The sequence below is a fragment of the Anomalospiza imberbis genome, chromosome 32 (assembly GCF_031753505.1).
Source record: "Anomalospiza imberbis isolate Cuckoo-Finch-1a 21T00152 chromosome 32, ASM3175350v1, whole genome shotgun sequence".
Taxonomy (NCBI): Eukaryota; Metazoa; Chordata; class Aves; order Passeriformes; family Viduidae; genus Anomalospiza; species Anomalospiza imberbis.
This window is the reverse complement of record NC_089712.1, coordinates 157,735-1,299,972: the sequence shown is the minus strand read 5'-3', so window position 1 is coordinate 1,299,972 and position 1,142,238 is coordinate 157,735. Positions and strand designations below refer to the sequence as shown.

Below are 1,142,238 nucleotides of genomic sequence, written 5' to 3'. Positions count from 1 at the left end.
GGAGGTCATTCTTCCCCTGTACTTGGCACTCGTGTACTTGGCATTCTTCCCCTGTATTGGCAACGTACCTCGAGTGCTGTGTCCAGTTCTGGGCTCCCCAATTTAGGAGGGACATGGAGGGGCTGGAGTGTGTCCAGAGAAGGGCATCAAGGCTGGTGAGGGCTTGGAACACAAGTCCTGTGAGGAACGACTGAGGGAGCTGGAGTTGTTTCGCTTGGAGAAGACTCAGAGGTGACCTTATCACTCGACAGCTTCCTGAAAGGTGGTTGCAGTCAGGTGGGGGTCGGTCTCTCTCTCCTCACAGCAACTGACAGAACCGGAGGACAGTGTCTTAAGCTGCACCAAGGGAAATTTAGGTTGGATATTAAGAATAAAGTTTTTAATGGAAAGGGTGATAAAGTACTGGAATTGTCTGTCCAGGGTGGTGGTGGAGTCGCCAGCATGGGATGTGTTTAAAAAAGACTGGATGTGATACTCAGTGCCATGGTTTAGCTGAGGTGGTGTTAGGGCATGGGTTGGACTTATGATCTTGAAGGTCTCTTCCAACCCAGTAATTCTGTGATTCAGTGATTCTGTGACATCACAGAGCAGGCTGTGACATCACAGCATGCCTGTATGACATCACAGAGCAAGCTGTGAGGTCAAAGAGTGTGCTGTGACATTATAGAGTGGCTGTGTTCCATCACTGAAGGTGTTGTGACATCACAGGGTGGGTCTGTGAGCCCACAGAGGTGCTGTGTGACATGCTAAGTGAGTTCTGCCATCACAGAGCAGGCTGTAACATCACAGAGGAGGTTGTGATGCCACAAAGACAGCTGTGACATTACAGGCTCGCAGTGTGACATCACAGAATGGGCTGTGAGGCCACAGAGGAGACTCTGTCATCATAGAAAAGGGCTCTGTGACATCACAGAGCAGCTGTGTGATGTCACAGAGAAGGCTGAGACAATACAGAGTGGGTTGTGACATCACAGAGCTGACTGAGAAATCACAGAGCAGGCTGTGACATCACAGCGAGGCTGCATAACATCACAAAGGTAGAGCTGTGACACCATAGAGCTGGCTGTGACATCACAGGCTGGGCTGTGACATCTCAGGGCCGATTTTGTGACATCACAGAGCATACTGGGACCTCAAAGAGCAGGCTGTGACATCGCAGGGCACCAGTATGAAATCAGAGGTGGCCTGCTACATCTCAGAGTGGGCTGTGTGCATTACAGGGGCTGTGTGACACCACAGGGGTTCTGTGACATCACAGGGGCTGTGTGAGGTCACTGAGGAGGTCACTCCACCCCAGCCCCCCCTCCCAGTTCCCCCAGAGAAGTCCAACGCTGCTCGTGCACAACGGGGTCCCCTGTCCCCCGGTTCCCCTGCCCCTGGCGCCGCAGCCTCCCCCAGAGGATGTTTGTCATGGTTTGACACTGGCGCAATGCCAGCGCCTCCATGAAAATGTACCTTTTTAAATAATTGCTGTGAGATGTGATCAGGAACAGAGCAGAGCAGGCCCAAACTTAGAAAGAACTTTCTTTCCCAAAGGAAAGAACTTTATTAAACTACTACTACTATAAAAACTACAAACACTAAATCCTGGATGAAGATTTTCCAAAACACCCCTCCTCCTCCCACCTAATTTCTAAACAAACTCAACAGTGAGACACTACCCAGGATCCTGATCAAGTTGCCACCCTTCAGATATCCAAATACTCAATCTTTCAAAGGAGACGGGAGTCTCTCTTGTGCCACAGACTCCCCAGGAAACACAATTGCCACCCTTGTGTTTCCATGTCACACATGGCAACCGCCCGGAGAAAATCTGCCATGGTGACACTCTCCTTTCCATGTCACAGTGCTCTCACCACCGTGCATGGACAGACTGCTCATAGGGCTCCTTTAAGGATGCTTTGCCGTGGACCAAAAGAGACAACAGTTCAGTTTCTCATTTTGGGACTACAGTCCCCCCCATTTTCCCCTGGGGCTGAGGGTCCAAGAACAGAGGTCTTCTTCTCCTCTTCTTCTTCCTTGAAGATAGAGGGCTTCTCCACACCTTCTCCAGCTCTCCTCTGTTCTCTCTACTCCTCTGCTGGTAATCACTGAAACAGGTCTCCTGGCACACCAACGCACCACCCTAAGTGCAGCTTCTGTCAGGAGAATTTGGTTCAGTCTATGGCTAACAAGAGAAGTCCAGCCACAAGCCACTCCATCATCTCCTTCCAACTCGAGAATTTCTTCTTCCATCATCTCGGATCCCAGACTGTCTCTCTTCTACTTCAAATCAAGGAGGAGTAATATTTTACAAAGCCTTCATTTCTCAGGAAAGGGTTAAAAGTTCAGACTCCCTGGACGGCCAAAATCTCTTCCCAGCAGCCAATTCCCAAGGCCAAGGCTGGGCACCTTCCCCCCCCTCCTTCTCCTCCGTGCCGGCAAAGTTACAGGTGCCATCCGGACTCTCTGTCTCTTCCCTCTGGGTGGGGGGGAATGACAAAGACATCTCCACTTCTCTCCACCCTTCTGTCCACAGGAGCTGGCTCAGTTCCAGTCCTTCTACCCCTCAGCTCACCTCGACCAGGCCTCATGGCTTCCCCTCCCCCACCCAGCCCCATGACTGGGCTGGGGAGATCTGTACAGCACCTTGACCGGAACCAAAGAGAGCGAGCTCTTGGGAGTTCCTCCTTTAACACCCTGTGTTCTCAGAGGCGTATCCCTATCTTCAGTGGTCACTTCAGGTGCCAATATCCAAACTTGACCACTGATTGGTTTGACTCAACTTCTTGAAAAAATCACTTCCATGTCAAACCACGACAATGTTCCACGAGATCGACCCCAGAGCCTGACACAGGGATGGGGGCCGGGGCCATGGAGGATGGGACAGGGGGACAGGGTCCCCCTGGCAGCGTCGCCGTGTCCCCCAGGGCCAGAGCCTGGGCCAGGGCTCCTTCACCCTTTTACCAACAAGGGCTTGAGAGCGCTGAAAAAATCCCCAGCGAGGGATCAGCAAAAACCAGATTTAATATTAAGCGACAGCACCACGAAGATCCTTGGCAAGAGTCACTCTGCTCCTGACTGGACACTGCAGGCACACCAAGGAAACAAAGCTACAAAAAAACCAAACAAAATCCAGGCAATCAAACCAGAAATGAGCTGAGAACTGGGGCTTTCATTGCTATGGAAAAGAACTGTCCTTCTCGTCCAGGTGCTCATGGCCAGAACTGGGATTTCACCTCCAACCCTGCCTGTTGTGACAGACTGGAGGAGATTGTTGGCTGGAAACATTTCATGTGTGGGGAGGAAGGGGCAGGTCCAGCCTTGCCCTGCCCTGGAACCCCAGCCCTGCCCAGCCCTGGAACCCCAATCCCCCCAGAGCCTCTATCCCAGCCCAGCAGTGTCTGCCAGTCCCTGGCACAGCACAGGCAATGCTCCACAGCCACCTCTGGAGCCCCCAGCCCAGCTCCTGAGTGAACAAATGACCCCAAGTCCCACCTGGGGGAAGGGCTCAGGAACACCAAGGGGTATTTAAGGCTGACCACAAGGCAAGCACACATCTTGACCCTACCTCCCCTTGGAATTTCTGTCTGAACACTGCTGGAATCCAGAAGCTGGTAGCTCTGTGGGTGCTTCTCTAAATCTTATTTTTCTCTTTCTGTGTCTACTTCTATTTCTGTCATCTTACAAATTTTGATTAACTTAAAATTGAACAGGCTTAGAGTTTGTGAATGAATGGGCCAAGTTAATGCTTTGAGAAGCATTTTTTGTTGATTGAATGTTGTATAAGACATTTTGCCAAAGTTTCTCTGATTTTTTTAAGTTCCCCAAAAATGCTGTTTTGTTCTTTTGAGCTCCTGAGAATCTCTTGTTGATATTTCTCCAGTGCATCCAACTCAGAGGACACAAACAATTGTAATTCTTTTTAAATGTCTCCTTGAGAGAGTTGTTTGGGGGATGGGAGTCAGGGCTTGTGTGTCCTGTTTGGCACAGCCCAGGCAGGGCTTTCACAGCCCCATTCCACACTCCATTTCCCAGCTGGAGCCGCTGGTGCCTCTGAGTTCTGCTGCCCCAGCCCCAGGGACGCTCTCCTTGTCTGCCCATTCCCCCACGGTCTCTGGGCAGGGATGGCCTCAGTGGGGGCTGCTGACATCCTCAGCAACTTGGAGGCTGCTGCTGAATTTTACTGCTCCAGAGGCTTCTTCAGCCTTCAGCTCTTCAGGAATTCAGTGTCCCAGAGCTCATTAACATTCAGAACAGATTAACAAGCCAAGCCTCTGGGAATTGTTTGATTTAAGTTTTCAAATATTTTGTGGGTGATTCAACAGATCTCAGTAGTATATTGAAAGTGAATGTATTTTAATTACAAAGACAGTGAGAAACCATTATTCAGATCCTGTTTAGGTTTTTTTTTTTCTGTTAATACATTGATATGTGCACTCTCCAATTGACACTGAATCCAAGTACCTCCTCATGCAGTTGGAACAGATATGAAAATCAAGACCCTTCATGGCTGACAATCAATCAGACTCTGTCCCTACCCCCACCCCACCATTTCCCCCATCCAAGCCCTGGCACTCAGAGCAGCCTTGTGCAAATCTGAGCTCCCTCCAGCCCAGGCTGCACCTGCAGGTCTCAGCTCCTTGGCTCCAACTCCCACCTGCTTTCCCTGGAGAAGGAGCTGCCTGAGACACAGAGGGATGTTCATTTCTTGTCAGCCAACAAACCCAAGGGAAGGCACAGCTCCACCAAATGCAAAAGTCATTCCACTGCTGTATATTAAATCCACTTTGCACAGCAGACAGTCTCAGAGCAATGGAAAACACCTTCTGTGCCCAGCACAGATCCCAAGGCCCCCCAACCCCTCCCTGCCCCGATTCTGCCCAGATTTGCTCTTTGCACACACGAGTCACAGGCTGAAGTCAGGAGCTCCCTCCATGCGCCGAGGGGGGAAAAGAGGGAAAGTGGATGAAGAGCTCTCCTGTGCAGAGCCAAGGTCCAAGTGCCCTTGCAGTGGGAACCACAACTCATCAGGTTTGTGTCCTTTGGGCTCAGGGATGGTGACACTCAGAGGCACAGAAAGGTTTCTGGCCAACAAACACAAGTTGAACATTTGAACAGTTTAATAACCATCACAGCTCTTCCCTCAGCTCTCTGTGATGTCCCAGCAGCATCTGACATGTCCCCCATCCCCAAGGGATTTCCATACAGGAACAGTTTTAGACAGAGACACAAAAAAAAGGTAATTTTGTGATAGATATAAATGTAAGTAAGGTGTTGACTAATGTGATATTTATTGGAACTTCAGAAAGATTTGGCAACTCCCTGAACCTCAAAGCAGGAAGCCAGCCAGTTGAGAGCCCCTTGAATTACCAGAGAGCACCGAGATGAGGAAATTTGGGAGCAGCAGAAAGTACATAGATGCAGCTGGTCTAGTGAAGAGATGTCATTAGACAAGGCCATTTCAACAGGAGAGCTGGAAACACCTGAAGGAAGAGGGAGATGATATAATAGGAGAATATAGGTGACTCAAGTAGATGGGTAGATAGATATTTCTCCTCATTCTGCCATCAGTACACATCCAGGACATTCCTGTTCCTAGAAGGAAAACATTGGTGTTTCTTTAAAGTTCTCAAGTGACCCAGATAATAAAATGTCCTTGTATAATATCAAATGTACAAGTATTAAAACCTATACCCCCTTTGAGGAAGACATCGGCTGTGTGCCCTCGAACAGGCAGTGCCACTTGTGCCCTGAGGTGCCGAGCTGGGATTGGATCTCTCAGAGAGGAGCTGAGGGAGAGCAGAGCACCTTGCAAGCTGCAGGTCCCTGCCAGCCCTGCAGGGCTCCTGTGCCATCAACATCTGCTCTGCTCCAGCCTGAAACAGGGCCCAGCATGGTGCCGGGACCGTCAGAGAGCTGAGGTGTGTGCTGGAATTCAATGCCCTCCCCATGGCGCAGCAGCCCTGCATTTCCCTGCTCCAGCCTTGGTCTCCAGCACAGCCATGGAGGCTCTTTGGGCTCCTGAGTGTTCCTGCTGTGTCCATGCCCCCAAGGGCACAGAGCAGCCTCCTCTCTCGGGCACTTGCCTGTTTTCCATGCCTTGCACAGGCGCTGGCCCTGCCCCACAAGGCCTGGGCTGAGTCCTGCCCTGCACGCTCAGCCAGGCTGGGATGGACACTGATGGTTTCTGTGCCAGGCTCTCTGAGCCCAGCCCAGCTCCCTGCAAGCTCTGCCAGCTGCCCTGAGCTCTGTGCAGCACCCAGGGCCTCTCCCCAGCACAGCCCAGCCGGCTCTGGCCCCACAGCTCTGCTCAGCCCAGGCTGCTCTGGCCACTGGCCCCACGGCCTCAGCCCCTGGCCAGGGCACAGCAGCAGCTGCAGCTCAGCCAGGACTCAGCCCCAGCCATGGGGGAAGGGGCTTGGCCAAGGCCAAAGGAGGCTCCCTGGGTGCCCTGCTCCCCTCGGGCTGAGGTGCTGAGAGCTCTGCAGCCCCTGCTGCCATCCCATCTGCCCAGGCCAGCACAAGAGCCCGGCCTTGGGGCCCTCCAGAGCTGCTCCTGCTCCAGGCCCAGGGCCCATCCCAGAGCTGGGGCAGCCACAAAGCTGTGCCCATTGCTGGTCATTGCTGCTCTGATGGGGATGGATCCTCAGCCACTTGGAGGCTGCTGATGAATTTTACTTCTCCACAGGGCTCTTCTTTCTTGAGCTCTTCAGTTCAGGAATTCAGTGAGAAAAGCTCATAAACATTTGTTCAAAACGCCCAAGACAAGAAAAGCCCTTGGGAATAATTGAAGTTTTCAATTCTTCTGTGATGAATTAGACAGGTTTCAGTAGTGTATTTAAAGTGAATGTACTGTTTTGAAAACTTTGCAGAGAGAACTATTTTGTCCTGTTTTCTTTTCCAGTTTTTCCTGTTTATAGATTGATATCAGCAATGTCCAGTTGATATTGACCCCCAGCACCTCCTAATGCAGTCTGAATAGATGTGAAAATCAAGACCCTTCATGGCTGACAATCAATAACACTTTGTCCCCAACCCCTCCCCACCATTTCCCTCATCCAGCCCCTGGCACTCAGAGCAGCTGAGGAATGGAGTCACACCCAGGGGTGTCCCCAGGGCTCAGGATGGGGGCCAGGTCAGTGAAATCTCTTGATTGCTGATCTGGATGAGGCCATCGAGGGCACCCTCAGTCAGTTCCCAGGTGAGCCCAAGCTGGGTGGGAGTGTGGCTGTGCTGGAGGGCAGGAAGCTCTGCAGAGGGATCTGGACAGGCTGGAGCCATGGGCCCAGGACAACTGGATGAGGTTCACCAAGGCCAAGGGCTGGGTCCTGCCCTGGGCTCACGACCACCCCAAATCCCTGGCTGTGCCCTGCCCCTGATCCCCACAGCCTGTCCTGTTTCCTTCATCCCTGCATTGCCAGGGACTTTCTGGGACAAGGGAGCTCTGCTCTGGGGATGGAGGGAGGTCCAAGTGCCACCACTGGAGTGGGAACCACAACTCATCAGGTTTGTGTCCTTTGGGGGTCAGGACCTGGTGAGACTCAGAGGCGCAGAAAGTTTCTCTTCATGGCCAACAGACTACGATTGAACAGGACACAATTTAATAACAACCACACTCTTCCCTGAGCTATGTGCAACATCCCAGCAGCATCTGATGAGTCCAGCATCCATAAGTGATTCCCATACTAGAACTGATTTTAGACAACCATGGTTCCGTGATAGAAATAAACACAATTAATTTCTTGTATCAGGATGATTGTCCTGCAGTGGGGGCAAAACAGCTCAAACAATTCCTGATTTGCAAAGCTGTCAGTGGTGGATGGCGAAGAGATGCCACAGAGCCCTTTTCTATGATGGCAGAGTCTTCTCTGTGGCCTCACAGCCTGTTCTGTGATGTCACACTGCCAGCCTCTAATGTCACAGCCGACTTTGTGACATCACAACCTCCTCTATGATGTCACAGCCTGCTCTGTGATGTCACAGCCTGCTCTGTGATGGCAGAACTCACTTAGCATGTCACACAGCACCTCTGTGGGCTCACAGACCCACCCTGTGATGTCACAACACCTTCAGTGATGGAACACAGCCACCCTATAATGTCACAGCACACTCTTTGACCTCACAGCTTGCTCTGCTCTGTGATGTCATACAGGCATGCTCTGATGTCACAGCCTGCTCTGTGATGTCACTTAATAAACCTGGGATGTCACAGCCTACTATATGATGTCAACACCTGGTCTGTGGTGTCACACAATCACAGAATTGCTGGGTTGGAAGAGACCTTCAAGATCATCAAGTCCAGCCCATGCCCTAACACCACCTCAGCTAAACCATGGCACTGAGTGCCACATCCAGTCTTTTTTTAAACACATCCCATGATGGTGACTCCACCACATCCCTGGACAGACAATTCCAGGAATTTATCACCCTTTCCATTAAAAACTTTTTTCCTAATATCCAACCTAAATTTCCCTTGGTGCAGCTTAAGACACTGTCCTCTGGTCCCGTCAGTTGTTGTTAGGAGAGAGACCGACCCCCACCTGACTGCAACCACCTTTCAGGGAGTGTGGAGAGTGATAAGGTCACCTCTGAGTCTTCTCCAGGATAAACAATTCCAGCTCCCTCAGTCATTTCTCACAGGACTTGTGTTCCAGGCCCCTCACCAGCCTTGTTGTCCTTCTCTGGACACGCTCCAGCCTGTCCATGTCCTTCCCAAATTGGGGAGCCCAGAACTGGACACAGCACTCGAGGAAAGGTGCCAGTACAGGGGAAGAATGCCAAGTACACCAGTGCCAAGTACAGGGGAAGAATGACCTCCCTGCTCCTGCTGGCCACACCATTCCTGATCCAGTCCAGGAGCCATTGGCCTTCTTGGCCACCTGGGCACCCTGCTGGCTCATGTCCACCCTGCTGTCGACCAGTGCCCCCAGGTCCCTTTCTGCCTGGGCACCGTCCAGCCACGCTGTCCCCAGCCTAGAGCATTGCAGGGGGTTATTGTGGCCAAAATGCAGGACTTGGCACATGGATTTATTAAATTTAAACTTATTGAACTCTGCCATCTATCCAGCTGTTCCAGGTGTCCCTGCAGAGCCCTCCTACCTTCCAACAGATGGACACACGCTCCCAGCTTAGTGTCAACTGCAGATTTACTAATGAAAGCCTCAATCCCCTCATCCATGTCGTCAATAAAAATATTGAACAGAGCTGGCCCAGCACAGAGCCCCGAGGGACAGCACTGGTGACTGTCCCCAGCTCGATGCAGCACCGCTCACCACCACTCTCTGGGCCAGCCATCCAGCCAGTTCTGAACCCAGCACAGAGTGCTCCTGGCCCAGCTGTGGGCTGCAGCTTTTCCAGGAGTGTGCTGTGGGAGACAGTGTCAAAGGCCTTGCTGGAGTCCAAATAGACACATCCACAGCCTTTCCTGCATCCACCAGGAAGGTCACCTGGTCATAAAAGGAGACCAGGTTGGTCAGACACGACCTGCCCCTGCTAAACCCCTGCTGGCTGGGTCTGACACCCTGGCCATCTGTCACGATCCGCTTGTGCGGGGTGTCGCGATGGTTCTTTTCACCAATCTCAAAAGTGCAATAAGGCAAACAACAAGGGACTATCAGTTAATCACAACAAATGCACCTTTATTAAGGGCCAAAACAGTAAATGCAATAGTGGGGATCAGAAAGGAGATAAAAGGATAGAGAGAGAGAGAGAGAGAAAAGAGGGGGATGGGAATAGCTACCAACACAGGCGAGATCCTCACAGTTATAGTCCACAGAGGAAAGACGGGGGAACATGTAGGACAATGAGAGTCTATTGTGATTGCTGTGGGGGAACAGGTGAGTCCACTGAAACCACCAAGGCAGGACGAACACAATGAAGAATAAATCCATTGGAATGACTGAAGAAGAACAGGTCGTGTCATTAGTGGTTTCCCCACTCCCTGTGGTAGGGGTCTCAGTCTCAGTCCTTAGGAAGAGAGTTTTCCATCTCCATCCATCTGTCACAGTGGTAACGGGGCAGATGCGAGGTCTTCAGTGAGGGACCACTAGGGACACCCCAAAAGTTCATTCGGCTTCAGGAGGAGAGTGGGCAAATATGCAGTAGGCCATTCCTTGCTGGGTTCATGCCAGGTCCTTGCCAACTCCTTGCCGAGTCCTTGCCAGGCCTTGTTTGGAACAGCTAACGTAACGGTGCAGCAGCTGCACCTGCACTGCCGCTCTCTCCAAGCCGGAACTGCAGTGAGGGAAGGGGTTTCTCCTCATGGCAATTGGTAGGCAAATGTGGGGGCTTCAGACGGCCTCTTACACCTTCCCCGAGCTGTCTGCAGAGGAATCCACACCAGCCCAGGCTGGGTTGGTCAGTGGCCGGTCAGTTCCATTGGCTGGACGTAGGCTCGGGACACTTCCCTTGGAGCCTCTTCAGGGAGGGCACTCTGGAACTGTCATGGCTGGGGTGTCACAGACAGGGGAACGCTGGGGCTGTCAGTGTTGGGTTGTCACAGACAGGGAAACGCTGGGGCTGTCACCACTGGGGTGTCACAGACAGGGGAACGCTGGGGCTGTCACTGCTGGGGTGTCACAGACAGGGGAACGCTGGGGCTGTCAGTGTTGGGGTGTCACAGACAGGGGAACAGGGGAACGCTGGGGCTGTCAGTGTTGGGGTGTCACAGACAGGGGAACGCTGGGGCTGTCACTGCTGGGGTGTCACAGACAGGGGAACGCTGGGGCTGTCAGTGTTGGGGTGTCACAGACAGGGGAACGCTGGGGCTGTCAGTGTTGGGGTGTCACAGACAGGGGAACGCTGGGGCTGTCAGTGTTGGGGTGTCACAGACAGGGGAACGCTGGGGCTGTCACCACTGGGGTGTCACAGGCAGGAGAGCGCTGGGGTCTGTCTGCAATATGATAGGACATTCTGCTTCTCAAGAAATAAAGAGGGGATGGACCCAGACAATAAAAGAAAAAAGGGTTGGTTATAGGATGTATCAAGAAATACCACAGGAAGGGTAAAATAAAGGTACAAAATCTAAAAAAAAAAAATTAAGAGTTCTTAAGAGCACCAAATAAGTAGAGTATGGAATAGTTACATGGGTTCAAGGGAAAATTCACAGGTAGCTAAAAATAAAAATGTAAAGTTTTTAAGAGAAAAGCAGGAATTAATGTATTTATATAAAATACGTATTGTTATGTGTATTTTAGATAATTCGTGCTTGTGAGAAATAGATGTATGAAATATGTTATATTGGTAAGAAATATTCTGTAAGTTTTTTTAAGCACCCCAGCCGGGGGCGGGAAGGTTGCTTCACAGTATTTCAAAACCGCAGCTGGCAGCAGGGAGAAAAGGACCTAATTTGCAAACGAATGGATATGGCGGATGAGGAACACATGATAAGTACCTGAGAGTGAGATAACCAGAACCATCAGGGAGATACATCTGAATACCGAACTCCAGGAACACATCGGACGGGTTCTGTTCAACTTGCCACAGTGAAGGAACTCCACATGAATAGGTGCAGCCCAGAAAAAAAGAAATGGACTTTGCCTCAGGCAAGAAAAACCGTATGAAAATCGCTCGGACAGAACAGTCGGGGTGAACATAGGGGACCCTATGCTGCAGTGGTCAAGCCTGTGTCTCACCCAGCGCTGATCCCGGGCTCGGCACTGACCTTTTTTGATAGTGGCTTTTCGTTGTTATTCTCTAAATTTATATTTGGACAATTTAATCAATTTTCTTTAATTAATAAATTGGATCATTCATTTATGACACCCCTGAATCCCCCATTTCCGGACATCAGGGCCCCCTGCTCCCCTTTTCCCCGCCATCCCATGGCTCCCAGCCTCCAGACTTCCCCTGGGCTTGGCCCTGGGACACCCTGGAACGCCTTGGACCCCAACTGCTGCCTGTGCCAGCCCCCAGCCCGACCTTTGTGCAAAACCAGAGACCCCCTGAACTCCCCCTTCCCGGACACCCCGGGTGTCCCCTTCCTGGTTCCCCCTTTTTGGGAAACTCTGGACTCCCCTTTCCTGGGCTTAAGGACCCCCTGGAACTCCCTTCTACCTCTCCACATCCCTGCCCCCCATTTCTGTGACCCTGAGACCCCCCTGCCCCCCCATTCCTGAGAACTGACACACCCTTTTATCCCTTTGCCCGGCACTGAGACCCCCCTGCACCCCCTTATCCGGCACCAACACAACCTGTTCCCGGCCCCCCACCTCTCCCAGCCCCCAGCCCCACCCTTTACCCTGACCAGTGACCCCTGGGCCCCAATTCCTGCCTTTCCCAGCACCCAGCCCCTCCTTTCCTCACACTCAGGAGCCCTGGCACCCCCTTTCCTGGGCACAGGATTCCCTGGACACCCCATCCCAGCTCTCCCAGTCCCTGCACCCCTTTCCTTGGCTCTGAGCCTCTGAACCTCCTTCCCAGCTCTGCCAGCCAGGACATTGGGATAGCCAGAGCCGGGATATTGAGATAGCCAGAGCCGGGATATTGGGATAGCAAGAGCCAGGATATTGGGATAGCCAGAGCCGGGACACTGGGACAGCCAGAGCCAGGATATTGAGATAGCCAGAGCTGGGATATTGGGACAGCCAGAGCCGGGACACTGGGACAGCCAGAGCTGAGATATTGGGATAGCCAGAGCCAGGATATTGGGACAGCCAGAGCCGGGACATTGGGATAGGCAGAGTTGGGATATTGGGATAGCCAGAGCTGGGACATTGGGATAGCCAGAGCTGGGATATGGGGATAGCCAGAGCTGGGACATTGGGATAGCCAGAGCCAGGATACTGGGATAGACAGAGCTGGGATATTGGTATAGCCAGAGCTGGGATATTGGGATAGCCAGATCCGGCTCAAAGACAGGAACCTTGCAAAACCTTGGCCAAATGTCCCTTTGCTGTGCTGAGAAGAGTAAAAAAAAACCTTCACATTTACCCTGATGCACAGCTCATGAGGGATCCCTGCACACCTTAGGAGAGGCCAGAAATATCCCTGTGTGCCTCGTGAGGGATCCCTGCACACCTCAGCAGAGACCCCAAAATGGGGCAAGCACATTTCTCTCTCTCTCAGGATTTTTATGAAGGTGCACAGAGAAAAGTGAAAGAGAAAACAATTTCTATTTCTTCTCCTTGTTTTTCTCATGTGGAATGTGTTTGGAGAATTGTTTACCTAGAACGAATGCCTGGTTGGATCACGGTGGATTGTTTGGGCCTGATGGCCAATCGGATCCACCTGTGTCTGGACTCTGGAGAACAGGGTCACGAGTTGTGAGGGAGTGAGATATGATAGAGAGAGTAGCATGTAGTTTTTAGTATCCTCTTTTATATAGTATATTAATGTATCATAGCATAATTATAATAAAGAAATCATTCAGCCTTCTGAACTAAGTCAGACATCATCATTCTTCCCATTGGGTTCGCCGACATCTACAACACATGCCCTAGAGGAAGTTATCCCAGGGAGGCTGGGACTAGATGATCTTTAAGGTCCCTTCCAATCCAGGCCATTCTATGACTCTGTATCCTGTCGTCCTTGGAACCACTGTGGAACTGTTCGCTGCCTTGCAGCAAGTCTTTAAGCCTCTGTCCAAAAATTAAGAAATCTTTGTTGCAAATATTTGACTGCTGAGCTTTAAAGTGTTGACCATAGAGATCTGGGTACAGCTCTTTGGATACAGGCACAGCTGTTCAGGGAGAAAAAGGCAAGCTGAATGTGTGCTCCCTGGTGATGGGGAAGCAGGGGTAGTTTTAGCCTGCAGCTCGAATGACAGCTCTGAAGACCCACAGAGCATACATTAATTCCTTCTGTTCCCTCTGTCTCCCTTCCCAAGGTGGATGCCCAGCTGCAGGTTGTACGTAAGCTGGAGGAGAAGGAACACTTACTGCAGAGCAGCATTGGAACGGGAGAGAAGGAGCTGGGTCTGCGAACACAGGCCCTGGAGATGAGCAAACGCAAGGTGAGTGATGCCTTCGTTTCCTCTTGGGTTGTGAGGTGGAGCTGCTGCCTTGTGGGAGGCATGGAAGGCTCTGAGCTCTCACTGGGATTAGAGAACCTGGTATTCCCTGCTTTTGGATGAGTATATCAGAAGGCTGAGGAGTCCTGGAGAGAATTATGATTAAAGTACTGGAGACTGATGTTTTCCTTTGATAAGGAGAAGCAGGTCATATGTTTTTCTGTGTAACCTGTGGTGAAGAGAGAGACAGCAGCCAGATGAACTGGGGTCAAAGCTTTTGTAGCAAAGATGGGATAAGCAAAAGGAAATACAGCTGGGGAATGTGAACACTTTCAACAAATGCCTAAGACGAGTAAAGTAACCAGTGTTACCAGTAAAATAAGTCTAAGTTTATAGCTGATGCTGCCTTTGTTGTTAAGTTTTAGTAGAAATGCAGAAATTACATTAAAACAGGCAGAAAGGAAAGCAGGAATATCCCTGTGAAGAGGAGCTGGGGAGAATTCAGCAGTGACCTGTGTTGAATAGGACAACTTGTGGTATTAAGGGCACTTGGTTATAAAGTCAGAAGAGAACTGGTGAAGAGAGATTGTTAGAAATAGGTATCGTGCAGTTCTGTCTAGTACAGTGATAGAACTGCCTCTGAACACTTTAATAGAGAAGACACGGAAGCTGGAAGGCTGAAAATAGGTTAAGAAGAGAATTGGATGATCATTGGTGTTTTTGTAAGAGATATGCCTTGCAGTGTGCCAAGGTTTGGCTCTGCCCAAAGGAATCTTGAAGCTAAATGATTAGAACTTGTTGATAATAAGGTAAGAACAAGGGACTAGAGACCACCAGAGCTGTTCTTCTGTGCTTGGTCCTTATATACTGGTTTTCTTTCTCAGGCCATGGATGCAGCCCAGCTTGCAGATGATCTGAAGGCCCAGCTAGAGCTGGCTCAGAAGAAGTTACATGATTTTCAGGAGGAGATTGTGGAAAACACAGCAACTAGAGAGAAGGAGTTGTTCAACCTCAAAAGGGCTGAGGTATATACCCTATGCACAATCCTTCAAGATCTGTCTGCTTTAGTGTCCTTCTCCTTGTACACTGAGCTTGCAGAGGGTTTCAGCTGAACTGCTCTTGGTATCCAGTTTCACTTTGACTTTGGCTTCATCGGGTCTTGGCTCTTTCAGATTTTGTCCTCTGATAACTGACAATACTTGTGGCATCAGATGATCATGTTGTCTCTTGGATTATAGGGGATGAAATTAGGGCTGGCATGACTTAGCCAGGTGCACGTTCTCTTTGGTCCCTGAAGAAGCTGACAGAGAATGTACTGCTCCTTCGCTTGGTCTCCTGTTTTTCTGCAGGAAGATATTTCTAGGTTGCGCAGGAAGCTGGAGACCACAAAGAAGCCTGACATGGTTCCCAGCTGTGATGAGATCCTGATGGAGGAAATCAAGGATTACAAGGTGAGTGTCTGTGTCCGTCAGCTTCCCTTTTTACTTTAGTCAGAAGGTGTGTAGGCACACTTTCAGTGTCTGACATCTCTCGTCTGTACTCTGGCACTGGAGAAACCACCTTGTCCTTCTGAGGGATGGAAGCACCTACATGTTGAGACATCTCTGAGCACTGCAGCTGGGCTGCAGGGCCCCTCACAGCTCTGTGTGTGTGTCTGTGCGTCTGTGTGTGTGTCTGTGAGTGTGTGTCTGTGTGTGTGTGTGTGTGTGTGTGTGTGTGTCTGTGTGTGTGTCTGTGTCTGTATCTGTGTCTGTGTGTCTGTGTGTGTGTGTGTCTGTGTGTCTGTGTGTCTGTGTGTCTGTGTCTGTGTGTGTGTTTCTGTGATGCAGGCCTGCCTGACGTGCCTGTGCTGCAACATGCGCAAGAAAGATGCGGTGCTCACCAGGTGCTTCCACGTCTTTTGCTTCGAGTGCGTGAAGACGTGCTACGACACGCGGCAGCGCAAGTGCCCCAAGTGCAACGCGGCCTTCGGGGCCAACAACTCCCACAGGATCTACATCGGCTGAGGCCCTCTCAGAGCCCCTGCTGGTGCTGAGCCAGCCTCCTTCCCTCCCTCTCAGCTTCTGCTGCCTGAGCTGCAGTGTCTTCTGGGAGGAGCCTTCAGGGTCTCCAAAGAAATACACTCTGGATCTTGCTTCCTTTCTTGGCCCTGTCCCTTTGGTCATGCCCTCAGTTTTTGTGTGCTCTTTGTGCCTGAGAGGAAGTTTCCCATCCCTTGCTTTCACACTGCCAAGGCGGGAACGTGCAGCTGAAGTGCTGCCTTGGTGGGATGGAAGCTGAGCTGCAGCAGAGATTAGTGAGAGCTTTATTTGAGGGCTCTGCTTTGGATGCTAATTGAGTCCCATCAAGGAATGGCACTGCTCCTGGGAGGGAAGTGTTTCCCAATTAACAGGCCCAATAGAGACCAAGGAAATTAATCTGTAGACTCAGTGGAGCAATTCCTTAGGTACCTGTGCACCTTCCTGAGTCAGGGCAAGAACCCTTGAGGGCTGGTGCACTAGGAAACCCTACCCCAAACAAGCACGTCTGAATATCCACCAGAGGAGAAAGGAGAGATCTTGGAGACCCTTAGAAAACAGCATTCCACTGACAAGCCCTGGTTGATGTGCTCACCTTCCCCTAGGCTGAAGCATTGCTGCCATTGTCCTTCTCAGAAAAGGGCTTTTAGTGGTTCCTTGGCTGCAGCTTTACCACAAAGATTGACCTGGTTATGTACAAATTCTTCTTAAAGCTGTTCTTTGGTTTATTTTTCTGGTTCTCCTGCCTCTGGTACTGTCTGCTCTCCCGTCCTTTGTCCAGTTCTTGGAAACATTTCTCACAAGCTTTAAACTTCTACAGTAGAGACACTTGATCTCTTCCTTCCTCTCCTTTCAAAATATGCTCAGCTAGAACAACTTTTGACCCTTTGGCTGTATCCCCAGTAGCTTATTCCTGACACAACAGGAGGGCCAGGACGCTGCATTATTTCTGCAGCCATTTTGTCATGGCTGCTGGGAATTTTGGCAGGGATGTGGTGTGGCTTAGAGTCTCGGTGCTCCCTGTGCTTGGAGGGTTTGAAGCCTGTTCCTAAAATCAAAACGGGAACTTGTTGATTTGTGACATTTCTTCCTGGGATGTAGTGTTTAAGTAAACTTAATTTGCCTGGAAGGTGCACCTCTCAGAGGTTTGTCTCATGGGTGTCCCTTCCCTGAAGCATGGAATCTCCTGCCTTCCTCCATCCCCTCCCTGCAGGAAATACCAGATACAAAGTAAAAGGAGTTCATCGCAGGCTCTTACACTATTCATTATCTTGGGGAAAACATTCAGAATATATGAGTAAAGCCTTGTAAATGATGAGGAATCCTGAGAAGTGAGAAGGAGCACTGCATCCTGCCTTTCCAAGGGGAACCTGGGCTGCTGAGAGTTCCTGCCATGGTGTAAGAGCTGTTAGAAGGAATGAGAGTAGAACCCGCTCCCCTTTCCCTGGAAATTGCTCCCGGGGTTACAGGTTCTGGCAGCAAGTTGGCTAAGGAAAGATGTGGTAATGCTGCTGGTAGATTTTGGGGTACAGATGCTTCTTCATGGCACCAGGACCTGGCTCATGAATAAACTGTCTGCATCTTCAAACACCTTGGCTAGAGCAGCAGGAGTTCCTTTCACAGCTGTGAACAGCAGCCTGAACTTTGCAGCCCCAGCAGAGCTGCAAAGCCCCTCTGTCCGTCCCCAGTCACTCTTGTATCACCTTTCTACTGAAATGAGCTTTGTGTGAACTCTGCCCAGGTTGGCATCCCTCTGCTCCTGGCAGGAAATGGATACTTCAAACAAGTTGTATTAGTTCCACGGAGGAGTTTGGGAAACGAAACTCCTGTTCTCCCTTAGCAAGAAAAAAGTCTTGGTTTTGTTTTAAAACAAAAGCTTATTTCAAGCTCACTTTGGAAGTGACTGAGTTTCTCTCGGTGGACATAATTTTAACACTTAGAAACAATGAAAATTTTGGGTTTGTTCTAAAGTAACAGCTTATTTCAAGCTCATTTCTGAAATAACTGAGTTTCTCTGTGCTTTTAATTAAACCACCGAGAAACAGAATGTATGGAAATAATTAACATTTATCAGGACTAGTAAGTATTGGGGTAAAAAGAGTAAAGCGGTGACAGTATTCTTTATGAAAACATTCTCTAAATTCAGTGTCTTAGACAAGAAAGAATAAACCTCATCTCCAGTCTCCCGTGCACCTGCTGTCACAGCAGATCCTCCCCTCTGCCACAGTCTGCAGGCACTGATGTGCCTGTGCCACTCCCCTTCCCACAGAAACCCACAGCAATCTCTTGTCCCCAGGGGATCAGGCTGGAGCAGTGGCTGAAGGAGAAAATAGTATGTCTTTGTTGGGCAGCAGTAAGTTGAGTCTTTTGGGAAAAGGCACAGTTGGTGATGCACTAATTCAGAGCAATCCGTATTTTGCATTTGACATGGAGAAACTCCTCAGACAGCCACCAGAAATAATACTTGCTTAATAGTAGTTATTAGGTGGTTGACAGTTTTCCATTTATATTTTTGCTTTTAGATGAAGTCTGATTTGTTGAAGGATTTGGTGTTTGGAGCTTTGAAGCAAAGCATTTTTGTTTAAGATATGATTAACATTTAATTTTTTTTTATAATATGTTTCTGGGCTCGTGTGTAGAGATAAGAACATAAAAGCCTTGATAAAAATACTTACGAAATTGGCCTGAAATACTTCTTTCCTAGTGTTTTGATGATAGGAGCAATATTCATGTGTTCTAAACAACTCACGTTGGAGGTTGTGAGGTACCAGATGCTACACAAAGAAAAAGTTCTTTCTAGAAAACTGATCATCTGAAGGGTGGAGGCAGGGGAAGGGAAGGCAACGAAAGTGACCTCAGTGCCTTGCCCATCAAGTTTGTCAGGAATGTGGGGACATCCCAGATCTATTATACCTACCAAGGTGCAGGCCTGTGGATCCCACTTCTTTGTTTTACATCCTAATTTCTCTTCCCCGTGTTCCTGCACTGGAAGGAGCAGACACACAAAATCAGAGAACAAGCCCTGAGCAGGGAACAAAGAGCAGCTCTTGAGGCTAATTCGTCTGGGTCTCACTGTGACCAGCTTTTGGTGCTGATGCAGAGCTTTTCATACACAAGGGCTTTTCAAAGGTTGGAGATGCCAATAGGTAGAATGTCTTCCTCAATGCGCCTGCAGCCTTTGAACTGCACCTGACAAGAACAGCCCAGGAACGGCCCCGCCCAGTGCGGCTGGGCGCGCGCGGGCCCGAGCGCAGCGCCCCCCTCAGGCCGCGCGCCGCCGGCGCAGCCGCGGCCGTTGCGCCGGGGCCGTTGTGGCGACAGCCGGCGAGCGGCGCCATGGCGGAGCTGCCGCTGCCCGCCGGGCTCAGAGCCAGCGCCTTCCCCGCCAAGCTGTGGCGCCTGGCGAACAGCCCCCGCGTCCGCTCCGTGCGCTGGGACAGCCGGGACCGGGGGCTGCTCATCCACCGCTCCCTCTTCGAGCGGGAGCTGCTCAGCCCGGGCGACGCCCGGGGCCCAGCCCCGCACACCTTCAGGGCCACGCAGTTCCGCAGCTTCGTGCGCCAGCTCTACCGCTACGGCTTCCGCAGGGTGCCGGGCCGGGTTGGCTCAGCTGCGCTGGGCGATGCCGGGGCTTGGCTCCACTACGGCAACCCCTGCTTTCGCCGCGACCGCCCCGACCTCCTGCTCCGCATCAGGCGCCGGAGCGCGGCCAACAGGCAGCGGCCGGCGGCGGGGCGGGAGGGCCGCAGGCGCCCGCCCCGCGGCTCCCAGCAGCTCCCCGGGGCGCGGCCGCTGCCGCACGGGCGGGACGGGCGCAGTCGCTTCCAGCCGCTCTCCAGGGAGCGGCCGCCGCTGCCGCCCGGGCGCCCGCCCAGCGGCTTCCTGCTGCTGCACAGAGAGCGGACGCTGCCGGACGGGCGGGAGCTGCGCAGCCCCCGGCCTGGCCGCTTCCAGCCGCCCCCCGGGCAGCGGCCGCTGCTCGCCCGGCGCCCGCCCTGCGGCTTCCACCTGCTGCACAGGGACCGGCCGGTGCCGGCCTGGCGGGAGGGACCGAGCCACTTCCAGGAGCTCTATGGGGAGCGGCCGCCGCCCGCCGAGCGGGAGCTGCTACGGATCCCGCCCTGCGGCTTCTTCGGTTTCTACGGGGAGCCGCTGCTGCCGCTCGGGCGGGAGGGGCCTCGCAGCTGCTTCCAGCAGCTCTACGGGGGGCAGCTGCCTCCGATCGACCGGGAGGTGCTCAGGATCCAGCCCTGCAGCTTCCAGCAGCTCCACAGGGAGCAGCAGCCCCCAGCCTACGACCCGCGAGGTAGGAAAAGAGTTGTAGCCTTGCTTTTCCCCAAAAGGTCATGAAAAGTGACTGTTTGAAGTATTTTTCCACAAGGCTCTGTCCTTCTCGGCCCAAAATTCTCAAGCTTATTTAGAAGGGGCACCTAGAAAGGCAAAAGATTCTCTGCCTGGTTTTCCTGCCTGCTTCCTGTGATGGTTGATCCAAGGCAGCAACAGAAATCAGTGTCCCAGAGCCACATTGTGGAGTGTGACCAATGTCTTTGGATTCTTGCAGCCACCTCGGGCACTTCAGCCCCCAGCGCTCCACCTGGCAGTGCAGGTTGTGCAGCATCGACGGCCTCTGGCTCAGCCTGGAATGCACCTGGCGAAGAGCAATTGCCACCAGTGGATCTTGGCTTGGCCGTCGAGCAAATGATCCGGGAGATCAGGAGATCCCTGCCTGAAAGGTCTCCCTCTGCTCAGGTAACCCATTGGAGGGGAATGGAAGAGGCTGGGCTGAGAGCTTTTGAACGCTGTTACATGGAGAAGGAGAGTAACCGTATCCTTGATGCGATTCCAGCAAAATACTGAATGATCTTTAGTTTTCTTTTTTTTCTATTGTTCTTTCAAGGGCAATATGAATGTTGCCCCTGAGTCTTCAGGAGGGGAGCCTGTGAACCGGGCTGCAGCAGAGGAAACTTCATCTGGCACCGAGAGCTGCGAGAACAGTTCCCCAGAGCCCGAGGAGCCTGGTAAGGACAGAGCCCCCGTTGGTTTAGAAAGGTGTGAGATGGCTGCTCTGAGCCTGCCTCTGGCAGGAAGGGAGACGAGAAGAGTTGAGTTCTTGTCTGCAGGGTTGGTGCTTCCTGGTGCCTTTAGTTCAAAGGCACATGCACAACCTGCCCGAGCTCTGCCCTCCACGCTTCGCCAGAGGCTTGGGCACTGAGTCCTCTGCTGTGGCAAGAGAGCAGGGAATAAACCTGACCTTGTGGGAGTTGTGCCACCAAGCTGGGTGTCCCAGTCTGGTTGATACCTCAGCCCCCAGCAGCCTTCAGCCATTTCAGTGAGGGCTGTGGTCTCTCTGTCACTGGGACTGTCTGTGTTTCAAGCTCTCGTGGGTGCCATTTGCACTGTGGGTGCTGCGACTTTATTAGGATACTTAAATACAAAGTTCTGTTTTGAAAACTTGGAAGGATCCCTGTTCTTTATAGAGCAGGCTTCAAATTGCCAAGTGAGAGTCTGCCTTTCAGGCCGTCTTTTAATGTCCCTGATAGAAGGACAATTGGTGCTCAAGGGGCGCTTGAACAAGGGCCAGTATTGTCTCAGTGTTCCCTTTGCTTCCCAGATCCCGTGTGATCAACTTGTCCAGGAGGGCTGCCCTGTGCGCCAGGAAGAGACAGAGAGCCTGTGACCATTGGGCAGGTAGAATTCCTCTGTCTCTAGTTATATTTATAGATGTGTATAGCTATATTTATTGATATATGTTGTTGTCTTTATAGATTTATGTAGTTATATTTATCCATCTACATAGAAAGAGATTCGTCTAGTTAATTTATTTTTAGTTTTAGGTGTATATATTTATATTTTTCGATGTGCAGTTATAGTTGTAGATGTCCATAGTTTCATTTATACATGTCATGGTTACATTTACATATATATAGTTATATTTGTAGATAGGCATATTTGTATTGATATATGGGGGTTTAGTTACCTAGATTAATATCTGTATAGGTGTAGGCCTCTTTTTAACCTCTTCCCTTGCTCTGCTTCCTCCCTCAACTCTTGCTTTTCCCCCGTGCCCCCTGTGTCCCCTCTCCCTGTGCTGGGTCGGAGCTGGCGGCCGGGCCGGGCGGAGCAGCAGTTCCAGCCCCGGGTGTCCCTGGAGCGGTGGGAGCTGCCGGTGGCCCCAGGCACTGTCCCCTGAGGAGCTGCTGAAGGACGGTGAGACTGAGGGGGCTGAGGGGGCGGTGACGCTGAAGGGACGGTGACCCTGAGGTGCTGCTGGGGCTGAGGGCTGTGGGGCAGCTGAGGGCGATGGTGGCACTGAGGTGACAGGGAAGTGGCACAGGCCGAGGGGTGGCGGGTCTAGGGGGACGGGATGGGTCAGAAGGGACTGAGGGGCTGAGAGGACTGTGAGGGGCTGAAGAAACTGAAGGGGGCTGGGGGTTTGCCGAGAGCATGGCGGGGCTGAGGGGATGGAGGGGGCTGGCAGGGAGCACAGAGGGCTCCGGGACTGCAGCTCTGCCAGGCCTTGGAACCAGTTGCAGAGCCTCCGCTTTTGCCACAGCTGCAGTGGAGACCTTGAGGACAGCCGGAGACTGACGGGAGCCAGCAGGGAGAAGCTGAAGGCCAGCAGCAAGAGCAGGGAACGGGGACCTGCTGCTGCCACGCTGGAGAGAGCCCGGGTGAGGCCCCAGGGCCGGGGAGGCAGGGTGGGGCTGAGGGTGGCGTGGGCTGTGGCCGTGGGCACTGCCCGGCGGGGCAGCAGCGGGCCCTGCCCGTGCTGGGGCTGCTCAGCGCAGCTGCCCCGGCCGGCACAGGGGCTGTCCTTGGGCAAGGCAGCTGTGCCGGCAGGGCCCGGGAGCTGTGCCGGCTGTGCCGGGCTGCCGGGGCTGCGGGACAGTCCCGCCGCGGCTGCGATCACCACAGCCTGGCCCGCTCGGCTGCTTTTTCTTTCTAACCCTCCTGGGGAGGCTCTGAGATCTTCCCTTCCCTGATGGAAGTGCAGCTGCTGCCAAGGAAAACGTCCCCATACTGACTCAGTGCTCCCTTTGCTTCCCGGCTGTGCCATCTGCCGTCCCTGTCCAGGAGAGCTGCTCTGCACGGGAGGAAGAGCCCGAGGGAGAGGCTTTGAAGATGGGGCAGCAGCCAGAGCAGGGAACGGGTTTTATAAGTTAAAGTAAATAATTAGTCTGATCCTTTAGGGATTGATAAAAAGAATTTTATTGATTACAGCAAGCAATGACAAGCAAACAGCGCTGGGTGCAGCCGGGGAGTCAGTGCTCCGCCAAGGCTCACACCGCTTCCCTTTTCCCACGGTCCTTTATTCTCCCCCTTCTTCCGCGTGCCTTGTGGCTTTTCCAGGAGTACTCTGCGCGTGCGCCTCCAGTTGCTAGGGGGTCACCACCTGCTCTCTGGTGGTTGTCTGGATGAAGGCTCTCCTCCTCTTCCTCACTGGGGGTTTATGACCCTGTAACAATCTTTCCATAGATGGTTACACACCTCCCGACCCTAGTTGTACAATCAACTTAAGGAGTCAGCATATCCTCGTGTTTCCTGTTATTCACAAAAAACCTCTTCCTTTGCCTGAGTTCCTGTTTAATGATGAACAAAGAGACTTCTCTTATCTATTACAAGGGGTCTGGAACACAAGTCCTGTGAGGAATGACTGAGGGAGCTGGAGTTGTTTATCCTGGAGGAGACTCAGAGGTGACCTTATCACTCTCCACCACTCCCTGAAAGGTGGTTGCAGTCAGGTGGGGGTCGGTCTCTCTCCTCACAGCAACTGACAGGACCAGAGGACAGTGGCTTAAGCTGCACCAAGGGAAATTTAGGTTGGATATTAGGAAAAAAGTTTTTTATGGAAAGGGTGATAAATTACTGGAACTGTCTGTCCAGGAAGGTGGTGGAGTCACCACCATGGGATGTGTTTAAAAAAAGACTGGATGTGGTACTCAGTGCCATGGTTTAGCTGAGGTGGTGTTAGGGCATGGGTTGGACTTGATGACCTAAAAGGTCTCTTCCAACCCAGCAATTCTGTGATTCTGTGATTTTGTCATAGACCAGGTTGTGACATCATATAGTTGGCTGTGACATCACTGGTTTATTGTGTGACATCACAGAGCAGGCTGTGACATCAGAGCATTCCTGTATGACATCACAGAGCAGAGCAAGCTGTGAGGTCAAAGAGTGTGCCGTGACATTATAGGGTGGCTGTGTTCCATCACTGAAGGTGTTGTGACATCACAGGGTGGGTCTGTGAGCCCACAGAGGTGCTGTGTGACATGATAAGTGAGTTCTGCCATCACAGAGCAGGCTGTGACAACACAGAGCAGGCTGTGACATCACTGAGGAGGTTGTGATGTCACAAAGTCGGCTGTGACATTACAGGCTGGTTGTGTGACATCACAGAATGGGCTATGAGGCCGCAGAGAAGACTCTGCCATCATAGGAAAGGGCTCTGTGACATCACAGAGCAGTTGTGTGATGTCACAGAGAAGGCTGAGACAATACAGAGTGGGTTGTGCCATCACAGAGCTGACTGAGAAATCACAGAGCAGGCTGTGACATCACAGCGAGGCTGCATAACATCACAAAGGTAGAGCTGTGCCATCATAGAGCTGGCTGTGACATCACAGGCTGGGCTGTGACATCTCAGGGCAGATTTTGTGACATCACAGAGCAGACTGGGACCTCAAAGAGCAGGCTGTGACATCACAGTGCAGCTGTGTGACATCACAGGGGTGTGTGACATCACCGGGGCTGTGTGAGGTCACTGGGGAGGTCACTCCACCCCAGCCCCCCTCACAGTTCCCCCAGAGAAGTCCAACGCTGCTCGTGCACTGCGGGGTCCCCTGTCCCCCCGGGTCTCCCCGCCCCCGGCGCCGCAGCCTCCCCCAGAGGATGTTCCATGAGATCGACCCCAGAGCCTGACACGGGGACAGGGGCCGGGGCTGTGGGGGGTGGGACAGGGGGACAGGGACCCCCCGGCAGTGTCCCTGTGTCCCCCAGGGCCAGAGCCTGGGCCAGGGCTCCTTCACCCTGTTACCAACGAGGGCTTGAGAGCGCTGAAAAAATCCCCAGCAAGGGATCAGCAAAACCAGATTTAATATTAAGCAACAGCACCACAAAGTTCCTTGGCAAGAGTCACTCTGCTCCTGACTGGACACTTCAGGGACACCAAGAAAACAAAGCAACAACAAAACCAAACAAAATCCAGGCAATCAAATCAGAAATTAACTGAGAACTGTCTGTGTGTGTGTGTGTGTGTGTGTGTGTGTGTGAGACAAAAGGGCAGTGAGGGCAAGGTGTGAAAAATGCATATTTTATGATTGGCTTTTGTCACAAATATTAAAACAAATATTATATGTGCAGTGATAGAAAGTTATGCTGTATTAATTCTCTTAAGTAGTGTGTTAAATGTAGTTCTAGGTTATAACACAATGTTAAAATAGAAACTCTGCAATGTCAGATATTTTTACTAGCTCAAGAAAAGGGATAAGATAATCAAGAAACTTCGCACAGAAATAAGAGCGACAAGACACATAAAGAGTTACTGCCTCCTTATCAGAAAAGACAAACATTCTTCCACCTTCTCTCCATCTTTATGGAACCACTAGGATTAAGGGGAAGAAGTTGACAACAACCAGAAAAATTCTTAATTTGCAAGGAATTTATGCATCATGTATGAGATATATGAATATGCAACAGGCTGTTGCTGTTAAGGGTAATTCCTTTGTTCACAAGGCATGTTTTTGGCAGCTTAGTGCCCAAAAACATCCGGACATCCATAATTCTTTACTTTTTATTGTCTTGTAATTGTCCTAATCCTCGTCCAAATTTTTATTACTCTAATTTTATTGCTATTTTTATAACAATTTTATTACTAATAAACTTTTAAAACTAAAAAAAAACCCAAGGGATTGGCTTTTTTCACACTATGAAGCCACCCCCCCACTTAACACCCAGCCTCCTGCTTCTCAAAACCTACCTTTACCCCCTCCAATGATCCCTGCCCCTTCTCTATCTCCTCAGGGAATCTCCATGCCATTTTTACCCCCTCCAACAACCCCACTCCCCCATATATATCCACCCCTTGGTGCTTTTTCCCCGTTGCCTCCTACCCCCACTAACATACAACTTGCTTCACCTGTAAGTCAGAATACAACACCTTTCCCTGAGAAAAAACCTCTGGATATATCCTCCAACCTAACAACTGAGCCCTCCCAAAGTGATAACAAAGAATTAGTGAGCCAGTCAAGTAAGCCTTCAGATGCTGGCCCTTACTGTAATACCAGATCAAAAAGTGGTGTAAGGCCAGAGGTAAATCCTGACAGGCTGCTTCCCCTGAGGGAAGTTCCACTAGGTGTGGGGGTAGGAGGAATAGGTGTTATAAATGCACCCCTGACAGCTTCTGAAGCAAGAATATATAAGAAAGAGCTAGTTGGTTTAATAGAAGATCCAACTGGCACCGCACAGCAAACAGATCAGTTCCTGGGTCCCAATACACACACCTGGGAAGAGCTGCATCCTATTAGGAACATCCTCTTCTCCCCAGAGGAGATTCACCATCTAACCCACTGGTTTGAGGCCTTCCCCACGAGAAGGGAGACAGCCCAAACTGTGACAAAAGTTCTCTTAGAAGAAATTATTCCGAGATATGGGCTAGTAAATTTTATTGATTCAGACCGTGGCCCCCACTCTACATCCAGTGTTCTGCAACAAGTCCTCGGGGCCCTGGGAATGAAGTGGGAGTTACACACCCCTTGGCACCCTCAGAGTTCTGCGAGGGTCGAGAGGGTAAATCAAACCTTAAAGAATATTTTAACAAAATTGGTCTTAGAAACCCAATGGAATTGGGTCAAATGTTTACCACTAGCCCTATGATGAATAAGAACGAGACCCAGAACAGATCTAGGGGGTCTCTCCTTGTGAAATGTTGTTTGGGCTGCCTTTCTTGCTTACCCCATACAGTACTGGGGAACATCAAGAGGGGGGGATGGCATGCAAAAATATATAGAAACAGTAACAACAACCCTGGAAGAACCAAAGAAAAAGGGCTACCTTCCCCAAACTTCCCCACTGGACTGTAAAATACATGGTACTAACCCAGGAGACTGGGTGTTGATGAAATCATGGAAAAACCCTCCACTAACTGCTCGCTTTGAAGGCCCCTTCCAGGCACTGCTTGCAGCAAACACCACAGTGAGAACAAAGGAGCAGGGCTGGACTCATGCAAGTCGAGTGAAGGGTCCAGTACAACCCCCAGCTGAGGCAAGCGAATGGACTATAGCCAGCAGAGACGATAAAGACTTGAAACTGGTCCTGAGGAAAGCACCAAAAGAAGTGCAACCCTGAACACAACCCTGCCACAGGAAACCTCTACATTGTTATCCGTATATCCTTAAAGTTTGCTAATGTTTGTTATAGCTATAGGATAAATTTAAGTTTTGTTTAGCTAAGAATTGACAATCAGAATAACATCTCAGTTTCCAGTACTGCTCCATAGAGCACTCCCCTTGCAACCCTCATTGGGACCAAATTGAGGGAAGGGAGTTGGTGAGATAAGGGTCATGGCAGAATGTCTCCAGAAGGAGGGAAAACCAGAAGTGGGAGGCAAGACTGGATCAGGAACTACCTCTGGGAAAGACTCTCAGGGCACCGAGAAAAGCCCTGTGGATCGAGAGGTGAGGAGGCCAGCCCGTACCAGACTCCCACTGGTAGCAATGCTGCTACTCATCCACTTCGGAGGAAGTGGAGGAAACACTTGTGAGAAGAGTTACTATCCCTTGTGTAGAGGAGATACAGTAAGTGCATTCATCAGAGTGCACACCAACATGAATCCCAAATGTATCGACCACTCCCAGTTAACAACCTGTAAAGAGGATAATGAAATATATTGGCTGGCTAAAACTATTGCAAACCCAAGTCAGAGGATCTCAGGAGAGTGCCCCATGAAAGAAAGATGGGTATGTTTTGAACAAGAAAGTAAAACCAACTTAGAGGATACATTCAAGGAGAAAGAAGTGCAATTGAAAGGACAAAGGGATAGGGAGGGACAAATAAATGGTAAGAATCTTTTTATCGATATGGTGGAAAATATTACAAAAGAATTTAATTTGACTGATTGTTGGGTGTGCAAGGGGACACACTTAAAATTTGTCCATAGGATGGTAACAGTTTGGGTCCCCTAGACATTTTAAAATGGATTACATGAAAAAAAAGTATGGTAGTACCCAAAAGAAGGGAAGGAGAGTGTAAGATAAAGTCCACAATAATAGGGGAAGTGTGTTTATCAAGAAAAGGGAAAATGTATACTATAGAAGCAGGAGAAACACCATGTGAAAGATATCTAGCAGCAAATGATACACACACACCAGGTGGATCCCAGAAACCCCCCATTCATATTGGTTAATAGAAAAAACTGAAAGTAGATGTCTATACAGAGAAAAACTGTTTGAATGCTTAGGCGATTATATTAACCCATTCTGGGAAATAGAAACCCTATCCAAATATTGGAAACATACAACAAATCAAGATTCTAATTTCTGGGATGCACCTAAAAGTTCTTTTTGGATCTGTGGTAACTCTGATCTCTTGAGCCAGCAGCAACCACAAACATGATCAGTAATTTACCAAATTCGATTGGCAGTGGACTACCTCCTCGCAGAGGAAGGAGTGATCTGTGGGAAATTTAACATTTCAGAATGCTGCCTAGAGATCGATGACCACAGTCATGTAATTAAAAACATTACTCAAAATATTAGGAAACTAACCTATGCTGGAACGCAAAAATGGACCCCCTTTTTGGAGACCCCGACTGGTGGGACAACTTGTTCGCCTGGAACGGTAAATGGTGGAAGAAATTGGTCTTCTTTGTAGTGTGTGCACTAGTAAGTGTAATATTTCTACCATGTGCAATTCCATGTCTAGTCCTGATAGTACCCAGCATTGGCCAAGGCAGCATCATGCTGCAAGGTAACGTAGAAGGGAAAAATGGCAAAAAAGTAATGCTAATAAAAGAACAGAGTGATCAGAATGCCAGAGATACACTTGAACAATATGAGAAACTGAGAAAATTAGAAATTGGACTTTAAAAGGTTGATGCAGGCTAGAAGACTGATCAAATCGTTAGAGGGGGAATTGTTAAACTAGGTTAGAAACTATTGTAAAATAGTTGATCGCTGTTGAGCGTGTACTGTTGGTTTGGTTATGGTAAAAGGGGTTTGAAGGGTAGTTAGAAGAAATACGGTACTCCACGTACCGTATTACACCTAAGTAAAGTGCAGCCCCCCAAGGGAAAGGAGCCAGCCTGGACTGAACTGCCATGGGCAAATCGAGCGCCTTAAATCTTCATGCAAATGAGGGATCCAAAAAGAAACCGATCCAAAGGGACAAAAAACAGGATAAAAAGGGGGCTTCTGACCCACGGAACCTGTGCTGCTCCACCTGGAACGTCGGGGACGTCGCTGCTCAGAAGACCCAGCGCCGGCGCTGCAGCATCCTTGAGGGGAGCGCTCCTGCTCAGCCCGCGGGCCTCCATGCTCTAGGCCTTTCTTTTTTTATTACATTAAATGCTGAAATCACTTTTCGTACCGGGAATGTTTCTAACAAGTATGCTTGTGTTAAAGTGCCTGCTTGGATGGCAGTGAACACAGGATGAGGACGCCTGTACAGATCTGCCAACGATCAGCACTCACCGTCTGAAGGCAGTGAGGGCCAGGGCCAAAACTGAAGATGATGATAAAAAAGGACTAAAACCACAACCAAGGAATACACATGCTCTAAAAGGGTGGAACCGAGGAGGGGGAGCCACTCTAAACAGTTCTTGGAATATGTAAACTAGTTTGGGAAAAAGTTTACTATGCATAAGGGTCTATGAATATGCAACAGGCTGATGGAATGGAAAAGGTATTTAACGGGAATCTCCAGAGATAAGTGTGCTCCTGGATCAGTGCCAAGATGCACACGGCCGTAACAACCTTTGCTCTATGGTCCTTGTCTCCTATCGTCCTGTATTAAAATGTTTAAATTTTCACAGGAGAGTGAGCGTGTTTTTCACAGCCCGAGCAGAGAGCTCTGCCCGGGGGCTCCCGGGAAAGGCGGCGGCGCTCGGCAGCGGCCCCAGCCCGCGGGAATTCCCCCGCACCGGGACAAAATCCTGCCCCGAAGGAGGCACTTGGAACGCCCGCCTGCGGCTCTCCCTGCCCCAAAGATCCCGGCAGCGGCCCCGCTGTCGCAGCTGCGGCTCTGGAGCAGGGAGGCTCCGCGGGACCCCCGGGCTGTGCCCCCTCCCAGGCCGTGCCCGCCCCGGTGCTGATGTTCCGCCCGGGCTCTCTCGCTGCTCCCGGCTCCCGCAGTCCCGCCGTGACCGGGCACCGACCGCCTGGCGCCGCAGGGCCCCGAGCCCCTGCCCAGCAAAGGGTCGGTGTCCATCGCCGGCCCTTGCCGGGGGCTCCGGCCATTGCCCGGCCCCGGCACAACCTGCAGCTCCCAGCGCAGCTCCCCCGAGCCGGGCACTGCGGCTTCCGAACGAGGCAGAATATTCAGCTCCCGGAATCTCTGTTAGCTCTGCTGACATGTGCAAAACCAGCTGCTGCTGAGGCAATCCCAGCTCCGACTGAAGCCTTCCCACCCAAAATGCTGCCTTCGGTTCGGACACACCATTAAGAATCCAAGAGCAAACTGAAAGCTGATTAGAGAATCTTGGAAAATCACATCCGAGAACATTTTGTGATAAAATCACAAATGTTAACAGAAGCTGAGAAAGTCAACAATGTTAGAAAACAAGCTTCCAGCACTGGGACTAGAAGAGCTCAGGCAATCCATTTGAATGGAATGAGCCCTCTCTTTCTGACATGGGAGCAATGCCATGGAATTTCCCAAACCAGGGAAAAGGGGAGCCCTGGCAGCAGCGGCTTCACACGCAGCAATGACACAGAACAGGGCAGGGCAAGAGGCTGACAAAATTCTAACTTCTACTTGCAATGAAGAACCTGTTTCTACTATAGCCACTATTAATATAGAGTCAAAAAGACTAAAAATGCTAGTAATAACAACTGTACCATTAATAGCAAAAATAGAGATCACTGAAATAATAATGGTAATAAAAACCCTACCATACTTATACGAGGTTTGCATGGCCAGGTTTTGGTAAGGGAGGGGCTCTAGTAGCACCTTCTGTGAGAGCAGCTGCTCCTCGATGTCCCACAGAGTCAATTCCAGCCGGCTCCAGGATGGACCGGCCACCAGCCAAGGCTGGGCCAGTTAGAAATGGTGGTAACGCCTTTGGGATAAGAGATTTAAGAAAAAGAAAATGATTGATCGTTTTATTGTAACTGTGAGCAGGGAAGAGCAGGGTGAGAACATGTGAGAGTGTGAAAAATGCATATTATATGGCTCTACGCAGATATTTACTATATGTATTATGCTAGGTTGGAAAGTTATGTTGTATTAACATTTTAATAATATAGTAAATGTAGTTTTGTAAGCTTTAGTAGTTAAAATATAAATTATGTGTGTATTCTTTTAATTAGCTCAAGAAAAGGAGAAGATAATAATAAAAAAAAATTATTTGCACAGAGATAACAATTACAGAAACCCATAAATTTCCCAGAGGAGAGGAGTTTATGGTTTTCCTTATCAACAGAAATGAACGTTTTCAAGCTGGACTTAGACTGGAAGGCGCCTGGGGATTATAGAAAATTTTTGACACGTACCAGATGGATTTCTTGTTTTAAATAAAATATATCCATATTCATAAAGTGTTTTGTATATGCAACAGATTACCCTTCTTAAGGAGTAAATTTTCTTTTAACGGGGGTCCCCTTTTCCTGGCTCACTTTTGTCTAGAAAGAGGTACCCAGCCCGGGCTGTAACTCTTTGCTGTTATTGTCTCATTAATTGTCCTAACTCTAATTGTGTAACCTTTATTACTACACTTGTATTATTTTTATAAATATTTTATTTTTATTAAACTTTTCTAAATTTTTGAAACAAGTGATTGGCGTTTATAACAGAGAGGAACAGCTCTGCACACCCCAGGGCAGGGCAGAAGGGGCAGGAGCTGCTCCAGGTGCTGGAGCTGATTGCCCTGAGATTCCCTGGTGCAGTCCCTGGTGAGGCAGCTGGGCCCCTGCAGCCCATGGAGGGCACGGAGAGCAGAGATGCACCTGCAGCGCCTGGAGGAGCCTGTGCCGGAGCAGGGGGATGCCTGAGCGGAGCTGTGACCCCACGAGAAACCTGTGCTGGAGCAGGGACCTGGCAGGGACCTGCAAACCCCTGGAGAGAGGAGCCCACGCTGGAGCAGGGTCCTGCTAGGACCTGTGAGCCCATGGAAGAGCGAGCCACGCTGCAGCAGTTTGTGAAGAACTGCTGTCCCTGAGATGAACTCACCTTGGAGAAGTTCATGGAGAAGTGTCTCGGGGAGGGACCCCAGCACAGCAGGGGAACGACTCCTCTCCCCGAGCAGCAGGAGAAACTAGAGGTGATGACCTGACCAGAACCCCCATTCCCTGTCTCCCTGCACCCACTGGGGGAGGAGGTAGAGCTGGGAAGGAGGGAGGGATGGGCAGAAGGGGTTTTTAAAGCTTTATTTTACTTCTCACTATCCTGCCCTGATCTGGATAGCAATAAATTCCACTAATATCTCTAATTTCAAAAATGTTTTGCCCATGATGGCATTTGCTGAGTGATCTGCCCCAGTCCTTAACTCAACCCATGAAGCCTTCCTTCTGTTTTCTCTCTCCTGGCCATCTCTGGAGGGGAGTGAGAGAGCAGCTTTGGTGGGTGCCTGGCATCCAGCCAGGGTGAAGAGACAACACTTCCTTTCCTTCATTCTTTCTTTCTTTCCAGAGGTCACCGTGCAGAGGTTGAGTGGGGCTTTGATGGAGGGAGTGAAGGTGGTGGGGAGTGGTGGGGACAGGAGCCACAGGGACATGGGACAGGCATCAGAGGGGCCCGGGCAGCTGGCAGGGGGCAAGGCCTGTCCCCCTGGCCCAGCAGCAGCCCCGTGCCCTGCCCAAGGCGCTCCCAGCAGGGGCTGGGCCCCAGAGGCAGGGGGAGAGCCCAGTCCCGGGGGCGGCGTTTCTGCCCCGACCCCCGTCCAGCCCAGCCTGCCCCGTGTGCGCAGTGACCGCTGGCACGGGCTGCACTGGACACTGTGACCTGCTGGGGACACGGAGAGCTGCCCCGCTGTGACACTGCCCTTGGCACTTCACAGGCACCAAACAGACCCCAGCCAGCACCGCCCCTGGTCATGTCCCAAACACCGGAGAGCATCACAGCCAGCCCCGCTCCTGGTGGTGTCCCAGGCACCAGAGCACATCCCAGCCCCGCTCCTGGTGATGTCCCAGGCACCAGAGCACATCCCAGCCCCGCTTCTGGTGGTGTCCCAGGCACCAGAGCACATCCCAGCCCCGCTCCTGGTGATGTCCCAGGCCCTACGAGTGTTCCAGGTGTGGGAAGAGCTCCTCACACAGCCCAGCCTTGACCCAACACCAACAGAGGCACCACCAAGGGCAGCCCTGCGAGTGCCCCCAGTGTGGGAAGAGCTCCATGCGCTGCTCCAGCTCCATCCCCCACGGGAGGATCCGTGCTGGATGATCCCCAGTGAGCCCCGGTGGGCAGAGCCCCGGTGATCCGCGGTGCCGCTGATCCGTGTTGGGAAGACACCTGGCTGGGGGCTCCACATCCTCCTGGCTCCCCTTGGCCTGGATTTTCTTTTCATTTCTCTTTGCCCTTTCAAAACCCTCAAAAGCAGGTAAAAATAAAGATGTTGAGCTAAGACAAGGATGGGGACATGGGGGTCTTGCAGGGAATGTGGGGGATGCTGGGTTTGAGGGACCGGAGGGTTCCTGGGAGGGCCCTGGGGGTTGCTCAGGGCTTTGGGGACACCAGGCTGAGCGGCTCCGGTTGCACTGGGAGACCCTGGTGGAGGTTCTGGGGAAGCTGGTCAAGGACCCCCCGTCCCTGTCCCCATTCCTGGTCCCATTCCCAGTCCTATTCCTGGCCTCTGCCCCCATTCCCGGTCCCATTCCCAGTCCCTGTCCCCAGTCCTGGTTCCTGTCCCCATTCCCAGTCCCATTCCCAGTCCCTCTCCCCATTCCCTGTCCCATTCCCAGTCCCTGTCCCCATTCCCGGTCCCTGTCCCCATTCCTATTCCCTGTCCCCATTCCCATTCCCTGTCCCCATTCCCATTCCCGGTCCCCATTCCCATTCCCGGTCCCCATTCCCATTCCCTGTCCCCATTCCCATTCCCTGTCCCCATTCCTGGTCCCTGTCCCCATTCCCATTCCCTGTCCCCATTCCCGGTCCCTGTCCCCATTCCTATTCCCTGTCCCCATTCCCATTCCCTGTCCCCATTCCCATTCCCGGTCCCCATTCCCATTCCCTGTCCCCATTCCCATTCCCTGTCCCCATTCCCATTCCCTGTCCCCATTCCCGGTCCCTGTCCCCATTCCCGGTCCCTGTCCCCATTCCCATTCCCTGTCCCCATTCCCGGTTCCGGTCCCCATTCCCGGTCCCTGTCCCCATTCCCATTCCCTGTCCCCATTCCCGGTCCCTGTCCCCATTCCCATTCCCGGTCCCCATTCCCGGTCCCTGTCCCCATTCCCATTCCCCGTCCCCATTCCCATTCCCTGTCCCCATTCCCGGTCCCTGTCCCCATTCCCATTCCCTGTCCCCATTCCCGGTCCCTGTCCCCATTCCCGGTCCCTGTCCCCATTCCCATTCCCGGTCCCCATTCCCGGTCCCTGTCCCCATTCCCATTCCCCGTCCCCATTCCCATTCCCTGTCCCCATTCCCGGTCCCTGTCCCCATTCCCATTCCCTGTCCCCATTCCCGGTCCCTGTCCCCATTCCCGGTCCCTGTCCCCATTCCCATTCCCTGTCCCCATTCCCGGTCCCTGTCCCCTCTCACCGACGCCGCCGCCATCGCTCCAGCCCCCCCGGCCCTCACGTGACCGAGCAAACCCCGCGCTGCTCCCGCCGTATTTGCATAGCCCCGCCCCTTGGCCTGGCCCCGCCCCCGCCGGCTGCAGCCGCGTCCGGGCGCTGTTTGCTCCCAGTTCCCTCCCAGTGCTCCCAGTGAGGCGGTACTGGGAGGGAGAGCGCTCCCAGCTCCTTCCCGGTGCTCTCACCATCCTTCCCAGTGCTCCCAGTGAGGCGGTACTGGGAGGGAGAGCGCTCCCAGCTCCTTCCCGGTGCTCTCACCATCCTTCCCAGTGCTCCCAGTAGCGCTCCCAGTGCCGGGCGGGGCGGGGCCGCTTTGGAATCCCCCCAGGGCAGAGCGCGGCTGCTTTTGGGTGTCGGCACCGCCCGAGCCGGGCTGGGAGCGGAGGAGGAGCGGGAGGGAGAAGAGGGAGAGAGGAGGAGGAAAAGGAAAGGGGAAAAGAGGAGCGGGAGGAAAAGAAGGACCAGGAGAAAGAGGAGCGGGAGGAGGGACAGCGGAGGAGCGGGAGGAGGAGCAGCCCCAACCCCACGCGGTTCCCCCGCTCGGGCCGCGGCTCCTGCGGCTCCGCCGGCATCGCCCCCCCAGAACCGCAGGGGAGCGGGGAGGGGGAGCTCGCCCCAAATCCATCGCGGGGTCTCCGGCAGGGTTGTTTGGCAGGGCAGGGGATGTTTGGGTCTTGCAGGACCCCAAAGCTTAGCCGGAAATGGCCCTGCAGGGACCTTGGGGGGTGCCACGTGGCGATCACCCGGTACCGGCAGGCAGAGGAGGGATATCAGATATGAGAAGGTCGGAGACCGCCCAGCCCCGAGCACCCTCAGCGCTGAGAGGGACACAGAGCCCCTGGTCCCCAGCCCTGCACAAGCATTCCCTGAGGCCAGAGGGATGGAGACCCCCCGAGCATCCCCCAGGGTGAAGGGACAGAGACCCCGAGCATCCCCTGGGCTGAGAGGGACAGAGACTGCCCCGAGCACCCCTGGCACAGGGTGAGAGGGAGGGAGACCCCACAGGCATTCCCTGGGGTGAGAACAATGGAGACCCCCTGGAGAATGGCCTGGGGTGACAGGGACAGGGACACCCCCTGGGGAATGGCCTGGGGTGACAGGGACAAGGACAACCCCCCCAAGCCCCTCCCAAGCATCACCCAGGGCGAGAGGCACAGAGACCTCTCGAGCATCCCCTGGGGACCGGACAAAAAAAACTTGAAATTTTTTAGTTTTTAAACAGATATAAGTAATCAAACTTAACTCTGCATAAAATACTTGACGGATATTTGATTTTCCCACAAGTCACTTGTGATGGAAACGCAAACAAATCCCAAACATGAATAAACTGACAATAGAAGCAATTCTGTGGCAATTCCAAGTTTCATCGGTTCCTGCACAGCTCCCGCTCAGCTGCTGGCAGGTTCTGATAAAAGAAAAGTGAAAATTTGTCCCAATACAGATTTTTCAAAGGAAGGCAAAGCTATGTGCAGCTATCACAAAGGAGACAGGGACGAAGAAAATAATGATTCTCACATTTGGCAAAGCCCCCAAGCCTGTGAATTCGGGAGTTATTTGGGAATTTAGACACTTGAGCTGGGCTTCTGGTAGGACTTTAACAGCCTTGTGTTCCTCACCTTGTGGTGAATGATCCTTGTCAGTCTCGCTGGTATCATTTGGTCCCTTTCCTGCAGTGATTTTAACAAACTTTTCTAGGAAGGACAACAAAATATTTTCTTTACACTGGCCAACCACAACAGCCATTTTCCTCATAAATTCTCCCAGAAGTCGCTCAGAGGAAGCTGCATTGAAGTTTCCAAGAGTTCCTCCAGAAAGAGCCAGAACCTCCTGAGAGGAGGGAACCATGCTGTTGTCAAAGGCACTTAAGGTCAGACAACAATGCCCTGAACTCACTGCGCCAAAATAATGTCTCAGTCTGGTTAATAAAATTGTTAGAGAGATGCCTCTGCCCCAATGAAGGTGCTAACGAGACCAAATCCCAAGTGGATTTTATTGAACAGTAAATGTGAGGTAGAGGGAGAGATGGAAAGAAAGAGAAAAGGGGGGAGAGCAAGGGAGTGACCGGGACAGAGACCTCCCCTGAGGTGGGGCAAGTGTGACATTGTCCCCTGTGTGTGTGGCCTTCCCAGGGTGGGGGTTTTACACCTGAGCCAGTTTGGGAAAGGGGGGTGGTGTTCACCCCCCACCCCGAGCAGGGATTGCCTCACTGTTTCAGGGTGCAATGTAAGATGTGACCCAAAGTATGTTTTCAGTCACCATCTTCATAAACTGTGATAAACAGGTGGGGCAGTGTTCTTTATCTCTTCCATGGCTCAGCCCTGATAACGCCCTCCAGGGGCTATCTTCTGTTAATGGGCCATTGAGTGCCACTGCAGGACTGATAAAATTACATCATCCCATTGTGGGATGCTCTGCCCAGGGGGAGGAACCAAGCATTCCTACCTGGATATAATCTCACCCTTGCAACACCAGGACCACCTTGCCTACTGGATTCCCAGAGGACAAGAGCTCCATTACCACCACTGGACCTTCAGAGGAAGACCAGACCCTTCTACAGGATCACTGCTTTGACAGAATCACGATCATCACTCCAACAGGGCTGGAGCCTCCATTTCATCAGACGGGTACCACCACTCTGACCAACGGGGTGTCAGGTTATATCCTGACTCTGTCAGATTAAGCCAGTGTTTCTGTATCATTGCCTTGAGCTCAATTTTCTTATTCAATTGTCATTCTGGCTTAGACTGTCCCCCTGGATTGCCTTCAAACCAGTACAAAACTCAGTGTGCTCATACCTTGTTTTCCTCCCAAAACAGAATTTCCCATCCGCAGACGTTCGTGAAATGGAGGTGAAGGCTGTGAGGAAGAGGAAGATGCCCTGGGACACCCAGGCAGGTGAGGAGGAAGTCACTGCCCCTTTCCCCCTCTCTCCTGCTCCACCTCCCAGCCCAGCACGGCCCCCGGCTTCAGGACAGCCCCACTGCCGACCCCGTCCTGCTGGGGATGCACTGGGGGGATCTCCTTCCCCTTCCCTCTGGCACAGGGGCAAATCTCATAGTCTCCTTGTCCTTCCTCCCTCAGACAAGGAGCTGAGGATGGAGACCAGGAAGGACAAATCCCTGCGGCAGAACCTCCCTGAAAAGGCCGTTTTGAGCAGCTCCACAGCATTGGAATCCAACAAGGAGGAAAAGCCCTGGAGATCCCACAGGAGGAGGAGCTGCAAACCCAACCCAGGGTGCTCTGAGGAGGAAAGACCCACCCTGTGCCAGGAAGGTGGACAGAGGTTCAGCCAGATCTTGGAGCTGGTGGTCCATGAGCAGGTTCACCATGGGGAGAAGCCCTACAAGTGCTTGGAGTGTGGGAAGAGCTTCAGGCAGAGCTCTGACCTGATCCGCCACCAGATGATCCACACCGGGGAATGGGCCTACGAGTGTGGGGAGTGTGGGAAGGGCTTCAGCTGCAGCTCTGCCCTCGTCATCCACCAACGCATCCACACGGGGGAGAGGCCCTACGAGTGTCCCCAGTGTCAGAAGAGGTTTCAGACCAGCTCCAATCTCCTCCTGCACCAGCGGATTCACACAGAGGAGAGGCCCTTCCGCTGCCCTGACTGTGGGAAGGGCTTCAAGCAAAACTCCACCCTTGTCACCCACCGGCGCATCCACACCGGGGAGAGGCCCTACAAGTGTCCCCAGTGTGGGAAGAGCTTCACCCAGAGCTCTCACTTGACCCAACACCAACGGAGGCACCAGTAAGGGAAGCTCTGTGAGTGCCCAGACTGCAGGAAGAGCTTCGTACCCTGCTCCAACTCCATCCCCCATGGGAGGACTCACTTTGGTCAGAGCCCTGGTGATCCACATTCCCTGTGATCCCTGCTGAGAAGACACCTGGCTGGTGGTCTTCATGTCCTCCTGGATCCCCATAGGCACCTGGATGAACACAGAGGCAGGAACATCCACCAGGACTCTGATCTAAACTGGAAATTCATTGGGAGAAAGTGATTTCTTGACTTTACACCCCAAAAAATCTCACCCACTCTGTTCAGTTATTTACTTTGGTGGCATCAAGCAGCGCTGCATGATCTTCTAGGTCTTTTCAATTTAAATAATTTCTTTCTTCACCATGTCTAAACAACCAAAACTGGGGTGAAAATAAAGAAATTAGGCAAAGAGATCTAAAGCTGCACCATTTACCAGGATTTGGGGGTGAATTTTGGGTTGGTTCAATAGAATATTTGGGAAGATTTGGGTTTTCTGAAGCTATCAAAGGCAGGGCACATGTCCACAATTGTCGGCGAACCCAATGGGAAGAATGATGATGTCTGACTTATTTCAGAAGGCTGAATGATTTCTTTATTATAATTATGCTATGATACATTAATATACTATATAAAAGAGGATACTAAAAACTACATGCTACTCTCTCTAACCATCATATCTCACTCCCTCACAACTCGTGACCCTGTTCTCCAGAGTCCAGACACAGGTGGATCCGATTGGCCATCAGGCCCAAACAATCCACTGTGATCCAACCAGGCATTCGCTCTAGGTAAACAATCTCCAAACACATTCCACAAGAGAAAAACAAGGAGCAGAAATAGAAATTGTTTTCTCTTTCACTTCTCTCTGTGCACCTTTATAAAAATCCTGAGAGAGAGAGAAATGTGCTTGCCACATATCACCGTTTTAGTATAAATTAAAAAAATTTAAAAATAAAAAACTGCATCTGCAAGTCTTCTGCAGGACCCTGCAAAAGAGAGCAAACACATCTCAAGAGGCCCCCTTATCAATCTGCTAGCTATCAATCAAAAGCCAAATCACATACTGATGTGGAATGTTCAGAGATCCTTTACCTGCAAACCATCTATCAAATCTCTAAAACAAAGCTTACAATACAAAAACCCAAACAACAAGGAAAAGAATGCTCAAAGTTCAAAGTCCAAACAGCTGATTCTCAGGAGAAGGTGTCCATTGTCTGGTAACGTTTATCTTGACATCCTCAAAAGTCCTTCTCATTGGTGAAACAGAGAACTGCTGAATCCTGAAACAAAACAACTGAAGAAAGTCCAAATAACCATTAAAAAACCCATAAAGAAAAACCAAATGCGACATCATATAATTATCAAACACCAAAACACTGAATGTCATCCCAGAGACTTCAACAACCGATAAAACCAACTCTGGGCTGATCATCAACCATGCAAACATACCTTTCTTGTGCAAAAACCCATCACCAAATAAAAAAGAAAAAAACCTGAAAAATCTCTGAAATGCCATGGCCAAAACTCTTAAATCGACCACTTTTTCCTTGTTCTCTTGTCAACCACCTCTATTTAATTAATCTTAAATCTAACTTCAATGATACAGTTTGGTTTTTTTTTGTTTTTTTTTTTTTGTTTGTTTGTTTGTTTGTTTTTCCCCGAACTCTTGGGATCAGAAGAATGCCCAGCAAGTAGCAGGCTTTAAGACCCTGCGCAGGTGGCGGCCCCGGTCCATGCGGGCGGAGCCAAGATCCCAAACCCGGCCGTGGGGGGCGCGGGGCCCTCCGGCCGGGGGGCTGGACCAATCGGCCCCAGCCCGGCCGGCGAGGCGGGATCTTCATCTTCACAGCCCGCCCCCACCACGCGGCCAGCATCACGGAAACTCCTCCAGCATTTCGTTCATCCCGCACCTCAAACGAGAGCAGGACACAAGAACTGCCCCAGGGCTCAGCAGAGAAGGTGCTTTCCCCAGAGAAATGCTGATTCTCAGGACTTGCGGCACGGCTGGGCCGGCACGCAGCTCCCTGACCCCTGGCAGCACCCCCACGCTCTCCGGGCACAAGACCAGCGGCAGCATTCCCAGAACTCATCCCCCCCGCCCCCCAAACGGGAGCGGGAGGGACGAGGGGCCTCGAGCTCCCGCGGGAATCCCCCACCCAAGCAAGAATTGGACCAAGAAAAACTCTGTTCCCCAGAAAGGCACTAAACTTCATAACCTCCACTTTCGCGGCAGCTGCAAGGAGCTGCCGAGGAGCGCCAGCACCAGGGAACAGGCCGGGAGGGGACCCCGGGCTGATTGGAGGCGGCGGGGTCCGCTCCAGCGCGGCCCCCGGCTGCTGCTGCTCGCTGCTGCTGCTGGTGGCAGCGCCTGGGGACCCGGCGAAAGCCGCGGGAGGCGGCGGGGCAGCCGGGACCGGCGGGGCCGGCGCGGGCGTCAGAGCTGATGTGGGCGGCGGAGCTGACGCGGGGAGGTCCTCGGCCTCGGCTGCCGATGGCTCAATCGCCGGCTGCGGCGCCGGGAGGCTGGCTTCCAGCGCGGGAGGACCGGCTGCCGGTGCGGAGAGCGCGGCCGCCGCCGCGGCAGCGATGACGGGCGGTGCCGGAGGCGCGGCCGCCGACTCCGAGGCAGGGGCGGGCGCGGCGAGCGGGGCCGGCGCGGGAGCCGGCGGGGGAGCCGGCGCGGGCGGTGTCTCCGCCCCTGCCGAAGTGGCTTCAGGCGGGCTCTCAGCGGCGGGTGTGTCTCCCTGCTCCGAATGGGCAGGAGGAGGAGGAGGCACGGCTGCGGGCGGGCGGAGCGGCGAGGGAGGCGGTGTCTCCGCGTCCGCCGGGGTCGGGAGCGGGCCCACACGCTCCGAGGGGAGGAGGGGGGGCTCACACGCTGCAGGAACAGGAGGTGGAGGAGGCGGTGAAAAAACCTCCCTCTGAGCAGAAGCAGAAGAAAACTTCTGAGCCACGGACAAAGGCTCTGCCCCTCTCCTTTCGCGGGGGGGCACCTGCCGCAAAGACTGGACTATCGAAAAAGGGGTCCATTTCTGGACTGTCTGAAGAAGCTCGAAATAAACTCTCATGTATCGAAACGCTCGGAGATCTCGCATGACGCTTTGCCTCATGAGGAAATACAGGGATCTCCAAGCTTCTGGATTCAGGGAAAAACCCAGATCCCCGAAAAAAACACGAGTGTCTGCATATTCAAGAAACTCCAATAAATCATCCTCAGGGATATGAATTCCATAGACCTTAGCCAAATCTCTCCAGACGGCAAATATACGGCCATGTACACAATACAGACCAGTGTCTATATCTTCAGACATTTCTTCCCAAAGTTAAAGTCCACCCCAGGTCAGGGCAGTATTATAATCAAAAATCAGTACCTTTTCAAAGGCAGGCAGAGGCGTCCGGTTACGGCAACTGCTCGGGGCTGCACCTGGTCCTATAGAGAGGGCTCCCACGGCGTCTTACTTCCCCTATCCCTCGCAGGGACGTCGGGCATGCCTTTTCAAGAGGGCTCACCTCCTTTCCCGTGTAAAATCACGGTTGTGGACCGATCCAGGTCCTGATTCTTCATTCAACGTTCGGGGTCACCACTTGTTGTAGATGTCGGCGAACCCAATGGGAAGAATGATGATGTCTGACTTATTTCAGAAGGCTGAATGATTTCTTTATTATAATTATGCTATGATACATTAATATACTATATAAAAGAGGATACTAAAAACTACATGCTACTCTCTCTAACCATCATATCTCACTCTCCCCACAACTCGTGACCCTGTTCTCCAGAGTCCAGACACAGGTGGATCCGATTGGCCATCAGGCCCAAACAATCCACTGTGATCCAACCAGGCATTCGCTCTAGGTAAACAATCTCCAAACACATTCCACAAGAGAAAAACAAGGAGCAGAAATAGAAAATGTTTTCTCTTTCACTTCTCTCTGTGCACCTTTATAAAAATCCTGAGAGAGAGAGAAATGTGCTTGCCACAATGGACATCTGAAAAGAGGGACAGTTCTTTCCCTTAGCAAGGAAAGCACAGAGCCCCAGTGGTCCAGGAGTTGATGAGAGGCAGCCCTTAACATTCCAAGATCAGCCAGACCTGTCAGGTGGCCCCTGGGAGGCCAAGCCAGCCAGACCTGTTCCATGTTCCCTCGGTTCCATGAGGCCCCATAGTGTCCCAAAGTTCCCTTGCTTCCATGAAGCTCTGAGGAGTCACAATGCCCCCTTGGTGACACGAGGCCCTGAAGGCTCCTAATGGTCTCCATGGTTCCATCAGGCCCCACAGAGTCATAATGGTCTCTGGGTCCATGAAGCCCCACTGTGTCACCATTGCCCCTTGGTTCCATGGGCTCCAGTGGTGCCACAATAATCCCCTTGCTTCCATGAGGTCCCCACAGTGTCACAGTGATCTCCATGGGAAGGAAAGAACCGAACCCCAGTGTGGCAGGGGCAGCCACCAGAGGCCAAGGCCAGCCAGACTTGACGGCACTGGCAGATTTTGGCTGGGAGCAACCCTTGGATATACAGAATTTTAGAGGTGGAATCCCAATTTCAGAAATGGACACCTGGGGGAGGAGTACCATTCTTTTCCATAGGAAGGAAAGCATGGAACACTGGTGTTTCAAGGGCAGATGGCCACCAGAGGCCTAAGGCAGCCAGACCTCTCTGTCCTGGTAGCTTTTTTCTGAAAGCAACCCTTGGTTATAGAGAATTTGGGATCTGGAACCCCAATTTCAGCCATTTCTGCATAGATAAGAAGGACGGTTCTTTTCCGTAGGAAGGAAAGCACAGAGCCCAAGTGTTTCAAAGGTAGAAGAGGAGAGACGTGGTTCCTGGGCGGCCAAGCCAGCAAGACCTGCTTTTCCTCACAGATTTTGTCATGGAATGAATCCTTGGATATACAGAATTATACAGAATTTGGGAGGAGGAATCTCAATTTGGACCATGAACACCTTGAGAAGAAGGGTGGTTCTTTTTCATTGGAAGGAAAGCACCGAGCCCCAGGGTTTTGGGTGAGAGGCATCTGCAGGAGGCCAAGGGCAGCCACACCTTTCTGTCCTGGGAGCTTTCACTGGGGAGCAATCCTTGGATGTACAGAGTTTTGGAAGTGGAATCCCAATTTTGGCCATGGCCCATGGAGGAGAAGGACAGTTCTCTCCCATAGGAAGGAAAGCCCAGAGTCCAGTGCTTCAGGGCAGGTAAGAAGCAGCCCTCGACATGCCAAGGTCAGCTGGACCTCTCAGGTGGTCCCCTGGAGGCCCAGCCAGCCAGACCTGTTCCATGTTCCCTTGGTTTCGTGGGACTCCACAGTGTCACAATGGTCTCCTTGGTTCCATGAGGTCCTGGAGTGTCACAATGTTCCCCTTGCTTCTGCAGTGTCACAATGGCCCTGTGCTTCCATGGGGCCTTGCAATGTCACAATGGCTTCGTGGTTCCACAAAGCCCTGATGTGTCACAATGGCTCCTGGGCTCCATGCGCCCTCGCTGTGTCACAACGACTCCTCTGTGACACTGCGGGCTGCACAAGGTCACCATGGACCCTTGGTTCCTTGGGGCCCCCGTGTTCACAATGGTCTCCTTGATTCCATGAGTCAGCACAGTGTCACAATGGCCCCTTGGTTCCATGAGGCTCCATTGTGCCACTATGGTGTCCTTGGGGCCTGCATTGTCACACCTGACCCATGGCTCCATGAGATTCCGTAGCATCACCACGGTGTCCTTGGACCCACATTGTCACAACTGACCCATGGTTCCATGAGGTTCCCCAGTGTCACCATGGTGTCCTTGGACTTGCGTTGTTACAACTGACCCATGGCTCCATGAGGTTCTGTAGTGTCACCGTGGTCACTGTCAGAGGCTGGATGAGATCGATGTCCCAGGATGCCTTGGAATGCCCGTGTGGGACCAGGAGCAGGTCAGGCCTTGGTTTGTGGTGGGACAGAGCCCCGCCCCCAGCCCTGGACTGGCACAGCTGTCAATCACACAGCAGGCAGGGCTACCCCAGATCTGATTGGCCCAGCTGTCAATCAATCACACAGCAGGAAGGGCTACCCCAGCTCTGATTGGCCCAGCTGTAAATCAATCACACAGCAGGCAGGGCTAACCCAGATGTGATTGGCCCAGCTGTCAATCAATCACACACCCACAGCTGGTGCCTTCCCTGGCTCTGATTGGACAAGCAACTGGCAGTCCCACCCCAGGGGCGGGCCCATGAAGGCCCAGGGGTTTAAAAGCCGGAGCACGAGGCCGGCCCATGGTCTGGATCCTGCCGTCTCCTGGGGTTCCTCTGTTAATGATGCTGGAACCTGAGCAGGTGGTGCCTCTGTGTGTGTCTTTCTACAGATCTTCTGTCTTTCTGTTGTTCTCTATTTCTTCTTCTTCTAATCCTGCTTACCTGGAACATTTTTGGGTAACTTATCATCGTAAGGGTTAAAGGTTTTTAGGTAAAGTGGGCTAAGTTAACAAAGTAATGCTATGGTAAGAGTTTTTTGCTGAAGTGGATGTTGTATGAAACCCTTTGCTCAAGTTCCTTGATTGTCTATATTTTGTCAGTAAAATTTTGTGTCATTTTGATCCCTTAGCTCCATTGGTTAGAGCATGGTGCTGGTATCACTGAGGTTGTGGGTTCGATCCCTGTGTGGGCCATTCACTAAAGAGCTGGGTCCCTTCCTACCATGAAAACTCTTTCATCTGGCCATGGTGAGAATATCTGGTTGGTGTTTCTCCTGTGCACCAAACTCAAGTAAAGAAACCTTTGGTGACCCCCAGCATTTCAGTGTTCTGGGGTGTTACAGCCCTGCAGGCTCACAATGGCCTCTTGTTTCCATGAGGCCCCACAGTGTCACACTGGCCCCTTGGTTCCATGGGCCCCAACAGTGCCACAGTGATCCCCTTGGTTCCACAACTTCCCACAGTGTCACACTGGCCCCCTGGTTCCATGAGGATCTGGAGTGTCACACAGGTTTGTGACATTTGTCTTTGCTGCCCCTCAAATCCCACTGTTGAGAGCTGGCATGAAAAGTGCTGCATGCACAGCGGAGAGTCCTGGAAGGTGCTGGCAAGAGCGTCCTGCGGGAACAGGGCTCTGGGCTCTGGGCTCTGGCTGGAACAGCCTGGTTTTGCTGCAGTGACCACAGGCAGGAGTTGAGGCAGGTGAAGAGGCAGCAGGCAGCTTGTGTTTGTAGAGGGCCTGGGGCTGCCCCTCTGAACCTCCACCTGGAAACGCACTTGGGAGAATATGAGCTACAGCTGGAGTGCCTGTCCTGAAAGGACCTGAAGTCATTCAGCCTTGCCAGCTTTTCTTAAGAGTGTGTTGGTGTTCCCCAAGACAGCTACACATTTGGGGAAATGCCTTTGGAGGAAAGGGGCTTGCTTCTCAAGGAAAGTGCTTCCCAGGGAGCTCCCAGTAATGTAGGTGCAAGGGTCCCCCTTTGGCTCTCTGTGGTCCTTTCACTGCCTGAGGCCCGTTGCACTTGGCAGAGGGGCAGGGCAAGGGAGAAGGCTGTGAAGAGCAGGTTTGGCATCCACCTGGACCTGTGGAGACCAACCCAAGCACCTGCAGCAGGGTGTGTTCCCCCCTTTGGACAGAGGCGTGAGCAGGAGCGTCTCTGTCCAGCCATGAGCCCCAGAGCTCTCTCTGAGAGCTGTGAATTAAAAGGCCTTTATACACACACTTTTCACCTCTTCCCTGTCTGCTGTGTTTCAACTCTTGGCAATGTGCATGTGGCTCTTGCTTGGTGGAAGCTGCTGTGGCCCAGGGCCAGCACAGAGTTGGGCTGGGTGGGCCAGGCAGCGTGGAGAGTCTTGGCTGATCTTGGTGTGTCCCTGGCCTCAGAAAAGGCTGGGAAGTTTTGCCTCCCAAGGTGTCCTGCTCATTGGCTCTCCCTGTGCACCCTGGAGAGGACAAGGTAGGCATTTCTGGCAGCTGGGCATCAGCAGGCCTTAAAATGGGGGTGTGTTGTGGAGCGAGCCCAGCTGAGATACCCCGAGAGGAGCCCAGTGCTCCTCGCTCCCCTGTGCTGACACGTGAGTGTTTGTCTGGTTTCGGGATGGCCCTGGCTGTGTGAGGGGTGCTACGTGGACACGAGACAGCCGGTCCTGTCCCGCTGGGTCCCAGCAGTGCCTCACAGCAGTCCTGCATCCACGTCAGGATGCCGGCCAAGAGAGGTCCTGGAAGCTGAGGCAGCTGATTTTAAGCTTGTGCAGGTGCCTACAGGCCAAGGCCAACGGTGTTCCCTCAGGATACAGCAGTCCTGAGGGGTCTCCCTCATTCAAAGAAATCGGCAGACAAATGCATTGTCAGCCAAAAGCCCTTTTATTGACCTGGCAGGAGGGCAAGGGTCTGCACCCACTGAAATGTTTCTCCACCATGTATAAATTTCAGTGGGTTGATGTAGGAGTTGTATCAAAAATCACCATCCATCTTTACACTGCTGAGGTGATTCCATAGGCAGGCGGTTGGAAATGCATTGTGTCAGATTCCCATACTTGAAGCTGATGTCCAGGCCCTGGCCAGGAGCGGTCTCGATGCCCCAAAGCAGCACAAAGTCTTCCTCAGGGCTTCCCTGCACAGGGCTGATTCCACACTTGCCCTTAGTTCTTCTGGTAGACTGTGTCTAAAGCTTTTTGTCAGGTCACTCTCATGTCAAGTTAGGCCACCAGGTTTTTGTTATGCTAACCAGTGCTAAGTACTTAGGCATGTCTGTGCTAATTACTTGTTTACTCATGTGAATTGCTTGTGCTTACTCATGTCAAACCAAGGCCTTGTTCCATCCCCAAAGGTGCCTGAGGCCACCCGCTCCTTGTGGCACCAGTTGCTTTCCTGTGGAATGTTCTACCTCCCTGAGGGTAAAGAGGGAGCTGCAGAAAGAGCTTGCCAGGCTGCTCTCCATCCTTTCCCAGCACTCCTGGTGAAGTGGAGAAGTCCGAGCTGAGCGCAAAGGTGCAAATGGAACAGCCGTGCACAGGAAGGTTCGGTGGGAAGGATGATCCAGGATCCATAGGCCTGGCAGCCTGAGCGTGCTCCAGGGGAAGGCCTTGGAGCAGATCCTCCTGAGTGCCATCCCACGGCACCTGCAGGGAACCAGGGCGTCTGCTGGAGGGTGGGAAAGCTCTGCGGAGGGACAGGGACAGCTGGGGCTCCTGGCGGGGTGTTGAGGGCTTCTGTGCGGGAGTTTGGGGGGCTTGGTGCTGGTGGGGTGTTGGAGAAGGAGTTGTCTGGAAGGTGAGAGGTCTAGGCTGGAATTTGAGTCAGTTTGAAGGCAGCATCTGTGCTTTGGCACAGCTTTGGTTAGGGAGGGCAGAAAGAATATCTGTGACTTTTCCTCTTCATGGTCCTGATTGTCCTGCAGGGAACAAGAGGGGAGAGCTGTACTTTACTGGCCACTCAGATCTCTGTACCAGGGGGAGGATTAGCCCTTTTGCCATCTACTCAATTCTGTGAGCTCCTTTTCTACCACTGAGTGGACTTTGATTTCTTGAGAGCTTTTATTTCTTTAGAGAATTAGGATATTATCATCGGTTCATAGAAAACCAAAGAATGGCCCTTGTTTTTTCCCTTTTTTTGTGTAGTGTTATGTTCTGTAAAGTGGCCCTCAGTGGATGAGGTTAAGGCAAATGAGTTGCTGCTTTGAGATGGGAAGCAAAATTCCAACTCTTCACCTCCTCAGGCCATCCCAATTAATTTGGGAAGTTTGCAACTTTTTGGAACTACTTGAGTCGAGCAATGGGAAGTAAAGCTTTCCTGAACTGAGGATTCTTACTTGCCAGATTCTTCTGTGCCTTCGCCGCTAAGGTGTTTTTGTGCTGAAGGCAATAACTTCAATGAGAAAATAATTTCAGCACAGAGTAAGAGCTTCTGACAGAGAACAAGTGTTGCCAGCAGTTGCTCCAGGTGCTCCTGCCAACAGCCCCTGCAGGCAGGAGCGCAGCCCCCAATGCACGTGGGCTTTGGCTCCCTCTGGCACAGGAGCCCCCCACGGGCACAGGTCTCTGGGGCAGGAGACGGGCACCGGTGCTGCCAGGGCTCGGGGGGTGGCAGGTCTGCTTGGGCAGGGACCCTGCCACACCTGCTGATGTCAGCGCTCCCTGGGCCCCAGGGGTCAGAGCAGCATTCGTGCCCTGGCCCACACGTTCCTTGTCTGTGTCACACCCACGGGTTTAGGATGGCCACCAGCCGGGACGTGTCCCAAGGAGGCCGTGCCAGCTTCTGTGAAGGCCCCGTGCCCTTCCCAGCACGGCTGCATTGGCAGCCCTGGGGGCTCCTTCTGCTGTCCTGAGCCTGCAGAGCAGGGCAGCGTTTGCTGATGGTTTCAGCCATTCCCAAAGATCCTGTCAGGCTGTCTTAGACACTTGGGGTGAGGGATTCCTTCCAACCTGAGCCAAGTTGGGTGGGCTGGGGGCGGCCCCAGGGCAGGGAGCAGTGTGTGCAGGGGCCCTTTGTGACACGGTGCAGCACGGTCCCCGTGGCATGGAACGGGACAGCGTGTCCAAGGGCCCTTTGTGACACAGGGTGACATAGGAGCTGGCGGTGACAAGACCACGCCACAGTGCTCGGAGCACGCGACGGGACAGGACGGGACAGAGCGGTGCCGTGAGGAGCCCCCGCACAGCGCACTCGTTCGTGTCTGACCCGGAGCTTTTCCGAGGCGTTATTCCTGCAGCTGACCTTGAGGCCTGACCACAGTACTTGGTGACCCGTGGCCTTCCCGAGGCTGCTCTCCTGCAGGTGTGTCCTCGAGGGCAGACTGTGGGACTTGGTGCCCTGGAGGCATCTCCCATCCCTGCCACCCGTGCCCGCAAGGCCAGACCACAATCGTCGACAGGAGTCTCCTGTCCTTGTGGCAGGAGCCCTCGAGACCAGAGTGCGGGACTTGCTTTCCTGTCACCTTCCTGAGGCTTCTCTCTTGAAGGTGCCTTCCAGGCATGACTGCAGGCCTTGCTGACTCGGAGCTTTTCCAAGGCATCTCTCCTGCAAGTTGTCACAAATCCGATCACTGAAATGGAGCAGAGACCCACGAGAGTGCCCAAGCTGGCCTGGGTGGAGGAGAGGAAGAAGGCCCTGGAGCTGGCCCAGCACAGGAGACTGAAGAGGTGGTGCAGTTCAAGCCGCAGCAGGAGAGTGAGTGGCAGAGCTGGGCTGCTGGGCTGGTGGCTGCAGCCAGCTTGGCCACATCCCATCCCATGGCATCCCATGGCATCCCATGGCATCCCATGGCATCCCATGGCATCCCATGGCATCCCATCCCATCCCATCCCATCCCATCCCATCCCATCCCATCCCATCCCATCCCATCCCATCCCATCCCATCCCATCTCATCCCATCCCATCCCCTGGGCACTTGCCCATGGACAGGACGGAATAGGGGCCAGGGCAGACACCCCACAGTGCCCGTGCTCTATCCCCTGAGGCATCCCAGGGCTGTCCCTGCCTGGGGAGCGCAGGGCTGGGCTGTGTTCTCCGGCCTCTCCCGCAGCCCCTCAGCTCAGGCTGCGCTCGCTCTTTGCCAGGTGCATCCGTGCAGCACACACAAGGGCAGGATCCCGCCCATGGCCTCTTCCAAAGAACAGTGCAGGTACCTGCAGCCATCCCCAGCTGGGCTGGGCCTGCTGTCACCGCTCAGCCGAGCACCGCGCTTGGAGCATCCCTGGCTTCCTGCCTTTCTCCTACAGCTGGTTTGCAAATTCATCAAGAGGATTCGGGAGGAAGAGAGCAGCACCATGGGCACAGGGCTCAGAGCATATTCACACATCTTCAAAACCAAGACCTGTGCTGCCCTGCTGGATATGCTCGTAGGGGAGGGGTTTTGCAATCCAAAGCAAGTAAGCAGCCTGTGGCCAGGATTTCATCCTCCCAGGAATTGCTTGGCCTCCCATTCCATGCCTAATGGTCACTGGAAGCCTTTGAGGCCATGGCAGTGTGGTGGCAAGGAAAACACTTCTCTGGGGAAGCTGGGGACATTCCTCCCTCTGGCAGCTTTCCAAGTCTCCCCCTGCCTTCTCCAGGTGCCTGCCATGGTGAGGTACATCCACCAATGGCTCATGGCCAGTCAGTTTGCTGAGCACAGGCTGAACAGGGCCCTGCTGGATCTCACCAACGAACAGCCTGCTTATGTAGTAATGTGTCCTGGTTTGGGGCAAATTTGGGAGAAAACCTCCAGAAGGAGCCCCCAGAAAGCAAACCCCCACGGGCCCTCCCCACCTGGTTCGGGAAGAATTTCCTCAGAGAGTAGTGGAAACAACCTGTTTATTGAGCAGGCAAAGCACTCCCCAGCACAAAAAATGAACAACACCAGATGACAAAAACTCTTTCACCACACTGAAGAGGTGACAAATTCAGAAAGTCTCTGCTGGGAGTGGTTGCCCAGTTCTCGGTCTCCGGCACTGGGGATGGCTGCTGCAGGTCACAAAATGCTGGCTCTTGGTGTTTCTTGGTGTTTCCCAGGTCCCAGTCCTGAGCAGGTTCAAATGGTATTCAGGAAAGGTAAAGGAAAAAAAAACAGTCCAGGGAAGAAATTGGATTGCCTAGCTAAACTAACTAATAAGCAAAAGCAAGGGCAAAAGCAAAAAGCAGGAGCAAGAGCAAAGTGAAAGCAAGCAAGCCAGCAAGCAAGCAAGAAAGCGAGCAAGCCCTAGCCTCTCTTCTAGACACAAACTGTGAGGGAAGGTGAGCTGGCTGATAACAAGACAAAACAAACCTTCACTTTTCGGAGCCAGTCCCGAAAGCACAGAACATAACATCAAGCATAAACAGAACACACAATTGGGGATGCAAGCACCATAATGTCACCCTAGGACATTCCACCCCTTATCTCCGAATCGTCAACATAACAACCAAACGTCATGTAAAAACTTCATCAAGTAAAAACTTCCATCTTTCACTTACTCAGACACATTTCCTTCCATCTCACTTGCTCAAACCTTTGACACACATTTCCTTCTATATCTCTTGCTCAAACCTTCAGCATTCACACATTTCCATCTGTCTCACGTCTGTCTGGTTTAATGTAAAGACAGTGGCAGTAACATCCAGCAAACAGTGATATTTGCATATGAGGCTCGCCCCACAATCAGATCTCCCTGAGGTACACATTGTGTTGTTCCATATTTCTGCATTATTCACCGTGTACAACCTGGTCCCTGAGCAAAGACAGTGCCACCAATGGGTTTGTCTGTACTCGCGGCAGAATTGATCCACACTGTCTTCCCTAACAAACCTCTGATATGTGCCACTGGGACTTTATCTCCGTCTGCTATATTCAGGGACTCAGACTGGGCAGGACCTGCTCCATTGGTGGAACCTCGGGTGTTAACTAACCAGGTGGCCTTTGCTAAATGCTGCTCCCAGTTTTTGAAAGATCCCCCACCCAATGCTTTCAAGGTGGTTTTTAACAGTCCATTGTACCTCTCCACTTTGCCTGCAGCTGGTGCATGGTAGGGGATATGGTGCACCCACTCAATGCCATGTTCCCTAGCCCAGGTGTTGATAAGGCTGTTCTTCAAATGAGTCCCGTTGTCAGACTCAATCCTCTCAGGGGTACCATGCCTGCTCAGGATTTACTTTTCAAGGCCCAGGATGGTGCTCCGGGCAGTGGCGTGAGGCACAGGGGAAGTCTCCAACCATCCCGTGGTGGCTTCTACCATTGTGAGCACGTAGTGCTGGCCTTGGTGTGTCTGGGGCAGTGTGATGTAGTCAATCTGCCAGGCCCCCCCATACCTGTACTTGGACCACTGCCCACCATACCACAGGGGCTTCACTCACTTGGCCTGCTTGATCTCAGCACACATCTCACAGTCATTGATAACCTGAGAAATACTGTCCATGGTTAAATCCACCCCTTGGTCTTGTGCCCACTTGTGGGTGGCATCTCTGCCCTGATGGCCTGAGGCATCATGGGCCCATCGAGCTAGGAACAACTTCACCTTATGTTGCCAATCCAAGTCTATCTTTGACACCTCTATCACTGCAGCCTGACCTACCTGCTGATTGTTTCGGTGTTCCTCATTAGCCCGACTCTTGGGGACATGGGCATCTACATGACAGACTTTCACAGACACATTTTCTACCCAAGAGGCAATGTCTTTCCACTCATCAGTAGCCCAGACTCGTTTTCCTCTATGCTGCCAGTTGGCCTTTTTCCACCTTTCCAGCCAGCCCCACAGAGCATTGGCTACCATCCAAGAATCCATATAAAGGTCGAGCTTTGGTCACTTCTCTCTCTCAGCAATGTCCAGGGTCAGCTGAAAAGCCTTGACTTCAGCAAGTTGACTTGATCCACCTTCTCCTTCAGTAGCTTGTGCTACGTGTTGTGTGGGGCTCCATACGGCTGCTTTCCACTTCCAGTTCATCCCTACGATGCCACAGGAACTGTCAGTGAAAACAGAGTATTGAGTTTCCTCTGCTGGTAGTTGGTTGCATGGTGCACCTTCTTTAGCCCTTGTCACTTGTTCCTGCTGCTCTCCGTCAGTGAGACCAAAGTTCTCACCAGCAGCCAGTTTGTAATTATCTCCAAAATCCCAGGGCGATTCAGGTTTCCAATCCGGGTGTGCTGCATGATGAGAGTAATCCATCTGCTCCATGATGCAGCAGTGTCATGGAGGGCAGTGGGAACCTTTCCTTTAAACATCCACCCCAGTGCTGTCAGTCTGGGTGCCAGGAGGAGTTGTGCTTGTGTGGCAATCACCTCGGAGGCAGCTTGAACTCCTTCATAGGCAGCCAAGATTTCCTTCTCTGTGGGAGTGCAGTTGGCTTCAGACCCTCTGTAATTTCAGCTGCAGAATCCCAGTGGTCGGCCTCGAGTCTCCCCAGGCACCTTCTGCCAAAGGCTCCAGGACAAGCCATTGTTCCCAGCTGCAGAGTAGAGCACATTCTTCATCTCTGGTCCCATCCTGACTGGGCCAAGGGCTACTGCCTGAGCAATCTCCTGCTTGATCTGGGCGAAAGTTTGTTGCTGCTCAGGGCCCCCGAGGAAATGGTTCTTCTTGCAGGTGACCAGGTAGGGAGGGCTCACAATCTGGCTGTACTCGGGAATGTGCATTCTCCAAAAACCTATGGCACCTAGGAAAGCTCGTGTTTCCTTCTTGCTGGTTGGTGGAGACATCCCAGTGATCCTTTTGGAGACCTCAGTGGGAATCTGACACAATCCGTCTTGCAACTTTACCCCCAGGAACTGGATCTCTCAGGCAAGTCCCTTGACTTTGCTCCTCTTCATGGCAAAGGTGGCTTCCAGCAGAATCTGGATGATCCTCTCTCCTTTCTCAAATACTTCCATTGCCGTGTTCCCCCACACAATGATGCCATTGAGGTACTGCAGGTGTTCTGGAGCTTCACCCTTTTCCAGTGCAGCCTGGATCAGTCCATGGCAGATGGTGGGGCTGTGCTTCCACCCCTGGGGCAGTTAGTTCCAGGTGTAACACACACCCTTCCAGGTGAAAGCAAACTGAGACCTGTATTCTGCTGCCAGAGGAATGGAGAAAAACATGTTAGCAATGTCAGCAGTGGCGTACCACTTTGCTGCCTTGGACTCCAGCTCGTACTGAAGTTCCAGCATGTCCGGCACAGCAGCGTTCAGCAGTGGAGTCACTTCATTCAAGGCACGATAGTCCACAGTCAATCTCCACTGAGACTTGTGCACAGGCCAGATGGGACTGTTGAAGGGTGAGTGGGTTTTGCTGACCATCCCTTGGCTCTCCACCTAACGGATCATTCTGTGGATGGGGATCACAGCACCTCGATCCATCCGATACTGCCGGCGATGCACTGTCGAGGTGGCAATTGGTACTTTTTGCTCTTCCACCCTCAGGAGTCCTACTGCAGATGGGTGCTCTGATAGTCCAGGCAAGGTGTTCAATTGCCGAATGTCCTCTGCCTCTATAGCAGCTATGCCAAAAGCCCACCTGAGTCCCTTTGGTTCTTTGTAATAGCCGTTCTGGAGGAAGTCTATGCCCAGAATACCCAGGGCCTCTGGGCCGGTCACAATAGGATGTTTCTGTCACTCCTTCCCAGTCAGGCTCACCTCAGCTCCCAACAGGGCCAATTGCTGTGATCCCCCCGTCACCCCAGCAATGGAAACAGGTTCTGCCCCCACATGTCCCGATGGTATCAGGGTACACTGCGCACCAGTGTCAACTAAGGCGTCGCATTTTTGTGGCTCTGATATGCCAGGCCATCGGATCCACACTGTCCAGAAGATCCAGTTTTCCTGTGCCTCTTCCTGGCTAGAGGCTCTAACCCTGGTTATTATTTCTTTCCTGGGCATACATGGTCGAGGTATCTTCAAGGGGATCTGACAGATCATACCCAGCTGCTCGGTCATGGGAGGCTGAGACTATCTTCACTTTAGTGGAACTCACTCGGTTAGTGTCCTAGAGTGACATTATGGTGCTTGTATCCCCAGTCGTGTGTTCTGTTTATGTTTGATGTTATGTTCTGTGCCTTCAGGACTGACTCTGAAAGTGAAGGTTTGTTTTGTCTTGTTATCAGCTGGCTCAACTCCCCACCATGGTCTGTGTCTAGGCAAGGCTGGCTTGCTTGCTTGCTTGCTGGCTTGCTTCCTTTGCTTTGCTCTCGCTCCTGCTTTTTGCTTTTGCTTATTAGTTTAGCTAGGCAATCCAATTTTTACCCTGGACTGTTTTTTTTTCCTTTCCCTTTCCTGAATACCATCCCAACCTGCTCCGGACTGGAACCTGGGAAACACCAAGAAACACTGAGAGCCAGCATTTTGTGACCTGCAGCAGCCATCCCCAGCACTGGAGACTGAGAACTGGGCGACCACTCCCAGAGAGACTTTCTGAATTTGTCATCTCTTCAGAACGGTGAAAGAGTTTTGTCATTTGGTGTTGTTTTTTTGAATTGGGGAGTGTTTTGCTTGTTAAATAAACAGGGTTTTTTTTCCACTTCTCTCCCAGGAAATTCTTCCTGAACCAGGTGGGGGAGGGGCTGTGGGGGAATTTACTTTCTGGGGGCTCCTTCCAGAGGTCTTCTCCCAAATTTGCTCTAAACTAGGACAAATATTTTGGCACCCAACTTGTGGCTTGAGAGAGTGGAAAAAACCCTGTTCTAATCATATTTTGGTTGCAATTACTCTGGGCTGGTATAGAGCAGTTACTGGCTATGTTTTTTGAAATCATGATGTCTCTTGGGGTGCAGGCCTGCATGTGTTTCTGGTCCCTAGGGTTTTTTGAGGTCTTAATACCTCTATGGTCCCTAGGTTTATTTTCTTACCCCGAAATAGCTCTGGTATTGTCCCTAATACGTAGTTTTTGCAGTAGAGGGGCACTGACCAGAATATCCATTGGGCTGGGCTTGGTTGTAATGGCTTGCAGGAGGTTTATAAAGGTGCTGGAGTCTGTTCCAGGAATGTTTGGTTCATGGTTATGGTTGTGCACCCAGTTTGTTAGAGGAGAAGCAGGAGATGAGGCTTTTCAGCCTTTGCTTTCCTTCTTCTCCTCTGAATCTGTTACATCCCTATTGGAGAATGTTCAGTTTCCCCTGAATGTTAAAGAGACCATCTTTCTGGTATTTAATTTGGTAAGCTTTCTCTATACAGTCTGCAGCTTCTCTAGAATGAGGGCTGAGATTTCTAGAAGGGCTGATGAGACCCCTGACCCAGGAGTAGACCCAGGTGTGGGAAATCCTGAGTGGTGTGGGAAATGGGCCAAATCTTAAAGGAGTTTTCTGACCCTATACTCTGGGACTTTCCATGTGAACAAATTCAGAACCCAGCTGAGGTGGCAAAGTACCTGAAAGAGAAGTGCCATGATACCCCTAAGGAGAAGAAGATCATTGCAGTGAGCTGGGCCCTGGCATATGCTTATCGCACTCTGCTAGGTCCTGTAGGGCAGCAGACAGAGGAAGGGGGGCAGGGAGATAAATCAGCTGCGATCCCAGTCACTCAGGCTGCAGCCAACAGCCCAGGCTCGAGGCCAGCAGCTAAACCAGACTGTAAGCCTCAATCAGTGGCTGTTGCTACCAGCACGAGAAATGGAAAGTGCACAGACAAGACCGATCGACCAGCGGATGACAATGATGATTATGATGTAGGAGAAGGACCCTCAATGCCTCCTGACATAAAATCTGGAGTCAAAGAAACTGGTACATGATCAGAGGCCAATATTGAGTCCTTTTCCCTAAAGAACCTCCGTGGCCTAAGAAAGGATTACACTCGACAACCTGATGAGTCTATAATTAGTTGGTTGGTCCATCTTTGGGATGCTGCAGGAGAAGCTACAATTCTGGACGGCACTGAAGCGAGGCATTTGGGATCCCTGTCACATGATCCTGTCATCGACCAAGGAATGATGAAGGGGGCTAACCCTCACAGCCTCTGGGCACGGCTCCTGGAAAGTGTAGCACAAAGATACCTGTGTGCAGATGATCTTCATATGCAGCAGACCCAGTGGAAGAGTATAGAACAAGGGATCCAACGCCTGAGAGAAATGGCAGTGGCAGAGATTATCTTCTCAGATGACATAACAACTAGGAATCCAGACATGGTACCATGTACATCTGTGACGTGGCAAAAACTTGTACGGCTGGGGCCACATGAATACGCTTCTGCTTTAGCAATAATGAAGTGGGATGAGAAGGATGAGACCATGCTCAATATGGTAAAGAAGCTCCGGGCATATGCAGATGCTGTGCATGGCCCAACAGACGCCAGAATTGCAGCAGTGGAAACACGTCTGCAGAAATTAGAAGACAAGATAGAGGAGAATCACAAGAAACTCAGGGAGGAGATTAAAGAGGAGCTTCTCCAAATCTCGGTAGTACAAATTAGAGGCCCTGGTATCCAACGCAGACGTTCCCCAGATGGGGAGAGAAGGTACACCCCACGAGCTGAGCTGTGGTTCTTCCTGAGTGATTGCGGAGAAAACATGAGGAGATGGGACAGAAAATCTACTGCTGCTCTGGTACAATGGGTGCGTGAATTGAAGGAAGGCAAGACTCAGAGAGGAAGTTCCACCAAAAGGAAAGCAGCTCCAGTTGCCCATAGCCAAGCTGCCAGGTATGATGATGATGATGATGATGATGTCCGATCCCCTTGAAGGAAGCTCTAAGACATATGCCCAGGGAAAGAACGATAACCAAGCTTAGAGGGGCCCTGCCTCTAGCCAGGTAGAGGCGAGGGAAAACTGTGTTTTCTGGACTGTGTGGATTCGTTGGCCTGGCACATCAGAACCACAAGACTAGAAGGCTTTGGTCGATACTGGTGCACAATGCACATTAGTCCCATTGAGACACGTGGGGGCAGAACCTGTCTCCATCGCTGGCGTGACAGGGGGATCACAAGACTTTACCGTGGTGGAAGCAGCGGTGAGCCTGACTGGAAATGAGTGGAAAAAACACCCTATTGGGACTGGCCCAGAGGCCCCATGCATTTTGGGCATAGATTACCTCCAAAGGTGGTATTTTAAAGACCCAAAAGGACTGAGGTGGGCATTTGGGATAGCAGCTGCAGTGACAGAGGGCGTCCAGCAATTGAACACCTTGCCTGGACTGTCCAAGAATCCAACTACAGTAGGACTTCTGAAGGGAGAAGAGCAAAGGTACCAATTGCCACTTCAACAGTGCATCGCTGACAGTACAGAACAACTCGAGATGCTGTGGTTCCCATCCATAAGATGATTTGAGAGCTGGAGAGCCAAGAAGTGGTCAGCAAAACCCACTCACCCTTCAACAGCCCCATTTGGCCTGTGCGTTAATCTGAAGGAGAATGGAGATTGACAGTGGACTACCATGCATTAAATGAAGTGACTCCACCACTGAGCGCTGCTGTGCCGGACATGCTGGAACTCCAGTACGAGCTGGAGTCCAAGGCAGCAAAGTGGTACGCCACTGCTGACATTGCAAACACGTTTTTCTCCATTCCTCTGGCAGCAGAATACAGGCCTCAGTTTGCTTTCACCTGGAGGGGCGTGCAGTACACCTGGAACTGACTGCCCCAGGGTTGGAAGCACAGTCCTATCATCTGCCATGGACTGATCCAGACTGCACTGGAAAAGGGTGAAGCTCCAGAACACCTGCAGTACCTCAATGGCATCACTGTGTGGGGGAACACAGCAGCAGAAGTGTTTGAGAAAGGAGAGAAAATCATCCAAATACTCCTGGAAACTGGCTTCGCCATCAAGAAGAGTAAGGTAATGGACCTGCTTGAGAGATCCAGTTCTTGGGAGTGAAGTGGGAAGATGGACAGTGTCAGATTCCTACGGATGTCATCAACAAGATCACAGCTATGTCCCTACCAACCAATAAGAAGGAAACACAAGTTTTCTTAGGCACCATAGGCTTTTGGAGAATGCACATTCCTGAGTACAGTCAGATCATGAGCCCTCTTTACATGGTCACCCGCAAGATGAACGAGTTTCATTGGGGCTGTGAGCAGCAACAAGCTTTTGCCGAGATTAAGCAGAAAATTGCTCATGCAGTAGCCCTTGGCCAGGTCAGGACAGGACCAGAGGTGAAGAGCATGCTCTACTCTGCAGCTGGGAATGATGGTCTGTCCTGGAGCCTTTGGCAGAAGGTGCCTGATGAGACTCGAGGCCGACCATTAGGATTTTGGAGTCGGAGCTACAGAGGGTCTGAAGCCAACTACACCCCTCCAGAGAATGAAATCTTGGCTGCCTATGAAGGAGTCCAAGCCGCCTCAGAGGTGATTGGTACAGAAGCACAACTCCTCCTGCACCCCGACTACCGGTGCTGGGGTGGATGTTCAGAGGAAAGGTTCCCTCCACCCACCATGCCACCAGTGCTACATGGAGCAAGTGGATTGCTCTCATCACGCAGCATGCCCATATTGGTAAGCTGAATCACCCTGGGATTTTGGAAGCAATTACAAATTGGCCCCAAGGTGAAAGTTTTGGTGTCACAGATGAAGAACAAGAACCAGTGACATGGGCTGAAGAAGCTCCACCATACAACCAACTGCCAGCAGAGGAAACACGCTACGCTCTTTTCACTGATGGTTCCTGTCACATTGTAGGGATGAATTGGAAGTGGAAAGCATCTCTATGGAGCCCCACATGATGGGTCGCAGAGGCCACTGAAAGAGAGGGTGGATCAAGTCAACTTGCTGAACTCAAAGCCGTTCAACTGGCCCTAGACATTGCAGAAACGGGAAGTGGCCAAAGCTCGACCTTTATATGGACTCATGGATGGTAGCCAATGCTCTGTGGGGCTGGCTGGAGAGATGGAAAGCGGCTAACTGGCAGCATAGAGGAAAACCAATTTGGGCTGCTGAAGAATGGAAAGACATTGCTACCTGGGTAGAGAAACTACCTGTGAAGGTTCGCCACATAGATGCCCATGTCCCCAAAAGTAGAGCTAATGAAGAGCAGCAAAACAATCAGCAGGTAGATCAGGCTGCAAAGATAGGGGTGTCAAAGATAGACCTGGATTGGGAACACAAGGGAGAGTTGCTCCTAGCACAATGGGCCCATGATGCCTCAGGCCATCAGGGCAGAGATGCCACTTTTAATTTGGCACAAGACCGAGGGGTGGCTCTAACCATGGACAGTATTTCTCAGGTTATCCATGACTGTGAGACATGTGCTGCCATCAAGCAGGCCAAGCGAGTGAAGCCCCTGTGGCATGGTGGGCCACAGTCCAAGTACAGGTATGGGGAGGCCTGGCAGATTGACTACAGCACACTGCCCCAGGCACGCCAAGGTAAGCGCTACGTGCTCACAATGGCAGAAGCCACCACGGGATGGTTGGAGACCTCCCCTGTGTCTCATGCTACAGCCTGTAACATCATCCTGGGCCTTGAAAAGCAGGTCCTTTGGAGGCATGGTACCCCTGAGAGGATTGAGTCTGATAACGGGACTCATTTGAAGAACAGCCTTATCAACACCTGGGCTAGGGAACATGGCATTGAGTGGGTGCACCATATCCCCTACCATGCACCAGCTGCAGGCAAAGTGGAGAGGTACAATGGACTGTTAAAAACCACCTTGAAAGCATTGGGTGGGGGATCTTTCAAAAACTGGGAGCAGCATTTAGCAAAGGCCACCTGGTAAGTTAACACCCGAGGTTCCACCAGTGGAGCAGGTCCTGCCCAGTCTGAGTCCCTGAATATAGCAGATGGAGATAAAGTCCCAGTGGCACATATCAGAGGTTTGTTATGGAAGACAGTGTGGATCGACTCTGCCTCGAGTACAGACAAACCATTTGTGGGATTGTCTTTGCTCAGGGACCAGGTTGTACACAGTGAATAATGCAGAGAGTTGGAAGAACACGATGTGTACCTCAGGGAGATCTGATTGTGGGGTGAGTCTCATATACAAATATCACTGTTTGCTGGATGTTACTGCCACTGTCTGTACATTAAACCACACAGACTTGAGACAGAAGGAAATGTGTAAGTGTTGAAGGTCTGAGTAAGTGACATGGAAAGATGCGTAAGTGAAAGATGGAAGTTTTAACTTGATGAAGTTTTTACATCATGTTTGGTAGTTATGTTGATGATTTGGAGATAAGGTGTGGTATGTCCTAGGGTGACGTTTTGGTGCTTGCATCCCCAATCGTGTGTTCTGTTTCTGCCTGATGTTATGTTTTGTGCCTTCAGGACTGACTCTGAAAGTGAAGGTTTGTTTTGTCTTGTTATCAGCCAGCTCACCTCCCCGCAATGTCTGTGTCTAGGAGAGGCTAGGTTTCCTTACTTGCTTGCTGGCTTGCTTGCTTTCGCGTTGCCCTTGCTTTTGCTTTTGCTTATTAGTTAGTCGGGGTTTTTTTTTTTTTTTTTTTTTGTATTGGGGAGTGTTTTGCTTGTTGAAAAAACAGGGTTTTTTTCCACTTCTCCCCAAGGAAATTCTTCCCAAACCAGGAAGGGGAGGGGCTGTGGGGGGGTTTGTTTCTGGGGGCTCCTCCTGGAGTGTTTCTCCCAAAATTGCCCTAAACTAGGACACCTTGGCATGTCAAGGGCTGCTTCTCACCTGCCCTGAAGCACTGGGGCTTGTGGCTTTCCTTCCTGTGGGAGAGAACTGTCCTTCTCCTCCAGGAACCCAGGGCCAAAAACGGGATTCCTTCTCCAAATTTCCTTATATGCAAAGATTGTTCCCAGATGAAATCTGCCAGGAAAGACAGGTCTGGCTGCCTTGGCCACCCAGGGGCCACCTCTCATCTGCCTTTGAGACACTGGGACCATGTACTTTTCTTTCTTATGGGAAAAAAACATCCATCTCGACCAGGCACCCATGGCCAAAATGGGGCATCTGCCTCCAGAATTCCCTATATCCAAGGATAGCTCCCAGACAAAAGCTGCCAGGGGAGACAAGTCCGGCTGGCCTTGGCTTCCTGAGGGCTGGCACTCATGTGCCTCTGAAACACTGGGGCTCTGTGCTTTCCTTGCTAATGAAAAGAACTCATCTTCCTGTCCAGGCGCCACGGCCAAAATTGAGATTCCACTTCCAAAATGCCCTGTGTCCAAGGATAGCCCCTAGAGGAAAGGTGCCAGGACAGACAGGTCTGGCTGGCTTGGCCTAAGGGTGGCCACCTTTCATCTTCTTCCAGAACACTTGGATTTTGTGCTTTTCTTTCCTATAGGAAAAAACCATCCATCCTGACCAGGCACCCATGGCCAAAATTAGGATTCCACCTCCAAAACTCCGTACATCCAAGGATTGCTCCCCAGTGAAAGCAGCCAGGACTTAAAGGTCTGGATGCCCTTGGCCTCTAGGGAGCTGCTTCTCACCTGCCTTGAAACACTGGGGCTTGATGCTTTCCTTCCTGTGGAAAAAAGCCGTCCTTCTTCTCATGGTGTCCATGGTCAAAATTGAGATTCCTCCTCCCAGATTCCATATATCCAACGATCCTTTCATGATAAAAGCTGCCAAGACAAGCAGGTCTGGCCGGCTTGGCCTCCCAGGAGCCACCTCTCTCCTCTTCTGCCTTTGAAACACTTGGGCTCTGTTCTTTCCTTCCTACGGAAAAGAACCGTCCTTCTTATCTATGCAGAAATGGCCAAAATTGGGGTTCCACCTCCAAAATTCCCTATACCCAAGGGTTGCTTTCAGAAAAAGCTACCAGTACAGAGAGGTCTGGCTGCCTTAGTCCTCTGGTGGCCATCTACCCTTCAAACACCGGTGTTCCATGCTTTCCTTCCTATGGAAAAGAACTGTCCTCCACTCGCAGGTGTCCATGTCTGAAACTGGGATTCCACCTCTAACATTCTGTATATCCAAGGGTTGCTTCCAGCCAAAATCTGCCAGTACCGTCAAGTCTGGCTGGCCTTGGCCTCTGGTGGCTGCCCCTGCCACACTGGGGCTCGGTTCTTTCCTTCCCATGGAGATCATTGTGACACTGTGGGGACCTCATGGAACCAAGGGGATCATTGTGGCACCACTGGAGCCCATGGAACCAAGGGGCCATGGTGACACAGCGGGGCTTCATGGACCCAGAGACCATTATGACTCTGTGGGGCCTGATGGAACCATGGAGGCCATTCTGACCCTTCAGGGACTCGTGTCACTAAGGGGGCATTGTGACACCTCAGGGTCTCATGGAAGCAAGGGACCATTGGGACACTGTGGGGCCTCATGGAACCGAGGGAACATGGAACAGGTCTGGCTGGCTTGGCCTCCCAGGGCCACCTGACAGGTCTGGCTGATGTTGGAATGTTAAGGGCTGCCTCTCATCAGCTCCTGGAGCACTGGGGCTCTGTGCTTTCCTTGCCATGGAAAAGGACTGTCCCTCTTTTCAGATGCCCATTGCCAAAATTGGTATCCTCCCTAAAAAATATCCTCTATGCAAAGGTATCTCTCAGAAAAACCTGCGAACTCTGGCTGGCCTTGGCCTCCAGGGGTCACCTCTCATCTGCCCCTGAAACAGAGGGTTCTGTTCCTTCCTTCCTATGGATAAAATACAGCCTTCTTGCCAAAGACCATGGCAAAAATTAGACTTTGGCCTCCCAAATTCCGTATATCCAAGGATTGTGCCCAGACAAAAGTAGCCAGGACAGACAGGTCAGGCTGGCCCTGATCTCTGGTGATTTTCTTAGATTATGAGCTGAATGTTTTCACTTGAAAACATCCTGGAGAGGGCCCGGAGATCTTGCAAGCTGGGGTTTTGGGGCCTTGGGCACATGACCACTACATATGGACAAAGAAGCTCTGTGCTCTGTGCTGTTGTGGTGGTTTTGCATCATGGAAGTGATGTTCTGAGAGAAGCTGCTAGCAGTTTCCTTGGTGTCCGACAAAAAAAAACAATAAGTAATTAGCTTTGAGAGCTGACAATCTGTTAAACCACTAAGGAAACTGCACACGCCTCTGTGAAGACACAAGTTAAAGATGGAGAAGCCTGGCTGGGTCTGTTTCCCTTCTGGCCAGCAAAGAGGTGACCAGGCCGGCCCAGCCCCGTCTCAGCCAGGCCAGGCCGGGCGGCTCCTGCCGTGGGGCTGGGCCCCTTCCCAGGGAGCCGCCAGGCCCCATCGGCTGCCGGGCAGGGCAGGGGAGGCCGCGGGGCCGAGGCCGGGCCGGGCCGTGGCTGCGGTTGCTGACATCTGGCCGCTACCGAGCCCTGCCCCGCCGCCAGCCCGGGCCCAGCCAGGATCCGCCGGGCCCCAGGAGCAGCCCCGGGCCGGGCCGGCTCGGCCAAGGTTCTGCCGCCCTTGGGGTTCGCCCGCAACCAGCGGGCAGGGGAGGAGAAGCCATGGGCCCCGGCCGTGCTGCTGCTGTGCTCTGGCCTGGCTGCTGAGATCCTGGCCCTGCCCCAGCGCGGCCCAGCCTGACACAGCCCCAGCGCAGCCGCTGCAGAAACCTCCATGGTAAAACAGCTCCGGCCGCAAGTACCGAGCCCAGCCGGGGTCACGGAACCATCTGCAGGCCCCGGCTGAGATATTGACTCTTCCAGTGCTTCCATCCTCCCTCGAGTGAGAGAAAAGGACAAAGTGCAGGCACACAGAGGGGCAACATGAAGACACCGAGGTCAGTGAAGAGGAAGTTGAGTCCCAGATGGGAGGGATGAGGAGATGCCTTGATCTTGGGGCTGAAATCCTCTGGTAACGCTATGGAGAAGGATGTAATTGATACATCAGACTCTCTTTTTCCCTATAACACATTGAAAAGAATTGGCAGATGACTTGTTCAGCAAAGGCCTCCATGCTAATGTAAGGAAATGTTGAAGTAGCTGTGATCCCATGAGAAGTTTGAACAATGAAAGACAGCAGAGTGATGAGAACCTATGCCCCCAGGGAGAGACGAAGACCTCTGTTTCCAGAGATGAAGATGATTTCAGAAATAAGTGAAGAGAACCTTTGCTCTTAAACAGCTCATCTGTAAACTAATACCTCATAAGTTGGCATGGCCCATAAACACAGCTGTGGGAAAAGCTGTGAAAAATGGGAGGGACTTCACCATTGCAGGCAGCTGCTTTTCATGGAAATGAAAAGCCATGAGATAACTGTTTTCTTGTGGAGAAGTCCACATAACATTTACAACAGGAACTTCTCTCCCTAAGTGAACTGAAGAAAGACTATTCTAGAGGTGGAAAGCTGACTGAAAATTTTAGGTTTTGTCTCTTTACATTGTCAGGTTGTATGGAGAGAGGAAGTGTTCGGAAAGTTTTGTTCTGATTCTTATTACTCTTTATTCTACTTACTATAAATAAACTTTTCTTTATACCCTTTTAAAGTTTTGAGCCCACTTTGCCTTTCTCCTAATCTTATCTCAGAGCAAGAAATTAGTAAGTATATTCTAGTGAGTGCCCTGGTAATTAGCCAACACTGAACCCACCACAGTAATTAACACATTTGCCAAGAAATCTCAAATTGGAGAAGCAAAGCCAATACAAAATCTTCCTGATGAACTGCCTCAGACAAGAGGGAAATCAAGGCACAGCCATGGTTTCTCAGGATTTGTTTGTTCCTCATGAGCCCCGTGGTGCATTTGGAGCTGAGCCCTTGAACCTCAGGGCCCGAGAGGAGATTGCACAAAACTTTCCAGGAGCCAAAGTCAGAAGAAAACCCCAAAGTGTCTCAAAGCATAAATGGGACCACTGAGGTCCATCCCCAACACAGGCTCCTCATGGACTCCTTGGAGGAGAGAACAGGAGGCCAGGATGGCACAAAAACTTCATGGCTGGAGCTGTGCCAGGAGGCCCCAGTGCCTCAGGACAAGGTGTCTCCTGACAGCCCTTGGTGGCACAGACCCTGCTGTGCCCCAGGGCACCAAGACTTGGCTTCTCTTTGTCCCCACCTGTCATCGGTGCCTCCAGTTCTCTGCTCTGCCTGGGGCCTGGGGACACTTTCTCAGTCGTGTCCCTCAGTGGGACCCATTGTCAGGGTCCGCAAATGCATGCAGGGTCCCTGATAGGTTCTTTTTGGAGATCTCAAAGCACAAAAGACACAGCAGGGGACACAACACTTTGCTTAAACAAAAATGCACTTTTATTTAGTGCCAACAACTGCGATAGTGGGAGAGAAATAAAGAGATAGAGTGAAAGATAGAGAAAGAGGGGAAGGGGATTATAGCTACCAGTCTGAAGAGACGAGGCCCTCGGAGCTTGACGAGATGCTCATAGGCTGTCTTCTCCAGGTGGGGTCCGGACAAAGTCCTCAAAACTCCTTCAGTCTTTTATAGGGTTCCTCAAAGCGGGTGGCATCTGGCCAAAGCGGCGCTACACGGTGGGTGTGGACTCGTTGTTTTGGGAACCAGTTGTAACCGTCGCGTCGGTGCAGGACCAAGAGTACAGGACCAAAGGTACAGGACGAACTGATTAGGGCTCAGTCCACCATGACCAGTCCATTGTTCTCGCACTGAGTTCCCATGGCATCGCATACCAGTCCTTAAGGCTTGGCAGACTTTCCACCTCAGCCAGGCTAGAGCTACTTTCAGGGTCTGGGGTCTCAGTCCTTGGAGACAGTCGTGAGGCATACATGAGGGATTTTCAGACAGACCCTGACAACTGTCTGCATCTTCAAACACCTTGGCTACAGCAGCAGGAGTTCCTTTCACAGCTGTGAACAGCAGCCTGAACTTTGCAGCCCCAGCAGAGCTGCAAAGCCCCTCTGTCCGTCCCCAGTCACTCTTGTATCACCTTTCTACTGAAATGAGCTTTGGGTGAACTCTGCCCAGGTTGGCATCCCTCTGCTCCTGGCAGGAAATGGATACTTCAAACAATTTGTATTAGTTCCACGGAGGAGTTTGGGAAACTCCTGTTCTCCCTTAGCAAGAAAAAAGTCTTGGTTTTGTTTTAAAACAAAAGCTTATTTCAAGCTCACTTTGGAAGTGACTGAGTTTCTCTCGGTGGACATCATTTTAACACTTAGAAACAATGAAAATGTTGGGTTTGTTCTAAAGTAACAGCTTATTTCAAGCTCATTTCTGAAAGAACTGAGTTTCTCTGTGCTTTTAATTAAACCACCGAGAAACAGAATGTATGGAAGTAATTAACATTTATCAGGACCAGTAAGTATTGGGGTAAAAAGAGTAAAGCGTTGACAGTATTCTTTATGAAAACATTCTCTAAATTCAGTGTCTTAGACAAGAAAGAAAAAACCTCATCTCCAGTCTCCCGTGCACCTGCTGTCACAGCAGATCCTCCCCTCTGCCACAGTCTGCAGGCACTGATGTGCCTGTTCCACTCCCCTTCCCACAGAAACCCACAGCAATCTCTTGTCCCCAGGGGATCAGGCTGGAGCAGTGGCTGAAGGAGAAAATAGTATGTCTTTGTTGGGCAGCAGTAAGTTGAGTCTTTTGGGAAAAGGCACAGTTGGTGATGCACTAATTCAGAGCAATCCGTATTTTGCATTTGACATGGGAGAAACTCCTCAGACAGCCACCAGAAATAATACTTGCTTAATAGTAGTTATTAGGTGGTTGACAGTTTTCCATTTATATTTTTGCTTTTAGATGAAGTCTGATTTGTTGAAGGATTTGGTGTTTGGAGCTTTGAAGCAAAACATTTTTGTTTAAGATATGATAGACATTTTACATTTTTTTTTATAACATGTTTCTGGGCTCCTGTGTAGAGATAAGAACATAAAAGCCTTGATAAAAATACTTACGAAATTGGCCTGAAATACTTCTTTCCTAGTGTTTTGATGATAGGAGCAATATTCACGTGTTCTAAACAACTCACGTTGGAGGTTGTGAGGTACCAGATGCTACACAAAGAAAAAGCTCTTTCTAGAAAACTGATTATCTGAAGGGGGGAGGCAGGGGAAGGGAAGGCAACGAAAGTGACCTCAGTGCCTTGCCCATCAAGTTTGTCAGGAATGTGGGGCCATCCCAGATCTATTATACCTACCAAGGTGCAGGCCTGTGGATCCCACTTCTTTGTTTTACATCCTAATTTCTCTTCCCTGTGTTCCTGCACTGGAAGGAGCAGACACACAAAATCAGAGAACAAGCCCTGAGCAGGGAACAAAGAGCAGCTCTTGAGGCTAATTCGTCTGGGTCTCACTGCGATCAGCTTTTGGTGCTGATGCAGAGCTTTTCATACACAAGGGCTTTTCAAAGGTTGGAGATGCAAATAGGTAGAATGTCTTCCTCAATGCGCCTGCAGCCTTTGAACTGCCCCTGACAAGAACAGCCCAGGAACGGCCCCGCCCAGTGCGGCTGGGCGCGCGCGGGCCCGAGCGCAGCGCCCCCCTCAGGCCGCGCGCCGCCGGCGCAGCCGCGGCCGTTGCGCCGGGGCCGTTGTGGCGACAGCCGGCGAGCGGCGCCATGGCGGAGCTGCCGCTGCCCGCCGGGCTCAGAGCCAGCGCCTTCCCCGCCAAGCTGTGGCGCCTGGCGAACAGCCCCCGCGTCCGCTCCGTGCGCTGGGACAGCCGGGCCCGGGGGCTGCTCATCCACCGCTCCCTCTTCGAGCGGGAGCTGCTCAGCCCGGGCGACGCCCGGGGCCCGGCCCCGCACACCTTCAGGGCCACGCAGTTCCGCAGCTTCGTGCGCCAGCTCTACCGCTACGGCTTCCGCAGGGTGCCGGGCCGGGTTGGCTCAGCTGCGCCGGGCGATGCCGGGGCTTGGCTCCACTACGGCAACCCCTGCTTTCGCCGCGACCGCCCCGACCTCCTGCTCCGCATCAGGCGCCGGAGCGCGGCCAACAGGCAGCGGCCGGCGGCGGGGCGGGAGGGCCGCAGGCGCCCGCCCCGCGGCTCCCAGCAGCTCCCCGGGGCGCGGCCGCTGCCGCACGGGCGGGACGGGCGCAGTCGCTTCCAGCCGCTCTCCAGGGAGCGGCCGCCGCTGCCGCCCGGGCGCCCGCCCAGCGGCTTCCTGCTGCTGCACAGGGAGCGGACGCTGCCGGACGGGCGGGAGCTGCGCAGCCCCCGGCCTGGCCGCTTCCAGCCGCCCCCCGGGCAGCGGCCGCTGCTCGCCCGGCGCCCGCCCTGCGGCTTCCACCTGCTGCACAGGGACCGGCCGGTGCCGGCCCGGCGGGAGGGACCGAGCCGCTTCCAGGAGCTCTATGGGGAGCGGCCGCCCCCCGCCGAGCGAGAGCTGCTACGGATCCCGCCCTGCGGCTTCTTCGGTTTCTACGGGGAGCCGCTGCTGCCGCTCGGGCGGGAGGGGCCTCGCAGCTGCTTCCAGCAGCTCTACGGGGGGCAGCTGCCTCCGATCGACCGGGAGGTGCTCAGGATCCAGCCCTGCAGCTTCCAGCAGCTCCACAGGGAGCAGCAGCCCCCAGCCTACGACCCGCGAGGTAGGAAAAGAGTTGTAGCCTTGCTTTTCCCCAAAAGGTCATGAAAAGTGACTGTTTGAAGTATTTTTCCACAAGGCTCTGTCCTTCTCGGCCCAAAATTCTCAAGCTTATTTAGAAGGGGCACCTAGAAAGGCAAAAGATTCTCTGCCTGGTTTTCCTGCCTGCTTCCTGTGATGGTTGATCCAAGGCAGCAACAGAGATCAGTGTCCCAGAGCCACATTGTGGAGTGTGACCAATGTCTTTGGATTCTTGCAGCCACCTCGGGCACTTCAGCCCCCAGCGCTCCACCTGGCAGTGCAGGTTGTGCAGCATCGACGGCCTCCGGCTCAGCCTGGAATGCACCTGGTGAAGAGCAATTGCCGCCAGTGGATCTTGGCTTTGCCGTCGAGCAAATGATCCGGGAGATCAGGAGATCCCTGCCTGAAAGGTCTCCCTCTGCTCAGGTAACCCATTGGAGGGGAATGGAAGAGGCTGGGCTGAGAGCTTTTGAACGCTGTTACATGGAGAAGGAGAGTAACCGTATCCTTGATGTGATTCCAGCAAAATACTGAATCATCTTTAGTTTTCTTTTTTTCTATTGTTCTTTCAAGGGCAATATGAATGTTGCCCCTGAGTCTTCAGGAGGGGAGCCTGTGAACGGGGCTGCAGCAGAGGAAACTTCATCTGGCACCGAGAGCTGCGAGAACAGTTCCCCAGAGCCCGAGGAGCCTGGTAAGGACAGAGCCCCCGTTGGTTTAGAGAGGTGTGAGACGGCTGCTCTGAGCCTGCCTCTGGCAGGAAGGGAGACGAGAAGAGTTGAGTTCTTGTCTGCAGGGTTGGTGCTTCCTGGTGCCTTTAGTTCAAAGGCACATGCACAACCTGCCCGAGCCCTGCCCTCCAGGCTTCGCCAGAGGCTTGGGCACTGAGTCCTCTGCTGTGGCAAGAGAGCAGGGAATAAACCTGACCTTGTGGGAGTTGTGCCACCAAGCTGGGTGTCCCAGTCTGGTTGATACCTCAGCCCCCAGCAGCCTTCAGCCATTTCAGTGAGGACTGTGGTCTCTCTGTCACTGGGACTGTCTGTGTTTCAAGCTCTCGTGGGTGCCATTTGCACTGTGGGTGCTGAGACTTTATTAGGATACTTAAATACTTTACACAGTTCCGTTTTGACAACTTGGAAGGATCCCTGTTCTTTATAGAGCAGGCTTCAAATTGCCAAGTGAGAGTCTGCCTTTCAGGCCATCTTTTAATGTCCCTGATAGAAGGACAATTGGTGCTCAAGGGGCGCTTGAACAAGGGCCAGTATTGTCTCAGTGTTCCCTTTGCTTCCCAGATCCCATGTGATCAACGTGTCCAGGAGGGCTGCCCTGTGCGCCAGGAAGAGACAGAGGGAGAGCCTGTGACCACTGGGCAGGTAGAATTCCTCTGTCTCTAGTTATATTTATAGATGTGTATAGTTATATTTATTGATATATGTAGTTGTATTTGTAGGTTTATGTAGTTATATTTATCTATCTACATAGACAGAGATTTGTCTAGTTAATTTATTTTTAGTTTTAGGTGTATATATTTATATTTTTAGATGTGCAGTTATAGTTGTAGATGTCCATAGTTGCCTTTATACATGCATATATTTACATTTACATATATATAGTTTTATTTGTAGATAGGCATATTTGTATTGATATATGGGGGTTTAGTTACATAGATTGATATCTGTATAGGTGTAGGCCTCTTTTTAACCTCTTCCCCTGCTCTTCTTCCTCCCTCACCTCTTGCTTTTCCCCCGTGCCCCCTGTGTCCCCTCTCCCTGTGCTGGGTCCGAGCTGGCGGCCGGGCCGGGCGGAGCAGCAGTTCCAGCCCCGGGTGTCCCTGGAGCGGTGGGAGCTGCCGGTGGCCCCAGGCACTGTCCCCTGAGGAGCTGCTGAAGGACGGTGAGACTGAGGGGGCTGAGGGGGCGGTGACGCTGAAGGGACGGTGACCCTGAGGTGCTGCTGGGGCTGAGGGCTGTGGGGCAGCCGAGGGCGATGGTGGCACTGAGGTGACAGGGAAGTGGCACAGGCCGAGGGGTGGCGGGTCTAGGGGGACGGGATGGGTCAGAAGGGACTGAGGGGCTGAGAGGACTGTGAGGGGCTGAAGAAACTGAAGGGGGCTGGGGGTTTGCCGAGAGCATGGCGGGGCTGAGGGGATGGAGGGGGCCGGCAGGGAGCACAGAGGGCTCCGGGACTGCAGCTCTGCCAGGCCTTGGAACCAGTTGCAGAGCCTCCGCTTTTGCCACAGCTGCAGTGGAGACCTTGAGGACAGCCGGAGACTGACGGGAGCCAGCAGGGAGAAGCTGAAGGCCAGCAGCAAGAGCAGGGAACGGGGACCTGCTGCTGCCACGCTGGAGAGAGCCCGGGTGAGGCCCCAGGGCCGGGGAGGCAGGGTGGGGCTGAGGGTGGCGTGGGCTGTGGCCGTGGGCACTGCCCGGCGGGGCAGCAGCGGGCCCTGCCCGTGCTGGGGCTGCTCAGCGCAGCTGCCCCGGCCGGCACAGGGGCTGTCCTTGGGCAAGGCAGCTGTGCCAGCAGGGCCCGGGAGCTGTGCCGGCTGTGCCGGGCTGCCGGGGCTGCGGGACAGTCCCGCCGCGGCTGCGCTCACCACAGCCTGGCCCGCTCGGCTGCTTTTTCTTTCTAACCCTCCTGGGGAGGCTCTGAGATCTTCCCTTCCCTGATGGAAGTGCAGCTGCTGCCAAGGAAAACGTCCCCATACTGACTCAGTGCTCCCTTTGCTTCCCAGCTGTGCCATCTGCCGTCCCTGTCCAGGAGAGCTGCTCTGCACGGGAGGAAGAGCCCGAGGGAGAGGCTTTGAAGATGGGGCAGCTGGGATCCCTCTGCTTGCTGTTCTGTTTAAAGTTATGTTGCAGTTGTGTTTGTATTGATGCAGTTGGATGGGTATTTACCTTAGTACAGTGATATTTGTATATTTATAGACTGGATTGGTTTATATATCTAATCTATTGATATATATATATGTATGTATGTCTGTTGTATGTAGCATGTGATGTTTATATTTACATCTGTAGACTGTTGTATGTGCATTTATATATATGTGCATGTACATATGTATTTAATTTTATTTTAAGATGTATGGAGGGCATTGTTGTATAAGTCTATTGATTGAATTCTTAGTGTAGGGCTATTTAGAGAGGGTATGCATATTTCTGTATTTCTATATGGGCTCTACACTTGTAGAAATTTGTAATAAATTAAGTTGTTAAATGTAATTGATCTTTGTGTATAGTGAGTTGCTGTAGAGGTTGGCAATAAATTAAGTTTTATTAACTGAAGTTGGTATTTGTATATTTTTACCTAGACTGGTTGTAATAATCTAATAAATTCCTGGTTTTAACCTAAATTGAGATTTGTATAGTTCTGTATTGTCAGTGTGGGTGTAGCAATTTGTAATAAATGACATTTTCCAATGGATGAAACGGATTCTCGTGTGTTTGTTGATCAGCAGTGCGGCTGTAGCAATCTGCAGGAAATGCCATTTGTCAACTGCAGTGGGTGTTTTGTGATTTGTGCCACCCAAAGCCAGGAGCAGATGTAAATGCAGGAGGATTTTGGCCATGAAAATCTCCAGCCATGCCCAGCACATGCCCCACTTGCACTCAGGCTGGGCAAGGGAAGGGCAGATTTGGGATGGCAGCAGAGCCACACGTTGGCTCAGAACTCGCTGCAAAGGCCTGCTGAGGAGACTCCGGGACTCCACTGGGAGTAGAACTCCGAGCAGGAGCCACCCTGGCAGCAGAAATCATTCACCATGAAAAAAAGAGAGCAAATGTGGCAAAGCAGATGTGGGGATGCTCTGTGAGTCTGATAAAATGCTCTCAATCACTGCTGCCTAGGCATGTCTCCTGCAAAAATATTCTGTTAAAAACTGAACACCTCCCATGAAAGATAGATTGTGCTTTCCCCTTTCACTTACCTTGCTGTGTGAGTGGAGACACTCTGTCCTTCTCACTGAGAATTTGTGCCCCTCAGCACCTGACATTAACTCAAAGATTATGTACTACCACTTGGCACCATAAAGGAAAAGAGCCCTGCCCTCGTGACAGTGTTTGCAAACTCTTCCCTCCTCCTGTCCCCACATGTCCCAAACGGAACCATCCCCTTGCTGTCCAAACTGTGCCTGGGGTGACTGAGGGCTCCAGGAGCTCAGGAGGGTGCAAGAGCACTGCAGGTGGAAGCATTTGCAAAGCTTCCTGAGCATCAGTAAACTCTGGCTTTGCCAGGCTTCCCCTGGAATGTTGTCCTACTCAAGAATGACCTTGGAGGACACTGTGCCTCCAGCTCACTCAAGTAAAGTTTGTTTTCTTCAAGGCTTGAATAGAGGAAAATGAAAATTGTGATTGCTAGAGTGAAATTTGGGGTTTGGTGCAGCTGGGTTTGCTCCATTCTTTATTGTGGAAAGCAGGGTAAAAGCTTTACATTCCCAGCAGAAGCTGACTACCAGCCCACACAGACCTGAATGAGGCTGAGGTGTGCTTGCTGCACGCTGGTCCAAGGGAAAAGCTGGACCCAAGTCCCCTTTTATTGCAGATGGAGCCTGTCTATACTGTTGTCTCCAGGGCTGTCTGTGGTAAGACACGGCAATCCAGCCGGGAGCTGTGGCTATGAGAGTTCCAACAGCAACCTGCTTCTCCAGAGTGAGGGACGAGGTCAGCCCGAAAGCCTGAAAGGTGTTCTGGGTACTGGAGGAGGCCAGGCTGTCCTTGTGCAGGGATGGCCTTCAAGGGGGACCTCACACCTTGTGCTGCTGACAGAGGGCAGCTGGTGGCCTTCCACAAAATGCTTCTTTTGTCCAGCTCTTTGAAATGTCCAGCCAGCAACAATTCCTGCTGCTCACACCAGCCCCTTTCCACACCAGGAGGATTTTTTTTTGTGTAAGCAGCCTGAGAGCTCAGTGGCAGGAGAATAAAATACTCAGCTGAGTGTTATCAACTCTCTGCCAGAAGCTGCATCCTCAGCCCCTTATCTCTTCAGTTGTCTCAGACATGGAGGAAGCAGCAGGAAATCACTGATCCTGGAAGGGAAAGCAGAAGGAGGAGTGTTGCCTTGATTTCTCAGGATTTTCTAAAGCCTTCTGAGTTTACATTCTTGTAGAGAATTTTCTCAGGCAACTTGCTGTAAACAACCTCTTGTTTTGCATTCCTTCATAGAGGCAGAGAAATTTGATAGACTGGTAGTTTGTCCAGTGTCGTTGGAGAGGTGGCACATTCACCCTCCAATCCACTGGCACCTTTTGAAAACTAGAAATGATTGGAGTCAGAAGAAATAAATTAGTCTCTTCATTGTGACCAAAGCTGAGTGCAACATTTTTCCTTGTGTCCTCGGGTGACAGAGGAGAGGCAGTGGCTGCTCCCTGGGGCCTTGGGAGCAGTGAGAGCCATCCAAAATAGGATCTCTGATGGGCTGTGGAGATAAGAGTGACCAGCCAGCAATGCTCTGTGTGAGACTGGAGCCATCTGTGAATGTGAGCATGGAAAGCTGACCTTGCAAAACAGAGAAAAAGGGGTCCTTGGGTTATTTGCCACAGCTTGGAGGGGCTCTGAGTCACCTGCTCCAGTGGAAGGCGTCCCTGCCCGTGGCAGACGGGGCTGGATCTAGAGGGTCTTTAAGGTCCCTTCCAACTCAAGCCCCTCTGTGAGTCTGAATTACAAACCCACGATGACAAAGAGAACTCAGCAAACCTGGGTCCCGCTACATTATTGGAGGCTGCCGTAGTCACTTGTGTCACCTGGAGACTGGTTTGTATCTGGAGGAATTTTCATGGTCCCACAGTATTTAGGTGTGACAATCCTGGTTTAGGACCCCAAAAGATGCCAGAAGAGATTATTTGCAAGCAGAGAATTGGTTAAGCTGCCTGTGAACCTGATGGGAGAAGTGTACTCATGTTATTGCAGTGTTTTTGCTGTACAGGTAATATTTAGTTTCCATTTGGAATCTGCAATGTTCTTGCACAATGCTTGTATATGCATAAATACTGGCTGTAAATCCTAATTCCATCTTCACGCAAGGATGTGTAATCCATCAGGAATATCTAACACAGAGCCATATTAGCTTTGGCCTTGATGGTACGGGTTGCTTAAAGTGTGTGATGGGTAATGGAAGCTCTAACAAATATCCCTCTTGTTAATTTGTGTTGGGGAAGATGAAAGAGGAAAACCTTATAAATATGATTGCCTGGCAAAAGATTTGGAAAATCCAGACATTGAGATGAGAACTAGATTTGAAATAACAAACCTTGACTACTGAATAACTAGAAAACAATAGTATAGCCAGGTTGAAAGCAATCCCCCCTTCTGATTAAACAATGCCCTTTACCTGCAGATAGGTCCAAAGGTCAAATGGAATGCTCTGTCTCACCCCCAATGTATGGTTCATCCCACACCTGTGATCCTCCCCTGAAGCATCAGGTATCTGGGACCCCATTGGCCCAAGTCCTGTTCCAGCCCACCTTGCAGCCCCCTGATAAGGTGTGCCCAAGGGACTGGACGCTCTCTTGGACCTTCCCCTGGGACCCTCACCTGGAACCCTCGCTCCCTCTCTTTCCCTCTCCCTCTCTCCCTGGGCCTGCCACGAGTTGCTCCTGGCAACTCCAAACAGGGCCTTTCATCCCTTTTAATAAACCACATCTTCTAAGACCTGACTTCAGAGATCTCTCATCCATCCAAACCGTCCTGGAGACCCACGCTCGCTACAAATTTGGGTCAGTCCTTTATCAACCCTGTTGCATAGAAATCACTGTTTTAATCCCTGTGTTAGCTTTCACCATCCCCTTTCTCTTCTGAAAAATGGCTCAGAATGCTTCTGTTTGCTTCTGTATTGCTCCATTATGTTGACATGTAAGTTTTGCTGTATTTGCCTACAGAAGCCGTGCAGCATGGAGGGAGATGCTGTCTTGGAACCACATCCAATTGACCACAATTGCTTGAAAAAGAGACTTACCATCACTGTCACGAGCATGTGCAGGAGGTGCTCTGGCTACTTGGTGTCCAATTCGACCCCAAAAAGATTCTATCCCGAGAAAGTAATTTTCAGTCTAAAAAATGTTTTCATTTTAAGAAACAAGGAACTGCTCAACACTGAAATGGTTGTAGTTGCAAGGAAAGGCTGTTACAAATATTGGTTTATAACATAAAGGAAGGAAAAATCTTTGCTTTAAAAAAAAAAAAAAAAACAAAGAAAGATATATGAAATAGTAACATAAAAAAACCCCAAAAAACAGCCATAAACCAAACATGCACCCATCCACCACCATCACTCCCCAAAACAAAAAGAATTCAACCAACCAAGCTACCAAACCCAAACTAAAACCAAATATATCCAAGGAAATAGGGACTAATAGAAAAAAAAATTACTGTAGTAATGTTAAGCCCTGTGCTAGCTTTCACCATCCCCTTTCTCTTCTGAAAAAAGTCTCAGAAAACATTTCTCTTAGCGCTAGTTTTCATGTTCCCTTATTAATGCTTTTTCTCTTCAAGCCAGGTCTCCTAAGCTCTCAGAGATAAGCATTATACCCTTGGTAGCTCAGCTACCTCAGGTGGCATAAAGAAGCAGGATGGCTTCTGTGACAGTGTTGGAAACAAAAAGTTTTAATAAAAGGCAAAATAAAAAAGCTCTTTACCGAGAAAACCCGAGCCAGGGCAAGAGGTTCTTGCTCCTGCTAAAACACTTCACAAAAGCGATGAACTCTTTTGTTCTCTTATTTTTCTAGGGAATTGCTTAGGTGGGACTTTTTGGCTCCTGTCCAATTAGCTATCCTTAAGTTTGAGGTGAAGTCCCCAAGGTCCTATGAGGTGTCTTTTAACCAAACTGAGGAGAGAACCTTCTGGGCTTTTTTCCTTTTTGAGGAGACATGGGGTAACTTGTTTACTCTGTCAACAGGGGGCACATTCCTACGCCTGATGTTTATATTTAAGTGTTGTTTGCCTACAGAAGCCGTGCAGCATGAAGGGAGACGCTGGCTGGGGACCCACATCCCAGTGACTGCAATTGCTTGAAAAGCAGACTTACCCTCAGGAGCAGGAAGAGGAGCTGGAGCAGGAGGTGTACCATCAGTTTTGGGTTCAAAGTGAGCTTGCAAAGATTCTTTTTGGAGAAAGTAACTTTTAAAAAGTAAGGAAATGCAGAATACTGGAATGGTTATGGTTGCAAGGAAAGGCTATTACAAAATGTTAATGGTTTCTAATAGAAAGAATGGGAAAAGACTTTGTTTAAAAAAAAGAAAAGTAAAAGAAAGAAAAGAAAGAAAAAAACAAACCCCTTCCATTTCCCCCTGCCACGTGGCAGGTGATAGCCAGTTACCCCAAGGTCCTGGCCATGCTCCTCCTGGCTGCTGCAAAAATTACCCCTGTCCTGGCCGGATCCAGGACACAGGATCTGCCCTGCGGGTCCTGGCTCTTTCTCTGGGTGAGAGACCCCCATGGCATCTGCCCCGGCAAAAGGGACTTTGGGACAACCGATCACTTATTGACATTCCCCCCTCTGCCCTGCACATACTGAACTGGCAGGAAGGTGACCCACATGTCACTCTAGGCACACTCTAGGCAGCAAGGACAAAGAAAGTTTTTGAGGGGCCTGGGTCTTAAGGTCTTTTGTTCCAGGAGTACCACCTGTTACTTTCAACTTCTGCTCAGGGATAACCAGTGACCTCCTTTTTGCTCTACACCAGACAAAACCATGTGTGGCACATAAACTGTCCCTTTTTTTCCCCATTTATTTTCAAGTACATTCTCTCAGTAAGGACCATGGTGGCTCCTGCTCTGAGGTGCATTTGCCATCCCTCTAATACATTGTTTTGATGTTTTTTGAGAAATAGGCTCAAAATGCCACAGGGTTACTTCCTTCATTCCTTCATTCTTGGAGCTAAATATGGAGTTCCTGTGCAAGGCAAAGGCACTCACGTATGAGCAGTGCAAAGGGGTCAGTCAAATCTGGTAACTGCAGAGCAGGGGTTGTCACCAATAACCTTTAAAAGATATAGAAAGGCTGTTGGACATTCTGGAGTCCAGTGTAACACCTCCATGGATTCCTCTAATGATTCCTACACAGGCTTTTCCAATAGTTCATAACTGGGGATCCATAATCAACACCATCCAGTCATTCCCAAAAAGGGACACAAGTGTGGGCTCTGGTGTTTGACAAATTGCTGCCTCCCTTTCTTTCCCCAAACTGCACTGTCCTTGTGAGTGGGACAGCCAGGAAATCAGACATGGGTAGGTATAGACATGGTCTTGAAAACAAATACAAGATGTCATTGAAAATGCGCTTTGGATGGTAATATTCAACACATTCTCAACTGCATGCTCTTATTCCCTCTCCCTGTAATGACTGGACAACACTTATTTTTGGTGCCAGCTGGCTTAAATCAGGAATAATCTTGGGTAGGGGGAAAATGACAATAAAACCATCTTAAACTGAGTATAAAATGTTTATCCGCATGTGTCAGTAACTCCAACGGCCAGCTGCAGTCAGCACAATTATCAGCCTGTAATTGTGCTCAGGGCCAGCGTGGGCCTTTCCAGGTCAGCTCCACCTGCACAGCACATGGGGGCCTGGGCTTGCTGCTGGCTTGTTTCCTTTTAGGAGACTGGGATGAGGAAAGGCTGGGGGGTTTTGTCAAAGAGATAATATTTGAGTGACCGTGTATGTGCTGGAAGCCTCACAGACTGACTGGCCCACGACAGGATCACCCAGTGCTGGGGCGGGGGGGCTGCACCTTGCTGCCCTGGTTAGGGGTGTTAAGCTGCTCCTTTGCCTCAGAGAGGGCCAAGTGCAGCACTTTTGTGCAGAAACACTTCATTAGCCCTGGTTTGCAAAGCTACTGCAGCAACTGGTGTGGCCAGAGCACCCCTTTCTGCACTTGGAAATGAGCTGAGTCGGTCATGGGACAAGGCAGGGCATTCCCCTGTGTGCCCATTGTGAATTCACTGTGCCCCGACTGTGTTGCGTCCCGCTCCTCAGTGACATCCCGCCCAGCCTGGAACATGGAACTCCCCGTTTCCAAGGACACGTGGCCATTGTCACCAGCACACAGCAGGACCGGTCAGACCCTTCAGCGGCTGCATCGAGAGCGGAGGTGTTGGAGCGATAGCGAGTGTTGTTCCAGCTTGGTTGGTTCTAGCACACGCTGTTCAAGAGGCCAATCCACACACTGAGTGGAGGTAATTATTTACAGTTCTGTGCAGAAAGGTGGGGGGCTCAGGGACAAATTCACAAAGCCAGCACCACAAGAACCAGAGTGTCTTTGTATTTCTACATTTTGGCAAAGAAAGGAATTAGTGTTCACTGACTGCAAGTTCACTAGTTGTCTTCATAATTAATATTCTGTCTGCTGTTGTGTAATGATCCTCTCACTTCTCATGCTCAATAGTCTGCATGCTCAGACTCTCCCTTCTTCTTAGTGAGAGGCTTCTTGAGTGGATAGCCATGGTCTGCCCCAGCTGGAATGGCCTTTTTCCTCACAGGAGGTGATTCAGCACAGTTTCTGCATTGGCTTTATCAGTTTGTTCCTTTCCTTGGGGATTCTGCCAAATGTCCCTGTGCCCATAAATTCTCCATTCTTTGTGTCCACCATCAGTGGTACATCCTTCTTCCCAAGCCTTGCTAACCTCCCCTGTGTCTGAGGAAACTGAAGCCTGTCAAGCCCTGCACCTCCACAAGGCAATTCAGCCAAGAAGCACCCTGCCTTTCAAAGGCCTGGCCATCACTTAGAGCTTGTTGGCTACTTCTTGTTTCATGGGAATAATCTCCCTCCTTGCTGATGAGTCTTGAAAGCCACAAAGGAGAAACATCAGAGAACACATTTTCCTAACGAATATTTTGCATTTTGCAGATTTTTCAGCAGGATCAGTGGCTGTGTGGGAGCCAGAGCACCCGAGGCAGAGCGGGATGGCGGAGCTGTGGGCCTGGGCACGATCCAGAGCGTTCTGCAGGGCCTCAACCCGCACTGCGTCCCGCAGGGCCCCCAAGAGCACTGCGATGCCCATCAGGGTGACCCAGGGGTCCCAGGACCAACAGGTGAGGGGCAGCTGTCGGGCTCTGCGGGTTGCCAGCCGGTGGGGGCTTGGCCATGGTGTTGGTGTCAGGTGCTGCTGACCCCGTGGGACCTGTCGGGCAGGGCTGGGGCCCCCCTGGTGCTCCAAGGGCCCCTTTGAGGCAGCTGCCCCGGTGGAAACGACTCACAGGGATGACACGGAGGAGGTGCCAGTGGAAGTGGGAAGTTCTCTGATGGAAGGGGTTCTCAGGGATGCCATTGAGGAGGTGCCAGTGAAAGTCAGATGTTCTCCATGCTGGGACACTCAGGAAATTCATGCTCTGGGCATGGCTCTTGGTCAAAATGCATAGATTTCTCATTGTTCTGTGTTTGCCCTGCACTCACCGAACATGTCAGGAGAAAGGAAATGCTCTAACAGTATTTTTTACTATTAGGAGTAGCCATTTCTTTATTCTCAGCTGTGATGCATAGTGGATAGCTCCAGCTACATGCACACCATTATCAAAGCTTTTCCAAACAAAGAAATTTTAGCATTTTTAGCAGCCAAAGACATGAATCTTCATTGGTTCTAAATTACATCAGTTCTTCAATTACGTAATATTCTATCTTCTGTATTGATGTCTCTCTTCACATGGTAATTAGTGCACATCTTTCAGTCCATTTATCATAGCTTTTCAGATTTTTGCTAAGGCAATTTTGCCTACGGAATGAAGCAGTTGGATGGCAGTAGTTGTTTTCATTAAAAAATGTACTTAGGCTGATGAACATTTTAACCTCCAGCAGAATGCAATACATTCTGTACTAAATGATGAGATCAGCCAAGCAACCCAAATTTTGTAATATCTGATTAACCTAGGATAAACTGCTTCCATTTCACACCTGCAAAGAATTGCATCTAGAGCTGAGGACAAGAGAAAGGGATCTCATGCCTGTTGAGAGTTGAAATTCACCTTATGCAGGTGAAATTCTTCTTGGAGCTGACTCCAGGATGTGCTTCCTTAATACCAAATAAATCCCAGCATCAGGTCGTGTCCAAAATTCTTACATTTTTGTCAACCACTCTCACCTGGATTGTTAGCTGAACACTGGCCAGTTCAGTTGTACTCAGGCACTTGATTTCAAGGGAAGCCTGTGCCTATAAATTCCAGCAATTGGGAAAGGATGACTTGCTACTTGAACGCTAGGCTGCATTAGAGGCTAAGGGAGGGTTGCTCTCTCAGGGCAGTTTTGTAGCCAGCTGCTTGCAGAGGGAGAACTCTGTCAAAGCAGCCCTTTTTAGTGATGTGACAGCAAGCCTTCTCAAATACAGCTCTTGTTTAAAGTGAAGGGCCTAGTTAATCAGCAGTGATGGAGAGTAGGCTGAAGTTTTTACAGAAAATATCTTTTTCCTTTTAGCCAAATGCCAGCGAGGCATTGCACAATGGAAGTGCGCAGAATGTCCAATTGAATAACCCACTTGGAGGTAAATGTGAAAGGTTGCCTTTCACATTTTGCTCAATATCTGTAAGACTTTCAACTTGGTAATTCATTTTTGCAGCATATTCTCGGGACAGGGGATCTCTTGTGTTCAGAGATCTTGGCTGGAGGTGGTATGCCCTCAGGTCAAGCTTGCAGTCTCTTGTCACTGCATGTAGCCACTGGTTTGTTTTCCCCTGAGAAAGCCTGCCAGTCCTTCCTTGTTCCCATACTGCTTGATGGGATGCAATTTGGAGCATTGAGGTCAAGGTTTGGACCACTCCATGCACCTAAATTCACTGCCTTGGTAGCTAAGCTTTTGGTTTTGGAGTATCTAGGCACTGTCGTTATCCTTTAAATTTAATTGGGAAATTGAAAGAAAATGACCTGAGGAAGTTGCATAGAGAATTTCACAAGGTCAGCATGGGAAACTTCGCTTGATTTAATTTTTTGTCTTGGTTGTTGATAAGCGTGTGTTGCCACAACACTGTGTTGGGTTCTTTTCAAGGAAATGGAAAGGAAGATACTGATGTCATCTTCCCCACGGATTCCATCATTTCCCACAAAGCACAACGTGCTTGGGTGATGTCATTTGTTATTAATCTGTTCTCAGTGCTGTTTCCCCAAGGAGCCTGGCTCCAGGCAGACTTGAGGTGCACATTCCCCGTACAGGCACTCAGTGGTGCTGCCTGCAGCAGTGACCTGAGCCAGGTACAGCCAGCTGCCCGGAGAAAAGCAGGCTCTCACCTGGCTGTGGCTGCAGTCACCTGCCTGCAGGGACTTCCCTGCCACTGCAAGTGCAGCTCTTGCTCTGCCTTAGCCTAGTGCAGAGCATTTTAAAGTAGCATCATGGTGGCTTTCCAGAGAGACAAAGCTAAACTTCAGATTTCTCCCTGGGGACGTTCTGTTTCACATGTGGATGATGATTTGTGTGATTCTTGGTGGTGGTCTACACAGATCCTAAGGGAATATTTAACATTCAGTAACTGGGGTGTGAGGACTGGCAGTAGTGAGACAATTGTGGAACTTGGTGCCGCTTTGGCTTTAGGCTGGCACAGAGAAACTCAGGTGAGACAGGTCTGGTTGATGGTAGGGTACAGGGTGCCTTTGCAACCTGCTCCATGCAGTACCAGTTAGGGACTGGGCTTTGTCACAGAATCAGAGAATCAGAATCAGAGTTGGAAGGGATCCACAAGGATATGCAAGTGCAGCTCTGTCCCCAAGAATCCCCAAGAAAGGTCAGTCTCCGTGTGTGTGATGGCAGGGACAAAGCTCCCGGATTTCTCACCAATACGCATGAAGTCTCCACCAGCCACTAAGCAGGAGTTCCTGGTTTCAAAACAGCGCCTGCTGCGTCATATCCCCTCCCTTGACCTGCTGGCCACGCTTCACCTGATGCAGCCCAGGACACGGTTGCCTTTCTGGGCTGCCAGCACGCGTTGCCAGCTCATGCCCAGCCTCTCATCCACCAGCACCCCCAAGTCCTTCCCACCTTCATCCCAGCCGCCCCATCCCAGCGCAGCATCCCTGCCCAGCAGGGACAGGCCATGTCCCAACCCCAAAGATGCAGCACTTTGCACTTGGCCTTGTTGAATCTGATGAGGTTCCCAGGGCCCTACTTGCCAAGGTTCTCCATGTCGCTCTGGATGGCATCCCAGGCCTCTGGAGTTGTCAAACTTGCCAAAGGTGCATTTAATCCCACTGTCCATATCATTCTTGACATAGCTCAGTGCTTGAGCTTACAAAGAGGAGAAATCAAATGAAAACCACCATGCATATAAAGAGTTTTTCATAAATACCTCCCCTCCAGTATCACTCCTTTACATGGCATTTTTAATGACTGTTCCTTCCTAATGCTTTACTGTCTGGATTCGTAGTGATCTATAAATTCTGAACAAATAGAGTTTCAACAGTCTTGGTACATCCTTTTGCGTCAACTACCTTGCTTCCTCCCACTCCCCATTTGACGATTTGTTTTCTGTTTTTTCTTTACTGAAGTGAAAATACCAGAGCTCAGGAGAGCCCCACACAGCTCTCCAGATTTTGTGCCCGAGAGAAAGAGAACGATGCCCACGAACCCTGCAAAATTCTTCCGGAGACCTTTCAGTACTGTTTCTCAACGACCCATCAGAGACAGGGTGATTCATTTATTGGCTCTGAAGAATTACAAAAAGTCAAAGCTACTTGCCTGCTTAGAGAGAGTGGGAGTTGTGGAAAAGGACAAGGATTCCCTTGGAAAGATCCTTCAGGAGGTGAGATCCTGGAGCTGCTGCCTGCAATGCTAACTCTTAGCAGTCTTACTTCAGGTTTCAATTAGAATCTAATGAGAGGCTTAGGAAATGCTCCTTGTTTACATTTTCCCATCAATTTTACCCAGTTTCCACGCAACTGCAAGTCCATGTGAAAAAAAGAAAGACATCCTCAAAACTTGTTATTGTTTTTCTAGAATAGCTGGCAGTGATAAATTCTTTGTAATGTTGTTGCTTCTCATGCCTTATTTGAACCCTCCCTCTTTTCCTTGCACTGTTAAACTGCTTGATGAAGTAACTTCACAGGGTGAAACTCTCAACTGGGTGAAACACTTAGCTGAGGTCCTTAAAATACCCTGGGACAAGTTTCAGAGGAGAGAATTTTGGTAGCTGCACAGGGCAGTATTTCATTTGAACGGACTTGGTGGCCTCTCAATGGTATTTGCTTCTACTGGGGTCTGTGGGGGTTGCCTTCCAGGGAAGGGTGTTCCAGGCAAATCCTACATGAGAAAGGTGGTGGCCCAACTTTGAGCACAGAGTTTCTTTGCTCTTGTGTGGATTGAGTCTTCAACTTCCTTGGCATCTATTATTTCTCATAATTTTCCAGTTGTCCTTTTAGTGCCTCTGGTATTTCTTTATTACAGCCATTCATCCAATTCACATTGACTGAAGGATGCAGTGGCTGTTTCCTTCCTTGTTCAATAGTCCCCGTCAGTGTAGGCTGTTGCTGAATTATGCAAGCATTAACGTATCAAGTAGCAATATTTCCTTTTTAGCTAGGAAAAAAGCGATGGTAAGATTTCAAAGCTCAGCTCCTTAGAGGGCAAGGGATGAAAGAAAATTCTCCTTTCTGTTTCTTCTTGTTAATGTTTAAGGAGATTTTGAAGGAGTAGTTTCTTGTTTGCAGTGTGAACTGCCTCAAGATACTGGTTTGCATTCTGAAAGGGCTTTGTGAACAGCACTACATCCTGAAAATGGTTATTCACATTTTTCTTAACTTCATGGGGAGGTGGTGTTATTTTTTGCTATACATGAAAAACCAGTAGGGAGAACTTGCTGAGCTCTTATACTCACAGCCTTCCTTCTCTTCCAACACCGCCTTAGTTCTGCTTTTAAGAAGTGAATTCCTGATTCTGGGTATCTTTGTTACTTTTAAGCTGTTGAAGTGTAGCTCTAGGTAGGTTATCTCCTGTAAGAGTTCCATAGGAAGCTGTAGTTTCCTCTGAGCAGACACTTGAGAAAGAAAAGCAGTTCTGTTTGCAGAGACAAATGCCAGCATCCTGTGGTGCTTCATGGGATGATGAAAACATGCCCCGTTACAGGTCCAGGCTGTGCTCTGCCATGGCAATGTAGCTGGGTGAAACAAGAGGGCAGCAGGTGTCCTCTTGAGGGTGGAAAAATATGGACTTGCTCATGGAGATGATGTTCTCCAGGTCCTACTCAAAAGAAAAGGAAAAACCTGGCCTCTCCATGTATTTCAAATGGTGAAGACTGAGAGTTCTGGCATAGTGTACCTTGATTCTCAAAGCTGCGTTAAAGACCAAAAAACCTGGATCCCTGGTGCAGGGAGAGGTTTTCATAGCGTCCATTTCCTCCATGCTTGCAGCACTTTGGCATTTACTTACATCCAAATTTCTACAGCCCAAATGGACCACACCTGTTTAATCTTGTTGCCTCTTACATGACAGCTGCTTTGTTCTTCACATCAAACAAAAGTCCTGGAAAACTGGTGCATGATTTTCTTTTCAGCTTTGCTTTAGCTTTGCACTACCAGTTTTACATCTGTAGTCTGCCTTTAGGTGTAGTGAATATTGACGTTTTAAATGTCTGCCCGTAGGTAGTCAGCCTGGATGCAAATGAGAATTCTTTCAGTCTGAAGGAACATTTCTTCAAAGACATTCAGGTTGATTGGCCTGGCTACAGTGAAAAAGATAGAAAGACATTGGAGGTGACCCTTTTTCAGTAAGTTCAGTCAGGACAACAGCCATTTCAAAAAAACCCTCTGGGAAATGAAGGTCTGTTTTCGCTGTGAGGAAAGAGCGATGACTGCTGATATTTTTGCCTTGTAACCTGAAATGTTGGACCATCCTTACAGAAAAACAGCTCCATCTCCAAATGCCACCAGCACCAGCCAGTCACCGTCTCTGGGACCTTCTGAAAGAAATACTCCACCAAGAACAGCTCAGGTATTTTGTGAATTTTTAAACATTCTCTACCCTAGATGATGTTTTATCCCACTTGCTCTTGGTGTCCAAGCTGTGATAGGAAGCAGTAGTGTTGTCTTTATATCATATAAACCCGAAGTGTGTACTTCTAATGGGATTCCTGTATACTTTTCAGGATGCTTACAATGTCAAAGCCTGCCACAAGCTTGCACACATGACTTGTTTCTTATGGTGCGTAGGAAACTCTGCTAAGGACAAGGTGTGGACATGTTTTTGGTACCTAGCTGTGTCTGTGCAGGGTTCTTGATGATAAGGCAGCTCTAGTACCTAAATCATGCACGGTAATGCCAGTGCTACTGTTTGAAGAGAAATCTTAGGGAAGTCTAGCATAAGGACAAATTCCAGTACTGAGGCATTTGTAGGAAACTTGTTTTTCTGTCCTAAGCAGCATTTAGGCTCCCATTTTGATTCAGGCTATCCCATGTGTGAGGAGGGGACTCTGAATCATCAGGGAATACCTTGGACTTGTCAGGCTTAAAATCAAGAGTTGGCCAGTACAAGAGGGCAAGGAAAAAGGTTTGAAAGAATCTTGGAAAACGCTGCATGAAAGGTATATTTTCTATGCCTTAAAAGAATTCTCTTTAAACAGGAGGGAGGACACAGCTCTGGTTTTCCCTAGCTCTTTTCCCAGTCAGAGCAGGAAATGCTGCAGTGCCCAGCATCCTCTTATGTCCTACCTCCATGCCCACAGCATTTCTGTCAGCAGTTTCTGCAGCTCTGTCGTATCACAATGGAATCCTTGATTTCTTCATGTGACAATGGCTTCCTGGCACCATATTGCCTTACTTGTGTGTTTGATCATCTTCCATCAGGTTACAATGGCCTCCTTGGAATGAAAAGCTCCACTGTTTCACAGTGGCTCCTTGAATCTATGTGGTTCAGTTAGGCACCACTGGAATCCTTGCTTTCTTCATGTCACAATGCCTCATTGGCTCCCTGTAGCCTTACCTGTTGATTCAGTCATCTTCCATCATGTCACAACGGTCTCCTTGGTCTCAAAAACCTCCATTGTGTCACAGTGGCCCCTTGTTTCCATGCGGTTCCCTGATGTCTCAATGGAAACCTTGCGTTCTTCATGTCACAATGGCTCCTTGGCTCCATGCGGCCTTACCTGTTGGTTTAATCATCTTCCATCATGTCACAATGGTCTCCTTGGTCTGAAAAAGTTCCACTGTGTCACAGTGGCCCCTTGGTTCCATGTCGTTCTGTTAGGCCACAATGGAAACCTTGCTTTCTTCATGTCACAATGCCTCCTTGGCTCCATGCGGCCTTACCTGTTGGTTCAATCATCTTTCATCATGTCACAATGGTCTCCTTGGTTTCAAAAACCTCCACTGTGTCACAGTGGCCCCTTGGTTCCATGTGGTTCAGTTAGGCACCACTGAAATCCTTGCTTTCTTCATGTCACAATGCCACCTTGGCTCCATGTGGCCTTACCTGTGAGTTCAATTATCTTCCATCATGTCACAATCATCTCTTTGGTTTGAAAAACTCTACAGTGTCACCATGGCTCCTTCATTCCATATGGCATTAAATGTTGGTTCAAACATGTCCCATCACGTCACAATTGTCTCCTTAGTCTGAAAAAGCTCCACTGTGACAAAGTGGCCCCCTGTTCTATGCGGTTTCTCGTATCACAAAGCAATCATTGATTTCTTTGTGACAAAATGGCTCCTCGGCGCCATTTTGCCTTACCTGTGAGTTTGATCATCTTCCATCATGTCACAATGGCCTCCTTGGCCTGAAAGAGCTCCACTCTTTCACAGTGCCTCCTTGGTTCCATGTGGTAGTGTTAGGCACCACTGGAATCCTTGCTTTCTTCATGTCACAATGCCTCCGCGGCTCCATTTGGCCTTACCTGTTGGTTGAATCATCTTTCATCATGTCACAATCGTCTCCTTGGTTTGAAAAAGCTCCACTGTGTCACAGTGGCCCCTTGGTTCCATGCGCTTCTGTCGTGTCACAATATTAACCTTGCTTTCTTCATGTCACAATGCCTCCTTGGCTCCATGTGGCCTTATCTCTGAGTTCAATCATCTTCCATCATGTCACAATAATTCCTTGGTCTGAAAAAGCTCCACTGTGAAACAATGGATCCTTGGCTCCAGGTATCCTATCTCATGGGTTCAATCATCTTCCATCATGTCACAAAGGCTTCCTTGGTTTATCACCATGGCCCCTTGCTTCCATTCAGTTCTGTATTCCACAATGAAATCCTTGCTTTCTTCATGTCACAATGCCTCCTTGGCTCCATTTGGCCTTACCTGTGAGTTCAGTCATCTTCCATCATTTCACAATAATCTCCTTGGTTTGAGAAAGCTCCAGAGTGTCACCATGGCTCCTTGATTCCATGTGGCATTGCCTGTTGGTTCAATCACCTTCCACTATGTCACAATGGTCTCCTTGGTTTCCAAAAGCTCCATTGTGTCACAGTGGCCCCTTAGTTCCATGCGGTTCTCTCATGTCACAATGGAAATCTTGCTTTCTTCGTGTTACAATGCCTCCTTGGCTCCATGTGGCCTTACCTGTTGGTTTCAGCATCTTCCATCATATCACAATGGTCTCCTTGGTTTGAGAAAGCACCACTGCGTAACAGTGGCCCCTTAGTTCCATGCGGTTCTGCTGTGTCACGATGGAATCCTTGCTTTCTTCGTGTCACAATGGCTCCCTGGCTGCATACGGCCTTACCTGTTGGTTTAATCATCTTCCATCATGTCACAATAAGTCCCTGGTCTGAAAAACCTCCACTGTGTCACAATAGATCCTTGGGTCCCTGTGTCCTTTTTCATGGGTTCAATCATCTTCCATCATGTCACAAAGGATTCCTCCGTTTATCGCCGTGGCCCCTTGCTTCCATGCAGTTCTGTATTCCAAAATGGAATCCTTAGATTCTTCGTGTCACAATGGCTCCTGGACACCATATGGCCTTTCCTGTGAGTTTGAGCATCTTCCATCATGTCATAATAACTCCTTGGTCTGAAAAAGCTCCACAGTGTCACAGTGGCCCCTTTGGTTCCATGCGCCATGCGGTTCTGTCGTGTCACATAGGAGTTCTTGCATTCTTCGTGTCAAAACGACTCCTTGGCTGCATGTGGCCTTACCTGTAAATTCAATAATCTTCCATCATGTCCCAATTGACTCCTTGGTCTGAAAAACCTCCACTGTGTCACAGTGGCTCCTTGGTTCCATGTGGTTCTGTTAGGCCACAATGGAATCCTTGCTTTTTTCATGTCACAATGCCTCCTTGGCTCCATGTGGCCTGTACCTCTGGCTTCAAACATCTTCCATCACGTCACCATAATCTCCTTTGCTTGAAAAGCTCTACAGCGTCATTAGGGCTCCTTAACTCCATGGGGCCTTACCTGTTGGTTCAATATTCTTCCATCATGTCACAATGGACTCCTTGGTCTGAAAAAGTTCCACTGTGTCACAGTGGCCGGCCCCTTGGTTCCATGTGGTTCAGTTAGGCCACAATGGAATCCTTGCTTTCTTCATGTCACAATGCCTCCTGGTCTCCATGTGGCCTTACCTCTGAGTTCTATCATCTGCCATCATGTCTTAATAGTCTCCTTGGATTGCAAAGCTCTTCAGTGTCACCCTGGCTCCTCATTTTAATGTGGCCTTATTTGTGAGTTCAATCATCTTCCATCATGTCACAATGGTCTCCTGAGTTCTAAAAAACTCCACTGTGTCACAGTGGCTCCTTGGTTCCATGTGGTTCAGTCAGGCCACAGTGGAATCCTTGCCTTCGTCGTTTCACAATGCCTCCTTGGCTCCATGTGGCCTTACCTGTTGGTTTAATCTTCTTCCATCATGTCACAATGGTCTCCTTGGTCTGAAAAAGCTCCAATGTGTCACAGTGGCCTCTTGGTTCCATGCGCAATGTGGTTCTGTTGTGTCACAATGGAGTCTTTGCTTTCTTCATATCAAAACGACTCCTTGGCTTCATGTGGCCTTACCTGTTTTTTCAATCATCTTCCATCATGTCATAATCGTCTCCTGAATTTGAAAAAAATCCACTGTTTCACAGTGGCTCTTTGGTTCCATGTGGTTCTGCTTGGCCACAGTGGAATCCTTGCTTTCTTCATGTCACAATGCCTCCTTGGCTCCATTTGGCCTTACCTCTGAGTTCAATCATCTTCCATCATGTCACAATAATCTCCTTGGTTTGAGAAAGCTACAGAGTGTCACCATGGCGCCATGATTCCATGTGGCCTTACCTGATTGAACCATGATTGGTTCAATCATCTTCCACCATGTCACAATGGTCTCCTTGGTTTCCAAAAGCTCCATTGTGTCACAGTGGCCCCTTGGTTCCATGCAGTTCTGTCATGTCGCAGTGTTAACCGTGCTTTCTACATGTCAAAATGTCCCTTGGCTCCATGTGGCCTTACCTGTGAGTTTGCTCATCTTCCATCATGTCACAATGGTCTCCTTGGCCTTAAAAAGCTCCACTGTGTCACCGTGACCCCTTGGTTCGATGTGGTTCTATCAGGCACCACTGGAATCCTTGCTTTCTTCATGTCACAATGCCTCCTGGTCTCCATGTGGCCTTACCTCTGAGTTCTATCATCTGCCATCATGTCTTAATAGTCTCCTTGGATTGCAAAGCTCTTCAGTGTCACCCTGGCTCCTCATTTTAATGTGGCCTTACCTGTGAGTTCAATCATCTTCCATCATGTGACAATGGTCTCCTGAGTTCTAAAAACCTCCACTGTGTCACAGTGGCTCCTTGGTTCCATGTGGTTCAGTCAGGCCACAGTGGAATCCTTGCCTTTGCCGTGTCACAATGCCTCCTTGGCTCCATGTGGCCTTACCTGTTGGTTTAATCTTTTTCCATCATGTCACAATGGTCTCCTTGGTCTGAAAAAGCTCCAATGTGTCACAGTGGCCTCTTGGTTCCATGCGCCATGTGGTTCTGTTGTGTCACAATGGAGTCCTTGCTTTCTTCATATCAAAATGACTCCTTAGCTGCATGTGGCCTTACCTGTGAGTTCAATCATCTTCCATCATGTCGCAATGGTCTCCTTGGTCTGAAAAATCTCCACTGTGTCACAGTGGCTCCTTGGTTCCATGTGGTTCTGTTAGGCCACAGTGGAATCCTTGCTTTCTTCATGTCACAATGCCTCCTTGGCTCCATTTGGCCTTACCTCTGAGTTCAATCATCTTCCATCATGTCACAATAATCTCCTTGGTTTGAGAAAGCTACAGATTGTCACCATGGCGCCATGATTCCATGTGGCCTTACCTGTTGGTTCAATCATCTTCCACCATGTCACAATGGTCTCCTTGGTTTCCAAAAGCTCCATTGTGGCACAGTGGCCCCTTGGTTCCATGCAGTTCTGTCATGTCGCAGTGTTAACCGTGCTTTCTTCATGTCAAAATGTCCCTTGGCTCCATGTGGCCTTACCGGTTTTTTTCAGCATGTTCCATCATGTCACAATGACTCCTTGGTCTCCAAAAGCTCCACTGTGTAACTGTGGCCCCTTGGTTCCATGCGCCATGCGGCTCTGTCGTGTCACAATGGAATCCTTGCTTTCCTTGTTGGAAAACAGCTGGTTGGCTTCAAGTGGCCTTACCTGTGTGTTCAATCACTTCCATCATGTCACAATCATCTCCTGAGTTTGAAAAAACCCCACTGTGTTACAGTGGCTCCTTGGTTCCATGTGGTTCCGTCAGGCCACAGTGGAATCCTTGCCTTCGTCATGTCACAATGCCTCCTTGGCTCCATGGGGCCTTACCTGTTGGTTTAATCTTCTTCCATCATGTCACAATGGACTCCTTGGTCTGAAAAAGTTCCACTGTGTCACAGTGGCCGGCCCCTTGGTTCCATGTGGTTCAGTTAGGCCACAATGGAATCCTTGCTTTCTTCATGTCACAATGTCTCCTTGTCTCCATGTGGCCTCTGAGTTCTATCATCTGCCATCATGTCTTAATAGTCTCCTTGGATTGCAAAGCTCTTCAGTGTCACCCTGGCTCCTCATTTTAATGTGGCCGTATTTGTGAGTTCAATCATCTTCCATCATGTGACAATGGTCTCCTGAGTTCTAAAAAACTCCACTGTGTCACAGTGGCTCCTTGGTTCCATGTGGTTCAGTCAGGCCACAGTGGAATCCTTGCCTTCGTCATGTCACAATGCCTCCTTGGCTCCATGTGGCCTTACCTGTTGGTTTAATCTTCTTCCATCATGTCACAATGGTCTCCTTGGTCTGAAAAAGCTCCAATGTGTCACAGTAGCCTCTTGGTTCCATGCGCCATGTGGTGCTGTTGTGTCACAATGGAGTCTTTGCTTTCTTCATACCAAAACGACTCCTTGGCTTCATGTGGCCTTACCTGTTTGTTCTATCATCTTCCATCATGTCGCAATGGTCTCCTGAGTTTGAAAAAAATCCACTGTTTCACAGTGGCCTCTTGTTTCCATGTGTTTCTGCTAGGCCACAGTGGAATCCTTGCTTTCTTCATGTCACAATGCCTCCTTGGCTCCATTTGGCCTTACCTCTGAGTTCAATCATCTTCCATCATGTCACAATAATCTCCTTGGTTTGAGAAAGCTACAGAGTGTCACCATGGCGCCATGATTCCATGTGGCCTTACCTGTTGGTTCAATCATCTTCCACCATGTCACAATGGTCTCCTTGGTTTCCAAAAGCTCCATTGTGTCACAGTGGTCCCTTGGTTCCATGCAGTTCTGTCATGTCGCAATGTTAACTGTGCTTTCTTCGTGTCACAATGCCTCCTTGTCTCCATGTGGCCTTACCTCTGAGTTCTATCATCTGCTATCATGTCTTAATAGTCTCCTTGGATTGTAAAACTCTTCAGTGTCACCCTGGCTCCTCATTTTAATGTGGCCTTATTTGTGAGTTCAATCATCTTCCATCATGTCACAATGGTCTCCTGAGTTCTAAAAAACTCCACTGTGTCACAGTGGCTCCTTGGTTCCATGTGGTTCAGTCAGGCCACCGTGGAATCCTTGCCTTCGCCGTGTCACAATGCCTCCTTGGCTCCATGTGGCCTTACCTGTTGGTTTAATCTTCTTCCATCATGTCACAATGGTCTCCTTGGTCTGAAAAAGCTCCAATCTGTCACAGTAGCCTCTTGGTTCCATGCGCCATGTGGTTCTGTTGTGTCACAATGGAGTCCTTGCTTTCTTCATATCAAAACGACTCCTTGACTGCATGTGGCCTTACCTGTCAGTTCAATCATCTTCCATCATGTCGCAATGGTCTCCTTGGTCTGAAAAACCTCCACTGTGTCACAGTGGCTCCTTGGTTCCATGTGGTTCAGTTGGGCCACAGTGGAATCCTTGCTTTCTTCATGTCACAATCCCTCCTTGGCTCCATGTGGCCTTACCTCTGAGTTCAGTCATCTTCCATCATGTCACAATAATCTCCTTGGTTTGAGAAAGCTACAGAGTGTCACCATGGCGCCATGATTCCATGTGGCCTTACCTGTTGGTTCAATCATCTTCCACCATGTCACAATGGTCTCCTTGGTTTCCAAAAGCTCCATTGTGTCACAGTGGCCCCTTGGTTCCATGCAGTTCTGTCATGTCGCAGTGTTAACCATGCTTTCTTCATGTCACAATGGGCCTTGGCCTTGCCTGTTGGTTTCAGCATCTTCCATCATGTCACAATGACTCCTTGGTCTCAAAAAGCTCCACTGTGTAACTGTGGCCCCTTGGTTCCATGCGCCATGCGGCTCTGTCGTGTCACAATGGAATCCTTGCTTTCTTTGTGCGAAAACGGCTGCTTGGCTTCAAGTGGCCTTACCTGTGTGTTCAATCACTTCCATCATGTCACAATCATCTCCTGAGTTTGAAAACACCCCACTGTGTCACAGTGGCTCCTTGGTTCCATATGTTTCAGTCAGGCCACAGTGGAATCCTTGCCTTCGTCATGTCACAATGCCTCCTTGGCTCCATGAGGCCTTACCTGTTGGTTTAATCATCTTCCATCATGTCACAATGGACTCCTTGGTCTGAAAAAGTTCCACTGTGTCACAGTGGCCGGCCCCTTGGTTCCATGTGGTTCAGTTAGGCCACAATGGAATCCTTGCTTTCTTCATGTCACAATGCCTCCTTGTCTCCATGTGGCCTTACCTCTGAGTTCAATCATCTGCCATCATGTCATAATAGTCTCCTTGGATTGAAAAAGCTCTGCAGAGTGTCACCATGGCTCCTCCGTTCCATGTGGTCTTACCTGGACGTGTAATAATCTTCTGTCATGTCACAGTGGTCTCCTTGGTCTGAAAAAGCTCCACTGTGTCACAGTGGCCCATGGGTTGCATGTGGTTCTTTAAGGCCACAGTGGAATCCTTGCCTTCGTCATGTCACAATGCCTCCTTGGCTCCATGTGGCCTTACCTGTTGGTTTATTCTTCTTCCATCATGTCATAATGGTGTCTTTGGTCTGAAAAAGCTCCAATGTGTCACAGTAGCCTCTTGGTTCCATGCGCCATGTGGTTCTGTTGTGTCACAATGCAGTCCTTGCTTTCTTTGTGTGTAAAGGGCAGCTTGGTTTAAGGGGCCTTATCTGTGTGTTCAATCATTCCATCATGTCACAATCAACTCCTGAGTTTGAAAAAACCTCCACTGTGTCACAGTGGCTCCTTGGTTCCATGTGGTTCTGTTAGGCAGCAGTGGAATCCTTGCTTTCTTCATGTCACAATCCCTCCTTGGCTCCATTTGGCCTTACCTCTGAGTTCAATCATCTTCCATCATGTCACAATAATCTCCTTGGTTTGAGAAAGCTACAGATTGTCACCATGGCGCCATGATTCCATGTGGCCTTACCTGTTGGTTCAATCATCTTCCACCATGTCACAATGGTCTCCTTGGTTTCCAAAAGCTCCATTGTGTCACAGTGGCCCCTTGGTTCCATGCAGTTCTGTCATGTCGCAATGTTAACCGTGCTTTCTTCATGTCACAATGGGCCTTGGCCTTGCCTGTTGGTTTCAGCATCTTCCATCATGTCACAATGACTCCTTGGTCTCAAAAAGCTCCACTGTGTAACTGTGGCCCCTTGGTTCCATGCGCCATGCGGCTCTGTCGTGTCACAATGGAATCCTTGCTTTCTTTGTGTGAAAACGGCTGCTTGGCTTCAAGTGGCCTTACCTGTGTGTTCAATCACTTCCATCATGTCACAATCATCTCCTGAGTTTGAAAAAACCCCACTGTGTCACAGTGGCTCCTTGGTTTCATGTGGTTCAGTCAGGCCACAGTGGAATCCTTGCCTTCGTCATGTCACAATGCCTCCTTGGCTCCATGAGGCCTTACCTGTTGGTTTAATCATCTTCCATCATGTCACAATGGACTCCTTGGTCTGAAAAAGTTCCACTGTGTCACAGTGGCCGGCCCCTTGGTTCCATGTGGTTCAGTTAGGCCACAATGGAATCCTTGCTTTCTTCATGTCACAATGCCTCCTTGTCTCCATGTAGCCTTACCTCTGAGTTCAATCATCTGCCATCATGTCATAATACTCTCCTTGGATTGAAAAAGCTCTGCAGAGTGTCACCATGGCTCCTCCGTTCCATGTGGTCTTACCTGGACGTGTAATAATCTTCTGTCATGTCACAGTGGTCTCCTTGGTCTGAAAAAGCTCCACTGTGTCACAGTGGCCCATGGGTTGCATGTGGTTCTTTAAGGCCACAGTGGAATCCTTGCGTTCGTCATGTCACAATGCCTCCTTGGCTCCATGTGGCCTTACCTGTTGGTTTAATCATCTTCCATCATGTCATAACGGTGTTTTTGGTCTGAAAAAGCTCCAATGTGTCACAGTAGCCTCTTGGTTCCATGCGCTATGTGGTTCTGTTGTGTCACAATGCAGTCCTTGCTTTCTTCGTTTCAAAACGACTCCTTGGCTGCATGTGGCCATACCTGTGAGTTCAATCACTTCCATCATGTCACAATGGTCTCCTTGGTCTGAAAAACCTCCACTGTGTCACAGTGGCTCCTTGGTTCCATGTGGTTCTGTTAGGCAGCAGTGGAATCCTTGCTTTCTTCATGTCACAATCCCTCCTTGGCTCCATTTGGCCTTACCTCTGAGTTCAATCATCTTCCATCATGTCACAATAATCTCCTTGGTTTGAGAAAGCTACAGATTGTCACCATGGCGCCATGATTCCATGTGGCCTTACCTGTTGGTTCAATCATCTTCCACCATGTCACAATGGTCTCCTTGGTTTCCAAAAGCTCCATTGTGGCACAGTGGCCCCTTGGTTCCATGCAGTTCTGTCATGTCGCAATGTTAACTGTGCTTTCTTCATGTCACAATGGAGTCCTTGTCTCCATGTGGCCTTACCTCTGAGTTCTATCATCTGCCATCATGTCACAATGGTCTCCTGAGCTCTAAAAAACTCCACTGTGTCACAGTGGCTCCTTGGTTCCATGTGGTTCAGTCAGGCCACAGTGGAATCCTTGCCTTCGACGTGTCACAATGCCTCCTGGGCTCCATGTGGCCTTACCTGTTGGTTCAATCATCTTCCACCATGTCACAATGGTCTCCTTGGTCTGAAAAAGCTCCAATGTGTCACAGTGGCCCCTTGGTTCCACGCGCCATGCCGTTCTGTTGTGTTACTATAGAGTCCTTGCTTTCTTATATCAAAACGACTCCTTGACTGCATGTGGCCTTACCTGTCAGTTCAATCATCTTCCATCATGTCGCAATGGTCTCCTTGGTCTGAAAAACCTCCACTGTGTCACAGTGGCTCCTTGGTTCCATGTGGTTCAGTTGGGCCACAGTGGAAATCCTTGCTTTCTTCATGCCACAATGCCTCCTTGGCTCCATTTGGCCTTACCTCTGAGTTCAATCATCTTCCATCATGTCACAATAATCTCCTTGGTTTGAGAAAGCTACAGAGTGTCACCATGGCGCCATGATTCCATGTGGCCTTACCTGTTGGTTCAATCATCTTCCACCATGTCACAATGGTCTCCTTGGTTTCCAAAAGCTCCATTGTGGCACAGTGGCCCCTTGGTTCCATGCAGTTCTGTCATGTCGCAGTGTTAACCGTGCTTTCTTCATGTCACAATGGCCCTTGGCTCCATGTGGCCTTGCCTGTTGGTTTGAGCATCTTCCATCATGTCACAATGACTCCTTGGTCTCCAAAAGCTCCACTGTGTAACTGTGGCCCCTTGGTTCCATGCGCCCTGCGGATCTCTCGTGTCACAATGGAATCCTTGCTTTCTTTGTGTGAAAACGGCTGCTTGGCTTCAAGTGGCCTTACCTGTGTGTTCAATCACTTCCATCATGTCACAATCATCTCCTGAGTTTGAAAAACCTCCACTGTGTCACAGTGGCTCCTTGGTTCCATGTGGTTCAGTCAGTCCACAGTGGAATCCTTGCCTTCGTCATATCACAATGCCTCCTGGGCTCCATGTGGCCTTACCTGTTGGTTTAATCTTCTTCCATCATGTCACAATGACTCCTTGGTCTGAAAAAGCTCCAATGTGTCACAGTGGCCTCTTGGTTCCACGCGCCATGCCGTTCTGTTGTGTTACTATAGAGTCCTTGCTTTCTTATATCAAAACGACTCCTTGACTGCATGTGGCCTTACCTGTCAGTTCAATCATCTTCCATCATGTCGCAATGGTCTCCTTGGTCTGAAAAACCTCCACTGTGTCACAGTGGCTCCTTGGTTCCATGTGGTTCAGTTGGGCCACAGTGGAAATCCTTGCTTTCTTCATGCCACAATGCCTCCTTGGCTCCATTTGGCCTTACCTCTGAGTTCAATCATCTTCCATTATGTCACAATAATCTCCTTGGTTTGAGAAAGCTACAGAGTGTCACCATGGCGCCATGATTCCATGTGGCCTTACCTGTTGGTTCAATCATCTTCCACCATGTCACAATGGTCTCCTTGGTTTCCAAAAGCTCCATTGTGGCACAGTGGCCCCTTGGTTCCATGCAGTTCTGTCATGTCGCAGTGTTAACCGTGCTTTCTTCATGTCACAATGGCCCTTGGCTCCATGTGGCCTTGCCTGTTGGTTTGAGCATCTTCCATCATGTCACAATGACTCCTTGGTCTCCAAAAGCTCCACTGTGTAACTGTGGCCACTTGGTTCCATGCGCCCTGCGGATCTGTCGTGTCACAATGGAATCCTTGCTTTCTTTGTGTGAGAACGGCTGCTTGGCTTCAAGTGGCCATACCTGTGTGTTCAATCCCATCCATCAGGTCACAATCTTCTCCTGAGTTTGAAAAAACCCCACTGTGTCACAGTGGCTCCTTGGTTTCATGAGGTTCACTTAGGCCGCAATGGAATCCTTGCTTTCGTCATGTCACAATGCCTCCTTGGCTCCATGTGGCCTTACCTGTTGGTTTAATCTTCTTCCATCATGTCACAATGGTCTCCTTGGTCTGAAAAAGCTCCAATATGTCACAGTGGCCCCTTGGTTCCATGCGCCATGCGGATCTGTCGTGTCACAATGGAATCCTTGCTTTCTTTGTGTGAAAACGGCTGCTTGGCTTCAAGTGGCCTCACCTGTGTGTTCAATCACTTCCATCGTGTCACAATCATCTCCTGAGTTTGAAAAAACCCCACTGTGTCACAGTGGCTCCTTGGTTTCATGAGGTTCACTTAGGCCGCAATGGAATCCTTGCTTTCGTCATGTCACAATGCCTCCTTGGCTCCATGAGGCCTTTACATCTGCGTTCAAATATCTTCCATCACGCCACCATAGACTCCTTGGCTTGAAGAAGCTCTACAGTGTCACCAGGGCTTCTTCATTCCATGGGGCCTTACCTGTTGGTTTAATCATCTTCCATTACGTCACAATGACTCCTTGGTCTGAAAAACGTCCAGTGTGTCACAGTGGCCCCTTGGTTCCACACGCCATGCGGTTCTGTTATGTCGCAATGGAGTCCTTGCTTTCTTTGTGTGAAAACGGCTGCTTGGCTCCATGTGGCCTTACCTGTGAGTTTGCTCATCTTCCATCATGTCACAATGGTCTCCTTGGCCTTAAAGAGCTCCACTGTGTCACCGTGACTCCTTGGTTCGATGTGGTTCTATTAGGCACCACTGGAATCCTTGCTTTCTTCATGTCACAATGCCTCCTTGTCTCCATATGGCCTTACCTCTGAGTTCAATCATCTGCCATCATGTCATGATAGTCTCCTTGGATTGCAAAGCTCTACAGTGTCACCCTGGCTCCTCATTTTAATGTGGCCTTACCTGTGAGTTCAATCATATTCCATCATGTCACAATTGTCTCCTGAGTTCTAAAAAACCCACTGTGTCACAGTGGCTCCTTGGTTCCATGTGATTCAGTCAGGGCACCGTGGAATCCTTGCCTTCGTCATGTCACAATGCCTCCTTGGCTCCATGTGGCCTTACCTGTGAGTTCAATCATCTTCCATCATGTCACAATAATCTCCTTGGTTCGAGAAAGCTACAGAGTGTCACCATGGCGCCATGATTCCATGTGGCCTTACCTGTTGGTTCAATCATCTTCCACCATGTCACAATGGTCTCCTTGGTTTCCAAAAGCTCCATTGTGTCACAGTGGCCCCTTGGTTCCATGCAGTTCTGTCATGTCGCAGTGTTAACTGTGCTTTCTTCATGTCACAATGGCCCTTGGCTCCATGTGGCCTTGCCTGTTGGTTTGAGCATCTTCCATCATGTCACAATGACTCCTTGGTCTCCAAAAGCTCCACTGTGTAACTGTGGCCACTTGGTTCCATGCGCCCTGCGGATCTGTCGTGTCACAATGGAATCCTTGCTTTCTTTGTGTGAGAACGGCTGCTTGGCTTCAAGTGGCCTTACCTGTGTGTTCAATCCCATCCATCAGGTCACAATCTTCTCCTGAGTTTGAAAAAACCCCACTGTGTCACAGTGGCTCCTTGGTTTCATGAGGTTCACTTAGGCCGCAATGGAATCCTTGCTTTCGTCATGTCACAATGCCTCCTTGGCTCCATGTGGCCTTACCTCTTGGTTTAATCTTCTTCCATCATGTCACAATGGTCTCCTTGGTCTGAAAAAGCTCCAATATGTCACAGTGACCTCTACGTTCCTCGCGCCATGCGGTTCTGCTGTGTCACAATGGAGTCCTTGCTTTCTTCATTACAAAACGACTCCTTGACCGCATGTGGCCTTACCTGTGAGTTCAATCATCTTCCATCATGTCGCAATGGTCTCCTTGGTCTGAAAAACCTCCACTGTGTCACAGTGGCTCCTTGGTTCCATGTGGTTCTGCTAGGCCACAGTGGAATCCTTGCTTTCTTCATGTCACAATGCCTCCTTGGCTCCATTTGGCCTTACCTGTGAGTTCAGTCATCTTCCATCATGTCACGATAATCTCCTTGGTTTGAGAAAGCTACAGAGTGTCACCATGGCGCCATGATTCCATGTGGCCTTACCTGTTGGTTCAATCATCTTCCACCATGTCACAATGGTCTCCTTGGTTTCCAAAAGCTCCATTGTGTCACAGTGGCCCCTTGGTTCCATGCAGTTCGGTCATGTCGCAATGTTAACTGTGCTTTCTTCATGTCACAATGGCCCTTGGCTCCATGTGGCCTTGCCTGTTGGTTTGAGCATCTTCCATCATGTCACAATGACTCCTTGGTCTCAAAAAGCTCCAATATGTCACAGTGGCCCCTTGGTTCCATGTGCCATGCGGCTCTGTCATGTCACAATGGAATCCTTGCTTTCTTTGTGTGAAAACGGCTGCTTGGCTTCAAGTGGCCTTACCTGTGTGTTCAATCACTTCCATCGTGTCACAATCATCTCCTGAGTTTGAAAAAACCCCCACTGTGTCACAGTGGCTCCAAGGTTCCATGTGTTTCAGTCAGTCCACAGTGGAATCCTTGCCTTCGTCGTGTCACAATGCCTCCTGGGCTCCATGAGGCCTTTACATCTGGCTTGAAAAAGCTCTACAGTGTCACCAGGGCTTCTTCATTCCATGGGGCCTTACCTGTTGGTTTAATCATCTTCCATCACGTCACAATGACTCCTTGGCCTGAAAAACGTCCACTGTGTCACAGTGGTCTCTTGGCTCCATGCGCCATGCAGTTCTGTTATGTCGCAATGGAGTCCTTGCTTTCTTTGTGTGAAAACGGCTGCTTGGCTCCATGTGGCCTTACCTGTGAGTTTGCTCATCTTCCATCATGTCACAATGGTCTCCTTGGTCTGAAAAAGCTCCACTGTGTCACCGTGACCCCTTGGTTCGATGTGGTTATATCCGGCACCACTGGAATCCTTGCTTTCTTCATGTCACAATGCCTCCTTGTCTCCATGCGGCCATACCTCTGAGTTCAATCATCTGCCATCATGTCATAATAGTCTCCTTGGATTGCAAATCTCTACAGTGTCACCCTGGCTCCTCATTTTAATGTGGCCTTACCTGTGAGTTCAATCATCTTCCATCATGTCGCAATGGTCTCCTTGGTCTGAAAAACCTCCACTGTGTCACAGTGGCTCCTTGGTTCCATGTGGTTCTGTTAGGCCACAGTGGAATCCTTGCTTTCTTCATGTCACAATGCCTCCTTGGCTCCATGTGGCCTTACCTGTGAGTTCAATCATCTTCCATCATGTCACAATAATCTCCTTGGTTTGAGAAAGCTACAGAGTGTCACCATGGCGCCATGATTCCATGTGGCCTTACCTGTTGGTTCAATCATCTTCCACCATGTCACCATTTTGGTTTCCAAAAGCTCCATTTGTTCACAGTGGCCCCTTGGTTCCATGCAGTTCTGTCATGTCGCAGTGTTAACCGTGCTTTCTTCATGTCACAATGGCCCTTGGCTCCATGTGGCCTTGCCTGTTGGTTTGAGCATCTTCCATCATGTCACAATGACTCCTTGGTCTCAAAAAGCTCCACTGTGTAACTGTGGCCCCTTGGTTCCATGCGCCATGCGGATCTGTCATGTCACAATGGAATCCTTGCTTTCTTTGTGTGAGAACGGCTGCTTGGCTTCAAGTGGCCATACCTGTGTGTTCAATCACTTCCATCAGGTCACAATCATCTCCTGAGTTTGAAAAAACCCCACTGTGTCACAGTGGCTCCTTGGTTTCATGAGGTTCACTTAGGCCGCAATGGAATCCTTGCTTTCGTCATGTCACAATGCCTCCTTGGCTCCATGAGGCCTTTACATCTGCGTTCAACTATCTTCCATCACGCCACCATAGTCTCCTTGGCTTGAAAAAGCTCTACAGTGTCACCAGGGCTTCTTCATTCCATGGGGCCTTACCTGTTGGTTTAATCATCTTCCATCACGTCACAATGACTCCTTGGCCTGAAAAACGTCCACTGTGTCACAGTGGTCTCTTGGCTCCATGCGCCATGCGGTTCTGTTATGTCGCAATGGAGTCCTTGCTTTCTTTGTGTGAAAACGGCTGCTTGGCTCCATGTGGCCTTACCTGTGAGTTTGCTCATCTTCCATCATGTCACAATGGTCTCCTTGGCCTTAAAAAGCTCCACTGTGTCACCGTGACTCCTTGGTTCGATGTGGTTCTATCAGGCACCCCTGAAATCCTTGCTTTCTTCATGTCAAAATGCCTCCTTGTCTCCATGCGGCCTTACCTCTGAGTTCAATCATCTGCCATCATGTCATAATAGTCTCCTTGGATTGCAAAGCTCTACAGTGTCACCCTGGCTCCTCATTTTAATGTGGCCTTACCTGTGAGTTCAATCATCTTCCATCATGTCACAATTGTCTCCTTTGTCTGAAAAACCTCCACTGTGTCACAGTGGCTCCTTCGTTCCATTTGGTTCTCTTAGGCCACCGTGGAATCCTTGCTTTCTTCATGTCACAGTGCCTCCTTGGCTCCATGTGGCCTTACCTCTGAGTTGAATCATCTTCCTTCATGTCACAATAATCTGCTTGGTTTGAGAAAGCTACAGAGTGTCACCATGGCGCCATGATTCCATGTGGCCTTACCTGTTGGTTCAATCATCTTCCACCATGTCACAATGGTCTCCTTGGTTTCCAAAAGCTCCATTGTGGCACAGTGGCCCCTTGGTTCCATGCAGTTCTGTCATGTCGCAGTGTTAACCGTGCTTTCTTCATGTCACAATGGCCCTTGGCTCCATGTGGCCTTGCCTGTGGGTTTGAGCATCTTCCATCATGTCACAATGACTCCTTGGTCTCAAAAAGCTCCACTGTGTAACTGTGGCCCCTTGGTTCCATGCGCCATGCGGATCTGTCATGTCACAATGGAATCCTTGCTTTCTTTGTGTGAGAACGGCTGCTTGGCTTCAAGTGGCCATACCTGTGTGTTCAATCACTTCCATCAGGTCACAATCATCTCCTGAGTTTGAAAAAACCCCACTGTGTCACAGTGGCTCCTTGGTTTCATGAGGTTCACTTAGGCCGCAATGGAATCCTTGCTTTCGTCATGTCACAATGCCTCCTTGGCTCCATGAGGCCTTTACATCTGCGTTCAACTATCTTCCATCACGCCACCATAGTCTCCTTGGCTTGAAAAAGCTCTACAGTGTCACCAGGGCTTCTTCATTCCATGGGGCCTTACCTGTTGGTTTAATCATCTTCCATCACGTCACAATGACTCCTTGGCCTGAAAAACGTCCAGTGTGTCACAGTGGCCCGCTTGGTTCCACACGCCATGCGGTTCTGTTATGTCGCAATGGAGTCCTTGCTTTCTTTGTGTGAAAACAGCTGCTTGGCTCCATGTGGCCTTACCTGTGAGTTTGCTCATCTTCCATTATGTCACAATGGTCTCCTTGGCCTTAAAAAGCTCCACTGTGTCACAGTGACTCCTTGGTTCGATGTGGTTCTATTAGGCACCACTGGAATCCTTGCTTTCTTCATGTCACAATGCCTCCTTGTCTCCATATGGCCTTACCTCTGAGTTCAATCATCTGCCATCATGTCATAATAGTCTCCTTGGATTGCAAAGCTCTAAAGTGTCACCCTGGCTCCTCATTTTAATGTGGCCTTACCTGTGAGTTCAATCATCTTCCATCATGTCGCAATCGTCTCCTTTGTCTGACAAAACCTCCACTGTGTCACAGTGGCTCCTTGGTTCCATGTGGTTCACATAGGCCACAGTGGAATCCTTGCTTTCTTCATGTCACAGTGCCTCCTTGGCTCCATGTGGCCTTACCTGTGAGTTGAATCATCTTCCATCATGTCACAATTGTCTCCTGAGTTCTAAAAAACCCACTGTGTCACAGTGGCTCCTTGGTTCCATGTGATTCAGTCAGGCCACTGTTGAATCCTTGCCTTTGTCATGTCACAATGCTTCCTTGGCTCCCTGAGGCTTTACCTGTTGGTTTAATCTTCTTCCATCATGTCACAATGGTCTCCTTGGTCTGAAAAAGCTCCACTGTGTCACAGTGGCCTCTTGGTTCCATGCGCCATGTGGTCCTGTTGTGTCACAATGCAGTCCTTGCTTTCTTCGTTTCAAAACGACTCCTTGGCTGCATGTGACCATACCTGTGAGTTCAATCATCTTCCATCATGTCACAATGGTCTCCTTGGTCTGAAAAACCTCCACTGTGTCACAGTGGCTCCTTGGTTCCATGTGATTCAGTGAGGCCACCGTGGAATCCTTGCCTTCGTCATGTCACAATAGCTCCTGGGCTCCATGTGGCCTTACCTGTTGTTTTAATCTTCTTCCATCATGTCACAATGGTCTCCTTGGTCTGAAAAAGCTCCAATATGTCACAGTGGCCTTTTGGTTCCACGCGCCATGTGGTTCTGTTGTGTCACAATGGAGTCCTTGCTTTCTTCATATCAAAACGACTCCTTGGCTGCATGTGGCCTTACCTGTCAGTTCAATCATCTTCCATCATGTCGCAATGGTCTCCTTGGTCTGAAAAACCTCCACTGTGTCACAGTGGCTCCTTGGTTCCATGTGGTTCAGTTGGACCAGAGTGGAATCCTTGCTTTCTTCATGCCACAATGCCACCTTGGCTCCATTTGACCTTACCTGTGAGTTCAATCATCTTCCATCATGTCACAATAATCTCCTTGGTTTGAGAAAGCTACAGAGTGTCACCATGGCGCCATGATTCCATGTGGCCTTACCTGTTGGTTCAATCATCTTCCACCATGTCACAATGGTCTCCTTGGTTTCCAAAAGCTCCATTGTGGCACAGTGGCCCCTTGGTTCCATGCAGTTCGGTCATGTCGCAGTGTTAACCGTGCTTTCTTCATGTCACAATGCCTCCTGGGCTCCATGTGGCCTTGCCTGTTGGTTTGAGCATCTTCCATCATGTCACAATGACTCCTTGGTCTCAAAAAGCTCCACTGTGTAACTGTGGCCCCTTGGTTCCATGCGCCATGCGGATCTGTCATGTCACAATGGAATCCTTGCTTTCTTTGTGTGAGAACGGCTGCTTGGCTTCAAGTGGCCTTACCTGTGTGTTCAATCCCATCCATCAGGGCACAATCATCTCCTGAGTTTGAAAAAACCCCACTGTGTCACAGTGGCTCCTTGGTTTCATGAGGTTCACTTAGGCCGCAATGGAATCCTTGCTTTCGTCATGTCACAATGCCTCCTTGGCTCCATGAGGCCTTTACAGCTGCATTCAACTATCTTCCATCACGCCACCATAGTCTCCTTGGCTTGAAAAAGCTCTACAGTGTCACCAGGGCTTCTTCATTCCATGGGGCCTTACCTGTTGGTTTAATCATCTTCCATCACGTCACAATGACTCCTTGGTCTGAAAAACGTCCAGTGTGTCACAGTGGCCCCTTGGTTCCACACGCCATGCGGTTCTGTTATGTCGCAATGGAGTCCTTGCTTTCTTTGTGTGAAAACGGCTGCTTGGCTCCATGTGGCCTTACCTGTGAGTTTGCTCATCTTCCATCATGTCACAATGGTCTCCTTGGCCTTAAAAAGCTCCACTGTGTCACCGTGGCTCCTTGGTTCCATGTGGTTCTATTAGGCACCACTGGAATCCTTGCTTTCTTCATGTCACAATGCCTCCTTGTCTCCATGCGGCCTTACCTCTGAGTTCAATCATCTGCCACCAGGTCATAATAGTCTCCTTGGATTGCAAAGCTCTACAGTGTCACCCTGGCTCCTCATTTTAATGTGGCCTTACCTGTGAGTTCAATCATCTTCCATCATGTCGCAATCGTCTCCTTTGTCTGAAAAACCTCCACTGTGTCACAGTGGCTCCTTCGTTCCATTTGGTGCTCATAGGCCACAGTGGAATCCTTGCTTTCTTCATGTCACAGTGCCTCCTTGGCTCCATGTGACCATACCTGTGAGTTCAATCATCTTCCATCATGTCACAATGGTCTCCTTGGTCTGAAAAACCTCCACTGTGTCACAGTGGCTCCTTGGTTCATGTGATTCAGTCAGGCCACAGTGGAATCCTTGCCTTCGTCATGTCACAATGCCTCCTTGGCTCCATGTGGCCTTACCTGTTGGTTTAATCTTCTTCCATCATGTCACAATGGTCTCCTTGGTCTGAAAAAGCTCCACTGTGTCACAGTGGCCTCTTGGTTCCACACGCCATGTGGTTCTGTTGTGTCACAATGGAGTCCTTGCTTTCTTCATATCAAAACGACTCCTTGGCTGCATGTGGCCTTACCTGTCAGTTCAATCATCTTCCATCATGTCGCAATGGTCTCCTTGGTCTGAAAAACCTCCACTGTGTCACAGTGGCTCCTTGGTTCCATGTGGTTCAGTTGGACCACAGTGGAATCCTTGCTTTCTTCATGCCACAATGCCACCTTGGCTCCATTTGGCCTTACCTCTGAGTTCAATCATCTTCCATCATGTCACAATAATCTCCTTGGTTTGAGAAAGCTACAGAGTGTCACCATGGCGCCATGATTCCATGTGGCCTTACCTGTTGGTTCAATCATCTTCCACCATGTCACAATGGTCTCCTTGGTTTCCAAAAGCTCCATTGTGGCACAGTGGCCCCTTGGTTCCATGCAGTTCGGTCATGTCGCAGTGTTAACCGTGCTTTCTTCATGTCATAATGGCCCTTGGCTACATGTGGCCTTGCCTGTTGGTTTGAGCATCTTCCATCATGTCACAATGACTCCTTGGTCTCAAAAAGCTCCACTGTGTAACTGTGGCCCCTTGGTTCCATGCGCCCTGCGGATCTGTCGTGTCACAATGGAGTCATTGCTTTCTTTGTGTGAGAACGGCTGCTGGGCTTCAAGTGGCCATACCTGTGTGTTCAATCACCTTCCATCATGTCACAATGACTCCTTGGTCTGAAAAACGTCCAGTGTGTCACAGTGGCCCCTTGGTTCCATGCCCCATGCGGTTCTGTTATGTCGCAATGGAGTCTTTGCTTTCTTTGTGTGAAAACGGCTGCTTGGCTCCATGTGGCCTTACCTGTGAGTTTGCTCATCTTCCATCATGTCACAATGGTCTCCTTGGCCTTAAAAAGCTCCACTGTGTCACCGTGACTCCTTGGTTCGATGTGGTTCTATCAGGCACCCCTGGAATCCTTGCTTTCTTCATGTCACAATGCCTCCTTGTCTCCATGTGGCCTTACCTCTGAGTTCAATCATCTGCCATCATGTCATAATAGTCTCCTTGGATTGCAAAGCTCTACAGTGTCACCCTGGCTCCTCATTTTAATGCTGCCTTACCTGTGAGTTCAATCATCTTCCATCATGTCGCAATGGTCTCCTTTGTCTGAAAAACCTCCACTGTGTCACAGTGACTCCTTGGTTCCATGTGGTTCAGGTAGGCCACAATGGAATCCTTGCTTTCTTCATGTCACAATGCCTCCTTGGCTCCATGTGGCCTTACCTCTGAGTTCAATCATCTTCCATCATGTCACAATAATCTGCTTGGTTTGAGAAAGCTACAGAGTGTCACCATGGCGCCATGATTCCATGTGGCCTTACCTGTTGGTTCAATCATCTTCCACCATGACACAATGGTCTTCTTGGTTTCCAAAAGCACCACTGTGTCACAGTGGCCCCTTGGTTCCATGCGGTTCTGTTGTGTCACAATGGAATCCTTGCTTTCTTCATGTCACAATGGCCCTTGGCTCCATGTGGCTTTGCCTGTTGGTTTCAGCATCTTCCATCATGTCACAATGACTCCTTGGTCTCAAAAAGCTCCACTGTGTAACTGTGGCCCCTTGGTTCCATGCGCCATGCGGATCTGTCGTGTCACAATGGAGTCATTGCTTTCTTTGTGTGAGAACGGCTGCTTGGCTTCAAGTGGCCATACCTGTGTGTTCAATCACCTTCCATCATGTCACAATGACTCCTTCGTCTGAAAAACGTCCACTGTGTCACAGTGGCCCCTTGGTTCGGCGCGCCTTGCGGTTTTGTTATGTCGCAATGGAGTCCTTTCTTATTTCGTGTCAAAAGGACTCCTTGGCTCCAAGTGACCTTACTTATGAGTTCAATCATCTTCCATCATGTCACAATAATCTCCTTGGTTGAGAAAGCTGCAGAGTATCACCATAGCTCCTTGATTCCATGTGGCCTTATCTGTAGGTTGAATCATCTTCCCTCATGTCACAATGGTCTCCTTGGTTTCAAAAAGCACCACTGTGTCACAGTGGCCCCTTAGTTCCATGCGGTTCTGTTGTGTCACAATGGAATCCTTGCTTTCTTCATGTCACAATGGCTCCCTGGCTGCATACGGCCTTACCTGTTGGTTTAATCATCTTCCATCGTGTTACAATAAGTCCCTGGCCTGAAAAACCTCCACTATGTTACAATTGATCCTTGGATCCATGTGTCCCTTTTTCAAGGGTTCAATCATCTTCCATCATGTCACAAAGGGTTCCTCGGTTAATCGCCATGGCTCCTTGCTTCCCGGTAGTTCTGTATTCCAAAATGGAATCCTTACATTCTTCGTGTCACAATGGATCCACGAAGCCATATGGCCTTTCCTGAGAGTTTGAGCATCTTCCATCATGTCACAATAACTCCTTGGTCTGAAAAACCTCCACTGTGCCACAGTGGCCCCTTGGTTCCATGTGCCATACGGTTCCGTCGTGTCACATGAGAGTCCTTGGCTCCATGTGGCCTTACCTGTTGGTTTAATCATCTTCCATCATGACACAATGGTCTCCTTGGTCTGAAAAAACCTCCACTGAAACACAGTGGCCCATTGGTTCCATGCGCCATGCGGTCCTGTTGTGTCACAATGGATTCCATGCTTTCTTCATGTTAAAAGGACTCCTTGGCTGCATGTGGCCTCACCTCGGAGTTCAACTATCTTCCATCACGTCACCATAATCTCCTTGGCTTGAAAAAGCACTACAGTGTCACCAGGGCTCCTTCATTCCATCAAGCCTTACCTGTGAGTTCAATAATCTTCCATCATTTCACAATGGTCTCCTTGGTCTGAAAAACCTCCAGTGTGTCACAGTGGCTCCTTGGTTCCATGTGGTTCAGTTGGGCAACAGTGGAATCCTTGCTTTCTTCATGTCACAATGCCTCCTTGGCTCCATTTGGCCTTATCTCTGAGTTCAATCATCTTCCATCATGTCACAATAATCTCCTTGGTTTGAGAAAGCTACAGAGTGTCACCATGGCGCCATGATTCCATGTGGCCTTGCCTGTAGCTTCAATCATCTTCCACCATGTCACAATGGTCTCCTTGGTTTCCAAAAGCTCCATTGTGTCACAGTGGCCCCTTGGTTCCATGCAGTTCTGTCATGTCGCAGTGTTAACCGTGCTTTCTTCATGTCACAATGCCTTCTTGGCTCCATTTGGCTTTACCTGTTTGTTTGAGCATCTTCCATCATGTCACAATGACTCCTTGGTCTCAAAGAGCTCCACTGTGTAACTGTGGCCCCTTGGTTCCATGCGCGATGCGGATCTGTCATGTCACAATGGAATCCTTGCTTTCTTTGTGTGAAAACAGCTGCTTGGCTTCAAGTGGCCTTACCTGTGTGTTCAATCACTTCCATCATGTCACAATCATCTCCTGAGTTTGAAAAAACCCCACTGTGTCACAGTGGTTCCTTGGTTCCATGTGGTTCAGTCAGGCCACAGTGGAATCCTTGCCTTCGTCATGTCACAATGCCTCCTGGGCTCCATGGGGCCTTACCTGTTGGTTTAATCATCTTCCATCATGTCACAATGGACTCCTTGGCCTTAAAAAGTTCCACTGTTACACAGTGGCCGGCCCCTTGGTTCCATGTGGTTCAGTTACGCCACAATGGAATCCTTGCTTTCTTCATGTCACAATGCCTCCTTGTCTCCATGTGGCCTTACCTCTGAGTACAATCATCTGCCATCATGTCATAATAGTCTGCTTGGATTGAAAAAGCTCTGCAGAGTGTCACCATGGCTCCTCCGTTCCATGTGGTCTTACCTGGACGTGTAATAATCTTCTGTCATTTCACAGTGGTCTCCTTGGTCTGAAAAAGCTCCACTGTGTAACAGTGGCCCATGGGTTCCATGTGGTTCTTTAAGGGCACAGTGGAATCCTTGCCTTCGTCATGTCACAATGCCTCCTTGGCTCCATGTGGCCTTACCTGTTGGTCTATTCTTCTTCCATCATGTCATAATGGTGTCCTTGGTCTGAAAAAGCTCCAATGTGTCACAGTGGCCTCTTGGTTCCATGCGCCATGTGGTTCTGGTGTGTCACAATGCAGTCCTTGCTCTCTTTGTTTCAAAACAACTCCTTGGCTGCATGTGGCCATACCTGTGAGTTCTATCATCTTCCATCATGTCACAATGGTCTCCTTGGTCTGAAAAACCTCCACTGTGTCACAGTGGCTCCTTGGTTCCATGTGGTTCTGTTAGGCCGCAGTGGAATCCTTGCTTTCTTCATGCCACAATGCCTCCTTGGCTCCATTTGGCCTTACCTCTGAGTTCAATCATCTTCCATCATGTCACAATAATCTCCTTGGTTTGAGAAAGCTACAGAGTGTCACCATGGCGCCATGATTCCATGTGGCCTTACCTGTTGGTTCAATCATCTTCCACCATGTCACAATGGTCTCCTTGGTTTCCAAAAGCTCCATTGTGTCACAGTGGCCCCTTGGTTCCATGCAGTTCTGTCATGTCGCAATGTTAACTGTGCTTTCTTCATGTCACAATGCCTCCTTGTCTCCATGTGGCCTTACCTCTGAGTTCTATCATCTGCCATCATGTCATAATAGTCTCCTTGGATTGCAAAGCTCCACAGTGTCACCCTGGCTCCTCATTTTAATGTGGTCTTACCTGTGAGTTCAATCATTTTCCATCATGTCACAATCATCTCCTGAGTTTGAAAAAACCCCACTGTGTCACAGTGGCTCCTTGGTTTCATGAGGTTCACTTAGGCTGCAATGGAATCCTTGCTTTCGTCATGTCACAATGCCTCCTTGGCTCCATGAGGCCTTTACATCTGCATTCAACTATCTTCCATCACGCCACCATAGTCTCCTTGGCTTGAAGAAGCTCTACAGTGTCACCAGGGCTTCTTCATTCCATGGGGCCTTACCTGTTGGTTTAATCATCTTCCATCACGTCACAATGATTCCTTGGTCTGAAAAACGTCCAGTGTGTCACAGTGGCCCCTTGGTTCCACACGCCATGCGGTTCTGTTATGTCGCAATGGAGTCCTTGCTTTCTTTGTGTGAAAACGGCTGCTTGGCTCCATGTGGCCTTACCTGTGAGTTTGCTCATCTTCCATCATGTCACAATGGTCTCCTTGGCCTTAAAAAGCTCCACTGTGTCACAGTGACTCCTTGGCTCGATGTGGTTCTATCAGGCACCACTGGAATCCTTGCTTTCTTCATGTCACAATGCCTCCTTGTCTCCATGCGGCCTTGCCTCTGAGTTCAATCATCTGCCATCATGTCATAATAGTCTCCTTGAATTGCAAACCTCTATAGTGTCACCCTGGCTCCTCATTTTAATGTGGCCTTACCTGTGAGTTCAATCATCTTCCATCATGTCACAATTGTTTCCTGATTTTAAAAAAACCTCCACTGTGTCACAGTGGCTCCTTGGTTCCATGTGTTTCAGCCAGACCACCGTGGAATCCTTGCCTTCGCCATGTCACACTGCCTCCTTGGCTCCATGTGGCCTTACCTGCTGGTTTAATCTTCTTCCATCATGTCACAATGGTCTCCTTGGTCTGAAAAAGCTCCACTGTGTAACTGTGGCCCCTTGGTTCCATGTGCCAAGCGGATCTGTCGTGTCACAATGGAATCCTTGCTTTCTTTGTGTGAAAACGGCTGCTTGGCTTCAAGTGGCCTTACCTGGGTGTTCAATCACTTCCATCATGTCACAATCATCTCCTGAGTTTGAAAAAACCCCACTGTGTCACAGTGGCTCCTTGGTTCCATGTGGTTCAGTCAGGCCACAGTGGAATCCTTGCCTTCGTCATGTCACAATGCCTCCTTGGCTCCATGTGGCCTTACCTGTTGGTTTAATCTTCTTCCATCATGTCACAATGGTCTCCTTGGTCTGAAAAAGCTCCAATGTGTCACAGTGGCCTCTTGGTTCCACGCGCCATGCGTTTCTGTTGTGTCACAATGGAGTCCTTGCTTTCTTCATATCAAAACGACTCCTTGACTGCATGTGGCCTTACCTGTCAGTTCAATCATCTTCCATCATGTCGCAATGGTCTCCTTGGTCTGAAAAACCTCCACTGTGTCACAGTGGCTCCTTGGTTCCATGTGGTTCTGTTAGGCCACAGTGGAATCCTTGCTTTCTTCATGTCACAGTGCCTCCTTGGCTCCATGTGGCCTTACCTCTGAGTTCAATCATCTTCCATCATGTCACAATAATCTCGTTGGTTTGAGAAAGCTACAGAGTGTCACCATGGCGCCATGATTCCATGTGGCCTTACCTGTAGCTTCAATCATCTTCCACCATGTCACAATGGTCTCCTTGGTTTCCAAAAGCTCCATTGTGTCACAGTGGCCCCTTGGTTCCATGCAGTTCGGTCATGTCGCAGTGTTAACCGTGCTTTCTTCATGTCACAGTGGCCCTTGGCTCCATGTGGCCTTGCCTGTTGGTTTCAGCATCTTCCATCATGTCACAATGACTCTTTGGTCTCAAAAAGCTCCACTGAGTAACTGTGGCCCCTTGGTTCCATGCGCCATGCGGATCTGTCGTGTCACAATGGAATCCTTGCTTTCTTTGTGTGAAAACAGCTGCTTGGCTTCAAGTGGCCTTACCTGTGTGTTCCATCACATCCATCATGTCACAATCATCTCCTGAGTTTGAAAAAACCCCACTGTGTCACAGTGGCTCCTTGGTTCCATGTGGTTCAGTCAGTCCACAGTGGAATCCTTGCCTTCGTCATATCACAATGCCTCCTTGGCTCCATGTGGCCTTACCTGTAGGTTTAATCTTCTTCCATCATGTCACAATGGTCTCCTTGGTCTGAAAAAGCTCCAATGTGTCACAGTAGCCTCTTGGTTCCATGTGCCATGTGGTTCTGTTGTGTCACAATGGAGTCCTTGCTTTCTTCATATCAAAACGACTCCTTGACTGCATGTGGCCTTACCTGTCAGTTCAATCATCTTCCATCATGTCGCTATGGTCTCCTTGGTCTGAAAAACCTCCACTGTGTCACAGTGGCTCCTTGGTTCCTTGTGGTTCTGTTAGGCCTCAGTGGAATCCTTGCTTTCCTCATGTCACAATGCCTCCTTGGCTCCATTTGGCCTTATCTCTGAGTTCAATCATCTTCCATCATGTCACAGTAATCTCGTTGGTTTGAGAAAGCTACAGAGTGTCACCATGGCGCCATGATTCCATGTGGCCTTACCTGTAGCTTCAATCATCTTCCACCATGTCACCATTTTGGTTTCCAAAAGCTCCATTTGTTCACAGTGGCCCCTTGGTTCCATGCAGTTCGGTCATGTCGCAGTGTTAACCGTGCTTTCTTCATGTCACAATGGCCCTTGGCTCCATGTGGCCTTGCCTGTTGGTTTGAGCATCTTCCATCATGTCACAATGACTCCTTGGTCTCAAAAAGCTCCACTGTGTAACTGTGGCCCCTTGGTTCCATGCGCCCTGCGGATCTGTTGTGTCACGATGAAATCCTTGCTTTCTTAGTGTGAAAACGGCTGCATGGCTTCAAGTGGTGTTACCTGTGTGTTCAATCATTCCATCATGTCACAATCATCTCCTGAGTTTGAAAAAACCCCACTGTGTCACAGTGGCTCCTAGGATCCATGTGTTTCAGTCAGGCCACAGTGGAATCCTTGCCTTCGTCATGTCACAATGCCTCCTGGGCTCCATGTGGCCTTACCTGCTGGTTTAATCTTCTTCCATCATGTCACAATGGTCTCTTTGGTCTGAAAAATCTCCAATGTGTCACAGTGGCCTCTTGGTTCCATGCGCCATGTGGTTCTGTTGTGTCACAATGGAGTCCTTGCTTTCTTCATATCAAAATGAATCCTTGACTGCATGTGGCCTTTCCTCTCAGTTCAATCATCTTCCATCATGTTGCAATGGTCTCCTTGGTCTGAAAAACCTCCACTGTGTCACAGTGACTCATGGCTCCATGTGTTTCAGTCAGGCCACAGTGGAATCCTTGCTTACTTCATGTCACAATGCCTCCTTGGCTCCACTTGGCCTTAACCCTGAGTTTGCTCATCTTCCATCATGTCACAGTAATCTCCTTGGTTTGAGAAAGCTACAGAGTGTCACCATGGCGCCATGATTCCATGTGGCCTTACCTGTAGGTTCAATCATCTTCCACCATGTCACAATGGTCTCCTTGGTTTCCAAAAGCTCCATTGTGTCACAGTGGCCCCTTGGTTCCATGCAGTTCGGTCATGTCGCAGTGTTAACCGTGCTTTCTTCATGTCACAGTGGCCCTTGCTTCCATGTGGCCTTGCCTGTTGGTTTGAGCATCTTCCATCATGTCACAATGACTCCTTGGTCTCAAAAAGCTCCACTGTGTAACTGTGGCCCCTTGGTTCCATGCGCCCTGCGGATCTGTCGTGTCACAATGGAATACTTGCTTTCTTTGTGTGAAAAGTGCTCCTTGGTTTAAGTGGCCTAACCTCTGTGTTCAATCACATCCATCATGTCACAATCATCTCCTGAGTTTGAAAAAACCCCACTGTGTCACAGTGGCTCCTTGGTTCCATGTGGTTCAGTCAGTCCACAGTGGAATCCTTGCCTTCGTCATATCACAATGCCTCCTTGGCTCCATGTGGCCTTACCTGTTGGTTTAATCTTCTTCCATCATGTCACAATGGTCTCCTTGGTCTGAAAAAGCTCCAATGTGTCACAGTAGCCTCTTGGTTCCATGTGCCATGTGGTTCTGTTGTGTCACAATGGAGTCCTTGCTTTCTTCATATCAAAACGACTCCTTGACTGCATGTGGCCTTACCTGTCAGTTCAATCATCTTCCATCATGTCGCTATGGTCTCCTTGGTCTGAAAAACCTCCACTGTGTCACAGTGGCTCCTTGGTTCCTTGTGGTTCTCTTAGGCCTCAGTGGAATCCTTGCTTACTTCATGTCACAATGCCTCCTTGGCTCCCTTTGGCCTTATCTCTGAGTTCAATCATCTTCCATCATGTCACAGTAATCTCCTTGGTTTGAGAAAGCTACAGAGTGTCACCATGGCGCCATGATTCCATGTGGCCTTACCTGTAGCTTCAATCATCTTCCACCATGTCACAATGGTCTCCTTGGTTTCCAAAAGCTCCATTGTGTCACAGTGGCCCCTTGGTTCCATGCAGTTCGGTCATGTCGCAGTGTTAAGCGTGCTTTCTACATGTCAAAATGTCCCTTGGCTCCATGTGGCCTTACCTGTTGGTTTCAGAATCTTCCATCATGTCACAATGACTCCTTGGTCTCAAAAAGCTCCACTGTGTAACTGTGGCCCCTTGGTTCCATGCGCCATGCGGATCTGTCGTATCACAATGGAATCCTTGCTTTCTTTGTGTGAGAACGGCTGCTTGGCTACAAGTGGCCTTGCCTGTGTGTTCCATCACATCCATCATGTCACAATCATCTCCTGAGTTTGAAAAAACCCCACTGTGTCACAGTGGCTCGTTCGTTCCATGACATCCATCATGTCACAATCATCTCCTGAGTTTGAAAAAACCCCACTGTGTCACAGTGTCACTGTGTCACAGTGGCTCGTTCGTTCCATGACATCCATCATGTCACAATCATCTCCTGAGTTTGAAAAAACCCCACTGTGTCACAGTGGCTCCTTTGTTCCATGTGGTTCAGTCAGTCCACAGTGCAATCCTTGCTTACTTCATGTCACAATGCCTCCTTGGCTCCATTTGGCCTTACCTGTGAGTTCAATCATGTTCCATCATGTCACAGTAATCTCCTTGGTTTGAGAAAGCTACAGAGTGTAACCATGGCACCATGATTCCATGTGGCCTTACCTGTAGCTTCAATCATCTTCCACCATGTCACAATGGTCTCCTTGGTCTGAAAAAGCTCCATTGTGTCACAGTGGCCCCTTGGTTCCATGCAGTTCGGTCATGTCGCAGTGTTAAGCGTGCTTTCTACATGTCAAAATGTCCCTTGGCTCCATGTGGCCTTACCTGTTGGTTTCAGAATCTTCCATCATGTCACAATGACTCCTTGGTCTCAAAAAGCTCCACTGTGTAACTGTGGCCCCTTGGTTCCATGCGCCCTGCTGATCTGTTGTGTCACAATGAAATCCTTGCTTTCTTTGTGTGAGAACGGCTGCTTGGCTACAAGTGGCCTTGCCTGTGTGTTCCATCGCATCCATCATGTCACAATCATCTCCTGAGTTTGAAAAAACCCCACTGTGTCACAGTGGCTCGTTTGTTCCATGACATCCATCATGTCACAATCATCTCCTGAGTTTGAAAAACCCCACTGTGTCACAGTGGCTCCTTCGTTCCATGTGGTTCTCATAGGCCACAGTGGAATCCTTGCTTACTTCATGTCACAATGCCTCCTTGGCTCCATTTGGCCTTACCTGTGAGTTCAATCATCTTCCATCATGTCACAGTAATCTCCTTGGTTTGAGAAAGCTACAGAGTGTCACCATGGCGCCATGATTCCATGTGGCCTTACCTGTAGGTTCAATCACCTTCCACCATGTCACAATGGTCTCCTTGGTTTCCAAAAGCTCCATTTGTTCACAGTGGCCCCTTGGTTCCATGCAGTTCGGTCATATCGCAATGTTAAGCGTGCTTTCTACATGTCAAAATGTCCCTTGGCTCCATGTGGCCTTACCTGTTGGTTTCAGCATCTTCCATCATGTCACAATGACTCCTTGGTCTCAAAAAGCTCCACTGTGTAACTGTGGCCCCTTGGTTCCATGCGCCCTGCGGATCTGTTGTGTCACAATGAAATCCTTGCTTTCTTAGTGTGAAAACGGCTGCTTGGCTTCAAGTGGTGTTACCTGTGTGTTCAATCATTCCATCATGTCACAATCATCTCCTGAGTTTGAAAAAACCCCACTGTGTCACAGTGGCTCCTAGGTTCCATGTGTTTCAGTCAGGCCACAGTGGAATCCTTGCCTTCGTCATGTCACAATGCCTCCTGGGCTCCATGTGGCCTTACCTGCTGATTTAATCTTCTTCCATCATGTCACAATGGTCTCTTTGGTCTGAAAAATCTCCAATGTGTCACAGTGCCCTCTTGGTTCCATGCAGTTCGGTCATGTCGCAGTGTTAACCGCGCTTTCTTCATGTCACAGTGGCCCTTGGCTCCATGTGGCCTTGCCTGTTGGTTTGAGCATCTTCCATCATGTCACAATGACTCCTTGGTCTCAAAAAGCTCCACTGTGTAACTGTGGCCCCTTGGTTCCATGCGCCATGCGGATCTGTCGTATCACAATGGAATCCTTGCTTTCTTAGTGTGAAAACGGCTGCTTGGCTTCAAGCGGTGTTACCTGTGTGTTCAATCATTCCATCATGTCACAATCATCTCCTGAGTTTGAAAAAACCCCACTGTGTCACAGTGGCTCCTTGGTTCCATGTGGTTCAGTCAGTCCACAGTGGAATCCTTGCCTTCGTCATATCACAATGCCTCCTGGGCTCCATGTGGCCTTACCTGTTGGTTTAATCTTCTTCCATCACGTCACAATGACTCCTTGGTCTGAAAAACGTCCACTGTGTCACAGTGGCCCCTTGGTTCCATGCGCCATGCGGTTCTGTTATGTCGCAATGGAGTCCTTGCTTTCTTTGTATGAAAACGGCTGCTTGGCTCCATGTGGCCTTACCTGTGAGTTTGCTCATCTTCCATCATGTCACAATGGTCTCCTTGGCCTTAAAAACCTCCACTGTGTCACAGTGACTCCTTGGTTCGATGTGGTTCTATCAGGCACCACTGGAATCCTTGCTTTCTTCATGTCACAATGCCTCCTTGTCTCCATGTGGCCTTACCTCTGAGTTCAATCATCTGCCATCATGTCATAACAGTCTCCTTGGATTGCAAAGCTCTACAGTGTCACCCTGGCTCCTCATTTTAATGTGGCCTTACCTGTGAGTTCAATCATCTTCCATCATGTCACAATCATCTCCTGAGTTGGAAAAACCTCCACTGTGTCACAGTGGCTCCATGGTTCCATGTGTTTCAGTCAGGCCACAGTGGAATCCTTGCTTTCTTCATTTCACAGTGCCTCCTTGGCTCCATGTGGCCTTGCCTGTTGGTTTCAGCATCTTCCATCATGTCACAATGACTCCTTGGTCTCAAAAAGCTCCACTGTGTAACTGTGGCCCCTTGGTTCCATGCGCCATGCGGATCTGTCGTGTCACAATGGAATCCTTGCTTTCTTAGTGTGAAAACGGCTGCTTGTCTTCAAGCGGTGTTACCTGTGTGTTCAATCATTCCATCATGTCACAATCATCTCCTGAGTTTGAAAAAACCCCACTGTGTCACAGTGGCTCCTTGGTTCCATGTGTTTAAGTCAGTCCACAGTGGAATCCTTGCCTTCGTCATATCACAATGCCTCCTGGGCTCCATGTGGCCTTACCTGTTGGTTTAATCTTCTTCCATCACGTCACAATGACTCCTTGGTCTGAAAAACGTCCACTGTGTCACAGTGGCCCCTTGGTTCCATGCGCCTTGCGGTTCTGTTATGTCGCAATGGGTCCTTGCTTTCTTTGTATGAAAACGGCTGCTTGGCTCCATGTGGCCTTACCTGTGAGTTTGCTCATCTTCCATCATGTCACAATGGTCTCCTTGGCCTTAAAAACCTCCACTGTGTCACAGTGACTCCTTGGTTCGATGTGGTTCTATCAGGCACCACTGGAATCCTTGCTTTCTTCATGTCACAATGCCTCCTTGTCTCCATGTGGCCTTACCTCTGAGTTCAATCATCTGCCATCATGTCATAACAGTCTCCTTGGATTGCAAAGCTCTACAGTGTCACCCTGGCTCCTCATTTTAATGTGGCCTTACCTGTGAGTTCAATCATCTTCCATCAAGTCACAATCATCTCCTGAGTTGGAAAAACCTCCACTGTGTCACAGTGGCTCCATGGTTCCATGTGTTTCAGTCAGGCCACAGTGGAATCCTTGCTTTCTTCATTTCACAGTGCCTCCTTGGCTCCATGTGGCCTTGCCTGTTGGTTTCAGCATCTTCCATCATGTCACAATGACTCCTTGGTCTCAAAAAGCTCCACTGTGTAACTGTGGCCCCTTGGTTCCATGCGCCATGCGGATCTGTCGTGTCACAATGGAATCCTTGCTTTCTTTGTGTGAAAACGGCTGCTTGGCTTCAAGTGGCCTTACCTGTGTGTTCAATCACATCCATCATGTCACAATCATCTCCTGAGTTTGAAAAAACCCCACGTTGTCACAGTGGCTCCTTGGTTCCATGTGTTTAAGTCAGTCAACAGTGGAATCCTTGCCTTCGTCATATCACAATGACTCCTTGGCTCCCTTTGGCCTTACCTGTGAGTTCAATCATCTTCCATCATGTCACAGTAATCTCCTTGGTTTGAGAAAGCTACAGAGTGTCACCATGGTGCCATGATTCCATGTGGCCTTACCTGTAGCTTCAATCATCTTCCACCATGTCACAATGGTCTCCTTGGTTTCCAAAAGCTCCATTGTGTCACAGTGGCCCCTTGGTTCCATGCAGTTCGGTCATGTCGCAGTGTTAACCGTGCTTTCTACATGTCAAAATGTCCCTTGGCTCCATGTGGCCTTACCTGTTGGTTTCAGAATCTTCCATCATGTCACAATGACTCCTTGGTCTCAAAAAGCTCCACTGTGTAACTGTGGCCCCTTGGTTCCATGCGCCATGCGGATCTGTCGTGTCACAATGGAATCCTTGCTTTCTTTGTGAGAGAACGGCTGCTTGGCTTCAAGTGAACATACCTGTGTGTTCCATCACATCCATCATGTCACAATCATCTCCTGAGTTTGAAAAAACCCCACTGTGTCAAAGTGGCTCGTTCGTTCCATGACATCCATCATGTCACAATCATCTCCTGAGTTTGAAAAAACCCCACTGTGTCACAGTGTCACTGTGTCACAGTGGCTCGTTCGTTCCATGACATCCATCATGTCACAATCATCTCCTGAGTTTGAAATAACCCCACTGTGTCACAGTGGCTCCTTGGTTCCATGTGTTTAAGTCAGTCCACAGTGGAATCCTTGCCTTCGTCATATCACAATGCCTCCTGGGCTCCATGTGGCCTTACCTGTTGGTTTAATCTTCTTCCATCACGTCACAATGACTCCTTGGTCTGAAAAACGTCCACTGTGTCACAGTGGCCCCTTGGTTCCATGCGCCATGCGGTTCTGTTATGTCGCAATGGAGTCCTTGCTTTCTTTGTATGAAAACGGCTGCTTGGCTCCATGTGGCCTTACCTGTGAGTTTGCTCATCTTCCATCATGTCACAATGGTCTCCTTGGCCTTAAAAACCTCCACTGTGTCACAGTGACTCCTTGGTTCGATGTGGTTCTATCAGGCACCACTGGAATCCTTGCTTTCTTCATGTCACAATGCCTCCTTGTCTCCATGTGGCCTTACCTCTGAGTTCAATCATCTGCCATCATGTCATAACAGTCTCCTTGGATTGCAAAGCTCTACAGTGTCACCCTGGCTCCTCATTTTAATGTGGCCTTACCTGTGAGTTCAATCATCTTCCATCATGTCACAATCATCTCCTGAGTTGGAAAAACCTCCACTGTGTCACAGTGGCTCCATGGTTCCATGTGTTTCAGTCAGGCCACAGTGGAATCCTTGCTTTCTTCATTTCACAGTGCCTCCTTGGCTCCATGTGGCCTTGCCTGTTGGTTTTCAGCATCTTCCATCATGTCACAATGACTCCTTGGTCTCAAAAAGCTCCACTGTGTAACTGTGGCCCCTTGGTTCCATGCGCCATGCGGATCTGTCGTGTCACAATGGAATCCTTGCTTTCTTTGTGTGAAAACGGCTGCTTGGCTTCAAGTGGCCTTACCTGTGTGTTCAATCACATCCATCATGTCACAATCATCTCCTGAGTTTGAAAAAACCCCACGTTGTCACAGTGGCTCTTTGGTTCCATGTGTTTAAGTCAGTCAACAGTGGAATCCTTGCTTACTTCATGTCACAATGCCTCCTTGGCTCCCTTTGGCCTTACCTGTGAGTTCAATCATCTTCCATCATGTCACAGTAATCTCCTTGGTTTGAGAAAGCTACAGAGTGTAACCATGGCACCATGATTCCATGTGGCCTTACCTGTAGCTTCAATCATCTTCCACCATGTCACAATGGTCTCCTTGGTTTCCAAAAGCTCCATTGTGTCACAGTGGCCCCTTGGTTCCATGCAGTTCGGTCATGTCGCAGTGTTAACCGTGCTTTCTACATGTCAAAATGTCCCTTGGCTCCATGTGGCCTTACCTGTTGGTTTCAGAATCTTCCATCATGTCACAATGACTCCTTGGTCTCAAAAGCTCCACTGTGTAACTGTGGCCCCTTGGTTCCATGCGCCATGCGGATCTGTCGTGTCACAATGGAATCCTTGCTTTCTTTGTGTGAGAACGGCTGCTTGGCTACAAGTGGCCTTGCCTGTGTGTTCCATCACATCCATCATGTCACAATCATCTCCTGAGTTTGAAAAAACCCCACTGTGTCACAGTGGCTCGTTCGTTCCATGACATCCATCATGTCACAATCATCTCCTGAGTTTGAAAAAACCCCACTGTGTCACAGTGTCACTGTGTCACAGTGGCTCGTTCGTTCCATGACATCCATCATGTCACAATCATCTCCTGAGTTTGAAAAAACCCCACGTTGTCACAGTGGCTTCTTCGTTCGATGTGGTTCTCTTAGGCACAGTGGAATCCTTGCTTACTTCATGTCACAATGCCTCCTTGGCTCCATTTGGCTTTACCTGTGAGTTCAATCATCTTCCATCATGTCACAGTAATCTCCTTGGTTTGAGAAAGCTACAGAGTGTAACCATGGCACCATGATTCCATGTGGCCTTACCTGTAGCTTCAATCATCTTCCACCATGTCACAATGGTCTCCTTGGTTTCCAAAAGCTCCATTGTGTCACAGTGGCCCCTTGGTTTCCATGCAGTTCGGTCATGTCGCAGTGTTAAGCGTGCTTTCTACATGTCAAAATGTCCCTTGGCTCCATGTGGCCTTACCTGTTGGTTTCAGAATCTTCATCATGTCACAATGACTCCTTGGTCTCAAAAAGCTCCACTGTGTAACTGTGGCCCCTTGGTTCCATGCGCCCTGCTGATCTGTTGTGTCACAATGAAATCCTTGCTTTCTTTGTGTGAGAACGGCTGCTTGGCTACAAGTGCCTTGCCTGTGTGTTCCATCACATCCATCATGTCACAATCATCTCCTGAGTTTGAAAAAACCCCACTGTGTCACAGTGGCTCATTTGTTCCATGACATCCATCATGTCACAATCATCTCCTGAGTTTGAAAAAACCCCACTGTGTCACAGTGTCACTGTGTCACAGTGGCTCGTTCGTTCCATGACATCCATCATGTCACAATCATCTCCTGAGTTTGAAAAAACCCCACTGTGTCACAGTGGCTCCTTCGTTCCATGTGGTTCTCTTAGGCACAGTGGAATCCTTGCTTACTTCATGTCACAATGCCTCTTGGCTCCATTTGGCCTTAACCTGAGTTTGCTCATCTTCCATCATGTCACAGTAATCTCCTTGGTTTGAGAAAGCTACAGAGTGTCACCATGGCGCCATGATTCCATGTGGCCTTACCTGTAGCTTCAATCATCTTCCACCATGTCACAATGGTCTCCTTGGTTTCCAAAAGCTCCATTGTGTCACAGTGGCCCCTTGGTTCCATGCAGTTCGGTCATGTCGCAGTGTTAACCGTGCTTTCTACATGTCAAAATGTCCCTTGGCTCCATGTGGCCTTACCTGTTGGTTTCAGCATCTTCCATCATGTCACAATGACTCCTTGGTCTCAAAAAGCTCCACTGTGTAACTGTGGCCCCTTGGTTCCATGCGCCATGCAGATCTGTCGTGTCACAATGGAATACTTGCTTTCTTTGTGTGAAAATGCTCCTTGGTTTAAGTGGCCTAACCTCTGTGTTCAATCACATCCATCATGTCACAATCATCTCCTGAGTTTGAAAAAACCCCACTGTGTCACAGTGGCTCCTGGTTCCATGTGTTTAAGTCAGTCCACAGTGGAATCCTTGCCTTCGTCATATCACAATGCCTCCTTGGCTCCATGTGGCCTTACCTGTTGGTTTAATCTTCTTCCATCATGTCACAATGGTCTCCCTGGTCTGAAAAAGCTCCAATGTGTCACAGTAGCCTCTTGGTTCCATGCGCCATGTGGTTCTGTTGTGTCACAATGGAGTCCTTGCTTTCTTCATATCAAAACGACTCCTTGACTGCATGTGGCCTTACCTGTCAGTTCAATCATCTTCCATCATGTCGCAATGGTCTCCTTGGTCTGAAAAACCTCCACTGTGTCACAGTGGCTCCTTGGTTCCTTGTGGTTCTGTTAGGCCACAGTGGAATCCTTGCTTACTTCATGTCACAATGCCTCCTTGGCTCCAAGTGACCTTACTTGTGAGTTCAATCATCTTCCATCATGTCACAGTAATCTCCTTGGTTTGAGAAGCTACAGAGTGTAACCATGGCACCATGATTCCATGTGGCCTTACCTGTAGGTTCAATCACCTTCCACCATGTCACAATGGTCTCCTGGTTTCCAAAAGCTCCATTGTGTCACAGTGGCCCCTTGGTTCCATGCAGTTCGGTCATGTCGCAGTGTTAACCGTGCTTTCTACATGTCAAAATGTCCCTTGGCTCCATGTGGCCTTGCCTGTTGGTTTCAGCATCTTCCATCATGTCACAATGACTCCTTGGTCTCAAAAAGCTCCACTGTGTAACTGTGGCCCCTTGGTTCCATGCGCCATGCGGATCTGTCGTGTCACAATGGAATCCTTGCTTTCTTAGTGTGAAAACGGCTGCTTGGCTTCAAGCGGTGTTACCTGTGTGTTCAATCATTCCATCATGTCACAATCATCTCCTGAGTTTGAAAAAACCCCACTGTGTCACAGTGGCTCCTTGGTTCCATGTGGTTCAGTCAGTCCACAGTGGAATCCTTGCCTTCGTCATATCACAATGCCTCCTGGGCTCCATGTGGCCTTACCTGTTGGTTTAATCTTCTTCCATCACGTCACAATGACTCCTTGGTCTGAAAAACGTCCACTGTGTCACAGTGGCCCCTTGGTTCCATGCGCCATGCGGTTCTGTTATGTCGCAATGGAGTCCTTGCTTTCTTTGTATGAAAACGGCTGCTTGGCTCCATGTGGCCTTACCTGTGAGTTTGCTCATCTTCCATCATGTCACAATGGTCTCCTTGGCCTTAAAAACCTCCACTGTGTCACCGTGACTCCTTGGTTCGATGTGGTTCTATCAGGCACCACTGGAATCCTTGCTTTCTTCATGTCACAATGCCTCCTTGTCTCCATGTGGCCTTACCTCTGCGTTCAATCATCTGCCATCATGTCATAACAGTCTCCTTGGATTGCAAAGCTCTACAGTGTCACCCTGGCTCCTCATTTTAATGTGGCCTTACCTGTGAGTTCAATCATCTTCCATCATGTCACAATCATCTCCTGAGTTGGAAAAACCTCCACTGTGTCACAGTGGCTCCATGGTTCCATGTGTTTCAGTCAGGCCACAGTGGAATCCTTGCTTTCTTCATTTCACAGTGCCTCCTTGGCTCCATGTGGCCTTGCCTGTTGGTTCAGCATCTTCCATCATGTCACAATGACTCCTTGGTCTCAAAAAGTTCCACTGTGTAACTGTGGCCCCTTGGTTCCATGCGCCATGCGGATCTGTCGTGTCACAATGGAATCCTTGCTTTCTTAGTGTGAAAACGGCTGCTTGGCTTCAAGCGGTGTTACCTGTGTGTTCAATCATTCCATCATGTCACAATCATCTCCTGAGTTGAAAAAACCCCACTGTGTCACAGTGGCTCCTTGGTTCCATGTGTTTAAGTCAGTCCACAGTGGAATCCTTGCCTTCGTCATATCACAATGCCTCCTGGGCTCCATGTGGCCTTACCTGTTGGTTTAATCTTCTTCCATCATGTCACAATGGTCTCCCTGGTCTGAAAAACGTCCACTGTGTCACAGTGGCCCCTTGGTTCCATGCGCCTTGCGGTTCTGTTATGTCGCAATGGGTCCTTGCTTTCTTTGTATGAAAACGGCTGCTTGGCTCCATGTGGCCTTACCTGTGAGTTTGCTCATCTTCCATCATGTCACAATGGTCTCCTTGGCCTTAAAAAGCTCCACTGTGTCACAGTGACTCCTTGGTTCGATGTGGTTCTATCAGGCACCACTGGAATCCTTGCTTTCTTCATGTCACAATGCCTCCTTGTCTCCATGTGGCCTTACCTCTGAGTTCAATCATCTGCAATCATGTCATAACAGTCTCCTTGGATTGCAAAGCTCTACAGTGTCACCCTGGCTCCTCATTTTAATGTGGCCTTACCTGTGAGTTCAATCATCTTCCATCATGCCACAATCATCTCCTGAGTTGGAAAAACCTCCACTGTGTCACAGTGGCTCCATGGTTCCATGTGTTTCAGTCAGGCCACAGTGGAATCCTTGCTTTCTTCATTTCACAGTGCCTCCTTGGCTCCATGTGGCCTTGCCTGTTGGTTTCAGCATCTTCCATCATGTCACAATGACTCCTTGGTCTCAAAAAGCTCCACTGTGTAACTGTGGCCCCTTGGTTCCATGCGCCATGCGGATCTGTCGTGTCACAATGGAATCCTTGCTTTCTTTGTGTGAAAACGGCTGCTTGGCTTCAAGTGGCCTTACCTGTGTGTTCAATCACATCCATCATGTCACAATCATCTCCTGAGTTTGAAAAAACCCCACGTTGTCACAGTGGCTCTTTGGTTCCATGTGATTAAGTCAGTCAACAGTGGAATCCTTGCCTTCGTCATATCACAATGCCTCCTTGGCTCCCTTTGGCCTTACCTGTGAGTTCAATCATCTTCCATCATGTCACAGTAATCTCCTTGGTTTGAGAAAGCTACAGAGTGTAACCATGGCACCATGATTCCATGTGGCCTTACCTGTAGCTTCAATCATCTTCCACCATGTCACAATGGTCTCCTTGGTTTCCAAAAGCTCCATTGTGTCATAGTGGCCCCTTGGTTCCATGCAGTTCGGTCATGTCGCAGTGTTAACCGTGCTTTCTACATGTCAAAATGTCCCTTGGCTCCATGTGGCCTTACCTGTTGGTTTCAGAATCTTCCATCATGTCACAATGACTCCTTGGTCTCAAAAAGCTCCACTGTGTAACTGTGGCCCCTTGGTTCCATGCGCCATGCGGATCTGTCGTGTCACAATGGAATCCTTGCTTTCTTTGTGAGAGAACGGCTGCTTGGCTTCAAGTGGCCATACCTGTGTGTTCCATCACATCCATCATGTCACAATCATCTCCTGAGTTTGAAAAAACCCCACTGTGTCAAAGTGGCTCGTTCGTTCCATGACATCCATCATGTCACAATCATCTCCTGAGTTTGAAAAAACCCCACTGTGTCACAGTGTCACTGTGTCACAGTGGCTCGTTCGTTCCATGACATCCATCATGTCACAATCATCTCCTGAGTTTGAAATAACCCCACTGTGTCACAGTGGCTCCTTGGTTCCATGTGTTTAAGTCAGTCCACAGTGGAATCCTTGCCTTCGTCATATCACAATGCCTCCTGGGCTCCATGTGGCCCTTACCTGTTGGTTTAATCTTCTTCCATCACGTCACAATGACTCCTTGGTCTGAAAAACGTCCACTGTGTCACAGTGGCCCCTTGGTTCCATGCGCCATGCGGTTCTGTTATGTCGCAATGGAGTCCTTGCTTTCTTTGTATGAAAACGGCTGCTTGGCTCCATGTGGCCTTACCTGTGAGTTTGCTCATCTTCCATCATGTCACAATGGTCTCCTTGGCCTTAAAAACCTCCACTGTGTCACAGTGACTCCTTGGTTCGATGTGGTTCTATCAGGCACCACTGGAATCCTTGCTTTCTTCATGTCACAATGCCTCCTTGTCTCCATGTGGCCTTACCTCTGAGTTCAATCATCTGCCATCATGTCATAACAGTCTCCTTGGATTGCAAAGCTCTACAGTGTCACCCTGGCTCCTCATTTTAATGTGGCCTTACCTGTGAGTTCAATCATCTTCCATCATGTCACAATCATCTCCTGAGTTTGAAAAAACCCCACTGTGTCACAGTGGCTCCTTGGTTCCATGTGTTTAAGTCAGTCCACAGTGGAATCCTTGCCTTCGTCATATCACAATGCCTCCTTGGCTCCATGTGGCCTTACCTGTTGGTTTAATCTTCTTCCATCATGTCACAATGGTCTCCCTGGTCTGAAAAAGCTCCAATGTGTCACAGTAGCCTCTTGGTTCCATGCGCCATGTGGTTCTGTTGTGTCACAATGGAGTCCTTGCTTTCTTCATATCAAAACGACTCCTTGACTGCATGTGGCCTTACCTGTCAGTTCAATCATCTTCCATCATGTCGCAATGGTCTCCTTGGTCTGAAAAACCTCCACTGTGTCACAGTGGCTCCTTGGTTCCTTGTGGTTCTGTTAGGCCACAGTGGAATCCTTGCTTACTTCATGTCACAATGCCTCCTTGGCTCCATTTGGCCTTATCTCTGAGTTCAATCATCTTCCATCATGTCACAGTAATCTCCTTGGTTTGAGAAAGCTACAGAGTGTAACCATGGCACCATGATTCCATGTGGCCTTACCTGTAGGTTCAATCACCTTCCACCATGTCACAATGGTCTCCTTGGTTTCCAAAAGCTCCATTGTGTCACAGTGGCCCCTTGGTTCCATGCAGTTCGGTCATGTCGCAGTGTTAAGCGTGCTTTCTACATGTCAAAATGTCCCTTGGCTCCATGTGGCCTTACCTGTTGGTTTCAGAATCTTCCATCATGTCACAATGACTCCTTGGTCTCAAAAAGCTCCACTGTGTAACTGTGGCCCCTTGGTTCCATGCGCCCTGCTGATCTGTTGTGTCACAATGAAATCCTTGCTTTCTTTGTGTGAGAACGGCTGCTTGGCTACAAGTGGCCTTGCCTGTGTGTTCCATCACATCCATCATGTCACAATCATCTCCTGAGTTTGAAAAACCCCACTGTGTCACAGTGGCTCATTTGTTCCATGACATCCATCATGTCACAATCATCTCCTGAGTTTGAAAAAACCCCACTGTGTCACAGTGTCACTGTGTCACAGTGGCTCGTTCGTTCCATGACATCCATCATGTCACAATCATCTCCTGAGTTTGAAAAAACCCCACTGTGTCACAGTGGCTCCTTCGTTCCATGTGGTTCTCTTAGGCCACAGTGGAATCCTTGCTTACTTCATGTCACAATGCCTCCTTGGCTCCATTTGGCCTTAACCCTGAGTTTGCTCATCTTCCATCATGTCACAGTAATCTCCTTGGTTTGAGAAAGCTACAGAGTGTCACCATGGCGCCATGATTCCATGTGGCCTTACCTGTAGCTTCAATCATCTTCCACCATGTCACAATGGTCTCCTTGGTTTCCAAAAGCTCCATTTGTTCACAGTGGCCCCTTGGTTCCATGCAGTTCGGTCATGTCGCAGTGTTAACCGTGCTTTCTACATGTCAAAATGTCCCTTGGCTCCATGTGGCCTTACCTGTTGGTTTGAGCATCTTCCATCATGTCACAATGACTCCTTGGTCTCAAAAAGCTCCACTGTGTAACTGTGGCCCCTTGGTTCCATGCGCCATGCAGATCTGTCGTGTCACAATGGAATACTTGCTTTCTTTGTGTGAAAACGGCTGCTTGGCTTCAAGTGGCCTAACCTCTGTGTTCAATCACATCCATCATGTCACAATCATCTCCTGAGTTTGAAAAAACCCCACTGTGTCACAGTGGCTCCTTGGTTCCATGTGTTTAAGTCAGTCCACAGTGGAATCTTTGCCTTCGTCATATCACAATGCCTCCTTGGCTCCATGTGGCCTTACCTGTTGGTTTAATCTTCTTCCATCATGTCACAATGGTCTCCCTGGTCTGAAAAAGCTCCAATGTGTCACAGTAGCCTCTTGGTTCCATGCGCCATGTGGTTCTGTTGTGTCACAATGGAGTCCTTGCTTTCTTCATATCAAAACGACTCCTTGACTGCATGTGGCCTTACCTGTCAGTTCAATCATCTTCCATCATGTCGCAATGGTCTCCTTGGTCTGAAAAACCTCCACTGTGTCACAGTGGCTCCTTGGTTCCTTGTGGTTCTGGTAGGCCACAGTGGAATCCTTGCTTACTTCATGTCACAATGCCTCCTTGGCTCCATTTGGCCTTATCTCTGAGTTCAATCATCTTCCATCATGTCACAGTAATCTCCTTGGTTTGAGAAAGCTACAGAGTGTAACCATGGCACCATGATTCCATGTGGCCTTACCTGTAGGTTCAATCACCTTCCACCATGTCACAATGGTCTCCTTGGTTTCCAAAAGCTCCATTGTGTCACAGTGGCCCCTTGGTTCCATGCAGTTCTGTCATGTCGCAGTGTTAACTGTGCTTTCTACATGTCAGAATGTCCCTTGGCTCCATGTGGCCTTGCCTGTTGGTTTCAGCATCTTCCATCATGTCACAATGACTCCTTGGTCTCAAAAAGCTCCACTGTGTAACTGTGGCCCCTTGGTTCCATGCGCCATGCGGATCTGTCGTGTCACAATGGAATCCTTGCTTTCTTTGTGAGAGAACGGCTGCTTGGCTTCAAGTGGCCATACCTGTGTGTTCCATCACATCCATCATGTCACAATCATCTCCTGAGTTTGAAAAAACCCCACTGTGTCACAGTGGCTCCTTGGTTCCATGTGTTTAAGTCAGTCCACAGTGGAATCCTTGCCTTCGTCATATCACAATGCCTCCTGGGCTCCATGTGGCCTTACCTGTTGGTTTAATCTTCTTCCATCACGTCACAATGACTCCTTGGTCTGAAAAACGTCCACTGTGTCACAGTGGCCCCTTGGTTCCATGCAGTTCGGTCATGTCGCAATGTTAAGCGTGCTTTCTACATGTCAAAATGTCCCTTGCTTCCATGTGGCCTTGCCTGTTGGTTTGAGCATCTTCCATCATGTCACAATGACTCCTTGGTCTCAAAAAGCTCCACTGTGTAACTGTGGCCCCTTGGTTCCATGCGCCCTGCGGATCTGTCGTGTCACAATGGAATACTTGCTTTCTTTGTGTGAAAAGTGCTCCTTGGTTTAAGTGGCCTTACCTGTGTGTTCAATCACATCCATCATGTCACAATCATCTCCTGAGTTTGAAAAAACCCCACTGTGTCACAGTGGCTCCTTGGTTCCATGTGGTTCAGTCAGTCCACAGTGGAATCCTTGCCTTCGTCATATCACAATGCCTCCTTGGCTCCATGTGGCCTTACCTGTTGGTTTAATCTTCTTCCATCATGTCACAATGGTCTCCCTGGTCTGAAAAAGCTCCAATGTGTCACAGTAGCCTCTTGGTTCCATGCGCCATGTGGTTCTGTTGTGTCACAATGGAGTCCTTGCTTTCTTCATATCAAAACGACTCCTTGACTGCATGTGGCCTTACCTGTCAGTTCAATCATCTTCCATCATGTCGCAATGGTCTCCTTGGTCTGAAAAACCTCCACTGTGTCACAGTGGCTCCTTGGTTCCTTGTGGTTCTGTTAGGCCACAGTGGAATCCTTGCTTACTTCATGTCACAATGCCTCCTTGGCTCCAAGTGACCTTACTTGTGAGTTCAATCATCTTCCATCATGTCACAGTAATCTCCTTGGTTTGAGAAAGCTACAGAGTGTAACCATGGCACCATGATTCCATGTGGCCTTACCTGTAGCTTCAATCACCTTCCACCATGTCACAATGGTCTCCTTGGTTTCCAAAAGCTCCATTGTGTCACAGTGGCCCCTTGGTTCCATGCAGTTCGGTCATGTCGCAGTGTTAACTGTGCTTTCTACATGTCAGAATGTCCCTTGGCTCCATGTGGCCTTGCCTGTTGGTTTCAGCATCTTCCATCATGTCACAATGACTCCTTGGTCTCAAAAAGCTCCACTGTGTAACTTTGGCCCCTTGGTTCCATGCGCCATGCGGATCTGTCGTGTCACAATGGAATCCTTGCTTTCTTTGTGAGAGAACGGCTGCTTGGCTTCAAGTGGCCATACCTGTGTGTTCCATGACATCCATCATGTCACAATCATCTCCTGAGTTTGAAAAAACCCCACTGTGTCACAGTGGCTCCTTGGTTCCATGTGTTTAAGTCAGTCCACAGTGGAATCCTTGCCTTCGTCATATCACAATGCCTCCTGGGCTCCATGTGGCCTTACCTGTTGGTTTAATCTTCTTCCATCACGTCAAAATGACTCCTTGGTCTGAAAAACATCCACTGTGTCACAGTGGCCCCTTGGTTCCATGCAGTTCGGTCATGTCGCAATGTTAAGCGTGCTTTCTACATGTCAAAATGTCCCTTGCTTCCATGTGGCCTTGCCTGTTGGTTTGAGCATCTTCCATCATGTCACAATGACTCCTTGGTCTCAAAAAGCTCCACTGTGTAACTGTGGCCCCTTGGTTCCATGCGCCCTGCGGATCTGTCGTGTCACAATGGAATACTTGCTTTCTTTGTGTGAAAAGTGCTCCTTGGTTTAAGTGGCCTTACCTGTGTGTTCAATCACATCCATCATGTCACAATCATCTCCTGAGTTTGAAAAAACCCCACTGTGTCACAGTGGCTCCTTGGTTCCATGTGGTTCAGTCAGTCCACAGTGGAATCCTTGCCTTCGTCATATCACAATGCCTCCTTGGCTCCATGTGGCCTTACCTGTTGGTTTAATCTTCTTCCATCATGTCACAATGGTCTCCCTGGTCTGAAAAAGCTCCAATGTGTCACAGTGGCCTCTTGGTTCCATGCGCCATGTGGTTCTGTTGTGTCACAATGGAGTCCTTGCTTTCTTCATATCAAAACGACTCCTTGACTGCATGTGGCCTTACCTGTCAGTTCAATCATCTTCCATCATGTCGCAATGGTCTCCTTGGTCTGAAAAACCTCCACTGTGTCACAGTGGCTCCTTGGTTCCTTGTGGTTCTGTTAGGCCACAGTGGAATCCTTGCTTACTTCATGTCACAATGCCTCCTTGGCTCCAAGTGACCTTACTTGTGAGTTCAATCATCTTCCATCATGTCACAGTAATCTCCTTGGTTTGAGAAAGCTACAGAGTGTAACCATGGCACCATGATTCCATGTGGCCTTACCTGTAGCTTCAATCACCTTCCACCATGTCACAATGGTCTCCTTGGTTTCCAAAAGCTCCATTGTGTCACAGTGGCCCCTTGGTTCCATGCAGTTCGGTCATGTCGCAGTGTTAACCGTGCTTTCTACATGTCAAAATGTCCCTTGGCTCCATGTGGCCTTACCTGTTGGTTTCAGCATCTTCCATCATGTCACAATGACTCCTTGGTCTCAAAAAGCTCCACTGTGTAACTGTGGCCCCTTGGTTCCATGCGCCCTGCGGATCTGTCGTGTCACAATGGGATCCTTGCTTTCTTTGTGTGAAAACGGCTGCTTGGCTTCAAGTGGCCTTACCTGTGTGTTCCATGACATCCATCATGTCACAATCATCTCCTGAGTTTGAAAAAACCCCACTGTGTCACAGTGGCTCCTTGGTTCCATGTGGTTCAGTCAGTCCACAGTGGAATCCTTGCCTTCGTCATATCACAATGCCTCCTGGGCTCCATGTGGCCTTACCTGTTGGTTTAATCTTCTTCCATCACGTCACAATGACTCCTTGGTCTGAAAAACGTCCACTGTGTCACAGTGGCCCCTTGGTTCCATGCGCCATGCGGTTCTGTTATGTCGCAATGGAGTCCTTGCTTTCTTTGTATGAAAACGGCTGCTTGGCTCCATGTGGCCTTACCTGTGAGTTTGCTCATCTTCCATCATGTCACAATGGTCTCCTTGGCCTTAAAAACCTCCACTGTGTCACAGTGACTCCTTGGTTCGATGTGGTTCTATCAGGCACCACTGGAATCCTTGCTTTCTTCATGTCACAATGCCTCCTTGTCTCCATGTGGCCTTACCTCTGAGTTCAATCATCTGCCATCATGTCATAACAGTCTCCTTGGATTGCAAAGCTCTACAGTGTCACCCTGGCTCCTCATTTTAATGTGGCCTTACCTGTGAGTTCAATCATCTTCCATCATGTCACAATCATCTCCTGAGTCGGAAAAACCTCCACTGTGTCACAGTGGCTCCATGGTTCCATGTGTTTCAGTCAAGCCACAGTGGAATCCTTGCTTTCTTCATTTCACAGTGCCTCCTTGGCTCCATGTGGCCTTGCCTGTTGGTTTGAGCATCTTCCATCATGTCACAATGACTCCTTGGTCTCAAAAAGCTCCACTGTGTAACTGTGGCCCCTTGGTTCCATGCGCCATGCGGATCTGTCGTGTCACAATGGAATCCTTGCTTTCTTTGTGTGAAAACGGCTGCTTGGCTTCAAGTGGCCTTACCTGTGTGTTCAATCACATCCATCATGTCACAATCATCTCCTGAGTTTGAAAAAACCCCACGTTGTCACAGTGGCTCCTTGGTTCCATGTGTTTAAGTCAGTCAACAGTGGAATCCTTGCCTTCGTCATATCACAATGACTCCTTGGCTCCCTTTGGCCTTACCTGTGAGTTCAATCATCTTCCATCATGTCACAGTAATCTCCTTGGTTTGAGAAAGCTACAGAGTGTCACCATGGTGCCATGATTCCATGTGGCCTTACCTGTAGCTTCAATCATCTTCCACCATGTCACAATGGTCTCCTTGGTTTCCAAAAGCTCCATTGTGTCACAGTGGCCCCTTGGTTCCATGCAGTTCGGTCATGTCGCAGTGTTAACCGTGCTTTCTACATGTCAAAATGTCCCTTGGCTCCATGTGGCCTTACCTGTTGGTTTCAGCATCTTCCATCATGTCACAATGACTCCTTGGTCTCAAAAAGCTCCACTGTGTAACTGTGGCCCCTTGGTTCCATGCGCCATGTGGATCTGTCGTGTCACAATGGAATCCTTGCTTTCTTTGTGAGAGAACGGCTGCTTGGCTTCAAGTGAACATACCTGTGTGTTCCATCACATCCATCATGTCACAATCATCTCCTGAGTGTGAAAAAACCCCACTGTGTCACAGTGGCTCATTTGTTCCATGACATCCATCATGTCACAATCATCTCCTGAGTTTGAAAAAACCCCACTGTGTCACAGTGTCACTGTGTCACAGTGGCTCGTTCGTTCCATGACATCCATCATGTCACAATCATCTCCTGAGTTTGAAAAAACCCCACTGTGTCACAGTGGCTCCTTCGTTCCATGTGGTTCTCTTAGGCCACAGTGGAATCCTTGCTTACTTCATGTCACAATGTCTCCTTGGCTCCATTTGGCCTTAACCCTGAGTTTGCTCATCTTCCATCATGTCACAATAATCTCCTTGGTTTGAGAAAGCTACAGAGTGTCACCATGGCGCCATGATTCCATGTGGCCTTACCTGTAGCTTCAATCATCTTCCACCATGTCACAATGGTCTCCTTGGTTTCCAAAAGCTCCATTGTGGCACAGTGGCCCCTTGGTTCCATGCAGTTCGGTCATGTCGCAGTGTTAACCGTGCTTTCTACATGTCAAAATGTCCCTTGGCTCCATGGGGCCTTACCTGTTGGTTTGAGCATCTTCCATCATGTCACAATGACTCCTTGGTCTCAAAAAGCTCCACTGTGTAACTGTGGCCCCTTGGTTCCATGCGCCATGCAGATCTGTCGTGTCACAATGGAATACTTGCTTTCTTTGTGTGAATAGTGCTCCTTGGTTTAAGTGGCCTAACCTCTGTGTTCAATCACATCCATCATGTCACAATCATCTCCTGAGTTTGAAAAAACCCCACTGTGTCACAGTGGCTCCTTGGTTCCATGTGTTTAAGTCAGTCCACAGTGGAATCCTTGCCTTCGTCATATCACAATGCCTCCTTGGCTCCATGTGGCCTTACCTGTTGGTTTAATCTTCTTCCATCATGTCACAATGGTCTCCTTGTTCTGAAAAAGCTCCAATGTGTCACAGTAGCCTCTTGGTCCCATGCGCCATGTGGTTCTGTTGTGTCACAATGGAGTCCTTGCTTTCTTCATATCAAAACGACTCCTTGACTGCATGTGGCCTTACCTGTCAGTTCAATCATCTTCCATCATGTCGCAATGGTCTCCTTGGTCTGAAAAACCTCCACTGTGTCACAGTGGCTCCTTGGTTCCTTGTGGTTCTGTTAGGCCACAGTGGAATCCTTGCTTACTTCATGTCACAATGCCTCCTTGGCTCCAAGTGACCTTACTTGTGAGTTCAATCATCTTCCATCATGTCACAGTAATCTCCTTGGTTTGAGAAAGCTACAGAGTGTAACCATGGCACCATGATTCCATGTGGCCTTACCTGTAGGTTCAATCACCTTCCACCATGTCACAATGGTCTCCTTGGTTTCCAAAAGCTCCATTGTGTCACAGTGGCCCCTTGGTTCCATGCAGTTCGGTCATGTCGCAGTGTTAACCGTGCTTTCTACATGTCAAAATGTCCCTTGGCTCCATGTGGCCTTGCCTGTTGGTTTCAGCATCTTCCATCATGTCACAATGACTCCTTGGTCTCAAAAAGCTCCACTGTGTAACTGTGGCCCCTTGGTTCCATGCGCCATGCGGATCTGTCGTGTCACAATGGAATCCTTGCTTTCTTTGTGAGAGAACGGCTGCTTGGCTTCAAGTGGCCATACCTGTGTGTTCCATCACATCCATCATGTCACAATCATCTCCTGAGTTTGAAAAAACCCCACGTTGTCACAGTGGCTCCTTGGTTCCATGTGTTTAAGTCAGTCCACAGTGGAATCCTTGCCTTCGTCATATCACAATGCCTCCTTGGCTCCCTTTGGCCTTACCTGTGAGTTCAATCATCTTCCATCATGTCACAGTAATCTCCTTGGTTTGAGAAAGCTACAGAGTGTAACCATGGCACCATGATTCCATCTGGCCTTACCTGGAGCTTCAATCATCTTCCACCATGTCACAATGGTCTCCTTGGTTTCCAAAAGCTCCATTGTGTCACAGTGGCCCCTTGGTTCCATGCAGTTCGGTCATGTCGCAATGTTAAGCGTGCTTTCTACATGTCAAAATGTCCCTTGGCTCCATGGGGCCTTGCCTGTTGGTTTGAGCATCTTCCATCATGTCACAATGACTCCTTGGTCTCAAAAAGCTCCACTGTGTAACTGTGGCCCCTTGGTTCCATGCGCCCTGCGGATCTGTCGTGTCACAATGGGATCCTTGCTTTCTTAGTGTGAAAACGGCTGCTTGGCTTCAAGCGGTGTTACCTGTGTGTTCAAGCATTCCATCATGTCACAATCATCTCCTGAGTTTGAAAAAACCCCACTGTGTCACAGTGGCTCCTTGGTTCCATGTGTTTAAGTCAGTCCACAGTGGAATCCTTGCCTTCGTCATATCACAATGCCTCCTGGGCTCCATGTGGCCTTACCTGTTGGTTTAATCGTCTTCCATCACGTCACAATGACTCCTTGGTCTGAAAAACGTCCACTGTGTCACAGTGGCCCCTTGGTTCCATGCGCCATGCGGTTCTGTTATGTCGCAATGGAGTCCTTGCTTTCTTTGTATGAAAACGGCTGCTTGGCTCCATGTGGCCTTACCTGTGAGTTTGCTCATCTTCCATCATGTCACAATGGTCTCCTTGGCCTTAAAAACCTCCACTGTGTCACAGTGACTCCTTGGTTCGATGTGGTTCTATCAGGCACCACTGGAATCCTTGCTTTCTTCATGTCACAATGCCTCCTTGTCTCCATGTGGCCTTACCTCTGAGTTCAATCATCTGCCATCATGTCATAATAGTCTCCTTGGATTGCAAAGCTCTACAGTGTCACCCTGGCTCCTCATTTTAATGTGGCCTTACCTGTGAGTTCAATCATCTTCCATCATGTCACAATCATCTCCTGAGTTGGAAAAACCTCCACTGTGTCACAGTGGCTCCATGGTTCCATGTGTTTCAGTCAGGCCACAGTGGAATCCTTGCTTTCTTCATTTCACAGTGCCTCCTTGGCTCCATGTGGCCTTACCTGTGAGTTCAATCATCTTCCATCATGTCACAATAATCTCCTTGGTTTGAGAAAGCTACAGAGTGTCACCATGGCGCCATGATTCCATGTGGCCTCACCTGTTGGTTCAATCACCTTCCACCATGTCACAATGGTCTCCTTGGTTTCCAAAAGCTCCATTGTGTCACAGTGGCCCCTTGGTTCCATGCAGTTCGGTCATGTCGCAGTGTTAACCGTGCTTTCTTCATGTCACTATTGCCCGTGGCTCCATGTGGCCTTGCCTGTTGGTTTGAGCATCTTCCATCATGTCACAATGACTCCTTGGTCTCCAAAAGCTCCACTGTGTAACTGTGGCCCCTTGGTTCCATGCGCCATGAGGATCTGTCGTGTCACAATGGAATCCTTGCTTTCTTTGTGTGAAAACGGCTGCTTGGCTTCAAGTGGCCTTACCTGTGTGTTCAATCACATCCATCATGTCACAATCATCTCCTGAGTTTGAAAAAACCCCACTGTGTCACAGTGGCTCCTTGGTTCCATGTGTTTAAGTCAGTCCACAGTGGAATCCTTGCCTTCGTCATATCACAATGCCTCCTTGGCTCCCTTTGGCTTTACCTGTGAGTTCAATCATCTTCCATCATGTCACAGTAATCTCCTTGGTTTGAGAAAGCTACAGAGTGTAACCATGGCACCATGATTCCATGTGGCCTTACCTGTAGCTTCAATCATCTTCCACCATGTCACAATGGTCTCCTTGGTTTCCAAAAGCTCCATTGTGTCACAGTGGCCCCTTGGTTCCATGCAGTTCGGTCATGTCGCAGTGTTAACCGTGCTTTCTACATGTCAAAATGTCCCTTGGCTCCATGTGGCCTTACCTGTTGGTTTCAGAATCTTCCATCATGTCACAATGACTCCTTGGTCTCAAAAAGCTCCACTGTGTAACTGTGGCCCCTTGGTTCCATGCGCCATGCAGATCTGTTGTGTCACAATGGAATCCCTGCTCTCTTTGTGTTAAAACAGCTGCTTGGCTTCAAGTGGCCTTACCTGTGTGTTCCATCACTTCCATCATGTCACAATCATCTCCTGAGTTTGAAAAAACCCCACTGTGTCACAGTGGCTCGTTCGTTCCATGACATCCATCATGTCACAATCATCTCCTGAGTTTGAAAAAACCCCACTGTGTCACAGTGTCACTGTGTCACAGTGGCTCGTTCGTTCCATGACATCCATCATGTCACAATCATCTCCTGAGTTTGAAAAAACCCCACTGTGTCACAGTGGCTCCTTGGTTCCATGTGTTTAAGTCAGTCCACAGTGGAATCCTTGCCTTCGTCATATCACAATGCCTCCTTGGCTCCCTTTGGCTTTACCTGTGAGTTCAATCATCTTCCATCATGTCACAGTAATCTCCTTGGTTTGAGAAAGCTACAGAGTGTAACCATGGCACCATGATTCCATGTGGCCTTACCTGTAGCTTCAATCATCTTCCACCATGTCACAATGGTCTCCTTGGTTTCCAAAAGCTCCATTGTGTCACAGTGGCCCCTTGGTTCCATGCAGTTCGGTCATGTCGCAGTGTTAACCGTGCTTTCTACATGTCAAAATGTCCCTTGGCTCCATGTGGCCTTACCTGTTGGTTTCAGAATCTTCCATCATGTCACAATGACTCCTTGGTCTCAAAAAGCTCCACTGTGTAACTGTGGCCCCTTGGTTCCATGCGCCATGCAGATCTGTTGTGTCACAATGGAATCCCTGCTCTCTTTGTGTTAAAACAGCTGCTTGGCTTCAAGTGGCCTTACCTGTGTGTTCCATCACTTCCATCATGTCACAATCATCTCCTGAGTTTGAAAAAACCCCACTGTGTCACAGTGGCTCGTTCGTTCCATGACATCCATCATGTCACAATCATCTCCTGAGTTTGAAAAAACCCCACTGTGTCACAGTGTCACTGTGTCACAGTGGCTCGTTCGTTCCATGACATCCATCATGTCACAATCATCTCCTGAGTTTGAAAAAACCCCACTGTGTCACAGTGGCTCCTTCGTTCCATGTGGTTCTCTTAGGCCACAGTGGAATCCTTGCTTACTTCATGTCACAATGCCTCCTTGGCTCCATTTGGCCTTAACCCTGAGTTTGCTCATCTTCCATCATGTCACAGTAATCTCCTTGGTTTGAGAAAGCTACAGAGTGTCACCATGGCGCCATGATTCCATGTGGCCTTACCTGTTGGTTCAATCACCTTCCACCATGTCACAATGGTCTCCTTGGTTTCCAAAAGCTCCATTGTGTCACAGTGGCCCCTTGGTTCCATGCAGTTCGGTCATGTCGCAATGTTAAGCGTGCTTTCTACATGTCAAAATGTCCCTTGGCTCCATGGGGCCTTACCTGTTGGTTTCAGCATCTTCCATCATGTCACAATGACTCCTTGGTCTCAAAAAGCTCCACTGTGTAACTGTGGCCCCTTGGTTCCATGCGCCCTGCGGATCTGTCGTGTCACAATGGAATACTTGCTTTCTTTGTGTGAAAAGTGCTCCTTGGTTTAAGTGGCCTAACCTCTGTGTTCAATCACATCCATCATGTCACAATCATCTCCTGAGTTTGAAAAAACCCCACTGTGTCACAGTGGCTCCTTGGTTCCATGTGGTTCAGTCAGTCCACAGTGGAATCCTTGCCTTCGTCATATCACAATGCCTCCTTGGCTCCATGTGGCCTTACCTGTTGGTTTAATCTTCTTCCATCATGTCACAATGGTCTCCTTGGTCTGAAAAAGCTCCAATGTGTCACAGTAGCCTCTTGGTTCCATGCGCCATGTGGTTCTGTTGTGTCACAATGGAGTCCTTGCTTTCTTCATATCAAAACGACTCCTTGACTGCATGTGGCCTTACCTGTCAGTTCAATCATCTTCCATCATGTCGCTATGGTCTCCTTGGACTGAAAAACCTCCACTGTGTCACAGTGGCTCCTTGGTTCCTTGTGGTTCTGTTAGGCCTCATTGGAATCCTTGCTTACTTCATGTCACAATGCCTCCTTGGCTCCATTTGGCCTTATCTCTGAGTTCAATCATCTTCCATCATGTCAAAGTAATCTCCTTGGTTTGAGAAAGCTACAGAGTGTAACCATGGCACCATGATTCCATGTGGCCTTACCTGTAGCTTCAATCATCTTCCACCATGTCACAATGGTCTCCTTGGTTTCCAAAAGCTCCATTGTGTCACAGTGGCCCCTTGGTTCCATGCAGTTCGGTCATGTCGCAGTGTTAACCGTGCTTTCTACATGTCAAAATGTCCCTTGGCTCCATGGGGCCTTGCCTGTTGGTTTGAGCATCTTCCATCATGTCACAATGACTCCTTGGTCTCAAAAAGCTCCACTGTGTAACTGTGGCCCCTTGGTTCCATGCGCCCTGCGGATCTGTCGTGTCACAATGGAATCCTTGCTTTCTTAGTGTGAAAATGGCTGCTTGGCTTCAAGCGGTGTTACCTGTGTGTTCAATCATTCCATCATGTCACAATCATCTCCTGAGTTTGAAAAAACCCCACTGTGTCACAGTGGCTCCTTGGTTCCATGTGTTTAAGTCAGTCCACAGTGGAATCCTTGCCTTCGTCATATCACAATGCCTCCTGGGCTCCATGTGGCCTTACCTGTTGGTTTAATCTTCTTCCATCATGTCACAATGGTCTTCCTGGTCTGAAAAAGCTCCAATGTGTCACAGTGGCCCCTTGGTTCCATGCGCCATGCGGTTCTGTTATGTCGCAATGGAGTCCTTGCTTTCTTTGTATGAAAACGGCTGCTTGGCTCCATGTGGCCCTACCTGTGAGTTTGCTCATCTTCCATCATGTCACAATGGTCTCCTTGGCCTTAAAAACCTCCACTGTGTCACAGTGACTCCTTGGTTCGATGTGGTTCTATCAGGCACCACTGGAATCCTTGCTTTCTTCATGTCACAATGCCTCCTTGTCTCCATGTGGCCTTACCTCTGAGTTCAATCATCTGCCATCATGTCATAATAGTCTCCTTGGATTGCAAAGCTCTACAGTGTCACCCTGGCTCCTCATTTTAATGTGGCCTTACCTGTGAGTTCAATCATCTTCCATCATGTCACAATCATCTCCTGAGTTGGAAAAACCTCCACTGTGTCACAGTGGCTCCATGGTTCCATGTGTTTCAGTCAGGCCATAGTGGAATCCTTGCTTTCTTCATTTCACAGTGCCTCCTTGGCTCCATGTGGCCTTACCTGTGAGTTCAATCATCTTCCATCATGTCACAATAATCTCCTTGGTTTGAGAAAGCTACAGAGTGTCACCATGGTGCCATGATTCCATGTGGCCTTACCTGTTGGTTCAATCATCTTCCACCATGTCACAATGGTCTCCTTGGTTTCCAAAAGCTCCATTGTGTCACAGTGGCCCCTTGGTTCCATGCAGTTCGGTCATGTCGCAGTGTTAACCGTGCTTTCTTCATGTCACAATTGCCCGTGGCTCCATGTGGCCTTGCCTGTTGGTTTGAGCATCTTCCATCATGTCACAATGACTCCTTGGTCTCAAAAAGCTCCACTGTGTAACTGTGGCCCCTTGGTTCCATGCGCCATGCGGATCTGTCGTGTCACAATGGAATCCTTGCTTTCTTTGTGTGAAAACGGCTGCTTGGCTTCAAGTGGCCTTACCTGTGTGTTCAATCACATCCATCATGTCACAATCATCTCCTGAGTTTGAAAAAACCCCACGTTGTCACAGTGGCTCCTTGGTTCCATGTGTTTAAGTCAGTCAACAGTGGAATCTTTGCCTTCGTCATATCACAATGCCTCCTTGGCTCCCTTTGGCCTTACCTGTGAGTTCAATCATCTTCCATCATGTCACAGTAATCTCCTTGGTTTGAGAAAGCTACAGAGTGTAACCATGGCACCATGATTCCATGTGGCCTTACCTGTAGCTTCAATCATCTTCCACCATGTCACAATGGTCTCCTTGGTTTCCAAAAGCTCCATTGTGTCACAGTGGCCCCTTGGTTCCATGCAGTTCGGTCATGTCGCAGTGTTAACCGTGCTTTCTACATGTCAAAATGTCCCTTGGCTCCATGTGGCCTTACCTGTTGGTTTCAGAATCTTCCATCATGTCACAATGACTCCTTGGTCTCAAAAAGCTCCACTGTGTAACTGTGGCCCCTTGGTTCCATGCGCCATGCGGATCTGTTGTGTCACAATGGAATCCTTGCTTTCTTTGTGTGAGAACGGCTGCTTGGCTACAAGTGGCCTTGCCTGTGTGTTCCATCACATCCATCATGTCACAATCATCTCCTGAGTTTGAAAAAACCCCACTGTGTCACAGTGGCTCGTTCGTTCCATGACATCCATCATGTCACAGTCATCTCCTGAGTTTGAAAAAACCCCACTGTGTCACAGTGTCACTGTGTCACAGTGGCTCGTTCGTTCCATGACATCCATCATGTCACAATCATCTCCTGAGTTTGAAAAAACCCCACTGTGTCACAGTGGCTCCTTCGTTCCATGTGGTTCTCTTAGGCCACAGTGGAATCCTTGCTTACTTCATGTCACAATGCCTCCTTGGCTCCATTTGGCCTTACCTGTGAGTTCAATCATCTTCCATCATGTCACAGTAATCTCCTTGGTTTGAGAAAGCTACAGAGTGTAACCATGGCACCATGATTCCATGTGGCCTTACCTGTAGCTTCAATCATCTTCCACCATGTCACAATGGTCTCCTTGGTTTCCAAAAGCTCCATTGTGTCACAGTGGCCCCTTGGTTCCATGCAGTTCGGTCATGTCGCAGTGTTAACCGTGCTTTCTACATGTCAAAATGTCCCTTGGCTCCATGTGGCCTTACCTGTTGTTTTCAGAATCTTCCATCATGTCACAATGACTCCTTGGTCTCAAAAAGCTCCACTGTGTAACTGTGGCCCCTTGGTTCCATGCGCCCTGCTGATCTGTCGTGTCACAATGAAATCCTTGCTTTCTTTGTGTGAGAACGGCTGCTTGGCTACAAGCGGCCTTGCCTGTGTGTTCCATCACATCCATCATGTCACAATCATCTCCTGAGTTTGAAAAAACCCCACTGTGTCACAGTGTCACTGTGTCACAGTGGCTCGTTCGTTCCATGACATCCATCATGTCACAATCATCTCCTGAGTTTGAAAAAACCCCACTGTGTCACAGTGGCTCCTTCGTTCCATGTGGTTCTCTTAGGCCACAGTGGAATTCTTGCTTACTTCATGTCACAATGCCTCCTTGGCTCCATTTGGCCTTAACCCTGAGTTTGCTCATCTTCCATCATGTCACAGTAATCTCCTTGGTTTGAGAAAGCTACAGAGTGTCACCATGGCGCCATGATTCCATGTGGCCTTACCTGTAGCTTCAATCATCTTCCACCATGTCACAATGGTCTCCTTGGTTTCCAAAAGCTCCATTGTGTCACAGTGGCCCCTTGGTTCCATGCAGTTCGGTCATGTCGCAATGTTAAGCGTGCTTTCTACATGTCAAAATGTCCCTTGGCTCCATGGGGCCTTACCTGTTGGTTTCAGCATCTTCCATCATGTCACAATGACTCCTTGGTCTCAAAAAGCTCCACTGTGTAACTGTGGCCCCTTGGTTCCATGCGCCCTGCGGATCTGTTGTGTCACAATGAAATCCTTGCTTTCTTAGTGTGAAAACGGCTGCTTGGCTTCAAGTGGTGTTACCTGTGTGTTCAATCATTCCATCATGTCACAATCATCTCCTGAGTTTGAAAAAACCCCACTGTGTCACAGTGGCTCCTAGGTTCCATGTGTTTCAGTCAGGCCACAGTGGAATCCTTGCCTTCGTCATGTCAAAATGCCTCCTGGGCTCCATGTGGCCTTACCTGCTGGTTTAATCTTCTTCCATCATGTCACAATGGTCTCTTTGGTCTGAAAAATCTCCAATGTGTCACAGTGGCCTCTTGGTTCCATGCGCCATGTGGTTCTGTTGTGTCACAATGGAGTCCTTGCTTTCTTCATATCAAAATGAATCCTTGACTGCATGTGGCCTTTCCTCTCAGTTCAATCATCTTCCATCATGTTGCAATGGTCTCCTTGGTCTGAAAAACCTCCACTGTGTCACAGTGACTCATGGCTCCATGTGTTTCAGTCAGGCCACAGTGGAATCCTGGCTTTCTTCATGCCACAATCCCTCCTTGGCTCCATTTGGCCTTACCTGTGAGTTCAATCATCTTCCATCATGTCACAATAATCTCCTTGGTTTGAGAAAGCTACAGAGGGTCACCATGGCGCCATGATTCCTTGTGGCCTTACTTGTTGGTTCAATCATCTTCCACCATGTCACAATGGTCTCCTTGGTTTCCAAAAGCTCCATTGTGTCACAGTGGCCCCTTGGTTCCATGCAGTTCGGTCATGTCGCAGTGTTAACCGTGCTTTCTTCATGTCACAGTGGCCCTTGCTTCTATGTGGCCTTGCCTGTTGGTTTGAGCATCTTCCATCATGTCACAATGACTCCTTGGTCTCAAAAAGCTCCACTGTGTAACTGTGGCCCCTTGGTTCCATGCGCCCTGCGGATCTGTCGTGTCACAATGGAATACTTGCTTTCTATGTGTGAAAAGTGCTCCTTGGTTTAAGTGGCCTAACCTCTGTGTTCAATCACATCCATCATGTCACAATCATCTCCTGAGTTTGAAAAAACCCCACTGTGTCACAGTGGCTCCTTGGTTCCATGTGGTTCAGTCAGTCCACAGTGGAATCCTTGCCTTCGTCATATCACAATGCCTCCTTGGCTCCATGTGGCCTTACCTGTTGGTTTAATCTTCTTCCATCATGTCACAATGGTCTCCTGGGTCTGAAAAAGCTCCAATGTGTCACAGTAGCCTCTTGGTTCCATGCGCCATGTGGTTCTGTTGTGTCACAATGGAGTCCTTGCTTTCTTCATATCAAAACGACTCCTTGACTGCATGTGGCCTTACCTGTCAGTTCAATCATCTTCCATCATGTCGCAATGGTCTCCTTGGTCTGAAAAACCTCCACTGTGTCACAGTGGCTCCTTGGTTCCTTGTGGTTCTGTTAGGCCACAGTGGAATCCTTGCTTTCTTCATGTCACAATCCGTCCTTGGCTCCATTTGGCCTTATCTCTGAGTTCAATCATCTTCCATCATGTCACAGTAATCTCCTTGGTTTGAGAAAGCTACAGAGTGTCACCATGGCACCATGATTCCATGTGGCCTTACCTGTAGGTTCAATCACCTTCCACCATGTCACAATGGTCTCCTTGGTTTCCAAAAGCTCCATTGTGTCACAGTGGCCCCTTGGTTCCATGCAGTTCGGTCATGTCGCAGTGTTAACCGTGCTTTCTACATGTCAAAATGTCCCTTGGCTCCATGTGGCCTTGCCTGTTGGTTTCAGCATCTTCCATCATGTCACAATGACTCCTTGGTCTCAAAAAGCTCCACTGTGTAACTGTGGCCCCTTGGTTCCATGCGCCCTGCGGATCTGTCGTGTCACAATGGAATCCTTGCTTTCTTTGTGAGAGAACGGCTGCTTGGCTTCAAGTGAACATACCTGTGTGTTCCATCACATCCATCATGTCACAATCATCTCCTGAGTTTGAAAAAACCCCACTGTGTCACAGTGGCTCCTTGGTTCCATGTGTTTAAGTCAGTCCACAGTGGAATCCTTGCCTTCGTCATATCACAATGCCTCCTGGGCTCCATGTGGCCTTACCTGTTGGTTTAATCGTCTTCCATCACGTCACAATGACTCCTTGGTCTGAAAAACGTCCACTGTGTCACAGTGGCCCCTTGGTTCCATGCGCCATGCGGTTCTGTTATGTCGCAATGGAGTCCTTGCTTTCTTTGTATGAAAACGGCTGCTTGGCTCCATGTGGCCTTACCTGTGAGTTTGCTCATCTTCCATCATGTCACAATGGTCTCCTTGGCCTTAAAAACCTCCACTGTGTCACAGTGACTCCTTGGTTCGATGTGGTTCTATCAGACACCACTGGAATCCTTGGTTTCTTCATGTCACAATGCCTCCTTGTCTCCATGTGGCCTTACCTCTGAGTTCAATCATCTGCCATCATGTCATAATAGTCTCCTTGGATTGCAAAGCTCTACAGTGTCACCCTGGCTCCTCATTTTAATGTGGCCTTACCTGTGAGTTCAATCATCTTCCATCATGTCACAATCATCTCCTGAGTTGGAAAAACCTCCACTGTGTCACAGTGGCTCCATGGTTCCATGTGTTTCAGTCAGGCCACAGTGGAATCCTTGCTTTCTTCATTTCACAGTGCCTCCTTGGCTCCATGTGGCCTTACCTGTGAGTTCAATCATCTTCCATCATGTCACAATAATCTCCTTGGTTTGAGAAAGCTACAGAGTGTCACCATGGCGCCATGATTCCATGTGGCCTTACCTGTTGGTTCAATCATCTTCCACCATGTCACAATGGTCTCCTTGGTTTCCAAAAGCTCCATTGTGTCACAGTGGCCCCTTGGTTCCATGCAGTTCGGTCATGTCGCAGTGTTAACCGTGCTTTCTTCATGTCACAATTGCCCGTGGCTCCATGTGGCCTTGCCTGTTGGTTTCAGCATCTTCCATCATGTCACAATGACTCCTTGGTCTCAAAAAGCTCCACTGTGTAACTGTGGCCCCTTGGTTCCATGCGCCATGCGGATCTGTCGTGTCACAATGGAATCCTTGCTTTCTTTGTGAGAGAACGGCTGCTTGGCTTCAAGTGGCCATACCTGTGTGTTCCATCACATCCATCATGTCACAATCATCTCCTGAGTTTGAAAAAACCCCACTGTGTCACAGTGGCTCCTTGGTTCCATGTGTTTAAGTCAGTCCACAGTGGAATCCTTGCCTTCGTCATATCACAATGCCTCCTGGGCTCCATGTGGCCTTACCTGTTGGTTTAATCTTCTTCCATCACGTCACAATGACTCCTTGGTCTGAAAAACGTCCACTGTGTCACAGTGGCCCCTTGGTTCCATGCGCCATGCGGTTCTGTTATGTCGCAATGGAGTCCTTGCTTTCTTTGTATGAAAACGGCTGCTTGGCTCCATGTGGCCTTACCTGTGAGTTTGCTCATCTTCCATCATGTCACAATGGTCTCCTTGGCCTTAAAAACCTCCACTGTGTCACAGTGACTCCTTGGTTCGATGTGGTTCTATCAGGCACCACTGGAATCCTTGCTTTCTTCATGTCACAATGCCTCCTTGTCTCCATGTGGCCTTACCTCTGAGTTCAATCATCTGCCATCATGTCATAATAGTCTCCTTGGATTGCAAAGCTCTACAGTGTCACCCTGGCTCCTCATTTTAATGTGGCCTTACCTGTGAGTTCAATCATCTTCCATCATGTCACAATCATCTCCTGAGTTGGAAAAACCTCCACTGTGTCACAGTGGCTCCATGGTTCCATGTGTTTCAGTCAGGCCACAGTGGAATCCTTGCTTTCTTCATTTCACAGTGCCTCCTTGGCTCCATGTGGCCTTACCTGTGAGTTCAATCATCATCCATCATGTCACAATAATCTCCTTGGTTTGAGAAAGCTACAGAGTGTCACCATGGCGCCATGATTCCATGTGGCCTTACCTGTTGGTTCAATCATCTTCCACCATGTCACAATGGTCTCCTTGGTTTCCAAAAGCTCCATTGTGTCACAGTGGCCCCTTGGTTCCATGCAGTTCGGTCATGTCGCAGTGTTAACCGTGCTTTCTTCATGTCACAATTGCCCTTGGCTCCATGTGGCCTTGCCTGTTGGTTTGAGCATCTTCCATCATGTCACAATGACTCCTTGGTCTCCAAAAGCTCCACTGTGTAACTGTGGCCCCTTGGTTCCATGCGCCCTGCGGATCTGTCGTGTCACAATGGAATCCTTGCTTTCTTTGTGTGAAAACGGCTGCTTGGCTTCAAGTGGCCTTACCTGTGTGTTCAATCACATCCATCATGTCACAATCATCTCCTGAGTTTGAAAAAACCCCACTGTGTCACAGTGGCTCCTTGGTTCCATGTGTTTAAGTCAGTCCACAGTGGAATCCTGGCCTTCGTCATATCACAATGCCTCCTTGGCTCCATGTGGCCTTACCTGTGAGTTCAATCATCTTCCATCATGTCACAGTAATCTCCTTGGTTTGAGAAAGCTACAGAGTGTAACCATGGCACCATGATTCCATGTGGCCTTACCTGTAGCTTCAATCATCTTCCACCATGTCACAATGGTCTCCTTGGTTTCCAAAAGCTCCATTGTGTCACAGTGGCCCCTTGGTTCCATGCAGTTCGGTCATGTCGCAATGTTAACCGTGCTTTCTACATGTCAAAATGTCCCTTGGCTCCATGTGGCCTTACCTGTTGGTTTCAGAATCTTCCATCATGTCACAATGACTCCTTGGTCTCAAAAAGCTCCACTGTGTAACTGTGGCCCCTTGGTTCCATACGCCATGCGGATCTGTCGTGTCACAATGAAATCCTTGCTTTCTTAGTGTGAAAACGGCTGCTTGGCTTCAAGTGGTGTTACCTGTGTGTTCAATCATTCCATCATGTCACAATCATCTCCTGAGTTTGAAAAAACCCCACTGTGTCACAGTGGCTCGTTCGTTCCATGACATCCATCATGTCACAATCATCTCCTGAGTTTGAAAAAACCCCACTGTGTCACAGTGTCACTGTGTCACAGTGGCTCGTTCGTTCCATGACATCCATCATGTCACAATCATCTCCTGAGTTTGAAAAAACCCCACTGTGTCACAGTGGCTCCTTCGTTCCATGTGGTTCTCTTAGGCCACAGTGGAATCCTTGCTTACTTCATGTCACAATGCCTCCTTGGCTCCATTTGGCCTTACCTGTGAGTTCAATCATCTTCCATCATGTCACAGTAATCTCCTTGGTTTGAGAAAGCTACAGAGTGTCACCATGGCACCATGATTCCATGTGGCCTTACCTGTAGGTTCAATCATCTTCCACCATGTCACAATGGTCTCCTTGGTTTCCAAAAGCGCCATTTGTTCACAGTGGCCCCTTGGTTCCATGCAGTTCTGTCATGTCGCAGTGTTAACCGTGCTTTCTACATGTCAAAATGTCCCTTGACTCCATGGGGCCTTACCTGTTGGTTTCAGAATCTTCCATCATGTCACAATGACTCCTTGGTCTCAAAAAGCTCCACTGTGTAACTGTGGCCCCTTGGTTCCATGCGCCCTGCGGATCTGTTGTGTCACAATGAAATCCTTGCTTTCTTAGTGTGAAAACGGCTGCTTGGCTTCAAGTGGTGTTACCTGTGTGTTCAATCACATCCATCATGTCACAATCATCTCCTGAGTTTGAAAAAACCCCACTGTGTCACAGTGGCTCCTAGGTTCCATGTGTTTCAGTCAGGCCACAGTGGAATCCTTGCCTTTGTCATGTCACAATGCCTCCTGGGCTCCATGTGGCCTTACCTGCTGGTTTAATCTTCTTCCATCATGTCACAATGGTCTCTTTGGTCTGAAAAATCTCCAATGTGTCACAGTGGCCTCTTGGTTCCATGCGCCATGTGGTTCTGTTGTGTCACAATGGAGTCCTTGCTTTCTTCATATCAAAATGAATCCTTGACTGCATGTGGCCTTTCCTCTCAGTTCAATCATCTTCCATCATGTTGCAATGGTCTCCTTGGTCTGAAAAACCTCCACTGTGTCACAGTGACTCATGGCTTCATGTGTTTCAGTCAGGCCACAGTGGAATCCTGGCTTTCTTCATGCCACAATCCCTCCTTGGCTCCATTTGGCCTTACCTGTGAGTTCAATCATCTTCCATCATGTCACAATAATCTCCTTGGTTTGAGAAAGCTACAGAGTGTCACCATGGCGCCATGATTCCATGTGGCCTTACCTGTAGGTTCAATCATCTTCCACCATGTCACAATGGTCTCCTTGGTTTCCAAAAGCTCCATTGTTTCACAGTGGCCCCTTGGTTCCATGCAGTTCGGTCATGTCGCAATGTTAAGCGTGCTTTCTACATGTCAAAATGTCCCTTGGCTCCATGGGGCCTTACCTGTTGGTTTCAGAATCTTCCATCATGTCACAATGACTCCTTGGTCTCAAAAAGCTCCACTGTGTAACTGTGGCCCCTTGGTTCCATGCGCCCTGCGGATCTGTTGTGTCACAATGGAATCCTTGCTTTCTTTGTGTGAAATTGCTCCTTGGTTTAAGTGGCCTAACCTCTGTGTTCAATCACATCCATCATGTCACAATCATCTCCTGAGTTTGAAAAAACCCCACTGTGTCACAGTGGCTCCTTGGTTCCATGTGTTTAAGTCAGTCCACAGTGGAATCCTTGCCTTCGTCATATCACAATGCCTCCTTGGCTCCATGTGGCCTTACCTGTTGGTTTAATCTTCTTCCATCATGTCACAATGGCCTCCTTGGTCTAAAAAAGCTCCAATGTGTCACAGTAGCCTCTTGGTTCCATGCGCCATGTGCTTCTGTTGTGTCACAATGGAGTCCTTGCTTTCTTCATATCAAAACGACTCCTTGACTGCATGTGGCCTTACCTGTCAGTTCAATCATCTTCCATCATGTCGCAATGGTCTCCTTGGCCTGAAAAACCTCCACTGTGTCACAGTGGCTCCTTGGTTCCATGTCTTTAAGTCAGTCCACAGTGGAATCCTTGCCTTCGTCATATCACAATGCCTCCTTGGCTCCATTTGGCCTTACCTGTGAGTTCAATCATCTTCCATCATGTCACAGTAATCTCCTTGGTTTGAGAAAGCTACAGAGTGTAACCATGGCACCATGATTCCATGTGGCCTTACCTGTAGCTTCAATCATCTTCCACCATGTCACAATGGTCTGCTTGGTTTCCAAAAGCTCCATTGTGTCACAGTGGCCCCTTGGTTCCATGCAGTTCGGTCATGTCGCAGTGTTAACCGTGCTTTCTACATGTCAAAATGTCCCTTGGCTCCATGGGGGCTTACCTGTTGGTTTCAGAATCTTCCATCATGTCACAATGACTCCTTGGTCTCAAAAAGCTCCACTGTGTAACTGTGGCCCCTTGGTTCCATGCGCCATGCGGATCTGTTGTGTCACAATGGAATACTTGCTTTCTTTGTGTGTAAAGTGCTCCTTGGTTTAAGTGGCCTAACCTCTGTGTTCAATCACATCCATCATGTCACAATCATCTCCTGAGTTTGAAAAAACCCCACTGTGTCACAGTGGCTCCTTGGTTCCATGTGTTTAAGTCAGTCCACAGTGGAATCCTTGCCTTCGTCATATCACAATGCCTCCCTGGTTCCATGTGGCCTTACCTGCTGGTTTAATCTTCTTCCATCATGTCACAATGGTCTCCTTGGTCTGAAAAAGCTCCAATGTGTCACAGTAGCCTCTTGGTTCCATGCGCCATGTGGTTCTGTTGTGTCACAATGGAGTCCTTGCTTTCTTCATATCAAAACGACTCCTTGACTGCATGTGGCCTTACCTGTCAGTTCAATCATCTTCCATCATGTCGAAATGGTCTCCTTGGTCTGAAAAACCTCCACTGTGTCACAGTAGCTCCTTGGTTCCTTGTGGTTCTGTTGTGCCACAGTGGAATCCTTGCTTACTTCATGTCACAATGCCTCCTTGGCTCCATTTGGCCTTATCTCTGAGTTCAATCATCTTCCATCATGTCACAGTAATCTCCTTGGTTTGAGAAAGCTACAGAGTGTAACCATGGCACCATGATTCCATGTGGCCTTACCTGTAGCTTCAATCATCTTCCACCATGTCACAATGGTCTCCTTGGTTTCCAAAAGCTCCATTGTGTCACAGTGGCCCCTTGGTTCCATGCAGTTCGGTCATGTCGCAGTGTTAACCGTGCTTTCTACATGTCAAAATGTCCCTTGGCTCCATGTGGCCTTACCTGTTGGTTTCAAAATCTTCCATCATGTCACAATGACTCCTTGGTCTCAAAAAGCTCCACTGTGTAACTGTGGCCCCTTGGTTCCATGCGCCATGCGGATCTGTCGTGTCACAATGGAATACTTGCTTTCTATGTGTGAAAAGTGCTCCTTGGTTTAAGTGGCCTAACCTCTGTGTTCAATCACATCCATCATGTCACAATCATCTCCTGAGTTTGAAAAAACCCCACTGTGTCACAGTGGCTCCTTGGTTCCATGTGTTTAAGTCAGTCCACAGTGGAATCCTTGCCTTCGTCATATCACAATGCCTCCTGGGCTCCATGTGGCCTTACCTGTTGGTTTAATCGTCTTCCATCACGTCACAATGACTCCTTGGTCTGAAAAACGTCCACTGTGTCACAGTGGCCCCTTGGTTCCATGCGCCATGCGGTTCTGTTATGTCGCAATGGAGTCCTTGCTTTCTTTGTATGAAAACGGCTGCTTGGCTCCATGTGGCCTTACCTGTGAATTTGCTCATCTTCCATCATGTCACAATGGTCCCCTTGGCCTTAAAAACCTCCACTGTGTCACAGTGACTCCTTGGTTCGATGTGGTTCTATCAGGCACCACTGGAATCCTTGCTTTCTTCATGTCACAATGCCTCCTTGTCTCCATGTGGCCTTACCTCTGAGTTCAATCATCTGCCATCATGTCATAACAGTCTCCTTGGATTGCAAAGCTCTACAGTGTCACCCTGGCTCCTCATTTTAATGTGGCCTTACCTGTGAGTTCAATCATCTTCCATCATGTCACAATCATCTCCTGAGTTGGAAAAACCTCCACTGTGTCACAGTGGCTCCATGGTTCCATGTGTTTCAGTCAGGCCACAGTGGAATCCTTGCTTTCTTCATTTCACAGTGCCTCCTTGGCTCCATGTGGCCTTACCTGTGAGTTCAATCATCTTCCATCATGTCACAATAATCTCCTGAGTTTGAAAAAACCCCACTGTGTCACAGTGGCTCCATGGTTCCATGTGTTTAAGTCAGTCCACAGTGGAATCCTTGCCTTCGTCATATCACAATGCCTCCTTGGCTCCCTTTGGCCTTACCTGTGAGTTCAATCATCTTCCATCATGTCACAGTAATCTCCTTGGTTTGAGAAAGCTACAGAGTGTAACCATGGCACCATGATTCCATGTGGCCTTACCTGTAGCTTCAATCATCTTCCACCATGTCACAATGGTCTCCTTGGTCTGAAAAACCTCCACTGTGTCACAGTGGCCCCTTGGTTCCATGCAGTTCGGTCATGTCGCAGTGTTAACCGTGCTTTCTACATGTCAAAATGTCCCTTGGCTCCATGTGGCCTTACCTGTTGGTTTCAGAATCTTCCATCATGTCACAATGACTCCTTGGTCTCAAAAAGCTCCACTGTGTAACTGTGGCCCCTTGGTTCCATGCGCCCTGCTGATCTGTCGTGTCACAATGGAATCCTTGCTTTCTTTGTGTGAGAACGGCTGCTTGGCTACAAGTGGCCTTGCCTGTGTGTTCCATCACATCCATCATGTCACAATCATCTCCTGAGTTTGAAAAAACCCCACTGTGTCACAGTGTCACTGTGTCACAGTGGCTCGTTCGTTCCATGACATCCATCATGTCACAATCATCTCCTGAGTTTGAAAAAACCCCACTGTGTCACAGTGGCTCCTTCGTTCCATGTGGTTCTCTTAGGCCACAGTGGAATCCTTGCTTACTTCATGTCACAATGCCTCCTTGGCTCCATTTGGCCTTAACCCTGAGTTTGCTCATCTTCCATCATGTCACAGTAATCTCCTTGGTTTGAGAAAGCTACAGAGTGTCACCATGGCGCCATGATTCCATGTGGCCTTACCTGTAGCTTCAATCATCTTCCACCATGTCACAATGGTCTCCTTGGTTTCCAAAAGCTCCATTGTGTCACAGTGGCCCCTTGGTTCCATGCAGTTCGGTCATGTCGCAATGTTAAGCGTGCTTTCTACATGTCAAAATGTCCCTTGGCTCCATGGGGCCTTACCTGTTGGTTTCAGCATCTTCCATCATGTCACAATGACTCCTTGGTCTCAAAAAGCTCCACTGTGTAACTGTGGCCCCTTGGTTCCATGCGCCCTGCGGATCTGTCGTGTCACAATGGAATACTTGCTTTCTTTGTGTGAAAAGTGCTCCTTGGTTTAAGTGGCCTAACCTCTGTGTTCAATCACATCCATCATGTCACAATCATCTCCTGAGTTTGAAAAAACCCCACTGTGTCACAGTGGCTCCTAGGTTCCATGTGTTTCAGTCAGGCCACAGTGGAATCCTTGCCTTCGTCATATCACAATGCCTCCTTGGCTCCATGTGGCCTTACCTGTAGGTTTAATCTTCTTCCATCATGTCACAATGGTCTCCTTGGTCTGAAAAAGCTCCAATGTGTCACAGTAGCCTCTTGGTTCCATGCGCCATGTGGTTCTGTTGTGTCACAATGGAGTCCTTGCTTTCTTCATATCAAAACGACTCCTTGACTGCATGTGGCCTTACCTGTCAGTTCAATCATCTTCCATCATGTCGCTATGGTCTCCTTGGACTGAAAAACCTCCACTGTGTCACAGTGGCTCCTTGGTTCCTTGTGGTTCTGTTAGGCCTCATTGGAATCCTTGCTTACTTCATGTCACAATGCCTCCTTGGCTCCATTTGGCCTTATCTCTGAGTTCAATCATCTTCCATCATGTCACAGTAATCTCCTTGGTTTGAGAAAGCTACAGAGTGTAACCATGGCACCATGATTCCATGTGGCCTTACCTGTAGCTTCAATCATCTTCCACCATGTCACAATGGTCTCCTTGGTTTCCAAAAGCTCCATTGTGTCACATGGCCCCTTGGTTCCATGCAGTTCTGTCATGTCGCAGTGTTAACTGTGCTTTCTACATGTCAAAATGTCCCTTGGCTCCATGTGGCCTTGCCTGTTGGTTTCAGCATCTTCCATCATGTCACAATGACTCCTTGGTCTCAAAAAGCTCCACTGTGTAACTGTGGCCCCTTGGTTCCATGCGCCCTGCGGATCTGTCGTGTCACAATGGAATCCTTGCTTTCTTAGTGTGAAAATGGCTGCTTGGCTTCAAGCGGTGTTACCTGTGTGTTCAATCATTCCATCATGTCACAATCATCTCCTGAGTTTGAAAAAACCCCACTGTGTCACAGTGGCTCCTTGGTTCCATGTGTTTAAGTCAGTCCACAGTGGAATCCTTGCCTTCGTCATATCACAATGCCTCCTGGGCTCCATGTGGCCTTACCTGTTGGTTTAATCTTCTTCCATCATGTCACAATGGTCTCCCTGGTCTGAAAAAGCTCCAATGTGTCACAGTGGCCCCTTGGTTCCATGCGCCATGCGGTTCTGTTATGTCGCAATGGAGTCCTTGCTTTCTTTGTATGAAAACGGCTGCTTGGCTCCATGTGGCCCTACCTGTGAGTTTGCTCATCTTCCATCATGTCACAATGGTCTCCTTGGCCTTAAAAACCTCCACTGTGTCACAGTGACTCCTTGGTTCGATGTGGTTCTATCAGGCACCACTGGAATCCTTGCTTTCTTCATGTCACAATGCCTCCTTGTCTCCATGTGGCCTTACCTCTGAGTTCAATCATCTGCCATCATGTCATAATAGTCTCCTTGGATTGCAAAGCTCTACAGTGTCACCCTGGCTCCTCATTTTAATGTGGCCTTACCTGTGAGTTCAATCATCTTCCATCATGTCACAATAATCTCCTTGGTTTGAGAAAGCTACAGAGTGTCACCATGGTGCCATGATTCCATGTGGCCTTACCTGTTGGTTCAATCATCTTCCACCATGTCACAATGGTCTCCTTGGTTTCCAAAAGCTCCATTGTGTCACAGTGGCCCCTTGGTTCCATGCAGTTCGGTCATGTCGCAGTGTTAACCGTGCTTTCTTCATGTCACAATTGCCCGTGGCTCCATGTGGCCTTGCCTGTTGGTTTCAGAATCTTCCATCATGTCACAATGACTCCTTGGTCTCAAAAAGCTCCACTGTGTAACTGTGGCCCCTTGGTTCCATGCGCCATGCGGATCTGTCGTGTCACAATGGAATCCTTGCTTTCTTTGTGTGAAAACGGCTGCTTGGCTTCAAGTGGCCTTACCTGTGTGTTCAATCACATCCATCATGTCACAATCATCTCCTGAGTTTGAAAAAACCCCACGTTGTCACAGTGGCTCCTTGGTTCCATGTGTTTAAGTCAGTCAACAGTGGAATCTTTGCCTTCGTCATATCACAATGCCTCCTTGGCTCCCTTTGGCCTTACCTGTGAGTTCAATCATCTTCCATCATGTCACAGTAATCTCCTTGGTTTGAGAAAGCTACAGAGTGTAACCATGGCACCATGATTCCATGTGGCCTTACCTGTAGCTTCAATCATCTTCCACCATGTCACAATGGTCTCCTTGGTTTCCAAAAGCTCCATTGTGTCACAGTGGCCCCTTGGTTCCATGCAGTTCGGTCATGTCGCAGTGTTAACCGTGCTTTCTACATGTCAAAATGTCCCTTGGCTCCATGTGGCCTTACCTGTTGGTTTCAGAATCTTCCATCATGTCACAATGACTCCTTGGTCTCAAAAAGCTCCACTGTGTAACTGTGGCCCCTTGGTTCCATGCGCCATGCGGATCTGTCGTGTCACAATGGAATCCTTGCTTTCTTTGTGTGAGAACGGCTCCTTGGCTACAAGTGGCCTTGCCTGTGTGTTCCATCACATCCATCATGTCACAATCATCTCCTGAGTTTGAAAAAACCCCACTGTGTCACAGTGGCTCGTTCGTTCCATGACATCCATCATGTCACAGTCATCTCCTGAGTTTGAAAAAACCCCACTGTGTCACAGTGTCACTGTGTCACAGTGGCTCGTTCGTTCCATGACATCCATCATGTCACAATCATCTCCTGAGTTTGAAAAAACCCCACTGTGTCACAGTGGCTCCTTCGTTCCATGTGGTTCTCTTAGGCCACAGTGGAATCCTTGCTTACTTCATGTCACAATCCCTACTTGGCTCCATTTGGCCTTACCTGTGAGTTCAATCATCTTCCATCATGTCACAGTAATCTCCTTGGTTTGAGAAAGCTACAGAGTGTAACCATGGCACCATGATTCCATGTGGCCTTACCTGTAGGTTCAATCACCTTCCACCATGTCACAATGGTCTCCTTGGTTTCCAAAAGCTCCATTGTGTCACAGTGGCCCCTTGGTTCCATGCAGTTCGGTCATGTCGCAGTGTTAACCGTGCTTTCTACATGTCAAAATGTCCCTTGGCTCCATGTGGCCTTACCTGTTGTTTTCAGAATCTTCCATCATGTCACAATGACTCCTTGGTCTCAAAAAGCTCCACTGTGTAACTGTGGCCCCTTGGTTCCATGCGCCCTGCTGATCTGTCGTGTCACAATGAAATCCTTGCTTTCTTTGTGTGAGAACGGCTGCTTGGCTACAAGTGGCCTTGCCTGTGTGTTCCATCACATCCATCATGTCACAATCATCTCCTGAGTTTGAAAAAACCCCACTGTGTCACAGTGTCACTGTGTCACAGTGGCTCGTTCGTTCCATGACATCCATCATGTCACAATCATCTCCTGAGTTTGAAAAAACCCCACTGTGTCACAGTGGCTCCTTCGTTCCATGTGGTTCTCTTAGGCCACAGTGGAATCCTTGCTTACTTCATGTCACAATGCCTCCTTGGCTCCATTTGGCCTTAACCCTGAGTTTGCTCATCTTCCATCATGTCACAGTAATCTCCTTGGTTTGAGAAAGCTACAGAGTGTCACCATGGCGCCATGATTCCATGTGGCCTTACCTGTAGCTTCAATCATCTTCCACCATGTCACAATGGTCTCCTTGGTTTCCAAAAGCTCCATTTGTTCACAGTGGCCCCTTGGTTCCATGCAGTTCGGTCATGTCGCAGTGTTAACCGTGCTTTCTACATGTCAAAATGTCCCTTGGCTCCATGGGGCCTTACCTGTTGGTTTGAGCATCTTCCATCATGTCACAATGACTCCTTGGTCTCAAAAAGCTCCACTGTGTAACTGTGGCCCCTTGGTTCCATGCGCCATGCAGATCTGTCGTGTCACAATGGAATACTTGCTTTCTTTGTGTGAAAAGTGCTCCTTGGTTTAAGTGGCCTAACCTCTGTGTTCAATCACATCCATCATGTCACAATCATCTCCTGAGTTTGAAAAAACCCCACTGTGTCACAGTGGCTCCTAGGTTCCATGTGTTTCAGTCAGGCCACAGTGGAATCCTTGCCTTCGTCATGTCAAAATGCCTCCTGGGCTCCATGTGGCCTTACCTGCTGGTTTAATCTTCTTCCATCATGTCACAATGACTCCTTGGTCTGAAAAATCTCCAATGTGTCACAGTGGCCTCTTGGTTCCATGCGCCATGTGGTTCTGTTGTGTCACAATGGAGTCCTTGCTTTCTTCATATCAAAATGAATCCTTGACTGCATGTGGCCTTTCCTCTCAGTTCAATCATCTTCCATCATGTTGCAATGGTCTCCTTGGTCTGAAAAACCTCCACTGGGTCACAGTGACTCATGGCTTCATGTGTTTCAGTCAGGCCACAGTGGAATCCTGGCTTTCTTCATGCCACAATCCCTCCTTGGCTCCATTTGGCCTTACCTGTGAGTTCAATCATCTTCCATCATGTCACAATAATCTCCTTGGTTTGAGAAAGCTACAGAGTGTCACCATGGCGCCATGATTCCATGTGGCCTTACCTGTAGGTTCAATCATCTTCCACCATGTCACAATGGTCTCCTTGGTTTCCAAAAGCTCCATTGTGTCACAGTGGCCCCTTGGTTCCATGCAGTTCGGTCATGTCGCAGTGTTAACCGTGCTTTCTTCATGTCACAGTGGCCCTTGCTTCCATGTGGCCTTGCCTGTTGGTTTGAGCATCTTCCATCATGTCACAATGACTCCTTGGTCTCAAAAAGCTCCACTGTGTAACTGTGGCCCCTTGGTTCCATGCGCCCTGCGGATCTGTCGTGTCACAATGGAATACTTGCTTTCTATGTGTGAAAAGTGCTCCTTGGTTTAAGTGGCCTAACCTCTGTGTTCAATCACATCCATCATGTCACAATCATCTCCTGAGTTTGAAAAAACCCCACTGTGTCACAGTGGCTCCTTGGTTCCATGTGTTTAAGTCAGTCCACAGTGGAATCCTTGCCTTCGTCATATCACAATGCCTCCTTGGCTCCATGTGGCCTTACCTGTTGGTTTAATCTTCTTCCATCATGTCACAATGGTCTCCTGGGTCTGAAAAAGCTCCAATGTGTCACAGTAGCCTCTTGGTTCCATGCGCCATGTGGTTCTGTTGTGTCACAATGGAGTCCTTGCTTTCTTCATATCAAAACGACTCCTTGACTGCATGTGGCCTTACCTGTCAGTTCAATCATCTTCCATCATGTCGCAATGGTCTCCTTGGTCTGAAAAACCTCCACTGTGTCACAGTGGCTCCTTGGTTCCTTGTGGTTCTGTTAGGCCACAGTGGAATCCTTGCTTACTTCATGTCACAATGCCTCCTTGGCTCCATTTGGCCTTACCTGTGAGTTCAATCATCTTCCATCATGTCACAGTAATCTCCTTGGTTTGAGAAAGCTACAGAGTGTAACCATGGCACCATGATTCCATGTGGCCTTACCTGTAGGTTCAATCACCTTCCACCATGTCACAATGGTCTCCTTGGTTTCCAAAAGCTCCATTGTGTCACAGTGGCCCCTTGGTTCCATGCAGTTCGGTCATGTCGCAGTGTTAACCGTGCTTTCTACATGTCAAAATGTCCCTTGGCTCCATGTGGCCTTACCTGTTGTTTTCAGAATCTTCCATCATGTCACAATGACTCCTTGGTCTCAAAAAGCTCCACTGTGTAACTGTGGCCCCTTGGTTCCATGCGCCCTGCTGATCTGTCGTGTCACAATGAAATCCTTGCTTTCTTTGTGTGAGAACGGCTGCTTGGCTACAAGTGGCCTTGCCTGTGTGTTCCATCACATCCATCATGTCACAATCATCTCCTGAGTTTGAAAAAACCCCACTGTGTCACAGTGTCACTGTGTCACAGTGGCTCGTTCGTTCCATGACATCCATCATGTCACAATCATCTCCTGAGTTTGAAAAAACCCCACTGTGTCACAGTGGCTCCTTCGTTCCATGTGGTTCTCTTAGGCCACAGTGGAATCCTTGCTTACTTCATGTCACAATGCCTCCTTGGCTCCATTTGGCCTTAACCCTGAGTTTGCTCATCTTCCATCATGTCACAGTAATCTCCTTGGTTTGAGAAAGCTACAGAGTGTCACCATGGCGCCATGATTCCATGTGGCCTTACCTGTAGCTTCAATCATCTTCCACCATGTCACAATGGTCTCCTTGGTTTCCAAAAGCTCCATTTGTTCACAGTGGCCCCTTGGTTCCATGCAGTTCGGTCATGTCGCAGTGTTAACCGTGCTTTCTACATGTCAAAATGTCCCTTGGCTCCATGGGGCCTTACCTGTTGGTTTGAGCATCTTCCATCATGTCACAATGACTCCTTGGTCTCAAAAAGCTCCACTGTGTAACTGTGGCCCCTTGGTTCCATGCGCCATGCAGATCTGTCGTGTCACAATGGAATACTTGCTTTCTTTGTGTGAAAAGTGCTCCTTGGTTTAAGTGGCCTAACCTCTGTGTTCAATCACATCCATCATGTCACAATCATCTCCTGAGTTTGAAAAAACCCCACTGTGTCACAGTGGCTCCTAGGTTCCATGTGTTTCAGTCAGGCCACAGTGGAATCCTTGCCTTCGTCATGTCAAAATGCCTCCTGGGCTCCATGTGGCCTTACCTGCTGGTTTAATCTTCTTCCATCATGTCACAATGGTCTCTTTGGTCTGAAAAATCTCCAATGTGTCACAGTGGCCTCTTGGTTCCATGCGCCATGTGGTTCTGTTGTGTCACAATGGAGTCCTTGCTTTCTTCATATCAAAATGAATCCTTGACTGCATGTGGCCTTTCCTCTCAGTTCAATCATCTTCCATCATGTTGCAATGGTCTCCTTGGTCTGAAAAACCTCCACTGGGTCACAGTGACTCATGGCTTCATGTGTTTCAGTCAGGCCACAGTGGAATCCTGGCTTTCTTCATGCCACAATCCCTCCTTGGCTCCATTTGGCCTTACCTGTGAGTTCAATCATCTTCCATCATGTCACAATAATCTCCTTGGTTTGAGAAAGCTACAGAGGGTCACCATGGCGCCATGATTCCTTGTGGCCTTACTTGTTGGTTCAATCATCTTCCACCATGTCACAATGGTCTCCTTGGTTTCCAAAAGCTCCATTGTGTCACAGTGGCCCCTTGGTTCCATGCAGTTCGGTCATGTCGCAGTGTTAACCGTGCTTTCTTCATGTCACAGTGGCCCTTGCTTCCATGTGGCCTTGCCTGTTGGTTTGAGCATCTTCCATCATGTCACAATGACTCCTTGGTCTCAAAAAGCTCCACTGTGTAACTGTGGCCCCTTGGTTCCATGCGCCCTGCGGATCTGTCGTGTCACAATGGAATACTTGCTTTCTATGTGTGAAAAGTGCTCCTTGGTTTAAGTGGCCTAACCTCTGTGTTCAATCACATCCATCATGTCACAATCATCTCCTGAGTTTGAAAAAACCCCACTGTGTCACAGTGGCTCCTTGGTTCCATGTGTTTAAGTCAGTCCACAGTGGAATCCTTGCCTTCGTCATATCACAATGCCTCCTTGGCTCCATGTGGCCTTACCTGTTGGTTTAATCTTCTTCCATCATGTCACAATGGTCTCCTGGGTCTGAAAAAGCTCCAATGTGTCACAGTAGCCTCTTGGTTCCATGCGCCATGTGGTTCTGTTGTGTCACAATGGAGTCCTTGCTTTCTTCATATCAAAACGACTCCTTGACTGCATGTGGCCTTACCTGTCAGTTCAATCATCTTCCATCATGTCGCAATGGTCTCCTTGGTCTGAAAAACCTCCACTGTGTCACAGTGGCTCCTTGGTTCCTTGTGGTTCTGTTAGGCCACAGTGGAATCCTTGCTTTCTTCATGTCACAATCCGTCCTTGGCTCCATTTGGCCTTATCTCTGAGTTCAATCATCTTCCATCATGTCACAGTAATCTCCTTGGTTTGAGAAAGCTACAGAGTGTCACCATGGCACCATGATTCCATGTGGCCTTACCTGTAGGTTCAATCACCTTCCACCATGTCACAATGGTCTCCTTGGTTTCCAAAAGCTCCATTGTGTCACAGTGGCCCCTTGGTTCCATGCAGTTCGGTCATGTCGCAGTGTTAACCGTGCTTTCTACATGTCAAAATGTCCCTTGGCTCCATGTGGCCTTGCCTGTTGGTTTCAGCATCTTCCATCATGTCACAATGACTCCTTGGTCTCAAAAAGCTCCACTGTGTAACTGTGGCCCCTTGGTTCCATGCGCCCTGCGGATCTGTCGTGTCACAATGGAATCCTTGCTTTCTTTGTGTGAAAAGTGCTCCTTAGTTTAAGTGGCCTAACCTCTGTGTTCAATCACATCCATCATGTCACAATCATCTCCTGAGTTTGAAAAAACCCCACTGTGTCACAGTGGCTCCTTGGTTCCATGTGTTTAAGTCAGTCCACAGTGGAATCCTTGCCTTCGTCATATCACAATGCCTCCTTGGCTCCATGTGGCCTTACCTGTTGGTTTAATCTTCTTCCATCATGTCACAATGGTCTCCTTGGTCTGAAAAAGCTCCAATGTGTCACAGTAGCCTCTTGGTTCCATGCGCCATGTGGTTCTGTTGTGTCACAATGGAGTCCTTGCTTTCTTCATATCAAAACGACTCCTTGACTGCATGTGGCCTTACCTGTCAGTTCAATCATCTTCCATCATGTCGCAATGGTCTCCTTGGTCTGAAAAACCTCCACTGTGTCACAGTGGCTCCTTGGTTCCTTGTGGTTCTGTTAGGCCACAGTGGAATCCTTGCTTACTTCATGTCACAATGCCTCCTTGGCTCCATTTGGCCTTATCTCTGAGTTCAATCATCTTCCATCATGTCACAGTAATCTCCTTGGTTTGAGAAAGCTACAGAGTGTAACCATGGCACCATGATTCCATGTGGCCTTACCTGTAGGTTCAATCACCTTCCACCATGTCACAATGGTCTCCTTGGTTTCCAAAAGCTCCATTGTGTCACAGTGGCGCCTTGGTTCCATGCAGTTCGGTCATGTCGCAGTGTTAACCGTGCTTTCTACATGTCAAAATGTCCCTTGGCTCCATGTGGCCTTGCCTGTTGGTATCAGCATCTTCCATCATGTCACAATGACTCCTTGGTCTCTAAAAGCTCCACTGTGTAACTGTGGCCCCTTGGTTCCATGCGCCATGCGGATCTGTCGTGTCACAATGGAATCCTTGCTTTCTTTGTGAGAGAACGGCTGCTTGGCTTCAAGTGAACATACCTGTGTGTTCCATCACATCCATCATGTCACAATCATCTCCTGAGTTTGAAAAAACCCCACTGTGTCACAGTGGCTCCTTGGTTCCATGTGTTTAAGTCAGTCCACAGTGGAATCCTTGCCTTCGTCATATCACAATGCCTCCTGGGCTCCATGTGGCCTTACCTGTTGGTTTAATCTTCTTCCATCACGTCACAATGACTCCTTGGTCTGAAAAACGTCCACTGTGTCACAGTGGCCCCTTGGTTCCATGCGCCATGCGGTTCTGTTATGTCGCAATGGAGTCCTTGCTTTCTTTGTATGAAAACGGCTGCTTGGCTCCATGTGGCCTTACCTGTGAGTTTGCTCATCTTCCATCATGTCACAATGGTCTCCTTGGCCTTAAAAACCTCCACTGTGTCACAGTGACTCCTTGGTTCGATGTGGTTCTATCAGGCACCACTGGAATCCTTGGTTTCTTCATGTCACAATGCCTCCTTGTCTCCATGTGGCCTTACCTCTGAGTTCAATCATCTGCCATCATGTCATAATAGTCTCCTTGGATTGCAAAGCTCTACAGTGTCACCCTGGCTCCTCATTTTAATGTGGCCTTACCTGTGAGTTCAATCATCTTCCATCATGTCACAATCATCTCCTGAGTTGGAAAAACCTCCACTGTGTCACAGTGGCTCCATGGTTCCATGTGTTTCAGTCAGGCCACAGTGGAATCCTTGCTTTCTTCATTTCACAGTGCCTCCTTGGCTCCATGTGGCCTTACCTGTGAGTTCAATCATCTTCCATCATGTCACAATAATCTCCTTGGTTTGAGAAAGCTACAGAGTGTCACCATGGCGCCATGATTCCATGTGGCCTTACCTGTTGGTTCAATCATCTTCCACCATGTCACAATGGTCTCCTTGGTTTCCAAAAGCTCCATTGTGTCACAGTGGCCCCTTGGTTCCATGCAGTTCGGTCATGTCGCAGTGTTAACCGTGCTTTCTTCATGTCACAATTGCCCGTGGCTCCATGTGGCCTTGCCTGTTGGTTTCAGCATCTTCCATCATGTCACAATGACTCCTTGGTCTCAAAAAGCTCCACTGTGTAACTGTGGCCCCTTGGTTCCATGCGCCATGCGGATCTGTCGTGTCACAATGGAATCCTTGCTTTCTTTGTGAGAGAACGGCTGCTTGGCTTCAAGTGGCCATACCTGTGTGTTCCATCACATCCATCATGTCACAATCATCTCCTGAGTTTGAAAAAACCCCACTGTGTCACAGTGGCTCCTTGGTTCCATGTGTTTAAGTCAGTCCACAGTGGAATCCTTGCCTTCGTCATATCACAATGCCTCCTGGGCTCCATGTGGCCTTACCTGTTGGTTTAATCTTCTTCCATCACGTCACAATGACTCCTTGGTCTGAAAAACGTCCACTGTGTCACAGTGGCCCCTTGGTTCCATGCGCCATGCGGTTCTGTTATGTCGCAAAGGAGTCCTTGCTTTCTTTGTATGAAAACGGCTGCTTGGCTCCATGTGGCCTTACCTGTGAGTTTGCTCATCTTCCATCATGTCACAATGGTCTCCTTGGCCTTAAAAACCTCCACTGTGTCACAGTGACTCCTTGGTTCGATGTGGTTCTATCAGGCACCACTGGAATCCTTGGTTTCTTCATGTCACAATGCCTCCTTGTCTCCATGTGGCCTTACCTCTGAGTTCAATCATCTGCCATCATGTCATGATAGTCTCCTTGGATTGCAAAGCTCTACAGTGTCACCCTGGCTCCTCATTTTAATGTGGCCTTACCTGTGAGTTCAATCATCTTCCATCATGTCACAATCATCTCCTGAGTTGGAAAAACCTCCACTGTGTCACAGTGGCTCCATGGTTCCATGTGTTTCAGTCAGGCCACAGTGGAATCCTTGCTTTCTTCATTTCACAGTGCCTCCTTGGCTCCATGTGGCCTTACCTGTGAGTTCAATCATCTTCCATCATGTCACAATAATCTCCTTGGTTTGAGAAAGCTACAGAGTGTCACCATGGCGCCATGATTCCATGTGGCCTTACCTGTTGGTTCAATCATCTTCCACCATGTCACAATGGTCTCCTTGGTTTCCAAAAGCTCCATTGTGTCACAGTGGCCCCTTGGTTCCATGCAGTTCGGTCATGTCGCAGTGTTAACCGTGCTTTCTTCATGTCACAATTGCCCGTGGCTCCATGTGGCCTTGCCTGTTGGTTTCAGCATCTTCCATCATGTCACAATGACTCCTTGGTCTCAAAAAGCTCCACTGTGTAACTGTGGCCCCTTGGTTCCATGCGCCATGCGGATCTGTCGTGTCACAATGGAATCCTTGCTTTCTTTGTATGAAAACGGCTGCTTGGCTTCAAGTGGCCTTACCTGTGTGTTCAATCACATCCATCATGTCACAATCATCTCCTGAGTTTGAAAAAACCCCACTGTGTCACAGTGGCTCCTTGGTTCCATGTGTTTAAGTCAGTCAACAGTGGAATCCTTGCCTTCGTCATATCACAATGCCTCCTTGGCTCCCTTTGGCCTTACCTGTGAGTTCAATCATCTTCCATCATGTCACAATAATCTCCTTGGTTTGAGAAAGCTACAGAGTGTAACCATGGCACCATGATTCCATGTGGCCTTACCTGTAGCTTCAATCATCTTCCACCATGTCACAATGGTCTCCTTGGTCTGAAAAACCTCCACTGTGTCACAGTGGCCCCTTGGTTCCATGCAGTTCGGTCATGTCGCAGTGTTAACCGTGCTTTCTACATGTCAAAATGTCCCTTGGCTCCATGTGGCCTTACCTGTTGGTTTCAGAATCTTCCATCATGTCACAATGACTCCTTGGTCTCAAAAAGCTCCACTGTGTAACTGTGGCCCCTTGGTTCCATGCGCCATGCGGATCTGTCGTGTCACAATGGAATCCTTGCTTTCTTTGTGTGAGAACGGCTGCTTGGCTACAAGTGGCCTTGCCTGTGTGTTCCATCACATCCATCATGTCACAATCATCTCCTGAGTTTGAAAAAACCCCACTGTGTCACAGTGGCTCGTTCGTTCCATGACATCCATCATGTCACAATCATCTCCTGAGTTTGAAAAAACCCCACTGTGTCACAGTGTCACTGTGTCACAGTGGCTCGTTCGTTCCATGACATCCATCATGTCACAATCATCTCCTGAGTTTGAAAAAACCCCACTGTGTCACAGTGGCTCCTTCGTTCCATGTGGTTCTCTTAGGCCACAGTGGAATCCTTGCTTACTTCATGTCACAATCCCTACTTGGCTCCATTTGGCCTTAACCCTGAGTTTGCTCATCTTCCATCATGTCACAGTAATCTCCTTGGTTTGAGAAAGCTACAGAGTGTCACAATGGCGCCATGATTCCATGTGGCCTTACCTGTAGCTTCAATCATCTTCCACCATGTCACAATGGTCTCCTTGGTTTCCAAAAGCTCCATTGTGTCACAGTGGCCCCTTGGTTCCATGCAGTTCGGTCATGTCGCAATGTTAAGCGTGCTTTCTACATGTCAAAATGTCCCTTGGCTCCATGTCGCCTTACCTGTTGGTTTCAGCATCTTCCATCATGTCACAATGACTCCTTGGTCTCAAAAAGCTCCACTGTGTAACTGTGGCCCCTTGGTTCCATGCGCCCTGCGGATCTGTTGTGTCACAATGAAATCCTTGCTTTCTTAGTGTGAAAACGGCAGCTTGGCTTCAAGTGGTGTTACCTGTGTGTTCAATCATTCCATCATGTCACAATCATCTCCTGAGTTTGAAAAAACCCCACTGTGTCACAGTGGCTCCTAGGTTCCATGTGTTTCAGTCAGGCCACAGTGGAATCCTTGCCTTCGTCATGTCACAATGCCTCCTGGGCTCCATGTGGCCTTACCTGCTGGTTTAATCTTCTTCCATCATGTCACAATGGTCTCTTTGGTCTGAAAAATCTCCAATGTGTCACAGTGGCCTCTTGGTTCCATGCGCCATGTGGTTCTGTTGTGTCACAATGGAGTCCTTGCTTTCTTCATATCAAAACGACTCCTTGACTGCATGTGGCCTTTCCTCTCAGTTCAATCATCTTCCATCATGTTGCAATGGTCTCCTTGGTCTGAAAAACCTCCACTGTGTCACAGTGACTCATGGCTCCATGTGTTTCAGTCAGTCCACAGTGGAATCCTGGCTTTCTTCATGCCACAATCCCTCCTTGGCTCCATTTGGCCTTACCTGTGAGTTCAATCATCTTCCATCATGTCACAATAATCTCCTTGGTTTGAGAAAGCTACAGAGTGTCACCATGGCGCCATGATTCCTTGTGGCCTTACTTGTTGGTTCAATCATCTTCCACCATGTCACAATGGTCTGCTTGGTTTCCAAAAGCTCCATTGTGTCACAGTGGCCCCTTGGTTCCATGCAGTTCGGTCATGTCGCAGTGTTAACCGTGCTTTCTTCATGTCACAGTGGCCCTTGCTTCCATGTGGCCTTGCCTGTTGGTTTGAGCATCTTCCATCATGTCACAATGACTCCTTGGTCTCCAAAAGCTCCACTGTGTAACTGTGGCCCCTTGGTTCCATGCGCCCTGCGGATCTGTCGTGTCACAATGGAATACTTGCTTTCTATGTGTGAAAAGTGCTCCTTGGTTTAAGTGGCCTAACCTCTGTGTTCAATCACATCCATCATGTCACAATCATCTCCTGAGTTTGAAAAAACCCCACTGTGTCACAGTGGCTCCTTGGTTCCATGTGTTTAAGTCAGTCCACAGTGGAATCCTTGCCTTCGTCATATCACAATGCCTCCTTGGCTCCATGTGGCCTTACCTGTTGGTTTAATCTTCTTCCATCATGTCACAATGGTCTCCTTGGTCTGAAAAAGCTCCAATGTGTCACAGTAGCCTCTTGGTTCCATGCGCCATGTGGTTCTGTTGTGTCACAATGGAGTCCTTGCTTTCTTCATATCAAAACGACTCCTTGACTGCATGTGGCCTTACCTGTCAGTTCAATCATCTTCCATCATGTTGCAATGGTCTCCTTGGTCTGAAAAACCTCCACTGTGTCACAGTGGCTCCTTGGTTCCTTGTGGTTCTGTTAGGCCACAGTGGAATCCTTGCTTTCTTCATGTCACAATGCCTCCTTGGCTCCATTTGGCCTTATCTCTGAGTTCAATCATCTTCCATCATGTCACAGTAATCTCCTTGGTTTGAGAAAGCTACAGAGTGTAACCATGGCACCATGATTCCATGTGGCCTTACCTGTAGGTTCAATCACCTTCCACCATGTCATAATGGTCTCCTTGGTTTCCAAAAGCTCCATTGTGTCACAGTGGCCCCTTGGTTCCATGCAGTTCGGTCATGTCGCAGTGTTAACCGTGCTTTCTACATGTCAAAATGTCCCTTGGCTCCATGTGGCCTTGCCTGTTGGTTTCAGCATCTTCCATCATGTCACAATGACTCCTTGGTCTCAAAAAGCTCCACTGTGTAACTGTGGCCCCTTGGTTCCATGCGCCATGCGGATCTGTCGTGTCACAATGGAATCCTTGCTTTCTTTGTGTGAGAACGGCTGCTTGGCTTCAAGTGGCCATACCTGTGTGTTCCATCACATCCATCATGTCACAATCATCTCCTGAGTTTGAAAAAACCCCACTGTGTCACAGTGGCTCGTTCGTTCCATGACATCCATCATGTCACAATCATCTCCTGAGTTTGAAAAAACCCCACTGTGTCACAGTGTCACTGTGTCACAGTGGCTCGTTCGTTCCATGACATCCATCATGTCACAATCATCTCCTGAGTTTGAAAAAACCCCACTGTGTCACAGTGGCTCCTTCGTTCCATGTGGTTCTCTTAGGCCACAGTGGAATCCTTGCTTACTTCATGTCACAATGCCTCCTTGGCTCCATTTGGCCTTACCTGTGAGTTCAATCATCTTCCATCATGTCACAGTAATCTCCTTGGTTTGAGAAAGCTACAGAGTGTCACCATGGCGCCATGATTCCATGTGGCCTTACCTGTAGGTTCAATCATCTTCCACCATGTCACAATGGTCTCCTTGGTTTCCAAAAGCTCCATTTGTTCACAGTGGCCCCTTGGTTCCATGCAGTTCGGTCATGTCGCAATGTTAAGCGTGCTTTCTACATGTCAAAATGTCCCTTGGCTCCATGGGGCCTTACCTGTTGGTTTCAGAATCTTCCATCATGTCACAATGACTCCTTGGTCTCAAAAAGCTCCACTGTGTAACTGTGGCCCCTTGGTTCCATGCGCCCTGCGGATCTGTTGTGTCACAATGAAATACTTGCTTTCTTAGTGTGAAAACGGCAGCTTGGCTTCAAGTGGTGTTACCTGTGTGTTCAATCATTCCATCATGTCACAATCATCTCCTGAGTTTGAAAAAACCCCACTGTGTCACAGTGGCTCCTAGGTTCCATGTGTTTCAGTCAGGCCACAGTGGAATCCTTGCCTTCGTCATATCACAATGCCTCCTGGGCTCCATGTGGCCTTACCTGTTGGTTTAATCTTCTTCCATCATGTCACAATGGTCTCTTTGGTCTGAAAAATCTCCAATGTGTCACAGTGGCCTCTTGGTTCCATGCGCCATGTGGTTCTGTTGTGTCACAATGGAGTCCTTGCTTTCTTCATATCAAAATGAATCCTTGACTGCATGTGGCCTTTCCTCTCAGTTCAATCATCTTCCATCATGTTGCAATGGTCTCCTTGGTCTGAAAAACCTCCACTGTGTCACAGTGACTCATGGCTCCATGTGTTTCAGTCAGGCCACAGTGGAATCCTGGCTTTCTTCATGCCACAATCCCTCCTTGGCTCCATTTGGCCTTACCTGTGAGTTCAATCATCTTCCATCATGTCACAGTAATCTCCTTGGTTTGAGAAAGCTACAGAGTGTCACCATGGCGCCATGATTCCATGTGGCCTTACCTGTAGGTTCAATCATCTTCCACCATGTCACAATGGTCTCCTTGGTTTCCAAAAGCTCCATTTGTTCACAGTGGCCCCTTGGTTCCATGCAGTTCGGTCATGTCGCAATGTTAACCGTGCTTTCTACATGTCAAAATGTCCCTTGGCTCCATGGGGGCTTACCTGTTGGTTTCAGAATCTTCCATCATGTCACAATGACTCCTTGGTCTCAAAAAGCTCCACTGTGTAACTGTGGCCCCTTGGTTCCATGCGCCCTGCGGATCTGTTGTGTCACAATGGAATACTTGCTTTCTTTGTGTGAAAAGTGCTCCTTGGTTTAAGTGGCCTAACCTCTGTGTTCAATCACATCCATCATGTCACAATCATCTCCTGAGTTTGAAAAAACCCCACTGTGTCACAGTGGCTCCTTGGTTCCATGTGGTTCAGTCAGTCCACAGTGGAATCCTTGCCTTCGTCATATCACAATGCCTCCTTGGCTCCATGTGGCCTTACCTGTAGGTTTAATCTTCTTCCATCATGTCACAATGGTCTCCTTGGTCTGAAAAAGCTCCAATGTGTCACAGTAGCCTCTTGGTTCCATGCGCCATGTGGTTCTGTTGTGTCACAATGGAGTCCTTGCTTTCTTCATATCAAAACGACTCCTTGACTGCATGTGGCCTTACCTGTCAGTTCAATCATCTTCCATCATGTCGCAATGGTCTCCTTGGTCTGAAAAACCTCCACTGTGTCACAGTAGCTCCTTGGTTCCTTGTGGTTCTGTTGTGCCACAGTGGAATCCTTGCTTACTTCATGTCACAATGCCTCCTTGGCTCCATTTGGCCTTATCTCTGAGTTCAATCATCTTCCATCATGTCACAGTAATCTCCTTGGTTTGAGAAAGCTACAGAGTGTAACCATGGCACCATGATTCCATGTGGCCTTACCTGTAGCTTCAATCATCTTCCACCATGTCACAATGGTTTCCTTGGTTTCCAAAAGCTCCATTTGTTCACAGTGGCCCCTTAGTTCCATGCAGTTCGGTCATGTCGCAGTGTTAACCGTGCTTTCTACATGTCAAAATGTCCCTTGGCTCCATGTGGCCTTACCTGTTGGTTTCAGAATCTTCCATCATGTCACAATGACTCCTTGGTCTCAAAAAGCTCCACTGTGTAACTGTGGCCCCTTGGTTCCATGCGCCATGCGGATCTGTCATGTCACAATGGAATCCTTGCTTTCTTTGTGTGAGAACGGCTGCTTGGCTACAAGTGGCCTTGCCTGTGTGTTCCATCACATCCATCATGTCACAATCATCTCCTGAGTTTGAAAAAACCCCACTGTGTCACAGTGGCTCATTCGTTCCATGACATCCATCATGTCACAATCATCTCCTGAGTTTGAAAAAACCCCACTGTGTCACAGTGTCACTGTGTCACAGTGGCTCGTTCGTTCCATGACATCCATCATGTCACAATCATCTCCTGAGTTTGAAAAAACCCCACTGTGTCACAGTGGCTCCTTCGTTCCATGTGGTTCTCTTAGGCCACAGTGGAATCCTTGCTTACTTCATGTCACAATGCCTCCTTGGCTCCATTTGGCCTTACCTGTGAGTTCAATCATCTTCCATCATGTCACAGTAATCTCCTTGGTTTGAGAAAGCTACAGAGTGTCACCATGGCGCCATGATTCCATGTGGCCTTACCTGTAGCTTCAATCATCTTCCACCATGTCACAATGGTCTCCTTGGTTTCCAAAAGCTCCATTGTGTCACAGTGGCCCCTTGGTTCCATGCAGTTCGGTCATGTCGCAATGTTAAGCGTGCTTTCTACATGTCAAAATGTCCCTTGGCTCCATGGGGCCTTACCTGTTGGTTTCAGAATCTTCCATCATGTCACAATGACTCCTTGGTCTCAAAAAGCTCCACTGTGTAACTGTGGCCCCTTGGTTCCATGTGCCCTGCGGATCTGTTGTGTCACAATGAAATCCTTGCTTTCTTAGTGTGAAAACGGCTGCTTGGCTTCAAGTGGTGTTACCTGTGTGTTCAATCATTCCATCATGTCACAATCATCTCCTGAGTTTGAAAAAACCCCACTGTGTCACAGTGGCTCCTAGGTTCCATGTGTTTCAGTCAGGCCACAGTGGAATCCTTGCCTTCGTCATGTCACAATGCCTCCTGGGCTCCATGTGGCCTTACCTGCTGGTTTAATCTTCTTCCATCATGTCACAATGGTCTCTTTGGTCTGAAAAATCTCCAATGTGTCACAGTGGCCTCTTGGTTCCATGCGCCATGTGGTTCTGTTGTGTCACAATGGAGTCCTTGCTTTCTTCATATCAAAATGAATCCTTGACTGCATGTGGCCTTTCCTCTCAGTTCAATCATCTTCCATCATGTTGCAATGGTCTCCTTGGTCTGAAAAACCTCCACTGTGTCACAGTGACTCATGGCTCCATGTGTTTCAGTCAGTCCACAGTGGAATCCTGGCTTTCTTCATGCCACAATCCCTCCTTGGCTCCATTTGGCCTTACCTGTGAGTTCAATCATCTTCCATCATGTCACAATAATCTCCTTGGTTTGAGAAAGCTACAGAGTGTCACCATGGCGCCATGATTCCATGTGGCCTTACCTGTAGGTTCAATCATCTTCCACCATGTCACAATGGTCTCCTTGGTTTCCAAAAGCTCCATTGTGTCACAGTGGCCCCTTGGTTCCATGCAGTTCGGTCATGTCGCAATGTTAAGCATGCTTTCTACATGTCAAAATGTCCCTTGGCTCCATGGGGCCTTACCTGTTGGTTTCAGAATCTTCCATCATGTCACAATGACTCCTTGGTCTCAAAAAGCTCCACTGTGTAACTGTGGCCCCTTGGTTCCATGCGCCCTGCGGATCTGTTGTGTCACAATGGAATACTTGCTTTCTTTGTGTGAAAAGTGCTCCTTGGTTTAAGTGGCCTAACCTCTGTGTTCAATCACATCCATCATGTCACAATCATCTCCTGAGTTTGAAAAAACCCCACTGTGTCACAGTGGCTCCTTGGTTCCATGTGGTTCAGTCAGTCCACAGTGGAATCCTTGCCTTCGTCATATCACAATGCCTCCTTGGCTCCATGTGGCCTTACCTGTAGGTTTAATCTTCTTCCATCATGTCACAATGGTCTCCTTGGTCTGAAAAAGCTCCAATGTGTCACAGTAGCCTCTTGGTTCCATGCGCCATGTGGTTCTGTTGTGTCACAATGGAGTCCTTGCTTTCTTCATATCAAAACGACTCCTTGACTGCATGTGGCCTTACCTGTCAGTTCAATCATCTTCCATCATGTCGCAATGGTCTCCTTGGTCTGAAAAACCTCCACTGTGTCACAGTAGCTCCTTGGTTCCTTGTGGTTCTGTTGTGCCACAGTGGAATCCTTGCTTACTTCATGTCACAATGCCTCCTTGGCTCCATTTGGCCTTATCTCTGAGTTCAATCATCTTCCATCATGTCACAGTAATCTCCTTGGTTTGAGAAAGCTACAGAGTGTAACCATGGCACCATGATTCCATGTGGCCTTACCTGTAGCTTCAATCATCTTCCACCATGTCACAATGGTCTCCTTGGTTTCCAAAAGCTCCATTGTGTCACAGTGGCCCCTTGGTTCCATGCAGTTCGGTCATGTCGCAGTGTTAACCGTGCTTTCTACATGTCAAAATGTCCCTTGGCTCCATGGGGGCTTACCTGTTGGTTTCAGAATCTTCCATCATGTCACAATGACTCCTTGGTCTCAAAAAGCTCCACTGTATAACTGTGGCCCCTTGGTTCCATGCGCCATGCGGATCTGTCGTGTCACAATGGAATCCTTGCTTTCTTTGTGTGAAAACGGCTGCTTGGCTACAAGTGGCCTTGCCTGTGTGTTCCATCACATCCATCATGTCACAATCATCTCCTGAGTTTGAAAAAACCCCACTGTGTCACAGTGGCTCCTAGGTTCCATGTGTTTTAGTCAGGCCACAGTGGAATCCTTGCCTTCGTCATGTCACAATGCCTCCTGGGCTCCATGTGGCCTTACCTGCTGGTTTAATCTTCTTCCATCATGTCACAATGGTCTCTTTGGTCTGAAAAAGCTCCAATGTGTCACAGTGGCCTCTTGGTTCCATGCGCCATGTGGTTCTGTTGTGTCACAATGGAGTCCTTGCTTTCTTCATATCAAAATGAATCCTTGACTGCATGTGGCCTTTCCTGTCAGTTCAATCATCTTCCATCACGTCGCAATGGTCTCCTTGGTCTGAAAAACCTCCACTGTGTCACAGTGGCTCCTTGGTTCCTTGTGGTTCTGGTAGGCCACAGTGGAATCCTTGCTTACTTCATGTCACAATGCCTCCTTGGCTCCATTTGGCCTTATCTCTGAGTTCAATCATCTTCCATCATGTCACAGTAATCTCCTTGGTTTGAGAAAGCTACAGAGTGTCACCATGGCACCATGATTCCATGTGGCCTTACCTGTTGGTTCAATCATCTTCCACAATGTCACAATGGTCTCCTTGGTTTCCAAAAGCTCCATTGTGTCACAGTGGCCCCTTGGTTCCATGCAGTTCGGTCATGTCGCAGTGTTAACCGCGCTTTCTTCATGTCACAGTGGCCCTTGCTTCCATGTGGCCTTGCCTGTTGGTTTCAGAATCTTCCATCATGTCACAATGACTCCTTGGTCTCAAAAAGCTCCACTGTGTAACTGTGGCCCCTTGGTTCCATGCGCCATGCGGATCTGACGTGTCACAATGGAATCCTTGCTTTCTTTGTGTGAAGAGTGCTCCTTGGTTTAAGTGGCCTAACCTCTGTGTTCAATCACATCCATCATGTCACAATCATCTCCTGAGTTTGAAAAAACCCCACTGTGTCACAGTGGCTCCTTGGTTCCATGTGTTTAAGTCAGTCCACAGTGGAATCCTTGCCTTCGTCATATCACAATGCCTCCTGGGCTCCATGTGGCCTTACCTGTTGGTTTAATCGTCTTCCATCACGTCACAATGACTCCTTGGTCTGAAAAACGTCCACTGTGTCACAGTGGCCCCTTGGTTCCATGCGCCATGCGGTTCTGTTATGTCGCAATGGAGTCCTTGCTTTCTTTGTATGAAAACAGCTGCTTGGCTCCATGTGGCCCTACCTGTGAGTTTGCTCATCTTCCATCATGTCACAATGGTCTCCTTGGCCTTAAAAACCTCCACTGTGTCACAGTGACTCCTTGGTTCGATGTGGTTCTATCAGGCACCACTGGAATCCTTGCTTTCTTCATGTCACAATGCCTCCTTGTCTCCATGTGGCCTTACCTCTGAGTTCAATCATCTGCCATCATGTCATAATAGTCTCCTTGGATTGCAAAGCTCTACAGTGTCACCCTGGCTCCTCATTTTAATGTGGCCTTACCTGTGAGTTCAATCATCTTCCATCATGTCACAATCATCTCCTGAGTTGGAAAAACCTCCACTGTGTCACAGTGGCTCCATGGTTCCATGTGTTTCCGTCAGGCCACAGTGGAATCCTTGCTTTCTTCATTTCACAGTGCCTCCTTGGCTCCATGTGGCCTTACCTGTGAGTTCAATCATCTTCCATCATGTCACAATAATCTCCTTTGTTTGAGAAAGCTACAGAGTGTCACCATGGCGCCATGATTCCATGTGGCCTTACCTGTAGGTTCAATCATCTTCCACCATGTCACAATGGTCTCCTTGGTTTCCAAAAGCTCCATTGTGGCACAGTGGCCCCTTGGTTCCATGCAGTTCTGTCATGTCGCAGTGTTAACCGTGCTTTCTTCATGTCACAATGGCCCTTGGCTCCATGTGGCCTTGCCTGTTTGTTTCAGAATCTTCCATCATGTCACAATGACTCCTTGGTCTCAAAAAGCTCCACTGTGTAACTGTGGCCCCTTGGTTCCATGCGCCATGCGGATCTGTCGTGTCACAATGGAATCCTTGCTTTCTTTGTGTGAAAACGGTTGCTTGGCTTCAAGTGGCCTTACCTGTGTGTTCAATCACATCCATCATGTCAAGATCATCTCCTGAGTTTGAAAAAACCCCACGTTGTCACAGTGGCTCCTTGGTTCCATGTGTTTAAGTCAGTCCACAGTGGAATCCTTGCCTTCGTCATGTCACAATGCCTCCTGGGCTCCATGTGGCCTTACCTGTTGGTTTAATCTTCTTCCATCATGTCACAATGGTCTCTTTGGTCTGAAAAATCTCCAATGTGTCACAGTGGCCTCTTGGTTCCATGCGCCATGTGGTTCTGTTGTGTCACAATGGAGTCCTTGCTTTCTTCATATAAAAACGACTCCTTGACTGCATGTGGCCTTACCTGTCAGTTCAATCATCTTCCATCATGTCGCAATGGTCTCCTTGGTCTGAAAAACCTCCACTGTGTCACAGTAGCTCCTTGGTTCCTTGTGGTTCTGTTGTGCCACAGTGGAATCCTTGCTTTCTTCATGTCACAATGCCTCCTTGTCTCCATGTGGCCTTACCTCTGAGTTCAATCATCTGCCATCATGTCATAATAGTCTCCTTGGATTGCAAAGCTCTACAGTGTCACCCTGGCTCCTCATTTTAATGCTGCCTTACCTGTGAGTTCAATCATCTTCCATCATGTTGCAATCATCTCCTGAGTTGGAAAAACCTCCACTGTGTCACAGTGGCTCCATGGTTCCATGTGTTTCAGTCAGGCCACAGTGGAATCCTTGCTTTCTTCATTTCACAGTGCCTCCTTGGCTCCATGTGGCCTTACCTGTGAGTTCAATCATCTTCCATCATGTCACAATAATCTCCTTGGTTTGAGAAAGCTACAGAGTGTCACCATGGCACCATGATTCCATATGGCCTTACCTGTTGGTTCAATCATCTTCCACCATGTCACAATGGTCTCCTTGGTTTCCAAAAGCTCCATTGTGTCACAGTGGCCCCTTGGTTCCATGCAGTTCGGTCATGTCGCAATGTTAACCGTGCTTTCTACATGTCAAAATGTCCCTTGGCTCCATGGGGGCTTACCTGTTGGTTTCAGAATCTTCCATCATGTCACAATGACTCCTTGGTCTCAAAAAGCTCCACTGTGTAACTGTGGCCCCTTGGTTCCATGCGCCCTGCGGATCTGTTGTGTCACAATGGAATACTTGCTTTCTTTGTGTGAAAAGTGCTCCTTGGTTTAAGTGGCCTAACCTCTGTGTTCAATCACATCCATCATGTCACAATCATCTCCTGAGTTTGAAAAAACCCCACTGTGTCACAGTGGCTCCTTGGTTCCATGTGGTTCAGTCAGTCCACAGTGGAATCCTTGCCTTCGTCATATCACAATGCCTCCTTGGCTCCATGTGGCCTTACCTGTAGGTTTAATCTTCTTCCATCATGTCACAATGGTCTCCTTGGTCTGAAAAAGCTCCAATGTGTCACAGTAGCCTCTTGGTTCCATGCGCCATGTGGTTCTGTTGTGTCACAATGGAGTCCTTGCTTTCTTCATATCAAAACGACTCCTTGACTGCATGTGGCCTTACCTGTCAGTTCAATCATCTTCCATCATGTCGCAATGGTCTCCTTGGTCTGAAAAACCTCCACTGTGTCACAGTAGCTCCTTGGTTCCTTGTGGTTCTGTTGTGCCACAGTGGAATCCTTGCTTACTTCATGTCACAATGCCTCCTTGGCTCCATTTGGCCTTATCTCTGAGTTCAATCATCTTCCATGATGTCACAGTAATCTCCTTGGTTTGAGAAAGCTACAGAGTGTAACCATGGCACCATGATTCCATGTGGCCTTACCTGTAGCTTCAATCATCTTCCACCATGTCACAATGGTTTCCTTGGTTTCCAAAAGCTCCATTTGTTCACAGTGGCCCCTTAGTTCCATGCAGTTCGGTCATGTCGCAGTGTTAACCGTGCTTTCTACATGTCAAAATGTCCCTTGGCTCCATGTGGCCTTACCTGTTGGTTTCAGAATCTTCCATCATGTCACAATGACTCCTTGGTCTCAAAAAGCTCCACTGTGTAACTGTGGCCCCTTGGTTCCATGCGCCATGCGGATCTGTCGTGTCACAATGGAATCCTTGCTTTCTTTGTGTGAAAACGGCTGCTTGGCTACAAGTGGCCTTGCCTGTGTGTTCCATCACATCCATCATGTCACAATCATCTCCTGAGTTTGAAAAAACCCCACTGTGTCACAGTGGCTCCTTGGTTCCATGTGGTTCAGTCAGTCCACAGTGGAATCCTTGCCTTCGTCATATCACAATGCCTCCTTGGCTCCATGTGGCCTTACCTGTAGGTTTAATCTTCTTCCATCATGTCACAATGGTCTCCTTGGTCTGAAAAAGCTCCAATGTGTCACAGTAGCCTCTTGGTTCCATGCGCCATGTGGTTCTGTTGTGTCACAATGGAGTCCTTGCTTTCTTCATATCAAAACGACTCCTTGACTGCATGTGGCCTTACCTGTCAGTTCAATCATCTTCCATCATGTCGCAATGGTCTCCTTGGTCTGAAAAACCTCCACTGTGTCACAGTAGCTCCTTGGTTCCTTGTGGTTCTGTTGTGCCACAGTGGAATCCTTGCTTACTTCATGTCACAATGCCTCCTTGGCTCCATTTGGCCTTATCTCTGAGTTCAATCATCTTCCATCATGTCACAGTAATCTCCTTGGTTTGAGAAAGCTACAGAGTGTAACCATGGCACCATGATTCCATGTGGCCTTACCTGTAGCTTCAATCATCTTCCACCATGTCACAATGGTTTCCTTGGTTTCCAAAAGCTCCATTTGTTCACAGTGGCCCCTTAGTTCCATGCAGTTCGGTCATGTCGCAGTGTTAACCGTGCTTTCTACATGTCAAAATGTCCCTTGGCTCCATGGGGGCTTACCTGTTGGTTTCAGAATCTTCCATCATGTCACAATGACTCCTTGGTCTCAAAAAGCTCCACTGTGTAACTGTGGCCCCTTGGTTCCATGCGCCCTGCGGATCTGTCGTGTCACAATGGAATCCTTGCTTTCTTTGTGTGAAAAGTGCTCCTTGGTTTAAGTGGCCTAACCTCTGTGTTCAATCACATCCATCATGTCACAATCATCTCCTGAGTTTGAAAAAACCCCACTGTGTCACAGTGGCTCCTTGGTTCCATGTGTTTAAGTCAGTCCACAGTGGAATCCTTGCCTTCGTCATATCACAATGCCTCCTGGGCTCCATGTGGCCTTACCTGTTGGTTTAATCGTCTTCCATCACGTCACAATGACTCCTTGGTCTGAAAAACGTCCACTGTGTCACAGTGGCCCCTTGGTTCCATGCGCCATGCGGTTCTGTTATGTCGCAATGGAGTCCTTGCTTTCTTTGTATGAAAACGGCTGCTTGGCTCCATGTGGCCCTACCTGTGAGTTTGCTCATCTTCCATCATGTCACAATGGTCTCCTTGGCCTTAAAAACCTCCACTGTGTCACAGTGACTCCTTGGTTCGATGTGGTTCTATCAGGCACCACTGGAATCCTTGCTTTCTTCATGTCACAATGCCTCCTTGTCTCCATGTGGCCTTACCTCTGAGTTCAATCATCTGCCATCATGTCATAATAGTCTCCTTGGATTGCAAAGCTCTACAGTGTCACCCTGGCTCCTCATTTTAATGTGGCCTTACCTGTGAGTTCAATCATCTTCCATCATGTCACAATCATCTCCTGAGTTGGAAAAACCTCCACTGTGTCACAGTGGCTCCATGGTTCCATGTGTTTCCGTCAGGCCACAGTGGAATCCTTGCTTTCTTCATTTTACAGTGCCTCCTTGGCTCCATGTGGCCTTACCTGTGAGTTCAATCATCTTCCATCATGTCACAATAATCTCCTTGGTTTGAGAAAGCTACAGAGTGTCACCATGGCGCCATGATTCCATGTGGCCTTACCTGTTGGTTCAATCATCTTCCACCATGTCACAATGGTCTCCTTGGTTTCCAAAAGCTCCATTGTGGCACAGTGGCCCCTTGGTTCCATGCAGTTCTGTCATGTCGCAGTGTTAACCGTGCTTTCTTCATGTCACAATGGCCCTTGGCTCCATGTGGCCTTGCCTGTTGGTTTCAGAATCTTCCATCATGTCACAATGACTCCTTGGTCTCAAAAAGCTCCACTGTGTAACTGTGGCCCCTTGGTTCCATGCGCCATGCGGATCTGTCGTGTCACAATGGAATCCTTGCTTTCTTTGTGTGAAAACGGTTGCTTGGCTTCAAGTGGCCTTACCTGTGTGTTCAATCACATCCATCATGTCAAGATCATCTCCTGAGTTTGAAAAAACCCCACGTTGTCACAGTGGCTCCTTGGTTCCATGTGTTTAAGTCAGTCCACAGTGGAATCCTTGCCTTCGTCATGTCACAATGCCTCCTGGGCTCCATGTGGCCTTACCTGTTGGTTTAATCTTCTTCCATCATGTCACAATGGTCTCTTTGGTCTGAAAAATCTCCAATGTGTCACAGTGGCCTCTTGGTTCCATGCGCCATGTGGTTCTGTTGTGTCACAATGGAGTCCTTGCTTTCTTCATATCAAAACGACTCCTTGACTGCATGTGGCCTTACCTGTCAGTTCAATCATCTTCCATCATGTCGCAATGGTCTCCTTGGTCTGAAAAACCTCCACTGTGTCACAGTGGCTCCTTGGTTCCTTGTGGTTCTGTTGTGCCACAGTGGAATCCTTGCTTACTTCATGTCACAATGCCTCCTTGTCTCCATGTGGCCTTACCTCTGAGTTTAATCATCTGCCATCATGTCATAATAGTCTCCTTGGATTGCAAAGCTCTACAGTGTCACCCTGGCTCCTCATTTTAATGCTGCCTTACCTGTGAGTTCAATCATCTTCCATCATGTTGCAATCATCTCCTGAGTTGGAAAAACCTCCACTGTGTCACAGTGGCTCCATGGTTCCATGTGTTTCAGTCAGGCCACAGTGGAATCCTTGCTTTCTTCATTTCACAGTGCCTCCTTGGCTCCATGTGGCCTTACCTGTGAGTTCAATCATCTTCCATCATGTCACAATAATCTCCTTGGTTTGAGAAAGCTACAGAGTGTAACCATGGCACCATGATTCCATGTGGCCTTACCTGTAGCTTCAATCATCTTCCACCATGTCACAATGGTCTCCTTGGTCTGAAAAACCTCCACTGTGTCACAGTGGCCCCTTGGTTCCATGCAGTTCGGTCATGTCGCAGTGTTAACCGTGCTTTCTACATGTCAAAATGTCCCTTGGCTCCATGTGGCCTTACCTGTTGGTTTCAGAATCTTCCATCATGTCACAATGACTCCTTGGTCTCAAAAAGCTCCACTGTGTAACTGTGGCCCCTTGGTTCCATGCGCCATGCGGATCTGTCGTGTCACAATGGAATCCTTGCTTTCTTTGTGTGAGAACGGCTGCTTGGCTACAAGTGGCCTTGCCTGTGTGTTCCATCACATCCATCATGTCACAATCATCTCCTGAGTTTGAAAAAACCCCACTGTGTCACAGTGGCTCGTTCGTTCCATGACATCCATCATGTCACAATCATCTCCTGAGTTTGAAAAAACCCCACTGTGTCACAGTGTCACTGTGTCACAGTGGCTCGTTCGTTCCATGACATCCATCATGTCACAATCATCTCCTGAGTTTGAAAAAACCCCACTGTGTCACAGTGGCTCCTTCGTTCCATGTGGTTCTCTTAGGCCACAGTGGAATCCTTGCTTACTTCATGTCACAATCCCTACTTGGCTCCATTTGGCCTTAACCCTGAGTTTGCTCATCTTCCATCATGTCACAGTAATCTCCTTGGTTTGAGAAAGCTACAGAGTGTCACAATGGCGCCATGATTCCATGTGGCCTTACCTGTAGCTTCAATCATCTTCCACCATGTCACAATGGTCTCCTTGGTTTCCAAAAGCTCCATTGTGTCACAGTGGCCCCTTGGTTCCATGCAGTTCGGTCATGTCGCAATGTTAAGCGTGCTTTCTACATGTCAAAATGTCCCTTGGCTCCATGTCGCCTTACCTGTTGGTTTCAGCATCTTCCATCATGTCACAATGACTCCTTGGTCTCAAAAAGCTCCACTGTGTAACTGTGGCCCCTTGGTTCCATGCGCCCTGCGGATCTGTTGTGTCACAATGAAATCCTTGCTTTCTTAGTGTGAAAACGGCAGCTTGGCTTCAAGTGGTGTTACCTGTGTGTTCAATCATTCCATCATGTCACAATCATCTCCTGAGTTTGAAAAAACCCCACTGTGTCACAGTGGCTCCTAGGTTCCATGTGTTTCAGTCAGGCCACAGTGGAATCCTTGCCTTCGTCATGTCACAATGCCTCCTGGGCTCCATGTGGCCTTACCTGCTGGTTTAATCTTCTTCCATCATGTCACAATGGTCTCTTTGGTCTGAAAAATCTCCAATGTGTCACAGTGGCCTCTTGGTTCCATGCGCCATGTGGTTCTGTTGTGTCACAATGGAGTCCTTGCTTTCTTCATATCAAAACGACTCCTTGACTGCATGTGGCCTTTCCTCTCAGTTCAATCATCTTCCATCATGTTGCAATGGTCTCCTTGGTCTGAAAAACCTCCACTGTGTCACAGTGACTCATGGCTCCATGTGTTTCAGTCAGTCCACAGTGGAATCCTGGCTTTCTTCATGCCACAATCCCTCCTTGGCTCCATTTGGCCTTACCTGTGAGTTCAATCATCTTCCATCATGTCACAATAATCTCCTTGGTTTGAGAAAGCTACAGAGTGTCACCATGGCGCCATGATTCCTTGTGGCCTTACTTGTTGGTTCAATCATCTTCCACCATGTCACAATGGTCTGCTTGGTTTCCAAAAGCTCCATTGTGTCACAGTGGCCCCTTGGTTCCATGCAGTTCGGTCATGTCGCAGTGTTAACCGTGCTTTCTTCATGTCACAGTGGCCCTTGCTTCCATGTGGCCTTGCCTGTTGGTTTGAGCATCTTCCATCATGTCACAATGACTCCTTGGTCTCCAAAAGCTCCACTGTGTAACTGTGGCCCCTTGGTTCCATGCGCCCTGCGGATCTGTCGTGTCACAATGGAATACTTGCTTTCTATGTGTGAAAAGTGCTCCTTGGTTTAAGTGGCCTAACCTCTGTGTTCAATCACATCCATCATGTCACAATCATCTCCTGAGTTTGAAAAAACCCCACTGTGTCACAGTGGCTCCTTGGTTCCATGTGTTTAAGTCAGTCCACAGTGGAATCCTTGCCTTCGTCATATCACAATGCCTCCTTGGCTCCATGTGGCCTTACCTGTTGGTTTAATCTTCTTCCATCATGTCACAATGGTCTCCTTGGTCTGAAAAAGCTCCAATGTGTCACAGTAGCCTCTTGGTTCCATGCGCCATGTGGTTCTGTTGTGTCACAATGGAGTCCTTGCTTTCTTCATATCAAAACGACTCCTTGACTGCATGTGGCCTTACCTGTCAGTTCAATCATCTTCCATCATGTTGCAATGGTCTCCTTGGTCTGAAAAACCTCCACTGTGTCACAGTGGCTCCTTGGTTCCTTGTGGTTCTGTTAGGCCACAGTGGAATCCTTGCTTTCTTCATGTCACAATGCCTCCTTGGCTCCATTTGGCCTTATCTCTGAGTTCAATCATCTTCCATCATGTCACAGTAATCTCCTTGGTTTGAGAAAGCTACAGAGTGTAACCATGGCACCATGATTCCATGTGGCCTTACCTGTAGGTTCAATCACCTTCCACCATGTCATAATGGTCTCCTTGGTTTCCAAAAGCTCCATTGTGTCACAGTGGCCCCTTGGTTCCATGCAGTTCGGTCATGTCGCAGTGTTAACCGTGCTTTCTACATGTCAAAATGTCCCTTGGCTCCATGTGGCCTTGCCTGTTGGTTTCAGCATCTTCCATCATGTCACAATGACTCCTTGGTCTCAAAAAGCTCCACTGTGTAACTGTGGCCCCTTGGTTCCATGCGCCATGCGGATCTGTCGTGTCACAATGGAATCCTTGCTTTCTTTGTGTGAGAACGGCTGCTTGGCTTCAAGTGGCCATACCTGTGTGTTCCATCACATCCATCATGTCACAATCATCTCCTGAGTTTGAAAAAACCCCACTGTGTCACAGTGGCTCGTTCGTTCCATGACATCCATCATGTCACAATCATCTCCTGAGTTTGAAAAAACCCCACTGTGTCACAGTGTCACTGTGTCACAGTGGCTCGTTCGTTCCATGACATCCATCATGTCACAATCATCTCCTGAGTTTGAAAAAACCCCACTGTGTCACAGTGGCTCCTTCGTTCCATGTGGTTCTCTTAGGCCACAGTGGAATCCTTGCTTACTTCATGTCACAATGCCTCCTTGGCTCCATTTGGCCTTACCTGTGAGTTCAATCATCTTCCATCATGTCACAGTAATCTCCTTGGTTTGAGAAAGCTACAGAGTGTCACCATGGCGCCATGATTCCATGTGGCCTTACCTGTAGGTTCAATCATCTTCCACCATGTCACAATGGTCTCCTTGGTTTCCAAAAGCTCCATTTGTTCACAGTGGCCCCTTGGTTCCATGCAGTTCGGTCATGTCGCAATGTTAAGCGTGCTTTCTACATGTCAAAATGTCCCTTGGCTCCATGGGGCCTTACCTGTTGGTTTCAGAATCTTCCATCATGTCACAATGACTCCTTGGTCTCAAAAAGCTCCACTGTGTAACTGTGGCCCCTTGGTTCCATGCGCCCTGCGGATCTGTTGTGTCACAATGAAATACTTGCTTTCTTAGTGTGAAAACGGCAGCTTGGCTTCAAGTGGTGTTACCTGTGTGTTCAATCATTCCATCATGTCACAATCATCTCCTGAGTTTGAAAAAACCCCACTGTGTCACAGTGGCTCCTAGGTTCCATGTGTTTCAGTCAGGCCACAGTGGAATCCTTGCCTTCGTCATATCACAATGCCTCCTGGGCTCCATGTGGCCTTACCTGTTGGTTTAATCTTCTTCCATCATGTCACAATGGTCTCTTTGGTCTGAAAAATCTCCAATGTGTCACAGTGGCCTCTTGGTTCCATGCGCCATGTGGTTCTGTTGTGTCACAATGGAGTCCTTGCTTTCTTCATATCAAAATGAATCCTTGACTGCATGTGGCCTTTCCTCTCAGTTCAATCATCTTCCATCATGTTGCAATGGTCTCCTTGGTCTGAAAAACCTCCACTGTGTCACAGTGACTCATGGCTCCATGTGTTTCAGTCAGGCCACAGTGGAATCCTGGCTTTCTTCATGCCACAATCCCTCCTTGGCTCCATTTGGCCTTACCTGTGAGTTCAATCATCTTCCATCATGTCACAGTAATCTCCTTGGTTTGAGAAAGCTACAGAGTGTCACCATGGCGCCATGATTCCATGTGGCCTTACCTGTAGGTTCAATCATCTTCCACCATGTCACAATGGTCTCCTTGGTTTCCAAAAGCTCCATTTGTTCACAGTGGCCCCTTGGTTCCATGCAGTTCGGTCATGTCGCAATGTTAAGCGTGCTTTCTACATGTCAAAATGTCCCTTGGCTCCATGGGGGCTTACCTGTTGGTTTCAGAATCTTCCATCATGTCACAATGACTCCTTGGTCTCAAAAAGCTCCACTGTGTAACTGTGGCCCCTTGGTTCCATGCGCCCTGCGGATCTGTTGTGTCACAATGGAATACTTGCTTTCTTTGTGTGAAAAGTGCTCCTTGGTTTAAGTGGCCTAACCTCTGTGTTCAATCACATCCATCATGTCACAATCATCTCCTGAGTTTGAAAAAACCCCACTGTGTCACAGTGGCTCCTTGGTTCCATGTGGTTCAGTCAGTCCACAGTGGAATCCTTGCCTTCGTCATATCACAATGCCTCCTTGGCTCCATGTGGCCTTACCTGTAGGTTTAATCTTCTTCCATCATGTCACAATGGTCTCCTTGGTCTGAAAAAGCTCCAATGTGTCACAGTAGCCTCTTGGTTCCATGCGCCATGTGGTTCTGTTGTGTCACAATGGAGTCCTTGCTTTCTTCATATCAAAACGACTCCTTGACTGCATGTGGCCTTACCTGTCAGTTCAATCATCTTCCATCATGTCGCAATGGTCTCCTTGGTCTGAAAAACCTCCACTGTGTCACAGTAGCTCCTTGGTTCCTTGTGGTTCTGTTGTGCCACAGTGGAATCCTTGCTTACTTCATGTCACAATGCCTCCTTGGCTCCATTTGGCCTTATCTCTGAGTTCAATCATCTTCCATCATGTCACAGTAATCTCCTTGGTTTGAGAAAGCTACAGAGTGTAACCATGGCACCATGATTCCATGTGGCCTTACCTGTAGCTTCAATCATCTTCCACCATGTCACAATGGTTTCCTTGGTTTCCAAAAGCTCCATTTGTTCACAGTGGCCCCTTAGTTCCATGCAGTTCGGTCATGTCGCAGTGTTAACCGTGCTTTCTACATGTCAAAATGTCCCTTGGCTCCATGTGGCCTTACCTGTTGGTTTCAGAATCTTCCATCATGTCACAATGACTCCTTGGTCTCAAAAAGCTCCACTGTGTAACTGTGGCCCCTTGGTTCCATGCGCCATGCGGATCTGTCATGTCACAATGGAATCCTTGCTTTCTTTGTGTGAGAACGGCTGCTTGGCTACAAGTGGCCTTGCCTGTGTGTTCCATCACATCCATCATGTCACAATCATCTCCTGAGTTTGAAAAAACCCCACTGTGTCACAGTGGCTCATTCGTTCCATGACATCCATCATGTCACAATCATCTCCTGAGTTTGAAAAAACCCCACTGTGTCACAGTGTCACTGTGTCACAGTGGCTCGTTCGTTCCATGACATCCATCATGTCACAATCATCTCCTGAGTTTGAAAAAACCCCACTGTGTCACAGTGGCTCCTTCGTTCCATGTGGTTCTCTTAGGCCACAGTGGAATCCTTGCTTACTTCATGTCACAATGCCTCCTTGGCTCCATTTGGCCTTACCTGTGAGTTCAATCATCTTCCATCATGTCACAGTAATCTCCTTGGTTTGAGAAAGCTACAGAGTGTCACCATGGCGCCATGATTCCATGTGGCCTTACCTGTAGCTTCAATCATCTTCCACCATGTCACAATGGTCTCCTTGGTTTCCAAAAGCTCCATTGTGTCACAGTGGCCCCTTGGTTCCATGCAGTTCGGTCATGTCGCAATGTTAAGCGTGCTTTCTACATGTCAAAATGTCCCTTGGCTCCATGGGGCCTTACCTGTTGGTTTCAGAATCTTCCATCATGTCACAATGACTCCTTGGTCTCAAAAAGCTCCACTGTGTAACTGTGGCCCCTTGGTTCCATGTGCCCTGCGGATCTGTTGTGTCACAATGAAATCCTTGCTTTCTTAGTGTGAAAACGGCTGCTTGGCTTCAAGTGGTGTTACCTGTGTGTTCAATCATTCCATCATGTCACAATCATCTCCTGAGTTTGAAAAAACCCCACTGTGTCACAGTGGCTCCTAGGTTCCATGTGTTTCAGTCAGGCCACAGTGGAATCCTTGCCTTCGTCATGTCACAATGCCTCCTGGGCTCCATGTGGCCTTACCTGCTGGTTTAATCTTCTTCCATCATGTCACAATGGTCTCTTTGGTCTGAAAAATCTCCAATGTGTCACAGTGGCCTCTTGGTTCCATGCGCCATGTGGTTCTGTTGTGTCACAATGGAGTCCTTGCTTTCTTCATATCAAAATGAATCCTTGACTGCATGTGGCCTTTCCTCTCAGTTCAATCATCTTCCATCATGTTGCAATGGTCTCCTTGGTCTGAAAAACCTCCACTGTGTCACAGTGACTCATGGCTCCATGTGTTTCAGTCAGTCCACAGTGGAATCCTGGCTTTCTTCATGCCACAATCCCTCCTTGGCTCCATTTGGCCTTACCTGTGAGTTCAATCATCTTCCATCATGTCACAATAATCTCCTTGGTTTGAGAAAGCTACAGAGTGTCACCATGGCGCCATGATTCCATGTGGCCTTACCTGTAGGTTCAATCATCTTCCACCATGTCACAATGGTCTCCTTGGTTTCCAAAAGCTCCATTGTGTCACAGTGGCCCCTTGGTTCCATGCAGTTCGGTCATGTCGCAATGTTAAGCATGCTTTCTACATGTCAAAATGTCCCTTGGCTCCATGGGGCCTTACCTGTTGGTTTCAGAATCTTCCATCATGTCACAATGACTCCTTGGTCTCAAAAAGCTCCACTGTGTAACTGTGGCCCCTTGGTTCCATGCGCCCTGCGGATCTGTTGTGTCACAATGGAATACTTGCTTTCTTTGTGTGAAAAGTGCTCCTTGGTTTAAGTGGCCTAACCTCTGTGTTCAATCACATCCATCATGTCACAATCATCTCCTGAGTTTGAAAAAACCCCACTGTGTCACAGTGGCTCCTTGGTTCCATGTGGTTCAGTCAGTCCACAGTGGAATCCTTGCCTTCGTCATATCACAATGCCTCCTTGGCTCCATGTGGCCTTACCTGTAGGTTTAATCTTCTTCCATCATGTCACAATGGTCTCCTTGGTCTGAAAAAGCTCCAATGTGTCACAGTAGCCTCTTGGTTCCATGCGCCATGTGGTTCTGTTGTGTCACAATGGAGTCCTTGCTTTCTTCATATCAAAACGACTCCTTGACTGCATGTGGCCTTACCTGTCAGTTCAATCATCTTCCATCATGTCGCAATGGTCTCCTTGGTCTGAAAAACCTCCACTGTGTCACAGTAGCTCCTTGGTTCCTTGTGGTTCTGTTGTGCCACAGTGGAATCCTTGCTTACTTCATGTCACAATGCCTCCTTGGCTCCATTTGGCCTTATCTCTGAGTTCAATCATCTTCCATCATGTCACAGTAATCTCCTTGGTTTGAGAAAGCTACAGAGTGTAACCATGGCACCATGATTCCATGTGGCCTTACCTGTAGCTTCAATCATCTTCCACCATGTCACAATGGTCTCCTTGGTTTCCAAAAGCTCCATTGTGTCACAGTGGCCCCTTGGTTCCATGCAGTTCGGTCATGTCGCAGTGTTAACCGTGCTTTCTACATGTCAAAATGTCCCTTGGCTCCATGGGGGCTTACCTGTTGGTTTCAGAATCTTCCATCATGTCACAATGACTCCTTGGTCTCAAAAAGCTCCACTGTATAACTGTGGCCCCTTGGTTCCATGCGCCATGCGGATCTGTCGTGTCACAATGGAATCCTTGCTTTCTTTGTGTGAAAACGGCTGCTTGGCTACAAGTGGCCTTGCCTGTGTGTTCCATCACATCCATCATGTCACAATCATCTCCTGAGTTTGAAAAAACCCCACTGTGTCACAGTGGCTCCTAGGTTCCATGTGTTTTAGTCAGGCCACAGTGGAATCCTTGCCTTCGTCATGTCACAATGCCTCCTGGGCTCCATGTGGCCTTACCTGCTGGTTTAATCTTCTTCCATCATGTCACAATGGTCTCTTTGGTCTGAAAAAGCTCCAATGTGTCACAGTGGCCTCTTGGTTCCATGCGCCATGTGGTTCTGTTGTGTCACAATGGAGTCCTTGCTTTCTTCATATCAAAATGAATCCTTGACTGCATGTGGCCTTTCCTGTCAGTTCAATCATCTTCCATCACGTCGCAATGGTCTCCTTGGTCTGAAAAACCTCCACTGTGTCACAGTGGCTCCTTGGTTCCTTGTGGTTCTGGTAGGCCACAGTGGAATCCTTGCTTACTTCATGTCACAATGCCTCCTTGGCTCCATTTGGCCTTATCTCTGAGTTCAATCATCTTCCATCATGTCACAGTAATCTCCTTGGTTTGAGAAAGCTACAGAGTGTCACCATGGCACCATGATTCCATGTGGCCTTACCTGTTGGTTCAATCATCTTCCACAATGTCACAATGGTCTCCTTGGTTTCCAAAAGCTCCATTGTGTCACAGTGGCCCCTTGGTTCCATGCAGTTCGGTCATGTCGCAGTGTTAACCGCGCTTTCTTCATGTCACAGTGGCCCTTGCTTCCATGTGGCCTTGCCTGTTGGTTTCAGAATCTTCCATCATGTCACAATGACTCCTTGGTCTCAAAAAGCTCCACTGTGTAACTGTGGCCCCTTGGTTCCATGCGCCATGCGGATCTGACGTGTCACAATGGAATCCTTGCTTTCTTTGTGTGAAGAGTGCTCCTTGGTTTAAGTGGCCTAACCTCTGTGTTCAATCACATCCATCATGTCACAATCATCTCCTGAGTTTGAAAAAACCCCACTGTGTCACAGTGGCTCCTTGGTTCCATGTGTTTAAGTCAGTCCACAGTGGAATCCTTGCCTTCGTCATATCACAATGCCTCCTGGGCTCCATGTGGCCTTACCTGTTGGTTTAATCGTCTTCCATCACGTCACAATGACTCCTTGGTCTGAAAAACGTCCACTGTGTCACAGTGGCCCCTTGGTTCCATGCGCCATGCGGTTCTGTTATGTCGCAATGGAGTCCTTGCTTTCTTTGTATGAAAACAGCTGCTTGGCTCCATGTGGCCCTACCTGTGAGTTTGCTCATCTTCCATCATGTCACAATGGTCTCCTTGGCCTTAAAAACCTCCACTGTGTCACAGTGACTCCTTGGTTCGATGTGGTTCTATCAGGCACCACTGGAATCCTTGCTTTCTTCATGTCACAATGCCTCCTTGTCTCCATGTGGCCTTACCTCTGAGTTCAATCATCTGCCATCATGTCATAATAGTCTCCTTGGATTGCAAAGCTCTACAGTGTCACCCTGGCTCCTCATTTTAATGTGGCCTTACCTGTGAGTTCAATCATCTTCCATCATGTCACAATCATCTCCTGAGTTGGAAAAACCTCCACTGTGTCACAGTGGCTCCATGGTTCCATGTGTTTCCGTCAGGCCACAGTGGAATCCTTGCTTTCTTCATTTCACAGTGCCTCCTTGGCTCCATGTGGCCTTACCTGTGAGTTCAATCATCTTCCATCATGTCACAATAATCTCCTTTGTTTGAGAAAGCTACAGAGTGTCACCATGGCGCCATGATTCCATGTGGCCTTACCTGTAGGTTCAATCATCTTCCACCATGTCACAATGGTCTCCTTGGTTTCCAAAAGCTCCATTGTGGCACAGTGGCCCCTTGGTTCCATGCAGTTCTGTCATGTCGCAGTGTTAACCGTGCTTTCTTCATGTCACAATGGCCCTTGGCTCCATGTGGCCTTGCCTGTTTGTTTCAGAATCTTCCATCATGTCACAATGACTCCTTGGTCTCAAAAAGCTCCACTGTGTAACTGTGGCCCCTTGGTTCCATGCGCCATGCGGATCTGTCGTGTCACAATGGAATCCTTGCTTTCTTTGTGTGAAAACGGTTGCTTGGCTTCAAGTGGCCTTACCTGTGTGTTCAATCACATCCATCATGTCAAGATCATCTCCTGAGTTTGAAAAAACCCCACGTTGTCACAGTGGCTCCTTGGTTCCATGTGTTTAAGTCAGTCCACAGTGGAATCCTTGCCTTCGTCATGTCACAATGCCTCCTGGGCTCCATGTGGCCTTACCTGTTGGTTTAATCTTCTTCCATCATGTCACAATGGTCTCTTTGGTCTGAAAAATCTCCAATGTGTCACAGTGGCCTCTTGGTTCCATGCGCCATGTGGTTCTGTTGTGTCACAATGGAGTCCTTGCTTTCTTCATATAAAAACGACTCCTTGACTGCATGTGGCCTTACCTGTCAGTTCAATCATCTTCCATCATGTCGCAATGGTCTCCTTGGTCTGAAAAACCTCCACTGTGTCACAGTAGCTCCTTGGTTCCTTGTGGTTCTGTTGTGCCACAGTGGAATCCTTGCTTTCTTCATGTCACAATGCCTCCTTGTCTCCATGTGGCCTTACCTCTGAGTTCAATCATCTGCCATCATGTCATAATAGTCTCCTTGGATTGCAAAGCTCTACAGTGTCACCCTGGCTCCTCATTTTAATGCTGCCTTACCTGTGAGTTCAATCATCTTCCATCATGTTGCAATCATCTCCTGAGTTGGAAAAACCTCCACTGTGTCACAGTGGCTCCATGGTTCCATGTGTTTCAGTCAGGCCACAGTGGAATCCTTGCTTTCTTCATTTCACAGTGCCTCCTTGGCTCCATGTGGCCTTACCTGTGAGTTCAATCATCTTCCATCATGTCACAATAATCTCCTTGGTTTGAGAAAGCTACAGAGTGTCACCATGGCACCATGATTCCATATGGCCTTACCTGTTGGTTCAATCATCTTCCACCATGTCACAATGGTCTCCTTGGTTTCCAAAAGCTCCATTGTGTCACAGTGGCCCCTTGGTTCCATGCAGTTCGGTCATGTCGCAATGTTAACCGTGCTTTCTACATGTCAAAATGTCCCTTGGCTCCATGGGGGCTTACCTGTTGGTTTCAGAATCTTCCATCATGTCACAATGACTCCTTGGTCTCAAAAAGCTCCACTGTGTAACTGTGGCCCCTTGGTTCCATGCGCCCTGCGGATCTGTTGTGTCACAATGGAATACTTGCTTTCTTTGTGTGAAAAGTGCTCCTTGGTTTAAGTGGCCTAACCTCTGTGTTCAATCACATCCATCATGTCACAATCATCTCCTGAGTTTGAAAAAACCCCACTGTGTCACAGTGGCTCCTTGGTTCCATGTGGTTCAGTCAGTCCACAGTGGAATCCTTGCCTTCGTCATATCACAATGCCTCCTTGGCTCCATGTGGCCTTACCTGTAGGTTTAATCTTCTTCCATCATGTCACAATGGTCTCCTTGGTCTGAAAAAGCTCCAATGTGTCACAGTAGCCTCTTGGTTCCATGCGCCATGTGGTTCTGTTGTGTCACAATGGAGTCCTTGCTTTCTTCATATCAAAACGACTCCTTGACTGCATGTGGCCTTACCTGTCAGTTCAATCATCTTCCATCATGTCGCAATGGTCTCCTTGGTCTGAAAAACCTCCACTGTGTCACAGTAGCTCCTTGGTTCCTTGTGGTTCTGTTGTGCCACAGTGGAATCCTTGCTTACTTCATGTCACAATGCCTCCTTGGCTCCATTTGGCCTTATCTCTGAGTTCAATCATCTTCCATGATGTCACAGTAATCTCCTTGGTTTGAGAAAGCTACAGAGTGTAACCATGGCACCATGATTCCATGTGGCCTTACCTGTAGCTTCAATCATCTTCCACCATGTCACAATGGTTTCCTTGGTTTCCAAAAGCTCCATTTGTTCACAGTGGCCCCTTAGTTCCATGCAGTTCGGTCATGTCGCAGTGTTAACCGTGCTTTCTACATGTCAAAATGTCCCTTGGCTCCATGTGGCCTTACCTGTTGGTTTCAGAATCTTCCATCATGTCACAATGACTCCTTGGTCTCAAAAAGCTCCACTGTGTAACTGTGGCCCCTTGGTTCCATGCGCCATGCGGATCTGTCGTGTCACAATGGAATCCTTGCTTTCTTTGTGTGAAAACGGCTGCTTGGCTACAAGTGGCCTTGCCTGTGTGTTCCATCACATCCATCATGTCACAATCATCTCCTGAGTTTGAAAAAACCCCACTGTGTCACAGTGGCTCCTTGGTTCCATGTGGTTCAGTCAGTCCACAGTGGAATCCTTGCCTTCGTCATATCACAATGCCTCCTTGGCTCCATGTGGCCTTACCTGTAGGTTTAATCTTCTTCCATCATGTCACAATGGTCTCCTTGGTCTGAAAAAGCTCCAATGTGTCACAGTAGCCTCTTGGTTCCATGCGCCATGTGGTTCTGTTGTGTCACAATGGAGTCCTTGCTTTCTTCATATCAAAACGACTCCTTGACTGCATGTGGCCTTACCTGTCAGTTCAATCATCTTCCATCATGTCGCAATGGTCTCCTTGGTCTGAAAAACCTCCACTGTGTCACAGTAGCTCCTTGGTTCCTTGTGGTTCTGTTGTGCCACAGTGGAATCCTTGCTTACTTCATGTCACAATGCCTCCTTGGCTCCATTTGGCCTTATCTCTGAGTTCAATCATCTTCCATCATGTCACAGTAATCTCCTTGGTTTGAGAAAGCTACAGAGTGTAACCATGGCACCATGATTCCATGTGGCCTTACCTGTAGCTTCAATCATCTTCCACCATGTCACAATGGTTTCCTTGGTTTCCAAAAGCTCCATTTGTTCACAGTGGCCCCTTAGTTCCATGCAGTTCGGTCATGTCGCAGTGTTAACCGTGCTTTCTACATGTCAAAATGTCCCTTGGCTCCATGGGGGCTTACCTGTTGGTTTCAGAATCTTCCATCATGTCACAATGACTCCTTGGTCTCAAAAAGCTCCACTGTGTAACTGTGGCCCCTTGGTTCCATGCGCCCTGCGGATCTGTCGTGTCACAATGGAATCCTTGCTTTCTTTGTGTGAAAAGTGCTCCTTGGTTTAAGTGGCCTAACCTCTGTGTTCAATCACATCCATCATGTCACAATCATCTCCTGAGTTTGAAAAAACCCCACTGTGTCACAGTGGCTCCTTGGTTCCATGTGTTTAAGTCAGTCCACAGTGGAATCCTTGCCTTCGTCATATCACAATGCCTCCTGGGCTCCATGTGGCCTTACCTGTTGGTTTAATCGTCTTCCATCACGTCACAATGACTCCTTGGTCTGAAAAACGTCCACTGTGTCACAGTGGCCCCTTGGTTCCATGCGCCATGCGGTTCTGTTATGTCGCAATGGAGTCCTTGCTTTCTTTGTATGAAAACGGCTGCTTGGCTCCATGTGGCCCTACCTGTGAGTTTGCTCATCTTCCATCATGTCACAATGGTCTCCTTGGCCTTAAAAACCTCCACTGTGTCACAGTGACTCCTTGGTTCGATGTGGTTCTATCAGGCACCACTGGAATCCTTGCTTTCTTCATGTCACAATGCCTCCTTGTCTCCATGTGGCCTTACCTCTGAGTTCAATCATCTGCCATCATGTCATAATAGTCTCCTTGGATTGCAAAGCTCTACAGTGTCACCCTGGCTCCTCATTTTAATGTGGCCTTACCTGTGAGTTCAATCATCTTCCATCATGTCACAATCATCTCCTGAGTTGGAAAAACCTCCACTGTGTCACAGTGGCTCCATGGTTCCATGTGTTTCCGTCAGGCCACAGTGGAATCCTTGCTTTCTTCATTTTACAGTGCCTCCTTGGCTCCATGTGGCCTTACCTGTGAGTTCAATCATCTTCCATCATGTCACAATAATCTCCTTGGTTTGAGAAAGCTACAGAGTGTCACCATGGCGCCATGATTCCATGTGGCCTTACCTGTTGGTTCAATCATCTTCCACCATGTCACAATGGTCTCCTTGGTTTCCAAAAGCTCCATTGTGGCACAGTGGCCCCTTGGTTCCATGCAGTTCTGTCATGTCGCAGTGTTAACCGTGCTTTCTTCATGTCACAATGGCCCTTGGCTCCATGTGGCCTTGCCTGTTGGTTTCAGAATCTTCCATCATGTCACAATGACTCCTTGGTCTCAAAAAGCTCCACTGTGTAACTGTGGCCCCTTGGTTCCATGCGCCATGCGGATCTGTCGTGTCACAATGGAATCCTTGCTTTCTTTGTGTGAAAACGGTTGCTTGGCTTCAAGTGGCCTTACCTGTGTGTTCAATCACATCCATCATGTCAAGATCATCTCCTGAGTTTGAAAAAACCCCACGTTGTCACAGTGGCTCCTTGGTTCCATGTGTTTAAGTCAGTCCACAGTGGAATCCTTGCCTTCGTCATGTCACAATGCCTCCTGGGCTCCATGTGGCCTTACCTGTTGGTTTAATCTTCTTCCATCATGTCACAATGGTCTCTTTGGTCTGAAAAATCTCCAATGTGTCACAGTGGCCTCTTGGTTCCATGCGCCATGTGGTTCTGTTGTGTCACAATGGAGTCCTTGCTTTCTTCATATCAAAACGACTCCTTGACTGCATGTGGCCTTACCTGTCAGTTCAATCATCTTCCATCATGTCGCAATGGTCTCCTTGGTCTGAAAAACCTCCACTGTGTCACAGTGGCTCCTTGGTTCCTTGTGGTTCTGTTGTGCCACAGTGGAATCCTTGCTTACTTCATGTCACAATGCCTCCTTGTCTCCATGTGGCCTTACCTCTGAGTTTAATCATCTGCCATCATGTCATAATAGTCTCCTTGGATTGCAAAGCTCTACAGTGTCACCCTGGCTCCTCATTTTAATGCTGCCTTACCTGTGAGTTCAATCATCTTCCATCATGTTGCAATCATCTCCTGAGTTGGAAAAACCTCCACTGTGTCACAGTGGCTCCATGGTTCCATGTGTTTCAGTCAGGCCACAGTGGAATCCTTGCTTTCTTCATTTCACAGTGCCTCCTTGGCTCCATGTGGCCTTACCTGTGAGTTCAATCATCTTCCATCATGTCACAATAATCTCCTTGGTTTGAGAAAGCTACAGAGTGTCACCATGGCGCCATGATTCCATGTGGCCTTACCTGTTGGTTCAATCATCTTCCACCATGTCACAATGGTCTCCTTGGTTTCCAAAAGCTCCATTGTGTCACAGTGGCCCCTTGGTTCCATGCAGTTCGGTCATGTCGCAATGTTAACCGTGCTTTCTACATGTCAAAATGTCCCTTGGCTCCATGGGGGCTTACCTGTTGGTTTCAGAATCTTCCATCATGTCACAATGACTCCTTGGTCTCAAAAAGCTCCACTGTGTAACTGTGGCCCCTTGGTTCCATGCGCCCTGCGGATCTGTTGTGTCACAATGGAATACTTGCTTTCTTTGTGTGAAAAGTGCTCCTTGGTTTAAGTGGCCTAACCTCTGTGTTCAATCACATCCATCATGTCACAATCATCTCCTGAGTTTGAAAAAACCCCACTGTGTCACAGTGGCTCCTTGGTTCCATGTGGTTCAGTCAGTCCACAGTGGAATCCTTGCCTTCGTCATATCACAATGCCTCCTTGGCTCCATGTGGCCTTACCTGTAGGTTTAATCTTCTTCCATCATGTCACAATGGTCTCCTTGGTCTGAAAAAGCTCCAATGTGTCACAGTAGCCTCTTGGTTCCATGCGCCATGTGGTTCTGTTGTGTCACAATGGAGTCCTTGCTTTCTTCATATCAAAACGACTCCTTGACTGCATGTGGCCTTACCTGTCAGTTCAATCATCTTCCATCATGTCGCAATGGTCTCCTTGGTCTGAAAAACCTCCACTGTGTCACAGTAGCTCCTTGGTTCCTTGTGGTTCTGTTGTGCCACAGTGGAATCCTTGCTTACTTCATGTCACAATGCCTCCTTGGCTCCATTTGGCCTTATCTCTGAGTTCAATCATCTTCCATCATGTCACAGTAATCTCCTTGGTTTGAGAAAGCTACAGAGTGTAACCATGGCACCATGATTCCATGTGGCCTTACCTGTTGGTTCAATCATCTTCCACCATGTCACAATGGTCTCCTTGGTTTCCAAAAGCTCCATTGTGTCACAGTGGCCCCTTGGTTCCATGCAGTTCGGTCATGTCGCAGTGTTAACCGCGCTTTCTTCATGTCACAGTGGCCCTTGCTTCCATGTGGCCTTGCCTGTTGGTTTCAGAATCTTCCATCATGTCACAATGACTCCTTGGTCTCAAAAAGCTCCACTGTGTAACTGTGGCCCCTTGGTTCCATGCGCCATGCGGATCTGTCGTGTCACAATGGAATCCTTGCTTTCTTTGTGTGAAAACGGCTGCTTGGCTACAAGTGGCCTTGCCTGTGTGTTCCATCACATCCATCATGTCACAATCATCTCCTCAGTTTGAAAAAACCCCACTGTGTCACAGTGGCTCGTTCGTTCCATGACATCCATCATGTCACAATCATCTCCTGAGTTTGAAAAAACCCCACTGTGTCACAGTGTCACTGTGTCACAGTGGCTCGTTCGTTCCATGACATCCATCATGTCACAATCATCTCCTGAGTTTGAAAAAACCCCACTGTGTCACATTGGCTCCTTCGTTCCATGTGGTTCTCTTAGGCCACAGTGGAATCCTTGCTTACTTCATGTCACAATGCCTCCTTGGCTCCATTTGGCCTTACCTGTGAGTTCAATCATCTTCCATCATGTCACAGTAATCTCCTTGGTTTGAGAAAGCTACAGAGTGTCACCATGGCGCCATGATTCCATGTGGCCTTACCTGTAGGTTCAATCATCTTCCACCATGTCACAATGGTCTCCTTGGTTTCCAAAAGCTCCATTTGTTCACAGTGGCCCCTTGGTTCCATGCAGTTCGGTCATGTCGCAATGTTAAGCGTGCTTTCTACATGTCAAAATGTCCCTTGGCTCCATGGGGGCTTACCTGTTGGTTTCAGAATCTTCCATCATGTCACAATGACTCCTTGGTCTCAAAAAGCTCCACTGTGTAACTGTGGCCCCTTGGTTCCATGCGCCCTGCGGATCTGTTGTGTCACAATGGAATACTTGCTTTCTTTGTGTGAAAAGTGCTCCTTGGTTTAAGTGGCCTAACCTCTGTGTTCAATCACATCCATCATGTCACAATCATCTCCTGAGTTTGAAAAAACCCCACTGTGTCACAGTGGCTCCTTGGTTCCATGTGGTTCAGTCAGTCCACAGTGGAATCCTTGCCTTTGTCATATCACAATGCCTCCTTGGCTCCATGTGGCCTTACCTGTAGGTTTAATCTTCTTCCATCATGTCACAATGGTCTCCTTGGTCTGAAAAAGCTCCAATGTGTCACAGTAGCCTCTTGGTTCCATGCGCCATGTGGTTCTGTTGTGTCACAATGGAGTCCTTGCTTTCTTCATATCAAAACGACTCCTTGACTGCATGTGGCCTTACCTGTCAGTTCAATCATCTTCCATCATGTCGCAATGGTCTCCTTGGTCTGAAAAACCTCCACTGTGTCACAGTAGCTCCTTGGTTCCTTGTGGTTCTGTTGTGCCACAGTGGAATCCTTGCTTACTTCATGTCACAATGCCTCCTTGGCTCCATTTGGCCTTATCTCTGAGTTCAATCATCTTCCATCATGTCACAGTAATCTCCTTGGTTTGAGAAAGCTACAGAGTGTAACCATGGCACCATGATTCCATGTGGCCTTACCTGTAGCTTCAATCATCTTCCACCATGTCACAATGGTTTCCTTGGTTTCCAAAAGCTCCATTTGTTCACAGTGGCCCCTTAGTTCCATGCAGTTCGGTCATGTCGCAGTGTTAACCGTGCTTTCTACATGTCAAAATGTCCCTTGGCTCCATGTGGCCTTACCTGTTGGTTTCAGAATCTTCCATCATGTCACAATGACTCCTTGGTCTCAAAAAGCTCCACTGTGTAACTGTGGCCCCTTGGTTCCATGCGCCATGCGGATCTGTCGTGTCACAATGGAATCCTTGCTTTCTTTGTGTGAAAAGTGCTCCTTGGTTTAAGTGGCCTAACCTCTGTGTTCAATCACATCCATCATGTCACAATCATCTCCTGAGTTTGAAAAAACCCCACTGTGTCACAGTGGCTCCTTGGTTCCATGTGTTTAAGTCAGTCCACAGTGGAATCCTTGCCTTCGTCATATCACAATGCCTCCTGGGCTCCATGTGGCCTTACCTGTTGGTTTAATCGTCTTCCATCACGTCACAATGACTCCTTGGTCTGAAAAACGTCCACTGTGTCACAGTGGCCCCTTGGTTCCATGCGCCATGCGGTTCTGTTATGTCGCAATGGAGTCCTTGCTTTCTTTGTATGAAAACGGCTGCTTGGCTCCATGTGGCCCTACCTGTGAGTTTGCTCATCTTCCATCATGTCACAATGGTCTCCTTGGCCTTAAAAACCTCCACTGTGTCACAGTGACTCCTTGGTTCGATGTGGTTCTATCAGGCACCACTGGAATCCTTGCTTTCTTCATGTCACAATGCCTCCTTGTCTCCATGTGGCCTTACCTCTGAGTTCAATCATCTGCCATCATGTCATAATAGTCTCCTTGGATTGCAAAGCTCTACAGTGTCACCCTGGCTCCTCATTTTAATGTGGCCTTACCTGTGAGTTCAATCATCTTCCATCATGTCACAATCATCTCCTGAGTTGGAAAAACCTCCACTGTGTCACAGTGGCTCCATGGTTCCATGTGTTTCCGTCAGGCCACAGTGGAATCCTTGCTTTCTTCATTTCACAGTGCCTCCTTGGCTCCATGTGGCCTTACCTGTGAGTTCAATCATCTTCCATCATGTCACAATAATCTCCTTGGTTTGAGAAAGCTACAGAGTGTCACCATGGCGCCATGATTCCATGTGGCCTTACCTGTTGGTTCAATCATCTTCCACCATGTCACAATGGTCTCCTTGGTTTCCAAAAGCTCCATTGTGGCACAGTGGCCCCTTGGTTCCATGCAGTTCTGTCATGTCGCAGTGTTAACCGTGCTTTCTTCATGTCACAATGGCCCTTGGCTCCATGTGGCCTTGCCTGTTGGTTTCAGAATCTTCCATCATGTCACAATGACTCCTTGGTCTCAAAAAGCTCCACTGTGTAACTGTGGCCCCTTGGTTCCATGCGCCATGCGGATCTGTCGTGTCACAATGGAATCCTTGCTTTCTTTGTGTGAAAACGGTTGCTTGGCTTCAAGTGGCCTTACCTGTGTGTTCAATCACATCCATCATGTCAAGATCATCTCCTGAGTTTGAAAAAACCCCACGTTGTCACAGTGGCTCCTTGGTTCCATGTGTTTAAGTCAGTCCACAGTGGAATCCTTGCCTTCGTCATGTCACAATGCCTCCTGGGCTCCATGTGGCCTTACCTGTTGGTTTAATCTTCTTCCATCATGTCACAATGGTCTCTTTGGTCTGAAAAATCTCCAATGTGTCACAGTGGCCTCTTGGTTCCATGCGCCATGTGGTTCTGTTGTGTCACAATGGAGTCCTTGCTTTCTTCATATCAAAACGACTCCTTGACTGCATGTGGCCTTACCTGTCAGTTCAATCATCTTCCATCATGTCGCAATGGTCTCCTTGGTCTGAAAAACCTCCACTGTGTCACAGTGGCTCCTTGGTTCCTTGTGGTTCTGTTGTGCCACAGTGGAATCCTTGCTTTCTTCATGTCACAATGCCTCCTTGTCTCCATGTGGCCTTACCTCTGAGTTCAATCATCTGCCATCATGTCATAATAGTCTCCTTGGATTGCAAAGCTCTACAGTGTCACCCTGGCTCCTCATTTTAATGCTGCCTTACCTGTGAGTTCAATCATCTTCCATCATGTTGCAATCATCTCCTGAGTTGGAAAAACCTCCACTGTGTCACAGTGGCTCCATGGTTCCATGTGTTTCAGTCAGGCCACAGTGGAATCCTTGCTTTCTTCATTTCACAGTGCCTCCTTGGCTCCATGTGGCCTTACCTGTGAGTTCAATCATCTTCCATCATGTCACAATAATCTCCTTGGTTTGAGAAAGCTACAGAGTGTCACCATGGCACCATGATTCCATATGGCCTTACCTGTTGGTTCAATCATCTTCCACCATGTCACAATGGTCTCCTTGGTTTCCAAAAGCTCCATTGTGTCACAGTGGCCCCTTGGTTCCATGCAGTTCGGTCATGTCGCAGTGTTAACCGTGCTTTCTACATGTCAAAATGTCCCTTGGCTCCATGGGGCCTTACCTGTTGGTTTCAGAATCTTCCATCATGTCACAATGACTCCTTGGTCTCAAAAAGCTCCACTGTGTAACTGTGGCCCCTTGGTTCCATGCGCCCTGCGGATCTGTTGTGTCACAATGGAATACTTGCTTTCTTTGTGTGAAAAGTGCTCCTTGGTTTAAGTGGCCTAACCTCTGTGTTCAATCACATCCATCATGTCACAATCATCTCCTGAGTTTGAAAAAACCCCACTGTGTCACAGTGGCTCCTTGGTTCCATGTGGTTCAGTCAGTCCACAGTGGAATCCTTGCCTTCGTCATATCACAATGCCTCCTTGGCTCCATTTGGCCTTACCTGTAGGTTTAATCTTCTTCCATCATGTCACAATGGTCTCCTTGGTCTGAAAAAGCTCCAATGTGTCACAGTAGCCTCTTGGTTCCATGCGCCATGTGGTTCTGTTGTGTCACAATGGAGTCCTTGCTTTCTTCATATCAAAACGACTCCTTGACTGCATGTGGCCTTACCTGTCAGTTCAATCATCTTCCATCATGTCGCAATGGTCTCCTTGGTCTGAAAAACCTCCACTGTGTCACAGTAGCTCCTTGGTTCCTTGTGGTTCTGTTGTGCCACAGTGGAATCCTTGCTTACTTCATGTCACAATGCCTCCTTGGCTCCATTTGGCCTTATCTCTGAGTTCAATCATCTTCCATCATGTCACAGTAATCTCCTTGGTTTGAGAAAGCTACAGAGTGTAACCATGGCACCATGATTCCATGTGGCCTTACCTGTTGGTTCAATCATCTTCCACAATGTCACAATGGTCTCCTTGGTTTCCAAAAGCTCCATTGTGTCACAGTGGCCCCTTGGTTCCATGCAGTTCGGTCATGTCGCAGTGTTAACCGCGCTTTCTTCATGTCACAGTGGCCCTTGCTTCCATGTGGCCTTGCCTGTTGGTTTCAGAATCTTCCATCATGTCACAATGACTCCTTGGTCTCAAAAAGCTCCACTGTGTAACTGTGGCCCCTTGGTTCCATGCGCCATGCGGATCTGACGTGTCACAATGGAATCCTTGCTTTCTTTGTGTGAAAAGTGCTCCTTGGTTTAAGTGGCCTAACCTCTGTGTTCAATCACATCCATCATGTCACAATCATCTCCTGAGTTTGAAAAAACCCCACTGTGTCACAGTGGCTCCTTGGTTCCATGTGTTTAAGTCAGTCCACAGTGGAATCCTTGCCTTCGTCATATCACAATGCCTCCTGGGCTCCATGTGGCCTTACCTGTTGGTTTAATCGTCTTCCATCACGTCACAATGACTCCTTGGTCTGAAAAACGTCCACTGTGTCACAGTGGCCCCTTGGTTCCATGCGCCATGCGGTTCTGTTATGTCGCAATGGAGTCCTTGCTTTCTTTGTATGAAAACGGCTGCTTGGCTCCATGTGGCCCTACCTGTGAGTTTGCTCATCTTCCATCATGTCACAATGGTCTCCTTGGCCTTAAAAACCTCCACTGTGTCACAGTGACTCCTTGGTTCGATGTGGTTCTATCAGGCACCACTGGAATCCTTGCTTTCTTCATGTCACAATGCCTCCTTGTCTCCATGTGGCCTTACCTCTGAGTTCAATCATCTGCCATCATGTCATAATAGTCTCCTTGGATTGCAAAGCTCTACAGTGTCACCCTGGCTCCTCATTTTAATGTGGCCTTACCTGTGAGTTCAATCATCTTCCATCATGTCACAATCATCTCCTGAGTTGGAAAAACCTCCACTGTGTCACAGTGGCTCCATGGTTCCATGTGTTTCCGTCAGGCCACAGTGGAATCCTTGCTTTCTTCATTTCACAGTGCCTCCTTGGCTCCATGTGGCCTTACCTGTGAGTTCAATCATCTTCCATCATGTCACAATAATCTCCTTGGTTTGAGAAAGCTACAGAGTGTCACCATGGCGCCATGATTCCATGTGGCCTTACCTGTTGGTTCAATCATCTTCCACCATGTCACAATGGTCTCCTTGGTTTCCAAAAGCTCCATTGTGGCACAGTGGCCCCTTGGTTCCATGCAGTTCTGTCATGTCGCAGTGTTAACCGTGCTTTCTTCATGTCACAATGGCCCTTGGCTCCATGTGGCCTTGCCTGTTGGTTTCAGAATCTTCCATCATGTCACAATGACTCCTTGGTCTCAAAAAGCTCCACTGTGTAACTGTGGCCCCTTGGTTCCATGCGCCATGCGGATCTGTCGTGTCACAATGGAATCCTTGCTTTCTTTGTGTGAAAACGGTTGCTTGGCTTCAAGTGGCCTTACCTGTGTGTTCAATCACATCCATCATGTCAAGATCATCTCCTGAGTTTGAAAAAACCCCACTGTGTCACAGTGGCTCCTTGGTTCCATGTGTTTAAGTCAGTCCACAGTGGAATCCTTGCCTTCGTCATGTCACAATGCCTCCTGGGCTCCATGTGGCCTTACCTGTTGGTTTAATCTTCTTCCATCATGTCACAATGGTCTCTTTGGTCTGAAAAATCTCCAATGTGTCACAGTGGCCTCTTGGTTCCATGCGCCATGTGGTTCTGTTGTGTCACAATGGAGTCCTTGCTTTCTTCATATCAAAACGACTCCTTGACTGCATGTGGCCTTACCTGTCAGTTCAATCATCTTCCATCATGTCGCAATGGTCTCCTTGGTCTGAAAAACCTCCACTGTGTCACAGTAGCTCCTTGGTTCCTTGTGGTTCTGTTGTGCCACAGTGGAATCCTTGCTTTCTTCATGTCACAATGCCTCCTTGTCTCCATGTGGCCTTACCTCTGAGTTCAATCATCTGCCATCATGTCATAATAGTCTCCTTGGATTGCAAAGCTCTACAGTGTCACCCTGGCTCCTCATTTTAATGCTGCCTTACCTGTGAGTTCAATCATCTTCCATCATGTTGCAATCATCTCCTGAGTTGGAAAAACCTCCACTGTGTCACAGTGGCTCCATGGTTCCATGTGTTTCAGTCAGGCCACAGTGGAATCCTTGCTTTCTTCATTTCACAGTGCCTCCTTGGCTCCATGTGGCCTTACCTGTGAGTTCAATCATCTTCCATCATGTCACAATAATCTCCTTGGTTTGAGAAAGCTACAGAGTGTCACCATGGCGCCATGATTCCATGTGGCCTTACCTGTTGGTTCAATCATCTTCCACCATGTCACAATGGTCTCCTTGGTTTCCAAAAGCTCCATTGTGGCACAGTGGCCCCTTGGTTCCATGCAGTTCGGTCATGTCGCAGTGTTAACCGTGCTTTCTACATGTCAAAATGTCCCTTGGCTCCATGGGGGCTTACCTGTTGGTTTCAGAATCTTCCATCATGTCACAATGACTCCTTGGTCTCAAAAAGCTCCACTGTGTAACTGTGGCCCCTTGGTTCCATGCGCCCTGCGGATCTGTTGTGTCACAATGGAATACTTGCTTTCTTTGTGTGAAAAGTGCTCCTTGGTTTAAGTGGCCTAACCTCTGTGTTCAATCACATCCATCATGTCACAATCATCTCCTGAGTTTGAAAAAACCCCACTGTGTCACAGTGGCTCCTTGGTTCCATGTGGTTCAGTCAGTCCACAGTGGAATCCTTGCCTTCGTCATATCACAATGCCTCCTTGGCTCCATGTGGCCTTACCTGTAGGTTTAATCTTCTTCCATCATGTCACAATGGTCTCCTTGGTCTGAAAAAGCTCCAATGTGTCACAGTAGCCTCTTGGTTCCATGCGCCATGTGGTTCTGTTGTGTCACAATGGAGTCCTTGCTTTCTTCATATCAAAACGACTCCTTGACTGCATGTGGCCTTACCTGTCAGTTCAATCATCTTCCATCATGTCGCAATGGTCTCCTTGGTCTGAAAAACCTCCACTGTGTCACAGTAGCTCCTTGGTTCCTTGTGGTTCTGTTGTGCCACAGTGGAATCCTTGCTTACTTCATGTCACAATGCCTCCTTGGCTCCATTTGGCCTTATCTCTGAGTTCAATCATCTTCCATCATGTCACAGTAATCTCCTTGGTTTGAGAAAGCTACAGAGTGTAACCATGGCACCATGATTCCATGTGGCCTTACCTGTTGGTTCAATCATCTTCCACCATGTCACAATGGTCTCCTTGGTTTCCAAAAGCTCCATTGTGTCACAGTGGCCCCTTGGTTCCATGCAGTTCGGTCATGTCGCAGTGTTAACCGCGCTTTCTTCATGTCACAGTGGCCCTTGCTTCCATGTGGCCTTGCCTGTTGGTTTCAGAATCTTCCATCATGTCACAATGACTCCTTGGTCTCAAAAAGCTCCACTGTGTAACTGTGGCCCCTTGGTTCCATGCGCCATGCGGATCTGTCGTGTCACAATGGAATCCTTGCTTTCTTTGTGTGAAAACGGCTGCTTGGCTACAAGTGGCCTTGCCTGTGTGTTCCATCACATCCATCATGTCACAATCATCTCCTCAGTTTGAAAAAACCCCACTGTGTCACAGTGGCTCGTTCGTTCCATGACATCCATCATGTCACAATCATCTCCTGAGTTTGAAAAAACCCCACTGTGTCACAGTGTCACTGTGTCACAGTGGCTCGTTCGTTCCATGACATCCATCATGTCACAATCATCTCCTGAGTTTGAAAAAACCCCACTGTGTCACAGTGGCTCCTTCGTTCCATGTGGTTCTCTTAGGCCACAGTGGAATCCTTGCTTACTTCATGTCACAATGCCTCCTTGGCTCCATTTGGCCTTACCTGTGAGTTCAATCATCTTCCATCATGTCACAGTAATCTCCTTGGTTTGAGAAAGCTACAGAGTGTCACCATGGCGCCATGATTCCATGTGGCCTTACCTGTAGGTTCAATCATCTTCCACCATGTCACAATGGTCTCCTTGGTTTCCAAAAGCTCCATTTGTTCACAGTGGCCCCTTGGTTCCATGCAGTTCGGTCATGTCGCAATGTTAAGCGTGCTTTCTACATGTCAAAATGTCCCTTGGCTCCATGGGGGCTTACCTGTTGGTTTCAGAATCTTCCATCATGTCACAATGACTCCTTGGTCTCAAAAAGCTCCACTGTGTAACTGTGGCCCCTTGGTTCCATGCGCCCTGCGGATCTGTTGTGTCACAATGGAATACTTGCTTTCTTTGTGTGAAAAGTGCTCCTTGGTTTAAGTGGCCTAACCTCTGTGTTCAATCACATCCATCATGTCACAATCATCTCCTGAGTTTGAAAAAACCCCACTGTGTCACAGTGGCTCCTTGGTTCCATGTGGTTCAGTCAGTCCACAGTGGAATCCTTGCCTTTGTCATATCACAATGCCTCCTTGGCTCCATGTGGCCTTACCTGTAGGTTTAATCTTCTTCCATCATGTCACAATGGTCTCCTTGGTCTGAAAAAGCTCCAATGTGTCACAGTAGCCTCTTGGTTCCATGCGCCATGTGGTTCTGTTGTGTCACAATGGAGTCCTTGCTTTCTTCATATCAAAACGACTCCTTGACTGCATGTGGCCTTACCTGTCAGTTCAATCATCTTCCATCATGTCGCAATGGTCTCCTTGGTCTGAAAAACCTCCACTGTGTCACAGTAGCTCCTTGGTTCCTTGTGGTTCTGTTGTGCCACAGTGGAATCCTTGCTTACTTCATGTCACAATGCCTCCTTGGCTCCATTTGGCCTTATCTCTGAGTTCAATCATCTTCCATCATGTCACAGTAATCTCCTTGGTTTGAGAAAGCTACAGAGTGTAACCATGGCACCATGATTCCATGTGGCCTTACCTGTAGCTTCAATCATCTTCCACCATGTCACAATGGTTTCCTTGGTTTCCAAAAGCTCCATTTGTTCACAGTGGCCCCTTAGTTCCATGCAGTTCGGTCATGTCGCAGTGTTAACCGTGCTTTCTACATGTCAAAATGTCCCTTGGCTCCATGGGGGCTTACCTGTTGGTTTCAGAATCTTCCATCATGTCACAATGACTCCTTGGTCTCAAAAAGCTCCACTGTGTAACTGTGGCCCCTTGGTTCCATGCGCCATGCGGATCTGTCGTGTCACAATGGAATCCTTGCTTTCTTTGTGTGAAAAGTGCTCCTTGGTTTAAGTGGCCTAACCTCTGTGTTCAATCACATCCATCATGTCACAATCATCTCCTGAGTTTGAAAAAACCCCACTGTGTCACAGTGGCTCCTTGGTTCCATGTGTTTAAGTCAGTCCACAGTGGAATCCTTGCCTTCGTCATATCACAATGCCTCCTGGGCTCCATGTGGCCTTACCTGTTGGTTTAATCGTCTTCCATCACGTCACAATGACTCCTTGGTCTGAAAAACGTCCACTGTGTCACAGTGGCCCCTTGGTTCCATGCGCCATGCGGTTCTGTTATGTCGCAATGGAGTCCTTGCTTTCTTTGTATGAAAACGGCTGCTTGGCTCCATGTGGCCCTACCTGTGAGTTTGCTCATCTTCCATCATGTCACAATGGTCTCCTTGGCCTTAAAAACCTCCACTGTGTCACAGTGACTCCTTGGTTCGATGTGGTTCTATCAGGCACCACTGGAATCCTTGCTTTCTTCATGTCACAATGCCTCCTTGTCTCCATGTGGCCTTACCTCTGAGTTCAATCATCTGCCATCATGTCATAATAGTCTCCTTGGATTGCAAAGCTCTACAGTGTCACCCTGGCTCCTCATTTTAATGTGGCCTTACCTGTGAGTTCAATCATCTTCCATCATGTCACAATCATCTCCTGAGTTGGAAAAACCTCCACTGTGTCACAGTGGCTCCATGGTTCCATGTGTTTCCGTCAGGCCACAGTGGAATCCTTGCTTTCTTCATTTCACAGTGCCTCCTTGGCTCCATGTGGCCTTACCTGTGAGTTCAATCATCTTCCATCATGTCACAATAATCTCCTTGGTTTGAGAAAGCTACAGAGTGTCACCATGGCGCCATGATTCCATGTGGCCTTACCTGTTGGTTCAATCATCTTCCACCATGTCACAATGGTCTCCTTGGTTTCCAAAAGCTCCATTGTGGCACAGTGGCCCCTTGGTTCCATGCAGTTCTGTCATGTCGCAGTGTTAACCGTGCTTTCTTCATGTCACAATGGCCCTTGGCTCCATGTGGCCTTGCCTGTTGGTTTCAGAATCTTCCATCATGTCACAATGACTCCTTGGTCTCAAAAAGCTCCACTGTGTAACTGTGGCCCCTTGGTTCCATGCGCCATGCGGATCTGTCGTGTCACAATGGAATCCTTGCTTTCTTTGTGTGAAAACGGTTGCTTGGCTTCAAGTGGCCTTACCTGTGTGTTCAATCACATCCATCATGTCAAGATCATCTCCTGAGTTTGAAAAAACCCCACGTTGTCACAGTGGCTCCTTGGTTCCATGTGTTTAAGTCAGTCCACAGTGGAATCCTTGCCTTCGTCATGTCACAATGCCTCCTGGGCTCCATGTGGCCTTACCTGTTGGTTTAATCTTCTTCCATCATGTCACAATGGTCTCTTTGGTCTGAAAAATCTCCAATGTGTCACAGTGGCCTCTTGGTTCCATGCGCCATGTGGTTCTGTTGTGTCACAATGGAGTCCTTGCTTTCTTCATATCAAAACGACTCCTTGACTGCATGTGGCCTTACCTGTCAGTTCAATCATCTTCCATCATGTCGCAATGGTCTCCTTGGTCTGAAAAACCTCCACTGTGTCACAGTGGCTCCTTGGTTCCTTGTGGTTCTGTTGTGCCACAGTGGAATCCTTGCTTTCTTCATGTCACAATGCCTCCTTGTCTCCATGTGGCCTTACCTCTGAGTTCAATCATCTGCCATCATGTCATAATAGTCTCCTTGGATTGCAAAGCTCTACAGTGTCACCCTGGCTCCTCATTTTAATGCTGCCTTACCTGTGAGTTCAATCATCTTCCATCATGTTGCAATCATCTCCTGAGTTGGAAAAACCTCCACTGTGTCACAGTGGCTCCATGGTTCCATGTGTTTCAGTCAGGCCACAGTGGAATCCTTGCTTTCTTCATTTCACAGTGCCTCCTTGGCTCCATGTGGCCTTACCTGTGAGTTCAATCATCTTCCATCATGTCACAATAATCTCCTTGGTTTGAGAAAGCTACAGAGTGTCACCATGGCACCATGATTCCATATGGCCTTACCTGTTGGTTCAATCATCTTCCACCATGTCACAATGGTCTCCTTGGTTTCCAAAAGCTCCATTGTGTCACAGTGGCCCCTTGGTTCCATGCAGTTCGGTCATGTCGCAGTGTTAACCGTGCTTTCTACATGTCAAAATGTCCCTTGGCTCCATGGGGCCTTACCTGTTGGTTTCAGAATCTTCCATCATGTCACAATGACTCCTTGGTCTCAAAAAGCTCCACTGTGTAACTGTGGCCCCTTGGTTCCATGCGCCCTGCGGATCTGTTGTGTCACAATGGAATACTTGCTTTCTTTGTGTGAAAAGTGCTCCTTGGTTTAAGTGGCCTAACCTCTGTGTTCAATCACATCCATCATGTCACAATCATCTCCTGAGTTTGAAAAAACCCCACTGTGTCACAGTGGCTCCTTGGTTCCATGTGGTTCAGTCAGTCCACAGTGGAATCCTTGCCTTCGTCATATCACAATGCCTCCTTGGCTCCATTTGGCCTTACCTGTAGGTTTAATCTTCTTCCATCATGTCACAATGGTCTCCTTGGTCTGAAAAAGCTCCAATGTGTCACAGTAGCCTCTTGGTTCCATGCGCCATGTGGTTCTGTTGTGTCACAATGGAGTCCTTGCTTTCTTCATATCAAAACGACTCCTTGACTGCATGTGGCCTTACCTGTCAGTTCAATCATCTTCCATCATGTCGCAATGGTCTCCTTGGTCTGAAAAACCTCCACTGTGTCACAGTAGCTCCTTGGTTCCTTGTGGTTCTGTTGTGCCACAGTGGAATCCTTGCTTACTTCATGTCACAATGCCTCCTTGGCTCCATTTGGCCTTATCTCTGAGTTCAATCATCTTCCATCATGTCACAGTAATCTCCTTGGTTTGAGAAAGCTACAGAGTGTAACCATGGCACCATGATTCCATGTGGCCTTACCTGTTGGTTCAATCATCTTCCACAATGTCACAATGGTCTCCTTGGTTTCCAAAAGCTCCATTGTGTCACAGTGGCCCCTTGGTTCCATGCAGTTCGGTCATGTCGCAGTGTTAACCGCGCTTTCTTCATGTCACAGTGGCCCTTGCTTCCATGTGGCCTTGCCTGTTGGTTTCAGAATCTTCCATCATGTCACAATGACTCCTTGGTCTCAAAAAGCTCCACTGTGTAACTGTGGCCCCTTGGTTCCATGCGCCATGCGGATCTGACGTGTCACAATGGAATCCTTGCTTTCTTTGTGTGAAAAGTGCTCCTTGGTTTAAGTGGCCTAACCTCTGTGTTCAATCACATCCATCATGTCACAATCATCTCCTGAGTTTGAAAAAACCCCACGTTGTCACAGTGGCTCCTTGGTTCCATGTGTTTAAGTCAGTCCACAGTGGAATCCTTGCCTTCGTCATATCACAATGCCTCCTGGGCTCCATGTGGCCTTACCTGTTGGTTTAATCGTCTTCCATCACGTCACAATGACTCCTTGGTCTGAAAAACGTCCACTGTGTCACAGTGGCCCCTTGGTTCCATGCGCCATGCGGTTCTGTTATGTCGCAATGGAGTCCTTGCTTTCTTTGTATGAAAACGGCTGCTTGGCTCCATGTGGCCCTACCTGTGAGTTTGCTCATCTTCCATCATGTCACAATGGTCTCCTTGGCCTTAAAAACCTCCACTGTGTCACAGTGACTCCTTGGTTCGATGTGGTTCTATCAGGCACCACTGGAATCCTTGCTTTCTTCATGTCACAATGCCTCCTTGTCTCCATGTGGCCTTACCTCTGAGTTCAATCATCTGCCATCATGTCATAATAGTCTCCTTGGATTGCAAAGCTCTACAGTGTCACCCTGGCTCCTCATTTTAATGTGGCCTTACCTGTGAGTTCAATCATCTTCCATCATGTCACAATCATCTCCTGAGTTGGAAAAACCTCCACTGTGTCACAGTGGCTCCATGGTTCCATGTGTTTCCGTCAGGCCACAGTGGAATCCTTGCTTTCTTCATTTCACAGTGCCTCCTTGGCTCCATGTGGCCTTACCTGTGAGTTCAATCATCTTCCATCATGTCACAATAATCTCCTTGGTTTGAGAAAGCTACAGAGTGTCACCATGGCGCCATGATTCCATGTGGCCTTACCTGTTGGTTCAATCATCTTCCACCATGTCACAATGGTCTCCTTGGTTTCCAAAAGCTCCATTGTGGCACAGTGGCCCCTTGGTTCCATGCAGTTCTGTCATGTCGCAGTGTTAACCGTGCTTTCTTCATGTCACAATGGCCCTTGGCTCCATGTGGCCTTGCCTGTTGGTTTCAGAATCTTCCATCATGTCACAATGACTCCTTGGTCTCAAAAAGCTCCACTGTGTAACTGTGGCCCCTTGGTTCCATGCGCCATGCGGATCTGTCGTGTCACAATGGAATCCTTGCTTTCTTTGTGTGAAAACGGTTGCTTGGCTTCAAGTGGCCTTACCTGTGTGTTCAATCACATCCATCATGTCAAGATCATCTCCTGAGTTTGAAAAAACCCCACGTTGTCACAGTGGCTCCTTGGTTCCATGTGTTTAAGTCAGTCCACAGTGGAATCCTTGCCTTCGTCATGTCACAATGCCTCCTGGGCTCCATGTGGCCTTACCTGTTGGTTTAATCTTCTTCCATCATGTCACAATGGTCTCTTTGGTCTGAAAAATCTCCAATGTGTCACAGTGGCCTCTTGGTTCCATGCGCCATGTGGTTCTGTTGTGTCACAATGGAGTCCTTGCTTTCTTCATATCAAAACGACTCCTTGACTGCATGTGGCCTTACCTGTCAGTTCAATCATCTTCCATCATGTCGCAATGGTCTCCTTGGTCTGAAAAACCTCCACTGTGTCACAGTGGCTCCTTGGTTCCTTGTGGTTCTGTTGTGCCACAGTGGAATCCTTGCTTTCTTCATGTCACAATGCCTCCTTGTCTCCATGTGGCCTTACCTCTGAGTTCAATCATCTGCCATCATGTCATAATAGTCTCCTTGGATTGCAAAGCTCTACAGTGTCACCCTGGCTCCTCATTTTAATGCTGCCTTACCTGTGAGTTCAATCATCTTCCATCATGTTGCAATCATCTCCTGAGTTGGAAAAACCTCCACTGTGTCACAGTGGCTCCATGGTTCCATGTGTTTCAGTCAGGCCACAGTGGAATCCTTGCTTTCTTCATTTCACAGTGCCTCCTTGGCTCCATGTGGCCTTACCTGTGAGTTCAATCATCTTCCATCATGTCACAATAATCTCCTTGGTTTGAGAAAGCTACAGAGTGTCACCATGGCACCATGATTCCATATGGCCTTACCTGTTGGTTCAATCATCTTCCACCATGTCACAATGGTCTCCTTGGTTTCCAAAAGCTCCATTGTGTCACAGTGGCCCCTTGGTTCCATGCAGTTCGGTCATGTCGCAGTGTTAACCGTGCTTTCTACATGTCAAAATGTCCCTTGGCTCCATGGGGGCTTACCTGTTGGTTTCAGAATCTTCCATCATGTCACAATGACTCCTTGGTCTCAAAAAGCTCCACTGTGTAACTGTGGCCCCTTGGTTCCATGCGCCCTGCGGATCTGTTGTGTCACAATGGAATACTTGCTTTCTTTGTGTGAAAAGTGCTCCTTGGTTTAAGTGGCCTAACCTCTGTGTTCAATCACATCCATCATGTCACAATCATCTCCTGAGTTTGAAAAAACCCCACTGTGTCACAGTGGCTCCTTGGTTCCATGTGGTTCAGTCAGTCCACAGTGGAATCCTTGCCTTCGTCATATCACAATGCCTCCTTGGCTCCATGTGGCCTTACCTGTAGGTTTAATCTTCTTCCATCATGTCACAATGGTCTCCTTGGTCTGAAAAAGCTCCAATGTGTCACAGTAGCCTCTTGGTTCCATGCGCCATGTGGTTCTGTTGTGTCACAATGGAGTCCTTGCTTTCTTCATATCAAAACGACTCCTTGACTGCATGTGGCCTTACCTGTCAGTTCAATCATCTTCCATCATGTCGCAATGGTCTCCTTGGTCTGAAAAACCTCCACTGTGTCACAGTAGCTCCTTGGTTCCTTGTGGTTCTGTTGTGCCACAGTGGAATCCTTGCTTACTTCATGTCACAATGCCTCCTTGGCTCCATTTGGCCTTATCTCTGAGTTCAATCATCTTCCATCATGTCACAGTAATCTCCTTGGTTTGAGAAAGCTACAGAGTGTAACCATGGCACCATGATTCCATGTGGCCTTACCTGTAGCTTCAATCATCTTCCACCATGTCACAATGGTCTCCTTGGTTTCCAAAAGCTCCATTGTGTCACAGTGGCCCCTTGGTTCCATGCAGTTCGGTCATGTCGCAGTGTTAACCGTGCTTTCTACATGTCAAAATGTCCCTTGGCTCCATGTGGCCTTACCTGTTGGTTTCAGAATCTTCCATCATGTCACAATGACTCCTTGGTCTCAAAAAGCTCCACTGTGTAACTGTGGCCCCTTGGTTCCATGCGCCATGCGGATCTGTCGTGTCACAATGGAATCCTTGCTTTCTTTGTGTGAGAACGGCTGCTTGGCTACAAGTGGCCTTGCCTGTGTGTTCAATCACATCCATCATGTCACAATCATCTCCTGAGTTTGAAAAAACCCCACTGTGTCACAGTGGCTCGTTCGTTCCATGACATCCATCATGTCACAATCATCTCCTGAGTTTGAAAAAACCCCACTGTGTCACAGTGTCACTGTGTCACAGTGGCTCGTTCGTTCCATGACATCCATCATGTCACAATCATCTCCTGAGTTTGAAAAAACCCCACTGTGTCACAGTGGCCCCTTCGTTCCATGTGGTTCTCTTAGGCCACAGTGGAATCCTTGCTTACTTCATGTCACAATGCCTCCTTGGCTCCATTTGGCCTTACCTGTGAGTTCAATCATCTTCCATCATGTCACAGTAATCTCCTTGGTTTGAGAAAGCTAGAGAGTGTCACCATGGCGCCATGATTCCATGTGGCCTTACCTGTAGCTTCAATCATCTTCCACCATGTCACAATGGTCTCCTTGGTTTCCAAAAGCTCCATTGTGTCACAGTGGCCCCTTGGTTCCATGCAGTTCGGTCATGTCGCAATGTTAAGCGTGCTTTCTACATGTCAAAATGTCCCTTGGCTCCATGGGGCCTTACCTGTTGGTTTCAGAATCTTCCATCATGTCACAATGACTCCTTGGTCTCAAAAAGCTCCACTGTGTAACTGTGGCCCCTTGGTTCCATGTGCCCTGCGGATCTGTTGTGTCACAATGAAATCCTTGCTTTCTTAGTGTGAAAACGGCTGCTTGGCTTCAAGTGGTGTTACCTGTGTGTTCAATCATTCCATCATGTCACAATCATCTCCTGAGTTTGAAAAAACCCCACTGTGTCACAGTGGCTCCTAGGTTCCATGTGTTTCAGTCAGGCCACAGTGGAATCCTTGCCTTCGTCATGTCACAATGCCTCCTGGGCTCCATGTGGCCTTACCTGCTGGTTTAATCTTCTTCCATCATGTCACAATGGTCTCTTTGGTCTGAAAAATCTCCAATGTGTCACAGTGGCCTCTTGGTTCCATGCGCCATGTGGTTCTGTTGTGTCACAATGGAGTCCTTGCTTTCTTCATATCAAAATGAATCCTTGACTGCATGTGGCCTTTCCTCTCAGTTCAATCATCTTCCATCATGTTGCAATGGTCTCCTTGGTCTGAAAAACCTCCACTGTGTCACAGTGACTCATGGCTCCATGTGTTTCAGTCAGGCCACAGTGGAATCCTGGCTTTCTTCATGCCACAATCCCTCCTTGGCTCCATTTGGCCTTACCTGTGAGTTCAATCATCTTCCATCATGTCACAATAATCTCCTTGGTTTGAGAAAGCTACAGAGTGTCACCATGGCGCCATGATTCCATGTGGCCTTACCTGTAGCTTCAATCATCTTCCACCATGTCACAATGGTCTCCTTGGTTTCCAAAAGCTCCATTGTGTCACAGTGGCCCCTTGGTTCCATGCAGTTCGGTCATGTCGCAATGTTAAGCGTGCTTTCTACATGTCAAAATGTCCCTTGGCTCCATGGGGCCTTACCTGTTGGTTTCAGAATCTTCCATCATGTCACAATGACTCCTTGGTCTCAAAAAGCTCCACTGTGTAACTGTGGCCCCTTGGTTCCATGCGCCCTGCGGATCTGTTGTGTCACAATGGAATACTTGCTTTCTTTGTGTGAAAAGTGCTCCTTGGTTTAAGTGGCCTAACCTCTGTGTTCAATCACATCCATCATGTCACAATCATCTCCTGAGTTTGAAAAAACCCCACTGTGTCACAGTGGCTCCTAGGTTCCATGTGGTTCAGTCAGTCCACAGTGGAATCCTTGCCTTCGTCATATCACAATGCCTCCTTGGCTCCATGTGGCCTTACCTGTAGGTTTAATCTTCTTCCATCATGTCACAATGGTCTCCTTGGTCTGAAAAAGCTCCAATGTGTCACAGTAGCCTCTTGGCTCCATGCGCCATGTGGTTCTGTTGTGTCACAATGGAGTCCTTGCTTTCTTCATATCAAAACGACTCCTTGACTGCATGTGGCCTTACCTGTCAGTTCAATCATCTTCCATCATGTCGCAATGGTCTCCTTGGTCTGAAAAACCTCCACTGTGTCACAGTAGCTCCTTGGTTCCTTGTGGTTCTGTTGTGCCACAGTGGAATCCTTGCTTACTTCATGTCACAATGCCTCCTTGGCTCCATTTGGCCTTATCTCTGAGTTCAATCATCTTCCATCATGTCACAGTAATCTCCTTGGTTTGAGAAAGCTACAGAGTGTAACCATGGCACCATGATTCCATGTGGCCTTACCTGTAGCTTCAATCATCTTCCACCATGTCACAATGGTCTCCTTGGTTTCCAAAAGCTCCATTGTGTCACAGTGGCCCCTTGGTTCCATGCAGTTCCGTCATGTCGCAGTGTTAACCGTGCTTTCTACATGTCAAAATGTCCCTTGGCTCCATGTGGCCTTACCTGTTGGTTTCAGAATCTTCCATCATGTCACAATGACTCCTTGGTCTCAAAAAGCTCCACTGTGTAACTGTGGCCCCTTGGTTCCATGCGCCATGCGGATCTGTCGTGTCACAATGGAATCCTTGCTTTCTTTGTGTGAGAACGGCTGCTTGGCTACAAGTGGCCTTGCCTGTGTGTTCCATCACATCCATCATGTCACAATCATCTCCTGAGTTTGAAAAAACCCCACTGTGTCACAGTGGCTCGTTCGTTCCATGACATCCATCATGTCACAATCATCTCCTGAGTTTGAAAAAACCCCACTGTGTCACAGTGTCACTGTGTCACAGTGGCTCGTTCGTTCCATGACATCCATCATGTCACAATCATCTCCTGAGTTTGAAAAAACCCCACTGTGTCACAGTGGCCCCTTCGTTCCATGTGGTTCTCTTAGGCCACAGTGGAATCCTTGCTTACTTCATGTCACAATGCCTCCTTGGCTCCATTTGGCCTTACCTGTGAGTTCAATCATCTTCCATCATGTCACAGTAATCTCCTTGGTTTGAGAAAGCTACAGAGTGTCACCATGGCGCCATGATTCCATGTGGCCTTACCTGTAGGTTCAATCATCTTCCACCATGTCACAATGGTCTCCTTGGTTTCCAAAAGCTCCATTGTGTCACAGTGGCCCCTTGGTTCCATGCAGTTCGGTCATGTCGCAATGTTAAGCGTGCTTTCTACATGTCAAAATGTCCCTTGGCTCCATGGGGCCTTACCTGTTGGTTTCAGAATCTTCCATCATGTCACAATGACTCCTTGGTCTCAAAAAGCTCCACTGTGTAACTGTGGCCCCTTGGTTCCATGTGCCCTGCGGATCTGTTGTGTCACAATGAAATCCTTGCTTTCTTAGTGTGAAAACGGCTGCTTGGCTTCAAGTGGTGTTACCTGTGTGTTCAATCATTCCATCATGTCACAATCATCTCCTGAGTTTGAAAAAACCCCACTGTGTCACAGTGGCTCCTAGGTTCCATGTGTTTCAGTCAGGCCACAGTGGAATCCTTGCCTTCGTCATGTCACAATGCCTCCTGGGCTCCATGTGGCCTTACCTGCTGGTTTAATCTTCTTCCATCATGTCACAATGGTCTCTTTGGTCTGAAAAATCTCCAATGTGTCACAGTGGCCTCTTGGTTCCATGCGCCATGTGGTTCTGTTGTGTCACAATGGAGTCCTTGCTTTCTTCATATCAAAATGAATCCTTGACTGCATGTGGCCTTTCCTCTCAGTTCAATCATCTTCCATCATGTTGCAATGGTCTCCTTGGTCTGAAAAACCTCCACTGTGTCACAGTGACTCATGGCTCCATGTGTTTCAGTCAGGCCACAGTGGAATCCTGGCTTTCTTCATGCCACAATCCCTCCTTGGCTCCATTTGGCCTTACCTGTGAGTTCAATCATCTTCCATCATGTCACAATAATCTCCTTGGTTTGAGAAAGCTACAGAGTGTCACCATGGCGCCATGATTCCATGTGGCCTTACCTGTAGGTTCAATCATCTTCCACCATGTCACAATGGTCTCCTTGGTTTCCAAAAGGTCCATTGTGTCACAGTGGCCCCTTGGTTCCATGCAGTTCGGTCATGTCGCAATGTTAAGCGTGCTTTCTACATGTCAAAATGTCCCTTGGCTCCATGGGGCCTTACCTGTTGGTTTCAGAATCTTCCATCATGTCACAATGACTCCTTGGTCTCAAAAAGCTCCACTGTGTAACTGTGGCCCCTTGGTTCCATGCGCCCTGCGGATCTGTTGTGTCACAATGGAATACTTGCTTTCTTTGTGTGAAAAGTGCTCCTTGGTTTAAGTGGCCTAACCTCTGTGTTCAATCACATCCATCATGTCACAATCATCTCCTGAGTTTGAAAAAACCCCACTGTGTCACAGTGGCTCCTTGGTTCCATGTGGTTCAGTCAGTCCACAGTGGAATCCTTGCCTTCGTCATATCACAATGCCTCCTTGGCTCCATGTGGCCTTACCTGTAGGTTTAATCTTCTTCCATCATGTCACAATGGTCTCCTTGGTCTGAAAAAGCTCCAATGTGTCACAGTAGCCTCTTGGTTCCATGCGCCATGTGGTTCTGTTGTGTCACAATGGAGTCCTTGCTTTCTTCATATCAAATCGACTCCTTGACTGCATGTGGCCTTACCTGTCAGTTCAATCATCTTCCATCATGTCGCAATGGTCTCCTTGGTCTGAAAAACCTCCACTGTGTCACAGTAGCTCCTTGGTTCCTTGTGGTTCTGTTGTGCCACAGTGGAATCCTTGCTTACTTCATGTCACAATGCCTCCTTGGCTCCATTTGGCCTTATCTCTGAGTTCAATCATCTTCCATCATGTCACAGTAATCTCCTTGGTTTGAGAAAGCTACAGAGTGTAACCATGGCACCATGATTCCATGTGGCCTTACCTGTAGCTTCAATCATCTTCCACCATGTCACAATGGTCTCCTTGGTTTCCAAAAGCTCCATTGTGTCACAGTGGCCCCTTGGTTCCATGCAGTTCGGTCATGTCGCAGTGTTAACCGTGCTTTCTACATGTCAAAATGTCCCTTGGCTCCATGTGGCCTTACCTGTTGGTTTCAGAATCTTCCATCATGTCACAATGACTCCTTGGTCTCAAAAAGCTCCACTGTGTAACTGTGGCCCCTTGGTTCCATGCGCCATGCGGATCTGTCGTGTCACAATGGAATCCTTGCTTTCTTTGTGTGAAAACGGCTGCTTGGCTACAAGTGGCCTTGCCTGTGTGTTCCATCACATCCATCATGTCACAATCATCTCCTGAGTTTGAAAAAACCCCACTGTGTCACAGTGGCTCCTAGGTTCCATGTGTTTCAGTCAGGCCACAGAGGAATCCTTGCCTTCGTCATGTCACAATGCCTCCTTGGCTCCATGTGGCCTTACCTGCTGGTTTAATCTTCTTCCATCATGTCACAATGGTCTCTTTGGTCTGAAAAAGCTCCAATGTGTCACAGTGGCCTCTTGGTTCCATGCGCCATGTGGTTCTGTTGTGTCACAATGGAGTCCTTGCTTTCTTCATATCAAAATGACTCCTTGACTGCATGTGGCCTTTCCTGTCAGTTCAATCATCTTCCATCACGTTGCAATGGTCTCCTTGGTCTGAAAAACCTCCACTGTGTCACAGTGGCTCCTTGGTTCCTTGTGGTTCTGGTAGGCCACAGTGGAATCCTTGCTTACTTCATGTCACAATGCCTCCTTGGCTCCATTTGGCCTTATCTCTGAGTTCAATCATCTTCCATCATGTCACAGTAATCTCCTTGGTTTGAGAAAGCTACAGAGTGTAACCATGGCACCATGATTCCATGTGGCCTTACCTGTAGCTTCAATCATCTTCCACCATGTCACAATGGTCTCCTTGGTTTCCAAAAGCTCCATTGTGTCACAGTGGCCCCTTGGTTCCATGCAGTTCGGTCATGTCGCAGTGTTAACCGCGCTTTCTTCATGTCACAGTGGCCCTTGCTTCCATGTGGCCTTGCCTGTTGGTTTCAGAATCTTCCATCATGTCACAATGACTCCTTGGTCTCAAAAAGCTCCACTGTGTAACTGTGGCCCCTTGGTTCCATGCGCCATGCGGATCTGACGTGTCACAATGGAATCCTTGCTTTCTTTGTGTGAAGAGTGCTCCTTGGTTTAAGTGGCCTAACCTCTGTGTTCAATCACATCCATCATGTCACAATCATCTCCTGAGTTTGAAAAAACCCCACTGTGTCACAGTGGCTCCTTGGTTCCATGTGTTTAAGTCAGTCCACAGTGGAATCCTTGCCTTCGTCATATCACAATGCCTCCTGGGCTCCATGTGGCCTTACCTGTTGGTTTAATCGTCTTCCATCACGTCACAATGACTCCTTGGTCTGAAAAACGTCCACTGTGTCACAGTGGCCCCTTGGTTCCATGCGCCATGCGGTTCTGTTATGTCGCAATGGAGTCCTTGCTTTCTTTGTATGAAAACGGCTGCTTGGCTCCATGTGGCCCTACCTGTGAGTTTGCTCATCTTCCATCATGTCACAATGGTCTCCTTGGCCTTAAAAACCTCCACTGTGTCACAGTGACTCCTTGGTTCGATGTGGTTCTATCAGGCACCACTGGAATCCTTGCTTTCTTCATGTCACAGTGCCTCCTTGTCTCCATGTGGCCTTACCTCTGAGTTCAATCATCTGCCATCATGTCATAATAGTCTCCTTGGATTGCAAAGCTCTACAGTGTCACCCTGGCTCCTCATTTTAATGTGGCCTTACCTGTGAGTTCAATCATCTTCCATCATGTCACAATCATCTCCTGAGTTGGAAAAACCTCCACTGTGTCACAGTGGCTCCATGGTTCCATGTGTTTCCGTCAGGCCACAGTGGAATCCTTGCTTTCTTCATTTCACAGTGCCTCCTTGGCTCCATGTGGCCTTACCTGTGAGTTCAATCATCTTCCATCATGTCACAATAATCTCCTTGGTTTGAGAAAGCTACAGAGTGTCACCATGGCGCCATGATTCCATGTGGCCTTACCTGTTGGTTCAATCATCTTCCACCATGTCACAATGGTCTCCTTGGTTTCCAAAAGCTCCATTGTGGCACAGTGGCCCCTTGGTTCCATGCAGTTCTGTCATGTCGCAGTGTTAACCGTGCTTTCTTCATGTCACAATGGCCCTTGGCTCCATGTGGCCTTGCCTGTTGGTTTCAGAATCTTCCATCATGTCACAATGACTCCTTGGTCTCAAAAAGCTCCACTGTGTAACTGTGGCCCCTTGGTTCCATGCGCCCTGCGGATCTGTCGTGTCACAATGGAATCCTTGCTTTCTTTGTGTGAAAACGGCTGCTTGGCTTCAAGTGGCCTTACCTGTGTGTTCAATCACATCCATCATGTCACAATCATCTCCTGAGTTTGAAAAAACCCCACGTTGTCACAGTGGCTCCTTGGTTCCATGTGTTTAAGTCAGTCCACAGTGGAATCCTTGCCTTCGTCATGTCACAATGCCTCCTGGGCTCCATGTGGCCTTACCTGTTGGTTTATTCTTCTTCCATCATGTCACAATGGTCTCTTTGGTCTGAAAAAGCTCCAATGTGTCACAGTGGCCTCTTGGTTCCATGCGCCATGTGGTTCTGTTGTGTCACAATGGAGTCCTTGCTTTCTTCATATCAAAACGACTCCTTGACTGCATGTGGCCTTACCTGTCAGTTCAATCATCTTCCATCATGTCGCAATGGTCTCCTTGGTCTGAAAAACCTCCACTGTGTCACAGTAGCTCCTTGGTTCCTTGTGGTTCTGTTGTGCCACAGTGGAATCCTTGCTTTCTTCATGTCACAATGCCTCCTTGTCTCCATGTGGCCTTACCTCTGAGTTCAATCATCTGCCATCATGTCATAATAGTCTCCTTGGATTGCAAAGCTCTACAGTGTCACCCTGGCTCCTCATTTTAATGCTGCCTTACCTGTGAGTTCAATCATCTTCCATCATGTCACAATCATCTCCTGAGTTGGAAAAACCTCCACTGTGTCACAGTGGCTCCATGGTTCCATGTGTTTCAGTCAGGCCACAGTGGAATCCTTGCTTTCTTCATTTCACAGTGCCTCCTTGGCTCCATGTGGCCTTACCTGTGAGTTCAATCATCTTCCATCATGTCACAATAATCTCCTTGGTTTGAGAAAGCTACAGAGTGTCACCATGGCGCCATGATTCCATGTGGCCTTACCTGTTGGTTCAATCATCTTCCACCATGTCACAATGGTCTCCTTGGTTTCCAAAAGCTCCATTGTGTCACAGTGGCCCCTTGGTTCCATGCAGTTCGGTAATGTCGCAGTGTTAACCGTGCTTTCTTCATGTCACAATGGCCCTTGGCTCCATGTGGCCTTGCCTGTTGGTTTCAGCATCTTCCATCATGTCACAATGACTCCTTGGTCGCAAAAAGCTCCACTGTGTAACTGTGGCCCCTTGGTTCCATGCGCCCTGCGGATCTGTCGTGTCACAATGGAATCCTTGCTTTCTTTGTGTGAAAACGGCTGCTTGGCTTCAAGTGGCCTTACCTGTGTGTTCAATCACATCCATCATGTCACAATCATCTCCTGAGTTTGAAAAAACCCCACGTTGTCACAGTGGCTCCTTGGTTCCATGTGTTTAAGTCAGTCCACAGTGGAATCCTTGCCTTCGTCATATCACAATGCCTCCTGGGCTCCATGTGGCCTTACCTGCTGGTTTAATCTTCTTCCATCATGTCACAATGGTCTCCTTGGGCTGAAAAAGCTCCAATGTGTCACAGTGGCCTCTTGGTTCCATGCGCCATGTGGTTCTGTTGTGTCACAATGGAGTCCTTGCTTTCTTCATATCAAAATGACTCCTTGACTGCATGTGGCCTTTCCTGTCAGTTCAATCATCTTCCATCATGTTGCAATGGTCTCCTTGGTCTGAAAAACCTCCACTGTGTCACAGTGACTCATGGCTCCATGTGTTTCAGTCAGGCCACAGTGGAATCCTGGCTTTCTTCATGCCACAATCCCTCCTTGGCTCCATTTGGCCTGACCTGTGAGTTCAATCATCTTCCATCATGTCACAGTAATCTCCTTAGTTTTAGAAAGCTACAGAGTGTCACCATGGCACCATGATTCCTTGTGGCCTTACTTGTAGGTTCAATCATCTTCCACCATGTCACAATGGTCTCCTTGGTTTCCAAAAGCTCCATTGTGTCACAGTGGCCCCTTGGTTCCATGCAGTTCGGTCATGTCGCAGTGTTAACCGTGCTTTCTACATGTCAAAATGTCCCTTGGCTCCATGTGGCCTTACCTGTTGGTTTCAGAATCTTCCATCATGTCACAATGACTCCTTGGTCTCAAAAAGCTCCACTGTGTAACTGTGGCCCCTTGGTTCCATGCGCCATGCGGATCTGTCGTGTCACAATTGAATCCTTGCTTTCTTTGTGTGAAAACGGCTGCTTGGCTTCAAGTGGCCTTGCCAGTGTGTTCCATCACATCCATCACGTCACAATCATCTCCTGAGTTTGAAAAAACCCTACTGTGTCACGGTGGCTCCTTGGCTCCATGTGGTTCAGTCAGGCCACAGTGGAATCCTTGCTTTCTTCATTTCACAGTGCCTCCTTGGCTCCATGTGGCCTTACCTGTGAGTTCAATCATCTTCCATCATGTCACAATAATCTCCTTGGTTTGAGAAAGCTACAGAGTGTCACCATGGCGCCATGATTCCATGTGGCCTTACCTGTTGGTTCAATCATCTTCCACCATGTCACAATGGTCTCCTTGGTTTCCAAAAGCTCCATTGTGGCACAGTGGCCCCTTGGTTCCATGCAGTTCTGTCATGTCGCAGTGTTAACCGTGCTTTCTTCATGTCACAATGGCCCTTGGCTCCATGTGGCCTTGCCTGTTGGTTTCAGAATCTTCCATCATGTCACAATGACTCCTTGGTCTCAAAAAGCTCCACTGTGTAACTGTGGCCCCTTGGTTCCATGCGCCATGCGGATCTGTCGTGTCACAATGGAATCCTTGCTTTCTTTGTGTGAAAACGGCTGCTTGGCTTCAAGTGGCCTTACCTGTGTGTTCAATCACATCCATCATGTCACAATCATCTCCTGAGTTTGAAAAAACCCCACGTTGTCACAGTGGCTCCTTGGTTCCATGTGTTTAAGTCAGTCCACAGTGGAATCCTTGCCTTCGTCATGTCACAATGCCTCCTGGGCTCCATGTGGCCTTACCTGTTGGTTTAATCTTCTTCCATCATGTCACAATGGTCTCTTTGGTCTGAAAAAGCTCCAATGTGTCACAGTGGCCTCTTGGTTCCATGCGCCATGTGGTTCTGTTGTGTCACAATGGAGTCCTTGCTTTCTTCATATCAAAACGACTCCTTGACTGCATGTGGCCTTTCCTGTCAGTTCAATCATCTTCCATCATGTCGCAATGGTCTCCTTGGTCTGAAAAACCTCCACTGTGTCACAGTAGCTCCTTGGTTCCTTGTGGTTCTGTTGTGCCACAGTGGAATCCTTGCTTTCTTCATGTCACAATGCCTCCTTGTCTCCATGTGGCCTTACCTCTGAGTTCAATCATCTGCCATCATGTCATAATAGTCTCCTTGGATTGCAAAGCTCTACAGTGTCACCCTGGCTCCTCATTTTAATGCTGCCTTACCTGTGAGTTCAATCATCTTCCATCATGTCACAATCATCTCCTGAGTTGGAAAAACCTCCACTGTGTCACAGTGGCTCCATGGTTCCATGCGTTTCAGTCAGGCCACAGTGGAATCCTTGCTTTCTTCATTTCACAGTGCCTCCTTGGCTCCATGTGGCCTTACCTGTGAGTTCAATCATCTTCCATCATGTCACAATAATCTCCTTGGTTTGAGAAAGCTACAGAGTGTCACCATGGCGCCATGATTCCATGTGGCCTTACCTGTTGGTTCAATCATCTTCCACCATGTCACAATGGTCTCCTTGGTTTCCAAAAGCTCCATTGTGGCACAGTGGCCCCTTGGTTCCATGCAGTTCTGTCATGTCGCAGTGTTAACCGTGCTTTCTTCATGTCACAATGGCCCTTGGCTCCATGTGGCCTTGCCTGTTGGTTTCAGCATCTTCCATCATGTCACAATGACTCCTTGGTCTCAAAAAGCTCCACTGTGTAACTGTGGCCCCTTGGTTCCATGCGCCATGCGGATCTGTCGTGTCACAATGGAATCCTTGCTTTCTTTGTGTGAAAACGGCTGCTTGGCTTCAAGTGGCCTTACCTGTGTGTTCAATCACATCCATCATGTCACAATCACCTCCTGAGTTTGAAAAAACCCCACGTTGTCACAGTGGCTCCTTGGTTCCAGGTGTTTATGTCAGTCCACAGTGGAATCCTTGCCTTCGTCATATCACAATGCCTCCTTGGCTCCCTTTGGCCTTACCTGTGAGTTCAATCATCTTCCATCATGTCACAGTAATCTCCTTAGTTTTAGAAAGCTACAGAGTGTCACCATGGCACCATGATTCCATATGGCCTTACCTGTTGGTTCAATCATCTTCCACCATGTCACAATGGTCTCCTTGGTTTCCAAAAGCTCCATTGTGTCACAGTGGCCCCTTGGTTCCATGCAGTTCGGTCATGTCGCAATGTTAACCGTGCTTTCTACATGTCAAAATGTCCCTTGGCTCCATGTGGCCTTACCTGTTGGTTTCAGAATCTTCCATCATGTCACAATGACTCCTTGGTCTCAAAAAGCTCCACTGTGTAACTGTGGCCCCTTGGTTCCATGCGCCATGCGGATCTGTCGTGTCACAATTGAATCCTTGCTTTCTTTGTGTGAGAACGGCTGCTTGGCTTCAAGTGGCCATACCTGTGTGTTCAATTACCTTCCATCATGTCACAATGACTCCTTCGCCTGAAAAACGTCCACTGTGTCACAGTGGCCCCTTGGTTCGGCGCGCCTTGCGGTTCTGTTATGTCGCAATGCAGTCCTTTCTTATTTCGTGTCAAAAGGACTCCTTGGCTCCAAGTGACCTTACTTGTGAGTTTGATCATCTTCCATCATGTCACAATAATCTCCTTGGTTTGAGAAAGCTCCAGAGTATCACCATAGCTCCTTGAATCCATGTGGCCTTACCTGTAGGTTGAATCATCTTCCATCATGTCACAATGGTCTCCTTGGTTTCAAAAAGCACCACTGTGTCACAGTGGCCCCTTAGTTCCATGCGGTTCTGTTGTGTCACAATGGAATCCTTGCTTACTTCATGTCACAATGCCTCCTTGGCTCCATTTGGCCTTACCTCTGAGTTCAATCATCTTCCATCATGTCACAATAATCTCCTTGGTTTGAGAAAGCTACAGAGTGTCACCATGGCGCCATGATTCCATGTGGCCTTACCTGTTGGTTCAATCATCTTCCACCATGTCACAATGGTCTCCTTGGTTTCAAAAGGCACCACTGTGTCACTGTGACCCATGGGTTCCATGTGGTTCTGTTGTGTCACAATGGCAACCTTGCTTTCTTCATGTCACAATGGCTCCTTGGCTCCATGCAGTCTTACGTGTTAGTATAATCATCTTCCTTCATGTCACAATGATTCCTTTGTCTGAAAAAGCTCCACTGTGTAACAGTGGCTCCTTAGTTCCAGCGATTCTGTTGTTTTATAATGGAATCCTTGCTTTCTTTGTGTCATAATGGCTCCTTGGCTGCATGCGGCCTTACCAGGTGGTTTAATCATCTTCCATCATGTCACAATCGGCTCCTTTGCTTGAAAAAGCTCCACTGTGTCACAGTGGCTCTTTGACTCCACGTGGCCTTACCTTTGGGTTCAATCATCTTCCATCATGTCAAAATGGTCTCTATGGTTTCAAAAAGCTCAATAGTGCACAGGTTTCCCATTGATCCATGCGGTTCTGTCGTATCACACTGGAATCCTTGATTTCTTTGTGTCACACTGGATCCTTGGCACCATATGGCCTTTCCTGTGAGTTTGATCATCTTGCATCATGTCACAATGGTCTTCTTGGCCTGAAAAAGCTCAAATGTATCACTGTGGCCCATTGGTTCCATGTGGTTCAGTCAGGCCACCGTGGAATCCTTGCTTTCTTCATTTCACAATGGCTCCATGGCTCCATGTGGTATTACCTGTTGGTTTAATCATCTTCCATCATGTCACAATAATTCCTTGGTCTGAAAAAGCTCCACTGTGTCATAGTGGCCCTTTGTTTCCCTGTGCCATGTGGTTCTGTCGTGTCACAATGGAGTCTAATGCTTTCTTCGTGTCAAAACGACTCCTCGGCTCCATGTGGCCTTACCTCTACCTTCAGTCATCCTCCATCATGTCACAATACTCTATTTGGTTTGAAAAAGCTCCTCTGTGTCGCAATGCCTCCTTTGTTCCATGTGGCCTTACCTCTGCGTTCAATCATCTTCCATCATGTCACAATAATCTCCTTGGTCAGAAAAAGCTCTACAGTGTCACCATGTCTCCTTCATTCCATGTGGCCTTACGCATGGGTTCATTCATCTTCCATCATGTTACAATGGTCTCCTTGGTTTCAAAAAGCTCCACTGTGCCACAGTGGCCCCTTAGTTCCATGTGGTCTTGTTGTGTCACAACGGAAACCTTGCTTTCTTCATGTCACATGGCGTCCTTGGCTCCATGCGGCCTTACCTGTTGGTTCAATCATCTTCCATCATGTGTCGTGGTTTGACATGGAAGTGATTTTTTCAGGAAGTTGGTCAAACCAATCAGTGGTCAAGTTTGGATATTGGCACCTGAAGTGGCCACTGAAGATATGGATAGGCCTCTGAGAACACAGGGTGTTAAAGGAGGAACTCCCAAGAGCTCGCTCTCTTTGGTTCCTGTCAGGGTGCAGTGCAGATCTCCCCAGCCCAGCCATGGGGCTGGGTGGCGGAGGGGAAGCCATGAGGCCTGGTCGAGGTGAGCTGAGGGGTAGAAGGACTGGAACCGAGCCAGCTCCTGTGGACGGAAGGGTGGAGAGAAGTGGAGATGTCTTTGTCATTCCACCCTAGAGGGAAGAGACAGAGAGTCCGGACGGCACCTGTAACTTTGCCGTCGCGGAGGAGAAGGGGGGTGGGGGGGAAGGCGCCCAGCTTTGGCCTTGGGAATCGGCTGCTGGGCAGAGATTTCGACCGTCCAGAGAGTCTGAACTTTTAACCCTTTCCTGAGAAATGAAAGCTTTGTAAAATATTACTCCTCCTTGATTTGAAGTAGAAGAGAGACAGTCTGGGATCCAAGATGATGGAAGAGGAAATTTTTGAGTTGGAAGGAGATGATGGAGTGGCTTGTGGCTGGACTTTTCTTGTTAGCCATAGACTGAACCAAATTCTCCTGAGAGAGGCTGTACTTAGTGGGGTGCGTTGGTAGGCCAAGAGACCTGTTTCAGTGACTACCAACAGAAGAATGGAGAGAAGAGAGGAAAGTTGAAGAGGGTGTGGAGAGGCCCTCAGTCTTCAGAGAAGAAGAAGAGAAGATCTCTGTTCTTGCACCCTCTTCCACAGGGGAAAATGGTGGGGGGGGACTGTAGTCCCGAGATGAGAAACTGAACTGTTATTTTTCTTGGTCCTTGGCAAAGCGTCCTTAAAGGAGACCTATGAGCAGTCTGTCCATGCACGGTGGTGAGAGTGCTGTGACATGGAAAGGAGAGTGTCACCATGGCAGCTGTTCTCCGGGCGGTTGCCATGTGTGACATGGAAACACAGGGGTGGCAATTGTGTTTCCTGGGGGGTCTGTGGCACAGGAGAGACTCGGATCTCCCTTGATAGACTGAGTATTGATTATCTGAAGGGTGGCAACTTGGTCAGGATCCTGGGTGGTGTCTCATCGTGGGTTTGTTTGGAAATTAGGTGGGAGGAGGAGGGGTGTTCAGGGAGGCCTTCATCCAGGATTTAATGTTTGTAGTTTTCAAAGTAGTAGTAGTTTAATAAAGTTTTCTACCTTGTTATCAAGTTTGGGCCTGCTCTGCTCTGTTCCTGATCATATCTCACAGCAATTATTTAGGAAGGTGTAATTTCATGGGGGGCGCTGGAATTTTCCCAGTGTCAAAAGATGACAGGTGCTTTTTCAGACCAAGGAGACCATTGTGACATGATGGAAGATGATTGAACCCACAGGTAAGGCCACATGGAATCAAGGAGCCATTGTGACACTGTGGAGCTTTTTCAAACCAAGGAGTCCATGGTGACATAATGGAAGATTATTGCACCCACATGTAAGGCCGCACAGATACAAGAAGCCATTGTGACAGGAAGAAAGCAAGGATGCCATTGTGGAATATAGAACTGCATGGAAGGAAGGGGCCACGGCGATAAACCGAGGAACCCTTTGTGACATGATGGAAGATGATTGAACCTACAGGTAAGGCCACATGGAACGGAGGAGCCATGGTGACACTGTAGAGCTTTTTCAATCCAAGGAGACTATTATGACATGATGGAAGATGATTGAATTCGGAGGTCAGGCCACATGAAGCCAAGGAGGCATTGTGACATGAAGAAAGCAAGGATTCCATTGTGGCCTAACAGAACCACGTGGAACTAAGGAGATACTGTGACACAGTGGAGCTTTTTCAGAATAAGAAGACGATTGTGGCATGATGGAAGATGAATGAACGAATGTGTAAGGCCACATGGAGCTGAGGATCCATTGCAACACAGTAGAGTTTTTTTAAAACAAGGAGATAATTTTGAGATGATTGAAGATGGCCATACCAAAGGATAAGGCCAACATAAGCCAAGGAACAAGCGTGAAATGAAGAAAGCAGGGATTCCATTGTGGCGTAAATAAACCTCACGGAACCAAGGGGCCACTTTGACACAGAGGAGCTTTTTCAAACTCAGGACACCATTGTGGCATGATGGAAGATGATTGAACTCAGGAGAAAGGACACATGAAGCAAAGGATCCATTGTGACAGAGTAGAGCTTTTTCATAGCAAGGAGTTATTGTGACATGGTGGAAAATGATTGAACGCAGAGGTAGGACGGCATGGAGCTAAGGAGCCATTGCGACACAGTGGAGCTTTTGGAAACCAAGGGGACCATTGTGACATGATGGAATGGGATTAAACCAACAGGTAAGGCCACATGGAGCGAAGGAGCCATGGTGACACTGTAGAGCTTTTGCAATCCAAAGAGATTATTATGACATGAGGGAAGATGATTGAACTCTGAGGTAAGGCCACATGGAGACAAGGAGGCATTGTGACAGGAAGAAAGCAAGGATTCCATTGTGGAATAAAGAACTACATGGAACCAAGGGGCCACGGCAATAAACCATGGGACCCTCTGTGACATGATGGAAGATGATTGAACCCAAGAGAAAGGACACATGGAGCCAAGGTTCCATTGTGACACAGTGGAGAGTTTTCAGACCAAAGAGACCATTGAGACATGATGGAAGATGATTAAACCTACAAGTAAGGCCACATGAAATGGAGGAGCCATGGTGGCACTGTAGAACTTTGCAATCCAAGGAGACTATTATGACATGATGGAAGATGATTGAACTCAGAGGTAAGGCCACATGGAGCCAAGAAGGCATTGTGAAATGAAGAAAGCAAGGATTCCAGTGGTGCCTAACAGAACCACATGGAGCCACTGTGACACAGTGGAGGTTTTTCAGACCAAGGAGTCCATTGTGACATGATGGCAGATGATTGAACTCACAGGTAAGGCCACATGGAGCCAAGGAGGCATTGTGACATGAAGAAAGCAAGGACTCCATTGTGACACAACAGAACCGCATGACGCATGGAACCAAGGGGCCACTGTGACACAGTGGAGCTTTTTCAGACCAAGGAGTTATTATGACATGATGGAAGATGATTGAACTCACAGGTAAGGCCACATGGAGCCAAGGAGGCAATTTGACATGAAGAAAGCAAAAATTCCACTGTGGCCTAACAGAACCACATGGAACCAAGGAGCCACTGTGACACAGTGGAGGTTTTCAGACCAAGGAGACCACTGTGACATGATGGAAAATGATCAAACTCACAGGTGAGACCATATGGTGCCAAGGAGGCATTGTGACACGAAGAATGTAAGGATGCCATTGTGATACGACCGAACCGCATGGAACCAATGGTCTACCTGTGCACTCTGTTATTTTTCCAGACCAATGAGACCATTGTGTCATGGTGGAAGATGATTGAGCAACAGGTAAGGCCACATTGAGCGAAGGAGCCACTGGGACACAGTGGAGCTTTTTCAGACCAAGGAGTTATTGTGACATGATGGGAGATGACTCAACTCAGAGGAAAGGCTGCATGGAGCCAAGGAGGCATTGTGACATGAAGAAAGCAAGGATTCCATTGTGGGCTAACTGAACCACATGGAACCAAGGAGCCACGGTGGACTAAGGAGACCATTGTGACATTATGGAAGATGACTGAACTCACAGATAAGGCCACATGCAGTCAAGGAGTCGTTTTGATATGAAGAAAGCAAGGACTCCATTGTGACACGACAGAACCTCATGGTGCATGGAGCCAAGGGGCCACAGTGACATGGTGGAAAATGATTGAACGCAGAGATACGACCGCACAGAGCTAAGGAGCCAATGTGACATAGTGGAGCATTTTCAGACCAAGGAGTTAATGTGACACGATGGAAGATGATTAAACCAACAGGTACGGACACATGGAACGGAGGAGCCATGGTGACACTGTAGAGCTTTTTCAATGCAAGGAGACTATTATGACATGATGGCAGAAGATTGAACTCCGAGGTAAGGCCAAATGGAGCCAAGGAGGCATTGAGACATGAAGAACGCAAGGATTCCATTGTGACATGAGAGAACTGCATGGAACCAAGGGGCTGCTGTGACACAGTGGAGGTTTTTCAGACCAAGGTGACCATTGTGACATGATGGAAGATTATTGAACCAACAGGTAAGGTCCCATGGATTTAGGAGTCCTGATGATATTGTAGAGCGTTTTCAAGACAAGGAGACAATGGTGACGTGATGGAAGATGATTGAACTCCGAGGCAAGGCCACATGGAGCCAAGGAGGCATTGTGACATGACGAAAGCAAGGATTCCATTGTGGCCTAACAGAACCACATGGAACCAAGGAGCCACAGGGACACAGTGGAGCTTTTTCAGACCAAGGAGACCATTGTGACATGATGGAAGATGATCAAACTCACAGGTAAGGACATATGGTTCCAAGAAGCCATTGTGACACGACAAAACCTAGGTTTCCCTTGTGACATGAGAGAACCGCATGGAACTAAAGGGCCACTGTGACACAGTGGTGCTTTTGGAAACCAAGGAGACCATTGTGACATGGTGGAAGATGATTGAAACAACATGTAAGGCCACATGGAATCATGGAGCCATGGTGACACTCTGTAGCTTTCTCAAACCAAGGAGATTATTGTGACATGATGGAAGATGATTGAACCCAGAGGTAAGGCCACATGGAGCGAGGGAGGCATTGTGACATGAAGAAAGTCAGGATTCCACAGTGGCCTGACTGAACCACATGGAACCAAGGAGCCACTGTGACACAGTGGAGGTTTTTCAGACCAAGGAGTCCATTGTGACGTGATGGAAGATGATTGAACACAGAAGTGAGGCCACATGGAGCCAAGGATTCGTTTTGACATGAAGAAAGCAAGGACTCCATTGTGACACAACAGAACCGCATGACGCATGGAACCAAGGGGCCACTGTGACACAGTGGAGCTTTTTCAGACCAAGGAGTTATTGTGACATGATGGAAGATGACTGAACACACAGGTAAAGCCACATGGATCCAAAGAGTCATTGTGACATGACGAACGCAAGGATTCCGTTGTGGCATAAATGAACCACATGGAACCAAGGAGCCACTGTGGACCAAGGAGACCATTGCGACATGATGGAAGATGATTGAACTCACAGATAAGGCCACATGGAGCCAAGGAGTCGTTTTGACATGAAGAATGCAAGGACTCCATTGTGACACGACAGAACCTCATGGTGCATGGAACCAAGGGGCCACGGTGACACAGTGGAGCTTTTTCAGACAAAGGAGTTATTGTGACATGATGGAATAAATGAACTGACAGGTAAGGCTACATGGAGCCAAGGAGCCATTTTGACATGAAGCAAGCAAGGATTCCATTTTGACATTAGGGAACTGCATGGAATCAAGGCCCATTGTGACACAGTGGAGCTTTTTCAAACCAAGGAGACCCTTGTGACATGATGGAAGATGAATGAACCAACAGGTGAGGCCACAGGGAATGAAGGGGCTATGGTGACACTGTGGAGCTTTTTCAAACCAAGGAGATTATTGCGACATGATGGAAGATGATTGAACCCAGAGGCAAGGCCACATGGAGCCAAGGATGCATTGTGACATGAAGAAAGCAAGGATTTCAGTGATGCCTAACAGAACCACATGGAGCCAAGCATCCATTGTGACACAGTGGAGCTTTTTCAGACCAGGGACTTATTGTGACATGATGGAAGATGATTGAACCAACAGGTAAGGCCGCATGGAACCAAGAGGCCACTGTGACACAGTGGAGATTTTGAAGCCAAGGAGGCCATTGTGATATGATGGAAATGAATGAACCCATGCGTAAGGCCACATGGAGCCGGGGAGGCGTTGTGACATGAAGAAAGCAAGGATTCCAGTGGTGTCTAACATTACCACATGGAACCAAGGAGCCACTGTGAAACAGTGGAGCTTTTTCAGACAAAGGAGGCCATTGTGACATGATGGAAGATGATCAAACTCACAGGTAAGGCAATATGGTGCCATGGAGACATTCTGAAACGATGGAAGCAATGATGCCATAGTGATATGACAGAACCGCATGGAACTACAGGGCCACTGTGACAGAGTGGTGCTTTTTCAGGCCAAGGAGACCATTGTGACATGGTGGAAGATGATTGAACCAACAGGTATGGTCACATGGAGCCAAGGAGGCATTGTGACACGAAGAAACCAAGGTTTCCATTGTGGCCTAACAGAACCACATTGAAACAAGGGGCCACTGTGACACATTGGAACTTTTTCATACAAAGGAGACCATTGTGACATGATGGAAGATGATCAAACTCACAGGCAAGGCCATATGGTGCCCAGGATCCATTGTGACATGAAGAAAGCAAGGATTCCTAACAGAACCACATGGAACCAAGGGGCCATTGTGACACAGTGGAGCTTTTTCAGACCAAGGAGTCCATTGTGACATGATGGAAGGTGATCAAACTCACAGGTAAGGGCATATGGTCCCAAGGAGCCATTGTGACACGAAGAAAGCGAGGATGCCATTGTGATACGACAGAACTGCATGGAACCAATGGGCCACCTGTGCACCGTGGTGCTTCTTCAGACCAAGGAGTTCGTTGTGACATGATGTAAGTTGATAGAACTCACTGGAAAGGCCACATAGAGTCAAGGAGCCACTGTGACACTGTGGTGCTTTTTGAAACCAAGGAGATAATTGGGACATGATGGAAGATTATTGCACCCACATGTAAGGCCGCACGGATCAAAGAAGCCATTGTGACACGAAGAAACCAAGGATTCCAATGTGGAATACAGAACTGCATGGAAGGAAGGGGCCGCGTCGATAAACAGAGGAACCCTTTGTGACATGATGGAAGATGATTGAACCCATGAGAAAAGACACATGGAGCCATGGATCCATTGCGACACAGTGCAGCTTTTTCAGACCAAGTAGTTATTGTGACATGATGGAAGATGATTAAACCAACAGGTAAGGCCGCATGGAGCCAAGGAGCCATTGTGATATGAGGAAAGGAAGGTTTCCCTTGTGACACAACAGAACCGCATGGAACTAAGGGGCCACTGCTCCAATACAAGGTTGCAGCAATTTCCAGTGTTTTATACCACACACACACGCACACACAATTCTCCCTCCCCTCCTGCCCTGCAAATATGATTGGGGGATGCAGCACCACTGCTGCAGCTGAGCCTGTGCAACTGCACTGCAGGGAGGGAGGGCCCGTCCGGGCCCAACTCTCCTCGGTGTTCATCTCAGCACTTCTCCCCACCTGGCCCATGTCCTCCTTTAGCTTTCTATCTCCCTAGTTCACATTTACTATTAAATAATGTCTGTGCTATTGACTCTGGCATATGGTCTTTCTTGCCCCTTAATTCATGCAGAGGCTTCTCTTAATCATCAAATCTTTACTCCATCATTATCCACACTGGAGTTAGGAAAAGCTGCACATTTATACCTTCATTGAGATCCAAGGGTCACTAGTGCTTCAGCCTCCCAAATTCTCTTCACATCTTTTTTGACATGGTAGTCTTCAGCACACGAGTGCTGTCATTGTAGAACTCAGAAATTTGTGTCTTTCTTGAACCTAAAGGGTGCAGGGGAAATGGAGCCGACATTTGGAGACAGGCAGGAAGTAGAATGGGATGTCAAAGCCAGCACCCAGGAAGAAGAGTGGCCACCAGGTGCTGGCTGGAGGTAACTGAGCTACTGCTCAGTCCTCTGCTTCTTGCTCATCACAGGACTGGTCAAGCCAGAAGCCCAAGGCCGTTTCTACAACAATAACAAAACAATTCATTAATCTCTGACTCGGATCAGGTTTTGCTCCCGTTCTAAAAAAGCAGGATTTGTGAACTGGCAAAGGTTGAAAACACATGTTTTTTAAATAAAAATAGCTGTCAAACATGGAAGACATCCAGGTAAATATCGGCTCTATTGCATTCCTAGTTTCTCATCTTAGCACATAGCAAGTCCTTGTCCAAGTCTACTGCTGAAAGGTTTTGGGAGGTAGACACTCCCTTCAGCAGCTCCAGCAAAGCCTCCCCCAAAGGGGAGGTCCAGTAAGTTTTATCTAGGTCCCAATTTCTGCTTGCACACACCAGGAAAAGACTCAGCTTTTGCTGTCAAACACCCACATGATTTACTGAAGAGGCACCTGGCTGTTTTAGAGTCTCATGTGTTAAAAATGAGATTAGCGCTTCACTATTAGAACCCAGGAGTACAGGGTGTGATGGTTGGTTGTGAATGCTCATCAAGATTAACAAAGACAGCAGTCACACGTCAAGAAACTCTTGTGCTTCTAGGTACAGTTGTCTTAAATCCAGCAAGAGTACAGGTTGTGATGGTTGGTTGTGATGGTTGATTGTGAATTCTCATCAGGATGAACAAAGACAGCAGCCACATGTCAAGAAACTCTTGTGCTTTTAGGTGCAGTTGTCTTAAATGCAGCAGGCTACCTGCTGTGCAGACTCAAAAGCTGTTGGCTAACAAGCCCTTAAATTTGTACAAGAGAGTTTCACAAGAGGTCACCAACAAGCCCTCACTGTTGCTCAGTGCCCTTCAATCATCTTTCAGCTCCTCCCAAGGACCTTCTCAAAGCTGCTGACTCACAAGCCACAACACATAGCCACAAGCTCCCCACACCCTCAGCAAACTTCCCAACTGAGGATGGAGTAGAACAGGACAGCCGTGTGTGCCCTGGCAGAGTGAGGGAGGAGAGAAATAGAGGCAGAGGAAGGACTGAGGGAATATCACCATTCTGCAGATCCTGTGTTGGTGCAGCCACGTGGATAGTGCAGAGCTGGAGTCAGCAATGAGAGTGACAGAGAGACAGGGACAAGAGAGCGAGAGGGCCCCATCTGCCCCGCCCTGGTGCAGCCTCTTATGGACAGGAGATTTTTCCTGCAGAGCCAGCCCTTTGAGGCCTTCTCCAGGGAATGGGTTGAGGGTGGGGACTGAGCTCAAGTCTTCACGCAGAGCAGAAATTTGGCTCAGGACAGTGCTGCTCCACCCCTGCAGGATCCTCTCATCACAGCCTTCCTGTCACAGCACTCAGAAAGTCTGAGGCAAAACACACTTAGACCTGGTCCTGCACATTCACACCACAGCTTTTATACCACCAGCAAGTCTGCTGAAACTTAATACAGAGTACAGAATGTTAAAAATGCACAAAATACCTGAGCAGGTCTTGCTGGAGCATCTCTCTCAGAAGGCCCAGGAGATGTTGCTTGGCTGCTGCTGGTGGGGTTCTGAGATGGAGATGTTTTTCTGTAAGGATGGTCCGATACTTCAAGTTACAAGGCCGAAATATCAACTGCCATAGTTCTTTCCTTGCAGACCTTCAGTGCCAGGACTCAAGGAAGCAGCATGAGGCTGAGTTGAGGGAGCTTTAGGCAGGATATCAGGAAAACATTTGTGCCCCAGAGGGTGCTTGAGCAGTGCAACAGGCTCCCCAGGCCAGTGGCCACTGCAGCAAGGCTTCAGGAAGTGTTTGGACAGCACTCTTGGGCACCTGGTGTGATTCTTGTGGTGTCCTGTGCAGGGCCAGGGTCCTGGCAGGTCCCTGCTATCTCAGCATATTCTAAGAACCTAGGCTTCATTTCCCAGGGCTTTCTTCTGAAAAGGCTCTTTTCCTTCCCCAGAAGACTGAACTTACCTAGGAAGTATTAACTTCAAATTCGCTTGATCGATTTTACTGTAGCCAGGCCAATCGGTCTGAAGGGCTTGAAACAGATGTTCCTTCAGACTGAAGGAATTATCCTTTCCATTCAGGTCTGCAACCTACAGGCAGACATTTCAGAGAACAAATGTTCATTACACCTCTATGCAAACTACAGAAATCTAAATGGGCTACTTCAGTTGGGATGGCAAAACATGGCTCTCATTATGTTGTGAATGTCTTCAGGGTGAAAAAATCCCTGCCACTGCCCTGGGCAAACACAGCAACAAACTTCACAGGTTCAGGGAATCAGTTCCTTAAAGCCACTGTAGGATCAACTGAAAGTGTATCCATGTTGAATTTGAGTCCTTTGACTAGGTTCCAAAATGCTTTTCCCTAGCTAAAGAGGAAATATTCCTATTTGATATATTAATGCTTGCATTATTCAGCACAAGCCTATGTGGATGGGGAATATTTAGAAAGGAAGGAAGGATCTACTGCATCTTTCAATGGGTGTGCATTGTATGAAAGCCTATAAGAAGGAAATCCTAGTGGAACTTAACTCAAAGGAGTATTGGAAAAGTCTCTAATTTAAACAGGTGAGGAAGCAGTAAAATGATGAACAGCAGAATAGCATGATGGAAGAGGTGCTGGCACAAGCTCCACGATCTCACCTCCTGAAGGATTTTGCCAAGGGAATCCTTGTCCTTTTGCCTGACTCCATCTCTCTGCAGCCGAGCAAGTAACTCTGGCTCCTTGTAATCCCTCAGAGCGAGTAAATGAATCACCTGTCCCTGTAGGGTCGGCCGTAAACAGCAGCGCAACCACTCCAGTCGATGTCTGCAAGTCTCACAGGCATCATCCTCTTCTTCTCAGGCACAGGACCTGAATTGCTTTGTTGGGCTCCTCTGACCTCTGCTTTTCCTCCTAAAGTGAGGGAAAACCAGAAACAAATAGTTCAAATTGGAGGTTTGGAGAAGGCAAGGAAGTTGATTCAAAAGCATGTACCAAGACTTTTGAGCCTCTATTTGTTCGGCATTTACAGATCTCCAAGAATCCAAACAGTAAAGCATTAAAAAGAAACCGTCATTAAAAGCTGGTAAAGGAGTGATACTGGATGGGAAGTTTTTATTAAAAATTATTTTTATGCATGATGCTTTTATATGATTTCCCCAGTTTGTAAGCTCAAGCATTGAGCTATGTCTAGAATGACACGGACAGTGGGATTAAGTGCACCCTCAGCAGGTTTGCCAAACCCAGAGGCATGGGATGCCATCCGGAAGGACCAGGAAGTGGGGCCCTTGCAACCTCATCAGATTCAACAAGGCCAAGTGCAAAGTGCTGCATCTTTGGGGTTGGGGCATTCCCTGGCACCAAGACAGGCTTGGAGATGAAGGTGGGGAGGACTTGGAGGTGCCGGTGGAGGGGAGGTTAGATATGTCTAAAAAACCATACAGATATCCAGTAAAAAATGAAATGGAAGCATATCTAAAAGTGGTCCATCACTTTAATACCCTTTGCACTTGGACCGTGTGACTCCTTTTCTGCTTGGGTCCTGCACTCTCTGCTCATCTCTTTGGCTTTGCTCATGGCAAGCGAATTCCAAAGGATGGAGTTTTTTCACTCTGTCTAACTCTGTTTTCTCACCTTTGGAGTTGGGAGTCTTCCCCTGCACCCTGACAGGCACTGGGATTCCCGAGGGAGTCTGAATTTTATCTTTCTCTTGTAGCTCATGGGTGGAGGTGGAAATGGAGCTGACACTTGGCGACAGGTTCAAAGGTGAGCAGGATGTGGAAGGCAGGTCCAAGGAAGAAGGAGAGTGGCCACCAGCTGCTGGCTGGATATGACTGGGCTCTTGGTCAATCCTCTGCTTCTTGGTCATCACAGGATTGATAAAGGCAGAAGCCAGAGGCTGTTTCTGCAAAGATGATCCCAATTAGTTTTGCTCTGAAAAAGCAGCATTTCTGACCTGGCAATGGTTGAACACACACCTTTCTTACCTAAACCGGCCTGTCATACAAGGAGGTGCTGCAGCTAAATATGTTCGCTATTTCATTCCTACTTTCTCACCTGAGTATTCAGCGAGTCCTCCTCCAAATCTGTAGCTAAATGGTTCTGGGAGAAAGACATTTCCTTCAGCACCTCTATCAAAGGCTTCCCCAAAATGAGGAGCTCAGGTTGGCTTTATCTTGCTCCCTATTTCTGCTTAGACACACCAGGAACACACTCAACTCTTGCTGTCACATACCCACACGATTCACTAAAGCAGCCCCAAGAAGCCGCCGGTGCGGTGCTGATCACAGCGTGTCCAGTGCAGAGATGATAACAACAACAGAGAGAAGCCCCAGCCTGGCTGCAGGTCTCACTCCTGCTGCTCTCCAGAGGAAACCCTGGGTCACAGCCTCTCCCCTACCAAGCACACGCTGCTCCCACCCGTGCACATCAGCAGCTCAGAGCAGGACTGCCAGACACGGCTCTGTGCCAGCCTGCTGACAGAAATGCTGTGGGCATGGAGGTAGGACATAAGAGGATGCTGGGCACTGCAGCATTTCCTGCTCGGGCTGGGAAAAGAGCTAGGGAAAACCAGAGCTGTGTCCTCCCTCCTGTTTAAAGAGAATTCTTTTAAGGCATAGAAAATATACCTTTCATGCAGCGTTTTCCAAGATTCTTTCAAACCTTTTTCCTTGCCCTCTTGTACTGGCCATCTCTTGATTTTAAGCCTGACAAGTCCAAGGTATTCCCTGATGATTCAGAGTCCCCTCCTCACACATGGGATAGCCTGAATCAAAATGGGAGCCTAAATGCTGCTTAGGACAGAAAAACAAGTTTCCTACAAATGCTTCAGTACTGGAATTTGTCCTTATGCTAGACTTCCCTGAGATTTCTCTTCAAACAGTAGCACTGGCATCACCGTGCATGATTTAGGTACTAGAGCTGCCATATCGTCAAGAACCCTGCACAGACACAGCTAGGTACCAAAAACATGTCCACACCTTGTCCTTAGCAGAGTTTCCTATGCACCATAAGAAACAAGTCATGTGTGCAAGCTTGTGGCAGGCTTTGACATTGTAAGCATCTTGAAAAGTATACAGGAATCCCATTAGACGTACACACTTCGGGTTTATATGATATAAAGACAACACTACTGCTTCATATCACAGCTTGGACCCCAAGAGCAAGTGGGATAAAACATCATCTAGGGTAAAGAATGTTTAAAAATTCACAAAATACCCGAGCTGTTCTTGGTGGAGTATTTCTTTCAGAAGATCCCAGAGACGGTGACTGGCTGGTGCTGGTGGCATTTGGAGATGGAGCTGTTTTTCTGTAAGGATGGTCCAACATTTCAGGTTACAAGGCAAAAATATCAGCAGTCATCGCTCTTTCCTCACAGCGAAAACAGATCTTCATTTCCCAGAGGGTTTTTTTGAAATGGCTGTTGTCCTGACTGAACTTACTGAAAAAGGGTCACCTCCAATGTCTTTCTATCTCTTTCACTGTAGCCAGGCCAATCAACCTGAATGTCTTTGAAGAAATGTTCCTTCAGACTGAAAGAATTCTCATTTGTATCCAGGCTGGCTACCTACGGTCAGACATTCAAAACGTCAATATTCACTACACCTAAAGGCAGACTACAGATGTAAAACTGGTAGTGCAAAGCTAAAGCAAAGCTGAAAAGAAAATCATGCACCAGTTTTCCAGGACTTTTGTTTGATGTGAAGAAGAAAGCAGCTGTCATGTAAGAGGCAACAAGATTAAACAGGTGTGGTCCATTTGGGCTGTAGAAATTTGGATGTAAGTAAATGCCAAAGTGCTGCAAGCATGGAGGAAATGGACGCTATGAAAACCTCTCCCTGCACCAGAGATCCAGGTTTTTTGGTCTTTAACACAGCTTTGAGAATCAAGGTACACTATGCCAGAACTCTCAGTCTTCACCATTTGAAATACATGGAGAGGCCAGGTTTTTCCTTTCTGTTTTCCTTTTCTTTTGAGTAGGACCTGGAGAACATCATCTCCATGAGCAAGTCCATATTTTTCCACCCTCAGGAGGACACCTGCTGCCCTCTTGTTTCACCCAGCTACATTGCCATGGCAGAGCACAGCCTGGACCTGTAACAGGGCATGTTTTCATCATCCCATGAAGCACCACAGGATGCTGGCATTTGTCTCTGCAAACAGAACTGCTTTTCTTTCTCAAGTGTCTGCTCAGAGGAAACTACAGCTTCCTATGGAACTCTTACAGGAGATAACCTACCTAGAGCTACACTTCAACAGCTTAAAAGTAACAAAGATACCCAGAATCAGGAATTCACTTCTTAAAAGCAGAACTAAGGCGGTGTTGGAAGAGAAGGAAGGCTGTGAGTATAAGAGCTCAGCAAGTTCTCCCTACTGGTTTTTCATGTATAGCAAAAAATAACACCACCTCCCCATGAAGTTAAGAAAAATGTGAATAACCATTTTCAGGATGTAGTGCTGTTCACAAAGCCCTTTCAGAATGCAAACCAGTATCTTGAGGCAGTTCACACTGCAAACAAGAAACTACTCCTTCAAAATCTCCTTAAACATTAACAAGAAGAAACAGAAAGGAGAATTTTCTTTCATCCCTTGCCCTCTAAGGAGCTGAGCTTTGAAATCTTACCATCGCTTTTTTCCTAGCTAAAAAGGAAATATTGCTACTTGATACATTAATGCTTGCATAATTCAGCAACAGCCTACACTGACGGGGACTATTGAACAAGGAAGGAAACAGCCACTGCATCCTTCAGTCAATGTGAATCGGATGAATGGCTGTAATAAAGAAATACCAGTGGCACTAAAAGGACAACTGGAAAATTATGAGAAATAATAGATGCCAAGGAAGTTGAAGACTCAATCCACACAAGAGCAAAGAAACTCTGTGCTCAAAGTTGGGCCACCACCTTTCTCATGTAGGATTTGCCTGGAACACCCTTCCCTGGAAGGCAACCCCCACAGACCCAAGTAGAAGCAAATACCATTGAGAGGCCACCAAGTCCGTTCAAATGAAATACTGCCCTGTGCAGCTACCAAAATTCTCTCCTCTGAAACTTGTCCCAGGGTATTTTAAGGACCTCAGCTAAGTGTTTCACCCACTTGAGAGTTTCACCCTGTGAAGTTACTTCATCAAGCAGTTCAACAGTGCAAGGAAAAGAGGGAGGGTTCAAATAAGGCATGAGAAGCAACAACATTACAAAGAATTTATCACTGCCAGCTATTCTAGAAAAACAACAAGTTTTGAGGATTTCTTTCTTTTTGTAACATGGACTTGCAGTTGCGTGGAAACTGGGTAAAATTGATGGGAAAATGCAAACAAGGAGCATTTCCTGAGCCTCTCATTAGATTCTAATTGAAACCTGAAGTAAGACTGCTAAGAGTTAGCATTGCAGGCAGCAGCTCCAGGATCTCACCTCCTGAAGGATCTTTCCAAGGGATTCCTTGTCCTTTTCCACAACTCCCTCTCTCTCTAAGCAGGCAAGTAGCTTTGACTTCTTGTAATTCTTCAGAGCCAGTAAATGAATCACCCTGTCTCTGATGGGTCGTTGAGAAACAGTACTGAAAGGTCTCTGGAAGAATTTTGCAGGGTTCGTGGGCATCGTTCTCTTTCTCTCGGGCACAAGATCTGGAGAGCTGTGTGGGGCTCTCCTGAGCTCTGGTATTTTCACTTCAGTTAAAAAAAAACAGAAAACAAATTGTCAAATGGGGAGTGGGAGGAAGCAAGGTAGTTGACGCAAAAGGATGTACCAAGACTGTTGAAACTCTATTTGTTCAGAATTTATAGATCACTACGAATCCAGACAGTAAAGCATTAGGAAGGAACAGTCATTAAAAATGCCATGTAAAGGAGTGATACTGGAGGGGAGGTATTTATGAAAAACTCTTTATATGCATGGTGGTTTTCATTTGATTTCTCCTCTTTGTAAGCTCAAGCACTGAGCTATGTCAAGAATGATATGGACAGTGGGATTAAATGCACCTTTGGCAAGTTTGACAACTCCAGAGGCCTGGGATGCCATCCAGAGCGACATGGAGAACCTTGGCAAGTAGGGCCCTGGGAACCTCATCAGATTCAACAAGGCCAAGTGCAAAGTGCTGCATCTTTGGGGTTGGGACATGGCCTGTCCCTGCTGGGCAGGGATGCTGCGCTGGGATGGGGGCGGCTGGGATGAAGGTGGGGAGGACTTGGGGGTGCTGGTGGATGAGAGGCTGGGCAAGAGCTGGCAACGCGTGCTGGCAGCCCAGAAAGGCAACCGTGTCCTGGGCTGCATCAGGTGAAGCGTGGCCAGCAGGTCAAGGGAGGGGATATGACGCAGCAGGCGCTGTTTTGAAACCAGGAACTCCTGCTTAGTGGCTGGTGGAGACTTCATGCGTATTGGTGAGAAATCCGGGAGCTTTGTCCCTGCCATCACACACAACGGAGACTGACCTTTCTTGGGGATTCTTGGGGACAGAGCTGCACTTGCATATCCTTGTGGATCCCTTCCAACTCTGATTCTGATTCTCTGATTCTGTGACAAAGCCCAGTCCCTAACTGGTACTGCATGGAGCAGGTTGCAAAGGCACCCTGTACCCTACCATCAACCAGACCTGTCTCACCTGAGTTTCTCTGTGCCAGCCTAAAGCCAAAGCGGCACCAAGTTCCACAATTGTCTCACTACTGCCAGTCCTCACACCCCAGTTACTGAATGTTAAATATTCCCTTAGGATCTGTGTAGACCACCACCAAGAATCACACAAATCATCATCCACATGTGAAACAGAACGTCCCCAGGGAGAAATCTGAAGTTTAGCTTTGTCTCTCTGGAAAGCCACCATGATGCTAGTTTAAAATGCTCTGCACGAGGCTAAGGCAGAGCAAGAGCTGCACTTGCAGTGGCAGGGAAGTCCCTGCAGGCAGGTGACTGCAGCCACAGCCAGGTGAGAGCCTGCTTTTCTCCGGGCAGCTGGCTGTACCTGGCTCAGGTCACTGCTGCAGGCAGCACCACTGAGTGCCTGTACGGGGAATGTGCACCTCAAGTCTGCCTGGAGCCAGGCTCCTTGGGGAAACAGCACTGAGAACAGATTAATAACAAATGACATCACCCAAGCACGTTGTGCTTTGTGGGAAATGATGGAATCCGTGGGGAAGATGACATCAGTATCTTCCTTTCCATTTCCTTGAAAAGAACCCAACACAGTGTTGTGGCAATACACGCTTATTAACAACCAAGACAAAAAAAATTAAATCAAGCAAAGTTTCCCATGCTGACCTTGTGAAATTCTCTATGCAACTTCCTCAGGTCATTTTCTTTCAATTTCCCAATTAAATTTAAAGGATAACGACAGTGCCTAGATACCCCAAAACCAAAAGCTTAGCTACCAAGTGCATGGAGTGGTCCAAACCTTGACCTCAATGCTCCAAATTGCATCCCATCAAGCAGTATGGGAACAAGGAAGGACTGGCAGGCTTTCTCAGGGGAAAACAAACCAGTGGCTACATGCAGTGACAAGAGACTGCAAGCTTGACCTGAGGGCATACCACCTCCAGCCAAGATCTCTGAACACAAGAGATCCCCTGTCCCGAGAATATGCTGCAAAAATGAATTACCAAGTTGAAAGTCTTACAGATATTGAGCAAAATGTGAAAGGCAACCTTTCACATTTACCTCCAAGTGGGTTATTCAATTGGACATTCTGCGCACTTCCATTGTGCAATGCCTCGCTGGCATTTGGCTAAAAGGAAAAAGATATTTTCTGTAAAAACTTCAGCCTACTCTCCATCACTGCTGATTAACTAGGCCCTTCACTTTAAACAAGAGCTGTATTTGAGAAGGCTTGCTGTCACATCACTAAAAAGGGCTGCTTTGACACAGTTCTCCCTCTGCAAGCAGCCGGCTACAAAACTGCCCTGAGAGAGCAACCCTCCCTTAGCCTCTAATGCAGCCAAGCGTTCAAGTAGCAAGTCATCCTTTCCCAGTTGCTGGAATTTATAGGCACAGGCTTCCCTTGAAATCAAGTGCCTGAGTAACACTGAACTGGCCAGTGTTCAGCTAACAATCCAGGTGAGAGTGGTTGACAAAAATGTAAGAATTTTGGACATGACCTGATGCTGGGATTTATTTGGTACTAAGGAAGCACATCCTGGAGTCAGCTCCAAGAAGAATTTCACCTGCATAAGGTGAATTTCGACTCTCAACAGGCATGAGAGCCCTTTCTCTTGTCCTCAGCTCTAGATGCAATTCTTTGCAGGTGTCAAATGGAAGCAGTTTATCCTAGGTTAATCAGATATTACAAAATTTGGGTTGCTTGGCTGATCTCATCATTTAGTAAATAATGTATTGCATTCTGCTGGAGGTTAAAATGTTCATCAGCCTAAGTACATTTTTTAATGAAAACAACTACTGCCATCCAACTGCTTCATTCCGTAGGCAAAATTGCCTTAGAAAAAATCTGAAAAGCTATGATAAATGGACTGAAAGATGTGCACTAATTACCATGTGAAGGGAGACATCAATACCGAAGATAGAATATTACTTAATTGAAGAACTGATGTAATTTAGAACCAATGAAGATTCATGGCTTTGGCTGCTAAAAATGCTAAAATTTCTTTGTTTGGAAAAGCTTTGAAAATGGTGTGCATGTAGCTGGAGCTCTCCACTATGCATCACAGCTGAGAACAAAGAAATGGCTACTCCTAGTACTAAAAAGTATTGTTAGAGCGTTTCCTTTCTCCTGATATGTTCGGTGAGTGCAGGGCAAAGACAGAACAATGAGAAATCTATGCATTTTGACCAAGAGCCATGCCCAGAGCATGAATTTCCTGAGTGTCCCAGCATGGAGAACGGCTGACTTTCACTGGCACCTCCTCAATGGCATCCCTGAGAACCACTTCCATCAGAGAACTTCCCACTTCCGCTGGCACCTCCTCCGTGTCATCCCTGTGAGTCGTTTCCACCGGGGCAGCTGCCTCAAAGGGGCCCTTGGAGCACCAGGGGGGCCCCAGCCCTGCCCGACAGGTCCCGCGGGGTCAGCAGCACCTGACACCAACACCACGGCCAAGCCCCCACCCGCTGGCAACCCGCAGAGCCCGACAGCTGCCCCTCACCTGTTGGTCCTGGGACCCCTGGGTCACCCTGACGGGCATCGCAGTGCTCTTGGGGGCCCTGCGGGACGCAGTGCGGGTTGGGGCCCTGCAGAACGCTCTGGATCGTGCCCAGGCCCACAGCTCCGCCATCCCGCTCTGCCTCGGGTGCTCTGGCTCCCACACAGCCACTGATCCTGCTGAAAAATCTGCAAAATGCAAAATATTTGTTAGGAAAATGTGTTCTCTGATGTTTCTCCTTTGTGGCTTTCAAGACTCATCAGCAAGGAGGGAGATTATTCCCATGAAACAAGAAGTAGCCAACAAGCTCTAAGTGATGGCCAGGCCTTTGAAAGGCAGGGTGCTTCTTGGCTGAATTGCCTTGTGGAGGTGTAGGGCTTGACAGGCTTCAGTTTCCTCAGACACAGGGGAGGTTAGCAAGGCTTGGGAAGAAGGGTGTACCACTGATGGTGGACACAAAGAATGGAGAATTTATGGGCACAAGGACATTTGGCAGAATGCCCAAGGAAAGGAACAAACTGATAAAGCCAATGCAGAAACTGTGCTGAATCACCTCCTGTGAGGAAAAAGGCCATTCCAGCTGGGGCAGACCACGGCTATCCACTCAAGAAGCCTCTCACTAAGAAGAAGGGAGAGTCTGAGCATGCAGACTATTGAGCATGAGAAGTGAGAGGATCATTACACAACAGCAGACAGAATATTAATTATGAAGACAACTAGTGAACTTGCAGTCAGTGAACACTAATTCCTTTCTTTGCCAAAATGTAGAAATACAAAGACACTCTGGTTCTTGTGGTGCTGGCTTTGTGAATTTGTCCCTGAGCCCCCCACCTTTCTGCACAGAACTGTAAATAATTACCTCCACTCAGTGTGTGGATTGGCCTCTTGAACAGCGTGTGCTAGAACCAACCAAGCTGGAACAACACTCGCTATCGCTCCAACACCTCCGCTCTCGACGCAGCCGCTGAAGGGTCTGACCGGTCCTGCTGTGTGCTGGTGACAATGGCCACGTGTCCTTGGAAACGGGGAGTTCCATGTTCCAGGCTGGGCGGGATGTCACTGAGGAGCGGGACGCAACACAGTCGGGGCACAGTGAATTCACAATGGGCACACAGGGGAATGCCCTGCCTTGTCCCATGACCGACTCAGCTCATTTCCAAGTGCAGAAAGGGGTGCTCTGGCCACACCAGTTGCTGCAGTAGCTTTGCAAACCAGGGCTAATGAAGTGTTTCTGCACAAAAGTGCTGCACTTGGCCCTCTCTGAGGCAAAGGAGCAGCTTAACACCCCTAACCAGGGCAGCAAGGTGCAGCCCCCCCGCCCCAGCACTGGGTGATCCTGTCGTGGGCCAGTCAGTCTGTGAGGCTTCCAGCACATACACGGTCACTCAAATATTATCTCTTTGACAAAACCCCCCAGCCTTTCCTCATCCCAGTCTCCTAAAAGGAAACAAGCCAGCAGCAAGCCCAGGCCCCCATGTGCTGTGCAGGTGGAGCTGACCTGGAAAGGCCCACGCTGGCCCTGAGCACAATTACAGGCTGATAATTGTGCTGACTGCAGCTGGCCGTTGGAGTTACTGACACATGCAGATAAACATTTTATACTCAGTTTAAGATGGTTTTATTGTCATTTTCCCCCTACCCAAGATTATTCCTGATTTAAGCCAGCTGGCACCAAAAATAAGTGTTGTCCAGTCATTACAGGGAGAGGGAATAAGAGCATGCAGTTGAGAATGTGTTGAATATTACCATCCAAAGCGCATTTTCAATGACATCTTGTATTTGTTTTCAAGACCATGTCTATACCTACCCATGTCTGATTTCCTGGCTGTCCCACTCACAAGGACAGTGCAGTTTGGGGAAAGAAAGGGAGGCAGCAATTTGTCAAACACCAGAGCCCACACTTGTGTCCCTTTTTGGGAATGACTGGATGGTGTTGATTATGGATCCCCAGTTATGAACTATTGGAAAAGCCTGTGTAGGAATCATTAGAGGAATCCATGGAGGTGTTACACTGGACTCCAGAATGTCCAACAGCCTTTCTATATCTTTTAAAGGTTATTGGTGACAACCCCTGCTCTGCAGTTACCAGATTTGACTGACCCCTTTGCACTGCTCATACGGGAGTGCCTTTGCCTTGCACAGGAACTCCATATTTAGCTCCAAGAATGAAGGAATGAAGGAAGTAACCCTGTGGCATTTTGAGCCTATTTCTCAAAAAACATCAAAACAATGTATTAGAGGGATGGCAAATGCACCTCAGAGCAGGAGCCACCATGGTCCTTACTGAGAGAATGTACTTGAAAATAAATGGGGAAAAAAAGGGACAGTTTATGTGCCACACATGGTTTTGTCTGGTGTAGAGCAAAAAGGAGGTCACTGGTTATCCCTGAGCAGAAGCTGAAAGTAACAGGTGGTACTCCTGGAACAAAAGACCTTGAGACCCAGGCCCCTCAAAAACTTTCTTTGTCCTTGCTGCCTAGAGTGTGCCTAGAGTGACATGTGGGTCACCTTCCTGCCAGTTCAGTATGTGCAGGGCAGAGGGGGGAATGTCAATAAGCGATCGGTTGTCCCAAAGTCCCTTTTGCCGGGGCAGATGCCATGGGGGTCTCTCACCCAGAGAAAGAGCCAGGACCCGCAGGGCAGATCCTGTGTCCTGGATCCGGCCAGGACAGGGGTAATTTTTGCAGCAGCCAGGAGGAGCATGGCCAGGACCTTGGGGTAACTGGCTATCACCTGCCACGTGGCAGGGGGAAATGGAAGGGGTTTGTTTTTTTCTTTCTTTTCTTTCTTTTACTTTTCTTTTTTTTAAACAAAGTCTTTTCCCATTCTTTCTATTAGAAACCATTAACATTTTGTAATAGCCTTTCCTTGCAACCATAACCATTCCAGTATTCTGCATTTCCTTACTTTTTAAAAGTTACTTTCTCCAAAAAGAATCTTTGCAAGCTCACTTTGAACCCAAAACTGATGGTACACCTCCTGCTCCAGCTCCTCTTCCTGCTCCTGAGGGTAAGTCTGCTTTTCAAGCAATTGCAGTCACTGGGATGTGGGTCCCCAGCCAGCGTCTCCCTTCATGCTGCACGGCTTCTGTAGGCAAACAACACTTAAATATAAACATCAGGCGTAGGAATGTGCCCCCTGTTGACAGAGTAAACAAGTTACCCCATGTCTCCTCAAAAAGGAAAAAAGCCCAGAAGGTTCTCTCCTCAGTTTGGTTAAAAGACACCTCATAGGACCTTGGGGACTTCACCTCAAACTTAAGGATAGCTAATTGGACAGGAGCCAAAAAGTCCCACCTAAGCAATTCCCTAGAAAAAGAAGAGAACAAAAGAGTTCATCGCTTTTGTGAAGTGTTTTAGCAGGAGCAAGAACCTCTTGCCCTGGCTCGGGTTTTCTCGGTAAAGAGCTTTTTTATTTTGCCTTTTATTAAAACTTTTTGTTTCCAACACTGTCACAGGAACCATTCTGCTTCTTTATGCCACCTGAGGTAGCTGAGCTACCAAGGGTATAATGCTTATCTCTGAGAGCTTAGGAGACCTGGCTTGAAGAGAAAAAGCATTAATAAGGGAACATGAAAACTAGCGCTAAGAGAAACGTTTTCTGAGACTTTTTTCAGAAGAGAAAGGGGATGGTGAAAGCTAGCACAGGGCTTAAAATTACTACAGTAATTTTTTTTTTCTATTAGTCCCTATTTCCTTGGATATATTTGGTTTTAGTTTGGGTTTGGTAGCTTGGTTGGTTGAATTCTTTTTGTTTTGGGGAGTGATGGTGGTGGATGGGTGCATGTTTGGTTTATGGCTGTTTTTTGGGTTTTTTTTATGTTACTATTTCATATATCTTTCTTTGGTTTTTTTTTTTTTTTTTAAAGCAAAGATTTTTCCTTCCTTTATGTTATAAACCAATATTTGTAACAGCCTTTCCTTGCAACTACAACCATTTCAGTGTTGAGCAGTTCCTTGTTTCTTAAAATGAAAACATTTTTTAGACTGAAAATTACTTTCTCAGGATAGAATCTTTTTGGGGTTGAATTGGACACCAAGTAGCCAGAGCACCTCCTGCACATGCTCGTGACAGTGATGGTAAGTCTCTTTTTCAAGCAATTGTGGTCAATTGGATGTGGTTCCAAGACAGCATCTCCCTCCATGCTGCACGGCTTCTGTAGGCAAATACAGCAAAACTTACATGTCAACATAATGGAGCAATACAGAAGCAAACAGAAGCATTCTGAGCCATTTTTCAGAAGAGAAAGGGGATGGTGAAAGCTAACACAGGGATTAAAACAGTGATTTCTATGCAACAGGGTTGATAAAGGACTGACCCAAATTTGTAGCGAGCGTGGGTCTCCAGGACGGTTTGGATGGATGAGAGATCTCTGAAGTCAGGTCTTAGAAGATGTGGTTTATTAAAAGGGATGAAAGGCCCTGTTTGGAGTTGCCAGGCGCAACTCGTGGCAGGCCCAGGGAGAGAGGGAGAGGGAAAGAGAGGGAACGAGGGTTCCAGGTGAGGGTCCCAGGGGAAGGTCCAAGAGAGCGTCCAGTCCCTTGGGCACACCTTATCAGGGGGCTGCAAGGTGGGCTGGAACAGGACTTGGGCCAATGGGGTCCCAGATCTCTGATACTTCAGGGGAGGGTCACAGGTGTGGGATGAACCATACATTGGGGGTGAGACAGAGCATTCCATTTGACCTTTGGACCTATCTGCAGGTAAAGCGCATTGTTTAATCAGAAGGGGGGATTGCTTTCAACCTGGCTATACTATTGTTTTCTAGTTATTCAGTAGTCAAGGTTTGTTATTTCAAATCTAGTTCTCATCTCAATGTCTGGATTTTCCAAATCTTTTGCCAGGCAATCATATTTATAAGGTTTTCCTCTTTCATCTTCCCCAACACAAATTAACAAGAGGGATAATTGTTAGAGCTACCATTACTCATCACACACTTTAAGCAACCCGTACCATCAAGGCCAAAGCTAATATGGCTCTGTGTTAGATATTCCTGATGGATTACACATCCTTGCGTGAAGATGGAATTAGGATTTACAGCCAGTATTTATGCATATACAAGCATTGTGCAAGAACATTGCAGATTCCAAATGGAAACTAAATATTACCTGTACAGCAAAAACACTGCAATAACATGAGTACACTTCTCCCATCAGGTTCACAGGCAGCTTAACCAATTCTCTGCTTGCAAATAATCTCTTCTGGCATCTTTTGGGGTCCTAAACCAGGATTGTCACACCTAAATACTGTGGGACCATGAAAATTCCTCCAGATACAAACCAGTCTCCAGGTGACACAAGTGACTACAGCAGCCTCCAATAATGTAGCGGGACCCAGGTTTGCTGAGTTCTCTTTGTCATCGTGGGTTTGTAATTCAGACTCACAGAGGGGCTTGAGTTGGAAGGGACCTTAAAGACCCTCTAGATCCAGCCCCGTCTGCCACGGGCAGGGACGCCTTCCACTGGAGCAGGTGACTCAGAGCCCCTCCAAGCTGTGGCAAATAACCCAAGGACCCCTTTTTCTCTGTTTTGCAAGGTCAGCTTTCCATGCTCACATTCACAGATGGCTCCAGTCTCACACAGAGCATTGCTGGCTGGTCACTCTTATCTCCACAGCCCATCAGAGATCCTATTTTGGATGGCTCTCACTGCTCCCAAGGCCCCAGGGAGCAGCCACTGCCTCTCCTCTGTCACCCGAGGACACAAGGAAAAACGTTGCACTCAGCTTTGGTCACAATGAAGAGACTAATTTATTTCTTCTGACTCCAATCATTTCTAGTTTTCAAAAGGTGCCAGTGGATTGGAGGGTGAATGTGCCACCTCTCCAACGACACTGGACAAACTACCAGTCTATCAAATTTCTCTGCCTCTATGAAGGAATGCAAAACAAGAGGTTGTTTACAGCAAGTTGCCTGAGAAAATTCTCTACAAGAATGTAAACTCAGAAGGCTTTAGAAAATCCTGAGAAATCAAGGCAACACTCCTCCTTCTGCTTTCCCTTCCAGGATCAGTGATTTCCTGCTGCTTCCTCCATGTCTGAGACAACTGAAGAGATAAGGGGCTGAGGTTGCAGCTTCTGGCAGAGAGTTGATAACACTCAGCTGAGTATTTTATTCTCCTGCCACTGAGCTCTCAGGCTGCTTACACAAAAAAAAAATCCTCCTGGTGTGGAAAGGGGCTGGTGTGAGCAGCAGGAATTGTTGCTGGCTGGAACATTTCAAAGAGCTGGACAAAAGAAGCATTTTGTGGAAGGCCACCAGCTGCCCTCTGTCAGCAGCACAAGGTGTGAGGTCCCCCTTGAAGGCCATCCCTGCACAAGGACAGCCTGGCCTCCTCCAGTACCCAGAACACCTTTCAGGCTTTCGGGCTGACCTCGTCCCTCACTCTAGAGAAGCAGGTTGCTGTTGGAACTCTCATAGCCACAGCTACCGGCTGGATTGCCGTGTCTTACCACAGACAGCCCTGGAGACAACAGTATAGACAGGCTCCATCTGCAATAAAAGGGGACTTGGGTCCAGCTTTTCCCTTGGACCAGCGTGCAGCAAGCACACCTCAGCCTCATTCAGGTCTGTGTGGGCTGGTAGTCAGCTTCTGCTGGGAATGTAAAGCTTTTACCCTACTTTCCACAATAAAGAATGGAGCAAACCCAGCTGCACCAAACCCCAAATTTCACTCTAGCAATCACAATTTTCATTTTCCTCTATTCAAGCCTTGAAGAAAACAAACTTTACTTGAGTGAGCTGGAGGCACAGTGTCCTCCAAGGTCATTCTTGAGTAGGACAACATTCCAGGGGAAGCCTGGCAAAGCCAGAGTTTACTGATGCTCAGGAAGCTTTGCAAATGCTTCCACCTGCAGTGCTCTTGCACCCTCCTGAGCTCCTGGAGCCCTCAGTCACCCCAGGCACAGTTTGGACAGCAAGGGGATGGTTCCGTTTGGGACATGTGGGGACAGGAGGAGGGAAGACTTTGCAAACACTGTCACGAGGGCAGGGCTCTTTTCCTTTATGGTGCCAAGTGGTAGCACATAATCTTTGAGTAAATGTCAGGTGCTGAGGGGCACAAATTCTCAGTGAGAAGGACAGAGTGTCTCCACTCACACAGCAAGGTAAGTGAAGGGGAAAGCGCAATCTATCTTTCATGGGAGGTGTTCAGTTTTTAACAAAATATTTTTGCAGGAGACGTGCCTAGGCAGCGGTGATTGAGAGCATTTTATCAGACTCACAGAGCATCCCCACATCTGCTTTGCCACATTTGCTCTCTTTTTTTCATGGTGAATGATTTCTGCTGCCAGGGTGGCTCCTGCTCGGAGTTCTACTCCCAGTGGAGTCCCAGAGTCTCCTCAGCAGGCCTTTGCAGCGAGTTCTGAGCCAACGTGTGGCTCTGCTGCCATCCCAAACCTGCCCTTCCCTTGCCCAGCCTGAGTGCAAGTGGGGCATGTGCTGGGCATGGCTGGAGATTTTCATGGCCAAAATCCTCCTGCATTTACATCTGCTCCTGGCTTTGGGTGGCACAAATCACAAAACACCCACTGCAGTTGACAAATGGCATTTCCTGCAGATTGCTACAGCCGCACTGCTGATCGACAAACACACAAGAATCCATTTCATCCATTGGAAAATGTCATTTATTACAAATTGCTACACCCACACTGACAATACAGAACTATACAAATCTCAATTTAGGTTAAAACCGGGAATTTATTAGATTATTACAACCAGTCTAGGTAAAAATATACAAATACCAACTTCAGTTAATAAAACTTAATTTATTGCCAACCTCTACAGCAACTCACTATACACAAAGATCAATTACAATTTAACAACTTAATTTATTACATATTTCTACAAGTGTACAGCCCATATAGAAATACAGAAATACGCATACCCTCTCTAAATAGCCCTACACTAAGAATTCAATCAATAGACTTATACAACAATGCCCTCCATACATCTTAAAATAAAATTAAATACATATGTACATGCACATATACATAAATGCACATACAAGTATAACAGTCTACAGATGTAAATATAAACATCACATGCTACACACAACACACATACATACATATATATATATCAATAGATATAGAAACCAAACCCTTCTATAAATATACAAATATCACTGTTCTAAGGTAAATACCCATCCAACTGCATCAATACAAACATCACTGCAACATAACTTTAAACAGAACAGCAAGCAGAGGGATCCCAGCTGCCCCATCTTCAAAGCCTCTCCCTCGGGCTCTTCCTCCCGTGCAGAGCAGCTCTCCTGGACAGGGACGGCAGATGGCACAGCTGGGAAGCAAAGGGAGCACTGAGTCAGTATGGGGACGTTTTCCTTGGCAGCAGCTGCACTTCCATCAGGGAAGGGAAGATCTCAGAGCCTCCCCAGGAGGGTTAGAAAGAAAAAGCAGCCGAGCGGGCCAGGCTGTGGTGAGCGCAGCCGCGGCGGGACTGTCCCGCAGCCCCGGCAGCCCGGCACAGCCGGCACAGCTCCCGGGCCCTGCCGGCACAGCTGCCTTGCCCAAGGACAGCCCCTGTGCCGGCCGGGGCAGCTGCGCTGAGCAGCCCCAGCACGGGCAGGGCCCGCTGCTGCCCCGCCGGGCAGTGCCCACGGCCACAGCCCACGCCACCCTCAGCCCCACCCTGCCTCCCCGGCCCTGGGGCCTCACCCGGGCTCTCTCCAGCGTGGCAGCAGCAGGTCCCCGTTCCCTGCTCTTGCTGCTGGCCTTCAGCTTCTCCCTGCTGGCTCCCGTCAGTCTCCGGCTGTCCTCAAGGTCTCCCCTGCAGCTGTGGCAAAAGCGGAGGCTCTGCAACTGGTTCCAAGGCCTGGCAGAGCTGCAGTCCCGGAGCCCTCTGTGCTCCCTGCCGGCCCCCTCCATCCCCTCAGCCCCGCCATGCTCTCGGCAAACCCCCAGCCCCCTTCAGTTTCTTCAGCCCCTCACAGTCCTCTCAGCCCCTCAGTCCCTTCTGACCCATCCCGTCCCCCTAGACCCGCCACCCCTCGGCCTGTGCCACTTCCCTGTCACCTCAGTGCCACCATCGCCCTCGGCTGCCCCACAGCCCTCAGCCCCAGCAGCACCTCAGGGTCACCGTCCCTTCAGCGTCACCGCCCCCTCAGCCCCCTCAGTCTCACCGTCCTTCAGCAGCTCCTCAGGGGACAGTGCCTGGGGCCACCAGCAGCTCCCACCGCTCCAGGGACACCCGGGGCTGGAACTGCTGCTCCGCCCGGCCCGGCCGCCAGCTCCGACCCAGCACAGGGAGAGGGGACACAGGGGGCACGGGGGAAAAGCAAGAGGTGAGGGAGGAAGCAGAGCAGGAGAAGAGGTTAAAAAGAGGCCTACACCTATACAGATGTATAAAAAGAGGCCTACACCTATATGCATGTATAAATGTAACTACGGACATCTACAACTATAACTGCACATCTAAAAATGTAAATATATACACCTAAAACTAAAAATAAATTAACTAGACAGATCTCTGTCTATGTAGATAGATAAATGTAACTACATAAATCTATAAAGACAACAACATATATCAATAAATAGAACTATACACATCTATAAATATAACTAGAGACAGAGGAATTCTACCTGCCCAATGGTCACAGGCTCTCCCTCTGTCTCTTCCTGGCACACAGGGCAGCCCTCCTGGACACGTTGATTACACGGGATCTGGGAAGCAAAGGGAACACTGAGACAATACTGGCCCTTGTTCAAGCGCCCCTTGAGCACCAATTGTCCTTCTATCAGGGACATTAAAAGATGGCCTGAAAGGCAGACTCTCACTTGGCAATTTCAAGCCTGCTCTATAAAGAACAGGGATCCTTCCAAGTTGTCAAAACGGAAGTGTGTAAAGTATTTAAGTATTCTAATAAAGTCTCAGCACCCACAGTGCAAATGGCACCCACGAGAGCTTGAAACACAGACAGTCCCAGTGACAGAGAGACCACAGTCCTCACTGAAATGGCTGAAGGCTGCTGGGGGCTGAGGTATGAACCAGACTGGGACACCCAGCTTGGTGGCACAACTCCCACAAGGTCAGGTTTATTCCCTGCTCTCTTGCCACAGCAGAGGACTCAGTGCCCAAGCCTCTGGCGAAGCGTGGAGGGCAGGGCTCGGGCAGGTTGTGCATGTGCCTTGGAACTAAAGGCACCAGGAAGCACCAACCCTGCAGACAAGAACTCAACTCTTCTCGTCTCCCTTCCTGCCAGAGGCAGGCTCAAAGCAGCCGTCTCACACCTCTCTAAACCAACGGGGGCTCTGTCCTTACCAGGCTCCTCGGGCTCTGGGGAACTGTTCTCGCAGCTCTCGGTGCCAGATGAAGTTTCCTCTGCTGCAGCCCGGTTCACAGGCTCCCCTCCTGAAGACTCAGGGGCAACATTCTTATTGCCCTTGAAAGAACAACAGAAAAAAAAGAAAACTAAAGAACATTCAGTATTTTGCTGGAATCACATCAAGGATACAGTTACTCTCCTTCTCCATGTAACAGCGTTCAAAAGCTTTCAGCCCAGCCTCTTCCATTCCCCTCCAATGGGTTACCTGAGCAGAGGGAGACCTTTCAGGCAGGGATCTCCTGATCTCCCGGATCATTTGCTCGACGGCCAAGCCAAGATCCACTGGTGGCAATTGCTCTTCACCAGGTGCATTCAAGGCTGAGCCAGAGGCCGTCGATGCTGCACAACCTGCACTGCCAGGTGGAGCGCTGGGGGCTGAAGTGCCCGAGGTGGCTGCAAGAATCCAAAGACATTGGTCACACTCCACAATGTGGCTCTGAGACACTGATCTCTGTTGCTGCCTTGGATCAACCATCACAGGAAGCAGGCAGGAAAACCAGGCAGAGAATCTTTTGCCTTTCTAGGTGCCCCTTCTAAATAAGCTTGAGAATTTTGGGCCGAGAAGGACAGAGCCTTGTGGAAAAATACTTCAAACAGTCACTTTTCATGACCTTTTGGGGAAAAGCAAGGCTACAACTCTTTTCCTACCTCGCGGGTCGTAGGCTGGGGGCTGCTGCTCCCTGTGGAGCTGCTGGAAGCTGCAGGGCTGGATCCTGAGCACCTCCCGGTCGATCGGAGGCAGCTGCCCCCCGTAGAGCTGCTGGAAGCAGCTGCGAGGCCCCTCCCGCCCGAGCGGCAGCAGCGGCTCCCCGTAGAAACCGAAGAAGCCGCAGGGCGGGATCCGTAGCAGCTCTCGCTCGGCGGGGGGCGGCCGCTCCCCATAGAGCTCCTGGAAGCGGCTCGGTCCCTCCCGCCGGGCCGGCACCGGCCGGTCCCTGTGCAGCAGGTGGAAGCCGCAGGGCGGGCGCCGGGCGAGCAGCGGCCGCTGCCCGGGGGGCGGCTGGAAGCGGCCAGGCCGGGGGCTGCGCAGCTCCCGCCCGTCCGGCAGCGTCCGCTCTCTGTGCAGCAGCAGGAAGCCGCTGGGCGGGCGCCCGGGCGGCAGCGGCGGCCGCTCCCTGGAGAGCGGCTGGAAGCGACTGCGCCCGTCCCGCCCGTGCGGCAGCGGCCGCGCCCCGGGGAGCTGCTGGGAGCCGCGGGGCGGGCGCCTGCGGCCCTCCCGCCCCGCCGCCGGCCGCTGCCTGTTGGCCGCGCTCCGGCGCCTGATGCGGAGCAGGAGGTCGGGGCGGGTCGCGGCGAAAGCAGGGGTTGCCGTAGTGGAGCCAAGCCCCGGCATCGCCCGGCGCAGCTGAGCCAACCCGGCCCGGCACCCTGCGGAAGCCGTAGCGGTAGAGCTGGCGCACGAAGCTGCGGAACTGCGTGGCCCTGAAGGTGTGCGGGGCCGGGCCCCGGGCGTCGCCCGGGCTGAGCAGCTCCCGCTCGAAGAGGGAGCGGTGGATGAGCAGCCCCCGGGCCCGGCTGTCCCAGCGCACGGAGCGGACGCGGGGGCTGTTCGCCAGGCGCCACAGCTTGGCGGGGAAGGCGCTGGCTCTGAGCCCGGCGGGCAGCGGCAGCTCCGCCATGGCGCCGCTCGCCGGCTGTCGCCACAACGGCCCCGGCGCAACGGCCGCGGCTGCGCCGGCGGCGCGCGGCCTGAGGGGGGCGCTGCGCTCGGGCCCGCGCGCGCCCAGCCGCACTGGGCGGGGCCGTTCCTGGGCTGTTCTTGTCAGGTGCAGTTCAAAGGCTGCAGGCGCATTGAGGAAGACATTCTACCTATTTGCATCTCCAACCTTTGAAAAGCCCTTGTGTATGAAAAGCTCTGCATCAGCGCCAAAAGCTGATCGCAGTGAGACCCAGACGAATTAGCCTCAAGAGCTGCTCTTTGTTCCCTGCTCAGGGCTTGTTCTCTGATTTTGTGTGTCTGCTCCTTCCAGTGCAGGAACACAGGGAAGAGAAATTAGGATGTAAAACAAAGAAGTGGGATCCACAGGCCTGCACCTTGGTAGGTATAATAGATCTGGGATGTCCCCACATTCCTGACAAACTTGATGGGCAAGGCACTGAGGTCACTTTCGTTGCCTTCCCTTCCCCTGCCTCCCCCCTTCAGATAATCAGTTTTCTAGAAAGAGCTTTTTCTTTGTGTAGCATCTGGTACCTCACAACCTCCAACGTGACTTGTTTAGAACACGTGAATATTGCTCCTATCATCAAAACACTAGGAAAGAAGTATTTCAGGCCAATTTTGTAAGTATTTTTATCAAGGCTTTTATGTTCTTATCTCTACACAGGAGCCCAGAAACATGTTATAAAAAAAAAATTAAAATATTAGTCATATCTTAAACAAAAATGTTTTGCTTCAAAGCTCCAAACACCAAATCCTTCAACAAAACAGACCTCATCTAAAAGCAAAAATATAAATGGAAAACTGTCAACCACCTAATAACTACTATTAAGCAAGTATTATTTCTGGTGGCTGTCTGAGGAGTTTCTCCCATGTCAAATGCAAAATACGGATTGCTCTGAATTAGTGCATCACCAACTGTGCCTTTTCCCAAAAGACTCAACTTACTGCTGCCCAACAAAGACATGCTATTTTCTCCTTCAGCCACTGCTCCAGCCTGATCCCCTGGGGACAAGAGATTGCTGTGGGTTTCTGTGGGAAGGGGAGTGGCACAGGCACATCAGTGCCTGCAGACTGTGGCAGAGGGGAGGATCTGCTGTGACAGCAGGTGCACCGGAGACTGGAGATGAGGTTTTTTCTTTCTTGTCTAAGACACTGAATTTAGAGAATGTTTTCATAAAGAATACTGTCAACGCTTTACTCTTTTTACCCCAATACTTACTAGTCCTGATAAATGTTAATTACTTCCATACATTCTGTTTCTCGGTGGTTTAATTAAAAGCACAGAGAAACTCAGTTCTTTCAGAAATGAGCTTGAAATAAGCTGTTACTTTAGAACAAACCCAACATTTTCATTGTTTCTAAGTGTTAAAATTATGTCCACCGAGAGAAACTCAGTCACTTCCAAAGTGAGCTTGAAATAAGCTTTTGTTTTAAAACAAAACCAAGACTTTTTTCTTGCTAAGGGAGAACAGGAGTTTCCCAAACTCCTCCGTGGAACTAATACAAATTGTTTGAAGTATCCATTTCCTGCCAGGAGCAGAGGGATGCCAACCTGGGCAGAGTTCACACAAAGCTTATTTCAGTAGAAAGGTGATACAAGAGTGACTGGGGACGGACAGAGGGGCTTTGCAGCTCTGCTGGGGCTGCAAAGTTCAGGCTGCTGTTAACAGCTGTGAAAGGAACTCCTGCTGCTGTAGCCAAGGTGTTTGAAGATGCAGACAGTTGTCAGGGTCTGTCCGAAAATCCCTCATGTTTGCCTCACGACTGTCTCCAAGGACTGAGACCCTAGTCCCTGAAAGTAGCTCTAGCCTGGCTGAGGTGGAAAGTCTGCCAAGCCTTAAGGACTGGTATGCGATGCCAGGGGAACTCAGTGCGAGAACAATGGACTGGTCATGGTGGACTGAGCCCTAATCAGTTCGTCCTGTACCCTCGGTCCTGTACCCTTGGTCCCGCACCGACGCGACGGTTGCGACTGGTTCCGAAAACAACGAGTCCACACCCACCGTGTAGCCAGGAGAGCTGCCGCTTTGGCCAGATGCCACCCGCTTTGAGGAACCCTATAAAAGACTGAAGGAGTTTTGATGACTTTGTCCGGACCCCACCTGGAGAAGACAGCCTATGAGCATCTCGTCAAGCTCCGAGGGCCTCGTCTCTTCAGACTGGTAGCTATAATCCCCTTCCCCTCTTTCTCTATCTTTCACTCTATCTCTTTATTTCTCTCCCACTATCGCAGTTGTTGGCACTAAATAAAAGTGCATTTTTGTTTAAGCAAAGTGTTGTGTCCCCTGCTGTGTCTTTTGTGCTTTGAGATCTCCAAAAAGAACCTATCAGGGACCCTGCATGCATTTGCGGACCCTGACAATGGGTCCCACTGAGGGACACGACTGAGAAAGTGTCCCCAGGCCCCAGGCAGAGCAGAGAACTGGAGGCACTGATGACAGGTGGGGACAAAGAGAAGCCAAGTCTTGGTGCCCTGGGGCACAGCAGGGTCTGTGCCACCAAGGGCTGTCAGGAGACACCTTGTCCTGAGGCACTGGGGCCTCCTGGAAAAGCTCCAGCCATGAAGTTTTTGTGCCATCCTGGCCTCCTGTTCTCTCCTCCAAGGAGTCCATGAGGAGCCTGTGTTGGGGATGGACCTCAGTGGTCCCATTTATGCTTTGAGACACTTTGGGGTTTTCTTCTGACTTTGGCTCCTGGAAAGTTTTGTGCAATCTCCTCTCGGGCCCTGAGGTTCAAGGGCTCAGCTCCAAATGCACCACGGGGCTCATGAGGAACAAACAAATCCTGAGAAACCATCCCTGTGCCTTGATTTCCCTCTTGTCTGAGGCAGTTCATCAGGAAGATTTTGTATTGGCTTTGCTTCTCCAATTTGAGATTTCTCGGCAAATGTGTTAATTACTGTGGTGGGTTCAGTGTTGGCTAATTACCAGGGCACTCACTAGAATATACTTACTAATTTCTTGCTCTGAGATAAGATTAGGAGAAAGGCAAAGTGGGCTCAAAACTTTAAAAGGGTATAAAGAAAAGTTTATTTATAGTAAGTAGAATAAAGAGTAAGAAGAATCAGAACAAAACTTTCCGAACACTTCCTCTCTCCATACAACCTGACAATGTAAAGAGACAAAACCTAAAATTTTCAGTCAGCTTTCCACCTCTAGAATAGTCTTTCTTCAGTTCACTTAGGGAGAGAAGTTCCTGTTGTAAATGTTATGTGGACTTCTCCACAAGAAAACAGTTATCTCATGGCTTTTCATTTCCATGAAAAGCAGCTGCCTGCAATGGTGAAGTCCCTCCCATTTTTCACAGCTTTTCCCACAGCTGTGTTTATGGGCCATGCCAACTTATGAGGTATTAGTTTACAGATGAGCTGTTTAAGAGCAAAGGTTCTCTTCACTTATTTCTGAAATCATCTTCATCTCTGGAAACAGAGGTCTTCTTCTCTCCCTGGGGGCATAGGTTCTCATCACTCTGCTGTCTTTCATTGTTCAAACTTCTCATGGGATCACAGCTACTTCAACATTTCCTTACATTAGCATGGAGGCCTTTGCTGAACAAGTCATCTGCCAATTCTTTTCAATGTGTTATAGGGAAAAAGAGAGTCTGATGTATCAATTACATCCTTCTCCATAGCGTTACCAGAGGATTTCAGCCCCAAGATCAAGGCATCTCTTCATCCCTCCCATCTGGGACTCAACATCCTCTTCACTGACCTCGGTGTCTTCATGTTGCTCCTGTGTGTGCCTGCACTTTGTCCTTTTCTCTCACTCGAGGGAGGATGGAAGCACTGGAAGAGTCAATATCTCAGCCGGGGCCTGCAGATGGTTCCGTGACCCCGGCCGGGCTCGGTACTTGCGGCCGGAGCTGTTTTACCATGGAGGTTTCTGCAGCGGCTGCGCTGGGGCTGTGTCAGGCTGGGCCGCGCTGGGGCAGGGCCAGGATCTCAGCAGCCAGGCCAGAGCACAGCAGCAGCACGGCTGGGGCCCATGGCTTCTCCTCCCCCTGCCCGCTGGTTGCGGGCGAACCCCAAGGGCGGCAGAACCTTGGCCAAGCCGGCCCGGGGCTGCTCCTGGGGCCCGGCGGATCCTGGCTGGGCCCGGGCTGGCGGCGGGGCAGGGTCGGTAGCGGCCAGATGTCAGCAACCGCAGCCACGGCCCGGCCCGGCCTCGGCCCCGCGGCCTCCCCTGCCCTGCCCGGCAGCCGATGGGGCCTGGCGGCTCCCTGGGAAGGGGCCCGGCCCCACGGCAGGAGCCGCCCGGCCTGGCCTGGCTGAGACGGGGGCTGTGCCGGCCTGGTCACCTCTTTGCTGGCCAGAAGGGAAACAGACCCAGCCAGGCTTCTCCATCTTTAACTTGTGTCTTCACAGAGGCGTGTGCAGTTTCCTTAGTGGTTTAACAGATTGTCAGCTCTCAAAGCTAATTACTGATTGTTTTTTTTTTGTCAGACACAGAGGAAACTGCTAGCAGCTTCTCTTAGATCATCACTTCTGTGATGCAAAACCAGCACAACAGCACAGAGCACAGAGCTCCTTTGTCCATATGTAGTGGTCATGTGCCTGAGGCCCCAAAACCCCACCTTGAGAGATCTCTGGGCCCTCTCCAAGTTGTTTTCAAATGAAAACATTCAGCTCACAGCCTAAGAAAATCACCAGAGGACAGGGCCAGCCCGACATGTCTGTCCTGGCTACTTTTGTCTGGGAGCGATCCTTGGATATATGGAATTTGGGAGGGCAAATTCTAGTTTTTGCCATGGTCCTTGGCAAGAAGGCTGTATTTTTTTCCACAGGAAGGAAGGAACAGATCCCTCTGTTTCAGGGGCAGATGAGAGGTGACCACCAGAGGCAAAATCCAGCCAGAGCTGGCAGGTTTTTTTCTGAGAGATAACTTTGCAGGGAGGAAATTTTTAAGGGAGCTTACCAGTTTTAGCAATGGGCATCTGAAAAGAGGGACAGTTCTTTCCCATAGCAAGGAAAGCACAGAGCCCCAGTGCTCCAGGAGCTGATGAGAGACAGCCCTTGGCATTCTAACATTAGCCAGAGCTGTCAGGTGGCCCCTGGGAGGCCAAGCCAGCCAGACGTGTTCCATGTTCCCTCGGTTCCATGAGGCCCCACTGTGTCCCAATGGTCCCTTGCTTCCATGAGGCCCTGAGGTGTCACAATGCCCCCTTGGTGACACGAGGCCCTGAAGGGTCCTAATGGCCTCCATGGTTCCGACAGGCCCCACAGAGTCATAATGGTCTCTGGGTCCATGAAGCCCCGCTGTGTCACCATGGCCCCTTGGTTCCATGGGCTCCAGTGGTGCCACAATGATCCCCTTGCTTCCATGAGGTCCCCACCGTGTCACAGTGATCTCCATGGGAAGGAAAGAACCGAGCCCCAGTGTGGCAGGGGCAGCCACCAGAGGCCAAGGCCAGCCAGAATGGATGGTACTGGCAGATTTTGGCTGGGAACAACCTTTGGATATAGGGAATTTTAGAAGTGGAATCCCAATTTCAGACATGGACACCCGGAGGAGAAGCATAATTTTTTTCCATACGGAGAAAAGCACAGAACACCGGTGATTCAGGGGCAGATGAAAGGTGGCCACCAGAGGCCTACGCCAGCCAGACCTCTTTGTCCTGGTAGCTTTTGTCTGAAAGCAACCCTTGGATATAGGGAATTTGGGAGCTGGAACCCCAATTTCAGCCATTTCTGCATAGATAAGAAGGACGGTTCTTTTCCATAAGAAGGAAAGCACAGAGCCCAAGTGTTTCAAAGGCAGAAGAGGAGAGAGGTGGCTCCTGGGAGGCCAAGCCAGCCAGACTTGGTGGTACTGGCAGATTTTGTCATGGAGGGTTCCTTGGATATATGGAATTTGGGAGGAGGAATCTCCATTTTGACCATGGACACCTTGAGAAGAAGGACGGTTCTTTTCCATAGGAAGGAAAGCATCAAACCCCAGTATTTAGAGGCAGGTGAGAGGCAGCTCCCAAGAGGCCAAGGACACCCAGACCTGTCTGTCCTGGGAGCTTTCACTTGAGAGCAATGCTTGGATGTACGGAGTTTTGGAGGTGGGATCCTAATTTTGGCCATGGGCGCCTGGTCAGGATGGATGTTTTTTTCCTATAGGAAAGAAAAGCACAAAATCCAAGTGTTCTGGAAGAAGATGAGAGGTGGCCACCCTTAGGCCAAGCCAGCCAGACTTGTCTGTCCTGGCACCTTTCCTCTAGGGGCTATCCTTGGACACAGGGCATTTTGGAAGTGGAATCTTGATTTTGGCTGTGGGCGCCTGGACAGGAAGAAGAGTTCTTTTCATTAGCAAGGAAAGCACAGAGCCCCAGTGTTTCAGAGGCACATGAGTGCCAGTCCTCAGGAAGCCAAGGCCAGCCAGACTTGCCTCCCCTGGCAGCTTTTGTCTGGGAGCTATCTTTGGATATAGGGAATTCTGGAGGCAGATGCCCCATTTTGGCCATGGGTGCCTGGTCGAGATGGATGTTTTTTTCCCATAAGAAAGAAAAGCACATGGTCCCAGTGTCTCAAAGGCAGATGAGAGGTGGCCCCTGGGTGGCCAGGGCAGCCAGACCTGTTTCTCCTGGCAGATTTTATCTGGGAACAATCTTTGCATATAAGGAAATTTGGAGGAGTAATCCTGGTTTTGGCCCAAGGTCACTGGAGGAGAAGGCCAGTTCTCTCCCATAGGAAGGAAAGCCCAGAGCCCCAGTGCTTCAGGGCAGGTGAGAAGCAGCCATCGACATGCCAAGGTCTGCTGGACCTCTCAGGTGGTCCCCTGGAGGCCCAGCCAGCCAGACCTGTTCCATGTTCCCTTGGTTTCGTGTGACCCCACAGTGTCACATTGGTCTCCTTGGTTCCATGAGGCCCTGGAGTGTCACAGTGTTCCCCTTGCTTCTGCAGTGTCACAATGGCCCTGTGCTTCCATGGGGCCTTGCAATGTCACAATGGCTTCGTGGTTCCACAAAGCCCTGATGTGTCACAATGGCTCCTGGGCTCCATGCGCCCTCGCTGTGTCACAACGGCTCCTCTGTGACACTGCGGGCTCCACAAGGTCACCATGGACCCTTGGTTCCTTGGGGCCCCCGTGTTCACAATGGTCTCCTTGATTCCATGGGGCAGCACAGTGTCACAACTGACCCATGGCTCCATGAGGTTCTGTAGTGTCACCGTGGTCACTGTCAGAGGCTGGATGAGATCGATGTCCCGAGACACCTTGGGATGCTCGGAATGCCCGTGTGGGGCCAGGAGCGGGTCAGGCCTTGGTTTGTGGTGGGACAGAGCCCCACCCCCAGCCCTGGCCTGGCACAGCTGTCAATCACATGGAAGGGGCGGTGTTAACCCAGCTCTGATTGGCTGAGCTGTCAATCAATCACACAGCAGGGGCAGTGCTACCCCAGCTCTGATTGGCCCAGCTGTCAGTCAATCACACACCAGCAGCTGGTGCCTAACCTGGCTCTGATTGGACAAGCAACTGGCAGTCCCACCCCAGGGGCGGGCCCATGAAGGCCCAGGGGTTTAAAAGCCGGAGCACGAGGCCAGCCCATGGTCTGGATCCTGCCTTCTCCTGGGGTTCCTCTGTTAATGATGCTGGAACCTGAGCAGTTTGTATCTATGTGTGTGTCTTTCTACAGATCTTCTGTCTTTCTGTTGTTCTCTATTTCTTCTTCTTCTAATCCTGCTTACCTGGAACATTTTTGGGTAACTTATCATCTTAAGGGTTAAAGGTTTTTAGGTAAAGTGGGCTAAGTTAACAAAGTAATGCTATGGTAAGAGTTTTTTGCTGCAGTGGATGTTGTATGAAACCCTTTGCTCAAGTTCCTTGATTGTCTATATTTTGTCAGTAAAATTTTGTTATTTTGATCTCTTAGCTCTGTTGGTTAGAGCATGGTGCTGGTATCACTGAGGCTGTGGGTTCAATCCCTGTGTGGGCCATTCACTAAAGAGCTGGGTCCCTTCCTACCAAGAAAACTCTTTCATCTGGCCATGGTGAGAATATCTGGTTGGTGTTTCTCCTGTGCACCAAACTCAAGTAAAGAAACCTTTGGTGACCCCCAGCATTTCAGTGTTCTGGGGTGTTACAGCCCTGCAGGCTCACAATGGCCTCTTGTTTCCATGAGGCCCCACAGTGTCACGCTGGCCCCTTGGTTCCATGGGCCCCAACAGTGCCACAGTGATCCCCTTGGTTCCACAACTTCCCACAGTGTCACACTGGCCCCCTGGTTCCATGAGGATCTGGAGTGTCACACAGGTTTGTGACATTTGTCCTTGCTGCCCCTCAAATCCCACTGTTGAGAGCTGGCATGAAAAGTGCTGCATGCACAGCGGAGAGTCCTGGAAGGTGTTGGCAAGAGCATCCTGCGGGAACAGGGCTCTGGCTGGAACAGCCTGGTTTTGCTGCAGTGACCGCAGGCAGGAGTTGAGGCAGGTGAAGAGGCAGCGGGCAGCTTGTGTTTGTAGAGGGCCTGGGGCTGCCCCTCTGAACCTCCACCTGGAAACGCACTTGGGAGAATATGAGCTACAGCTGGAATGCCTGTCCTGAAAGGACCTGAAGCCATTCAGCCTTGCCAGCTTTTCTTGAGAGTGTGTTGATGTTCCCCAGGACAGCTACACATTTGGGGAAATGCCTTTGGAGGAAAGCGGCTTGCTTCTCAAGGAAAGTGCTTCCCAGGGAGCTCCCAGCGAGGCAGGTGCAAGTGTCCTCCTTTGGCTCTCTGTGGTCCTTTCACTGCCTGAGGCCCGTTGCACTTGGCAGAGGGGCAGGGCAAGGGAGAAGGCTGTGAAGAGCAGGTTTGGCATCCGCCTGGACCTGCAGAGACCAACCCAAGCACCTGCAGCAGGGTGTGTTCCCCGCTTTGGACGGAGGCGTGAGCAGGAGCATCTCTGTCCAGCCGTGAGCCCCAGAGCTCTCTCTGAGAGCTGTGAATCAAAAGGCCTTTACACACACACTTTTCACCTCTTCCCTGTCTGCTGTGTTTCAACTCTTGGCAATGTGCATGTGGCTCTTGCTTGGTGGAAGCTGCTGTGGCCCAGGGCCAGCACAGAGTTGGGCTGGGTGGGCCAGGCAGCGTGGAGAGTCTTGGCTGATCTTGGTGTGTCCCTGGCCTCAGAAAAGGCTGGGAAGGTTTGCCTCCCAAGGCATCCTGCTCATTGGCTCTCCCTGTGCACCCTGGAGAGAACAAGGTAGGCATTTCTGGCAGCTGGGCATCAGCAGGCCTGAAAGTGGGGGTGTGTTGTGGAGCGAGCCCAGCTGAGATACCCTGAGAGGAGCCCAGTGCTCCTTGCTCCCCTGTGCTGACACGTGAGTGTTTGTCTGGTTTCGGGATGGCCCTGGCTGTGTGAGGGGTGCTACGTGGACACGAGACAGCCGGTCCTGTCCCGCTGGGTCCCAGCAGTGCCTCACAGCTGTCCTGCATCCACGTCAGGATGCTGGCCAAGAGAGGTCCTGGAAGCTGAGGCAGGATTTTAAGCTTGCGCAGGTGCCTACAGGTCAAGGCCAACGGTGTTCCCTCAGGATACAGCAGTCCTGAGGGGTCTCCCTCATTCAAACAAATCAGCTCACAAATGCATTGTCAGCCAAAAGCCCTTTTATTGACCTGGCAGGAGGGCAGGGGTCTGCACCCACTGAAATGTTTCTTCACCATGTATAAATTTCAGTGGGTTGATGTAGGAGTTGTATCAAAAACACCATCCATCTTTACACTGCTGAGGTGATTCCATAGGCAGGCGGTTAGAAATACATTGTGTCAGATTCCCATACTTGAAGCTGATGTCCAGGCCCTGGCCAGGAGCGGTCTCGATGCCCCAAAGCAGCACAAAGTCTTCCTCAGGGCTTCCCTGCACAGGGCTGATTCCACACTTGCCCTTAGTTCTTCTGGTAGACTGTGTCTAAAGCTTTTTGTCAGGTCACTCTCATGTCAAGTTAGGCCACCAGGTTTTTGTTATGCTAACTGCTGCTAAGTACTTAGGCATGTCTGTGCTAATTACTTGTTTACTCATGTGAATTGCTTGTGCTCACTTATGTCAAACCAAGGCCTTGTTCCATCCCCAAAGGTGCCTGAGGCCACCCGCTCCTTGTGGCACCAGTTGCTTTCCTGTGGAATGTTCTACCTCCCCAGGGTAAAGAGGGAGCTGCAGAAAGAGCTTGCCAGGCTGCTCTCCATCCTTTCCCAGCACTCCTGGTGAAGTGGAGAAGTCCGAGCTGAGCGCAAAGGTGCAAATGGAACAGCCGTGCACAGGAAGGCTCGGTGGGAAGGATGATCCAGGATCCATAGGCCTGGCAGCCTGAGCGTGCTCCAGGGGAAGGCCTTGGAGCAGATCCTCCTGAGTGCCATCCCACGGCACCTGCAGGGAACCAGGGCGTCTGCTGGAGGGTGGGAAAGCTGGGACAGGGCAGCAGGCTGGGCTCCACTGGGATCAGCAGCAGCTGGAAATATCTCTGGGCATCTCCATTTTCTGCTGCTGCTCAGAAGAAACAATGAAGTGTGTTGAGAAGTTCTGGCTTCTCTTTCTCCTGGTGGATTTTTTCATTTGATTTGACATTCCAGAGGCAATTTCTGTGATGGCCTCTGTCAGTTGATTCAGCGGCAGCAGCAACAGGGCTGTGTTTGAGCACTGCAGAAGTGGCCTGTGCAGCTTTAATTCTCTGTGACTTAGTGCTCAGGGACTTGAGAGCATTTCAAGCTAATCATGATGCCTGTGACAAAAAGTCTGAGTTTCCTGTCACAAAAGCACTCTGGGTAGCACTGACAAAAAAAACAGAGAGCCAGACCAACCCTTGGTATCCCTCCATTTCCAGCTGCACAGGGAAAGGTAGAAGAATTCAGAGATGCTGACAATGAAACTGAAGTCTTCAAAAAGGCCACTTTATTGTTCAAGCACGTTGGAAGTTTGATCACCCTGAAACAGAGGAAGCTGAAATGAGCAAAGGGCTCCTGTGTGGGACCCGCAGGTCTGACTGCACTGGGGCACAGCGAGCCCTGTTTTCCCTATGGGCTCCCCAGTGTTCAGGCTGAGAACAGTGTCAAAGATGAGGCAGCAGCACAAACCGGACCTCAGTGAAAAAAGGCTGAGCAAAGTTCAGCCAACAAGGAGAAGTATTTTTGGGGGGATTCCTAATAAAAAAACATAGGAATGACACGGAAATCTTTCCCGTCTTGTCAATATCTTCTTTCAATAGTCCATGATTCCCAGAGTGAAGAAACGTCCAACAGCAGCTCCATCAGCCACTTCCTCCTGCTGGCACTGGCAGACACGCGGCAGCTGCAGCTCCTGCACTTCTGCCTCTTCCTGGGCATCTCCCTGGCTGCCCTCCTGGGCAACGGCCTCATCATCAGCGCCATAGCCTGCAGCCACCACCTGCACACGCCCATGTTCTTCTTCCTGCTCAACCTGACCCTCAGCGACCTGGGCTCCATCTGCACCACTGTCCCCAAAGCCATGCACAATTCCCTCTGGGACACCAGCACCATCTCCTACACAGGATGTGCTGCACAGGTTTTTTTTTTTGTCTTTTTCATGGGAGCAGAGCTTTCCCTCCTGACCATCATGTGCTACGACCGCTACGTGTCCATCTGCAAACCCCTGCACTACGGGACCCTCCTGGGCAGCAGAGCTTGTGCCCACATGGCAGCAGCTGCCTGGGCCAGTGCCTTTCTCAATGCACTGCTGCACACAGCCAATACATTTTCCCTGCCCCTGTGCCATGGCTATGTCCTGGGCCAGTTCTTCCGTGAAATCCCCCAGATCCTCAAGATCACACTGCAAACTCAGAGAAGCTGGGCTTATTGTACTAAGTGCTCTTCTATATTTAGGCTGTTTTGTGTTCATGGTTTTCTCCTATGTGCAGATCGTCAGGGCCATGCTGAGGACCCCCTCTGAGCAGGGACGGCACAAAGCCTTTTCCACCTGCCTCCCTCACCTGGCCGTGGTCTCCTTGTTCCTCAGCACTGCAGCATTTGCTCATCTGAAGCCCCCCTCCATGTCCTCCCCATCCCTGGATCTGTCACTGTCAGTTCTGTTCTCAGTGGTGCCTCCAGCCCTGAATCCCCTCATCTACAGCCTGAGGAACCAGGAGCTCAAGGCTGCAGTGTGGACACTGATAGACTGGATGGTTTCGGGAACATTAAACTGCTGGCCAATTTCTGCAAAACACTTCTAATAAATGTCGTCTTTGATACTTCTTGTTGTTTTCCTTTTGTAGGTTCTTTGTTTTATATATTAATGTTGTCCACAAAGAAACGTCAAGAGCCCCTGTTTGCATTGCACACAGCAGGCGGGAGCACCCCCATGCTGCTGCTGTGGGGACATGAACCTGAGGGAGCACAAATGCCATCAGCCCCTGGGGCCAGGAAAGGCTGGGGGATGCCAGGGAAACCACTCAGCTTTGTCCTGGCCTCTGCAGTCAGCCAGAAAGTTTGTTCCCATCAGCTGGGAGTTTCCTGTCCCACTGCAGACGCTGTTGCTCAGAGCCAGGGCTGCCTGGCAGCCACCCCCAAACTGCCCGGAGCATTTCCTTGGCTTCACCTTTGCTTTCTTTAATCTTCCTCCTACAAATTTATTTCTCTTCCTCACCCCTCTTCCTCCCCTGTGCACAGCCCATCCCTGTTTGCCCTTTACTCTCTGGCCCCACTCCCCATTCCAGTTCCTGACTTGGCACCATGGGAACAGCCCTTGGGGAGCAGGATCATCCCACAAGTGCTGCAGGAATTGTCTGCAGGCTCCTGCAGTGCCTCGTGCTGCTCCCTTGCCAGAGGCAGCCCAGGCCAGGGGGGCACATCTGGGCTGCTGTGTCTGGCTGTGGGGCTCCCTGTTCTGGGCAGTGAGGAGGGGCTGCAGAGGCTCTGCAGGACTGACAGGATGGGCTTTGGGGCTGTGAGGAGGAGCTGAGGGACTTGGGCTGCTGGAGCTTCTGAAGAGGAGGCCCAGGGCCCCCCCTGCAACTGCTCCAAGGGTGGTTTCAGAGAATCCCAGAATCAGCCAGGCTGGAAAAGACCTTGGAGATCATCAAGTCCAGCCTGTGCCCTGACACCGCCTTGTGTCCCCTGAGCCTCCTCTTCTCCAGGATCAACAACCCCAGCTCCCTCAGTCGCTCCTCACAGGACTTGTGCTCCAGACCCCTCACCAGCCTTGTTGCCCTTCTCCGGACATGCTCCAGCCCCTCCAGGTCCTTCCTAAATTAGGGGGCCCAGAACTGGACACAGCACTCGAGGTGCTGCCCAACCAGTGCTGAGCACAGGGGAAGAATCACTGCCCTGCTCCTGCTGGCCACACCATTCCTGATCCAGGCCAGGAGCCATGGGCCTTCTTGGCCACCTGGGCACACTGCTGGCTCATGTCCAGCCTGCTGTCCATCAGTCCCTGCAGGTCCCTTTCTGCCTGGCTGCTGTCCAGCCACTCTGTCCCCAGCCTGTAGCTCTGCAGGGGTTGTTGTGGCCAAAGTGCAGGACCCGGCACTTGGACTTGTTAAACCTCACCTTGTTGGATTTGGGCCCTGGATCCAGCCTGTCCAGGTCCCTGTGCAGAGCCCTCCTGCCTTCCAGCAGATCAACACCCCCAGACAACTTGGTGTCACCATGGTTCCATGAGGCCCCGGAGTGTCCCAATGATCTCCATGATTCTGTGAGGCCTCCCAGTGTCACAATGTCACTCTGGTGTCACAAAGTTCCTTGGATCCTTGGGCCCTGCAGTGTCAAAATGGCACCGTGGTGCCCCAGGGCCCTGCAGTGTCACAATGGATCCTTGGTTCCATGAGGTCTGGCAGGGCAGCAATGCTCTCCTTGGTTCCCGCTGTCTCCCACACCTCCCACTGTCAGGCTATAGAAGGACACCTGGCTGATGAAGGGGAGTGGGAGTGGGTACCTACTCGAGGAGGTAATAATAAAAATCCCTCCCAACCCCCTCTCCCAAGCCAGGGGCCACTTCAGAGTCAGTATGATCCCCTGGATCTGGAGAGTCAGCCAGATGGTTTAGAAGAAATCTATCTGCCCAGTGAGCCTCCCAATCATGATTCATCTGTGAGACAGATCAGCACCTCTAACATCAAAAAGGAAAGAAGGGTAATCGTGGTGGGTGACTCCCTCCTGAGGGGAACAGAGGGCCCCATATGTCGACCAGTCCCGCCCCACAGAGAGGTCTGCTGCCTCCCTGGGGCCCGGGTACGGGATATCACTGACACACTGCCTGGGCTGATTCAGCCCTCTGATTATTACCCACTGCTGATACCCTGGGCTGGCAGTGATGAGATTTGAAAGAGGAGTGTCAGAGCAATTAAAAGGGACTTTAGGGCATTGGGTCAGGTGGTTAATAGGACAGGGGCACAGACAGTCTTTTCCTCAGTCCCTTTGGAGTCTGAGAAAAACGCTGAAAGCAATAGGAGAGCTCACATTATCAACGAGTGGCTCAAGGGTTGGTGTCATTGGCCAAATTTGGGATTCTTTAATCATGGGGCAACTTTTACAGCACCTGGCCTGCTTGGACCAGACAGGCTCCATCTTTCTGTGAAGAGCAGAAGAATTTTAGCTCATGAACTGGCAGAACTTGTTGAGAGGGCTTTAAACTAGGTCAGAAGGGGGAGGGAGATGTAGCTGGGTTGTCTGGAAGCAGGCTCGTGGGTGGTAAGCCTGAGTTAGGGGTGAAATCAGCAGCCCAGCTGAGGTGCATGTACACCAATGCACACAGCATGGGTGACAAACAAGAAGAGCTGGAGGCCATGGTGCAGCTCCAGAGCTATGATGTAATTGCCATCACAGAAACAGGGTGGGACAACTCACATGGCTGGAGCGCTGCACTGGATGGCTGCAAGACAGGAAAGGGAGAAGAGGTGGAGGGGTGGCCCTTTACATTAGGGAGGCTTTTGATGCTACAAATGTTGAAACTCATGATGATGGAGTTGAATGTCTATGGGTGAGACTTAGGGGGAAGGCCAACAAGGCTGACATCCTACTGGGAGTCTGTTATCGTCCACCCAGCTGGGAAGAGGTGGACAACTCATTCTATAAGCAGCTAGAGAATGTTTCTGGATCATCAGCCCTTGTTCTTGTAGGTGACTTCAACCTGCTGGACATCTGCTGGGAACTCAATACAGCTGAAAAAAGGCAGACCAGGAAATTTTTAGAGATTGTGGAGGACAATTTTTTGTCGTAGCTGGTGAGTGAGCCCACCAGGAGAGGGACTATGTTGGATCTGCTGTTTTCAAATAGAGAAGGGCTGGTGGGAGATGTACTGGTTGGAGGTCACTTGGGGCACAGTGATCATGAAATTATAGAATTCTCAATATTTTGGTGAAGTCAGGAGGAACACTAATAAGACTCTTACATTGGACTTCTGGAGGGCAGACTTTGGCCTATTTAGGAGACTTTTTCAGAGAGTTCCTTGGGAAGCAGCCCTTAAAAACAAAGAAGTTCAGGAAAGGTGGGCAAGCTTCAAAACAGATATCTCAAGGGCTCAGGAACACACTGTCCCCGTGTGCCGAAAGATGAGTCGATGAGAGAAACATCTAGTCTGGATGAGCAATGAGGTTTTGAAGGAACTTATAAATAAAAAGAGGATGTATCATCTTTGGAAGGAGGGGCAGGTCTCTCCAGAAGTATTTAAGGGTCTTGCTAGGGTATATAGGAAAGAAATTATAGAAGCCAAAGCTCCGTTTGAACTTAAAATGGCAGCTTTTGTAAAGAATAATAAAAAATGCTTTTACAAATATATCAATGGTAAAAGGAAAGGTAAGACCGACCTTTGTTCTTTATTAGATGTGGAAGGGAATTTAATAACTGCAGATGAGGAGAAGGCAGAGGTGCTTAACGCCATTTTTTGCCTCAGTTTTTAGTGAGAAGATGATTTGCCTTCGGGACAACTGTCCTCCTGGGCTGGTTGATGGTGCCAGGGAGCAGAGTGGACCACTGTTATCCAGGAGGAGGCAGTCAGAGAACTGCTGAGCTGCTTGGATGTTCATAAATCCATGGGACCAGATGGGATCCACCCCAGGCTGATGAGGGAGCTGGCAGATGAGCTTGCCAAGCCGCTCTCATAAGGTCATGGAACAGTTCACACTGAGTGTCATCACACAGCACTTGCAGGATGGCCAGGGTGTCAGACCCAGCCAGCAGGGGTTTAGGAGGGCTAGGTTGTGTTTGAGCAACCTGGTCTCCTTCTATGACCAGGTGACCCTCCAGGTGGATGCAGGAAAGGCTGTGGATGTGTCTATTTGGAATCCAGCCAATCCTTTGGCACTGTCTCCCACAGTACACTCCTGGAAAAGCTGCAGCCCACGGCTGGGCCAGGAGCACTCTGTGGTGGGTTGAGAACTGGCTGGATGGCCGGCCCAGAGAGTGGTGGTGAGCAGTGCTGCATCCACCTGGGGACAGTCACCAGTGGTGTCCCTCAGGGCTCTGTGCTGGGCCAGCTCTGTTCTATATTTTTATTGACCACATGGATAAGGGGATTGAGGGTTTCATTAGTAAATCTGCAGATGACACTGAGCTGGGAGCGTGTGTCCATCTGTTGGAAGGTAGGAGGGCTCTGCAGGGTCACCTGGAACAGCTGGATAGATGTCAGAGTTCAATAAGATGAAGTTTAATAAATCCATGTGCCCAGTCCTGCATTTTGGCCACAATAACCCCCTGCAATGCTCTAGGCTGTGGACGGCGTGGCTGGACAGTGCCCAGGCAGAAAGGGACCTGGGGGCACTGGTCGACAGCAGGGTGGACATGAGCCAGCAGGGTGCCCAGGTGGCCAAGAAGGCCAATGGCTCCTGGCCTGGACCAGGTATGGTGTGGCCGGCAGGAGCAGGGAGGTCATTCTCCCCCTGTACTTGGCACTGGTGTGCTTGGCATTCCTCCCCTGTACTGGCACCATTCCTCGAGTGCTGTGTCCAGTTCTGGGCTCCCCAACTTAGGAAGGACATGGAGGGGCTGGAGCGTGTCCAGAGAAGGACAACAAGGCTGGTGAGGGGTCTGGAACACAAGTCCTGTGAGGAACGACTGAGGAAGCTGGGGATGTTTCGCTTGGAGAAGACTCAGGGGTGACCTTATCACTCGACAGCTTCCTGAAAGGTGGTTGCAGTCAGGTGGGGGTCGGTCTCTCTCCTCACAACAACTGACAGAACCAGGGGACAGTGTCTTAAGCAGGACCAAGGGAAATTTAGGTTGGATATTAGGAAAAAAGTTTTTTATGGAAAGAGTGATAAAGTACTGGAATTGTCTGTCCAGGGAGGTGGCGGAGTCACCATCATGGGATGTGTTTAAAAAAAGACTGGATGTGGCACTCAGTGCCATGGTTTAGCTGAGGTGGTGTTAGGGCATGGGTTGGACTTGATGATCTCAAAGGTCTCTTCCAACCCAGCAATTCTGTGATTCTGTTATTGTGTGACATCACAGACCAGGTTGTGACATCATATAGTTGGCTGTGACATCACTGGTTTATTATGTGACATCACAGAGCAGGCTGTGACATCACAGGATGCCTGTATGACATCACAGAGCAGAGCAAGCTGTGAGGTCAAAGAGTGTGATGTGACATTATAGGGTGGCTGTGTTCCATCACTGAAGGTGTTGTGACATCACAGGGTGGGTCTGTGAGCCCACAGAGGTGCTGTGTGACATGTTAAGTGAGTTCTGCTATCACAGAGCAGGCTGTGACATCACAGAGCAGGCTGTGACACCACAGAGGAGGTTGTGATGTCACAAAGTCAGCTGTGACATCACAGGCTGGCTGTGTGACATCACAGAATGGGCTGTGAGGTAACAGAGACGACTCTGCCATCATAGAAAAGGGCTCTGTGACATCACAGAGCAGCTGTGTGATGTCACAGAGAAGGCCTAGACAATACAGAGTGGGTTGTGACATCACAGAGCTGACTGTGAAATCACAGAGCAGGCTGTGACATCACAGCGAGGCTGCATAACATCACAAAGGTGGCTGTGACATCATAGAGCTGGCTGTGACATCACAGGGTGTCTGTGACATCACAGGCTGGGCTGTGACATCACAGGGCAGATTTTGTGTCATCACAGAGCAGACTGGGACCTCAAAGAGCAGGCTGTGACCTCACAGGACACCTGTATGAAATCACAGGAGGCCTGTTACATCTCAGAGTGGGCTGTGTGACATCACAGAGTCTGTGTGACATCACAGGGGCTGTGTGAGGTCACTGGGGAGGTCACTCCACCCCAGCTCCCCCTCCCAGTTCCCCCAGAGAAGTCCAACTCTGCTCGTGCACAGCGGGGTCCCCTGTCCCCCCGGGTCCCCCTGCCCCCGGCGCCGCAGCCTCCCCCAGAGGATGTTCCACGAGATCGACCCCAGAGCCTGACACGGGGACGGGGGCTGGGGCTGTGGGGGGTGGGACAGGGGGACAGGGACCCCCCGGCAGCGTCCCCGTGTCCCCCAGGGCCAGAGCCTGGGCCAGGGCTCCTTCACCCTGTTACCAACGAGGGCTTGAGAGCGCTGAAAAAATCCCCAGCAAGGGATCAGCAAAAACCAGATTTAATATTAAGCGACAGCACCACGAAGTTCCTTGGCAAGAGTCACTCTGCTCCTGACTGGACACTTCAGGCACACCAAGGAAACAAAGAAACAACAAAACCAAACAAACTCTCGGCAATCAAATGAGAAATGAGCTGAGACCTGGGGCTTTCATTGCTATGGAAAAGAACTCTCCTTCTCATCCAGGTGCTCATGGCCAGAACTGGGATTTCACCTCCAACACTGCCTGTTGTGACAGACTGGAGGAGATTGTTGGCTGGAAACATTTCATGTGTGGGGAGGAAGGGGCAGGTCCAGCCTTGCCCTGCCCTGGAACCCCAGCCCTGCCCTGCCCTGGAACCCCAATCCCCCCAGAGCCTCTATCCCAGCCCAGCCGTGTCTGCCAGTCCCTGGCACAGCACAGGCAATGCTCCACAGCCACCTCTGGAGCCCCCAGCCCAGCTCCTGAGTGACCAAATGACCCCAGGTCCCACCTGGGGGAAGGGCCCAGGAACACCAAGGGGTATTTATGGCTGAGCACAAGGCAAGCACACATCTTGACCCTACCTCCTCTTGGAATTTCCATCTGAACCAATGCTGGAATCCAGGAGTTGGTAGCTGAGTTTGTGCTTCTCTGCATCTTATTTGTCTTTCTCTTTCTGTGTCTAGTTCTTCTATTTTTGTCCCCTTGCAAATTTTGATTAACCTAAAATTGAAAAGGCTTAGAGTTTGTGAATTTGAATGGGCCAAGTGAATGCATTGAAAAGTGTATTTTGTTCATTGAATGTCACGCTAAACCTTTTGCCGAAGTTTCTCTGATCTTCTAAAGTTCCCAATAAAGGCTGTTTTATTGTTTTGAGCTCCGGAGAATCTCTTGTTGGTATTTCTCCAGTGCATCCAACTCAGAGGACACAAACAATTGCAATTCCTCTTACATGTCTCCTTGAGAGAGTTGTTTGGGGGATGGGAGTCAGGGCTTGTGTGTTCTGCTTGGCACAGCCCAGGCAGGGCTTTCACAGCCCCATTCCACACTCCATTTCCCAGCTGGAGCTGCTGGTGCCTCTGAGTTCTGCTGCCCCAGCCCCAGGGACGCTCTCCTTGTCTGCCCATTCCCCCACGGTCTCTGGGCAGGGATGGCCTCAGTGGGGGCTGCTGACATCCTCAGCAACTTGGAGCGCCCTGGAGCCACCTCCGGCCATGGACGGCGGCCAGCGGCGGGGAATGCCCCGGGGTGAGGAGGGAGGACACCAGCAGAGCATCCCCATGAGCCAACGACGAAGACAGTGCCAGGATCAGGCAGAAGGAGCATGGACCCCCACCGGAACATCCTCCAAAGGTAAGGTGTTTTCCAAAGTAAAATTGGCAAAAAATCTTATTAAATTCTGTGGCTGATCTTTGCTGTTCCCACGGGTCGCTCGCCACCCACACAAATCACAAAGTTCCCCCTCAAAAGTGGGACTGGGAGCACACAGACCCTTCCCCATAGTCTAGGGACCCCCAGAAGGCCCCTCCCTATGGACTGGCAACCCCAGAAATGGGGCTAGGACCTCCAGAGAAACCTCCCCATTACCCTAAAACCCCCCAAAATGGTGCTGGTACCCCCAGAGACCCATCCTCATGGGACTGGAACCACCACAGACCCATCTCCATGAACCTACAACCCCCAGAAATGGGAGAGGGACCCCCAGAGACCCCTCCCTATGGGCCTGGGATCCCCAGAATGGGGCTGGGACTCCCCCCATGTGAGACCCGCCCACTCCCCGCCTTGGGGTGGCGGCGTCAGAGCCCCGGGAGCGCCCCGGAGCCACCTCTGGCCACGGACAGCGGCGAGGAATGCCCTGGGGAGAGGGGGGAGGATCCCGCCAGAGCATCCCATGGGGCAGTGAGCACCGAGAGCGGCAGAGCATCGCCCTGGAGCGAGGACGATGGAACCGGGAGGACCAGGGGAACCAGCGGAGCATCCCCGGGGCTGAGGAAGGAGAACACTGACACAGCATCCCCCCAGGGTAACGAGCATTTAGGGATTTTAGGGATTGTAGAGTGTAGTTTAGTATGTCACATGGGTGAGAAGTTTGGGATTTACAATTTTTAGCATATTGTAGATGGGTACAGGAGCTGTCACATCTTCAGCAGAGGAGGACACACCTTCACCAGGAGCTGTCACAGCTTCACCAGGTGTTGGGGAATGGCTGCAGGAACAGGGTCATGGATTGACGGAACAATTGTTCCAGCAATCCTCTGTTTGAGACCCCAGACCTGAGCTCTGTGCCTGGGAGGAGCTCTGGCCTGGGAACAGCATTGTGTCTGGGTCTGGGAAACAGCACTGTGCCTAGCCTAGGAACAGTACACTGTGCATGTACAGATAGCAAAAAAGCAGCATATCCTTGAGATATGAGTTGTACAAGGATAAGACGCGCCGTCTGGGGAAGAGCTGCCGGCTTGCAAGGTACAAAGGCTGCACTTAAGGGTCAGATTATGGAAAGCGAAGTAGCTCTTCAATTACTTACAGAAACGTGATTTAGCTGACATAGATTTAGATAAAGATCCGCCAGCTTTGTACACCTATGGTCGGGCTCAAGGCTTATTTAAAGCCTCGGAGGATCTCTTTGATGAGAAAGAGTGGCATGAATTAGAGAATATTCTTTAGTTTAAGGTGATTGATGATGATAAGGCTGCCCGAAAGCTAATGAGGTCGTGGTGATCAGTCATAAATTGTTTGCAGATGTATCAAGCAGAAAAGAAAGTTTCTGCTGTTGCTACTGCCACTTTAGAAGGGGTTAAACCAGGAATGCATTCTTTAGAGGTTGATTACAATCCTATTCCTCCAGTAAGAAATATTATTGAAATTAAGAGCAGATCGAGTGATAAGCAACCTACTGCTCCCCCTGCTTTTAATCCTGCCTTTAATGCTGCTCAGTCAGCCACAGATCCCCTCCCCGGGAATGAACAATCAGTAATAAATGGTGAAAGACTTCCACAGGCTAAAAGAAAGCAGCTGCAGGATGAAACTGTTCAGAACAGCCACAAAAGAGTTTTAGTGACATCCGCTAGTAATCCTTTTAAGCAAGAACATCCTAAAAATTTACCAGGAATACACAGAATGAATTGGTTGAGTATCCAAAAAGAAGCAATAAGTAATAAAGATTATGACGTGTTCTACTATTTCTGACATAGATTGCCAAGCTTTTCCTGTTGCTTATACACCGAATGAAGGAGGGGGAGAAACAACCAATTATCATCCTGTGGATTGGAAATTGCTTTCACAATGGAGAGCCACAGTTAATGACTGTGGGCTACACGGGGAACCTGCAAAGCAAATGCTTAATTCCATATGGGGCTCAGGTTTACTTCTTCCAAAAGATATTAAAAGTATCATAAGAATAATTATGACACAGTCTCAGTTAATGCTGTGGCAAGCCCACTAGCATAAATTATGTAATCATTTTGCAAAGACTCCACAACAGCAGAATGACCCCTTATTTGGGATAACTGTTGAACAATTAATAAGTGTTGGGCAATTCACTACAATTGAAATGCAGGCACAAGTAGGGGCTAAAGTATGAAAAGCTACCATACCATTAACTAGAGAAGCAATCTCCAAGGTTAGGACAAAACCAGTATCTCCTTCTTCTATGTCTATTAAGCAAGGCAGAAATGAGCTTTTTACTTCCTTTGTGGATTGGGTGACCGAAGCTATCAATTTGGCTAATGTACAAGACTTCATGAAGAGAACCCTATTACGACAGGGTGTTTTAGAAAATTGTAATACCTCTACTAGAAGTATTCTTAACACAATGAGCATTGATGCAACAGTGGAGGAAATGCTAGAAAGAATGTCGAGGGTTCCTGCAGGTCCTCAGGCAATGTTAGTAGAAGCACTCAAGGATGTAGGGGAAGATTTGGTGCAAGCCCAAACACACGCCTTTGCTGCCCTGACTCCATTACAACCGACAAATAAGTTTAAACAACAACCTCGTATAAAGTGTTACCGGTGTGGGAAAATGGGACACTTTTGTTGCAACTGCAGAGAAAAGACAGTGTGGTGTAACAAATGTTCTGTGAACTCCCATTCCACTCAAGTTTGTAGGCGATCAAGAAACGCAACACGGAGCGCGAAGGGCCGCGGCGCAAAGATCCCAATGGCGGCTCCCGTGTGTAATGCTCCAGACAACTGCAGCCAGCCAGCTCTCTCCAGCCAGCCACCAGAGGGAGCCTCAGCCTGGACCTGGCAACCACAATAAACATTACCCTGATTGATCAAAAGCCTGTAAAAATCCCTGCTGGGGTCAAGGGACCGGTAATGCACAAAGATAAACCTTGTGGTGCTCTTCTTTTAGGTCGATCATCTGCTGGTTTGAAGGGTCTTTTTGTGTTACCTGGTGTTATTGATGCTGATTTTACGGGTGAAATTCTTATTGTTGCTATGACATTTTATCCTCCTTTGTTTATTTCTAAGGGCAGTAAAATCGCTCAGCTAGTGCCTACATTACAGTTGACAGAAGCTGCCTCGACCACCATACAGCAACAAAGGGTGTCGGCAGGATTTGGACCTACAGGAGGTATGGCACTTCTTTGTCTTCCCATGGAGGAGCGGCCCAAAGCTCCTGTTATTTTGGAGAATGGTCATCAAAAGCTGCAGCTAATGGCACTCCTCGATACTGGAGCAGACATCACTGTCATCAGCAAGGACTGTTGGCCTACCTCTTGGTCACTTTCCCCTATGATTTCTGGGGTTGAGGGGGTAGGGTTCTGCTTCAGTTTGCCGCAGTAAGGACAAAATTAGTTTATTACTGGATGGTCGCACTTGTGTGCAGTTTGTTACTGTTATGCCATTACCACCTAAAGTTGAAGCATTAATTGGCAGAGATATCCTTATACAATTAGGAGCTCGCCTGGTGACAAAAGATCGTTTTTAGTAGCGGTCACTACTTGGGCTTTCCCGATCCACCTAACCTGGAAATCTGATGATCCAGCATGGATCGAGCAGTGGCCGCTAAAAAGAGAAAGCCTGCAACAAGCACATGTTCTAGTTAATGAACAATTGAATCAGAGGCATATTAAACCTTCTACTAGTCCGTGGAACACTCCAATATTTGTAATCAAAAAGAAATCTGGTAAATTTTGTTTGCTTCATGATTTACGTGCAGTCAATGCTCAAATGGAGGCAATGGGGGCACTACAGCCAGGCCTCCCAAATCCAGCCATGTTACCTGAGGGCTGGAACCTCCTTATCATTGATTTAAAGGACTGTTTCTTTACAATTAGCATCCATCCAAATGATACTAAATCATTTGCACTTACATTACCTTCCCTGAATTGTGAGGCACCTGCAAGTCGGTATGAATGGGTGACCCTTCCTCAAGGAATGCGCAACAGTCCTACACTGTGTCAATTTTTTATGGATGCTGCCTTACTGCCCATTCGAACTGCTTGTCCTGATATGATGATATACCATTACATGGATGATATTTTGTTTGCACAGGAAGCTCCATTTACTGCTCAGCAAGAGGCCTTTATTTTCACAGAACTACATAATCACAATTTATGTGTTGCCCCAGAGAAAATTCAATGTTCTGCACCCTGGAAATATTTGGGCTGGGTAATTTCTGATATGCACATTCAACCACAAAAGGTTGCCCTGCAACTCGATTTGCACACTCTGCATGATATGCAGCGATTTATGGGTGACATTCAGTGGCTCCGTCCAGTTGTTGGTATTTCAAATGACGAACTTGATGAATTAAGACCATTGCTAAAAGGTACAGATCCCACTGCACCTATTCAATTGATTGATAGGCAGCGTGCAGTTGTGGCAAATATTGCTGATACTGTGGCCCAAAGAGCTGTTGATCGTAGAAATCCTGACTTACCTATAGACATTACTATTCTGTCTCATCCAAAACACCTTATGGGTGCTCTCACTCAGCAGTTAAAAGGTAAAAGAGGAAAACAGCAGGATACAAAGGCGTTAGAATGGGTGTTTGGACCTTTACAGCCTAGCAATTCTATTCAACCACGCGTGGAGGCACTTGCACTCTTGATTCGAAAAGGCCGGAAACGCGTGGTACAGATTACAAGGGAAGAGCCACAAAGAATTTTTGTTCCGATAAAACAGGCTGATTTAAACTGGTTTTTGCAACATTCTCCTGAATTACAAGCTAGCATTTTAGACTCTAATGCTGAAATTCAATTGTTACCATTGTCTTCACCTATTTTACGTTGGGTGTCCCCACAAAATTGGCTATTACAGCCAAAATATTGGGAAACACCATTGATTAATGCTGTTACTGTGTTTACAGATGCAGGTCGCAAATCTCGAAAAGCTGCCCTTACCTGGAATGAACAGGGGCAATGGAATCATGTCATAATAAAAGGACAAGAATCAGATACTCTACAGACATTGGAACTTTCAGCAATTGTGTGTGCATTTTGTCGATGGATGCATGATCCTATAAATGTTGTGTCTGATTCTTTGTATGCAGTTGGGGTAACGCAGCGTATTGAGGATGCTCTGTTATGAGAAGTGCAAAATCAGCGCTTGAATGCACTTTTCGCACAGTTGCAGTCTGCAATACGACAAAGATCTGCTCCATATGCTATTTTTCACATCAGGAGTCATAAGTGGGTGGAAGGATTAGGGGAAGGTAATGCTCATGCTGATAGACTGGTGTCAATAACCGTGCCTATGGACAATTTCACAAAAGCACGCAATGCCCATGCCTCGTTTCATCCAAATGCAAAAGGGCTACAGCGTTGCTTTGATATTACAATGGAAGAAGCCCGAGGAATTGTCAGAGCATGTCCAGACTGCAGTCATCACAATGGACCGGGTCTCAGCCTGGGGGTAAATCCTCGAGGTTTAGGCCCTAATGAATTGTGGCAAATGGATGTGACTCATCTAGCTGAATTTGGGCGTTTACGTTATGTCGATGTAGTTATTGACACTTACAGTCATTTCATTTGGGCTTCTCCACAAGCTAGAGAAAAAGCAGTTCATGTCATCCAACATTTAACACTGTGTTTTGCTATTTTAGGGGTACCTGGAGTTATCAAAACAGATAATGGACCTGCATATGTAGGGAAGAAAGTTAATCGCTTTTTGCAATTATGGGGTGTTAAGCATGTTACAGGTATACCACACTCTCCCACAGGTCAAGCCATTGTAGAAAGGGCAAATCAAACTTTAAAACAATACCTTGCAAAATTTAAAACAATTACTGATCCACAGGAGAGATTGGCAAAAGTGTTGTTCAATTTAAATCATCTTTGTATATTTGGAGTTCATGATATGCCCCCTGCATTTGTACATGGGACACTTGCAAAACAAAATGGTGCAGAAAAATCAATAACTGTAATGTATAGACATCCTGCTACAGGGATTTAGTCAGAACCAGCACCTGTAAATTACATGGGTAGAGGTCCTATATGTGTATCCACACCTACAGGTCCCTTGTGGGTTCCTAGCAAGTGGACATGTCCAGCTACAACACGGCCACCTCCAGCACCTCCACAGCCACCGCTGACACCTCCGCCGATGAACGAAGGCTCCACTGATGATGACTACGGCTTGAGCCTATTTGTCAGGAACTAAATGATGTTTTAAAGACTAATGTTCTTTGGACTAAGCATAACCTAGAAGGAGGACACTATTTCTAGACAGAATGATACCTTTGATTTTGCTACTGTTAATTTTGTTATATGCTGATGCTTGGGTTCCTACACAACCAAAACCAAATATGGGTCACTTTGGCTAATTTGACAAACCAGAGTACTATCTGTCTGTCTTTATCTTCACCTGGAAATCCATTTTCTACCTGTCTAGTAGGAGTACCTGTCGAAAATTGGCCTTGCCGTCAGAAGATATCAACCTGTAAGGTAACACAGCCTCAATATAATGTGGATAACTGGGATTCTTGGGTTCCTTACCTTTCTCTTGCTCCTCTTGGGCCACAGGAGTTAGAGCTTTTGGGATCAGTGAAGGCTGATGCATGCATTATTTTTAATTGGACTAGTGTACAGCAACAGAATCTCAACAGCAGGTATTCGATTTCAGCAAATTCCAGCCTTCCAATATATAGAAATTCCTCTTATTGCTGTAATTACACTTCAGCACATGTCTTAGTTTCCTCTACATCTCCACTGCAGCTACCTACTGGGTATTTCCTCATTTGTGGAGATCGTGCTTGGTCTGGTATTCCTTCTAGACTTAAAGGAGGTCCCTGTACTATTGGATGACTGTCTTTATTGACACCAAATATGTCTATGATATTAAAAGTATCCCGACATCATAGACAAACAAGGTTGACCCATGCATTTCAGAGTGATTGTAGAGATGATATAAAGTTTTGGTCCCCAGGAGCAATTGTAACTGCAGCTATTTTTGTTCCTGGCGCTGCAGCAGCAAAGGCACAAGCTACACTGAACAGATTAGGTTGCTGGCTTGCCAAACAGACTAATGCTACATCTGCTGCATTGTCTAATCTTTAGCTGCATGTTGACTCTGTTAGGCACGCTACTTTACAAAATCGTGCTGCTATTGATTTTTTACTATTGGCCCAGGGACATGGTTGTGAAGATTTTGAAGGTATGTGTTGCATGAATTTGTCTGATCATTCAAAGTCAATACATAAGCAAATCAGTGAATTGCATAGGCTTACTACTCAGTTACAACAAGCAGATGGATTTGGATTAGATGACTGGCTAAAATCCTTGGGCCTGGGACCATGGTTTCATTCTATCATTCAATATTTGATTATGCTTGTTTTAGTGATTTTGCTGTTTGTATGTTTATTGCCATGTATTTGTGCGTGCTTGCAGAGAGTCATGCATCAAATTGCTTCATCAGTTACCAATCAAACAATGCTTGTACAAAAGAAAAACGGGGGAATTGTTGAGGAATGGTTGCAGGAACAGGGTCATGGATCGATGGAACAGTTATTCCATCAATCCTCTGTTTGAGACCCCAGATCTGAGCTCTGTGCCCGGGAGGAGCTCTGGCCTGGGAAACTGGCCTGGGAAACAGCACTGGCCTGTGAACAGTACACTGTGCAAGTACAGATAGCAAAAGGCAGAATATCCTTGAGATATGAGTTGTACAAGAACAGGATGTAAAACAAGATGGACTTAGCAAAGTAAAAAGCTAGCAGATGAAAAACTTAGCTACAGCTGAAACCACACGTAGAAGAACATAAAACAATGCACCTTTATGAATTGACCAGTGAGAGCTTGTTGCTGATGTGACTCGCAAAAGACTATATAAACTGACTGGATCTTTGAATAAACTGGAGCTTGCTTATCAATCATATTGGTTGTGTGCTTGTCTTCCCTCACCGCCTGCGGCAACAGTGGCCTGATGCTGGCTCTCGGCCCAGGAGTCCCCGTGGCTCCAGCAGCAAGAGTGGCTGAGGGGTTCCTGCCTGCTCTGGGGCATTGCTGCAGGGGCCACTGCTGTCAGAGCCCCCTCTCTGCTGCTGACAGCTCTGCTCCTGGGGACACTGCTCTGCCCCAGCCCAGCAACAGCAGCAGTGCCCAGTGCCAGGAGTGCTGTCAGTGGGACCCCCTGTGCACAGCGACCCCCAGCCTCGGGCTGGCCGTGCCAGCACCCCCAGGGACCTCCAGCCCCGGGAACCCAGAACAAGTGGAAACCACAACTGTGCAAACGTTGCCTGCGCCCAAAGGAATTGCAAAGAGAAGTGAGATTTTAAACAGTATATTTTTTCCAAAAATCGGCAAAACCTAGGATTCACAGAACATGTTTCATTGTAACAATCCTTTTAACCACAACCATCTACAGAACATGTTTCCATGGGAGCCTATAGAGTAACAATCTACAAAGCATATTTACATGGGTGCCTACAGCCTAACAAGCTTCCAAACATATTTACAGAAAACCTCTAAGCTTCAGAACATATTTACAGAGGGGTCATATCTGTGGCCACCATCTCCATCAGTCCTGGCAGAAAGGATGCAGCAGAGCTGGACTCTGCTGCCAGCAGTGGCCCAGGTGGGCTGGCAGCTGGGCCCCAGAGGCTGGGACAGGGCTGGCAGGGCTGGCATGGCCCCCGGCAAGCGCAGGGCAGGCCGGGGGTGGTGCTTGTGCCACCATAATCCAAGGCTCACTCCGGGCACCGTGTCCCTGAGCGGGGCCATCCAGCCCAGCCCCAGCCTGGCGTCAGGGGACACACTCTGCCTGTGGGCTGGGCATGGGAAGCATCTGCCTCTCTTGCTCCTGGGGCTCCATCTTCATCCAAGTGTGGCAAGCACATTAATCTCTCTCTCAGGATTTTTATAAAGGTGCACAGAGAGAAGTGAAAGAGAAAAGAATTTCTATTTCTGCTCCTTGTTTTTTCCTTGTGGAATGTGTTTGGAGAATTGTTTACCTGGAGCGAATGCCTGGTTGGATCACTGTGGATTGTTTGGGCTTGATGGGCAATCAGATCCACCTGTGTCTGGACTCTGGCGAACAGGGCCACGAGTTGGGAGTGAGTTAGATATGATAGTTAGAGAAAGTAGCATGTAGTTTTTAGTATTTTCTTTTATATAGTATATTAATGTATCATAGCATAATTATAATAAAGAAATTATTCAGCCTTGTGAACTAAGTCAGACATCATCATTCTTCCCATTGGGTTCGCCGACATCAACAACAGCTGATTCCTCACATTTACATTTAAAAAGTGACATTTTGTTGTGATCTGGCCAGACTGTGCCAGTTTTGTTTCCCCAGTGGGCAGGGTCAGCACCAAAGACACAGACACCAACTGAAGGACTCAGTGTCATTGACTGTAGCTCAAAGCAGCAAAGAATCACAAAATGAGCAGCTCAGCAATGCACCCAGCCAGCAGCACCAAAGATTGCAGCAGTGATTAAGAAAGATCCAGCAGCAGTTACCCTCAGGCTTTACCATGCCCCAGATCCACACAGCAGCTGGGGAAGCTGTCACAGCCAAGGGCTGCAGAGCCACTCCTGGACACTGGGAATTCCTGCAGGTGCCTCCAGCCACAGGTGGGGCTCCAGCCTCGCTGGGAGAGGGCCCAGCTCTGACAGTGCTGAATGAACAAACTGACAGCGCTGCTGGTGCGGGAACATCTGGTTTCATCCTCCTCCTGGGTTCCTCCCAAAGCCTGGCCAGGGCCCAAGAGGAACCAAGGGAGGTGACTTTGACCATTCAGCCCCAGACAAGGCCAGATGTCAGATTTCATGGCCTTGTCTGGCTTCTAAACACAGAAAGGTCAATCCATGTTTCACTAATGAGTGGATACATCTATCACAGCGCTAATGACCATGCATATTTCATTAGTGAGCAGATACAAAGATAACCTTTGGTTGGAAGGTTCATCCAGAGGCCACCTTTGGCTCAGGGCCTCACTCAGGGCTGTTGTCCAGGCCTTGGCACTTCAGGGACGTGGTTTAGTGCTGGGCGCGACACTGCTGGGTGACCGGCTGGACTGGATGTGCTCAGAGGTCTTTTCCAACAGAAAGGATTCTGTGATTCCATGATTCCATCTGCTGCATTCAGCCAGGTCCATGTTAGCAGCATTCATTTGCTCAGAAAGTCTCCTCAGGCCCAGCTCTTGAGGCCTGAGGCTTCAGCTCCTTCAGCTCCTGGTGCTCAGCTGCTCGTGCTGAACAGGACGACTCGGGGAGAAGAACACAGTCCATCCAATTCCTTCTGGGACACGGAGAGGGGAGGCTGTGGAAACAGGAGCAGTGTTTGGTGTGGCCTCCTCTCTGCCCTGCACGCCTTTCAGCACTTTGAACCAGCCAAGAGCTTTCTCCAAGAGTGCAATGGAGCAGCTGTTCCTGCTGCCGGGTCTGACTCTCTCCAGTCTCTGACCTTGCCTGCTTTTGTCCCTCTTGCTGTGCCCTCTGCTCCCCCAGGGCTCGGTGGCTGCTGCCCAGGACTGTGGGACTGGCACAGATCCAGGGGTCGAGACCCTCCTTTCTCTGCCCTTGGAGCTGCCTGGGCACAGCAGCCTTTTCCATCTGGAAGCTCCCCATGGACAGGGAGTCCCCAGCTCCGTTCCTTGCACAAGCTCCAGGAGCCCAGGGCTGCCATCTCAAGTCCCTGCTGGCCCTGGGGGCTCCCAGGTGGGCACAAGTGGGGCAGCAGAGCCAGCAGGGAGCCTGCGAGTCTCTTCCAGCCCTGTCTGCTCAGAGTTTGGGCCTTGGAGCCTCAGGTGGCCAAAGGCAGCTGCTGCTGGTCCCTCTGTGTGCCCCCGTGTCCAGCAGTGCTGCTCCATCCGTCTGTGCCCAGCCACGGGGAAAAGCCTCAGCCCTGCAGGGCCAGGAGCTGCCGGGCTCTGCCTGAGCAGCTCAGCCAGAGGGAAGGGAGCTGCTCCCCACGGGAACCAGGAGCCAAGGGCTGGAGCACCTCGTTCTGGGGCAGAGCCCAAATTCTGTGAGGGAGTAACAGAGTTATTCACGTGCACTGGTGTGTCAGCACTGCAGGTGCTGTGCCTGCAAACACATGGCTCGAGATGTGCAAAAGAATTCTGCAACTCTTGGCTGGAGCAGGATGTCAGCAGTGCTGAACTCCAGCTTAGTCCAAAGCAAACACTTGACACCTCTGTTCATATCTGCTAGATTTTTTACATCGGGATATCCAGAGAAAAGCAAACAGAGGAGTAAATATTTTCATTGTTTATGAGAAATGCTTCTCATTTTGCTGAACATCTCTTTTTCAGGATGTGTTATCTTCTTAAAGAAAAAGGAAAAGAAAAATGAGAAAAATATGAAAAACAAGAAAAAAATTTGTAGTGAAAATCTTCTGTAACTTTGGATTAAGAGGTAACTGATCTTTTTAAAAGGAGAACTCATTTACTTTGTGCATGTTCTGATGGTCTGGATCCATCTTACGGACTGACCTCAGCATCCTTTTTTTAAAGACTGGGTTTTGTTTCCAATATTAAGATTTTTTTTTTAAATTGGAGTTGAAGCAATAGGAGGATGAGAGATGGATTGTGCACGACTGTGTCTTGAGGCCAAAAAAAATTGCAATTTGAAACCTGGACCTAAAGTATTGAAAATGAAACTTACAAATCCCAGTGCATTGTGTGACAGCAGCTTTTCCTATAGGATGTACAGCATCACAAAGACTTCACCAGTGGGGTTGGGAGGGCTTGGAGCTTTGTCCTGTGCCACCCTGGGATGTCATGAACCAGGACTTCACCTGCCACCAGCCCAGGTCACCCTCTGCCACCGCAGCTCCTTGGGCCTTGTGTCCCCAGAGCAGACACAAAGTGTTTCTGCTGCTCGCCCTTTGCACAAACCCACAGAGAGCTGGGATTTTTCCAAGGCTCGTGTCTCCATTGGGCCATATTCCCAAAGAACCAGCAGCACATCCTGATGAATACAGTGAGTTACGTGGATGGTTGTCAGCTCCACTTCCTGCCTAGAAATCCTGAAATTGCTTCTAAATGCTGCTCCTTCAGCTCCTGGACACCTTCTCACACAAAGATGGGAAAAAATCCCCTGGCCACCGGCTAAAAGGTAAGTTATGCCAAAGTTAGAGCCCTGGGGGAAATCTCTGTCCCTCCCTGACGTTTTAATGTATCTGTACATGGGGGTGTGCATGGATGCGTTTTGTATACAAAGGAAGGAGCGTGCAAGCAACGGGACTGACACTTTCAGGGCCCATGCTATTCCATACCCATGGGCACAGAGACATTATGGAAACCCTGGCACAGACAGGGCCTTCTGTCCATGGGTACAGAGACATCCAAGAGCCCCTGGCACACACAGAGCCTTCTGTCCATGGATACAGAGACATCCAAGAGCCCCTGGCACACACAGAGCCTTCTGTCCATGGGTACAGAGACATCCAAGAGCCCCTGGCACACACAGAGACTTCTGTCCATGGGTACAGAGACATCCAAGAGCCCCTGGCACACACAGAGCCTTCTGTCCATGGGTACAGAGACATCCAAGAGCCCCTGGCACACACAGGCCTGGCACACACAGGCCTGGCAGCACAGGTGGCTTTCCCCACAGGCTGCAGGAGATGAGAACACAACATTTGCCAACACTGACTGCAAGCCACAGCTCTGGGTGCTCCCCGTGAACCTCAGCTCTGGGACCACTGTCTGTCCCAAGCTTCAGGGGCTGCAGTGGGAGCCTGGCTGGGCTCTGCCCTGGGGCCATCCTGCAGGGACAGCTGCAAACAGGGAGCATTCCCTTGCCACAAACAGCCAAGCCAGGGCTGCAGGGCAGCTGCTCCAGCCTGGACTGCACTGCTGAGTGCTGTGCTCTGGGGCTGGGGCTCCCCGCACAGGGGACTGGACTGGTGTGCCAGAGGAGACAGAGAAGCTGCAGCTTCACCCTAACTGAGGTGGGTGTGGGGGCAGGGACGAGTGGGGAGGCTCAAGGGGATTCACAGAGCTCATCCTGCTGCAAGGACAAGGAAAAGGGAGTGGGAACTCAGCAGTGAGGAGAGCTGAGGGCTGGAGAGCAGCTCTGAATGACACTAAAATCCCACTGGACCTCTGAGACATTGCTGCTCCTCAGCCCGTGACAGGATGAGTCCCTAAGCCTGGGGCTCAGCCTTCCTCGTGGTGAGGGGCACCAAGGAAGGCAACAGTGTGATGGAGACTGCCATGGGCTGGGAACTCACTGGGGGACAAGAGGAAGCAGTTGGGAAGTAAAAGGCAGGTGGGGGACAGAACTGTTCAGAGAAGGGTTGAGATACAGCTTGAGCAAGCTGCAAAATGTCATTTGGGATCATCCCAGATTGATTTCATTTCAGAAGCTATTGAAAAAGTTTATTTTGGGGTGGTGTCATGTTTTCCCTGGGAGGCGTACACTCTGCAACCTTGAGCTGTGTTGCTGAAATGCTCCAGCAGGTCTGTGCTGCAGGTCACCCCATTTCTTCTTTGGCTGATTGCGGCCCGGTGCTGAGCTCCAGCAGAGCCCTGGCAGAGCCCAGAGCAGCCTCAGCACCCGCAGAGCCCGGCTGCAAGGAGAGAAACCAGAAAGCGCCCGTCAGCTGAAGGCTCCTGTCCCCTTGTCCCAGCCGCCCGCGGTGCCCAGGCCATGCTGGCCGTGCCCAGAGCTGTGCCCAGACTGCCCATCCCTGCTGCCTTTGGGAGCAGAGCAGGAGGGCAGGACATGTGCCCAGCCTGCAGCCAGCCACGGCACATCCAGCCCTCAGCAGCTGCCCAGAGCAGGATGCTCCTGTGCTCGCTGCCATCTCCCCAAAGCTCTGATCCCACCATGCCAAGCAGACGGGACCCACCTGACGCCATCCCCCGCTGGAAGAAAAGCTGGTCCCAAACGATGTCCTCAGCCTTCTCCAAGGGCACGGCCCATCCACGCCACAGCTGCTCCCAAGCACTTCCTGATCCAGACTGGACCCCACCTGGAACGCTTCCTCTAGAAAAACACACAACAAATTACTGAAAATAGATTACAGACAAAAAGGGGAACAAGAAAAAAGGTCAAAAATCATATTACTGTCAGGGACTTGAGGAAGGCCCAACCCCTGCATGCCAGGGAAAAACCCACCCACAGGTAAGGGAAGCCCAGGCTTTCTCCCTTCCCCCCTGCACTGCCCCCCAAAATAACGGTGACCCCAAAGCAAACAGGGGCAGTGGAGCAGCCCAAGCCCTTCCTTGCCTGCAGAGCAAAGCAGCCCCTGCACAGGTTCTGGAGTCCCACCTCTGCTCCCACCATGGGGGTTTGTTTGTGTCGGGCTGGCTGCCCCAGCCCCAGCCCGGGGCACGGTGGGTGCTGGGGCTGTTGGCAGGGCTAGGAGCCCACTCCCATTTCATCACCACCCCAGCCCATCCCCCAGCCCTGCCAAAAGCAGCCTGGCAGCCGACTGAAGGATCAGCTGCATCCGCCCCAGCAAAGGGGGAACCTTTGGTTCCTGGCCAGGCTGTGCAATGCCCAAATCTGGGAGCATCCCCCTGCGTGTGGACTCACCTGCAAATTCCCTGTGGAGCCTGGCTTTGGAGAAGGTGCCAGAATCGAAGTCCATCATCCTCAGCTGCCGGTGGCCAGGTGGAGGAAGAGGTTGTCATCCTTGATGTCATCCTTGCTGTCCCCAGCAGCAGCAGCCCCACCTGGTACAGCTCCTCCAGGGGCTCCTTCTCCTTCCCTGGGGGTGAGCCCAGGCTGTCTGGGTTCTGTCCAGGGCCCCAGCTGTCAGGGAACCATGACAAGCAAAACCAGCTCAGATGGCAGCCACCAGTGCTGGGCAGAGCAGCTCAGCTCCAGCACAAGGGCTGCATGTTCCCATCTGATGACCCCTGGGCAGTGACACAGGCAGGACAAAATGTCTGGGTTCCTTTGCTTCTGATTGCCAAGGCATGTGTGGAGCTGCAACTTACCAGGGCCTTGCATCAAAGTGTGCCTGTGGCTCTCTCCCTTCTTCTAGGGCAGATGAATATCCTGCAGCCAGGGATCACATAACAGCTCTTCTAACGAGGGCCTGTCCGAGTGCAGCATGGATAAACACCGCCTGATCACATCTTGGCACTCTGGGCAGAGAAACCAGAACCCGCCGGTCAGCTGGAGAAGGCTCCTGTTGGCTTTGCCCCACTATTCCCATGCCCAGGCCATGCTGGATGTGCTCAGAGCTGGGCCTAAACTCCCCCATCAATTCCCTGTTTTGGAGGAGAGCAGGAGAGCGGGACATGTGCCACCTTCTCAGCAGCTGCCAGAGCAGGATGCTCACGAGCTGCTGCTGTCTCCCAGCACTGGCATTGCCCCCGTGGCCAGAGATGAGGATCCACCTTGACAGAGCCGTTGTGGCAGTGAGAGCTGATGGTCCCAGCTGATGTTCTGGCTCCTCCTGAAAGGGTGCTCCCCGCAGACCATCTGGTGCAGCAGGATGCCCAGGGACCAGATGGTAGCTGGCTTGCCGTAGTAAAATCGAAAGTGGGTCCATTCTGGGGGCCTGTATGACCGTGTTCCTGTGGAATACAGATGGGGTTCATCAGGGGGATGCTGCTGCTCCCAGAGCCTGGCCCCAGCATCCCTGGGCGTGTGGGGGCTGCCCCAGTGGCACACGGGGTGACCGCTGCCCTCTCGCCAGCACCTGGGACTTGTGTACAGACTCGGGGTTGGAAAAGAAGCCACTGGGGTTGGAAGAGGGCAGCAGAAGTCCTGGCAAGGCCCAACCATGAGGAGGAAAAACCCACCCAGTGCTTGGGAAAACCATGCCTTCATCCTCCCTGCCTGCACTGCCCAAAAACATCATGAATCCAAAACAAACCAGGTGAGTGGAGCAGTCCAAGCCCTTTCGCACCTGCACACCAAACCAGCTGGGACACAGGTTCCGGCCCCCCTCTCTGCTACCCCCACCCACCCGTGTTTTTGTTGGGCTGACTGCCCCAGCCCCAGCCCCAGTCTTGGGCAGAGTGGTGGGCAAAGGCTGCCAGCAGGGCTGGAAGCTGGCTCCCCACCCAGCCCTGCTCAAATGCAACTCAGCTGAAATCTCAGTGCCATGAAGGGCAGCAAAAGGAGAATCCCCGCTGCCACACCCATCTTGGGCTGTGAGATATTGGGCCATGAGATGCCAGGACCGAGAGCACACCCCTGCGTGGGCTCACCTGCAAAGCGAGTGTAGGCTGTGTCTTGCAGGTAGGTGCCACAGCCAAAGTCGATCAATTTGGCCTGCCCAGTGGCCAGGTCAACCAGGATGTTCCCTGGTTTGATGTCCCTGTGCAGGACTCCACAGCTGGTGCAGTGCTGCACGGCCTCCAGCACCTGGCGGAACAGATCCCGCGCCACCTCCTCGGACAGGAACCCCCGTGCCCGAATGAAATGGTGCAGGTCCTGAGAGTGCTCTGGGCGTTCCAGCACGATCAAGATGTCGTTGGGGAGCTCAAGCCACTCCAGCAGCTGGACAACACCGGGGAAGCCAGTGGAGACCTTCTCCAGCAGCACGATCTCCAGGGGTGCGCTGGTGCCGTCGGGCTGCGGGAGGAGCACGATGCCATCAGTGGGGCTGATGCCATGCCGGGGGTCAGGAACTCCTCACCCAGCCCGGGATGCCCTTCGCCCTGCGCTGGCCCCACGCCCGCTCTCCCTCGAGGTGTCCTGGTGGCTCCCACCCTGCCGGGCCTCGGCTCATCCCCGCCCGGCACGGCCCGGCTTCTGCCGCTGGCCCCGCTCACTCACCAGCTCGCCCCAGTGCCGGACGCGGTTCCTTGGCACCCTTTTGATGGCCACCTGCAAGCCAAGAGCAGCAGCAGGCTGAGCTCACCACCCACCCTGCGCAGCCCCAGCTCCATCGCCATCCTCCTCCCCCTTCTCCTCCTCCCCCTCCTCCTCCGCCCCCTCCTCCTCCTCTTCCCCCCCCCTCCCGTCCTCCTCCCCCTCCCTCTACTCCTCCTCCTCCCGTTCTCCTCCTCCTCCTCCTCCTCTGCCCGCCGCCAGCCCCGCCGCTCACCGGGGCGCCGTCGGAGAGCCGCGTTGCCGCGAAGACGCTGCCGAAGCCGCCGCTGCCCAGCAGCGAACCCAGCCGGTACCGCTCCTCCAGGCCCTGCTGCGCCTTCCCTGCGGGCGGGACGCGGCTGTCAGCGCTCGGCCCGGGGCCAGGAGCGGCCCCCGAGCGCCCCCCGACCGCCCCGGGCCGGCCCTCCCCAGGCGTTCGCTCCCGGCAACGGGACAGCGGCGGCTCGGGGGCGGCGGCCGCGCCGCCGAGCGGCGGAGCTCGGGCCGGGGAAGCCGCAGCGGAGGCGGCGGCAGCGGCAGCGGCCGCGCCGCGTGTGTCCTCCGCGGGGCCCGGGAGGAGCCGGGGCCGGGGCCAGGCTCGGGCCAGGCGGAGCCAGAGCGAGGCGATGCCGCCCCAGCCCCAGGCAGCGATGCCCGCCCAGAAGCGCCACCGCCAGCACGGCCAGAGCCGGGCGGAGGCGAGACCCCGGCGGGACGGCCGGGGGCGGGGATGGGGCAGCCCCGCCCGGAGCCGGGGGCGGGCCGGGGGCATGGCCCGGCCGGGAATGGGGAGAGAGAGAGACTGGGAGAGGAGGGGACAGCGGGAAAGGGAGAGCGGGAGACGGTGCAGGACAGCGGGAGAGGGAGAGGAGAATCAAGAGGGAGTCTCTGCTTTGGCTGCTGCTGCTGCTGCTGCTGCTGCCGCCGCTGCTGCTGCTGCTGCAACTGAAGCTCCGGGGCCGTTTGTCCCCGTGTCCGTTTGTCCGTTGCCCGCTCACCCCCACGCCCAGCCCCCCACTCCCCTGGGAAAGCCCCTGAGCCTGTCCAAACACGGGAACTTTGCCCTGTTCAGCCCAGACCCAGAGTCTGGACTCCTGCATGGGGGCAGAGGTATCTCCTCAGTCGCTGCTGTGTATTGTCCCCGCTGAGGATCAAACCCTATCGGGGCACATTCCCTGGCTGGAGGATTCCCTGGTCCTGGTCCTGCACTTATGGCTCCAGTGTTGCTTTCCAGCAAAAACTGGAAGGCAAACTGTGTAGCTCATCGTACTTTAGAGTGTCTAAAACTCGCTAAGTCACTGATCTTAGAGGTGAGATGCATTTGGAATTAATGGGATGGAGAAGTAGTGCAAGATGGAAAAAGGGAGCAGAGAAATAAATAGAGGAAAACATCTTGGACTGTTTCTTTCAATTTTCATTTCACTTGTGGAAAGCTGTTTCAGTTTTCCAGGAATCTTTTCCACAGTCCTGTTTGCTCTTCTCAAGAACCTTTCCTGGAGAACCACGTTGAGCTCTGGTCACAAGATGTGCCACCAACTGCAGCTTCTCTTGGCTTTCCACAGCGGGTGTGCAGCAGGACTCTTGCAGCAGAGCAGGACAAAGGTTTGGAGAACTTGACAGCTTGTCCTTTCTCTTCCTGGAGAGCTGGGGAGTTGTGCCATTGGTGAGGTTTTCATTGTGACTGTTCCAGCCTTGGGAAACAGGAGGTGGAACCAGGACTTGTTAGGGAATACAAGCCTGACTGAATGCAGAGAAGGAATCTCCAGAGCCCGCAGCCAGAAATGGAGAGTTGTGTGATAATCATTCCCACATCTCCATGGACACCTGGAAAGTGATCTAGAACATGAAAATGGGACAGAGGGGGTTTGTTTCTGTGTTCAGTTTGGGTGATTCTACATCTCCAGTGCTGGTATAAATCAAGAGCACAGTCAGTTCATGATAAACATCAGAACAGGCTGGACCTCTGAGAGTAGGTGATGGAAAGAATTTGAAAAGGAGAAATGCAGGGAATGACTTGGTGGACTTTGTCTGGAAGAAGGGTAATTTGTTCTAATTATTTCTAGTCCATTGCTTCTGCTTTTGTCCTTCTTACAAGGCCATTTGCATCCCAGATTCCTCATGAAATGAGATCCCTGAGCTTCTGGAACTGCCTGAAAGATGCCCTGTTCTTGCAGGGACACTCAGGCTGAAACAGGAAGCAATTTTGAAGCAATTGTATTAAACAAAAACCAGTTCTTAAGCAGAGATTGATGTCACTGCCCCCGACCAACCACCATGGGCAAATCTCTGGCTCAGCCTGGAGCAGTGACCTTGAGGGGGTGTCCGCACTGCAGGGAGGAATCTCCACAGCCTCCAAGAAGGGAAATGTCAGGAGACACTGCCATTAAAATTTGGGACGGGGCTTTTCTAGTCTGAAGTGCTGCCCTGTCAGTCAGATGTGCCCAGGCTGGGCCAGCTCAGCAGCTCTGCAGGAGCTCTCAGTGGTGTCACTTGGTTGTTCCTTTCTCTGGGGATTTTTCCAGCCCTGCCACAGCTTCAGCTCCCTCTGAGGATGTGGAACTTTGGGATGGAGGAGTCAGGCTGGTTTGAGCATTATTCACCCCAACAGCAGCATGACCCCCTTCCTTCATTTCCCACTGGGGCTTTGCAAACAGGGCCTTGCGGGAGTGGTTTGAGCCCATTGCAGGCAGAGCCTCCTGCTCCAGCAGGAACTGCCTTTCCTGTGCCAGGAGCAGGGCAGGTCCCGCTGGAGGAAAAGCCCCAGGCCAGCCCCAGCACATGGGCAGAGTGCGGTGCTGGGAGCTGTGCCAGGGAGAGCCTGAGGCACCAAAGGCGCCTTGGCAGCAGCAGCTGCTTGCAGGGCATGGCCAGAAGCCTCCCTTGGCAAGCCGGCCTGGTGGCCAGCACTGCAGAGCTGCTGCCTCAGGGCTCAATTCTGGCTGGGCTCTGCCCCAGCCCACAGAGTGTGACCTCAGCCCTGACTCTGCCACGGCCCTTGTGCCTGAGCCCTGCAAAGCCCAAAGGTCACCTGTGCCCCCCTGGCTGTGCCAGCCCCTGGGGCAGGGGGAGGAAAGGCAGAGGAGGGGCTGGGTTTGGCTGTGGGATGTGGGGTCCAGCAGAGACCATGAGGAGTCAAGGCAGTGGATGGAGTGCACTGAGCAGCCCCTTCTGCCCATGCAGTCCTGGAATGGTTTGGATGGGAAGAGCTCTGCAGTGCTCATCTCATCCAAACCCCGCCATGAGCAGGGACATCTTTCACCAGATCAGGTTGTTCAGAGCTCTGTCCCAGCTGGACTTGAATGTTTCTAGGAGTGGGGCACTGACCACCTCCCTGGGAACCTGTCCTGGTGTATCACCACCCTCATCATCAAAAATTTCCTCCTTATCTGTTCTTATCTGAACCTCCCTTCCTTTAGTTTAAAACCACCCCCCTTTGTCCCGTTGTGACAGGCCCTACTAAAACCTTTGTCCACCCTTGTATTTCCAATGAGCTGGGTTTCCATGGCAACTGCCAGGACAGGTGACCCAGGTGTCACCCCCAGTGAGGGCTGCCATGGAAACAGTGCCCAGCACTGCCCCTTTCTGTCTGGCTGACCTGGCCTTTGGCCCTGGCCCTGGCGTTTGCTGCTGGTTCCGCGGCGCCTGACCGGCCAGCGCGGCACAGGGCAGGTGGCCATGGCACAAGCCCCCAGCAAGGGATCCCCTCTGGCTCTGGGCAGTGACAGCAGCCCTGAGCAAGGGGCCAGGGCAGGTTTCCATGGCGAGCAACCATCACAACGGCTGCAGGAGCAGAGTGACTCTTGCCAAGGAACTTTGCCTTGCTGTCACTTAATATTAAATCTGGCTTTTGCTGATCCCTTGTTGGGGATTTTTTCAGCGCTCTCAAGCCCTCGTTGGTAACAGGGTGAAGGAGCCCTGGCCCAGGCTCTGGCCCTCGGGGACACGGGGACGCTGCCGAGGGGTCCCTGTCCCCCTGTCCCAACCCCACAGCCCCAGCTCTCATCCCCGTGTCAGGCTCTGGGGTCGATCTCGTGGAACATCCTCTGGGGGAGGCTGCGGCGCCGGGGGCGGGGGTACCCGGGGGGACAGGGGACCCCGCTGTGCACGAGCAGCGTTGGACTTCTCTGGGGGAACTGGGAGGGGGGGCTGGGGTGGAGTGACCTCCCCAGTGACCTCACACAGCCCCTGTGATGTCACACAGCCCACTGTGAGTTGTAACAGGCCACCTGTGATTTCATACAGGTGTCCTGTGAGGTCACAGCCGGCACTTTGAGGTCCCAGTCTGCTCTGTGATGTCACAAAATCTGCCCTGTGATGTCACAGCCCAGCCTGTGATGACATAGACACCCTGGGATGTCACAGTCAGCTCTATGATGGCACAGCCACCTTTGTGATGTTATGCAGCCTCGCTGTGATGTCACAGCCTGCTCTGTGATTTCTCAGTCAGCTCTGTGATGTCACAACCCACTCTGTATTGTCTCAGCCTTCTCTGTGACATCACACAGCTGCTCTGTGATGTCACAGAGCCCTTTTCTATGATGGCAGAGTCTTCTCTGTGGCCACACAGCCCGTTCTGTGATGTCACAAAGCCAGCCTGTAATGTCACAGCCGACTTTGTGACATCACAACCTCCTCTGTGATGTCACAGCCTGCTCTGTGATGTCACAGCCTGCTCGGTGATGTCACATAATAAACCAGGGATGTCCCAGCCAACTGTATGATGTCACAACCTGTTCTGTGATGTCACACAATCACAGAATCACAGAATTGCTGGGTTGGAAGAGACCTTCAAGGTCATCAAGTCCAACCCATGCCCTAACACCACCTCAGCTAAACCATGGCACTGAGTGCCACATCCAGTCTTTTTTTAAACACATCCCATGGTGGTGACTCCACCACATCCCTGGACAGACAGTTCCAGTACTTCATCACCCTTTCCATAAAAAACTTTTTTCCTAATTTCCAACCTAAATTTCCCTTGGTGCAGCTTAAGACACTGTCCTCTGGTCCTGTCAGTTGCTGTGAGGAGAAAGACCGACCCCCACCTGACTGCAACCACCTTTCAGGGAGTGTGGAGAGTGATAAGGTCACCTCTGAGTCTTCTCCAGGATAAACAACTCCAGCTCCCTCAGTCATTCCTCACAGGACTTGTGTTCGAGAACCCTTGCAATAGATAAGAGAAGTCTCTTTGTTCATCATTAATCAGGCAAAGGAAGAGGTTTTTTGTGAATAACAGGAAACCCGAGGATATGCTGACTCCTTAAGTTGATTGTACAACTAGGGTCGGGAGGTGTGTAACCATCTATGGAAAGATTGTTACAGGGTCATAAACCCCCAGTGAGGAAGAGGAGGAGAGCCTTCATCCAGACGACCACCAGAGAGCAGGTGGTGACCCCCTAGCAACTGGAGGCGCACGCACAGAGTACTCCTGGAAAAGCCACAAACGCGGAAGAAGGGGGAGAATAAAGGACCGTGGGAAAAGGGAAGCGGTGTGAGCCTTGGCGGAGCACTGACTCCCCGGCTGCACCCAGCGCTGTTTGCTTGTCATTGCTTGCTGTAATCAATAAAATTCTTTTTATCAATCCCTAAAGGATCAGACTAATTATTTACTTTAACTTAGAACACCCGTTCCCTGCTCTGGCTGCTGCCCCATCTTCAAAGCCTCTCCCTCGGGCTCTTCCTCCCGTGCAGAGCAGCTCTCCTGGACAGGGACGGCAGATGGCACAGCTGGGAAGCAAAGGGAGCACTGAGTCACTATGGGGACGTTTTCCTTGGCAGCAGCTGCACTTCCATCAGGGAAGGGAAGATCTCAGAGCCTCCCCAGGAGGGTTAGAAAGAAAAAGCAGCCGAGCGGGCCAGGCTGTGGTGAGCGCAGCCGCGGCGGGACTGTCCCGCAGCCCCGGCAGCCCGGCACAGCCGGCACAGCTCCCGGGCCCTGCCGGCACAGCTGCCTTGCCCAAGGACAGCCCCTGTGCCGGCCGGGGCAGCTGCGCTGAGCAGCCCCAGCACGGGCAGGGCCCGCTGCTGCCCCGCCGGGCAGTGCCCACGGCCACAGCCCACGCCACCCTCAGCCCCACCCTGCCTCCCCGGCCCTGGGGCCTCACCCGGGCTCTCTCCAGCGTGGCAGCAGCAGGTCCCCGTTCCCTGCTCTTGCTGCTGGCCTTCAGCTTCTCCCTGCTGGCTCCCGTCAGTCTCCGGCTGTCCTCAAGGTCTTCACTGCAGCTGTGGCAAAAGCGGAGGCTCTGCAACTGGTTCCAAGGCCTGGCAGAGCTGCAGTCCCGGAGCCCTCTGTGCTCCCTGCTGGCCCCCTCCATCCCCTCAGCCCCGCCATGCTCTCGGCAAAGCCCCAGCCCCCTTCAGTTTCTTCAGCCCCTCACAGTCCTCTCAGCCCCTCAGTCCCTTCTGACCCATCCCGTCCCCCTAGACCCGCCACCCCTCGGCCTGTGCCACTTCCCTGTCACCTCAGTGCCACCATCGCCCTCGGCTGCCCCACAGCCCTCAGCCCCAGCAGCACCTCAGGGTCACCGTCCCTTCAGCGTCACCGCCCCCTCAGCCCCCTCAGTCTCACCGTCCTTCAGCAGCTCCTCAGGGGACAGTGCCTGGGGCCACCGGCAGCTCCCACTGCTCCAGGGACACCCGGGGCTGGAACTGCTGCTCCGCCCGGCCCGGCCGCCAGCTCGGACCCAGCACAGGGAGAGGGGACACAGGGGGCACGGGGGAAAAGCAAGAGGTGAGGGAGGAAGCAGAGCAGGGGAAGAGGTTAAAAAGGGGCCTACACCTATACAGATATCAATCTATGTAACTAAACCCCAATATATTAATATAAATATGCCTATCTACAAATATAACTATATATATGTAAATGTAACTATACACATGTATAAATGCAACTATGGACATCTACAGCTATAACTGCACATCGAAAAATATAAATATATACACCTTAAACTAAAAATAAATTAACTAGACAAATCTCTGTCTATGTAGATAGATAAATGTAACTACATAAATCTATAAATACAACTACATATATCAATAAATAGAACTATACACATCTATAAATATAACTAGAGACAGAGGAATTCTACCTGCCCAATGGTCACAGGCTCTCCCTCTGTCTCTTCCTGGCGCACAGGGCAGCCCTCCTGGACAAGTTGATCACATGGGATCTGGGAAGCAAAGGGAACACTGAGACAATACTGGCCCTTGTGCAAGCGCCCCTTGAGCACCAATTGTCCTTCTATCAGGGACATTAAAAGACGGCCTGGAAGGCAGACTCTCACTTGGCAATTTGAAGCCTGCTATATAAAGATCAGGGATCCTTCCAAGTTTTCAAAACGGAACTGTGTAAAGTATTTAAGTATTCTAACAAAGTCTCAGCACCCACAGTGCAAATGGCACCCACGAGAGCTTGAAACACAGACAGTCCCAGTGACAGAGAGACCACAGTCCTCACTGAAATGGCTGAAGGCTGCTGGGGGCTGAGGTATGAACCAGACTGGGACACCCAGCTTGGTGGCACAACTCCCACAAGGTCAGGTTTATTCCCTGCTCTCTTGCCACAGCAGAGGACTCAGTGCCCAAGCCTCTGGCGAAGCGTGGAGGGCAGAGCTCGGGCAGGTTGTGCATGTGCCTTTGAACTAAAGGCACCAGGAAGCACCAACCCTGCAGACAAGAACTCAACTCTTCTCGTCTACCTTCCTGCCCGAGGCAGGCTCAGAGCAGCCGTCTCACACCTCTCTAAACCAACGGGGGCTCTGTCCTTACCAGGCTCCTCGGGCTCTGGGGAACTGTTCTCGCAGCTCTCAGTGCCAGATGAAGTTTCCTCTGCTGCAGCCCGGTTCACAGGCTCCCCTCCTGAAGACTCAGGGGCAACATTCATATTGCCCTTGAAAGAACAATAGAAAAAAAGAAAACTAAAGATCATTCAGTATTTTGCTGGAATCGCCTCAAGGATACGGTTGCTCTCCTTCTCCATGTAACAGCGTTCAAAAGCTTTCAGCCCAGCCTCTTCCATTCCCCTCCAGTGGGTTACCTGAGCAGAGGGAGAGCTTTCAGGCAGGGATCTCCTGATCTCCTGGATCATTTGCTCGACGGCAAAGCCAAGATCTCCTGGTGGCAATTGCTCTTCACCAGGTGCATTCCAGGCTGAGCCGGAGGCCGTCGATGCTGCACAACCTGCACTGCCAGGTGGAGCGCTGGGGGCTGAAGTGCCCAAGGTGGCTGCAAGAATCCAAACACATTGGTCACACTCCACAATGTGGCTCTGGGACACAGATCTCTGTTGCTGCCTTGGATCAACCATCACAGGAAGCAGGCAGGAAAACCAGGCAGAGAATCTTTTGCCTTTCTAGGTGCCCCTTCTAAATAAGCTTGAGAATTTTGGGCCGAGAATGATAGAGCCTTGTGGAAAAATACTTCAAACAGACACTTTTCAGGACCTTTTGGAAAAGCAAGGCTACAACTCTTTTACTACCTCGCAGGTCGTGGGCTGGGGGCTGCTGCTCCCTGTGGAGCTGCTGGAAGCCGCAGGGCTGGATCCTGAGCACCTCCCGGTCGATCGGAGGCAGCTGCCCCCCGTAGAGCTGCTGGAAGCGGCTGCGAGGCCCCTCCCGCCCGAGCGGCAGCAGCGGCTCCCCGCAGAAACCGAAGAAGCCGCAGGGCGGGATCCGTAGCAGCTCTCGCTCGGCGGGCGGCGGCCGCTCCCCATAGAGCTCCTGGAAGCGGCTCGGCCCCTCCCGCCGGGCCGGCACCGGCCGGTCCCTGTGCAGCAGGTGGAAGCCGCAGGGAGGGCGCCGGGCGAGCAGCGGCCGCTGCCCGGGGGGCGGCTGGAAGCGGCCAGGCCGGGGGCTGCGCAGCTCCCGCCCGTCCGGCAGCGTCCGCTCCCTGTGCAGCAGCAGGAAGCCGCTGGGCGGACGCCCGGGCGGCAGCGGCGGCCGCTCCCTGGAGAGCGGCTGGAAGCGACTGCGCCCGTCCCGCCCGTGCGGCAGCGGCCGCGCCCCGGGGAGCTGCTGGGAGCCGCGGGGCGGGCGCCTGCGGCCCTCCCGCCCCGCCGCCGGCCGCTGCCTGTTGGCCGCGCTCCGGCGCCTGATGCGGAGCAGGAGGTCGGGGCGGTCGCGGCGAAAGCAGGGGTTGCTGTAGTGGAGCCAAGCCCCGGCATCGCCCGGCGCAGCTGAGCCAACCCGGCCCGGCACCCTGCGGAAGCCGTAGCGGTAGAGCTGGCGCACGAAGCTGCGGAACTGCGTGGCCCTGAAGGTGTGCGGGGCCGGGCCCTGGGCGTCGCCCGGGCTGAGCAGCTCCCGCTCGAAGAGGGAGCGGTGGATGAGCAGCCCCCGGGCCCGGCTGTCCCAGCGCACGGAGCGGACGCGGGGGCTGTTCGCCAGGCGCCACAGCTTGGCGGGGAAGGCGCTGGCTCTGAGCCCGGCGGGCAGCGGCAGCTCCGCCATGGCGCCGCTCGCCGGCTGTCGCCACAACGGCCCCGGCGCAACGGCCGCGTGGGGATACCATAGGGACAGAGCCAACGCGGGGATTTGGAGCCTGGGGGTGCTGGCACCAAAGTCCTGCTCTTGAGAGGGGTGCAGGGACACAGGGGCTGTCAGAGGACAATGAGAGACAGGGGACATGAGGCCATAATGGGCCAAGCAAGATCCTGCCCAGCATGGCAGCAAAGACATTTCCTCCCCGTGGCCTTGGCACTCCAGGGCACCCCAAAAAGGGCCGAGGAGTCCTGTGTGTAACCAGGAGGGATGACTGACATCACTGTGGGTCCCAGCATTCCCCAGTCCCTTGCTGGCCATTCAGTGCACACTGGGGCCGCTGGGCATGTGTGGAACATGGGGATGGGGTGCACAAAATTAAAGGGGGACCCCAAAGTGGAAGGAGTGGAAGCCAAAATCGCTGGGTGGAGACCCCCAAAACGGAGGTGTGAAATCCCAAAATGGAGGGAGGAACCCACAAAATTGGGGCAACGCCCCAAAAACCCACATGAAGCTGTTCTCTCCCTTCATTGTTTACCAGCAAGAGTTCCATCTGAAACATGGGGTTAGAAGTAGAAGATATTAATCATAGAAATTAGAAGGTATTGAATATTGAATATAGGCATATAAAATAATGGATATTGCTTAGGGCCACATCCTTAGGTTACGTGAGAATATACCGTATCCTGGCCTATGGGAAAGGAAGAGACTACGTGCAGAGCAGCAAGGAGAGACCTGATAAGGAGAAGGAATGTATATGGAAAACAGGATACAGGGTGTAAAGACAACTGAAAAATGAGGCCCCTTATGTTCTGGAAACAGATGGATCCTGGCCCCTGGCTTGGACCGTGGCCAAGGAATCAATGGGCATGTGCAAAGCAGTGGGGTCGAAAAGTCAGCCTGAAGAAGACCATTCTTTACTTCATCCCTTTTACGACCCCCGAAGCCTGGGACGACCACCAGAGACAGCTGCGCAGGCGCAGAGGACCGACAAGCTGATTAGCATACAGAGCGGAGAGGGAGGGGAGCCAGGAAATGACCCATGGGGAAACTTAATGCATATGTAACACTCCAGGGGATAAAAGAACACGTGTGTAAGCAAGGGGTATGCAAGTATTTGGGAAATGTCCCACATGCGTCCGGCCGAATAAACATACCTACTTTAAAACTCACTCTGTCTCTGAGTTTTAGGGTCTGGCTCCGCGTGTCACATCTACCAACTCTAATTTCAGCAAATAATTCCAAGTGTTTTAGCTGAAACTCATTCCGAGCAAACTTTGTAGAAGTGATCACAGAATCACAGAATGTTCTGTGTTGGAAGGGATCCACCGAGTCCAATTCTGAAGAAAATGGCTTGCTGGCGGGGTCAGCACCAAAGACACCCACCCCAGCTTAAGGAAGAAGTGTCATTGACTGTAGGGCAAAGCAGCACAGAAGTACAAAAGGATAAGCTAAGCAATGCACCTGATTATTACTAGAAAAGATTGCCTGTAGGGATTCAGAAAGAGACATCACCAGTTACCCTAATACTTGACCATTGTCCCGACACACACGTCAGCTGGGGATGCCCTGTCACACCAAGGGATTGGAGAAGCACTCCCAGTAACTGGGAATTCCTATGTGGTTCGCCCACCCTCAGGCGAGGCCGCCAACTTTGCCGCGAGAGGGCCCAGATTTTATACTGTTGAATAAACAAGCTACCACAACTTCTAGTGCGGGAACATCTGGTTTCATCCTCCTCTTGTCCAGGGCTCAGGGAGGAGCTAAGGGAGTTTGCTTTGAGCCTACACCTTCAAACAAAGCCAGATAGAGATGTGATAAATGAATATGATTTGTGCCAATAATTGTAACTATATCGATATTTTAGAAAATATTTGTTAAAAAGTAATAGGGGAAAGTGATATGTAATTAGCATCACAAAACAGCTGTTTGCAGATGTTCATAAGATCCAGGATGGAGTATTGAGATATTTTCGCACAAAAGGCCTTGGGAAGGACAAAGCTGGGAAAAACTCCAAGAGTGGAATTGACATTGAGACGAATGAAAGTCCAGGCATCTTCTTCTTAGGCAAGATTGGCCTTGAAGACAATTAAGCTGTCCATATGGCCCTGGGCGCAAGGCTGGTGCCCCACAGGACAGGGGTGCCACCCACGGTGGGGCACAAGGGGAAGGCTGAGGAAGCAGAGCGCAGAGACTGTGTGGGGGAAATAACAACAATTTATTTATTTTTCTAAAAATAAGGAGTTGAAGAGCCTTGCTAGTTCTACTGCTGGGGTGGGGAGAGTTTGAGGCCTTTCTCTTTAGGGACCGCCGGGGCCACCCAGGCAAGCAGTGCCTGCCTTGGGTGGGACCAGAGGGTCTGAGGCTGGTGCTTTGGACAGATGGATCAGAGGGACCTGCCTCATCCTGGGGCTGGTCCTGCTCTGGGGACACCGGCACAACTGGGGGATGGCTTTGACCCCTGCTGGGGGTGGCCTCCGTTGTGGCAGCTTCCTCTTCTTCCTCTGTGGGCACTTGAGGGCTGCTGGGTAGAGTCCAAGAGCTGGGTCTGGGGCTGTTAGGGCTGGAGGAGTTGGGGTTGTTTGGGCTCGAGAAGCTGGGGGAACTGTGGCTGTTGGGTCTGGAGAGGCTGGGGGAGCTGGAGAAGATGGAACTGGAGCTGCTGGAGCAGCTGCTGGCTGCTGGGCTGTCATCCTCATCTGCGGCAGCGTGGGAGTGCAGCAGACTCTGGGCCCCTGAGCTGCAGTGTCTCACAATGATGTCGATGGTGCTCTGGACCAGTGGCACTGTGTGTTCCTCCAGGAAGCCCTGCAGACTCTGGATCATGTCCTCCTGGTCTGCCCCACGCACACAGAGAACATACAGGATGGCACTCTGTGCTCCTTGCCATCCACCACTGCTCCCTTTGGATGGCCTCCATCCTCTGGTTCAGCCAAGTCCGCACAGAGTCCAGAAGTTCCCGTCGTCGACAGAAAAGTCCTGCCCAGACCTTGGGCAGGACAACGCCGACAGCTCTGGCTGGTGTCTCCTGAGGAGAAGAGGGATGGGCCGGCACAGGGCCATGGGGGCTGATCTCGTCCTGGCCGCCGGGAGCTCGCTCTGATGAGCTCGTGGCTGCTGGCAGCTGCTCAGGGGCTGTGATGACAATCTCTAGAGAGTCACCGGCATCATCAGAAAACCTGACAGTCTCTATTGCTCCTCTGCACAGTGAGCATGATGGATTTGTCTGTGCCCACCGCAGGATGCAGCTCCGGCAGAACTGGTGGTCACAGGGCAGAGTAGAAGCCACGTCATCCCAGGTGTCCTGGCAGATGGCACAGTTGCCATCTGTCTCTGTGGCCATATTTGGCTGCTGCAGCACGTTGGGGAGGGCTGAGGATCAGGAGCTGCTCTCTGTTGCCGGTGTCACACCCTGCAGGAGAGGGGAGGAAGGAGAAGGACACCCTCCCACCTCCCTAAAGCCCTGCCTTTTTCTCCCTGTGCTTCCTGTCTTTCTCCTTATCTTCTGCTTGGAATTTTCAGAGGATTTATTCTTATTTTCTCTTGATCAGTGCTAAAATGCATGTTTCTCTTCCAAGTTTCAGTTTGTTTAGTGATCCTGTCGAGCCTTTTCTCAGAAGCCTTTTTAATGAAATTTAGAGTCAATTTCAGCAATTTTGGTGATTCCCTGTGTGATTTACACAAGTCTCCTGTTAATTAGGGCACCACTTAGGAAGGTACAAAGAGAAAAAGGATGTTTCTGTATGTCAGTTCAGTAGTGGAATATTCATGGATAGAGAGAGTGATTAGCTGAATTTTACACGTACTCCTAACCTGAAAGTGCAACAGCTAACTTGGGGAGCAATTAGAGCCAGATCTCTTCTTCTACCAGCCGGAATTCAAATGTAAAGGAAATACAGCAGGGTGAGAATGTTAGTGCTCAGCTCCTAAAGTGCCTTGTTAAGGTGTTGTTAGAGTAATGGAGATAAAAATCTGGGTTCCCATTCCTAATTGTCAGTTTCATTGACTCTGAAAACAGCAGAGATGTGCACATCACACTTATCAATCCATTTGGGGGTGTTTTAGGTTTGTAATGTAATAGCTTTTTAGATCTCTAGACAATGCTTCCAGGAGTCTAAATGACTGAATGACTTTCTCCTTTTCTCCTCAGTCTTTGCATTCCTGTGCACCAGAGATCTTCAGTGAATGAGTTCCACTCTACTCCAAGCTGAATCTCTCAGCTGTGTTTACAGTGGTTGTCTGTGGGTCTCTTCTGCACCGCGCAATTTTAAAATCTTCATTCCTTTCAATCTCTGTTTTCCCGCTCTCTGTGTTATCACACTTGTTCAGCAAGTTTTCTTTCCAAGAATACTAATCACAATATCCCAAAGGAATAAAAAATGGTTGGCCAGAATTGGGATTTCACCTCCAACACTGCCTGTTGTGACAGACAGGAGGAGATTGTTGGCTGGAAACATTTCATGTGTGGGGAGGAAGGGGCTGGACCAGCCTTGCCCTGCCCTGGAACCCCAATCCCCCCAGAGCCTCTATCCCAGCCCAGCAGTGTCTGCCAGTCCCTGGCACAGCACAGGCAATGCTCCACAGCCACCTCTGGAGCCCCCAGCCCAGCTCCTGAGTGACCAAATGACCCCAAGTCCCACCTGGGGGAAGGGCCCAGGAACACCAAGGGGTATTTAAGGCTGAGCACAAGGCAAGCACACATCTTGACCCCACCTCCTCTTGGAATTTCTATCTGAACACTGCTGGAATCCAGGAGTTGGTAGCTCTGTGTGTGCTTCTCTGTATATTTTTTGTCTTTCTCACTTTCTGTGTCTCTTTCTTCTATTTCAGTCCTCGTGCAAATGTTGATTAACTTAAAATTGAATGAGCTAATAGTCTGTGAAGTTGAATGGGCCAAGGTAATGCTTTGGGAAGTGTTTTTGTTGATTGAATGTCACGCTAATCCTTTTACCAAAGTTTCTCTGGTTTTCTAAAATTCCCAGTAAAGGCTGTTTTGTTGTTTTGAGCTCATGAGAATCTCTTGTTGGTATTTCTCCAGTGCATCCAACTCAGAGGACACAAACAATTGTAATTCCTCTTAAATGTCTCCTTGAGAGAGTTGTTTGGGGGATGGGAGTCAGGGCTTGTGTGTCCTGCTTGGCACAGCCCAGGCAGGGCTTTCACAGCCCCATTCCACACTCCATTTCCCAGCTGGAGCCGCTGGTGCCTCTGAGTTCTGCTGCCCCAGCCCCAGGGACGCTCTCCTTGTCTGCCCATTCCCCCACGGTCTCTGGGCAGGGATGGCCTCAGTGGGGGCTGCTGACATCCTCAGCACCTTGGAGCGCCCTGGAGCCACCTCCGGCCATGGACGGCGGCCAGCGGCCGGGAATGCCCCGGGGTGAGGAGGGAGGACACCAGCAGAGCATCCCCCCGGGGCAACGACGAAGACAGTGCCGGGATCAGGCGGAAGGAGCACGGACCCCCACCGGAGCATCCTCCAAAGGTAAGGTGTTTTCCAAAGTAAAATTGGCAAAAAATCTTATTAAATTCTGTGGCTGATCTTTGCTGTCCCCACGAGTCGCTCACCACCCACACGAATCATAAAGTTCCCCCTCAAATGTGGGACTGGGAGCACACAGACCCTTCCCCATAGTCTAGGGACCCCCAGAAGACCCCTCCCTATGGACTGGCCACCCCAGAAATGGGGCTAGGACCTCCAGAGAAACCTCCCCATTACCCTAAAACCCCCCAGAATGGTGCTGGTACCCCCAGAGACCCATCCCCATGGGACTGGAACCACCACAGACCCATCTCCATGAACCTACAACCCCCAGAAATGGGACAGGGACCCCCAGAGACCCCTCCCTATGGGCCTGGGATCCCCAGAATGGGGCTGGGACTCCCCCCATGTGAGCCACGCCCACTCCCCGCCTTGCCCCTCCGCCAGCGTCAATCCAACCAATCAGCGCCTGGAACAATCAGTGCAGGAACGCCTTCTGCATCATCCAATCAGATCGCACTCTTATTCTGGCCCCACCCCTTCATTGTGACATCACAAGCGGCCTTGACACTCAGCCCCTCACCACTATGACATCACTGCACTCCCATTGGCTGTCGGCGGGAGGGCGGGGCTTGCCCGGACTATAAAAGGCGTGTGCTGGCACACAGGGCTCAGTGCGGGCCCGGCGATGGGAGCGGCGGCGTTGGCGGCGTCAGAGCCCTGGGAGCGCCCCGGAGCCACCTCTGGCAACGGACGGCGGTGAGGAATGCCCTGGGGAGAGGGGGGAGGACCCCGCCAGAGCATCCCATGGGACAGTGAGCACCGAGAGCGGCGGGGCATCGCCCTGGAACGAGGACGATGGAACTGGGAGGACCAGGGCAACCAGCGGAGCATCCCTGGGGCTCAGGAAGGAGAATACCAACATAGCATCCCCCGGGGGCAACGGGCATTTAGGGATTTTAGGGATTGTAGAGAGTAGTTTAGTATGTCACATGGATGAGAAGTTTAGGTTTTACAATTTTTAGCATATTGTAGATTGTTATAAACGCCAATCACTTGGTTTTTAAAATTTTAAAAGTTTAATAATAATAAAATGGTTATAAAAATAGTAATACAATTAGAGTAATGAAAATTTAGAGTTAGGACAATTACAAGACAATAAAAAGCAAAGAATTACAGACGTCCGGATGCTCTCGGGCACTTACGCCCGATAAGCATGCCTTGTGAACAAAGGAATAATCTTTAAAAGCAGTAGCCTGTTGCATATTCATACATCTCATACATGATGCATAAATTCCTTGCAAATTAAGAACTTTTCTGGTTTTTGTCAACTTCTTCCCCTTAATCCTGGTGGTTCCATAAAGCCGGAGAGAAGGTGGAAGTATGTTTGTCTTTTCCGATAAGGAGGCAGTAATTCTTTATGGGCCCCCATCATTGTCATCTCTGTGTGAAGAGTTTCTTCATTATCTCATCTCTTGCTTGAGCTAGTAAAAAAAACCCCCACATATATAGCCTCTATTTTAACTACAAAACTACATTTACCATACTATTAAAATGTTAATACAGCACTTCTAATGAATATAACATAATACATATAGTATTCAATTTAATATTTGCGAAAAGCCAATCATAAAATATGCATTTTTCACAGATGGGTACAGGAGCTGTCACATCTTCAGCAGAGGAGGACACACCTTCAGCAGGAGCTGTCACAGCTTCACCAGGTGTTGGGGAATGGCTGCAGGAACAGGGTCATGGATCGATGGAACAATTGTTCCAGCAATCCTCTGTTTGAGACCCCAGACCTGAGCTCTGTGCCCGGGAGGAGCTCTGGCCTGGGAAACTGGCCTGGGAACAGCATTGTGTCTGGGTCTGGGAAACAGCACTGTGCCTAGCCTAGGAACAGTACACTGTGCATGTACAGATAGCAAAAAAGCAGCATATCCTTGAGATATGAGTTGTACAAGAACAGGATGTAAAACAAGATGTACCTAGCAAAGTAAAATATATCAAGCTAGCAGATGAAACACTTAGCTGCAGCTGAAACCGCACGTAGGAGAGCATGTAACAATGAACCTTTATGAATTAACCAATGAGAGCTTGTTGCTAACATTGCTTGTGAAAGACTGTATAAACTGACAGGATCTTTGAATAAATCAGAGCTTGCTTATCAATCATATTGATTGTGTGCTTGTCTTCCCTCACTGCCCACGGCAAATCTTGGCACCCAGAACAGGGACCCTTGCAACCCTCAGGGGTCCCGGTGCCTCTCTGACTAAGGCGGTGAGCCCGGAGCAGCGCTGAATATGCAGTGTTCAGAGGGCTGGAAGTCTACTCGATGCTGGCATAAGGAGTCCTCTCGAGCCTGGGTCAGTGCAAGACTTGCCATCTGGGGAGTCAGGACAAGACTCGCCATCCGGGGAAGAGCTGCCGGCTTGCAAGGTACAAAGGCTGCACTTAAGGGTCAGATTATGGAAAGCAAAGTAGCTCTTCAATTACTTACAGAAACGTGATTTAGCTGACATAGATTTAGATAAAGATCCGCCAGCTTTGTACACCTATGGTCGGGCTCAAGGCTTATTTAAAGCCTCAGGGGATCTCTCTGATGAGAAAGAGTGGCGTGGATTAGAGAACATTCTTTAGTTTAAGGTGATTGATGATGATAAGGCTGCCCGAGAGCTAATGAGGTCGTGGCGCTCAGTCATAAATTGTTTGCAGAAGTATCAAGCAGAAAAGAAAGTTGCTGCTGTTGCTACTGCCACTTTAGAAGGGGTTAAACCAGGAATGCATTCTTTAGAGGTTGATTACAATCCTAGTCCTCCAGTAAGAAATATTATTGAAATTAAGAGCAGATCGAGTGATAAGCAACCTACTGCTCCCCCTGCTTTTAATCCTGCCTTTAATGCTGCTCAGTCAGACACAGATCCCCTCCCCGGGAATGAACAATCAGTAATAAATAGTGAAAGACTTCCACAGGCTAAAAGAAAGCAGCTGCAGGATGAAACTGTTCAGAACAGCCACAAAAGAGTTTTAGTGACATCTGCTAGTAATCCTTTTAAGCAAGAACATCCTAAAATTTTACCAGGAATACACAGAATGAATTGGTTGAGTATCCAAAAAGAAGCAATAAGTAATAAAGATTATGACTTGTTCTACTATTACTGACATAGATTGCCAAGCTTTTCCTGTTGCTTATACACCAAATGCAGGAGGGGGAGAAACAACCAATTATCATCCTGTGGATTGGAAATTGCTTTCACAATTGAGAGCCGCAGTTAATGACTGTGGGCTACATGGGGAACCTGCAAAGCAAATGCTTAATTCCATATGGGGCTCAGGTTTACTTCTTCCAAAAGATATTAAAAGTATCATAAGAATAATTATGACACAGTCTCAGTTAAGACTGTGGCAAGCCCACTAGCATAAATTATGTAATCATTTTGCAAAGACTCCACGACAGCAGAATGAGCCCTTATTTGGGATAACTGTTGAACAATTAATAAGTGTTGGGCAATTCACTACAACTGAAATGCAGGCACAAGTAGGGGCTAAAGTATGAAAAGCTACCATACCATTAACTAGAGAAGCAATCTCCATGGTTAGGACAAAACCAGTATCTCCTTCTTCTATGTCTATTAAGCAAGGCAGAAATGAGCTTTTTATTCCTTTGTGGATTGGGTGACCGAAGCTATCAATTTAGCTGATGTACAGGACTTCATGAAGAGAACCCTATTACGACAGTGTGTTTTAGAAAATTGTAATACCTCTACTAGAAGTATTCTTAACACAATGAGCATTGATGCAACAGTGGAGGAAATGCTCTGTGTGCTCCCCGTGAACCTCAGCTCTGGGACCACTGTCTGCCCCAGGCTTCAGGGGCTGCAGTGGGAGCCCGGCTGGGCTCTGCCCTGGGGCCATCCTGCAGGGACAGCTGCAAACAGGGAGCATTCCCTTGCCACAAAGAGCCAAGCCAGGGCTGCAGGGCAGCTGCTCCAGCCCGGACTGCACTGCTGAGTGCTGTGCTCTGGGGCTCGGGCTCCCCGCACAGGGGACTGGACTGGTGTGCCACAGGAGACTGGGAAGCTGCAGCTTCAGCCTAACTGAGGTGGGTGCGTGGGCTGGGAAGAGTGGGGAGGCTCAAGGGGATTCACAGAGCTCATCCTGCTGCAAGGACAAGAAAAATGGGAGTGGGAACTCAGCAGTGAGGAGAGCTGAGGGCTGGAGAGCAGCTCTGAATGACACTAAAATCCCACTGCACCTCTGAGACATTGCTGCTCCTCAGCCAGTGACAGGATGAGTCCCTAAGCCTGGGGCTCAGCCTTCCTCGTGGTGAGGGGCACCAAGGAAGGCAACAGTGTGATGGAGACTGCCATGGGCTGGGAACTCACTGGGGGAAAAGAGGGAGCAGTTGGGAAGTAAAAGGCAGGTGGAGGAGAGAACTGTTCAGAGAAAGACTGAGCTACAGCTTGAGCAGGCTGCAAAATGTCATCTGGGATCATCCCAGATTGATTTCATTTCAGAAGCTATTGAAAAAGTTTATTTTGGGGTGGTGTCATGTTTTCCCTGGGAGGTGTACACTCTGCACACTTGAGCTGTGTTGCTGAAATGCTCAAGCAGGTCTGTGCTGCAGGTCACCCCATTTCTTCTTTGGCTGATTGTGGCCCAGTGCTGAGCTCCAGCAGAGCCCTGGCAGAGCCCAGAGCAGCCTCAGCACCCGCAGAGCCCGGCTGCAAGGAGAGAAACCAGAAAGCGCCCGTCAGCTGAAGGCTCCTGTCCCCTTGTCCCAGCCGCCCGCGGTGCCCAGGCCATGCTGGCCGTGCCCAGAGCTGTGCCCAGAGCTGTCCATCCCTGCTGCCTTTGGGAGCAGAGCAGGAGGGCAGGACATGTGCCCAGCCTGCAGCCGGCCACGGCACATCCAGCCCTCAGCAGCTGCCCAGAGCAGGATGCTCCTGTGCTCGCTGCCATCTCCCCAAAGCTCTGATCCCACCATGCCAAGCAGACGGGACCCACCTGATGCCATCCCCCGCTGGAAGAAAAGCTGGTCCCAAACGATGTCCTCAGCCTTCTCCAAGGGCACGGCCCATCCATGCCACAGCTGCTCCCAAGCACTTCCCCAACCAGACTGGACCCCACCTGGAACGCTTCCTCTAGAAAAACACACAACAACTTATTGAAAATAGATTACAGACAAAAAGGGGAATAAGAAAAAAGGTCAAAAATCATATTACTGTCAGGGACTTGAGGAAGGCCCAACCCCTGCATGCCAGGGAAAAACCCACCCACAGGTAAGGGAAGCCCAGGCTTTATCCCTTCCCCCCTGCACTGCCCCCCAAAATAATGGTGATCCCAAAGCAAACAGGGGCAGTGGAGCAGCCCAAGCCCTTCCTTGCCTGCAAAGCAAAGCAGCCCCTGCACAGGTTCTGGAGTCCCACTTCTGCTCCCACCATGGGGGTTTGTTTGTGTCGGGCTGGCTGCCCCAGCTCCAGCCCCAGCCCGGGGCACGGTGGGTGCTGGGGCTGTTGGCAGGGCCAGGAGCCCACTCCCATTTCATCACCACCCCAGCCCATCCCCCAGCCCTGCCAAAAGCAGCCTGGCAGCCGACTGAAGGATCAGCTGCATCTGCCCCAGCAAAGGGGGAACCTTTGGTTCCTGGCCAGGCTGTGCAATGCCCAAATCTGGGAGCATCCCCCTGCGTGTGGACTCACCTGCAAATTCCCTGTGGAGCCTGGCTTTGGAGAAGGTGCCAGAATCGAAGTCCATCATCCTCAGCTGCCGGTGGCCAGGTGGAGGAAGAGGTTGTCATCCTTGATGTCATCCTCGCTGTCCCCAGAAGCAGCAGCCCCACACGGTACAGCTCCTCCAGGGGCTCCTTCTCCTTCCCTGGGGGTGAGCCCAGGTTGTCAGGGTTCTGCCCAGGGCCCAGAGCTGTCAGGGAACCATGACAAGCAAAACCAGCTCAGATGGTGGCCACCAGTGCTGGGCAGAGCAGCTCAGCTCCAGCACAAGGGCTGCGTGTCCCCATCTGATGACCCCTGGGCAGTGACACAGGCAGGACAAAATGTCTGGGTTCCTTTGCTTCTCATTGCCAAGGCATGTGTGGAGCTGCAACTTACCAGGGCCTTGCATCAAAGTGTGCCTGTGGCTCTCTCCCTTCTTCTAGGGCCGATCAATATCCTGCAGCCAGGGATCACATAACAGCTCTTCTAACGAGGGCCTGTCCGAGTGCAGCATGGATAAACACCGCCTGATCAGGTCTTGGCACTCTGGGCAGAGAAACCAGAACCGGCCGGTCAGCTGGAGAAGGCTCCTGTTGGCTTTGCCCCACTATTCCCGTGTCCAGGCCATGCTGGATGTGCTCAGAGCTGGGCCTAAACTCCCCCATCAATTCCCTGTTTTGGAGGAGAGCAGGAGAGCAGGACATATGCCACCTCCTCAGCAGCTGCCAGAGCGGGATGCTCACGAGCTGCTGCTGTCTCCCAGCACTGGCATTGCCCCCGTGGCCAGAGATGAGGATCCACCTTGAGAGAGCCGTCCTGGCAGCGAGAGCTGATGGTCCCAGCTGATGTTCTGGCTCCTCCTGAAAGGGTGCTCCCCGCAGACCATCTGGTGCAGCAGGATGCCCAGGGACCAGATGGTAGCTGGCTTGCCGTAGTAAAATCGAAAGTGGGTCCATTCTGGGGGCCTGTATGACGGTGTTCCTGTGGAATACAGATGGGGTTCATCAGGGGGATGCTGCTGCTCCCAGAGCCTGGCCCCAGCATCCCTGGGCATGTGGGGGCTGCCCCAGTGGCACACGGGGTGACCGCCGCCCTCTCGCCAGCACCTGGGACTTGTGTACAGACTCGGGGTTGGAAAAGAAGCCACTGGGGTTGGAAGAGGGCAGCAGAAGTCCTGGCAAGGCCCGACCATGAGGAGGAAAAACCCACCCAGTGCTTGGGAAAACCATGCCTTCATCCTCCCTGCCTGCACTGCCCAAGAACATCATGAATCCAAAACAAACCAGGTGAGTGGAGCAGTCCAAGCCCTTTGTCACCTGCACACCAAACTGGCTGGGACACAGGTTCCGGCCTCCCTCTCTGCTACCCCCACCCACCCGTGTTTTTGTTGGGCTGACTGCCCCAGCCCCAGCCCCAGTCTTGGGCAGAGTGGTGGGCAAAGGCTGCCAGCAGGGCTGGAAGCTGGCTCCCCACCCAGCCCTGCTCAAATGCAACTCAGCTGAAATCTCAGTGCCATGAAGGGCAGCAAAAGGGAGAATCCCCGCTGCCACAGCCAGCTTGGGCTGGGAGATGTTGGGCCATGAGATGCCAGGACCGAGAGCACACCCCTGCGTGGGCTCACCTGCAAAGCGAGTGTAGGCTGTGTCTTGCAGGTAGGTGCCACAGCCAAAGTCAATCAATTTGGCCTGCCCGGTGGCCAGGTCAACCAGGATGTTCCCTGGTTTGATGTCCCTGTGCAGGACCCCACAGCTGGTGCAGTGCTGCACGGCCTCCAGCACCTGGCGGAACAGATCCCGCGCCACCTCCTCGGACAGGAACCCCCGTGCCCGAATGAAATGGTGCAGGTCCTGAGAGTGCTCTGGGCGTTCCAGCATGATCAAGATGTCGTTGGGGAGCTCAAGCCACTCCAGCAGCTGGACTACACCGGGGAAGCCAGTGGAGACCTTATCCAGCAGCACGATCTCCAGGGGTGCGCTGGTGCCGTCGGGCTGCGGGAGGAGCACGATGCTGTCAGTGGGGCTGATGCCGTGCCGGGGGTCATGAACTCCTCACCCAGCCCGGGATGCCCTTCGCCCTGCGCTGGCCCCACGCCCGCTCTCCCTCGTGGCGTCCTGGTGGCTCCCACCCTGCCGGGCCTCGGCTCATTCCCGCCTAGCACGGCCCGGCTTCTGCCGCTGGCCCCGCTCACTCACCAGCTCGCCCCAGTGCCGGACGCGGTTCCTTGGCACCCTTTTGATGGCCACCTGCAAGCCAAGAGCAGCAGCGGGCTGAGCTCACCACCCACCCTGCCCAGCCCCAGCTCCATCGCCATCCTCCTCCCCCTTCTCCTCCTCCCCCTCCCTCTACTCCTCCTCCTCCTGCGCCCGCCGCCGGCCCCGCCGCTCACCGGGGCGCCGTCCGAGAGCCGCGTGGCCGCGAAGACGCTGCCGAAGCCGCCGCTGCCCAGCAGCGAACCCAGCCGGTACCGCTCCTCCAGGCCCTGCTGCGCCTTCCCTGCGGGCGGGACGCGGCTGTCAGCGCTCGGCCCGGGGCCAGGAGTGGCCCCCGAGAGCCCCCCGACCGCCCCGGGCTGGCCCTCCCCAGGCGTTCGCTCCCGGCAACGGGACAGCGGCGGCTCGGGGGCGGCGGCCGCGCTGCCGAGCGGCGGAGCTCGGGCCGGGGAAGCCGCAGCGGAGGCGGCGGCAGCGGCCGTGCCGCGTGTGTCCTCCGCGGGGCCCGGGAGGAGCCGGGGCCGGGGCCAGGCTCGGGCCAGGCGGAGCCAGAGCGAGGCGATGCCGCCCCAGCCCCAGGCACCGATGCCCGCCCAGAAGCGCCACCGCCAGCACGGCCAGAGCCGGGCGGAGGCGAGACCCCGGCGGGACGGCCGGGGGCGGGGATGGGGCAGCCCCGCCCGGAGCCGGGGGCGGGCTGGGGGCATGGCCCGGCCGGGAATGGGGAGAGAGAGAGACTGGGAGAGGAGGGGACAGCGGGAAAGGGAGAGCGGGAGACGGTACGGGACAGCGAGGGAAGGAGAGGAGAATCAAGAGGGAGTCTCTGCTTTGGCTGCTGCTGCTGCTGCCGCTGCTGCCGCCGCTGCTGCTGCTGCTGCAACTGAAGCTCCGGGGCCGTTTGTCCCCGTGTCCGTTTTTCCGTTGCCCGCTCACCCCCACGCCCAACCCCCCGCTCCCTGGGGGCAGCCCCTGAGCCTGTCCAAACACGGGAACTTTGCCGTGTTCAGCCCAGACCCAGAGTCTGGACTCCTGCACGGGGGCAGAGGTATCTCCTTGGTCGCTGCCGTGCATTGTCCCCGCTGAGGATCAAACCCTGTCGGGGCACATTTCCTGGCTGAAGGATTCCCTGGTCCTGGCCCTGCACTTATGGCTCCAGCGTTGCTTTCCAGTGAATACTGGAAGGCAAACTGTTTAGGTCATGGTACTTTAGTGTCTAGAACTCGCTAAGTCACTGATCTTAGAGGTGAGATGCATTTGGAATTAATGGGATGGAGAAGTAGTGCAAGATGGAAAAAGGCAGCAGAGAAATAAATAGAGGAAAACATCTTGGACTGTTTCTTTCAATTTTCATTTCACTTCTGGAAAGCTGTTTCAGTTTTCCAGGAATCTTCTCCACAGTCCTGTTTGCTCTTCTCAAGAACCTTTCCTGGAGAACCAGGTTGAGCTCCTGTCACAAGATGTGCCACCACCTGCAGCTTCTCTTGGCTTTCCACAGTGGGTGTGCAGCAGGAGTCTTGCAGCAGAGCAGGACCAAGGTTTGGAGAACTTGACAGCTTGTCCTTTCTTTTCCTGGTGAGCTGGGGAGTTGTGCCATTGGTGAGGTTTTCATTGTGACTGTTCCAGCCTTGGGAAACAGGAGGTGGAACCAGGACTTGTTAGGGAATACAAGCCTGACTGAATGCAGAGAAGGAATCTCCAGAGCCCGCAGCCAGAAATGGAGAGTTGTGTGATAATCATTCCCACATCTCCATGGACACCTGGAAAGTGATCTAGAACATGAAAATGGGACAGAGGGAGTTTGTTTCTGTGTTCAGTTTGGGTGATTCTACATCTCCAGTGCTGGTATAAATCAAGAGCACAGTCAGTTCATGATAAGCACCAGAACAGGCTGGACCTCTGAGAGTAGGTGATGGAAAGAATTTGAAAAGGAGAAATGCAGGGAATGACTTGGTGGACTTTGTCTGGAAGAAGGGTATTTTTTTTTAATTATTTCTAGTCCATTGCTTCTGCTTTTGTCCTTCTTACAAGGCCATTTGCATCCCAGATTCCTCATGAAATGAGATCCCTGAGCTTCTGGAAGTGCCTGAAAGATGCCCAGTTCTTGCAGGGACACTCAGGCTGAAACAGGAAGCAATTTTGAAGCAATTGCATTAAACAAAAACCAGTTCTTAAGCAGAGATTGATGTCACTGCCCCCGACCAACCACCATGGGCAAATCTCTGGCTCAGCCTGGAGCAGTGACCTTGAGGGGGTGTCCCCACTGCAGGGAGGAATCTCCACAGCCCCCAAGAAGGGAAATGCCAGGAGACGCTGCCATTAAAATTTGGATGGGGCTTTTCTAGTCTGAAGTGCTGCCCTGTCAGTCAGATGTGCCCAGGCTGGGCCAGCTCAGCAGCTCTGCAGGAGCTCTCAGTGGTGTCACTTGGTTGTTCCTTTCTCTGGGGATTTTTCCAGCCCTGCCACAGCTTCAGCTCCCTCTGAGGATGTGGAACTTTGGGATGGAGGAGTCAGGCTGGTTTCAGCATTATTCACCCCAACAGCAGCGTGACCCCCCTCCTTCATTTCCCACTGGGGCTTTGCAAACAGGGCCTTGCAGGAGTGGTTTGAGCCCATTGCAGGCAGAGCCTCCTGCTCCAGCAGGAACTGCCTTTCCTGTGCCAGGAGCAGGGCAGGTCCTGCTGCAGGAAAAGCCCCAGGCCAGCCCCAGCACAGGGAAGGCCTCGGGCACAAGGGCAGAATGCCGTGCTGGGAGCTGTGCCAGGGAGAGCCTGAGGCACCAAAGGCGCCTTGGCAGCAGCAGCTGCTTGCAGGGCATGGCCAGAAGCCTCCCTTGGCAAGCCGGCCTGGTGGCCAGCACTGCAGAGCTGCTGCCTCAGGGCTCATTTCTGGCTGGGCTCTACCCCAGCCCACAGAGTGTGACCTCAGCCCTGACTCTGCCACGGCCCTTGTGCCTGAGCCCTGCAAAGCCCAAAGGTCACCTGTGCCCCCCTGGCTGTGCCAGCCCCTGGGGCAGGGGGAGGAAAGGCAGAGAAGGGGCTGGGTTTGGCTGTGGGATGTGGGGTCCAGCAGAGACCATGAGGAGTCAAGGCAGTGGATGGAGTGCACTGAGCAGCCCCTTCTGCCCATGCAGTCCTGGAATGGTTTGGATGGGAAGAGCTCTGCAGTGCTCATCTCATCCAAACCCCGCCATGAGCAGGGACATCTTTCACCGGATCAGGTTGTTCAGAGCCCTGTCCCAGCTGGACTTGAATGTTTCCAGGGACGGGGCACTGACCACCTCCCTGGGAACCTGTCCTGGTGTATCACCACCCTCATCATCAAACATTTCCTCCTTATCTGTTCTTATCTGAACCTCCCTTCCTTTAGTTTAAAACCACCCCCCTTTGTCCCGTTGTGACAGGCCCTACTAAAACCTTTGTCCACCCTTGTATTCCCAATGAGCCGGGTTTCCATGGCAACTGCCAGGACAGGTGACCCAGGTGTCACCCCCAGTGAGGGCTGCCATGGAAACAGTGCCCAGCACTGTCCCTTTCTGTCTGGCTGACCTGGCCTTTGGCCCTGGCCCTGGCGTTTGCTGCTGGTTCCGCGGCGCCTGACCGGCCAGCGCGGCACAGGGCAGGTGGCCATGGCACAAGCCCCCAGCAAGGGATCCCCTCTGGCTCTGGGCAGTGACAGCAGCCCTGAGCAAGGGGCCAGGGCAGGTTTCCATCGCGACCAACCATCACAACGGCTCCAGGAGCAGAGTGACTCTTGCCAAGGAACTTTGCCTTGCTGTCACTTAATATTAAATCTGGTTTTTGCTGATCCCTTGCTGGGGATTTTTTCAGCGCTCTCAAGCCCTCGTTGGTAACAAGGTGAAGGAGCCCTGGCCCAGGCTCTGGCCCTGGGGGACACGGGGATGCTGCCGGTGGGTTCCTGTCCCCCTGTCCCACCCCCAACAGCCCCGGCCCCCGTCCCCGTGTCAGGCTCTGGGGTCGATCTCGTGGAACATCCTCTGGGGGAGGCTGCGGCGCGGGGGGCGGGAGGACCTGGGGGGACAGGGGACCCCGCTGTGCACGAGCAGTGTTGGACTTCTCTGGGGGAACTGGGAGGGGGGGCTGGGGTGGAGTGACCTCCCCAGTGACCTCACACAGCCCCTGTGACGTCACACAGCCCCTGTGATGTCACACACACCCCTGTGATGTCACACAGCCCAGTCTGAGATGTAACAGGCCACCTGTGATTTCATACAGGTGTCCTGTGATGTCACAGCCTGCTCTTTGAGGTCCCAGTCTGCTCTGTGATGTCACAAAATCTGCCCTGTGATGTCACAGCCCAGCCTGTGATGCCACAGACACCCTGTGATGTCACAGCCAGCTCTATGATGTCACAGCCACCTTTGTGATGTTATGCAGCCTCGCTGTGATGTCACAGCCTGCTCTGTGATTTCTCAGTCAGCTCTGTGATGTCACAACCCACTCTGTATTGTCTCAGCCTTCTCTGTGCCATCACACAGCTGCTCTGTGATGTCACAGAGCCCTTTCCTATGATGGCAGTCTTCTCTGTGGCCTCACAGCCCGTTCTGTGATGTCACACAGCCAGCCTGTAATGTCACAGCCGACTTTGTGACATCACAACCTCCTCTGTGATGTCACAGCCTGCTCTGTGATGGCAGAACTCACTTAACTTGTCACACAGCACCTCTGTGGGCTCACAGACCCACCCTGTGATGTCACAACACCTTCAGTGATGGAACACAGCCACCCTATAATGTCACAGCACACTCTTTGACCTCACAGCTTGCTCTGCTCTCTGATGTCATACAGGCATGCTCTGATGTCACAGCCTGCTCTGTGATGTCACATAATAAACCAGGGATGTCACAGCCAACTATATGATGTCACAACCTGTTCTGTGATGTCACACAATCACACACTCACAGGATTGCTGGGTTGGGAGAGACCTTCGAGATCATCGAGTCCAACCCATGCCCTAACCCCACCTCAGCTAAACCATGGCACTGAGTGCCACATCCAGTCTTTTTTTAAACACATCCCAGGATGGTGACTCCACCACCTCCCTGGACAGACAGTTCCAGCACTTTATCACCCTTTCCATAAGATACTTTTTTCCTAATATCCAACCTAAATTTCCCTTGGTGCAGCTTAAGACACTGTCCTCTGGTCCTGTCAGTTGTTGTGAGGAGAGAGACTGACCCCCACCTGACTGCAACCACCTTTCAGGGAGTGTAGAGAGTGATAAGGTCACCTCTGAGTCTTCTCCAGGATAAACAACTCCAGCTCCCTCAGTCATTCCTCACAGGACTTGTGTTCCAGACCCCTTGTAATAGATAAGAGAAGTCTCTTTGTTCATCATTAAACAGGAACTCAGACAAAGGAAGAGGTTTTTTTGAATAACAGGAAACCCGAGGATACGCTGACTCCTTAAGTTGATGGTACAACTAGGGTCGGGAGGTGTGTAACCATCTATGGAAAGATTGTTACAGGGTCATAAACCCCCAGCGAGGAAGAGGAGGAGAGCCTTCATCCAGATGACCACCAGAGAGCAGGCGGCGACCCCCTAGCAACTGGAGGCGCACGCGCAGAGTACTCCCGGAAAAGCCACACTCGCGGACGAAGGGGGAGAATAAAGGACCGTGGGAAAAGGGAAGCGGTGTGAGCCTTGACGGAGCACTGACTCCCCGGCTGCACCCAGCGCTGTTTGCTTGTCATTGCTTGCTGTAATCAATAAAATTCTTTTTATCAATCCCTAAAGGATCAGACAAATTATTTACTTTAACTTATAACACCCGCTCCCTGCTCTTGCTGCTGCCCCATCTTCAAAGCCTCTCCCTCGGGCTCTTCCTCCCGTGCAGAGCAGCTCTCCTGGACAGGGACGGCAGATGGCACAGCTGGGAAGCAAAGGGAGCACGGAGTCAGTATGGGGACGTTTTCCTTGGCAGCAGCTGCACTTCCATCAGGGAAGGGAAGATCTCAGAGCCTCCCCAGGAGGGTTAGAAAGAAAAAGCAGCCGAGCGGGCCAGGCTGTGGTGAGCGCAGCCGCGGCGGGACTGTCCCGCAGCCCCGGCAGCCCGGCACAGCCGGCACAGCTCCCAGGCCCTGCCGGCACAGCTGCCTTGCCCAAGGACAGCCCCTGTGCCGGCCGGGGCAGCTGCGCTGAGCAGCCCCGGCACGGGCAGGGCCCGCTGCTGCCCCGCCGGGCAGTGCCCACGGCCACAGCCCACGCCACCCTCAGCCCCACCCTGCCTCCCCGGCCCTGGGGCCTCACCCGGGCTCTCTCCAGCGTGGCAGCAGCAGGTCCCCGTTCCCTGCTCTTGCTGCTGGCCTTCAGCTTCTCCCTGCTGGCTCCCGTCAGTCTCCGGCTGTCCTCAAGGTCTTCACTGCAGCTGTGGCAAAAGCGGAGGCTCTGGAACTGGTTCCAAGGCCTGGCAGAGCTGCAGTCCCGGAGCCCTCTGTGCTCCCTGCTGGCCCCCTCCATCCCCTCAGCCCCGCCATGCTCTCGGCAAAGCCCCAGCCCCCTTCAGTTTCTTCAGCCCCTCACAGTCCTCTCAGCCCCTCAGTCCCTTCTGACCCATCCTGTCCCCCTAGACCCGCCACCCCTCGGCCTGTGCCACTTCCCTGTCACCTCAGTGCCACCATCGCCCTCGGCTGCCCCACAGCCCTCAGCCCCAGCAGCACCTCAGGGTCACCGTCCCTTCAGCGTCACCGCCCCCTCAGCCCCCTCAGTCTCACCGTCCTTCAGCAGCTCCTCAGGGGACAGTGCCTGGGGCCACCGGCAGCTCCCACTGCTCCAGGGACACCCGGGGCTGGAACTGCTGCTCCGCCCGGCCCGGCCGCCAGCTCGGACCCAGCACAGGGAGAGGGGACACAGGGGGCACGGGGGAAAAGCAAGAGGTGAGGGAGGAAGCAGAGCAGGGGAAGAGGTTAAAAAGGGGCCTACACCTATACAGATATCAATCTATGTAACTAAACCCCAATATATTAATATAAATATGCCTCTCTACAAATATAACTATATATATGTAAATGTAACTATACACATGTATAAATGCAACTATGGACATCTACAACTATAACTGCACATCGAAAAATATAAATATATACACCTTAAACTAAAAATAAATTAACTAGACAAATCTCTGTCTATGTAGATAGATAAATGTAACTACATAAATCTATAAATACAACTACATATACCAATAAATGTAGCTATACACATCTAGAAATATAACTAGAGACAGAGGAATTCTACCTGCCCAATGGTCACAGGCTCTCCCTCTGTCTCTTCCTGGCACACAGGGCAGCCCTCCTGGACAAGTTGATCACACGGGATCTGGGAAGCAAAGGGAACACTGAGACAATACTGGCCCTTGTGCAAGCGCCCCTTGAGCACCAATTGTCCTTCTATCAGGGACATTAAAAGACGGCCTGGAAGGCAGACTCTCACTTGGCAATTTGAAGCCTGCTATATAAAGATCAGGGATCCTTCCAAGTTTTCAAAACGGAACTGTGTAAAGTATTTAAGTATTCTAACAAAGTCTCAGCACCCACAGTGCAAATGGCACCCACGAGAGCTTGAAACACAGACAGTCCCAGTGACAGAGAGACCACAGTCCTCACTGAAATGGCTGAAGGCTGCTGGGGGCTGAGGTATGAACCAGACTGGGACACCCAGCTTGGTGGCACAACTCCCACAAGGTCAGGTTTATTCCCTGCTCTCTTGCCACAGCAGAGGACTCAGTGCCCAAGCCTCTGGCGAAGCGTGGAGGGCAGAGCTCGGGCAGGTTGTGCATGTGCCTTTGAACTAAAGGCACCAGGAAGCACCAACCCTGCAGACAAGAACTCAACTCTTCTCGTCTCCCTTCCTGCCAGAGGCAGGCTCAGAGCAGCCGCCTCACACCTCTCTAAACCAACGGGGGCTCTGTCCTTACCAGGCTCCTCGGGCTCTGGGGAACTGTTCTCGCAGCTCTCGGTGCCAGATGAAGTCTCCTCTGCTGCAGCCCGGTTCACAGGCTCCCCTCCTGAAGACTCAGGGGCAACATTCATATTGCCCTTGAAAGAACAATAGAAAAAAAGAAAACTAAAGATCATTCAGTATTTTGCTGGAATCGCATCAAGGATACGGTTGCTCTCCTTCTCCATGTAACAGCGTTCAAAAGCTTTCAGCCCAGCCTCTTCCATTCCCCTCCAGTGGGTTACCTGAGCAGAGGGAGACCTTTCAGGCAGGGATCTCCTGATCTCCCGGATCATTTGCTCGACGGCAAAGCCAAGATCTCCTGGTGGCAATTGCTCTTCACCAGGTGCATTCCAGGCTGAGCCGGAGGCCGTCGATGCTGCACAACCTGCACTGCCAGGTGGAGCGCTGGGGGCTGAAGTGCCCAAGGTGGCTGCAAGAATCCAAACACATTGGTCACACTCCACAACGTGGCTCTGGGACACAGATCTCTGTTGCTGCCTTGGATCAACCATCACAGGAAGCAGGCAGGAAAACCAGGCAGAGAATCTTTTGCCTTTCTAGGTGCCCCTTCTAAATAAGCTTGAGAATTTTGGGCCGAGAATGATAGAGCCTTGTGGAAAAATACTTCAAACAGACACTTTTCAGGACCTTTTGGAAAAGCAAGGCTACAACTCTTTTACTACCTCGCAGGTCGTGGGCTGGGGGCTGCTGCTCCCTGTGGAGCTGCTGGAAGCCGCAGGGCTGGATCCTGAGCACCTCCCGGTCGATCGGAGGCAGCTGCCCCCCGTAGAGCTGCTGGAAGCGGCTGCGAGGCCCCTCCCGCCCGAGCGGCAGCAGCGGCTCCCCGTAGAAACCGAAGAAGCCGCAGGGCGGGATGCGCAGCAGCTCCCGCTCGGCGGGCGGCGGCCGCTCCCCATAGAGCTCCTGGAAGCGGCTCGGCCCCTCCCGCCGGGCCGGCACCGGCCGCTCCCTGTGCAGCAGGTGGAAGCCGCAGGGCGGGCGCCGGGCAAGCAGCGGCCGCTGCCCGGGGGGCGGCTGGAAGCGGCCAGGCCGGGGGCTGCGCAGCTCCCGCCCGTCCGGCAGCGTCCGCTCCCTGTGCAGCAGCAGGAAGCCGCTGGGCGGACGCCCGGGCGGCAGCGGCGGCCGCTCCCTGGAGAGCGGCTGGAAGCGGCTGCGCCCGTCCCGCCCGTGCGGCAGCGGCCGCGCCCCGGGGAGCTGCTGGGAGCCGCGGGGTGGGCGCCTGCGGCCCTCCCGCCCCGCCGCCGGCCGCTGCCTGTTGGCTGCGCTCCGGCGCCTGATGCGGAGCAGGAGGTCGGGGCGGTCGCGGCGAAAGCAGGGGTTGCTGTAGTGGAGCCAAGCCCCGGCATCGCCCGGCGCAGCTGAGCCAACCCGGCCCGGCACCCTGCGGAAGCCGTAGCGGTAGAGCTGGCGCACGAAGCTGCGGAACTGCGTGGCCCTGAAGGTGTGCGGGGCCGGGCCCCGGGCGTCGCCCGGGCTGAGCAGCTCCCGCTCGAAGAGGGAGCGGTGGATGAGCAGCCCCCGGGCCCGGCTGTCCCAGCGCACGGAGCGGACGCGGGGGCTGTTCGCCAGGCGCCACAGCTTGGCGGGGAAGGCGCTGGCTCTGAGCCCGGCGGGCAGCGGCAGCTCCGCCATGGCGCCGCTCGCCGGCTGTCGCCACAACGGCCCCGGCGCAACGGCCGCGTGGGGATACCATAGGGACAGAGCCAACGCGGGGATTTGGAGCCTGGGGGTGCTGGCACCAAAGTCCTGCTCTTGAGAGGGGTGCAGGGACACAGGGGCTGTCAGAGGACAATGAGAGACAGGGGACATGAGTCCACAATGGGCCAAGCAAGATCCTGCCCAGCGTGGCAGCAAAGACATTTCCTCCCCGTGGCCTTGGCACTCCAGGGCACCCCAAAAAGGGCCGAGGAGTCCTATGTGTAACCAGGAGGGATGACTGACATCACTGTGGGTCCCAGCATTCCCCAGTCCCTTGCTGGCCGTTCAGTGCACACTGGGGCCGCTGGGCATGTGTGGAACATGGGGATGGGGTGCACAAAATTAAAGGGGGACCCCAAAGTGGAAGGAGTGGAAGCCAAAATCGCTGGGTGGAGACCCCCAAAACGGAGGTGTGAAATCCCAAAATGGAGGGAGGAGCCCACAAAATTGGGGCAACGCCCCAAAAACCCACATGAAGCTGTTCTCTCCCTCCATTGTTTACCAGCAAGAGTTCCATCTACCAACTCTAATTTCAGCAAATAATTCCAAGTGTTTTAGCTGAAACTCATTCTGAGCAAACTTTGTAGAAGTGATCATAGACTCACAGAATGTTCTGTGTTGGAAGGGATCCACCGAGTCCAATTCTGAAGGGAATGGCTTGCTGGCAGGGTCAGCACCAAAGACACCCGCACCAGCTTAAGGAAGAAGTGTCATTGACTGTAGGGCAAAGCAGCACAGAAGTACAAAAGGATAAGCTAAGCAATGCACCTGATTATTACTAGAAAAGATTGCCTGTAGGGATTCAGAAAGATACATCACCAGTTACCCTCATACTTGACCATTGTCCCGACACACACGTCAGCTGGGGATGCCCTGTCACACCAAGGGATTGGAGAAGCACTCCCAGTAACTGGGAATTCCTATGTGGTTCGCCCACCCTCAGGCGAGGCCGCCAACTTTGCGCCAAGTGAGAGGGCCCAGATTTTATACTGTTGAATAAACAAGCTACCACAACTTCTAGTGCGGGAACATCTGGTTTCATCCTCCTCTTGGCCAGGGCTCAGGGAGGAGCTAAGGGAGTTTGCTTTGAGCCTACACCTTCAAACAAAGCCACATAGAGATGTGATAAATGAATATGATTTGTGCCAATAATTGTAACTATATCGATATTTTAGAAAATATTTGTTAAAAAGTAATAGGGGAAAGTGATATGTAATTAGCATCACAAAACAGCTGTTTGCAGATGTTCATAAGATCCAGGATGGAGTATTCAGATATTTTAGCACAAACGGCCTTGGGAAGGACAAAGCTGGGAAAAACTCCAAGAGTGGAATTGACATTGAGACGAATGAAAGTCCAGGCAACTTCTTCTTAGGTAAGAATGGCCTTGAAGACAATTAAGCTGCCCATATGGCCCTGGGCGCAAGGCTGGTGCCCCACAGGACATGGGTGCCACCCACGGTGGGGCACAAGGGGAAGGCTGAGGAAGCAGAGCCCAGAGACTCTGTGGGAGAAATAACAACAATTTATTTTTCTAAAAAGAAGGAGTTGAAGAGCCTTGCTAGTTCTACTGGCAGGGGGGCCTCTTGCAGGGGTGGGGAGAGTTCGAAGCCTTTCTTTTTAGGGACCTCCGGGGCCACCCAGGCAAGCAGTGCCTGCCTTGGGCAGGACCAGAGGGTCTGAGGCTGGTGCTCTGGACAGATGGATCAGAGGGACCTGCCTCATCCTGGGGCTGGTCCTGCTCTGGGGACACCGGCACAACTGGGGGATGGCTTTGACCCCTGCTGGGGGGGGGTCTCCGTTGTGGCAGCTTCCTCTTCTTCCTCTGTGGGGACTTGAGGGCTGCTGGGTAGAGTCCAAGAGCTGGGTCTGGGGCTTTTAGGGCTGGAGGAGTTGGGGTTGTTTGGGCAGGAGAAGCTGGGGGAACTGTGGCTGTTGGGTCTGGAGAGGCTGGGGGAGCTGGAGAAGATGGAACTGGAGCTGCTGGAGCAGCTGCTGGCTGCTGGGCTGTCATCCTCATCTGCAGCAGCGTGGGAGTGCAGCAGACTCTGGGCCCCTGAGCTGCAGTGTCTCACAGTGATGTCGATGGTGCCCTGGACCAGTGGCACTGTGTGTTCCTCCAGGAAGCCCTGCAGACTCTGGATCATGTCCTCCTGGTCTGGCCCACACACACAGAGAACATACAGGATGGCACTCTGTGCTCCTTGCCATCCACCACTGCTCCCTTTGGATGGCCTCCATCCTCTGGTTCAGCCAAGTCCGCACAGGGTCCAGAAGTTCCCGTCGTCGACGGAAAAGTCCTGCCCAGACCTTGGGCAGGACACCGCTGACAGCTCTGGCTGGTGTCTCCTGAGGAGAAGAGGGATGGGCTGGCACAGGGCCATGGGGGCTGATCTCGTCCTGGCCGCCAGGAGCTCGCTCTGATGAGCTCGTGGCTGCTGGCAGCTGCTCAGGGACTGTGATGACAATCTCTAGAGAGTCACCGGCATCATCAGAAAACCTGACAGTCTCTATTGCTCCTCTGCACAGTGGGCATGATGGATTTGTCTGTGCCCACCGCAGGATGCAGCCCCAGCAGAACTGGTGGCCACAGGGCAGAGTAGAAGCCACGTCATCCCAGGTGTCCTGGCAGATGGCACAGTTGCCATCTGTCTCTGTGGCCATATTTGGCTGCTGCAGCACGTTGGGGAGGGCTGAGGATCAGGAGCTGCTCTCTGTTGCCGGTGTCACAGCCTGCAGGAGAGGGGAGGAAGGAGAAGGGACACCCTCCCACCTCCCTCAAGCCCTGTCACCTGCCCACGTCTGACCAGGGGACGTTTCCTGTCAGTGCTGCAGGTACGCTCTGCCCCAGCCAGGCAGGGCTGGGGAAACCCTGCTGGTTGCTCTGGGACTGGCACTGGGACCTGCCATGAACAGGCACCACTCAGCACCAGAGAAACCTGGCTTGACCCTCCACACCTCGCAGTCAGGCTCGGTAGGAGTTCAGGCCAGAGCCAGACTGGCACCGGCTCTGCCCACATCTGTATTTAAGCAGCGAGGGGGGACATGTCACAATCCTGCGCTCGCTGATGTCACCCTCCATCAGGAGGCCATGTCCACGCCAGTGCATGTTGATAGGAGAAAGAGGAAAACTTCTGCACTTCCATATTGCTCTGCCTTGGCCACCTGTGTCATGTGTCCATGGCCGTGTCTCATCCCTGCTCCTGACACCTTGCCAAGGTTTTCTGTGAGGAGCGGAGTGGTGGGAGCTGCCAGCATGAACGGCCTGTGGCTGGATGATGTCTCCTTCTGTCACTGCCTTTCCGTGGCAGTGCTGGGATTTGGAGAACCTGGGTGCTGGTGGCCAGCCCGGGGTGAGAGTGTCCCCCACCCCGTGGGACAGGGTTGTGTCCCTGCTTCAGGGAGAAGCAGGAAGGAATGTTTTGCTCCAGCCCCATCCACTCCCGCCGGCACTTGCCCACAGTGCCGGGTCCCTCTCCACTTCCCAAGTTTCTGTGTTTCTGGAGTTCAGTGCCTTTGTGCTCCTTTCCAGAGCCTCAGGATGGACCTGGAGTTGCTGTCCCAGCAGAGTGGGGTACAAGGGCCAGAGGAACCCTGTCGTGACTCTGGAGAGCCCAGGACCCATCACCGCGTGGGCCATGCTGTGCCATCATCCCTTCCTGCCTCTGGCTATTGTCATCCCTGAGAGTCATCAGCCCAAGCAGTTCTTTCTTCACTTGGAACTAACTGCTCCTGGTTTGAGGCTTGGCTGGTGTGAGGCAAGGATGCTGTGTGCAACCACCATGTGGCTCTGCCTCAGGGTGCAGAGATGTCTCTTCAAACCTGTGCAAATGGAGGATGTCCATTGCCATACTTTGGTGCCTAAAAATACACATGGAAAAAGACGGAAGTTTGTTCATCAGGACTTCTTTGTGTTGTTATGGGGAGGGTGTTTCTCCTTGCTTGAGAAAGTGCCTCTTAAAATATGCAGTTATATTCAATTTCATTTGGAATTGGACTTTTAACGGTCTAAATGTGCAGGCAGCAGCTGGAATTTCAGAGTACCAAAATATTCCCTTTTTCCTGGGGTAACTAATGCACCCCAGGAGGTGCATTTCATGCTTTAAGAGGAGTCTTGGCCAAGGTGCTGGTTTGATCTTGAGTTCCTTGCACATCTGTGGCCCAGAATATCCCCCCATTAACTTGCTACCATGATCCCATTTCATTTCTTTGTCTTTCCTGTCCCATGGGCCCTGAAATGATGAAATGACAGAAAGGGTGGGGATGGAAGGGACCTTTAGAGATCATCTAGTCCAAGCCCCCCGCTATTCTCGGGACCACTCTTCACTAAACCTTGCTCCTCAGACCCTCATCCAACCTGACCCTGAACACTCCCAATGAGGGCACATCCACAACAGCCATGGGCATCCTGTTCCTGGCTTTCCCTCGAGTAGAGGGGCAGAACTCCCTCCCTTGACCTGGTGGACATCCCTCTTTAGACACAGCCACAGAGGGCTTTCAGGGCTGCAAGAACACAGCTCATAGCCAATGTTTCCTTCTCAAGGATCTCCCAGTCCTTCCCCACAGGGCTGCTCTCAATCCATGCATCACCCCTGCTGTTCTGCTAAGTTCTGGAATATGCCTTTCTAAAGAGGAGGCATTTCACACACTGGGAAAAAAGTTGTAGGTCTAAGGAAAGGAGGCTGAGCCAAGGGGTGGCATTGAAATACAGGTGGGGTAGACATTCCTCTTTGATGAGAGGAATGGTTTGCAGGTTTGGGGTGCAAAATGTAACATTTGGGGAAGGAGAAAAAGGCACAGAAATTCAGGCTTTCAGCAGCTGAGAGGTGGCAGTATTAGAACACACAGCAGCTGGTGAAAGCCATCTCTCTCCTTCAGGTTCTCGCTGGGTGGGAAGGTGCTGGGAGTTGTGGTGGCTGCACTCACCCTTTGCTGGGAGGATGATCTGTACCAGGGGAGAGCAGAAAGCTGCCATGGTGAGCAGAACATGCGCAGAGCATTACAGTTCAGAGAATGATACTGACCCTGAAGTGCAAAAAGCTTGAAAGCATCTCATTCTGTGCAGCACTGTTGTACAAATTTTCTCTTCTAGAACATGCCCCTTTTCGTATTCTGCAGATGAATTATCTGTTTTTATTGAATACATGGGGGTTTTTTCTTAAGGTTTTTGGGAGAACTCTCAAGTTTATTTTTATTTGCAATTTGCATCCAGCATTTATACAGGTTTTTAAGTTGTTCTTTTGTAAATACTTGGGGAACAAATATCCAACCATTTTTTATTCCTTTGGGATATTGTGATTAGTATTCTTGGAAAGAAAACTTGCTGAACAACTGTGATAACACAGAGAGCAGGAAAACAGAGATATAAAGGAATGAAGATTGTAAAATTGCGCTGTGCGGAAGAGACCCACAGACAACCACTGTAAACACAGCTGAGAGATTCAGCCTGGAGTAGAGTGGAACTCATTCACTGAAGATCTCTGGTGCACAGGAATGCAAAGACTGAGGAGAAAAGGAGAAAGTCATCCAGTCATTTAGACTCCTGGAAGCATTGTCTAGAGATCTAAAAAGCTATTACATTACAAACCTAAAACATCCCCAAATGGATTGATAAGTGTGATGTGCACATCTCTGCTGTTTTCAGAGTCAATGAAAGTGACAATTAGGAATGGGAACCCAGATGTTTATCTCCATTACTCTAACAACACCTTAACAAGGCACTTTAGGAGCTGAGCACTAACATTCTCACCCTGCTGTATTTCCTTTACATTTGAATACAGGCTGGTAGAAGAAGAGATCTGGCTCTAATTGCTCCCCAAGTCAGCTGTTGCACTTTCAGGTTAGGAGTATGTGTAAAATTCAGCTAATCACTCTCTCTATCCATGAATATTCCACTACTGAACTGACATACAGAAACATCCTTTTTCTCTTTGTACCTTCCTAAGTGGTGCCCTAATTAACAGGAGATTTGTGTAACTCACACAGGGAATCACCAAAATTGCTGAAATTGACTCTCAATTTCATTAAAAAGGCTTCTGAGTAAAGGCTTGGCAGGATCACTAAACAAACTGAAACTTGGAAGAGAAACATGCATTTTAGCACTGATCAAGAGAAAATAAGAATAAATCCTATCAAAACTGCAAGTAGGAGATAAGGAGAAAGACAGGAAGCACAGGGAGAAAAAGGCCCTGTCAGATGACCTGTGGAAGGTAACTTTGTGCCCCAGCACTGTTGAGGACGTTCCCTGCCATTGGTGCAAGCAGCTGGAGACATAAATACTGATGGATTTGGGGGTCACAATCTTGGTAGTGCAGTGTCACCGTAGAGCAGGACGGGAACGAAAATTACTCCAAATCAAAGGCAAAGAGAATGAACTCTGATTTATTTCAGAGTTCATATTTCAGAGTGCATATTTCAAATGCACCACTCTATTTTATAGAGAACATCGTGTGGACTAATTTCATTGGTCCTAGAGTAAAAACATCTCACACCACTGGTGTGCAGTGAATGACGCACGGTGGCAGAACCTATCTATAAACAATGTGAACAACAAGAGAGATTAGAGAATTATTTACATTCTCTCCCAACTGTCTCCCAGGCTCTCGCCTGGTTAGAAAACCTTCTCTTTTTCTCTCTGACTGAACTGAGAATATCCACAGAGGACATGGTTTGGGACCAGCTTTTCTTCCAGCGGGGGATGGCGTCAGGTGGGTCCCGTCTGCTTGGCATGGTGGGATCAGAGCTTTGGGGAGATGGCAGCGAGCACAGGAGCATCCTGCTCTGGGCAGCTGCTGAGGGCTGGATGTGCCGTGGCCGGCTGCAGGCTGGGCGCATGTCCTGCCCTCCTGCTCTGCTCCCAAAGGCAGCAGGGATGGGCAGCTCTGGGCACAGCTCTGGGCACGGCCAGCATGGCCTGGGCACCGCGGGCGGCTGGGACAAGGGGACAGGAGCCTTCAGCTGACGGGTGCTTTCTGGTTTCTCTCCTTGCAGCCGGGCTCTGCGGGTGCTGAGGCTGCTCTGGGCTCTGCCAGGGCTCTGCTGGAGCTCAGCACCGGGCCGCAATCAGCCAAAGAAGAAATGGGGTGACCTGCAGCACAGACCTGCTGGAGCATTTCAGCAACACAGCTCAAGTGTGCAGTGTACACCTCCCAGGGAAAACATGACACCACCCCAAAATAAACTTGTTCAATAGCTTCTGAAATGAAATCAATCTGGGATGACCCCAAATGGCATTTTGCAGCTTGCTCAAGCTGTAGCTCAGCCCTTCTCTGAACAGTTCTGTCCCCCACCTGCCTTGTACTTCCCAACTGCTCCCTCTTTTCCCCCAGTGAGTTCCCAGCCCATGGCAGTCTCCATCACACTGTTGCCTTCCTTGGTGCCCCTCACCACGAGGAAGGCTGAGCCCCAGGCTTAGGGACTCATCCTGTCACTGGCTGAGGAGCAGCAATGTCTCAGAGGTCCAGTGGGATTTTAGTGTCATTCAGAGCTGCTCTCCAGCCCTCAGCTCTCCTCACTGCTGAGTTCCCACTCCCTTTTCCTCGTCCTTGCAGCAGGATGAGCTCTGTGAGTCCCCTTGAGCCTCCCCACTCTTCCCAGCCCACGCACCCACCTCAGTTAGGCTGAAGCTGCAGCTTCTCTGTCTCCTCTGGCACACCAGTCCAGTCCCCTGTGCGGGGAGCCCCAGCCCCAGAGCACAGCACTCAGCAGTGCACTCCAGGCTGGAGCAGCTCCCTCCCAGCCCCAGCCCAGGGACCCCTCCAGCCCCGGGGCTTGGGGCACTGTCAGCACCCGCTGCTGCAGCCACCGCTTCTGCTGGCCCTGACAGCAACACCCCAACTGGGGCTGATCCCGAGGGAGCAGCAGCAGGGCCTGGATCTGATCCCTGACTCTGGGGCAGGCCTGGACAAATGACCCCCCAGCAGCAGCAGCACGTGGAGCTGACTTTCCGCACAGCCCCTGCCACTCTTCCCTCCCGTGTGCAGCGGTGTCACAGCAGCCTGAGGCACCTGGGAGCCCCCAGGGCCAGCAGGGACTTGAGATGGCAGCCCTGGGCTCCTGGAGGTTGTGCAAGGAACAGAGCTGGGGACTCCCTGTCCATGGGGAGCTTCCAGATGGAAAAGGCTGCTATGCCCAGGCAGCTCCAAGGGCACAGAAAGGAGGGTCTCGACCCCTGGATCCGTGCCAGCCCCACAGTCCTGGGCAGCAGCCACCGAGCCCTGGGGGAGCAGAGGGCACAGCAAGAGGGACAAAAGCAGGCAAGGTCAGAGACTGGAGAGAGCCAGACCCGGCAGCAGGAGCAGCTGCTCCATTGCACTCTTGGAGAAAGCTCTTGGCTGGTTCAAAGCGCTGAAAGGCGTGCAGGGCAGAGAGGAGGCCACACCAAACACTGCTCCTGTTTCCACAGCCTCCCCTCTCCGTGTCCCAGAAGGAATTGGATGGACTGTGTTCTTCTCCCCGAGTCGTCCGGTTCAGCACGAGCAGCTGAGCACCAGGAGCTGAAGGAGCTGAAGCCTCAGGCCACAAGAGCTGGGCCTGAGGAGACTTTGTGAGCAAATGAATGCTGCTAACATGGACCTGGCTGAATGCAGCAGATGGAATCATGGAATCACAGAATCCTTTCTGTTGGAAAAGACCTCTGAGCTCATCCAGTCCAGCCGGTCACCCAGCAGTGTCGCGCCTAGCACTAAACCACGTCCCTGAAGTGCCAAGGCCTGGACAACAGCCCTGAGTGAGGCCCTGAGCCAAAGGTGGCCTCTGGATGAACCTTCCAACCAAAGGTTATCTTTGTCTCTGCTCACTAATGAAATATGCATGGTCATTAGCGCTGTGATAGATGTATCCACTCATTAGTGAAACATGGATTGACCTTTCTGTGTTTAGAAGCCAGACAAGGCCATGAAATCTGACATCTGGCCTTGTCTGGGGCTGAATGGTCAAAGTCACCTCCCTTGGTTCCTCTTGGGCCCTGGCCAGGCTTTGGGAGGAACCCAGGAGGAGGATGAAACCAGATGTTCCCGCACCAGCAGCGCTGTCAGTTTGTTCATTCAGCACTGTCAGAGCTGGGCCCTCTCCCAGCGAGGCTGGAGCCTCACCTGTGGCTGGAGGCACCTGCAGGAATTCCCAGTGTCCAGGAGTGGCTCTGCAGCCCTTGGCTGTGACAGCTTCCCCAGCTGCTGTGTGGATCTGGGGCATGGTAAAGCCTGAGGGTAACTGCTGCTGGATCTTTCTTAATCACTGCTGCAATCTCTGGTGCTGATGGCTGGGTGCATTGCTGAGCTGCTCCTTTTGTGATTCTTTGCTGCTTTGAGCTACAGTCAATGACATTGAGTCCTTCAGTTGGTGTCTGTGTCTTTGGTGCTGACCCTGCCCACTGGTGAGACAAAACTGGCACAGCCTGGCCAGATCACAACAAAATGTCACTTTTTAAATGTAAATGTGAGGAATCAGTCCCATCAGAAATTCCCAGATGGGAAGCCCTTCCCTGGAGTTCCCTGGCTCTGGAGTGGGCTGAGGTCAGAGCACCCTGTGAGCAGTGGGGCACTCTGTTAAAAGAGGCTGAACCCCTGGATGTCTTCAAATGCATCCAAAAATTGCATGTGGAAGAAGGAAAAGAATTGTGGGTTTGGGAATATGTGGGTGAAGTTTGTAAATGGCACATTGGAAACAGCACCAACAGAAGGAAGAATTGCTTTTGGAATGCTCCCACATGGAGGGACAGAGGAAGGTTAAAACTTGAGCTCAGGTTCATTTGTGCAAGTGAAATATAATATTATTATTATTATTATCATCATTAATAACAGTTATATAAAAATAGAACATGATTATACATTTTTTTTCAGATAGAATTAAAAATTGATAATGTGAAATAAGGCTGACAATGCTAATATGTCACCTTTGGCTGCTCACTGTGACACTGAATACCCTACAGAAAAGGACTGGCCAAGACCCAAATGTCACAATAGAACTTTGTGAATTGTGTATAATGAATAAAGGAGGAAGGGATGTTGTGGAAACCCAGGACACCGGGAGGATTTCTCTGTCTGCTCTGGGGTGTCCTGACCCCCAGGGGAGCACTGACTTTGACCCTCATTCATGGAGAAAACTTCCAAAGCCTCAAGGTAAACTAGAAACCACAAAAGTGTGAAATAGATTGTAGAGAGGAGTTTAGTATGTCACATGGGTAAGAAATTTAAGCTTTAAGATTTTTATTACATTATAGATGAATTCAAGATTGTTATAAATGAATGCTCCAATTTATTAATTAAAGAAAATTTATTAAATTGTCCAAATATAAATTTAGAGAATAACAACGAAAAGCCACTATCAAAAAAGGTCAGTGCCGAGCCCGGGATCATCGCTGGGTGAGACACAGGTTTGACCACTACAGCATAGGGTCCCCTATGTTCACCCCGACTGTTCTGTCCAAGTGATTTATATATGGTTTTTCTTGCCTGAGGCAAAGTCGCTTTCTTCTTTTCTGGGCTGCACCTATTCATGTGGAGTTCCTTCACTGTGGCAAGTTGAACAGAACCCGTCCGATCGATCGTGCTCCTGGAGTTCGGTATTCAGATGTATCTCCCTGATGGTTCTGGTTATCTCACTCTCAACTACTTACAGCGTGTTTCTCGTTGGGCGTTCCAAACATGTACATGTCACTTAGGGCGTGTAAGTGGTGCCATTGTGTTCAGCTGGATAAGATATACAGAAGTTTATTACATACAACAACTTGCAGAGTAAAATCTCGGACACTTTGTTATATATGGGATTTGACGCAGAAAAAGGGAATTAGAGAAAGGGAATTAGCTCATAAAATGAGAAAAAGATGAGAATGGAGATGCGTGAGGGAAAGAGAATGAAGAGAGAAACAAAAAGATTAGCATATAGAATAGCATGGTAGGTTAGTGAACAAATTTTGGAATAGCAACAGCAAACCGTTTTACCAGCTCAAATGTGCAGCTACCAATAAAACAAAAGCAACCAGCAAAGCAGTTCAGTAATGTTTTACTTTCTAAATGTCCAGAGGGATTCAGCAAATCGGTACAAACATTCTGAAATACCTTGGCTAATGCTGGAGAATAGGAGGGGAACAGAAGCCCCGTGTTTTAAAAATTCTGCACTGGGGCATTGAGCAGTCACTGTGGTGGTGAGATGGTTTCTCCTTGAAGCTGATGAGGGACAAAGCAAACCTCCAGCCAGCCACCCTGCTGAGAGCTTGGCAGTAAAGAGCCTGCAGCCAAGTAGGTGCTTTTCATCAGAAGAATCCAAAATAGTGTGCCAATATCCAAACCTGACCACTGATTGGTTTGACCCAACTTCCTGAAAAAATTCATTTCCATGTCAAACCACGACAAATATGTAAAATGTAACATAAGATACCTGAAAAATGATGAATGCCAAAGGATCTGAGTATTAGATCTTTCCTCAAAGAGAATCCTTTTTGCTAACATCTACATGCCAGGAGCTGCAGTGTAGCACCAGGGAGACAAAGGAACCCACCAGTGCTGAAAAGCACCCATCTCTGAGCCGGCCACATCCATTCGTTTGCAAATTAGGCCCTTTTCTCCCTGCTGCCAGCTGCGGTTTTGAAATACTGTGAAGCAACCTTCCCGTCCTTGGTGGGGTGCTTAAAAAAACTTACAGAATATTTCTTACCAATATAACGTATTTCATACATCTATTTCTCACAAGCACGAATTATCTAAAATACACATAACAATTCCATGACTCCATCTGCTGCATTCAGCCAGGTCCATGTTAGCAGCATTCATTTGCTCAGAAAGTCTCCTCAGGCCCAGCTCTTGAGGCCTGAGGCTTCAGCTCCTTCAGCTCCTGGTGCTCAGCTGCTCGTGCTGAACTGGATGACTCGGAGAGAAGAACACAGTCCATCCAATTCTTTCTGGGACACGGAGAGGGGAGGCTGTGGAAACAGGAGCAGTGTTTGGGGTGGCCTCCTCTCTGCCCCGCACGCCTTTCAGCGCTTTGAACCAGCCAAGAGCTTTCTCCAAGAGTGCAATGGAGCAGCTGCTCCTGCTGCCGGGTCTGGCTCTCTCCAGTCTCTGACCTTGCCTGCTTTTGTCCCTCTTGCTGTGCCCTCTGCTCCCCCAGGGCTCGGTGGCTGCTGCCCAGGACTGTGGGACTGGCACAGATCCAGGGGTCGAGACCCTCCTTTCTGTGCCCTTGGAGCTGCCTGGGCACAGCAGCCTTTTCCACCTGGAAGCTCCCCATGGACAGGGAGTCCCCAGCTCTGTTCCTTGCACAACCTCCAGGAGCCCAGGGCTGCCATCTCAAGTCCCTGCTGGCCCTGGGGGCTCCCAGGTGGGCACAAGTGGGGCAGCAGAGCCAGCAGGGAGCCTGCGAGTCTCTTCCAGCCCTGTCTGCTCAGAGTTTGGGCCTTGGAGCCTCAGGTGGCCAAAGGCAGCTGCTGCTGGTCCCTCTGTGTGCCCGTGGCCAGCAGTGCTGCTCCATCCGTCTGTGCCCAGCCACGGGGAAAAGCCTCAGCCCTGCAGGGCCAGGAGCTGCCGGGCTCTGCCTGAGCAGCTCAGCCAGAGGGAAGGGAGCTGCTCCCCACGGGAACCAGGAGCCAAGGGCTGGAGCACCTCGTTCTGGGGCAGAGCCCAAATTCTGTGAGGGAGTAACAGAGTTATTCACGTGCACTGGTGTGTCAGCTCTGCAGGTGCTGTGCCTGCAAACACATGGCTCGAGATGTGCAAAAGAATTCTGCAACTCTTGGCTGGAGCAGGATGTCAGCAGTGCTGAACTCCAGCTTAGTCCAAAGCAAACACTTGACACCTCTTCTCATATCTGCTAGATTTTTTACCTCAGGGTATCCAGAGAAAAGTAAATGGAGGAGTAAATATTTTCATTGTTTATCAGAAATGTATCTCATTTTGCTGAACATTTCTTTTTCAGGATGTGTTGTCTTCTTAAAAAAAGAAAGGAAAAGAAAAATGAGAAAAATATGAAAAACAAGAAACAAATATGTAGTGAAAATATTCTGTAACTTTGGATTAAGAGGTAACTGATCTTTTTAAAAGGAGAACTCATTTACTTTGTGCATGTTCTGATGGCCTGGATCCATCTTACGGACTGACATCAGCATCATTTTTAAAGACTTTGGGTTTTGTTCCCTATATTAAGATTTTTTTTTAATTGGAATTGAAGCAATAGGAGGATGAGAGATGGATTGTGCACGACTGTGTCTTGAGTGCAAAAATATTGCAGTTTGAAACTTGGACCTAAAGTATTGAAAATGAAACTTACCAATCCCAGTGCATTGTGTGACAGCAGCTTTTCCTATAGGATGTGCAGCATCACAAAGACTTCATCAGTGGGGTTGGGAGTGCTTGGAGCTTTGTCCTGTGCCACTCTGGGATGTCATGAACCAGGACTTCACCTGCCACCAGCCCAGGTCACCCTCTGCATCCGCAGCTCCTTGGGCCTTGTGTCCCCAGAGCAGACACAAAGTGTTTCTGCTGCTCCCCCTTTGCACAAACACACAGAGAGCTGGGATTTTTCCAAGGCTCGTGTCTCCATTGGTCCATATTCCCAAAGAACCAGCAGCACATCCTGATGAATACGGCGAGTTACGTGGATGGTTGTTAGCTCCACTTCCTGCCTAGAAATCCTGAAACTGCTTCTAAATGCTGCTCCTTCAGCTCCTGGACACCTTCTCACACAGAGCTGGGAAAAAAAATCCCCTGGCTGCCAGATTACAAGGTGAGTTATGCCCAAGTTAGAGCTCTGGGGGAAATCTCTGTCCCTCCCTGACGTTTTAATGTATCTGTACATGGGGGTGTGCATGGATGTGTCTTGTATAGAAAGGAAGGAGCGTGCAAGCAACAGGACTGACACTTTCTATGTCCATGTTATTCCATACTGTCAGGGTCCGCAAGTGCACGCAGGGTCCCTGATAGGTTCTTTTTGGAGATCTCAAAGCACAAAAGACACAGCAGGGGACACAACACTTTGCTTAAACAAAAATGCACTTTTATTTAGTGCCAACAACTGCGATAGTGGGAGAGGAAATAAAGAGATAGAGTGAAAGATAGAGAAAGAGGGGAAGGGGATTATAGCTACCAGTCTGAAGAGACGAGGCCCTCGGAGCTTGACGAGATGCTCATAGGCTGTCTTCTCCAGGTGGGGTCCGGACAAAGTCCTCAAAACTCCTTCAGTCTTTTATAGGGTTCCTCAAAGCGGGTGGCATCTGGCCAAAGCAGCAGCTCTCCTGGCTACACGGTGGGTGTGGACTCGTTGTTTTGGGAACCAGTTGTAACCATCGCATCAGTGCAGGACCAAGGGTACAGGACCGAAGGTACAGGACGAACTGATTAGGGCTCAGTCCACCATGACCAGTCCATTGTTCTCGCACTGAGTTCCCATGGCATTGCATACCAGTCCTTAAGGCTTGGCAGACTTTCCACCTCAGCCAGGCTAGAGCTACTTTCAGGGTCTAGGGTCTCAGTCCTTGGAGACAGTCGTGAGGCAAACATGAGGGATTTTCGGACAGACCCTGACAACTGTCTGCATCTTCAAACACCTTGGCTAGAGCAGCAGGAGTTCCTTTTACAGCTGTGAACTGCAGCCTGAACTTTGCAGCCCCAGCAGAGCTGCAAAGCCCCTCTGTCCGTCCCCAATCACTCTTGTATCACCTTTCTACTGAAATGAGCTTTGTGTGAACTCTGCCCAGGTTGGCATCCCTCTGCTCCTGGCAGGAAATGGATACTTCAAACAATTTGTATTAGTTCCACGGAGGAGTTTGGGAAACTCCTGTTCTCCCTTAGCAAGAAAAAAGTCTTGGTTTTGTTTTAAAACAAAAGCTTATTTCAAGCTCACTTTGGAAGTGACTGAGTTTCTCTCGGTGGACATAATTTTAACACTTAGAAACAATGAAAATTTTGGGTCTGTTCTAAAGTAACAGCTTATTTCAAGCTCATTTCTGAAAGAACTGAGTTTCTCTGTGCTTTTAATGAAACCACCGAGAAACAGAATGTATGGAAACAATTAAAATTTATCAGGACTAGTAAGTATTGGGGTAAAAAGAGTAAAGCGGTGACAGTATTCTTTATGAAAACATTCTCTAAATTCAGTGTCTTAGACAAGAAAGAAAAAACCTCTTCGCCAGTCTCCCGTGCACCTGCTGTCACAGCAGATCCTCCCCTCTGCCACAGTCTGCAGGCACTGATGTGCCTGTGCCACTCCCCTTCCCACAGAAACCCACAGCAATCTCTTGTCCCCAGGGGATCAGGCTGGAGCAGTGGCTGAAGGAGAAAATAGCATGTCTTTGTTGGGCAGCAGTAAGTTGAGTCTTTTGGGAAAAGGCACAGTTGGTGATGCACTAATTCAGAGCAATCCGTATTTTGCATTTGACATGGGAGAAACTCCTCAGACAGCCACCAGAAATAATACTTGCTTAATAGTAGTTATTAGGTGGTTGACAGTTTTCCATTTATATTTTTGCTTTTAGATGAGGTCTGATTTGTTGAAGGATTTGGTGTTTGGAGCTTTGAAGCAAAACATTTTTGTTTAAGACATGATTAACATTTTACATTTTTTTTTATAATATGTTTCTGGGCTCATGTGTAGAGATAAGAACATAAAAGCCTTGATAAAAATACTTACAAAATTGGCCTGAAATACTTCTTTCCTAGTGTTTTGATGAAAAGAGCAATATTCACGTGTTCTAAACAAGTAATGTTGGAGGTTGTGAGGCACCAGATGCTACACAAAGAAAAACCTCTTTCTAGAAAACTGATTATCTGAAGGGGGGAGGCAGGGGAAGGGAAGGCAACAAAAGTGACCTCAGTGCCTTGCCCATCAAGTTTGTCAGGAATGTGGGGCCATCCCGGATCTATTATACCTACCAAGGTGCAGGCCTGTGGATCCCACTTCTTTGTTTTACATCCTAATTTCTCTTCCCCGTGTTCCTGCACTGGAAGGAGCAGACACACAAAATCAGAGAACAAGCCCTGAGCAGGGAACAAAGAGCAGCTCTTGAGGCTAATTCGTCTGGGTCTCACTGCGATCAGCTTTTGGTGCTGATGCAGAGCTTTTCATACACAAGGGCTTTTCAAAGGTTGGAGATGCAAATAGGTAGAATGTCTTCCTCAATGCGCCTGCAGCCTTTGAACTGCACCTGACAAGAACAGCCCAGGAACGGCCCCGCCCAGTGCGGCTGGGCGCGCGCGGGCCCGAGCGCAGCGCCCCCCTCAGGCCGCGCGCCGCCGGCGCAGCCGCGGCCGTTGCGCCGGGGCCGTTGTGGCGACAGCCGGCGAGCGGCGCCATGGCGGAGCTGCCGCTGCCCGCCGGGCTCAGAGCCAGCGCCTTCCCCGCCAAGCTGTGGCGCCTGGCGAACAGCCCCCGCGTCCGCTCCGTGCGCTGGGACAGCCGGGCCCGGGGGCTGCTCATCCACCGCTCCCTCTTCGAGCGGGAGCTGCTCAGCCCGGGCGACGCCCGGGGCCCGGCCCCGCACACCTTCAGGGCCACGCAGTTCCGCAGCTTCGTGCGCCAGCTCTACCGCTACGGCTTCCGCAGGGTGCCGGGCCGGGTTGGCTCAGCTGCGCCGGGCGATGCCGGGGCTTGGCTCCACTACGGCAACCCCTGCTTTCGCCGCGACCGCCCCGACCTCCTGCTCCGCATCAGGCGCCGGAGCGCGGCCAACAGGCAGCGGCCGGCGGCGGGGCGGGAGGGCCGCAGGCGCCCGCCCCGCGGCTCCCAGCAGCTCCCCGGGGCGCGGCCGCTGCCGCACGGGCGGGACGGGCGCAGCCGCTTCCAGCCGCTCTCCAGGGAGCGGCCGCCGCTGCCGCCCGGGCGCCCGCCCAGCGGCTTCCTGCTGCTGCACAGGGAGCGGACGCTGCCGGACGGGCGGGAGCTGCGCAGCCCCCGGCCTGGCCGCTTCCAGCCGCCCCCCGGGCAGCGGCCGCTGCTCGCCCGGCGCCCGCCCTGCGGCTTCCACCTGCTGCACAGGGAGCGGCCGGTGCCGGCCCGGCGGGAGGGGCCGAGCCGCTTCCAGGAGCTCTATGGGGAGCGGCCGCCGCCCGCCGAGCGGGAGCTGCTACGGATCCCGCCCTGCGGCTTCTTCGGGTTCTACGGGGAGCCGCTGCTGCCGCTCGGGCGGGAGGGGCCTCGCAGCTGCTTCCAGCAGCTCTACGGGGGGCAGCTGCCTGCGATCGACCGGGAGGTGCTCAGGATCCAGCCCTGCAGCTTCCAGCAGCTCCACAGGGAGCAGCAGCCCCCAGCCTACGACCCGCGAGGTAGGAAAAGAGTTGTAGCCTTGCTTTTCCCCAAAAGGTCCTGAAAAGGGACTGTTTGAAGTATTTTTCCACAAGGCTCTGTCCTTCTCGGCCCAAAATTCTCAAGCTTATTTAGAAGGGGCACCTAGAAAGGCAAAAGATTCTCTGCCTGGTTTTCCTGCCTGCTTCCTGTGATGGTTGATCCAAGGCAGCAACAGAGATCTGTGTCCCAGAGCCACACTGTGGAGTGTGACCAATGTCTTTGGATTCTTGCAGCCACCTCGGGCACTTCAGCCCCCAGCGCTCCACCTGGCAGTGCAGGTTGTGCAGCATCGACGGCCTCCGGCTCAGCCTGGAATGCACCTGGTGAAGAGCAATTGCCACCAGTGGATCTTGGCTTTGCCGTAGAGCAAATGATCCGGGAGATCAGGAGATCCCTGCCTGAAAGGTCTCCCTCTGCTCAGGTAACCCATTGGAGGGGAATGGAAGAGGCTGGGCTGAGAGCTTTTGAACGCTGTTACATGGAGAAGGAGAGTAACTGTATCCTTGATGTGATTCCAGCAAAATACTGAATGATCTTTAGTTTTCTTTTTTTTCTATTATTCTTTCAAGGGCAATATGAATGTTGCCCCTGAGTCTTCAGGAGGGGAGCCTGTTAACGGGGCTGCAGCAGAGGAAACTTCATCTGGCACCGAGAGCTGCGAGAACAGTTCCCCAGAGCCCGAGGAGCCTGGTAAGGACAGAGCCCCCGTTGGTTTAGAGAGGTGTGAGACGGCTGCTCTGAGCCTGCCTCTGGCAGGAAGGGAGACGAGAAGAGTTGAGCTCTTGTCTGCAGGGTTGGTGCTTCCTGGTGCCTTTAGTTCAAAGGCACATGCACAACCTGCCCGAGCCCTGCCCTCCACGCTTCGCCAGAGGCTTGGGCACTGAGTCCTCTGCTGTGGCAAGAGAGCAGGGAATAAACCTGACCTTGTGGGAGTTGTGCCACCAAGCTGGGTGTCCCAGTCTGGTTCATACCTCAGCCCCCAGCAGCCTTCAGCCATTTCGGTGAGGACTGTGGTCTCTCTGTCACTGGGACTGTCTGTGTTTCAAGCTCTCGTGGGTGCCATTTGCACTGTGGGTGCTGAGACTTTATTAGAATACTGAAATACTTTACACAGTTCCGTTTTGAAAACTTGGAAGGATCCCTGTTCTTTATAGAGCAGGCTTCAAATTGCCAAGTGAGAGTCTGCCTTTCAGGCCATCTTTTAATGTCCCTGATAGAAGGACAATTGGTGCTCAAGGGACACTTGCACAAGGGCCAGGATTGTCTCAGTGTTCCCTTTGCTTCCCAGATCCCGTGTGATCAACTTGTCCAGGAGGGCTGCCCTGTGTGCCAGGAAGAGACAGAGGGAGAGCCTGTGACCATTGGGCAGGTAGAATTCCTCTGTCTCTAGTTATATTTATAGATGTGTATAGTTATATTTATTGATATATGTAGTTGTATTTATAGATTTATGTAGTTATATGTATCTATCTACATAGATATTTGTCTAGTTAATTTATTTTTAGTTTTAGGTGTATATATTTATATTTTTAGATATGCAGTTATAGTTGTAGATATATATAGTTGCATTTATACATGCGTATAGTTACATTTACATATATATAGTTCTATTTGTAGATAGGCATATTTATATTGATATATGGGGGTTTAGTTACCTAGATTGTTATCTGTATAGGTGTAGGCCCCTTTTTAACCTCTTCCCCTGCTCTGCTTCCTCCCTCACCTCTTGCTTTTCCCCCGTGCCCCCTGTGTCCCCTCTCCCTGTGCTGGGTCCGAGCTGGTGGCCGGGCCGGGCGGAGCAGCAGTTCCAGCCCCGGGTGTCCCTGGAGCGGTGGGAGCTGCCGGTGGCCCCAGGCACTGTCCCCTGAGGAGCTGCTGAAGGACGGTGAGACTGAGGGGGCTGAGGGGGCGGTGACGCTGAAGGGACGGTGACCCTGAGGTGCTGCTGGGGCTGAGGGCTGTGGGGCAGCCGAGGGCGATGGTGGCACTGAGGTGACAGGGAATTGGCACAGGCCGAGGGGTGGCGGGTCTAGGGGGACAGGATGGGTCAGAAGGGACTGAGGGGCTGAGAGGACTGTGAGGGGCTGAAGAAACTGAAGGGGGCTGGGGGTTTGCCGAGAGCATGGCGGGGCTGAGGGGATGGAGGGGGCCGGCAGGGAGCACAGAGGGCTCCGGGACTGCAGCTCTGCCAGGCCTTGGAACCAGTTGCAGAGCCTCCGCTTTTGCCACAGCTGCAGTGGAGACCTTGAGGACAGCCGGAGAGTGACGGGAGCCAGCAGGGAGAAGCAGAAGGCCAGCAGCAAGAGCAGGGAACGGGGACCTGCTGCTGCCACGCTGGAGAGAGCCCGGGTGAGGCCCCAGGGCCGGGGAGGCAGGGTGGGGCTGAGGGTGGCGTGGGCTGTGGCCGTGGGCACTGCCCGGCGGGGCAGCAGCGGGCCCTGCCCGTGCCGGGGCTGCTCAGCGCAGCTGCCCCGGCCGGCACAGGGGCTGTCCTTGGGCAAGGCAGCTGTGCCGGCAGGGCCCGGGAGCTGTGCCGGCTGTGCCGGGCTGCCGGGGCTGCGGGACAGTCCCGCCGCGGCTGCGCTCACCACAGCCTGGCCCGCTCGGCTGCTTTTTCTTTCTAACCCTCCTGGGGAGGCTCTGAGATCTTCCCTTCCCTGATGGAAGTGCAGCTGCTGCCAAGGAAAACGTCCCCATACTGACTCAGTGCTCCCTTTGCTTCCCAGCTGTGCCATCTGCCGTCCCTGTCCAGGAGAGCTGCTCTGCACGGGAGGAAGAGCCCGAGGGAGAGGCTTTGAAGATGGGGCAGCAGCAAGAGCAGGGAACGGGTTTTATAAGTTAAAGTAAATAATTTGTCTGATCCTTTAGGGATTGATAAAAGGAATTTTATTGATTACAGCAAGCAATGACAAGCAAACAGCGCTGGGTGCAGCCGGGGAGTCAGTGCTCCGCCAAGGCTCACGCCGCTTCCCTTTTCCCACGGTCCTTTATTCTCCCCCTTCTTCCGCGTGCCTTGTGGCTTTTCCAGGAGTACTCTGCGCGTGCGCCTCCAGTTGCTAGGGGGTCACCACCTGCTCTCTGGTGGTCGTCTGGATGAAGGCTCTCCTCCTCTTCCTCACTGGGGGTTTATGACCCTGTAACAATCTTTCCATAGATGGTTACACACCTCCCGACCCTCGTACAATCAACTTAAGGAGTCAGCATATCCTCGGGTTTCCTGTTATTCACAAAAAACCTCTTCCTTTGCCTGAGTTCCTGTTTAATGATGAACAAAGAGACTTCTCTTATCTATTACAAGGGGTCTGGAACACAAGTCCTGTGAGGAATGCCTGAGGGAGCTGGAGTTGTTTATCCTGGAGAAGACTCAGAGATGACCTTATCACTCTCTACACTCCCTGAAAGGTGGTTGCAGTCAGGTGGGGGTCGGTCTCTTTCCTCACAGCAACTGACAGGACCAGAGGACACAGTCTTAAGCTGCACCAAGGGAAATTTAGGTTGGATATTAGGAAAAAAGTTTTTGATGGAAAGGGTGATAAATTCCTGGAATTGTCTGTCCAGGGATGTGGTGGAGTCACCACCATGGGATGTGTTTAAAAAAAGACTGGATGTGGCACTCAGTGCCATGGTTTAGCTGAGGTGGTGTTAGGGTGGTGTTAGGGCATGGGTTGGACTTAAAGGTCTCTTCCAACCCAGCAATTCTGTGATTCTGTGACATCACAGACCAGGTTGTGACATCATATAGTTGGATGTGACATCCCTGGTTTATTGTGTGACATCACAGAGCAGGCTGTGACATCAGAGTATGCCTGTATGACATCACAGAGCAGAGCAAGCTGTGAGGTCAAAGAGTGTGCTGTGACATTATAGGGTGGCTGTGTTCCATCACTGAAGGTGTTGTGACATCACAGGGTGGGTCTGTGAGCCCACAGAGGTGCTGTGTGACATGTTAAGTGAGTTCTGCCATCACAGAGCAGGCTGTGACATCACAGAGGAGGTTGTGATGCCACAAAGAATGCTGTGAAATTACAGGCTGGCTGTGTGACATCACAGAATGGGCTGTGAGGCCACAGAGAAGACTCTGCCATCATAGGAAAGGGCTCTGTGACATCACAGAGCAGTTGTGTGATGTCACAGAGAAGGCTGACACAATACAGAGTGGGTTGTGCCATCACAGAGCTGACTGAGAAATCACAGAGCAGGCTGTGACATCAGAGCGAGGCTGCATAACATCACAAAGGTAGAGCTGTGCCATCATAGAGCTGGCTGTGACATCACAGGCTGGGCTGTGACATCTCAGGGCAGATTTTGTGACATCACAGAGCATACTGGGACCTCAAAGAGCAGGCTGTGACATCACAGTGCAGCTGTGTGACATCACAGGGCTGTGTGACATCACCGGGGCTGTGTGAGGTCACTGGGGAGGTCACTCCACCCCAGCCCCCCCTCACAGTTCCCCCAGAGAAGTCCAACGCTGCTCGTGCACAGCGGGGTCCCCTGTCCCCCCGGGTCCCCCCGCCCCCGGCGCCGCAGCCTCCCCCAGAGGATGTTCCACGAGATCGACCCCAGAGCCTGACACGGGGACGGGGGCTGGGGCTGTGGGGGGTGGGACAGGGGGACAGGGACCCCCCGGCAGCATCCCTGTGTCCCCCAGGGCCAGAGCCTGGGCCAGGGCTCCTTCACCCTGTTACCAACGAGGGCTTGAGAGCGCTGAAAAAATCCCCAGCAAGGGATCAGCAAAAACCAGATTTAATATTAAGTGACAGCACCACAAAGTTCCTTGGCAAGAGTCACTCTGCTCCTGACTGGACACTTCAGGCACACCAAGAAAACAAAGCAACAACAAAACCAAACAAAATCCAGGCAATCAAATCAGAAATTAACCGAGAACTGTCTGTGTGTGTGTGTGTGTGTGTGTGTGTGTGTGTGTGTGTGTGTGTGTGTGTGACAAAAGGGCAGTGAGGGCAAGGTGTGAAAAATGCATATTTTATGATTGGCTTTTGTCACAAATATTAAAACAAATATTATATGTGCAGTGATAGAAAGTTATGCTGTATTAATTCTCTTAAGTAGTGTGTTAAATGTAGTTCCAGGTTATAACACAATGTTAAAATAGAAACTCTGCAATGTCAGATATTTTTACTAGCTCAAGAAAAGGGATAAGATAATAAAAAAACTTCGCACAGAAATTAGAGCGACAAGACACATAAAGAGTTACTGCCTCCTTATCAGAAAAGACAAACATTCTTCCACCTTCTCTCCATCTTTATGGAACCACTAGGATTAAGGGGAAGAAGTTCACAACAACCAGAAAAATTCTTAATTTGCAAGGAATTTATGCATCATGTATGAGATATATGAATATGCAACAGGCTGTTGCTGTTAAAGGTAATTCCTTTGTTCACAAGGCATGTTTTTGGCAGCTTAGTGCCCAAAAACATCCCGACATCCATAATTCTTTACTTTTTATTGTCTTGTAATTGTCCTAATCCTCATTGTCCAAATTTTTATTACTCTAATTTTATTGCTATTTTTATAACTATTTTATTACTAATAAACTTTTAAAACTAAAAAAACCCCAAGAGATTGGCTTTTTTCACACTATGAAGCCACCCCCCCACTTAACACCCAGACTCCTGCTTCTCAAAACCTACCTTTACCCCCTCCAATGATCCCTGCCCCTTCTCTATCTCCTCAGGGAATCTCCATGCCATTTTTACCCCCTCCAACAACCCCACTCCCCCATATATATCCACCCCTTGGTGCTTTTTCCCCATTGCCTCCTACCCCCACTAACATACAACTTGCTTCACCTGTAAGTCAGAATACAACACCTTTCCCTGAGAAAAAACCTCTGGATATATCCTCCAACCTAACAACTGAGCCCTCCCAACGTGATAACAAAGAATTAGTGAGCCAGTCAAATAAGCCTTCAGATGCTGGCCCTTACTGTAATACCAGATCAAAAAGTGGTGTAAGGCCAGAGGTAAATCCTGACAGGCTGCTTCCCCTGAGGGAAGTTCCACTAGGTGTGGGGTAGGAGGAATAGGTGTTATAAATGCACCCCTGACAGCTTCTGAAGCAAGAATATATAAGAAAGAGCTAGTTGGTTTAATAGAAGATCCAACTGGCACCGCACAGCAAATAGATCAGTTCCTGGGTCCCAATAGACACACCTGGGAAGAGCTGCATCCTATTAGGAACATCCTCTTCTCCCCAGAGGAGATTCACCATCTAACCCACTGGTTTGAGGCATTCCCCACGAGAAGGGAGACAGCACAAACTGTGACAAAAGTTCTCTTAGAAGAAATTATTCCGAGATACGGGCTAGTAAATTTTATTGATTCAGACCGTGGCCCCCACTCTACATCCAGTGTTCTGCAACAAGTCCTCGGGGCCCTGGGAATGAAGTGGGAGTTACACACCCCTTGGCACCCTCAGAGTTCTGGGAGGGTCGAGAGGGTAAATCAAACCTTAAAGAATATTTTAACAAAATTGGTCTTAGAAACCCAATGGAATTGGGTCAAATGTTTACCACTAGCCCTATGACGAATAAGAACGAGACCCAGAACAGATCTAGGGGTCTCTCCTTGTGAAATGTTGTTTGGGCTGCCTTTCTTGCTTACCCCATACAGTACTGGGGAACATCAAGAGGGGGGGATGGCCATGCAAAAATATATAGAAACACTAACAACAACCCTGGAAGAACTAAAGAAAAACGGCTACCTTCCTCAAACTTCCCCACTGGACTGTAAAATACATGGTACTAACCCAGGAGACTGGGTGTTGATGAAATCATGGAAAAACCCTCCACTAACTGCTCGCTTTGAAGGCCCCTTCCAGGCACTGCTTGCAGCAAACACCACAGTGAGAACAAAGGAGCAGGGCTGGACTCATGCAAGTCGAGTGAAGGGTCCAGTACAACCCCCAGCTGAGGCAAGCGAATGGACTATAGCCAGCAGAGACGATAAAGACTTGAAACTGGTCCTGAGGAAAGCACCAAAAGAAGTGCAACCCTGAACACAACCCCCCCACAGGAAACCTCTACATTGTTATCTGTATATCCTTAAAGTTTGCTAATGTTTGTTATAGTTATAGGATAAATTTAAGTTTTGTTTAGCTAAGAATTGACAATCAGAATAACATCTCAGTTTCCAGTACTGCTCCATAGAGCACTCCCCTTGCAACCCTCATTGGGACCAAATTGAGGGAAGGGAGTTGGTAAGATAAGGGTCAGGGCAGAATGTCTCCAGAAGGAGGGAAAACCAGAGGTGGGAGGCAAGACTGGATCAGGAACTACCTCTGGGAAAGACTCTCAGGGCACTGAGAAAAGCCCTGTGGATCGAGAGGTGAGGAGGCCAGCCCGTACCAGACTCCCACTGGTAGCAATGCTGCTACTCATCCACTTCGGAGGAAGTGGAGGAAACACTTGTGAGAAGTGTTACTATCCCTTGTGTAGAGGAGATACAGTAAGTGCATTCATCAGAGTGCACACCAACATGAATCCCAAATGTATCGACCACTCCCAGTTAACAACCTGTAAAGAGGATAATGAAATATATTGGCTGGCTAAAACTATTGCAAACCCAAGTCAGAGGATCTCAGGAGAGTGCCCCATGAAAGAAAGATGGGTATGTTTTGAACAAGAAAGTAAAACCAACTTAGAGGATACATTCAAGGAGAAAGAAGAGCAATTGAAAGGACAAAGGGATAGGGAGGGACAAATAAATGGTAAGAATCTTTTTATCTATATGGTGGAAAAGATTACAAAACAATTTAATTTGACTGATTGTTGGGTGTGCAAGGGGACACACTTAAAATTTGTCCATGGGATGGTATCAGTTTGGGTCCCCTAAACATTTTTAAATGGATTACATGAAAAAAAAGTATGGTAGTACCCAAAAGAAGGGAAGGAGAGTGGAAGCTCAAATCCACAATAATAGGGGAAGAGTGTTTATCAAGGAAAGGGAAAATGTATACTATAGAAGCAGGAGAAACACCATGTGATAGATATCTAGCAGCAAATGACACACACACCCCAGGTGGATCCCAGAAACCCCCCATTCATATTGGTCAATAGAAAAAACTGAAAGTAGATGTGTATACAGAGAAAAACTGTTTGAATGCTTAGGAGATTATATTAACCCATTCTGGGCAATAGAAACCCTATCCAAATATTGGAAACATACAACAAATCAAGATTCTAATTTCTGGGATGCACCTAAAAGTTTTTTTTTAGGTCTGTGGTAACACGGCATATGTGAAGTTACCGGGAGGGTGGACCAGGAGTTGCACAATTGGAGCAGTAAAACCATCCTTTTTCTTACTGCTTAAGGATGTGAAATCAAACTTGGGAGTCCCAGTATATGATGATCTGGCCAGAAAGAAAAGGAGTTTATTTGGCGGAACCCAAAATTGGAAGAATGAAAGTTGGACCCCACAAAAGATTATCGATACTTATGGGCCAGCTACCATGGCCCAAGGTGGATCCTGGGGGTACAGAAGCCCAGTATACATGCTCAATCGAATCATCCGTTTACAAGCAGTACTTGAAATAATGTCCAATCAAACAACTCTGACCATTGATCTCTTGAGCCAGCAGCAACCACAAACATGATCACTAATTTACCAAATTCGATTGGCAGTGGACTACCTCCTCGCAGAGGAAGGAGGGATCTGTGGGAAATTTAACATTTCAGAATGCTGCCTAGAGATCGATGACCACAGTCATGTAATTAAAAACATTACTCAAATTATTAGGAAACTAACCTATGCTGGAACGCAAAAATGGACCCCCTTTTTGGAGACCCCGATTGGTGGGACAACTTGTTCACCTGGAACGGTAAATGGTGGAAGAAATTGGTCTTCTTTGTAGTGCGTGCACTAGTAAGTGTAATATTTCTACCATGTGCAATTCCATGTCTAGTCCTGATAGTACCCAGCATTGGCCAAGGCAGCATCATGCTGGAAGGTAACGTAGAAGGGAAAATGACAAAAAAATAACTCTAATAAAAGAACAGAGTGATCAGAATGCCAGAGATATGCTTGAACAGTATGAGAAACTGAGAAAATTAGAAATTGGACTTTAAAAGGTTGATGCAGGCTAGAAGACTGATCAAATCGGTAGAGGGGGAATTGTTAAAATAGGTCAGAAACTATTGTAAAATAGTTGATCGCTGTTGAGCGTGTACTGTTGGTTTGGTTATGGTAAAAGGGGTTTGAAGGGTAGTTAGAAGAAATACGGTACTCCACGTACCGTATTACACCTAAGTAAAGTGCAGCCCCCCCCAAGGGAAAGGAGCCAGCCTGGACTGAACTGCCACGGGCCAATCGAGCGCCTTAAACCTTCATGCAAATGAGGGATCCAAAAAGAAACCGATCCAAAGGGACAAAAAACAGGATAAAAAGGGGGCTTCTGACCCACGGAACCTGTGCTGCTCCACCTGGAACGTCGGGGACGTCGCTGCTCAGAAGACCCAGCGCCGGCGCTGCAGCATCCTTGAGGGGAGCGCTCCTGCTCAGCCCGCGGGCCTCCATGCTTTAGGCCTTTCTTTTTTTATTACATTAAGTGCTGAAATCACTTTTCGTACTGGGAATGTTTCTAACAAGTATGCTTGTGTTAAAGTGCCTGCTTGGATTGCAATGAACACAGGATGAGGACACCTGTACAGATCTGCCAACGATCAGCACTCACCGTCTGAAGGCAGTGAGGGCCGGGGCCAAAACTGAAGATGATGATAAAAAAGGACTAAAACCACAACCAAGGAATACGCATGCTCTAAAAGGGTGGAACCGAGGAGGGGGAGCCACTCTAAACAGTTCTTGGAATATGTAAACTAGTTTGGAAAAAAAGTTTACTATGCATAAGGGTCTATGAATATGCAACAGGCTGATGGGAGGGAAAAGGTATTTAATGGGAATCTCCAGAGATAAGTGTGCTCCTGGTTCAGTGCCAAGATGCACCCGGCCGTAACAACCTTTGCTCTAAGGTCCTTGTCTCCTATCGTCCTGTATTAAAATGTTTAAATTTTCACAGGAGAGTGAGCGTGTTTTTCACAGCCCCGAGCAGAGAGCTCTGCCCGGGGGCTCCCGGGAAAGGCGGCGGCGCTCGGCAGCGGCCCCAGCCCGCGGGAATTCCCCCGCACCGGGACAAAATCCTGCCCCGAAGGAGGCACTTGGAACGCCCGCCTGCGGCTCTCCCTGCCCCAAAGATCCCGGCAGCGGCCCCGCTGTCGCAGCTGCGGCTCTGGAGCAGGGAGGCTCCGCGGGACCCCCGGGCTGTGCCCCCTCCCAGGCCGTGCCCGCCCCGGTGCTGATGTTCCGCCCGGGCTCTCTCGCTGCTCCCGGCTCCCGCAGTCCCGCCGTGACCGGGCACCGACCGCCCGGCGCCGCAGGGCCCCGAGCCCCTGCCCAGCAAAGGGTCGGTGTCCATCGCCGGCCCTTGCCGGGGGCTCCGGCCATTGCCCGGCCCCGGCACAACCTGCAGCTCCCAGCGCAGCTCCCCCGAGCCGGGCACTGCGGCTTCCGAACGAGGCAGAATATTCAGCTCACGGAAACTCTGTTAGCTCTGCTGACATGTGCAAAACCAGCTGCTGCTGAGGCAATCCCAGCTCCGACTGAAGCCTTCCCACCCAAAACGCTGCCTTCGGTTCAGACACACCATTAAGAATCCAAGAGCAAACTGAAAGCTGATTAGAGAATCTTGGAAAATCACATCCGAGAACATTTTGTGATAAAATCACAAATGTTAACAGAAGCTGAGAAAGTCAACAATGTTAGAAAACAAGCTTCCAACACTGGGACTAGAAGAGCTCAGGCAATCCATTTGAATGGAATGAGCCCTCTCTTTCTGACATGGGAGCAATGCCATGGAATTTCCCAAACCAGGGAAATGGGGAGCCCTGGCAGCAGCGGCTTCACACGCAGCAATGACACAGAACAGGGCAGGGCAAGAGGCTGACAAAATTCTAACTTCTACTTGCAATGAAGAACCTGTTTCTACTATAGCCACTATTAATATAGAGTCAAAAAGACTAAAAATACTAGTAATACCAACTGTACCATTATTAGCAAAAATAGAGATCATTGAAATCATAATGGTAATAAAAACCCTACCATACTTATACGAGGTTTGCATGGCCAGGTTTTGGGAAGGGAGGGGCTCTAGGAGCACCTTCTGTGAGAGCAGCTGCTCCTCCATGTCCCACAGAGTCAATTCCAGCCCACTCCAGGATGGACCGGCCACCAGCCAAGGCTGGGCCAGTTAGAAATGGTGGTAACGCCTTTGGGATAAGAGATTTGAGAAAACAAAAACTGGTGATCGTTTTATTGTAACTGTGAGCAGGGAAGAGCCAGTGAGAACATGTGAGAGGAACAGCTCTGCACACCCCAGGGCAGGGCAGAAGGGGCAGGAGCTGCTCCAGGTGCTGGAGCTGATTGCCCTGAGATTCCCTGGTGCAGTCCCTGGTGAGGCAGCTGGGCCCCTGCAGCCCATGGAGGGCACGGAGAGCAGAGATGCACCTGCAGCGCCTGGAGGAGCCCGTGCCGGAGCAGGGGGATGCCTGAGCAGAGCTGTGACACCACGAGAAACCTGTGCTGGAGCAGGGACCTGGCAGGGACCTGCAAACCCCTGGAGAGAGGAGCCCACGCTGGAGCAGGGTCCTGCTAGGACCTGTGAGCCCATGGAGGAGCGAGCCACGCTGCAGCAGTTTGTGAAGAACTGCTGTCCCTGAGATGAACTCACCTTGGAGAAGTTCATGGAGAAGTGTCTCAGGGAGGGACCCCAGCACAGCAGGGGAACGACTCCTCTCCCCGAGCAGCAGGAGAAACTAGAGGTGATGACCTGACCAGAACCCCCATTCCCTGTCTCCCTGCACCCACTGGGGGAGGAGGTAGAGCTGGGAAGGAGGGAGGGATGGGCAGAAGGGGTTTTTAAAGCTTTATTGTATTTCTCACTATCCTGCCCTGATCTGGATAGCAATAAATTCCACTAATATCTCTAATTTCAAAAATGTTTTGCCCATGATGGCATTTGCTGAGTGATCTGCCCCAGTCCTTAACTCAACCCATGAAGCCTTCCTTCTGTTTTCTCTCTCCTGGCCATCTCTGGAGGGGAGTGAGAGAGCAGCTTTGGTGGGTGCCTGGCATCTAGCCAGGGTGAAGAGACAACACTTCCTTTCCTTCATTCTTTCTTTCTTTCCAGAGGTCACCGTGCAGAGGTTGAGTGGGGCTTTGATGGAGGGAGTGAAGGTGGTGGGGAGTGGTGGGGACAGGAGCCACAGGGACATGGGACAGGCATCAGAGGGGCCCGGGCAGCTGGCAGGGGGCAAGGCCTGTCCCCCTGGCCCAGCAGCAGCCCCGTGCCCTGCCCAAGGCGCTCCCAGCAGGGGCTGGGCCCCAGAGGCAGGGGGAGAGCCCAGTCCCGGGGGCGGCGTTTCTGCCCCGACCCCCGTCCAGCCCAGCCTGCCCCGTGTGCGCAGTGACCGCTGGCACGGGCTGCACTGGACACTGTGACCTGCTGGGGACACTGAGAGCTGCCCCGCTGGGACACTGCCCTTGGCACTTCACAGGCACCAAACAGACCCCAGCCAGCACCGCCCCTGGTCATGTCCCAGGCACCGGAGAGCATCACAGCCAGCCCGCTCCTGGTGGTGTCCCAGGCACCAGAGCACATCCCAGCCCCGCTCCTGGTCATGTCCCAGGCCCTACGAGTGTTCCAGGTGTGGGAAGAGCTCCTCACACAGCCCAGCCTTGACCCAACACCAACAGAGGCACCCCCAAGGGCAGCCCTGCGAGTGCCCCCAGTGTGGGAAGAGCTCTGTGCGCTGCTCCAGCTCCATCCCCCACGGGAGGATCCGTGCTGGATGATCCCCAGTGAGCCCCGGTGGGCAGAGCCCCGGTGATCCGTGGTGCCGCTGATCTGTGTTGGGAAGACACCTGGCTGGGGGCTCCACATCCTCCTGGCTCCCCTTGGCCTGGATTTTTCTTTTCATTTCTCTTTGCCCTTTCAAAACCCTCAAAAGCAGGTAAAAATAAAGACGTTGAGCTAAGACAAGGATGGGGACATGGGGGTCTTGCAGGGAATGTGGGGGATGCTGGGTTCGAGGGACCGGAGGGTTCCTGGGAGGGCCTTGGGGGTTGCTCAGGGCTTTGGGGACACCAGGCTGAGCGGCTCCGGTTGCACTGGGAGACCCTGGTGGAGGTTCTGGGGAAGCTGGTCAAGGACCCCCTGTCCCTGCCCCATTCCTGGTCCCATTCCCAGTCCCTGTCCCCATTCCCGGTCCCTGTCCCCATTCCCATTCCCTGTCCCCGTTCCCATTCCCTGTCCCCATTCCCGGTCCCTGTCCCCATTCCCGGTCCCTGTCCCCATTCCCATTCCCTATCCCCATTCCCGGTCCCTGTCCCCATTCCCATTCCCTGTCCCCATTCCCGGTCCCTGTCCCCATTCCCATTCCCTGTCCCCGTTCCCATTCCCTGTCCCCATTCCCATTCCCTGTCCCCATTCCCGGTCCCTGTCCCCATTCCCATTCCCTGTCCCCATTCCCATTCCCTGTCCCCATTCCCGGTCCCTGTCCCCTCTCACCGACGCCGCCGCCATCGCTCCAGCCCCCCCGGCCCTCACGTGACCGAGCAAACCCCGCGCTGCTCCCGCCGTATTTGCATAGCCCCGCCCCTTGGCCTGGCCCCGCCCCCGCCGGCTGCAGCCGCGTCCGGGCGCTGTTTGCTCCCAGTTCCCTCCCAGTGCTCCCAGTGAGGCGGTACTGGGAGGGAGAGCGCTCCCAGCTCCTTCCCGGTGCTCTCACCATCGTTCCCAGTGCTCCCAGTGAGGCGGTACTGGGAGGGAGAGCGCTCCCAGCTCCTTCCCGGTGCTTTCACCATCGTTCCCAGTGCTCCCAGTAAGGCGGTACTGGGAGGGAGAGCGCTCCCAGCTCCTTCCCGGTGCTCTCACCATCGTTCCCAGTGCTCCCAGTAAGAGCGGTACTGGGAGGGAGAGCGCTCCCAGCTCCTTCGCGGTGCTCTCACCATCGTTCCCAGTGCTCCCAGTAAGAGCGGTACTGGGAGGGAGAGCGCTCCCAGCTCCTTCCCGGTGCTCTCACCATCGTTCCCAGTGCTCCCAGTAAGAGCGGTACTGGGAGGGAGAGCGCTCCCAGCTCCTTCCCGGTGCTCTCACCATCGTTCCCAGTGCTCCCAGTAGCGCTCCCAGTGCCGGGCGGGGCGGGGCCGCTTTGGAACCCCCCCAGGGCAGAGCGCGGCTGCTTTTGGGTGTCGGCACCGCCCGAGCCGGGCTGGGAGCGGAGGAGGAGCGGGAGGGAGAAGAGGGAGAGAGGAGGAGGAAAAGGAAAGGGGAAAAGAGGAGCGGGAGCAAAAGAAGGACCAGGAGGAAGAGGAGCGGGAGGAAGGACAGCGGAGGAGCGGGAGGAGGAGCAGCCCCAGCCCCAACCCCACGCGGTTCCCCCGCTCGGGCCGCGGCTCCTGCGGCTCCGCCGGCATCGCCCCCCCAGAACCGCAGGGGAGCGGGGAGGGGGAGCTCGCAACAAATCCATCGGGGGGTCTCCGGCAGGGTTGTTTGGCAGGGCAGGGGATGTTTGGGTCTTGCAGGACCCCAAAGCAGAGCCGGAAATGGCCCTGCAGGGACCTTGGGGGGTGCCACGTGGCGATCACCCGGTACCGGCAGGCAGAGGAGGGATATCAGATATGAGAAGGTCGGAGACCGCCCAGCCCCGAGCACCCTCAGCGCTGAGAGGGACACAGAGCCCCTGGTCCCCAGCCCTGCACAAGCATTCCCTGAGGCCAGAGGGATGGAGACCCCCCGAGCACCCCCAGGGTGAAGGGACAGAGACCCCGAGCATCCCCTGGGCTGAGAGGGACAGCCTCTCACCCCCCCGAGCACCCCCTGGCACAGGGTGAGAGGGAGGGAGGGAGGGAGGGAGGGAGACCCCCCAGGCATTCCCTGGGATGAGAACAATGGAGACCCCCTGGAGAATGGCCTGGGGTGACAGGGACAGGGACAACCCCCCCAAGCCCCTCCCAAGCATCACCCAGGGTGAGAGGCACAGAGATCCCTCGAGCATCCCCTCGGACCGGACAAAAAAAAAAACTTGAGTTTTTTGAGTTTTTAAACAGATATAAGAAATCAAACTTAACTGCATAAAATACTTGACAGATATTTGATTTTCCCACAAGTCACTTGTGATGGAAACACAAACAAATCCCAAACATGAATAAACTGACAATAGAAGCAATTCTGTGGCAATTCCAAATTTCATCGGTTCCTGCACAGCTCCAGCTCAGCTGCTGGCAGGTTCTGATAAAAGAAAAGTGAAAATTTGTCCCAATACAGATTTTTAAAAGGAAGGCAAATCTATGTGCAGCTTTCACAAAGGAGACAGGGACGAAGAAAATAATGATTCTCACATTTGGCAAAGCCTCCAAGCCTGTGAATTCGGGAGTTATTTGGGAATTTAGACACTTGAGCTGGGCTTTTGGTAGGACTTTCATAGCCTTGTGTTCCTCACCTTGTGGTGAATGATCCTTGTCAGTCTTGCTGGTATCATTTGCTTCCTTTCCTGCAGTGATTTTAACAAACTTTTCTAGGGAGGACAACAAAATATTTTCTTTACACTGGCCACCCATAACAGCCATTTTCCTCATAAATTCTCCCAAAAGTCGCTCAGAGGAAGCTGCATCCAAGTTTCCAAGAGCTCCTCCAGAAAGAGCCCAAACCTCCTGAGAGGAGGGAGCCATGCTGTTGTCAAAGGCACTTGGGGTCAGACAACAATGCCCTGAACTCACTGCGCCAAAATAATGTCTCAGTCTGGTTAATAAAATTGTTAGAGAGATGCCTCTGCCCCAATTAAGGTGCTAACGAGACCAAATCCCAAGTGGATTTTATTGAAGAGTAAATGTGAGGCAGAGAGAGAGATGGAAAGAAAGAGAAAAGGGGGGAGAGCATGGGAGTGACAGGGACAGAGACCTCTCCTGGGGCAGGGCAAGTGTGACATTGTCCCCTGTGTGCGGGGCCTTCCCAGGGTAGGGGTTTTACACCTGAGCCAGTTTGGGAAAGAGGGGTGGTGTTCACCCCCCCACCCCGAGCAGGGATTGCCTCACTGTTTCAGGGTGCAATGTAAGATGTAACCCAAAGTATGTTTTCAGTCACCATCTTCATAAACTGTGATAAACAGGTGGGGCAGTGTTCTTTATCTCTTCCATGGCTCAGCCCTGATAACGCCCTCCTGGGGCTGTCTTCTGTTAATGGGCCATTGAGTGCCACTGCAGGACTGATAAAATTACATCATCCCATTGTGGGATGCTCCGCCCAGGGGGAGGAACCAAGCATTCCTACCTGGATATAATCTCAGCCTTCCAACGCCAGGACCACCTTGCCTACTGGATTCCCAGAGGACAAGAGCTCCATTACCACCACTGGACCTTCAGAGGAAGACCAGACCCTTCTACAGGATCACTGCTTTGACAGAATCACGATCATCACTCCAACAGGGCTGGAGCCTCCATTTCATCAGACGGGTACCACCACTCTGACCAACGGGGTGTCAGGTTATATCCTGACTCTGTCAGATTAAGCCAGTGTTTCTGTATCATTGCCTTGAGCTCAATTTTCTTATTCAATTGTCATTCTGGCTTAGACTGTCCCCCTGGATTGCCTTCAAACCAGTACAAAACTCAGTGTGCTCATACCTTGTTTTCCTCCCAAAACAGAATTTCCCATCCGCAGACGTTCGTGAAATGGAGGTGAAGGCTGTGAGGAAGAGGAAAGAACCCTGGGACACCCAGGCAGGTGAGGAGGAAGTCACTGCCCCTTTCCCCCTCTCTCCTGCTCCACCTCCCAGCCCAGCACGGCCCCCGGCTGCAGGACAGCCCCACTGCCGACCCTGTCCTGCTGGGGATGCACTGGGGGGATCTCCTTCCCCTTCCCTCTGGCACAGGGGCAAATCTCATCGTCTCCTTGTCCTTCTTCCCTCAGACAAGGAGCTGAGGATGGAGGCCAGGAAGGACAAATCCCTGCAGCAGAACCTCGTGGAAAAGGCCGTTTTGAGCAGCTCCACAGCACTGGAATCCAACAAGGAGGAAAAGCCCTGGAGATCCCACAGGAGGAGGAGCTGCAAACCCAGCCCAGGGTGCTCTGAGGAGGAAAGACCCACCCTGTGCCAGGAAGGTGGACAGAGCTTCAGCCAGAGCTCAGAGCTGGTGGTGCATGAGCAGGTTCATGATGGGGAGAAGCCCTACAAGTGCTTGGAGTGTGGGAAGAGCTTCAGGAGGAGTTTCAACCTGATCTGCCACCAGATGATCCACACCGGGGAATGGGCCTATGAGTGTGGGGAGTGTGGGAAGGGCTTCAGCTGCAGCTCTGCCCTCGTCATCCACCAACGCATCCACACAGGGGAGAGGTCCTAGGAGTGTCCCCAGTGTCAGAAGAGGTTTCAGACCAGCTCCAATCTCCTCCTGCACCAGCGGATTCACACAGAGGAGAGGCCCTTCCGCTGCCCTGACTGCGGGAAGGGCTTCAAGCAAAACTCCACCCTTGTCACCCACCGGCACATCCACACTGGGGAGAGGCCCTACAAGTGTCCCCAGTGTAGGAAGAGCTTCACCCAGAGCTCTCACTTGAACCAACACCAACGGAGGCACCAGTAAGGGAAGCTCTGTGAGTGCCCGGACTGCAGGAAGAGCTTCATGCCCTGCTCCAACTCCATCCCCCATGGGAGGACCCACATTCCCTGTGATCCCTGCTGAGAAGACACCTGGCTGGTGGTCTCCATGTCCTCCTGGATCCCCATAGGCACCTGGATGAACACAGAGGCAGGAACATCCATCAGGACTCTGATCTAAACTGGAAATTCATTGGGAGAAAGTGATTTCTTGACTTTACACCCCAAAAAATCTCACCCACTCTGTCCAGTTATTTACTCTGGTGGCATCAAGCAGCGCTGCATGATCTTCTAGGTCTTTTCAATTTAAATAATTTCTTTCTTCACCATGTCTAAACAACCAAAACTTGGGTGAAAATAAAGAAATTAGGCAAAGAGATCTAAAGCTGCACCATTTACCAGGATTTGGGGGTGAATTTGGGGTTGGTTCAATACAATATTTGGGAAGATTTGGGTGTTCTGAAGCTATCAAAGGCAGGGCACATGTCCACAATTGTCGGCGAACCCAATGGGAAGAATGATGATGTCTGACTTAGTTCAGAAGGCTGAATGATTTCTTTATTATAATTATGCTATGATACATTAATATACTATATAAAAGAGGATACTAAAAACTACATGCTACTCTCTCTAACTATCCTTTCTAACTCCCAACTCGTGACCCTGTTCTCCAGAGTCCAGACACAGGTGGATCCGATTGGCCATCAGGCCCAAACAATCCACTGTGATCCAACCAGGCATTCACTCTAGGTAAACAATCTCCAAACACATTCCACAAGAGAAAAACAAGGAGCAGAAATAGAAATTGTTTTCTCTTTCACTTCTCTCTGTGCACCTTTATAAAAATCCTGAGAGAGAGAGAAGTGTGCTTGCCACAGGGATGGACACTGATGGTTTCTGTGCCAGGCTCTCTGAGCCCAGCCCAGCTCCCTGCAAGCTCTGCCAGCTGCCCTGAGCTCTGTGCAGCACCCAGGGCCTCTCCCCAGCACAGCCCAGCCGGCTCTGGCCCCACAGCTCTGCTCAGCCCAGGCTGCTCTGGCCACTGGCCCCATGGCCTCAGCCCCTGGCCAGGGCACAGCAGCAGCTGCAGCTCAGCCAGGACTCAGCCCCAGCCATGGGGGAAGGGGCTTGGCCAAGGCCAAAGGAGGCTCCCTGGGTGCCCTGCTCCCCTCGGGCTGAGGTGCTGAGAGCTCTGCAGCCCCTGCTGCCATCCCATCTGCCCAGGCCAGCACAAGAGCCCGGCCTTGGGGCCCTCCAGAGCTGCTCCTGCTCCAGGCCCAGGGCCCGTCCCAGAGCTGGGGCAGCCACAAAGCTGTCTTAGGGTGACGTTATGGTGCTTGTATCCCCAGTCATGTGTTCTGTTTATGCCTGATATTATGTTCTGCACCATCAGGACTGACTCTGAAAATGAAGGATTTTTTTGTCTTTTTATCAGCTGGCTCAACTCCCCCCATGGTCTGTGTATAGGAGAGGTTTGGCTTGCTTGCTTGCTTGCTTGCTTTTCGCTTTTCTTTTACTTTTGCTTATTAGTTAGTTTAGCTAGGCTAGGCAGTCCAATTTTTACCCTGGACTGTTTTTTTTCCTCCTTCCCTTTCCCCATTCTGAATATCATCTGAACCTACTCCAGACCAGGACCTGGGAAACACCAAGAGACACCGAGAGCCTCCCCTTTGTGACCTGCAGCAGCCATCCCCTGCGCCAGAGACCGAGAACTGGGCGACCACTCCCAGAGAGACTTTCTGAATTTGTCACCTCTTCAGAACGGTGAAAGAGTTTTGTCATCTGGTGTTGTTTTTGTACTGGGGAGAGTTTGCTTGTTAAATAAACAGGTTTTTTTCCACTACTCTCCGAGGGAGTTCTTCCCGAACCAGGTGGGGAAGGGGCCGTGAAGGTTTGCTTTCTGGGGGCTCCTTCCGGAGGTCTTCTCCCAAATTTGCCCTAATCTAGGACAATCTAATCTGTGCCCATTTCTGTTCATTGCTTCTCTGATGGGGATGGAGCCTCAGCCACTTGGAGGTTGCTAATGAATTTTACTACTCCACAGGCCTCTTCTTTCTTGAGCTCTTCAGTTCAGGAATTCAGTGAGAAAGGCTCATAAAGATTTGTTTAAAAGTTCCAAATAAAAAAAGCCCATGGGAATAATTGACGTTTTCAATTCTTCTGTCATGAATTAGACAGATTTCAGTAGTGTATTTAAAGTGAATATACTGTTTCGAAAACTATGCAGAGAGAACTCTTTTGTCCTGTTTTCTTTTCCAGTTTATCCTGTTTAGAGATGGATATCAGCAATGTCCAATTGATACTGACCCCCAGCGCCTCCTAATGCAGTCTGAATAGATGTGAAAATCCAGACCCTTCACGTCTGGCAATCAATAACACTTTGTCCCCAACCCCTCCCCACCTTTTCCCTCATCCAACCCCTGGCACTCAGAGCAGCTGAGGAATGGAGTCACACCCAGGGATGTCCCCAGGGCTCAGGATGGGGGCCAGGTCAGTGAAATCTCTTGATTGCTGATCTGGACGAGGCCATCGAGGGCACCCTCAGTCAGTTCCCAGGTGAGCCCAAGCTGGGTGGGAGTGTGGCTGTGCTGGAGGGCAGGAAGCTCTGCAGAGGGATCTGGACAGGCTGGAGCCATGGGCCCAGGACAATTGGATGAGGTTCACCAAGGCCAAGGGCCGGGTCCTGCCCTGGGCTCACAACCACCCCAAATCCCTGGCTGTGCCCTGCCCCTGATCCCCACAGCCTGTCCTGTTTCCTTCAACCCTGCATTGCCAGGGACTTTCTGGGACAAGGGAGCTCTGCTCAGGGGATGGAGGGAGGTCCAAGCACCACCACTGGAGTGGGAACCACAACTCATCAGGTTTGTGTCCTTTGGGGGCCAGGAACTGGTGAGACTCAGAGGCACAGAAAGTTTCTCTTCATGGCCAACAGACCATGGTTGAACAGGACACAATTTAATAACAATCACACTCTTCCCTGAGCTATGTGCAACGTCCCAGCAGTGTTGGATGAGTCCAGCATCCACAAGTGATTTCCATACTAAAACTGATTTTAGACAAACGTCGTTCTGTGGTAGATATAAACCGAATTAAGTTCTTCTATCTGGTTGGTCATCCTGCAGTGGTGGCAAAACAGCTCAAATACTTCCTGATTTACAAAGCTGTCAGTGGTGGATGGAGAAGGGAGGTCAGGCTGCTTTTGGCTTCTGTCTCCCACCAGGCCCCTGGCGAAGAGCCTGGCTCTGTGTTCTCTTTCCTGTCCTCGCTGGCACTGCCAGGCTGGGATGAGGAGCCCCTCAGCCTTCCCAGCTCCCTCAGCTTCTGCTCACAGCCCGAGGGCTCCAGCCCCACCTTGGAGGCCCTTCCCTAACCCTGCTCCAGCTGCCAGACATCTTTCCTGCCCTGAGGAACCTAACCCAGGCCACAGGGGACCTGGATAATCCATGTCCTTGATGTCCTGGTCACACAGCCCTGGCCCCTTTTCCCCATGTCAGGCTCTGGGGTGGATCCTGTGGAACATCCTTTGGTGGAGGCTGTGGCTCCAGGTGGACCGGGGGGATACCAGGGGACAGGGACCCTGCTGGGCATGAACAGCATTGGACTTGTTGGGAGAAACTGTGAGGGGGAGCTGGGGCGGAGTGACCAACCCAGTGACCTCACACAGCCCTCCTGGGATGTCACACAGCCCCTCTGTGATGCCACAGACTGCTCTGGAATGTCACAGCCCATTCTCTAATGTCACACAGCTGGTCTCTGATGTCACAGCCAACTCTGTGATGTCATAATCCTCTCTGTGATGTCAGACCTCTGTCCTGTGATGTCACAGCTGGCTCTGTGATGTCACAGAGGCAATCTATGATGCCATAGCTTCTCAATGACCTCACATAACCCACTCTGTGATGTCATAGCCCACTCTGTGACCTCATGTTACCAGATGATAAATTGTCTCCACCAGGTGAGCTGACACCTGGAGCTTGTTCTCCAAAACCCCAGGCCTATGGAAACCACACAATGCCCATTGTGTCAGAAGGGGAACTGGAAGTTCACCAGCCTCAGTGTCCTGCCAGCTCAGCCAGGCCCACTGGAACATTGGGGTCCACGACCACCAGGGACCACCAGAGAGACCCCCAGGACAGAAGAGAGCATGGGTAAAGGGGAGGGGAAATATGTTAATGATTTTGGGGAAATGATTATCAGACGTGCGTTTAGTCCAGGACAATCAGTGAATATGTGTGCAAAATACAGAATATGAACAGTAACTTTCCTGTACTCAGCATGCTCGGCTTTGGGAGGAGCTATCCCCCGTGCACCCGGCTGAATAAAGAATGCTGCTTCTTAATGCTGCATTGGTGTGAAGGAGTTTTCTGTTTTGCCGAATTTTTGGTAACACTCCCACGCCCAAGGAAAGCTCTGTCTCCTGCTGCTCACAAACAGAGAAGGGCTGGTGGCAGATGTGGGGGTCGTTGGCTGCCTGGGGCACAGTGACCATGAAATAATCAAGTTTTCAATGTTCAGTGAAAGAAGGAGGGGCAGCAACAAAACTTCCATACTGGAATTAGGAAGGGCAGACTTTGGCCTATTTAGGATGGAGATTTGGGAAGTACTGAATCAGGTACTGATTTTTTAATGGGAAACAGCCCTTAAAAACAAAGTGGTCCAGGGAGGATGGACACATTTCAAGAAAGTAATCTTAAGGGGGAAGGAGCAGCCTGTGCCAGTGTGGCCAAAGATGAGCTGGTGAGGAAAATGACTGCCCTGACTGCCCTTGGAGCTTTTGTGGGAACTTAAGGGAAAAAAGAGGGTGTATTAACTTTGGACAGAAGGTCAGGCAACTTAGCAAGTGTTTTGGGATGTTGCTAGGTCATGGAGAAAGAAAAGCTGAGAGGTGAAATCTCAATTAGAGCTTTCATAGAGCTGGCCACTTCTGTGAAAAAAAGTTAGAGAATGTTTCTATAAATAAATTAATAGCAAAAGGTGGGATAAGGAGAACCCCTATTCTTTATTGGATGCCATGGACATAATAGTAACTTAAGATAAGGAAAAGTCTAAGCTACTTAACACTTTGTCTCAATTTTTAATATTAGGACAGGTTGTCCTCAGGACAAGTGTTCTCCTGAGCTGTTAGATGGGCACAGGGATCCATCCTAGGGGCAAGAGGGAGCTGGTGGATGAGCTCCCCAAGTTGCTCTCCATCATTTACCATCAGTCCTGGCTCACCAGGGAGGTCCCAGAGCACTGGAGGTGCCAGTGTGAGCCCATCCCCAAGAAGGGCTGAGAGGAGGATCTGGGGAACTCCAGGCCTGTCAGCCTGACCTCGGTGCTAGGCAAGGTTCTGGAACAGATCACCCTGAGTGCCATCACAGGGCACCCACAGGATGGCCGAGGGGTCAGAGCCAGACAGCGTGGATTTCAATGTCTTCATGGATGGTCTGGATGAGGGGTCTGAGTCCAGCATCAGGAAATTTGCAGATGACACCAAGCTGGGTGTGAGTGTTGATCTGCTGGAAGGCAGGAGGGCTCTGCACAGGGCCCTGGACAGGCTGGATCCAGGGGCCAAATCCAGCAAGGTGAGGTTTAACAAGTCCAAGTGCCAGGTCCTGCACCTTGGCCACAACAACCCCTGCAGCGCTACAGGCTGGGGACAGAGTGGCTGGACAGCAGCCAGGCAGAAAGGGACCTGCAGGGACTGATGGACAGCAGGCTGGACATGAGCCAGCAGTGTGCCCAGGTGACCAAGAAGGCCAATGGCTCCTGGCCTGGATCAGGAATGGTGTGGCCAGCAGGACCAGGGCAGTGATTCTTCCCCTGTGCCCAGCAGTGGTTGAGCAGCACCTCCAGTGCTGTAACCTGGTCTGGGTCCCCCAGTTTAGGAAGGACATGGAGGGGCTGGAGCGTGTCCAGAGAAGGGCAACAAGGCTGGTGAGAGGTCAGGAGCACAAGTCCTGTGAGGAGCGGCTGAGGGAGCTGGGGTTGTTGATCCTGGAGAAGAGGAGGCTCAGGGGACACAAGGCAGTGTCAGGGCACAGGTTGGACTTGATGATCTCCAAGGTCTTTTCCAGCCTTGCTGATTCTGGGATTCTATGAAACCACCCTTGGAGCAGTTGCAGGAGGAGCCCTGGGCCTCCTCTTCAGAAGCTCCAGCAGCCCAGGTCCCTCAGCTTCTCCTCACAGCCCCACAGCCCATCCTGTCAGTCCTGCAGAGCCTCTGCAGCCCCTCCTCACTGCCCAGAACAGGCAGCCCCACAGCCAGACACAGCAGCCCAGATGTGCCCCCCTGGCCTGGGCTGCCTCTGGCAAGGGAGCAGCACGAGGCACCGCAGGAGCCTGCAGACAATTCCTGCAGCACTTGTGGGATGATCCTGCTCCCCAAGGGACGTTCCCATGGTGCCAAGTCAGGAACTGGAATGGGGGAGTGGGGCCAGACAGGAAAGGGCAAACAGGGATGGGCTGTTTGCAGGGGAGGGAACAGGGTTGGGCAGCAGGAAATTTGTAGGAGGAAGAGTAAAGAAAGCAAAGGTGAAGCCAAGGAACTGCTCAGGGCAGTCTGGGGGTGGCTGCCAGGCAGCCCTGGCTCTGAGCAACAGCGTCTGCAGTGGGACAGGAAACTCCCAGCTGATGGGAACAAACTTTCTGGCTGGCTGCAGAGGCCAGGACAAAGCTGAGTGGTTTCCCTGGCGTCCCCCAGCCCTTCCTGGCCCCAGGGGCCGATGGCATTTGTGCTCCCTCAGGTTCCTGTCCCCACAGCAGCAGCATGGGGGTGCTCCCGCCTGCTGTGTGCAATGCAAACAGGGGCTCCTGAGCCAGCGCTGCCGTGGCTGTGCCTGCAAGGATGCGGCACCTGTGTGAGCTGGGGGAGAGGCCAGGGCTGCAGAGGGGGGATGTTGTTGGCAGCTCCATGAGGACGCTCTGGGACGCTGCCCTGGGCTGTCCAGCGCACTGGGGATGGATCAGCCCCTGCTCTGCTGCTCCTTCCCGTCTCCCCCAGGGCCCTTGCAGAGCACCAGCCATGCTGTTTGCCCCCAGCCTGCCCACGGCCAGCCTGGGGCTGCTCACGGGGGTTTTCTGTGCTGAGCACTGGCCTGGCCGTGTTCTTGAGAGAGCCTGGGCAAGGAGCCTGGAGCCCCCAGGCCCTGGCCTGAGGCGTCAGCGCTGCCCCAGCAGTGCCCATGGGCTGTCCCTGCTGCAGCCCCGGCACTGCCACCCCCAGGACTGTGCCCGGCCCCGAGAGCACTCAGGCCCTGCAGCAACACCAGGGCCACCAGGGCAGCGGGGCAGGGCCACGGGAGCAGCACTGGCAACACCAAGTGCTGCTGCTGCTGGGCACAGCTGCTGTGCCAGCACTGATCTGCCCCAGCTCTGCACACAGACATTGCTGCTGCAGCTCCAGAGAAGGCAACAAAAGGGCATCTCTGCAGAAAACTCTGCTGGGAGATCCTTGAGTTCCTTTAAATCCACCAAGAGAGCAGCTCCTCATTGACACAGTCTGTGGCCACAGGGAAGGTGGAGAGAAACAAAATGAGAAATGGCACAAACAATGACATTTCCTTGTGGACAATATTTAAAAAACAAAACAAAGAAAGAACCTCCAAAACTAAACCAACAAGAAGTATCAAATATGAGTTTTATTACAAGTGAGTTGCAGAAATTGGCCAGCAGTTTAATGTTCCTCAATCCATCCAGCCATCAGTGTCCACACTGCAGCCTTGAGCTCCTAGTTCCTCAGGCTGTAGATGAGGGGGTTCAGGGCTGGAGGCAGCACCGAGTACAGAACTGACAGTGACAGATCCAGGGATGGGGACAAGATGGAGGGGGGCTTCAGGTGAGCAAACACTGCAGTGCTGAGGAACAGGGAGACCATGACCAGGTGAGGGAGGCAGGTGGAAAAGGCTTTGTGCCGTCCCTGCTCAGAGGGGATCCTCAGCACGGCCCTGAAGATCTGCACATAGGAGAAAACCATGAACACAAAACAACCGAATGCTAAGGAGGTAGTGAAAACAGAAAGTCCAAGTTTCCTGAGATAGGATTTGGAGCAAGAGAGCTTGAGGATCTGTGGGATTTCACAGAAGAACTGGCCCAGGGCATTGCCATGGCACAGGGGCAGGGAAAATGTATTGGCTGTGTGCAGCAGAGCATTGAGAAAGGCACTGGCCCAGGCAGCTGCTGCCATGTGGGCACAAGCTCTGCTGCCCAGGAGGGTCCCGTAGTGCAGGGGTTTGCAGATGGACACGTAGCGGTCATAGCACATGATGGTCAGGAAATAAAACTCTGCTGACATGAAAAAGGCAAAAAAAAAGAGCTGTGCAGCACATCCTGACTAGGAGATGGTGGTGGTGTCCCAGAGGGAATTGTGCATGGCTTTGGGGACAGTGGTGCAGATGGAGCCCAGGTCGCTGAGGGCCAGGTTGAGCAGGAAGAAGAACATGGGCGTGTGCAGGTGGTGGTCGCAGGCTACGGCGCTAATGATGAGGCCGTTGCCCAGGAGGGCAGCCAGGGAGATGCCCAGGAAGAGGCAGAAGTGCAGGAGCTGCAGCTGCCGCGTGTCTGCCAGTGCCAGCAGGAGGAAGTGGCTGATGGAGCTGCTGTTGGACATGGGCTGTGGCCGCACATGGGGACCTGTTCATGGAGAAAGGACAGTGACAAGTCAGGAGATGCTGCTTGGAGCCAAACCTGGGCCATTCCCTGCAGACTGTCCTGCTGGGACTCACCTACCCTTGTTCCTGCTCTGTGAAAACCTTCACCCAGGTCCCTGCCTGAGCTCCAGTTGTGCTGGCTGAGTGTGCCAGGAGCAGCCAGGGTTGTGCATGGGAGCTCTCGAGGAGACATCCCTGCCCCGCTGCCTTGGGTTTGTGGCCCTGTGGCAGAGGGACAAGGCCGGATATTCAGGATTTGTCAGGGGAATCACTCCTAATGCAGAAAGGGTTGGTAGTATCTGCACTCCCAGGTCTACAGGACAAGGATAGCAAGGAAGAGATGTAGGGAATGTTTTTCCTACCCACACATCATTCCTGGCTCTCTGAGGTCAGAAATCCCCAGCATTCCTACTGCCCTCAGAGTTTGCCACTGAGAGATGTGAGCAGCAAGGGATTCCCTGTGGCTGAGGGCAGGTGAGGGGCTGGATGGGCTTGTTCCCCCAGCACTGCTCTGTTCAGCCCCCTCTGCTTCCCTGAGCATCTCCCTGGGCCTGGACATTCCCTCCTGAGAGGTGCCTTGTCCCTGCCAGCGCTCACAGAGCCCATCCCACCCTGGGTGCCCTCAGCCCGGCCGTACAGAAACCTGCCTGTGTGCAGGGCCCTGGCTGGGGCAGGGTCTGTGTGCAGCTGGGCGAGGGCAGCTCAGGAGAGCCCTGCTGGGCCCTGCAAAGGTGATGCTGCTGCTGTCCAGGGCTGAGGAGTGGCTGGAGGCCCTTTGGGAGGCTGCCAGCAGAGAGACTGACCACCCAAAGTCACAGTTCTGGAGTCTCTGTAAATGTTCAAAAATTCCTTTGATGATCCTGTGTGTCCCTTTCAACTCAGAATGTTCTCTGAATATCTGATTACAATTCCTGCTCTGCTTCTCTCATCCCCCAGTGGTCTATAACCAAAAGAGAAAAAAAAACCTTGCAACAGTGGTAGACCAGTAAAGTAAAAAACAGACCTTTATTGGAAGCTTCCACGTGTCCCAGTGGGGATGGGGCACACCCAGCCCTTGATTTCAACAATTTATTAAGTTTAATTAATCAGGATATTAAACAGGAACATCCAGTAGGAGATTCAGTTGCCCAAAATACACACCCCTGGCTCAACCCATTGGATTAGGTCCAAGGAATTCTTTGTTCCAGTTTTTGTTATCACTGCTCACATTCAAAAACCAAGCGCTGGGCTGCAGGACCCTGCTCTGCAGGACAGCCCTGGGCACCCCTGGCTGCTCTGCACAAGAGATGATCAGAGAATGTACTCACAGGGTCTGTGGGCATTGGGATGTTCCAGCTGTAGGAGATCACTCCAGGAGCTGCAGCTGCATTGTCCTGCAGCCAGAGGTTCCTGTGCCAAGGGCTGCCAGGGATTCTGCTCCAGGCACTTCTCAGCACCTTCCCAGCCCTGACTGATGGAAGCTCTCTGTGCCTCTGTGCTGTGCCTGAGCTGGCTGCAGGCAGTGCCCCAGCCCTGCTGGGCTGGGAGAAGAGCTGCTCATCCAGAGAAATGTGCTTTTGAAGCTCTCCTTGGTTACCAGGATCACCCTCTGTGCCAGGAGCCCGGCCCAGCTCAGCAGCACAGACACAGCACAAGGACTTTAATGACCCTCTGGGGCTTTGTGCTCAGGCCCTGAACATCAGGCCCTGAGAGGGAGCTGCAGAAACCTCTCCAGATCTCCAAGTCAGAATCCATCTCCAAAGTTCCTTTGACTTTTAATGGGTCCCACTGAGGGACACGACTGAGAAAGTGTCCCCAGGCCCCAGGCAGAGCAGAGAACTGGAGGCACTGATGACAGGTGGGGACAAAGAGAAGCCAAGTCCGGGTGCCCTGGGGCACAGCAGGGTCTGTGCCACCAAGGGCTGTCAGGAGACACCTTGTCCTGAGGCACTGGGGCCTCCTGGCACAGCCCCAGCCAGGCTGGGCACTGTCAGCCCCTTGTCCTGCCCTCACATCCCCCCCTAGCCCACATCCCAGTGGCCTCAAGGATCTGCTGGAAGGATTCTCTGGGGAGCCTTGCTCAGGAATGGCCCTGGGGGCTCCTTCATGCTCCCAGGGACTGCAGGTTTTTCAAAGCACTTTGGCTTTGGCTTTTGCCTTGGAGTCTCTGAGAGCTTTGTGCAATCCTGGCCTCCAATTATCTGCTGTAATTAGTCCCTGGAGAGGCTTTGTCAGGAACAACACTCAGTGGGGCTCATTAATGCTTCAAGGTACTTCAGTTCTTTTAAGGTACTTGGTGTTTCCCTTTTGATCCATACTCTGTGAGAGGTTTGTGCAATCATGGCCCCAATTATCTGCTTTAACGAGTCCCTTGAGAGCTTCGTGCTGACACTCAGTGGGGCTCATTGATGCTTTGAGATACTCAAGGAGTTTAAGGTACTTTGGGTTTTCCTTTCCACGCTGAGAGGTTTTTGTGCCATTTTGAGTCTCTGAGAGGTTTTTGTGCAATCCTGGCCTCCAATTCTCTCCACCAAGGACTGCCTGAGGAGCCGGTGTTGGGCATGGACCTCAGGCAGTCCCATTTATGGTTTGTGACTCCAACAACTTTGGGGTTTTCTTCTGGCTTTGACTCCTGGAAAGGTTTGTGCCATCTCTTCTCAGGGCCTGAGGTTCCAGGGCTCAGCTCCAAATGCACCACGGGGCTCATTAGGACAAAGCAAGTCCTGAAAAACCATGGCTCTGCCTTGATTTCCCTCTGCTTTAGTGCATTTCATTAGGAAGGTTTCCTACTGCAGTTATAAAGAAATATTTCAAAGAGTTTATAGGAAATATGTATTCCTATTTTAAAGGGGGTATTTTCCTACTGTTTTTATTACACAAGATTTGATTGCAGTATTCACTGATACTGACCCAGGGACTCTCCTGAGTTTGTCTGCCCAGGTCAGAGAAGCTGTGCCTTGAGCTCTGACCCAGTGTGGACAACCTTGCTCCACAATCCCCAGCTTCATCTGGTCTCTCCTCACTCACCTGGGATCTGCTTTGCCCAGAGAACTTGTCAGAACCCAGAATGTCCCTTGGACACTCTTGCATGTTCCAGGCCCAGGTCAAAAGCATTTGAGACCCTGGAATGCAGCCACAGACCCCTGTGGCTTTGGACCTGATCCATGGAACAATTTACCAACCTTGCAGGAAGAACAAGAAATCACAAAAGTTTAGATAGTATAGTAGAAGTAGTCAGAAATTGAAAGGAAGATTTTTTGAGTGCTGTACAGGGGGGTTTTAGGCCTTGTACAGAGGGGTCTGAGTTTTGTACATGGGGGACAGAAGTTATAAGATGGAGGGACTTGGGTGTGTCCTGTCCTTTTTCCTTCTTCTTCCTAACCTCCATGCTCTTGGTGATGTTGGCACTCACAGATTGGTTTACAGTAGAAAGTCACTGTTCAATATAGGTGATGGGCATTGGGGAAAAACCATAAACATTTAACACGTAATATGTGATATAAAAGAAGGCACCAGCTCCCTGGGCGTCAAAGTGTGCCCTTGCCTGACTGCTGAACGGAACGCAGCAGCTCAGGGAGAAATCTTTTAGGTAACATACAATAAACTACCTTGAGAACTGACGACTGAAGACTACTGAGCCTTTCTTTGGAGGCACGGGTTGGAGGAGAGACTTTTCCACCTTTCTGGGCCATCCCAATCAGGGAGTGAGACCCATCAAGAGCTGGCTGCAATCAGCCCAAGAGAGATTTTCCTTCTTTTATTTCTGAAGCACTCTAAAGTCCTGAGTTTCTCTGTTGAATTCAGACACCCTTCTCAAGTGTGTGCCAAGCCCAAGGTGCTTCCAAGGCCACTGCAGACCTGCCCTGAGCCAGCTGTGAGGGTGGATCATCATTCCAACTTGCACTGGGCCATTGCAAGGGGCTCTTGGCACGGACACTGCACTGACCCCACTGCTGGGTTTGGGTGCCATGGCATCCCTCATCAGTTCAGGTTTCCTTGGGAACCACCCCAAGGAGCCATTTCTGCAGCCAGGTTCCATGGCCACTTGCCTGCAGAGCTGTTGCTGCCCTCGGCTGCCATGGCAGCCCTCAGGACAAAGCGGTGCCGGGGCTGTTCCAGGTCCAATTGCAGGGACACTCGTTGGTGCCGCCAGGTGCCATGGCAATGGCCACGGGGACCGTTACTTAGTTTGGTGCCACGGCAACCGAGGCCTGGAGCCGTTGTGATGGTTGGTGCCATGGAAACCTGCCCTGGCCCCTTGCTCAGGGCTGCTGTCACTGCCCAGAGCCAGAGGGGATCCCTTGCTGGGGGCTTGTGCCATGGCCACCTGCCCTGTGCCGCGCTGGCCGGTCAGGCGCCGCGGAACCAGCAGCAAACGCCAGGGCCAGGGCCAAAGGCCAGGTCAGCCCGACAGAAAGGGGCAGTGCTGGGCACTGTTTCCATGGCAGCCCTCACTGGGGGTGACACCTGGGTCACCTGTCCTGGCAGTTGCCATGGAAACCCGGCTCATTGGGAATACAAGGGTGGACAAAGGTTTTAGTAGGGCCTGTCACAACGGGACAAAGGGGGGCGGTTTTAAACTAAAGGAAGGGAGGTTCAGATAAGAACAGATAAGGAGGAAATTTTTGATGATGAGGGTGGTGATACACCAGGACAGGTTCCCAGGGAGGTGGTCAGTGCCCCGTCCCTGGAAACATTCAAGCCAGCTGGGACAGGGCTCTGAACAACCTGATCTGGTGAAAGATGTCCCTGCTCATGGCGGAGTTTGGATGAGATGAGCACTGCAGAGCTCTTCCCATCCAAACCATTCCAGGACTGCAGGGGCAGAAGGGGCTGCTCAGTGCACTCCATCCACTGCCTCGACTCCTCATGGTCTCTGCTGGACCCCACATCCCACAGCCAAACCCAGCCCCTTCTCTGCCTTTCCTCCCCCTGCCCCAGCGGCTGGCACAGCCAGGGGGGCACAGGTGACCTTTGGGCTTTGCAGGGCTCAGGCACAAGGGCCGTGGCAGAGTCAGGGCTGAGGTCACACTCTGTGGGCTGGGGCCGAGCCCAGCCAGAAATGAGCCCTGAGGCAGCAGCTCTGCAGTGCTGGCCACCAGGCCGGCTTGCCAAGGGAGGCTTCTGGCCATGCCCTGCAAGCAGCTGCTGCTGCCAAGGCGCCTTTGGTGCCTCAGGCTCTCCCTGGCACAGCTCCCAGCACGGCACTCTGCCCTTGTGCCCGAGGCCTTCCCTGTGCTGGGGCTGGCCTGGGGCTTTTCCTGCAGCGGGACCTGCCCTGCTCCTGGCACAGGAAAGGCAGTTCCTGCTGGAGCAGGAGGCTCTGCCTGCAATGGGCTCAAACCACTCCCGCAAGGCCCTGTTTGCAAAGCCCCAGTGGGAAATGAAGGAGGGGGGTCATGCTGCTGTTGGGGTGAATAATGCTGAAACCAGCCTGACTCCTCCATCCCAAAGTTCCACATCCTCAGAGGGAGCTGAAGCTGTGGCACGGCTGGAAAAATCCCCAGAGAAAGGAACAACCAAGTGACACCACTGAGAGCTCCTGCAGAGCTGCTGAGCTGGCCCAGCCTGGGCACATCTGACTGACAGGGCAGCACTTCAGACTAGAAAAGCCCCATCCCAAATTTTAATGGCAGTGTCTCCTGACATTTCTCTTCTAGGAGGCCGTGGAGATTCCTCCCTGCAGTGGGGACACCCCCTCAAGGTCACTGCTCCAGGCTGAGCCAGAGATTTGCCCATGGTGGTTGGTTGGGGGGAGTGACATCAATCTCTGCTTAAGAACTGGTTTTTGTTTAAAACAATTGCTTCAAAATTGCTTCCTGCTTCAGCCTGAGTGTCCCTGAAAGAACAGGGCATCTTTCAGGCACTTCCAGAAGCTCAGGGATCTCATTTCATGAGGAATCTGGGATGCAAATGGCCTTGTAAGAAGGACAAAAGCAGAAGCAATGGACTAGAAATAATTAGAAAAAATTACCCTTCTTCCAGAAAAAGTCCACCAAGTCATTCCCTGCATTTCTCCTTTTCAAATTCTTTTCGTCACCTACTCTCAGAGGTCCAGCCTATTCTGGTGCTTATCTTGAACTGACTGTGCTCTTGATTTATATCAGCACAGGAGATGTAGAATCACCCAAACTGAACACAGAAACAAACTCCCTCTGTCCCATTTTCATGTTCTAGATCACTTTCCAGGTGTCCATTGAGATGTGGGAATGATTATCACACAACTCTCCATTTCTGGCTGCAGGCTCTGGAGATTCCTTCTCTGAATTCAGTCAGGCCTGTATTCCCTAACAAGTCCTGGTTCCATCTCCTGTTTCCCAAGGCTGGAACAGTCACAATGAAAACCTCACCAATGGCACAACTCCCCAGCTCACCAGAAAAAGAAAGGACAAGCTGTCAAGTTCTCCAAACCTTTGTCCTGCTCTGCTGCAAGAGTCCTGCTGCACACCTGCTGTGGAAAGCCAAGAGAAGCTGCAGGTGGTGGCACATCTTGTGACAGGAGCTCAACCTGGTTCTCCAGGAAAGGTTCTTGAGAAGAGCAGACAGGACTGTGGAGAAGATTCCTGGAAAACTGAAACAGCTTTCCAGAAGTGAAATGAAAATTGAAAGAAACAGTCCAAGATGTTTTCCTCTATTTATTTCTCTGCTCCCCTTTTCCATCTTGCACTACTTCTCCATCCCATTAATTCCAAATGCATCTCACCTCTAAGATCAGTGACTTAGCGAGTTTTAGACACTCTAAACTACCATGAGCTACACAGTTTGCCTTCCAGTTTTTGCTGGAAAGCAACACTGGAGCCATAAGTGCAGGACCAGGACCAGGGAATCCTTCAGCCAGGAAATGTGCCCCGATAGGGTTTGATCCTCAGCGGGGACAATGTACAGCAGTGACCGAGGAGATACCTCTGCCTCCGTGCAGGAGTCCAGACTCTGGGTCTGGGCTGAATACGGCAAAGTTCCCGTGTTTGGACAGGCTCAGGGGCTGCCCCCGGGGAGCGGGGGGCTGGGCGTGGGGGTGAGCGGGCAACGGACAAACGGACACGGGGACAAACGGCCCCGGAGCTTCAGTTGCAGCAGCGGCAGCAGCGGCGGCAGCAGCAGCAGCAGCGGCAGCAGTGATTTTGTCGACTTCCGATTCTTACTCCTCTCCCTCTCCTTCTCCCGCTGTCCCTCTCCTTCTCCCGCTCTCCCGCTGTCCCGCACCGTCTCCCGCTCTCCCTTTCCCGCTGTCCCCTCCTCTCCCAGTCTCTCTCTCCCCATTCCCGGCCGGGCCATGCCCCCGGCCCGCCCCCGGCTCCGGGCGGGGCTGCCCCATCCCCGCCCCCGGCCGTCCCGCCGGGGTCTCGCCTCCGCCCGGCTCTGGCCGTGCTGGCGGTGGCGCTTCTGGGCGGACATCGGTGCCTGCGCCTGGGGCGGCATCGCCTCGCTCTGGCTCCGCCTGGCCCGAGCCTGGCCCCGGCGCCGGCTCCTCCCGGGCCCCGCGGAGGACACACGCGGCGCGGCCGCTGCCGCCGCCTCCGCTGCGGCTTCCCCGGCCCGAGCTCCGCCGCTCGGCAGCGCGGCCGCCGCCCCCGAGCCGCCGCTGTCCCGTTGCCGGGAGCGAACGCCTGGGGAGGGCCGGCCCGGGGCGGTCGGGGGGCGCTCGGGGGCCGCTCCTGGCCCCGGGCCGAGCGCTGACAGCCGCGTCCCGCCCGCAGGGAAGGCGCCGGAGGCCCTGCAGGAGCGGTACCGGCTGGGTTCGCTGCTGGGCAGCGGCGGCTTCGGCAGCGTCTTCGCGGCCACGCGGCTCTCGGACGGCGCCCCGGTGAGCGGCGGGGCCGGCGGAGGAGGAGGAGGGAGAGGAGGGGGAGGAGGAGGGATAGAAGGAAAAGGAGAAGGGAGAGGTGGAGAGGGGGGAGGAGGAGGAGGAGGAGGAGGAGGATGGGGCTGGAGCTGGGGCTGGGGCTGAGGCTGGGCATGGCGGGCGGCGAGCTCAGCCCGCTGCTGCTCTTGGCTTGCAGGTGGCCATCAAAAGGGTGCCAAGGAACCGCGTCCGGCACTGGGGCGAGCTGGTGAGTGAGCGGGGCCAGCGGCAGAAGCCGGGCCGTGCCGGGCGGGGATGAGCCGAGGCCCAGCAGGGTGGGAGCCACCAGGACGCCTCGAGGGAGAGCGGGCGTGGGGCCAGCGCAGGGCACAGAGCATCCCGTGCTGGGTGAGGGGTTCCCGACCCCTGGCACGGCATCAGCCCCACTGACGGAATTGCGTTCCTCCTGCAGCCCAACGGCACCAGCGCACCCCTGGAGATCGTGCTGCTGGACAAGGTGTCCACTGGCTTCCCCGGTGTCGTCCAGCTGCTGGAGTGGCTTGAGCTCCCCAAATACATCTTGATCGTGCTGGAACGCCCGAAGCGGTCTCAGGACCTGCATCATTTCATTCGGGCACGGGGGTTCCTGTCCGAGGAGGTGGCACGGGATCTGTTCCGCCAGGTGCTGGAGGCCGTGCAGCACTGCACCAGCTGTGGGGTCCTGCACAGGGACATCAAACCAGGGAACATCCTGGTGGACCTGGCCACCGGGCAGGCCAAATTGATTGACTTTGGCTGTGGCACCTACCTGCAAGACACAGCCTACACTCGCTTTGCAGGTGAGCCCACGCAGGGGTGTGCTCTCGGTCCTGGCATCTCATGGCCCAACATCTCACAGCCCAAGCTGGGTGTGGCAGCAGGGATTCTCCCTTTTGCTGCCCTTCATGGCACTGAGATTTCAGCTGAGTTGCGATTGAGCAGGGCTGGGTGGGGAGCCAGCTTCAAGCCCTGCTGGCAGCCTTTGCTTACCACTCTGGGCAGGACTGAGGCTGGGTCTGGGGCAGCCAGCCCAACAAAAACACGGGTGGGTGGGGGTAGCAGAGAGGGGGGCCGTAACCTGTATCCCAGCCGGTTTGGTGTGCAGGTGAGAAAGGGCTTGGACTGCTCCACTCACCTGGTTTGTTTTGGATTCATGATGTTTTTGGGGCAGTGCAGGCAGGGAGAATGAAGGCATGGTTTTCCCAAGCACTGGGTGGGTTTTTCCTCCTCATGGTCGGGCCTTGCCAGGACTTCTGCTGCCCTCTTCCAACCCCAGTGGCTACTTTTCCAACCCCGAGTCTGTACACAAGTCCCAGGTGCTGGCGAGAGGGCAGCGGGTCACCCCGTGTGCCACTGGGGCAGCCCCCACACGCCCAGGGATGCTGGGGCCAGGCTCTGGGAGCAGCAGCATCCCCCTGATGAACCCCATCTGTATTCCACAGGAACACCGTCATACAGCCCCCCGGAATGGATCCACTTTGGATTTTACTACGGCAAGCCAGCTACCATCTGGTCCCTGGGCATCCTGCTGCACCAGATGGTCTGCGGGGAGCACCCTTTCAGGAGGAGCCAGAACATCAGCTGGGACCATCAGCTCTCGCTGCCAGGACGGCTCTCTCAAGGTGGATCCTCATCTCTGGCCACGGGGGCAATGGCAGTGCTGGGAGACAGCAGCAGCTCGTGAGCATCCCGCTCTGGCAGCTGCTGAGGAGGTGGCACATGTCCTGCTCTCCTGCTCTCCTCCAAAACAGGGAATTGATGGGGAAGTTTAGGCCCAGCTCTGAGCACATCCAGCATGGCCTGGACACGGGAATAGTGGGGCAAAGCCAACAGGAGCCTTCTCCAGCTGACCGGCGGGTTCTGGTTTCTCTGCCCAGAGTGCCAAGATGTGATCAGGCGGTGTTTATCCATGCTGCACTTGGACAGGCCCTCGTTAGAAGAGCTGTTCTGTGATCCCTGGCTGCAGGATATTGATCGGCCCTAGAAGAAGGGAGAGAGCCACAGGCACACTTTGATGCAAGGCCCTGGTAAGTTGCAGCTCCACACATGCCTTGGCAATCAGAAGCAAAGGAACCCAGACATTTTGTCCTGCCTGTGTCACTGCCCAGGGGTCATCAGATGGGAACATGCAGCCCTTGTGCTGGAGCTGAGCTGCTCTGCCCAGCACTGGTGGCCACCATCTGAGCTGGTTTTGCTTGTCCTGGTTCCCTGACAGCTCTGGGCCCTGGGCAGAACCCTGACAGCCTGGGCTCACCCCCAGGGAAGGAGAAGGAGCCCCTGGAGGAGCTGTACCAGGTGGGGCTGCTGCTGCTGGGGACAGCGAGAACGACATCAATGATGACAACCTCTTCCTCCACCTGGCCACCGGCAGCTGAGGATGATGGACTTCGATTCTGGCACCTTCTCCAAAGCCAGGCTCCACAGGGAATTTGCAGGTGAGTCCACACGCAGGGGGATGCTCCCAGATTTGGGCATTGCACAGCCTGGCCAGGAACCAAAGGTTCCCCCTTTTGCTGGGGTGGATGCAGCTGATCCTTCAGTCGGCTGCCAGGCTGCTTTTGGCAGGGCTGGGGGATGGGCTGGGGTGGTGATGAAATGGGAGTGGGCTCCTGGCCCTGCCAACAGCCCCCAGCACCCACCCTGCCCCGGGCTGGGGCTGGGGCAGCCAGCCCGACACAAACAAACCCCCATGGTGGGAGCAGAGGTGGGACTCCAGAACCTGTGCAGGGGCTGCTTTGCTTTGCAGGTAAGGAAGGGCTTGGGCTGCTCCATTGCCCCTGTTTGCTTTGGGATCACCGTTATTTTGGGGGGCAGTGCAGGGGGGAAGGGAGAAAACCTGGGCTTCCCTCACCTGTGGGTGGGTTTTTCCCTGGCATGCAGAGGTTGGGCCTTCCTCAAGTCCCTGACAGTAATATGATTTTTGACCTTTTTTCTTGTTCCCCTTTTTGTCTGTAATCTATTTTCAAAATTTTCTTGTGTGTTTTTCTAGAGGAAGTGTTCCAGGTGGGGTCCAGTCTGGATGGGGAAATGCTTGGGAGAAGCTGTGGCGTGGATGGGCCGTGCCCTTGGAGAAGGCTGAGGACATCGTTTGGGACCAGCTTTTCTTCCAGCGGGGGATGGCGTCAGGTGGGTCCCGTCTGCTTGGCATGGTGGGATCAGAGCTTTGGGGAGATGGCAGCGAGCACAGGAGCATCCTGCTCTGGGCAGCTGCTGAGGGCTGGATGTGCCGTGGCTGGCTGCAGGCTGGGCACATGTCCTGCCCTCCTGCTCTGCTCCCAAAGGCAGCAGGGATGGGCAGCTCTGGGCACAGCTCTGGGCACGGCCAGCATGGCCTGGGCACCGCGGGCGGCTGGGACAAGGGGACAGGAGCCTTCAGCTGACGGGCGCTTTCTGGTTTCTCTCCTTGCAGCCGGGCTCTGCGGGTGCTGAGGCTGCTCTGGGCTCTGCCAGGGCTCTGCTGGAGCTCAGCACCGGGCCGCAATCAGCCAAAGAAGAAATGGGGTGACCTGCAGCACAGACCTGCTGGAGCATTTCAGCAACACGGCTCAAGTGTGTGGAGTGTACACCTCCCAGGGAAAACATGACACCACCCAAAATAAACTTGTTCAATAGCTTCTGAAATGAAATCAATCTGGGATGACCCCAAATGACATTTTGCAGCTTGCTCAAGCTGTAGCTCAGCCCTTCTCTGAACAGTTCTGTCCCCCACCTGCCTTGTACTTCCCAACTGCTCCCTCTTTTCCCCCAGTGAGTTCCCAGCCCATGGCAGTCTCCATCACACTGTTGCCTTCCTTGGTGCCCCTCACCACGAGGAAGGCTGAGCCCCAGGCTTAGGGACTCATCCTGTCACGGGCTGAGGAGCAGCAATGTCTCAGAGGTCCAGTGGGATTTTAGTGTCATTCAGAGCTGCTCTCCAGCCCTCAGCTCTCCTCACTGCTGAGTTCCCACTCCCTTTTCCTCGTCCTTGCAGCAGGATGAGCTCTGTGAATCCCCTTGAGCCTCCCCACTCTTCCCAGCCCACGCACCCACCTCAGTTAGGCTGAAGCTGCAGCTTCTCTGTCTCCTGTGGCACACCAGTCCAGTCCCCTGTGCGGGGAGCCCCAGCCCCAGAGCACAGCACTCAGCAGTGCAGTCCGGGCTGGAGCAGCTGCCCTGCAGCCCTGGCTTGGCTGTTTGTGGCAAGGGAATGCTCCCTGTTTGCAGCTGTCCCTGCAGGATGGCCCCAGGGCAGAGCCCAGCCAGGCTCCCACTGCAGCCCCTGAAGCTTGGGGCAGACAGTGGTCCCAGAGCTGAGGTTCACGGGGAGCACCCAGAGCTGTGGCTTGCAGTCAGTGTTGGCAAATGTTGTGTTCTCATCTCCTGCAGCCTGTGGGGAAAGCCACCTGTGCTGCCAGGCCTGTGTGTGCCAGGCCTGTGTGTGTCAGGGGCTCTTGGATGTCTCTGTACCCATGGACAGAAGGCTCTGTGTGTGCGAGGGGCTCTTGGATGTCTCTGTACCCATGGACAGAAGGCTCTGTGTGTGCCAGGGGCTCTTGGATGTCTCTGTACCCATGGACAGAAGGCTCTGTGTGTGCCAGGGGCTCTTGGATGTCTCTGTACCCATGGACAGAAGGCTCTGTGTGTGCCAGGGGCTCTTGGATGTCTCTGTACCCATGGACAGAAGGCTCTGTGTGTGCCAGGGGCTCTTGGATGTCTCTGTACCCATGGACAGAAGGCTCTGTGTGTGCCAGGGGCTCTTGGATGTCTCTGTACCCATGGACAGAAGGCTCTGTGTGTGCCAGGGGCTCTTGGATGTCTCTGTACCCATGGACAGAAGGCTCTGTCTGTGCCAGGGTTTCCATAATGTCTCTGTGCCCATGGATATGGAATAGCATGGACACTGAAAGTGTCAGTCCTGTTGCTTGCACGCTCCTTCCTTTGTTTACAAGACACATCCATGCACACCGCCATGTACAGATACATTAAAACGTCAGGGAGGGACAGAGATTTCCCACAGAGCTCTAACTTGGGCATAACTCACCTTTTAGCCAGTGGCCAGGAGGTTTTTTTTTCGCATCTCTGTGTGAGAAGGTGTCCAGGAGCTGAAGGAGCGGCATTTAGAAGCAATTTCAGGATTTCTAGGCAGGAAGTGGAGCTGACAACCATCCACGTAACTCGCCGTATTCATCAGGATGTGCTGCTGGTTCTTTGGGAATATGGCCCAATGGAGACACGAGCCTTGGAAAAATCCCAGCTCTCTGTGGATTTGTGCAAAGGGGGAGCAGCAGAAACACTTTGTGTCTGCTTTGGGGACACAAGGCCCAAGGAGCTGCGGTGGCAGAGGGTGACCTGGGCTGGTGGCAGGTGAAGTCCTGGTTCATGACATCCCAGAGTGGCACAGGACAAAGCTCCAAGCCCTCCCAACCCCACTGATGAAGTCTTTGTGATGCTGCACATCCTATAGGAAAAGCTGCTGTCACACAATGCACTGGGATTTGTAAGTTTCATTTTCAATACTTTAGGTCCAGGTTTCAAATTGCATTTTTTTTTGGCCTCAAAACACAGTCGTGCACAATCCATCTCTCATCCTCCTATTGCTTCAACTCCAATTAAAAAAAAAATCTTAATATTGGAAACAAAACCTAGTCTTTAAAAAAGCATGCTGAGGTCAGTCCGTAAGGTGGATCCAGACCATCAGAACATGCACAAAGCAAATGAGTTCTCCCTTTAAAAAGATCAGTTACCTCTTAATCCAAAGTTCAAGAAGATTTCACTACACATTTGTTTCTTGTTTTTCATATTTTTCTCATTTTTCTTTTCCTTTTTCTTTAAGAAGATAACACATCCTGAAAAGAGATGTTCAGCAAAATGAGAAACATTTCTCATAAACAATGAAAATATTTACTCCTCCGTTTGCTTTTCTCTGGATACCCCGATGTAAAAAATCTAGCAGATATGAGCAGTGGTGTCAAGTGTTTGCTTTGGACTAAGCTGGAGTTCAGCACTGCTGACATCCTGCTCCAGCCAAGAGTTGCAGAATTCTTTTGCACATCTCGAGCCATGTGTTTGCAGGCACAGCACCTGCAGAGCTGACACACCAGTGCACGTGAATAACTCTGTTACTCCCTCACAGAATTTGGGCTCTGCCCCAGAACGAGGTGCTCCAGCCCTTGGCTCCTGGTTCCCGTGGGGGAGCAGCTCCCTTCCCTCTGGCTGAGCTGCTCAGGCAGAGCCCGGCAGCTCCTGGCCCTGCAGGGCTGAGGCTTTTCCCCGTGGCTGGGCACAGACGGATGGAGCAGCACTGCTGGACACGGGGGCACACAGAGGGACCAGCAGCAGCTGCCTTTGGCCACCTGAGGCTCCAAGGCCCAAACTCTGAGCAGACAGGGCTGGAAGAGACTCGCAGGCTCCCTGCTGGCTCTGCTGCCCCACTTGTGCCCACCTGGGAGCCCCCAGGGCCAGCAGGGACTTGAGATGGCAGCCCTGGACTCCTGGAGCTTGTGCAAGGAACGGAGCTGGGGGACTCCCTGTCCATGGAGAGCTTCCAGATGGAAAAGGCTGCTGTGCCCAGGCAGCTCCAAGGGCAGAGAAAGGAGGGTCTCGACCCCTGGATCCGTGCCAGTCCCACAGTCCTGGGCAGCAGCCACCGAGCCCTGGGGAGCAGAGGGCACAGCAAGAGGGACAAAAGCAGGCAAGGTCAGAGACTGGAGAGAGCCAGACCCGGCAGCAGGAACAGCTGCTCCATTGCACTCTTGGAGAAAGCTCTTGGCTGGGTTCAAAGCGCTGAAAGGCGTGCAGGGCAGAGAGGGAGGCCACACCAAACACTGCTCCTGTTTCCACAGCCTCCCCTCTCCGTGTCCCAGAAGGAATTGGATGGACTGTGTTCTTCTCCCCGAGTCGTCCGGTTCAGCACGAGCAGCTGAGCACCAGGAGCTGAAGGAGCTGAAGCCTCAGGCCACAAGAGCTGGGCCTGAGGAGACTTTGTGAGCAAATGAATGCTGCTAACATGGACCTGGCTGAATGCAGCAGATGGAATCATGGAATCACAGAATCCTTTCTGTTGGAAAAGACCTCTGAGCACATCCAGTCCATCCGGTCACCCAGCAGTGTCGAGCCCAGCACTAAACCACGTCCCTGAAGTGCCAAGGCCTGGACAACAGCCCTGAGTGAGGCCCTGAGCCAAAGGTGGCCTCTGGATGAACCTTCCAACCAAAGGTTATCTTTGTATCTGCTCACTAATGAAATATGCATGGTCATTAGCGCTGTGATAGACGTATCCACTCATTAGTGAAACATGGATTGACCTTTCTGTGTTAGAAGCCAGACAAGGCCATGAAATCTGACATCTGGCCTTGTCTGGGGCTGAATGGTCAAAGTCACCTCCCTTGGTTCCTCTTGGGCCCTGGCCAGGCTTTGGAGGAACCCAGGAGGAGGATGAAACCAGATGTTCCCACACCAGCAGCGCTGTCAGTTTGTTCATTCAGCACTGTCAGAGCTGGGTCCTCTCCCAGCGAGGCTGGAGCCTCACCTGTGGCTGGAGGCACCTGCAGGAATTCCCAGTGTCCAGGAGTGGCTCTGCAGCCCTTGGCTGTGACAGCTTCCCCAGCTGTTGTGTGGATCTGGGGCATGGTAAAGCCTGAGGGTAACTGCTGCTGGATCTTTCTTAATCACTGCTGCAATCTTTGGTGCTGATGGCTGGGTGCATTGCCGAGCTGCTCCTTTTGGGATTCTTTGCTGCTTTGAGCTACAGTCAATGACACTGAGTCCTTCAGTTGGTGTCTGTGTCTTTGGTGCTGACCCTGCCCACTGGTGAAACAAAACTGGCACAGTCTGGCCAGATCACAACAAAATGTCACTTTTTAAATGTAAATGTGAGGAATCAGTCCCATCAGCAATTCCCAGATGGGAAGCCCTTCCCTGGAGTTCCCTGGCTCTGGAGTGGGCTGAGGTCAGAGCACCCTGTGAGCAGTGGGGCACTCTGTTAAAAGAGGCTGAACCCCTGGATGTCTTCAAATGCATCCAAAAATTGCACGTGGAAGAAGGAAAAGAATTGTGGGTTTGGGAATATGTGGGTGAAGTTTGTAAATGGCACATTGGAAACAGCACCAACAGAAGGAAGAATTGCTTTTGGAATGCTCCCACATGGAGGGACAGAGGAAGGTTAAAACTTGAGCTCAGGTTCATTTGTGCAATTGAAATATAATATTATTATTATTATCATCATTAATAGCAGTTATATAAAAATAGAACATGATTATACATTTTTTTCAGATAGAATTAAAAATTGATAATGTGAAATAAGGCTGACAATGCTAATATGTCACCTTTGGCTGCTCACTGTGACACTGAATACCCTACAGAAAAGGACTGGCCAAGACCCAAATGTCACAATAGAACTTTGTGAATTGTGTATAATGAATAAAGGAGGAAGGGATGTTGTGGAAACCCAGGACACCGGGAGGATTTCTCTGTCTGCTCTGGGGTGTCCTGACCCCCAGGGGAGCACTGACTTTGACTCTCATTCATGGAGAAAACTTCCAAAGCCTCAAGGTAAACTAGAAACCACAAAAGTGTGAAATAGATTATAGAGATTGTAGAGAGGAGTTTAGTATGTCACATGGGTAAGAAATTTAAGCTTTAGGATTTTTAGTATGTTATAGATGGATTCAAGATTGTTATAAATGAATGCTCCAATTTATTAATTAAAGAAAATTTATTAAATTGTCCAAATATAAATTTAGAGAATAACAACGAAAAGCCACTATCAAAAAAAGGTCAGTGCCGAGCCCGGGATCGGCGCTGGGTGAGACACAGGTTTGACCACTACAGCATAGGGTCCCCTATGTTCACCCCGACTGTTCTGTCCAAGTGATTTATAGATGGTTTTTCTTGCCTGAGGCAAAGTCTCTTTCTTCTTTTCTGAGCTGCACCTATTCATGTGGAGTTCCTTCACTGTGGCAAGTTGAACAGAACCCGTCCGATTGATCGTGCTCCTGGAGTTCGGTATTCAGATGTATCTCCCTGATGGTTCTGGTTATCTCACTCTCAACTACTTACAGCGTGTTTCTCGTTGGGCGTTCCAAACATGTACATGTCACTTAGGGCGTGTAAGTGGTGCCATTGTGTTCAGCTGGATAAGATATACAGAAGTTTATTACATACAACAACTTGCAGAGTAAAATCTCGGACACTTTGTTATATATGGGATTTGACGGAGAAAAAGGGAATTAGAGAAAGGGAATTAGCTCATAAAATGAGAAAAAGACGAGAATGGAGATGCGTGAGGCAAAGAGAATGAAGAGAGAAACAAAAAGATTAGCATATAGAATAGCATGGTAGGTTAGTGAACAAATTTTGGAATAGCAACAGCAAACCGTTTTACCAGCTCAAATGTGCAGCTACCAATAAAACAAAAGCAGCCAGCAAAGCAGTTCAGTAATGTTTTACTTTCTAAATGTCCAGAGGGATTCAGCAAATCAGTACAAACATTCTGAAATACCTTGGCTAATGCTGGAGAATAGGAGGGGAACAGAAGCCCCGTGTTTTAAAAATTCTGCACTGGGACATTGAGCAGTCACTGTGGTGGTGAGATGGTTTCTCCTTGAAGCTGATGAGGGACAAAGCAAACCTCCAGCCAGCCACCCTGCTGAGAGCTTGGCAGTAAAGAGCCTGCAGCCAAGTAGGTGCTTTTCATCAGAAGAATTCAAAATAGTGTGCCAATATCCAAACCTGACCACTGATTGGTTTGACCCAACTTCCTGAAAAAGTTCATTTCCATGTCAAACCACGACAGATATGTAAAATGTAACATAAGATACTTGAAAAATGATGAATGCCAAAGGATCTGAGTATTAGATCTTTCCTCAAAGAGAATCCTTTTTGCTAACATCTACATGCAAGGAGCTGCAGTGTAGCACCAGGGAGAAAAAGGAACCCACCAGTGCTGAAAAGCACCCATCTCAGAGCCGGCCACGTCCATTCGTTTGCAAATTAGGTCCTCTTCTCCCTGCGGCCAGCTGCGGGTTTGAAATACTGTGAAGCAACCTTCCCGTCCTTGGTGGGGTGCTTAAAAAAACTTACAGAATATTTCTTACCAATATAACATATTTCATAAATCTATTTCTCACAAGCACGAATTATCTAAAATACACATAACAATTCCATGAGTCTATCTGCTGCATTCAGCCAGGTCCATGTTAGCAGCATTCATTTGCTCACAAAGTCTCCTCAGGCCCAGCTCTTGTGGCCTGAGGCTTCAGCTCCTTCAGCTCCTGGTGCTCAGCTGCTCGTGCTGAACCGGACGACTCGGGGAGAAGAACGCAGTCCATCCAATTCCTTCTGGGACACGGAGAGGGGAGGCTGTGGAAACAGGAGCAGTGTTTGCTGTGGCCTCCTCTCTGCCCTGCACGCCTTTCAGCGCTTTGAACCAGCCAGGAGCTTTCTCCAAGAGTGCAATGGAGCAGCTGTTCCTGCTGCCGGGTCTGGCTCTCTCCAGTCTCTGACCTTGCCTGCTTTTGTCCCTCTTGCTGTGCCCTCTGCTCCCCCAGGGCTCGGTGGCTGCTGCCCAGGACTGTGGGACTGGCACGGATCCAGGGGACGAGACCCTCCTTTCTCTGCCCTTGGAGCTGCCTGGGCACAGCAGCCTTTTCCATCTGGAAGCTCCCCATGGACAGGGAGTCCCCAGCTCTGCTCCTTGCACAACCTCCAGGAGCCCAGGGCTGCCATCTCAAGTCCCTGCTGGCCCTGGGGGCTCCCAGGTGGGCACAAGTGGGGCAGCAGAGCCAGCAGGGAGCCTGCGAGTCTCTTCCAGCTCTGTCTGCTCAGAGTTTGGGCCTTGGAGCCTCAGGTGGCCAAAGGCAGCTGCTGCTGGTCCCTCTGTGTGCCCGTGTTTAGCAGTGCTGCTCCATCCGTCTGTGCCCAGCAACGGGGAAAAGCCTCAGCCCTGCAGGGCCAGGAGCTGCCGGGCTCTGCCTGAGCAGCTCAGCCAGAGGGAAGGGAGCTGCTCCCCACGGGAACCAGGAGCCAAGGGCTGGAGCACCTCGTTCTGGGGCAGAGCCCAAATACTGTGAGGGAGTAACAGAGTTATTCACGTGCACTGGTGTGTCAGCTCTGCAGGTGCTGTGCCTGCAAACACATGGCTCGAGATGTGCAAAAGAATTCTGCAGCTCTTGGCTGGAGCAGGATGTCAGCAGTGCTGAACTCCAGCTTAGTCCAAAGCAAACACTTGACACCTCTGCTCATATCTGCTAGATTTTTTACATCGGGGTATCCAGAGAAAAGTAAACAGAGGAGTAAATATTTTCATTGTTTATCAGAAATGTATCTCATTTTGCTGTACATTTCTTTTTCAGAATGTGTTATCTTCTTAAAAAAAGAAAGGAAAAGAAAAATGAGAAAAATATGAAAAACAAGAAACAAATGTGTAGTGAAAATATTCTGTAACTTTGGATTAAGAAGTAACTGATCTTTTTAAAGGGAGAACTCATTTACTTTGTGCATGTTCTGATGGCCTGGATCCATCTTACGGACTGACCTCAGCATCCTTTTTTAAAGACTTTGGGTTTTGTTTCCAATATTAGGATTTTTTTTTAATTGGAGTTGAAGCAATAGGAGGATGAGAGATGGATTGTTCACGATTGTGTCTTGAGTGCAAAAATATTGCAGTTTGAAACTTGGACCTAAAGTATTGAAAATGAAACTTACAAATCCCAGTGCATTGTGTGACAGCAGCTTTTCCTATAGGATGTGCAGCATCACAAAGACTTCATCAGTGGGGTTGGGAGTGCTTGGAGCTTTGTCCTGTGCCACTCTGGGATGTCATGAACCAGGACTTCACCTGCCACCAGCCCAGGTCACCCTCTGCCATCGCAGCTCCTTGGGCTTTGTGTCCCCAGAGCAGACACAAAGTGTTTCTGCTGCTCCCCCTTTGCACAAATCCACAGAGCGCTGGGATTTTTCCAAGGCTCGTGTCTCCATTGGGCCATATTCCCAAAGAACCAGCAGCACATCCTGATGAATACGGCGAGTTATGTGGTCAGCTCCACTTCCTGCCTAGAAATCCTGAAATTGCTTCTAAATGCTGCTCCTTCAGCTCCAGGACACCTTCTCACACAGAGCTGGGAAAAAAATCCCCTGGCCACCGGCTAAAAGGTGAGTTATGCCCAAGTTAGAGCCCTGGGGGAAATCTCTGTCCCTCCCAGATGTTTTAATGTATCTGTACTTTGGGGTGTGCATGGATGCGTCTTGTATACAAAGGAAGGAGCGTGCAAGCAACAGGACTGACACTTTCAGGGCCCATGCTATTCCATACCCATGGGCACAGAGACATTATGGAAACCCTGGCACACTCAGAGCCTTCTGTCCATGGGTACAGAGACATCCAAGAGCACCTGGCACACACAGAGCCTTCTGTCCATGGGTACAGAGACATCCAAGAGCCCCTGGCACACACAGAGCCTTCTGTCCATGGGTACAGAGACATCCAAGAGCCCCTGGCACACACAGAGCCTTCTGTCCATGGGTACAGAGACATCCAAGAGCCCCTGACACACACAGGCCTGGCACACACAGGCCTTGCAGCACAGATTGCTTTCCCCACAGGCTGCAGGAGATGAGAACACAACACTTGCCAACACTGACTGCAAGCCACAGCTCTGGGTGCTCCCTGTGAACCTCGGTTCTGGGACCACTGTCTGCCCCAAGCTTCAGGGGCTGCAGTGGGAGCCTGGCTGGGCTCTGCCCTGGGGCCATCCTGCAGGGACAGCTGCAAACAGTGAGCATTCCCTTGCCACAAAGAGCCAAGCCAGGGCTGCAGGGCAGCTGCTCCAGCCCGGACTGCACTGCTGAGTGCTGTGCTCTGGGGCTGGGGCTCCCCGCACAGGGGACTGGACTGGTGTGCCACAGGAGACAGAGAAGCTGCAGCTTCAGCCTAACTGAGGTGGGTGCGTGGGCTGGGAAGAGTGGGGAGGCTCAAGGGGATTCACAGAGCTCATCCTGCTGCAAGGACGAGGACAAGGGAGTGGGAACTCAGCAGTGAGGAGAGCTGAGGGCTGGAGAGCAGCTCTGAATGACACTAAAATCCCACTGGACCTCTGAGACATTGCTGCTCCTCAGCCAGTGACAGGATGAGTCCCTAAGCCTGGGGCTCAGCCTTCCTTGTGGTGAGGGGCATCAAGGAAGGCAACAGTGTGATGGAGACTGCCATGGGCTGGGAACTCACTGGGGGAAAAGAGGGAGCAGTTGGGAAGTACAAGGCAGGTGGGGGAGAGAACAGTTCAGAGAAGGGCCGAGATACAGCTTGAGCAAGCTGCAAAATGTCATTTGGGATCATCCCAGACTGATTTCATTTCAGAAGCTATTGAACAAGTTTATTTTGGGGTGGTGTCATGTTTTCCCTGGGAGGCGTACACTCTGCAACCTTGAGCTGTGTTGCTGAAATGCTCAAGCAGGTCTGTGCTGCAGGTCACCCCATTTCTTCTTTGGCTGATTGCAGCCCGGTGCTGAGCTCCAGCAGAGCCCTGGCAGAGCCCAGAGCAGCCTCAGCACCTGCAGAGCCCGGCTGCAAGGAGAGAAACCAGAAAGCGCCCGTCAGCTGAAGGCTCCTGTCCCCTTGTCCCAGCCGCCCGCGGTGCCCAGGCCATGCTGGCCGTGCCCAGAGCTGTGCCCAGAGCTGCCCATCCCTGCTGCCTGTGGGAGCAGAGCAGGAGGGCAGGACATGTGCCCAGCCTGCAGCCAGCCACGGCACATCCAGCCCTCAGCAGCTGCCCAGAGCAGGATGCTCCTGTGCTCACTGCCATCTCCCCAAAGCTCTGATCCCACCATGCCAAGCAGACGGGACCCACCTGGCGCCATCCCCCGCTGGAAGAAAAGCTGGTCCCAAACCATGTCCTCAGCCTTCTCCAAGGGCACGGCCCATCCACGCTCACAGCTGCCCCCAAGCACTTCCTGATCCAGACTGGATCCCAGCTAGAATGGTTCCTCTAGAAAAACACACAACAAATTATTGAAAATAGATTACAGAGGGGAACAAGAAAAAAGGTCAAAAATCATATTACTGTCAGGGACTTGAGGAAGGCCCAACCCCTGCATGCCAGGGAAAAACCCACCCACAGGTGAGGGAAGCCCAGGCTTTCTCCCTTCCCCCCTGCACTGCCCCCCAAAATAACGGTGATCCCAAAGCAAACAGGGGCAGTGGAGCAGCCCAAGCCCTTCCTTGCCAGCAGAGCAAAGCAGCCCCTGCACAGGTTCTGGAGTCCCACCTCTGCTCCCACCATGGGGGTTTGTTTGTGTCGGGCTGGCTGCCCCAGCCCCAGCCCCAGCCCGGGGCACGGTGGGTGCTGGGGGCTGTTGGCAGGGCCAGGAGCCCACTCCCATTTCATCACCGCCCCAGCCCATCCCCCAGCCCTGCCAAAAGCAGCCTGGCAGCCGACTGAAGGATCAGCTGCATCCACCCCAGCAAAGGGGGAACCTTTGGTTCCTGGCCAGGCTGTGCAATGCCCAAATCTGGGAGCATTCCCCTGTGTGTAGACTCACCTGCAAATTTCCTGTGGAGCCTGGCTTTGGAGAAGGTGCCAGAATCAAAGTCCATCATCCTCAGCTGCCGGTGGCCAGGTGGAGGAAGAGGTTGTCATCCTTGATGTCGTCCTTGCTGTCCCCAGCAGCAGCAGCCCCACCTGGTACAGCTTCTCCAGGGGCTCCTTCTCCTTCCCTGGGGGTGAGCCCAGGCTGTCTGGGTTCTGCCCAGGGCCCAGAGCTGTCAGGCAACCAGGACAAGCAAAACCAGCTCAGATGGCGGCCACCAGTGCTGGGCAGAGCAGCTCAGCTCCAGCACAAGGGCTGCGTGTCCCCATCTGATGACCCCTGGGCAGTGACACACGCAGGACAAAATGTTTGGGTTCCTTTGCTTCTGATTGCCAAGGCATGTGTGGAGCTGCAACTTACCAGGGCCTTGCATCAAAGTGTGCCTGTGGCTCTCTCCCTTTTTCTAGGGCCGATCAATATCCTGCAGCCAGGGATCACAGAACAGCTCTTCTAACAAGGGCCTGTCCGAGTGCAGCATGGATAAACACCGCCTGATCACATCTTGGCACTCTGGGCAGAGAAACCAGAACCCGCCGGTCAGCTGGAGAAGGCTCCTGTTGGCTTTGCCCCACTATTCCCGTGCCCAGGCCATGCTGGATGTGCTCAGAGCTGGGCCTAAACTTCCCCATCAATTCCCTGTTTTGGAGGAGAGCAGGAGAGCAGGACATGTGCCACCTCCTCAGCAGCTGCCAGAGCAGGATGCTCACGAGCTGCTGCTGTCTCCCAGCACTGGCATTGCCCCCGTGGCCAGAGATGAGGATCCACCTTGAGAGAGCCGTCCTGGCAGCGAGAGCTGATGGTCCCAGCTGATGTTCTGGCTCCTCCTGAAAGGGTGCTCCCCACAGACCATCTGGTGTAGCAGGATGCCCAGGGACCAGATGGTAGCTGGCTTGCCATAGTAAAATCCAAAGTGGATCCATTCCGGGGGGCTGTATGACGGTGTTCCTGTGGAATACAGATGGGGTTCATCAGGGGGATGCTGCTGCTCCCAGAGCCTGGCCCCAGCATCCCTGGGCGTGTGGGGGCTGCCCCAGTGGCACACGGGATGACCGCTGCCCTCTCGCCAGCACCTGGGACTTGTGTACAGACTCGGGGTTGGAAAAGAAGCCACTGGGGTTGGAAGAGGGCAGCAGAAGTCCTGGCAAGGCCCGACCATGAGGAGGAAAAACCCACCCAGTGCTTGGGAAAACCATGCCTTCATCCTCCCTGCCTGCACTGCCCAAAAAACATCATGAATCCAAAACAAACCAGGTGAGTGGAGCAGTCCAAGCCCTTTGTCACCTGCACACCAAACTGGCTGGGACACAGGTTACGGCCCCCCTCTCTGCTACCCCCACCCACCCATGTTTTTGTTGGGCTGGCTGCCCCAGACCCAGCCCCAGTCCTGCCCAGAGTGGTGGGCAAAGGCTGCCAGCAGGGCTGGAAGCTGGCTCCCCACCCAGCCCTGCTCAAATGCAACTCAGCTGAAATCTCAGTGCCATGAAGGGCAGCAAAAGGGAGAATCCCCGCTGCCACAGCCAGCTTGGGCTGTGAGATGTTGGGCCATGAGATGCCAGGACCGAGAGCACACCCCTGCGTGGGCTCACCTGCAAAGCGAGTGTAGGCTGTGTCTTGCAGGTAGGTGCCACAGCCAAAGTCAATCAATTTGGCCTGCCCGGTGGCCAGGTCAACCAGGATGTTCTGTGGTTTGATGTCCCTGTGCAGGACCCCACAGCTGGTGCAGTGCTGCACGGCCTCCAGCACCTGGCGGAACAGATCCCGTGCCACCTCCTCGGACAGGAACCCCCGTGCCCGAATGAAATGATGCAGGTCCTGAGACCGCTTCGGGCGTTCCAGCACGATCAAGATGTATTTGGGGAGCTCAAGCCACTCCAGCAGCTGGATGACACCGGGGAATCCAGTGGAGACCTTATCCAGCAGCACGATCTCCAGGGGTGCGCTAGTGCCGTCGGGCTGCAGGAGGAGCACGATGCCGTCAGTGGGGCTGATGCCATGCCGGGGGTCAGGAACCCCTCACCCAGCCCGGGATGCTCTGTGCCCTGCGCTGGCCCCACGCCCGCTCTCCCTCGAGGCGTCCTGGTGGCTCCCACCCTGCCGGGCCTCAGCTCATCCCCGCCCGGCACGGCCCGGCTTCTGCCGCTGGCCCCGCTCACTCACCAGCTCGCCCCAGTGCCGGACGCGGTTCCTTGGCACCCTTTTGATGGCCACCTGCAAGCCAAGAGCAGCAGCGGGCTGAGCTCGCCGCCCGCCATGCCCAGCCCCAGCCCCAGCCCCAGCTCCAGCCCCATCCTCCTCCTCCTCCTCCTCCTGCTCCTCCCCCCTCTCCCCCTCTCCCTTCTCCTTCTATCCCTCCTCCTCCCCCTCCTCCTCCCGTTCCCCTCCTCCTCCTCCTCCGCCCGCCGCCGGCCCCGCCGCTCACCGGGGCGCCGTCCGAGAGCCGCGTGGCCGCGAAGACGCTGCCGAAGCCGCCGCTGCCCAGCAGCGAACCCAGCCGGTACCGCTCCTTCAGGCCCTGCTGCGCCTTCCCTGCGGGCGGGACGCGGCTGTCAGCGCTCGGCCCGGGGCCAGGAGCGGCCCCCGAGCGCCCCCCGACCGCCCCGGGCCGGCCCTCCCCAGGCGTTCGCTCCTGGCAACGGGACAGCGGCGGCTCGGGGGCGGCGGCCGCGCTGCCGAGCGGCGGAGCTCGGGCCGGGGAAGCCGCAGCGGAGGCGGCGGCAGCGGCCGCGCCGCGTGTGTCCTCCGCGGGGCCCGGGAGGAGCCGGGGCCGGGGCCAGGCTCGGGCCAGGCGGAGCCAGAGCGAGGCGATGCCGCCCCAGGCGCAGGCACCGATGTCCGCCCAGAAGCGCCACCGCCAGCACGGCCAGAGCCGGGCGGAGGCGAGACCCCGGCGGGACGGCCGGGGGCGGGGATGGGGCAGCCCCGCCCGGAGCCGGGGGCGGGCCGGGGGCATGGCCCGGCCGGGAATGGGGAGAGGAGAGAGACTGGGAGAGGAGGGGACAGCGGGAGAGGGAGAGCGTAAGGCGGTGCGGGACAGTGGGAAAGTGAGAGGAGAATCAAGAGGGAATCAATAAAATCACTGCTTTCGCTGCTTTGGCTGCCGCTGCTGCTGCTGCTGCTGCCGCTGCAACTGAAGCTCCGGGGCCGTTTGTCCCCGTGTCCGTTTGTCCGTTGCCCACTCACCCCCACGCCCAGCCCCCCGCTCCCCGGGGGCAGCCCCTGAGCCTGTCCAAACACGGGAACTTTGCCGTGTTCAGCCCAGACCCAGAGTCTGGACTCCTGCACAGCGGCATAGAAATCCTCTTGGTCGCTGCTGTGCATTGTCCCTGCTGAGGGTCAAACACTATCGTAGCACATTCCCTCAATGTAGAATTTGTACCTGACCTAAGCACTGCACTTAGTCTCCAGCACTGCTTTCCAAGAAAACCAGGGGAAGGCAAACTGTGTGTAGCTCATGGTATTTTACAGTGTCTCAAACTTGCCATGTCATGGATCTTAGAGGTGAGATCCAGGTGGATTAATGGGATGGAGAAGCAGTGCAAGATGGAAAAGGGGAGCATAAAAATAAACAGAGGAAAACATCTTGGATTGTTTCTTTCCATTTTCATTTCATTTCCTCAAAGATCATCCAGTTTTCCCAGAATCTTCTCCACAGTCCTGTTTGCTCTTTCCAAGAACCTTTCCTGGAGAACGAGGTGCAGCTCCTGTCACAACATGTGCCACCAGCTGCAGCTTCTCTTGGCTTTCCACACCATGAGTGCAGCATGACTTTTACAGCAAAGCAGGACAAATATTTGAAAAACTTGACAGCTTGTTCTTTCTTTTCCTTGTGGGCTGGGCAGTTGTGCCATTGGCAAGGTTTTCATTGTTACTCTTCTGCCCTAAGAATCCATGACGGGCTACTGGGAATTATGAGGGAATGCAAGCCTGAGTGAATGCAGAGAAAAAAATCTGCAGAGCCTGCAGCCAGAAATGGAGAGCTGTGGGATAATCATTGCAACATCCCCATGGGCATCTTGAAAGTGATCTAGAAGATGAAAATGGGCTGACAGAGGGAGTTTGTTTCTGTGTTCAGTTTAGATGCTTCTACATCTCATGCACTGATATAATTCAAGAGTTCAATCAGTTCATGACAAGCACCAGAACAAGCTGGACCTCTCAGGAGATGACTGAAAGAATCTGAAAAGGAGCAATGCAGGCAATGACGTGGTGATCTTTGTCTGTAAGAATGGTCATTTTTTCCTAATAATTTTAAGTCCATTCCCTCCGCTTTTGTCCTTCCTAATAAGTCTATTTTAATCCCAGATTCCCCATGAAATGGGAACCCGGAGCTTGTGGAAGTGCCTGAAAAATGCCCTGCTTCTCTGCAGGGACACTGAGGCTGAAACAGGAGCTGGAGCCCTCTCTGGGGAAGCCTCCTCCGAGCTGGAATGTGTGCCGTTCTGGGAGAGGAGCAGGAGGGGGAGAACGCTGGGCACTGTGAGGCAGGAGCAGGAGGTTTGGGCCGCAGGACATTCCGTCTGCGCCGCTGCCCCGCAATGGGTGGCCGTGCCCGGGGCTCTGGGCCTGGCTCCGTGTGTGCTGAGCTCCCAACACTGCGGGAGCTCCCCAGGCTGGGCTCAGGTTCCCGCTGGGACTGGGCAGCAGGCTGGGCTCCACTGGGATCAGCAGCAGCTGGGAATATCTCTGGGCATCTCCATTTTCTGCTGCTGCTAGGAAGAAACAATGAAGTGTGTCGAGAAGTTCTGGCTTCTCTTTCTCCTGGTGGAATTTTTCATTGTATTTGACACTCCAGAGGCAATTTCTGTGATGGCCTCTGTCAGTTGATTCTATTTCAGCAGCAGCAGCAGCAGCAACAGGGCTGTGTTTGAGCACTGCAGATGTGGCCTGTGTGGCTTTAATTCTCCGTGACTTAGTGCTCAGGGACTTGAGAGCATTTCAAGATCTGCTAATCATGATGCCTGTGACACAAAGTCTGAGTTTCCTGTCACAAAAGCACTCTGGGTAGCACTGACAAAATTGCTGGCCAGCTTCTGCAAATCATTTGTAAGAAGTCATCTTTGATTGTTCCTGTTGGTTTGGTTGTGGGGTTTTTCCCCTGTGTTTTAGTTTTTTAAGATTGTCCACAAAGGCCATTCCTTGTGCCATTTCTCATTTTGTTTCTCTCTACCTTTGCTGTGGCCCAAGATGGTGTCAATGAGGAGCTGTGCTCTCAGTGGCTATAAATGAACTAAAGGATCTCCCAGGAAAGTTTTCACCAGAAATCCTCCTTTTCTTCCCTCCTCTGGAGCTGCAGCAGCAATGTCTGTGTGCAGAGCTGGGGGAAGATCAGGGCTGGCACAGCAGCCCTGCTCCTGCTGGCCACACCATTCCTGATCCAGGCCAGGAGCCATTGGTCTTCTTGGCCACCTGGGCACACTGCTGGCTCATGTCCAGCCTGCTGTCCATCAGTCCCTGCAGGTCCCTTTCTGCCTGGCTGCTGTCCAGCCACTCTGTCCCCAGCCTGTAGTGCTGCAGGGGTTGTTGTGGCCAAGGGGCAGGACCTGGCACATGGACTTGTTAAACCTCACCTTGTTGGATTTGGGCCCTGGATCCAGCCTGTCCAGGTCCCTCTGCAGAGCCCTCCTATCCTCCAGCACATTCACACCCACACCCACCTTGGTGTCATCTGCAAATTTGCTGATGCTGGACTCAGTCCACTCATGCAGATCATCCATGCAGATATTGAAATCCACACTGGCTGGCTCTGACCCCTCGGCCATCCTGTGGGTGCCCTGTGATGGCACTCAGGGTGATCTGTTCCAGAACCTTGCCTAGCACCGAGGTCAGGCTGACAGGCCTGGAGTTCCCCAGATCCTCCTTCCAGCCCTTCTTGGGGATGGGCTCACACTGGCACCTCCAGTGCTCTGGGACCTCCCTGGTGAGCCAGGACTGATGGTAAATGATAGAGAGCAACTTGGGGAGCTCATCCACCAGCTCCCTCATGCCCCTAGGATGGATCCCATCTGATCCCATACACCTGTGAGCATCTGAGTGGCCCAGAAGGTACCCAGCTGCTTCCTCCCGGATTACAGGGGCCTGTTCTGCTCCCTGTGCCCATCTACCAGCCCAGGAGAACTCTTCTCCTGAGGACAACCTGTCCTAATATTGTAAATTGATACAAACAAGGTGTTAAGTAGCTTGCCCTTTTCCTTATCTTTAGTTCCTGTATGCTCCACTGCATCCAAAGAGTAGAGGTTCTCCTTCCCACTCCATTTGCTATAAATTTTTTTATAAAAACATGTTTTATTATTTTTACAGAAGCTGCCAGGTTGAGTTCTAATTGAGCTTTCACCTCTCAGCTTCTCTTTCTGAATGACCTAAGAACATCTTTAAACACTTTCTGAGTTGCCACTTCTTTTTTCCCCTGAGTTCCCACAAAAGCTCCATGGGCAGCCAGGGCAGTCATTTTCCTCACCAGCGCATCTTTGGCCACACTGGCACAGGCTGCTCCTTCCCCCTTAAGATTACTTTCTGGAAATGTGTCCATCCTCCCTGGACCCCTTTGTTTTTAATGTTTTCCATTAAAAATCAGTACCTGATTCGGTACTCCCCAAATCAGCATCCTAAATAGGCCAAAGTTTGCCCTTCCTAATTCCAGTGTGGCAGTTTTGTTGCTGCCCCTCCTTCTTTCGCAGATCATTGAAAACTTGATTATTTCATGGTCACTGTGCCCCAGGCAGCCTCCGACCCCCACATCTGCCACCAGCCCTTCTCTGTGAGCAGCAGGAGACAGAGCTTTCCTTGGGAGTGGAGTGTTGCCAAAAATTCGGTAAAACAGAAAACTCCTTCACACTAATGCAGCATTAAGAAGCAGCATTCTTTATTCAGCCAGGTGCACGGGGGATAGCTCCCCCCAAAGCCGAGCATGCTGAGTACAGGAAAGTTTCTGTTCATATTCTGTATTTTGCACACATGTTCACTGATTGTCCTGGACTAAACACACATCTGATAATCATTTCCCCAGAATCATTAATATATTTCCCCTCCCCTTTACCCATGCTCTCTTCTGTCCTGGGGCTCTCTCTGGTGGTCCCTGGTGGTCGTGGACCCCAATGTTCCCATGGGCCTGGCTGAGCTGGCAGGACACTGAGGCTGGTGAACTTCCAGTTCCCCTTCTGACACAATGGGCATTGTGTGGTTTCCATAGGCCTGGGGTTTTGGAGAACAAGCTCCAGGTGTCAGCTCACCTGGTGGAGACAATTTATCATCTGGTAACATGAGGTCACAGAGTGGGCTATGACATCACAGAGTGGGTTATGTGAGGTCATCAAGCAGCTCCAGCATCATAGATTGCCTCTGTGACATCACAGAGCCAGCTGTGACATCACAGGACAGAGGTCTGAAATCACAGAGCAGATTATGACATCACAGAGTTGGCTGTGACATCAGAGACCAGCTGTGTGACATTAGAGAATGGGCTGTGACATCTCAGAGCAGTCTGTGGCATCACAGAGGGGCTGTGTGACATCCCAGGAGGGCTGTGTGAGGTCACTGGGTTGGTCACTCTGCCCCAGCTCCCCCTCACAGTTTCTCCCAACAAGTCCAATGCTGTTCATGCCCAGCGGGGTCCCTGTCCCCTGGTACCCTTCCTGTCCACCTGGAGCCACAGCCCCCACCAAAGGATGTTCCACAGGATCCACCCCAGAGCCTGACATGGGGAAAAGGGGCCAGGGCTGTGTGACCAGGACATCAAGGACGTGGATTATCCAGGTCCCTGTGGCCTGGGTTGGGTTCCCCAGGGCAGGAGAGATGTCTGGCAGCTGGAGCAGGGTTAGGGAAGGGCCTCCAAGGTGGGGCTGGAGCACTGGGCTGTGAGCAGAGGCTGAGGGAGCTGGGAAGACTTAGGGGCTCCTCATCCCAGCCTGGCAGTGCCAGCGAGGACAGGAAGGAGAACACAGAGCCTGTCTCCCACCAGGCTCTTCGCCAGGGGCCTGGTGGGAGACAAAAGCCAAAAGCAGCCTGACCTCCCTTCTCCATCCACCACTGACAGCTTTGTAAATCAGGAAGTATTTGAGCTGTTTTGCCACCACTGCAGGATGACCAACCGGATAGAAGAACTTAATTCGGTTTATATCTACCACAGAACGACGTTTGTCTAAAATCAGTTTTAGTATGGAAATCACTTGTGGATGCTGGACTCATCCAACACTGCTGGGACGTTGCACATAGCTCAGGGAAGAGTGTGATTGTTATTAAATTGTGTCCTGTTCAACTGTGGTCTGTTGGCCATGAAGAGAAACTTTCTGTGCCTCTGAGTCTCACCAGTTCCTGACCCCCAAAGGACACAAACCTGATGAGTTGTGGTTCCCACTCCAGTGGTGGTGCTTGGACCTCCCTCCATCCCCTGAGCAGAGCTCCCTTGTCCCAGAAAGTCCCTGGCAATGCAGGGTTGAAGGAAACAGGACAGGCTGTGGGGATCAGGGGCAGGGCACGGCCAGGGATTTGGGGTGGTTGTGAGCCCAGGGCAGGACCCGGCCCTTGGCCTTAGTGAACCTCATCCAATTGTCCTGGGCCCATGGCTCCAGCCTGTCCAGATCCCTCTGCAGAGCTTCCTGCCCTCCAGCACAGCCACACTCCCACCCAGCTTGGGCTCACCTGGGAACTGACTGAGGGTGCCCTCGATGGCCTCATCCAGATCAGCAATCAAGAGATTTCACTGACCTGGCCCCAGTCCTGAGCCCTGGGGACACCCCTGGGTGTGACTCCACTCCTCAGCTGCTCTGAGTGCCAGGGGTTGGATGAGGGAAATGGTGGGGAGGGGTTGGGGACAAAGTGTTATTGATTGTCAGCCATGGAGGGTCTTGATTTACACATTAATTCAGACTGCATTAGGAGGTGCTGGGGGTCAATATCAATTGGACATTGGTGATATCCATCTCTAAACAGGAAAAACTGGAAAAGAAAACAGGACAAAACAGTTCTCTCTGCATAGTTTGCAAAACAGTATATTCACTTTAAATACACTACTGAAATCTGTCTAATTCATCACAGAAGAATTGAAAACTTCAATTATTCCCAAGGGCTTTTCTTGTTTGGAAGTTTTAAACAAATCTTTATGAGCCTTTCTCACTGAATTCCTGAACTGAAGAGCTCAAGAAAGAAGAAGCCTGTGGAGTAGTAAAATTCATCAGCAACCTCCAAGTGGCTGAGGCTCCATCCCCATCAGAGAAGCAATGAACAGAAATGGGCACAGATTAGATTGTCCTAGATTAGGGCAAATTTGGGAGAAGACCTCCGGAAGGAGCCCCCAGAAAGCAAACCTTCACGGCCCCTTCCCCACCTGGTTCGGGAAGAACTCCCTGGGAGAGTAGTGGAAAAAAACCTGTTTATTTAACAAGCAAAACACTCCCCAGTACAAAAACAACACCAGATGACAAAACTCTTTCACCGTTCTGAAGAGGTGACAAATTCAGAAAGTCTCTCCTGGGGGTGGTTGCCCAGTTCTCGGTCTCTGGCGCAGGGGATGGCTGCTGCAGGTCACAAAGTGCAGGCTCTCGGTGTCTCTTGGTGTTTCCCAGGTCCCGGTCCGGAGCAGGTTCAGATGATATTCAGAATGGGGAAAGGGAAGGAGGAAAAAAAACAGTCCAGGGTAAAAATTGGACTGCCTAGCCTAGCTAAACTAACTAATAAGCAAAAGCAAAAGAAAAGCGAAAAGCAAGCAAGCAAGCAAGCAAGCCAAACCTCTCCTTGACACAGACCATGGCAGGAGGTGAGCCAGCTGATAAAAAGACAAAACAATCCTTCATTTTCAGAGTCAGTCCTGATGGTGCAGAACATAATATCAAACATAAACAGAACACATGACTGGGGATACAAGCACCATAACGTCACCCTAAGACAGCTTTGTGGCTGCCCCAGCTCTGGGATGGGCCCTGGGTCTGGAGCAGGAGCAGCTCTGGAGGGCCCCAAGGCCGGGCTCTTGTGCTGGCCTGGGCAGATGGGATGGCAGCAGGGGCTGCAGAGCTCTCAGCACCTCAGCCCGAGGGGAGCAGGGCACCCAGGGAGCCTCCTTTGGCCTTGGCCAAGCCCCTTCCCCCATGGCTGGGGCTGAGTCCTGGCTGAGCTGCAGCTGCTGCTGTGCCCTGGCCAGGGGCTGAGGCCGTGGGGCCAGTGGCCAGAGCAGCCTGGGCTGAGCAGAGCTGTGGGGCCAGAGCCGGCTGGGCTGTGCTGGGGAGAGGCCCTGGGTGCTGCACAGAGCTCAGGGCAGCTGGCAGAGCTTGCAGGGAGCTGGGCTGGGCTCAGAGAGCCTGGCACAGAAACCATCAGTGTCCATCCCTGTGGCAAGCACATTTCTCTCTCTCTCAGGATTTTTATAAAGGTGCACAGAGAGAAGTGAAAGAGAAAACATTTTCTATTTCTGCTCCTTGTTTTTCTCTTGTGGAATGTGTTTGGAGATTGTTTACCTAGAGCGAATGCCTGGTTGGATCACAGTGGATTGTTTGGGCCTGATGGCCAATCGGATCCACCTGTGTCTGGACTCTGGAGAACAGGGTCACGAGTTGTGGGGAGAGTGAGATATGATAGAGAGAGTAGCATGTAGTTTTTAGTATCCTCTTTTATATAGTATATTAATATATCATAGCATAATTATAATAAAGAAATCATTCAGCCTTCTGAACTAAGTCAGACATCATCATTCTTCCCATTGGGTTCGCCGACATCTACAACAAGTGGTGACCCCGAACGTTGAATGAAGAACCAGGACCTGGATCGGTCCACAACTGTGATTTTACACGGGAAAGGAGGTGAACCCTCTTGAAAAGGCATGTCCGACGTCCCTGCGAGGGATAGGGGAAGTAAGACGCCGTGGGAACCCTCTCTACAGGACCTGGTGCAGCCCCGAGCAGTTGCCGTAACCGGACGCCTCTGCCTGCCTTTGAAAAGGTACTGATTTTTGATTATAATACTGCCCTGACCTGGGGTGGACTTTAACTTTGGGAAGAAATGTCTGAAGATATAGACACTGGTCTGTATTGTGTACATGGCCGTATATTTGCCGTCTGGAGAGATTTGGCTAAGGTCTATGGAATTTATATCCCTGAGGATGATTTATTGGAGTTTCTTGAATATGCAGACAGTCGTGTTTTTTCGGGGATCTGGGTTTTTCCCTGAATCCAGAAGCTTGGAGATCCCTGTATTTCCTCATCAGGCAAAGCGTCATGCGAGATCTCCAAGCGTTTCAATACATGAGAGTTTATTTCGAGCTTCTTCAGATAGTCCAGAAATGGACCCCTTTTTCGATAGTCCAGTCTTTGCGGCAGGTGCCCCCCCGCGAAAGGAGGGGGGCAGAGCCTTTGTCCGTGGCTCAGAAGTTTTCTTCTGCTTCTGCTCAGAGGGAGGTTTTTTCACCGCCTCCTCCACCTCCTGTTCCTGCAGCGTGTGAGCCCCCGCTCCTCCCCTCGGAGGGGGCGGGCCCGCTCCCGACCCCGGCGGACGCGGAGACACCGCCTCCCTCGCCGCTCCGCCCGCCCGCAGCCGTGCCCCCTCCTCCTCCTGCCCATTCGGAGCTGGGAGACACACCCGCCGCTGAGAGCCCGCCTGAAGCCACTTCGGCAGGGGCGGAGACACCGCCCGCGCCGGCTCCCCCGCCGGCTCCCCCGCCGGCCCCGCTCGCCGCGCCCGCCCCTGCCTCGGAGTCGGCGGCCGCGCCTCCGGCACCGCCCGTCATCGCTCCCGCGGCGGCGGCCGCGCTCCCCGCACCGGCAGCCGGTCCTCCCGCGCTGGAAGCCAGCCCCCCGGCGCCGCAGCCGGCGATTGAGCCATCGGCAGCCGAGGCCGAGGACCTCCCCGCGTCAGCTCCGCCGCCCACATCAGCTCTGACGCCCGCGCCGGCCCCGCCGGTCCCGGCTGCCCCGCCGCCTCCCGCGGCTTTCGCCGGGTCCCCAGGCGCTGCCACCAGCAGCAGCAGCGAGCAGCAGCAGCCTGGGGCCGCGCTGGAGCGGACCCCGCCGCCTCCAATCAGCCCGGGGTCCCCTCCCGGCCTGTTCCCTGGTGCTGGCGCTCCTCGGCAGCTCCTTGCAGCTGCCGCGAAAGTGGAGGTTATGAAGTTTAGTGCCTTTCTGGGGAACAGAGTTTTTCTTGGTCCAATTCTTGCTTGGGTGGGGGATTCCCGCGGGAGCTCGAGGCCCCTCGTCCCTCCCGCTCCCGTTTGGGGGGCGGGGGGGATGAGTTCTGGGAATGCTGCCGCTGGTCTTGTGCCCGGAGAGCGTGGGGGTGCTGCCAGGGGTCAGGGAGCTGCGTGCCGGCCCAGCCGTGCCGCAAGTCCTGAGAATCAGCATTTCTCTGGGGAAAGCACCTTCTCTGCTGAGCCCTGGGGCAGTTCTTGTGTCCTGCTCTCGTTTGAGGTGCGGGATGAACAAAATGCTGGAGGAGTTGCCGTGATGCTGGCCGCGTGGTGGGGGCGGGCTGTGAAGATGAAGATCCTGCCTCGCCGGCCGGGCTGGGGCCGATTGGTCCAGCCCCCCGGCCGGAGGGCCCCGCGCCCCCCACGGCCGGGTTTGGGATCTTGGCTCCGCCCGCATGGACCGGGGCCGCCAGCTGCGCAGGGTCTTAAAGCCTGCTACTTGCTGGGCATTCTTCTGATCCCAAGAGTAAAAAAAAAAAAAAAAAAAAAAAAAAAAAATCCAGTATCATTGAAGTTAGATTTAAGATTAATTAAATAGAGGTGGTTGACAAGAGAACAAGGAAAAAGTGGTCGATTTAAGAGTTTTGGCCATGGCATTTCAGAGATTTTTCAGGTTTTTTTCTTTTTTATTTGGTGATGGGTTTTTGCACAAGAAAGGTATGTTTGCATGGTTGATGATCAGCCCAGAGTTGGTTTTATCGGTTGTTGAAGTCTCTGGGATGACATTCAGTGTTTTGGTGTTTGATAATTATATGATGTCGCATTTGGTTTTTCTTTATGGGTTTTTTAATGGTTATTTGGACTTTCTTCAGTTGTTTTGTTTCAGGATTCAGCAGTTCTCTGTTTCACCAATGAGAAGGACTTTTGAGGATGTCAAGATAAACGTTACCAGACAATGGACACCTTCTCCTGAGAATCAGCTGTTTGGACTTTGAATTTTGAGCATTATTTTCCTTGTTGTTTGGGTTTTTGTATTGTAAGCTTTGTTTTAGAGATTTGATAGATGGATTGCAGGTAAAGGATCTCTGAACATTCCACATCAGTATGTGATTTGGCTTTTGATTGATAGCTAGCAGATTGATAAGGGGGCCTCTTGAGATGTGTTTGCTCTCTTTTGCAGGGTCCTGCAGAAGACTTGCAGATGCAGTTTTTTATTTTTAATTTTTTTTTTAATTTATACTACAACGGTGATATGTGGCAAGCACATTTCTCTCTCTCTCAGAATTTTTATAAAGGTGCACAGAGAGAAGTGAAAGAGAAAACAATTTCTATTTCTGCTCCTTGTTTTTCTCTTGTGGAATGTGTTTGGAGATTGTTTACCTAGAGCGAATGCCTGGTTGGATCACAGTGGATTGTTTGGGCCTGATGGCCAATCGGATCCACCTGTGTCTGGACTCTGGAGAACAGGGTCACGAGTTGTGAGGGAGTGAGATATGATGGTTAGAGAGAGTAGCATGTAGTTTTTAGTATCCTCTTTTATATAGTATATTAATGTATCATAGCATAATTATAATAAAGAAATCATTCAGCCTTCTGAAATAAGTCAGACATCATCATTCTTCCCATTGGGTTCGCCGACAATTGTGGACATGTGCCCTGCCTTTGATAGCTTCAGAACACCCAAATCTTCCCAAATATTCTATTGAACCAACCCAAAATTCACCCCCAAATCCTGGTAAATGGTGCAGCTTTAGATCTCTTTGCCTAATTTCTTTATTTTCACCCCAGTTTTTGTTGTTTAGACATGGTGAAGAAAGAAATTATTTAAATTGAAAAGACCTAGAAGATCATGCAGCGCTGCTTGATGCCACCAAAGTAAATAACTGAACAGAGTGGGTGAGATTTTTTGGGGTGTAATGTCAAGAAATCACTTTCTCCCAATGAATTTCCAGTTTAGATCAGAGTCCTGGTGGATGTTCCTGCCTCTGTGTTCATCCAGGTGCCTATGGGGATCCAGGAGGACATGAAGACCACCAGCCAGGTGTCTTCTCAGCAGGGATCACAGGGAATGTGGGTCACCAGGGCTCTGACCAAAGTGAGTCCTCCCATGGGGGATGGAGTTGGAGCAGGGCACGAAGCTCTTCCTGCAGTCCGGGCACTCACAGAGCTTCCCTTACTGGTGCCTCCGTTGGTGTTGGGTCAAGTGAGAGCTCTGGGTGAAGCTCTTCCCACACTGGGGACACTTGTAGGGCCTCTCCCCGGTGTGGATGCGCCGGTGGGTGACAAGGGTGGAGTTTTGCTTGAAGCCCTTCCCACAGTCAGGGCAGCGGAAGGGCCTCTCCTCTGTGTGAATCTGCTGGTGCAGGAGGAGATTGGAGCTGGTCTGAAACCTCTTCTGACACTGGGGACACTCGTAGGGCCTCTCCCCCGTGTGGATGCGTTGGTGGATGGCGAGGGCAGAGCTGCAGCTGAAGCCCTTCCCACACTCCCCACACTCGTAGGCCCATTCCCCAGAGTGAATCATCTGGTGGCAGATCAGGTCAGAGCTCTGCCTGAAGCTCTTCCCACACTCCAAGCACTTGTAGGGCTTCTACCCATGGTGAACCTGCTCATGGACCACCAGCTCCAAGATCTGGCTGAACCTCTGTCCACCTTCCTGGCACAGGGTGGGTCTTTCCTCCTCAGAGCACCCTGGGCTGGGTTTGCAGCTCCTCCTCGTGGGGGATCTCCAGGGCTTTTCCTCCTTGTTGGATTCCAATGCTGTGGAGCTGCTCAAAACGGCCTTTTCAGGGAGGTTCTGCCGCAGGGATTTGTCCTTCCTGGTCTCCATCCTCAGCTCCTTGTCTGAGGGAGGAAGGACAAGGAGACTATGAGATTTGCCCCTGTGCCAGAGGGAAGGGGAAGGAGATCCCCCCAGTGCATCCCCAGCAGGACGGGGTCGGCAGTGGGGCTGTCCTGAAGCCGGGGGCCGTGCTGGGCTGGGAGGTGGAGCAGGAGAGAGGGGGAAAGGGGCAGTGACTTCCTCCTCACCTGCCTGGGTGTCCCAGGGCATCTTCCTCTTCCTCACAGCCTTCACCTCCATTTCACGAACGTCTGCGGATGGGAAATTCTGTTTTGGGAGGAAAACAAGGTATGAGCACAATGAGTTTTGTACTGGTTTGAAGGCAATCCAGGGGGACAGTCTAAGCCAGAATGACAATTGAATAAGAAAATTGAGCTCAAGGCAATGATACAGAAACACTGACTTAATCTGACAGAGTCAGGATATAACCTGACACCCCGTTGGTCAGAGTGGTGGTACCCGTCTGATGAAATGGAGGCTCCAGCCCTGTTGGAGTGATGATCGTGATTCTGTCAAAGCAGTGATCCTGTAGAAGAGTCTGGTCTTCCTCTGAAGGTCCAGTGGTGGTAATGGAGCTCTTGTCCTCTGGGAATCCAGTAGGCAAGGTGGTCCTGGTGTTGCAAGGGTGAGATTATATCCAGGTAGGAATGCTTGGTTCCTCCCCCTGGGCAGAGCATCCCACAATGGGATGATGTAATTTTATCAGTCCTGCAGTGGCACTCAATGGCCCATTAACAGAAGACAGCCCCTGGAGGGCGTTATCAGGGCTGAGCCATGGAAGAGATAAAGAACACTGCCCCACCTGTTTATCACAGTTTATGAAGATGGTGACTGAAAACATACTTCGGGTTACATCTTACATTGCACCCTGAAACAGTGAGGCAATCCCTGCTCGGGGTGGGGGGGTGAACACCACCCCCCTTTCCCAAACTGGCTCAGGTGTAAAACCCCCACCCTGGGAAGGCCACACACACAGGGGACAATGTCACACTTGCCCCACCTCAGGGGAGGTCTCTGTCCCTGTCACTCCCTTGCTCTCCCCCCTTTTCTCTTTCTTTCCATCTCTCTCTCGACCTCACATTTACTGTTCAATAACATCCACTTGGGATTTGGTCTCGTTAGCACCTTAATTGGGGCAGAGGCATCTCTCTAACAATTTTATTAACCAGATTGAGACATTATTTTGGCACAGTGAGTTCAGGGCACTGTTGTCTGACCCCAAGTGCCTTTGACAACAGCATGGCTCCCTCCTCTCAGGAGGTTCTGGCTCTTTCTGGAGGAACTCTTGGAAACTTCAATGCAGCTTCCTCTGAGCGACTTCTGGGAGAATTTATGAGGACAATGGCTGTTGTGGTTGGCCAGTGTAAAGAAAATATTTTGTTGTCCTTCCTAGAAAAGTTTGTTAAAATGACTGGAGGAAAGGGACCAAATGATACCAGCGAGACTGACAAGGATCATTCACCACAAGGTGAGGAACACAAGGCTACTAAAGTCCTACCAGAAGCCCAGCTCAAGTGTCTAAATTCCCAAATAACTCCCGAATTCACAGGCTTGGGGGCTTTGCCAAATGTGAGAATCATTATTTTCTTCGTCCCTGTCTCCTTTGTGATAGCTGCACATAGCTTTGCCTTCCTTTTAATAATCTGTATTGGGACAAATTTTCACTTTTCTTTTATCAGAACCTGCCAGCAGCTGAGCGGGAGCTGTGCAGGAACCGATGAAACTTGGAATTGCCACAGAATTGCTTCTATTGTCAGTTTATTCATGTTTGGGATTTGTTTGCCTTTCCATCACAAGTGACTTGTGGGAAAATCAAATATCCGTCAAGTATTTTATGCAGAGTTAAGTTTGATTACTTATATCTGTTTAAAAACTAAAAAATTTCAAGTTTTTTTTTGTCCGGTCCCCAGGGGATGCTCGAGAGGTCTCTGTGCCTCTCGCCCTGGGTGATGCTTGGGAGGGGCTTGGGGGGGTTGTCCTTGTCCCTGTCACCCCAGGCCATTCCCCAGGGGGTGTCCCTGTCCCTGTCACCCCAGGCCATTCTCCAGGGGGTCTCCATCGTTCTCACCCCAGGGAATGCCTGGGGGGTCTCCCACCCTCTCACCCTGTGCCAGGGGGTGCTCGGGGCAGTCTCTGTCCCTCTCAGCCCAGGGGATGCTCGGGGTCTCTGTCCCTTCACCCTGGGGGATGCTCGGGGGGTCTCCATCCCTCTGGCCTCAGGGAATGCTTGTGCAGGGCTGGGGACCAGGGGCTCTGTGTCCCTCTCAGCGCTGAGGGTGCTCGGGGCTGGGCGGTCTCCGACCTTCTCATATCTGATATCCCTCCTCTGCCTGCCGGTACCGGGTGATCGCCACGTGGCACCCCCCAAGGTCCCTGCAGGGGCATTTCCGGCTCTGCTTTGGGGTCCTGCAAGACCCAAACATCCCCTGCCCTGCCAAACAACCCTGCCGGAGACCCCCCGATGGATTTGGGGCGAGCTCCCCCTCCCCGTTCCCCTGCGGTTCTGGGGGGGCGATGCCGGCGGAGCCGCAGGAGCCGCGGCCCGAGCGGGGGAACCGCGTGGGGTTGGGGCTGGGGCTGCTCCTCCTCCCGCTCCTCCGCTGTCCCTCCTCCCGCTCCTCTTCCTCCTGGTCCTTCTTTTCCTCCCGCTCCTCTTTTTCCCTTTCCTTTTCTCCCTCCTCTCTCCCTCTTCTCCCTCCCGCTCCTCCTCCGCTCCCAGCCCGGCTCGGGCGGTGCCGACACCCAAAAGCAGCCGCGCTCTGCCCTGGGGGGGTTCCAAAGCGGCCCCGCCCCGCCCGGCACTGGGAGCGCTACTGGGAGCACTGGGAACGATGGTGAGAGCACCGGGAAGGAGCTGGGAGCGCTCTCCCTCCCAGTACCGCCTTACTGGGAGCACTGGGAACAGTGGTGAGAGCACCGGGAAGGAGCTGGGAGCGCTCTCCCTCCCAGTACCGCCTCACTGGGAGCACTGGGAGGGAACTGGGAGCAAACAGCGCCCGGACGCGGCTGCAGCCGGCGGGGGCGGGGCCAGGCCAAGGGGCGGGGCTATGCAAATACGGCGGGAGCAGCGCGGGGTTTGCTCGGTCACGTGAGGGCCGGGGGGGCTGGAGCGATGGCGGCGGCGTCGGTGAGAGGGGACAGGGACCGGGAATGGGGACAGGGAATGGGAATGGGGACAGGGAATGGGAATGGGGACAGGGACCGGGAATGGGGATAGGGACCGGGAATGGGGATAGGGACCGGGAATGGGGACAGGGAATGGGAACGGGGACCGGGAATGGGAATTGGGACAGGGACGGGGAATGGGGACAGGAAATGAGAACGGGGACAGGGACCAGGACTGGGGACGGGGACTGGGACTGGGACCAGGAATGGGGACAGAGACCAGGAATAGGACTGGGAATGGGAACAGGGACCGGGAATGGGGACCGGAACCGGGAATGGGGACAGGGAATGGGAATGGGGACAGGGACCGGGAATGGGGACAGGGACCGGGAATGGGGACAGGGAATGGGAATGGGGACAGGGAATGGGAACGGGGACAGGGACCGGGAACGGGGACAGGGACCGGGAATGGGGACAGGGAATGGGAACGGGGACCGGGAATGGGAATTGGGACAGGGACGGGGAATGGGGACAGGAAATGAGAATGGGGACAGGGACCAGGACTGGGGACGGGGACTGGGACTGGGACCAGGAATGGGGACAGAGACCAGGAATAGGACTGGGAATGGGAACAGGGACCGGGAATGGGGACCGGAACCGGGAATGGGGACAGGGAATGGGAATGGGGACAGGGACCGGGAATGGGGACAGGGAATGGGAATGGGGACAGGGACCGGGAATGGGGACAGGGACAGGGAATGGGGACAGGGAATGGGAATGGGGACAGGGACCGGGAATGGGGACAGGGAATGGGAATGGGGACAGGGACCGGGAATGGGGACAGGGACCGGGAATGGGGACAGGGAATGGGAATGGGGACAGGGAATAGGAATGGGGACAGGGACCGGGAATGGGGACAGGGACTGGGAATGGGACAGGGAATGGGGAGAGGGACTGGGAATGGGACTGAGAATGGGGACAGGAACCAGGACTGGGGACAGGGACTGGGAATGGGACCGGGAATGGGGGCAGAGGCCAGGAATAGGACTGGGAATGGGACCAGGAATGGGGACAGGGACGGGGGGTCCTTGACCAGCTTCCCCAGAACCTCCACCAGGGTCTCCCAGTGCAACCGGAGCCGCTCAGCCTGGTGTCCCCAAAGCCCTGAGCAACCCCCAGGGCCCTCCCAGGAACCCTCCGGTCCCTCGAACCCAGCATCCCCCACATTCCCTGCAAGACCCCCGTGTCCCCATCCTTGTCTTAGCTCAACGTCTTTATTTTTACCTGCTTTTGAGGGTTTTGAAAGGGCAAAGAGAAATGAAAAGAAAAATCCAGGCCAAGGGGAGCCAGGAGGATGTGGAGCCCCCAGCCAGGTGTCTTCCCAACACGGATCAGCGGCACCACGGATCACCGGGGCTCTGCCCACCGGGGCTCACTGGGGATCATCCAGCACGGATCCTCCTGTGGGGGATGGAGCTGGAGCAGCACACGGAGCTCTTCCCACACTGGGGGCACTCGCAGGGCTGCCCTTGGTGGTGCCTCTGTTGGTGTTGGGTCAAGGCTGGGCTGTGTGAGGAGCTCTTCCCACACCTGGAACACTCGTAGGGCCTGGGACATCACCAGGAGCGGGGCTGGGATGTGCTCTGGTGCCTGGGACATCACCAGGAGCGGGGCTGGGATGTGCTCTGGTGCCTGGGACATCACCAGGAGCGGGGCTGGGATGTGCTCTGGTGCCTGGAACACCACCAGGAGAGGGGCTGGGATGTGCTCTGGTGCCTGGGACACCACTAGGAGCGGGGCTGGCTGTGATCCTCTCCGGTGTTAGGGACATGACAAGGGGTGGTGCTGGCTGGGGTCTGTTTGTGCCTGTGAAGTGCCAAGGGCAGTGTCACAGCGGGGCAGCTCTCAGTGTCCCCTGCAGGTCACAGTGTCCAGTGCAGCCCGTGCCAGCGGTCACTGCGCACACGGGGCAGGCTGGGCTGGACGGGGGTCGGGGCAGAAACGCCGCCCCCGGGACTGGGCTCTTCCCCTGCCTCTGGGGCCCAGCCCCTGCTGGGAGCGCCTTGGGCAGGGCACGGGGCTGCTGCTGGGCCAGGGGGAGAGGCTTTGCCCCCTGCCAGCTGCCCGGGCCCCTCTGATGCCTGTCCCACATCCCTGTGGCTCCTGTCCCCACCACTCCCCACCACCTTCACTCCCTCCATCAAAGCCCCACTCAACCTCTGCACGGTGACCTCTGGAAAGAAAGAAAGAATGAAGGAAAGGAAGTGTTGTCTCTTCACCCTGGCTGGATGCCAGGCACCCACCAAAGCTGCTCTCTCACTCCCCTCCAGAGATGGCCAGGAGAGAGAAAACAGAAGGAAGGCTTCATGGGTTGAGTTAAGGACTGGGGCAGATCACTCAGCAAATGCCATCAGGGGCAAAACATTTTCGAAATCAGAGATAATAGTGGAACTTAGTGCTATCCAGATCAGGGCAGGATAGTGAGAAGTACAATAAAGCTTTAAAAACCCCTTCTGCCCATCCCTCCCTCCTTCCCAGCTCTACCTCCTCCCCCAGTGGGTGCAGGGAGACAGGGAATGGGGGTTCTGGTCAGGTCATCACCTCTAGTTTCTCCTGCTGCTCGGGGAGAGGAGTCGTTCCCCTGCTGTGCTGGGGTCCCTCCCTGAGACACTTCTCCATGAACTTCTCCAAGGTGAGTTCATCTCAGGGACAGCAGTTCTTCACAGACTGCTGCAGCGTGGCTCGCTCTTCCATGGGCTCACAAGTCCTAGCAGGACCCTGCTCCAGCGTGGGCTCCTCTCTCCAGGGGTTTGCAGGTCCCTGCCCAGTCCCTGCTCCAGCACAGGTTTCTCGTGGGGTCACAGCTCCGCTCAGGCATCCCCCTGCTCCGGCACGGGCTCCTCCAGGCGCTGCAGGTGCATCTCTGCTCTCCGTGCCCTCCATGGGCTGCAGGGGCCCAGCTGCCTCACCAGGGACTGCACCAGGGAATCTCAGGGCAATCAGCTCCAGCACCTGGAGCAGCTCCTGCCCCTCCTCCTGCCCTGCCCTGGGGTGTGCAGAGCTGTTCCTGTCACATGTTCTCACCCTGCTCTTCCCTGCTCACAGTTACATCTACATGATGACCCATGTTCTTTTTCTTAAATCTCTTATCCCAAAGGCGTTACCACCATTTCTAACTGGCCCAGCCTTGGCTGGGGGCCGGTCCATCCTGGAGTGGGCTGGAATTGACTCTGTGGGACATGGAGGAGCAGCTGCTCTCACAGAAGGTGCTCCTAGAGCCCCTCCCTTCCCAAAACCTGGCCATGCAAACCTCGTATAAGTATGGTAGGGTTTTTATTACCATTATGATTTCAATGATCTCTATTTTTGCTAATAATGGTACAGTTGGTATTACTAGTATTTTTAGTCTTTTTGACTCTATATTAATAGTGGCTAGAGTAGAAACAGGTTCTTCATTGCAAGTAGAAGTTAGAATTTTGTCAGCCTCTTGCCCTGCCCTGTTCTGTGTCATTGCTGCGTGTGAAGCCGCTGCTGCCAGGGCTCCCCATTTCCCTGGTTTGGGAAATTCCATGGCATTGCTCCCATGTCAGAAAGAGAGGGCTCATTCCATTCAAATGGATTGCCTGAGCTCTTCTAGTCCCAGTGTTGGAAGCTTGTTTTCTAACATTGTTGACTTTCTCAGCTTCTGTTAACATTTGTGATTTTATCACAAAATGTTCTCGGATGTGATTTTCCAAGATTCTCTAATCAGCTTTCAGTTTGCTCTTGGATTTCTTAATGGTGTGTCCGAACCGAAGGCAGCATTTTGGGTGGGAAGGCTTCAGTCGGAGCTGGGATTGCCTCAGCAGCAGCTGGTTTTGCACATGTCAGCAGAGCTAACAGAGATTCCGTGAGCTGAATATTCTGCCTCGTTCGGAAGCCGCAGTGCCCGGCTCGGGGGAGCTGCGCTGGGAGCTGCAGGTTGTGCTGGGGCCGGGCAGTGGCCGGAGCCCCCGGCAAGGGCCGGCGATGGACACCGACCCTTTGCTGGGCAGGGGCTCGGGGCCCTGCGGCGCCGGGCGGTCGGTGCCCGGTCACGGCGGGACTGCGGGAGCCGGGAGCAGCGAGAGAGCCCGGGCGGAACATCAGCACCGGGGCGGGCACGGCCTGGGAGGGGGCACAGCCCGGGGGTCCCGCGGAGCCTCCCTGCTCCAGAGCCGCAGCTGCGACAGCGGGGCCGCTGCCGGGATCTTTGGGGCAGGGAGAGCCGCAGGCGGGCGTTCCAAGTGCCTCCTTCGGGGCAGGATTTTGTCCCGGTGCGGGGGAATTCCCGCGGGCTGGGGCCGCTGCCGAGCGCCGCCGCCTTTCCCGGGAGCCCCCGGGCAGAGCTCTCTGCTCGGGCTGTGAAAAACACGCTCACTCTCCTGTGAAAATTTAAACATTTTAATACAGGACGATAGGAGACAAGGACCTTAGAGCAAAGGTTGTTACGGCCGGGTGCATCTTGGCACTGAACCAGGAGCACACTTATCTCCGGAGATGCCCATTAAATACCTTTTCCCTCCCATCAGCCTGTTGCATATTCATAGACCCTTATGCATAGTAAACTTTTTTCCCAAACTAGTTTACATATTCCAAGAACTGTTCAGAGTGGCTCCCCCTCCTCGGTTCCACCCTTTTAGAGCATGCGTATTCCTTGGTTGTGGTTTTAGTCCTTTTTTATCATCATCTTCAGTTCTGGCCCCGGCCCTCACTGCCTTCAGACGGTGAGTGCTGATCGTTGGCAGATCTGTACAGGCGTCCTCATCCTGTGTTCATTGCCATCCAAGCAGGCACTTTAACACGAGCATACTTGTTAGAAACATTCCCGGTACGAAAAGTGATTTCAGCATTTAATGTAATAAAAAAAGAAAGGCCTAAAGCATGGAGGCCCGCGGGCTGAGCAGGAGCGCTCCCCTCAAGGATGCTGCAGCGCCGGCGCTGGGTCTTCTGAGCAGCGACGTCCCCGACGTTCCAGGTGGAGCAGCACAGGTTCCGTGGGTCAGAAGCCCCCTTTTTATCCTGTTTTTTGTCCCTTTGGATCGGTTTCTTTTTGGATCCCTCATTTGCATGAGGGTTTAAGGCGCTCGATTGGCCCGTGGCAGTTCAGTCCAGGCTGGCTCCTTTCCCTTGGGGGGCTGCACTTTACTTAGGTGTAATACGGTACGTGGAGTACCGTATTTCTTCTAACTACCCTTCAAACCCCTTTTACCATAACCAAACCAACAGTACACGCTCAACAGCGATCAACTATTTTACAATAGTTTCTAACCTAGTTTAACAATTCCCCCTCTAACGATTTGATCCGTCTTCTAGCCTGCATCAACCTTTTAAAGTCCAATTTCTAATTTTCTCAGTTTCTCATACTGTTCAAGCATATCTCTGGCATTCTGATCACTCTGTTCTTTTATTAGTGTTACTTTTTTGCCATTTTTCCCTTCTACGTTACCTTGCAGCATGATGCTGCCTTGGCCAATGCTGGGTACTATCAGGACTAGACATGGAATTGCACATGGTAGAAATATTACACTTACTATTGCACACACTACAAAGAAGACCAATTTCTTCCACCATTTACCATTCCAGGTGAACAAGTTGTCCCACCAATCGGGGTCTCCAAAAAGGGGGTCCATTTTTGCGTTCCAGCATAGGTTAGTTTCCTAATATTTTGAGTAATGTTTTTAATTACATGACTGTGGTCATCGATCTCTAGGCAGCATTCTGAAATGTTAAATTTCCCTCAGATCCCTCCTTCCTCTGCGAGGAGGTAGTCCACTGCCAATCGAATTTGGTAAATTACTGATCATGTTTGTGGTTGCTGCTGGCTCAAGAGAGCAATGGTCAGAGTTGTTTGATTGGACATTATTTCAAGTACTGCTTGTAAACGGATGATTCGATTGAGCATGTATACTGGGCTTCTGTACCCCCAGGATCCACCCTGGGCCCAGGTAGCCGGCTCATAAGTATCGATAATCTTTTGTGGGGTCCAACTTTCATTGTTCCAGTTTTGGGTTCTGCCAAGTAAACTCCTTTTCTTTCTGGCCAGATCATCATATACTGGGACTCCCAAGTTTGATTTCACATCCTTAAGCAGTAAGAAAAAGGATGGTTTTACTGCTCCAATTGCGCAACTCCCGGTCCACCCTCCCGGTAACTTCACATATGCCGTGTTACCACAGATCCAAAAAAAACTTTTAGGTGCATCCCAGAAATTAGAATCTTGATTTGTTGTATGTTTCCAATATTTGGATAGGGTTTCTATTGCCCAGAATGGGTTAATATAATCTCCTAAGCATTCAAACAGTTTTTCACTGTATACACATCTACTTTCAGTTTTTTCTATTGACCAATATGAATGGGGGGTTTCTGGGATCCACCTGGTGTGTGTGTGTCATTTGCTGCTAGATATCTTTCACATGGTGTTTCTCCTGCTTCTATAGTATACATTTTCCCTTTTCTTGATAAACACTCTTCCCCTATTATTGTGGATTTTAGCTTCCACTCTCCTTCCCTTCTTTTGAGTACTACCATACTTTTTTTTCATGTAATCCATTTTAAAATGTCTAGGGGACCCAAACTGATACCATCCTATGGACAAATTTTAAGTGTGTCCCCTTGCACACCCAACAATCAGTCAACTTAAATTCTTTTGTAATCTTTTCCACCATATTGATAAAAAGATTCTTACCATTTATTTGTCCCTCCCTATCCCTTTGTCCTTTCAATTGCACTTCTTTCTCCTTGAATGTATCCTCTAAGTTGGTTTTACTTTCTTGTTCAAAACATACCCATCTTTCTTTCATGGAGCACTCTCCTGATATCCTCTGACTTGGGTTTGCAATAGTTTTAGCCAGCCAATATATTTCATTATCCTCTTTACAGGTTGTTAACTGGGAGTGGTCGATACATTTGGGATTCATGTTGGTGTGCACTCTGATGAATGCACTTACTGTATCTCCTCTACACAAGGGATAGTAACACTTCTCACAAGTGTTTCCTCCACTTCCTCCAAAGTGGATGAGTAGCAGCATTGCTACCAGTGGGAGTCTGGTACGGGCTGGCCTCCTCACCTCTCGATCCACAGGGCTTTTCTCGGTGCCCTGAGAGTCTTTTCCAGAGGTAGTTCCTGATCCAGTCTTGCCTCCCACCTCTGGTTTTCCCTCCTTCTGGAGACATTCTGCCATGACCCTTATCTCACCAACTCCCTTCCCTCAATTTGGTCCCAATGAGGGTTGCAAGGGGAGTGCTCTATGGAGCAGTACTGGAAACTGAGATGTTATTCTGATTGTCAATTCTTAGCTAAACAAAACTTAAATTTATCCTATAACAAACATTAGCAAAATTTAAGGATATACGGATAACAATGTAGAGGTTTCCTGTGGGGGGGTTGTGTTCAGGGCTGCACTTCTTTTGGTGCTTTCCTCAGGACCAGTTTCAAGTCTTTATCGTCTCTGCTGGCTATAGTCCATTCGCTTGCCTCAGCTGGGGGTTGTACTGGACCCTTCACTCGACTTGCATGAGTCCAGCCCTGCTCCTTTGTTCTCACTGTGGTGTTTGCTGCAAGCAGTGCCTGGAAGGGGCCTTCAAAGTGAGCAGTTAGTGGAGGGTTTTTCCATGATTTCATCAACACCCAGTCTCCTGGGTTAGTACCATGTATTTTACAGTCCAGTGGGGAAGTTTGGGGAAGGTAGCCCTTTTTCCTTAGTTCTTCCAGGGTTGTTGTTAGTGTTTCTATATATTTTTGCATGGCCATCCCCCCCTCTTGATGTTCCCCAGTACTGTATGGGGTAAGCAAGAAAGGCAGCCCAAACAACATTTCACAAGGAGAGACCCCTAGATCTGTTCTGGGTCTCGTTCTTATTCGTCATAGGGCTAGTGGTAAACATTTGACCCAATTCCATTGGGTTTCTAAGACCAATTTTGTTAAAATATTCTTTAAGGTTTGATTTACCCTCTCGACCCTCCCAGAACTCTGAGGGTGCCAAGGGGTGTGTAACTCCCACTTCATTCCCAGGGCCCCGAGGACTTGTTGCAGAACACTGGATGTAGAGTGGGGGCCACGGTCTGAATCAATAAAATTTACTAGCCCCTATCTCGGAATAATTTCTTCTAAGAGAACTTTTGTCACAGTTTGGGCTGTCTCCCTTCTCGTGGGGAATGCCTCAAACCAGTGGGTTAGATGGTGAATCTCCTCTGGGGAGAAGAGGATGTTCCTAATAGGATGCAGCTCTTCCCAGGTGTGTGTATTGGGACCCAAGAACTGATCTGTTTGCTGTGTGGTGCCAGTTGGATCTTCTATTAAACCAACTAGCTCTTTCTTATATATTCTTGCTTCAGAAGCTTTCAGGGGTGCATTTATAACACCTATTCCTCCTACCCCACACCTAGTGGAACTTCCCTCAGGGGAAGCAGCCTGTCAGGATTTACCTCTGTCCTTACACCACTTTTTGATCTGGTATTACAGTAAGGGCCAGCATCTGAAGGCTTATTTGACTGGCTCACTAATTCTTTGTTATCATGTTGGGAGGGCTCAGTTGTTAGGTTGGAGGATATATCCAGAGGTTTTTTCTCAGGGAAAGGTGTTGTATTCTGACTTACAGGTGAAGCAAGTTGTATGTTAGTGGGGGTAGGAGGCAACGGGGAAAAAGCACCAAGGGGTGGATATATATGGGGGAGTGGGGTTGTTGGAGGGGGTAAAAATGGCATGGAGATTCCCCGAGGAGATAGAGAACAGGCAGGGATCATTGGAGGGGGTAAAGGTAGGTTTTGAGAAGCAGGAGGCTGGGTGTTAAGTGGGGGGGTGGCTTCATAGTGTGAAAAAAGGCAATCCCTTGGGGTTTTTTTTTAGTTTTAAAAGTTTATTAGTAATAAAATTGTTTTAAAAATAGCAATAAAATTAGAGTAATAAAAATTTGGACAATGAGGATTAGGACAATTACAAGACAATAAAAAGTAAAGAATTATGGATGTCTGGATGTTTTTGGGCACTAAGCTGCCAAAAACATGCCTTGTGAACAAAGGAATTACCCTTAACAGCAACAGCCTGTTGCATATTCATACATCTCATACATGATGCATAAATTCCTTGCAAATTAAGAATTTTTCTGGTTGTTGTGAACTTCTTCCCCTTAATCCTAGTGGTTCCATAAAGATGGAGAGAAGGTGGAAGAATGTTTGTCTTTTCTGATAAGGAGGCAGTAACTCTTTATGTGTCTTGTCGCTCTTATTTCTGTGCGAAGTTTCTTGATTATCTTATCCCTTTTCTTGAGCTAGTAAAAATATCTGACATTGCAGAGTTTCTATTTTAACATTGTGTTATAACCTAGAACTACATTTAACACACTACTTAAGAGAATTAATACAGCATAACTTTCTATCACTGCACATATAATATTTGTTTTAATATTTGTGACAAAAGCCAATCATAAAATATGCATTTTTCACACCTTGCCCTCACTGCCCTTTTGTCACACACACACACACACACAGAGACAGTTCTCGGTTAATTTCTGATTTGATTGCCTGGATTTTGTTTGGTTTTGTTGTTGCTTTCTTTTCTTGGTGTGCCTGAAGTGTCCAGTCAGGAGCAGAGTGACTCTTGCCAAGGAACTTTGTGGTGCTGTTGCTTAATATTAAATCTGGTTTTTGCTGATCCCTTGCTGGGGATTTTTTCAGCGCTCTCAAGCCCTTGTTGGTAACAGGGTGAAGGAGCCCTGGCCCAGGTTCTGGTCCTGGGGGACACAGGGACGCTGCCGGGGGGTCCCTGTCCCCCTGTCCCACCCCCCCAACAGCCCCAGCCCCCGTCCCCGTGTCAGGCTCTGGGGTCGATCTCATGGAACATCCTCTGGGGGAGGCTGCGGCGCCGGGGGCGGGGGGACCCGGGGGGACAGGGGACCCCGCTGTGCACGAGCAGCGTTGGACTTCTCTGGGGGAACTGTGAGGGGGGGCTGGGGTGGAGTGACCTTCCCAGTGACCTCACACAGCCCCTGTGATGTCACACACCCCTGTGATGTCACACAGCTGCACTGTGATGTCACAGCCTGCTCTTTGAGGTCCCAGTCTGCTCTGTGATGTCACAAAATCTGCCCTGTGATGTCACAGCCCAGCCTGTGAGGTCACAGACACCCTGTGATGTCACAGCCAGCTCTATTATGTCACAGCTACCTTTGTGATGTTATGCAGCCTCGCTGTGATGTCACAGCCTGCTCTGTGATTTCTGAGTCAGCTCTGTGATTTCACAACCCACTCTGTATTGTCTCAGCCTTCTCTGTGACATCACACAGCTGCTCTGTGATGTCACAGAGCCCTTTCCTATGACGGCAGAGTCTTCTCTGCGGACTCACAGCCCATTCTGTGATGTCACACAACCAGCCTGTATTGTCACAGCCGACTTTGTGACATCACAACCTCCTCTGTGACGTCACAACCTCCTCTGTGATGTCACAGCCTGCTCTGTGATGGCACAGCCTGCTCTGTGATGGCAGAACTCACTTATCATGTCACACAGCACCTCTGTGGGCTCACAGACCCACCCTGTGATGTCACAACACCTTCAACGATGGAACACAGCCACCCTATAATGTCACAGCACACTCTTTGACCTCACAGCTCGCTCTGCTCTGTGATGTCATACAGGCATGCTCTGATGTCACAGCCTGCTCTGGGATGTCACATAATAAACCAGTGATGTCACAGCCAACTATATGATGTCACAACCTGGTCTGTGACAAAATCACAGAATCACAGAATTGCTGGGTTGGAAGAGACCTTTTAGGCCATCAAGTCCAGCCCATGCCCTAACACCACCTCAGCTAAACCATGGCACTGAGTGCCACATCCAGTCTTTTTTTAAACACATCCCATGATGGTGACTCCACCACCTCCCTGGACAGACAGTTCCAGTACTTTATCACCCTTTCCATAAAAAACTTTGTTCCTAATATCCAACCTAAATTTCCCTTGGTGCAGCTTAAGACTGTGTCCTCTGGTTCTGTCAGTTGCTGTGAGGAGAGAGACCGACCCCCACCTGACTGCAACCACCATTCAGGGAGTGTGGAGAGTGATAAGGTCACCTCTGAGTCTTCTCCAGGATAAACAACTCCAGCTCCCTCAGGCATTCCTCACAGGACTTGTGTTCCAGATCCCTTGTAATAGATAAGAGAAGTCTCTTTGTTCATCATTAAACAGGAACTCAGGCAAAGGAAGAGGTTTTTTGTGAATAACAGGAAACCCGAGGATATACTGACTCCTTAAGTTGATTGTACAACTAGGGTTGGGAGGTGTGTAACCATCTATGGAAAGATTGTTAGAGGGTCATAAACCCCCAGTGAGGAAGAGGAGGAGAGCCTTCATCCAGACAACCACCAGAGAGCAGGTGGTGACCCCCTAGCAACTGGAGGCGCACGCGCAGAGTACTCCCGGAAAAGCCACAAACGCGGAAGAAGGGGGAGAATAAAGGACCGTGGGAAAAGGGAAGCGGTGTGAGCCTTGGCGGAGCACTGACTCCCCGGCTGCACCCAGCGCTGTTTGCTTGTCATTGCTTGCTGTAATCAATAAAATTCCTTTTATCAATCCCTAAAGGATCAGACAAATTATTTACTTTAACTTATAACACCCGTTCCCTGCTCTTGCTGCTGCCCCATCTTCAAAGCCTCTTCCTCGGGCTCTTCCTCCCGTGCAGAGCAGCTCTCCTGGACAGGGACGGCAGATGGCACAGCTGGGAAGCAAAGGGAACACTGAGTCAGTATGGGGACGTTTTCCTTGGCAGCAGCTGCACTTCCATCAGGGAAGGGAAGATCTCAGAGCCTCCCCAGGAGGGTTAGAAAGAAAAAGCAGCCGAGCGGGCCAGGCTGTGGTGAGCGCAGCCGCGGCGGGACTGTCCCGCAGCCCCGGCAGCCCGGCACAGCCGGCACAGCTCCCGGGCCCTGCCAGGCACAGCTGCCTTGCCCAAGGACAGCCCCTGTGCCGGCCGGGGCAGCTGCACTGAGCAGCCCCAGCACGGGCAGGGCCGGCTGCTGCCCCGCCGGGCAGTGCCCACGGCCACAGCCCACGCCACCCTCAGCCCCACCCTGCCTCCCTGGCCCTGGGGCCTCACCCGGGCTCTCTCCAGCGTGGCAGCAGCAGGTCCCCGTTCCCTGCTCTTGCTGCTGGCCTTCTGCTTCTCCCTGCTGGCTCCCGTCAGTCTCCAGCTGTCCTCAAGGTCTCCACTGCAGCTGTGGCAAAAGCGGAGGCTCTGCAATAGGTTCCAAGGCCTGGCAGAGCTGCAGTCCCGGAGCCCTCTGTGCTCCCTGCCGGCCCCCTCCATCCCCTCAGCCCCGCCATGCTCTCGGCAAACCCCCAGCCCCCTTCAGTTTCTTCAGCCCCTCACAGTCCTCTCAGCCCCTCAGTCCCTTCTGACCCATCCCGTCCCCCTAGACCCGCCACCCCTCGGCCTGTGCCACTTCCCTGTCACCTCAGTGCCACCATCGCCCTCGGCTGCCCCACAGCCCTCAGCCCCAGCAGCACCTCAGGGTCACCGTCCCTTCAGCGTCACCGCCCCCTCAGCCCCCTCAGTCTCACCGTCCTTCAGCAGCTCCTCAGGGGACAGTGCCTGGGGCCACCGGCAGCTCCCACCGCTCAAGGGACACCCGGGGCTGGAACTGCTGCTCTGCCCGGCCCGGCCGCCAGCTCGGACCCAGCACAGGGAGAGGGGACACAGGGGGCACGGGGGAAAAGCAAGAGGTGAGGGAGGAAGCAGAGCAGGAGAAGAGGTTAAAAAGAGGCCTACACCTATACAGATGTATAAAAAGAGGCCTACACCTATATGCATGTATAAATGTAACTACGGATATCTACAACTATAACTGCACATCTAAAAATGTAAATATATACACCTAAAACTAAAAATAAATTAACTAGACAAATCTCTGTCTATGTAGATAGATAAATGTAACTACATAAATCTATAAAGACAACTACATATATCAATAAATAGAACTATACACATCTATAAATATAACTAGAGACAGAGGAATTCTACCTGCCCAATGGTCACAGGCTCTCTGTCTCTTCCTGGCGCACAGGGCAGCCCTCCTGGACAAGTTGATCACACGGGATCTGGGAAGCAAAGGGAACACTGAGACAATACTGGCCCTTGTGCAAGCGCCCCTTGAGCACCAATTGTCCTTCTATCAGGGACATTAAAAGATGGCCTGAAAGGCAGACTCTCACTTGGCAATTTCAAGCCTGCTCTATAAAGAACAGGGATCCTTCCAAGTTGTCAAAACGGAACTGTGTAAAGTATTTCAGTATTCTAATAAAGTCTCAGCACCCACAGTGCAAATGGCACCCACGAGAGCTTGAAACACAGACAGTCCCAGTGACAGAGAGACCACAGTCCTCACTGAAATGGCTGAAGGCTGCTGGGGGCTGAGGTATGAACCAGACTGGGACACCCAGCTTGGTGGCACAACTCCCACAAGGTCAGGTTTATTCCCTGCTCTCTTGCCACAGCAGAGGACTCAGTGCCCAAGCCTCTGGCGAAGCGTGGAGGGCAGGGCTCGGGCAGGTTGTGCATGTGCCTTTGAACTAAAGGCACCAGGAAGCACCAACCCTGCAGACAAGAACTCAACTCTTCTCGTCTCCCTTCCTGCCAGAGGCAGGCTCAGAGCAGCCGTCTCACACCTCTCTAAACCAACGGGGGCTCTGTCCTTACCAGGCTCCTCGGGCTCTGGGGAACTGTTCTCGCAGCTCTCGGTGCCAGATGAAGTTTCCTCTGCTGCAGCCCGGTTCACAGGCTCCCCTCCTGAAGACTCAGGGGCAACATTCATATTGCCCTTGAAAGAACAATAGAAAAAAAAGAAAACTAAAGATCATTCAGTATTTTGCTGGAATCACATCAAGGATACAGTTACTCTCCTTCTCCATGTAACAGCGTTCAAAATCTTTCAGCCCAGCCTCTTCCATTCCCCTCCAATGGGTTACCTGAGCAGAGGGAGACCTTTCAGGCAGGGATCTCCTGATCTCCCGGATCATTTGCTCGACGGCCAAGCCAAGATCCGCTGGTGGCAACTGCTCTTCACCAGGTGCATTCCAGGCTGAGCCGGAGGCCGTCGATGCTGCACAACCTGCACTGCCAGGTGGAGCGCTGGGGGCTGAAGTGCCCGAGGTGGCTGCAAGAATCCAAAGACATTGGTCACACTCTACAACGTGGCTCTGGGACACTGATCTCTGTTGCTGCCTTGGATCAACCATCACAGGAAGCAGGCAGGAAAACCAGGCAGAGAATCTTTTGCCTTTCTAGGTGCCCCTTCTAAATAAGCTTGAGAATTTTGGGCCGAGAAGGACAGAGCCTTGTGGAAAAATACTTCAAACAGTCACTTTTCAGGACCTTTTGGGGAAAAGCAAGGCTACAACTCTTTTCCTACCTCGCGGGTCGTAGGCTGGGGGCTGCTGCTCCCTGTAGAGCTGCTGGAAGCTGCAGGGCTGGATCCTGAGCACCTCCCGGTCGATCGGAGGCAGCTGCCCTCCGTAGAGCTGCTGGAAGCAGCTGCGAGGCCCCTCCCGCCCGAGCGGCAGCAGCGGCTCCCCGTAGAAACCGAAGAAGCCGCAGGGCGGGATCCGTAGCAGCTCCCGCTCGGCGGGCGGCGGCCGCTCCCCATAGAGCTCCTGGAAGCGGCTCGGCCCCTCCCGCCGGGCCGGCACCGGCCGGTCCCTGTGCAGCAGGTGGAAGCCGCAGGGCGGGCGCCGGGCGAGCAGCGGCCGCTGCCCGGGGGGCGGCTGGAAGCGGCCAGGCCGGGGGCTGCGCAGCTCCCGCCCGTCCGGCAGCGTCCGCTCCCTGTGCAGCAGCAGGAAGCCGCTGGGCGGGCGCCCGGGCGGCAGCGGCGGCCGCTCCCTGGAGAGCGGCTGGAAGCGACTGCGCCCGTCCCGCCCGTGCGGCAGCGGCCGCGCCCCGGGCAGCTGCTGGGAGCCGCGGGGCGGGCGCCTGCGGCCCTCCCGCCCCGCCGCCGGCCGCTGCCTGTTGGCCGCGCTCCGGCGCCTGATGCGGAGCAGGAGGTCGGGGCGGTCGCGGCGAAAGCAGGGGTTGCTGTAGTGGAGCCAAGCCCCGGCATCGCCCGGCGCAGCTGAGCCAACCCGGCCCGGCACCCTGCGGAAGCCGTAGCGGTAGAGCTGGCGCACGAAGCTGCGGAACTGCGTGGCCCTGAAGGTGTGCGGAGCCGGGCCCCGGGCGTCGCCCGGGCTGAGCAGCTCCCGCTCGAAGAGGGAGCGGTGGATGAGCAGCCCCCGGGCCCGGCTGTCCCAGCGCACGGAGCGGACGCGGGGGCTGTTCGCCAGGCGCCACAGCTTGGCGGGGAAGGCGCTGGCTCTGAGCCCGGCGGGCAGCGGCAGCTCCGCCATGGCGCCGCTCGCCGGCTGTCGCCACAACGGCCCCGGCGCAACGGCCGCGGCTGCGCCGGCGGCGCGCGGCCTGAGGGGGGCGCTGCGCTCGGGCCCGCGCGCGCCCAGCCGCACTGGGCGGGGCCGTTCCTGGGCTGTTCTTGTCAGGTGCAGTTCAAAGGCTGCAGGCGCATTGAGGAAGACATTCTACCTATTTGCATCTCCAACCTTTGAAAAGCCCTTGTGTATGAAAAGCTCTGCATCAGCACCAAAAGCTGATCGCAGTGAGACCCAGACGAATTAGCCTCAAGAGCTGCTCTTTGTTCCCTGCTCAGGGCTTGTTCTCTGATTTTGTGTGTCTGCTCCTTCCAGTGCAGGAACACGGGGAAGAGAAATTAGGATGTAAAACAAAGAAGTGGGATCCACAGGCCTGCACCTTGGTAGGTATAATAGATCTTGGATGGCCCCACATTCCTGACAAACTTGATGGGCAAGGCACTGAGGTCACTTTCGTTGCCTTCCCTTCCCCTGCCTCCCCCCTTCAGATGATCAGTTTTCTAGAAAGAGCTTTTTCTTTGTGTAGCATCTGGTGCCTCACAACCTCCAACATGACTTGTTTAGAACACGTGAATATTGCTCCTATCATCAAAACACTAGGAAAGAAGTATTTCAGGCCAATTTTGTAAGTATTTTTGTCAAGGCTTTTATGTCCTTATCTCTACACACGAGCCCAGAAACATATTATAAAAAAAATGTAAAATGTTAGTCATATCTTAAACAAAAATGCTTTGCTTCAAAGCTCCCAACACCAAATCCTTCAACAAATCAGACCTCATCTAAAAGCAAAAATATAAATGGAAAACTGTCAACCACCTAATAACTACTATTAAGCAAGTATTATTTCTGGTGGCTGTCTGAGGAGTTTCTCCCATGTCAAATGCAAAATACGGATTGCGCTGAATTAGTGCATCACCAACTGTGCCTTTTCCCAAAAGACTCAACTTACTGCTGCCCAACAAAGACATGCTATTTTCTCCTTCAGCCACTGCTCCAGTCTGATCCCCTGGGAACAAGAGATTGCTGTGGGTTTCTGTGGGAAGGGGAGTGGCACAGGCACATCAGTGCCTGCAGACTGTGGCAGAGGGGAGGATCTGCTGTGACAGCAGGTGCACCGGAGACTGGAGAAGAGGTTTTTTCTTTCTTGTCTAAGACACTGAATTTAGAGAATGTTTTCATAAAGAATACTGTCACCGCTTTACTTTTTTTACCCTAATACTTACTAGTCCTGATAAATGTTAATTATTTCCATACATTCTGTTTCTCGGTGGTTTAATTAAAAGCACAGAGACACTCAATTATTTCAGAAATGAGCTTGAAATAAGCTGTTACTTTAGAACAAACCCAAAATGTTCATTGTTTCTAAGTGTTAAAATTATGTCCACCGAGAGAAACTCAGTCACTTCCAAAGTGAGCTTGAAATAAGCTTTTGTTTTAAAACAAAACCAAGACTTTTTTCTTGCTAAGGGAGAACAGGAGTTTCCCAAACTCCTCCGTGGAACTAATACAAATTGTTTGAAGTATCCATTTTCTGCCAGGAGCAGAGGGATGCCAACCTGGGCAGAGTTCACACAAAGCTCATTTCAGTAGAAAGGTGATACAAGAGCGACTGGGGACGGACAGAGGGGCTTTGCAGCTCTGCTGGGGCTGCAAAGTTCAGGCTGCTGTTCACAGCTGTGAAAGGAACTCCTGCTGCTGTAGCCAAGGTGTTTGAAGATGCAGACAGTTGTCAGGGTCTGTCTGAAAATCCCTCATGTTTGCCTCACGACTGTCTCCAAGGACTGAGACCCTAGACCCTGAAAGTAGCTCTAGCCTGGCTGAGGTGGAAAGTCTGCCAAGCCTTAAGGACTGGTATGCGATGCCATGGGAACTCAGTGCGAGAACAATGGACTGGTCATGGTGGACTGAGCCCTAATCAGTTCGTCCTGTACCTTCGGTCCTGTACTCTTGGTCCTGCACTGATGCGACGGTTACAACTGGTTCCCAAAACAACGAGTCCACACCCACCGTGTAGCCAGGAGAGCTGCCGCTTTGGCCAGATGCCACCCGCTTTGAGGAACCCTATAAAAGACTGAAGGAGTTTTGAGGACTTTGTCCGGACCCCACCTGGAGAAGACAGCCTATGAGCATCTCGTCAAGCTCCGAGGGCCTCGTCTCTTCAGACTGGTAGCTATAATCCCCTTCCCCTCTTTCTCTATCTTTCACTCTATCTCTTTATTTCTCTCCCACTATCGCAGTTGTTGGCACTAAATAAAAGTGCATTTTTGTTTAAGCAAAGTGTTGTGTCCCCTGCTGTGTCTTTTGTGCTTTGAGAGCTCCAAAAAGAACCTATCAGGGACCCTGCGTGCACTTGCGGACCCTGACAGTATGGAATAACATGGACATAGAAAGTGTCAGTCCTGTTGCTTGCACGCTCCTTCCTTTGTATACAAGACACATCCATGCACACCCCCATGTACAGATACATTAAAACGTCAGGGAGGGACAGAGATTTCCCCCAGAGCTCTAACTTTGGCATAACTCACCTTGTAATCTGGCAGCCAGGGGATTTTTTTTCCCAGCTCTGTGTGAGAAGGTGTCCAGGAGCTGAAGGAGCAGCATTTAGAAGCAGTTTCAGGATTTCTAGGCAGGAAGTGGAGCTGACAACCATCCACGTAACTCGCCGTATTCATCAGGATGTGTTGCTGGTTCTTTGGGAATATGGCCCAGTGGAGACACGAGCCTTGGAAAAATCCCAGCTCTCTGTGGGTTTGTGCAAAGGGGGAGCAGCAGAAACACTTTGTGTCTGCTTTGGGGACACAAGGCCCAAGGAGCTGCGGTGGCAGAGGGTGACCTGGGCTGGTGGCAGGCGAAGTCCTGGTTCATGACATCCCAGAGTGGCACAGGACAAAGCTCCAAGCACTCCCAACCCCACTGATGAAGTCTTTGTGATGCTGCACATCCTATAGGAAAAGCTGCTGTCACACAATGCACTGGGATTTGTAAGTTTCATTTTCAATACTTCAGGTCCAAGTTTCAAACTGCAATATTTTTGCACTCAAGACACAGTCGTGCACAATCCATCTCTCATCCTCCTATTGCTTCAACTCCAATTAAAAAAAAAATCCTAATATTCGAAACAAAACCCAAAGTCTTTAAAAAAAGGATGCTGAGGTCAGTCCGTAAGATGGATCCAGGCCATCAGAACATGCACAAAGTAAATGAGTTCTCCTTTTAAAAAGATCAGTTACCTCTTAATCCAAAGTTACAGAATATTTTCACTACACATTTGTTTCTTGTTTTTCATATTTTTCTCATTTTTCTTTTCCTTTCTTTTTTTAAGAAGATAACACATCCTGAAAAAGAAATGTACAGCAAAATGAGAAACGTTTCTGATAAACAATGAAAATATTTACTCCTCCGTTTACTTTTCTCTGGATACCCTGAGGTAAAAAATCTAGCAGATATGAGCAGAGGTGTCAAGTGTTTGCTTTGGACTAAGCTGGAGTTCAGCACTGCTGACATCCTGCTCCAGCCCAGAGTTGCAGAATTCTTTTGCACACCTCGAGCCATGTGTTTGCAGGCACAGCACCTGCAGAGCTGACACACCAGTGCACGTGAATAACTCTGTTACTCCTTCACAGAATTTGGGCTCTGCCCCAGAACGAGGTGCTCCAGCCCTTGGCTCCTGGTTCCCGTGGGAAGCAGCTCCCTTCCCTCTGGCTGAGCTGCTCAGGCAGAGCCCGGCAGCTCCTGGCCCTGCAGGGCTGAGGCTTTTCCCCGTGGCTGGGCACAGACGGATGGAGCAGCACTGCTGGACACGGGCACACAGAGGGACCAGCAGCAGCTGCCTTTGGCCACCTGAGGCTCCAAGGCCCAAACTCTGAGCAGACAGGGCTGGAAGAGACTCGCAGGCTCCCTGCTGGCTCTGCTGCCCCACTTGTGCCCACCTGGGAGCCCCCAGGGCCAGCAGGGACTTGAGATGGCAGCCCTGGGCTCCTGGAGGTTGTGCAAAGAACGGAGCTGGGGCCTCCCTGTCCATGGGGAGCTTCCAGGTGGAAAAGGCTGCTGTGCCCAGGTAGCTTCATGGGCAGAGAAAGGAGGGTTTCGACCCCTGGATCCGTGCCAGTCCCACAGTCCTGGGCAGCAGCCACCGAGCCCTGGGGGAGCAGACGGCACAGCAAGAGGGACAAAAGCAGGCAAGGTCAGAGACTGGAGAGAGCCAGACCCGGCAGCAGGAACAGCTGCTCCATTGCACTCTTGGAGAAAGCTCTTGGCTGGTTCAAAGCGCTGAAAGGCGTGCAGGGCAGAGAGGAGGCCACACCAAACACTGCTCCTGTTTCCACAGCCTCCCCTCTCCGAGTCCCAGAAGGAATTGGATGGACTGTGTTCTTCTCCCCGAGTCGTCTGGTTCAGCACGAGCAGCTGAGCACCAGGAGCTGAAGGAGCTGAAGCCTCAGGCCTCAAGAGCTGGGCCTGAGGAGACTTTCTGAGCAAATGAATGCTGCTAACATGGACCTGGCTGAATGCAGCAGATGGAATCATGGAATTGTTATCTGTATTTTAGATAATTTGTGCTTGTGAGAAATAGATGTATGAAATACGTTATATTGGTAAGAAATATTCTGTAAGTTTTTTTAAGCACCCCACCAAGGACAGGAAGGTTGCTTCACAGTATTTCAAACCCGAAGCTGGCAGCAGGGAGAAAAGGACCTAATTTGCAAACGAATGGACATGGCCAGCTTGGAGATGGGTGCTTTTCAGCACTGGTGAGTTCCTTTGTCTCCCTGGTGCTACACTGCAGCTCCTGGCATGTAGATGTTAGCAAAAAGGATTCTCTTTGAGGAAAGATCTAATACTCAGATCCTTTGGCATTCATCATTTTTCAAGTGTCTTATGTTACATTTTACATATTTGTCGTGGTTTGATATGGAAATGAACTTTTTCAGGAAGTTGGGTCAAACCAATCAGTGGTCAGGTTTGGATATTGGCACACTATTTTGAATTCTTCTGATGAAAAGCACCCACTTGGCTGCAGGCTCTTTACTGCCAAGCTCTCAGCAGGGTGGCTGGCTGGAGGTTTGCTTTGTCCCTCATCAGCTTCAAGGAGAAACCATCTCACCACCACAGTGACTGCTCAATGTCCCAGTGCAGAATTTTTAAAACACGGGGCTTCTGTTCCCCTCCTGTTCTCCAGCATTAGCCAAGGTATTTCAGAATGTTTGTACTGATTTGCTGAATCCCTCTGGACATTTAGAAAGTAAAACATTACTGAACTGCTTTGCTGGCTGCTTTTGTTTTATTGGTAGCTGCACATTTGAGCTGGTAAAACGGTTTGCTGTTGCTATTCCAAAATTTGTTCACTAACTTACCTTGCTATTCTATATGCTAATCTTTTTGTTTCTCTCATCATTCTCTTTCCCTCACGCATCTCCATTCTCGTCTTTTTCTCATTTTATGAGCTAATTCCCTTTCTCTAATTCCCTTTTTCTGCGTCAAATCCCATATATAACAAAGTGTCCGAGATTTTACTCTGCAAGTTGTTGTATGTAATAAACTTCTGTATATCTTATCCAGCTGAACACAATGGCACCACTTACACGCCCTAAGTGACATGTACAGGTTTGGAACGCCCAACGAGAAACACGCTGTAAGTAGTTGAGAGTGAGATAACCAGAACCATCAGGGAGATACATCTGAATACCGAACTCCAGGAGCACGAGATCGATCGGATGGGTTCTGTTCAACTTGCCACAGTGAAGGAACTCCACATGAATAGGTGCAGCCCAGAAAAGAAGAAAGCGACTTTGCCTCAGGCAAGAAAAACCATATATAAATCACTTGGACAGAACAGTCGGGGTGAACATAGGGGACCCTATGCTGTAGTGGTCAAACCTGTGTCTCACCCAGCGCCGATCCCGGGCTCGGCACTGATCTTTTTTGATAGTGGCTTTTCGTTGTTATTCTCTAAATTTATATTTGGACAATTTAATAAATTTTCTTTAATTAATAAATTGGAGCATTCATTTATAACAATCTTGAATCCATCTATAACATACTAAAAATCCTAAAGCTTAAATTTCTTACCCATGTGACATACTAAACTCCTCTCTACAATCTCTACAATCTATTTCACACTTTTGTGGTTTCTAGTTTACCTTGAGGCTTTGGAAGTTTTCTCCATGAATGAGGGTCAAACTCAGTGCTTCCCTGGGGGTCAGGACACCCCAGAGCAGACAGAGAAATCCTCCCGGTGTCCTGGGTTTCCACATCATCCCTTCCTCCTTTATTCATTATACACAATTCACAAAGTTCTATTGTGACATTTGGGTCTTGGCCAGTCCTTTTCTGTAGGGTATTCAGTGTCACAGTGAGCAGCCAAAGGTGACATATTAGCATTGTCAGCCTTATTTCACATTATCAATTTTTAATTCTATCTGAAAAAAAATGTATAATCATGATCTATTTTTATATAACTGTTATTAATGATGATAATAATAATATTATATTTCACTTGCACAAATGAACCTGAGCTCAAGTTTTAACCTTCCTCTGTCCCTCCATGTGGGAGCATTCCAAAAGCAATTCTTCCTTCTGTTGGTGCTGTTTCCAATGTGCCATTTACAAACTTCACCCACATATTCCCAAACCCACAATTCTTTTCCTTCTTCCACATGCAATTTTTGGATGCATTTGAAGACATCCAGGGGTTCAGCCTCTTTTAACAGAGTGCCCCACTGCTCACAGGGTGCTCTGACCTCAGCCCACTCCAGAGCCAGGGAACTCCAGGGAAGGGCTTCCCATCTGGGAATTTCTGATGGGACTGATTCCTCACATTAACATTTAAAAAGTGACATTTTGTTGTGATCTGGCCAGACAGTGCCAGTTTTGTTTCACCAGTGGGCAGGGTCAGCACCAAAGACACAGACACCAACTGAAGGACTCAGTGTCATTGACTGTAGCTCAAAGCAGCAAAGAATCACAAAAGGAGCAGCTCAGCAATGCACCCAGCCATCAGCACCAGAGATTGCAGCAGTGATTAAGAAAGATCCAGCAGCAGTTACCCTCAGGCTTTACCATGCCCCAGATCCACACAGCAGCTGGGGAAGCTGTCACAGCCAAGGGCTGCAGAGCCACTCCTGGACACTGGGAATTCCTGCAGGTGCCTCCAGCCACAGGTGGGGCTCCAGCCTCGCTGGGAGAGGACCCAGCTCTGACAGTGCTGAATGAACAAACTGACAGCGCTGCTGGTGCGGGAACATCTGGTTTCATCCTCCTCCTGGGTTCCTCCCAAAGCCTGGCCAGGGCCCAAGAGGAACCAAGGGAGGTGACTTTGACCATTCAGCCCCAGACAAGGCCAGATGTCAGATTTCATGGCCTTGTCTGGCTTCTAAACACACAAAGGTCAATCCATGTTTCACTAATGAGTGGATACATCTATCACAGTGCTAATGACCATGCATATTTCATTAGTGAGCAGATACAAAGATAACCTTTGGTTGGAAGGTTCATCCAGAGGGCACCTTTGGCTCAGGGCCTCACTCAGGGCTGTTGTCCAGGCCTTGGCACTTCAGGGACGTGGTTTAGTGCTGGGCTCGACACTGCTGGGTGACCGGCTGGACTGGATGAGCTCAGAGGTCTTTTCCAACAGAAAGGATTCTGTGATTCCATGATTCCATCTGCTGCATTCAGCCAGGTCCATGTTAGCAGCATTCATTTGCTCAGAAAGTCTCCTCAGGCCCAGCTCTTGAGGCCTGAGGCTTCAGCTCCTTCAGCTCCTGGTGCTCAGCTGCTCGTGCTGAACCAGACGACTCGGGGAGAAGAACGCAGTCCATCCAATTCCTTCTGGGACACGGAGAGGGGAGGCTGTGGAAACAGGAGCAGTGTTTGGTGTGGCCTCCTCTCTGCCCTGCACGCCTTTCAGCGCTTTGAACCAGCCAAGAGCTTTCTCCAAGAGTGCAATGGAGCAGCTGTTCCTGCTGCCGGGTCTGGCTCTCTCCAGTCTCTGACCTTGCCTGCTTTTGTCCCTCTTGCTGTGCCCTCTGCTCCCCCAGGGCTCGGTGGCTGCTGCCCAGGACTGTGGGACTGGCACGGATCCAGGGGACGAGACCCTCCTTTCTCTGCCCTTGGAGCTGCCTGGGCACAGCAGCCTTTTCCACCTGGAAGCTCCCCATGGACAGGGAGTCCCCAGCTCCGCTCCTTGCACAAGCTCCAGGAGCCCAGGGCTGCCATCTCAAGTCCCTGCTGGCCCTGGGGGCTCCCAGGTGGGCACAAGTGGGGCAGCAGAGCCAGCAGGGAGCCTGTGAGTCTCTTCCAGCCCTGTCTGCTCAGAGTTTGGGCCTTGGAGCCTCAGGTGGCCAAAGGCAGCTGCTGCTGGTCCCTCTGTGTGCCCCCGTGTCCAGCAGTGCTGTTCCATCCGTCTGTGCCCAGCCACGGGGAAAAGCCTCAGCCCTGCAGGGCCAGGAGCTGCCGGGCTCTGCCTGAGCAGCTCAGCCAGAGGGAAGGGAGCTGCTCCCCACGGGAACCAGGAGCCAAGGGCTGGAGCACCTCGTTCTGGGGCAGAGCCCAAATTCTGTGAAGGAGTAACAGAGTTATTCACGTGCACTGGTGTGTCAGCTCTGCAGGTGCTGTGCCTGCAAACACATGGCTCGAGGTGTGCAAAAGAATTCTGCAACTCTGGGCTGGAGCAGGATGTCAGCAGTGCTGAACTCCAGCTTAGTCCAAAGCAAACACTTGACACCTCTGCTCATATCTGCTAGATTTTTTACCTCAGGGTATCCAGAGAAAAGTAAACGGAGGAGTAAATATTTTCATTGTTTATCAGAAACGTTTCTCATTTTGCTGTACATTTCTTTTTCAGGATGTGTTATCTTCTTAAAAAAAGAAAGGAAAAGAAAAATGAGAAAAATATGAAAAACAAGAAACAAATGTGTAGTGAAAATATTCTGTAACTTTGGATTAAGAGGTAACTGATCTTTTTAAAAGGAGAACTCATTTACTTTGTGCATGTTCTGATGGCCTGGATCCATCTTACGGACTGACCTCAGCATCCTTTTTTTAAAGACTTTGGGTTTTGTTTCGAATATTAGGATTTTTTTTTTAATTGGAGTTGAAGCAATAGGAGGATGAGAGATGGATTGTGCACGACTGTGTCTTGAGTGCAAAAATATTGCAGTTTGAAACTTGGACCTGAAGTATTGAAAATGAAACTTACAAATCCCAGTGCATTGTGTGACAGCAGCTTTTCCTATAGGATGTGCAGCATCACAAAGACTTCATCAGTGGGGTTGGGAGTGCTTGGAGCTTTGTCCTGTGCCACTCTGGGATGTCATGAACCAGGACTTCGCCTGCCACCAGCCCAGGTCACCCTCTGCCACCGCAGCTCCTTGGGCCTTTTGTCCCCAAAGCAGACACAAAGTGTTTCTGCTGCTCCCCCTTTGCACAAACCCACAGAGAGCTGGGATTTTTCCAAGGCTCGTGTCTCCACTGGGCCATATTCCCAAAGAACCAGCAACACATCCTGATGAATACGGCGAGTTACGTGGATGGTTGTCAGCTCCACTTCCTGCCTAGAAATCCTGAAACTGCTTCTAAATGCTGCTCCTTCAGCTCCTGGACACCTTCTCACACAGAGCTGGGAAAAAAAATCCCCTGGCTGCCAGATTACAAGGTGAGTTATGCCAAAGTTAGAGCTCTGGGGGAAATCTCTGTCCCTCCCTGACGTTTTAATGTATCTGTACATGGGGGTGTGCATGGATGTGTCTTGTATACAAAGGAAGGAGCGTGCAAGCAACAGGACTGACACTTTCTATGTCCATGTTATTCCATACTGTCAGGGTCCGCAAGTGCACGCAGGGTCCCTGATAGGTTCTTTTTGGAGCTCTCAAAGCACAAAAGACACAGCAGGGGACACAACACTTTGCTTAAACAAAAATGCACTTTTATTTAGTGCCAACAACTGCGATAGTGGGAGAGAAATAAAGAGATAGAGTGAAAGATAGAGAAAGAGGGGAAGGGGATTATAGCTACCAGTCTGAAGAGACGAGGCCCTCGGAGCTTGACGAGATGCTCATAGGCTGTCTTCTCCAGGTGGGGTCCGGACAAAGTCCTCAAAACTCCTTCAGTCTTTTATAGGGTTCCTCAAAGCGGGTGGCATCTGGCCAAAGCGGCAGCTCTCCTGGCTACACGGTGGGTGTGGACTCGTTGTTTTGGGAACCAGTTGTAACCGTCGCATCAGTGCAGGACCAAGAGTACAGGACCGAAGGTACAGGACGAACTGATTAGGGCTCAGTCCACCATGACCAGTCCATTGTTCTCGCACTGAGTTCCCATGGCATCGCATACCAGTCCTTAAGGCTTGGCAGACTTTCCACCTCAGCCAGGCTAGAGCTACTTTCAGGGTCTAGGGTCTCAGTCCTTGGAGACAGTCGTGAGGCAAACATGAGGGATTTTCAGACAGACCCTGACAACTGTCTGCATCTTCAAACACCTTGGCTACAGCAGCAGGAGTTCCTTTCACAGCTGTGAACAGCAGCCTGAACTTTGCAGCCCCAGCAGAGCTGCAAAGCCCCTCTGTCCGTCCCCAGTCGCTCTTGTATCACCTTTCTACTGAAATGAGCTTTGTGTGAACTCTGCCCAGGTTGGCATCCCTCTGCTCCTGGCAGGAAATGGATACTTCAAACAATTTGTATTAGTTCCACGGAGGAGTTTGGGAAACTCCTGTTCTCCCTTAGCAAGAAAAAAGTCTTGGTTTTGTTTTAAAACAAAAGCTTATTTCAAGCTCACTTTGGAAGTGACTGAGTTTCTCTCGGTGGACATAATTTTAACACTTAGAAACAATGAACATTTTGGGTTTGTTCTAAAGTAGCAGCTTATTTCAAGCTCATTTCTGAAAGAACTGAGTTTCTCTGTGCTTTTAATTAAACCACCGAGAAACAGAATGTATGGAAATAATTAACATTTATCAGGACTAGTAAGTATTGGGGTAAAAAGAGTAAAGCGGTGACAGTATTCTTTATGAAAACATTCTCTAAATTCAGTGTCTTAGACAAGAAAGAAAAATCCTCTTCTCCAGTCTCCGGTGCACCTGCTGTCACAGCAGATCCTCCCCTCTGCCACAGTCTGCAGGCACTGATGTGCCTGTGCCACTCCCCTTCCCACAGAAACCCACAGCAATCTCTTGTTCCCAGGGGATCAGGCTGGAGCAGTGGCTGAAGGTGAAAATAGCATGTCTTTGTTGGGCAGCAGTAAGTTGAGTCTTTTGGGAAAAGGCACAGTTGGTGATGCACTAATTCAGCGCAATCCGTATTTTGCATTTGACATGGGAGAAACTCCTCAGACAGCCACCAGAAATAATACTTGCTTAATAGTAGTTATTAGGTGGTTGACAGTTTTCCATTTATATTTTTGCTTTTAGATGAGGTCTGATTTGTTGAAGGATTTGGTGTTGGGAGCTTTGAAGCAAAGCATTTTTGTTTAAGATATGACTAACATTTTACATTTTTTTTATAATATGTTTCTGGGCTCGTGTGTAGAGATAAGGACATAAAAGCCTTGACAAAAATACTTACAAAATTGGCCTGAAATACTTCTTTCCTAGTGTTTTGATGATAGGAGCAATATTCACGTGTTCTAAACAAGTCATGTTGGAGGTTGTGAGGCACCAGATGCTACACAAAGAAAAAGCTCTTTCTAGAAAACTGATCATCTGAAGGGGGGAGGCAGGGGAAGGGAAGGCAACGAAAGTGACCTCAGTGCCTTGCCCATCAAGTTTGTCAGGAATGTGGGGCCATCCAAGATCTATTATACCTACCAAGGTGCAGGCCTGTGGATCCCACTTCTTTGTTTTACATCCTAATTTCTCTTCCCCGTGTTCCTGCACTGGAAGGAGCAGACACACAAAATCAGAGAACAAGCCCTGAGCAGGGAACAAAGAGCAGCTCTTGAGGCTAATTCGTCTGGGTCTCACTGCGATCAGCTTTTGGTGCTGATGCAGAGCTTTTCATACACAAGGGCTTTTCAAAGGTTGGAGATGCAAATAGGTAGAATGTCTTCCTCAATGCGCCTGCAGCCTTTGAACTGCCCCTGACAAGAACAGCCCAGGAACGGCCCCGCCCAGTGCGGCTGGGCGCGCGCGGGCCCGAGCGCAGCGCCCCCCTCAGGCCGCGCGCCGCCGGCGCAGCCGCGGCCGTTGCGCCGGGGCCGTTGTGGCGACAGCCAGCGAGCGGCGCCATGGCGGAGCTGCCGCTGCCCGCCGGGCTCAGAGCCAGCGCCTTCCCCGCCAAGCTGTGGCGCCTGGCGAACAGCCCCCGCGTCCGCTCCGTGCGCTGGGACAGCCGGGCCCGGGGGCTGCTCATCCACCGCTCCCTCTTCGAGCGGGAGCTGCTCAGCCCGGGCGACGCCCGGGGCCCGGCCCCGCACACCTTCAGGGCCACGCAGTTCCGCAGCTTCGTGCGCCAGCTCTACCGCTACGGCTTCCGCAGGGTGCCGGGCCGGGTTGGCTCAGCTGCGCCGGGCGATGCCGGGGCTTGGCTCCACTACGGCAACCCCTGCTTTCGCCGCGACCGCCCCGACCTCCTGCTCCGCATCAGGCGCCGGAGCGCGGCCAACAGGCAGCGGCCGGCGGCGGGGCGGGAGGGCCGCAGGCGCCCGCCCCGCGGCTCCCAGCAGCTCCCCGGGGCGCGGCCGCTGCCGCACGGGCGGGACGGGCGCAGCCGCTTCCAGCCGCTCTCCAGGGAGCGGCCGCCGCTGCCGCCCGGGCGCCCGCCCAGCGGCTTCCTGCTGCTGCACAGGGAGCGGACGCTGCCGGACGGGCGGGAGCTGCGCAGCCCCCGGCCTGGCCGCTTCCAGCCGCCCCCCGGGCAGCGGCCGCTTCTCGCCCGGCGCCCGCCCTGCGGCTTCCACCTGCTGCACAGGGACCGGCCGGTGCCGGCCCGGCGGGAGGGGCCGAGCCGCTTCCAGGAGCTCTATGGGGAGCGGCCGCCGCCCGCCGAGCGGGAGCTGCTACGGATCCCGCCCTGCGGCTTCTTCGGTTTCTACGGGGAGCCGCTGCTGCCGCTCGGGCGGGAGGGGCCTCGCAGCCGCTTCCAGCAGCTCTACGGGGGGCAGCTGCCTGCGATCGACCGGGAGGTGCTCAGGATCCAGCCCTGCAGCTTCCAGCAGCTCCACAGGGAGCAGCAGCCCCCAGCCTACGACCCGCGAGGTAGGAAAAGAGTTGTAGCCTTGCTTTTCCCCAAAAGGTCCTGAAAAGGGACTGTTTGAAGTATTTTTCCACAAGGCTCTGTCCTTCTCGGCCCAAAATTCTCAAGCTTATTTAGAAGGGGCACCTAGAAAGGCAAAAGATTCTCTGCCTGGTTTTCCTGCCTGCTTCCTGTGATGGTTGATCCAAGGCAGCAACAGAGATCTGTGTCCCAGAGCCACACTGTGGAGTGTGACCAATGTCTTTGGATTCTTGCAGCCACCTCGGGCACTTCAGCCCCCAGCGCTCCACCTGGCAGTGCAGGTTGTGCAGCATCGACGGCCTCCGGCTCAGCCTGGAATGCACCTGGTGAAGAGCAATTGCCACCAGTGGATCTTGGCTTTGCCGTAGAGCAAATGATCCGGGAGATCAGGAGATCCCTGCCTGAAAGGTCTCCCTCTGCTCAGGTAACCCATTGGAGGGGAATGGAAGAGGCTGGGCTGAGAGCTTTTGAACGCTGTTACATGGAGAAGGAGAGTAACTGTATCCTTGATGTGATTCCAGCAAAATACTGAATGATCTTTAGTTTTCTTTTTTTTCTATTATTCTTTCAAGGGCAATATGAATGTTGCCCCTGAGTCTTCAGGAGGGGAGCCTGTTAACGGGGCTGCAGCAGAGGAAACTTCATCTGGCACCGAGAGCTGCGAGAACAGTTCCCCAGAGCCCGAGGAGCCTGGTAAGGACAGAGCCCCCGTTGGTTTAGAGAGGTGTGAGACGGCTGCTCTGAGCCTGCCTCTGGCAGGAAGGGAGACGAGAAGAGTTGAGTTCTTGTCTGCAGGGTTGGTGCTTCCTGGTGCCTTTAGTTCAAAGGCACATGCACAACCTGCCCGAGCCCTGCCCTCCACGCTTCGCCAGAGGCTTGGGCACTGAGTCCTCTGCTGTGGCAAGAGAGCAGGGAATAAACCTGACCTTGTGGGAGTTGTGCCACCAAGCTGGGTGTCCCAGTCTGGTTCATACCTCAGCCCCCAGCAGCCTTCAGCCATTTCAGTGAGGACTGTGGTCTCTCTGTCACTGGGACTGTCTGTGTTTCAAGCTCTCGTGGGTGCCATTTGCACTGTGGGTGCTGAGACTTTATTAGAATACTGAAATACTTTACACAGTTCCGTTTTGAAAACTTGGAAGGATCCCTGTTCTTTATAGAGCAGGCTTCAAATTGCCAAGTGAGAGTCTGCCTTTCAGGCCATCTTTTAATGTCCCTGATAGAAGGACAATTGGTGCTCAAGGGACACTTGCACAAGGGCCAGGATTGTCTCAGTGTTCCCTTTGCTTCCCAGATCCCGTGTGATCAACTTGTCCAGGAGGGCTGCCCTGTGTGCCAGGAAGAGACAGAGGGAGAGCCTGTGACCATTGGGCAGGTAGAATTCCTCTGTCTCTAGTTATATTTATAGATGTGTATAGTTCTATTTATTGATATATGTAGTTGTCTTTATAGATTTATGTAGTTACATTTATCTATCTACATAGACAGAGATTTGTCTAGTTAATTTATTTTTAGTTTTAGGTGTATATATTTACATTTTTAGATGTGCAGTTATAGTTGTAGATGTCCGTAGTTACATTTATACATGCATATAGGTGTAGGCCTCTTTTTATACATCTGTATAGGTGTAGGCCTCTTTTTAACCTCTTCTCCTGCTCTGCTTCCTCCCTCACCTCTTGCTTTTCCCCCGTGCCCCCTGTGTCCCCTCTCCCTGTGCTGGGTCCGAGCTGGCGGCCGGGCCGGGCGGAGCAGCAGTTCCAGCCCCGGGTGTCCCTGGAGCAGTGGGAGCTGCCGGTGGCCCCAGGCAGTGTCCCCTGAGGAGCTGCTGAAGGACGGTGAGACTGAGGGGGCTGAGGGGGCGGTGACGCTGAAGGGACGGTGACCCTGAGGTGCTGCTGGGGCTGAGGGCTGTGGGGCAGCCGAGGGCGATGGTGGCACTGAGGTGACAGGGAAGTGGCACAGGCCGAGGGGTGGCGGGTCTAGGGGGACGGGATGGGTCAGAAGGGACTGAGGGGCTGAGAGGACTGTGAGGGGCTGAAGAAACTGAAGGGGGCTGGGGGTTTGCCGAGAGCATGGCGGGGCTGAGGGGATGGAGGGGGCCGGCAGGGAGCACAGAGGGCTCCGGGACTGCAGCTCTGCCAGGCCTTGGAACCTATTGCAGAGCCTCCGCTTTTGCCACAGCTGCAGTGGAGACCTTGAGGACAGCCGGAGACTGACGGGAGCCAGCAGGGAGAAGCTGAAGGCCAGCAGCAAGAGCAGGGAATGGGGACCTGCTGCTGCCACGCTGGAGAGAGCCCGGGTGAGGCCCCAGGGCCAGGGAGGCAGGGTGGAGCTGAGGGTGGCGTGGGCTGTGGCCGTGGGCACTGCCCGGCGGGGCAGCAGCCAGCCCTGCCCGTGCTGGGGCTGCTCAGCGCAGCTGCCCCGGCCGGCACAGGGGCTGTCCTTGGGCAAGGCAGCTGTGCCGACAGGGCCTGGGAGCTGTGCTGGCTGTGCCGGGCTGCCGGGGCTGCGGGACAGTCCCGCCGCGGCTGCGCTCACCACAGCCTGGCCCGCTCGGCTGCTTTTTCTTTCTAACCCTCCTGGGGAGGCTCTGAGATCTTCCCTTCCCTGATGGAAGTGCAGCTGCTGCCAAGGAAAACGTCCCCATACTGACTCAGTGCTCCCTTTGCTTCCCAGCTGTGCCATCTGCCGTCCCTGTCCAGGAGAGCTGCTCTGCACGGGAGGAAGAGCCCGAGGGAGAGGCTTTGAAGATGGGGCAGCAGCAAGAGCAGGGAACGGGTGTTATAAGTTAAAGTAAATAATTTGTCTGATCCTTTAGGGATTGATAAAAGGAATTTTATTGATTACAGCAAGCAATGACAAGCAAACAGCGCTGGGTGCAGCCAGGGAGTCAGTGCTCCGCCAAGGCTCACACCGCTTCCCTTTTCCCACGGTCCTTTATTCTCCCCCTTCTTCCGCGTTTGTGGCTTTTCCGGGAGTACTCTGCGCGTGCGCCTCCAGTTGCTAGGGAGTCGCCGTCTGCTCTCTGGTGGTCGTCTGGATGAAGGCTCTCCTCCTCTTCCTCACTGGGGGTTTATGACCCTGTAACAATCTTTCCATAGATGGTTACACACCTCCCAACCCTAGTTGTACAATCAACTTAAGGAGTGAGCATATCCTCGGGTTTCCTGTTATTCACAAAAAACCTCTTCCTTTGCCTGAGTTCCTGTTTAATGATGAACAAAGAGACTTCTCTTATCTATTACAAGGGGTCTGGAACACAAGTCCTGTGAGGAATGCCTGAGGGAGCTGGAGTTGTTTATCCTGGAGAAGACTCAGAGGTGACCTTATCACTCTCCACACTCCCTGAATGGTGGTTGCAGTCAGGTGGGGGTCGGTCTCTCTCCTCACAGCAACTGACAGAACCAGGGGACACAGTCTTAAGCTGCACCAAGGGAAATTTAGGTTGGATATTAGGAAAAAAGTTTTTGATGGAAAGGGTGATAAATTCCTGGAATTGTCTGTCCAGGGATGTGGTGGAGTCACCACCATGGGATGTGTTTGAAAAAAGACTGGATGTGGCACTCAGTGCCATGGTTTAGCTGAGGTGGTGTTAGGGCATGGGCTGGACTTGATGACCTAAAAGGTCTCTTCCAACCCAACAATTCTGTGATTCTGTGATTTTGTCACAGACCAGGTTGTGACATCATATAGTTGGCTGTGACATCACTGGTTTATTGTGTGACATCACAGAGCAGGCTGTGACATCAGAGCATGCCTGTATGACATCACAGAGCAGAGCGAGCTGTGAGGTCAAAGAGTGTGCTGTGACATTATAGGGTGGCTGTGTTCCATCACTGAAGGTGTTGTGACATCACAGGGTGGGTCTGTGAGCCCACAGAGGTGCTGTGTGACATGTTAAGTGAGTTCTGCCATCACAGAGCAGGCTGTGCCATCACAGAGCAGGCTGTGACATCACAGAGGAGGTTGTGATGTCACAAAGTCGGCTGTGACAATACAGGCTGGTTGTGTGACATCACAGAATGGGCTGTGAGTCCGCAGAGAAGACTCTGCCGTCATAGGAAAGGGCTCTGTGACATCACAGAGCAGCTGTGTGATGTCACAGAGAAGGCTGAGACAATACAGAGTGGGTTGTGAAATCACAGAGCTGACTCAGAAATCACAGAGCAGGCTGTGACATCACAGCGAGGCTGCATAACATCACAAAGGTAGAGCTGTGCCATCATAGAGCTGGCTGTGACATCACAGGCTGGGCTGTGACATCTCAGGGCAGATTTTGTGACATCACAGAGCATACTGGGACCTCAAAGAGCAGGCTGTGACATCACAGTGCAGCTGTGTGACATCACAGGGGTGTGTGTGACGTCACAGGGGCTGTGTGAGGTCACTGGGGAGGTCACTCCACCCCGGCCCCCCCTCCCAGTTCCCCCAGAGAAGTCCATCGCTGCTCGTGCACAGCGGGGTCCCCTGTCCCCCCGGGTCCCCCCGCCCCCGGCGCCGCAGCCTCCCCCAGAGGATGTTCCACGAGATCGACCCCAGAGCCTGACACGGGGACGGGGGCTGGGGCTGTTGGGGGGGTGGGACAGGGGGACAGGGACCCCCCGGCAGCGTCCCTGTGTCCCCCAGGACCAGAACCTGGGCCAGGGCTCCTTCACCCTGTTACCAACAAGGGCTTGAGAGCGCTGAAAAAATCCCCAGCAAGGGATCAGCAAAAACCAGATTTAATATTAAGCAACAGCACCACAAAGTTCCTTGGCAAGAGTCACTCTGCTCCTGACTGGACACTTCAGGCACACCAAGAAAAGAAAGCAACAACAAAACCAAACAAAATCCAGGCAATCAAATCAGAAATTAACCGAGAACTGTCTCTGTGTGTGTGTGTGTGTGTGACAAAAGGGCAGTGAGGGCAAGGTGTGAAAAATGCATATTTTATGATTGGCTTTTGTCACAAATATTAAAACAAATATGTGCAGTGATAGAAAGTTATGCTGTATTAATTCTCTTAAGTAGTGTGTTAAATGTAGTTCTAGGTTATAACACAATGTTAAAATAGAAACTCTGCAATGTCAGATATTTTTACTAGCTCAAGAAAAGGCATAAGATAATCAAGAAACTTCGCACAGAAATAAGAGCGACAAGACACATAAAGAGTTACTGCCTCCTTATCAGAAAAGACAAACATTCTTCCACCTTCTCTCCATCTTTATGGAACCACTAGGATTAAGGGGAAGAAGTTCACAACAACCAGAAAAATTCTTAATTTGCAAGGAATTTATGCATCATGTATGAGATATATGAATATGCAACAGGCTGTTGCTGTTAAGGGTAATTCCTTTGTTCACAAGGCATGTTTTTGGCAGCTTAGTGCCCAAAAACATCCGGACATCCATAATTCTTTACTTTTTATTGTCTTGTAATTGTCCTAATCCTCATTGTCCAAATTTTTATTACTCTAATTTTATTGCTATTTTTAAAACAATTTTATTACTAATAAACTTTTAAAACTAAAAAAAAACCCCAAGGGATTGCCTTTTTTCACACTATGAAGCCACCCCCCCACTTAACACCCAGCCTCCTACTTCTCAAAACCTACCTTTACCCCCTCCAATGATCCCTGCCCGTTCTCTATCTCCTCAGGGAATCTCCATGCAATTTTTACCCCCTCCAACAACCCCACTCCCCCATATATATCCACCCCTTGGTGCTTTTTCCCCGTTGCCTCCTACCCCCACTAACATACAACTTGCTTCACTTGTAAGTCAGAATACAACACCTTTCCCTGAGAAAAAACCTCTGGATATATCCTCCAACCTAACAACTGAGCCCTCCCAACGTGATAACAAAGAATTAGTGAGCCAGTCAAGTAAGCCTTCAGATGCTGCCCCTTACTGTAATACCAGATCAAAAAGTGGTGTAAGGCCAGAGGTAAATCCTGACAGGCTGCTTCCCCTGAGGGAAGTTCCACTAGGTGTGGGGTAGGAGGAATAGGTGTTATAAATGCACCCCTGACAGCTTCTGAAGCAAGAATATATAAGAAAGAGCTAGTTGGTTTAATAGAAGATCCAACTGGCACCACACAGCAAACAGATCAGTTCTTGGGTCCCAATACACACACCTGGGAAGAGCTGCATCCTATTAGGAACATCCTCTTCTCCCCAGAGGAGATTCACCATCTAACCCACTGGTTTGAGGCATTCCCCACGAGAAGGGAGACAGCCCAAACTGTGACAAAAGTTCTCTTAGAAGAAATTATTCCGAGATAGGGGCTAGTAAATTTTATTGATTCAGACCGTGGCCCCCACTCTACATCCAGTGTTCTGCAACAAGTCCTCGGGGCCCTGGGAATGAAGTGGGAGTTACACACCCCTTGGCACCCTCAGAGTTCTGGGAGGGTTGAGAGGGTAAATCAAACCTTAAAGAATATTTTAACAAAATTGGTCTTAGAAACCCAATGGAATTGGGTCAAATGTTTACCACTAGCCCTATGACGAATAAGAACGAGACCCAGAACAGATCTAGGGGTCTCTCCTTGTGAAATGTTGTTTGGGCTGCCTTTCTTGCTTACCCCATACAGGACTGGGGAACATCAAGAGTGGAGGATGACCATGCAAAAATATATAGAAACAGTAACAACAACCCTGGAAGAACTAAGGAAAAAGGGCTACCTTCCCCAAACTTCCCCACTGGACTGTAAAATACATGGTACTAACCCAGGAGACTGGGTGTTGATGAAATCATGGAAAAACCCTCCACTAACTGCTCGCTTTGAAGGCCCCTTCCAGGCACTGCTTGCAGCAAACACCACAGTGAGAACAAAGGAGCAGGGCTGGACTCATGCAAGTCGAGTGAAGGGTCCAGTACAACCCCCAGCTGAGGCAAGCGAATGGACTATAGCCAGCAGAGACGATAAAGACTTGAAACTGGTCCTGAGGAAAGCACCAAAAGAAGTGCAGCCCTGAACACAACCCCCCTACAGGAAATCTCTACATTGTTATCCGTATATCCTTAAATTTTGCTAATGTTTGTTATAGTTATAGGATAAATTTAAGTTTTGTTTAGCTAAGAATTGACAATCAGAATAACATCTCAGTTTCCAGTACTGCTCCATAGAGCACTCCCCTTGCAACCCTCATTGGGACCAAATTGAGGGAAGGGAGTTGGTAAGATAAGGGTCATGGCAGAATGTCTCCAGAAGGAGGGAAAACCAGAGGTGGGAGGCAAGACTGGATCAGGAACTACCTCTGGGAAAGACTCTCAGAGCACCGAGAAAAGCCCTGTGGATCGAGAGGTGAGGAGGCCAGCCCGTACCAGACTCCCACTGGTAGCAATGCTGCTACTCATCCACTTTGGAGGAAGTGGAGGAAACACTTGTGAGAAGTGTTACTATCCCTTGTGTAGAGGAGATACAGTAAGTGCATTCATCAGAGTGCACACCAACATGAATCCCAAATGTATCGACCACTCCCAGTTAACAACCTGTAAAGAGGATAATGAAATATATTGGCTGGCTAAAACTATTGCAAACCCAAGTCAGAGGATCTCAGGAGAGTGCTCCATGAAAGAAAGATGGGTATGTTTTGAACAAGAAAGTAAAACCAGCTTAGAGGATACATTCAAGGAGAAAGAAGTGCAATTGAAAGGACAAAGGGATAAGGAGGGACAAATAAATGGTAAGAATCTTTTTATCGATATGGTGGAAAAGATTACAAAAGAATTTAAGTTGACTGATTGTTGGGTGTGCAAGGGGACACACTAAAAATTTGTCCATAGGATGGTATCAGTTTGGGTCCCCTAGACATTTTAAAATGGATTACATGAAAAAAAAGTATGGTAGTACCCAAAAGAAGGGAAGGAGAGTGGAAGCTAAAATCCACAATAATAGGGGAAGAGTGTTTATCAAGAAAAGGGAAAAGGTATACTATAGAAGCAGGAGAAACACCATGTGAAAGATATCTAGCAGCAAATGACACACACACCCCAGGTGGATCCCAGAAACCCCCCATTCATATTGGTCAATAGAAAAAACTGAAAGTAGATGTGTATACAGAGAAAAACTGTTTGAATGCTTAGGAGATTATATTAACCCATTCTGGGCAATAGAAACCCTATCCAAATATTGGAAACATACAACAAATCAAGATTCTAATTTCTGGGATGCACCTAAAAGTTTTTTTTAGGTCTGTGGTAACACGGCATATGTGAAATTACCGGGAGGGTGGACCGGGAGCTGCACAATTGGAGCAGTAAAACCATCCTTTTTCTTACTGCTTAAGGATGTGAAATCACACTTGGGAGTCCCAGTATATGATGATCTGGCCAGAAAGAAAAGGAGTTTATTTGGCGGAACCCAAAATTGGAACAATGAAATTTGGACCCCACAAAAGATTATCGATACTTATGAGCCGGCTACCTGGGCCCAAGGTGGATCCTGGGGGTACAGAAGCCCAGTATACATGCTCAATCGAATCATCTGTTTACAAGCAGAACTTGAAATAATGTCCAATCAAACAACTCTGACCATTGATCTCTTGAGCCAGCAGCAACCACAAACATGATCAGTAATTTACCAAATTCGATTGGCAGTGGACTACCTCCTCGCAGAGGAAGGAGGGATCTGTGGGAAATTTAACATTTCAGAATGCTGCCTAGAGATCGATGACCACAGTCATGTAATTAAAAACATTACTCAAAATATTAGGAAACTAACCTATGCTGGAATGCAAAAATGGACCCCCTTTTTGGAGACCCCAATTGGTGGGACAACTTGTTCACCTGGAACGGTAAATGGTGGAAGAAATTGGTCTTCTTTGTAGTGTGTGCCCTAGTAAGTGTAATATTTCTACCATGTGCAATTCCATGTCTAGTCCTGATAGTACCCAGCATTGGCCAAGGCAGCATCATGCTGCAAGGTAACGTAGAAGGGAAAAATGGCAAAAAAGTAACGCTAATAAAAGAACAGAGTGATCAGAATGCCAGAGATATGCTTGAACAGTATGAGAAACTGAGAAAATTAGAAATTGGAATTTAAAAGGTTGATGCAGGCTAGAAGACGGATCAAATAGTTAGAGGGGGAATTGTTAAACTAGGTCAGAAACTATTGTAAAATAGTTGATCGCTGTTGAGCGTGTACTGTTGGTTTGGTTATGGTAAAAGGGGTTTGAAGGGTAGTTAGAAGAAATACGGTACTCCACGTACCGTATTACACCTAAGTAAAGTGCAGCCCCCCCAAGGGAAAGGAGCCAGCCTGGACTGAACTGCCGCGGGCCAATCGAGCGCCTTAAACCCTCATGCAAATGAGGGATCCAAAAAGAAACCGATCCAAAGGGACAAAAAACAGGATAAAAAGGGGGTTTCTGACCCACGGAACCTGTGCTGCTCCACCTGGAACGTCGGGGACGTCGCTGCTCAGAAGACCCAGCGCCGGCGCTGCAGCATCCTTGAGGGGAGCGCTCCTGCTCAGCCCGTGGGCCTCCATGCTTTAGGCCTTTCTTTTTTTATTACATTAAATGCTGAAATCACTTTTCGTACCGGGAATGTTTCTAACAAGTATGCTTGTGTTAAAATGCCTGCTTGGATGGTAATGAACACAGGATGAGGACACCTGTACAGATCTGCCAACGATCAGCACTCACCGTCTGAAGGCAGTGAGGGCCGGGGCCAAAACTGAAGATGATGATAAAAAAGGACTAAAACCACAACCAAGGAATACACATGCTCTAAAAGGGTGGAACCGAGGAGGGGGAGCCACTCTAAACAGTTCTTGGAATATGTAAACTAGTTTGGGAAAAGAGTTTACTATGCATAAGGGTCTATGAATATGCAACAGGCTGATGGAATGGAAAAGGTATTTAATGGGCATCTCCGGAGATAAGTGTGCTCCTGGTTCAGTGCCAAGATGCACCCGGCCGTAACAACCTTTGCTCTATGGTCCTTGTCTCCTATCGTCCTGTATTAAAATGTTTAAATTTTCACAGGAGAGTGAGCGTGTTTTTCACTGCCCGAGCAGAGAGCTCTGCCCGGGGGCTCCCGGGAAAGGCGGCGGCGCTCGGCAGCGGCCCCAGCCCGCGGGAATTCCCCCGCACCGGGACAAAATCCTGCCCCGAAGGAGGCACTTGGAACGCCCGCCTGCGGCTCTCCCTGCCCCAAAGATCCCGGCAGCGGCCCCGCTGTCGCAGCTGCGGCTCTGGAGCAGGGAGGCTCCGCGGGACCCCCGGGCTGTGCCCCCTCCCAGGCCGTGCCCGCCCCGGTGCTGATGTTCCGCCCGGGCTCTCTCGCTGCTCCCGGCTCCCGCAGTCCCGCCGTGACCGGGCACCGACCGCCCGGCGCCGCAGGGCCCCGAGCCCCTGCCCAGCAAAGGGTCGGTGTCCATCGCCGGCCCTTGCCGGGGGCTCCGGCCATTGCCCGGCCCCGGCACAACCTGCAGCTCCCAGCGCAGCTCCCCCGAGCCGGGCACTGCGGCTTCCGAACGAGGCAGAATATTCAGCTCCCGGAATCTCTGTTAGCTCTGCTGACATGTGCAAAACCAGCTGCTGCTGAGGCAATCCCAGCTCCAACTGAAGCCTTCCCACCCAAAATGCTGCCTTCGGTTCGGACACACCATTAAGAATCCAAGAGCAAACTGAAAGCTGATTAGAGAATCTTGGAAAATCACATCCGAGAACATTTTGTTATAAAATCACAAATGTTAACAGAAGCTGAGAAAGTCAACAATGTTAGAAAACAAGCTTCCAACACTGGGACTAGAAGAGCTCAGGCAATCCATTTGAATGGAATGAGCCCTCTCTTTCTGACATGGGAGCAATGCCATGGAATTTCCCAAACCAGGGAAATGGGGAGCCCTGGCAGCAGCGGCTTCACATGCAGCAATGACACAGAACAGGGCAGGGCAAGAGGCTGACGAAATTCTAACTTCTACTTGCAATGAAGAACCTGTTTCTACTATAGCCACTATTGAGTCAAAAAGACTAAAAATGCTAGTAATAACAACTGTACCATTAATAGCAAAAATAGGGATAATTGAAATCATAATGGTAATAAAAACCCTACCATACTTATACGAGGTTTGCATGGCCAGGTTTTGGTAAGGGAGGGGCTCTAGGAGCACCTTCTGTGAGAGCAGCTGCTCCTCCATGTCCCACAGAGTCAATTCCAGCCCACTCCAGGATGGACCGGCCACCAGCCAAGGCTGGGCCAGTTAAAAATGGTGGTAACGCCTTTGGGATAAGAGATTTGAGAAAACAAAAACTGGTGATCGTGTAGCTGTAACTGTGAGCAGGGAAGAGCCGGTGAGAACATGTGAGAGGAACAGCTCTGCACACCCCAGGGCAGGGCAGAAGGGGCAGGAGCTGCTCCAGGTGCTGGAGCTGATTGCCCTGAGATTCCCTGGTGCAGTCCCTGGTGAGGCAGCTGGGCCCCTGCAGCCCATGGAGGGCACGGAGAGCAGAGATGCACCTGCAGCGCCTGGAGGAGCCCGTGCCGGAGCAGGGGGATGCCTGAGTGGAGCTGTGACCCCACGAGAAACCTGTGCTGGAGCAGGGAGCTGGCAGGGACCTGCAAACCCCTGGAGAGAGGAGCCCACGCTGGAGCAGGGTCCTGCTAGGACCTGTGAGCCCATGGAAGAGCGAGCCACGCTGCAGCAGTCTGTGAAGAACTGCTGTCCCTGAGATGAACTCACCTTGGAGAAGTTCATGGAGAAGTGTCTCAGGGAGGGACCCCAGCACAGCAGAGGAACGACTCCTCTCCCCGAGCAGCAGGAGAAACAAGAGGTGATGACCTGACCAGAACCCCCATTCCCTGTCTCCCTGCACCCACTGGGGGAGGAGGTAGAGCTGGGAAGGAGGGAGGGATGGGCAGAAGGGGTTTTTAAAGCTTTATTGTACTTCTCACTATCCTGCCCTGATCTGGATAGCACTAAGTTCCACTAATATCTCTGATTTCGAAAATGTTTTGCCCCTGATGGCATTTGCTGAGTGATCTGCCCCAGTCCTTAACTCAACCCATGAAGCCTTCCTTCTGTTTTCTCTCTCCTGGCCATCTCTGGAGGGGAGTGAGAGAGCAGCTTTGGTGGGTGCCTGGCATCCAGCCAGGGTGAAGAGACAACACTTCCTTTCCTTCATTCTTTCTTTCTTTCCAGAGGTCACCGTGCAGAGGTTGAGTGGGGCTTTGATGGAGGGAGTGAAGGTGGTGGGGAGTGGTGGGGACAGGAGCCACAGGGACGTGGGACAGGCATCAGAGGGGCCCGGGCAGCTGGCAGGGGGCAAGGCCTGTCCCCCTGGCCCAGCAGCAGCCCCGTGCCCTGCCCAAGGCGCTCCCAGCAGGGGCTGGGCCCCAGAGGCAGAGGGAGAGCCCAGTCCCGGGGGCGGCGTTTCTGCCCCGACCCCCGTCCAGCCCAGCCTGCCCCGTGTGCGCAGTGACCGCTGGCACGGGCTGCACTGGACACTGTGACCTGCTGGGGACACTGAGAGCTGCCCCGCTGGGACACTGCCCTTGGCACTTCACAGGCACCAAACAGACCCCAGCCAGCACCGCCCCTTGTCATGTCCCAGGCACCGGAGAGCATCACAGCCAGCCCCGCTCCTGGTGGTGTCCCAGGCACCAGAGCACATCCCAGCCCCGCTCCTGGCGATGTCCCAGGCACCAGAGCACATCCCAGCCCCGCTCCTGGTGATGTACCAGGCACCAGAGCACATCCCAGCCTCGCTCCTGGTGATGTCCCAGGCCCTACGAGTGTCCCAGGTGTGGGAAGAGCTCCTCACACAGCCCAGCCTTGACCCAACACCAACAGAGGCACCACCAAGGGCAGCCCTGCGAGTGCCCCCAGTGTGGAAGAGCTCCATGTGCTGCTCCAGCTCCATCTCCCACAGGAGGATCCGTGCTGGATGATCCCCAGTGAGCCCCGGTGGGCAGAACCCCGGTGATCCGTGGTGCCGCTGATCCGTGTTGGGAAGACACCTGCCTGGGGGCTCCACATCCTCCTGGCTCCCCTTGGCCTGGATTTTCTTTTCATTTCTCTTTGCCCTTTTAAAACCCTCAAAAGCAGGTAAAAATAAAGACGTTGAGCTAAGACAAGGATGGGGACATGGGGGTCTTGCAGGGAATGTGGGGGATGCTGGGTTTGAGGGACCGGAGGGTTCCTGGGAGGGCCCTGGGGGTTGCTCAGGGCTTTGGGGACACCAGGCTGAGCAGCTCCGGTTGCACTGGGTGACCCTGGTGGAGGTTCTGGGGAAGCTGGTCAAGGACCCCCTGTCCCTGTCCTCATTCCTGGTCCCATTCCCAGTCCTATTCCTGGATTTTTCCCCCCTTCCCGGTCCCATTCCCAGTCCCTGTCCCCAGTCCTGGTTCCTGTCCCCATTCCTGGTACCATTCCCAGTCCTATTCCTGGTCTCTGCCCCCCTTCCCGGTCCCATTCCCAGTCCCTGTCCCCAGTCCTGGTTCCTGTCCCCATTCCCAGTCCCATTCCCAGTCCTATTCCTGGTCTCTGTCCCCATTCCCGGTCTGATTCCCAATCCCTGTCCCCACTTTGTGTCCCCATTCCCAGTCCCTTTCCCCATTCCCTTTGCTCATTCCCATTCCCTGTCCCCATTCCCAGTCCCTGTCTCCATTCTCTGCCCCCATTCCCAGTCCTATTCCTGTTCTCTGTCCCCATTCCTGATCCCATTCCCAGTCCCCGTCCCCAGTCCTGGTCCCTGTCCCCATTCCCATTCCCTGTCCCCATTCCCATTCCCTGTCCCCATTCCCGTTCCCTGTCCCCATCCCCATTCCCTGTCCCCATTCCCGGTCCCTGTCCCCATTCCCATTCCCTGTCCCCATTCCCATTCCCTGTCCCCATTCCCGGTCCCTGTCCCCATTCCCATTCCCTGTCCCCATTCCCGTTCCCTGTCCCCATCCCCATTCCCTGTCCCCATTCCCGGTCCCTGTCCCCATTCCCGGTCCCTGTCCCCATTCCCATTCCCTGTCCCCATTCCCATTCCCTGTCCCCATTCCCGGTCCCCTGTGGGGAATGTGGGATGACCTTCAGCCAGAGCTCCAGCCTGATCTGCCACCAGAGGATGCACACCAGGGAACGGCCCTATGAGTGTGGGGAATGTGGGAAGAGCTTCAGCCAGAAGTCCCACTTGATCAGCCACCAGAAGATCCACACTGGAGAAAGGCCATACAAATGTGGGGAATGTGGGAAGGGGTTCAGCCAGTGGTCCCAACTGATCATCCACCAAATGATCCACACTGGGGAGAGGCCCTACGAATGTCCCAACTGTCAGGAGAGCTTTCAGACCAGATCCATTCTTCTCAAGCACCAGTGGATTCACACGGGGGAGAGGCCCTTCCGCTGCCCCGACTGCAGGAAGGGCTTCAAGCAAAACTCCACCCTTGTCACCCACTGGCGCATCCACACCGGGGAGAGGCCCTACAAGTGTCCCCAGTGTGGGAAGAGCTTCTTCAGCAGCTCTCACTTGGCCAGACACCAACGGAGGCACCAGTAAGGGAAGCCCTGCGAGTGCCTCGACTGCAGGAAGAGCTTCGTGCAGTGCTCCAGCTCCATCCCCCATGGGAGAACCCATGTTGGGAAGAGCCCTGGTGATCCACGTTCCCTGTGATCCATGCTGGAAAGACATATGTCCCTTTTACTGCCCCTGCCAATGACATGATGTGGGATCAAAGAACATGAGGGTCTGGCCATGGCCCTGTCATTACATTCACTCCCACCTCAGGTCATTGCCAGGGGCAGGAAAGGGACTCTCTCTCTCTCTCTCCGAGGAGAAGGGTGTCCTTTCCAGGGAGGCGGAAATACATGGCCAGGAAGAGCCAGTCAGTGGTGTTGGAGTTTTCCCTGTAAATAGTTTTTCTTATCACTTCTGTTATGAGTATTATTTCTGTTCCTGTTTGTTCCTTAGTTCGCTGCTGTTCCCAGTAAATTGTTCTTAACCCAGCCCAGGATCTTTGCCTTTTGTGCTTTCGATGGGAGGCGGGAGGGCAGGGAGCGGCAGCATGGTTTTAGCGGGAGCAGGAAATTGGGGAATCCCATTCCTGAACCCCGGCCCTTGGAAACCGAGCACCCGAACTGGTCCCCACCCTGATGGCCACGGCAACAGCCTTGGGAGTGGATCCCTGGCTGGGGCTGTGGGAACCTCTTCACTCTGGTGCCCAGGGACAGGAGTGGAGGGAGTGGCTGCAGCTGAGACGGGGCAGGCTTGGGTTGGATCTCAGGAAAAGGTTTTTCCCCAGAGGCTGGTGTCCATGGCAAACACCCCTGACATGGGGTCTCCACGGAACTGCCAAGGGACTGGCCATAGCATCAGAGGGCTGGTGATGGTTGCCATGGAAACTGACCATAGCAACAGGGGGCTGGTGATGGTTGCCATGGAAACTGACCATAGCAACAGGGGCTGGTGATGGTTGCCATGGAAACTGACCACAGCAACAGAGGTTCCTGGTGATGTTTGCCTGCTAAGGATCAGATTTGTCACAGGCCCTCAGAGGGGTTCCATGGGGAATTTCCAAGAGTCTCCAGGCTGTTCAAGAGCTGGAATGTCACAGGCAGAGGCAGGGGCTCCATGGAGACCTCCCAGGGGTTTCTGGGGATGGTAAAGAGCTGTGTGGTCAGAGGCAGTCACAGCCATTCCATAGTGACATCACAGGGGACCTTGGGCTGCAAAGGCACCGATCTGTCACAGGCACTCACGGGGGCTCCACAGTGACATCCCAGGAGTCCCCAGGCTGACAAAGAGCCGGGATGTCATGGGAACTCACAGGGGTTCCTGTCATGGGCAGAGTGGGAGCTTCAGGCAAAAGCTTTATTTCCTTTCTGGAGAAATTCCTGCTGAGTCATGAGGTGGAGAAATGACACCCAACAGCCACCATGGATCCTCAAATCCCTGCAGGACCCCTAGACTTCTAGAATTCCTTCTAATAGAAGAGACTGGCAGTGGCTGGATCCCATCCCGACCCTGCAGATTGGACAGGTGGAATTGAACCTTAATGCAATTTGTCCCAAAAGATTAATGATGTAATACCAGATAAATCTGTATAAATACAGCTATGATTGATGCTGATCATTATTAGATAAAATGGTCTATTTACAACACAGAATAAAATTTAAAATATAGTTATTTACTCCTCAATATAGAAGCTATACCAATTATAGACTATTCTGCTCTAGGAAGCAATTTTGACGTCACCGGGGCCTTGCTGGAGTGGTTTGAGCCCATTGCAGGCAAAGCCTCCTGCTCCAGCAGGAACTGCCTTTCCTGTGCCAGGAGCAGGGCAGGTACCGCTGCAGGAAAAGCCCCAGGACAGCCCCAGCACAGGGAAGGCCTCGGGAACAAGGGCAGAGTGCCGTGCTGGGAGCTGTGCCAGGGAGAGCCTGAGGCACCAAAGGCGCCTTGGCAGCAGCAGCTGCTTGCAGGGCATGGCCAGAAGCCTCCCTTGGCAAGCCGGCCTGGTGGCCAGCACTGCGGTGTCACTGTTGAGTAAGAAATGTCACAGGCTCATCAGAAGGCTGATTGGCATAATGTGCCATATGTTTGGAACTGCTCCTTTTTATATGCTGTTCAGATCCAGGTAGATAAAATCCCAGGGGCACATATCAGAGGTTTGTTAGGGAAGACAGTGTGGATCAACTCTGCCTCGAGTACAGACAAACCCATTTGTGGGATTGTCTTTGCTCAGGGACCAGGTTGTACACAGTGAATAATGCAGAAATATGGAAGAACTCGATGTGTACCTCAGGGAGATCTGATTGTGAGGTGAGACTCATATGCAAATATCACTGTTTGTTGGATGTTACTGCCCCTGTCTTTACATTAAACCACGCAGACATGAGACAGAAGGAAATGTGTAAGTGTCGAAGGTTTGAGCAAGTGATTAAGAAGGAAATGTGTGTCAAAGGTTTGAGCAAGTGAGATGGAAGGAAATGTGTCTGAGTAAGTGAAAGATGGAAGTTTTTACCTGATGAAGTTTTTACTTGATGTTTGGTAGCATGTTGACGATATGGAGATAAGGGGTGGAATGTCCTAAGGTGACATTATGGTGCTTGCATCCCCAATTGTGTGTTCTGTTTATGCTTGATGTTATGTTCTGTGCCTTCAGGACTGGCTCCGAAAAGTGAAGGTTTGTTTTGTCTTGTTATCAGCCGGCTCACCTCTCCCCAAAGTCTGTGTCTAGGAGAGGCTAGGGCTTGCTGGCTTTCTTGCTTGCTTGCTGGCTTGCTTGCTTTCACTTTGCTCTTGCTCCTGCTTTTTGCTTTTGCCCTTGCTTTTGCTTATTAGTTAGTTTAGCTAGGCAATCCAATTTTTTCCCTGGACTGTTTTTTTTTCTTTCCCTTTCCTGAATACCATTTGAACCTGCTCAGGACTGGGACCTGGGAAACACCAAGACACACCGAGAGCCAGCATTTTGTGACCTGCAGCAGCCACCCCCAGCACCGGAGACCAATAACAGGGCAACCACTCCCAGCAGAGACTTTCTGAATTTGTCACCTCTTTAGACCGTAGAAAGACTTTTTGTCATCTGGTGTTGTTCATTTTTTGTGCTGGGGAGTGCTTTGCCTGCTCAATAAACAGGTTGTTTCCACTACTCTCTGAGGAAATTCTTCCCGAGCCAGGTGAGCAAGGGGCTGTGGGGGTTTGCTTTCTGGGGGCTCCTTCTGGAGGTTTTCTCCCAAATTTGCCCAAAACCAGGACACATTACTACATAAGCAGGCTGTTCGTTGGTGAGATCCAGCAGGGCCCTGTTCAGCCTGTGCTCAGCAAACTGACTGGCCATGAGCCACTGGTGGATGTACCTCACCATGGCAGGCACCTGGAGAAGGCAGGGGAGACTTGGAAAGCTGCCAGAGGGAGGAATGTCCCCAGCTTCCCCAGAGAAGTGCTTCCCTTCCCACCACACTGCCATGGCCTCAAAGGCTTCCAGTGACCAGCAGGCATGGCTTGGGAGGCCAAGAAGTTCCTGGGAGGATCAATCCCTGGCCACAGGCTGCTTACTTGCTTTGGATTGCAAATCCCCTCCTCTACGAGCATATCCAGCAGGACAGCACAGGTCTCCTGTGCAGGGCCAGCTCCAGCGCCTTCTTCCTCTTCCTCCACCCAGGCCAGCTGGGGCACTCTCGTGGGTCTCTGCTCCATGTCAGTGACTGGATTTGTGGCTACTTGCAGGAGAGATGCCTCGGAAAAGCTCCGAGTCAGCAAGGCCTGCAGTCGTGCTTGGAAGGCACCTTCAAGAGAGAAGCCTCAGGAAGGCTACAGGACAGCAAGTCCTGCACTCTGGTCTCGAGGGCTCCTGCCACAAGGACAGGAGACTCCTGTCAAGGATTGTGGTCTGGCCTCGAGGGCACCGATGGCAGGGATGGGAGATGCCTCTGGGGCACAGAGTCCCACGGTCTGCCCTCGAGGACACCTGCAGAAGAGAAGCCTCCGGAAGGCCACAGGTCACCAAGTCCTGTGGTCTGGCCTCGAGGTCAGCTGCAGGAATAACGCCTCAGAAAAGCTCCGGGTCAGACATGAACGAGTGCGCTGTGCGGGGGCTCCTCACGGCACCGCTCTGTCCCGTCCTGTCCCATCACGTGCTCCGAGCACTGTGGCGTGGTCTTGTCACCGCCAGCTCCTATGTCACCTCGTGTCACAAAGGGCCCCTGCACACACTGCCCCCTGCCCTGGGCCTGCCCCCAGCCCACCCAAAGTGGCTCAGGTTGGAAGGAATCCCTCACCCCAAGTGTCTAAGACAGCCCAACAGGATCTTTAGGAACGGCTCAAACCATCAGCAAATGCTGCCCTGCTCTGCGGGCTCAGGGCAGCAGAAGGAGCCCCCAGGGCTGCCGACGCAGCCACGGCAGGAAGGGCACGGGGCCTTCCACAGAAACTGGCACGGCCGCCTCAGGACACGTCCCACATGGTGGCCATCCTAAACCCGTGGGTGTGACACAGACAAGGAACGTGTGGGCCAGGGCAGGAATGCTGCTCTGACCCCTGGGGCCCGGGGAGCGCTGACATCAGCAGGTGTGGCAGAGTCCCTGCCCAAGCAGACCTGCCACCCCCCGAGCCCTGGCAGCACCGGTGCCCGTCTCCTGCCCCAGAGACCTGTGCCCGTGGGGGGCTCCTGTGCCAGAGGGAGCCAAAGCCCACGTGCATTGGGGGCTGCACTCCTGCCTGCAGGGGCTGTTGGCAGGAGCACCTGGAGCAACTGCTGGCAACACTTGGTCTCTGTCAGAAGCTCTTACTCCATTATGAAATTATTTTCTCATTGAAATTATTGCCTTCAGCACAAAAACACCTTAGTGGCGAAGGCACAGAAGAATCTGGCAAGTAAGAATCCTCAATTCAGGAAAGCTTTACTTCCCATTCCTCAACTCAAGTAGTTCCAAAAAGTTGCAAACTTCCGAAATTAATTGGGGTAGCCTGAGGAGGTGAAGATTTGGAATTTTGCTTCCCATCTCAAAGCAGCAACTCATTTGCCTTAACCTCATGCACTGAGAGTCACTTTACAGAACATAGCACTACACAGAGGAAGGGAAAAAACAAGGACCATTCTTTGGTTTTCTATGAACGGATGATAATATCCTAATTCTCTAAAGATATAAAAGCTCTCAAGAAATCAAAGTCCACTCAATGTTACAAAAGTATCCCAAAGAAATGAGTAGATGGCAAAAGGGCTAATCCTCCCCCTGGTACAGATATCTGAGTGGCCAGTAAAGTACAGCTCTCCCCTCTTGTTCCCTGCAGGAGAATCAGGACCATGAGGAGGAAAAGTCAAAGATATTCCTTGTGGCCTCCGTAACCAAAGCTGTGCCAAAGCACAGATGCTGCCTTCAAACTGACTCAAATTCCAGCCTAGACCTCTCACCTTCCAGACAACTCCTTCTCCAGCATCCCACCAGCACCAAGCCCCCCAAACTCCCACACAGAAGCCCTCAACATCCCGCCAGGAGCCCCAGCTGTCCCCGTCCCTCCGCAGAGCTTTCCCCCCCTCCAGCAGACGCCCTGGTTCCCTGCAGGTGCTGTGGGATGGCACTCAGGAGGATCTGCTCCAAGGCCTTCCCCTGGAGCACGCTCAGGCTGCCAGGCCTATGGATCCTGGATCATCCTTCCCACCGAGCCTTCCTGTGCACGGCTGTTCCATTTGCACCTTTGCACTCAGCTCGGACTTCTCCACTTCACCAGGAGTGCTGGGAAAGGATGGAGAGCAGCCTGGCAAGCTCTTTCTGCAGCTCCCTCTTTACCCTTGGGGAGGTAGAACATTCCACAGGAAAGCAACTGGTGCCACAAGGAGCGGGTGGCCTCAGGCACCTTTGGGGATGGAACAAGGCCTTGGTTTGACATAAGTAAGCACAAGCAATTCACATGAGTAAACAAATAATTAGCACAGACATACCTAAGTACTTAGCACCAGTTAGCATAACAAAAACCTGATGGCCTAACTTGACATGAGAGTGACCTGACAAAAAGCTTTAGACACAGTCTACCAGAAAAACTAAGGGCAAGTGTGGAATCAGCCCTGTGCAGGGAAGCCCTGAGGAAGACTTTGTGCTGCTTTGGGGCATGGAGACCGCTCCTGGCCAGGGCCTGGACATCAGCTTCAAGTATGGGAATCTGACACAATGTATTTCCAACCGCCTGCCTATGGAATCACCTCAGCAGTGTGAAGATGGATGGTGATTTTGATACAACTCCTACATCAACCCACTGAAATTTGTATGTGGCAGAGAAACACTTTAGTGAGGTGCAGACTCCTGCCCTCCCGCCAGGTCAATGAAAGGGCTTTTGGCTGACAATGCATTTGTCTGCTGATTTGTTTGAATGAGGGAGACCCCTCAGGACTGCTGTATCCTGAGGGAACACCGTTGGCCTTGGCCTGTAGGCACCTGCACAAGCTTAAAATCAGCTGCCTCAGCTTCCAGGACCTCTCTTGGCCAGCATCCTGACGTGGATGGAGGATTGCTGTGAGGCACTGCTGGGACCCAGCGGGACAGGACGGGCTGTCTTGTGTCCACGTAGCACCCCTCACACAGCCAGGGCCATCCCGAAACCAGACAAACACTCACGTGTCAGCACAGGGGAGCAAGGAGCACTGGGCTCCTCTCAGGGTATCTCAGCTGGGCTCGCTCCACAACACACCCCCATTTTAAGGCCTGCTGATGCCCAGCTGCCAGAAATGCCTACCTTGTTCTCTCCAGGGTGCACAGGGAGAGCCAATGAGCAGGACGCCTTGGGAGGCAAACCTTCCCAGCCTTTTCTGAGGCCAGGGACACACCAAGATCAGCCAAGACTCTCCACGCTGCCTGGCCCACCCAGCCCAGCTCTGTGCTGGCCCTGGGCCACAGCAGCTTCCACCAAGTAAGAGCCACATGCACATTGCCAACAGTTGAAACACGGCAGACAGGGAAGAGGTGAAAAGTGTGTGTGTAAAGGCCTTTTAATTCACAGCTCTCAGAGAGAGCTCTGGGGCTCACAGCTGGACAGAGACGCTCCTGCTCACGCCTCTGTCCAAAGGGGGGAACACACCCTGCTGCAGGTGCTTGGGTTGGTCTCCACAGGTCCAGGCGGATGCCAAACCTGCTCTTCACAGCCTTCTCCCTTGCCCTGCCCCTCTGCCAAGTGCAACGGGCCTCAGGCAGTGAAAGGACCACAGAGAGCCAAAGGAGGACCCTTGCACCTGCCTCGCTGGGCGCTCCCTGGGAAGCACTTTCCTTGAGAAGCAAGCCCCTTTCCTCCAAAGGCATTTCCCCAAATGTGTAGCTGTCCTGGGGAACATCAACACACTCTCAAGAAAAGCTGGCAAGGCTGAATGACTTCAGGTCCTTTCTGGACAGGCATTCCAGCTGTAGCTCATATTCCCCCAAGTGTGTTTCCAGGTGGAGGTTCAGAGGGGCAGCCCCAGGCCCTCTACAAACACAAGCTGCCCACTGCCTCTTCACCTGCCTCAACTCCTGCCTGCGGTCACTGCAGCAAAACCAGGCTGTTCCAGCCAGACCACAGAGCCCTGTTCCTGCAGGATGCTCTTGCCAGCACCTTCCAGGACTCTCCGCTGTGCATGCAGCACTTTTCATGCCAGCTCTCAACAGTGGGATTTGAGGGGCAGCAAGGACAAATGTCACAAACCTGTGTGACACTCCAGATCCTCATGGAACCAGGGGGCCAGTGTGACACTGTGGGAAGTTGTGGAACCAAGGGGATCACTGTGGCACTGTTGGGGCCCATGGAACCAAGGGGCCAGTGTGACACTGTGGGGCCTCATGGAAACAAGAGGCCATTGTGAGCCTGCAGGGCTGTAACACCCCAGAACACTGAAATGCTGGGGGTGAACAAAGGTTCCTTTATTCGAGTTTGTTGTACAGGAGAAACACCAACCAGATATTCTCACCATGGCCAGATTAAAGAGTTTTCTTGGTAGGAAGGGACCCAGCTTTTTAGTGAATGGCCCACACAGAGATGGAACCCACAACCTCAGTGATACCAGCACCATGCTCTAACCAATCGAGCTAAGAGATCAAAATAACAAAATTTTACTGACAAAATATAGAAAGTCAAGGAACTTGAGCAAAGGGTTTCATACAACATCCACTTCAGCATAAAACTCTTACCATAGCATTACTTTGTTAACTTAGCCCACTTTACCTAAAAACCTTTAACCCTTACGATGATAAGTTGTAAGAGCCCGTCTGAAGCCCCTTGTTCTCCATTCTGCCTTCCGATTGCCACGAGAAAGAATCCCTTCCCCCGCTGCAGTTCCGGCTGAGAACAGGACACAGTGCAGGTGGAACCACTGAACCATCATGCTAGCTGTTCCAAACAAGGCCTGACAAGAACTTGGCAAGGAGTTGGCAAGGAGTTGGCAAGGACCTGACATGGACCCAGCTCGGGACAGCCTGATGCGCGGCCTGCTTCTAATCTCCGTTCTTAAGCCGAATGAACTTTTGGGGTGACTCCCGTGGTCCTTCATTGAAGACCCCTCATCTGCCTCGTTACCACTGGGACAAATAAAGAACGAGAACCCTCCTCCCAAGGACTGAGACCGAGACCCCTACTATAGGGAGGAGGGGAATTTGGTGGTCTGACCACTAATGACATGACCTGTTTCCCTTCAGTAATTTCAATAGACTTATTCTTCATTGTATTCGTTTTGCTTTGGTGGTTCCTGTGGACTCACCTGTTCCCCCCGTGGCAATTACAATGGACTTTCATTGTTACACTTGTTCCCCCCTCTTTCCTCTGTGGACTATAACTGGAACCCCGAGTCGACCAGAGCTTCGGAGACTCCCCCGACACGACAGACGGATCCCCATCGTCCGGACCACTGAGGATCTCACCTGTGTTGGTAGCTATTCCCATACCCCTCTCATCTCTCTCCCTCTCTATTCTTTTATCTCCTTTCTGATCCCCACTATCGCATATACTGTTTTGGCCCCTAATAAAGGTGCATTTGTTGTGATTAACTGATAGTCACTTGTTGTTTGCCTTTTTGTACTTTTGGGATCGGTGAAAAGAACCATCACGACACCCCGCAATAAGCGGATCGTGACATTAAATTGGCGTCACGGACAGGATTTCTGTCTAGACAGGAGGGTTGCAGATGAAAAAGCACCCATACTGTCTTTGGAAATTCACATAAGATCCCTTAGTGCAAAAGGTGGGACACTGTTGTTTTGTTGTTGTTGTTTTATTATTGTTGTTGTGTGTATCTGTTCTGGGAAGGAAGGGACAACTTGAAGAAACTAAGCAGAGCCTCCCAGGCAGATTATTGTCCTTTCACCCACCCAGGGAAGCGAAGGGCGACACAGCGAGGGCTGTGTGGTTTGTGGAACTTAAGTTGTACCTCCCTGTTGTGGTTTTGGTCCCTTCACAAAATGAGCGATAACCTTAATGATAAAGCTAAAGTTGGGCTTTATGCTCTACTAGCTAAACACAATGCCAAACCTTCTCCAGGAGGAGAGGAATGGGCACAAAATAATTGGTTTAATTTGGATAATGTGGTTGATAGAGTGTGTTCTTTACAACATGATACAAAGTTCAAACTGGGCAAGAATAAAACCATCTTATGCTCAGTTTTGGGAGCCTGTCTTACGGCAGCCGTAGAAACTCGCTCACAACGAAGAAGTGAGCAAGAAATAATAATAGACTCCCTTCAAAACTTAGTAGAAATTTTACAAAAACAGTTACATGAAGCAAGAAATGCGACTTATGCATTGCAAGCTGTCTTAACAGAAGAACATGTTAAATCACACAAATCACACAATGCTGATTCCCCTACAGAAACAGAGGAGAAGGAAACTCCTCACATTAGACAGATTTACCCCCAAAAGGAACTTGAAGCAGCAAATAATTGTGGGGAACATTGCTGCCATCACTTGAGACCCCTAATTAAAACGGAGTATAACTATCTCAGTGATGATGACCTCGAACCTCACATCACAACCAGACACATACAATCCACTGCCACTGAGTTAGCTAAGCTTAAAAAGGAATACGGACGCCTCCCAAAAAAATCAGAAACAGAGTATGTTTTACGGGTGTCCCTCACTGGTGGTGATCAAATTAAATTAACTGAACAAGAAGCCAGTGGGTATTGGGGACACGGTGTCTTCCTAACAACGGGAGACAAACGTGACACATGGTCCCTGACACAGCGTGCGGCTTTTTGGGCTGGGGGAACGAGCCCCTTAGAAAGGGGAGATCCCATAGCTATAATTAGTACCCCTGACCAACTCTTAGAAAGTGTGCATAAAGCCGCTTGCCTGCAAATGATTCATGAGAAGAAGTTAATTCCTGGTTTTGAATCCCCAATGCAATTACCTGTGAAGCCCGAAATAATGACCCCTTTAATTCGTGGGCTTCCAGAAACACTTAAACCTACTGCCATTACCTTACAAAAAACTATCATGACACTAAGCCCTGTGGAAAGACTGGACAGATTCCTGGGTAATCCCACTGATTGCACTGGATCCACTGATCCCAACTTCACCCCATCCCCTTCATCCTTACAAGCCGCAGCTTCAAAATGCATCTCGCCTGCCAGTAAAATAACGAATGTGAAACAATACCCTCTACCTTCTGGTGCCAGAGAAGGTATCAAACCAGTTATACAGGATTTGCGAGACCAGGGAGTAATAATTAACACTCATTCTGCTTTCAACTCGCCTGTCTGGCCAGTGCGTAAATCCAATGGGAAATGGAGGCTAACAGTTGATTTCCGCAGGCTTAATGCCAACACAGACCCTCTCACAGCAGCGGTCCCGAATTTAGCCGAGTTGATAATATCTATTCAAGAAAAAGCTCATCCTATTATGGCAACTATAGATGTCAAAGACATGTTTTTTATGATACCTATACAGCCAGAAGATAGGGACCGTTTCGCTTTTACGTGGGAAGGACAGCAATACACTTTCACTAGGCTTCCCCAAGGATACAAGCATTCCCCCACTCTAGCCCATCATGCACTAGCTAAAGAAATAGAAAAGATACCCAAACCTGATGATGTGGCTGTTTACCAATACATTGATGACCTTTTAGTGGGAGGGGATGAAATTGAAGCAGTAGGAGAGACTCAACAGAGAATAATCTCTCATTTAGAGAGTCTCGATTTACAGATTCCCCCGGAAAAAATTCAAAGGCCCTCCCAAGAAGTAAAGTTCTTGGGAATTTGGTGGAAAGGGGGCATGACATGTATTCCACCAGACACCTTGACTTCTTTAGATCAGATTAAAATGCCTCACACTAGAAAGGATCTCCAACAGGCTCTGGGACTATTAGTGTTTTGGAGAAAACACATTCCAGATTTCTCGATAATTGCTAGGCCCCTTTATGACTTGCTGAGGAAAGGGGTAAAATGGGATTGGACTCCTTCTCAGGAAGAAGCATTGCAATTACTGATTTTTGAGGCAACAGCTCATCAAGCATTGGGTCCCATCCATCCTACAGATCCCTTTCAGGTAGAATGGGGATTCGCTGCCTCAGGGCTGTCAGTACACATATGGCAGAGGGGACCTGAGGGTCCAACAAGGCCTGTGGGCTTCTATTCTCGTGGTTTCAGAGATGCTGAGAAAAGATACACTACCTGGGAAAAGGGGCTGTTTGTGGTTAGTTTGGCTCTCATTGAAGTGGAAAAAATAGCACATCAACAACCCATTGTGCTAAGGGGCCCCTTCAAGGTTATTAAGACAGTCACTAGTGGAACCCCCCCTCCTGACGGGGTGGCTCAGAGGGCCTCAGTTAGGAAGTGGTATGCTCAGGCTGAACATTACTGTAACTTTTTCTCAATGACAGAAGGAGATGTAAAAACTTTAGCAATCCAAGAAACTGAGAGCTTGGATAGCAGCCATGACAAACCTGCCTCTGTAATCAAAGTAGCCCCTCCTTTCTCCCCTGAACAATCAGCAAGTTGTTGGTTCACTGACACCTCTGCTAAACGAGAGGGGAAGGTGTGGAGATACAGGGCAGCAGCCCCCCACATTTCCTCTGGTGAACTAATTATTACTGAGGAAGAAGGCAGTGCTCAGGCTGGGGAGCTGACAGCTGTTTGGAGTGTTTTCCAACGTAAGGTACAGAATACCTCTCTTGTCTGTAACTACACTGATTCCTATGCTGTGTACCAGATGATCCTAACAATCCAGCACATTACCCTGGCCAACCTGTTCTGGTGGACCTCCCTTACTATAGGGCTAGTACCACTTGTGCTAAAACCCTTTCTGAATAAACATGCCTGGACAGCCTCTGATGCTCTAGGAAAAGAGCACTGGATAAACACACGCTGGATAATTCCATCATTCTAACCTTTTCTGCCTTAAAGTGGCAGGATTCTGTTGTGTTTACTTTTACAGAAGAACTCCGAGGGACATGAAGACCACCTAATCCATGATAAAACTGGTGATACTTTTCTGCATCCTACCACTACCCTATGGCCAGAAACCAGCTGAGTGGCCATGGTCTGAAATAATTGTGGTAGCATGCCGAAAAGGTGAAAGGATCTCTTTAAGCACAAAAAGGTTTGTACGCACCCAAGCGTACAGGGTTATTGGCACAATTTTACATTAACACAGACTGCAGAAGTAGTTTGCTTATGGGAAAAAAAAAAAACACTGAAGGGCTTTCTTTTAAGTTCATAATAAATGCTGTAGCTCAATCCACTACGGTTCATACCACCACCACCACCACCACTCGAGCCCAACCACCAGTTATGCTTACCCCGAAAATTTTTGAAGTTGGGCCATATATAATCAGGAAAACCGGCCAACAACAGATATTATTTAATCCAGCATGGTCTCTCAAACAAGTTAAATTGCTGATGCAAAATAATGTCTCAGAAATACAACCAGCTTGTTCACCCTTTTTGCAAACCTCTTTTCAGGGCTGGACAACCTGGTTGCGACAGTGGAACCCTCCAAAAAACCGAGCGCCAAGAGACATAACTGGTGTTGTGGGAACGGGACTGGGAATCCTAAATAGTATGATAGCAAATTGATAATTGATGCACTTAATGCCACACAAAGCAATGTTTCCTTAGCTCTTAGCTGTATCCAGGCTCAATTATGGATGCAGTCAGTTGCTGCCTCAATTATAAGAGAAGGTGAAGAAGGCACTTTTCCTACTGAAATTAGGAAAATAGTCTGGGACAGTGCCACTGATTTTGAAAGGGATTTCCAATCCTGGTGGAATTTAGTGAATTTCACTTATAACCCCATCACAAACATAGCCACAGCATTTGTGTTGACCATAAGTGATGCCTCAGTACATTTGATATTCCCTATCATTGCACTAGAATTGAATCATGATGGAGCCACTTTCTATCCTTCTGAACATAGAGAATGGGCCCGTCAAATCGATAATAAATGGCAAACTGTCAATTTAGAGTCCTGTACTATCCGAGAACAACTAGGGTTTATCTGTGAAGGTAATGCAATTGTAGCTCAAGATATTTGTCTGGACACAGAACAAAATATCTGTCACTTTGATATTCATCCTAATGAGACTTCTGAAACAGTCCTTGTATATACAGGCAATGGGTGTGCCTGTTTCAGAACTGCTTGTGATACTGTACTTATAGAAAGTATAATAGTGGATACTAAAAATCATTCAAATTTTTGTGCTTGCAACTTTACTAAGATTGCAGGATGTGATTTTTCTTTTGTAGCTCCAGTTACTTCACATGAACTTTTAGAATCCAATCTCACGTTGATTCACAAGCTACTGCCTACTCCCATTGGGATGAACCTTACTCTGGTAAAACAATTATTACTTCATCAAGACCTAATAGAGATCCTGGGAAAAATCAAGGAGAGTGGACAGAAAACTCTGGTAGCGGTTCATCATAATGTGCAAGAAATGCATCGTGTTGTAGAAAGGGTGAAAAGTGATGCTGAACACAGGTGGTGGGATACCCTTTTCGGGTGGTCGCCTACCGCCACCGGTGTCCTAAACAAATTGTGTCATCCCATTGTTGTTCTTTTGATTTTAGTTATGATTGGTTTTGTTTTATCAGTAATCTTGCTTATTGTGAATTGGAGAATGATGAAGCGGTTAACAAAATTGACATCTATAATTAATGCACACCACCTGGCCGACATCCTCTACACTATAGATGTTCCCAGGACTGTAGACACAAGGAGATTATAAGTTAGAAGATATGTTTTACATAATTTTCTCCTATGATTTATTCTAATCACTGTTTTAAATTATTTGATTATAAAATTGTACTGAGTAATATCAATAATATACTGGTTTACTATTTGATCAATTTATTGTTTAATTGAATAATACTGATTAATATCTAAACACTTTATTGTTTGACTATTACTGATTTAATTAATACTTATTGAATTTTGCTTATTATTTAATTATAATTTGCTTATTAATATGTTTTAGTTTTCCTGTTTTCTCTTTCCTTTTCTTTTTCTCTTCTCTTTTCCCTGGGATGTGCTACCAACACTTGACGAGTCCTGAAGACTCCACAACGACCCCATGGAATCCTGCTGAAGATCTTTCAAGGGCAATCGTCAGTCACGGGGTGGTGTAAGAGCCCGTCTGAAGCCCCTTGTTCTCCATTCTGCCTTCCGATTGCCACGAGAAAGAATCCCTTCCCCCGCTGCAGTTCCGGCTGAGAACAGGACACAGTGCAGGTGGAACCACTGAACCATCATGCTAGCTGTTCCAAACAAGGCCTGACAAGAACTTGGCAAGGAGTTGGCAAGGACTTGGCAAAGACCTGACATGGACCCAGCTCGGGACAGCCTGATGCGCGGCCTGCTTCTAATCTCCGTTCTTAAGCCGAATGAACTTTTGGAGTGACTCCCGTGGTCCTTCATTGAAGACCCCTTATCTGCCTCGTTACCACTGGGACAAATAAAGAACGAGAACCCTCCTCCCAAGGACTGAGACTGAGACCTCTACTATAGGGAGGAGGGGAATTTGGTGGTCTGACCACTAATGACATGACCTGTCTCCCTTCAGTAATTTCAATGGACTTATTCTTCATTGTATTCATCTTGCTTTGGTGTTTCTGTGGACTCACCTGTTCCCTCGTGGCGATTACAATGGACTTTCATTGTTACACTTGTTCCCCCCTCTTTCCTCTGTGGACTATAACTGGAACCCCGAGTCGACCAGAGCTTCGGAGACTCCCCCGACACGACAGACGGATCCCCATCGTCCGGACCACTGAGGATCTCACCTGTGTTGGTAGCTATTCCCATACCCCTCTCATCTCTCTCCCTCTCTATTCTTTTATCTCCTTTCTGATCCCCACTATCGCATATACTGTTTTGGCCCCTAATAAAGGTGCATTTGTTGTGATTAACTGATAGTCACTTGTTGTTTGCCTTTTTGTACTTTTGGGATCGGTGAAAAGAACCATCACGACACCCCGCAATAAGCGGATCGTGACACAGGCCAGTCAGCCTGACCTCAGTACGTGGTAAGGTCATGGAACAGTTCACACTGAGTGCCATCACACAGCACTTCCAGGATGGCCAGGGTGTCAGACCCAGCCAGCAGGGGTTTAGGAGGGCGAGGTCGTGTTTGACCAACCTGGTCTCCTTCTATGACCAGGTGACCCTCCTGGTGGATGCAGGACAGGCTGTGGATGTGTCTATTTGGACTCCAGCAAGGCCTTTGGCACTGTCTCCCACAGCACACTCCTGGAAAAGCTGCAGCCCACGGCTGGGACAGGAGCACTCTGTGCTGGGTTCAGAACTGGCTGGATGGCCGGCCCAGAGAGTGGTGGTGAGCGGTGCTGCATCCAGCTGGGGACAGTCACCAGTGCTGTCCCTCAGGGCTCTGTGCTGGGCCAGCTCTGTTCAATATTTTTATTGACCACATGGATGAGGGGATTGAGCTTTTCATTAGTAAATCTGCAGATGACACTAAACTTGGAGCATGTGTCCATCTGTTGGAAGGTAGGAGGGCTCTGCAGGAACACCTGGAACAGCTGGATAGATGGATGATTCCAGTAAGATGAAGTTTAATCAGTCCTAGTGCCAAGTCCTGCATTTTGGCCACAATAACCCCCTGCACAGCTCTAGGCTGGGGGCGGTGTGGCTGGACAGTGCCCAGGCAGAAAGGGACCTGGGGGCACTGGTCGACAGCAGGTTGGACATGAGCCAGCAGTGTGCCCAGGTGGCCAAGAAGGCCAATGGCTCCTGGCCTGGATCAGGAATGGTGTGGCCAGCAGGAGCAGGGAGAACATTCTTCCCCTGTACTTGGCACTGGTGTACTTGGCATTCTTCCCCTGTACTGGCACCATTCCTCGAGTGCTCTGTCTAGTTCTGGGCTCCCCAATTTTGGAAGGACATGGAGGGGCTGGAGCGTGTCCAGAGAAGGGCAACAAGGCTGGTGAGGGGTCTGGAACACAAGTGCTGTGAGGAACGACTGAGGGAGCTGGGGTTGTTCCGCTTGGAGAAGACTCAGGGGTGACCTTATCACTCTCCACACTCCCTGAAAGGTGGTTGCAGTCAGGTGGGGGTCGGTCTCTCGCTCCTCACAGCAACTGACAGGACCAGAGGACAGTGTCTTCAGCTGCACCAAGGGAAATTTAGGTTTTATATTAGGAAAAAAGTTTTTTATGGAAAGGGTGATAAAGTACTGGAATTGTCTGTCCAGGGAGGTGGTGGACTCACTATCATGGGATGTGTTTAAAAAAGACTGGATGTGGTACTCAGTGCCATGGTTTAGCTGAGGTGGTGTTAGGGCATGGGTTGGACTCGATGATCTTGAAGGTCTCTTCCAACCCAGCAATTCTGTGATTCTGTGATTGTGTGACATCACAGACCAGGTTGTGACATCATATAGTTGGCTGTGACATCACTGGTTTATTATGTGACATCACAGAGCAGGCTGTGACATCAGAGCATGCCTGTATGACATCACAGAGCAGAGCAAGCTGTGAGGTCAAAGAGTGTGCTGTGACATTATAGGGTGGCTGTGTTCCATCACTGAAGGTGTTGTGACATCACAGGGTGGGTCTGTGTGACCACAGAGGTGCTGTGTGACATGATAAGTGAGTTCTGCCATCACAGAGCAGGCTGTGACATCACAGGGCAGGCTGTGACATGATAGAGGAGGTTGTGATGTCACAAAGTCGGCTGTGACATTACAGGCTGGCTGTGTGACATCTCAGAATGGGCTGTGAGGTCACAGAGAAGACTCTGCCATTGTAGAAAAGGGCTCGGTGACATCACACAGCAGCTGTGTGATGTCACAGAGAAGGCTGAGACAATACAGAGTGGGTTGTGACATCACAGAGCTGGCTGTGACATCACAGCGAGGCTGCATGACATCACAAAGGTGGCTGTGACATCATAGAGCTGGCTGTGACATCACAGGGTGTCTGTGACATCACATGCTGGGCTGTGACATCACAGGGAAGATTTTGTGACATCACAGAGCAGACTGGGACCTCAAAGAGCAGGCTGTGACCTCACAAGATATCTCTATGAAATCACAGGTGGCCTGATACATCTCAGAGTGGGCTGTGACATGACAGGGGCTGTGTGACATCACAGGGGCTGTGTGACATCACAGGGGCTGTGTGAGGTCACTGGGGAGGTCACTCCACCCCAGCCCCCCCTCCCAGTTCCCCCAGAGAAGTCCAACGCTGCTCGTGCACAGAGGGGTCCCCTGTCCCCCCGGGTCCCCCCGCCCCCGGTGCCGCAGTCTCCCCCAGAGGATGTTCCACGAGATCGACCCCAGAGCCTGACACGGGGACGGGGGCTGGGGCTGTGGGGGGTGGGACAGGGGGACAGGGACCCCCTGGCAGCGTCCCCGTGTCCCCCAGGGCCAGAGCCTGGGCCAGGGCTTCTTCACCCTGTTACCAACAAGGGCTTGAGAGCGCTGAAAAAATCCCCAGCAAGGGATCAGCAAAAACCAGATTTAATATTGAGCAACAGCACCACAAAGTTCCTTGGCAAGAGTCACTCTGCTCCTGACTGGACACTGCAGGCACAGAAAAGGAAACAAAGCAACAACAAAACCCAACAAAATCCAGGCAATCAAACCAGAATTGAGATAAGAATTTGGGCTTTCCTTCCTATGGAAAAAAACTGTCCTTCTTGTCCAGATGGCCATGGCCAGAATTGGGATTTCACCTCCAAACACTGCCTGTTGTAACAGCCTGGAGGAGATTGTTGGCTGGAAACATTTCCTGTGTGGGGAGGAAGGGGCAGGTCCAGCCTTGCCCTGCCCTGGAACCCCAGCCCTGCCCTGCCCTGGAACCCCAATCCCCCCAGAGCCTCTATCCCAGCCCAGCAGTGTCTGCCAGTCCCTGGCACAGCACAGGCAATGCTCCACAGCCACCTCTGGAGCCCCCAGCCCAGCTCCTGAGTGACCAAATGACCCCAAGTCCCACCTGGGGAAGGGCCCAGGAACACCAAGGGGTATTTATGGCTGACCACAAGCCAAGCACACATCTTGACCCTACCTCCCCTTGGAATTTCTACCTGAACCCCGCTGGAATCCAGGAGTTGGTAGCTGTCTGTGTGTGTTCTTCTCTAAATCTTATTTTTATCTCTGTCTACTTCTATTTCTGTCCTCTTGCAAATACTGGTTAACTTAAAATTGAACAGGCTTAGAGTTTGTGAAGTCGAATGGGCCAAGTTAATGCTTTGAGAAGTGTTTTTGTTGATTAAATGTTATATTAAACCTTTTGCCAAAGTTTCTCTGGTTTTCTAAAGTTCCCAGTAAAGGCTGTTTTGTTGTTTGGAGCTCCTGAGAATCTCTTGTTGGTATTTCTCCAGTGCATCCAACTCAGAGGACACAAACAATTGCAATTCCTCTTAAATGTCTCCTTGAGAGAGTTGTTTGAGGGTTGGGGGTCAGGGCTTGTGTGTGCTGCTTGGCACAGCCCAGGCAGGGCTTTCACAGCCACATTCCACACTCCATTTCCCAGCTGGAGCCGCTGGTGCCTCTGAGTTCTGCTGCCCCAGCCCCAGGGACGCTCTCCTTGTCTGCCCATTCCCCCACGGTCTCTGGGCAGGGATGGCCTCAGTGGGGGCTGCTGACATCCTCAGCAACTTGGAGGCTGCTGCTGAATTTTACTGCTCCAGAGGCTTCTTCAGCCTTCAGCTCTTCAGTTCAGCAATTCAGTGTCCCAGAGCTCATTAACATTCAAAACACCTTAACAAGCCAAGCATCTGGGAATAATGTAAGTGTTCAAATCATTTGTGGTTAATTATCCCAATTACAGAAGCCTCTTCAAAGTGATTACACTAGATTTAAAAAGACAGTGAGAAAAGATTTTTCAGGTCCTGTTTAGGTTTTTTTTCCCTGTATTACATTAATAAGTGCACTCTCCAATTGACACTGAATCCAAGTACCTCCTCATGCAGTTGGAATAGATATGAAAATCAAGACCCTTCATGGCTGACAATCAATCAGACTCTGTCCCTACCCCCAACCCACCATTTCCCCCATCCAAGCCCTGGCACTCAGAGCAGCCTTGTGCAAATCTGAGCTCCCTCCAGCCCAGGCTGCACCTGCAGGTTTCAGCTCCTTGGCTCCAACTCCCACCTGCTTTCCCTGGAGAAGGAGCTTCTTGAGACACAGAGGGATGTTCATTTCTTGTCAGCCAACAAAGCCAAGGGAAGGCACAGCTCCAGCAAATGCAAAAGTCATTCCTCTGCTGGATATTAACTCCACTTTGCACAGCAGACAGTCTCAGAGCAATGGAAAACACCTTCTGTGCCCAGCAAGGTCCCCCCAAACCCTCCCTGCCCTGATTCTGCCCAGATTTGCTCTGTGCACACAGGAGTCACAGGCTGAAGTCAGGAGCTCCCTCCATGCCAAGAGGGAGGAAAAGAGGGAAAGTGGATGAAGAGCTCTCCTGTGCAGAGCCAAGGTCCAAGTGCCCCTGCAGTGGGAACCACAACTCATCAGGTTTGTGTCCTTTGGGTTCCGGGATGGTGACACTCAGAGGCACAGAAAGGTTTCCTGCCAACAAACACAAGTTGAACATTTGAAGAGTTTAATAACCATCACAGCTCTTCCCTCAGCTCTCTGTGATGTCCCAGCAGCATCTGACATGTCCCCCATCCCCAAGGGAATTTCTGTACAGGAACAGTTTTAGACAAAGACATAAGAAAAGGCAATTCTATTATAGATTTAAAAATAGTAAGATGTAATTAATATTTATTTGAACTTCAAAAAGATTGGGCCACTCTCTGATGTGCAAAGCGTGGAACCAGTCAACTGAGAGACATTTGAATGACCCGAAAGCATCTGGAGGGGGAAATCTGGGTGCAACGGGAAGTACATAGATCCACCTGGTCTAGTGCAGAGATGTCCTTAGACATGGCCATTTCAACAGGAGAACTGGAAACACCTGAAGGAAGAGGGAGAGGAAAGAATAAACAGAATATTGGTGACTCAAGGAGATGGGAAGATCAGTATTTCTTCTCCTTCTCCATCATTACATCAGAAAATTGCTGTTTCTTAAAAGTACTCAAGTGACGCAGATAATAAAAATGTCCTTGCATATCATGAAATGTACAAGTATTAAAACCTGTGCCGCTTTCCAGGCAGACATCAGCTGTGTGCCCATGGACAGGCAGTGCCACTTGTGCCCTGAGGTGCCGAGCTGGGATTGGATCTCTCAGAGAGGAGCTGAGGGAGAGCAGAGCACCTTGCAAGCTGCAGGTCCCTGCCAGCCCTGCAGGGCTCCTGTGCCATCAACATCTGCTCTGCTCCAGCCTGAAACAGGGCCCAGCATGGTGCCGGGACCATCAGAGAGCTGAGGTGTGTGCTGGAATTCAATGCCCTCCCCATGGCGCAGCAGCCCTGCATTTCCCTGCTCCAGCCTTGGTCTCCAGCACAGCCATGGAGGCTCTTTGGGCTCCTGAGTGTTCCTGCTGTGTCCATGCCCCCAAGGGCACAGAGCAGCCTCCTCTCTCGGGCACTTGCCTGTTTTCCATGCCTTGCACAGGCGCTGGCCCTGCCCCACAAGGCCTGGGCTGAGTCCTGCCCTGCACGCTCAGCCAGGCTGGGATGGACACTGATGGTTTCTGTGCCAGGCTCTCTGAGCCCAGCCCAGCTCCCTGCAAGCTCTGCCAGCTGCCCTGAGCTCTGTGCAGCACCCAGGGCCTCTCCCCAGCACAGCCCAGCCGGCTCTGGCCCCACAGCTCTGCTCAGCCCAGGCTGCTCTGGCCACTGGCCCCACGGCCTCAGCCCCTGGCCAGGGCACAGCAGCAGCTGCAGCTCAGCCAGGACTCAGCCCCAGCCATGGGGGAAGGGGCTTGGCCAAGGCCAAAGGAGGCTCCCTGGGTGCCCTGCTCCCCTCGGGCTGAGGTGCTGAGAGCTCTGCAGCCCCTGCTGCCATCCCATCTGCCCAGGCCAGCACAAGAGCCCGGCCTTGGGGCCCTCCAGAGCTGCTCCTGCTCCAGGCCCAGGGCCCATCCCAGAGCTGGGGCAGCCACAAAGCTGTGCCCATTGCTGGTCATTGCTGCTCTAATGGGGATGGATCCTCAGCCCCTTGGAGGTTGCTGATGAATTTTCCTCCTCCAGAGGCCTCTTCTTTCTTGAGCTCTTCAGTTCAGGAATTCAGTGTGAAAAGCTCATAAACACTTGTTCAAAATGCCTGAACAAGAACAGCCCCTGGGATTAATTGAAGTTTTCAACTCTTCTGTGGCTAATTAGATAGATTTCTTAAGTGTATTCAAAGTGAATATTTAGTATATTGAAAACAATGCAGGGAATTGTTTTGTCCTCTTAAGTTTTGTTTTCCTGTTTATAGATTGGTATCAGCAATCCCCAATTGATATTGACCCCCTGCACCTTCTAATGCAGTCTGAACAGATATGAAAATTAAGACCTTTCATGTCTGACAATCAATAACACTTTGTCCCCACCCCCTCCACACCATTTCCTTTATCCAACCCCTGGAACACCTATGGATCAGGAATGGTGTGGGCCAGCAGGAGCTGAGCACTGGTTGGGCAGCACCTCGAGTGCTGTGTCCAGTTCTGGGACCCCCAATTTAGGGAGGACCTGGAGGGGCTGGAGCGTGTCCAGAGAAGGGCAACAAGGCTGGTGAGGGGTCTGGAGCACAAGTCCTGTGAGGAGCAGCTGAGGGAGCTGGGGTTGTTGATCCTGGAGAAGAGGAGGCTCAGGGGAGACCTCATCACTCTCTACAACTCCCTGACAGGAGGGTGCAGCCAGCTGGGGGTCGGGCTCTTTTCCCAGGGAACAGAGACAGGACAAGAGGACACAGCCTTCAGCCCCACCAGGGGAACTTTAGGCTGGACATTAGGAAATATTCTTCACACAAAGCGTGATTGGGCATTGGAATGGGCTGCCCAGGGAGGTGGTTGTGTCACCGTCCCTGGAAGTGTTTCAGGAAAGACTGGATGTGGCGCTCAGTGCCATGGTCTGGGTGACAAGGCGGTGCTGGGTCCCAGGTTGGACTTGATGCTCTCCAAGGTCTTTTCCAGCCTGGTTGATTCTCTGATGCTTGTGACACTGCAGGGCCCTGGGGAAGCAAGGGGCCATTGTGACACTGAGGGGCCTTGTGGCACTAAGAGGACCATGGTGACACTGTGTGTGACATGGCACCACAGAGCCAAGGGGCCATTGTGACTTTGTGGGGCTGAATGGAAGCAAGGAGTGCATTGTGACAGTCTGGGTCCTGGTGGAACCACAGAGGCCACTGTGACACTGTGGGGCCTTGTGGAACCAAGGGGCCATTGTGACACTGCGGAACCAAGGAGACCCTTGGGAGAACCTGGGGACAGTGGAATCAAGGGGCCATTGCTCCATTGCAAAGACTCTGGGAACTGAGGGAACAATTGTGACACTGTGGTGGCCCATGGAACCAAGGGTCCCTGGTGACACTGCAGGATCTTGTGTCGCCAGGGCTCCATTGTGACACGGCAGCACCAAGGAATTCATTGTGGCTCTCTGAGGCCTCGTGGAACCAAGAGGCCACAGTGACCCTGCAGGGCCTTGTGGAACCATGCAGAGCTCTGTGACAGAGCAGGACCTCGTGTCATGATGGGGCCACTGTGACACTGCAGGGTCCCATGGAACCAAGGGGCCATTGCTGCTCCTCAGGGACTCGTGGAATGAAGGAAACACGTTTGACACCGTGGTGGTCCTTGGGACCAAGAGGCCATTGTGACACTGTTGTACAAAGGAGAGCATTGCTGCCCTGCCAGACCTCATGGAACCAAGGATTCCATTGTGACACTGCAAGGCCTTGGGACCAAGGATCCATTGTGACACTGCAGGGCCTTGGGGACCAAGGGCCATTGTGACACTGCAGGGCCTTAAGGGACCAAGGATCCATTGCTGCCCTGCCAGACCTCATGGAACCAAGGATCCATTGTGACACTGCAGGGCCTTGGGGACCAAGGATCCATTGGGACACTGCAGGGCCTTGGGACCAAGGATCCATTGTGACACTGTAGGGCACAAGGACCCAAGGGACTTGGTGACACCAAGGGGTCCCATGGAACCAAAGGGACATTGTGACACTAGGAGGCCTAAAGGAATCATGGAGACCATTGGGTCACTCTGGGGCCTCATGGAACTGTGGTGACACCAAGTTGCCTGGGAGTGCAGATCAGCTGGAAGGCTTTGCACAGGGACCTGGACAGGCTGGATACAGGGCCCAAATCAAACAAGGTGAGGTTTAACAAGTCCAAGTGCCAGGTCCTGCACTCTGGTCACAACAACCCCTGCAGTGCTACAGGCTGGGGACTGAGTGGCTGGACAGCAGCCAGGCAGAAAGGGACCTGCAGGGACTGATGGACAGCAGTGGCACAAACAATGACATTTATTTGTAGACAATATTGAAAAAGTAAAACAAAGAAAAAGAACCTCCAAAATGAAACCAACAAGAAGTTTCAGAGATTACTTTTATTACAAGTAATTTGCAGAAACTGGCCAGCAGTTTAATGTTTCTGAAAGCATCCAGTCATCAGTGTCCACACTGCAGCCTTGAGCTCCTGGTTCCTCAGGCTGTAGATGAGGGGGTTCAGGGCTGGAGGCACCACCGAGTACAGAACTGACAGGGCCAGATCCAGGGATGGGGAGGACATGGAGGGGGGCTTCAGGTAGGCAAATGCTGCAGTGCTGAGGAACAGAGAGACCACGGCCAGGTGAGGGAGGCAGGTGGAAAAGGCTTTGTGCCGTCCCTGCTCAGAGGGGATCCTCAGCACGGCCCTGAAGATCTGCACATAGGAGAAAACAATGAACACAAAACAGCCAAGTCCTAAACAGCCACTAACTGCAAGAAGCCCAAGTTCCCTGAGGTAGGATTTGGAGCAGGAGAGCTTGAGGATCTGTGGGATTTCACAGAAGAACTGGCCCAGGGCATTGCCATGGCACAGGGGCAGGGAAAATGTATTGGCTGTGTGCAGCAGAGCATTGAGAAAGGCACTGGCCCAGGCAGCTGCTGCCATGTGGGCACAAGCTCTGCTGCCCAGGAGGGTCCCATAGTGCAGGGGTTTGCAGATGGACACGTAGCGGTCGTAGCACATGATGGTCAGGAGGGAAAGCTCTGCTGACATGAAAAAGACAAAAAAAAAGAGCTGTGCAGCACATCCTGTGTAGGAGATGGTGCTGGTGCCCCAGAGGGAATTGTGCATGGCTTTGGTCACAGTGGTGCAGATGGAGCCCAGGTCGCTGAGGGCCAGGTTGAGCAGGAAGAAGAACATGGGCGTGTGCAGGTGGTGGCCGCAGGCTACGGCGCTGATGATGAGGCCGTTGCCCAGGAGGGCAGCCAGGGAGATGCCCAGGAAGAGGCAGAAGTGCAGGAGCTGCAGCTGCCGCGTGTCTGCCAGTGCCAGCAGGAGGAAGTGGCTGATGGAGCTGCTGTTGGACATTGGCTGTGGCTGCACATGGGGACCTGTTCAGGCAGAAAGGACAGAGAAGTCAGGAGAGGCTGCTTGGAGCCAAACCTGGGCCATTTCCGGTAGACTGTCCTGCTGGAACTCACACACCCTTGTTCCTGATCTGGGAAAACCTTCACCCAGGTCCCTGCCTGAGCTCCAGTTGTGCTGGCTGTGTGTGCCAGGAGCAGCCACGGCTGTGCGTGGGAGCTCTTGCGGAGCCATTCCTGCTCCACTGCCCTGGGTTTGTGGCCATGTGGCAGAGCGACAAGGCTGGATATTCAAGATTTTTCAGGCCAATCACTCCTACTGCAGAAAGGGTTGGTAGCATCTGCAGTCACACTTCTAAAGGAATTTCACTCTATTTCTTAAGGAAATAGGTAGCATGAGTTGATTTTTGGAATTGTTTTCCTACCCACACATCATTCCTGGCTCTCTGAGGTCAGAAATCACCAGCATTCCTGCTGCACTCAGAGTTTGCCACTGAGACATGTGAGAACCATGTGGCTGAGGGAAGGTGAGGGGCTGGATGGGCTTGTTCCCAACTGCCCTGGCTTTGCACCTTTGGCTGCAATCAGAGCACAATCACACTCCTGGGTCACCCTGGGATAAACCAGACCCTGCTCAGAGCAGAGGGATCCCTGAATGTCTCACCCTCTCCAAAGGTCTCTCGGCAAGCTCTCAGCACCCCCTTGTGCCAAGGACACTCACGGCTCCCTTGGCCAGCCCAGCAGCATTTCCTCAGCTGTGGCAGCTCTGCACTTCCCCGTGGGACATTCAGGGAACTCCCAGAGGCTCTGGCACAGCTCTGCACCCAGGAGGGCAGCTCAGAGCTGGGAAGGGCACAGCAAGGAGATCCCCGGCTGTGCCCATGATGGGATCTCAGGGAGGGGCTCAGCTCATTCCCCTTTCCCATGGACTGCTTTGCCCACAGCCCCACAGGTCCCAGGGAAGCTTGGACACCCCATTCCCATGGACAGCCCTGCCTGGCAGGAATGCCAAGGGCAGTGCCTGACTCAGCTGCTGCAAATGCCAGAGCCTCCCTGAGAGCACCAGAAAACACTGACAATATCAGGGGAGTGCAGAAACAGGAGAAGATGTTGTGGTGCTGTGCCTGAGAGGGCAGGGCAGAGACAGCCGGGCACTCAGGACAGTGTTCCCGTGCCCAGCTGTGCCCGGCACCTCCCACACACCAACAGTGCCCTCCTGCCCCAGCACTGCTCTGTTCAGCCCCCTCTGCTTCCCTGCGCATCTCCCTGGGACTGGACATTCCCTCCTGAGAGGTGCCTTGTCCCTGCCAGCGCTCACAGAGCCCATCCCACCCTGGGTGCCCTCGGCCCGGCCCTACAGAAACCTGCCTGTGTGCAGGGCCCTGGCTGGGGCAGCGTCTGTGTGCAGCTGGGCGAGGGCAGCTCAGGAGAGCCCTGCTGGGCCCTGCAAAGGTGATGCTGCTGCTGTCCAGGGCTGAGGAGTGGCTGAAGGCCCTTTGGGAGGCTGCCAGCAGAGAGACTGACCACCCAAAGTCACAGTTCTGGAGTCTCTGTAAATGTTCACACATTCCTTTGATGATCCTGTGTGTCCCTTTCAACTCAGAATGTTCTGTGATTCTGGGATCACAATTCCTGTTCTGCTTCTCTCATCCCCCTGTTTTCTATAATCAAAAGAGGAAAAAAAAAAAAAACCAAAAACCTTGCAACAAAGTTAGAACAGTAAAGTAAAAACAGTGTTAGACCAGTAAAGTAAAAAACAGACCTTTATTGGAAGCTTCCAGGTGTCCCAGTGGGGATGGGTCATACCTGGCCCCTGATTTCAACAATTTATTATGGTTGATTAATTAGGATATTTAACAGGAACATCCAGTAGGAGATTCAGTTGCCCCAGTAACAACCCCTTGCTCAACCCATTGGAGTAGGTCCAAGGGTTTTTTTTTGCACGTTTTTGTTATGACTGCTTAAATTCTGCTCAAAAACAAAAATATTCTTCTTGTGGGTCCTCTTCCTGATCATAAGACTATATAGTATTTCAGGAATGTATTTAGACAGGTAATTTTTCTAAAATCTAAGAGAAAGGTTAGGAAATGTACTAGAGTTAATTAAGGATTATAGTTATAAAAGTACATAACAGTAGTTTAATAGAGTTAATTAAGAGTTATATAGAGTTAAGTAAGGATTATATTTTTATAACTATATAATAGTAATTTACAGAGCGACAAATATATGAAAAATGAATAAAAAGCAGAAATCTTTTTGTCATCACCGCAACTTTCCCATCCTTCTGCAAGCAGGAAATGGAAAACACTCTCAGGAAAGCTCCTGAGCTTTACAGCAATCCCAGGTTTACCTCCTCTAGGAAGTGTCCTCCGGAGCTGTGCCCAGGCTGGTCTGGAGCTGGGAGCAGCCCTGCCCCAGCCAGCAGCTCTCAGCAGCAGCACCTGCCCTGCTCAGGGTAGCTCCTTCCCCCCACAGCTTCTCTCCAGCGCTGGGAGCAGCTCCCCGGGCCGGCTGAGAGCTGTCCCTGGCAGGCAGCAGAGTCCCTGGCCCAGCACAGCGCCCTGGGCTGCAGGACCCTGCTCTGCAGAACAGCCCTGGGCACCCCTGGCTGCTCTGCACAAGAGATGATCAGAGAATGTACTCACAGGGTCTGTGGGCATTGGGATGTTCCAGCTGTAGGAGATCACTCCAGGAGCTGCAGCTGCATTGTCCTGCAGCCAGAGGTTCCTGTGCCAAGGGCTGCCAGTGATTGTGCCCCAGGCACTTCTCAGCACCTTCCCAGCCCTGACTGATGGAAGCTCTCTGTACCTCTGTGCTGTGCCCAGGCTGGCTGCCGGCAGTGCCCCAGCCCTGCTGGGCTGGGAGAAGAGCTGCTCATCCAGAGAAATGTGCTTTTGAAGCTCTCCTTGGTTGCCAGGATCACCCTCTGGGCCAGGAGCCCGGCCCAGCTCAGCAGCACAGACACAGCACAAGGACTTTAATGACCCTCTGGGGCTTTGTGCTCAGGCCCTGGACATCAGGCCCTGAGAGGGAGCTGCAGAAACCTCTCCAGAGCTCCAAGTCAGAATCCATCTCCAAAGTTCCTTTGACTTTTAATGGGTCCCACTGAGGGACACGACTGAGAAAGTGTCCCCAGGCCCCAGGCAGAGCAGAGAACTGGAGGCACTGATGACAGGTGGGGACAAAGAGAAGCCAAGTCTTGGTGCCCTGGGGCACAGCAGGGTCTGTGCCACCAAGGGCTGTCAGGAGACACCTTGTCCTGAGGCACTGGGGCCTCCTGGCACAGCCCCAGCCAGGCTGGGCACTGTCAGCCCCTTGTCCTGCCCTCACATCCCCCCCTAGCCCACATCCCAGTGGCCTCAGGGATCTGCTGGAAGGAGTCCCTGGGGAGCCTTGCTCAGGAATGGCCCTGGGGGCTCCTTCATGCTCCCAGGGACTGCAGGTTTTTCAAAGCACTTTGGCTTTGGCTTTTGCCTTGGAGTCTCTGAGAGCTTTGTGCAATCATGGCCTCCAATTATCTGCTGTAATTAGTCCCTGGAGAGGCTTTGTCAGGAACAACACTCAGTGGGGCTCATGAATGCTTCAAGGTACTTCAGTTCTTTTAAGGTACTTGGTGTTTCCCTTTTGATCCAGACTCTGAGAGAGGTTTGTGCAATCATGGCCCCAATTATCTGCTTTAACGAGTCCCTTGAGAGCTTTGTGCTGACACTCAGTGGGGCTTATGAATGCTTTGAGATACTCAAGTTTTGTAAATTACTTTGGATTTTCCTTTCCATACTGAGAGGTTTTTGTGCTCTTTTGAGTCTCTGAGAGGTTTTTGTGCCATCCTGGCCTCCAGTTCTCTCCTCCAAGGAGCCCATGAGGAGCCTGCTTTGGGGATGGACCTCAGTGGGTCCCATTTATGCTTTGAGACACTTTGGGCTTTTCTTCTGACTTTGACTCCTGGAAAGGTTTGTGCCATCTCCTCTCGTGCCCTGAAGTTCCAGGGCTCAGCTCCAAATGCACCACGGGGCTCATGAGGATCAAACAAAGGCTGACAAACCATGGCTGTGCCTTGATTTCCCTCTTGTCTGTGGCAGTTCATCAGGAAGATTTTGTATTGGCTTTGCTTTGCCAATTTGAGATTTCTCAGCCAATGTGTTAATTAGTGTGGTGGGTTCAGTGTTGGCTAATTACCAGGGCATTCACTAGAATATACTTACTAATTTCTTGCTCTGAGATAAGATTAGGAGAAATGCAATATGGGCTCAAAATTTTAAAAGGGTATAAAGAAAAGTTTATTAATTTAACTGAAATAAAGAGTAATAAGAATCAGAACAAAACTTTCAGAACACTTCCTCTCTCCATACAACCTGACAATGTAAAGAGACAAAACCTAAAATTTTCAGTCAGCTTTCCACCTCTAGAATAGTCTTTCTTCAGTTCACTTAGGGAGAGAAGTTCCTCTTGTAAATGTTATGGAGACTTCTCCACAAAACAAACAGTTATCTCATGGCTTTTCATTTCCATGAATAGCAGCTGCCTGCAATGGTGAAGTCCCTCCCTTTCTTTCACAGCATTTCCCACAGCTGTGTTTATGGGCCATGTCAACTTATGAGGTATTAGTTTACAGATGAGCTGTTTAAGAGCAAAGGTTCTCTTCATTTATTTCTGAAATCATCTTCATCTCTGGAAACAGAGGTCTTCTTCTCTCCCTGGGGGCATAGGTTCTCATCACTCTGCTGTCTTTCATTGTTCAAACTTCTCATGGGATCACAGCTACTTCAACATTTCCTTACATTACCATGGAGGCCTTTGCTGAACAAATCATCTCCCCACACTTTTCAATGCGTTATTAGGAAAAACAGAGTCTGATGTATCAATTACATCCTTCTCCATAGCTTTACCAGAGGATTTCAGCCCCAAGATCAAGGCATCTCCTCATCCCTCCCACCTGGGCCTCAACTTCCTCTTCACTGACCTCGGTGTCTTCATGTTGCTCCTGTGTATGCCTGCACTTTGTCCTTTTCTCTCACTGGAGGGAGGATGGAAGCACTGGAAGAGTCAATATCTCAGCCGGGGCCTGCAGATGGTTCCGTGACCCCGGCCGGGCTCGGTACTTGCGGCCGGAGCTGTTTTACCATGGAGGTTCCTGCAGCGGCTGCGCTGGGGCTGTGTCAGGCTGGGCCGCGCTGGGGCAGGGCCAGGATCTCAGCAGCCAGGCCAGAGCACAGCAGCAGCACAGCCGGGGCCCATGGCTTCTCCTCCCCTGCCCGCTGGTTGCGGGGGAACCCCAAGGGCGGCAGAACCTTGGCCGAGCCGGCCCGGCCCGGGGCTGCTCCTGGGGCCCGGCGGATCCTGGCTGGGCCTGGGCTGGCGGCGGGGCAGGGCTCGGTAGCGGCCAGATGTCAGCAACCGCAGCCACGGCCCGGCCCGGCCTCGGCCCCACGGCCTCCCCTGCCCTGCCCGGCAGCCGATGGGGCCTGGCGGCTCCCTGGGAAGGGGCCCGGCCCCACGGCAGGAGCCGCCCGGCCTGGCCTGGCTGAGACGGGGCTGGGCCGGCCTGGTCACCTCTTTGCTGGCCAGAAGGGAAACAGACCCAGCCAGGCTTTCTCATCTTTAACTTGTGTCTTCACAGAGGCGTGTGCAGTTTCCTTAGTGGTTTAACAGATTGTCAGCTCTCAAAGCTAATTACTGATTGTTTTTTTGTCAGACACAGAGGAAACTGCTAGCAGCTTCTCTTAGATCATCACTTCTATGATGCAAAACCACCACAACAGCACAGAGCACAGAGCTTCTTTGTCTGTATGTAGTGGTCATGTGCCTGAGGCCCCAAAACCCCGCCTTGAGAGACCTCCGGGCCCTCTCCAAGGTGTTTTCAAATGAAAACATTCAGCTCACAGCCTAAGAAAATCACCAGAGGACAGGGCCAGCCTGACCTGTCTGTCCTGGCTACTATTGTCTGGGAGCGATCCTTGGATATATGGAATTTGGGAGGCCAAATTCTAGTTTTTGCCATGGTCCTTGGCAAGAAGGCTGTATTTTTTTCCACAGGAAGGAAGGAACAGAGCCCTCTGTTTCAGGGGCAGATGAGAGGTGACCACCAGAGGCAAAATCCAGCCAGAGCTGGCATGTTTTGCTCTGACAGATAACTTTGCAGGGAGGAAATTTTTTAGGGAGCTTACCAGTTTTAGCAATGGGCATCTGAAAAGAGGGACAGTTCTTTCCCATAGCAAGGAAAGCACAGAGCCCCAGTGCTCCAGGAGCTGATGAGAGGCAGCCCTTGGCATTCCAACATCAGCCTGACCTGTCAGGTGGCCCCTGGGAGGCCAAGCCAGCCAGACCTGTTCCATGTTCCCTCGGTTCCATGAGGCCCCACAGTGTCCCAATGGTCCCTTGCTTCCATGAGGCCCTGAGGTGTCACAATGCCCCCTTGGTGACACGAGGCCCTGAAGGGTCCTAATGGCCTCCATGGTTCCATCAGGCCCCACAGAGTCATAATGGTCTCTGGGTCCATGAAGCCCCGCTGTGTCACCATGGCCCCTTGGTTCCATGGGCTCCAGTGGTGCCACAATGATCCCCTTGCTTCCATGAGGTCCCCACCGTGTCACAGTGATCTCCATGGGAAGGAAAGAACTGAGCCCCAGTGTGGCAGGGGCAGCCACCAGAGGCCAAGGCCAGCCAGACTTGACGGTACTGGCAGATTTTGGCTGGGAACAACCTTTGGATATAGGGAATTTTAGAAGTGGAATCCCAATTTCAGACATGGACACCCGGAGGAGAAGCATAATTCTTTTCCATACGAAGAAAAGCACAGAACACCGGTGATTCAGGGGCAGATGAAAGATGGCCACCAGAGGCTTAGGCCAGCCAGACCTCTTTGTCCTGGTAGCTTTATTCTGAAAGCGACCCTTGGATATAGGGAATTCGGGAGCTGGAACCCCAGTTTTGGCCATTTCTCATAGATAAGAAGGACAGTTCTTTTCCATAAGAAGGAAAGCACAGAGGCCAAGTGTTTCAAAGGCAGAAGAGGAGAGAGGTGGCTCCTGGGAGGCCAAGCCAGCCAGACTTGGCGGTACTGGCAGCTTTTGTCATGGAGGGATCCTTGGATATTTGGAATTTGGGAGGAGGAATCTCCATTTGGACCATGGACACCTTGAGAAGAAGGACAGTTCTTTTCCATAGGAAGGAAAGCATCAAACCCCAGTATTTCGAGGCAGGTGAGAGGCAGCTCCCAAGAGGCCAAGGACACCCAGACCTGTCTGTCCTGGGAGCTTTCACTTGGGAGCAATCCTTGGATGTACAGAGTTTTGGAGGTGGGATCCTAATTTTGGCCATGGGCGCCTGGTCAGGATGGATGGTTTTTTCCTATAGGAAAGAAAAGCACAAAATGCAAGTGTTCTGGAAGAAGATGAGAGGTGGCCACCCTTAGGCCAAGCCTGTCTCTCCTGGCACCTTTTGTCTAGGGGCTATCCTTGGACACAGGGCATTTTGGAAGTGGAATCTCAGTTTTGGCCGTGGGCGCCTGGACAGGAAGATGAGTTCTTTTCATTAGCAAGGAAAGCACAGAGCCCCAGTGTTTCAGAGGCACATGAGTGCCAGCCCTCAGGAAGCCAAGGCCAGCCAGACTTGTCTCCCCTGGCAGCTTTTGTCTGGGAGCTATCCTTGGATATAGGGAATTCTGGAGGCAGATGCCCCATTTTGGCCATGGGTGCCTGGTCGAGATGGATGTTTTTTTCCCATAAGAAAGAAAAGCACATGGTCCCAGTGTTTCAAAGGCAGATGAGAGGTGGCCCCTGGGTGGCCAGGGCAGCCAGATCTGTTTCTCCTGGCAGATTTTATCTGGGAACAATCTTTGCATATAAGGAAATTTGGAGGAGGAATCCCAGTTTTGGCCCAAGGTCACTGGAGGAGAAGGCCAGTTCTCTCCCATAGGAAGGAAAGCCCAGAGCCCCAGTGCTTCAGGGGCAGATGAGAAGCAGCCATCGACATGCCAAGGTCAGCTGGACCTGTCAGGTGGTCCCCTGGAGGCCCAGCCAGCCAGACCTGTTCCATGTTCCCTTGGTTTCGTGTGACCCCACAGTGTCACAATGGTCTGCTTGGTTCCATGAGGCCCTGGAGTGTCACAATGTTCCCCTTGCTTCTGCAGTGTCACAATGCCCCTGTGCTTCCACGGGGCCTTGCAATGTCACAATGGCTTCGTGGTTCCACAAAGCCCTGATGTGTCACAATGGCTCCGGGGCTCCATTCGCCCTCGCTGTGTCACAACGGCTCCTCTGTGACACTGCGGGCTCCACAAGGTCACCATGGACCCTTGGTTCCTTGGGGCCCCTTGTGTTCACAATGGTCTCCTTGATTCCATGGGGCAGCACAGTGTCACAACTGACCCATGGCTCCATGAGGTTCTGTAGTGTCACCGTGGTCACTGTCAGAGGCTGGATGAGATCGATGTCCCCAGACACCTTGGGATGCTCGGAATGCCCGTGTGGGACCAGGAGCGGGTCAGGCCTTGGTTTGTGGTGGGACAGAGCCCCGCCCCCAGCCCTGGCCTGGCACAGCTGTCAATCACATGGAAGGGGCGGTGTTAACCCAGCTCTGATTGGCTGAGCTGTCAGTCAATCACACAGCAGGCAGGGCTAACCCAGCTCTGATTGGCCCAGTTGTCAGTCAATCACACACCAGCAGCTGTGCCTAACCTGACTCTGATTGGGCAAGCAACTGGCAGTCCCACCCCAGGGGCGGGCCCATGAAGGCCCAGGGGTTTAAAAGCCGGAGCACGAGGCCAGCCCATGGTCTGGATCCTGCCTTCTCCTGGGGTTCCTCTGTTAATGATGCTGGAACCTGAGCAGTTGGTGTCTGTGTGTGTGTCTTTCTACAGATCTTCTGTCTTTCTGTTGTTCTCTATTTCTTCTTCTTCTAATCCTGCTTACCTGGAACATTTTTGGGTAACTTATCATCGTAAGGGTTAAAGGTTTTTAGGTAAAGTGGGCTAAGTTAACAAAGTTAATGCTATGGTAAGAGTTTTATGCTGCAGTGGATGTTGTATGAAACCCTTTGCTCAAGTTCCTTGATTGTCTATATTTTGCCAGTAAAATTTTGTGTAATTTTGATCTCTTAGCTCCATTGGTTAGAGCATGGTGCTGGTATCACCGAGGCTGGGGGTTCAATCCCTGTGTGGGCCATTCACTTCAGAGCTGGGTCCCTTCCTACCAAGAATATTCCTTGCATCTGGCCATGGTGAGAATATCTGGTTGGTGTTTCTCCTGTACAACAAACTCGAATAAAGGAACCTTTGGTGACCCCCAGCATTTCAGTGTTCTGGGGTGTTACAGCCCTGCAGGCTCATGATGGCCTCTTGTTTCCATGAGGCCCCACAGTGTCACACCGGCCCCTTGGTTCCATGAGGATCTGGAGTGTCACACAGGTTTGTGACATTTGTCCTTGCTGCCCCTCACATCCCTCTGCCCCACAAACAGCCCCGAGCCAGCCGTGAGGGACAGGCCCTGCTGTGCCAGGCTGGGCTCAGGGCTTGGCCTTTCTGCTTCCTGCAGCCAAGCCAGGCCTTGCTCAGCATCGCAGTTCCCTGCTCAGAGCCTTGGGCTCCCTGCAATCCTGGCCTCAAGGATCTGCTCTCTGCACTCCCTGGGGAGCCTCTGGCACTCCCTGCCCTCGCTGGGGCCCAGGGATGCTCCCAGGGACTTGGAGTTTTGCTTCTGCCTCCTTGAGCAGCTTCTTCATCCTTCTCCCAGTGCCTGAAGGTCCTGGACCCAGCCCCAAATCCACCATGGGGCTGATGAAAATACAGAAATCCCTCAGGAGCTCTTTGTCTTCCTTCCATGGTCTTCAAGGCTCCAGGGCTTGTGCAGTGACTGGAGTCGGTTTGGAGTTCTGTGCAGGAGTGTGAAATACAAAGTTGTGTTTTGTGTCAGGTAAATAAAGGCAGCCTGTGCAGTTATGGTTATGAAATGTATGGAACACGGCCATGGGACAGTTATAAAGATGAGTTCTAATACACAACCCAGGAAAGCATGGAAGAAGGCTTTTGAACCAATCTTTTATTTGCAAATAACAATTACAAGTCTTAAACTGTTTTTTAATAAGAGTATTTGAATTCTAACTTTAGAATGTTGCTTTTGAGAAGAACTTTTTACTTGTAATTAAGTCTTAAGCTGTTTTGCAATAAGAACCTTTGAATTACAACTTTGGAATGTTGCTTAGCATTAAGGATGTTAAACTGTAGCTTTGGAATATATAAAGGATTTAAACAGAAAGGGAAGTGACCCTATCCCAAGCTCCTGGAAAAGGAAGATGGACATCAAGGTTACTGATTAATGATTTCGAAAGGGGAAGCTGGACATCACTACCATAGATTAATGATCCTAGAAAATAGAAGCTGGACCCCACCTCAGGAAGATGGACCCCACCATGTGGGACACACATCCCGGGATATTGAAACCTGGAATAGATCACAACAGAGTACAGAAATTGGAAAGGAACCAGACATCACCATCACAGATTTACGATCCTAAAGTACAGAATTGTGATGACAAAAGGTAGAAATAGAAACTGCTGAAAGCTCACGTCAAAATGGGAAATAGAAGCTGCTGGGGAAAGCTGATGAATATGCATGAACATGATCAATAAACACCAGCAAGCCCAACAACCGGTGCGCAGTTGGAGGGGAAAACCCCCACCACTGCACCCAGCGCTGTCTCTGCTCATGCGTTACCATATTAATTAATAAATTTAATTGCTGCTTGATGTATTGGCTGAGTCAAGCTTCTCATTTCTAACAGAATGGAGAAGAATGAGCCCCTTTTGGGCTGACCCTGTTTGGACAACCTGCTCCTCACCTCCAGCGTCACCATGTCTGACACCGCCCACCTGGGACTGACACGCCAAAATACCCAAAAATGCTCGTGTGATTTATTCTCTTATTTCTATTCTGTAACACATTATTTTGTGTTAACAACTGTGAAAAACACCAATCACTTGGGTTTTAAAATTTAAAAAGTTTAATAATAATTAAATGTTTATAATAATAATAATAAAATTAGAGCAATAAAAATTTAGAGTTAGGGCAATTACAAGACAACAAAAAGCAAAGACTTACGGACGTCCGGATGCTCTCGGGCACTTAAGCCCGATAAGAATTTTTGTGAACAAAGGAGTAACCTTAAAAACCATACACTGTGGCATATTCATACATACTTCATGGTTATGCATACATTCTATTTAAAACAAGCAACTCTGTTATTTTTCAACAGCTACCTTTAATCCCCAGGGCATCTTTGAGTCTGAGCAAGGCCTGAAGAAATCAGCTTCTTCTGATGAGAAAACCATAAATTCCTCTTTTCTGGCAGATTTAGGTGTTCTGTGACTGTTAGCTCGAAGCCAGTGTCTCATTCCTTTAAAAAACCCCCACATACAGAGTTTCTGTTTTAACTACTAAAGCTTCATTTTAGCTACAAAACTACATTTACTGTACTATTAAAATGTTAATACAGCACAACTAATCAATATAACACAATACATATAGTAACTATCTGCATAGAGCCATATAATATCCATTTTTCACATATTTAATTATTTCTAGATGTATTAAATTTATTTCTAATAATAGCATTGGGTTTTCTTACCTAGTTTTAATATTTACATTAAAAACCTATACGTTTTTAGTAGCCAAGAAAACGAATGTTCTTTGTATCTCAGTAACACAGTTCCCTTCATTAATGAATTAAGATGTATTGGCTATTTATTTCTTCTTGTTTATGGCAATTAGCAATATTTCCAGTATTTTGTCATCTTTTTTATCATCTTTTTCTCACACAGGGTTGAGGAGGGGCCACTTTGGGATCCTTGGAGACATTTCTGGGGCACATTTGGGGCAGTTCTGTGCCTGGGGAGGGAATGCAGAGAGAACTTGAGGGTCTGGAGGACACTTGGGGGAGCCGGGTGGGCACTTGGAGGGGCACTTAGGGGTTCTGAGGGACAGCTCGGGGTCCGGGGGAGCCCTTGGGGGTGCAGGGGGGCCCTTGGAGGTCAGGGAGGGGAATTTGGGGCCCCGCGGGGCCCGGGCGGGCACTTGGGGGGCTCCAGCGGGGCTCTCCGGGGCGCGGGGGGTGATGGGAGTTGTAGGCGCGGGTAGAATACGGTTGAACGGGGCCGCGGAGCATCACGGGAGTTCTAGGCGCAGCTGCGATGGGGCGCGGGGCATGACGGGAGATGAAGTCACGGCTGCAATCGTGCGGGACGTGCGCCGCGGAGCATGATGGGAGCTGTAGTCCCGGCAGTGGCCGGGACGCGGCGTTTGGGGTCCGGGAAGGCCCTTGGGGGACACTTTTGCGTCCGAGCCGCGACTTGAGGCCCTCGGAGCGAACGTAAACGGTTCGGGAGAACTTGGGGGGAGCTCGGGGAGCTCTACCCGGGCTCCTTAGGGCGCGGGGTGCGGCAGGCGGTTTAGGCGCGTGACTGTGTTCTGAGGGGCTCTGGGGCCGCAGGGGATGAGAGGAGATGAATTGCCAGCAGTGGCGGTGCCGGGCATCCGTGGGGTCGGGAGCGCTCCGGGGATCCGGGGGCGCCTTTGGGGGGTCCCGAATGGGCGCTGAGGGGCACTTGGGGATCCTGGAGGGTCTGGGGGACACTTACGGGACAGATGGGGGCGGGTACCGAGGGGGTTCTGTGGAGCGCGGGCCATGACGGGCGTTGTAGTCCCGGCTCCAATGCGGCTGAATCGGGCCGCGGGGCATGACGGGAGTTGTAGGCACTAGCGGAAGTATGGTGCCGACTCCAGGCACCGCCCTAAGGCCACAATCCCTGTCGCTGATTGGCTGCGGGCGGTGATGGGCGGGAGCCCCGGCAAATGGGAGGCGGGAACAGCCCATCCAACCCCTCCAGTCCAGCCCAGTGCGACCCCAGTACAGCCCAGTACAACCCCAGTGCTCCTCCAGTCCCTCCCAGTCCAGCCCAGTGCATCCCCAGTACAGCCCAGTACAACCCCAGTGCTCCTCCAGTCCCTCCCAGTACACCCCAGGCCCTTCCAGTACACCTGAGTTCATTCCCAGTCCCTCCCAGTTTCCCCCAGTGTCTTCCATAGTCAGCTCCAGTGTCCCCCAGTCTTCCCCACAGTGTTCCCAGTGTCCCCTGTTTGTCCCAGTATCCCCCAGTATCACTCCCAGTATGTCCCAGTATGTTTCGGTGTGTACCCCCACAGTCCATCCCAGTCCACCCAGATTCCCCTCAGCATTCCTCGTCTTCCCAGGCTGTCCCAGTCCTTCCCAGGGTCACTCCCAGTATGTCCCAGTGTCTCCCAGAGCGTTCCCAGTGTCCCCCAGTATGTCCCAGTCCTCCCCAGTGTTTCCAAGGACAGTTTAATGTCTCAGGGTTGCCGTGGCAGCCAAACCCAGCAGTGGGGTCGGTGCAGTGTCCATGGCCACGGCCCCTTGCAGTAGCCCAGTGCAGCTTGGGCTGATGATCCACCCTCACAGCTGGCCCAGGGCAGGTCTGCAGTGGTTTTGGTGGCACCTTGGGCTGGCACACCCCTGAGGAGTGTGTCTGTTTTCATGGGGAAACTCGGGAGTTTTAGATTGCTTCAAAAATAGACAAAGGGAAAGCCCCTCTTAGGCTGGGTGCAGCCAGCTCTGCAAGCACAGCAGGTCCCAGGTGAGAGAGGACAGACAGGATGGGCTTGGGCAATGTGGAGCAAGGCTGTCCACACTGGGCCAGAGCTCAAGGCACAGCTGCTCTGAGCAGGCCAGAGCTCCTGAGGGGAGAGCCTGGGTCAGTATCAATCACAGAATGCTGCAATCGCCTCTGCTCTAAAGAGAAATGTAATAAAATACACCCTTTGAAAGAGGACAGTGTATTTCTTACAAGCTCTTTGAAATCTTTCTCCATAACTGCACTAGGAAAACTTTAATGGCCCTCTCAGGGCTTTGGTGCTGTTTACATCAGACTCCGTCCCTGAGAGTGTCTTCAAAAAACTTCTCAAGAACTCAAATTTAAACACCAAAGTTTCTTGAAGTTTTAATGGGTCCCACTGAGGGACACGACTGAGAAAGTGTCCCCAGGTTCCAGTTAGAGCAGAACCCTGGAGGCACTGATGACAGGTGGGGACAAACAAGGCAAAGGTGTCTCTGGTGCTGAGCAAACCTGGATGTGTCTCAGGAATGCAAAGGGCCAAGGCTGAGCCCCAGCCCCTGGCAAGGCAGATCCTGTCCCTCCCTCCTTGCTCAGGGCTCTTCCCGGGATGGGTACTGCCATGTGGGGATGTGCCATGCCAAGGGCAGGACCATGGGGCGGCCCCTGCCAGGCTGCTGAGCAGGGACAAGGAGGCCATGAGGCCCCAGGGCTGCAAGGGTCACTTGTCCCCTCGTGGCCTCAGGCCCAGGGCCAGCAGCCATGGCCAAAGGGCTGCACAGGTTGGCTCTGTCAGGGCCTTGCAGCTGCTGCACATCCCTGTGCCCTCTGCAGCCCAGGCTGTCCTGCGGTGTCCCTGCCCTGGCCTCTGTCCCTGCAGGCTGTCATCATCCCCCGGCTGCCCCACCTCGCTGGCCCCTTCCTTTGCTGACAGCTCTGCCTCCTGCCTGCCCCTGCCTGGCCACACAAAGCCTTGGCCTTGGTACCCAAAGGGTTCATTCCATTTTTACCGTGCCTGTGAACTTCCAGCACAGGAACAAGGCATGCAGGGGCTGCTTTCCCAGCAAGGATGGCTGGAAGAGAAGGAGAAGACATCTGGCTCAAGGGTGCAGTGATAGAGAAAACAAGGACTGAATCTGGGAACTCGGGGTGGGATTTATGGAAATGGGTAAATTGTAATTGGCATTTAGCGACTGTATATGAGCAACACACTGGTAGAATTACATGTCCACGTCAGGTTAGGAGTTAATCCCATGTTAGACCTCAGGCCTGAATAAACGATACCCTCTGAAATAGCAAATGAGTGTTAAGGAGCCTCATTCTGATATTTCAGAGATTTGGTGGCAGCGGGGCCTCACAGAACCAAGGAGTCAGCTGTGACACAGCAAGGCCTCGTGGAGCCATGGGTCCATGGTGACACTGTGAATCCAAGGAGACCATTGTGACTGAGGAACCTCATGGAACCAAGAGTCCGTTGTTCAGCTGTGGGGTCCTGTGGAACCAAGGGGAGCACAGTGACATTGCGGGGCCTCATGGAACAATGGAGACTCTTCTGACACTTTGGACCCACTGGAACCAAGGGGCCATTAGAGCATGGCAGGGCCTCGTGGAATCAAGGGCACTACAGTGAACACTGTGGGTGTCCATGGGATGAAGGGGCCATTCTGACCCCGTGGAACCAAGGATGCCACTGTGACACTATGGGGCATCATGGAACCACAGGTCCACTGTGACACAGCAGGGCCTCATGGAACCTTGGAGGCCATTTTGACACTTTGAGGCCTTGTGACACCAAGGAGGCATTGTGGCACTCCAGAGCCCTGTGCAGCCAAGGCGACCATAGTGACTCTGTGGGGCTCAGTGAAACCAATGGTCTGTTGTGACACTGCAAGGCCTTATGGCATCATGGAGACCATTGTGACACTACAGGCCCCATGGATCCAAGGGGCCATTGTGACACTACAGGCCCCATGGATCCAAGGAGCCATTGTGACACTGCAGGCCCCATGGATCCAAGGAGCCATTGTGACACTACAGGCCCCATGGATCCAAGGAGCCATTGTGACACTACAGGCCCCATGGATCCAAGGAGCCATTGTGACACTACAGGCCCCATGGATCCAAGGGGCCATTGTGAAACTACAGGCCCCATGCATCCAAGGAGCCATTGTGACACTACAGGCCCCATGGATCCAAGGGGCCATTGTGACACTACAGACCCCATGGATCCAAGGGGTCATTGTGACACTACAGGCCCCATGGATCCAAGGGGCCATTGTGACACTATGGAGTCTTGGCAGGCCAAGGGGCACTTGTCACACTGTGTGGCACCATGGAACCAAGGGGTCCATTGTGACACTTCAGGGCCCCATGGAACTAAGGATCCATGGAACAGTGCAGGACTCCATGGAACCAAAGGTCCACTGTGACACTGCGGGTCCTCATGGAAGCCTGGAGGCCATTGTAACACTTTGAGGCCTCGTTGAATCAAGGGGCTCTGCAGGGCCTCATGGAACCAAGGAGACCCTTCTGACACTGGGAGTCCCCATGGAACAAAGGGACCATTGTGATACTGTGGCACCAAGGAGACCCCTGTGACACTGCAAGGCCTCATGGAAGCAAGGGCTTGGCCTCCCAGGGGCTACCTGACAGGTCCAGCTGATCTTGGAATGTTGAGAGCTGCCTCTCATCAGTCCCTGGAGAACTGGAGCTCTGTGCTTTCCTTCCTATGGAAAAGAACCATCCGTCTTTCCAGGTGCCCACAGCCAAAACTGATACTCCTCCTGAAAAATTCCCTATATGCAAGGGTTCTCCCAGACAAAAGCTGGCAGGACAGACACCTCTGGTTGGCCTGGTCCTCTGGTGGTCACCTCTCATCTCAAGGAAGTCCTGAGGAAAGTATTTGAGCAGGTTTGACTGCTGGAACATCAATGAGTCTCTCATCCTCTAAAAAAGTAAGATGCTCTTCTGATCATATGTGTCTTTTTTTTGTCATTGTGTCTTACACATGAAATACTATGTTCAGCTAAAAAATATTATTCTTCTCACTCTACCAGTGTTTGCTGAAACAAAACAGCTCGTCTACATATGGATCCAGGTCACCTGTATAAGCAAACACAATAAGGAATCCAGCAGGAATGATTTGTCTCTGCTCCCATCTGTCACATCTCCTCTGGAGCTGAAGGTGCAGCCCCAGCACTTGGGAGGGCTCAGGGGTTCACCAGCTCAGCTCCCACACAGAGAACTTGCAGACCCTGGGCTGTTCTCCTTGGCCCCTGCACGCTCAGCCAGGCTGGGATGGACACTGATGGTTTCTGTGCCAGGCTCTCTGAGCCCAGCCCAGCTCCCTGCAAGCTCTGCCAGCTGCCCTGAGCTCTGTGCAGCACCAAGGGCCTCTCCCCAGCACAGCCCAGCCGGCTCTGGCCCCACAGCTCTGCTCAGCCCGGGCTGCTCTGGCCACTGGCCCCACGGCCTCAGCCCCTGGCCAGGGCACAGCAGCAGCTGCAGCTCAGCCAGGACTCAGCCCCAGCCATGGGGGAAGGGGCTTGGCCAAGGCCAAAGGAGGCTCCCTGGGTGCCCTGCTCCCCTCGGGCTGAGGTGCTGACAGCTCTGCAGCCCCTGCTGCCATCCCATCTGCCCAGGCCAGCACAAGAGCCCGGCCTTGGGGCCCTCCAGAGCTGCTCCTGCTCCAGGCCCAGGGCCCATCCCAGAGCTGGGGCAGCCACAAAGCTGTGCCCATTTCTGGTCATCGCTGCTCTGATGGGGATGGATCCTCAGCACCTTGGAGGTTGCTGATGAATTTTACTACTCCACAGGCCTCTTCTTTCTTGAGCTCTTCAGTTCAGGAATTCAGTGATTTGTTTAAAATTCCCAAACAAAAAATGCTGCTGGGAATTATGGTAGCTTTCAATTCTTCTGTGGTTAATTAGACAGATTTCAGAAGTGAATTTAAAGTGAATAGACTATACTGAAAAAGTTTGTCCAGTTTCCTTTTCCTGTTTAGAGATGGATATCAGCAATGTCCAATTGATTGACCCCCAGCACCTCCTAATGCAGTCTGAATAGATGTGAAAATCAAGACCCTTCATGGCTGACAATCAATAACAATTTGTCCCCAACCCCTCCCCACCATTCCCCTCATCCAACCCCTGGCACTCAGAGCAGCTGAGGAATGGAGTCACACCCAGGGGTGTCCCCAGGGCTCAGGACTGGGGCCAGGTCAGTGAAATCTCTTTATTGCTGATCTGGACAAGGCCATCGAGGGCACCCTCAGGCAGTTCCTAGGTGAGCCCAAGCTGGGTGGGAGTGTGGCTGTGCTGGAGGGCAGAAGCTCTGCAGAGGGATCTGGACAGGCTGGAGCCATGGGCCCAGGACAATTGGATGAGGTTCACCAAGGCCAAGGGCCAGCTCCTGCCCTGGGCTCACAACCACCCCAAATCCCTGGCTCTGCCCTGCCCCTGATCCCAACAACCTGTCCTGTTTCCTTCATCCCTGCATTGCCAGGGACTTTCTGGGAGAAGGGAGCTCTGCTCTGGGGATGGAGGGAGGTCCAAGCGCCACCAGTGGAGTGGGAACCACAACTCATCAGGTTTGTGTCCTTTGGGGGTCCGGAACTGGTGAGACTCAGAGGCACAGAAAGTTTCTCTTCATGGCCAACAGACCATGGTTGAACAGGACACAATTTAATAACAATCACACTCTTCCCTGAGCTATGTGCAACATCCCAGCAGTGTCTGATGAGTCCACGATCCACAAGTGATTTCCATACTAGAATTGATTGTAGACAGCCGTGGTTCTGTTGTAGAAATAAACACAATTAAGTTCTTGTATCAGGATGCTCGTCCTGGTGTGGGGGCAAAACAGCTCAAACATTTCCTGATTTGCAAAGCTGTCAGTGGTGGATGGAGAAGGGAGGTCAGGCTGCTTTTGGTGTTGAGGAAATGCTGAAACCAGCCTGACTCATTCCATCTCCTCCTGGCCTGGCTGATCTCCCCTCTTTCCCCTTCCACCCATTGGCTTCTGTCTCTCACCAGGCCCCCGGTGAAGAGCCTGGCTCTGTGTTCTCCATCCCCTCCTCGCTGGCACTGCCAGACTGGGATGAGGAGCCCCTCAGCCTTCCCTGCTCTGGGCTGGACAAGCCCAGCTCCCTCAGCCTCTGCTCACAGCCCAAGGGCTCCAGCCCCACCTTGGAGGCCCTTCCCTAACCCTGCTCCAGCTTCCAGACATCTTTCCTGCCCTGGGGAACCCAACACAGGCCACAGGGACCTGGATAATCCACGTCCTTGATGTCCTGGTCACACAGCCCTGGCCCCTTTTCCCCATGTCAGGCTCTTGGGTGGATCCTGTGGAACATCCTTTGGTGGAGGCTGTGGCTCCAGGTGGACTGGGGGGATACCAGGGGACAGAGACCCTGCTGGGCATGAACAGCATTGGACTTGTTGGGAGAAACTGTGAGGGGGAGCTGGGGCGGAGTGACCAACCCAGTGACCTCACACAGCCCTCCTGGGATGTCACACAGCCCCTCTGTGATGTCACTACCTGCTCTGTGATGTCATAATCTGCTCTGTGATGTCAGACATCTGTCCTGTGATGCCAAAGCCTGCTCTGTGATGTCACAGAGATGACCTATGATGTCATAGCTTTTTGATGACCTCATATAAACCACTCTGTGATGTCATGGACCATTCCATCATAGATCACTCATGTGATGTCATAGATCACTCTGTGACCTCATGTTACCAGATGATAAATTGTCTCCACCAGGTGAGCTGACACCTGGAGCTTGTTCTCCAAAACCCCAGGCCTATGGAAACCACACAATGCCCTTTGTGTCAGAAGGGGAACTGGAAGTTCACCAGCCTCAGTGTCCTGCCAGCTCAGCCAGGCCCCCGTGAACATTGGGGTCCACGACCACCAGGGACCACCAGAGAGACCCCCAGGACAGAAGAGAGCATGGGTAAAGGGGAGGGGAAATATGTTAATGATTCTGGGGAAATGATTATCAGATATGTGTTTAGTCCAGGACAATCAATGAATATGTGTGCAAAATACAGAATATGAACAGAAACTTTCCTGCACTCAGCATGCTCGGCTTTGGGAGGAGCTATCCCCCATGCATCCGGCTGAATAAAGAATGCTGCTTCTTAATGCTGCATTGGTGTGAAGGAGTTTTCTGTTTTACCAAATTTTTGGTAACACTCCCACTCCCAAGGAAAGCTCTGTCTCCTGCTGCTCACAAACAGAGAAGGGCTGGTGGCAGATGTGGGGGTCATTGGCTGCCTGGGGCACAGTGACCATGAAATAATCAAGTTTTCAATGATCTGTGAAAGAAGGAGGGGCGGCAACAAAACTTCCACACTGGAATTAGGAAGGGCAGACTTTGGCCTATTTAGGATGCTGATTTGGGGAGCACTGAATCAGGTACGGATTTTTAAAGGGAAACAGCCCTTAAGAACAAAGGGGTCCAGGGTGGATGGACACATTTCCAGAAAGTAATCTTAAGGGGGAAGGAGCAGCCTGTGCCAGTGTGGCCAAAGATGAGCCAGTGAGGAAAATGACTGCCCTGGCTGCCCATGGAGCTTTTGTGGAAACTCAAGGGAAAAATGGACCAGCAACTCAGGAAGTGTTTAAGGATGTTGTTAGGCCATGCAGAAAGAGAAGTTGAGAGGTGAAATCTCAATTAGAACTTAACATGGCAGCTTCTGTAAAAAGAATAAAACATGTTCTTATAAAAGATTTATAACAAAAGGTAGGATAAGGAGAACCTCTACTCTTTATTGGATGCAGTGGAGAATATAGTAACTAAAGATAAGGAAAAGGCCAAGCTACTTAACACCTTGTTTGCACCAATTTTCAATATTAGGACAGGATGTCATCAGGACAAGAGTTCTCCTGAGTTGACAGGTGGGCACAGGGAGCAGAGCAGCCCCTAATCCAGGAGGAAGCAGCTGGGGACCTGTTGAGCCACTCAGATGCTCACAGGTGTATGGGATCAGATGGGATCCATCCTAGGGGGATGAGGGAGCTGGTGGATGAGCTCCCCAAGCTGCTCTCCATCATTTACCATCAGTCCTGGCTCAGCAGGGAGGTCCCAGAGCACTGGAGGTGCCAGTGTGAGCCCATCCCCAAGAAGGGCTGGAAGGAGGATCTGGGGAACTCCAGGCCAGTCAGCCTGACCTCGGTGCCTGGCAAGGTTCTGGAACAGATCACCCTGAGTGCCATCACAGGGCACCCACAGAATGGCCCAGGGATCAGAGCCAGCCAGTGTGAATTTAAGAGGGGCAGGTCCCGCCTGACCAACCTGTTCTCCTTTTATAACCAGGTGACCCAGCTGTGGATGTGGGAAAGGCTGTGGATGTGTCCATCTGGACTTCAGCAAAGCCTTTGACACTGTCTCTGACAGCATTTCCTGGAAAAGCTGCACCCACGGCTTGGGCAGGTTCCTTCTCGCTGGGAGATTGAAGAGCTGGCTGGAGGCTGGGCCCAGAGAGCGGTGGGGATGGTGCTGCATCCAGCTGGTGTCCAGTCCCTGGTGCTGTCCCCCAGGGATCTGTGTTGGGCCCAGTCCTGTTTAACATCTTCACTGATGATCTGGGTGAGGGGATCGAGCCCACCATCACCAAATGTGCAGATGACACCAAGCTGGTGTGAGTGTGGATCTGCCGGAGGGCAGGACAAGAAGACACAGCCTTGAGCTGCACCAGGGGAGGTTTAGGCTGGACAGCAGGAGGAAGTTCTTCACAGAAAGGGTGAGTGGGCATTGGCATGGGCAGGCCAGGGGGGAGGTGGCACAGTCACTGTCCCTCTCCAGTGGCACTTAGTGGCATGGTCTGGGTGACAAGGCAGTTTTAGGGCATTGGTTGGACTTGATGATCCCAAAGGTCTTTTCCAGCCTATTTGATTCTGTCATTCTGTGATGATTGGGACACTCTGGGGCCATTGTGACACTGCAGGGCCTCGTGGAACTAAGAGGACCATGGTGACCCTGTGCAGCCCCATAGAACCAGGGCTCCATTGTGGTGCTCTGGGGCCAAATGGAACCAGGGAGTGCCCCGTGACACTGGGTCCTCGTGGAACCACAGAGGCCATTGTGACACTGCGGGGCCTCCTGGAACCGAGGGGTTTCACCATTTTGACACTGCAAAACCAAGGAGAGCATTGGGAGAGTCCAGGGCCCAGTGGAACCAAGGGGCCGTTCTGACACTGTGGGGCCTCATGGAACCAAGGGGACATTGTGACACTGCAGGACCTTGTGTAGCCAAGAGGCCACTGTGACACTCTGGGGCCTCAAGGAATCTGGAAGGCTGTTGTGACACTGTGTGGCCTCGTGGAAACAAGGAGTCCATTGTGACACTGAGGGGACTTGTGGAACCACAGAGAACATTGTGACAGTGTGGGACCTCATGTAACCATGGGGCCTTTGTGACACTCTGGGGCCCCATGGAACCAAGGGGCCACTGTGAAACTGCGGCACCAATGAGAACATTGTGACACTGTGAAGCCCCATGGAACCAAGGAGTCCTTTGTCACATTTTGGGGCCCCATGGAACCAAGGAGACCAGTGTGACAGTGCAAGGCCCGGTGTAACCAAAGGGACATTGTGACACTGAGGGGCACCTTGGAACCAAGGACATCTTTGCAGATGACTCCATGCTGGATGTGAGTGTTGCTCTGCTGGAGAGTAGGAGGGCTCTGCAGAGGGACCTGGAAGGCTGGATCCAGGGGCCAGATCCAACAAGGTGAGGTTTGGCAAGTCCAAGTGCTGGGTCCTGCACTTTGGCCACAACAACCTCTGCAGCACTACAGGCTGAGGACAGCAGCCAGGAAAAAAGGGACCTGCAGGGAACGCTGTGGCCAGCAGGACCAGGGCTGCTGTGCCAGCACTGATCTGCCCCCAGCTCTGCACACAGACATTGCTGCTGCAGCTCCAGAGAAGGCAACAAAAGGGCATCTCTGCAGAAAACTCTGCTGGGAGATACTTGACTTCCTTTAAAGCCACCAAGAGCACAGCCCCTCATTGACACAGTCTGATGCCACAGGGAAGGTGGAGAGAAACAAAATGAGAAATGGCACAAACAATGGCATTTCTTTGTGGAAAACATTAAAATGTAAAACAAAGAAAAAGAACCTCCAAAAGGAAACCAAAAGGAAGTACCAAAGATTACTTTTATTGCAAGTCATTTGGCCAGGAGTTTAATGTTCCTGAAACCATCCAGTCATCAGTCTCCTCACTGCAACCTTGAGCTCCTGGTTCCTCAGGCTGTAGATGAGGGGGTTCAGGGCTGGAGACACCACTGAGTACAGAACTGACAGGGCCAGATCCAGGGATGGGGAGGACATGGAGGCGGGCTTCAGGTGAGCAAACATAATAGTGCTGAGGAACAGGGAGACCACGGCCAGGTGAGGGAGGCAGGTGGAAAAGGCTTTGTGCCGTCCCTGCTCAGAGGGGATCTTCAACACAGCCCTGAAGATCTGCACATAGGAGAAAACAATGAACACAAAACAGCCAAGTCCTAAACAGGCACTAACAGCAATGAGCCCAAGTTCCCTGAGGTAGGATTTGGAGCAGGAGAGCTTGAGGATCTGTGGGATTTCACAGAAGAACTGGCCCAGGGCATTGCCATGGCACAGGGGCAGGGAAAATGTATTGGCCGTGTGCAGCAGAGCATTGAGAAAGGCACTGGCCCAGGCAGCTGCTGCCATGTGGGCACAAGCTCTGCTGCCCAGGAGGGTCCCGTAGTGCAGGGGTTTGCAGATGGACACGTAACGGTCATAGCACATGATGGTCAGGAGGGAAAGCTCTGCTGAGACGAAGAACATAAAGAAAAAGAGCTGAGCAGCACATCCTGTGTAGGAGATGGTGGTGGTGTCCCAGAGGGAATTGTGCATGGCTTTGGGGACAGTGGTGCAGATGGAGCCCAGGTCGCTGAGGGCCAGGTTGAGCAGGAAGAAGAACATGGGCGTGTGCAGGTGGTGGCCGCAGGCTACGGCGCTGATGATGAGGCCGTTGCCCAGGAGGGCAGCCAGGGAGATGCCCAGGAAGAGGCAGAAGTGCAGGAGCTGCAGCTGCCGCGTGTCTGCCAGTGCCAGCAGGAGGAAGTGGCTGATGGAGCTCCTGTTGGACATTGGCTGTGGCTGCACATGGGGACCTGTTCATGGAGAAAAGGACATTGAAGAGTTAGAGGAGATACCTGTAACCAAAATCAAAGCCATTTCCCATACACCCTCCTCTGTAACACACACGGACACTCTTCTGTGTTTAAGAGTTTAGAGATTTTCATTTTAAGCTCCCCCCATGTCTCTCCTGGTATTCTTGGATGTCAGAAACAGTCAACATTCCTGCCTCCCTCTGGTAGAACAGAGTTCCCTGAGGGAAGATTATGAGTGGAGACTGAGGGGAGATGGTCTGTCACTTCATTCTCTTTGGAGTTTCTCTGGGCTTTCACTTTTTCAAATGACGGATGTTCACACTCTCATGTTTCTTTAAAAAACGCTATGTTGCTACTGAGACAGATGGATCCACCACAGCCCTGCTCCACATTTGTAACTCAGAGATGCTCTAGGACAGGTTTGCACCCTGGATTGAAGCTCCCAGCTTGGACTGGAATCTCAGGGAGACTTCCAAGTGTCCTTCTGATGGCACTGGATGCAGGGAGATGCAGCTCCTTCCCTGGCTGCACTGACAGCATTGCCCAGAGCCGGGCACTGGGGACAGCTGTGTCACCCTGAGCCAGCTGTGTCCCCTCCCAGAGCCCCCAGTGCCGGGCAGCTGCTCCCAGCCCTGTGCTCTGCAGAGGGAACTGGGCCCGGGGCTGCAGAGCTGCCCCACGGCTCTGCTGCAGCTCTGCCTGCACAGGAGGGGCTGCACGCCTTGGAGCCCCAGCCCTGAGGGCAGAGGCTTGGCTGGGGGGACAGGAGGGAGGGGGCTTGTTCAGAGGAAGGGACTGCACTGGAGGGGATCCTCTGGACATCTCTAAACTCTCCCTGCCACAGCATTTCTGGGTTTTGCTTTCTCTCCTTCCCTGATCTTCTCTCTGCTTCCTGGGGATTTTCCTCCTGCAGGTGTTTCCCTGTGCCTGAGCTCTCCCTGCCAGCACTCACAGACCCCAAATCTCTGTGCACTCTCCTTGGCCTGACAGAACCCTGCCTGTTTGCAGGGTACTGGCTGGGGGCAGGTTCTGTTTGCAGCTTGGAGAAAGGACAGCTCAGACTGAGCCTGATGGCTCCAGCAGAGGTGATGCTGGTGCTGTCCATGGGCAGAGTGGCTGCAAGCACATTAGGGATCTCCTGTGAACCTATTGATCCCTAAAAGTAACAGTTTGGATGTCTCAGGTGCTTGTCAAAATTCCTAATCAACCATTAATATTTATCCCCCCTCCCTGCAATTCTTCAATACTAGGAAACTGAATACAAAGTTTTAGGAAATGTGCTCATTTTTACCAAAATCATTGTCTTGCAAATATTCTATGACCAATCAGAAGCCCTCAGCATATCAGAGCTTCATGAGCATTTCACCTCCCCTGCACCAGAAATACTCAGAGTTGTACTCACAGGGTCTGTGGGCATTGGGATGTTCCAGCTGTAGGAGATCACTCCAGGAGCTGCAGCTGCATTGTCCTGCATCCAGAGGTTCCTGTGCCAAGGGCTGCCAGGGATTCTGCCCCAGGCACTTCTCAGCACCTTCCCAGCCCTGACTGATGGAAGCTCTCTGTGCCTCTGTGCTGTGCCCGGGCTGGCTGCCGGCAGTGCCCCAGCCCTGCTGGGCTGGGAGAAGAGCTGCTCATCCAGAGAAATGTGCTTTTGAAGCTCTCCTTGGTTGCCAGGATCACCCTCTGTGCCAGGAGCCTGGCCCAGCTCAGCAGCACAGACACAGCACAAGGACTTTAATGACCCTCTGGGGCTTTGTGCTCAGGCCCTGAACATCAGGCCCTGAGAGGGAGCTGCAGAAACCTCTCCAGAGCTCCAAGTCAGAATCCAACTGCAAAGTTTCTTTGACTTTTAATGGGTCCCACTGAGGGACACGACTGAGAAAGTGTCCCCAGGCCCCAGGCAGAGCAGAGAACTGGAGGCACTGATGACAGGTGGGGACAAAGAGAAGCCAAGTCTTGGTGCCCTGGGGCACAGCAGGGTCTGTGCCACCAAGGGCTGTCAGGAGACACCTTGTCCTGAGGCACTGGGGCCTCCTGGCACAGCCCCAGCCAGGCTGGGCACTGTCAGCCCCTTGTCCTGCCCTCAGCATCCCCCCCTAGCCCACATCCCAGTGGCCTCAGGGATCTGCTGGAAGGAGTCCCTGGGGAGCCTTGCTCAGGAATGGCCCTGGGGGCTCCTTCCTGCTCCCAGGGACTGCAGGTTTTTCAAAGCACTTTGGCTTTGGCTTTTGCCTTGGAGTCTCTGAGAGCTTTGTGCAGTCATGGCCTCCAATTATCTGCTGTAATTAGTCCCTGGAGAGGCTTTGTCAGGAACAACACTCAGTGGGGCTCATTAATGCTTCAAGGTACTTCAGTTCTTTTAAGGTACTTGGTGTTTCCCTTTTTATACAGATTCTGTGAGAAAGATTGTGCAGTCACAGCCTGAAATTATCTTTTTTAATTAGCCCCCTGAGAGCTTTGTACTGACACTCAGTGGGGCTCATTGATGCTTTGAGATACACAAGGAGTTTAAGGTACTTTGGATTGTCCTTTTCACTCTGAGTCTCTGAGAGGTTTTTGTGCAATCCTGTCCTCCAATTCTCTCCTCCAAGAAGTCCATGAGGAGCCTGTGTTGGGGATGGACCTCAGTGGCACCCATTAATGGCTTGAGAAACTTTGGGTTTTTACTTTGACTTTGACTCCTGGACAGGTTTGTGCAATCTCCTCTCTGGCCCTGAGGTTTCAGGGCTCAGCTCCAAATGCACCACGGGGCTCATTAGGAAGAAGCAAGTCCTGAGAAGCGATGGCTGTGCTTTGATTTCTCTCTGCTCTAGTGCAGTTCATCTGGAAGTTTTCCTTTTACAGTTATGGAGAAGTATGTCTAAGACCTTCTAAGAAATATGTATTCCTATTTTAAAGAGTGTCTTTTATTGCTGTTCTCTTCTGAGAAGAGCTGATTGCTGCATTCTGTGATTGATATTGATGTAGGGCCGCTCCTAAGGAGGTGTGGCCAGGTCAGAGAAGTTTTACCTTGAGGTCTGACCCAGTGTGGACAACCTTGCCCCACATTCCTCAACCCCATGTGAGAAACAATTTTCACTTTCAAAAATGTATATGGTTTTAAGACCTTATCAAAATACAACAGAAAAGTTAATAAAGTAAAGAATACAGTGCCAGGACCAAAGGATTCAGTCACCGTGTGCTCATCTACAAAATGGATGTTCTGTCTTTTATACCTCCAGCCCCTCCCAAAGTCTTGTCAATCCACTCCTCCTTCGCTGTCCAGTGGTGGAGATCACTTTCTTACAGCTTGATTGGAGCTCAGGCGCTGCCATAGCAACAAGCCGACCCTCCCAAATGCCCTGACTACTGAGGGCATCCCATGATAACAATGCAAGGGGGAAGGGAAAGAGAACTATCCACCTACACAATTTCTCTTAACATCTACTTAATATTCACCCCTTAACTGTGAGAGTCAACCATAGGATTACTCATCTATAACAAACCCCCATTTTCTTTTTCTATAAGTCATTTTGCTTGAACATTTAATTAAAAATTTTGTCTCTCTTGAAAGAGTCATACTAGCATCTGTTGATGTGGGCAAGGACAGTGGGAACAGGAGAAAAGTCTCAGGTTTTCCTTAGACACACTTATTTGGAATGGACAGAAGGGCCTAACAGAGGTCCAGGATGGCTTTGACTCCCATCTATCATGCCTATGTGGTTGCTACCCATAGTCATTGTATCTTAGGGGTCCAGAGGCCAGCTCAGTCTCGCCCTCCAGTCCCTGTTGAATTCAAAGACAGTTGGGGAATGACAGTGGTCCGATATGGCCTTTTGTCCCTACCTTACCATGCCTACAGGGTTGCTACCCACAGCAGGGCTATGCCATCTTCTTGGAAGTGAACAAAGGGGTCTTGCCCTCCTTCCTTTGTCTTATTTTCTTAAAGAAGCTGTCCCATTACCTTTTACAGTCCCTTGTGTACTTCCCCTCAACAGGTGCTGGTAATTCTCATCCATGAAAGCAGGAAGACAGTTCTCAAACTGGCTGGTGGAAGCTTGACTTTGGGCGTCTTGGTGTTTTTCTGGTTGTCTTTCAGTCTCTGCCTGAGATCCAATCTCATTTCACCTGGTCTGGATGTTATATGTAGTGCATTCTTTGTGTTTTTCCTGCTGGGCCTTTAACTCTGTTGGCCTGAGTCCATCTGTTGGCATGAGTTCATCCCCACTCTGCAGTTCACACGGCCGATTCGGTGGTGAGCAGTTCCTGAACGGGACCTTCCCATTGAGGAGTTAAAGGCTGATCTCTCCATGACTTGATCATCACGCAATCCCCAGGATTAATGTTATGGACTCTGAAATCCAGGGTGGCTGTTTGAGGAATTGCCCCTTTATGTCTTAGCCCTTCTAAGGTTTCTGCTATAGATATAACATACTTCTTGGCATTGGCTTCCCCTTCCTCATAGGTGGCAGCCCTCTGGGGTGAGGTCAAAAAGGGTAACCTAAACGTCATTTCATAGGGTGACACCCCCAGATCTGACTTGGGATGAGTTGTAAGTCATAATAAGGACAAAGGGAGACATTTTATCCATGACATTTGGGTTTCAATCATCAGCTTAACTAGAGCTCTTTTAAGAGTTTGATTCATCCTCTCAATGTGACTAGAACTCTGTGGATGCCATGGAGTGTGTAATTCCCATTTACTCCCAGGGTTTGAACAAATTTTTGCAATATTTCAGAGGTGAAATGAGCTCCTTGGTGTCATGATCCGCTTGTGCGGGGTGTCATGATGGTTCTTTTCACCGATCCCAAAAGTGCAAAAAGGCAAACAACAAGGGACTATTAGGTAATCACAACAAATGCACCTTTATTAGGGGCCAAAACAGTAAATGCGATAGTGGGGATCAGAAAGGAGATAAAAGGATGGAGAGAGAGAGAGAGAGAGAGAGAGAAAAGAGGGGGATGGGAATAGCTACCAACACAGGCAAGATCCTCACTGGTCCGGACGATGGGGATCCGTCTGGTCGTGTCGGGGAAGTCTTCAAAGTTGTGGTCAACTCAGGGGTCCAGTTATAGTCCATGGAGGAAAAAAGGGGGGAACATGCAGGACAATGAGAGTCTATTGTAATTGCTGCGGGGGAACAGGTGAGTCCACTGAAACCACCGAAGCAGGATAAACACAATGAAGAATAAGTCCATTGGAATTACTGAAGAAGAACAGGTCATGTCATTAGTGGTTTCCCCACTCCCTGTGGTAGGGGTCTCAGTCTCAGTCCTTGGGAGGAGGGTTTTCCATCTCCATCCGTCTGTCACAGTGGTAATGGGGCAGATGAGAGGTCTTCAGTGAGAGACCACTAGGGTCACCCCAAAGTTCATTCAGCTTCAAAAGGCGAGTGGGCAAATATGCAGTAGGCCGTTCCTTGCTGGGTTCATGCCAGGTCCTTGCTGATTCCTTGCCAAATCCGTGCCAATTCCTTGCCAAGTCCTTGCCAGGCCTTGTTCGGAACAGCTAACGTAACGGTGCAGCAACTGCACCTGCACTGCCGCTCTCTCCAAGCCAGAACTGTAGTGGAGGAAGGGGGTTTCTCCTCGTGGCAATCGGTAGGCAAAAGTGGGGGCTTCAGAGGGCCTTACACTTGGCCTGAATCAATCCTGTTCGACATCCCATATCGGGGAATGATTGATTCTAGAAGTGTTTTACTCACATCATTGGCATTGGGTTTAACTGTGGGTACCGCCTCTACCCAATGAGTCAGGTCACCTACTATCACTAGTAAAAACTTCCACCGTTGTACCTGGGGAAGCTCGGTAAAGTCTACTTGGATGTTTTGAAAGGGTCTTAAGGCTAGTTCTCGCCCTCCCCTGGTGTTTTCCTCATGACCTTCTCATTTACTTGTTGGCATATCACACACCTTTCAATTACCTGTTTAGCTATCCCAAAAATTCCTATGCAGCCCCAGTCCCTTAGTAATTGATCACTTAGTGCTTGTGTACCCCAGTGTGTTGTTCCATGTATGCCTTCTAGCATTTTCCTGGCAAGGGGTTTATTCAACATTTGCCTCCCATCTGCTAATCTCCACTTCCCTTTGTTTTCTTTCTTGGCTCCTGTTTTGAGGAATTCTTTCTCATCTGTCTCACTGAATACAGGGACTTCTTCCATTTCTCTTATGGGGGTTAATGCTATCATTAGTTTTTCTGTCCCTGATTCAGCTGCATTCTTAGCATCTAAATCTGCTAAATGGTTCCCTCGTGCTTCTTGAGTCACTCATTTTTTATGTCCTTTAACATATACTGCTGCCACTTCTTCTGGTAATTGTAAGGTTTCTAACACTTCTAAAAGTAGTTTTTAGTTCCTTTCCCCTTGAATTTAATAGCCCACTCTCTTCCCAATTTTTTCCAAAGGTATGCACTACTCCAAAAGCATATTTTGAGTCTGTATATATTGTTTCTCTTTTCTGTGTGAATATTTCCAGAGCTCACTTTAGGGCATACAACTCACATGCTTGGGCTGACCAGTTGGAAGGTAACTTTCCTTTTTCTAGGGCCACTAACTCTTCATCTGCCATAGCCTACCCCAATACCCTGTGCCCTGGATTACCCGTGAAAATCCATCGCTGTACAATCGTTTTCCACCTTGGAGTGGTTGATCTGTTAGGTCCTCTCTTACTTTAGTTGGATAGTTTATAACTTCTAGGCAATTATATATTAATTCCTCACCAGGTTTTCCATCTAAAACTGGGCAGGGTTGAGTTGGTTACTCACGACTAGCTCTAAACCATTATCTATTAAGATGGCTTCATATTTTAGTACTTGAGAATCAGTGAGCCATTTCTCAGCCTTTTGGCTCAGGATACTCCTTACTGAGTGAGTGGTATATATTTTCAATTTTCCCCCAAAGGTTAATTTTTTGCTTTATTCTACAAGTGGGGCGCTCGCTGCCACCGCCTGAATGCAGGTTGGCCACCCCCAGCTGACAGGGTCTTGCAGTTTTGATAAACAGGCCACTGGTTTCCTGGATCCTCCCCGGTCCTGGGCTAACCCTCCATGTGCTGCCCCTTTTTCTATATCCACAAACAGATGGAAGGGTTTGTCTAAGGCAGGAAGACTCAGTGCTGCTGCACTGACTAATTTTGGCTTTAAAGTTTCAAAATTTGCTTGTCGTCTTCTTCCCACCTAATCTCTTCTTCTGCTAACTTTTCAAACAAGAACCTGATGGCCTGCATGTATGCTTCAATCCATAGCCTGCAATATCCCAACAGGACTAAAAACCTTCTGACTTCTCTCTTAGTTTTTGCCCGTGGGAGTGAGGCTATCCTTGCAATTCTCTCAGGGTTCAGCTGCCGGCTCCCTTGACAAATCACATGTCCCAGGCATTTTACTTCCCTCTCTGCAAACTGGAGTTTCCCTTTTGATACTCAAAGTCCTTGGTCCCCCAGAAAATTTAATAATGCTATGGTGGATTCGCAAACTTCATTTTCTTCCCGTCCTGAGAGAAGCAAATCATCTCCATACTGGATGAGCTTTATCTCAGGTTTGATGGAGAAGAGTTTTAGTACTTCTCCCAAGCCTTGACCAAATAGGTTTGGGGATTTGGAAAATCCTTGTGCTAACCTGGTCCACCAAAGCTGTTGCTTTCTCTCTGAATCGGGGTCCTCCCACTCAAAAGCAAATATATCCCTGCTTTCTCCTGCCAGTGGACATGCCCAAAAAGCATCTTTTAGGTCTATCACTCTAAGCCACTGGTGTGCTGGGGGGATATTACTCAGTAGTGTACAGGGCTTAGGCACTACTGGGTACCGATTCACTGTTCTTTGGTTTGCTTCTCTTAAATCTTGGACAAGCCTGTAAGTCCCATCTGACTTCTTTATTGGTAATATGGGTGTATTTTGGGGGACATACACGGCTCTAAGGTCCCCTCCTCAAGTAGGTCCTGGATCCCTGGCTGCAGTCCTTGTCTCCCTTCCAGGGAAAGTGGGTATTGTCATACCTGAACTGGATGGTTCTCATCAACTATTTTTATTACTATAGATTTCATGTTCAATTTACCTCAATTTTTCAGTTTTGCCCACACCATCTCATGAATTTTGTCCTCATTCTCTTCCGTTAATTTGAATAGCTTAACCACCATTTTTCCTTCCTCTGGGAGTACTCCAATGTCTAACTGCACCTGTAAATCCCACCCTAATAGATTTCACCCTGCTTGTGGAACTAATAGGACATCCCCTGTTGAGGATTTTTTGCAGGACAATGGACACATTCAGCAGATGCACAGTCCAGCCTTCTGGTAACAAAGGAACCAGTTCAAGAAACGGGGTCAGTGAATCCTTGATGACAGGAAAAGAAGAAGAAGTCAGAGGAGTCGGCAAAGTTGTCAGCAAAATAAAAAAGAGAGCTCAGGGTGGGCCAGACAACCAAAGCAAGACGCGTCAAGAATCGGGTGATCCAATCGGCATTTAATTTTAGACACATAAACAGCTAGGATTAACCAATCATGTATTAGCTAGAGACTCGTGCACAGCAGAACTTATTATAAATACAGGCCTCAGTACAATAAAATTGGTTTCACTTGATCATATTGATCATGGTGAGATGTCCCATTTGTGATTCTCCGCACTGCAATTCCTATCTCAGACCCCAGGTCTAATGATGCATGGCGATGCACAGCATCCCTTAGACACTCTAGAAACTCAGATGGAGTCTCGGAAGGCCCCTGCTTAACAGAATACAGGACAGACCAATTTTTGGTCTTTGGGATAACTCTCTCCACTTGCAGTGCTAGCCAATCTTGATAATCTGCTAATTTCTGTAACTCTGCCAATATATTTGGATCCCATTTAGGGTCCCTTGGAGAGGGAAAAATTCTCTTACATCCAATCACCGGCTTTTACAGTTATCCTCTGCCAAAGCCCCTTCTCAGGATCAGCTGCTTTTCTGTTTCAGTGAAAGTATCCAGTAATAACTGGGTGTCTCTCCAATCTGGGTTGTGTTGTTTGATAACATATCGTAAATGCTTCGCAATAAGTATCAGGTTGCTGTGGTAATTTTAGCAATCCTTTCCCATGCCTCTAGATCAGGGGTGGGGAATGGTGCTTTAACCATCAGTCTCCCTCCTTCCGGTCCCACTGCCTCTCGCAGAGTGGCCTGTAACACTGCTTGTCTCCTGGTTCTGGACAAAACCGGACTGCCAGGAGGGGAGTGGGTTTGAGCGGATATCCCTTCCAAGCCTATGTCCTATTTTTTTGGAAAGTCCACCTCATCCTCATCCTCATCCTCCCGTCTTCTAGGAGGCACTTTCAGCAAATGTATTGTATCTTTTTCTTGAGCTGCAGCACGGTAGACCTTATCTGATTTGGTACATGGTTATCCTATGCTGCATGCTGAGCAACATTGCTTAATTTGCCCTCTATTTCCTTTGTTTTCCTTCTCAAGGGCTAACACCAGTGGGTCTGAGGGAGTGCTGAGCCCACAGTCCCTCTCCCATTCCAGATGATTTCGTAAGGCGAGAAACATACCAGCAGAAGAGACCTCATCCTACTTCCTTCCTGTCTTAAAAACAGCATTAACTGCAACAAGGTATTACAATCTAAAGTTCCGGCAGCTGGCCACTTGGCTCAGTCTTCCAGCCTGTATAATGGCCACTCCACATGCAGCATTGGATTAAATCTTTCTTGTTCTCCAATCCCACCTTACTGGTGACTTCTTTCCAGTGGGTTCAGATACATCCCAAAGGGCTAGCTCGGGGAACTTCTTTGCTCTGGTGAGTTCCCATTATCTCCTTCTCCTTCTCATTTCCACCCAAAACTCTCTTCACAAAGCCTCACAGTCCTTTCCCAATTCTCCTCCCACATGCAACCCCAGGTTACAGGTACCAGATGTGATTTTCCACACACAAGCTTTAAAATCTGAGGTTCAATATCGGCTTGATTAGGAAACCTCTGTCCACACTCAGAGCATGTGCCCCGCCGCCTGCTGAACAGCAGTACCAACGCCTCTCACAAACTCCGCACTGCAATAGTGCCCATGGAGGGTGCCAGTCTCTCAAGGTGCCCAAGGCTCCCAAGAACTGCCCACAAAGGCAGGCTATTCCACTTACTCCTTCGTGAATTTCTAAATTCTCCACAGCAGGCTGCTTCCCATCTAGAGAAACTACATTACCAGCTTGTCACTGCTGAGGCGGTTGCAATACAAAGTAGAGGCATTAAGCAGTCTTAGATGGCAACTCTTTATTATCGAAGATGGTTGACTTTTTATACACTTCTAATTGTTTATACTTCTTCTACTTTAACTATTGACTACAGTAAATTAACATAACACTATGAGTGAAAAGTAACAGTGACTTTAATTTACTTTTAAAAAATGCTTTGTTTAGTTACAAAGTTTCCTCTTTATCTTTCTTCAATTCCTCTCTTCTCTTAGTCTCCTTAATAACAACCTTAAAAAAACTCCTTATCAACTTCTTACTTCTCAACTTCTTTGCACTCCTTTAGCTAACAGACCCGCTGTTAGCCCCTTCCACACCAGCTGAGGTCCAGTAAAGCCCCTCTAAATAAACCCATTCATCCCCTTTATCTATCCAATGATTTACTGGATTCAGAAACTCCCAGGGGTCAAGCCCGAACTACTGAGGCAGTGGAATCCTCTCAGTTCATTGAGCCATGGCCCTGGCTGTGTAAGGCATGCTACATGGACACAAGACAACCGGTCCTGTCCGGCTGGGTCCCAGCAGTGCCTCACAGCAGTCCTCCATCCATGTCAGGATGCCGGCCAAGAGAGGTCCTGGGAGCTGAGGCAGCTGATTTTAAGCTTGTGCAGGTGCCTACAGGCCAAGGCCAACGGTGTTCCCTCAGGATATAGCAGTCCTGAGGGGTCTCCCTCATTCAAACAAATCAGCAGACAAATGCATTGTCAGCCAAAAGCCCTTTCATTGACCTGGCAGGAGGGCAGGGGTCTGCACCCAGTGAAATGTTTCTCCACCATGTATAAATTTCAGTGGGTTGATGTAGGAGTTGTATCAAAATCACCATCCATCTTTACACTGCTGAGGTGATTCCATAGGCAGCGGGTTAGAAATACATTGTGTCAGATTCCCATACTTGAAGCTGATGTCCAGGCCCTGGCCAGGAGCGGTCTCGATGCCCCAAAGCAGCACAAAGTCTTCCTCAGGGCTTCCCTGCACAGGGCTGATTCCACACTTGCCCTTAGTTCTTCTGGTAGACTGTGTCTAAAGCTTTTTGTCAGGTCACTCTCATGTCAAGTTAGGCCTGCCAGGTTTTTGTTATGCTAACTGGTGCTAAGTACTTAGGCATGTCTGTGCTAATTACTTGTTTACTCACGTGAATTGCTTGCGCTCACTTATGTCAAACCAAGGCCTTGTTCCATCCCCAAAGGTGCCTGAGGCCACCCGCTCCTTGTGGCACCAGTTGCTTTTCTGTGGAATGTTCTCCCTCCCCCAGGGTAAAGAGGGAGCTGGAGAAAGAGCTTGCCAGGCTGCTCTCCATCCTTTCCCAGCACTCCTGGTGAAGTGGAGAAGTCCGAGCTGAGCGCAAAGGTGCAAATGGAGCAGCCGTGCACAGGAAGGCTCGGTGGGAAGGATGATCCAGGATCCATAGGCCTGGCAGCCTGAGCGTGCTCCAGGGGAAGGCCTTGGAGCAGATCCTCCTGAGTGCCATCCCACGGCACCTGCAGGGAACCAGGGCGTCTGCTGGAGGGTGGGAAAGCTCTGCGGAGGGACGGGGACAGCTGGGGCTCCTGACGGGGTGTTGAGGGCTTCTGTGTGGGAGTTTGGGGGGCTGGTGCTGGTGGGGTGTTGGAGAAGGAGTTGTCTGGAAGGTGAGAGGTCTAGGCTGGAATTTGAGTCAGTTTGAAGGCAGCATCTGTGCTTTGGCACAGCTTTGGTTAGGGAGGGCAGAAGGAATATCTGTGACTTTTCCTCTTCATGGTCCTGATTCTCCTGCAGGGAACAAGAGGGGAGAGCTGTACTTTACTGGCCACTCAGATATCTGTACCAGGGGGAGGATTCGCCCTTTTGCCATCTATTCATTTCTTTGGGCTACTATTGTACCACTGAGTGGACTCTCATTTCTTGAGAGCTTTTATTCCTTAAGAGAATAAGGATATTATCATTCCTTCATGGAAAACCGTTTGTAAACCAAAGAATGGCCCTTTTTTTGCCTCTGTGTAGTGCTCTGTTCTGTAAAGTGACTCTCAGTGGATGACATTAAGGCAAATGAGTTGCTGCATTGAGATGGGAAGCAAAATTCCAACTCTTCACCTTCTCAGGTTATTCAAATTAATTTGGGAAGTTTGTAACTTTTTGAAACTACTTGAGTTGAGCAATGGGAAGTAAAGCTTTCCTGAACTGAAGATTCTAAAATGTCAGATTCTTCTGTGCCCTCGCAGCTAAGGTGTTTTTGTGCTGATGAAGCGATTTGCAGAATAAATAAATAGACTCCACAACTCGATGTAGTTATGAAGTGGGTATGTATGCCAGCGCCCGGCACAAGCGAGATAGTTCTCCAAAAACTTGTGCCCCAAGCCTCAGTCTGACCCACAACTTTATTCACAAAAGTGTTCCATATGCAATACATTGCACAACTTTAGCATGCATATTCAACCCGCCTGTCCTTGCCTCTCATGCTAAATAGGTCCCCGCCCTTCTGGGCATGCGTGGTTTGCTATGGTGGTCACACGGGTGGTCTCTGGTGGTCTCTGAGGCTGAAGATTGTGGTCTTCCTCCTATTTGAACTCTTGAACTTTTCTCCTCTGTGCATGCGCTTTTGGTCCTTTCGTGCCTATCTGAGTAGGTCTGTCAGTCTTGATAAGCTTAGAGGCAGAGGAGCCCCTTTATCTGGGTTCTTTGCATCTCCTGGTCTTTTCTGGCATTGTCCTTTATGCAAGAAGCTTCAGAGATTTGCATTTTCTTATGCCCTTTGTACCACAGCAGAGGTTTCTCAAGTAAAAGGTTAAAATTCAACACATAATTCTACAAACTAAAATTTAAATGTTTTAATTTATTTTGTTAATTCAAGTGAACTACAAAAATCTCTATTTCACTGAAAGAAATTACTTCAATGAGAAAATAATTTCAGCACGGAGTAAGAGCTTCTGACAGAGACCAAGTGTTGCCAGCAGTTGCTCCAGGTGCTCCTGCCAACAGCCCCTGCAGGACGGAGCACAGCCCCCAGTGCACACAGACTTTGGCTGCCCTCTGGCAGAGAAGCCCTTTCGGGACGCAGGTTTCTGGGGCAGGAGATGGGCACCGGTGCTGCCAGGGCTTGGGGGAACTCTGCTTTGGTGGGGACTGTGCCACACCTGCTGATGTCAGCGCTTCCCGGGCCCCAGGGGTCAGAGCAGCATTCGTGCCCTGGCCCACACGTTCCTCGTCTGTGTCACACAGCTGTGCTTAGGATGGCCACCACATGGGACGTGTCCCGAGGAGGCCGTGCCAGCTTCTGTGAAGGCCCCGTGCCCTTCCCAGCACGGCTGCGTCGGCAGCCCTGGGGGCTCCTTCTGCTGCCCTGAGCCTGCAGAGCAGGGCAGCGTTTGCTGATGGTTTGAGCCGTTCCTAAAGATCCTGTTGGGCTGTCTTAGACACTTGGGGTGAGGGATTCCTTCCAACCCGAGCCACTTTGGGTGGACTGGGGGTGGCCCCAGAGCAGGGGGCAGTGTGTGCAGGGGCCCTTTGTGACACGGTGCAGCACGGTCACCGTGGCATGGAACGGGACAGCGTGTCCAAGGGCCCTTTGTGACATGGGGTGACATAGGAGCTGGCGGTGACAAGACCACGCCACAGTGCTCGGAGCACGCGATGGGACAGGACGGGACAGAGTGGTGCCGTGAGGAGCCCCCGCACAGCGCACTCGTTCCTGTCTGACCCGGAGCTTTTCCGAGGCATTACTCCTGCAGGTGACCTCGTGGCCAGACCAGAGGGCTTGGTGACCTCTGGCCTTCCCGAGGCTTCTCTTCTGCAGGTGCCCTCCAGGGCAGACCGTGGCATTTGCTTAGCACGGTCCTTGATGAGGAGTCTCCTGTCCTTGTGGCTGGAGCCCCCAAGACCAGAGTGCAGGACTTGCTGTCCTGTAGCCTTGCCAAGACTTCACTCTGCAGCACTTGCTGACTCGGACCTTTTCCAAGCCACCTTCTCCTGCAAGCAGCCATGAATCCAGGGAGTGTCGTAGAGCACAGGCCTGCGGGCGTGCCCAAGCTGGCCTGGGGGAAGGAGGAGAAAGAAGGCCCTGGGACTGCCCCAGCACAGCAGCCTGAAGAGGTGGAGCAGTTCCAGCCACTGCAGAAGGGTGAGTGCCAGAGCTGGGCCGCAGGGCCGGTGCCTGCAGCCAGCTTGGCCCCATCTCATCCCATCCCATCCCATCCCATCCCATCCCATCCCATCCCATCCCATCCCATCCCATCCCATCCCATCCCATCCCCTGGGCACTTGCCCATGGACAGGACAGAATAGGGGCCAGGGCAGACACCCCACAGCCGTGCTCCATCTCCTGGGACATCCCAGGGCTGTCCCTGCCTGGGGAGCGCAGGGCTGGGCTGTGTTCTCCGGCCTCTCCCGCAGCCCCTCAGCTCAGGCTGCACTCGCTCTTTGCCAGGTGCAGCCGTGCAGCACACACAAGAGCAGGATCCCGCCCATGGCCTCTTCCGCAGAACAGCGCAGGTACCTGCAGCCATCCCCAGCTGGGCTCGGCCTGCTGTCACCGCTCAGCTGAGCACCACGCTTGGAGCATTCCGTGGAACATCCCTGGCTTCCTGCCCTTCTCCTACAGCTGGTTTGCAAATTCATCAAGAGGATTCGGGAGGAAGAGACCAGCACCATGGGCACAGGGCTCAGAGCATATTCACACATCTCCAAAACCAAGGCCTGTGCTGCCCTGCTGGATATGCTCGTAGAGGAGGGGTTTTCCAATCCAAAGCAAGTAAGCAGCCTGTGGCCAGGATTTCATCCTCCCAGGAATTGCTTGGCCTCCCAAGCCATGCCTGCTGCTTACTGGAAGCCTTTGAGGCCATGGCAGTGTGGTGGCAAGGAAAACACTTCTCTGGGGAAGCTGGGGACATTCCTCCCTCTGGCAGCTTTCCAAGTCTCCCCGTGCCTTCTCCAGGAGCCTGCCATGGTGAGGTACATCCACCAGTGGCTCATGGCCAGTCAGTTTGCTGAGCACAGGCTGGACAGGGCCCTACTGGATCTCACCAATGAACAGCCTGCTTATGTAGTAATGTGTCCTGGTTTTGGGCAAATTTGGGAGAAAACCTTCAGAAGGAGCCCCCAGAAAGCAAACCCCCACAGCCCCTTGCTCACCTGGCTCGGGAAGAATTTCTTCAGAGAGTAGTGGAAACAACCTGTTTATTGAGCAGGCAAAGCACTCCCCAACAAAAAAAAAATGAGCAACACCAGATGACAAAAAGTCTTTCTATGCTCTGAAGAGGTGACAAATTCAGGAAGTCTCTCCTGGGAATGGTTGCCCAGTTATCGCTCTCCGGCACTGGGGGTGGCTGCTGCAGGTCACAAAATGCTGGCTCTCGTTGTTTCTTGGTGTTTCCCAGGTCCCAGTCCTGAGCAGGTTCAAATGGTATTCAGGAAAGGGAAAGAAAAAAAACAGTCCAGGGAAAAAATTGGATTGCCTAGCTAAACTAACTAATAAGCAAAAGCAAGGGCAAAAGCAAAAACCAGGAGCAAGAGCAAAGTGAAAGCAAGCAAGCCAGCAAGCAAGCAAGAAAGCCAGCAAGCCCTAGCCTCTCCTAGACACAGACCATGGGGAGAGGTGAGCTGGCTGATAACAAGACAAAACAAACCTTCACTTTTCGGAGCCAGTCCTGAAGGCACAGAACATAACATCAAGCATAAACAGGACACACGATTGGAGATGCAAGCACCATAACGTCACCCTAGGACATTCCACTCCTTATCTCCATATCGTCAACATACTACCAAACATCATGTAAAAACTTCATCAAGTAAAAACTTCCATCTTTCACTTACTCAGACACATTTCCTTCCATCTCCCTTGCTCATCAAGTAAAAACTTCTGTCTTTCACTTACTCAGACACATTTCCTTCCATCTCCCTTGCTCAAACTTTTGACACACATTTCCTTCCATATCACTTGCTCAAACCTTTGACACTTACACATTTCCTTCTGTCTCATGTCGGTGTGGTTTAATGTACAGACAGTGGCAGTAACATCCAACAAACAGTGATATTTGCATATGAGGCTCACCCCACAATCAGATCTCCCTGAGGTACACATTGAGGTCTTCCATATTTCTGCATTATTCACCATGTACAACCTGGTCCCTGAGCAAAGACAATCCCACAAAGGATTTTGTCTGTACTTGCGGCAGAATTGATCCACACTGTGTTCCCTAACAAACCTCTGATATGTGCCACTGGGACTTTATCTCCATCTACTATATTCAGGGACTCAGACTGGGCAGGGCCTGCTCCATTGGTGGAACCTCGGGTGTTAACTAACCAGGCGGCCTTTGCTAAATGCTGCTCCCAGTTTTTGAAAGATCCCCCACCCAATGCTTTCAAGGTGGTTTTTAACAGTCCATTGTACCTCTCCACTTTGCCTGCAGCTGGTGCATGGTAGGGGATATGGCGCACCCACTCAATGCCATGTTCCCTAGCCCAGGTGTTCATAAGACTGCTCTTGAAATGAGTCCCGTTGTCAGACTCAATCCTCTCAGGGGTACCATGCCTCCAAAGGATCTGCTTTTCAAGGCCCAGGATGATGTTACGGGCTGTAGCATGAGACACAGGGGAGGTCTCCAACCATCCCGTGGTGGCTTCTGCCATTGTGAGCATGTAGCGCTTACCTTGGCGTGTCTGGGGCAGTTGATGTAGTCAATTTGCCAGGCCTCCCCATACCTGTACTTGGACCGTGGCCCACCATGCCACAGGGGCTTCACTCGCTTGGCCTGCTTGATGGCAGCACACGTCTCACGGTCATGGATAACCTGAGAAACACTGTCCATGGTTAGAGCCACCCCTCAGTCTCGTGCCAAATTAAAAGTGGCATCTTTGCCCTGATGGCCTGAGGAATCATGGGCCCATTGTGCTAGGAGCAACTCCCCCTTGTGTTGCCAATCCAAGTCTATCTTTGACACCTCTATCTTTGCAGCCTGATCTACCTGCTGATTGTTTTGCTGCTCTTCATTAGCTCTACTTTTGGGGACATGGGCATCTATGTGGCAAACCTTCACAGGTAGTTTCTCTACCCAGGTAGCAATGTCTTTCCATTCTTCAGCAGCCCAAATTGGTTTTCCTCTATGCTGCCAGTTAGCCGCTTTCCATCTCTCCAGCCAGCCCCACAGAGCATTGGCTACCATCCATGAGTCCGTATAAAGGTCGAGCTTTGGCCACTTCCCCTTTCTGCAATGTCTAGGGCCAGTTGAATGGCTTTGAGTTCAGCAAGTTGACTTGATCCACCCTCTCCTTCAGTGGCCTCTGTGACCCATTGTGTGGGGCTCCATAGAGTTGCTTTCCACTTCCGATTCATCCGTACAATATGACAGGAACCGTCAGTGAAAAGAGCGTAGCGTGTTTCCTCTGCTGGCAGTTGGTTGTATGGTGGAGCTTCTTCAGCCCATGTCAGTGCTTCTTGTTCTTCATCTGTGACACCAAAACTTTCACCTTGGGGCCAATTTGTAATTGCTTCCAAAATCCCAGGGTGATTCAGTTTACCAATATGGGCGTGCTGCGTGATGAGAGCAACCCACTTGCTCCATGTAGCACTGGTGGCATGGTGGGTGGAGGGAACCTTTCCTCTGAACATCCACCCCAGCACCGGTAGTCGGGGCGCCAGGAGGAGTTGTGCTTCCTTACCAATCACCTCTGAGGCAGCTTGGAGTCCTTCATAGGCAGCCAAGATTTCATTCTCTGTAGGGGTGTAGTTGGCTTCAGACCCTCTGTAGCTCTGACTCCAAAATCCTAATGGTCGGCCTCGAGTCTCATCAGGCACCTTCTGCCAAAGGCTCCAGGACAAGCCATTGTTCCCAGCTGCAGAGTAGAGCATGTTCTTCACCTCCGGTACCGTCCTGACTGGGCCAAGGGCTACTGCATGAGCGATTTCCTGCTTAATCTAGGCAAAAGCTTGTTGCTGCTCAGGGCCCCAATGGAACTCGTTCTTCTTGCAGGTGACCAGGTAAAGAGGACTCACGATCTGACTGTACTCAGGAATGTGCATTCCCCAAAAGCCTATGACACCTAAGAAAACATGTGTTTCCTTCTTATTGGTTGGTAGGGACATAGCTGTGATCTTGTTGATGATATCGATAAGAATCTGACACTGTCCATCTTGCCATTTCACTCCCAAGAACTGGATCTCTTGAGCAGGTCCATTAACTTTACTCTTCTTGATGGTGAAACCAGCTTCCAGGAGCATTTGGATGATTTTCTCTCCTTTCTCAAACACTTCTGCTGCTGTGTTCCCCCACACAATAATATCATCAATATACTGTAGATGTTCTGGAGCCTCACCCTTTTCCAGTGCAGCCTGGATCAGTCCATGGCAGATGGTGGGGCTGTGCTTCCACCCCGGGGCAGTCGGTTCCCGGTGTACTGCACTCCACTCCACGTAAAGGCAAACTAAGGCCTGCATTCTGCTGCTAGAGGAATGCAGAAAAATGCATTAGCAATATCAACAGTGGCGTACCACTTTGCTGCCTTGGACTCCAGCTCGTACTGGAGTTCCAGCATGTCTGGCACAGCAGCGCTCAGCGGTGGAGTCACTTCATTCAAGGCACGGTAGTCCACTGTCAATCTCCATTGTCCTTCAGATTAACGCACAGGCCAAATGGGGCTGTTAAAGGGTGAGTGGGTTTTGCTGACCACTTCTTGGCTCTCCAGCTCTCGAATCATCTTATGGATGGGAACCACAGCATCTCGAGTTGTTCTGTACTGTCGGCGATGCACTGTTGAAGTGGCAATTGGTACTTTTGCTCTTCTCCCTTCAGAAGTCCTACTGTAGTTGGATTCTCGGACAGTCCAGGCAAGGTGTTCAATTGCTGGACGCCCTCTGTCACAGCAGCTGCTATCCCAAATGCCCACCTGAGTCCTTTTGGGTCTTTAAAATACCCCCTTTGGAGGTAATCTATGCCCAAAATGCATGGGGCCTCTGGGCCAGTCACAATAGTGTGTTTTTTCCACTCATTTCCAGTCAGGCTCACCTCAGCTTCCACCAAGGTAAAGTCCTGTGATCCCCCTGTCACGCCAGCGATGGAGACAGGTTCTGCCCCCACGTGTCTCAATGGGACTAATGTGCATTGTGCACCAGTATCGACCAAAGCCTTCTATTTTTGTGGTTCTGATGTGCCAGGCCAACGAATCCACACTGTCCAGAAAACACAGTTTTCCCACGCCTCTACCTGGCTAGAGGCAGGGCCCCTCTAAGCTTGGTTATCCTTCTTTCCCTGGGCATATGTCTTAGAGCTTCCTTCAAGGGGATCGGACATGTCATCATCATCATCATCATCATCATCATCATCATCATCATACCTGGCAGCTTGGCTATGGGCAACTGGAGCTGCTTTCCTTTTGGTGGAACTTCCTCTCTGAGTCTTGCCTTCCTTCAATTCATGCACCTGTTGTGCTAGAGCAGCAGTAGATTTTCTGTCCCATCTCCTCATGTTTTCTCCACAATCACTCAGGAAGAACCACAGCTCAGCTCGTGGGGTGTACCTTCTCTCCCCATCTGGGGAACGTCTGCGTTGGATACCAGGGCCTCTAATTTGTACTGCCGAGATTTGGAGAAGGTCCTCTTTAATCTCCTCCCTGAGTTTCTTGTGATTCTCCTCTATCTTGTCTTCTAATTTCTGCAGACGTGTTTCCACTGCTGCAATTCTGGCGTCTGTTCGGCCATGCACAGCATCTGCATATGCCCAGAGCTTCTTCACCATATTGAGCACGGTCTCGTCCTTCTCATCCTGCTTCATTATTGCTAAAGCAGAAGCAAGTTCATGTGGCTCAAGCCGTACAAGTTTTCGCCACATCACAGATGTACATGGTACCATGTCTGGATTCCCAGTTGTTATTTCATTGGAGAAGATAATCTCTGCCACTGCCATTTCTCTCAGGCGTTGGATCCCTTGTTCCATAGTCTTCCACTGCTGCATATAAAGATCATCTGCACACAGGTATCTTTGTGCTACACTTTCCAGGAGCCGTGCCCAGAGGCTGTGAGGGTTAGCCGCCTTCATCATTCCTTGGTCGATGACAGGATCATGTGACAGGGATCCCAAATGCCTCGCTTCAGTGCCATCCAGAATTGTAGCTTCACCTGCAGCATCCCAAAGACAGACCAACCAGCTAATTATAGACTCATTAGGTTGTCGAGTGTAATCCTTTCTTAGGCCACAGAGGTCCTTTAGGGAAAAGGACTCAGTATTGGCCTCTGATCTTGTACCAGTTTCTTTGACTCCAGATTTTATGTCAGGAGGCGTTGAGGGTCCTTCTCCTGCATCATAATCATCATCGTCATCCACTGGTCGATCGGTCTTGTCTGTGCACTTTCCACTTCTCGTGCTGGTAGCAACAGCCACTGATTGAGGCTTACAGTCTGGTTTAGCTGCTGGCCTCGAGCCTGGGCTGTTGGCTGCAGCCTGAGTGACTGGGATCACTGCTGATTTATCTCCCTGCCCCACTTCCTCTGTCTGCTGCCCTACAGGACCTAGCAGAGTACGATAAGCATATGCCAGGGCCCAGCTCACTGCAATGATCTTCTTCTCCTTAGAGGTATCATGGCACTTCTCTTTCAGGTACTTTGCCACCTCAGCTGGGTTCTGAATTAGTTCACATGGAAAGTCCCAGACTATAGGGTCAGAAAACTCCTTTAAGATTTGGTCCATTTCCCACACCACTCAGGATTTCTCACACCTGTGTCTACTCCTGGGTCAGGGGTCTCATCAGCCCTTCTAGAAATCTCAGCCCTCATTCTAGAGAAGCTGCAGACTGTATAGAGAAAGCTTACCAAATTAAATACCAGAAAGATGGTCTCTTTAACATTCAGGGGAAACTGAACATTCTCCAACAGGGATGTAACAGATTCAGAGGAGAAGAAGGAAAGCAAAGGCTGAAAAGCCTCATCTCCTGCTTCTCCTCTAACAAACTGGGTGCACAACCATAACCATGAACCAAACATTCCTGGAACAGACTCCAGCACCTTTATAAACCTCCTGCAAGCCATTACAACCAAGCCCAGCCCAATGGATATTCTGGTCAGTGCCCCTCTACTGCAAAAACTACGTATTAGGGACAATACCGGAGCTATTTCTGGATAAGAAAATAAACCTAGGGACCATAGAGGTATTAAGACCTCAAAAAACCCTAGGGACCAGAAACACATGCAGGCCTGCACCTCAAGAGACATTATGAATTCAAAAAGCATAGCCAGTAACTCTCTATACCAGCCCAGAGTAATTGCAACCAAAATATGATTAGAACAGGGTTTTTTCCACTCTCTCGAGCCATGAGTTGGGTGCCAAAATATTTGCCCTAGTTTAGAGCAAATTTGGGAGAAGACCTCTGGAAGGAGCCCCCAGAAAGTAAACCTCCCACGGCTCCTCCCCCACCTGGTTCAGGAAGAATTTCCTGGGAGAGAAGTGGAAAAAAAAAAACCATGTTTATTTAACAAGCAAAACACTCCCCAACACAAAAAAACAACACCAGATGACAAAAACTCTTTCACCGTTCTGAAGAGATGACAAATTCAGAAAGTCTCTCTGGGAGTGGTCGCCCAGTTCTCGGTCTCCAGTGCTGGGGATGGCTGCTGCAGGTCACAAAATGCTGGCTCTCGGTATTTCTTGGTGTTTCCCAGGTTCCAGTCCAGAGCAGGTTGGGATGGTATTCAGGAAAGGGAAAGGAAAAAAAAAACAGTCCAGGGAAAAAATTGGATTGCCCAGCTAAACTAACTAATAAGCAAAAGCAAAAAACAGGAGCGAGAGCAAAGCAAAGCAAGCAAGCCAGCAAGCCAGCAAGCCAGCAAGCCAGCCTCCCCTAGACACAGACCATGGTGGCGAGTTGAGCCGGCTGATAACAAGACAAAACAAACCTTCACTTTCAGAGTCAGTCCTGAAGGCACAGAACATAATATCAAACATAAACAGAACACACGACTGGGGATACAAGCACCATAATGTCACCCTAGGACACTAACCGAGGGAGTTCCACTAAAGTGAAGATAGTATCAACCTCCCATGACCGAGCAGCTGGGTATGATCTGTCAGATCCCCTTGAAGATACCTGTACCATGTATGCCCAGGAAAGAAATAATAACCAGGGTTAGAGGGGCCCTGCCTCTAGCCAGGAACAGGCACAGGAAAACCGGATCTCCTGGACAGTGTGGATCCAATGGCCTGGCATATCAGAGCCACAAAAATGCGACGCCTTAGTTGACACTGGTGCGCAGTGTACCCTGATACCATCGGGACATGTGAGGGCAGAACCTGTTTCCATTGCTGGGGTGACGGGGGGATCACAGCAATTGGCCCTGTTGGGAGCCGAGGTGAGCCTGACTGGGAAGGAGTGGCAGAAACATCCTATTGTGACCAGCCCAGAGGCCCTGGGTATTCTGGGCATAGACTTCCTCCAGAACGGCTACTACAAAGAACCAAAGGGACTCAGGTGGGCTTTTGGCACAGCTGCTGTAGAGGCAGAGGACATTAGGCAATTGAACACCTTGACTGGACTGTCAGAGCACCCATCTGCAGTAGGATTCCTGAGGGTGGATAAGCAACAAGTACAAATTGCCACCTCAACAGTGCATCGCCGGCAGTATCAGACGAATCGAGGTGCCGTGATCCCCATCCACAGAATGATCGGTTAGGTGGAGAGCCAAGGGATGGTCAGCAAAACCCACTCACCCTTCAACAGCCCCATCTGGCCTGTGCACAAGTCTCAATGGAGATTGGCTGTGGACTATCGTGCCTAGAATGAAGTGACTCCACCGCTGAACGCTGCTGTGCCAGACATGCTGGAACTCCAGTACGAGCTGGAGTCCAAGGCAGCAAAGTGGTACGCCACTGTTGATATTGGTAACACGTTTTTCTCCATTCCTCTGGCAGCAGAATGCAGGCCTCAGTTTGCTTTCACCTGGAGGGGTGTGCAGTTCCAGAGGCACCTGGAACCGACTGCCCCGGGGTGGAAGCACAGCCCCACCATCTGCCATGGACTGATCCAGGCTGCACTGGAAAAGGGTGAAGCTCCAGAACACCTGCAGTACCTCAATGGCATCATTGTGTGGGGGAACACAGCAATGGAAGTATTTGAGAAAGGAGAGAGGATCATCCAGATTCTGCTGGAAGCTGGCTTTGCCATGAAGAGGAGCAAAGTCAAGGGACTTGCCCGAGAGATCCAGTTCCTGGGGGTAAAGTTGCAAGACGGATTGTGTGAGATTCCCACTGAGGTCACCAAAAGGATCACTGCGATGTCTCCACCAACCAATAAGAAGAAAACACGAGCTTTCCTAGGTGCCATAGGTTTTTGGAGAATGCACATTCCCGAGTACAGCCAGATTGTGAGCCCTCCCTACCTGGTCACCTGCAAGAAGAACGATTTCCTCGGGGGCCCTGAGCAGCAACAAGCTTTCGCCCAGATCAAGCAGGAGAATGCTCAGGCAGTAGCCCTTGGCCCAGTCAGGATGGGACCAGAGATGAAGAATGTGCTCTACTCTGCAGCTGGGAACAATGGTCTGTCCTGGAGCCTTTGGCAGAAGGTGCCTGGGGAGACTCGAGGCCGACCACTGGGATTCTGCAGCTGAAATTACAGAGGGTCTGAAGCCAAATGCACTCCCACAGAGAAGGAAATCTTGGCTGCCTATGAAGGAGTTCAAGCTGCCTCCGAGGTGATTGCCACAAAAGCACAACTCCTCCTGGCACCCTGACTGACAGCACTGGGGTGGATGTTTAAAGGAAAGGCTCCCACTACCCTCCACGACACTGCTGCCACATGGAGCAAATGGATTACTCTCATCATGCAGCACACCCGGATTGGAAACCTGAATCGCCCTGGGATTTTGGAGATAATTACAAACTGGCTGCTAGTGAGAACTTTGGTCTCACTGACGGAGAGCAGCAGGAACAAGTGACAAGGGCTAAAGAAGGTGCACCATGCAACCAACTGGCAGCATAGAGGAAAACCAATCTGGGCTACTGATGTGTGGAAAGACATTGCCTCTTGGGTAGAAAATGTGTCTGTGAAAGTCTGTCATGTAGATGCCCATGTCCCAAAGAGTCGGGCTAATGAGGAACACCGAAACAACGAGCAGGTAGATCAGGGTGCAATGATAGAGGTGTCAAAGATAGACTTGGATTGGCAACACAAGGGAGAGTTGCTCCTAGCACAATGGGCCCATGATGCCTCAGATCATCAGGGCAGAGATGCCACCTCTAAGTGGACACAAGATCAAGAGGTGGATCTAACCATGGACAGTATTTCTCAGGTTATCCATGACTGTGAGATGTGTGCTGAGATCAAGCAGGCCAAGTGGGTGAAGCCCCTGTGGTATGGTGGGCAGTGGTCCAAGTACAGGTATGGGGGGGCCTGGCAGATTGACTACATCACACTGCCCCAGACATGCCAAGGCAAGCGCTACGTGCTCACAATGGTAGAAGCCAGCACGGGATGGTTGGAGACCTCCCCTGTGCCTCACGCCACTGCCCGGAGCACCATCCTGGGCCTTGAAAAGCAGATCCTGTGCAGGCATGGTACCCCTGAGAGGATTGAGTCTGACAACGGGACTCATTTCAAGAGCAGTCTTATCAACATGGGCTAGGGAACATGGCATTGAGTGGGTGTACCATATCCCCTACCATGCACCAGCTGCAGGCAAAGTGGAGAGGTACAATGGACTGTTAAAAACCACCTTGAAAGCATTGGGTGGGGGATCTTTCAAAAACTGGGAGCAGCATTTAGCAAAGGCCACATGGTTAGTTAACACCCGAGGTTCCACCAATGGAGCAGGTCCTGCCCAGTCTGAGTCCCTGAATACAGCAGACGGAGATAAAGTCCCAGTGGCACACATCAGAGGTTTGTTAGGGAAGACAGTGTGGATCAATTCTGCCGCGAGTACAGACAAACCCATTGGTGGGATTGTCTTTGCTCAGGGACCAGGTTGTACATGGTGAATAATGCAGAAATATGGAAGAACACAATGTGTACCTCAGGGAGATCTGATTGTGGGGTGAGACTCATATGCAAATATCACTGTTTGCTGGATGTTACTGCCACTGTCTGTACATTAAACCACACCGACATGAGACAGAAGGAAATGTGTAAGTGTCAAAGGTTTGAGCAAGAGAGATAGAAGGAAATGTGTAAGAGTCAAAGGTTTGAGCAAGAGAGATAGAAGGAAATGTGTAAGTGTCGAAGATTTGAGCAAGTGAGATGGAAGGATGAGTAAGTGAAAGATGGAAGTTTTAACTTGATAAAGTTTTTACATGATGTTTGGTAGTTACGTTGACAATTTGGAGATATGGGGTGGAATGTCCTAGGGTGACGTTATGGTGCTTGTATCCCCAATCGTGTGTTCTGTTTGTGCCTGATATTACGTTCTGTGCCTTCAGGACTGACTCTGAAAGTGAAGGTTTGTTTTGTCTTGTTATCAGCCAGCTCACCTCCCCCCATGGTTTGTGTCTAGGAGAGGCTAGGTTTCCTTGCTTGCTTGCTGGCTTGCTTGCTTTCGCTTTGCCCATGCTTTTGTTTTTGCTTATTAGTTAGTTGTTTTTTTTTGTATTGGGGAGTGTTCTGCTTGTTGAATAACAGGGTTTTATTCCACTTCTCTCCTAGGAAATTCTTCCTGAACCAGGAACGGGAAGGGCCGTGCGGGGGGGGACTACTTTCTGGGGGCTCCTCCTGGAGGATTTCTCCCAAATTTGCCCTAAACTAGGACATCTTGGCATGTCAAGGGCTGCTTCTCACCTGCCCTGAAGCACTGGGGCTCTGGGCTTTCCTTCCTATGGGAGAGAACTGTCCTTCTCCTCCAGTGACCTAGGGCCAAAACCAGGATTCCTTCTCCAAATTTCTTTATATGCAAAGGTTGTTCCCAGATGAAATCTGCCAGGAGAGACAGGTCTCACTGCCTTGGCCACCCAGGGGCCGCCTCTCATGTGCCTTTAAGACACTGGGAACATGTACTTTTCTTTCTTATGGGAAAAAAACATCCATCTTAACTAGGCACCCATGGCCAACATTGGGGATCTGCCTCCAGAATCCCTATATCCAAGGATAGCTCCCAGACAAAAGCTGCCAGGAGAGACAACTCTGGCTGGCCTTGGCTTCCTGAGGGCTGGCACTCATCTGCCTCTGAAACACTGGGGCTCTGTGCTTTCCTTGCTAATGAAAAGAACGCCTCTTCCTTTCCAGACACCCACGGCCAAAACTGAGATTCCACTTCCAAAATGCCCTGTGTCCAAGGATAGCCCCTAGACAAAAGGTGCCAGGACAGACAGGTCTGGCTGGCTTGGCCTAAGGGTGGCCACCTTTCATCTTCTTCCAGAACACTTGGATTTTGTGCTTTTCTTTCCTATAGGGATAAAACCATCCATCCTGACCAGGCGCCCATGGCCAAAACTGGGATTCCACCTCCAAAACTCCGTACATCCAAGGATTGCTCCCCAGTGAAAGCAGCCAGGACTTAAAGGTTTGGCTGCCCTTGGCCTCTAGGGAGCTGCCTCTCACCTGCCTCAAAACACTGGGGCTCGATGCTTTCCTTCCTGTGGAAAAAAAAACCGTCCTTCTTCTCAAGGTGTCCATGGTCGAAATTGAGATTCCTCCTCCCAAATTCCATATATCCAAGGATCTCTTCATGACAAAAGCTGCCAGGACAAACAGGTCTGGCTGGCTTGGCCTCCCAGGAGCCACCTCTCTCCTCTTCTGCCTTTGAAACACTTGGGCTCCGTGCTTTCCTTCCTGTGGAAAAGAACCGTCCTTATCTATGCAGAAATGGCCAAAATTGGGGTTCCAGCTCCCAAATTCCCTATATCCAAGGGTTGCTCCCAGGCAAAATCTGCCAGTACCATCCATTCTGGCTGGCCTTGGCCTCTGGTGGCTGCCCCTGCTACACTGGGTCTTGGTTCTTTCCTTCCCATGGAGATCACTGTGACATGGTGGGGACCTCATGGAAGCAAGGAGATCATTGTGGCACCACTGGAGCCCATGGAACCAAGGGGCCATGGTGACACAGCGGGGCTTCATGGACCCAGAGACCATTATGACTCTGTGGGGCCTGATGGAACCATGGAGGCCATTCTGACCCTTCAGGGCCTCGTGTCACCAAGGGGGCATTGTGACACCTCAGGGCCTCATGGAAGCAAGGGACCATTGGGATACTGTGGGGCCCCATGGAACCGAGGGAACATGGAACAGGTCTGGCTGTCTTGGCCTCCCAGGGTCCACCTGACAGCTCTGGCTGATGTTGGAATGCGAAGAGCTGCCTCTCATCAGCTCCTGGAGCACTGGGGCTCTGTGCTTTCCTTGCTAAGGGAAAGAACTGTCCCTCTTTTCAGTTGGCCATTGCCAAAATTGGTAAGCTCCCTTAAGATTTCCTCCATGCAAAAGTATCTCTCAGAAAAGCCTTGTACGTCTGGCTGGCCTTGTCCTCCAGTGGTCACCTCTCATCTGCCCCAGACAGAGGGCTCTGTTCCTTCCTTCCTATGGATAAAAACAGCCTTCTTGCCAAAGACCATGGCAAAAATTAGACTTTGGCCTCCCAAATTGTGTATATCCAAGGATTGCGCCCAGACAAAAGTAGCCAGGACAGACAGGTCAGGCTGGCCCTGTCCTCTGGTGTTTTTCTTAGACTATGAGCTGAATGTTTTCATTTGAAAACACCTTGGAGAGGGCCCAGAGATCTCTCAAGGTGGGGTTTGAGGCTTCGGCACATGACCACTACATATGGACAAAGGAGCTCTGTGCTCTGTGCTGTTGTGGTGGTTTTGCATCACGGAAGTGATGTCCTGAGAGAAGCTGCGAGCAGTTTCCTCAGTGTCTGACAAAAAAACAATCAGTAATTAGCTTTGAGAGCTGACAATCTGTTAAACCACTAAGGAAACTGCACACGCCTCTGTGAAGACACAAGTTAAAGATGGAGAAGCCTGGCTGGGTCTGTTTCCCTTCTGGCCAGCAAAGAGGTGACCAGGCCGGCCCAGCCCCGTCTCAGCCAGGCCAGGCCGGGCGGCTCCTGCCGTGGGGCCGGGCCCCTTCCCAGGGAGCCGCCAGGCCCCGTCGGCTGCCGGGCAGGGCAGGGGAGGCCGCGGGGCCGAGGCCGGGCCGGGCCGTGGCTGCGGTTGCTGACATCTGGCCGCTACCGAGCCCTGCCCCGCCGCCAGCCCGGGCCCAGCCAGGATCCGCCGGGCCCCAGGAGCAGCCCCGGGCCGGGCCGGCTCGGCCAAGGTTCTGCCGCCCTTGGGGTTCGCCCGCAACCAGCGGGCAGGGGAGGAGAAGCCATGGGCCCCGGCCGTGCTGCTGCTGTGCTCTGGCCTGGCTGCTGAGATCCTGGCCCTGCCCCAGCGCGGCCCAGCCTGACACAGCCCCAGCGCAGCCGCTGCAGAAACCTCCATGGTAAAACAGCTCCGGCCGCAAGTACCGAGCCCGGCCGGGGTCACGGAACCATCTGCAGGCCCCGGCTGAGATATTGACTCTTCCAGTGCTTCCATCCTCCCTCGAGTGAGAGAAAAGGACAAGGTGCAGGCACACAGAGGAGCAACATGAAGACACCGAGGTCAGTGAAGAGGAAGTTGAGTCCCAGATGTGAGGGATGAGGAGATGCCTTGATCTTGGGGCTGAAATCCTCTGGTAAAGCTATGGAGAAGGATGTAATTGATACATCAGACTCTCTTTTTCCCTATAACACATTGAAAAGTATGGGGAGATGATTTGTTCAGCAAAGGCCTCCATGGTAATGTAAGGAAATGTTGAAGTAGCTGTGATCCCATGAGAAGTTTGAACAATGAAAGAGAGCAGAGTGATGAGAACCTATGCCCTCAGGGAGAGAAGAAGACCTCTTTTCCCAGAGATGACGATGATTTCAGAAATAGATGAAGAGAACCTTTGCTCTTAAACACCACATCTTTAAATTTATACCCCATAGGTTGGTATGGCCCATAAACATAGCTGTGGAAAGGCTGTGAAAAAATGAGAGGGACTTCACGATTCCAGGTTTTTCCAGGCAGCTGCTATTTGTGTAAATGAAAAGTCATGAGACAACTGTGGTCTTGTGGAGAAGTCTCCATAACATTTACAAGAGGAACTTCTCTCCCTAAGTGAAGAAAGACTATTCTAGAGGTGGAAAACTGACTGAAATTTTATGTTTTTTCTCTCTTCATTGTCAGGTTCTATGGAGAGAGGAAGTGTTCTGAAAGTTTTCCTCTGATTCTTATTACTCTTTCTTTAAGTTACTGGTAATAAACTTTTCTTTATACACTTTTAAAATTTTAAGCCCACTTTGCCTTTCTCCTAATCCTATCTCAGAGCAGGAAATGAGAAAGGATATTCTAGTGAGTGCCCCGGTAATTAGCCAACACTGAACCCACCACACTAATTGATGCATTAGCTGAGAAAACTCAAATTGGTGAACCAAAACCACTACAGAAACTTCCTGCTGAACTGCCCCAGACAAGAGGGAAATCAAGGCAGAGCCATGGTTTGTTAGGACTTGCTTGATCCAAATGAGCCCCATGGTGCATTTGGAGCTGAGCCCTGGAACCTCAGGGCCTGAGAGGAGATTGCACAAACCTGTCCAGGAGTCAAAGTCAGAGGAAAAACCCCAAAGTTTCTCAAGATATTAATGGATGCCACTGAGGTCCATCCCCAACACAGGCTCCTCATGGACTCCTTGGGGTAGAGAACTAGAGGCCAGGATGGCACAAAAACCTCTCGGAGACTCAAAATAGCACAACAACCTCTCATTGTGGAAAGGACAATCCAAAGTACCTTAAACTCCTTGAGTATCTCAAAGCATCAATGAGCCCCACTGAGTGTCAGTACAAAGCTCCCCAGGGACTCGTTAAAGCAGATAATTGGGGCCATGATTGCACAAACCTCTCACAGAGTCTGGATCAGAAGGGAAACACCAAGTACCTGAAAAGAACTGAAGTACCTTGAAGCATTAATGAGCCCCACTGGGTGCTGTTCCTGACAAAGCCTCTCCAGGGACTAATTACAGCAGATAATTGGGGCCATGATTGAACAAAGCTCTCAGAGACTCTAAGGCAAAAGCCAAAGCCAAAGTGCTTTGAAAAACCTGCAGTCCCTGGGAGCATGAAGGAGCCCCCAGGGCCATTCCTGAGCAAGGCTCCCCAGGGACTCCTTCCAGCAGATCCTTGAGGCCACTGGGATGTGGGCTAGGGGGGGATGCTGAGGGCAGGACAAGGGGCTGACAGTGCCCAGCCTGGCTGGGGCTGTGCCAGGAGGCCCCAGTGCCTCAGGACAAGGTGTCTCCTGACAGCCCTTGGTGGCACAGAGCCTGCTGTGCCCCAGGGCACCAAGACTTGGCTTCTCTTTGTCCCCACCTGTCATCAGTGCCTCCAGTTCTCTGCTCTGCCTGGGGCCTGGGGACACTTTCTCAGTCGTGTCCCTCAGTGGGACCCATTAAAAGTCAAAGGAACTTTGGAGCTGGATTCTGACTTGGAGTTCTGGAGAGGTTTCTGCAGCTCCCTCTCAGGGCCTGATGTTCAGGGCCTGAGCACAAAGCCCCAGAGGGTCATTAAAGTCCTTGTGCTGTGTCTGTGCTGCTGAGCTGGGCCGGGCTCCTGGCACAGAGGGTGAGCCTGGCAACCAAGGAGAGCTTCAAAAGCACATTTCTCTGGATGAGCAGCTCTTCTCCCAGCCCAGCAGGGCTGGGGCACTGCCTGCAGCCAGCCCGGGCACAGCACAGAGGCACAGAGAGCTTCCATCAGTCAGGGCTGGGAAGGTGCTGAGAAGTGCCTGGGGCAGAATCACTGGCAGCCCTTGGCACAGGAACCTCTGGCTGCAGGACAATGCAGCTGCAGCTCCTGGAGTGATCTCCTACAGCTGGAACATCCCAATGCCCACAGACCCTGTGAGTCCATTCTCTGATCATCTCTTGTGCAGAGCAGCCAGGGGTGTCCAGGGCTGTCCTGCAGAGCAGGGTCCTGCAGCCCAGGGCGCTGTGCTGGGCCAGGGACTCTGCTGCCTGCCAGGGACAGCTCTCAGCCGGCCCGGGGAGCTGCTCCCAGCGCTGGAGAGAAGCTGTGGGGGGAAGGAGCCACCCTGAGCAGGGCAGGTGCTGCTGCTGAGAGCTGCTGGCTGGGGCAGGGCTGCTCTCTGCTCCAGACCAGCCTGGGCACAGCTCCGCAGGACACTTCCCAAAGAAGGTAAACCTGGGATTGCTGTAAAGCTCAGGAGCTTTCCTGAGAGTGTTTTCCATTTCCTGCTTGCAGAAGGATGAGAAAGTTGTGGTGGTGACAAAAAGATTTCTGCTTTTTATTCATTTTTCATATATTTGTAGCTCTGTAAATTACTATTATATAGTTATAAAAATATAATCCTTACTTAACTCTATATAACTCTTAATTAACTCTATTAAACTACTGTTATGTACTTTTATAACTATAATCCTTAATTAACTCTAGTACATTTCCTAACCTTTCTCTTAGATTTTAGAAAAATAACCTGTCTAAATACATTCCTGAAATACTATATAGTCTTATGATCTGGAAGAGGACCCACAAGAAGAATATTTTTGTTTTTGAGCAGAATTTAAGCAGTCATAACAAAAACATGCAAAAAAAACCCTTGGACCTACTCCAATGGGTTGAGCAAGGGGTTGTTACTGGGGCAACTGAATCTCCTACTGGATTTTCCTGTTAAATATCCTAATTAATCAACCATAATAAATTGTTGAAATCAGGGGCCAGGTATGACCCATCCCCACTGGGACACCTGGAAGCTTCCAATAAAGGTCTGTTTTTTACTTTACTGGTCTAACACTGTTTTTACTTTACTGTTCTAACTTTGTTGCAAGGTTTTTGGTTTTTTTTTTTTTTCCTCTTTTGATTATAGACAACAGGGGGATGAGAGAAGCAGAACAGGAATTGTGATCCCAGAATCACAGAACATTCTGAGTTGAAAGGGACACACAGGATCATCAAAGCAATGTTTGAACATTTATAGAGACTCCTGAACTGTGACTTTGGGTGGTCAGTCTCTCTGCTGGCAGCCTCCCAAAGGGCCTTCAGCCACTCCTCAGCCCTGGACAGCAGCAGCATCACCTTTGCAGGGCCCAGCAGGGCTCTCCTGAGCTGCCCTCGCCCAGCTGCACACAGACCCTGCCCCAGCCAGGGCCCTGCACACAGGCAGGTTTCTGTAGGGCCGGGCCGAGGGCACCCAGGGTGGGATGGGCTCTGTGAGCGCTGGCAGGGACAAGGCACCTCTCAGGAGGGAATGTCCAGGCCCAGGGAGATGCTCGGGGAAGCAGAGGGGGCTGAACAGAGCAGTGCTGGGGCAGGAGGGCACTGTTGGTGTGTGGGAGGTGCCGGGCACAGCTGGGCACGGGAACACTGTCCTGAGTGCCCGGCTGTCTCTGCCCTGCCCTCTCAGGCACAGCACCACAACATCTTCTCCTGTTTCTGCACTCCCCTGATATTGTCAGTGTTTTCTGGTGCTCTCAGGGAGGCTCCGGCATTTGCAGCAGCTGAGTCAGGCACTGCCCTTGGCATTCCTGCCAGGCAGGGCTGCCCATGGGAATGGGGTGTCCAAGCTTCCCTGGGACCTGTGGGGCTGTGGGCAAAGCAGTCCATGGGAAAGGGGAATGAGCTCAGCCCCTCCCTGAGATCCCATCATGGGCACAGCCGAGGATCTCCTTGCTGTGCCCTTCCCAGCTCTGAGCTGCCCTCCTGCGTGCAGAGCTGTGCCAGAGCCTCTGGGAGTTCCCTGAATGTCCCACGGGGAAGTGCAGAGATGCCACAGCTGAGGAAATGCTGCTGGGTTGGCCAAGGGAGCCGTGAGTGTCCTTGGCACAAGGGGGTGCTGAGAGCTTGCCCAGAGACCTTTGGAGAGGGTGAGACATTCAGGGATCCCTCTGCTCTGGGCAGGGTCTGGATTATCCCAGGGTGACCCGGGAGTGTGATTGTGCTCTGATTGCAGCCAAAGGTGCAAAGCCAGGGCAGTTGGGAACAAGCCCATCCAGCCCCTCACCTTCCCTCAGCCACAGGGAATCCTTTGCCTCTCACATCTCTCAGTGGCAAATGCTGAGTGCAGTAGGAATGCTGGGGATTTCTGACCTCAGAGAGCCAGGAATTATGTGTGGATAGGAAAACAATTCCTAAACCAGCTACTGCCAGCCTCTCCTGACTTGTCACTGTCCTTTCTCCATGAACAGGTCCCCACGTGCAGCCACAGCCAATGTCCAACAGCAGCTCCATCAGCCACTTCCTCCTGCTGGCACTGGCAGACACGCGGCAGCTGCAGCTCCTGCACTTCTGCCTCTTCCTGGGCATCTCCCTGGCTGCCCTCCTGGGCAACGGCCTCATCATCAGCGCCGTAGCCTGCGGCCACCACCTGCACACACCCATGTTCTTCTTCCTGCTCAACCTGGCCCTCAGCGACCTGGGCTCCATCTGCACCACTGTCCCCAAAGCCATGCACAATTCCCTCTGGGACACCAGCACCATCTCCTACACAGGATGTGCTGCCCAACTATTTTTTTTTGCCTTCTTCATCTCAGCAGAGTATTCCCTCCTGACCATCATGTCCTACGACCGCTACGTGTCCATCTGCAAACCCCTGCACTACGGGACCCTCCTGGGCAGCAGAGCTTGTGCCCACATGGCAGCAGCTGCCTGGGCCAGTGCCTTTCTCAGTGCTCTGCTGCACACAGCCAATACATTTTCCCTGCCCCTGTGCCATGGCAATGTCCTGGGCCAGTTCTTCTGTGAAATCCCACAGATCCTCAAGCTCTCCTGCTCCAAATCCTACCTCAGGAAACTTGGAGTTTCTGTTGTCATTACATCCTTAGCATTTGGTTGTTTTGTGTTCATTGTTTTCTCCTATGTACAGATCTTCAGGGCTGTGTTGAAGATCCCCTCTGAGCAGGGACGGCACAAAGCCTTTTCCACCTGCCTCCCTCACCTGGCCGTGGTCTCTCTGTTCCTCAGCACTGGCATACTTGCACACTTGAAGCCCTCTTCTATCTCCTCCCCATCCCTGGATCTGGCCCTGTCAGTTCTGTACTCGGTGGTGCCTCCAGCCCTGAACCCCCTCATCTACAGCCTGAGGAACCAGGAGCTCAAGGCTGCAGTGTGGACACTGATGACTGGACGTTTTTCAGGAACATTAAACAACTGGCCAATTTCTGCAAATCACTTGAAATAAAAGTAATCTTTTATAGTTCTTGTTGTTTGGTTGTGGGATTTTTTACTTTGTTTTAGTTTTTAAAATATTGACCACAAGAAAATGTCAATGTTTGTGCAATTTCTCCTTTTGTTTCCCTCCACCTTCCCTGTGGCCACAGACTGTGTCAATGAGGGGTTGCGATCTCAGGGGCTTTAAAGGAACTCAAGGATGTCCCAGCAAAGTTTTCTGCAGAGATGCCCTTTTGTTGCCTTCTCTGGAGCTGCAGCAGCAATGTCTGTGTGCAGAGCTGGGGGCAGATCAGTGCTGGCACAGCAGCTGTGCCCAGCAGCAGCAGCACTTGGTGTTGCCAGTGCTGCTCCCGTGGCCCTGCCCCACTGCCCTGGTGGCCCTGGTGTTGCTGCAGGGCCTGAGTGCTCTCGGGGCCGGGCACAGTCCTGGGGGTGGCAGTGCCGGGGCTGCAGCAGGGACAGCCCATGGGCACTGCTGGGGCAGCGCTGACGCCTCAGGCCAGGGCCTGGGGGCTCCAGGCTCCTTGCCCAGGCTCTCTCAAGAACACGGCCAGGCCAATGCTCAGCACAGAAAACCCCCGTGAGCAGCCCCAGGCTGACCGTGGGCAGGCTGGGGGCAAACAGCATGGCTGGTGCTCTGCAAGGACCCCGGGGGAGAGGGGAAGGAGCAGCAGAGCAGGGGCTGATCCATCCCCAGTGCGCTGGAAAGCCCAGGGCAGCGTCCCAGAGCGTCCTCATGGAGCTGCCAACAACATCCCCCCTCTGCAGCCCTGGCCTCTCCCCCAGCTCACACAGGTGCCGCATCCTTGCAGGCACAGCCACGGCAGCACTGGCTCAGGAGCCCCTGTTTGCACTGCACACAGCAGGCGGGAGCACCCCCATGCTGCTGCTGTGGGGACATGAACCTGAGGGAGCACAAATGCCAGCAGCCCCTGGGGCCAGGAAGGGCTGGGGGACGCCAGGGAAACCACTCAGCTTTGTCCTGGCCGCTGCAGTCAGCCAGAAAGTTTGGGAATGTCCGCTGGGGAGCAGGATCATCCCACAAGTGCTGCAGGAATTGCCTGCAGGCTCCTGCAGTGCCTCGTGCTGCTCCCTTGCCAGAGGCACCCCAGGCCAGGGGGGCACATCTGGGCTGCTGTGTCTGGCTGTGGGGCTGCCTGTTCTGGGCAGTGAGGAGGGGCTGCAGAGGCTCTGCAGGACTGACAGGATGGGCTTTGGGGCTGTGAGGAGAAGCTGAGGGACCTGGGCTGCTGGAGCTTCTAAAGAGGGGGCCCAGGGCTCCTCCTGCAATTGCTCCATGTGTGGTTTCAGAGAATCCCAGAATCAGCAAGGCTGGAAAAGACCTTGGAGATCATCAGGTCCAACCTGTGCCCTGACACCGCCTTGTCTCCCTGAGCCTCCTCTTCTCCAGGATCAACAACCCCAGCTCCCTCAGCCGCTCCTCACAGCACTTGTGCTCCAGACCCCTCACCAGCCTTGTTGCCCTTCTCTGGACACGCTCCAGCACCTCCAGGTCCTTCCTAAATTGGGGGACCCAGAACTGGACACAGCACTCGAGGTGCTGCCCAACCTGTGCTGAGCACAGGGGAAGAATCACTGCCCTCCTCCTGCTGGCCACACCATTCCTGATCCAGGCCAGGAGCCATTGGCCTTCTTGGTCACCTGGGACCACTGCTGGCTCATGTCCAGCCTGCTGTCCATCAGTCCCTGCAGGTCCCTTTCTGCCTGGCTGCTGTCCAGCCACTCTGTCCCCAGCCTGTAGCGCTGCAGGGGTTGTTGTGGCCAAGGTGCAGGACCTGGCACTTGGACTTGTTAAACCTCACCTTGTTGGATTTGGTTCCTGGATCCAGCCCATCCAGGGCCCTCTGTAGAGCCCTCCTGCCTTCCAGCAGATCAACACCCCCAGACAACTTGGTGTCACCACGGTTCCATGAGGCCCCAGAATGTCCCAATGGTCTCCCTGATTCCATGAGGCCTCCCAGTGTCACAATGTCCCTCTGGTGTCACAAAGTCCCTTGGATCCTTGGGCCCTGCAGTGTCACAATGGCACCGTGGTGCCCCAGGGCCCTGCAGTGTCCCAATGGATCCTTGGTTCCATGAGGTCTGGCAGTGCAGCAATGCTCTCCTTGGTTCCCGCTGTCTCCCACACCTCCCACTGTCAGGCTATAGAAGGACACCTGGCCGATGAAGGGGAGTGGGAGTGGGTACCTACTCGAGGAGGTAATAATAAAAATCCCTCCCAACCCCCTCTCCCAAGCCAGGTGCCACTTCAGATTCGGTATGATCCCCTGGATCTGGAGAGTCAGCCAGATGGTTTAGAAGAAAATTATCTGCCCAGTGAGCCTCCCAGTTATGATTCAGCTGTCAGACAGATCAGCACCTCTAACATCAAAAAGGAAAGAAGGGTAATCGTGGTGGGTGACTCCCTCCTGAGGGGAACAGAGGGCCCCATATGTCGACCAGACCCACCCCACAGAGAGGTCTGCTGCCTCCCTGGGGCCCGGGTACGGGATATCACTGACACACTGCCTGGGCTGATTCAGCCCTCTGATTATTGCCCACTGCTGATACCCCAGGCTGGCAGTGATGAGATTGAAAAGGGGAGTGTCAGGGCAATTAAAAGGGACTTTAGGGCATTGGGTCAGGTGGTTAATAGGACAGGGGCGCAGACAGTCTTTTCCTCAGTCCCTTTGGAGTCTGAGAAAAACATTGAAAGCAATAGGAGAGCTCACATTATCAACGAGTGGCTAGAGGGTTGGTGTCATTGGTAAAATTTGGTATTCTTTAATCATGGGGAAACTTTTACAGTACCTGGCCTGCTTGGACCAGATGGGCTCCATCTTTCTGTGAAAGGCAGAAGAATTTTAGCGCATGAACTGGCAGAACTTGTTGAGAGGGCTTTAAACTAGGTCTGAAGGGGAAGGGTGATGCAGCTGGTTTGTCTGGAAGCAGGCTCGTGGGTGGTAAGCCTGAGTTAGGGGTGAAATCAGCAGCCCAGCTGAGGTGCATGTACACCAATGCACACAGCATGGGTAACAAACAAGAAGAGCTGGAGGCCATGGTGCAGCAGCAGAGCTATGATGTAATTGCCACCACAGTAACAGGGTGGGACAACTCACATGGCTGGAGCACTGCACTGGATGGCTGCAAGCTCTTCAGGAGAGACAGGACAGGGAGAAGAGGTGGAGGGGTGGCCCTTTACATTAGGGAGGCTTTTGACACCATAAGTATTGAAACTTATGAAGATGGAGCTGAATGTCTATGGGTGAGAATTAAGGGAAGGCCAACAAGGCTGACATCCTACTGGGAGTCTGTTATCATCCACCCAGCCAGGAAGAAGTGGTAGACAGGTTATTTTTCAAGCAGCTCGAGAATGTTTCTGGATCATCAGCCCTTGTTCTTGTAGGTGACTTCAACCTGCTGGACATCTGCTGGGAACTCAATACAGCAGAAAAGAGGCAGTCCAGGAAATTTTTAGAGTGTATGGAGAACAACTTTACTGCATCTGGTGAGTGAGCCCACCAGGATAGGGACTATGTTAGATCTGTTGTTTGTAAATAGAGATGGGCTGGTGGGAGATGTGGTGGGTGGAGGTCACTTGGGGCACAGTGATCATGAAATTATAGAGTTCTCAATATTTTGCTGAAGTCAGAAGGAACACTAATATGACATTTACATTGGACTTTGGAGGGCAGACTTTGGCCTGCTCAGGAGACTTAATCAGAGAATTCCTTGGGAAGCAGCCCTTGAAAACAAAGGAGTTCAGGAAAAGGGGTGTGTTTCAGAGATTTGAGGGCACAGGAAGAGACTGTCCCTGTGTGCCCAAAGACGAATTGACAAGTCAAACATCTAGCCTGGATGGGCAATGAGGTTTTGAAGGAATGTAGGAATAAAAAGAGGATGCATCATCTTTGGAAGGAGGGTCAGGTCTCTCAGGAAGTATTTACGGGCCTTGTTAGGGCATGTAGGAAAGAAATTAGGGAGGCCAAAGCTCAGTTTGAACTTAAAATGGCAGCTTTTGTAAAGGATAATAAAAAATATTTTTACAAATATATCAATGGTAAAAGGAAGGGTAAGACCAACCATTGTTCTTGATTAGATGTGGAAGTGAATTTAATAGCTGAAGATGAGGAGAAGGCAGAGGTGCTTAACGCCATTTTTTGCCTCAGTTTTTAGTGAGAAGACGATTTGCCTTCAGGACAACTGTCCTCCTGGGCTGGTAGATGGTGTCAGGGAGCAGAATGGTGCACCCGTTATCCAAGAGGAGGCCATCAGAGACCTGCTGAGCTGCTTGGATGTTCATAAATCTCTGGGACCAGATGGGATCCAGCCCAGGGTGATGAGGGAGCTGGCAGATGAGCTTGCCAAGCCGCTCTCCATCATTTACCAGCAGTCCTGGCTCACTGGTGAGGTTCCAGATGACTGGAAGCTGCCCAATGTGACACCCATTCACAGCAAGGGTGGGAAGGAGGATCCTGATAATTCCAGGCCAGTCATCCTGACCTCAGTACGTGGTAAGGTCATGGAACAGTTTAGACTGAGTGTCATCACACAGCACTTCCAGGATGGCCAGGGTGTCAGACCCAGCCAGCAGGGGTTTAGGAGGACTAGGTCGTGTTTGATGAACCTGGTCTCCTTTCATGACCAGGTGACCCTCCTGGTGGATGCAGGACAGGCTGTGGATGTGTCTATTTGGACTCCAGCAAGGTCTTTGACACTGTCTCCCACAGCACACTCCTGGAAAAGCTGCAGCCCACGGCTGGGACAGGAGCACTCTGTGCTGGGTTCAGAACTGGCTGGATGGCCGGCCCAGAGAGTGGTGGTGAGCGGTGCTGCATCCAGCTGGGGACAGTCACCAGTGCTGTCCCTCAGGGCTCTGTGCTGGGCCAGCTCTGTTCAATATTTTTATTGACCACATGGATGAGGGGATTGAGCTTTTCATTAGTAAATCTGCAGATGACACTAAACTTGGAGCATGTGTCCATCTGTTGGAAGGTAGGAGGGCTCTGCAGGAACACTTGGAACAGCTGGATAGATGGATGATTCCAGTAAGATGAAGTTTAATCAGTCCTAGTGCCAAGTCCTGCATTTTGGCCACAATAACCCCCTGCACAGCTCTAGGCTGGGGGCGGTGTGGCTGGACAGTGCCCAGGCAGAAAGGGACCTGGGGGCACTGGTCGACAGCAGGCTGAACATGAGCCAGCAGTGTGCCCAGGTGGCCAAGAAGGCCAATGGCTCCTGGCCTGGATCAGGAATGGTGTGGCCAGCAGGAGCAGGGAGAACATTCTTCCCCTGTACTTGGCACTGGTGTGCTTGGCATTCTTCCCCTGTACTGGCACCATTCCTCGAGTGCTGTGTCCAGTTCTGGGCTCCCCAATTTTGGAAGGACATGGAGGGGCTGGAGCGTGTCCAGAGAAGGGCAACAAGGCTGGTGAGGGGTCTGGAACACAAGTGCTGTGAGGAACGACTGAGGGAGCTGGGGTTGTTCCGCTTGGAGAAGACTCAGGGGTGACCTTATCACTCTCCACACTCCCTGAAAGGTGGTTGCAGTCAGGTGGGGGTCGGTCTCGCTCCTCACAGCAACTGACAGGACCAGAGGACAGTGTCTTCAGCTGCACCAAGGGAAATTTAGGTTTTATATTAGGAAAAAAGTTTTTTATGGAAAGGGTGATAAAGTACTGGAATTGTCTGTCCAGGGAGGTGGTGGACTCACTATCATGGGATGTGTTTAAAAAAGACTGGATGTGGTACTCAGTGCCATGGTTTAGCTGAGGTGGTGTTAGGGCATGGGTTGGACTCGATGATCTTGAAGGTCTCTTCCAACCCAGCAATTCTGTGATTGTGTGACATCACAGACCAGGTTGTGACATCATATAGTTGGCTGTGACATCACTGGTTTATTATGTGACATCACAGAGCAGGCTGTGACATCAGAGCATGCCTGTATGACATCACAGAGCAGAGCAAGCTGTGAGGTCAAAGAGTGTGCTGTGACATTATAGGGTGGCTGTGTTCCATCGTTGAAGGTGTTGTGACATCACAGGGTGGGTCTGTGTGACCACAGAGGTGCTGTGTGACATGATAAGTGAGTTCTGCCATCACAGAGCAGGCTGTGACATCACAGGGCAGGCTGTGACATGATAGAGGAGGTTGTGATGTCACAAAGTCGGCTGTGACATTACAGGCTGGCTGTGTGACATCTCAGAATGGGCTGTGAGGTCACAGAGAAGACTCTGCCATTGTAGAAAAGGGCTCGGTGACATCACAGAGCAGCTGTGTGATGTCACAGAGAAGGCTGAGACAATACAGAGTGGGTTGTGACATCACAGAGCTGACTGTGAAATCACAGAGCAGGCTGTGACATCACAGCGAGGCTGCATAACATCACAAAGGCAGCTGTGACATCATAGAGCTGGCTGTGACATCACAGGGTGTCTGTGACATCACATGCTGGGCTGTGACATCACAGGGAAGATTTTGTGACATCACAGAGCAGACTGGGACCTCAAAGAGCAGGCTGTGACCTCACAAGACATCTCTATGAAATCACAGGTGGCCTGATACATCTCAGAGTGGGCTGTGACATGACAGGGGCTGTGTGACATCACAGGGGCTGTGTGAGGTCACTGGGGAGGTCACTCCACCCCAGCCCCCCCTCCCAGTTCCCCCAGAGAAGTCCAACGCTGCTCGTGCACTGCGGGGTCCCCTGTCCCCCCGGGTCCCCCCGGGTCCCCCCGGCACCGCAGTCTCCCCCAGAGGATGTTCCACGAGATCGACCCCAGAGCCTGACATGGGGACGGGGGCCGGGGCTGTGGGGGGTGGGACAGGGGGACAGGGTCCCCCTGGCAGCGTCCCCGTGTCCCCCAGGGCCAGAGCCTGGGCCAGGGCTCCTTCACCCTGTTACCAACGAGGGCTTGAGAGCACTGAAAAAATCCCCAGCAAGGGATCAGCAAAAACCAGATTTAATATTAAGCGACAGCACCACAAAGTTCCTTGGCAAGAGTCACTCTGCTCCTGACTGGACACTTCAGGCACACCAAGGAAACAAAGCAACAACAAAACCAAACAGAATCCAGGCAATCAAACCAGAAATGAACCAGGAACTAGGGCTTTCCTTCCTATGGAAAAGAACTGTCCTTCTCGTCCAGGTGCCCATGGCCAGAATTGGGATTTCCACCTCCAACACTGCCTGTTGTGACAGACTGGAGGAGATTGTTGGGTATAAACCTTTCATATGTGGGGAGGAAGAGGCAGGTCCAGCCTTGCCCTGCCCTGGAACCCCAGCCCTGCCCTGCCCTGGAACCCCAATCCCCCCAGAGCCTCTATCCCAGCCCAGCAGTGTCTGCCAGTCCCTGGCACAGCACAGGCAATGCTCCACAGCCACCTCTGGAGCCCCCAGCCCAGCTCCTGAGCGACCAAATGACCCCAAGTCCCACCTGGGGAAGGGCCCAGGAACACCAAGGGGTATTTAAGGCTGAGCACAAGGCAAGCACACATCTTGACCCTACCTCCTCTTGGAATTTCCATCTGAACAGTGCTGGAGTCCAGGAGTTGGTAGCTCTGTGTGTGCTTCTCTAAATCTTTTTCATCATTCTCTATTATCTGTCTCTTATTCTTTTATTTCTGTCCTCTTGAAAATTTTGAGCAACTTAAAACTCAGATGGCTTAGAGTTTGTGAAGTTGAATGGACCAATATACAGCTTTGAAAGGTGTTTTTTGTTCATTAAATGTCTTATTAAACATTTTCCCTAAGTTTCAGCTCCTTGGCTCCAACTCTCACCTGCTTTCCTTGGAGAAGGAGCTGCCGGAGACACAGAGGGATGTTCATTTCTTGCCAGCCAACAAACCCAAGGGAACGCACAGGTCCATCAAATGCAAAAGTCATTCCTCTGCTGGCTAATAAATCCACTTTGCACAGCAGACAGTCTCAGAGCAATGGAAAACACCTTCTGTGCCCAGCACAGATCCCAAGGCCCCCCAACCCCTCCCTGCCCTGATTCTGCCCAGATTTGCTCTTCGCACACACGAGTCACAGGCTGAAGTCAGGAGCTCCCTCCATGCCCAGAGGGAGGAAAAGGGGGAAAGTGGATGAAGAGCTCTCCTGTGCAGAGCCAAGGTCCAAGTGCCCCTGCAGTGGGAACCACAACTCATCAGGTTTGTGTCCTTTGGGCTCAGGGATGGTGACACTCAGAGGCACAGAAAGGTTTCTGGCCAACAAACACAAGCTGAACATTGGAACAGTTTAATAACCATCACAGCTCTTCCCTCAGCTCTCTGTGATGTCCCAGCAGCATCTGACATGTCCCCCATCCCCAAGGAACTTCTGTACAGGAACAGTTTTAGACAAAGACACAAGAAAAGCTAATTCTATGATAGATTTAAAAATAGTAAGATGTAATTAATATTTATTTGAACTTCAAAAAGATTGGGCCACTCCCTGATGTGCAAAGCGTGGAACCAGTCCATTGAGAGACATTTGAAAGACCAGAAAGCATCTGGAGGGGAAAATCTGGGTGCAACGGGAAGTACATAGATCCACCTGGTCTAGTGCAGAGATGTCCTTAGACATGGCCATTTCAACAGGAGAACTGGAAACACCTAAAGGAAGAGGGAGAGGAAAGAATAAACAGAATATTGGTGACTCAAGGAGATGGGAAGATCAGTATTTCTTCTCCTTCTGCCATCAGTACATCAGAAAATTGCTGTTTCTTAAAAGTACTGAAGTGACGCAGATAATAAAAATGTGCTTGTATAATATGAAATGTACAAGTATTAACACCTGTGCCCCTTTCCAGGCAGACATCAGCTGTGTGCCCATGACCAGGCAGTGCCACTTGTGCCCTGAGCTGCCGAGCTGGGATTGGATCTCTCAGAGAGGAGCTGAGGGAGAGCAGAGCACCTTGCAAGCTGCAGGTCCCTGCCAGCCCCGCAGGGCTCCTGTGCCATCAACATCTGCTCTGCTCCAGCCTGAAACAGGGCCCAGCATGGTGCCGGGACCATCAGAGAGCTGAGGTGTGTGCTGGAATTCAATGCCCTCCCCATGGCGCAGCAGCCCTGCATTTCCCTGCTCCAGCCTTGGTCTCCAGCACAGCCATGGAGGCTCTTTGGGCTCCTGAGTGTTCCTGCTGTGTCCATGCCCCCAAGGGCACAGAGCAGCCTCCTCTCTCGGGCACTTGCCTGTTTTCCATGCCTTGCACAGGCGCTGGCCCTGCCCCACAAGGCCTGGGCTGAGTCCTGCCCTGCACGCTCAGCCAGGCTGGGATGGACACTGATGGTTTCTGTGCCAGGCTCTCTGAGCCCAGCCCAGCTCCCTGCAAGCTCTGCCAGCTGCCCTGAGCTCTGTGCAGCACCCAGGGCCTCTCCCCAGCACAGCCCAGCCGGCTCTGGCCCCACAGCTCTGCTCAGCCCAGGCTGCTCTGGCCACTGGCCCCACGGCCTCAGCCCCTGGCCAGGGCACAGCAGCAGCTGCAGCTCAGCCAGGACTCAGCCCCAGCCATGGGGGAAGGGGCTTGGCCAAGGCCAAAGGAGGCTCCCTGGGTGCCCTGCTCCCCTCGGGCTGAGGTGCTGAGAGCTCTGCAGCCCCTGCTGCCATCCCATCTGCCCGGGCCAGCACAAGAGCCCGGCCTTGGGGCCCTCCAGAGCTGCTCCTGCTCCAGGCCCAGGGCCCATCCCAGAGCTGGGGCAGCCACAAAGCTGTGCCCATTGCTGGTCACTGCTGCTCTGATGGGGATGGATCCTCAGCCACTTGGAGGCTGCTGATGAATTTTACTTCTCCACAGGCCTCTTCTTTCTTGAGCTCTTCAGTTCAGGAATTCAGTGAGAAAAGCTCATAAACATTTGTTCAAAACACCCAAGACAAGAAAAGCCCTTGGGAATAATTGAAGTTTTCAATTCTTCTGTGATGAATTAGACAGGTTTCAGTAGTGTATTTAAAGTGAATATACTGTTTTGAAAACTTTGCAGAGAGAACTGTTTTGTCCTGTTTTCTTTTCCAGTTTTTCCTGTTTAGAGATGGATATCAGCAATGTCCAGTTGATATTGACCCCCAGCACCTCCTAATGCAGTCTGAATAGATGTGAAAATCAAGACCCTTCATGGCTGACAATCAATAACACTTTGTCCCCAACCCCTCCCCACCATTTCCCTCATCCAACCCCTGGCACTCAGAGCAGCTGAGGAATGGAGTCACACCCAGGGATGTCCCCAGGGCTCAGGATGGGGGCCAGGTCAGTGAAATCTCTTGATTGCTGATCTGGATGAGGCCATCGAGGGCACCCTCAGTTCCCAGGTGAGCCCAAGCTGGGTGGGAGTGTGGCTGTGCTGGAGGGCAGGAAGCTCTGTAGAGGGATCTGGACAGGCTGGAGCCATGGGCCCAGGACAATTGGATGAGGTTCATCAAGGCCAAGGGCCAGGTCCTGCCCTGGGCTCACGACCACCCCAAATCCCTGGCTGTGCCCTGCCCCTGATCCCCACAGCCTGTCCTGTTTCCTTCATCCCTGCATTGCCAGGGACTTTCTGGGACAAGGGAGCTCTGCTCTGGGGATGGAGGGAGGTCCAAGTGCCACCAGTGGAGTGGGAACCACAACTCATCAGGTTTGTGTCCTTTGGGGGTCGGGAACTGGTGAGACTCAGAGGCACAGAAAGTTTCTCTTCATGGCCAAAAGACCATGGTTGAACAGGACACAATTTAATAACAATCACGCTCTTCCCTGAGCTATGTGCAACGTCCCAGCAGTGTCTGATGAGTCCACGATCCACAAGTGATTTCCATACTAGAATTGATTGTAGACAGCCGTGGTTCTGTGGTAGAAATAAACACAATTAAGTTCTTGTATCAGGATGCTCGTCCTGGTGTGGGGGCAAAACAGCTCAAACAATTCCTGATTTGCAAAGCTGTCAGTGGTGGATGGAGAAGGGAGGTCAGGCTGCTTTTGGTGTTGAGGAAATGCTGAAACCAGCCTGACTCATTTCATCTCCTCCTGGCCTGGCTGATCTCCCCTCTTGCCCCTTCCACCCATTGGCTTTTATCTCCCACCAGGCCCCCGGTGAAGAGCCTGGCTCTGTGTTCTCCATCCCCTCCTCGCTGGCACTGCCAGGCTGGGATGAGGAGCCCCTCAGCCTTCCCTGCTCCTGGCTGGACAAGCCCAGCTCCCTCAGCCTCTGCTCACAGCCCAAGGGCTCCAGCCCCACCTTGGAGGCCCTTCTCTAACCCTGCTCCAGCTGCCAGACATCTTTCCTGCCCTGGGGAACCCAACCCAGGCCACAGGGACCTGGATAATCCACGTCCTTGATGTCCTGGTCACACAGCCCTGGTCCCTTTTCCCCATGTCAGGCTCAGGGGTGGATCCTGTGGAACATCCTTTGGTGGAGGCTGTGGCTCCAGGTGGACCAGGGGGATACCGGGGGACAGGGACCCCGCTGGGCATGAACAGCATTGGACTTGTTGGGAGAAACTGTGAGGGGGAGCTGGCACGGAGTGACCAACCCAGTGACCTCACACCGCCCTCCTGGGATGTCACACAGCCCCTCTGTGATGTCACAGCCTGCTCTGTGATGTCATAATCTGCTCTGTGATGTCAGACATCTGTCCTGTGATGCCAAAGCCTGCTCTGTGATGTCACAGAGATGACCTATGATGTCATAGCTTCCTGATGACCTCACATAAACCACTCTGTGATGTCATGGACCATTCCGTCATAGATCACTCATGTGATGTCATAGATCACTCTGTGACCTCGTGTTACCAGATGATAAATTGTCTCCACCAGGTGAGCTGACACCTGGAGCTTGTTCTCCAAAACCCCAGGCCTATGGAAACCACACAATGCCCATTGTGTCAGAAGGGGAACTGGAAGTTCACCAGCCTCAGTGTCCTTCCAGCTCAGCCAGGCCCATGGGAACATTGGGGTCCACGACCACCAGGGACCACCAGAGAGACCCCCAGGACAGAAGAACACATGGGAAAAGGGGAGGGAAAATATGTTAATGATTCTGGGGAAATGATTATCAGATGTGTGTTTAGTCCAGGACAATCAATGAATATGTGTGCAAAATACAGAATATGAACAGAAACTTTCCTGTACTCAGCATGCTTGGCTTTGGGAGGAGCTATCCCCCGTGCATCTGGCTGAATAAAGAATGCTGCTTCTTAATGCTGCATTGTGTGAAGGAGTTTTCTGTTTTACCAAATTTTTGGTAACACTCCACTCCCAAGGAAAGCTCTGTCTCCTGCTGCTCACAAACAGAGAAGGGCTGGTGGCAGATGTGGGGGTCATTGGCTGCCTGGAGCACAGTGACCATGAAATAATCAAGTTTTCAATGTTCAGTGAAAGAAGGAGGGGCAGCAACAAAACTTCCACACTGGAATTAGGAAGGGCAGACTTTGGCCTATTTAGGATGCTGATTTGGGAAGTACTGAATCAGGTACTGATTTTTTAATGGGAAACAGCCCTTAAAAAGAAAGGGGTCGAGGAAGGAGGGACACATTTCCAGAAAGTAATCTTAAGGGGGAAGGAGCAGCCTTTCCCAGTGTGGCCAAAGATGAGCTGGTGAGGAAAATGACTGCCCTGGCTGCCCATGGAGCTTTTGTGGAAACTCAAGGGAAAAAAGGACCAGCAACTCAGGAAGTGTTAAAGGATGTTGTTAGGCCATGCAGAAAGAGAAGCTGAGAGGTGAAATCTCAATTAGAACTTAACATGGCAGCTTCTGTAAAAAGAATAAAACATGTTCTTATAAAAGATTTATAACAAAAGGTAGGATAAGGAGAACCTCTACTCTTTACTGGATGCAGTGGAGAATATATTAACTAAAGATAAGGAAAAGGCCAAGCTACTTAACACCTTGTTTGTATCAATTTTCAATATTAGGACAGGTTGTCCTCAGGACAAGAGTTCTCCTGGGCTGGTAGATGGGCACAGGGAGCAGAACAGCCCCCCTGTAATCCAGGAGGAAGCAGCTGGGGACCTGCTGGGCCACTCAGATGCTCACAGGTGTATGGGATCAGTTGGGATCCATCCTAGGGGGATGAGGGAGCTGGTGGATGAGCTCCCCAAGCTGCTCTCCATCATTTACCATCAGTCCTGGCTCACCAGGGAGGTCCCAGAGCACTGGAGGTGCCAGTGTGAGCCCATCCCCAAGAAGGGCTGGAAGGAGGATCTGGGGAACTCCAGGCCTGTCAGCCTGACCTCAGTGCCCGGCAAGGTTCTGGAACAGATCACCCTGAGTGCCATCACAGGGCACCCACAGAATGGCCCAGGGATCAGAGCCAGACAGTGTGGATTTAGGGGGGCCAGGTCCCGCCTGACCAACCTGATCTTCTTTTATAACCAGGTGACCCAGCTATGGATGTGGGAAAGGCTGTGGATGTGTCCATCTGGACTTCAGCAAAGCCTTTGACACTGTCTCTGACAGCATTTCCTGGAAAAGCTGCACCCACGGCTTGGGCAGGCTCCCTCCTCGCTGGGAGATTGAAGAGCTGGCTGGAGGCTGGGCCCAGAGAGTGGTGGGGATGGTGCTGCATCCAGCTGGTGTCCAGTCCCTGGTGCTGTCCCCCAGGGATCTGTGTTGGGCCCAGTCCTGTTTAACATCTTCACTGATGATCTGGGTGAGGGGATTGAGCCCACCATCACCAAATGTGCAGATGACACCAAGCTGGTGTGAGTGTGGATCTGCCGGAGGGCAGGACAAGAAGACACAGCCTTGAGCTGCACCAGGGGAGGTTTAGGCTGGACAACAGGAGGAAGCTCTTCACAGAAAGGGTGAGTGGGCATTGGAATGGGCAGGCCAGGGGGGAGGTGGCAGAGTCACTGTCCCTCTCCAGTGGCACTTAGTGGCATGGTCTGGGTGACAAGGCAGTTTTAGGGCATTGGTTGGACTTGATGATCCCAAAGGTCTTTTCCAGCCTATTTGATTCTGTCATTCTGTGATGACTGGGACACTCTGGGGCCATTGTGACACTGCAGGGCCTCGTGGAACTAAGAGGACCATGGTGACACTCTGCAGCCCCCTAGAACCAGGGCTCCATTGTGGTGCTCTGGGGCCAAATGGAACCAGGGAGTCCCCCGTGGCCCTGGGTCCTCGTGGAACCACAGAGGCCATTGTGACACTGCGGGGCCTCCTGGAACCGAGGGGTTTCACCATTTTGACACTGCAAAACCAAGGAGAGCATTGGGAGAGTCCAGGGCCCAGTGGAACCAAGGGGCCGTTCTGACACTGCAGGGCCTCATGGAACCAAGGGGACATTGTGACACTGCAGGACCTTGTGGAACCAAGGGGCCACGGTGACACTCTGGGGCCTCAAGGAATCTGGAACGCTGTTGTGACACTGTGTGGCCTCGTGGAAACAAGGAGTCCATTGTGACACTGAGGGGACTTGTGGAACCACAGAGAGCATTGTGACAGTGTGGGACCTCAGGTAACCATGGGGCCACTATGACACTCTGGGGCCCCATGGAACCAAGGGGCCACTGTGAAACTGCGGCACCAACGAGAACATTGTGACACTGTGAAGCCCCATGGAACCAAGGAGTCCTTTGTCACATTTTGGGGCCCCGTGGAACCAAGGAGACCAGTGTGACAGTGCAGGGCCTGGTGTAACCAAAGGGACATTGTGACACTGAGGGGACCCGTGCAACCAAGGACATCTTTGCAGATGACTCCATGCTGGATGTGAGTGTTGCTCTGCTGGTGGGTAGGAGGGCTCTGCAGAGGGACCTGGAAGGCTGGATCCAGGGGCCAGATCCAACAAGGTGAGGTTTGGCAAGTCCAAGTGCTGGGTCCTGCACTTTGGCCACAACAACCCCTGCAGCACTACAGGCTGAGAACAGCAGCCAGGCAGAAAGGGACCTGCAGAGAATGCTGTGGCCAGCAGGACCAGAGCTGCTGTGCCAGCACTGATCTGCCCCCAGCTCTGCACACAGACATTGCTGCTGCAGCTCCAGAGAAGGCAACAAAAGGGCATCTCTGCAGAAAACTCTGCTGGGAGATCCTTGACTTCCTTTAAAGCCACCGAGAGTGCAGCCCCTCATTGACACAGTCTGTGGCCACAGGGAAGGTGGAGTGAAACAAAATGAGAAATGGCACAAACAATGGCATTTCCTTGTGGACAACATTAAAATGTAAAACAAAGAAAAAGAACCTCCAAAAGGAAACCAAAAGGAAGTACCAAAGATTACTTTTATTGCAAGTCATTTGGCCAGGAGTTTAATGTCCCTGAAAGCATCCAGTCATCAGTGTCCACACTGCAGCCTTGAGCTCCTGGTTCCTCAGGCTGTAGATGAGGGGGTTCAGGGCTGGAGGCACCACCGAGTACAGAACTGACAGGGCCAGATCCAGGGATGGGGAGGAGATGGAGGGGGGCTTCAGGTAGTGAAATATACCAGTGCTGATGAACAGGGAGACGACAGCCAGGTGAGGGAGGCAGGTGGAAAAGGCTTTGTGCCGTCCCTGCTCAGAGGGGATCCTCAGCACAGCCCTGAAGATCTGAACATAGGAGAAAACCATGAACACAAAGCAGCCGAAGAACAAACAGGCACTAACAGCAATGAGCCCAAGTTCCCTGAGATAGGATTTGGAGCAGGCGAGCCTGAGGATCTGGGGGATTTCACAGAAGAACTGGCCCAGGGCATTGCCATGGCACAGGGGCAGGGAAAATGTATTGGCTGTGTGCAGCAGTGAATAGAGAAAGGCACTGGCCCAGGCAGCTGCTGCCATGTGGGCACAAGCTCTGCTGCCCAGGAGGGTCCCATAGTGCAGGGGTTTGCAGATGGACACGTAGCAGTCGTAGCACATGATGGTCAGGAGGGAAAGCTCTGCTCCCATGAAGAAGATAAGCAGAAAAACTTGAGCAGCACATCCTGTGTAGGAGATGGTGGTGGTGTCCCAGAGGGAATTGTGCATGGCTTTGGGGACAGTGGTGCAGATGGAGCCCAGGTCGCTGAGGGCCAGGTTGAACAGGAAGAAGAACATGGGCGTGTGCAGGTGGTGGCCGCAGGCTACGGCGCTGATGATGAGGCCGTTGCCCAGGAGGGCAGCCAGGGAGATGCCCAGGAAGAGGCAGAAGTGCAGGAGCTGCAGCTGCCGCATGTCTGCCAGTGCCAGCAGGAGGAAGTGGCTGATGGAGCTGCTGTTGGACATTGGCTGTGGCTGACCATGGGGACCTGTTCATGGAGAAAGGACAGTGAAGAGTTAGAGGAGATATCTGTAACCAAAATCAAAGCCATTTCCCATACACCCTCCTCTGTGCCACAGACAGACACCATTTTGTGTTCAAGAGTTCTGAGGTTTTCTTTTTAAGAACCCCCATATCACTGCTGGTGTTCTTGGATATTAGAAACCCTCAGAATTTCTGCTGCCCCCAGGAAGAACAGAGCAAGATCTGTGATGAGAGGAGAGTGAGGGGATATGATCTGTCATTCTGACCTGTACAGAGTTTCTCTGGGCTTTAACCTCTCTCAGGTTGAGGGTGATCACCTTCCCACGCTTCCCCTAAAATGTCACCAAGCACTGCTGACAGCAGATGGATCCACCCCAGCCCATCTCCACATTTCTAGCCAAGGACTGACGTTGCTCATTTCACCAACCCAACAGCATTTTCAGTGTCAGAACACCTCTGCCTTGCCCCATCAATCTTATAACTCATAGCCGATCTAGGACAGGTTTGCACCCTGGAACTGAGCCCCCAGCTTGGACTGAAATCTCAGGGAGACTTCCAAGTGTCCTTCTGATGGCATTGGATGAAGGGAGATGCAGCTCCTTCCCTGGCTGCACTGACAGCATTGCCCAGAGCTGGGCACTGGGGACAGCTGTGTCACCCTGAGCCAGCTGTGCCCCCTCCCAGAGCCCCCAGTGCCGGGCAGCTGCTCCCAGCCCTGTGCTCTGCAGAGGGAACTGGGCCCGGGGCTGCAGAGCTGCCCCACGGCTCTGCTGCAGCTCTGCCTGCACAGGAGGGGCTGCACGCCTTGGAGCCCCGGCCCTGAGGGTAGAGGCTTGGCTGGGGGGACAGGAGGGAGGGGGCTTGTTCAGAGGGAGGGGCTGCACTGGAGGGGATCCTCTGGACATCTCTAAACTCTCCCTGCCACAGCATTTCTGGGTTTGGTTTTCTCTCCTTCCCTGATCTTCTCTCTGCTTCCTGGGGATTTTCCTCCTGCAGGTGTTTCCCTGTGCCTGAGCTCTCCCTGCCAGCACTCACAGACCCCAAATCTCTGTGCACTCTCCTTGGCCTGATAGAACCCTGCCTGTTTGCAGGGCATTGGCTGGGGGCAGGTTCTGTTTGCAGCTTGGAGAAAGGACAGCTCAGACTGATCCTGATGGCTCCAGCAGAGGTGATGCTGGTGCTGTCCATGGGCAGAGTGGCTGAAAGCACATTAGGGATCTTCTGTGAACCTATTGATCACTAAAAGTAATAGTTTGGATGTCTCAGGTGCTTGTCAAAATTCATAATCAACCGTTAATATCCATTCCTCCCTCCCTGCCATTCTCCAGCAGTACGAAACTGAATATAAATTCTTAGGAAATTTCCTCATTTTTATCAAAATCCTTGTCTTGGAAATATTCTATGACTGATCAGAACCCCTCAGCATGTCAAGGCTTCATGAGCATTTCACCTGACCTGCACCAGAAATACTCAGATTTGTACTCACAGGGTCTATGGGCACTGGGGTGTTCCAGCTGTAGGAGATCACTCCAGGAGCTGCAGCTGCATTGTCCTGCAGCCAGAGGTTCCTGTGCCAAGGGCTGCCAGGGATTCTGCCCCAGGCACTTCTCAGCACCTTCCCAGCCCTGACTGATTGAAGCTCTCTGTGCCTCTGTTCTGTGCCCGGGCTGGCTGCAGGCAGTGCCCCAGCCCTGCTGGGCTGGCAGAAGAGCTGCTCATCCAGAGAAATGTGCTTTTGAAGCTCTCCTTGGTTACCAGGATCACCCTCTGTGCCAGGAGCCCGGCCCAGCTCAGCAGCACAGACACAGCACAAGGACTTTAATGACCCTCTGGGGCTTTGTGCTCAGGCCCTGAACATCAGGCCCTGAGAGGGAGCTGCAGAAACCTCTCCAGAGCTCCAAGTCAGAATCCAACTGCAAAGTTTCTTTGACTTTTAATGGGTCCCACTGAGGGACACGACTGAGAAAGTGTCCCCAGGCCCCAGGCAGAGCAGAGAACTGGAGGCACTGATGACAGGTGGGGACAAAGAGAAGCCAAGTCTTGGTGCCCTGGGGCACAGCAGGGTCTGTGCCACCAAGGGCTGTCAGGAGACACCTTGTCCTGAGGCACTGGGGCCTCCTGGCACAGCCCCAGCCAGGCTGGGCACTGTCAGCCCCTTGTCCTGCCCTCAGCATCCCCCCCTAGCCCACATCCCAGTGGCCTCAAGGATCTGCTGGAAGGAGTCCCTGGGGAGCCTTGCTCAGGAATGCCCCTGGGGGCTCCTTCATGCTCCCAGGGACTGCAGGTTTTTCAAAGCACTTTTGCTTTTGCCTTGGAGTCTCTGAGAGCTTTGTGCAATCATGGCCTCCAATTATCTGCTGTAATTAGTCCCTGGAGAGGCTTTGTCAGGAACAACACTCAGTGGGGCTCATTACTGCTTCAGGGTACTTCAGTTCTTTTAAGGTACTTGGTGTTTCCCTTTTTATACAGATTCTGTGAGAAAGATTGTGCAGTCACAGCCTGAAATTATCTGCTTTAATTAGCCCCCTGAGAGCTTTGTACTGACACTCAGTGGGGCTCGTTGGTGCTTTGAGATACACAAGGAGTTTACGATACTTTGGATTGTCCTTTTCACTCTGAGTCTCTGAGAGGTTTTTGTGCAATCCTGTCCTCCAATTCTCTCCTCCAAGAAGTCCATGAGGAGCCTGTGTTGGGGATGGACCTCAGTGGCACCCATTAATGGCTCGAGAAACTTTGGGTTTTTTCTCTCACTTTGACTCCTGGACAGGTTTGTGCAATCTCCTCTCAGGCCCTGAGGTTTCAGGGCTCAGCTCCAAATGCACCACGGGGCTCATTAGGATGAAGCAAGTCCTGAGAAGCGATGGCTGTGCTTTGATTTCTCTCTGCTCTAGTGCAGTTCATCTGGAAGTTTTCCTTTTACAGTTATGGAGAAATATTTCTAAGAGCTTCTAAGAAATATGTATTCCTATTTTAAAGAGGGTCTTTTATTGCTGTTCTCTTCTGAGAAGAGCTGATTGCTGCATTCTATGATTGATATTGATGTAGGGCCGCTCCTAAGTTTTACCTTGAGGTCTGACCCAGTGTGGACAACCTTGCCCCACATTCCTCAACCCCATGTGAGAAACAATTTTCACTTTCAAAAATGTATATGGTTTTAAGACCTTATCAAAATACAACAGAAGAGTTAATAAAGCAATGAATACAGCGCCAGGAGCAAAGGATTCAGTCACCATGTGCTCATCTACAAAATGGATGTTCTGTCTTTTATACCTCCAGCCCCTCCCAAAGTCTTGTCAATCCACTCCTCCTTCGCTGTCCAGTGGTGGAGATCACTTTCTTACAGCTTGATTGGAGCTCAGGCACTGCCATAGCAACAAGCCGACCCTCCCAAATGCCCTGACTACTGAGGGCATCCCGTGATAACAATGCAAGGGGGAAGGGAAAGAGAACTATACATCTACACAACTTCACTTAACATATACTTAATATTCACCCCTTAACTGTGAGAGTCAACCATAGGATTACTCATCTATAACAAACCCCCATTTTCTTTTTCTATAAATCATTTTGCTTGAACATTTAATTAAAAATTTTCTCTCTCTTGAAAGAGTCATACTAGCATCTGTTGATGTGGGCAAGGACAGCGGGAACAGGAGAAAAATCTCAGGTTTTCCTTAGACACACTTATTTGGAATGGACAAAAGGGCCTAACAGAGGTCCAGGATGGCTTTGACTCCCATCTATCATGCCTCTGTGGTTGCTACCTATAGTCATTGTAATTTAGGGGTCCAGAGGCCAGCTCGGTCTCGCCCTCCAGTCCCTGTTGTATTCAAAGACAGTTGGGGAATGACAGTGGTCCGATATGGCCTTTTGTCCCTACATTACCATGCCTACAGGGTTGCTACCCACAGCAGGGCTATGCCATCTTCTTGGAAGTGAACAAAGGGGTCTTGCCCTCCTTCCTTTGTCTTATTTTCTTAAAGAAGCTGTCCCATTACCTTTTACAGTCCCTTGTGTACTTCCCCTCAACAGGTGCTGGTAATTCTCACCCATTAAAACAGGAAGACAGTTCTCAAACTGGTTGGTGGAAGCTTGACTTTGGGCGTCTTGCTGTTTTTCTGGTTGTCTTTCAGTCTCTGCCTGAGATCCAATCTCATTTCACCTGGTCTGGATGTTATATGTAGTGCATTTTTTGTGTTTTTCCTGCTGGGCCTTTAACTCTGTTGGCATGAGTCCATCTGTTGGCATGAGTCCATCCCCACTCTGCAGTTCACACGGCCGATTTGGTGGTGAGCAGTTCCTGAACGGGACCTTCCCATTGAGGAGTTAAAGGCTGATCTCTCCATGACTTGATCATCACCCAATCCCCAGGAATAATGCTATGGACTCTGAAATCCAGGGTGGCTGTTTGAGGAATTGCCCCTTTATGTCTTAGCCCTTCTAAGGTTTCTGCTATAGACATAACATACTTCTTGGTATTGGCTTCCCCTTCCTCATAGGTGGCAACCCTCTGGGGTGAGGTCAAAAAGGGTAACCCAAACGTCATTTCATAGGGTGAGACCCCCAGATCTGACTGGGGTTGAGTTCTAAGTCTTAATAAGGACAAAGGGAGACATTTCATCCATGACATTTGGGTTTCAATCATCAGCTTATCTAGATCCCTTTTAAGAGTTTGATTCATCCTCTCAATGTGACTAGAACTCTGTGGATGCCATGGAGTGTGTAATTCCCATTTACTCCCAGGGTTTGCACAACTTTTTGCAATATTTTAGAGGTGAAATGAGCTCCTTGGTGTCACGATCCGCTTGTGCGGGGTGTCGTGATGGTTCTTTTCACTGATCCCAAAAGTGCAAAAAGGCAAACAACAAGGGACTATCAGTTAATCACAACAAATGCACCTTTATTAGGGGCCAAAGCAGTAAATGCGATAGTGGGGATCAGAAAGGAGATAAAAGGATAAAGAGAGAGAGAGAAAACAGGGGGATGGGAATAGCTACCAACACAGGCGAGATCCTCACCGGTCCGGACGATGGGGATCCGTCTGGTCGTGTCTGGGAAGTCTTCAAAATTCTGGTCAACTCAGGGGTCCAGTTATACTCCATGGAGGAAAAAAGGGGGGAACATGCAGGACAATTCGAGTCTATTGTAATTGCTGCGGGGGAACAAGTGACTCCACTGAAACCACCGAAGCAGGACAAACACAATGAAGAATAAGTCCATTGGAATTACTGAAGAAGAACAGGTCGTGTCATTAGTGGTTTCCCCACTCCCTGTGGTAGGGGTGTCAGTCTCAGACCTTAGGAGGAGGGTTTTCCATCTCTGTCCATCTGTCACAGTGGTAATGGGGCAGATGAGAGGTCTTCAGTGAGAGACCACTAGGGTCACCCCAAAGTTCATTCAGCTTCAAAAGGAGAGGGGGCAAATATGCAGTAGGCTGTTCCTTGCTGGGTTCATGCCAGGTCCTTGCTGATTCCTTGCCAAGTCCGTGCCAATTCCTTGCCAGGCCTTGTTCGGAACAGCTAACGTAACGGTGCAGCAACTGCACCTGCACTGCCGCTCTCTCCAAGCTGGTACTGTAGTGGAGGAAGGGCGCTTCTCCTCGTGGCAATCGGTAGGCAAAAGTGGGGGCTTCAGAGGGCCTTACACTTGGCCTGAATCAATCCTGTTCAACATCCCCTATCGGGGAATGATTGATTCTAGAAGTGTTTTACTCACAACATTGGCATTGGCTTTAACCGTGGGTACCGCCTCTACCCAATGAGTCAGGTTACCTACTATCACTAGCAAAAACTTCCACCGTTGTACCTGGGGAAGCTCGGTAAAGTCTACTTGGATGTTTTGAAAGGGCTGTAAGGCTAGTTCTCGCCCTCCCCTGGTGTTTTCCTCATGATCTTCTCATTTACTTGTTGGCATATCACACACCTTTCAATTACCTGGTTAGCTATCCCAAAAATTCCTATGCAGCCCCAGTCCCTTAGAAATTGATCACTTAGTGCTTGTGTACCCCAATGTGTTGTCCCATGTATGCCTTCGAGCATTTTCCTGGCAAGGGGTTTATTCAACATTTGCCTCCCATCTGCTGATCTCCACTTCCCTTTGTTATCTTTCTTGGCTCCTGTTTTGAGGAATTCTTTCTCTTCTGTCTCACTGAATATGGGGACTTCTTCCATTTCTCTCATGGGGGTTAATGCTATCATTAGTTTTTCTGTCCCTGATTCGACTGCATTCTTAGCATCTAAATCTGCTAAATGGTTCCCTCGTGCTTCTTGAGTCACTCCTTTCTTATGTCCTTTAACATATACTGCTGCCACTTCTTCTGGTAATTGTAAGGTTTCTAACACTTCTAAAAGAAGTTTTTAGTTCCTTTCCCCTTGAATTTAATAGCCCACTCTCTTCCCAAATTTTTCCAAAGGTGTGCACTACTCCAAAAGCATATTTTGAATCTGTATATATTGTTTCTCTTTTCTGTGTGAATATTTCCAGAGCTCACTTTAGGGCATACAACTCACATGCTTGGGCTGACCAGTTGGAAGGTAACTTTCCTTTTTCTAGGGTCACTAACTCTTCATCTGCTATAGCCTACCCCAATACCCTGTGCCCTGAAAATCCATTGATGTACAATCGTTTTCCACCTTGGAGTGGTTGATCTGTTAGGTCCTCTCTTACTTTAGTTGGATAGTTCATAACTTCTAGGCAATTATATATTAATTCCTCACCTGGTTTTCCATCTAAAACTGGGCAGGGCTGAGTTGGTTACTCACGACTAGCTCTAAAGCATTATCTATTAAGATGGCTTCATATTTTAGTACTTGGGAATCTGTGAGCCATTTCTCAGCCTTTTGGCTCAGGATACTCCTTACTGAATGAGTGGTAATTATTTTCAATTTCTCCCAAAGGTTAATTTTTTGCTTTCTTCTACGAGTGGGGCACTCACTGCCACCGCCTGAATGCAGGTTGGCCACCCCCAGCTGACAGGGTCTTTCAGTTTTGATAAATAGGCCACTGGTTTCCTGGATCCTCCCCGGTCCTGGGCTAACCCTCCATGTGCTGCCCCTTTTTCTATATCCACAAACAGATAGAAGGGTTTGTCTAAGGCAGGAAGACTCAGTGCTGCTGCACTGACTAATTTTTGCTTTAAAACTTCAAAATTTGCTTGTCCTCTTCTTCCCACCTAATCTCTTCTTCTGCTAATTTTTCAAACAAGAACCTTATGGCCTGCATGTATCCTTCAATCCATAGCCTACAGTATCCCAACAGGCCTAAAAACCTTCTGACTTCTCTCTTAGTTTTTGCCCGTGGGAGTGAGGCTATCCCTGCAATTCTCTCAGGGTTCAGCTGCCGGCTCCCTTGACAAATCACATGTCCCAGGCATTTTACTTCCCTCCCTACAAACTGGAGTTTCCCTTTTGATACTCAAAGTCCTTGGTCCCCCAGAAAATTTAATAATGCTATGGTGGATTCTCAAACTTCATTTTCTTCCCATCCTGAGAGAAGCAAATCATCTCCATACTGGATGAGCTTTATCTCAAGTTTGATGGAGAAGAGTTTTAGTACTTCTCCCAGGCCTTGACCAAATAGGTTTGGGGATTTGGAAAACCCTTGTGGTAACCTGGTCCACCGAAGCTGTTGCTTTCTCCCTGAACTGGGGTCCTCCCATTCAAAGGCAAATATATCCCTGCTTTCTTCTGCCAGTGGACATGCCCAAAAAGCATCTTTTAGGTCTATCACACTAAACCACTGGTGTGGTGTCCTCCCATTCAAAGGCAAATATATCCCTACTTTCTTCTGCCAGTGGACATGCCCAAAAAGCATCTTTTAGGTCTATCACACTAAACCACTGGTGTGCTGGGGTGATATTGCTCAGTAGTGTACAGGGCTTAGGCACTACTGGGTACCGATTCACTGTTCTTTTGTTTGCTTCTCTTAAATCTTGGACAAGCCTGTAAGTCCCATCTGACTTCTTTACTGGTAATATGGGTGTATTATGGAGGACATACATGGCTCTAATGTCCCCTCTTCAAGTAGGTCCTGGATTCCTGGCTGCAGTCCTCGTCTCCCTTCCAGTGAGAGTGGGTATTGTCATACCTGAACTGGATGGTTCTCATCAACTATTTTTATTACTATAGGTTTCATGTTCAATTTACCTCGATTTTTCGGTTTTGCCCACACCATCTCATGAATTTTGTCCTCATTCTCTTCCGTTAATTTTAATAGCTTAACCACCATTTTTCCTTCCCCTGGGAGTACTCCAATGTCTAACTGCACCTGTAAATCCCGCCCTAAAAGTTTGCACCCTGCTTGTGGAACTAATAGGACATCCCCTGTTGAGGATTTTTTGCAGGACAATGGACACATTCAGCAGATGCACAATCCAGCCTTCTGGTAACAAAGTAGCCAGTTCAAGAAACGGGGTCAGTGAATCCTTGACGACAGGAAAAGAAGAAGAAGTCAGAGGAGTCGGCAAAGTTGTCAGCAAAATAAAAAAGAGAACTCAGGGTGGGCCAGACAACCAAAGCAAGACGCATGAAGAATCGGGTGATCCAATCGGCATTTAATTTTAGACACATAAACAGCTAGGATTAACCAATCATGTATTAGCTAGAGACTCGTGCACAGCAGAACGTATAAATACAGGCCTCTGTACAATGAAATTGGTTTCACTTGATCATAATGATCATGGCGAGATGTCCCATTTGTGATTCTCTGCACCTCAATTCCTATCTCAGACCCCAGGTCTAATGATGCATGGCGATGCATAGCATCCCTTAGACACTCTAGAAACTCAGATGGAGTCTTGGAAGGCCCCTGCTTAACAGAATACAGGACAGACCAATTTTTGGTCTTTGGGATAGCTCTCTCCACTCCCAGTGCTATCCAATCTTGATAATCTGCTAATTTTTGTAACTCTGCCAATATATTTGGATCCCATTTAGGGTCCCTTGGGAGAGGGAAAAATTCTTACATCCAATCACCAGCTTTTACAGTTATCCTCTGCCAAAGCCCCTGCTGTTCTCAGCATCCGTTGCTTTTCTGTTTCAGTGAAAGTATCCAGTAATAACTGGGTGTCTCTCCAATCTGGGTTGTGTTGTTTGATAACATATTGTAAATGCTTCGCAATAAGTATCAGGTTGCTGTGGTAATTTTAGCAATCCTTTCCCATGCCTCTAGATCAGGGGTGGAGAATGGTACTTTAACCATCAGTCTCCCTCCTTCCGGTCCCACTGCCTCTCGCAGAGTGGCCTGTAACACTGCTTGTCTCCTGGTTCTGGACTAAACCGGACTTCCAGGAGGGGAGTGGGTTTGAGCGGATGTCCCTTCCAAGCCTACATCCTATTTTTTTGGAAAGTCCACCTCATCCTCATCCTCATCCTCCCGTCTCCTAGGAGGCACTTTCAGCAAATCTATTGTATCTTTTTCTTGAGCTGCAGCACGGTAGACCTTATCTGATTTGGTACATGGCTGTCCTATGCTGCATGCTGAGCAACATTGCTTAATTTGCCCTCTATTTCCTTTGTTTTCCTTCTCAAGGGCTAACACCAGTGGGTCTGAGGGAGCGCTGAGCCCACAGTCCCTCTCCCATTCCAGATGATTTTGTAAGGCGAGAAACATACCAGCAGGAGAGACCTCATCCTACTTCCTTCCTGTCTTAAAAACAGCATTAACTGCAACAAGGTATTACAATCTAAAGTTCCTGCCAGTGGCCACTTGGCTCAGTCTTCCAGCCTGTATAATGGCCACTCCGCATGCAGCATTGGATTAAATCTTTCTTGTTCTCCAATCCCACCTTACTGGTGACTTCTTTCCAGTGGGTTCAGATACATCCCAAAGGGCTAGCTCGGGGAACTTCTTTGCTCTGGCGAGTTCCCATTATCTCCTTCTCCTTCTCATTTCCACCCAAAACTCTCTTTACAAAGCCTCACAGTCCTTTCCCAATTCTCCTCCCACATGCAACCCCAGGTTACAGGTACCAGATGTGATTTTCCACACACAAGCTTTAAAATCTGAGGTTCAAAATCAGCTGGATTAGGAAACCTCTGTCCACACTCAGAGCATGTGCCCCGCCGCCTGCTGAACAGCGGTACCAACTCCTCTCACAAACCCTGCATTGCAATAGTGCCCATGGAGGGTGCCAGTCTCTCAAGGTGCCCAAGGCTCCCAAGAACTGCCCACAAAGGCAGGCTATTCCACTTACTCCTTCGTGAATTTCTAAATTCTCCACAGCAGGCTCCTTCCCATGTAGAGAAACTACATTACCAGCTTGTCGCTGCTGAGGCGGTTGCGATACAAAGTAGAGGCATTAAGCAGTCTTAGATGGCAACTCTTTATTATCGAAGATGGTTGACTTTTTATACACTTTCTAATTGTTTATACTTCTTCTACTTTAAGTGTTGGCTACAATAAATTAACATAACACTATGAGTGAAAAGTAACAGTGACTTTAATTTACTTTTAAAAAATGCTTTGTTTAGTTACAAAGTTTCCTCTTTATCTTTCTTCCTCTCTTCTCTTAGTCTCCTTAATAACAACCTTAACAAAAATCATTATCAACTTCTTCTTACTTCTCAACTTCTTTGCACTCCTTTAGCTAACACACCCGCTGTTAGCCCCTTCCACACCAGCTGAGGTCCAGTAAAGCCCCTCTAAATAAACCCGTTCATCCCCCTTATCTATCCAGTGATTTACTGGATTCGCAAACTCCCAGGGGTCAAGCCCGAACCACTGAGGCAGTGGAATACTCTCAGTTCGTCGAGCCATGGCCCTGGCTGTGTGAGGGGTGCTACGTGGACACGAGACAGCCGGTCCTGTCCCGCTGGGTCCCAGCAGTGCCTCACAGCAGTCCTGCATCCACGTCAGGATGCTGGCCAAGAGAGGTCCTGGAAGCTGAGGCAGCTGATTTTAAGTTTGTGCAGGTGCCTGCAGGCCAAGGCCAACGGTGTTCCCTCAGAATACAGCAGTCCTGAGGGGTCTCCCTCATTCAAACAAATCAGCAGACAAATGCATTGTCAGCTAAAAGCCCTTTGATTGACCTGGCAGGAGGGCAGGGGTCAGCATCCCACTAGAGTGTTTCTCTGCCACATATAAATTTCAGTGGGTTGATGTAGGAGTTGTATCAAAATCACCATCCATCTTTACACTGCTGAGGTGATTCCATAGGCAGCGGGTTAGAAATACATTGTGTCAGATTCCCATACTTGAAGCTGATGTCCAGGCCCTGGCCAGGAGCGGTCTCGATGCCCCAAAGCAGCACAAAGTCTTCCTCAGGGCTTCCCTGCACAGGGCTGATTCCACACTTGCCCTTAGTTCTTCTGGTAGACTGTGTCTAAAGCTTTTTGTCAGGTCACTCTCATGTCAAGTTAGGCCACCAGGTTTTTGTTATGCTAACTGGTGCTAAGTACTTACGTATGTCTGTGCTAATTACTTGTTTACTCATGTGAATTGCTTGCGCTTACTTATGTCAAACCAAGGCCTTGTTCCATCCCCAAAGGTGCCTGAGGCCACCCGCTCCTTGTGGCACCAGTTGCTTTTCCTGTGGAATGTTCTCCCTCCCCCAGGGTAAAGAGGGAGCTGCAGAAAGAGCTTGCCAGGCTGCTCTCCATCCTTTCCCAGCACTCCTGGTGAAGTGGAGAAGCCCGAGCTGAGGGCAAAGGTGCAAATGGAACAGCTGTGCACAGGAAGGCTCAGTGGGAAGGATGATCCAGGATCCATAGGCCTGGCAGCCTGAGCGTGCTCCAGGGGAAGGCCTTGGAGCAGATCCTCCTGAGTGCCATCCCACGGCACCTGCAGGGAACCAGGGCGTCTGCTGGAGGGTGGGAAAGCTCAGCGGAGGGACGGGGACAGCTGGGGCTCCTGGCGGGGTGTTGAGGGCTTCTGTGCAGGAGTTTGGGGGGCTTGGTGCTGGTGGGGTGTTGGAGAAGGAGTTGTCTGGAAGGTGAGAGGTCTAGGCTGGAATTTGAGTCATTTTCAAGGCAGCATCTGTGCTTTGGCACAGCTTTGGTTACGGAGGGCAGAAGGAATATCTGTGACTTTTCCTCTTCATGGTCCTGATTCTCCTGCAGGGAACAAGAGGGCAGAGCTGCACTTTACTGGCCACTCAGATATCTGTACCAGGGGGAGGATTAGCCCTTTTGCCATCTACTCATTTCTTTGGGCTACTATTGTACCACTGAGTGGACTCTCATTTCTTGAGAGCTTTTATTCCTTAAGAGAAAGAAGATATTATCATCCCTACATAGAAAACCAAAGAATGGCCCTTGTTTTTGCCCTTGTTTTATGTAGTGTTATGTTCTGTAAAGTGACCCTCAGTGGATGAGGTTAAGGCAAATGAGTTGCTGCTTTGAGATTGGAAGCAAAATTCCAACTCTTCAGCTCCTCAGGCCATCCCTATTCATTTGGGAAGTTTGCAACTTTTTGGAACTACTTGAGTTGAGCAATGGGAAGTAAAATTTTCCTGAATTGAGGATTCTTACTTGCCAGATTCTTCTGTGCCTTTGCCACTAAGGTGTTTTTGTGCTGAAGGTAATAATTTCAATGAGAAAATAATTTCAGCATGGAGTAAGAGCTTCTGACAGAGACCAAGTGTTGCCAGCAGTTGCTCCAGGTGCTCCTGCCAACAGCCCCTGCAGGCAGGAGCGCAGCCCCCAGTGCACGTGGGCTTTGGCTCCCTCTGGCACAGAAGCCCCCCACGGGCACAGGTCCCTGGGGCAGGAGACGGGCACCGGTGCTGCCAGGGCTCGGGGGGTGGCAGGTCTGCTTGGGCAGGGACTGTGCCACACCTGCTGATGTCAGCGCTCCCCAGGCCCCAGGGGTCAGAGCAGCATTCCTGCCCTGGCCCACACGTTCCTTGTCTGTGTCACACCCACGGGTTTAGGATGGCCACCAGCCGGGACATGTCCCAAGGAGGCCGTGCCAGCTTCTGTGAAGGCCCCCTGCCCTTCCCAGCACGGCTGCGTCGGCAGCCCTGGGGGCTCCTTCTGCTGCCCTGAGCCCGCAGAGCAGGGCAGCGTTTGCTGATGGTTTGAGCCGTTCCTAAAGATCCTGTTGGGCTGTCTTAGACACTTGGGGTGAGGGATTCCTTCCAACCTGAGCCACTTTGGGTGGGCTGGGGGCGGCCCCAGGGCAGGGGGCAGTGTGTGCAGGGGCCCTTTGTGACACGGTGCAGCACGGTCACCGTGGCATGGAACGGGACAGCGTGTCCAAGGGCCCTTTGTGACACAGGGTGACATAGGAGCTGGCGGTGACAAGACCTTGCCACAGTGCTCGGAGCACGCGACGGGACAGGACGGGACAGAGCGGTGCCGTGAGGAGCCCCCGCACAGCGCACTCGTTCGTGTCTGACGCGGAGCTTTTCTGAGGTGTTATTCCTGCGGCTGACCTCGAGGCCAGACCACAGGACTTGGTGACCCATGGCCTTTCCGAGGCTTCTCTCCTGCAGGCGTCCTTGAGGGACTTGGGTGCCCTGGAGGCATCTCCCATCCCTGCCACCGGTGCCCTCGAGGCCAGACCACAATCCTTGACAGGAGTCTCCTGTCCTTGTGGCAGGAGCCCTCGAGACCAGAGTGCGGGACTTGCTGTCCTGTAGCCTTCCTGAGGCTTCTCTCTTGAAGGTGCCTTCCAGGCATGACTGCAGGCCTTGCTGACTCAGAGCTTTTCTGAGGCATCTCTCCTGCAAGTAGCCACAAATCCAGTCACTGACATGGAGCAGAGACCCCCGAGAGTGCCCAAGCTGGCCTGGGTGGAGGAAGAGGAAGAAGGCCCTGGAGGTGGCCCAGCACAGGAGACTGAAGAGGTGGTGCAGTTCAAGCCTCAGCAGGAGGGTGAGTGGCAGAGCTGGGCTGCTGGGCTGCTTGGCCACATCCCATCCCATGGCATCCCATGGCATCCCATGGCATCCCATGGCATCCCATGGCATCCCATGGCATCCCATCCAATCCCATCCCATCCCATCCCATCCCATCCCATCCCATCCCATCCCCTGGGCACTTGCCCATGGACAGGACGGAATAGGGGCCAGGGCAGACACCCCACAGCCGTGCTCCATCCCCTGGGGCATCCCAGGGCTGTCCCTGCCTGGGGAGCGCAGGGCTGGGCTGTGTTCTCCAGCCTCTCCCGCAGCCCCTCAGCTCAGGCTGCGCTCGCTCTTTGCCAGGTGCAGCCGTGCAGCACACACAAGAGTAGGATCCCGCCCATGGCCTCTTCCACAGAACAGCGCAGGTACCTGCAGCCATCCCCAGCTGGGCTGAGCCTGCTGTCACCGCTCAGCCGAGCACCGCGCTTCGAGCATTCCGTGGAACATCCCTGGCTTCCTGCCCTTCTCCTACAGCTGGTTTGCAAATTCATCAAGAGGATTCGGGAGGAAGAAACCAGCACCATGGGCACAGGGCTCAGAGCATATTCGCATATCTCCAAAACCAAGACCTGTGCTGCCCTGCTGGATATGCTTATAGAGGAGGGGTTTTCCAATCCAAAGCAAGTAAGCAGCCTGTGGCCAGGATTTCATCCTCCCAGGAATTGCTTGGCCTCCCAAGCCATGCCTGCTGCTCACTGGAAGCCTTTGAGGCCATGGCAGTGTGGTGGCAAGGGAAGCACTTCTCTGGAGAAGCTGGGGACATTCCTCCCTCTGGCAGCTTTCCAAGTCTCCCTGTGCCTTCTCCAGGTGCCCGCCATGGTGAGGTACATCCACCAGTGGCTCATGGACAGTCAGTTTGCTGAGCACAGGCTGGACAGGGCCCTGCTGGATCTCACCAAAGAACAGCCTGCTGATGTAGTAATGTGTCCTGGTTTTGGGCAAATTTGGGAGAAAACCTCCGGAAGGAGCCCCCAGAAAGCAAACCCCCCACTGGCCCTCCCCCACCTGGTTCGGGAAGAATTTCCTCATAGAGTAGTGGAAACAACCTGTTTATTGAGCAGGCAAAGCACTCCCCAGCACAAAAAATGAACATGAGATGACAAAAAGTCTTTCTACGCTCTGAAGAGGTGACAAATTCAGAAAGTCTCTGCTGGGAGTGGTTGCCCTGTTATTGGTCTCCGGTGCTGGGGATGGCTGCTGCAGGTCACAAAATGCAGGTTCTCGGTGTTTCTTGGTGTTTCCCAGGTCCCAATCCTGAGCAGGTTGGGATGGTATTCAGGAAAGGGAAAGGAAAAAAAACAGTCCAGGGAAAAAACTGGATTGCCTAGCTAAACTAACTAATAAGCAAAAGCAAGGGCAAAAGCAAAAAGCAGGAGCAAGAGCAAAGCGAAAGCAAGCAAGCCAGCAAGCAAGCAAGAAAGCCAGCAAGACCTAGCCTCTCCTAGACACAGACTTTGGGGAGAGGTGAGCCGGCTGATAACAATACAAAACAAACCTTCACTTTTCGGAGCCAGTCCTGAAGGCACAGAACATAACATCAGGCATAAACAGAACACACGATTGGGGATGCAAGCACCATAATGTGACCCTAGGACATTCCACCCCTTATCTCCGAATTGTCAACATACTACCAAACGTCATGTAAAAACTTCATCAAGTAAAAACTTCGATCTTTCACTTACTCAGACACATTTCCTTCCGTCTCACTTGCTCAAACCTTTGACACACATTTCCATCTATATCACTTGCACAAACCTTCGACACTTACACATTTCCTTCTGTCTCATATCTGTGTGGTTTAATGTAAAGACAGTGGCAGTAACATCCAACAGTGATATTTGCATATGAGATCTCCCTGAGGCACACATCGAGTTCTTCCATATTTCTGCATTATTCACCATGTACAACCTGGTCCCTGAGCAAAGACAATCCCACAAATGGGTTTGTCTGTACTCGAGGCAGAATTGATCCACACTATCTTCCCTAACAAACCTCTGATATGTGCCACTGGGATTTTATCTACCTGGATCGGAACAGCATATAAAAAGGAGCAGTTCCAAACATATGGCACATGATGCTACTCAGCCTTCTGATGAGCCTGTGACATTTCTTACTCAACAGTGACACTGCAGTGCTGGCCACCAGGCCGGCTTGCCAAGGGAGGCTTCTGGCCATGCCCTGCAAGCAGCTGCTGCTGCCAAGGCACCTTTGATGCCTCAGGCTCTCCCTGGCACAGCTCCCAGCACGGCACTCTGCCCTTGTGCCCGAGGCCTTCCCTGTGCTGGGGCTGGCCTGGGGCTTTTCCTGCAGCGGGACCTGCCCTGCTCCTGGCACAGGAAAGGCAGTTCCTGCTGGAGCAGGAGGCTTTGCCTGCAGTGGGCTCAAACCACTCCCGCAAGGCCCTGGTGACGTCAAAATTGCTTCCTAGAGCAGAATAGTCTATAATTGTTATAGCTCCTCTATTGAGGAGTAAATAACTATATTTTAAATTTTATTCTGTGTTGTAAATAGACCGTTTTATCTAATAATGATCAGAATCAATCATAGCTGTATTTATACAGATTTATCTGGTATTACATCATTAATCTTTTGGGACAAATTGCATTAAGGTTCAATTCCACCTGTCCAATCTGCAGGGTCGGGATGGGATCCAGCCGCTGCCAGTCTCTTCTATTAGAAGGAATTCTAGAAGTCTAGGGGTCCTGCAGGGGTTTGAGGATCTGTGTTGGCTGTTGGGGGACATTTCTCCACCTCATGACTCAGCAGGAGTTTCTCCAGTAAGGAAATAAAGCTTTTGCCTGAAGCTCCCACTCTGCCCATGACAGGAACCCCTGTGAGTGCCCATGACATCCTGGCTCTTTGGCAGCCTGGGGACACCTGGGATGTCACTGTGGAGCCCCCGTGAGTGCCTGTGACAGATCGGTGCCTTTGCAGCCCAAGGACCCCTGGGATGTCACCATGGGATGGCTGTGACTGCCTCTGACCACACGGCTCTTTCCCATCCCCAGAAACCCCTGGGAGGTCTCCATGGAGCCCCTGCCTCTGCCTGTGACATTCCAGCTCTTGAACAGCCTGGAGACTCTTGGAAAGTCCCCATGGAACCCCTCTGAGTGCCTGTGACAAATCTGATCCTTAGCAGGCAACCATCACCAGGACTCCCTGTTGCTATGGTCAGTTTCCATGGCAACCATCACCAGGAACCCCTGTTGCTGTGGTCAGTTTCCATGGCAACCATCACCACCCCCTGTTGCTATGGTCAGTTTCCATGGCAACCATCACCAGCCCCTGTTGCTATGGTCAGTTTCCATGGCAACCATCACCAGCCCCTGTTGCTATACTCTGTTTCCATGGCAACCATCACCAGCCCCTGTTGCTATGGTCCGTCCCTGGGCAGCTCCATGGAGTCCCCATGCCAGGGGTGGTTGCCATGGACACCAGCTCAGGCCTGGAGCCAGAGCCCGTTGCCATGGCAACCATTGGCAGTCCCATCCCCAGGGCCATGGGATCCCAGAACCACAGAACTGGCTGAGCTGGGAGGGACCCATCAGGATCCTCGAATCCAACTGCTGGCCCTACACAGGACACCCCAACAATGCCAGCCTGGACCTGGCAGTGGTGTCCAAACGCTGCTGGAGCTCAGAGAGCCCTGGAGCTCTGACCCTTCCCTGGGGAGCCTGGGCAATGCCCCAGCAGCCTCTGGGCAAAAACTTTTTCCTGAGATCCAACCTCAGCCTGCCCCGACTCAGCTGCAGCCGCTCCCTCCACTCCTGTCCCTGGGCACCAGAGTGAAGAGGTTCCCACAGCCCCAGCCAGGGATCCGCTCCCAAGGCTGCTGCCATGGTCACCAGGGCTGAGACCAGCTGGGATGCTCGGATTCCAAGGGCCGGGGTTCAGGAATGGGATTCCCCAATTTCCTGCTCCCGCTAAAACCGCACTGCCCCTCGCTGCCCTCCTGCAACCAATGGAAAGCACAAAAGGCAAAGATCCCTGGCTGGGAGAACAATTTACTGGGAACAGCAACGAGACAAGGAACAAACAGGAACAGAAAAAATACTGATAGCAGAAGGGATAAGAAAAAATATTTACAGGGAAAACTACATCACAACTGACTGGCTCTTCCTGGCCATGTATTTCCTTTTGCCTGGAAAGGACACCCTTCTCCACGGGGACAGAGAGAGAGAGAGTCCCTTTCCTGCCCCTGGCAATGACCTGAGGTGGGAGTGCATGTAATGACAGGGCCACAGCCAGACCCTCATGTTCTTTGATCCCACATCATGTCATTGGCAGGGGCAGGAAAAGTGAAAGATCTCTTCCCAGCATGGATCACAGGGAACATGGATCACCAGGGCTCTTCCCAACATGGGTTCTCCCATGGGGGATGAAGCTGGAGCAGTGCACAAAGCTCTTCCTCCAGCTAGGGCATTTGCAGGGCTTCCTTACTGGTGGCTCCGTTGGTGTCTGGTCAAGTGAGAGCTCTGAGTGAAGCTCTTCCCACACTGGGGACACTTGTAGGGCCTCTCCCCGGTGTGGATGCGCCGGTGCTTGACAAGGGTGGAGCTGTGCTTGAAGCCCTTCCTGCAGTCGGGGCAGCGGAAGGGCCTCTCCTCTGTGTGAATCCGCTGGTGCAGGAGGAGATGGGAGCTGGTTGGAAACCTCTTCTCACATGCGGGACACTCGTATTGCCTCTCCCCAGTGTGGATCATTTGGTGGACGATCAGATGGGACTTCTGGCTGAACCCCTTCCCACATTCCCCACACTTGTATGGCCTTTCTCCAGTGTGGATCCTCTGGTGGCTGATCAAGTGGGACTTCTGGCGGAAGCTCTTCCCACATTCCCCACACTCATAGGGCCGTTCCCTGGTGTGGATCCTCTGGTGGCTGATCAAGTGGGACCTTCGGCTAAAGCTCTTCCCACATTCCCCACACTCATAGGGCCTCTCCCCGGTGTGGATCCGCAGGTGACGGAGGAGACTGGAGCTGGTCTGAAACCTCTTCTGACACTGGGGACACTCGTAGGGCCTCTCCCCCGTGTGGATGCGTTGGTGGATGACGAGGGCAGAGCTGCAGCTGAAGCCCTTCCCACACTCCCCACACTCATAGGCCCATTCCCCAGTGTGGATCATCTGGTGGCGGATCAGGTCAGAGCTCTGCCTGAAGCTCTTCCCACACTCCAAGCACTTGTAGGGCTTCTCCCCATGGTGAACCTGCTCATGGACCACCAGCTCCAAGATCTGGCTGAACCTCTGTCCACCTTCCTGGCACAGGGTGGGTCTTTCCTCCTCAGAGCACCCTGGGCTGGGTTTGCAGCTCCTCCTCCTGGGGGATCTCCGGGGCTTTTCCTCCCTGTTGGATTTCTGCGCCATGGAGTTGCTCAAAACGGCCTCTTCCACAAGGTTCTGCCGCGGGGATTTGTCCTCCCTGGTCTCCATCCTCAGCTCCTTCCCTGGGGGAGGAAGGACAAGGAGAGGATGGGATTTGCCTCCATGCCAGAGGGAAGGGGAAGAGAATCCCCCCAGTGCGTCCCTGGCAGGACGGCGTCGACAGCAGGGTTGTCCTGCAGCCGGGAGCCACGCTGTGCTGGGAGATGGAGCAGGAGAGAGGGGGAAAGGGGCACTGACTTCCTCCTCAGCTGCCCGGGGGTCCCACGCCTCCTTTTTCTTCCTCGCAGCTACCTCCTCCATCTGGTGAAGTGTTGGAGATAGGAAATTCTGTTTTGGGAGAAAAAAAAGGGATGAGCACATTGAGTTTTGTACTGGTTTGAAGGCAAACCAGGGGGAGAGTCTAAGCCAGAATTACAATTTAGTAAGAATATTAAGATCAAGGCAATGATACAGAAACACTGGCTTAGATTGACAGAGTCAGGATTGAACCTGACACCCCGCTGGTCAGGGTAGTGGTAGCAGTCGGATGAAATGGTGTCTGCAGCCCTGTTGGAGTGATGAACGTGATTCTGTCAAAGCGGCGATCCTGTAGAAGGGTCTGGTCTTCCTCTGAAGGTCCAGTGGTGGTTATGGAGCTCTTGTCCTCCGGGAATCCAGTAGGCAAGGTGGTCCTGGTGTTGGAAGGATGAGATTATATCCAGGTAGGAATGCTTGGTTCCTCCCCCTGGGCGGATAAAATGATGTAATTTTATCAGTCCTGCAGTGGCACTCAATGGCCCATTAACAGAAGATAGCCCCTGGAGGGCGTTATCAGGGCTGAGCCATGGAAGAGATAAAGAACACTGCCCCACCTGTTTATCACAGTTTATGAAGATGGTGACTGAAAACATACTTTGGGTTACATCTTACATTGCACCCTGAAACAGTGAGGCAATCCCTGCTCGGGGTGGGGGGTGAACACCACCCCCCTTTCCCAAACTGGCTCAGGTGTAAAACCCCCACCCTGGGAAGGCCACACACACAGGGGACAATGTCACACTTGCCCCACCTCAGGGGAGGTCTCTGTCCCTGTCACTCCCATGCTCTCCCCCCTTTTCTCTTTCTTTCCATCTCTCTCTCTCTCTCTACCTCACATTTACTGTTCAATAAAATCCACTTTGGATTTGGTCTCGTTAGCACCTTCATTGGGGCAGAGGCATCTCTCTAACAATTTTATTAACCAGATTGAGACATTATTTTGGTGCTATGAGTTTACGGCACTGTTGTCTGACCCCAAGTGTCTTTGACAACAGCATGGTTCCTTCCTCTCAGGAGGTTCTGGCTCTTTCTGGAAGAACTCTTGGAAACTTGGATGCAGCTTCCTCTGAGCGACTTTTGGGAGAATTTATGAGGAAAATGGCTGTTGTGGGTGGCCAGTGTAAAGAAAATATTTTGTTATCCTTCCTAGAAAAGTTTGTTAAAATCACTGGAGGAAAGGGACCAAATGATACCAGCAAGACTGACAAGGATCATTCACCACAAGGTGAGGAACACAAGGCTACTAAAGTCCTACCAGAAGCCCAGCTCAAGTGTCTAAATTCCCAAATAACTCCCGAATTCACAGGCTTGGAGGCTTTGCCAAATGTGAGAATCATTATTTTCTTCCTCCCTGTCTTCTTTGTGACAGCTACACATAGCTTTGCCTTCCTTTTAAAAATCTGTATTGGGACAAATTTTCACTTTTCTTTTATCAGAACCTGCGGCAGAGCCCTCTTTCAGCCCCCCCAAACTGTTCTGCTAGCTCAGCCTTGGGGACTTCAGAGGAGCAGTGCCACAGAAACCAGGAGAGAGAGGCTCGTTTTCCAGGTGTTTATTCTCTGGTGGTATGCAGGAAAAGAGACCGAACAATGGCGGGAAGGTTTTTTATCTAGGTCTGGGTCTAGGGGGCTGGAGCTATCTGGCACTCAGCCAATGGGGTCTAGCTAAGGTTAAGGGTCATTCGGACATTCCTATCTGTGGGGCCCAGCTGCAGGGCACCCACTGAACTGCAACACCTCCCTCTTTTTTGTTTTAAAAGGTTATAAGAACATTTGATTCATTTGGACCCTAAGCGCGGGTTTCCCCACCACTTACGGTCCTTGGGGTAGGTATGTTTTTTTAGGTTTGCCAACTCTATGTGATTGACTTGTGAGGTAGAAATAAGATTTGTGATGGCTCTGAAAATCACGCGACGCAATATCCCGAACGCTATGGTTACAAGGAAAAGGATAATTACAAATAACAGAATTGTTCTAAATACAGAAATCCACCATCCCGTGATTCCCCCACCCTTAAACAGTTCTTTGAACCAATCCTCAGTTTCTTGCTTCACTTGTCCTATCATCTTGTTCATGTTTCGAAGGGCAGCATGGATGTTTGGAGCTTTTGCAGTCAGGTTCATGCAGCACAGTCCTTCAAATTCCTGGCATTCGTGTCCGTGCAGTAACAGAAGGAAATCTATAGCAGCACGGTTTTGCAGAGTGGCCTGTCTGGTAATTTCCTCATCTTCTAGGAGGGAGCTGATGGCAGTTGATGTTAAATTTGCCTGTTTGACCACCCAGCACTCTAGATGTCCCAATTCACCTAGAGCTTTAGCTGCTGCTACCCACGGAAGGAACAGGGATACAGCAACTCTTTTTGACTTTGCCCAATGGAAAATATCTGCATTACAATTTGGGTCCAAAATATCTGCACTCCTCTTTTGAATTTTATTTGCCGATTTGTTCTTGTGAGTCCATTCCCCTATTAAAGTTTGATTGGGTGTCAATACAGACAACCGCCCTATGGTACATGGCCCTCCTAGAAGCCGAGATGGAATTCCTGCCCATGCTCTGTCCCCACAAACCAAAAACAATCCCTTAGGGAGACTTTTGGGACTAGAATGTGATGGATTGTCTACTGCAATATGGCTTATGTTACGACACCACCTTCTTGCAGTAAACTCTCCTCTATATTGTTTTATAACGTGGTACTCATGAGTGTTAGAAACTTGAGAGAGACCTGAAAAATGCATGCAGTAAACTGCAGGTGAGGATCCCAATAACTCTAATTCTTGGGGTTCCTGCCCTGCCTTAGGCAAATTCCGCAACCACTCCCCTAAGAGTCTCTTCTTCTCCTCAACCTGCTTCTGTTGCTCTTGTTGAGGTCGGGGAGTGGATTCTGGAATTTCATTGGACCTATGTTTATCCAAGGCCGCTGGAAACTCTCCAGCCTGCAATGGAATCCCTACCAGACAGGTGGACATAGGATTCTTTGCTGCTGCCGTGGACAAGCATATATTTTCCTGCTGAAGTGTTTGAGCCAGGGTTACCCAGACGTTTTGGCGTGGCTGAGGGATGATCCATGTGTCTACCACACTGTTCAGCATTAGCAAGATGACAACTTGGATGGGGTTCATCCCACGATTAAGTGGACGGTATGTTTTCTCTAAAAAGGAAACACAAACATTTTCAGAACATGTTAAAATTTCTATTTCTGCCGGAAGGTTCACTTAGGAAGAATCTCCTTCCTCCGTCCGACGGCGTCTTCTCTTTGCAGCATCGGCTGCTTGCTTCTCATCCCCTTCTTTCTGACCTGGATTCTTGGGGATAAAAGGTTTTACCCACTTCTGTGGAATCCACCTAGGGCCTGAGGGAGTAGTCACACATGCATAGCCTCGACCCCAGGTCAAGAGCTCATAGGGTCCCTTGGTTTCCCAAGTTTCTGGATCCCTAATCAACACTGGTGGACGCTGAGACAATTTGAACTGTTCACCACTGTTAAAATGCCGTGTCACTGGTGGACTCATGTTTTCAAATGAACAATTCAGAAAATTGATGGTAAACATGGCTTTACAGAGCTTCTCCCGTGGAGACATCCACGCTGTGGAGTTGCTCTGCCTGTCTAAGACCTTCTTGAGCGTTTGGTGAGCACGCTCAACCACAGCTTGACCTGTGGGGGAGTGGGGAATGCCAGTCTTATGTTCCACTCCCCACTGCTGGACAAATTCTAGGAATTCCTTGGAAGCATACGCTGGGCCGTTATCAGTTTTAAGTGTGCGTGGAACTCCCAAGACAGAAAATGCTTGCAATAGATGTTGCTTAGCATGCACTGACCTTTCTCCTGCATGAGCTGAAGCATACATTGCGCCTGAATATGTGTCAATGCTTACATGAACATATTTTAGGCGACCAAAACTAGGAATGTGTGTGATGTCTGTTTGCCACACCTCACAGCTGCCAAGGCCTCGGGGGTTAACCCCTACGCCCATCGATGGCACAGCCTGAAGCTGGCAGTTTGGACAATTGGCCACAATGGCTCGAGCCTGGCTCCGTGTTAGCTGGAACTGTCGAACCAGGCCAGGCACATTCTGATGATAATGCTGGTGACTTAGCTTTGCCTGTTGGAAGACATCAGGGAGACGTGCTTTCTCAACTGGTGCAGCAAGGGAGTTTGCATGACGATTCCCCTCTGCTATTTCACCTGGCAAATCGGTGTGTGACCTCACATGCATCACGAAATACGGGTGCTCCCTGTGGGAAATTAAATGAATCAGCTTGGTGAGCAAATTAAAGAGTTGTTCATTGTCTATTTCTTTGAGCACTGCCTGCTCCGCTCTGGATACTATCCCTGCTACATAAGCTGAATCTGTTATCAGATTAATTGGTTCTGAGAATCTCTCAAAAGCTCTTACCACTGCAGCCAGTTCAGCCACCTGGGGAGATCCCTCCACATACTCCACATCAGCTTCCCAATACTGGGTCTGTGGATTTCTCCAAGTCATCACCGACTTGTGGGACACCCCGGATGCGTCTGTGAACACTGTGAGAGCCTTGAGTGGTCTCGAGCTCCTCTTTTGCTGAGGAAGGAGGTGAAATTCCTCATTAAACAGCTTATGAGACGGGGCATGGACTGATATTTGTCCCTTGTAGCTATCCAGAGATAACTGGAGACTGGCATTGCTCTGGAGCAAATGCTCGAATTTTTCATTAGTCAATTTCTCTGGAGAATCCTTCCCTTCTTCTGCAATTTTGAATGGAAGGTGAATACATGCAAAGTCACAACCTGCCAATTCACACAATCTCACCCTGGCCTTCCAAATCAGCTGTGCCATGAGCTCCTGTGGCTCAGTGATGGTCTTGGATCTTTGGTGAGATATGAAAACCCATTCTATGATCAAGAGTGGATCTTTTTGTCCCTTAACCCACTGAAAAATCAAGCCATGCAGATGTGGTGGCCTTCCTAGAATTATGAATTGAAAAGGTGTGTTTGGCTCACACCTATGAGCCTGTCTCTCTGACAAGGCCTTCTGTACCTTTTCAAGTGCCTTCTTTGCCTCTGGGGTCAGTTCCCTGGGAGAGTCCGTACGCCTTTCCCCCTTCAATAACTTAAAGAGAGGACCTAACTCCTCATTTGTGAGACCTAACCAGGGTCTTACCCAATTCAAAGACCCACACAAGGAATGAAGGTCTGCTAGTGTCTTGGGGTTACAATCGATTACCAATTTCTGCGGAACAACGGTCCTTGCAGTGATTTCCAAACCCAGGTACTTCCAAGGTGGCATCCTTTGAACTTTTTCTTCCTGCATTTCAAATCCAGCAGAGGTTAAAACCTTAACCACTAGGTCAAGCGTGTGTTGGAGTATTGAGTCCTTGGGGGCACACACAAGTATGTCATCCATGTAGTGGAGGATGATAGCATCCCTTCTCTCTGCACGTACTGGAGACAGTAATGATGCTACATATTTTTGGCATATGAAAGGACTCACTTTTAGACCTTGAGGCAAAACTTTCCAGTGATAACGTTTCATTGGTGTCTCTCTATTGCCCGTGGGAACTGAGAATGCAAACCTTGGGGCATCTTCAGGGTGCAGTGGAATTTGGAAGTAACAGTCCTTGATATCTAGGACAGCCAATTGCCAATCTCGAGGGAGCATTGTTGGATTAGGCATCCCTGGTTGGAGTGGTCCCATGTCCTCTACAATTTTATTTATTTCTCGAAGGTCATGGAGTAATCTCCATTTGTCCTTTCCCGGTTTCTTTATTACAAAGATTGGGAAATTCCAAGGGCTATCTGTCTCTTCTATATGCCCTTGTGCCAATTGTTCCTTCACAAGTTCCTCTAGCGCCTTGAGTTTCTCATTACTCATTGGCCACTGTGCCACCCATTTCGGAGTATTATCCAACCATTTTAATTTGTGAGTGGGGCGCCTCACAGTGGCTATTTTTAAAAATCCTGGGGTGTCTTAGGAATGACCAATTTGACTCCCCACTGGGACATGGTATCTCTCCCCCACAGTGGTGCCTTGTAATCTACAACGAATGGACGGACACTGGCTACTTTTCCATCCGGTCCCTCTATTTGCACCATGCTTTTTGAAATTTTCGCCAAGGTGGTACCTCCTATACCCTGAATTTTGCCTGCCACAGGTTGCAATTCCCACTGTGATGGCCACATGGTCTTAGGTATTACCGTGACGTCTGAGCCTGTGTCTAAAACCCCCTCCACATGGAGGCGGTCTGCTCCACAGGCCAGGTTACATCCCATCGAAGGTTTATCTTCTCCCACCACTTCTGCCCAGTAAATTTCTGGTGGCTTCCCTTCTGCAGTGATATCTGCTGGAACAGGAATAGCCTGGGCAATAATTTGCCCCTTTTCTAAGTAGAATGGTGGGTGTGTACAACGGGCTAGAAGCATTAAACCTTTTGTTTTTCCCTTAGTGTTCATGGGAGCTATCTCAATTTCCATTGGTGTGTGTGCTGTGTCCCCAAGAACAAAATAGTCACGGTCCATGGAGTTAACCTTCTGGTCTTGTGAGCTGTTAGACAGGTCCACTATAATGACTTCCCAATCAGTAGATCTGAAATGAAAACCTTTAGTAGTTACTAGGTGATATCGGCCTGGCGGCTGCCGTTTCTTATTAATTTTTACATTTTTCTTTTTTCTCCCCCCCCCATCCTGGGTCCCGCCCTCCCCCTTAGCTGTTGAGAGAGTGGCGTTCTCCCGTGGGGGTCCCGCTACATTTATATCTTTGCGCGCAGTTGTATTGTTCGCGGGAACGCGCTGTTTAGTCAGTTTTTTTGTTTGTTGAACTTTTTCTGTGTCTGGTTTTGTGGACAATTTCTGGCGAAGTGGCCTGGTTTCTTGCACCGGTGGCAAATGAGGTGTTGTTGTTGGTCTGATGCCCTCGGATTCGTCCTTTGTCGAGGCATCTCTGTTGCAGCAGGCTGCGTATGCGCTGTCCCTGTACTTCTGTCAGGATTACCAAGCAGTGCTGCTTTCCTGGTACAAGCGTCTATCATTTGTGGAAGAGTAGGAGGTGGTTCTAAAGGTAAGCTTAAAATAATCCTCCGGCAGGTATCATTCGCGTTGCTTAAGGCCATCTCCTTGATCAGTTCTGCTTGTATCCCTGGGTCTGATACCTGTCTCTCCACCTGTGTTCTGAGACGATCCACAAACTGCAAAAAAGGTTCTAAAGGAAACTGTTTAATTTTAACATAACTGCTTTTAGCTTCCGTGGTTGGTAACTGATAAAACGTTTTTTGTGCAGCTGTGCAAATCCTATTTAGAATTTCCTTAGGTAATGCTCTAGTTTGTTTCTCTGGAGTTTGCCACTCGCCTTCCCCATACAGGTGACTCATTGTCAAAGGATTTCCCTGATTATCACTTGCTGTATTAGGGTTTTGTTGTAGTTCCTGTAAAAGTGTTGTTAAAGTGTTTTTCCACCAACTATCCCATAAATCATATTCTGAAGGGGTTAATAAGCACCTGAATAAATCTTTAATATCATTGGGAACCATTTCATTTGAATTAAAAGTTGCTCTTATCATGCCTTTGAAAATTTCACTAGACCTGCCAAATTCTCTTTGAATTTTGCAGACTTATTTTTTATCCTGATAAGAGAGTGGCTGGTAGGTTCTGTTACCGTTTCTCCTCCCAAGATAAACTACAGGAGCAACAGATGGAATAATCTCTGCAGCTAGGTCTGAGCTATCTCCAGTTTCAGCTTCCCCGGGGTCGGTATCTGTGCTCTGACCTTCCCCCCAGGGCCTGGGCAAAGGCTGCTCCTGTCCTGTGTCCCTGTGTTCCCTCCCCCTGCCGGTGGTGCGGGCTGCCTCCCCCTCCCCTCCCCCTCCCCCGTTTCCCTGGTAACCCGGTGATAAGCACAGAGGAGGTGGGGGAGGTAGGGGCAGAGGTGCTCCGAAGGGGTAGGGATATGGGTAAGGATAGGGGTAGAGATAAGGGTTTAGGACTGGGTTTTGCAAACTCCCAGAATTTTGGGGGGGTGTTGGAATGTGTTCTTTGTCCTCTGCCATGTGCTCACTGGAATGCTGAGGAGAACCCTCTATAAGTGAGGGGTATAATTTGGATGCTGTTTTTTTCTTTGGAGGATCAGAGGTATCTGGTGTTGGTTTACTCTGGGGTTTTTCCTCTGACTGTGTGTTTTTTTCTGCTTCTAAAAGCTGTTTTCGGGCTTGTAAAAATATCGGAATAAACTGAGAAGCCCTATCCTCTCCATCTTCAATTTTTAATGTCAATGTGTGTCCTATTTCATCCCAAAAGGAAACTGAGTTCATATCTTGAATATTAAATTCTGGTATTTCTGTTATTAGCCAGCAAACGAATTCCGATATCAGCTTTTTTGAAAATTTAGCATTAATTAAAATTTTGTTAAGGTGTTTAATTATTTTCTTCTCTAGAATTGACATTTTTCCACCCATCTTGTTGTTTTAGATGTCTTTTTGTTCACTCTCTATCCCTAACTTAACGCAGGACTATATCCTTCTCTCCGCCGCGGGGGAGAAGGGAGGGGGGTGGGGGGGGGCCGCGCCGCCACGGGGGGTCCCTCCCGCAGGGTTTTTCGGTCTCCCCGGCTCGGGAGAGGTGTCCCGCCGCCTTCCCTGGCTTCGGTTCCCCGTCCCCGTTTCGTTCACCCCCGATTTTTCGGGCTATTCGGGTCGGAGCGGCTCCCCGCCGGTCCGAGGTCCGAACAAAGACACGCCCACTTTTCCCCACAAGCGGCTGCCCTGGGTCCTACGTTCTCCCCGCCGCCGCTTTTAACTTCAGTCCAACCCCACCCTGGTCGCTCCCGGGTCGCGAACGGGGGGGCTTACCCGGACTCTGTGGGGTCGTCCTGGTGGAGTTAGGGTTCCCAGCTTCAGACCGGCTCTTCTCTAGGTGCAGAGAAGAGGTCCCGACCTTCTCCTCCTAACTTTTAACCCCTTAAAGGCTGCTAAAAGTTACAAGGTAGCTGAACAGCCCAAAATGCTTTTGAAATCCTGAAATCAGGACTTCCAGCTGTCCGTGGACTCTTAAAAGACCACGTTGGGCGCCAACCTGCGGCAGAGCCCTCTTTCAGCCCCCCCAAACTGTTCTGCTAGCTCAGCCTTGGGGACTTCAGAGGAGCAGTGCCACAGAAACCAGGAGAGAGAGGCTCGTTTTCCAGGTGTTTATTCTCTGGTGGTATGCAGGAAAAGAGACCGAACAATGGCGGGAAGGTTTTTTATCTAGGTCTGGGTCTAGGGGGCTGGAGCTATCTGGCACTCAGCCAATGGGGTCTAGCTAAGGTTAAGGGTCATTCGGACATTCCTATCTGTGGGGCCCAGCTGCAGGGCACCCACTGAACTGCAACAAGAACCTGCCAGGAGCTGAGCTGGAGCTGTGCAGGAACCGATGAAACTTGGAATTGCCACAGAATTGCTTCTATTGTCAGTTTATTCATGTTTGGGATTTGTTTGCGTTTCCATCACAAGTGACTTGGGGGAAAATCAAATATCCGTCAAGTATTTTATGCAGAGGTAAGTTTGATTTCTTATATCTGTTTAAAAACTCAAAAAAACTCAAGTTTCTTTTGTCTGGTCCCAGGGGATGCTCGAGGGGTCTCTGTGCCTCTCGCCCTGGGTGATGCTTGGGAGGGGCTTGTGGGGGTTGTCCCTGTCCCTGTCACCCCAGGCCATTCCCCAGGGGGTGTCCCTGTCCCTGTCACCCCAGGCCATTCTCCAGGGGTCTCCATCGTTCTCATCCCAGGGACTGCCTGGGTGGTCTCCCTCCCTCTCACCCTGTGCCAGGGGGTGCTCGGGGCAGTCTCTGTCCCTCTCAGCCCAGGGGATGCTCGGGGTCTCTGTCCCTTCACCCTGGGGGATGCTCGGGGGGTCTCCATCCCTCTGGCCTCAGGGAATGCTTGTGCAGGGCTGGGGACCAGGGGCGCTGTGTCCCTCTCAGCGCTGAGGGTGCTCGGGGCTGGGCGGTCTCCGACCTTCTCATATCTGATATCCCTCCTCTGCCTGCCGGTACCGGGTGATCGCCACGTGGCACCCCCCAAGGTCCCTGCAGGGCCATTTCCGGCTCTGCTTTGGGGTCCTGCAAGACCCAAACATCCCCTGCCCTGCCAAACAACCCTGCCGGAGACCCCCCGATGGATTTGGGGCGAGCTGCCCCTCCCCGCTCCCCTGCGGTTCTGGGGGGGCGATGCCGGCGGAGCCGCAGGAGCCGCGGCCCGAGCGGGGGAACCGCGTGGGGTTGGGGCTGGGGCTGCTCCTCCTCCCGCTCCTCCGCTGTCCCTCCTCCCGCTCCTCTTTCTCCTGGTCCTTCTTTTCCTCCCGCTCCTCTTTTCCCCTTTCCTTTTCCTCCTCCTCTCTCCCTCTTCTCCCTCCCGCTCCTCCTCCGCTCCCAGCCCGGCTCGGGCGGTGCCGACACCCAAAAGCAGCCGCGCTCTGCCCTGGGGGGGTTCCAAAGCGGCCCCGCCCCGCCCGGCACTGGGAGCGCTACTGGGAGCACTGGGAACGATGGGGAGAGCACCGGGAAGGAGCTGGGAGCGCTCTCCCTCCCAGTACCGCCTCACTGGGAGCACTGGGAACGATGGTGAGAGCACCGGGAAGGAGCTGGGAGCACTCTCCCTCCCAGTACCGCCTCACTGGGAGCACTGGGAGGGAACTGGGAGCAAACAGCGCCCGGACGCGGCTGCAGCCGGCGGGGGCGGGGCCAGGCCAAGGGGCGGGGCTATGCAAATACGGCGGGAGCAGCGCGGGGTTTGCTCGGTCACGTGAGGGCCGGGGGGGCTGGAGCGATGGCGGCGGCGTCGGTGAGAGGGGACAGGGACCGGGAATGGGGACAGGGAATGGGAATGGGGACAGGGACCGGGAATGGGGACAGGGACCGGGAATGGGGACAGGGAATGGGAATGGGGACAGGGACCGGGAATGGGGACAGGGAACGGGAATGGGGACAGGGACCGGGAATGGGGACAGGGAATGGGAATGGGGACAGGGAATGGGAATGGGGACAGGGAACGGGAATGGGGACAGGGAGTGGGAATGGGGACAGGGACTGGGAATGGGGACAGGGACCGGGAATGGGGATAGGGACCGGGAATGGGGACAGGGAATGGGAATGGGGACAGGGAATGGGAACGGGGACCGGGAATGGGAATTGGGACAGGGACGGGGAATGGGGACAGGAAATGAGAATGGGGACAGGGAATGGGAATGGGGACAGGGAATGGGAATGGGGACAGGGACCGGGAATGGGGACAGGGAATGGGAATGGGGACAGGGACCGGGAATGGGGACAGGGAATGGGAACGGGGACAGGGACCGGGAATGGGGACAGGAACCAGGACTGGGGACGAGGCCAGGGAATGGGACCAGGAATGGGGACAGAGACCAGGAATAGGACTGGGAATGGGGGCAGAGAATGGGGACAGGGACTGGGAATGGGGACAGGGAATGGGAATGAGCAAAGGGAATGGGGACAGGGACTGGGAATGGGGACACAAAGTGGGGACAGGGATTGGGAATCAGACCGGGAATGGGGACAGAGACCAGGAATAGGACTGGGAATGGGACCGGGAATGGGGACAGGGACAGGGAATGGGGACAGGGACTGGGAATGGGACCGGGAAGGGGGGCAGAGACCAGGAATAGGACTGGGAATGGGACCAGGAATGGGGACAGGGACGGGGGGTCCTTGACCAGTTTCCCCAGAACCTCCACCAGGGTCTCCCAGTGCAACCGGAGCCGCTCAGCCTGGTGTCCCCAAAGCCCTGAGCAACCCCAGGGCCCTCCCAGGAACCCTCCAGTCCCTCAAACCCAGCATCCCCCACATTCCCTGCAAGACCCCCATGTCCCCATCCTTGTCTCAGCTCAACGTCTTTATTTTTACCTGCTTTTGAGGGTTTTGAAAGGGCAAAGAGAAATGAAAAAAAAATCCAGGCCAAGGGGAGCCAGGAGAATGTGGAGCCCCCAGCCAGGTGTCTTCCCAACACGGATCAGCGGCACCACGGATCACCGGGGCTCTGCCCACCGGGGCTCACTGGGGATCATCCAGCACGGATCCTCCCGTGGGAGATGGAGCTGGAGCAGCGCACGGAGCTCTTCCCACACTGGGGGCACTTGCAGGGCTGCCCTTGGGGGTGCCTCTGTTGGTGTTGGGTCAAGGCTGGGCTGTGTGAGGAGCTCTTCCCACACCTGGGACGCTCGTAGGGCCTGGGACATCACCAGGAGCGGGGCTGGGATGTGCTCTGGTGCCTGGGACACCACCAGGACCGGGGCTGGGATGTGCTCTGGTGCCTGGGACACCACCAGGAGTGGGGCTGGGATGTGCTCTGGTGCCTGGGACATCACCAGGAGCGGGGCTGGGATGTGCTCTGGTGCCTGGGACACCACCAGGAGCGGGGCTGGCTGTGATGCTCTCCGGTGCCTGGGACATGACCAGGGGCGGTGCTGGCTGGGGTCTGTTTGGTGCCTGTGAAGTGCCAAGGGCAGTGTCCCAGCGGGGCAGCTCTCAGTGTCCCCAGCAGGTCACAGTGTCCAGTGCAGCCCGTGCCAGCGGTCACTGCGCACACGGGGCAGGCTGGGCTGGACGGGGGTCGGGGCAGAAACGCCGCCCCCGGGACTGGGCTCTCCCCCTGCCTCTGGGGCCCAGCCCCTGCTGGGAGCGCCTTGGGCAGGGCACGGGGCTGCTGCTGGGCCAGGGGGACAGGCCTTGCCCCCTGCCAGCTGCCCGGGCCCCTCTGATGCCTGTCCCACGTCCCTGTGGCTCCTGTCCCCACCACTCCCCACCACCTTCACTCCCTCCATCAAAGCCCCACTCAACCTCTGCACGGTGACCTCTGGAAAGAAAGAAAGAATGAAGGAAAGGAAGTGTTGTCTCTTCACCCTGGCTGGATGCCAGGCACCCACCAAAGCTGCTCTCTCACTCCCCTCCAGAGATGGCCAGGAGAGAGAAAACAGAAGGAAGGCTTCATGGGTTGAGTTAAGGACTGGGGCAGATCACTCAGCAAATGCCATCAGGGGCAAAACATTTTCGAAATCAGAGATATGAGTGGAACTTATTGCTATCCAGATCAGGGCAGGATAGTGAGAAGTACAATAAAGCTTTAAAAACCCCTTCTGCCCATCCCTCCCTCCTTCCCAGCTCTACCTCCTCCCCCAGTGGGTGCAGGGAGACAGGGAATGGGGGTTCTGGTCAGGTCATCACCTCTAGTTTCTCCTGCTGCTCGGGGAGAGGAGTCGTTCCTCTGCTGTGCTGGGGTCCCTCCCTGAGACACTTCTCCATGAACTTCTCCAAGGTGAGTTCATCTCAGGGACAGCAGTTCTTCACAAACTGCTGCAGCGTGGCTCGCTCTTCCATGGGCTCACAGGTCCTAGCAGGACCCTGCTCCAGCGTGGGCTCCTCTCTCCAGGGGTTTGCAGGTCCCTGCCAGGTCCCTGCTCCAGCACAGGTTTCTCGTGGGGTCACAGCTCCGCTCAGGCATCCCCCTGCTCCGGCACGGGCTCCTCCAGGCGCTGCAGGTGCATCTCCGCTCTCCGTGCCCTCCGTGGGCTGCAGGGGCCCAGCTGCCTCACCAGGGACTGCACCAGGGAATCTCAGGGCAATCAGCTCCAGCACCTGGAGCAGCTCCTGCCCCTCCTCCTGCCCTGGAGTGTGCAGAGCTGTTCCTCTCACATGTTCTCACCCTGCTCTTCCCTGCTCACAGTTACAGCTACACGATCACCAGTTTTTGTTTTCTCAAATCTCTTATCCCAAAGGCGTTACCACCATTTCTAACTGGCCCAGCCTTGGCTGGTGGCCGGTCCATCCTGGAGCCGGCTGGAATTGACTCTGTGGGACATGGAGGAGCAGCTGCTCTCACAGAAGGTGCTCCTAGAGCCCCTCCCTTACCAAAACCTGGCCATGCAAACCTCGTATAAGTATGGTAGGGTTTTTATTACCATTATTATTTCAGTGATCTCTATTTTTGCTATTAATGGTACAGTTGTTATTACTAGCATTTTTAGTCTTTTTGACTCTATATTAATAGTGGCTATAGTAGAAATAGGTTCTTCATTGCAAGTAGAAGTTATAGTTTTGTCAGCCTCTTGCCCTGCCCTGTTCTGTGTCATTGCTGCGTGTGAAGCCGCTGCTGCCAGGGCTCCCCTTTTCCCTGGTTTGGGAAATTCCATGGCATTGCTCCCATGTCAGAAAGAGAGGGCTCATTCCATTCAAATGGATTGCCTGAGCTCTTCTAGTCCCAGTGCTGGAAGCTTGTTTTCTAACATTGTTGACTTTCTCAGCTTCTGTTAACATTTGTGATTTTATCACAAAATGTTCTCGGATGTGATTTTCCAAGATTCTCTAATCAGCTTTCAGTTTGCTCTTGGATTTCTTAATGGTGTGTCCGAACTGAAGGCAGCATTTTGGGTGGGAAGGCTTCAGTCGGAGCTGGGATTGCCTCAGCAGCAGCTGGTTTTGCACATGTCAGCAGAGCTAACAGAGATTCCGTGAGCTGATTATTCTGCCTCGTTTGGAACCCGCAGTGCCCGGCTCGGGGGAGCTGCGCTGGGAGCTGCAGGTTGTGCCGGGGCCGGGCAATGGCCGGAGCCCCCGGCAAGGGCCGGCGATGGACACCGACCCTTTGCTGGGCAGGGGCTCGAGGCCCTGCGGCGCCGGGCGGTCGGTGCCCGGTCACGGCGGGACTGCGGGAGCCGGGAGCAGCGAGAGAGCCCGGGCGGAACATCAGCACCGGGGCGGGCACGGCCTGGGAGGGGGCACAGCCCGGGGGTCCCGCGGAGCCTCCCTGCTCCAGAGCCGCAGCTGCGACAGCGGGGCCGCTGCCGGGATCTTTGGGGCAGGGAGAGCCGCAGGCGGGCGTTCCAAGTGCCTCCTTCGGGGCAGGATTTTGTCCCGGTGCGGGGGAATTCCCGCGGGCTGGGGCCGCTGCCGAGCGCCGCCGCCTTTCCCGGGGAGCCCCCGGGCAGAGCTCTCTGCTCGGGCTGTGAAAAACACGCTCACTCTCCTGTGAAAATTTAAACATTTTAATAAAGGACGATAGGAGACAAGGACCTTAGAGCAAAGGTTGTTACGGCCGTGTGCATCTTGGCACTGAACCAGGAGCACACTTATCTCTGGAGATTCCCATTAAATACCTTTCCCCTCCCATCAGCCTGTTGCATATTCATAGACCCTTATGCATAGTAAACTTTTTTCCCAAACTAGTTTACATATTCCAAGAACTGTTTAGAGTGGCTCCCCCTCCTCGGTTCCACCCTTTTAGAGCATGCGTATCCCTTGGTTGTGGTTTTAGTCCTTTTTTATCATCATCTTCAGTTTTGGCCCCGGCCCTCACTGCCTTCAGACGGTGAGTGCTGATCATTGGCAGATCTGTACAGGTGTCCTCATCCTGTGTTCACTGCCATCCAAGCAGGCACTTTAACACAAGCATACTTGTTAGAAACATTCCCGGTACGAAAAGTGATTTCAGCATTTAATGTAATAAAAAAAGAAAGGCCTAAAGCATGGAGGCCCGCGGGCTGAGCAGGAGCGTTCCCCTCAAGGATGCTGCAGCGCCGGCGCTGGGTCTTCTGAGCAGCGACGTCCCCGACGTTCCAGGTGGAGCAGCACAGGTTCCGTGGGTCAGAAACCCCCTTTTTATCCTGTTTTTTGTCCCTTTGGATCGGTTTCTTTTTGGATCCCTCATTTGCATGAAGGTTTAAGGCGCTCGATTGGCCCGTGGCAGTTCACTCCAGGCTGGCTCCTTTCCCTTGGGGGGGGTGGCTGCACTTTACTTAGGTGTAATACGGTACGTGGAGTACCGTATTTCTTCTAACTACCCTTCAAACCCCTTTTACCATAACCAAACCAACAGTACACGCTCAACAGCGATCAACTATTTTACAATAGTTTCTAACCTAGTTTAACAATTCCCCCTCTAACGATTTGATCGGTCTTCTAGCCTGCATCAACCTTTTAAAGTCCAATTTCTAATTTTCTCAGTTTCTCATACTGTTCAAGCATATCTCTGGCATTCTGATCACTCTGTTCTTTTATTAGCATTACTTTTTTGCCATTTTTCCCTTCTACGTTACCTTGCAGCATGATGCTGCCTTGGCCAATGCTGGGTACTATCAGGACTAGACATGGAATTGCACATGGTAGAAATATTACACTTACTAGTGCACACACTACAAAGAAGACCAATTTCTTCCACCATTTACCGTTCCAGGTGAACAAGTTGTCCCGCCAATCAGGGTCTCCAAAAAGGGGGTCCATTTTTGCATTCCAGCATAGGTTAGTTTCCTAATATTTTGAGTAATGTTTTTAATTACATGACTGTGGTCATTGATTTCTAGGCAGCATTCTGAAATGTTAAATTTCCCACAGATCCCTCCTTCCTCTGCGAGGAGGTAGTCCACTGCCAATCGAATTTGGTAAATTAGTGATCATGTTTGTGGTTGCTGCTGGCTCAAGAGATCAATGGTCAGAGTTGTTTGATTGGACATTATTTCAAGTACTGCTTGTAAACGGATGATTCGATTGAGCATGTATACTGGGCTTCTGTACCCCCAGGATCCACCTTGGGCCCAGGCAGCCGGCCCATAAGTATCGATAATCTTTTGTGGGGTCCAACTTTCATTGTTCCAATTTTGGGTTCCGCCAAATAAACTCCTTTTCTTTCTGGCCAGATCATCATATACTGGGACTCCCAAGTTTGATTTCACATCCTTAAGCAGTAACAAAAAGGATGGTTTTACTGCTCCAATTGTGCAACTCCTGGTCCACCCTCCCAGTAACTTCACATATGCCGTGTTACCACAGACCTAAAAAAAACTTTTAGGTGCATCCCAGAAATTAGAATCTTGATTTGTTGTATGTTTCAAATATTTGGATAGGGTTTCTATTGCCCAGAATGGGTTAATATAATCTCCTAAGCATTCAAACAGTTTTTCACTGTATACACATCTACTTTCAGTTTTTTCTATTGACCAATATGAATGGGGGGTTTCTGGGATCCACCTGGGGTGTGTGTGTCATTTGCTGCTAGATATCTTTCACATGGTGTTTCTCCTGCTTCTATAGTATACATTTTCCCTTTTCTTGATATATAGGGAACACTCTTCCCCTATTATTGTGGATTTGAGCTTCCACTCTCCTTCCCTTCTTTTGGGTACTACCATACTTTTTTTCACGTAATCCATTTTAAAATGTCTAGGGGACCCAAACTGATACCATCCTATGGACAAATTTTAAGTGTGTCCCCTTGCACACCCAACAATCAGTCAAATTAAATTCTTTTGTAATCTTTTCCACCATATCGATAAAAAGATTCTTACCATTTATTTGTCCCTCCCTATCCCTTTGTCCTTTCAATTGCACTTCTTTCTCCTTGAATGTATCCTCTAAGTTGGTTTTACTTTCTTGTTCAAAACCTACCCATCTTTCTTTCATGGGGCACTCTCCTGAGATCCTCTGACTTGGGTTTGCAATAGTTTTAGCCAGCCAATATATTTCATTATCCTCTTTACAGGTTGTTAACTGGGAGTGGTCGATACATTTGGGATTCATGTTGGTGTGCACTCTGATGAATGCACTTACTGTATCTCCTCTACACAAGGGATAGTAACACTTCTCACAAGTGTTTCCTCCACTTCCTCCAAAGTGGATGAGTAGCAGCATTGCTACCAGTGGGAGTCTGGTACGGGCTGGCCTCCTCACCTCTCGATCCACAGGGCTTTTCTCGGTGCCCTGAGAGTCTTTCCCAGAGGTAGTTCCTGATCCAGTCTTGCCTCCCACCTCTGGTTTTCCCTCCTTCTGGAGACATTCTGCCATGACCCTTATCTTACCAACTCCCTTCCCTCAATTTGGTCCCAATGAGGGTTGCAAGGGGAGTGCTCTATGGAGCAGTACTGGAAACTGAGATGTTATTCTGATTGTCAATTCTTAGCTAAACAAAACTTAAATTTATCCTATAACTATAACAAACATTAGCGAACTTTAAGGATATACAGATAACAATGTAGAGGTTTCCTGTGGGGGGGTTGTGTTCAGGGCTGCACTTCTTTTGGTGATTTCCTCAGGACCAACTTCAAGTCTTTATCGTCTCTGCTGGCTATAGTCCATTCGCTTGCCTCAGCTGGGGGTTGTACTGGACCCTTCACTCGACTTGCATGAGTCCAGCCCTGCTCCTTTGTTCTCACTGTGGTGTTTGCTGCAAGCAGTGCCTGGAAGGGGCCTTCAAAGCGAGCAGTTAGTGGAGGGTTTTTCCATGATTTAATCAACACCCAGTCTCCTGGGTTAGTACCATGTATTTTACAGTCCAGTGGGGAAGTTTGAGGAAGGTAGCCCTTTTTCCTTAGTTCTTCCAGGGTTGTTGTTACTGTTTCTATACATTTTTGCATGGTCACCCCCCCCTCTTGATGTTCCCCAGTACTGTATGGGGTAAGCAAGAAAGGCAGCCCAAACAACATTTCACAAGGAGAGACCCCTAGATCTGTTCTGGGTCTCGTTCTTATTCGTCATAGGGCTAGTGGTAAACATTTGACCCAATTCCATTGGGTTTCTAAGACCAATTTTGTTAAAATATTCTTTAAGGTTTGATTTACCCTCTCGACCCTCCCAGAACTCTGAGGGTGCCAAGGGGTGTGTAACTCCCACTTCATTCCCAGGGCCCCGAGGACTTGTTGCAGAACACTGGATGTAGAGTGGGGGCCACGGTCTGAATCAATAAAATTTACTAGCCCGTATCTCGGAATAAGTTCTTCTAAGAGAACTTTTGTCACAGTTTGGGCTGTCTCCCTTCTCGTGGGGAAGGCCTCAAACCAGTGGGTTAGATGGTGAATCTCCTCTGGGGAGAAGAGGATGTTCCTAATAGGATGCAGCTCTTCCCAGGTGTGTATATTGGGACCCAGGAACTGATCTATTTGCTGTGCGGTGCCAGTTGGATCTTCTATTAAACCAACTAGCTCTTTCTTATATATTCTTGCTTCAGAAGCTGTCAGGGGTGCATTTATAACACCTATTCCTCCTACCCCACACCTAGTGGAACTTCCCTCAGGGGAAGCAGCCTGTCAGGATTTATCTCTGGCCTTACACCACTTTTTGATCTGGTATTACAGTAAGGGCCAGCATCTGAAGGCTTATTTGACTGGCTCACTAATTCTTTGTTATCACGTTGGGAGGGCTCAGTTGTTAGGTTGGAGGATATATCCAGAGGTTTTTTCTCAGGGAAAGGTGTTGTATTCTGACTTACAGGTGAAGCAAGTTGTATGTTAGTGGGGGTAGGAGGCAATGGGGAAAAAGCACCAAGGGGTGGATATATATGGGGGAGTGGGGTTGTTGGAGGGGGTAAAAATGGCATGGAGATTCCCTGAGGAGATAGAGAAGGGGCAGGGATCATTGGAGGGGGTAAAGGTAGGTTTTGAGAAGCAGGAGGCTGGGTGTGAAGTGGGGGGGTGGCTTGATAGTGTGAAAAAAGCCAATCATTTGGGGTTTTTTTAGTTTTAAAAGTTTATTAGTAATAAAATAGTTATAAAAATAGCAGTAAAATTAGAGTAATAAAAATTTGGACAATGAGGATTAGGACAATTACAAGACAATAAAAAGTAAAGAATTATAGATGTCCGGATGTTTTTGGGCACTAAGCTGCCAAAAACATGCCTTGTGAACAAAGGAATTACCCTTAACAGCAACAGCCTGTTGCATATTCATATATCTCATACTGATGCATAAATTCCTTGCAAATTAAGGATTTTTCTGGTTGTTGTCAACTTCTTCCCCTTAATCCTAGTGGTTCCATAAAGATGGAGAGAAGGTGGAAGAATGTTTGTCTTTTCTGATGAGGAGGCAGTAACTCTTTATGTGTCTTGTCGCTCTTATTTCTGTGTGAAGTTTCTTGATTATCTTATCCCTTTTCTTGAGCTAGTAAAAATATCTGACATTGCAGAGTTTCTATTTTAACATTGTGTTATAACCTAGAACTACATTTAACACACTACTTAAGAGAATTAATACAGCATAACTTTCTATCACTGCACATATAATATTTGTTTTAATATTTGTGACAAAAGCCAATCATAAAATATGCATTTTTCACACCTTGCCCTCACTGCCCTTTTGTCACACACACACACACACACACACACACACAGACAGTTCTCGGTTAATTTCTGATTTGATTGCCTGGATTTTGTTTGGTTTTGTTGTTGCTTTGTTTCCTTGGTGTGCCTGAAGTGTCCAGTCAGGAGCAGAGTGACTCTTGCCAAGGAACTTTGTGGTGCTGTTGCTTAATATTAAATCTGGTTTTTGCTGATCCCTTGCTGGGGATGTTTTCAGCACTCTCAAGACCTCATTGGTAACAGGGTGAAGGAGCCCTGGCCCAGGCTCTGGCCCTGGGGGACACGGGGACGCTGCCGGGGGTTCCTGTCCCCCTGTCCCACCCCCCACAGCCCCAGCCCCCGTCCCCGTGTCAGGCTCTGGGGTCGAACTCGTGGAACATCCTCTGGGGGAGGCTGCGGCGCCGGGGGCGGGGAGACCCGGGGGGACAGGGGACCCCGCAGTGCACGAGCAGCGTTGGACTTCTCTGGGGGAACTGGGAGGGGGGGCTGGGGTGGAGTGACCTCCCCAGTGACCTCACACAGCCCCGGTGATGTCACACACCCCTGTGATGTCACACAGCTGCACTGTGATGTCACAGCCTGCTCTTTGAGGTCCCAGTATGCTCTGTGATGTCACAAAATCTGCCCTGAGATGTCACAGCCCAGCCTCTGATGTCACAGACACCCTGTGATGTCACAGCCAGCTCTATGATGTCACAGCCACCTTTGGGATGTTATGCAGCCTCGCTGTGATGTCACAGCCTGCTCTGTGATTTCTCAGTCAGCTCTGTGATGTCACAACCCACTCTGTATTGTCTCAGCCTTCTCTGTGACATCACACAGCTGCTCTGTGATGTCACAGAGCCCTTTTCTATGATGGCAGAGTCTTCTCTGCGGCCTCACAGCCCATTCTGTGATGTCACACAACCAGCCTGTAATGTCACAGCCGACTTTGTGACATCACTATCTCCTCTGTGATGTCACAGCCTGCTCTGTGATGGCAGAACTCACTTAGCATGTCACACAGCACCTCTGTGGGCTCACAGACCCACCCTGTGATGTCACAACACCTTCAGTGATGGAACACAGCCACCTTATAACGTCACAGCACACTCTTTGACCTCACAGCTCGCTCTGCTCTGTGATGTCATACAGGCATGCTCTGATGTCACAGCCTGCTCTGTGATGTCACATAATAAACCAGTGATGTCACAGCCAACTATATGATGTCACAACCTGGTCTGTGAAAAAATCACAGAATCACAGAATTGCTGGGTTGGAAGAGACCTTTTAGGCCATCAAGTCCAACCCATGCCCTAACACCACCTCAGCTAAACCATGGCACTGAGTGCCACATCCAGTCTTTTTTCAAACACATCCCATGGTGGTGACTCCACCACCTCCCTGGACAGACAGTTCCAGTAATTTATCACCCTTTCCATAAAAAACTTTTTTCCTAATATAAAACCTAAATTTCCCTTGGTGCAGCTTAAGACACTGTCCTCTGGTCCTGTCAGTTGCTGTGAGGAGAGAGACCGACCCCCACCTGACTGCAACCACCTTTCAGGGAGTGTGGAGAGTGATAAGGTCACCTCTGAGTCTCCTCCAGGGTAAACAACTCCAGCTCCCTCAGTCATTCCTCACAGGACTTGTGTTCCAGACCTCTTGTAATAGATAAGAGAAGTCACTTTGTTCATCATTAAACAGGAACTCAGGCAAAGGAAGAGGTTTTTTGTGAAAAACAGGAAACCCGAGGATATGCTCACTCCTTAAGTTGATTGTACAACTAGGGTCGGGAGGTGTGTAACCATCTATGGAAAGATTGTTACAGGGTCATAAACCCCCAGCGAGGAAGAGGAGGAGAGCCTTCATCCAGACGACCACCATAGAGCAGGTGGTGACCCCCTAGCAACTGGAGGCGCACGCGCAGAGTACTCCCGGAAAAGCCACAAACGTGGAAGAAGGGGGAGAATAAAGGACCGTGGGAAAAGGGAAGCGGTGTGAGCCTTGGCGGAGCACTGACTCCCCAGCTGCACCCAGCACTGTTTGCTTGTCATTGCTTGCTGTAATCAATAAAATTCTTTTTATCAATCCCTAAAGGATCAGACAAATTATTTACTTTAACTTATAAAACCCGTTCCCTGCTCTTGCTGCTGCCCCATCTTCAAAGCCTCTCCCTCGGGCTCTTCCTCCCGTGCAGAGCAGCTCTCCTGGACAGGGACGGCAGATGGCACAGCTGGGAAGCAAAGGGAGCACTGAGTCAGTATGGGGACGTTTTCCTTGGCAGCAGCTGCACTTCCATCAGGGAAGGGAAGATCTCAGAGCCTCCCCAGGAGGGTTAGAAAGAAAAAGCAGCCGAGCGGGCCAGGCTGTGGTGAGCGCAGCCGCGGCGGGACTGTCCCGCAGCCCCGGCAGCCCGGCACAGCCGGCACAGCTCCCGGGCCCTGCCGGCACAGCTGCCTTGCCCAAGGACAGCCCCTGTGCCGGCCGGGGCAGCTGCGCTGAGCAGCCCCAGCACGGGCAGGGCCCGCTGCTGCCCCGCCGGGCAGTGCCCACGGCCACAGCCCACGCCACCCTCAGCCCCACCCTGCCTCCCCGGCCCTGAGGCCTCACCCGGGCTCTCTCCAGCATGGCAGCAGCAGGTCCCCGTTCCCTGCTCTTGTTGCTGGCCTTCAGCTTCTCCCTGCTGGCTCCCATCAGTCTCCGGCTGTCCTCAAGGTCTCCACTGCAGCTGTGGCAAAAGCGGAGGCTCTGCAACTGGTTCCAAGGCCTGGCAGAGCTGCAGTCCCAGAGCCCTCAGTGCTCCTTGCTGGCCCCCTCCATCCCCTCAGCCCCGCCATGCTCTCGGCAAACCCCCAGCCCCCTTCAGTTTCTTCAGCCCCTCACAGTCCTCTCAGCCCCTCAGTCCCTTCTGACCCATCCCGTCCCCCTAGACCCGCCACCCCTCGGCCTGTGCCACTTCCCTGTCACCTCAGTGCCACCATCGCCCTCGGCTGCCCCACAGCCCTCAGCCCCAGCAGCACCTCAGGGTCACCGTCCCTTCAGCGTCACCGCCCCCTCAGCCCCCTCAGTCTCACCGTCCTTCAGCAGCTCCTCAGGGGACACTGCCTGGGGCCACCGGCAGCTCCCACCGCTCCAGGGACACCCGGGGCTGGAACTGCTGCTCCGCCCGGCCCGGCCGCCAGCTCGGACCCAGCACAGGGAGAGGGGACACAGGGGGCACGGGGGAAAAGCAAGAGGTGAGGGAGGAAGCAGAGCAGGAGAAGAGGTTAAAAAGAGGCCTACACCTATACAGATGTATAAAAAGAGGCCTACACCTATATGCATGTATAAATGTAACTACGGACATCTACAACTATAACTGCACATCGAAAAATGTAAATATATACACCTAAAACTAAAAATAAATTAACTAGACAAATCTCTGTCTATGTAGATAGATAAATGGAACTACATAAATCTATAAAGACAACAACATATATCAATAAATAGAACTATACACATCTATAAATATAACTAGAGACAGAGGAATTCTACCTGCCCAATGGTCACAGGCTCTCCCTCTGTCTCTTCCTGGCACACAGGGCAGCCCTCCTGGACAAGTTGATCACACGGGATCTGGGAAGCAAAGGGAACACTGAGACAACACTGGCCCTTGTGCAAGTGTCCCTTGAGCACCAATTGTCCTTCTATCAGGGACATTAAAAGATGGCCTGAAAGGCAGACTCTCACTTGGCAATTCCAAGCCTGCTCTTTAAAGAACAGGGATCCTTCCAAGTTTTCAAAACGGAACTGTGTAAAGTATTTAAGTATTCTAATAAAGTCTCAGCACCCACAGTGCAAATGGCACCCACGAGAGCTTGAAACACAGACAGTCCCAGTGACAGAGAGACCACAGTCCTCACCGAAATGGCTGAAGGCTGCTGGGGGCTGAGGTATGAACCAGACTGGGACATCCAGCTTGGTGGCACAACTCCCACAAGGTCAGGTTTATTCCCTGCTCTCTTGCCACAGCAGAGGACTCAGTGCCCAAGCCTCTGGCGAAGCGTGGAGGGCAGGGCTCGGGCAGGTTGTGCATGTGCCTTTGAACTAAAGGCACCAGGAAGCACCAACCCTGCAGACAAGAGCTCAACTCTTCTCGTCTCCCTTCCTGCCAGAGGCAGGCTCAGAGCAGCTGTCTCACACCTTTCTAAACCAACGGGGGCTCTGTCCTTACCAGGCTCCTCGGGCTCTGGGGAACTGTTCTCGCAGCTCTCGGTGCCAGATGAAGTTTCCTCTGCTGCAGCCCCGTTCACAGGCTCCCCTCCTGAAGACTCAGGGGCAACATTCATATTGCCCTTGAAAGAACAATAGAAAAAAAAGAAAACTAAAGATCATTCAGTATTTTGCTGGACTCACATCAAGGATACGGTTACTCTCCTTCTCCATGTAACAGCGTTCAAAAGCTTTCAGCCCAGCCTCTTCCATTCCCCTCCAATGGGTTACCTGAGCAGAGGGAGACTTTTCAGGCAGGGATCTCCTGATCTCCCGGATCATTTGCTCGACGGCCAAGCCAAGATCCACTGGCGGCAATTGCTCTTCGCCAGGTGCGTTCCAGGCTGAGCCGGAGGCCGTCGATGCTGCACAACCTGCACTGCCAGGTGGAGCGCTGGGGGCTGAAGTGCCCGAGGTGGCTGCAAGAATCCAAAGACATTGGTCACACTCCACAATGTGGCTCTGAGACACAGATCTCTGTTGCTGCCTTGGATCAACCATCACAGGAAGCAGGCAGGAAAACCAGGCAGAGAATCTTTTGCCTTTCTAGGTGCCCCTTCTAAATGAGCTTGAGAATTTTGGGCCGAGAAGGACAGAGCCTTGTGGAAAAATACTTCAAGCAGTCACTTTTCATGACCTTTTGGGGAAAAGCAAGGCTACAACTCTTTTCCTACCTCGCGGGTCGTAGGCTGGTGGCTGCTGCTCCCTGTGGAGCTGCTGGAAGCTGCAAGGCTGGATCCTGAGCACCTCCCGGTCGATCGGAGGCAGCTGCCCCCCGTAGAGCTGCTGGAAGCGGCTGCGAGGCCCCTCCCGCCCGAGCGGCAGCAGCGGCTCCCCGTAGAAACCGAAGAAGCCGCAGGGCGGGATGCGCAGCAGCTCCCGCTCGGCGGGCGGCGGCCGCTCCCCATAGAGCTCCTGGAAGCGGCTCGGCCCCTCCCGCCGGGCCGGCACCGGCCGGTCCCTGTGCAGCAGGTGGAAGCCGCAGGGCGGGCGCCGGGCGAGCAGCGGCCGCTGCCCGGGGGGCGGCTGGAAGCGGCCAGGCCGGGGGCTGCGCAGCTCCCGCCCGTCCGGCAGCGTCCGCTCCCTGTGCAGCAGCAGGAAGCCGCTGGGCGGGCGCCCGGGCGGCAGCGGCGGCCGCTCCCTGGAGAGCGGCTGGAAGCGACTGCGCCCGTCCCGCCCGTGCGGCAGCGGCCGCGCCCCGGGGAGCTGCTGGGAGCCGCGGGGCGGGCGCCTGCGGCCCTCCCGCCCCGCCGCCGGCCGCTGCCTGTTGGCCGTGCTCCGGCGCCTGATGCGGAGCAGGAGGTCGGGGCGGTCGCGGCGAAAGCAGGGGTTGCCGTAGTGGAGCCAAGCCCCGGCATCGCCCGGCGCAGCTGAGCCAACCCGGCCCGGCACCCTGCGGAAGCCGTAGCGGTAGAGCTGGCGCACGAAGCTGCGGAACTGCGTGGCCCTGAAGGTGTGCGGGGCCGGGCCCCGGGCGTCGCCCGGGCTGAGCAGCTCCCGCTCGAAGAGGGAGCGGTGGATGAGCAGCCCCCGGGCCCGGCTGTCCCAGCGCACGGAGCGGACGCGGGGGCTGTTCGCCAGGCGCCACAGCTTGGCGGGGAAGGCGCTGGCTCTGAGCCCGGCGGGCAGCGGCAGCTCCGCCATGGCGCCGCTCGCCGGCTGTCGCCACAACGGCCCCGGCGCAACGGCCGCGGCTGCGCCGGCGGCGCGCGGCCTGAGGGGGGCGCTGCGCTCGGGCCCGCGCGCGCCCAGCCGCACTGGGCGGGGCCGTTCCTGGGCTGTTCTTGTCAGGTGCAGTTCAAAGGCTGCAGGCGCATTGAGGAAGACATTCTACCTATTTGCATCTCCAACCTTTGAAAAGCCCTTGTGTATGAAAAGCTCTGCATCAGCACCAAAAGCTGGTCACAGTGAGACCCAGACGAATTAGCCTCAAGAGCTGCTCTTTGTTCCCTGCTCAGGGCTTGTTCTCTGATTCTGTGTGTCTGCTCCTTCCAGTGCAGGAACACGGGGAAGAGAAATTAGGATGTAAAACAAAGAAGTGGGATCCACAGGCCTGCACCTTGGTAGGTATAATAGATCTGGGATGGCCCCACATTCCTGACAAACTTGATGGGCAAGGCACTGAGGTCACTTTCGTTGCCTTCCCTTCCCCTGCCTCCACCCTTCAGATGATCAGTTTTCTAGAAAGAGCTTTTTCTTTGTGTAGCATCTGGTACCTCACAACCTCCAACGTGACTTGTTTAGAACACGTGAATATTGCTCCTATCATCAAAACACTAGGAAAGAAGTATTTCAGGCCAATTTTTTAAGTATTTTTATCAAGGCTTTTATATTCTTATCTCTACACAGGAGCCCAGAAACATGTTATAAAAAAAAATTTAAAATGTTAGTCATATCTTAAACAAAAATGTTTTGCTTCAAAGCTCCAAACACCAAATCCTTCAACAAATCAGACCTCATCTAAAAGCAAAAATATAAATGGAAAACTGTCAACCACCTAATAACTACTATTAAGCAAGTATTATTTCTGGTGGCTGTCTGAGGAGTTTCTCCCATGTCAAATGCAAAATACGGATTGCTCTGAATTAGTGCATCACCAACTGTGCCTTTTCCCAAAAGACTCAACTTACTGCTGCCCAACAAAGACATGCTATTTTCTCCTTCAGCCACTGCTCCAGCCTGATCCCCTGGGGACAAGAGATTGCTGTGGGTTTCTGTGGGAAGGGGAGTGGCACAGGCACATCAGTGCCTGCAGACTGTGGCAGAGGGCAGGATCTGCTGTGACAGAAGGTGCACCGGAGACTGGAGAAGAGGTTTTTTCTTTCTTGTCTAAGACACTGAATTTAGAGAATGTTTTCATAAAGAATACTGTCACCGCTTTACTCTTTTTACCCCAATACTTACTGGTCCTGATAAATGTTAATTACTTCCATACATTCTGTTTCTCGGTGGTTTAATTCAAAGCACAGAGAAACTCAGTTCTTTCAGAAATGAGCTTGAAATAAGCTGTTACTTTAGAACAAACCCAACATTTTCATTGTTTCTAAGTGTTAAAATTATGTCCACCGAGAGAAACTCAGTCACTTCCAAAGTGAGCTTGAAATAAGCTTTTGTTTTAAAACAAAACCAAGACTTTTTTCTTGCTAAGGGAGAACAGGAGTTTCCCAAACTCCTCCGTGGAACTAATACAAATTGTTTGAAGTATCCATTTCCTGCCAGGAGCAGAGGGATGCCAACCTGGGCAGAGTTCACACAAAGCTTATTTCAGTAGAAAGGTGATACAAGAGTGACTGGGGACGGACAGAGGGGCTTTGCAGCTCTGCTGGGGCTGCAAAGTTCAGGCTGCTGTTAACAGCTGTGAAAGGAACTCCTGCTGCTGTAGCCAAGGTGTTTGAAGATGCAGACAGTTGTCAGGGTCTGTCCGAAAATCCCTCATGTTTGCCTCACGACTGTCTCCAAGGACTGAGACCCTAGACCCTGAAAGTAGCTCTAGCCTGGCTGAGGTGGAAAGTCTGCCAAGCCTTAAGGACTGGTATGCGATGCCAGGGGAACTCAGTGCGAGAACAATGGACTGGTCATGGTGGACTGAGCCCTAATCAGTTCGTCCTGTACCCTCGGTCCTGTACCCTTGGTCCCGCACCGACGCGACGGTTGCGACTGGTTCCGAAAACAACGAGTCCACACCCACCGTGTAGCCAGGAGAGCTGCCGCTTTGGCCAGATGCCACCCGCTTTGAGGAACCCTATAAAAGACTGAAGGAGTTTTGAGGACTTTGTCCGGACCCCACCTGGAGAAGACAGCCTATGAGCATCTCGTCAAGCTCCGAGGGCCTCGTCTCTTCAGACTGGTAGCTATAATCCCCTTCCCCTCTTTCTCTATCTTTCACTCTATCTCTTTATTTCTCTCCCACTATCGCAGTTGTTGGCACTAAATAAAAGTGCATTTTTGTTTAAGCAAAGTGTTGTGTCCCCTGCTGTGTCTTTTGTGCTTTGAGATCTCCAAAAAGAACCTATCAGGGACCCTGCATGCATTTGCGGACCCTGACAATGGGTCCCACTGAGGGACACGACTGAGAAAGTGTCCCCAGGCCCCAGGCAGAGCAGAGAACTGGAGGCACTGATGACAGGTGGGGACAAAGAGAAGCCAAGTCCGGGTGCCCTGGGGCACAGCAGGGTCTGTGCCACCAAGGGCTGTCAGGAGACACCTTGTCCTGAGGCACTGGGGCCTCCTGGAAAAGCTCCAGCCATGAAGTTTTTGTGCCATCCTGGCCTCCTGTTCTCTCCTCCAAGGAGTCCATGAGGAGCCTGTGTTGGGGATGGACCTCAGTGGTCCCATTTATGCTTTGAGACACTTTGGGGTTTTCTTCTGACTTTGGCTCCTGGAAAGTTTTGTGCAATCTCCTCTCGGGCCCTGAGGTTCAAGGGCTCAGCTCCAAATGCACCACGGGGCTCATGAGGAACAAACAAATCCTGAGAAACCATGGCTGTGCCTTGATTTCCCTCTTGTCTGAGGCAGTTCATCAGGAAGATTTTGTATTGGCTTTGCTTCTCCAATTTGAGATTTCTCAGCCGATGTGTTAATTACTGTGGTGGGTTCAGTGTTGGCTAATTACCTGGGCACTCACTAGAATATACTTACTAATTTCTTGCTCTGAGATAAGATTAGGAGAAAGGCAAAGTGGGCTCAAAACTTTAAAAGGGTATAAAGAAAAGTTTATTTATAGTAAGTAGAATAAAGAGTAATAAGAATCAGAACAAAACTTTCCGAACACTTCCTCTCTCCATACAACCTGACAATGTAAAGAGACAAAACCTAAAATTTTCAGTCAGCTTTCCACCTCTAGAATAGTCTTTCTTCAGTTCACTTAGGGAGAGAAGTTCCTGTTGTAAATGTTATGTGGACTTCTCCACAAGAAAACAGTTATCTCATGGCTTTTCATTTCCATGAAAAGCAGCTGCCTGCAATGGTGAAGTCCCTCCCATTTTTCACAGCTTTTCCCACAGCTGTGTTTATGGGCCATGCCAACTTATGAGGTATTAGTTTACAGATGAGCTGTTTAAGAGCAAAGGTTCTCTTCACTTATTTCTGAAATCATCTTCATCTCTGGAAACAGAGGTCTTCTTCTCTCCCTGGGGGCATAGGTTCTCATCACTCTGCTGTCTTTCATTGTTCAAACTTCTCATGGGATCACAGCTACTTCAACATTTCCTTACATTAGCATGGAGGCCTTTGCTGAACAAGTCATCTGCCAATTCTTTTCAATGTGTTATAGGGAAAAAGAGAGTCTGATGTATCAATTACATCCTTCTCCATAGCGTTACCAGAGGATTTCAGCCCCAAGATCAAGGCATCTCCTCATCCCTCCCATCTGGGACTCAACATCCTCTTCACTGACCTCGGTGTCTTCATGTTGCCCCTCTGTGTGCCTGCACTTTGTCCTTTTCTCTCACTCGAGGGAGGATGGAAGCACTGGAAGAGTCAATATCTCAGCCGGTGCCTGCAGATGGTTCCGTGACCCCGGCCGGGCTCGGTACTTGCGGCCGGAGCTGTTTTACCATGGAGGTTTCTGCAGCGGCTGCGCTGGGGCTGTGTCAGGCTGGGCCGCGCTGGGGCAGGGCCAGGATCTCAGCAGCCAGGCCAGAGCACAGCAGCAGCACAGCCGGGGCCCATGGCTTCTCCTCCCCCTGCCCGCTGGTTGCGGGCGAACCCCAAGGGCGGCAGAACCTTGGCCGAGCCGGCCCGGCCCGGGGCTGCTCCTGGGGCCCGGCGGATCCTGGCTGGGCCCGGGCTGGCGGCGGGGCAGGGCTCGGTAGCGGCCAGATGTCAGCAACCGCAGCCACGGCCCGGCCCGGCCTCGGCCCCGCGGCCTCCCCTGCCCTGCCCGGCAGCCGATGGGGCCTGGCGGCTCCCTGGGAAGGGGCCCGGCCCCACGGCAGGAGCCGCCCGGCCTGGCCTGGCTGAGACGGGGGCTGGGCCGGCCTGGTCACTTCTTTGCTGGCCAGAAGGGAAACAGACCCAGCCAGGCTTCTCCATCTTTAACTTGTGTCTTCACAGAGGCGTGTGCAGTTTCCTTAGTGGTTTAACAGATTGTCAGCTCTCAAAGCTAATTACTGATTGTTTTTTTTTTGTCGGACACCAAGGAAACTGCTAGCAGCTTCTCTCAGGACATCACTTCCATGATGCAAAACCACCACAACAGCACAGAGCACAGAGCTCCTTTGTCCATATGTAGTGGTCATGTGCCCAAGGCCCCAAAACCCCAGCTTGCAAGATCTCCGGGCCCTCTCCAGGATGTTTTCAAGTGAAAACATTCAGCTCATAATCTAAGAAAATCACCAGAGATCAGGGCCAGCCTGACCTGTCTGTCCTGGCTACTTTTGTCTGGGCACAATCCTTGGATATACGGAATTTGGGAGGCCAAAGTCTAATTTTTGCCATGGTCTTTGGCAAGAAGGCTGTATTTTATCCATAGGAAGGAAGGAACAGAGCCCCTCTGTTTCAGGGGCAGATGAGAGGTGACCCCTGGAGGCCAAGGCCAGCCAGAGTTCGCAGGTTTTTCTGAGAGATACCTTTGCATAGAGGATATTTTTTAGGGAGGATACCAATTTTTGCAATGGGCATCTGAAAAGAGGGACAGTCCTTTTCCATGGCAAGGAAAGCACAGAGCCCCAGTGCTCCAGGAGCTGATGAGAGGCAGCCCTTAACATTCCAACATCAGCCAGACCTGTCAGGTGGCCCCTGGGAGGCCAAGCCAGCCAGACCTGTTCCATGTTCCCTCGGTTCCATGAGGCCCCACAGTGTCCCAATGGTCCCTTGCTTCCATGAGGCCCTGAGGTGTCACAATGCCCCCTTGGTGACACGAGTCCCTGAAGGGTCAGAATGGCCTCCATGGTTCCGGCAGGCCCCACAGAGTCATAATGGTCTCTGGGTCCATGAAGCCCCGCTGTGTCACCATGGCCCCTTGGTTCCATGGGCTCCAGTGGTGCCACAATGATCCTCTTGCTTCCATGAGGTCCCCACAGTGTCACAATGATCTCCATGGGAAGGAAAGAACTGAGCCCCAGTGTGGCAGGGGCAGCCACCAGAGGCCAAGGCCAGCCAGACTTGACGATACTGGCAGATTTTGGCTGGGATCCACCCTTGGATATACTGAATGTTAGAGGTGGAATCCCAGTTTCAGACATGGACACCTGCGGGTGGAGGACAGTTCTTTTCCATAGGAAGGAAAGCATGGAACACCGGTGTTTCAAGGGTAGATGGCCAGCAGAGGCCTAAGGCAGCCAGACCTCTCTGTACTGGTAGCTTTTTTCTGAAAGCAACCCTTGGGTATAGGGAATTTTGGAGGTGGAACCCCAATTTTGGCCATTTCTGCATAGATAAGAAGGACGGTTCTTTTCCGTAGGAAGGAAAGCACAGAGCCCAAGTGTTTCAAAGACAGAAGAGGAGAGAGGTGGCTCCTGGGAGGCCAAGCCGGCCAGACCTGCTTGTCCTGGCAGCTTTTGTCATGAAAGGATCGTTGGATATATGGAATTTGGGAGGAGGAATCTCAATTTTGACCATGGACACCATGAGAAGAAGGACGGCTTTTTTCCACAGGAAGGAAAGCATCGAGCCCCAGTGTTTCAAGGCAGGTGAGAAGCAGCTCCCTAGAGGCCAAGGGCATCCAGACCTTTAAGTCCTGGCTGCTTTCACTGGGGAGCAATCCTTGGATGTACGGAGTTTTGGAGGTGGAATCCTAATTTTGGCCATGGGTGCCTGGTCAGGATGGATGGTTTTTTCCTATAGGAAAGAAAAGCACAAAATGCAAGTGTTCTGGAAGAAGATGAAAGGTGGCCACCCTTAGGCCAAGCCAGCCAGACCTGTCTGTCCTGGCACCTTTCCTCTAGGGGCTATCCTTGGACACAGGGCATTTTGGAAGTGGAATCTCAATTTTGGCCGTGGCGCCTGGACAGGAAGATGAGTTCTTTTCATTAGCAAGGAAAGCACAGAGCCCCAGTGTTTCAGAGGCACATGAGTGCCAGCCCTCAGGAAGCCAAGGCCAGCCGGACTTGTCTCCCCTGGCAGCTTTTGTCTGGGAGCTATCCTTGGATATAGGGAATTCTGGAGGCAGATGCCCCATTTTGGCCATGGGTGCCTGGTTGAGATGGATGTTTTTTTCCCATAAGAAAGAAAAGTACATGGTCCCAGTGTCTCAAAGGCAGATGAGAGGTGGCCCCTGGGTGGCCAAGGCAGCGAGACCTGTCTTTCCTGTCAGATTTCATCTGGGAACAATCTTTGCATATAAAGAAATTTGGAGAAGGAATCCCGTTTTTGGCCCTGGGTTCCTGGAGGAGAATGACAGTTCTCTCCCATAGGAAGGAAAGCCACGAGCCCCAGTGCTTCAGGGCAGGTGAGAAGCAGCCCTTGACATGCCAGGGTGTCCTAGTTTAGGGCAAATTTGGGAGAAACACTCCAGGAGGAGCCCCCAGAAACAAACCCCCCCACGGCCCCTCCCCTTCCTGGTTTGGGAAGAATTTCCTTGGAGATAAGTGGAAAAAAACCCAGTTTTTTCAACAAGCAAAGCACTCCCCAATACAAAAAAAAAAAAAAAAAACCCCGACTAACTTATAAGCAAAAGCAAAAGCAAGGGCAACGCGAAAGCAAGCAAACCAGCAAGCAAGTAAGGAAACCTAGCCTCTCCTAGACACAGACTGTGGGGGGAGGTGAGCTGGCTGATAACAAGACAAAACAAACCTTCACTTTCAGAGTCAGTCCTGAAGGCACAAAACATAACATCAGGCATAAACAGAACACACAATTGGGGATGCAAGCACCATAACGTCACCCTAGGACATACCACACCTTATCTCCAAATCGTCAACATAACTACCAAACATGATGTAAAAACTTCATCAAGTTAAAACTTCCATCTTTCACTTACGCATCTTTCCATGTCACTTACTCAGACCTTCAACACTTACACATTTCCTTCTGTCTCATGTCTGTGTGGTCTAATGTAAAGACAGTGGCAGTAACATCCAGCAAACAGTGATATTTGCATATGAGACTCACCCCACAATCAGATCTCCCTGAGGTACACATCGTGTTCTTCCAACTCTCTGCATTATTCACCGTGTACAACCTGGTCCCTGAGCAAAGACAATCCCACAAATGGTTTGTCTGTACTCGAGGCAGAGTTGATCCACACTGTCTTCCCTAACAAACCTCTGATATGCGCCACTGGGACTTTATCTCCATCTGCTATATTCAGGGACTCAGACTGGGCAGGACCTGCTCCACTGGTGGAACCTCGGGTGTTAACTAACCAGGTGGCCTTTGCTAAATGCTGCTCCCAGTTTTTGAAAGATCCCCCACCCAATGCTTTCAAGGTGGTTTTTAACAGTCCATTGTACCTCTCCACTTTGCCTGCAGCTGGTGCATGGTAGGGGCTATGGTGCACCCACTCAATGCCATGTTCCCTAGCCCAGGTGTTGATAAGGCTGCTCTTGAAATGAGTCCCGTTATCAGACTCAACCCTCTCAGGGGTACCATGCCTCCAAAGGACCTGCTTTTCAAGGCCCAGGATGATGTTACGGGCTGTAGCATGAGACACAGGGGAGGTCTCCAACCATCCCGTGGTGGCTTCTGCCATTGTGAGCACGTAGCGCTTACCTTGGCGTGCCTGGGGCAGTGTGCTGTAGTCAATCTGCCAGGCCTCCCCATACCTGTACTTGGACCGTGGCCCACCATGCCACAGGGGCTTCACTCGCTTGGCCTGCTTGATGGCAGCACACGTCTCACGGTCATGGATAACCTGAGAAATACTGTCCATGGTTAGAGCCACCCCTCGGTCTCGTGCCAAATTAAAAGTGGCATCTCTGCCCTGATGGCCTGAGGCATCATGGGCCCATTGTGCTAGGAGCAACTCTCCCTTGTGTTCCCAATCCAGGTCTATCTTTGACACCCCTATCTTTGCAGCCTGATCTACCTGCTGATTGTTTTGCTGCTCTTCATTAGCTCTACTTTTGGGGACATGGGCATCTATGTGGCGAACCTTCACAGGTAGTTTCTCTACCCAGGTAGCAATGTCTTTCCATTCTTCAGCAGCCCAAATTGGTTTTCCTCTATGCTGCCAGTTAGCCGCTTTCCATCTCTCCAGCCAGCCCCACAGAGCATTGGCTACCATCCATGAGTCCGTATAAAGGTCGAGCTTTGGCCACTTCCCCTTTCTGCAATGTCTAGGGCCAGTTGAACGGCTTTGAGTTCAGCAAGTTGACTTGATCCACCCTCTCTTTCAGTGGCCTCTGCGACCCATCATGTGGGGCTCCATAGAGATGCTTTCCACTTCCAATTCATCCCTACAATGTGACAGGAACCATCAGTGAAAAGAGCGTAGCGTGTTTCCTCTGCTGGCAGTTGGTTGTATGGTGGAGCTTCTTCAGCCCATGTCACTGGTTCTTGTTCTTCATCTGTGACACCAAAACTTTCACCTTGGGGCCAATTTGTAATTGCTTCCAAAATCCCAGGGTGATTCAGCTTACCAATATGGGCATGCTGCGTGATGAGAGCAATCCACTTGCTCCATGTAGCACTGGTGGCATGGTGGGTGGAGGGAACCTTTCCTCTGAACATCCATCCCAGAACCGGTAGTCGGGGTGCAGGAGGAGTTGTGCTTCTGTACCAATCACCTCTGAGGCGGCTTGGACTCCTTCATAGGCAGCCAAGATTTCATTCTCTGGAGGGGTGTAGTTGGCTTCAGACCCTCTGTAGCTCCGACTCCAAAATCCTAATGGTCGGCCTCGAGTCTCATCAGGCACCTACTGCCAAAGGCTCCAGGACAGACCATCATTCCCAGCTGCAGAGTAGAGCATGTTCTTCACCTCTGGTCCCATCCTGACCTGGCCAAGGGCTACTGCATGAGCAATTTTCTGCTTAATCTCAGCAAAAGCTTGTTGCTGCTCAGGGCCCAAATGGAACTCGTTCATCTTGCGGGCGACCATGTAAAGAGGGCTCACGATCTGACTGTACTCAGGAATGTGCATTCTCCAAAAGCCTATGGTGCCTAAGAAAACTTGTGTTTCCTTCTTATTGGTTGGTAGGGACATAGCTGTGATCTTGTTGATGACATCCGTAGGAATCTGACACTGTCCATCTTCCCACTTCACTCCCAAGAACTGGATCTCTTGAGCAGGTCCATTAACCTTACTCTTCTTGATGGCGAAGCCAGCTTCCAGCAGTATTTGGATGATTTTCTCTCCTTTCTCAAACACTTCTGCTGCTGTGTTCCCCCACACAGTGATGTCATTGAGGTACTGCAGGTGTTCTGGAGCTTCACCCTTTTCCAGTGCAGTCTGGATCAGTCCATGGCAGATGATAGGACTGTGCTTCCACCCCTGGGGCAGTCGGTTCCAGGTGTACTACACGCCCCTCTAGGTGAAAGCAAACTGAGACCTGCATTCTGCTGCCAGAGGAATGGAGAAAAATGTGTTAGCAATGTCAATAGTGGCGTACCACTTTGCTGCCTTGGACTCCAGCTCGTGCTGGAGTTCCAGCATGTCCGGCACAGCAGTGCTCAGTGGTGGAGTCACTTCATTCAATGCATGGCAGTCCACTGTCAATCTCCATTCTCCTTCAGATTAACGCACAGGCCAAATGGGACTGTTGAAGGGTGAGTGGGTTTTGCTGACCACTTCTTGGCTCTCCAGCTCTCAAATCATCTTATGGATGGGAACCACAGCATCTCGAGTTGTTCTGTACTGTTGGCGATGCACTGTTGAAGTGGCAATTGGTACCTTTGCTCTTCTCCCTTCAGAAGTCCTACTGTAGTTGGATTCTTGGACAGTCCAAGCAAGGTGTTCAATTGTTGGGCGCCCTCTGTCACTGCAGCTGCTATCCCAAATGCCCACCTCAGTCCTTTTGGGTCTTTAAAATACCACCTTTGGAGGTAATCTATGCCCAAAATGCATGGGGCCTCTGGACCAGTCCCAATAGGGTGTTTTTTCCACTCATTTCCAGTCAGGCTCACCTCAGCTTCCACTAAGGTAAAGTCCTGTGATCCCCCTGTCACGCCAGCAATGGAGACAGGTTCTGCCCCCACGTGTCTCAATGGGACTAATGTGCATTGCACACCAGTATCGACCAAAGCCTTCTAGTCTTGTGGTTCTGATGTGCCAGGCCAACGAATCCACACAGTCCAGAAAACACGGTTTTCCCTCGCCTCTACCTGGCTAGAGGCAGGGCCCCTCTAAGCCTGTTTATCCTTCTTTCATTGGGCATATGTCTTAGAGCTTCCTTCAAGGGGATCGGACATGTCATCATCATCATCATTCACATCATACCTGGCAGCTTGGCTATGGGCAACTGGAGCTGCTTTCCTTTTGGCGGAACTTCCTCTCTGAGTCTTGCCTTCCTTCAATTCACGCACCCATTGTACCAGAGCAGCAGTAGATTTTCCGTCCCATCTCCTCATGTTTTCTCCGCAATCACTCAGGAAGAACCACAGCTCAGCTTGTGGGGTGTACCTTCTCTCCCCATCTGGGGAACGTCTGCGTTGGATACCAGGGCCTCTAATTTGTACTGCCGAGATTTGGAGAAGGTCCTCTTTAATCTCCTCCCTGAGTTTCTTGTGATTCTCCTCTATCTTGTCTTCTAATTTCTGCTGATGTGTTTCCACCGCTGCAATTCTGACGTCTGTTGGGCCATGCACAGCATCTGCATATGCCCGGAGCTTCTTTACCATATTGAGCACGGTCTCATCCTTCTCATCCTACTTCATTATTGCTAAAGCAGAAGCGTATTCATGTGGCCCCAGCCGTACAAGTTTACGCCACATCACAGATGTACATGGTACCGTGTCTGGATTCCTAGTTGTTATGTCATCTGAGAAGATAATCTCTGCTACTGCCATTTCTCTCAGGCGTTGGATCCCTTGTTCTATAGCCTTCCACTGGGTCTGCTGCATATAAAGATCATCTGCACACAGGTATCTTTGTGCTACACTTTCCAGGAGCCGTGTCCAGAGCTTCTCCTGTAGCATCCTAAAGATGGACCAACCAACTAATTATAGACTCATCAGGTTGTCGAATGTAATCCTTTCTTAGGCCACGGAGGTTCTTTAGGGAAAAGGACTCAATATTGGCCCCTGATCATGTACCAGTTCCTTTGACTCCTGATTTTATGTCAGGAGGCATTGAGGGTCCTTCTTCTGCATCATAATCATCATCGTCATCCACTGGTCGATCGGTCTTGTCTGTGCACTTTCCACTTCTCTTGCTGGTAGCAACAGCCACTGATTGAGGCTTACAGTCTGGTTTAGCTGCTGGCCTCGAGCCAGGGCTGTTGGCTGCAGCCTGAATGACTGGGATCGCTGCTGATTTATCTCCCTGCCCTCCTTCCTCTGCTGCCCTACAGGACCTAGCAGAGTGCGATAAGCATATGCCAGGGCCCAGCTCACTGCAATGATCTTCTTCTCCTTAGGGGTATCATGGCACTTCTCTTTCAGGTACTTTGCCACCTCAGCTGGGTTCTGAATTAGTTCACGTGGAAAGTCCCAGACTATAGGGTCAGAAAACTCCTTTAAGATTTGGCCCATTTCCCACACCACTCAGGATTTCTCACACCTGGGTCTACTCCTGGGTCAGGGGTCTCATCAGCCCTTCTAGAAATCTCAGCCCTCATTCTAGAGAAGCTGCAGACTGTATAGAGAAAGCTTACCAAATTAAATACCAGAAAGATGGTCTCTTTAACATTCAGGGGAAACTGAACATTCTCCAATTGGGATGTAACAGATTCAGAGGAGAAGAAGGAAAGCAAAGGCTGAAAAGCCTCATCTCCTGCTTCTCCTCTGACAAACTGGGTGCACAACCATAACCATGAACCAAACATTCCTGGAACAGACTCCAGCACCTTTATAAACCTCCTGCAAGCCATTACAACCAAGCCCAGCCCAATGGATATCCTGGTCAGTGCCCCTCTACTGCAAAAACTACGTATTAGGGACAATACCGGAGCTATTTCTGGATAAGAAAATAAACCTAGGGACCATAGAGGTATTAAGACGTCAAAAAACCCTAGGGACCAGAAACACATGCAGGCCTGCACCCCAAGAGACATTATGATTTGAAACAACAAAGCCAGTAACTGCTCTATACCAGCCCAGAGTAATTGCAACCAAAATATGATTAGAACAAGGTTTTTTCCACTCTCTCGAGCCACAAGTTGGGCACCAAAATATTTGTCCTAGTTTAGGGCAAATTTGGGAGAAGACCTCCGGAAGGAGCCCCCAGAAAGCAAATCTCCCCACAGCCCCTCACCCACCTGGTTCAGGAAGAATTTCCTGGGAGAGAAGTGGAAAAAAACCCTGTTTATTTAACAAGCAAAACACTCCCCAATACAAAAAAACAACACCAGATGACAAAACTCTTTCATCGTACTGAAGAGATGACAAATTCAGAAAGTCTCTCTGGGAGTGGTCGCCCAGTTCTCAGTCTCCAGTGCTGGGGATGGCTGCTGCAGGTCACAAAATGCAGGCTCTCGGTGTTTCTTGGTGTTTCCCAGGTTCCAGTCCGGAGCAGGTTGGGATGGTATTCAGGAAAGGGAAAGGAAAAAAAAACAGTCCAGGGTAAAAATTGGATTGCCTAGCTAAACTAATAAGCAAAAGCAAAAAGCAGGAGTGAGAGCAAAGCAAAGCAAGCAAGCCAGCAAGCAAGCAAGCAAGCCAGCCTTGCCTAGACACAGACCATGGTGGGGAGTTGAGCCGGCTGATAACAAGACAAAACAAACCTTCACTTTCAGAGTCAGTCCTGAAGGCACAGAACATAACATCAAACATAAACAGAACACAGGACTGGGGATACAAGCACCATAATGTCACCCTAGGACACTAACCGAGGGAGTTCCACGAAAGTGAAGATAGTCTCAGCCTCCCATGACCGAGCAGCTGGGTATGATCTGTCAGATCCCCTTGAAGATACCTCGACCATGTATGCCCAGGAAAGAAATAATAACCATGGTTAGAGCCTCTAGCCAGGAAGAGGCACAGGAAAACTGGATCTTCTGGACAGTGTGGATCTGATGGCCTGGCATATCAGAGCCACAAAAATGCGACGCCTTAGTTGACACTGGTGCGCAGTGTACCCTGATACCATCGGGACATGTGGGGGCAGAACCTGTTTCCATTGCTGGGGTGACGGGGGGATCACAGCAATTGGCCCTGTTGGGAGCTGAGGTGAGCCTGACTGGGAAGGAGTGGCAGAAACATCCTATTGTGACCGGCCCAGAGGCCCTGGGTATTCTGGGCATAGACTTCCTCCAGAACAGCTATTACAAAGAACCAAAGGGACTCAGGTGGGCTTTTGGCATAGCTGCTGTAGAGGCAGAGGACATTAGGCAATTGAACACCTTGCCTGGACTGTCAGAGCACCCATCTGCAGTAGGACTCCTGAGGGTGGAAGAGCAACAAGTACCAATTGCCACCTTGACAGTGCATCGCCGGCAGTATCGGATGAATCGAGGTGCTGTGATCCCCATCCACAGAATGATCCGTGAGCTGGAGAGCCAAGGGGTGGTCAGCAAAACCCACTCACCCTTCAACAGTCCCATCTGGCCTGTGCACAAGTCTCAATGGAGATTGACTGTGGACTATCGTGCCTTGAATGAAGTGACTCCACTGCTGAACGCTGCTGTACCGGACATGCTGGAACTCCAGCACGAGCTGGAGTCCAAGGCAGCAAAGTGGTACGCCACTGCTGACATTGGTAACACGTTTTTCTCCACTCCTCTGGCAGCAGAATGCAGGTCTCAGTTTGCTTTCACCTGGAGGGGTGTGTAGTACACCTGGAACTAACTGCCCCGGGGTGGAAGCACAGCCCCACCATCTGCCATGGACTGATCCAGGCTGCACTGGAAAAGGGTGAAGCTCCAGAACACCTGCAGTACATCGATGGCATCATTGTGTGGGGGAACACGGCAATGGAAGTATTTGAGAAAGGAGAGAGGATCATCCAGATTCTGCTGGAAGCCACCTTTGCCATGAAGAGGAGCAAAGTCAAGGGACTTGCCCGAGAGATCCAGTTCCTGGGGGTAAAGTTGCAAGACGGATTGTGTCAGATTCCCACTGAGGTCTCCAAAAGGATCACTGGGATGTCTCCACCAACCAGCAAGAAGGAAACACGAGCTTTCCTAGGTGCCATAGGTTTTTGGAGATGCACATTCCCGAGTACAGCCAGATTGTGAGCCCTCCCTACCTGGTCACCTGCAAGAAGAACGATTTCCTCTGGGGCCCTGAGCAGCAACAAACTTTCGCCCAGCTCAAGCAGGAGATTGCTCAGGCAGTTGCCCTTGGCCCAGTCAGGATGGGACCAGAGATGAAGAATGTGCTCTACTCTGCAGCTGGGAACAATGGCTTGTCCTGGAGCCTTTGGCAGAAGGTGCCTGGGGAGACTTGAGGCCAACCACTGGGATTCTGCAGCTGAAATTACAGAGGGTCTGAAGCCAAATGCACTCCCACAGAGAAGGAAATCTTGGCTGCCTATGAAGGAGTTCAAGCTGCCTCCGAGGTGATTGCCACAGAAACACAACTCCTCCTGGCACCCAGACTGACATCACTGGGGTGGATGTTTAAAGGAAAGGTTCCCACTACCCTCCACAACACTGCTGCCACATGGAGCAGATGGATTACTCTCATCATGCAGCACACCCGGATTGGAAACCTGAATCGCCCTGGGATTTTGGAGATAATTACAAACTGGCTGCTGGTGAGAACTTTGGTCTCATTGACGGAGAGCAGCAGGAACAGGTGACAAAGGCTAAAGAAGGTGCACCATGCAACCAACTACCAGCAGAGGAAACTCGATACGCTGTTTTCACTGACGGTTCCTGTGGCATCGTAGGGATGAACTGGAAGTGGAAAGCAGCCGTATGGAGCCCCACACAACACATAGCACAAGCTACCGAAGGAGAATGTGGATCAAGTCAACTTGCTGAACTCAAGGCCATTCAGGTGGCCCTGGACATTGCTGAGAGAGAGAAGTGACCAAAGCTCAACCTTTATATGGATTCTTGGATGGTAGCCAATGCTCTGTGGGGCTGGCTGGAAAGGTGGAAAAAGGCCAACTGGCAGCGTAGAGGAAAACCAATCTGGGCTACTGATGTGTGGAAAGACATTGCCTCTTGGGTAGAAAATGTGTCTGTGAAAGTCTGTCATGTAGATGCCCATGTCCCCAAGAGTCGGGCTAATGAGGAACACCGAAACAACGAGCAGGTAGTTCAGGCTGCAATGATAGAGGTGTCAAAGACAGACTTGGATTGGCAACATAAGGGGGAGTTGTTCCTAGCTCAGTGGGCCCATGATGCCTCAAGCCATCAGGATAGAGATGCCACCCACAAGTGGGCACAAGACCGAGGGGTGGATTTAACCACGGACAGTGCTTCTCAGGTTATCCATGACTGTGAGACGTGTGCTGAGATCAAGCAGGTCAAGTGAGTGAAGCCCCTGTGGTATGGTGGGCAGTGGTCCAAGTATAGGTATGGGGAGGCCTGGCAATTTGACTACATCACACTGCCCCAGACACACCAAGGCGAGCGCTACGTGCTCACAATGGTAGAAGCCACCACGGGATGGTTGGAGACCTCCCCTGTTCCTCACGCCACTGCCCGGAGCACCATCCTGGGCCTTGAAAAGTAAACCCTGTGCAGGCATGGTACCCCTGAGAGGATTGAGTCAGATAATGGGACTCATTTCAACAACAGCCTTATCAACACCTGGGCTAGGGAACATGGCATTGAGTGGGTGCACCATATCCCCTATCATGCACCAGCTGCAGGCAAAGTGGAGAGGTACAATGGACTGTTAAAAACCTCCCTGAAAGCATTGGGTGGGGGATCTTTCAAAAACTGGGAGCAGCATTTAGCAAAGGCCACCTGGTTAGTTACCACCCGAGGTTCCACCAATGGAGCAGGTCCTGCCCAGTCTGAGTCCCTGAACATAGCAGACGGAGATAAAGTCCCAGTGGCGCATATCAGAGGTTTGTTAGGGAAGACAGTGTGCATCAATTCTGCCGCGAGTACAGACAAACCCATTGGTGGGATTGTCTTTGCTCAAGGACCAGGTTGTACATAGTGAATAATGCAGAAATATGGAAGAACACGATGTGTACCTCAGGGAGATCTGATTGTGGGGTGAGCCTCATATGCAAATATCACTGTTTGCTGGATGTTACTGCCACTGTCTGTACATTAAACCACACCGACATGAGACAGAAGGAAATGTGTAAGTGTCAAAGGTTTGTGCAAGAGAGATAGAAGGAAATGTGTAAGTGTCGAAGGTTTGAGCAAGTGAGATGGAAGGATGGGTAAGTGAAAGATGGAAATTTTAACTTGATGAAGTTTTTACATGATGTTTGGTAGTTATGTTGACAATATGGAGATATGGGGTGGAATGTCCTAGGGTGACGTTATGGTGCTTGCATCCCCAATCGTGTGTTCTGTTTGTGCCTGATATTACATTCTATGCCTTCAGGACTGACTCTGAAAGTGAAGGTTTGTTTTGTCTTGTTATCAGCCAGCTCACCCTCACCATGGTCTGTCTCTAGGAGAGGCTAGGTTTCCTTGCTTGCTTGCTGGCTTGCTTGCTTTCACTTTGCCCTTGCTTTTGCTTTTGCTTATTAGTTAGTTGGTTTTTTTTGTATTGGGGAGTGCTTTGCTTGTTGAATAACAGGGTTTTTTTCCACTTCTCTCCAAGGAAATTCTTCCCGAACCAGGAAGGGGAGGGGCTGTGGGGGGGGGATTATTTTTTGGGGGCTCCTCCTGGAAGATTTCTCCCAAATTTGCCTTAAACTAGAACACCCTGGCATGTCAAGGGCTGCTTCTCACCTGCCCTGAAGCACTGGGGCTCGTGGCTTTCCTTCCTGTGGGAGAGAACTGTCCTTCTCCTCCAGTGACCTCGGGCCAGAACGGGGATTCCTTCTCCAAATTTCTTTATATGCAAAGATTGTTCCCAGATGAAATCTGCCAGGAGAGACAGGTCTCGCTGCCTTGGCCACCCAGGGGCCACCTCTCATCTGCCTTTGAGACACTGGGACCATGTACTTTTCTTTCTTATGGGAAAAAAAACATCCATCTCAACCAGGCACCCATGGCCAAAATGGGGCATCTGCCTCCAGAATTCCCTATATCCAAGGATAGCTCCCAGACAAAAGCTGCCAGGGGAGACAAGTCCGGCTGGCCTTGGCTTCCTGAGGGCTGGCACTCATGTGCCTCTGAAACACTGGGGCTCTGTGCTTTCCTTGCTAATGAAAAGAACTCATCTTCCTGTCCAGGCGCCACGGCCAAAATTGAGATTCCACTTCCAAAATGCCCTGTGTCCAAGGATAGCCCCTAGAGGAAAGGTGCCAGGACAGACAGGTCTGGCTGGCTTGGCCTAAGGGTGGCCACCTTTCATCTTCTTCCAGAACACTTGCATTTTGTGCTTTTCTTTCCTATAGGAAAAAACCATCCATCCTGACCAGGCACCCATGGCCAAAATTAGGATTCCACCTCCAAAACTCCGTACATCCAAGGATTACTCCCCAGTGAAAGGAGCCAGGACTTAAAGGTTTGGCTGCCTTTGGCCCCTTGGGGGCTGCCTCTCACCTGCCTCAAAAAACTGGGGCTCGATGCTTTCCTTCCTGTGGAAAAGAGCCGTCCTTCTTCTCAAGGTGTCCATGGTCGAAATTGAGATTCCTCCTCCCAAATTCCATATATTCAAGGATCCCTCCATGACAAAAGATGCCAGGACAAACAGGTCTGGCTGGCTTGGCCTTCCAGGAGCCACCTCTCTCCTCTTCTGCCTTTGAAACACTTGGGCTCTGTGCTTTCCTTCCTGTGGAAAAGAACTGTCCTTCTTATCTATGCAGAAATGGCCAAAATTGGGGCTCCACCTCCCAAATTCCCTATATCCAAGGGTTGCTCCCAGGCAAAATCTGCCAGTACCATCCATTCTGGCTGGCCTTGGCCTCTGGTGGCTGCCCCTGCCACACTGGGGCTCGGTTCTTTCCTTCCCATGGAGATCACTGTGACACGGTGGGGACCTCATGGAAGCAAGGGGATCATTGTGGCACCACTGGAGCCCATGGAACCAAGGGGCCATGGTGACACAGCGGGGCTTCATGGACCCAGAGACCATTATGACTCTGTGGGGCCTGTCGGAACCATGGAGGCCATTCTGACCCTTCAGGGCCTTGTGTCTCCAAGGGGGCATTGTGACACCTCAGGGCCTCATGGAAGCAAGGGACCATTGGGACACTGTGGGGCCCCATGGAACCGAGGGAACATGGAACAGGTCTGGCTGACTTGGCCTCCCAGGGGCCACCTGACAGGACTGGCTGATGTTGGAATGCCAAGAGCTGCCTCTTATCAGCTCCTGGAGCACTGGGGCTCGGTGCTTTCCTTGCCATGGAAAAGAACTGTCCCTCTTTTCACATGCCCATTGCCCAAATTGGTAAGCTCCCTAAAAAATATCCTCTATGCAAAGGTATCTCTCAGAAAAACCTGCTAGCTCTGGCTGGCCTTGGCCTCCAGTGGTCACCTCTCATCTGCCCCTGAAACACAGGGGCTCTATTCCTTCCTTCCTAGGGATAAAAAACAACCTTCTTGCCAAAGATCATGGCAAAAATTAGACTTTGGCCTCCCAAATTCCGTATATCCAAGAATTGCACCAAGACAAAAGTAGCCAGGACAGACAGGTCGGGCTGGCCCTATGCTCCGGTGATTTTCTTAGACAATGAGCTGAATGTTTTCATTTGAAAACACCCTGGAGAGTGCCCAGAGATGTCCCAGGCTGGGATTTTGAGGCCTTGGGCACATGACCACTGCATATGGACAAAGGAGCTCTGTGCTGTTGTGGTGGTTTTGCATCATGGAAGTGATGTCCTGAGAGAAGCTGCTAGCAGTTTCCTTGGTGTCCGACAAAAAAAAACAATCAGTAATTAGCTTTGAGAGCTGACAATCTGTTAAACCACTAAGGAAACTTCACACACCTCTGTGAAGACACAAGTTAAAGATGGAGAAGCCTGGCTGGGTCTGTTTCCCTTCTGGCCAGCAAAGAGGTGACCAGGCCGGCCCAGCCCTGTCTCAGCCAGGCCAGGCCGGGCGGCTCCTGCCGTGGCGCCGGGCCCCTTCCCAGGGAGCCGCCAGGCCCCATCGGCTGCCGGGCAGGGCAGGGGAGGCCGCGGGGCCGAGGCCGGGCCGGGCCGTGGCTGCGGTTGCTGACATCTGGCCGCTACCAAGCCCTGCCCCGCCGCCAGCCCGGGCCCAGCCAGGATCCGCCGGGCCCCAGGAGCAGCCCCGGGCCGGGCCGGCTCAGCCAAGGTTCTGCCGCCCTTGGGGTTCGCCCGCAACCAGCGGGCAGGGGAGGAGAAGCCATGGGCCCCGGCTGTGCTGCTGCTGTGCTCTGGCCTGGCTACTGAGATCCTGGCCCTGCCCCAGCGCGGCCCAGCCTGACACAGCCCCAGCGCAGCCGCTGCAGAAACCTCCATGGTAAAACAGCTCCGGCCACAAGTACCGAGCCCGGCCGGGGTCACGGAACCATCTGCAGGCCCCGGCTGAGATATTGACTCTTCCAGTGCTTCCATCCTCCCTTGAGTGAGAGAAAAGGACAAAGTGCAGGCACACACAGGAGCAACATGAAGACACCGAGGTCAGTGAAGAGGATGTTGAGTCCCAGATGGGAGGGATGAGGAGATGCCTTGATCTTGGGGCTGAAATCCTCTGGTAACGCTATGGAGAAGGATGTAATTGATACATCAGACTCTCTTTTTCCCTATAACACATTGAAAAGAATTGGCAGATGACTTGTTCAGCAAAGGCCTCCATGCTAATGTAAGGAAATGTTGAAGTAGCTGTGATCCCATGAGAAGTTTGAACAATGAAAGACAGCAGAGTGATGAGAACCTATGCCCCCAGGGAGAGAAGAAGACCTCTGTTTCCAGAGATGAAGATGATTTCAGAAATAAGTGAAGAGAACCTTTGCTCTTAAACAGCTCATCTGTAAACTAATACCTCATAAGTTGGCATGGCCCATAAACACAGCTGTGGGAAAAGCTGTGAAAAATGGGAGGGACTTCACCATTGCAGGCAGCTGCTATTCATGGAAATGAAAAGCCATGAGATAACTGTTTTCTTGTGGAGAAGTCCACATAACATTTACAACAGGAACTTCTCTCCCTAAGTGAACTGAAGAAAGACTATTCTAGAGGTGGAAAGCTGACTGAAAATTTTAGGTTTTGTCTCTTTACACTGTCAGGTTGTATGGAGAGAGGAAGTGTTCGGAAAGTTTTGTTCTGATTCTTCTTACTCTTTATTCTACTTACTATAAATAAACTTTTCTTTATACCCTTTTAAAGTTTTGAGCCCACTTTGCCTTTCTCCTAATCTTATCTCAGAGCAAGAAATTAGTAAGTATATTCTAGTGAGTGCCCTGGTAATTAGCCAACACTGAACCCACCACAGTAATTAACACATCGGCTGAGAAATCTCAAATTGGAGAAGCAAAGCCAATACAAAATCTTCCTGATGAACTGCCTCAGACAAGAGGGAAATCAAGGCACAGCCATGGTTTCTCAGGATTTGTTTGTTCCTCATGAGCCCCGTGGTGCATTTGGAGCTGAGCCCTTGAACCTCAGGGCCCGAGAGGAGATTGCACAAAACTTTCCAGGAGCCAAAGTCAGAAGAAAACCCCAAAGTGTCTCAAAGCATAAATGGGACCACTGAGGTCCATCCCCAACACAGGCTCCTCATGGACTCCTTGGAGGAGAGAACAGGAGGCCAGGATGGCACAAAAACTTCATGGCTGGAGCTTTTCCAGGAGGCCCCAGTGCCTCAGGACAAGGTGTCTCCTGACAGCCCTTGGTGGCACAGACCCTGCTGTGCCCCAGGGCACCCGGACTTGGCTTCTCTTTGTCCCCACCTGTCATCAGTGCCTCCAGTTCTCTGCTCTGCCTGGGGCCTGGGGACACTTTCTCAGTCGTGTCCCTCAGTGGGACCCATTGTCAGGGTCCGCAAATGCATGCAGGGTCCCTGATAGGTTCTTTTTGGAGATCTCAAAGCACAAAAGACACAGCAGGGGACACAACACTTTGCTTAAACAAAAATGCACTTTTATTTAGTGCCAACAACTGCGATAGTGGGAGAGAAATAAAGAGATAGAGTGAAAGATAGAGAAAGAGGGGAAGGGGATTATAGCTACCAGTCTGAAGAGACGAGGCCCTCGGAGCTTGACAAGATGCTCATAGGCTGTCTTCTCCAGGTGGGGTCCGGACAAAGTCATCAAAACTCCTTCAGTCTTTTATAGGGTTCCTCAAAGGGGGTGGCATCTGGCCAAAGCGGCAGCTCTCCTGGCTACATGGTGGGTGTGGACTCGTTGTTTTGGGAACCAGTCACAACCGTCGCGTCAGTGCGGGACCAAGGGTACAGGACCGAAGGTACAGGACGAACTGATTAGGACTCAGTCCACCATGACCAGTCCATTGTTCTCGCACTGAGTTCCCATGGCATCGCATACCAGTCCTTAAGGCTTGGCAGACTTTCCACCTCAGCCAGGCTAGAGCTACTTTCAGGGTCTAGGGTCTCAGTCCTTGGAGACAGTCGTGAGGCAAACATGAGGGATTTTCGGACAGACCCTGACAACTGTCTGCATCTTCAAACACCTTGGCTACAGCAGCAGGAGTTCCTTTTACAGCTGTGAACAGCAGCCTGAACTTTGCAGCCCCAGCAGAGCTGCAAAGCCCCTCTGTCCGTCCCCAGTCACTCTTGTATCCCCTTTCTACTGAAATGAGCTTTGTGTGAACTCTGCCCAGGTTGGCATCCCTCTGCTCCTGGCAGGAAATGGATACTTCAAACAATTTGTATTAGTTCCACGGAGGAGTTTGGGAAACTCCTGTTCTCCCTTAGCAAGAAAAAAGTCTTGGTTTTGTTTTAAAACAAAAGCTTATTTCAAGCTCACTTTGGAAGTGACTGAGTTTCTCTCGGTGGACATAATTTTAACACTTAGAAACAATGAAAATGTTGGGTTTGTTCTAAAGTAACAGCTTATTTCAAGCTCATTTCTGAAAGAACTGAGTTTCTCTGTGCTTTTAATTAAACCACCGAGAAACAGAATGTATGGAAATAATTAACATTTATCAGGACTAGTAAGTATTGGGGTAAAAAGAGTAAAGCGGTGACAGTATTCTTTATGAAAACATTCTCTAAATTCAGTGTCTTAGACAAGAAAGAAAAAACCTCATCTCCAGTCTCCGGTGCACCTGCTGTCACAGCAGATCCTCCCCTCTGCCACAGTCTGCAGGCACTGATGTGCCTGTGCCACTCCCCTTCCCACAGAAACCCACAGCAATCTCTTGTTCCCAGGGGATCAGGCTGGAGCAGTGGCTGAAGGAGAAAATAGCATGTCTTTGTTGGGCAGCAGTAAGTTGAGTCTTTTGGGAAAAGGCACAGTTGGTGATGCACTAATTCAGAGCAATCCGTGTTTTGCATTTGACATGGGAGAAACTCCTCAGACAGCCACCAGAAATAATACTTGCTTAATAGTAGTTATTAGGTGGTTGACAGTTTTCCATTTATATTTTTGCTTTTAGATGAGGTCTGATTTGTTGAAGGATTTGGTGTTTGGAGCTTTGAAGCAAAACATTTTTGTTTAAGATATGATAGACATTTTACATTTTTTTTTATAACATGTTTCTGGGCTCGTGTGTAGAGATAAGAACATAAAAGCCTTGATAAAAATACTTACAAAATTGGCCTGAAATACTTCTTTCCTAGTGTTTTGATGATAGGAGCAATATTCACGTGTTCTAAACAAGTCACGTTGGAGGTTGTGAGGTACCAGATGCTACACAAAGAAAAAGGTCTTTCTAGAAAACTGATTATCTGAAGGGGGGAGGCAGGGGAAGGGAAGGCAACAAAAGTGACCTCAGTGCCTTGCCCATCAAGTTTGTCAGGAATGTGGGGCCATCCCAGATCTATTATACCTACCAAGGTGCAGGCCTGTGGATCCCACTTCTTTGTTTTACATCCTAATTTCTCTTCCCCGTGTTCCTGCACTGGAAGGAGCAGACACACAAAATCAGAGAACAAGCCCTGAGCAGGGAACCAAGAGCAGCTCTTGAGGCTAATTCGTCTGGGTCTTACTGCGACCAGCTTTTGGTGCTGATGCAGAGCTTTTCATACACAAGGGCTTTTCAAAGGTTGGAGATGCAAATAGGTAGAATGTCTTCCTCAATGCGCCTGCAGCCTTTGAACTGCACCTGACAAGAACAGCCCAGGAACGGCCCCGCCCAGTGCGGCTGGGCGCGCGCGGGCCCGAGCGCAGCGCCCCCCTCAGGCCGCGCGCCGCCGGCGCAGCCGCGGCCGTTGCGCCGGGGCCGTTGTGGCGACAGCCGGCGAGCGGCGCCATGGCGGAGCTGCCGCTGCCCGCCGGGCTCAGAGCCAGCGCCTTCCCCGCCAAGCTGTGGCGCCTGGCGAACAGCCCCCGCGTCCGCTCCGTGCGCTGGGACAGCCGGGCCCGGGGGCTGCTCATCCACCGCTCCCTCTTCGAGCGGGAGCTGCTCAGCCCGGGCGACGCCCGGGGCCCGGCCCCGCACACCTTCAGGGCCACGCAGTTCCGCAGCTTCGTGCGCCAGCTCTACCGCTACGGCTTCCGCAGGGTGCCGGGCCGGGTTGGCTCAGCTGCGCCGGGCGATGCCGGGGCTTGGCTCCACTACGGCAACCCCTGCTTTCGCCGCGACCGCCCCGACCTCCTGTTCCGCATCAGGCGCCGGAGCGCGGCCAACAGGCAGCGGCCGGCGGCGGGGCGGGAGGGCCGCAGGCGCCCCGCCCCGCGGCTCCCAGCAGCTCCCCGGGGCGCGGCCGCTGCCGCACGGGCGGGACGGGCGCAGTCGCTTCCAGCCGCTCTCCAGGGAGCGGCCGCCGCTGCCGCCCGGGCGCCCGCCCAGCGGCTTCCTGCTGCTGCACAGGGAGCGGACGCTGCCGGACGGGCGGGAGCTGCGCAGCCCCCGGCCTGGCCGCTTCCAGCCGCCCCCCGGGCAGCGGCCGCTGCTCGCCCGGCGCCCGCCCTGCAGCTTCCACCTGCTGCACAGGGACCGGCCGGTGCCGGCCCGGCGGGAGGGGCCGAGCCGCTTCCAGGAGCTCTATGGGGAGCGGCCGCCGCCCGCCGAGCGGGAGCTGCTGCGGATCCCGCCCTGCGGCTTCTTCGGTTTCTACGGGGAGCCGCTGCTGCCGCTCGGGCGGGAGGGGCCTCGCAGCCGCTTCCAGCAGCTCTACGGGGGACAGCTGCCTCCGATCGACCGGGAGGTGCTCAGGATCCAGCCCTGCAGCTTCCAGCAGCTCCACAGGGAGCAGCAGCCCCCAGCCTACGACCCGCGAGGTAGGAAAAGAGTTGTAGCCTTGCTTTTCCCCAAAAGGTCATGAAAAGTGACTGTTTGGAGTATTTTTCCACAAGGCTCTGTCCTTCTCGGCCCAAAATTCTCAAGCTCATTTAGAAGGGGCACCTAGAAAGGCAAAAGATTCTCTGTCTGGTTTTCCTGCCTGCTTCCTGTGATGGTTGATCCAAGGCAGCAACAGAGATCTGTGTCCCAGAGCCACATTGTGGAGTGTGACCAGTGTCTTTGGATTCTTGCAGCCACCTCGGGCACTTCAGCCCCCAGCGCTCCACCTGGCAGTGCAGGTTGTGCAGCATCGACGGCCTCCGGCTCAGCCTGGAACGCACCTGGCGAAGAGCAATTGCCGCCAGTGGATCTTGGCTTGGCCGTCGAGCAAATGATCCGGGAGATCAGGAGATCCCTGCCTGAAAAGTCTCCCTCTGCTCAGGTAACCCATTGGAGGGGAATGGAAGAGGCTGGGCTGAAAGCTTTTGAACGCTGCTACATGGAGAAGGAGAGTAACAGTATCCTTGATGTGATTCCAGCAAAATACTGAATGATCTTTAGTTTTCTTTTTTTTCTATTGTTCTTTCAAGGGCAATATGAATGTTGCCCCTGAGTCTTCAGGAGGGGAGCCTGTGAACGGGGCTGCAGCAGAGGAAACTTCATCTGGCACCGAGAGCTGCGAGAACAGTTCCCCAGAGCCCGAGGAGCCTGGTAAGGACAGAGCCCCCGTTGGTTTAGAGAGGTGTGAGACGGCTGCTCTGAGCCTGCCTCTGGCAGGAAGGGAGACGAGAAGAGTTGAGCTCTTGTCTGCAGGGTTGGTGCTTCCTGGTGCCTTTAGTTCCAAGGCACATGCACAACCTGCCCGAGCTCTGCCCTCCACACTTCGCCAGAGGCTTGGGCACTGAGTCCTCTGCTGTGGCAAGAGAGCAGGGAATAAACCTGACCTTGTGGGAGTTGTGCCACCAAGCTGGGTGTCCCAGTCTGGTTCATACCTCAGCCCCCAGCAGCCTTCAGCCATTTCAGTGAGGACTGTGGTCTCTCTGTCACTGGGACTGTCTGTGTTTCAAGCTCTCGTGGGTGCCATTTGCACTGTGGGTGCTGCGACTTTATTAGAATACTTAAATACTTTACACAGTTCCGTTTTGAAAACTTGGAAGGATCCCTGTTCTTTATAGAGCAGGCTTGAAATTGCCAAGTGAGAGTCTGCCTTTCAGGCCATCTTTTAATGTCCCTGATAGAAGGACAATTGGTGCTCAAGGGGCACTTGCACAAGGGCCAGGATTGTCTCAGTGTTCCCTTTGCTTCCCAGATCCCATGTGATCAACGTGTCCAGGAGGGCTGCCCTGTGCGCCAGGAAGAGACAGAGGGAGAGCCTGTGACCATTGGGCAGGTAGAATTCCTCTGTCTCTAGTTATATTTATAGATGTGTATAGTTCTATTTATTGATATATGTAGTTGTCTTTATAGATTTATGTAGTTCCATTTATCTATCTACATAGACAGAGATTTGTCTAGTTAATTTATTTTTAGTTTTAGGTGTATATATTTACATTTTTAGATGTGCAGTTATAGTTGTAGATGTCTGTAGTTACATTTATACATGCATATAGGTGTAGGCCTCTTTTTATACATCTGTATAGGTGTAGGCCTCTTTTTAACCTCGTCCCCTGCTCTGCTTCCTCCCTCACCTCTTGCTTTTCCCCCGTGCCCCCTGTGTCCCCTCTCCCTGTGCTGGGTCCGAGCTGGCGGCCGGGCCGGGCGGAGCAGCAGTTCCAGCCCCGGGTGTCCCTGGAGCGGTGGGAGCTGCTGGTGGCCCCAGGCACTGTCCCCTGAGGAGCTGCTGAAGGACGGTGAGACTGAGGGGGCTGAGGGGGCGGTGACGCTGAAGGGACGGTGACCCTGAGGTGCTGCTGGGGCTGAGGGCTGTGGGGCAGCCGAGGGCGATGGTGGCACTGAGGTGACAGGGAAGTGGCACAGGCCGAGGGGTGGCGGGTCTAAGGGGACGGGATGGGTCAGAAGGGACTGAGGGGCTGAGAGGACTGTGAGGGGCTGAAGAAACTGAAGGGGGCTGGGGGTTTGCCGAGAGCATGGCGGGGCTGAGGGGATGGAGGGGGCCGGCAGGGAGCACAGAGGGCTCCGGGACTGCAGCTCTGCCAGGCCTTGGAACCAGTTTTAGAGCCTCCGCTTTTGCCACAGCTGCAGTGGAGACCTTGAGGACAGCCGGAGACTGACGGGAGCCAGCAGGGAGAAGCTGAAGGCCAGCAGCAAGAGCAGGGAACGGGGACCTGCTGCTGCCACGCTGGAGAGAGCCCGGGTGAGGCCCCAGGGCCGGGGAGGCAGGGTGGGGCTGAGGGTGGCGTGGGCTGTGGCCGTGGGCACTGCCCGGCGGGGCAGCAGCCGGCCCTGCCCGTGCTGGGGCTGCTCAGCGCAGCTGCCCCGGCCGGCACAGGGGCTGTCCTTGGGCAAGGCAGCTGTGCCGGCAGGGCCCGGGAGCTGTGCCGGCTGTGCCGGGCTGCCGGGGCTGCGGGACAGTCCCGCTGCGGCTACGCTCACCACAGCCTGGCCCGCTCGGCTGCTTTTTCTTTCTAACCCTCCTGGGGAGGCTCTGAGATCTTCCCTTCCCTGATGGAAGTGCAGCTGCTGCCAAGGAAAACGTCCCCATACTGACTCAGTGCTCCCTTTGCTTCCCAGCTGTGCCATCTGCCGTCCCTGTCCAGGAGAGCTGCTCTGCACGGGAGGAAGAGCCCGAGGGAGAGGCTTTGAAGATGGGGCAGCAGCAAGAGCAGGGAACGGGTTTTATAAGTTAAAGTAAATAATTTGTCTGATCCTTTAGGGATTGATAAAAGGAATTTTATTGATTACAGCAAGCAATGACAAGCAAACAGCGCTGGGTGCAGCCGGGGAGTCAGTGCTCCGCCAAGGCTCACACCGCTTCCCTTTTCCCACGGTCCTTTATTCTCCCCCTTCTTCCGCGTTTGTGGCTTTTCCGGGAGTACTCTGCGCGTGCTCCTCCAGTTGCTAGGGGGTCACCACCTGCTCTATGGTGGTCGTCTGGATGAAGGCTCTCCTCCTCTTCCTCGCTGGGGGTTTATGACCCTGTAACAATCTTTCCATAGATGGTTACACACCTCCCGACCCTAGTTGTACAATCAACTTAAGGAGTCAGCATATCCTCGGGTTTCCTGTTTTTCACAAAAAACCTCTTCCTTTGCCTGAGTTCCTGTTTAATGATGAACAAAGAGACTTCTCTTATCTATTACAAGGGGTCTGGAACACAAGTCCTGTGAGGAATGACTGAGGGAGCTGGAGTTGTTTATCCTGGAGGAGACTCAGAGGTGACCTTATCACTCTCTACACTCCCTGAAAGGTGGTTGCAGTCAGGTGGGGGTCGGTCTCTCTCCTCACAGCAACTGACGGGACCAGAGGACAGTGTCTTAAGCTGCACCAAGGGAAATTTAGGTTTTATATTAGGAAAAAAGTTTTTTATGGAAAGGGTGATAAATTACTGGAACTGTCTGTCCAGGAAGGTGGTGGAGTCACCACCATGGGATGTGTTTAAAAAAAGACTGGATGTGGCACTCAGTGCCATGGTTTAGCTGAGGTGGTGTTAGGGCATGGGTTGGACTTGATGACCTTAAAGGTCTCTTCCAACCCAGCAATTCTGTGATTCTGTGATTTTGTCACAGACCAGGTTGTGACATCATATAGTTGGCTGTGACATCACTGGTTTATTGTGTGACATCACAGAGCAGGCTGTGACATCAGAGCATGCCTGTATGACATCACAGAGCAGAGCGAGCTGTGAGGTCAAAGAGTGTGCTGTGATGTTATAGGGTGGCTGTGTTCCATCACTGAAGGTGTTGTGACATCACAGGGTGGGTCTGTGAGCCCACAGAGGTGCTGTGTGACATGATAAGTGAGTTCTGCCATCACAGAGCAGGCTGTGACATCACAGAGCAGGCTGTGACATCATAGAGGAGATTGTGATGTCACAAAGTCGGCTGTGACATTACAGGCTGGTTGTGTGACATCACAGAATGGGCTGTGAGGCCGCAGAGAAGACTCTGCCATCATAGGAAAGGGCTCTGTGACATCACAGAGCAGCTGTGTGATGTCACAGAGAAGGCTGAGACAATACAGAGTGGGTTGTGACATCACAGAGCTGACTGAGAAATCACAGAGCAGGCTGTGACATCACAGCGAGGCTGCATAACATCACAAAGGTAGAGCTGTGCCATCATAGAGCTGGCTGTGACATCACAGGCTGGGCTGTGACATCTCAGGGCAGATTTTGTGACATCACAGAGCAGACTGGGACCTCAAAGAGCAGGCTGTGACATCACAGTGCAGCTGTGTGACATCACAGGGGTGTGTGACATCACCGGGGCTGTGTGAGGTCACTGGGGAGGTCACTCCACCCCAGACCCCCCTCCCAGTTCCCCCAGAGAAGTCCAACGCTGCTCGTGCACAGCGGGGTCCCCTGTCCCCCCGGGTCTCCCCGCCCCCGGCGCCGCAGCCTCCCCCAGAGGATGTTCCACGAGATCGACCCCAGAGCCTGACACGGGGACGGGGGCTGGGGCTGTGGGGGGTGGGACAGGGGGACAGGAACCCCCGGCAGCGTCCCTCTGTCCCCCAGGGCCAGAGCCTGGGCCAGGGCTCCTTCACCCTGTTACCAACGAGGTCTTGAGAGCGCTGAAAAAATCCCCAGCAAGGGATCAGCAAAAACCAGATTTAATATTAAGCGACAGCACCACAAAGTTCCTTGGCAAGAGTCACTCTGCTCCTGACTGGACACTTCAGGCACACCAAGAAAACAAAGCAACAACAAAACCAAACAAAATCCAGGCAATCAAATCAGAAATTAACCGAGAACTGTCTGTGTGTGTGTGTCTGTGTGTGTGTGTGTGTGTGACAAAAGGGCAGTGAGGGCAAGGTGTGAAAAATGAATATTTTATGATTGGCTTTTGTCACAAATATTAAAACAAATATTATATGTGCAGTGATAGAAAGTTATGCTGTATTAATTCTCTTAAGTAGTGTGTTAAATGTAGTTCTAGGTTATAACACAATGTTAAAATAGAAACTCTGCAATGTCAGATATTTTTACTAGCTCAAGAAAAGGGATAAGATAATCAAGAAACTTCGCACAGAAATAAGAGCGACAAGACACATAAAGAGTTACTGCCTCCTTATCAGAAAAGACAAACATTCTTCCACCTTCTCTCTATCTTTATGGAACCACTAGGATTAAGGGGAAGAAGTTGACAACAACCAGAAAAATTCTTAATTTGCAAGGAATTTATGCATCATGTATGAGATATATGAATATGCAACAGGCTGTTGCTGTTAAGGGTAATTCTTTTGTTCACAAGGCATGTTTTTGGCAGCTTAGTGCCCAAAAACATCCGGACATCTATAATTCTTTACTTTTTATTGTCTTGTAATTGTCCTAATCCTCACTGTCCAAATTTTTATTACTCTAATTTTATTGCTATTTTTATAACAATTTTATTACTAATAAACTTTTAAAACTAAAAAAAACCCCAAGGGATTGGCTTTTTTCACACTATGAAGCCACCCCCCCACTTAACACCCAGCCTCCTGCTTCTCAAAACCTACCTTTACCCCCTCCAATGATCCCTGCCCCTTCTCTATCTCCTCAGGGAATCTCCATGCCATTTTTACCCCCTCCAACAACCCCACTCCCCCATATATATCCACCCCTTGGTGCTTTTTCCCTGTTGCCTCCTACCCCCACTAACATACAACTTGCTTCACTTGTAAGTCAGAATACAACACCTTTCCCTGAGAAAAAACCTCTGGATATATCCTCCAACCTAACAACTGAACCCTCCCAACGTGATAACAAAGAATTAGTGAGCCAGTCAAATAAGCCTTCAGATGCTGGCCCTTACTGTAATACCAGATCAAAAAGTGGTGTAAGGCCAGAGGTAAATCCTGACAGGCTGCTTCCCCTGAGGGAAGTTCCACTAGGTGTGGCGGTCGGAGGAATAGGTGTTATAAATGTACCCCTGACAGCTTCTGAAGCAAGAATATATAAGAAAGAGCTAGTTGGTTTAATAGAAGATCCAACTGGCACCGCACAGCAAACAGATCAGTTCCTGGGTCCCAATATACACACCTGGGAAGAGCTGCATCCTATTAGGAACATCCTCTTCTCCCCAGAGGAGATTCACCATCTAACCCACTGGTTTGAGGCATTCCCCACGAGAAGGGAGACAGCCCAAACTGTGGCAAAAGTTCTCTTAGAAGAACTTATTCCGAGATACGGGCTAGTAAATTTTATTGATTCAGACCGTGGCCCCCACTCTACATCCAGTGTTCTGCAACAAGTCCTCGGGGCCCTGGGAATGAAGTGGGAGTTACACACCCCTTGGCACCCTCAGAGTTCTGGGAGGGTCGAGAGGGTAAATCAAACCTTAAAGAATATTTTAACAAAATTGGTCTTAGAAACCCAATGGAATTGGGTCAAATGTTTACCACTAGCCCTATGACGAATAAGAACGAGACCCAGAACAGATCTAGGGGTCTCTCCTTGTGAAATGTTGTTTGGGCTGCCTTTCTTACTTACCCCATACAGTACTGGGGAACATCAAGAGGGGAGGATGACCATGCAAAAATATATAGAAACACTAACAACAACCCTGGAAGAACTAAAGAAAAAGGGCTACCTTCCTCAAACTTCCCCACTGGATTGTAAAATACATGGTACTAACCCAGGAGACTGGGTGTTGATTAAATCATGGAAAAACCCTCCACTAACTGCTCGCTTTGAAGGCCCCTTCCAGGCACTGCTTGCAGCAAACACCACAGTGAGAACAAAGGAGCAGGGCTGGACTCATGCAAGTCGAGTGAAGGGTCCAGTACAACCCCCAGCTGAGGCAAGCGAATGGACTATAGCCAGCAGAGACGATAAAGACTTGAAACTGGTCCTGAGGAAAGCACCAAAAGAAGTGCAACCCTGAACACAACCCCCCCACAGGAAACCTCTACATTGTTATCCCTATATCCTTAAAGTTTGCTAATGTTTGTTATAGTTATAGGATAAATTTAAGTTTTGTTTAGCTAAGAATTGACAATCAGAATAACATCTCAGTTTCCAGTACTGCTCCATAGAGCACTCCCCTTGCAACCCTCATTGGGACCAAATTGAGGGAAGGGAGTTGGTAAGATAAGGGTCAGGGCAGAATGTCTCCAGAAGGAGGGAAAACCAGAGGTGGGAGGCAAGACTGGATCAGGAACTACCTCTGGGAAAGACTCTCAGGGCACCGAGAAAAGCCCTGTGGATCGAGAGGTGAGGAGGCCAGCCCGTACCAGACTCCCACTGGTAGCAATGCTGCTACTCATCCACTTTGGAGGAAGTGGAGGAAACACTTGTGAGAAGTGTTACTATCCCTTGTGTAGAGGAGATACAGTAAGTGCATTCATCAGAGTGCACACCAACATGAATCCCAAATGTATCGACCACTCCCAGTTAACAACCTGTAAAGAGGATAATGAAATATATTGGCTGGCTAAAACTATTGCAAACCCAAGTCAGAGGATCTCAGGAGAGTGCCCCATGAAAGAAAGATGGGTAGGTTTTGAACAAGAAAGTAAAACCAACTTAGAGGATACATTCAAGGAGAAAGAAGTGCAATTGAAAGGACAAAGGGATAGGGAGGGACAAATAAATGGTAAGAATCTTTTTATCGATATGGTGGAAAAGATTACAAAAGAATTTAAGTTGACTGATTGTTGGGTGTGCAAGGGGACACACTTAAAATTTGTCCATGGGATGGTATCAGTTTGGGTCCCCTAGACATTTTAAAATGGACTACATGAAAAAAAGTATGGTAGTACCCAAAAGAAGGGAAGGAGAGTGGAAGCTAAAATCCACAATAATAGGGGAAGAGTGTTTATCAAGGAAAGGGAAAATGCATACTATAGAAGCAGGAGAAACACCATGTGAAAGATATCTAGCAGCAAATGACACACACACACCAGGTGGATCCCAGAAACCCCCCATTCATATTGGTCAATAGAAAAAACTGAAAGTAGATGTGTATATAGTGAAAAACTGTTTGAATGCTTAGGAGATTATATTAACCCATTCTGGGCAATAGAAACCCTATCCAAATATTGGAAACATATAACAAATCAAGATTCTAATTTCTGGGATGCACCTAAAAGGTTTTTTTAGGTCTGTGGTAACACGGCATATGTGAAATTACCGGGAGGGTGGACCGGGAGTTGCACAATTGGAGCAGTAAAACCATCCTTTTTCTTACTGCTTAAGGATGTGAAATCAAACTTGGGAGTCCCAGTATATGATGATCTGGCCAGAAAGAAAAGGAGTTTATTTGGCGGAACCCAAAATTGGAACAATGAAATTTGGACCCCACAAAAGATTATCGATACTTATGGGCCGGCTACCTGGGCCCAAGGTGGATCCTGGGGGTACAGAAGCCCAGTATACATGCTCAATCGAATCATCCGTTTACAAGCAGTACTTGAAATAATGTCCAATCAAACAACTCTGACCATTGATCTCTTGAGCCAGCAGCAACCACAAACATGATCAGTAATTTACCAAATTCGATTGGCAGTGGACTACCTCCTCGCAGAGGAAGGAGGGATCTGTGGGAAATTTAACATTTCAGAATGCTGCCTAGAGATCAATGACCACAGTCATGTAATTAAAAACATTACTCAAAATATTAGGAAACTAACCTATGCTGGAACACAAAAATGGACCCCCTTTTTGGAGACCCCGACTGATGGGACAACTTGTTCACCTGGAACGGTAAATAGTGGAAGAAATTGGTCTTCTTTGTAGTGCATGCACTAGTAAGTGTAATATTTCTACCATGTGCAATTCCATGTCTAGTCCTGATAGTACCCAGCATTGGCCAAGGCAGCATCATGCTGCAAGGTAACGTAGAAGGGAAAAATGGCAAAAAAGTAATGCTAATAAAAGAACAGAGTGATCAGAATGCCAGAGATATGCTTGAGCAGTATGAGAAACTGAGAAAATTAGAAATTGGACTTTAAAAGGTTGATGCAGGCTAGAAGACGGATCAAATAGTTAGAGGGGGAATTGTTAAACTAGGTTAGAAACTATTGTAAAATAGTTGATCGCTGTTGAGCGTGTACTGTTGGTTTGGTTATGGTAAAAGGGGTTTGAAGGGTAGTTAGAAGAAATACGGTACTCCACGTGCCGTATTACACCTAAGTAATAGGTGTAATCAGGCAATCCATTTGAATGGAATGAGCCCTCTCTTTCTGACAGGTGAGCAATGCCATGAAATATCCCAAACCAGGGAAATGGGGAGCCCTGGCAGCAGCGGCTTCACACGCAGCAATGACACAGAACAGGGCAGGGCAAGAGGCTGACAAAATTCTAACTTCTACTTGCAATGAAGAACCTGTTTCTACTCTAGCCACTATTAATATAGAGTCAAAAAGACTAAAAATACTAGTAATAACAACTGTACCATTAATAGCAAAAATAGAGATCATTGAAATCATAATGGTAATAAAAACCTTACCATACTTATACGAGGTTTGCATGGCCAGGTTTTGGTAAGGGAGGGGCTCTAGGAGCACCTTCTGTGAGAGCAGCTGGTCCTCCATGTCCCACACAGTCAATTCCAGCCCACTCCAGGATGTACCGGCCGCTGACCAAGGCTGGGCCAGTTAGAAATGGTGGTAACGCCTTTGGGATAAGAGATTTGAGAAAACAAAAACTGGTGATTGTTTTATTGTAACTGAGCAGGGAAGAGCAGGGTGAGAACATGTGAGAGGAACAGCTCTGCACACTCCAGGGCAGGGCAGGAGGAGGGGCAGGAGCTGCTCCAGGTGCTGGAGCTGATTGCCCTGAGATTCCCTGGTGCAGTCCCTGGTGAGGCAGCTGGGCCCCTGCAGCCCATGGAGGGCACGGAGAGCAGAGATGCACCTGCAGCGCCTGGAGGAGCCCGTGCCGGAGCAGGGGGATGCCTGAGCGGAGCTGTGACCCCACGAGAAACCTGTGCTGGAGCAGGGACTGGGCAGGGACCTGCAAACCCCTGGAGAGAGGAGCCCACGCTGGAGCAGGGTCCTGCTAGGACCTGTGAGCCCATGGAAGAGCGAGCCACGCTGCAGCAGTTTGTGAAGAACTGCTGTCCCTGAGATGAACTCACCTTGGAGAAGTTCATGGAGAAGTGTCTCAGGGAGGGACCCCAGCACAGCAGAGGAACGACTCCTCTCCCCGAGCAGCAGGAGAAACTAGAGGTGATGACCTGACCAGAACCCCCATTCCCTGTCTCCCTGCACCCACTGGGGGAGGAGGTAGAGCTGGGAAGGAGGGAGGGATGGGCAGAAGGGGTTTTTAAAGCTTTATTGTACTTCTCACTATCCTGCCCTGATCTGGATAGCAGTAAGTTCCTCTAATATCTCTGATTTCGAAAATGTTTTGCCCCTGATGGCATTTGCTGAGTGATCTGCCCCAGTCCTTAACTCAACCCATGAAGCCTTCCTTCTGTTTTCTCTCTCCTGGCCATCTCTGGAGGGGAGTGAGAGAGCAGCTTTGGTGGGTGCCTGGCATCCAGCCAGGGTGAAGAGACAACACTTCCTTTCCTTCATTCTTCCTTTCTTTCCAGAGGTCACCGTGCAGAGGTTGAGTGGGGCTTTGATGGAGGGAGTGAAGGCGGTGGGGAGTGGTGGGGACAGGAGCCACAGGGACGTGGGACAGGCATCAGAGGGGCCCGGGCAGCTGGCAGGGGGCAAGGCCTGTCCCCCTGGCCCAGCAGCAGCCCCGTGCCCTGCCCAAGGCGCTCCCAGCAGGGGCTGGGCCCCAGAGGCAGGGGGAGAGCCCAGTCCCGGGGGCGGCGTTTCTGCCCCGGCCCCCGTCCAGCCCAGCCTGCCCCGTGTGCGCAGTGACCGCTGGCACGGGCTGCACTGGACACTGTGACCTGCTGGGGACACTGAGAGCTGCCCCGCTGGGACACTGCCCTTGGCACTTCACAGGCACCAAACAGACCCCAGCCAGCACCGCCCCTGGTGGTGTCCCAGGCACCGGAGAGCATCACAGCCAGCCCCGCTCCTGGTGGTGTCCCAGGCACCAGAGCACATCCCAGCCCCGCTCCTGGTGGTGTCCCAGGCACGAAAGCACATCCCAGCCCCGCTCCTGGTGATGTCCCAGGCCCTACGAGTGTCCCAGGTGTGGGAAGAGCTCCTCACACAGCCCAGCCTTGACCCAACACCAACAGAGGCACCACCAAGGGCAGCCCTGCGAGTGCCCCCAATGTGGGAAGAGCTCCGTGCGCTGCTCCAGCTCCATCCCCCCTGGGAGGATCCGTGCTGGATGATCCCCAGTGAGCCCCGGTGGGCAGAGCCCCGGTGATCCGTGGTGCCGCTGATCCATGTTGGGAAGACACCTGGCTGGGGGCTCCACATCCTCCTGGCTCCCCTTGGCCTGGATTTTTTTTTTCATTTCTCTTTGCCCTTTCAAAACCCTCAAAAGCAGGTAAAAATAAAGATGTTGAGCTGAGACAAGGATGGGGACACGGGGGTCTTGCAGGGAATGTGGAGGATGCTGGGTTTGAGGGACCGGAGGGTTCCTGGGAGGGCCCTGGGGGTTGCTCAGGGCTTTGGGGACACCAGGCTGAGCGGCTCCGGTTGCACTGGGAGACCCTGGTGGAGGTTCTGGGGAAGCTGGTCAAGGACCCCCTGTCCCTGTCCCCATTCCTGGTCCCATTCCCAGTCCTATTCCTGGTCTCTGCCCCCCTTCCCGGTCCCATTCCCAGTCCCTGTCCCCATTCCCAGTCCCTGTCCCCATTCCCACTCCCTGTCCCCATTCCCGGTCCCTGTCCCCATTCCCGGTCCCCGTTCCCATTCCCTGTCCCCATTCCCGGTTCCTGTCCCCATTGCCGGTCCCTGTCCCCATTCCCATTCCCTGTCCCCATTCCCATTCCCGGTCCCCATTCCCATTCCCTGTCCCCATTCCCATTCCCTGTCCCCATTCCCGGTCCCTGTCCCCATTCCCATTCCCGGTCCCCATTCCCATTCCCTGTCCCCATTCCCGGTCCCTGTCCCCATTCCCATTCCCTGTCCCCATTCCCATTCCCTGTCCCCATTCCCGGTCCCTGTCCCCATTCCCGGTCCCTGTCCCCATTCCCATTCCCTGTCCCCATTCCCGGTCCCTGTCCCCTCTCACCGACGCCGCCGCCATCGCTCCAGCCCCCCCGGCCCTCACGTGACCGAGCAAACCCCGCGCTGCTCCCGCCGTATTTGCATAGCCCCGCCCCTTGGCCTGGCCCCGCCCCCGCCGGCTGCAGCCGCGTCCGGGCGCTGTTTGCTCCCAGTTCCCTCCCAGTGCTCCCAGTAAGAGCGGTACTGGGAGGGAGAGCGCTCCCAGCTCCTTCCCGGTGCTCTCACCATCGTTCCCAGTGCTCCCAGTAAGGCGGTACTGGGAGGGAGAGCGCTCCCAGCTCCTTCCCGGTGCTCTCACCATCGTTCCCAGTGCTCCCAGTAAGGTGGTACTGGGAGGGAGAGCGCTCCCAGCTCCTTCCCGGTGCTCTCACCACCGTTCCCAGTGCTCCCAGTAAGAGCGGTACTGGGAGGGAGAGCGCTCCCAGCTCCTTCCCGGTGCTCTCACCATCGTTCCCAGTGCTCCCAGTGAGGCGGTACTGGGAGGGAGAGCGCTCCCAGCTCCTTCCCGGTGCTCTGACCATCGTTCCCAGTGCTCCCAGTGAGGCGGTACTGGGAGGGAGAGCGCTCCCAGTTCCTTCCCGGTGCTCTCACCATCGTTCCCAGTGCTCCCAGTAGCGCTCCCAGTGCCGGGCGGGGCGGGGCCGCTTTGGAACCCCCCCAGGGCAGAGCGCGGCTGCTTTTGGGTGTCGGCAGCGCCCGAGCCGGGCTGGGAGCGGAGGAGGAGCGGGAGGGAGAAGAGGGAGAGAAAAGGAGGAAAAGGAAAGGGGAAAAGAGGAGCGGGAGGAAAAGAAGGACCAGGAGGAAGAGGAGCGGGAGGAGGGACAGCGGAGGAGCGGGAGGAGGAGCAGCCCCAGCCCCAACCCCACGCGGTTCCCCCGCTCGGGCCGCGGCTCCTGCGGCTCCGCCGGCATCGCCCCCAGCAGAACCGCAGGGGAGCGGGGAGGGGGAGCTCGCCCCAAATCCATCGCGGGGTCTCCGGCAGGGTTGTTTGGCAGGGCAGGGGATGTTTGGGTCTTGCAGGACCCCAAAGCTGAGCCGGAAATGGCCCTGCAGGGACCTTGTGGGGTGCCAGGTGGCGATCACCCGGTACCGGCAGGCAGAGGAGGGATATCAGATATGAGAAGGTCGGAGACCGCCCAGCCCCGAGCACCCTCAGCGCTGAGAGGGACACAGAGCCCCTGGTCCCCAGCCCTGCACAAGCATTCCCTGAGGCCAGAGGGATGGAGACACCCCGAGCATCCCCCAGGGTGAAGGGTCAGAGACCCCGAGCATCCCCTGGGCTGAGAGGGACAGAGACTGCCCCGAGCACCCCCTGGCACAGGGTGAGAGGGAGGGAGACATCCCAGGCATTCCCTGGGATGAGAACGATGGAGACCCCCTGGAGAATGGCCTGGGGTGACAGGGACAGGGACACCCCCTGGGGAATGGCCTGGGGTGACAGGGACAGGGACACCCCCTGGGGAATGGCCTGGGGTTACAGGGACAGGGACACCCCCTGGGGAATGGCCTGGGGTGACAGGGACAGGGACAACCCCCCCAAGCCCCTCCCAAGCATCACCCAGGGCGAGAGGCACAGAGACCCCTCGAGCATCCCCTGGGGACCGGACAAAAAAAAAACTTGAGTTATTTTGAGTTTTTAAACAGATATAAGAAATCAAACTTATCTCTGCATAAAATACTTGACGGATATTTGATTTTCCCCCAAGTCACTTGTGATGGAAACACAAACAAATCCCAAACATGAATAACCTGACAATAGAAGCAATTCTGTGGCAATTCCAAGTTTCATCGGTTCCTGCACAGCTCCAGCTCAGCTGCTGGCAGGTTCTGATAAAAGAAAAGTGAAAATTTGTCCCAGTAGAGATTTTTCAAAGGAAGGCAAAGCTATGTGTAGCTGTCACAAAGGAGACATGGACGAAGAAAATAATGATTCTCACATTTGGCAAAGCCTCCAAGCCTATGAATTCGGGAGTTATTTGGGAATTTAGACACTTGAGCTGGGCTTCTGGTAGGACTTTAGTAGCCTTGTGTTCCTCACCTTGTGGTGAATGATCCTTGTCAGTCTTGCTGGTATCATTTGGTCCCTTTCCTGCCATGATTTTAACAAACTTTTCTAGGAAGGACAGCAAAATATTTTCTTTACACTGGCCACCCACAATAGCCATTTTCCTCATAAATTCTCCCAGAAGTCGCTCAGAGGAAGCTCCATTGAAGTTTCCAAGAGATCCTCCAGAAAGAGCCAGAACCTCCTGAGAGGAGGGAACCATGCTGTTGTCAAAGGCACTTGGGGTCAGACATCAGTGCCCTGAACTCACTGCACCAAAATAATGTCTCAATCTGGTTAATAAAATTGTTAGAGAGATGCCTCTGCCCCAATTAAGGTGCTAACGAGACCAAATCCCAAGTGGATTTTATTGAACAGTAAATGTGAGGCAGAGAGAGAGATGGAAGAAAGAGAAAAGGGGGGAGAGCCAGGGAGTGACAGGGACAGAGACCTCCCCTGAGGTGGGGCAAGTGTGACATTGTCCCCTGTGTGCGTGGCCTTCCCAGGGTGGGGGTTTTACACCTGAGCCAGTTTGGGTAAGCGGGGTGGTGTTCACCCCCCACCCCGAGCAGGGATTGCCTCACTGTTTCAGGGTGCAATGTAAGATGTAACCCAAAGTATGTTTTCAGTCACCATCTTCATAAACTGTGATAAACAGGTGGGGCAGTGTTCTTTATCTCTTCCATGGCTCAACCCTGATAACGCCCTCCAGGGGCTATCTTCTGTTAATGGGCCATTGAGTGCCACTGCAGGACTGATAAAATTACATCATCCCATTGTGGGATGCTCCGCCCAGGGGGAGGAACCAAGCATTCCTACCTGGATATAATCTCACCCTTCCAACACCAGGACCACCTTGCCTACTGGGTTCCCAGAGGACAAGAGCTCCATAACCACCACTGGACCTTCAGAGGAAGACCAGACCCTTCTACAGGATCGCCGCTTTGACAGAATCACGTTCATCACTCCAACAGGGCTGCAGACACCATTTCATCCGACGGCTACCACCACCCTTACCAACGGGGTGTCAGGTTATAGCCTGACTCTTTCAGATTAAGCCAGTGTTTCTGTTTCATTGCCTTGATCTTAATATTCTTACTAATTTGTAATTCTGGCTTAGACTGTCCCCCTGGTTTGCCTTCAAACCAGTACAAAACTCAATGTGCTCATCCCTTGTTTTTCTCCCAAAACAGAATTTCCTATCTCCAAAACCTCACCAGATGGAGGAGGTAGCTGTGAGGAAGAAAAAGGAGGCCTGGCACCCCCGGGCAGCTGAGGAGGAAGTCAGTGCCCCTTTCCCCCTCTCTCCTGCTCCATCTCCCAGCACAGCGTGGCTCCTGGCTGCAGGACAGCCCTGCTGTCGATGCCGTCCTGCCAGGGACGCACTGGGAGGATTCTCTTCCCCTTCCCTCTGGCATGGAGGCAAATCCCATCCTTTCCTTGTCCTTCCTCCCCCAGGGAAGGAGCTGAGGATGGAGACCAGGGAGGACAAATCCCTGTGGCAGAACCTTGTGGAAGAGGCCGTTTTGAGCAACTCCATGGCGCAGAAATCCAACAGGGAGGAAAAGCCCCGGAGATCCTGCAGGAGGAGGGGCTGCAAACCCAACCCAGGGTGCTCTGAGGAGGAAAGACCCACCTTGTGCAAGGAAGGTGGACAGAGCTTCAGCCAGAGCTCAGAGCTGGTGGTCCATGAGCAGGTTCATGATGGGGAGAAGCCCTACAAGTGCTTGGAGTGTGGGAAGAGCTTCAGGAGGAGTTTCAACCTGATCTGCCACCAGATGATCCACACCAGGGAATGGCCCTACGAGTGTGGGGAGTGTGGGAAGGGCTTCAGCTGCTGCTCTGCCCTCGTCATCCACCAACGCATCCACACGGGGGAGAGGCCCTACGAGTGTCCCGAGTGTCAGAAGCGTTTTCAGACTAGCTCCAGTCTCCTCCGTCACCAGCGGATCCACACCGGGGAGAGGCCCTATGAGTGTGGGGAATGTGGGATGACCTTCAGCCAGAGCTCCAGCCTGATCTGCCACCAGAAGATCCACACCAGGGAACGGCCCTGTGAGTGTGGGGAATGTGGGAAGAGCTTCCGCCAGATGTCCCACTTGATCAGCCACCAGAGGATCCACACTGGAGAAAGGCCATACAAGTGTGGGGAATGTGGCAAGGGCTTTAGCCAGAAGTCCCATCTGATCGTCCACCAAATGATCCACACTGGGGAGAGGCAATACGAGTGTCCCCAGTGTGAGAAGAGGTTTCCAACCAGCTCCCATCTCCTCCTGCACCAGCGGATTCACACAGAGGAGAGGCCCTTCGGCTGCCCCGACTGCAGGAAGGGCTTCAAGCACAGCTCCACCCTTGTCAAGCACCAGCGCATCCACGCTGGGGAGAGGCCCTACACGTGTCCCCAGTGTAGGAAGAGCTTCACTCAGAGTTCTCACTTGACCAGACACCAACGGAGCCACCAGTAAGGAAACTCTGCAAATGCCCAAGCTGGAGGAAGAGCTTTGTGCAGTGCTCCAGCTCCATCCCCCATGGGAGAACCCATGTTGGGAAGAGCCCTGGTGATCCATGTTCCCTGTGATCCATGCTGGGAAGAGATCTTTCCCTTTTCCTGCCCCTGCCAATGACATGGTGTGGGATCAAAGAACATGAGGGTCTGGCCATGGCCCTGTCATTACATGCACTCCCACCTCAGGTCATTGCCAGGGGCAGGAAAGGGACTCTCTCTCTCTCTCTCTCTCAGTCCCCGAGGAGAAGGGTGTCCTTTCCAGGCAGAAGGAAATACATGGCCAGGAAGAGCCAGTCAGTTGTGATGTAGTTTTCCCTGTAAATATTTTTTCTTATCCCTTCTGTTATCAGTATTTTTTCTGTTCCTGTTTGTTCCTTGTCTTGTTTTTGTTCCCAGTAAATTGTTCTTAACCCAGCCCAGGATCTTTGCCTTTTGTTCTTTCCATTGGCTGCAGGAAGGTAGCGAGGGGCAGTGTGGTTTTAGCAGGAGCAGGAAATTGGGGAATCCCATTCCTGAACCCCGGCCCTTGGAAAACGAGCATTCCAGCTGGTCCCAGCCCTGGTGACCATGGCAGCAGCCTTGGGAGCGAGTCCCTGGCTGGGGCTGTGGGAACCTCTTCACTCTGGTGCCCAGGGACAGGACTGGAGGGAACGGCTGCAGCTGAGTCAGGGCAGGCTGAGGTTGGATCTCAGGAAAAGGTTTTTGCCCAGAGGCTGCTGGGGCACTGGCCCAGGCTCCCCAGGGAAGGGTCACAGCTCCAGGGCTCTCTGAGCTCCAGCAGCGTTTGGACACCGCTGCCAGGCCCAGGCTGGCATTGTTGGGGTGTCCTGTGCAGGGCCAGCAGTTGGACTCGAGGATCCTGATGGGTCCCTCCCAGCTCAGCCAGTTCTGTGGTTCTGGGATCCCATGGCCCTGGGGATGGGACTGCCAATGGTTGCCATGGCAACGGGCTCTGGCTCCAGGCCTGAGCTGGTGTCCATGGCAACCACCCCTGGCATGGGGACTCCATGGAGCTGCCCAGGGACTGACCATAGCAACAGGGGGTGGTGATGGTTGCCATGGAAACTGACCACAGCAACAGGGGCTGGTGATGGTTGCCATGGAAACTGACCACAGCAACAGGGGCTGGTGATGGTTGCCATGGAAACTGACCACAGCAACAGGGGCTGGTGATGGTTGCCATGGAAACTGACCACAGCAACAGGGGTTTTTGGTGATGATTGCCTGCTAAGGATCAGATTTGTCACAGGCACTCAGAGGGGTTCCATGGGGACTTTCCAAGAATCTCCAGGATCCTCAAGAGCTGGAATGTCACAGGCAGAGACAGGGGCTCCATGGAGACCTCCCAGGGGTTTCTGGGGATGGGAAAGAGCTGTGTGGTCAGAGGCAGTCACAGCCATCCCATGGTGACATCCCAGGGGACCTTGGGCTGCAAAGGCACCGATCTGTCACAGGCACTCACGGGGGCTCCACGGTGACATCCCAGGAGTCCCCAGGCTGCCAAAGAGCCAGGATGTCACGGGCACTCACAGGGGTTCCTGTCATGGGCAGAGTGGGAGCTTCAGGCAAAAGCTTTATTTCTTTATTGGAGAAACTCCTGCTGAGTCATGAGGTGGAGAAATGTCCCCCAACAGCCAACATAGATCCTCAAATCCCTGCAGGACCCCTAGACTTCAAGAATTCCTTCTAATAGAAGAGACTGGCAGCGGCTGGATCCCATCCCGACCCTGCAGATTGGACAGGTGGAATTGAACCTTAATGCAATTTGTCCCAAAAGATTAATGATGTAATACAAGATAAATCTGTATAAATACAGCTATGATTGATTCTGATCATTATTAGATAAAATGGTCTATTTACAACACAGAATAAAATTTAAAAAATAGTTATTTCTCCTCAATATGGGAGCTATACCAATTATAGACTATTCTGCTCTAGGAAGCAATTTTGACGTCACCAGGGCCTTGCGGGAGTGGTTTGAGCCCACCGCAGGCAGAGCCTCCTGCTCCAGCAGGAACTGCCTTTCCTATGCCAGGAGCAGGGCAGGTCCCGCTCCAGGAAAAGCCCCAGGCCAGCCCCAGCATAGGGAAGGCCTCGGGCACAAGGGCAGAGTGCCATGCTGGGAGCTGTGCCAGGGAGAGCCTGAGGCACCAAAGGCGCCTTGGCAGCAGCAGCTGCTTGCAGGGCATGGCCAGAAGCCTCCCTTGGCAAGCCGGCCTGGTGGCCAGCACTGCAGTGTCACTGTTGAGCAAGAAATGTCACAGGCTCATCAGAAGGCTGATTGGCATAATGTGCCATATGTTTGGAACTGCTCCTTTTTATATGCTGTTCCGATCCAGGTAGATAAAATCTCAGTGGCACATATCAGAGGTTTGTTAGGGAAGACAGTGTGGATGAACTCTGCATCGAGTACAGACAAACCCATTTGTGGGATTGTCTTTGCTCAGGGACCAGGTTGTACATGGTGAATAATGCAGAAATATGGAAGAACTCAATGTGTAGCTAAGGGAGATCTGATTGTGGGGTGAGCCTCATATGCAAATATCACTGTTTGTTGGATGTTACTGCCCCTGTCTTTACATTAAACCACACCGACATGAGACAGAAGGAAATGTGTAAGTGTCGAAGGTTTGAGCAAGTGATACAGAAGGAAATGTGTAAGTGTCAAAGGTTTGAGCAAGTGATACAGAAGGAAATGTGTAAGTGTCGAAGGTTTGTGCAAGTGATATAGAAGGAAATGTGTGTCAAAGGTTTGAGCAAGTGAGATGGAAGGAAATGTGTCTGAGTAAGTGAAAGATGGAAGTTTTAACTTGATGAAGTTTTTACATGATGTTTGGTAGTTATGTTGACGATTCGGAGATAAGGTGTGGAATGTCCTAGGGTGACGTTAGGGTGCTTGCATCCCCAATTGTGTGTTCTGTTTATGCTTGATGTTATGTTCTGTGCCTTCGGGACTGGCTCCGAAAAGTGAAGGTTTGTTTTGTCTTGTTATCAGCCAGCTCACCTCCCCTCACAGTTTGTGTCTAGGAGAGGCTAGGGCTTGCTGGCTTTCTTGCTTGCTTGCTGGTTTGCTTGCTTTCGCTTTGCTCTTTCTTTTGCTTCTTGCTTTTGCCCTTGCTTTTGCTTATTAGTTAGTTTAGCTAGGCAATCCAATTTTTTCCCTGGACTGTTTTTTTTCTTTCCCTTTCCTGAATACCATTTGAACCTGCTCAGGACTGGGACCTGGGAAACACCAAGGCACACCGAGAGCCAGCATTTTGTGACCTGCAGCAGCCATCCCCAGCACCAGAGACCGATAACTGGGCAACCACTCCCAGGAGAGACTTCCTGAATTTGTCACCTCTTCAGAGCGTAGAAAGACTTTTTGTCATCTGGTGTTGTTCATTTTTTTTTGCTGGGGAGTGCTTTGCCTGCTCAATAAACAGGTTGTTTCCACTACTCTCTGAGGAAATTCTTCCCGAGCCAGATGAGCAAGGGGCTGTGTGAGTTTGCTTTCTGGGGGCTCCTTCTGGAGGTTTTCTCCCAAATTTGCCCAAAGCCAGGACACATTACTACATCAGCAGGCTGTTCTTTGGTGAGATCCAGCAGGGCCCTGTTCAGCCTGTGCTCAGCAAACTGACTGGCCATGAGCCACTGGTGGATGTACCTCACCATGGCAGGCACCTGGAGAAGGCAGGGGAGACTTGGAAAGCTGCCAGAGGGAGGAATGTCCCCAGCTTCCCCAGAGAAGTGCTTTCCTTGCCACCACACGGCCATGGCCTCAAAGGCTTCCAGTGACCATTAGGCATGGCTTGGGAGGCCAAGCAATTCCTGGTAGGATGAAATCCTGGCCACAGGCTGCTTACTTGCTTTGGATTGGAAAACCTCTCCTCTACGAGCATTTCCAGCAGGGCAGCACAGGTCTTGGTTTTGAAGATGTGCGAATATGCTCTGAGCCTTGTGCCCATGGTGCTGGTCTCTTCCTCCCGAATCCTCTTGATGAATTTGCAAACCAGCTGTAGGAGAAGGGCAGGAAGCCAGGGATGCTCCAAGCGCGGTGCTCGGCTGAGCGGTGACAGCAGGCCCAGCCCAGCTGGGGATGGCGGCAGGTACCTGCGCTGTTCTGTGGAAGAGGCCATGGGTGCGTTCCTGCTCTTGTGTGCAGTCCACGGCTGCACCTGGCAAAGAGCGAGCGCAGCCTGAGCTGAGGGGCTGTGGGAGATGCCGGAGAACACAGCCCAGCCCTGCGCTCCCCTGGCAGGGACAGCCCTGGGATGCCCCAGGGGATGGAGCATGGCCACTGTGGGGTGTCTGCCCGGCCCCTCTTTAGTCCTGTCCATGGGCAAGTGCCCAGGGGATGGGCTGGGATGGGCTGGGATTGGATGGGATGCCATGGGATGCCATGGGATGGGATGTGGCCAAGCTGGCTGCAGCCACCAGCCCAGCAGCCCAGCTCTGCCACTCACTCTCCTGCTGAGGCTTGAACTGCACCACCTCTTCAGTCTCCTGTGCTGGGCGAGCTCCAGGGCCTTCTTCCTCTCCTCCACCCAGGCCAGCTTGGGCACTCTCGGGGGTCTCTGCTCCATTTCAGTGATCGGATTTGTGACGACTTGCAGGAGAGATGCCTCGGAAAAGCTCCGAGTCAGCAAGGCCTGCAGTCATGCCTGGAAGGCACCTTCAAGAGAGAAGCCTCAGGAAGGCTACAGGACAGCAAGTCCTGCACTCTGGTCTCGAGGGCTCCTGCCACAAGGACAGGAGACTCCTGTTGAGGATTGTGGTCTGGCCTCGAGGGCACCGGTGGCAGGGATGGGAGATGCCTCCAGGGCACCAAGTCCCACGGTCTACCCTCGAGGACACCTGCAGGAGAGAAGCCTCGGAAAGGCCATGGTCACCAAGTCCTGTGGTCTGGCCTCGAGGTCAGCTGCAGGAATAACACCTCGGAAAAGCTCCGGGTCAGACACGAACGAGTGCGCTGTGCGGGGGCTCCTCACGGCACGGCTCTGTCCCGTCCTGTCCCGTCACGTGCTGCAAGCACTGTGGTGTGGTCTTGTCACCGCCAGCTCCTATGTCACCCTGTGTCACAAAGGGCCCTTGGACACGCTGTCCCATTCTATGCCACGGTGACCGTGCTGCCCCATGTCACAAAGGGCCCCTGCACACACTGCCCCCTGCCCTGGGGCTGCCCCCAGCCCACCCAAAGTGGCTCAGGTTGGAAGGAATCCCTCACCCCATGTGTCTAAGACAGCCCGACAGGATCTTTAGGAATGGCTGAAACCATCAGCAAACGCTGCCCTGCTCTGCGGGCTCAGGGCAGCAGAAGGAGCCCCCAGGGCTGCCAACGCAGCCGCGCTGGGAAGGGCACGGGGCCTTCCACAGAAGCTGGCATGGCCTCTTGGGACACGTCCCGGCTGGTGGCCATCCTAAACCCCCGGGTGTGACACAGACAAGGAACGTGTGGGCCAGGGCAGGAATGCTGCTCTGACCCCTGGGGCCCGGGGAGCGCTGACATCAGCAGGTGTGGCACAGTCCCTGCCCAAGCAGACCTGCCACCCCCCAAGCCCTGGAAGCACCGGTGCCCGTCTCCTGCCCCAGAGACCTGTGCCCGTGGGGGGCTCCTGTGCCAGAGGGAGCCAAAGCCCACGTGCATTGGGGGCTGCGCTCCTGCCTGCAGGGGCTGTTGGCAGGAGCACCTGGAGTAACTGCTGGCAACACTTGGTCCTCTGTCAGAAGCTCTTACTCCATGCTGAAATTATTTTCTCATTGAAGTTTCTGCCTTCAGCACAAAAACACCTTAGTGGCAAATGCACAGAAGAATCTGGCAAGTAAGAATCCTCAATTCAGGAAAGCTTTACTTCCCATTGCTCAACTCAAGTAGTTCCAAAAAGTTGCAAACTTCCCAAATTAATTGGGATGGCCTGAGGAGGTGAAGATTTGGAATTTTGCTTCCCATCTCAAAGCAGCAACTCATTTGCCTTAACCTCATCCACTGAGGGTCACTTTACAGAACAGAGCACTACACAAAAAAAGGGCAAAAACAAGGGCCATTCTTTGGTTTTCTATGAACAGATGATAATATCCTAATTCTCTAAAGAAATAAACGCTCTCAAGAAATGAAAGTCCACTTGGTGTTACAAAAGTATCACAAAGAAATGAGTAGATGGCAAAAGGGCTAATCCTCCCCCTGGTACAGAGATCTGAGTGGCCAGTAAAGTACAGCTCTCCCCTCTTGTTCCCTGCAGGACAATCAGGACCATGAGGAGGAAAAGTCACAGATATTCCTTCTGGCCTCCATAACCAAAGCTGTGCCAAAGCACAGATGCTGCCTTCAAACTGACTCAAATTCCAGCCTAGACCTCTCACCTTCCAGACAACTCCTTCTCCAACACCCCACCAGCACCAAACCCCCCAAACTCCCACACAGAAGCCCTCAACACCCCGCCAGGAGCCCCAGCTGTCCCCGTCCCTCCGCAGAGCTTTCCCACCCTCCAGCAGACGCCCTGGTTCCCTGCAGGTGCCGTGGGATGGCACTCAGGAGGATCTGCTCCAAGGCCTTCCCCTGGAGCACGCTCAGCCTGCCAGGCCTATGGATCCTGGATCATCCTTCCCACCGAGCCTTCTTGTGCACGGCTGCTCCATTTGCACCTTTGCGCTCAGCTCGGACTTCTCCACTTCACCAGGAGTGCTGGGAAAGGATGGAGAGCAGCCTGGCAAGCTCTTTCTGCAGCTCCCTCTTTACTCTTGGGGAGGTGGAACATCCCACAGGAAAGCAACTGGTGCCACAAGGAGCGGGTGGCCTCAGGCACCTTTGGGGATGGAACAAGGCCTTGGTTTGACATGAGTGAGCACAAGCAATTCACATGAGTAAACAAGTAATTAGCACAGACATGCCTAAGTACTTAGCTCCAGTTAGCATAACAAAAACCTGGCAGGCCTAACTTGACATGAGAGTGACCTGACAAAAAGCTTTAGACACAGTCTACCAGAAGAACTAAGGGCAAGTGTGGAATCAGCCCTGTGCAGGGAAGCCCTGAGGAAGACTTTGTGCTGCTTTGGGGCATCGAGACCGCTCCTGGCCAGGGCCTGGACATCAGCTTCAAGTATGGGAATCTGACACAATGTATTTCCAACCGCCTGCCTATGGAATCACCTCAGCAGTGTGAAGATGGATGGTGATTTTGATACAACTCCTACATCAACCCACTGAAATTTATATGTGGCAGAGAAACACTTTAGTGGGGTGCAGACCCCTGCCCTCCTGCCAGGTCAATAAAAGGGCTTTTGGCTGACAATGCATTTGTCTGCTGATTTGTTTGAATGTGGGAGACCCCTCAGGACTGCTGTATCCTGAGGGAACACCGTTGGCCTTGGCATATAGGCACCTGCACAAGCTTAAAATCAGCTGCCTCAGCTTCCAGGACCTCTCTTGGCCAGCATCCTGACATGGATGCAGGACTGCTGTGAGGCACTGCTGGGACCCAGCGGGACAGGACCGGCTGTCTCGTGTCCACGCAGCACCCCTCACACAGCCAGGGCCATCCCAAAACCAGACAAACACTCACGTGTCAGCACAGGGGAGCAAGGACCACTGGGCTGCTCTCAGGGTATCTCAAAGTTCAAGAATCCACCACAGCACTGTTAAATTTTTGGGGGGACCAAGGACTTTGAGTATCAAAAGGGAAACTCCAGTTTGTAGGGAGGGAAGTAAAATGCCTGGGACATGTGATTTGTCAAGGGACCCAGCGGCTGAACCCTGAGAGAACTGCAGGGATAGCCTCACTCCCATGACCAAAAACTAAGAGAGAGAAGTCAGAAGGTTTTTAGGCCTGTTGGGATATCATAGGCTATGGATTGAAGGATACACGCAGGCCATCAGGTTCTTGTATGAAAAGTTAGTAGAAGAAGAAATCAGGTGGGAAGAAGACAACAAGCAAATTTTGAAGCTTTAAAGCAAAAATTAGTCAGTGAAGCAGCACTGAGTCATCCTGCCTTAGACAAACCCTTCTATCTGTTTGTAGATATAGAAAAAGGGGCAGCACATGGAGGGTTAGCCCAGGACCAGGGAGGATCCAGGAAACAAGTGGCCTATTTATCAAAACTGCAAGACCCTGTCAGCTGGGGGTGGCCAACCTGCATTCAGGCGGTGGCAGCGAGCGCCCCACTCGTAGAAGAAAGCAAAAAATTAACCTTTGGGAGAAATTGAAAATAATTACCACTCACTCAGTAAGGAGTATCCTCAGCTAAAAGGCTGAGAAATGGCTCACAGATTCCCGAGTGCTGAAGTATGAAGCCATCTTAATAGATAATGGTTTAGAGCTAGTCATGAGTAGCCAACTCAACCCTGCCCAGTTTTAGATGGAAAACCAGGTGAGGAATTAATATATAATTGCCTAGAAGTTATAAACTATCAAACTAAAGTAAGAGAGAACCTAACAGATCAACCACTCCAAGGTGGAAAACGATTGTACATCGATGGATTTTCACGGGTAATCCAGGGCACAGGGTATTGGGGTAGGCTATAGTAGATGAAGAGTTAGTGGCCCTAGAAAAAGGAAAGTCACCTTTCAACTGGTCAGCCCAAGCATGTGAGTTGTATGCCCTAAAGTGAGCTCTGGAAATATTCACACAGAAAAGAGAAACAATAAATACACACTCATAATATGCTTTTGGAGTAGTGCATACCTTTGGAAAAATTCGGGAAGAGAGTGGGCTATTAAATTCAAGGGGAAAGGAAGTAAAAACTTATTTTAGAAGTGTTAGAAACTTTACAATTGCCAGAAGAAGTGGCAGCAGTATATGTTAAAGGACATAAAAAAGGGGTGACTCAAGAAGCACGAGGGAACCATTTAGCTGATTTAGATGCTAAGAATTCAGCCGAATCAAGGACAGAAAAACTAATGATAGCATTAACCCCCATGAGAGAAATGGAAGAAGTCCCCATATTCAGTGAGACAGAAGAGAAAGAATTCCTTAAAACAGGAGCCAAGAAAGATAACAAAGCGAAGTGGAGATCAGCAGATGGGAGGCAAATGTTGAATAAACCCCTTGCCAGGAAAATGCTAGAAGGCATACATGGGACAACACACTGGTGTACACAAGCACTAAGTGATCAATTTCTAAGGGACTGGGGCTGCATAGGAATTTTTGGGATAGCTAAGCAGGTAATTGAAAGGTGTGAGATATGCCAACAAGTAAATGAGAATGTCATGAGGAAAACACCAGGGGAGGGCGAGAACAAGACTTACAGCCCTTTCAAAACATCCAAGTAGACTTTACCGAGGTTCCCCAGGTACAACGATGGAAGTTTCTACTAGTGATAGTAGGTGACCTGACTCATTGGGTAGAGGCGGTACCCACGGTTAAAGCCAATGCCAATGTTGTGAGTAAAACACTTCTAGAATCAATCATTCCCCGATACGGGATGGTGAAGAGGATTGATTCAGACCAAGTGTAAGAGGCAGTCTGAAGCCCCTACTTTTGCCTACCGATTGCCACGAGGAGAAACCCCTTCCCTCACTGCAGTTCCAGCTTGGAGAGAGCAGCAGTGAAGGTGCAGTTGCTGCGCCGTTACATTAGCTGTCCCGAACAAGGCCTGACTAGGACTTGGCAAGGACTTGGCAAGGAATCGACAAGGAATCGACAAGGAATCGGCAAGGACCTGGCATGAACACAGCAAGGAACAGCCTACTGCATATTTGCCCACTCTTCTCCTGAAGCCAAATGAACTTTTGGGGTGACCCTAGTGGTCTCTCACTGAAGACCTCTCATCTGCCCTGTTACCACTGTGACAGACGGACGGAGATCGAAAACCCCCTTCCTAAGGACTGAGACTGAGACCCCTACCACAGGGAGTGGGGAAACCACTAATGACATGACCTGTTTCCCTTCAGTAATTCCAATGGACTTATTCTTCATTGTGTTTTCCTGCTTTGGTGGTTTCAGTGGACTCACCTGTTCCCCCGCTGCAATCACAATAGACTCTCATTGTCCTACATGTTTCCCCCTCTTTCCTCCGTGGAGTATAACTGGACCCCTGAGTTGACCAGAACTTAGAAGACTTCCCCGACATGACCAGACGGATCCCCATCGTCCGGGCCACTGAGGGTCTCGGCTGTGTTGGTAGCTATTCCCATCCCCCTCTTTTCTCTCTCTCTCTCTCTATCCTTTTATCTCCTTTCTGATCCCCACTATCGCATTTACTGTTTTGGCCCCTAATAAAGGTGCATTTGTTGTGATTAACTAATAGTCCCTTGTTGTTTGCCTTTTTGCACTTTTGGGATCAGTGAAAAGAACCATCATGACACCCCGCACAAGCGGATCGTGACACCAAGGAGCTCATTTCACCTCTAAAATACTGCAAAAAGTTGTTCAAACCCTGGGAGTAAATGGGAATTACACACTCCATGGCATCCACAGAGTTCTGGTCACATTGAGAGGATGAATCAAACTCTTAAAAGAGCTCTAGATAAGCTAATGATTGAAACCCAAATGTCATGGATGAAATGTCTCCCTTTGTCCTTATTAAGACTTAGAACTCAACCCCAGTCAGATCTGGGGGTCTCACCCTATGAAATGACGTTTGGGTTACCCTTTCTGACCTCATCCTGGAGGGTTGCCACCTATGAGGAAGGGGAAGCCAATGCCAAGAAATATGTTATGTCTATAGCAGAAACCTTAGAAGGGCTAAGACATAAAGGGGCAATTCCTCAAACTACCACCTGGGTTTCAGAATCCATAATATTAATCCCGGGGATTGGGGAATGATCAAATCGTGGAGAGATCAGCCTTTAACTCCTCAGTTGGAAGGTCCCTTTCAGGTACTGCTCACCACCGAATCGGCCGTGTGAACTGCAGAGTGGGGATGGACTCATGCCCACAGAGTTAAAGGCCCAGCAGGAAAAACACAAAGAATCGACTACATATAACATCCAGACCAGGTGAAACAAGATTGAATCTCAAGCAGAGACTGAAAGACAACCAGAAAAACACCAAGATGCCCAAAGTCAAGCTTCCACCAACCAGTTTGTGAACTGTCTTCCTGTTTTAATGGGTGTGAATTACCAGCACCTGTTGAGGAGAAGTACACAAGGGACTGTAAAAGGTAATGGGACATCTTCTTTAAGAAAATAAGACAAAGGAAGGAGGGCAAGACCCCTTTGTTTGCTACCAAGAAGATGGCATAGCCCTGCTGTGGGTAGCAACCCCGTAGGCATGGTAAGGTAGGGACAAAAGGCCATATCGGACCACTGTCATTCCCCAACTGTCTTTGAATACAACAGGGACTGGAGGGCAAGACCGAGCTGGCTTCTGGACCCCTAAATTACAATGACTATGGGTAGCAACCACATAGGCATGATAGATGGGAGTCAAAGCCATCCTGGACCTCTCTGATGCCCTTTTGTCCATTCCAAATAAGTGTGTCTAAGGAAAACCTGAGATTTTTCTCCTGTTCCCACTGTCCTTGCCCACATCAACAGATGCTAGTATGACTCATTCAAGAGAGAGAGAAATTATTTTACTTAATTGTTAAAGCATAATGACTTACAGAAAAAGAAAATGGGGGTTTGTTATAGATGAGTAATCCTATGGTTGACTCTCACAGTTAAGGAGTGAATATTAAGTAGATGATAAGAGAAGTTGTGTAGGTGGATAGTTATCTTTCCCTTCCCCCTTGCATTGTTATCACGGGATGCCCTCAGCAGTCAGGGCATTTGGGAGGGTCGGCTTGTTACTATGGCAGCGCCTGACCTCCAATCAAGCTGTAAGAAAGTGATCTCCACCACTGGACAGCGAAGGAGGAGTGGATTGACAAGATTTTGGGAGGGGCTGGAAGTATTAAAGACAGAACATCCATTTTGTAGATGAGCACATGGTGACTGAATCCTTTGCGCCTGGCGCTGTATTCTTTAATTTATTCACTCTTCTGTTGTATTTCAATAAGGTCTTAGTAAAACCATTTAAATTATTGAAAGTGAAAATTGTTTCTTACATGGGGTTGGGGATTGTGGGGCAAGGTTGTCCACACTGGGTCAGACCTCAAGGTAAAACTTCTCAGACCTGGCCAGACCTCCTTAGGAGTGGCCCTACATAAATAGCAATCATAGAATGCTGCAATCAGATCTTCTCTAAAGAGAACAGTAATAAAGACACTCTTTAAAATAGGAATACATATTTCTTAGAAGCTCTTTGAAATGTTTCTCCATAAGTGTAAAAGGAAAACTTCTTAATTAACTACATTAGAGCAGAGGGAAATGAAGGCATAGCCATGGCTTCTCAGGACTTGCTTGATCCTAATGAGGCCCGTGGAGGATTTGGAGGTGAGCCCTGGAACCTCAGGGCCTGAGAGGAGATTGCACAAACCTGTCCAGGAGTCAAAGTCAGAGAAAAAACCCCAAAGTTTCTCAAGCCATTAATGAGTGCCAGTGAGGTCCATCCCCAACGCAGGCTCCTCATGGACTCCTTGGAGGAGAGAATTGCAGGACAGGATTGCACAAAAACCTCTCAGAGACTCAGAGTGAAAAGGACAACCCAAAGTACCTTAAACTCCTTGAGTTTCTCAAAGCATCAATGAGCCCCACTGAGTGTCAGTACAAAGCTCTCAAGGGACTCGTTAAAGCAGATAATTGGGGCCATGATTGCACAAACCTCTCACAGAGTCTGGATCAAAAAGGAAACACCAAGTACCTGAAAAGAACTGAAGTACCCTGAAGCATTAATGAGCCCCACTGAGTGTTGTTCCTGACAAAGCCTCTCCAGGGACTAATTACAGCAGATAATTGGAGGCCATGACTGCACAGAGCTCTCAGAGACTCCAAGGCAAAAGCCAAAGCCAAAGTGCTTTGAAAACCCTGCAATCCCTGGGAGCATGAATGAGCCCCCAGGGCCATTCCTGAGCAAGGCTCCCCAGGGACTCCTTCCAGCAGATCCTTGAGGCCACTGGGATGTGGGTTAGGGGGGGATGCAGAGGGCAGGACAAGGGGCTGACAGTGCCCAGCCTGGCTGGGGCTGTGCCAGGAGGTCCCAGTGCCTCAGGACAAGGTGTGTCCTGACAGCCCTTGGTGGCACAGACCCTGCTGTGCCCCAGGGTACCAAGACTTGGCTTCTCTTTGTCCCCACCTGTCATCAGTGCCTCCAGTTCTCTGCTCTGCCTGGGGCCTGGGGACACTTTCTCAGTCGTGTCCCTCAGTGGGACCCATTAAAAGTCAAAGAAACTTTGGAGCTGGATTCTGACTTGGAGTTCTGGAGAGGTTTCTGCAGCTCCCTCTCAGGGCCTGATGTTCAGGGCCTGAGCACAAAGCCCCAGAGGGTCATTAAAGTCCTTGTGCTGTGTCTGTGCTGCTGAGCTGGGCCGGGCTCCTGGCCCAGAGGGTGATCCTGGTAACCAAGGAGAGTTTCAAAAGCACATTTCTCTGGATGAGCAGCTCTTCTGCCAGCCCAGCAGGGCTGGGGCACTGCCTGCAGCCAGCCCGGGCACAGCACAGAGGCACAGAGAGCTTCCATCAGTCAGGGCTGGGAAGGTGCTGAGAAGTGCCTGGGGCAGAATCACTGGCAGCCCTTGGCACAGGAACCTCTGGCTGCAGGACAATGCAGCTGCAGCTCCTGGAGTGATCTCCTACAGCTGGAACATCCCAATGCCCACAGACCCTGTGAGTACAGCTCTGAGTATTTCTGGTGCAGGGGAGGTGAAATGCTCATGAAGCTCTGATATGCTGAGGGGTTCTGATCTGTCATAGAATGTTTCCAAAACAAGGATTTTGATAAAAATTAGGACATTTCCTACGAATTTTTATTCAGTTTCCTACTGCTGGAGAATGGCAGGGAGGGAGGAATAGATATTAATGGTTGATTATGAATTTTGACAAGCACCTGAGACATCTGAATTGTTACTTTTAGGGATCAATAGGTGCACAGGACATCCCTAATGTGCTTGCAGCCACTCTGCCCATGGACAGCACCAGCATCAACTCTGCTGGAGCCATCAGGCTCAGTCTGAGCTGTCCGTTCTCCAAGCTGCAAACAGAACCTACCCCCAGCCAATGCCCTGCAAACAGGCAGGGTTCTGTCAGACCAAGGAGAGTGCACAGAGATTTGGGGTCTGTGAGTGCTGGCAGGGAGAGCTCAGGCACAGGGAAACACCTGCAGGAGGAAAATCCCCAGGAAGCAGAGAGAAGATCAGGGAAGGAGAGAAAACAAAACCCAGAAATGCTGTGGCAGGGAGAGTTTAGAGATGTCCAGAGGATCCCCTCCAGTGCAGCCCCTCCCTCTGAACAAGCCCCCTCCCTCCTGTCCCCCCAGCCAAGCCTCTGCCCTCAGGGCCGGGGCTCCAAGGCGTGCAGCCCCTCCTGTGCAGGCAGAGCTGCAGCAGAGCCATGGGGCAGCTCTGCAGCCCCCGGCCCAGTTCCCTCTGCAGAGCACAGGGCTGGGAGCAGCTGCCTGGCACTGGGGGCTCTGGGAGGGGGCACAGCTGGCTCAGGATGACACAGCTGTCCCCAGTGCCCAGCTCTGGGCAATGCTGTCACTGCAGCCAGGGAAGGAGCTGCATCTCCCTGCATCCAGTGCCATCAGAAGGACACTTGGAAGTCTCCCTGAGATTCCAGTCCAAGCTGGGAGCTTCAATCCAGGGTGCAAACCTGTCCTAGATCATCTCTGAGTTATAAGGTTGATGGGGAAAGGCAGAGGTGTTCTGACACTGAAAATCCTGCTGGGTTGGTGAAATGAGCAAGGTGAGTCCTTGGCTACAAATGTGGAGCTGGGCTGTGCTGGATCCATCTGTCTCAGTAGCACTGTAGTGTTTTTAAAATAAACATGAGAGTTAACATCCTTCATTTGAAAAAGTGAAAGCCCAGAGAAACTCCAAAGAGAATGAAGTGACAGACCATCTCCCCTCAGTTTCCACTCATAATCTTCCCTCAGGGAACTCTGTTCTACCAGAGGGAGGAAGAATGTTGAATATTTCTGGTATCCAAGAATAGCAGGAGAGACATGGGGGGAGCTTAAAATGAAAACCTCTAAACTCTTAAACACAGAAGAGCGTCCATGTGTGTTACAGAGGAGGGTGTATGGGAAATGGCTTTGGTTTTGGTTTCAGGTATCTCCTCTAACTCTTCACTGTCCTTTCTCCATGAACAGGTCCCCATGTGCAGCCAAAACCAATGTCCAACAGCAGCTCCATCAGCCACTTCCTCCTGCTGGCACTGGCAGACACGCGGCAGCTGCAGCTCCTGCACTTCTGCCTCTTCCTGGGCATCTCCCTGGCTGCCCTCCTGGGCAACGGCCTCATCATCAGCGCCGTAGCCTGCGGCCACCACCTGCACACGCCCATGTTCTTCTTCCTGCTCAACCTGGCCCTCAGCGACCTGGGCTCCATCTGCACCACTGTCCCCAAAGCCATGCACAATTCCCTCTGGGGCACCAGCACCATCTCCTACTCAGGATGTGCTGCTCAGGTCTTTCTGATTTTCTTCTTCCTTGGAACAGAGCTTTCCCTCCTGACCATCATGTGCTACGACCGCTACGTGTCCATCTGCAAACCCCTGCACTACGGGACCCTCCTGGGCAGCAGAGCTTGTGCCCACATGGCAGCAGCTGCCTGGGCCAGTGCCTTTCTCTATTCACTGCTGCACACGGCCAATACATTTTCCCTGCCCCTGTGCCATGGCAATGCCCTGGGCCAGTTCTTCTGTGAAATCCCACAGATCCTCAAGCTCTCCTGCTCCAAATCCTATCTCAGGGAACTGGGTCTTCTTGCTGTTAGCGTGTGTGCAGCATTTGGCTGTTTTGTGTACATTGTTTTCTCCTATGTGCAGATCTTCAGGGCCGTGCTGAGGATCCCCTCTGAGCAGGGACGGCACAAAGCCTTTTCCACCTGCCTCCCTCACCTGGCCGTGCTCTCCCTGTTTATCAGCACTGCAGCATTTGCTCACCTGAAGCCCCCCTCCATCTCCTCCCCATCCCTGGATCTGGCCCTGTCAGTTCTGTACTCAGTGGTGCCTCCAGCCCTGAACCCCCTCATCTACAGCCTGAGGAACCAGGAGCTCAAGGCTCCAGTGTGGACACTGATGACTGGATGCTTTCAGGGACATTAAACCACTGGCCAATTTCTGCAAATCACTTGTAATAACAGTAATCTTTGATACATCTTGTTGGTTTCATTTTGGAGGTTCATATTTTTACTTTTTTCATATTGTCCACAAATAAAAAATACACTCTGTGCCATTCCTCATTTTGTTCCCCTCCACCTTCCCTGTGGCCACAGACTGTATCAATGCAGGGCTGCGCTCTCGGTGCCTTTAAAGGAACTCAAGGATGTCTCATCAAAGTTTTCTGCAGAGATGCCCTTTTGTTGCCTTCTCTGGAGCTGCAGCAGCAATGTCTGTGTGCAGAGCTGGGGCAGATCAGTGCTGGCACAGCAGCTGTGCCCAGCAGCAGCAGCACTTGGTGTTGCCAGTGCTGCTCCCGTGGCCCTGCCCCGCTGCCCTGGTGGCCCTGGTGTTGCTGCAGGGCCTGAGTGCTCTCGGGGCCGGGCACAGTCCTGGGGGTGGCAGTGCCGGGGCTGCAGCAGGGACAGCCCATGGGCACTGCTGGGGCAGCGTGACGCCTCAGGCCAGGGCCTGGGGGCTCCAGCTCCTTGCCCAGGCTCTCTCAAGGACACGGCCAGGCCAATGCTCAGCACAGAAAACCCCCGTGAGCAGCCCCAGGCTGGCCGTGGGCAGGCTGGGGGCAAACAGCATGGCTGGTGCTCTGCAAGGGCCCTGGGGGAGACGGGAAGGAGCAGCAGAGCAGGGGCTGATCCATCCCCAGTGCGCTGGACAGCCCAGGGCAGCGTCCCAGAGCGTCCTGATGGAGCTGCCAACAACATCCCCCTCTGCAGCCCTGGCCTCTCCCCCAGCTCACACAGGTGCCGCATCCTTGCAGGCACAGCCACGGCAGTACTGGCTCAGGAGCCCCTGTTTGCATTGCACACAGCAGGCAGGAGCACCCCCATGCTGCTGCTGTGGGGACATGAACCTGAGGGAGCACAAATGCCAGCAGCCCCTGGGGCCAGGAAGGGCTGGGGCATGCCAGGGAAACCACTCAGCTTTGTCCTGGCCTCTGCAGCCAGCCAGAAAGTTTGTTCCTATCAGCTGGCAGTTTCCTGTCCCACTGCAGACGCTGTTGCTCAGAGCCAGGGCTGCCGGGCAGCCACCCCCAGACTGCCCTGAGCATTTCCTTGCCTTCACCTTTGCTTTCTTTTTCCTTCCCTTGTACATATTTCTTCCCATTGCCCATCCCTGTTCCCTCCCCTGCAAACAGCCCATCCCTGTTTGCCCTTTCCTCTCTGGCCCCACTCCCCATTCCAGTTCCTGACTTGGCACCATGGGAACGGCCCTTGGGGAGCAGGATCATCCCACAGGTGCTGCAGGAATTGTCTGCAGGCTCCTGCAGTGCCTCGTGCTGCTCCCTTGCCAGAGGCACCCCAGGCCAGGGGGGCACATCTGGGCTGCTGTGTCTGGCTGTGGGGCTCCCTGTTCTGGGCAGTGAGGAGGAGCTGCAGAGGCTCTGCAGGACTGACAGGATGGGCTTTGGGGCTGTGAGGAGGAGCTGAGGGACCTGGGCTGCTGGAGCTTCTGAAGAGGAGGCCCAGGGCTCCTCCTGCAACTGCTCCAAGGGAGCAGACCCAGCCAGCAGGGGTTTAGGAGGGCCAAGGGGTATTTAAGGCTGACCACAAGGCAAGCACACATCTTGACCCTACCTCCCCTTGGAATTTCTATTTTTTTGAGAACCACTGGAATCCAGGAGTTGGTAGCTCTGTGTGTGCTTTTCTAAATCTTATTTTTCTCTATTTCTGTGTCTTCTTGTGAATTTTGATTAACTTAAAATTGAACAGGATTGGAGCTTGTGAAGTTAAATGGGCCAAGTTAATGCTTTGAGAAGTGTTTTTGTTGATTCAATGTTGTATAAGACCTTCTAGAAAAGTTTCTCTGATCTTCTAAAGTTCCCAGTAAAGGCTGTTTTGTTGTTTTGTGCTCGTGAGAATCTCTTGTTGGTATTTCTCTAGTGCATCCAACTCAGAGGACACAAACAATTGCAATTCCTCTTAAATGTCTCCTTGTGAGAGTTGTTTGAGGGATGGGGGTCATGGCTTGTGTGTGCTGCTTGGCACAGCCCAGGCAGGGCTTTCACAGCCACATTCCACACTCCATTTCCCAGCTGGAGCCGCTGGTGCCTCTGAGTTCTGCTGCCCCAGCCCCAGGGACGCTCTCCTTGTCTGCCCATTCCCCCACGGTCTCTGGGCAGGGATGGCCTCAGTGGGGGCTGCTGACATCCTCAACAACTTGGAGGCTGCTGCTGAATTTTACTGCTCCAGAGGCTTCTTCAGCCTTCAGCTCTTCAGTTCAGCAATTCAGTGTCCCAGAGCTCATTAACATTCAGAACAGATTAACAAGCTAAGCCTCTGGGAATAATGTAAGTGTTCAAATAATTTGTGGTTAATTAGCCCAATTACAGAAGCCTCTTCAAAGTGAATACACTACATTTAAAAAGACAGTGAGAAAAGATTTTTTGGTCCTGTTTAGTTTTTTTTTCCTGTTAATACACTGATATGTGCACTCTCCAATTGACACTGAATCCAAGTACCTCCTCATGCAGTTGGAATAGATATGAAAATCAAGACCCTTCATGGCTGACAATCAGTCAGATTCTGTCCCTACCCCCACCCCACCATCTCCCCCATCCAAGCCCTGGCACTCAGAGCAGCCTTGTGCAAATCTGAGCTCCCTCCAGCCCAGGCTGCACCTGCAGGTTTCAGCTCCTTGGCTCCAACTCCCACCTGCTTTCCTTGGAGAAGGAGCTGCCCGAGACACAGAGGGACGTTCATTTCTTGTCAGCCAGCAAAGCCAAGGGAAGGCACAGCTCCACCAAATGCAAAAGTCATTCCTCTGCTGGATATTAAATCCACTTTGCACAGCAGACAGTCCCAGAGCAATGGAAAACACCTTCTGTGCCCAGCACAGATCCCAAGGTCCCGCCTAACCCTCCCTGCCCTGATTCTGCCCAGATTTGCTCTTTGCACACAGGAGTCACAGGCTGAAGTCAGGAGCTCCCTCCATGCCCAGAGGGAGGAAAAGAGGGAAAGTGGATGAAGAGCTCTCCTGTGCAGAGCCAAGGTCCAAGTGCCCCTGCAGTGGGAACCACAACTCATCAGGTTTGTGTCCTTTGGGCTCAGGGATGGTGACACTCAGAGGCACAGAAAGGTTTCCTGCCAACAAACACAAGTTGAACATTTGAACCGTTTAATAACCATCACAGCTCTTCCCTCAGCTCTCTGTGATGTCCCAGCAGCATCTGACAGGTCCCCCATCCCCAAGGGATTTCTCTACAGGAACAGTTTTAGACAAAGACACAAGAAAGGGGAATTCTACAATAGATAGGAACACAAATAAGGATGTTGACTAATATGGGTTTTTTTTGAACTTCGGAAAGATTGGACCACTCCCTAAAGCTCAAAGCATGAAACCAGTCAGGTGAGAGGCACTTGAATGACCAGAAAGCATCTGGAGGAGAAACACTTGGAGCAATAGGAAGTACATAGATCCAGCTGGTCGAGTGAAGAGATTTCCTTAAACAAGGCCATTTAAACAGGAGAACTGGAAACACCTGAAGGAAGAGGGAGATGATATAATAAACAGAATATTGGTGACTCAAGTAGACAGGAAGATCAGTATTTCTTCTCCTTCTCCCATTAGTACACTTCCAGGAAATTCCTGTTCGTGGAGGGAAAACTTTGCTATTTCTTAAAAATACTCAAGTGATTCGGATAATAAAAAATGTGCTTGTATATTAATAAAAGATATTAAAACTTTTGCCCCGTTTCCAGGCAGACACCATCTGTGTGCCCATGACCAGGCAATGCCACTTGTGCCCTGAGGTGCCGAGCTGGGATTGGATCTCTCAGAGAGGAGCTGAGGGAGAGCAGAGCACCTTGCAAGCTGCAGGTCCCTGCCAGCCCCGCAGGGCTCCTGTGCCATCAACATCTGCTCTGCTCCAGCCTGAAACAGGGCCCAGCATGGTGCCGGGACCATCAGAGAGCTGAGGTGTGTGCTGGAATTCAATGCCCTCCCCATGGCGCAGCAGCCCTGCATTTCCCTGCTCCAGCCTTGGTCTCCAGCACAGCCATGGAGGCTCTTTGGGCTCCTGAGTGTTCCTGCTGTGTCCGTGCCCCCAAGGGCACAGAGCAGCCTCCTCTCTCGGGCACTTGCCTGTTTTCCATGCCTTGCACAGGCGCTGGCCCTGCCCCACAAGGCCTGGTCTGAGTCCTGCCCTGCACGCTCAGCCAGGCTGGGATGGACACTGATGGTTTCTGTGCCAGGCTCTCTGAGCCCAGCCCAGCTCCCTGCAAGCTCTGCCAGCTGCCCTGAGCTCTGTGCAGCACCAAGGGCCTCTCCCCAGCACAGCCCAGCCGGCTCTGGCCCCACAGCTCTGCTCAGCCCAGGCTGCTCTGGCCACTGGCCCCACGGCCTCAGCCCCTGGCCAGGGCACAGCAGCAGCTGCAGCTCAGCCAGGACTCAGCCCCAGCCATGGGGGAAGGGGCTTGGCCAAGGCCAAAGGAGGCTCCCTGGGTGCCCTGCTCCCCTCGGGCTGAGGTGCTGAGAGCTCTGCAGCCCCTGCTGCCATCCCATCTGCCCAGGCCAGCACAAGAGCCCGGCCTTGGGGCCCTCCAGAGCTGCTCCTGCTCCAGGCCCAGGGCCCATCCCAGAGCTGGGGCAGCCACAAAGCTGTGCCCATTGCTGGTCATTGCTGCTCTGATGGGGATGGATCCTCAGCCACTTGGAGGTTGCTGATGAATTTTACTTCTCCACAGGCCTCTTCTTTCTTGAGCTCTTCCTTTTAGGAATTCAGTGTGAAAATCTCATAAACATTTGTTCACAACACCCAAGACAAGAAAAAATGGAATAACTGAAGTTTTCAATTCTGTGGTTAATTAAACAGATTTCAGTAGTGTACTCAAAGTGACTATACCATATTGAAAACATATGAGCTGAGAGCTGAGAGAATTGTTCTTTTATTATTTATAGATTGGTATCAGCAATGTCCAATAGATATTGACCCCCAGCACCTCCTAATGCAGTCTGAAAAGATGTGAAAATCAAGACCCTTCATGGCTGACAATCAATAACACTTTGTCCCCAACCCCTCCCCACCATTTCCCTCATCCAACCCCTGGCACTCAGAGCAGATGAGGAATGGAGTCACACCCAGGGGTGTCCCCAGGGCTCAGGATTGGGGCCAGGTCAGTGAAATCTCTTTATTGCTGATCTGGACGAGGCCATCGAGGGCACCCTCAGTCAGTTCCCAGGTGAGCCCAAGCTGGGTGGGAGTGTGGCTGTGCTGGAGGGCAGGAAGCTCTGCAGAGGGATCTGGACAGGCTGGAGCCATGGGCCCAGGACAATTGGATGAGGTTCACCAAGGCCAAGGGCCGGGTCCTGCCCTGGGCTCACAACCACCCCAAATCCCTGGCTGTGCCCTGCCCCTGATCCCCACAGCCTGTCCTGTTTCCTTCATCCCTGCATTGCCAGGGACTTTCTGGGACAAGGGAGCTCTGCTCTGGGGATGGAGGGAGGTCCAAGTGCCACCACTGGAGTGGGAACCACAACTCATCAGGTTTGTGTCCTTTGGGGGTCAGGAACTGGTGAGACTCAGAGGCACAGAAAGTTTCTCTTCATGGCCAACAGACCATGGTTGAACAGGACACAATTTAATAACAATCACACTCTTCCCTGAGCTATGTGCAATGTCCCAGCAGCATCTGATGAGTCCAGCATCCACAAGTGATTTCCATACTAGAATTGATTTTAGACAAACGTGGTTCTGTGATAGGTATAAACACAATTAAGTTATTGTATCAGGATGATTGTCCTGCAGTGGGGGCAAAACAGCTCAAACAATTCCTGATTTGCAAAGCTGTCAGTGGTAGATGGCGAAGAGATGTCACAGAGCCCTTTTCTATGATGGCAGAGTCTTCTCTGTGGCCTCACAGCCCCTTCTGTGATGTCACACAGCCAGACTGTAATGTCACAGCTGACTTTGTGACATCACAACCTCCTCTGTGATGTCACAGCCTGCTCTGTGATGTCACAGCCTGCTCTGTGATGGCAGAACTCACTTAACATGTCACACAGCACCTCTGTGGCTCACAGACCCACCCTGTGATGTCACAACACCTTCAGTGATGTCACACAGCCACCCTATAATGTCACAGCACACTCTTTGACCTCACAGCTTGCTCTGCTCTGTGATGTCATACAGGCATCCTGTGATGTCACAGCCTGCTCTGTGATGTCACATAATAAACCAGTGATGTCACAGCCAACTATATGATGTCACAACCTGGTCTGTGATGTCACAGAATCACAGAATTGCTGGGTTGGAAGAGACCTTCAAGGTCATATGGTCCAGCCCATGCCCCAACACCACCTCAGCTAAACCATGGCACTGAGTGCCACATCCAGTCTTTTTTTAAACACATCCCATGATGGTGACTCCACCACCTCCCTGGACAGACAGTTCCAGTACTTTATCACCCTTTCCATTAAAAACTTTTTTCCTAATATCCAACCTAAATTTCCCTGGGTGCAGCTTAAGACACGGTCCCCTGGTCCTGTCAGTTGCTGTGAGGAGAGAGACCGACCCTCACCTGACTGCAACCACCTTTCAGGAAGCTGTAGAGTGATAAGGTCACCTCTGAGTCTTCTCCTAGCTGAATAACCCCAGCTCCCTCAGCCACTCCTCACAGGACTTGTGTTCCAGACCCCTCAACCACCTTTTTGCCCTCCTCTGGACACACTCCAGGTCCTCTGTGTCCCTCCTAAACTGGGGGGCCCAGAACTGGACAAAGCACTCGAGGTACGGTGCCAGTACAGGGGAAGAATGACCTTCCTGCTCCTGCTGGCCACACCATTCCTGATCCAGGCCAGGAGCCATTGGCCTTCTTGGCCACCTGGGCACACTGCTGGCTCATGTCCAGCCTGCTGTCGACCAGTGCCCCCAGGTCCCTTTCTGCCTGGGCACTGTCCAGCCACGCTGTCCCCAGCCCATAGCATTGCAGGGGGTTATTGTGGCCAAAATGCAGGACTGGGTACTTGGGCTGATTAAACTTCATCTTACTGGAAACCATTCCAGGTCTCCCGCAAAGCCCTCCTACCTTCCAACAGATGGACACACGCTCCCAGCTTAGTGTCATCTGCAGATTTACTAATGAAGGACTCAATCCCCTCATCCATGTGGTCAATAAAAATATTGAGCAGAGCTGGCCCAGCACAGAGCCCTGAGGCACAGCACTGGTGACTGTCCCCAGCTGGATGCAGCACTGCTCACCACCACTCTCTGGGCTGGCCATCCAGCCGGTTCTGAACCCAGCACGGAGTGCTCCTGGCCCAGCCGTGGGCTGCAGCTTTTCCAGGAGTGTGCTGTGGGAGACAGTGCCAAAGGCCTGGATGGAGTCAAATAGACAACATCTACAGCCTGTCCTGCATCCTACAGGAGAGTCACCTGGTCATAGAAGGAGACCAGGTTGGTCAAACACGACCTAGCCCTCCTAAACCCCTGCTGGCTGGGTCTGACACCCTGGCCATCCTGGAAGTGCTGTGTGATGGCACTCAGTGTGAACTGTTCCATGACCTTACCGGGTATAGAGGTCAGGCTGACTGGCCTGTATTTTCCAGGATCCTCCTTCCCACCCTTGCTGTGAATGGGCATCACATTGGGCAGCTTCCAGTCATCTGGGACCTCACCAGTGAGCCAGGACTGCTGGTAAATGATGGAGAGCGGCTTGGCAAGCTCATCTGCCAGCTCCCTCATCACCCTGGGGTGGATCCCTTCTCGTCCCAAAGATTTATGAACATCCAAGCAGCTCAGCTCTGACTGCCGCCTCTTGGATAACAGTGGTCCACTCTGCTCCCTGACACCATCTACCAGCCCAGGAGGACAGTTGTCCTGAAGGCAAATTGTCTTCTCACTAAAAACTGAGACAAAGATGGCATTAAGCATCTCTGCTTTCTCCTCATCTGCAGCTACTAAATTCCCTTCCACATCCAATAAAAAGCAAAGGTTGGTCTTACCCTTCCTTTTACCATTGATATATTTGTAAAAACATTTTTTATTATCCTTTACAAAATTTGCCATTCTAAGTTTAAACTGAGCTTTGGCTTCCCTAATTTCTTTCCTACATGCCCTAGCAAGCCCCTTAAATACTTCCTGAGAGACCTGACCCTCCTTCCAAAGATGATACATCCTCTTTTTATTCCTACGTTCCTTCAAAACCTCCTTGCCCATCCAGGCTAGATGTTTGCCTCATCGAGTTGTCTTTCAGCACACAGGGAAAGTCTATTCCTGTGCCCTCGAGATCTCTGTTTTGAAGCATGCCCACCTTTCCTGAACTCCTTTGTTTTTAAGGACTGCTTCCCAAGGAATTATTTGAATAAGTCTCCTAAACAGGCCAAAGTCTGCCCTCCGAAGTCCAATGTAAAAGTCTTATTGGTGTTCTTCCTCATTTCACCAAATATTGAGAATTCTATATTTTCATGATCACTGTGCCCCAAGTGACCTCCAACCACCACATCTCCCACCAGCCCATCTCTATTTACAAACAACAGATCTAACATAGTCCCTCTCCTGGTGGGCTCACTCACCAGCTGCAACAAAAAATTGTCCTCCACAAACTCTAAATATTTCCTAGACTGCCTCATTTCAGCTGTATTGAGTTCCCAGCAGATGTCCAGCAGGTTGAAGTGGCCTACAAGAACAAGGGCTGATGATCCAGAAACATTCTCTAGCTGCTTATAGAATGAGTTGTCCACCTCTTCTTCCCAGCTGGCTGGATGATAACAGACTCCCAGTAGGATGTCAGCCTTGTTGGCCTTCCCCCTAAGTCTTACCCATAGACATTCAATTCCATCATCATTAGTTTCAACATCTGTAGCATCAAAAGCCCCCCTAATGTAAAGGGGCCACCCCTCCACCTCTTCTCCCTTTCCTGTCTCTCCTGAAGAGCTTGCAGCCATCCAGTGCAGCGCTCCAGCCATGTGAGTCGTCCCACCCTGTTTCTGTGATGGCAATTACATCACAGCTCTGCTGCTGCACCATGGCCTCCAGCTCTTCTTGTTTGTTACCCATGCTGTGTGCATTGGTGTACATGCACCTCAGCTGGGCTGCTGATTTCATCCCTAGCTCAGGATTACCACCCATGAGCCTGCTTCCAGACAAACCAGCTACATCTCCCTCCCCCTTCAGAGCTAGTTTAAAGCCCTCTCAACAAGTTCTGACAGTTCATGAGCTAAAATTCTTCTGCCCTTCGTGGAAAGATGGAGCCCATCTGGTCCAAGCAGGCTAGGTGCTGTAAAAGTTGCCCCATGATTAAAGAATCCCAAATTTTGTCAATGACACCAACCCTTGAGCCACTCGTTGATAATGTGAGCTCTCCTATTGCTTTCAGCATTTTTCTCAGACTCCAAAGGGACTGAGAAAAAGACTGTCTGTGCCCCTGTCCTATTAACCACCTGACCCAATGCCCTAAAGTCCCTTTTAATTGCCCTGACACTCCTCTTCTCAATCTCATCACTGCCAGCCTGGGGTATCAGCAGTGGGCAAAAATCAGAGGGCTGAATCAGCCCAGGCAGTGTGTCAGTGATATCCCATACCCGGGCCCCAGGGGGGCAGCAGACCTCTCTGTGGGGTGGGTCTGGTCGACATATGGGGCCCTCTGTTCCCCTCAGGAGGGAGTCACCCACCACGATTACCCTTCTTTCCTTTTTGATGTTAGAGGTGCTGATCTGTCTCACAGATGAATCATGATTGGGAGGTTCACTGGGCAGATAATTTTCTTCTAAACCATCTGGGTGACTCTCCAGATCCAGGGGATCATACCGAATCTGAAGGGGCACCTGGCTTGGGAGAGGGGGTTGGGAGGGATTTTATTATTACCTCCTCAAGTAGGTACCCACTCCCACTCCCCTTCATCGGCCAGGTGTCCTTCTATAGCCTGACAGTGGGAGGTGTGGGAGACAGCGGGAACCAAGGAGAGCATTGCTGCAGTGCCAGACCTCATGGAACCAAGGATCCATTGTGACACTGCAGGGCCCTGGGCACCACGGTGCCATTGTGACACTGCAGGGCCCAAGGATCCAAGGAACCTGGTAGCACCAAGGGGTCCCATGGAACCAAAGAGACATTGAGACACTGGGAGCCCTCATGGAATCATGGAGAGCATTGGGATACTCTGGGACCTCATGGAACCGTGGTGACACCAAGTTGTCTGGGGGTGTTGATCTGCTGGAGGGCAAGAAGGCTCTGCACAGGGACCTGGACAGGCTGGATCCAGGGCCCAAATCCAACAAGGTGAGGTTTAACAAGTCCATGTGCCAGGTCCTGCACTTTGGCCACAACAACCCCTGCAGCGCTACAGGCTGGGGACAGAGTGGCTGGACAGCAGCCAGGCAGAAAGGGACCTGCAGGGACTGATGGACAGCAGGCTGGACATGAGCCAGCAGTGTGCCCAGGTAGCCAAGAAGGCCAATGGCTCCTGGCCTGGATCAGGAATGGTGTGGCCAGCAGGACCAAGGCTGTGATTCTTCCCCTGTGCTCAGCACTGGTTGGGCAGCACCTCGAGTGCTGTGTCCAGTTCTGGGCCCCCCAATTTAGGAAGGACATGGAGGGGCTGGAGCGTGTCCAGAGAAGGGCAACAGGGCTGGTGAGGGGTCTGGAGCACAAGTCCTGTGAGGAGCGGCTGAGGGAGCTGGGGTTGTTTATCCTGGAGAAGGGGAGGCTCAGGGGAGACAAGGTGGTGTCAGGGCACAGGTTGGACTTGATGATCTCCAAGGTCTTTTCCAACCTTGCTGCCCAGCAAGGTTTCCCCTCCTCACTGCCCAGAACAGGGAGCCCCACAGCCAGGCACAGCAGCCCAGTTGTGCCCCCCTGGCCTGGGGTGCCTCTGGCAAAGGAGCAGCACGAGGCACTGCAGGAGCCTGCAGACAATTCCTGCAGCACTTGTGGGATGATCCTGCTCCCCAAGGGCCATTCCCATGGTGCCAAGTCAGGAACTGGGATGGGGAGTGGGGCCAGAGAGGAAAGGGCAAACAGGGATGGGCGGTTTGCAGGGGAAGGAACAGGGGTGGGCAATGGGAAGAAATTTCAGCTAGGAAAGATAAAACAAAGCAAAGGTGAAGCCAAGGAAATGCTCAGGGCAGTTTGGAGGTGGCTGCCAGGCAGCCCTGGCTCTGAGCAGCAGCGTCTGCAGTGGGACAGGAAACTCCCAGCTGATGGGAACAAACTTTCTGGCTGACTGCAGAGGCCCGGACAAAGCTGAGTGGTTTCCCTGGCGTCCCCCAGCCCTTCCTGGCCCCAGGGGCTGATGGCATTTGTGCTCCCTCAGGTTCATGTCCCCACAGCAGCAGCATGGGGGTGCTCCCGCCTGCTGTGTGCAATGCAAACAGGGGCTCCTGAGCCAGTACTGCCGTGGCTGTGCCTGCAAGGATGCGGCACCTGTGTGAGCTGGGGGAGAGGCCAGGGCTGCAGAGGGGGGATGTTGTTGGCAGCTCCATGAGGACGCTCTGGGACGCTGCCCTGGGCTGTCCAGTGCACTGGGGATGGATCAGCCCCTGCTCTGCTGCTCCTTCCCCTCTCCCCCGGGGTCCTTGCAGAGCACCAGCCATGCTGTTTGCCCCCAGCCTGCCCACGGCCAGCCTGGGGCTGCTCACGGGGGTTTTCTGTGCTGAGCATTGGCCTGGCCGTGTCCTTGAGAGAGCCTGGGCAAGGAGCCTGGAGCCCCCAGGCCCTGGCCTGAGGCGTCAGCGCTGCCCCAGCAGTGCCCATGGGCTGTCCCTGCTGCAGCCCCGGCACTGCCACCCCCAGGACTGTGCCCGGCCCCGAGAGCACTCAGGCCCTGCAGCAGCACCAGGGCCACCAGGGCAGCGGGGCAGGGCCACGGGAGCAGCACTGGCAATGCCAAGTGCTGCTGCTGCTGGGCACAGCTGCTGTGCCAGCACTGATCTGCCCCAGCTCTGCACACAGACATTGCTGCTGCAGCTCCAGAGAAGGCAACAAAAGGGCATCTCTGCAGAAAACTTTGCTGGGACATCTTTGAGTTCCTTTAAAGCCACCAAGATCACAACCCCTCATTGACACAGTCTGTAGCCACAGGGAAGATGGAGAGAAACAAAATGAGAAATGGCAAAAACAATGACATTTATTTGTGGACTATATTTAAAAAACAAAAGAAACAAAAAGAACTTCCAAAACAAAACCAACAAGATGTATCAAAGATGACTTTTATTACAATTATTTGCAGAAATTGGCCAGCTGTTTAATGTTCCTGAAACCATCCAGTCATCAGTGTCCACACTTCAGCTTTGAGCTCCTGGTTCCTCAGGCTGTAGATGAGGGGGTTCAGGGCTGGAGGCACCACCGAGTACAGAACAGACACTGACAGATCCAGGGATGGGGAGGACATGGAGGGGGGATTCAGGTAGGAAAATGCCCCAGTGCTGATAAACAGGGAGACCACAGCCAGGTGAGGGAGGCAGGTGGAAAAGGCTTTGTGCCGTCCCTGCTCAGAGGGGATCCTCAGTACGGCCCTGAAGATCTGCACATAGGAGAAAACCATGAACACAAAGCAGCCAAGTCCCAAACAGGCACTAACTGCAATGAGCCCAAATTTCCTGAGGTGGGATTTGGAGCAGGAGAGCTTGAGGATGTGTGGGATTTCACAGAAGAACTGGCCCAGGGCATTGCCATGGCACAGGGGCAGGGAAAATGTATTGGCCGTGTGCAGCAGTGAATAGAGAAAGGCACTGGCCCAGGCAGCTGCTGCCATGTGGGCACAAGCTCTGCTGCCCAGGAGGGTCCCGTAGTGCAGGGGTTTGCAGATGGACACGTAGCGGTCGTAGCACATGATGGTCAGGAGGAAATACTCTGCTGACATGAAGAACACAAAGAAAAAGAGCTGAGCAGCACATCCTGTGTAGGAGATGGTGCTGGTGTCCCAGAGGGAATTGTGCATGGCTTTGGGGACAGTGGTGCAGATGGAGCCCAGGTCGCTGAGGGCCAGGTTGAGCAGGAAGAAGAACATGGGCGTGTGCAGGTGGTGGCCGCAGGCTACGGCGCTGATGATGAGGCCGTTGCCCAGGAGGGCAGCCAGGGAGATGCCCAGGAAGAGGCAGAAGTGCAGGAGCTGCAGCTGCCGCGTGTCTGCCAGTGCCAGCAGGAGGAAGTGGCTGATGGAGCTGCTGTTGGACATTGGCTGTGGCTGCACATGGGGACCTGTTCATGGAGAAAGGACAGAGAAGAGTTAGAGGAGATACCTGAAACCAACATCAAAGCCATTTCCCATATACCCTCCCTTGGAACACACAAAGACACCTTTTTGTGTTCAAGAGTTCTGGGGTTTTCTTCTTAAGCTCCCCTATATCTGTCCTCTTATTTTTGGATATCAGAATGCCTCAGCATTTCTGCTGTGCTTAGTGAAGAACCGGACATGTTCTGTGAGGCAAAGTGATGAGTGTGGACTGAGGGGAGATGGTCTGTCATTCTGACCTCTTCAGAATTTCTGTGGGTTTAACCTTTCCCCAGGGGTGGATAATAAGCTTCCCACATTTCCCCTAAAAAACCCTGAGGTACTGCTGAGAGCAGATGGATCCACCACAGCCCAGCTCCACATTTGTAGCCAAGGACTCACGTTGCTCATTTCACCAACCCAGCAGCATTTTCAGTGTCAGAACACCTCTGCCTTTCCCCATCAATCTTATTACTCAGAGATGCTCTAGGACAGGTTTGCACCCTGGATTGAAGCTCCCTGCTTGGACAGAAATCTCTGGGAGACTTCCAAGTGTCCTTCTGATGGCACTGGATGCAGGGAGATGCAGCTCCTTCCCTGGCTGCACTGACAGCACTGCCCACAGCCGGGCACTGGGGACAGCTGTGTCACCCTGAGCCAGCTGTGCCCCCTCCCAGAGCCCCCAGTGCCGGGCAGCTGCTCCCAGCCCTGTGCTCTGCAGAGGGAACTGGGCCCGGGGCTGCAGAGCTGCCCCACGGCTCTGCTGCAGCTCTGCCTGCACAGGAGGGGCTGCACGCCTTGGAGCCCCGGCCCTGAGGGCAGAGGCTTGGCTGGGGAGACAGGAGGGAGGGGGCTTGTTCAGAGGGAGGGGCTGCACTGGAGGGGATCCTCTGGACATCTCTAAACTCTCCCTGCCACAGCATTTCTGGGTTTTGATTTCTCTCCTTCCCTGATCTTCTCTCTGCTTCCTGGGGATTTTCTTCCTGCAGGTGTTTCCCTGTGCCTGAGCTCTCCCTGCCAGCACTCACAGACCCCAAATCTCTGTGCACTCTCCTTGGTCTGACAGAACCCTGCCTGTTTGCAGGGCACTGGCTGGGGGCAGGTTCTGTTTGCAGCTTGGAGAAAGGACAGCTCAGACTGAGCCTGATGGCTCCAGCAGAGGTGATGCTGCTGCTGTCCATGGGCAGAGTGGCTGCAAGCACATTAGGGATCTACTGTGGCCCTATTGATCCCTAAAAGTAACAGTTCAGATGTCTCAGGCACTTGTCAAAATTAATAATCAATAATTCATAATAATCCTTTAATATTTATATTTCCATCCCTGCCATTCTCCAATAGTAAGAAACTGGATACAAAGTCTTTGGAAATTTCCTCATTTTTATCAAAATGCTTGTCTTAGAAATATTCTATGACTGATCAGAACCCCTCAGCATATCAGAGCTTCATGAGCATTTCACCTCCCCTGCACCAGAAATACTCAGAGTTGTACTCACAGGGTCTGTGGGCATTGGGATGTTCCAGCTGTAGGAGATCACTCCAGGAGCTGCAGCTGCATTGTCCTGCAGCCAGAGGTTCCTGTGCCAAAGGCTGCCAGTGATTCTGCCCCAGGCACTTCTCAGCACCTTCCCAGCCCTGACTGATGGAAGCTCTCTGTGCCTCTGTGCTGTGCCCGGGCTGGCTGCAGGCAGTGCCCCAGCCCTGCTGGGCTGGGAGAAGAGCTTCTCATCCAGAGAAATGTGCTTTTGAAGCTCTTCTTGGTTACCAGGATCACCCTCTGTGCCAGGAGCCCGGCCCAGCTCAGCAGCACAGACACAGCACAAGGACTTTAATGACCCTCTGGGGCTTTGTGCTCAGGCCCTGAACATCAGGCCCTGAGAGGGAGCTGCAGAAACCTCTCCAGAGCTCCAAGTCAGAATCCAACTCCAAAGTGTCTTTGACTTTTAATGGGTCCCACTGAGGGACACGACTGAGAAAGTGTCCCCAGGCCCCAGGCAGAGCAGAGAACTGGAGGCACTGATGACAGGTGGGGACCAAGAGAAGCCAAGTCCTGGTGCCCTGGGGCACAGCAGGGTCTGTGCCACCAAGGGCTGTCAGGAGACACCTTGTGCTGAGGCACTGGGGCCTCCTGGCACAGCCCCAGCCAGGCTGGGCACTGTCAGCCCCTTGTCCTGCCCTCAGCATCCCCCCCTAGCCCACATCCCAGTGGCCTCAAGGATCTGCTGGAAGGAGTCCCTGGGGAGCCTTGCTCAGGAATGGCCCTGGGGGCTCCTTCATGCTCCCAGGGACTGCAGGTTTTTCAAAGCACTTTGGCTTTGGCTTTTGCCTTGGAGTCTCTGAGAGCTTTGTGCAGTCATGGCCTCCAATTATCTGCTGTAATTAGTCCCTGGAGAGGCTTTGTCAGGAACAACACTCAGTGAGGCTCATGAATGCTTTGAGATACTCAAGTTTTTAAAGGTACTTTAGATTTTCCTTTCCACACTGAGAGGTTTTTGTGCAATTTGAATCTCTGAGAGGTTTTTGTGCCATCCTGGCCTCCAGTTCTCTCCTCCAAGGTGTCCATGAAGAGCCTTTGTGGGGGATGGACCTCACTGGGTCCCATTTATGCTTTGAGACACTTTGGGGTTTTCTTCTGCCTTTGACTCCTGGAAAGGTTTGTGCAATCTCCTCTCGGGCCCTGAGGTTCCAGGTCTCAACTTCAAATGCACCATGGGTCTCATGAGGAACAAACAAATCCTGAGAAACCATGGCTGTGCCTTGATTTCCCTCTTGTCTGAGGCAGTTCATCAGGAAGATTTTGTATTGGCTTTGGTTCGCCAATTTGAGATTTCTCGGCCAATGCGTTAATTACTGTGGTGGGTTCAGTGTTGGCTAATTACCAGGGCACTCACTAGAATATACTTACTAATTTCTTAGATAAGATTAGGAGAAAGGTAAAGTGGGCTCAAAACTTTAAAAGGGTATAAAGAAAAGTTTATTAATAGGAACTAAAATAAAGAGTAATAAGGATCAGAACAAAACTTTCAGAACACTTCCTCTCTCCATACAACCTGACAATGTAAAGAGACAAAACATAAAATTTTCAGTCAGTTTTCCACCTCTAGAATAGTCTTTCTTCAGTTCACTTAGGGAGAGAAGTTCCTCTTGTAAATGTTATGGAGACTTCTCCACTAGAAAACAGTTGTCTCATGGCTTTTCATTTCCATGAATAGCAGCTGCCTGGAAAAACCTGGAATCGTGAAGTCCCTCCCATTTTTTCACAGCCTTTCCCACAGCTGTGTTTATGGGGTATTAGTTTACAGATGAGCTGTTTAAGAGAAAAGGTTCTCTTCATCTATTTCTTAAATCATCTTCATTTCTGGAAACAGAGGTCTTCTTCTCTCCCTGGGGGCTCAGGGTCTCATCACTCTGCTCTCTTTCAATGTTCAAACTTCTCATGGGATCACAGCTACTTCAACATTTCCTTACATTAGCATGGAGGCCTTTGCTGAAACAAGTCATCTGCCAATTCTTTTCAATGTGTTATAGGGAAAAAGAGAGTCTGATGTATCAATTACATCCTTCTCCATAGCGTTACCAGAGGATTTCAGCCCCAAGATCAAGGCATCTCCTCATCCCTCCCATCTGGGACTCAACATCCTCTTCACTGACCTCGGTGTCTTCATGTTGCTCCTCTGTGTGCCTGCACTTTGTCCTTTTCTCTCCCTCGAGGGAGGATGGAAGCACTGGAAGAGTCAATATCTCAGCCGGGGCCTGCAGATGGTTCCGTGACCCCGGCCGGGCTCGGTACTTGTGGCCGGAGCTGTTTTACCATGGAGGTTTCTGCAGCGGCTGCGCTGGGGCTGTGTCAGGCTGGGCCGCGCTGGGGCAGGGCCAGGGTCTCAGCAGCCAGGCCAGAGCACAGCAGCAGCACGGCCAGGGCCCATGGCTTCTCCTCCCCTGCCCGCTGGTTGCGGGCAAACCCCAAGGGCGGCAGAACCTTGGCCGAGCCGGCCCGGCCCGGGGCTGCTCCTGGGGCCCGGCGGATCCTGGCTGGGCCCGGGCTGGCGGCGGGGCAGGGCTCGGTAGCGGCCAGATGTCAGCAACCGCAGCCACGGCCCGGCCCGGCCTCGGCCCCACGGCCTCCCCTGCCCTGCCCGGCAGCCGATGGGGCCTGGCGGCTCCCTGGGAAGGGGCCCGGCCCCACGGCAGGAGCCGCCCGGCCTGGCCTGGCTGAGACGGGGGCTGTGCCGGCCTGGTCACCTCTTTGCTGGCCAGAAGGGAAACAGACCCAGCCAGGCTTCTCCATCTTTAACTTGTGTCTTCACAGAGGCGTGTGCAGTTTCCTTAGTGGTTTAACAGATTGTCAGCTCTCAAAGCTAATTACTGATTGTTTTTTTTTGTCAGACACAGAGGAAACTGCTAGCAGCTTCTCTTAGATCATCACTTCTGTGATGCAAAACCAGCACAACAGCACAGAGCACAGAGCTCCTTTGTCCATATGTAGTGGTCATGTGCCTGAGGCCCCAAAACCCCACCTTGAGAGATCTCTGGGCCCTCTCCAAGTTGTTTTCAAATGAAAACATTCAGCTCACAGCCTAAGAAAATCACCAGAGGACAGGGCCAGCCCGACATGTCTGTCCTGGCTACTTTTGTCTGGGAGCGATCCTTGGATATATGGAATTTGGGAGGGCAAATTCTAGTTTTTGCCATGGTCCTTGGCAAGAAGGCTGTATTTTTTTCCACAGGAAGGAAGGAACAGATCCCTCTGTTTCAGGGGCAGATGAGAGGTGACCACCAGAGGCAAAATCCAGCCAGAGCTGGCAGGTTTTTTTCTGAGAGATAACTTTGCAGGGAGGAAATTTTTAAGGGAGCTTACCAGTTTTAGCAATGGGCATCTGAAAAGAGGGACAGTTCTTTCCCATAGCAAGGAAAGCACAGAGCCCCAGTGCTCCAGGAGCTGATGAGAGACAGCCCTTGGCATTCTAACATTAGCCAGAGCTGTCAGGTGGCCCCTGGGAGGCCAAGCCAGCCAGACGTGTTCCATCTTCCCTCGGTTCCATGGGGCCCCACAGTGTCCCAATGGTCCCTTGCTTCCATGAGGCCCTGAGGTGTCACAATGCCCCCTTGGTGACACGAGGCCCTGAAGGGTCCTAATGGCCTCCATGGTTCCGACAGGCCCCACAGAGTCATAATGGTCTCTGGGTCCATGAAGCCCCGCTGTGTCACCATGGCCCCTTGGTTCCATGGGCTCCAGTGGTGCCACAATGATCCCCTTGCTTCCATGAGGTCCCCACCGTGTCACAGTGATCTCCATGGGAAGGAAAGAACCGAGCCCCAGTGTGGCAGGGGCAGCCACCAGAGGCCAAGGCCAGCCAGAATGGATGGTACTGGCAGATTTTGGCTGGGAACAACCTTTGGATATAGGGAATTTTAGAAGTGGAATCCCAATTTCAGACATGGACACCCGGAGGAGAAGCATAATTTTTTTCCATACGGAGAAAAGCACAGAACACCGGTGATTCAGGGGCAGATGAAAGGTGGCCACCAGAGGCCTACGCCAGCCAGACCTCTTTGTCCTGGTAGCTTTTGTCTGAAAGCAACCCTTGGATATAGGGAATTTGGGAGCTGGAACCCCAATTTCAGCCATTTCTGCATAGATAAGAAGGACGGTTCTTTTCCATAAGAAGGAAAGCACAGAGCCCAAGTGTTTCAAAGGCAGAAGAGGAGAGAGGTGGCTCCTGGGAGGCCAAGCCAGCCAGACTTGGTGGTACTGGCAGATTTTGTCATGGAGGGTTCCTTGGATATATGGAATTTGGGAGGAGGAATCTCCATTTTGACCATGGACACCTTGAGAAGAAGGACGGTTCTTTTCCATAGGAAGGAAAGCATCAAACCCCAGTATTTAGAGGCAGGTGAGAGGCAGCTCCCAAGAGGCCAAGGACACCCAGACCTGTCTGTCCTGGGAGCTTTCACTTGAGAGCAATGCTTGGATGTACGGAGTTTTGGAGGTGGGATCCTAATTTTGGCCATGGGCGCCTGGTCAGGATGGATGTTTTTTTCCTATAGGAAAGAAAAGCACAAAATCCAAGTGTTCTGGAAGAAGATGAGAGGTGGCCACCCTTAGGCCAAGCCAGCCAGACTTGTCTGTCCTGGCACCTTTCCTCTAGGGGCTATCCTTGGACACAGGGCATTTTGGAAGTGGAATCTTGATTTTGGCTGTGGGCGCCTGGACAGGAAGAAGAGTTCTTTTCATTAGCAAGGAAAGCACAGAGCCCCAGTGTTTCAGAGGCACATGAGTGCCAGCCCTCAGGAAGCCAAGGCCAGCCAGACTTGCCTCCCCTGGCAGCTTTTGTCTGGGAGCTATCTTTGGATATAGGGAATTCTGGAGGCAGATGCCCCATTTTGGCCATGGGTGCCTGGTCGAGATGGATGTTTTTTTCCCATAAGAAAGAAAAGCACATGGTCCCAGTGTCTCAAAGGCAGATGAGAGGTGGCCCCTGGGTGGCCAGGGCAGCCAGACCTGTTTCTCCTGGCAGATTTTATCTGGGAACAATCTTTGCATATAAGGAAATTTGGAGGAGTAATCCTGGTTTTGGCCCAAGGTCACTGGAGGAGAAGGCCAGTTCTCTCCCATAGGAAGGAAAGCCCAGAGCCCCAGTGCTTCAGGGCAGGTGAGAAGCAGCCATCGACATGCCAAGGTCTGCTGGACCTCTCAGGTGGTCCCCTGGAGGCCCAGCCAGCCAGACCTGTTCCATGTTCCCTTGGTTTCGTGTGACCCCACAGTGTCACATTGGTCTCCTTGGTTCCATGAGGCCCTGGAGTGTCACAGTGTTCCCCTTGCTTCTGCAGTGTCACAATGGCCCTGTGCTTCCATGGGGCCTTGCAATGTCACAATGGCTTCGTGGTTCCACAAAGCCCTGATGTGTCACAATGGCTCCTGGGCTCCATGCGCCCTCGCTGTGTCACAACGGCTCCTCTGTGACACTGCGGGCTGCACAAGGTCACCATGGACCCTTGGTTCCTTGGGGCCCCCGTGTTCACAATGGTCTCCTTGATTCCATGAGGCAGCACAGTGTCATAATGGCCCCTTGGTTCCACGAGGTTCCATTGTGCCACCATGGTGTCCTTGGGGCCTGCATTGTCACAACTGACCCATGGCTCCATGAGATTCCGTAGCATCACCACGGTGTCCTTGGACCCACATTGTCACAACTGACCCATGGTTCCATGAGGTTCCCCAGTGTCACCATGGTGTCCTTGGACTTGCGTTGTTACAACTGACCCATGGCTCCATGAGGTTCTGTAGTGTCACCGTGGTCACTGTCAGAGGCTGGATGAGATCGATGTCCCGAGACACCTTGGGATGCTCGGAATGCCCGTGTGGGACCAGGAGCGGGTCAGGCCTTGGTTTGTGGTGGGACAGAGCCCCGCCCCCAGCCCTGGCCTGGCACAGCTGTCAATCACATGGAAGGGGCGGTGTTAACCCAGCTCTGATTGGCTGAGCTGTCAGTCAATCACACAGCAGGCAGGGCTACCCCAGCTCTGATTGGCCCAGCTGTCAGTCAATCACACACCAGCAGCTGGTGCCTTCCCTGGCTCTGATTGGACAAGCAACTGGCAGTCCCACCCCAGGGGCGGGCCCATGAAGGCCCAGGGGTTTAAAAGCCGGAGCACGAGGCCAGCCCATGGTCTGGATCCTGCCTTCTCCTGGGGTTCCTCTGTTAATGATGCTGGAACCTGAGCAGTTTGTATCTATGTGTGTGTCTTTCTACAGATCTTCTGTCTTTCTCTTGTTCTCTATTTCTTCTCCTTCTAATCCTGCTTACCTGGAACATTTTTGGGTAACTTATCATCTTAAGGGTTAAAGGTTTTTAGGTAAAGTGGGCTAAGTTAACAAAGTAATGCTATGGTAAGAGTTTTTTGCTGCAGTGGATGTTGTATGAAACCCTTTGCTCAAGTTCCTTGATTGTCTATATTTTGTCAGTAAAATTTTGTTATTTTGATCTCTTAGCTCTGTTGGTTAGAGCATGGTGCTGGTATCACTGAGGCTGTGGGTTCAATCCCTGTGTGGGCCATTCACTAAAGAGCTGGGTCCCTTCCTACCAAGAAAACTCTTTCATCTGGCCATGGTGAGAATATCTGTTTGGTGTTTCTCCTGTGCACCAAACTCAAGTAAAGAAACCTTTGGTGACCCCCAGCATTTCAGTGTTCTGGGGTGTTACAGCCCTGCAGGCTCACAATGGCCTCTTGTTTCCATGAGGCCCCACAGTGTCACGCTGGCCCCTTGGTTCCATGGGCCCCAACAGTGCCACAGTGATCCCCTTGGTTCCACAACTTCCCACAGTGTCACACTGGCCCCCTGGTTCCATGAGGATCTGGAGTGTCACACAGGTTTGTGACATTTGTCCTTGCTGCCCCTCAAATCCCACTGTTGAGAGCTGGCATGAAAAGTGCTGCATGCACAGCAGAGAGTCCTGGAAGGTGTTGGCAAGAGCATCCTGCGGGAACAGGGCTCTGGCTGGAACAGCCTGGTTTTGCTGCAGTGACCGCAGGCAGGAGTTGAGGCAGGTGAAGAGGCAGCGGGCAGCTTGTGTTTGTAGAGGGCCTGGGGCTGCCCCTCTGAACCTCCACCTGGAAACGCACTTGGGAGAATATGAGCTACAGCTGGAATGCCTGTCCTGAAAGGACCTGAAGTCATTCAGCCTTGCCAGCTTTTCTTGAGAGTGTGTTGGTGTTCCCCAGGACAGCTACACATTTGGGGAAATGCCTTTGGAGGAAAGGGGCTTGCTTCTCAAGGAAAGTGCTTCCCAGGGAGCTCCCAGCGAGGCAGGTGCAAGTGTCCTCCTTTGGCTCTCTGTGGTCCTTTCACTGCCTGAGGCCCGTTGCACTTGGCAGAGGGGCAGGGCAAGGGAGAAGGCTGTGAAGAGCAGGTTTGGCATCCGCCTGGACCTGTGGAGACCAACCCAAGCACCTGCAGCAGGGTGTGTTCCCCGCTTTGGACGGAGGCGTGAGCAGGAGCATCTCTGTCCAGCCGTGAGCCCCAGAGCTCTCTCTGAGAGCTGTGAATTAAAAGGCCTTTACACACACACTTTTCACCTCTTCCCTGTCTGCTGTGTTTCAACTCTTGGCAATGTGCATGTGGCTCTTGCTTGGTGAAAACCACTGTGGCCCAGGGCCAGCACAGAGCTGGGCTGGGTGGGCCAGGCAGCATGGAGAGTCTTGGCTGATCTTGGTGTGTCCCTGGCCTCAGAAAAGGCTGGGAAGGTTTGCCTCCCAAGGCGTCCTGCTCATTGGCTCTCCCTGTGCACCCTGGAGAGGACAAGGTAGGCATTTCTGGCAGCTGGGCATCAGCAGGCCTTAAAATGGGGGTGTGTTGTGGAGCGAGCCCAGCTGAGATACCCTGAGAGGAGCCCAGTGCTCCTTGCTCCTCTGTGCTGACACGTGAGTGTTTGTCTGGTTTCGGGATGGCCCTGGCTGTGTGAGGGGTGCTACGTGGACACGAGACAGCCGGTCCTGTCCCGCTGGGTCCCAGCAGTGCGTCACAGCAGTCCTCCATCCACGTCAGGATGCTGGCCAAGAGAGGTCCTGGAAGCTGAGGCAGCTGATTTTAAGCTTGTGCAGGTGCCTACAGGCCAAGGCCAACGGTGTTCCCTCAGGATACAGCAGTCCTGAGGGGTCTCCCTCATTCAAACAAATCAGCTCACAAATGCATTGTCAGCCAAAAGCCCTTTTATTGACCTGGCAGGAGGGCAGGGGTCTGCACCCACTGAAATGTTTCTTCACCATGTATAAATTTCAGTGGGTTGATGTAGGAGTTGTATCAAAATCACCATCCATCTTTACACTGCTGAGGTGATTCCATAGGCAGGCGGTTAGAAATACATTGTGTCAGATTCCCATACTTGAAGCTGATGTCCAGGCCCTGGCCAGGAGCGGTCTGGATGCCCCAAAGCAACACAAAGTCTTCCTCAGGGCTTCCCTGCACAGGGCTGATTCCTCACTTGCCCTTAGTTCTTCTGGTAGACTGTGTCTAAAGCTTTTTGTCAGGTCACTCTCATGTCAAGTTAGGCCACCAGGTTTTTGTTATGCTAACTGCTGCTAAGTACTTAGGTATGTCTGTGCTAATTACTTGTTTACTCATGTGAATTGCTTGTGCTTACTTATGTCAAACCAAGGCCTTGTTCCATCCCCAAAGGTGCTTGAGGCCACCCGCTCCTTGTGGCACCAGTTGCTTTCCTGTGGAATGTTCTCCCTCCCCGAGGGTAAAGAGGGATCTGCAGAAAGAGCTTGCCAGGCTGCTCTCCATCCTTTCCCAGCACTCCTGGTGAAGTGGAGAAGTCCGAGCTGAGCGCAAAGGTGCAAATGGAACAGCCGTGCACAGGAAGGCTCGGTGGGAAGGATGATCCAGGATCCATAGGCCTGGCAGCCTGAGCGTGCTCCAGGGGAAGGCCTTGGAGCAGATCCTCCTGAGTGCCATCCCACGGCACCTGCAGGGAACCAGGGCGTCTGCTGGAGGGTGGGAAAGCTGGGACTGGGCAGCAGGCTGGGCTCCACTGGGATCAGCAGCAGCTGGAAATATCTCTGGGCATCTCCATTTTCTGCTGCTGCTCAGAAGAAACAATGAAGTGTGTTGAGAAGTTCTGGCTTCTCTTTCTCCTGGTGGATTTTTTCATTTGATTTGACATTCCAGAGGCAATTTCTGTGATGGCCTCTGTCAGTTGATTCAGCGGCAGCAGCAACAGGGCTGTGTTTGAGCACTGCAGAAGTGGCCTGTGCAGCTTTAATTCTCTGTGACTTAGTGCTCAGGGACTTGAGAGCATTTCAAGCTAATCATGATGCCTGTGACAAAAAGTCTGAGTTTCCTGTCACAAAAGCACTCTGGGTAGCACTGACAAAAAAAACAGAGAGCCAGACCAACCCTTGGTATCCCTCCATTTCCAGCTGCACAGGGAAAGGTAGAAGAATTCAGAGATGCTGACAATGAAACTGAAGTCTTCAAAAAGGCCACTTTATTGTTCAAGCACGTTGGAAGTTTGATCACCCTGAAACAGAGGAAGCTGAAATGAGCAAAGGGCTCCTGTGTGGGACCCGCAGGTCTGACTGCACTGGGGCACAGCGAGCCCTGTTTTCCCTATGGGCTCCCCAGTGTTCAGGCTGAGAACAGTGTCAAAGATGAGGCAGCAGCACAAACCGGACCTCAGTGAAAAAAGGCTGAGCAAAGTTCAGCCAACAAGGAGAAGTATTTTTGGGGGGATTCCTAATAAAAAAACATAGGAATGACACGGAAATCTTTCCCGTCTTGTCAATATCTTCTTTCAATAGTCCATGATTCCCAGAGTGAAGAAACGTCCAACAGCAGCTCCATCAGCCACTTCCTCCTGCTGGCACTGGCAGACACGCGGCAGCTGCAGCTCCTGCACTTCTGCCTCTTCCTGGGCATCTCCCTGGCTGCCCTCCTGGGCAACGGCCTCATCATCAGCGCCGTAGCCTGCGGCCACCACCTGCACACGCCCATGTTCTTCTTCCTGCTCAACCTGGCCCTCAGCGACCTGGGCTCCATCTGCACCACTGTCCCCAAAGCCATGCACAATTCCCTCTGGGACACCAGCACCATCTCCTACACAGGATGTGCTGCACAGGTTTTTTTTTTTGTCTTTTTCATCTCAGCAGAGCTTTTCCTCCTGACCACCATGTGCTACGACCGCTACGTGTCCATCTGCAAACCCCTGCACTACGGGACCCTCCTGGGCAGCAGAGCTTGTGCCCACATGGCAGCAGCTGCCTGGGCCAGTGCCTTTCTCAATGCACTGCTGCACACAGCCAATACATTTTCCCTGCCCCTGTGCCATGGCAATGTCCTGGGCCAGTTCTTCCGTGAAATCCCCCAGATCCTCAAGATCACACTGCAAACTCAGAGAAGCTGGGCTTATTGTACTAAGTGCTCTTCTATATTTAGGCTGTTTTGTGTTCATTGTTTTCTCCTATGTGCAGATCGTCAGGGCCGTGCTGAGGATCCCCTCTGAGCAGGGACGGCACAAAGCCTTTTCCACCTGCCTCCCTCACCTGGCCGTGGTCTCCTTGTTCCTCAGCACTGCAGCATTTGCTCATCTGAAGCCCCCCTCCATGTCCTCCCCATCCCTGGATCTGTCACTGTTAGTTCTGTTCTCAGTGGTGCCTCCAGCCCTGAATCCCCTCATCTACAGCCTGAGGAACCAGGAGCTCAAGGCTGCAGTGTGGACACTGATGACTGGATGGTTTCGGGAACATTAAACTGCTGGCCAATTTCTGCAAAACACTTCTAATAAATGTCGTCTTTGATACTTCTTGTTGTTTTCCTTTTGTAGGTTCTTTTTCTTTGTTTTATATATTAATGTTGTCCACAAAGAAACATCAAGAGCCCCTGTTTGCATTGCACACAGCAGGCGGGAGCACCCCCATGCTGCTGCTGTGGGGACATGAACCTGAGGGAGCACAAATGCCATCAGCCCCTGGGGCCAGGAAAGGCTGGGGGACGCCAGGGAAACCACTCAGCTTTTTCCTGGCCTCTGCAGACAGCCAGAAAGTTTGTTCCCATCAGCTGGGAGTTTCCTGTCCCACTGCAGACGCTGCTGCTCAGAGCCAGGGCTGCCTGGCAGCCACCCCCAAACTGCCCGGAGCATTTCCTTGGCTTCACCTTTGCTTTCTTTAATCTTCCTCCTACAAATTTATTTCTCTTCCTCACCCCTCTTCCTCCCCTGCAAACAGCCCATCCCTGTTTGCCCTTTACTCTCTGGCCCCACTCCCCATTCCAGTTCCTGACTTGGCACCATGGGATCGTCCCTTGGGGAGCAGGATCATCCCACAAGTGCTGCAGGAATTGTCTGCAGGCTCCTGCAGTGCCTCGTGCTGCTCCCTTGCCAGAGGCACCCCAGGCCAGGGGGGCACATCTGGGCTGCTGTGTCTGGCTGTGGGGCTGCCTGTTCTGGGCAGTGAGGAGGGGCTGCAGAGGCTCTGCAGGACTGACAGGATGGGCTTTGGGGCTGTGAGGAGAAGCTGAGGGACCTGGGCTGCTGGAGCTTCTGAAGAGGAGGCCCAGGGCTACTCCTGCAACTGCTCCAAGGGTGGTTTCACAGAATCCCAGAATCAGCAAGGCTGGAAAAGACCTTGGAGATCATCAAGTCCAACCTGTGCCCTGACACCGCCTTGTGTCCCCTGAGCCTCCTCTTCTCCAGGATCAACAACCCCAGCTGCCTGAGCCGCTCCTCACAGGACTTGTGCTCCAGACGCCTCACCAGCCTTTTTGCCCTTCTCTGGACACGCTCCAGCCCCTCCAGGTCCTTCCTAAATTAGGGGGCCCAGAACTGGACACAGCACTCGAGCTGCTGCCCAACCAGTGCTGAGCACAGGGGAAGGATCACTGCCCTGCTCCTGCTGGCCACACCATTCCTGATCCAGGCCAGGAGCCATTGGTCTTCTTGGCCACCTGGGCACACTGCTGGCTCATGTCCAGCCTGCTGTCCATCAGTCCCTGCAGGTCCCTTTCTGCCTGGCTGCTGTCCAGCCACTCTGTCCCCAGCCTGTAGCGCTGCAGGGGTTGTTGTGGCCAAAGTGCAGGACCTAGCACATGGACTTGTTAAACCTCACCTTGTTGGATTTGGGCCCTGGATCCAGCCTGTCCAGGGCCCTCTGCAGAGCCCTCCTGCCTTCCAGCAGATCAACACCCCCAGACAACTTGGTGTCACCATGGTTCCATGAGGCCCCGGAGTGTCCCAATGATCTCCATGATTCCATGAGGCCTCCCAGTGTCACAATGTCCCTCTGGTGTCACAAAGTCTCTTGGATCCTTGGGCCCTGCAGTGTCACAATGGCACCGTGGTGCCCCAGGGCCCTGCAGTGTCACAATGGATCCTTGGTTCCATGAGGTCTGGCAGGGCAGCAATGCTCTCCTTGGTTCCCGCTGTCTCCCACACCTCCCACTGTCAGGCTATAGAAGGACACCTGGCTGATGAAGGGGAGTGGGAGTGGGTACCTACTCGAGGAGGTAATAATAAAAATCCCTCCCAAAGCCCTCTCTCAAGCCAGGGGCCACTTCAAAGTCAGTATGATCCCCTGGATCTGGAGAGTCACCCAGATGGTTTAGAAGAAAACTATCTGCCCAGTGAGCCTCCCAATCATGATTCATCTGTGAGACAGATCAGCACCTCTAACATCAAAAAGGAAAGAAGGGTAATCGTGGTGGGTGACTCTCTTCTGAAGGGAACAGAGGGCCCCATATGTTGACCAGTCCCACCCCACAGAGAGGTCTGCTGCCTCCCTGGGGCCCGGGTACGGGATATCACTGACACACTGCCTGGGCTGATTCAGCCCTCTGATTATTGTCCACTGCTGATACCCCAGGCTGGCAGTGATGAGATTGAAAAGAGGAGTGTCAGGGCAATTAAAAGGGACTTGAGGGCACTGGGTCAGGTGGTTAATAGGACAGGGGCACAGACAGTCTTTTCCTCAGTCCCTTTGGTGTCTGAGAAAAACGGTGAAAGCAATAGGAGAGCTCACATTATCAAAGAGTGGCTCAAGGGTTGGTGTCATCGACAAAATTTTGGATTCTTTAATCATGGGGCAACTTTTACAGCACCTGGCCTGCTTGGACCAGACGGGCTCCATCTTTCTGTGAAGGGCAGAAGAATTTTAGCTCATGAACTGTCAGAACTTGTTGAGAGGGCTTTAAACTAGGTCTGAAGGGGAAGGGGATGCAGCTGGGTTGTCTGGAAGCAGGCTCGTGGGTGTTAAGCCTGAGTTAGGGGTGAAATCAGCAGCCCAGCTGAGGTGCATGTACACCAATGCACACAGCATGGGTAACAAACAAGAAGAGCTGGAGGCCATGGTGCAGCAGCAGAGCTATGATGTAATTGCCACCACAGAAACAGGGTGGGACGACTCACATGGCTGGAGCGCTGCACTGGATGGCTGCAAGCTCTTCAGGAGAGACAGGAAAGGGAGAAGAGGTGGAGGGGTGGCCCTTTACATTAGGGAAGGGTTTTGCTGCTGTGGGTGTTGAAACTAATGATGATAAAGTCATATGTCTATGGGTAAGACTTAAGGGAAGGCCAACAAGGCTGACATCCTACTGGGAGTCTGTTATCATCCAGCCAGCTGGGAAGAAGAGGTGGACAACTCATTCTATAAGCAGCTAGAGAATGTTTCTGGATCATCAGCCCTTGTTCTTGTAGGCGACTTCAACCTGCTGGACATCTGCTGGGAACTCAATACAGCTGAAAAGAGGCAGTCCAGGAAATTTTTAGAGTTTATGGAGGACAATTTTTTGTTGCAGCTGGTGAGTGAGCCCACCAGGAGAGGGACTATGTTAGATCTGTTGTTTGTAAATAGAGATGGGCTGGTGGGAGATGTGGTGGGTGGAGTTCACTTGGGGCACAGTGATCATGAAATTATAGAATTCTCATGGTGAAGTCAGGTGGAACACTAATAAGACTTTTACACTGGACTTCGGAGGGCAGACTTTGGCCTATTTAGGAGACTTATTCAGAGAGTTCCTTGGGAAGCAGCCCTTGAAAACAAAGGAGTTCAGTAAAGGTGGGCAAGCTTCAAAATACAGATCTCGAGGGCACAGAAGGAGACTGTCCCTGTGTGCCAAAAGATGAGTCGACGATGCAAATGCCCAGCCTGGATGGGCAAAAAGGTTTTGGAGGAAGATAGGAATAAAAAGAGGATTTATCATCTTTGGAAGGAGGGTCAGGTCTCTAAGGAAGTATTTAAGGGCATTGCTAGGGCATGTAGGAAAGACATTAGGGAAGCCAAACCTCAGTTTGAACTTAAAATGGCAGCTTTTGTAAAGGGTAATAAAAAATGCTTTTACTAATATATCAATGGTAAAAGGAAGGGTAAGACCAATCTTTGTTCTTTATTAGATGTGGAAGGGAATTTAATAATTGCAGATGAGGAGAAGGCAGAAGTGCTTAATGCCTTCTTTGCCTCAGTTTTTAGAGAGAAGACAATTTGCCTTCAGGACAACTCTCCTCCTGGGCTGGTAGATGGTGTCAGGGAGCAAAGTGGGCCACTGTTATCCAAGAGCAGGCAGTCAGAGAACTGCTGAGCTGCTTGGATGTTCATAAATCCATGGGACCAGATGGGATCCACCCCAGGGTGATGAGGGAGCTGTCAGATGAGCTTGCCAAGTCACTCTCCATCATTTACCAGGAGTCCTGGCTCACTGGTGAGATCCCAGATGACTGGAAGCTTCCCAATGTGATGCCCATTCACAGCAAGGGTGGCAAGGAGGATCCTGGTAATTCCAGGCCAGTCAGCCTGACCTCAGTACCTGGTAAGGTCATGGAACAGTTTACACTGAGTGCCATCACACAGCACTTACAGGATGGCCAGGGTGTCAGACCCAGCCAGCAGGGGTTTAGGAGGGCTAGGTCATGTTTGATCAACCTGGTCTCCTTCTATGACCAGGTGACCCTCCTGGTGGATGCAGGAAAGGCTGTGGATGTGTCTATTTGGACCCCAGCAAGGCCTTTGACACTGTCTCCCACAGCACACTCCTGGAAAAGCTGCAGCCCACGGCTGGGCCAGGAGCACTCTGTGCTGGGTTCAGAACTGGCTGGATGGCCGGGCCAGAGAGTGGTGGTGAGCGGTGCTGCATCCAGCTGGGGACAGTCACCAGTGCTGTCCCTCAGGGCTCTGTGCTGGGCCAGCTCTGTTCAATATTTTTATTGACCACATGGATGAGGGGATTGAGGGTTTCAATAGTAAATCTGCAGATGACACTGAGCTGGGAGCGTGTGTCCATCTGTTGGAAGGCAGGAGGGCTCTGCAGGAACACATGGAACAGCCGGATAGATGGTAGAGTTCAGTAAGTTTAAATTTAATCAGTCCAAGTGCCCAGTCCTGCATTTTGTCCACAATAACCCCCTGCACAGCTCTAGGCTGGGGACGGCGTGGCTGGACAGTGCCCAGGCAGAAAGGGACCTGGGGGCACTGGTCGACAGCAGGCTGGACATGAGCCAGCAGTGTGCCCAGGTGGCCAAGAAGGCCACTGGCTCTTGGCCTGGATCAGGAATGGTGCGACCAGCAGGAGCAGGGAGGTCATTCTTCCCCTGTACTTGGCACTCGTGTACTTGGCATTCTTCCCCTGTACTGGCACCGTTCCTCGAGCGCTGTGTCCAGTTCTGGGCCCTCCCACTTAGGAAGGACATGGAGGAGCAGGAGCGTGTCCAGAGAAGGACAACAAGGCTGGTGAGGGGTCTGGAACACAAGTCCTGTGAGGAATGACTGAGGGAGATGGAGTTGTTTATCCTGGAGAAGACTCAGAGGTGACCTTATCACTCTCCACACTCCCTGAAAGGTGGTTGCAGTCAGGTGGGGGTCGGTCTTTTTCTCCTCACAGCAACTGACAGGACCAGAGGACAGTGTCTTAAGCTGCACCAAGGGATATTTAGGTTGGATATTAGGAAAAAAGTTTTTTATGGAAAGGGTGATAAAGTACTGGAACTGTCTGTCCAGGGAGGTGCTGGAGTAAACATCCTGGGATGTGTTTAAAAAAAGACTGAATGTGGCACTCAGTGCCATGGTTTAGCTGAGGTGGTGTTAGGGCATGGGTTGGACTTGATAACCTTAAAGGTCTCTTACAACCCAGCAATTCTGTGATTCTGTGATTGTGTGACATCACAGACCAGGTTGTGACATCATACAGTTGGCTGTGACATCCCTGGTTTATTATGTGACATCACAGAGCAGGTTGTGACATCACAGAGGAGGTTGTGATGTCACAAAGTCGGCTGTGACATTACAGGCTGTCTGTGTGACATCACAGAACAGGCTGTGAGGCCACAGAGAAGACTCTGCCATCATAGAAAATGGCTCTGTGACATCACAGAGCAGCTGTGTGATGTCACAGAAAAGGCTGAGAAAATACAGAGTGGGTTGTGACATCACAGTGCTGACTGTGAAATCACAGAGCAGGCTGTGACATGACAACGAGACTGCATAACATCACAAAGGTGGCTGTGACCTCATAGAGCTGGCTATGACCTCACAGGGTGTCTGTGACATCACAGGCTGGGCTGTGACCTCACAGGGCAGATTTTCTGACATCACAGAGCAGACTGAGACCTCAAAGAGCAGGCTGTGACCTCACAGGACACCTGTATGAAATCACAGGTGGCCTGTTACATCTCAGAGTGGTCTGTGTGACATCACAGGAGCTGTGTGACATCACAGGAGTGTGTGACATCACAGGGGCTGTGTGAGGTCACTGGGGAGGTCACTCCACCCCAGCCCCCCTCCCAGTTCCCCCAGAGAAGTCCAACGCTGCTCGTGCACAGCGGGGTCCCCTGTCCCCCCAGGTCCTCCCACCCCCGGCGCCGCAGCCTCCCCCAGAGGATGTTCCACGAGATCGACCCCAGAGCCTGACACGGGGACGGGGGCTGGGGCTGTTGGGGGTGGGACAGGGGGACAGGGACCCCCTGGCAGCGTCCCCGTGTCCCCCAGGGCCAGAGCCTGGGCCAGGGCTCCTTCACCCTGTTACCAACGAGGGCTTGAGAGCGCTGAAAAAATCCCCAGCAAGGGATCAGCAAAAGCCAGATTTAATATTAAGTGACAGCAAGGCAAAGTTCCTTGGCAAGAGTCACTCTGCTCCTGGAGCCGTTGTGATGGTTGCTCGCCACGGAAACCTGCCCTGGCCCCTTGCTCAGGGCTGCTGTCACTGCCCAGAGCCAGAGGGGATCCCTTGCTGGGGGCTTGTGCCATGGCCACCTGCCCTGTGCCGCGCTGGCCGGTCAGGCGCCGCGGAACCAGCAGCAAACGCCAGGGCCAGGGCCAAAGGCCAGGTCAGCCCGACAGAAAGGGGCAGTGCTGGGCACTGTTTCCATGGCAGCCCTCACTGGGGGTGACACCTGGGTCACCTGTCCTGGCAGTTGCCGTGGAAACCCGGCTCATTGGGAATACAAGGGTGGACAAAGGTTTTAGTAGGGCCTGTCACAACGGGACAAAGGGGGGTGGTTTTAAACTAAAGGAAGGGAGGTTCAGATAACAGATAAGGAGGAAATGTTTGATGATGAGGGTGGTGATACACCAGGACAGGTTCCCAGGGAGGTGGTCAGTGCCCCATCCCTGGAAACATTCAAGTCCAGCTGGGACAGGGCTCTGAACAACCTGATCTGGTGAAAGATGTCCCTGCTCATGGCGGGGTTTGGATGAGATGAGCACTGCAGAGCTCTTCCCATCCAAACCATTCCAAGACTGCATGGGCAGAAGGGGCTGCTCAGTGCACTCCATCCACTGCCTTGACTCCTCATGGTCTCTGCTGGACCCCACATCCCACAGCCAAACCCAGCCCCTTCTCTGCCTTTCCTCCCCCTGCCCCAGGGGCTGGCACAGCCAGGGGGGCACAGGTGACCTTTGGGCTTTGCAGGGCTCAGGCACAAGGGCCGTGGCAGAGTCAGGGCTGAGGTCACACTCTGTGGGCTGGGGCAGAGCCCAGCCAGAAATGAGCCCTGAGGCAGCAGCTCTGCAGTGCTGGCCACCAGGCCGGCTTGCCAAGGGAGGCTTCTGGCCATGCCCTGCAAGCAGCTGCTGCTGCCAAGGCGCCTTTGGTGCCTCAGGCTCTCCCTGGCACAGCTCCCAGCACGGCACTCTGCCCTTGCGCCCGAGGCATTCCCTGTGCTGGGGCTGGCCTGGGGCTTTTCCTGCAGCAGGACCTGCCCTGCTCCTGGCACAGGAAAGGCAGTTCCTGCTGGAGCAGGAGGCTCTGCCTGCAATGGGCTCAAACCACTCCCGCAAGGCCCTGTTTGCAAAACCCCAGTGGGAAATGAAGGAGGGGCGTCACGCTGCCGTTGGGGTGAATAATGCTGAAACCAGCCTGACTCCTCCATCCCAAAGTTCTACATCCCCAGAGGGAGATGAAGCTGTGGCAGGGCTGGAAAAATCCCCAGAGAAAGGAACAACCAAGTGACACCACTGAGAGCTCCTGCAGAGCTGCTGAGCTGGCCCAGCCTGGGCACATCTGACTGACAGGGCAGCACTTCAGACTAGAAAAGCCCCATCCAAATTTTAATGGCAGCGTCTCCTGGCATTTCCCTTCTTGGGGGCTGTGGAGATTCCTCCCTGCAGTGGGGACACCCCTCAAGGTCACTGCTCCAGGCTGAGCCAGAGATTTGCCCATGGTGGTTGGTCGGGGGCAGTGACATCAATCTCTGCTTAAGAACTGGTTTTTGTTTAATACAATTGCTTCAAAATTGCTTCCTGTTTCAGCCTGAGTGTCCCTGCAAGAACAGGGCATCTTTCAGGCAGTTCCAGAAGCTCAGGGATCTCATTTCATGAGGAATCTGGGATGCAAATGGCCTTGTAAGAAGGACAAAAGCAGAAGCAATGGACTAGAAATAATTAGAAAAAACTACCCTTCTTCCAGACAAAGTCCACCAAGTCATTCCCTGCATTTCTCCTTTTCAAATTCTTTCCGTCACCTACTCTCAGAGGTCCAGCCTGTTCTGGTGCTTATCATGAACTGACTGTGCTCTTGATTTATACCAGCACTGGAGATGTAGAATCACCCAAACTGAACACAGAAACAAACTCCCTCTGTCCCATTTTCATGTTCTAGATCACTTTCCAGGTGTCCATGGAGATGTGGGAATGATTATCACACAACTCTCCATTTCTGGCTGCAGGCTCTGGAGATTCCTTCTCTGCATTCAGTCAGGCTTGTATTCCCTAACAAGTCCTGGTTCCACCTCCTGTTTCCCAAGGCTGGAACAGTCACAATGAAAACCTCACCAATGGCACAACTCCCCAGCTCACCAGGAAAAGAAAGGACAAGCTGTCAAGTTCTCCAAACCTTTGTCCTGCTCTGCTGCAAGTCCTGCTGCACTCCCGCTGTGGAAAGCCAAGAGAAGCTGCAGGTGGTGGCACATCTTGTGACAAGAGCTCAACCTGGTTCTCCAGGAAAGGTTCTTGAGAAGAGCAAACAGGACTGTGGAGAAGATTCCTGGAAAACTGAAACAGCTTTCCAGAAGTGAAATGAAAATTGAAAGAAAACGTCCAAGATGTTTTCCTCTATTTATTTCTCTGCTGCCTTTTTCCATCTTGCACTACTTCTCCATCCCATTAATTCCAAATGCATCTCACCTCTAAGATCAGTGACTTAGCGAGTTCTAGACACTCTAAAGTACCATGAGCCACACAGTTTGCCTTCCAGTATTGTTTTTGGTCCCGGTCAGGCTCAGTTGGTCCGGCTGCCTTGGTGTTCTGGGGTGAGAAGGGTATCTGCACACCCTCCTGCCCAAGCACCTTTGGCAGAGCTCCCAGGCACAGGCTAGCCCCAGCAAGCTGTTATAGTGATATGCAGCTCTTAAGCAAAGTTCAGCTCTTTTAGAAGTGATTTCAGCTCATAGGCTTGCTGGGGTGCCTCGGGCAGACGCAGGGAGAGAGAGACGGGGAGCGCTGTGTGAGGTTCCACCGGAGGATCTTTATTTCATCTTCCGTGAAGGGTTCAGGGACAGCTTACTTCCAACGAGCTAGGGAAACTGAGGGGTTTTTATAGGGTACAGGGGTTTTGAGAAATGGTCCAATTGTGCGGGTCAGGGTACAAATTGACCTCTTGTCTTACAGGAAGATAACAGAGGGTCTGAGGCGCGGGAAAAGGGGTTCTTTTGCTAGTCAGCATGACTATGCATTTTCTCTGCCCTTAGGCAGCTAATCTCCAGAGGGGCCTAGCAGGCCTATCTGCTGCAACATTCCAGTATTCACTGGAAAGCAATGCTGGAGCCATAAGTGCAGGGCCAGGACCAGGGAATCCTTCAGCCAGGAAATGTGCCCCGACAGGGTTTGATCCTCAGCGGGGACAATGCACAGCAGCGACCGAGGAGATACCTCTGCCCCCGTGCAGGAGTCCAGACTCTGGGTCTGGGCCGAAAACGGCAAAGTTCCCGTGTTTGGACAGGCTCAGGGGCTGCCCCCGGGGAGCGGGGGGCTGGGCGTGGGGGTGAGCGGGCAACGGAAAAACGGACACGGGGACAAACGGCCCCGGAGCTTCAGTTGCAGCAGCAGCAGCGGCGGCGGCAGCAGCAGCAGCAGCGGCAGCAGTGATTTTGTTGACTTCCGATTCTTACTCCTCTCCCTCTCCTTCTCCCGCTGTCCCGCTCTCCCTTTCCCGCTGTCCCGCACCGTCTCCCGCTCTCCCTTTCCCGCTGTCCCCTCCTCTCCCAGTCTCTCTCTCTCCCCATTCCCGGCCGGGCCATGCCCCCGGCCCGCCCCCGGCTCCGGGCGGGGCTGCCCCATCCCCGCCCCCGGCCGTCCCGCCGGGGTCTCGCCTCCGCCCGGCTCTGGCCGTGCTGGCGGTGGCGCTTCTGGGCGGGCATCGGTGCCTGGGGCTGGAGCGGCATCGCCTCGCTCTGGCTCCGCCTGGCCCGAGCCTGGCCCCGGCGCCGGCTCCTCCCGGGCCCCGCGGAGGACACACGCGGCGCGGCCGCTGCCGCCGCCTCCGCTGCGGCTTCCCCGGCCCGAGCTCCGCCGCTCGGCAGCGCGGCCGCCGCCCCCGAGCCGCCGCTGTCCCGCTGCCGGGAGCGAACGCCTGGGGAGGGCCGGCCCGGGGCGGTCGGGGGGCGCTCGGGGGCTGCTCCTGGCCCCGGGCCGAGCGCTGACAGCCGCGTCCCGCCCGCAGGGAAGGCGCAGCAGGGCCTGAAGGAGCGGTACCGGCTGGGTTCGCTGCTGGGCAGCGGCGGCTTCGGCAGCGTCTTCGCGGCCACGCGGCTCTCGGACGGCGCCCCGGTGAGCGGCGGGGCCGGCGGCGGGCGGAGGAGGAGGAGGAGGAGGGGGAGGGAAGGAGGGGGAGGAGGTGGGATAGAAGGAAAAGGAGAAGGGAGAGGGGGAGAGGGGGGAGGAGGAGGAGGAGGAGGAGGAGGAGGATGGGGCTGGAGCTGGGGCTGGGGCTGAGGCTGGGCATGGCGGGCGGCGAGCTCAGCCCGCTGCTGCTCTTGGCTTGCAGGTGGCCATCAAAAGGGTGCCAAGGAACCGCGTCCGGCACTGGGGCGAGCTGGTGAGTGAGCGGGGCCAGCGGCAGAAGCCGGGCCGTGCCGGGCGGGGATGAGCCGAGGCCCAGCAGGGTGGGAGCCACCAGGACGCCTCGAGGGAGAGCGGGCGTGGGGCCAGTGCAGGGCACAGAGCATCCCGTGCTGGGTGAGGGGTTCCTGACCCCCGGCATGGCATCAGCCCCACTGACGGCATCGTGCTCCTCCTGCAGCCCAACGGCACCAGCGCACCCCTGGAGATCGTGCTGCTGGCCAAGGTCTCCACTGGCTTCCCCGGTGTCATCCAGCTGCTGGAGTGGCTTCAGCTCCCCAAATACATCTTGATGGTGCTGGAACGCCCGAAGCGGTCTCAGGACCTGCATCATTTCATTCGGGCACGGGGGTTCCTGTCCGAGGAGGTGGCACGGGATCTGTTCCGCCAGGTGCTGGAGGCCGTGCAGCACTGCACCAGCTGTGGGGTCCTGCACAGGGACATCAAACCAGGGAACATCCTGGTTGACCTGGCCACCGGGCAGGCCAAATTGATTGACTTTGGCTGTGGCACCTACCTGCAAGACACAGCCTACACTCGCTTTGCAGGTGAGCCCATGCAGGGGTGTGCTCTCGGTCCTGGCATCTCATGGCCCAACATCTCACAACCCAAGCTGGGTGTGGCAGCGGGGATTCTCCCTTTTGCTGCCCTTCATGGCACTGAGATTTCAGCTGAGTTGCATTTGAGCAGGGCTGGGTGGGGAGCCAGCTTCCAGCCCTGCTGGCAGCCTTTGCCCACCACACTGGGCAGGACTGAGGCTGGGGCTGGGGCAGCCAGCCCAACAAAAACACGGGTGGGTGGGGGTAGCAGAGAGGGGGGCCGTAAGCTGTGTCCCAGCTGGTTTGGTGTGCAGGTGAGAAAGGGCTTGGACTGCTCCACTCACCTGGTTTGTTTTCGATTCATGATGGTTTTGGGCAGTGCAGGCAGGGAGGATGAAGGCATGGTTTTCCCAAGAACTGGGTGGGTTTTTCCTCCTTATGGTCGGGCCTTGCCGGGACTTCTGCTGCCCTCTTCCAACCCCAGTGGCTTCTTTTCCAACCCCGAGTCTGTACACAAGTCCCAGGTGCTGGCGAGAGGGCGGCGGTCACCCCGTGTGCCACTGGGGCAGCCCCCACACGCCCAGGGATGCTGGGGCCAGGCTCTGGGAGCAGCAGCATCCCCCTGATGAATCCCATCTGTATTCCACAGGAACACCGTCGTACAGCCCCCCGGAATGGATCCACTTTGGATTTTACTATGGCAAGCCAGCTACCATCTGGTCCCTGGGCATCCTGCTGCACCAGATGGTCTGCGGGCAGCACCCTTTCAGGAGGAGCCAGAACATCAGCTGGGACCATCAGCTCTCACTGCCACAACGGCTCTCTCAAGGTGGATCCTCATCTCTGGCCACGGGGGCAATGCCAGTGCTGGGAGACAGCAGCAGCTCGTGAGCATCCCGCTCTGGCAGCTGCTGAGGAGGTGGCACATGTCCTGCTCTCCTGCTCTCCTCCAAAACAGGGAATTGATGGGGAAGTTTAGGCCCAGCTCTGAGCACATCCAGCATGGCCTGGGCACGGGAATAGTGGGGCAAAGCCAACAGGAGCCTTCTCCAGCTGACCGGAGGGTTCTGGTTTCTCTGCCCAGAGTGCCAAGATGTGATCAGGCGGTGTTTATCCATGCTGCACTCGGACAGGCCCTCGTTAGAAGAGCTGTTCTGTGATCCCTGGCTGCAGGATATTGATCGGCCCTAGAAGAAGGGAGAGAGCCACAGGCACACTTTGATGCAAGGCCCTGGTAAGTTTCAGCTCCACACATGCCTTGGCAATCAGAAGCAAAGGAACCCAGACATTTTGTCCTGCCTGTGTCACTGCCCAGGGGTCATCAGATGGGGACACGCAGCCCTTGTGCTGGAGCTGAGCTGCTCTGCCCAGCACTGGTGGCCGCCATCTGAGCTGGTTTTGCTTGTCCTGGTTCCCTGACAGCTCTGGGCCCTGGGCAGAACCCTGACAGCCTGGGCTCACCCCCAGGGAAGGAGAAGGAGCCCCTGGAGAAGCTGTACCAGGTGGGGCTGCTGCTGCTGGGGACAGCGAGGATGACATCAAGGATGACAACCTCTTCCTCCACCTGGCCACCGGCAGCTGAGGATGATGGACTTTGATTCTGGCACCTTCTCCAAAGCCAGGCTCCACAGGAAATTTGCAGGTGAGTCCACACGCAGGGGGATGCTCCCAGATTTGGGCATTGCACAGCCTGGCCAGGAACCAAAGGTTCCCCCTTTGCTGGGGCAGATGCAGCTGATCCTTCAGTCGGCTGCCAGGCTGCTTTTGGCAGGGCTGGGGGATGGGCTGGGGTGGTGATGAAATGGGAGTGGGCTCCTGGCCCTGCCAACAGCCCCCAGCACCCACCGTGCCCCGGGCTGGGGCTGGGGCAGCCAGCCCGACACAAACAAACCCCCATGGTGGGAGCAGAGGTGGGACTCCAGAACCTGTGCAGGGGCTGCTTTGCTCTGCAGGCAAGGAAGGGCTTGGGCTGCTCCACTGCCCCTGTTTGCTTTGGGATCACCGTTATTTTGGGGGGCAGTGCAGGGGGGAAGGGAGAAAGTCTGGGCTTCCCTCACCTGTGGGTGGGTTTTTCCCTGGCATGCAGGGGTTGGGCCTTCCTCAAGTCCCTGACAGTAATATGATTTTTGACCTTTTTTCTTGTTCCCCTTTTTGTCTGTAATCTATTTTCAATAATTTGTTGTGTGTTTTTCTAGAGGAAGCGTTCTAGATGTGGTCCAGTCTGGTTGGGGAAGTGCTTGGGAGCAGCTGTGGTGTGGATGGGCCGTGCCCTTGGAGAAGGCTGAGGACATCGTTTGGGACCAGCTTTTCTTCCAGCGGGGGATGGCGTCAGGTGGGTCCCGTCTGCTTGGCATGGTGGGATCAGAGCTTTGGGGAGATGGCAGCGAGCACGGGAGCATCCTGCTCTGGGCAGCTGCTGAGGGCTGGATGTGCCGTGGCTGGCTGCAGGCTGGGCACATGTCCTGCCCTCCTGCTCTGCTCCCAAAGGCAGCAGGGATGGGCAGCTCTGGGCACAGCTCTGGGCACGGCCAGCATGGCCTGGGCACCGCGGGCGGCTGGGACAAGGGGACAGGAGCCTTCAGCTGACGGGCGCTTTCTGGTTTCTCTCCTTGCAGCCGGGCTCTGCGGGTGCTGAGGCTGCTCTGGGCTCTGCCAGGGCTCTGCTGGAGCTCAGCACCGGGCCGCAATCAGCCAAAGAAGAAATGGGGTGACCTGCAGCACAGACCTGCTGGAGCATTTCAGCAACACAGCTCAAGTGTGCAGAGTGTACACCTCCCAGGGAAAACATGACACCACCCCAAAATAAACTTGTTCAATAGCTTCTGAAATGAAATCAATCTGGGATGACCCCAAATGACATTTTGCAGCTTGCTCAAGCTGTAGCTCAGCCCTTCTTTGAACTGTTCTCTCCCCCACCTGCCTTTTACTTCCCAACAGCTCCCTCTTTTCCCCCAGTGAGTTCCCAGCCCATGGCAGTCTCCATCACACTGTTGCCTTCCTTGGTGCCCCTCACCACGAGGAAGGCTGAGCCCCAGGCTTAGGGACTCATCCTGTCACTGGCTGAGGAGCAGCAATGTCTCAGAGGTCCAGTGGGATTTTAGTGTCATTCAGAGCTGCTCTCCAGCCCTCAGCTCTCCTCACTGCTGAGTTCCCACTCCCTTTTCCTCGTCCTTGCAGCAGGATGAGCTCTGTGAATCCCCTTGAGCCTCCCCACTCTTCCCAGCCCACGCACCCACCTCAGTTAGGCTGAAGCTGCAGCTTCTCTGTCTCCTCTGGCACACCAGTCCAGTCCCCTGTGCGGGGAGCCCCAGCCCCAGAGCACAGCACTCAGCAGTGCACTCCGGGCTGGAGCAGCTGCCCTGCAGCCCTGGCTTGGCTGTTTGTGGCAAGGGAATGCTCCCTGTTTGCAGCTGTCCCTGCAGGATGGCCCCAGGGCCGAGCCCAGCCAGGCTCCCACTGCAGCCCCTGAAACTTGGGGTAGACAGTGGTTCCAGAGCTGAAGTTCACGGGGAGCACCCAGAGCTGTGGCTTGCAGTCAGTGTTGGCAAATGTTGTGTTCTCATCTCCTGCAGCCTGTGGGGAAAGCCACCTGTGCTGCCAAACCTGTGTGTGCCAGGCCTGTGTGTGCCAGGGGCTCTTGGATGTCTCTGTACCCATGGACAGAAGGCTCTGTGTGTGCCAGGGGCTCTTGGATGTCTCTGTACCCATGGACAGAAGGCTCTGTGTGTGCCAGGGGCTCTTGGATGTCTCTGTACCCATGGACAGAAGGCTCTGTGTGTGCCAGGGGCTCTTGGATGTCTCTGTACCCATGGACAGAAGGCTCTGTGTGTGCCAGGGGCTCTTGGATGTCTCTGTACCCATGGACAGAAGGCTCTGTGTGTGCCAGGGGCTCTTGGATGTCTTTGTACCCATGGACAGAAGGCTCTGTGTGTGCCAGGGGCTCTTGGATGTCTCTGTACCCATGGACAGAAGGCCCTGTCTGTGCCAGGGTTTCCATAATGTCTCTGTGCCCATGGGTATGGAATAGAATGGACACTGAAAGTGTCAGTCCTGTTGCTTGCACGCTCCTTCCTTTGTATACAAGACACATCCATGCACACCCCCATGTACAGATACATTAAAACGTCAGGGAGGGACAGAGATTTCCCACAGAGCTCTAACTTGGGCATAACTCACCTTTTAGCCAGTGGCCAGGGGATTTTTTTCCCAGCTTTGTGTGAGAAGGTGTCCAGGAGCTGAAGGAGCAGCATTTAGAAGCAGTTTCAGGATTTCTAGGCAGGAAGTGGAGCTGACAACCATCCACGTAACTCGCCGTATTCATCAGGATGTGCTGCTGGTTCTTTGGGAATATGGCCCAATGGAGACACGAGCCTTGGAAAAATCCCAGCTCTCTGTGGGTTTGTGCAAAGGGGGAGCAGCAGAAGCACTTTGTGTCTGCTCTGGGGACACAAGGCCCAAGGAGCTGCAGTGGCAGAGGGTGACCTGGGCTGGTGGCAGGCGAAGTCCTGGTTCATGACATCCCAGAGTGGCACAGGACAAAGCTCCAAGCCCTCCCAACCCCACTGATGAAGTCTTTGTGATGCTGCGCATCCTATAGGAAAAGCTGCTGTCACACAATACACTGGGATTTGTAAGTTTCATTTTCAATACTTTAGGTCCAAGTTTCAAACTGCAATATTTTTGTACTCAAGACACAGTCGTGCACAATTCATCTCTCATCCTCCTATTGCTTCAACTCCAATTAAAAAAAAAAAATCTTAATATTGGAAACAAAACCCAAAGTCTTTAAAATGGATGCTGATGTCAGTCCGTAAGATGGATCCAGGCATGAGAACATGCACAAAGTATATGAGTTCTCCCTTTAAAAAGATCAGTTACCTCTTAATCCAAAGTTTAAGAAGATTTCACTACACATTTGTTTCTTTTTTTTCTCTTTAATATTTTTCTCGGGTTTTTTTTCTTTTTTCTTTTTCTTTTTAAGAAGATAACACATTCTGAAAAAGAAATGTTCAGCAAAATGAGATATATTTCTGATAAATAATGAAAATATTTACTCCTCTGTTTACTTTTCTCTGGATACCCTGATGTAAAAAATCTAGCAGATATGAGCAGAGGTGTAAAGTGTTTGCTTTGGACTAAGCTGGAGTTCAGCACTGCTGACATCCTGCTCCAGCCAAGAGTTGCAGAATTCTTTTGCACACCTTGAGCCATGTGTTTGCAGGCACAGCACCTGCAGAGCTGACACACCAGTGCACGTGAATAACTCTGTTACTCCCTCACAGAATTTGGGCTCTGCCCCAGAACGAGGTGCTCCAGCCCTTGGCTCCTGGTTCCCGTGGGGAGCAGCTCCCTTCCCTCTGGCTGAGCTGCTCAGGCAGAGCCCGGCAGCTCCTGGCCCTGCAGGGCTGAGGCTTTTTCCCGTGGCTGGGCACAGACGGATGGAGCAGCACTGCTGGACACGGGCACACAGAGGGACCAGCAGCAGCTGCCTTTGGCCACCTGAGGCTCCAAGGCCCAAACTCAGAGCAGACAGGGCTGGAAGAGACTCACAGGCTCCCTGCTGGCTCTGCTGCCCCACTTGTGCCCACCTGGGAGCCCCCAGGGCCAGCAGGGACTTGAGATGGCAGCCCTGGGCTCCTGGAGGTTGTGCAAGGAACGGAGCTGGGGACTCCCTGTCCATGGGGAGCTTCCAGATGGAAAAGGCTGCTGTGCCCAGGCAGCTCCAAGGGCAGAGAAAGGAAGGTCTCGACCACGGGATCCGTGCCAGTCCCACAGTCCTGGGCAGCAGCCACCGAGCCCTGGGGGAGCAGAGGGCACAGCAAGAGGGACAAAAGCAGGCAAGGTCAGAGACTGGAGAGAGCCAGACCCGGCAGCAGGAACAGCTGCTCCATTGCACTCTTGGAGAAAGCTCCTGGCTGGTTCAAAGCGCTGAAAGGCGTGCAGGGCAGAGAGGAGGCCACAGCAAACACTGCTCCTGTTTCCACAGCCTCCCCTCTCCGTGTCCCAGAAGGAATTGGATGGACTGTGTTCTTCTCTCCGAGTCGTCCTGTTCAGCACGAGCAGCTGAGCACCAGGAGCTGAAGGAGCTAAAGCCTCAGGCCACAAGAGCTGGGCCTGAGGAGACTTTGTGAGCAAATGAATGCTGCTAACATGGACCTGGCTGAATGCAGCAGATGGAATCATGGAATTGTTATGTGTATTTTAGATAATTCGTGCTTGTGAGAAATAGATGTATGAAAAATGTTATATTGATAAGAAATATTCTGTAAGTTTTTTTAAGCACCCCACCAAGGACGGGAAGGTTGCTTCACAGTATTTCAAACCCGCAGCTGGCAGCAGGGAGAAAAGGACCTAATTTGCAAACGAATGGACGTGGCCAGCTCGGAGATGGGTGCTTTTCAGCACTGGTGGGTTCCTTTGTCTCCCTGGTGCTACACTGCAGCTCCTGGCATGTAGATGTTAGCAAAAAGGATTCTCTTTGAGGAAAGATCTAATACTCAGATCATTTGGCATTCATCATTTTTCAAGTGTCTTATGTTACATTTGACATATTTGTCGTGGTTTGACATGGAAATGAATTTTTTCAGGAAGTTGGGTCAAACCAATCAGTGGTCAGGTTTGGATATTGGCACACTATTTTGAATTCTTCTGATGAAAAGCACCTACTTGGCTGCAGGCTCTTTACTGCCAAGCTCTCAGCAGGGTGGCTGGCTGGAGGTTTGCTTTGTCCCTCATCAGCTTCAAGGAGAAACCATCTCACCACCACAGTGACTGCTCAATGTCCCAGTGCAGAATTTTTAAAACGCCGGGCTTCTGTTCCCCTCCTGTTCTCCAGCATTAGCCAAGGTATTTCAGAATGTTTGTACTGATTTGCTGAATCCCTCTGGACATTTAGAAAGTAAAACATTACTGAACTGCTTTGCTGGCTGCTTTTGTTTTATTGGTAGCTGCACATTTGAGCTGGTAAAACGGTTTGCTGTTGCTATTCCAAACTTTGTTCACTAACCTACCATGCTATTCTATATGCTAATCTTTTTGTTTCTCTCTTCATTCTCTTTCCCTCACGCATCTCGTCTTTTTCTCATTTTATGAGCCAATTCCCTTTCTCTAATTCCCTTTTTCTGCGTCAAATCCCATATATAACAAAGTGTCCGAGATTTTACTCTGCAAGTTGTTGTATGTAATAAACTTCTGTATATCTTATCCAGCTGAACACAATGGCACCACTTACACGCCCTAAGTGACATGTACCTGTTTGGAACGCCCAACGAGAAACACGCTATAAGTAGTTGAGAGTGAGATAACCAGAACCATCAGGGAGATACATCTGAATACCGAACTCCAGGAGCCCGATCGATCGGACGGGTTCTGTTCAACTTGCCACAGTGAAGGAACTCCACATGAATAGGTGCAGCCCAGAAAAGAAGAAAGAGACTTTGCCTCAGGCAAGAAAAACCATATATAAATCACTTGGACAGAACAGTCGGGGTGAACATAGGGGATCCTATGCTGTAGTGGTCAAACCTGTGTCTCACCCAGCGCCGATCCCGGGCTCGGCACTGCCCTTTTTTTGATAGTGGCTTTTCATTGTTTTTCTCTAAATTTATATTTGGACAATTTAATAAATTTTCTTTAATTAATAAATTGGAGCATTCATTTATAACAATCTTGAATCCATCTATAACATACTAAAAATCCTAAAGCTTAAATTTCTTACCCATGTGACATACTAAACTCCTCTCTACAATCTCTACAATCTATTTCACACTTTTGTGGTTTCTAGTTTACCTTGAGGCTTTGGAAGTTTTCTCCATGAATGAGGGTCAAAGTCAGTGCTCCCCTGGGGGTCAGGACACCCCAGAGCAGACAGAGAAATCCTCCCGGTGTCCTGGGTTCCCACAACATCCCTTCCTCCTTTATTCATTATACACAATTCACAAAGTTCTATTGTGACATTTGGGTCTTGGCCAGTCCTTTTCTGTAGGGTATTCAGTGTCACAGTGAGCAGCCAAAGGTGACATATTAGCATTGTCAGCCTTATTTCACATTATCAATTTTTAATTCTATCTGAAAAAAAAATGTATAATCATGTTCTATTTTTATATAACTGTTATTAATGATGATAATAATAGTATTATATTTCACTTGCACAAATGAACCTGAGCTCAAGTTTTAACCTTCCTCTGTCCCTCCATGTGGGAGCATTCCAAAAGCAATTCTTCCTTCTGTTGGTGCTGTTTCCAATGTGCCATTTACAAACTTCACCCACATATTCCCAAACCCAAAATTCTTTGCCTTCTTCCACATGCAATTTTTGGATGCATTTGAAGACATCCAGGGGTTCAGCCTCTTTTAACAGAGTGCCCCACTGCTGACACCAGTGCTCTGACCTCAGCCCACTCCAGAGCCAGGGAACTCCAGGGAAGGGCTTCCCATCTGGGAATTTCTGATGGGACTGATTCCTCACATTTACATTTAAAAAGTGACATTTTGTTGTGATCTGGCCAGACTGTGCCAGTTTTGTCTCACCAGTGGGCAGGGTCAGCACCAAAGACACAGACACCAACTGAAGGACTCAGTGTCATTGACTGTAGCTCAAAGCAGCAAAGAATCACAAAAGGAGCAGCTCGGCAATGCACCCAGCCAGCAGCACCAAAGATTGCAGCAGTGATTCAGAAAGATCCAGCAGCAGTTACCCTCAGGCTTTACCATGCCCCAGATCCACACAGCAGCTGGGGAAGCTGTCACAGCCAAGGGCTGCAGAGCCACTCCTGGACACTGGGAATTCCTGCAGGTGCCTCCAGCCACAGGTGAGGCTCCAGCCTCGCTGGGAGAGGGCCCAGCTCTGACAGTGCTGAATGAACAAACTGACAGCGCTGCTGGTGCGGGAACATCTGGTTTCATCCTCCTCCTGGGTTCCTCCCAAAGCCTGGCCAGGGCCCAAGAGGAACCAAGGGAGGTGACTTTGACCATTCAGCCCCAGACAAGGCCAGATGTCAGATTTCATGGCCTTGTCTGGCTTCTAAACGCAGAAAGGTCAATCCATGTTTCACTAATGAGTGGATACATCTATCACAGCGCTAATGACCATGCATATTTCATTAGTGAGCAGATACAAAGATAACCTTTGGTTGGAAGGTTCATCCAGAGGCCACCTTTGGCTCAGGGCCTCACTCAGGGCTGTTGTCGAGGCCTTGGCACTTCAGGGACGTGGTTTAGTGCTGGGCTCGACACTGCTGGGTGACCGGCTGGACTGGATGAGCTCAGAGGGCTTTTCCAACAGAAAAGATTATGTGATTCCATGACTCCATCTGCTGCATTCAGCCAGGTCCATGTTAGCAGCATTCATTTGCTCACAAAGTCTCCTCAGGCCCAGCTCTTGAGGCCTGAGGCTTCAGCTCCTTCAGCTCCTGGTGCTCAGCTGCTCGTGCTGAACCGGACGACTCGGGGAGAAGAACACAGTCCATCCAATTCCTTCTGGGACACGGAGAGGGGAGGCTGTGGAAACAGGAGCAGTGTTTGGGGTGGCCTCCTCTCAGTCCTGCACACCTTTCAGCGCTTTGAACCAGCCAGGAGCTTTCTCCAAGAGTGCAATGGAGCAGCTGTTCCTGCTGCCGGGTCTGGCTCTCTCCAGTCTCTGACCTTGCCTGCTTTTGTCCCTCTTGCTGTGCCCTCTGCTCCCCCAGGGCTCGGTGGCTGCTGCCCAGGACTGTGGGACTGGCACAGATCCCGTGGTCGAGACCTTCCTTTCTCTGCCCTTGGAGCTGCCTGGGCACAGCAGCCTTTTCCATCTGGAAGCTCCCCATGGACAGGGAGTCCCCAGCTCTGTTCCTTGCACAACCTCCAGGAGCCCAGGGCTGCCATCTCAAGTCCCTGCTGGCCCTGGGGGCTCCCAGGTGCCTCAGGCTGCTGTGACACCGCTGCACACGGGAGGGAAGAGTGGCAGGGGCTGTGCTGAAATTCAGCTCCACGTGCTGCTGCTGCTGGGGGTCATTTGTCCAGCCCTGCCCCAGAGACAGGGATCAGATCCAGGCCCTGCTGCTGCTCCCTCGGGATCAGCCCCAGTTTGGGTGTTGCTCTCAGGGCCAGCAGAAGCGGTGGCTGCAGCAGCGGGTGCTGACGGTGCCCCAAGCCCCGGGGCTGGAGGGGTCCCTGGGCTGGGGCTGGGAGGGAGCTGCTCCAGCCCGGAGTGCACTGCTGAGTGCTGTGCTCTGGGGCTGGGGCTCCCCGCACAGGGGACTGGACTGGTGTGCCAGAGGAGACAGAGAAGCTGCAGCTTCAGCCTAACTGAGGTGGGTGTGTGGGCTGGGAAGAGTGGGGAGGCTCAAGGGGATTCACAGAGCTCATCCTGCTGCAAGGACAAGAAAAATGGGAGTGGGAACTGAGCAGTGAGGAGAGCTGAGGGCTGGAGAGCAGCTCTGAATGACACTAAAATCCCACTGGACCTCTGAGACATTGCTGCTCCTCAGCCCGTGACAGGATGAGTCCCTAAGCCTGGGGCTCAGCCTTCCTCGTGGTGAGGGGCACCAAGGAAGGCAACAGTGTGATGGAGACTTCCATGGGCTGGGAACTCACTGGGGGGAAAGAGGGAGCAGGTGGGAAGTAAAAGGCAGGTGGAGGAGAGAACTGTTCAGAGAAAGACTGAGCTACAGCTTGAGCAAGCTGCAAAATGTCATTTGGGGTCATCCCAGATTGATTTCATTTCAGAAGCTATTGAACAAGTTTATTTTGGGGTGGTGTCATGTTTTCCCTGGGAGGTGTACACTCTGCACACTTGAGCTGTGTTGCTGAAATGCTCCAGCAGGTCTGTGCTGCAGGTCACCCCATTTCTTCTTTGGCTGATTGCGGCCCGGTGCTGAGCTCCAGCAGAGCCCTGGCAGAGCCCAGAGCAGCCTCAGCACCCGCAGAGCCCGGCTGCAAGGAGAGAAACCAGAAAGCGCCCGTCAGCTGAAGGCTCCTGTCTCCTTGTCCCAGCCGCCCGCGGTGCCCAGGCCATGCTGGCCGTGCCCAGAGCTGTGCCCAGAGCTGCCCATCCCTGCTGCCTTTGGGAGCAGAGCAGGAGGGCAGGACATGTGCCCAGCCTGCAGCCGGCCACGGCACATCCAGCCCTCGGCAGCTGCCCAGAGTAGGATGCTCCTGTGCTCGCTGCCATCTCCCCAAAGCTCTGATCCCACCATGCCAAGCAGACGGGACCCACCTGACGCCATCCCCCGCTGGAAGAAAAGCTGGTCCCAAACGATGTCCTCATCCTTCTCCAAGGGCACGGCCCATCCACGCCACAGCTGCTCCCAAGCACTTCCCGATCCAGACTGGACCCCACCTGGAACACTTCCTCTAGAAAAACACACAACAAAATTTTGAAAATAGATTACAGACAAAAAGGGGAACAAGAAAAAAGGTCAAAAATCATATTACTGTCAGGGACTTGAGGAAGGCCCAACCCCTGCATGCCAGGGAAAAACCCACCCACAGGTGAGGGAAGCCCAGGCTTTCTCCCTTCCCCCCTGCACTGCCCCCCAAAATAACGGTGATCCCAAAGCAAACAGGGGCAGTGGAGCAGCCCAAGCCCTTCCTTGTCTGTAAAGCAAAGCAGCCCCTGCACAGGTTCTGGAGTCCCACCTCTGCTCCCACCATGGGGGTTTGTTTGTGTCGGGCTGGCTGCCCCAGCCCCAGCCCGGGGCAGGGTGGGTGCTCGGGGCTGTTGGCAGGGCCAGGAGCCCACTCCCATTTCATCACCACCCCAGCCCATCCCCCCAGCCCTGCCAAAAGCAGCCTGGCAGCCGACTGAAGGATCAGCTGCATCCGCCCCAGCAAAGGGGGAACCTTTGGTTCCTGGCCAGGCTGTGCAATGCCCAAATCTGGGAGCATCCCCCTGCGTGTGGACTCACCTGCAAATTCCCTGTGGAGCCTGGCTTTGGAGAAGGTGCCAGAATCGAAGTCCATCATCCTCAGCTGCTGGTGACCAGGTGGAGGAAGAGGTTGTCATCCTTGATGTCATCCTCGCTGTCCCCAGCAGCAGCAGCCCCACCTGGTACAGCCACCAGTGCTGGGCAGAGCAGCTCAGCTCCAGCACAAGGGCTGCGTGTCCCCATCTGATGACCCCTGGGCAGTGACTCAGGCAGGACAAAATGTCTGGGTTCCTTTGCTTCTGATTGCCAAGGCATGTGTGGAGCTGCAACTTACCAGGGCCTTGCATCAAAGTGTGCCTGTGGCTCTCTCCCTTCTTCTAGGGCCGATCAATATCCTGCAGCCAGGGATCACATAACAGCTCTTCCAACGAGGGCCTGTCCGAGTGCAGCATGGATAAACACCGCCTGATCACATCTTGGCACTCTGGGCAGAGAAACCAGAACCCGACGGTCAGCTGGAGAAGGCTCCTGTTGGCTTTGCCCCACTATTCCCGTGCCCAGGCCATGCTGGATGTGCTCAGAGCTGGGCCTAAACTTCCCCATCAATTCCCTGTTTTGGAGGAGAGCAGGAGAGCAGGACATGTGCCACCTCCTCAGCAGCTGCCAGAGCAGGATGCTCACGAGCTGCTGCTGTCTCCCAGCACTGGCATTGCCCCCGTGGCCAGAGATGAGGATCCACCTTGAGAGAGCCGTCGTGGCAGCGAGAGCTGATGGTCCCAGCTGATGTTCTGGCTCCTCCTGAAAGGGTGCTCCCCGCAGACCATCTGGTGCAGCAGGATGCCCAGGGACCAGATGGTAGCTGGCTTGCCGTAGTACCAGCCAAACTGGGTCCATTCTGGGGGGCTGTATGATCGTGTTCCTATGGAATACAGATGGGATTCATCAGGGGGATGCTGCTGCTCCCAGAGCCTGGCCCCAGCATCCCTGGGCGTGTGGGGGCTGCCCCAGTGGCACACGGGGTGACCGCTGCCCTCTCGCCAGCACCTGGGACTTGTGTACAGACTCGGGGTTGGAAAAGAAGCCACTGGGGTTGGAAGAGGGCAGCAGAAGTCCTGGCAAGGCCCAACCATGAGGAGGAAAAACCCACCCAGTGCTTGGGAAAACCATGCCTTCATCCTTCCTGCCTGCACTGCCCAAAAAACATCATGAATCCAAAACAAACCAGGTGAGTGGAGCAGTCCAAGCCCTTTGTCACCTGCACACCAAACTGGCTGGGACACAGGTTACGGCCCCCCTCTCTGCTACCCCCACCCACCCATGTTTTTGTTGGGCTGGCTGCCCCAGACCCAGCCCCAGTCCTGGGCAGAGAGGTGGGCAAAGGCTGCCAGCAGGGCTGGAAGCTGGCTCCCCACCCAGCCCTGCTCAAATGCAACTCAGCTGAAATCTCAGTGCCATGAAGGGCAGCAAAAGGGAGAATCCCCGCTGCCACAGCCAGCTTGGGCTGTGAGATGTTGGGCCATGAGATGCCAGGCCCGAGAGCACACCCCTGCGTGGGCTCACCTGCAAAGCGAGTGTAGGCTGTGTCTTGCAGGTAGGTGCCACAGCCAAAGTCAATCAATTTGGCCTGCCCGGTGGCCAGGTCAACCAGGATGTTCTGTGGTTTGATGTCCCTGTGCAGGACCCCACAGCTGGTGCAGTGCTGCACGGCCTCCAGCACCTGGTGGAACAGATCCCGCGCCTCCTCCTCGGACAGGAACCCCCGTGCCCGAATGAAATGGTGCAGGTCCTGAGACCGCTTCGGGCGTTCCAGCACCATCAAGATGTATTTGGGGAGCTGAAGCCACTCCAGCAGCTGGATGACACCAGGGAAGCCAGTGGACACCTTGTCCAGCAGCACGATCTCCAGGGGTGCGCTGGTGCCGTCGGGCTGCAGGAGGAGCACGATGCCGTCAGTGGGGCTGATGCCGTGCCAGGGGTCAGGAACCCCTCACCCAGCACGGGATGCTCTGCGCCCTGCGCTGGCCCCACGCCCGCTCTCCCTCGAGGCGTCCTGGTGGCTCCCACCCTGCCGGGCCTCGGCTCATCCCCGCCCGGCACGGCCCGGCTTCTGCCGCTGGCCCCGCTCACTCACCAGCTCGCCCCAGTGCCGGACGCGGTTCCTTGGCACCCTTTTGATGGCCACCTGCAAGCCAAGAGCAGCAGCGGGCTGAGCTCGCCGCCCGCCATGCCCAGCCCCAGCCCCAGCCCCAGCTCCAGCCCCATCCTCCTCCTCCTCCTCCTCCTGCTCCTCCCCCCTCTCCCCCTCTCCCTTCTCCTTCTATCCCTCCTCCTCCCCCTCCTCCTCCTCCTCCGCCCCCTCCTCCTCCTGTGCCCGCCGCCGGCCCCGCCGCTCACCGGGGCGCCGTCCGAGAGCCGCGTGGCCGCGAAGACGCTGCCGAAGCCGCCGCTGCCCAGCAGCGAACCCAGCCGGTACCGCTCCTTCAGGCCCTGCTGCGCCTTCCCTGCGGGCGGGACGCGGCTGTCAGCGCTCGGCCCGGGGCCAGGAGCGGCCCCCGAGCGCCCCCCGACCGCCCCGGGCCGGCCCTCCCCAGGCGTTCGCTCCCGGCAACGGGACAGCGGCGGCTCGGGGGCGGCGGCCGCGCCGCCGAGCGGCGGAGCTCGGGCCGGGGAAGCCGCAGCGGAGGCGGCGGCAGCGGCCGCGCCGCGTGTGTCCTCCGCGGGGCCCGGGAGGAGCCGGGGCCGGGGCCAGGCTCGGGCCAGGCGGAGCCAGAGCGAGGCGATGCTGCCCCAGCCCCAGGCACCGATGCCCGCCCAGAAGCGCCACCGCCAGCACGGCCAGAGCCGGGCGGAGGCGAGACCCCGGCGGGACGGCCGGGGGCGGGGATGGGGCAGCCCCGCCCGGAGCCGGGGGCGGGCCGGGGGCATGGCCCGGCCGGGAATGGGGAGAGAGAGACTGGGAGAGGAGGGGACAGCGGGAAAGGGAGAGCGTAAGGCGGTGCGGGACAGCGGGAAAGGGAGAGGAGAATCAAGAGGGAATCAATAAAATCACTGCTTTCGCTGCTTTGGCTGCCGCTGCTGCTGCTGCTGCTGCTGCTGCTGCTGCTGCTGCCGCTGCAACTGAAGCTCCGGGGCCGTTTGTCCCCGTGTCCGTTTGTCCGTTGCCCGCTCACCCCCACGCCCAGCCCCCCCGCTCCCCGGGGGCAGCCCCTGAGCCTGTCCAAACACGGGAACTTTGCCGTGTTCAGCCCAGACCCAGAGTCTGGACTCCTGCACAGCGGCATAGAAATCCTCTTGGTCGCTGCTGTGCATTGTCCCTGCTGAGGGTCAAACACTATCGTAGCACATTCCCTCAATGTAGAATTTGTACCTGACCTAAGCACTGCACTTAGTCTCCAGCACTGCTTTCCAAGAAAACCAGGGGAAGGCAAACTGTGTGTAGCTCATGGTATTTTACAGTGTCTCAAACTTGCCATGTCATGGATCTTAGAGGTGAGATCCAGGTGGATTAATGGGATGGAGAAGCAGTGCAAGATGGAAAAGGGGAGCATAAAAATAAACAGAGGAAAACATCTTGGATTGTTTCTTTCCATTTTCATTTCATTTCCTCAAAGATCATCCAGTTTTCCCAGAATCTTCTCCACAGTCCTGTTTGCTCTTTCCAAGAACCTTTCCTGGAGAACGAGGTGCAGCTCCTGTCACAACATGTGCCACCAGCTGCAGCTTCTCTTGGCTTTCCACACCATGAGTGCAGCATGACTTTTACAGCAAAGCAGGACAAATATTTGAAAAACTTGACAGCTTGTTCTTTCTTTTCCTTGTGGGCTGGGCAGTTGTGCCATTGGCAAGGTTTTCATTGTTACTCTTCTGCCCTAAGAATCCATGACGGGCTACTGGGAATTATGAGGGAATGCAAGCCTGAGTGAATGCAGAGAAAAAAATCTGCAGAGCCTGCAGCCAGAAATGGAGAGCTGTGGGATAATCATTGCAACATCCCCATGGACATCTTGAAAGTGATCTAGAAGATGAAAATGGGCTGACAGGGGAGTTCGTTTCTGTGTTCACTTTAGATGCTTCTACATCTCATGCACTGATATAAATCAAGAGTTCAATCAGTTCATGACAAGCACCAGACCAAGCTGGACCTCTCAGGAGATGACTGAAAGAATCTGAAAAGGAGAAATGCAGGCAATGACGTGGTGATCTTTGTCTGTAAGAATGGTCATTTTTTCCTACTAATTTTCAGTCCATTCCCTCCACTTTTGTCCTTCCTAATAAGGCTATTTTAATCCCAGATTCCCCATGAAATGGGAACCCGGAGCTTGTGGAAGTGCCTGAAAAATGCCCTGCTTCTCTGCAGGGACACTGAGGCTGAAACAGGAGCCGGAGCCCTCTCTGGGGAAGCCTCCTCCGAGCTGGAATGTGTGCCGTGCTGGGAGAGGAGCAGGAGGGGGAGAACGCTGGGCACTGTGAGGCAGGAGCAGGAGGTTTGTGCCGCAGGACATTCCGTCTGTGCCGTGCCCGGGGCTCTGGGCCTGGCTCCGTGTGTGCTGAGCTCCCGACACTGCGGGAGCTCCCCGGGCTGGGCTCAGGTTCCCGCTGGGACTGGGCAGCAGGCTGGGCTCCACCGGGATCAGCAGCAGCTGGGAATATCTCTGGGCATCTCCATTTTCTGCTGCTGCTAGGAAGAAACAATGAAGTGTGTCGAGAAGTTCTGGTTTCTCTTTCTCCTGGTGGAATATTTCATTGTATTTGACACTCCAGAGGCAATTTCTGTGATGGCCTCTGTCAGCTGATCCTAGTTCAGCAGCAGCAGCAGCAGCAACAGGGCTGTGTTAGAGCACTGCAAATGTGGCCTGTGTGGCTTTAATTCTCCGTGACTTAGTGCTCAGGGACTTGAGAGCATTTCAAGATCTGCTAATCATGATGCCTGTGACAAAAAGTCTGAGTTTCCTGTGACAAAAGCACTCTGGGTAGCACTGACAAAATTGCTGGCCAGCTTCTGCAAATCATTTGTAAGAAGTCATCTTTGATTGTTCCTGTTGGTTTGGTTGTGGGGTTTTTCCCCTGTGTTTTAGTTTTTTAAGATTGTCCACAAAGGCCATTCCTTGTGCCATTTCTCATTTTGTTTCTCTACCTTTGCTGTGGCCCCAGACGGTGTCAATGAGGAGCTGTGCTCTCAGTGGCTTTAAATGAACTAAAGGATCTCCCAGGAAAGTTTTCACCAGAAATCCTCCTTTTGTTCCCTCCTCTGGAGCTGCAGCAGCAATGTCTGTGTGCAGAGCTGGGGGAAGATCAGGGCTGGCACAGCAGCCCTGCTCTTGCTGGCCACACCATTCCTGATCCAGGCCAGGAGCCACTGGCCTTCTTGGCCACCTGGGCACACTGCTGGCTCATGTCCAGCCTGCTGTCCATCAGTCCCTGCAGGTCCCTTTCTGCCTGGCTGCTGTCCAGCCACTCTGTCCCCAGCCTGTAGTGCTGCAGGGGTTGTTGTGGCCAAGGGGCAGGACCTGGCACATGGACTTGTTAAACCTCACCTTGTTGGATTTGGGCCCTGGATCCAGCCTGTCCAGGTCCCTCTGCAGAGCCCTCCTATCCTCCAGCACATTCACACCCACACCCACCTTGGTGTCATCTGCAAATTTGCTGATGCTGGACTCAATCCCCTCATGCAGATCATCCATGCAGATATTGAAATCCACACTGTCTGGCTCTGACCCCTCGGCCATCCTGTGGGTGCCCTGTGATGGCACTCAGGGTGATCTGTTCCAGAACCTTGCCTAGCACCGAGGTCAGGCTGACAGGCCTGGAGTTCCCCAGATCCTCCTTCCAGCCCTTCTTGGGGATGGGCTCACACTGGCACCTCCAGTGCTCTGGGACCTCCCTGCTGAGCCAGGACTGATGGTAAATGATGGAGAGCAGCTTGGGGAGCTCATCCACCAGCTCCCTCATCCCCCTAGGATGGATCCCATCTGATCCCATACACCTGTGAGCATCTGAGTGGCCCAGAAGGTACCCAGCTGCTTCCTCCCGGATTACAGGGGCCTGTTCTGCTCCCTGTGCCCATCTACCAGCCCAGGAGAACTCTTCTCCTGAGGACAACCTGTCCTAATATTGTAAATTGATACAAACAAGGTGTTGTTTAGCTTGCCCTTTTCCTTATCTTTAGTTCCTGTATGCTCCACTGCATCCAAAGAGTAGAGGTTCTCCTTCCCACTCCATTTGCTATAAATTTTTTTATAAAAACATGTTCTATTCTTTTTACAGAAGCTGCCAGGTCGAGTTCTAATTGAGCTTTCACCTCTCAGCTTCTCTTTCTGAATGACCTAAGAACATCTTTAAACACTTTCTGAGTTGCCACTTCTTTTTTCCCCTGAGTTCCCACAAAAGCTCCATGGGCAGCCAGGGCAGTCATTTTCCTCACCAGCGCATCTTTGGCCACACTGGCACAGGCTGCTCCTTCTCCCTTAAGATTACTTCCTGGAAATGTGTCCATCCTCCCTGGACCCCTTTGTTTTTAATGTTTTCCATTAAAAATCAGTACCTGATTTGGTACTCCCCAAATCAGCATCCTAAATAGGCCAAAGTTTGCCCTTCCTAATTCCAGTGTGGAAGTTTTGTTGCTGCCCCTCCTTCTTTCGCAGATCATTGAAAATTTGATTATTTCATGGTCACTGTGCCCCAGGCAGCCTCCGACCCCCACATCTGCCACCAGCCCTTCTCTGTTTGTGAGCAGCAGGAGACAGAGCTTTCCTTGGGAGTGGAGTGTTGCCAAAAATTCGGTAAAACAGAAAACTCCTTCACACCAATGCAGCATTAAGAAGCAGCATTCTTTATTCAGCCGGGTGCACGGGGGATAGCTCCTCCCAAAGCCAAGCATGCTGAGTACAGGAAAGTTTCTGTTCATATTCTGTATTTTGCACACATGTTCACTGATTGTCCTGGACTAAACACACATCTGATAATCATTTCCCCAGAATCATTAACATATTTCCCCTCCCCTTTACCCATGCTCTCTTCTGTCCTGGGGCTCTCTCTGGTGGTCCCTGGTGGTCGTGGACCCCAATGTTCCAGGGGTCCTGGCTGAGCTGGCAGGACACTGAGGCTGGTGAACTTCCAGTTCCCCTTCTGACACAATGGGCATTGTGTGGTTTCCATAGGGCTGGGGTTTTGGAGAACAAGCTCCAGGTGTCAGCTCACCTGGTGGAGACAATTTATCATCTGGTAACATGAGGTCACAGAGTGAACTATGACATCACAGAGTGGGTTATGTGAGGTCATCAAGAAGCTACAGCATCATAGATTGCCTCTGTGACATAACAGAGCCAGCTGTGACATCATGGGACAGAGGTCTGACAACACAGAGCAGATTATGACATCACAGAGTTGGCTGTGACATCAGAGACCAGCTGTGTGACATTAGAGAATGGGCTATGACATCTCAGAGCAGGCTGTGATGTCACAGAGGGGCTGTGTGACATCCCAGGAGGGCTGTGTGAGGTCACTGGGTTGGTCACTCCGCCCCAGCTCCCCCTCACAGTTTCTCCCAACAAGTCCAATGCTGTTCATGCCCAGTGGGGTCCCTGTCCCCTGGTATCCTCCCGGTCCACCTGGAGCCACAGCCTCCACCAAAGGATGTTCCACAGGATCCACCCCTGAGCCTGACATGGGGAAAAGGGGCCAGGGCTGTGTGACCAGCACATCAAGGACGTGGATTACCCAGGTCTCTTTGGCCTGGTTTGGGTTCCCCAGGGCAGGAAAGATGTCTGGCAGCTGGAGCAGGGTTAGGGAAAAGCCTCCAAGGTGGGGCTGGAGCCCTTGGGCTGTGAGCAGAGGCTGAGGGAGCTGGGCTTGTCCAGCCCGGAGCAGGGAAGGCTGAGGGGCTCCTCATCCCAGCCTGGCAGTGCCAGCGAGGAGGGGATGGAGAACACAGAGCCAGGCTCTTCACCAGGGGCCTGGTTAGAGACAAAAGCCAAAAGCAGCCTGACCTCCCTTCTCCATCCACCACTGACAGCTTTGTAAATCAGGAAGTATTTGAGCTGTTTTGCCACCACTGCAGGATGACCAACCGGATAGAAGAACTTAATTCGGTTTATATCTACCACAGAACGACGTTTGTCTAAAATCAGTTTTAGTATGGAAATCACTTGTGGATGCTGGACTCATCCAACACTGCTGGGACGTTGCACATAGCTCAGGGAAGAGTGTGATTGTTATTAAATTGTGTCCTGTTCAACCATGGTCTGTTGGCCATGAAGAGAAACTTTCTGTGCCTCTGACTCTCACGAGTTCCTGGCCCCCAAAGGACACAAACCTGATGAGTTGTGGTTCCCACTCCAGTGGTGGCGCTTGGGCCTCCCTCCATCCCCAGAGCAGAGCTCCCTTGTCCCAGAAAGTCCCTGGCAATGCAGGGATGAAGGAAACAGGACAGGCTGAGGGGATCAGGGGCAGGGCACAGCCAGGGATTTGGGGTGGTTGTGAGCCCAGGGCAGGACCCGGCCCTTGGCCTTGGTGAACCTCATCCAATTGTCCTGGGCCCATGGCTCCAGCCTGTCCAGATCCCTCTGCAGAGCTTCTGCCCTCCAGCACAGCCACACTCCCACCCAGCTTGGGCTCACCTGGGAACTGACTGAGGGTGCCCTCGATGGCCTTGTCCAGATCAGCAATCAAGAGATTTCACTGACCTGGCCCCCATCCTGAGCCCTGGGGACACCCCTGGGTGTGACTCCATTCCTCAGCTGCTCTGAGTGCCAGGGGTTGGATGAGGGGAATGGTGGTGAGGGGTTGGGGACAAAGTGTTATTGATTGTCAGCCATGAAGGGTCTTGATTTACACATTAATTCAGACTGCATTAGGAGGTGCTGGGGGTCAATATCAATTGGACATTGCTGATATCCATCTCTAAACAGGAAAAACTGGAAAAGAAAATTGGACAAAACAGTTCTCTCTGCATAGTTTGCAAAACAGTATATTCACTTTAAATACACTACTGAAATCTGTCTAATTCATCACAGAATAATTGAAAGCTTCAATTATTACCATGGGCTTTTCTTGTTTGGAAGTTTTAAACAAATGTTTATGAGCTTTTCTCACTGAATTCCTGAACTGAAGAGCTCAAGAAAGAAGAGGCCTGTGGAGAAGTAAAATTCATCAGCAACCTCCAAGTGGCTGAGTCTCCATCCCCATCAGAGAAGCAATGAACAGAAATGGGCACAAATTAGATTGTCCTAGATTAGGGCAAATTTGGGAGAAGACCTCCGGAAGGAGCCCCCAGAAAGCAAACCTTCACGGCCCCTTCCCCACCTGGTTCGGGAAGAACTCCCTCGGAGAGTAGTGGAAAAAAAACTGTTTATTTAACAAGCAAAACACTCCCCAGTACAAAAACAACACCAGATGACAAAACTCTTTCACCGTTCTGAAGAGATGACAAATTCAGAAAGTCTCTCCTGGGGGTGGTCGCCCCGTTCTCGGTCTCTGGCGCAGGGGATGGCTGCTGCAGGTCACAAAGTGCAGGCTCTCGGTGTCTCTTGGTGTTTCCCAGGTCCCGGTCTGGAGCAGGTTCAGATGATATTCAGAATGGGGAAAGGGAAGGAGGAAAAAAAAACAATCCAGGGTAAAAATTGGACTGCCTAGCCTAGCTAAACTAACTAATAAGCAAAAGCAAAAGAAAAGCGAAAAGCAGGCAAGCAAGCGAGCAAGCCAAACCTCTCCTTGACACAGACCATGGGGGGAGTTGAGCCGGCTGATAAAAAGATAAAACAATCCTTCATTTTCAGAGTCAGTCCTGATGGCGCAGAACATAATATCAGGCATAAACAGAACACATGACTGGGGATACAAGCACCATAATGTCACCCTAAGACAGCTTTGTGGCTGCCCCAGCTCTGGGATGGGCCCTGGGCCTGGAGCAGGAGCAGCTCTGGAGGGCCCCAAGGCCGGGCTCTTGTGCTGGCCTGGGCAGGTGGGATGGCAGCAGGGGCTGCAGAGCTCTCAGCACCTCAGCCCGAGGGGAGCAGGGCACCCAGGGAGCCTCCTTTGGCCTTGGCCAAGCCCCTTCCCCCATGGCTGGGGCTGAGTCCTGGGTGAGCTGCAGCTGCTGCTGTGCCCTGGCCAGGAGCTGAGGCCGTGGGGCCAGTGGCCAGAGCAGCCTGGGCTGAGCAGAGCTGTGGGGCCAGAGCCGGCTGGGCTGTGCTGGGGAGAGGCCCTGGGTGCTGCACAGAGCTCAGGGCAGCTGGCAGAGCTTGCAGGGAGCTGGGCTGGGCTCAGAGAGCCTGGCACAGAAACCATCAGTGTCCATCCCTGTGGCAAGCACATTTCTCCCTCTCTCAGGATTTTTATAAAGGTGCACAGAGAGAAGTGAAAGAGAAAACATTTTCTATTTCTGCTCCTTGTTTTTCTCTTGTGGAATGTGTTTGGAGATTGTTTACCTAGAGCGAATGCCTGGTTGGATCACGGTGGATTGTTTGGGCCTGATGGCCAATCGGATCCACCTGTGTCTGGACTCTGGAGAACAGGGTCACGAGTTGTGGGGAGAGTGAGATATGATAGTTAGAGAGAGTAGCATGTAGTTTTTAGTATCCTCTTTTATATAGTATATTAATGTATCATAGCATAATTATAATAAAGAAATCATTCAGCCTTCTGAAATAAGTCAGATATCATCATTCTTCCCATTGGGTTCGCCGACAATTGTGGACATGTGCCCTGCCTTTGATAGCTTCAGAACACCCAAATCTTCCCAAATATTCTATTGAACCAACCCAAAAATCACCCCCAAATCCTGGTAAATGGTGCAGCTTTAGATCTCTTTGCCTAATTTCTTTATTTTCACCCCAGTTTTGGTTGTTTAGACATGGTGAAGAAAGAAATTATTTAAATTGAAAAGACCTAGAAGATCATGCAGCGCTGCTTGATGCCACCAGAGTAAATAACTGAACAGAGTGGGTGAGATTTTTTGGGGTGTAAAGTCAAGAAATCACTTTCTCCCAATGAATTTCCAGTTTAGATCAGAGTCCTGGTGGATGTTCCTGCCTCTGTGTTCATCCAGGTGCCTATGGGGATCCAGGAGGACATGGAGACCACCAGCCAGGTGTCTTCTCAGCAGGGATCACAGGGAATGTGGGTCACCAGGGCTCTGACCAAAGTGAGTCCTCCCATGGGGGATGGAGTTGGAGCAGGGCACGAAGCTCTTCCTGCAGTCCGGGCACTCACAGAGCTTCCCTTACTGGTGCCTCCGTTGGTGTTGGGTCAAGTGAGAGCTCTGGGTGAAGCTCTTCCCACACTGGGGACACTTGTAGGGCCTCTCCCCGGTGTGGATGCGCCGGTGGGTGACAAGGGTGGAGTTTTGCTTGAAGCCCTTCCCACAGTCAGGGCAGCGGAAGGGCCTCTCCTCTGTGTGAATCCGCTGGTGCAGGAGGAGATTGGAGCTGGTCTGAAACCTCTTCTGACACTGGGGACACTCGTAGGGCCTCTCCCCCGTGTGGATGCGTTGGTGGATGGCGAGGGCAGAGCTGCAGCTGAAGCCCTTCCCACACTCCCCACACTCGTAGGCCCATTCCCCGGAGTGGATCATCTGGTGGTGGATCAGGTCAGAGCTCTGCCTGAAGCTCTTCCCACACTCCAAGCACTTGTAGGGCTTCTCCCCATGGTGAACCTGCTCATGGACCACCAGCTCCAAGATCTGGCTGAACCTCTGTCCACCTTCCTGGCACAGGGTGGGTCTTTCCTCCTCAGAGCACCCTGGGCTGGGTTTGCAGCTCCTCCTCCTGTGGGATCTCCAGGGCTTTTCCTCCTTGTTGGATTCCAATGCTGTGGAGCTGCTCAAAACGGCCTTTTCAGGGAGGTTCTGCCGCAGGGATTTGTCCTTCCTGGTCTCCATCCTCAGCTCCTTGTCTGAGGGAGGAAGGACAAGGAGACTATGAGATTTGCCCCTGTGCCAGAGGGAAGGGGAAGGAGATCCCCCCAGTGCATCCCCAGCAGGACGGGGTCGGCAGTGGGGCTGTCCTGAAGCCGGGGGCCGTGCTGGGCTGGGAGGTGGAGCAGGAGAGAGGGGGAAAGGGGCAGTGACTTCCTCCTCACCTGCCTGGGTGTCCCAGGGCATCTTCCTCTTCCTCACAGCCTTCACCTCCATTTCACGAACGTCTGCGGATGGGAAATTCTGTTTTGGGAGGAAAACAAGGTATGAGCACACTGAGTTTTGTACTGGTTTGAAGGCAATCCAGGGGGACAGTCTAAGCCAGAATGACAATTGAATAAGAAAATTGAGCTCAAGACAATGATACAGAAACACTGGCTTAATCTGACAGAGTCAGGATTTAACCTGACACCCCGTTGGTCAGAGTGGTGGTACCCGTCTGATGAAATGGAGGCTCCAGCCCTGTTGGAGTGATGATCGTGATTCTGTCAAAGCAGTGATCCTGTAGAAGGGTCTGGTCTTCCTCTGAAGGTCCAGTGGTGGTAATGGAGCTCTTGTCCTCTGGGAATCCAGTAGGCAAGGTGGTCCTGGTGTTGGAAGGGTGAGATTATATCCAGGTAGGAATGCTTGGTTCCTCCCCCTGGGCAGAGCATCCCACAATGGCATGATGTAATTTTATCAGTCCTGCAGTGGCACTCAATGGCCCATTAACAGAAGATAGCCCCTGGAGGGCGTTATCAGGGCTGAGCCATGGAAGAGATAAAGAACACTGCCCCACCTGTTTATCACAGTTTATGAAGATGGTGACTGAAAACATACTTTGGGTTACATCTTACATTGCACCCTGAAACAGTGAGGCAATCCCTGCTCGGGGTGGGGGGTGAACACCACCCCCCTTTCCCAAACTGGCTCAGGTGTAAAACCCCCACCCTGGGAAGGCCCCGCACACAGGGGACAATGTCACACTTGCCCCACCTCAGGGGAGGTCTCTGTCCCTGTCACTCCCTTGCTCTCCCCCCTTTTCTCTTTCTTCCATCTCTTCCTCTACCTCACATTTACTGTTCAATAAAATCCACTTTGGATTTGGTCTCGTTAGCACCTTCATTGGGGCAGAGGCATCTCTCTAACAATTTTATTAACCAGACTGAGACATTATTTTGGCGCAGTGAGTTCAGGGCATTGTTGTCTGACCCCAAGTGCCTTTGACAACAGCATGGTTCCCTCCTCTCAGGAGGTTCAGGCTGTTTCTGGAGGAACTCTTGGAAACTTCAATGCAGCTTCCTCTGAGCGACTTCTGGGAGAATTTATGAGGAAAATGGCTGTTATGGGTGGCCAGTGTAAATAAAATATTTTGTTGTCCTTCCTAGAAAAGTTTGTTAAAATCACTGGAGGAAAGGAAGCAAATGATACCAGCGAGACTGACAAGGATCATTCACCACAAGGCGAGGAACACAAGGCTACTAAAGTCCTACCAGAAGCCCAGCTCAAGTGTCTAAATTCCCAAATAACTCCCGAATTCACAGGCTTGGGGGCTTTGCCAAATGTGAGAATCATTATTTTCTTCGTCCCTGTCTCCTTTGTGATAGCTGCACATAGATTTGCCTTCCTTCTAAAAATCTATATTGGGACAAATTTTCACTTTTCTTTTATCAGAACCTGCCAGCAGCTGAGCTGGAGCTGTGCAGGAACCGATGAAATTTGGAATTGCCACAGAATTGCTTCTATTGTCAGTTTATTCATGTTTGGGATTTGTTTGCGTTTCCATCACAAGTGACTTGTGGGAAAATCAAATATCTGTCAAGTATTTTATGCAGAGTTAAGTTTGATTTCTTATATCTGTTTAAAAACTAAAAAAACTCAAGTTTTTTTTTTGTCCGGTCCGAGGAGATGCTCGAGGGGTCTCTGTGCCTCTTGCCCTGGGTGATGCTTGGGAGGGGCTTGGGGGGGGTTGTCCCTGTCCCTGTCACCCCAAGCCATTCCCCAGGGGGTGTCCCTGTCCCTGTCACCCCAGGCCATTCTCCTGGGGGTGTCCCTGTCCCTGTCACCCCAGGCCATTCCCCAGGGGGTGTCCCTGTCCCTGTCACCCCAGGCCATTCTCCAGGGGTCTCCATCGTTCTCATCCCAGGGAATGCCTGGGGGGTCTCCCTCCCTCTCACCCTGTGCCAGGGGGTGCTCGGGGCAGTCTCTGTCCCTCTCAGCCCAGGGGATGCTCGGGGTCTCTGTCCCTTCACCCTGGGGGATGCTCGGGGGGTCTCCATCCCTCTGGCCTCAGGGAATGCTTGTGCAGGGCTGGGGACCAGGGGCGCTGTGTCCCTCTCAGCGCTGAGGGTGCTCGGGGCTGGGCGGTCTCCGACCTTCTCATATCTGATATCCCTCCTCTGCCTGCCGGTACCGGGTGATCGCCACGTGGCACCCCACAAGGTCCCTGCAGGACCATTTCCGGCTCTGCTTTGGGGTCCTGCAAGACCCAAACATCCCCTGCCCTGCCAAACAACCCTGCCGGAGACCCCGCGATGGATTTGGGGCGAGCTGCCCCTCCCCGCTCCCCTGCGGTTCTGGGGGGGCGATGCCGGCGGAGCCGCAGGAGCCGCGGCCCGAGCGGGGGAACCGCGTGGGGTTGGGGCTGGGGCTGCTCCTCCTCCCGCTCCTCCGCTGTCCCTCCTCCCGCTCCTCTTCCTCCTGGTCCTTCTTTTCCTCCCGCTCCTCTTTTTCCCTTTCCTTTTCTCCCTCCTCTCTCCCTCTTCTCCCTCCCGCTCCTCCTCCGCTCCCAGCCCGGCTCGGGCGGTGCCGACACCCAAAAGCAGCCGCGCTCTGCCCTGGGGGGGTTCCAAAGCGGCCCCGCCCCGCCCGGCACTGGGAGCGCTACTGGGAGCACTGGGAACGATGGTGAGAGCACCGGGAAGGAGCTGGGAGCGCTCTCCCTCCCAGTACCGCCTTACTGGGAGCACTGGAAACGATGATGAGAGCACCGGGAAGGAGCTGGGAGCGCTCTCCCTCCCAGTACCGCTCTTACTGGGAGCACTGGGAACGGTGGTGAGAGCACCGGGAAGGAGCTGGGAGCGCTCTCCCTCCCAGTACCGCCTCACTGGGAGCACTGGGAGGGAACTGGGAGCAAACAGCGCCCGGACGCGGCTGCAGCCGGCGGGGGCGGGGCCAGGCCAAGGGGCGGGGCTATGCAAATACGGCGGGAGCAGCGCGGGGTTTGCTCGGTCACGTGAGGGCCGGGGGGGCTGGAGCGATGGCGGCGGCGTCGGTGAGAGGGGACAGGGACCGGGAATGGGGACAGGGAATGGGAATGGGGACAGGGAATGGGAATGGGGACAGGGACCGGGAATGGGGACAGGGAATGGGAATGGGGACAGGGAATGGGAACGGGGACAGGGACCGGGAATGGGGACAGGGACCGGGAATGGGGACCGGGAATGGGGACACTAACCAGGACTGGGGACGGGGCCAGGGAATGGGACCAGGAATGGGGACAGAGACCAGGAATAGGACTGGGAATTGGAGCAGAGAATGGGGACAGGGACAGGGAATGGAGACAGGGACTGGGAATGGGGACAGGAACCAGGACTGGGGACAGGGACTGGGAATGGGACCAGGAATGGGGCAGGGACAGGGGGTCCTTGACCAGCTTCCCCAGAACCTCCACCAGGGTCTCCCAGTGCAACCGGAGCCGCTCAGCCTGGTGTCCCCAAAGCCCTGAGCAACCCCCACGGCCCTCCCAGGAACCCTCCGGTCCCTCAAACCCAGCATCCCCCACATTCCCTGCAAGACCCCCATGTCCCCATCCTTGTCTTAGCTCAACGTCTTTATTTTTACCTGCTTTTGAGGGTTTTGAAAGGGCAAAGAGAAATGAAAAGAAAAATCCAGGCCAAGGGGAGCCAGGAGGATGTGGAGCCCCCAGCCAGGTGTCTTCCCAACACAGATCAGCGGCACCACGGATCACTGGGGCTCTGCCCACCGGGGCTCACTGGGGATCATCCAGCACGGATCCTCCCGTGGGGGATGGAGCTGGAGCAGCGCACGGAGCTCTTCCCACACTGGGGGCACTCGCAGGGCTGCCCTTGGGGGTGCCTCTGTTGGTGTTGGGTCAAGGCTGGGCTGTGTGAGGAGCTCTTCCCACACCTGGAACACTCATAGGGCCTGGGACATCACCAGGAGCGGGGCTGGGATGTGCTCTGGTGCCTGGGACATCACCAGGAGCGGGGCTGGGATGTGCTCTGGTGCCTGGGACATCACCAGGAGCAGGGCCGGGATGTGCTCTGGTGCCTGGGACATCACCAGGAGCGGGGCTGGGATGTGCTCTGGTGCCTGGGACATCACCAGGAGCGGGGCTGGGATGTGCTCTGGTGCCTGGGACATCACCAGGAGCGGGGCTGGGATGTGCTCTGGTGCCTGGGACACCACCAGGAGCGGGGCTGGCTGTGATGCTCTCCGGTGCCTGGGACATGACAAGGGGCGGTGCTGGCTGGGGTCTGTTTGTGCCTGTGAAGTGCCAAGGGCAGTGTCCCAGCGGGGCAGCTCTCAGTGTCCCCAGCAGGTCACAGTGTCCAGTGCAGCCCGTGCCAGCGGTCACTGCGCACACGGGGCAGGCTGGGCTGGACGGGGGTCGGGGCAGAAACGCCGCCCCCGGGACTGGGCTCTCCCCCTGCCTCTGGGGCCCAGCCCCTGCTGGGAGCGCCTTGGGCAGGGCACGGGGCTGCTGCTGGGCCAGGGGGACAGGCCTTGCCCCCTGCCAGCTGCCCGGGCCCCTCTGATGCCTGTCCCACGTCCCTGTGGCTCCTGTCCCCACCACTCCCCACCACCTTCACTCCCTCCATCAAAGCCCCACTCAACCTCTGCACGGTGACCTCTGGAAAGAAAGAAAGAATGAAGGAAAGGAAGTGTTGTCTCTTCACCCTGGCTGGATGCCAGGCACCCACCAAAGCTGCTCTCTCACTCCCCTCCAGAGATGGCCAGGAGAGAGAAAACAGAAGGAAGCCTTCATGGGTTGAGTTAAGGACTGGGGCAGATCACTCAGCAAATGCCATCATGGGCAAATCATTTTTGAAATTAGAGATATTAGTGGAATTTATTGCTATCCAGATCAGGGCAGGATAGTGAGAAATACAATAAAGCTTTAAAAACCCCTTCTGCTCATCCCTCCCTCCTTCCCAGCTCTACCTCCTCCCCCAGTGGGTGCAGGGAGACAGGGAATGGGGGTTCTGGTCAGGTCATCACCTCTAGTTTCTCCTGCTGCTCGGGGAGAGTAGTTGTTCCCCTGCTGTGCTGGGGTCCCTCCCCAAGACACTTCTCCATGAACTTCTCCAAGGTGAGTTCATCTCAGGGACAGCAGTTCTTCACAAACTGCTGCAGCGTGGCTCGCTCTTCCATGGGCTCACAGGTCCTAGCAGGACCCTGCTCCAGCGTGGGCTCCTCTCTCCAGGGGTTTGCAGGTCCCTGCCAGGTCCCTGCTCCAGCACAGGTTTCTCGTGGGGTCACAGCTCCGCTCAGGCATCCCCCTGCTCCGGCACGGGCTCCTCCAGGCGCTGCAGGTGCATCTCTGCTCTCCGTGCCCTCCATGGGCTGCAGGGGCCCAGCTGCCTCACCAGGGACTGCACCAGGCAATCTCAGGGCAATCAGCTCCAGCACCTGGAGCAGCTCCTGCCCCTCCTCCTGCCCTGCCCTGGAGTGTGCAGAGCTGTTCCTCTCACATGTTCTCACCCTGCTCTTCCCTGCTCAGTTACAATAAAACGATCACCAGTTTTTGTTTTCTCAAATCTCTTATCCCGAAGGCGTTACCACCATTTCTAACTGGCCCAGCCTTGGCTGGTGGCCGGTCCATCCTGGAGCCGGCTGGAATTGACTCTGTGGGACATGGAGGAGCAGCTGCTCTGCCAGAAGGTGCTCCTAGAGCCCCTCCCTTACCAAAACCTGGCCATGCAAACCTCGTATAAGTATGGTAGAGTTTTCATTACCATTATTATTTCAATGATCTCTATTTTTGCTATTAATGGTACAGTTGTTATTACTAGTATTTTTAGTCTTTTTGACTATATTAATAGTGGCTAGAGTAGAATCAGGTTCTTCATTGCAAGTAGAAGTTAGAATTTTGTCAGTCTCTTGCCCTGCCCTGTTCTGTGTCATTGCTGCGTGTGAAGCCGCTGCTGCCAGGGCTCCCCATTTCCCTGGTTTGGGAAATTCCATGGCGTTGCTCCCATGTCAGAAAGAGAGGGCTCATTCCATTCAAATGGATTGCCCGAGCTCTTCTAGTCCCAGTGTTGGAAGCTTGTTTTCTAACATTGTTGACTTTCTCAGCTTCTGTTAACATTTGTGATTTTATCACAAAATGTTCTCGGATGTGATTTTCCAAGATTCTCTAATCAGCTTTCAGTTTGCTCTTGGATTTCTTAATGGTGTGTCTGAACCGAAGGCAGCGTTTTGGGTGGGAAGGCTTCAGTCGGAGCTGGGATTGCCTCAGCAGCAGCTGGTTTTGCACATGTCGGCAGAGCTAACAGAGATTCCGGGAGCTGAATATTCTGCCTCGTTCGGAAGCCGCAGTGCCCGGCTCGGGGGAGCTGCGCTGGGAGCTGCAGGTTGTGCCGGGGCCGGGCAATGGCCGGAGCCCCCGGCAAGGGCCGGCGATGGACACCGACCCTTTGCTGGGCAGGGGCTCGGGGCCCTGCGGCGCCGGGCGGTCGGTGCCCGGTCACGGCGGGACTGCGGGAGCCGGGAGCAGCGAGAGAGCCCGGGCGGAACATCAGCACCGGGGCGGGCACGGCCTGGGAGGGGGCACAGCCCGGGGGTCCCGCGGAGCCTCCCTGCTCCAGAGCCGCAGCTGCGACAGCGGGGCCGCTGCCGGGATCTTTGGGGCAGGGAGAGCCGCAGGCGGGCGTTCCAAGTGCCTCCTTCGGGGCAGGATTTTGTCCCGGTGCGGGGGAATTCCCGCGGGCTGGGGCCGCTGCCGAGCGCCGCCGCCTTTCCCGGGAGCCCCCGGGCAGAGCTCTCTGCTCGGGGCTGTGAAAAACACGCTCACTCTCCTGTGAAAATTTAAACATTTTAATACAGGACGATAGGAGACAAGGACCATAGAGCAAAGGTTGTTACGGCCGTGTGCATCTTGGCACTGATCCAGGAGCACACTTATCTCTGGAGATTCCCATTAAATACCTTTTCCCTCCCATCAGCCTGTTGCATATTCATAGACCCTTATGCATAGTAAACTTTTTTCACAAACTAGTTTACATATTCCAGGAACTGTTTAGAGTGGCTCCCCCTCCTCGGTTCCACCCTTTTAGAGCATGCGTATTCCTTGGTTGTGGTTTTAGTCCTTTTTTATCATCATCTTCAGTTTTGGCCCCGGCCCTCACTGCCTTCAGACGGTGAGTGCTGATCGTTGGCAGATCCGTACAGGTATCCTCATCCTGTGTTCATTGCCATCCAAGCAGGCACTTTAACACAAGCATACTTGTTAGAAACATTCCCGGTACGAAAAGTGATTTCAGCATTTAATGTAATAAAAAAAGAAAGGCCTAAAGCATGGAGGCCCGCGGGCTGAGCAGGAGCGCTCCCCTCAAGGATGCTGCAGCGCCGGCGCTGAGTCTTCTGAGCAGCGACGTCCCCGACGTTCCAGGTGGAGCAGCACAGGTTCCGTGGGTCAGAAGCCCCCTTTGTATCCTGTTTTTTGTCCCTTTGGATCGGCTTCTTTTTGGATCCCTCATTTGCATGAGGGTTTAAGGCGCTCGATTGGCCCGTGACAGTTCAGTCCAGGCTGGCTCCTTTCCGTTGGGGGGGCTGCACTTTACTTAGGTGTAATACGGTACGTGGAGTACCGTATTTCTTCTAACTACCCTTCAAACCCCTTTTACCATAACCAAACCAACAGTACACGCTCAACAGCGATCAACTATTTTACAATAGTTTCTAACCTAGTTTAACAATTCCCCCTCTAACGATTTGATCAGTCTTCTAGCCTGCATCAGCCTTTTAAAGTCCAATTTCTAATTTTCTCAGTTTCTTATACTGTTCAAGCATATCTCTGGCATTCTGATCACTCTGTTCTTTTATTAGCATCACTTTTTTGCCATTTTTCCCTTCTACGTTACCTTGCAGCATGATGCTGCCTTGGCCAATGCTGGGTACTATCAGGACTAGACATGGAATTGCACATGGTAGAAATATTACACTTACTAGTGCACACACTACAAAGAAGACCAATTCCTTCCACCATTTACCGTTCCAGGTGAACAAGTTGTCCCGCCAATCGGGGTCTCCAAAAAGGGGGTCCATTTTTGCGTTCCAGCATAGGTTAGTTTCCTAATATTTTGAGTAATGTTTTTAATTACATGACTGTGGTCATCGATCTCTAGGCAGCATTCTGAAATGTTAAATTTCCCACAGATCCCTCCTTCCTCTGCGAGGAGGTAGTCCACTGCCAATCGAATTTGGTAAATTACTGATCATGTTTGTGGTTGCTGCTGGCTCAAGAGATCAATGGTCAGAGTTGTTTGATTGGACATTATTTCAAGTACTGCTTGTAACGGATGATTCGATTGAGCATGTATACTGGGCTTCTGTACCCCCAGGATCCACCTTGGGCCCAGGCAGCCGGCCCATAAGTATCGATAATCTTTAGTGGGGTCCAACTTTCATTGTTCCAATTTTGGGTTCTGCCAAGTAAACTCCTTTTCTTTCTGGCCAGATCATCATATACTGGGACTCTCAAGTGTGATTTCACATCCTTAAGCAGTAAGAAAAAGGATGGTTTTACTGCTCCAATTGTGCAGCTCCCAGTCCACCCTCCCGGTAACTTCACATATGCCGTGTTACCACAGATCCAAAAAAAACTTTTAGGTGCATCCCAGAAATTAGAATCTTGATTTGCTCTATGTTTCCAATATTTGGATAGGGTTTCTATTGCCCAGAATGGGTTAATATAATCTCCTAAGCATTCAAACAGTTTTTCACTATATACACATCTACTTTCAGTTTTTTCTATTGACCAATATGAATGGGGGGTTTCTGGGATCCACCTGGGGTGTGTGTGTCATTTGCTGCTAGATATCTTTCACATGGTGTTTCTCCTGCTTCTATAGTATGCATTTTCCCTTTCCTTGATAAACACTCTTCCCCTATTATTGTGGATTTGAGCTTCCACTCTCCTTCCCTTCTTTTGGGTACCACCATACTTTTTTTCATGTAATCCATTTTAAAATGTCTAGGGGACCCAAACTGATACCATCCTATGGACAAATTTTAAGTGTGTCCCCTTGCACACCCAACAATCAGTCAAATTCAATTATTTTGTAATCTTTTCCACCATATCGATAAAAAGATTCTTACCATTTATTTGTCCCTCCCTATCCCTTTGTCCTTTCAATTGCACTTCTTTCTCCTTGAATGTATCCTCTAAGTTGGTTTTACTTTCTTGTTCAAAACATACCCATCTTTCTTTCATGCGGCACTCTCCTGAGATCCTCTGACTTGGGTTTGCAATAGTTTTAGCCAGCCAATATATTTCATTATCCTCTTTACAGGTTGTTAACTGGGAGTGGTCGATACATTTGGGATTCATGTTGGTGTGCACTCTGATGAATGCACTTACTGTATCTCCTCTACACAAGGGATAGTAACTCTTCTCACAAGTGTTTCCTCCACTTCCTCCGAAGTGGATGAGTAGCAGCATTGCTACCAGTGGGAGTCTGGTACGGGCTGGCCTCCTCACCTCTCGATCCACAGGGCTTTTCTCGGTGCCCTGAGAGTCTTTCCCAGAGGTAGTTCCTGATCTAGTCTTGCCTCCCACTTCTGGTTTTCCCTCCTTCTGGAGACATTCTGCCGTGACCCTTATCTCACCAACTCCCTTCCCTCAATTTGGTCCCAATGAGGGTTGCAAGGGGAGTGCTCTATGGAGCAGTACTGGAAACTGAGATGTTATTCTGATTGTCAATTCTTAGCTAAACAAAACTTAAATTTATCCTATAACTATAACAAACATTAGCAAACTTTAAGGATATACGGATAACAATGTAGAGGTTTCCTGTGGGGGGGTTGTGTTCAGGGCTGCACTTCTTTTGGTGCTTTCCTCAGGACCAGTTTCAAGTCTTTATCGTCTCTGCTGGCTATAGTCCATTCGCTTGCCTCAGCTGGGGGTTGTACTGGACCCTTCACTCCACTTGCATGAGTCCAGCCCTGCTCCTTTGTTCTCACTGTGGTGTTTGCTGCAAGCAGTGCCTGGAAGGGGCCTTCAAAGCGAGCAGTTAGTGGAGGGTTTTTCCATGATTTCATCAACACCCAGTCTCCTGGGTTAGTACTATGTATTTTACAGTCCAGTGGGGAAGTTTGGGGAAGGTAGCCCTTTTTCTTTAGTTCTTCCAGGGTTGTTGTTACTGTTTCTATATATTTTTGCATGGTCATCCACCCCTCTTGATGTTCCCCAGTACTGTATGGGGTAAGCAAGAAAGGCAGCCCAAACAACATTTCACAAGGAGAGACCCCTAGATCTGTTCTGGGTCTCGTTCTTATTCGTCATAGGGCTAGTGGTAAACATTTGACCCAATTCCATTGAGTTTCTAAGACCAATTTTATTAAAATATTCTTTAAGGTTTGATTTACCCTCTCGACCCTCCCAGAACTCTGAGGGTGCCAAGGGGTGTGTAACTCCCACTTCATTCCCAGGGCCCCGAGGACTTGTTGCAGAACACTGGATGTAGAGTGGGGGCCACGGTCTGAATCAATAAAATTTACGAGCCCGTATCTCGGAATAATTTCTTCTAAGAGAACTTTTGTCACAGTTTGGGCTGTCTCCCTTCTCGTGGGGAATGCCTCAAACCAGTGGGTTAGATGGTGAATCTCCTCTGGGGAGAAGAGGATGTTCATAATAGGATGCAGCTCTTCCCAGGTGTGTGTATTGGGACCCAGGAACTGATCTATTTGCTGTGCGGTGCCAGTTGGATCTTCTATTAAACCAACTAGCTCTTTCTTATATATTCTTGCTTCAGAAGCTGTCAGGGGTGCATTTATAACACCTATTCCTCCTACCCCACACCTAGTGGAACTTCCCTCAGGGGAAGCAGCCTGTCAGGATTTACCTCTGGCCTTACACCACTTTTTGATCTGGTATTACAGTAAGGGGCAGCATCTGAAGGCTTATTTGACTGGCTCACTAATTCTTTGTTATCACGTTGGGAGGGCTCAGTTGTTAGGTTGGAGGATATATCCAGAGGTTTTTTCTAAGGGAAAGGTGTTGTATTCTGACTTACAGGTGAAGCAAGTTGTATGTTAGTGGGGGTAGGAGGCAACGGGGAAAAAGCACCAAGGGGTGGATATATATGGGGGAGTGGGGTTGTTGGAGGGGGTAAAAATGGCATGGAGATTCCCTGAGGAGATAGAGAAGGGGCAGGGATCATTGGAGGGGGTAAAGGTAGGTTTTGAGAAGCAGGAGGCTGGGTGTTAAGTGGGGGGGTGGCTTCATAGTGTGAAAAAAGCCAATCACTTGGGTTTTTTTTTAGTTTTAAAAGTTTATTAGTAATAAAATTGTTATAAAAATAGCAATAAAATTAGAGTAATAAAAATTTGGACAATGAGGATTAGGACAATTACAAGACAATAAAAAGTAAAGAATTATGGATGTCCGGATGTTTTTGGGCACTAAGCTGCCAAAAACATGCCTTGTGAACAAAGGAATTACCCTTAACACCAACAGCCTGTTGCATATTCATATATCTCATACATGATGCATAAATTCCTTGCAAATTAAGAATTTTTCTGGTTGTTGTCAACTTTTTCCCCTTAATCCTAGTGGTTCCATAAAGATGGAGAGAAGGTGGAAGAATGTTTGTCTTTTCTGATAAGGAGGCAGTAACTCTTTATGTGTCTTGTCGTTGTTACTTCTGTGCGAAGAGTTTCTTGATTATCTTATCCCTTTTCTTGAGCTAGTAAAAATATCTGACATTGCAGTTTCTATTTTAACATTGTGTTATAACCTAGAACTATATTTAACACACTACTTAAGAGAATTAATAACTTTCTATCATTGCACATATAATATTTGTTTAATATTTGTGAAAAAAGCCAATCATAAAATATGCATTTTTCACACCTTGCACTCACTGCCCTTTTGTCACACACACACACACACACACACACACACACACGGACAGTTCCCAGTTCATTTCTGGTTTGATTTCCTGGATTTTGTTTGGTTTTGTTGTTGCTTTGTTTCCTTGGTGTGCCTGCAGTGTCCAGTCAGGAGCAGAGTGACTTTTGCCAAGGAACTTTGTGGTGCTGTTGCTCAATATTAAATCTGGTTTTTGCTGATCCCTTGCCAGGGATTTTTTCAGTGCTCTCAAGTCCTCGTTGGTAACAGGGTGAAGAAACCCTAGGCCAGGCTCTGGCCCTGGGGGACACGGGGACGCTGCCGGGGGGTCCCTGTCCCCCTGTCCCAACCCCACAGCCCCAGCCCCCGTCCCCGTGTCAGGCTCTGGGGTCGATCTCGTGGAACATCCTCTGGGGGAGGCTGCGTCGCCAGGGGCAGGGGGACCCAGGGGACAGGGGACCCCGTTGTGCACGAGCAGCGTTGGACTTCTCTGGGGGAACGGGGAGGGGGGGCTGGGGTGGAGTGACCTCCCCAGTGACCTCACACAGCCCCTGTGACGTCACACAGCCCCTGTGATGTCACACAGCCCCTGTGATGTCACACAGCCCAATCTGAGGTGTAACAGGCCACCTGTGATTTCATATAGGTGCCCTGTGATATCACAGCCTGCTCTTTGAGGTCCCAGTCTGCTCTGTGATGTCACAAAATCTGCCCTGTGATGTCACAGCCCAGCCTGTGATGTCATAGACACCCTGTGATGTCACAGCCAGCTCTATGATGTCACAGCCACCTTTGTGAAGTTATGCAGCCTCGCTGTGATGTCACAGCCTGCTCTGTGATTTCACAGTCAGCTCTGTGATGTCACAACCCACTCTGTATTGTCTAGGCCTTCTCTGTGACATCACACAGCTGCTCTGTGATGTCACAGAGCCCTTTTCTATGATGGCAGAGTCTTCTCTGTGGCCTCACAGCCCGTTCTGTGATGTCACACAGCCAGCCTGTAATGTCACAGCCGACTTTGTGGCATCACAACCTCCTCTGTGATGTCACAGCCTGCTCTGTGATGTCACAGCCTGCTCTGTGATGTCACAGCCTGCTCTGTGATGGCAGAACTCACTCAACATGACACACAGCACCTCTGTGGGCTCACAGACCCACCCTGTGATGTCACAACACCTTCAGTGATGGAACACAGCCACCCTATAATGTCACAGCACACTCTTTGACCTCACAGCTTGCTCTGCTCTGTGATGTCATACAGGCATCCTGTGATGTCACAGCCTGCTCTGTGATGTCACATAATAAACCAGTGATGTCACAGCCAACTATATGATGTCACAACCTGGTCTGTGATGTCACACAATCACAGAATCACAGAATTGCTGGGTTGGAAGAGACCTTTAAGGTCATCAAGTCCAACCCATGCCCTAACACCACCTCAGCTAAACCATGGCACTGAGTGCCACATCCAGTCTTTTTTTAAACACATCCCAGGATGGTGACTCCACCACCTCCCTGGACAGACAATTCCAGTACTTTATCACCCTTTCCATAAAAAACTTTTTTCCTAATATAAAACCTAAATTTCCCTTGGTGCAGCTTAAGACACTGTCCTCTGGTCCTGTCAGTTGCTGTGAGGAGAAAGAGACCGACCCCACCTGCCTGCAACCACTTTTCAGGGAGTGTAGAGAGTGAGAAGGTCACCTCTGAGTCTTCTCCAGGATAAACAACCCCAGCTCCCTCAGTCATTCCTCACAGGACTTGTTTTCCAGACCCCTCACCAGTGTTGTTGTCCTTCTCTGGACACGCTCCAGCCCCTCCATGTCCTTCCAAAATTGGGGAGTCCAGAACTGGACACAGCACTCGAGGAACGGTGCCAGTACAGGGGAAGAATGCCAAGCACACCAGTGCCAAGTACAGGGGAAGAATGACCTCCCTGCTCCTGCTGGCCACACCATTCCTGATCCAGGCCAGGAGCCATTGGCCTTCTTGGCCACCTGGGCACACTGCTGGCTCATGTCCAGCCTGCTGTCGACCAGTGCCCCCAGGTCCCTTTCTGCCTGGGCACTGTCCAGCCACACCATCCCCAGCCTAGAGAAGTGCAGGGGGTTATTGGGGCCAAAATGCAGGACTTGGCACTAGGACTGATTAAACTTCATCTTACTGGAATCTTCCATCTATCCAGCTGTTCCAGGTGTTCCTGCAGAGCCCTCCTACCTTCCAACAGATGGACACATGCTTCCAGCTCAGTGTCATCTGCAGTTCTACTAATGAAAGCCTCAATCCCCTCATCCATGTGGTCAATAAAAATATTGAACAGAGCTGGCCCAGCACAGAGCCCTGAGGGGCAGCACTGGTGACTGTCCCCAGCTGGATGCAGCACCGCTCACCACCACTCTCTGGGCCGGCCATCCAGCCAGTTCTGAACCCAGCACAGAGTGCTCCTGGCCCAGCCGTGGGCTGCAGCTTTTCCAGGAGTGTGCTCTGGGAGACAGTGTCAAAGGCCTTGCTGGAGTCCAAAAAGACAACATCCACAGCCTTTCCGGCATCCACCAGGAGGGTCACCTGGTCATAGAAGGAGACCAGCTTGGTCAAACACGACCTACCCATCCTAAACCCCTGCTGGCTGGGTCATCCCTGGCCATCCTGGAAGTGCTGTGTGATGACACTCAGTGTGAACTGTTCCATGACCTTACCGGGTACTGAGCTCAGGCTGACTGGCCTGGAATTACCAGGATCCTCCTTCCCACCCTTTTTCTGAATGGGTGTCACATTGGGCAGCTTCCAGTCATCTGGGACCTCACCAGTGAGCCAGGACTGCTGGTAAATGATGGAGAGAGGCTTCACAAGCTCATCTGCCAGCTCCCTCATCACCCTGGGGTGGATCCCATCTGGTCCCATGGATTTATGAACATCCAAGCAGCTCAGCAGGTCTCTGACTGCCTCCTCTTGGATAACAGTGGCCCACTCTGCTCCCTGACACCATCTACCAGCCCAGGAGGACAGTTGTCCTGAAGGCAAATCATCTTCTCACTAAAAACTGAGACAAAGAAGGCGTTAAGCACCTCTGCCTTCTCCTCATCTTCATATATTAAATTCCCTTCCACATCTAATAAAGAACAATGGTTGGTCTTACCCTTTCCTTTTATCATCGATATATTTGTAAAAACATTTTTCTTTAGCCTAAACTGAAGCTGTCATTTTAAGTTCAAACTGATCTTTGGCTTCCCTAATTTCTTTCCTACATGCCCAAGCAAGCCCCTTAAATACTTCCTGAGAGACCTGACCCTCCTTCCAAAGATGATACATCCTCTTTTTATTCCTACGTTCCTTCAAAACCTCCTTTCCCATCCAGACTGGACGTTTGCCTTGTCAACTCGTCTTTCAGCACGCAGGGAAAGTCTGTTCCTGTGCCCTCAAGATCTCTGTTTTTAAGCTTCCCACCTTTCCTGAACTCCTTTGTTTTTTAGGGCTGCTTCCCAAGGAACTCTCTGAATAAGTCTCCTAAGTAGGCCAAAGTCTGCCCTCTTGAAGTCCAATGTAAAAGTCTCATTATTGTTCCTCCTGACTTCACCAAATATTGAGAATTCTATAATTTCATGATCACTGTGCCCCAAGCAGCCTCAAACCAGCATATGTCCCACCAGCCCATCTCTATTTACAAACAACAGATCCAACATAGTCCCTCTCCTGGTGGGCTCACTCACCAGCTGCGGCAAAATATTGTCCTCAACAAACTCTAAAAATTTCCAAGACTTCCTCTTTTCAGCTGTATTGAGTTCCCAGCAGATGTCCAGCAGGTTGAAGTCAACTACAAGAACAGGGGCTGATGAGCCTGAAACATTCTCTAGCTGTTTATAGAATGAGTTGTCCACCTCTTCTTCCCAGTTGGGTGGCTGATACCAGACTCCCAGTGGGATGTCAGCCTTGTTGGCCTTCCCCCTAAGTCTTACCCATAGAAATTCAGCTCCATTTTCATAAGTTTCAGTACTTATGGTGTCAAAACCCTCCCTAATATAAAGGGCCACCCCTCCACCTCTTCTCCCTTTCCTGTCTCTCCTGAAGAGCTTGCAGCCATCCAGTGCAGCGCTCCAGCCATGTGAGTCGTCCCACCCTGTTTCTGTGATGGCAATTACATCATAGCTCTGCTGCTGCACCATGGCCTCCAGCTCTTCTTGTTTGTTACCCATGCTGCGTGCATTGGTGTACATGCACCTCAGCTGGGCTGCTGATTTCACCCCTAACTCAGGCTTACCACCCATGAGCCTGCTTCCAGACAACCCAGCTACATCTCCCTCTCCCTTCAGACCTAGTTTAAAGCCCTCTCAACAAGTTCTGCCAGTTCATGAGCTAAAATTCTTCTGCCCTTCACAGAAAGATGGAGCCCGTCTGGTCCAAGCAGGCCAGGTGCCATAAAAGTTGCCCCATGATTAAAGAATCCCAAATTTTTTGTCGATGACACCAACCCTTGAGCCACTCATTGATAATGTGAGCTCTCCTATTGCTTTCACTGTTTTTCTCAGACTCCAGAGGGACTGAGGAGAAGACTGTCTGTGCCCCTGTCCTATTAACCACCTGACCCAATGCCCTAAAGTCCCTTTTAATTGCCCTGACACTCCTCTTCTCAATCTCATCACTGCCAGCCTGGGGTATCAGCAGTGGGTAATAATCAGAGGGCTGAATCAGCCCAGGCAGTGTGTCAGTGATATCCCGTACCCAGGCCCCAGGGAGGCAGCAGACCTCTCTGTGGGGTGGGTCTGGTCGACATATGGGGCCCTCTGTTCCCCTCAGGAGGGAGACACCCACCACGATTACTCTTCTTTCCTTTTTGATGTTAGAGGTGCTGATCTGTCTCACAGATGAATCACAATTGGGAGGCTCACTGGGCAGATAATTTTCTTCTAAACCATCTGGCTGACTCTCCAGATCCAGGGCATCATACAGAATCTGAAGTGGCACCTGGTTTGTGGGAGGGGGTTGGGAGGAATTTTTATTATTACCTCCTCGAGTAGGTACCCACTCCCACTCCCCTTCATCGGCCAGGTGTCCTTCTATAGCCTGACAGTGGGAGGTGTGGGAGACAGCGGGAACCAAGGAGAGCATTGCTGCCCTGCCAGACCTCATGGAACCAAGGATCCATTGTGACACTGCAGGGCCCTGGGGCACCACGGTGCCATTGTGACACTGCAGGGCCCAAGGATCCAAGGGACTTTGTGACACCAGAGGGCCTCATGGATTCATGGAGACCATTGGGACACTCTGGGGCCTCATGGAACCGTGGTGACACCAAGTTGTCTGGGAGTGTGGATCTGCTGGAGGGAAGTAGAAATCTGCACAGGGCCCTGGACAGGCTGGATCCAGGAACCAAATCCAACAAGATGAGGTTTAACAAGTCCAAGTGCTGGATCCTGCACTTTGGAAATAACAACCCCTGCAGCGCTACAGGCTGGGGACAGAGTGGCTGGACAGTAGCCAGGCAGAAAGGGACCTGCAGGGACTGATGGACAGCAGGCTGGACATGAGCCAGCAGTGTGCCCAGGTGGCCAAGAAGGCCAATGGCTTCTGGCCTGGATCAGGAATGGTGTGGCCAGCAGGAGCAGGGCAGTGATTTTTCCCTTGTGCTCAGCACTGGTTGGGCAGCACCTCGAGTGCTGCGCTAGGTTCTGGGCCCCCCAATTTAGGAAGGACATGGAGGGGCTGGAGCATGTCCAGAGAAGGGCAACAAGGCTGGTGAGGGGTCTGGAGCACAAGTCCTGTGAGGAGCGGCTGAGGGAGCTGGGGTTGTTTATCCGGGAGAAGAGGAGGCTCAGGGGAGACAAGGCGGGGTCAGGGCACAGGTTGGACTTGATGATTTCCAAGGTCTTTTCCAGCCTTGCTGATTCTGGGATTCTCTGAAATAACCTTTGGAGCAGTTGCAGGAGGAGCCCTGGGCCTCCTCTTCAGAAGCTCCAGCAGCCCAGGTCCCTCAGCTTCTCCTCACAGCCCCAAAGCCCATCCTGTCAGTCCTGCAGAGCCTCTGCAGCCCCTCCTCACTGCCCAGAACAGGCAGCCCCACAGCCAGACACAGCAGCCCAGATGTGCCCCCCTGGCCTGGGCTGCCTCTGGCAAGGGAGCAGCACGAGGCACTGCAGGAGCCTGCAGACAATTCCTGCAGCACTTGTGGGATGATCCTGCTCCCCAAGGGCCGTTCCCATGGTGCCAAGTCAGGAACTGGAATGGGGAGTGGGGCCAGAGAGGAAAGGGCAAACAGGGATGGGCTGTTTGCAGGGGAGGGAACAGGGATGGGCAATGGGAAGAAATATGTACAAGGGAAGGAAAAAGAAAGCAAAGGTGAAGCCAAGGAAATGCTCAGGGCAGTTTGGGGGTGGCTGCCAGGCAGCCCTGGCTCTGAGCAACAGCGTCTGCAGTGGGACAGGAAACTCCCAGCTGATGGGAACAAACTTTCTGGCTGACTGCAGAGGCCAGGACAAAGCTGAGTGGTTTCCCTGGCGTCCCCCAGCCCTTCCTGGCCCCAGGGGCTGATGGCATTTGTGCTCCCTCAGGTTCATGTCCCCACAGCAGCAGCATGGGGGTGCTCCCGCCTGCTGTGTGCAATGCAAACAGGGGCTCCTGAGCCAGTGCTGCCGTGGCTGTGCCTGCAAGGATGCGGCACCTGTGTGAGCTGGGGGAGAGGCCAGGGCTGCAGAGGGGGGATGTTGTTGGCAGCTCCATGAGGACGCTCTGGGACGCTGCCTGGGCTGTCCAGCGCACTGGGGATGGATCAGCCCCTGCTCTGCTGCTCCTTCCCGTCTCCCCCAGGGCCCTTGCAGAGCACCAGCCATGCTGTTTGCCCCCAGCCTGCCCACGGCCAGCCTGGGGCTGCTTACGGGGGTTTTCTGTGCTGAGCATTGGCCTGGCCGTGTTCTTGAGAGAGCCTGGGCAAGGAGCCTGGAGCCCCCAGGCCCTGGCCTGAGGCGTCAGCGCTGCCCCAGCAGTGCCCATGGGCTGTCCCTGCTGCAGCCCCGGCACTGCCACCCCCAGGACTGTGCCGGGCCCAAGAGCACTCAGGACCTGCAGCAGCACCAGGGCCACCAGGGCAGCGGGGCAGGGCCACGGGAGCAGCACTGGCAACACCAAGTGCTGCTGCTGCTGGGCACAGCTGCTGTGCCAGCACTGATCTGGCCCAGCTCTGCACACAGACATTGCTGCTGCAGCTCCAGAGAAGGCAACAAAAGGGCATCTCTGCAGAAAACTCTGCTGGGAGATCCTTGAGTTCCTTTAAAGCCACCATGAGCACAGCCCCTCATTGAAACTGTCTGTGGCCACAGGGGAGGTGTAGAGAAACAAAAGGAGAAATGGCAAAATCAATGCCATTTCCTTGTGGTCAATATTAAAAACTAAGGCAAAGGAAAAAAAACAAACCCACAACCAAACCAACAAGAAGTATCAAAAATTACTTTTATTACAAGTGATTTGCAGAAATTGACCAGCAGTTTAATGTTCCTGAAACCATCCAGTCATCAGTGTCCACACTGCAGCCTTGAGCTCCTGGTTCCTCAGGCTGTAGATGAGGGGGTTCAGGGCTGGAGGCACCACCGAGTACAGAATGGACAAGACCAGATCCAGGGATGGGGAGGACATGGAGGGGGGCTTCAGGTAGGTAAATACACCAGTGCTGAGGAACAGGGAGACCACGGCCAGGTGAGGGAGGCAGGTGGAAAAGGCTTTGTGCCGTCCTTTCTCAGAGGGGATCCTCAGCACAGCCCTGAAGATCTGCCCATAGGAGAAAACCATGAACACAAAACAGCCAAAAGCTAAACACGCACCAACAGCAAGGAGCCCAAGTTCCCTGAGATAGGATTTTGAGCAGGAGAGTTTGAGGATCTGGGGGATTTCACAGAAGAACTGGCCCAGGGCATTGCCATGGCACAGGGGCAGGGAAAATGTATTGGCTGTGTGCAGCAGTGAATAGAGAAAGGCACTGGCCCAGGCAGCTGCTGCCATGTGGGCACAAGCTCTGCTGCCCAGGAGGGTCCCGTAGTGCAGGGGTTTGCAGATGGACACGTAGCGGTCGTAGCACATGATGGTCAGGAGCGAAAGCTCTGCTGAGATGAAGAAGGCAAAAAAAAAGAGCTGAGCAACACATCCTGAGTAGGAGATGGTGCTGGTGTCCCAGAGGGAATTGTGCATGGCTTTGGGGACAGTGGTGCAGATGGAGCCCAGGTCGCTGAGGGCCAGGTTGAGCAGGAAGAAGAACATGGGCGTGTGCAGGTGGTGGCCGCAGGCTACGGCGCTGATGATGAGGCCGTTGCCCAGGAGGGCAGCCAGGGAGATGCCCAGGAAGAGGCAGAAGTGCAGGAGCTGCAGCTGCCGCGTGTCTGCCAGTGCCAGCAGGAGGAAGTGGCTGATGGAGCTGCTGTTGGACATTGGCTGTGGCTGCACATGGGGATCTGTAAGAAAAGTAATCATGGAATAGTTGGGTTTGGAAAGGAATTTAAGTATCCTAGCACAGCTTGGGGACACTTTCCCCACCCCTGCCTGCCCAGGGCTCTGCTGCCTGGAGCTGTCCCTGCCAGCAGCTGCTTCCCTGTGCCCAGGGCTGGGCCGTGCCAGTGCTGCCAGAGCCCATCCCAGCCCTGGAGGCTCAGCTCTGCCCTGCAGACGCCCCCAGCTCAGGCACTGCCCAGGGGCAGCTCTGGCTCTGCAGGCTCCAATGTCAACGCCAGAGCAACCCTGAGGAGGCTGGAAAAGCAGTACTGATGCTGCCTGTGAGGGGCCCTGTGCTGATTTCTGTCACTGCCTGGTTTATTGACTCCTGAGAGAAAACTTGTTTATGTTTCTCAGCCTGAACTGAGTGATGAATATCTATGTGCAATTTCCGATCCAATCCACACAGATCAGTAGATTAAAAAAGCAGGATTTTCCCTTTTATGCAGTCCCTGCCTTGCTGAGCTCCCATATAATATACTTGGAAATGTTCTGCAGTTAAATGCCATGCTGGGAGCAGTCCTGCACAATGCAGCATCATCACCACACATGAAGAACACTTCCAAGCCCTACCAGCTGTCTCCTTCCACCCCCATCTTGTCCCCCAGCGCTGGGAGCAGCTCCCTGGGCCGGCTGAGAGCTGTCCCTGGCAGGCAGCAGAGTCCCTGGCCCAGCACAGCGCCCTGGGCTGCAGGACCCTGCTCTGCAGGACAGCCCTGGGCACCCCTGGCTGCTCTGCACAAGAGATGATCAGAGAATGGACTCACAGGGTCTGTGGGCATTGGGATGTTCCAGCTGTAGGAGATCACTCCAGGAGCTGCAGCTGCATTGTCCTGCAGCCAGAGGTTCCTGTGCCAAGGGCTGCCAGGGATTCTGCCCCAGGCACTTCTCAGCACCTTCCCAGCCCTGACTGATGGAAGCTCTCTGTGCCTCTGTGCTGTGCCTGAGCTGGCTGCAGGCAGTGCCCCAGCCCTGCTGGGCTGGGAGAAGAGCTGCTCATCCAGAGAAATGTGCTTTTGAAGCTCTCCTTGGTTACCAGGATCACCCTCTGTGCCAGGAGCCCGGCCCAGCTCAGCAGCACAGACACAGCACAAGGACTTTAATGACCCTCTGGGGCTTTGTGCTCAGGCCCTGAACATCAGGCCCTGAGAGGGAGCTGCAGAAACCTCTCCAGATCTCCAAGTCAGAATCCAACTCCAAAGTTTCTTTGACTTTTAATGGGTCCCACTGAGGGACACGACTGAGAAAGTGTCCCCAGGCCCCAGGCAGAGCAGAGAACTGGAGGCACTGATGACAGGTGGGGACAAAGAGAAGCCAAGTCCGGGTGCCCTGGGGCACAGCAGGGTCTGTGCCACCAAGGGCTGTCAGGAGACACCTTGTCCTGAGGCACTGGGGCCTCCTGGCACAGCCCCAGCCAGGCTGGGCACTGTCAGCCCCTTGTCCTGCCCTCACATCCCCCCCTAGCCCACATCCCAGTGGCCTCAAGGATCTGCTGGAAGGATTCTCTGGGGAGCCTTGCTCAGGAATGGCCCTGGGGGCTCCTTCATGCTCCCAGGGACTGCAGGTTTTTCAAAGCACTTTGGCTTTGGCTTTTGCCTTGGAGTCTCTGAGAGCTTTGTGCAATCCTGGCCTCCAATTATCTGCTGTAATTAGTCCCTGGAGAGGCTTTGTCAGGAACAACACTCAGTGGGGCTCATTAATGCTTCAAGGTACTTCAGTTCTTTTAAGGTACTTGGTGTTTCCCTTTTGATCCATACTCTGTGAGAGGTTTGTGCAATCATGGCCCCAATTATCTGCTTTAACGAGTCCCTTGAGAGCTTCGTGCTGACACTCAGTGGGGCTCATTGATGCTTTGAGATACTCAAGGAGTTTAAGGTACTTTGGGTTTTCCTTTCCACGCTGAGAGGTTTTTGTGCCATTTTGAGTCTCTGAGAGGTTTTTGTGCAATCCTGGCCTCCAATTCTCTCCACCAAGGACTGCCTGAGGAGCCGGTGTTGGGCATGGACCTCAGGCAGTCCCATTTATGGTTTGTGACTCCAACAACTTTGGGGTTTTCTTCTGGCTTTGACTCCTGGAAAGGTTTGTGCCATCTCTTCTCAGGGCCTGAGGTTCCAGGGCTCAGCTCCAAATGCACCACGGGGCTCATTAGGACAAAGCAAGTCCTGAAAAACCATGGCTCTGCCTTGATTTCCCTCTGCTTTAGTGCATTTCATTAGGAAGGTTTCCTACTGCAGTTATAAAGAAATATTTCAAAGAGTTTATAGGAAATATGTATTCCTATTTTAAAGGGGGTATTTTCCTACTGTTTTTATTACACAAGATTTGATTGCAGTATTCACTGATACTGACCCAGGGACTCTCCTGAGTTTGTCTGCCCAGGTCAGAGAAGCTGTGCCTTGAGCTCTGACCCAGTGTGGACAACCTTGCTCCACAATCCCCAGCTTCATCTGGTCTCTCCTCACTCACCTGGGATCTGCTTTGCCCAGAGAACTTGTCAGAACCCAGAATGTCCCTTGGACACTCTTGCATGTTCCAGGCCCAGGTCAAAAGCATTTGAGACCCTGGAATGCAGCCACAGACCCCTGTGGCTTTGGACCTGATCCATGGAACAATTTACCAACCTTGCAGGAAGAACAAGAAATCACAAAAGTTTAGATAGTATAGTAGAAGTAGTCAGAAATTGAAAGGAAGATTTTTTGAGTGCTGTACAGGGGGGTTTTAGGCCTTGTACAGAGGGGTCTGAGTTTTGTACATGGGGGACAGAAGTTATAAGATGGAGGGACTTGGGTGTGTCCTGTCCTTTTTCCTTCTTCTTCCTAACCTCCATGCTCTTGGTGATGTTGGCACTCACAGATTGGTTTACAGTAGAAAGTCACTGTTCAATATAGGTGATGGGCATTGGGGAAAAACCATAAACATTTAACACGTAATATGTGATATAAAAGAAGGCACCAGCTCCCTGGGCGTCAAAGTGTGCCCTTGCCTGACTGCTGAACGGAACGCAGCAGCTCAGGGAGAAATCTTTTAGGTAACATACAATAAACTACCTTGAGAACTGACGACTGAAGACTACTGAGCCTTTCTTTGGAGGCACGGGTTGGAGGAGAGACTTTTCCACCTTTCTGGGCCATCCCAATCAGGGAGTGAGACCCATCAAGAGCTGGCTGCAATCAGCCCAAGAGAGATTTTCCTTCTTTTATTTCTGAAGCACTCTAAAGTCCTGAGTTTCTCTGTTGAATTCAGACACCCTTCTCAAGTGTGTGCCAAGCCCAAGGTGCTTCCAAGGCCACTGCAGACCTGCCCTGAGCCAGCTGTGAGGGTGGATCATCATTCCAACTTGCACTGGGCCATTGCAAGGGGCTCTTGGCACGGACACTGCACTGACCCCACTGCTGGGTTTGGGTGCCATGGCATCCCTCATCAGTTCAGGTTTCCTTGGGAACCACCCCAAGGAGCCATTTCTGCAGCCAGGTTCCATGGCCACTTGCCTGCAGAGCTGTTGCTGCCCTCGGCTGCCATGGCAGCCCTCAGGACAAAGCGGTGCCGGGGCTGTTCCAGGTCCAATTGCAGGGACACTCGTTGGTGCCGCCAGGTGCCATGGCAATGGCCACGGGGACCGTTACTTAGTTTGGTGCCATGGCAACCGAGGCCTGGAGCCGTTGTGATGGTTGGTGCCATGGAAACCTGCCCTGGCCCCTTGCTCAGGGCTGCTGTCACTGCCCAGAGCCAGAGAGGATCCCTTGCTGGGGGCTTGTGCCATGGCCACCTGCCCTGTGCCGCGCTGGCCGGTCAGGCGCCGCGGAACCAGCAGCAAACGCCAGGGCCAGGGCCAAAGGCCAGGTCAGCCAGACAGAAAGGGGCAGTGCTGGGCACTGTTTCCATGGCAGCCCTCACTGGGGGTGACACCTGGGTCACCTGTCCTGGCAGTTGCCATGGAAACCCGGCTCATTGGGAATACAAGGGTGGACAAAGGTTTTAGTAGGGCCTGGCACAACGGGACAAAGGGGGGTGGTTTTAAACTAAAGGAAGGGAGGTTCAGATAAGAACAGATAAGGAGGAAATGTTTGATGATGAGGGTGGTGATACACCAGGACAGGTTCCCAGGGAGGTGGTCAGTGCCCCATCCCTGGAAACATTCAAGTCCAGTTGGGACAGGGCTCTGAACAACCTGATCTGGTGAAAGATGTCCCTGCTCATGGCGGGGTTTGGATGAGATGAGCACTGCAGAGCTCTTCCCATCCAAACCATTCCAGGACTGCATGGGCAGAAGGGGCTGCTCAGTGCACTCCATCCACTGCCTTGACTCCTCATGGTCTCTGCTGGACCCCACATCCCACAGCCAAACCCAGCCCCTTCTCTGCCTTTCCTCCCCCTGCCCCAGGGGCTGGCACAGCCAGGGGGGCACAGGTGACCTTTGGGCTTTGCAGGGCTCAGGCACAAGGGCCGTGGCAGAGTCAGGGCTGAGGTCACACTCTGTGGGCTGGGGCAGAGCCCAGCCAGAAATGAGCCCTGAGGCAGCAGCTCTGCAGTGCTGGCCACCAGGCCGGCTTGCCAAGGGAGGCTTCTGGCCATGCCCTGCAAGCAGCTGCTGCTGCCAAGGTGCCTTTGGTGCCTCAGGCTCTCCCTGGCACAGCTCCCAGCACGGCACTCTGCCCTTGCGCCCGAGGCCTTCCCTGTGCTGGGGCTGGCCTGGGGCTTTTCCTGCAGCAGGACCTGCCCTGCTCCTGGCACAGGAAAGGCAGTTCCTGCTGGAGCAGGAGGCTCTGCCTGCAATGGGCTCAAACCAGTCCCGCAAGGCCCTGTTTGCAAAACCCCAGTGGGAAATGAAGGAGGGGCGTCACGCTGCCGTTGGGGTGAATAATGCTGAAACCAGCCTGACTCCTCCATCCCAAAGTTCTACATCCCCAGAGGGAGATGAAGCTGTGGCAGGGCTGGAAAAATCCCCAGAGAAAGGAACAACCAAGTGACACCACTGAGAGCTCCTGCAGAGCTGCTGAGCTGGCCCAGCCTGGGCACATCTGACTGACAGGGCAGCACTTCAGACTAGAAAAGCCCCATCCAAATTTTAATGGCAGCGTCTCCTGGCATTTCCCTTCTTGGGGGCTGTGGAGATTCCTCCCTGCAGTGGGGACACCCCTCAAGGTCACTGCTCCAGGCTGAGCCAGAGATTTGCCCATGGTGGTTGGTCGGGGGCAGTGACATCAATCTCTGCTTAAGAACTGGTTTTTGTTTAATACAATTGCTTCAAAATTGCTTCCTGTTTCAGCCTGAGTGTCCCTGCAAGAACTGGGCATATTTCAGGCAGTTCCAGAAGCTCAGGGATCTCATTTCATGAGGAATCTGGGATGCAAATGGCCTTGTAAGAAGGACAAAAGCAGAAGCAATGGACTAGAAATAATTAGAAGAAACTACCCTTCTTCCAGACAAAGTCCACCAAGTCATTCCCTGCATTTCTCCTTTTCAAATTCTTTCCGTCACCTACTCTCAGAGGTCCAGCCTGTTCTGGTGCTTATCATGAACTGACTGTGCTCTTGATTTATACCAGCACTGGAGATGTAGAATCACCCAAACTGAACACAGAAACAAACTCCCTCTGTCCCATTTTCATGTTCTAGATCACTTTCCAGGTGTCCATGGAGATGTGGGAATGATTATCACACAACTCTCCATTTCTGGCTGCAGGCTCTGGAGATTCCTTCTCTGCATTCAGTCAGGCTTGTATTCCCTAACAAGTCCTGGTTCCACCTCCTGTTTCCCAAGGCTGGAACAGTCACAATGAAAACCTCACCAATGGCACAACTCCCCAGCTCACCAGGAAAAGAAAGGACAAGCTGTCAAGTTCTCCAAACCTTTGTCCTGCTCTGCTGCAAGACTCCTGCTGCACTCCCGCTGTGGAAAGCCAAGAGAAGCTGCAGGTGGTGGCACATCTTGTGACAAGAGCTCAACCTGGTTCTCCAGGAAAGGTTCTTGAGAAGAGCAAACAGGACTGTGGAGAAGATTCCTGGAAAACTGAAACAGCTTTCCAGAAGTGAAATGAAAATTGAAAGAAACAGTCCAAGATGTTTTCCTCTATTTATTTCTCTGCTCCCTTTCTCCATCTTGCACTACTTCTCCATCCCATTAATTCCAAATGCATCTCACCTCTAAGATCAGTGACTTAGCGAGTTCTAGACACTCTAAAGTACCATGAGCCACACAGTTTGCCTTCCAGTATTCACTGGAAAGCAACGCTGGAGCCATAAGTGCAGGGCCAGGACCAGGGAATCCTTCAGCCAGGAAATGTGCCCCGACAGGGTTTGATCCTCAGCAGGGACAATACACAGCAGCGACCGAGGAGATACCTCTGCCCCCGTGCAGGAGTCCAGACTCTGGGTCTGGGCTGAACACTGCAAAGTTCCCGTGTTTGGACAGGCTCAGGGGCTGCCCCCGGGGAGCGGGGGGCTGGGCGTGGGGGTGAGCGGGCAACGGAAAAACGGACACGGGGACAAACGGCCCCGGAGCTTCAGTTGCAGCAGCAGCAGCGGCGGCGGCAGCAGCAGCAGCAGCGGCAGCAGTGATTTTGTTGACTTCCGATTCTTACTCCTCTCCCTCTCCTTCTCCCGCTGTCCCGCACCGTCTCCCGCTGTCCCGCACCGTTTCCCGCTCTCCCTTTCCCGCTGTCCCCTCCTCTCCCAGTCTCCCTCTCCCCATTCCCGGCCGGGCCATGCCCCCGGCCCGCCCCCGGCTCCGGGCGGGGCTGCCCCATCCCCGCCCCCGGCCGTCCCGCCGGGGTCTCGCCTCCGCCCGGCTCTGGCCGTGCTGGCGGTGGCGCTTCTGGGCGGGCATCGGTGCCTGCGCCTGGGGCGGCATCGCCTCGCTCTGGCTCCGCCTGGCCCGAGCCTGGCCCCGGCCCCGGCTCCTCCCGGGCCCCGCGGAGGACACACGCGGCGCGGCCGCTGCCGCCGCCTCCGCTGCGGCTTCCCCGGCCCGAGCTCCGCCGCTCGGCAGCGCGGCCGCCGCCCCCGAGCCGCCGCTGTCCCGCTGCCGGGAGCGAACGCCTGGGGAGGGCCGGCCCGGGGCGGTCGGGGAGCGCTCGGGGGCCGCTCCTGCCCCGGGCCGAGCGCTGACAGCCGCGTCCCGCCCGCAGGGAAGGCGCAGCAGGGCCTGAAGGAGCGGTACCGGCTGGGTTCGCTGCTGGGCAGCGGCGGCTTCGGCAGCGTCTTCGCGGCCACGCGGCTCTCGGACGGCGCCCCGGTGAGCGGCGGGGCCGGCGGCGGGCGGAGGAGGAGGAGGAGGGGAAAGGGAGGAGGGGGAGGAGGAGGGATAGAAGGAAAAGGAGAAGGGAGAGGGGGAGAGGGGGGAGGAGGAGGAGGAGGAGGAGGAGGAGGATGGGGCTGGAGCTGGGGCTGGGGCTGGGGCTGGGCATGGCGGGCGGCGAGCTCAGCCCGCTGCTGCTCTTGGCTTGCAGGTGGCCATCAAAAGGGTGCCAAGGAACCGCGTCCGGCACTGGGGCGAGCTGGTGAGTGAGCGGGGCCAGCGGCAGAAGCCGGGCCGTGCCGGGCGGGGATGAGCCGAGGCCCGGCAGGGTGGGAGCCACCAGGACGCCTCGAGGGAGAGCGGGCGTGGGGCCAGCGCAGGGCGCAGAGCATCCCGTGCTGGGTGAGGGGTTCCTGACCCCTGGCACGGCATCAGCCCCACTGACGGCATCGTGCTCCTCCCGCAGGCCAACGGCACCAGCGCACCCCTGGAGATCGTGCTGCTGGAGAAGGTGTCCACTGGCTTCCCCGGTGTCATCCAGCTGCTGGAGTGGCTTGAGCTCCCCAACTACATCTTGATGGTGCTGGAACGCCCGAAGCGGTCTCAGGACCTGCATCATTTCATTCGGGCACGGGGGTTCCTGTCCGAGGAGGAGGCGCGGGATCTGTTCCGCCAGGTGCTGGAGGCCGTGCAGCACTGCACCAGCTGTGGGGTCCTGCACAGGGACATCAAACCACAGAACATCCTGGTTGACCTGGCCACCGGGCAGGCCAAATTGATTGACTTTGGCTGTGGCACCTACCTGCAAGACACAGCCTACACTCGCTTTGCAGGTGAGCCCACGCAGGGGTGTGCTCTCGGGCCTGGCATCTCATGGCCCAACATCTCACAGCCCAAGCTGGCTGTGGCAGCGGGGATTCTCCCTTTTGCTGCCCTTCATGGCACTGAGATTTCAGCTGAGTTGCATTTGAGCAGGGCTGGGTGGGGAGCCAGCTTCCAGCCCTGCTGGCAGCCTTTGCCCACCACTCTGCCCAGGACTGGGTCTGGGGCTGGGGCTGGGGCCCAACAAAAACACCCGTGGGTGGGGGTAGCAGAGAGGGGGGCCGTAACCTGTATCCCAGCCGGTTTGGTGTGCAGGTGACAAAGGGCTTGGACTGCTCCACTCACCTGGTTTTTTTTCGATTCATGATGTTTTTGGGCAGTGCAGGCAGGGAGGATGAAGGCATGGTTTTCCCAAGAACTGGGTGGGTTTTTCCTCCTTATGGTCGGGCCTTGCCAGGACTTCTGCTGCCCTCTTCCAACCCCAGTGGCTTCTTTTCCAACCCCGAGTCTGTACACAAGTCCCAGGTGCTGGCGAGAGGGCGGCGGTCACCCCGTGTGCCACTGGGGCAGCCCCCACACGCCCAGGGATGCTGGGGCCAGGCTCTGGGAGCAGCAGCATCCCCCTGATGAACCCCATCTGTATTCCACAGGAACACCGTCATACAGCCCCCCGGAATGGATCCACTTTGGATTTTACTACGGCAAGCCAGCTACCATCTGGTCCCTGGGCATCCTGCTGCACCAGATGGTCTGCGGGGAGCACCCTTTCAGGAGGAGCCAGAACATCAGCTGGGACCATCAGCTCTCGCTGCCAAAACGGCTCTCTCAAGGTGGATCCTCATCTCTGGCCACGGGGGCAATGCCAGTGCTGGGAGACAGCAGCAGCTCGTGAGCATCCCGCTCTGGCAGCTGCTGAGGAGGTGGCACATGTCCTGCTCTCCTGCTCTCCTCCAAAACAGGGAATTGATGGGGAAGTTTAGGCCCAGCTCTGAGCACATCCAGCATGGCCTGGGCACGGGAATAGTGGGGCAAAGCCAACAGGAGCCTTCTCCAGCTGACCGGCTGGTTCTGGTTTCTCTGCCCAGAGTGCCAAGATGTGATCAGGCGGTGTTTATCCATGCTGGACTCGGACAGGCCCTCGTTAGAAGAGCTGTTCTGTGATCCCTGGCTGCAGAATATTGATCGGCCCTAGAAGAAGGGAGAGAGCCACAGGCACACTTTGATGCAAGGCCCTGGTAAGTTTCAGCTCCACACATGCCTTGGCAATCAGAAGCAAAGGAACCCAGACATTTTGTCCTGCCTGTGTCACTGCCCAGGGGTCATCAGATGGGGACACGCAGCCCTTGTGCTGGAGCTGAGCTGCTCTGCCCAGCAGTGGTGGCCACCATCTGAGCTGGTTTTGCTTGTCCTGGTTCCCTGACAGCTCTGGGCCCTGGGCAGAACCCTGACAGCCTGGGCTCACCCCCAGGGAAGGAGAAGGAGCCCCTGTAGGAGCTGTACCAGGTGGGGCTGCTGCTGCTGGGGACAGCAAGGACGACATCAAGGATGACAACCTCTTCCTCCACCTGGCCACCGGCAGCTGAGGATGATGGACTTCGATTCTGGCACCTTCTCCAAAGCCAGGCTCCACAGGGAATTTGCAGGTGAGTCCACACGCAGGGGGATGCTCCCAGATTTGGGCATTGCACAGCCTGGCCAGGAACCAAAGGTTCCCCCTTTGCTGGGGTGGATGCAGCTGATCCTTCAGTCGGCTGCCAGGCTGCTTTTGGCAGGGCTGGGGGATGGGCTGGGGTGGTGATGAAATGGGAGTGGGCTCCTGGCCCTGCCAACAGCCCCCAGCACCCACCGTGCCCTGGGCTGGGGCTGGGGCAGCCAGCCCGACACAAACAAACCCCCATGGTGGGAGCAGAGGTGGGACTCCAGAACCTGTGCAGGGGCTGCTTTGCTCTGCAGGCAAGGAAGGGCTTGGGCTGCTCCACTGCCCCTGTTTGCTTTGGGATCACCGTTATTTTGGGGGGCAGTGCAGGGGGGAAGGGAGAAAGCCTGGGCTTCCCTCACCTGTGGGTGGGTTTTTCCCTGGCATGCAGGGGTTGGGCCTTCCTCAAGTCCCTGACAGTAATATGATTTTTGACCTTTTTTCTTGTTCCCCTTTTTGTCTGTAATCTATTTTCAATAATTTGTTGTGTGTTTTTCTAGAGGAAGCGTTCTAGATGTGGTCCAGTCTGGTTGGGGAAGTGCTTGGGAGCAGCTGTGGTGTGGATGGGCCGTGCCCTTGGAGAAGGCTGAGGACATCGTTTGGGACCAGCTTTTCTTCCAGCGGGGGATGGCGTCAGGTGGGTCCCGTCTGCTTGGCATTGTGGGATCAGAGCTTTGGGGAGATGGCAGCGAGCACAGGAGCATCCTGCTCTGGGCAGCTGCTGAGGGCTGGATGTGCCGTGGCTGGCTGCAGGCTGGGCACATGTCCTGCCCTCCTGCTCTGCTCCCAAAGGCAGCAGGGATGGGCAGCTCTGGGCACAGCTCTGGGCACGGCCAGCATGGCCTGGGCACCGCGGGCGGCTGGGACAAGGGGACAGGAGCCTTCAGCTGACGGGTGCTTTCTGGTTTCTCTCCTTGCAGCTGGGCTCTGCGGGTGCTGAGGCTGCTCTGGGCTCTGCCAGGGCTCTGCTGGAGCTCAGCACCGGGCCGCAATCAGCCAAAGAAGAAATGGGGTGACCTGCAGCACAGACCTGCTTGAGCATTTCAGCAACACAGCTCAAGTGTGCAGAGTGTACACCTCCCAGGGAAAACATGACACCACCCCAAAATAAACTTGTTCAATAGCTTCTGAAATGAAATCAATCTGGGATGACCCCAAATGACATTTTGCAGCTTGCTCAAGGTGTAGCTCAGCCCTTCTTTGAACTGTTCTCTCCCCCACCTGCCTTTTACTTCCCAACAGCTCCCTCTTTTCCCCCAGTGAGTTCCCAGCCCATGGCAGTCTCCATCACACTGTTGCCTTCCTTGATGCCCCTCACCACGAGGAAGGCTGAGCCCCAGGCTTAGGGACTCATCCTGTCACGGGCTGAGGAGCAGCAATGTCTCAGAGGTCCAGTGGGATTTTAGTGTCATTCAGAGCTGCTCTCCAGCCCTCAGCTCTCCTCACTGCTGCGTTCCCACTCCCTTTTCCTCGTCCTTGCAGCAGGATGAGCTCTGTGAATCCCCTTGAGCCTCCCCACTCTTCCCAGCCCACGCACCCACCTCAGTTAGGCTGAAGCTGCAGCTTCTCTGTCTCCTCTGGCACACCAGTCCAGTCCCCTGTGCGGGGAGCCCCAGCCCCAGAGCACAGCACTCAGCAGTGCACTCCGGGCTGGAGCAGCTGCCCTGCAGCCCTGGCTTGGCTGTTTGTGGCAAGGGAATGCTCCCTGTTTGCAGCTGTCCCTGCAGGATGGCCCCAGGGCAGAGCCCAGCCAGGCTCCCACTGCAGCCCCTGAAGCTTGGGGCAGACAGTGGTTCCAGAGCTGAGGTTCACGGGGAGCACCCAGAGCTGTGGCTTGCAGTCAGTGTTGGCAAATGTTGTGTTCTCATCTCCTGCAGCCTGTGGGGAAAGCCACCTGTGCTGCCAAACCTGTGTGTGCCAGGCCTGTGTGTGCCAGGGGCTCTTGGATGTCTCTGTACCCATGGACAGAAGGCTCTGTGTGTGCCAGGGGCTCTTGGATGTCTCTGTACCCATGGACAGAAGGCTCTGTGTGTGCCAGGGGCTCTTGGATGTCTCTGTACCCATGGACAGAAGGCTCTGTGTGTGCCAGGGGCTCTTGGATGTCTCTGTATCCATGGACAGAAGGCTCTGAGTGTGCCAGGGGCTCTTGGATGTCTCTGTACCCATGGACAGAAGGCCCTGTCTGTGCCGGGCTTTCCATAATGTCTCTGTACCCATGGGTATGGAATAGCATGGGCCCTGAAAGTGTCAGTCCTGTTGCTTGCACGCTCCTTCCTTTGTATACAAGACGCATCCATGCACACCCCCATGTACAGATACATTAAAACGTCAGGGAGGGACAGAGATTTCCCACAGAGCTCTAACTTGGGCATAACTCACCTTTTAGCCGGTGGCCAGGGGATTTTTTTCCCAGCTCTGTGTGAGAAGGTGTCCAGGAGCTGAAGGAGCAGCATTTAGAAGCAGTTTCAGGATTTCTAGGCAGGAAGTGGAGCTAACAACCATCCACGTAACTCGCCGTATTCATCAGGATGTGCTGCTGGTTCTTTGGGAATATGGCCCAATGGAGACACGAGCCTTGGAAAAATCCCAGCTCTCTGTGGGTTTGTGCAACGGGGGAGCAGCAGAAACACTTTGTGTCTGCTTTGGGGACACAAGGCCCAAGGAGCTGCGGTGGCAGAGGGTGACCTGGGCTGGTGGCAGGTGAAGTCCTGGTTCATGACATCCCAGAGTGGCACAGGACAAAGCTCCAAGCCCTCCCAACCCCACTGATGAAGTCTTTGTGATGCTGCACATCCTATAGGAAAAGCTGCTGTCACACAATGCACTGGGATTTGTAAGTTTCATTTTCAATACTTTAGGTCCAAGTTTCAAACTGCAATATTTTTGCCCTCAAGAAACAGTTGTGCACAATCCATCTCTCATCCTCCTATTGCTTCAACTCCAATTAAAAAAAAAATCTTAATATTGGAAACAAAACCCAAAGTCTTTAAAATGGATGCTGATGTCAGTCCGTAAGATGGATCCAGGCATCAGAAGATGCACAAATTAAATGAGTTCTCCTTTTAAAAAGATCAGTTACCTCTTAATCCAAAGTTCAAGAAGATTTCACTCCACATTTGTTTCTTTTTTTTTCTCTTTAATATTTTTCTCGGTTTTTTTTTCTTTTTTCTTTTTCTTTTTTAAGAAGATAACACATTCTGAATAAGGAAATGTTCAGCAAAATGAGATGCATTTCTGATAAACCATGAAAATATTTACTCCTCTGTTTACTTTTCTCTGGATACCCTGATGTAAAAAATCTAGCAGATATGAGAAGAGGTGTCAAGTGTTTGCTTTGGACTAAGCTGGAGTTCAGCACTGCTGACATCCTGCTCCAGCCAAGAGTTGCAGAATTCTTTTGCACATCTCGAGCCATGTGTTTGCAGGCACAGCACCTGCAGTGCTGACACACCAGTGCACGTGAATAACTCTGTTACTCCCTCACAGAATTTGGGCTCTGTCCCAGAACGAGGTGCTCCAGCCCTTGGCTCCTGGTTCCCGTGGGGAGCAGCTCCCTTCCCTCTGGCTGAGCTGCTCAGGCAGAGCCCGGCAGCTCCTGGCCCTGCAGGGCTGAGGCTTTTCCCCATGGCTGGGCACAGACTGATGGAGCAGCACTGCTGGACACGGGGGCACACAGAGGGACCAGCAGCAGCTGCCTTTGGCCACCTGAGGCTCCAAGGCCCAAACTCTGAGCAGACAGGGCTGGAAGAGACTCGCAGGCTCCCTGCTGGCTCTGCTGCCCCACTTGTGCCCACCTGGGAGCCCCCAGGGCCAGCAGGGACTTGAGATGGCAGCCCTGGGCTCCTGGAGCTTGTGCAAGGAGCGGAGCTGGGGACTCCCTGTCCATGGGGAGCTTCCAGATGGAAAAGACTGCTGTGCCCAGGCAGCTCCAAGGGCAGAGAAAGGAGGGTCTCGACCCCTGGATCTGTGTCAGTCCCACAGTCCTGGGCAGCAGCCACCGAGCCCTGGGGGAGCAGAGGGCACAGCAAGAGGGACAAAAGCAGGCAAGGTCAGAGACTGGAGAGAGCCAGACCCGGCAGCAGGAGCAGCTGCTCCATTGCACTCTTGGAGAAAGCTCTTGGCTGGTTCAAAGTGCTGAAAGGCGTGCAGGGCAGAGAGGAGGCCACCCCAAACACTGCTCCTGTTTCCACAGCCTCCCCTCTCCGTGTCCCAGAAGGAATTGGATGGACTGTGTTCTTCTCCCCGAGTCGTCCTGTTCAGCACGAGCAGCTGAGCACCAGGAGCTGAAGGAGCTGAAGCCTCAGGCCTCAAGAGCTGGGCCTGAGGAGACTTTGTGAGCAAATGAATGCTGCTAACATGGACCTGGCTGAATGCAGCAGATGGAATCATGGAATCACAGAATCCTTTCTGTTGGGAAAGACCTCTGAGCTCATCCAGTCCAGCCGGTCACCCAGCAGTGTCCAGCCCAGCACTAAACCACGTCCCTGAAGTGCCAAGGCCTGGACAACAGCCCTGAGTGAGGCCCTGAGCCAAAGGTGGCCTCTGGATGAACCTTCCAACCAAAGGTTATCTTTGTATCTGCTCACTAATGAAATGTGCATGGTCATTAGCACTGTGATAGATGTATCCACTCGTTAGTGAAACATGGATTGACCTTTCTGTGTTTAGAATCCAGACAAGGCCATGAAATCTGACATCTGGCCTTGTCTGGGGCTGAATGGTCAAAGTCACCTCCCTTGGTTCCTCTTGGGCCCTGGCCAGGCTTTGGGAGGAACCCAGGAGGAGGATGAAACCAGATGTTCCCGCACCAGCAGCGCTGTCAGTTTGTTCATTCAGCACTGTCAGAGCTGGGCCCTCTCCCAGCGAGGCTGGAGCCCCACCTGTGGCTGGAGGCACCTGCAGGAATTCCCAGTGTCCAGGAGTGGCTCTGCAGCCCTTGGCTGTGACAGCTTCCCCAGCTGCTGTGTGGATCTGGGGCATGGTAAAGCCTGAGGGTAACTGCTGCTGGATCTTTCTTAATCACTGCTGCAATCTCTGGTGCTGCTGGCTGGGTGCATTGCCGAGCTGCTCCTTTTGTGATTCTTTGCTGCTTTGAGCTACAGTCAATGACATTGAGTCCTTCAGTTGCTGTCTGTGTCTTTGGTGCTGACCCTGCCCACTGGTGAGACAAAACTGGCACAGTCTGGCCAGATCACAACAAAATGTCACTTTTTAAATGTAAATGTGAGGAATCAGTCCCATCAGAAATTCCCAGATGGGAAGCCCTTCCCTGGAGTTCCCTGGCTCTGAAGTGGGCTGGGGTCAGAGCACTGGTGTCAGCAGTGGGGCACTCTGTTAAAAGAAGCTGAACCCCTGGATGTCTTCAAATGCATCCAAAAATTGCATGTGGAAGAAGGAAAAGAATTGTGGGTTTGGGAATATGTGGGTGAAGTTTGTAAATGGCACATTGGAAACAGCACCAACAGAAGGAAGAATTGCTTTTAGAATGCTCCCACATGGAGGGACAGAGGAAGGTTAAAACTTGAGCTCAGGTTCATTTGTGCAAGTGAAAAATAATATTATTATCATCATTAATAACAGTTATATAAAAATAGAACATGATTATACATTTTTTTTTCAGATAGAATTAAATTTGATTGTGAAAAATGCATATTTTATGATTGGCTTTTCGCAAATATTAAATTGAATACTATATGTATTATGTTATATTGATTAGAAGTGCTGTATTAACATTTTAATAGTATGGTAAATGTAGTTTTGTAGTTAAAATAGAGCCTATGTATGTGGGGTTTTTTTTACTAACTCAAGCAAGAGATGAGATAATGAAGAAACTCTTCACACAGAGATGACAATGATGGGGGCCCATAAAGAATTACTGCCTCCTTATCGGAAAAGACAAACATTCTTCCACCTTCTCTCTGTCTTTATGGAACCACCAGGATTAAGGGGAAGAAGTTGACAAAAACCAGAAAAGTTCTTAATTTGCAAGGAATTTATGCATCATGTATGAGATGTATGAATATGCAACAGGCTAGTGATTTTAAAGATTATTCCTTTGTTCACAAGGCATGCTTATTGGGCTTAAGTGCCCGAGAGCATCCGGACGTCTGTAATTCTTTGCTTTTTATTGTCTTGTAATTGTCCTAAATTTTCATTACTCTAATTGTATTACTATTTTTATAACCATTTTATTATTATTAAACTTTTAAAATTTTGAAAACCAAGTGATTGGCGTTTATAACATTGATAATGTGAAATAAGGCTGACAATGCTAATATGTCACCTTTGGCTGCTCACTGTGACACTGAATACCCTACAGAAAAGGACTGGCCAAGACCCAAATGTCACAATAGAACTTTGTGAATTTTGCAAAATGAATAAAGGAGGAAGGGATGTTGTGGAAACCCAGGACACCGGGACGATTTCTCTGTCTGCTGTTGGGTGTCCTGACCCCCAGGGGAGCACTGACTTTGACCCTCATTCATGGAGAAAACTTCCAAAGCCTCAAGGTAAACTAGAAACCACAAAAGTGTGAAATAGATTGTAGAGAGGAGTTTAGTATGTCACATGGGTAAGAAATTTAAGCTTTAGGATTTTTAGTATGTTATAGATGGATTCAAGATTGTTATAAATGAATGCTCTAATTTATTAATTAAAGAAAAATTATTAAATTGTCCAAATATAAATTTAGAGAATAACAACGAAAAGCCACTATCAAAAAAGGGCAGTGCCGAGCCCGGGATCGGCGCTGGGTGAGACACAGGTTTGACCACTACAGCATAGGGTCCCCTATGTTCACCCTGACTGTTCTGTCCAAGTGATTTATATATGGTTTTTCTTGCCTGAGGCAAAGTCTCTTTCTTCTTTTCTGGGCTGCACCTATTCATGTGGAGTTCCTTCACTGTGGCAAGTTGAACAGAACCCGTCCGATCGATCGTGCTCCTGGAGTTCGGTATTCAGATGTATCTCCCTGATGGTTCTGGTTATCTCACTCTCAACTACTTACAGCGTGTTTCTCGTTGGGCGTTCCAAACATGTACATGTCACTTAGGGCGTGTAAGTGGTGCCATTGTGTTCAGCTGGATAAGATATACAGAAGTTTATTACATACAACAACTTGCAGAGTAAAATCTCGGACACTTTGGTATATATGGGATTTGACGCAGAAAAAGGGAATTAGAGAAAGGGAATTGGCTCATAAAATGAGAAAAAGACGAGAATGGAGATGCGTGAGGGAAAGAGAATGAAGAGAGAAACAAAAAGATTAGCATATAGAATAGCATGGTAGGTTAGTGAACAAATTTTGGAATAGCAACAGCAAACCGTTTTACCAGCTCAAATGTGCAGCTACCAATAAAACAAAAGCAGCCAGCAAAGCAGTTCAGTAATGTTTTACTTTCAAAATGTTCAGAGGGATTCAGCAAATCGGTACAAACATTCTGAAATACCTTGGCTAATGCTGGAGAATAGGAGGGGAACAGAAGCCCGGTGTTTTAAAAATTCTGCACTGGGACATTGAGCAGTCACTGTGGTGGTGAGATGGTTTCTCCTTGAAGCTGATGAGGGACAAAGCAAACCTCCAGCCAGCCACCCTGCTGAGAGCTTGGCAGTAAAGAGCCTGCAGCCAAGTAGGTGCTTTTCATCAGAAGAATTCAAAATAGTGTGCCAATATCCAAACCTGACCACTGATTGGTTTGACCCAACTTCCTGAAAAAGTTCATTTCCATGTCAAACCACGACAAATATGTAAAATGTAACATAAGATACTCGAAAAATGATGAATGCCAAAGGATCTGAGTATTAGATCTTTCCTCAAAGAGAATCCTTTTTGCTAACATCTACATGCCAGGAGCTGCAGTGTAGCACCAGGGAGACAAAGGAACCCACCAGTGCTGAAAAGCACCCATCTCCGAGCTGGCCACGTCCATTCGTTTGCAAATTAGGTCCTTTTCTCCCTGCTGCCAGCTGCGGGTTTGAAATACTGTGAAGCAACCTGCCCGTCCTTGGTGGGGTGCTTAAAAAAACTTACAGAATATTTCTTACCAATATAACGTATTTCATACATCTATTTCTCACAAGAACGAATTATCTAAAATACACATAACAATTCCATGATTCCATCTGCTGCATTCAGCCAGGTCCATGTTAGCAGCATTCATTTGCTCACAAAGTCTCCTCAGGCCCAGGTCTTGAGGCCTGAGGCTTCAGCTCCTTCAGCTCCTGGTGCTCAGCTGCTCGTGCTGAACCGGACGACTCGGGGAGAAGAACACAGTCCATCCAATTCCTTCTGGGACACAGAGAGGGGAGGCTGTGGAAACAGGAGCAGTGTTTGGGGTGGCCTCCTCTCTGCCCTGCACGCCTTTCAGAGCTTTGAACCAGCCAAGAGCTTTCTCCAAGAGTGCAATGGAGCAGCGGCTCCTGCTGCCGGGTCTGGCTCTCTCCAGTCTCTGACCTTGCCTGCTTTTGTCCCTCTTGCTGTGCCCTCTGCTCCCCCAGGGCTCGGTGGCTGCTGCCCAGGACTGTGGGACTGGCACAGATCCAGGGGTCGAGACTCTCCTTTCTCTGCCCTTGGAGCTGCCTGGGCACAGCTGCCTTTTCCATCTGGAAGCTCCCCATGGACAGGGAGTCCCCAGCTCCGTTCCTTGCACAAGCTCCAGGAGCCCAGGGCTGCCATCTCAAGTCCCTGCTGGCACTGGGGGCTCCCAGGTGGGCACAAGTGGGGCAGCAGAGCCAGCAGGGAGCCTGCGAGTCTCTTCCAGCCCTGTCTGCTCAGAGTTTGGGCCTTGGAGCCTCAGGTGGCCAAAGGCAGCTGCTGCTGGTCCCTCTGTGTGCCCCTGTGTTTAGCAGTGCTGCTCCATCCGTCTGTGCCCAGCCACGGGGAAAAGCCTCAGCCCTGCAGGGCCAGGAGCTGCCGGGCTCTGCCTGAGCAGCTCAGCCAGAGGGAAGGGAGCTGCTCCCCACGGGAACCAGGAGCCAAGGGCTGGAGCACCTCGTTCTGGGGCAGAGCCCAAATTCTGTGAGGGAGTAACAGAGTTATTCACGTGCACTGGTGTGTCAGCACTGCAGGTGCTGTGCCTGCAAACACATGGCTCGAGATGTGCAAAAGAATTCTGCAACTCTTGGCTGGAGCAGGATGTCAGCAGTGCTGAACTCCAGCTTAGTCCAAAGCAAACACTTGACACCTCTTCTCATATCTGCTAGATTTTTTACATCAGTGTATCCAGAGAAAAGTAAACAGAGGAGTAAATATTTTCATTGTTTATCAGAAATGCATCTCATTTTTCTGTACATTTCTTTTTCAGAATGTGTTATCTTCTTAAAAAAGAAAAAGAAAAAAGAAAAAAAAACCGAGAAAAATATTAAAGAGAAAAAAAAAGAAACAAATCTGTAGTGAAATCTTCTTGAACTTTGGATTAAGAGGTAACTGATCTTTTTAAAAGGAGAACTCATTTAATTTGTGCATGTTCTGATGCCTGGATCCATCTTACGGACTGACATCAGCATCCATTTTAAAGATTTTGGGTTTTGTTTCCAATATTAGGACTTTTTTTTAATTGGAGTTGAAGCAATAGGAGGATGAGAGATGGATTGTGCACGACTGTGTCTTGAGTACAAAAATATTGCAGTTTGAAACTTGGACCTAAAGTATTGAAAATGAAACTTACAAATCCCAGTGCATTGTGTGACAGCAGCTTTTCCTATAGGATGTGCAGCATCACAAAGACTTCATCAGTGGGGTTGGGAGTGCTCGGAGCTTTGTCCTGTGCCACTCTGGGATGTCATGAACCAGGACTTCACCTGCCACCAGCCCAGGTCACCCTCTGCCACCGCAGCTCCTTGGGCCTTGTGTCCCCAAAGCAGACACAAAGTGTTTCTGCTGCTCCCCCTTTGCACAAACCTACAGAGAGCTGGGATTTTTCCAAGGCTCGTGTCTCCATTGGGCCATATTCCCAAAGAACCAGCAGCACATCCTGATGAATACGGCGAGTTACGTGGATGGTTGTCAGCTCCACTTCCTGCCTAGAAATCCTGAAACTGCTTCTAAATGCTGCTCCTTCAGCTCCTGGACACCTTCTCACACAGAGCTGGGAAAAAATCCCCTGGCCACCGGCTAAAAGGTGAGTTATGCCCAAGTTAGAGCTCTGTGGGAAATCTCTGTCCCTCCCTGACGTTTTAATGTATCTGTACATGGGGGTGTGCATGGATGCGTCTTGTATACAAAGGAAGGAGCGTGCAAGCAACAGGACTGACACTTTCAGTGTCCATGCTATTCCATACCCATGGGCACAGAGACACTATGGAAACCCTGGCACAGACAGAGCCTTCTGTCCATGGATACAGAGACATCCAAGAGCCCCTGGCACACACAGAGCCTTCTGTCCATGGGTACAGAGACATCCAAGAGCCCCTGGCACACACAGAGCCTTCTGTCCATGGGTACAGAGACATCCAAGAGCCCCTGGCACACACTGGCCTGGCACACACAGGCCTGGCAGCACAGGTGGCTTTCCCCACAGGCTGCAGGAGATGAGAACACAACATTTGCCAGCACTGACTGCAAGCCACAGCTCTGGGTGCTCCCCATGAACCTCAGCTCTGGGACCACTGTCTGCCCCAAGCTTCAGGGGCTGCAGTGGGAGCCTGGCTGGGCTCTGCCCTGGGGCCATCCTGCAGGGACAGCTGCAAACAGGGAGCATTCCCTTGCCACAAACAGCCAAGCCAGGGCTGCAGGGCAGCTGCTCCAGCCCGGACTGCACTGCTGAGTGCTGTGCTCTGGGGCTGGGGCTCCCTGCACAGGGGACTGGACTGGTGTGCCGCAGGAGACTGGGAAGCTGCAGCTTCAGCCTAACTGAGGTGGGTGCGTGGGCTGGGAAGAGTGGGGAGGCTCAAGGGGATTCACAGAGCTCATCCTGCTGCAAGGGCAAGAAAAATGGGAGTGGGAACTCAGCAGTGAGGAGAGCTGAGGGCTGGAGAGCAGCTCTGAATGACACTAAAATCTCACTGGACCTCTGAGACATTGCTGCTCCTCAGCCAGTGACAGGATGAGTCCCTAAGCCTGGGGCTCAGCCTTCCTCGTGGTGAGGGGCATCAAGGAAGGCAACAGTGTGGTGGAGACTGCCATGGGCTGGGAACTCACTGGGGGAAAAGAGGGAGCAGTTGGGAAGTAAAAGGCAGGTGGAGGAGAGAACTGTTCAGAGAAAGATTGAGCTACAGCTTGAGCAGGCTGCAAAATGTCATTTGGGGTCATCCCAGATTGATTTCATTTCAGAAGCTATTGAACAAGTTTATTTTGGGGTGGTGTCATGTTTTCCCTGGGAGGTGTACACTCTGCACACTTGAGCTGTGTTGCTGAAATGCTCAAGCAGGTCTGTGCTGCAGGTCACCCCATTTCTTCTTTGGCTGATTGCGGCCCGCTGCTGAGCTCCAGCAGAGCCCTGGCAGAGCCCAGAGCAGCCTCAGCACCCGCAGAGCCCAGCTGCAAGGAGAGAAACCAGAAAGCACCCGTCAGCTGAAGGCTCCTGTCCCCTTGTCCCAGCCGCCCGCGGTGCCCAGGCCATGCTGGCCGTGCCCAGAGCTGTGCCCAGAGCTGCCCATCCCTGCTGCCTTTGGGAGCAGAGCAGGAGGGCAGGACATGTGCCCAGCCTGCAGCCAGCCTCGGCACATCCAGCCCTCAGCAGCTGCCCAGAGCAGGATGCTCCTGTGCTCGCTGCCATCTCCCCAAAGCTCTGATCCCACCATGCCAAGCAGACGGGACCCACCTGACGCCATCCCCCGCTGGAAGAAAAGCTGGTCCCAAACCATGTCCTCTGTGGATATTCTCAGTTCAGTCAGAGAGAAAAAGAGAAGGTTTTCTAACCAGGCGAGAGCCTGGGAGACAGTTGTGAGAGAATGTAAATAATTCTCTAATCTCTCTTGTTGTTCACATTGTTTATAGATAGGTTCTGCCACCGTGCGTCATTCACTGCACACCAATGGTGTGAGATGTTTTTACTCCAGGACCAATGAAATTAGTCCACACGATGTTCTCTATAAATAGAGTGGTGCATTTGAAATAAATCAGAGTTCATTCTCTTTGCCTTTGATTTGGAGTCATTTTCGTTCCCGTCCTGCTCTACGGCGACACTGCACTACCAAGATTGTGGCCCCCAAATCCATCAGTATTTATGTCTCCAGCTGCTTGTACCAATGGCAGGGAACGTCCTCAACAGTGCTGGGGCACAAAGTTACCTTCCACAGGTCATCTGACAGGGCCTTTTTCTCCCTGTGCTTCCTGTCTTTCTCCTTATCTCCTACTTGCAATTTTGACAGGATTTATTCCTATTTTCTCTTGATCAGTGCTAAAATGCATGTTTCTCTTCCAAGTTTCAGTTTGTTTAGTGATCCTGTCGAGCCTTTTCTCAGAAGCCTTTTTAATGAAATTGAGTCAATTTCAGCAATTTTGGTGATTCCCTGTGTGAGTTACACAAATCTCCTGTTAATTAGGGCACCACTTAGGAAGGTACAAAGAGAAAAAGGATGTTTCTGTATGTCAGTTCAGTAGTGGAATATTCATGGATAGAGAGAGTGATTAGCTGAATTTTACACGTACTCCTAACCTGAAAGTGCAACAGCTAACTTGGGGAGCATTTAGAGCCAGATCTCTTCTTCTACCAGCCGGAATTCAAATGTAAAGGAAATACAGCAGGGTGAGAATGTTAGTGCTCAGCTCCTAAAGTGCCTTGTTAAGGTGTTGTTAGAGTAATGGAGATAAAAATCTGGGTTCCCATTCCTAATTGTCAGTTTCATTGACTCTGAAAACAGCAGAGATGTGCACATCACACTTATCAATCCATTTGGGGATGTTTTAGGTTTGTAATGTAATAGCTTTTTAGATCTCTAGACAATGCTTCCAGGAGTCTAAATGACTGAATGACTTTCTCCTTTTCTCCTCAGTCTTTGCATTCCTGTGCACCAGAGATCTTCAGTGAATGTGTTCCACTCTACTTCAAGCTGAATCTCTCAGCTGTGTTTACAGTGGTTGTCTGTGGGTCTCTTCTGCACAGCGCAATTTTAAAATCTTCATTCCTTTTAATCTCTGTTTTCCCGCTCTCTGTGTTATCACACTTGTTCAGCAAGTTTTCTTTCTAAGAATACTAATCACAATATCCCAAAGGAATAAAAAAAGTTTGGGTATTTGTTCCCCAAGTATTTACAAAAGAACAACTTAAAAAACCTGTATAAATGCTGGATGTAAATTGCAAATAAAAATAAACTTGAGAGTTCTCCCAAAAACCTTAAGAAAAAACCCCATGTATTCAATAAAAACCAGATAATTCATCTGCAGAATACAAAAAGGGGCATGTTCTAGAAGAGAAAATTTGTACACCAGTGCTGCACAGAATGAGATGCTTTCAAGCTTTTTGCACTTCAGGGGCAGTATCATTCTCTGAACTGTAATGCTCTGCGCATGTTCTGCTCACCATGGCAGCTTTCTGCTCTCCCCTGGTACAGATCATCCTCCCAGCAAAGGGTGAGTGCAGCCACCACAACTCCCAGCACCTTCCCACACAGCAGGAACCTGAAGGAGAGAGATGGCTTTCACCAGCTGCTGCGTGTTCTAATACTGCCACCTCTCAGCTGCTGAAAGCCTGAATTTCTGTGCCTTTTTCTCCTTCCCCAAATGTTACATTTTGCACCCCAAACCTGCAAACCATTCCTCTCATCAAAGAGGAATGTCTACCCCACCTGTATTTCAATGCCACCACTTGGCTCAGCCTCCTTTCCTTAGACTTACAACTTTTTTCCCAGTGTGTGAAATGCCTCCTCTTTAGAAAGGCATATTCCAGAACTTAGCAGAACAGCAGAGGTGATGCATGGATTGAGAGCAGCCCTGTGGGGAAGGACTGGGAGATCCTTGAGAAGGAAACATTGGCTATGAGCTGTGTTCTTGCAGCCCTGAAAGCCCTCTGTGGCTGTGTCTAAAGAGGGATGTCCACCAGGTCAAGGGAGGGAGTTCTGCCCCTCTGCTCGCGGGAAAGCCAGGAACAGGATGCCCATGGCTGTTGTGGATGTCCCCTCATTGAGAGTGTTGAGGGTAAGGTTGGATGAGGGTCTGAGGAGCAAGGTCTAGTGAAGAGTGGCCCCGAGCATAGCGGGGGGCTTGGACTAGGTGATCTCTAAAGGTCCCTTCCATCCCCACCCTTTCTGTCATTTCATCATTTCAGGGCCCACGGGACAGGAGAGAAAAAGAAATGAAATGGGATCATGGCAGCAAGTTAATGGGGGGATATTCTGGGCCACAGATGTGCAAGGAACTCAAGATCAAACCAGCACCTTGGCCAAGAGTCCTCTTGAAGCATGAAATGCACCTCCTGGGGTGCATTAGTTACCCCAGGAAAAAGGGAATATTTTGGTGCTCTGAAATTCCAGCTGCTGCCTGCACATTTAGACCGTTAAAAGTCCAATTCCAAATGAAATGGAATATAACTGCATATTTTAAGAGGCACTTTCTCAAGCAAGGAGAAACACCCTCCCCATAACAACACAAAGAAGTCCTGATGAACAAACTTCCGTCTTTTCCCATGTGTATTGTTAAGCACCAAATATGGCAATTGACATCCTCCATTTGCACAGGTTTGAAGAGAGATCTCTGCACCCTGAGGCAGAGCCACATGGTGGTTGCACACAGCATCCTTGCCTCACACCAACCAAGCCTCAAAGCAGGAGCAGTTAGTTCCAAGTGAAGAAAGAACTGCTTGGGCTGATGACTCTCAGGGATGAGGATAGCCAGAGGCAGGAAGGGATGATGGCACAGCATGGCCCACACGGTGATGGGTCCTGGGCTCTCCAGAGTCACGACAGGGTTCCTCTGGCCCTTGTACCCCACTCTGCTGGGACAGCAACTCCAGGTCGTTCCTGAGGCTCTGGAAAGGAGCACAAAGGCACTGAACTCCAGAAACACAGAAACTTGGGAAGTGGAGAGGGACCCGGCACTGTGGGCAAGTGCCAGCGGGAGTGGATGGGGCTGGAGCAAAACATTCCTTCCTGCTTCTCCCTGAAGCAGGGACACAACCCTGTCCCACGGAGGGGGACACTCTCACCCCGGGCTGGCCACCAGCACCCAGGTTCTCCAAATCCCAGCACTGCCACGGAAAGGCAGTGACAGGAGGAGACATCATCCAGCCACAGGCCGTTCATGCTGACAGCTCCCACCACTCCGCTCCTCACAGAAAACCTTGGCAAGGTGTCAGGAGCAGGGATGAGACACGGCCATGGACGCATGACACAGGTGGCCAAGGCAGAGCAATATGGAAGTGCAGAAGTTTTCTTCTTTCTCCTATCAACATGCACTGGCGCGGACATGGCCTCCTGATGGAGGGTGACATCACCGAGCGCAGGATTGTGACATGTCCCCCCTCGCTGCTTAAATACAGACGTGGGCAGAGCCGGTGCCAGTCTGGCTCTGGCCTGAACTCCTACCGAGCCTGACTGCGAGGTGTGGAGGGTCAAGCCAGGTTTCTCTGGTGCTGAGTGGTGCCTGTTCTTGGCAGGTCCCAGTGCCAGTCCCAGAGCAACCAGCAGGGTTTCCCCAGCCCTGCCTGGCTGGGGCAGAGCGTACCTGCAGCACTGACAGGAAACGTCCCCTGGTCAGACGTGGGCAGGTGACAGGGCTTTAGGGAGGTGGGAGGGTGTCCTTCTCCTTCCTCCCCTCTCCTGCAGGGTGTGACACCGGCAACAGAGAGCAGCTCCTGATCCTCAGCCCTCCCCAACGTGCTGCAGCAGCCAAATATGGCCACAGAGACAGATGGCAACTGTGCCATCTGCCAGGACACCTGGGATGACGTGGCTTCTACTCTGCCCTGTGGCCACCAGTTCTGCCGGAGCTGCATCCTGCGGTGGGCACAGACAAATCCATCATGCCCACTGTGCAGAGGAGCAATAGAGACTGTCAGGTTTTCTGATGATGCCGGTGACTCTCTAGAGATTGTCATCACAGCCCCTGAGCAGCTGCCAGCAGCCACCAGCTCATCAGAGCGAGCTCCCGGCGGCCAGGACGAGATCAGCCCCCATGGCCCTGTGCCGGCCCATCCCTCTTCTCCTCAGGAGACACCAGCCAGAGCTGTCGGCGGTGTCCTGCCCAAGGTCTGGGCAGGACTTTTCCGTCAACGACGGGAACTTCTGGACTCTGTGCGGACTTGGCTGAACCAGAGGATGGAGGCCATCCAAAGGGAGCAGTGGTGGATGGCAAGGAGCACAGAGTGCCATCCTGTATGTTCTCTGTGTGTGTGGGCCAGACCAGGAGGACATGATCCAGAGTCTGCAGGGCTTCCTGGAGGAACACACAGTGCCACTGGTCCAGGGCACCATCGACATCACTGTGAGACACTGCAGCTCAGGGGCCCAGAGTCTGCTGCACTCCCATGCTGCCGCAGATGAGGATGACAGCCCAGCAGCCCGCAGCTGCTCCAGCAGCTCCAGTTCCATCTTCTCCAGCTCCCCCAGCCTCTCCAGACCCAACAGCCACAGTTCCCCCAGCTTCTCCAGCCCAAACAACCCCAACTCCTCCAGCCCTAGCAGCCCCAGACCCAGCTCTTGGACTCTACCCAGCAGCCCTCAAGTCCCCACAGAGGAAGAAGAGGAAGCTGCCACAACGGAGGCCACCCCCAGCAGGGGTCAAAGCCATCCCCCAGTTGTGCCGGTGTCCCCAGAGCAGGACCAGCCCCAGGATGAGGCAGGTCCCTCTGATCCATCTGTCCAGAGCACCAGCCTCAGACCCTCTGGTCCCACCAAAGGCAGGCACTGCTTGCCTGGGTGTCCCCGGCGGTCCCTAAAGAGAAAGGCTTCAAACTCTCCCCACCCCTGCAAGAGGCCCCCCTGCCAGCAGAACTAGCAAGGCTAGCAAGGCTCTTCAACTCCTTATTTTTAGGAAAAAAAAAAAAAAATTGTTGTTATTTCCCCCACACAGTCTCTGGGCTCTGCTTCCTCAGCCTTCCCCTTGTGCCCCACCGTGGGTGGCACCCATGTCCTGTGGGGCACCAGCCTTGCGCCCAGGGCCATATGGGCAGCTTAATTGTCTTCAAGGCCATTCTTTCCTAAGAAGAAGTTGCCTGGACTTTCATTTGTCTCAATGTCAATTCCACCCTTGGAGTTTTTCCCAGCTTTGTCCTTCCCAAGGCCGTTTGTGCTAAAATATCTCAATACTCCATCCTGGATCTTATGAACATCTGCGAACAGCTGTTTTGTGATGCTAATTACATATCACTTTCCCCTATTACTTTTTAACAAATATTTTCTAAAATATCGATATAGTTACAATTATTGGCACAAATCATATTCATTTATCACATCTCTATCTGGCTTTGTTTGAAGGTGTAGGCTCAAAGCAAACTCCCTTAGTTCCTCCCTGAGCCCTGGCCAAGAGGAGGATGAAACCAGATGTTCCCGCAATAGAAGTTGTGGTAGCTTGTTTATTCAACAGTATAAAATCTGGGCCCTCTCACTTGGCGCAAAGTTGGCGGCCTCGCCTGAGGGTGGGCGAACCACATAGGAATTCCCAGTTACTGGGAGTGCTTCTCCAATCCCTTGGTGTGACAGGGCATCCCCAGCTGACGTGTGTGTCGGGACAATGGTCAAGTATGAGGGTAACTGGTGATGTATCTTTCTGAATCCCTACAGGCAATCTTTTCTAGAATAATCAGGTGCGTTGCTTAGCTTATCCTTTTGTACTTCTGTGCTGCTTTGCCCTACAGTCAATGACACTTCTTCCTTAAGCTGGGGTGGGTGTCTTTGGTGCTGACCCTGCCAGCAAGCCATTCCCTTCAGAATTGGACTCGGTGGATCCCTTCCAACACAGAACATTCTGTGATTCTGTGATCACTTCTACAAAGTTTGCTCAGAATGAGTTTCAGCTAAAACACTTGGAATTATTTGCTGAAATTAGAGTTGGTAGATGGAACTCTTGTTGGGAAACAATGGAGGGAGAGAACAGCTTCATGTGGGTTTTTGGGGCATTGCCCCAATTTTGTGGGTTCCTCCCTCCATTTTGGGATCTCACACCTCCGTTTTGGGGGTCTCCACCCAGCGATTTTGGCTTCCACTCCTTCCACTTTGGGGTCCCCCTTTACTTTTGTTCACCCCATCCCCATGTTCCACACATGCCCAGCGGCCCCAGTGTGCACTGAATGGCCAGCAAGGGACTGGGGAGTGCCGGGACCCACAGTGATGTCAGTCATCCCTCCTGGTTACACATAGGACTCCTCGGCCCTTTTTGGGGTGCCCTGGAGTGCCAAGGCCCCGGGGAGGAAATGTCTTTGCTGCCATGCTGGGCAGGATCTTGCTTGGCCCATTGTGGCCTCATGTCCCCTGTCTCTCATTGTCCTCTGACAGCCCCTGTGTCCCTGCACCCCTCTCAAGAGCAGGACTTTGGTGCCAGCACCCCAAGGCTCCAAATCCACGCGTTGGCTCTGTCCCTATGGCATCCCCACGCGGCCGTTGCGCCGGGGCCGTTGTGGCGACAGCCGGCGAGCGGCGCCATGGCGGAGCTGCCGCTGCCCGCCGGGCTCAGAGCCAGCGCCTTCCCCGCCAAGCTGTGGCGCCTGGCGAACAGCCCCCGCGTCCGCTCCGTGCGCTGGGACAGCCGGGCCCGGGGGCTGCTCATCCACCGCTCCCTCTTCGAGCGGGAGCTGCTCAGCCCGGGCGACGCCCGGGGCCCGGCCCCGCACACCTTCAGGGCCGCGCAGTTCTGCAGCTTCGTGCGCCAGCTCTACCGCTACGGCTTCCGCAGGGTGCCGGGCCGGGTTGGCTCAGCTGCGCCGGGCGATGCCGGGGCTTGGCTCCACTACAGCAACCCCTGCTTTCGCCGCGACCGCCCCGACCTCCTGTTCCGCATCAGGCGCCGGAGCGCGGCCAACAGGCAGCGGCCGGCGGCGGGGCGGGAGGGCCGCAGGCGCCCGCCCCGCGGCTCCCAGCAGCTGCCCGGGGCGCGGCCGCTGCCGCACGGGCGGGACGGGCGCAGTCGCTTCCAGCCGCTCTCCAGGGAGCGGCCGCCGCTGCCGCCCGGGCGCCCGCCCAGCGGCTTCCTGCTGCTGCACAGGGAGCGGACGCTGCCGGACGGGCGGGAGCTGCGCAGCCCCCGGCCTGGCCGCTTCCAGCCGCCCCCCGGGCAGCGGCCGCTGCTCGCCCGGCGCCCGCCCTGCGGCTTCCACCTGCTGCACAGGGACCGGCCGGTGCCGGCCCGGCGGGAGGGGCCGAGCCGCTTCCAGGAGCTCTATGGGGAGCGGCCGCCGCCCGCCGAGCAGGAGCTGCTACGGATCCCGCCCTGCGGCTTCTTCGGTTTCTACGGGGAGCCGCTGCTGCCGCTCGGGCGGGAGGGGCCTCGCAGCTGCTTCCAGCAGCTCTACGGGGGGCAGCTGCCTCCGATCGACCGGGAGGTGCTCAGGATCCAGCCCTGCAGCTTCCAGCAGCTCCACAGGGAGCAGCAGCCCCCAGCCTACGACCCGCGAGGTAGGAAAAGAGTTGTAGCCTTGCTTTTCCCCAAAAGGTCATGAAAAGTGACTGTTTGAAGTATTTTTCCACAAGGCTCTGTCCTTCTCGGCCCAAAATTCTCAAGCTCATTTAGAAGGGGCACCTAGAAAGGCAAAAGATTCTCTGCCTGGTTTTCCTGCCTGCTTCCTGTGATGGTTGATCCAAGGCAGCAACAGAGATCAGTGTCCCAGAGCCACATTGTGGAGTGTGACCAATGTCTTTGGATTCTTGCAGCCACCTCGGGCACTTCAGCCCCCAGCGCTCCACCTGGCAGTGCAGGTTGTGCAGCATCGACGGCCTCCGGCTCAGCCTGGAATGCACCTGGTGAAGAGCAATTGCCGCCAGTGGATCTTGGCTTTGCCGTCGAGCAAATGATCCGGGAGATCAGGAGATCCCTGCCTGAAAGGTCTCCCTCTGCTCAGGTAACCCATTGGAGGGGAATGGAAGAGGCTGGGCTGAGAGCTTTTGAACGCTGTTACATGGAGAAGGAGAGTAACCGTATCCTTGATGTGATTCCAGCAAAATACTGAATCATCTTTAGTTTTCTTTTTTTCTATTGTTCTTTCAAGGGCAATATGAATGTTGCCCCTGAGTCTTCAGGAGGGGAGCCTGTGAACGGGGCTGCAGCAGAGGAAACTTCATCTGGCACCGAGAGCTGCGAGAACAGTTCCCCAGAGCCCGAGGAGCCTGGTAAGGACAGAGCCCCCGTTGGTTTAGAGAGGTGTGAGACGGCTGCTCTGAGCCTGCCTCTGGCAGGAAGGGAGACGAGAAGAGTTGAGCTCTTGTCTGCAGGGTTGGTGCTTCCTGGTGCCTTTAGTTCAAAGGCACATGCACAACCTGCCCGAGCCCTGCCCTCCACGCTTCACCAGAGGCTTGGGCACTGAGTCCTCTGCTGTGGCAAGAGAGCAGGGAATAAACCTGACCTTGTGGGAGTTGTGCCACCAAGCTGGGTGTCCCAGTCTGGTTCATACCTCAGCCCCCAGCAGCCTTCAGGCATTTCGGTGAGGACTGTGGTCTCTCTGTCACTGGGACTGTCTGTGTTTCAAGCTCTCGTGGGTGCCATTTGCACTGTGGGTGCTGAGACTTTATTAGGATACTTAAATACTTTACACAGTTCCGTTTTGACAACTTGGAAGGATCCCTGTTCTTTATAGAGCAGGCTTCAAATTGCCAAGTGAGAGTCTGCCTTTCAGGCCATCTTTTAATGTCCCTGATAGAAGGACAATTGGTGCTCAAGGGGCGCTTGAACAAGGGCCAGTATTGTCTCAGTGTTCCCTTTGCTTCCCAGATCCCGTGTGATCAACTTGTCCAGGAGGGCTGCCCTGTGCGCCAGGAAGAGACAGAGGGAGAGCCTGTGACCACTGGGCAGGTAGAATTCCTCTGTCTCTAGTTATATTTATAGATGTGTATAGTTATATTTATTGATATATGTAGTTGTATTTGTAGGTTTATGTAGTTATATTTATCTATCTACATAGACAGAGATTTGTCTAGTTAATTTATTTTTAGTTTTAGGTGTATATATTTATATTTTTAGATGTGCAGTTATAGTTGTAGATGTCCATAGTTGCCTTTATACATGCATATATTTACATTTACATATATATAGTTTTATTTGTAGATAGGCATATTTGTATTGATATATGGGGGTTTAGTTACATAGATTGATATCTGTATAGGTGTAGGCCTCTTTTTAACCTCTTCCCCTGCTCTTCTTCCTCCCTCACCTCTTGCTTTTCCCCCGTGCCCCCTGTGTCCCCTCTCCCTGTGCTGGGTCCGAGCTGGCGGCCGGGCCGGGCGGAGCAGCAGTTCCAGCCCCGGGTGTCCCTGGAGCGGTGGGAGCTGCCGGTGGCCCCAGGCACTGTCCCCTGAGGAGCTGCTGAAGGACGGTGAGACTGAGGGGGCTGAGGGGGCGGTGACGCTGAAGGGACGGTGACCCTGAGGTGCTGCTGGGGCTGAGGGCTGTGGGGCAGCCGAGGGCGATGGTGGCACTGAGGTGACAGGGAAGTGGCACAGGCCGAGGGGTGGCGGGTCTAGGGGGACGGGATGGGTCAGAAGGGACTGAGGGGCTGAGAGGACTGTGAGGGGCTGAAGAAACTGAAGGGGGCTGGGGGTTTGCCGAGAGCATGGCGGGGCTGAGGGGATGGAGGGGGCCGGCAGGGAGCACAGAGGGCTCCGGGACTGCAGCTCTGCCAGGCCTTGGAACCAGTTGCAGAGCCTCCGCTTTTGCCACAGCTGCAGTGGAGACCTTGAGGACAGCCGGAGACTGACGGGAGCCAGCAGGGAGAAGCTGAAGGCCAGCAGCAAGAGCAGGGAACGGGGACCTGCTGCTGCCACGCTGGAGAGAGCCCGGGTGAGGCCCCAGGGCCGGGGAGGCAGGGTGGGGCTGAGGGTGGCGTGGGCTGTGGCCGTGGGCACTGCCCGGCGGGGCAGCAGCGGGCCCTGCCCGTGCTGGGGCTGCTCAGCGCAGCTGCCCCGGCCGGCACAGGGGCTGTCCTTGGGCAAGGCAGCTGTGCCGGCAGGGCCTGGGAGCTGTGCCGGCTGTGCCGGGCTGCCGGGGCTGCGGGACAGTCCCGCCGCGGCTGCGCTCACCACAGCCTGGCCCGCTCGGCTGCTTTTTCTTTCTGACCCTCCTGGGGAGGCTCTGAGTTCTTCCCTTCCCTGATGGAAGTGCAGCTGCTGCCAAGGAAAACGTCCCCATACTGACTCAGTGTTCCCTTTGCTTCCCAGCTGTGCCATCTGCCGTCCCTGTCCAGGAGAGCTGCTCTGCACGGGAGGAAGAGCCCGAGGGAGAGGCTTTGAAGATGGGGCAGCTGGGATCCCTCTGCTTGCTGTTCTGTTTAAAGTTATGTTGCAGTTGTGTTTGTATTGATGCAGTTGGATGGGTATTTACCTTAGTACAGTGATATTTGTATATTTATAGACTGGATTGGTTTATATATCTAATCTATTGATATATATATATGTATGTATGTCTGTTGTATGTAGCATGTGATGTTTATATTTACATCTGTAGACTGTTATACTTGTATGTGCATTTATATATATGTGCATGTACATATGTATTTAATTTTATTTTAAGATGTATGGAGGGCATTGTTGTATAAGTCTATTGATTGAATTCTTAGTGTAGGGCTATTTAGAGAGGGTATGCATATTTCTGTATTTCTATATGGGCTCTACACTTGTAGAAATTTGTAATAAATTAAGTTGTTAAATGTAATTGATCTTTGTGTATAGTGAGTTGCTGTAGAGGTTGGCAATAAATTAAGTTTTATTAACTGAAGTTGGTATTTGTATATTTTTACCTAGACTGGTTGTAATAATCTAATAAATTCCTGGTTTTAACCTAAATTGAGATTTGTATAGTTCTGTATTGTCAGTGTGGGTGTAGCAATTTGTAATAAATGACATTTTCCAATGGATGAAACGGATTCTCGTGTGTTTGTTGATCAGCAGTGCGGCTGTAGCAATCTGCAGGAAATGCCATTTGTCAGCTGCAGTGGGTGTTTTGTGATTTGTGCCACCCAAAGCCAGGAGCAGATGTAAATGCAGGAGGATTTTGGCCATGAAAATCTCCAGCCATGCCCAGCACATGCCCCACTTGCACTCAGGCTGGGCAAGGGAAGGGCAGATTTGGGATGGCAGCAGAGCCACACGTTGGCTCAGAACTCATTGCAAAGGCCTGCTGAGGAGACTCCGGGACTCCACTGGGAGTAGAACTCCGAGCAGGAGCCACCCTGGCAGCAGAAATCATTCACCATGAAAAAAAGAGAGCAAATGTGGCAAAGCAGATGTGGGGATGCTCTGTGAGTCTGATAAAATGCTCTCAATCACTGCTGCCTAGGCATGTCTCCTGCAAAAATATTCTGTTAAAAACTGAACACCTCCCATGAAAGATAGATTGTGCTTTCCCCTTTCACTTACCTTGCTGTGTGAGTGGAGACACTCTGTCCTTCTCACTGAGAATTTGTGCCCCTCAGCACCTGACATTAACTCAAAGATTATGTACTACCACTTGACTACCACTTGGCACCATAAAGGAAAAGAGCCCTGGCCTCGTGACAGTGTTTGCAAAGTCTTCCCTCCTCCTGTCCCCACATGTCCCAAACGGAACCATGCCCTTGCTGTCCAAACTGTGCCTGGGGTGACTCAGGGCTGCAGGAGCTCAGGAGGGTGCAAGAGCACTGCAGGTGGAAGCTCTTGCAAAGCTTCCTGAGCATCAGTAAACTCTGGCTTTGCCAGGCTTCCCCTGGAATGTTGTCCTACTCAAGAATGATCTTGGAGGACACTGTGCCTCCAGCTCACTCAAGTAAAGTTTGTTTTCTTCAAGGCTTGAATAGAGGAAAATGAAAATTGTGATTGCTAGAGTGAAATTTGGGGTTTGGTGCAGCTGGGTTTGCTCCATTCTTTATTGTGGAAAGTAGGGTAAAAGCTTTAAATTCCCAGCAGAAGCTGACTACCAGCCCACACAGACCTGAATGAGGCCCAGGTGTGCTTGCTGCATGCTGGTCCAAGGGAAAAGCTGGACCCAAGTCCCCTTTTATTGCAGATGGAGCCTGTCTGTACTGTTGTCTCCAGGGCTGTCTGTGGTAAGACACGGCAATCCAGCTGGGAGCTGTGGCTATGAGAGTTCCAACAGCAACCTGCTTCTCCAGAGTGAGGGACGAGGCCAGCCCGAAAGCCTGAAAGGTGTTCTGGGTACCGGAGGAGGCCAGGCTGTCCTTGTGCAGGGATGGCCTTCAAGGGGGACCTCACACCTTGTGCTGCTGACAGAGGGCAGCTGGTGGCCTTCCACAAAATGCTTCTTTTGTCCAGCTCTTTGAAATGTTCCAGCCAGCAACAATTCCTGCTGCTCACACCAGCCCCTTTCCACACCAGGAGGATTTTTTTTTTGTGTAAGCAGCCTGACAGCTCAGTGGCAGGAGAATAAAATACTCAGCTGAGTGTTATCAACTCTCTGCCAGAAGCTGCATCCTCAGCCCCTTATCTCTTCAGTTGTCTCAGACATGGAGGAAGCGGCAGGAAATCACTGATCCTGGAAGGGAAAGCAGAAGGAGGAGTGTTGCCTTGATTTCTCAGGATTTTCTAAAGCCTTCTGAGTTTACATTCTTGTAGAGAATTTTCTCAGGCAACTTGCTGTAAACAACCTCTTGTTTTGCATTCCTTCATAGAGGCAGAGAAATTTGATAGACTGGTAGTTTGTCCAGTGTCATTGGAGACGTGGCACGTTCACCCTCCAATCCATTGGCACCTTTTGAAAACTAGAAATGATTGGAGTCAGAAGAAATAAATTAGTCTCTTCATTGTGACCAAAGCTGAGTGCAACGTTTTTCCTTGTGTCCTCGGGTGACAGAGGCGAGGCAGTGGCTGCTCCCTGGGGCCTTGGGAGCAGTGAGAGCCATCCAAAATAGGATCTCTACTGGGCTGTGGAGATAAGAGTGACCAGCCAGCAATGCTCTGTGTGAGACTGGAGCCATCTGTGAATGTGAGCATGGAAAGCTGACCTTGCAAAACAGAGAAAAAGGGGTCCTTGGGTATTTGCCACAGCTTGGAGGGGCTCTGAGTCACCTGCTCCAGTGGAAGGCGTCCCTGCCCATGGCAGAGGGGGCTGGATCTAGAGGGTCTTTAAGGTCCCTTCCAACTCAAGCCCCTCTGTGAGTCTGAATTACAAACCCACGATGACAAAGAGAACACAGCAAACCTGGGTCCCGCTACATTATTGGAGGCCGCCGTAGTCACTTGTGTCACCTGGAGACTGGTTTGTATCTGGAGGAATTTTCATGGTCCCACAGTCTTTAGGTGTGACATTCCTGGTTTAGGGCCCCAAAAGATGCCAGAAGAGATTATTTGCAAGCACAGAATTGGTTAAGCTGCATGTGAACCTGATGGGAGAAGTGTACTCATGTTATTGCAGTGTTTACCCTGTGCAGGTGATATTTAGTTTCCATTTGGAATCTGAAATGTTCTTGCACAATGCTTGTATATGCATAAATACTGGCTGTAAATCCTAATTCCATCTTCACGCAAGGATGTGTAATCCATCAGGAATATTTAACACGGAGCCATATTAGCTTTGGCCTTGATGGTACGGGTTGCTTAAAGTGTGTGATGAGTAATGGTAGCTCTAACAAATATCCCTCTTGTTAATTTGTGCTGGGGAAGATGAAATAGGAAAACCTTATAAATATGATTGCCTGGCAAAAGATTTGGAAAATACAGACACTGAGATGAGAACTAGATTTGAAATAACAAACCTTGACTACTGAATAACTAGAAAACAATAGTATAGCCAGGTTGAAAGCAATCCCCCCTTCTGATTAAACAATGCCCTTTACCTGCAGATAGGTCCAAAGGTCAAATGGAATGCTCTGTCTCACCCCCAATGTCTGGTTCATCCCACACCTGTGACTCTCCCCTGAAGTATCAGGTATCTGGGACCCCATTGGCCCAAGTCCTGTTCCAGCCCACCTTGAAGCCCCCTGATAAGGTGTGCCCAAGGGACCGGACGCTCTCTTGGACCTTCCCCTGGGACCCTCACCTGGAACCCTCGCTCCCTCTCTCTCCCTCTCCCTCTCTCCCTGGGCCTGCCACGAGTTGTGCCTGGCAACTCCAAGCAGGGCTTTTCATCCCTTTTAATAAACCACATCTTCTAAGACCTGACTTCATAGATCTCTCATCCATCCAAACCGCCCTGGAGTCCCGCGCTCTCTACAAATTTGGGTCAGTCCTTTATCAACCCTGTTGCATAGAAATCACTGTGTTTTAATCCCTGTGTTAGCTTTCACCATCCCCTTTCTCTTCTGAAAAATGGCTCAGAATGCTTCTGTTTGCTTCTGTATTGCTCCATTATGTTGACATGTAAGTTTTGCTGTATTTGCCTACAGAAGCCGTACAGCATGGAGGGAGATGCTGTCTTGGAACCACATCCAAGTGACCACAATTGCTTGAAAAGGCGACTTACCATCACTGTCACGAGCATGTGCAGGAGGTGCTCTGGCTGCTTGGTGTCCAATTCAACCCCAAAAAGATTCTATCCCAAGAAAGTATTTTTCAATCTAAAAAATGTTTTCATTTTAAGAAACAAGGAACTGCTCAACACTGAAATGGTTGTAGTTGCAAAGGAAGGCTATTACAAATATTGGTTTATAACATAAAGGAAGGAAAAATCTTTGCTTAAAAAAAAAACTAACAAAGAAAGATATATGAAATAGTAAAATAAAGAACAACCAAAAAACAGCCATAAACCAAACATGCACCAATCCACCACCATCACTCCCCAAAACAAAAAGAATTCAACCAACCAAGCTACCAAACCCAAACTGAAGCCAAATATATCCAAGGAAATAGGGACTAATAGAAAAAAAAAAATTACTGTAGTAATTTTAAGCCCTGTGCTATCTTTCACCATCCCCTTTCTCTTCTGAAAAAAGTCTCAGAAAACGTTTCTCTTAGCACTAGTTTTCATGTTTCCTTATTAATGCTTTTCTCTTCAAGCCAGGTCTCCTAAGCTCTGAGATAAGCATTATACCCTTGGTAGCTCAACTACCTCAGGTGGCATAAAGAAGCAGGATGGCTCCTGTGACAGTGTTGGAAACCAAAAGTTTTAATAAAAGGCAAAATAAAAAAGCTCTTTACCGAGAAAACCCGAGCCAGGGCAAGAGGTTCTTGCTCCTGCTAAAACACTTCACAAAAGCGATGAACTCTTTTGTTCTCTTCTTTTTCTAGGGAATTGCTTAGGTGGGACTTTTTGGCTCCTGTCCAATTAGCTATCCTTAAGTTTGAGGTGAAGTCCCCAAGGTCCTATGAGGTGTCTTTTAACCAAACTGAGGAGAGAACCTTCTGGGCTTTTTTCCTTTTTAAGGAGACAAAGGGTAACTTGTTTACTCTGTCAACAGGGGGCACATTCCTACGCCTGATGTTTATATTTAAGTGTTGTTTGCCTACAGAAGCCGTGCAGCATGAAGGGAGACGCTGGCTGGGGACCCACATCCCAGTGACTGCAATTGCTTGAAAAGCAGACTTACCCTCAGGAGCAGGAACAGGAGCTGGAGCAGGAGGTGTACCACCAGTTTTGGGTTCAAAGTGAGCTTGCAAAGTTTCTGTTTGGAGAAAGTAACTTTTAAAAAGTAAGGAAATGCAGAACACTGGAATGGTTATGGTTGCAAGGAAAGGCTATTACAAAATGTTAATGGTTTCTAATAGAAAGAATGGGAAAAGACTTTGTTAAAAAAAAAAAAAGAAAAGGAAAAGAAAGAAAAGAAAGAAAAAAACAAACCCCTTCCATTTCCCCCTGCCACGTGGCAGGTGATAGCCAGTTACCCCAAGGTCCTGGCCGTGCTCCTCCTGGCTGCTGCAAAAATTACCCCTGTCCTGGCCAGATCCAGGACACAGGATCTGCCCTGCGGGTCCTGGCTCTTTCTCTGGGTGAGAGACCCCCATGGCATCTGCCCCAGCAAAAGGGACTTCAGGACAACCGATCGCTTATTGACATTCCCCCCTCTGCCCTGCACATACTGAACTGGCAGGAAGGTGACCCACATGTCACTCTAGGCACACTCTAGGCAGCAAGGACAAAGAAAGTTTTTGAGGGGCCTGGGTCTTAAGGTCTTTTGTTCCAGGAGTACCACCTGTTACTTTCAGCTTCTGCTCAGGGATAACCAGTGACCTCCTTTTTGCTCTACACCAGACAAAACCATGTGTGGCACATAAACTGTCCCTTTTTTCCCCATTTATTTTCAAGTACATTCTCTCAATCAGGACCATGGTGGCTCCTGCTCTGAGGTGCATTGGCCATCCCTCTAGTACATTGTTTAGATGTTTTTTGAGAAATAGGCTCAAAATGCCACAGGGTTACTTCCTTCATTCTTGGAGCTAAATATGGAGTTCCTGTGCAAGGCAAAGGCACTCCCGTATGAGCAGTGCAAAGGGGTCAATCAAATCTGGTAACTGCAGAGCAGGGGTTGTCACCAATAACCTTTAAAAGATACAGAAAGGCTGTTGGACACTCTGGAGTCCAGTGTAACACCTCCATGGATTCCTTTAATGATTCCTACACAGGCTTTTCCAATAGTTCCTAACGGGGGATCCATAATCAACACCCTCCAGTCATTCCCAAAAAGGGACACAGGTGTGGGCTCTGGTGTTTGACAAATTGCTTCCTCCCTTTCTTTCCCCAAACTGCACTGTCCTTGTGAGTGGGACAGCCAGGAAATCAGACATGGGTAGGTATAGACATGGTCTTGAAAACAAATACAAGACGTCATTGAAAATGCGCTTTGGATGGTAATATTCAACACATTCTCAACTGCATGCTCTTATTCCCTCTCCCTGTAATGACTGGACAACACTTCTTTTTGGTGCCAGCTGGCTTAAATCAGGAATAATCTTGGGTAGGGGGGGAAATGACAATAAAACCATCATAAACTGAGTATAAAATGTTTATCTGCATGTGTCAGTAACTCCAACGGCCAGCTGCAGTCAGCACAATTATCAGCCTGTAATTGTGCTCAGGGCCAGCGTGGGCCTTTCCACGTCAGCTCCTCCTGCCCAGCACATGGGGGCCTGGGCTTGCTGCTGGCTTGTTTCCTTTAAGGAGACTGGGATGAGGAAAGGCTGGGGGGTTTTGTCAAAGAGATAATATTTGAGTGACCGTGTATGTGCTGGAAGCCTCACAGACTGACTGGCCCACGACAGGATCACCCAGTGCTGGGGCGGGGGGGCTGCACCTTGCTGCCCTGGTTAGGGGTGTTAAGCTGCTCCTTTGCCTCAGAGAGGGCCAAGTGCAGCACTTTTGCGCAGAAACACTTCATTAGCCCTGGTCTGCAAAGCTACTGCAGCAACTGGTGTGGCCAGAGCACCCCTTTCTGCACTTGGAAATGAGCTGAGTCAGTCATGGGGCAAGGCAGGGCATTCCCCACGTGTGCCCATTGTGAATTCACTGTGCCCCGACTGTGTCGTATCCCGCTCCTCAGTGACATCACACCCAGCCTGGAACATGGAACTCCCCGTTTCCAAGGACGCATGGCCATTGTCACCAGCACACAGCAGGACCGGTCAGACCCTTCGGCGGCTGCGTCGAGAGCGGAGGTGTCGGAGCGATAGCGAGTGTTGTTCCAGCTTGGTTGGTTCTAGCACACGCTGTTCAAGAGGCCGATCCACACACTGAGTGGAGGTAATTATTTACAGTTCTGTGCAGAAAGGGGGGGGCTCAGGGACAAATTCACAAAGCCAGCACCACAAGAACCAGAGTGTCTTCATATTTCTACATTTTAGCAAAGAAAGGAATTAGTGTTCACTGACTGCAAGTTCCCTAGTTCTCTTCATAATTAGTATTCTGTCTGCTGCTGGGTAATGATCCTCTCACTTCTCATGCTCAATAGTCTGCATGCTCAGACTCTCCCTTCTTCTTAGTGAGAGGCTTCTTGAGTGGATAGCCATGGTCTGCCCCAGCTGGAATGGCCTTTTACCTCGCAGGAGGTGATTCAGCACAGTTTCTGCATTGGCTTTATCAGTTTGTTCCTTTCCTTGGGGATTCTGCCAAATGTCCTTGTGCCCATAAATTCTCCATTCTTTTTGTCCACCATCAGTGGTACATCCTTCTTCCCAAGCCTTGCTAACCTCCCCTGTGTCTGAGGAAACTGAAGCCTGTCAAGCCCTACACCTCCACAAGGCAATTCAGCCAAGAAGCATCCTGCCTTTCAAAGGCCTGGTCATCACTTAGAGCTTGTTGGCTACTTCTTGTTTCATGGGAATAATCTCCCTCCTTGTTGATGAGCCTTGAAAGCCACAAAGGAGAAACATCAAAGAACACATTTTCCTAACAAATATTTTGCATTTTGCAGATTTTTCAGCAGGATCAGTGGTTGTGTGGGAGCCAGAGCACCCGAGGCAGAGCGGGATGGCGGAGCTGTGGGCCTGGGCACGATCCAGAGCGTTCTGCAGGGCCCCAACCCGCACTGCGTCCCGCAGGGCCCCCAACAGCACTGCGATGCCCATCAGGGTGACCCAGGGGTCCCAGGACCAACAGGTGAGGGGCAGCTGTCGGGCTCTGCAGGTTGCCAGCGGGTGGGGGCTTGGCCATGGTGTTGGTGTCAGGTGCTGCTGACCCCGCGGGACCTGTCGGGCAGGGCTGGGGCCCCACTGGTGCTCCAAGGGCCCCTTTGAGGCAGCTGCCCCGGTGGAAACGACTCACAGGGATGACACGGAGGAGGTGCCAGTGGAAGTGGGAAGTTCTCTGATGGAAGGGGTTCTCAGGGATGCCATTGAGGAGGTGCCAGTGAAAGTCAGATGTTCTCCATGCTGGGACACTCAGGAAATTCATGCTCTGGGCATGGCTCTTGGTCAAAATGCATAGATTTCTCATTGTTCTGTGTTTGCCCTGCACTCACCGAACATGTCAGGAGAAAGGAAATGCTCTAACAGTATTTTTTACTATTAGGAGTAGCCATTTCTTTATTCTCAGCTGTGATGCATAGTGGATAGCTCCAGCTACATGCACACCATTATCAAAGCTTTTCCAAACAAAGAAATTTTAGCATTTTTAGCAGCCAAAGACATGAATCTTCATTGGTTCTAAATTACATCAGTTCTTCAATTACGTAATATTCTATCTTCTGTATTGATGTCTCTCTTCACATGGTAATTAGTGCACATCTTTCAGTCCATTTATCATAGCTTTTCAGATTTTTGCTAAGGCAATTTTGCCTACGGAATGAAGCAGTTGGATGGCAGTAGTTGTTTTCATTAAAAAATGTACTTAGGCTGATGAACATTTTAACCTCCAGCAGAATGCAATACATTCTGTACTAAATGATGAGATCAGCCAAGCAACCCAAATTTTGTAATATCTGATTAACCTAGGATAAACTGCTTCCATTTCACACCTGCAAAGAATTGCATCTAGAGCTGAGGACAAGAGAAAGGGCTCTCATGCCTGTTGAGAGTTGAAATTCACCTTATGCAGGTGAAATTCTTCTTGGAGCTGACTCCAGGATGTGCTTCCTTAATACCAAATAAATCCCAGCATCAGGTCGTGTCCAAAATTCTTACATTTTTGTCAACCACTCTCACCTGGATTGTTAGCTGAACACTGGCCAGTTCAGTTGTACTCAGGCACTTGATTTCAAGGGAAGCCTGTGCCTATAAATTCCAGCAATTGGGAAAGGATGACTTGCTACTTGAACGCTTGGCTGCATTAGAGGCTAAGGGAGGGTTGCTCTCTCAGGGCAGTTTTGTAGCCAGCTGCTTGCAGAGGGAGAACTGTGTCAAAGCAGCCCTTTTTAGTGATGTGACAGCAAGCCTTCTCAAATACAGCTCTTGTTTAAAGTGAAGGGCCTAGTTAATCAGCAGTGATGGAGAGTAGGCTGAAGTTTTTACAGAAAATATCTTTTTCCTTTTAGCCAAATGCCAGCGAGGCATTGCACAATGGAAGTGCGCAGAATGTCCAATTGAATAACCCACTTGGAGGTATGGTTGCCTTTCACATTTTGCTCAATATCTGTAAGACTTTCAACTTGGTAATTCATTTTTGCAGCATATTCTCGGGACAGGGGATCTCTTGTGTTCAGAGATCTTGGCTGGAGGTGGTATGCCCTCAGGTCAAGCTTGCAGTCTCTTGTCACTGCATGTAGCCACTGGTTTGTTTTCCCCTGAGAAAGCCTGCCAGTCCTTCCTTGTTCCCATACTGCTTGATGGGATGCAATTTGGAGCATTGAGGTCAAGGTTTGGACCACTCCATGCACCTAAATTCACTGCCTTGGTAGCTAAGCTTTTGGTTTTGGAGTATCTAGGCACTGTCGTTATCCTTTAAATTTAATTGGGAATTGAAAGAAAATGACCTTGAGGAAGTTGAAAATGACCTTGAGGAAGTTGCGTAGAGAATTTCACAAGGTCAGCATGGGAAACTTTGCTTGATTTAATTTTTTTGTCTTGGTCGTTGATAAGCGAGTGTTGCCACAACACTGTGCTGGGTTCTTTTCAAGGAAATGGAAAGGAAGATACTGATGTCATCTTCCCCACGGATTCCAGCATTTCCCACAAAGCACAACGTGCTTGGGTGATGTCATTTGTTATTAATCTGCTCCCAGTGCTGTTTCCCCAAGGAGCCTGGCTCCAGGCAGACTTGAGGTGCACATTCCCCGTACAGGCACTCAGTGGTGCTGCCTGCAGCAGTGACCTGAGCCAGGTACAGCCAGCTGCCCTGAGAAAAGCAGGCTCTCACCTGGCTGTGGCTGCAGTCACCTGCCTGCAGGGACTTCCCTGCCACTGCAAGTGCAGCTCTTGCTCTGTCTTAGCCTCGTGCAGAGCATTTTAAACTAGCATCATGGTGGCTTTCCTGAGAGACAAAGCTAAACTTCAGATTTCTCACTGGGGACGTTCTGTTTCACATGTGGATGATGATTTGTGTGATTCTTGGTGGTGGTCTACACAGATCCTAAGGGAATATTTAACATTCAGTAACTGGGGTGTGAGGACTGGCAGTAGTGAGACAATTGTGGAACTTGGTGCCGCTTTGGCTTTAGGCTGGCACAGAGAAACTCAGGTGAGACAGGTCTGGTTGCTGGTAGGGTACAGGGTGCCTTTGCAACCTGCTCCATGCAGTACCAGTTAGGGACTGGGCTTTGTCACAGAATCAGAGAATCAGAATCAGAGTTGGAAGGGATCCACAAGGATATGCAAGTGCAGATCTGTCCCCAAGAATCCCACCAGGTGCCTGTGGAACTTGTCCAAATGTTTTCTGATCTCTGGTGGACTTGGTACCATGAGCAGCCTTGTGGGGAGCCTGTCCCAATGCCTGATCACCCTCTGGGTGAAGAACTCTTACCTAATTTTCATCTTAATGCTTGGTTATGGTTTCAGGTAATTTTCTTTAGAAGTCATTCAGGGGTATGGTTTTAGGAGGTGTTTTGTTTGAATGCTGTGGGAAGTTTCTTTATCCACATTGGATTGAACTTCTCAAACATTAGTAGTGTCTTCACTCGACAACTGGCATGTTTACAGTGTTCTCAATAATTGAAGTGTGTGATGTTTTTGCAATTAGGTTTGCAGACAAATACCAGAGAGGCATGGTCCAAGGAACAGGAAGTGGAGAAAGGCATTAAAAATTTGACCTACATTGAAAGACTGAAGGAGCGTGTAAAGAAAGGTCAGTCTCCGTGTGTGTGATGGCAGGGACAAAGCTCCCGGATTTCTCACCAATACGCATGAAGTCTCCAGCAGCCACTAAGCAGGAGTTCCTGGTTTCAAAACAGCGCCTGCTGCGTCATATCCCCTCCCTTGACCTGCTGGCCACGCTTCACCTGATGCAGCCCAGGACACGGTTGCCTTTCTGGGCTGCCAGCACACGTTGCCAGCTCATGCCCAGCCTCTCATCCACCAGCACTCCCAAGTCCTCCCCACCTTCATCCCAGCCACCCCATCCCATCGCAGCATCCCTGCCCAGCAGGGACAGGCCATGTCCCAACTCCAAAGATGCAGCACTTTGCACTTGGCCTTGTTGAATCTGATGAGGTTCCCAGGGCCCTACTTGCCAAGGTTCTCCATGTCCCTCTGGATGGCATCCCAGGCCTCTGGTGTTGTCAAACTTGCCAAAGGTGCATTTAATCCCACTGTCCATATCATTCTTATGGACATCATATGAAGTCATATGAAAACCTCAAAGAAATCCTCAAAACTTGTTGTTTATCTAGAATAGCTGGCAGTGATAAATTCTTTGTAATGTTGTTGCTTCTCATGCCTTATTTGAACCCTCCCTCTTTTCCTTGCACTGTTGAACTGCTTGATGAAGTAACTTCACAGGGTGAAGCTCTCAAGTGGGTGAAACACTTAGCTGGGACAAGTTTCAGAGGAGAGAATTTTGGTAGCTGCACAGGGCAGTATTTCATTTGAACGGACTTGGTGGCCTCTCAATGGTATTTGCTTCTACTGGGGTCTGTGGGGGTTGCCTTCCAGGGAAGGGTGTTCCAGGCAAATCCTACATGAGAAAGGTGGTGGCCCAACTTTGAGCACAGAGTTTCTTTGCTCTTGTGTGGATTGAGTCTTCAACTTCCTTGGCACCTATTATTTCTCATAATTTTCTAGCTGTCCTTTTAGTGCCACTGGTATTTCTTTATTACAGCCATTCATCCGATTCACATTGACTGAAGGATGCAGTGGCTGTTTCCTTCCTTGTTCAATAGTCCCCATCAGTGTAGGCTGTTGCTGAATTATGCAAGCATTACCGCATCGAGTAGCAATATTTCCTTTTTAGCTAGGAAAAAATGATGGTAAGATTTCAAAGCTCAGCTCCTTAGAGGGCAAGAGATGAAAGAAAATTCTCCTTTCTGTTTCTTCTTGTTAATGTTTAAGGAGATTTTTTGCAGTGTGAACTGCCTCAAGATACTGGTTTGCATTCTGAAAGGGCTTTGTGAACAGCACTACATCCCGAAAACGGTTATTCACATTTTTCTTAACTTCATAGGGAGGGGGTGTTATTTTTTGCTATACATGAAAAACCAGTAGGGAGAACTTGCTGAGCTCTTATACTCACACCCTTCCTTCTCTTCCCACACAGCCTTAGTTCTGCTTTTAAGAAGTGAATTCCTGATTCTGGGTATCTTTGTTACTTTTAAGCTGTTGAAGTGTAGCTCTAGGTAGGTTATCTCCTGTAAGAGTTCCATAGGAAGCTGTAGTTTCCTCTGAGCAGACACTTGAGAAAGAAAAGCAGTTCTGTTTGCAGAGACAAATGCCAGCATCCTGTGGTGCTTCATGGGATGATGAAAACATGCCCCGTTACAGGTCCAGGCTGTGCTCTGCCATGGCAATGTAGCTGGGTGAAACAAGAGGGCAGCAGGAGTCCTCCTGAGGGTGGAAAAATATGGACTTGCTCATGGAGATGATGTTCTCTGGGTCCTACTCAAAAGAAGACAGAAAGGAAAAACCTGGCCTCTCCATGTATTTCAAATGGTGAAGACTGAGAGTTCTGGCATAGTGTACCTTGATTCTCAAAGCTGCATTAAAGACCAAAAAACCTGGATCTCTGGTGCAGGGACTTTGACATTTTCTTGCATCCAAATTTCTACAGCCCAAATGGACCACACCTGTTTAATCTTGTTGCCTCTTACATGACAGCTGCTTTGTTCTTCACATCAAACAAAAGTCCTGGAAAACTGGTGCATGATTTTCTTTTCAGCTTTGCTTTAGCTTTGCACTACCAGTTTTACATCTGTAGTCTGCCTTTAGGTGTAGTGAATATTGACGTTTTAAATGTCTGCCCGTAGGTTGCCAGCCTGGGTGCAAATGAGAATTCTTTCAGTCTGAAGGAACATTTCTTCAAAGATATTCAGGTTGATTGGCCTGGCTACGGTGAAAGAGATAGAAAGACATTGGAGGTGACCCTTTTTCAGTAAGTTCAGTCAGGACAACAGCCATTTCAAAAAAAACCCTCTGGGAAATGAAGGTCTGTTTTTGCTGTGAGGAAAGAGCAATGACTGCTGATATTTTTGCCTTGTAACCTAAAATGTTGGACCATCCTTACAGAAAAACATCTCCATCTCCAAATGCCACCAGCACCAGCCAGTCACCGTCTCTGGGACCTTCTGAAAGAAATACTCCACCGAGAACGGCTCAGGTATTTTGTGAATTTTTAAACATTCTCTACCCTAGATGATGTTTTATCCCACTTGCTCTTGGTGTCCAAGCTGTGATATGAAGCAGTAGTGTTGTCTTTATATCATATAAACCCGAAGTGTGTACTTCTAATGGGATTCCTGTATACTTTTCAAGATGCTTACAATGTCAAAGCCTGCAACAAGCTTGCACACATGACTTGTTTCTTATGGTGCGTAGGAAACTCTGCTAAGGACAAGGTGTGGACATGTTTTTGGTACCTAGCTGTGTCTGTGCAGGGTTCTTGACGATATGGCAGCTCTAGTACCTAAATCATGCACAGTAATGCCAGTGCTACTGTTTGAAGAGAAATCTCAGGGAAGTCTAGCATAAGGACATATTCCAGTACTGAGGCATTTGTAGGAAACTTGTTTTTCTGTCCTAAGCAGCATTTAGGCTCCCATTTTGATTCAGGCTATCCCATATGTGAGGAGGGGACTCTGAATCATCAGGGAATACCTTGGACTTGTCAGGCTTAAAATCAAGAGATGGCCAGTACAAGAGGGCAAGGAAAAAGGTTTGAAAGAATCTTGGAAAACACTGCATGAAAGGTATATTTTCTATGCCTTAAAAGAATTCTCTTTAAACAGGAGGGAGGACACAGCTCTGGTTTTCCCTAGTTCTTTTCCAAGTCAGAGCAGGAAATGCTGCAGTGCCCAGCATCCTCTTATGTCCTACCTCCATGCCCACAGCATTTCTGTCAGCAGTTTCTGCAGCTCTGTCGTATCACAATGGAATCCTTGATTTCTTCATGTGACAATGGCTTCCTGGCACAATATTGCCTTACTTGTGTGTTTAATCATCTTCCATCATGTTACAATGGTCTCCTTGGAATGAAAAGCTCCACTGTTTCACAGTGGCTCCTTGGATCTATGTGGTTCTCTTAGGCACCACTGGAATCCTTGCTTTCTTCATGTCACAATGCCTCCTTGGCTCCATGTAGCCTTACCTGTTGGTTCAGTCATCTTCCATCATGTCACAACGGTCTCCTTGGTCTCAAAAACCTCCATTGTGTCACAGTGGCCCCCTGTTCTATGTGGTTTCTCGTATCGCAATGCAATCCTTGATTTCTTTGTGACACAATGGCTACTTGGCGCCATTTTGCCTTACCTGTGAGTTTGATCATCTTCCATCATGTCACAATGGCCTCCTTGGCCTGAAAGAGCACCACTGTGTCACAGTGGCCTATTGGTTCCATGTGGTCCTGTTAGGCCACAATTAAAAACCTTGCGTTCTTCATGTCACAATGCCTCCTTGGATCCATGCGGCTTTACCTGTTGGTTCAATCATCTTCCATCATGTCACAATGGTCTCCTTGGTTTCAAAAAGCTCCAATGTGTCACAGTGGCCCCTTGGTTCCATGCGCTTCTGTCGTGTCACAATGTTAACCTTGCTTTCTTCATGTCACAGTGCCTCCTTGGCTCCATGTGGCCTTGCCTGTGAGTTCAATCATCTTCCATCATGTCACAATAATTCCTTGGTCTGAAAAAGCTCCACTGTGACACAATGGATCCTTGGCGCCAGGTGTCCTATCATATGGGTTCAATCATCTTCGATCATGTCACAAAGGGTTCCTTGGTTTATCGCCATGGCCCCGTGCTTCCATTCAGTTCTGTATTCCACAATGGAATCCTTGCTTTCTTCATGTCACATTGCCTCCTTGGCTCCATGTGGCCTTTACGTTTGTGTTCAACCATCACGTCAGCATAGTCTCCTTGGATTGAAAAAGCTCTACTGTGCCACCATGGCTCCTCCGTTCCATGTGGTCTTACCTGGAGGTGTAATAATCTTCCATCATGTCACAATGGTCTACTTGGACTGAAAAACCTCTACTGTGTCACAGTGGCTCCTTGGTTCCATGTGGTTCTGTTAGGCCTCAATGGAATCCCTGCTTTCTTCATGTCACAATGCCTCCTTGGCTCCATGTGGCCTTACCTGTTGATTCAATCATCTGACATCATGTCATAATAGTCTCCTTGAATTGTAAAAGCTCTACAGTGTCACCATGGCGCCATGATTCCATGTGGCCCTACCTGTGAGTTCAATCATCTTCCATCATGTCACTATAACTCCTTGGTCTGAAAAAGCTCCACTGTGTCAGGTGGCCCATTGGTTCCATGCGCCATGTGGCTCTGTAGAGTCACAAGGGAGTCCTTGCTTTCTTCATGTCAAAACGACTCCTTGGCTGCATGTGGCCTTACCTGTGAGTTCAATCATCTTCCATCATATCACAATGGACTCCTTGGTCTGAAAAAGATCTTCTGTGTCGCAGTGGCTCCTTGCTTCCATGTGGTTCAGTTGGGCCACAGTGGAATCCTTGCTTTCTTCATGTCACAATGCCTCCTTGGCTCCATGTGGCCTTACCTTTGAGTTCAGTCATCTTCCATCATTTCACAATAATCTCCTTGGTTTGAGAAAGCTCCAGAGTGTCACCATAACTCCGTGATTCCATGTGGCCTTTCCTGTTGGTTCAATCACCTTCCACCATGTCACAATGGTCTCCTTGATTTCAAAAAGCACCACTGTGTCACAGTGGCCCCTTAGTTCCATGCGGTTCTCTCATGTCACAATGGAAATCTTGCTTTCTTCGTATCACAAGGGCTCCTGGGCTCCATGTGGCCTTATCTGTTGGTTTAATCATCTTCCATCATGTCACAATAACTCCTTGGTCTGAAAAAGCTCCACTGTGTCACAGTGGCCCCTTGGTTCCATGCGCCATGCCGTTCTGTTGTGTCACAATGGAATCCTTGCTTTCTTCGTGTCAAATCGACTCCTTGAATGCATGTGGCCTTACCTGTGAGTTCAATCATCTTCCATCATTTCACAATGGTCTCCTTGGTCTGAAAAACCTCCACTGTGTCCCAGTGGCTCCTTGGTTCCATGTGATTCTGTTAGGCCACAGTGGAATCCTTGCTTTCTTCATGTCACAATGCCTCCTTGGCTCCATTTGGCCTTATCTCTGAGTTCAATCATCTTCCATCATGTCACAATAATCTCCTTGATCTGAAAAAGCTCCAGTGTTTCACAGTGGCTCTTTTATTCCATGTGGCCTTACCTGTTGGTTCAATCATCTACCACCATGTCACAATGGTCTCATTAGTGTGGAAAAGCAGCACAGAGCACAGATGGCCCATTGGTTCCTTGCTGTTCTGTCGTATCACAATGGCATCCTTGCTTTCTTCGTGTCGCAATGCCTCCTTGACACCATATGGTTTTTCCTGTTGGTTCGATCATCTTCCATCATGTCACAATGGTCTCCTTGGTCTGAAAAAGCTGCACTCTAGTCTCAGTGGCCCCTTGGTTTCATGTGGTTCTGTTAGGCGCTGCTGGAAACCTTCCTTTCTTCATTTCACAATGGCTCCTTGGCTCCATGAGGTCTTACCTCTGGGTTCAATCATCTTCCATCATGTCACATTGGTCTCCTTGGTCTGAAAAAGCTCCCCTGTGTCACAATGGATTTTTAGCTCCATGTGTCCTTTCTCATGGGTTCAATCATCTTCCATCATATCTCAAAGGCTTCCCCGGTTTATCACTGTGGCCCCTTGCTTCCTTGCGGTTCTGTATTCCACATTGGAATCCTTGCTTTTTTCATGTCACAGTTGCTCCTTGAATCCATGTTTCCTTACCTTTGGCCACAGTGGACTCCAGTGAGTTCAATCAACTTACATCATGTCAAAATGGTCTCCATAGACTGAAAAAGCACCACAGTGCCCAGGTGGCCCAATGGTTCCATGCGGTTCTGTGGTATCAGATTGGAATCCTTGCTTTCTTCATGTCACAATGGCTCCTCGACACCATATGGCCTTTCCTGTGAGTTTGACCATCTTCCATCATGTCACAATAACTCCTTGGTCTGAAAGAGCTCCACTGTGTCACAGTGGCCCCTTGGTTCCATGCGCCATGTGGTTCTGTTGTGTCACAATGGAGTCCTTGCATTCCTCGTGTCAAAACGACTCCTTGGCTCCATGTGGCCTTACCAGTGAGTTCAATCATCTTCCATCATGTCACAATGGTCTTTGGTCTGAAAAACCTCCACTGTGTCACAGTGGCTCCTAGGTTCCATGTGGTTGTCTTAGGCCGCAATGGAATCCTTACTTTCTTCATGTCACAATGCCTCCTTGGCTCCATGTGTCCTTACCTGTTGGTTCAATCATCTGCCATCATGTCATAATAGTCTCCTTGGATTGCAAAAGCCCTACAGTGTCACCATGGCTCCTCCTTGACTCCATGTGGCCTTACCTGTTGGTTTAATCATCTTCCATCATGTCACAATAACTCCTTAGTCTGAAAAAGCTCCACTGTGTAACTGTGGCCCCTTGGTTCCACGCTCCATGCGGTTCTGTCATGTCACAATGGAGTCCTTGCTTTTTTTGTGTCAAAAATAATACTTGGCTCCGTGTGGCCTTACCTGTGAGTAATATCATCTTCCATCATGTCACAATGGTCTCCTTGGACTGGAAAAGCTCCACTGTGTCCCAGTGGCTCCTTGGTTCCATGTGGTTCTGTTAGGCCACAGTGGAATCCTTGCTTTCTTCATGTCACAATGCCTCCTTGGCTCCATTTGGCCTTACCTCTGAGTGCAATCATCTTCCATCATGTCACAATAATCTCCTTGGTTTGAGAAAGCTCCAGAGTATCACCATAGCTCCTTGATTCCATGTGGCCTTACCTGTAGGTTCAACCATCTTCCATCATATCACAATGGTCTCCTTGGTTTCAAAAAGCACCACTGTGTCACAGTGGCCCCTTAGTTCCATGCAGTTCTGTTGTGTCACAATGGAATCCTTGCTTTCTTCGTGTCACAATGGCTCCCTGGCTGCATATGGCCTTACCTGTTGGTTTCATCATCTTCCATCATGTCACAATAAGTCCCTGGTCTGAAAAACCTCTACTCTGTCACAATGGATCCTTGGATCCATGTGTCCTTTCTCATGGGTTCAATCATCTTCCATCATGTCACAAAGGATTCCTCCGTTTATTGCCGTGGCCCCTTGCTTCCATGCAGTACTGTATTCCAAAATGGAATCCTTAGATTCTTCGTGTCACAATGGCTCCTTGACACCAAATGGCCTTTCCGGTGAGTTTGAGCATCTTCCCTCAAGTCATAATAACTCCTTGGTCTGTAAAAGCTCCACTGTGTCACAGTGGCCCCTTTGGTTCCATGCGCCATGCGGTTTTGTCGTGTCACATAGGAGTCCTTGCATTCTTCGTGTCAAAACGACTCCTTGGCTGCATGTGGCCTTACCTGTGAGTTCAATCATCTTCCATCATGTCCCAATTGACTCCTTGGTCTGAAAAACCTCCACTGTGTCACAGTGGCTCCTTGGTTCCATGTGGTTCTGTTAGACCACAATGGAATCCTTGCTTTCTTCATGTCACAATGCCTCCTTGGCTCCATGTGGCCTTACCTCTGAGTTCAATCATCTGACATCATGTCATAATTGCCTCCTTGGATTGAAAAAGCTCCATCATGAGTGTCACCATGGCGCCATGATTCCATGTGGCCTTACCTGTTGGTTTAATCATCTTCCATCATGTCACAGTAACTCCTTAGTCTGAATAAGCTCCAATGTGTCACAGTGGCAACTTGGTTCCATGCGCCATGTGGTTCTGTTGTGTCACAACGAGTCCTTGCTTTCTTCATATCAAATCGACTCCTTGAATGTATGTGGCCTAGCCTGTAGGTTCAATCATCTTCCATCACGTCACAATGGCCTCCTTGGTCTGAAAAAGCTCCACTGTGTCACAGTGGGTCCTTGGTTCCATGTGGTTCAGTTGGGCCACAGTGGAATCCTTGCTTTCTTCATGTCACAATGCCTCCTTGGCTCCATGTGGCCTTTCCTCTGAGTTCAATCATCTTCCTTCATGACACAATAATCTCCTTGGTTTGAGAAAGCTACAGAGTGTCACCATGGCGCCATGATTCCATGTGGCCTTACCTGTTGGTTCAATCATCTTCCACCATGTCACAATGGTCTCCTTGGTTTCCAAAAGCTCCATTGTGTCACAGTGGCCCCTTGGTTCCATGCAGTTCTGTCATGTCACAATGGAATCCTTGCTTTCTTCATGTCACAATGGCCCTTGGCTCCATGTGGCCTTGCCTGTTGGTTTCAGCATCTTCCATCATGTCCCAATTGACTCCTTGGTCTCAAAAAGCTCCAATGTGTCACAGTGGCTCCTTGGTTCCATGTGGTTCTGTTAGACCACAATGGAATCCTTGCTTTCTTCATGTCACAATGACTCCTTGTCTCCATGTGGCCTTTACGTTTGTGTTCAACCATCACGTCAGCATAGTCTCCTTGGATTGAAAAAGCTCTACTGTGCCACCATGGCTCCTCCGTTCCATGTGGTCTTACCTGGAGGTGTAATAATCTTCCATCATGTCACAATGGTCTACTTGGACTGAAAAACCTCTACTGTGTCACAGTGGCTCCTTGGTTCCATGTGGTTCTGTTAGGCCTCAATGGAATCCCTGCTTTCTTCATGTCACAATGCCTCCTTGGCTCCATGTGGCCTTACCTGTTGATTCAATCATCTGACATCATGTCATAATAGTCTCCTTGAATTGTAAAAGCTCTACAGTGTCACCATGGCGCCATGATTCCATGTGGCCCTACCTGTGAGTTCAATCATCTTCCATCATGTCACTATAACTCCTTGGTCTGAAAAAGCTCCACTGTGTCAGGTGGCCCATTGGTTCCATGCGCCATGTGGCTCTGTAGAGTCACAAGGGAGTCCTTGCTTTCTTCATGTCAAAACGACTCCTTGGCTGCATGTGGCCTTACCTGTGAGTTCAATCATCTTCCATCATATCACAATGGACTCCTTGGTCTGAAAAAGATCTTCTGTGTCGCAGTGGCTCCTTGCTTCCATGTGGTTCAGTTGGGCCACAGTGGAATCCTTGCTTTCTTCATGTCACAATGCCTCCTTGGCTCCATGTGGCCTTACCTTTGAGTTCAGTCATCTTCCATCATTTCACAATAATCTCCTTGGTTTGAGAAAGCTCCAGAGTGTCACCATAACTCCGTGATTCCATGTGGCCTTTCCTGTTGGTTCAATCACCTTCCACCATGTCACAATGGTCTCCTTGATTTCAAAAAGCACCACTGTGTCACAGTGGCCCCTTAGTTCCATGCGGTTCTCTCATGTCACAATGGAAATCTTGCTTTCTTCGTATCACAATGGCTCCTGGGCTCCATGTGGCCTTATCTGTTGGTTTAATCATCTTCCATCATGTCACAATAACTCCTTGGTCTGAAAAAGCTCCACTGTGTCACAGTGGCCCCTTGGTTCCATGCGCCATGCCGTTCTGTTGTGTCACAATGGAATCCTTGCTTTCTTCGTGTCAAATCGACTCCTTGAATGCATGTGGCCTTACCTGTGAGTTCAATCATCTTCCATCATTTCACAATGGTCTCCTTGGTCTGAAAAACCTCCACTGTGTCCCAGTGGCTCCTTGGTTCCATGTGATTCTGTTAGGCCACAGTGGAATCCTTGCTTTCTTCATGTCACAATGCCTCCTTGGCTCCATTTGGCCTTATCTCTGAGTTGAATCATCTTCCATCATGTCACAATAATCTCCTTGATCTGAAAAAGCTCCAGTGTTTCACAGTGGCTCTTTTATTCCATGTGGCCTTACCTGTTGGTTCAATCATCTACCACCATGTCACAATGGTCTCATTAGTGTGGAAAAGCAGCACAGTGCACAGATGGCCCATTGGTTCCTTGCTGTTCTGTCGTATCACAATGGCATCCTTGCTTTCTTCATGTCGCAATGCCTCCTTGACACCATATGGTTTTTCCTGTTGGTTCGATCATCTTCCATCATGTCACAATGGTCTCCTTGGTCTGAAAAAGCTGCACTCTAGTCTCAGTGGCCCCTTGGTTTCATGTGGTTCTGTTAGGCGCTGCTGGAAACCTTCCTTTCTTCATTTCACAATGGCTCCTTGGCTCCATGAGGTCTTACCTCTGGGTTCAATCATCTTCCATCATGTCACATTGGTCTCCTTGGTCTGAAAAAGCTCCCCTGTGTCACAATGGATTTTTAGCTCCATGTGTCCTTTCTCATGGGTTCAATCATCTTCCATCATATCTCAAAGGCTTCCCCGGTTTATCACTGTGGCCCCTTGCTTCCTTGCGGTTCTGTATTCCACATTGGAATCCTTGCTTTTTTCATGTCACAGTTGCTCCTTGAATCCATGTTTCCTTACCTTTGGCCACAGTGGACTCCAGTGAGTTCAATCAACTTACATCATGTCAAAATGGTCTCCATAGACTGAAAAAGCACCACAGTGCCCAGGTGGCCCAATGGTTCCATGCGGTTCTGTGGTATCAGATTGGAATCCTTGCTTTCTTCATGTCACAATGGCTCCTCGACACCATATGGCCTTTCCTGTGAGTTTGACCATCTTCCATCATGTCACAATAACTCCTTGGTCTGAAAGAGCTCCACTGTGTCACAGTGGCCCCTTGGTTCCATGCGCCATGTGGTTCTGTTGTGTCACAATGGAGTCCTTGCATTCCTCGTGTCAAAACGACTCCTTGGCTCCATGTGGCCTTACCAGTGAGTTCAATCATCTTCCATCATGTCACAATGGTCTTTGGTCTGAAAAACCTCCACTGTGTCACAGTGGCTCCTAGGTTCCATGTGGTTGTCTTAGGCCGCAATGGAATCCTTACTTTCTTCATGTCACAATGCCTCCTTGGCTCCATGTGTCCTTACCTGTTGGTTCAATCATCTGCCATCATGTCATAATAGTCTCCTTGGATTGCAAAAGCCCTACAGTGTCACCATGGCTCCTCCTTGACTCCATGTGGCCTTACCTGTTGGTTTAATCATCTTCCATCATGTCACAATAACTCCTTAGTCTGAAAAAGCTCCACTGTGTAACTGTGGCCCCTTGGTTCCACGCTCCATGCGGTTCTGTCATGTCACAATGGAGTCCTTGCTTTTTTTGTGTCAAAAATAATACTTGGCTCCGTGTGGCCTTACCTGTGAGTAATATCATCTTCCATCATGTCACAATGGTCTCCTTGGACTGGAAAAGCTCCACTGTGTCCCAGTGGCTCCTTGGTTCCATGTGGTTCTGTTAGGCCACAGTGGAATCCTTGCTTTCTTCATGTCACAATGCCTCCTTGGCTCCATTTGGCCTTACCTCTGAGTGCAATCATCTTCCATCATGTCACAATAATCTCCTTGGTTTGAGAAAGCTCCAGAGTATCACCATAGCTCCTTGATTCCATGTGGCCTTACCTGTAGGTTCAACCATCTTCCATCATATCACAATGGTCTCCTTGGTTTCAAAAAGCACCACTGTGTCACAGTGGCCCCTTAGTTCCATGCAGTTCTGTTGTGTCACAATGGAATCCTTGCTTTCTTCGTGTCACAATGGCTCCCTGGCTGCATATGGCCTTACCTGTTGGTTTCATCATCTTCCATCATGTCACAATAAGTCCCTGGTCTGAAAAACCTCCACTCTGTCACAATGGATCCTTGGATCCATGTGTCCTTTCTCATGGGTTCAATCATCTTCCATCATGTCACAAAGGATTCCTCCGTTTATTGCCGTGGCCCCTTGCTTCCATGCAGTACTGTATTCCAAAATGGAATCCTTAGATTCTTCGTGTCACAATGGCTCCTTGACACCAAATGGCCTTTCCGGTGAGTTTGAGCATCTTCCCTCAAGTCATAATAACTCCTTGGTCTGTAAAAGCTCCACTGTGTCACAGTGGCCCCTTTGGTTCCATGCGCCATGCGGTTTTGTCGTGTCACATAGGAGTCCTTGCATTCTTCGTGTCAAAACGACTCCTTGGCTGCATGTGGCCTTACCTGTGAGTTCAATCATCTTCCATCATGTCCCAATTGACTCCTTGGTCTGAAAAACCTCCACTGTGTCACAGTGGCTCCTTGGTTCCATGTGGTTCTGTTAGACCACAATGGAATCCTTGCTTTCTTCATGTCACAATGCCTCCTTGGCTCCATGTGGCCTTACCTCTGAGTTCAATCATCTGACATCATGTCATAATTGCCTCCTTGGATTGAAAAAGCTCCATCATGAGTGTCACCATGGCGCCATGATTCCATGTGGCCTTACCTGTTGGTTTAATCATCTTCCATCATGTCACAGTAACTCCTTAGTCTGAATAAGCTCCAATGTGTCACAGTGGCAACTTGGTTCCATGCGCCATGTGGTTCTGTTGTGTCACAACGAGTCCTTGCTTTCTTCATATCAAATCGACTCCTTGAATGTATGTGGCCTAGCCTGTAGGTTCAATCATCTTCCATCACGTCACAATGGCCTCCTTGGTCTGAAAAAGCTCCAATGTGTCACAGTGGGTCCTTGGTTCCATGTGGTTCAGTTGGGCCACAGTGGAATCCTTGCTTTCTTCATGTCACAATGCCTCCTTGGCTCCATGTGGCCTTACCTCTGAGTTCAATCATCTTCCTTCATGACACAATAATCTCCTTGGTTTGAGAAAGCTACAGAGTGTCACCATGGCGCCATGATTCCATGTGGCCTTACCTGTTGGTTCAATCATCTTCCACCATGTCACAATGGTCTCCTTGGTTTCCAAAAGCTCCATTGTGTCACAGTGGCCCCTTGGTTCCATGCAGTTCTGTCATGTCACAATGGAATCCTTGCTTTCTTCATGTCACAATGGCCCTTGGCTCCATGTGGCCTTGCCTGTTGGTTTCAGCATCTTCCATCATGTCCCAATTGACTCCTTGGTCTCAAAAAGCTCCAATGTGTCACAGTGGCTCCTTGGTTCCATGTGGTTCTGTTAGACCACAATGGAATCCTTGCTTTCTTCATGTCACAATGACTCCTTGTCTCCATGTGGCCTTACCTCAGAGTTCAATCATCTGACATCATGTCATAATTGCCTCCTTGGATTGAAAAAGCTCTACAGTGTCACCATGGCGCCATAATTCCATGTGGCCTTACCTGTTGGTTTAATCATCTTCCATCATGTCACAATAACTCCTAAGTCTGAATATGCTCCAATGTGTCACAGTGGCCACTTGGTTCCATGTGGTTCAGTTAGGCCACAGTGGAATCCTTGCCTTCGTCATGTCACAATGCCTCCTTGGCTCCATGTGGCCTTACCTCTGAGTTCAATCATCTTCCATCATGTCACAAAAATCTCCTTGGTTTGAGAAAGCTACAGAGTGTCACCATGGCGCCATGATTCCATGTGGCCTTACCTGTTGGTTCAATCATCTTCCACCATGTCACAATGGTCTCCTTGGTTTCCAAAAGCTCCATTGTGTCACAGTGTCCCCTTCGTTCCATGCAGTTCTGTCATGTCACAATGGAATCCTTGCTTTCTTCTTGTCACAATGACCCTTGGCTCCATGTGGCCTTGCCTGTTGGTTTCAGCATCTTCCATCATGTCACAATGACTCCTTGGTCTCAAAAAGCTCCACTGTGTAACTGTGGCCCCTTGGTTCCACGCGCCATGCGGATCTCTCGTGTCACAATGGAATCCTTGCTTTCTTTGTGTGAAAACGGCTGCTTGGCTTCAAGTGGCCTTACCTGTGTGTTCAATCACTTCCATTGTGTCGCAATGGTCTCCTTGGCCTTAAAAAGCTCCACTGTGTCACAGTGACTCCTTGGTTCCATGTGGTTCAGTTAGGCCACAGTGGAATCCTTGCTTTCTTCATGTCACAATGCCTCCTTGTCTCCATGTGGCCTTACCTCTGAGTTCAATCATCTGCCATCATGTCATAATAGTCTCCTTGGATTGCAAAGCTCTACAGTGTCACCATGGCTCCTCATTTTAATGTGGCCTTACCTGTGAGTTCAGTCATCTTCCATCATGTCACAATCGTCTCCTGAGTTTGAAAAAACTCCCCTGTGTCACAGTGGCTCCTTGGTTCCATTTGGTTCAGTCAGGCCACAGTGGAATCCTTGCCTTCGTCATGTCACAATGCCTCCTTGGCTCCATGTGGCCTTACCCGTTGGTTTATTCTTCTTCCATCATGTCATAATGGTCTCCTAGGACTGAAAAAGCTCCACTGTGTAACTGTGGCCCCTTGGTTCCATGCGCCATGCGGATCTGTCGTGTCACATAGGAGTCCTTGCTTTCTTTGTGTGAAAACGGCTGCTTGGCGCCATGTGGCCTTACCTGTGTGTTCAATCATCTTCTATCATGTCACAATCGTCTCCTGAGTTTGAAAAAACCCCACTGTGTCACAGTGGCTCCTTGGTTCCATCAGGTTCACTTAGGCCACAGCGGAATCCTTGCTTTCGTCATGTCAAAGTGCCTCCTTGGCTCCATTTGGCCTTTACCTCTGCGTTCAGCCATCTTCCATCACGCTACCATAATCTCCTTGGCTTGAAAAAGCTCTACAGTGTCACCAGGGCTCCTTAATTCCATGGGGCCTTATCTGTTAGTTTAATCATCTTCCATCATATCACAATAACTCCTTGGTCTGAAAAAGCTCCACTGTGTAACAGTGGCCCCTTGGTTCCACGCGCCATGCGGTTCTGTCATGTCACAATGGAGTCCTTGCTTTTTTCGTGTCAAAAATAATACTTGGCTCCGTGTGGCCTTACCTGTGAGTACAATCATCTGCCATCATGTCACAATCGTCTCCTTGGACTGAAAAAGCTCCACTGTGTCCCAGTGGCTCCTTGCTTCCATGTGGTTCTGTTAGGCCACAGTGGAATCCTTGCTTTCTTCATGTCAAAATGCCACCTTGGCTCCATTTGGCCTTACCTCTGAGTTCAATCATTTGACATCATGTCATAATTGCCTCCTTGGATTGAAAAAGCTCTACAGTGTCACCATGGCGCCATGATTCCATGTGGCCTTACCTGTTGGTTTAATCATCTTCCATCATGTCACAATAACTCCTTAGTCTGAATAAGCTCCAATGTGTCACAGTGGCCACTTGGTTCCATGCGCCCTGTGGGTCTGTTGTGTCACAACGAGTCCTTGCTTTCTTCATATCAAATCGACTCCTTGAATGTATGTGGACTAACCTGTAGGTTCAATCATCTTCCATCACGTCACAATGGTCTCCTTGGTCTGAAAAAGCTCCAATGTGTCACAGTGGCTCCTTGGTTCCATGTGGTTCAGTTGGGCCACAGTGGAATCCTTGCTTTCTTCATGTCACAATGCCTCCTTGGCTCCATGTGGCCTTACCTCTGAGTTCAATCATCTTCCATCATGACACAATAATCTCCTGAGTTTGAGAAAGCTACAGAGTGTCACCATGGCGCCATGATTCCATGTGGCCTTACCTGTTGGTTCAATCATCTTCCACCATGTCACAATGGTCTCCTTGGTTTCCAAAAGCTCCATTGTGTCACAGTGGCCCCTTGGTTCCATGCAGTTCTGTCATGTCACAATGGAATCCTTGCTTTCTTCATGTCACAATGGCCCCTGGCTGCATGTGGCCTTGCCTGTTGGTTTCAGCATCTTCCATCATGTCACAATGACTCCTTGGTCTCAAAAAGCTCCACTGTGTAACTGTGGCCCCTTGGTTCCATGCGCCATGCGGATCTGTCGTGTCACAATGGAATCCTTGCTTTCTTTGTGTGAAAACGGCTGCTTGGCGTCATGTGGCCTTACCTGTGTGTTCAATCATCTTCTATCATGTCACAATCGTCTCCTGAGTTTGAAAAAACCCCACTGTGTCACAGTTTCTCCTTGGTTCCATCAGGTTCACTTAGGCCACAGCGGAATCCTTGCTTTCGTCATGTCAAAGTGCCTCCTTGGCTCCATGTGGCCTTTACCTCTGCGTTCAGCCATCTTCCATCACGCTACCATAATCTCCTTGGCTTGAAAAAGCTCTACAGTGTCACCAGGGCTCCTTAATTCCATGGGGCCTTATCTGTTAGTTTAATCATCTTCCATCATATCACAATAACTCCTTGGTCTGAAAAAGCTCCACTGTGTAACAGTGGCCCCTTGGTTCCACGCGCCATGCGGTTCTGTCATGTCACAATGGAGTCCTTGCTTTTTTCGTGTTAAAAATAATACTTGGCTCCGTGTGGCCTTACCTGTGAGTACAATCATCTTCCATCATGTCACAATCGTCTCCTTGGACTGAAAAAACCCCACTGTGTCCCAGTGGCTCCTTGCTTCCATGTGGTTCTGTTAGGCCACAGTGGAATCCTTGCTTTCTTCATGTCAAAATGCCTCCTTGGCTCCATTTGGCCTTACCTCTGAGTTCAATCATTTGACATCATGTCATAATTGCCTCCTTGGATTGAAAAAGCTCTACAGTGTCACCATGGCGCCATGATTCCATGTGGCCTTTCCTGTTGGTTTCAGCATCTTCCATCATGTCACACTGACTCCTTAGTCTGAATAAGCTCCAATGTGTCACAGTGGCCACTTGGTTCCATGCGCCATGTGGGTCTGTTGTGTCACAACGAGTCCTTGCTTTCTTCATATCAAATCGACTCCTTGAATGTATGTGGACTAACCTATAGGTTCAATCATCTTCCATCACGTCACAATGGTCTCCTTGGTCTGAAAAAGCTCCAATGTGTCACAGTGGCTCCTTGGTTCCATGTGGTTCAGTTGGGCCTCAGTGGAATCCTTGCTTTCTTCATGTCACAATGCCTCCTTGGCTCCATGTGCCTTACCTCTGAGTTCAATCATCTTCCATCATGACACAATAATCTCCTGAGTTTGAGAAAGCTACAGAGTGTCACCATGGCGCCATGATTCCTTGTGGCCTTACCTGTTGGTTCAATCATCTTCCACCATGTCACAATGGTCTCCTTGGTTTCCAAAAGCTCCATTGTGTCACAGTGGCCCCTTGGTTCCATGCAGTTCTGTCAGGTCACAATGGAATCCTTGCTTTCTTCATGTCACAATGGCCCCTGGCTGCATGTGGCCTTGCCTGTTGGTTTCAGCATCTTCCATCATGTCACAATGACTCCTTGCTCTCAAAAGCTCCACTGTGTAACTGTGGCCCCTTGGTTCCATGTGCCATGCGGATCTGTCGTGTCACAATGGAGTCCTTGCTTTCTTCATATCAAAACGACTCCTTGACTGCATGTGGCTTTGCCTGTTTGTTCAATCTTCTGCCATCATGTCACAATCATCTCCTGAGTTTGAAAAAGCTCCACTGTGTCACAGTGGCTCCATGGTTCCATGATGTTCTCTTAGGCCGCAATGGAATCCTTGCTTTCGTCATGTCACAGTGCCTCCTTGGCTCCATGTGGCCTTACCTCTGAGTTTCAATCGTCTTCCATCACGTCACCATAATATCCTTGGCTTGGAAAAAGCTCTAGAGTGTCACCAGGGCTCCTTCATTCCATGGGGCCTTACCTGTTGGTTCAATCATCTTCCATCATGTCACAATGGTCTCCTTGGTCTGAAAAGTTCCACTGTGTCACAGCGGCCGGCCCCCTTGGTTTCAAGTAGTTCAGTTAGGCACAATGGAATCCTTGCTTTCTCATGTCACAATGCCTCCTTGTCTGCATGTGGCCATACTGTGAGTTCAATCATCTGCCATCATGTCATAATAGTCTCCTTGGATTGAAAAAGCTCTACAGAGTGTCACCATGGCTCCTCCGTTCATGTGGCCTTACCTGTTGGTTCAATCATCTTCCATCATGTCACAATGGTCTCCTTGGTCTGAAAAAGCTCAATGTGTCACAGTGGCCTCTTGCTTCCATGCGCCATGCGGATCTGTCGTGTCAAATAGGAGTCCTTGCATTCTTCGTGTCAAAACGACTCCTTGGCTGCATGTGGCCTTACCTGTGAGTTCAGTCATCTTCCATCATGTCCCAGTTGACTCCTTGGTCTGAAAAAGCTCCACTGTGTCCCAGTGGCTCCTTGGTTCCATGTGGTTCTGTTAGACCACAATGAAATCCTTGCTTTCTTCATGTCACAATGCCTCCTTGGCTCCATGTGGCCTTACCTCTGAGTTCAATCATCTGACATCATGTCATAATAGTCTCCTTGGATTGAAAAAGCTCTACAGTGTCACCATGGCGCCATGATTCCATGTGGCCTTACCTGTTGGTTCAATCATCTTCCATCATGTCGCAATAACTCCTTAGTCTGAATAAGGCTCCAATGTGTCACAGTGGCCACTTGGTTCCATGCGCCATTGGGGTTCTGTTGTGTCACATAGGAGTCCTTGCATTCTTCGTGTCAAAACGACTCCTTGGCTGCATGTGGCCTTACCTGTGAGTTCAATCATCTTCCATCACGTCACAATGGTCTCCTTGGTCTGAAAAAGCTCCACTTGTGTCCCAGTGGCTCCTTGGTTCCATGTGGTTCTGTTAGACCACAATGGAATCCTACTTTCTTCATGTCACAATGCCTCCTTGTCTCCATGTTGGCCTTACCTCTGAGTTCAATCATCTGCCATCATGTCATATAGTCTCCTTGGATTGCAAAGCTCTACGGTGTCACCATGGCTCCTCATTTTAATGTGGCCCAACCTGTGAGTTCATTCATCTTCCATCATGTCACAATCGTCTCCTGAGTTTGAAAAAACTCCCCTGTGTCACAGTGGCTCCTTGGTTCCATGTGGTTCAGTCAGGCCACAGTGGAATCCTTGCCTTTGTCATGTCACAATGCCTCCTTGGCTCCATGTGGCCTTACCTGTTGGTTTATTCTTCTTCCATCATGTCATAATGGTCTCCTTGGTCGGAAAGAAAGCTCCAATGTGTCACAGTGGCTCCTTGGATCCACGTGGTTTCAGTTAGGCCACAGTGGATTCCTTGCTTTCTTCATGTCACAATGCCTCCTTGGCTCCATGTGGCCTTACCTCTGAGTTCAATCATCTTCCATCATTGACACAATAATCTCCTTGGTTGAGAAAGCTACAGAGTGTCACCATGGCACCATGATTCCCATGTGGCCTTACCTGTTGGTTCAATCATCTTCCACCATGTCACAACGGTCTCCTTGGTTTCCAAAAGCTCCATTGTGTCACAGTGGCCCCTTGGTTCCATGCAGTTCTGTCAGGTCACAATGGAATCCTTGCTTTCTTCATGTCACAATGGCCCCTGGCTCCATGAGGCCTTGCCTGTTGGTTTCAGCATCTTCCATCATGTCACACTGACTCCTTTGTCTCAAAAAGCTCCACTGTGTAACTTTGGCCCCTTGGTTCCATGCGCCATGCGGATCTCTCGTGTCACAATGGAATCCTTGCTTTCTTTGTGTGAGAACGGCTGCTTGGCTTCAAGTGGCCTTACCTGTGTGTTCAATCACTTCCATTGTGTCGCAATGGTCTCCTTGGCCTTAAAAAGCTCCACTGTGTCACAGTGACTCCTTGGTTCGATGTGGTTCTATTAGGCACCACTGGAATCCTTGCTTTCTTCATGTCACAATGCCTCCTTGTCTCCATGTGGCCTTACCTCTGAGTTCAATCATCTGCCATCATGTCATAATAGTCTCCTTGGATTGCAAAGCTCTACAGTGTCACCATGGCTCCTCATTTTAATGTGGCCCGACCTGTGAGTTCCATCATCTTCCATCATGTCACAATGGTCTCCTGAGTTTGAAAAAACTCCCCTGTGTCACAGTGGCTCCTTGGTTCCATGTGGTTCAGTCAGGCCACAGTGGAATCCTTGCCTTCGTCATGTCAAAGTGCCTCCTTGTCTCCATGTGGCCTTACCTCTGAGTTCAATCATCTTCCATCATGTCACAAAAATCTCCTTGGTTTGAGAAAGCTACAGAGTGTCACCATGGCGCCATGACTCCATGTGGCCTTACCTTTTGGTTCAATCATCTTCCACCATGTCACAATGGTCTCCTTGGTTTCCAAAAGCTCCATTGTGTCACAGTGGCCCCTTGGTTCCATGCAGTTCTGTCATGTCGCAATGTTAAATGTGCTTTCTTCATGTCACAATGGCCCTTGGCTCCATGTGGCCTTGCCTGTTGGTTTCAGCATCTTCCATCATGTCACAATGACTCCTTGGTCTCAAAAAGCTCCACTGTGTAACTGTGGCCCCTTGGTTCCATGCGCCATGCGGATCTCTCATGTCACATAGGAGTCCTTGCATTCTTCGTGTCAAATCGACTCCTTGAATGAATGTGGCCTTACCTGTGAGTTCAATCATCTTCCATCACGTCACAATGGTCTCCTTGGTCTGAAAAAGCTCCAATGTGTCACAGTGGGTCCTTGGTTCCATGTGGTTCAGTTGGGCCACAGTGGAATCCTTGCTTTCTTCATGTCACAATGCCTCCTCGTCTCCATGTGGCCTTACCTGTGAGTTCAATCATCTGCCATCATGTCATAATAGTCTCCTTGGATTGAAAAAGCTCTACAGAGTTTCATCATGGCTCCTCCGTTCCATGTGGCCTTACCTGTTGGTTTAATTTTCTTCCATCATGTCACAATGGTCTCCTTGGTCTGAAAAAGCTCCAATGTGTCACAGTGGCCTCTTGCTTCCATGCGCCATGCGGATCTGTCGTGTCACAATGGAATCCTTGCTTTCTTCGTGTCAAATCGACTCCTTGAATGCATGTGGCCTTACCTGTGAGTTCAATCATCTTCCATCATGTCACAATGGTCTTCTTGGTCTGAAAAAGCTCCAATGTGTCACAGTGGCTCCTTGGTTCCATGTGGTTCAGTCAGGCCACAGTGGAATCCTTGCTTTCTTCATGTCACAATGCCTCCTTGTCTCCATGTGGCCTTACCTCTGAGTTCAATCATCTGCCATCATGTCATAATAGTCTCCTTGGATTGCAAAGCTCTACAGTGTCACCATGGCTCCTCATTTTAATGTGGCTCTACCTGTGAGTTCCATCATCTTCCATCATGTCATAATCGTCTCCTGAGTTTGAAAAAACTCCCCTGTGTCACAGTGGCTCCTTGGTTCCATGTGGTTCAGTCAGGCCACAGCGGAATCCTTGCCTTCGTCATGTCAAAGTGCCTCCTTGTCTCCATGTGACCTTCCCTCTGAGTTCAATCATCTTCCATCATGCCACAAAAATCGCCTTGGTTTGAGAAAGCTACAGAGTGTCACCATGGCACCATGATTCAATGTGGCCTTACCTGTTGGTTCAATCATCTTCCACCATGTCACAATGGTCTCCTTGGTTTCCAAAAGCTCCATTGTGTCACAGTGGCCCCTTGGTTCCATGCAGTTCTGTCAGGTCACAATGGAATCCTTGCTTTCTTCATGTTACAATGGCCCCTGGCTCCATGTGGCCTTGCCTGTTGGTATCAGCATCTTCCATCATGTCACAATGACTCCTTGGTCTCAAAAAGCTCCACTGTGTAACTGTGGCCCCTTGGTTCCATGCGCCATGCGGATCTCTCGTGTCACAATGGAATCCTTGCTTTCTTTGTGTGAGAACGGCTGCTTGGCTTCAAGTGGCCTTACCTGTGTGTTCAATCACTTCCATTGTGTCGCAATGGTCTCCTTGGCCTTAAAAGGATCCACTGTGTCACAGTGACTCCTTGGTTCCATGTGGTTCTATTAGGCACCTCTGGAATCCTTGCTTTATTCATGTCACAATGCCTCCTTGTCTCCATGTGGCCTTACCTGTGAGTTCAATCATCTGCCATCATGTCATAATAGTCTCCTTGGATTGCAAAGCTCTACAGTGTCACCATGGCTCCTCATTTTAATGTGGCCCTACCTGTGAGTTCCATCATCTTCCATCATGTCACAATGGTCTCCTGAGTTTGAAAAAACTCCCCTGTGTCACAGTGGCTCCTTGGTTCCATGTGGTTCAGTCAGGCCACAGTGGAATCCTTGCCTTCGTCATGTCAAAGTGCCTCCTTGTCTCCATGTGGCCTTACCTCTGAGTTCAATCATCTTCCATCATGTCACAAAAATCTCCTTGGTTTGAGAAAGCTACAGAGTGTCACCATGGCGCCATGATTCCTTGTGGCCTTACCTGTTGGTTCAATCATCTTCCACCATGTCACAATGGTCTCCTTGGTTTCCAAAAGCTCCATTGTGTCACAGTGGCCCCTTGGTTCCATGCAGTTCTGTCATGTCCCAATGTTAAATGTGCTTTCTTCATGTCACAATGGCTCTTGGCTCCCTGTGGCCTTGCCTGTTGGTTTCAGCATCTTCCATCATGTCACAATGACTCCTTGGTCTCAAAAAGCTCCACTGTGTAACTGTGGCCCCTTGGTTCCATGCGCCATGCGGATCTGTCGTGTCACATAGGAGTCCTTGCATTCTTCGTGTCAAATCGACTCCTTGAATGAATGTGGCCTTACCTGTGAGTTCAATCATCTTCCATCACGTCACAATGGTCTCCTTGGTCTGAAAAAGCTCCAATGTGTCACAGTGGCTCCTTGGTTCCATGTGGTTCAGTTGGGCCACAGTGGAATCCTTGCTTTCTTCATGTCACAATGCCTCCTTGGCTCCATGTGGCCTTACCTCTGAGTTCAATCATCTTCCATCATGACACAATAATCTCCTGAGTTTGAGAAAGCTACAGAGTGTCACCATGGCGCCATGATTCCTTGTGGCCTTACCTGTTGGTTCAATCATCTTCCACCATGTCACAATGGTCTCCTTGGTTTCCAAAAGCTCCATTGTGTCACAGTGGCCCCTTGGTTCCATGCAGTTCTGTCATGTCACAATGGAATCCTTGCTTTCTTCATGTCACAATGGCCCTTGGCTCCATGTGGCCTTGCCTGTTGTTTTCAGCTTCTTCCATCATGTCACAATCGTCTCCTGAGTTTGAAAAAACTCCACTGTGTCACAGTGGCTCCTTGGTTCCATCAGGTTCACTTAGGCCACACTGGAATCCTTGCTTTCGTCATGTCAAAGTGCCTCCATGGCTCCATGTGGCCTTACCTCGGAGTTCAATCATCTTCCATCACGTCACCATAATCTCCTTGGCTTGAAAAAGCTTTACAGTGTCACCAGGGCTCCTTCATTCCATGGGGCCTTACCTGTTGGTTCAATCATCTTCCATCATATCACAATAACTCCTTGGTCTGAAAAAGCTCCACTGTGTAACAGTGGCCCCTTGGTTCCACGCGCCATGCGGTTCTGTCATGTCACAAAGGAGTCCTTGCTTTCTTCATGTCACAATGCCTCCTTGTCTGCATGTGGCCATACCTGTGAGTTCAATCATCTGCCATCATGTCATAATAGTCTCCTTGGACTGAAAAAGCTCCTCTGTGTCCCAGTGGCTCCTTGGTTCCATGTGGTTCTGTTAGGCCACAGTGGAATCCTTGCTTTATTCATGTCACAATGCCTCCTTGTCTCCATGTGGCCTTACCTCTGAGTTCAATCATCTGCCATCATGTCTTAATAGTCTCCTTGGATTGCAAAGCTCTACAGTGTCACCATGGCTCCTCATTTTAATGTGGCCTTACCTGTGAGTTCAATCATCTCCCATCATGTCACAATCGTCTCCTGAGTTTGAAAAAACTCCCCTGTGTCACAGTGGCTCCTTGGTTCCATGTGGTTCAGTCAGGCCACAGTGGAATCCTTGCCTTCGTCATGTCACAATGCCTCCTTGGCTCCATGTGGCCTTACCTGTTGGTTTATTCTTCTTCCATCATGTCATAATGGTCTCCTAGGACTGAAAAAGCTCCAATGTGTCACAGTGGCCTCTTGGTTCCATGCGGTTCTGTCGTGTCACAATGGAGTCCTTGCTTTCTTCATATCAAAATGACTCCTTGACTGCATGTGGCCTTGCCTGTTTGTTCAATCATCTGCCATCATGTCACAATCATCTCATGAGTTTGAAAAAACTCCACTGTGTCACAGTGGCTCCATGGTTCCATGATGTTCTCTTAGGCCGCAATGGAATCCTTGCTTTCGTCATGTCACAGTGCCTCCTTGGCTCCATGTGGCCTTACCTCTGAGTTCAATCATCTTCCATCACGTCACCATAATCTCCTTGGCTTGAAAAAGCTCTACAGTGTCACCAAGGCTCCTTCATTCTATGGGGCCTTACCTGTTGGTTCAATCATCTTCCATCATGTCACAATGGTCTCCTGGGTCTGAAAAAGTTCCACTGTGTCGCAGCGGCCGGCCCCTTAGTTTCATGTGGTTCAGTTAGGCCACAATGGAATCCTTGCTTTCTTCATGTCACAATGCCTCCTCGTCTCCATGTGGCCTTACCTGTGAGTTCAATCATCTGCCATCATGTCATAATAGTCTCCTTGGATTGAAAAAGCTCTACAGAGTGTCACCATGGCTCCTCCGTTCCATGTGGCCTTACCTGTTGGTTCAATCATCTTCCACCATGTCACAATGGTCTCCTTGGTTTCCAAAAGCTCCATTGTGTCACAGTGGCCCCTTGGTTCCATGCAGTTCTGTCATGTCGCAATGTTAAATGTGCTTTCTTCATGTCACAATGGCTCTTGGCTCCATGTGGCCTTGCCTGTTGGTTTCAGCATATTCCATCATGTCACTTTGACTCCTTGGTCTCAAAAAGCTCCACTGTGTAACTGTGGCCCCTTGGTTCCATGCGCCATGCGGATCTGTCGTGTCACATAGGAGTCCTTGCATTCTTCGTGTCAAATCGACTCCTTGAATGAATGTGGCCTTACCTGTGAGTTCAATCATCTTCCATCACGTCACAATGGTCTCCTTGGTCTGAAAAAGCTCCAATGTGTCACAGTGGCTCCTTGGTTCCATGTGGTTCAGTTGGGCCACAGTGGAATCCTTGCTTTCTTCATGTCACAATGCCTCCTTGGCTCCATGTGGCCTTACCTCTGAGTTCAATCATCTTCCATCATGACACAATAATCTCCTGAGTTTGAGAAAGCTACAGAGTGTCACCATGGCGCCATGATTCCTTGTGGCCTTACCTGTTGGTTCAATCATCTTCCACCATGTCACAATGGTCTCCTTGGTTTCCAAAAGCTCCATTGTGTCACAGTGGCCCCTTGGTTCCATGCAGTTCTGTCATGTCACAATGGAATCCTGTCTTTCTTCATGTCACAATGGCCCTTGGCTCCATGTGGCCTTGCCTGTTGTTTTCAGCTTCTTCCATCATGTCACAATCGTCTCCTGAGTTTGAAAAAACCCCACTGTGTCACAGTGGCTCCTTGGTTCCATCAGGTTCACTTAGGCCACACTGGAATCCTTGCTTTCGTCATGTCAAAGTGCCTCCTTGGCTCCATGTGGCCTTACCTCGGAGTTCAATCATCTTCCATCACGTCACCATAATCTCCTTGGCTTGAAAAAGCTCTAGAGTGTCACCAGGGCTCCTTCATTCCATGGGGTCTTACCTGTTGGTTCAATCATCTTCCATCATGTCACAATGGTCTCCTTGGTCTGAAAAAGTTCCACTGTGTCACAGCGGCCGGCCCCTTGGTTTCAAGTGGTTCAGTTAGGCCACAATGGAATCCTTGCTTTCTTCATGTCACAATGCCTCCTTGTCTGCATGTGGCCATACCTGTGAGTTCAATCATCTGCCATCATGTCATAATAGTCTCCTTGGATTGAAAAAGCTCTACAGAGTGTCATCATGGCTCCTCCGTTCCATGTGGCCTTACCTGTTGGTTTAATCTTCTTCCATCATGTCACAATGGTCTCCTTGGTCTGAAAAAGCTCCAATGTGTCACAGTGGCCTCTTGCTTCCATGCGCCATGCGGATCTGTCGTGTCACAATGGAATCCTTGCTTTCTTCGTGTCAAATCGACTCCTTGAATGAATGTGGCCTTACCTGTGAGTTCAATCATCTTCCATCATGTCACAATGGTCTTCTTGGTCTGAAAAAGCTCCAATGTGTCACAGTGGCTCCTTGGTTCCATGTGGTTCAGTCAGGCCACAGTGGAATCCTTGCTTTCTTCATGTCACAATGCCTCCTTGTCTCCATGTGGCCTTACCTCTGAGTTCAATCATCTGCCATCATGTCATAATAGTCTCCTTGGATTGCAAAGCTCTACAGTGTCACCATGGCTCCTCATTTTAATGTGGCTCTACCTGTGAGTTCCATCATCTTCCATCATGTCATAATCGTCTCCTGAGTTTGAAAAAACTCCCCTGTGTCACAGTGGCTCCTTGGTTCCATGTGGTTCAGTCAGGCCACAGCGGAATCCTTGCCTTCGTCATGTCAAAGTGCCTCCTTGTCTCCATGTGTCCTTACCTCTGAGTTCAATCATCTTCCATCATGCCACAAAAATCGCCTTGGTTTGAGAAAGCTACAGAGTGTCACCATGGCACCATGATTCCATGTGGCCTTACCTGTTGGTTCAATCATCTTCCACCATGTCACAATGGTCTCCTTGGTTTCCAAAAGCTCCATTGTGTCACAGTGGCCCCTTGGTTCCATGCAGTTCTGTCAGGTCACAATGGAATCCTTGCTTTCTTCATGTTACAATGGCCCCTGGCTCCATGTGGCCTTGCCTGTTGGTATCAGCATCTTCCATCATGTCACAATGACTCCTTGGTCTCAAAAAGCTCCACTGTGTAACTGTGGCCCCTTGGTTCCATGCGCCATGCGGATCTCTCGTGTCACAATGGAATCCTTGCTTTCTTTGTGTGAGAACGGCTGCTTGGCTTCAAGTGGCCTTACCTGTGTGTTCAATCACTTCCATTGTGTCGCAATGGTCTCCTTGGCCTTAAAAAGCTCCACTGTGTCACAGTGACTCCTTGGTTCCATGTGGTTCTATTAGGCACCTCTGGAATCCTTGCTTTCTTCATGTCACAATGCCTCCTTGTCTCCATGTGGCCTTACCTCTGAGTGCAATCATCTGCCATCATGTCATAATAGTCTCCTTGGATTGCAAAGCTCTACAGTGTCACCATGGCTCCTCATTTTAATGTGGCCCTACCTGTGAGTTCCATCATCTTCCATCATGTCACAATGGTCTCCTGAGTTTGAAAAAACTCCCCTGTGTCACAGTGGCTCCTTGGTTCCATGTGGTTCAGTCAGGCCACAGTGGAATCCTTGCCTTCGTCATGTCAAAGTGCCTCCTTGTCTCCATGTGGCCTTACCTCTGAGTTCAATCATCTTCCATCATGTCACAAAAATCGCCTTGGTTTGAGAAAGCTACAGAGTGTCACCATGGCGCCATGATTCCATGTGGCCTTACCTGTTGGTTCAATCATCTTCCACCATGTCACAATGGTCTCCTTGGTTTCCAAAAGCTCCATTGTGTCACAGTGGCCCCTTGGTTCCATGCAGTTCTGTCATGTCGCAATGTTAAATGTGCTTTCTTCATGTCACAATGGCTCTTGGCTCCATGTGGCCTTGCCTGTTGGTTTCAGCATATTCCATCATGTCACAATGACTCCTTGGTCTCAAAAAGCTCCACTGTGTAACTGTGGCCCCTTGGTTCCATGCGCCATGCGGATCTGTCGTGTCACATAGGAGTCCTTGCATTCTTCGTGTCAAATCGACTCCTTGAATGAATGTGGCCTTACCTGTGAGTTCAATCATCTTCCATCACGTCACAATGGTCTCCTTGGTCTGAAAAAGCTCCAATGTGTCACAGTGGCTCCTTGGTTCCATGTGGTTCAGTTGGGCCACAGTGGAATCCTTGCTTTCTTCATGTCACAATGCCTCCTTGGCTCCATGTGGCCTTACCTGTAAGTTCAATAATCTTCCATCATGTCCCAACGGTCTCCTTGGACTGAAAAAGCTCCTCTGTGTCCCAGTGGCTCCTTGGTTCCACGTGGTTCTGTTAGGCCACAGTGGAATCCTTGCTTTCTTCATGTCACAATGCCTCCTTGTCTCCATGTGGCCTTACCTCGGAGTTCAATCATCTGCCATCTTGTCATAATAGTCTCCTTGGATTGCAAAGCTCTACAGTGTCACCATGGCTCCTCATTTTAATGTGGCCCTACCTGTGAGTTCCATCATCTTCCATCATGTCACAATGGTCTCCTGAGTTTGAAAAAACTCCCCTGTGTCACAGTGGCTCCTTGGTTCCATGTGGTTCAGTCAGGCCACAGTGGAATCCTTGCCTTCGTCATGTCACAATGCCTCCTTGTCTCCATGTGGCCTTACCTCTGAGTTCAATCATCTTCCATCATGTCACAAAAATCTCCTTGGTTTGAGAAAGCTACAGAGTGTCACCATGGCGCCATGATTCCATGTGGCCTTGCCTGTTGGTTTCAGCATCTTCCATCATGTCACAATGACTCCTTGGTCTCAAAAAGCTCCACTGTGTAACTGTGGCCCCTTGGTTCCATGCGCCATGCGGATCTCTCGTGTCACAATGGAATCCTTGCTTTCTTTGTGTGAGAACGGCTGCTTGGCTTCAAGTGGCCTTACCTGTGTGTTCAATCACTTCCATTGTGTCGCAATGGTCTCCTTGGCCTTAAAAAGCTCCACTGTGTCACAGTGACTCCTTGGTTCCATGTGGTTCTATTAGGCACCTCTGGAATCCTTGCTTTCTTCATGTCACAATGCCTCCTCGTCTGCATGTGGCCTTACCTGTGAGTTCAATCATCTGCCATCATGTCATAATAGTCTCCTTGGATTGAAAAAGCTCTACAGAGTGTCACCATGGCTCCTCCGTTCCATGTGGCCTTACCTGTTGGTTCAATCATCTTCCACCATGTCACAATGGTCTCCTTGGTTTCCAAAAGCTCCATTGTGTCACAGTGGCTCCTTGGTTCCATGTGGTTCAGTCAGGCCACAGTGGAATCCTTGCCTTCGTCATGTCAAAGTGCCTCCTTGTCTCCATGTGGCCTTACCTCTGAGTTCAATCATCTTCCATCTTGTCACAAAAATCTCCTTGGTTTCCAAAAGCTCCATTGTGTCACAGTGGCCCCTTGGTTCCATGCAGTTCTGTCATGTCCCAATGTTAAATGTGCTTTCTTCATGTCACAATGGCTCTTGGCTCCCTGTGGCCTTGCCTGTTGGTTTCAGCATCTTCCATCATGTCACAATGACTCCTTGGTCTCAAAAAGCTCCACTGTGTAACTGTGGCCCCTTGGTTCCATGCGCCATGCGGATCTGTCGTGTCACATAGGAGTCCTTCCATTCTTCGTGTCAAATCGACTCCTTGAATGAATGTGGCCTTACCTGTGAGTTCAATCATCTTCCATCACGTCACAATGGTCTCCTTGGTCTGAAAAAGCTCCAATGTGTCACAGTGGCTCCATGGTTCCATGATGTTCTCTTAGGCCACAATGGAATCCTTGCTTTCTTCATGTCACAGTGCCTCCTTGGCTCCATGTGGCCTTACCTCTGAGTTCAATCATCTTCCATCACGTCACCATAATCTCCTTGGCTTGAAAATGCTCTAGTGTGTCACCAAGGCTCCTTCATTCCATGGGGCCTTACCTGTTGGTTCAATCATCTTCCATCATGTCACAATGGTCTCCTGGGTCTGAAAAAGTTCCACTGTGTCACAGCGGCCGGCCCCTTAGTTTCATGTGGTTCAGTTAGGCCACAATGGAATCCTTGCTTTCTTCATGTCACAATGCCTCCTCGTCTCCATGTGGCCTTACCTGTGAGTTCAATCATCTGCCATCATGTCATAATAGTCTCCTTGGATTGAAAAAACTCTACAGAGTGTCACCATGGCTCCTCCGTTCCATGTGGCCTTACCTGTTGGTTCAATCATCTTCCATCATGTCGCAATAACTCCTTAGTCTGAATAAGCTCCAATGTGTCACAGTGGCCACTTGGTTCCATGCGCCATGTGGTTCGGTTGTGTCACAACGAGTCCTTGCTTTCTTCATATCAAATCGACTCCTTGAATGCATGTGGCCTAACCTGTGAGTTCAATCATCTTCCATCATGTCACAATGGTCTCCTTGGTCTGAAAAAGCTCCACTGTGTCACAGTGGCTCCTTGGTTCCATGTGGTTCAGTTGGGCCACAGTGGAATCCTTGCTTTCTTCATTTCACAATGCCTCCTTGGCTCCATGTGGCCTTACCTCTGAGTTCAATCATCTTCCATCATGACACAATAATCTCCTGAGTTTGAGAAAGCTAAAGAGTGTCACCAGGGTGCCATGATTCCGTGTGGCCTTACCTGTTGGTTCAATCATCTTCCACCATGTCACAATGGTCTCCTTGGTTTCCAAAAGCTCCATTGTGTCACAGTGGCCCCTTGGTTCCATGCAGTTCTGTCACGTCACAATGTTAACCGTGCTTTCTTCTTGTCACAATGGCCCTTGGCTGCATGTGGCCTTGCCTGTTTGTTTCAGCATCTTCCATCATGTCACAATGACTCCTTGGTCTCAAAAAGCTCCACTGTGTAACTGTGGCCCCTTGGTTCCATGCGCCATGCGGATCTCTCGTGTCACAATGGAATCCTTGCTTTCTTTGTGTGAGAACGGCTGCTTGGCTTCAAGTGGCCTTACCTGTGTGTTCAATCACTTCCATTGTGTCGCAATGGTCTCCTTGGCCTTAAAAAACTCCACTGTGTCACAGTGGCTCCATGGTTCCATGATGTTCTCTTAGGCCGCAATGGAATCCTTGCTTTCGTCATGTCACAGTGCCTCCTTGGCTCCATGTGGCCTTACCTCTGAGTTCAATCATCTTCCATCACGTCACCATAATCTCCTTGGCTTGAAAAAGCTCTACAGTGTCACCAGGGCTCCTTCATTCCATGGGGCCTTACCTGTTGGTTCAATCATCTTCCATCATGTCACAATGGTCTCCTGGGTCTGAAAAAGTTCCACTGTGTCACAGCAGCCGGCCCCTTGGTTTCAAGTGGTTCAGTTAGGCCACAATGGAATCCTTGCTTTCTTCATGTCACAATGCCTCCTCGTCTGCATGTGGCCATACCTGTGAGTTCAATCATCTGCCATCATGTCATAATAGTCTCCTTGGATTGAAAAAGCTCCATCATGAGTGTCACCATGGCTCCTCCGTTCCATGTGGCCTTACCTGTTGGTTTAATCATCTTCCATCATGTCACAATGGTCTCCTTGGTCTGAAAAAGCTCCAATGTGTCACAGTGGCCTCTTGGTTCCATGCGTCATGCGGATCTGTTGTGTCACAATGGAATCCTTGCTTTCTTCGTGTCAAATCGACTCCTTGAATGCATGTGGCCTTACCTGTGAGTTCAATCATTTTCCATCATGTCCCAACAGTCTCCTTGGTCTGAAAAAGCTCCTCTGTGTCCCAGTGGCTCCTTGGTTCCATGTGGTTCTGTTAGGCCACAGTGGAATCCTTGCCTTCGTCATGTCACAATGCCTCCTTGGCTCCATGTGGCCTTACCTGTCGGTCTATTCTTCTTCCATCATGTCATAATGGTCTCCTAGGACTGAAAAAGCTCCAATGTGTCACAGTGGCCTCTTGGTTCCATGCGCCATGCGGTTCTGTCGTGTCACAATGGAGTCCTTGCTTTCTTCATATCAAAACGACTCCTTGACTGCATGTGGCCTTGCCTGTTTGTTCAATCATCTGCCATCATGTCACAATCATCTCCTGAGTTTGAAAAAACTCCACTGTGTCACAGTGGCTCCATGGTTCCATGATGTTCTCTTAGGCCACAATGGAATCCTTGCTTTCTTCATGTCACAATGCCTCCTTGGCTCCATGTGGCCTTACCTCTGAGTTCAATCATCTTCCATCATGACACAATAATCTCCTGAGTTTGAGAAAGCTAAAGAGTGTCACCAGGGTGCCATGATTCCGTGTGGCCTTACCTGTTGGTTCAATCATCTTCCACCATGTCACAATGGTCTCCTTGGTTTCCAAAAGCTCCATTGTGTCACAGTGGCCCCTTGGTTCCATGCAGTTCTGTCACGTCACAATGTTAACCGTGCTTTCTTCTTGTCACAATGGCCCTTGGCTGCATGTGGCCTTGCCTGTTTGTTTCAGCATCTTCCATCATGTCACAATGACTCCTTGGTCTCAAAAAGCTCCACTGTGTAACTGTGGCCCCTTGGTTCCATGCGCCATGCGGATCTCTCGTGTCACAATGGAATCCTTGCTTTCTTTGTGTGAGAACGGCTGCTTGGCTTCAAGTGGCCTTACCTGTGTGTTCAATCACTTCCATTGTGTCGCAATGGTCTCCTTGGCCTTAAAAAACTCCACTGTGTCACAGTGGCTCCATGGTTCCATGATGTTCTCTTAGGCCGCAATGGAATCCTTGCTTTCGTCATGTCACAGTGCCTCCTTGGCTCCATGTGGCCTTACCTCTGAGTTCAATCATCTTCCATCACGTCACCATAATCTCCTTGGCTTGAAAAAGCTCTACAGTGTCACCAGGGCTCCTTCATTCCATGGGGCCTTACCTGTTGGTTCAATCATCTTCCATCATGTCACAATGGTCTCCTGGGTCTGAAAAAGTTCCACTGTGTCACAGCAGCCGGCCCCTTGGTTTCAAGTGGTTCAGTTAGGCCACAATGGAATCCTTGCTTTCTTCATGTCACAATGCCTCCTCGTCTGCATGTGGCCATACCTGTGAGTTCAATCATCTGCCATCATGTCATAATAGTCTCCTTGGATTGAAAAAGCTCCATCATGAGTGTCACCATGGCTCCTCCGTTCCATGTGGCCTTACCTGTTGGTTTAATCATCTTCCATCATGTCACAATGGTCTCCTTGGTCTGAAAAAGCTCCAATGTGTCACAGTGGCCTCTTGGTTCCATGCGCCATGCGGATCTGTTGTGTCACAATGGAATCCTTGCTTTCTTCGTGTCAAATCGACTCCTTGAATGCATGTGGCCTTACCTGTGAGTTCAATCATTTTCCATCATGTCCCAACAGTCTCCTTGGTCTGAAAAAGCTCCTCTGTGTCCCAGTGGCTCCTTGGTTCCATGTGGTTCTGTTAGGCCACAGTGGAATCCTTGCCTTCGTCATGTCACAATGCCTCCTTGGCTCCATGTGGCCTTACCTGTTGGTCTATTCTTCTTCCATCATGTCATAATGGTCTCCTAGGACTGAAAAAGCTCCAATGTGTCACAGTGGCCTCTTGGTTCCATGCGCCATGCGGTTCTGTCGTGTCACAATGGAGTCCTTGCTTTCTTCATATCAAAACGACTCCTTGACTGCATGTGGCCTTGCCTGTTTGTTCAATCATCTGCCATCATGTCACAATCATCTCCTGAGTTTGAAAAAACTCCACTGTGTCACAGTGGCTCCATGGTTCCATGATGTTCTCTTAGGCCACAATGGAATCCTTGCTTTCTTCATGTCACAATGCCTCCTTGTCTCCATGTGGCCTTACCTGTGAGTTCAATCATCTGCCATCATGTCATAATAGTCTCCTTGGATTGAAAAAGCTCTACAGTGTCACCAGGGCTCCTTCATTCCATGGGGCCTTACCTGTTGGTTCAATCATCTTCCATCATGTCACAACGGTCTCCTTGGTCTGAAAAAGCTCCACTGTGTCACAGCAGCCGGCCCCTTGGTTTCAAGTGGTTCAGTTAGGCCACAATGAAATCCTTGCTTTCTTCATGTCACAATGCCTCCTTGTCTGCATGTGGCCATACCTCTGAGTTCAATCATCTGGCATCATGTCATAATAGTCTCCTTGGATTGAAAAAGCTCTACAGAGTGTCACCATGGCTCCTCCGTTCCATGTGGCCTTACCTATTGGTTTAATCGTCTTCCATCATGTCACAATGGTCTCCTTGGTCTGAAAAAGCTCCACTGTGTCACAGTGGCTCCTTGGTTCCATGTGGTTCAGTTGGGCCACAGTGGAATCCTTGCTTTCTTCATGTCACAATGCCTCCTTGGCTCCATGTGGCCTTACCTCTGAGTTCAATCATCTTCCATCATGACACAATAATCTCCTGAGTTTGAGAAAGCTACAGAGTGTCACCAGGGTGCCATGATTCCGTGTGGCCTTACCTGTTGGTTCAATCATCTTCCACCATGTCACAATGGTCTCCTTGGTTTCCAAAAGCTCCATTGTGTCACAGTGGCCCCTTGGTTCCATGCAGTTCTGTCACGTCACAATGTTAACCGTGCTTTCTTCTTGTCACAATGGCCCTTGGCTGCATGTGGCCTTGCCTGTTTGTTTCAGCATCTTCCATCATGTCACAATGACTCCTTGGTCTCAAAAAGCTCCACTATGTAACTGTGGCCCCTTGGTTCCATGCGCCATGCGGATCTCTCGTGTCAAAATGGAATCCTTGCTTTCTTTGTGTGAGAACGGCTGCTTGGCTTCAAGTGGCCTTACCTGTGTGTTCAATCACTTCCATTGTGTCGCAATGGTCTCCTTGGCCTTAAAAAGCTCCACTGTGTCACAGTGACTCCTTGGTTCCATGTAGTTCAGTCAGGCCACAGTGGAATCCTTGCCTTCGTCATGTCACAATGCCTCCTTGGCTCCATGTGGCCTTACCTGTTGGTTTATTCTTCTCCCATCATGTCATAATGGTCTCCTAGGACTGAAAAAGCTCCAATGTGTCACAGTGGCCTGTTGGTTCCATGCGGTTCTGTCGTGTCACAATGGAGTCCTTGCTTTCTTCATATCAAAATGACTCCTTGACTGCATGTGGCCTTGCCTGTTTGTTCAATCATCTGCCATCATGTCACAATCATCGCCTGAGTTTGAAAAAACTCCACTGTGTCACAGTGGCTCCATGGTTCCATGATGTTCTCTTAGGCCACAATGGAATCCTTGCTTTCGTCATGTCACAGTGCCTCCTTGGCTCCATGTGGCCTTACCTCTGAGTTCAATCATCTGCCATCATGTCATAATAGTCTCCTTGGATTGAAAAAGCTCTACAGTGTCACCATGGCTCCTCCGTTCCATGTGGCCTTACCTGTTGGTTCAATCATCTTCCATCATGTCGCAATAACTCCTTAGTCTGAATAAGCTCCAATGTGTCACAGTGGCCACTTGGTTCCATGCGCCATGGGGTTCGGTTGTGTCACAACGAGTCCTTGCTTTCTTCATATCAAATCGTCTCCTTGAATGCATGTGGCCTAACCTGTGAGTTCAATCATCTTCCATCATGTCACAATGGTCTCCTTGGTCTGAAAAAGCTCCACTGTGTCACAGTGGCTCCTTGGTTCCATGTGGTTCAGTTGGGCCACAGTGGAATCCTTGCTTTCTTCATTTCACAATGCCTCCTTGGCTCCATGTGGCCTTACCTCTGAGTTCAATCCTCTTCCATCATGACACAATAATCTCCTGAGTTTGAGAAAGCTACAGAGTGTCACCAGGGTGCCATGATTCCGTGTGGCCTTACCTGTTGGTTCAATCATCTTCCACCATGTCACAATGGTCTCCTTGGTTTCCAAAAGCTCCATTGTGTCACAGTGGCCCCTTGGTTCCATGCAGTTCTGTCACGTCACAATGTTAACCGTGCTTTCTTCTTGTCACAATGGCCCTTGGCTGCATGTGGCCTTGCCTGTTTGTTTCAGCATCTTCCATCATGTCACAATGACTCCTTGGTCTCAAAAAGCTCCACTATGTAACTGTGGCCCCTTGGTTCCATGCGCCATGCGGATCTCTCGTGTCAAAATGGAATCCTTGCTTTCTTTGTGTGAGAACGGCTGCTTGGCTTCAAGTGGCCTTACCTGTGTGTTCAATCACTTCCATTGTGTCGCAATGGTCTCCTTGGCCTTAAAAAGCTCCACTGTGTCACAGTGACTCCTTGGTTCCATGTGGTTCAGTTAGGCCACAGTGGAATCCTTGCCTTCGTCATGTCAAAGTGCCTCCTTGTCTCCATGTGGCCTTACCTCTGAGTTCAATCATCTTCCATCATGTCACAAAAATCTCCTTGGTTTGAGAAAGCTCCAGAGAGTCACTATGGCACCATGATTCCATGTGGCCTTACCTGTTGGTTCAATCATCTTCCACCATGTCACAATGGTCTCCTTGGTTTCCAAAAGCTCCATTGTGTCACAGTGGCCCCTTGGTTCCATGCAGTTCTGTCATGTCGCAATGTTAACCGTGCTTTCTTCATGTCACAATGGCCCCTGGTTCCATGTGGCCTTGCCTGTTGGTTTCAGCATCTTCCATCATGTCACAATGACTCCTTGGTCTCAAAAAGCTCCACTGTGTAACTGTGGCCCCTTGGTTCCATGCGCCATGCGGATCTCTCGTGTCACAATGGAATCCTTGCTTTCTTTGTGTGAGAACGGCTGCTTGGCTTCAAGTGGCCTTACCTGTGTGTTCAATCACTTCCATTGTGTCGCAATGGTCTCCTTGGCCTTAAAAGGATCCACTGTGTCACAGTGACTCCTTGGTTCCATGTGGTTCAGTTAGGCACCTCTGGAATCCTTGCTTTCTTCATGTCACAATGCCTCCTTGTCTCCATGTGGCCTTACCTCTGAGTGCAATCATCTGCCATCATGTCATAATAGTCTCCTTGGATTGCAAAGCTCTACAGTGTCACCATGGCTCCTCATTTTAATGTGGCCCTATCTGTGAGTTCCATCATCTTCCATCATGTCACAATCGTTTCCTGAGTTTGAAAAAACTCCCCTGTGTCACAGTGGCTCCTTGGTTCCATGTGGTTCAGTCAGGCCACAGCGGAATCCTTGCCTTCGTCATGTCACAATGCCTCCTTGTCTCCATGTGGCCTTACCTCTGAGTTCAATCATCTTCCATCATGTCACAAAAATCTCCTTGGTTTGAGAAAGCTACAGAGTGTCACCATGGCGCCATGATTCCATGTGGCCTTACCTGTTGGTTCAATCATCTTCCACCATGTCACAATGGTCTCCTTGGTTTCCAAAAGCTCCATTGTGTCACAGTGGCCCCTTGGTTCCATGCAGTTCTGTCATGTCGCAATGTTAAATGTGCTTTCTTCATGTCACAATGGCTCTTGGCTCCATGTGGCCTTGCCTGTTGGTTTCAGCATATTCCATCATGTCACAATGACTCCTTGGTCTCAAAAAGCTCCACTGTGTAACTGTGGCCCCTTGGTTCCATGCGCCATGCGGATCTGTCGTGTCACATAGGAGTCCTTGCATTCTTCGTGTCAAATCTACTCCTTGAATGAATGTGGCCTTACCTGTGAGTTCAATCATCTTCCATCACGTCACAATGGTCTCCTTGGTCTGAAAAAGCTCCAATGTGTCACAGTGGCTCCTTGGTTCCATGTGGTTCAGTTGGGCCACAGTGGAATCCTTGCTTTCTTCATGTCACAATGCCTCCTTGTCTCCATGTGGCCTTACCTCTGAGTTCAATCATCTTCCATCATGACACAATAATCTCCTGAGTTTGAGAAAGCTACAGAGTGTCACCATGGCGCCATGATTCAATGTGGCCTTACCTGTTGGTTCAATCATCTTCCACCATGTCACAATGGTCTCCTTGGTTTCCAAAAGCTCCATTGTGTCACAGTGGCCCCTTGGTTCCATGCAGTTCTGTCAGGTCACAATGGAATCCTTGCTTTCTTCATGTTACAATGGCCCCTGGCTGCATGTGGCCTTGCCTGTTGGTTTCAGCATCTTCCATCATGTCACAATGACTCCTTGGTCTCAAAAAGCTCCACTGTGTAACTGTGGCCCCTTGGTTCCATGCGCCATGCGGATCTCTCGTGTCACAATGGAATCCTTGCTTTCTTTGTGTGAGAACGGCTGCTTGGCTTCAAGTGGCCTTACCTGTGTGTTCAATCACTTCCATTGTGTCGCAATGGTCTCCTTGGCCTTAAAAAGCTCCAATGTGTCACAGTGGCTCCTTGGTTCCATGTGGTTCTGTTAGACCACAATGGAATCCTTGCTTTCTTCATGTCACAATGACTCCTTGGCTCCATGTGGCCTTACCTCTGAGTTCAATCATCTTCCATCTTGTCACAAAAATCTCCTCGGTTTGAGAAAGCTACAGAGTGTCACCATGGCGCCATGATTCCTTGTGGCCTTACCTGTTGGTTCAATCATCTTCCACCATGTCACAATGGTCTCCTTGGTTTCCAAAAGCTCCATTGTGTCACAGTGGCCCCTTGGTTCCATGCAGTTCTGTCATGTCACAATGGAATCCTTGCTTTCTTCATGTCACAATGGCCCTTGGCTCCATGTGGCCTTGCCTGTTGGTTTCAGCTTCGTCCATCATGTCACAATCGTCTCCTGAGTTTGAAAAAACCCCACTGTGTCACAGTGGCTCCTTGGTTCCATCAGGTTCACTTAGGCCACACTGGAATCCTTGCTTTCGTCATGTCAAAGTGCCTCCTTGGCTCCATGTGGCCTTACCTCGGAGTTCAATCATCTTCCATCACGTCACCATAATCTCCTTGGCTTGAAAAAGCTCTAGAGTGTCACCAGGGCTCCTTCATTCCATGGGGCCTTTCCTGTTGGTTCAATCATCTTCCATCATATCACAATAACTCCTTGGTCTGAAAAAGCTCCACTGTGTAACAGTGGCCCCTTGGTTCCACGCGCCATGCGGTTCTGTCATGTCACAAAGGAGTCCTTGCTTTTTTCCTGTCAAAAAGAATACTTGGCTCCATGTGGCCTTACCTGTAAATTCAATCATCTTCCATCATGTCCCAACGGTCTCCTTGGACTGAAAAAGCTCCTCTGTGTCCCAGTGGCTCCTTGGTTCCATGTGGTTCTGTTAGGCCACAGTGGAATCCTTGCTTTCTTCATGTCACAATGCCTCCTTGTCTCCATGTGGCCTTACCTCTGAGTTCAATCATCTGCCATCATGTCTTAATAGTCTCCTTGGATTGCAAAGCTCTACAGTGTCACCATGGCTCCTCATTTTAATGTGGCGTTACCTGTGAGTTCAATCATCTTCCATCATGTCACAATCGTCTCCTGAGTTTGAAAAAACTCCCCTGTGTCAGAGTGGCTCCTTGGTTCCATGTGGTTCAGTCAGGCCACAGTGGAATCCTTGCCTTCGTCATGTCACAATGCCTCCTTGGCTCCATGTGGCCTTACCTGTTGGTTTATTCTTCTTCCATCATGTCATAATGGTCTCCTAGGACTGAAAAAGCTCCAATGTGTCACAGTGGCCTCTTGGTTCCATGCACTTCTGTCGTGTCACAATGGAGTCCTTGCTTTCTTCATATCAAAACGACTCCTTGACTGCATGTGGCCTTGCCTGTTTGTTCAATCATCTGCCATCATGTCACAATCATCTCATGAGTTTGAAAAAACTCCACTGTGTCACAGTGGCTCCATGGTTCCATGATGTTCTCTTAGGCCGCAATGGAATCCTTGCTTTCGTCATGTCACAGTGCCTCCTTGGCTCCATGTGGCCTTACCTCTGAGTTCAATCATCTTCCATCACGTCACCATAATCTCCTTGGCTTGAAAAAGCTCTACAGTGTCACCAAGGCTCCTTCATTCCATGGGGCCTTACCTGTTGGTTCAATCATCTTCCATCATGTCACAATGGTCTCCTGGGTCTGAAAAAGTTCCACTGTGTCACAGCGGCCGGCCCCTTAGTTTCATGTGGTTCAGTTAGGCCACAATGGAATCCTTGCTTTCTTCATGTCACAATGCCTCCTCGTCTCCATGTGGCCTTACCTGTGAGTTCAATCATCTGCCATCACGTCATAATAGTCTCCTTGGATTGAAAAAGCTCTACAGAGTGTCACCATGGCTCCTCCGTTCCATGTGGCCTCATTTGTTGGTTTAATCTTCTTCCATCATGTCACAATGGTCTCCTTGGTCTGAAAAAGCTCCAATGTGTCACAGTGGCCTCTTGGTTCCATGTGCCATCTGGTTCTGCTGTGTCACAATGGAATCCTTGCTTTCTTCGTGTCAAATCGACTCCTTGAATGAATGTGGCCATACCTGTGAGTTCAATCATCTTCCATCATGTCACAATGGTCTCCTTGGACTGAAAAACCTCCACTGTGTCCCAGTGGCTCCTTGCTTCCATGTGGTTCTGTTAGACCACAGTGGAATCCTTGCTTTCTTCATGTCACAATGCCTCCTTGGCTCCATGTGGCCTTACCTCTGAGTTCAATCATCTGACATCATGTCATAATAGTCTCCTTGGATTGAAAAAGCTCTACAGTGTCACCATGGCGCCATGATTCCATGTGGCCTTACCTGTTGGTTCAATCATCTTCCATCATGTCGCAATAACTCCTTAGTCTGAATAAGCTCCAATGTGTCACAGTGGCCACTTGGTTCCATGCGCCACGTGGTTCTGTTGTGTCACAACGAGTCCTTGCTTTCTTCAAATCAAATCAACTCCTTGAATGTATGTGGCCTAACCTGTAGGTTCAATCATCTTCCATCACATCACAATGGTCTCCTTGGTCTGAAAAAGCTCCAATGTGTCACAGTGGCTCCTTGGTTCCATGTGGTTCAGTTGGGCCACAGTGGAATCCTTGCTTTCTTCATGTCACAATGCCTCCTTGTCTCCATGTGGCCTTACCTCTGAGTTCAATCATCTTCCATCATGTCACAAAAATCTCCTTGGTTTGAGAAAGCTCCAGAGAGTCACTATGGCACCATGATTCCATGTGGCCTTACCTGTTGGTTCAATCATCTTCCACCATGTCACAATGGTCTCCTTGGTTTCCAAAAGCTCCATTGTGTCACAGTGGCCCCTTGGTTCCATGCAGTTCTGTCATGTCGCAATGTTAACCGTGCTTTCTTCATGTCACAATGGCCCCTGGTTCCATGTGGCCTTGCCTGTTGGTTTCAGCATCTTCCATCATGTCACAATGACTCCTTGGTCTCAAAAAGCTCCACTGTGTAACTGTGGCCCCTTGGTTCCATGCGCCATGCGGATCTCTCGTGTCACAATGGAATCCTTGCTTTCTTTGTGTGAGAACGGCTGCTTGGCTTCAAGTGGCCTTACCTGTGTGTTCAATCACTTCCATTGTGTCGCAATGGTCTCCTTGGCCTTAAAAGGATCCACTGTGTCACAGTGACTCCTTGGTTCCATGTGGTTCAGTTAGGCACCTCTGGAATCCTTGCTTTCTTCATGTCACAATGCCTCCTTGTCTCCATGTGGCCTTACCTCTGAGTGCAATCATCTGCCATCATGTCATAATAGTCTCCTTGGATTGCAAAGCTCTACAGTGTCACCATGGCTCCTCATTTTAATGTGGCCCTATCTGTGAGTTCCATCATCTTCCATCATGTCACAATCGTTTCCTGAGTTTGAAAAAACTCCCCTGTGTCACAGTGGCTCCTTGGTTCCATGTGGTTCAGTCAGGCCACAGCGGAATCCTTGCCTTCGTCATGTCACAATGCCTCCTTGTCTCCATGTGGCCTTACCTCTGAGTTCAATCATCTTCCATCATGTCACAAAAATCTCCTTGGTTTGAGAAAGCTACAGAGTGTCACCATGGCGCCATGATTCCATGTGGCCTTACCTGTTGGTTCAATCATCTTCCACCATGTCACAATGGTCTCCTTGGTTTCCAAAAGCTCCATTGTGTCACAGTGGCCCCTTGGTTCCATGCAGTTCTGTCATGTCGCAATGTTAAATGTGCTTTCTTCATGTCACAATGGCTCTTGGCTCCATGTGGCCTTGCCTGTTGGTTTCAGCATATTCCATCATGTCACAATGACTCCTTGGTCTCAAAAAGCTCCACTGTGTAACTGTGGCCCCTTGGTTCCATGCGCCATGCGGATCTGTCGTGTCACATAGGAGTCCTTGCATTCTTCGTGTCAAATCTACTCCTTGAATGAATGTGGCCTTACCTGTGAGTTCAATCATCTTCCATCACGTCACAATGGTCTCCTTGGTCTGAAAAAGCTCCAATGTGTCACAGTGGCTCCTTGGTTCCATGTGGTTCAGTTGGGCCACAGTGGAATCCTTGCTTTCTTCATGTCACAATGCCTCCTTGTCTCCATGTGGCCTTACCTCTGAGTTCAATCATCTTCCATCATGACACAATAATCTCCTGAGTTTGAGAAAGCTACAGAGTGTCACCATGGCGCCATGATTCAATGTGGCCTTACCTGTTGGTTCAATCATCTTCCACCATGTCACAATGGTCTCCTTGGTTTCCAAAAGCTCCATTGTGTCACAGTGGCCCCTTGGTTCCATGCAGTTCTGTCAGGTCACAATGGAATCCTTGCTTTCTTCATGTTACAATGGCCCCTGGCTGCATGTGGCCTTGCCTGTTGGTTTCAGCATCTTCCATCATGTCACAATGACTCCTTGGTCTCAAAAAGCTCCACTGTGTAACTGTGGCCCCTTGGTTCCATGCGCCATGCGGATCTCTCGTGTCACAATGGAATCCTTGCTTTCTTTGTGTGAGAACGGCTGCTTGGCTTCAAGTGGCCTTACCTGTGTGTTCAATCACTTCCATTGTGTCGCAATGGTCTCCTTGGCCTTAAAAAGCTCCAATGTGTCACAGTGGCTCCTTGGTTCCATGTGGTTCTGTTAGACCACAATGGAATCCTTGCTTTCTTCATGTCACAATGACTCCTTGGCTCCATGTGGCCTTACCTCTGAGTTCAATCATCTTCCATCTTGTCACAAAAATCTCCTCGGTTTGAGAAAGCTACAGAGTGTCACCATGGCGCCATGATTCCTTGTGGCCTTACCTGTTGGTTCAATCATCTTCCACCATGTCACAATGGTCTCCTTGGTTTCCAAAAGCTCCATTGTGTCACAGTGGCCCCTTGGTTCCATGCAGTTCTGTCATGTCACAATGGAATCCTTGCTTTCTTCATGTCACAATGGCCCTTGGCTCCATGTGGCCTTGCCTGTTGGTTTCAGCTTCGTCCATCATGTCACAATCGTCTCCTGAGTTTGAAAAAACCCCACTGTGTCACAGTGGCTCCTTGGTTCCATCAGGTTCACTTAGGCCACACTGGAATCCTTGCTTTCGTCATGTCAAAGTGCCTCCTTGGCTCCATGTGGCCTTACCTCGGAGTTCAATCATCTTCCATCACGTCACCATAATCTCCTTGGCTTGAAAAAGCTCTAGAGTGTCACCAGGGCTCCTTCATTCCATGGGGCCTTTCCTGTTGGTTCAATCATCTTCCATCATATCACAATAACTCCTTGGTCTGAAAAAGCTCCACTGTGTAACAGTGGCCCCTTGGTTCCACGCGCCATGCGGTTCTGTCATGTCACAAAGGAGTCCTTGCTTTTTTCCTGTCAAAAAGAATACTTGGCTCCATGTGGCCTTACCTGTAAATTCAATCATCTTCCATCATGTCCCAACGGTCTCCTTGGACTGAAAAAGCTCCTCTGTGTCCCAGTGGCTCCTTGGTTCCATGTGGTTCTGTTAGGCCACAGTGGAATCCTTGCTTTCTTCATGTCACAATGCCTCCTTGTCTCCATGTGGCCTTACCTCTGAGTTCAATCATCTGCCATCATGTCTTAATAGTCTCCTTGGATTGCAAAGCTCTACAGTGTCACCATGGCTCCTCATTTTAATGTGGCGTTACCTGTGAGTTCAATCATCTTCCATCATGTCACAATCGTCTCCTGAGTTTGAAAAAACTCCCCTGTGTCAGAGTGGCTCCTTGGTTCCATGTGGTTCAGTCAGGCCACAGTGGAATCCTTGCCTTCGTCATGTCACAATGCCTCCTTGGCTCCATGTGGCCTTACCTGTTGGTTTATTCTTCTTCCATCATGTCATAATGGTCTCCTAGGACTGAAAAAGCTCCAATGTGTCACAGTGGCCTCTTGGTTCCATGCACTTCTGTCGTGTCACAATGGAGTCCTTGCTTTCTTCATATCAAAACGACTCCTTGACTGCATGTGGCCTTGCCTGTTTGTTCAATCATCTGCCATCATGTCACAATCATCTCATGAGTTTGAAAAAACTCCACTGTGTCACAGTGGCTCCATGGTTCCATGATGTTCTCTTAGGCCGCAATGGAATCCTTGCTTTCGTCATGTCACAGTGCCTCCTTGGCTCCATGTGGCCTTACCTCTGAGTTCAATCATCTTCCATCACGTCACCATAATCTCCTTGGCTTGAAAAAGCTCTACAGTGTCACCAAGGCTCCTTCATTCCATGGGGCCTTACCTGTTGGTTCAATCATCTTCCATCATGTCACAATGGTCTCCTGGGTCTGAAAAAGTTCCACTGTGTCACAGCGGCCGGCCCCTTAGTTTCATGTGGTTCAGTTAGGCCACAATGGAATCCTTGCTTTCTTCATGTCACAATGCCTCCTCGTCTCCATGTGGCCTTACCTGTGAGTTCAATCATCTGCCATCACGTCATAATAGTCTCCTTGGATTGAAAAAGCTCTACAGAGTGTCACCATGGCTCCTCCGTTCCATGTGGCCTCATTTGTTGGTTTAATCTTCTTCCATCATGTCACAATGGTCTCCTTGGTCTGAAAAAGCTCCAATGTGTCACAGTGGCCTCTTGGTTCCATGTGCCATCTGGTTCTGCTGTGTCACAATGGAATCCTTGCTTTCTTCGTGTCAAATCGACTCCTTGAATGAATGTGGCCATACCTGTGAGTTCAATCATCTTCCATCATGTCACAATGGTCTCCTTGGACTGAAAAACCTCCACTGTGTCCCAGTGGCTCCTTGCTTCCATGTGGTTCTGTTAGACCACAGTGGAATCCTTGCTTTCTTCATGTCACAATGCCTCCTTGGCTCCATGTGGCCTTACCTCTGAGTTCAATCATCTGACATCATGTCATAATAGTCTCCTTGGATTGAAAAAGCTCTACAGTGTCACCATGGCGCCATGATTCCATGTGGCCTTACCTGTTGGTTCAATCATCTTCCATCATGTCGCAATAACTCCTTAGTCTGAATAAGCTCCAATGTGTCACAGTGGCCACTTGGTTCCATGCGCCACGTGGTTCTGTTGTGTCACAACGAGTCCTTGCTTTCTTCAAATCAAATCAACTCCTTGAATGTATGTGGCCTAACCTGTAGGTTCAATCATCTTCCATCACATCACAATGGTCTCCTTGGTCTGAAAAAGCTCCAATGTGTCACAGTGGCTCCTTGGTTCCATGTGGTTCAGTTGGGCCACAGTGGAATCCTTGCTTTCTTCATGTCACAATGCCTCCTTGGCTCCATGTGGCCTTACCTCTGAGTTCAATCATCTTCCATCATGACACAATAATCTCCTGAGTTTGAGAAAGCTACAGAGTGTCACCATGGTGCCATGATTCCATGTGGCCTTACCTGTTGGTTCAATCATCTTCCACCATGTCACAATGGTCTCCTTGGTTTCCAAAAGCTCCATTGTGTCACAGTGGCCCCTTGGTTCCATGCAGTTCTGTCACGTCACAATGTTAACCGTGCTTTCTTCTTGTCACAATGGCCCTTGACTCCATGTGGCCTTGCCTGTTGGTTTAATCTTCTTCCATCATGTCACAATGACTCCTTGGTCTCAAAAAGCTCCACTGTGTAACTGTGGCCCCTTGGTTCCATGCGCCATGCGGATCTCTCGCGTCACAATGGAATCCTTGCTTTCATTGTGTGAGAACGGCTGCTTGGCTTCAAGTGGCCTTACCTGTGTGTTCAATCACTTCCATTGTGTCGCAATGGTCTCCTTGGCCTTAAAAAGCTCCACTGTGTCACAGTGACTCCTTGGTTCGATGTGGTTCAGTTAGGCACCTCTGGAATCCTTGCTTTCTTCATGTCACAATGCCTCCTTGTCTCCATGTGGCCTTACCTCTGAGTTCAATCATCTGCCATCATGTCATAATAGTCTCCTTGGATTGCAAAGCTCTACAGTGTCACCATGGCTCCTCATTTTAATGTGGCTCTACCTGTGAGTTCCATCATCTTCCATCATGTCATAATCGTCTCCTGAGTTTGAAAAAACTCCCCTGTGTCACAGTGGCTCCTTGGTTCCATGTGGTTCAGTCAGGCCACAGTGGAATCCTTGCCTTCGTCATGTCAAAGTGCCTCCTTGTCTCCATGTGGCCTTACCTCTGAGTTCAATCATCTTCCATCATGTCACAATAATCTCCTTGGTTTGAGAAAGCTACAGAGTGTCACCATGGCGCCATGATTCCATGTGGCCTTACCTGTTGGTTCAATCATCTTCCACCATGTCACAATGGTCTCCTTGGTTTCCAAAAGCTCCATTGTGTCACAGTGGCCCCTTGGTTCCATGCAGTTCTGTCATGTTGCAATGTTAACCGTGCTTTCTTCATGTCACAATGGCTCCCTGACTCCATGTGGCCTTGCCTGTTGGTTTCAGCATATTCCATCATGTCACAATGACTCCTGGCTCTCAAAAAGCTCCACTGTGTAACTGTGGCCCCTTGGTTCCATGCGCCATGCGGATCTCTCATGTCACATAGGAGTCCTTGCATTCTTCGTGTCAAAACGACTCCTTGGCTGCATGTGGCCTTACCTGTGAGTTCAATCATCTTCCATCACGTCACAATGGTCTCCTTGGTCTGAAAAAGCTCCAATGTGTCACAGTGGCTCCTTGGTTCCATGTGGTTCTGTTAGGCCACAGTGGAATCCTTGCTTTCTTCATGTCACAATGCCTCCTTGGCTCCATGTGGCCTTACCTCTGAGTTCAATCATCTGACATCATGTCATAATAGTCTCCTTGGATTGAAAAAGCTCTACAGTGTCACCATTGCGCCATGATTCCATGTGGCCTTACCTGTTGGTTCAATCATCTTCCATCATGTCGCAATTACTCCTTAGTCTGAATAAGCTCCAATGTGTCACAGTGGCCACTTGGTTCCATGCGCCATGTGGTTCTGTTGTGTCACAACGAGTCTTTGCTTTCTTCATATCAAATCGACTCCTTGAATGTATGTGGCCTAACCTGTAGGTTCAATCATCTACCATCACGTCACAATGGTCTCCTTGGTTTCCAAAAGCTCCATTGTGTCACAGTGGCCCCTTGGTTCCATGCAGTTCTGTCACGTCACAATGGAATCCTTGTTTTCTTCATGTCACAATGGCCCTTGGCTCCATGTGGCCTTGCCTGTTCGTTTCAGCATCTTCCATCATGTCACAATGACTCCTTGGTCTCAAAAAGCTCCACTGTGTAACTGTGGCCCCTTGGTTCCATGCGCCATGCCGGATCTCTCGTGTCACAATGGAATCCTTGCTTTCTTTGTGTGAGAACGGCTGCTTGGCTTCAAGTGGCCTTACCTGTGTGTTCAATCACTTCCATTGTGTCGCAATGGTCTCCTTGGCCTTAAAAAGCTCCACTGTGTCACAGTGACTCCTTGGTTCGATGTGGTTCTATTAGGCACCACTGGAATCCTTGCTTTCTTCATGTCACAATGCCTCCTTGTCTCCATGTGGCCTTACCTCTGAGTTCTATCATCTGCCATCATGTCATAATAGTCTCCTTGGATTGCAAAGCTCTACAGTGTCACCATGGCTCCTCATTTTAATGTGGCCTTACCTGTGAGTTCAATCATCTTCCATCATGTCACAATCGTCTCCTGAGTTTGAAAAAACTCCCCTGTGTCAGAGTGGCTCCTTGGTTCCATGTGGTTCAGTCAGGCCACAGTGGAATCCTTGCCTTCGTCATGTCACAATGCCTCCTTGGCTCCATGTGGCCTTACCTGTTGGTTTATTCTTCTCCCATCATGTCATAATGGTCTCCTAGGACTGAAAAAGCTCCAATGTGTCACAGTGGCCTCTTGGTTCCATGCACTTCTGTCGTGTCACAATGGAGTCCTTGCTTTCTTCATATCAAAACGACTCCTTGACTGCATGTGGCCTTGCCTGTTTGTTCAATCATCTGCCATCATGTCACAATCATCTCCTGAGTTTGAAAAAACTCCACTGTGTCACAGTGGCTCCATGGTTCCATGATGTTCTCTTAGGCCGCAATGGAATCCTTGCTTTCGTCATGTCACAGTGCCTCCTTGGCTCCATGTGGCCTTACCTCTGAGTTCAATCATCTTCCATCACGTCACCATAATCTCCTTGGCTTGAAAAAGCTCTACAGTGTCACCAAGGCTCCTTCATTCCATGGGGCCTTACCTGTTGGTTCAATCATCTTCCATCATGTCACAATGGTCTCCTGGGTCTGAAAAAGTTCCACTGTGTCACAGCGGCCGGCCCCTTAGTTTCATGTGGTTCAGTTAGGCCACAATGGAATCCTTGCTTTCTTCATGTCACAATGCCTCCTCGTCTCCATGTGGCCTTACCTGTGAGTTCAATCATCTGCCATCATGTCATAATAGTCTCCTTGGATTGAAAAAGCTCTACAGAGTGTCACCATGGCTCCTCCGTTCCATGTGGCCTTACCTGTTGGTTTAATCTTCTTCCATCATGTCACAATGGTCTCCTTGGTCTGAAAAAGCTCCAATGTGTCACAGTGGCCTCTTGGTTCCATGCGCCATGCGGATCTGTTGTGTCACAATGGAATCCTTGCTTTCTTCGTGTCAAATTGACTCCTTGAATGAATGTGGCCTTACCTGTGAGTTCAATCATCTTCCATCATGTCCCAACGGTCTCCTTGGACTGAAAAAGCTCCTCTGTGTCCCAGTGGCTCCTTGGTTCCATGTGGTTCTGTTAGGCCACAGTGGAATCCTTGCTTTCTTCATGTCAAAATGCCTCTTTGTCTCCATGTGGCCTTACTTCTGAGTTCAATCATCTGCCATCATGTCTTAATAGTCTCCTTGGATTGCAAAGCTCTACAGTGTCACCATGGCTCCTCATTTTAATGTGGCCCTACCTGTGAGTTCCATCATCTTCCATCATGTCACAATGGTCTCCTGAGTTTGAAAAAACTCCCCTGTGTCACAGTGGCTCCTTGGTTCCATGTGGTTCAGTCAGGCCACAGTGGAATCCTTGCCTTCGTCATGTCACAATGCCTCCTTGGCTCCATGTGGCCTTACCTGTTGGTTTATTCTTCTTCCATCATGTCATAATGGTCTCCTAGGACTGAAAAAGCTCCAATGTGTCACAGTGGCCTCTTGGTTCCATGCACTTCTGTCGTGTCACAATGGGAGTCCTTGCTTTCTTCATATCAAAACGACTCCTTGACTGCATGTGGCCTTGCCTGTTTGTTCAATCATCTGCTATCATGTCACAATCATCTCCTGAGTTTGAAAAAACTCCACTGTGTCACAGTGGCTCCATGGTTCCATGATGTTCTCTTAGGCCACAATGGAATCCTTGCTTTCGTCATGTCACAGTGCCTCCTTGGCTCCATGTGGCCTTCCCTCTGATTTCAATCATCTTCCATCACGTCACCATAATCTCCTTGGCTTGAAAAAGCTCTACAGTGTCACCAGGGCTCCTTCATTCCATGGGGCCTTACCTGTTGGTTCAATCATCTTCCATCATGTCACAATGGTCTCCTGGGTCTGAAAAAGTTCCACTGTGTCACAGCAGCCGGCCCCTTGGTTTCAAGTGGTTCAGTTAGGCCACAATGGAATCCTTGCTTTCTTCATGTCACAATGCCTCCTCGTCTCCATGTGGCCTTACCTGTGAGTTCAATCATCTGCCATCATGTCATCATAGTCTCCTTGGATTGAAAAAGCTCCATCATGAGTGTCACCATGGCTCCTCCGTTCCATGTGGCCTTACCTGTTGGATTAATCTTCTTCCATCATGTCACAATGGTCTCCTTGGTCTGAAAAAGCTCCAATGTGTCACAGTGGCCTCTTGGTTCCATGTGCCATGTGGTTCTGTTGTGTCACAATGGAATCCTTGCTTTCTTCGTGTCAAAACGACTCCCTGTCTGCATGTGGCCTTACCTGTTGGTTCAATCATCTTCCATCATGTCCCAATGGTCTCCTTGGTCTGAAAAACCTCCACTGTGTCCCAGTGGCTCCTTGGTTCCATGTGGTTCTGTTAGGCCACAGTGGAATCCTTGCTTTCTTCATGTCAAAATGCCTCTTTGTCTCCATGTGGCCTTACCTGTGAGTTCAATCATCTGACATCATGTCATAATAGTCCCCTTGGATTGAAAAAGCTCTACAGTGTCACCATGGCGCCATGATTCCATGTGGCCTTACCTGTTGGTTCAATCATCTTCCATCATGTCGCAATAACTCCTTAGTCTGAATAAGCTCCAATGTGTCACAGTGGCCACTTGGTTCCATGCGCCATGTGGTTCTGTTGTGTCACAACGAGTCTTTGCTTTCTTCATATCAAATCGACTCCTTGAATGTATGTGGCCTAACCTGTAGGTTCAATCATCTTCCATCACGTCACAATGGTCTCCTTGGTTTCCAAAAGCTCCATTGTGTCACAGTGGCCCCTTGGTTCCATGCAGTTCTGTCACGTCACAATGGAATCCTTGTTTTCTTCATGTCACAATGGCCCTTGGCTCCATGTGGCCTTGCCTGTTGGTTTCAGCATCTTCCATCATGACACAATGACTCCTTGGTCTCAAAAAGCTCCACTGTGTAACTGTGGCCCCTTGGTTCCATGCGCCATGCGGATCTCTCGTGTCACAATGGAATCCTTGCTTTCTTTGTGTGAGAAGGGCTGCTTGGCTTCAAGTGGCCTTACCTGTGTGTTCAATCACTTCCATTGTGTCGCAATGGTCTCCTTGGCCTTAAAAAGCTCCTCTATGTCCCAGTGGCTCCTTGGTTCGATGTGGTTCTATTAGGCAACACTGGAATCCTTGCTTTCTTCATGTCACAATGCCTCCTTGTCTCCATGTGGCCTTACCTGTGAGTTCAATCATCTGCCATCATGTCATAATAGTCTCCTTGGATTGCAAAGCTCTACACTGTCACCATGGCTCCTCATTTTAATGTGGCCTTACCTGTGAGTTCAATCATCTTCCATCATGTCACAATCGTCTCCTGAGTTTGAAAAAACTCCCCTGTGTTACAGTGGCTCCTTGGTTCCATGTGGTTCAGTCAGGCCACAGTGGAATCCTTGCCTTCGTCATGTCACAATGCCTCCTTGGCTCCATGTGGCCTTACCTGTTGGTTTATTCTTCTCCCATCATGTCATAATGGTCTCCTAGGACTGAAAAAGCTCCAATGTGTCACAGTGGCCTCTTGGTTCCATGCACTTCTGTCGTGTCACAATGGAGTCCTTGCTTTCTTCATATCAAAACGACTCCTTGACTGCATGTGGCTTTGCCTGTTTGTTCAATCATCTGCCATCATGTCACAATCATCTCCTGAGTTTGAAAAAACTCCACTGTGTCACAGTGGCTCCATGGTTCCATGATGTTCTCTTAGGCCGCAATGGAATCCTTGCTTTCGTCAGGTCACAGTGCCTCCTCGTCTCCATGTGGCCTTCCCTCTGAGTTCAATCATCTTCCATCACGTCACCATAATCTCCTTGGCTTGAAAAAGCTCTACAGTGTCACCAGGGCTCCTTCATTCCATGGGGCCTTACCTGTTGGTTCAATCATCTTCCATCATGTCACAATGGTCTCCTGGGTCTGAAAAAGTTCCACTGTGTCACAGCAGCCGGCCCCTTGGTTTCAAGTGGTTCAGTTAGGCCACAATGGAATCCTTGCTTTCTTCATGTCACAATGCCTCCTTGTCTGCATGTGGCCATACCTGTGAGTTCAATCATCTGCCATCATGTCATCATAGTCTCCTTGGATTGAAAAAGCTCCATCATGAGTGTCACCATGGCTCCTCCGTTCCATGTGGCCTTACCTGTTGGTTTAATCTTCTTCCATCATGTCACAATGGTCTCCTTGGTCTGAAAAAGCTCCAATGTGTCACGGTGGCCTCTTGGTTCCATGCGCCATGCGGATCTGTTGTGTCACAATGGAATCCTTGCTTTCTTCGTGTCAAATCAACTCCTTGAATGCATGTGGCCTTACCTGTGAGTTCAATCATCTTCCATCATGTCCCAACGGTCTCCTTGGACTGAAAAAGCTCCTCTGTGTCCCAGTGGCTCCTTGGTTCCATGTGGTTCAGTTAGGCACCTCTGGAATCCTTGCTTTCTTCATGTCACAATGCCTCCTTGTCTCCATGTGGCCTTACCTCTGAGTTCAATCATCTGCCATCATGTCATAATAGTCTCCTTGGATTGCAAAGCTCTACAGTGTCACCATGGCTCCTCATTTTAATGTGGCCTTACCTGTGAGTTCAATCATCTTCCATCATGTCACAATCGTCTCCTGAGTTTGAAAAAACTCCCCTGTGTCACAGTGGCTCCTTGGTTCCATGTGGTTCAGTCAGGCCACAGTGGAATCCTTGCCTTCGTCATGTCACAATGCCTCCTTGGCTCCATGTGGCCTTACCTGTTGGTTTATTCTTCTCCCATCATGTCATAATGGTCTCCTTGGTCTGAAAAAGCTCCAATGTGTCACAGTGGCCTCATGGTTCCATGCACTTCTGTCGTGTCACAATGGAGTCCTTGCTTTCTTCATATCAAAACGACTCCTTGACTGCATGTGGCCTTGCCTGTTTGTTCAATCATCTGCTATCATGTCACAATCATCTCCTGAGTTTGAAAAAACTCCACTGTGTCACAGTGGCTCCATGGTTCCATGATGTTCTCTTAGGCCGCAATGGAATCCTTGCTTTCGTCATGTCACAGTGCCTCCTTGGCTCCATGTGGCCTTACCTCTGAGTTCAATCATCTTCCATCATGTCACCATAATCTCCTTGGCTTGAAAAAGCTCTACAGTGTCACCAGGGCTCCTTCATTCCATGGGGCCTTACCTGTTGGTTCAATCATCTTCCATCATGTCACAATGGTCTCCTGGGTCTGAAAAAGTTCCACTGTGTCACAGCAGCCGGCCCCTTGGTTTCAAGTGGTTCAGTTAGGCCACAATGGAATCCTTGCTTTCTTCATGTCACAATGCCTCCTCGTCTCCATGTGGCCTTACCTGTGAGTTCAATCATCTGCCATCATGTCATCATAGTCTCCTTGGATTGAAAAAGCTCCATCATGAGTGTCACCATGGCTCCTCCGTTCCATGTGGCCTTACCTGTTGGTTTAATCTTCTTCCATCATGTCACAATGGTCTCCTTGGTCTGAAAAAGCTCCAATGTGTCACGGTGGCCTCTTGGTTCCATGCGCCATGCGGATCTGTTGTGTCACAATGGAATCCTTGCTTTCTTCGTGTCAAATCAACTCCTTGAATGCATGTGGCCTTACCTGTGAGTTCAATCATCTTCCATCATGTCCCAACGGTCTCCTTGGACTGAAAAAGCTCCTCTGTTTCCCAGTGGCTCCTTGGTTCCATGTGGTTCAGTTAGGCACCTCTGGAATCCTTGCTTTCTTCATGTCACAATGCCTCCTTGTCTCCATGTGGCCTTACCTCTGAGTTCAATCATCTGCCATCATGTCATAATAGTCTCCTTGGATTGCAAAGCTCTACAGTGTCACCATGGCTCCTCATTTTAATGTGGCCTTACCTGTGAGTTCAATCATCTTCCATCATGTCACAATCGTCTCCTGAGTTTGAAAAAACTCCCCTGTGTCACAGTGGCTCCTTGGTTCCATGTGGTTCAGTCAGGCCACAGTGGAATCCTTGCCTTCGTCATGTCACAATGCCTCCTTGGCTCCATGTGGCCTTACCTGTTGGTTTATTCTTCTCCCATCATGTCATAATGGTCTCCTAGGACTGAAAAAGCTCCAATGTGTCACAGTGGCCTCATGGTTCCATGCGCCATGCGGTTCTGTCGTGTCACAATGGAGTCCTTGCTTTCTTCATATCAAAATGACTCCTTGACTGCATGTGGCCTTGCCTGTTTGTTCAATCATCTGCTATCATGTCACAATCATCTCCTGAGTTTGAAAAAACTCCACTGTGTCACAGTGGCTCCATGGTTCCATGATGTTCTCTTAGGCCGCAATGGAATCCTTGCTTTCGTCATGTCACAGTGCCTCCTTGGCTCCATGTGGCCTTACCTCTGAGTTCAATCATCTTCCATCATGTCACCATAATCTCCTTGGCTTGAAAAAGCTCTACAGTGTCACCAGGGCTCCTTCATTCCATGGGGCCTTACCTGTTGGTTCAATCATCTTCCATCATGTCACAATGGTCTCCTGGGTCTGAAAAAGTTCCACTGTGTCACAGCAGCCGGCCCCTTGGTTTCAAGTGGTTCAGTTAGGCCACAATGGAATCCTTGCTTTCTTCATGTCACAATGCCTCCTTGTCTGCATGTGGCCTTACCTGTGAGTTCAATCATCTGCCATCATGTCATAATAGTCTCCTTGGATTGAAAAAGCTCTACAGAGTGTCACCATGGCTCCTCCGTTCCATGTGGCCTTACCTGTTGGATTAATCTTCTTCCATCATGTCACAATGGTCTCCTTGGTCTGAAAAAGCTCCAATGTGTCACAGTGGCCTCTTGGTTCCATGTGCCATGTGGTTCTGTTGTGTCACAATGGAATCCTTGCTTTCTTCGTATCAAATCGACTCCCTGTCTGCATGTGGCCTTACCTGTTGGTTCAATCATCTTCCATCATGTCCCAATGGTCTCCTTGGTCTGAAAAACCTCCACTGTGTCCCAGTGGCTCCTTGGTTCCATGTGGTTCTGTTAGGCCACAGTGGAATCCTTGCTTTCTTCATGTCAAAATGCCTCTTTGTCTCCATGTGGCCTTACCTGTGAGTTCAATCATCTGACATCATGTCATAATAGTCCCCTTGGATTGAAAAAGCTCTACAGTGTCACCATGGCGCCATGATTCCATGTGGCCTTACCTGTTGGTTCAATCATCTTCCATCATGTCGCAATAACTCCTTAGTCTGAATAAGCTCCAATGTGTCACAGTGGCCACTTGGTTCCATGCGCCATGTGGTTCTGTTGTGTCACAACGAGTCTTTGCTTTCTTCATATCAAATCGACTCCTTGAATGTATGTGGCCTAACCTGTAGGTTCAATCATCTTCCATCACGTCACAATGGTCTCCTTGGTTTCCAAAAGCTCCATTGTGTCACAGTGGCCCCTTGGTTCCATGCAGTTCTGTCAGGTCACAATGGAATCCTTGTTTTCTTCATGTCACAATGGCCCTTGGCTCCATGTGGCCTTGCCTGTTTGTTTCAGCATCTTCCATCATGTCACAATGACTCCTTGGTCTCAAAAAGCTCCACTGTGTAACTGTGGCCCCTTGGTTCCATGCGCCATGCGGATCTCTCGTGTCACAATGGAATCCTTGCTTTCTTTGTGTGAGAAGGGCTGCTTGGCTTCAAGTGGCCTTACCTGTGTGTTCAATCACTTCCATTGTGTCGCAATGGTCTCCTTGGCCTTAAAAAGCTCCTCTGTGTCCCAGTGGCTCCTTGGTTCGATGTGGTTCTATTAGGCACCACTGGAATCCTTGCTTTCTTCATGTCACAATGCCTCCTTGTCTCCATGTGGCCTTACCTCTGAGTTCAATCATCTGCCATCATGTCATAATAGTCTCCTTGGATTGCAAAGCTCTACAGTGTCACCATGGCTCCTCATTTTAATGTGGCCCTACCTGTGAGTTCAATCATCTTCCATCATGTAACAATCGTCTCCTGAGTTTGAAAAAACTCCCCTGTGTCAGAGTGGCTCCTTGGTTCCATGTGGTTCAGTCAGGCCACAGTGGAATCCTTGCCTTCGTCATGTCACAATGCCTCCTTGGCTCCATGTGGCCTTACCTGTTGGTTTATTCTTCTGCCATCATGTCATAATGGTCTCCTAGGACTGAAAAAGCTCCAATGTGTCACAGTGGCCTCATGGTTCCATGCGCCATGCGGTTCTGTCGTGTCACAATGGAGTCCTTGCTTTCTTCATATCAAAACGACTCCTTGACTGCATGTGGCCTTGCCTGTTTGTTCAATCATCTGCCATCATGTCACAATCATCTCCTGAGTTTGAAAAAACTCCACTGTGTCACAGTGGCTCCATGGTTCCATGATGTTCTCTTAGGCCGCAATGGAATCCTTGCTTTCGTCAGGTCACAGTGCCTCCTCGTCTCCATGTGGCCTTCCCTCTGAGTTCAATCATCTTCCATCACGTCACCATAATCTCCTTGGCTTGAAAAAGCTCTACAGTGTCACCAGGGCTCCTTCATTCCATGGGGCCTTACCTGTTGGTTCAATCATCTTCCATCATGTCACAATGGTCTCCTGGGTCTGAAAAAGTTCCACTGTGTCACAGCAGCCGGCCCCTTGGTTTCAAGTGGTTCAGTTAGGCCACAATGGAATCCTTGCTTTCTTCATGTCACAATGCCTCCTTGTCTGCATGTGGCCATACCTGTGAGTTCAATCATCTGCCATCATGTCATAATAGTCTCCTTGGATTGAAAAAGCTCCATCATGAGTGTCACCATGGCTCCTCCGTTCCATGTGGCCTTACCTGTTGGTTTAATCTTCTTCCATCATGTCACAATGGTCTCCTTGGTCTGAAAAAGCTCCAATGTGTCACGGTGGCCTCTTGGTTCCATGCGCCATGCGGATCTGTTGTGTCACAATGGAATCCTTGCTTTCTTCGTGTCAAATCAACTCCTTGAATGCATATGGCCTTACCTGTGAGTTCAATCATCTTCCATCATGTCCCAACGGTCTCCTTGGACTGAAAAAGCTCCTCTGTGTCCCAGTGGCTCCTTGGTTCCATGTGGTTCAGTTAGGCACCTCTGGAATCCTTGCTTTCTTCATGTCACAATGCCTCCTTGTCTCCATGTGGCCTTACCTCTGAGTTCAATCATCTGCCATCATGTCATAATAGTCTCCTTGGATTGCAAAGCTCTACAGTGTCACCATGGCTCCTCATTTTAATGTGGCCTTACCTGTGAGTTCAATCATCTTCCATCATGTCACAATCGTCTCCTGAGTTTGAAAAAACTCCCCTGTGTCACAGTGGCTCCTTGGTTCCATGTGGTTCAGTCAGGCCACAGTGGAATCCTTGCCTTCGTCATGTCACAATGCCTCCTTGGCTCCATGTGGCCTTACCTGTTGGTTTATTCTTCTCCCATCATGTCATAATGGTCTCCTAGGACTGAAAAAGCTCCAATGTGTCACAGTGGCCTCATGGTTCCATGCGCCATGCGGTTCTGTCGTGTCACAATGGAGTCCTTGCTTTCTTCATATCAAAACGACTCCTTGACTGCATGTGGCCTTGCCTGTTTGTTCAATCATCTGCCATCATGTCACAATCATCTCCTGAGTTTGAAAAAACTCCACTGTGTCACAGTGGCTCCATGGTTCCATGATGTTCTCTTAGGCCGCAATGGAATCCTTGCTTTCGTCATGTCACAGTGCCTCCTTGGCTCCATGTGGCCTTACCTCTGAGTTCAATCATCTTCCATCACGTCACCATAATCTCCTTGGCTTGAAAAAGCTCTACAGTGTCACCAAGGCTCCTTCATTCCATGGGGCCTTACCTGTTGGTTCAATCATCTTCCATCATGTCACAATGGTCTCCTGGGTCTGAAAAAGTTCCACTGTGTCACAGTGGCCGGCCCCTTAGTTTCATGTTGTTCAGTTAGGCCACAATGGAATCCTTGCTTTCTTCATGTCACAATGCCTCCTCGTCTCCATGTGGCCTTACCTGTGAGTTCAATCATCTGCCATCATGTCATAATAGTCTCCTTGGATTGAAAAAGCTCTACAGAGTGTCACAATGGCTCCTCCGTTCCATGTGGCCTTACCTGTTGGTTTAATCTTCTTCCATCATGTCACAATGGTCTCCTTGGTCTGAAAAAGCTCCAATGTGTCACAGTGGTCTCTTGGTTCCATGTGCCATGTGGTTCTGTTGTGTCACAATGGAATCCTTGCTTTCTTCGTGTCCAAACGACACCCTGTCTGCATGTGGCCTTACCTGTTGGTTCAATCATCTTCCAGCATGTCACAATGGTCTCCTTGGTCTGAAAAAGTTCCTCTGTGTCCCAGTGGCTCCTTGGTTCCATGTGGTTCAGTTAGGCCACAATGGAATCCTTGCTTTCTTCATGTCACAATGCCTCCTTGGCTCCATGTGGCCTTACCTGTGAGTTCAATCATCTGCCATCATGTCATAATAGTCTCCTTGGATTGAAAAAGCTCTACAGTGTCACCATGGCGCCATGATTCCATGTGGCCTTACCTGTTGGTTCAATCATCTTCCATCATGTCGCAATAACTCCTTAGTCTGAATAAGCTCCAATGGGTCACAGTGTCCACTTGGTTCCATGCGCCATGTGGTTCTGCTGTGTCACAACGAGTCTTTGCTTTCTTCATATCAAATCGACTCCTTGAATGTATGTGGCCTAACCTGTAGGTTCAATCATCTACCATCACGTCACAATGGTCTCCTTGGTTTCCAAAAGCTCCATTGTGTCACAGTGGCCCCTTGGTTCCATGCAGTTCTGTCACGTCACAATGGAATCCTTGTTTTCTTCTTGTCACAATGGCCCTTGGCTCCATGTGGCCTTGCCTGTTGGTTTCAGCATCTTCCATCATGTCACAATGACTCCTTGGTCTCAAAAAGCTCCACTGTGTAACTGTGGCCCCTTGGTTCCATGCGCCATGCGGATCTCTCGTGTCACAATGGAATCCTTGCTTTCTTTGTGTGAGAAGGGCTGCTTGGCTTCAAGTGGCCTTACCTGTGTGTTCAATCACTTCCATTGTGTCGCAATGGTCTCCTTGGCCTTAAAAAGCTCCTCTGTGTCCCAGTGGCTCCTTGGTTCCATGTGGTTCAGTTAGGCACCACTGGAATCCTTGCTTTCTCTGTGTCACAATGCCTCCTTGTCTCCATGTTGCCTTAACTCTGAGTTCAATCATCTGCCATCATGTCATAATAGTCTCCTTGGATTGCAAAGCTCTACACTGTCACCATGGCTCCTCATTTTAATGTGGCCTTACCTGTGAGTTCAATCATCTTCCATCAGGTCACAATCGTCTCCTGAGTTTGAAAAAACTCCCCTGTGTCACAGTGGCTCCTTGGTTCCATGTGGTTCAGTCAGGCCACAGTGGAATCCTTGCCTTCGTCATGTCACAATGCCTCCTTGGCTCCATGTGGCCTTACCTGTTAGTTTATTCTTCTTCCATCATGTCATAATGGTCTCCTAGGACTGAAAAAGCTCCAATGTGTCACAGTGGCCTCTTGGTTCCATGCGGTTCTGTCGTGTCACAATGGAGTCCTTGCTTTCTTCATATCAAAACGACTCCTTGACTGCATGTGGCCTTGCCTGTTTGTTCAATCATCTGCCATCATGTCACAATCATCTCCTGAGTTTGAAAAAACTCCACTGTGTCACAGTGGCTCCATGGTTCCATGATGTTCTCTTAGGCCGCAATGGAATCCTTGCTTTCGTCATGTCACAGTGCCTCCTTGGCTCCATGTGGCCTTACCTCTGAGTTCAATCATCTTCCATCACGTCACCATAATCTCCTTGGCTTGAAAAAGCTCTACAGTGTCACCAAGGCTCCTTCATTCCATGGGGCCTTACCTGTTGGTTCAATCATCTTCCATCATGTCACAATGGTCTCCTGGGTCTGAAAAAGTTCCACTGTGTCACAGCGGCCGGCCCCTTAGTTTCATGTGGTTCAGTTAGGCCACAAAGGAATCCTTGCTTTCTTCATGTCACAATGCCTCCTCGTCTCCATGTGGCCTTACCTGTGAGTTCAATCATCTGCCATCATGTCATAATAGTCTCCTTGGATTGAAAAAGCTCTACGGAGTGTCACCATTGTTCCTCCGTTCCATGTGGCCTTACCTGTTGGTGTAATCTTCTTCCATCATGTCACAATGGTCTCCTTGGTCTGAAAAAGCTCCTATGTGTCACAGTGGCCTCTTGGTTCCATGCAGTTCTGTCACGTCACAATGTTAACCGTCCTTTCTTCTTGTCACAATGGCCCTTGGCTCCATGTGGCCTTGCCTGTTGGTTTCAGCATCTTCCATCATGTCACAATGACTCCTTGGTCTCAGAAAGCTCCACTGTGTAACCGTGGCCCCTTGGTTCCATGCGCCATGCGGATCTCTCGTGTCACAATGGAATCTTTGCTTTCTTTGTGTGAGAACGGCTGCTTGGCTTCAAGTGGCCTTACCTGTGTGTTCAATCACTTCCATTGTGTCGCAATGGTCTCCTTGGCCTTAAAAAGCTCCACTGTGTCACAGTGACTCCTTGGTTCCATGTGGTTCAGTTAGGCACCTCTGGAATCCTTGCTTTCTTCATGTCACAATGCCTCCTTGTCTCCATGTGGCCTTACCTGTGAGTTCAATCATCTGCCATCATGTCATAATAGTCTCCTTGGATTGCAAAGCTCTACAGTGTCACCATGGCTCCTCATTTTAATGTGGCCTTACCTGTGAGTTCAATCATCTCCCATCATGTCACAATCGTCTCCTGAGTTTGAAAAAACTCCCCTGTGTCAGAGTGGCTCCTTGGTTCCATGTGGTTCAGTCAGGCCACAGTGGAATCCTTGCCTTCGTCATGTCACAATTCCTCCTTGGCTCCATGTGGCCTTACCTGTTGGTTTATTCTTCTCCCATCATGTCATAATGGTCTCCTTGGTCTGAAAAAGCTCCAATGTGTCACAGTGGCCTCTTGGTTCCATGCGCCATGCACTTCTGTCGTGTCACAATGGAGTCCTTGCTTTCTTCATATCAAAACGACTCCTTGACTGCATGTGGCCTTGCCTGTTTGTTCAATCATCTGCCATCATGTCACAATCATCTCCTGAGTTTGAAAAAACTCCACTGTGTCACAGTGGCTCCATGGTTCCATGATGTTCTCTTAGGCCGCAATGGAATCCTTGCTTTCGTCAGGTCACAGTGCCTCCTTGGCTCCATGTGGCCTTACCTCTGAGTTCAATCATCTTCCATCACGTCACCATAATCTCCTTGGCTTGAAAAAGCTCTACAGTGTCACCAGGGCTCCTTCATTCCATGGGGCCTTACCTGTTGGTTCAATCATCTTCCATCATGTCACAATGGTCTCCTTGCTCTTAAAAAGTTCCACTGTGTCACAGCAGCCGGCCCCTTGGTTTCAAGTGGTTCAGTTAGGCCACAATGGAATCCTTGCTTTCTTCATGTCACAATGCCTCCTTGTCTGCATGTGGCCATACCTGTGAGTTCAATCATCTGCCATCATGTCATCATAGTCTCCTTGGATTGAAAAAGCTCCATCATGAGTGTCACCATGGCTCCTCCGTTCCATGTGGCCTTACCTGTTGGTTTAATCTTCTTCCATCATGTCACAATGGTCTCCTTGGTCTGAAAAAGCTCCAATGTGTCACAGTGGCCCCTTGGTTCCATGCGCCATGCGCTTCTGTTATGTCACAATGGAATCCTTGCTTTCTTCGTGTCAAATCGACTCCTTGAATGCATATGGCCTTACCTGTGAGTTCAATCATCTTCCATCATGTCCCAACGGTCTCCTTGGACTGAAAAAGCTCCTCTGTGTCCCAGTGGCTCCTTGGTTCCATGTGGTTCTGTTAGGCCACAGTGGAATCCTTGCTTTCTTCATGTCCCAATGCCTCCTTGGCTCCATGTGGCCTTACCTCTGAGTTCAATCATCTGACATCATGTCATAATAGTCTCCTTGGATTGAAAAAGCTCTACAGTGTCACCATGGCGCCATGATTCCATGTGGCCTTACCTGTTGGTTCAATCATCTTCCATCATGTCGCAATAACTCCTTAGTCTGAATAAGCTCCAATGTGTCACAGTGGCCACTTGGTTCCATGCGCCATGTGGTTCTGTTGTGTCACAACGAGTCTTTGCTTTCTTCATATCAAATCGACTCCTTGAATGTATGTGGCCTAACCTGTAGGTTCAATCATCTTTCATCACGTCACAATGGTCTCCTTGGTTTCCAAAAGCTCCATTGTGTCACAGTGGCCCCTTGGTTCCATGCAGTTCTGTCAGGTCACAATGGAATCCTTGTTTTCTTCATGTCACAATGGCCCTTGGCTCCATGTGGCCTTGCCTGTTTGTTTCAGCATCTTCCATCATGTCACAATGACTCCTTGGTCTCAAAAAGCTCCACTGTGTAACTGTGGCCCCTTGGTTCCATGCGCCATGCGGATCTGTCGTGTCACAATGGAATCCTTGCTTTCTTTGTGTGAGAACGGCTGCTTGGCTTCAAGTGGCCTTACCTGTGTGTTCAATCACTTCCATTGTGTCGCAATGGTCTCCTTGGCCTTAAAAAGCTCCTCTGTGTCCCAGTGGCTCCTTGGTTCGATGTGGTTCTATTAGGCACCACTGGAATCCTTGCTTTCTTCATGTCACAATGCCTCCTTGTCTCCATGTGGCCTTGCCTCTGAGTTCAATCATCTGCCATCATGTCATAATAGTCTCCTTGGATTGCAAAGCTCTACAGTGTCACCATGGCTCCTCATTTTAATGTGGCCTTACCTGTGAGTTCAATCATCTTCCATCATGTCACAATCGTCTCCTGAGTTTGAAAAAACTTCCCTGTGTCACAGTGGCTCCTTGGTTCCATGTGGTTCAGTCAGGCCACAGTGGAATCCTTGCCTTCGTCATGTCACAATGCCTCCTTGGCTCCATGTGGCCTTACCTGTTGGTTTATTCTTCTCCCATCATGTCATAATGGTCTCCTAGGACTGAAAAAGCTCCAATGTGTCACAGTGGCCTCTTGGTTCCATGCGCCATGCGGTTCTGTCGTGTCACAATGGAGTCCTTGCTTTCTTCATATCAAAACGACTCCTTGACTGCATGTGGCCTTGCCTGTTTGTTCAATCATCTGCCATCATGTCACAATCATCTCCTGAGTTTGAAAAAACTCCACTGTGTCACAGTGGCTCCATGGTTCCATGATGTTCTCTTAGGCCGCAATGGAATCCTTGCTTTCGTCATGTCACAGTGCCTCCTTGGCTCCATGTGGCCTTCCCTCTGAGTTCAATCATCTTCCATCACGTCACCATAATCTCCTTGGCTTGAAAAAGCTCTACAGTGTCACCAGGGCTCCTTCATTCCATGGGGCCTTACCTGTTGGTTCAATCATCTTCCATCATGTCACAATGGTCTCCTGGGTCTGAAAAAGCTCCAATGTGTCACAGTGGCCTCTTGGTTCCATGCGCCATGCGGATCTGTTGTGTCACAATGGAATCCTTGCTTTCTTCGTGTCAAATCGACTCCTTGGCTGCATGTGGCCTTACCTGTGAGTTCAATCATCTTCCATCATGTCCCAACGGTCTCCTTGGACTGAAAAACCTCCACTGTGTCCCAGTGGCTCCTTGGTTCCATGTGGTTCTGTTAGGCCACAGTGGAATCCTTGCTTTCTTCATGTCAAAATGCCTCTTTGTCTCCATGTGGCCTTACCTGTGAGTTCAATCATCTGCCATCATGTCATAATAGTCTCCTTGGATTGAAAAAGCTCTACAGTGTCACCATGGCGCCATGATTCCATGTGGCCTTACCTGTTGGTTCAATCATCTTCCATCATGTCGCAATAACTCCTTAGTCTGAATAAGCTCCAATGTGTCACAGTGGCCACTTGGTTCCACGCGCCACGTGGTTCTGCTGTGTCACAACGAGTCCTTGCTTTCTTCATATCAAATCGACTCCTTGAATGTATGTGGCCTAACCTGTAGGTTCAATCATCTTCCATCACGTCACAATGGTCTCCTTGGTCTGAAAAAGCTCCAATGTGTCACAGTGGCTCCTTGGTTCCATGTGGTTCAGTTGGGCCACAGTGGAATCTTTGCTTTCTTCATGTCACAATGCCTCCTTGGCTCCATGTGGCCTTACCTCTGAGTTCAATCATCTTCCATCATGACACAATAATCTCCTGAGTTTGAGAAAGCTACAGAGTGTCACCATGATTCCTTGTGGCCTTACCTGTTGGTTCAATCATCTTCCACCATGTCACAATGGTCTCCTTGGTTTCCAAAAGCTCCATTGTGTCACAGTGGCCCCTTGGTTCCATGCAGTTCTGTCACGTCACAATGTTAACCGTGCTTTCTTCTTGTCACAATGGCCCTTGGCTCCATGTGGCCTTGCCTGTTGGTTTCAGCATCTTCCATCATGTCACAATGACTCCTTGGTCTCAAAAAGCTCCACTGTGTAACTGTGGCCCCTTGGTTCCATGCGCCATGCGGATCTCTCGTGTCACAATGGAATCCTTGCTTTCTTTGTGTGAGAACGGCTGCTTGGCTTCAAGTGGCCTTACCTGTGTGTTCAATCACTTCCATTGTGTCGCAATGGTCTCCTTGGCCTTAAAAATCTCCACTGTGTCACAGTGACTCCTTGGTTCCATGTGGTTCAGTTAGGCACCTCTGGAATCCTTGCTTTCTTCATGTCACAATGCCTCCTTGTCTCCATGTGGCCTTACCTCTGAGTTCAATCATCTGCCATCATGTCATAATAGTCTCCTTGGATTGCAAAGCTCTACAGTGTCACCATGGCTCCTCATTTTAATGTGGCCTTACCTGTGAGTTCAATCATCTTCCATCATGTCACAATCGTCTCCTGAGTTTGAAAAAACTCCCCTGTGTCAGAGTGGCTCCTTGGTTCCATGTGGTTCAGTCAGGCCACAGTGGAATCCTTGCCTTCGTCATGTCACAATGCCTCCTTGGCTCCATGTGGCCTTACCTGTTGGTTTATTCTTCTCCCATCATGTCATAATGGTCTCCTAGGACTGAAAAAGCTCCAATGTGTCACAGTGGCCTCTTGGTTCCATGCACTTCTGTCGTGTCACAATGGAGTCCTTGCTTTCTTCATATCAAAACGACTCCTTGACTGCATGTGGCCTTGCCTGTTTGTTCAATCATCTGCCATCATGCCACAATCATCTCCTGAGTTTGAAAAAACTCCACTGTGTCACAGTGGCTCCATGGTTCCATGATGTTCTCTTAGGCCACAATGGAATCCTTGCTTTCTTCATGTCACAGTGCCTCCTTGGCTCCATGTGGCCTTACCTCTGAGTTCAATCATCTTCCATCACGTCACCATAATCTCCTTGGCTTTAAAAAGCTCTACAGTGTCACCAAGGCTCCTTCATTCCATGGGGCCTTACCTGTTGGTTCAATCATCTTCCATCATGTCACAATGGTCTCCTTGGTCTGAAAAAGTTCCACTGTGTCACAGCGGCCGGCCCCTTAGTTTCATGTGGTTCAGTTAGGCCACAATGGAATCCTTGCTTTCTTCATGTCACAATGCCTCCTCGTCTCCATGTGGCCTTACCTGTGAGTTCAATCATCTGCCATCATGTCATCATAGTCTCCTTGGATTGAAAAAGCTCCATCATGAGTGTCACCATGGCTCCTCCGTTCCATGTGGCCTTACCTGTTGGTTTAATCTTCTTCCATCATGTCACAATGGTCTCCTTGGTCTGAAAAAGCTCCAATGTGTCACAGTGGCCCCTTGGTTCCATGCGCCATGCGCTTCTGTTATGTCACAATGGAATCCTTGCTTTCTTCGTGTCAAATCGACTCCTTGAATGCATATGGCCTTACCTGTGAGTTCAATCATCTTCCATCATGTCCCAACGGTCTCCTTGGACTGAAAAAGCTCCTCTGTGTCCCAGTGGCTCCTTGGTTCCATGTGGTTCTGTTAGGCCACAGTGGAATCCTTGCTTTCTTCATGTCCCAATGCCTCCTTGGCTCCATGTGGCCTTACCTCTGAGTTCAATCATCTGACATCATGTCATAATAGTCTCCTTGGATTGAAAAAGCTCTACAGTGTCACCATGGCGCCATGATTCCATGTGGCCTTACCTGTTGGTTCAATCATCTTCCATCATGTCGCAATAACTCCTTAGTCTGAATAAGCTCCAATGTGTCACAGTGGCCACTTGGTTCCATGCGCCATGTGGTTCTGTTGTGTCACAACGAGTCTTTGCTTTCTTCATATCAAATCGACTCCTTGAATGTATGTGGCCTAACCTGTAGGTTCAATCATCTTTCATCACGTCACAATGGTCTCCTTGGTTTCCAAAAGCTCCATTGTGTCACAGTGGCCCCTTGGTTCCACGCAGTTCTGTCAGGTCACAATGGAATCCTTGTTTTCTTCATGTCACAATGGCCCTTGGCTCCATGTGGCCTTGCCTGTTTGTTTCAGCATCTTCCATCATGTCACAATGACTCCTTGGTCTCAAAAAGCTCCACTGTGTAACTGTGGCCCCTTGGTTCCATGCGCCATGCGGATCTGTCGTGTCACAATGGAATCCTTGCTTTCTTTGTGTGAGAACGGCTGCTTGGCTTCAAGTGGCCTTACCTGTGTGTTCAATCACTTCCATTGTGTCGCAATGGTCTCCTTGGCCTTAAAAAGCTCCTCTGTGTCCCAGTGGCTCCTTGGTTCGATGTGGTTCTATTAGGCACCACTGGAATCCTTGCTTTCTTCATGTCACAATGCCTCCTTGTCTCCATGTGGCCTTACCTCTGAGTTCAATCATCTGCCATCATGTCATAATAGTCTCCTTGGATTGCAAAGCTCTACAGTGTCACCATGGCTCCTCATTTTAATGTGGCCTTACCTGTGAGTTCAATCATCTTCCATCATGTCACAATCGTCTCCTGAGTTTGAAAAAACTTCCCTGTGTCACAGTGGCTCCTTGGATCCATGTGGTTCAGTCAGGCCACAGTGGAATCCTTGCCTTCGTCATGTCACAATGCCTCCTTGGCTCCATGTGGCCTTACCTGTTGGTTTATTCTTCTCCCATCATGTCATAATGGTCTCCTAGGACTGAAAAAGCTCCAATGTGTCACAGTGGCCTCTTGGTTCCATGCGCCATGCGGTTCTGTCGTGTCACAATGGAGTCCTTGCTTTCTTCATATCAAAACGACTCCTTGACTGCATGTGGCCTTGCCTGTTTGTTCAATCATCTGCCATCATGTCACAATCATCTCCTGAGTTTGAAAAAACTCCACTGTGTCACAGTGGCTCCATGGTTCCATGATGTTCTCTTAGGCCGCAATGGAATCCTTGCTTTCGTCATGTCACAGTGCCTCCTTGGCTCCATGTGGCCTTCCCTCTGAGTTCAATCATCTTCCATCACGTCACCATAATCTCCTTGGCTTGAAAAAGCTCTACAGTGTCACCAGGGCTCCTTCATTCCATGGGGCCTTACCTGTTGGTTCAATCATCTTCCATCATGTCACAACGGTCTCCTTGGTCTGAAAAAGTTCCACTGTGTCACAGCAGCCGGCCCCTTGGTTTCAAGTGGTTCAGTTAGGCCACAATGGAATCCTTGCTTTCTTCATGTCACAATGCCTCCTTGTCTGCATGTGGCCATACCTGTGAGTTCAATCATCTGCCATCATGTCATCATAGTCTCCTTGGATTGAAAAAGCTCCATCATGAGTGTCACCATGGCTCCTCCGTTCCATGTGGCCTTACCTGTTGGTTTAATCTTCTTCCATCATGTCACAATGGTCTCCTTGGTCTGAAAAAGCTCCAATGTGTCACAGTGGCCTCTTGGTTCCATGCGCCATGCGCTTCTGTTATGTCACAATGGAATCCTTGCTTTCTTCGTGTCAAATCGACTCCTTGGCTGCATGTGGCCTTACCTGTGAGTTCAATCATCTTCCATCATGTCCCAACGGTCTCCTTGGACTGAAAAAGCTCCTCTGTGTCCCAGTGGCTCCTTGGTTCCATGTGGTTCTGTTAGGCCACAGTGGAATCCTTGCTTTCTTCATGTCCCAATGCCTCCTTGGCTCCATGTGGCCTTACCTCTGAGTTCAATCATCTGACATCATGTCATAATAGTCTCCTTGGATTGAAAAAGCTCTACAGTGTCACCATGGCGCCATGATTCCATGTGGCCTTACCTGTTGGTTCAATCATCTTCCATCATGTCGCAATAACTCCTTAGTCTGAATAAGCTCCAATGTGTCACAGTGGCCACTTGGTACCATGCGCCATGTGGTTCTGTTGTGTCACAACGAGTCTTTGCTTTCTTCATATCAAATCGACTCCTTGAATGTATGTGGCCTAACCTGTAGGTTCAATCATCTTCCACCATGTCACAATGGTCTCCTTGGTTTCCAAAAGCTCCAATGTGTCACACTGGCCCCTTGGTTCCATGCAGTTCTGTCAGGTCACAATGGAATCCTTGCTTTCTTCATGTCACAATGGCCCCTCGTTGCATGTGGCCTTGCCTGTTTGTTTCAGCATCTTCCATCATGTCACAATGACTCCTTGGTCTCAAAAAGCTCCACTGTGTAACTGTGGCCCCTTGGTTCCATGCGCCATGCGGATCTCTCATGTCACAATGGAATCCTTGCTTTCTTTGTGTGAGAACGGCTGCTTGGCTTCAAGTGGCCTTACCTGTGTGTTCAATCACTTCCATTGTGTCGCAATGGTCTCCTTGGCCTTAAAAAGCTCCACTGTGTCCCAGTGGCTCCTTGGTTCGATGTGGTTCTATTAGGCAACACTGGAATCCTTGCTTTCTTCATGTCACAATGCCTCCTTGTCTCCATGTGGCCTTAACTCTGAGTTCAATCATCTGCCATCATGTCATAATAGTCTCCTTGGATTGCAAAGCTCTACAGTGTCACCATGGCTCCTCATTTTAATGTGGCCTTACCTGTGAGTTCAATCATCTTCCATCATGTCACAATCGTCTCCTGAGTTTGAAAAAGCTCCCCTGTGTCACAGTGGCTCCTTGGTTCCATGTGGTTCAGTCAGGCCACAGTGGAATCCTTGCCTTCGTCATGTCACAATGCCTCCTTGGCTCCATGTGGCCTTACCTGTTGGTTTATTCTTCTCCCATCATGTCATAATGGTCTCCTAGGACTGAAAAAGCTCCAATGTGTCACAGTGGCCTCTTGGTTCCATGCACTTCTGTCGTGTCACAATGGAGTCCTTGCTTTCTTCATATCAAAACGACTCCTTGACTGCATGTGGCCTTGCCTGTTTGTTCAATCATCTGCCATCATGTCACAATCATCTCCTGAGTTTGAAAAAACTCCCACTGTGTCCCAGTGGCTCCTTGCTTCCATGTGGTTCTGTTAGGCCACAGTGGAATCCTTGCTTTCTTCATGTCAAAATGCCTCTTTGTCTCCATGCGGCCTTACCTGTGAGTTCAATCATCTGCCATCATGTCATAATAGTCTCCTTGGATTGAAAAAGCTCTACAGTGTCACCATGGCGCCATGATTCCATGTGGCCTTACCTGTTGGTTCAATCATCTTCCATCATGTCGCAATAACTCCTTAGTCTGAATAAGCTCCAATGTGTCACAGTGGCCACTTGGTTCCACGCGCCATGTGGTTCTGCTGTGTCACAACGAGTCCTTGCTTTCTTCATATCAAATCGACTCCTTGAATGTATGTGGCCTAACCTGTAGGTTCAATCATCTTCCATCACGTCACAATGGTCTCCTTGGTCTGAAAAAGCTCCAATGTGTCACAGTGGCTCCTTGGTTCCATGTGGTTCAGTTGGGCCACAGTGGAATCTTTGCTTTCTTCATGTCACAATGCCTCCTTGGCTCCATGTGGCCTTACCTCTGAGTTCAATCATCTTCCATCATGACACAATAATCTCCTGAGTTTGAGAAAGCTACAGAGTGTCACCATGATTCCTTGTGGCCTTACCTGTTGGTTCAATCATCTTCCACCATGTCACAATGGTCTCCTTGGTTTCCAAAAGCTCCATTGTGTCACAGTGGCCCCTTGGTTCCATGCAGTTCTGTCACGTCACAATGTTAACCGTGCTTTCTTCTTGTCACAATGGCCCTTGGCTCCATGTGGCCTTGCCTGTTGGTTTCAGCATCTTCCATCATGTCACAATGACTCCTTGGTCTCAAAAAGCTCCACTGTGTAACTGTGGCCCCTTGGTTCCATGCGCCATGCGGATCTCTCGTGTCACAATGGAATCCTTGCTTTCTTTGTGTGAGAACGGCTGCTTGGCTTCAAGTGGCCTTACCTGTGTGTTCAATCACTTCCATTGTGTCGCAACGGTCTCCTTGGCCTTAAAAATCTCCACTGTGTCACAGTGACTCCTTGGTTCCATGTGGTTCAGTTAGGCACCTCTGGAATCCTTGCTTTCTTCATGTCACAATGCCTCCTTGTCTCCATGTGGCCTTACCTCTGAGTTCAATCATCTGCCATCATGTCATAATAGTCTCCTTGGATTGCAAAGCTCTACAGTGTCACCATGGCTCCTCATTTTAATGTGGCCTTACCTGTGAGTTCAATCATCTTCCATCATGTCACAATCGTCTCCTGAGTTTGAAAAAACTCCCCTGTGTCAGAGTGGCTCCTTGGTTCCATGTGGTTCAGTCAGGCCACAGTGGAATCCTTGCCTTCGTCATGTCACAATGCCTCCTTGGCTCCATGTGGCCTTACCTGTTGGTTTATTCTTCTCCCATCATGTCATAATGGTCTCCTAGGACTGAAAAAGCTCCAATGTGTCACAGTGGCCTCTTGGTTCCATGCACTTCTGTCGTGTCACAATGGAGTCCTTGCTTTCTTCATATCAAAACGACTCCTTGACTGCATGTGGCCTTGCCTGTTTGTTCAATCATCTGCCATCATGCCACAATCATCTCCTGAGTTTGAAAAAACTCCACTGTGTCACAGTGGCTCCATGGTTCCATGATGTTCTCTTAGGCCACAATGGAATCCTTGCTTTCGTCATGTCACAGTGCCTCCTTGGCTCCATGTGGCCTTACCTCTGAGTTCAATCATCTTCCATCACGTCACCATAATCTCCTTGGCTTTAAAAGCTCTACAGTGTCACCAAGGCTCCTTCATTCCATGGGGCCTTACCTGTTGGTTCAATCATCTTCCATCATGTCACAATGGTCTCCTTGGTCTGAAAAAGTTCCACTGTGTCACAGCGGCCGGGCCCCTTAGTTTCATGTGGTTCAGTTAGGCCACAATGGAATCCTTGCTTTCTTCATGTCACAATGCCTCCTCGTCTCCATGTGGCCTTACCTGTGAGTTCAATCATCTGCCATCATGTCATAATAGTCTCCTTGGATTGAAAAAGCTCTACAGAGTGTCACAATGGCTCCTCCGTTCCATGTGGCCTTACCTGTTGGTTTAATCTTCTTCCATCATGTCACAATGGTCTCCTTGGTCTGAAAAAGCTCCAATGTGTCACAGTGGCCCCTTGGTTCCATGTGCCATGTGGTTCTGTTGTGTCACAATGGAATCCTTGCTTTCTTCGTGTCAAATCGACTCCCTGTCTGCATGTGGCCTTACCTGTTGGTTCAATCATCATCCATCATGTCACAATGGTCTCCTTGGACTGAAAAACCTCCTCTGTGTCCCAGTGGCTCCTTGGTTCCATGTGGTTCTGTTCGGCCACTGTGGAATCCTTGCTTTCTTCATGTCACAATGCCTCCTTGGCTCCATGTGGCCTTACCTGTGAGTTCAATCATCTGCCATCATGTCATAATAGTCTCCTTGGATTGAAAAAGCTCTACAGTGTCACCATGGCACCATGATTCCATGTGGCCTTACCTGTTGGTTCAATCATCTTCCATCATGTCGCAATAACTCCTTAGTCTGAATAAGCTCCAATGTGTCACAGTGGCCACTTGGTTCCACGCGCCATGTGGTTCTGCTGTGTCACAACGAGTCCTTGCTTTCTTCATATCAAATCGACTCCTTGAATGTATGTGGCCTAACCTGTAGGTTCAATCATCTTCCATCACGTCACAATGGTCTCCTTGGTCTGAAAAAGCTCCAATGTGTCACAGTGGCTCCTTGGTTCCATGTGGTTCAGTTGGGCCACAGTGGAATCCTTGCTTTCTTCATGTCACAATGCCTCCTTGGCTCCATGTGGCCTTACCTCTGAGTTCAATCATCTTCCATCATGACACAATAATCTCCTGAGTTTGAGAAAGCTACAGAGTGTCACCATGATTCCTTGTGGCCTTACCGGTTGGTTCAATCATCTTCCACCATGTCACAATGGTCTCCTTGGTTTCCAAAAGCTCCATTGTGTCACAGTGGCCCCTTGGTTCCATGCAGTTCTGTCACGTCACAATGTTAACCGTCCTTTCTTCTTGTCACAATGGCCCTTGGCTCCATGTGGCCTTGCCTGTTGGTTTCAGCATCTTCCATCATGTCACAATGACTCCTTGGTCTCAAAAGCTCCACTGTGTAACTGTGGCCCCTTGGTTCCATGCGCCATGCGGATCTCTCGTGTCACAATGGAATCCTTGCTTTCTTTGTGTGAGAACGGCTGCTTGGCTTCAAGTGGCCTTACCTGTGTGTTCAATCACTTCCATTGTGTCGCAACGGTCTCCTTGGCCTTAAAAAGCTCCGCTGTGTCACAGTGACTCCTTGGTTCCATGTGGTTCTGTTAGGCACCACTGGAATCCTTGCTTTCTCCATGTCACAATTCCTCCTTGTCTCCATGTGGCCTTACCTCTGAGTTCAATCATCTGCCATCATGTCATAATAGTCTCCTTGGATTGCAAAGCTCTACAGTGTCACCATGGCTCCTCATTTTAATGTGGCCTTACCTGTGAGTTCAATCATCTTCCATCATGTCACAATCGTCTCCTGAGTTTGAAAAAACTCCCCTGTGTCAGAGTGGCTCCTTGGTTCCATGTGGTTCAGTCAGGCCACAGTGGAATCCTTGCCTTCGTCATGTCACAATGCCTCCTTGGCTCCATGTGGCCTTACCTGTTGGTTTATTCTTCTCCCATCATGTCATAATGGTCTCCTAGGACTGAAAAAACTCCAATGTGTCACAGTGGCCTCTTGGTTCCATGCGCCATGCGGTTCTGTCGTGTCACAATGGAGTCCTTGCTTTCTTCATATCAAAACGACTCCTTGACTGCATGTGGCCTTGCCTGTTTGTTCAATCATCTGCCATCATGTCACAATCATCTCCTGAGTTTGAAAAAACTCCACTGTGTCACAGTGGCTCCATGGTTCCATGATGTTCTCTTAGGCCGCAATGGAATCCTTGCTTTCGTCATGTCACAGTGCCTCCTTGGCTCCATGTGGCCTTACCTCTGAGTTCAATCATCTTCCATCATGTCACCATAATCTCCTTGGCTTGAAAAAGCTCTACAGTGTCACCAGGGCTCCTTCATTCCATGGGGCCTTACCTGTTGGTTCAATCATCTTCCATCATGTCACAATGGTCTCCTTGGTCTGAAAAAGTTCCACTGTGTCACAGTGGCCTCTTGGTTCCATGCGCCATGCGGATCTGTTGTGTCACAATGGAATCCTTGCTTTCTTCGTGTCAAACCGACTCCTTGAATGAATGTGGCCTTACCTGTGAGTTCAATCATCTTCCATCATGTCACAATGGTCTTCTTGGTCTGAAAAAGCTCACCTGTGTCACAGTGGCTCCTTGCTTCCATGTGGTTCAGTTAGGCCACAGTGGAATCCTTGCTTTCTTCATGTCACAATGCCTCCTTGTCTCCATGTGGCCTTACCTCTGAGTTCAATCATCTGCCATCATGTCATAATAGACTCCTTGGATTGGAAATCTCTACAGTGTCACCATGGCTCCTCATTTTAATATGGCCCTACCTCTGAGTTCAATCATCTTCCATCATGTCACAATCATCTCCTGAGTTTGAAAAAACTCCCCTGTGTCACAGTAGCTCCTTGGTTCCATGTGGTTCAGTCAGGCCACAGTGGAATCCTTGCCTTCGTCATGTCAAAGTGCCTCCTTGGCTCCATGTCGCCTTACCTCTGAGTTCAATCATCTTCCATTATGCCACAAAAATCTCCTCGGTTTGAGAAAGCTACAGAGTGTCACCATGGCGCCATGATTCCATGTGGCCTTACCTGTTGGTTCAATCATCTGCCACCAAGTCACAATGGTCTCCTTGGTTTCCAAAAGCTCCATTGTGTCACAGTGGCCCCTTGGTTCCATGCAGTTCTGTCATGTCGCAATGTTAACTGTACTTTCTTCATGTCACAATGGCCCTTGGCTCCATGTGGCCTTGCCTGTTGGTTTCAGCATATTCCATCATGTCACAATGACTCCTTGGTCTCAAAAACCTCCACTGTGTAACTGTGGCCCCTTGGTTCCATGCGCCATGCGGATCTGTCATGTCATATAGGAGTCCTTGCATTCTTCGTGTCAAAACGACTCCTTGGGTGCATGTGGCCTTACCTGTAAGTTCAATCATCTTCCATCATGTCCCAATTGACTCCTTGGTCTGAAAAAGCTCCACTGTGTCACAGCGGCTCCTTGGTTCCATGTGGTTCTGTTAGACCACAATGGAATCCTTGCTTTCTTCATGTCACAATGCCTCCTTGGCTCCATGTGGCCTTACCTCTGAGTTCAATCATCTGACATCATGTCATAATAGTCTCCTTGGATTGAAAAAGCTCCATCATGAGTGTCACCATGGCTCCTCCGTTCCATGTGGCCTTACCTGTTGGTTCAATCATCTTCCATCATGTCACAATAACTCCTTAGTCTGAATAAGCTCCAATGTGTCACAGTGGCCTCTTGGTTCCATGCACCATGTGGTTCTGTCGTGTCACATAGGAGTCCTTGCATTCTTCGTGTCAAAACGAATCCTTGGCTGCATGTGGCCTTACCTGTAAGTTCAATCATCTTCCATCATGTCCCAATTGACTCCTTGGTCTGAAAAACCTCCACTGTGTCACAGTGGCTCCTTGGTTCCATGTGGTTCTGTAAGACCACAATGGAATCCTTGCTTTCTTCATGTCACAATGCCTCCTCGTCTCCATGTCGCCTTACCTCTGAGTTCAATCATCTGCCATCATGTCATAATAGTCTCCTTGGATTGAAAAAGCTCTACAGAGTGTCACCATGGCTCCTCCGTTCCATGTGGCCTTACCTGTTGGTTTAATCTTCTTCCATCATGTCACAATGGTCTCCTTGGTCTGAAAAAGCTCCAATGTGTCACAGTGGCCTCTTGGTTCCATGTGCCATGTGGTTCTGTCGTGTCACATAGGAGTCCTTGCATTCTTCGTGTCAAAACGACTCCTTGGCTGCATGTGGCCTTACCTGTAAGTTCAATCATCTTCCATCATGTCCCAATTGACTCCTTGGTCTGAAAAACCTCCACTGTGTCCCAGTGGCTCCTTGGTTCCATGTGGTTCTGTAAGACCACAATGGAATCCTTGCTTTCTTCATGTCACAATGCCTCCTCGTCTCCATGTCGCCTTACCTCTGAGTTCAATCATCTGCCATCATGTCATAATAGTCTCCTTGGATTGAAAAAGCTCTACAGAGTGTCACCATGGCTCCTCCGTTCCATGTGGCCTTACCTGTTGGTTTAATCTTATTCCATCATGTCACAATGGTCTCCTTGGTCTGAAAAAGCTCCAATGTGTCACAGTGGCCTCTTGGTTCCATGCGCCATGTGGTTCTGTTGTGTCACATAGGAGTCCTTGCATTCTTCGTGTCAAAACGACTCCTTGGCTGCATGTGGCCTTACCTGTAAGTTCAATCATCTTCCATCATGTCCCAATTGACTCCGTGGTCTGAAAAACCTCCACTGTGTCACAGTGGCTCCTTGGTTCCATGTGGTTCTGTTAGACCACAATGGAATCCTTGCTTTCTTCATGTCACAATGCCTCCTTGTCTCCATGTGGCCTTACCTCTGAGTTCAATCATCTGCCATCATGTCATAATAGTCTCCTTGGATTGAAAAAGCTCTACAGAGTGTCACCATGGCTCCTCCGTTCCATGTGGCCTTACCTGTTGGTTTAATCTTATTCCATCATGTCACAATGGTCTCCTTGGTCTGAAAAAGCTCCAATGTGTCACAGTGGCCTCATGGTTCCATGCGCCATGCGGATCTGTTGTGTCACAATGGAATCCTTGCTTTCTTCGTTTCAAAACGACTCCCTGTCTGCATGTGGCCATACCTGTGAGTTCAATCATCTTCCATCATGTCCCAATGGTCTCCTTGGACTGAAAAACCTCCAATGTGTCACAGTGGCTCCTTGGTTCCATGTGGTTCTGTTCGGCCACTGTGGAATCCTTGCTTTCTTCATGTCACAATGCCTCCTTGGCTCCATGTGGCCTTACCTCTGAGTTCAATCATCTTCCATCATGTCTCAAAAATCTCCTCGGTTTGAGAAAGCTACAGAGTGTCACCATGGCACCATGATTCCATGTGGCCTTACCTGTTGGTTCAATCATCTTCCGCCATATCACAATGGTCTCCTTGGTTTCCAAAAGCTCCATTGTGTCACAGTGGCCCCTTGGTTCCATGCAGTTCTGTCATGTCGCAATGTTAACCGTGCTTTCTTCATGTCACAATGGCCCTTGGCTCCATGTGGCCTTACCTGTTGGTTTCAGCATCTTCCATCATGTCACAATGACTCCTTGGTCTCAAAAAGCTCCACTGTGTAACTGTGGCCCCTTGGTTCCATGCGCCATGTGGATCTGTCGTGTCACAATGGAATCCTTGCTTTCTTTGTGTGAAAAACGGCTGCTTGGATTCAAGTGGCCTTACCTGTGAGTTCAATCATCTTCCATCATGTCACCATGGTCTTCTTGGTCTGAAAAAGCTCCAATGTGTCACAGTGGCTCCTTGGTTCCATGTGGTTCAGTTAGGCCACAGTGGAATCCTTGCTTTCTTCATGTCACAATGCCTCCTTGTCTCCATGTGGCCTTACCTCTGAGTTCAATCATCTGCCATCATGTCATAATAGTCTCCTTGGATTGAAAAAGCTCTACAGAGTGTCACCATGGCTCCTCCGTTCCATGTGGCCTTACCTGTTGGTTTAATCTTCTTCCATCATGTCACAATGGTCTCCTTGGTCTGAAAAAGCTCCTATGTGTCACAGTGGCCACTTGGTTCCATGCGCCATGCGGTTCTGTTGTGTCACAATGGAATCCTTGCTTTCTTCGTGTCAAAACGACTCCTTGGCTGCATGTGGCCATACCTGTGAGTTCAATCATCTTCCATCATGTCACAATGGTCTCCTTGGTCTCAAAAAGCTCCACTGTGTAACTGTGGCCCCTTGGTTCCATGCGCCATGCGGATCTGTCGTGTCACAATGGAGTCATTGCTTTCTTTGTGTGAAAATGCCTCCTTCGCTCCACGTGGCCATACCTGTGTGTTCAATCATCTTCCATCATGTCAAAATGACTCCGTCGTCTGAATAACGTCCACTGTGTCACAGTGGCCCCTTGGTTCGGCGCGCCTTGCGGTTCTGTTATGTCGCAATGGAATCCTCTCTTTCTTCGTGTCAAAAGGACTCCTTGGCTCCAAGTGGCCTTTCCTGTGAGTTCAATCATCTTCCATCATGCCACAATGGTCTCCTTGGTCTGAAAAACGTCCACTCGAGTCACAGTGGCTCCTTGGTTCCATGCGGTTCTGTTAGGCCAAAATGGAAACATTGCTTTCTTCATGTCACAATGGCTCCCTGGCTGCGTATGGCCTTACCTGTTGGTTTCATCATCTTCCATCATGTCACAATAAGTCCCTGGTCTGAAAAACCTCCAGTATGTCACAATTGATCCTTGGATCCATGTGTCCTATTTCATGGGTTCAATCATCTTCCATCATGTCACAAAGGGTTCCTCGGTTAATCGCCGTGGCTCCTTGCTTCCCTGTAGTTCTGCATTCCAAAATGGAAACCTTACATTCTTCGTGTCACAATGGATCCATGAAGCCATATGGCCTTTCCTGGGAGTTTGAGCATCTTCCATCATATCACAATAACTCCTTGGTCTGAAAAACATCCACTGTGACACAGTGGCCCATTGGTTCCATGCGCCACGTGGTCCTGTGGTATCACAATGGAGTCCATGTTTTCTTCATGTTAAAAGGACTCCTTGGCTGCATGTAGCCTCACCTCAGAGTTCAATCATCTTCCATCACGTCACCATAATCTCCTTGGCTTGAATAAGCACTACAGTGGCACCAGGGTTCCTTCATTCCCTGAGGCCTTACCCGTGAGTTCAATCATCTTCCATCATGTCACAATGGTCTCCTTGGTCTGAAAATCCTCCACTGTGTCACAGTGGCCCCTGGGTTCCATATGCCATGTGGTTCTGTCATGCCACAATGAAGTCTTTGCTTTCTTCGTGTCAAAATGACTCCTTGGCTCCATGTGGCCTTACCAGTGAGTTCAATTATCTTCCATCATGTCACAATGGTCTCATTGGTCTGAAAACCTGCACTGTGTCACAGTGGCTTCTTGGTTCCATGCGGTTACGTTGTGTCACAATGGATACCTTGCTTTCTCCTTTTTACAATGGCTCCTTGGCTCCATGCGGCCTTACCTCTGAGTTCAGTCATCTTCCATCATGTCAGAATAATCTCCTTGGTTTGAGAAAGCTCCAGAGTGTCACCATGGCGCCATGATTCCATGTGGCCTTACCTGTTGGTTCAATCATCGTCCAACATTTCACAATGGTCTCCTTGGTTTCAAAAGGATCAACTGTGTCACAGTGGCCCATGGCTTCCATGCGGTTCTGTTGTGTCACAATGGCAACCTTGCTTTCTTCATTTCACAATGGCTCCTTGGCTCCATGCAGTCTTACGTGTTAGTATAATCATCTTCCATCATGTCACAATAATTCCTCTGTCTGAAAAAGCTCCACTGTGTCACAGTGGCTCCTTAGTTCCAGGCATTCTGTTGTTTTACAATGGAATCCTTGCTTTCTTTGTGTCATAATGGCTCCTTGGCTGCATGCTGCCTTACCTGGTGGTTTAATCATCTTCCATCATTTCACAATGGACTCCTTTGTTTGAAAAAGCTCCACTGTGTCACAGTGGCTCTTTGACTCCATGTGGCCTTACCTTTTGGTTCAATCATCTTCCATCATGTCAAAATGGTCTCTATGGTTTCAAAAAGCTCCACAGTGCACAGGTGTCCCATTGATCTATGCAGTTGAGTCGTATCACACTGGAATCCTTGATTTCTTTGTGTCACACTGGATCCTTGGCACCATATGGCCTTTCCTGTGAGTTTGATCATCTTGCATCATGTCACAATGGTCTTCTTGGCCTGAAAAAGCTCAAATGTGTCACTGTGGCACATTGGTTCCATGTGGTTCTGTTAGGCCACAGTGGAATCCTTGCTTGTTTCTTTTCACAATGGCTCCATGGCTCCATGTGGTATTACCTGTTGGTTTAATCATCTTCCATCATGTCACAATAATTCCTTGGTCTGAAAAAGCTCCTCTGTGTCACAATGCCTCTTTTGTTCCATGTGGCCTTACCTCTGAGTTCAATCATCTTCCATCATGTCACAATAATCTCCTTGGTCAGAAAAAGCTGTACAGTGTCACCATGTCTCCTTCATTCCATGTGGCCTTACGCATGGGTTCATTCATTTTCCATCATGTGACAATTGTCTCCTTGGTTTGGAAAAGCTCAACTGTGTCACAGTGGCCCCTTAGTTCCATGTGGTTCTGTCATATCACAATGGTATCCTTGATTTCTTCATGTCACAATGGTCTCCTTGGTTTCAAAAAGCTCCACTGTGTCACAGTGGCCCCTTAGTTCCATGCGATCTTGTTGTGTCACAACGGAAACCTTGCTTTCTTCATGTCACAATGCCTCCTTGGCTCCATGCGGCCTTACCTGTTGGTTCAATCATCTTCCATCATGTGTCGTGGTTTGACATGGAAGTGATTTTTTCAGGAAGTTGGTCAAACCAATCAGTGGTCAAGTTTGGATATTGGCACCTGAAGTGACCACTGAAGATAGGGATACGCCTCTGAGAACACAGGGTGTTAAAGGAGGAACTCCAAGAGCTCGCTCTCTTTGGTTCCTGTCAGGGTGCAGTGCAGATCTCCCCAGCCCAGCCATGGGGCTGGGCGGGGGAGGGGGAGCCATGAGGCCTGCTCGAGGTGAGCTGAGGGGTAGAAGGACTGGAACCGAGCCAGCTCCTGTGGACGGAAGGGTGGAGAGAAGTGGAGATGTCTTTGTCATTCCCCCCTAGAGGGAAGAGACAGAGAGTCCGGACGGCACCTGTAACTTTGCCGGCGCGGAGGAGAAGGATGTGGGGGTAAGGCGCCCAGCCTTGGCCTTGGGAATCGGCTGCTGGGCAGAGATTTCAGCCATCCAGGGAGTCTGAACTTTTAACCCTTTCCTGAGAAATTAAAGCTTTGTAAAATATTACTCCTCCTTGATTTGAAGTAGAAGAGAGACAGTCTGGGATCCAAGATGATGGAAGAGGAAATTTTTGAGTTGGAAGGAGATGATGGAGTGGCTTGTGGCTGGACTTTTCTTGTTAGCCATAGACTGAACCAAATTCTCCTGAGAGAGGCTGTACTTAGTGGGGTGCGTTGGTAGGCCAAGAGATCTGTTTCAGTGACTACCAACAGAAGAATGGAGAGAAGAGAGGAAAGTTGAAAAGGGTGTGGAGAGGCCCTCAGTCTTCAGAGAAGAAGAAGAGAAGAAGATCTCTGTTCTTGCACCCTCTTCCACAGGGGAAAATGGGGGGGGGGGGGGACTGTAGTCCCGGGATGAGAAACTGAACTGTTATTTTTCTTGGTCCTTGGCAAAGCGTCCTTAAAGGAGGCCTATGAGCCGTCTGTCCATGCACGGTGGTGAGAGCACTGTGACATGGAAAGGAGAGTGTCACCATGGCAGCTGTTCTCCGGGCGGTTGCCATGTGTGACATGCAAACACAAGAGTGGCAATTGTGTTTCCTGGGGGGTCTGTGGCACAGGAGAGACTCCCGTCTCCCTTGAAAGATTGAGTATTTGAATATCTGAAGGGTGGCAACTTGGTCAGGATCCTGGGTGGTGTCTCATCATGGGTTTGTTTGGAAATTAGGTGGGAGGAGGAGGGGTGTTCAGGGAGGTCTTCATCCAAGATTTAATGTTTGTCATTTTCAAAGTAGTAGTAGTTTAATAAAGTTTTCTACCTTGTTATCAAGCTTGGGCCTGCTCTGCTCTGTTCCTGATCACATCTCACAGCAATTATTTAGGAAGGTGTAATTTCATGGGGGGCGCTGGAATTGCGCCAGTGTCAAACGATGACAGGTGCTTTTTCAGACCAAGGAGACCATTGTGACATGATGGAAGATGATTGAGCCCACAGATAAGGCCACATGGAATCAAGGAGCCACTGTGACACTGTGGAGCTTTTTCAAACCAAGGAGTCCATGGTGACATAATGGAAGATTATTGCACCCACATGTAAGGCCGCACAGATCCAAGAAGCCATTGTGAAAGGAAGAAAGCAAGGATGCCATTGTGGAATACAGAACTGCATGGAAGCAAGGGGCCACGGCGATAAACCGAGGAACCCTTTGTGACATGATGGAAGATGATTGAACCAACAGGTAAGGCCACATGGAACGGAGGAGCCATGGTGACACTCTGTAGAGCTTTTTCAATCACAGGAGACTATTATGACATGATGGAAGATGATTGAATTCGGAGGTCAGGCCACATGGAGCCAAGGAGGCATTGTGACATGAAGAAAGCAAGGATTCCATTGTGGCCTAACAGAACCACATGGAACTAAGGAGACACTGTGACACAGTGGTGCTTTTTCAGACCAAGAAGATGATTGTGACATGATGGAAGATGAATGAACACATGCGTAAGGCCACATGGAGCCGAGGATCCACTGCGACACAGTAGAGTTTTTTTAAAACAACGAGATAATTTTGAGATGATTGAAGATGTCCATACCAAAGGAAAGGCCAACATAAGCCAAGGAACCAGCGTGACATGAAGAAAGCAGGGATTCCATTGTGGTGTAAATGAACCTCACGGAACCAAGGGGCCACTTTGACACAGAGGAGCTTTTTCAAACTCAGGACACCATTGTGGCATGATGGAAGATGATTGAACTCAGGAGAAAGGACACATGAAGCAAAGGATCCATTGTGACAGAGTAGAGCTTTTCATAGCAAGGAGTTATTGTGACATGGTGGAAAATGATTGAACACAGAGGTAGGACCGCATGGAGCTAAGGAGCCATTGCGACACAGTGGAGCTTTTGGAAACCAAGGGGACCATTGTGACATGATGGAATGGGATTGAACCAACAGGTAAGGCCACAAGGAACGGACGAGCCATGGTGACACTGTAGAGCTTTTGCAATCCAAAGAGATTATTATGACATGATGGAAGATGATTGAACTCCGAGGTAAGGCCACATGGAGCCAAGCAGGCATTGTGACATGAAGAAAGCAAGGATTCCATTGTGGAATACAGAACCACATGGAACCAAGGGGCCACGGCAATAAACCATGGGACCCTTTGTGACATGATGGAAGATGATTGAACCCAAGAGAAAGGACACATGGAGCCAAGGATCCATTGTGACACAGTGGAGCATTTTCAGACCGCGGAGACCATTGAGACATGATGGAAGATGTTTAAACCTACAAGCAAGGCCACATGAAATGGAGGAGCCATGGTGACACTGTAGAACTTTGCAATCCAAGGAGACTATTATGACATGATGGAAGATGATTGAACTCGGGGGTAAGGCCACATGGTGCCAAGGAGCCATTGTGACATGAAGAAAGCAAGGATTCCAGTGATGCCTAATAGAACCACATCGAATCAAGGAGCCACTGTTGAATAGTGGAGCTTTTTCAGGCCAAGGAGACCATTGTGACATGATGGAAGATGGAGTGAACTCACAGGTAAAGCCACATGGATCCAAGGAGGCATTGTGACATGACGAAAGCAAGGATTCCGTTGTGGCCTAACTGAACCACATGGAACCAAGGAGCCACTGTGGGCTAAGGAGACCATTGTGACATGATGGAAGGTGATTGAACTCACAGATAAGGCCACATGGAGCCAAGGAGTCGTTTTGACATGAAGAATGCAAGGACTCCTTTGTGACACGACAGATCCGCATGGCGCATGGAACCAAGGGGCCACAGTGACATGGTGAAAAATGATTGAACGCAGATGTACGACCGCATGGAGCTAAGGAGCCAATGTGACATAGAGGAGCATTTTCAGACCAAGGAGTTATTGTGACACGATGGAAGATGATTAAACCAACAGGTAAGCCCACATGGAACGGAGGAGCCATGGTGACACTGTAGAGCTTTGCAATCCAAGGAGGCAATTATGACATGATGGCAGATGATTGAACTCCGAGGTACGGCCACATGGAGCCAAGGAGGCATTGTGACATGAAGAACGCAAGGATTCCATTGTGACATGAGAGAACTGCATGGAACCAAGGGGCCGCTGTGACACAGTGGAGGTTTTTCAGACCAAGGAGACCATTGTGACATGATGGTAGATTATTGAACCAACAGGTAAGGCCCCATGGTATGAAGGAGCCATGGCGGCACTGTAGAGCTTTTCAAACCAAGGAGATTTAGTGACGTAATGGAAGATGTTTGAATCCAGAGGTAAAGGACACATGGAGACAAGGAGGTATTGTGACATTAAGAAAGTAGGGATTCCATTGTGGCCTAACTGAACCACATGGAACCAAGGAGCCACTGTGACACATTGGAGCTTTTTCAGACCAAGGAGACCATTGTGACATGATGGAAGATGATTGAACCAACAGGTAAGGCCCCATGGAATGAAGGAGCCCTGGTGACACTGTGGAGCTTTTTCAAACCAAGGAGATTATTGCGACATGATGGAAGATGATTGAACCCAGAGGCAAGGCCGCATGGAGCGGAGGAGCCATTGTGACACAATAGAGCTTTTTGAAACCAAGGAGACCATTTTGACATGATGGAAGAGGATTGAACTCACAGGTAAGGACACATGGAACGGAGGAGCCATGGTTACACTGTAGAGCTTTTTCAATCCAAGGAGATTATTATGACATGATGGAAGATGATTGAACCCAGACGTAAGGCCGCATGGAGCCAAGGATGCATTGTGACATGAAGAAAGCAAGGATTTCAGTGGTGCCTAACAGAACCACTTGGAGCCAAGGATCCATTGTGACACAGTGGAGCTTTTTCAGACCAGGGACTTATTGTGACATGATGGAAGATGATTGTACCAACAGGTAAGGCCGCATGGAGCCAAGGAGCCATTGTGACACGAAGAAAGGAAGGTTTCCATTGTGACACAACAGAAACGCATGGAACTTAGAGGCCACTGTGACACAGTGGAGCTTTTTGAAGCCAAGGAGGCCATTGTGATATGATGGAAGATGAATGAACCCATGCGTAAGGCCACATGGAGCCGAGGAGGCGTTGTGACATGAAGAAAGCAAGAATTCCAGTGGTGTCTAACATTACCACATGGAATCAAGGAGCCACTGTGAAACAGTGGAGCTTTTTCAGACGAAGGAGGCCATTGTGACATGATGGAAGATGATCAAACTCACAGGTAAGGCCATATGGTGTCATGGAGCCATTCTGAAACGAAGGAAGCAAGGATGCCATTGTGATACGACAGAACCGCATGGAACTAGGGGCCACTGTGACACAATGGTGCTTTTTGAAACCAAGGAGACCATTGTGACATGGTGGAAGATGATTGAACCAGCAGGTAAGGCCACATGGAGCCAAGGAGGCATTGTGACACGAAGAAACCAAGGTTTCCATTGTGGCCTAACAGAACCACATTGAAACAAGGGGCCACTGTGACACATTGGAACTTTTTCATACAAAGATGACCATTGTGACATGATGGAAGATGATCAAACTCACAGGTAAGGCCATATGGTGCCCAGGAGCCATTGTGACATGAAGAAAGCAAGGATTCCTAACAGAACCACATGGAACCAAGGGGCCATTGCGACACAGTGCAGCTTTTTCAGACCAAGTAGTTATTGTGACATGATGGAAGATGATTGAACCAACAGGTAAGGCTGCATGGAGCCAAGGAGCCATTGTGATATGAAGAAAGGAAGGTTTCCCTTGTGACACAACAGAACCGCATGGAGCTAAGGTGCCACTGCTCCAACACAAGGTTTCAGCAATTTCCAGATTTTTTTACCATACACACACACACACACGCACACACAATTCTCCCTCCCCTCCTGCCCTGCAAATACGATGAGGGGATGCAGCACCACTGCTGCAGCTGAGCCTGTGCAACTGCACTGCAGGAAGGGAGGGCCCGTCCGGGCCCAACCCTCTACGGTGTTCATCTCAGCTCTTCTCCCCACCTAGCCCATCTCCTTCTTTAGCTTTCTATCTCCCTAGTTCACATTTACTATTAAATAATGTCTGTGCTATTGACTCTGGCATATGGTCTTTCTTGCCTCTTAATTCATGCAGAGGCTTCTCTTAATCATCAAATCTTTACTCCATCATTATCCACACTGGAGTTAGGAAAAGCTGCACATTTATACCTTCATTGAGATCCAAGGGTCACTAGTGCTTCAGCCTCCCAAATTCTCTTCACATCTTTTTTGACATGGTAGTCTTCAGCACATGAGTGCTGTCATTGTAGAACTCAGAAATTTGTGTCTTTCTTGAACCTAAAGGGTGCAGGGGAAATGGAGCCGACATTTGGAGACAGGCAGGAAGTAGAATGGGATGTCAAAGCCAGCACCCAGGAAGAAGAGGGGCCACCAGGTGCTGGCTGGAGGTAACTGAGCTACTGCTCAGTCCTCTGCTTCTTGCTCATCACAGGACTGGTCAAGCCAGAAGCCCAAGGCCGTTTCTACAACAATAACAAAACAATTCATTAATCTCTGACCCGGATCAGGTTTTGCTCCCATTCTAAAAAAGCAGGATTTGTGAACTGGCAAAGGTTGAAAACCCATGTTTTTTAAATAAAAATATCTGTCAAACATGGAAGATCTCCAGGTAAATATCGGCTCTATTGCATTCCTAGTTTCTCATCTTAGCACATAGCAAGTCCTTCTCCAAGTCTACTGCTAAAAGGTTTTGGGAGGTAGACACTCCCTTCAGCAGCTCCAGCAAAGCCTCCCCCAAAGGGGAGGTCCAGTAAGTTTTATCTAGGTCCCAATTTCTGCTTGCACACACCAGGAAAAGACTCAGCTTTTGCTGTCAAACACCCACATGATTTACTGAAGAGGCACCTGGCTGTTTTAGAGTCTCATGTGTTAGAAATGAGATTAGTGCTTCACTATTAGAACCCAGGAGTACAGGGTGTGATGGTTGGTTGTGAATACTCATCAAGATTAACAAAGACAGCAGTCACACGTCAAGAAACTCTTGTGCTTCTAGGTACAGTTGTCTTAAATCCAGCAAGAGTACAGGGTGTGATGGTTGATTGTGAATTCTCATCAGGATGAACAAAGACAGCAGCCACATGTCAAGAAACTCTTGTGCTTTTATGTGCAGTTGTCTTAAATGCAGCAGGCTACCTGCTGTGCAGACTCAAAAGCTGTTGGCTAACAAGCCCTTAAATTTGTACAAGAGAGTTTCACAAGAGGTCACCAACAAGCCCTCACTGTTGCTCAGTGCCCTTCAATCATCTCTCAGCTCCTCCTAAGGACCTTCTCAAAGCTGCTGACTCACAAGCCACAACACATAGCCACAAGCTCCCCACACCCCCAGCAAACTTCCCAACTGAGGATGGAGTAGAACAGGACAGCCGTGTGTGCCCTGGCAGAGTGAGGGAGGAGAGAAATAGAGGCAGAGGAAGGACTGAGGGAATATCACCATTCTGCAGATCCTGTGTTGGTGCAGCCACGTGGATAGTGCAGAGCTGGAGTCAGCAATGAGAGTGACAGAGAGACAGGGACAAGAGAGCGAGAGGGCCCCATCTGCCCCGCCCTGGTGCAGCCTCTTATGGACAGGAGATTTTTCCTGCAGAGCCAGCCCTTTGAGGCCTTCTCCAGGGAATGGGTTGAGGGTGGGGACTGAGCTCAAGTCTTCAGGCAGAGCAGAAATTTGGCTCAGGACAGTGCTGCTCCACCCCTGCAGGATCCTCTCATCACAGCCTTCCTGTCACAGCACTCAGAAAGTCTGAGGCAAAACACGCTTAGGCCTGGTCCTGCACATTCACACCACAGCTTTTATACCACCAGCAAGTCTGCTGAAACTTAATACAGAGTACAGAATTTTTAAAAATGCACAAAATACCTGAGCAGGTCTTGCGGGAGCATCTCTCTCAGAAGGCCCTGGAGATGTCGCTTGGCTGCTGCTGGTGGGGTTCTGAGATGGAGCTGTTTTTCTGTAAGGATGGTCCGATACTTCAAGTTACAAGGCCAAAATATCAACTGCCATAGTCCTTTCCTTGCAGACCGTCAGTGCCAGGACTCAAGGAAACAGCATGAAGCTGAGTTGAGGGAGCTTTAGGCAGGATATCAGGAAAACATTTGTGCCCCAGAGGGTGCTTGAACACTGCAACAGGCTCCCCAGGCCAGTGGCCACTGCAGCAAGGCTTCAGGAAGTGTTTGGACAGCACTCTTGGGCACCTGGTGTGATTCATGTGGTGTCCTGTGCAGGGCCAGGGTCCTGGCAGGTCTCTGCTATCTCAGCATATTCTAAGAACCTAGGCTTCATTTCCCAGGGCTTTCTTCTGAAAAGGCTCTTTTCCTTCCCCAAAAGACTGAACTTACCTAGAAAGTATTAACTTCAAATTCGCTTGATCGATTTTACTGTAGCCAGGCCAATCAGTCTGAAGGGCTTGAAACAGATGTTCCTTCAGACTGAAGGAATTATCCTTTGCGTTCAGGTCGGCAACCTACAGGCAGACATTTCGGAAAACAAATGTTCATTACACCTCTATGCAAACTACAGAAATCTAAATGGGCTACTTCAGTTGGGATGGCAAAACATGGCTCTCATTATATTGTGAATGTCTTCAGGGTGAAAAAATCCCTGCCACTGCCCTGGGCAAACACAGCAACAAACTTCACAGGCTCAGGGAATCAGTTCCTTACAGCCACTGTAGGATCAACTGAAAGTGTATCCATGTTGAATTTGAGTCCTTTGACTAGGTTCCAAAACGCTTTTCCCTAGCTAAAGAGAAAATATTCCTATTTGATATATTAATGCTTGCATTATTCAGCACAAGCCTATGTGGATGGGGAATATTTAGAAAGGAAGGAAGGATCTACTACATCTTTCAATGGGTGTGCATTGTATGAAAGCCTATGAGAAGGAAATCCCAGTGGAACTTAACTCAAAGGAGTATTGGAAAAGTCTCTAATTTAAACAGGTGAGGAAGCAGTAAAATGATGAACAGCAGAATAGCATGATGGAAGAGGTGCTGGCACAAGCTCCACAATCTCACCTCCTGAAGGATTTTGCCAAGGGAATCCTTGTCCTTTTGCCTGACTCCATCTCTCTGAAGCCGAGCAAGTAACTCTGGCTCCTTGTAATCCCTCAGAGCAAGTAAATGAATCACCCTGTCCCTGTAGGGTCGGCCGTAAACAGCAGCGCAACCGCTCCAGTCGATGTCTGCAAGTCTCACAGGCATCATCCTCTTCTTCTCAGGCACAGGACCTGAATTGCTTTGTTGGGCTCCTCTGACGTCTGCTTTTCCTCCTAAAGTGAGGGAAAACCAGAAACAAATAGTTCAAATTGGAGGTTTGGAGAAGGCAAGCAAGTTGATTCAAAAGCATGTACCAAGACTGTTGAGCCTCTATTTGTTCGGCATTTACAGATCTCCAAGAATCCAAACAGTAAAGCATTAAAAAGAAACCGTCATTAAAAGCTGGTAAAGGAGTGATACTGCATGGGAAGTTTTTATGAAAAATTATTTTTATGCATGATGCTTTTATATGATTTCCCCAGTTTGTAAGCTCAAGCACTGAGCTATATCTAGAATGACATGGACAGTGGGATTAAGTGCACCCTCAGCAAGTTTGCCAAACCCAGAGGCATGGGATGCCATCCGGAAGGACCAGGAAGTGGGGCCCTTGCAACCTCATCAGATTCAACAAGGCCAAGTGAAAAGTGCTGCATCTTTGGGGTTGGGGCATTCCCTGGCACCAAGACAGGCTTGGGGATGAAGGTGGGGAGGACTTGGAGGTGCCGGTGGAGGGGAGGTTAGATATGTCTAAAAAACCATACAGACATCCAGTAAAAAATGAAATGGAAGCATATCTAAAAGTGGTCCATCGCTTTAATACCCTTTGCACTTGGATCGTGTGACTCCTCTTCTGCTTGGGTCCTGCACTCTCTGCTCATCTCTTTGGCTTTGCTCATGGCAAGCGAATTCCAAAGGATGGAGTTTTTTCACTCTGTCTAACTCTGTTTTCTCACCTTTGGAGTTGGGAGTCTTCCCCTGCACCCTGACAGGCACTGGGATTCCAGACGGAGTCCGAATTTTATCTTTCTCTTGTAGCTCATGGGTGGAGGTGGAAATGGAGCTGACACTTGGCGACAGGTTCAAAGGTGAGCAGGATGTGGAAGGCAGATCCAAGGAAGAAGGAGAGTGGCCACCAGCTGCTGGCTGGATATGACTGGGCTCTTGGTCAATCCTCTGCTTCTTGGTCATCACAGGACTGATAAAGGCAGAAGCTAGAGGCTGTTTCTGCAAAGATGATCCCAACTAGTTTTGCTCTGAAAAAGCAGCATTTCTGACCTGGCAATGGTTGAACACACACCTTTCTTACCTAAAACGGCCTGTCATACAAGGAGGTGCTGCAGCTAAATATGTTCGCTATTTCATTCCTACTTTCTCACCTGAGTATTCAGCAAGTCCTCCTCCAACTCTGTAGCTAAATGGATTTGGGAGAAAAACATTCCCTTCAGCACCTCTATCAAAGGCTTCCCCAAAATGAGGAGCTCAGGTTGGCTTTATCTTGCTCCCTATTTCTGCTTAGACACACCAGGAACACACTCAACTCTTGCTGTCACACACCCACACGATTCACTAAAGCAGCCCCAACAAGCCGCCGGTGCAGTGCTGATCGCAGCATGTCCAGTGCAGAGATGATAACAACAGAGAGAATCCCCAGTCTGGCTGCAGGTCTCATTGCTGCTGTTCTCCAAAGGAAACCCTGGGTCACAGCCTCTTCCCTACCAAGCACACGCTGCTCCCACCCGTGCACATCAGCAGCTCAGAGCAGGACTGCCAGACACAGCTCTGTGCCAGCCCACTGACAGAAATGCTGTGGGCATGGAGGTAGGACATAAGAGGATGCTGGGCACTGCAGCATTTCCTGCTCTGGCTGGGAAAAGAGCTAGGGAAAACCAGAGCTGTGTCCTCCCTCCTGTTTAAAGAGAATTCTTTAAGGTATAGAAAATATACCTTTCATGCAGTGTTTTCCAAGATTCTTTCAAACCTTTTTCCTTGCCCTCTTGTACTGGCCATCTCTTGATTTTAAGCCTGACAAGTCCAAGGTATTCCCTGATGATTCAGACTCCCCTCCTCACACGTGGGATAGCCTGAATCGAAATGGGAGTCTAAATGCTGCTTAGGACAGAAAAACAAGTTTCCTACAAATGCCTCAGTACTGGAATTTGTCCTTATGCTAGACTTCCCTAAGATTTCTCTTCAAACAGTAGCACTGGCATTACCGTGCATGATTTAGGTACTAGAGCTGCCATGTCATCAAGAACCCTGCACAGACACAGCTAGGTACCAAAAACATGTCCACACCTTGTCCTTAGCAGAGTTTCCTACGCACCATAAGAAACAAGTCATGTGTGCAAGCTTGTTGCAGGCTTTGACATTGTAAGCATCTTGAAAAGTATACAGGAATCCCATTAGAAGTACACACTTTGGGTTTATATGATATAAAGACAACACTACTGCTTCATATCACAGCTTGGACACCAAGAGCAAGTGGGATAAAACATCATCTAGGGTAGAGAATGTTTAAAAATTCACAAAATACCTGAGCCGTTCTCGGTGGAGTATTTCTTTCAGAAGGTCCCAGAGACGGTGACTGGCTAGTGCTGGTGGCATTTGGAGATGGAGATGTTTTTCTGTAAGGATGGTCCAACATTTCGGGTTACAAGGCAAAAATATCAGCAGTCATCGCTCTTTCCTCACAGCGAAAACAGACCTTCATTTCCCAGAGGGTTTTTTTGAAATGGCTGTTGTCCTGACTGAACTTACTGAAAAAGGGTCACCTCCAATGTCTTTCTATCTCTTTCACCGTAGCCAGGCCAATCAACCTGAATATCTTTGAAGAAATGTTCCTTCAGACTGAAAGAATTCTCATTTGCATCCAGGCTGGCTAGCTACGGGCAGACATTTAAAACGTCAATATTCATTACACCTAAAGGCAGACTACAGATGTAAAACTGGTAGTGCAAAGCTAAAGCAAAGCTGAAAAGAAAATCATGCACCAGTTTTCCAGGACTTTTGTTTGATGTGAAGAACAAAGCAGCTGTCATGTAAGAGGCAACAAGATTAAACAGCTGTGGTCCATTTGGGCTGTAGAAATTTGGATGTAAGTAAATGCCAAAGTGCTGCAAGCATGGAGGAAATGGATGCTATGAAAACCTCTCCCTGCACCAGAGATCCAGGTTTTTTGGTCTTTAACGCAGCTTTGAGAATCAAGGTACACTATGCCAGAACTCTCAGTCTTCACCATTTGAAATACATGGAGAGGCCAGGTTTTTCCTTTCTGTCTTCCTTTTCTTTTGAGTAGGACCTGGAGAACATCATCTCCATGAGCAAGTCCATATTTTTCCACCCTCAGGAGGACACCTGCTGCCCTCTTGTTTCACCCAGCTACATTGCCATGGCAGAGCACAGCCTGGACCTGTAACGGGGCATGTTTTCATCATCCCATGAAGCACCACAGGATGCTGGCATTTGTCTCTGCAAACAGAACTGCTTTTCTTTCTCAAGTGTCTGCTCAGAGGAAACTACAGCTTCCTATGGAACTCTTACAGGAGATAACCTACCTAGAGCTACACTTCAACAGCTTAAAAGTAACAAAGATACCCAGAATCAGGAATTCACTTCTTAAAAGCAGAACTAAGGCTGTGTGGGAAGAGAAGGAAGGCTGTGAGTATAAGAGCTCAGCAAGTTCTCCCTACTGGTTTTTCATGTATAGCAAAAAATAACACCCCCTCCCTATGAAGTTAAGAAAAATGTGAATAACCATTTTCGGGATGTAGTGCTGTTCACAAAGCCCTTTCAGAATGCAAACCAGTATCTTGAGGCAGTTCACACTGCAAACAAGAAACTACTCCTTCAAAATCTCCTTAAACATTAACAAGAAGAAACAGAAAGGAGAATTTTCTTTCATCTCTTGCCCTCTAAGGAGCTGAGCTTTGAAATCTTACCATCACTTTTTTCCTAGCTAAAAATGAAATATTGCTACTTGATACGTTAATGCTTGCATAATTCAGCAACAGCCTACACTGACGGGGACTATTGAACAAGGAAGGAAACAGCGACTGCATCCTTCAGTCAGTGTGAATCGTATGAATGGCTGTAATAAAGAAATACCAGTGGCACTAAAAGGACAACTGGAAAATTATGAGAAATAATAGGTGCCAAGGAAGTTGAAGATTCAATCCACACAAGAGCAAAGAAACTCTGTGCTCAAAGTTGGGCCACCACCTTTCTCATGTAGGATTTGCCTGGAACACCCTTCCCTGGAAGGCAACCCCCACAGACCCCAGTAGAAGCAAATACCATTGAGAGGCCACCAAGTCCGTTCAAATGAAATACTGTCCTGTGCAGCTACCAAAATTCTCTCCTCTGAAACTTGTCCCAGGGTATTTTAAGGACCTCAGCTAAGTGTTTCACCCACTTGAGAGTTTCACCCTGTGAAGTTACTTCATCAAGCAGTTCAACAGTGCAAGGAAAAGAGGGAGGATTCAAATAAGACATGAGAAGCAACAACATTACAAAGAATTTATCACTGCCAGCTATTCTAGTAAAACAACAACAAGTTTTGAGGATTTCTTTCTTTTTGTCACATGGACTTGCAGTTGCGTGGAAACTGGGTAAAATTGATGGGAAAATGTAAACAAGGTGCATTTCCTGAGCCTCTCATTAGATTCTAATTGAAACCTGAAGTAAGACCGCTAAGAGTTAGCATTGCAGGCAGCAGCTCCAGGATCTCACCTCCTGAAGGGTCTTTCCAAGGGATTCCTTGTCCTTTTCCACAACTCCCTCTCTCTCTAAGCAGGCAAGTAGCTTTGACTTCTTGTAATTCTTCAGAGCCAGTAAATGAATCACCCTGTTTCTGATGGGTCGTTGAGAAACAGTACTGAAAGGTCTCTGGAAGAATTTTGCAGGGTTCGTGGGCATGGTTCTCTTTCTCTCGGGCACAAGATCTGGAGAGCTGTGTGGGGCTCTCCTGAGCTCTGGTATTTTCACTTCAGTAAAGAAAAAACAGAAAACGAATTGTCAAATGGGGAGTGGGAGGAAGCAAGGTAGTTGACGCAAAAGGATGTACCAAGACTGTTGAAACTCTATTTGTTCAGAATTTATAGATCAGTACGAATCCAGACAGTAAAGCATTAGGAAGGAACAGTCATTAAAAATGCCATGTAAAGGAGCGATACTGGAGGGGAGGTATTTATGAAAAACTCTTTATATGCATGGTGGTTTGCATTTGATTTCTCCTCTTTGTAAGCTCAAGCACTGAGCTATGTCAAGAATGATATGGACAGTGGGATTAAATGCACCTTTGGCAAGTTTGACAACACCAGAGGCCTGGGATGCCATCCAGAGGGACATGGAAAACCTTGGCAAGTAGGGCCCTGGGAACCTCATCAGATTCAACAAGGCCAAGTGCAAAGTGCTGCATCTTTGGGGTTGGGACATGGCCTGTCCCTGCTGGGCAGGGATGCTGCGATGGGATGGGGCGGCTGGGATGAAGGTGGGGAGGACTTGGGAGTGCTGGTGGATGAGAGGCTGGGCATGAGCTGGCAACGCGTGCTGGCAGCCCAGAAAGGCAACCGTGTCCTGGGCTGCATCAGGTGAAGCGTGGCCAGCAGGTCAAGGGAGGGGATATGACGCAGCAGGCGCTGTTTTGAAACCAGGAACTCCTGCTTAGTGGCTGCTGGAGACTTCATGCGTATTGGTGAGAAATCCGGGAGCTTTGTCCCTGCCATCACACACACGGAGACTGACCTTTCTTTACACGCTCCTTCAGTCTTTCAATGTAGGTCAAATTTTTAATGCCTTTCTCCACTTCCTGTTCCTTGGACCATGCCTCTCTGGTATTTGTCTGCAAACCTAATTGCAAAAACATCACACACTTCAATTATTGAGAACACTGTAAACATGCCAGTTGTCGAGTGAAGACACTACTAATGTTTGAGAAGTTCAATCCAATGTGGATAGAGAAACTTCCCACAGCATTCAAACAAAACACCTCTTAAAACCATACCCCTGAATGACTTTTAAAGAAAATTACCTGAAACCATAACCAAGCATTAAGATGAAAATTAGGTAAGAGTTCTTCACCCAGAGGGTGATCAGGCATTGGGACAGGCTCCCCACAAGGCTGCTCATGGTACCAAGTCCACCAGAGATCAGAAAACATTTGGACAAGTTCCACAGGCACCTGGTGGGATTCTTGGGGACACAGCTGCACTTGCATATCCTTGTGGATCCCTTCCAACTCTGATTCTGATTCTCTGATTCTGTGACAAAGCCCAGTCCCTAACTGGTACTGCATGGAGCAGGTTGCAAAGGCACCCTGTACCCTACCAGCAACCAGACCTGTCTCACCTGAGTTTCTCTGTGCCAGCCTAAAGCCAAAGCGGCACCAAGTTCCACAATTGTCTCACTACTGCCAGTCCTCACACCCCAGTTACTGAATGTTAAATATTCCCTTAGGATCTGTGTAGACCACCACCAAGAATCACACAAATCATCATCCACATGTGAAACAGAACGTCCCCAGGGAGAAATCTGAAGTTTAGCTTTGTCTCTCCGGAAAGCTACCATGATGCTAGTTTAAAATGCTCTGCACGAGGCTAAGACAGAGCAAGAGCTGCACTTGCAGTGGCAGGGAAGTCCCTGCAGGCAGGTGACTGCAGCCACAGCCAGGTGAGAGCCTGCTTTTCTCAGGGCAGCTGGCTGTACCTGGCTCAGCTCACTGCTGCAGGCAGCACCACTGAGTGCCTGTACGGGGAATGTGCACCTCGAGTCTGCCTGGAGCCAGGCTCCTTGGGGAAACAGCACTGAGAGCAGATTAATAACAAATGACATCGCCCAAGCACGTTGTGCTTTGTGGGAAATGATGGAATCCGTGGGGAAGATGACATCAGCATCTTCCTTTCCATTTCCTTCAAAAGAACCCAACACAGTGTTGTGGCAACACTCGCTTATCAACGACCAAGACAAAAAATTAAATCAAGCAAAGTTTCCCATGCTGACCTTGTGAAATTCTCTACGCAACTTCCTCAAGGTCATTTTCTTTCAATTTCCAATTAAATTTAAAGGATAACGACAGTGCCTAGATACTCCAAAACCAAAAGCTTAGCTACCAAGGCAGTGAATTTAGGTGCATGGAGTGGTCCAAACCTTGACCTCAATGCTCCAAATTGCATCCCATCAAGCAGTATGGGAACAAGGAAGGACTGGCAGGCTTTCTCAGGGGAAAACAAACCAGTGGCTACATGCAGTGACAAGAGACTGCAAGGTTGACCTGAGGGCATACCACCTCCAGCCAAGATCTCTGAACACAAGAGATCCCCTGTCCCGAGAATATGCTGCAAGACTGAATTACCAAGTTGAAAGTCTTACAGATATTGAGCAAAATGTGAAAGGCAACCATACCTCCAAGTGGGTTATACAATTGGACATTCTGCGCACTTCCATTGTGCAATGCCTCGCTGGCATTTGGCTAAAAGGAAAAAGATATTTTCTGTAAAAACTTCAGCCTACTCTCCATCACTGCTGATTAACTAGGCCCTTCACTTTAAACAAGAGCTGTATTTGAGAAGGCTTGCTGTCACATCACTAAAAAGGGCTGCTTTGACACAGTTCTCCCTCTGCAAGCAGCCGGCTACAAAACTGCCCTGAGAGAGCAACCCTCCCTTAGCCTCTAATGCAGCCAAGTGTTCAAGTAGCAAGTCATCCTTTCCCAATTGCTGGAATTTATAGGCACAGGCTTCCCTTGAAATCAAGTGCCTGAGTACAACTGAACTGGCCAGTGTTCAGCTAACAATCCAGGTGAGAGTGGTTGACAAAAATATAAGAATTTTGGACACGACCTGATGCTGGGATTTATTTGGTACTAAGGAAGCACATCCTGGAGTCAGCTCCAAGAAGAATTTCACCTGCATAAGGTGAATTTTGACTCTCAACAGGCATGAGAGTCAAAATTTCTTTCCTTTCTCTTGTCCTCAGCTCTAGATGCAATTCTTTGCAGGTGTGAAATGGAAGCAGTTTATCCTAGGTTAATCAGATATTACAAAATTTGGGTTGCTTGGCTGATCTCATCATTTAATACAGAATGTATTGCATTCCGCTGGAGGTTAAAATGTTCATCAGCCTAAGTACATTTTTTAATGAAAACAACTACTGCCATCCAACTGCTTCATTCCGTAGGCAAAATTGCCTGAGAAAAAATCTGAAAAGCTATGATAAATGGACTGAAAGATGTGCACTAATTACCATGTGAAGGGAGACATCAATACCGAAGATAGAATATTACTTAATTGAAGAACTGATGTAATTTAGAACCAATGAAGATTCATGGCTTTGGCTGCTAAAAATGCTAAAATTTCTTTGTTTGGAAAAGCTTTGAAAATGGTGTGCATGTAGATGGAGCTCTCCACTATGCATCACAGCTGAGAATAAAGAAATGGCTACTCCTAATAGTAAAAAATACTGTTAGAGCTTTTCCTTTCTCCTGACATGTTCGGTGAGTGCAGGGCAAACACAGAACAATGAGAAATCTATGCATTTTGACCAAGAGCCATGCCCAGAGCACGAATTTCCTGAGTGTCCCAGCATGGAGAACATCTGACTTTCACTGGCACCTCCTCAATGGCATCCCTGAGAACCACTTCCATCAGAGAACTTCCCACTTCCACTGGCACCTCCTCCGTGTCATCCCTGTGAGTCGTTTCCACCGGGGCAGCTGCCTCAAAGGGGCCCTTGGAGCACCAGGGGGGCCCCAGCCCTGCCCGACAGGTCCCGCGGGGTCAGCAGCACCTGACACCAACACCACGGCCAAGCCCCCACCCGCTGGCAACCCGCAGAGCCCGACAGCTGCCCCTCACCTGTTGGTCCTGGGACCCCTGGGTCACCCTGACGGGCATCGCAGTGCTCTTGGGGGACCTGCGGGACGCAGTGCGGGTTGGGGCCCTGCCGAACGCTCTGGATCGTGCCCAGGCCCACAGCTCCGCCATCCCGCTCTGCCTCGGGTGCTCTGGCTCCCACACAGCCAATGATCCTGCTGAAAAATCTGCAAAATGCAAAATATTTGTTAGGAAAATGTGTTCTCTGATGTTTCTCCTTTGTGGCTTTCAAGGCTCATCAACAAGGAGGGAGATTATTCCCATGAAACAAGAAGTAGCCAACAAGCTCTAAGTGATGGCCAGGCCTTTGAAAGGCAGGGTGCTTCTTGGCTGAATTGCCTTGTGGAGGTGTAGGGCTTGACAGGCTTCAGTTTCCTCAGACACAGGGGAGGTTAGCAAGGCTTGGGAAGAAGGATGTACCACTGATGGTGGACACAAAGAATGGAGAATTTATGGGCACAAGGACATTTGGCAGAATCCCCAAGGAAAGGAACAAACTGATAAAGCCAATGCAGAAACTGTGCTGAATCACCTCCTGTGAGGAAAAAGGCCATTCCAGCTGGGGCAGACCATGGCTATCCACTCAAGAAGCCTCTCACTAAGAAGAAGGGAGAGTCTGAGCATGCAGACTATTGAGCATGAGAAGTGAGAGGATCATTACACAACAGCAGACAGAATATTAATTATGAAGACAACTAGTGAACTTGCAGTCAGTGAACACTAATTCCTTTCTTTGCCAAAATGTAGAAATACAAAGACACTCTGGTTCTTGTGGTGCTGGCTTTGTGAATTTGTCCCTGAGCCCCCCCCCTTTCTGCACAGAACTGTAAATAATTACCTCCACTCAGTGTGTGGATTGGCCTCTTGAACAGCGTGTGCTAGAACCAACCAAGCTGGAACAACACTCGCTATCGCTCCAACACCTCCGCTCTCGACGCAGCCGCTGAAGGGTCTGACCGGTCCTGCTGTGTGCTGGTGACAATGGCTACGTGTCCTTGGAAACGGGGAGTTCCATGTTCCAGGCTGGGCGGGATGTCACTGAGGAGCGGGACGCAACACAGTCGGGGCACAGTGAATTCACAATGGGCACACAGGGGAATGCCCTGCCTTGTCCAATGACTGACTCAGCTCATTTCCAAGTGCAGAAAGGGGTGCTCTGGCCACACCAGTTGCTGCAGTAGCTTTGCAAACCAGGGCTAATGCAGTGTTTCTGCACAAAAGTGCTGCACTTGGCCCTCTCTGAGGCAAAGGAGCAGCTTAACACCCCTAACCAGGGCAGCAAGGTGCAGCCCCCCCGCCCCAGCACTGGGTGATCCTGTCGTGGGCCAGTCAGTCTGTGAGGCTTCCAGCACATACACGGTCACTCAAATATTATCTCTTTGACAAAACCCCCCAGCCTTTCCTCATCCCAGTCTCCTAAAAGGAAACAAGCCAGCAGCAAGCCCAGGCCCCCATGTGCTGTGCAGGTGGAGCTGACCTGGAAAGGCCCACGCTGGCCCTGAGCACAATTACAGGCTGATAATTGTGCTGACTGCAGCTGGCCGTTGGAGTTACTGACACATGCAGATAAACATTTTATACTCAGTTTAAGATGGTTTTATTGTCATTTTCCCCCCTACCCAAGATTATTCCTGATTTAAGCCAGCTGGCACCAAAAATAAGTGTTGTCCAGTCATTACAGGGAGAGGGAATAAGAGCATGCAGTTGAGAATGTGTTGAATATTACCATCCAAAGCGCATTTTCAATGACATCTTGTATTTGTTTTCAAGACCATGTCTATACCTACCCATGTCTGATTTCCTGGCTGTCCCACTCACAAGGACAGTGCAGTTTGGGGAAAGAAAGGGAGGCAGCAATTTGTCAAACACCAGAGCCCACACTTGTGTCCCTTTTTGGGAATGACTGGATGGTGTTGATTATGGATCCCCAGTTATGAACTATTGGAAAAGCCTGTGTAGGAATCATTAGAGGAATCCATGGAGGTGTTACACTGGACTCCAGAATGTCCAACAGCCTTTCTATATCTTTTAAAGGTTATTGGTGACAACCCCTGCTCTGCAGTTACCAGATTTGACTGACCCCTTTTCACTGCTCATACGTGAGTGCCTTTGCCTTGCACAGGAACTCCATATTTAGCTCCAAGAATGAAGGAATGAAGGAAGTAACCCTGTGGCATTTTGAGCCTATTTCTCAAAAAACATCAAAACAATGTATTAGAGGGATGGCAAATGCACCTCAGAGCAGGAGCCACCATGGTCCTTACTGAGAGAATGTACTTGAAAATAAATGGGGAAAAAAAGGGACAGTTTATGTGCCACACATGGTTTTGTCTGGTGTAGAGCAAAAAGGAGGTCACTGGTTATCCCTGAGCAGAAGCTGAAAGTAACAGGTGGTACTCCTGGAACAAAAGACCTTAAGACCCAGGCCCCTCAAAAACTTTCTTTGTCCTTGCTGCCTAGAGTGTGCCTAGAGTGACATGTGGGTCACCTTCCTGCCAGTTCAGTATGTGCAGGGCAGAGGGGGGAATGTCAATAAGCGATCGGTTGTCCCAAAGTCCCTTTTGCCGGGGCAGATGCCATGGGGGTCTCTCACCCAGAGAAAGAGCCAGGACCCGCAGGACAGATCCTGTGTCCTGGATCCGGCCAGGACAGGGGTAATTTTTGCAGCAGCCAGGAGGAGCATGGCCAGGACCTTGGGGTAACTGGCTATCACCTGCCACGTGGCAGGGGGAAATGGAAGGGGTTTGTTTTTTTCTTTCTTTTCTTTCTTTTACTTTTCTTTTTTTTAAACAAAGTCTTTTCCCGTTCTTTCTATTAGAAACCATTAACATTTTGTAATAGCCTTTCCTTGCAACCATAACCATTCCAGTATTCTGCATTTCCTTACTTTTTAAAAGTTACTTTCTCCAAAAAGAATCTTTGCAAGCTCACTTTGAACCCAAAACTGATGGTACACCTCCTGCTCCAGCTCCTCTTCCTGCTCCTGAGGGTAAGTCTGCTTTTCAAGCAATTGCAGTCACTGGGATGTGGGTCCCCAGCCAGCGTCTCCCTTCATGCTGCACGGCTTCTGTAGGCAAACAACACTTAAATATAAACATCAGGCGTAGGAATGTGCCCCCTGTTGACAGAGTAAACAAGTTACCCCATGTCTCCTTAAAAAGGAAAAAAGCCCAGAAGGTTCTCTCCTCAGTTTGGTTAAAAGACACCTCATAGGACCTTGGGGACTTCACCTCAAACTTAAGGATAGCTAATTGGACAGGAGCCAAAAAGTCCCACCTAAGCAATTCCCTAGAAAAAGAAGAGAACAAAAGAGTTCATCGCTTTTGTGAAGTGATTTAGCAGGAGCAAGAACCTCTTGCCCTGGCTCGGGTTTTCTCGGTAAAGAGCTTTTTTATTTTGCCTTTTATTAAAACTTTTTGTTTCCAACACTGTCACAGAAGCCATCCTGCTTCTTTATGCCACCTGAGGTAGCTGAGCTACCAAGGGTATAATGCTTATCTCTGAGAGCTTAGGAGACCTGGCTTGAAGAGAAAAAGCATTAATAAGGGAACATGAAAACTAGCGCTAAGAGAAACGTTTTCTGAGACTTTTTTCAGAAGAGAAAGGGGATGGTGAAAGCTAGCACAGGGCTTAAAATTACTACAGTAATTTTTTTTTCTATTAGTCCCTATTTCCTTGGATATATTTGGTTTTAGTTTGGGTTTGGTAGCTTGGTTGGTTGAATTCTTTTTGTTTTGGGGAGTGATGGTGGTGGATGGGTGCATGTTTGGTTTATGGCTGTTTTTTGGGTTTTTTTTATGTTACTATTTCATATATCTTTCTTTGTTGTTTTTTTTTTTTTTTTAAAGCAAAGATTTTTCCTTCCTTTATGTTATAAACCAATATTTGTAACAGCCTTTCCTTGCAACTACAACCATTTCAGTGTTGAGCAGTTCCTTGTTTCTTAAAATGAAAACATTTTTTAGACTGAAAATTACTTTCTCGGGATAGAATCTTTTTGGGGTCGAATTGGACACCAAGTAGCCAGAGCACCTCCTGCACATGCTCGTGACAGTGATGGTAAGTCTCTTTTTCAAGCAATTGTGGTCAATTGGATGTGGTTCCAAGACAGCATCTCCCTCCATGCTGCACGGCTTCTGTAGGCAAATACAGCAAAACTTACATGTCAACATAATGGAGCAATACAGAAGCAAACAGAAGCATTCTGAGCCATTTTTCAGAACAGAAAGGGGATGGTGAAAGCTAACACAGGGATTAAAACAGTGATTTCTATGCAACAGGGTTGATAAAGGACTGACCCAAATTTGTAGCAAGCGTGGGTCTCCAGGACGGTTTGGATGGATGAGAGATCTCTGAAGTCAGGTCTTAGAAGATGTGGTTTATTAAAAGGGATGAAAGGCCCTGCTTGGAGTTGCCAGGCGCAACTCGTGGCAGGCCCAGGGAGAGAGGGAGAGGGAAAGAGAGGGAGCGAGGGTTCCAGGTGAGGGTCCCAAGGGAAGGTCCAAGAGAGCGTCCAGTCCCTTGGGCACACCTTATCAGGGGGCTTCAAGGTGGGCTGGAACAGGACTTGGGCCAATGGGGTCCCAGATCTCTGATACTTCAGGGGAGGGTCACAGGTGTGGGATGAACCATACATTGGGGGTGAGACAGAGCATTCCATTTGACCTTTGGACCTATCTGCAGGTAAAGGGCATTGTTTAATCAGAAGGGGGGATTGCTTTCAACCTGGCTATACTATTGTTTTCTAGTTATTCAGTAGTCAAGGTTTGTTATTTCAAATCTAGTTCTCATCTCAATGTCTGGATTTTCCAAATCTTTTGCCAGGCAATCATATTTATAAGGTTTTCCTCTTTCATCTTCCCCAACACAAATTAACAAGAGGGATATTTGTTAGAGCTACCATTACTCATCACACACTTTAAGCAACCCGTACCATCAAGGCCAAAGCTAATATGGCTCTGTGTTAGATATTCCTGATGGATTACACATCCTTGCGTGAAGATGGAATTAGGATTTACAGCCAGTATTTATGCATATACAAGCATTGTGCAAGAACATTGCAGCTTCCAAATGGAAACTAAATATTACCTGTACAGCAAAAACACTGCAATAACATGAGTACACTTCTCCCATCAGGTTCACAGGCAGCTTAACCAATTCTCTGCTTGCAAATAATCTCTTCTGGCATCTTTTGGGGTCCTAAACCAGGATTGTCACACCTAAATACTGTGGGACCGTGAAAATTCCTCCAGATACAAACCAGTCTCCAGGTGACACAAGTGACTACGGCAGCCTCCAATAATGTAGCGGGACCCAGGTTTGCTGAGTTCTCTTTGTCATCGTGGGTTTGTAATTCAGACTCACAGAGGGGCTTGAGTTGGAAGGGACCTTAAAGACCTTCTAGATCCAGCCCCGTCTGCCACGGGCAGGGACGCCTTCCACTGGAGCAGGTGACTCAGAGCCCCTCCAAGCTGTGGCAAATAACCCAAGGACCCCTTTTTCTCTGTTTTGCAAGGTCAGCTTTCCATGCTCACATTCACAGATGGCTCCAGTCTCACACAGAGCATTGCTGGCTGGTCACTCTTATCTCCACAGCCCATCAGAGATCCTATTTTGGATGGCTCTCACTGCTCCCAAGGCCCCAGGGAGCAGCCACTGCCTCGCCTCTGTCACCCGAGGACACAAGGAAAAACGTTGCACTCAGCTTTGGTCACAATGAAGAGACTAATTTATTTCTTCTGACTCCAATCATTTCTAGTTTTCAAAAGGTGCCAGTGGATTGGAGGGTGAACGTGCCACGTCTCCAATGACACTGGACAAACTACCAGTCTATCAAATTTCTCTGCCTCTATGAAGGAATGCAAAACAAGAGGTTGTTTACAGCAAGTTGCCTGAGAAAATTCTCTACAAGAATGTAAACTCAGAAGGCTTTAGAAAATCCTGAGAAATCAAGGCAACACTCCTCCTTCTGCTTTCCCTTCCAGGATCAGTGATTTCCTGCCGCTTCCTCCATGTCTGAGATAACTGAAGAGATAAGGGGCTGAGGATGCAGCTTCTGGCAGAGAGTTGATAACACTCAGCTGAGTATTTTATTCTCCTGCCACTGAGCTCTCAGGCTGCTTACACAAAAAAAAATCCTCCTGGTGTGGAAAGGGGCTGGTGTGAGCAGCAGGAATTGTTGCTGGCTGGAACATTTCAAAGAGCTGGACAAAAGAAGCATTTTGTGGAAGGCCACCAGCTGCCCTCTGTCAGCAGCACAAGGTGTGAGGTCCCCCTTGAAGGCCATCCCTGCACAAGGACAGCCTGGCCTCCTCCAGTACCCAGAACACCTTTCAGGCTTTCGGGCTGGCCTCGTCCCTCACTCTGGAGAAGCAGGTTGCTGTTGGAACTCTCATAGCCACAGCTCCCGGCTGGATTGCCGTGTCTTACCACAGACAGCCCTGGAGACAACAGTACAGACAGGCTCCATCTGCAATAAAAGGGTACTTGGGTCCAGCTTTTCCCTTGGACCAGTGTGCAGCAAGCACACCTGGGCCTCATTCAGGTCTGTGTGGGCTGGTAGTCAGCTTCTGCTGGGAATTTAAAGCTTTTACCCTACTTTCCACAATGAAGAATGGAGCAAACCCAGCTGCACCAAACCCCAAATTTCACTCTAGCAATCACAATTTTCATTTTCCTCTATTCAAGCCTTGAAGAAAACAAACTTTACTTGAGTGAGCTGGAGGCACAGTGTCCTCCCAGATCATTCTTGAGTAGGACAACATTCCAGGGGAAGCCTGGCAAAGCCAGAGTTTACTGATGCTCAGGAAGCTTTGCAAAAGCTTCCACCTGCAGTGCTCTTGCACCCTCCTGAGCTCCTGGAGCCCTCAGTCACTCCCAGCACAGTTTGGACAGCAAGGGGATGGTTCCGTTTGGGACATGTGGGGACAGGAGGAGGGAAGACTTTGCAAACACTGTCACGAGGGCAGGGCTCTTTTCCTTTATGGTGCCAAGTGGTAGTACATAATCTTTGAGTTAATGTCAGGTGCTGAGGGGCACAAATTCTCAGTGAGAAGGACAGAGTGTCTCCACTCGCACAGCAAGGTAAGTGAAGGGGAAAGTGCAATCTATCTTTCATGGGAGGTGTTCAGTTTTTAACAAAATATTTTTGCAGGAGACATGCCAAGGCAGCGGTGATTGAGAGCATTTTATCAGACTCACAGAGCATCCCCACATCTGCTTTGCCACATTTGCTCTCTTTTTTTCATGGTGAATGATTTCTGCTGCCAGGGTGGCTCCTGCTCGGAGTTCTACTCCCAGGAGAGTCCCGGAGTCTCCTCAGCAGGCCTTTGCAGCGAGTTCTGAGCCAACGTGTGGCTCTGCTGCCATCCCAAATCTGCCCTTCCCTTGCCCAGCCTGAGTGCAAGTGGGGCATGTGCTGGGCATGGCTGAGATTTTCATGGCCAAAATCCTCCTGCATTTACATCTGCTCCTGGCTTTGGGTGGCACAAATCACAAAACACCCACTGCAGTTGACAAATGGCATTTCCTGCAGATTGCTACAGCCGCACTGCTGATCAACAAACACACGAGAATCCATTTCATCCATTGGAAAATGTCATTTATTACAAATTGCTACACCCACACTGACAATACAGAACTATACAAATCTCAATTTAGGTTAAAACCAGGAATTTATTAGATTATTAAAACCAGTCTAGGTAAAAATATACAAATACCAACTTCAGTTAATAAAACTTAATTTATTGCCAACCTCTACAGCAACTCACTATACACAAAGGTTAATTACGTGTTTAACAACTTAATTTATTACATATTTCTATAAGTGTAGAGCCCATATAGAAATACAGAAATATGCATACCCTCTCTAAATAGCCCTACACTAAGAATTCAATCAGTAGACTTATACAACAATGCCCTCCATACATCTTAAAATAAAATTAAATACATATGTACATGCACATATACATAAATGCACATACAAGTATAACAGTCTACAGATGTAAATATAAACATCACATGCTACATACAACAGACATACATACAAATATATATATCAGTAGATATATAAACCAAGCCCGTCTATAAATATACAAATATCACTGTTCTAAGGTAAATACCCATCCAACTGCATCAATACAAACATCACTGCAACATAACTTTAAACAGAACAGCAAGAAGAGGGATCCCAGCTGCCCCATCTTCAAAGCCTCTCCCTCGGGCTCTTCCTCCCGTGCAGAGCAGCTCTCCTGGACAGGGACGGCAGATGGCACAGCTGGGAAGCAAAGGGAGCACTGAGTCAGTATGGGGACGTTTTCCTTGGCAGCAGCTGCACTTCCATCAGGGAAGGGAAGATCTCAGAGCCTCCCCAGGAGGGTTAGAAAGAAAAAGCAGCCGAGCAGGCCAGGCTGTGCTGAGCGCAGCCGCGGCGGGACTGTCCCGCAGCACCGGCAGCCCGGCACAGCCGGCACAGCTCCCGGGCCCTGCCGGCACAGCTGCCTTGCCCAAGGACAGCCCCTGTGCCGGCCGGGGCAGCTGCGCTGAGCAGCCCCAGCACGGGCAGGGCCCGCTGCTGCCCCGCTGGGCAGTGCCCACGGCCACAGCCCACGCCACCCTCAGCCCCACCCTGCCTCCCCGGCCCTGGGGCCTCACCCGGGCTCTCTCCAGCGTGGCAGCAGCAGGTCCCCGTTCCCTGCTCTTGCTGCTGGCCTTCTGCTTCTCCCTGCTGGCTCCCGTCAGTCTCCAGCTGTCCTCAAGGTCTTCACTGCAGCTGTGGCAAAAGCGGAGGCTCTGCAACTGGTTCCAAGGCCTGGCAAAGCTGCAGTCCCGGAGCCCTCTGTGCTCCCTGCCGGCCCCCTCCATCCCCTCAGCCCCGCCATGCTCTCGGCAAACCCCCAGCCCCCTTCAGTTTCTTCAGCCCCTCACAGTCCTCTCAGCCCCTCAGTCCCTTCTGACCCATCCCGTCCCCCTAGACCCGCCACCCCTCGGCCTGTGCCACTTCCCTGTCACCTCAGTGCCACCATCGCCCTCGGCTGCCCCACAGCCCTCAGCCCCAGCAGCACCTCAGGGTCACCGTCCCTTCAGCGTCACCACCCCCTCAGCCCCCTCAGTCTCACCGTCCTTCAGCAGCTCCTCAGGGGACACTGCCTGGGGCCACCGGCAGCTCCCACCGCTCCAGGGACACCCGGGGCTGGAACTGCTGCTCCACCTGGCCCGGCCGCCAGCTCGGACCCAGCACAGGGAGAGGGGACACAGGGGGCACGGGGGAAAAGCAAGAGGTGAGGGAGGAAGCAGAGCAGGGGAAGAGGTTAAAAAGAGGCCTACACCTATGCAGATATCAATCTATGTAACTAAACCCCCATATATCAATACAAATATGCCTATCTACAAATATAACTATATATATGTAAATGTAACTATACACATGTATAAATGCAACTATGGACATCTACAACTATAACTGCACATCGAAAAATGTAAATATATACACCTAAAACTCAAAATAAGTTAACTAGACAAATCTCTGCCTATGTAGATAGATAAATATAACTACATAAACCTATAAAGACAACAACATATATCAATAAATAGAACTATACACATCTAGAAATATAACTACAGACAGAGGAATTCTACCTGCCCAATGGTCACAGGCTCTCCCTCTGTCTCTTCCTGGCGCACAGGGCAGCCCTCCTGGACACGTTGATCACACGGGATCTGGGAAGCAAAGGGAACACTGAGACAATACTGGCCCTTGTTCAAGCGCCCCTTGAGCACCAATTGTCCTTCTATCAGGGACATTAAAAGACGGCCTGAAAGGCAGACTCTCACTTGGCAATTTCAAGCCTGCTCTATAAAGAACAGGGATCCTTCCAAGTTTTCAAAACGGAACTGTGTAAAGTATTTAAGTATTCTAATAAAGTCTCAGCACCCACAGTGCAAATGGCACCCACGAGAGCTTGAAACACAGACAGTCCCAGTGACAGAGAGACCACAGTCCTCACCGAAATGGCTGAAGGCTGCTGGGGGCTGAGGTATGAACCAGACTGGGACACCCAGCTAGGTGGCACAACTCCCACAAGGTCAGGTTTATTCCCTGCTCTCTTGCCACAGCAGAGAACTCAGTGCCCAAGCCTCTGGTGAAGCGTGGAGGGCAGGGCTCGGGCAGGTTGTGCATGTGCCTTTGAACTAAAGGCACCAGGAAGCACCAACCCTGCAGACAAGAACTCAACTCTTCCCGTCTCCCTTCCTGCCAGAGGCGGGCTCAGAGCAGCCGTCTCACACCTCTCTAAACCAACGGGGGCTCTGTCCTTACCAGGCTCCTCGGGCTCTGGGGAACTGTTCTCGCAGCTCTCGGTGCCAGATGAAGTCTCCTCTGCTGCAGCCCGGTTCACAGGCTCCCCTCCTGAAGACTCAGGGGCAACATTCATATTGCCCTTGAAAGAACAATAGAAAAAAAGAAAACTAAAGATCATTCAGTATTTTGCTGGAATCACATCAAGGATACGGTTACTCTCCTTCTCCATGTAACAGCGTTCAAAAGCTTTCAGCCCAGCCTCTTCCATTCCCCTCCAATGGGTTACCTGAGCAGAGGGAGACCTTTCAGGCAGGGATCTCCTGATCTCCCGGATCATTTGCTCTACGGCAAAGCCAAGATCCACTGGTGGCAATTGCTCTTCGCCAGGTGCATTCCAGGCTGAGCCAGAGGCCGTCGATGCTGCACAACCTGCACTGCCAGGTGGAGCGCTGGGGGCTGAAGTGCCCGAGGTGGCTGCAAGAATCCAAACACATTGGTCACACTCCACAACGTGGCTCTGAGACACAGATCTCTGTTGCTGCCTTGGATCAACCATCACAGGAAGCAGGCAGGAAAACCAGGCAGAGAATCTTTTGCCTTTCTAGGTGCCCCTTCTAAATAAGCTTGAGAATTTGGGGCCGAGAAGGACAGAGCCTTGTGGAAAAATACTTCAAAGAGTCACTTTTCATGACCTTTTGGGGAAAAGCAAGGCTACAACTCTTTTCCTACCTCGCGGGTCGTAGGCTGGGGGCTGCTGCTCCCTGTGGAGCTGCTGGAAGCTGCAGGGCTGGATCCTGAGCACCTCCCGGTCGATCGGAGGCAGCTGCCCCCCGTAGAGCTGCTGGAAGCAGCTGCGAGGCCCCTCCCGCCCGAGCGGCAGCAGCGGCTCCCCGTAGAAACCGAAGAAGCCGCAGGGCGGGATCCGTAGCAGCTCCCGCTCGGCGGGCGGCGGCCGCTCCCCATAGAGCTCCTGGAAGCGGCTCGGCCCCTCCCGCCGGGCCGGCACCGGCCGGTCCCTGTGCAGCAGGTGGAAGCCGCAGGGCGGGCGCCGGGCGAGCAGCGGCCGCTGCCCGGGGGGCGGCTGGAAGCGGCCAGGCCGGGGGCTGCGCAGCTCCCGCCCGTCCGGCAGCGTCCGCTCCCTGTGCAGCAGCAGGAAGCCGCTGGGCGGGCGCCCGGGCGGCAGCGGCGGCCGCTCCCTGGAGAGCGGCTGGAAGCGACTGCGCCCGTCCCGCCCGTGCGGCAGCGGCCGCGCCCCGGGGAGCTGCTGGGAGCCGCGGGGCGGGCGCCTGCGGCCCTCCCGCCCCGCCGCCGGCCGCTGCCTGTTGGCCGCGCTCCGGCGCCTGATGCGGAGCAGGAGGTCGGGGCGGTCGCGGCGAAAGCAGGGGTTGCCGTAGTGGAGCCAAGCCCCGGCATCGCCCGGCGCAGCTGAGCCAACCCGGCCCGGCACCCTGCGGAAGCCGTAGCGGTAGAGCTGGCGCACGAAGCTGCGGAACTGCGTGGCCCTGAAGGTGTGCGGGGCCGGGCCCCGGGCGTCGCCCGGGCTGAGCAGCTCCCGCTCGAAGAGGGAGCGGTGGATGAGCAGCCCCCGGGCCCGGCTGTCCCAGCGCACGGAGCGGACGCGGGGGCTGTTCGCCAGGCGCCACAGCTTGGCGGGGAAGGCGCTGGCTCTGAGCCCGGCGGGCAGCGGCAGCTCCGCCATGGCGCCGCTCGCCGGCTGTCGCCACAACGGCCCCGGCGCAACGGCCGCGGCTGCGCCGGCGGCGCGCGGCCTGAGGGGGGCGCTGCGCTCGGGCCCGCGCGCGCCCAGCCGCACTGGGCGGGGCCGTTCCTGGGCTGTTCTTGTCAGGGGCAGTTCAAAGGCTGCAGGCGCATTGAGGAAGACATTCTACCTATTTGCATCTCCAACCTTTGAAAAGCCCTTGTGTATGAAAAGCTCTGCATCAGCACCAAGAGCTGATCACAGTGAGACCCAGACGAATTAGCCTCAAGAGCTGCTCTTTGTTCCCTGCTCAGGGCTTGTTCTCTGATTTTGTGTGTCTGCTCCTTCCAGTGCAGGAACACGGGGAAGAGAAATTAGGATGTAAAACAAAGAAGTGGGATCCACAGGCCTGCACCTCGGTAGGTATAATAGATCTGGGATGTCCCCACATTCCTGACAAACTTGATGGGCAAGGCACTGAGGTCACTTTTGTTGCCTTCCCTTCCCCTGCCTCCCCCCTTCAGATGATCAGTTTTCTAGAAAGAGCTTTTTCTTTGTGTAGCATCTGGTGCCTCACAACTTCCAACATGACTTGTTTAGAATACATGAATATTGCTCCTATCATCAAAACACTAGGAAAGAAGTATTTCAGGCCAATTTTGTAAGTATTTTTGTCAAGGCTTTTATGTCCTTATCTCTACACACGAGCCGAGAAACATATTATAAAAAAATATTAAAATGTCAATCATATCTTAAACAAAAATGTTTTGCTTCAAAGCTCCAAACACCAAATCTTTCAACAAATCAGACTTCATCTAAAAGCAAAAATATAAATGGAAAACTGTCAACCACCTAATAACTACTATTAAGCAAGTATTATTTCTGGTGGCCGTCTGAGGAGTTTCTCCCATGTCAAATGCAAAATACGGATTGCTCTGAATTAGTGCATCACCAACTGTGCCTTTTCCCAAAAGACTCAACTTACTGCTGCCCAACAAAGACATGCTATTTTCTCCTTCAGCCACTGCTCCAGCCTGATCCCCTGGGGACAAGAGATTGCTGTGGGTTTCTGTGGGAAGGGGAGTGGCACAGGCACATCAGTGCCTGCAGACTGTGGCAGAGGGGAGGATCTGCTGTGACAGAAGGTGCACGGGAGACTGGAGATGAGGTTTTTTCTTTCTTGTCTAAGACACTGAATTTAGAGAATGTTTTCATAAAGAATACTGTCACCGCTTTACTCTTTTTACCCCAATACTTACTGGTCCTGATAAATGTTAATTATTTCCATACATTCTGTTTCTCGGTGGTTTAATTAAAAGCACAGAGAAACTCAGTTCTTTCAGAAATGAGCTTGAAATAAGCTGTTACTTTAGAACAAACCCAAAATGTTCATTGTTTCTAAGTGTTAAAATTATGTCCACCGAGAGAAACTCAGTCACTTCCAAAGTGAGCTTGAAATAAGCTTTTGTTTTAAAACAAAACCAAGACTTTTTTCTTGCTAAGGGAGAACAGGAGTTTCCCAAACTCCTCTGTGGAACTAATACAACTTGTTTGAAGTATCCGTTTCCTGCCAGGAGCAGAGGGATGCCAACCTGGGCAGAGTTCACACAAAGCTCATTTCAGTAGAAAGGTGATACAAGAGTGACTGGGGACGGACAGAGGGGCTTTGCAGCTCTGCTGGGGCTGCAAAGTTCAGGCTGCTGTTCACAGCTGTAAAAGGAACTCCTGCTGCTGTAGCCAAGGTGTTTGAAGATGCAGACAGTTTATTCATGAGCCAGGTCCTGGTGCCATGAAGAAGCATCTGTACCCCAAAATCTACCAGCAGCATTACCACATCATTCCTTAGCCAACTTGCTGCCAGAACCTGTAATCCCAGGAGCAATTTCCAGGGAAAGGGGAGCGGGTTCTACTCTCATTCCTTCTAACAGCTCTTACACCATGGCAGGAACTCTCAGCAGCCCAGGTTCCCCTTGGAAAGGCAGGATGCAGTGCTCCTTCTCACTTCTCAGGATTCCTCATCATTTACAAGGCTTTACTCATATATTCTGAATGTTTTCCCCAAGATAATGAATAGTGTAAGAGCCTGTGATGAACTCCTTTTACTTTGTATCTGGTATTTCCTGCAGGGAGGGGATGGAGGAAGGCAGGAGATTCCATGCTTCAGGGAAGGGACACCCATGAGACAAACCTCTGAGAGGTGCACCTTCCAGGCAAATTAAGTTTACTTAAACACTACATCCCAGGAAGAAATGTCACAAATCAACAAGTTCCCGTTTTGATTTTAGGAACAGGCTTCAAACGCTCCAAGCACAGGGAGCACCGAGACTCTAAGCCACACCACATCCCTGCCGAAATTCCCAGCAGCCATGACAAAATGGCTGCAGAAATAATGCAGCATCCTGGCCCTCCTGTTGTGTCAGGAATAAGCTACTGGGGATAGAGCCAAAGGGACAAAAGTTGTTCTAGCTGAGCATATCTTGAAAGGAGAGGAAGGAAGAGATCAAGTGTCTCTACTGTAGAAGTTTAAAGCTTGTGAGAAATGTTTCCAAGAACTGGACAAAGGATGGGAGAGCAGACTGTACCAGAGGCAGGAGAACCAGAAAAATAAACCAAAGGACAGCTTTAAGAAGAATTTGTACATAACCAGGTCAGTCTTTGTGGTAAAGCTGCAGCCAAGGAACCACTAAAAGCCCTTTTCTGAGAAGGACAATGGCAGCAATGCTTCAGCCTAGGGGAAGGTGAGCACATCAACCAGGGCTTGTCAGTGGAATGCTGTTTTCTAAGGGTCTCCAAGATCTCTCCTTTCTCCTCTGGTGGATATTCAGACCTGTTTGTTTGGGGTAGGGTTTCCTAGTGCACCAGCCCTCGAGGGTTCTTGCCCTGACTCAGGAAGGTGCACAGGTACCTAAGGAATTGATCCACTGAGTCTACAGATTAATTTCCTTGGTCTCTATTGGGCCTGTTAATTGGGAAACACTTCCCTCCCAGGAGCAGTGCCATTCCTTGATGGGACTCAATTAGCATCCAAAGCAGAGCCCTCAAATAAAGCTCTCACTAATCTCTGCTGCAGCTCAGCTTCCATCCCACCAAGGCAGCACTTCAGCTGCACGTTCCCGCCTTGGCAGTGTGAAAGCAAGGGATGGGAAACTTCCTCTCAGGCACAAAGAGCACACAAAAACTGAGGGCATGACCAAGGGACAGGGCCAAGGAAGGAAGCAAGATCCAGAGTGTATTTCTTTGGAGACCCTGAAGGCTCCTCCCAGAAGACACTGCAGCTCAGGCAGCAGAAGCTGAGAGGGAGGGAAGGAGGCTGGCTCAGCACCAGCAGGGGCTCTGAGAGGGCCTCAGCCGATGTAGACCCTGTGGGAGTCGTTGGCCCCGAAGGCCGCGTTGCACTTGGGGCACTTGCGCTGCCGCGTGTCGTAGCGCGTCTTCACACACTCGAAGCAGAAGACGTGGAAGCACCTGGTGAGCACCGCGTCTTTCTTGCGCATGTTGCAGCACAGGCACATCAGGCAGGCCTGCATCACAGACACACACACACACAGACACACACAGACACACACACACACAGACACACACACACACAGACACAGATACAGACACAGACACAGACACACACACAGACACAGACACAGATACAGACACAGACACACACACAGACACACACACACACACACACACACAGACACACACTCACAGACACACACACAGAGGCACAGACACACACACAGAGCTGTGAGGGGCCCTGCAGCCCAGCTGCAGTGCTCAGAGATGTCTCAACATGTAGGTACTTCCATTCCTCAGAAGGACAAGGTGGTTTCTCCAGTGCCAGAGTACAGACGAGAGATGTCAGACACTGAAAGTGTGCCTACACACCTTCTGACTAAAGTAAAAAGGGAAGCTGACGGACACAGACACTCACCTTGTAATCCTTGATTTCCTCCATCAGGATCTCATCACAGCTGGGAACCATGTCAGGCTTCTTTGTGGTCTCCAGCTTTCTGCGCAACCTAGAAATATCTTCCTGCAGAAAAACAGGAGACCAAGCGAAGGAGCAGTACATTCTCTGTCAGCTTCTTCAGGGACCAAAGAGAACGTGCACCTGGCTAAGTCATGCCAGCCATAGTTTCATCCCCTATAATTCAAGAGACAACATGATCATCTGATGCCACAAGTATTGTCAGTTATCAGGGGACAAAATCTGAAAGAGCCAAGACCCGATGAAGCCAAAGTCAAAGTGAAACTGGATACCAAGAGCAGTTCAGCTGAAACCCTCTGCAAGCTCAGTGTACAAGGAGAAGGACACTAAAGCAGACAGATCTTGAAGGATTGTGCATAGGGTATATACCTCAGCCCTTTTGAGGTTGAACATCTCCTTCCCTCTAGTTGCTGTGTTTTCCACCACCTCCTCCTGAAAATCTTGTAACTTCTTCTGAGCCAGCTCTAGCTGGGCCTTCAGATCATCTGCAAGCTGGGCTGCATCCATGGCCTGAGAAAGAAAACCAGTATATAAGGACCAAGCACAGAAGAACAGCTCTGGTGGTCTCTAGTCCCTTGTTCTTACCTTATTATCAACAAGTTCTAATCATTTAGCTTCAAGATTCCTTTGGGCAGAGCCAAACCTTGGCACACTGCAAGGCATATCTCTTACAAAAACACCAATGATCATCCAATTCTCTTCTTAACCTATTTTCAGCCTTCCAGCTTCCGTGTCTTCTCTATTAAAGTGTTCAGAGGCAGTTCTATCGCTGTACTAGACAGAACTGCACGATACCTATTTCTAACAATCTCTCTTCACCAGTTCTCTTCTGACTTTATAACCAAGTGCCCTTAATACCACAAGTTGTCCTATTAAACACAGGTCACTGCTGAATTCTCCCCAGCTCCTCTTCACAGGGATATTCCTGCTTTCCTTTCTGCCTGTTTTAATGTAATTTCTGCATTTCTACTAAAACTTAACAACAAAGGCAGCATCAGCTCTAAACTTAGACTTATTTTACTGGTAACACTGGTTACTTTACTCGTCTTAGGCATTTGTTGAAAGTGTTCACATTCCCCAGCTGTATTTCCTTTTGCTTATCCCATCTTTGCTACAAAAGCTTTGACCCCAGTTCATCTGGCTGCTGTCTCTCTCTTCACCACAGGTTACACAGAAAAACATATGACCTGCTTCTCCTTATCAAAGGAAAACATCAGTCTCCAGTACTTTAATCATAATTCTCTCCAGGACTCCTCAGCCTTCTGATATACTCATCCAAAAGCAGGGAATACCAGGTTCTCTAATCCCAGTGAGAGCTCAGAGCCTTCCATGCCTCCCACAAGGCAGCAGCTCCACCTCACAACCCAAGAGGAAACGAAGGCATCACTCACCTTGCGTTTGCTCATCTCCAGGGCCTGTGTTCGCAGACCCAGCTCCTTCTCTCCCGTTCCAATGCTGCTCTGCAGTAATTGTTCCTTCTCCTCCAGCTTACGTACAACCTGCAGCTGGGCATCCACCTTGGGAAGGGAGACAGAGGGAACAGAAGGAATTAATGTATGCTCTGTGGGTCTTCAGAGCTGTCATTCGAGCTGCAGGCTAAAACTACCCCTGCTTCCCCATCACCAGGGAGCACACATTCAGCTTGCCTTTTTCTCCCTGAACAGCTGTGCCTGTATCCAAAGAGCTGTACCCAGATCTCTATGGTCAACACTTTAAAGCTCAGCAGTCAAATATTTGCAACAAAGATTTCTTAATTTTTGGACAGAGGCTTAAAGACTTGCTGCAAGGCAGCGAACAGTTCCACAGTGGTTCCAAGGACGACAGGATACAGAGTCATAGAATGGCCTGGATTGGAAGGGACCTTAAAGATCATCTAGTCCCAGCCTCCCTGGGATAACTTCCTCTAGGGCATGTGTTGTAGATGTCGGCGAACCCAATGGGAAGAATGATGATGTCTGACTTAGTTCAGAAGGCTGAATGATTTCTTTATTATAATCATGCTATGATACATTAATATACTATATAAAAGAGGATACTAAAAACTACATGCTACTCTCTCTATCATATCTCACTCCCTCACAACTCGTGACCCTGTTCTCCAGAGTCCAGACACAGGTGGATCCAATTGGCCATCAGGCCCAAACAATCCACCGTGATCCAACCAGGCATTCGTTCTAGGTAAACAATTCTCCAAACACATTCCACATGAGAAAAACAAGGAGAAGAAATAGAAATTGTTTTCTCTTTCACTTTTCTCTGTGCACCTTCATAAAAATCCTGAGAGAGAGAGAAATGTGCTTGCCCCATTTTGGGGTCTCTGCTGAGGTGTGCAGGGATCCCTCACGAGGCACACAGGGATATTTCTGGCCTCTCCTAAGGTGTGCAGGGATCCCTCATGAGCTGTGCATCAGGGTAAATGTGAAGGTTTTTTTTTACTCTTCTCAGCACAGCAAAGGGACACTTGGCCAAGGTTTTGCAAGGTTCCTGTCTTTGAGCCGGATCTGGCTATCCCAATATCCCAGCTCTGGCTATACCAATATCCCAGCTCTGTCTATCCCAGTATCCTGGCTCTGGCTATCCCAATGTCCCAGCTCTGGCTATCCCCATATCCCAGCTCTGGCTATCCCAATGTCCCAGCTCTGGCTATCCCAATATCCCAACTCTGCCTATCCCAATGTCCCGGCTCTGGCTGTCCCAATATCCTGGCTCTGGCTATCCCAATATCTCAGCTCTGGCTGTCCCAGTGTCCCGGCTCTGGCTGTCCCAATATCCCAGCTCTGGCTATCTCAATATCCTGGCTCTGGCTGTCCCAGTGTCCCGGCTCTGGCTATCCCAATATCCTGGCTCTTGCTATCCCAATATCCCGGCTCTGGCTATCTCAATATCCCGGCTCTGGCTATCCCAATGTCCTGGCTGGCAGAGCTGGGAAGGAGGTTCAGAGGCTCAGAGCCAAGGAAAGGGGTGCAGGGACTGGGAGAGCTGGGATGGGGTGTCCAGGGAATCCTGTGCCCAGGAAAGGGGGTGTCAGGGCTCCTGAGTGTGAGGAAAGGAGGGGCTGGGGGCTGGGAAAGGCAGGAATTGGGGCCCAGGGGTCCCTGGTCAGGGTAAAGGGTGGGGCTGGGGGCTGGGAGAGGTGGGGGGCCGGGAACAGGTTGTGTTGGTGCCGGATAAGGGGGTGCAGGGGGGTCCCAGTGCCGGGCAAAGGGATAAAAGGGTGTGTCAGTTCTCAGGAATGGGGGTGCAGGGGGGTCTCAGGGTCACAGAAATGGGGGGCAGGGATGTGGAGAGGTAGAAGGGAGTTCCAGGGGGTCCTTAAGCCCAGGAAAGGGGAGTCCAGAGTTTCCCAAAAAGGGGGAACCAGGAAGGGGACACCCGGGGTGTCCGGGAAGGGGGAGTTCAGGGGGTCTCTGGTTTTGCACAAAGGTCGGGCTGGGGGCTGGCACAGGCAGCAGTTGGGGTCCAAGGCGTTCCAGGGTGTCCCAGGGCCAAGCCCAGGGGAAGTCTGGAGGCTGGGAGCCATGGGATGGCGGGGAAAAGGGGAGCAGGGGGCCCTGATGTCCGGAAATGGGGGATTCAGGGGTGTCATAAATGAATGATCCAATTTATTAATTAAAGAAAATTGATTAAATTGTCCAAATATAAATTTAGAGAATAACAACGACAAGCCACTATCAAAAAAGGTCAGTGCCGAGCCCGGGATCAGCGCTGGGTGAGACACAGGCTTGACCACTGCAGCATAGGGTCCCCTATGTTCACCCCGACTGTTCTGTCCGAGCGATTTTCATACGGTTTTTCTTGCCTGAGGCAAAGTCCATTTCTTTTTTTCTGGGCTGCACCTATTCATGTGGAGTTCCTTCACTGTGGCAAGTTGAACAGAACCCGTCCGATGTGTTCCTGGAGTTCGGTATTCAGATGTATCTCCCTGATGGTTCTGGTTATCTCACTCTCAGGTACTTATCATGTGTTCCTCATCCGCCACATCCATTCGTTTGCAAATTAGGTCCTTTTCTCCCTGCTGCCAGCTGCGGTTTTGAAATACTGTGAAGCAACCTTCCCGCCCCCGGCTGGGGTGCTTAAAAAAACTTACAGAATATTTCTTACCAATATAACATATTTCATACATCTATTTCTCACAAGCACGAATTATCTAAAATACACATAACAATACGTATTTTATATAAATACATTAATTCGTGCTTTTCTCTTAAAAACTTTACATTTTTATTTTTAGCTACCTGTGAATTTTCCCTTGAACCCATGTAACTATTCCATACTCTACTTATTTGGTGCTCTTAAGAACTCTTAATTTTTTTTTTTTTTAGATTTTGTACCTTTATTTTACCCTTCCTGTGGTATTTCTTGATACATCCTATAACCAACCCTTTTTTCTTTTATTGTCTGGGTCCATCCCCTCTTTATTTCTTGAGAAGCAGAATGTCCTATCATATTGCAGACAGACCCCAGCGCTCTCCTGCCTGTGACACCCCAGTGGTGACAGCCCCAGCGTTCCCCTGTCTGTGACACCCCAACACTGACAGCCCCAGCGTTCCCCTGTCTGTGACACCCCAACACTGACAGCCCCAGCGTTCCCCTGTCTGTGACACCCCAGCCGTGACAGCCCCAGCGTTCCCTCCCTGAAGAGGCTCCAAGGGAAGTGTCCCGAGCCTACGTCCAGCCAATGGAACTGACCGGCCACTGACCAACCCAGCCTGTGCCGATGTGGATTCCTCTGCAGACAGCTCGGGGAAGGTGTAAGAGGCCGTCTGAAGCCCCCACATTTGCCTACCAATTGCCATGAGGAGAAACCCCTTCCCTCACTACAGTTCCGGCTTGGAGAGAGCGGCAGTGCAGGTGCAGCTGCTGCACCGTTACGTTAGCTGTTCCGAACAAGGCCTGGCAAGGACTCGGCAAGGAGTTGGCAAGGACCTGGCATGAACCCAGCAAGGAACGGCCTACTGCATATTTGCCCACTCTCCTCCTGAAGCCGAATGAACTTTTGGGGTGTCCCTAGTGGTCCCTCACTGAAGACCTCGCATCTGCCCCGTTACCACTGTGACAGACGGATGGAGATGGAAAACCCTCCTCCCAAGGACTGAGACTGAGACCCCTACCACAGGGAGTGGGGAAACCACTAATGACACGACCTGTTCTTCTTCAGTCATTCCAATGGACTTATTCTTCATTGTGTTCGTCCTGCCTTGGTGGTTTCAGTGGACTCACCTGTTCCCCCACAGCAATCACAATAGACTCTCATTGTCCTACATGTTCCCCCGTCTTTCCTCTGTGGACTATAACTGTGAGGATCTCGCCTGTGTTGGTAGCTATTCCCATCCCCCTCTTTTCTCTCCCTCTCTCTCTCTATCCTTTTATCTCCTTTCTGATCCCCACTATTGCATTTACTGTTTTGGCCCTTAATAAAGGTGCATTTGTTGTGATTAACTGATAGTCCCTTGTTGTTTGCCTTATTGCACTTTTGAGATTGGTGAAAAGAACCATCGCGACACCCCGCACAAGCGGATCGTGACAGATGGCCAGGGTGTCAGACCCAGCCAGCAGGGGTTTAGCAGGGGCAGGTCGTGTCTGACCAACCTGGTCTCCTTTTATGACCAGGTGACCTTCCTGGTGGATGCAGGAAAGGCTGTGGATGTGTCTGTTTGGACTCCAGCAAGGCCTTTGACACTGTCTCCCACAGCACACTCCTGGAAAAGCTGCAGCCCACAGCTGGGCCAGGAGCACTCTGTGCTGGGTTCAGAACTGGCTGGATGGCCGGCCCAGAGAGTGGTGGTGAGCGGTGCTGCATCCAGCTGGGGACAGTCACCAGTGCTGTCCCTCGGGGCTCTGTGCTGGGCCAGCTCTGTTCAATATTTTTATTGACAACATGGATGAGGGGATTGAGGCTTTCATTAGTAAATCTGCAGTTGACACTAAGCTGGGAGCATGTGTCCATCTGTTGGAAGGTAGGAGGGCTCTGCAGGGACACCTGGAACAGCTGGATAGATGGAAGAGTCCAATAAGTTTAAATTTAATAAATCCATGTGCCAAGTCCTGCATTTTGGCCACAATAACCCCCTGCAATGCTCTAGGCTGGGGACAGCGTGGCTGGACAGTGCCCAGGCAGAAAGGGACCTGGGGGCACTGGTCGACAGCAGGGTGGACATGAGCCAGCAGTGTGCCCAGGTGGCCAAGAAGGCCAATGGCTCCTGGACTGGATCAGGAATGGTGTGGCCAGCAGGAGCAGGGAGGTCATTCTTCCCCTGTACTTGGCACTCGTGTACTTGGCATTCTTCCCCTGTATTGGCAACGTACCTCGAGTGCTGTGTCCAGTTCTGGGCTCCCCAATTTAGGAGGGACATGGAGGGGCTGGAGTGTGTCCAGAGAAGGGCATCAAGGCTGGTGAGGGGCTTGGAACACAAGTCCTGTGAGGAACGACTGAGGGAGCTGGAGTTGTTTCGCTTGGAGAAGACTCAGAGGTGACCTTATCACTCGACAGCTTCCTGAAAGGTGGTTGCAGTCAGGTGGGGGTCGGTCTCTCTCTCCTCACAGCAACTGACAGAACCGGAGGACAGTGTCTTAAGCTGCACCAAGGGAAATTTAGGTTGGATATTAAGAATAAAGTTTTTAATGGAAAGGGTGATAAAGTACTGGAATTGTCTGTCCAGGGAGGTGGTGGAGTCGCCAGCATGGGATGTGTTTAAAAAAAGACTGGATGTGATACTCAGTGCCATGGTTTAGCTGAGGTGGTGTCAGGGCATGGGTTGGACTTATGATCTTGAAGGTCTCTTCCAACCCAGTAATTCTGTGATTCAGTGATTCTGTGACATCACAGAGCAGGCTGTGACATCAGAGCATGCCTGTATGACATCTCAGAGCAGAGCAAGCTGTGAGGTCAAAGAGTGTGCTGTGACATTATAGGGTGGCTGTGTTCCATCACTGAAGGTGTTGTGACATCACAGGGTGGGTCTGTGAGCCCACAGAGGTGCTGTGTGACATGCTAAGTGAGTTCTGCCATCACAGAGCAGGCTGTAACATCACAGAGGAGGTTGTGATGCCACAAAGACAGTTGTGACATTACAGGCTGGCAGTGTGACATCACAGAATGGGCTGTGAGGCCACAGAGAAGACTCTGTCATCATAGAAAAGGGCTCTGTGACATCACAGAGCAGCTGTGTGATGTCACAGAGAAGGCTGAGACAATACAGAGTGGGTTGTGACATCACAGAGCTGACTGAGAAATCACAGAGCAGGCTGTGACATCACAGCGAGGCTGCATAACATCACAAAGGTAGAGCTGTGACACCATAGAGCTGGCTGTGACATCACAGGCTGGGCTGTGACATCTCAGGGCAGATTTTGTGACATCACAGAGCATACTGGGACCTCAAAGAGCAGGCTGTGACATCGCAGGGCACCAGTATGAAATCAGAGGTGGCCTGCTACATCTCAGAGTGGGCTGTGTGCATTACAGGGGCTGTGTGACACCACAGGGGTTCTGTGACATCACAGGGGCTGTGTGAGGTCACTGAGGAGGTCACTCCACCCCAGCCCCCCCTCCCAGTTCCCCCAGAGAAGTCCAACGCTGCTCGTGCACAACGGGGTCCCCTGTCCCCCGGGTGCCCCCGCCCCTGGCGCCGCAGCCTCCCCCAGAGGATGTTTGTCATGGTTTGACACTGGCGCAATGCCAGCGCCTCCATGAAAATGTACCTTTTTAAATAATTGCTGTAAGATGTGATCAGGAACAGAGCAGAGCAGGCCCAAACATAGAAAGAACTTTCTTTCCCAAAGGAAAGAACTTTATTAAACTACTACTACTATAAAAACTACAAACACTAAATCCTGGATGAAGATTTTCCAAAACACCCCTCCTCCTCCCACCTAATTTCTAAACAAACTCAACAGTGAGACACCACCCAGGATCTTGATCAAGTTGTTACCCTTCAGATATCCAAATACTCAATCTTTCAATGGAGACGGGAGTCTCTCTTGTGCCACAGACTCCCCAGGAAACACAATTGCCACCCTTGTGTTTCCATGCCACACATGGCAACCGCCCGGAGAAAATCTGCCATGGTGACACTCTCCTTTCCATGTCACAGTGCTCTCACCACCGTGCATGGACAGACTGCTCACAGGGCTCCTTTAAGGATGCTTTGCCATGGACCAAAAGAGACAACAGTTCAGTTTCTCATTTTGGGACTACAGTCCCCCCCATTTTCCCCTGGGGCTGAGGGTCCAAGAACAGAGGTCTTCTTCTCCTCTTCTTCTTCCTTGAAGATAGAGGGCTTCTCCACACCTTCTCCAGCTCTCCTCTGTTCTCTCTACTCCTCTGCTGGTAATCACTGAAACAGGTCTCCTGGCACACCAACGCACCACCCTAAGTGCAGCTTCTGTTAGGAGAATTTGGTTCAGTCTATGGCTAACAAGAGAAGTCCAGCCACAAGCCACTCCATCATCTCCTTCCAACTCGAGAATTTCTTCTTCCATCATCTCGGATCCCAGACTGTCTCTCTTCTACTTCAAATCAAGGAGGAGTAATATTTTACAAAGCCTTCATTTCTCAGGAAAGGGTTAAAAGTTCAGACTCCCTGGACGGCCAAAATCTCTTCCCAGCAGCCAATTCCCAAGGCCAAGGCTGGGCACCTTCCCCCCCCCTCCTTCTCCTCCGTGCCGGCAAAGTTACAGGTGCCGTCCGGACTCTCTGTCTCTTCCCTCTAGGGGGGAATGACAAAGACATCTCCACTTCTCTCCACCCTTCCGTCCACAGGAGCTGGCTCAGTTCCAGTCCTTCTACCCCTCAGCTCACCTCGACCAGGCCTCATGGCTTCCCCTCCCCCACCCAGCCCCATGACTGGGCTGGGGAGATCTGCACAGCACCTTGACTGGAACCAAAGAGAGCGAGCTCTTGGGAGTTCCTCCTTTAACACCCTGTGTTCTCAGAGGCGTATCCCTATCTTCAGTGGTCACTTCAGGTGCCAATATCCAAACTTGACCACTGATTGGTTTGACTCAACTTCTTGAAAAAATCACTTCCATGTCAAACCACGACAATGTTCCACGAGATCGACCCCAGAGCCTGACACAGGGATGGGGGCCGGGGCCATGGAGGGTGGGACAGGGGGACAGGGTCCCCCTGGCAGCGTCACCGTGTCCCCCAGGGCCAGAGCCTGGGCCAGGGCTCCTTCACCCTGTTACCAACAAGGGCTTGAGAGCGCTGAAAAAATCCCCAGCGAGGGATCAGCAAAAACCAGATTTAATATTAAGCGACAGCACCACGAAGATCCTTGGCAAGAGTCACTCTGCTCCTGACTGGACACTGCAGGCACACCAAGGAAACAAAGCTACAAAAAAACCAAACAAAATCCAGGCAATCAAACCAGAAATGAGCCAAGACCTGGGGCTTTCATTGCTATGGAAAAGAACTGTCCTTATCGTCCAGGTGCTCATGGCCTGAACTGGGATTTCACCTCCAACCCTGCCTGTTGTGACAGACTGGAGGAGATTGTTGGCTGGAAACATTTCATGTGTGGGGAGGAAGAGGCAGGTCCAGCCTAGCCCTGCCCTGGAACCCCAGCCCTGCCCTGCCCTGGAACCCCAATCCCCCCAGAGCCTCTATCCCAGCCCAGCAGTGTCTGCCAGTCCCTGGCACAGCACAGGCAATGCTCCACAGCCACCTCTGGAGCCCCCAGCCCAGCTCCTGAGTGACCAAATGACCCCAAGTCCCACCTGGGGGAAGGGCCCAGGAACACCAAGGGGTGTATAAGGCTGAGCACAAGGCAAGCACACATCTTGACCCTATCTCCTCTTGGAATTTCTTTTTTTGAGAAGCACTGGAATCCAAGAGCTGGTAGCTTTGTGTGTGCTTCTCTAAATCTTATTTTTTTCTACTTCTGTGTCTTCTTGCAAATTTTGATTAACTTAAAATTGAACAGCATTAGAGCTTGTGAAGTTGAATGGGCTGAGTTAATGCTTTGAGAAGTGTTTTTTGTTGATTTAATGTCTTATTAAAACTTTTGCCAAAGGTTCCTCTGATTTCCTAAACTTCCCAGTAAAGGCTGTTTTGTTGTTTTGAGCTCCTGAGAATCTCTTGTTGGTATTTCTCCAGTGCATCCAACTCAGAGGACACAAACAATTTTAATTCCTCTTAAATGTCTCCTTGAGAGAGTTGTTAGGGGGATGGGAGTCAGGGCTTGTGTGTCCTGCTTGGCACAGCCCAGGCAGGGCTTTCACAGCCCCATTCCACACTCCATTTCCCAGCTGGAGCCGCTGGTGCCTCTGAGTTCTGCTGCCCCAGCCCCAGGGACGCTCTCCTTGTCTGCCCATTCCCCCACGGTCTCTGGGCAGGGATGGCCTCAGTGGGGGCTGCTGACATCCTCGGCAACTTGGAGCGCCCTGGAGCCACCTCCGGCCATGGACGGTGCCCAGCGGCGGGGAATGCGGGGAATGCCCGGGGTGAGGAGGGAGGACACCAGCAGAGCATCCCCCCGGGGCAACAACAAAGACAGTGCCGGGATCAGGCGGAAGGAGCACGGACCCCCACCGGAGCATCCTCCAAAGGTAAGGTGTTTTCCAAAGTAAAATTGGCAAAAAATCTTATTAAATTCTGTGGCTGATCTTTGCTGTCCCCACGAGTCGCTCGCCACCCACACAAATCACAAAGTTCCCACTCAAAAGTGGGACTGGGAGCACACAGACCCTTCCCCATAGTCTAGGGACCCCCAGAAGACCCCTCCCTATGGACTGGCCACCCCAGAAATGGGGCTAGGACCTCCAGAGAAACCTCCCCATTAACCTAAAACCCCCCAAAATGGTGCTGGTGCCCCCAGAGACCCATCCCCATGGGACTGGAACCACCACAGACCCATCTCCATGAACCTACAACCCCCAGAAATGGGACAGGGACCCCCAGAGACCCCTCCCTATGGGCCTGGGATCCCCAGAATGGGGCTGGGACTCCCCCCATGTGAGCCACGCCCACTCCCCGCCTTGCCCCGCCCCCCAGCGTCAATCCAACCAATCAGCGCCTGAAACAATCAGTGCAGGAACGCCTTCCGCATCGACCAATCAGATCGCACTCTCGTTCTGGCCCCACCCCTTCATTGTGACATCACAAGGGGCCTTGACATTCAGCCCCTCACCACTATGACATCACTGCACTCCCATTGGCTGTCGGCGGGAGGGCGGGGCTTGCCCGGACTATAAAAGGCGTGTGCTGGCACACAGGGCTCAGTGCGGGCCCGGCGATGGGAGAGGTGGCGTTGGTGGCGTCAGAGCCCCGGGAGCGCCCCGGAGCCACCTCTGGCCATGGACGGCGGCGAGGAATGCCCCGGGGGAGAGGGGGGAGGACCCCGCCAGAGCATCCCATGGGACAGTGAGCACCGAGAGCAGCGGGGCATCGCCCTGGAACGAGGACGATGGAACTGGGAGGACCAGGGCAACCAGTGGAGCATCCCCGGGGCTGAGGAAGGAGAATACCAACATAGCATCCCCCGGGGGCAACGGGCATTTAGGGATTTTAGGGATTGTAGAGAGTAGTTTAGTATGTCACATGGGTGAGAAGTTTAGGTTTTACAATTTTTAGCATATTGTAGATTGTTATAAACGCCAATCACCTGGTTTTTAAAATTTTAAAAGTTTAATAATAATAAAATGGTTATAAAAATAGTAATACAATTAGAGTAATGAACATTTAGAGTTAGGACAATTACAAGACAATAAAAAGCAAACAATTACGGACGTCCGGATGCTCTCGGGCACTTAAGCCCAATAAGCATGCCTTGTGAACAAAGGAATAATCTTTAAAAGCAGTAGCCTGTTGCATATTCATACATCTCATACAGGATGCATAAATTCCTTGCAAATTAAGAACTTTTCTGGTTTTTGTCAACTTCTTCCCCTTAATCCTGGTGGTTCCATAAAGACGGAGAGAAGGTGGAAGAATGTTTGTCTTTTCCGATAAGGAGGCAGTAATTCTTTATGGGCCCCCATCATTGTCATCTCTGTGTGAAGAGTTTCTTCATTATCTCATCTCTTGCTTGAGCTAGTAAAAAAAAAAACCCCACATACATAGGCTCTATTTTAACTACAAAACTACATTTACCATACTATTAAAATGTTAATACAGCACTTCTAATCAATATAACATAATACATATAGTATTCAATTTAATATTTGCGAAAAGCCAATCATAAAACATGCATTTTTCACAATCCCTCCTCTTATTCTTTATAAATCATTTGGCTTGAGCAATATTTCTTATCTAATTGCATTCTTTAGACTATGTTAGTAATCAAATAAAAGATGGGATTAAACAAGGAAGAAACATCAGAACAGTTGTAATCCTAATTTATTCCACTATCTATTCTTCAATACATTACCCCATCAGTTAGTTTTTAACATTTTTTTTTTCCACTTTTGGACCGGTATCTGGGTTATTTCTTTAATTCTAATGCCTGAGCGGCTTTGTTTGTTATCTTCTCTATGACTGCTTGGAGTCTTATAATACGATTCAGTATATAATTTGGGTTTAATACAGAGGTAGATTGCTGTGCTGGTTTCACTTTTTTTTTTTTTTTAACTAATGGCCTTTTTGCCTAATCTTGGACTGTATTCCTGAAATCAAATGTAAAACAAATCCATCTCTCTCATTTTGGACATTCAATGCCCCATCTATTACCACTTTTTCCTAAGTTCCTTGTAATTCAATATTTTTCCCCATTTTTTTTTTTTGCAGGTACTCAGTTTGGATGGGTTATGACAGTGGCTGTTGACATGGGGGTGTGTAACAAAAAAGGAACTTTGGTTTCTTTCCATGTAATATTTTTTGTAGCATTTGTGACACGATCTTGCCAGTATCTCAAAAGGTAAAAGACAACAAATGAGAGACAGAAACAGGAATAACAGAGGTCTGGTATGGCTTATACCCCCACCTCCCCTGCCTATGGAGTTGCTTCCCATAGCAGGTATGTGTGATCTTCTCGGTGGCGAGTACAGTGGTCAATCCAGGTTTGCCCTCTGTTTCCTTTGTTACTCTTTTTACTAAATATTTTTAGGCAAGTCCTTTTCCACACTCCTTAACTGAGGTTTCTTACCATTCTTCAGGTATCTCTCAGTCAACAGGCACTGATAATTCCCATCTACAAAACAAAGTTATTACCTCAGTTGCTTTGAGTTCTATCTCTATAGGGGATAGATTCAGTACTCAATACTTATTGCAATGAGAACATAGATTTTGTGAGCTCCAATACCAATCATTCTCATAATTTGAACATTTACTTATAACCCAGTTAGCGTGTCCAGCACTGGGATGAATCAAATAAAGTATACAGTATAATACTGATGGTAATTTCCCTTCTTCCTTGTACAAGTCACAGGCTAAGGCCAGAATGTGAGAACTCTGATTAAAATAATCTTGATCTTCCTGTTTGAAGTGGCAATGTTCCTCTCCTAAGGAGGTGTCAGAGGTGTCTGAGGACTTATTTAGGCAGTGCTTAAAACCAGTGATGTAAGCTTTGCCTTATTTCTTAGTTAGGTGTTATTTTTTGTACTTTCCTTGGTTCATTTGGGTTTTCCCAAACTATTACCACCCAGTCCCAGTTGAAAGTAAATTTGGTATCACCCTGTTTAGATGTGATAGTCCATTCTTCAAGGTTCTTCACAAGTTCTTTGATTTTGCTGTCGTGAATTCACCCTCTTTCCATGGTTCAGATTGCTGCTTTAGTGGTACCTGGAAAGGACTTCTTAATAACACAGTGTTAAAAGAAAGACAATACTGCATTAACTTTTACCATTAGTTTTCTTCAAAACTTTCTGGGTTTAACTAAAAGCTTTTTCTACAGCCGCTTCTTCTTCTTGTGTCCAGCTGTTTTAATAGCTGCAGAGGCCAATTCTTTTTGTGAGCTATAAGTAGTTAAATAGAAAGACCAGGCCAATTTTAACACGACATGTATCACATCTCTTGTTTTTTACTTTTTGGGCAACATTTAACTCATTCTTCAGAACAAAAAGCCTCCTCTTCTTAACAACAAAAACCAGAAAGAGAAAAGAGTTCTTGCTTAAACAAATAAATCACTTTGTGAAAGTCAGCTATCTCTGCCTTGATCTTATCTCTCTCTAGTGGTGGTCCCTTTCTTTTATTTTTTTTTTTTAACAGTCTTGCGTTTAACTCTGTCCTTCACCTCCCTCTCTCTTTTTCTCTCCCTCTCTTTCTCTCTCTTCACATTTTAACATCCACATTCCAGCATCAGTCCACCTTCTAAGATCAGTCCACATTCCAATGTCTCAGAGAGGTAAGTCTGCCAACCACCCCTCCCCCTTTTTCAACTTCTTTACAAATTAAATTACTTTTGTTATGTGCGTTTTGCAAGCATGCAATTCATGGCACTCTCCACCAAGGCTACTAGCCACTCACAGCTGACACAGTACTAAAACTAAAGACTTGTTTTTCTATCACAATTTTTTTTCCATTCACAAGCTCAAAAAGGTTGTAAGAACAAGGTAAACAACAACTTACTTCCAAAGTGACTCTACCTGCACCAAAAAATTTAAGACAATGTTAGTTAGTGCAATGCAATTTGCAACGAAGCCAAGGTTTGATTTGGGAAGGGCATCTGAGGACACAGAGCATGAGTTTTACAAATCCATATTTTGAAGAGAGAATGGCCAAAACATGAATACAGTGGGGGGAGACAGAAAGTAAGGAATTTGTCTCTGCAATACCTTCTCTTTGACTGCTAGGAAACGCTGTTCAAAGAGGCTCCTGTGGTACAAACAATAATTGGATGGAAAGAGGCACTCTTGAATTTAAGCTTTAATGTCACAATAGGAAACAGCACCTGAGCACTGCAGTGGTGAAGCACCCTGCCTGCAAACTCACTAGAGGCAAGCTACTGCTGCCACGCTGCAGGGCTTCCTGCAGCACAGAAGGAATCATGACCAAGCCCTCCCTGCAGGCTTGGGTAAACTACACAAGGAACCCACAACTTCTTCATAACTGTCTAACTCATTCCAGAAATAAAACTACAGCAAGCAGAGATTCCCCCCCACCATTTTTTTTTATGTGTGTGTGTGTCACACACCCACAGTGATGCTGAAAGTAACAAATTAACAGCTTACATTAGAAGATACTGAAACCTTTTCTTCATCCAGCTTTGTGTGTTCCCATTTATATATGTAGCCATCTCCAATTCGAGGTCAAAAAAATGAGCCTTATTTTTCAAAAGTGCTATGCATGCACAACTCTAGCTGCTGTTCTAGGTGCACTGCAAGTAGTCAGCATTTCCAGAAACACAAACAAAACAAAAAACTAAAAAAGCAAAACACATTTGGGTACATGTAAAAGGACTGGCTGGAAGAAAAAAATGTTTCTCATTGACCTGCCAAGTAGCTGGTGTTACCTTTAGTTTAACTTTACACACTGAGAACCATGTGATTGAACAGCTTCACATCGATTCAAAATAAAATAAAAGTAGGTCTGGCTATGTCACAACTGTAAACTAGTTTCTCAACTTTAGAGTATAGCAAGTTACAAATTTCAAGATGAAAAATCACAATGCAAATTGGAAGAAATAATTTAAACTACTTGTACACAGTAATGGGAAAAGAATTAGCTGAATTAACAGCTCAATGAAGATATTTGCTCAGTATGAAGCATCCTTCCCTATTTCCTTCTCCAGCCCAAACTTCCTTTTTATTTTTTTTTCTTGTTACTTTTACAGTATCTTTGCTCACACTATAATATTTTGGAATATTTAACAGACAGGTTCTTTTTGCCCCTGTGTCTACTACAAATTCTAATTCTTTTTTCTTGGGGACCCACTTTTAAAGTTATCACAGACTCTAGATGGTATTTTTCCCTTAAAAAATAGAGCCTCTAATATCCCTATTCTTCTTCTTTGCTCATCTCTCAGAAGATTTTCAGATCTGTTGCTCTCTTAGGACAATCTCTCTTATAATGTCCTTTGCTCTTACAGTAAAAGCAGACATTCCTGGAATGCTCCTGAGACTTGGTGTCATGGTTTGACACTGGCGCGATGCCAGCGCCCCCATGAAAATATACTTTTCTAAATAATTGCTGTGAGATGTGATCAGGAACAGAGCAGAGCAGGCCCATCTTAGTAACAAAGGAAAGAACTTTATTAAACTACTACTACTAGAAAAAACTACAAACACTAAATCCTCGATGAAGATTTTCTAAAACACCCCTCCTCCTCCCACCTAATTTCTAAACAAACTCAACAGTGAGACACTACCCAGGATCCTGATCAAGTTGCCACCCTTCAGATATCCAAATACTCAATCTTTCAAGGGAGACGGGAGTCTCTCTTGTGCCACAGACTCCCCAGGAAACACAATTGCCACCCTTGTGTTTCCATGTCACACATGGCAACCGCCCGGAGAAAATCTGCCATGGTGACACTCTCCTTTCCATGTCACAGTGCTCTCACCACCGTGCATGGACAGACTGCTCATAGGGCTCCTTTAAGGATGCTTTGCCGTGGACCAAAAGAGACAACAGTTCAGTTTCTCATTTTGGGACTACAGTCCCCCCCATTTTCCCCTGGGGCTGAGGGTCCAAGAACAGAGGTCTTCTTCTCCTCTTCTTCTTCCTTGAAGATAGAGGGCTTCTCCACACCTTCTCTCTACTCCTCTGCTGGTAATCACTGAAACAGGTCTCCTGGCACACCAACGCACCACCCTAAGTGCAGCTTCTGTTAGGAGAATTTGGTTCAGTCTATGGCTAACAAGAGAAGTCCAGCCACAAGCCACTCCATCATCTCCTTCCAACTCGAGAATTTCTTCTTCCATCATCTCGGATCCCAGACTGTCTCTCTTCTACTTCAAATCAAGGAGGAGCAATATTTTACAAAGCCTTCATTTCTCAGGAAAGGGTTAAAAGCTCAGACTCTCTGGACAGCTGATATCTCTGCCCAGCAGCCGTTTCCCAAGGCCAAGGCTGGGCGCCTTCCCCCCGCTCCTTCTCCTCCGCGCCGGCAAAGTTACAGGTGCCGTCCGGACTCTCTATCTCTTCCCTCTGGGGGGGGAATGACAAAGACATCTCCGCTTTTTTCCACCCTTCTGTCCAGAGGAGCTGGCTCAGTTCCAGTCCTTCTACCCCTCGGCTCACCTCGACCAGGCCTCATGGCTTCCCCTCCCCCACCCAGCCCCATGGCTGGGCAGGGGAGATCTGCACAGCACCCTGACCGGAACCAAAGAGAGCGAGCTCTTGAGAGTTCCTCCTTTAACACCCTGTGTTCTCAGAGGCGTATCCCTATCTTCAGTGGTCACTTCAGGTGCCAATATCCAAACTCGACCACTGATTGGTCCTGAAAAAAAAAAAAATCACTTCCATGTCAAACCACGACACCAGTCCTGCATTTTGGCCACAATAACCCCCTGCAATGCTCTAGGCTGGGGACGGCGTGGCTGGACAGTGCCCAGGCAGAAAGGGACCTGGGGGCACTGGTGAACAGCAGGCTGGACATGAGCCAGCAGTGTGCCCAGGTGGCCAAGAAGGCCAATAGCTTCTGGGCTGGACCAGTTATGGTGTGGCCAGCAGGAGCAGGGAGGTCATTCTTCCCCTGTACTTGGCACTCGTGTACTTGGCATTCTTCCCCTGTACTGGCACCTTTCCTTGAGTGCTGTGTCCAGTTCTGGGCTCCCCAATTTGGGAAGGACATGGGCAGGCTGGAGCGTGTCCAGAGAAGGACAACAAGGCTGGTGAGGGGCCTGGAACACAAGTCCTGTGAGAACTGACTGAGGGAGCTGGGGTTGTTTATCCTGGAGAAGACTCAGAGGTGACCTTATCACTCTCTGCACTCCCTGAAAGGTGGTTGCAGTCAGGTGGGGGTCGGTCTCTCTCCTAACAACAACTGACAGGACCAGAGGACAGTGTCTTAAGCTGCACCAAGGGAAAATTAGGTTGGATATTAGGACAAAAGATTTTTTATGGAAAGGGTGATAAAGTACTGGAATTGTCTGTCCAGGGATGTGGTGGAGTCACCACCATGGGATGTGTTTAAAAAAAGACTGGATGTGGCACTCAGTGCCATGGTTTAGCTGAGGTGGTGTTAGGGCATGGGTTGGATTTGATGACCTTAAAGGTCTCTTCCAACCCAGCAATTCTGTGATTGTGTGACATCACAGACCAGGTTGTGACATCATATAGTTGGCTGTGACATCACTGGTTTATTATGTGACATCACAGAGCAGGCTGTGACATCAGAGCATGCCTGTATGACATCTCAGAGCAGAGCAAGCTGTGAGGTCAAAGAGTGTGCTGTGACGTTATAGGGTGGCTGTGTTCCATCACTGAAGGTGTTGTGACATCACAGGGTGGGTCTGTGAGCCCACAGAGGTGCTGTGTGACATGTTCAGTGAGTTCTGCCATCACAGAGCAGGCTGTGACATCACAGAGGAGGCTGTGACATCATCAAGGAGGTTGTGACATCACAAAGTCAGCTGTGACATTACAGGTTGGCTGTGTGACATCACAGAACGGGCTGTGAGGCCACAGAGAAGATGCTGCCATCATAGAAAAGGGCTCTGTGACATCACAGAGCAGCTGTGTGATGTCACAGAGCACACTGCAACATCACAGGGCAGATTTTGTGACATCGCCGAGCACACTGGGACCTCAAAGAGCAGGCTGTGACATCACAGGGCACCTGTATGAAATCACAGGCAGCCTGTTACATCTCAGAGTTGGCTGTGTGAAACTACAGGGCAGCTGTGTGACATCACAGGGGCTGTGTGACATCACCGGGGCTGTGTGAGGTCACTGGGGTGGTCGCTCCACCCCAGCCGCCCCTCACAGTTCCCCCAGAGAAGTCCAACTCTGCTCGTGCACAGCGGGGTCCCCTGTCCCCCCGGGTCTCCCCGCCCCCGGCGCCACAGCCTCCCCCAGAGGATGTTCCACGAGATCGACCCCAGAGCCTGACACGGGGACGGGGGCTGGGGCTGTGGGGGGTGGGACAGGGAGACAGGGACCCCCCGGCAGCGTCCCTCTGTCCCCCAGGGCCAGAGCCTGGGCCAGGGCTCCTTCACCCTGTTACCAACGAGGGCTTGAGAGCGCTGAAAAAATCCCCAGCAAGGGATCAGCAAAAACCAGATTTAATATTAAGTGACAGCACCACAAAGTTCCTTGGCAAGAGTCACTCTGCTTCTGACTGGACACTTCAGGCACACCAAGGAGACATAGCAACAACAAAACCAATCTAAATCCAGGCAATCAAACCAGAAATGAGCCAAGACCTTGGGCTTTCATTGCTATAGAAAAGAACTGTCCTTCTTGTCCAGGTGCCAATGGCCAGAATTGGGATTTCACCTCCAACACTGCCTGTTGTGACAGACTGGAGGAGATTGTTGGCTGGAAACATTTCATGTGTGGGGAGGAAGGGGCAGGTCCAGCCTTGCCCTGCCCTGGAACCCCAGCCCAGCCCTGCCCTGGAACCCCAATCCCCCCAGAGCCTCTATCCCAGCCCAGCAGTGTCTGCCAGTCCCTGGCACAGCACAGGCAATGCTCCACAGCCACCTCTGGAGCCCCCAGCCCAGCTCCTGAGTGACCAAATGACCCCAAGTCCCACCTGGGGGAGGGGCCCAGGAACACCAAGGGGTATTTATGGCTGACCACAAGGCAAGCACACATCTTGACCCTACCTCCCCTTGGAATTTCTATCTGAACACTGCTGGAATCCAGGAGTTGGTAGCTGAGTTTGTGCTTCTCTGCATCTTATTTGTCTTTCTCTTTCTGTGTCTAATTCTTCTATTTTTGTCCCCTTGCAAATTTTGATTAACTTAGAATTGAACAGGATTGGAGCTTGTGAAGTTGAATGGGCCAAGTGAATGCATATAAAAGTGTATTTTGTTCATTGAATGTCATATTAAACCTTTTGCCAAAGTTTCTCTGATTTTCTTAAGTTCCCATTAAAGGCTGCTTTATTGTTTGGATCTCCTGATAATCTCTTATTGGTATTTCTCCAGTGCATCCTACTCAGAGGACACAAACAATTGTAATTCCTCTTAAATGTCTCCTTGAGAGAGTTGTTTGGGGGATGGGAGTCAGGGCTTGTGTGTCCTGCTTGGCACAGCCCAGGCAGGGCTTTCACAGCCACATTCCACACTCCATTTCCCAGCTGGAGCCGCTGGTGCCTCTGAGTTCTGCTGCCCCAGCCCCAGGGACGCTCTCCTTGTCTGCCCATTCCCCCACGGTCTCTGGGCAGGGATGGCCTCAGTGGGGGCTGCTGACATCCTCAGCACCTTGGAGCACCCTGGAGCCACCTCCGGCCATGGACGGCGCCCAGCGGCGGGGAATGCCCTGGGGTGAGGAGGGAGGACACCAGCAGAGCATCCCCCCGGGGCAACGACGAAGACAGTGCCGGGATCAGGCGGAAGGAGCACGGACCCCCACCGGAGCATCCTCCAAAGGTAAGGTGTTTTCCAAAGTAAAATTGGCAAAAAATCTTATTAAATTCTGTGGCTGATCTTTGCTGTCTCCACGAGTCGCTCGCCACCCACACAAATCACAAAGTTCCCACTCAAAAGTGGGACTGGGAGCACACAGACCCTTCCCCATAGTCTAGGGACCCCCAGAAGACCCCTCCCTATGGACTGGCCACCCCAGAAATGGGGCTAGGACCTCCAGAGAAACCTCCCCATTAACCTAAAACCCCCCAAAATGGTGCTGGTACCCCCAGAGACCCATCCCCATGGGACTGGAACCACCACAGACCCATCTCCATGAACCTACAACCCCCAGAAATGGGACAGGGACCCCCAGAGACCCCTCCCTATGGGCCTGGGATCCCCAGAATGGGGCTGGGACTCCCCCCATGTGAGCCACGCCCACTCCCCGCCTTGCCCCGCCCCCCAGCGTCAATCCAACCAATCAGCGCCTGAAACAATCAGTGCAGGAACGCCTTCTGCATCATCCAATCAGATCGCACTCTCATTCTGGCCCCACCCCTTCATTGTGACATCACAAGCGGCCATGACACTCAGCCCCTCACCACTATGACATCACTGCACTCCCATTGGCTGTCGGTGGGAGGGCGGGGCTTGCCTGGACTATAAAAGGCGTGTGCTGGCACACAGGGCTCAGTGCGGGCCCGGCGATGGGGCGGCAGCGGCCCTGGAGCCACCTCTGGCTGCGGAGCATCGTCCTGGTGCGAGGACGATGGAACCGGGAGGACCAGGGGAACCAGTGGAGCATCCCTGGGGCTGAGGAAGGAGAATACCAACATAGCATCCCCCCGGGGGCAACGGGCATTTAGGGATTTTAGGGATTGTAGAGAGTAGTTTAGTATGTCACATGGGTGAGAAGTTTAGGTTTTACAATTTTTAGCATATTGTAGATTGTTATAAACGCCAATCATTTGGTTTTTTAAAATTTTAAAAATTTAATAATAATAAAATGGTTATAAAAATAGTAATACAATTAGAGTAATGAACATTTAGAGTTAGGACAATTACAAGACAATAAAAAGCAAACAATTACGGACGTCCGGATGCTCTCGGGCACTTAAGCCCAATAAGCATGCCTTGTGAACAAAGGAATAATCTTTAAAAGCAGTAGCCTGTTGCATATTCATACATCTCATACATGATGCATAAATTCCTTGCAAATTAAGAACTTTTCTGGTTTTTGTCAACTTCTTCCCCTTAATCCTGGTGGTTCCATAAAGACGGAGAGAAGGTGGAAGAATGTTTGTCTTTTCCGATAAGGAGGCAGTAATTCTTTATGGGCCCCCATCATTGTCATCTCTGTGTGAAGAGTTTCTTCATTATCTCATCTCTTGCTTGAGCTAGTAAAAAAACCCCCCACATATATAGGCTCTATTTTAACTACAAAACTACATTTACCATACTATTAAAATGTTAATACAGCATTTCTAATGAATATAACATAATACATATAGTATTCAATTTAATATTTGCGAAAAGCCAATCATAAAATATGCATTTTTCACAGATGGGTACAGGAGCTGTCACATCTTCAGCAGAGGAGGACACACCTTCAGCTGGAGCTGTCACAGCTTCACCAGGTGTTGGGGAATGGCTGCAGGAACAGGGTCATGGATCGATGGAACAATTGTTCCAGCAATCCTCTGTTTGAGACCCCAGACCTGAGCTCTGTGCCCGGGAGGAGCTCTGGCCTGGGAAACTGGCCTGGGAACAGCATTGTGTCTGGGTCTGGGAAACAGCACTGTGCCTAGCCTAGGAACAGTACACTGTGCATGTACAGATAGCAAAAAAGCAGCATATCCTTGAGATATGAGTTGTACAAGAACAGGATGTAAAACAAGATGTACCTAGCAAAGTAAAATATATCAAGCTAGCAGATGAAACACTTAGCTGCAGCTGAAACCGCACGTAGGAGAGCATGTAACCATGAACCTTTATGAATTAACCAATGAGAGCTTGTTGCTAACATTGCTTGTGAAAGACTGTATAAACTGACAGGATCTTTGAATAAATCAGAGCTTGCTTATCAATCATATTGATTGTGTGCTTGTCTTCCCTCACTGCCCACGGCAAATCTTGGCACCCAGAACAGGGACCCTTGCAACCCTCAGGGGTCCCGGTGCCTCTCTGACTAAGGTGGTGAGCCCGGAGCAGCGCCGAATATGCAGTGTTCAGAGGGCTGAAAGTCTACTCGATGCTGGCATAAGGAGTCCTCTCGAGCCTGGGTCAGAGCAAGACTTGCCATCTGGGGAGTCAGGACAAGACTCGCCATCCGGGGAAGAGCTGCCGGCTTGCAAGGTACAAAGGCTGCACTTAAGGGTCAGATTATGGAAAGCGAAGTAGCTCTTCAATTACTTACAGAAACGTGATTTAGCTGACATAGATTTAGATAAAGATCTGCCAGCTTTGTACACCTATGGTCGGGCTCAAGGCTTATTTAAAGCCTCGGGGGATCTCTTTGATGAGAAAGAGTGGCATGGATTAGAGAACATTCTTTAGTTTAAGGTGATTGATGATGATAAGGCTGCCCGAAAGCGAATGAGGTTGTGGCGCTCAGTCATAAATTGTTTGCAGAAGTATCAAGCAGAAAAGAAAGTTGCTGTTGTTGCTACTGCCACTTTAGAAGGGGATAAACCAGGAATGCATTCTTTAGAGGTTGATTACAATCCTATTCCTCCAGTAAGAAATATTATTGAAATTAAGAGCAGATTGAGTGATAAGCAACCTACTGCTCCCCCTGCTTTTAATCCTGCCTTTAATGCTGCTCAGTCAGACACAGATCCCCTCCCCGGGAATGAACAATCAGTAATAAATGGTGAAAGACTTCCACAGGCTAAAAGAAAGCAGCTGCAGGATGAAACTGTTCAGAACAGCCACAAAAGAGTTTTAGTGACATCTGCTAGTAATCCTTTTAAGCAAGAACATCCTAAAAATTTACCAGGAATACACAGAATGAATTGGTTGAGTATCCAAAAAGAAGCAATAAGTAATAAAGATTATGACGTGTTCTACTATTACTGACATAGATTGCCAAGCTTTTCCTGTTGCTTATACACCGAATGCAGGAGGGGGAGAAACAACCAATTATCATCTTGTGGATTGGAAATTGCTTTCACAATTGAGAGCCGCAGTTAATGACTGTGGGCTAAAAGGGGAACCTGCAAAGCAAATGCTTAATTACATATGGGGCTCAGGTTTACTTCTTCCAAAAGATATTAAAAGTATCATAAGAATAATTATGACACAGTCTCAGTTAAGGCTGTGGCAAGCCCACTAGCATAAATTATGTAATCATTTTGCAAAGACTCCACGACAGCAGAATGAGCCCTTATTTGGGATAACTGTTGCACAATTAATAAGTGTTGGGCAATACACTACAATTGAAATGCAGGCACAAGTAGGGGCTAAAGTATGAAAAGCTACCATACCATTAACTAGAGAAGCAATCTCCAAGGTTAGGACAAAACCAGTATCTCCTTCTTCTATGTCTATTAAGCAAGGCAGAAATGAGCTTTTTACTTCCTTTGTGGATTGGGTGACCGAAGCTATCAATTTAGCTGATGTACAGGACTTCATGAAGAGAACCCTATTACGACAGTGTGTTTTAGAAAATTGTAATACCTCTACTAGAAGTATTCTTAACACAATGAGCATTGATGCAACAGTGGAGGAAATGCTCTGTGTGCTCCCCGTGAACCTCAGCTCTGGGACCACTGTCTGCCCCAGGCTTCAGGGGCTGCAGTGGGAGCCCGGCTGGGCTCTGCCCTGGGGCCATCCTGCAGGGACAGCTGCAAACAGGGAGCATTCCCTTGCCACAAAGAGCCAAGCCAGGGCTGCAGGGCAGCTGCTCCAGCCCGGACTGCACTGCTGAGTGCTGTGCTCTGGGGCTCGGGCTCCCCGCACAGGGGACTGGACTGGTGTGCCACAGAAGACTGGGAAGCTGCAGCTTCAGCCTAACTGAGGTGGGTGCGTGGGCTGGGAAGAGTGGGGAGGCTCAAGGGGATTCACAGAGCTCATCCTGCTGCAAGGACAAGAAAAATGGGAGTGGGAACTCAGCAGTGAGGAGAGCTGAGGGCTGGAGAGCAGCTCTGAATGACACTAAAATCCCACTGCACCTCTGAGACATTGCTGCTCCTCAGCCAGTGACAGGATGAGTCCCTAAGCCTGGGGCTCAGCCTTCCTTGTGGTGAGGGGCACCAAGGAAGGCAACAGTGTGATGGAGACTGCCATGGGCTGGGAACTCACTGGGGGAAAAGAGGGAGCAGTTGGGAAGTAAAAGGCAGGTGGAGGAGAGAACTGTTCAGAGAAAGACTGAGCTACAGCTTGAGCAGGCTGCAAAATGTCATCTGGGGTCATCCCAGATTGATTTCATTTCAGAAGTTAAGGAACAAGTTTATTTTGGGGTGGTGTCATGTTTTCCCTGGGAGGTGTACACTCTGCACACTTGAGCTGTGTTGCTGAAATGCTCAAGCAGGTCTGTGCTGCAGGTCACCCCATTTCTTCTTTGGCTGATTGTGGCCCAGTGCTGAGCTCCAGCAGAGCCCTGGCAGAGCCCAGAGCAGCCTCAGCACCCGCAGAGCCCGGCTGCAAGGAGAGAAACCAGAAAGCGCCCGTCAGCTGAAGGCTCCTGTCCCCTTGTCCCAGCCGCCCGCGGTGCCCAGGCCATGCTGGCCGTGCCCAGAGCTGTGCCCAGAGCTGCCCATCCCTGCTGCCTTTGGGAGCAGAGCAGGAGGGCAGGACATGTGCCCAGCCTGCAGCCGGCCACGGCACATCCAGCCCTCAGCAGCTGCCCAGAGCAGGATGCTCCTGTGCTCGCTGCCATCTCCCCAAAGCTCTGATCCCACCATGCCAAGCAGACGGGACCCACCTGATGCCATCCCCCGCTGGAAGAAAAGCTGGTCCCAAACGATGTCCTCAGCCTTCTCCAAGGGCACGGCCCATCCATGCCACAGCTGCTCCCAAGCACTTCCCCATCCAGACTGGACCCCACCTGGAACGCTTCCTCTAGAAAAACACACAACAACTTATTGAAAATAGATTACAGACAAAAAGGGGAATAAGAAAAAAGGTCAAAAATCATATTACTGTCAGGGACTTGAGGAAGGCCCAACCCCTGCATGCCAGGGAAAAACCCACCCACAGGTAAGGGAAGCCCAGGCTTTCTCCCTTCCCCCCTGCACTGCCCCCCAAAATAATGGTGATCCCAAAGGAAACAGGGGCAGTGGAGCAGCCCAAGCCCTTCCTTGCCTGCAAAGCAAAGCAGCCCCTGCACAGGTTCTGGAGTCCCACCTCTGCTCCCACCATGGGGGTTTGTTTGTGTCGGGCTGGCTGCCCCAGCTCCAGCCCCAGCCCGGGGCACGGTGGGTGCTGGGGCTGTTGGCAGGGCCAGGAGCCCACTCCCATTTCATCACCACCCCAGCCCATCCCCCAGCCCTGCCAAAAGCAGCCTGGCAGCCGACTGAAGGATCAGCTGCATCTGCCCCAGCAAAGGGGGAACCTTTGGTTCCTGGCCAGGCTGTGCAATGCCCAAATCTGGGAGCATCCCCCTGCGCGTGGACTCACCTGCAAATTCCCTGTGGAGCCTGGCTTTGGAGAAGGTGCCAGAATCGAAGTCCATCATCCTCAGCTGCCGGTGGCCAGGTGGAGGAAGAGGTTGTCATCCTTGATGTCATCCTCGCTGTCCCCAGCAGCAGCAGCCCCACACGGTACAGCTCCTCCAGGGGCTCCTTCTCCTTCCCTGGGGGTGAGCCCAGGTTGTCAGGGTTCTGCCCAGGGCCCAGAGCTGTCAGGGAACCAGGACAAGCAAAACCAGCTCAGATGGCGGCCACCAGTGCTGGGCAGAGCAGCTCAGCTCCAGCACAAGGGCTGCGTGTCCCCATCTGATGACCCCTGGGCAGTGACAGAGCAGGACAAAATGTCTGGGTTCCTTTGCTTCTGATTGCCAAGGCATGTGTGGAGCTGTAACTTACCAGGGCCTTGCATCAAAGTGTGCCTGTGGCTCTCTCCCTTCTTCTAGGGCCGATCAATATCCTGCAGCCAGGGATCACAGAACAGCTCTTCTAACGAGGGCCTGTCCGAGTCCAGCATGGATAAACACCGCCTGATCACATCTTGGCACTCTGGGCAGAGAAACCAGAACCCGCCGGTCAGCTGGAGAAGGCTCCTGTTGGCTTTGCCCCACTATTCCCGTACCCAGGCCATGCTGGATGTGCTCAGAGCTGGGCCTAAACTTCCCCATCAATTCCCTGTTTTGGAGGAGAGCAGGAGAGCAGGACATGTGCCACCTCCTCAGCAGTTGCCAGAGCGGGATGCTCACGAGCTGCTGCTGTCTCCCAGCACTGGCATTGCCCCTGTGGCCAGAGATGAGGATCCACCTTGAGAGAGCCGTTGTGGCAGCGAGAGCTGATGGTCCCAGCTGATGTTCTGGCTCCTCCTGAAAGGGTGCTCCCCGCAGACCATCTGGTGCAGCAGGATGCCCAGGGACCAGATGGTAGCTGGCTTGCCGTAGTAAAATCCAAAGAGGATCCATTCCGGGGGGCTGTATGACGGTGTTCCTATGGAAGACAGATGGGGTTCATCAGGGGGATGCTGCTGCTCCCAGAGCCTGGCCCCAGCATCCCTGGGCGTGTGGGGGCTGCCCCAGTGGCACACGGGGTGACCGCTGCCCTCTCGCCAGCATCTGGGACTTGTGTACAGACTCGGGGTTGGAAAAGAAGCCACTGGGGTTGGAAGAGGGCAGCAGAAGTCCTGGCAAGGCCCAACCATGAGGAGGAAAAACCCACCCAGTGCTTGGGAAAACCATGCCTTCATCCTCCCTGCCTGCACAGACCAAAAAACATCATGAATCCAAAACAAACCAGGTGAGTGGAGCAGTCCAAGCCCTTTGTCACCTGCACACCAAACCGGCTGGGACACAGGTTCCGGCCCCCCTCTCTGCTACCCCCACCCACCCGTGTTTTTGTTGGGCTGGCTGCCCCAGCCCCAGCCTCAGTCCTGCCCAGAGTGGTGGGCAAAGGCTGCCAGCAGGGCTGGAAGCTGGCTCCCCACCCAGCCCTGCTCAAATGCAACTCAGCTGAAATCTCAGTGCCATGAAGGGCAGCAAAAGGGAGAATCCCCGCTGCCACAGCCAGCTTGGGCTGTGAGATGTTGGGCCATGAGATGCCAGGACCGAGAGCACACCCCTGCATGGGCTCACCTGCAAAGCGAGTGTAGGCTGTGTCTTGCAGGTAGGTGCCACAGCCAAAGTCAATCAATTTGGCCTGCCCGGTGGCCAGGTCAACCAGGATGTTCTGTGGTTTGATGTCCCTGTGCAGGACCCCACAGCTGGTGCAGTGCTGCACGGCCTCCAGCACCTGGCGGAACAGATCCCGCGCCACCTCCTCGGACAGGAACCCCCGTGCCCGAATGAAATGATGCAGGTCCTGAGACCGCTTCGGGCGTTCCAGCACCATCAAGATGTATTTGGGGAGCTCAAGCCACTCCAGCAGCTGGACGACACCGGGGAATCCAGTGGACACCTTGTCCAGCAGCACGATCTCCAGGGGTGCGCTGGTGCCGTCGGGCTGCAGGAGGAGCACGATGCTGTCAGTGGGGCTGATGCCATGCCGGGGGTCAGGAACTCCTCACCCAGCCCGGGGTGCTCTGCGCCCTGCGCTGGCCCCACGCCCGCTCTCCCTCGAGGTGTTCTGGTGGCTCCCACCCTGCCGGGCCTCGGCTCATCCCCGCCCGGCACGGCCCGGCTTCTGCCGCTGGCCCCGCTCACTCACCAGCTCGCCCCAGTGCCGGACGCTGTTCCTTGGCACCCTTTTGATGGCCACCTGCAAGCCAAGAGCAGCAGCGGGCTGAGCTCGCCGCCCGCCATGCCCAGCCTCAGCCCCAGCGCAAGCTCCAGCCCCATCCTCCTCCTCCTCCTCCTCCTCCCCCTTCTCCTTTTCCTTCTATCCCTCCTCCTCCTCCACCCCCTCCTTCCCCTCCTCCTCCTCCCCCTCCTCCTCCTCCTCCTCCTCCTCCTCCGCCCGCCGCCGGCCCCGCCGCTCACCGGGGCGCCGTCCGAGAGCCGCGTGGCCGCGAAGACGCTGCCGAAGCCGCCGCTGCCCAGCAGCGAACCCAGCCGGTACCGCTCCTTCAGGCCCTGCTGCGCCTTCCCTGCGGGCGGGACGCGGCTGTCAGCGCTCGGCCCGGGGCCAGGAGCGGCCCCCGAGCGCCCCCCGACCGCCCCGGGCCGGCCCTCCCCAGGCGTTCGCTCCTGGTAACGGGACAGCGGCGGCTCGGGGGCGGCGGCCGCGCTGCCGAGCGGCGGAGCTCGGGCCGGGGAAGCCGCAGCGGAGGCGGCGGCAGCGGCCGCGCCGCGTGTGTCCTCCGCGGGGCCCGGGAGGAGCCGGGGCCGGGGCCAGGCTCGGGCCAGGCGGAGCCAGAGCGAGGCGATGCTGCCCCAGGCGCAGGCACCGATGCCCGCCCAGAAGCGCCACCGCCAGCACGGCCAGAGCCGGGCGGAGGCGAGACCCCGGCGGGACGGCCGGGGACGGGGACGGGGACGGGGACGGGGGCTGGGACGGGGGCGGGGCAGCCCCGCCCGGGGCCGGGGGCATGCCGGGGGCATGGCCCAGCCCGGCAGGGGAGAGGGAGACTGGAAGAGGAGGGGGCACAGGGAAAGAGAGGGCGGGAGAGGGTGTGGGACAGCGGGAGAGGGAGAGGAGAAGCAATAGAAAGTAAATAAAGTCGCTTCTTTCACTGCTGCTGCTGCCGCCGCTGCTGCCGCCGCTGCAACTGAAGCTCCGGGGCCGTTTGTCCCCGTGTCCGTTTGTCCGTTGCCCGCTCACCCCCACGCCCAGCCCCCCGCTCCCCGGGGGCAGCCCCTGAGCCTGTCCAAACACGGGAACTTTGCCGCGTTCAGCCCAGATCCAGAGTCTGGACTCCTGCACGAGGTCAGAAGTATCTCAGAGGTCCCCGCTGAGTATCAAACCCTATCGGGGCACATTCCCTGGCTGGAGGATTCCCTGGTCCTGGTCCTGCACTTATGGCTCCAGCGTTGCTTTCCAGCAAAAATTGGAAGGCAAACTGCGTGGCTCATGGTACTTTAGAGTGTCTAGAACTCGCTAAGTCACTGATCTTAGAGGTGAGACGCATTTGGAATTAATGGGATGGAGAAGTAGTGCAAGATGGAGAAAGGGAGCAGAGAAATAAATAGAGGAAAACATCTTGGACTGTTTCTTTCAATTTTCATTTCATTTCTGGAAAGCTGTTTCAGTTTTCCAGGAATCTTCTCCACAGTCCTGTTTGCTCTTCTCAAGAACCTTTCCTGGAGAACCAGGTTGAGCTCCTGTCACAAGATGTGCCACCACCTGCAGCTTCTCTTGGCTTTCCACAGTGGGTGTGCAGCAGGAGTCTTGCAGCAGAGCAGGACCAAGGTTTGGAGAGCTTGACAGCTTGTCCTTTCTCTTCCTGGTGAGCTGGGGAGCTGTGCCATTGGTGAGGTTTTCATTGTGACTGTTCCAGCCTTGGGAAACAGGAGGTGGAACCAGGACTTGTTAGGGAATACAAGCCTGACTGAATGCAGAGAAGGAATCTCCAGAGCCTGCAGCCAGAAATGGAGAGTTGTGTGATAATCATTCCCACATCTCCATGGACACCTGGAAAGTGATCTAGAACATGAAAATGGGACAGAGGGAGTTTGTTTCTGTGTTCAGTTTGGGTGATTCTACATCTCCAGTGCTGGTATAAATCAAGAGCACAGTCAGTTCATGATAAGCACCAGAACAGGCTGGACCTCTGAGAGTAGGTGACGGAAGGAATTTGAAAAGGAGAAATGCAGGGAATGACTTGGTGGACTGTGCCAGGAGCAGGGCAGGTCCCGCTGCAGGAAAAGCCCCAGGCCAGCCCCAGCACAGGGAAGGCCTCGGGCGCAAGGGCAGAGTGCCGTGCTGTGAGCTGTGCCAGGGAGAGCCTGAGGCACCAAAGGTGCCTTGGCAGCAGCAGCTGCTTGCAGGGCATGGCCAGAAGCCTCCCTTGGCAAGCCGGCCTGGTGGCCAGCACTGCAGAGCTGCTGCCTCAGGGCTCATTTCTGGCTGGGCTCTGCCCCAGCCCACAGAGTGTGACCTCAGCCCTGACTCTGCCACGGCCCTTGTGCCTGAGCCCTGCAAAGCCCAAAGGTCACCTGTGCCCCCCTGGCTGTGCCAGCCCCTGGGGCAGGGGGAGGAAAGGCAGAGAAGGGGCTGGGTTTGGCTGTGGGATGTGGGGTCCAGCAGAGACCATGAGGAGTCAAGGCAGTGGATGGAGTGCACTGAGCAGCCCCTTCTGCCCATGCAGTCCTGGAATGGTTTGGATGGGAAGAGCTCTGCAGTGCTCATCTCATCCAAACCCCGCCATGAGCAGGGACATCTTTCACCAGATCAGGTTGTTCAGAGCCCTGTCCCAGCTGGACTTGAATGTTTCCAGGGATGGGGCACTGACCACCTCCCTGGGAACCTGTCCTGGTGTATCACCACCCTCATCATCAAACATTTCCTCCTTATCTGTTCTTATCTGAACCTCCCTTCCTTTAGTTTAAAACCACCCCCCTTTGTCCCGTTGTGCCAGGCCCTACTAAAACCTCTGTCCACCCTTGTATTCCCAATGAGCCGGGTTTCCATGGCAACTGCCAGGACAGGTGACCCAGGTGTCACCCCCAGTGAGGGCTGCCATGGAAACAGTGCCCAGCACTGCCCCTTTCTGTCTGGCTGACCTGGCCTTTGGCCCTGGCCCTGGCGTTTGCTGCTGGTTCCGCGGCGCCTGACCGGCCAGCGCGGCACAGGGCAGGTGGCCATGGCACAAGCCCCCAGCAAGGGATCCCCTCTGGCTCTGGGCAGTGACAGCAGCCCTGAGCAAGGGGCCAGGGCAGGTTTCCATGGCACCAACCATCACAACGGCTCCAGGAGCAGAGTGACTCTTGCCAAGGAACTTTGTGGTGCTGTCACTTAATATTAAATCTGGTTTTTGCTGATCCCTTGCTGGGGATTTTTTCAGCGCTCTCAAGCCCTCGTTGGTAACAGGGTGAAGGAGCCCTGGGCCAGGCTCTGGCCCTGGGGGACATGGGGACGCTGCCGGAGGGTCCCTGTCCCCCTGTCCCACCCCCCACAGCCACAGCCCCCGTCCCCGTGTCAGGCTCTGGGGTCGATCTCGTGGAACATCCTCTGGGGGAGGCTGCGGTGCCGGGGGCGGGTGGACCCGGGGGGACAGGGGACCCCTCTGTGCACGAGCAGCGTTGGACTTCTCTGGGGGAATTGGGAGGGGGGGCTGGGGTGGAATGACCTCCCCAGTGACCTCACACAGCCCCTGTGATGTCACACAGCCCCTGTGATGTCACACAGCCCAGTCTGAGATGTAACAGGCCACCTGTGATTTCATACAGGTGTCCTGTGATGTCACAGCCTGCTCTTTGAGGTCCCAGTCTGCTCTGTGATATCAGAAAATCTGCCCTGTGAGGTCACAGCCCAGCCTGTGATGTCACAGACACCCTGTGATGTCATAGCCAGCACTATGAGGTCACAGCCACCTTTGTGATGTTATGCAGTCTCGTTGTCATGTCACAGCCTGCTCTGTGATTTCACAGTCAGCTCTGTAATGTCACAACCCACTCTGTATTTTCTCAGCCTTCTCTGTGCCATCACACAGCTGCTCTGTGATGTCACAGAGCCCTTTTCTATGATGGCAGAGTCTTCTCTGTGGCCTCACAGCCCATTCTGTGATGTCACACAGCCAGCCTGTAATGTCACAGCCGACTTTGTGACATCACAACCTCCTCTGTGATGTCACATCCTGCTATGTCATGTCACATAATAAACCAGTGATGTCACAGCCAACTGTATGATGTCACAACCTGGTCTGTGATGTCACACAATCACAGAATCACAGAATTGCTGGGTTGGAAGAGACCTTTAAGGTCATCATGTCCAACCCATGCCCTAACACCACCTCAGCTAAACCATGGCACTGAGTGTTACATCCAGTCTTTTTTTAAACACATCCCAGGATGGTGACTCCACCACCTCCCTGGACAGACAATTCCAGTACTTTATCACCCTTTCCACAAAAAACTTTTTTCCTAATATCCAACCTAATTTTCCCTTGGTGCAGCTTAAGACACTGTCCTCTGGTCCTGTCAGTTGTTGTGAGGAGAAAGAGACCGACCCCCACCTGACTGCAACCACCTTTCAGGGAGTGTAGAGAGTGATAAGGTCACCTCTGAGTCTTCTCCAGGATAAACAACCCCATCTCCCTCAGTCATTCCTCACAGGACTTGTGTTCCAGACCCCTCACCAGCCTTGTTGTCCTTCTCTGGACATGCTCCTGCTCCTCCATGTCCTTCCTAAGTGGGAGGGCCCAGAACTGGACACAGCACTCGAGGAACGGTGCCAGTACAGGGAAAGAATGCCAAGCACACCAGTGCCAAGTACAGGGGAAGAATGACCTCCCTGCTCCTGCTGGCCACACCATTCCTGATCCAGGCCAGGAGCCATTGGCCTTCTTGGCCACCTGGGCACACTGCTGGCTCATGTCCAGCCTGCTGTCGACCAGTGCCCCCAGGTCCCTTTCTGCCTGGGCACTGTCCAGCCACACCGCCCCCAGCCTAGAGCTGTGCAGGGGGTTATTGTGGCCAAAATGCAGGACTTGGCACTAGGACTGATTAAACTTCATCTTATTGGACTCTTCCATCTATCCAGCTATTCCAGGTGTTCCTGCAGAGCCCTCCTACCTTCCAACAGATGGACACATGCTCCAAGTTTAGTGTCATCTGCAGATTTACTAATGAAAAGCTCAATCCCCTCATCCATGTGGTCAATAAAAATATTGAACAGAGCTGGCCCAGCACAGAGCCCTGAGGGACAGCACTGGTGACTGTCCCCAGCTGGATGCAGCACCGCTCACCACCACTCTCTGGGCCGGCCATCCAGCCAGTTCTGAACCCAGCACAGAGTGCTCCTGTCCCAGCTGTGGGCTGCAGCTTTTCCAGGAGTGTGCTGTGGGAGACAGTGCCAAAGGCCTTGCTGGAGTCCAAATAGACACATCCACAGCCTTTCCTGCATCCACCAGGAGGGTCACCTGGTCATGAAAGGAGACCAGCTTGGTCAAACACGACCTAGCCCTCCTAAACCCCTGCTGGCTGGGTCTGACACCCTGGCCGTCCTGGAAGTGCTGTGTGATGGCACTCAGTGTGAACTGTTCCATGACCTTACCACGTACTGGGGTCAGGCTGACTGGGCTGGAATTACCAGGATCATCCTTCCCACCCTTGCTGTGAATGGGCATCACATTGGGCAGCTTCCAGTCATCTGGAACCTCACCAGTGAGCCAGGACTGCTGGTAAATGATGGGGAGTGGCTTGGCCAGCTCATCTGCCAGTTCCCTATCACCCTGGGGTGGATCCCATCTCGTCCCATGGATTTATGAACATCCAAGCAGCTCAGCAGTTCTCTGCCTGCCTCCTCTTGGATAACAGTGGTCCACTCTGCTCCCTGACACCATCAACCAGCCCAGGAGGACAGTTGTCCTGAAGGCAAATTATCTTCTCACTAAAAACTGAGGCAAAGAAGGCGTTAAGCACTTCTGCCTTCTCCTCATCTGCAGTTATTAAATTCCCTTCCACATCTAATAAAGAACAATGGTTGGTCTTACCCTTCCTTTTACTGCTAATATATTTGTAAAAGCATTTTTCATTATCCTTTACAAAAGCTGCCATTTTAAGTTCAAACTGAACTTTGGCTTCCCTAATTTCTTTCCTATATACCCTAGCAAGCCCCTTAAATACTTCCTGAGAGACCTGACCCTCCTTCCAAAGATGATACATCCTCTTTTTATTCCTATCTTCCTCCAAAACCTCCTTGCCCATCCAGGCTAGATGTTTGCCTTGTCGACTCTTCTTTTGGCACACAGGGACAGTCTGTTCCTGTGCCCTCGAGATCTCTGTTTTGAAGCTTCCCACCTTTCCTGAACTCCTTTGTTTTCAAGGGCTGCTTCCCAAGGAACTCTCTGAATAAGTCTCCTAAGTAGGCCAAAGTCTGCCCTCCAAAGTCCAATGTAAAAGTCTCATTAGTGTTCCACCTGACTTCACCATGAGAATTCTATAATTTCATGATCACTGTGCCCCAAGTGACCCCCACCCACCACATCTCCTACCAGCCCATCTCTATTTACAAACAACAGATCTAACATAGTCCCTCTCCTGGTGGGCTCACTCACCAGCTGCAACAAAAAATTGCCCTCCACAAACTCTAAAAATTTCCTAGACTGCCTCTTTTCTGCTGTATTGAGTCCCCAGCAGATGTCCAGCAGGTTGAAGTCACCTACAAGAACAAGGGCTGATGATCCAGAAACATTCTCTAGCTGCTTTTAGAATGAGTTGTCCACCTCTTCTTCCCAGCTGGGTGGACGATAACAGACTCCCAGTAGGATGTCAGCCTTGTTGGCCTTCCCCCTAAGTCTCACCCATAGTCATTCAACTCCATCATCATTAGTTTCAACACCCACAGCATCAAAACCCTTCCCCAATGTAAAGGGCCACCCCTCCACCTCTTCTCCCTTTCCTGTCTCTCCTGAAGAGCTTGCAGCCATCCAGTACAGCGCTCCAGCCATGTGAGTCGTCCCACCCTGTTTCTGTGATGGCAATTACATCACAGCTCTGCTGCTGCACCGTGGCCTCCAGCTCTTCTTGTTTGTTACCCATGCTGTGTGCATTAGTGTACATGCACCTCAGCTGGGCTGCTGATTTCACCCCTAGCTCAGGCTTACCACCCACAAGCATTCTCCAGACAAACCAGCTGCTTCCCCTTCAGACCTAGTTTAAAGCCCTCTCAACAAGTTCTGCCAATTCATGAGCTAAAATTCTTCTGCCCTTCACAGAAAGATGGAGCCCGTCTGGTCCAAGCAGGCCGGGTGCCGTAAAAGCTGCCCCATGATTAAAGAATCTGAAATTTTGTCGATGACACCAACCCTCGAGCCACTCGTTGGTAATGTGAGCTCTCCTATTGCTTTCAGTGTTTTTCTCAGACTCCAAAGGGACTGAGGAAAAGACTGTCTGTGCCCCTGTCCTATTAACCACCTGACCCAATGCCCTAAAGTCCCTTTTAATTGCCCTGACACTCCTCTTTTCAATCTCAACGCTGCCAGCCTGGGGTATCAGCAGTGGGTAATAATCAGAGGGCTGAATCAGCCCAGGCAGTGTGTCAGTGATATCCCGTACCCGAGCCCCAGGGAGGCAGCAGACCTCTCTGTGGGGTGGGTCTGGTCGACATATGGGGCCCTCTGTTCCCCTCAGGAGGGAGTCACCCACCACGATTACCCTTCTTTCCTTTTTGATGTTAGAGGTGCTGATCTGTCTCACAGATGAATCATAACTGGGAGCCTCACTGGACAGATAATTTTCTTCTAAACCATCTGGCTGACTCTCCAGATCCAGGGGATCATACCGAATCTGAAGTGGCACCTGGCTTGGGAGAGGGGGTTGGGAGGGATTTTTATTATTATCTCCTCGAGTAGGTACCCACTCCCACTCCCCTTCATCAGCCAGGTGTCCTTCTATAGCCTGACAGTGGGAGGTGTGGGAGACAGCGGGAACCAAGGAGAGCATTGCTGCCCTGCCAGACCTCATGGAACCAAGGATCCATTGGGACACTGCAGGGCCCTGGGGCACCACGGTGCCATTGTGACACTGCAGGGCCCAAGGATCCAAGGGACTTTGTGACACCAGAGGGACATTGTGACACTGGGAGGCCTCATGGAATCATGGAGACCATTGGGACACTCTGGGGCCTCATGGAACCGTGGTGACACCAAGTTGTCTGGGGGTGTTGATCTGCTGGAAGGCAGGAGGGCTCTGCAGAGGGCCCTGGACAGGCTGGATCCATGGCCCAAATCCAACAAGGTGAGGTTTAACAAGTCCAAGTGCCGGGTCCTGCACCTTGGCCACAACAACCCCTGCAGCACTACAGGCTGGGGAGAGAGTGGCTGGACCGCAGCCAGGCAGAAAGGGACCTGCAGGGACTGATGGACAGCAGGCTGGACATGAGCCAGCAGTGTGCCCAGGTGGCCAAGAAGGCCAATGGCTCCTGGCCTGGATCAGGAATGGTGTGGCCAGCCGGACCAGAGCAGTGATTCTTCCCCTGTGCTCAGCACTGGTTGGGCAGCACCTCCAGTGCTGTGTCCTGTTCTGGGCCCCCCAATTTAGGAAGTACATGGAGGGGCTGGAGCATGTCCAGAGAAGGGCAACAAGGCTGGTGAGGGGTCTGGAGCACAAGTCCTGTGAGGAGCGGCTGAGGGAGCTGGGGTTGTTGATCCTGGAGAAGAGGAGGCTCAGGGGAGACAAGGCGGTGTCAGGGCACAGGTTGGACTTGATGATCTCCAAGGTCTTTTCCAGCCTTGCTGATTCTGGGATTCTCTGAAACCACCCTTGGAGCAGTTGCAGGAGGAGCCCTGGGCCTCCTCTTCAGAAGCTCCAGCAGCCCAGGTCCCTCAGCTTCTCCTCACAGCCCCAAAGCCCATCCTGTCAGTCCTGCAGAGCCTCTGCAGCCCCTCCTCACTGCCCAGAACAGGGAGCCCCACAGCCAGACACCGCAGCCCAGATGTGCCCCCCTGGCCTGGGCTGCCTCTGGCAAGGGAGCAGCACGAGGCACTGCAGGAGCCTGCAGACAATTCCTGCAGCACTTGTGGGATGATCCCGCTCCCCAAGGGACGATCCCATGGTGCCAAGTCAGGAACTGGAATGGGGAGTGGGGCCAGAGAGGAAAGGGCAAACAGGGATGGGCTGTTTGCAGGGGAGGGAACAGGGCTGGGCAACAGGAAGAAATATGTACAAGGGAAGAGTAAAGAAAGCAAAAGTGAAGCCAAGGAAATGCTCAGGGCAGTTTGGGGGTGGCTGCCAGGCAGCCCTGGCTCTGAGCAACAGCGTCTGCAGTGGGACAGGAAACTCCCAGCTGATGGGAACAAACTTTCTGGCTGGCTGCAGAGGCCAGGACAAAGCTGAGTGGTTTCCCTGGTGTCCCCCAGCCCTTCCTGGCCCCAGGGGCTGATGGCATTTGTGCTCCCTCAGGTTCATGTCCCCACAGCAGCAGCATGGGGGTGCTCCCGCCTGCTGTGTGCAGTGCAAACAGGGGCTTCTGAGCCAGTGCTGCCGTGGCTGTGCCTGCAAGGATGCGGCACCTGTGTGAGCTGGGGGAGAGGCCAGGGCTGCAGAGGGGGGATGTTGTTGGCAGCTCCATCAGGACGCTCTGGGACGCTGCCCTGGGCTGTCCAGCGCACTGGGGATGGATCAGCCCCTGCTCTGCTGCTCCTTCCCGTCTCCCCCAGGGCCCTTGCAGAGCACCAGCCATGCTGTTTTCCCCCAGCCTGCCCACGGCCAGCCTGGGGCTGCTCACGGGGGTTTTCTGTGCCGAGCATTGGCCTGGCCGTGTTCTTGAGAGAGCCTGGGCAAGGAGCCTGGAGCCCCCAGGCCCTGGCCTGAGGCGCCAGCGCTGCCCCAGCAGTGCCCATGGCCTGTCCCTGCTGCAGCCCCGGCACTGCCACCCCCAGGACTGTGCCCGGCCCCGAGAGCACTCAGGCCCTGCAGCAACACCAGGGCCACCAGGGCAGCGGGGCAGGGCCACGGGAGCAGCACTGGCAACACCAAATGCTGCTGCTGCTGGGCACAGCTGCTGTGCCAGCACTGATCTGCCCCCAGCTCTGCACACAGACATTGCTGCTGCAGCTCCAGAGAAGGCAACAAAAGGGCATCTCTGCAGAAAACTCTGCTGGGACATCCTTGAGTTCCTTTAAAGCCACCAAGAGGGCAGACCCTCATTGACACAGTCTGTAGCCACAGGGAAGGTGGAGAGAAACAAAGTGAGAAATGGCACAGACTGTATTTTTTATTTGTGGACAATATCAAAAAAGTAAAAATATGAACCTCCAAAATGAAACCAACAAGAAGTTACCGAGATGACTTTTATTAAAAGTGATTTGCAGAAATTGGCCAGCAGTTTAATGTCCCTGAATGCATCCAGTCATCAGTGTCCTCACTGCAGCCTTGAGCTCCTGGTTCCTCAGGCTGTAGATGAGGGGGTTCAGGGCTGGAGGCACCACTGAGTACAGAACTGACAGTGACAGATCCAGGGATGGGGAGGACATGGAGGGGGGCTTCAGGTTTGCAAGTATGCCAGTGCAGACAAACAGAGAGACCACGGCCAGGTGAGGGAGGCAGGTGGAAAAGGCTTTGTGCCGTCCCTGCTCAGAGGGGATCCTCAGCACGGCCCTGAAGATCTGCACATAGGAGAAAACAATGAACACAAAACAACCTAGTCCTAAAGAGACACTAATAGCAATGAGCCCAAGTTCTCTGAGGTAGGATTTGGAGCAGGAGAGCTTGAGGATATGTGGGATTTCACAGAAGAACTGGCCTAGGGCATTGCCATGGCACAGGGGCAGGGAAAATGTATTGGCCGTGTGCAGCAGAGCATTGAGAAAGGCACTGGCCCAGGCAGCTGCTGCCATGTGGGCACAAGCTCTGCTGCCCAGGAGGGTCCCGTAGTGCAGGGGTTTGCAGATGGACACGTAGCGGTCGTAGCACATGATGGTCAGGAGATAAAACTCTGCTGACATGAAGAACAGAAAGAAAAAGAGCTGTGCAGCACATCCTGTGTAGGAGATGGTGCTGGTGTCCCAGAGGGAATTGTGCATGGCTTTGGGGACAGTGGTGCAGATGGAGCCCAGGTCGCTGAGGGCCAGGTTGAGCAGGAAGAAGAACATGGGCGTGTGCAGGTGGTGGCCGCAGGCTACGGCGCTGATGATGAGGCCGTTGCCCAGGAGGGCAGCCAGGGAGATGCCCAGGAAGAGGCAGAAGTGCAGGAGCTGCAGCTGCCGCGTGTCTGCCAGTGCCAGCAGGAGGAAGTGGCTGATGGAGCTGCTGTTGGACATTGGCTGTGGCTGCACATAGGGATCTGTAAGAAAAGTAATCATGGAACAGTTGGGTTTGGAGAGGACTTTAAATATCCCAGCCCAGCTTGGGGGCTCTTTCCCTCTCTGCCTGCCCAGGGTTCTGCTGCCTGGAGCTGTCCCTGCCAGCAGCTGCTTCCCTGTGCCCAGGGCTGGGCCCTGCCAGTGCTGCCAGAACCCAGCCCAGCCCTGGGGGCTCCGCTCTGCCCTGCAGACCCTTCCCAGCTCAGGCACTGCCCAGGGGCAGCTTTAGCTCTGCAGGCTCTGATGGCAATGCCAGAGCAACCCTGAGAAGGCTGGAAAAGCGACACTGATGCTGCCTCTAAGGGGCTCTGTGCTGATTTCTGTCACTGCCTGGTTTATTAACTCCTGAGAGAAAACATTTTTATTTTTCTCTCAGCCTGAACTGAGTGATGAATATCTATGTGCAATTTCCCATCCAATCCACACAGATCAGTAGATTAAAAAAGCAGGATTTTCCCTTTTATGCTGCCCCTGCCTTGCTGTGCTCCCATATAATATACTTGGAAATGTTCTGCAGTTAAATGCCATGCTGAGAGCAGTCCTGAACAATGTAGCAATCTCACCACACACGGAGAACAATTCCAAGCCCTACCAGCTGTCTCCTTCCACCCACATCTTGTCCCCCAGTGCTGGGAGCAGCTCCCCGGGCCGGCTGAGAGCTGTCCCTGGCAGGCAGCAGAGTCCCTGGCCCAGCACAGCGCCCTGGGCTGCAGGACCCTGCTCTGCAGGACAGCCCTGGGCACCCCTGGCTGCTCTGCACAAGAGATGATCAGAGAATGTACTCACAGGGTCTGTGGGCATTGGGATGTTCCAGCTGTAGGAGATCACTCCAGGAGCTGCAGCTGCATTGTCCTGCAGCCAGAGGTTCCTGTGCCAAGGGCTGCCAGGGATTCTGCCCCAGGCACTTCTCAGCACCTTCCCAGCCCTGACTGATGGAAACTCTCTGTGCCTCTGTGCTGTGCCTGAGCTGGCTGCAGGCAGTGCCCCAGCCCTGCTGGGCTGGGAGAAGAGCTGCTCATCCAGAGAAATGTGCTTTTGAAGCTCTCCTTGGTTACCAGGATCACCCTCTGTGCCAGGAGCCCGGCCCAGCTCAGCAGCACAGACACAGCACAAGGACTTTAATGACCCTCTGGGGCTTTGTGCTCAGGCCCTGAACATCAGGCCCTGAGAGGGAGCTGCAGAAACCTCTCCAGATCTCCAAGTCAGAATCCAACTCCAAAGTTTCTTTGACTTTTAATGGGTCCCACTGAGGGACACGACTGAGAAAGTGTCCCCAGGCCCCAGGCAGAGCAGAGAACTGGAGGCACTGATGACAGGTGGGGACAAAGAGAAGCCAAGTCCGGGTGCCCTGGGGCACAGCAGGGTCTGTGCCACCAAGGGCTGTCAGGAGACACCTTGTCCTGAGGCACTGGGGCCTCCTGGCACAGCCCCAGCCAGGCTGGGCACTGTCAGCCCCTTGTCCTGCCCTCAGCATCCCCCTCTAGCCCACATCCCAGTGGCCTCAAGGATCTGCTGGAAGGAGTCCCTGGGGAGCCTTGCTCAGGAATGGCCCTGGGGGCTCCTTCATGCTCCCAGGGACTGCAGGTTTTTCAAAGCACTTTGGCTTTGGCTTTTGCCTTGGAGTCTCTGAGAGCTTTGTGCAATCCTGGCCTCCAATTATCTGCTGTAATTAGTCCCTGGAGAGGCTTTGTCAGGAACAACACTCAGTGGGGCTCATTAATGCTTCAAGGTACTTCAGTTCTTTTAAGGTACTTGGTGTTTCCCTTTTGATCCATACTCTGTGAGAGGTTTGTGCAATCATGGCCCCAATTATCTGCTTTAACGAGTCCCTTGAGAGCTTCGTGCTGACACTCAGTGGGGCTCATTGATGCTTTGAGATACTCAAGGAGTTTAAGGTACTTTGGGTTTTCCTTTCCACGCTGAGAGGTTTTTGTGCCATTTTGAGTCTCTGAGAGGTTTTTGTGCAATCCCGTCCTCCAATTCTCTCCACCAAGGACTGCCTGAGGAGCCGGTGTTGGGCATGGACCTCAGGCAGTCCCATTTATGGTTTGTGACTCCAACAACTTTGGGGTTTTCTTCTGGCTTTGACTCCTGGAAAGGTTTGTGCCATCTCTTCTCAGGGCCTGAGGTTCCAGGGCTCAGCTCCAAATGCACCACGGGGCTCATTAGGACAAAGCAAGTCCTGAAAAACCATGGCTCTGCCTTGATTTCCCTCTGCTTTAGTGCATTTCATTAGGAAGGTTTCCTACTGCAGTTATAAAGAAATATTTCAAAGAGTTTATAGGAAATATGTATTCCTATTTTAAAGGGGGTATTTTCCTACTGTTTTTATTACACAAGATTTGATTGCAGTATTCACTGATACTGACCCAGGGACTCTCCTGAGTTTGTCTGCCCAGGTCAGAGAAGCTGTGCCTTGAGCTCTGACCCAGTGTGGACAACCTTGCTCCACAATCCCCAGCTTCATCTGGTCTCTCCTCACTCACCTGGGATCTGCTTTGCCCAGAGAACTTGTCAGAACCCAGAATGTCCCTTGGACACTCTTGCATGTTCCAGGCCCAGGTCAAAAGCATTTGAGACCCTGGAATGCAGCCACAGACCCCTGTGGCTTTGGACCTGATCCATGGAACAATTTACCAACCTTGCAGGAAGAACAAGAAATCACAAAAGTTTAGATAGTATAGTAGAAGTAGTCAGAAATTGAAAGGAAGATTTTTTGAGTGCTGTACAGGGGGGTTTTAGGCCTTGTACAGAGGGGTCTGAGTTTTGTACATGGGGGACAGAAGTTATAAGATGGAGGGACTTGGGTGTGTCCTGTCCTTTTTCCTTCTTCTTCCTAACCTCCATGTTCTTGGTGATGTTTGCACTCACAGATTGGTTTACAGTAGAAAGTCACTGTTCAATATAGGTGATGGGCATTGGGGAAAAACCATAAACATTTAACACGTAATATGTGATATAAAAGAAGGCACCAGCTCCCTGGGCGTCAAAGTGTGCCCTTGCCTGACTGCTGAACGGACCGCAGCAGCTCAGGGAGAAATCTTTTAGGTAACATACAATAAACTACCTTGAGAACTGACGACTGAAGACTACTGAGCCTTTCTTTGGAGGCACGGGTTGGAGGAGAGACTTTTCCACCTTTCTGGGCCATCCCAATCAGGGAGTGAGACCCATCAAGAGCTGGCTGCAATCAGCCCAAGAGAGATTTTCCTTCTTTTATTTCTGAAGCACTCTAAAGTCCTGAGTTTCTCTGTTGAATTCAGACACCCTTCTCAAGTGTGTGCCAAGCCCAAGGTGCTTCCAAGGCCACTGCAGACCTGCCCTGAGCCAGCTGTGAGGGTGGATCATCATTCCAACTTGCACTGGGCCATTGCAAGGGGCTCTTGGCACGGACACTGCACTGACCCCACTGCTGGGTTTGGGTGCCATGGCATCCCTCATCAGTTCAGGTTTCCTTGGGAACCACCCCAAGGAGCCATTTCTGCAGCCAGGTTCCATGGCCACTTGCCTGCAGAGCTGTTGCTGCCCTCGGCTGCCATGGCAGCCCTCAGGACAAAGCGGTGCCGGGGCTGTTCCAGGTCCAATTGCAGGGACACTCGTTGGTGCCGCCAGGTGCCATGGCAATGGCCACGGGGACCGTTACTTAGTTTGGTGCCACGGCAACCGAGGCCTGGAGCCGTTGTGATGGTTGGTGCCATGGAAACCTGCCCTGGCCCCTTGCTCAGGGCTGCTGTCGCTGCCCAGAGCCAGAGGGGATCCCTTGCTGGGGGCTTGTGCCATGGCCACCTGCCCTGTGCCGCGCTGGCCGGTCAGGCGCCGCGGAACCAGCAGCAAACGCCAGGGCCAGGGCCAAAGGCCAGGTCAGCCAGACAGAAAGGGGCAGTGCTGGGCACTGTTTCCATGGCAGCCCTCACTGGGGGTGACACCTGGGTCACCTGTCCTGGCAGTTGCCATGGAAACCCGGCTCATTGGGAATACAAGGGTGGACAAAGGTTTTAGTAGGGCCTGGCACAACGGGACAAAGGGGGGTGGTTTTAAACTAAAGGAAGGGAGGTTCAGATAAGAACAGATAAGGAGGAAATGTTTGATGATGAGGGTGGTGATACACCAGGACAGGTTCCCAGGGAGGTGGTCAGTGCCCCATCCCTGGAAACATTCAAGTCCAGCTGGGACAGGGCTCTGAACAACCTGATCTGGTGAAAGATGTCCCTGCTCATGGCGGGGTTTGGATGAGATGAGCACTGCAGAGCTCTTCCCATCCAAACCATTCCAGGACTGCATGGGCAGAAGGGGCTGCTCAGTGCACTCCATCCACTGCCTCGACTCCTCATGGTCTCTGCTGGACCCCACATCCCACAGCCAAACCGAGCCCCTTCTCTGCCTTTCCTCCCCCTGCCCCAGGGGCTGGCACAGCCAGGGGGGCACAGGTGACCTTTGGGCTTTGCAGGGCTCAGGCACAAGGGCCGTGGCAGAGTCAGGGCTGAGGTCACACTCTGTGGGCTGGGGCAGAGCCCAGCCAGAAATGAGCCCTGAGGCAGCAGCTCTGCAGTGCTGGCCACCAGGCCGGCTTGCCAAGGGAGGCTTCTGGCCATGCCCTGCAAGCAGCTGCTGCTGCCAAGGTGCCTTTGGTGCCTCAGGCTCTCCCTGGCACAGCTCCCAGCACGGCACTCTGCCCTTGCGCCCGAGGCCTTCCCTGTGCTGGGGCTGGCCTGGGGCTTTTCCTGCAGCAGGACCTGCCCTGCTCCTGGCACAGGAAAGGCAGTTCCTGCTGGAGCAGGAGGCTCTGCCTGCAATGGGCTCAAACCAGTCCCGCAAGGCCCTGTTTGCAAAACCCCAGTGGGAAATGAAGGAGGGGCGTCACGCTGCCGTTGGGGTGAATAATGCTGAAACCAGCCTGACTCCTCCATCCCAAAGTTCTACATCCCCAGAGGGAGATGAAGCTGTGGCAGGGCTGGAAAAATCCCCAGAGAAAGGAACAACCAAGTGACACCACTGAGAGCTCCTGCAGAGCTGCTGAGCTGGCCCAGCCTGGGCACATCTGACTGACAGGGCAGCACTTCAGACTAGAAAAGCCCCATCCAAATTTTAATGGCAGCGTCTCCTGGCATTTCCCTTCTTGGAGGCTGTGGAGATTCCTCCCTGCAGTGGGGACACCCCTCAAGGTCACTGCTCCAGGCTGAGCCAGAGATTTGCCCATGGTGGTTGGTCGGGGGCAGTGACATCAATCTCTGCTTAAGAACTGGTTTTTGTTTAATACAATTGCTTCAAAATTGCTTCCTGTTTCAGCCTGAGTGTCCCTGCAAGAACTGGGCATATTTCAGGCAGTTCCAGAAGCTCAGGGATCTCATTTCATGAGGAATCTGGGATGCAAATGGCCTTGTAAGAAGGACAAAAGCAGAAGCAATGGACTAGAAATAATTAGAAGAAACTACCCTTCTTCCAGACAAAGTCCACCAAGTCATTCCCTGCATTTCTCCTTTTCAAATTCTTTCCGTCACCTACTCTCAGAGGTCCAGCCTGTTCTGGTGCTTATCATGAACTGACTGTGCTCTTGATTTATACCAGCACTGGAGATGTAGAATCACCCAAACTGAACACAGAAACAAACTCCCTCTGTCCCATTTTCATGTTCTAGATCACTTTCCAGGTGTCCATGGAGATGTGGGAATGATTATCACACAACTCTCCATTTCTGGCTGCAGGCTCTGGAGATTCCTTCTCTGCATTCAGTCAGGCTTGTATTCCCTAACAAGTCCTGGTTCCACCTCCTGTTTCCCAAGGCTGGAACAGTCACAATGAAAACCTCACCAATGGCACAACTCCCCAGCTCACCAGGAAAAGAAAGGACAAGCTGTCAAGTTCTCCAAACCTTTGTCCTGCTCTGCTGCAAGTCCTGCTGCACTCCCGCTGTGGAAAGCCAAGAGAAGCTGCAGGTGGTGGCACATCTTGTGACAAGAGCTCAACCTGGTTCTCCAGGAAAGGTTCTTGAGAAGAGCAAACAGGACTGTGGAGAAGATTCCTGGAAAACTGAAACAGCTTTCCAGAAGTGAAATGAAAATTGAAAGAAACAGTCCAAGATGTTTTCCTCTATTTATTTCTCTGCTCCCTTTCTCCATCTTGCACTACTTCTCCATCCCATTAATTCCAAATGCATCTCACCTCTAAGATCAGTGACTTAGCGAGTTCTAGACACTCTAAAGTACCATGAGCCACACAGTTTGCCTTTCAGTATTCACTGGAAAGCAACGCTGGAGCCATAAGTGCAGGGCCAGGACCAGGGAATCCTCCAGCCAGGGAATGTGCCCCGATAGGGTTTGATCCTCAGCAGGGACAATACACAGCAGCGACCGAGGAGATACCTCTGCCCCCGTGCAGGAGTCCAGACTCTGGGTCTGGGCTGAACACTGCAAAGTTCCCGTGTTTGGACAGGCTCAGGGGCTGCCCCCGGGGAGTGGGGGGCTGGGCGTGGGGGTGAGCGGGCAACGGAAAAACGGACACGGGGACAAACGGCCCCGGAGCTTCAGTTGCAGCAGCAGCAGCGGCGGCGGCAGCAGCAGCAGCAGCGGCAGCAGTGATTTTGTTGACTTCCGATTCTTACTCCTCTCCCTCTCCTTCTCCCGCTGTCCCGCACCGTCTCCCGCTGTCCCGCACCGTCTCCCGCTCTCCCTTTCCCGCTGTCCCCTCCTCTCCCAGTCTCCCTCTCCCCATTCCCGGCCGGGCCATGCCCCCGGCCCGCCCCCGGCTCCGGGCGGGGCTGCCCCATCCCCGCCCCCGGCCGTCCCGCCGGGGTCTCGCCTCCGCCCGGCTCTGGCCGTGCTGGCGGTGGCGCTTCTGGGCGGGCATCGGTGCCTGCGCCTGGGGCAGCATCGCCTCGCTCTGGCTCCGCCTGGCCCGAGCCTGGCCCCGGCCCCGGCTCCTCCCGGGCCCCGCGGAGGACACACGCGGCGCGGCCGCTGCCGCCGCCTCCGCTGCGGCTTCCCCGGCCCGAGCTCCGCCGCTCGGCAGCGCGGCCGCCGCCCCCGAGCCGCCGCTGTCCCGTTGCCGGGAGCGAACGCCTGGGGAGGGCCGGCCCGGGGCGGTCGGGGAGCGCTCGGGGGCCGCTCCTGGCCCCGGGCCGAGCGCTGACAGCCGCGTCCCGCCCGCAGGGAAGGCGCAGCAGGGCCTGAAGGAGCGGTACCGGCTGGGTTCGCTGCTGGGCAGCGGCGGCTTCGGCAGCGTCTTCGCGGCCACGCGGCTCTCGGACGGCGCCCCGGTGAGCGGCGGGGCCGGCGGCGGGCGGAGGAGGAGGAGGAGGAGGAGGAGGAGGAGGGGGAGGAGGAGGGATAGAAGGAGAAGGAGAAGGGAGAGGGGGAGAGGGGGGAGGAGGAGGAGGAGGAGGAGGAGGAGGATGGGGCTGGAGCTTGCGCTGGGGCTGAGGCTGGGCATGGCGGGCGGCGAGCTCAGCCCGCTGCTGCTCTTGGCTTGCAGGTGGCCATCAAAAGGGTGCCAAGGAACCGCGTCCGGCACTGGGGCGAGCTGGTGAGTGAGCGGGGCCAGCGGCAGAAGCCGGGCCGTGCCGGGCGGGGATGAGCCGAGGCCCGGCAGGGTGGGAGCCACCAGGACGCCTCGAGGGAGAGCGGGCGTGGGGCCAGTGCAGGGCACAGAGCATCCCGTGCTGGGTGAGGGGTTCCTGACCCCCGGCATGGCATCAGCCCCACTGACGGCATCGTGCTCCTCCCGCAGGCCAACGGCACCAGCGCACCCCTGGAGATCGTGCTGCTGGACAAGGTGTCCACTGGCTTCCCCGGTGTCATCCAGCTGCTGGAGTGGCTTGAGCTCCCCAACTACATCTTGATGGTGCTGGAACGCCCGAAGCGGTCTCAGGACCTGCATCATTTCATTCGGGCACGGGGGTTCCTGTCCGAGGAGGAGGCGCGGGATCTGTTCCGCCAGGTGCTGGAGGCCGTGCAGCACTGCACCAGCTGTGGGGTCCTGCACAGGGACATCAAACCACAGAACATCCTGGTTGACCTGGCCACCGGGCAGGCCAAATTGATTGACTTTGGCTGTGGCACCTACCTGCAAGACACAGCCTACACTCGCTTTGCAGGTGAGCCCACGCAGGGGTGTGCTCTCGGGCCTGGCATCTCATGGCCCAACATCTCACAGCCCAAGCTGGCTGTGGCAGCAGGGATTCTCCCTTTTGCTGCCCTTCATGGCACTGAGATTTCAGCTGAGTTGCATTTGAGCAGGGCTGGGTGGGGAGCCAGCTTCCAGCCCTGCTGGCAGCCTTTGCCCACCACTCTGCCCAGGACTGGGTCTGGGGCTGGGGCTGGGGCCCAACAAAAACACCCGTGGGTGGGGGTAGCAGAGAGGGGGGCCGTAACCTGTATCCCAGCCGGTTTGGTGTGCAGGTGACAAAGGGCTTGGACTGCTCCACTCACCTGGTTTGTTTTCGATTCATGATGTTTTTGGGCAGTGCAGGCAGGGAGGATGAAGGCATGGTTTTCCCAAGAACTGGGTGGGTTTTTCCTCCTTATGGTCGGGCCTTGCCGGGACTTCTGCTGCCCTCTTCCAACCCCAGTGGCTTCTTTTCCAACCCCGAGTCTGTACACAAGTCCCAGGTGCTGGCGAGAGGGCGGCGGTCACCCCGTGTGCCACTGGGGCAGCCCCCACACGCCCAGGGATGCTGGGGCCAGGCTCTGGGAGCAGCAGCATCCCCCTGATGAACCCCATCTGTATTCCACAGGAACACCGTCATACAGCCCCCCGGAATGGATCCACTTTGGATTTTACTACGGCAAGCCAGCTACCATCTGGTCCCTGGGCATCCTGCTGCACCAGATGGTCTGCGGGGAGCACCCTTTCAGGAGGTGCCAGAACATCAGCTGGGACCATCAGCTCTCACTGCCACAACGGCTCTCTCAAGGTGGATCCTCATCTCTGGCCACGGGGGCAATGCCAGTGCTGGGAGACAGCAGCAGCTCGTGAGCATCCCGCTCTGGCAGCTGCTGAGGAGGTGGCACATGTCCTGCTCTCCTGCTCTCCTCCAAAACAGGGAATTGATGGGGAAGTTTAGGCCCAGCTCTGAGCACATCCAGCATGGCCTGGGCAGGGGAATAGTGGGGCAAAGCCAACAGGAGCCTTCTCCAGCTGACCGGCTGGTTCTGATTTCTCTGCCCAGAGTGCCAAGATGTGATCAGGCGGTGTTTATCCATGCTGGACTCGGACAGGCCCTCGTTAGAAGAGCTGTTATGTGATCCCTGGCTGCAGGATATTCATCGGCCCTAGAAGAAGGGAGAGAGCCACAGGCACACTTTGATGCAAGGCCCTGGTAAGTTGCAGCTCCACACATGCCTTGGCAATCAGAAGCAAAGGAACCCAGACATTTTGTCCTGCCTGTGTCACTGCCCAGGGGTCATCAGATGGGGACACGCAGCCCTTGTGCTGGAGCTGAGCTGCTCTGCCCAGCAGTGGTGGCCACCATCTGAGCTGGTTTTGCTTGTCCTGGTTCCCTGACAGCTCTGGGCCCTGGGCAGAACCCTGACAGCCTGGGCTCACCCCCAGGGAAGGAGAAGGAGCCCCTGGAGGAGCTGTACCAGGTGGGGCTGCTGCTGCTGGGGACAGCAAGGACGACATCAAGGATGACAACCTCTTCCTCCACCTGGTCACCGGCAGCTGAGGATGATGGACTTCGATTCTGGCACCTTCTCCAAAGCCAGGCTCCACAGGGAATTTGCAGGTGAGTCCACACGCAGGGGGATGCTCCCAGATTTGGGCATTGCACAGCCTGGCCAGGAACCAAAGGTTCCCCCTTTGCTGGGGCGGATGCAGCTGATCCTTCAGTCGGCTGCCAGGCTGCTTTTGGCAGGGCTGGGGGATGGGCTGGGGTGGTGATGAAATGGGAGTGGGCTCCTGGCCCTGCCAACAGCCCCAGCACCCACTGTGCCCCGGGCTGGGGCTGGGGCAGCCAGCCCGACACAAACAAACCCCCATGGTGGGAGCAGAGGTGGGACTCCAGAACCTGTGCAGGGGCTGCTTTGCTCTGCAGGCAAGGAAGGGCTTGGGCTGCTCCACTGCCCCTGTTTGCTTTGGGATCACCGTTATTTTGGGGGGCAGTGCAGGGGGGAAGGGATAAAGCCTGGGCTTCCCTCACCTGTGGGTGGGTTTTTCCCTGGCATGCAGGGGTTGGGCCTTCCTCAAGTCCCTGACAGTAATATGATTTTTGACCTTTTTTCTTGTTCCCCTTTTTGTCTGTAATCTATTTTCAATAATTTGTTGTGTGTTTTTCTAGAGGAAGCGTTCTAGATGTGGTCCAGTCTGGATGGGGAAGTGCTTGGGAGCAGCTGTGGTGTGGATGGGCCGTGCCCTTGGAGAAGGCTGAGGACATCGTTTGGGACCAGCTTTTCTTCCAGCGGGGGATGGCGTCAGGTGGGTCCCGTCTGCTTGGCATGGTGGGATCAGAGCTTTGGGGAGATGGCAGCGAGCACAGGAGCATCCTGCTCTGGGCAGCTGCTGAGGGCTGGATGTGCCGTGGCCGGCTGCAGGCTGGGCACATGTCCTGCCCTCCTGCTCTGCTCCCAAAGGCAGCAGGGATGGGCAGCTCTGGGCACAGCTCTGGGCACGGCCAGCATGGCCTGGGCACCGCGGGCGGCTGGGACAAGGGGACAGGAGCCTTCAGCTGACGGGCGCTTTCTGGTTTCTCTCCTTGCAGCCGGGCTCTGCAGGTGCTGAGGCTGCTCTGGGCTCTGCCAGGGCTCTGCTGGAGCTCAGCACCGGGCCGCAATCAGCCAAAGAAGAAATGGGGTGACCTGCAGCACAGACCTGCTGGAGCATTTCAGCAACACAGCTCAAGTGTGCAGAGTGTACACCTCCCAGGGAAAACATGACACCACCCCAAAATAAACTTGTTCAATAGCTTCTGAAATGAAATCAATCTGGGATGACCCCAAATGACATTTTGCAGCTTGCTCAAGGCGTAGCTCAGCCCTTCTTTGAACTGTTCTCTCCCCCACCTGCCTTTTACTTCCCAACAGCTCCCTCTTTTCCCCCAGTGAGTTCCCAGCCCATGGCAGTCTCCATCACACTGTTGCCTTCCTTGATGCCCCTCACCACGAGGAAGGCTGAGCCCCAGGCTTAGGGACTCATCCTGTCACGGGCTGAGGAGCAGCAATGTCTCAGAGGTCCAGTGGGATTTTAGTGTCATTCAGAGCTGCTCTCCAGCCCTCAGCTCTCCTCACTGCTGCGTTCCCACTCCCTTTTCCTCGTCCTTGCAGCAGGATGAGCTCTGTGAATCCCCTTGAGCCTCCCCACTCTTCCCAGCCCACGCACCCACCTCAGTTAGGCTGAAGCTGCAGCTTCTCTGTCTCCTGTGGCACACCAGTCCAGTCCCCTGTGCGGGGAGCCCCAGCCCCAGAGCACAGCACTCAGCAGTGCACTCCGGGCTGGAGCAGCTGCCCTGCAGCCCTGGCTTGGCTCTTTGTGGCAAGGGAATGCTCCCTGTTTGCAGCTGTCCCTGCAGGATGGCCCCAGGGCAGAGCCCAGCCAGGCTCCAACTGCAGCCCCTGAAGCTTGGGGCAGACAGTGGTTCCAGAGCTGAAGTTCACGGGGAGCACCCAGAGCTGTGGCTTGCAGTCAGTGTTGGCAAATGTTGTGTTCTCATCTCCTGCAGCCTGTGGGGAAAGCCACCTGTGCTGCCAGGCCTGTGTGTGCCAGGCCTGTGTGTGCCAGGGGCTCTTGGATGTCTCTGTACCCATGGACAGAAGGCTCTGTGTGTGCCAGGGGCTCTTGGATGTCTCTGTACCCATGGACAGAAGGCTCTGTGTGTGCCAGGGGCTCTTGGATGTCTCTGTACCCATGGACAGAAGGCTCTGTGTGTGCCAGGGGCTCTTGGATGTCTCTGTATCCATGGACAGAAGGCTCTGAGTGTGCCAGGGGCTCTTGGATGTCTCTGTACCCATGGACAGAAGGCCCTGTCTGTGCCGGGCTTTCCATAATGTCTCTGTACCCATGGGTATGGAATAGCATGGGCCCTGAAAGTGTCAGTCCCGTTGCTTGCACGCTCCTTCCTTTGTATACAAGACGCATCCATGCACACCCCCATGTACAGATACATTAAAACGTCAGGGAGGGACAGAGATTTCCCACAGAGCTCTAACTTGGGCATAACTCACCTTTTAGCCGGTGGCCAGGGGATTTTTTTCCCAGCTCTGTGTGAGAAGGTGTCCAGGAGCTGAAGGAGCAGCATTTAGAAGCAATTTCAGGATTTCTAGGCAGGAAGTGGAGCTAACAACCATCCACGTAACTCGCCGTATTCATCAGGATGTGCTGCTGGTTCTTTGGGAATATGGCCCAATGGAGACACGAGCCTTGGAAAAATCCCAGCTCTCTGTGGGTTTGTGCAACGGGGGAGCAGCAGAAACACTATGTGTCTGCTTTGGGGACACAAGGCCCAAGGAGCTGCGGTGGCAGAGGGTGACCTGGGCTGGTGGCAGGTGAAGTCCTGGTTCATGACATCCCAGAGTGGCACAGGACAAAGCTCCAAGCCCTCCCAACCCCACTGATGAAGTCTTTGTGATGCTGCACATCCTATAGGAAAAGCTGCTGTCACACAATGCACTGGGATTTGTAAGTTTCATTTTCAATACTTTAGGTCCAAGTTTCAAACTGCAATATTTTTGCACTCAAGACACAGTCGTGCACAATCCATCTCTCATCCTCCTATTGCTTCAACTCCAATTAAAAAAAGAAATCCTAATATTCGAAACAAAACCCAAAGTCTTTAAAAAAAGGATGCTGAGGTCAGTCCGTAAGATGGATCCAGGCCATCAGAACATGCACAAAGTAAATGAGTTCTCCTTTTAAAAAGATCAGTTACCTCTTAATCCAAAGTTACAGAATATTTTCACTACACATTTGTTTCTTGTTTTTCATATTTTCCTCATTTTTCTTTTCCTTTCTTTTTTTAAGAAGATAACACATCCTGAAAAAGAAATGTTCAGCAAAATGAGATACATTTCTGATAAACAATGAAAATATTTACTCCTCCGTTTACTTTTCTCTGGATACCCTGAGGTAAAAAATCTAGCAGATATGAGCAGAGGTGTCAAGTGTTTGCTTTGGACTAAGCTGGAGTTCAGCACTGCTGACATCCTGCTCCAGCCAAGAGTTGCAGAATTCTTTTGCACATCTCGAGCCATGTGTTTGCAGGCACAGCACCTGCAGTGCTGACACACCAGTGCACGTGAATAACTCTGTTACTCCCTCACAGAATTTGGGCTCTGTCCCAGAACGAGGTGCTCCAGCCCTTGGCTCCTGGTTCCCGTGGGGAGCAGCTCCCTTCCCTCTGGCTGAGCTGCTCAGGCAGAGCCCGGCAGCTCCTGGCCCTGCAGGGCTGAGGCTTTTCCCCGTGGCTGGGCACAGACGGATGGAGCAGCACTGCTGGACACGGGCACACAGAGGGACCAGCAGCAGCTGCCTTTGGCCACCTGAGGCTCCAAGGCCCAAACTCTGAGCAGACAGGGCTGGAAGAGACTCGCAGGCTCCCTGCTGGCTCTGCTGCCCCACTTGTGCCCACCTGGGAGCCCCCAGGGCCAGCAGGGACTTGAGATGGCAGCGCTGGGCTCCTGGAGCTTGTGCAAGGAACGGAGCTGGGGACTCCCTGTCCATGGGGAGCTTCCAGATGGAAAAGGCTGCTGTGCCCAGGCAGCTCCAAGGGCAGAGAAAGGAGGGTCTCGACCCCTGGATCTGTGCCAGTCCCACAGTCCTGGGCAGCAGCCACCGAGCGCTGGGGGAGCAGAGGGCACAGCAAGAGGGACAAAAGCAGGCAAGGTCAGAGACTGGAGAGAGCCAGACCCGGGAGCAGGAACAGCTGCTCCATTGCACTCTTGGAGAAAGCTCTTGGCTGGTTCAAAGCGCTGAAAGGCGTGCAGGGCAGAGAGGAGGCCACCCCAAACACTGCTCCTGTTTCCACAGCCTCCCCTCTCCGTGTCCCAGAAGGAATTGGATGGACTGTGTTCTTCTCTCCAAGTCGTCCGGTTCAGCACGAGCAGCTGAGCACCAGGAGCTGAAGGAGCTGAAGCCTCAGGCCTCAAGAGCTGGGCCTGAGGAGACTTTCTGAGCAAATGAATGCTGCTAACATGGACCTGGCTGAATGCAGCAGATGGAATCATGGAAGCACAGAATCCTTTCTGTTGGAAAAGACCTCTGAGCTCATCCAGTCCAGCCGGTCACCCAGCAGTGTCGAGCCCAGCACTAAACCACGTCCCTGAAGTGCCAAGGCCTGGACAACAGCCCTGAGTGAGGCCCTGAGCCAAAGGTGGCCTCTGGATGAACCTTCCAACCAAAGGTTATCTTTGTATCTGCTCACTAATGAAATATGCATGGTCATTAGCGCTGTGATAGATGTATCCACTCATTAGTGAAACATGGATTGACCTTTCTGTGTTTAGAAGCCAGACAAGGCCATGAAATCTGACATCTGGCCTTGTCTGGGGCTGAATGGTCAAAGTCACCTCCCTTGGTTCCTCTTGGGCCCTGGCCAGGCTTTGGGAGGAACCCAGGAGGAGGATGAAACCAGATGTTCCCGCACCAGCAGCGCTGTCAGTTTGTTCATTCAGCACTGTCAGAGCTGGGCCCTCTCCCAGCGAGGCTGGAGCCTCACCTGTGGCTGGAGGCACCTGCAGGAATTCCCAGTGTCCAGGAGTGGCTCTGCAGCCCTTGGCTGTGACAGCTTCCCCAGCTGCTGTGTGGATCTGGGGCATGGTAAAGCCTGAGGGTAACTGCTGCTGGATCTTTCTTAATCACTGCTGCAATCTTTGGTGCTGCTGGCTGGGTGCATTGCCGAGCTGCTCCTTTTGTGATTCTTTGCTGCTTTGAGCTACAGTCAATGACACTGAGTCCTTCAGGTGGTGTCTGTGTCTTTGGTGCTGACCCTGCCCACTGGGGAAACAAAACTGGCACAGCCTGGCCAGATCACAACAAAATGTCACTTTTTAAATGTAAATGTGAGGAATCAGTCCCATCAGAAATTCCCAGATGGGAAGCCCTTCTCTGGAGTTCCCTGGCTCTGGAGTGGGCTGAGGTCAGAGCACTGGTGTCAGCAGTGGGGCACTCTGTTAAAAGAGGCTGAACCCCTGGATGTCTTCAAATGCATCCAAAAATTGCATGTGGAAGAAGGCAAAGAATTGTGGGTTTGGGAATATGTGGGTGAAGTTTGTAAATGGCACATTGGAAACAGCACCAACAGAAGGAAGAATTGCTTTTGGAATGCTCCCACATGGAGGGACAGAGGAAGGTTAAAACTTGAGCTCAGGTTCATTTGTGCAAGTGAAATATAATATTATTATTATCATCATTAATAACAGTTATATAAAAATAGAACATGATTATACATTTTTTTTCAGATAGAATTAAAAATTGATAATGTGAAATAAGGCTGACAATGCTAATATGTCACCTTTGGCTGCTCACTGTGACACTGAATACCCTACAGAAAAGGACTGGCCAAGACCCAAATGTCACAATAGAACTTTGTGAATTGTGTATAATGAATAAAGGAGGAAGGGATGTTGTGGAAACCCAGGACACCGGGAGTATTTCTCTGTCTGCTCTGGGGTGTCCTGACCCCCAGGGGAGCACTGACTTTGACCCTCATTCATGGAGAAAACTTCCAATGCCTCAAGGTAAACTAGAAACCACAAAAGTGTGAAATAGATTGTAGAGACTGTAGAGAGGAGTTTAGTATGTCACATGGGTAAGAAATTTAAGCTTTAGGATTTTTAGTATGTTATAGATGGATTCAAGATTGTTATAAATGAATGCTCCAATTTATTAATTAAAGAAAATTTATTAAATTGTCCAAATATAAATTTAGAGAATAACAACGAAAAGCCACTATCAAAAAAGGTCAGTGCCGAGCCCGGGATCGGCGCTGGGTGAGACACAGGTTTGACCACTACAGCATAGGGTCCCCTATGTTCACCCCGACTGTTCTGTCCAAGTGATTTATATATGGTTTTTCTTGCCTGAGGCAAAGTCTCTTTCTTCTTTTCTGGGCTGCACCTATTCATGTGGAGTTCCTTCACTGTGGCAAGTTGAACAGAACCCGTCCGATCCATCGTGCTGCTGGAGTTCGGTATTCAGATGTATCTCCCTGATGGTTCTGGTTATCTCACTCTCAACTACTTACAGCCTGTTTCTCATTGGGCGTTCCAAACATGTACATGTCACTTAGGGCGTGTAAGTGGTGCCATTGTGTTCAGCTGGATAAGATATACAGAAGTTTATTACATACAACAACTTGCAGAGTAAAATCTCGGACACTTTGTTATATATGGGATTTGATGCAGAAAAAGGGAATTAGAGAAAGGGAATTGGCTCATAAAATGAGAAAAAGACGAGAATGGAGATGCGTGAGGGAAAGAGAATGAAGAGAGAAACAAAAAGATTAGCATATAGAATAGCATGGTAGGTTAGTGAACAAATTTTGGAATAGCAACAGCAAACCGTTTTACCAGCTCCAATAAAACAAAAGCAGCCAGCAAAGCAGTTCAGTAATGTTTTACTTTCTAAATGTCCAGAGGGATTCAGCAAATCAGTACAAACATTCTGAAATACCTTGGCTAATGCTGGAGAACAGGAGGGGAACAGAAGCCCCGTGTTTTAAAAATTCTGCACTGGGACATTGAGCAGTCACTGTGGTGGTGAGATGGTTTCTCCTTGAAGCTGATGAGGGACAAAGCAAACCTCCAGCCAGCCACCCTGCTGAGAGCTTGGCAGTAAAGAGCCTGCAGCCAAGTAGGTGCTTTTCATCAGAAGTATTCAAAATAGTGTGCCAATATCCAAACCTGACCACTGATTGGTTTGACCCAACTTCCTGAAAAAATTCATTTCCATGTCAAACCACAACAAATATGTAAAATGTAACATAAGACACTTGAAAAATGATGAATGCCAAAGGATCTGAGTATTAGATCTTTCCTCAAAGAGAATCCTTTTTGCTAACATCTACATGCCAGGAGCTGCAGTGTAGCACCAGGGAGACAAAGGAACCCACCAGTGCTGAAAAGCACCCATCTCAGAGCCGGCCACATCCGTTCATTTGCAAATTAGGTCCTTTTCTCCCTGCTGCCAGCTGCGGGTTTGAAATACTGTGAAGCAACCTTCCCGTCCTTGGTGGGGTGCTTAAAAAAACTTACAGAATATTTCTTACCAATATAACGTATTTCATACATCTATTTCTCACAAGCACGAATTATCTAAAATACACATGACAATTCCATGATTCCATCTGCTGCATTCAGCCAGGTCCATGTTTGCAGCATTCATTTGCTCAGAAAGTCTCCTCAGGCCCAGCTCTTGTGGCCTGAGGCTTCAGCTCCTTCATCTCCTGGTGCTCAGCTGCTAGTGCTGAACTGGACGACTCGGGGAGAAGAACACAGTCCATCCAATTCCTTCTGGGACACGGAGAGGGGAGGCTGTGGAAACAGGAGCAGTGTTTGGTGTGGCCTCCTCTCTGCCCTGCACGCCTTTCAGCGCTTTGAACCAGCCAAGAGCTTTCTCCAAGAGTGCAATGGAGCAGCTGTTCCTGCTCCCGGGTCTGGCTCTCTCCAGTCTCTGACCTTGCCTGCTTTTGTCCCTCTTGCTGTGCCCTCTGCTCCCCCAGCGCTCGGTGGCTGCTGCCCAGGACTGTGGGACTGGCACAGATCCAGGGGTCGAGACCCTCCTTTCTCTGCCCTTGGAGCTGCCTGGGCACAGCAGCCTTTTCCATCTGGAAGCTCCCCATGGACAGGGAGTCCCCAGCTCCGTTCCTTGCACAAGCTCCAGGAGCCCAGCGCTGCCATCTCAAGTCCCTGCTGGCCCTGGGGGCTCCCAGGTGGGCACAAGTGGGGCAGCAGAGCCAGCAGGGAGCCTGCGAGTCTCTTCCAGCCCTGTCTGCTCAGAGTTTGGGCCTTGGAGCCTCAGGTGGCCAAAGGCAGCTGCTGCTGGTCCCTCTGTGTGCCCCCGTGTCCAGCAGTGCTGCTCCATCAGTCTGTGCCCAGCAACCGGGAAAAGCCTCAGCCCTGCAGGGCCAGGAGCTGCCGGGCTCTGCCTGAGCAGCTCAGCCAGAGGGAAGGGAGCTGCTCCCCACGGGAACCAGGAGCAAAGGGCTGGAGCACCTCGTTCTGGGGCAGAGCCCAAATTCTGTGAGGGAGTAACAGAGTTATTCACGTGCACTGGTGTGTCAGCTCTGCAGGTTGCTGTGCCTGCAAACACATGGCTCGAGATGTGCAAAAGAATTCTGCAACTCTTGTCTGGAGCAGGATGTCAGCAGTGCTGAACTTCAGCTTAGTCCAAAGCAAACACTTGACACCTCTTCTCATATCTGCTAGATTTTTTACATCAGGTTATCCAGAGAAAAATAAACAGAGGAGTAAATATTTTCATTGTTTATCAGAAATGTATCTCATTTTGCTGAACTTTTCTTTTTCAGGATGTGTTATCTTCTTAAAAAAAAAAAGGAAAAGAAAAATGAGGAAAATATGAAAAACAAGAAACAAATGTGTAGTGAAAATATTCTGTAACTTTGGATTAAGAGGTAACTGATCTTTTTAAAAGGAGAACTCATTTACTATATGCATGTTCTGATGGCCTGGATCCATCTTACGGACTGACCTCAGCATCCTTTTTTTAAAGACTTTGGGTTTTGTTTCGAATATTAGGATTTCTTTTTTTAATTGGAGTTGAAGCAATAGGAGGATGAGAGATGGATTGTGCACAACTGTGTCTTGAATGCAAAAATACTGCAGTTTGAAACTTGGACCTAAAGTATTGAAAATGAAACTTACAAATCCCAGTGCATTGTGTGACAGCAGCTTTTCCTATAGGATGTGCAGCATCACAAAGACTTCATCAGTGGGGTTGGGAGGGCTTGGAGCTTTGTCCTGTGCCACTCTGGGATGTCATGAACCAGGACTTCGCCTGCCACCAGCCCAGGTCACCCTCTGCCACTGCAGCTCCTTGGGCCTTGTGTCCCCAAAGCAGACACAAAGTGTTTCTGCTGCTCCCCCTTTGCACAAACCCACAGAGAGCTGGGATTTTTCCAAGGCTCGTGTCTCCATTGGGCCATATTCCCAAAGAACCAGCAGCACATCCTGATGAATACGGCGAGTTATGTGGATGGTTGTTAGCTCCACTTCCTGCCTAGAAATCCTAAAACTGCTTCTAAATGCTGCTCCTTCAGCTCCTGGACACCTTCTCACACAGAGCTGGGAAAAAAAATCCCCTGGCTGCCAGATTACAAGGTGAGTTATGCCAAAGTTAGAGCTCTGGGGGAAATCTCTGTCCCTCCCTGATGTTTTAATGTATCTGTACATGGGGGTGTGCATGGATGTGTCTTGTATACAAAGGAAGGAGCGTGCAAGCAACAGGACTGACACTTTCTATGTCCATGTTATTCCATACTGTCAGGGTCCGCAAGTGCACGCAGGGTCCCTGATAGGTTCTTTTTGGAGATCTCAAAGCACAAAAGACACAGCAGGGGACACAACACTTTGCTTAAACAAAAATGCACTTTTATTTAGTGCCAACAACTGCGATAGTGGGAGAGAAATAAAGAGGTAGAGTGAAAGATAGAGAAAGAGGGGAAGGGGATTATAGCTACCAGTCTGAAGAGACGAGGCCCTCAGAGCTTGACGAGATGCTCATAGGCTGTCTTCTCCAGGTGGGGTCCAGACAAAGTCCTCAAAACTCCTTCAGTCTTTTACAGGGTTCCTCAAAGCGGGTGGCATCTGGCCAAAGCGGCAGCTCTCCTGGCTACACGGTGGGTGTGGACTCGTTGTTTTGGGAACCAGTTGTAACCGTCGCGTCGGTGCAGGACCAAGAGTACAGGACCGAAGGTACAGGACGAACTGATTAGGACTCAGTCCACCATGACCAGTCCATTTTCTCGCACTGAGTTCCCATGGCATCGCATACCAGTCCTTAAGGCTTGGCAGACTTTCCACCTCAGCCAGGCTAGAGCTACTTTCAGGGTCTAGGGTCTCAGTCCTTGGAGGCAGTCGTGAGGCAAACATGAGGGATTTTCGGACAGACCCTGACACCACCCCGTGACTCATGACTGGTGACAAGAGTACTCCATCAGCAAGGTCTGCAGCGTTGTCACAAAGTCTTCAGGGCTCGACTCATCAGTGTCTGGCAGCATATATCCCAGAAAAACTGAAACTGTAAAGGATATTGAAGAGAAAGGGGGAAAAAGTAAAAGAAACAAGGACAGGGATTAAGAAAAGATAGAATAGGAAATAATGATAAATATTGATTATAACAATTTTTCTTATAATTGAAACAATTTCTTTGAAAACAATCAAAACAAATCACAAAATTCTTTTAAAAATCTCTTAAACAAAAATCTCCAAACAACAACTTAATCACAGTATAATATAATTAAAACAAACAATACTATTGAAAACAAACAATGAACAACTCTTATTAATTTGCTGTTTTAGGAGTCTCATCAGGGTGAACTTCAAAATGGCAAATATTCTGCTCTGTGTCCAAACAAATATCTTGAGCTATAATTGCATTGCTTTCACAAATAAAACCTTGTTGCTCCCGGACAATACAAGATTCTAAATTTACAGTTTGCCGTTTCTTACCAATTTGACGGGCCCATTCTCTATGCTCGGAAGGATAGAGAATAGCTCCATCATGATTCAGTCCTAATGCAATGATAGGGAAAATCAATTGCACTGAAGCATTAGATATCGTTAACACAAAAGCTGTGGCTGTGTTTGTACTTGGGCTGTAAGTGAAGTTCACCAAGTTCCACCAGGATTGGAATTCCTTTTCAAAATCATTTGCATTGTCCCAAATTATTTTTTGAATTTCAGTAGGGAAAATGCCTTCTTCACTTTCTCTTATAATTGAGGCAACAACTGTCTGCATCCAGAGCTGTGCCTGGATGCAGCTAAGGGCCAGGGAAATGTTGTTTTGTGCAACACTAAGTGCATCAATTATTAATTTGTGATCATTCACATTTACCTTTTCCCAATTTGGTAATATGTTCGATAACAACCACTGTTGTCTTCCCAGGGCGGATAAAGAGGACTGCAAGGGTTGTTGTAATTTTGTCAAGTCTCTTGTGGTGGCAACCAGTTTATTCATCAATACTTCTGAATCAATACTATTTAGGATTCCCAATCCTGTTCCCACAGCACCGGTTATGTCTCTTGCCATCCGTTTCTTGGAAGGGTTTCGTTTTCGCAGCCAGGTGGTCCACCCTTGAAACTAAGTTTGCAAAAAGGTGAACAGTTTGGCTGAATTTCTGAAACATTGTTCTGCATCAGTAATTTAATCTGAAACATTGTTCTGCATCAGTAATTTAACTTGTTTAAGAGACCATGCCGGATTGAACAAAATTTGTTGTTGGCCAGTTTTCTTTATTACATATGGTCCGATTTCAAAGATTTTCGGGGTGAGCATAACCGGTGGTTGGGTGGTAGGTGTCACAACATTAACATCAAGTCCTCCCCAGTATTTAAACTTAAAAGAAAGCACTTCAGTATTTTTGGACCAAAACCAAATTACTTCTACAGTTTATGTTAATGTGAAATTGTGCCAATAACCCTGTACGCTTGGGTGCATACAAACCTTTTTGTGCTTAAAGAGATCCTTTCACCTTTTCAGCATGCTACCACAATTATTTCAGACCATGGCCACTCAGCTGGTTTCTGGCCATGGGGTTGTGGTAGGATGCAGAAAAGTATCACCAGTTTCATCATGGATTAGGTGGTCTTCATGTCCCTCGGAGTTCTTCTGTAAAAGTAAACACAACAGAATCCTGCCACTATAAGGCAGAAAAGGTTAGAATGATGGAATTATCCGGCGTGTTTTTATCCAGTGCTCTTTTCTTAGAGCATCAGAAGCTGTCCATGCATGTTTATTCAGAGAGGGTTTTAGCACAAGTGGTACTAGCCCTATAGTAAGGGAGGTCCACCAGAACAGGTTGGCCAGGGTAATGTGCTGGATTATTAGGATCATCTGGTACACAGCATAGGAGTCAGTGTAGTTACAGACAAGAGAGGTATTCTGTACCTCACGTTGGAAAACACTACAAACAGCTGTCAGCTCCCCAGCCTGAGCACTGCCTTCTCCCTCAGTAATAATTAGTTCACCAGAAGAAATGTGGGGGGCTGCTGCCCTGTATCTCCACACCTTCCCCTCTCGTTTAGCAGAGGTGTCAGTGAACCAAGAACTTGCTGATTGTTCAGGGGAGAAAGGAGGAGCTACTTTGATTACAGAGGCAGGTTTGTCATGGCTGCTATCCAAGCTCTCAGTTTCTTGGATTGCTAAAGTTTTTACATCTCCTTCTGTCATTGAGAAAAAGTTACAGTAATGTTCAACCTGAGCATACCACTTTCTAACTGAGGCCCTCTGGGCCACTCCTTCAGGAGGGGGCCTTCCAGTAGTGACTGTCTTAAGAACAAAGGGCCTCTCAATACAATTGGTTGTTGTCGTGCAATTTTTTCCACTTCTATGAGAGCTAAGATAACCGCAATCAATCCTTTTTCCCAGGTAGTGTATCTTTTCTCAGTATCTTTGAAACCACAGGAATAAAAACCAACAGGCCTTGTCGGGCCCTCAGGACACTGCTGCCACATGTGTACTGACAGTCCTGAGGAGGCAAATCCCCATTCCACCTGGAAAGGATCTGTAGAATGGATAGTGCCAAGTGCTTGATAAGCTGTTGCTTCAAAAATCAGCAATTGCAATGCTTTCTCCTGAGAAGGAGTCCAATCCCATTTTACCCCTTTCCTCAACAAGTCATAAAGGGGAACAAATGGGTTGTTCAGGTTACTAGGAAATCTATCTGGTCTTCCTACAGGACATACAGCTGCTGTGGTTTTTTGAATTAAAATCACTGTAGGTTTGAGTGATTCTGGAAGCCCTTGAATTAAAGGGGTCATTATTTTGGGCTTCACAGGTAATTGCATCAGGGATTCAAAACCAGGAATTAATTTCTTTTCATGAATCATTTGCAAGCAAGCGGCTTTGTGCACACTTTCTAGGAGTTGGTCGGGGGTACTAATTATAGCTATGGGGTCTCCCCTTTCCAAGGGACTCGTTCCCCCAGCCCAAAAAGCCGCATGCTGTGTCAGGGACCATGTGTCACGTTTATCTCCAGTTGTTAAAAAGACACCATGTCCCCAGTACCCACTGGCTTCTTGTTCAGTTAATTTAATTTGATCACCACCAGTGAGGGACACCCAGAAAACATATTCTGTTTCTGATTCGTGTGGGAGGCATCCGTATTCTTTTTTAAGCTTAGCTAACTCAGTGGCAGTGTATGGTATGTGTTTGGTTGTGATGTGACGTTCGAGATCATCATCACTGAGAGTTATATTCTGTTTTAATTAAGGGTCTTAAGTAATGGCAACAATGTTCCCCACAATTATTTGCTATTTCAAGTTCTTTGTGAAGGTAGATTTGTTTAATGTGAGATTCCTCTGTCTCTGTAGAGGAATCAATATTGTGTGATTTGTTAGCATGTTCCTCTGTTAAGGCAGCTCACAATGCATAGATCACATTTCTTGCTTCATATAATTGTTTTTGCAAAATTTCTACTAGATTTTGGAGGGAGTCTATGATAGCATGTTCCTCACTTCTTCGCTTGAAGCGAGTTTCTACGGCTGCCATAAGACAAGCTCCCAAAACTGAGCACAAGATAGTTTTATTTTTGCTCAGTTTGAATTTTGTATCATGTTGTAAAGCACATACTCTATCAACCACATTATCCAAATTAAACCAGTTACTTTGTGCCCATTCCTCTCCTCCTGGAGAAGGTTTGGCATTTTGCTTAGCTAGCAAAGCATAAAATCCAGCTTTAGTTTTGTCATTGAGGTTATCACTCATTTTGTGAAGGGACCAAAACCACAACAGGGAAGTACAAACTTAAGTTCCACAAACCACACAGCCCTCACTGTGTCGCCCTTCGCTTCCCTGGGTGGGTGAAGGGACAATAATCTGCCTGGGAGGCTCTGCTTAGTTTCTTCAAGTTGTCCCTTCCTTCCCAGACCAGATATACACAACAACAATAATAAAACAACAACAAAACAAGTGTCCCACCTTTTGCACTAAGGGATCTTATGTGAATTTCCAAAGACAGTGTGGGTGCTTTTTCATCTGCAACCCTCCTGTCTAGACCGAAATCTTGTCCATGACGCCAATTTAATGTCACAATCCGCTTATTGCGGGGTGTCGTGATGGTTCTTTTCACCGATCCCAAAAGTGCAATAAGGCAAACAACAAGGGACTATCAGTGAATCACAACAAATGTACCCTTATCCAACACAGTAAATGCGATAGTGGGGATCAGAAAGGAGGTAAAAGAATAGAGAGAGAGAGGGAAGAGGGGGATGGGAATAGCTACCAACACAGGCGAGATCCTCAGTGGTCCGGACGATGGGGATCCGTCTCGTCATGTCGGGGGAGTCTCCAGAGTTCAGGTCAACTCAGGGGTCCAGTTATAGTCCACAGAGGAAAGAGGGGGGAACATGCAGGACAATGAGAGTCCATTGTGATTGCTGTGGGGGAACAGGTGAGTCTACTGAAACCACCAAAGCAAGACGAATACAATGAAGAATAAGTCCATTGAAATTACTGAAGGGAAGCAGGTCATGTCATTAGTGGTCAGACCACCAAATTCCCCTCCGCCCTATAGTAGGGGTCTCAGTCTCCCTCCTTGGGAGGAGGGTTCTCATTCTTTATTTGTCACAGTGGTAACGAGGCAGATGAGGGGTCTTCAATGAAGGACCAAGGGAGTCACGCAAAAAGTTCATTCGGCTTAAAGGAGGAGAGCAGGCAAATATTCAGTAGGCTGTTCCTTGCTGGGTCCATGCCAGGTCCTTGCCGATTCCTTGCCGAGTCCTTGCCAAGTCCTTGCCAGGCCTTGTTCGGAAGAGCTAACGTAACGGTGCAGCAGCTGCACCTGCACTGCTGCTCTCTCCAAGCCGGAACTGCAGTGGGGAAGGGGTTTCTCCTCGTGGCAATCGGTAGGCAAAATGTGGGGGCTTCAGACAACCTCTTACACCTGGAAATCCATTTTCTACCTTTCTAGTAGGGGTACCTGTTGAGAATTGGCCTTGTCTTCAGAAGATATCAACCTGTAAGGTAACACAGCCTCAATATAATGTGGATAACTGGGATTCTTGGGTTCCTTACCTTCCTCTTGCTCCTCTTGAGCCACAGGAATTAGAGCTTTTGGGATCAGTGAAGGCTGATGCATGCATTATTTTTAATTGGACTAGTGTACAGCAACAGAATCTCAACAGCAGGTATTCGATTTCAGCAAATTCCAGCCTTCCAATATATAGAAATTCCTCTTATTGCTGTAACTACACTTCAGCACATGTCTCAGTTTCCTCTACATCTCCACTGCAGCTACCTACTGGGTATTTTCTCATTTGTGGAGATCGTGCTTGGTCTGGTATCCCTTCTAGACTTAAAGGAGGTCCCTGCACTATTGGACGACTGTCTTTATTGACATCAAATATGTCTATGATATTAAAAGTATCCCGACATCATAGACAAACAAGGTTGACCCATGCATTTCAGAGTGATTGTAGAGATGATATAAAGTTTTGGTCCCCAGGAGCAGTTGTAACTGCATCTGTTTTTGTTCCTGGCGCTGCAGCAGCGAAGGCACAAGCTACACTGAACAGATTAGGTTGCTGGCTTGCCAAACAGACTAATGCTACATCTGCTGCACTGTCTAATCTTTTGCTGGATGTTGATTCTGTTAGGCACGCTACTTTACAAAATCGTGCTGCTATTGATTTTTTACTATTGGCCCAGGGACATGGTTGTGAAGATTTTGAAGGTATGTGTTGCATGAATTTGTCTGATCATTCAAAGTCAATACATAAGCAAATAAATGAATTGCATAGGCTTAATACTCAGTTACAACAAGCAGATGGATTTGGATTAGATGACTGGCCAAAATCATTTGGCCTGGGACCATGGTTTCGTTCTATCATTCAATATTTGATTATGCTTGTTTTAGTGATTTTGCTGTTTGTATGTTTATTGCCATGTATTTGTGCTGCTTGCAGAGAGTCATGCATCAAACTGCTTCATCAGTTACCAAACAATGATTGTACAAAAGAAAAACGGGAATTTTTGGGGAATGGCTGCAGGAACTGGGTCATGGATCAATGGAACGGTAATTCCACCAATCCTCTGTTTGAGACCCCAGACCTGAGCTCTGTGCCCAGGAGGAGCTCTGGCCTGGGAAACTGGCCTGGGAAACAGCACTGGCCTGTGAACAGTACACTGTGCATGTACAGATAACAAAAGGCAGAATATCCTTGAGATATGAGTTGTACAAGAACAGGATGTAAAACAAGATGGACTTAGCAAAGTAAAAAGCTAGCAGATGAAAAACTTAGCTACAGCTGAAAACGCACGTAGAAGAACATAAAACAATGAAACTTTATGAATTGACCAGTGAGAGATTGTTACTGATATTACTTGCAAAAGACTATATAAACTGACTGGATCTTTGAATAAACTGGAGCTTGCTTATCAATCATATTGATTGTGTGCTTGTCCTCCCTCACCGCCCGCGGCAATAGTGGTCGGATGCCGGCTCTCGGCCCAGGAGTGCCCGTGGCTCCAGCAGCAAGGGTGGCTGAGGGGTTCCTGCCTGCTCTGGGGCATTGCTGCAGGGGCCACTGCTGTCAGAGCCCCCTCTCTGCTGCTGACAGCTCTGCTCCTGGGGACACTGCTCTGCCCCAGCCCAGGAACAGCAGCAGTGCCCAGTGCCAGGAGTGCTGTCAGTGGGACCCCCTGTGCACAGCGACCCCCAGCCCCGGGCTGGCTGTGCCAGCACCCCCAGGGACCTCCAGCCCCGGGAACCCAGAACAAGTGGAAACCACAACTGTGCAAACGTTGCCTGCGCCCAAAGGAATTGCAAAGAGAAGTGAGATTTTAAACAGTATATTTTTTCCAAAAATCAGCAAAAACTAGGATTTACAGAATATGTTTCATTGTAACAATCCTTTTAACAACAACATTCTACAGAACATATTTACATGGGTGCCTGCAGACTAACAATCTACAAAACATATTTACATGGGTGCCTACAGACTAACAAACTTCCAAACATATTTACAGGAAACCTCTAAGCTTCAGAACATATTTACAGAGGGGTCATATCTGTGGCCACCATCTCCATCAGTCCTGGCAGAAAGGACGCAGCAGAGCTGGACTCTGCTGCCAGCAGGTGGGCTGGCAGCTGGGCCCCAGAGGCTGGGACAGGGCTGGCAGGGCGGGCATGGCCCCCGGCAAGCGCAGGGCAGGCTGGGGGTGATGCTTGTGCCACCATAATTCAGGGCTCCCTCCAGGCACCGTGTCCCTGAGCGGGGCCATCCAGCCCAGCCCCAGCCTGGCGTCAGGGTACACACTCTGCCTGTGGGCTGGGCATGGGAAGCATCTGCCTCTCTTGCTCCTGGGGCTCCATCTTCATCCGAGTGTGGCAAGCACATTAATCTCTCTCTCAGGATTTTTATAAAGGCGCACAGAGAGAAGTGAAAGACAAAACAATTTCTATTTCTGCTCCTTGTTTTTTCCTTGTGGAATGTGTTTGGAGAATTGTTTACCTAGAGCAAATGCCTGGTTGGATCACTGTGGATTGTTTGGGCCTGATGGCCAATCGGATCCACCTGTGTCTGGACTCTGGAGAACAGGGTCATGAGTTGTGAGTTGGTTAGATATGATAGTTAGAGAAAGCAGCATGTAGTTTTTAGTATCCTCTTTTATACAGTATATTAATGTATCATAGCATAATTATAATAAAGAAATCATTCAGCCTTCTGAACTAAGTCACACATCATCATTCTTCCCATTGGGTTCGCCGACATCTACAACAACTGATTCCTCACATTTACATTTAAAAAGTGACATTTTGTTGTGATCTGGCCAGGCTGTGCCAGTTTTGTTTCCCCAGTGGGCAGGGTCAGCACCAAAGACACAGACACCAACTGAAGGACTCAGTGTCATTGACTGTAGCTCAAAGCAGCAAAGAATCACAAAAGGAGCAGCTCGGCAATGCACCCAGCCAGCAGCACCAAAGATTGCAGCAATGATTAAGAAAGATCCAGCAGCAGTTACCCTCAGGCTTTACCATGCTCCAGATCCACACAGCAGCTGGGGAAGCTGTCACAGCCAAGGGCTGCAGAGCCACTCCTGGACACTGGGAATTCCTGCAGGTGCCTCCAGCCACAGGTGAGGCTCCAGCCTCGCTGGGAGAGGGCCCAGCTCTGACAGTGCTGAATGAACAAACTGACAGCGCTGCTGGTGCGGGAACATCTGGTTTCATCCTCCTCCTGGGTTCCTCCCAAAGCCTGGCCAGGGCCCAAGAGGAACCAAGGGAGGTGACTTTGACCATTCAGCCCCAGACAAGGCCAGATGTCAGATTTCATGGCCTTGTCTGACTTCTAAACACAGAAAGGTCAATCCATGTTTCACTAATGAGTGGATACATCTATCACAGCGCTAATGACCATGCATATTTCATTAGTGAGCAGATACAAAGATAACCTTTGGTTGGAAGGTTCATCCAGAGGCCACCTTTGGCTCAGGGCCTCACTCAGGGCTGTTGTCCAGGACTTGGCACTTCAGGGACGTGGTTTAGTGCTGGGCTGGACACTGCTGGGTGACCGGCTGGACTGGATGAGCTCAGAGGTCTTTTCCAACAGAAAGGATTCTGTGCTTCCATGATTCCATCTGCTGCATTCAGCCAGGTCCATGTTAGCAGCATTCATTTGCTCAGAAAGTCTCCTCAGGCCCAGCTCTTGTGGCCTGAGGCTTCAGCTCCTTCAGCTCCTGGTGCTCAGCTGCTCGTGCTGAACCGGACGACTCGGGGAGAAGAACACAGTCCATCCAATTCCTTCTGGGACACGGAGAGGGGAGGCTGTGGAAACAGGAGCAGTGTTTGGTGTGGCCTCCTCTGCCCTTCACGCCTTTCAGCGCTTTGAACCAGCAAAGAGCTTTCTCCAAGAGTGCAATGGAGCAGCTGTTCCTGCTGCCGGGTCTGGCTCTCTCCAGTCTCTGACCTTGCCTGCTTTTGTCCCTCTTGCTGTGCCCTCTGCTCCCCCAGGGCTCGGTGGCTGCTGCCCAGGACTGTGGGACTGGCACGGATCCAGGGGTCGAGACCCTCCTTTCTCTGCCCTTGGAGCTGCCTGGGCACAGCAGCCTTTTCCATCTGGAAGCTCCCCATGGACAGGGAGGCCCCAGCTCCGTTCCTTGCACAAGCTCCAGGAGCCCAGGGCTGCCATCTCAAGTCCCTGCTGGCCCTGGGGGCTCCCAGGTGCCTCAGGCTGCTGTGACACCGCTGCACACGGGAGGGAAGAGTGGCAGGGGCTGTGCTGAAAGTCAGCTCCATGTGCTGCTGCTGCTGGGGGGTCATTTGTCCAGCCCTGCCCCAGAGTCAGGGATCAGATCCAGGCCCTGCTGCTGCTCCCTCGGGATCAGCCCCAGTTGGGGTGTTGCTCTCAGGGCCAGCAGAAGCGGTGGCTGCAGCAGCGGGTGCTGACAGTGCCCCAAGCCCCGGGGCAGGAGGGGTCCCTGGGCTGGGGCTGGGAGGGAGCTGCTCCAGCCCGGAGTGCACTGCTGAGTGCTGTGCTCTGGGGCTGGGGCTCCCCGCACAGGGGACTGGACTGGTGTGCCAGAGGAGACAGAGAAGCTGCAGCTTCAGCCTAACTGAGGTGGGTGCGTGGGCTGGGAAGAGTGGGGAGGCTCGAGGGGATTCACAGAGCTCCTCCTGCTACAAGGACGAGGACAAGGGAGTGGGAACTCAGCAGTGAGGAGAGCTGAGGGCTGGAGAGCAGCTCTGAATGACACTAAAATCCCACTGGACCTCTGAGACATTGCTGCTCCTCAGCCCGTGACAGGATGAGTCCCTAAGCCTGGGGCTCAACCTTCCTCGTGGTGAGGGGCACCAAGGAAGGCAACAGTGTGATGGAGACTGCCATGGGCTGGGAACTCACTGGGGGAAAAGAGGGAGCAGTTGGGAAGTACAAGGCAGGTGGGGGACAGAACTGTTCAGAGAAGGGCTGAGCTACAGCTTGAGCAAGCTGCAAAATGTCATTTGGGATCATCCCAGATTGATTTCATTTCAGAAGCTATTGAACACGTTTATTTTGGGGTGGTGTCATGTTTTCCCTGGGAGGTGTACACTCTGCACACTTGAGCTGTGTTGCTGAAATGCTCCAGCAGGTCTGTGCTGCAGGTCACCCCATTTCTTCTTTGGCTGATTGCGGCCCGCTGCTGAGCTCCAGCAGAGCCCTGGCATAGCCCAGAGCAGCCTCAGCACCCGCAGAGCCCGGCTGCAAGGAGAGAAACCAGAAAGCGCCCGTCAGCTGAAGGCTCCTGTCCCCTTGTCCCAGCCGCCCGCGGTGCCCAGGCCATGCTGGCCGTGCCCAGAGCTGTGCCCAGAGCTGCCCATCCCTGCTGCCTTTGGGAGCAGAGCAGGAGGACAGGACATGTGCCCAGCCTGCAGCCGGCCACGGCACATCCAGCCCTCAGCAGCTGCCCAGAGCAGGATGCTCCCGTGCTCGCTGCCATCTCCCCAAAGCTCTGATCCCACCATGCCAAGCAGACGGGACCCACCTGACGCCATCCCCCGCTAGAAGAAAAGCTGGTCCCAAACGATGTCCTCTGTGGATATTCTCAGTTCAGTCAGAGAGAAAAAGAGAAGGTTTTCTAACCAGGCGAGAGCCTGGGAGACAATTGGGAAAGAATGTAAATAATTTTCTAATCTATCTTATTGTTCACATTGTTTATAGATAGGTTCTGCCACCGTGCGTCATTCACTGCGCACCAATGGTGTGAGATGTTTTTACTCTAAGACCAATGAAATTAGTCCACACGATGTTCTCTATAAATAGAGTGGTGCATTTGAAATAAATCAGAGTTCATTCTCTTTGCCTTTGATTTGGAGTCATTTTCGTTCCTGTCCTGCTCTACGGCGACACTGCACTACCAAGATTGTGGCCCCCAAATCCATCAGTATTTATGTCTCCAGCTGCTTGCACCATTGGCAGGGAATGTCCTCAACAGTGCTGGGGCACAAAGTTACCTTCCACAGGTCATCTGACAGGGCCTTTTTCTCCCTGTGCTTCCTGTCTTTCTCCTTATCTCCTACTTGCAATTTTGACAGGATTTATTCTTATTTTCTCTTGATCGGTGCTAAAATGCATGTTTCTCTTCCAAGTTTCAGTTTGTTTAGTGATCCTGTCAAGCCTTTTCTCAGAAGCCTTTTTAATGAAATTGAGAGTCAATTTCAGCAATTCTGGTGATTCCCTGTGTGAGTTACACAAATCTCCTGTTAATTAGGGCACCACTTAGGAAGGTACAAAGAGAAAAAGGATGTTTCTGTATGTCAGTTCAGTAGTGGAATATTCATGGATAGAGAGAGTGATTAGCTGAATTTTACACGTACTCCTAACCTGAAAGTGCAACAGCTAACTTGGGGAGCAATTAGAGCCAGATCTCTTCTTCTACCAGCCGGAATTCAAATGTAAAGGAAATACAGCAGGGTGAGAATGGTAGTGCTCAGCTCCTAAAGTGCCTTGTTCAGGTGTTGTTAGAGTAATGGAGATAAACATCTGGGTTCCCATTCCTAATTGTCAGTTTCATTGACTCTGAAAACAGCAGAGATGTGCACATCACACTTATCAATCCATTTGGGGATGTTTTAGGTTTGTAATGTAATAGCATTTTTAGATCTCTAGACAATGCTTCCAGGAGTCTAAATGACTGAATGACTTTCTCCTTTTCTCCTCAGTCTTTGCATTCCTGTGCACCAGAGATCTTCAGTGAATGAGTTCCACTCTACTCCAGGCTGAATCTCTCAGCTGTGTTTACAGTGGTTGTCTGTGGGTCTCTTCTGCACAGCGCAATTTTAAAATCTTCATTCCTTTTAATCTCTGTTTTCCCGCTCTCTGTGTTATCACACTTGTTCAGCAAGTTTTCTTTCTAAGAATACTAATCACAATATCCCAAAGGAATAAAAAATGGTTGGGAATTTGTTCCCCAAGTATTTACAAAAGAACAACTTAAAAAACCTGTATAAATGCTGGATGTAAACTGCAAATAAAAACAAACTTGAGAGTTCTCCCAAAAACCTTAAGAAAAAACCCCATGTATTCAATAAAAACCAGATAATTCATCTGCAGAATACGAAAAGGGGCATGTTCTAGAAGAGAAACTTTGTACAACAGTGCTGCACAGAATGAGATGCTTTCAAGCTTTTTGCACTTCAGGGGCAGTATCATTCTCTGAACTGTAATGCTCTGCGCATGTTCTGCTCACCATGGCAGCTTTCTGCTCTCACCCTGGTACAGATCATCCTCCCAGCAAAGGGTGAGTGCAGCCACCACAACTCCCAGCACCTTCCCACACAGCAAGAACCTGAAGGAGAGAGATGGCTTTCCCAGCTGCTGCGTGTTCTAATACTGCCACCTCTCAGCTGCTGAAAGCCTGAATTTCTGTGCCTTTTTCTCCTTCCCCAAATGTTACATTTTGCACCCCAAACCTGCAAACCATTCCTCTCATCATAGAGGAATGTCTACCTCACCTGTATTTCAATGCCACCACTTGGCTCAGCCTCCTTTCCTTAGACCTACAACTTTCTTTCCCAGTGTGTGAAACGCCTCCTCTTTAGAAAGGCATATTCCAGAACTTAGCAGAACAGCAGGGGTGATGCATGGATTGAGAGCAGCCCTGTGGGGAAGGACTGGGAGATCCTTGAGAAGGAAACATTGGCTATGAGCTGTGTGCTTGCAGCCCTGAAAGCCCTCTGTGGCTGTGTCTAAAGAGGGATGTCCACCAGGTCAAGGGAGGGAGTTCTGCCCCTCTGCTCGAGGGAAAGCCAGGAACAGGATGCCCATGGCTGTTGTGGATGTGCCCTCATTGGGAGTGTTCAGGGTCAGGTTGGATGAGGGTCTGAGGAGCAAGGTTTAGTGAAGAGTGGTCCCGAGAATAGCAGGGGGCTTGGACTAGATGATCTCTAAAGGTCCCTTCCATCCCCACCCTTTCTGTCATTTCATCATTTCAGGGCCACGGGACAGGAGAGAAAAATAAATGAAAATGGGATCATGGCAGCAAGTTAATGGGGGGATATTCTGGGCCACAGACGCGCAAGGAACTCAAGATCAAACCAGCACCTTGGCCAAGAGTCCTCTTAAAGCATGAAATGCACCTCCTGGGGTGCATTAGTTACCCCAGGAAAAAGGGAATATTTTGGTACTCTGAAATTCCAGCTGCTGCCTACACATTTAGACCGTTAAAAGTCCAATTCCAAATGAAATGGAATATAACTGCATGTTTTAAGAGGCACTTTCTCAAGCAAGGAGAAACACCCTCCCCATAACAACACAAAGAAGTCCTGATGAACAAACTTCCGTCTTTTTCCATGTGTATTGTTAAGCACCAAAGTATGGCAATGGACATCCTCCATTTGCACAGGTTTGAAGAGAGATCTCTGCACCCTGAGGCAGAGCCACATGGTGGTTGCACACAGCATCCTTGCCTCACAGCAGCCAAGCCTCAAACCAGGAGCAGTTAGTTCCAAGCGAAGAAAGAACTGCTTGGGCTGATGACTCTCAGGGATGACAATAGCCAGAGGCAGGAAGGGATGATGGCACAGCATGGCCCACACGGTGATGGGTCCTGGGCTCTCCAGAGTCCTGACAGGGTTCCTCTGGCCCTTGTACCCCACTCTGCTGGGACAGCAACTCCAGGTCGTTCCTGAGGCTCTGGAAAGGAGCACAAAGGCACTGAACTCCAGAAACACAGAAACTTGGCAAGTGGAGAGGGACCCGGCACTGTGGGCAAGTGCCAGCGGGAGTGGATGGGGCTGGAGCAAAACATTCCTTCCTGCTTCTCCCTGAAGCAGGGAAACAACCCTGTCCCACGGAGGGGGACACTCTCACCCGGGGCTGGCCACCAGCACCCAGGTACTCCAAATCCCAGCACTGCCACAGAAAGGCAGTGACAGGAGGAGACATCATCCAGCCACAGGCCGTTCATGCTGGCAGCTCCCACCACTCCGCTCCTCACAGAAAACCTTGGCAAGGTGTCAGGAGCAGGGATGAGACACGGCCATGGACACATGACACAGGTGGCCAAGGCAGAGCAATATGGAAGAGCAGAAGTTTTCTTCTTTCTCCTATCAACATGCACTGGTGTGGACATGGCCTTCTGATGGAGGGTGACATCACCGAGCGCAGGATTGTGACATGTCCCCCCTCGCTGCTTAAATACAGACGAGGGCAGAGCCGGTGCCAGTCTGGCTCTGGCCTGAACTCCTACCGAGCCTGACTGCGAGGTGTGGAGGGTCAAGCCAGGTTTCTCTGGTGCTGAGTGGTGCCTGTTCTTGGCAGGTCCCAGTGCCAGTCCCAGAGCAACCAGCAGGGTTTCCCCAGCCCTGCCTGGCTGGGGCAGAGCGTACCTGCAGCACTGACAGGAAACGTCCCCTGGTCAGACATGGGCAGGTGAGAGGGCTTTAGGGAGGTGGGAGGGTGTCCTTCTCCTTCCTCCCCTCTCCTGCAGGGTGTGACACCGGCAACAGAGAGCAGCCCCTGATCCTCAGCCCTCCCCAACATGCTGCAGCAGCCAAATATGGCCACAGAGACAGATGGCAACTGTGCCATCTGCCAGGACACCTGGGATGACGTGGCTTCTACTCTGCCCTGTGGCCACCAGTTCTGCCGGAGCTGCATCCTGCGGTGGGCACAGACAAATCCATCATGCCCACTGTGCAGAGGAGCAATAGAGACTGTCAGGTTTTCTGATGATGCCGGTGACTCTCTAGAGATTGTCATCACAGCCCCTGAGCAGCTGCCAGCAGCCACAAGCTCATCAGAGTGAGCTCCCGGCGGCCAGGATGAGAACAACCCCCATGGCCCTGTGCCGGCCCATCCCTCTTCTCCTCAGGAGAGACCAGCCAGAGCTGTCGGCGGTGTCCTGCCCAAGGTCTGGGCAGGACTTTTCCGTCGACGACGGGAACTTCTGGACCCTGTGCGGACTTGGCTGAACCAGAGGATGGAGGCCATCCAAAGGGAGCAGTGGTGGATGGCAAGGAGCACAGAGTGCCATCCTGTATGTTCTCTGTGTGTGTGGGCCAGACCAGGAGGTCATGATCCAGAGTCTGCAGGGCTTCCTGGAGGAACACACAGTGCCACTGGTCCAGGGCACCATCGACATCACTGTGAGACACTGCAGCTCAGGGGCCCAGAGTCTGCTGCACTCCCACGCTGCCGCAGATGAGGATGACAGCCCAGCAGCCAGCAGCTGCTCCAGCAGCTCCAGTTCCATCTTCTCCAGCCCCCCAGCCTCTCCAGACCCAACAGCCACAGTTCCCCCAGCTTCTCCAGCCCAAACAACCCCAACTCCTCCAGTCCTTACAGCCCGAGATCCAGCTCTTGGACTCTACCCAGCAGCCCTCAAGTCCCCACAGAGGAAGAAGAGGAAGCTGCCACAACGGAGGCCACCCCCAGCAGGGGTCAAAGCCATCCCCCAGTTGTGCCGGTGTCCCCAGAGCAGGACCAGCCCCAGGATGAGGCAGGTCCCTCTGATCCATCTGTCCAGAGCACCAGCCTCAGACCCTCTGGTCCCACCCAAGGCAGGCACTGCTTGCCTGGGTGGCCCTGGCGGTCCCTAAAGAGAAAGGCCTCGAACTCTCCCCACCCCTGCAAGAGGCCCCCCTGCCAGCAGAACTAGCAAGGCTCTTCAACTCCTTCTTTTTAGAAAAATAAATAAATTGTTATTTCCCCCACACAGTCTCTGGGCTCTGCTTCCTCAGCCTTCCCCTTGTGCCCCACCGTGGGTGGCACCCATGTCCTGTGGGGCACCAGCCTTGCGCCCAGGGCCATATGGGCAGCTTAACTGTCTTCAAGGCCATTCTTGCCTAAGAAGAAGTTGCCTGGACTTTCATTCGTCTCAATGTCAATTCCACTCTTGGAGTTTTTCCCAGCTTTGTCCTTCCCAAGGCCGTTTGTGCTAAAATATCTCAATACTCCATCCTGGATCTTATGAGCATCTGCAAACAGCTGTTTTGTGATGCTAATTACATATCACTTTCCCCTATTACTTTTTAACAAATATTTTCTAAAATATCTATATAGTTACAATTATTGGCACAAATCATATTCATTTATCACATCTCTATCTGGCTTTGTTTGAAGGTGTAGGCTCAAAGCAAACTCCCTCAGTTCCTCCCTGAGCCCTGGCCAAGAGGAGGATGAAACCAGATGTTCCCGCACTAGAAGTTGTGGTAGCTTGTTTATTCAACAGTATAAAATCTGGGCCCTCTCACAGCAAAGTTGGCGGCCTCGCCTGAGGGTGGGCGAACCACATAGGAATTCCCAGTTACTGGGAGTGCTTCTCCAATCCCTTGGTGTGACAGGGCACCCCCAGCTGACGTGTGTGTCGGGACAATGGTCAAGTGTGAGAGTAACTGGTGATGTATCTTTCTGAATCCCTACAGGCAATCTTTTCTAGTAATAATCAGGTGCATTGCTTAGCTTATCCTTTTGTACTTCTGTGCTGCTTTGCCCTACAGTCAATGACACTTCTTCCTTAAGCTGGGGTGGGTGTCTTTGGTGCTGACCCTGCCAGCAAGCCATTCCCTTCAGAATTGGACTCGGTGGATCCCTTCCAACACAGAACATTCTGTGATTCTGTGATCACTTCTACAAAGTTTGCTCAGAATGAGTTTCAGCTAAAACACTTGGAATTATTTGCTGAAATTAGAGTTGGTAGATGGAACTCTTGTTGGGAAACAATGGAGGGAGAGAACAGCTTAATGTGGGTTTTTGGGGCGTTGCCCCAATTCTGTGGGTTCCTCCCTCCATTCTGGGATCTCACACCTCCGTTTTGGGGGTCTCCACCCAGCGATTTTGGCTTCCCACTCCTTCCAATTTGGGGTCCCCCTTTAATTTTGTGCACCCCATCCCCATGTTCCACACATGCCCAGCGGCCCCAGTGTGCACTGAATGGCCAGCAAGGGACTGGGGAATGCTGGGACCCACAGTGATGTCAGTCATCCCTCCTGGTTACACACAGGACTCCTCGGCCCTTTTTGGGGTGCCCTGGAGTGCCAAGGCCACGGGGAGGAAATGTCTTTGCTGCCACGCTGGGCAGGATCTTGCTTGGCCCATTATGGCCTCATGTCCCCTGTCTCTCATTGTCCTCTGACAGCCCCTGTGTCCCTGCACCCCTCTCAAGAGCAGGACTTTGGTGCCAGCACCCCAAGGCTCCAAATCCACGCGTTGGCTCTGTCCCTATGGTATCCCCACGCGGCCGTTGCGCCGGGGCCGTTGTGGCGACAGCCGGCGAGCGGCGCCATGGCGGAGCTGCCGCTGCCCGCCGGGCTCAGAGCCAGCGCCTTCCCCGCCAAGCTGTGGCGCCTGGCGAACAGCCCCCGCGTCCGCTCCGTGCGCTGGGACAGCCGGGCCCGGGGGCTGCTCATCCACCGCTCCCTCTTCGAGCGGGAGCTGCTCAGCCCGGGCGACGCCCGGGGCCCGGCCCCGCACACCTTCAGGGCCACGCAGTTCCGCAGCTTCGTGCGCCAGCTCTACCGCTACGGCTTCCGCAGGGCGCCGGGCCGGGTTGGCTCAGCTGCGCCGGGCGATGCCGGGGCTTGGCTCCACTACAGCAACCCCTGCTTTCGCCGCGACCGCCCCGACCTCCTGCTCCGCATGAGGCGCCGGAGCGCGGCCAACAGGCAGCGGCCGGCGGCGGGGCGGGAGGGCCGCAGGCGCCCGCCCCGCGGCTCCCAGCAGCTCCCCGGGGCGCGGCCGCTGCCGCACGGGCGGGACGGGCGCAGTCGCTTCCAGCCGCTCTCCAGGGAGCGGCCGCCGCTGCCGCCCGGGCGCCCGCCCAGCGGCTTCCTGCTGCTGCACAGGGAGCGGACGCTGCCGGACGGGCGGGAGCTGCGCAGCCCCCGGCCTGGCCGCTTCCAGCCGCCCCCCGGGCAGCGGCCGCTGCTCGCCCGGCGCCCGCCCTGCGGCTTCCACCTGCTGCACAGGGACCGGCCGGTGCCGGCCCGGCGGGAGGGGCCGAGCCGCTTCCAGGAGCTCTATGGGGAGCGGCCGCCGCCCGCCGAGCGAGAGCTGCTACGGATCCCGCCCTGCGGCTTCTTCGGTTTCTACGGGGAGCCGCTGCTGCCGCTCGGGCGGGAGGGGCCTCGCAGCTGCTTCCAGCAGCTCTACGGGGGGCAGCTGCCTCCGATCGACCGGGAGGTGCTCAGGATCCAGCCCTGCAGCTTCCAGCAGCTCCACAGGGAGCAGCAGCCCCCAGCCCACGACCCGCGAGGTAGGAAAAGAGTTGTAGCCTTGCTTTTCCAAAAGGTCATGAAAAGTGACTGTTTGGAGTATTTTTCCACAAGGCTCTGTCATTCTCGGCCCAAAATTCTCATGCTTATTTAGAAGGGGCACCTAGAAAGCCAAAAGATTCTCTGCCTGGTTTTCCTGCCTGCTTCCTGTGATGGTTGATCCAAGGCAGCAACAGAGATCTGTGTCCCAGAGCCACATTGTGGAGTGTGACCAATGTCTTTGTATTCTTGCAGCCACCTCAGGCACTTCAGCCCCCAGCGCTCCACCTGGCAGTGCAGGTTGTGCAGCATCGACGGCCTCCGGCTCAGCCTGGAATGCACCTGGTGAAGAGCAGTTGCCACCAGTGGATCTTGGCTTTGCCGTGGAGCAAATGATCCGGGAGATCAGGAGATCCCTGCCTGAAAGGTCTCCCTCTGCTCAGGTAACCCATTGGAGGGGAATGGAAGAGGCTGGGCTGAAAGCTTTTGAAAGCTGTTACATGGAGAAGGAGAGTAACCGTATCCTTGATGCGATTCCAGCAAAATACCGAATGATCTTTAGTTTTCTTTTTTTCTATTGTTCTTTCAAGGGCAATATGAATGTTGCCCCTGAGTCTTCCGGAGGGGAGCCTGTGAACGGGGCTGCAGCAGAGGAGACTTCATCTGGCACCGAGAGCTGCGAGAACAGTTCCCCAGAGCCCGAGGAGCCTGGTAAGGACAGAGCCCCCGTTGGTTTAGAGAGGTGTGAGACGGCTGCTCTGAGCCTGCCTCTGGCAGGAAGGGAGATGAGAAGTTTGAGTTCTTGTCTGCAGGGTTGGTGCTTCCTGGTGCCTTTAGTTCAAAGGCACATGCACAACCTGCCCGAGCTCTGCCCTCCAGGCTTCGCCAGAGGCTTGGGCAGTGAGTCCTCTGCTGTGGCAAGAGAGCAGGGAATAAACCTGACCTTGTGGGAGTTGTGCCACCAAGCTGGGTGTCCCAGTCTGGTTCATACCTCAGCCCCCAGCAGCCTTCAGCCATTTCGGTGAGGACTGTGGTCTCTCTGTCACTGGGACTGTCTGTGTTTCAAGCTCTCGTGGGTGCCATTTGCACTGTGGGTGCTGAGACTTTATTAGAATACTTAAATACTTTACACACTTCCGTTTTGAAAAGTTGGAAGGATCCCTGTTCTTTATAGAGCAGGCTTCAAATTGCCAAGTGAGAGTCTGCCTTTCAGGCCATCTTTTAATGTCCCTGATAGAAGGACAATTGGTGCTCAAGGGGCGCTTGAACAAAGGCCAGTATTGTCTCAGTGTTCCCTTTGCTTCCCAGATCCCATGTGATCAACTTGTCCAGGAGGGCTGCCCTGTGTGCCAGGAAGAGACAGAGGGAGAGCCTGTGACCACTGGGCAGGTAGAATTCCTCTGTCTCTAGTTATATTTATAGATGTGTATAGTTCTATTTATTGATATATGTGGTTGTCTTTATAGATTTATGTAGTTACATTTATCTATCTACATAGACAGAGATTTGTCTAGTTAATTTATTTTTAGTTTTAGGTGTATATATTTACATTTTTCGATGTGCAGTTATAGTTGTAGATGTCCGTAGTTACATTTATACATGCATATAGGTGTAAGCCTCTTTTTATACATCTGTATAGGTGTAGGCCTCTTTTTAACCTCTTCCCCTGCTCTGCTTCCTCCCTCACCTCTTGCTTTTCCCCCGTGCCCCCTGTGTCCCCTCTCCCTGTGCTGGGTCCGAGCTGGCGGCCGGGCCGGACGGAGCAGCAGTTCCAGCCCCGGGTGTCCCTGGAGCGGTGGGAGCTGCCGGTGGCCCCAGGCACTGTCCCCTGAGGAGCTGCTGAAGGACGGTGAGACTGAGGGGGCTGAGGGGGCGGTGACGCTGAAGGGACGGTGACCCTGAGGTGCTGCTGGGGCTGAGGGCTGTGGGGCAGCCGAGGGCGATGGTGGCACTGAGGTGACAGGGAAGTGGCACAGGCCGAGGGGTGGCGAGTCTAGGGGGACGGGATGGGTCAGAAGGGACTGAGGGGCTGAGAGGACTGTGAGGGGCTGAAGAAACTGAAGGGGGCTGGGGCTTTGCCGAGAGCATGGCGGGGCTGAGGGGATGGAGGGGGCCGGCAGGGAGCACAGAGGGCTCCGGGACTGCAGCTCTGCCAGGCCTTGGAACCAGTTGCAGAGCCTCCGCTTTTGCCACAGCTGCAGTGGAGACCTTGAGGACAGCCGGAGACTGATGGGAGCCAGCAGGGAGAAGCTGAAGGCCAGCAGCAAGAGCAGGGAACGGGGACCTGCTGCTGCCACGCTGGAGAGAGCCTGGGTGAGGCCCCAGGGCCGGGGAGGCAGGGTGGGGCTGAGGGTGGCGTGGGCTGTGGCCGTGGGCACTGCCCGGCGGGGCAGCAGCGGGCCCTGCCCGTGCTGGGGCTGCTCAGTGCAGCTGCCCCGGCCGGCACAGGGGCTGTCCTTGGGCAAGGCAGCTGTGCCGGCAGGGCCCGGGAGCTGTGCCGGCTGTGCCGGGCTGCCGGGGCTGCGGGACAGTCCCGCCGCGACTGCGCTCACCACAGCCTGGCCCGCTCGGCTGCTTTTTCTTTCTAACCCTCCTGGGGAGGCTCTGAGATCTTCCCTTCCCTGATGGAAGTGCAGCTGCTGCCAAGGAAAACGTCCCCATACTGACTCAGTGCTCCCTTTACTTCCCAGCTGTGCCATCTGCCGTCCCTGTCCAGGAGAGCTGCTCTGCACGGGAGGAAGAGCCCGAGGGAGAGGCTTTGAAGATGGGGCAGCAGCAAGAGCAGGGAACGGGTTTTATAAGTTAAAGTAAATAATTAGTCTGATCCTTTAGGGATTGATAAAAAGAATTTTATTGATTCCAGCAAGCAATGACAAGCAAACAGCGCTGGGTGCAGCCGGGGAGTCAGTGCTCCGCCAAGGCTCACACCGCTTCCCTTTTCCCACGGTCCTTTATTCTCCCCCTTCTTCCGCGTGCCTTGTGGCTTTTCCGGGAGTACTCTGCGCGTGCGCCTCCAGTTGCTAGGGGGTCGCCGCCTGCTCTCTGGTGGTCGTCTGGATGAAGGCTCTCCTCCTCTTCCTCACTGGGGGTTAATGACCCTGTAACAATCTTTCCATAGATGGTTACACACCTCCCGACCCTAGTTGTACAATCAACTTAAGGAGTCAGCATATCCTCGGGTTTCCTGTTATTCACAAAAAACCTCTTCCTTTGCCTGAGTTCCTGTTTAATGATGGACAAAGAGACTTCTCTTATCTATTACAAGGGGTCTGGAACACAAGTCCTGTGAGGAATGACTGAGGGAGCTGGAGTTGTTTATCCTGGAGAAGACTCAGAGGTGACCTTATCACTCTCCACACTCCCTGAAAGGTGGTTGCAGTCAGGTGGGGTTGGTCTCTCTACTCACAGCAACTGACAGGACCAGAGGACAGTGTCTTAAGCTGCACCAAGGGAAATTTAGGTTTTATATTAGGAACAAAGTTTTTTATGGAAAGGGTAATAAATTACTGGAACTGTCTGTCCAGGGAGGTGGTGGAGTCACCACCATGGGATGTGTTTAAAAAAAGACTGGATGTGGCACTCAGTGCCATGGTTTAGCTGAGGTGGTGTTAGGGCATGGGTTGGACTTGATGACCTAAAAGGTCTCTTCCAACCCAGCAATTCTGTGATTCTGTGATTTTGTCACAGACCAGGATGTGACATCATATAGTTGGCTGTGACATCACTGGTTTATTGTGTGACATCACAGAGCAGGCTGTGACATCAGAGCATGCCTGTATGACATCACAGAGCAGAGCAAGCTGTGAGGTCAAAGAGTGTGCTGTGACGTTATAGGGTGGCTGTGTTCCATCACTGAAGGTGTTGTGACATCACAGGGTGGGTCTGTGAGCCCACAGAGGTGCTGTGTGACATGTTGAGTGAGTTCTGCCATCACAGAGCAGGCTGTGACATCACAGAGGAGATTGTGATGTCACAAAGTCGGCTGTGACATTACAGGCTGGCTGTGTGACATCACAGAATGGGCTGTGAGGCCACAGAGAAGACTCTGCCATCATAGGAAAGGGCTCTGTGACATCACAGAGCAGTTGTGTGATGTCACAGAGAAGGCTGAGACAATACAGAGTGGGTTGTGACATCACAGAGCTGACTGAGAAATCACAGAGCAGGCTGTGACATCACAGCGAGGCTGCATAACATCACAAAGGTAGAGCTGTGCCATCATAGAGCTGGCTGTGACATCACAGGCTGGGCTGTGACATCTCAGGGCAGATTTTGTGACATCACAGAGCAGACTGGGACCTCAAAGAGCAGGCTGTGACATCACAGGGCAGCTGTGTGACATCACAGGGCCTGTGTGACATCACAGGGGCTGTGTGAGGTCACTGGGGAGGTCACGCTACCCCAGATCCCCCCTCCCAGTTCCCCCAGAGAAGTCCAACGCTGCTCGTGCACAGCGGGGTCCCCTGTCCCCCCGGGTCCCCCCGCCCCCGGCGCCGCAGCCTCCCCCAGAGGATGTTCCACGAGATCGACCCCAGAGCCTGACACGGGGATGGGGGCTGGGGCTGTGGGGGGTGGGACAGGGGGACAGGAACCCACCAGCAGCATCCCCGTGTCCCCCAGGGCCAGAGCCTGGGCCAGGGCTCCTTCACCCTGTTACCAACGAGGGCTTGAGAGCGCTGAAAAAATCCCCAGCAAGGGATCAGCAAAAACCAGATTTAATATTAAGTGACAGCACCACAAAGTTCCTTGGCAAGAGTCACTCTGCTCCTGACTGGACACTGCAGGCACACCAAGGCAACAAAGAAACAACAAAACCAAACAGAATCCAGGCAATCAAATCAGAAATGAGCTGAGATCTGGGGCTTTCATTCCTATGGAAAAGAACTGTCCTTCTCCTGCAGGTACCCATGGCTACAATTGGGATTTCACCTCCAACTCTGCCTGTTGTGACAGACTGGAGGAGATTGTTGGCTGGAAACATTTCATGTGTGGGGAGGAAGGGGCAGGTCCAGCCTTGCCCTGCCCTGGAACCCCAGCCCTGCCCTGCCCTGGAACCCCAATCCCCCCAGAGCCTCTATCCCAGCCCAGCAGTGTCTGCCAGTCCCTGGCACAGCACAGGCAATGCTCCACAGCCACCTCTGGAGCCCCCAGCCCAGCTCCTGAGTGACCAAATGACCCCAAGTCCCACCTGGGGAAGGGCCCAGGAACACCAAGGGGTATTTAAGGCTGACCACAAGGCAAGCACACATCTTGACCCTACCTCCTCTTGGAATTTGTCTGAACATCACTGGAATCCAGGAGTTGGTAGCTCTCTGTGTGCTTCTCTAAATCTTATTTTTCTCTCTTTCTGTGTCTACTTCTTCTATTTCGGTCGTCTTGCAAATTTTGATTAACTTAAAACTGAACAGTTTGTGAAGTTGAATGGGCCAAGTTAATGCTTTGAGAAGCATTTTTTGTTGATTTAATGTTGTATAAGACATTTTGCCAAAGTTTCTCTGATTTTTTTACAGTTCCCCAAAAAAGGTTTTGTTCTTTTGAGCTCCTGAGAATCTCTTCTTGGTATTTCTCCTGTTCATCCAACTCAGAGGACACAAACAATTGTAATTCCTTTGAAATGTCTCCTTGAGAGAGTTGTTTGGGGGATGGGGGTCAGGGCTTGTGTGTCCTGCTTGGCACAGCCCAGGCAGGGCTTTCACAGCCACATTCCACACTCCATTTCCCAGCCGGAGCCGCTGGTGCCTCTGAGTTCTGCTGCCCCAGCCCCAGGGACGCTCTCCTTGTCTGCCCATTCCCCCACGGTCTCTGGGCAGGGATGGCCTCAGTGGGGGCTGCTGACATCCTCAGCAACTTGGAGGCTGCTGCTGAATTTTACTGCTCCAGAGGCTTCTTCAGCCATCAGCTCTTCAGTTCAGCAATTCAGTGTCCCACAGCTCATTAACATTCAAAACACCTTAACAAGCCAAACCTCTGTGAATAATGTAAGTTTTCAAATAATTAGTGGTTAATTAGCCCAATTACAGAAGCCTCTTCAAAGTGAATACACTATTTTTAAAAAGACAGTGAGAAAAGATTGTTTTGGTCCTGTTTAGGTTTATTTTCCCTGTTAATATGTTGATATGTGCACTCTCCAATTGACACTGAATCCAAGTACCTCCTCATGCAGTTTGAACAGATATGAAAATCAAGACCCTTCGTGGCTGACAATCAGTCAGACTCTGTCCCTACCCCCACCCCACCATTTCCCCCATCCAAGCCCTGGCACTCAGAGCAGCCTTGTGCAAATCTGAGCTCCCTCCAGCCCAGGCTGCACCTGCAGGTTTCAGCTCCTTGGCTCCAACTCCCACCTGCTTTCCTTGGACAAGGAGCTGCTCCAGACGCAGAGGGATGTTCATTTCTTGTCAGCCAACAAACCCAAGGGAAGGCACAGCTCCACCAAATGCAAAAGTCATTACTCTGCTGGATATTAAATCCACTTTGCACAGCAGACAGTCTCAGAACAACGGAAAACACCTTCTGTGCCCAGCACAGATCCCAATGCCCCCCCAAACCCTCCCTGCCCCAATTCTGCCCAGATTTGCTCTTTGCACACAGGAGTCACAGGCTGAAGTCAGGAGCTCCCTCCATGCCCAGAGGGGGGAAAAGAGGGAAAGTGGATGAAGAGCTCTCCTGTGCAGAGCCAAGGTCCAAGTGCCTCTGCAGTGGGAACCACAACTCATCAGGTTTGTGTCCTTTGGGCTCAGGGATGGTGACACTCAGAGGCACAGAAAGGTTTCTTGCCAACAAACACAAGCTGAACATTTGAACAGTTTAATAACCTTCGCAGCTCTTCTGTGCCCATTTCTGGTCATTGCTGCTCTGATGGGGATGGATCCTCAGCCACTTGGAGGTTGCTGATGAATTTTACTACTCCAGAGGCCTCTTCTTCTTTCTTGAGCTCTTCCCTTCTGGAATTCAGCAGGGAAATCTCACAAATATTTGTTCAAAACACCCAAAAAAGAATAGCCCCTGGGAATAACTGAAGTTTTAGTTTGTTCTCTGGTTAATGAGATATATTTAAGAAGTGTATTCAAAGTGAATATACTCTATTGAAAACAATGCAGAGACAACAGTTTTGCCCTGATTTCTTTTCCTGTTTATAGATTGATATCAGCAATGTCCAATTGATATTGACCCCCTACACCTCCTCATGCAGTTTTAACAGATATGAAAATCAAGACCCTTCATGACTGACAATCAATAACAGTTTGTCCTCAGCCCCTCCCCACCATTTCCCCCATCCAACCCCTGGCACTCCTATGGATCAGGAATGGTGTGACCAGCAGGAGCAGGGGAGTGATTTTTTCCCCTGTGCTCGGCACGGGTTGGGCAGCACCTCCATTGCTGTGTCCAGTTTTGGGCCCCCCAATTTAGGAAGGACCCGGAGGGGCTGGAGTGTGTCCAGAGAAGGGCAACAAGGCTGGTGAGGGGTCTGGAGTACAAGTCCTGTGAGGAGCAGCTGAGGGAGCTGGGGTTGTTGATCCTGGAGAAGAGGAGGCTCAGGGGAGATCATCACTCTCTACAACTCCCTGACAGGAGGGTGCAGCCAGCTGGGGGTCGGGCTCTTTTCCCAGGGAACAGGGACAGGACAAGAGGACACAGCCTTCAGCCGCACCAGGGGAACTTTAGGCTGGACATTAGGAAATATTCTTCACACAAAGCATGATTGGGCATTGGAATGGGCTGCCCAGGGAGGCGGGTGAGTCTCTGTCCCTGGAAGTGTTTCAGGAAAAACTGGATGTGGCGCTCAGTGCCATGGTCTGAGTGACAAGGCGGTGTTGGGTCCCAGGTTGGACTTGATGCTCTCCAAGGTCTTTTCCAGCCTGGTTGATTCTCTGATGCTTGTGACACTGCGGGGCCTGGTGGCACTAAGAGGACCATGGTGACACTGTGTGTGACATGGCACCACAGAGCCAAGGGGCCATTGTGACTTTGTGGGGCTGAATGGAAGCAAGGAGTGCATTGTGACAGTCTGGGTCCTGGTGGAACCACAGAGGCCACTGTGACACTGTGGGGCCTTGTGGAACCAAGGGGCCATTGTGACACTGCGGAACCAAGGAGACCCTTGGGAGAGCCTGGGGACAATGGAATCAAGGGGCCATTGCTCCATTGCAAGGACTCTGGGAACTGAGGGAACAATTGTGACACTGTGGTGCCCCGTGGAACCAAGGGTCACTGGTGACACTGCAGGATCTTGTGTCACCAGGGCTCCACTGGGACATGGCAGCACCAAGGAATTCATTGTGGCTCTCTGAGGCCTCATGGAACCAAGAGGCCACAGTGACCCTGCAGGGCCTTGTGGAACCATGCAGAGCTCTGTGACAGAGCAGGACCTCGTGTCATGATGGGGCCACTGTGACACTGCAGGGTCCCATGGAACCAAGGGGCCAGTGCTGCTCCTCAGGGACTCGTGGAATGAAGGAAACATGTTTGACACTGTGGTGGCCCTTGGGACCAAGAGGCCATTGTGAAACTGTGGGACCAAGGAGGGCATTGCTGCCCTGCCAGACCTCATGGAACCAAGATCCATTGTGACACTGCAGGGCCTTGAGGGACCAAGAGCCATTGTGACACTGCAGGGCCTTGAGGGATCAAGGATCCATTGCTGCACTGCCAGGCCTCATGGAACCAAGGATCCATTGTGACACTGCAGGGCCTTGGGACCAAGGGCCATTGTGACACTGTGGGGCCCAAGGACCCAAGGGATTTGGTGACACCAAGGGGTCCCATGGAACCAAAGGGACATTGTGACACTAGGAGGCCTCAAGGAATCATGGTGACCATTGGGTCACTCTGGGGCCTCATGGAACTGTGGTGACACCAAGTTGGCTGGGAGTGCGGATCAGCTGGAGGGCTCTGCACAGGGACCTGGTGAGGCTGGATCCAGGGCCCAAATCCAACAAGGTGAGGTTTAACAAGTCCAAGTGCCGGGTCCTGCACTCTGGCCACAACAACCCCTGCAGCGCTACAGGCTGGGGACAGAGTGGCTGGACAGCAGCCAGGCAGAAAGGGACCTGCAGGGACTGATGGACAGCAGTGGCACAAACAATGACATTTATTTGTAGACAATATTGAAAATGTAAAACAAAGAAAAAGAACCTCCAAAATGAAACCAAAAAGAAGTTTCAGAGATTACTTTTATTACAAGTGATTTGCAGAAACTGGCCAGCTGTTTAATGTTTCTGAAAGCATCCAGTCATCAGTGTCCACACTGCAGCCTTGAGCTCCTGGTTCCTCAGGCTGTAGATGAGGGGGTTCAGGGCTGGAGGCACCACTGAGTACAGAACTGACAGGACCAGATCCAGGGATGGGGAGGAGATGGAGGGGGGCTTCAGGTAAGCAAACATAATAGTGCTGAGGAACAAGGAGACCACAGCCAGGTGAGGGAGGCAGGTGGAAAAGGCTTTGTGCCGTCCCTGCTCAGAGGGGATCCTCAGCACAGCCCTGAAGATCTGCACATAGGAGAAAACAATGAACACAAAACAACCAAGTCCTAAACAGGCACTAACTGCAAGAAGCCCAAGTTCCCTGAGGTAGGATTTGGAGCAGGAGAGCTTGAGAATCTGTGGGACTTCACAGAAGAACTGGCCCAGGGCATTGCCATGGCACAGGGGCAGGGAAAATGTATTGGCCGTGTGCAGCAGAGCATTGAGAAAGCCACTGGCCCAGGCAGCTGCTGCCATGTGGGCACAAGCTCTGCTGCCCAGGAGGGTCCCGTAGTGCAGGGGTTTGCAGATGGACACGTAGCGGTCGTAGCACATGATGGTCAGGAGGGAAAGCTCTGCTGACATGAAAAAGACAAAAAAAAAGAGCTGTGCAGCACATCCTGAGTAGGAGATGGTGCTGGTGTCCCAGAGGGAATTGTGCATGGCTTTGGGGACAGTGGTGCAGATGGAGCCCAGGTCGCTGAGGGCCAGGTTGAGCAGGAAGAAGAACATGGGCGTGTGCAGGTGGTGGCTGCAGGCTACGGCGCTGATGATGAGGCCGTTGCCCAGGAGGGCAGCCAGGGAGATGCCCAGGAAGAGGCAGAAGTGCAGGAGCTGCAGCTGCCACGTGTCTGCCAGTGCCAGCAGGAGGAAGTGGCTGATGGAGCTGCTGTTGGACATTGGCTGTGGCTGCACATGGGGACCTGTTCATGGAGAAAAGGACTGTGAAGAGTTAGAGGAGATACCTGTAAGCAAAACCAAAGCCATTTCCAATACACCCTCCCCTGAAATACACACAGACACGCATCAATGTTTAAGAGTTATGAGCTTTTCTTTTTAAGAACCCCTATGTCTCTCCTGGTATTCTTGGATATCAGAAGCCCTCAGCATTTCTGCTGCCTCCAGGGAGAACAGGGCAAGTTCTGTGAGGCAAATTGAGGAGTGGCGAGTGAGTGGAGATGGTCTGTCATTGTGGCCAGAGTTCCTCTGGGCTTTAACGTTTCTCAGGTGGAGGGTGATCAGGTTCCCAAGCTTCCCCTGAAGTGTACTGAGGTACTGCTAAGAGCAGATGGATCCACCACAGCCCAGCTCCACTTTTTCAGCCAAGGACTCACGTTTCTCATTTCACCAACCCAACAGCATTTTCAGTGTCAGAACACCTCTGCCTTTCCCCATCAATCTTATAACTCAGAGATGCTCTAGGACAGGTTTGAATCCTGGATTGGAGCTCCCAGCTTGGACTGAAATCTCAGGGAGACTTCCAAGTGTCCTTCTGATGGCACTGGATGCAGGGAGATGCAGCTCCTTCCCTGGCTGCACTGACAGCATTGCCCAGAGCCGGGCACTGGGGACAGCTGTGTCACCCTGAGCCAGCTGTGCCCCCTCCCAGAGCCCCCAGTGCCGGGCAGCTGCTCCCAGCCCTGTGCTCTGCAGAGGGAACTGGGCCCGGGGCTGCAGAGCTGCCCCACGGCTCTGCTGCAGCTCTGCCTGCACAGGAGGGGCTGCACGCCTTGGAGCCCCGGCCCTGAGGGCAGAGGCTTGGCTGGGGGGACAGGAGGGAGGGGGCTTGTTCAGAGGGAGGGGCTGCACTGGAGGGGATCCTCTGGACATCTCTAAACTCTCCCTGCCACAGCATTTCTGGGTTTTGCTTTCTCTCCTTCCCTGATCGTCTCTCTGCTTCCTGGGGATTTTCCTCCTGCAGGTGTTTCCCTCTGCCTGAGCTCTCCCTGCCAGCACTCACAGACCCCAAATCTCTGTGCACTCTCCTTGGCCTGACAGAACCCTGCCTGTTTGCAGGGCACTGGCTGGGGGCAGGTTCTGTTTGCAGCTTGGAGAAAGGACAGCTCAGACTGAGCCTGATGGCTCCAGCAGAGGTGATGCTGCTGCTGTCCATGGGCAGAGTGGCAGAAGGCACATTAGGGATCTCCTGTGCACCTACTGATCGCTAAAAGTCATAGTTCAGATATCTCAGGCACTTGTCAAAATTCTTATCAATAATTCATAATCATCCTTCATTATATATCTTTCCATCCCTGCCATTCTCCAATAGTAGTAGAAAACTGGATACAAATTCTTTGGAGATTTTCTCATTTTTATCAAAATCCTTGTTATGGAAAATTCTATGATTGATCAGAACCCCTCAGCATGTCAGAGATTCATGAGCATTTTAACTCCCCTGTACCAAAAATACTCAAGAGTTGTACTCACAGGGTCTGTGGGCATTGGGATGTTCCAGCTGTAGGAGATCACTCCAGGAGCTGCAGCTGCATTGTCCTGCAGCCTGAGGTTCCTGTGCCAAGGGCTGCCAGGGATTCTGCCCCAGGCACTTCTCAGCACCTTCCCAGCCCTGACTGATGGAAGCTCTCTGTGCCTCTGTGCTGTGCTCGGGCTGGCTGCAGGCAGTGCCCCAGCCCTGCTGGGCTGGGAGAAGAGCTGCTCATCCAGAGAAATGTGCTTTTGAAGCTCTCCTTGGTTACCAGGATCACCCTCTGTGCCAGGAGCCCGGCCCAGCTCAGCAGCACAGACACAGCACAAGGACTTTAATGACCCTCTGGGGCTTTGTGCTCAGGCCCTGAACATCAGGCCCTGAGAGGGAGCTGCAGAAACCTCTCCAGATCTCCAAGTCAGAATCCAACTCCAAAGTGTCTTTGACTTTTAATGGGTCCCACTGAGGGACACGACTGAGAAAGTGTCCCCAGGCCCCAGGCAGAGCAGAGAACTGGAGGCACTGATGACAGGTGGGGACAAAGAGAAGCCAAGTCTTGGTGCCCTGGGGCACAGCAGGCTCTGTGCCACCAAGGGCTGTCAGGAGACACCTTGTCCTGAGGCACTGGGGCCTCCTGGCACAGCCCCAGCCAGGCTGGGCACTGTCAGCCCCTTTCCTGCCCTCAGCATCCCCCCTAGCCCACATCCCAGTGGCCTCAAGGATCTGCTGGAAGGAGTCCCTGGGGAGCCTTGCTCAGGAATGGCCCTGGGGGCTCCTTCATGCTCCCAGGGACTGCAGGTTTTTCAAAGCACTTTGGCTTTTGCCTTGGAGTCTCTGAGAGCTTTGTGCAATCATGGCCTCCAATTATCTGCTGTAATTAGTCCCTGGAGAGGCTTTGTCAGGAACAACACTCAGTGGGGCTCATTAATGCTTCAAGGTGCTTCAGTTCTTTTCAGGTACTTGGTGTTTCCCTTTTGATCCAGACTCTGTGAGAGGTTTGTGCAATCATGGCCCCAATTATCTGCTTTAATGAGTCCCTTGAGAGCTTTCTGCTGACACTCAGTGGGGCTCATTAATGCTTTGAGATACTCAAGGAGTTTAAGGTACTTTGGATTGTCCTTTCCATACTGAGAGGTTTTTGTGCCATTTTGAGTCTCTGAGAGGTTTTTGTGCAATCCCGTCCTCCAATTCTCTCCACCAAGGACTGCCTGAGGAGCCGGTGTTGGGCATGGACCTCAGGCAGTCCCATTTATGGTTTGAGACTCCAACAACTTTGGGGTTTTCTTCTGGCTTTGACTCCTGGAAAGGTTTGTGCCATCTCTTCTCAGGGCCTGAGGTTCCAGGGCTCAGCTCCAAATGCCCCACGGGGCTCATTAGGACAAAGCAAGTCCTGACAAACCATGGCTCTGCCTTGATTTCCCTCTGCTTTAGTGCATTTCATTAGGAAGGTTTCCTACTGCAGTTATAAATAAATATTTCAAAGTGTTTATAGGAAATATGTATTCCTATTTTAAAGGGGGCATTTTACTGCTTCTCTTATTACACAAGTGGTGATTGCAGTATTCACTGACACTGACCCAGGGACTCTCCTGAGTTTGTCTGCCCAGGTCAGAGAAGCTGTGCCTTGAGCTCTGACCCAGTGTGGACAACCTTGCTCCACATTCCCCAGCTTCTTCATCTGGTCTCTCCTCACTCACCTGGGATCTGCTTTGCCCAGAGAACTTGTCAGAACCCAGAATGTCCCTTGGACACTCTTGCATGTTCCAGGCCCAGGTCAAAAGCATTTGAGACCCTGGAATGCAGCCACAGACCCCTGTGGCTTTGGACCTGATCCACGGAACAATTTACCAACCTTGCAGGAAGAACAAGAAATCACAAAAGTTTAGATAGTATAGTAGAAGTAGTCAGAAATTGAAAGGAAGATTTTTTGAATGCTGTACAGGGGGGTTTTAGGCCTTGTACAGAGGGGTCTGAGTTTTGTACATGGGGGTCAGAAGTTCTAAGATGGAGGGACTTGGGTGTGTCCTGTCCTTTTTCCTTCTTCTTCCTAACCTCCATGTTCTTGGTGATGTTTGCACTCACAGATTGGTTTACAGTAGAAAGTCACTGTTCAATATAGGTGATGGGCATTGGGGAAAAACCATAAACATTTAACACGTAATATGTGATATAAAAGAAGGCACCAGCTCCCTGGGCGTCAAAGTGTGCCCTTGCCTGACTGCTGAACGGACCGCAGCAGCTCAGGGAGAAATCTTTTAGGTAACATACAATAAACTACCTTGAGACTGGACGACTGAAGACTACTGAGCCTTTCTTTGGAGGCACAGGTTGGAGGAGAGACTTTTCCACCTTTCTGGGCCACCCCAATCAGGGAGTGAGACCCATCAAGAACTGGCTGCAATCAGCCCAAGAGAGATTTTTCTTTCTTTTATTTCTGAAGCACTCTAAAAGTCCTGAGTTTCTCTGTTGAATTCAGACACCATTCTCAAGTGTGTGCCAAGCCCAAGGTGCTTCCAAGGCCACTGCAGACCTGCCCTGGGCCAGCTGTGAGGGTGGATCATCATCCCACCCTGCACTGGGCCATTGCAAGGGGCTCTTGCCATGGACACTGCACTGACCCCACTGCTGGCTTTGGGTGCCATGGCATCCCTCATCAGTTCAGGTTTCCTTGGGAACCACCCCAAGGAGCCATTTCTGCAGCCAGGTTCCACGGCCACTTGCCTGAAGAGCTGGTGCTGCCCTCGGCGGCCATGGCAGCCCTCAGGACAAAGCGGTGCCGGGGCTGTTCCAGGTCCAATTGCAGGGACACTCGTTGGTGCCGCCAGGTGCCATGGCAATGGCCACAGGGACCCGTTCCTTAGTTTGGTGCCACGGCAACCAAGGCCTGGAGCCGTTGTGATGGTTGGTCGCGATGGAAACCTGCCCTGGCCCCTTGCTCAGGGCTGGTGTCACTGCCCAGAGCCAGAGGGGATCCCTTGCTGGGGGCTTGTGCCATGGCCACCTGCCCTGTGCCGCGCTGGCCGGTCAGGCGCTGCGGAACCAGCAGCAAACGCCAGGGCCAGGGCCAAAGGCCAGGTCAGCCCGACAGAAAGGGGCAGTGCTGGGCACTGTTTCCATGGCAGCCCTCACTGGGGGTGACACCTGGGTCACCTGTCCTGGCAGTTGCCATGGAAACCCGGCTCATTGGAAATACAAGGGTGGACAAAGGTTTTAGTAGGGCCTGGCAGAACGGGACAAAGGGGGGTGGTTTTAAACTAAAGGAAGGGAGGTTCAGATAAGAACAGATAAGGAGGAAATGTTTGATGATGAGGGTGGTGATACACCAGGACAGGTTCCCAGGGAGGTGGTCAGTGCCCCATCCCTGGAAACATTCATGTCCAGCTGGGACAGGGCTCTGAACAACCTGATCTGGTGAAAGATGTCCCTGCTCATGGCGGGGTTTGGATGAGATGAGCACTGCAGAGCTCTTCCCATCCAAACCATTCCAGGACTGCATGGGCAGAAGGGGCTGCTCAGTGCACTCCATCCACTGCCTCGACTCCTCATGGTCTCTGCTGGACCCCACATCCCACAGCCAAACCCAGCCCCTTCTCTGCCTTTCCTCCCCCTGCCCCAGGGGCTGGCACAGCCAGGGGGGCACAGGTGACCTTTGGGCTTTGCAGGGCTCAGGCACAAGGGCCGTGGCAGAGTCAGGGCTGAGGTCACACTCTGTGGGCTGGGGCAGAGCCCAGCCAGAAATGAGCCCTGAGGCAGCAGCTCTGCAGTGCTGGCCACCAGGCCGGCTTGCCAAGGGAGGCTTCTGGCCATGCCCTGCAAGCAGCTGCTGCTGCCAAGGCGCCTTTGGTGCCTCAGGCTCTCCCTGGCACAGCTCACAGCACGGCACTCTGCCCTTGCGCCCGAGGCCTTCCCTGTGCTGGGGCTGGCCTGGGGCTTTTCTTGCAGCGGGACCTGCCCTGCTCCTGGCACAGTCCACCAAGTCATTCCCTGCACTTCTCCTTTTCAAATTCTTTCCATCACCTACTCTCAGAGGTCCAGCCTGTTCTGGTGCTTATCATGAACTGACTGTGCTCTTGATTTATACCAGCACTGGAGATGTAGAATCACCCAAACTGAACACAGAAACAAACCCCCTCTGTCCCATTTTCATGTTCTAGATCACTTTCCAGGTGTCCATGGAGATGTGGGAATGATTATCACACAACTCTCCATTTCTGGCTGCGGGCTCTGGAGATTCCTTCTCTGCATTCAGTCAGGCTTGTATTCCCTAACAAGTCCTGGTTCCACCTCCTGTTTCCCAAGGCTGGAACAGTCACAATGAAAACCTCACCAATGGCACAACTCCCCAGCTCTCCAGGAAGAGAAAGGACAAGCTGTCAAGTTCTCCAAACCTTTGTCCTGCTCTGCTGCAAGAGTCCTGCTGCACACCCGCTGTGGAAAGCCAAGAGAAGCTGCAGGTGGTGGCACATCTTGTGACAGGAGCTCAACCTGGTTCTCCAGGAAAGGTTCTTGAGAAGAGCAAACAGGACTGTGGAGAAGATTCCTGGAAAACTGAAACAGCTTTCCAGAAGTGAAATGAAAATTGAAAGAAACAGTCCAAGATGTTTTCCTCTATTTATTTCTCTGCTGCCTTTTTCCATCTTGCACTACTTCTCCATCCCATTAATTCCAAATGCATCTCACCTCTAAGATCAGTGACTTAGCGAGTTCTAGACACTCTAAAGTACGATGAGCTACACAGTTTGCCTTCCAGTTTTTGCTGGAAAGCAACACTGGAGCCATAAGTGCAGGACCAGGACCAGGGAATCCTCCAGCCAGGGAATGTGCCCCGACAGGGTTTGATCCTCAGCGGGGACAATACACAGCAGCGACCGAGGAGATACCTCTGCCCCCATGCAGGAGTCCAGACTCTGGGTCTGGGCTGAACAGGGCAAAGTTCCCGTGTTTGGACAGGCTCAGGGGCTTTCCCAGGGGAGCGGGGGGCTGGGCGTGGGGGTGAGCGGGCAACGGAAAAACGGACACGGGGACAAACGGCCCCGGAGCTTCAGTTGCAGCAGCAGCAGCAGCGGCGGCGGCAGCAGCAGCAGCGGCAGCAGCCAAAGCAGAGACTCCCTCTTGATTCTCCTCCCCTTCTCCCGCTGTCCCGCACTGTCTCCCGCTCTCCCTTTCCCGCTGTTCCCTCCTCTCCCAGTCTCTCTCTCCCCATTCCCGGCCGGGCCATGTTCCCGGCCCGCCCCCGGCTCCGGGCGGGGCTGCCCCATCCCCGCCCCCGGCCGTCCCGCCGGGGTCTCGCCTCCGCCCGGCTCTGGCCGTGCTGGCGGTGGCGCTTCTGGGCGGGCATCGGTGCCTGGGGCTGGGGCGGCATCGCCTCCCTCTGGCTCCGCCTGGCCCGAGCCTGGCCCCGGTCCCGGCTCCTCCCGGGCCCCGCGGAGGACACACCCGGCGCGGCCGCTGCCGCCGCCTCCGCTGCGGCTTCCCCGGCCCGAGCTCCGCCGCTCGGCAGCGTGGCCGCCGCCCCCAAGCCGCCGCTGTCCCGTTGCCGGGAGCGAACGCCTGGGGAGGGCCGGCCCGGGGCGGTCGGGGGGCGCTCGGGGGCCGCTCCTGGCCCCGGGCCGAGCGCTGACAGCCGCGTCCCGCCCGCAGGGAAGGCGCAGCAGGGCCTGAAGGAGCGGTACCGGCTGGGTTCGCTGCTGGGCAGCGGCGGCTTCGGCAGCGTCTTCGCGGCCACGCGGCTCTCGGACGGCGCCCCGGTGAGCGGCGGGGCCGGCGGCGGGCGGAGGAGGAGGGGGCGGAGGAGGAGGGGGAGGAGGATGGCGATGGAGCTGGGGCTGCGCAGGGTGGGTGGTGAGCTCAGCCTGCTGCTGCTCTTGGCTTGCAGGTGGCCATCAAAAGGGTGCCAAGGAACCGCGTCTGGCACTGGGGCGAGCTGGTGAGTAAGCGGGGCCAGCGGCAGAAGCCGGGCCGTGCCGGCGGGGATGAGCCGAGGCCCGGCAGGGTGGGAGCCACCAGGACACCTCAAGGGAGAGCGGGCGTGGGGCCAGCGCAGGGCGAAGGGCATCCCGGGCTGGGTGAGGAGTTCCTGACCCCCAGCATGGCATCAGCCCCACTGATGGCATCGTGCTCCTCCCGCAGCCCGACGGCACCAGCGCACCCCTGGAGATCGTGCTGCTGGACAAGGTCTCCACTGGCTTCCCCGGTGTCGTCCAGCTGCTGGAGTGGCTTCAGCTCCCCAAATACATCTTGATGGTGCTGGAACGCCCAGAGTGCTCTCAGGACCTGCATCATTTCATTCGGGCACGGGGGTTCCTGTCCGAGGAGGTGGCGCGGGATCTGTTCCGCCAGGTGCTGGAGGCCGTGCAGCACTGCACCAGCTGTGGGGTCCTGCACAGGGACATCAAACCAGGGAACATCCTGGTTGACCTGGCCACCGGGCAGGCCAAATTGATCGACTTTGGCTGTGGCACCTACCTGCAAGACACAGCCTACACTCGCTTTGCAGGTGAGCCCACGCAGGGGTGTGCTCTCGGGCCTGGCATCTCATGGCCCAACATCTCACAGCCCAAGCTGGCTGTGGCAGCGGGGATTCTCCCTTTTGCTGCCCTTCATGGCACTGAGATTTCAGCTGAGTTGCATTTGAGCAGGGCTGGGTGGGGAGCCAGCTTCCAGCCCTGCTGGCAGACTTTGCCCACCACTCTGCCCAGGACTGGGTCTGGGGCTGGGGCAGCCAGCCCAACAAAAACACGGGTGGGTGGGGGTAGCAGAGAGGGGGGCCGGAACCTGTGTCCCAGCCGGTTTGGTGTGCAGGTGACAAAGGGCTTGGACTGCTCCACTCACCTGGTTTGTTTTCGATTCATGATGTTTTTTGGGCAGTGCAGGCAGGGAGGATGAAGGCATGGTTTTCCCAAGCAGTGGGTGGGTTTTTCCTCCTCATGGTTGGGCCTTGCCAGGACTTCTGCTGCCCTCTTCCAACCCCAGTGGCTTCTTTTCCAACCCCGAGTCTGTACACAAGTCCCAGGTGCTGGCGAGAGGGCATCGGGTCACCCCGTGTGCCACTGGGGCAGCCCCCACACGCCCAGGGATGCTGGGGCCAGGCTCTGGGAGCAGCAGCATCCCCCTGATGAACCCCATCTGTATTCCACAGGAACACGGTCATACAGGCCCCCAGAATGGACCCACTTTCGATTTTACTATGGCAAGCCAGCTACCATCTGGTCCCTGGGCATCCTGCTGCACCAGATGGTCTGTGGGGAGCACCCTTTCAGGAGGAGCCAGAACATCAGCTGGGACCATCAGCTCTCGCTGCCACAACGGCTCTCTCAAGGTGGATTCTCATCTCTGGCCACGGGGGCAATGCCAGTGCTGGGAGACAGCAGCAGCTCGTGAGCATCCTGCTCTGGCAGCTGCTGAGGAGGTGGCACATGTCCTGCTCTCCTGCTCTCCTCCAAAACAGGGAATTGATGGGGGAGTTTAGGCCCAGCTCTGAGCACATCCAGCATGGCCTGGACATGGGAATAGTGGGGCAAAGCCAACAGGAGCCTTCTCCAGCTGACCGGCGGGTTCTGGTTTCTCTGCCCAGAGTGCCAAGATGTGATCAGGCGGTGTTTATCCATGCTGCACTTGGACAGGCCCTCGTTAGAAGAGCTGTTATGTGATCCCTGGCTGCAGGATATTCATCTGCCCTAGAAAAAGGGAGAGAGCCACAGGCACACTTTGATGCAAGGCCCTGGTAAGTTGCAGCTCCACACATGCCTTGGCAATCAGAAGCAAAGGAACCCAGACATTTTGTCCTGCCTGTGTCACTGCCCAGGGGTCATCAGATGGGAACACACAGCCCTTGTGCTGGAGCTGAGCTGCTCTGCCCAGCACTGGTGGCTGCCATCTGAGCTGGTTTTGCTTGTCCTGGTTCCCTGACAGCTCTGGGCCCTGGGCAGAACCCTGACAGCCTGGGCTCACCCCCAGGGAAGGAGAAGGATCCCCTGGAGAAGCTGTACCAGGTGGGGCTGCTGCTGCTGGGGACAGCGAGGACGACATCAAGGATGACAACCTCTTCCTCCACCTGGTCACCGGCAGCTGAGGATGATGGACTTCGATTCTGGCACCTTCTCCAAAGCCAGGCTCCACAGGGAATTTGCAGGTGAGTCCACACGCAGGGGGATGCTCCCAGATTTGGGCATTGCACAGCCTGGCCAGGAACCAAAGGTTCCCCCTTTGCTGGGGCGGATGCAGCTGATCCTTCAGTCGGCTGCCAGGCTGCTTTTGGCAGGGCTGGGGGGATGGGCTGGGGTGGTGATGAAATGGGAGTGGGCTCCTGGCCCTGCCAACAGCCCCAGCACCCACCGTGCCCCGGGCTGGGGCTGGGGCTGGGGCAGCCAGCCCGACACAAACAAACCCCCATGGTGGGAGCAGAGGTGGGACTCCAGAACCTGTGCAGGGGCTGCTTTGCTCTGCAGGCAAGGAAGGGCTTGGGCTGCTCCACTGCCCCTGTTTGCTTTGGGGTCACCGTTATTTTGGGGGGCAGTGCAGGGGGGAAGGGAGAAAGCCTGGGCTTTCCTCACCTGTGGGTGGGTTTTTCCCTGGCATGCAGGGGTTGGGCCTTCCTCAAGTCCCTGACAGTAATATGATTTTTGACCTTTTTTCTTGTTCCCCTTTCTGTCTGTAATCTATTTTCAATAATTTGTTGTGTGTTTTTCTAGAGGAAGCATTCTAGCTGGGGTCCAGTCTGGATCAGGAAGTGCTTGGGAGCAGCTGTGGCGTGGATGGGCCGTGCCCTTGGAGAAGGCTGAGGACATGGTTTGGGACCAGCTTTTCTTCCAGCGGGGGATGGCGTCAGGTGGGTCCCGTCTGCTTGGCATGGTGGGATCAGAGCTTTGGGGAGATGGCAGCGAGCACAGGAGCATCCTGCTCTGGGCAGCTGCTGAGGGCTGGATGTGCCGTGGCCGGCTGCAGGCTGGGCACATGTCCTGCCCTCCTGCTCTGCTCCCAAAGGCAGCAGGGATGGGCAGCTCTATGCACAGCTCTGGGCACGGCCAGCATGGCCTGGGCACCGCGGGCGGCTGGGACAAGGGGACAGGAGCCTTCAGCTGATGGGCGCTTTCTGGTTTCTCTCCTTGCAGCCGGGCTCTGCGGGTGCTGAGGCTGCTCTGGGCTCTGCCAGGGCTCTGCTGGAGCTCAGCACCGGGCCGCAATCAGCCAAAGAAGAAATGGGGTGACCTGCAGCACAGACCTGCTGGAGCATTTCAGCAACACAGCTCAAGTGTGCAGAGTGTACACCTCCCAGGGAAAACATGCCACCACCCAAAAATAAACTTGTTCAATAGCTTCTGAAATGAAATCAATCTGGGATGACCCCAAATGACATTTTGCAGCTTGCTCAAGCTGTAGCTCAGCCCTTCTCTGAACAGTTCTGTCCCCCACCTGCCTTGTACTTCCCAACTGCTCCCTCTTTTCCCCCAGTGAGTTCCCAGCCCATGGCAGTCTCCACCACACTGTTGCCTTCCTTGATGCCCCTCACCACGAGGAAGGCTGAGCCCCAGGCTTAGGGACTCATCCTGTCACGGGCTGAGGAGCAGCAATGTCTCAGAGGTCCAGTGGGATTTTAGTGTCATTCAGAGCTGCTCTCCAGCCCTCAGCTCTCCTCACTGCTGAGTTCCCACTCCCTTGTCCTCGTCCTTGTAGCAGGAGGAGCTCTGTGAATCCCCTTGAGCCTCCCCACTCTTCCCAGCCCACGCACCCACCTCAGTTAGGCTGAAGCTGCAGCTTCTCTGTCTCCTCTGGCACACCAGTCCAGTCCCCTGTGCGGGGAGCCCCAGCCCCAGAGCACAGCACTCAGCAGTGCACTCCGGGCTGGAGCAGCTGCCCTGCAGCCCTGGCTTGGCTCTCTGTGGCAAGGGAATGCTCCCTGTTTGCAGCTGTCCCTGCAGGATGGCCCCAGGGCAGAGCCCAGCCAGGCTCCCACTGCAGTCCCTGGAGCTTGGGGCAGACAGTGGTCCCAGAACCGAGGTTCACAGGGAGCACCCAGAGCTGTGGCTTGCAGTCAGTGTTGGCAAATGTTTTCTCATCTCCTGCAGCCTGTGGGGAAAGCCACCTGTGCTGCCAGGCCTGTGTGTGCCAGGCCTGTGTGTGCCAGGGGCTCTTGGATGTCTCTGTATCCATGGACAGAAGGCTCTGTGTGTGCCAGGGGCTCTTGGATGTCTCTGTACCCATGGACAGAAGGCTCTGTGTGTGCCAGGGGCTCTTGGATGTCTCTGTACCCATGGACAGAAGGCTCTGTGTGTGCCAGGGGCTCTTGGATGTCTCTGTACCCATGGACAGAAGGCCCTGTCTGTGCCAGGGTTTCCATAATGTCTCTGTGCCCATGGGTATGGAATAGCATGGACACTGAAAGTGTCAGTCCTGTTGCTTGCATGCTCCTTCCTTTGTATACAAGACGCATCCATGCACACCCCCATGTACAGATACATTAAAACGTCAGGGAGGGACAGAGATTTCCCCCAGGGCTCTAACTTGGGCATAACTCACCTTTTAGCCGGTGGCCAGGGGATTTTTTTCCCCAGCTCTGTGTGAGAAGGTGTCCAGGAGCTGAAGGAGCAGCATTTAGAAGCAGTTTCAGGATTTCTAGGCAGGAAGTGGAGCTGACAACCATCCACGTAACTCGCCGTATTCATCAGGATGTGCTGCTGGTTCTTTGGGAGTATGGCCCAATGGAGACACGAGCCTTGGAAAAATCCCAGCTCTCTGTGGGTTTGTGCAAAGGGGGAGCAGCAGAAACACTTTGTGTCTGCTTTGGAGACACAAGGCACAAGGAGCTGCGGTGGCAGAGGGTGACCTGGGCTGGTGGCAGGTGAAGTCCTGGTTCATGACATCCCAGAGTGGCACAGGACAAAGCTCCAAGCCCTCCCAACCCCACTGATGAAGTCTTTGTGATGCTGCACATCCTATAGGAAAAGCTGCTGTCACACAATGCACTGGGATTTGTAAGTTTCATTTTCAATACTTTAGGTCCAAGTTTCAAACTGCAATATTTTTGCCCTCAAGAAACAGTCATGCACAATCCATCTCTCATCCTCCTATTGCTTCAACTCCAATTAAAAAAAAAATATTGGAAACAAAACCCAAAGTCTTTAAAAAAAGGATGCTGAGGTCAGTCTGTAAGATGGATCCAGGCCATCAGAACATGCACAAAGCAAATGAGTTCTCCTTTTCAAAAGATCAGTTATCTCTTAATCCAAAGTTCAAGAAGATTTCACTACACATTTGTTTCTTTTTTTTCTCTTTCATATTTTTCTCATTTTTCTTTTCCTTTTTCTTTAAGAAGATAACACATTCTGAAAAAGAAATGTTCAGCAAAATGAGAAACATTTCTGATAAACAATGAAAATATTTACTCCTCTGTTTGCTTTTCTCTGGATATCCCGATGTAAAAAATCTAGCAGATATGAGCAGAGGTGTAAAGTGTTTTCTTTGGTCTAAGCTGGAGTTCAGCACTGCTCACATCCTGCTCCAGCCAAGAGTTGCAGAATTCTTTTGCACATCTCGAGCCATGTGTTTGCAGGCACAGCACCTGCAGTGCTGACACACCAGTGCACGTGAATAACTCTGTTACTCCCTTCCAGATGGAAAAGGCTGCTGTGCCCAGGCAGCTCCAAGGGCAGAGAAAGGAGGGTCTCGTCCCCTGGATCCGTGCCAGTCCCACAGTCCTGGGCAGCAGCCACCGAGCCCTGGGGGAGCAGAGGGCACAGCAAGAGGGACAAAAGCAGGCAAGGTCAGAGACTGGAGAGAGCCAGACCCGGCAGCAGGAACAGCTGCTCCACTGCACTCTTGGAGAAAGCTCTTGGCTGGTTCAAAGCGCTGAAAGGCGTGAAGGGCAGAGAGGAGGCCACACCAAACACTGCTCCTGTTTCCACAGCCTCCCCTCTCCGTGTCCCAGAAGGAATTGGATGGACTGCGTTCTTCTCCCCGAGTCGTCTGGTTCAGCACGAGCAGCTGAGCACCAGGAGCTGAAGGAGCTGAAGCCTCAGGCCTCAAGAGCTGGGCCTGAGGAGACTTTGTGAGCAAATGAATGCTGCTAACATGGACCTGGCTGAATGCAGCAGATGGAATCATGAAATCACAGAATCCTTTCTGTTGGAAAAGACCTCTGAGCTCATCCAGTCCAGCCGGTCACCCAGCAGTGTCGAGCCCAGCACTAAACCACGTCCCTGAAGTGCCAAGGCCTGGACAACAGCCCTGAGTGAGGCCCTGAGCCAAAGGTGGCCTCTGGATGAACCTTCCAACCAAAGGTTATCTTTGTATCTGCTCACTAATGAAATATGCATGGTCATTAGCGCTGTGATAGATGTATCCACTCATTAGTGAAACATGGATTGACCTTTCTGTGTTTAGAAGCCAGACAAGGCCATGAAATCTGACATCTGGCCTTGTCTGGGGCTGAATGGGCAAAGTCACCTCCCTTGGTTCCTCTTGGGCCCTGGCCAGGCTTTGGGAGGAACCCAGGAGGAGGATGAAACCAGATGTTCCCGCACCAGCAGCGCTGTCAGTTTGTTCATTCAGCACTGTCAGAGCTGGGCCCTCTCCCAGCGAGGCTGGAGCCTCACCTGTGGCTGGAGGCACCTGCAGGAATTCCCAGTGTCCAGGAGTGGCTCTGCAGCCCTTGGCTGTGACAGCTTCCCCAGCTGCTGTGTGGATCTGGGGCATGGTAAAGCCTGAGGGTAACTGCTGCTGGATCTTTCTTAATCACTGCTGCAATCTTTGGTGCTGCTGGCTGGGTGCATTGCCGAGCTGCTCCTTTTGTGATTCTTTGCTGCTTTGAGCTACAGTCAATGACACTGAGTCCTTCAGTTGGTGTCTGTGTCTTTGGTGCTGACCCTGCCCACTGGGGAAACAAAACTGGCACAGCCTGGCCAGATCACAACAAAATGTCACTTTTTAAATGTAAATGTGAGGAATCAGTCCCATCAGAAATTCCCAGATGGGAAGCCCTTCTCTGGAGTTCCCTGGCTCTGGAGTGGGCTGAGGTCAGAGCACTGGTGTCAGCAGTGGGGCACTCTGTTAAAAGAGGCTGAACCCCTGGATGTCTTCAAATGCATCCAAAAATTGCATGTGGAAGAAGGCAAAGAATTGTGGGTTTGGGAATATGTGGGTGAAGTTTGTAAATGGCACATTGGAAACAGCACCAACAGAAGGAAGAATTGCTTTTGGAATGCTCCCACATGGAGGGACAGAGGAAGGTTAAAACTTGAGCTCCGGTTCATTTGTGCAAGTGAAATATAATATAATAATTATTATCATCATTAATAACAGTTATATAAAAATAGAACATGATTATACATTTTTTTTCAGATAGAATTAAAAATTGATAATTTGAAATAAGGCTGACAATGCTAATATGTCACCTTTGGCTGCTCACTGTGACACTGAATACCCTACAGAAAAGGACTGGCCAAGACCCAAATGTCACAATAGAACTTTGTGGATTGTGTATAATGAATAAAGGAGGAAGGGATGTTGTGGAAACCCAGGACACCGGGAGGATTTCTCTGTCTGCTCTGGGGTGTCCTGACCCCCAGGGGAGCACTGACTTTGACCCTCATTCATGGAGAAAACTTCCAAAGCCTCAAGGTAAACTAGAAACCACAAAAGTGTGAAATAGATTGTAGAGATTGTAGAGAGGAGTTTAGTATGTCACATGGGTAAGAAATTTAAGCTTTAGGGTTTTTAGTATGTTATAGATGGATTCAAGATTGTTATAAATGAATGCTCCAATTTATTAATTAAAGAAGATTTATTAAATTGTCCAAATATAAATTTAGAGAATAACAACGAAAAGCCACTATCAAAAAAAGGTCAGTGCCGAGCCCGGGATCGGCGCTGGGTGAGACACAGGTTTGACCACTGCAGCATAGGGTCCCCTATGTTCACCCCGACTGTTCTGTCCAAGTGATTTATATATGGTTTTTCTTGCCTGAGGCAAAGTCTCTTTCTTCTTTTCTGGGCTGCACCTATTCATGTGGAGTTCCTTCACTGTGGCAAGTTGAACAGAACCCGTCCGATTGATCTTGATCGTGCTCCTGGAGTTCGGTATTCAGATGTATCTCCCTGATGGTTCTGGTTATCTCACTCTCAACTACTTATAGCGTGTTTCTCGTTGGGCGTTCCAAACAGGTACATGTCACTTAGGGCGTGTAAGTGGTGCCATTGTGTTCAGCTGAATAAGATATACAGAAGTTTATTACATACAACAACTTGCAGAGTAAAATCTCGGACACTTTGGTATATATGGGATTTGACACAGAAAAAGGGAATTAGAGAAAGGGAATTGGCTCATAAAATGAGAAAAAGACGAGAATGGAGATGCGTGAGGCAAAGAGAATGAAGAAAGAAACAAAAAGATTAGCATATAGAATAGCATGGTAGGTTAGTGAACAAATTTTGGAATAGCAACAGCAAACCGTTTTACCAGCTCAAATGTGCAGCTACCAATAAAACAAAAGCAGCCAGCAAAGCAGTTCAGTAATGTTTTACTTTCTAAATGTCCAGAGGGATTCAGCAAATCAGTACAAACATTCTGAAATACCTTGGCTAATGCTGGAGAATAGGAGGGGAACAGAAGCCCCGTGTTTTAAAAATTCTGCACTGGGACATTGAGCAGTCACTGTGGTGGTGAGATGGTTTCTCCTTGAAGCTGATGAGGGACAAAGCAAACCTCCAGCCAGCCACCCTGCTGAGAGCTTGGCAGTAAAGAGCCTGCAGCCAAGTAGGTGCTTTTCATCAGAAGAATTCAAAATAGTGTGCCAATATCCAAACCTGACCACTGATTGGTTTGACCCAACTTCCTGAAAAAATTCATTTCCATGTCAAACCACGACAAATATGTAAAATGTAACATAAGACACTTGAAAAATGATGACTGCCAAAGGATCTGAGTATTAGATCTTTCCTCAAAGAGAATCCTTTTTGCTAACATCTACATGCCAGGAGCTGCAGTGTAGCACCAGGGAGACAAAGGAACCCACCAGTGCTGAAAAGCACCCATCTCAGAGCCGGCCACATCCATTCGTTTGCAAATTAGGTCCTTTTCTCCCTGCTGCCAGCTGCGGGTTTGAAATACTGTGAAGCAACCTACCCGTCCTTGGTGGGGTGCTTAAAAAAACTTACAGAATATTTCTTACCAATATAACATTTTTCATACATCTATTTCTCACAAGCACGAATTATCTAAAATACACATAACAATTCCATGATTCCATCTGCTGCATTCAGCCAGGTCCATGTTAGCAGCATTCATTTGCTCACAAAGTCTCCTCAGGCCCAGCTCTTGTGGCCTGAGGCTTCAGCTCCTTCAGCTCCTGGTGCTCAGCTGCTCGTGCTGAACCAGACGACTCGTGGAGAAGAACACAGTCCATCCAATTCCTTCTGGGACACGGAGAGGGGAGGCTGTGGAAACAGGAGCAGTGTTTGGTGTGGCCTCCTCTCTGCCCTGCACGCCTTTCAGCGCTTTGAACCAGCCAAGAGCTTTCTCCAAGAGTGCAATGGAGCAGCTGTTCCTGCTCCCGGGTCTGGCTCTCTCCAGTCTCTGACCTTGCCTGCTTTTGTCCCTCTTGCTGTGCCCTCTGCTCCCCCAGGGCTCGGTGGCTGCTGCCCAGGACTGTGGGACTGGCACAGATCCCGGGGTCGAGACCCTCCTTTCTCTGCCCTTGGAGCTGCCTGGGCACAGCAGCCTTTTCCATCTGGAAGCTCCCCATGGACAGGGAGTCCCCAGCTCCATTCCTTGCACAAGCTCCAGGAGCCCAGGGCTGCCATCTCAAGTCCCTGCTGGCCCTGGGGGCTCCCAGGTGGGCACAAGTGGGGCAGCAGAGCCAGCAGGGAGCCTGCGAGTCTCTTCCAGCCCTGTCTGCTCTGAGTTTGGGCCTTGGAGCCTCAGGTGGCCAAAGGCAGCTGCTGCTGGTCCCTCTGTGTGCCCGTGTCCAGCAGTGCTGCTCCATCCGTCTGTGCCCAGCAACGGGGAAAAGCCTCAGCCCTGCAGGGCCAGGAGCTGCCGGGCTCTGCCTGAGCAGCTCAGCCAGAGGGAAGGGAGCTGCTCCCCACGGGAACCAGGAGCCAAGGGCTGGAGCACCTCGTTCTGGGGCAGAGCCCAAATTCTGTGAGGGAGTAACAGAGTTATTCACGTGCACTGGTGTGTCAGCTCTGCAGGTGCTGTACCTGCAAACACATGGCTCGAGATGTGCAAAAGAATTCTGCAACTCTTGGCTGGATCAGGATGTGAGCAGTGCTGAACTCCAGCTTAGTCCAAAGCAAACAATTGACACCTCTGCTCATATCTGCTAGATTTTTTACATCGGGATATCCAGAGAAAAGTAAACAGAGGAGTAAATATTTTCATTGTTTATGAGAAATGTTTCTCATTTTGCTGAACATCTCTTTTTCAGGATGTGTTATCTTCTTAAAGAAAAAGGAAAAGAAAAATGAGAAAAATATGAAAAACAAGAAAAAAATTTGTAGTGAAAATCTTCTGTAACTTTGGATTAAGAGGTAACTGATCTTTTTAAAGGAGAACTCATTTGCTTTGTGCATGTTCTCATGCCTGGATCCATCTTACGGACTGACCTCAGCATCATTTTTTTAAAGACTGGGTTTTGTTTCCAATATTAAGATTTTTTTTTTTTAATTGGAGTTGAAGCAATAGGAGGATGAGAGATGGATTGTGCACGACTGTGTCTTGAGGCCAAAAAAAATTGCAATTTGAAACCTGGACCTAAAGTATTGAAAATGAAACTTACAAATCCCAGTGCATTGTGTGACAGCAGCTTTTCCTATGGGATGTGCAGCATCACAAAGACTTCATCAGTGGGGTTGGGAGGGCTTGGAGCTTTGTCCTGTGCCACTTTGGGATGTCATGAACCAGGACTTCACCTGCCACCAGCCCAGTCACCCTCTGCCACCGCAGCTCCTTGGGCCTTGTGTCTCCAGAGCAGACTCAAAGTGTTTCTGCTGCTCCCCCTTTGCACAAACCCACAGAGAGCTGGGATTTTTCCAAGGCTCGTGTCTCCATTGGGCCATACTCCCAAAGAACCAGCAGCACATCCTGATGAATACGGCGAGTTACGTGGATGGTTGTCAGCTCCACTTCCTGCCTAGAAATCCTGAAACTGCTTCTAAATGCTGCTCCTTCAGCTCCTGGACACCTTCTCACACAGAGCTGGGGAAAAAAATCCCCTGGCCACCGGCTAAAAGGTGAGTTATGCCCAAGTTAGTGCCCTGGGGGAAATCTCTGTCCCTCCCTGACGTTTTAATGTATCTGTACATGGGGGTGTGCATGGATGCGTCTTGTATACAAAGGAAGGAGCATGCAAGCAACAGGACTGAAACTTTCAGTGTCCATGCTATTCCATACCCATGGGCACAGAGACATTATGGAAACCCTGGCACAGACAGGGCCTTCTGTCCATGGATACAGAGACATCCAAGAGCCCCTGGCACACACAGAGCCTTCTGTCCATGGGTACAGAGACATCCAAGAGCCCCTGGCACACACAGAGCCTTCTGTCCATGGGTACAGAGACATCCAAGAGCCCCTGGCACACACAGAGCCTTCTGTCCATGGGTACAGAGACATCCAAGAGCCCCTGGCACACACAGAGCCTTCTGTCCATGGATACAGAGACATCCAAGAGCCCCTGGCACACACAGAGCCTTCTGTCCATGGGTACAGAGACATCCAAGAGCCCCTGGCACACACAGAGCCTTCTGTCCATGGATACAGAGACATCCAAGAGCCCCTGGCACACACAGGCCTGGCACACACAGGCCTTGCAGCACAGGTTGCTTTCCCCACAGGCTGCAGGAGATGAGAACACAACATTTGCCAACACTGACTGCAAGCCACAGCTCTGGGTGCTCCCCGTGAACCTCAGCTCTGGGACCAATGTCTGCCCCAAGCTTCAGGGGCTGCAGTGGGAGCCTGGCTGGGCTCTGCCCTGGGGCCATCCTGCAGGGACAGCTGCAAACAGGGAGCATTCCCTTGCCACAGAGAGCCAAGCCAGGGCTGCAGGGCAGCTTCTCCAGCCCGGAGTGCACTGCTGAGTGCTGTGCTCTGGGGCTGGGGCTCCCCGCACAGGGGACTGGACTGGTGTGCCAGAGGAGACAGAGAAGCTGCAGCTTCAGCCTAACTGAGGTGGGTGCGTGGGCTGGGAAGAGTGGGGAGGCTCAAGGGGATTCACAGAGCTCCTCCTGCTACAAGGACGAGGACAAGGGAGTGGGAACTCAGCAGTGAGGAGAGCTGAGGGCTGGAGAGCAGCTCTGAATGACACTAAAATCCCACTGGACCTCTGAGACATTGCTGCTCCTCAGCCCGTGACAGGATGAGTCCCTAATCCTGGGGCTCAGCCTTCCTCGTGGTGAGGGGCATCAAGGAAGGCAACAATGTGATGGAGACTGCCATGGGCTGGGAACTCACTGGGGGAAAAGAGGGAGCAGTTGGGAAGTACAAGGCAGGTGGGGAACAGAACTGTTCAGAGAAGGGCTGAGCTACAGCTTGAGCAAGCTGCAAAATGTCATTTGGGGTCATCCCAGATTGATTTCATTTCAGAAGCTATTGAACAAGTTTATTTTTGGGTGGTGGCATGTTTTCCCTGGGAGGTGTACACTCTGCACACTTGAGCTGTGTTGCTGAAATGCTCCAGCAGGTCTGTGCTGCAGGTCACCCCATTTCTTCTTTGGCTGATTGCGGCCCGCTGCTGAGCTCCAGCAGAGCCCAGAGCAGCCTCAGCACCCGCAGAGCCCGGCTGCAAGGAGAGAAACCAGAAAGCGCCCGTCAGCTGAAGGCTCCTGTCCCCTTGTCCCAGCCGCCCGCGGTGCCCAGGCCATGCTGGCCGTGCCCAGAGCTGTGCCCAGAGCTGCCCATCCCTGCTGCCTTTGGGAGCAGAGCAGGAGGGCAGGACATGTGCCCAGCCTTCAGCCAGCCACGGCACATCCAGCCCTCAGCAGCTGCCCAGAGCAGGATGCTCCCGTGCTCGCTGCCATCTCCCCAAAGCTCTGATCCCACCATGCCAAGCAGACGGGACCCACCTGACGCCATCCCCCGCTGGAAGAAAAGCTGGTCCCAAACCATGTCCTCAGCCTTCTCCAAGGGCACGGCCCATCCACACCACAGCTGCTCCCAAGCACTTCCTCATCCAGACAGGACCCCAGCTAGAACGCTTCCTCTAGAAAAACACACAACAAATTATTGAAAATAGATTACAGACAAAAAGGGGAATAAGAAAAAAGGTCAAAAATCATATTACTGTCAGGGACTTGAGGAAGGCCCAACCCCTGCATGCCAGGGAAAAACCCACCCAGAGGTGAGGGAAGCCCAGGCTTTCTCCCTTCCCCCCTGCACTGCCCCCCAAAATAACGGTGACCCCAAAGCAAACAGGGGCAGTGGAGCAGCCCAAGCCCTTCCTTGCCTGCAAAGCAAAGCAGCCCCTGCACAGGTTCTGGAATCCCACCTCTGCTCCCACCATGGGGGTTTGTTTGTGTCGGGCTGGCTGCCCCAGCCCGAGCCCCAGCCCGGGGCACGGTGGGTGCTGGTGCTGTTGGCAGGGCCAGGAGCCCACTCCCATTTCATCATCGCCCCAGCCCATCCCCCAGCCCTGCCAAAAGCAGCCTGGCAGCCGACTGAAGGATCAGCTGCATCCACCCCAGCAAAGGGGGAACCTTTGGTTCCTGGCCAGGCTGTGCAATGCCCAAATCTGGGAGCATCCCCCTGCGTGTAGACTCACCTGCAAATTTCCTGTGGAGCCTGGCTTTGGAGAAGGTGCCAGAATCGAAGTCCATCATCCTCAGCTGCCGGTGGCCAGGTGGAGGAAGAGGTTGTCATCCTTCATGTTGTCCTCGCTGTCCCCAGCAGCAGCAGCCCCACCTGGTACAGCTTCTCCAGGGGCTCCTTCTCCTTCCCTGGGGGTGAGCCCAGGCTGTCAGGGTTCTGCCCAGGGCCCAGAGCTGTCAGGGAACCAGGACAAGCAAAACCAGCTCAGATGGTGGCCACCAGTGCTGGGCAGAGCAGCTCAGCTCCAGCACAAGGGCTGCGTGTCCCCATCTGATGACCCCTGGGCAGTGACACAGGCAGGACAAAATGTCTGGGTTCCTTTGCTTCTGATTGCCAAGGCATGTGTGGAGCTGCAACTTACCAGGGCCTTGCATCAAAGTGTGCCTGTGGCTCTCTCCCTTTTTCTAGGGCAGATGAATATCCTGCAGCCAGGGATCACATAACAGCTCTTCTAACGAGGGCCTGTCCGAGTCCAGCATGGATAAACACCGCCTGATCACATCTTGGCACTCTGGGCAGAGAAACCAGAACCCGCCGGTCAGCTGGAGAAGGCTCCTGTTGGCTTTGTCCCCCTATTCCCGTGCCCAGGCCATGCTGGATGTGCTCAGAGCTGGGCCTAAACTTCCCCATCAATTCCCTGTTTTGGAGGAGAGCAGGAGAGCGGGACACGTGCCACCTCCTCAGCAGCTGCCAGAGCGGGATGCTCACGAGCTGCTGCTGTCTCCCAGCACTGGCATTGCCCCCGTGGCCAGAGATGAGGATCCACCTTGAGAGAGCCGTTGTGGCAGCGAGAGCTGATGGTCCCAGCTGATGTTCTGGCTCCTCCTGAAAGGGTGCTCCCCGCAGACCATCTGGTGCAGCAGGATGCCCAGGGACCAGATGGTAGCTGGCTTGCCGTAGTAAAATCCAAAGTGGATCCATTCCGGGGGGCTGTATGACGGTGTTCCTGTGGAATACAGATGGGGTTCATCAGGGGGATGCTGCTGCTCCCAGAGCCTGGCCCCAGCATCCCTGGGCGTGTGGGGGCTGCCCCAGTGGCACACGGGGTGACCGCTGCCCTCTCGCCAGCACCTGGGACTTGTGTATAGACTCGGGGTTGGAAAAGAAGCCACTGGGGTTGGAAGAGGGCAGCAGAAATCCTGGCAAGGGCCAACCATGAGGAGGAAAAACCCACCCAGTGCTTGGGAAAACCATGCCTTCATCCTCCCTGCCTGCACTGCCCAAAAAACATCATGAATCCAAAACAAACCAGGTGGGTGGAGCAGTCCAAGCCCTTTCTCACCTGCACACCAAACCGGCTGGGACACAGGTTACGGCCCCCCTCTCTGCTACCCCCACCCACCCGTGTTTTTGTCAGGCTGGCTGCGCCAGCCCCAGCCTCAGTCCTGCCCAGTGTGGTGGGCAAAGGCTGCCAGCAGGGCTGGAAGCTGGCTCCCCACCCAGCCCGGCTCAATCGCAACTCAGCTGAAATCTCAGTGCCATGAAGGGCAGCAAAAGGGAGAATCCCCGCTGCCACAGCCAGCTTGGGCTGTGAGATGTTGGGCCATGAGATGCCAGGCCCGAGAGCACACCCCTGCGTGGGCTCACCTGCAAAGCGAGTGTAGGCTGTGTCTTGCAGGTAGGTGCCACAGCCAAAGTCGATCAATTTGGCCTGCCCGGTGGCCAGGTCAACCAGGATGTTCCCTGGTTTGATGTCCCTGTGCAGGACCCCACAGCTGGTGCAGTGCTGCACGGCCTCCAGCACCTGGCGGAACAGATCCCGCGCCACCTCCTCGGACAGGAACCCCCGTGCCCGAATGAAATGATGCAGGTCCTGAGACCGCTTCGGGCGTTCCAGCACCATCAAGATGTATTTGGGGAGCTGAAGCCACTCCAGCAGCTGGACGACACCGGGGAATCCAGTGGAGACCTTGTCCAGCAGCACGATCTCCAGGGGTGCGCTGGTGCCGTCGGGCTGCAGGAGGAGCGCAATGTTGTCAGTGGGGCTGATGCCATGCCGGGGGTCAGGAACCCCTCACCCAGCACGGGATTCTCTGTGCCCTGTGCTGACCCCACGCCCGCTCTCCCTCGAGGTGTCCTGGTGGCTCCCACCCTGCTGGGCCTCGGCTCATCCCCGCCCGGCACGGCCCGGCTTCTGCCGCTGGCCCCGCTCACTCACCAGCTCGCCCCAGTGCCGGACGCGGTTCCTTGGCACCCTTTTGATGGCCACCTGCAAGCCAAGAGCAGCAGCGGGCTGAGCTCGCTGCCCGCCATGCCCAGCCTCAGCCCCAGCCCCAGCTCCAGCCCCATCCTCCTCCTCCTCCTCCTCCTCCTCCTCCTCCCCCCTCTCCCCCTCTCCCTTCTCCTTTTCCTTCTATCCCTCCTTCTCCCCCTCCTCTCCCTCCTCCTCCACCCCCTCCTCCTCTGCCCGCCGCTGGCCCCGCCACTCACCGGGGCGCCGTCCGAGAGCCGCGTGGCCGCGAAGACGCTGCCGAAGCCGCCGCTGCCCAGCAGCGAACCCAGCCGGTACCGCTCCTTCAGGCCCTGCTGCGCCTTCCCTGCGGGCGGGACGCGGCTGTCAGCGCTCGGCCCGGGGCCAGGAGCGGCCCCCGAGCGCCCCCCGACCGCCCCGGGCCGGCCCTCCCCAGGCGTTCGCTCCCGGCAACGGGACAGCGGCGGCTCGGGGGCGGCGGCCGCGCTGCCGAGCGGCGGAGCTCGGGCCGGGGAAGCCGCAGCGGAGGCGGCGGCAGCGGCCGCGCCGCGTGTGTCCTCCGCGGGGCCCGGGAGGAGCCGGGGCCGGGGCCAGGCTCGGGCCAGGCGGAGCCAGAGCGAGGCGATGCCGCCCCAGCCCCAGGCAGCGATGCCCGCCCAGAAGCGCCACCGCCAGCACGGCCAGAGCCGGGCGGAGGCGAGACCCCGGCGGGACGGCCGGGGGCGGGGATGGGGCAGCCCCGCCCGGAGCCGGGGGCGGGCCGGGGGCATGGCCCGGCCGGGAATGGGGAGAGAGAGACTGGGAGAGGAGGGGACAGCGGGAAAGGGAGAGCGGGAGACGGTGCGGGACAGCGGGAGACGGTGCGGGACAGCGGGAGAAGGAGAGGGAGAGGAGTAAGAATCGGAAGTCGACAAAATCACTGCTGCCGCTGCTGCTGCTGTTGCCGCCGCTGCTGCTGCTGCTGCAACTGAAGCTCCGGGGCCGTTTGTCCCCGTGTCCGTTTTTCCGTTGCCCGCTCACCCCCACGCCCAGCCCCCCGCTCCCCGGGGGCAGCCCCTGAGCCTGTCCAAACACGGGAACTTTGCCGTGTTCAGCCCAGACCCAGAGTCTGGACTCCTGCACGGGGGCAGAGGTATCTCCTTGGTCGCTGCCGTGCATTGTCCCCGCTGAGGATCAAACCCTGTCGGGGCACATTTCCTGGCTGAAGGATTCCCTGGTCCTGGCCCTGCACTTATGGCTCCAGCGTTGCTTTCCAGTGAATACTGGAAGGCAGACTGTTTAGGTCATGGTACTTTAGTGTCTAGAACTCGCTAAGTCACTGATCTTAGAGGTGAGATGCATTTGGAATTAATGGGATGGAGAAGTAGTGCACGATGGAAAAAGGCAGCAGAGAAATAAATAGAGGAAAACATCTTGGACTGTTTCTTTCAATTTTCATTTCACTTCTGGAAAGCTGTTTCAGTTTTCCGGGAATCTTCTCCACAGTCCTGTTTGCTCTTCTCAAGAACCTTTCCTGGAGAACCAGGTTGAGCTCCTGTCACAAGATGTGCCACCACCTGCAGCTTCTCTTGGCTTTCCACAGCGGGAGTGCAGCAGGACTTGCAGCAGAGCAGGACAAAGGTTTGGAGAACTTGACAGCTTGTCCTTTCTCTTCCTGGAGAGCTGGGGAGTTGTGCCATTGGTGAGGTTTTCATTGTGACTGTTCCAGCCTTGGGAAACAGGAGGTGGAACCAGGACTTGTTAGGGAATACAAGCCTGACTGAATGCAGAGAAGGAATCTCCAGAGCCCGCAGCCAGAAATGGAGAGTTGTGTGATAATCATTCCCACATCTCCATGGACACCTGGAAAGTGATCTAGAACATGAAAATGGGACAGAGGGAGTTTGTTTCTGTGTTCAGTTTGGGTGATTCTACATCTCCAGTGCTGGTATAAATCAAGAGCACAGTCAGTTCATGATAAGCATCAGAACAGGCTGGACCTCTGAGAGTAGGTGACGGAATGGATTTGAAAAGGAGAAATGCAGGGAATGACTTGGTGGACTTTGTCTGGAAGAAGGGTAATTTTTTCTAATTGTTTCTAGTCCATTGCTTCTGCTTTTGTCCTTCTTACAAGGCCATTTGCATCCCAGATTCCTCATGAAATGAGATCCCTGAGCTTCTGGAAGTGCCTGAAATATGCCCAGTTCTTGCAGGGACACTCAGGCTGAAGCAGGAAGCAATTTTGAAGCAATTGTATTAAACAAAAACCAGTTCTTAAGCAGAGATTGATGTCACTGCCCCCGACCAACCACCATGGGCAAATCTCTGGCTCAGCCTGGAGCAGTGACCTTGAGGGGTGTCCCCACTGCAGGGAGGAATCTCCACAGCCTCCAAGAAGGGAAATGTCAGGAGACACTGCCATTAAAATTTGGGATGGGGCTTTTCTAGTCTGAAGTGCTGCCCTGTCAGTCAGATGTGCCCAGGCTGGGCCAGCTCAGCAGCTCTGCAGGAGCTCTCAGTGGTGTCACTTGGTTGTTCCTTTCTCTGGGGATTTTTCCAGCCCTGCCACAGCTTCATCTCCCTCTGAGGATGTAGAACTTTGGGATGGAGGAGTCAGGCTGGTTTCAGCATTATTCACCCCAACAGCAGCGTGACCCCCCTCCTTCATTTCCCACTGGGGTTTTGCAAACAGGGCCTTGCGGGAGTGGTTTGAGCCCATTGCAGGCAGAGCCTCCTGCTCCAGCAGGAACTGCCTTTCCTGTGCCAGGAGCAGGGCAGGTCCTGCTGCAGGAAAAGCCCCAGGCCAGCCCCAGCACAGGGAAGGCCTCGGGCACAAGGGCAGAGTGCCGTGCTGTGAGCTGTGCCAGGGAGAGCCTGAGGCACCAAAGGCGCCTTGGCAGCAGCAGCTGCTTGCAGGGCATGGCCAGAAGCCTCCCTTGGCAAGCCGGCCTGGTGGCCAGCACTGCAGAGCTGCTGCCTCAGGGCTCATTTCTGGCTGGGCTCTTCCCCAGCCCACAGAGTGTGACCTCAGCCCTGACTCTGCCACGGCCCTTGTGCCTGAGCCCTGCAAAGCCCAAAGGTCACCTGTGCCCCCCTGGCTGTGCCAGCCCCTGGGGCAGGGGGAGGAAAGGCAGAGAAGGGGCTGGGTTTGGCTGTGGGATGTGGGGTCCAGCAGAGACCATGAGGAGTCGAGGCAGTGGATGGAGTGCACTGAGCAGCCCCTTCTGCCCATGCAGTCCTGGAATGGTTTGGATGGGAAGAGCTCTGCAGTGCTCATCTCATCCAAACCCCGCCATGAGCAGGGACATCTTTCACCAGATCAGGTTGTTCAGAGCCCTGTCCCAGCTGGACATGAATGTTTCCAGGGATGGGGCACTGACCACCTCCCTGGGAACCTGTCCTGGTGTATCACCACCCTCATCATCAAACATTTCCTCCTTATCTGTTCTTATCTGAACCTCCCTTCCTTTAGTTTAAAACCACCCCCCTTTGTCCCGTTGTGCCAGGCCCTACTAAAACCTCTGTCCACCCTTGTATTCCCAATGAGCCGGGTTTCCATGGCAACTGCCAGGACAGGTGACCCAGGTGTCACCCCCAGTGAGGGCTGCCATGGAAACAGTGCCCAGCACTGCCCCTTTCTGTCGGGCTGACCTGGCCTTTGGCCCTGGCCCTGGCGTTTGCTGCTGGTTCCGCGGCGCCTGACCGGCCAGCGCGGCACAGGGCAGGTGGCCATGGCACAAGCCCCCAGCAAGGGATCCCCTCTGGCTCTGGGCAGTGACAGCAGCCCTGAGCAAGGGGCCAGGGCAGGTTTCCATGGCGAGCAACCATCACAACGGCTCCAGGAGCAGAGTGACTCTTGCCAAGGAACTTTGTGGTGCTGTTGCTTAATATTAAATCTGGTTTTTGCTGATCCCTTGCTGGGGATTTTTTCATCGCTCTCAAGTCCTCGTTGGTAACAGGGTGAAGGAGCCCTGGCCCAGGCTCTGGCCCTGGGGGACACGGGGACGCTGCCGGGGGGTCCCTGTCCCCCTGTCCCAACCCCACAGCCCCAGCCCCCATCCCCGTGTCAGGCTCTGGGGTCGATCTCGTGGAACATCCTCTGGGGGAGGCTGCGGCGCCGGGGGCGGGGGGACCCGGGGGGACAGGGGACCCCGCTGTGCACGAGCAGCGATGGACTTCTCTGGGGGAACTGGGAGGGGGGGCCGGGGTGGAGTGACCTCCCCAGTGACCTCACACAGCCCCTGTGATGTCACACAACCCCTGTGATGTCACACAGCCCACTCTGAGATGTAACAGGCCACCTGTGATTTCATACAGGTGTCCTGTGAGGTCACAGCTGGCACTTTGAGGTCCCAGTCTGCTCTGTGACGTCACAAAATCTGCCCTGTGATATCACAGCCCAGCCTGTGATGTCATAGACACCCGGTGATGTCACAGCCAGCTCTATGATGTCACAGCCACCTTTGTGATGTTATGCAGCCTCTCTGTGATGTCACAGCCTGCTCTGTGATTTCACAGTCAGCTCTGTGATGTCACAATCCACTCTCTATTGTCTCAGCCCTCTCTGTGCCATCACACAGCTGCTCTGTGATGTCACAGAGCCCTTTTCTATGATGGCAGAGTCTTCCCTGTGGCTTCAGAGCCCGTTCTGTGATGTCACACAGCCAGCCTGTAATGTCACAGCCGACTTTGGGACATCACAACCTCCTCTGTGATGTCACAGCCTGCTCTGTGATGTCACAGCCTGCTATGTCATGTCACATAATAAACCAGTGATGTCACAGCCAACTGTATGATGTCACAACCTGGTCTGTGATGTCACACAATCACAGAATCACAGAATTGCTGGGTTGGAAGAGACCTTTAAGGTCATCAAGTCCAACCCATGCCCTAACACCACCTCAGCTAAACCATGGCACTGAGTGTTACATCCAGTCTTTTTTTAAACACATCCCAGGATGGTGACTCCACCACCTCCCTGGACAGACAGTTCCAGTACTTTATCACCCTTTCCATAAAAAACTTTTTTCCTAATATCCAACCTAAATTTCCCTTCGTACAGCTTAAGACTGTGTCCTCTGGTCCTGTCAGTTGCTGTGAGGAGAAAGAGACCGACCCCCACCTGACTGCAACCACCTTTCAGGGAGTGTGGAGAGTGATAAGGTCACCTCTGAGTCTTCTCCAAGATAAACAACTCCAGCTCCCTCAGTCATTCCTCACAGGACTTGTGTTACAGACCCCTCACCAGCCTTGTTGCCCTTCTCTAGACACGCTGCTGCTCCTCCATGTCCTTCCTAAGTGGGAGGGCCCAGAACAGGACACAGCACTCGAGGAACGGTGCCAGTACAGGGGAAGAATGCCAAGTACACCAGTGCCAAGTACAGGGGAAGAATGACCTCCCTGCTCCTGCTGGCCACACCATTCCTGGTCCAGGCAAGGAGCCATTGGCCTTCTTGGCCACCAGGGCACACTGCTGGCTCATGTCCAGCCTGCTGTCGACCAGTGCCCCCAGGTCCCTTTCTGCCTGGGCACTGTCCAGCCACGCCGTCCCCAGCCTATAGCATTGCAAGGGGTTATTTGGCCAAAATGCAGGACTGGGTACTTGGACCTATTGAACTTCATCTTATTGGAATCCGCCCATCCATCCAACTGTTTTCAGTTCTCCCTGCAGAGCTCTTCTGCCTTCCAACAGATGGTAGGAGTAGGAAACTAAGCTCCCAGCTCAGTGTCATCTGTAGATTTTCTAATGAAGGACTCAATCCTCTCTCATCCATGTGGTCAATGAAAATATTGAACGGAGCTGGACCAGCACAGAGCCCTGAGGGACAGCACTGGTGACTGTCCCCAGCTGGATGCAGCACCGCTCACCACCACTCTCTGGGCCGGCCATCCAGCCAGTTCTGAACCCAGCACAGAGTGCTCCTGTCCCAGCCGTGGGCTGCAGCTTTTCCAGGAGTGTGCTGTGGGAGACAGTGTCAAAGGCCTTGCTGGAGTCCAAATAGACAACATCCACAGCCTTTCCTGCATCCACCAGGAGGGTCACCTGGTCATAGAAGGAGACCAGGTTGGTCAAACACGACCTAGCCCTCCTAAGCCCCTGCTGGCTGGGTCTGACACCCTGGCCATCCTGGAAGTGCTGTGTGATGGCACTCAGTGTGAACTGTTCCATGACCTTACCGGGTACTGAGCTCAGGCTGACTGGCCTGTAATTACCAGGATCCTCCTTCCCACCCTTGCTGCGAGTGGGCATCACACTGGGCAGCTTCCAGTCATCTGGGACCTCACCAGTGAGCCAGGGCTGCTGGTAAATGATGGAGAGTGGCTTGGCAAGCTCATCTGCCAGTTCCCTCATCACCCTGGGGTGGATCCTGTCTGCTCCCATGGATTTATGAACATCCAAGCAGCTCAGCAGTTCTCTGACTGCCTCCTCCCGGATAACAGTGGCCCACTCAGCTCCCTGACACCATCAACCAGCCCAGGAGGACAGTTGTCCTGGAGGCAAATCGTCTTCTCACTAAAAACTGAGACAACAAAGGCGTTAAGCAGCTCTGCCTTCTCCTGATCTGCAGTTATTAAATTCCCTTCCACATCTAATCAAGAACAAAGGTTGGTCTTACCCTTCCTTTTACCATTGATATATTTGTAAAAACATTTTTTATTAGCCTTAACTGAAGCTGACATTTTAAGTTTGAACTGAGCTTTGACCTCCCTAATTTCTTTCCTACATGCCCTAAAAAGCCCCTTAAATACTTCCTGAGAGATCTGACCCTCCTTCCAAAGATGATACATCCTCTTTTTATTCCTAAGTTCCTTCAAAACCTCCTTGCCCATCCAGGCTAGATGTTTGCCTCGTCGACTCATCTTTTGGCACACAGGAACAGTCTGTTCCTGTGCCCTCGAGATCTCTGTTTTGAAGCTTGTCCACCTTTCCTGAACTCCTTTGTTTTCAAGGGCTGCTTCCCAAGGAACTCTCTGAATAAGTCTCCTAAGTAGGCCAAAGTCTGCCCTCCAAAGTCCAATGTAAAAGTCTCATTAGTGTTCCACCTGACTTCTCCAAATATTGAGAATTCTATAATTTCATGATCACTGTGCCCCAAGCGGCCTCCAACCACCACATCTCCCACCAGCCCATCTCTATTTACAAACAACAGATCCAACATAGTCCCTCTCCTGGTGGGCTCACTCACCAGCTGCAACAAAAAATTGTCCTCCACAAACTCTAAAAATTTCCTGGACTGCCTCTTTTCAGCTGCATTGAGTTCCCAGCAGATGTCCAGCAGGTTGAAGTCGCCTACAAGAACAGGGGCTGATGATCCTGAAACATTCTCTAGCTGCTTATAGAATGAGCTGTCCACCTCTTCTTCCTGGTTGGGTGGACGATAACAGACTCCCAGTAGAATGTCAGCCTTGTTGGCCTTCCCCCTAAGTCTTACCCATAGACATTCAACTCCATCATCATAAATTTCAGTACTCATGGTGTCAAAACCCTCCCTAATGTAAAGGGCCACCCCTCCACCTCTTCTCCCTTTCCTGTCTCTCCTGAAGAGCTTGCAGCCATCCAGTGCAGCGCTCCAGCCATGTGAGTCGTCCCACCCTGTTTCTGTGATGGCAATTACATCACAGCTCTGCTGCTGCACCATGGCCTCCAGCTCTTCTTGTTTGTTACCCATGCTGTGTGCATTGGTGTACATGCACCTCAGCTGGGCTGCTGATTTCACCCCTAACTCAGGCTTACCACCCACGAGCCTGCTTCCAGACAAACCAGCTGCACCCCCTTCCCCTTCAGACCTAGTTTAAAGCCCTCTCAAAAAGTTCTGCCAGTTCATGAGCTAAAATTCTTCTGCCCTTCACAGAAAGATGGAGCCCGTCTGGTCCAAGGAGGCCAGGTGCTTTAAAAGTTGCCCCATGATTAAAGAATCCAAAGTTTTGATGATGACACCAACCCTTGAGCCACTCGTTGATAATGTGAGCTCTCCTATTGCTTTCACCGTTTTTCTCAGACTCCAGAGGGACTGAGGAAAAGACTGTCTGTGCCCCTGTCCTATTAACCACCTGACCCAATGCCCTAAAGTCCCTTTTAATTGCCCAGACACTCCTCTTTTCAATCTCATCACTGCCAGCCTGGGGTATCAGCAGTGGACAATAATCAGAGGGCTGAATCAGCCCAGGCAGTGTGTCAGTGATATCCCGTACCCGGGCCCCAGGGAGGCAGCAGACCTCTCTGTGGGGTGGCTCTGGTCGACATATGGGGCCCTCTGTTCCCCTCAGGAGGGAGTCACCCACCACGATTACCCTTCTTTCCTTTTTGATGTTGGAGGTGCTGATCTGTCTCACAGATTAATCATAATTGGGAGACTCACTGGGCAGATAATTTTCTTCTAAACCATCTGGCTGACTCTCCAGATCCAGGGAATCATACCGAATCTGAAGAGGCACCTGGCTTGGGAGAAGGGGTTGGGAGGGATTTTTATTATTACCTCCTCAAGTAGGTACCCACTCCCACTCCCCTTCATCAGCCAGGTGTCCTTCTATAGCCTGACAGTGGGAGGAGTGGGAGACAGCGGGAACCAAGGAGAGCATTGCTGCCCTGCCAGACCTCATGGAACCAAGGATCCATTGTGACACTGCAGGGCCCAAGGATCCAAGGGACTTTGTGACACCAGAGGGACATTGTGACACTGGGAGGCCTCATGGAATCATGGACACCATTGGGACACTCTGGGGCCTCATGGAACCATGGTGACACCAAGTTGGCGGGGAGTGTTGATCTGCTGGAGCTTAGGAGGGCTCTTCACAGGGACCTGGACAGGCTGGATCCAGGAACCAAATCCAACAAGGTGAGGTTTAACAAGGCCATGTGCCAGGTCCTGCACTTTGGCCACAACAACCCCTGCAGAGCTACAGGCTGGGGACAGAGTGGCTGGACAGCAGCCAGGCAGAAAGGGACCTGCAGGGACTGATGGACAGCAGGCTGGACATGAGCCAGCAGAGTGCCCAGGTGGCCAAGAAGGCCAATGGCTCCTGGCCTGGATCAGGAATGGTGTGGCCAGCAGGACCAGGGCAGTGATTCTTCCCCTGTGCTGGGCACTGGTTGGGCAGCACCTCGAGTGCTGTGTCCAGTTGTGGGCCCCCCAACTTAGGAAGGACATGGAGGGGCTGGAGCATGTCCAGAGAAGGGCAACAAGGCTGGTGAGGGGTCTGGAGCACAAGTCCTGTGAGGAGCGGCTGAGGGAGCTGGGGTTGTTTATCCTGGAGAAGAGGAGGCTCAGGGGAGACAAGGCAGTGTCAGGGCACAGGTTGGACTTGATGATCTCCAAGGTCTTTTCCAGCCTTGCTGATTCTGGGATTCTCTGAAACCACCCTTGGAGCAGTTGCAGGAGGAGCCCTGGGCCTCCTCTTCAGAAGCTCCAGCAGCCCAGGTCCCTCAGCTTCTCCTCACAGCCCCACAGCCCATCCTGTCAGTCCTGCAGAGCCTCTGCAGCCCCTCCTCACTGCCCAGAACAGGGAGCCCCACAGCCAGACACAGCAGCCCAGATGTGCCCCCCTGGCCTGGGCTGCCTCTGGCAAGGGAGCAGCACGAGGCACTGCAGGAGCCTGCAGACAATTCCTGCAGCACCTGTGGGATGATCCTGCTCCCCAAGGGCCGATCCCATGGTGCCAAGTCAGGAACTGGAATGGGAAGTGGGGCCAGAGAGGAAAGGGCAAACAGGGATGGGCTGTTTGCAGGGGAGGGAAAAGCAGTGGGCAACAGGAAGAAATATGTACAAGGGAAGGAAAAAGAAAGCAAAGGTGAAGCCAAGGAAATGCTCAGGGCAGTTTAGGGGTCGCTGCCAGGCAGCCCTGGCTCTGAGCAACAGCGTCTGCAGTGGGACAGGAAGCTCCCAGCTGATGGGAACAAACTTTCTGGCTGACTGCAGAGGCCAGGACAAAGCTGAGTGGTTTCCCTGGCGTCCCCCAGCCCTTCCTGGCCCCAGGGGCTGATGGCATTTGTGCTCCCTCAGGCTCATGTCCCCACAGCAGCAGCATGGGGGTGCTCCCGCCTGCTGTGTGCAATGCAAACAGGGGCTCCTGAGCCAGTGCTGCCGTGGCTGTGCCTGCAAGGATGCGGCACCTGTGTGAGCTGGGGGAGAGGCCAGGGCTGCAGAGGGGGGATGTTGTTGGCAGCTCCATGAGGACGCTCTGGGACGCTGCCCTGGGCTGTCCAGCGCACTGGGGATGGATCAGCCCCTGCTCTGCTGCTCCTTCCCGTCTCCCCCAGGGCCCTTGCAGAGCACCAGCCATGCTGTTTGCCCCCAGCCTGCCCACGGCCAGCCTGGGGCTGCTCACGGGGGTTTTCTGTGCTGAGCATTGGCCTGGCCGTGTCCTTGAGAGAGCCTGGGCAAGGAGCCTGGAGCCCCCAGGCCCTGGCCTGAGGCGTCAGCGCTGCCCCAGCAGTGCCCATGGGCTGTCCCTGCTGCAGCCCCGGCACTGCCACCCCCAGGACTGTGCCCGGCCCCGAGAGCACTCAGGCCCTGCAGCAACACCAGGGCCACCAGGGCAGCGGGGCAGGGCCACGGGAGCAGCACTGGCAACACCAAGTGTTGCTGCTGCTGGGCACAGCTGCTGTGCCAGCACTGATCTGCCCCCAGCTCTGCACACAGACATTGCTGCTGCAGCTCCAGAGAAGGCAACAAAAGGGCATCTCTGCAGAAAACTTTGCTGGGACATCCTTGAGTTCCTTTAAAGCCACCATGAGCACAGCCCCTCATTGGTACAGTCTGTGGCCACAGGGGAGGTGTAGAGAAACAAAAGGAGAAATGGCAAAAACAATGGCATTTCGTTGTGGTCAATATTAAAAACTAAGGCAAAGGAAAAAAACAACCCACAACCAAACCAACCAGAAGTATCAAAAATTACTTTTATTACAAGTGATTTGCAGAAATTGGCCAGCAGTTTAATGTTCCTGAAAGCACCCAGTCATCAGCGTCCACACTGCAGCCTTGAGCTCCTGGTTCCTCAGGCTGTAGATGAGGGGGTTCAGGGCTGGAGGCACCACTGAGTACAGAACTGACAGGGCCAGATCCAGGGATGGGGAGGAGATGGAGGGGGGCTTCAGGTGAGAAAACACTGCACTGCTGATGAATAGAGAGACCACGGCCAGGTGAGGGAGGCAGGTGGAAAAGGCTTTGTGCCGTCCCTGCTCAGAGGGGATCCTCAGCACAGCCCTGAAGATCTGCACATAGGAGAAAACAATGAACACAAAACAGCCAAATGCCAAACTGGCACTAACTGCAATGAGCCCAAGTTCCCTGAGGTAAGATTTGGAGCAGGAGAGCTTGAGGATCTGTGGGATTTCACAGAAGAACTGGCCCAGGGCATTGCCATGGCACAGGGGCAGGGAAAATGTATTGGCTGTGTTCAGCAGAGCATTGAGAAAGGCACTGGCCCAGGCAGCTGCTGCCATGTGGGCACAAGCTCTGCTGCCCAGGAGGGTCCCGTAGTGCAGGGGTTTGCAGATGGACACGTAGCGGTCGTAGCACATGATGGTCAGGAGGAAAAGCTCTGCTCCCATGAAGAAGATAAGCAGAAAGAGCTGTGCAGCACATCCTGAGTAGGAGATGGTGCTGGTGTCCCAGAGGGAATTGTGCATGGCTTTGGGGACAGTGGTGCAGATGGAGCCCAGGTCGCTGAGGGCCAGGTTGAGCAGGAAGAAGAACATGGGCGTGTGCAGGTGGTGGCTGCAGGCTACGGCGCTGATGATGAGGCCGTTGCCCAGGAGGGCAGCCAGGGAGATGCCCAGGAAGAGGCAGAAGTGCAGGAGCTGCAGCTGCCGCGTGTCTGCCAGTGCCAGCAGGAGGAAGTGGCTGATGGAGCTGCTGTTGGACATTGGCTGTGGCTGCACTCGGGCACCTGTTCGTGGAGAAAGAACAGTGAAGATTTAGAGGAGATACCTGTAACCAAAATCAAAGCCATTTCCCCTACACCCTCCTCTGTGCCACACACAGACACCATTTTGTGTTCAAGAGTTCTGAGGTTTTAAGAACCCCCATATCACTGCTGGTGTTCTTGGATATCAGAAACCCTCAGAATTTCTGCTGCCTCCAGAGAGAACAGAGCAAGTTCTGTGAGGCAAAGTGATGAGAGGAGAGTGAGGGGATATGGTCTGTCATTCTGACCTGTACAGAGTTTCTCTGGGCTTTAACCTCACTCAGAAGAAGGGTGATCACCTTCCCACACTTCCCCTAAAATGTCACCAAGCACTGCTGACAGCAGATGGATCCACCCCAGCCCAGGTCCACATTTGTAGCCAAGGACTCACATTGCTCATTTCACCAACCCAACAGCATTTTCAGTGTCAGAAAACCTCCGCCCTTCCCCATCAATCTTATAACTCAGCGATTATCTAGGACAGGTTTGCACCCTGGATTGGAGCTCCCAGCTTGGACTGAAATTGCAGGGAGACTTCCAAGTGTCCTTCTGATGGCACTGGATGCAGGGAGATGCAGCTCCTTCCCTGGCTGCACTGACAGCATTGCCCAGAGCCGGGCACTGGGGACAGCTGTGTCACCCTGAGCCAGCTGTGCCCCCTCCCAGAGCCCCCAGTGCCGGGCAGCTGCTCCCAGCCCTGTGCTCTGCAGAGGGAACTGGGCCCGGGGCTGCAGAGCTGCCCCACGGCTCTGCTGCAGCTCTGCCTGCACAGGAGGGGCTGCACGCCTTGGAGCCCCGGCCCTGAGGGCAGAGGCTTGGCTGGGGGGACAGGAGGGAGGGGGCTTGTTCAGAGGGAGGGGCTGCACTGGAGGGGATCCTCTGGACATCTCTAAACTCTCCCTGACACAGCATTTCTGGGTTTTGCTTTCTCTCCTTCCCTGATCGTCTCTCTGCTTCCTGGGGATTTTCCTCCTGCAGGTGTTTCCCTCTGCCTGAGCTCTCCCTGCCAGCACTCACAGACCCCAAATCTCCTCTCTCCTTGCACTCTCCTTGGCCTGACAGAACCCTGCCTGTTTGCAGGGCACTGGCTGGGGGCAGGTTCTGTTTGCAGCTTGGAGAAAGGACAGCTCAGACTGAGCCTGATGGCTCCAGCAGAGGTGATGCTGCTGCTGTCCATGGGCAGAGTGGCTGAAAGCACATTAGGGATCTTCTGTGAACCTCTTGATCACTAAAAGTAACAGTTTGGATGTCTCAGGTGCTTGTCAAAATTCATAATCAACCGTTAATATCTATTCTTCTCTCCCTGCCATTCTCCAGCAGTAGGAAACTGAATATAAATTCTTAGGAAATTTCCTCATTTTTATCAAAATCCTTGTCTTGGAAACATTCCATAACTGACCAGAACCCCTCAGCATGTCAGAGATTCATGAGCATTTCACCTCCCCTGCACCAGAAATACTCAGAGAATGTACCCACAGGGTCTGTGGGCATTGGGATGTTCCAGCTGTAGGAGATCACTCCAGGTGCTGCAGCTGCATTGTCCTGCAGCCAGAGGTTCCTGTGCCAAGGGCTGCCAGGGATTCTGCCCCAGGCACTTCTCAGCACCTTCCCAGCCCTGACTGATGGAAGCTCTCTGTGCCTCTGTGCTGTGCCCGGGCTGGCTGCAGGCAGTGCTCCAGCCCTGCTGGGCTGGGAGAAGAGCTGCTCATCCAGAGAAATGTGCTTTTGAAGCCCTCCTTGGTTACCAGGATCACCCTCTGTGCCAGGAGCCCAGCCCAGCTCAGCAGCACAGACACAGCACAAGGACTTTAATGACCCTCTGGGGCTTTGTGCTCAGGCCCTGAACATCAGGCCCTGAGAGGGAGCTGCAGAAACCTCTCCAGAACTCCAAGTCAGAATCCAACTCCAAAGTTTCTTTAACTTTTAATGGGTCCCACTGAGGGGCACGACTGAGAAAGTGTCCCCAGGCCCCAGGCAGAGCAGAGAACTGGAGGCACTGATGACAGGTGGGGACAAAGAGAAGCCAAGTCCTGGTGCCCTGGGGCACAGCAGGCTCTGTGCCACCAAGGGCTGTCAGGAGACACCTTGTCCTGAGGCACTGGGGCCTCCTGGCACAGCCCCAGCCAGGCTGGGCACTGTCAGCCCCTTGTCCTGCCCTCAGCATCCACCCCCAGCCCACATCCCAGTGGCCTCAGGGATCTGCTGGAAGGAGTCCCTGGGGAGCCTTGCTCAAGAATGGCCCTGGGGGCTCCATGCTCCCAGGGACTGCAGGTTTTTCAAAGCACTTTGGCTTTTGCTTTTGCCTTGGAGTCTCTGAGAGCTTTGTGCAATCATGGCCTCCAATTATCTGCTGTAATTAGTCCCTGGAGAGGCTTTGTCAGGAACAACACTCAGTGGGGCTCATTAATGCTTCAAGGTGCTTCAGTTCTTTTCAGGTACTTGGTGTTTCCCTTTTGATCCAGACTCTGTGAGAGGTTTGTGCAATCATGGCCCCAATTATCTGCTTTAACGAGTCCCTTGAGAGCTTTGCACTGACACTCAGTGGGGCTCATTGATGCTTTGAGATACTCAAAGAATTTAAGTTACTTTGGATTGTCCTTTCCACACTGAGTCTCCGAGAGGTTTTTTTGCCATCCTGGCCTCCATTTCTCTCCTCCAAGGAGTCCATGAGGAGCCTGCATTGGGGATGGACCTCAGTGGCACCCATTAATGCCTTGAGACAGTTCGGGGTTTTCTTCTGACTTTGACTCCTGGAAAGGTTTGTGCAATCTCCTCTTGTGCCCTGAGGTTCCAGGGCTCAGCTCCAAATGCGCCACGATGCTCATTAGGATCAAGTAAATCCTGAGAAGCCATGGCTCTGCCTTGATTCCCCTGTGCTCTAATGTAGTTTATTAAGAAGTTTTCCTTTTACAGTTATTGAGAAATATTTGAAAGAGCTTCTAAGAAATATGTATTCCTATTTTAAAGAGTGTCTTTAATTGCTGTTCTCTTCTGAGAAGAGCTGATTGCTGCATTCTATGATTGATATTGTTGTGGGGCCGCTCCTAAGGAGGTCTGGGCAGGTCAGAGAAGTTTTACCTTGACGTCTGACCCAGTGTGGACAACCTTGCCCCACAATCCCCAACTCCATGCAAGAAACAATTTTCACTTTCAATAATTTAAATAGTTTTATTCAAACCTTATCGAAATACAACAGATGAGTGAATAAAGTAAAGAATACAGCGCCAGGAGCAAAGGATTCAGTCACCATGTGCTCATCTACAAAATGGATGTTCTGTCTTTAATACCTCCAGCCCCTCCCAAAGTCTTGTCAATCCACTCCTCCTTCGCTGTCCAGTGGTGGAGATCACTTTCTTACAGCTTGATTGGAGCTCAGGCACTGCCATAGTAACAAACCGACCCTCCAAATTGCCCTGACTACTGAGGGCATCCTGTGATAACAAAGCAAGGGGGAAGGGAAAGATAACTATCCACCTACACAACTTCTCTTAACATCTACTTAATATTCACCCCTTAATTGGGAGAGTCAACCACAGGATTACTCATCTATAACAAACCCCCATGTTATTTTTCTATAAGTCATTATTCTTGAACAATTAAGTAAAATAATTTCTCTCTCTCTTGAATGAGTCATACTAGCATCTGTTGATGTGGGCAAGGACAGCGGAAACAGGAGAAAAATCCCAGGTTTTCCTTAGACACACTTATTTGGAATGGACAAAAGGGCCTAACAGAGGTCAGTGTATCTTAGGGGTCCAGAGGCCAGCTCAGTCTCGCCCTCCAGTCTCTGTTGTATTCAAAGACAGTTGGGGAATGACAGTGGTCCAATATGGCCTTTTGTCCCTACCTTACCATGCCTACGGGGTTGCTACCCGCAGCAGGGCTATGGAGTCTTCTTGGTAGCGAAAAAAGGGGTCTTGACCTCTTTCCTTTGTCTTATTTTCTTAAAGAAGCTGTCCCATTACCTCTTACGGTCCCTTGTGTACTTCCCCTCAACAGGTGCTGGTAATTCTCACCCATTAAAACAGGAAGACAGTTCTCAAACTGGTTGGTGGAAGCTTGACTTTGGGCGTCTTGGTGTTTTTCTGGTTGTCTTTCAGTCTCTGCTTGAGATTCAATCTTGTTTCACCTGGTCTGGATGTTATATGTAGTCGATTCTTTGTGTTTTTCCTGCTGGGCCTTTAACTCTGTTGGTATGAGTCCATCCCCACTCTGCAGTTCACACGGCTGATTCGGTGGTGAGCAGTACCTGAAAGGGACCTTCCCATTGAGGAGCTAGAGGCTGATCTCTCCATGACTTGATCATCGCCCAATCCCCGGGATTGATATTATGGATTCTGAAACTGAGGTCGTAGTTTGAGGAATTGCCCCTTTATGTCTTAGCCCTTCTAAGGTTTCTGCTATAGACATAACATATTTCTTGGCATTGGCTTCCCCTTCCTCATAGGTGGCAACCCTCTGGGGTGAGGTCAAAAAGGGTAACCCAAACATCATTTCATAGCGTGATACCCCCAGATCTGACTGGGGTTGAGTTCTAAGTCTTAATAAGGACAAAGGGAGACATTTCATCCATGACATTTGGGTTTCAATCATCAGCTTATCTAGAGCTCTTTCAAGAGTTTGATTCATCCTCTCAGTGTGACCAGAACTCTGGATGCCATGGAGTGGGTAATTCCCATTTACTCCCAGGGTTTGCACAACTTTTTGCAATATTTTAGAGATGAAATGAGCTCCTTGGTGTCATGATCCACTTGTGTGGGGTGTTGTGATGGTTCTTTTCACCAATCCCAAACGTGCAAACAGGCAAACAACAAGGGACTATCAGTTAATCCCAACAAATGCACCTTTATTAGGGGCCAAAACAGTAAATGCGATAGTGGGGATCAGAAAGGAGATAAAAGGATAGAGAGAGAGAGAGAAAAGAGGGGGATGGGAATAGCTACCAACACAGGCGAGATCCTCACCGGTCCAGACGATGGGGATCCGTCTGGTTGTGTCAGGGAAGTCTTCAAAGTTCTGGTCAACTCAGGGGTTCAGTTATACTCCACGGAGGAAAAAAGGGGGGAACATGCAGGACAATGAAAGTCTGTTGCAATTGCTGCAGGGGAACAAGTGACTCCACTGAAACCACCAAGGCAGGACAAACACAATGAAGAATAAGTCCATTGGAATTACTGAAGAAGAACAGGTCATGTCATTAGTGGTTTCCCCACTCCCTGTGGGAGGGGTCTCAGTCTCAGTCCTTAGAAGGAGGGTTTTCCATCTCTGTCCATCTGTCACAGTGGTAACGGGGCAGATGAGAGGTCTTCAGTGAGAGACCACTAGGGTCACCCCAAAAGTTCATTCGGCTTCAGGAGGAGAGTGGGCAAAGATACAACAGGCCGTTCCTTGCTGTGTTCATGCCAGGTCCTTGCCGATTCCTTGTCAAGTTCTTGCCAGGCCTTGTTCGGAACAGCTAACGTATCAGTGCAGCAACTGCACCTGCACTGCCGCTCTCTCCAAGCTGGTACTGTAGTGGGGAAGGGGGTTTCTCCTTGTGGCAATCGGTAGGCAAAAGTGGGGGCTTCAGACAGCCTCTTACACTTGGTCTGAATCAATCCTGTTCACCATCCCATGTTGGGGAATGATTGATTCTAGAAGTGTTTTACTCACAACATTGGCATTGGCTTTAACCATGGGTACCGCCTCTACCCAATGAGTCAGGTCACCTACTATCACTAGCAAAAACTTCCACCGTTGTACCTGGGGAAGCTCAGTAAAGTCTACTCGGATGTTTTGAAAGGGCTGTAAGGCTTGTTCTCGTCCCTCCCCTGGTGTTTTCCTCATGACCTTCTCATTTACTTGTTGGCATATCTCACACCTTTCAATTACCTGCTTAGCTATCCCAAAAATTCCTATGCAGCCCCAGTCCCTCAGAAATTGATCACTTAGCGCTTGTGTACCCCAGTGTGTTGTCCCATGTTTGCCTTCTAGCATTTTCCTGGCAAGGGGTTTATTCAACATTTGCCTCCCATCTGCTAATCCCCACTTCCCTTTGTTATCTTTCTTGGCTCCTGTTTTGAGGAATTCTTTCTCTTCTGTCTCACTGAATACGGGGACTTCTTCCATTTCTCTCAAAAGGGTTAATGCTATCATTAATTTTTCTGTCCCTGATTCGGCTGCATTCTTAGCATCTAAATCTTCTAAATGGTTCCCTCGTGCTTCTTCAGTCACTCCTTTTTTATGTCCTTTAACATATACTGCTGCCACTTCTTCTGGTATTTGTAAGGTTTCTAACATTTCTAAAAGAAGTTTTTAGTTCCTTTCCCCTTGAATTTAATAGCCCACTGTCTTCCCAAATTTTTCCAAAGGTATGCACTACTCCAAAAGCATATTTTGAGTCTTTATATATTGTTTCTCTTTTCTGTGTTAATATTTCCAGAGCTCACTTTAGGGCATACAACTCACATGCTTGGGCTGACCAGTTGGAAGGTGACTTTCCTTTTTCTAGGGTCACTAACTCTTCATCTGCTATAGCCTACCCCAATACCCTGTGCCCTGGATTACCCGTGAAAATCCATCGATGTACAATTGTTTTCCACCTTGGAGTGGTTGATCTGTTAGGTTCTCTCTTACTTTAGTTTGATAGTTTATAACTTCTAAGCAATTATATATTAATTCCTCACCTGGTTTTCCATCTAAAACTGGGCAGGGCTGAGTTGGTTACTCACGACTAGCTCTAAACCCTTATCTATTAAGATGGCTTCATATTTTCGTACTTGGGAATCAGTGAGCCATTTCTCGGCCTTTCAGCTGAGGATACTCTTTACTGAGTGAGTGGTATATATTTTCAGTTTTCCCCCAAAGGTTAATTTTTTGCTTTATTCTACAAGTGAGGCGCTCGCTGCCACCACCTGAATGCAGGTTGGCCACCCCCAGCTGACAGGGTCTTGCAGTTTTGATAAAGAGGCCACTGGTTTCCTGGATCCTCCCCGGTCCTGGGCTAACACTCCATGTGCTGCCCCTTTTTCTATATCCACAAACAGATAGAAGGGTTTGTCTAAGGCAGGAAGACTCAGTGCTGCTGCACTGACTAATTTTGGCTTTAAAGCTTCAAAATTTGCTTGTCGTCTTCTTCCCACCTAATCTCTTCTTCTACTAACTTTTCAAACAAGAACCTGAAGGCCTGAGTGTATCCTTCAATCCATAGCCTGCAATATCCCAACAGGCCTAAAAACCTTCTGACTTCTCTCTTAGTTTTTGCCCGTGGGAGTGAGGCTATCCTTGCAATTCTCTCAGGGTTCAGCCACCAGCTCCCTTGACAAATCACACGTCCCAGGCATTTTACTTCCCTCTCTGCAAACTGGAGTTTCCCTTTTGATACTCAAAGTCCTTGGTCCCCCAGAAAAATTAATAATGCTATGGTGGATTCTCAAACTTCATTTTCTTCCTGTCCTGAGAGAAGCAAATCATCTCCATACTGGATGAGCTTTATCTCAGGTTTGATGGAGAAGAGTTTTAGTACTTCTCCCAAGCCTTGACCAAATAGGTTTGGGGATTTGGAAAACCCTTGTGGTAACCTGGTCCACCAAAGCTGTTGCTTTGTCCCTGAACTGGGGTCCTCCCATTCAAAGGCAAATATATCCCTACTTTCTTCTGCCAGTGGACATGCCCAAAAAGCATCTTTTAGGTCTATCACACTAAGCCACTGGTGTGCTGGGGGGATATTACTCAGTAGTGTACAGGGCTTAGGCACTACTGGGTACCGATTCACTGTTCTTTGGTTTGCTTCTCTTAAATCTTGGACAAGCCTGTAAGTCCCATCTGACTTCTTTACTGGTAATATGGGTGTATTTTGGGGGACATACATGGCTCTAATGTCCCCTCCTCAAGTAGGTCCTGGATCCCTGGCTGCAGTCCTCATCTCCCCTCAAGGGAGAGTGGGTATTGTCATACCTGAACTGGATGGTTCTCATCAACTGTTTTTATTACTATAGGTTTCATGTTCAATTTACCTCGATTTTTCGGTTTTGCCCACACCATCTCATGAATTTTGTCCTCATTCTCTTCCGTTAATTTGAATAGCTTAACCACCATTTTTCCTTCCTCTGGGAGTACTCCAATGTCTAACTGCACCTGTAAATCCCACCCTAATAGATTTCACCCTGCTTCTGGAACTAATAGGCCATCCCCTGTTGAGGATTTTTTGCAGGACAATGGACACATTCAGCAGATGCACAATCCAGCCTTCTGGTAACAAAGGAACCAGTTCAAGAAACGGGGTCAGTGAATCCTTGATGACAGGAAAAGAAGAAGAAGTCAGAGGAGTCGGCAAAGTTGTCAGCAAAATAAAAAAGAGAACTCAGGGTGGGCCAGACAACCAAAGCAAGACGCGTCAAGAATCGGGTGATCCAATCGGCATTTAATTTTAGACACATAAACAGCTAGGATTAACCAATCATGTATTAGCTAGAGACTCGTGCACAGCAGAACTTATTATAAATACAGGCCTCAGTACAATAAAATTGGTTTCACTTGATCATATTGATCATGGTGAGATGTCCCATTTGTGATTCTCCGCACCGCAATTCCTATCTCAGACCCCAGGTCTAATGATGCATGGCGATGCACAGCATCCCTTAGACACTCTAGAAACTCAGATGGAGTCTCGGAAGGCCCCTGCTTAACAGAATACAGGACAGACCAATTTTTGGTCTTTGGGATAGCTCTCTCCACCCGCAGTGCTATCCAATCTTGATAATCTGCTAATTTCTGTAACTCTGCCAATATATTTGGATCCCATTTAGGGTCCCTTGGAGAGGGAAAAATTCTCTTCTATCCAATCACTGGCTTTTACAGTTATCCTCTGCCAAAGCCCCTTCTCAGGATCAGCTGCTTTTCTGTTTCAGTGAAAGTATCCAGTAATAACTGGGTGTCTCTCCAATCTGGGTTGTGTTGTTTGATAACATATCGTAAATGCTTTGCAATAAGTATCAGGTTGCTGTGGTAATTTTAGCAATCCTTTCCCATGCCTCTAGATCAGGGGTGGGGAATGGTGCTTTAACCATCAGTCTCCCTCCTTCCGGTCCCACTGCCTCTCGCAGAGTGGCTTGTAACACTGCTTGTCTCCTGGTTCTGGACTAAACCGGACTGCCAGGAGGGGAGTGGGTTTGAGCGGATGTCCCTTCCAAGCCTAAGTCCTATTTTTTTGGAAAGTCCACCTCATCCTCATCCTCATCCTCCCGTCTCCTAGGAGGCACTTTCAGCAAATCTATTGTATCTTGTTCTTGAGCTGCAGCACGGTAGACCTTATCTGATTTGGTATATGGCTGTCCTATGCTGCATGCTGAGCAACATTGCTTAATTTGCCCTCTATTTCCTTTGTTTTCCTTCTCAAGGGCTAACACCAGTGGGTCTGAGGGAGCGCTGAGCCCACAGCCCCTCTCCCATTCCAGATGATTTCGTAAGGGGAGAAACATACCAGCAGAAGAGACCTCATCCTACTTCCTTCCTGTCTTAAAAACAGCATTAACTGCAACAAGGTATTACAATCTAAAGTTCCTGCAGGAGGCCACTTGGTTCAGTCTTCCAGCCTGTATAATGGCCACTCCGCATGCAGCATTGGATTAAATCTTTCTTGTTCTCCAATCCCACCTTACTGGTGACTTCTTTCCAGTGGGTTCAGATACATCCCAAAGGGCTAGCTCGGGGAACTTCTTTGCTCTGGTGAGTTCCCATTATCTCCTTCTCCTTCTCACTTCCACCCAAAACTCTCTTCACAAAGCCTCACAGTCCTTTCCCAATTCTCCTCCCACATGCAACCCCAGGTTACAGGTACCAGATGTGATTTTCCACACACAAGCTTTAAAATCTGAGGTTCAATATCAGCTTGATTAGGAAACCTCTGTCCACACTCAGAGCATGTGCCCCGCCGCCTGCTGAACAGCAGTACCAACGCCTCTCACAAACTCCGCACTGCAATAGTGCCCATGGAGGGTGCCAGTCTCTCAAGGTGCCCAAGGCTCCCAAGAACTGCCCGCAAAGGCAGGCTATTCCACTTACTCCTTCGTGAATTTCTAAATTCTCCACAGCAGGCTGCTTCCCATCTAGAGAAACTACATTACCAGCTTGTCACTGCTGAGGCGGTTGCAATACAAAGTAGAGGCATTAAGCAGTCTTAGATGGCAACTCTTTATTATCGAAGATGGTTGACTTTTTATACACTTTCTAATTGTTTATACTTCTTCTACTTTAACTATTGACTACAGTAAATTAACATAACACTATGAGTGAAAAGTAACAGTGACGTTTAATTGACGTAAAAGTCTGAGTTTCCTGTGACAAAAGCACTCTGGGTAGCACTGACAAAAAAAACAGAGAGCCAGACCAACCCTTGGTATCCCTCCCTTTCCAGCTGCACAGGGAAAGGTAGAAGAATTTAGAGATGCTGACAATGAAACTGAAGTCTTCAAAAAGGCCAGTTTATTGTTCAAGCACATTGGAAGTTTGATCACCCTGAAACAGAGGAAGCTGAAATGAGCAAAGGGCTCCTGTGTGGGACCCGCAGGTCTGACTGCACTGGGGCACAGCGAGCCCTGTTTTCCCTAAGGGCTCCCCAGTGTTCAGGCTGAGAGCAGTGTCGAAGATGACGCAGCAGCACAAACCTGACCTCAGCGAAAAAAGGCTGAGCAAAGTTCAGCCAACAAGGAGAAGTATTTTTGGGGGGATTCCTAATAAAAAAGCATAGGAATGACACACTGAAATCTTTCCCGTCTTGTCAATATCTTCTTTCAATAGTCCATGATTCCCAGAGTGAAGAAACATCCAACAGCAGCTCCATCAGCCACTTCCTCCTGCTGGCACTGGCAGACACGCGGCAGCTGCAGCTCCTGCACTTCTGCCTCTTCCTGGGCATCTCCCTGGCTGCCCTCCTGGGCAACGGCCTCATCATCAGCGCCATAGCCTGCGGCCACCACCTGCACACGCCCATGTTCTTCTTCCTGCTCAACCTGACCCTCAGCGACCTGGGCTCCATCTGCACCACTGTCCCCAAAGCCATGCACAATTCCCTCTGGGACACCAGCACCATCTCCTACTCAGGATGTGCTGCCCAAGCCTTTCTGATTTTCTTCTTTCTTGCAACAGAGCTTTCCCTCCTGACCACCATGTGCTACGACCGCTACGTGTCCATCTGCAAACCCCTGCACTACGGGACCCTCCTGGGCAGCAGAGCTTGTGCCCACATGGCAGCAGCTGCCTGGGCCAGTGGCTTTCTCAATGCTCTGCTGCTCACGACCAATACATTTTCCCTGCCCCTGTGCCATGGCAATGCTCTGGGCCAGTTCTTCTGTGAAATCCCCCAGATCCTCTAGATCACGCTGCAAACTCAGGGAAGCTGGGCTTATTGTACTAAGTGCTCTTCTATATTTAGGCTGTTTTGTGTTCATTGTTTTCTCCTATGTGCAGATCTTCAGGGCTGTGCTGAGAATCCCCTCCCGGCAGGGATAGCACAAAGCCTTTTCCACCTGCCTCCCTCACCTGGCCGTGATCTCCCTGTTCCTCAGCACTGGCACTCTTGCCTACCTGAAGCCCCCCTCCATCTCCTCCCCATCCTTGGATCTGGCCCTGTCAGTTCTGTACTCAGTTCTGCCTCCAGCCCTGAATCCCCTCATCTACAGGCTTAGGAACCAGGAGCTCAAGGCTGCAGTGTGGACACTGATGACTGGATGGTTTCGGGAACATTAAACTGCTGGCCAATTTCTCAAAAACACTTCTAATAAATGTCATCTTTGATACTTATTGTTGTTTTGCTTTTGGAGGTTCTTTTTATTTTTTTTATATTTTTATTGTAATGTTTACATTTACATTTTACATTTTAATGTCCACAAAGAAACACCAAGAGCCCCTGTTGGCATTGCACACAGCAGGCAGGAGCACCCCCATGCTGCTGCTGTGGGGACATGAACCTGAGGGAGCACAAATGCCATCAGCCCCTGGGACCAGGAAGGGCTGGGGGACGCCAGGGAAACCACTCAGCTTTGTCCTGGCCTCTGCAGCCAGCCAGAAAGTTTGTTCCCATCAGCTGGGAGTTTCCTGTCCCACTGCAGATGCTGTTGCTCAGACCCAGGGCTGCCTGGCAGCCACCCCCAAACTGCCCTGAGCATTTCCTTGGCTTCACCTTTGCTTTCTTTACTCTTCCTCCTACAAATTTATTTCTCTTCCTCACCCCTCTTCCCTCCCATGCAAACAGCCCATCCCTGTTTGCCCTTTCCTGTCTGGCCCCACTCCCCATTCCAGTTCCTGACTTGGCACCATGGGATCGGCCCTTGGGGAGCAGGATCATCCCACAGGTGCTGCAGGAATTGTCTGCAGGCTCCTGCAGTGCCTCGTGCTGCTCCCTTGCCAGAGGCACCCCAGGCCAGGGGGGCACATCTGGGCTGCTGTGTTTGGCTGTGGGGCTGCCTGTTCTGGGCAGTGAGGAGGGGCTGCAGAGGCTCTGCAGGACTGACAGGATGGGCTTTGGGGCTGTGAAGAGAAGCTGAGGGACCTGGGCTGCTGGAGCTTCTGAAGAGGAGGCCCAGGGCTCCTCCTGCAACTGCTCCAAGGGTGGTTTCAGAGAATCCCAGAATCAGCAAGGCTGGAAAAGACCTTGGAGATCATCAAGTCCAACCTGTGCCCTGACACCGCCTGGTGTCCCCTGAGCCTCCTCTTCTCCAGGATAAACAACCCCAGCTCCCTCAGCTGCTCCTCACAGGACTTGTGCTCCAGACCCCTCACCAGCCTTGCTGCCCTTCTCTGGACATGCTCCAGCCGCACAATATCCTTCACTGCCCTGCTCCTGCTGGCCACACCATTCCTGATCCAGGCCAGGAGCCATTGGCCTTCTTGGCCACCTGGGCACACTGCTGGCTCATGTCCAGCCTGCTGTCCATCAGTCCCTGCAGGTCCCTTTCTGCCTGGCTGCTGTCCAGCCACTCTGTCCCCAGCCTGTAGCGCTGCAGGGGTTGTTGTGGCCAGAGTGCAGGACCCGGCACTTGGACTTGTTAAACCTCACCTTGTTGGATTTGGGCCCTGGATCCAGCCTTTCCAGGTCCCTGTGAAGAGCCCTCCTAAGCTCCAGCAGATCAACACTCCCCGCCAACTTGGTGTCACCACGGTTCCATGAGGCCCCAGAGTGTCCCAATGCTGTCCATGATTCCATGAGGCCTCCCAGTGTCACAATGTCCCTCTGGTGTCACAAAGTCCCTTGGATCCTTGGGCCCTGCAGTGTCACAATGGCACCGTGGTGCCCCAGAGCCCTGCAGTGTCACAATGGATCCTTGGTTCCATGAGGTCTGGCAATACAGCAATGCTCTTCTTGGTTCCTGCTGTCTCCCATGCCTCCCACTGTCAGGCTATAGAAGGACACCTGGCCGATGAAGGGGAGTGGGAGTGAGTACCTACTCGAGGAGGTAATAATAAAAATCCCTCCCAACCCCCTCTCCCAAGCCAGGTGCCCCTTCAGATTCGGTATGATCCCCTGGATCTGGAGAGTCAGCCAGATGGTTTAGAAGAAAATTATCTGCCCAGTGAGCCTCCCAATTATGATTCATCTGTGAGACAGATCAGCACCTCCAACATCAAAAAGGAAAGAAGGGTAATCGTGGTGGGTGACTCCCTCCTGAGGGGAACAGAGGGCCCCATATGTCGACCAGATCCACCCCACAGAGAGGTCTGCTGCCTCCCTGGGGCCCGGGTACGGGATATCACTGACACACTGCCTGGGCTGATTCATCCCTCTGATTATTGCCCACTGCTGATACCCCAGGCTGGCAGTGATGAGATTGAAAAGAGGAGTGTCAGGGCAATGAAAAGGGACTTTAGGGCATTGGGTCAGGTGGTTAATAGGACAGGGGCACAGACAGTCTTTTCCTCAGTCCCTTTGGAGTCTGAGAAAAACGCAATGCAATAGGAGAGCTCACATTATCAACGAGTGGCTCAAGGGTTGGTGTCATTGGCCAAATTTGGGATTCTTTAATCATGGGGCAACTTTTACAGCACCTGGCCTGCTTGGACTAGACAGGCTCCATCTTTCTGTTAAGGGTGGAATAATTTTAGCTCATGAACTGTCAGAACTTGTTGAGAGGGCTTTAAACTAGGTCTGAAGGGGGAGGGAGATGTAGCTGGGTTGTCTGGAAGCAGGCTCGTGCGTGGTAAGCCTGAGTTAGGGGTGAAATCAGCAGCCCAGCTGAGGTGCATGTACACCAATGCACACAGCATGGGTAACAAACAAGAAGAGTTGGAGGCCATGGTGCAGCAGCAGAGCTGTGATGTAATTGCCATCACAGAAACAGGGTGGGACGACTCACATGGCTGGAGCGCTGCACTGGATGGCTGCAAGCTCTTCAGGAGAGACAGGAAAGGGAGAAGAGGTGGAGGGGTGGCCCTTTACATTGGGGAGGCTTTTGACACCATAAGTATTGAAACTTATGAGATGAAGTTGAATGTCTATGGGTGAGACTTAGGGGGAAGGCCAACAAGGCTGACATCCTACTGGGAGTCTGTTATTGCCCACCCAACCAGGAAGAAGTGGTGGACAGGTTATTTTTCAAGCAGCTAGAGAATATTTCTGGATCATCAGCCCTTGTTCTTGTAGGTGATTTCAATCTGCTGGACATCTGCTGGGAACTCAATACAGCTGAAATGAGGCAGTCTAGGAAATATTTAGAGTTTGTGGAGGACAATTTTTTGTTGCAGCTGGTGAGTGAGCCCACCAGTGGAAGGACTATGTTAGATCTGTTGTTTGTAAATAGAGATGGGCTGGTGGGAGATGTGGTGGTTGGAGGTCACTTGGGGCACAGTGATCATGAAATTATAGAATTCTCAATATTTGGTGAAATCAGGAGGAACACTAATAAGACTCTTACATTGGACTTCTGGAGGGCAGACTTTGGCCTGCTTAGGAGACTTATTCAGAGAGTTCCTTGGGAAGCAGCCCTTAAAAACAAGGGGCTTCAGGATGGTGGGCATACTTCAAAACAGAGATCTCGAGGGCACAGGAACAGACTGTCCCTGTGTGCCGAATGACGAGTCGACGAGACAAACGTCCAGCCTGGATGGGCAACGAGGTTTTGAAGGAACGTAGGAAAAAAAGAGGATGTATCATCTTTGGAAGGAGGGTCAGGTCTCTCAGGAAGTATTTAAAGGACTTGCTAGGGCATGAAGGGAAGAGATTAGGGAGGCTAAAGCTCAGGTTGAACTTAAAATGGCAGCTTTTGTAAAGGATAATAAAAAAGGTTTTTACAAATATATCAATGGTAAAAGGCAGGGTAAGACCAACCATTGTTTGTTATTAGATGTGGAAGGGAATTTAATCACTGCAGATGAGGAGAAGGCAGAGGTGCTTAATGCCATTTTTTGCCTCAGTTTTTAGTAAGAAGACAATTTGCCTTCAGGACAACTGTCCTTCTGGGCTGGCAGATGGTGTCAGGGAGCAGAGTGGACCACTGTTATCCAAGAGGAGGCCATCAGAGAACTGCTGAGCTGCTTGGATGTTCGTAAATCCATGGCACCAGATGGGATCCACCCCAGGGTGATAGGGAACTGGCAGATGAGCTTGTGAAGCCACTCTCCATCATTTACCAGCAGTCCTGGCTCACTGGTGACGTCCCAGATGACTGGAAGCTGCCCTATGTGACGCCCATTCACAGCAAGGGTGGGAAGGATGATCCTGGTAATTCCAGGCCAGTCAGCCTGACCTCAGTACCCGGTAAGGTCATGGAACAGTTCACACTGAGTGCCATCACACAGCACTTCCAGGATGGCCAGGGTGTCAGACCCAGCCAGCAGGGGTTTAGGAGGGCTAGGTCGTGTTTGACCAACCTGGTCTCCTTTCATGACCAGGTGACCCTCCTGGTGGATGCAGGAAAAGCTGGGGATGTGTCTATTTGGACTCCAGCAAGGCCTTTGACACTGTCTCCCACAGCACACTCCTGGAAAAGCTGCAGCCCACGGCTGGGCCAGGAGCACTCTGTGCTGGGTTCAGAACTGGCTGGATGGCCGGCCCAGAGAGTGGTGGTGAGCGGTGCTGCATCCAGCTGGGGACAGTCACCAGTGCTGTCCCTCAGGGCTCTGTGCTGAGCCAGCTCTGTTCAATATTTTTATTGACCACATGGATGAGGGGATTGAGGCTTTCATTAGTAAATCTGCAGATGACACTAAGCTGGGAGCATGTGTCCTTCTGTTGGAAGGTAGGAGGGCTCTGCAGGAGCACCTGGAACAGCTGGATAAATGGCGGAGTTCAATAAGTTTAAGTTTAATAAATCCATGTGCCAAGTCCTGCATTTTGTCCACAATAACCCCCTGCACTGCTATAGGCTGGTGGTGGCATGGCTGGACAGTGCCCAGGCAGAAAGGCACCTGGGGGCACTGGTCGACAGCAGGCTGTACATGAGCCAGCAGTGTGCCCAGGTGGCCAAGGAGGCCCGTGGCTCCTGTGCTGGATCAGGAATGGTGTGGCCAGCAGGAGCAGGGAGGTCATTCTTCCCCTGTACTTGGCACTGGTGTGCTTGGCATTCCTCCCCTGTACTGGCAACGTACCTCGAGTGCTGTGTCCAGTTCTGGGCTCTCCAATTTAGGAAGGACATGGAGGGGCTGGAGCGAGTCCAGAGAAGGGCAACAAGGCTGGTGAGGGGCCTGGAACACAAGTCCTGTGAGGAACGACTGAGGGAGCTGGGGTTGTTTATCCTGGAGAAGACTCAGAGGTGACCTTATCACTCTCCACACTCCCTGAAAGGTGGTTGCAGTCAGGTGGGGGTCGGTCTGTTTCTCCTCACAACAACTGACAGGACCAGAGGACAGTGTCTTAAGCTGTACCAAGGGAAATTTAGGTTGGATATTAAGAAGAAAGATTTAATGGAAAGGGTGATAAAGTACTGGAACTGTCTGTCCAGGGAGGTGGTGGAGTCACCATCCTGGGATGTGTCTAAAAAAAGACTGGATGTGGCACTCAGTGCCATGGTTTAGCTGAGGTGGTGTTAGGGCATGGGTTGGACTTGATGACCTTAAAGGTCTCTTCCAACCCAGCAATTCTGTGATTCTGTGATTCTGTGACATCACAGACCAGGTTGTGACATCATATAGTTGGCTGTGACATCACTGGTGTGTTGTGTGACATCACAGAGCATGCTGTGACATCAGAGCATGCCTGTATGACATCACAGAGCAGAGCAAGCTGTGAGGTCCAAGAGTGTGCTGTGACATTATAGGGTGGCTGTGTTCCATCACTGAAGGTGTTGTGACATCACAGGGTGGGTCTGTGAGCCCACAGAGGTGCTGTGTGACATTATAAGTGAGTTCTGCCATCACAGAGCAGGCTGTGACATCACAGAGCAGGCTGTGACATCATAGAGGAGGTTGTGATGTCACAAAGTCGGCTATGACATTACAGGCTGGCAGTGTGACATCACAGAATGGGCTGTGAGGCCACAGAGAAGACTCTGCCATCATAGAAAAGAGCTCTGTGACATCACAGAGCAGCTGTGTGATGTCCCAGAGAAGGCTGAGACAATAGAGAGTGGGTTGTGACATCACAGAGCTGACTGAGAAATCACAGAGCAGGCTGTGACATCACAGCGAGTGTGCATAACATCACAAAGGTGGCTGTGACATCATAGAGCTGGCTGTGACATCACAGGGTGTCTGTGACATCACTGGCTGGGCTGTGACATCACAGGGCAGGTTTTGTGACATCACAGAGCAGACTGGGACCTCAAAGAGCAGGCTGTGACATCACAGGACACCTGTATGAAATCACAGGTGGCCTGATACATCTCAGAGTGGGCTGTGTGACATCACAGGGGCTGTGTGACATCACCGGAGCTGTGTGACATCACAGGGGCTGTGTGCCATCACAGGGGCTGTGTGAGGTCACTGGGGAGGTCACTTCACCCCAGCCCCCCCTCCCAGTTCCCCCAGAGAAGTCCAACGCTGCTCGTGCACAGCGGGGTCCCCTGTCCCCCCGGGTCCCCCCACTCCCGGCGCCGCAGCCTCCCCCAGAGGATGTTCCATGAGATCGACCCCAGAGCCTGAGATGGGGACGGTGGCTGGGGCCATAGGGGATGGGACAGGGGGCCAGGGACCCCCCAGCAGCGTCCCCGTGTCCCCCAGGGCCAGAGCCTGGGCCAGGTCTCCTTCACCCTGTTACCAATGAGGGCTTGAGAGCGCTGAAAAAATCCCCAGCAAGAGATCAGCAAAAACCAGATTTAATATTAAGTGACAGCACGGCAAAGTTCCTTGGCAAGAGTCACTCTGCTCCTGACTGGACACTGCAGGCACACCAAGGAAACAAAGCAACAACAAAACCAAACAAAATCCAGGCAATCAAATCAGAAATGAGCCAACAATTGAGGCTTTCATTCCTATGGAAAAGAACTGTCCTTCTCATCCAGGTGCCCATGGCCAGAATTGGGGTTCCACCTCCAACACTGCCTGTTGTGACAGACTGGAGGAGATTGTTGGCTGGAAACATTTCATGTGTGGGGAGGAAGGGGCAGGTCCAGCCTTGCCCTGCCCTGGAACCCCAGCCCTGCCCTGCCCTGGAACCCCAATCCCCCCAGAGCCTCTATCCCAGCCCAGCAGTGTCTGCCAGTCCCTGGCACAGCACAGGCAATGCTCCACAGCCACCTCTGGAGCCCCCAGCCCAGCTCCTGAGTGACCAAATGACCCCAAGTCCCACCTGGGGAAGGGCCCAGGAACACCAAGGGGTATTTAAGGCTGACCACAAGGCAAGCACACATCTTGACCCTACCTCCTCTTGGAATTTCCATCTGAACAGTGCTGGAATCCAGGAGTTGGTAGCTCTGTGTGTGCTTCTCTAAATCTTTTTCATCATTCTCTGTTATCTGTCTCTTATTCTTTTATTTCTGTCCTCTTGAACATTTTGAGTAACTTAAAACTCAGATGGCTTAGAGTTTGTGAAGTTGAATGGACCAATATACAGCTTTGAAAAGTGTTTTTTGTTCATTGAATGTCTTATTAAACCTTTTGCCAAAGTTTCAGCTCCTCACCAGACTTGTTGCCCTTCTCTGGACATGATCCAGCCCCTCCATGTTGTGGCCAAAGTGCAGGACCCGGCACATAGACTTGTTAAACCTCACCTTGTTGGATTTGGGCCCTGGATCCAGCCTGTCCAGGTCCCTCTGCAGAGCCCTCCTATCCTCCAGCACATCCACACCCACACCCACCTTGGTGTCATCTGCAAATTTGCTGATGCTGGACTCAATCCCCGCATCCAGATCATCAATGCAGATATTGAAATCCACGCTGGCTGGCTCTGATCCCTGGGCCATCCTGTGGGTGCCCTGTGATGGCACTCAGGGTGATCTGTTCCAGAACCTTGCTGGGCACCGAGGTCAGGCTGACAGGCCTGGAGTTCCCCAGATCCTCCTTCCAGCCCTTCTTGGGGATGGGCTCACACTGGCACCTCCAGTGCTCTGGGACCTCGCTGGTGAGCCAGGACTGCTGGTAAATGATGGAGAGCAGCCTGGGGAGCTCATCCACCAGCTCCCTCATCCCCCTAGGATGGATCCCATCTGATCCCATACACCTGTGAGCATCTGAGTGACCCAGCAGGTCACCAGCTGCTTCCTCCTGGATTACAGGGGGCTGTTCTGCTCCCTGTGCCCACCTGTCAGCTCAGGAGAACTCTTGTCCTGAGGACAACCTGTCCGTATATTGAAAATTGAGTCAAACAAGATGTTAAGTTGCTCGGCCTTTTCCTTATCTTTAGTTGCTATATTCTCCACTGCATCCAATAAAAAGTAGAACTTCTCCTTCCTCCTCCTTTTGCTATAATTTTTTTTATAAAAACATTTTTTATTCTTTTTACAGAAGGTGCCAGGTTGAGTTCTAATTGAGCTTTCACCTCTCAACTTGTCTTTCTGCATGACCTAACAACATCCTTAAACACTTCCTGAGCTGACGGTCCTTTTTTCCCCTGACTTCCCACAAAAGCTCAATGGGCAGCCAGTCATTTTCCTCACCGGCTCATCTTTGGCCACACTGGCACAGGCTGCTCCTTCCCCCTTAAGATTACTTTCTTGAAATGTGTCCATCCACCCTGGACCCCTTTGTTTTTAAGGGCTGTTTCCCATTAAAAAATCTGTACCTGATTTGGTACTCCCCAAATCTGCATCCTAAATAGGCCAAAGTCTGCCCTTCCTAATTCCAGTGTGGAAGTTTTGTTGCTGCCCCTCCTTCTTTCACAGAACATTGAAAACTTGATTATTTCATGGTCACTGTGCCCCAGGCAGCCAATGACCCCCACATCTGCCACCAGCCCTTCTCTGTGTGTGAGCAGCAGGAGACAGAGCTTTCCTTGGGCGTGGGAGTGTTACCAAAAATTTGGTAAAACAGAAAACTCCTTCACACCAATGCAGCATTAAGAAGCAGCATTCTTTATTCAGCCGGGTGCACGGGGGATAGCTCCTCCCAAAGCCGAGCATGCTGAGTGCAGGAAAGTTTCTGTTCATATTCTGTATTTTGCACACATATTCACTGATTGACCTGGACTAAACACACATCTGATAATCATTTCCCCAGAATCATTAATATATTTCCCCTCCCCTTTTCCCATGCTCTCTTCTGTCCTGGGGGTCTCTCTGGTGGTCCCTGCTGGTCGTGGACCCCAATGTTCCCATGGGCCTGGCTGAGCTGGCAGGACACTGAGGCTGGTGAACTTCCAGTTCCCCTTCTGACACAATGGGCATTGTGTGGTTTCCATAGGCCTGGGGTTTTGGAGAACAAGCTCCAGGTGTCAGCTCACCTGGTGGAGACAATTTATCATCTGGTAACATGAGGTCACAGAGTGATCTATGACATCACATGAGTGATCTATGACAGAATGGTCCATGACATCATACAGTTGTTTTTGTGAGGTCATCGAGCAACTATGACATAAACTGCCTCTGTGACATCCCAGAGCAGGCTGTGACATCACAGAGGGGCTGTGTGACATCCCAGGAGGGCTGTGTGAGGTCACTGGGTTGGTCACTCCGCCCCAGCTCCCCCTCACAGTTTCTCCCAACAAGTCCAATGCTGTTCATGCCCAGCGGGGTCCCTGTCTCCCGGTATCCCCCGGTCCACCTGGAGCCACAGCCTCCACCAAAGGATGTTCCACAGGATCCCCCCCAGAGCCTGACATGGGGAAAAGGGGCCAGGGCTGTGTGACCAGAACATCAAGGACGTGGATTATCCAGGTCCCTGTGGCCTGGGTTGGGTTCCCCAGGGCAGGAAAGATGTCTGGCAGCTGGAGCAGGGTTAGGGAAGGGCCTCCAAGGTGGGGCTGGAGCCCTTGGGCTGTGAGCAGAGGCTGAGGGAGCTGGGCTTGTCCAGCCCGGAGCAGGGAAGGCTGAGGGGCTCCTCATCCCAGCCTGGCAGTGCCAGCGAGGAGGGGATGGAGAACACAGAGCCAGGCTCTTCACCGGGGGCCTGGTGGGAGACAGAAGCCAATGGGTGGAAGGGGAAAGAGGGGAGATCAGCCAGGTCAGGAGGAGATGAAATGAGTCAGGCTGGTTTCAGCATTTCCTCAACACCAAAAGCAGCCTGACCTCCCTTCTCCATCCACCACTGACAGCTTTGCAAATCAGGAAATGTTTGAGCTGTTTTACCCACACTCCAGGACGAGCATCCTGATACAAGAAATTATTTGTGTTTATATCTATCACAAGACCACATTTGTATAAAATCAATTTTAATATGGAAATCACTTGTGAATGGTGGACTCATCAGACACTGCTGGGATGTTGCACATTGCTCAGGGAAGAGTGTGATTGTTATTAAATTGTGTCCTGTTCAACTGTGGTCTTTTGGCCATGAAGAGAAACTTTCTGTGCCTCTGAGTCTCACCAGTTCCTGACCCCCAAAGGACACAAACCTGATGAGTTGTGGTTCCCACACCAGTGGTGGACCTCCCTCCATCCCCAGAGCAGAGCTCCCTTGTCCCAGAAAGTCCCTGGCAATGCAGGGATGAAGGAAACAGGACAGGCTGTGGGGATCAGGGGCAGGGCACGGCCAGGGATTTGGGGTGGTTGTGAGCCCAGGGCAGGACCCGGCCCTTGGCCTTGGTGAACCTCATCCAATTGTCCCGGGCCCATGGCTCCAGGCTGTCCAGATCCCTCTGCAGAGCTTCCTGCCCTCCAGCACAGCCACACTCCCACCCAGCTTGGGCTCACCTGGGAACTGACTGAGGGTGCCCTCGATGGCCTCATCCAGATCAGCAATCAAGAGATTTCACTGACCTGGCCCCAATCCTGAGCCCTGGGGACACCCCTGGGTGTGACTCCATTCCTCAGCTGCTCTGAGTGCCAGGGGTTGGATGAGGGAAATGGTGGGGAGGGGGTAGGGACAAAGTGTTATTGATTGTCAGCCATGAAGGGTCTTGATTTTCTCATCTATTCAGACTGCATGAGGAGGTGCTGGGGGTCAATATCAATTGGACATTGCTGATATCAATCTATAAACAGGAAAAGGAAACTGGACAAACTATTTCGATACAGTCTATTCACTTTGAATACACTTCTGAAATCTGTCTAATTAACCACAGAAGAATTGAAAGCTACTATAATTCCCAGCGGCATTTTTTGTTTGGGAGTTTTAAACAAATCACTGAATTCCTGAACTGAAGAGCTCAAGAAAGAATAGGCCTCTGGAGTAGTAAAATTCATCACCAACCTCCAAGTGGCTGAGGATCCATCCCCATCAGAGCAGCAATGACCAGAAATGGGCACAGCTTTGTGGCTGCCCCAGCTCTGGGATGGGCCCTGGGCCTGGAGCAGGAGCAGCTCTGGAGGGCCCCAAGGCCGGGCTCTTGTGCTGGCCTGGGCAGATGGGATGGCAGCAGGGGCTGCAGAGCTGTCAGCACCTCAGCCCGAGGGGAGCAGGGCACCCAGGGAGCCTCCTTTGGCCTTGGCCAAGCCCCTTCCCCCATGGCTGGGGCTGAGTCCTGGCTGAGCTGCAGCTGCTGCTGTGCCCTGGCCAGGGGCTGAGGCCGTGGGGCCAGTGGCCAGAGCAGCCTGGGCTGAGCAGAGCTGTGGGGCCAGAGCCGGCTGGGCTGTGCTGGGGAGAGGCCCTTGGTGCTGCACAGAGCTCAGGGCAGCTGGCAGAGCTTGCAGGGAGCTGGGCTGGGCTCAGAGAGACTGGCACAGAAACCATCAGTGTCCATCCCAGCCTGGCTGAGCGTGCAGGGGCCAAGGAGAACAGCCCAGGGTCTGCAAGTTCTCTGTGTGGGAGCTGAGCTGGTGAGCCCCTGAGCCCTCCCGAGTGCTGGGGCTGCATCTCCAGCTCCAGAGGAGACGTGACAGATGGGAGCAGAAACAAATAATTCTTGCTGGATTCCTTATTGTGTTTGCTTATACAGGTGACCTGGATCCATATGTAGACGAGCTGTTTTGTGTCAGCAAACACTGGTAGAGTGAGAAGAATAATATTTTTTAGCTGAAAATAGTATTTCATGCATAACACACAATGAGAAAGAAAAGACACATATGATCAGAAGAGCATCTGAGTTTTTTAGAGGATGAGAGACTCATTGATGTTCCAGTTGTCAAACCTGCTCAAATACTTTCCTCAGGACTTCCTTGAGATGAGAGGTGACCACCAGAGGACCAGGCCAACCAGAGGTGTCTGTCCTGCCAGCTTTTGTCTGGGAGAACCCTTGCATATAGGGAATTTTTCAGGAGGAGTATCAGTTTTGGTTGTGGTCACCTGGAAAGACAGATGCTTCTTTTCCATAGGAAGGAAAGCACAGAGCTCCAGTTCTCCAGGGACTGATGAGAGGCAGCCCTCAACATTCCAAGATCAGCTGGACCTGTCAGGTTCCCCCTGGGAGGCCAAACCCTTGCTTCCATGAGGCCTTGCAGTGTCACAGGGGTCTCCTTGGTGCCGCAGGATCACAATGGACCCTTGGTTCCATGGGGACTCCCAGTGTCAGAAGGGTCTCTTGGTTCCATGAGGCCCTGCAGAGCCCCTTGATTCAACGAGGCCTCAAAGTGTCACCATGGCCTCCAGGGTTCCATGAGGCCCCACAGTGTCACTGTGGACCTTTGGTTCCACATGGAGTCCTGCACGGTTCCATGGATCCTTAGTTCCATGGGGCCCTGAAGTGTCACAATGGACCCCTTGGTTCCATGGTGCCACACAGTGTGACAAGTGCCCCTTGGCCTGCCAAGACTCCATAGTGTCACAATGGCCCTTTGGATCCATGGGGCTTGTAGTGTCACAATGGCCCCTTGGATCCATGGAGCCTGTAGTGTCACAATGGCCCCTTGGATCCATGGGGCCTGTAGTGTCACAATGGCTCCTTGGATCCATGGGGCCTGTGGTGTCACAATGGTCTCCACGATGCCATAAGGCCTTGCAGTGTCACAACAGACCATTGGTTTCACTGAGCCCCACAGAGTCACTATGGTCCCCTTGGCTGTACAGGGCTCTGGAGTGCCACAATGCCTCCTTGGTTTCACAAGGCCTCATAGTGTCTAAAAGGCCTCCAAGGTTCCATGAGGCCCTGCTGTGTCACAGTGGACCTGTGGTTCCATGATGCCCCATAGTGTCACAATGGCATCCTTGGTTCCACGGTGTCAGAATGGCCCCTTCATCCCATGGACACCCACAGTGTTCACTGTAGTGCCCTTGATTCCACGAGGCCCTGCCATGCTCTAATGGCCCCTTGGTTCCAGTGGGTCCAAAGTGTCAGAAGAGTCTCCATTGTTCCATGAGGCCCCGCAATGTCACTGTGCTCCCCTTGGTTCCACAGGATCCACAGTGGAACAACTTACTCTTGGTTCCATGAGGTTCCTCAGTCACAATGGTCTCCTTGGATCCACAGTGTCACCATGGACCCATGGCTCCACGAGGCCTTGCTGTGTCAGAATGGCCCCTTGGTTCCAAGAGGTTTCTCAGTGTCACAATGGTCTCCTTGGATCCACAGTATCACAAAGGACCATTGGTTCAGTGTGGCCCCAGTGTGCCAAAATGGATTTTGGTTCCATGGGGTTCCACTGTGTCACCATGGACCCTTTGTTCCATGAGTTTGCTCAGTGTCACAGCTGACTCCTTGGTTCTGTGAGGCCCGGCTGCCACCAAATCTCTGAAATATCAGAATGAGGCTCCTTAACACTAATTTGCTATTTAAGAGGGGATCATTTATTGAGGCCTGAGGCCCAGTGAGGGATAAATCCTAACCTGACGTGGACATGTAATTCTACCAGTGTGTTGTTCATACACAGTCGCTAAATGCCAATCACAATTTACCCATTTCCATAAATCCCACCCCGAGTTCCCAGATTCAGTCCTTGTTTTCTCTATCACTGCACCCTTGAGCCAGATGTCTTCTTCTTGTCTTCCAGCCATCCTTGCTGGGAAAGCAGCCCCTGCATGCCTTGTTCCTGTGCTGGAAGTTCACAGGCACGGTAAAAATGGAATGAACCCTTTGGGTCTCAAGGCCAAGGCTTTGTGTGGCCAGGCAGGGGCAGGCAGGAGGCAGAGCTGTCAGCAAAGGAAGGGGCCAGCGAGGTGGGGCAGCCGGGGGATGACGACAGCCTGCAGGGACAGAGGCCAGGGCAGGGACACCGCAGGACAGCCTGGGCTGCAGAGGGCACAGGGATGTGCAGCAGCTGCAAGGCCCTGACAGAGCCAACCTGTGCAGCCCTTTGGCCATGGCTGCTGGCCCTGGGCCTGAGGCCACGAGGGGACAAGTGACCCTTGCAGCCCTGGGGCCTCATGGCCTCCTTGTCCCTGCTCAGCAGCCTGGCAGGGGCCGCCCCATGGTCCTGCCCTTGGCATGGCACATCCCCACATGGCAGTGCCCATCCCAGGAAGAGCCCTGAGCAAGGAGGGAGGGACAGGATCTGCCTTGCCAGGGGCTGGGGCTCAGCCTTGGCCCTTTGCATTCCTGAGACACATCCAGGTTTGCTCAGCACCAGAGACACCTTTGCCTTGTTTGTCCCCACCTGTCATCAGTGCCTCCAGGGTTCTGCTCTAACTGGAACCTGGGGACACTTTCTCAGCCGTGTCCCTCAGTGGGACCCATTAAAACTTCAAGAAACTTTGGAGTTTAAATTTGAGTTCTTGAGAAGTTTTTTGAAGACACTCTTCAGGGACTGAGTCTGATGTAAACAACACCAAAGCCCTGAGAGGGCCATTAAAGCTTTCCTAGTGCAGTTATGGAGAAAGATTTCAAAGAGCTTGTAAGAAATACACTGTCCTCTTCCAAAGGGTGTATTTTATTACAGTTCTCTTTAGAGCAGAGGCGATTGCAGCATTCTGTGATTGATACTGACCCAGGCTCTCCCCTCAGGAGCTCTGGCCTGCTCAGAGAAGCTGTGCCTTGAGCTCTGGCCCAGTGTGGACAGCCTTGCTCCACATTGCCCAAGCCCATTGTGTCTGTCCTCGCTCACCTGGGACCTGCTGTGCTTGCAGAGCTGGCTGCACCCAGCCTGAGAGGGGCTTTCCCTTTGTCTATTTTTGAAGCAGTCTAAAACTCCCGAGTTTCCCCAGGAAAACAGACACACTCCTCAGGTGTGTGACAGCCCAAGGTGCCACCAAAACCACTGCAGACCTGCCCTGGGCCAGCTGTGAGGGTGGATCATCAGCCCAAGCTGCACTGGGCCACTGCAAGGGGCCGTGGCCATGGACACTGCACTGACCCCACTGCTGGCTTTGGCTGCCACGGCAACCCTGAGACATTAAACTGTCCTTGGAAACACTGGGGAGGACTGGGACATACTGGGGGACACTGGGAATGCTTTGGGAGACACCGGGACATACTAGGAGTGACCCTGGGAAGGACTGGGACAGCTTGGGAACACGAGGAATGCTGAGGGGAATCTGGGTGGACTGGGATGGACTGTGGGGGTACACACTGAAACATACTGGGAAATACTGGGAGTGATACTGGGGGATACTGGGACAAACAGGGGACACTGGGAACACTGTGGGGAAGACTGGGGGATACTGGAGCTGACTATGGAAGACACTGGGGGAAACTGGGAGGGACTGGGAATGAACTCAGTTGTACTGGGAGGGACTGGAGGAGCACTGGGGCTGTACTGGGCTGTACTGGGGTTGCACTGGGCTGTACTGGGAGGGACTGGAGGAGCACTGGAATTGTACTCGGCTGTACTGGGGTTGCACTGGGCTGTACTGGGGTTGCACTGGGCTGTACTGGGAGGGACTGGAGGAGCACTGGGGTTGTACTGGGCTGTATTGGGAGGGACTGGAGGAGCACTGGGGCTGTACTGGGCTGTACTGGGGATGCACTGGGCTGGACTGGAGGGGTTGGATGGCCTGTTCCCGCCTCCGCCGCCTCCCATTTGCCGGGGCTCCCGCCCATCACCGCCCGCAGCCAATCAGCGACAGGGATTGTGGCCTTGGGGCGGTGCCTGGAGTCGGCGCCATACTTCCGCTAGTGCCTACAACTCCCGTCATGCCCCGCGGCCCGATTCAGCCCCATTGGAGCCGGCACTACAACGCCCGTCATGCCCCGCGCTCCACAGAACCCCCTCGGTACCCGCCCCCATCTGTCCCGTAAGTGTCCCCCAGACCCTCCAGGATCCCCAAGTGTCCCTCAGCGCCCATTCGGGACCCCCCAAAGGCGCCCCCGGATCCCCGGAGTGCTCCCGACCCCACGGATGCCCGGCACAGCCACTGCTGGGAATTCATCTCCTCTCATCCCCCGCGGCCCCAGAGCCCCTCAGAACACAGTCACGCGCCTAAACCGCCTGCCGTACCCCGCGCCCTAAGGAGCCCGGGTAGAGCTCCCCGAGCTCCCCCCAAGTTCTCCCGAACCGTTTACGTTCGCCCCGAGGGCCTCAAGTCGCGGCTCGGACGCAAAAGTGTCCCCCAAGGGCCTTCCCGGACCCCCAAACGCCGCGTCCCAACCACTGCCGGGACTACAGCTCCCATCCTGCTCCGCGGCGCACGTCCCGCACTATTGCAGCCGTGACTTCATCTCCCGTCATGCCCCGCGCCCCATCGCAGCTGCGCCTAGAACTCCCGTGATGCTCCGCGGACCCGTTCAACCGTATTCTACCCACGCCTACAACTCCCATCACCCCCCGCGCCCCGGAGAGCCCCGCTGGAGCCCCCCAAGTGCCCGCCCGGGCCCCGCGGGGCCCCAAATTCCCCTCCCTGACCTCCAAGGGCCCCCCTGGACCCCCAAGTGCTCCCCCGGACCCCGAGCTGTCCCTCAGAACCCCTAAGTGCCCCTCCAAGTGCCCACCCGGCTCCCCCAAGTGTCCTCCAGACCCTCAAGTTCTCTCTGAATTCCCTCCCCAGGCACAGAACTGCCCCAAATGTGCCCCAGAAATGTCTCCAAGGATCCCAAAGTGGCCCCTCCTTAACCCTGTGTGAGAAAAAGATGATAAAAAAGATGACAAAATGACTGGAAATATTGCTAATTGCCATAATCAGGAAGAAATAAATAGCCAATACATCTTAATTCATTAATGAAGGGAATTGTGTTACTTAGATACAAAGAACATTCGTTTTCTTGGCTACTAAAAATGTATAGATTTTTAATGTAAATATTAAAACTAGGTAAGAAAAACCAATGCTATTATTAGAAATAAATTTAATACATCTAAAATAATTAAATATGTGAAAATGGATATTATATGGCTCTACACAAATAGTTACTATATGTATTGTGTTACATTGATTAGTTGTGCTGTATTAACATTTTAATAGTACAGTAAATGTAGTTTTGTAGTTAAAATGAAAATTTAGTATTTAAAATAGAAACTCTGTATGTGGGGGTTTTTTAAAGGAATGAGACACTGGCTTCGAGCTAACAGTCACAGAACACCTAAATCTGCCAGAAAAGAGGAATTTATGGTTTTCTCATCAGAAGAAGCTGATTTCTTCAGGCCTTGCTCAGACTCAAAGATGCCGTGGGGATTAAAGGAAGCAGTTGAAAAATGACAGAGTTGCTTGTTTTAAATAGAATGTATGCATAACCATGAAGTATGTATGAATATGCCACAGTGTATGGTTTTTAAGGTTATTCCTTTGTTCACAAAACGTGCTTATCGGGCTTTAGTGCCCGAGAGCATCCGGACGTCCGTAAGTCTTTGCTTTTTATTGTCTTGTAATTGCCCTAACTCTAAATTTTTATTGCTCTAATTGTATTACTATTTTTATAACCATTTTATTATTATTAAACTTTTTAAATTTTAAAAACCAAGTGATTGGTGTTTTTCACAGTTGTTAACACAAAATAATGCGTTACAGAATAGAAATAAGAGAATAAATCACACGAGCATTTTTGGGTATTTTGGCGTGTCAGTCCCAGGTGGGCAGTGTCAGACATGGTGACGCTGGAGGTGAGGAGCAGGTTGTCCAAACAGGGTCAGCCCAAAAGGGGCTCATTCTTCTCCATTCTGTTAGAAATGAGAAGCTTGACTCAGCCAATACATCAAGCAGCAATTAAATTTATTAATTAATATGGTAACGTGTGAGCAGAGACAGCGCTGGGTGCAGTGGTGGGGGTTTTCCCCTCCAACTGCGCACCGGTTGTTGGGCTTGCTGGTGTTTATTGATCATGTTCATGCATATTCATCAGCTTTTCCCAGCAGCTTCTATTTCCCATTTTGACGTGAGCTTTCAGCAGTTTCTATTTCTACCTTTTGACGTCACAATTCTGCACTTTAGGATCGTAAATCTGTGATGGTGATGTCTGGTTCCTTTCCAATTTCTATACTCTGTTGTGATCTATTCCAGGTTTCAATATCCCGGGATGTGTGTCCCACATGGTGGGGTCCATCTTCCTGAGGTGGGGTCCAGCTTCTATTTTCTAGGATCATTAATCTGTGGTAGTGATGTCCAGCTTCCCCTTTTGAAATCATTAATCAGCAACCTTGATGTCCATCTTCCTTTTCCAGGAGCTTGGGATAGGGTCACTTCCCTTTCTGTTTAAATCCCTTATATAGTCCAAAGCTACAGTTTAACATCCTTAATGCTAAGCAACATTCCAAAGTTGTAATTCAAAGGTTCTTATTGCAAAACAGTTTAAGACTTAATTACAAGTAAAAAGTTCTTATCAAAAGCAGCATTCTAAAGTTAGAATTCAAATACACTTATTACAAAACAGTTTAAGACTTGTAATTGTTATTTGCAAATAAAAGATTGGTTCAAAAGCCTTCTTCCATGCTTTCCTGGGTTGTGTATTTGAACTCATCTTTAAAACTGTCCCATAGCCGTGTTCCATACATTTCATAACCACAACTGCACAGGCTGCCTTTATTTACCTGACACAAAACACAACTTTGTATTTCACACTCCTGCACAGAACTCCAGACCGACTCCAGTCACTGCACAAGCCCTGGAGCCTTGAAGACCATGGAAGGAAGACAAAGAGCTCCTGAGGGCTTTCTGTATTTTCATCAGCCCCACGGTGGATTTGGGGCTGGGTCCAGGACCCTCAGGCACTGGGAGAAGGATGAAGAAGCTGCTCAAGGAGGCAGAAGCAAAACTCCAAGTCCCTGGGAGCATCCCTGGGCCCCAGCGAGGGCAGGGAGTGACAGAGGCTCCCCAGGGAGTGCAGAGAGCAGATCCTTGAGGCCAGGATTGCAGGGAGCCCAAGGCTCTGAGCAGGGAACTGCGATGCTGAGCAAGGCCTGGCTTGGCTGCAGGAAGCAGAAAGGCCAAGCCCTGAGCCCAGCCTGGCACAGCAGGGCCTGTCCCTCACGGCTGGCTCGGGGCTGTTTGTGGGGCAGGGGGATGCGAGGGGCAGCAAGGACAAATGCCACAAACCTGTGTGACACTCCAGATCCTCATGGAGCCAAGGGGCCAGTGTGACACTGTGGGGCCTCATGGAAACAAGAGGCCATTGTGAGCCTGCAGGGCTGTAACACCCCAGAACACTGAAATGCTGGGGGTCACCAAAGGTTCCTTCATTCGAGTTTGTTGTACAGGAGAAACACCAACCAGATATTCTCACCATGGCCAGATGAAAGAGTTTTCATGGTAGGAAGGGACCCAGCTCTTTAGTGAATGCCCCACACAGGGATCGAACCCACAACCTCGGTGATACCAGCACCATGCTCTAACCAATGGAGCTAAGAGATCAAAATAACACAAAATTTTACTGACAAAATATAGACAATCAAGGAACTTGAGCAAAGAGTTTCATACAACATCCACTGCAGCATAAAACTCGTACCATAGCATTAACTTTGCTAACTTAGCCCACTTTACCTAAAAACCTTTAACCCTTACGATGATAAGTTACCAAAAAATGTTCCAGGTAAGTAGGATTAGAAGAAGAAGAAATAGAGAACAACAGAAAGACAGAAGATCTATAGAAAGACACACACAGAGGCACCACCTACTCAGGTTCCAGCACCATTAACAGAGGAACCCCAGGAGAAGGCAGGATCCAGACCATGGGCTGGCCTCGTGCTCCGGCTTTTAAACCCCTGGGCCTTCATGGGCCCGCCCCTGGGGTGGGACTGCCAGTTGCTTGTCCAATCAGAGTCAGGTTAGGCACCAGCTGCTGGTGTGTGATTGACTGACAGCTGGGCCAATCAGAGCTGGGTTAGCACTGCCTGCTGTGTGATTGACTGACAGCTCAGCCAATCAGAGCTGGGTTAACACCGCCCCTTCCATGTGATTGACAGCTGTGCCAGGCCAGGGCTGGGGGCAGGGCTCTGTCCCACCACAAACCAAGGCCTGACCCGCTCCTGGCCCCACACGGGCATTCCGAGCATCCCAAGGTGTCTCGGGACATTGATCTCATCCAGCCTCTGACAGTGACCACGGTGACACTACAGAACCTCATGGAGCCATGGGTCAGTTGTGACACTGTGCTGCCCCATGGAATCAAGGAGACCATTGTGAACACGGGGGCCCCAAGGAACCAAGGGTCCATGGTGACCTTGTGGAGCCCGCAGTGTCACAGAGGAGCCGTTGTGACACAGCGAGGGCGCACGGAGCTGAGGAGCCATTGTGACACATCAGGGCTTTGTGGAACCACGAAGCCATTGTGACATTGCAAGGCCCCATGGAAGCACAGGGCCATTGTGACACTGCAGAAGCAAGGGGAACACTGTGACACTCCAGGGCCTCATGGAACCAAGGAGACCATTGTGACACTGTGGGGTCACACGAAACCAAGGGAACACGGAACAGGTCTGGCTGGCTGGGCTTCCTGGGGACCACCTGACAGGTCCAGCAGACCTTGGCATGTCGATGGCTGCTTCTCACCTGCCCTGAAGCACTGGGGCTCTGGGCTTTCCTTCCTATGGGAGAGAACTGTCCTTCTCCTCCGGGGCCTATGGCCAAAACTGGGATTTCTTCTAAAAATTTCCACAGCAGATGCAGTTGCAATCTGCTGTAATAGCAAATAAAAGGGAAGGTGATAACGGCACCTTGACCACTGATAAACTAAAGGTAATTTGGGATTATGACAGTCTCTTTCAAAGGATTTCCAATCTTGGTGAAATCTTGTTAGTGACACTTATTATCCCATTGAGGGTAAAGCCACAGATTTTCTTTTAACATTACTCGATGCCTTGTACCCAGTTATAGTGCTGATTAAATCCCAGTGGAACTGTCCTCTGTCTGTTAGAACATACAAGTGCGAGCCCCAAATGGGAGCACAAGCCCAGCTGTGGATGTTGATGCCTGACTGGACAGGAACAGCAAGGATTTATTTGTGAAAATAATACTATTGACAACTAAGACATTTGCCTTGACCTCTAAGAAAATGTCAATATTGTGTTGAAACCCCAGCAACTGTACTTGCATATGTTGGAAATGGATGCATCCGTATGAGAACTCTGTGTGATTCTATGTTTACAGAAAACACCACCTGAGAGACATCTGATCGCTCTAATAGCTGTATCTGTAGTTTTAGCAAAATGATGAGATGCAGCTTTAACAATTCAGCTCCCTCACAACTCACCAATGGCTACAGTCCAACTGCACACCGTGTCAAGTTTCATTGCCTGTCACTGCTGGAGTGAATCTGGCATTGGCAAGAAACTGTTGCAATGGTCTGAGTCCATGCTGAAATGGACAACAGCACACCAGACAAGGAACCCGCATTACCACCCATCGTCAGGCAGAGAAGATACACCATGTCCTGAAAGAGGGAAGAAAGATAGAGAACATTGCTGGTGGGAAACTATTTTTGGATTGCTACACAGAGCAACTGGAATTTTGAATTTAATGTTGTAGTTTTGTTCGTTTTGGCTATATTCTGCTTACTGTTTATATTCATCCTGTATATCCTGTCAGAAGATAAACCAAATTATATCCATCCAACATGTAAACCACATACAATGAACTCAGTACATGAAATGTAATATAATTGCAGTATTTCTGAACCATAAATTAGAAAACTTTTCAATTAACTGTACCCTTACCTCTAATCTGCAATACGCCACATATTTTTGACAAAGATGCAAGAGATAACTGAATTACCATTCAAATAATTGGTAATTTGTATTAAATGTAGCCACAGGGTAAAGGGACTCAAAGCCGGGCACAGGATATGAGGTGTGGCCTCCCCAGTGCCCAGCAGAGAGGGACAATCAGAGCCCGGTCCTGCTGCCCACACTATTGCTGGCACAGACAACCAGGATGCCCCTGGCATATTCCTGACCAGAATCCCTCCCTCCCCACCCCGCCCCCAATCCCTGCAGTAAATAATGGACATTTTCCTTGGCCCTACATTGTTATTAATCTTTTTTAAAAACCACACTTTTTATAGTCTTTTAAATTAGCCATCAGAGTAATTTCAAATGGAGCTTTTGCCTTCCTGATGATCTTTCACCAGGAGGTCGGGGCTGAGGGCTGGGATCCAGCCTTGGCTGGGTAGGAAAAGCACTTTGGCACTTTGACAAAGGAATTCCTTGGGGATGTTTAGGGGAGGAACAAAGGTGGGACAAGATGTGTCTGGGAGGAAGGGCGGCCATGCCCACCAGACCTTTGTGACCCACGGTGACATCGTGCCCAGAGGCCATTGTGACGTGGGTGCATGTCCTGACCCCTGGGGCTGCCAGTCCCTGCAGTGGCCACTGCCAGGAGAGCAGCTCTCTGAGGAGGCAGCAGCTTCTCTGGAGGCAGCAGCTCCCCTGGGTGATTGTGGCCAGTGTTCACCAGAGCACTGCCACAATGCTGAAGGAGGAGGAGGAGGATGCTCACGGCCAGCCCCGTGAGGGGCAGCCACTCAGATCCATGCAGCAACAGGTGAGGGACAGGGATGGAGGGACAGCTTGCAGAGGGACAGCCCTGGGGCAGAGACAGCCAGGCCGGGCACCAGGCCATGCTCTGTGGAGGGGACAGTGCTGGGATGGGCCAGGCACAGCAATGCCCCAGAGGCAGCGAGCCCAGCTGGGAACCCGGCCCAGCCTGGCTGCTGTGGCCAGCACCTGCCCTGGGGCCAGGCCTGGGCATGCTGGCACATGGGGGACACTGTGCCCACACAGCCACCTCCATCCCGTGCCTCCTCCTGCTTCCCACAGGTGACCCACAGGCAGCCACAGGCGGCACCTCAGGTCACCTGGACGAACAACACGCCTCACAGCAGTGTCACAGGGCCACAGAGACTGTCCGTGTCGGACTTGCTGTCTCTCCGTGGCCCTCAGTTGCCACTGGTACCTCCCTGCCAGCTCAGCCCTGAAATGCAAAGAGCAGCCTCTGCGAGGGTCAAGCTGCCCCATCTGCCAGCACCAGCAGCAGGAGCAGCCCCTGGGTTTTCTCCCGGAGGCACAGCACGTGCTGTGGGCCCCGTGGCCAGAGGCCAGCCAGAGAGGGTACCACCTTCACCAAGGGGCACTCTGGCTGCTGGTGGGGCCTGGGAAACGCCTTCCCTGGCAAGGAGAACAGAAGGGCTCTGGTGTGGCTCAGCAGCAAGGCAGGGCCATCACCTGCCACCGGTGAAACCCGCACACAGCCTGCAGATCCGCACTGGGACCCAGCCGGCTTGGAAGCACCTGGGGCACTCTGAGATAGAGGAGCTTGTCAAGGTGCAGGAAGGGCATGGGGGCAACACCTGCAGTGACCTGTTGAGAGGCCTGGGCCCATACCTGCGTGAGAACAGGTCCATCAAGTCCACCTTGAGAACCCCCAAGTGGTTAAGTGCCTGCCAAGAGGCAGAGGGAATTCGTCGGCCAGCTGAGGAAACTGCGCGGCTCAAGCGGCTGTGCCCAGAGGATGAGGAGGCTTTGATGCAGTGTCTGCGGAAAAAGAGGGAGGAGCTGGAGGAGGTGGAAGACAAAGTCCATGAAGAGATGCTTAGAGCCATATTCTCCTCCTTGGATGACACAGAAAGCCCCATGAGGTCCAAGTGCATCCTCAAGGATGCATCAAGCCTCACCCTGGAGCCAGCTGCAGGCCCCTGGGTCCCACTCAGCACTTGCAGTGTGATCGATGATGCCACAGGAGAGACACAAACCTCCTCAGAACTTGTGTCTCTTGACCAGTTTCTGGCTGAACTGTGCCCTGTCTGGGACAACTCGCTGTCATGCGATGCTCTCCTCAAGGACTCCACAGGAGAGACAGAAAACAACTCAGGGATTGCACATCCTGACCTGCTGGCAGGCCTGTGCCCTGTCTCTGGTGACTCACCATCCTGCGCCTTTCTAGATGAGCTCCTGGAAATGTGGGAGGAAGAAGAGCTCCAAGACAGAGCAGGGGCAGGAGGAGTGACAGCGAGCCAGAGAGCCCGTTGTCTCTCCCGCTGCAAGAGGAGGAAGCAGAACCACCAGCTTCTCCCATGGACAGCGATCCCTGCATCGAGCTGCACAGTGAGCCCCTCCCCACGGCCTCACTCGAAAACCCAAATATGTCTGTGGGTTGTGCCTTGCCTGATGGCCCTGCAGACGAGGCCGAAGGAGCTGGCATGGAGGCTGGCCGTGCCCAGCCTACCCCTCCCCAGGAAAAGCCCTGCGGGGATGAGCTGCCAGCAGGATCTTGCCCAGTGCCTGCCCAGCCCCTGGCACGCAGGGTTCCTGCCTGCTCCACTGGCAGCGCAGCCGTCCCGCAGCCCCCGGCCCCACGGCAATGGTGCTCCATGGCCAAGACAGCCCGGCGGGCTCTGCGCCGCCTCTTCTCCTTCAGCTGCCTCAGGGGGCAGCCGGAGGAGTGAGTCCGGGGCCAGCACCAGGATGATGCCCAGAGACACCGGCTCATCCTGAGGACACCCAGCTCCCAGGGACAGCAGCAGCTCCCAGAGCTAATGGCAGCAGGGAGAGAAAAACCTGGGGTACACACCGATGGATGGGTGGGTGGCACCCAAGGCAGGGTGACAAGGAGCAACGTGACACTGCTGGAGACAAGTGCCTGGACCTGTCCTTTGTTTGATCATTTCCCCACCACAGCCTCGCTTTTCCCCCTCTTTCCTTCTCACTCTCCTGTTTCCAGTCCGTTTCAATCTCTCTACCCCACATTTATTGTAAAATAAAATCCCTGTATTTGCCTTTGGTAGATGATCTCCTTGGCACCTTAATTCACGCAGAGGCATCTCACACTAATCAAATCTTAATGGGGGCACACTTGTGCACACAGCACTCGAGGTGTGACCACAGCAGTGCCCAGCAGAGAGGGACAATCAGAGCCCCGGTCCTGCTGGCCACACTATGGCTGACACAGAATACAAGGATGCCCCTGGCATATCCCTGACCAGTATTCCACCCTCCCCCGCCCTCCCCATATGAAATAAAAAATGGACATTTTCCTTGGCCCCACTTTGTTATTAACCTTTTTAAAAAACACACTTTTTATAGTTTTCCACTGTAGCCACCAGATTAAGTCCAAATGGAGTTTTTGCCTTCCTGATGATCTTTCTCCAGGAAGTTGGGGCCGAGTGCTGGGACCCAGGGTGGGCTGGGTAGGAAAAGCACTTTGGCACTTTTGCACAGAGCTTCCTTGGGGATGTCGAGGGGAAGAACAAAGGTGGGACAAGAGAGAGCTGCAGATCATTGAGAGAGGAACAAGAGTAGGCAAAGTCAAGGGGCAAAGGCATTAAGAAGGCCTTTGTGTCCAGGGGCATCTGCATGGAAACCACCAGGCCTCTGGCAGAAAGGCGGCCATGCCCACCAGGCCTTTGTGACCCGCGGTGACATCGTGCCCAGTGGCCATTGTGACACATGTGCATGTCATGACCCTGCTGCCCCACCACCCATGCCAACAGCAAGGCAGCCTGGTCAGGGAGAGCGGGCTGAGGAAGGCTGACAGCGTTGCCTTTTGGTCTGCACAGATGTTGACTTCAGGTGTGGGCTGCTTTCACAGCATCACAGAATGACTGGGTTGGAAGAGACCTTCAAGATCATCAAGTCTAACCCATGCCCTAAACACCTTAACTGACCCATGGCACCAAGTGCCATATCCAGTCTTTTTGTGAACATTCCCAGGGATGGTGACTCCCCCACCTCCCCAGGCAGGCCATTCCAATATTTTATCACTCTTTTTGTGAAAAACTTCTTCCTAGTATCCAACCTATATTTCCCCAGACACAGCTTGAGACTGTGTCCTCACATTCTGACATTTGTTGCCTGGATAAAGAGACCAACCCCCACCTGACTACAAACACCTTTCAGGAAGTTGTAGAGAGTGACAAGGTCACCTCTGAGTCTCCTTTTCTCCAGGCTAAGCAACCCCAGCTCCCTCAGATGTTCCTCACAGGATTTGTGTTCCAAGCCCCTCACCAGCCTTGTCGCTCTTCTCTTGAGCATCTCAACGTCCTTCCCAAACAGAGGGGCCAGAACTGGACACAGCACTCATGGTACGGTGACACTACAGGGGAAGAATGCTAAGCACACCAGTGCCAAGTACAGGGGAAGAATGACCTCCCTGCTCCTGCTGGCCGCACCTTTCCTGATCCAGGCCAGGAGCCATTGGCCTTCTTGGCCACCTGGGCACACGGCTGGCTCATGTCCAGCCTGCTGTCGACCAGTGCCCCCAGGTCCCTTTCTGCCTGGGCACTGTCCAGCCACACCGTCCCCAGCCTAGAGCTGTGCAGGGGGTTATTGTGGCCAAAATGCAGGACAGGACACTTGGACTTATTGAACTTCATCTTATTGGAATCCGCCCATCCATCCAACTGTTTTCAGGTCTCCCTGCAGAGCCCTCCTGCCTTCCAACAGATGGTAGGAGTAGGTAACTAAGCTTCCAGCTCAGTGCCATCTGCAGATTTACTAATGAAAAGCTCAATCCCCTCATCCATGTGGTCAATAAAAATATTGAACAGAGCTGGCCCAGCACAGAGCCCTGAGGGACAGCACTGGTGACTGTCCCCAGCTGGATGCAGCACCGCTCACCACCACTCTCTGGGCCGGCCATCCAGCCAGTTCTGAACCCAGCACAGAGTGCTCCTGTCCCAGCCGTGGGCTGCAGCTTTTCCAGGAGTGTGCTGTGGGAGACAGTGCCAAAGGCCTGGATGGAGTCCAAATAGACACATCCACAGCCTTTCCTGCATCCACCAGGAGGGTCACCTGGTCATAGAAGGAGACCAGGCTGGTCAAACATGACCTAGCCCTCCTAAACCCCTGCTGGCTGGGTCTGACACCCTGGCCATCCTGGAAGTGCTGTGTGATGGCACTCAGTGTGAACTGTTCCATGACCTTACCAGGTACTGAGGTCAGGCTGACTGGCCTGTAGTTACCAGGATCCTCCTTCCCACCCTTGCTGTGAATGGGCACCACATTGGGCAGCTTCCAGTCATCTGGGACCTCACCAGTGAGCCAGGACTGCTGGCAAATGATGGAGAGTGGCTTCACAAGCTCATCTGCCAGCTCCCTCATCACCCTGGGGTGGATCCCATCTGGTCCCATGGATTTATGAACATCCAAGTATCTCACAGGTCTCCGACTGCCTCCTCTTGGAAAATGGGCGCACCATTCTGCTTCCTGGCACCTACAACCAGCCCAGGAGGACAGTTGCTGAAGGCAAATCGTCTTCTCACTAAAAACTGAGGCAAAAAATGGCGTTAAGCACCTCTGCCTTCTCCTCATCTGCAGGTATTAAATTCCCTTCCACATCTCATAAAGAACAAAGGTTGGTCTTACCCTTCCTTTTACCATTGATATATTTGTAAAAATATTGTTTATTATCCTTTACAAAAGCTGCCATTTGAAGTTCAAACTGATCTTTGGCTTCCCTAATTTATTTCCTACATGCCCTAGCAAGCACCTTAAATACTTCCTGAGAGACCTGACCCTCCTTCCAAAGTTGATACATCCTCTTTTTATTCCTAAGTTCCTTCAAAACCTCCTTGCCCATCCAGGCTAGGTGTTTGCCTCATCGACTTGTCTTTGAGCACACAGGGACAGTCTGTTCCTCTGCCCTCGAGATCTCTGAAGCACACCCCCTTTCCTGAACTCCTTTGTTTTCAAGGGCTGCTTCCCAAGGAACTCTCTGAATAAGTCTCCTAAGCAGGCCAAAGTCTGCCCTCCAGAAGTCTAATGTAGGAGTCTTAGTGGTGTTCTTCCTCATTTCACCAAATATCAAGAATTCTATAATTTCATGATCACTGTTCCCCAAGTGACCTCCAACCACCACATCTCCCACCAGCCCATCTCTATTTACAAACAACAGATCTAACATAGTCCCTCTCCTGGTGGGCCCACTCAGCAGCTACGACAAATAATTGTCCTCCACAAACTCTAAAAATTTCCTGGATGGCCTTTTTTCTGCTGTATTGAGTTCCCAGCAGATGTCCAGCAGATTGAAGTCACCTACAAGAACAAGGGCTGATGATCCAGAAACATTCTCTAGCTGCTTATAGAGTGAGTTGTCCACCTCTTCTTCCCAGCTGGCTGGATGATAACAGACTCCCAGGAGGATGTCAGCCTTGTTGGCCTTCCCCCTAAATCTTACCCATAGAAATTCAGCTCCATCTTCATAAGTTTCAATACTTATGGTGTCAAAACCCTCCCTAATGTAAAGGGCCACCCCTCCACCGCTTCTCCCTCTCCTGTCTCTCCTGAAGAGCTTGCAGCCATCCAGTGAAGCGCTCCAGCCATGTGAGTCGTCCCACCCTGTTTCTGTGATGGCAATTACATCACGGCTCTGCTGCTGCACCATGGCCTCCAGCTCTTCTTGTTTGTCACCCATGCTGTGTGCATTGCTGTACATGCACCTCAGCTGGGCTCCTGATTTCACCCCTAACTCAGGCTTACCACCCACGAGCCTGCTTCCAGACAAACCAGCTGCATCTCCCTTCCCCTTCAGACCTAGTTTAAAGCCCTCTCAACAAGTTCTGCCCGTTCATGAGCTAAAATTCTTCTGCCCTTCACAGAAAGATGGAGCCAGTCTGGTCCAAGCAGGTCAGCTGCCATAAAAGTTGCCCCATGATTACAGAATCCAAAATTTTTTCGATGACACCAACCCTTGAGACACTCGTTGATAATGTGAACTCCCCTATTGCTTTCAGCATTTTTCTCAGACTCCAAAGGGACTGAGGAAAAGACTGTCTGTGCCCCAGTCCTATTAACCACCTGACCCAATGCCCTAAAGTCCCTTTTAATTGCCCTGACACTCCTCTTTTCAATCTCATCACTGCCAGCCTGGAGTATCAGCAGTGGGCAATAATCAGAGGGCTGAATCAGCCCAGGCAGTGTGTCAGTCATATCCCGTACCCGGGCCCCAGGGAGGCAGCAGACTGCTCTGTGGGGTGGGTCTGGTCGACATATGGGGCCCTCTGTTTCCCTCAGGAGGGACTCACCCACCACGATTACCCTTCTTTCCTTTTTGATGTTAGAGGTGCTGATCTGTCTCACAGATGAATCATAATTGGGAGGTTCACTGGGCAAATAATTTTCTTCTAAACCATCTGGCTGACTCTCCAGATCCAGGGGATCATACCGAATCTGAAGTGGCACCTGGCTTGGGAGAGGGGGTTGGGAGGGATTTTTATTACCTCCTCGAGTAGGCTCCCACTCCCACTCCCCTTCATCAGCCAGGTGTCCTTCTATAGCCTGACAGTGGGAGGTGTGGGAGACAGCGGGAACCAAGGAGAGCATTGCTGCCCTGCCAGACCTCATGGAACCAAGGATCCATTGTGACACTGCAGGGCCCTGGGGCACCACGGTGCTATTGGGACACTGCAGGGCCCAAGGATCCAAGGGACTTTGTGACACCAGAGGGACATTGTGACACTGGGAGGCCTCATGGAATCATGGAGACCATAGGGACACTCTGGGGCCTCATGGAACTGTGGTGACACCAAGTTGTCTGGGGGTGTTGATCTGCTGGAAGGCAGGAGGGCTCTGCAGAGGGACCTGGGCAGGCTGGATCCAGGGCCCAAATCCAACAAGGTGAGGTTTAACAAGTCCAAGTGCCAGATCCTGCACTTTGGCCACAACAACCCCTGCAGCGCTACAGGCTGGGGAGAGAGTGGCTGGACAGCAGCCAGGCAGAAAGGGACCTGCAGGGACTGATGGACAGCAGGCTGGACATGAGCCAGCAGTGTGCCCAGGTGGCCAAGAAGGCCAATGGCTCCTGGCCTGGATCAGGAATGGTGTGGCCAGCAGGACCAGGGCAGTGACTCTTCCCCTGTGCTGGGCACTGGTTGGGCAGCAGCTCGAGTGCTGTGTCCAGTTCTCTGCCCCCCCAATTTAGAAAGGACCTGGCGGGGCTGGAGCGTGTCCAGAGAAGGGCAACAAGGCTGGTGAGGGGTCTGGAGCACAAGTCCTGTGAGGAGTAGCTGAGGGAGCTGGGGTTGTTGATCCTGGAGAAGAGGAGGCTCAGGGGACACAAGGTGGTGTCAGGGCACAGGTTGGACTTGATGATCTCCAAGGTCTTTTCCAACCTTGCTGATTCTGTGATTCTCTGAAACCACCCTTGGAGCAGTTGCAGGAGGAGCCCTGGGCCTCCTCGTCAGAAGCTCCAGCAGCCCAGGTCCCTCAGCTCCTCCTCACAGCCCCAAAGCCCATCCTGTCAGTCCTGCAGAGCCTCTGCAGCCCCTCCTCACTGCCCAGAACAGGCAGCCCCACAGCCAGACACAGCAGCCCAGATGTGCCCCCCTGGCCTGGGCTGCCTCTGGCAAGGGAGCAGCACCAGGCACTGCAGGAGCCTGCAGACAATTCCTGCAGCACTTGTGGGATGATCCTGCTCCCCAAGGGATGTTCCCATGGTGCCAAGTCAGGAACTGGAATGGGGAGTGGAGCCAGAGAGGAAAGGGCAAACAGAGATGGGCTGTTTGCAGGGGAGGGAACAGGACTGGGCAGCAGGAATTTTGTAGCAGAACGAGTAAAGAAAGCAAAGGAGAAGCCAAGGAAATGCTCAGGGCAGCTTGGGGGTGGCTGCCAGGCAGCCCTGGCTCTGAGCAGCAGCGTCTGCAGTGGGACAGGAAACTCCCAGCTGATGGGAACAAACTTTCTGGCTGGCTGCAGAGGCCAGGACAAAGCTGAGTGGTTTCCCTGGCGTCCCCCAGCCCTTCCTGGCCCCAGGGGCTGATGGCATTTGTGCTCCCTCAGGTTCATGTCCCCACAGCAGCAGCATGGGGGTGCTCCCGCCTGCTGTGTGCAATGCAAACAGGGGCTCCTGAGCCAGCGCTGCCGTGGCTGTGCCTGCAAGGATGCGGCACCTGTGTGAGCTGGGGGAGAGGCCAGGGCTGCAGAGGGGGGATGTTGTTGGCAGCTCCATCAGGACGCTCTGGGACGCTGCCCTGGGCTGTCCAGCGCACTGGGGATGGATCAGCCCCTGCTCTGCTGCTCCTTCCCGTCTCCCCCAGGGCCCTTGCAGAGCACCAGCCATGCTGTTTGCCCCCAGCCTGCCCACGGCCAGCCTGGGGCTGCTCACGGGGGTTTTCTGTGCTGAGCATTGGCCTGGCCGTGTTCTTGAGAGAGCCTGGGCAAGGAGCCTGGAGCCCCCAGGCCCTGGCCTGAGGCGCCAGCGCTGCCCCAGCAGTGCCCATGGGCTGTCCCTGCTGCAGCCCCGGCACTGCCACCCCCAGGACTGTGCCCGGCCCCGAGAGCACTCAGGACCTGCAGCAACACCAGGGCCACCAGGGCAGCGGGGCAGGGCCACGGGAGCAGCACTGGCAACACCAAGTGCTGCTGCTGCTGGGCACAGCTGCTGTGCCAGCACTGATCTGCCCCAGCTCTGCACACAGACATTGCTGCTGCAGCTCCAGAGAAGGCAACAAAAGGGCATCTCTGCAGAAAACTTTGCTGGGACATCCTTGAGTTCCTTTAAAGGCACCGAGAGTGCAGCCCCTCACTGACACAGTCTCTGGCCTCAGGGAAGGTGGAGGGAAACAAAATGAGAAATGGAACAAACAATGACATTTCCTTGTGGACAATATTAAGAAAGGAAAACAAAGACAAAGGAGCTCCAAAATGAAACCAACAGGATATATCAAAGGTGACTTTTATTACAAGTGATTTGCAGAAATTGGCCAGCAGTTTAATGTTTCTGAAACCATCCAGTCATCAGTGTCCACACTGCAGCCTTGAGCTCCTGGTTCCTCAGGCTGTAGATGAGGGGGTTCAGGGCTGGAGGCACCACTGAGTACAGAACTGACAGGGCCAGATCCAGAGATGGGGAGGACGTGGGGGGGGGCTTCAGGTGAGCAAACATAATAGTGCTGAGGAACAGAGAGAGCACGGCCAGGTGAGGGAGGCAGGTGGAAAAAGCTTTGTGCCGTCCCTGCTCAGAGGGGATCCTCAGCACGGCCCTGAAGATCTGCACATAGGAGAAAACAATGAACACAAAAAAGCCAGATGATAAGCAGACACTAACAGCAATGAGCCCAAATTCCCTGAGGTAGGATTTGGAGCAGGAGAGCTTGAGGATGTGTGGGATTTCACAGAAGAACTGGCCCAGGGCATTGCCATGGCACAGGGGCAGGGAAAATGTATTGGCCGTGTGCAGCAGTGAATAGAGAAAGGCGCTGGCCCAGGCAGCTGCTGCCATGTGGGCACAAGCTCTGCTGCCCAGGAGGGTCCCGTAGTGCAGGGGTTTGCAGATGGACACGTAGCGGTCGTAGCACATGATGGTCAGGAGATAAAACTCTGCTGAGATAAAAAAAACAAAAAAAAAGAGCTGAGCAGCACATCCTGTGTAGGAGATGGTGGTGATGTCCCAGAGGGAATTGTGCATGGCTTTGGGGACAGTGGTGCAGATGGAGCCCAGGTCGCTGAGGGCCAGGTTGAGCAGGAAGAAGAACATGGGCGTGTGCAGGTGGTGGCCGCAGGCGATGGAGCTGATGATGAGGCCGTTGCCCAGGAGGGCAGGCAGGGAGATGCCCAGGAAGAGGCAGAAGTGCAGGAGCTGCAGCTGCCGCGTGTCTGCCAGTGCCAGCAGGAGGAAGTGGCTGATGGAGCTGCTGTTGGACATTGGCTGTGGCTGCACATGGGGTTCTGTTCATGGAGAAAGGACAGTGCAGAGTTAAAAGAGGTACCTGTAACCAAAACCAAAGACATTTCCCATACACCCTCCTCTGTGCCACAGACAGACACCATTTTGTGTTCAAGAGTTCTGAGGTTTTCTTTTTAAGAACCCCCATATCACTGCTGGTGTTCTTGGATATCAGAAACCCTCAGAATTTCTGCTGCCCCCAGGAAGAACAGAGCAAGTTCTGTGAGGCAAAATGATGAGAGGAGAGTGAGGGGAGATGGTCTGTCATTCTGACCTGTACAGAGTTTCTCTGGGCTTTAACCTCTCTCAAGTGGAGGATGATCACCTTCCTGCACTTGTACTAAAATGTCACCAGGTACTGCTGAGAGCAGATGGATCCAGCACAGCCCAGCTCCGTATTTGTAGCCAAGGACTCACGTTGCTCATTTCACCAACCCAGCAGCACTTTCTGTGTCAGAACACCTCTGCCTTTCCCCATCAGTCTTATAACTCAGAGATACTCTAGGACAGGTTTGCACCCTGGATTGGAGCTCCCAGCTTGGACTGAAAACTCAGGGAGACTTCCAAGTGTCCTTCTGATGGCACTGGATGCAGGGAGATGCAGCTCCTTCCCTGGCTGCACTGACAGCATTGCCCAGAGCCGGGCACTGGGGACAGCTGTGTCACCCTGAGCCAGCTGTGTCCCCTCCCAGAGCCCCCAGTGTCGGGCAGCTGCTCCCAGCCCTGTGCTCTGCAGAGGGAACTGGGCCCGGGGCTGCAGAGCTGCCCCACGGCTCTGCTGCAGCTCTGCCTGCACAGGAGGGGCTGCACGCCTTGGAGCCCCGGCCCTGAGGGCAGAGGCTTGGCTGGGGGGACAGGAGGGAGGGGGCTTGTTCAGAGGGAGGGGCTGCACTGGAGGGGATCCTCTGGACATCTCTAAACTCTCTCTGCCACAGCATTTCTGGGTTTTGCTTTCTCTCCTTCCCTGATCTTCTCTCTGCTTCCTGGGGATTTTCCTCCTGCAGGTGTTTCCCTGTGCCTGATCTCTCCCTGCCAGCACTCACAGACCCCAAATCTCTGTGCACTCTCCTTGGCCTGACAGAACCCTGCCTGTTTGCAGGGCACTGGCTGGGGGCAGGTTCTGTTTGCAGCTTGGAGAAAGGACAGCTCAGACTGAGCCTGATGGCTCCAGCAGAGGTGATGCTGCTGCTGTCCATGGGCAGAGTGGCTGAAAGCACATTAGGGATCACCTGTGCACCTATTGATCACTAAAAGAAACAGTTCAGATGTCTGAGGCACTTGCCAAAATTCATAATCAACCATTAATATTTATCACCTCTCCCCAGCATTCTTCAATAGCACGAAACAATACAAAGTCTTTGGAAGTTTCCTCATTTTTATCAAAATCCTTGTTTTGGAACTGTTCTGTGACTGATCAGAACCCCTTAGCATGTCAGAGCTTCATGAGCATTTCACCTGACCTGCACCAGAAATACTCAGAGTCGTACTCACAGAGTCTGTGGGCATTGGGATGTTCCAGCTGTAGGAGATCACTCCAGGAGCTGCAGCTGCATTGTCCTGCAGCCAGAGGTTCCTGTGCCAAGGGCTGCCAGGGATTCTGCCCCAGGCACTTCTCAGCACCTTCCCAGCCCTGACTGATTGAAGCTCTCTGTGCCTCTGTGCTGTGCCCGGGCTGGCTGCAGGCAGTGCCCCAGCCCTGCTGGGCTGGGAGAAGAGCTGCTCATCCAGAGAAATGTGCTTTTGAAGCTCTCCTTGGTTACCAGGATCACCCTCTGTGCCAGGAGCCCGGCCCAGCTCAGCAGCACAGACACAGCACAAGGACTTCAATGACCCTCTGGGGCTTTGTGCTCAGGCCCTGAACATCAGGCCCTGAGAGGGAGCTGCAGAAACCTCTCCAGAACTCCAAGTCAGAATCCAACTCCAAAGTTTCTCTGACTTTTAATGGGTCCCACTGAGGGACACGACTGAGAAAGTGTCCCCAGGCCCCAGGCAGAGCAGAGAGCTGGAGGCACTGATGACAGGTGGGGAGAAAGAGAAGCCAAGTCTTGGTGCCCTGGGGCACAGCAGGGTCTGTGCCACCAAGGGCTGTCAGGAGACACCTTGTCCTGAGGCACTGGGGCCTCCTGGCACAGCCCCAGCCAGGCTGGGCACTGTCAGCCCCTTGTCCTGCCCTCAGCATCCCCCCCTAGCCCACATCCCAGTGGCCTCAAGGATCTGCTGGAAGGAGTCCCTGGGGAGCCTTGCTCAGGAATGGCTCTGGGGGCTCCTTCATGCTCCCAAGGACTGCAGGTTTTTCAAAGCACTTTGGCTTTGGCTTTTGCCTTGGAGTCTCTGAGAGCTTTGTGCAGTCATGGCATCCAATTATCTGCATTAATTAGTCCCTGGAGAGGCTTTGTCAGGAACAACACTCAGTGGGGCTCATTAATGCTTCAAGGTACTTCAGTTCTTTTAAGGTACTTGGTGTTTCCCATTTGATCCAGACTCTGTGAGAGGTTTGTGCAATCATGGCCCCAATTATCTGCTTTAATGAGTCCCTTGAGAGCTTTGCACTGACACTCAGTTCGGCTCATTGATGCTTCGAGATAGTCAACTTTTTTAAGGCACTTTGGATTTTCCTTTCCACACTGTGAGGTTTTTTTGCAATTTGAGTTTCTGAGAAGTTTTTGTGCCATCCTGGCCTCCAGTTCTCTCCTCCAAGGAGTCCATGAGGAGCCTGTGTTGGGGATGGACCTCAGTGGGTCCCACTTATGCTTTGACACACTTTGGGGTTTTCTTCTGACTTTGACTCCTGGAAAGGTTTGTGCAATCTCCTCTCAGGCCCTGAGGTTCAAGGGCTCAGCTCCAAATGCACCACAGGGCTCATGAGGATCAAACAAATTTTGAAAAAACATGACTCTGCCTTGATTTCCCACTAGTCTGAGGCAGTTCATCAGGATGTTTCTGTATTGGTTTTGGTTTGCCGGTTTGAGAGTGGCTAATTACCAGGGCACTCACTAGAATACACTTACTAATTTCCTGCTCTGAGATAAGATTAGGAGAAAGGAAAAGTGGGCTCAAAACTTTAAAAGGGTATAAAGAAAAGTTTATTAACAGTAACTAAAATAAAGAGTAATAAGAATCAGAGGAAAACTTCCACAACACTTCCCCTCTCCATACAACCTGACAATGTAAAGAGACAAAACCTAAAATTTTCAGTCAGTTTTCCACCTCTAGAATAGTCTTTCTTCACTTAGGGAGAGAAGTTCCTCTTGTAAATGTTATGGAGAGTTCTCCACAAGAAAACAGTGTCTCATGGCTTTTCAGTTCCACGAATAGAAGCTTCCTGGAAAAATCTGGAAACATGAAGTCCCTCCCATTTTTTCACAGCCTTTCCCACAGCTGTGTTTATGGGCATTGTCAACTTATGAGGTATTAGTTTAGAGATGAGCTGTTTAAGAGCAAAGGTTCTCTTCATCTATTTCTGAAATCACCTTCATCTCTGGGAACAGAGGTCTTCTTTTTCTCTCCCTGGGAGCATAGGTTCTCATCACTCTGCTGTCTTTCATTGTTCAAACTTCTCATGGGATAACAGCTACTGCAACATTTCCTTACATTAGCATGGAGGCCTTTGCTGAAACAAGTCATTTCCCAGTTATTTTCAAAGAGTTATAGGGAAAAAGAGAGTCTGATGTATCAATTACATCCTTCTCCATTGCTTTACCAGAGGATTTCAGCCCCAAGATCAAGGCATCTCCTCATCCCTCCCATCTGGGACTCAACTTCCTCTTCACTGACCTCGGTGTCTTCATGTTGCTCCTGTGTGTGCCTGCACTTTGTCCTTTTCTCTCACTCGAGGGAGGATGGAAGCACTGGAAGAGTCAATATCTCAGCCGGGGCCTGCAGATGGTTCCGTGACCCCGGCCGGGCTCGGTACTTGCGGCCGGAGCTGTTTTACCATGGAGGTTTCTGCAGCGGCTGCGCTGGGGCTGTGTCAGGCTGGGCTGCGCTGGGGCAGGGCCAGGATCTCAGCAGCCAGGCCAGAGCACAGCAGCAGCACGGCCGGGGCCCATGGCTTCTCCTCCCCTGCCCGCTGGTTGCGGGTGAACCCCAAGGGCGGCAGAACCTTGGCCGAGCCGGCCCGGCCCGGGGCTGCTCCTGGGGCCCGGCGGATCCTGGCTGGGCCCGGGCTGGCGGCGGGGCAGGGCTTGGTAGCGGCCAGATGTCAGCAACCGCAGCCACGGCCCGGCCCGGCCCGGCCCCGCGGCCTCCCCTGCCCTGCCCGGCAGCCGATGGGGCCTGGCGGCTCCCTGGGAAGGGGCCCGGCCCCACGGCAGGAGCCGCCCGGCCTGGCCTGGCTGAGACGGGGCTGGGCCGGCCTGGTCACCTCTTTGCTGGCCAGAAGGGAAACAGACCCAGCCAGGCTTCTCCATCTTTAACTTGTGTCTTCACAGAGGTGTGTGCAGTTTCCTTAGTGGTTTAACAGATTGTCAGCTCTCAAAGCTAATTACTGATTGTTTTTTTGTCGGACACCAAGGAAACTGCTAGCAGCTTCTCTCAGGACATCACTTCTGTGATGCAAAACCACCACAACCGCACAGAGCACAGAGCTCCTTTGTCCATATGTAGTGGTCATGTGCCTGAGGCCTCAAAATCCCAGCCTGGGAGATCTCTGGGCACTCTCCAGGGTGTTTTCAAATGAAAACATTCAGCTCATAGTCTAAGAAAATCACCGGAGCATAGGGCCAGCCTGACCTGTCTGTCCTGGCTACTTGTGTCTGGGCGCAATCCTTGGAGATACGGAATTTGGGAGGCCAAAGTCTAATTTTTGCCATGGTCTTTGGCAAGAAGGCTGTTTTTTATCCACAGGAAGGAAGGAACAGAGCCCTCTGTCTGGGGAGATGAGAGGTGACCACTTGAGGCTAAGGCCAGCCAGAGCGCGCAGGTTTTATTCTGAGAGACACCTTTGCATAGAGGAAATTTTTTAGGAAGAGTACCAATTTTGGCAATAGCCAACTGAAAAGAGGGACAGTTCTTTGACTTAGCAAGGAAAGCACAGAGCCCCAGTGCTCCAGGAGCTGATGAGAGGTAGCTCTTGGCATTCCAAGATCAGCCTGACCTGTCAGATGGCCCCTGGGAGTCCAAGCCAGCCAGACCTGTTCCATGTTCCCTCAGTTCCATGGGGCCCCACAGTGTCCCAATGGTCCCTTGCTTCCATGAGGCCCTGAGGTGTCACAATGCCCCCTTGGTGACACGAGGCCCTGAAGGGTCCTAATGGCCTCCATGGTTCCATCAGGCCCCACAGAGTCATAATGGTCTCTGGGTCCATGAAGCCCCGCTGTGTCACCATGGCCCCTTGGTTCCATGGGCTCCAGTGGTGCCACAATGATCCCCTTGCTTCCATGAGGTCCCCACCGTGTCACAGTGATCTCCATGGGAAGGAAAGAACAGAGCCCCAGTGTGGCAGGGGCAGCCACCAGAGGCCAAGGCCAGCCAGAATTGACGGTACTGGCAGATTTTGGCTGGGAACAACCTTTGGATATAGGGAATTTTGGAGGTGGAGCCCCAATTTTGGCCATTTCTGCATAAATAAGAAGGACAGCTCTTTTCCACGGGGAGGAAAGCACAGAGCCCAAGTGTTTCAAAGGCAGAAGAGGAGAGAGGTGGCTCCTGGGAGGCCAAGCCAGCCAAACCTGTTTGTCCTGGCAGCTTTTGTCATGAAGGGATCCTTGGATATATGGAATTTGGGAGGAGGAATCTCAATTTTGACCATGGACACCTTGAGAAGAAGGACGGCTCTTTTCCATAGGAAGGAAAGCATCGAGCCCCAGTGTTTTGAGGCAGGTGAGAGGCAGTTCCCAAGAGGCCAAGGGCAGCCAAACCTTTAAGTCCTGGCTGCTTTCACTGGGGAGCAATCCTTCGACGTACGGAGTTTTGGAGGTGGAATCCCAGTTTTGGCCATGGGCACCTGGTCAGGATGGATGGTTTTTTCCTATAGGAAAGAAAAGCACAAAATGCAAGTGTTCTGGAAGAAGATGAAAGGTGGCCACCCTTAGGCCAAGCCAGCCAGACCTGTCTGTCCTGGCACCTTTTGTCTAGGGGCTATCCTTGGACACAGGGCATTTTGGAGGTGGAATCTCAGTTTTGGCCGTGGGTGCCTGGAAAGGAAGAGGAGTTCTTTTCATTAGCAAGGAGAGCACAGAGCCCCAGTGTTTCAGAGGCAGATGAGTACCAGCCCTCAGGAAGCCAAGGCCAGCCAGACTTGTCTCCCCTGGCAGCTTTTGTCTGGGAGCTATCCTTGGATATAGGGAATTCTGGAGGCAGATCCCCAATTTTGGCCATAGGTGCCTGGTCGAGATGGATGGTTTTTTCGCATAAGAAAGAAAAGCACATGGTCCCAGTGTCTTAAAGGCAGATGAGAGGTGGCCCCTGGGTGGCCAGGGCAGCCAGACTTGTTTCTCCTGGCAGATTTTATCTGGGAACAATCTTTGCATATAAGGAAATTTGGAGAAGGAATCCCAGTTTTGGCCCTGGGTCCCTGGAGGAGAAGGACAGTTCTCTCCCATAGGAAGGAAAGCCCAGAGCCCCAGTGCTTCAGGGCAGGTGAGAAGCAGCCATCGACATGCCAAGGTCTGCTGGACCTCTCAGGTGGTCCCCAGGAAGCCCAGCCAGCCAGACCTGTTCCGTGTTCTCTTGGTTTTGTGTGACCCCACAGTGTCACAATGGTCTGCTTGGTTCCATGAGGCCCTGGAGTGTCACAATGTTCCCCTTGCTTCTGCAGTGTCACAATGGCCCTGTGCTTCCATGGGGCCTTGCAATGTCACAATGGCTTCGTGGTTCCACAAAGCCCTGATGTGTCACAATGGCTCCTGGGCTCCATGCGCCCTCGCTGTGTCACAACGGCTCCTCTGTGACACTGCGGGCTCCACAAGGTCACCATGGACCCTTGGTTCCTTGGGGCCCCCGTGTTCACAATGGTCTCCTTGATTCCATGGGGCAGCACAGTGTCACAACTGACCCATGGCTCCATGAGGTTCTGTAGTGTCACCGTGGTCGCTGTCAGAGGCTGGATGAGATCAATGTCCCGAGACACCTTGGGATGCTCGGAATGCCCGTGTGGGGCCAGGAGCGGGTCAGGCCTTGGTTTGTGGTGGGACAGAGCCCCGCCCCCAGCCCTGGCCTGGCACAGCTGTCAATCACATGGAAGGGGCGGTGTTAACCCATCTCTGATTGGCCCAGCTTTCAGTCAATCACACAGCAGGCAGTGCTAACCCTGCTCTGATTGGTTGAGCTGTCAGTCAATCACACAGCAGGCAGGGCTAACCCAGCTCTGATTGGCCCAGCTGTCAGTCAATCACACACCAGCAGCTGGTGCCTAACCTGGCTCTGATTGGACAAGCAACTGGCAGTCCCACCCCAGGGGCGGGCCCATGAAGGCCCAGGGGTTTAAAAGCCGGAGCACGAGGCCAGCCCATGGTCTGGCTCCTGCCTTCTCCTGGGGTTCCTGTGTTAATGATGCTGGAACCTGAGCAGGTGGTGCCTTTGTGTGTGTCTTCCTATAGATCTTCTGTCTTTCTCTTGTTCTCTATTTCTTCTTCTTCTAATCCTGCTTACCTGGAACATTTTTGTGTAACTTAGCATCTTAAGGGTTAAAGGTTTTTAGGTAAAGTGGGCTAAGTTAACAAAGTAATGCTATGGTAAGAGTTTTTTGCTGCAGTGGATGTTGTATGAAACTCTTTGCTCAAGTTCCTTGATTGTCTATATTTTGTCAGTAAAATTTTGTGTCATTTTGATGTCTTAGCTCCATTGGTTAGAGCATGGTGCTGGTATCACTGAGGTTGTGGGTTCCATCCCTGTGTGGGCCATTCACTAAAGAGCTGGGTCCCTTCCTACCAAGAAAACTCTTTCATCTGTCCATGTTGAGAATATCTGGTTGGTGTTTCTCCTGTGCACCAAACTCAAGTAAAGAAACCTTTGGTGACCCCCAGCATTTCAGTGTTCTGGGGTGTTACAGCCCTGCAGGCTTACAATGGCCTCTTGTTTCCATGAGGCCCCACAGTGTCACACTGGCCCCTTGGTTCCATGAGGATCTGGAGTGTCACACAGGTTTGTGACATTTGTCCTTGCTGCCCCTCAAATCCCACTGTTGAGAGCTGGCATGAAAAGTGCTGCATGCACAGCGGAGAGTCCTGGAAGGTGCTGGCAAGAGCGTCCTGTGGGAACAGGGCTCTGGGCTCTGGCTGGAACAGCCTGGTTTTGCTGCAGTGACCGCAGGAAGGAGTTGAGGCAGGTGAAGAGGCAGCGGGCAGCTTGTGTTTGTAGAGGGCCTGGGGCTGCCCCTCTGAACCTCCACCTGGAAACACACTTGGGGGAATACGAGCTACAGCCGGAGTGCCTGTCCTGAAAGGACCTGAAGTCATTCAGCCTTGCCAGCTTTTCTTGAGAGTGTGTTGATGTTCCCCAGGACAGCTACACATTTGGGGAAATGCCTTTGGAGGAAAGGGGCTTGCTTCTCAAGGAAAGTGCTTCCCAGGGAGCTCACAGCGAGGCAGGTGCAAGGGTCCCCCTTTGGCTCTCTGTGGTCCTTTCACTGCCTGAGGCCCGTTGCACTTGACAGAGGGGCAGGGCAAGGGAGAAGGCTGTGAAGAGCAGGTTTGGCATCCGCCTGGACCTGTGGAGACCAACCCAAGCACCTGCAGCAGGGTGTGTTCCCCCCTTTGGACAGAGGCGTGAGCAGGAGCATCTCTGTCCAGCCGTGAGCCCCAGAGCTCTCTCTGAGAGCTGTGAATCAAAAGGCCTTTACACACACACTTTTCACCTCTTCCCTGTCTGCTGTGTTTCAACTCTTGGCAATGTGCATGTGGCTCTTGCTTGGTGGAAGCTGCTGTGGCCCAGGGCCAGCAAAGAGCTGGGCTGGGTGGGCCAGGCAGCGTGGAGAGTCTTGGCTGATCTTGGTGTGTCCCTGGCCTCAGAAAGAGCTGGGAAGGTTTGCCTCCCAAGGCGTCCTGCTCATTGGCTCTCCCTGTGCACCCTGGAGAGAACAAGGTAGGCATTTCTGGCAGCTGGGCATCAGCAGACCTGAAAGTGGGGGTGTGTTGTGGAGCGAGCCCAGCTGAGATACCCTGAGAGGAGCCCAGTGCTCCTTGCTCCCCTGTGCTGACACGTGAGTGTTTGTCTGGTTTCGGGATGGCCCTGGCTGTGTGAGGGGTGCTACGTGGACACGAGACAGCCGGTCCTGTCCCGCTGGGTCCCAGCAGTGCCTCACAGCAGTCCTGCATCCACGTCAGGATGCTGGCCAAGAGAGGTCCTGGAAGCTGAGGCAGCTGATTTTAAGCTTGTGCAGGTGCCTACAGGCCAAGGCCAATGGTGTTCCCTCAGGATACAGCAGTCCTGAGGGGTCTCCCTCATTCAAAGAAATCAGCAGACAAATGCATTGTCAGCCAAAAGCCCTTTTATTGACCTGGCAGGTGGGCAAGGGTCTGCACCCACTGAAATATTTCTCCACCATGTATAAATTTCAGTGGGTTGATGTAGGAATTGTGTCAAAAACACCATCCATCTTTACACTGCTGAGGTGATTCCATAGGCAGGCGGTTGGAAATACATTGTGTCAGATTCCCATACTTGAAGCTGATGTCCAGGCCCTGGCCAGGAGCGGTGTCGATGCCCCAAAGCAGCACAAAGTCTTCCTCACGGCTTCCCTGCACAGGGCTGATTCCACACTTGCCCTTAGTTCTTCTGGTAGACTGTGTCTAAAGCTTTTTGTCAGGTCACTCTCATGTCAAGTTAGGCCAGCCAGGTTTTTGTTATGCTAACTGGTGCTAAGTACTTAGGCATGTCTGTGCTAATTACTTGTTTACTCATGTGAATTGCTTGTGCTTACTTATGTCAAACCAAGGCCTTGTTCCATCCCCAAAGGTGCCTGAGGCCACCCGCTCCTTGTGGCACCAGTTGCTTTCCTGTGGAATGTTCTCCCTCCCCAAGGGTAAAGAAGGAGCTGCAGAAAGAGCTTGCCAGGCTGCTCTCCATCCTTTCCCAGCACTCCTGGTGAAGTGGAGAAGTCCGAGCTGAGCGCAAACGTGTAAATGGAACAGCCGTGCACAGGAAGGCTCGGTGGGAAGGATGATCCAGGATCCATAGGCCTGGCAGCCTGAGCGTGCTCCAGGGGAAGGCCTTGGAGCAGATCCTCCTGAGTGCCATCCCACGGCACCTGCAGGGAACCAGGGCGTCTGCTGGAGGGTGGGAAAGCTCTGCGGAGGGACGGGGACAGTTGGGGCTCCTGGCGGGGTGTTGAGGGCTTCTGTGCGGGAGTTTGGGGGGCTTGGTGCTGGTGGGGTGTTGGAGAAGGAGTTGTCTGGAAGGTGAGAGGTCTAGGCTGGAATTTGAGTCATTTTCAAGGCAGCATCTGTGCTTTGCCACAGCTTTGGTTACGGAGGGCTGAAGGAATATCTGTGACTTTTCCTCTTCATGGTCCTGATTCTGCATCAGGGAACAAGAGGGCAGAGCTGTACTTCACTGGCCACTCAGATCTCTGTACCAGGGGGAGGATTAGCCCTTTTGCCATCTACTCAATTCTTTGAGCTACTTTTCTACCACTGAGTGGAATTTGATTTCTTGAGAGCTTTTATTTCTTTAGAGAATTAGGATATTATCATCTGTTCATAGAAAACCAAAGAATGGCCCTTTTTTTTTCCCTTTTTTTTTTGTAGTGTTATGTTCTGTAAAGTGACCCTCAGTGGATGAGGTTAAGGCAAATGAGTTGCTGCTTTGAGATTGGAAACAAAATTCCAACTCTTCACCTCCTCAGGCCATCCCAATTAGTTTGGGAAGTTTGCAACTTCTTGGAACTACTTGAGTTGAGCAATGGGAAGTAAAGCTTTCCTGAATTGAGGATTCTTACTTGCCAGATTCTTCTGTGCCTTCGCCACTAAGGTGTTTTTGTGCTGAAGGCAATAACTTCAATGAGAAAATAATTTCAGCATGGTGTAAGAGCTTCTGACAGAGACCAAGTGTTGCCAGCATTGCTCCATGTGCTCCTGCCAACAGCCCCTGCAGGCAGGAGCGCAGCCCCCAGTGCACGTGGGCTTTGGCTCCCTCTGGCACAGGAGCCCCCCACGGGCACAGGTCTCTGGGGCAGGAGACGGGCACCGGTGCTGCCAGGGCTCGGGGGGTGGCAGGTCTGCTTGGACAGGGACCCTGCCACACCTGCTGATGTCAGCGCTCTCCGGGCCCCAGGGGTCAGAGCAGCATTCCTGCCCTGGCCCACACGTTCCTTGTCTGTGTAACACCCGCGGGTTTAGGATGGCCACCAGCCGGGACGTGTCCCAAGGAGGCCGTGCCAGCTTCTGTGAAGACCCCGTGCCCTTCCCAGCACGGCTGCGTCGGCAGCCCTGGGGGCTCCTTCTGCTGCCCTGAGCCTGCAGAGCAGGGCAGCGTTTGCTGATGGTTTGAGCCGTTCCTAAAGATCCTGTCGGGCTGTCTTAGACACTTGGGGTGAGGGATTCCTTCCACCCTGATCCACTTTGGGTGGGCTGGGGGCAGCCACAGGGCAGGGGGCAGTGTGTGCAGGGGACCTTTGTGACACGGGGCAGCACGGTCACCGTGGCATGGAACGGGACAGCGTGTCCAAGGGCCCTTTGTGACACGGGGTGACATAGGAGCTGGCGGTGACAAGGCCACGCCACAGTGCTCGGAGCACACGACGGGACAGGACGGGACAGAGCGGTGCCGTGAGGAGCCCCCGCACAGTGCACTCGTTCGTGTCTGACCCAGAGCTTTTCCGAGGCGTTACTCCTGCAGGTGACCTCGATGCCAGACCACAGGACTTGATGACCTGTGGCCTTCCCGAGGCTCCTCTTCTGCAGGTGTCCTCGAGGGCGGACCGTGGGACTTGGTGCCCCAGAGACATCTCCCATCCCTGCCACCGGTGCCCTTGAGGCCAGACCACAATCCTTGACAGGAGTCTCCTGTCCTTGTGGCAGGAGCCCTCGAGACCAGAGTGCAGGACTTGCTGTCCTGTAGCCTTCCTGAGGCTTCTCTCTTGAAGGTGCCTTCCAGGCACGGCTGCAGGCATTGCTGACTCAGAGCTTTTCCGAGGCATCTCTCCTGCAAGTAGCCACAAATCCAGTCACTGACATGGAGCAGAGACCCCCGAGAGTACCCAAGCTGGCCTGGCTGGAGGAAGAGGAAGAAGGTGCTGGAGCTGGCCCTGCACAGGAGACCTGTGCTGCCCTGCTGGATATGCTCATAGAGGAGGGGTTTTCCAATCCAAAGCAAGTAAGCAGCCTGTGGCCAGGATTTCATCCTCCCCGGAATTGCTTGGCCTCCCAAGCCATGCCTACTGCTCACTGGAAGCCTTTGAGGCCATGGCAGTGTGGTGGGAAGGGAAGGACTTCTCTGGGGAAGCTGAGGACATTCCTCCCTCTGGCAGCTTTCCAAGTCTCCCCGTGCCTTCTCCAGGTGCCTGCCATGGTGAGGTACATCCACCAGTGGCTCATGGCCAGTCAGTTTGCTGAGCACAGGCTGGACAGGGCCCTGCTGGATCTCACCAAAGAATAGCCCGCTGATGTAGTAATGTATCCTGGTTTTGGGCAAATTTGGGAGAAAACCTCCAGAAGGAGCCCCCAGAAAGCAAACCCACACAGCCCCTTGCTCACTTGGCTCAGGAAGAATTTCCTCAGAGAGTAGTGGAAACAACCTTTTTATTGAGCAGGCAAAGCACTCCTCAGCACAAAAAATGAACAACACCAGATGACAAAAAGACTTTCTACGCTCTGAAGAGGTGACAAATTCAGAAAGTCTCTGCTGGGAGTGGTTGCCCAGTTATCGGTCTCCGGCACTGGGGATGGCTGCTGCAGGTCACAAAATGCTGGCTCTCAGTGTGTCTTGGTGTTTCCCAGGTCCCAATCCTGAGCAGGTTGAAATGGTATTCAGGAAAGGGAAAGAAAAAAAACAGTCCAGGGAAAAAATTGGATTGCCTGGCTAAACTAACTAATAAGCAAAAGCAAGGGCAAAAGCAAAAAGCAGGAGCAAGAGTAAAGTGAAAGCAAGCAAGCCAGCAAGCAAGCAAGCAAGCTAGCAAGCCCTAACCTCTCCTAGACACAGACTTCGGGGAGAGGAAAACCAATTTGGGCTGCTGATGAGTGGATAGACATTGCTACCTGGGTAGAGAAACTACCTGTGAAGGTTCGCCACATAGATGCCCATGTCCCCAAGAGTCGGGCTAATGAGGAACACCGAAACAACGAGCAGGTAGATCAGGCTGCAAAGATAGAGGTGTCAAAGATAGACTTGGATTGGCAACATAAGGGGGAGTTGTTCCTAGCTCAATGGGCCCATGATGCCTCAGATCATCAGGGCAGAGATGCCACCTCTAAGTGGGCACGAGACCGAGGGGTGGATTTAACCATGGACAGTATTTCTCAGGTTATCCATGACTGTGAGATGTGTGCTGAGATCAAGCAGGTCAAGTGAGTGAAGCCCCTGTGGTATGGTGGGCAGTGGTCCAAGTACAGGTATGGGGAGGCCTGGCAGATTGACTACATCACACTGCCCCAGACACGCCAAGGCAAGCGCTACGTGCTCACAATGGTAGAAGCCACCACGGGATGGTTGGAGACCTACCCTCCATAGCACGTGTCTCGTGCTATGGCCCGTAACACCATCCTGGGCCCTGGAAAGCAGGTCCTTTGGAGGCATGGCACCCCTGAGAGGATTGAGTCTGACAATGGGACTCATTTCAAGAACAGCCTTATCAACACCTGGGCTAGGGAACATGGCATGGAGTGGGTGCACCATATCCCCTGCCATGCACCAGCTGCAGGCAAAGTGGAGAGGTACAATGGACTGTTAAAAACCACCCTGAAAGCATTGGGTGGGGGATCTTTCAAGAACTGGGAGCAGCATTTAGCAAAGGCCACCTGGTTAGTTAACACCCGAGGTTCCACCAGTGGAGCTGGTCCTGCCCAGTCTGAGTCCCTGAATATAGCAGACGGAGATAAAGTCCCAGTGGTGCATATCAGAGGTTTGTTAGGGAAGACAGTGTGGATCAATTCTGCCTCGAGTACAGACAAACCCATTGGTGGGAATGTCTTTGCTCAGGGACCAGGTTGTACATGGTGAATAATGCAGAAATATGGAACCACACGATGTGTACCTCAGGGAGATCTCATATGCAAATATCACTGTTTGTTGGATGTTACTGCCACTGTCTGTACATTAAACCACACTGACATGAGACAGATGGAAATGTGGAAGTGTCGAAGGTTTGTGCAAGTGATATAGAAGGAAATGTGTGTCAAAGGTTTGAGCAAGAGAGATGGAAGGAAATGTGTCTGAGTAAGTGAAAGATGGAAGTTTTTACCTGATGAAGTTTTTACATGACGTTTGGTAGTATGTTGAGGATTCGGAGATAAGGTGTGGAATGTCCTCGGGTGACGTTATGGTGCTTGCATCCCCAATCGTGTGTTCTGTTTATGCTTGATGTTATGTTCTGTGCCTTCGGGACTGGCTCCAAAAAGTGAAGGTTTGTTTTGTCTTGTTATCAGCCAGCTCACCTCCCCTCACAGTTTGTGTCTAGGAGAGGCTAGGGCTTGCTGGCTTTCTTGCTTGCTTGCTGGCTTGCTTGCTTTCGCTTTGCTCTTGCTCCTGCTTTTTGCTTTTGCCCTTGCTTTTGCTTATTAGTTAGTTTAGCTAGGCAATCCAATTTTTTCCCTCGACTGTTTTTTTTCTTTCCCTTTCCTGAATACCATTTGAACCTGCTCAGGACTGGGACCTGGGAAACACCAAGAAACACTGAGAGCCAGCATTTTGTGACCTGCAGCAGCAACCACCTGTGCCGGAGAGTGATAACTGGGCAACCACTCCCAGGAGAGACTTTCTGAATTTGTCACCTCTTCAGAGCGTAGAAAGTCTTTTTGTCATCTGGTGTTGTTCCTTTTTTTTTTTTTTTTTTGCTGGGGAGTGCTTTGCCTGCTCAATAAACAGGTTGTTTCCACTACTCTCTGAGGAAATTCTTCCCGAGCCAGGTGAGCAAGGGGCTGTGGGGGGTTTGCTTTCTGGGGGCTCCTTCTGAAGGTTTTCTCCCAAATTTGCCCAAAACCAGGACACATTACTACATCAGCAGGCTGTTCTTTGGTGAGATCCAGCAGGGCCCTGTCCAGCCTGTGCTCAGCAAACTGACTGGCCATGAGCCACTGGTGGATGTACCTCACCATGGCAGGCACCTGGAGAAGGCAGGGGAGACTTGGAAAGATGCCAGAGGCAGGAATGTCCTCAGCTTCCCCAGAGAAGTGCTTCCCTTCCCACCACACTGCCATGGCCTCAAAGGCTTCCAGTGACCAGTAGGCTTGGGAGGCCAAGCAATTCCTGGGAGGATGAAATCCTGGCCACAGGCTGCTTATTTCCTTTGGATTGGAAAACCCCTCCTCTACGAGCATATCCAGCAGGGCAGCACAGGTCTTGGTTTTGGAGATGTGCGAATATGCTCTGAGCCCTGTGCCCATGGTGCTCGTCTCTTCCTCCCAAAGCCTCATGATGAATTTGCAAACCAGCTGTAGGAGAAGGGCAGGAAGCCAGGGATGTTCCACGGAATGCTCCAAGCGTGGTGCTCGGCAGAGCAGTGACAGCAGGCCCAGCCCAGCTGGGGATGGCTGCAGGTACCTGTGCTGTTCTGCGGAAGAGGCCATGGGCGGGATCCTGCTCTTGTGTGTGCTGCACGGCTGCACCTGGCAAAGAGCGAGCGCAGCCTGAGCTGAGGGGCTGCGGGAGAGGCCGGAGAACACAGCCCAGCCCTGCGCTCCCCAGGCAGGGACAGCCCTGGGATGCCCCAGGGGATGGAGCACGGCTGTGGGGTGTCTGCCCTGGCCCCTATTCCGTCCTGTCCATGGGCAAGTGCCCAGGGGATGGGATGGGATGGGATGGGATGGGATGGGATGGGATGGGATGGGATGGGATGGGATGGGATGGGGCCAAGCTGGCTGCAGGCACCGGCCCTGCGGCCCAGCTCTGGCACTCACCCTTCTGCAGTGGCTGGAACTGCTCCACCTCTTCAGGCTGATGTGCTGGGGCAGTCCCAGGGCCTGCTTTCTCCTCTTTCCCCAAGGCCAGCTTGGGCACGCTCGCAGGCCTGTGCTCTACGTCACTGCCTGGATTCATGGCTGCTTGCAGGAGAAGGTGGCTCGGAAAAGGTCTGAGTCAGCAAGTGCTGCAGAGTGAAGTCTTGGCAAGGCTACAGGACAGCAAGTCCTGCACTCTGGTCTTGGGGGCTCCAGCCACAAGGACAGGAGACTCCTCATCAAGAACCGTGCTAAGCAAATGCCACGGTCTGCCCTGGAGGGCATCTGCGGAAGAGAAGCCTCGGGAAGGCCAGAGGTCACCAAGCCCTCTGGTCTGGCCACAAGGTCACCTGCCGGAGTAACGCCTTGGGAAAGCTCCGGGTCAGACATGAACGAGTGCGCTGTGCGGGGGCTCCTCACGGCACCGCTCTGTCCCGTCCTGTCCCATCGTGTGCACTGAGCACTGTGGCGTGGCCTCGTCACCGCCAACACCAATGCCACCCCATGTCACAAAGGGCCCTTGGACACCATGTACCATTCCATGCCACGGTGACCGTGCTGCCCCGTGTCACAAAGGGCCCTTGGACACGCTGTCCCGTTCCATGCTACGGTGACCGTGCTGCCCCGTGTCACAAACGGCCCCTGCACACACTGCCCCCTGCCCTGGGGCCGCCCCCAGCCCACCCAAAGTGGCTCAGGTTGGAAGGAATCCCTCACCCCAAGTGTTTAAGACAGCCCGACAGGATCTTTAGGAACGGCTCAAACCCTCAGCAAACGCTGCCCTTCTTGTGGGCTCAGAGCAGCAGGAGCCCCTGCAGCTGCCGACGCAGCCATGGCGGGAAGGGCACGGGGCCTTCACAGAAACTGGCACGGCCTCCTTGGGACACGTCCCATGTGGTGGCCATCCTAAGCACAGCTGTGTGACACAGACGAGGAAAGTGTGGGCCAGGGCAGGAATACTGCTCTGACCCCTGGGGCCCGGGAAGCACTGACTTCAGCAGGTGTGGCACAGTCCCCACTGAAGCAGAGTTCCCCCAAGCCCTGGGAGCGCCGTTGCCCGTCTCCTGCCCCAGAGACCTGCGCCCCGAAAGAGCTTCTCTGCCAGAGGGCAGCCAAAGTCGGTGTGCACTGGGGGCTGTGCTCCGTCCTGCAGGGGCTGTTGGCAGGAGCACCTGGAGCAACAGCTGGCAACACTTGGTCTCTGTCAGAAGCTCTTACTCCATGCTGAAATTATTTTCTCATTGAAGTAATTTCTTTCAGCACAAAAACACCTTAGCTGCGAGGGCACAGAAGAATCTGACATTTTAGAATCCTCAGTTCATGAAAGCTTTACTTCTCATTGCTCAACTCAAGTAGTTTCAAAAAGTTACAAACTTCCCAAATTAATTGGGATGGCCTGAGGAGGTGAAGAGTTGGAATTTTGCTTCCCATCTCAAAGCAGCAACTCATTTGCCTTAATGTCATCCACTGAGGGTCACTTTACAGAACAGAGCACTACACAGAGGCAAAAAAGGGCCATTCTTTGGTTTACAAATGGTTTTCTCTGAAGGAATGATAATATCCTAATTCTCTTAAGGAATAAAAGCTCTCAAGAAATGAGAGTCCACTCAGTGGTACAATAGTAGCCCAAAGAATTGAGTAGATGGCAAAAGGGCGAATCCTCCCCCTGGTACAGAGATCTGAGTGGCCAGTAAAGTACAGCTCTGCCCTCTTGTTCCCTGCAGGAGAATCAGCACCATGAAGAGGAAAAGTCACAGATATTCCTTCAGCCCTCCGTAACCAAAGCTGTGCCAAAGCACAGATGCTGCCTTCAAACTGACTCAAATTCCAGCCTAGACCTCTCACCTTCCAGACAACTCCTTCTCCAACACCCCACCAGCACCAAGCCCCCCAAACTCCCACACAGAAGCCCTCAACACCCCGCCAGGAGCCCCAACTGTCCCCGTCCCTCCGCAGAGCTTTCCCACCCTTCAGCAGACGCCCTGGTTCCCTGCAGGTGCCGTGGGATGGCACTCAGGAGGATCTGCTCCAAGGCCTTCCCCTGGAGCACGCTCAGGCTGCCAGGCCTATGGATCCTGGATCATCCTTCCCACCGAGCCTTCCTGTGCACAGCTGTTCCATTTGCACCTTTGCGCTCAGCTCGGTCTTCTCCACTTCACCAGGAGTGCTGGGAAAGGATGGAGAGCAGCCTGGCAAGCTCTTTCTGCAGCTCCCTCTTTACCCTCGGGGAGGGAGAACATCCCACAGGAAAGCAACTGGTGCCACAAGGAGCGGGTGGCCTTAGGCACCTTTGGGGATGGAACAAGGCCTTGGTTTGACATAAGTAAGCACAAGCAATTCACATGAGTAAACAAGTAATTAGCACAGACATGCCTAAGTACTTAGCACCGGTTAGCATAACAAAAACCTGGCAGGCCTAACTTGACATGAGAGTGACCTGACAAAAAGCTTTAGACACAGTCTACCAGAAGAACTAAGGGCAAGTGTGGAATCAGCCCTGTGCAGGGAAGCCGTGAGGAAGACTTTGTGCTGCTTTGGGGCATCGACACCGCTCCTGGCCAGGGCCTGGACATCAGCTTCAAGTATGGGAATCTGACACAATGTATTTCCAACCGCCTGCCTATGGAATCACCTCAGCAGTGTAAAGATGGGTGGTGTTTTTGATACAACTCCTACATCAACCCACTGAAATTTATACATGGTGGAGAAACATTTCAGTGGGTGCAGACCCTTGCCCACCTGCCAGGTCAATCAAAGAGCTTTTGGCTGACAATGCATTTGTCTGCTGATTTCTTTGAATGAGGAAGTCCCCTCAGGACTGCTGTATCCTGAGGGAACACCGTTGGCCTTGACCTGTAGGCACCTGCACAAGCTTAAAATCAGCTGCCTCAGCTCCCAGGACCTCTCTTGGCCAGCATCCTGACATGGATGCAGGACTGCTGTGAGGCACTGCTGGGACCCAGCGGGACAGGACCGGCTGTCTCGTGTCCACGTAGCACCCCTCACACAGCCAGGGCCATCCCGAAACTAGACAAACACTCATGTGTCAGCACAGGGGAGCAAGGAGCACTGGGCTCTTCTCAAGGTATCTCAAAGTTCGAGAATCCACCTCAGCACTGTTAAATTTGTGGGGGGACCAAAGACTTTGAGTATCAAAAGGGAAACTCCAATTTGTAGGGAGGGAAGTAAAATGCCTAGGACATGTGATTCGTCAAGGGAGCTGGTGGCTGAATCCTGAGAGAATTGCAGGGATAGCCTCACTCCCACAGGCAAAAACTAAGAGAGAAGTTAGAAGGTTTTTAGGCCTGTTGGGATATTGCGGGCTGTTGCTGTAGAGTAGGACATTAACGAGAATGACTCCAAATCAAAGGCAAAGAGAATTAACTCCGATTTATTTCAAATGCACCCCTCTATTTATAGAGCACATAGTGCGGACTGATTTCATTGGTCTTAGAGTAAAAACATCTCACACCATTGGTGTGCAGTGAATGACGCACGGTGGCAGAACCTATCTATAAACAATGTGAACAACAAGATAGATTAGAGAATTATTTACATTCTTTCCCAAGTGTCTCTCAGACTCTCACCTAGTTAGAAAATATTCTATTTTCTCTCTGACTGAAATGAGAATATTCACATTAGGCTATGGATTGAAGGATACATGCAGGCCATCAGGTTCTTGTTTGAAAAGTTAGCAGAAGAAGAGATTAGGTGGGAAGAAGACGACAAGCAAATTTTGAAGCTTTAAAGCAAACATTAGTCAGTGCAGCACCACTGAGTCTTCCTGCCTTAGACAAACCCTTCTATCTGTTTGTGGATATAGAAAAAGGGGCAGCACATGGAGGGTTAGCCCAGGACCGGGGAGGATCCAGGAAACCAGTGGCCTGTTTATCAAAACTGCAAGACCCTGTCAGCTGGGGGTGGCCAACCTGCATTCAGGCGGTGGCAGCGAGCGCCCCACTCGTAGAATAAAGCAAAAAATTAACCTTTGGTGGAAAACTGAAAATATATACCCCACACTAAGTAAGGAGTATCCTCAGCTAAAAGGCTTGGAAATGTCTCACTTATTCCCAAGTGCTAAAATATGAAGCCATCTTAATAGATAATGGTTTAGAGCTAGTCGTGAGTAACCAACTCAACCCTGCCCAGCTTTAGATGGAAAACCTGGTGAGGAATTAATATATAATTGCCTAGAAGTTATAAACTATCCAACTAAAGTAATAGAGGACCTAACAGATCAACCAATCTAAGGTGGAAAACGATTGTACATTGATGGATTTTCACAGGTAATCCAGGGCAGAGGGTATTGGGGTGGGCTATAGCAGATGAAGAGTTAGTGGCCCTAGAAAAAGGAAAGTTACCTTCCAACTGGTCAGCCCAAGCATGTGAGTTGTATGCCCTAAAGTGAGCTCTGGAAATATTCACACAGAAAAGAGAAACAATATATACAGACTCAAAATATGCTTTTGGAGTAGTGCACACCTTTGGAAAAATTTGGGAAGACAGCGGGCTATTAAATTCAAGGGGAAAGGAACTAAAAACTTATTTTAGAAGTGTTAGAAACTTTACAATTACCAGAAGAAGTGGCAGCAGTATATGTTAAAGGACATAAAAAAGGAGTGACTCAAGAAGCACAAGGGAACCATTTAGCAGATTTAGATGCTAAGAATTCAGCCAAATCAGGGAGAGAATAACTAATGACAGCATTAACCCCTATGAGAGAAATGGAAGAAGTCCCTGTATTCAGTGAGACGGATGAGAAAGAATTCCTCAAAACAGGAGCCAAGAAAGATAACAAAGGGAAGTGGAGATTAGCAGATGGGAGGCAAATGTTGAATAAACCCCTTGGCAGGAAAATGCTAGAAGGCAAACATGGGACAACACACTGGGGTACACCAGCGTTAAGTGATCAATTTCTAAGGGACTGGGCCTGCATAGGAATTTTTGGGATAGCTAAGCAGGTAATTGAAAGGTGTGAGATATGCCAACAAGTAAATGAGAAGGTCATGAGGAAAACACCAGGGGAGGGCGAGAACTAGCCTTACAGCCCTTTCAAAACATCCAAGTAGACTTTACCGAGCTTCCCCAGGTACAACGGTGGAAGTTTTTACTAGTGATAGTAGGTGACCTGACTCATTGGGTAGAGGCGGTACCCACGGTTAAAGCCAATTCCAGTGTTGTGAGTAAAACACTTCTAGAATCAATCATTCCCCGATATGGGATGTTGAACAGGATTGATTCAGACCAAGTGTAAGAGGCCGTCTGAAGCCCCCACATTTGCCTACCGATTGCCACGAGGAGAAACCCCTTCCCCCGCTACAGTTCTGGCTTGGAGAGAGCAGCAGTGCAGGTGCAGTTGCTGCACCATTACGTTAGCTGTTCCGAACAAGGCTGGCAAGGACTTGGCAAGGAATTGGCACGGACTTGGCAAGGAATCAGCAAGGACCTGGCATGAACCCAGCAAGGAACGGCCTACTGCATATTTGCCCACTCTCCTCCTGAAGCTGAGTGAACTTTTGGGGTGACCCTAGTGGTCTCTCACTGAAGACCTCTCATCTGCCCCATTACCACTGTGACAGACGAACAGAGATCGAAAACCCTCCTCCTAAGGTCTGAGACTGAGACCCCTACCACAGGGAGAGGGGAAACCACTAATGACATGACCTGTTCTTCTTCAGTAATTCCAATGCACTTATTCTTCATTGTGTTTGTCCTGCTTCGGTGGTTTCAGTAGACTCGCCCGTTCCCCCGCAGCAATTACAACAGACGCTCATTGTCCTGCATGTTCCCCACTTTTTACCTCCAAGGAGTATAAGTGAACCCCTGAGTTAAACAGAACTTCAAAGACTTCCCTGACACAACCAGACGGATCCCCATCGTCCGGACCACTGAGGAGCTCGCCTGTGTTGGTAGCTATTCCCATCCCCCTCTTTTCTCTCTCTCTCTATCCTTTTATCTCCTTTCAGATCCCCACTATCGCATTTACTGTTTTGGCCCCTAATAAAGGTGCATTTGTTGTGATTAACTGATAGTCCCTTGTTGTTTGCCTTTTTGCACTTTTGGGATCGGTGAAAAGAACCATCACGACACCCCACACAAGCGGATCGTGACACCAAGGAGCTCATTTCACCTCTGAAATATTGCAAAAATTTGTTCAAACCTTGGGAGTAAATGGGAATTACACACTCCATGGCATCCAGAGTTCTGGTCACATTGAGAGGATGAATCAAACTCTTAAAAGGGCTCTAGATAAGCTAATGATTGAAACCCAAATGTCATGGATGAAATGTCTCCCTTTGTCCGTATTATGACTTAGAACTCAACCCCAGTCAGATCTGGGGGTGTCAACCTATGAAATGATATTTGGGTTACCCTTTTTGACCTCACCCCAGAGGGCTGCCAACTATGAGGAAGGGGAAGCCAATGCCAAGAAATATGTCTATAGCAGAAACCTTAGAAGGCCTAAGACATAAAGGGGCAATTCCTCAAACTACGACCTCAGTTTCAGAATCCATAATATTAATCCCGGGGACTGGGGAATGATCAAGTCATGGAGAGATCAGCCTTTAACTCCTCAGTGGGAAGGTCCCTTTCAGGTACTGCTCACCACCGAATCGGCCGTGTGAACTGCAGAGTGGGGATGGACTCATGCCCACAGATGGACTCATGCCAACAGAGTTAAAGGCCCAGCAGGAAAAAAACAAAGAATCGACTACATATAACATCCAGACCAGGTGAAACAAGATTGAATCTCAAGCAGAGACTGAAAGACAACCAGAAAAACACCAAGACGCCCAAAGTCAAGCTTCCACCAACCAGTTTGAGAAATGTCTTCCTGTTTTAATGGGTGAGAATTACCAGCACCTGTTGAGGGGAAGTACACAAGGGACCGTAAGAGGTAATGGGACAGCTTCTTTAAGAAAATAAGACAAAGGAAAGAGGGCAAGACCCCTTTTTTCTCTACCAAGAAGACTCCATAGCCCTGCTGTGGGTAGCAACCCTGTAGGCATGGTAATGTAGGGACAAAAGGCCATATTGGACCACTGTCATTCCCCAGCTGTCTTTGAATACAACAGGGACTGGAGGGCGAGACCGAGCTGGCCTCTGGACCCCTAAGATACAATGACTATGGGTAACAACCACAGAGGCATGATAGATGGGAGTCAAAGCCATCCTGGACCTCTGTTAGGCCCTTTTGTCCATTCCAAATAAGTGTGTCTAAGAAAAACCTGAGATTTTTCTCCTGTTCCCGCTGTCCTTGCCCACATCAACAGATGCTAGTATGACTCTTTCAAGAGAGAGAGAAATTATTTTACTTAATTGTTCAAGAATAATGACTTATAGAAAAATAACATGGGGGTTTGTTAGAGATGAGTAATCCTGTGGTTGACTCTCCCAATTAAGGAGTGAATATTAAGTAGATGTTAAGAGAAGTTGTGTAGGTGGATAGTTATCTTTCCCTTCCCCCTTGCATTGTTATCATGGGATGCCCTAAGTAGTCAGGGCATTTGGGAGGGTCGGCTTGTTGCTATGGCAGCGCCTGAGCTCCAATCAAGCTGTAAGAAAGTAATCTCCACCACTGGACAGCGAAGGAGGAGTGGATTGACAAGACTTTGGGAGGGGCTGGAGGTATAAAAGACAGAACATCCATTTTGTAGATGAGCACATGGTGACTGAATCCTTTGCTCCTGGCGCTGTATTCTTTACTTTATTCACTCATCTGTTGTATTTCGATAAGGTCTGAATAAAACTATTTAAATTATTGAAAGTGAAAATTGTTTCTTGCATGGGGTTGGGGATTGTGGGGCAAGGTTGACCACACTGGGTCAGACCTCAAGGTAAAACTTCTCTGACCTGGCCAGACTTCCTTAGGAGCGGCCCTACATCAATATCAATCACAGAATGCTACAATCAGCTCTTCTCTAAAGAGAACAGTAATAAAGACACTCTTTAAAATAGGAATACATATTACTTAGAAGCTCTTTGAAATGTTTCTCCATAACTGTAAAAGGAAAACTTCTTAATTAACTACATTAGAGCAGAGGGAAATGAAGGCACAGCCATGGCTTCTCACGACTTGCTTGATCCTAATGAGCCCCGTGGAGCATTTGGAGCTGAGCCCTGGAACCTCAGGGCCTGAGAGGAGATTGCACAAACCTTTCCAGGAGTCAAAGTCAGAGAAAAAACCCAAAGTTTCTCAAGCCATTAATGGGTGCCAGTGAGGTCCATCCCCAACGCAGGCTCCTCATGGACTCCTTAGAGGAGAGAAATGGAGGCCAGCATTGCACAAAAACCTCTCAGAGACTCAGAGTGAAAAGGACAATCCAAAGTACCTTAAACTCCTTGAGTATCTCAAAGCATCAATGAGCCCCACTGAGTGTCAGCACAAAGCTCTCAAGGGACACATTAAAGCAGATAATTGGGGCCATGATTGCACCAACCTCTCACAGAGTCTGGATCAAAAGGAAAACACCAAGTACCTGAAAAGAACTGAAGTACCTTGAAGCATTAATGAGCCCCACTGAGTGTTGTTCCTGACAAAGCCTCTCCAGGGACTAATTACAGCAGATAATTGGAGGCCATGACTGCACAAAGCTCTCAGAGACTCCAAGGCAAAAGCCAAAGCCAAAGTGCTTTGAAAAACCTGCAGTCCCTGGGAGCATGAAGGAGCCCCCAGGGCCATTCCTGAGCAAGGCTCCCCAGGGACTCCTTCCAGCAGATCCTTGAGGCCACTGGGATGTGGGCTAGGGGGGGATGCTGAGGGCAGGACAAGGGGCTGACAGTGCCCAGCCTGGCTGGGGCTGTGCCAGGAGGCCCCAGTGCCTCAGGACAAGGTGTCTCCTGACAGCCCTTGGTGGCACAGAGCCTGCTGTGCCCCAGGGCACCAAGACTTGGCTTCTCTTTGTCCCCACCTGTCATCAGTGCCTCCAGTTCTCTGCTCTGCCTGGGGCCTGGGGACACTTTCTCAGTCGTGTCCCTCAGTGGGACCCATTAAAAGTCAAAGAAACTTTGGAGTTGGATTCTGACTTGGAGTTCTGGAGAGGTTTCTGCAGCTCCCTCTCAGGGCCTGATGTTCAGGGCCTGAGCACAAAGCCCCAGAGGGTCATTAAAGTCCTTGTGCTGTGTCTGTGCTGCTGAGCTGGGCCGGGCTCCTGGCACAGAGGGTGATCCTGGTAACCAAGGAGAGCTTCAAAAGCACATTTCTCTGGATGAGCAGCTCTTCTCCCAGCCCAGCAGGGCTGGGGCACTGCCTGCAGCCAGCCCGGGCACAGCACAGAGGCACAGAGAGCTTCCATCAGTCAGGGCTGGGAAGGTGCTGAGAAGTGCCTGGGGCAGAATCCCTGGCAGCCCTTGGCACAGGAACCTCTGGCTGCAGGACAATGCAGCTGCAGCTCCTGGAGTGATCTCCTACAGCTGGAACATCCCAATGCCCACAGACTCTGTGAGTACGACTCTGAGTATTTCTGGTGCAGGTCAGGTGAAATGCTCATGAAGCTCTGACATGCTGAGGGGTTCTGACTGGTCATAGAATATTTCCAAGACAATGCTTTTGGTAAAAATTAGAACATTTCCTATGAATTTATATTGAGTTTTCTACAACTGGAGAATGGCAGGGAGGGAGGGATAAATAATAAAGGTTGATTATGAATTTTGACAAGCACCTGAGACATCCAAACTGTTACTTTTAGGGATCACTAGGTGCACAGGTGTTCGGTAATGTGCTTTCAGCCACACTGCCCATGGACAGCACCAGCATCACCTCTGCTGGAGCCATCAGGCTCAGTCTGAGCTGTCCTTTCTCCAAGCTGCAAACAGAACCTCCCCCAGCCAGTGCCCTGCAAACAGGCAGGGTTCTTTCAGGCCAAGGAGAGTGCAAGGAGAGAGGAGATTTGGGGTCTGTGAGTGCTGGCAGGGAGAGCTCAGGCACAGGGAAACACCTGCAGGAGGAAAATCCCCAGGAAGCAGAGAGAAGATCAGGCAAGGAGAGAAAGCAAAACCCAGAAATGCTGTGGCAGGGAGAGTTTAGAGATGTCCAGAGGATCCCCTCCAGTGCAGCCCCTTCCTCTGAACAAGCCCCCTCCCTCCTGTCCCCCCAGCCAAGCCTCTGCCCTCAGGGCCGGGGCTCCAAGGCGTGCAGCCCCTCCTGTGGAGGCAGAGCTGCAGCAGAGCCGTGGGGCAGCTCTGCAGCCCCGGGCCCAGTTCCCTCTGCAGAGCACAGGGCTGGGAGCAGCTGCCCGGCACTGGGGGCTCTGGGAGGGGGCACAGCTGGCTCAGGGTGACACAGCTGTCCCCAGTGCCCGGCTCTGGGCAATGCTGTCAGTGCAGCCAGGGAAGGAGCTCATCTCCCTTCATCCAGTGCCATCAGAAGGACAGTTGGAATTCTCCGTGAGATTTCAGTCCAAGCTGGGAGCTTCAATCCAGGATGGAAACCTGTCCTAGAGCATCTCTGAGTTATAAGATTGATGGGGAAAGGCAGAGGTGTTGTGACACTGAAAATGCTGCTGGGTTGGTGAAATGAGCAAGGTGAGTCCTTGGCTACAAATGTGGAGCAGGGCTGTGCTGGATCCATCTGTCCAGCGGTACCCTGTGACATTTTAGTGAAAGCATGGGAAGGTGATCACCCTCCACCTGAGAGAGGTTAAAGCCCAGAGAAACTCTGAACAGGTCAGAATGACAGACCATATCCCCTCACTCTCCTCTCATCACTTTGCCTCACAGATCTTGCTCTGTTCTCCCTGGCGGAATCAGAAATGCAGAGATTTTGATATGCAAGAATACTAGGAAAAATACTGGGGAGCTTATGAAGAAAACCCCAGAAATCTTAAACACAGAATTGTGACTGTGTGTGTTACAGAGCGGGGTGTATGGGAAATGGCTTTGGTTTTGGGTACAGGTATCTCCTCTAATTCTTCCCGGTCCTTTCTCCATGAACAGGTTCCCATGTGCAGCCACAGCCAATGTCCAATAGCAGCTCCATCAGCCACTTCCTCCTGCTGGCACTGGCAGACACGTGGCAGCTGCAGCTCCTGCACTTCTGCCTCTTCCTGGGCATCTCCCTGGCTGCCCTCCTGGGCAACGGCCTCATCATCAGCACCGTAGCCTGCGGCCACCACCTGCACACGCCCATGTTCTTCTTCCTGCTCAACCTGGCCCTCAGCGACCTGGGCTCCATCTGCACCACTGTCCCCAAAGCCATGCACAATTCCCTCTGGGACACCACCACCATCTCCTACACAGGATGTGCTGCCCAAGTCTTTCTGATTTTCTTCTTCCTTGGAACAGAGCTTTCCCTCCTGACCATCATGTGCTACGACCGCTACGTGTCCATCTGCAAACCCCTGCACTACGGGACCCTCCTGGGCAGCAGAGCTTGTGTCCACATGGCAGCAGCTGCCTGGGCCAGTGCCTTTCTCAATGCTCTGCTGCACACGGCCAATACATTTTCCCTGCCCTTCTGCAAAGGCAATGCCCTGGGCCAGTTCTTCTGTGAAATCCCACAGATGCTCAAGCTCTCCTGCTCCAAATCTTACCTCAGGTTATTTGGGCTCATTGCTTTGAGTGTGTGTTTAGGACTTGGCTGTTTTGTGTTCATGGTTTTCTCCTATGTGCAGATCTTCAGGGCCGTGCTGAGGATCCCCTCTGTGCAGGGACGGCACAAAGCCTTTTCCATCTGCCTCCCTCATCTGGCCGTGGTCTCTCTGTTCCTCAGCACTGGCACATTTTCCTACCTGAAGCCCCCCTCCATCTCCTCCCCATCCCTGGATCTGGCCCTGTCAGTTCTGTACTCAGTGGTGCCTCCAGCCCTGAACCCCTCTCATCTACAGCCTGAGGAACCAGGAGCTCAAGGCTGCAGTGAGGAGACTGGTGACTGGATGCTTTCAGGAACATTAAACTGCTGACCAATTTCTGTAAATCACTTGCAATAAAAGTAATTTTTGATACTTCTTGTTGATTTAGTTGTGGCGTTTATTTTCCTTTGCCTTAGTTTTTCAATATTGACCACAAGAAAATGTCAATGTTTGTGCAATTTCTCCTTTTGCTTCTCTCCACATTCCCTGTGGCCACAGACTGTGTCAATGAGGGGCTGCGCTCTTGGTGGCATTAAAGGAACTCAAGGATGTCCCAGCAAAGTTTTCTGCAGAGATGCCCTTTTGTTGCCTTGTCTGGAGCTGCAGCAGCAATGTCTGTGTGCAGAGCTGGGGCAGATCAGTGCTGGCACAGCAGCTGTGCCCAGCAGCAGCAGCACTTGGTGTTGCCAGTGCTGCTCCCGTGGCCCTGCCCCGCTGCCCTGGTGGCCCTGGTGTTGCTGAAGGGCCTGAGTGCTCTCGGGGCCGGGCACAGTCCTGGGGGTGGCAGTGCCGGGGCTGCAGCAGGGACAGCCCATGGGCACTGCTGGGGCAGCGCTGGCGCCTCAGGCCAGGGCCTGGGGGCTCCAGGCTCCTTGCCCAGGCTCTCTCAAGAACACGGCCAGGCCAATGCTCAGCACAGAAAACCCCCGTGAGCAGCCCCAGGCTGGCCGTGGGCAGGCTGGGGGCAAACAGCATGGCTGGTGCTCTGCAAGGGCCCTGGGGGAGACGGGAAGGAGCAGCAGAGCAGGGGCTGATCCATCCCCAGTGCGCTGGACAGCCCAGGGCAGCGTCCCAGAGCGTCCTGATGGAGCTGCCAACAACATCCCCCCTCTGCAGCCCTGGCCTCTCCCCCAGCTCACACAGGTGCCGCATCCTTGCAGGCACAGCCACGGCAGCGCTGGCTCAGGAGCCCCTGTTTGCATTGCACACAGCAGGCGGGAGCACCCCCATGCTGCTGCTGTGGGGACATGAACCTGAGGGAGCACAAATGCCATCAGCCCCTGGGGCCAGGAAGGGCTGGGGGACACCAGGGAAACCACTCAGCTTTGTCCTGGCCGCTGCAGTCAGCCAGAAAGTTTGTTCCCATCAGCTGGGAGTTTCCTGTCCCACTGCAGACGCTGTTGCTCAGAGCCAGGGCTACCTGGCAGCCACCCCCAAACTGCCCTGAGCATTTCCTTGGCTTCACCTTTGCTTTCTTTCCTCTTTCTGCTATAAATTTCTTCCTACTGCCCACCCCTGTTCCCTGCCCTGCAAGCAGCCCATCCCTGTTTGCCCTTTCCTCTCTGGCCCCACTCCCCATTCCAGTTTCTGACTGGGCACCGAGGGAACATCCCTTGGGGAGCAGGATCATCCCACAAGTGCTGCAGGAATTGTCTGCAGGCTTCTGCAGTGCCTCGTGCTGCTCCCTTGCCAGAGGCACCCCAGGCCAGGGGGGCACATCTGGGCTGCTGTGTCTGGCTGTGGGGCTGCCTGTTCTGGGCAGTGAGGAGGGGCTGCAGAGGCTCTGCAGGACTGACAGGATGGGCTTTGGGGCTGTGAGGAGAAGCTGAGGAACGTGGGCTGCTGGAGCTTCTGAAGAGGAGGCCCAGGGCTCCTCCTGCAACTGCTCCAAGGGTGGTTTCAGAGAAACCCAGAATCAGCAAGGCTGGAAAAGACCTTGGAGATCATCAAGTCCAACCTGTGCCCTGACACCGCCTTGTCTCCCCTGAGCCTCCTCTTCTCCAGGATAAACAACCCCAGCTCCCTCAGCTACTCCTCACAGGACTTGTGCTCCAGACCCCTCACCAGCCTTGTTGCCCTTCTCTGGACATGCTCCAGCCGCACAATGACCTTCACTGCCCTGCTCCTGCTGACCCCACCATTCCTGATCCAGGCCTGGAGCCATTGGCCTTCTTGGCCACCTGGGCACACTGCTGGCTCATGTCCAGCCTGCTGTCCATCAGTCCCTGCAGGTCCCTTTCTGCCTGGCTGCTGTCCAGCCACTCTGTCCCCAGCCTGTAGCGCTGCAGGGGTTGTTGTGGCCAGAGTGCAGGACCTGGCACTTGGACTTGTTAAACCTCACCTTGTTGGATTTGGTTCCTGGATCCAGCCTGTCCAGGTCCCTCTGCAGAGCCCTCCTGCCTTCCAGCAGATCAACACCCCCAGACAACTTGGTGTCACCACAGTTCCATGAGGCCCCAGAGTGTCCCAATGGTGTCCATGATTCCATGAGGCCTCCCAGTGTCACAGTGTCCCTCTGGTGTCACAAAGTCCCTTGGATCCTTGGGCCCTGCAGTGTCACAATGGCACCGTGGTGCCCCAGGGCCCTGCAGTGTCACAATGGATCCTTGGTTCCATGAGGTCTGGCAGTGCAGCAATGCTCTCCTTGGTTCCCGCTGTCTCCCACTCCTCCCACTGTCAGGCTATAGAAGGACACCTGGCTGATGAAGGGGAGTGGGAGTGGGTACCTACTCGAGGAGGTAATAATAAAAATCCCTCCCAACCCCCTCTCCCAAGCCAGGTGCCACTTCAGATTCTGTATGATCCCCTGGATCTGGAGAGTCAGCCAGATGGTTTAGAAGAAAATTATCTGCCCAGTGAACCTCCCAATTTATGATTAATCTGTGAGACAGATCAGCACCTGTAACATCAAAAAGGAAAGAAGGGTAATCGTGGTGGGTGACTCCCTCCTGAGGGGAACAGAGGGCCCCATATGTCGACCACACCCACCCCACAGAGAGGTCTGCTGCCTCCCTGGGGCCTGGGTACGGGATATCACTGACACACTGCCTGGGCTGATTCAGCCCTCTGATTATTGCCCACTGCTGATACCCTGGGCTGGCAGTGATGAGATTGAAAAGAGGAGTGTCAGGGCAATGAAAAGGGACTTTAGGGCATTGGGTCAGGTGGTTAATATGACAGGGGCACAGTCTTCTCCTCAGTCCCTCTGGAGTCTGAGAAAAACGCTGAAAGCAATAGGAGAGCTCACATTATCAACGAGTGGCTCAAGGGTTGGTGTCATCGACAAAAAATTTGGGATTCTTTAATCAGGGGCAACTTTTATGGCACCTGGCCTGCTTGGACCAGATGGGCTCCATCTTTCTGTGAAGAGCAGAAGAATTTTAGCTCATGAACGGGCAGAACTTGTTGAGAGGGCTTTAAACTAGGTCTGAAGGGGAAGGGAGATGCAGCTGGGTTATCTGGAAGCAGGCTCGTGGGTGGTAAGCCTGAGTTAGGGGTGAAATCAGCAGCCCAGCTGAGGTGCATGTACAGCAATGCACACAGCATGGGTGACAAACAAGAAGAGCTGGAGGCCATGGTGCAGCAGCAGAGCTATGATGTAATTGCCATCACAGAAACAGGGTGGGACGACTCACATGGCTGGAGCGCTGCACTGGATGGCTGCAAGCTCTTCAGGAGAGACAGGAAAGGGAGAAGAGGTGGAGGGGTGGCCCTTTACATTAGGGAGGCTTTTGACACCATAAGTATTGAAACTTATGAAGATGGAGTTGAATGTCTATGGGTAAGACTTAGGGGGAAGGCCAACAAGGCTGACATCCTACAGGGAGTCTGTTATCGTCCACCCAACCAGGAAGAAGAGGTGGACAACTCATTCTATAAGCAGCTAGGGAATGTTTCTGGATCATCAGCCCTTGTTCTTGTAGGTGGCTTCAATCTGCTGGACATCTGCTGGGAACTCAATACAGCTGAAAAAAGGCAGTCCAGGAAATTTTTAGAGTTTGTGGAGGACAATTTTTTGTCATAGCTGCTGAGTGGGCCCACCAGGAGAGGGACTATGTTAGATCTGTTGTTTGTAAATAGAGATGGGCTGGTGGGAGATGTGGTGGTTGGAGGCCGCTTGGGGCACAGTGATCATGAAATTATAGAATTCTTGATATTTGGTGAAGTCAGGAGGAACACTAATGAGACTTTTACATTGGACTTCAGAGGGCAGACTTTGGCCTACTTAGGAGATTTATTCAGAGAGTTCCTTGGGAAGCAGCCCTTGAAAACAAAAGAGTTCAGGAAAGGGGGTGTGCTTTAGAGATCTCGAGGGCACAGGAACACACTGTCCCTGTGTGCTCAAAGACAAGTCGATGAGGCAAACACCCTAGCCTGGATGGGCAATGAGGTTTTGAAGGAACTTAGGAATAAAAAGAGGATGTATCATCTTTGGAAGGAGGGCCAGGTCTCTCAGGAAGTATTTAAGGTGCTTGCTAGGGCATGTAGGAAATAAATTAGGGAAGCCAAAGATCAGTTTGAACTTCAAATGGCAGCTTTTGTAAAGGATAATAAACAATATTTTTACAAATATATCAACGGTAAAAGGAAGGGTAAGACCAACCTTTGTTCTTTATTAGATGTGGAAGGGAATTTAATACCTGCAGATGAGGAGAAGGCAGAGGTGCTTAATGCCATTTTTTGCCTCAGTTTTTAGTGAGAAGACGATTTGCCTTCAGGACAACTGTCCTCCTGGGCTAGTTGTAGGTGCCAGGAAGCAGAATGGTGCACCCATTTTCCAAGAGGAGGCAGTCAGAGAACTGCTGAGATACTTGGATGTTCATAAATCCATGGGACCAGATGGGATCCACCCCAGGGTGATAGGGAGCTGGCAGATGAGCTTGCCAAGCCATTCTCCATCATTTACCAGCAGTCCTGGCTCACTGGTGAGGTCCCAGATGACTGGAAGCTGCCCTATGTGACACCCATTCACAGCAAGGGTGGGAAGGAGGATCCTGGTAATTCCAGGCCAGTCAGCCTGACCTCAGTACCCAGTAAGGTCATGGAACAGTTCACACTGAGTGCCATCACACAGCACTTCCAGGATGGCCAGGGTGTCAGACCCAGCCAGCAGGGGTTTAGGAGGGCTAGGTCGTGTTTGATCAACCTGGTCTCCTTCTATGACCAGGTGACCTTCCTGGTGGATGCAGGAAAGGCTGTGGATGTGGTCTATTTGGACTCCAGCAAGGCCTTTGGCACTGTCTCCCACAGCACACTCCTGGAAAAGCTGCAGCCCACGGCTGGGACAGGAGCACTCTGTGCTGGGTTCAGAACTGGCTGGATGGCCGGCCCAGAGAGTGGTGGTGAGCAGTGCTGCATCCAGCTGGGGACAGTCACCAGTGCTGTCCCTCAGGGCTCTGTGCTGGGCCAGCTCTGTTCAATATTTTTATTGACCACATGGATGAGGGGATTGAGGCTTTCATTAGTAAATCTGCAGATGGCACTAAGCTGGAAGCGTGTGTCCATCTGTTGGAAGGTAGGAGGGCTCTGCAGGGACACCTGGAATGGTTTCCAGTAAGATGAAGTTTAACCAGTCCAGGTGCCAAGTCCTGCATTTTGTCCACAATAACCCCCTGCAATGCTCTAGGCTGGGGACGGCGTGGCTGGACAGTGCCCAGGCAGAAAGGGACCTGGGGGCACTGGTCGACAGCAGGCTGGACATGAGCCAGCAGTGTGCCCAGGTGGCCAAGAAGGCCAATGGCTCCTGGCCTGGATCAGGAATGGTGTCGCCAGCAGGAGCAGGGAGGTCATTCTTCCCCTGTACTTGGCACTGGTGTACTTGGCATTTTTCCCCTGTACTGGCACCATACCTCGAGTGCTATGTCCAGTTCTGGGCCCTCCCACTTAGGAGGGACATGGATGGGCTGGAGTGTGTCCAGAGAAGGACAACAAGGCTGGTGAGGGGTCTGGAACACAAGTCCTGTGAGGAATGGCTGAGGGAGCTGGAATTGTTTATCCTGGAGAAGACTCAGAGGTGGCCTTATCACTCTCCACACTCCCTGAAAGGTGGTTGCAGTCAGGTGGGGGTCGGTCTCTTTCTCCTCACAACTGACAGAACCAGAGGACAGTGTCTGAAGCTGCACCAAGGGAAATTTAGGTTGGATATTAGGGAAAAAGTATTTTATGGAAAGGGTGATAAAGTACTGGAATTGTCTGTCCAGGGAGGTTGTGGAGTCACCATCCTGGGATGTGTTTGAAAAAAGACTGGATGTGGCACTCAGTGCCATGGTTTAGCTGAGGTGGTGTTAGGGCATGGGTTAGACTTGATGGTCTTGAAGGTCTCTTCCAACCCAGCAATTCTGTGATTATGTGACATCACAGACCAGGTTGTGACATCATATAGTTGGCTGTGACATCCCTGGTTTATTATGTGACATCACAGAGCAGGCTGTGACATCAGAGCATGCCTGTATGACATCACAGAGCAGAGCAAGCTGTGAGGTCAAAGAGTGTGCTGTGACATTATAGGGTGGCTGTGTTCCATCACTGAAGGTGTTGTGACATCACAGGATGGGTCTGTGAGCTCACAGAGGTGCTGTGTGACATGTTGAGTTCTGCCACCACAGAGCAGGCTGTGACATCACAGAGCAGGCTGTGACATCACAGAGGAGGTTATGATGTCACAAATTCGGCTGTGACATTACAGGCTGGCAGTGTGACATCACAGAACGGGCTGTGAGGCCACAGAGAAGACTCTGCCATCATAGGAAAGGGCTCTGTGACATCACACAGCAGCTGTGTGATGTCACAGAGAAGGCTGAGACAATACAGAGTGGGTTGTGAAATCACAGAGCTGACTGTGAAATCACAGAGCAGGCTGTGACATCACAGCGAGGCTGCATAACATCACAAAGGTGGCTGTGACATCATAGGGCTGGCTGTGACATCACAGGGTGTCTGTGACATCACAGGCTGGGCTGTGACATCACAGGGCAGATTTTGTGACGTCACAGAGCAGACTGGGACCTCAAAGAGCAGGCTGTGACATCACAGGGCACCTGTATGAAATCACAGTTGACCTGTTACATCTCAGAGTGGGCTGTGTGACATCACAGGGGCTGTGTGAGGTCACTGGGGAGGTCACTCCACCCCAGCCCCCCCCTCCCAGTTCCCCCAGAGAAGTCCAACGCTGCTCGTGCACAGCGGGGTCCCCTGTCCCCCGGGTCCCCCCGCCCCCGGCGCCGCAGCCTCCCCCGGAGGATGTTCCACGAGATCGACCCCAGAGCCTGACACGGGGACGGGGGCTGGGGCTGTGGGGGGTGGGACAGGGGGACAGGGACCCCCCCGGCAGCGTCCCCGTGTCCCCCAGGGCCAGAGTCTGGGCCAGGGCTCCTTCACCCTGTTACCAACGAGGGCTTGAGAGCGCTGAAAAGTCCCCAGCAAGGGATCAGCAAAAACCAGATTTAATATTAAGTGACAGCACCGCAAAGTTCCTTGGCAAGAGTCACTCTGCTCCTGACTGGACACTTCAGGCACACCAAGGAAACAAAGAAACAACAAAACCAAACAAAATCCAGGCAATCAAACCAGAAATTAGCTGAAACCTGGGGCTTTCATTCCTATGGAAAAGAACTGTCCTTCTTGTCCAGGTGCCCATGGCCAGAATTGGGATTTCACCTCACACACTGCCTGTTGTGACAGACTGGAGGAGATTGTTGGCTGGAAACATTTCATGTGTGGGGGAGGAAGGGGCAGGTCCAGCCTTGCCCTGCTCTGGAACCCCAGCCCTGCCCTGCCCTGGAACCCCAATCCCCCCAGAGCCTCTATCCCAGCCCAGCAGTGTCTGCCAGTCCCTGGCACAGCACAGGCAATGCTCCACAGCCACCTCTGGAGCCCCCAGCCCAGCTCCTGAGTGACCAAATGACCCCAAGTCCCACCTGGGGGAAGGGCCCAGGAACACCAAGGGGTATTTATGGCTGAGCACAAGGCAAGCACACATCTTGACCCTACCTCCTCTTGGAATTTCTATCTGAACACTGCTGGAATCCAGGAGTTGGTAGCTCTGTGTGTGTGTGCTTCTCTGTATATTTTTTTGTCTTTTTGTCTTTCTCTCTTTCTGTCTTCTACTTCCATCCACTTGCAAATGTTGATTAACTTAAAACTGAACAGGCTTAGAGTTTGTGAAGTGAATGGGCCAAGGTAATGCTCTGAGAAGTGTTTTTTGTTCATTGAATGTCGTATTAAACCTTTTGCCAAATTTCTCTGATCTTCTAAAGTTGCCAGTAAAGGCTGTTTTGTTGTTTGGAGCCCCTGAGAATCTCTTGTTGGTATTTCTCCAGTGCATCCAACTCAGAGGACACAAACAATTGTAATTCCCCTTAAATGTCTCCTTGAGAGAGTTGTTTGGGGGATGGGAGTCAGGGCTTGTGTGTGCTGCTTGGCACAGCCCAGGCAGGGTTTTCACAGCCACATTCCACACTCCATTTCCCAGCTGGAGCCGCTGGTGCCTCTGAGTTCTGCTGCCCCAGCCCCAGGGACGCTCTCCTTGTCTGCCCATTCCCCCATGGTCTCTTGGCAGGGATGGCCTCAGTGGGGGCTGCTGACATCCTCAGCAACTTGGAGGCTGCTGCTGAATTTTACTGCTCCAGAGGCTTCTTCAGCCTTCAGCTCTTCAGTTCAGGAATTCAGTGTCCCAGAGCTCATTAACTTTCAGAACAGATTAACAAGCCAAGCATCTGGGAATAATGTAAGTGTTCAAATAATTTGTGGTTAATTAGAGCAATTTCAGAAGCCCCTTCAAATTGAATACTCTACATTTAAAAAGACAGTGAGAAAAGATATTTTGGTCCTGTTGTTTTTTTTTCCCCTGGTAATACACTGATATGTACAATCTCCAACTGACACTGAATCCAAGTGCCTCCTCATGCAGTTGGAATAGATATGAAAATCAAGACCCTTCATGGCTGACAATCAATCAGACTCTGTCCCTACCCCCACCCCACCATCTCCCCCATCCAAGCCCTGGCACTCAGAGCAGCCTTGTGCAAATCTGAGCTCCCTCCAGCCCAGGCTGCACCTGCAGGTTTCAGCTCCTTGTCTCCCAGTCTCACCTGCTTTCCTTGGAGAAGGAGCTGCTCCAGACACAGAGGGATGTTCATTTCTTGTCAGCCAACAAAGCCAAGGGAAGGAACAGCTCCGTCAAATGCAAAAGTCATTCCTCTGCTGGCTATTAAATCCACTTTGCACAGCAGACATTCTCAGAGCAATGGAAAACACCTTCTGTGCCCAGCACAGATCCCAAGGCCCCCCAAACCCTCCCTGCCCTGATTCTGCCCCGATTTGCTCTTTGCACACAGGAGTCACAGGCTGAAGTCAGGAGCTCCCTCCAAGCCCAGAGAGAGGAAAAGAGGGAAAGTGGATGAAGAGCTCTCCTGTGCAGAGCCAAGGTCCAAGTGTCCCTGCAGTGGGAACCACAACTCATCAGGTTTGTATCCTTTGGGCTCAGGGATGGTGACACTCTGAGGCACAGAAAGGTTTCCTGCCAACAAACACAAGTTGAACATTTGAACAGTTTAATAACCATCACAGCTCTTCCCTCAGCTCTCTGTGATGTCCCAGCAGCATCTGACATGTCCCCCATCCCCAAGGAACTTCTGTACAGGAACAGTTTTAGACAAAGACACAAGAAAATGTAATTCTATGATAGATTTGAAAATACTAAGATATAATTCATATTTATTTGAACTTCAGAAAGATTGGGCCACTCCCTGATGTGCAAAACAGTGAATCCAGTCCGTTGAGAGACATTTCAATGACCAGAAAGCATCTGGAGGGGGAAATCTGGGTGCAACGGGAAGTACATAGATCCACCTGGTCTAGTGCAGAGATGTCCTTAGACATGGCCATTTCAACAGGAGAACTGGAAACACCTGAAGGAAGAGGGACAGGAAAGAATAAACAGAATATTGGTGACACAAGGAGACAGGAAGATCAGTATTTCTTGTCATTCTGCCATCAGTACTTCAGAAAATTGCTGTTACTTAAAAGTACAGAAGTGACACAGATACTAAAAATGTGCTTGTATAATATGAAATGTACAAGTACTAAAACCTGTGCCCCTTTCCAGGCAGACACCAGCTGTGTGCCCATGACCAGGCAGTGCCACTCGTGCCCTGAGGTGCCGAGCTGGGATTGGATCTCTCAGAGAGGAGCTGAGGGAGAGCAGAGCACCTTGCAAGCTGCAGGTCCCTGCCAGCCCCGCAGGGCTCCTGTGCCATCAACATCTGCTCTGCTCCAGCCTGAAACAGGGCCCAGCATGGTGCCGGGACCATCAGAGAGCTGAGGTGTGTGCTGGAATTCAGTGCCCTCCCCATGGCGCAGCAGCCCTGCATTTCCCTGCTCCAGCCTTGGTCTCCAGCACAGCCACAGAGGCTCTTTGGGCTCCTGAGTGTTCCTGCTGTGTCCACGCCCCCAAGGGCACAGAGCAGCCTCCTCTCTCGGGCACTTGCCTGTTTTCCATGCCTTGCACAGGCGCTGGCCCTGCCCCACAAGGCCTGGGCTGAGTCCTGCCCTGCACGCTCAGCCAGGCTGGGATGGACACTGATGGTTTCTGTGCCAGGCTCTCTGAGCCCAGCCCAGCTCCCTGCAAGCTCTGCCAGCTGCCCTGAGCTCTGTGCAGCACCCAGGGCCTCTCCCCAGCACAGCCCAGCCGGCTCTGGCCCCACAGCTCTGCTCAGCCCAGGCTGCTCTGGCCACTGGCCCCACGGCCTCAGCCCCTGGCCAGGGTGTTATGAATGAGCACAAGAGGCTATCTATGCCAATTAGTGAAATTTATTGATTACAGTCTATGTATGAGAGCAGAAGCAAAAACAGCGCTGGACGGCAGGGGAGTCAGCGCTCCGCCAACAGCCGCGCCGCCCCCCCCCCAGTCCGTCTCCTTTTATCCCGCCGTCTTTCCGGATACGCGCCAGTATGATCTGCGCCTGCGCCCCCCGTTGCTAGGTGGTCGTTCCTCTGCCTCTTGGTGGTCGCGGGATGAAGGCGCCTCCTCCTCCTCACGGTTGTCCTTGGAACCTGGGGATTTTCTCAAGCACATATCATTGCAGCATAGGTCCGCCCACATGCCTTTGCGGTTACACATTTACAGAACAAACTGACCTCAGTCTGTTTCTTATCTCAGCCTGTTTCTTGAAACATTTCAGTACGAACAAAAAGGTCATTTTCTTACAATTCCCCCCCTTTTTCTTTTTTAACCTTCTTTTTGTTCGTTAAAGCGGATTAGTTCTTTCCTGCTAAGTTCTAAGTAATCTTCACCCGCCTCCCCTGTAAGGGGTTCATATTTAGTATGAATCATCAGCAAATGGGCTGCTTCTAAACGGCTCTTCACTACGGCTACTACTTTATTAAGAATACAGGGGCCAAAGGTTAACGCCGAAATCAGTAAAATTACAGGTCCTGCAATTGTGGATAAGAGAGTTGTGAGCCAAGGGGAGTGAGTAAACCAGGTCTCGTACCAGCTTTGCTGGGACTCCCTCTCTTTCTTCCTTTGCTCAATTTGCTTGCGTAGCTCTGCCATAGTATCTATTACAATACCAGTGTGATCTGCGTACGTACAACATTCTTCCCGCAAGGCCACGCATAGGCCCCCTTGTTGTAAAAACAGTAGATCCAATCCCCTCCTGTTCTGTAGCACAACCTCAGATAATGATCTGACCGATTTTACCAGCCCATCTATTGCCTTCTCTATTCTGCTTAAATCCTCGTCTACTGAGATGCGCAAATTTCTCATACCTTGCTGTTGATTTACCAGGGAGGCTACTCCGGTCCCAATCCCAGCTCCCCCAACGCTTAACAATACAGCTACAGTGAGAACCGTCAAGGGCTCTCTTTTTACTAGGTGGTGCTCAGGAGTCATCTGATGTTCTAATACATAGTCCCTGGGGTGGTATGATATGCGGGGGACTATTAGTACTTGTATACAATAGTCTGAATCCTCATTGAAATGGTCTATGGACAAACAAGGGGTAACTCCGAGGGTGTTACATACCCACTTGGTATTGGGTGCAGGTAAAAGCCATTTGGCTGCTTTATTACCCCCTCTAATGTTGGTTGTTGTGTTGCATAAATGCTGCATATCCACAGGCACTTTTCCCACACATCTCCCTTTCCCGCTTACTTGTGCTAAGGTTACTCCTGGGGTCTTATCTTCTTTCTCTTGTTTCCACAAGCATTCTTTAGGGTTTATTCCGTTCACTCTTCTAGCTTTGGCGGAAATTCCTATGGCCTCATAAAAGGGAGGGTTTATCATATAGCAGAGCCAGCACCCCTCGGTGAGATTTGGATAGGTATGATTTAGGACAGTAAAGGTGGCTTGCATTACTTCCCACAATGCCGTATATTTTTTAGTAGGCACCTGCTGACCTGAACCAGTAGTGTTTTCAAGGGTATTCCCCGAACTTTTGTTACCACCTGAATATGCTTCTTTAACGCCTAATTTTCCATTTATTGCTGGGTTCGGACCCACCGGGCTGGGATCATGGGGAATCGGCTCTTTTTTTTTTTATCTGGATTAAATTTCCCAAGTCTGTTCCCTCTTGCCAATGTCTAATTCCCCAAGTTTTTCCTACCAACCATCCCACGTCATCAGGTTGGGTGACATTGAAATAAAAATGCGTGCAGTTTCCCCAACACTTGTCAACCTTCCCTACACAACCAGGAATCCATGCCGCAGGCTTCTTACATCCGAAAGGGCCATAACTGACCTTCAAGTACTTGTCAGGTCCTCCTCCTGGGGTAAACCCAAATGCTATGGTTTCACATCCCCAATAGGCACAGTAATAATGCCCTGGCCAATGACAGTACGCCTTCCCTGGGTTTGAAGCCGGGCACATATAGAACGATGTTATATTCAAAAGCTTCCCACAAGAGGGAGCTCGGGTCATGTTGCATACTCCTGCAACAAAGTTCGGAGCCCCGGAAGAAATGATAGATTGTAGTTCATGTAGGGTGTCATGAGTCTCCCACCTGCTTAAAGTCCATTTAAAAGGTTCATGCGATTTACAAGCACAAACATGCCATCTTAAGAGCAATATAACTAACTGCAGAGCTAGGTGGAATCCTTTGTAGGATATGGTCATTGGTGACATTAGCTTCTTTTTTTCCCTCAAATTCTCTCTTGTGCTATCTCTCTGTGAGCCTGGTCGGATTTCTATTATACAGGTCGACATTCTCCACTGGATAGAGGGGCATTTCTTTTCCCCACCGTGAGGTATCCCTCTGTCCTGCCTGTCAACTTGGTTGCTACAAGCTACAGGGTAAACCATCTTCTCGACAGCAGGGATATTCTTCAGGGGTTATGCCTTCCCTCTCCCACTTGTATCTTCGAGTATTCCAATTATGCTCTCTTAATTGTGGGATGTCACACCTGAGCTCTTTAAAGAGCTTCCGACACTTGACTATTACTATGTCGGTTAGGAACGGCCCCGAGGGTTCGTTGGAGTGATAGCAATGAAAGTCAGGATTTATTCCTTTTGTATAAATTTCCCACCAGGCAGGGGTACCTGCCTTTAATTCCCGGTTGGCTACTTTCCAATTTAGTACTTCCTGAGTTATTTTACGCTGCACCCTCCAGCAACGCTGACACACGCTTTTAGGAGCCCTTCCCCTCCTACAATGGGTCCACCACCGCTCGTTACAAATTTTGCAAATAAAGCATACAAATGGATAACAATTACAGTCTAGCCAACTACATTTCACTCTAATGTCGTCTTGATTGGCGTGACTCTCTCCAGTCCAAGGTTCCCCTCGGTTCTCTAGTCTTACAGGCCTATAATAAGGTTGATTTGCTAAATCTTCTAAATATTTACAATAACCTGGAGCTTCGGAGTCTCCAATGAGCCACTTCTGCAAATCCCAATTGTTCCCCACCCATAGGTCCTCAAAACCCGCAAGGTCCATCAAAGCTGTGAGTTCTCTCTCTGTAAGGTAAATTTCAAATCTCCTGGTCTCCCTTTAACTCTCCATTCCTTCTTTTGCTGGGATCTAGGTTCGAACTGGGTAGGATCCACTGGTCCTTTAATTCGGCTGGCATGCGTCCATCCTTTTTCTGCTGTTCGGACTGCCGAATCAGTGGTAATTAGGACGAGGTATGGTCCTTCCCACTTCGGAGTAAGTGAATCGTCCCTCCAGCCTCGGACAAGGACCCAATCGCCAGGTTGTACCTGATGTAATACAAGATCTAGTGGTGGTCTTTGAGCCCACATTCCTTTTTCCCATAATTGTTGTTTATATTTCATTAGTATGCTTAAATATTTATTGATGCTTTGATCTGCAATATTCGGATTGGTATGAACTCGTTCAAGGGAATAGGGCATCCCGTATAGCATTTCAAATGGAGATACCCCCACATCAGCCCGTGGCTGAGTTCTAATATTTAGCAATGCCAATGGAAGACACTTTACCCATGACATTTTAGTTTCCAATACTAGCTTAGTCAGTTGCTTTTTAATTTCCCCATTCATCCTTTCTACTCTTCCCGAACTTTGGGGGTGCCAAGGAGTGTGTTGTTCCCATCTTATACCCAGAGTGTCTGCCAGTAATTGTGTTATCTTTGAGGTGAAGTGGGGGCCTTTATCGGAGTCTATGGTCTGGGGAACTCCATATCGGGGTACTATTTCTTCTAATAAGATTCTAGTTACTGTTCGGGCTGTTTCCTTCGCCGTGGGGAACGCCTCCACATAGTGGGTTAAGTGGTCTATTATAACCAAAAGATACTTTACTCTCCCCACCCGAGGGAGTTCGGTGAAATCCACCTGCAGGTGCGCAAAGGGCATCTTTGCCACCGGCCTCCCTCCCAGAGGCAATTTCCTTAAATTTCTCCTATTTACCCGCAAACAAGTTGGACACCCCCTGGTGATGTTCTTTGCCAGGTCATGAAGACCGATGGTCATATATTGAGTGGCAAAGTGGTCTATGAGCCCTTGAGCACCCCAGTGCGTTTTCTGATGCATTTTGTTGAGCATTTGTCGAGCCACTGCCTTCGGCAAGACTTCTCTACCATCATTCAATTGCCATTTTCCTGATATCTCTTTTATTCCCAACTTTTCGAACCTGTCTTGTTCTTCTTTAGTAAACACAAGCTTTTCTTGATAAGCTACTCCCAAATCTCCTGTGGCTTCCCCTGGATTTTTTTGTTTTTCTTTTTTTAAGATGAATATCTGTAGTGCAGCTCTTTTGGCCTCCTGGTCTGCTGCATTATTGCCCCTGCTCCGGTAGTCCATCCCCCGCTGATGTCCCTTAAGGTGGACTATGGCTATTCTAGTGGGGCCCCTCAAGGCTTTTAGGAGGTCCACTATTAGCCTTTGATGCACTAAGTCTTTCCCTTGTGAGTTCATTAAGCCCCTTTCTTCCCACAGTTTCCCAAATGTATGCACTATTCCATACCCATATTTAGAGTCTGTATATATAGTGCCCTCTTTGTCTTTTAGTAATTCTAGGGCTCTCAATATTGCATATAATTCACAGGCTTGGGCAGACCAGGATTTATCTAAGGCACCAGATTCAATTATTTTCAAATTTGGCCCTCCCACTATAGCATATCCCGATTTTCTCTGGCCTTCGATTACCCTAGAGGAACCATCCACAAACAACTTCTCTCCCCCCTCCAGCTCTTCTTCTTCTAAATCGGGTCTAATTTTAGTCTGTTCTTCTATAGTGATTACACAATCATGGGACAAGGTGTCAGTTTCGGGTTCCCCGAAAAGAAACGAGGCTGGGTTTTGCAGGGAAGTGGTTTCTAAAGTGAAATTCGGGGTTTCCAGCAAAATTCCCTCATACTTGAGGAGCCTCGCATCCGATATCCATTTTTCTGCCTTCTGTTGCATTACACCCCGTATATTGTGTGGGGTCAGTACCTTCAGTGTTGCATTGAAAGTAATTTTCCTCGTTTCCTCTACCAGCATCGCGCTTCCTGCAACTATTTGCAGGCAGCCTGGCCATCCTCTACTCACAGGGTCTAAGATTTTTGATAAATATGCGATTGGCTTCCTTTTCCCTGCCCATTCTTGAGTAAGTACCCCATAAGCTACTCCATCTGCAACATTCACAAATAGAAGAAAAGGTCTGTTCAAGTCTGGAAGACTAAGAACTGGGGCATGAACCAGGGTTTCCTTTAGCTCTTGGAATTGGGATTCCTCTTCTTCTGTCCACTTAAGGTGTCCACCCTGGGTCAACTTGTGATACAAAAATTTTGCCTTTCCACTATAATTTTCAATCCATTGTCTACAATACCCAGTGAGCCCCAATATCTGCCTAATCTGTCGTTTGCTTTGTGGTAAAGGAAGGGAGAGGATCGCTTGTACCCGATCCGGGTCGATCCTTTTTTCGCCTTTCTTTAAATAATGCCCCAAGTATTTCACCTCTTCTTCTACAAACTGCAGTTTTGCTTTAGACACTTTTAGTCCTTTTAGTCCTAGGAAATTAAGTAATTTTATACTTTCCCTTCGGACTTTGTCTTCACATTTTCCTGCGATCAGCAGGTCATCCACATATTGAATCAATTTCACTTCTGGGTCTGTATTATAGTCTTGCAAAATTTGCTCCAGGGCCTGTCCAAATAAGTTCGGGGACTCGGTGAACCCTTGGGGTAATACCGTCCACCTTAATTGTTGTCGCCTCCCCGTGTCGGGGTCTTCCCATTCAAAGGCAAAAAAATCCCTACTGGCCTCATCTAGAGGACATGCCCAAAATGCATCTTTTAAATCAATAACACTATACCACTGATTTTCCGGCCCCAGATTACTTAACAGGGTATATGGGTTAGCTACCACTGGGAATCGGGCAATTGTTCGTTTATTGATTTCCCTTAAATCATGCACTAATCGATAAGACCCGTCTGCCTTTTTTACTGGCAGTATAGGGGTGTTGTAGGGGGACATACATGGTTCCAGTAATCCTTTATCTATTAACCTCTCGACCTCGGGCTTCAAGCCTTTTCGTCCTTCTAAGGAAATGGGATATTGCTTTACTCTGACTGGAATTTCAGGGTTTTTAATTTTTACCGTAAAAGGAGTTATTGCCAATTTCCCTACTGTGTCCGGATTATACCAAACCTCCGGATTTATTTCTTTTTCATCCTCCACCCGGAGCGGACAAAGTCTTATCATCAGCTCCTTTTCTACTACCTCAATTCGGATCCCTAATTCTACAATCAAATCCCTTCCCAAAAGATTAAAATCTGTTTCAGGTACCAGTAAAAAGTTTCCCACCCCCATTTTGGTTCCTGATTCCACTATTACTTCTTTAATAACAGGTACCTCAAATGGTTCCCCTTTTGCCCCAATTACGGTAGCAGTGTGACGGGATAGCTCACAACCCGGGGGTAGAAACCGAAGGGTCGACCTTTCCGCCCCAGTATCGACCAGGAATTCCATCTCCTGGCCCTGGGGACCCACTTTTAATTTTATCAAGGGCTCTTTGTGATATCTCTGGGTCCCCATAAAATAGAGCCCCTGACTCCCCTAATCTTCTTTGAATTCCTTCTCATCTCTAATTCTAACCCTACATTCCCTCTTAAAATGTCCTCTCCTGCCACAGTAGTGACAAGTCTTCCCCTCACCCCTTCCTGGCCTATCTCTCCCTTCCATCCCCTTCGGAGGGACCCGCTTCTCTTTCTCGTCTCCCTTCCTGCTTTCACGTACCGCAGCAACCATCATTCTAACTTGTCTTTTGTGTCCTTCCTCCTCTCTCCGAACATACACTTTCTGAGCTTCCCGGAGCAGCTCGGATAGTTCTCTTTCCTGCCAGTCTTCCAATTTCTGCAACTTTTTTCTAATATCATCCCAGGATTTCGACACAAACTGCACCTTGAGAATGGCCTGTCCTGCCGGTTCACCCAACTTTAATCCTGAATAGAGTTGGAGACTCTTTCTCAATCGCTCTAGCCATTCCGTAGGTGTCTCATCCTTCTTTTGCCTATCATTAAATGCCTTATTAATATTCTGGCCCCTTGGAACCGATTCCCGAATCCCGTCGATTAAAATGGTTCGGAAATGCTGCATATTAGCCCTGTGGGCTGCATTTTGATTATCCCAGTTAGGATTCTGGAGGGGCCATTTGGTATCTGCTGGGTCATTAGCATGTCCCGGTGCGGCATCCCAAACTCTCATCCCTGCGGTTCTAATCATATTCCTCTCCTCTGCCGTAAATAGAATGTTTAAAATGGACTGCATCTCCCCCCAAGTATACATATTCGGACCCAAAAACTGATCTACTCTTTCAGCCACTCCCAGGGGGTCTTCTAGCAAACTTCCCATTTCCTTCTTGAAATCTCTAACATCTCCCGAGCTTAGGGGAACAGAGATAAACCCTATCCCCGGTTGTGGCCCTCCCATTGGCATTTCCCTTAAAGGGTACAGTCCGCCTCTCGTTTGACTGCGTGTTACTGGGCCCCCTTCCCTCCGGGAGCCAGAGGGCTGATCATCACCTGAGTCTTCTTCTCCGGATGAGGGGGGTTCATTCGGGGGAGGAGGCGCATTCGGTGGAGGGGCATACGGCGGTGGGATTACTAATGAATCCTCCGCTTGTCTCTTTTTCTTATTCCTTAACTTTTCAGATAATTTATACACAAAAACTTCTGGATGCCCAACCCAGACCTGGGCATAACTCATCTCCTCTGGATTAGGAGGCTTTTTACTGGCCACCCATAAATTCAAGAGTTGCTTTACCCAGTCCTCCGATGACCCAAATATTGGCCAGAAGACTCTCTTGGAAATCTCTTTCCCTCCCCATATTTCTATACAGTAATGTATCATTTTTGCCTTATCTTTTCCCGGAGTTCCAGGGAAGTGTTCCCAATTATTCAGCATGAACCCTAAGGGACTATCCTTAGGAATTGGGGGAAGCTTTACCCCCGCCGGGGAGGGGGATTTACTCTTTCCCTGCCCCATATCCTCCGGAGTGCCTTCAGTCACTCAACAACACAATCGCTTCCCCTGGTTCGTGACCCAGGCCCTCGCGGGCTTAGGGAAATGCACTACTAAGGGTCCTCATTCGCTTGGGGAGTCAGACTGTCAGCTCCCCTCTCACACAACTCACACACTCGCCGCACTCCGGGATCCCACCCCCGCCCGAACGGATTCCGTTATACTCACGCGTCCTGCGTCTTCGTCCGGACTTTGTGCACAAACTTTGAAGGGGGTCTCCTGGGCCCGTTACCCTTCCTTTGCTTCCCTCTCAACGTTTTGGGTTCGTCAGTCGGGACGAAGGGGAAACCCCAAACTGGGCCCACTCAAAGGAGTGGATTTGGGGCGCCTCCCCCAGAGAGGGGTTCCCCAGGTCCACGATCCGAGTCACGGCACCAAATTGTTATGAATGAGCACAAGAGGCTATCTATGCCAATTAGTGAAATTTATTGATTACAGTCTATGTATGAGAGCAGAAGCAAAAACAGCGCTGGACGGCAGGGGAGTCAGCGCTCCGCCAACAGCCGCGCCGCCCCCCCCCAGTCCGTCTCCTTTTATCCCGCCGTCTTTCCGGATACGCGCCAGTATGATCTGCGCCTGCGCCCCCCGTTGCTAGGTGGTCGTTCCTCTGCCTCTTGGTGGTCGCGGGATGAAGGCGCCTCCTCCTCCTCACGGTTGTCCTTGGAACCTGGGGATTTTCTCAAGCACATATCATTGCAGCATAGGTCCGCCCACATGCCTTTGCGGTTACACATTTACAGAACAAACTGACCTCAGTCTGTTTCTTATCTCAGCCTGTTTCTTGAAACATTTCAGTACGAACAAAAAGGTCATTTTCTTACAAGGGCACAGCAGCAGCTGCAGCTCAGCCAGGACTCAGCCCCAGCCATGGGGGAAGGGGCTTGGCCAAGGCCAAAGGAGGCTCCCTGGCTGCCCTGCTCCCCTCGGGCTGAGGTGCTGAGAGCTCTGCAGCCCCTGCTGCCATCCCATCTGCCCAGGCCAGCACAAGAGCCCGGCCTTGGTGCCCTCCAGAGCTGCTCCTGCTCCAGGCCCAGGGCCCATCCCAGAGCTGGGGCAGCCACAAAGCTGTCTTCGGGTGACGTTATGGTGCTTGTATCCCCAGTCATGTGTTCTGTTTATGCCTGATATTATGTTCTGCGCCATCAGGACTGACTCTGAAAATGAAGGATTGTTTTGTCTTTTTATCAGCCGGCTCACCTCCCCCCATGGTCTGTGTATAGGAGAGGCTTGGCTTGCTTGCTTGCTTGCTTTTCGCTTTTATTTTACTTTTGCTTATTAGTTAGTTTAGCTAGGCTAGGCAGTCCAATTTTTACCCTGGATTGTTTTTTTTCCTCCTTCCCTTTCCCTTTCCTGAATAGCATCTGAACCTGCTCCAGACCGGGACCTGGGAAACACCAAGAGACACCGAGAGCCTGCACTTTGTGACCTGCAGCAGCCATCCCCAGCACCGGAGACCGAGAACTGGACAACCACCCCCAGGAGAGACTTTCTGAATTTGTCATCTCTTCAGAACAGTGAAAGAGTTTTGTCATCTGGTGTTGTTTTTGTACTGGGGAGTATTTTGCTTGTTAAATAAACAGGTTTTTTTCCACTACTCTCCGAGGGAGTTCTTCCCAAACCAGGTGGGGAAGGGGCCGTGAAGGTTTGCTTTCTGGGGGCTCCTTCCGGAGGTCTTCTCCCAGATTTGCCCTAATCTAGGACAAACTAATCTGTGCCCATTTCTGGTCATTCTTCTCTGATGGGGATGGAGCCTCAGCCACTTGGAGGTTGCTGATGAATTTTACTACTCCAGAGGCCTATTCTTTCTTGAGCTCTTCAGTTCAGGAATTCAGTGAGAAAGGCTCATAAAGATTTGTTTAAAACTTCCAAACAAGAAAAGCCCATGGGAATAATTGAAGTTTTCAATTCTTCTGTGATGAATTAGTCAGATTTCAGTAGTGTATTTAAAGTGAAAATACTGTTTTGCAAACTATGCAGAGAGAACTGTTTTGTCGTTTTCTATTCCAGTTTTTCCTGTTTAGAGATGGATATCAGCAATGTCCAATTGATTTTGACCCCCAGCACCTCCTAATGCAGTCTGAATTAATGTGTAAATCAAGACCCTCCATGGCTGACAATCAATAACACTTTGTCCCCAACCCCTCCCCACCATTTCCCTCATCCAACCCCTGGCACTCAGAGCAGCTGAGGAATGGAGTCACACCCAGGGGTGTCCCCAGGGCTCAGGATTGGGGCCAGGTCAGTGAAATCTCTTTATTGCTGATCTGGACGAGGCCATCGAGGGCACCCTCAGGCAGTTCCCAGGTGAGCCCAAGCTGGGTGGGAGTGTGGCTGTGCTGGAGGGCAGGAAGCTCTGCAGAGGGATCTGGACAGGCTGGAGCCATGGGCCCAGGACAACTGGATGAGGTTCACCAAGGCCAAGGGCCGGGTCCTGCCCTGGGCTCACAACCACCCCAAATCCCTGGCCATGCCCTGCCCCTGATCCCCACAGCCTGTCCTGTTTCCTTCATCCCTGCATTGCCAGGGACTTTCTGGGACAAGGGAGCTCTGCTCTGGGGATGGAGGGAGGTCCAAGCGCCACCGCTGGAGTGGGAACCACAACTCATCAGGTTTGTGTCCTTTGGGGGTCAGGAACTGGTGAGACTCAGAGGCACAGAAAGTTTCTCTTCATGGCCAACAGACCATGGTTGAACAGGACACAATTTAATAACAATCCCACTCTTCCCTGAGCTATGTGTAATGTCCCAGCAGCATCTGATGAGTCCAGCATCCATAAGTGATTTTCATACTAGAACTGATTTTAGACAACCGTGGTTCTGTGATAGAAATAAACACAATTAAGTTCTTGTATCAGGATGATTGTCCTGCAGTGGGGGCAAAACAGCTCAAACAATTCCTGATTTGCAAAGCTGTCAGTGGTGGATGGCGAAGAGATGTCACAAAGCCCTTTTCTATGATGGCAGAGTCTTCTCTGTGGCCTCACAGCCCGTTCTGTGATGTCACACTGCCAGCCTGTAATGTCACAGCTGACTTTGTGGCATCACAACCTCCTCTACGATGTCACAGCCTGCTCTGTGATGTCACAGCCTGCTCTGTGATGGCAGAACTCACTTAACATGTCACACAGCACCTCTGTGGGCTCACAGACCCACCCTGTGATGTCACAACACCTTCAGTGATGGAACACAGCCACCCTATAACGTCACAGCACACTCTTTGACCTCACAGCTTGCTCTGCTCTGTGATGTCATACAGGCATGCTGTGATGTCACAGCCTGCTCGGTGATGTCACATAATTAAACCAGTGATGTCACAACCTGGTCTGTGATGTCACAGAATCACAGAATCACAGAATTACTGGGTTGGAAGAGACCTTTAAGGTCATCAAGTCCAGCCCATGCCCTAACACCACCTCAGCTAAACCATGGCACTGAGTGCCACATCCAGTCTTTTTTTAAACACATCCCATGATGGTGACTCCACCACCTCCCTGGACAGACAATTCCAGGAATTTATTACCCTTTCTATAAAAAACTTTCTTCCTAATATCCAACCTAAATTTCCCTTGGTACAGCTTAAGACTGTGTCCTCTAGTTCTGTCAGTTGTTGTGAGGAGAAAGAGACCGACCCCCATCTGACTGCAACCACCTTTCAGGGAGTGTAGAGAGTGATAAGGTCCCCTCTGAGTTCTCCAGGATAAACAACTCCAGCTCCCTCAGTCGTTCCTCATCGGGTTTGTGTTCCAGACCCCTCACCAGCCTTGTTGCCCATCTCTGGACACAGACTAGGTCCTCAATTTCCCTCCTAAGTTGGGGAGCCCAGAACAGGACACAGCACTCGAGGAACGGTGCCAGTACAGGGGAAGAATGCCAAGTACACCAGTGCCAAGTACAGGGGAAGAATGACCTCCCTGCTCCTGCTGGCCACACCATTCCTGATCCAGGCCAGGAGCCATTGGCCTTCTTGGCCACCTGGGCACACTGCTGGCTCATGTCCAGCCTGCTGTAGACCAGTGCCCCCAGGTCCCTTTCTGCCTGGGCACTGTCCAGCCACACCGTCCCCAGCCCATAGCATTGCAGGGGGTTATTGGGGCCAAAATGCAGGACTGGGCACTTGGACTGATAAAACTTCATCCTTTTGGCCTCTGCCCACCCATCCAGCAATTCCAGGTGTCCCTGCAGAGCCCTCCTGCCTTCCAACAGATGGACACACGCTTCCAGCTCAGTGTCATCTGCAGTTCTACTAATGAAAGCCTCAATCCCCTCATCCATGTGGTCAATAAAAATATTGAACAGAGCTGGCGCAGCACAGAGCCCTGAGGGGCAGCACTGGTGACTGTCCCCAGCTGGATGCAGCACCGCTCACCACCACTCTCTGGGCCGGCCATCCAGCCAGTTCTGAACCCAGCACAGAGTGCTCCTGGCCCAGCCGTGGGCTGCAGCTTTTCCAGGAGTGTACTGTGGGAGACAGTGCCAAAGGCCTTGCTGGAGTCCAAATAGACACATCCACAGCCTGTCCTGCATCCACCAGGAGGGTCACCTGGTCATAGAAGGAGACCAGGTTGATCAAACACGACCTAGCCCTCCTAAACCCCTGCTGGCTGGGTCTGACACCCTGGCCATCCTGGAAGTGCTGTGTGATGACACTCAGTGTGAACTGTTCCATGACCTTACCAGGTACTGAGGTCAGGCTGACTGGCCTGGAATTACCAGGATCCTCCTTCCCACCCTTTTTCTGAATGGGCATCACATAGGGCAGCTTCCAGTCATCTGGAACCTCACCAGTGAGCCAGGGCTGCTGGTAAATGATGGAGAATGGCTTGACAAGCTCATCTGCCAGCTCTCTATCACCCTGGGGTGGATCCTATCAGGTCCCATGGATTTATGAACATCCAAGCAGCTCAGCAGGTCTCTGACTGCCTCCTCTTGGATAACAGTGTCCCACTCTGCTCCCTGACACCATCTACCAGCCCAGGAGGACAGTTGTCTTGAAGGCAAATCATCTTCTCACTAAAAACTGAGGCAAAAAATGGCATTAAGCAACTCTGCCTTCTCCTGATCTGCAGTTTCTAAATTCCCTTCCACATCTAATAAAGAACAAATGTTGGTCTTACCCTTCCTTTTACTGCTAATATATTTGTAAAAACATTTTTATTATCCTTTACAAAAGCTGCCATTTTAAGTTCAAACCGAGGTTTGGCTTCCCTAATTTCTTTCCTACATGCCCTAGCAAGCCCCTTAAATACTTCCTGAGAGACCTGACCCTCCTTCCAAAGATGATCCATCCTCCTTTTATTCCTAAGTTCCTTCAAAACCTCCTTTCCCATCCAGACTGGACGTTTGCCTTGTCGGCTCATCTTTCAGCACACAGGGACAGTGTGTTCCTGTGCCCTCGAGATCTCTGTTTTGAAGCAGACCCACCTTTCCTGAACGCCTTTGTTTTTAAGGGCTGCTTCCCAAGGAACTCTCTGAATAAATCTCCTAAGTAGGCCAAAGTCTGCCCTCTGAAGTCCAATGTAAAAGTCTCATTAGTGTTCCTCCTGACTTCACCAAATATTGAGAATTCTATAGTTTCATGATCACTGTGCCCCAAGTGTCCTCCAACCACCACATCTCCCACCAGCCCATCTCTATTTACAAACCACAGATCTAACATAGTCCCTCTCCTGGTGGGCTCACTCACCAGCTACGACAAAAAATTGTCCTCCACAAAATCTAAAAATTTCCTGGACTGCCTCTTTTCAGCTGTATTGAGTTCCCAGCAGATGTCCAGCAGGTTGAAGTCACCTACAAGAACAAATGGTGATGATCCAGAAACATTCTCTAGCTGCTTATAGAATGAGTTGTCCACCTCTACTTCCTGGCTGGGTGGATGATAACAGACTCCCTGTAGGATGTCAGCCTTGTTGGCCTTCCTTTAATTCTTACCCATAGACATTCAGCTCCATCTTCATAAATTTCAGTACTTATGGTGTCAAAAGCCTCCCTAAATGTAAAGGGCCACCCCTCCACCTCTTCTCCCTTTCCTGTCTCTCCTGAAGAGCTTGCAGCCATCCAGTGCAGCGCTCCAGCCATGTGAGTCATCCCACCCTGTTTCTGTGATGGCAATTACATCACAGCTCTGCTGCTGCACCATGGCCTCCAGCTCTTCTTGTTTGTCACCCATGCTGTGTGCATTGCTGTACATGCACCTCAGCTGGGCTGCTGATTTCACCCCTAACTCAGGCTTACCACCCACGAGCCTGCTTCCAGGCAACCCAGCTGCATCTCCCTCCCCCTTCAGAACGAGTTTAAAGCCCTCTCAAAAAGTTCTGACAGTTCATGAGCTAAAATTCTTCTGCCTTTCTAAGGAAGATGGAGCCCGTCTGGTCCAAGCAGGCCAGGTGCTGTAAAAGTTGCCCCATGATTAAAGAATCCCAAATTTGGCCAATGACACCAACCCTTGAGCCACTCGTTGATAATGTGAGCTCTCCTATTGCTTTCAGCGTTTTTCTCAGACTCCAAAGGGACTGAGGAAAAGACTGTCTGTGCCCCTGTCCTATTAACCACCTGACCCAATGCCCTAAAGTCCCTTTTAATTGCCCTGACACTCCTCTTTTCAATCTCATCACTGCCAGCCTGGGGTATCAGCAGTGGGTAATAATCAGAGGGCTGAATCAGCCCAGGCAGTGTGTCAGTCATATCCCGTACCCGGGCTCCAGGGAGGCAGCAGACCTCTCTGTGGGGTGGGCCTGGTCGACATATGGGGCCCTCTGTTCCCCTCAGGAGGGAGTCACCCACCACGATTACCCTTCTTTCCTTTTTGATGTTAGAGGTGCTGATCTGTCTCACAGGTGAATCATCATTAGGAGACTCACTGGGCAGATAATTTTCTTCTAAAACATCTGGCTGACTCTCCAGATCCAGGGGATCATACCGAATCTGAAGTGGCACCTGGCTTGGGAGAGGGAGTTGGGAGGGATTTTATTATTACCTCCTCGAGTAGGTACCCACTCCCACTCCCCTTCATCAGCCAGGTGTCCTTCTATAGCCTGACAGTGGGAGGAGTGGGAGACAGCGGGAACCAAGGAGAGCATTGCTGCCCTGCCAGACCTCATGGAACCAAGGATCCATTGTGACACTGCAGGGCCCTGGGGCACCACGGTGCCATTGTGACACTGCAGGGCCCAAGGATCCAAGGGACTTTGTGACACCAGAGGGACACTGTGACACTGGGAGGCCTCATGGAATCATGGACACCATTGGGACACTCTGGGGCCTCATGGAACTGTGGTGACACCAAGTTGTCTGGGGGTGTTGATCTGCTGGAAGGCAGGAGGGCTCTGCAGAGGGACCTGGACAGGCTGGATCCAGGAACCAAATCCAACAAGGTGAGGTTTAACAAGTCCAAGTGCCAGGTCCTGCACCTTGGCCACAACAACCCCTGCAGCGCTACAGGCTGGGGACAGAGTGGCTGGACAGCAGCCAGGCAGAAAGGGACCTGCAGGGACTGATGGACAGCAGGCTGGACATGAGCCAGCAGTGTGCCCAGGTGGCCAAGAAGGCCAATGGCTCCTGGCCTGGATCAGGAATGGTGTGGCCAGCAGGAGCAGGGCAGTGATTCTTCCCCTGTGCTCAGCACTGGTTGGGCAGCACCTCGAGTGCTGTGTCCAGTTCTGGGCCAACCAATTTAGGAAGGACCTGGAGGGGCTGGAGCGTGTCCAGAGGAGGGCAACAAGGCTGGTGAGGGGTCTGGAGCACAAGTCCTGTGAGGAGCGGCTGAGGGAGCTGGGCTTGTTTATCCTGGAGAAGAGGAGGCTCAGGGGAGACAAGGCGGTGTCAGGGCACAGGTTGGACTTGATGATCTCCAAGGTCTTTTCCAGCCTTGCTGATTCTGGGATTCCCTGAAACCACCCTTGGAGCAGTTGCAGGAGGAGCCCTGGGCCTCCTCTTCAGAAGCTCCAGCAGCCCACGTTCCTCAGCTTCTCCTCACAGCCCCAAAGCCCATCCTGTCAGTCCTGCAGAGCCTCTGCAGCCCCTCCTCACTGCCCAGAACAGGCAGCCCCACAGCCAGACACAGCAGCCCAGATGTGCCCCCCTGGTCTGGGGTGCCTCTGGCAAGGGAGCAGCACGAGGCACTGCAGGAGCCTGCAGACAATTCCTGCAGCACCTGTGGGATGATCCTGCTCCCCAAGGGCCGATCCCATGGTGCCAAGTCAGGAACTGGAATGGGGAGTGGGGCCAGAGAGGAAAGGGCAAACAGGGATGGGCTGTTTGCAGGGGAGGGAACAGGGGTGGGCAATAGGAAGAAATTTCAACTAGGAAAGAGAAAACAAAGCAAAGGTGAAGCCAAGGAAATGCTCAGGGCAGTTTGGGGGTGGCTGCCAGGCAGCCCTGGCTCTGAGCAACAGCGTCTGCAGTGGGACAGGAAACTCCCAGCTGATGGGAACAAACTTTCTGGCTGACTGCAGCGGCCAGGACAAAGCTGAGTGGTTTCCCTGGCGTCCCCCAGCCCTTCCTGGCCCAGGGGCTGATGGCATTTGTGCTCCCTCAGGTTCATGTCCCCACAGCAGCACCATGGGGGTGCTCCTGCCTGCTGTGTGCAATGCAAACAGGGGCTCCTGAGCCAGTGCTGCCGTGGCTGTGCCTGCAAGGATGCGGCACCTGTGTGAGCTGGGGGAGAGGCCAGGGCTGCAGAGGGGGGATGTTGTTGGCAGCTCCATCAGGACGCTCTGGGACGCTGCCCTGGGCTGTCCAGCGCACTGGGGATGGATCAGCCCCTGCTCTGCTGCTCCTTCCCGTCTCCCCCAGGGCCCTTGCAGAGCACCAGCCATGCTGTTTGCCCCCAGCCTGCCCACGGCCAGCCTGGGGCTGCTCACGGGGGTTTTCTGTGCTGAGCATTGGCCTGGCTGTGTTTGTGAGAGAGCCTGGGCAAGGAGCCTGGAGCCCCCAGGCCCTGGCCTGAGGCGTCAGCGCTGCCCCAGCAGTGCCCATGGGCTGTCCCTGCTGCAGCCCCGGCACTGCCACCCCCAGGACTGTGCCCGGCCCCGAGAGCACTCAGGCCCTGCAGCAACACCAGGGCCACCAGGGCAGCGGGGCAGGGCCACAGGAGCAGCACTGGCAACACCAAGTGCTGCTGCTGCTGGGCACAGCTGCTGTGCCAGCACTGATCTGCCCCAGCTCTGCACACAGACATTGCTGCTGCAGCTCCAGAGAAGGCAACAAAAGGGCATCTCTGCAGAAAACTTTGCTGGGAGGTCCTTGAGTTCCTTTAAAGCCACCAAGAGGGCAGCCCCTCATTGACACAGTCTGTAGCCACAGGGAAGGTGGAGAGAAGCAAAAGGAGAAATGGCAGAAACAGTGACATTTATTTGTGGACAATATTTAAAAAACAAAACAAAGAAAAAGGACCTCCAAAACAAAACCAACACGATGTATCAAAGATGACTTTTATTACAAGTGATTTGCAGAAATTGGCCAGCAGTTTAATGTTCCTGAAAGCATCCAGTCATCAGTCTCCACACTGCAGCCTTGAGCTCCTGGTTCCTCAGGCTGTAGATGAGGGGGTTCAGGGATGGAGACACCACTGAGTACAGAACAGACACTGACAGATCCAGGGATGGGGAGGAGATGGAGGGGGGCTTCAGGTAGGAAAATGCCCCAGTGCTGATAAACAGGGAGAGCACAGCCAGGTGAGGGAGGCAGGTGGAAAAGGCTTTGTGCCGTCCCTGCTCAGAGGGGATCCTCAGCACAGCCCTGAAGATCTGCACATAGGAGAAAACAATGAACACAAAACAACCAAATGACAAACAGACACTAACTGCAACGAGCCCAAATTTCCTGAGGTGGGATTTGGAGCAGGAGAGCTTGAGCATCTGTGGGATTTCACAGAAGAACTGGCCCAGGGCATTGCCATGGCACAGGGGCAGGGAAAATGTATTGGCCGTGTGCAGCAGAGCATTGAGAAAGGCACTGGCCCAGGCAGCTGCTGCCATGTGGGCACAAGCTCTGCTGCCCAGGAGGGTCCCGTAGTGCAGGGGTTTGCAGATGGACACGTAGCGGTCGTAGCACATGATGGTCAGGAGGGCAAGCTCTGCTGAGATGAAGAAGGCAATAAAAAAGAGCTGAGCAGCACATCCTGTGTAGGAGATGGTGGTGGTGTCCCAGAGGGAATTGTGCATGGCTTTGGGGACAGTGGTGCAGATGGAGCCCAGGTCGCTGAGGGCCAGGTTGAGCAGGAAGAAGAACATGGGCGTGTGCAGGTGGTGGCCGCAGGCTACGGCGCTGATGATGAGGCCGTTGCCCAGGAGGGCAGCCAGGGAGATGCCCAGGAAGAGGCAGAAGTGCAGGAGCTGCAGCTGCCGCGTGTCTGCCAGTGCCAGCAGGAGGAAGTGGCTGATGGAGCTGCTGTTGGACATTGGCTGTGGCTGCACGTGTTGGACATTGCCTGTGGCTGTTCATGGAGAAAGGACAGTGACGAGTCAGGAGAGGCTGCTTGGAGCCAAACCTGGGCCATTCCCTGTAGCCTTTTCCGCTGGGAGACACCCACCTTTGTTCTTGCCCTGGGAAAACCTTCACCCAGGTCCCTGTCTGAGCTCCAGTTGTGCTGGTTGTGTGTGCCAGGAGCAGCCAGGGCTGTGCATGGGAGCTCTCGCGGAGCCATCCCTGCCCCCGTCCCTGGGTTTGTGGCCATGTTGCAGAGGGACAAGGCCAGATATTCAAGATTTGTCAATGGAATCACTCTTAATGCAGAATGGGTTGGTAGCATCTGCACTCACACTTGTAAAGGAATTTCACTCTATTTCTTAAGGAAATAGATGGCACAAGTTTGTTTTAGAAATTGTTTTCCTACCCACACATCATTCCTGGCTCTCTGAGGTCAGAAATCCCCAGCATTCCTGCTGCACTCAGTTTGCCACTGAGAAATGTGAGAGGCAAAGGATTCCCTGTGGCTGAGGGCAGGTGAGGGGCTGGATGGGCTTGTTCCCAACTGCCTTGGCTTTGCACCTTTGTTGGAATCAGAGCACAATCACACTCCCGGGTCACCCTGGGATAAACCAGATCCTGCCCAGAGCAGAGGGATCCCTGAATGTCTCACCCTCTCCAAAGGTCTCTGGGCAAGCTCTCAGCACCCCCTTGTGCCAAGGACACTCACGGCTCCCTTGGCCAACCCAGCAGCATTTCCTCAGCTGTGGCAGCTCTGCACTTCCCCGTGGGACATTCAGGGAACTCCCAGAGGCTCTGGCACAGCTCTGCACCCAGGAGGGCAGCTCAGAGCTGGGAAGGGCACAGCAAGGAGATCCCCGGCTGTGCCTATGATGGGATCTCAGGGAGGGGCTCAGCTCATTCCCCTTTCCCATGGACTGCTTTGCCCACAGCCCCACAGGTCCCAGGGAAGCTTGGACACCCCATTCCCATGGGCAGCCCTGCCTGGCAGGAATGCCAAGGGCAGTGCCTGACTCAGCTGCTGCAAATGCCAGAGCCTCCCTGAGAGCACCAGAAAACACTGACAATATCAGGGGAGTGCAGAAACAGGAGAAGATGTTGTGGTGCTGTGCCTGAGAGGGCAGGGCAGAGACAGCCGGGCACTCAGGACAGTGTTCCCGTGCCCGGCTGTGCCCGGCACCTCCCACACACCAACAGTGCCCTCCTGCCCCAGCACTGCTCTGTTCAGCCCCCTCTGCTTCCCTGAGCGTCTCCCTGGGCCTGGACATTCCCTCCTGAGAGGTGCCTTGTCCCTGCCAGCGCTCACAGAGCCCATCCCACCCTGTGTGCCCTCGGCCCGGCCCTACAGAAACCTGCCTGTGTGCAGGGCCCTGGCTGGGGCAGGGTCTGTGTGCAGCTGGGCGAGGGCAGCTCAGGAGAGCCCTGCTGGGCCCTGCAAAGGTGATGCTGCTGCTGTCCAGGGCTGAGGAGTGGCTGAAGGCCCTTTGGGAGGCTGCCAGCAGTGAGACTGACCACCCAAAGTCACAGTTCCGGAGTCTCTGTAAATGTTCAAACATTCCTTTGATGATCCTGTGTGTCCCTTTCAACTCAGAATGTTCTCTGAATATCTGATTACAATTCCTGCTCTGCTTCTCTCATCCCCAGTGGTCTATAATCAAAAGAGAAAAAAAAACCTTGCAACAGTGTTAGACCAGTAAAGTAAAAACCAGACCTTTATTGGAAGTTTCCAGGTGTCCCAGTGGGGATGAGGCACACCTGGCCCCTTATTTCAACAATTTATTAAGGTTGATTAATTAGGATATTTAAGAGGAACATCCAATAGGAGAGTCAATTGTCCCAGTTACACACCCCTGGCTCAACCCATTGGAGTAGGTCCAAGGGCTTCTTTGCCTTCACTTTTTCTTGTGACTGCTCACATTCTGGTCAAAAACCAAAATGTTCTTCTTGTAGGTCCTCTTCCTGATAATAAGACTATACAGTGTTTCAGGAATGTATTTAGACAGTCAGCTTATTGTTCTAAAATCTAAGAGAAAGGTTAGAAAATATACTAGAGTTAATTAAGGATTATAATTATATTAAGTTTATAATAGTAGTTAAATAGAGTTAATTAAGAGTTAGGTAAGGGTGTGGTAGCACATTTCTCCCACTCTCAGGATTTTTCATAGAGGTGCACAGAGAGAAAGAGAAAACAATTTCTATTTCTACTCCTTGTTTTTCCTATGTAGAATGTGTTTAGAGAATTGTTTACCTGGGGTGATTGCTTGATTAGATTCTAGTGAGGATTGTTTGAGCCTGATGGCCAATCCAATCCACCTGTCTCTAGACTCTCAAGAACAGGATCACAGGTTATTACTAGTTAGATATAGTAGTTAAAGAAAGTAAGTATGTAGTCTTAGTATCTTCTTTTATATAGTATATTAATGTATTATAGCATAGTTATGATAAAGAAATCATTCAGCCTTCTAAACTGATGTTAGACATCATCATTTCTTCCCATTAAGTTTACCTACATTTACAATATAAGGGTTATAGTTCTATAAGTATATAATAGTAATTTACAAAGATAGGAATATATGAAAAATGTATAAAAAGCAAAAATCATTTTGTCATCACCCCAGCTTTCCCACCCAAGCAGGAAATTGAAAACACTCTCAGGAAAGCTCCTGATCTTTACAGCAATCCCAGGTTTACCTTCTTTGGGAAGTGTCCTCTGGAGCTCTGCCCAGGCTGGTCTGGAGCAGGGAGCAGCCCTGCCCCAGCCAGCAACTCTCAGCAGCAGCACCTGCCCAGCTCAGGCTGGCTTCTTCCCCCCACAGCTTCTCTCCAGCGCTGGGAGCAGCTCCCCGGGCCGGCTGAGAGCTGTCCCTGGCAGGCAGCAGAGTCCCTGGCCCAGCACAGCGCCCTGGGCTGCAGGACCCTGCTCTGCAGGACAGCCCTGGGCACCCCTGGCTGCTCTGCACAAGAGATGATCAGAGAATGTACTCACAGGGTCTGTGGGCATTGGGATGTTCCAGCTGTAGGAGATCACTCCAGGAGCTGCAGCTGCATTGTCCTGCAGCCAGAGGTTCCTGTGCCAAGGGCTGCCAGTGATTCTGCCCCAGGCACTTCTCAGCACCTTCCCAGCCCTGACTGATGGAAGCTCTCTGTGCCTCTGTGCTGTGCCCGGGCTGGCTGCAGGCAGTGCCCCAGCCCTGCTGGGCTGGCAGAAGAGCTGCTCATCCAGAGAAATGTGCTTTTGAAGCTCTCCTTGGTTGCCAGGATCACCCTCTGTGCCAGGAGCCCGGCCCAGCTCAGCAGCACAGACACAGCACAAGGACTTTAATGACCCTCTGGGGCTTTGTGCTCAGGCCCTGAACATCAGGCCCTGAGAGGGAGCTGCAGAAACCTCTCCAGAACTCCAAGTCAGAATCCAACTCCAAAGTTTCTTTGACTTTTAATGGGTCCCACTGAGGGACACGACTGAGAAAGTGTCCCCAGGCCCCAGGCAGAGCAGAGAGCTGGAGGCACTGATGACAGGTGGGGACAAAGAGAAGCCAAGTCCTGGTGCCCTGGGGCACAGCAGGCTCTGTGCCACCAAGGGCTGTCAGGAGACACCTTGTCCTGAGGCACTGGGGCCTCCTGGCACAGCCCCAGCCAGGCTGGGCACTGTCAGCCCCTTGTCCTGCCCTCAGCATCCCCCCCTAGCCCACATCCCAGTGGCCTCAAGGATCTGCTGGAAGGAGTCCCTGGGGAGCCTTGCTCAGGAATGGCCCTGGGGGCTCCTTCATGCTTCCAGGGACTGCAGGTTTTTCAAAGCACTTTGGCTTTGGCTTTTGCCTTGGAGTCCCTGAGAGCTTTGTGCAATCATGGCCTCCAATTATCTGCTGTAATTAGTCCCTGGAGAGGCTTTGTCAGGAACAACACTCAGTGGGGCTCATTAATGCTTCAAGGTACTTCAGTTCTTTTCAGGTACTTGGTGTTTCCCTTTTGATCCAGACTCTGAGAGAGGTTGGTGCAATCATGGCCCCAATCATCTGCTTTAAGGAGTCCCTTGAGAGCTTTGTGCTGACACTCAGTGGGGCTCATTGATGCTTTGAGATACTCAAGGAGTTTAAGGTACTTTGGATTGTCCTTTTCACTCTGAGTCTCTGAGAGGTTTTTGTGCAATGCTGGCCTCCATTTCTCTCCTCTAAGGAGTCCATGAGGAGCCTGCGTTGGGGATGGACCACACTGGCACCCATTAATGGCTTGAGAAACTTTGGATTTTTTCTCTGACTTTGACTCCTGGAAAGGTTTGTGCAATCTCCTCTGAGGCCCTGAAGTTCCAGGGCTCAGCTCCAAATGCTCCACGGGGCTCATTAGGATCAAGCAAGTCCTGAGAAGCCATGGCTGTGCCTTCATTTCCCTCTGCTCTAATGTAGTTAATTAAGAAGTTTTCTGCGGGGAGCGGTGGTCTCCAGGACAGTTTGGATGGATGAGAGATCTCTGAAGTCGGGTTGATATATGCTGTTTATTAGAAAGGGCGTGGGTGCAAGGGTCCTGCTTGGAGCTGCCAGCTGCAGCTTGTGGCAGGCCCAGGGGGAGAGGGAGAGAGAAGAATGGGGAAGCGGGACAAAGGAGCCAGGGCAAGGAGCAGGGACCAAGAGAGAGGGGGGGAGAACAGGAACCAAGAGAGCGTCCGGTCCCTCGGGCACACCTTATCAGGGGGCTTCAAGGTGGGCTGGAGCAGGACTTGGGCCAATGGGGTCACAGATACCTGATACTTCAGGGGAGGGCCACAGGTGTGGGATGAACCATACATTGGGGGTGAGACAGAGCATTCCATTTGACCTTTGGACCTATCTGCAGGTGAAGGGCATTGTTTAATCAGAAAGGGGGATTGCTTTCAGCCTGGCTATACTATTGTTTTCCAGTTATTCAGTAGTCAAGGTTTGCTATTTCAAATCTAGTTCTCATCTCAATGTCTGTATTTTCCAAATCTTTTGCCAGGCAATCATATTTATAAGGTTTTCCTATTTCATCTTCCCCAACAGTTTTCCTTTTACAGTTATGGAGAAACATTTCAAAGTGCTTCTAAGAAATATGTATTCCTATTTTAAAGAGTGTCTTTTATTACTGTTCTCTTTAGAGAAGAGCTGATTGAAGCATTCTATGATTGATATTGATGTAGGGCCGCTCCTAAGGAGGTCTGGGCAGGTCAGAGAAGTTTTACCTCTAGGTCTGACCCAGTGTGGACAGCCTTGCCCCACAATCCCCAACCCCATGCAAGAAACAATTTTCACTTTCAATAATTTAAATAGTTTTATTCAGACCTTATCGAAATACAACAGATGAGTGAATAAAGTAAAGAATACAGCGCCAGGACCAAAGGATTCAGTCACCGTGTGCTCATCTACAAAATGGATGTTCTGTCTTTTATACCTCCAGCCCCTCCCAAAGTCTTGTCAATCCACTCCTCCTTCGCTGTCCAGTGGTGGAGATTACTTTCTTACACCTTGATTGGAGCTCAGGCGCTGCCATAGTAACAAACCGACCCTCCCAAATGCCCTGACTGCTGAGGGCATCCCATGATAACAATGCAAGGGGGAAGGGAAAGATAACTATACACCTACACAACTTCTCTTAACATATACTTAATATTCACCCCTTAATTGGGAGAGTCAACCATAGGATTACCCATCTATAACAAACCCCCCTTTTCTTTTTCTATAAGTCATTTTGCTTGAACATTTAAGTAAAATAATTTCTCTCTCTCTTGAATGAGTCATACTAGCATCTGTTGATGTGGGCAAGGACAGCGGGAACAGGAGAAAAATCTCAGGTTTTCCTTAGACACACTTATTTGGAATGGACAAAAGGGCCTATCAGAGGTCCAGGATGGCTTTGACTCCCATCTATCATGCCTATGTGGTTGCTACCCATAGTCAGTGTATCTTAGGGGTCCAGAGGCCAGCTCGGTCTCGCCCTCCAGTCCCTGTTGTATTCAAAGACAGCTGGGGAATGACAGTGGTCCAATATGGCCTTTTGTCCCTACATTACCATGCCTACAGGGTTGCTACCCGCAGCAGGGCTATGGAGTCTTCTTGGTAGCGAAAAAAGGGGTCTTGCCCTCTTTCCTTTGTCTTATTTTCTTAAAGAAGCTGTCCCATTACCTCTTACGGTCCCTTGTGTACTTCCCCTCAACAGGTGCTGGTAATTCTCACCCATTAAAACAGGAAGACATTTCTCAAACTGGTTGGTGGAAGCTTGACTTTGGGCGTCTTGGTGTTTTTCTGGTTGTCTTTCAGTCTCTGCTTGAGATTCAATCTTGTTTCACCGGGTCTGGATGTTATATGTAGTCGATTCTTTGTTTTTTTCCTGCTGGGCCTTTAACTCTGTTGGCATGAGTCCATCTGTGGGCATGAGTCCATCCCCACTCTGCAGTTCACACGGCCGATTCGGTGGTGAGCAGTACCTGAAAGGGACCTTCCCATTGAGGAGTTAAAGGCTGATCTCTCCATGACTTGATCATTCCCCAGTCCCCGGGATTAATATTATGGATTCTGAAACTGAGGTCGTAGTTTGAGGAATTGCCCCTTTATGTCTTAGGCCTTCTAAGGTTTCTGCTATAGACATATTTCTTGGCATTGGCTTCCCCTTCCTCATAGGTGGCAACCCTCTGGGGTGAGGTCAAAAAGGGTAACCCAAATATCATTTCATAGGTTGACACCCCCAGATCTGACTGGGGTTGAGTTCTAAGTCTTAATAAGGACAAAGGGAGACATTTCATCCATGACATTTGGGTTTCAATCATTAGCTTATCTAGAGCTCTTTTAAGAGTTTGATTCATCCTCTCAATGTGACTAGAACTCTGTGGATGCCATGGAGTGTGTAATTCCCATTTACTCCCAGGGTTTGAACAACTTTTTGCAGTATTTTAGAGGTGAAATGAGTTCCTTGGTGTCACGATCCGCTTGTGTGGGGTGTCGTGATGGTTCTTTTCACCGATCCCAAAAGTGCAAAAAGGCAAACAACAAGGGACTATTAGTTAATCACAACAAATGCACCTTTATTAGGGGCCAAAACAGTAAATGCGATAGTGGGGATCTGAAAGGAGATAAAAGGATAGAGAGAGAGAGAAAAGAGGGGGATGGGAATAACTACCAACACAGGCGAGATCCTCAGTGGTCCGGACGATGGGGATCCGTCTGGTCGTGTCAGGGAAGTCTTAAAAATTCTGGTCAACTCAGGGGTCCAGTTATACTCCACGGAGGAAAAAAGAGGGGAACATGCAGGACAATGAAAGTCTGTTGCAATTGCTGCAGGGGAACAAGTGAGCCCACTGAAACCACCGAAGCAGGACAAACACAATGAAGAATAAGTCCACTGAAATTACTGAAGAAGAACAGGTCGTGTCATTAGTGGTTTTCCCCCTCCCTGTGGTAGGGGTCTCAGTCTCAGACCTTAGGAGGAGGGTTTTCCATCTCTGTCCGTCTGTCACAGTGGTAACGGGGCAGATGAGAGGTCTTCAGTGAGGGACCACTAGGGTCACCCCAAAAGTTCATTCAGCTTCAAAAGGAGAGTGGGCAAATATGCAGTAGGCCATTCCTTGCGGGGTTCATGCCATGTCCTTGCCGATTCCTTGCCAAGTCCTTGCCGATTCCTTGCCAAGTTCTTGCCAGGCCTTGTTCGGAACAGGTAACGTAACGGTGCAGCAACTGCACCTGCACTGCCGCTCTTTCCAAGCCGGAACTGTAGGGGGGGAAGGGGTTTCTCCTTGTGGCAATCGGTAGGCAAAAGTGGGTGTCACCAGAGGACACAAGGAAAAATGACGCACCACAGCTTTGGTCACCATGAAGAGACGAATTTATTTTTTCTGACTCCAGTCATTTATAGTTCTCAAAAGGTGCCAGTGGATTGGAAGGTGAACGTGCCACCTCTCCAACAACACTGGACAAACTACCAGTCTATCAAATTTCTCCGCCTCTAAGAAAGAATGCAAAACAATAGGTTGTTTACAGAAAGTGGCGTGAGAAAGTTCTCTAAAAGAATGTAAATTCAGAAGGCTTTAGAAAATCCTAAGAAATCAGGGCGACAAGTGGGGGCTTCAGACGGCCTTACACTTGGTCTGAATTAATACTGTTCACCATCCCATATTGGGGAATGATTGATTCTAGAAGTGTTTTACTCACAACACTGGCATTGGCTTTAACCGTGGGTACCACCTCTACCCAATGAGTCAGGTCACCTACTATCACTAGTAAAAACTTCCACCGTTCTACCTGGGGAAGCTCGGTAAAGTCTACTTGGATGTTTTGAAAGGGCTGTAAGGCTAGTTCTCGCCCTCCCCTGGTGTTTTCCTCATGACCTTCTCATTTACTTGTTGGCATATCTCACACCTTTCAATTACCGGCTTAGCTATCCCAAAAATTCCTATGCAGCCCCAGTCCCTTAGAAATTGATCACTTAGCGCTTGTGTAACCCCAGTGTGTTGTTCCATGTATGCCTTCGAGCATTTTCCTGCCAAGGGGTTTATTCAACATTTGCCTCCAATCTGCTAATCTCCACTTCCCTTTGTTATCTTTCTTGGCTCCTGTTTTGAGGAATTCTTTCTCGTCTGTCTCAATGAATATGCAGACTTCTTCCATTTCTCTCATGGGGGTTAATGCTGTCATTAGTTTTCCTGTCCCTGATTCGGCTGCATTTGTAGCATCTAAATCTGCTAAATGGTTCCCTCGTGCTTCTTGAGTCACTCCTTTTTTATGTCCTTTAACATATACTGCTGCCACTTCTTCTGGTAATTGTAAGGTTTCTAACACTTCTAAAATAAGTTTTTAGTTCCTTTCCCCTTGAATTTAATAGCCCACTGTCTTCCCAAATTTTTCCAAAGGTATGCACTACTCCAAAAGCATATTTTGAGTCTGTATATATTGTTTCTCTTTTCTGTGTGAATATTTCCAGAGCTCACTTTAGGGCATAAAACTCACATGCTTGGGCTGACCAGTTGGAAGGTAACTTTCCTTTTTCTAGGGCCACTAACTCGTCATCTGCTATAGCTCACCCCAATACCCTGTGCCCTGGATTACCCGTGAAAATCCGTCAATGTACAATCGTTTTCCACCTTGGAGTGGTTGATCTGTTAGGTCCTCTCTTACTTTAGTTTGATAGTTTATAACTTCTAGGCAATTATATATTAATTCCTCACCTGGTTTTCCATCTAAAGCTGGGCAGGGTTGAGTTGGTTACTCACGACTAGCTCTAAACCATTATCTATTAAGATGGCTTCATATTTTAGCACTTGGGAATAAGTGAGACATTTCCAAGCCTTTTAGCTGAGGATACTCCTTACTTAGTGTGGGGTATATATTTTCAGTTTTCCCCCAACGGTTAATTTTTTGCTTTATTCTACGAGTGGGGCGCTCGCTGCCACCGCCTGAATGCAGGTTGGCCACCCCCAGCTGACAGGGTCTTGCAGTTTTGATAAATAGGCCACTGTTTTCCTGGATCCTCCCCGGTCCTGGGCTAACCCTCCATGTGCTGCCCCTTTTTCTATATCCACAAACAGATAGAAGGGTTTGTCTAAGGCAGGAAGACTCAGTGCTGCTGCACTGACTAATTTTTGCTTTAAAGCTTCAAAATTTGCTTGTCGTCTTCTTCCCACCTAATCTCTTCTTCTACTAACTTTTCATACAAGAACCTGATGGCCTGCGTGTATCCTTCAATCCATAGCCTATGATATCCCAACAGGCCTAAAAACCTTCTGACTTCTCTCTTAGTTTTTGGTCATGGGAGTGAGGCTATCCCTGCAATTCTCTCAGGGTTCAGCTGCCAGCTCCCTTGACAAATCACGTGTCCCAGGCATTTTACTTCCCTCCCTACAAATTGGAGTTTCCCTTTTGATACTCAAAGTCCTTGGTCCCCCCAAAAATTTACCAGTGCTGTGTTGGATTCTTGAACTTTGAGATACCCTGAGAGGAGCCCAGTGCTCCTTGCTCCCCTGTGCTGACACGTGAGTGTTTGTCTGGTTTTGGGATGGCCCTGGCTGTGTGAGGGGTGCTACGTGGACACGAGACAGCCGGTCCTGTCCCGCTGGGTCCCAGCAGTGCCTCACAGCACTCCTGCACCCACTTCAGCATGCTGGGCAAAGAGAGGTCCTGGAAGCTGAGGCAGCTGATTTTAAGCTTGTGCAGGTGCCTACAGGCCAAGGCGAATGGTGTTCCCTCAGGATATAGCAGTCCTGAGGGGTCTCCCTCATTCAAAGAAATCAGCAGACAAATGCATTGTCAGCCAAAAGCCCTTTTATTGACCTGGCAGGAGGGCAGGGGTCTGCACCCCACTAAAGTGTTTCTCTGCCACATATAAATTTCAGTGGGTTGATGTCGGAGTTGTATCAAAATCACCATCCATCTTTACACTGCTGAGGTGATTCCATAGGCAGGCGGTTGGAAATACATTGTGTCAGATTCCCATACTTGAAGCTGATGTCCAGGCCCTGGCCAGGAGCGGTCTCGATGCCCCAAAGCAGCACAAAGTCTTCCTCAGGGCTTCCCTGCACAGGGCTGATTCCACACTTGCCCTTAGTTCTTCGGGTAGACTGTGTCTAAAGCTTTTTGTCAGGTCACTCTCATGTCAAGTTAGGCCTGCCAGGTTTTTGTTATGCTAACTGGTGCTAAGTACTTAGGCATGTCTGTGCTAATTACTTGTTTACTCATGTGAATTGCTTGTGCTTACTTTATGTCAAACCAAGGCCTTGTTCCATCCCCAAAGGTGCCTGAGGCCACCCGCTCCTTGTGGCACCAGTTGCTTTCCTGTGGAATGTTCTACCTCCCCAAGGGTAAAGAGGGAGCTGCAGAAAGAGCTTGCCAGGCTGCTCTCCATCCTTTCCCAGCACTCCTGGTGAAGTGGAGAAGTCCGAGCTGAGCGCAAAGCTGCAAATGGAGCAGCCGTGCACAGGAAGGCTCGGTGGGAAGGATGATCCAGGATCCATAGGCCTGGCAGCCTGAGCGTGCTCCAGGGGAAGGCCTTGGAGCAGATCCTCCTGAGTGCCATCCCACGGCACTTGCAGGGAACCAGGGCGTCTGCTGGAGGGTGGGAAAGCTCTGCGGAGGGACGGGGACAGCTGGGGCTCCTGGCGGGGTGTTGAGGGCTTCTGTGTGGGAGTTTGGGGGGCTGGTGCTGGTGGGGTGTTGGAGAAGGAGTTGTCTGAAAGGTGAGAGGTCTAGGCTGGAATTTGAGTCAGTTTGAAGGCAGCATCTGTGCTTTGGCACAGCTTTGGTTAGGGAGGGCAGAAAGAATATCTGTGACTTTTCCTCTTCATGGTGCTGATTCTCCTGCAGGGAACAAGAGGGGAGAGCTGTACTTTAATGGCCACTCAGATCTCTGTACCAGGGGGAGGATTAGCCCTTTTGCCATCTACTCATTTCTTTGGGATACTTTTCTACCACTGAGTGGACTTTGATTTCTTGAGAGCTTTTATTTCTTAAGAGAATTAGGATATGATCATCCATTCGTAGAAAACCAAAGAATGGCCCTTGGTTTTGCCCTTCCTCTGTGTAGTGTTATGTTCTGTAAAGTGACCCTCAGTGGATGAGGTTAAGGCAAATGAGTTGCTGCTTTGAGATGGGAAGCAAAATTCCAACTCTTCACCTCCTCAGGCCATCCCAATTCATTTGGGAAGTTTGCAACTTCTTGGAACTACTTCAGTTGAGCAATGGGAAGTAAGGCTTTCCTGAATTGAGGATTCTTACTTGCCAGACTCTTCTGTGCCTTCGCCACTAAGGTGTTTTTGTGCTGAAGGCAATAACTTCAATGAGAAAATAATTTCAGCACGGAGTAAGAGCTTCTGACAGAGACCAAGTGTTGCCAGCAGTTGCTCCAGGTGCTCCTGCCAACAGCCCCTGCAGGCAGGAGCGCAGCCCCCAATGCACGAGGGCTTTGGCTCCCTCTGGCACAGAAGCCCCCCACGGGCACAGGTCTCTGGGGCAGGAGACGGGCACCGGTGCTTCCAGGGCTCGGGGGGTGGCAGGTCTGCTTGGACAGGGACTGTGCCACACCTGCTGAAGTCAGCGCTCCCCGGGCCCCAGGGATCAGGGCAGCATTCGTGCCCTGGCCCACACGTTCCTTGTCTGTGTCACACCCGCGGGTTTAGGATGGCCACCAGCCGGGACGTGTCCCAACGAGGCCATGCCAGCTTCTGTGAAGACCCCGTGCCCTTCCCAGCACGGCTGCGTCGGCAGCCCTGGGGGCTCCTTCTGCTGCCCTGAGCCCGCAGAGCAGGGCAGCGTTTGCTGATGGTTTGAGCCGTTCCTAAAGATCCTGTTGGGCTGTCTTAGACACTTGGGGTCAGGGATTCCTTCCAACCTGAGCCACTTTGGGTGGGCTGGGGGCGGCCCCAGGGCAGGGGGCAGTGTGTGCTGGGGCCCTTTGTGACACGGTGCAGCACGGTCACCGTGGCATGGAACGGGACAGCGTGTCCAAGGGCCCTTTGTGACACGGGGTGACATAGGAGCTGGCGGTGACAAGACCACGCCACAGTGCTCGGAGTACGCGACGGGACAGGACGGGACAGAGCGGTGCCGTGAGGAGCTCCCGCACAGCGCACTCGTTTGTGTCTGACCCGGAGCTTTTCTGAGGTGTTATTCCTGCAGCTGACCTCGAGGCCAGACCACAGGACTTGGTGACCCATGGCCTTCCTGAGACTTCTCTCCTGCAGGTGTCCTCGAGGGCAGACCGTGGGAATCTGTGCCCCAGAGGCATGTCCCATCCCTGCCACCGGTGCCCTCGAGGCGAGACCACAATCCTCGACAGGAGTCTCCTGTCCTTGTGGCAGGAGCCCTCGAGACCAGAGTGCAGGACTTGCTGTCCTGTAGCCTTCCTGAGGCTTCTCTCTTGAAGGTGCCTTCCAGGCATGACTGCAGGCCTTGCTGACTCAGAGCTTTTCCGAGGCATCTCTCCTGCAAGTAGCCACAAATCCAGTCACTGACATGGAGCAGAGACCCCCGAGAGTGCCCAAGCTGGCCTGTGAGGAGGAAGAAGAAGAAGGCTCTGGAGCTGGCCCTGCACAGGAAACCTGTGCTGCCCTGCTGGATATGCTCATAGAGGAGGGGTTTTGCAATCCAAAGCAAGTAAGCAGCCTGTGGCCAGGGTTTCATCCTCCCAGGAATTGCTTGGCCTCCCAAGCCATGCCTGCTGCTCACTGGAAGCCTTTGAGGCCATGGCAGTGTGGTGGGAAGGGAAGGACTTCTCTGGGGAAGCTGGGGACATTCCTCCCTCTGGCAGCTTTCCAAGTGTCCCCTGCCTTCTCCAGGTGCCTGCCATGGTGAGGTACATCCACCAGTGGCTCATGGCCAGTCAGTTTGCTGAGCACAGGCTGAACAGGGCCCTGCTGAATCTCACCAAAGGACAGCCTGCTTATGTAGTAATGTGTCCTGGTTTTGGACAAATTTGGGAGAAAACCTTCAGAAGGAGCCCCCAGAAAGCAAACCCCCCACCGCCCCTCCCCCACCTGGTTCAGGAAGAATTTCCTCAGAGAGTAGTGGAAACAACCGGTTTATTGAGCAGGCAAAGCACTCCCCAGCACAAAAAATGAACAACACCAGATGACAAAAAGTCTTTCTACGCTCTGAAGAGGTGACAAATTCAGAAAGTCTCTGCTGGGAGTGGTTGCCCTGTTATCAGTCTCTGGCACTGGGGATGGCTGCTGCAGGTCACAAAATGCTGGCTCTCAGCGTGTCTTGGTGTTTCCCAGGTCCCAGTCCTGAGCAGGTTCAAATGGTATTCAGGAAAGGGAAAGAAAAAAAACAGTCTAGGGAAAAAATTGGATTGTCTAGCTAAACTAACTAATAAGCAAAATCAAGGGCAAAAGCAAAAAGCAGGAGCAAGAGCAAAGTGAAAGCAAGCAAGCCAGCAAGCAAGCAAGAAAGCCAGCAAGCCCTAGCCTCTCCTAGACACAGACTTTGGGGAGAGGTGAGCCGGCTGATAAAAAGACAAAACAAACCTTCACTTTTTGGAGCCAGTCCCGAAGACACAGAACATAACATCAAGCATAAACCGAACATAGGATTGGGGATAGAAGCACCATAACGTCACCCTAGGACATTCCACCCCTTATCTCCATATCATCAACATACTACCAAACATCATGTAAAACCTTCATCAAGTAAAAACTTCCATCTTTCACTTACTCAGACACATTTCCTTCCATCTCACTTGCTCAAACCTTTGACACACATTTCCTTCTATATCACTTGCTCAAACCTTTGACACTTACACATTTCCTTCTGTCTCATGTCTGTGTGGTTTAATGTAAAGACAGTGGCAGTAACATCCAACAAACAGTGATATTTGCATATGAGTCTCACCCCACAATGAGATCTCCCTGAGGTACACATAGTGTTTTTCCATTTCTCTGCATTATTCACCATGTACAACCTGGTCCCTGAGCATAGACAATCCCACCAATGGTTTGTCTGTACTCGAGGCAGAATTAATCCACACTGTCTTCCCTAACAAACCTCTGATATGTGCCACTGGGACTTTATCTCCATCTACTATATTCAGGGACTCAGACTGGGCAGGACCTGCTCCATTGGTGGAACCTCGAGTGTTAACTAACCAGGTGGCCTTTGCTAAATGCTGCTCCCAGTTCTTGAAAGATCCCCCACCCAATGCTTTCAGGGTGGTTTTTAACAGTCCATGGTACCTCTCCACTTTGCCTGCAGCTGGTGCATGGTAGGGGATATGGTACACCCACTCAATGCCATGTTCCCTAGCCCAGGTGTTGATAAGGCTGTTCTTCAAATGAGTCCCGTTGTCAGACTCAATCCTCTCAGGGGTACCATGCCTGCACAGGGTTTACTTTTCAAGGCCCAGGATGGTGCTCCGGGCAGTGGCGTGAGGCACAGGGGAGGTCTCCAACCATCCCGTGGTGGCTTCTACCATTGTGAGCACGTAGCGCTTGCCTTGGTGTGTCTGGGGCAGTGTGATGTAGTCAATCTGCCAGGCCCCCCATACCTGCAATTGGACCACTGCCCACCATGCCACAGGGGCTTCACTCACTTGACCTGCTTGATCTCAGCACACATCTCACAGTCATGGATAACCTGAGAAATACTGTCCATGGTTAAATCCACCCCTCGGTCTCATGCCCACTTAGAGGTGGCATCTCTGCCCTGATGGCCTGAGGCATCATGGGCCCATCGAGCTAGGAACAACTTCCCCTTGTGTTGCCAGTCTTTGACACCTCTTTCATTGCAGCCTGATCTACCTGCTCCTTGTTTCGGTGTTCCTCATTAGCCCGACTCTTGGGGACATGGGTATCTACATGACAGACTTTCACAGACACATTTTCTACCCAAGAGGCAATGTCTTTCCATACATCAGTAGCCCAGACTGGTTTTCCTCTACACTGCCAATTAGCCTTTTTCCACCTTTCCAGCCAGCCCCACAGAGCATTGGCTATCATCCAAGTATCCATATAAAGGTCGAGCTTTGGTCACTTCTCTCTCTCTCAGCAATGTCCAGGGTCAGCTGAACGGCCTTGAGTTCAGCAAGTTGACTTGATCCACCTTCTCCTTCAGTATCTTGTGCTACGTGTTGTGTGGGGCTCCATACGGCTGCTTTCCACTTCCAGTTCATCCCTACGATGCCACAGGAACTGTCAGTGAAAACAGCGTATCGAGTTTCCTCTTCTGGTAGTTGGTTGCATGGTGCATCTTCTTTAGCCCTTGTCACTTGTTCCTGCTGCTCTCCGTCAGTGAGACCAAAGTTCTCACCAGCAGCCAGTTTGTAATTATCTCCAAAATCCCAGGGCAATTCAGGTTTCCAATACGGGTGTGCTGCATGATGAGAGTAATCCATTTGCTCCATGTGGCAGCAGTGTCGTGGAGGGTAGTGGGAACCTTTCCTTTAAACCTCCACCCCAGTGCCGTCAGTCAGGGTGCCAGGAGGAGTTGTGCTTCTGTGGCAATCACCTCGGAGGCAGCTTGAACTCCTTCATGGGCAGCCAAGATTTCATTCTCTGTGGGAGTGCAGTTGGCTTCAGACCCTCTGTAATTTCAGCTGCAGAATCCCAGTGGTCGGCCTCGAGTCTCCCCAGGCACCTTCTGCCAAAGGCTCCAGGACAAGCCGTTGTTCCCAGCTGCAGAGTAGAGCACATTCTTCATCTCTGGTCCCGTCCTGAGCGGGCCAAGGGCTACTGCCTGAGCAATCTCCTGCTTGATCTGGGCGAAAGCTTGTTGGTGTTCAGGGCCCCAGAGGAAATCGTTCTTCTTGTAGGTGACCAGGTAGGGAGGGCTCACAATCTGGCTGTACTCGGGAATGTTCTGGAGGAAGTCTATGCCCAGAATACCCAGGGCCTCTGGGCCGGTCACAATAGGATGTTTCTGCCACTCCTTCCCAGTCAGGCTCACCTCAGCTCCCAACAGGGCCAATTGCTGTGATCCCCCCATCACCCCAGCAATGGAAACAGGTTCTGCCCCCACATGTCCCAATGGTATCAGGGTACACTGCGCTCCAGTATCAACTAAGGTGTCGCATTTTTGTGGTTCTGATGTGCCCGGCCATTGGATCTACACTGACCAAAGATCCGGTTTTCCCATGCCTCTCCCGGGCTCGAGGCAGGGCCCCTCTAGCCCTGGTTATCCTTTCTTCCCTGGGCATTCATACTAGAGGCTCCTTCAAGGGGATCTGACAGATCATACCCGGCAGCTCAGTCACCGGAGGCTGAGTCTACCTTCACCTTACTGTAATCCTCTCGGCTAGTGTTTCCCTCCTTGAGTTGACACACCCATGCTGCCAGGACAGAAGTGAGTTGATGTACTTCAGACCTGATTAGCATAAAAAATTTGATAATCAGAATGCCTTGGCAAGAACAAACAGAGCTTTGAAGACTGCAAGAAGACTGAATCAAGAAAGAAGATTGAATCAACTTCTATTAACAAGAGATGCTGCAAAATGGATGTTCGTTTGTGATGATTAACCCAATTATTGTAGAAAAAATTACTAGTCTTCCTAGAATTTGTATAAGCATATGTAGTCCATGTAAAAAACACGTTCACTCTCCTGTGAAAATGTAAAAAGTTTAATAAAGGACAATAGGAGACAAGGACCATGGAGCAAAGGTTATTTATGGCTGGGTGCATCTTGGCACTCAGCCAAGACCACCCTGTTACCTTCAGGGATCCCCCTTAAATACCTTTTCCCTTACACCAGCCTGTTGCATATTCATAGCCGCTTATGCATATCCATAAACGAGTTTACATTTTCCAACAAATATTTTACATGGCCCCTCTTTGGGTCTGCCTTTTCAGAGCATGCGTGTTCCTTGGCTGGGGTTTGGCTCCTTCTCTTTATCCCTTCCAGTTTGGGCCTTGGTCCGCACTGCCTTCAGACGGTGAGTGCTGATGGTTGGCAGATCTGTACAGGTGTCCTCATCCTGTGTTCATTGGATGTTATCCCATCCAAGCAGGCATTTTAACACAAGCATACTTCCATCAGCTATTGCACTACTGTGTCTAAGCCTAATTAACAACAAAATTAAAAACTATATATTTGGAACAAAGTTACTTTAACATCACATATATAAAATCCATTTTAATATTTGCAAAAACCCAATATTATAATATATATCTAGAACACTTCTCTCCTGCAACTAAGGGCTGACACAGCTTGGCTTCTTCAGCCTGGGCAAGAGACTTAGACTTGACCCAACTGTGGCCTTCCAGTACCTGAGGGCAAGCTACAGGAAAGATGGACAGGGACTTTGTACGAGGGCAGGCAAGGACAGGACAAGGGAGAATGGATCCAGGTGGAAAGAGAGTCGGTTTAGGTAAGGAATTCAGAAAAAATTCTCTCCTAGAACAGGTTGCCCAGAGAAGGTGTGGCTGTCCCGTCCCTGACAGTGTTCAAGGCCAGGCTGCATGGAGCTCTAGACAAGCCAGGCTAGTGCAAGGGGTCCCCAGCCACAGCAGGGGGGTTGCAGCCGTGTGATTTTTCAGATCCTTTCCAAACCAAACCATGCCACGACTCCATGATTCTGGGATACTTCCCCTCCTCATCCTCTGGCAGAAAAAGGATCTTGGCCCCAAGCTCCACATTGCAGACCATGTCTTTTGGCAGCCTGCAACTGTCTCAACAGAGGATGAAAAGAGATGACATTACTGATACGATTTCCCTTTTCTACTTGAAAATTAAATGCTCCACTCCTGTCCACTCTCGCAAAAGTGTCTGAAGAGGCAATTCTTCCCCATGAAATGCTTCGTCTCAGCCAAAGAAGAAAGAAGCCACAAGCCAACACGCTTCTTTATTGCTACATTGTTTGATTTGGTTACTTCTCGAATAGGAATTACTTTGGGGTTTTATTTGTCAGTTTCTCTCTTTCGTTCCTCGGGGCGCGCGGCGGCTCCTCCGTTGGGTTCGCGGAGGCAACGGAAGAACGTTCGCGAGCTCCGGCGGTTCCGCAGCAGCAGCAGCAGCAGCAGCAGCAGCAGCAGCAGCAGCAGCAGCAGCAGCAGCAGCATCAGCAGCGCTTCTCTCGATCGGTTTTCCGCTCGACTTTCCACTCGCTCCCCATCCCCTTCTCCCTCTCACACTCACTCTATTCCCGTCCCGTCCCGTCCGTGTTCTGCCTCTCCCAGCCCGGCTCATGCCGCGTCCCGCAAGGCGCCGCTCGGCGGGGCCGCCCCGTGCCCGCCCCTGCCCGTCCCGCCGCGGAGCCGCCTCGGCCGGGCTCTCTCCGTACTGGCTGTGGCACTTCTGGAAGTGCCTCTTGCTCTGGTGCTGGCGGAGCAGCGCGGTCTTTTGGCTCCACCTGGCGCGGGCTCTGGGCCGGCCCCGGCCGAGGCCCCGGCCCCGAACCAAGCCCCTCCCGCGGTTCCGCCCGCAGCCGCCCCGCTGCCGCCCCGCGCCCGCCCCGGCCCCGACAGCGTCGCCAGCAGCTTCCCCGCTCCGAGCTCCGCCGCTGCTCGGCTCGGCCGCCGGCCCCGAGCCGCCGCAGCCTGGGGCAGCTCGGCAAGCAGCAGCGCGCCGGGCGGTCGGGTTCCCGGGGCAGAAGAGCGGGAGCGCGGTGCCGCCCGCACGGGCGGAGAAGCCTCCCCTGGAGCAGCTCTACCGGGAGGGCCCGCTGCTGGGGAGCGGCGGCTGCGGCAGCGTTTACTCCGGGACCCGGCTCGCCGACGGCGCCCCGGTAAGAGACGGGGCCGGAGCGGAGGGGGCGGCGGGCGGCGAGCGGCGGGCGGCGAGCTCAGCCCGGCGCTCGCCTTGGCTTGCAGGTGGCCATCAAGCGAGTGCGCCGCGATCGCATCTCGGAGTGGGCGCGGCTGGTGAGTGAGCGGGGCCAGCGGGAGAAGCCGGCGGGGCGTGCCGGGCGGGGCTGAGGCGAGGCCCGGCAGGGTGGCAGCCGGAACGCTGCGAGGGGAGCGAGCGGGGAGTGAGCGGGGGCCGCGCAGCGTCCCGGACCGGGCAATGGCCAGCGGCGCTGGGGCCGGGCAGGGGGTGCCCAAGGCGCGGCGCAGCATCGGCCCCGCTGAGGGCATCGCGGTCCCCCCGCAGCACAACGGCGCCCTTGTGCCCATGGAGCTGGCGCTGCTGTGGATGGTGTCGTGCCCTGGCTTCCGCGGCATCGTGCGGCTCCTGGACTGGTTCGAGCTGCCCGACGGCTTCGCGCTGGTCATGGAGCGTCCACAGCGCTGTCAGGACCTCTGGGACTTCCTGGCCGAGCGGGGGTTCCTGACGGAGCCCGTGGCGCGGGGGCTGTTCCGCCAGGTGCTGGAGGCCGTGCGGCACTGCACCAGCCGGGGCGTCCTGCACCGTGACATCAAGGCCGAGAACGTCCTCGTCGACCTTGCCACGGGCGAGGCCAAGCTCATCGACTTCGGCTGCGGCACGATCCTCCAGGACACGTTCTACACCCGGATGTCAGGTGAGCCCAAAGCCGGGGCCCAGCCGGGCAGCAGAGGTTCCCCCCTTTGCTGGCAGAGGGGGAAGAGGGAGGCAGGGAGGGAGGGGGAATCCTTCTTCAGCCGGCTGCAGCCAAGTTGCTTTTCGGCGGGGCAGGGGCTGGCTGTTGTGGAACGGGAGCTGGCTGGGAGGGAGGGAGGGAGGGAGCAGCATGGGCCTGATGAGCTGTGCCCGTGTCCCATAGGAACGCCGGAGTACTGCCCACCGGAGTGGATCCTGTTTGGCTGCTACCATGGCCAGCCAGCCACCATCTGGTCCCTGGGCATCCTGCTTTATGACCTGGTCTGCGGGGACCTTCCTTTCCATACAAACACGGACATCGTCCAGGGCCAGCTCTTCTTCCCACCCCGGGTGTCTCAAGGTGGGGATGCGCCTTCAAGGCTCGGGAGGAAGAGCGGGGTTGGGAGGGGGCAGCTGGCACAGAAGCGTCCCGCTCCAGCAGCTAGTGACGAGGTTGATCTCCTGGGTTAGCTGGAGGAGGTGGCACGTGTGCCTCTGTGCTGCTCTCCTCTGGAAGGGAGGATCGATGGGAAGCTTTTGGATGCAGCTCCAAGCACTCCTAGTGTGGCCTGGGCACCGTGGAATGTGGGAGAGCACGGACAGGAGCCTTGTCCCGCTGAGTGGCGGTTTCTGGTTTCTCTGCAGAGTGCCAGCACCTCATCAGGTGGTGTTTATCCATGGAACCCGCAGACAGGCCATCACTGGAAGACCTTTTTGAGCATTCTTGGCTGCAGGAGCCCTGCCTGGCCCAGGAGACAGCAGAGATCCATCCCTCTGCTCAGTAGGATCCAGGAGCCCAGCAAGTACCAGCAGCACGCGTCTCGTGGCACTCCAAGAAAACCCCGGAGCGTTTCCCTGTGGCCGTGGCCCGGAGGAGAGAGCGCAGCCAAGGAGATGCTTCCGCTGGTCCCCAGCGAGTTGTGGAGGGAGCGGCTCAGTGCTCCCTGTCCCATTGGAGAAGTGGTGGCAGTGCAGTGAAGGTGCCACGGACTGGAACAGGGGAAACATCCCCCTGCAGCTCAATGGCATCAAGATGAGCCCGCAAGCCGAGGCACAGCTGGCGTGTTCTTCTGGAGCACCACGTGGAGCTGGGAACCCCATCCTCGAGCTGGCCGCTGGTGGGGCAAAGCCGAGTGGCTTTGGCTGCGGCCCCTTCCTGGAGGACACGCTCTGCGCCCGGATGAAATCAAGATGAGTTCCCAGTCGGTGCAGGGGCGGGGGGATGCTCGTGCTTCCAGGCATGGCAGGGCTCGGGCTGGCCACGTGCCACAGGTTCCCCGCTCAGCGGCCTTGGGGAATATTAATTTTTCCCCCGGCCGCCAAGCTGCTTTTTGGTGGGACAGGGGACGGGTGTTGTGGAAGGGGAGCCGGCTCCTGGCCTTGCTGACAGCTTCTGCCAGCCAGCCTGGCACGAGCTGGGGCGGGGGCAGCCAGCCTGACAAAGCATCCATCCATGTGGATGGGGGAAGCAGAGGGGGACGGGTTCTGAAGCCATGCCCCAGCTGATCTGCTTTGCAGGCCCTTGAGGAAGGGGTGCGTTTATGGGCGGGAAAGGTGGGGTTTTTTCCCACCCATGGACAGGTTTAATTCTCACATGGAGTGGTCAGACCCTCCTCAGGCCCGTGAAACGGTGACAGGCTTTGTAGCTTCTTATTTCCAGGTCTTGTTTAGAATTGATTTCATGAAATTGTTCTTTGTTTTCCCAGGAAGATTACACCTGGTGCCCAGACCGGACGGGGAAGCGCCTGCACCGTCCCTGGAGCACCTCCAGTGCCAGCGCTACCCCAGGGGCCACGGTCTGCGGGGACATCCCCTTCAAGAAGGACGAGGACCTCATGCGGGATCGGCTCCTCTCCTGGCAGCAGGTCTCCAGAGGTGGGCACCCGGCTCCACAGCTGGGCTGGCAGAAGGGCTTCGGGCTTCGGGCAGCGGGCACACGGGCATCCCACCATTGCAGCTGCTGAGGAGGCTGCTGTGCTGTGCTTAAGCAGAGGAGGTGGAACGTGGCCTGCCACGCTGCCCTTCTCTCCAAACAGAGAATGGCTCGGGAGGTTTGGGCTCTGAGCACAGCCAGCAGCCTGGCCCGGGCCCAGGCCATGGTGGGACAGGGGGACAGGAGCCTTCTGTGACTGACCGTGGCTCTCTGGTTTCTCTCCGCAGGCTGCCAGCACCTCATGCCATGGAAACGGCTCCGCTCGGCCTGCCAGTCTGGGAGGGCTGGAGGGCAGTGGGTGCTCATTTGCTGTCAAAAATAAATTGTTTTTTTTTTTTTGTCATGTCACGATCACAGCATTTCTTTCATCCTTTTCCAAGGTTTTGGCCTCCCTTCCTCCAGGCTAATCTTTTTGTGTCCTTCCTCAGCCACTTGATGGCATTTGGCAGGGGGGGGTTAAGCAATGTTAAAAGTTCAACAACAGCTCCTGTTGCCAACTGCAGCAGCCCCTTCAAGAGCCCTGAGCTACCAGCGAGGTCCACGTCTGCCTTGCAAAAGGGAGTGGTTTGCAGCCATGGGGTTGTCGCCCTGCTGCAAAAGCTGGGAGGAAATAACAAGTGGCAAAATGCCAATTTGGCTCAAGCCCTGCCCAGTTTCTTCATCTTTTCCCTCTGCTCAGTGATAGGCAGGCAGGGCTGGACTCCAGCGAGGTTCAAGCTCTTGGCGCTCCCTGGCATCAAGGGGATCAAGTCAACTCTTGTATGCAGTGACTGCAATAGAGCTCCTGAAGGAAAAAAGGGAATGTCATGAGGTGGGGCCTCCTTCTTGTCCCCTTTGTCTGCCCAGGAGCCCCTTGGAAAGGGAAATGCCTACACGGGTTTATCTGACTCCTTCCCAGCCAGCCTTTCCCTCACTCCCGGGTCTCGTTTGCTCCGCAGGCTTCACCAGCTCGCTCAGCTCGGAGGAGCTCTCAGAGGAGAAAACGCTGCCTGGCGTGGGGCTGTCTGATCCCTGTCTCATCT

The 1,142,238-nt window shown here is 51.2% G+C and overlaps 11 protein-coding genes, 18 long non-coding RNA genes and 3 pseudogenes across 29 annotated transcripts; 18 read left to right on the top strand and 14 right to left on the bottom strand.

Moving 5' to 3' along the window:
• The first annotated feature begins 10,260 nt into the window (after nt 1–10,260).
• Nucleotides 10,261–16,430, top strand: LOC137463956 (E3 ubiquitin-protein ligase BRE1A-like). Its single transcript, XM_068175300.1, has 5 exons — nt 10,261–10,338; nt 13,808–13,933; nt 14,815–14,955; nt 15,280–15,381; nt 15,760–16,430. The coding sequence occupies exons 1-5, from the start codon at nt 10,261–10,263 to the stop codon at nt 15,934–15,936; spliced, it is 624 nt and encodes a 207-aa protein (XP_068031401.1). The 3' UTR covers nt 15,937–16,430.
• A 21,299-nt stretch (nt 16,431–37,729) lies between these two features.
• On the top strand, nt 37,730–38,706 carry LOC137463955 (zinc finger protein 239-like). The gene is made up of 2 exons (XM_068175299.1): nt 37,730–37,781; nt 37,968–38,706. Exons 1-2 carry the CDS (start codon nt 37,730–37,732, stop codon nt 38,636–38,638), a joined length of 723 nt encoding a protein of 240 aa, XP_068031400.1. The 3' UTR covers nt 38,639–38,706.
• Nucleotides 38,707–69,580: 30,874 nt separating this feature from the next.
• Nucleotides 69,581–70,657, top strand: LOC137463942 (uncharacterized). Its single transcript, XR_010994031.1, has 3 exons — nt 69,581–69,709; nt 69,857–69,977; nt 70,576–70,657. It is a non-coding gene; the product is annotated as an uncharacterized lncRNA (long non-coding RNA).
• Nucleotides 70,658–70,990: 333 nt separating this feature from the next.
• Nucleotides 70,991–72,133, top strand: LOC137463930 (uncharacterized). Its single transcript, XR_010994019.1, has 3 exons — nt 70,991–71,176; nt 71,523–71,640; nt 72,018–72,133. It is a non-coding gene; the product is annotated as an uncharacterized lncRNA (long non-coding RNA).
• A 169,311-nt stretch (nt 72,134–241,444) lies between these two features.
• LOC137463939 (uncharacterized) lies at nt 241,445–243,885 on the bottom strand. Its single transcript, XR_010994028.1, has 3 exons — nt 243,635–243,885; nt 241,667–241,791; nt 241,445–241,533 (listed from the first exon to the last, which is right to left on the bottom strand). It is a non-coding gene; the product is annotated as an uncharacterized lncRNA (long non-coding RNA).
• An 11,603-nt stretch (nt 243,886–255,488) lies between these two features.
• On the bottom strand, nt 255,489–256,586 carry LOC137463937 (uncharacterized). Its single transcript, XR_010994026.1, has 3 exons — nt 256,443–256,586; nt 255,979–256,096; nt 255,489–255,601 (listed from the first exon to the last, which is right to left on the bottom strand). It is a non-coding gene; the product is annotated as an uncharacterized lncRNA (long non-coding RNA).
• An 8,234-nt stretch (nt 256,587–264,820) lies between these two features.
• Nucleotides 264,821–488,389, top strand: LOC137463945 (uncharacterized). Its single transcript, XR_010994035.1, has 2 exons — nt 264,821–265,621; nt 487,531–488,389. It is a non-coding gene; the product is annotated as an uncharacterized lncRNA (long non-coding RNA).
• On the bottom strand, nt 301,552–302,648 carry LOC137463928 (uncharacterized). Its single transcript, XR_010994017.1, has 3 exons — nt 302,472–302,648; nt 302,008–302,125; nt 301,552–301,630 (listed from the first exon to the last, which is right to left on the bottom strand). It is a non-coding gene; the product is annotated as an uncharacterized lncRNA (long non-coding RNA).
• On the top strand, nt 345,969–347,260 carry LOC137463938 (uncharacterized). The gene is made up of 3 exons (XR_010994027.1): nt 345,969–346,152; nt 346,301–346,421; nt 347,020–347,260. It is a non-coding gene; the product is annotated as an uncharacterized lncRNA (long non-coding RNA).
• LOC137463936 (uncharacterized) lies at nt 347,416–348,534 on the top strand. The gene is made up of 3 exons (XR_010994025.1): nt 347,416–347,616; nt 347,963–348,080; nt 348,458–348,534. It is a non-coding gene; the product is annotated as an uncharacterized lncRNA (long non-coding RNA).
• Nucleotides 362,512–363,409, top strand: LOC137463916 (zinc finger protein 239-like; annotated as a pseudogene).
• On the bottom strand, nt 371,106–371,984 carry LOC137463915 (olfactory receptor 14J1-like; annotated as a pseudogene).
• LOC137463911 (zinc finger protein 271-like) lies at nt 408,535–718,093 on the bottom strand. The gene is made up of 3 exons (XM_068175283.1): nt 717,433–718,093; nt 572,868–573,612; nt 408,535–408,934 (listed from the first exon to the last, which is right to left on the bottom strand). Exons 1-3 carry the CDS (start codon nt 718,076–718,078, stop codon nt 408,661–408,663), a joined length of 1,665 nt encoding a protein of 554 aa, XP_068031384.1. The 5' UTR covers nt 718,079–718,093; the 3' UTR covers nt 408,535–408,660.
• LOC137463920 (olfactory receptor 14J1-like) lies at nt 479,284–480,009 on the bottom strand (the record flags this gene model as incomplete). Its single annotated transcript, XM_068175290.1, has 1 exon — nt 479,284–480,009. A coding segment is annotated over one exon (594 nt), but the record flags the coding sequence as incomplete, so codon positions are not given.
• LOC137463948 (olfactory receptor 14A16-like) lies at nt 527,061–538,366 on the top strand (the record flags this gene model as incomplete). Its single annotated transcript, XM_068175295.1, has 2 exons — nt 527,061–527,124; nt 537,429–538,366. Coding segments are annotated over exons 1-2 (1,002 nt in total), but the record flags the coding sequence as incomplete, so codon positions are not given.
• Nucleotides 553,612–554,696, bottom strand: LOC137463947 (olfactory receptor 14A16-like). The gene has a single exon (XM_068175294.1). It carries the CDS (start codon nt 554,542–554,544, stop codon nt 553,612–553,614), a length of 933 nt encoding a protein of 310 aa, XP_068031395.1. The 5' UTR covers nt 554,545–554,696.
• LOC137463941 (uncharacterized) lies at nt 596,298–597,386 on the bottom strand. Its single transcript, XR_010994030.1, has 3 exons — nt 597,213–597,386; nt 596,749–596,866; nt 596,298–596,371 (listed from the first exon to the last, which is right to left on the bottom strand). It is a non-coding gene; the product is annotated as an uncharacterized lncRNA (long non-coding RNA).
• Nucleotides 640,437–641,465, top strand: LOC137463946 (zinc finger protein 551-like). Its single transcript, XM_068175293.1, has one exon. The coding sequence runs from the start codon at nt 640,473–640,475 to the stop codon at nt 641,463–641,465; it is 993 nt and encodes a 330-aa protein (XP_068031394.1). The 5' UTR covers nt 640,437–640,472.
• On the bottom strand, nt 645,065–645,662 carry LOC137463934 (uncharacterized). The gene is made up of 3 exons (XR_010994023.1): nt 645,599–645,662; nt 645,352–645,501; nt 645,065–645,169 (listed from the first exon to the last, which is right to left on the bottom strand). It is a non-coding gene; the product is annotated as an uncharacterized lncRNA (long non-coding RNA).
• LOC137463964 (olfactory receptor 14J1-like) lies at nt 656,980–689,171 on the top strand. The gene is made up of 2 exons (XM_068175305.1): nt 656,980–657,509; nt 689,105–689,171. Exons 1-2 carry the CDS (start codon nt 656,980–656,982, stop codon nt 689,169–689,171), a joined length of 597 nt encoding a protein of 198 aa, XP_068031406.1.
• On the top strand, nt 694,108–696,488 carry LOC137463919 (serine/threonine-protein kinase pim-3-like). Its single transcript, XM_068175289.1, has 3 exons — nt 694,108–694,363; nt 695,004–695,588; nt 695,822–696,488. The coding sequence occupies exons 1-2, from the start codon at nt 694,108–694,110 to the stop codon at nt 695,243–695,245; spliced, it is 498 nt and encodes a 165-aa protein (XP_068031390.1). The 3' UTR covers nt 695,246–695,588; nt 695,822–696,488.
• A 19,520-nt stretch (nt 718,094–737,613) lies between the features above and the next one.
• Nucleotides 737,614–738,596, bottom strand: LOC137463914 (olfactory receptor 14I1-like). The gene has a single exon (XM_068175285.1). It carries the CDS (start codon nt 738,594–738,596, stop codon nt 737,664–737,666), a length of 933 nt encoding a protein of 310 aa, XP_068031386.1. The 3' UTR covers nt 737,614–737,663.
• A 31,020-nt stretch (nt 738,597–769,616) lies between these two features.
• Nucleotides 769,617–770,759, top strand: LOC137463929 (uncharacterized). Its single transcript, XR_010994018.1, has 3 exons — nt 769,617–769,802; nt 770,149–770,266; nt 770,644–770,759. It is a non-coding gene; the product is annotated as an uncharacterized lncRNA (long non-coding RNA).
• An 8,028-nt stretch (nt 770,760–778,787) lies between these two features.
• On the top strand, nt 778,788–782,060 carry LOC137463943 (uncharacterized). The gene is made up of 3 exons (XR_010994032.1): nt 778,788–778,942; nt 780,315–780,381; nt 781,955–782,060. It is a non-coding gene; the product is annotated as an uncharacterized lncRNA (long non-coding RNA).
• Nucleotides 782,061–874,707: 92,647 nt separating this feature from the next.
• On the bottom strand, nt 874,708–877,572 carry LOC137463940 (uncharacterized). The gene is made up of 3 exons (XR_010994029.1): nt 877,329–877,572; nt 875,673–875,777; nt 874,708–874,912 (listed from the first exon to the last, which is right to left on the bottom strand). It is a non-coding gene; the product is annotated as an uncharacterized lncRNA (long non-coding RNA).
• Nucleotides 877,573–886,956: 9,384 nt separating this feature from the next.
• On the bottom strand, nt 886,957–888,086 carry LOC137463931 (uncharacterized). The gene is made up of 3 exons (XR_010994020.1): nt 887,914–888,086; nt 887,450–887,567; nt 886,957–887,072 (listed from the first exon to the last, which is right to left on the bottom strand). It is a non-coding gene; the product is annotated as an uncharacterized lncRNA (long non-coding RNA).
• Nucleotides 888,087–920,663: 32,577 nt separating this feature from the next.
• LOC137463932 (uncharacterized) lies at nt 920,664–921,729 on the bottom strand. The gene is made up of 3 exons (XR_010994021.1): nt 921,604–921,729; nt 921,199–921,348; nt 920,664–920,966 (listed from the first exon to the last, which is right to left on the bottom strand). It is a non-coding gene; the product is annotated as an uncharacterized lncRNA (long non-coding RNA).
• Nucleotides 921,730–974,236: 52,507 nt separating this feature from the next.
• On the top strand, nt 974,237–975,285 carry LOC137463923 (uncharacterized). The gene is made up of 3 exons (XR_010994011.1): nt 974,237–974,370; nt 974,717–974,834; nt 975,212–975,285. It is a non-coding gene; the product is annotated as an uncharacterized lncRNA (long non-coding RNA).
• A 16,067-nt stretch (nt 975,286–991,352) lies between these two features.
• LOC137463944 (uncharacterized) lies at nt 991,353–992,227 on the top strand. The gene is made up of 3 exons (XR_010994033.1): nt 991,353–991,506; nt 991,762–991,911; nt 992,145–992,227. It is a non-coding gene; the product is annotated as an uncharacterized lncRNA (long non-coding RNA).
• Nucleotides 992,228–1,003,898: 11,671 nt separating this feature from the next.
• On the bottom strand, nt 1,003,899–1,005,067 carry LOC137463922 (uncharacterized). The gene is made up of 3 exons (XR_010994010.1): nt 1,004,756–1,005,067; nt 1,004,351–1,004,500; nt 1,003,899–1,004,117 (listed from the first exon to the last, which is right to left on the bottom strand). It is a non-coding gene; the product is annotated as an uncharacterized lncRNA (long non-coding RNA).
• Nucleotides 1,005,068–1,089,374: 84,307 nt separating this feature from the next.
• On the top strand, nt 1,089,375–1,090,308 carry LOC137463954 (olfactory receptor 14C36-like; annotated as a pseudogene).
• A 47,662-nt stretch (nt 1,090,309–1,137,970) lies between these two features.
• On the top strand, nt 1,137,971–1,140,480 carry LOC137463953 (serine/threonine-protein kinase pim-1-like). Its single transcript, XM_068175298.1, is given in 6 exon segments — nt 1,137,971–1,138,510; nt 1,138,596–1,138,646; nt 1,138,876–1,139,245; nt 1,139,468–1,139,644; nt 1,139,929–1,140,056; nt 1,140,058–1,140,480. Coding segments are annotated over 6 exon segments (1,470 nt in total). The 3' UTR covers nt 1,140,262–1,140,480.
• Nucleotides 1,140,481–1,142,238: the final 1,758 nt, after the last annotated feature.

Coding starts and splice junctions, on each gene's coding strand:
- LOC137463955 (XM_068175299.1), top strand. CDS start 37,730: ATGGAGGTGAAGGCTGTGAGGAAGAGGAAGATGCCCTGGGACACCCAG. Junction 37,782..37,967: donor GCCCTGGGACACCCAGGCAG/GTGAGGAGGAAG, acceptor TTCCTCCCTCAG/ACAAGGAGCTGAGGATGGAG.
- LOC137463914 (XM_068175285.1), bottom strand. CDS start 738,596: ATGTCCAACAGCAGCTCCATCAGCCACTTCCTCCTGCTGGCACTGGCA.
- LOC137463919 (XM_068175289.1), top strand. CDS start 694,108: ATGGTGCTGGAACGCCCGAAGCGGTCTCAGGACCTGCATCATTTCATT. Junction 694,364..695,003: donor AGCCTACACTCGCTTTGCAG/GTGAGCCCATGC, acceptor TGTATTCCACAG/GAACACCGTCGTACAGCCCC.
- LOC137463956 (XM_068175300.1), top strand. CDS start 10,261: ATGTGGGGGCTTCAGACGGCCTCTTACACCTTCCCCGAGCTGTCTGCA. Junction 10,339..13,807: donor CACCAGCCCAGGCTGGGTTG/GTCAGTGGCCGG, acceptor TCCCTTCCCAAG/GTGGATGCCCAGCTGCAGGT. Junction 15,382..15,759: donor AGGAAATCAAGGATTACAAG/GTGAGTGTCTGT, acceptor TCTGTGATGCAG/GCCTGCCTGACGTGCCTGTG.
- LOC137463946 (XM_068175293.1), top strand. CDS start 640,473: ATGGAGACCAGGGAGGACAAATCCCTGTGGCAGAACCTTGTGGAAGAG.
- LOC137463964 (XM_068175305.1), top strand. CDS start 656,980: ATGTGCTACGACCGCTACGTGTCCATCTGCAAACCCCTGCACTACGGG. Junction 657,510..689,104: donor CTCATCTACAGCCTGAGGAA/CCAGGAGCTCAA, acceptor CTGTCCCCCCAG/GTCCTCCCACCCCCGGCGCC.
- LOC137463947 (XM_068175294.1), bottom strand. CDS start 554,544: ATGTCCAACAGCAGCTCCATCAGCCACTTCCTCCTGCTGGCACTGGCA.
- LOC137463911 (XM_068175283.1), bottom strand. CDS start 718,078: ATGGAGACCAGGAAGGACAAATCCCTGCGGCAGAACCTCCCTGAAAAG. Junction 573,613..717,432: donor CTTGACCCAACACCAACGGA/GGCACCAGTAAG, acceptor TCCATGAGCAGG/TTCACCATGGGGAGAAGCCC. Junction 408,935..572,867: donor CAGAGCTCTCACTTGACCAG/ACACCAACGGAG, acceptor TGCCCTCGCCAT/CCACCAACGCATCCACACGG.